The 1153433-nt window shown below is 42.0% G+C and overlaps 5 protein-coding genes and 1 long non-coding RNA gene across 19 annotated transcripts; 2 read left to right on the forward strand and 4 right to left on the reverse strand.

Moving 5' to 3' along the window:
• Positions 1–20151: 20151 nt before the first annotated feature.
• On the reverse strand, positions 20152–35223 carry LOC140847258 (uncharacterized). Its single transcript, XR_012127080.1, has 3 exons — positions 35130–35223; positions 25449–25499; positions 20152–20257 (listed from the first exon to the last, which is right to left on the reverse strand). It is a non-coding gene; the product is annotated as an uncharacterized lncRNA (long non-coding RNA).
• A 103448-nt stretch (positions 35224–138671) lies between these two features.
• On the reverse strand, positions 138672–524422 carry OCA2 (OCA2 melanosomal transmembrane protein). 7 transcript variants are annotated; one of them, XM_037016526.2, is made up of 24 exons: positions 524290–524421; positions 507094–507386; positions 440593–440691; positions 432213–432398; positions 429508–429565; positions 427435–427507; positions 421162–421319; positions 419332–419414; positions 417999–418152; positions 380897–380968; positions 379478–379543; positions 376866–376922; positions 374445–374569; positions 371687–371825; positions 353134–353266; positions 347693–347840; positions 345553–345610; positions 344691–344799; positions 325523–325650; positions 270521–270580; positions 269817–269921; positions 247834–247927; positions 226480–226573; positions 138672–139301 (listed from the first exon to the last, which is right to left on the reverse strand). In XM_037016526.2, exons 2-24 carry the CDS (start codon positions 507339–507341, stop codon positions 139217–139219), a joined length of 2532 nt encoding a protein of 843 aa, XP_036872421.1. In that variant the 5' UTR covers positions 507342–507386; positions 524290–524421; the 3' UTR covers positions 138672–139216. The 7 variants fall into 7 exon arrangements, with proteins under 7 accessions (XP_036872421.1, XP_073083188.1, XP_073083183.1 ...); XM_073227081.1 differs by lacking the exon at positions 138672–139301 and adding an exon at positions 223048–223645 and having other exon boundaries at positions 524290–524422; XM_073227082.1 differs by lacking the exons at positions 138672–139301; positions 376866–376922 and adding an exon at positions 223044–223645 and having other exon boundaries at positions 524290–524422.
• A 6946-nt stretch (positions 524423–531368) lies between these two features.
• HERC2 (HECT and RLD domain containing E3 ubiquitin protein ligase 2) lies at positions 531369–795943 on the reverse strand. Of its 4 annotated transcripts, none has more exons than XM_073227076.1 (93): positions 795694–795943; positions 795014–795117; positions 777017–777131; positions 763066–763203; positions 758954–759173; positions 756862–756962; positions 756206–756362; positions 754840–754950; positions 754141–754312; positions 752322–752495; positions 744653–744841; positions 743887–744038; positions 741702–741859; positions 741482–741595; positions 739382–739633; positions 732805–732998; positions 722346–722546; positions 712270–712498; positions 712033–712157; positions 704540–704718; positions 693992–694176; positions 692674–692829; positions 691834–692019; positions 682953–683123; positions 682487–682590; positions 681428–681578; positions 679100–679314; positions 678697–678829; positions 678470–678597; positions 677954–678149; positions 675464–675597; positions 674747–674920; positions 674532–674668; positions 674265–674416; positions 673423–673614; positions 668526–668713; positions 667204–667396; positions 665616–665795; positions 663537–663718; positions 662857–663004; positions 662576–662772; positions 662122–662352; positions 661143–661281; positions 660105–660248; positions 652071–652213; positions 648720–648987; positions 648442–648578; positions 647836–647934; positions 646054–646222; positions 645827–645952; positions 644192–644300; positions 643934–644073; positions 622832–623022; positions 622001–622106; positions 621823–621914; positions 618784–618959; positions 615132–615243; positions 613546–613627; positions 613296–613439; positions 611951–612041; positions 611470–611647; positions 611203–611284; positions 610947–611118; positions 610095–610239; positions 609136–609361; positions 596882–597053; positions 595808–595997; positions 595084–595221; positions 591121–591312; positions 576511–576664; positions 571152–571259; positions 570231–570362; positions 569655–569813; positions 569453–569571; positions 568706–568831; positions 568114–568269; positions 567609–567724; positions 567334–567532; positions 557505–557719; positions 550351–550528; positions 549644–549805; positions 547253–547344; positions 546904–547043; positions 542690–542877; positions 541993–542190; positions 540670–540753; positions 536984–537125; positions 536626–536820; positions 535890–536002; positions 535064–535254; positions 534070–534175; positions 533477–533689; positions 531369–532369 (listed from the first exon to the last, which is right to left on the reverse strand). In XM_073227076.1, the coding sequence occupies exons 2-93, from the start codon at positions 795083–795085 to the stop codon at positions 532097–532099; spliced, it is 14508 nt and encodes a 4835-aa protein (XP_073083177.1). In that variant the 5' UTR covers positions 795086–795117; positions 795694–795943; the 3' UTR covers positions 531369–532096. The 4 variants fall into 4 exon arrangements, with proteins under 4 accessions (XP_073083177.1, XP_073083178.1, XP_073083176.1 ...); XM_073227077.1 differs by having other exon boundaries at positions 609151–609361; positions 665616–665798; XM_073227075.1 differs by having other exon boundaries at positions 665616–665798; positions 795694–795942.
• An 81984-nt stretch (positions 795944–877927) lies between these two features.
• Positions 877928–993574, forward strand: NIPA1 (NIPA magnesium transporter 1). Its single transcript, XM_037016462.2, has 5 exons — positions 877928–878105; positions 914994–915041; positions 916009–916099; positions 984461–984621; positions 987827–993574. The coding sequence occupies exons 1-5, from the start codon at positions 877943–877945 to the stop codon at positions 988336–988338; spliced, it is 975 nt and encodes a 324-aa protein (XP_036872357.1). The 5' UTR covers positions 877928–877942; the 3' UTR covers positions 988339–993574.
• A 5110-nt stretch (positions 993575–998684) lies between these two features.
• Positions 998685–1043500, forward strand: NIPA2 (NIPA magnesium transporter 2). 4 transcript variants are annotated; one of them, XM_017660244.3, is made up of 8 exons: positions 998686–998950; positions 999709–999845; positions 1020498–1020620; positions 1025388–1025619; positions 1027157–1027213; positions 1034989–1035079; positions 1036169–1036329; positions 1041430–1043500. In XM_017660244.3, the coding sequence occupies exons 4-8, from the start codon at positions 1025481–1025483 to the stop codon at positions 1042059–1042061; spliced, it is 1080 nt and encodes a 359-aa protein (XP_017515733.1). In that variant the 5' UTR covers positions 998686–998950; positions 999709–999845; positions 1020498–1020620; positions 1025388–1025480; the 3' UTR covers positions 1042062–1043500. The 4 variants fall into 4 exon arrangements, with proteins under 4 accessions (XP_017515735.1, XP_017515736.1, XP_017515733.1 ...); XM_017660246.3 differs by lacking the exon at positions 1020498–1020620 and having other exon boundaries at positions 998685–998950; XM_017660245.3 differs by lacking the exon at positions 999709–999845.
• Positions 1043501–1044016: 516 nt separating this feature from the next.
• Positions 1044017–1141953, reverse strand: CYFIP1 (cytoplasmic FMR1 interacting protein 1). Of its 2 annotated transcripts, XM_017660242.3 has the most exons (31): positions 1141801–1141952; positions 1115363–1115485; positions 1115198–1115287; positions 1114042–1114119; positions 1113695–1113796; positions 1112382–1112563; positions 1109342–1109438; positions 1109124–1109252; positions 1108108–1108212; positions 1106148–1106239; positions 1103713–1103830; positions 1093375–1093497; positions 1092310–1092435; positions 1089318–1089484; positions 1087945–1088092; positions 1086697–1086850; positions 1085511–1085667; positions 1084258–1084354; positions 1082604–1082680; positions 1082387–1082495; positions 1081367–1081486; positions 1079341–1079540; positions 1067254–1067341; positions 1059396–1059539; positions 1056606–1056696; positions 1054709–1054839; positions 1048764–1048836; positions 1048135–1048229; positions 1047218–1047456; positions 1046636–1046783; positions 1044017–1044833 (listed from the first exon to the last, which is right to left on the reverse strand). In XM_017660242.3, the coding sequence occupies exons 2-31, from the start codon at positions 1115477–1115479 to the stop codon at positions 1044669–1044671; spliced, it is 3762 nt and encodes a 1253-aa protein (XP_017515731.1). In that variant the 5' UTR covers positions 1115480–1115485; positions 1141801–1141952; the 3' UTR covers positions 1044017–1044668. The 2 variants fall into 2 exon arrangements, 1 of the variants encoding a protein (XP_017515731.1); XR_012127078.1 differs by lacking the exons at positions 1044017–1044833; positions 1048135–1048229 and having other exon boundaries at positions 1141801–1141953.
• Positions 1141954–1153433: the final 11480 nt, after the last annotated feature.

Here is a 1153433-nt window from a genome sequence, read left to right on the forward strand (position 1 = left end):
GGTTTGACTTAAATGGTGAAATGATTAACACTGTAAATTTTGTTAGCACCCATCCTCTCACATAAATACAATGAAAAGATAAAGCAAAAAAAGAAAAAAAGAAAAAAAATTTCCTTGTGATGAGAACTCTTAAGATTTAGATTTACTCTCTTGCCAACTTTCATGTATATTATACAGTAGAGTTAACTATTACTATCATGCTGTACATTATATCCCTAGTACTTACTTATCTGGTATATGGAAGTTTATACATTTTGACCACATTTCTCTTCTTCCCCTTTTCTCTACTCTCTGTCTGTGGTAACCACAAACTCTTTTTCTATGAGTTTCTATTTTGTTTTGTTTTGCTTTTTAGACTCCATGCAAGGTAAGTTAATACAGTATTTTCCTTTTCCTAACTTAACTAACTTAACATAATCCCCTCAAGGCACATCCATATTGCCACAAATGTCAGAATTTCTTCATTTTTCATGGCTGAACAATATTCTCGTGTGTGTGTGTGTGTGTGTGTGTGTGTGTGTACCACAACTTCTTTATCTACTCATCCACTGATGGGCACTTTGGTTGTTTCCCTATCTTGGCAGTTGTAAATTATGCTGCTATGAACATAGGAGTGCAGATATCTTTTTGAATTAGTATCTCTGTTTCCTTTGGATAAATACCCAGAAGTGGAGTATCTGGATCATATGGTAGTTCTATTTTTAATTTTTGAGGAAACTCCATACTATTTTCCACAGTGGCTGTACTAATTTACATTCCTACCAACAGTACACAGGGCTTTCTTCCTCAAATCCTCATCACCACTTGCTATCTCTTGTCTTTCTGATGAAGGCCATTAAAACAGGCATAAAGTAACATCTCACTGTGGTTTTGATTTGCATTTCCCTGATGATTAGTGATGTTGAGCATCTTTTCATATACCTGTTGGTCTTTTGCATGTCTGCTTTGGAGAAATGTCTATTCAGGTCTTCTGCCCATTTTTTAACTTGGATTATTTGGTTTTTGGCTATTTAATTTTTATCTTAACCCCTTATCAGATATATGGCTTGCAAATATTTTTTTCTATTCTGTAAGTTGTCTTTTCACTTTTTTGGTGGTTTCTCTTGCCATGAAGAAGCTTTTTAGTTTGATGTAGTCTCACTTATTTATTCTGGACTTTGTTGCTTCTGTTTGCTGTCATATCCAAAGAATCATTGCCAAGATGTATGTCAAGGAACATTTCTCCTGTTCTAGGAGTTTCATGGTTTCAGGTATTTCATTTAAGTCTTTAATCCCTTTTGAGTTAATTTTTACATGTGGTGTAAGATATGGGTGAAGTTTCATTCTTTTACATGTGAATACCCAATTTTCCTGGCACCATGTATTGAAAAGACTTTCTCCACTAAGTATTCTGGCTTCTTTGTAAAATATTAGCTGACCATATATGTTTGGGTTTATTTCTGGGATCTCAATTTTGTTCCATTGATCGGTTTGTTTTTATGCTAGTACCATACTGTTTTGACTACTAGTTTTATAACATAGTTTGAAATTAGGAAATGTGATGCCTGTCACTTTGTTCCTCTTTCTTAGAAAGGCTTTTGGCTATTTGTATTTTTTATAGTTTCAAATAAATTTTAGGAGTGTTTTTTCTATTTCTATAAAAAAATGCCATTGGAATCTCAATCAAGGTTGTGTTGAATCTATAGACTGCTTTTGGTGTAGTATGATATTTTAACATTATTAATTCTTCTGGTCCATGAACACAGTATAGCTTTCCACTTATTTTTGTTGTCTTCAATTTATTTCATCCATGTCTTGCAGTTTTCAGAGATCTTTCACCTCCTTCGTTAAGTTTATTCCTACGCATTTTATTGCTGCTGATGGTATTGTAAACAGAATAACTTTCTTTTTAGATAATCCATTGTTAGGGTTTATAAATGCTACTGATTTTGTATATTAATTTTGTATCCTGCAACTTTACTGAATTTGTTGACTAGACCTAGTCATTTTTTTGGTAGAGTCTTCAGGATTTTTTGTGTATAAAACAATGTCATCTACAAATGGAGACAATTGCATGTCTTTTTTTCCCCAATTCTGTGATTTTTATTTCCTTCTCTTTCTGGATTGCTCTGGCAAGAACTTCCAGTACTATGTTGAACAGGAGAGGTGAAAGTGGGCAACCTTATCTTGTTCCTGATCATCAAAAAAAGCTTTCAACCATTTATCATTAAGTTTGCTGTTAAATGTGGGCTTATCGTATATCATATTTATTATGTTGACATATGTTGCTTCTTTACCTAACTTGTTAACTATTTTTTATTATGAATACATGTTGAATTTTGTCAAATATTTTTCTGTGGCTATTGAGATGATCATATATTTTTCATTCTATTAATATCATACAGCATATTAATTAATTTGCATATGTTGAAACATCTTTGCATCTCAGATATAAATCCAACTTGATTGGGGGAAAAGATGGTAGTGTGAGAAGTAAGGCAGAAACTTCCTTCCAAAATCACATATAACATAAAAATACACAAAATATAACTAATCTTTAAAGTGCAAGCCAAAGACAGCAACAGACTGCCTACATCTGGGGAAAAGAGAAGATCTCACAGAGAAAGGTTAAGTAGCAAAGCCACGATGCCATGGAACCCAAGCCCGCCCCCAACCCCAGCTCACAGGCAGGAGGAACAGAAATAAAGCAGGGAGGAAGTAGAAGCCCAGGACTGCTAAACACCCAACCCTGGAGATCTGCTCTGGAAGCACAAACCCACATTATGTGGTGCTGTGGAGATGAGAGGAGGTGGAATGCAAAGACAGGTGGAATATTTGGAGAAAATGAGAATCCAGTTACCTGCATATAGAGAATAGGTGCCCATAGCCAGCTCCTCTGGGACAAAAGAAAGGCAGGCACTTGGACAGACTTCCCAACAATGAGAGGAGTGCTAAAGGGGCAAGGTTTACACAGAATGTGGTGCTCTGGAGAAAGGACAGGTGGATGAAATCATCCTGCCACATTCATCCCAGCAGGTTGGGAACTTTCAGGAGCTTTAGGTGCTCCATTCACCTCAACTGCAATACAGTGCCAAGGCCTCCACTGTGATACACAGCCTGCCATTCCTTCCTCCCTGCAGGTATGGGCCCACTCATCTGCAATCCCCGCCATCACACAAGGCCAGCTGAAGGACGGCCCTGTCCATGGCAACTACATGAGCATAATAGAGTGGTGCTTCCCAGCATGCTCAGCCTACTTTACCTGGTGGTGAAGGCAGGCACTGCAGCTGGAAAGAGGAAAGAGCTCTTTCCTCCAGGCAGGCATCAGCACCGCTCACCTGTGAACCCCAGCCATTGATACAGGTGCTGGGCAGCTCCAGAGAGTAGAACTTCTGGGCAATAGTAGGTGCCACCTACACAAAGTTATTATCCCATAATAATCATTAGAAATATGAAATGGCAAAAAACTCTTGTACAAACCAAATCCTCAAATACCAGAAAGACGTCTAAGTGAAACTGAAATCACCAATCTCCTTGATAAAGATTGCAAAAATCATAAACATACCTGCAGAGCTACAAAAAAGATATTCAAGGCTTGGGAGCCAAGATGGCGGCATGAGAAGAGCAGCGGAAATCTCCTCCCAAAACCACATATATCTATGAAAATATAACAAAGACAACACTTCCTAGAATAAAGACCAGAGGACACAGGACAACATCCAGACCACATCAACCCCTGCAAGAACCCAGCACCATGCAAAGAGGGGTAAGATACAAGCCCCGGCCCAGCAGGAACCGAGTGCCCCACCCCCCAGCTCCTGGCGAGAGGAGAGGAGTCAGAGCGGGGAGGGAGAGGGAGTCCAGGACTGCTGAACACCCAGCCCCACCCATCTGCACCAGAGCACAGATACAGTGCATGCATGGGGTCCTGGATACTAGGGAAACAGGGCAGCAAGACTGGTAAGCAGGTACCGGAGGCCGGCGCCGGAGGACAAAAGAAAAGCGAGCGGCCATTTTTTGCTGTTGTTGTTGTTGTTTTGTATTGGCGAGTGCTTTTTGGAAGTCTTAAAGGGACAGGGACCCCAATGCCACGGAAACAGGGCAGCAAGACTGGTGAGCAGGTATCAGAGGCCGGCGCAGGAGAACAAAAGAAAAGCGAGCGGCCATATTTTTGTTGTTGTTGTTGTTGTTGTTTTGTTTTGGCGAGTGCTTTTTGGAAGTCTTAAAGGGACAGGGACCCCAACACTAGGGAAACAGGGCAGCAAGACTGGTGAGCGGGTACCAGAGGCCAGCGCCGGAGAACAATAGAAAAGCAAGCGGCCTTTTTCTTTCTTTCTTTTTTTATTTATTTTTAATTTTGTTGTTGTTGTTGTTGTTGTTTTGTTTTGGCGAGTGCTTTTTGGAAGTCTTAAAGGTGCAGAGTGGGACACTTAGTCCAGAGGTAGGGAATCCAGGGATCTCTGGACACTCTAACCTCCTGGGCAGCAGGGAGCACAGAGGCCCCTTATGGAGATAAATAGCCTCCCAGACGCTCCCCCTCCAATGTGACTCCACCATTTTGGAGCAGCAGTCCGAGACAGGCCACACCCACAGCAACAGCGGAGATAAACTCCATAGCAGCCAGGCAGGAAACAGAAGGCCTGTCTGCGTGCAGCTACCCAGCACAAGCCACTAGAGGTCGCTGTTCTCCCAGGAGAGGAAGGCCACAAACCAACAAGAAGGGAAGTTCTTCCAGCTGTCACTCATCCCAGCTCTGCAAACTATTCCTATCACCATGAAAAGACAAAATTACAGGAAAAGCAAGATCACAGAGGCAACACCAAAGAAAGAGACAGACCTAACCAGTCTTCCTGACAAAGAATTCAAAATAAAAATCATAAACATGCTGACTATGCAGAGAAATATGCAAGAGAAATGGGATGAAGTCCGGAGGGAGATCATGGGTGCCAGAAAGGAGATTACAGAAATGAAACAAACTCTGGAAGGATTTATAAGCAGAATGGATAAGATGCAAGAGGCCATTGATGGAATAGAAACCAGAGAACAGGAATGCATAGAAGCTGACTTAGAGAGAGATAAAAGGATCTCCAGGAATGAAACAATATTAAGAGAACTCTGTGACCAATCCGAAAGGAACAATATCCATATTGTAGGGTACCAGAAGAAGAAGAGAGAAGAAAAGGGATGGAAAGTATCTTGGAAGAAATAATTGCTGAAAACTTCCCCAAACTGGGGGAGGAAATAATTGAACAGACCAAGAAATACACAGAACCCCCAACAGAAAGGATCCAAGGAGGATGACACCAAGACACATAATAATTAAAATGGCAAAGATCAAGGACAAGGAAAGAGTCTTAAAGGCAGCTAGAGAGAAAAGGGTCACCTATAAAGGAAAACCCATCAGGCTAACATCAGACTTCTCAACAGAAACCCTACAGGCCAGAAGAGAATGGCATGATATATTTAATGCAATGAAACAGAAGGGTCTTGAACCAAGGATACTGTATCCAGTACGACTATCATTTAAATATGATGGCGGGATTAAACAATTTCCAGACAAACAAAAGCTGAGGGAATTTGCTTCCCACAAACCCCCTCTACAGGGCATCTTACAGGGACTGCTCTAGATGGGAGCACTCCTAAAAAGAGCACAGAACAAAACACCCAACATATGAAGAATGGAGGAGAAGGAATAAGAAGGGAGAGAAGAAAAGAATCTCCAGACAGTGTATATAACAGCTCAATAAGCGAGCTAAGTTAGGCAGTAAGATACTAAAGAGGCTAACCTTGAACCTTTGGTAACCACAAATTTAAAGCCTGCAGTGGCAATAAGTACATATCTTTCAATAGTCACCCTAAATGTAAATGGACTGAATGCACCAATCAAAAGACACAGAGTAATAGAATGGATAAAAAAGCAAGACCCATCTATATGCTGCTTACAAGAAACTCACCTCAAACCCAAAGACATGCACAGACAAAAAGTCAAGGGATGGAAAAACATATTTCAGGCAAACAACAGGGAGAAGAAAGCAGGGGTTGCAGTACTAATATCAGACTAAATAGACTTCAAAACAAAGAAAGTAACAAGAGATAAAGAAGGACACTACATAATGACAATGGGTTCAGTCCAACAAGAGGATATAACCATTCTAAATATATATGCACCCAACACAGGAGCACCAGCATATGTGAAACAAATACTAACAGAACTAAAGGGGGAAATAGACTGCAATGCATTCATTTTAGGATACTTCAACACACCACTCACCCCAAAGGATAGATCCACCGGGCAGAAAATAAGTAAGGACACGGAAGCACTGAACAACACACTAGAACAGATGGACCTAATAGACATCTATAGAACTCTACATCCAAAAGCAACAGGATATACATTCTTCTCAAGTGCACATGGAACATTCTCCAGAATAGACCACATACTAGCCCACAAAAAAGAGCCTCAGAAAAATCCAAAATATTGAAATTCTATGAACCAATTTTTCAGACCACAAAGGTATAAAACTAGAAATAAATTCTACAAAGAAAACAAAAAGGCTCACAAACACATGGAGGCGTAACAACAGGCTCCTAAATAATCAATGGGTCAATGAACAAATTAAAAGAGAGATCAAGGAATATATAGAAACAAATGACAACAAAAACACAAAGCCCCAACTTCTGTGGGACACAGTGACAGCAGTCTTAACAGGAATGTATATAGCGATCCAGGCACACTTGAAGAAGGAAGAACAATCCCAAATTACTAGTCTAACATCACAATTATCGAAATTGGAAAAAGAAGAACAAATGAGGCCTAAGTCAGCAGAAGGAGGGACATAATAAAGATCAGAGAAGAAATAAAATTGAGAAGAATAAAACAATAGCAAAAATCAATGAAACCAAGAGCTAGTTCTTTGAGAAAATAAACAAAATAGATAAGCCTCTAGCCAAACTTATTATGAGAAAAAGAGAATCAACACAAATCAACAGAATCACAAATGAGAACAGAAAAATCACGACAGACTCCACAGAAATACAAAGAATTATTAAAGACTACTATGAAAACCTATATGCCAACAAGCAGGAAAACCTAAAAGAAATGGACAACTTCCTAGAAAAACAGAACCTTCCAACACTGATCAAGGAAGAAACACAAAAGTTAACAAACCAATTATGAGGAAAGAAATTGAAACAGTAATCAAAAAACTACTCAAGAACAAAACCCCCGGGCTGGATGGATTTACCTCAGAATTTTATCAGACACACAGAGAAGACATAATACCAATTCTCCTTAAAGTTTTCCAAAAAATAGAAGAGGAGAGAATACTCCCAAACTCATTCTATGAAGCCAACATCACCCAAATACCAAAACCAGGCAAAGACCCCACCAAAAAAGAAAATTACAGACCAATATCCCTGATGAATGTAGATGCAAAAATACTTAATAAAACATTAGCAAACCTAATTCAAAAGTATATCAAAAGGATCATACACCATGACCAAGTGGGATTCATCCCAGAAATTCAAGGATGGTACAACATTCGAAAATCCACCAACATCATCCACCACATCAAGAAAAGGAAAGACAAAAACCACATGATCATCTCCATAGATGCTGAAAAAACATTTGACAAAATTCAACATCCATTCATGATAAAAACTCTCAGCAAAATGGGAATAGAGGGCAAGTACCTCAACATAATAACGGCCATATATCATAAACCCACAGCCAACATTATACTGAACAGCGAGAAGCTGAAAGCTTTTCCTCTGAGATCGGGAACTAGACAGGGTTGCCCACTCTCCCCATTGCTATTTAACATAGTACCAGAGGTCCTAGCCACGGCAATCAGACAAAACAAATAAATACAAGGAATCCAGATTGGTAAAGAAGAAGTTTAACTGTCACTATTTGCAGATGACCTGATATTGTACATAACAAACCCTAAAGACTCCACCCCAGAACTACTAGAACTGATATCGGAATACAGCAAAGTTGCAGGATACAAAACTAACACACAGAAGTCTGTAGCTTTCCTATACACTAACAATGAACCAATAGAAAGAGAAATCAGGAAAACAATTCCATTCACAATTGCATCAAAAAGAATAAAATACCTAGGAGTAAACCTAACCAAAGAAGTGAAAGACCTATACTCTGAAAACTACAAGTCACTCTTAAGAGAAATTAAAGGGGACACTAACAAATGGAAACTCATCCCATTCTCATGGCTAGGAAGAATTAATATCATCAAAATGGCCATCCTGCCCAAAGCAATATACAGACTTGATGCAATCCCTATCAAATTACCAGCAACATTCTTCAGTGAACTGGAACAAGTAATTCAAAAATTCATATGGAAACACCAAAGACCCCGAATAGCCAAAGCAATCCTGAGAAAGAAGAATAAAGTAGGGGTCATCTCACTCCCCAACTTCAATCCCTACTATAAAGGCATAGTAATCAAGACAATTTGGTACTGGCACAAGAACAGAGCCACATACCAGTGGAACAGACTAGAGACTCCAGACATTAACCCAAACATATATGATCAATTAATATTTGATGAAGGAGCCATGGACATACAATGGCGAAATGACAGTCTCTTCAACAGATGGTGCTGGCAAAACTGGACAGCTACATGTAAGATAATGAAACTGGACCATTGTCTAACCCCATATAAAAAAGTAAATTCAAAATGGATCAATGACCTGAATGTAAGTCATGAAACCATTAAACTCTTGTAAAAAAAACATAGGCTAAAACCTCTTAGACATAAACATGAGTGACCTCTTCTTGAACATGTCTCCCCAGGCAAGGAAAACAACAGCAAAAATGAACAAGTGGGACTATATTAAGCTGAAAAGCTTCTGTACACCAAAAGACACCATCAATAGAACAAAAAGGAACCCTACGGTATGGGAGAATATATTTGTAAATGACAGATCCGATAAAGGCTTGACATCCAAAATATATAAAGAGATGTTGGAAGAAGAACTTCCAACATCAGCACTCTCTGGAAGAGTCATACCAGAAGATGATCATCAAAAAGCCTCAACAAACAGAAAACAAATAACCAATTTAAAAATGGGCAGAGGAACTGAACAGACAGTTCTCCAAAAAATAAATACAGATGGCCAACAGACACATGAAAAGATGCTCCACATCACTAATTATCAGAGAAATGCAAATTAAAACTACAATGAGGTATCACCTCACACTAGTAAGGATGGCTGCCATCTAAAAGACAAACAACAATAAATGTTTGCGAGGCTGTGGAGAAAGGGGACTCCTCCTACACTGCTTGTGGGAATGTAAATTAGTTCAACCATTGTGGAAAGCAGTATGGAGGTTCATCAAAATGCTCAAAACAGACTTACCATTTGACCCAGGAATTCCACTCCTAGGAATTTACCCTAAGAACGCAGCAATCAAGTTTGAGAAAGACAGATGCCCCCCCCCATGTTTATCATAGCACTATTTACAATAGCCAAGAATTGGAAGCAACCTAAATGTCCATCGGTAGATGAATGGACAAAGAAGATGTGGTACATATACACAATGGAATACTATGCAGCCATAAGAAGAGGGCAAATCCTACCATTTGCAGCAACATGGATGGAGCTGGAGGGTATTATGCTCAGTGAAATAAGCCAAGTGGAGAAAGAGAAATACCAAATGATTTCACTCATCTGTGGAGTATAAGAACAAAGGAAAAACTGAAGAAGCAAAATAGCAGTGGAACCACAGAACCAAAGAATGGACTAACAGGTACCAAAGGGAAAGGGACTGTGGAGGATGGGTGGGTAGGGAGGGATAAGGGGGGGTTGAAGAAGAAGGGGGTATTGAGGTTAGCATGCATGGGGGGAGGGAGAAAGAGGAGGGCTTTACAACACAGAGAAGACAAGTAGTGATTCTACAGCATTTTGTTAAGCTGATGGACAGTGACTGTAAAGTGGTTTATAGGGGGGACCTGGAATAGGGGAGAGCCTAGTGAACATAATATTCTTCATGTAAGTGTAGATTAATGATAAAAAAAAGAAAGAAAAGGGGGATTACCCTCTGATAGGATAAAACTAACTGTAAATCAATGATTAATGCATGCTTTGAATATCCTTAATTTTGATCCCTTAAAGGGTGTCAGATGATCGGCTATGGAGGTTCATTTTTCTGATAATATTCCTTTCTCTAAAAAAAAAAAAAAGCAGTTCCTGTGTGGTGACCTCCAATGAGTTCTACACAATGGTATAAAGGGCATATCAAAGTGGGGGCAAAGGATCTATTTGTGTTTATACAGAGGATCAAAGCCTAATTTGGCTACCCAGAAAATGAACTAAGATACGATATGAAGAAGAACTTCCAACATCAGCACTCTCTGGAAGAGTCATACCAGAAGATGATCATCAAAAAACCTCAATAAAAGTCCAGGTGATGCTGCAGTTGTAGCTGCATTCATCCCACCGGTTCCTGGACTTGCCATTTGAATGAAGAAGGAGATATCTAAGCTGGCCTGTGCATATAGTAAAACAGCAAATTTGACTGGATCTGTACTGTTGGAACTCAACCAAGAATTAGGAGAAGTGCAAGTTGTAGCACTCCAAAATCTTACGACTACAGACTATCTACTGTTAAAAGAACATATGGGATGTGAACAGTCTCCAGGAATGGGTTGTTTTAAGTTGTCTGAATTCTCTCAGACTGTTCAAGTTCAGTTGGACAATATCCACCATATCATAGATAAGTTTTCACAAATGCCTAGGGTGCCTAACTGGTTTTCTTGGTTTCACTGGAGATGGCTGGTAATTTTAGGTCTGCTTTGGTTATGTAACTGTATTCCTATTATGTTAATGTGTGTATGCAATTTAATTAGTACTTTAAAACCTATACATGCTTATGTTACTCTACAAGAAGATATGTCAAAGAAATAATCAATCTTCCCATGTTTTCTTCCATCTGCCACTCCTATAGCTTTTCTTCTTCCTTCCTAATTACAACCCTTAAATAGAATTCGTGCCTCAAATCGAACTTACTGAGTGTCATAATTCTTCCAAGTGGTAAAGATACCTCAAGACAAATACTGGGCATAAAAGCCACAGGGCATAAATCTGCAAAGAAGTAAAAAGCTAACCTTTTCAAACAATATCACCTCTCTCTCACTTACCAACTTTACATTTCCCTGTATGGCCCCGGAAGATGACTGGTTAGCCAGAGACGGGTAAGATTCCTCAAGGGAGGAACGACCTAAGACAGGCACAGTCGCAGGGGGGCATCAGGTGAGAAATTGGGGATCAACAGATGTGAGGTTTAGAACCTCACCCCACCTGTTTTGAGAGAAATCTTCTGCATCCGTGGATGTTTTATCGCCCTTGTCTAGCTTGGATTAACATTTAGTCTACAGACACACACCTGATCATCTACATTTGCTCTCTTACAGCACTAAACTATGTTTTCTACCTTTATTTTGCATCTACCTACCACTCCAGCATTTTATTTAAAATAATAATAATAATAATAATAATAATAATAATAATAAGGGAGGAATCTGGGATTCACATATAAATCAAGTATAAAAATCAAACAAATATTCATATTTGACCTGACTGTTTATAGTTCATAATGCATGATCAAAACCAATAGTTTCTGTGATGAATGCCCTTGTACTGTTCACCATGTAAGAACTTATTCACTATGTAAGAATTTGTTCACCATGTAAAAACTTGTTCATTATGCTTCAGAAGATTGGAGACTGACGAGATTAGGCTTGAGGTAGATTAATCATTGTGCATTGAGCATTGAGTCCCCTATACAGAATTTTATTGTTGTTAACAACTGTTTGACCAATAAATATGGGAGATGTCCTCTCAAAAAAAAAAAAAGAAAGATATTCAAGACCTCAAGGAGGACTTCCAGAAAGAGATAGAAACTTTGAAAAATATAGTATCTGAAATGAAGCATACAAAGGAGGGATTTAAAAGCAGATTAGATGAGGTAGAGGAGATGGTTAATGAAATAGAAATTAGAAACATAAATACAAAGACTGAGGCACAGAGGGAAAAGAGGGTCTCTAAGAATGACAGAATAAAAAGAGGAAAGTACGATAAATCCAAATGGAACAGTATTGGCATTATGGAGTACAGAAGAAGAAGAGAGAGAAAAAGAGATTGAAAGTCTCTTTTAGGAAATAATTCCTGAAAAATTCCCTAATCTGGGGAAGGAACTCGTCTCTCAGGCCGTGAAAGTGCTCACATCTCCCAACACAAGGGACTCTAGGAAGACAACACCAAGACATTAATAATTAAAATGGCAAAGATCAAGGACAAGGAGAGAGAATTAAAAGCAGCTAGAGACAGAAAAATATCACATACAAAGGAAAACCCATCAGCATATTATCAGAATTCTCAGCAGAAACCTTACAGGCCAGAAGGGAGTGACATGATATATTTAATGCTAGAAACAGAAGGGCTTCAAAGCAAGAACACTCTACCTGCCAAGATTATTATTTAAATTTGAAGCCGAGATTAAACAACTTCCAGATAAGCAAAAGTTGAGGGAATTTACTTCCCACAAACTGTCTCTACAGAGTATTTTAGAGGGACTGCTATAGATGGAAGTGATCCTAAAACTAAATAGCTGACACCAGAGAATGTAAAACCACAGTAAAAGAAGTAGACCAATTAATTACTAAGCAAATGCAAAATTAAATCAATTTCCCACAAAGTCAGTCAAGGGATACACAAAGACTACAGAATATCGCACCTAATATATAAAGAGTGAAGGAGGAAGAAAAAGAAAGGAGAAAGAAAAAACTTTCAATTGTGCTTAAAATAGCATAATAAGCAAGTTAAGTTAGACTGTTAGATAGTAAAGAAGCTGTCTTTGAACCTTTGGTAACCACACATCTAAAGCCTGCAGTGGTAATATGTACATGTCTATCGATAATCATCCTAAATATGAATGGAATGAGTGCACCAATCAAAAGACACAGAGATACAGAATACATGAAAAAACAAGACCCATCTATATGCTGCTTACAAGAGACTCACTTCAAAACCAAATACATACACAAGCTAAAAGTGAAGGGATGGAAAAGATATTTCATAAAAATAATAGGGAGATAAAAGTAGGAGTTGCAGTACTTGTATCAGACAAAATTGACTTCAAAGAATGTAACAAGAGACTAAGAAAGACATTACATAATAATAAAGGGGTCAGTCCAACAAGAGGATATAAACATTATAAATATCTATGCACCCAACACAGGAGCACCTACATATGTGAAACAAATACTAACAGAATTAAAAGTGGAAATAGAATGCAATGCATTCATTCTAGGAGACTACAAAACATCACTCACTCCAAAAAACAGATCAAGCAGACAGAAAATAAGTAGAGAGTCAGAGGCACTGAACAACATATTAGAAGAGATGGACCTAACAGACACCTACAGAACTCTCCACCCAAAAGTAGCAGGATACACAGTCTTCTCAAGTGCAGATGGAACATTTTCAAGAATATATGACACACTAGGCCACAAAAAGAGCCTCAGTAAATTCAGGATTGAAATTATACCAACCAGCTTCTCAGACCACAAAGGTATGAAATTAGAAATAAGTTATGCAAAAAAAGACAAAAAAGCCTACAGATACATGGAGATATAACAACATGCTCCTAAATAATCATCAAATAAAAACAGAGATCAAAAAATATGTGGAGACAAATGAAAACAACAACTCAATATGCCAAATCTGTGAGATTCAGTGAAGTCAATTCTAAGAGGAAAGTATATAGCAATATAGGCTTATCTCAAGAAAGAACAGTCCCAAATGAACAGTCTAAACTCACAATTAATGAAACTAGAAAAAGAAGAACAAATGAAGCCCAAAGTCAGTAGAAGGAGGGACATAATAAAGATCAGAGCAGAAATAAATAAAATAGAGAAGAATAATACAGTAGAAAGAATCAATGAAAGCAGGAGGTGGTTCTTCAAGAAAATAAACAAAATAAATAAATCCCTAGCCAGACTTATTAGGAAAAAAAGAGAGTCTACACACATAAACAGAATCAGAAATGAGAAAGGAAAAACTGCTGCAGTCACCACAGAAATACAAAGAATTATTAGAGAATACTATGGAAAATTAAAATCGTATGCTAATTGGATAACCTAGAAGAAATGGACAATTTTCTAGAAAAATACAACCTTCCAAGGCTGACCCAGGAAGAAACATAATATCTGTACAGAACAATTATGAGCAATGAAATTTAATTGGTAATAAAAAAAATGACCCACGGACAAATCTCCTGAACCAAATGGCTCCACTGAATTTTATCAAACATTTAGAGAAGACCTAATAGTTATCCTCATTTAAAGTTTTCCAAAAAGTAGAGGGAGGGAATACTTCCAAACTCATTCTATGAGGCCAGCATCACTCTAATACCAAAACCAGGCAAAGACACCATAAAAAAAGAAAATTATAGACCAATATCCCTGATAAATATAGATGCAAAACTACTCAACAAAATATTAGCAAACCAAATTCAAAAAGATCACCCATCATGATCAAGTAAGATTTATTCCAGGGATGCAAGGATGGTACAGTACTTGAAAATCCATCAACGTCATACACCACATCAACAAAAAGGACAAAAACCACATCATCAACTCCATAGATGCTGAAAAAGCATTTAACAAAATTCAACAACCATTCACAATAAAAACTCAACAAAATGGGTATAGAGGGCAAATAGGTCAATATAATAAGGGTCATATATGACAAACCCACAGCCAACATCATACTTAATTAACAGTGAAAAGCTGAAAGCTTTTCATCTAAGATTGGGAATAAGACAAGGATGCCCAGTCTCCCCACTTTTACACAACATAGTGCTGGAGGTCCTAGCTTCAACACAAATGAATAAAAGGCATCCATATTGGTAAGGAAGAAGTTAAACTGTCATTGTTTGCATATGACATGATATTGTACATAAAAATCCCTAAACAATACACCACAAACCTATTAGAACTATTAATTGAATTCAGCAAAGTTACGGGATACAAAATTAATGTCCAGAAATCTATTGCATTCCTATATACTAACAATGAACTAACAGAAAGAGAAATCAAGAAAACAATTTCATTTACAATTGCATCTAAAAGAATAAAATACCTAGGAATAAATCTAACCAAGGAGTTGAAAGACCTATACCCTGAAAACTACAAGACACTCATGATAAAAATGAAAGATACTAATAAATGGAAATACATCCTGTGCTCATGGGTAGAAAGAATTAATATTGTTTAAATGACCATCCTGCCTAAAGCAATCTACAGATTCAAAGTAATCCCTATTAAAATATCAAAAGCATTCTTCAATAAACTAGAACCAATAGTTCTAAAATTCATATGGAACCACAAAGGACTGTGAGTAGCCAAAGCAATCCTGAGAAGGAAGAATAAAGCTGGGGGGATTACAAGCTCTACTACAAAGCCACAGTAATCAAGACAATTTAGTACTGGTACAAGAAAAGATCCATAGATCTATGGAACAGAATAGAGAGCCCAGATATAAACTCACACATCTATGGTCAATTAATATACAATAAAGGAACCATGGATATACAATGGGGAAGTGACAGCCCCTTCAACAACTGGTATTGGCAAAACTGTACAGCTACATGTAAGAGAATGAAACTGGATTATTATCTAACTCCATACACAAAAGTAAACTTGAAATGGATCAGACCTGAATGTGTCATGAAACCATAAATCTTTTAGAAGAAAACATAGCCAAACTCTCTTGAATATAAACACAAGCAACTTTTTCATGAACACATCTCCTCAGGCAAGGGAAACAAAAGCAAAAATGAACAAATGGGACTACATAAAATTATGAAGCTTCTGTACAGCAAAGGACACTTTCAGTAGAATAAAAAGGCATCCTACAGTATGGGAGAATATATTTGTAAACAACACATCTGATAAGGGGTTAATATCTCAAATATATAAAGAACTCACATGCCTCAACACACAAAAGGCAAATATCCTGATTAAAAAAATGTGTGGAGGATCTGACCAGACACTTCTCCAAAGAAGAAATACAGATGGCAAACAGGCACATGAAAAGATGCTCGACATTGATAATTATCAGGGAAGTGTAAATTAAAACCAGAATGAGATATCACCTCACCCCAGTTACGACGGCCAACATCCAAAAGACAAAGAACAACAAATGCTGGCGAGGATGCAGAGAAATGGGAACCCTCCTACACTGCTGGTGGGAAAGTAAATTACTTCAACCGTCATGGAAAGAAATGTGGAGAATCCTCAAATAACTAAAAATAGAAATACCATTTGACCCAGGAATTCCACTCCTAGGAATTTACCCTAAGAATGCAACACTCCAGCTTGAAAAAGACAGATGCACCCCTATGTTTATCGCAGCACTATTTACTATAGCCAAGAATTGGAAGCAACCTAAGTGTCCATCAGTAGATGAATGGATAAAGAAGATGTGGTACATATACACAATGGAATATTATTCAGCCATAAGAAGAAAACAAATCCTACCATTTGCAATAACATGAATGGAGCTAGAGGGTATCATGCTCAGTGAAATAACCCAGAAAAACAAGTATGAAATGATTTCACTCATTTGTGGAGTATAACAACATAGCAAAACTGAAGGGACAAAACTACTGGAGACTCACAGACTCCAAGAAGAGACTAGTGGTTACCAAAGGGAATGGTGTGTAGAGTGTCAGTGGGGAGGGTGGGAGAGAGAAGGGGATTAAGAGTCATTATGATTAGTACACATAATATGGGGGGGCATGGGGAAGGCAGTATGACACAGAGAAGACAAGTAGTAACTCTATAGCAGCTTACTACACTGATGGACAGTGACTGTAATGGCGTGTGTACTTGATAATGTGGGTGAATGTTGTAACTGTAATGTTGCTCATATGAAACCTTCATAAGATTGTATATCAAGGATACCTTAATTTAAAAAAAAAAAGGAAAAGAAGAGAAAAAACCTACAGTAGTAGATCCCCCTTTACAAGTAAGAAGCAAAACCAGGTAATTTGTGAAGACGGTAGAGAAATAAACAGAATTTTTGTTCGATGTAAAAAAAAATCCAACTTGATCATTGTGAATTATCCTTTAATGTGCTGCTAAATTCAATTTCATACTGATTTATTGAGCTTTTCATTTATATTCATTAGGGATATTGGTCTCCGGTTTTCTTTTCTAGTAGCATCCTTTTCTTGCTTTGGTATCAGGGTGATGCTTGCCTCCTAAAATGAATTTAGAAGTGTTCCCTCCTTTTCAATTTTTTGGACAAATTTGATAATGATTAGCATTAATTCTCCTTTAAATGTTTGGAAAAATTCACCAGTGAATCTGTATGGTACTGGGTTTTCCTTTTTGGCAGATTTTTTATTACCAATTAAATCTCCTTACTAGCAGTTAGTCTATTCAGACTTTAATTTCTTCCTGATTCAGCCTCTGTAGTTTGTATGTTTCTAGTAATTTTCTGTTTCATATTTTTAGATGTTCATTTTGCTGGCATATTGTTCATAGTCTCTTATAATTCTTTGTATTTCTGTTGTATCAGTTGTAATGTCTCCTTTTTCATGTATAACTTTGTTGATATGAGTCATCTCTCTTTTTCCTTGGTTGGTCTAGCTAAGCATTTGTCAATTTTATCTTTTCAAGAACCAATTCTTAGTTTGGTTAGTCTTTCCTATTGCTTTCCATCCTCTATTTCATTTATTTCTGCTCTATTCTTTATTATTTCCTTCCTTCTGCTAACTTTGGGCCCAGTTTGTTGTTCTTTTTATAGTTCCCTACAATGTAGAGTTAGTATATTTGAGATCTTTCTCATTTCTTAATGTCGGTGTTTATTGCTTTGAAGTTCCGTCTTAGAACTGTTTTTGCTGCATTCCATAAGCTTATGTATGATACGTTTTTTTTATTTGTCTCAAGATACTTTTTATTCCCCTCTTTATTTTTATTTGATCCATTGATTATTTATGAGAATGGGCTTAATTTCCATGTATTTGTGATTTTCTAGTTTTCTTTTTGTTATTGATTTCTAGTATTATACCTTTGTGGCCAAAGGAGCTATTTGGTATTCAATCTTCTTGAATTTATTAAAAGTTTGTGTGTGTGAGTGTGGCCTAATATATGAGCTATCCTAGAAATATTGCATGTGCACTTAAGAAGAATGTAAATTCTGCTATTGGTGGATAGAATTATCACATATGTCTGTTAGGTCTATTTGGTCTGTTGTGTTGTTCAAATCTACTGTTTCTTTATTGATTCTGAAATCCACTGTTTCCTGATTAATTCTGTCTGGATTATATATCCATTGTTGAGAATAGGGCATTAAAGTCAAACAATTACTATATTGCTGTTTATTTCTCCTTTTAGCTCTCTTTTCTCTTGCTGCCTTTAAATTTCTTTCTCTGTCTTTGACTTTTACTAATTTGCTTCCCATGTGTCTTACGTGGCCCTACATGGGTTCACACAGTTTGGGGTCCTTTGAGCCTCTTGGATCTGGACAGTTATTTCTCTCTCCAGGTTTGGGAAGTTTTCCACCATTATATCTTCCAATATAGTTTCTGTCCCTTTCTCTTTCTCTTTTTCTGTTTCTCTTTCTCTTTCTCTCTCTCTTTCTCTTCTCCATCTGGAATTCTCATAATGTGAATATTTTTTCTTTTCATTGTGTCCCATAATTCCCATTGGCTTTCCTTAGTTTTCTTAATTATTCTCTTTTTTTTCTTTTTACTCCTCGGACTGATAATATCAAACATCCTACCTTCTAGGTTGCCTGTTCTTTCTTCTGCATGGTTGAGTCTGCTTTTGATGCACTTTAGTTACTATACTTTCCAGCTCTAGGATTTCAGTTTGCTTTTTTTGTGGTTTTTATCTCTTTGTCAAACTTCTCATTTTGTTCACTAATTATTTTCCTAGTTTCATTTAATTGTCTATCTGTGTTTTTGTAGCTCACGAGACTTCTTTAGAAGATTTTTCTGGATTCCTTGTCTGATAGTTCATAGATCTCAGATTCCACAGGATGAACTGTTGGAGCTTCATTAGTTCCCTTTGCTGGTGTCACACTTTACTTGTTCTGTGTGTGTGTGTGTGTGTGTGTGTGTGTGTGTGTGAGTCTTGATCCCCTAAACTGACATCTGACACCTGAGTAAGTGGCTTCTTCTTCCAAACTTTGCAGCTCTACTTTGATGGAGACTGTTCTCCACCATTCATCTCAGTCTGGGTTTCTGTATGTGTCTGCTGGTAGCATCCTTCAGGGACTGCTATTAGGGTCTGTTTTGGAGGCAAGGTAACTGATCTCTTAGGTGGGGGATGCCAGTAGGTAAGAACAGCTGGATAGGCCTGCTAGCTTGTTCCCTGCCCAAGTGAGGCTGTAGGATGGGTTTCACAGTTGTCCAGAATCTCTTGTCAGGCTTACTAGATGGTTCCTTCTATTTTGCTTTTTTTAAATATTCCATAAATAACTGAAATCATATGGCATTAGTCTTTCTCTGCCTGGCTTATTTCACTGAGCATAATACCCTCTAGATCCATCAATGTTGCTTCAAATGACAGGATTTCTTTTCTTTTTATGGCCAAATAATATTCCATTGTGTATATGTACCACATATTCTTCATTCATTTATTGCTGTACACGTATGTTGCATCCACATCTTGGCTACTGTAAACAGTACAGTGATAAACATAGGGGTGCATATGTCTTTTTGTATCAGGGATTTGGTTTTCTTCAGGTAAATTCCTAGGAGTGGAATTACTGAGTCAAATGGTGTTTCTATTTTAGGTTTTTTGAGGAACCTCTATACAGATTTCCACAGCAGTTGCACCAATTTGTAGTCCCGTCAACAGTGTAGGCAAGTTTCTATTTCTCTTCATTCTAGCCAGCATTTGTTGTTTTGCCCCTCCTTTTTCATCACAGTCCAATTCCCTGTGGTTGAGCCCCACAGATTCCCCTGCAATCCACATGGGGCAAGGTCAAAATAGGGGCTCCTACAAAGAAAATTCTGAGGAGGTGATTGCTCTCCCAAGTTCCCTTTACCCACTGGCGGAACTGGAGGCTCAGGGAAGGCCTCTGCATGGTGCTGCACTGTCCTGGGGAGCAAGGGGCAGGGGGCAGCAACTTCCCTTACCTTCTCATGCAGTCTCTCTGGTGTCTGTTGTGTAGGGGATGCTTCAGGCTCACCACACTGTTGTAGGATCTCTCATTCCTTCTTAAAATTTCATTTAATCTACTTTAAATGAAAATAGGTTACATTCCTTTGACTTAGGCAACCATTTAAATTTGATAATTCAAATTCAATAATAAAATTGCTTTCCTTCCCAGTTAGTTTTAAGACTTAAATGAATTCATGTTTATTTGAAAACACTTATAATAGTGTGGCACAGAATAAGTGCTTGGAAGTTTATGAAGTAAAATGTCATGTATGAAACCAAACTTAGAAAAAGTATTCCACACATGGGTTACTTTATTTTAAGGAAAGAAATTACATAGGACTACTCTTTGGTAAAGGATTGCCAAAGGCATCCTAGATTGTGAAAAATAACACTTGCGGGATTCTTTGTGAATAAGAATTATCAGGTGTAATACTCCTACTTGGGGATTTCAACGACAGCTTAGGAATGTTTTCTCTCTTGAATGGATTAATAGGATCCTTTCCATATAAGATACTAGGTAACACACTGTAAGTGCCTAAGTTTTTTACTCCTCAAGTTGAAGACAAATCATCCTGCAAGAAATATCCATTAACCCAGTGTGTTTAGCCATCACTTATGTAAGTTACCAAAGCTAAGCACATTGCGTATCTGGTGGTGTCACTTGCATATAAAAACATATTTTTTTAATTAATTGTTTATGATTTGCCTCTCCTTCCTCACAAGATGCCAGTAAAATGATGCCAAGAACTTTATGGAGAAAATGATAAAACTTTATTAAAAGATGTGTGTGAATAGCTAAGTGAATGGGCCAAGAGATGATGTTCATGTACAGGTAGAAGCAATACAGGGGAAGACACCATTTCTCCCCCAAACTAGTCTGTAGATTCAATGGGATTCCATTTGCAATAACATGGATGGACCTAGAGGGTATTATGAATCTTTAGTAGAAACAGATAAAGTACTTCCAAAGCTTCTGTGGATAAATATGTAGAGCTAAGACAATGATTAAAATTAAGACAAATAGGAAAACTAACTCTCTGATATTGAAACATTTTAGAAAACCATGGAGATTACACAACATAGTATTGATAAGAATCAGCAGTTCCCTGGAACAGGGTAGCCCCAAAGAGCATGATTATTAATTTGAGAATTTGATATAATATATGATAAAGATGTCATTTAAAATCAGAAAGGAAAAAGATTATTCAGTAAATACAGGACCTTAAATTGGCTACCCATTTGGAAAGAAAATGAAGTGAGATCTCTAACTCATATCATTTATAAGAGTAAATCCCAACATATCTTCCCAGGCAAGGGAAACAAAAGCAAACAACTGGGACTATATCAAACTAAAAACCTTCTGTACAGCAAAGAATACCATCAGTAGAACAAAAAGACATCCTGCAGGATGGGAGAATATATGCATAAATGACATATCTGATAAAGGGTTGACATCCAAGTTATATTAAGAGCTCACACACCTCAACAAACAAAAAGCAAATAAGCCAATTAAAAAAATGGGCAGAGGAGCTGAACAGACACTTCTCCAAAGAAGAAATACAGATGGTTAACAGGCACATGAAAAGATGCTCCACATCGCTAATCATCAGAGAAATGCAAATTAAAACCACAATGAGTTATCACCTCACACCAGTTAGGATGGCCACCATCCAAAAGACAAACAACAACAAATATTGGTGAGGATGTGGAGAAAGGGGAATCCTTCTACACTGCTGGTGGGAATGTAAACTAGTTCAATGATTGTGGAAAACAGCATGGAGGTTCCTCAAAAAACTAAAAATAGAAATACCATTTGACCCAGGAATTCTACTTCTAGGAATTTACCCTAAGAGTGCAGCAGCCCAGTTTGAAAAAGACATGTGCACTCCTATGTTTATTGCAGCACTATTTACAATAGCCAATAAATGGAAGCAACCTAAGTGTCCATCAGTAGATGAATGGATAAAGAAGATGTGGCACATATACACAATGGAATATTATTCAGTCATAAGAAGAAAACAAATCCTACCATTTGCAACAACATGAATGGAGGTAGAGGGTATTATGCTCAGTGAAATAAGCCAGGCGGAGAAAGACAAGCATCAAATGATTTCACTCATCTGTGGAGTATAACAACAAAGCAAAAACTGAAGAAACAAAACAGAAGCAGAATCACAGAACCCAAGAATGGACTAACAATTATCAAAGGGAAAGGGACTGGGGAGGGTGGGTGGGAAGGGAGAGATAAAGCAGAAAATGGGGCATTACAATTAGCACACATAATGTGTTGGGGGGGGGCATGGGAAAGGCAGTATATACAGAGAAGACAAGTAGTGATTCTATAGCATCTTACTACACTGACGGACAGTGACTGCAATGGGGTATGTGTGGAGGGGGGGACTTGAGAATGGGGGAGTCTAGTAACCATAATGTTGTTCAAGTAATTGTACATTAATGATATCAAAATTAAAAAATTAAAAAAAAAAGAGTAAATCCCAGATGAATTTTAGAGTTAGTTTGAAAACAAAACTCCTTGGAAGGAAAGGTAGGAGACCATCTTTATGACTCTGAGGAAAGCAATCCCCTCATATTTAAGCAGCACTGTTCTTAAAAGAAGAGATTAAGAAATCTGATTCCTTCAAAACTAAAGTTAGTGTATAAATATAAATACCATAAACCCATCATAATCAGAATATCTAAAGAGCACCTAGATATAATAAGGAAAAAAATTAACATTTCTCCAAAAGAGAACCATAGGCAGATTGTAGGAGAGAAAATGCAAACAGAAAATCAGCAGAGATGTGTGGAGACTCTGACATATTGATGAAGAAGGGAAACCAGCTGGCAGGGCAGCAGATACAGGCCCTTCCAGCACTCTAAGGCCAAGCCACTGGCGCACAGGGAAGGAAATGGCACTAGGTACTCAGCCCGGCTCTGTCTGTAACAGCAGCTACATAGTCATAATCATCTAAATGCTCTCATTGGTTTGCTTCAGCAAAACACAGCAGACATAAGTATGTTTGTCCAAGAGGGAATATGAACATGTGAGTCATCCACATTCCTATGGAGGTGAATATGAGGAGGAGAGTTGGGGGGAAGAATAGGGGTGTAAGTATCTTTCTCTACATTAATGGGGTGTGAATAACAAATGCTTCATGTTGTGGGGATGAAACATGGAGATTCACACTGAGGACCTAAGGTCACTATGATTTTCTGCAACTAGACAGTTTGAGGAGTAATGTTAGTGCAGAGGAAACTAAAGCCTCTGATGTCATACTAGAGAGCCAATATATAATGTCCTATGTGGATAAAGCAATGGCATAAACATAATACCAGAATTGAGATTACCAGCAAACATATTCAAACATTTAAAGGTGGTAGCCCCTGGGAATGGCCCTGGAGCAGAGAGGACTCAGAAACACAGGCCCCAGCTGCTCTGGGCCATATTACCTCTAGCAAGGGAATCTGATAACCAGCTAAGCAAAATAACTTGACTTTTGCAAATAAATGAAATAAAATAAAACAAAATGAAAGAAAGACTAGAAGCCAACAGTCTGGTGAAATCTCCAAAACGACAATTTGCAAAAAGTTTTTAGTTAACAGTTAGCTCTAAAATCCATGTGGGTTTACTTATGTCATGCAATTTGTTAGGACTCTCACTTAATTTTCTTCCAAATTGGAGAGCCAGTTTTGACACTTCTTACGTCTGTTTGTGGAAATAATTTCTTCACAACTCTAAATGAGGGCCCTCAATATGTTGCAGGTGCTGCCCCATTGACACCAGTGGCCCCATTCAGTGGAACTCACTTCCCTTCATTTCCTCCCAGATTAGACTGCACAGGGGATCCAAGCCCAGGTGTCTATTCGACAATTTATGTTACCCTCTGCGCTTCCTCTTCTTACATTCTGTTTTCTTACTGTTTTCTTTTTTAGTTGAAATATAGTTGACAGACAATATTATATTGGTTTTAGATGTACAATAGTGAGTCAATAATTATATACATTATTAAATGTTCACCATAAGTATAGTTACCATTTGTCAACATACAAAAGTGTTCCCTATGCTGTACTTCCATTCCCATGACTAACTTATTTTATAATTAGAAGTTTGTACCACATTATCCCCTCCACCTATTTCACCCACCCTTCATCTCCCTCCCCATGGCAATCACCAGTCTTTTCTCTGTGTTTAGGAATCCTTCTGTTTTGTTCATTTGTTTTGCTTTTTATATTCCATATACAAATGAAATTTTTATATTCCATATATAAATTATATGGTATTTGTCTTTTTCTGCCTGACTTATTTCACTTAGTCTAAACTTTTTGGCTCCTTTAGGTCCTTGCATATTGTTGCAAAAGGCAAGGTCTCATCCTTTTTTATGGCTGAGTAATATTCCATATATGTGCCACATCTTCATCATCCATTCACTTAGAGGCATATTTGGTTGCATCTGTTTCTTAACTATTGTGAATAATGCTGTAATGAACATAGGGTGTATGTGACTCTTAGCATTAAATATGTAGGAAAAAAATAATGAACATAGGAAACATTGTTACTAAGGAAATAAGGAAACAGTAATACCTCTCCAGTGTTAAGAGGGGTTGTCAGGTTATTTGTAGGAGCAAGGGAAAAGAATTGACCCTGGTCTGGGAAGTCCTAGAACTACTGGGCAGTAGAATTAGTGAGCAACTCTAGTACTATAGCTTTACACATTTTTATGAAAATGAAATTAGCACAATTGCAATTTCTTTATTTGCAATACAGCTCAAGCTTTTAAAAAAATGGCTTTTTTTTTTTTTGGAAAGCCAATAAAACAGTTTCCATATAATAAAGTCACGACTTCCTCTGGAGCTGTTGGGTTCAGTAAACTCAATGGCTTGACTCGTTCATAAGAGTAAATCCACATGTGACCTAAAGTTCAAAACCGAGAAGCAAATATAATAAAGATTCAGAGACTCCGCTTTTCTTCTCCTCCCGCCCAGAATACCATCCAATGTCTGAGGCTCCCCTAGAACTAACTTCAGCTCTAAAAGCCCCATCCACCAGAAGTCTAACACCCCTTGTCTTGGCTGGGTCGTTCCAATGACTTACCCTACCTGAATACCCAGAGACCACCCTGAGCATTCAAGTTCTCCTTCCATGGATCTTACTCCTCTCGATGCAGAACAGAGTCCTCTGCCACCCCAGAATCAGTTTGACCTTCTTTTTATCTTATCTCGAGCTGTTTTGCTTTCTCATGTGAAGAGGAAAGAAATTGTACTCACCAAACTCCTCTCAGGGAATGGAGCATCTGTGCAGGAGGAAATCGCAGCACTCTGTTTGGGACAGAAGTCAGGCATTTAGGACGGCGGAGTTTAGATGGGAGCCACTCTGCATGGGACAAGGTTTTATAAGCTGTCCTATGTTTATTAATTGAACCGTGTTTATTAATTTTGGGGAAAAAAAGTGTGTCTATGATTTTATCCTTAATTCATTAATTAGATTCTCTTTAGTTACTTCTCAGAGTCTGATGAGGAGAGATGGAGTTGCTTAGGGAAATCTTTTTAGAAGGTTTTATATGGGAAAGGGCATATATGCTCCCTAAAGATTTGTTAAAATTAATGTAGATGTTGATGAAGTTCTCTCTGGAACCAGTAAAGATGCAGTACACATCATTCAGATGTTGTGGGAGTGAACAGGGACTATATCTGAGCAGGAGCGAGACAGAGGTGAAAAAGAATGTGCAGAAGGCATACGAGGCATCTTGGAAACCCTGCGGATGGCTCTAGTCTCACAACCGGAACCAGCGAACCTGGGGCCCACCCAGTGCTCGAGGCCTGAGGTCTGGGGTCACAGTCACTAACAGGCAGAGAGATTGGACAACTCAAAACCAGCTTCACTACCAGAAAAGCAAACAAACCCACTCTGCAGTCAAGGTAGTCTTGTACAATGAAATGTGTGTAATACATTAATTATATTGAGATACACGCTATATACACACACACATATATATATACATGTATATATATATATGAAAGTCACTTTGTGGCTAGGAAAGCAACCTACTTCTAACCTTCACTCACCAGACAGGACCTGGTGACATGCGAAGTGACGACTGTTTAGGGATGGGTACTTGCCTTGGTCACATCCATATTTCTAAAGGGAAAGCATTTCCTGTCACTTCAAAAGCACAAAGCAATCCTCTCAGGTCTAATGTCACTCATTAGATGTCTGACCCAGAAATGTATGGCTACTTTCATCTGACTCTTTAAATGAGGGTACCCAAGCCCAAAACAGACCCTGATGGATTTCCAGAAGACCCACGCGTTTGACACCTCTGATTGGAAGACCTGGTGGTGTCAGCTTCTCAGCTTCTATTTAAATCTGCCCATAATCTTCATGAAAACTATGTCTTATTTTGTTCATTTTTTTTACAAGTGTGATAAATTATAGAGATTTTATATTATTTTAGGATTTTTGTTACTAGCTTAACTTCATGTACTTTACTTACATATTCAGACACTGAGTGCTTACTGTGTGTCAGATGCTTTAAAATACCTCATGTGCCTAAGTATAAATAGACACCCCAGCCCCTCCACTCCCCAAAAGAGAGGGTATTGCCACAGGTACATATCTCTTAGTCTCTCAATTACTTTACTCAAACAAAAAAATTAATCTTTGAGGGAGATGCTTGAGCCCAAATCAACCTCAATAGATCAGTTTGGAGTCTTTACTGAGGTCATTTGGTAGAAAGGGGGAAGGGAAAGGCAAAAAAATTAACACGGAGATCAAAAAACCACAGTCCCAGTTAACCAAAATAAAGACAGACAGAGAGAAGAAATATGATTTACCAATAACATGCATGAAAGGGGGAACACACTACAGACACAGAGCTGTTAAGATAATAAAAGAATTCTGTAAATCATTGTATGCTTAAAAACTGACAGGTGACCTAGACCAGTGTCCTGAAGAGCACAAGCAGCAGTGTGGCTGACTGTGAGGCCCAGCCACACGGGGGTGTGGGGAAAATGGAAGTTCCCGTGGCCGGGGTGCTTGCCGGACCCTGAGCTGCTTGCCCGCTGAGCGTATGCAATGCTTCTCATGTTTATGTAGCACTCGGCCTACTACGCAGGCCAAGCTCACACACGTGGGCAATAAACCACCGGTGTCTGTGTTGCTGCATAAAGACCTCTGCCCCATGCTCTCTGCAGGTTTGGATTGCAGACTTGCTGCATGCACGTGCAGATCCACGGATGTGGACATGACTATAGAGTTCAACCTGCCACCCAAAAACAAAGCTCGGTATGAGCCCTTGTTCCAATGTTCCATTGTTTTCTGGTCTCACTGAATCCAGAGTGAACTTGCTGGGAGCTGAAGTCCAGTGCTACAGTGGGACGGCTTTCCCAGGGTGGGAGCTACGTGGGGTGGGTGCCCATCCCAGCAGAGGCTGCTCACCAGGTTGCTGGGGTGGGGTGCCAGTCCTGGCTGAGGCCACCTGCTGCGTATGCTGGGCTAAGGTCCACTTTTGAGGCTGCCCACCAGGTAGGACAAGGTGAGGACTACTTTGGGGTCCACCAGTCCTCCTGAGGCTGCACACTTGTTGTGGCAGGTGGGGGATGCTCCTTAGGTCACCTGCCAGGTGTGGTGGGTCAGGAGCCACTCTCAGAGGCATCTACCAGGGCAGGTGGATGGGACTGGGCAGGGCTGCAGTGGGTCACCGAGGCAGGATGAGCAGTGCTAGCAAGGTAGATGGGGAGTGTCAAAGAGAAGGTGAGGGAAAAAAATGGAGCCACGAGCGCTTCTGTTCCTGGAGTAAGTTCCTCAGACCCCTGCACTTCCAGTTCATGCCCTAAAATTCATCAATAAACCTCCTTCCCACATAATCCCGTTGCTTTTCAAACTGCTGCCTCTGAGCTGGGTCTTGGAGAGATTGTGCATGGGCCGTTTAAGGGAGGAGGCTTGTTTTCCTATAGCCCCCTGGCTCTCCTGGAGTTAAACGCTGCCGATTTTCAAACCAAACCTTATGGGGGGCTCATCCTCCCAGCTCGAGTCCTCTGGGCTGAGGAGCCAGATGTGGGGCTTGAGCTCCGCACTCCATAGGGATGACTCTGCATATCCATTATCCTCCTGCTTGTGGGTCATTGCACTGCGGATGTGGGTCCTGACTATACCAGGACTCTGCCCTTCCTATGCATGCTTTTTCTTTGTATCTATTATCTTTTCTGCTGAAGAGCTGTTCTGCTTGCCTGCAGATCCTTCTCAGAGAGCACTGTTCCATATGGAGCTGTAGTTGCAGTGTGTCCGCGGGAAGAGGCGACCTGGGGTCTTCAGACCCTGCCATTGTGATCGTTCATTCCCTTTGCCTCTAAGATGGCTGAGGCCAGGCTCTGTGAGGAGAGAGTGAGACCCCAGAGGCAGGCAGCACTCCATCCAAGTCCTGACACCAGAAAGATGCAACCAAAACAAAACAAATCTGTAGGAAAGACTTTTTTCCAAAGACTTCTGTAATAGGAGGACCACTTCCATCATAAGATGTGTAAGAGTCTCCACCCATTTACTTTTATAAGTCAGTTTTGCACATTAAAGATGAGTCAAAGAAAACAAAATTAGTTGCAGTCTGACGTTAATGGATAATACAAGTCACATTTTTTTTGTCCCACACATTTTGTTACCACATGAGAAATGATTGATATATATTATGCATTTTTCTATCGGAAAAATGAGACAAGTATGTACTGGTTAAAATGAGGATACTAAGGACATTTTTATTAGATTAGATCATTTAGATTAAAAATTTGCCTGACTTGATATTTTGTCAAGTTTACTTCTTTCTACTTTTGTTTCTGAACAACTCAGTGGGTTTCCTCTCTAATTGTCTTAAACATCACTCCACTGGTGGCAGAGGAGCCAAGCCTTCTTTTCTCACATCAAACCTTTGTCCTTTTTCACAGTGACCAGCATAGAAGTTGTAGACAACACTGAATAAAAGACTAGAGTGATGTGTGTGAAGAATGTGTGTGTGTGTGTGTGTGTGTGTGTGTGTGTGTGTGTGTGTGTGTGTATGTCCATCTCTGTCTGCATGTGGATCAGTTTCTTATAAAAAAGTAAATTATTGTATGATTTATTTTGGAGTTATGTTCTGATTATAGTGCTTCCCTCCCAGTTAGCTCTGATTATTTTTCCCACTCTTCAATGCATAATCTGGCCTCAGGTTGGATTATTTGGTACATTTCTTTCTTCTGGATGCTGTTTAATTAAACCTTGCTTAAAAATAAAACAAAACAAAACAAAAGTATCTTCTCCCTGAATAGTAAGGTAACTTAAGCATCAGTTAAATCTTAACAGATAGTTGTCACTACTCATTGGAATGTAATGCTTGCTTGAACACAGAACAACCAGCAGGTAAATAAAGATGGTACAATGGAAATAAAGATGACGTGACCCAAAGTCATGACTTCAAGTACATTTCCATCCCTGTTCAGAAACAAAAGCAGGACCCATATTTGTGGCTACTTTGACTCTCTGACCATATTCTTTTGAGATAAATAGATCACAAACATTAAACACAATTTGTATTTGGACTATGTGGTTTGGTAGATTTTACAATTAAACATGTGTTCTCCCTAGACTATAAACTCTATAAAGAAAAGGACTCCGGATATTTCCTTCATCAGGGCCTAGCACGGTGCCTGGCATACCATAGGGGCAATAAAATGTCTGTCAGATACATGAAGAACAGTTTTCAGATTTTGTAAAACACATACATACACATTAAAAATAAACACACAGAAATATATGTTTTATATATATACATGTTTAAACAATTTCACAATAAAATCTTACTTGCTTGTGACCTAACGGGCCAGGGCCAGGGCTAGCAAAGCTAATGGGAACAATCTGTAGAGAATGTGCAGCCAGTGCTCATTCTCATGGAGTAGATTTCTTTAAAATATAGTGGACCCCAAGCCTAAGGAACACTGTCTGTCATCTCTCCCTGCCTCTATCGAGCTTTTTACCTGCGTTTTCTTCTGCAGGCAAAGTGGCCACCAGAAGCCTCCAATTTATGACATAAAAGCCGAAGCCCCTTTTCTCACTCTTAAGTTTGAAAACTCTAGTAAGACTCTGAAAGGGCTCATTAGAGTTCCCTGTGCTCACCTAAACCAGCCCCATGGCCAGAGGGATGGGACATTCTGGTTGGCCTGACATGGCATGGCTCTGCATTGAGCAGCCCCAGTATAATCAAGGGAAGTAGAATTTGCCCAAAGAAAGGGGGTGCATGGCTGGTTCCCCAAAGACAGGCTCCACTATGTGCCCCTCTGTAGCACCTGAGTGAGACCTCAGAGTAATGACCCAACACACTGAAGTGCAAATTCAGGAGAGTGAGGCAGGTGCACGTGAACAGAACAAGTTGCGAGTGTCCTACTGGTCTGAGCACAGCAATGTGCACCTCCTGTCTGAGAGGATGGCGCGCCATGACCTTTCACAGCCCTCACCTTAGTCCTCCACCAAGTAGGTGAGGAAACATAATTATGGGTTTTTAAAAATTTGCATTATCATCCCAGCCAACCACACATCTGGGCAGGAGGCTCATGTGGGAAGTGCCACAGGCACACCTAGCCTCCACGTGTACTGTAGGGTGCAGACATGAAAAACAACCCATGTACTGTGTGTAAATAGCCAGGCCATTCTCAGTCAACAGTCACGTGCAATGCAGCTCTGCACAGAAGAATTAGGCTGTGGTTTGTGAAGATGGACTGTAAATGCCTGAGATTAATTCTTATGTATATCTGTGTAAATGGATTCGTTAACTAAAATGTACTTTAAAAAAAGATAAATAAATAACTGATAATAACTATAAATAAACTGATTTATGAATTGTTAAAATGCTGCAACCCTCACCAGTTTTCCTCTGGTTTAAGTGAGATGTGGTTTCCCCAAAGTTGCTCCTGACCCTAGGAAACCTTGATCCCCAAAGATGGGATTACACAGGCAGGCTCACACTGTCTCCTGAAAAATGTACAGACACATGTGCAGATGTGGCTCACAGGTGTGAGATAGTGTAAGAAGGTCACTCCTTGTTTGACAGCCTCCAAAACGAGAATTTTACCAAGGCACGGTCTTGACATAAAAACGAATTTTAATGGGCTTATAATTTTGTTTTAAAAATTCCACCTTACAAACTGAATGAGAAACTGTTTATAAGAAAAGTGGAAATATGGAGAGGACAATGTGTCAAAAGGAAAAAATAAGACATACCCATGACAATTCTGTATATACAGCCAATAAAACATGCATTTAGGCCCCAGTACTCTTACAAACCCTGTCATTTGAGCAAATGATTCTCATTTTGTCTTCTTTGTTTTGAATGGCTCCTTTGTCTCAGAACACTATTTCATCAGTCTTTGATGCTGGTCACATTAGCTGGACATCCCTGGAAAACAGAATCACCACTCGAAAACTTTCAGGAGAGTACAAAGCAGTAGCCACTGAGGAAGCCCCTAAGTGCTACAAGGCCTTGCTGATGTATTTCTGACTCAGAAGATGGAGGCATTGATTCCACCCACCTTTCTAGTTCTCCACCATGTTTTGAGGTTTGCCAGGCTGACAGGCCTCTGGGACAGTAAAGAGTAGAGCACAGAGGCACATGATTATGGGGAAATAAGGGATAGGCTCACCTCCAGAACCAGAGACCTCTGAGCCCTAGAAAGATTCTCCCCTAGCCACAAGCTCTGAAAAATGGTGGACAGCTTAGGTTTGGCCTGACATGGCGTGGCTCTGCATTGAGCAGCTCCAGTATAATCAAGGGAAGTAGAATTTGCCCAGAGAAAGGGGGTGCATGGCTGGTTCACAGACTGTGACCTCTAACTCTGTGTGGCATGAGGAAGGCTCGTGTTAGTGCTTAATCTGGTCTCAGGTGCCCTCAGTTGACATATTTGTAGCTGAAGGGAAAACTCCTTATTCAGTGCCAGCCTGGTTTGTGGACAGGTCTAATTCAACAAGATTGGTCCTGGGTATGCAATATTCAGCTATACAGTTGTGTTAAGCAGTAAGAAAAAATTCTTCCCTGACTATTATATTTTAAGTGAATAGCATTAAATGGTACAATCATATGTATTCTATTCATTTTGATTGAAGAACCTGGTAAAGATTCTGAGCTACTCAGCCTGGGAAAGGTAGGTTCAGTTTACTAGAAATAGGTGACAGCTAATACATACCTCTTTGTCCAATATAAAGATAGTAGAAAACTAAAGAGAATTGAGAATTTTAAGATGTCCTATTTCTAGGGGAGGGAAGGCAGAGGTGGAGTTTATCCAGGAATATCTAAGAGAAAACATGGCTTTAAAAGAAATTGTAACTTCCAGCAATTCATAGGTCTACTTAGAAAAAGAAGAATTAACTGAGAAATCTGATGTCAATTGTTGTGATTTAGCAATTGATTAAAAACCATATGTGTTTAAGTTATACAGTATACGTAGTTCTGAAAGTATCATATTTAATGGATGTACTGTGCTCTGTTTGTAAATTTGGGTATCTAATATTTAGAATTTACAAGGAACAGTGTTTATTACAATTGGTGAGGTCATCGAATCAATGTGTAAATGCATAACGTGCATGGTACCAGATGCCAATGGTGTTTTGGAAACCTCATCATCATTTGTAACAATGTCTCCAAGGGCAAATGCAGTCAACAGGTAAAGTGTTCATGGCTGAAACTCAGTCAAACATGGAACAAATCAGTCTAGTTTTGTGAGTTTTTCTCCTGGGAGCAGTAGTGGAGTGAATTCTAGAGATGGCCACCCAACAACAGGGGCTTTGGTGGGATTAGCCAAGCTGGTGTGATGGAGAGCAGGTTTGATGAGAAGGATGGGTTAGGAGAGAGGTTCACATATGACAGGTAGCTCTGAATAATGGTCCAAGGGAGAAATGGGATGCAAAATCAAAATTATGAAGCCATAACATGTTGGAGATTATCAGTGTGGGTGCTGAGGTTCATGTGCACAGGGCCACTGAGAGAGTTAGACATGATCACAAGGAGATAAAGGACAATATATTGAAGACATTCTAGTATGTGCTTATAGATTGACAAGAAATATAATAAAAATGGGTTAAGGATAGGAAAAAACATAAAAACAAAAGAGGTTATTGGAAGCTAACAGAGGGCTAAGGGTCTGGAAGCAACAGAAAGGGTGTACCAACCTACTTGTTGTGTTGTGAAGAAGGAGTAGCTTTCTAGGACAGAGGGTCTTAAAGAAAATGGTACTGTCAGGGGAAGATCCAGATTCCTTCAAGTGAGAAGAATAAGGAGAGTAAGAAAAAAAACAGAAATCCATTCTAATAAATTGGAACTTTTTACTCCCAAAACTGACCTGTGAGACACTGAAGAAGTGTTCCATGAAAAAAAGTATTACTGTTTAGAGTCAATATAAAGTGAATTGCCAAACCAAAAACATATTTGAGAGTGAAAACATTAATAATTATGCCCTAGCAATAGGACTCAACTGGGAAAACAGAGATATATGGTCAATATTTTTGGAATGAAGAAATTTGGGAACAGTAACCACTATATTTTTGGTTTGGAGATTCCAACTGGCAAAGAGCATGTTGAAGAATCTGACTCTACAGTGAGGAATGTGCTTAATCTTGATAAACCTAACATTCCAGATCTGCTTGGTGATGAAATCTTCAATTTTATTTAGCAGCTAGTCACACCTCCAAGACTAGAATCAGAACAGTTTCAGAAATATGGCAAGTGCACCAGTACTTAATTCAAAATGGATCATAGACTTAAAAGTAAAATACTGAAACTATAAAACTTCTAGAGAAAATATAGGAGACTATCTAGGAAATCTTGGGTTTGGTAAAGAATTGCTAGATTCAACACCAAAAGAATGATTCATGAAAGAACAAATAATATGTTGAACTTTACTAAAATTAAAAACTCTTATTCTTCAAAGTGCTTTTTTAAAAAGATGAAAAGATAAGCCATAGGTGGAGAAAGTATTGGCAAAACATACCTAATTTGTATTCTAAACAGACAAAAACCTCTTAAAACTCCATAAGAGAACAAAATAATTAAAAAATGGGTAAAAAAATCTGAAAAGACACTTTACCAAAGAGATATACAAGTGGAAAATAGTCTTACGAAAATTTTCAACACTATTTGACATTAGGGAATTTCAAATTAAGCAGCAGCGAGATGCCATAACTTGCAAAACTGAGAATAACAATTGCTGATGAGAATGCAAGATGGAACACCCATACTGGAACACATTTAGGCAGTTTCTTACACAGTAAAATGTAGATTTACCATAAAATTCATCCATTGCATTCCTAAGAATTTATCCAACTTATCTGAAAACTTGTGCCCACACAAAATACACACATGAATGTTTATAGTAGCTTTATTCATAAGTACCCAAAACTGGAAGCCATGGAGATGTTATTCCATAGGTAAATGGATGAACAAACAGTGGTCTATCTATGCAAGGGAATATTATTCAATAAAAAGAAATGAGCAAGGTGGAGGGAAGAAAGAAGGTGGTAGAGTAGAATGACAAAGCAGAAACCTCCCATATACACACCAACTACAGCAAACACAACTAATCCTGAAAACATCCTGAAGACTGCAGAACAGACCTTCTAACCAGGTGAAGAAGAGAAGACCATTCAGAGAAGGGTAAACTAGCAGACCCAAGTCTTTCCCTCAACCCAGCCCACAGGCAGGAGGGAGAGGAACAGAGCTGGGAGGGGATAATTACTCAGGAGCTCTGCACATCTGTCCCTGGGGATCTGCTCTGGGAACATGAGTCCACACTGCATTGGTCTTTGGTGATTATAACAGGGCTGAACACCAAGGAGAGTTGGAGCACTCTGGGAGGCTGAGACTCAGGCTGTTTGTGAAGGACAGGCACACTCCATCAGTCCCACTGAGACCTAACACAGAGGCAGCAGTTTGGAACACTTACCAGCAGTGGGAAGGGTGCCAGATGGGCAGGGGTCATAGGGAGCTATCTCCTTAGGAGAAAGGGCAGGTGGAAGATGCTTCTCCAGCCCTCCCTCAGCCCAAATGAACAAGCACTGGCAGAAGCCAACCCCACACTCCACCCCCTTCACTGGTGGCTCAGGCCTGAGGCACTTCCTTGTGCACCTGCCCACCCAACCAGCTGTCAGCCCAGCAGAGGTCAGACTTTGCTGACTGGCAGGCAGACAGATTTTGCTACCTGGCAAGCAGAGGGAGGCTTTCCCAGCTTTCCTGGCCTGTCTCACCTTAACTGAGGATGTGTCTGCAGGAGCCAGCTCCAAACACTCCTTCCTCATTGCTGGTGGCCCAGCCCCCTGCTGCACTCCCTTGTGCACCCACTTCACCCAACCCATTGTCCTAGCACTGTAACCATAGCTGTTAGGCAGGCAGAGGGTGGCCCCAGCCACAACCATCCCAGCAGAAGAGTGGCTGCATGACTCACAAAAGTCCATATGAGGAAAACTGCCATCCTCCAAAGACTGAAATCAGCCACAGCAGGCAGACAGGCAGAAAGGTGACCCATCACAGCCCACCAACAGAAATTATGGCTCCAACACAAAGGAGAACAAGGCACTAATAAGTAAAGAGCCTTGAGCTTCAAGGCACCACAGGACACCTTCTTCATAAAGACATTACTGTATGAACGAGGAGGCATAGCAGATCTACCTAATACAAAGAAAGAAATGCAGAAACACAGACAATATGAGAAAGCAGAGGAATATGCCCCAGACAAAAGTACAGGATAAACACCATCAAGAAGGCTTAATGAAACCAATCTTCTTGATAAAGATTTCAAAGTAACAGTCATAAATATGTTCACTGCAGAAAAGTATTGATGATCTCAGGGAGAACTTCAACAGAGAGACAGAAGTATTAAAAAAGAGCCCCTCAAAGCTGAAGCACACAGTACCTGAAATAAAATATACAGTGGAAGGAATGAATAATAGATTGCTGCAAATAAAGGAAGACAATCAATGAAATGGAAATTAGAGTACAGAAAACAATGAAGCTGAGGAACACAGAGGAAAAAGAATCTCTAGAAATGAGAAGATGCTAAGAGAGCTGTGTGACAACCCCAAACAAAACAATATTTGCCAGATGGAAGTACCAGAAGGAGAGGAAACAAATGAGTAGAAAGTCTTTTTGAATAAATAATTGCTGAAAACTTTCCCAGTCTGGAGAAGGAAAGAGACACCCAGATCCTGGAAGAGCAGAGAGCCCCTAATAAAAGGAACCCCACCAAGACATTTAATAATTAAAATGACAAATATTAAGCACCAAATTATATAAATCAAATGCTAACAGATGTAAAGGGAGAAATGGAGGTGACTTTAACACCCCATTTCTAACAATGACACATCATCCAGAGAGCAAATAAATAAGGTAACAGAGGCATTAAGCACTAAGGATAAAGAGAGGGTACTTAAAGCAGCTAGAGAGACAAAGATTATTTATAAGGGATAAAACATCAGATTATCAGCAGACTTCTCTGCAGAAAATTTTCAAGAAGGGAGTAGCTTGAAATATTTAATGTATTGAAACAAAAGGACCTTCAACCAAAAATCCTCTACCCAGCAAGGTTATCATTCAAAATTGAAGGAAAGATTAAAAAGTTCCCAGGTAAATGAAAGTTCAAAGAATTCACTACCACTGAAGTGGCCTTATAGGATACGTTAAAGGGACTTCTGTACATGAAAATGTTCTTAAGCCTAAGTACTTTGAAGGAAAGATTAAAAAGTTCCCAGGTAAATGAAAGTTCAAAGAATTCACTACCACTGAAGTGGCCTTATAGGATATGTTAAAGGGACTTCTGTACATGAAAATGTTCTTAAGCCTAAGTACTTTTCATCAGTGAAAATAAACCACAGTAAAGGTAGTAACCAATTATTTACCAAGCAAGTATAAAGTGAAAAAGAAAGTAGTAACAGTAACTATATACAAAATCAGTTAAGGGATACACAAAAAAGTGCACATTATGACATCTAATATAAAGTGTGGAGGAGGAGGAAGAAAAGAAAAGAAATACTTTTAGACTGTGTTTGAAATAGAGTGACCATCAAGTTAATGTAGATTGTTATATGTTGAGGAAACTATCCATGAACCTTATGATAACCACAAACCGAAAGCCTGTAATAGACACACAAAACATTAGAAAAAAGAAATCCAATCACAACACTAAAAAACTGTCAAATAACAAGAGAAGAGTGTAAAAGAGGAAGAAAGAAACAGAGAAGAACTATAAAAGCAACCAGAAAACAATTAATAAAATGGCAATAATACATATCTATCAATAATTACCTTAAAGGTAAATGGACAGAATGCACCAATCAAAAGACATAGGGTGGCAGAATGGATAAGGAAACCAGACCTATCTATATGTTGCCTACAAAAGACTCATTTCAGACCCAAAGACATACATAGACTTAAAGTGAAGGGATGGAAAAATATATTTCATGCAAATAATAGGAAGAAAAAAGCAGGACTAGCACTACTTTTATCAGACAAAATAGATTTCAAAACAAAGAAAGTAGCAAGAGACAAAAAAGGACATTACATAATGATAAAGGGGTCAGTCCAACAGGAGGAAATCACCATTATAAATATCTATGCACCCAATACAGGAGCACCAAATTATATAAACCAAATGCTAACAGATGTAAAGGGAGAAATAGAGGCGACTTTAACACCCCATTTCTAACAATGACAGATCATCCAGAGAGCAAATAAATAAGGTAACAGAGGCACTAAGCAACATATTAGATCAAATGGACTTAACAGATATCTACAGAACATTCCACCCAAAAGCAGCAGGATACAATTTTTTTCTCAAGTACACATGCAACATTCTCCAGAATAGATCACATACTAGGCCACAAAAAGAGACTTAGTAAATTCAAAAAGATTGAAATTGTATCAAGCAACTTTTCAAACCACAGTGGTATGAAACTAGAAATAAATTACATGAAGGAAACAAAAAAAATCCCACAAACACACAGAGGCTAAATAACATGCTTCTAAATAATCAATGGATCAATAAAAAAAATCAAAATAGAAATCAAGCAATACATGGAAACACATAAAAATGAAAATTTGTGGGATGCCTCAAAAACAGTTCCAACAGGGAAATATGGAGCAATACAGGCCTACCTCAAAAACTAAAATTAGGAATACCATACAACCCAGCAATTCTACTTCTGGGAATTTACCCAAAGAAAACAAAATCCCTGATTTAAAAAGATATATGCACCCCTATATTTATTGCCACATTATTTACAATAGCCAAGATATGGCAGCAACCAAAGTGTCCATCAGTAGATGAATGGATAAAGAAGAGGTGGTACATATACACAATGGAATATTATTCAGCCATAAAAAAGAAAGAAATCCTATCATTTGTAACAACATGGATGGACTTAGAAGGCATTACACTAAATAAAATGAGCCAGACAGAGAAAAATTAATACCATATGATTTCACTTATTTGTGGAATCTAAAAACAAAAAAATAAATAGCAGTAGACTCATTGACACTGAGAAGCGATGGGTGGTTACCATGGGAGAGGGGTTGGGGTGGGTGCATGAGGAGGGAGGGTGAGGGAGATAAAGAGGCACAAAAATTCTCAATCATAATATAAGTTGGTCATGGTGACAGTAGTACAGAAAGAGAATATAGCCAATGATTCTGTAACATCTTCCTATGTTGACAGATAGTCAAGTAGTTGGGATGAGGATTTAATAATGTTGGTTGCTGTTGAACCACTGTATTGTATACTTGAAATCAATATGAGATTCTATATCATCTATACTTTAATTAAATTAATTAATTTTAAAAAACATGAAAAGACATGGATGAACTTTAAGTGCCTTTTGATATAAGAGCCTATATGAAAAGGCTACATACTGTATGATTCCATTTACATAACTTTCTGGAAAGGCAAAACTATAGGGATTGTAAAAGGATCAGGGTTTGTCAGGAATTTGAGGTAGGTGTTTGAGAAGTTGAAGCATGGGAGATTTTTAGAGCAGTGAAACTATTCTCCATGATAGTCTGTGATAGATGTGTGACACACATGTTTATCAGAACCCCATAAACTTTAAAGCACAAAGAAGGAACATTAATTGTGCAAACTTCAAAAATAATTTAGGAAGTTGTGGAATCCCAGGATGGAAACTACAACTTGAAAAACAATCTCCCTGCTACAAATGCACTTAACAATCTCCCTGCAGGGGTGGGAGGAAAGGTGAGGACCTAAATGACTTGAGAAATAAGTTAAATCTGTTAAAGGCAAAAGAAACTGCACACGGCACTGTTGTATTCCAGGAGAGAACGAGTCAACAATTTCGACTCCACTGCACACATACCGCAGAATTAAACGAGGGATGGATGACACATGGTGCGCGCCAGGACACCCCCTGCTGGAGTGAGTGTTTGCCAATAAGCAAAAGGAAGGAGGGCTAGGAAGGTCCATACAGTAATGGATTGGAGCTGTAAACATCAGTATGAACTCGTATTGAGCTTATATAGATGAAAATGACTGCAGAAGTACTTACAGATATGTGTTTGTAGTTGGGCTATGATACACACATACATTTCCTTGCTGTGTCAGCTGACAGGGCTTAGAGCCAGTGACATGCCAGTAGCAACGAGCATACCTAGTGGCCAGATCTTGATTTCTAATGTCATTCTGCAATAAAAGGAACAAGGACTCCATGGAGAATGGTTGGTTTTGGCATGGAGCAGGAAACATACACAATGAGCCTGGAATATTTTACAGTGCTGGAAAGTAAGAAAGGGACAAAAAACATAAAACCCCAACAAAACAAAACCAAAGCCATGATGGGGTCTGTCAAGGGACGCAGGACACAGCAGCCAACTGAAAGAGTCCCCAACGGCCAAAGCTGGAGCTATTTGAGCAACAAAACAGTGTTGGATTATAACCCAAGTTTAAAATAAATATCCATGAGCCAAACAATATAAAAGATTGAATAAATCTATAAATGGGGAGAGAAAGGGCAAATCTCCTTTATGGAAAAAGTCCTAATAACTTATAGACACTTCATCTTTAATAATAAGGAACATAACTTCCCTCCTCTTCAGTGTGGGTCGTGCACTGCCTCCCTTGCAAACACGGCAGTATGAGACAGGATGGAGAGAGACTTGACAGTGGAGAAAGCTGACAGTCTGTGCTTCAGCCAGACAGTTCCGTCCACAGCAATAGCAGAGCACCATTTGGAAGGCCCAGAGGGCAGACTATGCCAGGGGCTTGTTCCAAACCTGCATGTATCCATAACAAAAGAACAATTTAGAGCTACAGGGCTGCATAAAGATCTGATTAGTTTTCTTCCATTGACCTTCTAAAGAAATACACTGCCAATACACACACATGATTAGGAAGGCTAGACCCCAGACAAACGTGCCATGATCTCTAGTGTCTTCTGGACTCACTTGGCTCCCAAGGACAGGGACCAGTGACCCTACCAAAGGCCAGCACTCTGACTGCAGACAGCCATCTCAAGCTCCTGCTCCCTGGAGCATGTCTACACCTCAGAATCAGGAGTGAGGGGTCTTGGAAGAACCGTCCCCCAATCCCAGCTTTACATCATTACCCCTGTAACCCCCAGACATTCAGAGGTAAATAATTACTGTCAAATATGCCTAAAGCATTTTCAATTTTGCAAACTGTAAAATATCTTGATACTTCATTGGTCCTAAGACCATGTTAAAAAAAATCCCAGAATTATATCATTTAGAAAATGAAAACAAAAAGACAAAGAGTATTATTTCATGGTAAGACAGGCAAGTCATCCATGAATAGGTACTTTGTTCTCACTAACAATGTGCTCACACTATGGCAATGATAATAATAATAATACCAGCATTTAGTATTTCTTGTTGATGTGGCCATTGTCTTTTCCAACACCATCAAGCAAATTGACTCAGTTCTCCATGGGCACTGAGCAGGTATCCCAAAAACTTATTTCAATTCTGACTCCATAACCTGGAGATGACATCAGGTCTCACAGGTGTAGGGCTCAGCCCCAAGACTGCGCCCACTTCAGGAGCCAGTCACAAGTCCAGGTTGTCTCCTCTGCTTCTGACCACCTACCTGTAAATCAGAGGTTCCCACCACCCCTTCTTTGGGTTCAGTTAATTGGCTACACCAGCTCACAGAACTCAGAAATATTTTACTCACTAGATTACTAGATTACAAAGGACATTAAAGGATGTAAGTGAATAGTCAAAGGAAAAGATGTAGAATGTGAGTTCCCCAGCACAAGAGTTTCTGTTCCTGTGGAGTTTGGGGCCCAGCACACGAATCCATTCTGGTTCACCAACATAGAGGCTTGCCAAACGTTGTCCTTCTGGGGTTTTATAAAGACCTCATTACATGGGCAGTTAATCATGGGCCCTTTGCAATTGACTCAACCTCCAGCCCTTCCCCTCTCACCAGAGGTAAAGTGGGGGGACTGGAAGTTCAAACCCTCTGATCACATGGTTGGTTGCCCTGGAAACCACCCCCCTCCTGTAGTTATATGAGAGTTTTCCAAACATCACCTCATCAGCATAAACTCAGCTGGGTTACCAGGGCTTTGTTTGAGTATCAAGACACTTTTATCCTTCTTATCACTTAGGAAATCCCAAGGGTTTTAGGAACTTTGTGCCAGAAACAGGGACAAAGACCAAATATATATTTCTTGTTATAAATCACACTATCAAAATATGTTAAGTGTGTTTTAGTGTATTATCAACTTTGTTTTTAGTTAATCCTCACAAAGACCACACAAGGCAGGCAGACTTGATAAACCTAATTACAGACGAGGAAACAGGATCACACACCCAGTGAGGGCGGAGACCGGGACTCAGGTCTATGGATCGTCATTCCACAGATGGGTGGCAGCTCAGCCACCTCTCCCCCTGCTTCTCCAGCCATTCCAGCCAGCCGTCAGTGTAGGCAGTAGTATATTTCATCTTCTCCATGTTACATGTATCATTGTACAAAGTTGGCTGAAAATAACTAGAAATGAAAACAAAGTTACAACAAATGGATAAAATATAAAGATGCAGACTGAAAATTTGCTCCATGATGGACCAAAATTATCAAAATTTGTATAACCACTAAGACTACTTGTTGAAAAATTTTCTACAAATTTTTGGTAGCCAAATCCCCCTGCACCAGATTGCCCAACCAAAAAGTATGAGAGATGAGCAATATTGGAGGTGTTAAAAAACAAAGTCAGCCAAGCAAATTTGGAAATCTAATTGGTTTTATTAAGCAATTCATGACTCGGGCAGCATCTCCTCTGGCAAGTAGAGATGCTCCCAGGAATTGTACAAAATGGAAGATTTTTATAGATGGGAGGGTGGGGGAAAGTCATTAACATAGGAAAAGAAGGGATTGTTTCAGGCCAGTCCCTTTTCCTTAGGGGGAAGAGCAGAGTGTCTTAGCATGCATAGTACTTAATCTTCTTTTTGAAGAATGTGGAAAGCCTGAGTGACAGGTTATGTTATTTGTGCTGACCAGAAAATTCCTGACATTTCTGAGGGAGGTTGAAACTGCAACAAGGTTAGATATTAAGCTCAAGTTTGGTGGCTTGACCTAGCAAAAGAGGCTCCTTGTTGGGCCTGTATTTTCCTTTTTAACAGAGGAAAGTAATGGCACCTTTTCTACCATCAGCTCCCGTGTGCTCCTCTGTTGGCAAGAGCTGGAGTGCGAGATTCTCATTTGGAGATAAATAAAAGCCTCCCAAATGAGAATAAGCAGAGGCTACTGACTCAGAACCTTCTAGAGCAAAGGAGCCATTTGCATTTGGCAGAGACTCAAAGGCAGGCAGGGGAGTGGGAATCCTTATTGAGGTGGGCTAAGGAAGTGCTGTCCGTGGCTTGCGTTTTTCCACCCGCCGTTTTGTGGGGGCAAAACTCAGGGAAGCTGTTCATCATTAATCAATTTCTGATCGTTTTTGGCTGATTGTTGCAGAGGCTGGCGTCTGGCTTTCTGGGCAGGTAGCTGCAGAAGTTGTAATAGTCTGTCCATTGTCTGAATAAATATTTAGTTTCTCACCCAGGTAACTTTAATTCCAGACCAATGTCTTTCACAGACTGAGAGTGAGTACAGTGTGTGGTGGTGATAAAAGGGACGTAGAAGGGTCATCCTAGAAGTTAGAGAGTGAGACCAATGCAAATGAGGAAATGAGGGAATGCGAGCGTGCACACATGCAGGCACACACGCACACACACGGTCTCTTGCAGCCAGGTCAAGGTCAGTTGTCCCCTAACACCAGGGTTTCCTCGGAGCATGTCAGAGGAAAGACTTCTTCCTACACAGCCCCAAAGGTGTTGACCTTCTCACAGGTTTGCCCAGCTCACATAAAGGTTTGGTTTCTCCCTAGAAGCCTCAGACACTGCGCACAGTTAGCCTTCCCTCCCCTGTGATTACCTGTGCCAAAAAATGTGTGGCATCATGGACTCATGTGGTTTTCACACAGACACCCTCATTTGCAAAAATGGGACTAGAATCACATTCCTGCAATAGAGCTTGTTTCTGTCTCAACCTTCTAGTCCATCTAACTGCAAGTAATGATAATGATAAACCACCTACAGAACTGTACAGTCACAAGGCATATTTGAGATCTTCAATTTAGTCAAATCCCAGATTTTCTACCTTTCTTTACTTTTGGGTGTTTTGAGGCTTCAGCCTGAACGGCAGGGGGCCATCCACCTCTCTGCTGTGATCTGTCTGCTTGGTGAGGTGTGTCTGTCTGTAGCAACCAGCTGTCCACTTCCGCAGACAGACTGTCTACCTGAATGCTGCTTCCAGTCCATAAACACAGCAGGGCCCCAGACTCCGCACACCCACAAGAGTCCGAATTCTCTGCCCCTTGAATCCCCCTTGGTTTGGAGAGCTGTCTGCCACCTGGAAGGCAACTTCGGCAGCTAGTACACTTCCCAAATTTCAGGCCGAAACAGGTCAGCAAAACATGGCTCACAGATTGACATCTGTTTCTGTAATGCAGCTCTACTGGCACACAGCCACACCATTTGTGTGGCATTGTCTGCGCTGCTTTCTGGGGACAAGAGGGCATAAGTGATGGCAGGACACTGACGGCTGGAATATCTGCTCCCTGGACCCTTAAGAAAAAGTCGCCAACTGCTGGTCTAAATTATACATTTAAGCTTTGCAATTTTGAACTACAAAGTCACCCTGATGCCCTTTCCCTTCACAGAGGGAGGTGGAAGCCACCACAGGGTGACCCCAAATCCCTAGTGGATGAGTGCAGTCCTGGCCAGGTGCACCTCGGGAGCGCGTGCTCCACGTGCGCCCTCTAAGTCACCCTCACTTTGAGCCTGCTGACTGATGGATTGTGGCCCCCTCTTTATACCCTTCCTCACCTTGTCCTCTCCGGGAGGGTGGCACAGCCCTGCCCAGGCCATGAGACTCACTTTGGTCCCTGAGATGTTGGCAGGCCTTCCCTCCACGTGACTCCTTTATTTCTTACATTGTTTGCAAGGCCTGAGGATCATCCTGCCAGCCCTCACCAAAGGTCACATCAGCCTGTCCCCACCATGCCAGCACATTCACAGGCATACAGTGTAGATAAGAAGAAGAATTCTAAACTCCAGTAACCTAAGAGGGGTTATGTCACAGACCATGTCAAACCTGCAAAGTAATTGCCAGAACTACAGCCTGGACAAATGGATCCAAGTCTGTCTTCACAAACCAGCTTTGTCCTTTTGGAAAATAGAGACAAAGAATGAATTGGTTCAAACAGATTTCTGCTCCAAGTTACTTACCATGAATTACAGAAATGATCATGGGACAGCGAGGGCCTTAGGCTGAAGATGAACTTCATCACCATTCAGTATAGGAGAGGATGACGCACAGTTATGGCAGGTTGTTTTCACTTTCTGAACGCTTAACAAGGGGTCCCAGAATGTGTTACTTAACAGCATTGCAAATACCAAGAGTCTGCATGGCCCACAGGACACCCAGAGCGCTGCCTTCAAACCCTTCACTGGGTGGAAAGGGAGGGACAAGAGTGAAGAGAACCTCTGACCCCTGGGAGCCCTCCAGGGCTCCCATCCAGGACTCCGTGCGGGATCCACAGGGACCGCTTCTAACTCCCCTCTAGGTCTCCAGTACAGAATTTCCTCAGGACGTGAATGGGAACACCAGATCCCATGTATTGGCACATGTATGCACACCCTCATATGTGCACACACATACATATGCATAAACAGGCATACCCATATACATAAATGCACGTGCACATAGACACACATATACACACCAACACACACGATCATACATGTGTGCACAGTGATATGTACACGTGTGTGCATAAATGCATGCACAGACATACACACATGCACACACACATGGGCACATGCCTTGTTAACCTTGTGGCCTCTTACGTTGTTTTGCAGGAGGCTCACGTTTAAGTCCCCATTCCTACTCCATCCCTTAGAAAGAGCTCACGCATGTACTTTGGCAGCTCCGAAGCGCGTCAAGTCGGCTACATCACAGTGGCTTTAGAAATCATCTTAGATAGAAATGCCGTTTTACTGCAAGAGGGGCTATTTATATTCCTCTTCTAGCACTTCACTTCCTTTGGGGAAAAAAAAAAACAGAGCATACTTTTGGGCAGCTATCAAATTGCCCTGCTTTTTCTAAGTTTAGCCAGTAAGGTTGGGGAGGAACACATTCATGGTCTGGCTACACTGACATCTAAATCACTGGCTTGCTGTGTTTGGGAGGAGACAGAGCCAATTTATAAGAATTAGAATTAGCCTTTCCCTCTCTGAGCTAAGGCCCATTGCCCTGCAGCTAGCCTGTTCAGCCCATGCACATTTGATCGCTCATTGCAGGAGCTATGGGGATATGAGGAGTCACATGGAACCCAAGGGGAGCTCAGAAACCCTGAAATGCCAGCAAGACCAGCCTGTGATAGATGGGGGCATCTCAAGTCAGTTACTTCAGATTTTTATTTTCATTTGCCTCAGTATGTCTTTGAGAATCTAACCTGTTTCAGTCTCTATATCTCTCATATACACACTTACATTTCAATTTTACTTTGTAAGCCACTTTGAAAATCTTTGATTTCTGTAAGAGCTTAGTATATACATTTGCTGAAATCAAAATGACTTGACATTTTTTACATGAGTTCTGTCATATTGTGATAGTTTTACAGCATATTCATTATATGATATTGTTTTATATTTCATATCTTTCAAGTACAGCTAATAATTTTCACACAAAAGCATATTCTTGTGAAATTCAAACTTAAAGGGGAGCACGTCCAGCCAATACAAGATGACACAGTAATGCATAATGAACCATTTGTGTATGAACTGAGGTCTGGGTCCTGTGCCGCCTTTGCTCCGTGGGCTCTACCTAGTGTAGGCTGAGGGTGGGGTGATAAATGCCCCGAACTTGGAGGCAGGGCCATCTGCCCAGGGCGAAGGACTAGAAGGAGACCTGGCTCTGAAATGGGACCTAGCCTGCAGCCCCCACATTAATGGTGCCACACTAAGGCGAACATTCAGTGAATTGTGAGCACAGTTATGGTACACGATCTGGGGCCTGGGTCTGGGTCAATAACTTGACAAGTCACAGACTCTCTGGGAGGGGGACAAGGGCACCTGGACTCATGCACTGGCAAGCCACGCATCCTTGACCTTGTAGTTAGTCCCACTGCACATGATGGGCTGCGTTCACAAACGACATGAATGGAAACAATAATATCATGTTCCAGGGTTTCTGGGAGGCCTGGAATTCTACATGGATATCTGTGATATGGTGCAATGTATACCAGGAAAACTGTTCTGGGTCCACGGAGGGATAAGATATAATGTGCCTGTAAATGTTTTTGACAATAATACACACTCAGTCAACAGTAGTAATTCTCATTTTCCTCTTAGTTTGCTAAAGTATAGAACTCATCTCTGTTGTGCATCCCTACTCTGCATGTCTAATAAGGATGAGTAAGTCTCAAAACACTGAGAAACTACTCACATTTACAAAGGTATTTGATGCTCCTGTGATTGCTACTCAGGCCCCATCTCTGCTGCCTTGTGGGCACATGACTGCTAGGAAGAAGCACATGGTTCTGATGAGCAGCCTTGCTAAGGAGGTAACCACCCAGCCCAGCCTCATCCGCAGAAGGAGAAGATGGAATTCTACCTGAAGAGCTTCCAGAACATTCTAGATTCTCATACGTGGTTGGGTGAAGTAGTAGTGATGGCGATGCTCACTTGTCCCACAGAGGTAAGCATACAGAGCCAGACTATGTTCTCAGCAGTCAGTACACAAGAAGATTCCCCCACATGTGATGGTGGTGACCTCCCAGGGCCCCTCCTGCAGGCACTGAGACCTGGTGACACACAGACTGAGGTGGGATCCTAACCATTCCCAGAGCCCTGGCTGCTAATGCTGGGCACTCTCCCCGGGGACAGGGAAGCCAAACAAGACTGCCCGTCCCCACAGAAGTAAGAAATAGTCTCTTATTCTTCTGGAATTCAATAAATACTAGAGCTCTGTTGGCTGCGGTGGCTGTGCTGCCTGGCCACGGTTTCCCTGACTCCCTGTGATGCCTCTTCCAGCCACAGAGGCCAATATCACTCAGATACTTCCAACCTGTGAACCCCAGTACCTGGGCACACTCGACCCTGGGAAGACCTGTGCATATGGAGCTGCCCAAAGAATATGCATGGAACCCCTATCAAGGTAGCCACACCTGGGCAGTGAGAGCTGCTGACAGGCTCCGGGGAGCTTGGAGCTTCCTGCCCGTGCCTGCAGGTACTCCCACCTTCACTGCACTGATCGGCTCACCTCCTCCCTAGACGGAAAGGGTCTGAGATGGGCCTGTGCCGCTCAGCACTGCCTACCCACATTCCTGTTGATGTTGTGGGCTTTGTGAGCAAGGAAGCCAGCAAGTCTGCACCCACAGGTGCCACACTGCAGCCCTTGTGGACAGCCTTTGAAGGGTGCTGGGCATTGCAACATGTCCCTGAGCCTTCTTGTTTTCCTTCCTTCATTTTTCCCTTAGCCTGATATGTGCACTTCTCTAATCACTTCCCCCCTCTTTTTTGTATTGATGAGAGCTATTCCACAGGTGATTTTTGATTAAGGTCCTAAGCCAGCAGGTGGACATGTCACAACTGGGTGATTGATCCAATAGCTCCAGGCCTCATAGGTTTCCACTCTTCCAACTTCTTTTCAAACATGTGCCAGGAGAGACTTTGATCCTCCTGCCTTCTGCTGTTGATAAGACCCATGTTGGGCTTTATTTCCCTGCAAATAACAACCTACCTGAGGTTGAGAACAGAATATAGGGTCACCTAGTTGTCTCCCTTTGGCTAGGAGCCCAGCACGCCTATGCAGGCTCACACTCACAGCTCTCCAGTGCCATGTGGAGTGTCAGTGGGAGGGACATCAGGGACATTGACCAACTGCTCAAAATCAAATATGACCTAAGGCACCATCATGCCTACAGCTCTGTCTACAGAGATGAATTGACCATATCTCCTTAGTGGTCTACTTTTTAAATGAAATGTCCCTGGGATTCATTCATTTATTTAATGATGATAATAATAATAATGTGAGCAACTAATATTTAATGACCACTTAGTATATGCTAAGCCCTTTACAAGTATTATCTCGTTAACTAATTACAATTTTTAATATTCCTGTTGTGTGGGTGATGAAACTGAGACCCTGAGAGGGAAGACACACAACAAAGGCGAACCTATGACCTCTCTGGTGCTGCCGCCTGGAGAACGCCCTGGGCTTTCCTGCTTAGAGTTCTTTCTCCCTACTTGTGCTGGGGAGAAGGAAAAGAAGGATCTAGAATCAGAAGTCAGAAGGACATGGGAAGAAAGGCAAGGAGCCCCAGGGACAAGACAAGCTTTTTTTTCCTGCTCCTCAAAACACAACTAACCTTTTGGGTGAGAAAGAGTTTTTCTTCTCTTATTCCCTAATTGTTTATAAAAGTAAAGTTAAAGAGCGAGATGGGCATGAAACCACCCGGCCAGCAATCAAGCTGCCCCATGCACGTCTGATCAGAGCTCGAAGCTCCAGCTGCAGATCAAAGGCGCTAACAGCCAGCGGCTGAAACACCACCTGCATTTCAGGTCATCAGCTCACCAAAGAACATAGAGTCCTCATTGCTAAGGGGCGGTAGCTGTGCCTATTTTCCAAAACAAATGTTCTTTTCATAAGAATGTCTCAGAAAGACCTTTGGCTCAGAGAGTGATTAATAAGAGAAGAAAGAGTGTCAAGCAAAACACCCCACAGATCGTTCCAAGCTAGGAGCGTCCTGAGAGACCAAGAGCGCTGTTAGCGGGAGGGTGTTGGGTGTTCATCTCCGAAGCCTCCGGTCTCTAAGGAGCCACTGGGCCTCTGTCAGAATGGAGCCATCAGATATGGGCTGTCCTGTGCTTGGCACAGCACCCAACGGAGAAGGACTGGCGAGAAGCTTCCACCACAAGGCATGCCCTCAACAAGTACCTTTGAAGGAGTAGGAACTTAAGATTCAGGCCTGCAGGCTAATCTTTACCCTACAGGAATTGAATAGATTGCACTAATACTTCTGCAGAAATGAATGGATAAAGGCTTTTTCTTTTTTAATTCAATATTTGGATTTTGTAAATTCAGGGCTAAGAACACAAATAAGCTAGTATAACCTCAAACTCAAATCCAGTCTCTTCTATACACAGCATTTTCAGGATCTGTTCTTGAAGAATAATGCTGAACTCCAGGCATTCGGCCCATCATCCCTTAAAATGAAATGTTCTAAGAAAGCATGGTGGGTTTTCAGGACTTTCTCCTCCACTTTGAGCCAAAGATTTTTTTTTTTTTTTTTGAGAGGGCATCTCTCATATTTATTGATGAAATGGTTGTTAACAACAATAAAATTCAGTATAGGGGGGTCAACGCTCAATGTACAATCATTAATCCATCTCAAGCCTAATTCTCGTCAGTCTCCAATCTTCTGAAGCATAACGAACAAGTTCTTACATGGTGAACGAATTCTTACATAGTGAATAAATTCTTACATGGTGAACAGTACAAGGGCATTCATCACAGAAACTTTCGGTTTTGATCACGCATTATGACCTATAAACAATCAGGTCAAATATGAATATTCGTTTGATTTTTGTACTTGATTTATATGTTGATCCCACATTTCTCCTATTATTACTATTATTTTTATTTTTAATAAAATGCTGAAGTGGTAGGTAGATGCAAGATAAAGGTAGAAAACATAGCTTAGTGCTGTAAGAAGGCAAATGTAGATGATCAGATGATCAGGTGTGTGCCTATGGACTAAGTATTAATCCAGGCTAGACAAGGGCAGCAAGACATCCACGGATGCAGAAGATTTCTCTCAAAGCAGGGGGGGTGAGGTTCTGAGCCTCACCTCTGTTGATCCCCAAATTCTCACCTGATGGCCCCCCTGCGACTGTGCCTGTCTTAGGTTGTTCCTCCCTTGAGGAATCTTACCCGTCTCTGGCTAACCAGTCATCTTCCGGGGCCATACAGGGAAATGTAAAGTTGGTAAGTGAGAGAGAAGCCATATTGTTTGCAAAGGTTAGCTTTTCACTTCTTTGCAGATTTATGCCTTGTGGCTTCTATGCCCAGCACTTGTCTCGAGGTATCTTTACCACCTGGAGGAATTATGATACTCGGTAAATTCGATATGAGGCACGAATTCTATTTAAGGGTTGTAATTAGGAAGGAAGAAGAAAAGCTATAGATGTAGCATATGAAGGAAACATGGGAGGATTGATTATTTCTTTGACATATCTTCTTGTATAGTACCTTAAGTATGTATAGGTTTTAAACTACTAACTAATTTGCACACACATATTAACATAATAGGAATACGGTGACATAAACAAAGCAAATCTATAATTACCATCCATCTCCAGTGAAGCCAAGAAAACCATTTAGGCACCCTAGGCATTTGTGAAAATTTATCTATGATATGATGGATATTGTCCAACTGTACTTGAACCATCAGACAAAATAAAGCAACCCATTTCTGGGATCTGTTCACATCCCATATGTTCTTTTAACCATAGATAGTCTATAGTCATGAGATTTTGGAGTGCTACAACTTGCACCCCTCCCAACTCCTGGTTGAGTTCCAACAGTACAGATCTGGTCAAATTCGTTGTCTCACTGTATGCACATGCCAGCCTAGACATCTCCCTCCTCATTCCTATGGCCAGTCCAGGAGACGGTGGGCTGGATGCAGCCACAACCGCAGCATCGTCCGGATCCCTGTGGAGGCTTTTTGATGATCATCCCCTGGCACAAGTCCTCCAGAGAGTGCTGATGCTGGAAGCTCCTCCTCATATCGTATCTTAGTTCATTTTCTGGGTATCCAAGCTAGGCCTTGATCTTCTGCATAGAAACAAACAGACCCTTTGCCCACACTTTGACATGCCCTCTATACCACTGTGCAGAACTCATTGGAGGTCAGCACACAGTAGCTGCTTTTTTTTTTTTTTTTAATTAAGAGAAAGGAATATTATCAGAAAAGAGTACCTCCATAGCTGATCATCTGACACCCTTTAAGTGATCAACATTAAGGATATTTAAAGCATGTGTTGATCTTTGATTTACCAATAGTTTTATCCTGTTAAGGAGTAATCCCCCTTTTCTTTCTTTCTTTCTTATTTTTTTTTTTTAATTTTTAATCTACACTTACATGAAGAATACTATGTTTACTATGCTCTCCCCTATATCAGGTCCCCCCTAACAACCACATTACGGTTACTGTCCCTCAGCTTAGCAAAATGTTGTACAGTCACTACTTGTCCTCTCTGTGTTGTGCAGCCCACCCTCCCCTTTCTCCCTCCCCCCATGCATGCTAATCTTAATACCCCCCTTCTTCTTCCCCCCCCTTATCCCTCCCTGCCCACCCATCCTCCCCAGTTCCTTTCCCTTTGTTACCTGTTAGTCCATTTTTGGGTTCTGTAATTCTGCTGCTGTTTTGTTCCTTCAGTTTTTCCTTTGTTCCTATACTCCTCAGATGAGTGAAATCATTTGGTATTTCTCTTTCTCCGCTTGGCTTATTTCACTGAGCATAATACTCTCCAGCTCCATCCATGTTGCTGCAAATGGTTGGATTTTTCCACTTCTTATGGCTGAGTAGTATTCCATTGTGTATATGTACCACATCTTCTTTATCCATTCATCTACCGATGGACATTTAGGTTGCTTCCAATTCTTGGCTATCGTAAATAGTGCTGCGATAAACATAGGAGTGCATCTGTCTTTCTCAAACTTGATTGCTGCATTCTTAGGGTAAATTCCTAGGAGTAGAATTCCTGGGTCAAATGGTAGGTCTGTTTTGAGCATTTTGATGCACCTCCATACTGCTTTCCACAATGGTTGAACTAATTTACATTCCCACCAGCAGTGTAGGAGGGTTCCCCTTTCTCCACAGCCTCGCCAACATTTGTTGTTATTTGTCTTTTGGATGGCAGCTATCCTTACTGGTGTGAGGTGATACCTCATTGTAGTTTTAATTTGCATTTCTCTGATAATTAGCGATGTGGAGCATCTTTTCATGTGTCTCTTGGCCATCTGTATTTCTTTTTTGGAGTACTGTCTGTTCAGTTCCTCTGCCCATCTTTTAATTGGGTTATTTGTTTTTTGTTTGTTGAGGCGTGTGAGCTCTTTATATATTCTGGACGTCAAGCCTTTATCGGATCTGTCATTTTCAAATATATTCTCCCATACTGTAGGGTTCCTTTTTGTTCTATTGCTGGTGTCTTTCACTGTACAGAAGCTTTTCAGCTTAATGTAGTCCCACTTGCTCATTTTTGCTGTTGTTTTCCTTGCCCAGGGAGATATGTTCAAGAAGAGATCACTCATGTTTATGTCTAAGAGGTTTTTGCCTATGTTTTTTTCCAAGAGTTTAATGGTTTCATGACTTACATTCAGGTCTTTGATCCATTTTGAGTTTACCTTTGTATATGGGGTTAGACAATGGTCCAGTTTCATTCTCCTACATGTAGCTGTCCAGTTTTGCCAGCACCATCTGTTGAAGAGACTGTCATTTTGCCATTGTATGTCCATGGCTCCTTTATCAAATATTAATTGACCATATATGTTTGGGTTAATTTCTGGGGTCTCTAATCTGTTCCACTGGTCTGTGGCTCTGTTCTTGTGCCAGTACCAAATTGTCTTGATTACTATGGCTTTGTAGTAGAGCTTGAAGTTGGGGAGTGAGATCCCCACTACTTTATTCTTCTTTTTCAGGATTGCTTTGGCTATTCGGGGTCTTTGGTGTTTCCATATGAATTTTTGAATTATTTGTTCCAATTCATTGAAGAATGTTGCTGGTAATTTGAGAGGGATTGCATCAAATCTGTATATTGCTTTGGGCAGGATGGCCATTTTGACGATATTAATTCTTCCTAGCCATGAGCATGGGATGATTTTCCATTTATTAGTGTCCCCTTTAATTTCTCTTAAGAGTGACTTGTAGTTTTCAGAGTATAAGTCTTTCACTTCTTTGGTTAGGTTTATTCCTAGGTATTTTATTCTTTTTGATGCAATGGTGAATGGAATTGTTTTCCTGATTTCTCTTTCTATTGATTCGTTGTTAGTGTATAGGAAAGCTACAGATTTCTGTGTGTTAATTTTGTATCCTGCAACTTTGCTGTATTTCGATATCGGTTCTAGTAGTTTTGGAGTGGAGTCTTTAGGGTTTTTTATGTACAGTATCATATCATCTGCAAATAGTGACAGTTTAACTTCTTCTTTACCAATCTGGATTCCTTGTATTTCTTTGTTTTGTCTGATTGCCGTGGCTAGGACCTCCAGTACTATGTTAAATAACAGTGGGGAGAGTGGGCATCCCTGTCTGGTTCCCGATCTCAGTGGAAATGCTTTCAGCTTCTCGCTGTTCAGTATAATGCTGGCTGTGGGTTTATCATATATGGCCTTTATTATGTTGAGGTACTTGCCCTCTATTCCCATTTTGCTGAGAGTTTTTATCATGAATGGATGTTGAATTTTGTCAAATGCTTTTTCAGCATCTATGGAGATGATTATGTGGTTTTTGTCTTTTCTTTTTGTTGATGTGGTGGATGATGTTGATGGACTTTCGAATGTTGTACCATCCTTGCATCCCTGGGATGAACCCCACTTGGTCATGGTGTATGATCCTTTTGATATACTGTTGAATTCTGTTTGCTAATATTTTATTGAGTATTTTTGCATCTACATTCATCAGGGATATTGGTCTGTAATTTTCTTTTTTGGTGGGGTCTTTGCCTGGTTTTGGTATTAGGGTGATGTTGGCCTCATAGAATGAGTTTGGGAGTATTCCCTCTTCTTCTATTTTGTGGAACACTTTAAGGAGAATGGGTATTATGTCTTCTCTGTGTGTCTGATAAAATTCCGAGGTAAATCCGTCCGGCCCCGGGGTTTTGTTCTTGGGTAGTTTTTTGATTACTGTTTCAATTTCTTTGCTTGTAATTGGTTTGTTTAACTTTTGTGTTTCTTCCTTGGTCAGTCTTGGGAGGTTGTATTTTTCTAGGAAGTTGTCCATTTCTTCTAGGTTTTCCAGCTTGTTGGCATATAGGTTTTCATAGTAGTCTTTAATAGTTCTTTGTATTTCTGTGGAGTCTGTCGTGATTTTTCCATTCTCATTTCTGATTATGTTGATTTGTGTTGACTCTCTTTTTCTCTTAATAAGTTGGGCTAGAGGCTTATCTATTTTGTTTATTTTCTCAAAGAACCAGCTCTTGGTTTCGTTGATTTTTGCTATTGTTTTATTCTTCTCAATTTTGTTTATTTCTTCTCTGATCTTTATTATGTCCCTCCTTCTGCTGACTTTAGGCCTCATTTGTTCTTCTTTTTCCAGTTTTAATAATTGTGATGTTAGACTATTCATTTGGGATTGTTCTTCCTTCTTCAAGTGTGCCTGGATTGCTATATACTTTCCTCTTAAGACTGCTTTCGCTGCATCCCACAGAAGTTGGGGCTTAGTGTTGTTGTTGTCATTTGTTTCTATATATTCCTTGATCTCTATTTTGATTTGTTCATTGATCCATTGATTATTTAGTAGCATGTTGTTAAGCCTCTATGTGTTTGTGAACCTTTTTGTTTTCTTTGTAGAATTTATTTCTACTTTCATACCTTTGTGGTCTGAAAAATTGGTTGGTAGAATTTCAATATTTTGGAATTTACTGAGGCTCTTTTTGTGAGCTAGTATGTGGTCTATTCTGGAGAATGTTCCATGTGCACTTGAGAAGAATGTATATCCTGTTGCTTTTGGATGTAGAGTTCTATAGATGTCTATTAGGTCCATCTGTTCTAGTGTGTTGTTCAGTGCCTGTGTGTCTTTACTTATTTTCTGCCCGGTGGATCTATCCTTTGGGGTGAGTGGTGTGTTGAAGTCTCCTACAATGAATGCATTGCAGTCTATTTCCCTCTTTAGTTCTGTTAGTATTTGCTTCACATATGCTGGTGCTCCTGTATTGGGTGCATATATATTTAGAATGGTTATATCCTCTTGTTGGACTGAGCCCTTTATCATTATGTAGTGGCCTTCTTTATCTCTTGTTACTTTCTTTGTTTTGAAGTCTATTTTGTCTGATATTAGTACTGCAACCCCTGCTTTCTTCTCACTGTTGTTTGCCTGAAATATGTTTTTCTATCCCTTGACTTTTAGTCTATGCTTATCTTTGGATTTCAGGTGAGTTTCTTGTAAGCAGCATATAGATGGGTCTTGCTTTTTTATCCATTCTATTACTCTATGTCTTTTAATTGGTGCATTAAGTCCATTTACATTTAGGGTGACTATTGAGAGATATGTACTTATTGCCATTTCAGGCTTTAGATTCGTGGTTACCAAAGGTTCAAGGTTAGCTTCTTTAGTATCTTACTGCCTAACTTAGCTTGCTTATTGAGCTGTTATATACACTGTCTAGAGATTCTTTTCTTCTCTCCCTTCTTATTCCTCCTCCTCCATTCTTCATATGTAGTGTGTTTTGTTCTGTGCTCTTTTTAGGGGTGCTCCCATCTAGAGCAGTCCCTGTAGGATGCCCTGTAGAGGTGGTTTGTGGGAAGCAAATTCCCTCAGCTTTTGCTTGTCTGGGAATTGTTTAATCCCACCATCATATTTAAATGATAGTCGTGCTGGATACAGTATCCTTGTTCAAGGCCCTTCTGTTTCATTGCATTAAGTATATCATGCCATTCTCTTCTGGCCTGTAGGGTTTCTGTCGAGAAGTCTGATGTTAGCCTGATTGGTTTTCCTTTATAGGTGACCTTTTTCTCTCTAGCTGCCTTTAAAACTCTTTCCTTGTCCTTGATCCTTGCCATTTTAATTACTATGTGTCTTGGTGTTGTCCTCCTTGGATCCTTTCTGTTGGGGGTTCTGTGTAATTCCATGGTCTGTTCGATTATTTCCTCCCCCAGTTTGGGGAAGTTTTCAGCAATTATTTCTTCAAAGACACTTTCTATCCCTTTTCCTCTTTCTTCCTCTTCTGGTATCCCTATAATACGAATGTTATTCCTTTTGTATTGGTCACATATTTCTCTCAGTGTTGTTTCATTCCTGGAGATCCTTTTATCTCTCTCTATGTCAGCTTCTATACTTTCCTGTTCTCTGGCTTCTATTCCTTCAATGGCCTCTTGCATCTTATCCATTCTGCTTATAAATCCTTCCAGGGATTGTTTCACTTCTGTGATCTCTTTCCTGACATCTGTGATCTCCTTCCGGACTTCATCCCACTGCTCTTGCATTTTTCTCTGCATCTCATCCCACTGCTCTTGCATTTTTCTCTGCATCTCATCCCATTGCTCTTGCATTTTTCTCTGCATCTCTGTCAGCATGTTCATGATTTTTATTTTGAATTCTTTTTCAGGAGGACTAGTTAGGTCTGTCTCCTTCTCAGGTGTTGTCTCTGTGATCTTTGTCTGCCTGTAGTTTTGCCTTTTCATGGTGATAGAGATAGTTTGCAGAGCTGGTACAAGTGACCGCTGAAAGAGCTTCCCTTCTTGTTGGTTTGTAGCCTTTTCCTGGGAGAATAGTGACCTCTAGTTGCTTGTGCTGGGCAGCTGTGTGCAGACAGGGCTTCTGCTTCCTGCCCAGTTGCTTTGGGGTTTATCTCCGCTGTTGCTGTGGGCTTGGTCTGGCTGGGGCTGTTCCTCCAAAATGGTGGAGCCCCGTTTGGAGGGGGAGCGCCCAGGAGGCTATTTATCTCTGTAAGGGGTCTCTGTGCTCTCTGCTGCCCAGGGGGTTAGGGTGCCCAGAGATCCCCAGATTCCCTGCTTCTGGTCTAAGTGACCTGTCCTGCCCCTTTAAGACTTCCAAAAAGCACTCCCCTTCGCAAGGCGCTGGGTTCTTGCAGGTGTGGATGTGGTCTGGATGTTGTCCTGTGTCCTGTGGTCTCTATTTTAGGAAGATTTTTCTTTGTTATATTTTCATAGCTCTATGTGTTTTTGGGAGGAGATTTCCACTGCTCTACTCACGCCGCCATCCTGGCTCTGCCCCAAAGATTTTTTTAAATGGATACAACAAATCCTTAAAGGAACTTTAATAATAGAGACGATTTATAGGTGCCCTCACCAAATGCTGTTACCTGCTTCCCCCAATTTTACACACAGATATACTGACAGGAGTGGGGTCCGAGAAAGGGACACAGCAGCCAGAACACGCAGTGGGTTTGCTGATGTTCTAACATGCAGTGCTAGTCTAGCATGGTCCGTTCAGAAGGCACCTTTTTTCAGATTATCATTACTGAGTTCTGAAGACATCCCAGCACTGTCCCAGGGGTCTGCTCGTTTGTTCACTCATGCAGTCCTCACCACAGTCACACCAGGCAGGACTCATTAGCACGCCCTCCCCTCTGCCTGGTGGCGGCTGTGGGAGCTCAGGCTTGGGGAAGGCTGACTCTGCACTGTGGAGCGCATCCTTCAGAAGGAAAAAAAAAACATGTCTTCAAGCACCATTTATGCCGTTGGCCACACGGGGGACACCTTTGCAGCCTCCCATTAGCCCTCCAGGGTGGGAGACCATTGCCCCACGTTTGAAACACTTGCAATAGCCCCCTCCCCTCAATGGAATGATCCTTTAGCATGAAATCTCTACCTAAGCCAGACTCATTGTGAACTAACAGTCCTCTTATTTTCCAGGTCAGTGAACGGAGACCCAGGGCAGGGAGGCAGCTCCAGAGCCCGCTCACCACGGTGCGGGTGTCCTTCAGCCTTTCAACCCATTCTACCAGGAAGTTTCATGGTCTGTCCTCTTTCAACCTCAAAACAATTTCAGGCCTGAACCATGAGAAATTATGAGCATTAAAATGAGACTATTCAAATGATGAGAATTACAGTGTAATCTGGGTATCTGGAAAAGAAATGAAAATAGCCACTCCCTCCCTGCCCATAGCAAAATATGGTCCTGAGTTAAACATGTCATTTAGAAAATGTACCTTCTTGAAACTTTTTGGGGAAATCAGTTGTCAGCAACTAATTAACTAACATAGTTGATCCTCATCATTCATGGATTCTTTACTTGCAAATTCACCTGCTTGCTGACATTTATTTGCAACTCCAGAATTAATACTTAGGGCACTTTCCCGGTCACACAGCTTGGTGAGCAGTGTGAATCTCCAGTGCACACGTTCCCAGCCGGGGTGGCACGAGGTGATGCTGCCTCTTTTTTAGCTCTCATGCTGTAAACAGCTGTTCTTTCTGTGATCCACTTAGTGCCAAGTTTTTCATGTTTTTGTGCTTTTTGTTGGTGAGGTCCCTGTTGAGAATGGCCCCTGAGCATAACAGTGAAATGCTATCTAGTGTTCCCAAGAGCAGGAGTGAAACAGGTAGAAAAAGCTCGGCTTCTCTGCCTCCATACTGTATTTGTCTCTTTTGCAGCTTTAACCTTTGAGCCAAAAGAGAAAAAAAAAGAAAGGGAAAGAGCTTCTGCTCAGCCCTTCGGCTCTGCACATTAATCATCAAAAAAAGCATTTTGCTTAAGCTTGAGATTTCTGCAAATAGCCCCTCCTCAAGGCTTGCCTCCCTCAAGGAGAAACATCCTGACCAGACCTATGCCCATGGGAATCAGCTGGCCGGGGACAGGCACTTTCACAGCCCTCCCCGGAGCCTCGTGGCCGCCCGGATCTGCAGGTATCTGTCACCCCTTCTGCTCCCCTTTCCCTAGCGTGGAAGGAGCTAGCAATCATCCTTGGACTAAGTTGGGTCTTTAGCTCAATAGTCCTCTCATCTGCCAACCTGTCAGCTTAGTGAATAAAGCTCTTTCTTTATACTGTCTCTGGATATATTGCCTGAATTGAGCAGCAGAGGACCAAACATTCACTGTTAGAGGAAGGCTTCAATGTGCCTTACGGAGAAAATACGTGTCAGCTAAGCTTCATTCAGGCATGGATCAGGTGCGGGTGGCCATGCCTATGAACAAAAGCACACATCAAACAGGTTATGTATTGATGGATTGATTAAACTGTTGTGACCAGAGGCTCACAGGGACCTGATCCTGTATTTCTCCTACAAACAATGGCCCAGAGGTCACTAACACTGAATTCAGTGTTCCAGGTGGCTTCACAGAACACATATAAGAGAGCAAATATCAGAATCCACTGCAGGCTGGTGGTCTCTTTTGTAAACTGACCTCTCTGCTTGGTGAATTTCAAGGAACCAAAAGTTTACTTACCAACCGCTACACCAGCTTGTTTGTGCGGGTGAGAGGGAGACTTAGAAAGAGGTGGCAGACATTTGGAAACTCCACTAGAAATGTGCAAACATCCCCAAATAATGCATTGTTCATTTTGATGCTTCACATCTGTTCTGAGAAAGAACAGTAGGTGGATGCAGAAGAGGAGAAGAAATTCTCAGTTCTGAAGCTTTCTGAGAATATTCTTCTGTATCCCTACTTCTTACTCTAAGTTTGATGCTCACTATTCATAGATGAGTTGCTTGCAAGAAAATCAGGTTTGGAAGTATAATCCTTGACTACCTACTTTCTCCAAGTGCTACAATAGTTATAGGCAATAAGTTACTTGCAAGCAAATCAGATTTGGAAAAAAAACCACCTTGCCCACCTGCATTTCCCACTTACTGGCAGTAATGCTCTGTAACAGCACAGTGCAGGTGCCAGGGCTGGAGGAAGCTCACCAGGACCACCCCTGGCTTGGACTGCTTTGCAAAGCCCTCACTTGAACCTGCTGGCTGCCTATCTTTTTATTAGTTCCTGCTTCTATCCATTTCCCCCAGTTCTCACATGGTCCCAAAAATGTGGTCTTGCTCCTGGCAGCAGCTGGAAAATCGGCACTGCCACCCACTCCCAGTCCCATCCCGGGACCTGCTGGTGGTCGCATCCTGGGTGGGCCACAGGCCTCTTACACACTGTAGAAGATTTTATTGTATGAGATGTAATGAATAATGTTTAATTACACTACAGTTATTCACTGGATCACATTTCCCTGTACATATACTCCTTATTCAATCCCATCTATGAGGCTTGATCCTATGATAGAGGATGACAGGCAAAATTAGGTTCATACATGTCAACCCCACCCAGTTTTGACAGTGTATTTCTACCAAATGTGTTCTTAATTATTTGCATTTATGTCTGATCCTCTCATGCTTAGCATTTGCCCCAAAGAAACTAGAGCCACTCAGGGTTTAAAAATCACACATTCATTTGTGCTCTTGCTTGTAAAGAAAGGGGAAAAAACACTCTTTTGGTTGGGAAGAGAAACAGGAACTACAGATATTTATGTTTGCAGAGATGGCAAAGGGAAAGACAGCAACATGTATAGAATGTAATTACAATGTTGAATAGATACAAACCTTACCCCCTCCCCAGCTCCTGCGTGTTTGTACTGCAGGTGGTTTCAAATGGAGTAAAATTCAGACCAGAAGGTTATTTCTCAGACTGCGTCAACCACATACTCATCTTTCACAGTAGTTTCAGATAATCTCCCATTAGTGGCATTCAGTTTAGCTGAATAAGAGAATCAGAAAGTGAAGTTTGTGTTATATTTTCCCCTAAGCTGCCAAGTGGACTCAGTAAATGTCTAGGAAATGCAGTGAGAATTTCAAAGGAAAGCCAAGTGAAGACCAAATATGGAATTCCAGTTTGAATTCACCTAGTAGCAGTCAGACTGGACAGTCATCACATAACAGGCCAGCTTTCTAATTAAAAAACCCTTCATCTTTATGGGGAATAAATAGCTGGGATCAGGCACAGAGCTTTAAGTTTTTGTGCTTTCCTACAGGGACCCTGAAACTGGAGACCAGTGGAGTGCCCCCCTAGACAGCTTCTGGGGGGCTCCCCTTTGTATTTCCAAAATGTTTTCAGACACTATTCTTAGATGGTTGCAAACTGTGAGATATATAGTTGCTTAGAAGCAGACCTGGGATGTCTGCCAAGATGGATTTCCAGAACACTGGGTGCCGCCAAGTCCTGCGCCTGATTGGAGCGCGTCTGATCCCTGGTCTCCTTGAAGTCTGTCTCTGCTACCCATGACATGCCACCATGCCAAAGCATTTAAGCTCAAAATCTATAAAATCAGAATGATAAACATACTTTCTGCACACAGCTGACAAGGGTCCATAGAATACCCCCAAGTATTCTGTGAGCTATAGTGATGTGATTTGAGAGGGTTGGAGAGGCTGGGTGTGGGTGACAGGCCACTGCAAGGGCTTGGGCAGCGGGTTCTACACTGGGCTGAGCCACAGTACCCTCTGCTCAAACGAAAGCAAATGCACAAGCCCAACATATCAAACAAAAGCATGTTGTTTTAGTGGAAAGAGCATGGGGGTGTCCTGCCCACCTGTCTGGCCACCCCTCAGCTCCACAGTGCCTGACGGCTCCTCGGGGCACGGTCACCATTGTGGCCCCCCGTGGAGTCCCATCAGGCTGGGAAAGTTGCCCTACACCCCTGCATTCTGCTCTTTGGCCACTGCCAACCATTTGACTCTGATTTCCTGGCCAGCCCAGGAATAGCCCAAACAAAGAATGACTTCTGTTTCTTCTGGAGATTCCACACAGATCCCTACCTGCCCATCTATTCCAAAAACATTGACTTGTTAGGACACCATTAGGGCAACATCCTCCAAACTGGTGTTTGTGGACTCAGGGGAAGTGAGACATCCCACCCAGCAGGATTTAGGAAGAAAACAAGACTTGTTTGCTTCTGTGTTGGATCTCAGCAGCACAGTGGCACACATTTATAATTCACAGTAATACATGTGTGTGTGCTAAGGGTTCCTGTTTAAAGCAGTTTACCATTAGCTGTGCTTGACCATTAGCTCTGTGGACCCTAGAGCCTGCTGCCCCGCCACACCCTCCACTCTCCCCGCTGGACCTCTGAGCCTTCCACAGAATTCCATCACCCGACAGACACCTGTTCAAAGCCAGCTATGCCCAGCCGCTGCTATAGGCATCTGGGACTTGGAGATCAAACAGAACAGAAGCACCCCTTTGAGGCTGGCAGTCTTGAGAAGCTGTTCTTCTAAAGGTGACCTCAGCTCCTCCTGCCCCCCATCCCAGAGCAGATTGCACACACTGCTTCTAGAGGGTCCTCCTCAAAGGCAAAAAATTATCACACCACCTCCCACAACCTCCACCCCTCCTTAAAACATGATTGGCTCCCACAGCTCCTGAAATGCAGACTAAACCCTGAGGGGCCTGTGGGGAAAAGGCTGGGAACACTGCTCCTACCCACACCGGCCCTGCCTTTAGGGCTCAGCTGCCCTTCATGGGTGCTCCTGGAAGCTGCCCCGACCCCTGCCCTATCCTGACATACCCACACCCCTCTGCTTCTGCCTCGTGCTCTGTGGCCCCTGGCCCTTCCATCTCTTCCCTTGTTTATGATGTTGGGGGACACCCTCCAGAAGAGAAGACATGCTCGCAGGTCAGCACATGAGCCCACAGTCGGGGGATCCTCAGCCCTCCCCCTCCTTGAACGTGGGTTCCACCTCCCTTCCAGCTCCCGGGGACCACCCCAAGGATACAGACTTGAGCGAGTGATGTGGTATTGAGACCTTCTGTGCTGAACCCACTTAAGGCTTCTGCGAAATCTTTTAAGACTTGGCAGGTGGGTGTGAAGATCTACTTCTCTTTCAACCACCCAAGACAGGCCTGGTGGGTAAGTTTCCTTTGCTTATTTAAACTGCCACATACCAACTTGGAAAGGCCTGCCTCTTTCTTCTGTCTCTCCCTGCACTCCCAGTACGGAGGCTGGTTTCAGATAATACCTGAGAAGTTGCTGAGGAGTTTGTGAACCAATAGATACATTTCCCCCTTACACACTCCAAAATAGAGGTGAGGTCCCTCAACCCAGCAGCTGGACAGGGCAAGCGGGCACTGGTGGGCGGCCAAGCCCAGGTCCCAGCCAGTGTCCCAGACTCTGTCATTGGCCACAGTCCCCAGACTGTGACTTCTCAGCCTGGTTCACCTAAAGCCCTCTAACACAATTTTTTCTTCTTCTTAAACTACCGAAAGAGGTCTTTATTGTTTCAACAAAGAAGTCTTACAGATGTACCAGTCTTTCACAGAGGTCATCCCTGTTATAATTTCTTAATCTCTTTGTGCATCATCCTCTGTTTGAACATCTATCTCCTCCTCCAGGCTATGAATTCTGTGAGGGAGGGTCATTGATGCTGCTCGCCACTGTGACCCCCTAGGCCAAGGCCTGGCAGCTGGTGACATCAGTATAAATACTGAGGAATGAACAAATTCACCCACGTGTGAGAGGCTTTGACTGTTTATGTTTGCCATGAGCAACTGCTGCTGTGGTAAATGAAATTCCAAGTTTCCCCACTGGAAGGATAAAACTCAGCTGTTTCTATTGTCACTGTTTAGATGATACTGAATTACCTGTCCAGGCTCACACCTAGGCATCCACAGGAGAATTTGAAGGGGGCGGGGAAAGGGTGGACAACTGGAGCCCTCGAAGTTCCAGTCACTCTTCTAGATCTTAAAGATAAAGGCTTGCCTCTGGGAGCTCACAATCTAAGGTTCAAAAACAATCCTAATAATCTGCTACCATTGTTCTTAATGTTATTTTATTTATCTGTTTCCCAGCTAGGAAAGCAACTCATCATTTCTCAATATTAAGGTCATTTCTCTTTCAAAATCTCCTTCTGCTTCCTCCTAGAAAACATTTGCTTATAATATATCTGATATGGGTTAACATCCAGGGTATATAGAGAACTCCTACAACTCAACAACAAGAGTGTAAACAACCTGATTCAAAAATGAGCAAAAGCCTTGAATAGAACTTTTCCAAAGATCTACACATGTATAATACATGCATGAAAAGATGCTCAGCATCATTGAAGAAATGCAAATCAAAACCACAGTAAGATACCACCCTGCACCCATTAAGATGGCCACTAACATAAAAGAAACAAAAACAAAACAGAAAATAGCAAGTGTTGGCAAGGATATAGAGAAATTGGAGCTCTTGTTCACTGTTGCTGATAACATAAAATGGTCCGGCCACTATGGAAAACAGAATGGCACCCCCCCCAGAACTAAATATGGAATTACCATATGACCTAGCAATTCCACTCCTGGGTGTTTACTCAAAATAATTGAAAGCAGAGACTCAGTTATTTGCAGCATTATTCACAATTGTCAAAAGGTGGAAATAACCCAAATGTGCATAGATGGATGAATGGGCCAACAAGATCTGCTATACGTGCACAATGAAATACTAGTCAGCACTAAAAGAAAGGAAATGCTGACACATGCTACAACTTAGAAGACCCTTGAGGATGTCATGCTAAGCAAGCAAGGCAGTGACACAGGGCTGAGTCGGTATGATCCCACTTACCCGAGGTACTTAGAACAGCCAAATTCATAGAAACAGACAGTAGGAAGGTGGTTGCAGGGGCTGAGAGAAGGGGAAAGGGGACTGTGTTTAGTGGGGACAGAGTTACAGTTTGGGAAGATGGAAGGAGAGGGATGGTGGCGATGGCTGCACAACAGTGTGACTGTACTTAATGCCACTGAACAGCACACTTAAAAATGGTTGGGATGGTAATTCTCATGTTACGTTTAACCACAAATATATAAAAGGAGGCATGATATGATTCATGTTCCTGCAACTTATCAGCAAGTATTAACTACAACTGCTTACCCTCACCTGGAGCTGTTCAAAGGTATATATTTTTTCGAAAGTGTGTATTTACATACACACATCTTGAAAATATTTCCAGTTGGAAGGAATCAAGTCAGAGATGGAAGGGAGAAGGACTAGCTGCCGTCATGTGCCTGTGTGTGTGCCACCCTCTGTGTCGAGATTTCAACTCTTCTCCAAGTCTTCTGCTCTGGTCACCTGCTCCCCATGCAGAGACCCCAGAAATTCGAACAGCCCTGGCCTTGCAGAGCTCTCAACGCTCAGAGACGTTTTGTCTTGGTTGCCTGAAAACACACTGAGGCAAATGTTCTTCCTCACTGTTCTGAAGGATGCCTGGACTGCCTGTTACTGCTATTTCTCTTTTTGCCCTGTGATTGTTTTGGCCTATCCTATCCACAGGTTTGCAATAGCAGTGGAGCATTTTTATCCATGGTATACACCTTCAAACAGTTGAAAACAGTTTTTCATATACAGTCCTGTTCCCTTTTTACTGACCAAGCTGAATTCATCTTGTCCAGGAGCTGACCTGAGAAGCTGAACACCCAAGAGGCAGCTGTAAGAATTCTCACAGCCTTGTGGAAGGTCAGACCTGTCCCAGAAGCTGGCTCCATGCCCATCTCGACTGTCTCATGGGGCCAGCTGCCCCTCCACCCTGGCCCCACTGCAAGAGAGCAGCCTATAGAACGTGACCCTGACAAGCAAGAGGCAGAGGAAGCTAGAAGGGCCGCCCAAGGGCCAGCCAACACCAACACTATAGCCAGTCTAGAATGAACAGGGAGGCTTGGCCAACCATGTGCAGGTCCTGGGGGAGACACATCCCTCTTGGGAAGCTCACAGCCACTTGAGAACACTAACAGTCCAGGAAGTCTCGTCTGCAAGAAACATACTGAATTCGGTTTGGTTCTGCATTTCCCAGCTCTGTTTGCCCACAGTGCTTTCAGCCCCAGAGACGTGCATTACAGTTGCCGTCACCTCCGAACACAGCCTGCAAGATGAAGCTTTGGCTGCACCTTGACCTGGGCTGTGAAAGCCGCGTCTGCAGTGTTCTTCCTCCTGGCATTAGCCTATGAGGTCCTGGTCCCCTCCTAAGATGAAGGAAGTCTCCAGCCTACCTTGGAAGAGTAGCCCTTTGCTCTCATCTCTGTGACCAGGTGTAGTGGTGTCCTGAACACTGACCTGCACTCCCACCATCCCGTCTGCCAGGTAGAAAGGCGCAAGCACCAATAGTTATTCTTTGTGTCCAAGCTCCTAGAGAGCTGTGCCTGAGCAGTCCCTCACCAGCACTGAGTGGCAAAAAACAAGATAGAAATAGAAGGTATCCTTAAACAGTGGAGAAGAAAGCCAGTGGGGTGATTCTGCATCTATCCCTCTCTCCATTAGGAGCTCCCCAGAGACTTAACCTTCCTGGCCCTTGTAGAATGGAATAGAAAGAAGCTGATCTTGGGAGGGAGTGTGCACATCTGCCCTGTTTCTGCTTCCCTCTATGACTGACATATCTGCACTGGTCTTGCAGATAAAGACTGAATTTTTTTTTCTTTTTTTTTAAATTTTATTTTAAATGCTGGTCACGACCAATTAAGTTAATTTCACAATACACAGTTTGAAAAACATTCCCCTCAGGTGATCGTGTCAGAAAAAAGAGACATTTTTAAAGAAGGTGACCAGGTCCTTGATATTGCAGACTGACTTTTCTTCTCTCCCAGGTTGCTGGGTATGTTACTTTCTTGTATCCCAACTTCCACAGACAAAATACAAGAATGCAAAACTGGTTTGCTGCAGAGTGTGGAAGCCCTAGATTACATACTCTATGAAGCTGGTAAATTGTAGGTACATGGTTTCATTGTTTAAACTTAAACTTATCTAACAACTAATTAAGACCTTGGTTAATATTAATAAACACACAATTAACTCATTAATTAATTTTATCTTGGTATTTTTAGTTCTTCAGGTATTTTGACACCCCGTACCCTCCCCTGTTCTAAATGGAGGTCCGGTTCTTAGCTCACCTGGTACACAGGGAAGCAAAGTCCCATTTTCCCTACATACTTGAGGCCTCACTCTCCCATACAGGATGGGTCACATTCCTCTCAGCCTCTTGAAATCCCAAGGAGTGGTTCTCTTCTGATCCTCCTTCCCCCACACCTGTTATCAACATGATAAAGACTGAATTTTGAGTGTGATATCAAATGCTGGTTTTCTCTAGGGCCATGCGAGGGGAGCAGGGGGCTGCCAGCCATACGTGGCTTTCTAGCCCCATCCAAACACAGGGACCATGCCATGTGTATGACCTGAATCACAAAACCAACAGCTTACGGAAAGGAGGCCTTCATTCTAATGGGGGGTGGGGTTGGGTGGGGAAGTACAAATAGTAGAATTTAAGGCTTCTTCCCAGACTAGCAAGTGCAGTAATCTACCTAAAATCACATACCAGGTATACTTATTCTTGATGCCATTTCAACTATTCTACTTCCTCTCTTTCACAGTCTCCAGTTTCTGATTCATTTTAAAGTAAACCATTTGTGCGGCCCACCAGTCCCTTTCTCTTGCCTCCTCTTTTACTACCATGCCTGTGCATCTTAGCTGCACCCAGGCATTCCAATAGTGTTTCCCTAAACAAAAACCATTCCTTCCCTAGGAGGAATTAGCCTCCATGTAAGGAACATCCTTGACAACCACTGGGAATATAACAGCTCATAAACAATAACCTGACTTGGCAATGAACATAAAGAAATATATTAAAGCAAATGCCTGAAAATCTACCCTGGCCACACCTTGCCTCAAGGGATCCCCTGATACATGAAACCATTTTGACTCCTGGGTTAAAAGCAGAGAGCTGGATGTCGTCCCAGAATACGGCATGGACACAATAACAGCCAGATGGATGGGTGCGGGTGCCACGGCACTGGGGTACTTGCTGTGTATGCTCTCCACTCTGTTATCTCCAGGAGAGTCACAGTGATGTGAGGAAACCAATAAGCATTGTGTGGCAGTATCATTTGGGCTCATACGAGTGCAGAGCTCTACCCGCATGCAGACGATGCCTTTAACTGGATACAGGACATTCACAGAGTGCTCTTCAGACCATTGCTGAACACTTCACAAGACACACCTGCCATGGGCTTGGTTGATGGTGCTCCAAAGGTCCTGGAGACAGGCTCGGTCATTTGGTTCTTTTGCCAAATAACCACCGTAAACCCATGATCCCATGACAAATCACAAGAATGTGCCATTTCTTGGCTACACAATGGAGGTAGTCTCTAATTAGCACCTGGCTTTTCTGTGCTGTCAGCCAGCTAGTAGAGGAACACTTAACCAAGTTGAGTAGCTAAAGAAACATACCAGACTAGAAGCCAAAGCTTACTTTTGTAAGAGAAGATATCACGTGGCACCCCTTAATTAGCCTGGCCACTAGCTCGAGCTCGAAGGCCAGAAGACTTGTGCTAGAACATTCCTTGGGCATGTGTGACTAGGGTCTGCAGCTGAGCTAAGGCAGGAAAAACGGTCACTTAACTGAAGTAGTCACTGAAGCAGTAACCTACTGAGTATACAGTGATCCCACACGAGAGTCCGAGAGCCTGACTATGCGCTCTCAGGGAAGGGTTTGGAGAAAATTAGAACAAGAGAAGTTGGCGAGATGGTGAATCACTTCCGTCTGGGAAAGACAAAGCTGGGTGTGGTGCAGTTAGACGCGCATAGACGCGCGTTTGCTCCCTGAGCACAGACTGAGACCCTCTGCGAACCCGGAAGCTGAAGCACCCCGCGCAGGGAGGACCACGGCTGCGTGGAGACCAGGGGTCAGGAACAAGGCAGTGGAGCTTTGTCATCGGTGCCAGCATGTCACCGCCGGGGGCCAAATCTAGGCTTCTGCCTGTTACCAGAACCCTTGAGCCAAGAATGGTTTCAATGATTGAGTAAGTATCAAAAGAAATAATATTTAATGACTCTTGAAAAATACATGAAATTCTAATTTCAGTGTCAAAGTTTTATTGGAACATAGTCACAGCCATTCATTTACATCCACGGCGCTTCTGCAAAGCAGAATTGGGTGGTCACCATGGAGACACTAATGGCCCACAAAGCCTATTTACTATCTGGCTCTTTTAAAGAAAGTGAGCTGCACCCTGCCCCGTGCTGTCTTCTGTAACCGAGGTTTTGCTTTTGCCCACAGCTGGGAAGTATTCCAAGCTCTGAAAGAGCAGTGCTGCCTGCAGGCCAACAGCCAGGTTAGGCAACTTCCCTGTGACTCTCCAGCAGCGTCTACATGTTTGCATAAACGTGTACTTTTCCTTATTAGCTAATTCAAATGCCAGGGAGAAAAGGAAAGGGAGAGGCCTGATGCTTAAACAGAATACCCATAAACAAAATGAAGTGATGGCAGAGACTGAACGCTTTCAGCCAAATCCACCTGCAGAGATCCACAGGGTGCCGCCTGAGGGGGCCGAAGGGGCCCAGGCACAGAGGAACCAGAGCTAAGGGGGTGGGCAGGTCCAAGAGGCACCAGCAGAAATGAGGAGAATGACAGAGCCCCGGGCCTGAGAAAAGCAGGACATTTAGGGTGAGTCCGTAGGAGAAATGCATTTACTTTGGATGGAAATCTGGGACCACTCTTTGTACAACAGTTAAGGCCTTGCTCACCATGATCCCCGCTGCTTAATTCGCTATTTGGTCTGTCCCAGTCTCCCTCAGTCTTTCCAAACCTCACGTTATTTTTTTTTTCTGCACCTTCTTGTGTTTTGTAGCTGCCTACATGTTTGGTTGGCTTTGCAACAGATATTTTCAAAGAATATTTCATCTTCCAACACAAGAGAAAGAAAAAGTAAAATAATAGACATTCACTTAAAATATTATGATTTGATAGGAAGGCCAAATGAAATGCTTTAAAACCAAACTGTTCAAATGAAATTCTTTCCACCCAACAACTGCCATCAGTGTGTTTTTTTCTGTTTTTAATCTTTCTACATGTTGGAAGAGACCTAGCAAGTTATAACTGCCATTTGGAAATGTCAGAACATCTCTCACTTGGTTTTCCTCATCTGTGCAATTAGAAACACTACAACACACCACACTCCAGAAATACACCACATATATGCCACACACACACACAGAGGCCACAAGCCGCAGAACACCACACACACACACAGGGGGCCTGTGTAATAAAAATTATCCTCTGAGGGCATTTCCCCAGCAGACAGATACAGAGTCACAGTAAGGACCCAACATGTCAGATGCCAGGCCAGGACCAGGCCCCGGAGAGCGGGGCTCTTTTGAAGGTGTCCACCCTGGGTCGTCTAGCTACAGGCATGCTCTAAAACATGAGGTATCTATCTGTTCAGATTATTGCACCTTCCCGAAACCTCCCACTGTCCAGCCATGCTGCGCACCTCACCAAGCCTGGGCAGAAGCTGTTCCTCTGTGCCCTGTGCCCTTCCCCGTCAGCCATGGCATATGCTGTCCCATAAAGGCCGATGGTTGCACCTGCCCCATGGCTCTAAGGGGCCTACTGCTCACCTTCAACTCCTGCTGAACCAAGGCTGTGCCTGCCCTACCCTTGAAAACCAGGGCCAGGCACCAATGCTGTGTGGGCCTTTGGGTGAGTGGGGACACGGGCACACCAGGCACGGAGGTTGAGCAGCTCCAGGCATGAGCTGGTGCAGGGGCATAGCTTTCAGCCTTGAAGAGGGGTAACACCTGCTCCTGGAAAAGCACTTAGCATCTCTGAAAAATGAAGAGCACAGTGCAGTACTGTGAGACGCTGCAAGGGAGTGGGCATTCCTTGGCGACTGTAGATCACACTGAAATGTGGGCGCTTTCAGCTCCTGCCATTTTCTCTCATAACAAATATCCTTCCTAACCTCTCAGTTTATTGTCTCTGGACCACCTCCTCCTGCAACAGAACATAAGCCTCATGAGGACAGCATTTCTTCTTGTTCACAGCTGTTTACCCAGCACCCAGAACTGTGCTTGGCATTCAGTAGGAGCTTAGTAAGTGTATGTTGAGGGAAAGAAATAAAGACATAATAATAAGAGATGAAAATCACAGCCTGTGGGGCAACCAAGGTTCCAGACCCCTAAAGCGAGCTGGGAGTGCCTGCAAGAGCATCCAACAGGCCCTGGAGGACCTGGGGATGCACTGCTTGCTATGGTGGTGCCCCCAGGCTACCAGGTCCTTCAGGCAGCTGACATCTGGGCGCAGAGCACCTGCACCCAAGAGACTGTTCTTGAAAATCTCCTTGCAAAAGAAAACACCAAGAACTGCTTTGATTTTTTTGCCCCTTTGATATTGTGATGTCTGCAGGACTTTTCCTGGTGCTTTAAATATCTGCACTGTGCAGGCTGAGAGCACAGCTGCACTTGCTAGTCTGGGAAGAAGCCTTAAATTCTACCATTTGTATGTCCCCACCCAACCCCACCCCCATTAGAATGAAGGCCTCCTTTCCATAAGCTGTTAGTTTTGTAATTCAGGTCATACACATGGCATGGTCCATGTGTTTGGATGGGGCTAGAAAGCCATGTATGGCCAGCAGCCCCCTGCTCCCCTCGCATGGCCCTAGAGAAAATCAGCATTTGCTACCACATTCAAAATGCAGCCTTTATTTGCAAGACCAGTGCAGATATGTCAGTCATAGAGGGAAGCAGAAACAGGGCAGATGTGCACACTCCCTCCCAAGATCAGCTTCTTTCTATTCCATTCTACTAGGGCCAGGAAGGTTGAGTGTCTGGGGAGTTCCTATTGGAGAGAGGGATAGACGCAGAATCACCCCACTGGCTTTCTTCTCCACTGTTTAAGGACACCTTCCATTTCAATCTTGTTTCTCACCACTCACTCAGTACTGGTGAGGGACTGCTCAGAGCCAGGCACAGCTTTAGGAGCTTGGACATGAAGAGTGGCCATTGGTGTCTGTGCCTTCCCACCTGGCAGACAGGATGGCGGGAGTGCAGGTCAGTGCCCGGGACACCGCTGCGCCTGGTCGCGGAGATGTGAGCAAAGGGCTACTCGTCCCAGGTAGCCTGGAAACTTCTTGGAAGGGAACAGGGCCTCATGGGCTAATGCCAGGAGGAAGAACACTGCAGACGGGGCTTTCACAGCCCAGGTCAAGGTGCAGCCAAAGTTTCATCTTGCAGGCTGTGTTCGGAGGTGACGGCAACTGTAATGCACGTCTCTGGGGCTGAAAGCACTGTGGGCAAACAGAGAACAGAGCTGGGAAATGCAGAACCAAACCGAATTCAGTATGTTTCTTGTGGACGAGACTTCCTGGTACTGTTAGTGTTCTCAAGTGGCTGTGAGCTTCCCAAGAGGGATGTGTCTCCCCCAGGACCTGCACATGGCTGGCCAAGTCTCCTTGTTCATTCTAGACTAGCTATGGAAATGCACCCTTTACTGGGATCCTAGCAATCCTGGTTCAGTGGACACAGAAGAATGAAACCAGATTACAGTGGATCAGAATGGCCAGGGGTAGACAGATGTTTTTTTCATGCAATTGTGGTGAAAAGGATAGACAGATTGCTAGAGATGGGTGGACGTGTGGGGAGAAAAGAATCAAGGAAAGATGACGGCGGGATAGAGGTCTTCTAGACATAGAGAACAGCTGGTGGGAGGAGCACCAGGGGACAGGACTGCAGAGGCCGTCTGTGTCCTGCACAGGCCTTGGAAACAAGGAACCTGAGACGGGATGTGGCTGCTCCCTGTCACCGTGTATGTGCTAGCTGAGCTTGTCTTGGCTGACGACCACCGGTGACAACACAGCAACAGTCTCTGTGGAGGATTAAACTGGTTGAGGGTGTCAGGTGCCCTAGGCAATGTCCCAACCCAGGGGAGCAGAGCTGAGGGCTGGGAGCAGGGAGGGTCAGCAGCAGTGGGGGGCTGCTGGCAGCCAGGTGGATGGCAGGGCCCCAGCCACACCTGGGAGTGGAGCAACATCAGGGACATGGACGGGCAAGCTCTGTGCTGTGAGACCAACCATGGGTGCCGGCCACAAGGCGGAGGCTGCTGAGGACAGCGCCACTGGTAAGGGAGGCGGCTGCTGTCACCAGCGGGCATCAAAAAGGTGCTTGAGTGACAGTCTGGGACAGCAGGAAGGGGACTCCCACATTGGCTGGGGTGTCTGCTGTGATAACACTGTTTGTCTTAGAGATGTTTCTGTGTATCTGTGTATGTTGCTACCCACATTAAAACATGGGTTCATTGCAAAACAATGTTAGATCTGTGTGATCATATATTCCAACAACTAGCGAAACACTGTTAGTATTTTGGGATACATCCTTACAGAATTTGTTTTGAAAATATTAAATTATACTCTATATCACTTGTAACTTTTTTTCCAAACTATGTTGAGAATGTTTTTTATTTTCAGTAGCAATCACACTTCTGTTGGATGCAGAAGTGACTCCCAGGTTTTCCCTACTCCCAGCATAAGGTGGTAAGTATCTTTGTTAAAAGTTCCTCAAGCTCCATCTGATTGTTTACTGGAAAAAGTCCTCAGAAATGGTTTGCTGGGTGACAGAAGATGCATACTTCAATGCCTTTAATATATTTTGCCAAGTTGTCAAAGAAAACATGAATTTATCTGCTCTTCTCACAACAGAGAATGTTATAATTCTTCATAATCTCTGTCAACTTCATGAGATTAAGAAAAAGCATCTCAGAATACTTCTTTGAGATGTACATGGCAGATATTATCATCATTCTTTTCAGAAAGAAGAAAAACAAGCCTAGAGAGGTTGAGTGACTTACTAACACACAGCTCTGGAACCTAAACCCATCAGGCCTCAGTCTTTCCGCTTGAACCTGGGACAGTCCCAAGGGTGGTGTCCTCACATTTGAATTTTGGCTCTTTTAACATCAACACACACCATAAACCTCCCCTTGACTCTCATGTGGAATCCCTTTGTCTAGTCTCTTCTTCTGTTTTCCTCTGCTGCTGCTTCTTTGGCCCTTCCCTTCCTCCTCTCAAGCTCCCACTCACCTGGAGCATTCCAGCATATTCCATTTGGGAGGAAAAATAAATGGACCTAACGTTATTGAGTGCTTACTATGTATCAGGCATTGCACCATGCTTTTCTTTGTTTTCCATTTCCCCATAGACTAGCTAATACTTGTTGCCTCTTACCTTATTTTCTTTTTTTTTTTAGTTTTGGTATCATTAATATACAATTACATGAGCAACATTGTGGTTACTAGATTCCCCCCATTATCAAGTCCCACCCCACATCCCATTAGTCACTGTCCATCAGCATAGTAAGATTCTATAGAATAACTACTTGTCTTCTCTGTGTTGTACTGCCTTCCCTGTGCCTCCCCTACATTATGTGTGCTAATCATAATGCCACTTCCCCCTCCCCATCCATTCCCACCCCACCCCCAGTCCCTTTCCCTTTGGCAATTATTAGTCCATTCTTGGGTTCTGTGAGTCTGCTTCTGTTTTGTTCCTTCAGTTTTTGCTTTGTTCTTATGCTCCACAGATGAGTGAAATCATTCAGTACCTGTCTTTCTCCTCCTGGCTTATTTCACTGAGCATAATACCCACTAGCTCCATCCATGTTGTTTTAAATGGTAGGATTTGTTTTCTTCTTATGGATGAATAATATTCCATTGTGTATATGTACCACATCTTCTTTATCCATTCATCTATTGATGGACACTTAGGTTGCTTCCATTTCTTGGCTATTGTAAATAGTGCAGTGATAAACACAGGGGTGCATATGTCTTTTTGAGACTGGGCTGCTGCATTCTTAGGGTAAATTCTGAGAAGTGAAATTCCTGGGTCAAATGGTATTTATATTTTGAGTTTTTTGAGGAACCTCCATACTGCTTTCCACAATGGTTGAACTAGTTTACATTCCCACCAGCAGTGTATCAGAGATCTCCTTTCTCTGCATCCTTACAAGCATTTGCTCTTCCTAGTCTTTTCTATATTGGCCATCCTTACTGGTGTAAGGTGATATCTCATTGTGGTTTTAACTTGCATTTCCCTGATAATTAGTGATGTGAAGCATCTTTTCATGTGCCTGTTGGCCTTCTGAATTTCTTCTTTGGAGAAGTGTCTGTTCATATCCTCTGCCCATTTTTTAATAGGGTTATTACCAGAAAAATAGGCATTTTTGGTGTTGAGTCATGTGAGTTCTTTATATATTTTGGATGTTAACTCCTTGTCTGATATGTCATTTGCAAATATATTCTACCATACTGTAGGATGCCATTTTATTCTGCTGATGGTGTCCTTTGCTGTACAGAAGCCTTTTAGCATGATGTAGTCCCATTTGTTCATTTCTTATTTTGTTTCCCTTGCCCGAGGAGATGCGTTCAGGAAGAAGTTGCTCATGTTTATATTCAAGAGATATTCGCCTATGTTTTCTTTTAAGAGTTTTATGGTTTCATGTCTTACATTCAGATTTTTGATCCATTTTGAGTTTACTTCTGTGTATGGGGATAGACAATAATCCAGTTTCATTCTCTTACATGTAGCTGTCCAGTTTTGCCAACACCAGTTGTTGAAGAGGCTGTCATTTCCCCATTGTATGTCCAGGGTTCCTTTATCATATATTAATTGACCATATATGCTTGGGTTTATATCTGGGCTCTCTAGTCTGTTACACTGGTCTATGGGTCTGTTCTTGTGCCAGTACCAAACTGTCTTGATTACTGTGACTTTGTAGTAGAGCTTGAAGTCAGGGACAATGATCCCCCCAGCTTTATTCTTCCTTCACAGGATTGCTTTGGCTATTCAGGGTCTTTTGTGGTTCCATATGAATTTTAGAATGATTTGCTCAAGTTTGTTGAAGAATGCTGTTGGTATTTTGATAGGAATTGCATTGAATCTATAGATTGCTTTAGGCAGGTTGGCCATTTTGACAATGTTAATTCTTTCTATTCATGAGCATGGGATGTGTTTTCATTTATTGTTATCTTCTGAAATTTCTCTCATGAGTGTCCTGCAGTTTTCAGAGTATAAGTCTTTCACTTCCTTGGTTATGTTTATCACTAGGTATTTTATTCTTTTTGATGCAATTGTGAATGGAATTGTTTTCCTGATTTCTGTATCTGCTAGTTCATTGTTAGTGTATTGGAATGCAACAGATTTCTGTGTATTAATTTTGTATCACACAACTTTGCTGAATTCAGTTATTAGTTCTAGTAGTTTTGGAGTGGATTCCTTAGGGTAATTTATGTACAATATCATGTAATCTGTAAATAGGGATAGTTTAACTTCTTCCTTGTCAATCTGGATGCCTTTTATTTCTTTGTGTTGTCTTATTGCTGTGGCTAGGACCTGCAGAACTATGTTGAATAGAAGTGGGGAGAGCAGGCATCCTTGTCTGGTTCCCGATCCTAAAGGAAAAGGTTTCAGCTTCTCACTGTTAAGTATAATGTTGGCTGTGGGTTTGTCATATATGGCATTTTATTATGTTGAACTACTTGTTCTCTATACCCATTTTGTTGAGAGTTTTTATCATGAATGGATGTTGACTTTTGTCAAATGCTTTTTCAGCATCTATGGAGATGATCATATAGTTTTTGTTCTTCTTTTTGATGATGTTGACGGATTTTCGAATGTTGTACCATCCTTGCATCCCTGGGATGAATCCCACTCGATCGTGATGGATGATCTTTTTTATATATTTTTGAATTTGGTTTGCTAGTATTCTGTTGAGTATATTTGCATCTTTGTTCATCAGCGATATTGGTCTGTAATTTTCTTTTTTGTGGTGTCTTTGCCTGGTTTTAGTATTAGAGTGATGCTGGCCTCATAAAATGAGTTTGGGAGTATTCCCTCCTCTTCTACTTTTTGGAAAACTTTAAGGAGGATGGGTATTAGGTCTTCACTAAATGTTTTATAAAATTCAGCAGTGAAACCATCTGGTTCAGGAGTTTTGTTCTTAGGTAGTTTTTTGATTACCAATTAAGTTTTGCTGCTGATAATTGGTCTATTCAGATTTTCTGTTTCTTCCTGGGTCAGCCTTGGAAGGCTTTTTTCTAGAAAGTATTTTTCTAGAAAGTTGTCCATTTCTTCTAGGTTATCCAGTTTGTTACCATATAGTTTTTCATAGAATTCTCTCATAATTCTTTGTATTTCTGTGGTGTCCATAGTGATTTTTCCTTTCTCATATCTGATTCTGTTTATGTGAGTAGACTCTCTATTTTTCTTGATAAGTCTGGCTAGGAGTTTATGTATTTTATTTTCTCAAAGAACCAGATTCTGCTTTCATTGATTCTTGCACCATGCTTTTCTATTTAGAGTGGATTTAATTGTATTTTGGAATCTGGATTCAACTTTTTACGTAAGTATTTATACTTTTACTAAGACTTTCTCAGTTCTTGTACCTTTCCCATTTCATCTTCAGCAGGACCCTCCTGAGGATGTGCTCTCACTATTACTGTGCTGAGGAACACGTGGGTTCCTGAGCACCCCTCGCAGCTCTATGGGCCTGGAACAGGGCAGGCAACTCTACAGCGTGCCTGTCTGCTCCTGGCTGTGTCCACAGACACTTATGCTGCATTTTGGAGCCAACTGGAAAACAGACTGTTTCTGCTCAAGGTCTGTCCAAGTCAACCGTACCCACTGAGAATTGGGGATGCAAAATAAATATGAAACATGACCCTATTAAGGAATTTAAGTCTTCTTCTGGAAGCAAGGCTTTGCTCCACCTAATCCTTGAATAACAATAGAGGCATGATCTCATTAAGAACTCAGAAACAAGACCTCAAAGTAAATGTCCTAGTGGGCCAGGGCACAGGAAGTGATGAGGGGCTGTCCAAGACCATTCCAGTGGTGGCTCACAGGGGGAGCAGGGAGACTGGCCAGCACTGAGAAGAGACCCCCTTCTGTCCCAGTCCTGGCCAGGAGGCAAGATGGAGGGCACAGACACCACCGTGAGCCAGGCTGTGGGGAGGGAATAATTTTCAGTTCACTAGAACAGAAAGTCAGAAGGAGAGTGACGGGAGGCGTTTCTCCTTTCTCTGAGCCTTGGTCTCCTCATTGGCAGAATGAAAGAAGTCTGAGGGGCAGATGTGGACAGCGAGCATGCAGGCGGCTGCAGGGTGGCTGGTGGGCTCAACCCATGGTTGTCTTATTCTCACCTACAGTTAAGCACAGGCAGGCAGGGGTATGAAACCTCTAAGTCAGGCCTAAAGCAAATGCTCCCAGAATACTGCCACCCCCACTCCCAGCAGCCACCAGAGGGCTTGGGCAGCTCCATGTCTCTGCTGCCCTTTTGCTCCTCTTTGCCTGCTCCCAGGCAGTCCTAGGCAGCCTCTGGCAGGTGGCATGGCCCCTCATGGAGCAGAGTGAAGGAAACTGTGACACCAACTTCTCGGAATCCAGATTCATTCACTTACCTCACAACCTCCCCGGAGCAGGCTAAGCACCCTCCTGTCTGACATGAACTCTCACATATTCCTTTAGAAAATCATTAAGGCCAAAAGATGATCTAACCCCAACTCCTTTCTCTGTCAGAGGTATTTTTCTTGCCACACGCTCAGTAAGAAACTCCAGCTCCTTGCAGCTGACACTGGGAGGACAGAGATGCTGGATGCTAGCAACAAAGAAAGCTGCTTTCTGCTTTGTTACCCTGGGATAGGGAGGGCTCTGAGGAGGGCCACGTGGCTATCCATGCTCCTCGCTCCCATGGCGACCCAGCTTTCAGAGGCCAGCCTGCAGAATACAGCTCCATTCACCATTTTAAACACTTGAGAAACCTGCCAGCTGGCATTAGTAGTTCTGAAAGAGCAGGTCATGTTTCCATCCCAGAGAATGACAGCTAGTCTGTGAGGACTGCCTGCCACATGTCCCTGTCCACCAGCTGAAGTTCATGAGTTACCTGTGAGGGTTTTCATGGGGATCGTGTCATGAAAACTCTCTTAGTCTTTTTTTTTTTTTGCAAAGTCTTTGAAAAGCAAAATTAAATCTAATGTGAGTGAAGTTTGTTATATTTCTTTTTCTTCCTAAAAGCTCCTGCACAAATTTAAATAGAAGCCCAGCTAGCTATCTGGAAACTTTGATGAATGTATCAGCTTTTGGAATTCAGAAAAATTTTTAAATTAAAACACACATGTGAGCCATTGGTTAGTTGAAAAACTTTACTTCAGCTATTCAAAACCACCTTGAAGTTCACTGTACCTATATGAATACCTAGATAAGTATTCATGGTATCTGAGTAAAAAAGTATATGAATGAATGAGTGCTTTCAGTTGCACTTTAAATGTCTTTAAGTATCTCCTGGTATATTTTTCAATCACTGGGGAGTAAGAGGTTAAACAACAAAGCACAGCTGTGGAAAATGCATTTCTTCAGTTGGGGATGATGGAAAAGTTCTGGAGACTGATGATGGTGGTGGTCACACGACTTGTGAACGTACCTCATGCCACAGAAACTACATACGTAAAAATTCCACAAATTCTACTCCATTTCCCAACATTCCAACAAGTTCTACTGAGTTCCATTGTGACCAAGTAGGCACCATTCTTCTCCAAATACACCCACACCTTATTGCCACCTTGGACTCCAACCCCTATGACGCAGCTTCACTTCTCACAGCACACCATTCCACACTCTGTTGTCACAACCCAAAAGTGTCCAGATACTGTGAAATGGCTGCTATGGGCAAGCTACCTCCTGCCTTGAGAACCATGGCTCCAGAAAATAGCTCGGTAGTGGCCACAGTGCACTGCCATCCAGAGGTCGCTGTGAGAAACACACTCACTGGTCCAAATTCAATAAGTGGACAAGGAGACAAAGAGAACAGTGGAGCGAGGCTTTAATGATGGTCTTGCAAGATTGGGTGTCTGGTGGGCAGGCACACCTGGGGAGTTTGGAGCCAATAATTTATCTCCTAGTATGTGAGTCTGAGTCCCTCCCCTGGCTCCTCATTGACTGAGTACTACAGGGTTCACATTCTTTCCCGGATGTTGCCTAAGCCAATTACATCTTTCCTTTACATTTGTCTTAATCTTATTGGTAGGTTTAAAAAACTCAGACAGGTATTGCCAGGCCCTTATCAATTCCCCCACCCCAACTCTCAGCCCGATCAGCTTTCACCACATGGCCCTTTGTTAATACCTTACTGTTAAAATGTTTAAACATCCTAGTGGGAATAAATCACATTTAGGTTTTATACTCTTTCCTAACAGTCACCAGAGCAGGGAGGGCCTAGAACACCAATCTGTCTTGAAACCTCATCCAAGTCTGTCTCTTGTGTTTTAGAACCAAACCAAAACAAAACTAGAAGTAATACTTTAAACATTGAGAGAGGTAAAATTCACATAACAAAATTAATCATTTTAAAGTATATTCTTTGGTGGCATTTAGACATTTGCAGTGTTGTGCCATGACCACCTCTGTCAAGCTCCAAAACATTTTCATCATCCCCCAAGAAGACCCAAACCCACTGAAAGTTGTACCCCACCCCATACACCACTGCTCCCAGCCCCAAGCAACCACTAATCTACTTACTGTCTCCATGACTGATCTATTCTGGATACTATATATAAATGGAATCATAGAATAAGTAACCTTCTGGGTCTAGCTTCTTTTATCCAATATAACATTGACAAGGCTCTCTCATGTGTAGGTACCAGTATACTTCATTCCTTTGTAAGAAAAACAATATTCCATTGTATGGACAGACCACATGTTGTGTATACATTCATCCCATTCATCCACTGATGGACATTTGGGTTGTTTCTGCTTTTCAACTATTATAAATAGCACTGTTATGAATATTTATACAATTTTTAATTAGTTCTATATGTCATATTGTTAGGCAGGAAAATAGATATGAGTGTGGTAGAAAGAGAACAATGTCAGTAAAGCCCCCTAGAAAGGACTGTTAACCAGTTAAAACTAGAAAGCCAGAAAAGACTCAGAGTTAAAGTTAATCAGTTAAAGCTCAAAAGGTCAAGAGCAACTTGGCCTTGACTGTTTGAATATTCCCCAGATAAAGAGAAGTATCTGAGTACAGCCCATGTGTTCATTGTGTCAATTAGATCATTGTAAGATTTACTCCAGCCTGCTAAAAGGTCCACTTATAAACAGCATAATAAAGACAGGGAGGTCCCACCTTAAAGCCAAAATTGCATTTTGAAAAAAACCCAGGAAGTTTAAGAGGAAAGATTTTTAACATACTCTTTAGCTAACAAATAACTCTGCCCACCTTGGAGGAAGGGCAGACAGTCTTGATTGATATGCTCCCAAACCAGGAAGCTGCTATCCTGGGAGGAAATCAGAGCAGCAAATTTCCTGTCTTAAGCTAATTTTACAGGATTACCTAGAAGGGAGATAAGAAACTTAATGTCTCATCAAAAATACATGAGACCACTTAACAAGTCCACATCCCAGCCCTTTGTCACATTCCTGAAAAATCCTTAAAAGGGGGATCCCCAAACTCTCAGGGCACTCCTTTCTCTCTGAGGTTGCCTGCACCCACTCTTAAGTAACTTTAAATAAAACTTTTACTCTGCTTCACTACTGTGTCTCTGCCCTTCAATTCTTTGTTGCAATGAGGAGAAGAACTGAGGAAAATAAATACACAACACCTCCCCCCCAACAATGTCTTACTTTGTTTCTCCATTCCTGTAATACCACCTTCTGTTGAATTGACTTTATTCCTAATGTAATGTAACATTATTCCTAATGTAATGAGGACTTCTTCCTCATTTCCTCTTCAATATGTTTTTTAGTTATTTTCCTAGTAATTATGGGGATAAATATCCTGAACTTATTACAATCTACTTTGAATTTATCATCAATTCATCTTAAATTGCATACAAAAGCTCTGCTTCTAACAGACTTTCTATTCCAAACGCTCCTTTTATGTTGTCACAAATTGCACCTTTATAAATTATATGCCCAGTAAGATAATTTATAATTGTTTTATGAATTTGTCTTTTAAATCACATAGGAGACCAAAAGAGGCATTACAAATGAGAAATTCAATAATACTGGCTTTGTGTTTGTCTGTGTAGTTACCTTGACCATAGTTCTTAATTTCTCATTGTGGCTTAGTATATCTGTTGTCCTTTAATTTCTCCCTGAAGGACTTCCTTGGCTTTTCTTATAGGACAGTTATACTAGTGTGACCAGCTCCTGCAGTTTTTGTTTATCTGAGAATGTCTTCATTTCTCCTTCCTCTTGAAGTATACCTTTGCTTCATATAGTATTCAGTTGAGTTTTCTTCACTCAGAACTTTAAATATGTCATCTTGCTGTCGTCTAGCCTCCATGAATTCTGCTGAGAAGTCAGCTTTTAGTCTCTGTAAGTTCAGGGAGAGGAAATCCCAGGGAAAAATACCTCTAAAAACTGAAAACAGTCAAAGAGAGAAATAATGTTTAAAATCCATTTATTGCTTTCAAACTACAGTCTGGGCCCTGCTCTCTTCCTGCTCCAGCAGAAGCAAAACCGGCCCTCCTCCTCATCTGTCAGGTACAGATAAGCCCTCCTTGCCCAGGTCATTACCCACTGACATGGAGATGCACTTCTCTCCACCCCTGAGGAGTAATGCAAATGCACTAAAGCCACACTTCTTTCCAACTCTGAACGCCTATTGATATGCAGATGTACTAAAGCCGGGTGATATATTCTGGAAATATTACAATTTTACCCACAATTAACCTCAAAATCAGTTTTGAATTTTTGTATTTTTAAGAATTACACTATATAATTCTTATAAGCCAGAATCTACATTTGCCCTAATTCCCTTCATGATCCTCTTTGAAATTCTGTTGGTATCTCAATGTTAGCATGCATTAGAATCACTTGGCACTCTTAAAGAAACTCTTAGTCCTGAATTTATGATTCAGTAAGTCTGGGGCAGGAAGCTGACAATGTGTATTTCTAAGAATTCCTAGGTACTTCCAATGCAGAAAGTCTGGGAACAACACACAGAGAACCAATGTTCTGATAAAATGCAACGGAACTATAAGAGCCACATTCCTACTTGCTCAAGTCAACCAGACACATCCTGATGGCAGCTTTCCCATCACTAAATGAGGGATGGAGGATTAAACAAAGCGGCAGTGTGAGAAGCAAGGCAGAAACTTCCTCCCAGAACCACATATAATATGAAAATGCAGCAAATACAACTAATCCTGAAAGAGCGAGCCCCCCAAAAAACTACAACAGACTGCCTACAGCTGGTGAAAACCTCATGGGAAAAGGTAAAGTAGCAAAGCCACAATCCCTCAGAACCCAAGCCCTCCCCTGACCCCAGCTCACTGGCGGGAGAAAGAGAAACAGAGCTAGGAGGGAGTAGAAGTCCAGGATTGCTAAACACCCACCCCTGGAGATCTGTTCCAGGAGCATGAACCCACATTACATAGTGCTGTGGAGATGAGAGAGGTTGGAAAGGAAAGACAGGTGGAATACTTGGAGAGACTGAGACTCCAGCTACTTGTGGAGAAAAGGTACCCACAACCAGCAGCTCTGGGACAAAATAAAGGTGGGCACTCAGAGACATCCCAACAGCCAGAGTGCTGATAAAGGGGCAAGGATCACATACAGTGTGCTGCTCAGGAAAAAGGACAGGTGGACAAAATCATCCCAGCACACTCAATCCAGCAGGTTTGTAACTTTTGGGAGGTTCTACATGCTCCATCCCCCTTGCTGACAACCCAGCACCAAGGTACCCCACTGAGATATATAGCCTGCCACTCCTTCTTCCCAGCCTGCATAGGTTCACAAAAGAGCTGCCCCTGACATTACAGTAGGCCAGCCAGAGGATGGCCCTGCCTATGGCAGCTATGGAGGTGTAGCATACAGGCATCCCCCAGCATGCTTGGCAAACTAGCCCTGGCAGTGGAGGCAGACACTGCATCCGGGAAACAGAGAGAACTCTTTCCTCCCAGAGGCACCAGTGCAGTGCACCTGTGACCCCTGCCATCACTACAGGTACTGGGCAGCTCCAGAGAGTAGACCTTCTGGGCACTAGAGGGCACCACCTACACAAAGTTATTATCCCATAGTAATCATAAGAAATATGAAATGGCAAAATAGCTTGTACAAACCAAATCCCTCAACACCAGAAAGAGGGCTAAGTGAAACTGAAATCACCAGTCTTCTTGATAAAGAGTGCAAAATAAAATCATAAACAAAGCAATGGAGCTATAGACAGATATTCAAGACCTCAGGGAGGACTTTAAGAGATAGAAATTTAGAAAAATATAGTATCTGAAATGAAACATACAAAGAAGGGATTTAAAAGCAGATTAGATGAGGTAGAAGAGATGGTTAATGAAATAGAAATTAGAACCCAGAATACAAAGACTGAGGCACAGAGGGAAAAAAGTGCCTCTAGGAATTACAGAATGATAAGAGAACTGTGTGACCAATCCAAATGGAACGCCATTCACATTATAGGGGTGCCAGAAAAAGAAGAGAGAGAAAAAGAGATATAAAGTCTCTGAGGAAATAAAAATTGCTGAAAACTTCCCCAATGTGGGGAAGAAAATAGTCTCTCAGGCCATGGAAGAGTACAGGTCTTGAAAAACAAGGGACTCAAGGAAGACAACACCAAGACATAGAATAATTAAAATGGTAAAGATAAAAAACAAGGAGAGAGTATTAAAAGCAGCCAGAGACAGAAAAAGTATCACATACAAAGGAAAACCCATCAGGTTATCATGAGACTTATCAGCAGAAACTTTATAGGCAAGACGGAAGTGGCATGATATATTTAATGCAATGAAGGAGAAGGACCTGGAACCAAGAACACCTTACCCAGCAAGGCTATCACTTAAATTTGAAGGAGAGATTAAACAATTACCAGATAGGCAACAATTCAGGGAATTTACCTCCCACAAACCATCACTACAGTGTATTTTAGAGGGACTGCTATAGAATGAAGTGCTCCTAAGACTAAATAGTTGTCACCAGAGAAAATAAAGCCACAGTAAAGGAAGTAGACCAATTAATTACTAAGCAAGTGCAAAAGTAAACCAACTACCAACTAAGTCAGTCAAGGGACACACAAAGAGTACAGAATATGACACTAGCATATAAAGAGTGAAGGAGGAAGAGAAAGAAGGGAGAAAAAAAGAACCTTTAGATTGTGTTTAAAATAGCATAATAAGCAAGTTAAGTTAGACTGTTACATAGTAAAGAGGCTGTCCTTGAACCTTTGGTAGCTTGCAATGACAAAAAGTACATATCTGTTGATAATCACCCAAAATATATATGGACTAAATGCATCTATCAAAAGACATAGAGTTACAGAATGAATAAAAAAACAAAACTCACCTATATGCTGCCTACATGAGACTCACTTCAAACCCAAAGACATACACAGACTAAAAGTGAAGGGATGGAAAAAGATATTTCAGGCAACTAATAGGGAAAAAAAAAGCAGGAGTTACAGTACTTAGACAAAATAAACTTCCAAACAAAGTAATAAGATACCAAAAAAGGACATTACATAATGATAAAGGGGTCAGTTCAGCAAGAGGATACAAGCATTATAAATATCTATGCACCCAACATAGGAGCACCTACATGTGTGAAAAAAAAACTAATAAAATTAAAGGGGAAAATAGAATGCAATTCATTCATTTTAGGAGACTTTAACATATCACTCACTCCAAAGGACAGATCAGCCAGATAGAAAATAAGTAAGGAGACAGAAGCACTGAACAACGCATTAGAACAGATGGACCTAACAGACATATACAGAACATTCCACCCAAAAGCAGCAGGATACACATTCTTCTCAAAGGCACATGGAATATTTTCCATAATAGATCACAAACTAGGTCAAAAAGAGAGCCTCAGTAAATTCAGAAGGACTGAAATTGTACCAACCAGCTTCTAAGACCACAACAGTATGAAACTTGAAATAAATTAAGCAAAGAAAACAAGCCCACAAATACATGGAGACTTATAAACATGCTTCTAAATAATCAATGGATCAATGACCAAATAAAAACAGAGATCAAACAATATATGGAGACAAATGAAAACAACTCAACACCCCCAAAATATGTAAGACACAGCGAATGCCTTTCTAAGAGGAAAGTATATACCAATAAGAGCTTACCTCAGGAAAGAAGAACAATCCCAAATGAACAGCCTAAACTCACAATTAATGAAACTACAAAAAGAAGAACAAATGAGGCCCAAAGTCAGGAGAAGGAGAGACATACTAAAGAACAGAGGAGAAATAAATAAAATCAAGAAGAATTAAACAAGGGAGCCAAGATGGCAGCATGAGTAGGACAGTGGGAATCTCATCCCAAAAACATGTATTTTTGAAAATACAATAAATACAACTAATCCTAAAAGAGAGACCAGAAGACACAGGACAACAGCCAGACTACATCCACACCTGTGAGAACCCAGCGCCTGGTGAAAGGGATAAGATACAAGCCACAGCCCGGCAGGACCCAAGGCCCCTCACCCCAGCTCCTGGCTGGAGGAGAGGAGTCAGAGCTGGGAGGAAGAGGGAGCCCAGGACTGCTGAACACCCAGCCCTAGCCATCTGCACCAGAGCACAGACACAGTGCATGCATGGGGTGCTGGAAGCTAGGGGAGCAGGACAGTAAGACCTGTGAGTGGGTCCCAAAGCCGGTGCCCCGTGACAAAGAAAAGCAAGTGCTTTTTGAAAGTCTTAAAGGGACAGGGACCCCACGGCTGGACAGAAGCATCCCAGGTCACAGTCCAGCAGCTGGAAATTCCAGGGAACTCCGGGTGCACTAACCACCTGGACAACAGCTCTGAGACCCCTCATGGAGGTAAACAACCACACAGCCCCCCATCCATTACCCCTCCAGGGCCCCACCATAGCAGAGCAGCAGCCTGAGGCTGGTCACACCCTCAGCAAGGGAGCTTCCTCCATACCGGCCGGGCAAGACACAAAGACCCAATCTACACGCAATTACCCAACACAAGCCACTAGGGGTTGCAGTTGTCCCAGTAAAGAAAGGCCAGGAGCCAAGTGGAAAGAGGCTTGACTCTGCCAGCTGATAGATGTGTCAATAGCACTCCACTGCACCTATAAACATGAAAAGGCAAAAAAATTTGATCCAGACAAGACTAACCCAGACAGCTTCGACATCTTCTACATCTTCCCCTGAGAAGGAACCTGGGGAGATAGATTTAACCAGTCTTCCTGAAAACTAATTCAAAACAAAAGTCATAACCAATGCTGATGGACTTGCAGAGAAATATGCAAGAACAAAGGAGGGAGAATACAGAAATAAAACAATCTCTGGAAGGACTTCAAAACAGAATGGACAAGATGCAAGAGACCATTAATGGACTAGAAAACAGAGAACAGGAATGCAGAGAAGCTGATGCAGAGAGAGATAAAAGGATCTCCAGGAATGAAAGAATTTTAAGAGAACTGTGTGATCAATTGAAATGGAACAATATCCACATTATAAGGGTACCAGAAGAAGAGGGAGAAAAAGGGATAGAAAGTGTCCTTGAAGAAATAATTGCTGAAAACTTCCCCAAACTAGGGGAGGAAATGGCCTCTCAGACCACAGAGCTACAACAGAACTCCCATGACAAGGGATCCAAGGAGGGCAACACCAAGACACATAATAATTAAAATGGCAAAGATCAAAGACAAGGACAAAGTATTAAAGGCAGCCAGAGAGAAAAAAAAGGTCACATACAAAGGAAAACCCATCAGGCTATCATCAGACTTCTCAACAGAAACCCTACAGGCAAGAAGAGAATGGCATGATATACTTAATGTAATGAAACAGAAGGGCTTTGAACCAAGAATACTGTATCCAGCACGATTATCATTTAAATATGAAGGAGGGATTAAACAATTCCCAGACAAGCAAAAGTTGAGGGAATTTGCCTCCCACAAACCACCTCTACAGGGCATCCTTCAGGGACTGCTCTAGATGGGAGCACTCCTAAAAAGAGCACAGAACAGAACACGCAACATATGAAGAAGGGAGGAGGAGGAATAAGAAGGGAAAGAAATAAAGAATCACCAGACTGTGTTTATAATAGCTCAATAAGCGAGTTAAGTTAGACAGTAAGATAGTAAAGCAGCTAACCTTGAGCCTTTGGTAACCACAAACTTAAAGCCTGCAATGGCAATAAGTACATACCTTTCAATAATCACCCTAAATGTAAATGGACTGAATGCATCAATCAAAAGACACAGAGTAATAGAATGGATAAAAAAGCAAGACCCATCTATATGCTGCTTACAAGAGACTCACTTCAAACCCAAAGACATGCACAGACTTAAAGTCAAGGGATGGAAAAAGATATTTCATGCAAACAACAGAGAGAAAACAGCAGGTGTTGCAATACTAGTATCAGACAAAATAGACTTTAAAATAAAGAAAGTAACAAAAGATAAAGAAAGACATTACATAATGGTAAAGAGCTCAGTCCAACAAGAGGATATAACCATTATAAATATATATGCACCCAATACAGGAGCACCAACATATGTGAAACAAATACTAACAGAATTAAAGGAGGAAATAGAATGCAATGCATTCATTCTGGGAGACTTCAACACACCACTCACTCCAAAGGACAGATCCACCAGACAGAAAATAAGGACACAGAGGCACTGAACAACACACTAGAACAGATGGACCTAATATATATCTACAGAACTCTACATCCAAAAGCAACAGGATATACATTCTTCACAAGTGCACATGGAACATTCTCCAGAATAGACCACATACTAGGCCACAAAAAGAGCCTCAGTAAATTCCAAAAGATTGAAATCCTACCAACCAACTTTTCAGACCACAAAGGCATAAAACTAGAAATAAATTGTACAAAGAAAGCAAAAAGGCTCACAAACACATGGAGGCTTAACAACATGTTCCTAAATAATCAATGAATAAATGACCAAATCAAAATGGAGATTCAGCAATGTATGGAAACAAATTACAACAACAACACAAAGCCCCAACTACCATGGGATACAGCAAAAGCAGTCTTAAGAGGAAAGTATATAGCAATCCAGGCATATTTAAAGAAGGAAGAACAATCCCAAGTGAATGGTCTAATGTCACAATTATCGAAATAAGAAAAAGAAGAACAAATGAGGCCTAAGGTCAGCAGAAAGAGGGACATAATAAAGATCAGAAAAGAAATAAATAAAATTGAGAAGAATAAAACAATAGCAAAAATCAATGAAACCAAGAGCTGGTTCTTTGAGAAAATAAACAAAGTAGATAAGCCTCTCGCCAGACTTATTAAGAGGAAAAGAGAGTCAACAGAAATCAACAGAATCAGAAATGAGAAAGGAAAAATCACAACAGACCCCACATAAATACAAAGAATTGTTAGAGAATACTATGAAAACCTATATGCTAACAAGATGGGAAACCTAGAAGAAATGGACAACTTCCTAGAAAAATACATCCTTCCAAGACTGACCCAGAAAGAAATAGAAAATCTAAACAGACCAATTACCAGCAATGAAATTGAAGTGGTAATCAAAAAACTACCAAAGAACAAAACCCCCGGGCCAGATGGATTTACCTCAGAATTTAATCAGACATACAGAGAAGACATAATACCCATTCTCCTTAAAGTTTTCCAAAAAATAGAAGAGGAGGGAATACTCCCAAACTCATTCTATGAAGCCAACATCACCCTAATACCAAAACCAGGCAAAGACCCCACCAAAAAAGAAAACTACAGACTAATATCCCTGATGAACGTAGATGCAAAAATACTCGACAAAATATAGCAAACCGAATTCAAAAATACATCAAAAGGATCGTACACCATGACCAAGTGGGATTCATCCCAGGGATGCAAGGATGGTACAACATTCGAAAATTCATCGACATCATCCACCACATCAACAAAAAGAAAGACAAAAACCACATGATCATCTCCATAGATGCTGAAAAAGCATTCGATAAAATTCAACAACCATTCACGATAAAAACTCTCAACAAAATGGTTATAGAGGGCAAGTACCTCAACATAATAAAGGCCATATATGATAAACCCACAGCCAACATCATATTGAACAGTGAGAAGCTGAAAGCTTTTCGTCTGTGATCGGGAACAAGACAGGAACGCTCACTCTCCCCACTGTTATTCAACATAGTACTGGAGGTCCTAGCCATGGCAATTAGACAAAACAAAGAAATACACGGAATCCAGATTGGTAAAGAAGAAGTTAAACTGTCACTATTTGCAGATGACATGATATTGTACATAAAAAACCCTAAAGACTCCACTCCAAAACTACTAGAGCTAATATCGGAATTCAGCAAAGTTGCAGGATACAAAATTAACACACAGAAATCTGTGGCTTTCCTATACACTAACAATAAACTAATAGAAAGAGAAATCAGGAAGACAATTCCATTCACAATAGCATCACAAAGAATAAAATACCTAGGAATAAACCTAACCAAGGAAGTGAAAGACCTATACCCTGAAAACCATAAGACACTCTTAAGAGAAATTAAAGAGGTCACTAACAAATGGTCACTAGCCATGCTCCTGGCTAGGAATAATTAATACCATCAAAATGGCCATCCTACCCAAAGCAATATACAAATTCGATGCAATCCCTATCAAACTACCAACAGGATTCTTCAATGAACTGGAACAAATAGTTCAAAAATTCATTGAAACACCAAAGACCCGAATAGCTAAAGCAATTCTGAGAAGGAAGAATAAAGTGGGGGGGGGGATCTCACTCTCCAACTTCAAGCTCTATTACAAAGGCACAGTAATCAAGACAATTTGGTACTAGCACAAGAACAGAGCCACAGACTAATGGAACAGAATAGAGACTCCAAACATTAACCCAAACATATATGGTCAACTAATATTCAATAAAGGGGCCATGGACATACAATGGGGAAATGACAGTCTCTTCAACAGATGGTGCTGGAAAACTGGACAGCTACATGTAAGGGAATGAAACTGGATCACTGTCTAACACCATACACAAAAGTAAATTCAAAATGGATCAAAGACTTGAATGTAAGTCATGAAACCATAAAACTCTTAGAAAAAAACATAGGCAAAATTCTCTTAGACATAAACATGAGTGACCTCTTCTTGAACATATCTTCCTGGGCAAGGGAAACAAACACAAAAATGAACAAATGGGACTATATCAAGCTGAAAAGCTTCTGTACGGCAAAGGACACCATCAATAGAACAAAAAGGTATCCTACAGTATGGGAGAATATATTCATAAATGACAGATCTGATAAAGGGTTGACATCCAAAATATATAAAGAGTTCACACACCTCAAGAAACAAAAAGCAAAGAACCCAATTAAAAAATGGGCCGAGGAGCTGAATAGACAGTTCTCTAAAGAAGAAATTCAGATGGCCAACAGACACATGAAAAGATCCTCCACATTGCTTGTCATCACAGAAATCCAAATTAAAACCACAATGAGATATCACCTCACACCAGTAAGGATGGCTACTATCCAAAAGACAAACAACAACAAATGTTGGCAAGGTTGTGGAGAAAGGGGAACCCTCCAACACTTCTGGTGGGAATGTAAATTAGTTCAACCATTGTGGAAAGCAGTATGGAGGTTCCTCAAAATGCTCAAAACAGAAATACCATTTGACCCAGGAATTCTACTTCTAGGAATTTACCCCAAGAATGCAGCACTCCAGTTTGAGAAAGACAGATGCACCTGTATGTTTATCACTGCACTATTTACAATAGCCAAGATATGGAAGCAACCTAAGTGTCCATCAGTAGATGAATGGATAAAGAAGATGTGGTACATATACACAATGGAATATTACTCAGCCATAAGAAAAAAACAAATCCTACCATTCGCAACAACATGCATAGAGCTAGAGGGTATTATGCTCAGTGAAATAAGCCAGGCAGAGAAAGACAAGTACCAAATTATTTCACTCATATGTGGACTATAAGAACAAAAGAAAACTGAAGGAACAAAACAGCAGCAGAAGCACAGAACCCAAGAATAGACTAATAGTTACCAAAGGGAAAGGGACTGGGGGGGGGGGCGGGTGTGAAGGGAGGGAGAAGGGTGGGAAAAAAAGAAAGGGGGCATTATGATTAGCATGGATAGTCTGTGTAGGGATACGGGGAGGGCTGTGCAACACAGAGAAGACAAGTAGTGATTTTACAGCATCTTACTATGTTGATGGATAGTGACTGTGAACGGGGATGTGGGGGGGACTTGGTGAAGGGGGTAGCCTAGTAAACATAATGTCCTTCATGTAATTGTAGATTAATTATACCAAAAGAAAATTTTTAAAAAAAGAATAATAAAACAATAGAAAGAATCAATGAACTCGGGAGATGGGTTTTTGAGAAAATTAAGAAAATAAATAAATCCCTTATCAAGAAAAAAGAGAGTCCACACACATAAGCAGACTAGAAATAAGAAAGGAAAAACCACTACAGACACCACAGAAATACAAAAAATTATTAGTGACCACTATGAAAAATTATATGCTAACAAATTGGATGAGCTACAAGAAAAACATAACTTTCTAGAAAAATACAACCTTCCAAGGCTGACCTAGAAAGAAAACAAAACCCATGGACCAGATGGTTTCACTGCTGAATTCTATCAAACATTTAGTGAAGACCTAATACCCATCCTCCTTAACGTTTTCCAAAATGTAGAAGAGGAGGGAGTACTCCCAAACTCATTCTATAAGGTCAGCATCACTCTAATACCAAAACCAGGCAAAGACATCACAAAAAAAAGAAAACTACAGACCAATATTCCTGATGAACATAGATATAAAAATACTCAACAAAATTTTTGCAAACCAAATTCAAAAATACATGAAAAAGATAATCCATCATGATCAAGTGGGATTTATTCCAGGGATGCAAGGATGGTACAACATTCGAAAATCCGTCAACATCACACACCTCATCAACAAAAAGGACAAAAATCACATTAGCATCTCAACAGATGCTGAAAAAGCATTTGACAAAATTCAACAACCATTCATGATAAAAACTATCAACAAAATGGGTACAGAGGGCATGTACTTCAACATAATAAAGGCCATATATGACAAACCCACAGCCAACATCATACTTAACAGCAAAAAGCTGAAAGCTTTTCCACTAGGATTGGGATAAAGACAAGGATGCCCACTCTCCCAACTTTTATTCAACATAGTTCTAGAGGTCCTAGCCACAGCAATCAGACAACACAAAGAAATGAAAGGTATACAGATCGGTAAGGAAGAAGTTAATCTTTCACTGTTTGCAGATGACATGGTATTGTACATAAATAACCCTAAAGAATCCACTCCAAAACTACTAGAACTAATAACTGAATTCAGCAAAGTTGCAGGATATAAAATTAATATATAAAACTCTGTTGCATTCCTATATGCTAACAATGAACTAGCAGAAAGACTAATCAGGAAAACAATTCCATTCACAATGGCATCAAAAAGAATCAAATATCTAGGAGTAAACCTAACCAAGGAGGTGAAAGACCTATACCCTAAAAACTACAAGACACTTGAGAGAAATTAAAGAAGACACCAATAAATGGAAATACATCCCATGCTCATGCACTGGAGTAATTAATATTTTCAAAATGGCCATCTTGCCCAGTGTATTTACAGATTCAATGCAACTCCTATCAAAATACCAAGAGCAATCTTCAATGAACAAGAACAAATAGCTCTAAAATTCATATGGAACCACAAAAGACCATGAATAGCCAAAGCAATCCTAAGAAAGAAGAACAAAGTTGGGGGGATTATGCTTCTCAACTTCAAGCTCTACTACAAAGCCACAGCAATCAAGACAATTTGGTACTGGCACCAGGACAGAGCTGTACAGGTCCGAGCTGCGGCCGAGGTCAGACTCCAGCCCTTCTAAGATGGTGCTCACATCCGGTAATGGCACATCCCATGCATCCGCTCTGTTGAGTAGTAGAAGCCCCCTCCCAGACCTTATAAGTAGTTCCGTGCTGTGCACACTGCATGATTTCCGCCCTGTTGCCAATAGAGTTAAAGGTCACGCATGCTCTCCCCTTTGATTGGTCTAGGAAACATATATATAGCGGTAGTTAGTAGTAGGAGAAGGAGAAGCCAGCAGAAGGAGAAGCCAGCAGAAGGAGAAGCCAGCAGAACCAGAAGCCAGCAGAACCAGAAGCCAGCAGAACCAGAAGCTAGCGAGCCAGCCTGCAGAGACGAGAGGAATAAGCTAGAAAGAAACTAAAAGAGCTCTAACTCATACTTGCCTGTGTGCAAGCTGCAATCTTTCTGTAACACCGCCTGTGAGAAGAAATTAAAGCTGATTGAAACCGAACCAGGTCTCCTGTGATCATGTCGACTCGACCCACGGGAAGCAGGCGCAATAGCTGGTGCCGAAACCCAGGAACCTCTCCGAGTTCCGCACATAAGTCAGAGCTTTCTTCACGAGACACAACCACCCGGCAGAACTGGCGACTGCGGACGACGTAGAGCTTCTTGCCCTGCAACGGTGCCAGTGGACTCCATTCGGAAAGATTGCCAGAGAAGCTGCCGGAGAGGAGGAGGGTGAGTGGGCCAACGAGCAAAATTAAGGTAGGGTTAGAAAAGGCGAGAGAGAGCAGCTGTGGTGGGTGTTCCTGTCTTGTCTGATTGTCATAGTGTTCTTTGTTGTACTGTTTTGTATTGTCATGTATGGAATGAAAGAACGCCGGTGAAAGTTCGCGAGGTAGCGATGAAGCAATAAAAGTTCACGGTATAGCAACGGATGCAATAAAAGTTCATGGGATAGGGACAGAATACCCCTTACCCACTCAAAATTTACCAATCTCCCTGAAAAAAATGGGATCTGAAGTGTCTAGACTCAGAGCAGAGGAGCCTTTAAGAGCGCTCCTGAGAGCAAATGGGACCCCATTAAAAGCAAAAACCACAAGAGCCTTCCTCCACACGGTAGAGAGACATGCTCAGTGGTCAGTGGTTCCTAGATGAAGGAAAGACAAACTAAATCTTATTTTATTCATAAAAAATTTCTTAATATTGGACAAAAACGGCCGCAATGCCGCCGAATGCCATACACAGCAGAATCAGCTAAAAGATTTACCAAAAATCCTATGGAAAGATGTATTAGAAGGGAAATGGAAAGGCCCAGATCCAGTACTAATCTGGACCCGAGGCTCTGTTTGTGTTTTTACACAGGACCAGAAAAAACCCATCTGGGTACCTGAATGGCTGACACGCAAGCTCGAGAGCCAAGAAGTCAGAGAATGGAGCCACGCTGATCCTGATCCTGGTGGGAATCACATCACAAACCATGGCGGAGATGAGGGAATTATGGGGAATGGTGAAAGCATGGCCAGTACCACTCCCTCTCATTACCAGCAAGAGCGTCTCAGACGGAAAACTCCACTGCAACCAGAGTAAATGCTTCCTGACAGAATGCTGGACCGCGAACAAATACCCAATAATGCTGGTAATGTGTGTTCCAACATACATCCCTATGCCAGTGAGGGAGCAAGAAGCAAACATCCCGGTACTACTTAGGTATCGGAGAGACTTTGGAGTTTCAGCAAGCCATCGCTATTGCAGTAGCAGCTTCAGTAGCCGCTGCAGCTGCAGCCACTGCAGCCCTGACTATCTCCATCCCTACAGCCGAGATATTGAATAGTCTGTCAAAGGACACGGCGACAGCCCTGACGCAGAACACACACTTGAAGAATGGCATTGTCCTAGTGAACCAACAAGTGGACTTGTTGCAAGAACAAACAGACTTAATAGCACTAAACTGGCACCTCGGGTGCATCCATTCCTATACCGGACTTTGCGTTTCTAGCATCCCCTTTAATAACCTTTCCCGAGCAGCCAACCTGTCTAGACACTTAGGACAACTATTAGCTACAAATTGGTCGAGTGAGCTTGAAGAATTTACCGCACAGCTAAGGCTAGAAATAATGTTAGCTCCAATGTAGTACAGACTATAACTATAGCAGAGTTAGCTAATACAGCATTTAATTTAGTAAAGGCCTGGTAGGGAACAGCAACCCTAGGAATACTGATGGTTTTGGGGCTCCTCCTGCTTGGCAGAGTGATATGCTCAATGCAGCTCAGGCAGCAGCATGACAAGAGAGTGTTGCTTCAGGCCATGGCCGCCATAAAAGAGGGTGCCTCCCCCAGAAAATGGTTGGAGATGCTGGACTTGTAGCCAGTGATGGGTAAGATCAAAGGCCATGCATATCGACCTAAGACAGGGAGCAGACCATTAGATGTCTGTCACCCAATGACGGGTAGGAATGCAAAAGGACCTCTGATGACCTAAGACAGGCAGAGTCCCTTTAAACCCCACCTCTTTTCATTTTTGTTTAAGAGAAAAGGGGGAGATATAGAGGTCCAAGCCGCGGCCGAGGTCGGACCCCAGCCCTTCTAAGATGGCGCTCACATCCGGTAATGGCACATCCCACGCATCCGCTCTGCCGAGTAGGAGAATCCCCCTCCCAGACCTTATTAAGTAGTTCCGTGCTCGTGCACACTGCATGATTTCCGCCCTGTCGCCAATAGAGTTAAAGGTCACGCATGCTCTCCCCTTTGATTGGTGTAGGAAACATATATATAGCGGTAGTTAGTAGTAGGAGAAGGAGAAGCCAGCAGAAGAGAAGCCAGCAGAACCAGAAGCTAGCGAGCCAGCCTGCAGAGATGAGAGGAATAAGCTAGAAAGAAACTAAAAGAGCTCTAACTCATACTTGCCTGCGTGCAAGCTGCAATCTTTCTGTAACACTGCCTGTGAGAAGAAATTAAAGCTGATTGAAACTGAACCAGGTCTCCTGTGATCGCGTCGACTCGACCCATGGGAAGCAGGTGCGATAAGATCCATAGATCAATGAAACAGAGCCCAGATCATGGATGTACAATGGGGAAATGACAGTCTCGTCAACAAATGGTGCTGGCAAAACTGGACAACTACATGTAAGAGAATAAAAGTGAATTATTGTCTAACTCTATACACAAAAGTAAATTTGAAAAAGATCAAAGACCTGAATCTAAGTTATGAAACCATGAACTCTTAGAAGAAAACACAGGCAGAATTCTCTTGAATATAAACATGAGCAACTTTGTCCTGAACACATCTCCTTGGGCAAGGGAAACAAAAGCAAAAATGAGCAAGTGGGACTACATCATACAAAAAGCCTCTGTACAGCAAAGGACACCATCAGTAGAACAAAAGGGCATCCTAAAGTATGGGAGAATATATTCATAAATTTCATGTCTGATAAGGGATTAACATCCAAAATATACAAAGCTCACACACCTCAACACCCAGAAACCAAATAACTCTATTAATAAATGGGAGGAGGATCTTAAGAGACACTTCTCCAAAGAAATTCAGATGGCCAAATGGCACATGAAAAGATGATCCATATCACTAATCATCTTGGAAATGCAAATTAAAACCACAATGAGATATCACCTCACACCAGATAGTGAGACAGGGACCATTGGTGTAGTAAGAGTAGGGTGAGGGCCTCTGGGAAAAACAGGGTGGAATATTTACAGTGAGAGCAATGTGACAATGGGCAAAGAAGTCCGCATTGAAACTCTGTTAAGCATTATGCAAAGTCAGGGTCACACTAATTCTCTAGGGTAAAGATATAGACATTTTCAGTGAGATCAGTTAAAGGTCAAAAAGCCAAGAGCAACTTGGCCTGGAATGTTTAGTGTTCTGCAAGGGTATATCAGCATAACCCGTGACTCTGCTGTCAGCCCTAGCAATCAGACTAGGACCCAGCCCACCTTGAGGACAGGGCAGATGATGCAAGTCCACACCCCTAAGTTTTTTTCATGTTCTCGAAAAATCCTCAACTGCCTATAAAACTCCCTAGACAACACACCACTATGGGCTCTCTTGTCCCCTCCTGGTGTAAGCCAGGAGCTCTATTCTCTCACTTTATTTCTAAATAAAAGCCTGTACCTTGCTCTCCTACCTTGAGTGTTTGTGAAGCTCATTCTTTGGCTTCATGAACAAGAACCTCAGCATCACCAGGAATTCCACTCCTAGGAATTTACCTGAAGGAAACAAGATCCCAAATTCAAATAGACATATGCAGCCCTATGTTTATCACAGCACTATTTACAATAACCAAGATATGGAAGCAACCTAAGTGTCCATCAGTAGATGAATGGATAAGGAAGAGGTGGTACATATAAATAATGGAATATTATTCAGCCGTAAGAAGAAAACAAATTCTACCATTTGCAACAACATGGATGGAGGAGCAAGAGGGTATTGTTCCCATTGAAGTTAGCCAGGAGGAGAAAGAGAAGTACCAAATTATTTCACTTATTTGTGGAATATAACAACAAAGCAAAACTGAAGGGATAAAACAACAGCAGACTCACAGAGTCCAAGAAGGGTCTAGCAAGTTACCAAAGGGAAGGGGTTGAGATGGTGGGTGGGGAGGTAGAAAGAGAGGATTAAAGGGCACTATGATTAGCACACATAATGTAGGGGGGTCATGGGGAAGGCAGTATAGCACAGAGAAGACAAGTAGTGACTCTATAGCACCTTACTTCACTGATGGACATTGATTGCAGTGGGACGTGATGGGGGACTTGATAATATGGGTGAATGCTGTAACCACAATGTTACTCATGTGAAGCCTACACAAGTTTGTGTATCAACAATACCTTAATGAAAGAATAAAAGAAGTCACTGTCCCAAATAATTTGAAATCAAAGGAGGCAGACTCCTTGGGTCTGAAGTCCAAAAATGGTCCTCTGTTGCTCTCAGGTGCACATTGTAGCCAATCCATCTTCCTCATGAAATGCTGCTCCTGTGCACAGCCAAGGGCTTTCATCAGCCTGTTGCCTGCCAGTAGAATTTTGAGGGCCCAACAATCTTTCACTTCTATTCTTTCTATCTCTTTCAGTCCAAGCTGGCACTGTTTCTACTGTTATAAAATTCTCAAGAGCTGTGTGGGTCATACTTGTATGTCATGGGGATTCACTCCATTTGACAAGAGACTTACCCCAGATCTCTTCCTAGATAACCCCACCTGCACGTTTCCTTTGCTGAGATGGTTCAGGGACAATGTCTTAAGCTTCTTAGATCTCTCTGGTTTGAGAGCAACTGTGAATCACTCTTAATCTCTTCAAAGAGCCTTTTGTGTGACTGTGTACTCTGACCTTTTGATCTTCCTAAGGTATTTACAAAAGGTTGTACAGTCATACATTCAGCCTTTTCTCTAGGGCATGCTCTTTTGGCACTGAATCTCTTATTTGTAGTGTCTTTTGTAATCTGGATACACTGAGGATTTCTCAAACCATTAAGTCCTGGTCCTTTGTATTTCAACAAGTTTTCCTTGATATGTCCCTTTTCTCTAACATGAGCAACTACTTTAAACAACAAGAAAACAGACTTTACTTTCAATACTTTTCTTGGAAATAAATCACTTACAGGTTTTATTTTCCACATGATAACCATTTTATCCCTCTTCCTCTTTGTTTTCTTCTAAGGAAGCATGATCAGTCCACATTTCAACTAACATTCTATTCACAATGTAGATATTCTCTAAGATGCGTATAAATTTCTCTACCATGCTCCTTTCTCCTCCCAATTCCTTAGTGGTAATGTCATTAACATCCATTTTTTTCTACTACGTTAGTCTTTTCAAGGCAATTGAAGCTTCTTCAATCAACCGAAAATTCATAGTTTCTGCTTACCTTCCAATTTCAAGCCACTTTCACATTTTTAGTTGTTATCCTGGTTCCAAAAACATGTCTCAGTTTTCTATTGCCACCATGACATATTACCCCATACTTAATGGCTTGAAACAATACAAATTATCTCTCCATTATGTAAGTCAGAAGTCCCATACCAGTTTCACCAGGCCGAAACCGAGGTTGAAAGAGCTGTCTTGTGGGGACACCAAGGAAGGATCTGTTCCCTGGTTCAGTTGAACACGGGGAAGAATTCAGTCCCTTGCACTCGGCCCCCTGCATCTCAGAACACACCCGTGGAGCACCCTCTCCTTGTCATGCTACCGTGTCCCATGCTGCCTACATCCAGAGAAGACTCTCTAGGGCCTGCTAAAGGTACTGCTAGGCTCTACAGGTTTCCAGAACTTACATGATTGGCATTAGAGTGTGGACATCTGTGGGGGGTGGGGGGAGGCTTTATTCTGCCTACCACTCGGGCAAATGTAAAAGTCATTGAGCTATAAACTTAAGAGTGTGGTGTTTTAGTGTTTTATGATCTAAACTTCAATAAAAGTAAATTTTTAAAAATAGGTGGCACTGGGGCTTTGGGAACTGAACTAATTAATGGGGAAGAGCAGAAACCATCCAAGCCCCAAACACACAGCAGACAGCTGATGCATGGGATGGGGAAGACCATGAGTCTTAGCTTGTCTTTGAGGCATGGACCAACTAACTCAAAAGCCCACCGTTGCTCAGCATTTTCCCTAATACGAATTAACAAATTGCCTTATGTCTGGAACCATTTGAAATTAAACTTTCTGTTACTCCCAGCCAAAGCCGTCTTAAGCACTCCCAGTTTCCAGGCAGAATGGCATCACCAGTATGTGAAGCTAGCCATGAGGTCACTTCAAATGCCTTGTGTGTGCATATGGCACTTATGATTGATTTTGCATTTGATTAAAGCATTTACTTTAGAATTCAAAAAGCAGTAACAGCCTTGTATGCAATGTCTTCAAAAGTAGTCTCATAAAGCTCATATACTTAGTTATAAAATTATAGTGGGTCTCTGAATTTATAGTATCTATTAGTTCATAGTGCGGACAAAATTGTGTTAAATATTTTAAGCAAGAATAGCTAATTTAGCTGTGATGTGTATATAACTTTCAAATTATATGTCTCTTTTGGAGAAGGAAATGTTGATGGTATTTTATTTTGTGACAGGTGTAGAGATTTCTCATATGTGGGATTTGGCCTCAGCCTGCATGTAAAAAGAGAAAAGGAGCTCAGAGGAAATGAATATATTGTAATGTTAATGTCAAGGTATTTATAGATAGAATTGCTTTTCAAAGTACATCTTTCTTTGATTTAATGAACACGCAGGAGCTGTGTAAACATTGTATTCTCAGTCATCACCCCCTTCCTCCCTGTCAGGGATCTTCAGGTGTGAGGCAGGCCAGGTTGTGGGTACTCTGTGCCCAAGGGAGAGAAAGAATCCTTTCTTTTAAAAAGAGAGAGATTGCTGAGGGCAGGTTTAAATATGGTACATATGTTAACACTGTTCAACATACCAGGATGCCTAGCATGGATGCTTATTTTCTCTCATGTTTTTCCCATCAATAAAAATGTGGGATCCATTCCAATTCTGTCAAGAGATTTAACCACTGTTGGCTCAACTTTAAGGCTGGAACCCTGGATTTTCACATACACAGTTTGGTGTCTGACATGACAATTGTCCTTGAAGCACAGTAAGATGGCCTGTTAGTGAGAAACGGGCTTGCTGGTGAGGGATGGTCTTATTTTAAATGCCAATCCATAGTACACAATAATCATATGCCATTTCTGAATTAGGAGCCTCATCTAAAACTTATACTTGAAAACAATTGACATAACCCGAAGTTGAGGGTAGCATGCACAAGGACATTGCACACAGGGACACTGCACAAGAGGGCAGAGTGCATGAGGGCAGAGTGCTTGAGGGCAGAGTGCAAGAGGGCAGAGTGCATGAGGGCAGAGCACATGAATTGGCAAGAGATAAGGGTCAGCCTCCTCTTAAACTGGGGAAAAAGGAACAAAACCACTGTGTTCACACCTGGATGGTTTTCTGACTCCAACACATGTACCCGTCATCCTCTAGAGCCAAGACCACAAACATAGAAGCCAGAAGACCCAGGAAGGGGACTGGGGTGACAGGAGCTGGGACACAGGACTTTGAAAGTGACAGTGGAGTAGAAAGACCAGCGTCTCCTGAATCCAAGCAAAGGCTGGGGGAGAAGGCCTAGGTGGGGGTGCTCCAGGAGGCAGGTCCTCAGAGAATCTGTCCTTCCCATTCACGGCTGTCAGCCTGGTTCTCCCAGGACCCGTTGGTGCCCGGTGGGCATTTCTGAAGCTGGCCTATGAAGCACATCTGTGCAGCAGGCACCTCCTGCCATGCACCACATGGACAGGGCCCCTCACTGTGTCCTTTCTTAGATGTGTCAGTAAACTAGAAACTCATTCATGACTTTCAGAAATAATAGTGAGAAAATCGTCATTTATTGCTTTGGTTTTGTCCAATGGAAGAAATAAATTTGATTGCCGTTTATACATATTCTTGGATTGGCCATATACAGCCTTCTTTGCCCATTACAGAAAACTGGGGCAAAGGATAATTATAGCTGTTTACCAAAAAAGCAGCAAATGGACAGAAAAAGTGCTCTCAGCAGCGGGAACCCTCATGACCCCAGAATCCATTAGTGCTCATCTCGGATGAGTGGCTGGTCAGTCATGACTGCATTCTTTTGAACTGATCCAATTTGGTTAAAACATCAGAATACCTAAAATGCTTTGGCTGATCTAGACTTTCAAAAGATAGAGGATATGGTAAAATTCAGAGGTTTGGGTGTTTTTTAAGTCTTCATATTTTATTTTACATGGAATATTGTTTTTCCTTTGAAAATGTAAGTAAGGATCCATGATTCCTTCAATGGAAAACTAGACTGGCTCCCAGGGCTGGGGGTCTGCACTCCTGCTCACGACTGACCCACATCCCCCCCTGCTGCTCTCAATTCCAACCTCTCTGGGTGTCACACCCTCAGACTGGCCAACCCCAGACCAAAGGCCCCCCCTCAGCCGGCCTGGCTCAGCGCATCCTGCCAGTGATGCCTTCCTTCCTGAGGACCCTGGCCAGGCCACACAGTTCCCATTGTGCTCTGCTCTGCCCTTCTCCACGCTCCCAGGCCCTCCCCACCATGGCCCATTCACTGACAGACTAGGTTGATTGCTTACGTCTGCCCCCAAGAGAATATAACCCTTTCTAAGGAAGGAGTCTTTGTTCTTTTGTGTCCTGAGCACCAAAAACTGCCTAGCACATAGTAGGTATTCACTAAATATTTACTGATTTTTAATTAATTAATAATGTGGGGGCATCCCTAACACAATCTATTTTAAATCATCACATTTTTATACATATTTAACTTAAAACATTAACAGTATAAAAATATTGTTTAAATATTATGTTAAGATATACAATTAAAATCATAAATGTGCATGTTGATAAAATATTAAAATTATAATTTTAAAATTATGTATGACATACACATTTCCAGAAGAATTGACTTCTGTTTATGGAAATTGCCAGATTCAGTTGTCTTTTATGAATTCTCCTGCAAAACAATGTAAAAGTTGGACAAAATATTTCTGTTGAGAACCATCCAGGCAACAAGAATCCAGAGAACCCAAATCCCAAAAAGCACTGGGGAACATACTGAGGTGAGCCCAGGTTTCCTGGCACTTTCTTATTCAATTCATTTTAACATTCTAGAGAGACACAGAAAAGGTGACAGGTCAGGTCTAGCCTGCGGTAACGTGCTTGCCTAGGAACCTGTGACCTGATAGGCCCTAGAAGGCCCCGATGTTCTTTCAGTGGGCAAATCTCACCTGTATGTCTACAGGGAAGTCTGGTGGGGATAAAGAAATAATGACTCAACTGTCCCCTCAGAGAACAGGGAGCAAATTCCCACCTACTGTAAAATTCTCCCCAGAGGGAATTTCTTTACCTGACAAAGATACAAAATCTCAAAGCCAGCATTACATTTAACCAAGAGACTTTGAAAGCTTTGTCTCTGAATTCAGGAATGGGAGAGGAATTCTGATCCTGACCAATACAACAATATAAGAAATGGAATAAAAGAATAAGGATTGGAAAGAAAGAAATGAAAAATGACATTATTTGTGAATAGCATGATTGTTATGTAGAAAATGCAAGAGTTCATTCAGATACATTATTGGAACTAATTGACTTTAGCAAGGTAGCTAGGTAGAGGAACAGTATAAAGAATCATTACTTTTCTATCAGCAATGATATAAAGCAAGGAAAACTTCACTGGGTTATGACTTATAACAGCCTCAAAGGACACATTTCTAGGAATAAATCTAGTGAAATACAGGCAAAATCTCTCCTCAAAAATCTTACAAGTCATGACTCACAGAAACTGAAGAAAGCCTAAATAAAAGGCGGGAATATATATTAATGCTCATAAGTTTAATTTTTCCCAAATTTATCTGCAGATTCAATACAATCCCAATCAAAATCACAGCAGGTATTTTTGTGGAAATTGAAGAGCAATGAATACATTTTATATGAAAATGAAGACAATAAATCAATCTTGAGAAAGGACCACATTGGAAGACCTATAATTCAGCATATCTAGATCATTATAAAGCTGCCGTGATTACAGCAGGGAGTCTTGGCTCAAGGATAGCAAAATATATCAATGGCACAGAACAGTCCAGAAACAGAAAGAAAAGACAATCTCTCAATAAAAAGTGCTTCATCAACTGAATATCCAGACAGAAAATATGTCTCTTAATGCCTACTCATACTATACATAAAAAATCAATCCTTGATGGATTGTAGGGCTAAATATTAAAGGTAAAATAATAACAGTTCTAGAAGATACTATGGGGAAATATCATGTTTTGAAGGTTGGCAAACATTACTTGTTTAGGGTACAGATGGTGCTTAACTGTAAGGAAAAAACGTTCATAAATGGGACTGCATTAAATTAGGAAAGAACCTGTGTCATGTTTAAATATGCCATTAAAAACAGTAACAAAGCAGTGTGAGAGTGGACAAAATAGTCTCAATCCACATATCTGGCACAGGACTCAGACCCAGGGTGTATGAGGAGCTCCCACAGACTCATGAAAGGCAGAGAACATCATAAGAGATGGACAAAAGAAGGGTGTGCTCCACATCACTAGTCAACAGGAAAATGAAAAACGAACACCAGAGCAGTGGACCGATACACACCCACCAGGTCGAATGCCTCACCAAACCCTCACAGTGCCACGTTCACCCAGATGGGGACAAGTGGGATCCAATATTCTGCTGCTGGGGTGTAAAGGAACATAATTACCTTGGAAAACTCTCGACTAATGTTGATATTAGTCTCAGCCTAGGACTGAGAAGTGTCATCCGTAGGTACATTAGTCAGAAATGCATATATATGTGCATCAAAAACAAAACAAAAACTATGTGAAAAAATGCAGTACATAGTCCAAACGACTATCCACAATAGATTGAGGACATAAACTGCGGCACATTCACACACTGGAACTTCAGTGGGAACAAAATAAGTGAACTACTATTTGCAGCAACATGGATAGCTGGCACAGATACAATGTTGGGTGAAATCAGACAGACAGACTCCCGAAAATCACATGGTGCCCTTACACTTAAGAAAAGTTCAAAGCAGACAAAACTCATTTATGGTGTTAGAAGTCAGTGGTTTCCAGAGGGCATGGAGGAGATTGGGCATCTGGATAGTGATATTTTTATGAAAATTCATCAAACTGTGTAATGATTTATGATACATATGTGTTACATGTCTATACCAATGTTTATCTAAAATATTAAGTAGCCAGGATTAGACTTGTAATTGCAACATTTAGGATATAAGCATCTTATCCAATGGCTCTGTTCTGTGGGTGGGACACTGAAACACAGTGACTGAATGGTGATTCAGTGGAACAGTGGCAGAATTGTGGGTCCCTCTCATTCTCCAGTGCATGGAGCCCCTTCCAGCTTTCCCTTAAAGCCTTAACTTAAAACCATTCACTCTCTGTTCGGTTTTAAATGCCTTGGCTACAAATAATGAGAGATGGGAAATCCCTGGAATAGCTATGGAAAGTAATTCCTTAAAGAAATTTGCCAGCCTGCACTGTCGTTTATGGAAAAGACTAAAAGAGAACTCTCACAATTCATTCAACTCCAACTCCGCAGTGTGAAGCTCCTGATGCACCTTAATGCCATGTACGTAGAGGGTAAGCAGTGTGGGTATCTTATTTCCAGATTTAAACTGCTCCTTGGACAAGCAGTGATGATATGACTGCACATTGATCATTACACTCACCAATAATAATGATTTCAAGCACGTGATTCCCACACCTCTCAACGGGAGAGTTGCCATGTGTATGAAGCCTGCATCTTCCTATGCTCCTCCACGCCGTGAAGACTAGCTCTTTTACTCAACTGAGGAAGCCACCTCTCCCTGAGAGTTGGCAAGTGCCCAGAAATCACTGTCTGCAGAAGATGGGAATTAGGAAAGTGAAGATACAGGAGAGATTTGCACTTCAGATAATATTTCATAGCACTTTAATTTTTAAGGTATATGTTTAACTATGTGCTGATTATCTCTTGCGGCTGAGTAACAGAACAATGAGCTGGACAGTGTTTTCTGCTTTCCTACTTGCACTGTTGGTTCATAGACAGCATTTCTACTCATCTCTGCTTTTATGAACACAATTCACAACACCTAACTTGCTGTACCCACACATTTCTTTTGGTGTGTTATTTGAACAGAAGGTCAATAAGGTGGAGTTTACTGCTCTCTGTGACCAGTCCTGTGCCTGGGTGTGCCTGGTACCGGATTCCAGCAGGGCCAGCTGGGAGTGCTCTTGGGCACAGAGTGGCAGGAAAGGATGAGGGGCACCAGCTTCTGCCCACCAGATTCCAGCCCCCAAGTCCATCCTCCAATGCAGAAGCACCCAGGAGGCAGAGGCCACCTTCCTGACCTTCACCTCTGAGGGGAAGGTGAACTGCCTCCAAATGGCCTTGGACCCCTAGTCGGCTTGGTCAACTCCTCTCACAAGACCACACGACACAGCCAGGCTGCCTCCTGCCACCTTCTCTGGTAGGAGAGCGTCAGGAGAGGTACAGAGGATTCATCACTCAAGTCAGCAGAAACCATTCAGGGCCAACTATGGACTGTGTATTTCACCCTGTGCAGGGGATGCAAAGTTTCTAGGCCCACAGCTCATGCAGAGGACAAACAGGGCAACAGGGGCTCACCAAATTAGTAATCCTGAGTGGAGTCAACAGGCTAATTCAGATCCTGCCTTAAGAAGCTCAAGCCCTCCTCCCAAGTGTGGCCAAGCTCTGCACAGAGCAGAGGCCATGCAAGGTGTCAGTCAGCCATCATCTTCCCAGGCGGGGGTATGCCCCGTGCTCTGCCCCCCACTTCATGCACCAACACCAGCCAGAAGAAGCCTCAGCAGGTTTCAGCTCAGAGAAAATCTACTGCCCTCATCCTGCAGGCCTCCAGTCTCCTACAACAGCACACAGCCCTCCAAGCAGTCCCAGGGCAGGGGACCTGTGGGGGTCCATGAGCCCACCACATCACAGAGCCTCCCTGACTGGGGAAATGGGTCTCAAAGGTGAGGGCATTGCTAGAAGAGAGCCGATCAACAGCCAGGGGTGGGAGGGAAGTTTATTACAGCACAGCTGGTACCTCATTGCTGTTTATGCCTGAGGCCTCTGACCCTTACCAACACAAAAGCTCTGCATTTTAGATGATGAAAAGTATAATTACTACCTCATCATGTGGGCCCTTCACAATGGAGATGTCTGAGAAACAAATCCTGTACATGGCATATATGATTTCTATTGTCAAATACAAAACCTAACTTACACTTGGGTGAGGAGAGACTTTTCCAGAAGGATTACTGCAGTGAGGGAGGTGACCTTGCCATGGAGGACGGGGGAGTTCAGTGGAGGATGGCCTTGGCCAGCAGATCTTCAAGGCTCTCACAAGTCAGGGCAAGGGTATTCTATTATAGGGTGGGTGAGCAAGGCCAGAGGGACTGGGTGGGGAGAGAGAGCAGAGGGTGTGGGATCCTGCAGCTGAGCAGATGTTCCCAGGAAGATCTTAAGGAGGATTGCTCTGGGTTGCAATGCTCACAGGCTGAGGGTTGGGGGAAGGCATGTTGTCCATATTGGTGAGTGGGCACAATTGATTCAGCTAATCAGTTATGAGGCAAAGAATGGGAATTTGGAGTATCTCTGTATGGCCTTATTCTAGATAAACAAGGGTAGGCATCTGTGAGTCTTATCTAAGTCACATGGGGCAGAAGGGGTTTTGTAGTAAGTCATTTCTGGGAAGCCAAAGAGTGTGGGTTTCCTAAGTTACACAGTTTCCAGGAGCACAAACTCAGGGAAAGTTAAAATTATCACTATGAATTGTTCTAACTTTCATTTATAAGTCTTACACATACTGTTCTGAACAGCATCTTGCTCATTACTTTTCCCTGATAAACATTTATCATCATGTGGGAGAGCTCAGCTGCAGCAGCAGCTTAAAGGAAAGAAGGGGTGTGAACCCCACAGTCCAAGCAGGTTCATTGCGAAACCTGAGAGGGACCCCCTGCTCTCGCCAGCAGAACAAAGAAGTCATCTCTACCAGCTAAGAGGCTTTTTATGGTCAGGGTTTTTGGCGGGCTCTTTGAGAGGAGGGGTCAGGGGAAAGGTGGGCTTGTGGCCTGCTGATGTGTCCTCTGGAGGATGCTTGTAGCCCAGGTTGTTAGGGTCCAGGAACTCAGGGTTTTCCCGAGAGAACAAAGCACACAGGCATGGAGATGTAAGTACAGGCAAAGTCTTTATTCAGCCAGCAAGCTGGGGTCGACAGCACCTCCCCTGACACGCAGGCCGAGTCCGAGCTGCCGACCCCCAGGCAACTTTAGGTATTGCTTATATAGGATTTTCACAGCCGTTACACCGAAGCCAGCACATTTCTACAACCAATAATTTTAGAACACATTCTATATTGTAACCTTCTAGGGAACACTCCAGTTGCCTGACCACTTCAATTGTTATCTCTTGCTTACCCAAGCATGTCTATGTGACTTATCACGGATCACGCCCCCAGGCTGTTGCCCACCTCTAGTTATCTAACTTAAAGCAGGCGCATTTCTAAGCTTAGCCTCGGGTTGTTTATTCAAAACTGGGTGGCCCATGCTTTAGGCAGTTAGGTTAAATGTTATTAGTCCTTTTTCCTGACTCTTGATGCTCTCTGCCCTCCTTTACATTTCCCCCCTTTTCTTGATCAGACTAAGGAATCTTCCGCAGCGGTGTCTAGGGCCTGATATTTTTGGCAAAGGACCAGGAGTTGGACGGTGTCAAACTTCTCTTGCACAAACTTAAGCAGCCTATTTATTATACACGGGCCGATGGTAAGCAAAAGCAGCAGGATGACCAAGTGGCCCTGCAATGGCTGAGAGGAGGGTAGCAAACCATGGCTTGTGCTTAAACCAAGATTCAAACCAGCCTTCGTTGCTGCTGCTTTCATATTCTTTACACCGCCTGTCAAGATCTTTTTTTAGTTTGGCTAAGGAATCTCTAACTGCACCTGTCTTATCTACATAGAAACAGCATTCTTCTTTTAGGGCTGCGCATAGCCCACCTTCTTTTAAGAACAAGAGGTCCAGGCCTCTTCGGTTCTGTAGGACCACCTCTGCCAAGGAGGTGAGGGATTGCTCCAGGCTTGATACTGACTGTCGGAGCTGTTCTAGGTCCCAGTCGACTGCCAGCCTCAGGGTTGTGAGCCCTTTTTCCCGTGTCACGAGGGCTGCGACCCCAGTGCCTGCCCCTGCTATCCCTAGGGAGACGAGGATCCCAATGGTCAGGGCAGTAACAGCCTCTCTCTTGCTCTGGTGGGGATTCGGCCTTTCTTCCCAATAAGAAAGGAGAGAGTCGTGAGAATCATATATTAGGCGAGGTAGAATGGCCACCAGCACACAAAACTCATTATTAGTATTGAACACAGAGGTGGATAGGGTCGGGGTGAGGCCTGTCTTTGAACAGAGCCACCAACCTGAGGAAGGTATAATCCACTTTCCTTGCTCCCACGGGGTGCTATTATAGGAGGAGCATAACTGGCTCTGGGCCGTCGGGACTGTGCCTACACATGTCCCAGCGATAGAGACTTGAGCGATTGTAAGTCTCCACGGTCTCCCGTCCCAGTAAGTGGGATGGGAGTTGTTGATAGTGTAGGAGCCATTTATCCCAATTGCCTCATAGAAGAGGGGTGAACCTGGGTAGCACAGCCAACAGGGATTGGTGAGGGAGGAAGTGGTGTGGATAAGAGTCTCTACTACTGCCTGCACCATTTCCCACATGGGATTACCTAACCCGGAGGGAGTGTGCTGGGCCCATAACCCAGAGGTCGATGGACCCGGTCCTCTCATGGGTTCTGGAGCAAGCGTCCTGGTCGGCATTTTCTCATCCTTTTTGCTCAGGCCCTTATCTTGGATTGAAGGTTTCTGGGGATTTATAACCGGGTTGGGACCTACGGCGGCCGTTGGAGCTAACACGGTTAATTTAATGGTGAGGGTTGAGCCTTCTTCCTCATGTCCCCAAGATTTATAGTACTTTATCCCCCATGTTAGCCCTCTTATCCAACGTGATACCTCAGTCTTTTTGCCCATCTCAGTGAATTGAATTTGTACCCAATCCCGGTCCCGGTCACAAGCCCTGTCCCTTTGCACGTGATGTGGGAGGCCCTGGTTGACATAAGAAAATTTGACAGCATCCCCTTTTGTAACCGGCCATTTCTGACCCCCATCCATCGTTCGAGGTTACACAGGTCAATTTGGCACACCAGAAGGGCCCCCACCCACATGACTCTCCTTTACCTGCTTTTGGGCAGGCATAAAATCCCTGGGCCTGGGTGCCAGCCGAAGGGGCGATCCCCCAAAGGGTCTGGTAACCTTGGTTGATTTGTCGAAGGCAGAAAAACAGGTCAGGCCACCAGGTTCCGAGTGGCGCACTGTGTTCTGTGGTACTGATGACTTCCCCAGTTGCACCGTTGGCCAGCACCCAGGTCAGGCCCTATGGCTGGGTGGGGGGGCTGGTCACAGATGTGGTTCCCTTTAAGGTCCATACTAAGGCACTTATCTGCAGGATCCCCTTCATCTTCAGCTTAGGTGTAGTTTCAGGGGATTCGCAGGATGCTGCTGCACCTTCCACTCCTCCTTGCGGGCCCGTGGATTCTGATGAGGCAGGATCTTCCGATCGTGGGTGTGGTGCACCCAAGGAGCGATACCATCAACCTTGAGAGCAGTGGGGGTGGTAAACAATACAACGTAAGGTCCTTTCCACCTGGGATCGAGAGTCTTCACTTGGTGTCTCTTGACCCACACCATATCCCCTGGAACTATGCCATGTTCCGGGCTCGGAATTTTCCCGCCCTCGTAATATGCTCTGATCAGGGGCCAGATTTCCTGCTGCACTTTAGCAAGAGCTTGCAACACCTTCAGATAGTCAGGGGATGGGTCCTCTACACCGGGAAGCTGCACTCGCCAGATTATGGGTGGAGGAGCCCCATACATTATCTTAAATGGAGTTAAACTATGTACATAGGGGGAGTTCCGAGCACGGAAGATGCCTAAGGGAAAGAGGGTCACCCAGTCCCCGCCAGTCTCCAATACCAATTTAGAAAGGGTCTCCTTCAGGGTCCGATTCATTCTTTCTACCTGCCCAGAGCTTTGTGGGTTATAAGCACAATGTAACTTCCAATCTACTCCCAAAGCTAGGGCTAGTCCTTGCAGGACTTTGCTAACGAAAGCCGGGCCGTTATCGGAACCTATTGCTTCAGGGACCCCATATCTGGGGATGATTTCCTCAATTAATCTTTTTGCTACTACCTGGCTAGTCTCATGCTTGGTTGGAAAGGCCTCCACCCACCCAGAGAAAGTATCTACCATAACCAGCAAATACTTGTATCCATACTTCCCTGGTTATATTTCGGTGAAGTCTATTTCCCAATTCCTCCCTGGAGCCCTCCCCCTTTCCCGGGTACCTGCCGGGTGCAGCCCTCTTGGGGCTGGTCTTAGCCTTGCACAGCTACTGCATTCATTCATGATCTGATGAGCTGCCTCATTCTGGTGGGGAAACACCAACTGCGCAGACTGGAAAAGGCTGAGCAGCTTTTTCCAGCCTAGATGGGTGGACTTGTGCAGATTAGCAAGCATGTACTGCCCCAATGCTTCAGGCAGGATCAACCTACCTTCTTGGTCCCTACTCCAATTTCCCTCACTAAACATTTTCCCCGAGACTTGTTTCTTAATCCACTCAAGATCCTGGGGGAAATACTCAGGTTTGGGTGGCAAGGCGGGCAGTTCAGGTATGGGTATTTCGAGGGCTGCAAGTACAAGGGAGTCCGAGAGGGCTGCCCTTTTAGCTTCCGCATCAGCATGACTGTTGCTGACGGCCTCAGGTGTCTTCTTTGATTGGTGGCCCAGTACATGTATAACTGCTACTGCTTTGGGTTTTTCGACAGCAGCTAGTAGTCTTTGGACTTCTTGCAGATTCTTCAGTCCCTTCCCTTCCATGGAACGGAATCCTCTTTCTCAGTAGATGGCACCGTGGACATGACAGTGCCAAAGGCATATCTGCTATCTGTGTATATGTTGGCCCTCTTGCCTTCTGCTCTTTCCAGGGCCTCAGCAAGAGCAATAAGTTCCGCCTTCTGTGCTGAGGTGCCAGGGGGCAGAGCTGCGCTCCAGACAACTTCCCCTTCGTGGGTTACTACAGCTGCCCCTGCTCTCCTGACCCCCTCCTGCACAAAACTGCTCCCATCCGTATACCAATTCAGCTCACAGCTTGGAAACGGTGTGTCTTTCAGGTCTGCTCGCACCTGGGTAATTTCAGAAAGGATGTGTCCACAGTCATGGATGGGGGTCGTCGGATCTGGGTCCGACAGAAGGGTGGCAGGATTTAGGGTTACCGGGTCAAAGAAGGTGATTCGTGGAGAGTCTAGTAGGAGCCCTTGGTAGTGGGTGAGTCTTGCGTTCGTCATCCATTTTCCTGGAGGATGCCTGAGGATCCCCTCTACAGTATGTGGGGCTGTTATTCTTAGGTTCTGGCCAAAAGTCAGCTTGTCTGCCTCCTTTACCAGTAGAGCGATGGCTGCTAGGATACGCAGACAAGGTGGCCACCCGGAGGCCCCTGGGTCTAGCCGCTTGGACAAATAGGCCACAGGTCTCTTCCATGGGCCCAGCTGCTGAGCCAGGACTCCTTTGGCCACTCCCTTCTTTTCATCTATAAACAGGATAAAGGGTTTTTCTGGGTCTGGCAGAGATAGGGCGGGGGCCTGGAGGAGAGCTTCTTTTAGTCTGTCAAAAGCCTCTTGTCGTTCCTGAGTCCATTGCCAGCCTGGCCCTTCTTTGGTCGCTTCATATAGCGGTCGGGCTATTTCTGTGTACCCTGGAACCCAAAGCCTGCAAAACCCCGCTGAGCCAAGAAATTCTCTCACTCCCTGGGGTGAGGAGGGGATGGGGATAGTCAGGATAGTTTGTTTCATAGCCTGCGTTAGCCACCTGGCCCCATTAGATATTTCGTACCCCAGGTAGACTACTGACCTCTGACAGATGTGGGCTTTCTTGGCGCTGGCTTGATATCCCAGTTCGCCTAGTTCAGCCAGCAAGTTCCCTGTGGCTTCTTCACACTCCTCACGGGTTTCTGTAGCCAGCAACAGGTCATCCACATACTGCAGCAGTGTCACGTGGGGGTGGCTCCTGCGAAAGGGCTCCAGGTCCTGGCTTAGGGCTTCTTTGAATAAGGTGGGAGAGTTCTTGAAGCCCTGTGGCAGTCTAGTCCAGGTAAGCTGCCCTTTTCTTCCTCCCCCTGGTTCTTGCCACTCAAAGGCAAACAAAGGCTGACTAACTTCAGAGAGTGGGATACTGAAGAAGCCATCTTTCAGGTCCAGAGTAGTATACCACACATGTGCAGGTGGCAGGTAGCTGAGTAGGGTGTAAGGGTTGGGCACTGTAGGATAGATGTCTTCTACCCTCTCATTGACCTTTCGCAAGTCCTGCACCGGTCTGTAATCTCCACTGCCAGGCTTCCTTACTGGAAGCAGGGGCATATTCCATGCAGATTGGCAGGTTTTAAGGATTCCTGTCTCCAATAGTCTATGGATATGGGGTGCTATTCTTTTCCTAGCCTCTTCCGGCATTGGATATTGCCGGACCCGGATGGGTAGAGCCGCGGCTTTGAGTTGAACAACGACCAGGGATAGGTGTTTAGCGAGACCAATTCCTCCGGTATCGGCCCATGCGGAAGGGAACCTCTGTAACCAAGAGTCCATTTCTCCCTGGCCCTCCTTTTCTTGATCCACCTGAAACAGACGATGTTCGTCGGCCAGGGACAAAGTTAACACATGCACTGGTTGTAGGGGCTGCCCTTCTTTGTCCATGATTTTTATCCCTTCTGGTTCAAAATGAATGCGTGCCCCAACCTTGGTTAGTAAGTCTCTATCTAACAGTGGTGCAGGGCTCTCAGGTACGACCAGAAATGAGTGAGAGACCTGATGCCTTCCTAGGTCCACTTTTCTCCTAGTGGTCCAGGCACATTTCTTGGACCCTGTTGCTCCCTGGACTATACTTGTGCGTCCTGGGTTCAGGGGACTGTGGGCCTGGTTGAGAACTGAATATTGTGCCCCAGTGTCTACCATGAACCCAATGGGAGTCCTCTCCACGCACAGGATTACCCAGGACTCGGGGAGGGGTGCCGAGCCCCATCCCCGTCAATCCTCCTCTCCTAGTTGCAGGGTTTTAACAGGGTTCCCTCCTCCTTGTTCCCTCCTTTGGGAGCACTCCCTCTTCCAATGTTCATATCTCTTGCACAGGGTTTGGCAGGATCCTGTTCCTCGAGGTGGCCTAGGGCCTTCCTTCACTCCGGCCAAGAATATCCTGACCATCTCCTCCCTCTGCTTCTTGTTTTCCCTCTTCTGAAATTCTCTGTCTTCCTTCCTATTTTTCTCCTGTATTACCCATTTCTCTTTCCTCAGCCTTTCTTCTCTATCTCCGGAGTTTCCCTAGCATTGAAGACATTCTCTGCCTGTTGCAGCAGCTCTCTAATAGAAATCTCCCCAGGTCCTCCTATTTATGGAGTTTTCTCCGGATATCGGGGGCTGCCTGGTTGATGAATGAGAGGACTACAGCTGATCTGTGTTCCTCTGCTTCTGGGTTTATGGGGGTGTACTGCCTGTAAGCATCAAACAGCCTTTCCAGATACGCGGCTGGGCTTTCCATTTCCCCCTGAAGAATAGTTTTTACCTTAGCCAGGTTAGTGGGCCATCTGGCGGCCACCCGGAGACCGGTCATCATAGTCTGGTGGTAGACCCGGAGACGCTCCCTACCTTCTGCAGTCCCGAAGTCCCAATCCGGGCGCGTAAGTGGGAACGCCTTGTTGATGATGGGCTGGAGGGTAGTGGGTCTTCCATTCTCTCCGAGGACATTTTTCCTGGCCTCATCGAGGATACGCTCTCGCTCTTCCGTCGTGAAGAGAGTGCGGAGCAATTGCTGGCAGTCGTCCCATGTGGGATGATGGGTAAACATAATGGACTCCACTAAACCTATAAGACACTTGGGGTCCTCTGAGAAGGGACAGTTCTGAGTCCTCCAATTATAGAGGTTACTAGATGAAAAGGGCCAGTATTGATATTGTTGAGCGATGCCTGTACCAATGGCGCGCAGAGGCAGAACCGGCACTGCTCCTTCTGAGGTGGAGGAGGGAGCCTCCCCTTCTTGTTCCCTGGCCCCCTGAGGCCTTAATTGCATTCCTCCTGTTCTACCTGGCACCCAGCATGGGGCCAGGGCAGGGGAGTGTGGGGAAGCTCTTTCCGGCCTCCTGCCTCCCTCTGCTGAAGAGTCTGGGGAAGCTGTGGCCACCTGGTTCCCACTGGGTTCCCCAGCCTCGTTTTCTATCCTCCCGGCAGCTTCACACACCCCCCCTCCGCATACGGGGGTGGCTGCTCAATCGGCAGAAGGGGGTAGAGAGGGTAGAGAGGAGAACTGTCGGGGAGGACAGGCGGTGCACTTGGGTGCACAGGATTTCTGGCCCTGCGATCAAAGGGCTCTAATTTTTCCTGAGCAACTAGGACAGAGGTCTTTAGGGGGTCAGTATGAGGTTTCCCCACCAAAAAGGGCCTCAGCCAGGATGGAGGATTCTCGGCTAGATTTTCCCAGACCAAGATATAGGGGAGTTGGTCAGGGTGGCCCTCAGGGTCTGGTCGGGAGATAATGGTTTTGACTTTGCCGATAAGGTCCAGGGAAAGAGATCCCTGGGTCGGCCAGCCTACTCCAAAGGAAGGCCACTTGACTGAGCAAAAGGTGTCAAGCTTACCCTTCTTGATGCCAAGGCTCATATTTAAGGCCTGTTTCTTGACCTCTGGGAAATGGGAAAGGATCAGACTCTTAGGAGTAGCTTGAACCTGACCCATAGTGAAAAAGAAGAAGAAAAAGGATATGAGGGAGACAAAGGCGAAGGATGAAGATGACACTTCAAACAAGATGACCGTTATATGTGCTTGTGAACGGGTGCCTGTCGTTGCACAGTTTTCCTTCTGCGGGGGACGCGAATTTATCTGGGTTTCGTGGCTGTGACCCCTTTATCCTGTCACGGGAGTCTTCTAGCGGCGGGTGCCCTAATGGCTCTTAATTGCCTCACCCATGCCCACGGGGAATGATGTAGTGGCAGAAAGGAGGAGTATAGTGAAAAAGAAGAAGAAAAAGGATATGAGGGAGACAAAGGCGAAGAATGAAGATGCCACTTCAAAGAAGATGACTGTTACATGTGCTTGTGAACGGGTGCCTGTCATTGCACAGTTTTTCTTCTGCGGGGGACACGAATTTATCTGGGATTCATGGCTGTGACTCCCTTATCCTGTCACGGGAGTCTTCTAGCGGCAGACACCCTAATGGCTCTTAATTGCCCGACCTGTGCCCGCGGGGAATGAAGTAGTGGCAGAAAGGAGGAACGGAGAGAGCAGGAGAGCCTTAGAACAAGGAACTTAAAATAAGAAGCGCATAAAAAAATATAAACCGAAACCAAAACACAGTAAAATAAACACCAAGCACACACACCACATCTGATCACACTCGTTTGGACCGGTCCTTCTCTCACTCTGGTGCGCACCACACTCACCACTTTCAGGATCCTCAAAAACTCTCATTATTCTCCCAAAAGGCGTCCACTCGGACTGCCGCAGGGTGACAAGCTCGATCTTTTCCTCCTCGGGTGCCAGTTTTCTGCCGATCGGACTTGCCTTCCTAAGGCCGAGTCACTCAGACCTTAGGGCCAGGATTGGTTACCTGGGCTTCACCCAGGGTCGCTAACCTGAGGGCCGGGACTACCTACCTGGACTCTCTCACTCGGGGTCACTAACCCGAGACCATACACGGGATGGCGACTCCCGCTTTATAATGGATTTATGCAGACACGAGGGGGTGACCCTCGAATTGCACTGCCCCGTCCGGACAATTAGACCTTGCCTCCAGCCGTCCTTTGTTCTCAGGGAAGCCGCACAGATCCCGGACGAGCCCCCAAATGTTAGGGTCCAGGAACTCAGGGTTTTCCCAAGAGAACAAAGCACACAGGCATGGAGATGTAAGTACAGGCAAAGTCTTTATTCAGCCAGCAAGCTGGGGTCGACAGCACCTCCCCTGACACGCAGGCCGAGTCCGAGCTGCCGACCCCCAGGCAACTTTAGGTATTGCTTATATAGGATTTTCACAGCCGTTACACCGAAGCCCGCACATTTCTACAACCAATAATTTTAGAACACATTCTATATTGTAACCTTTTAGGGAACACTCCAGTTGCCTGACCACTTCAATTGTTATCTCTTGCTTACCCAAGCATGTCTATGTGACTTATCACGGATCACGCCCCCAGGCTATTGCCCACTTCTAGTTATCTAACTTAAAGCAGAAGCATTTCTAAGCTTAGCCTCAGGTTGTTTATTCAAAACTGGGTGGCCCATGCTTTAGGCAGTTAGGTTAAATGTTATTAGTCCTTTTTCCTGACTCTTGATGCCCTCTGCCCTCCTTTACAAGGTAAGATGGCACCTCCGTCTCTCTGACATGGCAGGTGGGCTTATTCAAAAAAAGCAGTACTCCTGTCTGGATTCTATCAAAGGCAAACCAAGTTGCTGTTTCCAAGTGACTGGACATCCCACAATGATTTTGTTAGGCAGGTAAATAGATATGAGTGAAGTGGAAAGAGAAAAAGGCCAGGAAAGTCCACTAAAAAGGTCCAGAGTTAACCAATTAAAGCTCAAAAAGCCAGGAGCAACTTGGCCTGGAATGTTTGAATATTCCCCAGATAAAGGAGGGTGCCTCAGCATAGCCTATGTCTTTATTGTGTTAATCATGCAGGCCCAGCTTATTTTATAACTTTACCTATATGCTGTTTTTTTTCTCCTTCCAGGCCTAATCAAGTAGTTTGCAACCTAGGCAACTAATTTAGCCTGCAGGCCCAGCCATAAACCACATAGTAAAGGCAGGAAGGATTAAAAATAAGATTGCATTTTAATACCCAGAAAGTTAAGAAGATTCTTAACTTACTCTTTAGCAAACAGACAATAACTCATCCCACCTTGGGGTCCTGGCAGGCAGTCTTGTTTGATCAGCTCCCAGACCAAGACACTGGTGTTCCAGGGAGAAATCAGAGCAGGAAGTTCCTTGTGTTAATTCTAAATATTCAAAGACCACTTAACGAGTCTGCACTCTCAGCCTTTAGTCACATTCCTGAAGAATCCTTAAAAGGGGGAACCCCCAACCTTTTGCGGAGCTCCTCTCTCTCCCCACTCTTTCTAAATACATAACCTTTTAATTTTATCTTTTTTTAACCTTTCAGGGTGCTCCTCTCTCTCTTAGGTCACCTGCACTTCTTCTCTAAGTAACTTTAAATAAAACGTTTACTCTGCTTCACTACTGTGTCTCTGCTCTTCAATTCTATGTTGCAGCAGGAACAAGGACTGAGGAAAATAAACAGTGCTCCCCCAACAATTTCAACTTCTGCTTCTTAATGATTTCTTTTGTTGGAAGTGATTATTTTAATAAATACACACTGAAGACTTTTCTAGGCTATTGAAGATATGCCTTTGCTTGCAGGCAGGTGATGTTTCAGTTTCCCAGAACATACTGAGTACCAAATAGGTAAAGAGCCCCATGTTAGGTTTGGGGAAAGATGCGAGAGGGCAGTCCATGCCGTCTACTCATTTAGCTCAAGTTCATGGAAGAGAGTGTGAGCTGGGCTTTGCAAAGAGGAGAAGTAAGATGAAAGGTGCCCACCTTTCTGTCTACTGATTGCTAATTAACGGCATTCTCAACTGTTTAAGGCATGACATATATGCAAAGCAGCTAGGAAGAAACAAGAAACATGCATGAAGAAGGGTCAGTCTTCAAAATTTTTGTTCCAACATTGGATCAGACCAGCCCTAGGTGTGCATGTGAGAGGAGGTGGCATGGGGCACCAGCCAGGCCCCTCCTACCCTGAAAGTTCTGGATGCTGCTTTCAACTGCTGAGCCCTGAGAGAAGGAAGGGGATGTGATGGGGAGGCTGAGGCCAAGGGGATTTGTTGGTAGAGACTCCGTTTGGAGACACAGGAAAGTCAGAGTACAATGTGAGGAAGGAATTCAATAAAGCAAGAGGGTTAGGGAATGACAGAATAGAATAATAAAGGAAGTTCATTGAACAGTTACTCAGCAGGGGGGGTGTCTCCTGCTAACTCCTCAAGCCAGTGTCACCTGGTGTCCAGCATCTGCTTGGATCTGCACAGCATGGGAACTGAGTCCCAAGCACCCCAGGATTTGGGGGAACTGCAGAGCACTGGATGGAGTGAGACTATGTTCTGAGAACTTTCTATAGGTAAAGAAAGGGGACTTCAGGAAGGTTACTAAAGAACATGATTGCAAGCTGCAGTTCCTAGTCACCTAGGCAACAGTAATTTGCAAGCCTATATCTGAGCTCTCAGCATCCCCTCCCTACTTGTCTGAGATAGGACAGAGAGAGTGAAGGTTTGAGCTGAAATATGGAGGATTAGAATGAAAAAGCAAAGTAGTAAGGACACTTACCACCGGAAAAGTGAAGAGACAAAACATCTAAGTCAAACAGTGAGAAGTTTATTTAAGTAAAAAAGGAGGACACTAAGAGAAAGGAGAGTGTGGACTGCCCCAGAGAAGAGACACCCTAAAAGATTGGGAAAAAGTTAAAGCTATACACTTAGAAAGTACAGGTGACCTCGGAGAGGGGAGCACACTGAAAGGTTGAGGGTTCCCCCCTTCTAATGATATTTCAGGAATGTGACAAAAGGCTGGGGGTGCAAACTTGTTAAGACTTAACACAAGAACTTTACCGCTCTGAGATACCAGCATGTTGGTCTGGGAGCTTTCAAGCAAAACTGCCTGCCCTGCCCCTCCCCCCCCCCAGGTGGGCTAACTTATTGTTTGTTTGCTAAGGAGTATGTTAAGAAACTTACTTTACAACTAATTGGGTTTTAAAATGCAATCTTATCTTTAAGATGGGATCCTTTTTATTTTTACTACATTGTTTATGACTGGGCTTGCTTGCCATATCAATTGCCCAGGTGGCAAATCATTTGATTAAAACAACATCTGGGTTAAGGGAAAAAAAGTAAGCTGGGCCTTTTAGCAGGCTAAAGTAAATCTTAAAATAGCACCATCTAATTGATGCAATAAAGCATAGGCTATGCTGAGATACTTTTCCTTATCTGGAGAGTATTCAAACTTCTAGGCCAAGTTACTCCTGGCCTTTGAGCTTTCTATTTTTAACTCATTAACTTTGGATCTTTTCTGGCTCTTTAATTTTAACTGGTTAACTTTTTGAGTGCCTTTTATTCATGGCCTTATTCTCTTTCCACCCCACTCATATCTATTTTCCTGCCTAACAGATTTACATGCAATGGATGATGCAGATCATTAAGGCTTCCTGCCACTGTCTGTAAAAGAAAGCTGGGCAGAAACACTGGCAGAGGAACACAGAGAAGCAAGCACAGCTTGAACCTGGTTTTGTCCCTGAAAAAATTCTTTTCAGGCATCTAATACTCTCCTTCTACATATAAAAGACTCTGCAATGATGTATTAATCCACAGACATTTTTATTGAGGTCTGGCCACATGCAAGCTCCTCAGAGGAGTCCATTTACATTGAAAAACATCCAGTACATGGTCACAGCCACAGGCAGAGATTGAGTTGGAAAGAAAATGATGAAGTATAGGATGTGCCATGAAAGTTCCTCCAGGCTGGCTGGTTCCTGATCCTTCTGTACACACCTCAGCAGGCTGTGTATTAGATTAAGCCCTTAATTAGAAAGCTTGTTTTTAACTCATCCACAGTGTAAAATACTGTCAGGGTAGGCACTCCAACAGGGTTCTGTTTGCCACCTCTCAGCTGTTCCTGCCGGCTTTACACCTGGGAAGGGACAGGCCTGGCGCTGAGACAGGGACTGTGGGTCTACACAGAATAGGACCTCCGGGAAAAGCAAGGCAGCATAATTACAGTCAGAGCAATGTAACCATATGCAAAGAAACCCCCTACCAAAACTTGGTGTTAAACATGTTGTGCCCAAAGTCGCGAATCCCAAGGAGACCATCAAGGAGCCAACACAGATGCAAAAGTAAAGAGCCTTTATTCGAGCTAGCCCGAGCTCAATCTCACACCCGTGCTAACACAGTGGCCAGGTGCCAGAGAGAGAGAGAGCCCGTGTTTTCCCCAGAACAAAGGTTTTATAGGTTTCCAGGGTGGTTTGGGGGGGTGGTGATGGCCGTGGCCCTGGCTGATTGGTTGGGCCTGGGGGTAGTTGGGGGGGTGATGAGTCGTGGCTCTGGTCAATTGGCAGGGTCTGGGGGTAGGTGGGGGGTGACCATGGCCTGGTCAGTTGGAAGGGTCCAGGGATGGTGGGTGTACTTCTTGCTGACTGGAGGGGAGAGAGAGACTAAGCTTGGATTGGCTGAAATAGGATCTGGGTCCCGATTGGCTGAGGTAGACCCGGGGTCCTGATTGGCTGAGGTAGACCCCAGGTCCTGATTGGCTGAGGTAGAACCCGGTTCCTGATTGGTTGAGGTAAAATCCAGGAGTTTGCCCTTTCAAAACATTAATTCTCTAGAGTCTTTTTTCAGTGAGAGCAGTTAAAGCTCAAAAAGGCAGGAGTAACTTGGCCTGGAATGTTTGAATATTCCCCAGATGAAGGAAAGTATCTCAGCAGACCCCATGTTTTTATTGTGTTAATCATGCCATTGTAAGATTCACATTGGCATGCTAAAGGTCCAAGATATATGCTGCTTTTCCTCCTTCAGACCTAACCAAGTAATTTGCAACCTGGGCAATTAATATGGCAAGCAAGCCCAGCCACAAACAACACAGTAAAAGCAAGAAGGATTCCACCTTAAAAATAAGAGTGCATTTTAAAACTCAAGAAGTACAGTTCTTAAACTCTGCAGCAAACAGACAATAACTCAGTCCATCTTTAGGGCAGGGCAGGCAGTCTTGATCGATATGTTCCCAGACGAAGAAGCTGCTATTCTAGGAAGGAATTCACAGTAAATCTCCTGTGTTAATTTTGCAGAATTACCTAGAAGACTGATGAGAAAAGGGACTTAATGTCTCATTCAGGATGAACATTCTAGACCACTTAACAAGTCCACACCCCTAGCCCTTTATAATATTCCTGAAAATCCTCAACTGCCTATAAAACCCTGAGACACCACACAACTATGGCCCCCTTGTTTCCTTCTGGGTGAGCCAGGAGCTCTGTCCTCTCATTTTCTCTAAATAGAAGCCTCTCCCTGGATTTCCTACCTTAACTGTTTATGAAGTTCATTATTCGACACCATGAACAAGGACCCTGGTATCAGTGCTGCCTGTGGCTGGAGCGAGGTATCTGTCCTGCACATGCCCGGTCTGGACTGGCCTCACCGGGTGGAGGGTGCATGATTACTTTCTGCAGACCAATGAAGGGAGCTGATGTTATGCTGTGCTCCCAATAAAGGGGAAAGAAAGGGCTGTGTTCCAGAAGACTTCAGGCTGCAATGAGGAACATCAGCCATAAACCAACAAAATACGTGCTTATCAATTGTTTCTGTTCCCTGTTTGTCTACCCTGAAGGCATAGAGCCTCCTGAAAGCTTTAGATCATAGTTTCAGGTTTGCCCTCCCATGAAGCTCATTCTAGGGTGGCCACATGGCCCAGGACACGCTGACACAAGTCTGCACATGTCACTGGTGGTCTGCCCAAGCACCAGGTCTACAATCACCATGGGGGCCCAGGGGAATGGGAATTGGGGGTTCACCAGCTAGAAGCCTGCTGTCCATAGGGTGATGGCCAGGAGTCCCATCACCACACAGCAAGTGGACCCCAATCAAACAGCCTTGTTCTTCAGGTGCATATGATGGCCTGAGAGGGGCTGCTAAATGAATCCCATTGACCATAGCAGGGAGGACACTGACTTGCATTTGCTCTCAGCAGGACTCCTCCCTAACTCCAGGGCCCCAGCTGCCCTTCCACACTCAGCAGCTTCTTTCTGCAGCCAGGCTGCTGAGTGCACTGCCTTCCTTACTTCACACTGGCTCTGCTCTGCTTTCCTCTTCTACCAGCTGCTTCCCTCTTCTCAAATGCTTCCTTGAAATCCATTTCCTCCCATGAAAGTTTCCATTGATTTCCTACCACTGTGGGATCCATACAAGAGTGTGAGAAAGAAATGAAAGGTCAGAAAAAGGCCAGCCCACTGTGACAACGTCTGAGTCGTAGTTTCATGTCCTGAAGGATCAAATAAAGGCTGGGCCATGGGGCAAAACACTAAAGAGTATGATTTAGACCCAGCCCCTCCCTACCTCACCCTGGGCATCTGAGATAGTTTGCATCACTGAGGGAGGAAGAAGGTAGTCTTAATAAATGGGTAAGTTAAAATAAGGTGTGAAAAAGAGCTCCAGAATTTAAAATAAGCAAAAGCAAGATTGTGGGAATTTTAAAATGCAATTGAAGACTGGAAGGGGGAGATCTATAGAGAAGGGCTGGAGGAGGGTGAGGGACAAGTAGGCTGCGTGTGGGGCACTGTGGAGCCCGGGGGGAAGAGCGAGGAGAGGGCCGGGCCATGCTGATGGCCAGGAAAGGGCTGGACACTGAGGGGCTGGCTGCTCACGAGCTCTGCTGTTGCTTTTGCTTCATGGTTTTGGTTTTCTCTTAAAATGCTGGTTGGGGAAGCAGCCACTGAGGGACCTGTCACACTTCCTGGGACTGCCTGCCTCCCCAGATGCCCTGGGACCAGAACATTCCTTGTACAGAGGCTGGTGCTGAGCTCTCCTGGCCCAGGTTCTTCTTCCTCATTAGGGGCAGTCTTTCCCTGTTGTGGGCACTCAGTGAACTTCCTCGTTCTGCTTAAGTGTGTGTCACCTGCCCACCCACAAGTACATTTGGTACCCCCACGTGAATGGGACAGGCTCTTCACCTGCAGCAGGAGAGGGAGGCATGCTGTTTGCAGCCTTGTTATCTGGAGGGTCCCTGGCATACAGGCCAGCACACACAACACACACTGACCCTGACCATGCTGAGACTCTTCTCCCTGTGAGCAAAATGTTCCAGCAGCGCCTGTGTGTGAAGTTCTGCTTGGCCACTGACCTGCTGCTGATGAAGTGGACTATGGTAGTGGGCAGACCACAGCTCCCGGAGGCCTGTTAGGCTCTGTACCACCTTCTGTGCACTGCGGTCCCCGCCTGGGACGGGCAGCTGGAGCCCCCTGCTGGACAATCCAGGTAGAGATTTATACATCATACTCCGTTATTCTCAGCGGTGGTTGGTGGGTTTTACATCAATATTGCTGTACTGAAACAGGATGGCTGGGACCCTAGGGTTACACAAGTGCAACTGCCATGTCAAACCCAGACCCTCCGGCTTCCTGTTCTTCACCTCATGACAAATTAGCAAAGATTAAAACTGTTTCCCAAGATGGGTCGGCTAAGCTGAGAACTGTGTGTCCCTTGAAGCTAGCAAACGACAGCGAAAGTGTTCTCTGTTCAGATAACTAAGATGCTTCCACAAACAACCTGACTGTGAATTACCCACCTTAAGCTATTTACTCCTCCCTAAAGAAGGCAGAACCACTCTTATCAGATGCTCTGCTGTTTGGATCTGGAGTGTTCTCCCCATTGCAATAAAACTGATCAGCAGTAGAGACAGTTTCTGGGACAGTGGGCAGGGCCTCTTCCCTTCAACGCTCCCCATTTGCTTGTCTAGCTTTCTCTTCCAGTGAACAGAGATGGGAAGTCCTTGCCTTGGCCTGCAGCACTGCGGCCTCATCCCTGCTGCCTTCTCCCTGCCCACCCAACCCACTCTGCTGTGATGGGAGCGCCCACTGTCCTGCCGTGGGGTGCCAGCCCCTGAGCACTTTCCACGGGTGCCTCCATGGGTGATCCCTCCCTTCACATTTCAGCTCAGGTATTACTTCCCTGACCAACTGAACTCAAAAAGCTGACCCACCGTTGACTACCATACTGACAAGTTTATTGAATTTACTGTCTCCTCCATTGTTTCCATGATATGATAAACACCATGAGGGCAGGCGCCTAAAAATCTGTCTCTCACTTGGCCACAGTCAGGAAGGGCCCTTGTCATGGTTCATGCTGCAACACAGGTAAGGCTGGTGGTGACAGCGATGCTGGGGTTCTTGTTTGCAGAGTCAAAGAATAAACTTAGCAAACACCCAAGGTATGAGAGCCAGGGAGAGGCTTTTATTTAGAAATAAAGTGAGAGGAAAGAGCTCCTGGCTGGGAACAAGAAAGCCCAGGGTGGTGTGTTGTCTAGGGGATTTATAGGCAGTTGAGGATTTGGGGGAACTGAGAGCTTGGGGTGTGGACTTGTACCACGTGCCCTGCCCTCAAGGTGGGCTGGGTTGTTGTCTGTTTGCTAGGGCTGTTTACAGTGAAGTCACGGGTTATCCTGAGATACCCTTGCTGAACACTCAAACACTCCAGGCCAAGTTGCTCCTGGCCTTTTGACCTTTAACAGATCTCACTGAAGATGTCTATATTCCTAGTCTGAAATCTTTACCCTAGAGAATTAGTGTGAGCTTGACTTTGCATAAGACTGTGTAATGGAGTGCAGAGAGCATCAAGTCAGGAAAAAGAACTAATGACACTTAACCTGACTGCCTAGAGCGAGAGCCACCCAGTCTTTTCTTGTGTAAATTACCCGAGGCTTCTGAGAAATGCGCCTACCCTAAGTTAGATAACTAGAAGTGGGCAACAGCCAGGGAATGCCTGGGGATGTAACCCGTGATAAGTCACATAGACATGCTTGGGTAAGCAAGAGATAACAATTGAAGTGGGCAGGCAACTGGCGCGTTCCCTAAAAAGGTTACAATGTTTCCCATTGGTTACAATATAGAGTGTGTTTTAAACCTATTAGTTGTAGAACTGCGCGGGCTTTGATGTAACTGCTGTGAAGATCCTATATAATCAATACCCAAAGTTGCTTCGGGGTCGGCAGCTCGGACTCGGCCTGCGTGTCAGGGGAGGTGCTGTCGACCCCAGCTTGCTGGCTGAATAAAGACTTTGCTTGGATTTTCATCTTCATGTCCGTGTGTCTTGTTCTCTGGGAAACCCCGGAGTCCTAGACCCTAACAGCTGAACACAGAGTTTCGATAGGGACTTTACATTGTTACATTGCTTTGACTGTAAATATCCTGCCTTTGCTTTTTCCAGAGGCCCTCACCCTGCTCTGGTTAGACCCACTGTCCCTGTCTCAACAGGGATGTGGGGGCCCACCGCCCTTGCTGGGGAGTAAGGATATGAGGGAACTTTATAATAAGGTAGAGCAAAATCATCAGATCTCTGTTTATGGTTACCTCTGGTTGCAGGGTCTGATATTGGGAAGGACACAGAGCAGTCTTGTGTTATATTTAGTATTTTTCTCAAGACAGATGGGTAATGCATATACAGATATTCACTATATTTTCTTAATTTTGTGTGCCTGAATTATTTAGAGTAATAAAAAGAATAAATTGGAGAAGGGAAGTGTATATGGTACAGACGAAAATTCTTTCAAAAAGTTTTAGAAATGAAGTGGTAGCTGGAGGAAGATGGCTTTTTAAAGATTAGATGCTTTAGGGCATTTGCATCATTTCTCAGGGGTGGAGAGAAGTTCATCTCCAAATCAATGGGTAATTACCTGGGCAACCAAGGGCGTGTCAGAACCTGAGAGGTGAGGGGAGGGGCTGGTTTGCTGGCTGGCTGACTTCTTCCAGAGCAGAGGAAAAAGATGGCCCAGGACTGCAGCTTGTGAGCAATAAACGGATTTTAAACTTTATTCCTTCCTTTGACTGATTTCAGTTTTTAGAGGTATTTTTCTCTCGGATTTCCTTTCCCTGGACTTACAAATTGCCACTAATTTATCCAGAAAAATTTTTGTGCATTTCGGGACCCAAGAAATAACCTGTTAGGCTTTTCTAGCACCTAAGGATTCATCTTAACAAGAGTACAAAATAAATGGAGAAAAAGCAGATGATTATGCTAGGCAGGAAAATAGATATGAGCGGGGTGGAAAGAGAAGAAGGTCAGAAAGTCCACTGAAAAGACCCAAAATTAATCAATTAAAGCTCAAAAAGCCAAGAGCAACTTGGCCTGGAATGTTTGAATATTCCCCAGATAAAGGAGGGTGCCTCAGCACAGCCCATGTCTGTGTTAATCATGCAGGTTCGGCTTACTTATATGCCATTTTTTTCCTCCTTCCAGCCCTAATTAAGTAGTTTGTAACCTAGGCAACTAATTTAGCATGCCCGCCCAGCCATAAACAACATAGTGAAAGGCAGGAAGGATTCCATCTAAAAGATTGTATTTTAAATACCCAGGAAGTTAAAAATGTAAGATTCTTAACTTACCCTTTAGCAAACAGACAGTAACTCAGCCCACCTTGGCGGCTGGGCGGGCAGCCTGTTTGATCTGCTCCCAGACCAAGATGCCTGTATCCCAGGGAGACATCAGAGCAGGTAGTTCCTTGTGCTAAGTTAATTCTTATTCAAAGACCACTTAACAAGTCTGCACCCCCAGCCCTCAGTCACATTCCTAAAGAATCCTTAAAAGGGGGAACCCCCAGCCTTTTGGGGCACTCCTCTCTCTGAGGTTGCCCACACTTTCTAAGGGTATAACCTTTTAACTTTAAACTCTCTCTTTTCAACCTTTCAGGGGGTGCTCCTCTCTCTGGGGTCACCCGCACTTTCTAGGTGCATACCCTTTTAATCTTTTCCCAATCTTTCTGGGGTGCCTCTTCTCTGGGGCAGCCCACACTCCCCTTTCTGCAATTGTGCTTCTTTTGCCTTAAATAAACTTCTCACTTAAACGCATTGTCTCTGTGCCTTTCCAGTAGTGTTTTATTACTTTGCTTTGTCATTCTAATCCTCCGAATTCAGGCTTTAACCTTCGTTCTATCCTATCTCAGATAAGTAAGGAGGGACTGCTGAGAGCTCAGACCTGGGCTTGCAAATTACCATCACCTGGGTGACCGGGGATGGCGGCTTACAGTCATACTCTTTAGTAACCTGCCTGTATAAGAATATAGTAATTTATCCTCCATTTACCCCATGGTCCCAAGCACATAAGCTGGAGAAAATCATACCTGGACTTGCCTCACCTTATTTCTAAACACTCCGACCCACCCCAAAGCAACAGGCCAAGCGGCACTTTTCCACTCCGCCCCTACAAAAGGCACAACACTCTGCACCACATGGCTGCTCTCTCTCTCTCTAGGGGCAGCCACTCTCTCCTTCAGATAATAAAATCTCTTGTGTGGGCCCGTGTCTCCTGAGTCATTCTGGGTAAGGAGGTTCGTGGCGAGATACCCTTTCATTGGTGCCGTGACTCGAATGAGGCTCTCCCATTGACTTTGCTCTTCCTCTGGGAACCTGAGCTGCTCTGGGAACCCTCACTGCCCAATCCTCCTCCACAGGCTCACCGTCCACTTCCCCAGTAGCTCATCTTCTCGCCCAACATCAGTCTTCGATTTGGTGAGTCTCCCTTCATGGTCGATTTAAATGTCCCTTTGGAACCTGGGAAGTGACTGTTGAGTGTCCGGCACCCCCAAGGGCTCCTCCAGGACAGGGGCACCCCCAACCACAACTTTCAGAGTCACGGTTGATCCCCATAGTCAACCCTTCTCTGCCTCCCCATGGTGAGAATCCTCATTCACTCTGGCCCGGTCTCCCTTTATCTATTCGTAAACTCCTAGTACCAGGTACTGAGCCTCAGCATTTTTGCCACGACCGCTCGGTTAGAGGTGGTGACAACCCCCTAACTGTGTCCGGTCTTCTCCATGACCTTCTCAATCGCTCAGGGATGCCTCAGTGACTTGTGAATGGTCTCATTCTCACCATGGGATCTAGCCCCTCTGTTCCCGCAGATTCACTCCCAGGGTGCTCACTCAATAATTTAAATCCTCTCCACCTCACTCCAGACCTCAAACCTTTTAAGCTTGTTCACTACTGTAATGAGATCTAGCCACAATATCCCTTGGAAAATCAGTCTAAGTGGCTCTTTAGATCCTAAAATTTTCCCGGACTTATACAACTTCTGTGAGCGCACGGGCAAATAGAAAGAGATCCCATATATCCAGGCTTTCTCCTACCTTTGAACCAAGCCCACTCTCTGTCTCCTTTGCAATCCTAAACATCTCCTCACTCTAAAAAACTTCACCCACCACCCACCAATTCCCACCACATCCTCTGACTTTGACCCTGCTGATGAACCCCCACCCTACCAACCCCAAATCTCCATGGCACCTCCTCCTCCTCCCCCTCAACCCCCACCCAGTCTCCCACCACAAGCTCCCATCAGGGGCAGGGCAACAACCCCGCCTCCTCTACCGCAACCAGTTTCTCCCCATCCCGAGATCCCCTACCAAGTCCTCCAGTCACTTGCTCTTGAACCCAGATCCTAGCCCCACTATGGGAAATAGCTGGTATGGAGGGTGTGGTCTGGGTCCATGTCCCTTTCTCTCTCTCCTACCTATTTCAAATTGAGAAAAGATTAGGCTCTTTCACCTCCAACCCAGCTACTTACATAAAAGAGTTCCAATACCTAATTCAGTCATATGATCTTACCTTTCGTGATTATTCACATGATCCTATCCAACACACTTTTGCCCGAGGAGCGTAGGCAAGTCTGGGAACAGGCTAGAACTCATGCAGATGAGGTTTACCAAACTACTCCAGCTCATCCAATAGGTGCTGAGGCAGTTCCTGACCGAGACCCTAATTGGGATTATAATAAGGCAGGGGGAGACACCAGTCGAGATCAATTCATCACCTGCCTCATGGCAATTATCAGGAAGTCAGCCAATAAGGCCTTTAATATGAAAATCTCCAAGAGGTTATTCAGGATAAAAATGAGAATCCCTCTATGTTCCTAGACCACCTCACCAAAGCTCTTTTACAATATACAAACCTAGACCCTGAGACCCCAGATGGGAGACAATTATTAATGACCTACTTCTTCACCCAGAGTTTCCCCGACATTAAAGCTAAACTGAGATGTCTAGAGAAGGGACCCTTAACTCCTCAGGCAGAAGTCCTGGCAGTGGCCTTCAGAGTATATAATGGAAGAGATGAAAAGGCCCATAAACAAAAATATCAAATGCTGGCTAAGGCCTTTCAACCTATTCCAACCACTGGTGCTCGGGTATCCTCACCTCCTAAGAAGCATCCAGGAGGGCCTCCTGGTCTATGCTTCAAATGTGCTCAAATGGGTCTTTGGGTCAGAGCCTGCCCAAATCCCCGGAAGCCCCCCGGTCCACGCCCTAAGTGCCATCAGGAGGGACTCTGGGCTGTTGACTGTCCTCACATACTGAGAGGTGCCAGGCCATCCAGCTCTAACACTCCACACATAGGCCTTCTGGGTCTGGCAACTGATGATTGAGGGGGCCTGGGACTCCTCCATCCAACCACTACCATCACTGTACAGGAGCCCAGGGTAACCACTGCGGTAGCAGGTAGGCCCATCTCTTTCCTTTAGGACACCAGGGCCACCTACTCAGTCCTGAAGGAGTTTTGGGGCCTACCTCCCTCTCACAGTCCTCTATAGTCAGGGTAGAGGGCACACCTCATCAACCTTTACAAACTCCCATGCTTCACTGCATCTTTAGAGGCATTGCCCTCTCTCATTCCTTTTTGGTGATTCCCCAGTGTCCTGTCCCCCTATGGGAAGAGACCTATTACACCAGGTTGGAGCTTCCATTACTTTCACTCCCAGACCATGCCTCAACCCCGACTCACCTTCAGTCCCACTTTTACTCACCCTCCAACCTGCTGCGAACCCACCTCCCACTCCTTTTCCTCTGCCACCCCATCTGGTCAACCCTGTGGTCTGGGACACCCTCACCTCCTCCATCGCCAACTGCCCCCCAGTAATCATAGGAGTTAAAGACCCCGCCTCTTTTCCCTCTCAACCTCAGTACCCACTGCCCCTCAAGAGTTTACTGGACTTGCAGTCAATTATCCAGGAACTTTTATACAAATGGCTACTACGACCAGCCAATTCCCCTTTCAATACTCCTATCCTGGCAGTTAAAAAGGCTTCTGGTTCTTACAGGCTTGTCCAGGACCTAAGAGTAATTAATACAGCCATTGTTCCCATCCATCCTGTGGTCCCTAACCCCTGTACTTTATTGTCCACCATTCCTGCTTCCACCACTCGCTTTTCTGTCCTTGACCTCAAAGATGCATTCTTCATTATCCCCTTCCATCCTAACTCTCAAAATCTATTTGCTTTCACCTGGACCAATCCTGCCACCCAGACTTCTATTCAATTGACCTGGACAGTCCTTCCCCAAGGCTTTAGAGATAGTCCCCACTTTTTTGGACAGGCTCTAGCACAAGACCTCAGATCCCTTACTCTCTTGAGCTCCACCCTCCTCCCATGCAGTCCCTCCCTACAAACCTCTCAACAGGATACTATTCTCCTTTTAAACTTTCTCTCAGAACATGGCTATCGGGTCTCACCCTCCAAAGTTCAGCAGTTCAGCTGTCTGCTGCTCAGGTCACATACCTGGGAGTTCAGCCACACTACAAGGCCATTACCATAGACAGGAAAAAACTTCTCCAAACCATGCCCATTCCAAATAACAAAGATAACATTCTCTCTTTCCTGGGTCTTGCTGGGTTCCTTCGTTCATAGATCCCCAACTTTTCACTCCTGGCTGCCCCCCTATGTGAAGCATCCCGAGGACCTCTCGCTGAGCCCCTCCTGAAGCGTGTGGCTAAGCCCTTCTATAGACTCCGGCCAGCCCTTCCACAAGCCCCTGCTCTACGCTTGCCTGATCTCACACGCCCCTTTTCTCTATATGTCTCAGAAAGGCAGGGCTTTGCCCTGGAAGTTCTGGGACATATGTTAGGACCCTCCTTCGCCCGGGTTGCCTATCTTCCCAAAAACCTAGGTCCTACTATTCGGGGATGGGCTCCTTGCCTGTGAGCACTAGCAGTGGCTGCCATCCTCATTCAAGAATCCAAAAAACTCACCTTGGGTCAACCACAACTGTTGTCTCCCCTCATCCTCTTTCCAAACTCCTTATCTACAAAAGCCTGCAGACTCTTTCCCCCTGCAGGATTCTATCACTTCAGGTTACTGTAGTTGAGGACACCTCCCTCAGTTTGAAAACCTGTCCTCCCCTTAATCCCTCCACCTTTCTTCCATTACCTCCCGATCCACAAGCAGGATCACAACCCCCCTTCCATAACTGTTTACAAACTCTAGATGAACTCCTATCCTGTCCCTCCCACATTCAGGAGGGTGCCCTTCCTCAGGCCACATATACCTGGTTTACTGATGGCAGTTCCTTTATCCATGAGGGTGCTCAATGGGCAGGATATGCCATTGTCTCTCTGGACAAAACCATTGAGACAAAGCCCTTACCTCCTAACACCACAAACCAACAAACAGAACTGATTGCCCTTACCCGAGCCTTCACTTTGGTGCAGGGGTCCTCTCTTACTATCTATACTGACTCTAAATATGCTTTCCATATCCTGCTGTCCCATGCAGCAATCTGGTAAGAATGGGGACTCCTCAACACCAAGGGCAGCTCTATCGCCAATGCCAAACACATTATACCACTGATAGAAGCCTCACACCTTCCAACAGCCACAGGCCTAGTACATTGCTCCCATGGGCCAGATCAGTCATCCATCCCCCTTGGTAACAACAGGGCAGATGAGGCAGCCCAAAAAGCAGTGTTATCCCTTGTAATAGGTGCCCTCGTTCCAGGCCCTAAAAAATCCATTTCCACAACTACCAGCCCGCCTTCCACTGAGGCCATACTCTCCTACTTAGATCACTTATTTCACCCTAACCTCCAATCTTTACAACGCTTTCTTAAAACTTACCTGCCTCTTTCTCATTCAGAAACTGCCTTCCTCAAAACACTCACCACTTCATGCAAGATCTGTCAAAAAGTCAACCCCAACTCATCTTCTCGACCACCCACCTTTCCCACCCATCAAGCACGAGGGCTCATTCTCGGAACTGAATGGCAGCTAGACTTTACCCCCATGCCCCCAGTAAAACGCCACCGGTATCTTTTAGTACTGGTGGACACATTTTCAGGATCGGTTGAGGCCCTTCCTACAACTAACAAATGAGCCCAGACTGTCTCCAACGTCCTACTGTCTGAAATTATCCCACGCTTTGGGATACCTACTTCCTTACAATCAGACAATGGCCCTGAGTTTATCTCTCAAATCTCCCAAGCAACCACTAAAGCCCTTAATATTCCATGGCATTTTCATATCCCCTATCACCCACAATCCTCAGGTAAGGTGGAAAGAACCAATAGAACCCTCAAATCTATCCTTACTAAATTATCCCTGGAGCTCCACCTTGACTGGATAAAACTCCTCCCCTTGACCGTACTTCGACTCTGTGTCTTACCAAAAAAACCTGCCACACTTTCTCCTTTTGAACTCATGTACGGCCACCCAGTGCTTCCTCCAGGTCTCAACTCTGAACCTCCTATCCTTCCTCCTTATTTCGTCAACCTTTTACTTCAACACATTCACTCTCTACTCTGGTCCCATGCTGACCTCTATACACCAAAACCTCAAGACCCCACTTCTCCTACTTTTTATCACCAGGAGACTCTGTGCTCCTATCCCGCCACACCAAGTGACACCATCCCTAACTCCCAAATCGCAAGGACCATACACAGTAATCCTTTCCACGCCAACTGCAGTTAAACTTCAGGGTCTTCCCCATTGGATACACAACTCCCGCCTTAAGCCATTTGTCTCAGCTTATTCCCCTCCCACCAAATCTCCCACAGGTTCCTACTCCACCCTGACGGGACCTCTTACTCTCCACATTTCGCGCTGCTCATCTCCACTCCCACCCATCACTGAAGAAGTTTCTGCCAGCACGGAGTCCTAAGACCTCCCTTACAACCGCCATGCATCATGCCTCAGGATTATTAACCCTGGTCTCAACACTTACTCTCTCACCAGACCTGTCTTCCCAACACCAGCCCTTTCTTCTCTTTCAGACTCTCCAAAAGATTGCACCATCAAGGATTCCCTTTGCCACACAGGTTGCTTTTCTGCCTACACATATGTCCCCAAAGAATGCTATAATTCAGTCACCCTATGTAAACACAGCAATCAGCCCAAAAGAAAAAATTTCTAACCAGACCTTTAACCAGCTTGTATTACAGGATTACCAACCCCTCTCCAAAGACGATGATCTTTATTAAACCTGGAAAATGCCATTGCCACTTCAGACCAAGGGCTCATCCGAAGACCACCCCCCATCAATACAAAAATGAACTTCATTGCCCCTAATCAGCAGGAAGCAGTTACTGAAAACTGACCTTCACCCCTTCCCAAGTCCTCTACCACTTATAAAACAGAAAAGGAAGGAATATAAGAATATAGTAATTTATCCTCCATTTACCCCATGGTCCCAAGCACATAAGCTGAAGAAAATCATGCCTGGACTTGCCTCACCTTATTTCTAAACATTCTGACCTGCCCCCAAGGCAACAGGCGGAGTGGTACTTTTCCACTCCCTCCCTACAAAAGGCACAATGCTCTGCACCACGTGGCTGCTCTCTCTCGCTCTCGCTCTCTCTGGCGGCAGCCACTTTCTCTTTCAGATAATAAATCTCTTGCATAGGCCCAGGTCTCCTGATTCGTTCTGGGGTAAGGAGGGTCGTGGCGAGATACCCTTTCAGCCTGAAAGTCTCCCTTCTTTACCTACAGGAAGTTTGCAGAACATAATCTCACTCCATCCAATGCTCTGCGGCTACCCCAAAGCCTGGGGTGGTGGGGACTCAGTTCCCACATCGTGCAGATCCAAACAGACGCTGGACGCCAGGTGACCCTGACTTAAGGAGTTCAGGGGGGTCGTGCCCCATGCTGAGTAGCTCTTCAATGAACTTCCTTTATGATTCTATTCTGTCATTCCTTAACCCTCTTACTTTAATGGATTCCTTCCTCACTTTGTCCTCTGAGTCCTCTGCATCACCTAACGGAACTCTCCCTGACACTTACAGACACAGAGCAAAGGTCTGGCGGTCTGCCGCAGAGGTGCAGAGATGCTGAGTGTAGTTCCCCGGAAACGAGCTTGGCGGGGCTGCTCGCACGGCCTCTGTAATGGCTCACTGCAAGACCAACGCTGAATGCTGTTTTTGCTCTTTATCTTCTTCCATAAAAGCAAAAATCCTCTTGGGATTTCTTTTGGAAAACAGGCACCTAATGTAGGTCTCTCATAAAAGTGAAGTGACCTAAGTGGAGCTTTCGGAAAGCAGGGACACCAGTGAGTTGATGGGCGCGTGAACGAATGAAGGTCACAGAGTTGTGTCTGCCTATGGCGGGACAGCACGGTGGGTGTTGCAGAGGAGAATGGTTTCCTATTGGAATGAATGAGGCTCCTGACGATGAGGGCTGCTGGGTTCAGAGCATGCAGAAGGCCAGGGGCCTCCTTCTGATTCATAGGATAAGAGGGGAACTTTTCACGAAGACACAGATAAACTTGTAAAGTAACACCGACAAAGTTCTCTGAGAGCTCCTATGGCCTTAATGAAGTAAACTGGAGGTGGGGCACAAAGGAGAGCCTGGAAGAGAAGGCACAGACCCAGGTGGAGAAGCAGACTTGCCAGGTGAGCCACACTGCCTCCCTCACCCACAGGCCTGCCCTCCTTACTTGGTCCCGATTTTCACAGTGAATTCAGACTGTCAGTGTGTCACCCATGGGGACAACTGGCCTGCGGCAGTCCCACATTCCTAGCAAAGCCACTTGTCCCTGCAGTATTGTCCTCTGCTGCCATGCAACTGGATTTGATAAGCACTGGATTGTCTACCTATGCCACCCCACCAGGGCAGCACCAGGATGGGCAAACTTGATGGCACAGCTCATGGCAACTTCAGGGTCTCCCTTATTGCAGACATGAACTTTTACCTGCTGAGAAGCATAAATGGTGGAGAAGCTGAGTACCTTCCATCTGCCCATCCAGATCCATGCTCCAGCCCCCTTGCCCTGCTCTGCATCCACAGGGGCTGGACTGTGTCTATGGCACCCAGAGTTCCTCTCACCCTCTGGCTTCTGGCTGGCTCCAACCAGTGGGAAGGATGATGGCAACCGCAGGGAGAAAAGGGGATGAAGTGAAGATAATCTCCACAGCCCCTCCCTGCAAGGTGACACTGGCTGGCTGCAACCTTCCACAGCAACTCCTGTCAGAGCTCCTGTGGATAAAACTGTGATATTTCCAGAATCTCTCCCCTGGCTTTAGTGCATCTGCATATCAGTAGGTGTTTCCAAGGGGTGGAGAGCTTTAGTCCATCCTCATACCCATAGGTAATTACAAGGGCATGCAAGGGTTTATCTGGACCGCAGAGGCTGGGTGGAGCTCTCTTCCGCTGCAGCCTGATCAAGAGAGAGATGGGGCGACTGCTTGTAAGAAATAGATTTCTTAATTTTATTCCTCCCTTTAACTGATTTCAATTTCAAAGATATTTTTGCCCTGGGATCGCCCCTGGAGTTACAGCTACCTCTCCTCACAAGTCCCGGCACCTGCAGGTCCTGTCGACCACCTCCTTCCCTCACCCTCAATGGCCTAAGGGGCCTCTCCCCTGATCAGTGCAAAGGATTCCACCATCCCTGATTCAGTTCCCGGCATGTCACCCAGTTTGAGGAGGACCTGCCTGCTGCACTGGGGAGGAGAGGATGTGAGCCAGGAGTACTAGATGCCCATCTGATGCTTGTGCTCTTTATTTGAAGTAAAACCAGGCATTCTGTCAGATGATTTACCTCAGCAACATTCAGGTGCTTAGACACAGAGCCAGAAATGGCAGAGCAGTGACAGTTTACTGGTTGACTTTGCATTTCGGAGCAAAATAGAAAAGTGAGCAGGGGAGGAGCAGCTGTGGTGTAACCAAGAGGGGGGCACCAACCGTAGGTGTTCGGGGGTGGGGGAGTCGGCTGAGGTGTAACCTGGGGAACCGAACCGGAGGACACGAACCGGAGATGTTCGGGGGTGGGGGGAGCCTGCTGAGGTGTAACCTGGGGACACAACTGGCATGTCAGGGGTCCCAGAGACAAAGATGAGATGAATAATTCAAGGGGTGGTTACTGGGGACCAAGTCTGGGTGTGATGAGGCCTGAAGTCAGATCTTGGGGATGCTGAGGAAGCAGAAGGCAGAGGGAGAAGAAATGAGTCAGGAGTTGAGGGCATTGAGGAGTGAAAAATGACCTGGGATCTGGGCACGCATCAGTGAGGAGGGGTGGGGTGCAGACATGCAGGCCCCATGGGGGAGATGATGATGAAGGAGTCAGGAGCAGCAATGCCCCTCGGGAAGGTGCTGACCCACTGCACGTGTAGGGCTCTTGAGAGAAGAGCAGATAATGCCTGTGGTGAGAGGCAGGGACCCAGGTCTCAGTGAGGCCACATCAGAGACCAGGAGAAAGGGCCTCTTCAGGCCTAAGCAGGTATATGCAGGCATTTATGTGACCTTCCACCAGGCCAGATTTTTAAACAGAAATGGAACTTTGTGTCCCCTTTGTTATCAAGGAATTCAAAACAAAGACAGCTCATGAATCCAAAAAGCATATTCTCATAGTCTCCCCACCTTTCAGGAAGGATACAGGTTGCCATTTTGCAAATAAGTTTCTAAACTGTAGAAAGGGCACACCCAGCATGAGGGTACCAGGGACAGAAGGTCGTAGGACTAGGAAGGTCTCCTACTTTCCAGTTCTTCACGCCCTGGGGATCTTACACGTTTTGAAATCACGTACTCAATATAACTACTACGTCTGAGAGGAGCGCCCAGCAAACATCTTCATCTCAAGGTATCATACACAATGGACCAAAACCTGAAGGGGTTGGTCACCAGGGGCCAAGCCCTGCTACTGACACACAGAGCAGAGGACCCTCAGGAGGAGGCACAGTGCTCCCTCGTGCTCTTTGCTTGCATTGTCCTTGTCCCACATGTAATGTCTCTCAAAAGACAGCATTTAATCAATGTTGCCTGAACCACCAGTCCTGCAGGGTCCACAGGGCTGAATGTACTGACTTTCGTGTACTTGATGGAAATAGAATGCACATCCCTCAAAACTAGGATCATTGTTGTAGGATGTTAAAAATGCAAAATGTTACGTATAAAAAGTACTTCAGACCTTCTGCAAGTCAAATTTCTGGATTTTAATTGATGAATTACAAACTTGAGAAAAATATATAAATGGATAAAATGCAATTTTACATATATAAACTATTAAAACATAAGAGACTAACAAATTTAAGACCTTTTGTCAAGGAATAGTTTATTGTATTTAATACATAAATGTTTCCTTACAAACTCTATGCCTTTCCCAGGAAGAAGATCTATTCAGAGGATATACAATTTAAGTGCTGAATGTTTTGACAGGAAAAGTGATTACATGAAGAACTATAGACAACCTAAGAAGTGGCCAACTACACAAGCCATTGGGGTGGATTACTGTATTTGTGTCTTTTCCTACAGAGCAAAGCAAGAAGTGTTTTAAAATATACATATTTTCCTGTATTTGCCACAATTTGCCGTGTTCACCTGAGTAAGAGTGTGGCTGCCAAAGCTCTCCACTCCAGAGCGTCCCCATTGGAAGCACCTTCTCTTCTCCAAAGAGCTGTCCTGGGGCAGTTTTCTACTGATGCTGATGATGGGTCAAGTTTCCCTTAGTCTTCCAATGATGCAGATCTACTAATTCCATCCCATCACGACATGGGCAACAAGGAGGTAACACATCCCGACCGTGCAGGAGACGACCATCACTGGGAAACCCAACCTGGAACACAAAGAGAGTGGACTGTGGTTCTGGAAAGATCTGTAAGATCTAGATTCATTTCGTGTCATGTCGCTGCAAAAGACTTTGGCCTTGCAAGCTTTATATCCACCAAGTTGACCTCATTTCTAGAAATCAGAAAGTTTCTTTTAGTCTAGATGATCTGGCTGCCTATCTCCATTAGCTATCCCCCCACCATGTGCCATTTTATCTGAGACATGCTTAACATTTTTGAAATTTTTAAATTGATTTATTCATCTATAACTTTATAAGTTTGGTCTCAATGATGATACTTTTTACTTACAACTGCCAATGTCGTGGAGCTGAGCCATTATTTAAGTATCTGGATGTTTCCTGGGACTTCCACCTGTCCTTCCAGGAGAGATGGCTTCCCAGAAAAGTCATATTCCCATGGAACCTTGAAATTCTCCACAGTTAAAGGTTGGGGAGAACTTGAGAGGTAGAACTGGGAAATAATCTCTTGTCCAAGGAAGAGAAAAGGGAAGAACAGGATTTTCTTTTGTATTCAGTGAGGTGCAAGATGTGTGTGAAGGTACACACAAATACAAAGGAAGCCACGTGAATATGACAGTTTCCCTCTTTATTTGCCTCCCACAATGTACTTGTGTTTCTACAAATTACCATCCTGATTAACAAATGCCAGTAGATTCCATGCTTTGAAGCCATTGATTAGCACTGTATTGTCCCTGAGCAAAGTTCCTGCAAAGGTTACAGATTTTTGTTCCAAAATGTTTAAACATTCAGTGGCAAGAGCCTAGTGTGTGATACTGCTCATAATAAGGGTTATGATATTTTCCCTTTTCCTGGCCATGGGCTTGGGGCACAGCTACTCAGAGATTCACTCCAGCAAGGCTCTCTCTACAAAGCTGTAGTTCAAACTCAGAAACCACATCCATGAGTCAAACAGCTCCTAAATTCTAGATCAAAACTGGACATTTCAAGAAGGCAGTAAAGCTCATCTTCTGAACAAATTTCTCTTTACAAAACACAGTACACAATAGATTTCAGTAAAAGTGTTTCAATTTCTTGAAATTGGTAAGCTTTTTTTTTTACCAAAAAGATACCTGAACATGTTTGCAATTTGTCAGCCCTGATCACTGAATTCTGAGAAAACACAGCTGACAGCCAGCATCTGGTCCTCTCTAGGCATCACAGCATCACTGCAAGCCTTCCTTCTACTGTGTCAGGTTGTATACAAGAAGTCAGCATCACAGAAGATCCTGACTACCTCAGCCAGGGCACTGAGATGCCTGGCCACATCCAGAAGCAAATCTCCTACCAAGGGATGGATCCCACAAGAAGCAGCCCTCGCTGTTGGGGACACCAAGCCCGAGGAAGTTCCTCCTAGATGGTTCTTCTGGGCTGCCTAGCAAGAGCCGCTGGTGTATCAGGGGTAGCCCCAAGCCCGAGAAGGAGCACCTAGGTACTGGTGGGAGCATCCAGGCTCCATAAGAAACAGGATTGTTCATCTAGTGTGTGACACTCATCAGCTGCTCACACCACCTTTGAGATTGGTGTCATCATACCCACTGCATAGATGGGATTTGGAGAAGTGAGCAGATTTGCCTGGGTCACTTGGCTAGTTTACTACAGTGCAGAAATCCAAACCCTCCGGTCTGACTCTAAGTTCATGCTCGTAGCCACTTCACCTACTGCTTCCCTGTGGTATGAGCAAACTGTACAGTGATGATACACCACTCATAAACAAGGAACTTATTGGATATCTGATACATCTATGGACTTCATAGATAGATAATAGGTAGATAGGTGATAGATATAGATGATATATGATAGATAGATGATAGACAGATAGATAGATAAATAGATAGATAGATAGATCTACCATTTCCCAAACACAGTAAGAAGAAACTGAAGCTTGGATATATTATGAAGTTTGACAAAATTTGCCATCACTAAGAGGAAGACATGGTGTTTTGATAGATTTTTCTGGCTTCAAAACACATGCAGTCCTCCACTAAACAGACACCCCAACACACTACATCAGGGCTCTGCTCTTGTACAGCTGCATGATCTTGAGAAAGTGTTAAGCATCTCCACAACTCAATTTCTTCATCTATAAAATGGGGGTAATAATAGCATTTACTTACGAAAGCCGTTATGAGGATTACATGAGTTGACCTTAGACCAGTGTCTGGCCACATAATGAGCCCTCAGAAAATGTTACCCACAGTCCAGTGCTCCTTAGCGCAGGGCACCTGGCCCTGAGTGTTTGCTGACAGGAGTTAGTGCCCAGAACCAAAGGGTAAAGCATGGACTGCCTGGTTGGGCCTGAGTTGTGTTTCATGGAAAAGAATTTAACTGCACACACACACACACACACACACACACACACACACACACACACACACACACACACAAGGGTTTATTGGAGAAGAGCATGTAAATGGTTCACTAATTAAAAACTATAGATCTGGCTTTTGGTTCTGAAACAAGATGGAGTAGATGGACTCTTTCCAAGCCTCCCACAAGCACAGGTAATGATCCTGGGCATCATATCTTGAGAAAACAGAAGACTCTGAAGGTAAAGAGAAGCAGGCCAGCTGGGACCCTGAAGAGCAACATTACCACGGGTTTCGTTTCCTCAAAGAGCCCAGACGAAGTGCAGAGCAGCTGACAGCTAGGCAGCAGTGACAGGTACGGCAGGCAGGCAGACCAAGAGAAGTCTGCTCTCTGGCCACACCAAGGAAATGAGCCGCACAGCCAGACAGAAAAGCCTGACATCACAACTGCCCCCATTCCAGCCAAACCCCACCCCCACCGCAAGGGCCCCACAGGGAGTCTGCCCACACCAGCTATAATAAAGCACCCTCCCTGTGATGTCAGGGGTGGCCACACGGCGGCCATCCTGGACTTTCACCCCCAACTGGAGCTGTGCACCCTCATCGGAGAGTTTCAGGGGGACCCCGCAGTCCTCTGAGACTGATACAGAAACAGAAAGAGGGAGAAGGCATTTATGTCAGATTCCAGCTTCATTCTCTGCTAGCTTGGTTATAATATGGCAACAAAGGATAAAGCAAAGATACCTGTGTGCATCACAAGATCCCTGAAAGAAAAATTAGCCCACAATGGTGCACACAGTAGGGATTCCATGAATGGAAAATATGCTTTTATGTACAAAGATAATTTATCTAGATAAACTCCCCCTTTTTTATAGACCAGGACCCAACAGGCTACAGCTCCCAGACCACATCTGGCCCACTGCCTGTTTCTGTAAACAAAGCTCTGTTAGAACACAGCACTTGCATTCACTTCCTTGTCGTCTGTGGCTGCTCTAAAGTTACCACAACACGGTAGAATGAAGTCATTGCAACAGACACGTGTGGGCCACCAAGCCTGAAATGTTTACCGTCTCACCCTTTGCAGGACACATTTACCGCCCACTGCTGGAGACCGCGACACCCAGACTGGAAAGTGAAGGAACTTGTCAGCTTGTCATCAGCTCCCACCCACGATGCCAGGAAGTCCCGGACCACCACCCACTGGAAATAAATGGTGAGCCGCTATGCAATTTCAAATTTTATATTACCACATATTTTAAAAAGTAAAAAAAAAAACAGATGGAAGTAAGATCAATAATATTTCTATTTAACCCAACATATCTAAAATATTATTTTAACATATATCAACAAAAACTTTAATGGAGTGTTTTACATTTGCTTTTTATACTAACTTGTCAAGACCCAGAACGGGATTTCTACTCAGAGCACACCTCAGTTTGACTCGCCACATCTCCAGGCGGCACATAGCGGCTGGGGGCTGTCACACCGTCCGGTGCAGCCCCGGGGGCCCACAGCCTCCAGCTGCATGCAGGCAGATGAAAAGGAAGGCGGCTGGCCTGAGCGGGTGCAGGGAGCGCTGGCTCTGGAGGAAGCTTTCGGAGGGGGTCTGCTGGAGGGGGGCCTTCGCCGAGAGCACAGGTTGAGACAGGCCAGCAGAGGCTCTGCCGCCCCCTGGACGCAGTTCTGCCGAGTGAGCAGGCTCATCAGGACAGCGTTTTCTTATACATTTGGGAAGTCACAAAAAGAATCCTCTAATGTTAGGATCAAGACACGTGAACAAGCTGTTTACCCGGCACTGTGATGGCGGCAGTGAGAACGTCCCTGCACACCTGGACATCTGATGGGTAAAGCAAAGAGCGTGGTGGCGCTTCCTAGGGAAACTGCTAAGGTCGGGTGTTTCTTCGGGGGTGAGCCCCCAGCGCTCTTCCCTGTGGGACGCAGGTACCTCGACGGGTGTTTGAGCGCCTCACTCACCACCCAGCCAGCGGTCCTCTGGAAGGAGATTTATTTGAAGAGAGGACAGGAGTGACTTCCTGTCACTGCCAGCAGGACTCCAAGCACATACACTTAGGATCCGCATTTACCAAGAGCTGTTCCATTTCCCAGAAGATCCATTTGTCTTGTTCCCCAAGCCTCTCAAAAAAGCAATACATTCACCAAAATGCTTAGGAAAAGTATATTTGCTCAACACCCAGCTTCACATTGTGTGTTCATTTCCCTCTGGGATTATTTTCAATCCATTCTGGCTCCAAACATCACATTCTGTTGCAGAAGACAAAAACACTTGAATGTCAAAGCACAAATCAAGATGCAAAATGTCAGACGGATGCCCAGACAAACCCTGCATTATATGTATTCGGTTTTTGGTTAAAAGCATGCCTGTGATGACACACAGCCCTCCAAGTAACTGAGGCTTCCAGATAGCTGGGAAATGGCTGTCTGGAGCCGTGCCGTTTCTGGGGAGGTCAGGCTTGCCCTGGGAGCGGGGCCCCCACGCTGGAGAGGGCTGTGCTTGCTCAAGAACACTCCTACTCGGGCTTTTGAAGGAAACCGCTCTTGCTATTTATTTTTCCTGTCCAAAAGGCTTATAACACACCATGACTATACTTCTTAATCAAAAACCGTCTTGCTGTTGCCTTTCTACAAAGTTTTTTGCATGTTTCTGAGCAGAAGAGCTTCTGCTTCGACAGGCTTATCACAGGTACACATAGCTTGCCTCTGTTTTCCACGCACCACGGGCCCCTGGGAGCCGTACCCTTGGCCTCCCTCGACCACCTTGAAGGGCACCCAGGACAGGGGGTGCTTTCTCATCCTCAGCCCTGATCTCATCAGCCTCATGTCTCATCTCCAGGGTCTCCTAAGTGACAGTTAGTTAAACCTCTTCAAGAAGAAAGGCCAAAGGAGCTCCCGGCTCTTAGAAATAGAGCCCATCGTTGGGTTTCGCAGAGAGAGGGGTCTCGAGCAGGGGGCAGGGGGCGAGCTGGAACGAGGGCAGCAAAGAGAGAAGGCACATCAGGCAACGGGCCTCGCAGAGTCTGCGGCGCCTTCCCCATTGCACGGTGTTGGTGACAAGCTGCCAGCGGCAGAGCTCACGCCTCTGAAGACGGGAGGACGAGGAAGAACCAGCGTAGAAAGCGTGGCAGGAGCGACGCGTCAGGGTGGGGAGGCAAAGCGTGGAAAGGAAAAGGCATCAGAGGACGAAATCCTAACACTTGCCTTTGTTCCATCAGAGCAGACCCCGTTTTGGGGTCGTTTCTTTTTCATGCATTCGACCTTATGAAATCTATCTATATCTTTACCAAACAAAGGAGAAAAAATCCGAGGAAACCATGTCTTTCTCTTTCTGAGAAAAGGCAATTTCCTCGCATACTGTCTGCCACCTCAGCTAGCTCCTCTGTGAGCCGCGCGGCGCCTGGTCCCTTGCCCAGCACCGGGCTCCTGGCCGCCCTCACACCCCCACACCCCCATATGGCGGGGCCTCTCACTGATCCCTCCGTCGGACCTGCAGTCTGTCACTTCCTTCAACTTCTGTGTTGGGGAAGCTCCTTCTCCCACTGAACCTGCCCACTAGCCATGGATGCAGTCAGCCCTGAAGACACTCGGCGTCACACGGAGACACCCTATGAAGTTCTGTCTAGACCTTTTCTACAACTTCCTGGCTCTCCCCATATTCCAGGATTCAGAATATGACCTTTCTTCTGATCTTCATCCAAGTTAGACAGTGGTGCCCAACAAGCCTTTGTCTCTACCTCTCTTTCTTCTCACTTTCCCGCGTTGACTGCAAAGCCTGACTGCCCCTCGGTGGCCCTCCTACAGCAGCAGCCCTTTCCACCAAGCACCTTCTTCTCCATGCCTTCAACACCTCCTTGTTGACTAGCATCTTCTGTTGGCCTCTAACTATCCCCAAGGCTGCCGGTATCAGGGTGAATTTCCTGCTCTCCACTCCAATCCCACTTAAATTATTTAATGCCTTTGTCATTTGCTTTGCAATATGTGTCGGTTAATAGGTTCATGATACAAAGAGAAACAACATGTGGTCCCTGCCTGGAAGTAGCCCACAGTGAAAAGGGCAGCTAGGAAAGCAAAAATGCAATACAGTGAGCACCACATGGAGGTGTACACTCAGCGCTCTGCAGGGAAGCACCTAAAGCAAGCAACTCCTCCTGTGGGCAGTGCCCAGCTGATGGGCAAGCAGGGCTGAGCAGAACAGGAGGAGATTATAAGAAAAATGTCTTCTGTGTTTGGCACTTAACATAGAATACGAATTTAATAGGCAAAGAAGAGAAGAAAGGGCATGTGGAATCTCAAAGAATAGCCATTTGTTCCGATATTTACTAAAATATCTTTGAAGTTTTACATTTTTACAGAAAAATACTCATTTTTTAAAAATTCTAATTTTGATTAGCACCTTTATATAAAATACTATTCATCTCCACTGTTGCTATATTCCTTTTTCTAGTATTTAAATTTGTTGAGTTTTGCTTGTCCATTCTCTCTTGACTGATGCCAAAGCTTGATGTATATTATCAATAATGTTTACCAACCCCCCCAAAAAACACCTTTTGACTTAGCAATTCTATCATTTTCTATCTTCTAATTCAGTAAGTTTAGCTTTATGCTGTTAGGTTCTTTGGGGAGTTATCTCCTTTGTGTATTTTACTCAATTTAAAAACCATCAGAATAACTAAGGTTAGATTTGAACTCTAAATAGGGCTCTAAAGCCTGCCTCAAACTTGGCCTGTTTCTTTCTTTATAAGATCTACACTGCTGGTAAACAATGCATGGAGTAGAGGAAAGCTTTGTAGTATGAAATGAGTTTGTCACAAAACCTCAACAAGTATCTAAACTCCCTTAGACTAATCTTCTGGTGAAATAATATTTTCTGCAAAGAAATGAAAAATACAGTATGTAAAGCAAATGATTAAAAATTCTAGTACTTTGTAAATGCTCTTGAAATTGTGTGTATTATCATTGTTTTTGTTACTACCACAAATTCTATTAGTACTACAATTACTATTACTTTTACTCTTATTCTTACTTCTTTTGATTTATCTTTTGTGAGATGATGAATTTTTTCCTCTTATTTTTAATTTGTAATGAATGCATTGTGATCAGGGACTATCACTTGATAATACACAGTTAAGTAACTGGATTGTCTTCACAGCTTGATGCATGATGAATTTTTGTAGCTGTTTTATGGACTCTCCAAAAGAAGGCATATTCCCCACAGGAAATAGAGGACTATATGTCTAATATTTCATTTCTCAGAAATGGATGGTGCCATGTGAAAGTCTTCCATTATCAATGTAGTTTATATTTACATCTTTTATTTCCGGTTCAATTTATTTTATACATTTGATACAGTATTTTTAGTAATTAAAAACTATTATATTGACTGTATCCCATCAAATTTATTTATATTTGATTTTTTCAATTGAAGTATAGCTGATATATATTATTAAATTGGTTTCAAATATACAACATAGTTATCTAACAGTTACATACATTATTAAATCCTCATCCCAACTAGTGTAGTTACTGTCTATATAGAAAGACATTAAAGAACTATTGACTTTATTCGCTATGCTGTATTTTCATTCCCATGATTAATTTGCATTATGATTGAGATTTTTTGCCTTTTTATCCCCTTTACCTATTTCACCCACTCAACCCAACCCCTCCCACATGGTAACCAACAGTCACTTCTCAGTCTCTTTGAATCTATTACTGGTTTGTTTGTTTTGTTTATAGATTCCACATGTAAGTGAAATCATATATTTGTCTTTCTTCACCTGGTTTCTTTCACTTAGCATAATACCCTCTAGGTCCATCTATGTTCTCGCAAATGGCAGGGTTTCTTTCTTTTTTATGGCTGAATAATATACCACTGAGTCTGTGTACCACATCTTCTTTATCCATTTATCTACTGATGGACAGTGGTTCCTTCCATACCTTGGCTATTGTAAATAATGTGGCAATAAAATAGGGATGCATATATGTTATCAAATCAGAGATTTTGTTTTCTTTGGGTAAATTCTTAGAAGTAGAATTAATGGGGCATATGGTATTTCTTTTTTAATTTTTTGAGGAATTTCCATACTGCTTTCCACAGTGTAGGAAGGAGGGTTCCTTTTTCTCAACACTTGTTATTTCTTGTCTTTTGGATAGTGGCCATTCTAAATGGTATGAGGTAATATCTTGTTGTAGTTCTGATTTGCATTTCCCTGATGATTAGTGATGTGGAGCATCTTTTCATGTGTCTTTTTGCCATCTGTATGACTCCTTTGGAAAAATGTCTACTCAATCCTTTGGGTTATTTGTTTTGTTTTGTTTTTCTGGTGTTGAGGTTTATGAGTTCTTTATATATTTTATGTGTTAACCCCTTATCAGTTAAATCATTTACAAATATATTCTCCATAATGTAGGTTGGCTTTTTGTTCTGCTGATGGTGTCTTTTTCTGTACAGAAGCTTTTTAGTTTGTTGTAGTCCCAATTGTTTATATTTGCTTTTGTATTCCTTGCCTGGGAGACATCACCAGAAAAAATTACTCATGCTTATGTTCAACAGATTTTTGCCAATGTTTTCCTCTGAGAGTTTTATGGTTTCATATCTTATATTTAGGTCTTCAATCCATTTTGAGTTTACTTTAGTATAGGGAGTTAGACAGTAATCCAATTTCATGCTCTTATATGTACCTGTACAGTTTTTCCAACACCATTTATTGAAGAAACTGTCTTTTCCCCATTGTATATTCATGACTTCTTTGTCATGTATTGACTGACTATATATGTGGGTTTATTCCTATGCTCTCTATTCTGTTTCATTGATATATGGGTCTCTTCTTCTGTCTTTCCCATAATGTTTTGATTACTGTAGTTTTGTAGTATATCGTGAAGTCAGGGAGTGCGATACCCCCAGCTTTGTTCTTTCATGGAATTGCTTTGGTTATTTGGTATATTTTGTGGTTCCACATAAATTTTTGGATTATTTGCTTAGTTCACTGAAAAATGCCATTGGTGTTTTGATAGCAATTACACTGAATCTGCAAAATGATTTGGGCAGGATGGCCATTTTGACAATATTAATTCTTCCTATCTATGAGCATGAAATAGATTTCCATTTCTTTGTGTGTTCTTCAATTTCTTTCATCAGCGTCATATATACTGGCTTATAATTTTTCCTAGAATTCTCTTATAATTCTTTGTATTTCTGTGATGTTGGTTGTAACTTCTTTTTATTTCTGATTTTGTTTATTTATGTCCTCTCTTTTATTCAGAGTACAGATCTTTCACCTCCCTCGTAAGGTTTATTCCTAGGTATTTTGTTCTTTTAGTTTAACTAAATAGCCTATTTACAAACAGTGATTATATCTGTAAGTATGTGTTTAACTGACCTTAGTGTTATGATTCATCATTTCTCACCACAAATTACATAATTTAAATGCTAACTCCTGGATATATACTTAAGCAATCACTTTCGGGAAATGATAGCAGTTGGTTTTTTCTGAATCCTTACTTACCTGATATACTGATGAGGAGAATGAGGTGGAGGACAACAATCTGACAATTATAATAGCAAATACTATCCATGAGTGATAATATATCAGGCAGGCAGTTTTATATGTATTCCACTCAGTTAATCCTCAAAAAATACTGAGATAGGTAGAATATTCTTCCACTTTTAAAGGTAAAAAACTAAGACCCAGAGAGGTTAAGTAACTACCCAAGGTTACATCTGGTTGGTAACAGAGATGCAGAAACCTTTCTTGAGTAGATGGATGGAACTTGACTGAATTTTAAATTAGAGCACTTAGATCATAGCCATTTCCTATCAAACCTTTGTTACTGGGTATTTAATAATATCCAAGAGTTGGAAAGTCTCTTAATTTTGTTTCTCTTTGTGTGTATAAGGGTCTTTGATTCTTATAGAAATCTTATCTTTGTTACTAAAAATACTGGACAGGCAGTGTTGTAGTATGAATATCATTCAGTTAGTTTTATCTGGGACATAGTGAGCATATTTTGATATACCTTCCCAAATTAGGGTTTTCTTTTATATTCAGGTATATTTTCTTCAGTTATGCTTTGATATGGTGGTTATTTATTTCCTTTTGTAGCTCTTTGGAGGAAGGGGGTCCCCTTCCCAGAACAAAGTTCCCTATAAATCCAGTGAAACTGAAGTAAGGCAAGAGGAAGGGCAGGTTAGGAGAAGCCCTTTTTTTATTGCTCACAACTAGGCACCGGCTCTGTCGTCCCTTCTGGCCGCAGTGCACTCCCCAAGTCCTTTCTCCACGGTCCCCTACTGGCAATGCCTGCTTGGTGCTCACTTAGCTTCTCTGCAGCCACGTATGAACTCACTTCTCCACCTGCCCCTTCCAGGGGGAACTGCATGGATGGGTCCTTGGTGACTGCCAGATACCAGACCAGTTACATACCAGGAACAGAGGGGAGGAGAGAATGGCCATTTTTCCTCCATCCCTTGACCCAGATCCAGAGGCTGCAGCAGTAAACACCTACTGAGATGCAAATGGACTAAGGCCAGGTGGGAGATTCCGGAAATTCTGAAATTTACCCCACACTTTTAAATTTAATCATCTTTTATGTAAGCAAAGCCCACCCAGAACTTGTTTCCCAGTATACAAGTTTGTAGATTGTCACTTGATCCCTAAAATCTGCTCTCAGAGTGCTGATATTCCATATCCAGATAAAAAGATAGAGGTCTTCGTGGTATGCACAGCTAGGGCTCCCATCTTGTGCCTATTTGCATTCAAGATGAAGTCTTAGCTGCTGGCACAGCTCTAGAAGCAAGAAAGAAAGAGAACCCATGTTCTAACACAAATTCAGAGGTCAATGTTTGAGGTGCCACCTCTGAACCAGGGTGTGGATGTGACTCTTCTGGACTTTAGGACTGTACCTTCAGGCACAGTGGGAAACTATAGAGTTTCTTGTGCAGATAATTTCCACTTCTCTGATCACTGAACAAAGAGTTCTTCTGGCCATAGACTCAACCACTGAAGCACATATGGGACCAGTTATGTTTCTCAGTGGTTATGGGCTTGACTAGTCAGAGTTTTCCAGAGAAACAGAACCAATAGGGAAAAATATATAAATAGAGACATAGATAGGTAGGTAAGTAGGTGGGTAAGTAGGTAGATAGACAGGGATTTATTATGAGGAATCATATAGCACAATTTTGGAAGCTAAGAGGTCCCACAGTCTGCCATCTCCAAGTTGGAGCACCAGGAAATTCAGTGGTTTAATTCTACTCTGATTCTGAAAGTTTGAGAATCAGGGGAACCAATGTAAACCAGTAAATCCCAATCCCAGGGCACGAAAAGATGAGCTGTTCCAGCTCAATAGGCAAGCAGGAGAGGAAATCCTTCCTTCTTTGACTTTTTGTTCTGTTCAGGCCCTCAAAAGACTTGATTATGCCCACCCCCACTGGGGAGGGCCATATGCTTTACTGAGTCCAATTAAATGCTAATCTCACCCAAGAAACATTCTCACAGATGCACCCAGAAATGAGGTTAAATCTGGGCAGCCCATAGCTCAGTTAAGCTGACAAATAAATTAATCATCACACAATTTAATACGTGGATTATATTGTGCTCCTCCAATTAATATGCAGAAGCCCTAACTCTCAGTACCTTAGAATGTGAATGTATTTTGAGATAGGGCCTTTAAAGAGGATAAGTTAAAATGAGGTCACTGTGGGGATGTCAGGATGCTTTCAAACTGGCATATTCCACCTGTGGCAAAAGAAAGAGCATGTCCAGGTCAGCCTCCAGCTTAGTATAGGGTTGGGGTATCACTGTCTAGGGGCCAGCTTCTTTATTAATAGGTGCAAAGAAAAAAAACACATAGGAATTTTAAGGTTAGGAAGTTGCTAGAAAGAATCTCTACAAACCACAAAATAAAGAAGACTGAATTGATGTTATTAGTCAGCTTGGGCAGACATAACAGCAGTCCACAGATCAGTGGGCTTGAACGACAGAATGAATTGTCTCACAGCTCTGGAGGCTAGAAGTTCAAGATGAGAGTGTCAGCAGGGCTGGTTTCTGCTGAGGCCTCTCTCCTTGGCTTGAAGACGGCCTCCTCCTTCCTGTGTCCTCACATGGTCTTCCCCGTGTGCTGCCTGTATCCTAATCTCCTCGTCTTAGAAAGACACTGGTTATATTGGATTAGGGTCCACTCTAACAGCCTCATTTTAACTTAGTTTCCTTTTTAAAGACCTTATCTCCACACATATTCCCAATCTGAGGTTAAGACTTCAACATATGAATTGGCAAGGGGTGGGAGGAGACACAATTTAGTCCATAATGATGTCTGACACCATAAATGCCCTCTTGTTCCAGCATTTAATTTCAATGCTTTTTTAATTGGAATAAAGTTGATATACAATGTTATACTCAGATGTACAACATAGTGGCTAAATAATTATATACATTACTAGATGCTCACTCTCTAGTTACCCTATTACCATACCAAGATATTACAATATTATTGGTTATATTATCTATATTGTACTTCCATTCCTATGACTAACTTATATTACAATTTGCACTTTGTACCTCTTTACACCCTTCACTATTTCACCCATCTCCCCTCCCCATGCTAACCAAGAGTCTGTGGTCATTATTCATGGATCTATTTCTTTTTTGTATATTTTGCTTTTTAGATTCCACATATAAGTGAAATCATATGGTATTTGTCTGGCTTATTTCACTTAGCATGATACCCTCTAAGTTTATGTTGTCACAAATGGTAAAATTTCCTTCCTTTCTATCGCTGAGTAATACTCCATTGCATATATGTACCATATCTTCATATTATCCATTCATCTGTTGATGGGCACTTGGGTTGCTTCAATATTAATTTTATTCCTTGAAGTTATAATGTGCTCCCTTGCCTTTGTAGTCTGTTATTTGTGAAATGCTAAATTTCTGTTTCTATAAATATTTCAAATCATTTTCCACTATAATATCATCCCTGCTATGACTGGTCTGCCCACATATCTGGCTGTGTGGGCAATTGCATTCTCTTTCTTAATGGTGTTTTCATCAACTGCCTCCAATCTGCACAACACTCCACCCACTCTCTCCCTTCTCGCCTTACCCCTTCCTTCCCTCCATTCTAACTCCCTGCCCTTTCTCCCTCCCTTGAAGAGTTATTGAGACTTTTCTGTACCAGGACTGTGCTAAACCACAATATTATTTAATATTATTTTTCCCCTTGCTTAATAGCTTTCAGAGGCAACCTGGCATTTACTCAGTTAGGGAGACTCCACAGCCCATGCCATCTCCACCTAGGCACCCAGCATCACCTCCCCTGCCCTTACATGATTGGTCTCACTAACCTGTGTGGGCTGTTTTCTCCCCAGAGCAGGCTGGGCATGGGGGCCAGCTGATGACTACCCGTCCTCTGAGAAATATGTACAAGTTCCTTAGAGGCCACTGAGAGTCTCTCTCCTGTGGTTCTCTAGGACACTGATGTTGCTGTAAGTTGACCTCTGGAGATATCCACTCAGGCCTGCTCTGAGACTAAGCTCTATACCTCCTCTGTCTGATGAGAGTAGAGTCCCTAACACACAGCTCCAGGCTGGGGCTACATTCACACTTACTTACTCTGTGGGAAAATTTGGTATCAGCAAAAAATTTGGTAGGCAACTCCTACTGCAACCCACCTTATTTAATTCAGTATCATGCCATATAGCTCAGAAGGCACATAGGGCACCAGTCTCTGAGTTCCCGCAAATTTTAGAGGGCAGAGGTGGATTTTTCTTTAAAGATCTCTCACTGGGGTCCACACCTGTAGCAGTAGGGAGCAGACCTATATGCATATGGCAGAAGGGTGCCAGCTCCAGGAGAGCCTTTCTCCCCACCACATCAGTTTTTAACTCTCTTCTGGGGAAGCCTCATTCATGACATCTCTAACGATGCCCAGACTTTCTTTCACATGCCTGAAGATCAAGACTGCTACTAGTGTCAGCCTTGATGTGGCAAGTCCTGTGCAGACAGCTCTAGCACTCCTTTCAAAATGTAAGGCTTTATTGCTGACTGGACTAAGTTCTGTACTCAGGGAAGGCAACAGGGGAGTGGGAAGAGTCCTAACTCTCTGAAAACACTTTGTACATGACAAATGCACAGAAGAGCTAGAAGACCAGCAACAGAATTGTTAGCATGGATTATTCTTAAGGAAGAAGAGAGCAATAGTGGCAAAGAGAGATTTCCCTGATTTCCTCTCCTTACTTTGATATACTCTGACTCTATTATTTTATAATGAGAAAGCATTCATGCATTACTCGTATAACTGTAATACGCAGATAAAATTAATTACACAAAAGTATATAAGCTAAAGGCAAAAAAACCCCCACAAAATTTGGCATTTAAAGTCACCTACAATCCCTCATTATCCTAACAAAAGTGTTGCTATGTTTTCCCATATGCACGTATTTTCTGTTCATATGCACATTTTTAATTCAATGAAACCACAGAATATATAATTTTTTTTTAACATTAGAAGCTTATTGGAATGTAGTCAAGCTTGAAAGCCTGGCACTGATGCTTTGGAGAGTCCGTAAGCCATGAACTGGCCCAGAGTTTCCCCACACTGTATGGATCTCAGGAGGCAGGGGCAGCAGCAGTGCACATCTCTGCACCTGTCTGCAAAAGGGCCGCCCACTAGTGAACCACCATAACCTGCCAACATGGGGGAGCTTTGTTGGTGATGATGACACTCCAGAGTGTCTTACCCCTGGCTCTACCTAAATTTGCTAAATGTGAAAGACATAGAAGGAGGTCCTTGTCACCCCTTCTCAGAAAGGAAGAGTCCAGAATAATAAAAGCAGAGAAGCTCTCTTTAACAAGGCTGTGATGGATTACAGTCCACATTATTTTGAGGACTCTAATTTGCCCTGTAACCTTAATGAAACTGAAAGTGATATAACAGTTAAGGAGTTCAAAATAACAATCATAAAGATGCTCACTGAGCTTGATAGAGGAATAGATGAATAAAGTAAGAATTTCAACAGGCAGAAAGTATAAGACAGTATCAAACAGAAGTCACAGAGCTGAGGGATACAATAACTGCATTGAAAAATACACTAGAGGGGTTCAACAGGAGACTGAATGGAGCAGAAGAAAGGATCAGTGAACTTGAAGACAGGGCAGTGGAATTCAGCTGATCAGAGCAACAAAAAGAAAAAAGAAGGAAAAAGGTGAAGATAACTTTAGGGACTATGGGAAAACATCAAGGAGACTAACAGTCACACTATTCAGGTTCCAGAAGGAGAAGAAAGGGAGAAAGGGGCAGAAAACTTATTTGAAGAACTAAGGCTCAGAACTTCCCTAACCTAGGAAAGGAAATAGACATTTAAATGCAGGAATCCCAGAAAGTACCAAATAAGATGAATCCAAAGGTACCCACACCAAGACATATTATAAAGTGTCAAAAGTTAAAGACAAGAAGAGAATCTTAAAGGTAGCAAGAGAAAAGCAACTTGTTACATACATGGGAATCCCCATAAGACTATAGCATATTTTCCAACAGAAACTTCACAGGCCATAAGAGAGTGGCATGACGTATTCAAAGTGCTGAAAGAATGAACTTCCAGCCAAGATTAATCTACTTCATAATTGAAGGAGAAATAGTTTTCCAGACAACTAAAGCTAAAGGAGTTCATTACCACTAAACCAGACTTATAAGAAATGTTAAAGAGTCTTCTTTAGCTGTAATGAAAGGGTGCTAATTAGTAACAGGAAAACATGAAAATACAAAGTTCACTGGTAAAGGTAAATAAATATACAGTAAAATTCAAAATAATCTAATGCAAAAATGGTGGGTTAACCACTTACAAAGCTAGTATGAATGTTAAAAGACAAGTAGTAAAAAACTACAATAATTTCTTAATGGATATCCAAGATAAAAAGATGTAAATTGTCACATCAAAAACATAAAATGGAGATGTGTATAAAAATGTTGAGCTTTAGAATGTACTTGAACATAAGTTGTTATCAACTTAAAAGACTGTTATAAAAATAAGTAACCAGATAACCAGAAAACAAAAAAACTATAGTAGATACACAAAAGAGAAAGAAAAAGGAATCTAAGCATACCACTACAGAAAATCATCACATCACCAAAAAAAAGAGCAAGAGAAAAATAAAGGAACAAAGGAATTAAAAAATAGCCTGAAGTCAGTTTAAAACATGGCAATAATTACATACCTATCAATAATTACTATCAATGTAAATTCTCCAATCAAACAATATGGAGTGGCTGAATGGATAAAAAAATAAGACCCCCATCTTCATGCTGCCTGCAAGACACTTCAGGTACGAGGATACACACTGAATGAAAGACACACAATGTAAGGACACACAAAGAATGAAAGTGAAGGCATGGGAAAGGATATTCCCCTCAATGAAAATCACAGGAAAACTCAGATAGTTCTATTTATATCAAACAAAATAGACTTTAAGACAAGACAGTAGTAAGAGACAAAGAAGGTCATTATGTAATGACAAAGAGGCCAATCTGACAAAAGGATATAACATTTGTAGATATTTATGCACCTATTAGAAAGCATTTGGATATGGGAGCACCTAAATGTATAAAGCAATTATCAACATATTTAAAAGGAGAAAAGGATGGCAATGAAATAATAGCAGGGGACTATAATACCCACTTTCATCAATGGATAGATCATTCAGACAGAAAGTCAATAAACGTTGGCCTAAAATGACATGTTAGACAAGAAGGACTTAACAGATATATAGAACATTCCATCACAAAGCAGCATAATATACATTCTTCTCAAGCATGCATGGAACATTCTCCAGGACAGATCATATATGATGTTAGTCTAAAAAACAAGTCTTAAATAAATTTAAGAAGATTAAAATCATATTAAGCATCTTTTCTAACCACAATGGCATGAAACTCAAACTCAATTATAAGAAAACTGGAAAAATCCACAAATATGTGGAGATTATAAACAACCTGCTGTTGAACAACCAATGGGTCAAAGAAAAAAATCAAAAGAGAAATAAAAAAATACCTTAAGACAAATAAAACTAGAAATGCAACATATTAAAATTCATGGGATACAACAAAAGTAGTTCTGAGAAGGAAGGAATAAATGGCTGCGTTAGCAATAAAGGCCTAAATTAAGAGAAAAGGCAAGTTTCAAATAAACAATCTAGCTTTACAACTCAAGGAACTAGAAATAAAAAGAACAAACTAAGCTCAGAATTAGAAGAAGGATAACAATAACAAAGATCAAAGCAGAAATAAGTGAGATAGAGACCAGAAAAACAATCGAAAGATCAGTGAAACTAAGAGGTGCTTTTTTGAAAAGGTAAATATATTGAAAAACCTTTAGATAGACTAAAAGAAAAGAGAGAAGACTCAAATAAATAAAATGAGAAGTGAAAGAGGTGATACTACAACTCATACTACAGAAATACAAAGGATCATAAGAGACTAGTAAAAACAATTATATGCCAAAAACTGGATAACAGAAGAAATGGATAAACTCCTAGAAACATACAACCTATCAAGACTGATCATGAAGAAATAGAAAGTTTGAACAGATCAATAATGAGTATGGAGACTGAAGCAGAAAAACAAAATCCCCCCAACAAACAAAAGCTCAAAACCACATAGCTTTGCTGATAAATGCTACCAAATCAATACCAATCCTTCTCAAACTCTTCCAAAAAAGAGAAAAGGTAGAAGCACTTCCAAACTCATTTTAGGAGGCCAGCATTAATCTAATACCAAAACCAGACAGGGACACCATAAGAAAAAATTACAGGCTAATATTCCTGGTGAATATAGATGCAAAAATCCTCAACAAAATACAGTTGACCCTTCACCAATGTGGAAATTAGAGATGCCATCTGCCGACACAGTCAAAACCATGTATAATTTTTGACTCTCCAAAAACTTAACTATTAATAGCCTACTGTTGACTGGAAACCTTACCAATAACATAAACAGTAGACTAACACTGTTAATATTTTGTGTGTTATATGCACTATATGCAGCTTTCTTACAAAGAAAGCTAGAGAAAAAAATGTTTTTCCAATTGTTGCAAATCTCCAAGAAATTTTCCAATATATTCGAAAAAATTCCACATATAAGTGGGCCCATGCAATTCAAATCCATGTTGTTCAGCAGTCAGTTGTAGTAGCAAACCTAATTTGACAGCACATTAAAAGGACTGTACACCATGATCAAGTGGGATTTATTCCAGGGATGAAAGGATGACTCGACATCCACAAATCAATCAGTATGATCTATGACATCAACAAAATGAAGGGTGAAAATCATCCATCATCTTGATAGATGCAGGAGGAACACTTCACAAAATTCATCATTCATTCATAATGAAAAAAACTCTCACCAAACAGGACACAGAGGGAACATACTTCAGCGTAAAGGATATATATGGCAAGCCCACAGCTAATATGATATGCAATGGTGAAAAACTGAAAGCTTTTCCTCTAAGGTCAGGAACAAGACAAGGATGCCCACACTCACCACTTTTACTCATTACAGTAACAGAAATCCTAGCCAGAGCAATTCATTAGGCAAGAATAAATAAAAGATACCCAAATTAGAAAGGAAGAAGTAACACTATCACTATTTGAAGATGACATGAAAGACTCCTTCAAAAAACTATTTAAGAACAAATAAATGAATTCAGTAAAATTGTAGGATACAAAATCAACATACAAAAATTTGTTGCATTTCTATACACTAATAACAATCAGAAAGAGAAATTAAGAAAATAATCCCACTTATATTTGCATCAAAAAGAATAAATATTCAGGAATAAATTTAACCAAGGATGTGAAAGACCTATGCACTGAAAACTAGAAGACACTGATGAAATAAACTGAAGAAGACACAAATAAATTGAAAGGTATATCATGCGCATTGACTGGAAGAATCAATATTGTTAAAATGCCTATACTACCCAAAGCAATCTACAGATTCAATACAATCCTTATCAAAACTCAGTGACATTATTCACAGAAATAAAATTTGTATAGGACCACAAAACAGACCAACAGCCAAAGCAATCTTAAGAAAGAAGAACAAAGCTTAAGAGGAATAATGCTTCCTGATCAAACTATATTACAAAGTTATAGTAGTCAAAACAATATAATACTGGCATTAAAAACACACACATAGATCAATGGAACAAAATAGAGTCCAGAAATAAACCTGTATATACATGGTTAATTAGTTTACAACAAAGGAGTCAAAAATGTACAATGGGGAAAGGACAACCTCTTCAATAAATAATTTGTTGGGAAAACTGTATAGTCACATGCAAAATAATGGGCCACTATCTTCCCATACACAAAAATTAACTCAAAATGGATTAAGGACTTGAACATTACACCTGAAATCATAAAACTCCTAGAAGAAAAAATAGGCAATAAACTTCTTGATATGGCTCTTGGCAATGATTTTTTAGATTTGACACCAAAAGCAAAAATAAACAAGTGTGACTATATCAAACTAAAAACTTTTGCACAGCAAAGGAAATCATCAACAAAATGAAAAACCAATCTACAGAATGAAAGAAAATATTTGTGAATCATGTATCTGACAAGTGGTTAATATCCAGAATAAACAACTCATACAACCCAGTAGCAAAAACAAAAAGTCTGATTTAAAAAGTGGACAGAGGATCTGATTAGACATTTTTTCCAAAGAAGACATTCAGAAGGTCAACAGGCATGTGAAAAGATGCTAATAATCAGGAAAACTCAAATCAAAACTACAGTGAGATAACATCTCACACCTGTTAGAATGTCTAATATCAAAAAGACAAGAAATACTCAAGTTTTGGTTAAGATGTGCAGAAAAGGAACTATTTGTGCATTATTGTGCAGTATTGGTGGGAATATAAATTGGTATATTCTGAACAGTATGGAGGGTTTTCAAAAACTAAAAATAAAACTACCATATGACCTAGCAATTCTGCTTCTGAGTGTTTACCCAAAAGAAATGAAAGCACTAACTCGAAAAAATATCTGCATCCCCATGTTCACTGCAGTGTTATTTACAATAGCTGTTATGGAAGCAACCTAAGTGCCATTGGTGGGTGAATGGATAACAAACATATATGGATATAGATAAATATACACAAAGGAATATTATTCAGCTATAAAAAAGAACAAAATATTGCTATTTGGGACAACATGGATGGACTATGAGAGCATTTTGCTAAATGAAACACATCAGAGAAATCAAATACCATGAGACATCACTTATATGTGGAATTTAAAAAAAACAATCGTTGGTTGCAGAGGTAGGGGGTTGGAGTCGGTGAAATGGGTGAAGGGGATCAAAAGACACAAACTTCCAGTTATAAAGTAAATAACCACTAAATATATGTAGAGCATGGTGATTATAGTTAACAGTGCTGTATTATATAATTAAAAGTTGCTAAAAGAGTAGATCTTAAAAGTTCTCAACACAAGAAAAAAAACTTTTAACTACATGGAGTGGTGGATGTTAAGTAGACTTATTGTGATGGTCATTTCACAGTATATACAAATAATAGTGAATACCTGAAATTAGTGCAATGTTATACATCAGTTATATCTCAATTTTTAAAATTTGGTTTTAAAAAAGTGGTCTTTCAATGTTTCCTTCAATCCTTCCTTTCACAGATGAGGAAAACTTTAAGTACAATTAATTCTTATTAAGTGGCCCCCATTTTAGGAATTTGGATCTCATTTTTTAAATTCAGGCATACCTTGATTACAGCGACATTGGGGATACATCATTTCATCAGTTAACTTTAGTGTTATAGCATCAACCTTTTCTGAAAATGAAGCTACTAAAATCTACCGGGCATTTTAAAATCCAAATGGCTTTCTTTCCAATTTTACAACACTGTGTTCAGTAGAGATCTTGCCAAGAAGTGTACATTTTCCTGTGTGCTGAATTAAAACATACGCATCAGGAGAAGGTGACCACACAAAGAACAGTGGCAAAACCGAGGAAAGGCCTGTGTGAAAAGCCTAGAGTTTGACAAGACACCTGAGAGGAGGTTTTAGGCTGATTTGATATCAAACCAGTCACGTGGGTGCCTTTCCTACTGCACCTTCCACAAAAGGACAGCGCTAATGAATCTCCATTTAGAACTATAACATTCTGCTTATGTATGTCATGCAGAAAATGTGGGCAGAGCAGAAGTCATGGCAGGGCAGGAGGGGAGAAGGCCTTCCGGGGGCGGCCCGGGTCCCTCGCCAGGGCACCGCAGTGAGCACGCACGGGGGAGGGGGAGTGATTCTGCAGGGCACGCCTGCTCCCGCTGGGAAGGCGTCACCGAGACCAAAGCCGGAGCGCACGAAAAGGGGGTGCAAGAGTTTCCATACTAATAGAAAGCTATCCAGTAGGATCCTTGCAGGAGGAAGGAAGCACTCAGAATTTCACGTAAGTATTATTATACACCAAGCATTGTACTATGACTTTTACATGCTTCTTTGACAGTTTTTACAACCAGGATATCGTTAAATAGCATTGTCCCTACATTATGGAAGAAAGGACTGAAGCTCAAACAGACTGTTCTAGAAAGCAGAGGACAGCAATCGACCACAGCTCTTAGACGCTGAAGTTCCAGGGTTTCCTTCACCATTTAGAGTGTTCAAAGTGAAAGAACGCATGGAGATGGAATTGGGGATAACATCGCTCGGCAGAGTCTTTATCTTAAAGGGACTTTTTAAATGTGTCAGACCACCCCCACCCCCACCCCCAACTGCTTTCAAGGAAGTGTTATGGCAATATTGCCCTCCCTCCTTTAAAAACTGGGGAGAAGGTGAACTGTGGCCTCTGCAATCTTCTCTGCCAGGCCACTCCCCCTTCCTGGTGCTCTGGCCCAGGCTGGCCAGTCCTTCCCCTCCCTCGCCAACCACTTAGCCACCTGAGCTTCCTCCTCCAGGTGGCAGTCTCTGGCTTCCTGAAACCCGACGGCATAGCACGTACCCCCCTTGCAGCCTGTAGGGTCTCCCTGTGCTGCAGGTCGGAAACCCCAGAAGCACCACACTGGACCACCCCACTTCCCAACACATGGTTCCTGGTGTTACTCAGAATGAAATTCCATGGTTAAATAAATCTGAGAAACACCAGCTAAAGGACAACATAAGGTACTCAGGTGATTAACTACAGGGCTCCTCAGAATCTAGTATCCTACTATGCACTACGGTTTCTAAGAGTTGGAGATACTACGCAGTGTTCCCACAATGAGTCTGACCTGGAAACCCTCTCTGCTGAGTGACTTCAAGCAAACAGTGCTCCATGGGATGTCCTTCAGAGAGGAATAGGGAGAGGTAAGGCCGTAGGGCTGACAGGGAAATACCAAGAGCCAAGACTTATTTTAGCTACTTTAGGTGCTACAACATAGAAGACTGAGGCTATGGTTCATATTTGGGTCTCTATTTGTGTCTCTCTACAAAAGTATGAGGAAAAACTAATTGAATTTAGAATTATTCTGACATAATTATAGTAAAAGTACCTTCTCTGTTTCATTCTAGGGGGAGTGTCTCCTTTCATAAATTTCACTCAAGAAATACCAGATTTTGGTCATCAAACACATCACCATCATTTTACCAATGCTCTGATCTCAAATCGGGTATTTCCAGGATTAAAGGGCTAGCTGCCTCATTAGGCATCCCATTGTGAGCTCTGATGGTGACAGTCCTTCCTTTCTTGAGGTCAAAAGTCCCCCTTGCACTAAGGGTCCTGTTTCTATTCCCTGCAGCAGTGTGGAAATGTCATTCACCTTGGCAGCACCTGAAGACAGCCAGCAGGCCTCCCCCTCCCTCTGCTCCCCAGGCAGAGCCCATCTGCTCCTTGAACGCGTCCTCAGACGACAGCGCCTTCACATCTTCCATTGCTGGCATCCTATGGACGAGGGCTAGTTTTCCAGTGTCCCCAGCCACCTTGGATATTCAAAGCCAGCTGTCCCAACACCATATATGGAGAGTGTCCACCTCAGAGGGTTTATTTCACTCAAAGTTTACAATATTCTTTTACTTCCACTTTCCTATTACTTAATACTGACTTCCTGAGATCTCCAAAGCTCAAGAGATTTAAACTGATTCTTAAATCTATTTATGTCTTTGTGTAATTTATCATCTTAGTAACTGCTCCATTCTTTCTTATACACCATATTAGAGAGTAAGACAATTCTAAAAACCTTAAAAATAACTTATGTGTTGGGATATACAAATTGTAGGGAAGTTCTGGAATTGTAAAATTTTTTAAATCTTGTCTAAAACTTTATTCTATACATGAAAAGACTGAAGCCTGAGTAGTAATGGGATTTTCTGCAATCAATTCCTTTACATCTTTTGAGCATCCACGCTGTGCTGACAGATGTGCTGAAGGCATATTGAAGGGGGAGGAAACGTGAACGTCTGCTCTGTTGTGGCCTACATTCTAATTTGGAGCGGAATTGAGAATCAAATCCAATTCTTTCTCTTATTCTGTCTTCTCTCTCTTTCTTCTCATTTTAAAAACCATGATAGCCCTCTAAAATTTATATATATGTACTATCTAAGACTGATGAAAGAACATTTATATTTAAATTAAAGCTAAATTATTTCCAACAGATCCAAAACTCCAATGTTTACTCTTTTTTTCCCCCTCCCCAGCCTCCCACACCCACGACCCTTGTCAAAAGTTACATCAAGAATTCAGATCTAACCAGGAAATGGTGCTTCTTCTGCACAGACAAGCCGCCCTCCACAGAGTGCAAACAAGGATGCCACCACCCCGGAGGCTTGGCTGTGCTCAGGGGAGTGTGCACCCTAGGAGAGCCAGTTAGGGCCACACTTGGAAAGTCTGTTTCTGGGAGAATTTGGGCCCCAACAAAGCAAACTGAGTGGAGGAAATGGAAGGAAAAAAGATAGTTTGATCCTCCTGCTGACATGCTTCCAAACAGGGAAAACACATGAAGAGTGTCCAAAAGAACATCACAAAGGGTATTTTCTAATGCAAGTTGAGGGGCAATCTATCACAAATTTCATTGACAGGAACATGCTAAAACTTTTGCATTTCATTGGCAAAATTGAAAACCACTGCAAAAATATCAATTCACATAAAAGTTGACATTTTTAAGAATATTCAGTTATTTACACATCTGCTGCTTGTTTGCTGGTAGTCAGCTATTGCATATAATTCACACTGACACACACACACACACAAACACACACACACACACAAAACCCATAAATTGATTTGCAGACACTGTGCTGTATGTATCTTGAAGTGTCATGCCTCAGCTGAATAGGGACTGGAAAACAGTTGGCTTTGGTAGCCCTCCTACACCTAATGCAACATCCTTTCCCCTCTCTCTGCCCCTTCTCTCTGCTTCCCATGAAAGACCCATTGGGTGCCCCATCTTTGAAGGCCTCTGATTTATTTGCTCATTTAACAATATCCATTGAAAGCTTACTATTCCCACAGGGACTGAAACAAATAAGGCAATTCTTGCCTTCAGTAGCTCATCGATTTGTAAAGGAGACAGAGCCATAAACAATTACTGTAACACAATGTGATGTGTGTGCTTGTTCTTAAGTGGTTCTGACTAAGCCTTGTTCATTAACTCATTTATCAGACTATTATTATTCTGAGTTCGGAGGTAGGTCTGTGGGATTACAGGAAAATGCACAAGGTTTTCTAAGTAGTATGAGACATAGCTAATAATGTCCTAAATAGGACCAGTAGACTACATAACCCATTGCAATGATCTATGAATATTTTACTAAGAGGGTACTGTTTAAACTGGATCGTGAACAATGAGCTGTTGCTGGCACATTCAGGGGAGAGCTGGGAGGGCATGCCAAGGGAGAAGCAGCCTGAGCAAGGACCAATGAAAGTGAAAGTCATTCTGGACAAACACGTGTGAAAGGGAACTATTGGAACATTGTAGATAAAGAGAGAAGGATCTAGGGTCCATTTTTGGAATTTGTTTCCCTACACTGCACCCTCTGATTTAATGGATGTATCAAAGGGACACCTGTCCTGCTAAGTTAAATTCCTATGCAGGACTGCTGGCTGGGAGGCAGCAGAAAGAGCATTACTCTCCAACTTGCAACAAAAAAGTCCAGACAAACTGCAAATTAAAATATTTTCTTAAATTTACCAGAGAGCTGAGATGTGGACCAACTAACTAGCCTGAAAATCTAAGGAAAGGCAGGCATCTGCAATGATAAATGGGGTGTGATCACTGCATATACGGGCAGACACAGGCCAGCCACCATTGTGAAGAGTTTAGCCAAAATCTTTTAACCAATTGGCAAAAGCAGGATGTGAACAACCAAGAAAATCAGAAATACTGGGGACTTCAGATAAAAAAGGAACCTATACTCAACTGTAGCCTCTTCACCATGGGCCTCACCCAGTGTTCACAGAGTCCTAAGAAGCATCCTTTGTGGTGTAGGCCTGTTGCTGGAAGCATGATACTAGGCCTGGATCTTTCTTCACAACCTCCTGATGAACCAAAGCCTAAATCTGCTGGGAGAAAGATTGCAAACACCATACCCCCAGGGCACTGAAGAAACCCCACTGCAGCCAGGGGAGAGGACCAGATACAAGGCTTAAGCCCAGGGGAGGAGGCAAGGACAGTGGCTGGACTGAGAAGCACAGCTTGGGAGGGGTAGGGATCTAAAAGGCCACACAGTCAAGACCCAGTGCTTGCCTGAGAAAGAAGCTTAATGCAAATAACAGAGAATACCCTCCCTCACCCCCACCTGGTGAACAAGTGCTGAGCAACAAATAATAGCATTATACTTCAAGAGCATTGAGAGAGAGAGACTCTCTGTAGCTCAGAGCAAAGGGAAGACCTAAAATGAGGATGAAAAAGACACTGAGAAAAACCTTTTGATACAACAGTCACCTCCTTAAACACAAGGTAACTCTAGAGGACTGAAGACCATGGTGCCCTGAGGGTGATCATGTGATCATAGGTCATAGAGCAAGACACAGACAAGACAACTCCTACCAAGACTGAATCAAATCTTCACACGAAAGACCTAATAGGAAAGAAAGGTATATTCATCCCCTGGCATAAATGAGTATTTGCCTTAGTTTCTACCACCCATCTTTCAATAAAATTTTGAGACATAAGAGGAAGCTAGAGAAAAACCAAAACACTCTCTAGAGATAATGCAATCAATAAATCCAGGGTTAGGCATGATATTTTCAGATTAGAAGTTTTAAATAACTGGGATTAATTAGTTAAACATCTTAATGGAAAATGTGATAACATTAAAAATCAAATGGTTAATTTCAGCAGAGATGAAAAGTATGAGAAAGAATCAAATGCAAATGCTAGAAATAAAAAACTTATCAAAGATGAAAAATGTCTTTGACAGGTTCACCAGTAGACTTGACAAATCTGAGAAAGAAATTCGTGAATTTGAAGATAGATTGATAAAAATTATCCAAGTTGAAACATGAAGAGAAAAATATAACAATGCATCCAAGAATTGTGTGACACTATCAAGCCATCTACCATGTATAACTGGAATCCCAGAAGTTGGAAAAGAATAAAAAAAGAAATGGAACAGAAAAAACTACAGCCAAAAATCCTCCAAAATTAATGATACCACACCACAAATACAAAGGAAGCACAGCAGTATTATGCATAATAGCCAAAATGTAGAAGCAACCCAAGTGTCCATAGACAGATGAGTGGATAAACAAACTGTGGTACACCCATACAATGGAATATTATTCTGTCATAAAAAAGGGATGAAGTCCTCATATATGTTACAATGTGCATGAAACATGCTAAGTGAATGATGTCATACACAAAAGGTCATGTATTGTATGATACTGTTCATCTGAGATAGCCACATGAATAGATAAATCATAGAGACAGAATGCATATTAGTGGTTGCTAATTTGGAGACTTGGGAAATAGTCTCATTTTATGAGGCCCAGCATTAACCCAGTACCAAAATCAAACAATACTACAAGAAAACTACAGACCAATATCCCTGATGAATACTGATGCAAAAATCCTCAACAAAATACTAGCAAATCAAATTCAACAACATATTAACAGGTTTATATACCATAATTAAATGGGATTTACTTCCAGAATGTAAGGATTTTTCAACATATAAAAACCAATCACGTAATACACCACATTAAAAGAAAAAAGGAAAAAATGACCATCTCAATTGACACAGAAAAAGCATTTGACAGAATTCAACACCGTCTCATGACAAAAACTTCCAACAGACTAGGAAAAGAAGGAAATTTGCCTCAACACAATAAAAGCCATAAATGAAAATTCCATAGCTAACATACTCACTGGTGAAAAACTGAAGACTTTTCTTCTAAGATTAGGACAACCCTCTCTTGCCAATTCTATTCAAAACAATACTAAGAAGCCCTGTCCAGAGCAAAAAAGCAAGAAAAAGAAATAGAAGTCATCCAAATTGGAAAGGAAGAAGTAAAATTATCTTTATTCATGGTGATGTCGTGATTATCAGATGACATGGTCTGATTCATAGAAAACTTAAAGTTTCCATTTAAAAAAACTGTTAGGATTAATAAACAAATTCAGTACAGTTGCAGGATACAGAATCAACATGCAAAAATAATTTGCATTTGTATACACTAAAAATGAACAATCTGGAAATTATGAAACCAATCACATTTACAATAGCATCCAAAAGAACAAAATACTCAGGAATGTACTTAACCAAGGAGGTGAAAAACTTGTTTCCCTGGTGATTAGTGAGGTTGAGCATGCTCTCATATGCTTGTTAGTCATATGTATGCCTTTAAAGAAATGTCTATTCAATATTTTTGCCCATTTTTTAATATGGATGTTTCTCTTTTTGTTATTGATTTGTGAATATTTTGTTGAGGATTTTAGATTCAGTCTTGGTGGGTTGTATATTTACTTTATTTATATATTTTTGATATTAACTCTTTATCAGATATATGGTTTCCAAATATTTTCTTATTTTGTAGCTTGCCTTTCCACTATGTTGATTGTTTCCTGATTTGTGCTGCACAAAAGCTATAAAGTTTTAGTCTTATTTGTCCATTTTTGCTTTTGTTGCCTGTGTTTTAGGTGTCATATAGAAGATATCATTGCAAAATCCAATGTCATCAAGAGAGTCTCTCCTTTATTTTTTCTAGGAATATATAATTACTGTTCTTCAATCCCTCTTGAGTTAGGTTTTGTATATGGTGTAAGGGTCCAAATTCACTCTTTTGCATGTGGATATCCAGTTTTCCCAGCACTATTTGTTGAAGAGACCGACCTTTCTCATTGTGCATCACTGGAATCATTGTCAAAGATGATTTGGCCATATATGAAGAGCTTATTTCGGGCTCGCTACTGTTGGTCTATTCATTCATCTAGATCTGACTTTATGCCAGTGCTGTACTATTTTCATGAGTGAGGCTCTTTGTAATATGTTCTAAAATCAGGAAGTATGAGTCCCTAGTTTTGTTTTGTTTTCTCAGGATTATTTTGGCTATTCAGAATCCTTTGAGATTCCATATGAATATTAGGGTGGTTTTTTTTCCCTATTTCTGTAAAAAACACCTTTGGGGTTTTGATAACCTATCAAAATTTCTTCATTGAATTTTTAGACCATTTTGGGTAGTATGGACATTTTCACAATATTAAGCCCAAGTCATGCATAGTAGATGTGTTTCCACTCATTTGTGTCTCCTTTAATTTCTTTATTCATTTGTTATAGTTTTCTGTGTACAAGTATATACTCCTAGAAAAAACATAGGAGAAAATCTTGATGACATGGGATTTTGCAATGATATCTCCTATATGACACCAAAACCACAGGATGCAAAAGCAAAATGGACAAATAGGACTATCTCAAATTTTAAAGCTTTTGTACAGCAGAGGAAACAATCAACATAGTGGAAAGGCAAGCCAAAAAAGTGGAAGAAATATTTGAAAACCATATATCTGGTAAGGAGTTAATACCCAGAATACATAAATAAAATAAATATACAACCCATCAAGACTGAATGTAAAAATCCTCAATAAAATATTCACAAATTAACAACAAAAAGACAAAAACCCATATTAAAAAATGGGCAAAAATCTTGAATAGACATTTCTTTAAAGACATATAAATAGCTAATAAGCATATGAAAGCATGCTCAACCTCACTAATCACCAGGAAAACATAAATCAAAACCACAATGAGGTATCACCTCATATCCATCAGTATGGCCACTAGCAGATGAATGATGCAACCAGTATGGTAAACAGTATGGAGGGTCCTCCAAAAATACATAGAAGCTCATTAAAGCCTACTCTGGCTGACATATTCCCTGGATCACTTACTAATATACAGATAATCTATTTTTTCATTTGACTTTTGACAAAAGTGCACAAGCAATTGAATGAAAAAATGGTGGTCTTTTAAATAAATGATGATGTAACAACTAGATATGTATATACTAACAAAAATGAATACTCATTCCTCACACCATATAAAAAATTATCTCAAAATGAAAAAACAAACTCAAAATTGATCATAGACCTAGAAGTAAAATGTAAAACTTATAAAAGAAAATCTATAAGAAAACCTTGTGCTAAGCAGAGTTTTCTTAGATAACAATAAAAGCAATGTAAGAATTGTTCAGAAAAAGGAACAATTTCATAAACTGGACTTTTTCAGAATTAAAAACTTGTGTCAAAGAAAGACATTATTACAAAAATGAGAAGACAAAACTTAAGACAATTTTGCAGATCACATGTGTGACAAAGACATGTATCTTGATAATTTAAAAACCTCCCAAAATTCAACAATAAAAAAATCCAATTTTTAAAAAGCTAAAGATCTTAATAGAGACCTCACCAAAGAACAAAAACACATAAAAATATGTTCAACATAATTAGTCACTAGCGAAATGTAAATTAAAAACACCTACCACTACAAACGTGTTAGAATGGATAAAAAGTCAAATCTAACAGTGCCAACTCCTGACAGGGATGTAGAAAAACTGGAACTTTCATACATTAATGGTGGAATTCAAAAGGATACAACAACATATACAAACCACATGGCCTCGCAACTCTGTCACTGGGTATTTTTCTAAGAGAAAAACATACACAAAGACCTCTGGGAAAACTGGTACATCTGTGCAATAGAATATTATTCTTCAGTAAAAAGACATAAACTGCTAATACATGCAAGAACATGACTGAATCTCAAAAGCATTATGTTAAGTGAAGGATATAGATTCCATTTTTATGAGATATTGAATAAAGTAAAACTATAGGGACAACACCTCACCAAAGAAGATATACAGATGGTAAAAAAGCATATGAAAAGGTGCTCCACATCATATGTCATCAGAGAAATGCAAATTAGGACAACACTGAGATACCGCAATATACCTATCAGAATAAATAAATTCAAAATACTGATACCAAATGCCAGTGAGGATGTGGAGCAACAGGAACTTTCATTCACGGCTTGTGTGAATGCAAAATGCAATCTATAGCCACTTTGAAAGGTAGTTTGCAGTTTGTTACAAAACCAAACACACTCTTACCATATGACCTACCTATCATAGTCCTTGGTATTTACCCAAAGAAGTTGAAAACTTATGCCTACACAAAAACCTGCTTTCCATGAATGTTTACAGTAGTTTTATTCATAACCACCAAAACTTACAATCAACCAAGATGTCCTTCAGCAGCTGAATGAATAAATAAACTGTGATACATTGAAGACAATGGAATAGTATTCAGTGCTAACCAGAAAAGAGCTATCAAGTCGTGAAAAGACATTAAATGCGTGTTACTTGAATGCATGTTAAGTGAAAGAAGTTCATCTGGAAAGGCTACTTACCATATGATTCCAACTCTTTGACATTCTGGAAAAGGCAAAACTAAGGGGACAGGAAAAAGATCAGTGGCTACCATTTGGGCTGGAGCGAAGCACAGAGGATTCTTAAGGCAGTGAAAATACTCTCTATGATATCATAATGATGGATACATGTTATATAAATCTGCCCAAATTCATAGAATATACAACACCAAGGTGAGTGACGGACTTCGGATGTTTCCATGTAGGCTCATCAGTTGTAACAAAGTACTACTCTGGTGGCGGATGTGGATGGAAGGGGAGGCTGAACATGTGGGGGCAGAGGGGATATGGAAACTCTCTATCCCGGCCCCTCAGTTTTGCTGCGAACCTAAAATTACTCTAAAAATAAAATATTTAAAATAAAATTTAAAAAGCAACACCTCTAGGCTAAAAAGCAAAACAAAACTAGAAGGACAGAAGTCAGATGAATTCTTACCAGAAATGGGAAGGAGGAATTGAATACACAGGGATACCAGGGAACTTCTGGAGGTAATAGAAATTCAGTCTCAGTTGAAGTGGTGGTTACAGGACTATATGTATATTTGTCCAAACTCATTGAATTATACACCTAATACGGGTAAAGTTTACTGTATGAAATTATACCTCAATTACCTTGATTTTTTTTTTAAGTGAAGTAGGATATGGAGTCTTGGTCACCAGACAGTGGTGGAACTTGTTCCCAGACATGCCTGTAGAAAACTTATGTTCACATGAAAACACGTACATGAGCATTCAGAGCAGCTTCATTCATATTCATCCAGAACTGGAAAAAGAAAAACTCTGAATGGATTTCAGTGAATGAACAAACTGCTGATCACCCATCAGTGGAATAATTCACAAAGGAACAAACTATTAACACATGCTACAATGTGGGTGAATCTCAGATGCATTTTGGTAAATGAACAAAGCAGACTGCCTCCCGCATTATTCCATTATATGGCATTCTGGTGAAGATAAAACTGTCGGTTGGAGAACAGATCAGCGGTTGCCGGGAGTTGCTGTGGGAAGGGGTTGTTACAAAGGATAAGCATAAAGGAATTTTTTTCAGGCAAAAGAACTGATCTGTTTCTTGACTGTGGTAGTAGATAGGTGACTAAGGACTCCTAAAAATTCACAGAACTCTATACTATAAAACTCAATTTCATTAAAATGTAAATTATAATGTTAGATCTCCACATAGAATTGGAAAATGTAATTTTCATCAAAATCTTAGAACATATGTTTTGTTAAGGTCTCTGAATTCTACCCCTTTCAGATTCTCTCTTTTGTAGTTTTTCTTATTATCAATTTTAATATTAAAAGTAAATATCTCTAAGAAATATGCAAAATAAATTTTGCGTTCTGAAGTAAAAATTCTTCAACCCCTGCCAGAGCTAATTCAGGGATTGGAGGATGCACTGTTAGAGACGGTGGAAGGGAAGGAGATCTTAAATTGGCAAAACAGCCTGACTCCAAGGAGGTGAATGTCTGTGGCCTCTGCTTTATGTGTGTCTGTCCAGATTAAGGGGTAAACCAGTACCCTATCAGCCCAGGTACGTAAAGGGCAGAGGGCTCCCAAGTTTGCACTACAGCATCTGCAGTTCTCATGGCATTCTCCAGCTGAAGTTAATAATATTCTCATTATTCAATATTTTGGATAAGCTTAATAGTTGGAAAACACTTCAACTAGTTAATTTCTGATTTTTCCCTTAAATTTGTGGCTCTTCAGATGGCCTCCTCTTTAGAAATAATGTCATTTTTAAAGCCCTCAAAAACAACTCTATAATTTGGCTTTTGTCCTGAACCATTCTGCAATGGTTCTCTTCAGGTTTTAATGGTGGGGGTTCTTCTCATCTTGCCAAGATGCCTTCGGTGCAATTTAGTGTCACAGTTAGAGAAGACTAACTCACCATAAAAGTTGTGCACTTCTCTCTGTGAAATGGCTCATCAACAGGAGACTGTCCTGGAGAGTCTGGGAACAAACTCTCTAAGTATTGATGTCATAATAGCAATGCTGATAAAGCAGAAAAACCTAACATTTTTGATGCATGTTACATCTACAAACTAGCTAAAGTTTATTTTTAAAAAAATGGAATCCAAAGAAAAGATGTCCACAATGAACTAAAGGACAGATAGAAAAATCTGAGAGGAGTAAAGAAGAGAAGCAGAGTGGGGTGGGGGTGGGAGACGGTGGGATGCTGAAGGGTGGTCACCAGGCAGCCCAGCGGGGGGAAGGCTGAGTGGGGTCTGAGGGCTGCAGGTTTGTTCCAGAGGGCACAGAAAAGAGTAAGAATTCCTATTCACCTTCATTTTTTTCCCAAAAGAAGTAAACATTTGCAAATGCCCCATGGTCGTGTGGAGTAAATTCCTTATTCTGAGTGTTTCTCGAATCCACTATGCCCCATTTCCCTGCTCTGCTTCAAATCCATTTGAGGGTAGAGAGGGTGAGTAACATAAGCCCCTTAGTGGTACGTGTCAACTTACCACTGCCTCGCCAGCCTAGGGTGGGAGCACCTGGGCGTAGCTCAGGCCTTTACTCACCATGTTCTGAGTGTTCATTAAAGAGGCACAGAGGATGCTGATAACCAAGAAGCCTAACAAACAGCCTCCGCTTCCAAGGGCTTGAAGTATAGGACCCGTAGGAAATGTAAAAGGGAAGTATGCTCTCTTTCAGTCAACTAACACTCATCATGCACAGAAATGGACCAAGCCCTCTGACCTTTCAAAGAACCACAGAAAAAGCCTCATAGTCAGTCTGCACGCCCAATCCACCTTTTCTTTTCCACATCACCCTTTTCCTCCCCCACAGTGAGAAACCCTTCCTGGGAGGCCTGTCCATCACTCCACGCAAGTCACATGCACCCACTGAGCCACCCCTTCCTCCATGTAGTTCTCCTGAATCCATGTGTACAGCCTACACCTTCTTCGAAACCTGCACCCACTGCAACTGAGTTGGGGGCTTTGGTGTTTCACACTTCTGTGCCCCAAGAGGTCCTGTGCACACCTGTTGCATACTGGGCTGTAATTGCACTAGAGTCTACTTATCCCCCATCGGAGTGCATGCCCAGGAAAGGGCCAAATTTATCTCCACATCCCCAGTGGCTCAGTAAATTTTGGCTGGGTTCCCCTGGATTGAGAGGATGAATGGAGGGTGCATCGAGGACTGCAGGCTGGACAGGAGACAAAGTGGAAGAAGGGTGCTGTCTGTGAGCCCATGGCCATGCCCAGGTCCCCACTGTGGCCAAGAGCACCAGCAGGAGCATAGCTCTTGGAGAAGCAGCATCCCAGGCACCTGGCCATCCTGGTATCTGCTGGTCTAACAGTGACCTCACTGATTACAAAACTGGAAATCTCATTTTTTGTCATCACTGACGATGCCAATTTATGTCATATACCCAACCCGCTTTGAAAGAAGCAGAGGCGCAATGGAACTAATGGAATGACTAAGAGCCACAGATCAATGAGACCCTGCAGCCCAAAGCTGACATCTTATATTGCAGGACATTGTTAACAGTTGGGCCAGAAATTTATCACCTGTGTAGCACATGTAGGTTTTGAAAATATAAAGCTGACAGCAAATTAGCTATGTGACATCTTATGAGCGATTGATTGCTAAAATATGGCAATGATAATATTATCTATACTCTTCAGGGATGTTTATAACAACCACATAGTAAAATGATGAGCTGGCCTAGCAAAAGATCATGAGAAAACAGCCTTCCACCATTTAAAAAAATAATTGCAGATGAATCTAGATAGAATTTTTTCCTGTCAAGATGTTCAAGATTTGGTTTTAAAAACAAAATAGCTATTCTTCCTTCAATTGCTACATTTATTACTGAAATAACTTTTATGAAATTTTTTTAGCTATGAAGCTTTTGGGAGCCTTGTTTTAATCCTCCTGTACACAGACTCATAGATTATGAGAGCCGGAAATCAGCTTAATACCATGTTATTCATCCTTCATGCTCATTCATTCACCTACTCACTCAAGGGGCTTCCCTTGCACACTCTACCCCATCATCTGTCCAGGTACTGGGGAAGAAAAACTAGATAAACAGACCGAACGAATGTCTTTAAATTCTTTCTAGATGGGGCCAGGCCACCAGCATTGTAGCCACTCCAGCAGATCCAGTGTGGAGGCAGTGAAAAGACCCTCCCCACATTCCTTCCAGCTTCTCAGCTCACACATTCTGTCAGATCTCGAAGTGCCTGTGACTTCTGACCCCAGCAGAGTTACTCCAGGGCAAATGCAATGGTTTCACCACACAGATACAACTTCAACTCCAGCACCACCATGAAAGCAAGATCCTGGAACACTCCTGAACAGTTTCACTGAATCACAGCAGCCTGAAGTCAAAGGTGGTGAGAACAGAGAGAACAAGATCTGTTAAGTTTCTCATTATAAAGGATGCACGGCCTAGCAGAGAGGCACTCCTAAGAAGAGCAGTCTGGCTGGCCCCAACGGAACTTGTCCTTTGTACACGCTTTCTTGCCAACTGTGCTATTGTTGGGAGGGGCTGGGAGAGGCCCTCATGGGTTGCGTGGGTAGATGTCTGCACCCAAGGCTCTGAGATACTCTGCAGCACTCAGGAAGGAGGGCACTCACCACGGCCACAGGGCACTGTGGAGGCCCCTCTGTGGCCCTGCACATGGTGGGGCCCAGAGAACACTCAGCGCAGAGGGGCCTGGTGGGGACAGGCCCCTCGTGGAGGTGTGACTGTGCCCCTGCTCTGTATGGCTTCTCATAGGGCTCTCCAGTGGGCACTTGAGGGAGGTGGCAGTGAGTGAAATAAGCACAAGCTAGTCCTCACTTCTGTTTCTGCCTCTTCTTTGATCCTGTGCAGATCATTTGACATTTAATTCTCAGTTTGCAGCTCAATTAAATACCCGTCTCTTGCATAGTGCCTACTATATGGCAGACACACCTTTAAGAGTTAATATCATCTACCTTCCTCAGCCAATGTCATGATTAAAACGATTTCAAGGAAAGGCTGGGTCAGAGCTGTGGTACTTGGCAGGATTGTACAAAACCCCCAAGGGAGGTCCCAGTGTAGAGGCTGAGGAGCTGGTGAGGGGGCCTGTGGGTGTGCACACGTCAGTTTGACAGGCACACTGCTCACCTGCTAGTGTCAATGATAGTGCAATCAAATGGACAATACCACCAAGCCCTGTGTGTGAGTGTTAGCAGGTGCTGGCAGACCACCTCCGTCAGCTCCCAGGAAACTTCCCTGCTGGCAGGGTGGGCCAAGGCTCACATGTTCCAGGCCTGCTGGGCTGGCACACTGGCAGCCTACACAGAACAGTCCCAACAGCTGCTTCCCAGTGGCACAGTGCAGGGAAAGAGCGCTGAGGTCACAGCACAGCCCCAGCATGTCCATTTAGCATCAAAAGGGAGTCGCACAACGCTCTTTGTCAGCAGTTGTATCTAAGAAGCCTCTCTTCATGCTCCAGGTACACTGACAGCATCTTAGCTTTTTGTAAGTTAAGGAAACAATTTAGAATTCCAGGCATTTTCCCCATCTCCACACTGATTCAAGGATGAGGCTACTGCCACCATGTCTTAATTCCAGGAGCAGGGACAAATACGGCTGGAGGACTGACTCAGGAGCTTGATGCTCCGACCTGGTCAAGGAGTCAATGCCAACTCCCACACTACAGGCCACTCGGAACACCAGCTTCCCCTCAGCTCTCACCAGGCAAGGCCACATCTCCCACCCTGAATGCTTGCTCACTTCCATGCTGTGATGCGCGAAGTCCCCTTCTCTGGGCACTGGAACGTCCTGCTGCAGGCTGGGGCAAAGAAGGCACAGCAGAGGTCAGGAGGCTGTCGCTGTTACCAGACGGTTGGTCTGTGGCATCTTAACACAAGCTGAGGGTCATGCTGAGAGAAGCCAAGAGCTAAAGGAGTTTTACAGCAAGCACGTGGATGGAAGGAATGTGCACTGTCTCAGGAAGGGCTCCCGGCTCCCCGTCTGACTCAGAAAGACATGAGATGATGCATGTCAGTATCTGGTACAGAGCGTGGACCAAGGCTGGCACTCAGTGAATGATAGACATTTTTAATAGTGGAAATATTTAAAGTTGAATTTGGTAGTATTGAGCTCTAAAATGGCAAAGGGTGAATTTTAGTATATAAGGATTTATAACACCAAGAATTTTAATTTTCATGGAGAAAAAATCTTCCCCTTAGATACTCAGTATGCTGGTAAATCTAAGAGCTGTAAACTCTCCCACTAATGTGATGCCCCTGACCACGAATCTGGGGAATAATCCACCACAGCACACCATTATATATTATTTACACTGTACAGATAAATGTAAATTACCTCAAGGAAATAATAGCAAAATAGGAAGATACATTTTGAATATTCATCACTTTCACGTCAATATGTTTTTTATTTAACTGTAAGTTTATGTAATGTAATTTTTAATAAGGACTATGTTTAACACTGGGTAGTAAAAATCCTGAAAATTTAACAATCAGCTCTCATACACCAGCTCTAGCACTCACTTTAGTACCAGGGTATTTTGTAGCAAAGTTTCTGAATGAACACGAGGTCCGCAGATGGGAGTGGTTTTGTCTCCTGGTGTGTTCACATATGTCAGACATATAAGTGCTGGACAGAGCCCTCTGCTCCACCGTGGGGAAGGCAGGCAGCTCATTCCCCACCGAGAGGCACCTAGGGAGACCATGCTCAGACTGGAGGACGCTCTGGGGGACTGCATGTAATCATTCTAGGAACCACGGTTCTGCAGTTGGAAATTTAGGGGTAACTTTCTCTCCTGGTCTTTCTCATTCTGTTTAGACAACACCTTTTAATGAGCTGGAGCTATAGCAATAAACAGCAGGACTACAGTGATAAGTACCCTTGACCTTAATATTCCTGTAGACCCAAACCTAAGGGTCTATGACTTATGAAGCTTCCAGTAAATAAATGTGCGTGGAAGCTGGACAGTCACCAGTATCACCCTGCATATTAGATAAAAAGGTGGGTGCTATGGGAAGCAAGCATACACAATGGGGAGAAAACAGTCTCTTCAATAAATGGTATTGGGAAAATGAACAGCTACCTGTAAGAGAATGAAACTAGATTATTGTCTTTTGTCATACACAAAAATAAACTCTAAATGGATTAAAGACCTAAATGTAAGACATGAAACCATAAGACTCTTAGAAGAAAACATAGCCAAAAATCCCTTGAACATAAGCACAAAAATTTTTTTCTGGATAAATCTTCTCAGGCAGGAGAAACAAAAGCAAAAACAAACAAGTGGGACTCCATTGAACTCAAAAGCTTTTGCACAGCAAAGGAAACCATCAGTAAAACAAAAAGGCAACTTACTGTATGGTAGAATATATTTGTAAATAATTTATCTGATAAAAGGGTAACATCCAAAATATGTAAAGAACTCACATGACTCCACATCAAAAAAAGAAATAACCCAATTAAAAAGGGGAAGAGGACCTCAATAGACATTTTTCCAAAGACACACAGATGGCCAACAGACACATGAAAAAATGCTCCACATTGCTAATCATCAGGGAAATACAAATCAGAACCACAATGAGATGTGACCTCACACCAGTCAGAATGGTCACTATCCAAAAGACAAGAAATAACAGATGGTTAGGATGTAGAGAAAAAGGAACCTTCTTACACTGTTGATAGGAATGCAAATCAGTCAGCCACTGTGGAAAACAATATGGAAGTTCCTAAAAAAAAAAAATAGAAATACCATATAACCCAGGAATTCCATTTCTGGGAATTTACCTGGAAAAAAATCCTTGATTCAGAAAGATATATTCACCCCTATGCTTATTGCTACATTATTTACAATAAGCTAAGATATGGAAGCAACCCAAGTGCCCACTAACATATGAGTAGATAAAGAAGATGTGGTACATATGCATGATTGAATATTACTCAGCCATAAAAAAGGAAATCTTGCCATTTGTGACAACATGTATGGGCCTAGAGGGTATCGTGCTAAGTGGTATAAGTCAGGCAGAGACAGACAAATGCCATATGATTTCACTATTACATGGAATCTAAAAACCAAAACAAACAAAAAAGAAATAGAGCCAAAAATACTGACAACAGACTGCTGGTTACCATAGGGAGGGAGGTGGGGGGGATGGGTGAAATAGGTAAAGGGGATAAAGAGGTACAAAGTTCAAATTATAAAATAAATCTGTCATAGGAATGGAAGTACAGCATAGAAAACATAACCAGTAATACTTTAGTATGTTGGTATGGTAACCAGGTAACTATGGCAGGTATTTAATAATGTATATAATTACCGAGTCAGTATTTATATATCTGAAACCAATATAATATTGTATATCAACTATAGCCCAATAAAATAATAAATAAAAATGAAAAAGATGGGTGCTATAGATCTGGAACTTAAAAGGAAATACACACAAGCACACATTTAAATATACATCCTCACTTCCAAGTGATGGTGCAGAAGATGCACTCATAATGATATGCTCTTAAGACTCCATTCTTGTAGAAATCCCTACACCCTTCTTAAATGTCAATTTCTACTTTGAAGTTCCATGTAAAAGGTCATATTTTGGAGGATCAATGAAAACATAAATGCATTTTTCCTCCTCAGGTTAAGATAATACATACTTCAATAGTTTTGTCTTTTCAACTGGTTCTTTTCATGTTATATAGCTTGAAAACAATTTTTTTCAGTACTTCAGATATCAGACTGAGAAAGAGAGCTGCCATTATGGTGGATGAGGAGCCGATGGGATACTGCACAGGGGGTGACTTCCAGCTTGGTGATCAGTGACCTGCTCACTTTCATTTTATTCTGGGGTGACTGTACTCTGACCTTACTGCAAGATGCTGTCATCACCCATTGGATTATTGGGGCTTGGAAAGACCCTGACTCCTGGTGAGATTAGTTTAAATTAAGCACATTTCCAACACTTCAGACTGCTCCACACAGCACTGAGTTCTGACACTATTTTACATACTTTTTAGAGATGCTGGCACTATTTAGAGTGGACTGGCCTTTAACAATAACTGTTGGACAAGCTCTTGGGTCTTTATTTTTGGCTGAATTTGCAAGCCAAATTCATTGGGAACCATCCACATACATTTCTTTCCACTATCTTTATTTATAAATTATATAAATTTATATGTAATATATAAAGTATATATTTGCTATTATGTATTTATATAATTATACATATTATTATAATTTATACTAATATTAAAAATAACTATGCAATTATTACATATAATTATTTTCCGCTATATCAATAAATGGCACTGCTGCCGACCCAGTTTCTCCAGCACAAACCCAGGAGCCACCTGGAACACCCCCTTCTTTCCCTCCTTTGCCCCGGTCACCAATCTGTTAGCAAGCCAGCCAGCGACCCACCTCTCGCCCTCACTGTTTCTGGGCTGACGATCCCGCCAGACCAGCACCACCTCCCCAACAACTGTCTCTCCGCTTCCCCACAGACTTCAAGGAGATCTTTGAAGTTTTCGAATGAGCGCAGGTCTCCCAGAGAGCCGGGCGGCTGTGCGGGCAGAGCTCCTAGGCAGCCCCACCCGGCAGCCCCACCCCGTGTTTCATGCCCCTGGGGCTCCACAGCCCTGTTCCCTTACCAGGGCAGAGTCCCCATCCACACCACTGCTTCTGAGAGGAGGACTCTTCACAAATCACAGGTCTATAGCCTTTGTAAAACGTGTAACATTGTAGAGTGTTCTTAAATTCACTTGAATTTGCCTATTTAAGAAAAAAATCAACGGCTGCCTAAAGCAAGATTCTTTTTGTGCCTTCTGCAGCCTCTTGGGTCCCTCAGTCCTGACTGTGCGCACTAACCTCAGCTTGCTTATGTAACGGCAGAGGGACAAAGGCACTGTGGCCATCCACAGCGCCACAGGACCCCGAGCTCCAGCGAAGCGCAGGTGTGCTCTCTGGGTTGAAGAACGGCCAGCACTTGCTGTCATATTTGTTGGAACACCAAGCCCTGAACATCCATGCTAGTTATTTTCCACTAAAACATATGCTTCCAGAACATCTATGGGAAGAGGCATAATGCAGCAGAAAAACCCTGGACCTGGGGCAGAGCTGTGAAGACCCCAGCCCTGCCTCTTGCCCCTTGCAGGCTGTGCACAAGTTCCCAGCCATGGTGAGCGCCAGCCTTCCCCTGACAGTGGGCCAGCGCAACGCCTAGGGGAGTTACAGAACAGCACCTGTGGGGCATTCCATACGGTGCCAGCAGGGCAGGTCCTTGATGAGTGCCAGCTTCCACCAGCCTCTGCAGGAGGGTCACAGAGTCAGAAGCACCATCTATCAGGAGCACTTCTCTTCTCAACTTGGTTAGGTGTTCCTGGCCCCACCTTGGAAGTAATGACTGTTAGGGTGAAACTGGATGGAAACCTCTGCCACAAACAAAGGTGGGACAAGGCAGGCCTACATGCCCATGCTTCCCTCTTCCTCATCAAATGCTTCCTATCCTACCTGTCCTGCATGTCCTGTCCAATTTCAAGTCCCAAGAGCACAGTGCTGGGCCCAGCAGCACCACTGGTCATGGCCACACACCTGACCCTGTCTGCTCATTTTCCTCTGAAGGGTGGGAAGAACTCTCCTGCTCTCACGGGAAAGAGCAAGAGGAATAATCCACTTCACACTCAATAATAACAACTATTAGCTACGTTATATCTGATCTGAGTCATTCAACAAAGATTAGTGTGCCAAACAGTATGTGTTTCTTCTTTTCATCTCTTCATTTTACCCTGATGTAGAGCAGCTTTGATCTAAGGGATCGGCTCTAAAGATGGAATTTCAGTCTTTAGTCAGTTCATGTGAATCAACAGGAATTCAAAGCCATAGACCTTGGACGTGAGAGCCCTCTAGAATCCTCTGAAATCACCCTGTCTTCCAGCTGGGTACCCAGGTTCTCCACGTGCACAGCCATCTCCGGAGGCAATGTGGGCTGTATAAACACAAGCCGTAACACTCCAGACACAGACAGGGAATTAGCAGTGGGATGGGCTCCAGTAGGACTGACCTCAGGGGGAGGAGAGGCAAGGTGCATGGAAGATTAAGACCCCTTGGCTGTGTTCTGGTGTGTGGGTTTGATACGAACTCAGAACTCAAACCAGACAGAGAAACCACTCACTCTTACTGAGAATATTCTCACCCTCTGAAAAGAGTCTAATATGAATACCCTGGATGGTGAAATTTTAGTTTAAGTTTCTAGAACAAAATTAAGTGGCACAATTTTCGTTTGTTTTAGTTAGTTTGTGGATGGGTAATGATATTTGGAATAAGATAATCTGCAAGTGGTTTTCAGAATAAGGGGAATCCGGATTCACCAAGACAGAACTGACAGGGAGCAGCTGCAGAGCGTGGCTGGGGATCGCAGTGACAGACCGAGGCACCATCAGGAAGCGAAGGCTCTCAGCTGTCCGTGGGGTGGCCCAGCATCCACTCAGCAGCATTGAAAGGCCAGAGATGTTCCCACACTGAGAGCCCTCCCCAGGTCCCCGGCCCAGGCCTGCCAGAAAGGGCCCCCTCCTGGAAGCTGGCCAGGTGTGCTCTCACCTGGGAGTTTACTTGAGGCTAGAGCCTGGTGTCAGGGCAAGGAGGGCCTCTTAGCAGACAGGGGTGCAAGCTAGTGGAGGACAGGAGGACAGGCAAGCATTAAAAAGCAAAAATAAAACATTTCGGTTTAAATTTATGACTGATCGGATTAAGAAAAAAAAACACAAAAGTCTTTGAGATGGGAGATGAGGCCTTAGAGAAAGGGGCACGCGCTGATGTGGGGTGTCAGTGTGGCTCTGTTCTGATGCTCAAGATCCGTGTGAAATAACAGATGCCCAAGTTTTTGTGATGTTTTTTCCCCAATAGTACAACAAAGTATGATAGTAGGTAGGAAAGGGTTTTTTTTTAATGCAATATGACTTTATTAGTAGTTTCACTTCTGTTTTTAAATTTTCTGCCTAACAATGACTTAAAAGAAATTTCACATTGCAGGAGGTAAAGAAAAGAAGTACTCGGAAGGCTGAGGTGCCCTCTAGAGGGGTGTCTGTAAAGCCATCCCCCTACCCTGCTCATGTTATGGAAGTCTTTCTGGCCCTGTCATTAATTTGAAGAAAAAAGTCTTCCGTCATCAACACAAACAAACATTCAAAAGAATCAGGCACATTGGAGATGCCTTGTCATTAACCACAACATAGTGGGTTTGGGTGCTGGCTCCAATATTCAAAATAATATTTGTGGTTACAGGATTTTGTGCCCTTTTTAAAAATCCAAAAGCATTTAACAGTTAGGCCATTCAGTAGAGACACAATGTAACTGTGTAACAGCTTGATTTAAAGAAATAAAAAAGGGCTACAGCTTTACGACTCGCTAGTCTAGGATCTCCTGAGAGGAGCCCAGATGGGCTTCAGATAAAAGGCCAGCTGCGTGCATTGCCGCATCTGCATTACAATTGCATCTTCAGAAAATCAAACAATGTTTTTTGTTAAACGAGACAGTTCTTAATAAGCAGCTTTAAAAAACATGGTTATATCTCATTATTCTATCAAATGGAGGCCATTTGCTTTGCTCTGTGGGGAAGCTAGAAGGGTGAAAACAGCTTGTGCATTTGCGGAGAAGACCCAGGCTTAGCTAAAAGTGCAGCAGCTCCTGGGCACTTGACACCCATCAGACACCTATTAGATGCAGGCACTGTTCTCGCCCTGCATACCTACCAGCGAGCACATCAGGGCCCTGATCTCAGAGGCCTTCTACTCTCGTTGGGGGGAGAGAGACAATCTCCGAACACACATGCACTCTATGAAATGGAAAGTGGCATGGATGAAAACAGAGCAGAGAAGGGCGGGGGACTCCTATTGCAGTAAGAGTGGTAAAAGTGGCCTCTCTGGCAGGGTTACATTGAGCAGGCACCTGGGGAAACTGAGGAGCCAGGCAGGTAGCTGAACAGGGCAAGGGTCCCAGAGTGAGATCACAGCCAATACAGAGAGCCTGGGGCCGCGGTGGACTGTGAATGTTCAAAAGCAGTGAAAAGGCTGGAGTGAGGAAGAGGAGACTAGTAAGAGGTACGGCCAGACAGGAGGGGTGGGAGCACGTGGACCTCGGGAGCTGGTGTCGAGAAATACAATGTATGCCATCTGACCACATGGAATTAAATTAGATGTCAATAACACAAAAAGCCTTGGGAGGTGCCTGAATATTGGGGAACTAAATGACACATTTCTAAACAATCTGTGTACCAAAGAAGAAATCAGAAGAAAAATAGAAAGAATTGATTGAAATAAAAACAACGTATCAGAATTTGTAGGTCTGAAAAGCAGCTCTAAAGTGGAAATTAATAGTGCTAACTTAAACTAGAGAAGTATCAAATCAGTGACCTCAGCTTCCACCTTAAGAAACTAGAAAAACAAGAAGAAAAGTAACACAAAGTAAGCAGAAGAGAAAAAATAGTAAAGATCAGAGCAGAAATCAATGAACTAGAAAGCAGAAAAACAGTAAAAAAAATCAATGAAATCAAAAGCTGTTTCTTTCAGAATGTCAAAAAATTGATAAACTTCTAGTCAAACTGATCAGGAGTTAAAAAAAGAAAACACAGGTTATCTATATCAGGAATGAGAGAGGTAACAGCACTACAGATTCTATAGATATTGAAAAGATAAGAAAATAATATGAACTATTTTATGTGAATAAGTGTGACACTAGATATAATGAACAAATTCCTAGATACAGATTACAAAAATCCACTCAAGATGAAAAAGGCAACATAAATAGCTCTGCATCTACTTAAAAAAACTGAAATAACAATAAAAATTATTTCTATAAGGAAAATCCCAGACCTGGATGGTTTACTGGTGAGCTGTATCAAACATATAAGGATTAAATTATAGTAATTCTACACAAACTCTTCCAAAAAGCCAAACAAAAGGGAATACTTCTCAGCTTATTAAATGAGGCCAGAATTACTCTGATATGAAAACCAGACAAAAACATTAAAAGAAAATTACAAAACAGTATCTCTTATAAACACAGATGTAAAATTTCTTCACAAAATTTTTGAAATCACTCCAACAATATATTTAAAGGATAATGCATTATGAACAAGTGGGATTTACTGAGGAATATAAGGATGGTTTCACATTTGAAAATCAATAAATATAACTCAATGATTAATAAACTAAAAAAATATATATGATTATCTCCATAGACAAAGAAAAAGCATTTGAGAAATTCAACATTCACTCATAATAAAAATTCTCAGCAAACCAGCAATAAAAGATAAATTCCTCAAACAGACAAATGGTATCTAAACACACACACACACACACACATAACTAACACCATACTTAATGGTGGAAACCTGAGTAATTCCCCTCTAAGATCAGGTATAAGACAAGATATCTGCTCACTACTTCCATTCAACATTTACTGGAGATTATGGTCAATGCAACCAGGTGAGAAAAAGAAGGAAAAGTCATACAGATTGGAAAAGAAGAAGTAAAATTGTATTTATTTACAGATAAATACATGATTATCTATATAGTAAATTTGATGGGGTTTACAAAAAGTCTGCTAGAGTTAATAAATAAGTTTAGCAAGCCTGCAGGATGTAAGATCAATATAAATAAATCTACCATATGTCTACATAATAGTAATGGACAATCAGAAATTAAAATTTAAAAGTAGTATTTATAAAGTTCCAATAGCATCAAAAATAGCAAATATTTTAAGATAAATCTGACAAAAAACATGGAAGACTTGTACAAAAAATACTACACATTATTGCTGAGAAAATTAAAAAGACTAAATAAATGGGGAGACATCTTGTTTATGGTTGGAAAAATTAGTGTTAAGATGTCAATTCTCTCCAAATTGTTCTGTAGATTCAAAGCAATCCCAATAAAAATCTCAGGAGGTTTTTTGTAGAAGTTGTGAAACTGATTCTAAAATTCATGTGAAAATGCAAAGAATCTAGACTAGCCAAAACAATGCTGAAAAAGAAAAACAGAAATGGAGAAAAAAATACTACCTTCTTTTAATAATCATTATAAAACTATAATAATCAAAGTAGTGTGGTGTTGGTGTAAAGGCACAAAGGAAATGCAGTGGGAAAAGGATGAATGGTCAACAAATGAGCTGGAACACATGGATATCCATATGCAACCCCACCCCCAAATGCACACACACACACACACACACACAAAACAAAAACTGCAGCCATACCTCATGGCATATTCACAGATTAACTCAAAATGGATCAAAGACCTAAATGTAAAATATAACACTATAAAGGGTATAGTAGAAAATCTTCATGACCCTAGGCTAAGCAAAGATTTCTTAGATAATAATCTCAAAAGCATAATCTATTTTAAGAGGTTGATTAATACCTGTAATATATAAAGAACTCTAAAATTTCAATAGTAGGAAGACAAACACACACACAAAAATGTGAGAAATATCCAACTGGACACTTTACTAAAGAGGAAATACAAATGGCAAACACACATGTGAGAAGATGCCCAACATCATTAGTTAGTATGAAAGTGCAAGTTAAAACCGCAATGAGACCATATAAGCCAGCAGTTCCACTTTTGTGTATGTATCCAAAAGAACTGAAAGTAGGGGCTGTAAGGCTGGAGGCACTGGAGGGAGGGGTGAGCACGTCAGATGAGCCCAGCCCTCACCAAATAAGGAAAGGGGGCAGCAAAGCCCTCAACCCCGGTCTGGTAAGGGAAAGATACCAACAGATTCCAGCCTGATGACGTGCCAAAATCCCGGCTGCTGCCCCCTCCCAACCTGGAAAAGGAGTAGTAACTTTCTAGTCCTTTGTCTACTGTAAAGGCCAATGACACGTGCCTTAGGCTAGCCAATCCTCGCACCGCTGTAGACCTTTGCTCTCCCTCCCCCTAACTTCTTTATAAACTCACTGCCTGCCCTGCTGGGCGCGACTTCTCTGGCCTGTGACTAACCAGACGGGCGAACATCACCCGGGATTGCACCCCATTAAACTTTTGGCTCCTTTGTTGCCTCCTCGCCTGGTCATTTTGGCTGGATTTTACCTTACAGGGACTAGAACAGATATTTGTATTCTAATGTTCACCACATTATTCAGAATAACAGAAAGGTGGAAGCATTCCAAATGTTCATAGATAGATTAATGGATAAGCAAAATGTGGTATATCCATACAATGGAATATATTCAGCTTTAAAAAGGAAGGAAATTCTGACACATGCCACAACATGATAAACCTCAAGCTCATTACTCTATGTTAGAAAATGACAGACACAAAATGATAAATGCTGTATGATTCCATCTCTATGAGGTACCTAGAGTAGTCAAATTCATACAAAGTAAAATGATGGGTGCCGGGCACTGTGGGGAAGAGAATGGGGAGCTAGTGTTTATTGGGTACAGACTTTCAGCTTTGCAAGATAAAAAGAGCTCTGGAGATGAATAGTGTTGATGGTTGCACAAGGATGTAAATATACTTAATGCTACTGAACTGTGCACTTAAAAATGGTTAAGATGGTAAATTCTGCATTATGTGTATTTTATCACAATTAAAAACATATAAGACATCATTTCACACCCATTATATAAGGCAGACAATAACACATGGCAGTAAAGTGTGGAGAACTAGTAATTATCATACACTGCTGGTGGATGTGCAAAATCATGTAGCCATTTGGTGAAACAGTCTGGTGATTTCTTAAAAATATAAACACACATCTACCATATGATCCAATTATTCCATTCATAGGCACTTACCCAAGAGCACAGATTAAGTCCATACAAAGACATACTTGAATGTTCTTAGCAACCTTTTTCATAATAGCCAAATCCCGGAAATAATCCAAATGTTCAAGAGATGAGAGCAAACCATGCTAAGTCCATGGAATGGAATACTATTCAGCAATAAAAAGGAGTAAGCCATTGATTCACATGACAACATATGTGAATCTAAAAGTAATCATGCTTAGTGTAAGAAACAAGACAAAATACCAGTCCATACTGGATAATTCCACCTGTATAAAACTCTAGAAAGTGCAAACCTATCTATAGCAACAGAAAGCAGATTGGCAGTGGTTTGGGGGTGGGGGGTGGGGCTGAGGAAACATGATGTGTAAGCTCACTGCTGGACTATGGGGATGGTTTCACAGGTACATATACGTTGAAACTTAAATTTTATACTTTAAACATCTGCAGTTTATTCTACATCAATTATTTTTCAATAAAGCTGTTTAAAAATAAAAAGAGACTATGGTATAATATAATAAAATGTTAAAAACAACATGTTTTCCTTATTCAGTCTTAAAAAAAAAATCATTAACAAACCCACACGTAAAATTTTTGGCCAGAAATTGTTAGAAGAATGGTAGCAATCTTTGTCTACCATAAAGAGATTGGAAAACTGAGCATTGGTATTTTCTCACTGATTGTGAATTTTAACCCATGCCACACAAGCAACATTTACATACAAGGAAGGAAAAATTAACCACATTTCAAATATTGGATTACTTGTACTTAAATTACCTTTTTAAAACTTAAAGGAAAAATGTCACCGAGTTTGACTTTGCGAAGTAGAAGTCAGAATGGCCCAATTTCATGTGGATGGAAATAGAATAATTTCTTAGGAGTATAAAAAAGGAATTGCCCACTGCACTTTCAAATAGAATGTTCTTTTTTATTTTCATTATTTACACTGCAGTTTTATTTCCTAACGGGGCACTGGCAAAAATAGAATCATAAAATGCAAGCCCCACAAAGGACTTCAGAAACCATCTGGTCCAACCTCTTCTTTCTCAGGTGAGTGAACTGAAGTCCAGAGAAGGGAAGGCGCTGGGGCAAGACTAGGGAGTGGGACCCCGGGGCACTCGTCTTCCCCTTGGCCAAGAAAGGCAGCAAAGCCACCAGGGCCCTTGGAACAGCCAGTGTCCCTGAGCCTAGCAGCCCGGCTGCCAGTACTGGAGCTTGGCCAGGTCCTCAAGAGAAGCCTTCCTTCCTCCTTTCCCCCTCCCTCCCTCTCCCCTTCCTTCCTTTCTTCCCTCCTTCCATTAATCAGTAGTTACTTCTCACCCAGGGACACAAAGCCCTGTGTTAGGTTCTTCTCCCCTCAGCAATCATGAACCACATCACTGAACCTGCTTTCTAGCAAGATACACAGACATTCATTCGGCAACTCACTGCAGAATTAGTTATTTAATTACACCTGTCATCAATGCCACGGAGAAACACAGTCAAGACTGGGAGCAGAGCAGGTGAGTGTGAGTGGGGAGGGTGGGCCTGGGCTGAGGAGGTGCATCAGCAAGGCAAGAGGAGGAGGCCCACCAGGGGAGCGCCGTGCAAGCCCCACCAGGCACCCTCCAGAGCCTCACACTCAGGTGCAGAGGTGACATCGCCTCAGTACCACTGGTTGCTGCCTGGAGATGCGGACAGGGACGCGTGTGCACACATACACATATGCACCATGCACACGTGAATGCAGGCAGTGGCAAGCGTGTCAGTGCCCACACAGTGGGGAAGAGGAAGACAAAGCCCTGTGCTCAGGGAGGTCGCCGAGCAGCCTCCTGTGCACAGCAAACCCTGGCCTGTCCAGAAAATCCCAGCTTCGTGCCCTAACACCCAGTTTATGTAACCCGATTAAAAGAACATTTGAAAAGCTTCCCTCTAGAGAGCTCTTCAGTAAGCTGGATGGCATGAGTGATTTTCTTTCCTGAGAATTTCTTCTTCTTTTATGGGAGAGAAGATTGTTAAAGTCCATTTTCTTCAAGAGAGTGAAAAAAGGCCAAGTAATAAATCCACAGCTCTGCCACTGATTTCAACGCAAGTCTCCAATCCATAATTTGTTAGTACCCTTTCAATCAAAGAAGCAGGCTGAGACTGCATCCACCCAATAAAGGGAAGTGCGGGCTGCCTGAGGATGGGAAGAAGGGGCCTCCCCTGACAATGGCGTAAAAAGAAGGCAAAGACAATTGTTATTCTTAACCCACTTAGGCAACCGCTTCACGCCCGTTTCCCTCTGCTCTGAAGAGCCTGGGAAGGCAGCAGACTCCCGCACCCACGGAGAGGAGCAGATGCAAACACTCACCCAGTTACCTGCTCCAGGGAAACCCCCTCCTCCCTCCACCTGGGCGAATGCAGAGCCAGAGCCCAAGGGAGCAGAGGGACAGTGCATAAAACAAGGGAACAAGGGGTTCCTTCTGCTCTGGCAAGCCCACCCCTCACAGGGGGAATGGAAGAAGTGGCGCTGGCTGAGATGGCACAGCAAGGACACGACAGCCGCCCAGGGATTCTGGCTGGAGAGGCAAGAGGGTTGGGGAGGACTGCCTCTGTTACAGGCTGAATGTGTGTCCTCCCAAACCCACACGTTAAACCCCAACCCCCAGTGTGTGGGCAGTAGCGGGTGGGGCCTTTGGGACGTGATTAGTTCATGAGGGTAGAGCCCTCAAGAATGAGATCAGTGCCCTTATAAAAGGGACCCAAAGTGCTCTCCTGATCTCTCCCCACCACTTGAGGCTATAGCAAAAGGACGGCATCTGAGACTTGGAAGAGAACCCCACCACGCTGGGCCCCGATGTCAGACTTGCAGCCTCCAGAACATGAGAAGTAACTGCTGTGTACAGGCCCCCCAGGCCGTGCATTCTGGTACAGCGGCCGCGCTGACTGGGACACTGCCCGGGGAGGACGCTGTAACTAACTTCCCCTGTGTATCGCACTAGTACCTGTGCGGTGGAAGGAGGAAAGATGCCCAGAAGGCAGAATTCACTTCCTCACGCAGAGAAACCGTCCAACTGCAGGGCTGTCTACACACAAAGTGGGCTTTTTAAGGAGCTGGAGGACGCAAGGCAGAAACCGAAAAACCATGCATGGGGGTGGCGGGAGCGAAGGCTGGGGGTGTCCTGGGCAGTCCAGCCCAGCACTGACATTCCACGACTCAGGATTCTGACCTGAATATTTAGAAAAAAGTACCAGACTGGCAGAGAAGGGATGGGAACGCCCTAAAGAAGGCGGGGGGAGGAGGCCACGGGGCATCAGGGAGGAAGGGTCTTAGAAGACTGGGTCTGGGCCTCAGGCGGGGAGGTGGAGCTGGGACGGTGCGGGGTGGTGAGCGAGGGGCCATCCCAGGTGGGCCTGCCCCTGCCCCTGCCGCCTCCCAGCGGGGCGGACGGCCTGCCCCGGCCCCACTCTCTCCCGGGCCCCCCTCGGTGCTCTGTCTCCCCATCTGGCCCCCGGTCACCGCTGGGAGCGTGGCCACCCTCCAGCCTTCCACGGGCCCCAGCTCCCGCCAGGCCCCCCCAGACTTGGGGCTCCTTCTTGGCCCTCTTCCCGCTCAGACCACCTCCTCATGCCACTCAGGCCCTGCTTCCTTCCCTCCAGGGCCCCAGGTCGCCTCACTTTCTTGGGGTCACTTCCATTCGGCTAATGCTGATCACACTGTTCCGAGTGTTTTCATTCACTTCGGGAACAATGGCTTTCCCCCCCCTCCCCTTCTATTGCTTCCCATTTCGGTAGAACCATCCCAATTCAAAAAGTTACCATCTTTTGAGTCTTAGGACACTCAGATATACTTTTATAAGCCAATCAAGAAAAGAAAATGGCTTAGTGCTATTTCAGAGTCTTAGAAATGCTGTGATGAAAGCTCCTCTCTTCTCTCTCGGTATGGAAATGGGATGCCCATGTGTCTGGGGGGGAGGCACAGAAGGAGATGGTGATGTGGCGCTGTCGCCACGGCCCAGTCATGGGGGACACGGGCGCCTCAGTCTCCTCGCCTCTAAGGTGAAGCTGCTGAGACGCGCCCACCTGCGTGACCGGGGGGGCAAACAGGAGAGGGCCCCGTGGCCACCCGCATGCCAGTGCGGGGCCTCGGCCGCAGGGAGCCCCCAGCCCTGCCCTGACTCTGCGTCCAGAGGGTTTCTGGTGGAATACACAGGCCCAGGATCATTTTATGCTTATTTCAAGCCAGTCTATAAAAAAAATCTCAAAGTTGGATTTGAACATTCCACAAGTAATTCCATAAATTATTTTCACAAAAATGTTGAGCATTTTTAACTGATGTTGCATGTAGAATGAAGTTGATGACTCATCAGTAGTTCAGTGTTGGCGTGAAGACCCTCCATCAATCAGGTGAATTCCCAGATCAAACAAAGCCTTTGCTTATCAAGATCCACCACAACCTTCTGCCCATAAAAACACCCAAATCTGTTCTCCCAAAAATACAGAATAATATACATCTAGACTTTAAGTATTCAATTATAAAATTTGAAGTGCTTCGTAGAGAAAGATGCTTGAGAGAAAATATTTTCACCTGTTGAGTTACTGGGATAAGAGGGGAATTCCATCTATGATGTAATGTGAGGGTGGGGAAATGTGCTTGCTTCCCTCCTCAATCTCACTTAAACTGCTCCCCATATCATAGAACAGAGTGGTGGCACTTTGTCTGGAAAGAAGTTTATGAATGGTTTTAGTATGACAGAAAGAAGAATAAAACTTTTTAAAAATCAATCTTTCATTAAAAAAGATTAATTAAAGACAATTGTATTATAAACTGCATTTTATTCATTTTATTCCCATTGCACTGCCATTTTAATGAAGTTACTATTCATTCCAAGTTCAGGATATAAAGGTGTCAGCTTGTTTTTCTTTTTCAAAAGTGTTCAAATAATAGCTAATTCATAAAAAAAAAAAAGAATAAACTCTGTTTTTCTTAGAGGAAGTAATATACACTCTAAAAGATTCTCTAGGTGTGGGCCATCCCAATTAAATAGCATTTATGCATCCTGCTGCGACTTTCCAACTGCGACCTGCCTAGAGGTAAAAGAGGGAAGGCCGTCCCTGTACAGTGGCTTTGCCAAGGGCCCATTAATGTGTGCTTCCAAGTCACTCCGCATCTCTACAATTGTTCCTCCCTCATAAACATACGTCTTGGCAAAACACGCCTAGAGACTCCCTGCACAGTGCCTCCTGGACACTTAGAGGCAGGAGAGCAAGTGTGGGAGGACGCACAAGTACAGGGCACGGAACAGAGAAAAGAGGCTGGCATGCAGCAGGCATGTGAGGGCAGGAGCACAGGCCTTTGCCAGCTCTCCACAATCTGGATGAAAAGTGTGGGGCCAGCATCTCCCAGAGCCCCGGCCCAGCGTGGAGGGCCTCTCTCTCCCCCCCAGCTCAGCAGGGTTGGCCCACTCCCCCAGCCTCCCCATCCCCACTGCGTGCACATGTGCACACACACATGCACACACACACACACACACACACACACACACACACACACACACACATGGGCACATGGGCACAGTCTAGGAGACCATGCCTTAGTCAGGCTCATGACACAGAGATGGAGAAAATGTCCTTAGCTACCAGCCAACAAACCTTTCCTTTAAAAATAGAAAGAAGAGAATAAAATCCATGAGATACGCAAGGTACTTGAGCTCATTAAAGGGAACTATTTCATCTTCATTGAAGGTTTTCCACTAGGAGGAAATACCTACCAGTTCACTGAGATGTATAATTATGGTGGCGGTGTACTTAACTTCATGCTGGAGTAGACAGAGACTTCTCACACAGACTTCATGCTCAGAAGACTCAAGATAAATCCAGGGCCTTCTGCCTTTTACCTCTAAGGAGACAGTCGCAGTTGGAAAGTCGCAGCAGGGTGCATAAATGCTGTTTAATGGGGATGGCACACACCTAGAGAATCTTTTACAGTGTGCATTTCTTCCTCTAAGAAAAACAGGGTTCATTCTTTTGTGGGTTTTTTAAAAATTAGATAAATGATGGCCATGCCCCACACAGGACTGGGTGGTGAGAAGGGTACACCCAGGCCTCCAGGCAGCCCTGCTGTGCACCTCCTGGGTGAGCTGAAGAACTGCAGTGCCAGTTTCCACAAACTGCTCACTACTGCCAGCAGCCCTGGGGGCCCCAGGAGGGAGAATAATCACTTGTCAAGTTTGCTCAGGTTGAAATAAACTGCATGTAAAAAAAATCTTTTTATTATGATATTTTCTGCAACTTGAAACATTAAATCCTGCCCTCAGATTGCTGCTGCCATCTTCACCAGTCCCTCTGCTATCTCACTTCTGCTGTAGAGAAATTTCCTGCCACCACTGCTTCAGGAACTACACTCACTTGGGCCCACCCACTAGCCTGCTCTGCAGCCCAGGTGGCTCTCCCCGCTTCTAGCATTAAAGATTTGAGAAGAGGGCTGGACACTCCCTATCTACTTGTTAAAAAAGAGACAACAGGCCCTCAATGGAGTGAGTGTGGCTGGCACACACTGACTTCCTTCCAAAGAGGACAGTGTTTGGGGGCAGAATTCTTCAGGCGGGAAACCTGACAACTGCTACTTCAGCCCAGGGACCAAGTCAGTATCACCAGATCACCAGTGCAGAGTCATGCTGACAGTTTACGTGCTATGATGATGACACTTCTAAGCTGTAGTCTTTTTTCCCAGAACCCACAATCCCAGTCTTGTCATGACACTACTGTCAGACAAATCCCAACTGAGTGCTAGCCCACAAAATATCTAACCAATCCACCTCAAAACTGCTGAGGGCTTGAAAACAAGGGAAGTCTGAGAAAACGTCAGAGACAAGAACAGACTTACGAGATATGAGGACTACTTGTAATGTGGGATCCCAAATGGGATCCTGGAACAGACAAGACACTAGGGGAGAAATAAGGAAATCTAAATAAAGCATGGACTGTGGCAAATTTTTAAAAATCCACACTTCCCTTTATTTTTATTAAAAAGTGGCTCCAAGTAAGACCCATGAGCTAAAAAAAAAATTAACGGTCTATATATGCAAAGCATACACAGAAGAATAAGTTTTCAGTATTCTGCTTACTCTTCACTGTCATTGATTTTAAGTAGCACCATGCCTTTGGGATTAACTATGTACTAGAACATTTCAAGATGCTCTAATGTAAGTCATCGAAGGGGTGTTTCATCCCGGGCTGCTAGGTCAGGCAGCACAAGAGAGAAATCCCATTGCACTTGGAGAAAACAATACCAAATCATTTGTCTTTGAGATTCTCTAAATTACTGTTTCAAAACTGCAAAATCCTTTCAAATGCCATGCCTTCCAAAAGCCACAACAACATGGGAGAAGCACCAGTCTTCATTTATTTACCTTGTATTAGAGAGTCTACGCACATTTTTGAGATGGCTATTTGTTTGAGCCAAGGTGAGCAAGACTAATTAGTTCATTTCCTGGCAATGCTGTTGCTGTCCCTGAAACATTAAATCAGACCATTAATGCACAAGACAGCAGAGAAATTTAACCAAAAATCTTCAGCTGGAACTACACATACTGTCTCTCCCTTACATGTAAACACACATAGGCATGCATATGAACACACAAGCACACACATGCACTCACACATCTCCTTGTCTGTATCTTAGCTAAACCTATTTGCATATTTTGAAGTACTGTGGGTCTGGCAACCTAACTGTCTGCTATATCATCAAAGATAGCCATAGACAACTCATCATCTAAAGAGAATCTCTGTATTTTCCAATAAACTTTAGTTAAAAAACTGGAGACCAGGATTAAAGATGGTGGCGTGAGAGGTGAGAGAGAGACCTCCTCCAAAAACCACATATAATATAAAAACATAATTAAATCAACAAATCTGGAAGGAGCAACAGGAAAGAAGGCTGCACCAAACTGCATACACCTGGAGAAAAGAACAGACCTCATGGAACAGGGTAATGTACCAAAGCTGTGATCCAGCAGGACTCAAGCCCTTCCCCCACCCAAGCTCACTGGTGGGAGGAAAAGAAATGGAGCAGGGAGGGAGTGGAGGCCTGGGACTGCTGAACACATAGCTCTGGAAATATGTTCTGGGAGCATAAACCTATATTTCATGGTGCTCTGATCATTGGTGGGGTTGGAAAGCTAAGACAGGCAGAATACCTGGAGAAACTGAGATTCCAGCCACTTGTGGAAAACAGGAATCCATATCTGGCTGCTTTTGGACAAAAGAAAGATGGGCAGTCTGAGAGACTTCATAACAGCAAGAGGGCTGCTAAAGGGGCAAGGATTGCACAGAGCTTACTGCTCAGGAGAAAGGACAGGTAAACAAAATTGTCCAGGTGCACTCTGCCCAGCAGGTTGGTAACTGTCAGGAGCTTCAGGCGCTCCATCCCACTGGCTGGATACACACAAGACCCCCCACCATGATATGCAGCCTGTTGTGCCTTCCTCCCAGCCAGCCTGCCTCGGCCCACAAACCGGCAGCCCCTGCCCTGGCATCATGCCAGCCAGAGGGAAGCTGTGCTTACAGCAACTACAATTGCAAAGTATAGAGGCTTATACCTGTGTGCTAGGCCCACTGGTTCTGCCAGCAAAGACAGGTATAGCAGCCAGGAAGCAGGAAACAGCTCTTTCCTCCCCTACAGGCACCACCACCACTCCCCTGTCACCCCCTGACATCACTCCAGGGCTGAGCAACTGAAGAGAGTAGAGCTTCTGGGCACTAGAGGGCGCCACATACAAATACGAAACATCAAAGTAAACTGGTTCAAAAACAAAATCCCACGAACACCAGAAAAAAGACCAAGTGAAACTGAACTCATCAATCTTCCTGAAAGAGGGTTCAAAATAAAAATCATAAACATGCTCATGGAGATACAGAAAAATATTCAAGAACTCAGGAACGAATTCCAGTCAGAGACTCAATCATTAAGGAATACAATGGAGGGTTTTAAAAGCAGATTAGATATGGGTAGGAGACAGTAAACAGAAATCAGAGAAGAGGAATACAAAGAGGCTGAGGCACAGAGAGAATAAAGGATCTCTAAGAATGAAAGAATATTGAATTTTGTGACCAATTCAAACAGAACAATATTCATATTATAGGGGTACCAGAAAAAGAAGAGAGAGAAAAGGGGATAGAAAGTATCTTTGAAGAGGTAATTGCTGAAAACTTCCCCAATCTGGGGAAGGAGATAGTCTCTCAGGTCATGGAGGTGCACAGATCTCCAAACACAAGCGACCCAGGAAGACAACGCCAAGATATATAGTAATTAAAATGGCAAAGATCAATGATAAGGACAAACTATTAAAAGCACCCAGAGAGAGAAATAAGATCACATACACAGGAAAGCCCATCAGGCTATCATCAGACTTCTCAGCAGAAACCTCACAAGCCAGAAGGGAGTGACATGATATATTTAATGCCATGAAGCAGAAAGGCCTTGAACCAATAATACTCTATCAGCAGGAGTATCATTTAAATTTGAAGGAGAGATTAAACAATTTCCAGATAAGAAAAAGCTGAGAGAATTTACCTCTTACGAACCATCTCTACAGTGTATTTTGGAGGGACTGCTATAGAAGGAAGTGTTCCTAAGGCTAAACAGCTGTCACCAGAGGTAATAAAACCACAGTAAACAAAGTAGAACAATTAATTACTAAACAAATGCAAAATTAAACCAACTACCCCCAAAGTCAGTAAAGGGATAGACAAAGTACAGAATATGATACCTAACATATAAATAATGGAGGAGGAGGAAAAAAAACAAAGAACCTTTAGATTGTGTTTGTAATAGCATACCAAGTGAGTTATGTTAGACTCTTAGTAAGGAAGTTAACTTTGAACCTTTGGTAACCACAAACCTAAAGCCTGCAATGGCAATAAGTACACCTATTGATAATCACCCTAAATGTAAATGGTATGATCAAACAAAATAGACTTCAAAACAAAGAAAATCACAAGAGACAAAGAAGGACATTACATAATGATGAAGGGGTCAATCCAACAAGAAGATATAACCATTATAAATATCTATGCACTCAACACAGGAGCACCTACATATGTGAAAAAAATACTAACAGAATTAAAAAGGGAAATAGACTTCAGTGCATTCATTCTAGGAGACTTCAACACTCCACTCACTCCAAAGGACAGATCAACCAGACAGAAAATAAGTAAGGAGACAGAGGCACTGAACAACACACTAGAACAGATGAACCTACCAGACATCTACAAAACTCTACAACCAAAAGCAGCAGAATACACATTTTTCTAAGCCCACATGGAACATTTTCAAGAATACATCATATGCTAGACCACAAAAAGAGCCTCAGTAAATTCAAAAATATTGAAATTGTACCAACCATCTTCTCAGATCACAAAGGTATAAAACTAGAAATAAATTACCCAAAGAAAACAAAAATCCCACAAACACATGAAAGCTTCACAACATGCTCTTAAATAACCAATGGATCAATGACCAAATAAAAACAGAGATGAAGCAATATATGGAGACAAATGACAACAATAATTCAACACCACAAAATCTGTGGTATGCAGCAAAGACCATGCTAAGAGGGAAGTATATTGCAATACAGGCCTACCTCAGGAGAGAAGAACAATCCCGTATGAACAGTCAAAACTCACAATTAAGGAAATTAGAAAAAGAAGAATAAATGAGGCCCAAAGTCAGTAGAAGGAGGGACATAATAAAGATTTAAAGCAGAAATAAATGAAATCAAGAAGAATAAAACAATAGAGAACAAATGAAAGCCAGAGCTGGTTCACTGAGAAAATAAATGAAATAGAAAAACCCATAGCCAGACTTAGCAAGAAAAAAAGAGAGTCTACACACATAAACAGAATCAGAAATGAGAAAGGAAAAATTACTATGGACACCACAGAAATATAAAGAAATATTAGAGAATACTATAAAAAATTATATGCTAACAAATTGGATAACCTAGAAGAAATGGACAACTTTCTAAAAAAGTACAACCTTCCAAGACTGACCAAGGAAGAAACAGAAAATCTGAACAGACCAATTACCAGCAATGAAATTGAATGGTAATAAATAAACTACATAAGAACAAAATCCCCAAACCAGATGGCTTCACCACTGAATTTTATCAAACATTTAGTGAAGACTTAACACCCATCCTCCTTAATGTTTTCCAAAACGTAGAAGAGGGAATACTTCCAAACTCATTCTATGAGGCTAGCATCACTCTAATACTAAAACCAGGCAAAGACACCACAAAAAAAGAAAATTACAGACCAATATCCTTGATGAACATAGATGCAAAAATACTCAACAAAATATTAGCAAACCAAATTCAAAAATACACCAAAAGGATCATACACCATGACCAAGTGGGATTCATCTCAGGGATACAAGGATGGTACAACATTCAAAAATCCATCAACATCATCCACCACAGCAACAAAAAGAAGGACAAAAACCACATGATCATCTGCATAGATGCTGAAAAAGAATTTCACAAAATTCAACATCCATTCTTGATAAAAACTCTCAACAAAATGGGTATAGAGGGCGAGTACCTCAACATAATAAAGGCCATATATGATAAACTCACAGCTAACATCATACTTAACAGTGAGATACTGAAAGCCTTTCCTTTAAGATTGGGAACAAGACAGGGATGCCCACTCTCCCCACTTTTATTCAACATAATTCTGGAGGTCCTAGCCATGACAATCAGACAACACAATAAATAAAAAGTATCTAGATTGGTAAACAAGAAGGTAATCTTTCACTGTTTGCAGATGACATGATATTGTACATGACATGATATTGTACCCTAAAGAATCCACTCTGAAATAACATATCTAATACTTGAATTTAGAAAAAAAACTGCAGGATACAAAGTTAATACACAGAAATATGTTGCATTCGTATAAATAAATGATGAACTAGCAAAAAGAGAAATCAGGAAAACAATTCCATGATCCAAGACGAATCACTATTTTCTAACAATATGAATTGGTTTTTCTATATCTGTACTTCATGTAACTGAAATGATGTAATGTATCTTCTGTGTCTGACTTCTTTCACTCAACATTATGTTTTAGAGATTCTTCTGTATTGTTACATATTGAATATTAATTTGTACTACCACTATTGGCATTCTGTATGTTTTAAAATTAACACCGAGCTGCATTTCTGTTAGGCATATACCTAGGGGCGGAACCGAACACTTTGGAGGGAATACAAATGTTCGGCTTTAGGAAACTCCACCAAGCTGCTTGCAAAGCAATGGCAGGGATCTACTTACCAGCACTGAGTGTACATGAGTTCCAGCTGCTCCAGAGCTTCACTAACGTTTGCTAATTTCCATCTTTTTCCATTTAGTCATTCAGGCAGGTGTGTAATGATACGGCATTGTGGTTCTTGTTTGAATTTCCCACATGACTAATGAATTTCAGAAACTTTTTATGTGATTATTGGTTACTGGATGTCCTCTTCCATTCCAACAGTATCAGGCAAACATTTTGCTTGTTTTTCTATTCAGCTGGGTATGGGTTTTTCTTATTGACTTGTAGGAGCTCTTTGTATATTCTCAATACGAACCCTTTGTTGGATACATGTTCTATAAATATCTTCTCCCACTTTTTAAGTTGCCTCTTCACTCTCTCGATTACAACTCTGATAATTAAAAAGTCTTCAATATAATCTGACTTCTTTTTTTAAGAGCTTTTTGCATCCTGTTTATTAAATTCTGTCCTATTGCAAGTCCACTAATATCTCTTTTAATGTTTTTGTTTAAATGATTTACAGTTTACCTTTTAAATTCAGACCTGCAATCCAAATAGAAACGATTTTTGCGTATATAGTTTGAAGTTGGGGTCAAGGAATATTTTCTTTCCATATAGACATCCAATTGACAGAGCACCAGCCACTGAAATTAAAATCATTTCATTACTAAACTGCAATGTAACCTTTGTCATAAATTGGAGAACCGTATTGATTTGGGTATGTTTCTGGACACTCTATCCTTTTTCATTGATAAATTTTTCTGTCTTTGCACCACCACCACATTTTTCTAATTATTAGAGCTTTATAGTAGTTATTGATGTCTGCTAACATTAGTCCTCAAGCATTGTTTTATTTATATGCTAATAAAAAAGAAGGAAGATGGAAACGAGGAATGAGAAACAAAAGAAGGAAAGAGGGAAGGAGGGTGGAAGACAGGTAGTGAAAGTATTTGACTAAGTCATATACTGATAATGGTGATTATTTTATTTGCTATTGTAATGACAGTTATTTATTTTTTCCCTAAATAAGAAATCTGTCATAGATAAATTAATTTAAGGCCATGTTTACCTAATGTTAAAACAACCAGTCAACAGAGAGAAAAATCTGACCAAATAGCTAAAGATGAAAAAACATTTTAACTTGTATTTTCTTTTTGATCAGTCATCTTTGTTTCTTGGTAACATCGATACCACAAGCACAGTTAACATTTTTAAAATCACTAATAAATGGTACTAAAAACACCTTTATTCATTTTTTAAAAAAGAATGAACTGGAAAACACCTTCTCCCATTTTCAAAATTAGCACTCTTTCTCCACATACAAAAAATTATTTCTAAATTCTATATTAGTTCATAGTAGTCCTAGTCATCTTCAAAACTTTTAATGAATTCATTTTATAGCTACAATAATGGAAGTAAAATGTAACACTGACACTTCCAAATCAAGATGCTTATTTAAAAAACACTTTAAAACAAGATAATTTACACTGCAATACTAGAGAGCTTAGTACATATGAATTTAAATATTAGATAAGATAATGAAACTCACCAATAGCTTTGAACTATAAATAGGAATCTAGGCATACTTCTTAAACTCCACAAGCTCAGAGGGTAACCTAGTTGTTCCAGTATCAAAAATATCTTGAATCCATTTTAATTTTAATTTTAATTTTCTTTATCCTTAAAGTGCTGTAAAGCATGAAGCCCTTAATGTGATGCACAAAATGAGAGAAAATTATCAAGACCTTGAGCTTAAGGTAGAAATAAGCCAAACAAAGACATGGTGCTGTAAAGGAAGGAAATAATTTAAACAGAATGACATGCATTTATGTGAAATTTAATTGTCAAAACCGAAGTTTTTCTTGAATAAATAAAACTTCAATATCAAAAAGAATTAGATAGTCAAAAAGCCAGTTATTTTCTCGTTGGCAATTTTAGGTCTAAGAATTGGAGCAATGGAGTGTCAAATATCAAGCCAACTCTGTATGTGAAGCAAAGTAAGCTGCTTTCTCACTTCAAATCATTTCCATTTGAAATACTTTAATGTTTTAAGCAAAAGTGTTAGACTGAATGATCTGGATAATTTCTCTTTTATAATTATCCGTACAACCAAACCTCAAAAATACCAGTTAGAACCACAATGAGATACCACTTGGCACCCCTTAGGATAGCTATTAACAAACATGCAGAAAATAACGAGTGGTGGCCAGGATGTGGAGAAATTGAACCCCTTGTGCACTGCTGGTGGGAATGTAAAGTGGTGTGGCCATTGTGGAAATTAGTATGGCAATTCCCCAAAAAATCAAACTTAAAATTATGTTTAATCACCCAGCAATTCCACTTCTGGGCATATGCCCGTAAGAAAGGAAAGCAGGGACTCGGTCAGATACTTGTACACTCGTGTTCACAGCAGCACTACTCACAATAGCCAAAAAGTGGGAACAACCCAGAGCCCATCAGTCGACGAGTGGATAAACAGAATGTGGTCTATGTGTACTAGGGAGTATTATTCAGTCTTACAGGAAATAAATTCTGACAGATGCTACAACATCGATGAACCTTAAAGATATCATGCTGAGTGAAATAAGCCAGACATAAAAGGACAAATATCGTATGAGTCCATTTATATGAGGCACCTAGAAGAGTCAAATTCATAGCAACAGAAAGTAGAATGGAGGTTGCTGGGGATAGGGGAGAGGTGAGGAAGGGCAAGAGTTAGTGTTTAATGGCTGTAGAGTTTCAGTCTGGAGATGACGGTGATGGCTGCAGAGCAGTGTGAATGTACTTAGTGCCATTGAACTGTATACTTTAAAATGGTTAAAATAGTAAATTTTATGTTATACATATTTTACCACCACAACAAAAAAAAACTATTAGAGATAATCTCTGAATTTCTGAAAATACTATCATCAACTCAAATATCTGAGACTCAAACTGTCTCAAGGAGCTATGCGTCAGGTCCCCAAGACCACTTCCAGGCCCAGTGACTCACCAGGGTGCACAGGACAGCCTACAGTCATACTCAGGGCTATGCTTTACCACAGCAGAGCAAAATCAGCAAGCTTCCGAAGACCCTGTCCCAGCCGAGTCCCACAGACAAGCTTAGTCTCCCAGCAGCAAGCGTCTACCTAGGAAGCTCAGTACAGACGCGGTGACCAGATTTTCCCTGGGGCTGGTCACACAGGTACCTCTGCCTGGCACGTGCCCAAGTTCAACCCCCAGAGGGAAGGTTCCACAGAGACCTCACCGTGCAAACAGTTTAGGCACTTGTCAGTTAGGGAAGGGCGGGAGCCCTCCCAACACCCAGGTTCCCGGAGGCCGGCCGAGGGCCAGGCTTGCAAGCCGCTCTCCCTAAGGACCACTGTCTCAAGCCTGCTCTGAAAGCTCTTTTCCACAGGTAACACCCTCACCTAAAAGGCCACACAATTTTTCTAAGGCCCACTTCACACATGAGTCAAGGTCTGTGCCACACTCGAGGTCTGGAACAGGCTCATGTTCACGGCCTCTCTGTTGGAGTTGGAACCTTGATCGACTGTCAGCAGCAGACCTGGCTTGGGAACATGTGGTCAGTTCACCTGTGACTAACAGGTGACATGCACAGAAATCTCCATCAGTGAAGATAGTAGTTATTCTCTACACTCATGAGTAGCCCTGTTGGAGGCCAATTAGGAATTTAAGAGTTTTAATTAAGACCTGATCTGTGCCTTGAATAATCAGCAATCATTACATTGTCATTACATGACACAGTCATTTTTTTTATTACATTAGGCAAGATTGAAGACTGACTCTAGATGATTCTTCTAATTGAGAAGTGATTGCTTGGTGGCTTGATTCTTCAAGGAAGGCCAGTGTCCCTGCTGCCCATGTGGCCTGTGCTGAGGAGGCAGCCCAGCAGCACCAGCTGTGGGCACGCCTCCCTTCCCACAACTGTCTCCACCCAGCCATTGTGTGCCCGCTGTTGCCTGCACATTCCTGTTAAAAGGAAAGTTTAAATAGAGTTCAAGGGCCTCCTCCCTCCGAAGGGGGAGGCAACAGAGAGACTTGCCCCTGTGAAGCCCAGGAGCTGTTAGCCACAGGGGACAGGGGGAAAGCCTGCACTCACTTCAAGGCTGAGTAGCAGGAAGGGGCCTGCAGCTGGGAGTGGACCGGGAGGGAGCAGCGAGCAGACAGATGGATGCATGAGGGCTGAGGTGCCCCACAGGGAGAGGGGCTGAATGGTGGAGTAGCCACAGGCTGCCATGGGCACAGGCCGTGACAGAGCCCAAGGGGTCCAAGAGAGCTCAGGAGGAAAGAGGGTGGCCACAGGCATTTTAGGGAGGAGGCCCTGGCCTCCATGGGCCCTGATGAAGCAGGCCTTACTGCCCATGGTGCTCCCAGCCCCACCTCTGACCTCAGCTTGCTGCCACTCTCTCCTGAGCAGGCTCCAGCCTCAGTGCCTCTGGGACACCTGAAGCTCCCTCAAGACCACTGTGGCCAGGGAAGAGGGAGACGAGGAACCAGTTCCACTCTAGCTCCCAAATGCACCACCTGAATTTGTATCATAGATTTATTTGCCTTCTAAATTCTACTATATTTAAGGACATAAAATGATTTTCTGCCTCAGTTCTAGACTACCAACCAGGCATGAAAGCTGAGTAGGCTGCAGAGAAAGCCCATCTGGACTATGTGTGCAATCCATGGAATCTGCAGAAGGCATCAATAGGAGAGACATTCCAGTTAGGCCTGAAGAATTTGTACCAATGTCCACCAAAAGGGCAACCTGCCCTTCACACAGCCATTCCCATCTGGTGAGTCATTTTTCTGGGAGACAGTGGAAAGTGTACCCCAGATAAATCATTCTTGTTCTGTAAAGTGCATTGTAAGACCAGTTTTCTGAGTGCTTTTACCTGGACGAAAGGATATATCATGCTTGCAAAAACAGCATGATGAGACAGCAGTTGATTATAGTGCCATTTTACAAATGAGGAATTGGCACAAAGAAATCAAAGTATCTCCTCCTGCACACACAGCAGTGAACAGTGGGGCAGGAGTTCAAGCCCAGGAACAGGGCCCTCAGCCTCTACATGGCACCATAGCCACTGGTACAGCCTATGCATGAAGGGGTGTAGTGAAGGGTAGTAGGGCTTCCCACAGGTCAGAGACACAGCTGGCACTCAGTGCAGACTGGAACCCAGGCCTGGACACCATTGGGTTCTGCATCTGCCTCTCCTCTCAGCCCCTCTGCACAACTCATCTGTCCTTTCTCAGCACACGGGAACACATGCATGCCAGGCCTCCTGCATTCATGCCTCCTCTGTGACTCTCGGATTCTTCAGGCCCAGTGTCACATTCCCAGGAAAAGAACTCGGAGGGGCCCAGCTCTCCCTCAGCAATCCATTGATGCTGCTTGCAAATGGGGATGGTGTGGGCAGTGTCCAGGCTGGGTGGCAGGCAAGTAGGTCTGTCAGGATGCACCCTGAGTGGCCCCACAGCTTTGGACCCTGCAAAGCCCAGTGTTCCCATGAAGACACACCAGGCGTGCTGGCACAGTAAATGCTCTGAGATGCTGTGCAGTAAGAAATAGCTTAGCTTTCCTTACCCAGACGTCTCCCAAACTTATCTGAACACAAAACATTCCCTTTGTGACTCTTCCACTGACCTCTCCCGGGAGAATTCAATGACACTGCCACTGGGAAGCCCTGAGTGACATATGCACGCCTCCCCCCCACGTGCACCCCAGGCCCCACGTCCTCAGGAAGCAGCCCCGCTGCAGACGGTTCCATGACCACAAGGAGCCCAACCCAGCACAGGACAGCGAGGGCCCCTCGGAAGACTTCCATCGGTGTGCAAAACTCAGAATGACACAAACCTAGAAATTGAAAGTAGTGAGCAAGGCAGAAATCACCCTGCTGAGGGAGCTGTCCAGTTAAGAATTGCAACATCCAAGTCTGATTAAAGTGAAAAGGAGAAAAAGTTAAATGACAAGAAATTTTGTAATTATTCTCAAAGGTTATTAGTAAGCTGCACTTTGGAAGGAAGACCTTGATGCTCAGGTAAATCTGACTTTACTAAAAATAAAGGAAATGCAGGAGGATACTGTCTTCCCCAGAATGCTGACAGAGGTGCGGGCTGCAATTAGCACGCAAACCAAATCCGACTTGCAAGCAGGTGTGCTACTGGGTACTTTGTTTATTCCTCATAATTCTCAGGAGTCACTTAGAGAAAAAATTTCCGTTGGAAAAAATACAATGGAAATCATAAAGATGCTGTGGATATGCTAATAATACCCAGCTCATTGGAAGGTTGAAACAAAGCAAATTTAAGTTCTGGAAAGGGTGAATATGTATTTTAGACTTTGTAGAAAACTGTGAAAGCACTGAACAGAGAGCTATTTAAAATATGCATAGTCATATTGTGATTTTAATCAGGAAGAACGTAAATCATCTTTAAAAATGTAAATTCAGATTTCTGACATTTGTGGTCCATTTGCTTTTTTGCTTTTTACAAACTGAGACCCAATCTTTTTTTCATAATCTTTTAACATATAGAAGTTGAAAGTGTGGTTGGTTATTGGATAAGATGATCTCCAGCACATGGTACTACACATGGCAGACACGAGGTGCATGGGGTGCTGGATATTAGAGACATGGAAAAGCAAAACCTGTGGGCAGGTCCCCGCAACCAGCGCCCCTGAAATAAAATGCAAGTCTTAAAGAGACAGGGACCCCACAGCTGGATGAAGTCATCCCGGCACACTTAGCCAGCAGCTGAGAATTCCAGGGATCTTTAGGCACCCTAACCCCCTGGGCGGCAGTGCAGCTCTGAAGCCCCTCATGGCACTTTAACTATAAATAGACTTTGCTGGGCTTGCCTTGTGACTTGAACTTGACTTTTTTTTCTTATGCTTTTCATATTACTCTGTGTGAGTGGTGAGGTGCTTAGCTGAGGAAATTAACCTGAGTGCAAGTAAAGCGAGACTAGAGCAGATAACGTTCCGCCCTGAACAGGCATCAGGGCCGCCCTGCCTGTGTCTCCGCCTAGCTCACTGTCCCAGCCCCACACCCCATACCCTTCCTGGCTTTGTTCCACAGGCCAAGCACTGAAGTCCATCCTCCTGTGAAGAGCCACACCCAGCAAGCTGTCCCTGCTGGGGACTCCATGCCAGCATTTCAAAGGGGCTCTCCTGGCGGGGCCTGAGCCGCTGCACATGCTGTTGGCTCTGCCCTGGGGACGGGGACGGCACACCCAGTGCATTTCTCACTTTTCCGCTGTGAGCTCCACAGACCACCATGGGAAGAGGCAGAAAGAGGAGTTTACGGAGAAAAGCAATTTCTGCCTAAAACGTTCAGCTATTCCTGGCATGTTCTTGAAGTGCCGCCAAGTACAGCTGGAGGTGGGCATGGCACAGGCGAGTGCAGGCTGGCAAAATCCTCAGCACTTTCAAGATGAATTCAATATCACAAAATCCATGCTATGGAAAATATCCATCAAGATTGTAGAAAATAAAGCTACAAATTGTCTGGGACAAACTTACGTTCCATATCTGGGAACATGGCCTCTTGGAGTAAAGCCACAGTATCCACGAGAGGTGGGAAGCTCTGGGAAAGCCTGTGCGGCGGTGCAAGCCTTAGGGAGGAGACCTGGCTCCCTGCACCATAGGGGAGAGCGAAGACCTGACACTGGGGCTCTGCCTCTGCCTAGGGAGCTGGCAGATGCCCCACATCACAGGAACCAGAGAAGGGCTCCAATGGCTCCTCTGCTGAGTGCTGCCCTGAGGACAGAACACAGAGCCGGGAACTGCCCAAGAGGAAGAGCAGCTCACACTGGGGGAGCAGTGTCCTGGGAGAGTGATGAAGGTGGCGTGTGAACAAGCAGCTCCCGCTGGCTCAGAGTGAAATAAGAATCAGACTGATCCGCAACAAAGGTGGGGGTGTTACAACACATGGACGACTAGACTGACAGACAAATCAGGACAAATGGGAGAGACTTCTAGGAATGCACGGAATTAAGAGCACAGACCCAAGGACACAGTCACTGTTCTCACCTAGAATTTGAAGCACCAGAGGCTCACTTCCTAGGTCCCTTGCAATTAAAGCAAAGCACATGACCTTGGCTTCTTCCACTTAACATACCTGCCTAGAACTTTGAGCTCTAGATACACAGAGGCAGGGGCTACAGAGGACCCATTCAGAGGGCTGGCCTCAGCATTCACAGCAGCAGCTACATGGATACCCAGAGAGAGGTGGGCATGCGCCCTGTGGCTACAACCAACCCGGCCTTTGTTCCTACACCCACATCCCCAGCCTCGTCCGTCTTGAGATCAGGGAGCCACGTCAACGGTAGCATCTTCCATTAGCGGCCCTGATCCACAGGCCATAGGCACTGAAGCACTTGCCTACCGCATCCCCACTTAGTCCTTCATTTTGGCTGGTACAGAAAATAGATAGTTCCTGAGAAAGGACAGAATGTTATAAGAATCGTGAGCAAATGATGATTCCAATTGCAACTGCTTTTCTATATGAGATTTTCTTACTAGAAAAATGTGATAGTCTCTGGGATATGACATACAGTATTCGCTGGTATCAGCAAATGTGTTTTTCTCTCTTAAGCAGGGAACATGTAACTCTCACGCCTTTTAGAAAAAGCTTAAGTGTCTAAACTATGCCATAACTGAATCCTAAGAGAATGTGAGCAACACGACCCCACAGGACCTCAGGCTATTAAAGACCCACAATGCATGAATAGCAGGGGCCCTAGATGCTATTATAAGGCAAACATACCAGAGGGTGATAGGTACACAGACTTGTGGATAAATCTCACAAATGTGCAGGAAATTAAGCTTCTGTGGGAGGGGCAGTGAGCAAGGGCATGCACAGTACCAGTGACTATATTTTGCTTCCCTGCATTCTAAGAAGGAACAACATTTGGTATAGCTTGCTGGGTTTTTGAAAGAAACACACACCACTTTGAGGTAGCTATGCTTATCTGTTTACCAGGTGACCCAAAAAGCTGTCTCTGAGTGGAGTAATAGAGATTCAGATAAGTTTTTGTAATCACATAATACTAACTTGTACAGCTCTCTTCAAATATATTTGGAAGCAATGGATAAAAATACACAGATTGTGGGGTGGAGCCAAGATGGCGGCATGAGAGGTTTAGTGGAAATCTCCTCCCAAAAACATATATATTTATGAAAATATAATAAATACAACTATTCCTAAAAGAGACACCAGTGGATACAGAACAACAGCCAGGATACATCCACATCTGTGAGAACTCAACATCACATGAAGGGGGTAAGATACAAGCCGGGGCCAGGTGGGACCCGAACGCTCCCTTACCCCAGAACCTGGTGGGAAGAAAGGAGTCAGAATGGGGAGGGAGTGAAAGCCCAGGACTGCTAAACAACCAGCTCTAGAAATCCACACCTGGATCGCAGACACGAGGTGCATGGGGTGCTGGGTATTAGAGAAATGGAAAGGCAAAACCTGTGGGCAGGTCCCCACAACCAGCACCCCTGAGACAAAATGCAAGTCTTAAAGAGACAGGGACCCCACAGCTGGATGAAGTCATCCCGGCACACTTAGCCAGCAGCTGAGAATCCCAGGGAACTTTAGGCACCCTAACCCCCTGGGCAGCAGTGCAGCTCTGAAGCCCCTCATGGCACTAAGCAGCCTGCCAGTGGATCCCCCAACCGGCGCAGACCCCGACACAACACACTGGCCCAGTAGTGGGAGAGCGGCAGCACGCGCCAAGGGTGGCGGTGCCAGAGGGGACTGGGAGCAACCCAAGTGGCCTGCCCCGGGGGCGACTGAGCAGTCTGGGAGTGGCCCACACCGCTGTAGGCCACGGCACCAGAGGGGCCCGGGAGAGGTCTGCGTGAGTCCACAGCAGCAGCGACTGAGTGGCCCGGGAGCGGCAAGTGTGTGCCAGCGGCAGTGGCGCCAGAGGGGCATGGGAGATGCCTGCGCACACCTGCAGCAGTGCCAGAGGGAGCAGCCGACCAGAATCCCAGCCCAACACACAGCCGCCCAGGCCAGACCCAAAGGCAGCTGCTGGTACACAGCTGCCCGGCAGGGGTGCCGCTATCACGGAGGAGCACAACCAGAGTGCCTGCCATTCCCTGTAGGGCTCTGGGCTGCTCTAACGGAGACCCCGCCCACAGCAGTTTAGGGCATTAATCTGGTGGCTGCTCCAGGAGTGAGGGTAACTGACACAGGCAGTAGAGAAGGGCAAGGCATCCAGCAAGCAGGAAAGAACTTTCTTCTCCCAGCTGACACACCCGCAACCTGCCTACAGGCACTGCTATCACCATGAAAAGGCAGAAAAATTTAGTCCAGTCCAAAATAGTCCAGACAACCCCTGAGAGAGGATCTGCAGAGACAGACCGAAACCAGTCTCTCGGAAAAAGAATTCAAAATAAAAATCATAAACATGCTGATGGATCTGCAGAGAAATATGCAAGAGCTAAAGGAGCAAGTACAGACGGAGACTACAGAAATAAAACAATCTCTGGAAGGACTTAAAAGCAGAATGGACGGGATGCAAGAGGCCATTAATGGAATAGAAATCAGAGAGAAGGAACACATAGAAGCTGATGCAGAGAGACAAAAGCATCTCCAGAAATGAAACAATATTAAGAGAACTGTGTGACCAATCGAAAAGGAACAATATCTGCATTAAAGGAGTACCAGAAGAAGAAGGGAGAGAAAAAGGGATAGAAAGTGTCTTTGAAGAAATAATTGCTGAGAATTTCCCCAAACTGGGAGAAGAAATAGTTCCTCAGACTACAGAAGCACACAGAACTCCCAACAGAAGGGACCCAAGGAGGACAACACCAAGACACATAATAATGAAAATGGCAAAGATCAAGGACAAGGACAGAGTATTAAAGGAAGCCAGAGAGAGAAAAAAGGTCACCTACAAAGGAAAACCCATCAGACTATCATCACACTTCTCAAAAGAAACCTTACAGGGCAAAGAGACTGGCGTGATATATTAAATGCAATGAAGCAGAAGGGCCTTGAAGCAAGAATACTGTATCCAGCACAATTATCATTTAAATATGAAGGAGGGATTAAACAACTCCTAGACAAGCAAAAGTTGAGGGAATTTGCCTCCCACAAACCACCTCTACAGGGTATTTTAGAGGGACTGCACTAGATGGGAGCACTCCTAAAAAGAGCAGAGAACAAAACATCCAAGATATGAAGAATGGAGGAGGAGGAATAAGAAGGGAGAGAAATAAAGAATCATCAGACTGTGTTTATAATAGCTAAATAAGTGAGTTAAATTTGACAGAAAGGTAGTAAAGAAGCTAACCTTGAACTTTTGGTAACCACAAACTTAAAGCCTGCAATGGCTATAAGTACATATCTTTCAATAATCACCCTAAATGTAAATGGATTGAATGCACCAATCAAAAGACACAGTAATAGAATGGATGAAAAAACAAGACCCATCTCTAGGCTGCTTACAAGAGACTCACCTCAAACCCAAAGACATGCACAGATTAAAAGTCAAGGGATGGAAAAAGATATTTCATTCAAACAACAGGGAGAAAAAAGCAGGTGTTGCAGTATTAGTATAAGACAAAATAGACTTCAAAAAAAGAAAGTAAGAAGAGATAAAGAATGACATTACATAATGATAAAAGACTCAGTCCAACAAGAGGATATAACCATTCTAAATATATATGCACCCAATACAGAAGCACTGGCATATGTGAAACAAATACTAACAGAATTAAAGGAGGAAATAGAATGCAATGCATTCATTTTGGAAGACTTTAACACACCGCTCACTCCAAAGGACAGATCCACCAGACAGAAAATAAGTAAGGACATGGAGGCACTGAACAACACAATAGAACAGATGGCCCTAACAGACATCTATAGAACTCTACATCCAAAAGCAACAGGATACACATTCTTCTCAAGTGCACATGGAACATTCTCCAGAATAGACCACATACTAGGCCACAAAAAGAGCCTCAGCAACTTCAAAAAGATTGAAATCCTACAAACGAATTTTTCAGACCACAAAGGTATAAAACTAGAAATAAATTGTACAAAGAAAGCAAAAAGGCTCACAAACACATGGAGGCTTAACAACACGGTCCTAAATAATCAATGAATCAATGACCAAATTAAAATGGAGACCCAGCAATATATGGAAACAAAGGACAACAACAACACAAAGCCCCAACTTCTGTGGGACACAGCGAAAGCAGTCTTAAGAGGAAAGTATATAGCAATCCAGGCATATTTAAAGAAGGAAGAACAATCCCAAATGAATGGTGTAATGTCACAATTATCGAAATTGGAAAAAGAAGAACAAATGAGGCCTAAGGTCAGCAGAAGGAGGGACATAATAAAGATCAGAGAAGAAATAAATAAAATTGAGAAGAATAAAACAATAGAAAAAATAAATGAAACCAAGGGCTGGTTCTTCAAGAAAATAAACAAAGTAGATAAGCCTCTAGCCAGACTTATTAAGATAAAAAGAGAATTGACACACATCAACAGAATCAGAAACGAGAAAGGAAAAATCATGATGGACCCCACAGAAATACAAAGAATTATTAGAGAATACTATGAAAACCTATATGTTAAGAAGTTGAAAATCTAGATGAAATTGACAGCTTCCTAGAAAAATACAACCTTCCAAGATTGACCAAGGAAGAAACACAAAATCTAAACAAACCAATTACCAGCAAAGAAATTGAAGTGGTAATCAAAAAACTACCCAAGAACAAAATCCCCAGGCCAGACGGATTTACCTTGGAATTTTATCAGACATACAGAGAAGACATAATACCCATTCTCCTTAAAGTTTTCCAAAAAATAGAAGAGGAGGGAATACTCCCAAACTCATTCTATGAAGCCAACATCACCCTAATACCAAAACCAGGCAAAGACCCTACCAAAAAAGAAAATTACAGACCAATATCCTTGATAAACATAGATGCAAAAATACTCAACAAAATATTAGCAAACTGAATTTAAAAATACACCAAAAGGATCATATACCACGACCAAGTGGGATTCATTCCAAGGATGCAAGGATGGTACAACATTAAAAAATCCATCAACATCATCCATCACAGCAACAAAAAGGACAAAAACACCACGTCATCATCTTCATAGATGCTGAAAAAGCATTTCACAAAATTCAGCATCCATTCATGATAAAAACTCTCAACAAAATGGGCATAGAGGGCAAGTACCTCAACATAATAAAGGCCATATATGATAAACCCACAGCCAACATCATACTGAACAGCAAGAGGCTGAAAGCTTTTCCTCTGAGATCGGGAACAAGACAGGGATGCCCACTCTCCCCACTGTTATTCAACATAGTACTGGAGGTCCTAGCCATGGCAATCAGACAAAACAAAGAAATACAAGGAATCTAGATTGGTAAAGAAGAAGTCAAACTGTCACTATTTGCAGATGACATGATATTGTACATAAAAAACCCTAAAAACTCCACTCCAAAACTACTAGAACTAATATCTGAATTCAGCAAAGTTGCAGGATACAAAATTAACACACAGAAATCTGTGGCTTTCCTATACACTAACAATGAATATAGAAATCAGGAAAACAACTCCATTCACAATTGCATCAAACAGAATAAAATACGTAGGAATTAACCTAACTAAGAAAGTGAAAGACCTATACCCTGAAAACTATAAGACACTCTTAAGAGAAATTAAAGAGGACACTAACAAATGGAAACTCATCCCATGCTCCTGGGTAGGAAAAATTAATATCATCAAAATGGCCATCCTGCCCAAAGCAATATACAGATTCGATGCAATCCCTATCAAATTACCAACAGCATTCTTCAGTGAACTGGAACAAATAGTTCAAAAATTCATATGGAACCACCAAAGACCCTGAATAGCCAAAGCAATCCTGAGAAGGAAGAATAAAGTGGGGGGGGATCTCGTTTCCCAACTTCAAGCACTACTACAAAGACACAATAATCAAGACAATTTGGTACTGTCACGAGAACAGAGCCACAGACCAGTGCAACAGAATAGAGACTCCAGACATTAACCCAAGCATATATGGTCAATTAATATATGATAAGGGAGCCATGACAGACAATGGGGAAATGACAGTCTCTTCAACAGATCATGTTGGCAAAACTGAACAGCTACATGTAAGAGAATGAAGCTGGATCACTATCTAACCCCATACACAAAAGTAATTTCAAAATGGATCGAAGACCTGAATGTAAGTCATGAAACCATAAAACTCTTAGAAAAAAACATAGGCAAAGATCTCTTGGACATAAACATGAGTGACTTTTTCATGAAAATATCTCCCAGGGCAAGGGAAACAAAAGCAAAAATGGACAGGTGGGACTATACCAAGTTGAAAAGCTTCTGTACAGCAAAGGACACCATCAATAGAATAAAAAGGTATCCTACAGTATGGGAGAATATATTTATAAATGACAAATTCAATAAAGGGTTGACATCCAAAATATATAAAGAGCTCACACACCTCAACAAACAAAAAGCAAATAATCCAGTTACGAAATGGGCAGAGAAGCTGAGCAGACACTTCTCCAAGAAGAAATTCAGATGGCCAACAGACACATGAAAAGATGCTCCACATCGCTTGCCTTCAGAGAAATGCAAATTAAAACCACAATGGGATATCAGCTCACCCAGTAAGGACCGCCACCATCCAAAAGACAAACAACAACAAATGTTGGTGAGGTTGTGGAGAAAGGAGAACCCTCCTACACTGCTGGTGGGAATGTAAATTAGTTCAACCATTGTGGAATGCAGTATGGAGGTTCCTCAAAAAGCTCAAAATAAACATACCAGGAATTCCACTTCTAGGAATGTACCCTAAGAATGCAGCAGCCCAGTTTCAAAAAGACAGATGTACCTCTATGTTTATCGCAGCACTACTTACAATAGCCAAGAAATGGAAGCAACCTAAATGTCCATCAGTAGATGAATGGATAAAGATGTGGTACATATACACAATGGAATATTATTCAGTCATAAGAAGAAAACAAATCCTACCATTTGCAACATCATGGATGGAGCTAGAGGGTATTATGCTCAATGAAATAAACCAGGTGGAGAAAGACAAGTACCAAATGATTTCACTCATATGTGGAGTATAAGAGCAAAGAAAAACTGAAGGAACAAAACAGCAGCAGAATCACAGAACCCAAGAATGGACTAACATTTACCAAAGGGAAAGGGACTGGGGAGGATGGATGGGAGGGGATGGATAAGTGTGGGAAAAAGAAAGGGGGCAATACAATTAGCATGTATAATGTAGAGGGGATACAGGGTGGGCTCTACAACACAGAGAAGACAAGTAGTGATTTTATAGCATCTTACTACACTGATGGACAGTGACTGTGAAGGGATATGTGGGGGGGACTTGATGAAGGGGGGAGCCTAGTAAACATAATGTTCTTCATGTAATTGTAGGTTAATGATAGCAAAGTAAAAAAAATACACAGATCATTATGGAACAAATAGAAAATCTGAAGAGATGAATTTTCAAAGAAGAATTGGGAAAAAGGAATTGTAACAGAGATACCTTCTCCCCAAAAATAAAAGTATCAGGTCCAGATAATTGCAGAGGGGAAATTCTACCAAGTCTTTGAAAAACAAATAAGTCCAATGCAATTCAAATTGTTCCAGAGAATAACTAAAGAAAGAAAACCCTCAAATCAATTTTATGAAATATAACATTAGCTCCAAAATTTAAGAGTATACAGTAAAAATTATATATGAACTTACCTATGAATATCAATTCAAAACTCCTACGTGAAGTACTAGCAGACTAAATCCAGATCACATTAAAAAATATGTCATGTACAAATGGTGTTTGGTCTAAGAATGCAAGGCTGGTTCAACATTAGATAAATCATTAATATAATTCAGCATATTACATATAAGGAGAAATATCATAAAATTATTTCCACAGATATTAAAGGCAGGTGACAAAATTCAATGATCTTTCTTCATAAAAAGTACTACAGCTTTATAATTAATATGGAAATACAAAAGGAAATAGTTAAAAATACAATATCCACTAACATCATTGCTATTTTAACCTTGTACCTGAGCTATTATTAACCAGTGTAATTAGATGGAAGAAAAAAATTGAAAGATAAAAATTGGAAATAATAGGCAAAACACCAAAAAAGTAAACAGAAAAACAAGAAAATTTAATGTCAGCATATAAAATTAATAACCAAAAATCAATAGTTTCAAAATGTGAAAAAAGCAGGCAGTTAGAGGATAACATGGAAGACAAAATTCAATTTACAACTGATATAAGATGAACAAATATACTTTTGAATAAATTTACTGTGACTGTGTAAATTACATGTGTGAAAATATTTTAAATATAAATGAAAATTTAATAACATGTTCTTGTAAGGCATACTTGATTAACAAGATGTTCTCTTAAAGTTATTTCAAGATTTATGATAATCCTAATTAAAATAATAATTGCTTTTTTAATTAAAGAAGCTGATTCTATAATTCATGTGAAAAAATAAACAAGAAAAACAACACAAAGGAAAGGTAAGAAGGTATACTTGCCCCACCACATGGTAAAACAATCTATGAGCAATGTAAACATTGTGGTGTTGGCGCGCTGACCCCATAAAACACAACCTAATGTCCCCAACATGTCCAAAGCCCCCACGGAGTTTTTTTTAATTTTCATCATAAAGGTGGAATATGAAATCAGTGAGGTGAAGATAAACATTTTAATTAAAAAGTTGTGGGAGAACTGGGTACCTACCCAACTTGTAAAAGATGAATTGTGTCCATTTCTCACACCATAGACAAGAACACATCCCAAGCGGATCAAGAATTTAAATGTATAAAATGAAATCACAAATGTCTTAGAGGAAAACAAGGGCAAATTACTTTATAATCCTGGGATAGACAGGCCTTCTAAACTATGACAAAACAGAAAAGGTTGATGAATTTAACAGCATGAAGAAATATAAATAACTTCTGCGTGACAAATTTAAAAAAGAGAGGAGGAGGTGGTGGCAGGCAAAAGACAAAAGGAAAACTGGAAAAACATTTGTAACTCAACTCACAGACAAAGGATTCATCTGCTAATTAATAAAGAGCCTCTAAAAATCAATTTTAAAACGTCCAACACTGCCACAGAAAATAAATAGAAACATGAACAGTTCAAAGGAAAAGAAATAAAACTGTACCATAAATGGTAAAAAGGTAGTCAATTTAACTAATTTTAATAGAAAAGTACTCTCATTTATCACTAGGTACAAAACAGAATGAAAAAATAAAAATTGCCATGTAGAACAACTTAACAACATTTATGAAATTATAAATGTATTTGACCCTTTGATCCTGAAATTCCATGTCTGGGAATTGACACATGCGCAGAGTTATTCCTTACAATGCTTTCTCCTTTTCCCCTTCTAAATAGCAAATGTTTGGAAATAACTTAAACATCCATCAACATAAAATTATTTAAAGTAATTATGTTCTATCCACATAATGTATTACCATATAGCTCTTGAAGATAAACAACAAAAAGAATGAGGAAGTTCCCTGTGAAGGAGTCTTAGGACATAACAGAGAAAACAGCCAGTTGCAGCGTGGCGCATGTACTCCACTGACTTACACAGAAGAGAGGGGGAAAATCAGTTTATTTAGTCAGGTTTCTTGCATCTGCAGACAGCTTAACTAGAAAGGTACATAACAAAATGGGTATGTAAGAGGCGGGGAGGGAAATAAAATAAATGGTAAGGGGCAAGAACATGACTCTCAAAGTACTACTTTTTCTAATTTGTTTAACCATCTGAACGTATTACTTATTTAACATAAGAAAGGAACATAATAAAAACTTAAAGAAAATTAAGAAAAATTCCCCTAAATAGCCCCTATATCAAAAAACAAATCAAAATGAAATGACAAGTCGCATAGAAAGTGATACAATGAAAAACATGTAATGTACTCCATGGACCACAGAAAAGGTGTATGGAGGGAAACATACAAATAGTTTCATTACTTTCTATCTTTAAAGGGTTGAAAATAAATAAAATATTTAACATAAGATAACAAAAGCGCACAATAAATATTGTTTAAAGGGAAGTGGGGTGAATCAGGATTAAAAAAACTGAAACTGATATAGAGCAAAACAAATTATATAAAGAGTAAAAGGCCAAAAATCTATTTTCTGAAACCTCAAATACAAACTTCCATGACGTTTTACTAAGGAAAAAATATAAGAACAAAAGATACCCATATGGGGTACAATGCACGCATCTGTGTATGTGTGTGTCTGTGTGTTTCAACAGAGAAGGGAAGTATGACCAGGGATATGACAATTAAAGAATTTCAGGTTATTTTCCAGCAAAATATAAGAAATCAGATCCAAATTTACAATACCACTGTTCAAAGTAAAATATGGAAAACTCCCTAATTCATTTAATGAAGATAAGAACCATCAAAGCTATACAGAACAAAAAGAAGAGCTGTGACCATATTTGTGAATACAGATACAAATTCTCATAAAATGGGCCCCAAAATATCAAAGCAAAGAGAATATGACAATAGAATTTATTCCAGAAATACAAGTATCTGATATTAGAAAATCTAAAATATGATTCATTACATCAGTGAGGAGGAAAAAAAACAAAGAAAAAAATCACATAATTATATCAACAGGTTCCCAAATGACATGTAATAAAGCACAGTGATAACTGGCAATAAAAGTATAAGAAAACTAAACAGCTGTTGAAATATGGCAAAACAGCAAATAGAGCAGTAAAATGTTGACTCAGTTTCTATTAAAAAGAAGAAAGTAAGGATGTTTAACTGTTTTGGCACACTATTTTGGAGATTCTGGTAAATAAAAGGAAAAAATTATTTTTAAGAAAGTATAAACCTGAAGAGAAAGGAAAAATCCTATATAGAGATGATATGATTATGTTCCTAAGAAAATACCAGAAAAATAATTTTTGAAAAAGGTCAGAGACATAAAATATCAGCCAAATTCAAGACAAACATAAAAGCAATCCATCAGTTTTTCCAAGGCTGTGAACAAAGGACATAAAATAAAATGACTTAATTTACAATGGTCAAACATAATGATAAAATATCTCCAGGAAAAAGTAATATAGGACCAAAACCTATATGAAGTGTAACTGTACACGTAGCCCTCTTTTGATGAAGCCCCTCAGACTTCTCATGAAAAAAGAGAAGCCAGAGTCCCTCAACTATGACCCAGAGTGTGGGGGTTAGACTGGGTAGCCAGAGTTTAGGAAAATGGGAGTTTGCAACCCAAGGTAAAGCAAACAGGACTCTTAGCTCCCTCTCAAGCACACAGATAAGCTCTTGACTCATGTATTCTTGAGCTGTTTTCCAGAACCTCAGACCCTCCCCACTAGGTGGAACACCTCCTCCCAACAAGCCCGCAGACCCCAGATTGGGTGGAGCCAGGAGACATGACTAAGGCTCCAGAGACAGCACCCTGTCCCTCACCACTGACCGGTCAGAAGAAAGGACACGAGCTGACCACACACCCTGCAGCCCTTTCCCATAATTTTGCTTTTAAAAACCCTTGCTTGTGAGCCAGCGGAGGGTTCACGACCTCCAGCATTAGGCACCTGTTCCCCGCTTGGCACTCTGCATTAAACGCCCACTTTCTTTCACTACATCCTGACGTCAGTGTTTGGCTTTGCTGCACATCAGGTGAGTGGACCCAGGTTGGTTTGGTTCAGTAACAGAAGGGACAGCAAAATCTTATTAAAGCAAAATAAAATATCAGTAAAACAAGAGCTGAGTAAATGGAGAACACATCAAGTTTCTCAAAGTGAAGATGTTCTATCAGGATGATGTCATTTTCAGTCAGAATCTCAATTTTTTAAACAAATAATTTAAAAGTGTATTTGAAAAGTGAATGATTTAGAATGAACAATTAATAAAAAATAGCAAGTTGACTTACCATATTTTTTACTTATTATAACACTACCATTGAAAAATACACATGGTGCCATCAGATCAACAAAACGGCCCCGGATCTGAAAGATTTTCCTGAGTTTTGAGAGTTAGGCCATCAGCAGCATGCGGGCCCAGGGCCTGGTGCTGAGGAGCAGACGGGGAGTCCCCAGTGTCTCCCTCACAGGGAGGGTGCCTGGCACTCTGACTCCCCACAGGGCCCCCAGCTCCTCTTTCTGGAGGCCCCTGTGATGAATATGTTACAGCCTCACTGGCCTAGGTGACAGATACACACTGAGACAGTCAGGACTGGGCGCCACCCCTTTGTCCCAGAGTGGGCAGAGCCCTCCGCGGCTGGCTCAGGGCCCGGAGGCTGCAGGGCCCATTCCCCAGCGCGTGAAGGCTGCCCCAGAGTGATGGGGGTGGGCAGGGCAAGGCTGCCTCCTGTGGCCTCTGAGGCCCCAGGAGCCGGTGAGTCGCTGCCCCACCTCCTTGCACCCGGGCTCAGACGGGGAGGGTTGCTGCCCCCACAGCCAGGGTCCCCACTTGCAGCGTGGCCTGCACTTCTCTCTCCACCTGGGCCCCAAGGCTAATGACGTCATGTGCACACTCCGGGCGTCAGCGCGGCCCTGTAGTCACGTGCCTTCACTCTTCACCTACTTCCAGTTTCTGTACCCATCCGAGTCCTCAGAGCTCCACGTCGGCATCCTGTCCAGTCTCCAGCCTGAGACCTTCGACTCGGTCTCACCGACACTTAGATTTAACACACCCAAAGTCAGACTCTTTATTCTCCTCTTCTAAACCTGCCCTGCACAGGGCCTCCAGTTATGAGTAATTGAAAACATCATCTACCCAGGTGGGCCTCTGAGGTCCTTGTTCCCCTCCCTCCTCACAACCCTACTGATTCCCCTCCAACCTGAGCCCTTAAAACTGTGGGTCTGTGCTAACCCCAGGCCGCTAGTGTCAGAACCGACTGAGTGATATGATACCCAGCTGGACGGCTGGTCGTCGTGCAGGGAAGGAACATCCACCCGTGGTGGCAGCAGCATGTTGCTGAGGCAGCTTCTCTACCTGTCTCCCGTGGGGACCAGCAGCTCCTGGCAAGGGCCGGGAGTGCAGCCATAAAACAAAGTCCTGAGCAAGTATATGTACGCTATTCTGACAAGCACCACCTCCTACGTGACGGGCCATCAGCCCCAGACAGTGGATGACACAGTAAACCAAAGTGGACAAGTCATGACCCAAATCACAGATCTAGGAGATTCAAAGGCATAAGAACTTGGGCCTTCTGACAGAACACAGAAAGCAAGGGAAAATCTGTGATCAGATCCATCCCCTGATTGAGACAGCCATATCAGTATGAGTCCCTGAAAAAGTTCATAAATGGTAACTTTTCTTTGGGCTTCTGTACCATTAGTACTCTTGAGTTACCAGTGACAGAAAATCCAACCCAGAATGACCAAAGCAAGTGGTGAGTTATGAGATGATACCAGTTACAATCTGGGGTAGATAAAATGACATGGCAGGCCACATTTTCCAAACTGGCTGCACTGGTATACTCTATCCTACATGTTTCCCTCACCGTGTGCCGTAAACAACCCTCTATCCTGCCCCGAAATTTGGGAGAGCCTGTGACACAGTCACACACTGATGTCTAGGATGCTTTGGCCATTTCAGTCCCCAGGTCTCTGGGTCTCCAAGTGCAGCCATCACAGATATGAGTCAGCCTCACTTTTTTCTAGTCTCCAGCCATTAAGTAGCCCCTAATTATTCTGCATGAAGCAGAAACAAGCTGGTCTCTTTCAAGTGCTGCAAAAATGGTAGAATTAAAGGACAAAATGATTATTATCGCTTGAGGCCAACACACTTCCAGGGGCCATCAGCCCCAGACAGTGGAGAAATCATGCTCCAAATCACAAATCTATGAAGTTCAAAGGCAGATACGCCTGGCTCTTAATAACCCTTCAATAAGATCTCAAGGGATACTATACTCAGGAGCAGTTCTTGAGCTCTTCCAAAAGATTAGCTTCATCCATCACAAAATGACGAGGGGCACTTCAGCAAAGGGCTGAGAGTGAGCACTTCACATATTTAATTGCAGATCTAAGACAAGCATGGGGAAGACGGTGGAAGGACAGTATGTACGTGTTGTATGCTTTGAAAGTAGAAAAATTCAATGAGTAGGTCAAGAAATAAGAAGGATGGAGGAAAGTAGAATAAATGATTCAGTTAGTACACAGGCAATTGGTGGAAGTCAAATGATTTGATTCCCTTAAGGATAGACAAACCAGATATTCAAGATTAAATAAGAAAACTAAACACATTTGACATGGTAAAAGAATAAAAGGTAGTCACTTGGACAAAAATATAACCTTTCTACTTTCAAATTACAAAGACGAGTTTTAAGGGAAAAAACACAAAAAATATATAACATAGAGAAGCATAGCAATTGAAACATAGTATATACAGCAATATAATAAATCTTAGGGGTAAATGTGTGTCATGTCAATAAATGTGGATGAGCTAAACTCACCTAATAAAAGAAAATATTTTTATTTTGATTCACACAGCAATCCCCAATAATATACTATATATAAGAGACACACCTAAAAGACATGACAAGTACCTCACTGAAAAGGACACATAAATGATGAATAAAAATATGAAAAGATGTTCAACATCATTAGCAATGAGCATCAAATTAAAACCACATGATATATCACTACACACTATGAAAATAGCTAAAATTAAAAGCCTTGACAACCCCAAATGCTAGCAAGGATGCAAAGACACTGCATCTCCCATACACTTTTGATGGGAATGGAAAATGGTGCAGCCACGCTGAACAATAATTTGATTTGACAACTCTTTAAATATTAACCATACACATATACACAATGGAGTATTACGCAGCCATAAGAAGAAAACAAATCCTACCATTTGTAACAACATGGATGGAGCTAGAGGGTATTATGCTCAGTGAAATAAGCCAGGTGGAGAAAACAAGTACCAAATGATTTCACTCATCTGTGGAGCATAAGACCAAAGCAAAAACTGGAGGAACAAAACAGCAGCAGACTCACAGAATCCAAGAATGGACTAACAGTTGCCAAAGGGAAAGGGACTTGGGGAGGCGGGTGGTTGGGAAGGGAGGGATAAGGGGAATAAGGGGCATTATGATTAGCACACATAATGTAGCAGGGGGGCACAGGGAAGGCAGGATAGCACTGAGAACCCAAGTAGTGATTCTATAGCATCTTACTGCACTGATGGACAGTGATTGTAATGGGGTATGTGGTGGGGACTTGATGATGGGGGGAGTCTAGTAGTCACAATGTTGCTCATGTAATCGTATATTAACAATACCAAAAAAAAAAGACACACTTGCTAGCATGCAGAAAAAATATATATATATTAACCATACACTTATAATATGACTCAGTAATCTCAATCCTGGGCACTTATCCAGAGAAATGGAAACCTATGTTCACAATGTATACATGAACATCACAGTAGCATTATTCATAATAGCCTCAAAGATGTTCTTCAACATGTGAATCATTAAACAACTTGTGGCACATCCATGTAGTACAGAGTAAAAACTGTTCTACATACATGGAATACAATTTAAAGGAACAAAATATTGGTATATGAAATGATTTGGATGAATCACGAAGCAATTATGATGAATGAAAAAAGCTAGTCCAGAAAGGCGACATATTGTGTGAGTCCATTTACATGGCATTTTTGTAAGGACAAAATTTTAGATGTGGAGTAAAGGTTGAAGGCTACAAGGGTTCAGCAGGGGTGGAGGTGAGAGGGACATGGTGTGTAGCCATAAAAAGACTGCAGGAGGGAGACCAGTGGCGATGGGTCTTCTGGATCTTGTCTGTATCAGTGTCAACATCGTGGTAGTGATTTTGTACTATAGTTTTTTTAGGAATCTTCTACTGGGGGCATCTGAGCAAAAGGTACATGAGATTTTCCTGTGTTATTTCTTACAGATGCATGTGAATCTACAATTATCTTGAAAGAAAAAAATCAAGTAAAAAATATTAGAATGGAACCGAAAGAAGTCTAGACAAAAATGGAGCTCAAGGGTCAAGTTTATCAGTTTGGGGATGGAGAAGACATTCCTGAAATGAAAACAAAGGTAAGTGGCATCCAGTAAATTCATAGTTTTGACTCCAGAATTTCGAAAAGCCCCTTATAGAATTTAAGATACATAAATAAACTTAAAAACATAGTTCCAACTACATATCAGCAGTCATTCCTTTAAATGCAAAGAGAGCTTCCAAAAATTGGGAAAAATTTAAATCTCTCAATAGAAAGACAAACACAAAGGATATGAATAGAAAGTTTACAAAATAGGAAATGCAAATCTCTGCTTATAAATAACTTTAATCTCAGTGGAATTAATTAAAGCAAAACATGAATCTATTGTTAGCCAGTCAGATGAACCATGAGTATTTAAAATGCCCGTAATAAATGTTGGTGAGGTTCGATGAAGCAAGTGGTGGAGTGACGTTTCTGATTGCCAACTTGTCTACATGTATCTGAATTCTTAAAACACTGTTCACTTAGCTAGCAATTGCATGTCAGGAAATTTATCTGGAATTACCAAGAATGAAGCCAGGTTTTATGTGTAGACACTCAACACAGCACCAACTAGGATAACAAAGAACAGGAAGTGACCTAAATGCCCAACAAAGATAAAACAGTAATATACCCACATGTCAGGAATAAAAATATTTGATTTTGGAAAAATAATTAATGGTCCAATAAAATGCAAAAAATAAATTGCAAAAACTATAAGGTAAGAAACAACATGATCATATATTTTTGTTAACATATGTATGGATCATGAGAGGGAGGGAAAATGTAAGAAAACACACCAAATTTTTATCAGTGGCTATTTCTAAGTAGCAAAATCATGAGTTATTTATATATTATGCTTTTTCATATTTCCCTTTGAATACATACTTATGTAGCCAGAAACATAGTAATTTTTAAAAATAAAGTAAGAAGTTAACATTTTGCACTATGTAACACAGAAAGCCATTTTTTTATGGAAAGAAGTTTTAAAATGAGGCAGATGAAAGTCAATTTAGTACATTTACAATTACAAACTAAGAATTTTATGCAAGTAAGAGCCTTACTGCAATTAGATGACTAGTTAATGAGAAACCTGTTTCCATTTCTGAGCAGTGAGAACCTGACCAGCAGAGCTAGAACCAGACAGAAATAAGACAGGGCTCTTGGCCACTGACGACAAGAGACGTTTTTTTCTCCATCCAAGAAGCTGGACACACTTCATAATGAACTTTGAAAGCCCACTGGTAGCCTTGCCCCAAGCCTTCTGAGGTTGCCAAGTTACCAAGTAAGATCCTAGCTTCTACTGCTGTGACTCTGACACAAGGTGCACACATGATGTGGAAATACAAGGTCCACTTGAAAAGCTCGGTGTATATATGCATGACCCACCAGAGCTGAACCCTGGCTCTGTGCATGTCCCAAGTAGCATGCACACCTACCCTTTCAAACAGGCCCATGCCCTGGTTATTATTCCAGATTTACACTGGACAAAATATCAGACTAAGGAGTACTGCTGTCCTCAAAGTCCTCTCATCTTTCATGATATCCATACCAGCCTCCCATGCCTACTTGCAAGACCAGCCAGTGTTGGTAAATGTGCATGAGAGTCCTTCCTGCTTGGGGCCCAGCAGTGAGCCTAGTATAGCCCATGCCTGGTGGGCCAGCAAAGCAGAGAGCAGGGCATTTGAATGACAGCCTGCCAGCTCTGCAGAAATCGGGAATCTGGTCCAAATGAGGGAGTCCTAGAACTGTTGGGCCCAAATAGATATCTCCTATTGCTGCCCCACTCAGAGCATTCATCTTTGAACCCCCTTTCTTAGCTGTGCTCCAGGGTTGAACCTCCCTGACTCCTGAGCCCTGCTGAGAAATGCATGTTCAGTGTCCCAAAGGCTCTCTCTCCAGCCTACTGCCTCCTTTTCATGCTCTCATCTCCCAAGCCTGTCATTCAAATTAATGTCTCAGCAAAGTTGTGGAGAAGTGTGAATTGCTCATGAACAATGGCCAGCATGGTAAGTCTGCCAAAAGTCAGTGATGTATGAGAAACAGATGTTTGTCCTCACCCAGGTGTGATGGCCAGGGTCTGCCCCCAAGCCCAGCCAAACAATGCCCTGTGAGGGGGTTCTGCCTCTCAGCCACGCTGTTGTTAAAAATCTTCAGTGGGGCTTGTTCTGAGGCCCATTGCTGTGCATACACAAGCTGTGAATTTACAGTGCAAGAACTTAACAGGACTCTTGTTCAACACCAAATGAATGTCAGTTCATTTGGGCAGCACCATTTTATGGCCTCTAACTTCCATTCCACCTACTCTCCTTCTTCCAAAATACAGTGGTGCCATATAAAAGCAGGCACACAGGGAGTCAGGATGCCAGGGTGGGCCAGCTCCCTTGGGGTAAGTCCTTCTTTGCAGGAGCAGCCACCTGGGCCTCAGCTCTCTTCTGTTGCCCTGAGAGGCACCCACACATGAATGCTGGCTCCCAGGCTACCCTCCATCTGCAATATTCCCGGGTCCTTTCAGGGGCAGGCCTTTTCACCGCATCACATCGGGGAACATCAGGCGCAAGTCCCTATTGGAATTTTCAGGAGAACAATAACGAAATACCAGCAAGCCCATAATCATTTCCTGACCCCTAGACTCAATCTGAATTATTTAGAATGTTTGAATCATCCTCTGTGTGGAGAAGTTAATCCCAGCAATACTAAACAATACACCAATCGTTTTTTTTCTGAGCTAACCTCACCTACATCAAAGTCTCTCTAATTGCTAAAAAAAAAAATGCTCGTCCTAATGCTCAGCAACATGCAGTGCTGTTTTTTTTTTAATTAAGCAAGCTTAGGGAGTATATAAAGAGAAATTAAAAGTGAGTTTTTCAAGTACCTGAAAAAATCCATGAAAGAGAATCCATAGCCGTGCTGCTCTGCAATTCCTGCACAAACAACATTTGCGGATGCACCAATCAGGGTCCCATTACCTGGAATCAAAATTTTACAAGTGAAATAAAATCTCAGTTTACCTTGGTGATAGACGTCTATTCTCTTTTATACTGTAGTATTTGGATCATGTCACAGGCTTTTGATTTGATGATTACTTTACAGGCACTATCAAAGTGATTGCTTTGCAAATATTTGCAAAAGCAAAAAACTGGCAACCAGAAGATTAATTCACTGCTTGCAAACACCATAAGTCATTTACAGAAAGGATAACAGCTTTTCTTTGTGATAGAAAAGAGGAAATGATAAGGAAAGTCAGCAAATCTCTGTGGGACATGGTGACATATATGTTTCAGAGGAAACATAAGCCAGGCAACAACCACAAGAGGGAATGGGTGTCTCAGAACAGTGGAATGAAATCTCAGACAAGAACCTTCTTCCTCAGGACTGCAGGCCCTCACACCTCCCAGGACATCCTTTCTGTGTATGGAAGGATGGATGTAAGCAATGGGAATAAGATGTCTCTGCGTGAGCCTGTCTGACGACACACGTGACCTTCAGGAGACATGCGTACAAGTGAGGCCTCATGGTGAGGGGTGAGGCCGAGGCCAGCCAGCACACTGACTGGCTCAAGGAAGGTGAACTGCTTGGCAGAGCCGATCAGCATCTTCTCCCCCTGCCAGAGAGGTCAGTGCTCTGTTCAGGGATGCACACACAGCTCAGGTTCAGCCAACTGACATGTGTGCATAAATGGCTAAGGAAGAGGCTCTCTCTGCCTCCTGAGGATTGGTGAACTGGGACACAAATCTGGAGCTGCCATGGCTTGTCAGCATGAGAGAGTGGCCTTCGGAGATGGGACAATGCGAGTAGCAGCAGGGGAGGAGGAGGAGGATCGAGGACCAGCCTGACAGCATCAGCATCCCTGTGTCGTTGGCAATGTGCAGCACAGAGAGGAGGATGGAATAAATAACCTCAGAGCCACAAGGTCTGCAGGTCTCCCACTGGAGGACACACACGGCCTGGGACCTGGGCCCCAGGAAATGCCAACAGCACTCAGTTGAAAACACATGCCCTTCCCTCCACTCGGCCCTCACCCTCTCCCCAAAATATGCAGCAGCCCACACAGCTGCCAGGCCCACAGCCCAGGCTGCCCACGCAAAGGTCCACGAAGACCCAGCCAGCCCGAGCCTCACCTCACTTTCCCTACTTTTCCCCTATACAGACTTAGGCTGGGGTTTCTTCCATGAAGGACACTGAAACAGCATGCCGTGTCCAGTTACATGCTTGTTCTAAGGATGAAGCATACTTGGGGCATCAACAGTATAGGACTTCAGATCTTAAGAGCTCAGTAAAATCCTCCAGGGTCTCCCCCCAGTGCTGCCGCACACCCAGCACAAGCCCTGTGCAGGCCCCACTGTCCCCAAGGCCAGCCCTGCTTTGCATGTGGTCACTGTGCTGCTCTGTGCCATTTTGATGACAGTCACACTGCTTCTCAGGGAACTTCAGAGCATCCGGCCCTATGCAGAGAGCATTAGGAAAGGCTGGGGGACTGGGGGGTGGGGGGGGACCACGGCTAAAGGAAGAGAAGGGTGTAACAGGCTGACTCACATGGCTGTGTACAGGACAGATTTTAGGGTGGCTGCCAAGAAAGCAGGGAGCCTGGCTGGGGGACAGTCCAGCCTACAAGTGACACTGGATTGCTCTAGGTGGTGTGGGAGGCAGCATGCTGTCCCCCCCACCTCACTGCAAAGAAGTCCACACCTTAATCCTCAGAACCTATGGCTATGTCATTCAGTTGCCCTATATAGCAAAGGGGACTTTGCAGAAGTAATTCAAATCATGGACCCTGGGATAAAGGGATTACTCTAGATTATGTGGGTAGGCCCACTGAGTCCAGTGAACCCCTAAAAGCAGAGAACTTTCTCCAGCGAGAAGCAGAAGAGAAGCCTCAGAGGGAGAATCCGAGAGATCCCATGTTGGAGATTCCCAGGGTGGAATCATAGAGATCTCATAGGGATCCCAGGAGAGCAGAGAGAGTCCTGCCTGCAGCGGATTCCCGCCTCTACACACCGTTGCTGACTCTGAGATTCAGGCCCAAGTGCTGGGACCAGCAAGGCCTCTAGGAGCTAAGGGCAGCTTCAGCCAGGGGCCAGCAAGGAACAGGATCAGGGAAACAGCCTGAGCTAGTTCAGAAGCAGACCCATCCCCAGAGCTTCCAGAAGGACGCCCGGCCTGAGGACACCCTGCTCTTGGCGTCCTGAGGCTCTAAGCAGAGACCCAGCTGGGCGATCCTTACCTGGAAGGCCAGGACTGTAAGACAGCAAATCTCCTATGTTTATCTGTTATGGTAATGATAGAAAACTTCTGTGGGTAATTCCAGGATTCTAGGCACATTCTGAAACCTCTTGTGTCTCAGACATGGTCAGAAGTGAGTCTGGATTTCCAGCAATGGTTCTGAAATATGCCTGTGCCTGAACCACCCCCGACTTGGCCCAGATTTCCACTAGCATCTTGTTAGCTTCTGACCCAAGACAGCTCCCCCTTCTTCCCCAGCCAGCCACTCTCCGCAGACAGATCAGGCCATATCCTCTGGGAGTTCGCAGGGAAACTGTTCTTAGAAAGGCAGGACAGAGACGCCACATAGGCGCTGCACAGCAGGCACAAGATAGGAGGCCCAGAGCAAATGCTCAGGGCTCACCAGGCCACAGCCAGGGAGGCTTCCCTGAGGGAGCTGCAAACGAAGAGAAGGAGGCACCAAGTAGAATGAGATGCAACAACCAGCTTCAGCCGAGCATTGGGCATATGCAGGCCTGGAGCCAGGTGTGAGTTCTGCGGGAGAAGGGTTTAAGGAGGCGACGGCATGTCTGAGCCAACAGCATTCTAAAGGCTGGGCATGCTCTCAGTCATCTCACCCTCCTCACAACGCTGAGGTCCCCCGTGTCCCCATGAAGAGACTGAGGCACAGAGAGGCCACATGCTACACTGTCAGGGCTGGGAAGTGGCCTTCCCAGGACTGGAACCAGGTGTCTGACTCCTGAGGAAGATCAGACAGGGAGGGAGGTCTTTCTGCAGACAGCCACGCAGAGCATCTGAAGGGAACTGAGCAGATGGCAATGTACAAACCCCACAGCCGTCAGGGGCCCACACCGCCTCCCCTCTGTGCTGTCACACTGATGCTTCTATCCCATGGCCCTCCTCTGCGCAAGGAGACTCACCAGTGAGAGTCCACATATCGTGCGAGCTATCCTGCTGGGGAGTACTTCCCAAGCCTGATAAAACTGTTCCACAGGGAAGCCCATGTTCCCTGTGGGGCCCTGCCCTGCTGGCCTCCATGGCAGAGCATGCACCTCAGCGCCTGGGCAGTGCTAACCCTGCCACCCCCAAACACTGCTACTCCAGGAATTCAGTGGAGAGCTCTGTTTCTGGACAACACAGAGCTTAACATGTGATCCAGGGTTGTGTTCAATAACCTGTGTGAGCTCTAAAAATAAAAGGCAGCACTTTTCTTCTCTCCTGTTAGGGATTAATGATTAAAAAACCACCCCTTGTTTTCCATTTCAAGTGGCAGGCAGGCCCTGCCTGCATCAAAGCACCTCATTCTGCTGCAGTCGGTAGGAATTCCTTGTCTGCAACCGCCACCTGCAGAAAATCAAAGGCCCTTTCTGTTGCCTGTTTCACATTGCTGGGGTGACCCCGCTTAGTGAGTGAATTTGTTCCGGAGCACTTCTGGATCCAGGGAATGGAGTGGGGAGGCTTCCAAGGATCCAAGGGAAGGGGGAGCAGTTGGTCCCGACTGTGTGATGACTTGGGCAGGATGAGGGGGCTGGGTGGGGACACAGGCCTCCCTCTCTCTCTGATCTTCCTCAGCAGTCAGAAGCCTGCGTGATGACCTGGGCAGGATGAGGAGCTCTCTAGCTCACGTTCTTCCCTTAGAAGGAGATAAAGCAGAGACATGAGCAGGGGCCGGGCTGAGCTCTGTCACATGGGGCAGCTGCTCAGCCATTGCACACCTGGCTCCTCCGCACCTTCCCAGGAATGTAGCAGGCAGACACCATGGGGACTGAGGTGCCCCAGAGCCCGCTCGACACCGCACATCTCCTGTCCTCCTTCCCCGGACCCAGCCTCCAGTCAGCCCTTTGCACTCAGCTGTCCTTCCTCTTGGAGGCCTGGTCACCTTGGACAGAGAATATTAACTGATGTAGTCTCCCTGAGCCCTGTTCCTGTAATGATACTTTCAGCTACAAGCAACAGAAAACCTGACCACAGCAGCTCATGTACACAGGGAAACTGCCTCCTCCCGCACAGCCAGAAGGTGGGGGCAGAGGGCTGGGGAGCTTCAGTCCAGGGTCTTGTGCTATCGGAGGCTGAACTCCCCCATTCTCTCGGCCTCGCCCTCCCGTCACAGATGATCACGGCCATTTCTAAAGTAGCAAGCATGGAGACGAACTGGTACCAGAATATTTTTATCAGAAGGGCAAAAGAGCTCCCAAACAGGTTTCCCTCAAGTCTTATTGGTCGGCAAACTGAGACTGGCAGAGAGGCTGAGTGATGGAGTGAGCATGACAGTAAAGGGAAGCAGCAGGGACGACCGTGGGGGCGCGCAGGGCAGCCAAGCAGCAAGCCTCCACCCAAGTCTCTGCCCATTTCTGTTATACTGATCTCAGGGCTTCTGGCTGCAAGGAAAGGAAGATGCACCACAAGGTAGCACTGACAACAGGGGAAGGCGCTTGCTGGCGGCCAGCAGGCAGAGGCAAGCAAGTCAGGACTCAGCGGGCACCAGGGCCCAGGAGTGTCGCCCAGGACTGTCGCCTCCCTCGGTGAGTTCTGCCACCATCAACAGCGCTCAGACTGCCCACACTCAGGCAGGAAATGGCTCCAGGCACCTCGTGAACACACGGCGGTGGAGTGTCCAGAGGGAGAAGCAGGACCACTCTCTCCCCTGAGGTTCGTTCTCAGGACCTGGGAAATCACTGCCAGAAGCCCCTGACTCCCAAAGAAGCCACCACCTCAGGTCTCCTTAACTCCAAATGGCTTTGGAAAAGGGTAGGAACCCATTTGCCTGTCTGTGCCTTATCATTGGCAGGGAAGAGGTGAAGGAAGTCAGCCACATCTGCCCTAAATGAAGTCAGTCACCATGTTCCCTCAGCATCTCATGTGGTCATTGCGGGGTTCACTTAACATTAAGAATGTGAGACTACTATTCAGATGTCAACAGGTGTTGCAGCAATGTAATAAGATGCTAGGAGTCTTTGATGGCACCCCATCCATGGCACGGGTTCCATGTGGTAGGGAGAAAGAGGTCCTAGGTGCCAGTGCTCCAGCTCAAGCCATTTAGAGGAGCAAATAGGGGTTGATTGTGTGCATATAAATGTCTATTGCCTGCCTTGACATATCTGCATAATCCTACATGGAAAGATGGTATATGAATCTAGAGACAGAACAAGAACATTTTTTAAAGCTGTGCCTTGTTTTCAATGGACAATTTATACATTTATAAAGAATCTCCAGTATAACATCCTGTGTCAGTCAGTCCAGGTTAGATCAAACACAGACCAGTGGTAATTTCCCACTTGTTGGAAAACATTAAAGTTAATGCTATGTGCTAGCATTCCCTTTGACAAGTGGAAGAGCCATCTGCCATTCAAAATATGACTAAAACTGAAGGGAAGCAACAGGTTTTAATACAGCTACATGCTGCCAGGACTGCCCACAATCTCTAGGTAACTTTGGCAAAGATAGCATGAGCTCTTGAACATAAATTAGTTTTTATTTGTTCTCTGTGTTCTACCAGTAGATATTTGGATTATTTTTAAAGTTTGTTTTTATACAAATAATACTCAGACACAGCAACAAATAAAGTAGAAGAACATGATCATCAAAGAAATTAATGACCACACCAGTATGTTCTATGAGCAGATAAGACTCATGGGGTTCACGCCAATGGTGAACACCAGTCAGAAGCATTTATACCACCCACACTATGCAAACACCATCCCTGCAGGGCCAGGACATGCACCAGGACCAAGGTCCACATAAGTTTCATTTCTTATGTTCCATCATTTCCTTAAGATCATGCCTCATTTTAATTTGCTTCAAATTTGGACCTATCCTTTTTTTTGATACCATATTTTACCAAACCTGGTATTTCTAATTACATGTTTTCAATATAAAGAGAGCTTAGGAGAAGAAACTCTGAGGTTGGACTACTAAATCCGATCCCCAGCTCTGGGGTTTACTGCTTGTTGTGACACTGGGCATGCTTCTAAGCCTGCATGGAGTTCTCAGATTTCACAGAGATAGCATTAGGTATGTATCCACTCATATGCTACTTCGACTCTGAAAAATCCATTTCCATTATTTCTTGGATAAATTCCTCCCTTCCACTTCATTCTGTCCCTCCTGAGATGTTTCCAGTAGTTGAATACTGGATTTTCCTTCCATACTGAACTTTTCTGTGTATTATTTTTCTCCTGAAATTTCTTCTTTGACTTTTGCCTCTATATTCTGAGATATTTCCTTGACTTTATTGCTCATTTTGGCTGTCTATCTATCTATATTTGTTTAGTTTAGTAATTATGGATTTAGTCAATGAGAACAGTTTCCCCTCTGGTGTTCCCTTTTCTCATTACTTTAATTGACACTTTATTTCAAGGTGATTGTACATTCACATGCAGGTATAAGGAATAATAAGGAGAGATTCCACACACCATTTACCAATTTCCCTCACTGGTAATATAATTAAAGCCATAGTGCAAATGTCACAATCAGGATATCCATATTGACACAGTCAAGATACAGAAAATTTTCATCACCAAAATGATCCTGTTGCTCTTTTATAGCTACACCCACTTCCCTCCACCCCACCCTGTACTTAACTCTGCCAACCAATTTATTTGCCAACTAAACTATTTCTACATTTCTAGAATTTTATCTATAAATGCAATAATTACAGTGCATACCCGTTGGGGATTGACTTTTTTCACTCCACGTAATGCTCTGGAGGTTCAGCAAGGTTGTCATGTGTATCAATAGTCCATTCCTTTTTATAGTTGAGTAGGATTTCTTGGAAGGAATGTACCACAATTCGTTCAACAATTTACTATTGATGGACATCTGGTTTTTTTCTACTTTTTGGCTATTACAAATAAGGCTTTCTAAGAATTTGTGTACAAGTTTTGGGTGAACATAAATTTTCATTTCTCTAGAAGAATTACTCAGTAGTTTTTTAAGACACTGCCAAACTGCTCTCCACTCTGTCCTACAGAGTGATGGGACCACTTGACAGCCCCAACAACGGTGTGAGTGATCCAGTGTCCCCACATCCTCAGTAATATTTGGCATTATCACTATATTTTATCTTAGACATTCTTATAGGTGTGTGACAATATCTTACTGTGGTTTTAATCTGCACTTTCCCAAAGGCTAATAACGTTGAACACCCTTTCATGTACTTTTTGCCTATATATCCTTTTTGACATATAAATTTTAGAATAATCTTGAATATATATACAAAAAATCTTGCTGAGATTTTGATAGGAATTACATTGGACCCAAAGATTAACTTAAGGACAACTGACATTTTCACCATGTTGAGCATGGTTGTCTTCTCATTTATCTGGATTTTTTTATTTATCAGCACTTTGTAATTTACAGCTTCAGTATTTAATTTTTTGAGTAATTATAAATAATATTGTATATTTAACTGTGGTATCCACATTTTCATGGCTAAAATTGATTTTCATACATCTGTCTTGTATCCTGTGAACTTATGAAACTCACATATTAGTTCTGGGGTTTTCTGAGTTTTTCAAATAGATTCTTTGGAAGCTACATCTGCAGTAGGGACTCTTCCTTCCCAATCTGTATACTTTTTATTTCCTTTTCTTCACTCTTTCACTGGCTAGAACGTCCAGCACTACATTGAGTAGGAGAGGGAAGAACAGACATCCTTGCCTTGTTCCCAATCTAAGGGGGCAAACATTCAATCTTTCAACAGTAAAAATGGTGTTAGCTGTAGGTTTTTTGTAAATGCTGTTTATCAAGGTAATGGTATGCTTGGCATTTTACATGAAGAACTATAGAGACTGAAGTAATAATAACACACATCTTGAAAAGAGCTTCCCACTTATGCTAACCTGCCAGTGCAGGATGTTGGCAGCCGCGCTCAGAAAATGGCGCCCAATGCAGGGCAGCCGGAAAGCCCCGAACTTTCTAGTGACAAAACATCCCACGCCACTAAACCACATGCTAATTGCGCCTTGGCATAAGGACCAATGAGACCCACCAAATTGTTATGCTAATGAAGTGTATGGAGCCGCACCAACCAGGTCAGAGCATGAGAACTATATAAGCAAGCCTCTCCTTCCCCTCTGGGTCCTGCCCAACGCATTTGTTTCACAAAGAGCTGAAGAATAAAGCTTTCTGCAGAAGAATCCTGCTGTTGTTGCGTGCTGTTCTTGCCGGCGAGGACGGGGCGCGCGACAAGTGGTGCCGAAACCCGGGAACCAGAACATCACCGGCACAGGGAGGACCCTTCAGACATCTGGAGAGGATTCAGAACTGCAGGACAGAAGAAAACCCGGAGGGGTAAGTTCCGAGAGACGCGCTTTTTAGGATAGTGGCTGATGGTTCTCTGTAAATAAGGAGGCACCATGGGGAATGCACCGTCATTAGTCACGGCGCTGCAGACAGCTCTCAAAGAGCGAAACTTGAGGGTCTCCAGCAAAGTCTTAGGATCTTTTGTAAAGGAGATAGACCGTGTGGCCCCCTGGTTTATTTGTTCAGGGTCCCTCTCAATCCCGAGCTGGGACAAGTTGGGGAAAGATCTTGATAGAGAGGAGGAAGAAGGCAGCCTGAGGGGAGGCACCAGACCCCTCTGGAAACTGATTAGAGCTTGCCTGCAAGATGAGAGGTGTGAAAAGGTAATAAAAGAAGGTCAGAGAGCCTTGACAGACATCCAAGAGAGCATGTCAGAAACGGAACGGGAGACAGAGCGAGCTCGTGGCCGAAAAAAGGCCACAAAAACGAAAGTAAAGAAACCCCAGAGTGAGGGAGAAAGCCCGCCTAGGGCAAAAGCGAAAGAGCCCCGAGAAGCGAGTGACGATCGCCTCGGAGAAAATAGTAAATACCCCTGGAAAGAGTTGAGGGACCTCCAACTCTCCAGTAGGGAATCTGAGGAGGAATTAACGTCCGCAGAGGAAGGGGAAGAAAATAGAACCGCAGAGTACAGAAGTAAGGGAACCAGCAAAGTTGAAAAGCGGACCAAGGAAAAAATGAGAGCAGGGTGTCCCCCGACGCCCTTTGCCCCGCCACCTTACGTGAGCGGCGCACTCTCTTTTTGCCACCCAGATACTCTTCAGGCAATTAGACAAATGTTTCCTGTATTTGAGGATAATGGCGTACGCTCTCACCAGCCCCTGAGCCATAAACAAGTTAAGGAGTTAGCGGAGTCTGTTCGGGCTTATGGAGTCAGTGCTAACTACACCATAGCACAGATTGAAAGACTAACAGAGACAGCAATGACACCCGCAGACTGGCAGTATGTAACTAAGGCATGCCTTTCTAGTATGGGGCAGTACATAGAATGGAAGGCACTGTGGCATGATATCAGTATGGCCCGCAATATCGGACGCGCAAACGCAGCCGAGGGACAGCCTGCGTGGTCATATGATATGCTGACGGGCCAAGGACAGTGGGTAGCCAACCAGACCGCCTTCCCCTTACAAGTATACGCACAAATAAACACGTGCGCCGCCAAGGCATGGAAAGCCCTCACCAACAAAGGAGAAGTGTCAGGCAATTTGTCAAAAATTATTCAAGGGCCGAGCGAGCCATTTTCTGACTTTGTCGCTCGTATGATGGAGGCCGCAGGCAGAATATTTGGAGATCAGGAACAAGCGATGCCCCTAGTGGAGCAATTAGTGTTTGAACAATGTACCAAGGAATGCAGACAGGCGATAACACCCTGGAAACAGAAAGGGATACACGCTTGGTTGAAAGCCTGTAGAGAAATAGGAGGACCACTCACCAACGCGGGCCTAGCCACAGCCATATTACAGAGCCACAAACAAGCCAGGATCACTAACAGAAGTATTAAATGCTTTCACTAATCTGTCACGAGACCTGTCCCAGTATCTTTCAGGAAACTGGTCCCAAGACTTCGATGGGGCACTAGAAGAACTGCGGCGAGAAATAATCCACATCAACTCCACCCGTCTAGATATCTCCGTAGCAGAAGGACTCTCTTCCTGGTTCCTCAGAGCTCTCTCCCACGTCAAGGAGTGGGCGGGCATGGCTGGGATGGGCGTGTTCATGCTTGGAGGTCTCATGCTCCTACTCTGGTTGTTATGCAGGCTCCGCAACCAACATAAGCGAGACAAAGTGGTCCTTGCTCAAGCCCTAATGGCGATAGACGTTGGCGCCTCTCCCCAAATATGGCTCAACATGCTTGAGAAGGAAGCCCGGCTTTAGCCTGAGGTTGCTCCTGCACCCTGAGCCCAAGTGGCATTGCACCAGGTCCGAGGACCTCAGTGCTTGCTCGCAGCCTTCTCTGTGAAGCTCATGGTGCAAGAGGGTTGAGAAAAAAGGTCCAAACCCTTTGTACCAAGTGGTCCCAACGCCAGCCAGAGGATGCGAGGCAAAGCACTGCAAGAGGTCTTGGGCCCCTCTGAGAGGCATGCCTGACTGCATAGGGGTAGATGCCCAGAACCCCTCTCCAAAAAAGGGGCATCAGAAAGTGTGATGGAGGTCAGGCCTCTGTCTCCGCCTCTGCTGGCAAGTTCCGCCTTGAGCTTCTATTAGACAAAAAAGGGGGAGATGTTGGCAGCCGCGCTCAGAAAATGGCGCCCAATGCAGGGCAGCCGGAAAGCCCCGAACTTCCTAGTGACAAAACATCCCACGCCACTAAACCACATGCTAATTGCGCCTTGGCATAAGGACCAATGAGACCCACCAAATTGTTATGCTAATGAAGCGTATGGAGCCGCACCAACCAGGTCAGAGCATGAGAACTATATAAGCAAGCCTCTCCTTCCCCTCTGGGTCCTGCCCAATGCATTTGTTTCACAAAGAGCTGAAGAATAAAGCTTTCTGCAGAAGAATCCTGCTGTTGTTGCGTGCTGTTCTTGCCGGCGAGGACGGGGCGCGCGACAGCAGGACATGGAGCCAACCTAATATGAAGCTGAGCTGGACCTGATTTTGTTGCATCTTGAGTTAGATTTGATTTGCCATTAGCTGAGATGTTTTGAGGGTGGGATCAGGAGTTTCTTTGAAACAGTGATATGAGCAGAGGGCGATTCTGGGGTCTCTGGTGCTATACAGCTAAGTCATCAGTTTTCTAAATCATGTTTTGGCCTGTTGACTGCTGAGGATTCTCTGTGTTCTGAAGTTCTTCCCTGGGTTTCATCCTTCAAAAGGCAGCTCTCTGCCCACCATACCGCCAACTTCAGTACAGCCTGTGAAGGTCCAGCACGTCTCTGAAGCTTTTCCCTCGTCGCTGCTGCAGCATCCCCAGCTTCACTGCACATTCAGCAAAGGCACTGAGAGATTCGCTCAGCTTTCCCGCTTCACCCCCAGCCAGAGACAGAAGCACCCATGTTCTCCTCCCCACCAGGAAGGGCTTGTTACTTTTTTATATTTACTTCATTTAGTTTTCTTTGCTTCTTCAGCATTTGAAGGGTGTTCTTTAAAACTATGATTTTGTAGCTCACGTTGTTTGCTTTGTTTGTTCTCCACTGTATAGAGAGCAGCCGTCTCCTGTGGCCTCACACTCCCTGACCGGGTTCAGAAGCCCCCTGGAGTAAACTGGCCAGTGAAAGGCAGGAAACAGTGTGGGAATAACAGACAGATCTCTCCCTTCTCCTTCCCCTCCCAGGCGCAATAGTTCCACAGGACCCGTCTGAAAAATAACCCATCTGACTCAAACCTGGCTATGTCTTCTTTGAAAGCTGTTACTAGCTTGTCACGTACCTTCTACTTATGTTTTCTCCTTCGCTGCTTCACCTCACTGCTTCCCTCAGTCTTGCTGCCCTGGGGTCCCACCTCCAAATAAAGCCTTTGTGTGGAAGCTCGCCTCTGCCTCCCATTCCTAGGAAACCCGGACTAGGCTGCGTTTTTCCTAAGCCTTACCTGAATTGTTCTTAGCTCTTAGTAAAAAGAGCAACCAAAAGGTACTAAGATCGGACCAGAGGAAGTTTTTTTGTTTCAAACTATCTAGGGACTCACACCAAATTTATACAGCAAATAACATTTCTCAAACCAACTGAAAACTTCTAAAGAGGTCTTCAAAGGGCCAAATCATGGAGAAATGAGGAATTTTGGTTTACTGTGCATGGAGTTTCAGTTTGAGAAGATGAAAAAGTTCTGGGGATGTATAGAGGTGATTGCTGGCACTGAACTGTACACTTAAAAATAGTTAAAATTGTAAATTTTATGCTATGTATATTTTGCTACACCTTCTTTTAATGCCGAGCTCTAAATCAATAAGAGAAGCTCCTTGACAGAGTAAGTGTAGAGCTGACACCCAGCCCTCCTTGGTGTCTGCTGCACCAGGAGTGAGCCCCGTCCGACGGCAGGAGCCCCAAGGTCAGAAAGACCCCAAGGCTTGAGACCTGCATCAGTCGTTATAGCCATACCCCTGCTTTGAGGGCACAGGGCCCAGTCAGGAGGTGTTCAAGCACACTCCAGGCTATTATCCATATAAACAGTCCATGCTAACTTCCGTCCTTGATAATCCCCTCTACATTCATTCCACATGTTCTGGGGTATCAGACATAGTCCAAAGGTTCTCACCCTCAAAACTTCCCTCTCTGGAGCCAGGATGGCGGCGTGAGTAGAGCAGTGGAACTCTCCTCCCAAAACCACATAGAATTATGAAAATATAACAAAGACAACTCTTCCTAAAATAGAGACCAGAGGACACAGGACAACATCCAGACCACATCCACACCTGCGAGAACCCAGCACCTCGTGAAGTGGGTAAGATACAAGCCCCGGCCCGGCAGGACCCGAACACCCCTCCCCCTGGCTCCCGGCGGGTGGAAAGAAACCGGAGCGGTTTTTTTTTTTTTGGCGACTGCTTTTTGGAAGCCCTAAAGGGAGAGGGACCCCAATACCAGGGAAACAGGGCAGTAAGACTGGTGAGCGGGCGCCTGAGACCGGTGCCTGAGGACAAAGAAAATTGCACGTTTTTCCTTTTTTTTTTTTTTGGCGAGTGATTTTTGGAAGCCTAAAAGGGACAGGGACCCCAATACTAGGGAAACAGGGCAGCAAGACCGGTGAGCGGGTGCCTGAGACCGGCACCTGAGGACAAAGAAAATCGCGCATTTTTCCCTTTTTTTTTTTGGCAAGTGTTTTTTGGAAGCCCTAAAGGGACAGGGACCCTAATACCAGGGAAACAGGGCAGCAAGACCAGTGAGTGGGTGCCTGAGACGGGCGCCTGAGGACAAAGAAAATCACGCGTTTTTCCCTTTTTTTTTTTTTGGCGAGCGCTTTTTGGAAGCCTTAAAGGGACAGGACCCCAATACTAGGGAAACAGGGCAGCAAGACTGGTGAGCGGGTGCCTGAGACCGGTGCCTGAGGACAAACAATATCGCACGTTTCTTCCTTTTTTTTTCTTTTGGCGAGTGCTTTTTGGAAGCCTTAAAGGGACAGGGACCCCAATACTAGGGAAACAAGGCAACAAGAACGGTGAGTGGGTGCCTGAGACCAGCGCCTGAGGACAAAGAAAATCGCGTGTTTTTTCCTTTTTTTTTTTTTTTCCTCTTTCGTTGTTGCTGTTGTTGTTTTGGTTTGGAGAGTGCTTTTTGGAAGTCTTAAAGGGGCAGGACAGGACACTTAGCCCAGAGGCAGGGAATCTGGGGATCTCTGGGCACTCTAACCCCATGGGCAGCAGGGAGCACAGAGGCCCCTTACGGAGATAAATAGCCTCCCAGCGGCTCCCCCTCCAACAGGGCTCCACCATTTTGGAGGAGCAGCCCCAGGCAGGACATGCCCACAGCAACAGCGGAGATAAACTCCATAGCAACAGAGCAGGTAGCAGAAGCCCTGTCTGCGCACAGCTGCCAAGCATAAGCCACTAGAGGTCGCTATTCTCCCAGGAGAGGAAGGCCACAAACCAACAAGAAGGAAAGCTCTTTCAGCTGTCACTCGTACCAGCTCTGCAAACTATCTCTAACACCATGAAAAGGCAAAACTACAGGCAGACAAAGATCACAGAGACCACACCTGAGAAGGAGACAGACTTAACCAGTCCTCCTGAAAAAGAATTCAAAATAAAAATCATGAACATGCTGAAAGAGATGCAGAGAAAAATGCAAGAGGAATGGGATGAGATGCAAAGAAAAATGCAAGAGCAATGGGATGAGGTCTGGAGGGAGATCACAGATGTCAGGAAGGAGATCACAGAAGTGAAACAATCCCTGGAAGGATTTATAAGCAGAATGGATAAGATGCAAGAGGCCATTGAAGGAATACAAACCAGAGAACAGGAACATATAGAAGCTGACATAGAGAGAGATAAAAGGATCTCCAGGAACGAAACAACACTAAGAGAACTATGTGAGCAATCCAAAAGGAATAACATTTCTATTATAGGGGTACCAGAAGAAGAAGAAAGAGGAAAAGGGATAGAAAGTCTCTTTGAAGAAATAATTGCTGAAAACTTCCCCAAACTAGGGGAGGAAATAATCAAACAGACCATGGAAATACACAGAACCCCCAACAGAAAGGATCCAAGGAGGACAACACCAAGACACATAATAATTAAAATGGCAAGGATCAAGGACAAGGAAAGAGTTTTAAAGGCAGCTAGAGAGAAAAAGGTCACCTATAAAGGAAAACCCATCAGGCTAACATCAGACTTCTCGACAGAAACCCTACAGGCCAGAAGAGAATAGCATGATATATTTAATGCAATGAAACAGAAGGGCCTTGAACAAGGATACTGTATCCAGCACGACTATCATTTAAATATGATGGTGGGATTAAACAATTCCCAGACATGCAAAAGCTGAGGGAATTTGCTTCCCACAAACCACCTCTACAGGGCATCCTACAGGGACTGCTCTAGATGGGAGCACCCCTAAAAAGAGCACAGAACAAAACACACAACACATGAAGAATGGAGGAGGAGGAGTAAGAAGGGAGAGAAGAAAAGAATCTCCAGACAGTGTATATAACTGCTCAATAAGCGAGCTAAGTTAGGCAGTAAGATACTAAAGAGGCTAACCTTGAACCTTTGGTAACCACGAATCTAAAGCCTGCAATGGCAATAAGTACATATCTCTCAATAGTCACCCTAAATGTAAATGGACTTAATGCACCAATCAAAAGACACAGAGTAATAGAATGGATAAAAAAGCAAGACCCATCTATGTGCTGCTTACAAGAAACTCACCTCAAACCCAAAGACAAGCACAGACTACAAGTCAAAGGATGGAAAAACATACTTCAGGCAAACAACAGTGAGAAGAAAGCAGGGGTTGCAGTACTAATATCAGACAAAACAGACTTCAAAACAAAGAAAGTAACAAGAGATAAAGAAGGACACTACATAATGATAAAGGGCTCAGTCCAACAAGAGGATATAACCATTCTAAATATATATGCACCCAACACAAGAGCACCAGCATTTGTGAAACAAATACTAACAGAACTAAAGAGGGAAATAGACTGCAATGCATTCATCTTAGGAGACGTCAACACACCACTCACCCCAAAGGATAGATCCACCGGGCAGAAAATAAGTAAGGACACACAGGCATTAAACAACACACTAGAACAGATGGACCTAACAGACATCTATAGAACTCTACATCCAAAAGCAACAGGATATACATTCTTCTCAAGTGCACATGGAACATTTTCCAGAATAGACCACATACTAGCTCACAAAAAGAGCCTCAGTAAATTCCAAAATATTGAAATTCTACCAACCTATATTTCAGAGGGTTTCTGAAAATGTCCATCGGTAGATGAATGGATAAAGAAGATGTGGTACATATACAGAATGGAATATTATTCAGCCATAAGAAGAGGGCAAATCCTACCATTTGCAGCAACATGGATGGAGCTGGAGAGTATTATGCTCAGTGAAATAAGCCAAGCAGAGAAAGAGAAATACCAAATGATTTCACTCATCTGAGGAGTATAAGAACAAAGGAAAAACTGAAGGAACAAAACAGCAGCGGAATTACAGAACCCAAAAATGGACTAACAGTTACCAAAGGGAAAGGAACTGGGGAGGATGGGTGGGCAGGGAGGGATAAGGGGGGGGAGAAGAAGGGGAGTATTAATATTAGCATGCATGGGGGGAGGGAGAAAGGGGAGGGTGGGCTGCACAACACAGAGAGGACAAGTAGGGATTCTACAACATTTTGCTAAGCTGATGGACAGTAACCGTCATGTGGTTGTTAGGGGGGACCTGATATAGGGGAGAGCATAGTAAACACAGTACTCTTCATGTAAGTGTAGATTAAAGATTAAAAAAAAAAAAGAAAGAATGAAAGAAAGAAAAGGGGGATTACTCCTTGATAGGATAAAACTATTGGTAAATCAAAGATCAACGCATGCTTTAAATATCCTTAACGTTGATCACTTAAAGGGTGTCAGATGATGAGCTATGGAGGTACTCTTTTCTGATAATATTCCTTTCTCTTAATAAAAAAAAAAAGCAGTCCCTGTGTGCTGACCTCCAATGAGTTCTGCACAGTGGTATAGAGGGCATGTCAAAGTGTGGGCAAAGGGTCTGTTTGTTTCTATGCAGAAGATCAAGGCCTAGGTTGGATACCCAGAAAATGAACTAAGATATGATATGAGGAGGAGCTTCCAGCATCAGCACTCTCTGGAGGACTCGTGCTGGGGGATGATCATCAAAAAGCCTCCACAGGGATCCAGGCGATGCTGCGATTGTGGCTGCATCCACCCCACCGTTTCCTGGACTTGCCATTGGAATGAGGAGGGAGATGTCTAGGCTGGCATGTGCATACAGTGAGACAACGAATTTGACTGGATCTGTACTGTTGGAACTCAACCAGGAGTTGGGAGGGGTGCAAGGTGTAGCGCTTCAAAATCTTATGACTATAGACTATCTACGGTTAAAAGGACATATGGGAGGTGAACAGATCCCAGAAATGGGCTGCTTTAATTTGTCTGATTTTTCTCAGACTGTTCAAGTACAGTTGGACAATATCCATCATATCATAGACAAATTTTCACAAATGCCTAGGGTGCCTAAATGGTTTTCTTGGCTTCACTGGAGATGGATGGTAATTATAGATTTGCTTTGTTTATGTCACCGTATTCCTATTATGTTAATATGTGTGTACAAATTAGTTAGTAGTTTAAAACCTATACATACTTAAGGTACTCTACAAGAAGATATATCAAAGAAATAATCAATCCTCCCATGTTTCCTTCATATGCTACATCTATAGCTTTTTTTCTTCCTTCCTAATTACAACCCTTAAATAGAATTCGTGCCTCATATTGAAGTTACCGAGTATCATAATTCCTCCAGGTGGTAAAGATACCTCGAGACAAGTGCTGGGCATAGAAGCCACAGGGCATAAATCTGCAAAGAAGTAAAAAGCTAACCTTTTCAAACAATATTGCTTCTCTCTCACTTACCAACTTTACATTTCCCTGTATGGCCCCGGAAGATGACTGGTTAGCCAGAGACGAGTAAGATTCCTCAAGGGAGGAACAACCTAAGACAGGCACAGTTGCAGGGGGGCCATCAGGTGAGAAATTGGGGATCAACAGAGGTGAGGCTCAGAACCCCATCCCCCCTGCTTTGAGAGAAAGCTTCTGCATCCGTGGATGGTTTATTGCCCTTGTCTAGCTTGGATTAGCACATAGTCTACAGGCACACACCTGATTATCTACAATTGCTCTCCTACAACACTAAACTATGCTTTCTACCTTTATCTTGCATCTACCTACCACTTCAGCATTTTATTAAAAATAATAATAATAATAATAATAAAGGGAGAAATGTGGGATCAACATATAAATCAAGTATAAAAATCAAATGAATATTCATATTTGACCTGATTGTTTATAGTTCATAATGTGTGATCAAAACCGAAAGTTTCTGTGATGACTGCCCTTGTACTGTTCACCACGTAAGAATTTATTCACTATGTAAGAATTCGTTCACCATGTAAGAACTTGTTCGTTATGCTTCAGAAGATTGGAGACTGACGAGAGTTAGGCTTGAGATGGATTAATGATTGTACATTGAGCATTGACCCCCCTATACTGAATTTTATTGTTGTTAACAACCATTTGATCAATAAATATGAGAGATGCCCTCTCAAAAAAAAAAAGAAAGAAAGAAAAGGGGGTTTACTCCTTGATAGGATAAAACAGTTGGTAAATGAAAGATTAATGCATGCATTAAATATCCTTTATGTTGATCACTTAAAGGGTGTCAGATGATGAGCTATGGAGGTACTATTTTCTGATAATATTCCTTTCTCTTAATAAAAATAAATAAAAAATAAAAAATAAAAAAAGCAGTTCCTGTGTGCTGACCTCCAATGAGTTCTACACAGTGGTATAGAGGGCATGTCAAAGTGTGGGCAAAGGGTCTGTTTGTTTCTATGCAGAAGATCAAGGCCTAGCTTGGATACCCAGAAAACGAACTAAGATACGATATGAGGAGGAGCTTCCAGCATCAGCACTCTCTGGAGGACTCGTGCTGGGGGATGATCATCAAAAAGCGTCCACAGGGATCCGGGCGATGCTGTGATTGTGGCTGCGTCCACCCCACCGTTTCCTGGACTTGCCATTGGAATGAGGAGGGAGATGTCTAGGCTGGCATGTGCATACAGTGAGACAACGAATTTGACTGGATCTGTACTGTTGGAACTCAATCAGGAGTTGGGAGGGGTGCAAGGTGTAGCACTCCAATATCTTACGACTATAGACTATCTACGGTTAAAAGAACATATGGGATGTGAACAGATCCCAGAAATGGGTTGCTTTAATTTGTCTGATTTCTCTCAGACTGTTCAAGTACAGTTGGACAATATCCATCATATCATAGACAAATTTTCACAAATGCCTAGGGTGCCTAAATGGTTTTCTTGGCTTCACTGGAGATGGATGGTAATTATAGATTTGCTTTGTTTATGTCACCGTATTCCTATTATGTTTATATGTGTGCGCAAGTTAGTTGGTAGTTTAAAACCTATACATGCTTAAGGTACTCTACAAGAAGATATGTCAAAGAAATAATCAATCCTCCCATGTTTTCTTCCATATGCTACCTCTATAGCTTTTCTTCTTCCTTCCTAATTACAACCCTTAAATAGAATTCGTGCCTCATATCGAATTTACCGAGTATCATAATTCCTCCAGGTGGTAAAGATACCTCGAGACAAGTGCTGGGCATAGAAGCCACAGGGCATAAATCTGCAAAGAAGTAAAAAGCTAACCTTTTCAAACAATATTGCTTCTCTTTCACTTACCAACTTTACATTTCCCTGTATGGCCCTGGAAGATGACTGGTTAGCCAGAGACGTGTAAGATTTCTCAAGGGAGGAACAACCTAAGACAGGCACAGTCGCAGGGGGGCCATCAGGTGAGAAATTGGGGAACAACAGTGGTGAAGCTTAGAACCTCACCCCCTCTGTGTTGAGAGAAAGCTTCTGCATCCATGGATGTTTTACTGCCCTTGTCCAGCTCGGATTAGCACATAGTCTACAGGCACACACCTGATCATCTACAATTGCTCTCTTACAACACTAAACTATGTTTTCTACCTTTATCTTGCATTTACCTACCACTTCAGCATTTTATTAAAAATAAAAATAATAATAATAATAAAGGGAGAAATGTGGGATCCACATATAAATCAAGTATAAAAATCAAACGAATATTCATAGTTGACCTGATTGTTTATAGTTCATAATGCGTGATCAAAACCAAAAGTTTCTGTGATGAATGCCCTTGTACTGTTCACCAGGTAAGAATTTATTCACTATGTAAGAATTCGTTCACCATGTAAGAACTTGTTCGTTATGCTTCAGAAGATTGGAGACTGACGAGAACTAGACTTGAGATGGATTAATGATTGTGCATTGAGCATTGACCCCCCTATACAGAATTTTATTGTTGTTAACAACCATTTGATCAATAAATATGAGAGATGCCCTCTCAAAAAAAAAAAAAAAACTTCCCTCTCTGGAGAACCTTCCCCAGCTCTTCCTCCAGCCTTTCCCTGAGCCCTGCTTACTGCCGTGACAGGACATGTCCATTTACAGGATGGCCTTAAGCTTAGGTGACCACCTCACCGCTCACAAGCACGATGTCAGGGCATAGCAGACTCCAAGGCTGGATGAGCAAACTCCCATACAGAAGACACATTTCCAGGTGTCCTGGGATTCTGTTTTCTACCTCTGGTGTTAAATGTAGCTGAGAACACAGCCTTCACTCTTCCTGGGCCCGATGCCAGGCAGGGGCCACTCTAACAGATCTGCCCTCTTGTAGGAACCTGAGGCCACAGCCGCTCGGCCAGGTGCATCAGCTGTCTCCAGACACCAGAGAAACCTCAGATGGCACTGATCCCCCTTTACAAACCAATAAACTAAATAGAAAGCTATTGATTTAATAGAGATCAAGGAACAAGGCAAGGTAGATTAAGCATGTCTGGATGTTCGAATGAAAACTTAAAATGTATCTGATGTGTTTATCTAGGATTCTTCACCATCCTCTTTTCCCCCCAAGGGTGACACGGTCCCCTAACGTGGGCTTTCTTCAAGGACGACGACCTCCGAAGCCCTCATGTTTGTTCACCAGGGCTCAGTCTCTCCTGACACTTTCTCTAATTCACTTTTTCATTGCTCCAAAGGCCAACACCAAAAAATAATTATAATAATAAGCTTTCATCTTTCTTCTTACTCTGCAGTTAGAGTCTCTACTTCTTAGTTCACCCAGTCTTCACTTCACCCCCGACCCTCGCCCAGTCCCTAAGGAGGCCATAAAGAAAAGCAACTGAGGATGGTGCTCACACAAATCTAAGCATAAGCCGCTAAGCATGTTACTAGGCATAAGCCCATCTGCATGGGCCAGTGTGGGAGCACATGAACTGAGATGTCAGGCCACAGGTGCAGAAGGCCAGGGGCAGTTCTGCAGAGTGAGAAGTGACAGGCTTCACGAGGATCTGATAGCTCTAGGAATGGTCAAAGCTGATCTCCACAGGACATATCCAGACTTATTTTCAAGTTGGTAAGCCCTAATCATCAGTCCAGGCTCACCAGTGTCAGCGGGCTCCCCTGCACACATCAGCACCCCTTACCTCCAAGGCAGGCACCAAGGGCCAGGGCGTACATAAGGGGTGGCGCAGGCAGGCTGACCTCAGGGTCTCGACTAAGGTTCAGCAGCACAGGAATCTGTGGAGAATAAAGACACAGGCATCACACCCACAGAAGCACAGAAGAGCTGCCCAGACCTTCACAGACTTGCAAAAACTAAAGCACTTTCTCAGCAAATTGTGAAAAGCATAGGCTGTTCAAAAGGAAACCAAAATGAATTTCAGAATCCATGAAACCTTGAGTTTGAGCGCATCAGCATGTCTTTATTTCCAGCCGCATGATTAACTAACCGGTCCTCCTTCTCAACTGCCCACAGCTGTGCTGTGGAAAGATAATGTCAAACCTTACACAAGGGCTGGGACTATAACCATCCGACCCATGTTTACTAGCCCTGCAGTGGACCAACTCTTACTGTAACTCCATGAATATATCGTATTATTTAATCCCCAAACACCCCTCAGGAGTGCTTGTCATTCTTTCAATAGATAGATGAGGAGATAGAAGCACAAAGTGGCACAGATTTGTAAGTGGCCAAGCCAGTACTGAATACAGTCCTCTCATTGCCAACTGGATCCTGAGAAGCCTGTGCTGAACTGCCCCTCTGTGCAGTCAGTCGTCCTGACCCTGCGGATGTTCATGATATGGGACATGTGTCAGATCCACTTCCGAGGAAGCTGCGTTCTAGATCTCCACTAAGTCATGCAACATCTGGAGCACCATTCTAACAGATAAATACCACATTATCATAATCATCGAGACAAGCAGCCATTGTGAAGTTTCTGTAGGAAATTTGTGTTCCAAGAGCATATCCCCTTGTGGTTCATGTTCCTAATGAAGGGGAGAGGAGGGCATAGCCATGAGGCCGGCTTCCAGCACACTCGGGGGTGTGAGGTCCATGTTGTCACTACTGGGCACCTCAGAGCAGCCCATGGGGGGTTAGGGAGGACCTCTGACCTGCTGCCTCAGAGCAGTTGCCTCATGAAAACCTAAAGAGCAGGAAGAGGAAGAAGAGGGCTCCGGTGGTAACCCATCTGGAAAGCAAGGATTATGCAAAATCATATACAGAAAGCTGTAACTAATGCGGTGGCATGTTACATGTGCTTCCATTTGTTGTAGAGAATTAGGGGTCAAAAAAGCCACACTGTGCTGGATACGTGGCAGGTCTCCTGACATGAAAGTAATGCTTCATTGGCTATTTGAGAGGACTGGATCACTCCCCAGATCTTTATCCCTGCAACAGGACGTCATGTGTATGCCTCCTGCAGTGAGCTCAGTGGGGCAGATGGATTTGCTTCTCCACCCCACTGACTTTGGGCTTGGCAGTGGCTTGTTTTAACCAATGGAAGGTGGGTGGACTAGACAGAAGATCATGTTCCTGGAAGGCTCTCTGGAGCTTCAGGTTTGGCTGTGAGAAGAGTAAGCCCCAGGGGTGCTGCTGCCCCATGGAGTCCCCAGAGGAAGACATAAGGAAGGGGCCCTATCAGCCCCTGCAGAGCCCAGACCAGCAGGGTGCAGCTACCACGAAGTTCCTTGTCCCTCCTGCACACGCTCCTCTGCCAGACTCGTGTCCTGTTCTCCAGAGTTGCCTTGTAGGGTCTGAGAGAGAGCCTTTACTACTTTCTGGGTTACAAGGAGCATTTTGAAAAGCTCACTTTTTAATTCTCAGTAGTCCCAAATATTTGCTCAAAGAGAAATAAATAACATTCTGGGAAATCTATCTAATGCAGAAACAGAAACTCTCAGCAAAGGGGATCCTGAGTGATACCCATGGCACATTTCAATTTTTGCTTTTGTTGTCTCTGGATGAACCCATCTGCTGTCACAGAGGAAACTTCAAACTTGAAGTCTTGGTTCTTTGAAGGAGTAAATGAAGTGCAGCTTCTCACAGCACCCAGTCATCTATGAGCACAGCAAACACACACTACATGGCCCCCAGGCATTCCAAACACCAGGAAGCATGCTATCAGTACAAAGCCAGCCTCTACTCTAAAGGATCTCAAACACTATCTGGCTTCACAGAGCAGCTAAGCACTGGATGCTAGGCCCTGATCAGGGGCAGTGGGCTATACAAGGAGGAAGGTATGCCTTTGTCCCTAGTGCTGCTGAAAAAACAAGACAAGTGTTCCTGTGCATATGTTTCAAACCTTAAAGTTACAAGTGTCAGATTCTCTTACAGGTTGATATTTGCAAAAATTATGCCATGAAATCAAGCTTTGTTTTGAATCAAGCTTTCTGCTGTAATTTTCAATTCAAATGAGAACCCATGCCCTAAATTCGACCTCCAATTACACTATGGCTCCCAGGGCCTGTTGTCCCTCCTTACAGGACCCAGCCCAGACCTTGGTCAAGTCCCCACTTCTCCTCCTACATGAGTACAGCAAAGGCTCACTGGCCTCACACTCACCTTTGCCATCTTTGTTTCCAACCTCTATACAGCCAGAGATGACATTTCTGTCTTTCAAATCTGGCCAGTGATATCACCATATTCATAAATGATTTATCTGATAAGGGGTTAACATCCAAAATATATAAAGAACTTATATACGTCAACACCAAAAAAATAAAAACTGACTAAAAAATTGGCAGAGAACCTGAACAGACATTTCTCCAAAGAAGAAATACAAATGGCCTATAGGGACATGAAAAGGTGCTCCACATAGCTAATCATCAGGAAAATGCATATCAAAACCACAATGAGACATCACCTCACACCAGTTAGAATGGCCACTGTCCAAAAGACAAGAAATAACAAATGTTGGTGAGCATGTGGAGAAAAGTGAACCTTACTACACTGTTAGTGGGAACATAAATTGGTTCAGGAACTATGGAAAGCAGCGTGGAGGTTCCTCAAAAAACCAAAAAGAGAAATACCATATGACCCAGTAACTCCAGTTCTAGGAATTTACCCAAAGAAAACAAAATAAAAAAGAGATATGGACCCCTATGTTTATTGTCACATTATTTACAATAGCCAAGATATGGAAGCAACCTAAGTGTCCATCAATAGATGAATGGATAAAGAAGATGTATACACAATGGAATATTATTCATCCATAAAAAGAATGAAATCTTGACATTTGCAACAACGTGGATGGACCAAGAAGGTATTTTGCTAAGTGAAATAATCCAGGTTGAAAAAGACAAATACCATATGATTTCATTTACATGTGGAATCCAAAAACAAAACAAAGCAGAATGAATATGCCTTCAAAGAGCCAAGATGGCAGAGTGAGTAGGGCAGTGGAAATCTCCTCCCAAAACCATATGTATTTTTGAAAATACAACAAATACAAGTATTCTTAAAAGAGAGACCAGAAGATTCAGGACAACAGCCAGGCTACATCTACATCTACAAGAACCCAGCGCCTCACAAAGAGGGTAAGATACAAGCGACGGCCTGGTGGGATCCCAGTGTGCCCCCAACCCTAGCCCCCTGGTGGGAGCAGAGGAGTCAGAGTGGGGAGGGAGAGGGAGCCCATGAGTGCTGAATACTCAGCCCTAGTCATCTGCACTGGGAGCATAGACACACAGTGCATGATGTGCTGGATACTAGGGAAATAGAACAGTAAGACCTGTGAGTAGGTCCCCGCAGCTGGTGCCCCTGAGACAAAAGAAAAGCAACTGCTTTTTGAAAGTCTTAGAGGGACAGGGACCCCACAGCTGGACAGAGGCATACTAGCACACTCAGCCTAGCAGCTGGGAATCCCAGGGAACTCTGGGTGCCCTAACCCCCTGGGCAGCAGCGCAGCTCAGAAGCCCCTCATGGCAGTAAACAGCCTCCCGCCCGTTACCCCTTTGGTGCAGCCCCACCATATTGGAGCAGCAGCCTGAGGCAGGCCATGCCCACAGCAACCATGAGGAGCTTACTCCACAGCGGCCTGGGCAACAATCAGAGATTCCATCAGTGTGCAGCTGCCCAGCACAAGTAGCTAGGGGTCGCCGTTCTCCCAGGAGAGGAAGGCAAGGAACAACCGGGAAGGGACTTGGTTCTCCCAGCTAACACACGTGCCAACTACCCATGACTACCTCTATTGCCATGAAAAGGCAGAAGAATTTGATCCAGACCAGAATCACACAGACGTTCTCCCCAGAGAGGGAACCTGGGGAGATAGGCATAACCAATCTTCCCAAAAAAGAATTCAAAATAAAGGTCATAACCATGTTGATGGATCTTCAGAGAAATATGCAAGAGCTAAGGAGGGAAAATACAGAAAAAAAGCAAAATCTGGAATGACTTAAAGCGGAATAGATGAGGTGCAAGGGGCCGTTAATGGAACAGAAATCAGAGAACAGGAACACAGAGAAGCTGACACAGAGAGAGATAAAAGGATCTCCAGGAATGAAAGAATATTAAGAGAACTGTGTGACCAATCCAAAAGGAACAATATTTGCATTATAGGGGTATCAGAAGAAGAAGAGACAGAAAAGGGGATAGAAAATGTATTTGAAGAAATAATTGCTGAAAACTTCCCCAAAATAGGGAGGAAATAGTCACTCAAACTATGGAAGCACACAGAACTCCCAAAACAAGGGACCCAAGGAGGACAACACCAAGGCACATAATAATTAAAATGGCAAAGATCAAGGACAAGGACAGAGATTTAAAGGCAGCCAGAGAGAGAAAAAAGGTCACCTACAAAGGAAAACCTATCAGGCTATCATCAGACTTCTCAACGGAAACCTCACAGGCCAGAAGAGAAAGGCGTGATATATTTAATGCAATGAAACAGAAGGGCCTTGAACCAAGAATACTTTATCCAGCATGATTATCATTTAAATATGAAGGAGGGATTAAACAATTCCCAGACAAGCAAAAATTGAGGGAATCTGCCTCCCACAAACCACCTCTACAGGGTATTTTAGAGTGACTGCTCTAAATGAGAGCACTCGTAAGGCTAAATAGATGTCACCAGAGAAAATAAAATCACAGCAAATAAAGCAGACCAACCAAATACTAACTAAAGGCAAAAAATAAAATCAACTACACACAAAAGTAGTTAAAGGAAACACAAAAGAGCATAGAATAAAACAACCAACATATAAAGAATGGAGAAGGAGGTATAAGAAGGGAGAAAATAATCATCAGACTGTGTTTATAATAGCTCAATAAGCAAGTTAAGTTAGACAGTAAGATAGTAAAGAAGCTAACCTTGAACCTTTGATAACCATGAACCTAAAGCCTACAATGGCAATAAGTACATATCTTTCAATGATCAGCCTAAATGTAAACTGACTGAATGCACCAATCAAAAGAAACAGAGTAATAGAATGGATAAAAAAAGCAAGACTCATCTATATGCTGCTTACAAGAGACTCACCTCAAACCCAAAGACATGCACAGACTAAAAGTCAAGGAAGGAAAAAGATACTTCATGCAAACAACAGGGAGAAAAAAGCAGGTGTTGTAGTACTAGTATCAGACAAAATAGACTTCAAAACCAAGAAAGTAACAAGAGATAAAGAAGGACATTACATAATGATGAAGGGGGCAATCCAACAAGAGGATATAACCATTCTAAATATATATGCACCCAGCACAGGAGCACCAGCATATGTGAAACAAATACTAACAGAACTAAAGGAGGAAATACAATGCAATGCATTCATTTTGGGAGACTTCAACACACCACTCACTCCAAAGGACAGATCCACCAGACAGAAAATAAGTAGGGACACGGAGGCACTGAACAACACACTAGAACAGATAGACCTAATAGACATCTATAGAATGCTACATCCAAAAGCAACAGACACACATTCTTCTCAAGGGCACATGGAACATTCTCCAAAATAGATCACATACTAGACCACAAAAAGAGCCTCAGTAAATTCAAAAAGATTGAAATTCTACTAACCAACTTCTCAGACCACAAAGGTATAAAACTAGAAATAAATTGTACAAAGAAACCAAAAAGGCTCACAAACACTTGGAGGCTTAACAACATGCTCCTAAATAATCAATGGATCAATGACCAAATCAAAATAGAGATCAAGCAATATATGGAAACAAACGACAACAACAACACAAAGCCCCAACTTCTGTGGGATGCAGCGAAAGCAGTTTTAAGAGGAAAGTATATAGCGGTCCAGGCACACCTGAAGAAGGAAGAACAATCCCAAATGAATAGTCTAAAGTTACAATTATCAAAATTGGAAAAAGAAGAACAAATGAGGCCTAAAGTCAGCAGAAGGAGGGACATACTAAAGATCAGAGAAGAAATAAACAAAATTGAGAAGAATAAAACAATAGCAAAAATCAATGAAACCAAGAGCTGGTTCTTTGAGAAAATAAACCAAATAGATAAGCCCTTTGTCAGACTTATTAAGAGAAAAAGAGAATCAACACAAATCAACATAATCAGAAATGAGAATGGAAAAATCACGACAGACCCCACAGAAATACAAAGAATTATTAAAGACTACTACAAAAAACTATATGCTAACAAGATGGAAAACCTAGAAGAAATGGACAACTTCCTAGAAAAATACAACCTTCCAAGACTGACCAAGGAAGAAACATAAAATCTAAGTAGACCAATTACCAGCAATGAAACTGAAGTGGTAATCAAAAAACCACTCAAGAGCAGAATTCCCGGGCCAGGTGGATTTACCATGGAGTTGTCTCAGACACACAGAGAAGACATAATACCCATTCTCCTTAAACTTTTCCAAAAAATAGAAGAGGAAGGAAAGCTTCCAGACTCATTCTATGAAGCCAGCATTACCCTAATACCAAAACCAGGCAAAGACCCCAACAAAAAAGAAAATTACAGACCAATATCCCTGATCAACATAGATGCAAAAATACTCAACAAAATATTAGCAAACCAAATTTAAAAGTACATCAAGAGGATCATACACCATGACCAAGTGGGATTCATCCCAGGGATGCAAGGATGGTACAACATTCGAAAATCCATCAACATCATTCACCACATAAACAAAAAGAAGGACAAAACTCACATGATCATCTCCATAGACGCTGAAAAAGCATTCGACAAAATTAAACATCCATTCATGATAAAAACTCTCAGCAAAATGGGTATACAGGGCAAGTACCTCAACATAATAAAGGCCATATATGATAAACCCACAGCTAACATCATACTGAACAGCGAGAGGCTGAAACCTTTTCCTCTGAGATTGGGGACAAGACAGGGATGCCCACTCTCCCCACTGCTATTTAACATAGTACTGGAGGTCCTAGCCACGGCAATCAGACAAAACAAAGAAATACAAGGGATCCAGATGGGTAAAGAAGAAGTCAAACTGTCACTATTTGCAGATGACATGATACTGTACATAAAAAACCCTAAAGACTCCACTCCAAAACTGCTAGAATATCTGAATTTTGCAAAGTTGCAGGATACAAAATTAATACACAGAAATCTGTGGCTTTCCTATACACCAAAAATGAAATAATAGAAAGAGAAAGCAGGAAAACAATTCCATTCACAATTGCATCAAAAAGAAGAAAATACCTAGGAATAAGCCAAACCAAGGAAGTGAAAGACCTATACCCCCAAAAACTACAAGTCTCTCTTAAAAGAAATTAAAGAGGACACTAACAAATGGAAAAATCATCCCATGCTCTTGGCTAGGAAGAATTAATATTGTCAAAATGGCCATCCTGCCCAAAGCAATATACAGATTTGATGCAATCCCTATCAAATTACCAACAGCATTCTTCAATGAACTGGAATAGCTCAAAAATTCATATGGAAACACCAAAGACCCCGAATAGCCAAAGCAATCCTGAGAAGGAAGAATGAAGTGGTGGGGATCTCACTCCCCAACTTCAAGCTCTACTACAAAGCCACAGTAATCAAGACAATTTGGTACTGGCACAAGAACAGAGCCACAGACCAGTGGAACAGAATAGACTCCAGACATTAACCCAAACATATATGGTCAATTAATATTTGATAAAGGGGCCATGGACATACAATGGGGAAATGAAAGCCTCTTCAACAGCTGGTGTTGGCAAAACTGAACAGCTACATGTAAGAGAATGAAACTGGTCATTGTCTAACCCCATACACAAAAGTAAATTCAAAATTGACCAAAGACTTCAATGTAAGTCATGAAACCATAAAACTCTTAGAAAAAAACTTAGGCAAAAATCTCTTAGACATAAACATGAGTGACCTCTTGAACATATCTCCCCGGGCAAGGAAAGCAACAGCAAAAATGAGCAAGTGGACTATCTCAAGCTGAAAAGCTTCTGTACAGTGAAAGACACCATCAATAGAACAAAAAGGAACCCTACAGTATGGGAGAATATATTCATAAATGACAGATCCGATAAAGGGTTGACGTCCAGAATATATAAAGAGCTCACGCACCTCAACAAACAAAAAACAAATAATCCAATTAAAAAATGGGCAGAGGAACTGAACAGACAGTTCTCCAAAGACGAAATACAGATGGCCAACAGACACATGAAAAGATGCTCCACATCGCTAATTATCAGAGAAATGCAAATTAAAACTACAATGAGGTATCACCTCACACCAGTAAGGATCGCCACCATCCCAAAGGCAAACAACAACAAGTGTTGGCGAGGTTGTGGAGAAAGGGGAACCCTCCTACACTGCTGGTTGGAATGTAAATTAGCTCAACCATTGTGGAAAGCATTATGGAGGTCCCTCAAAAACCTCAAAATAGAAATACCATTTGACCTAGGAATTCCACTCCTAGGAATTTACCCTAAGAACGCAGCAATCAAGTTTGAAAAAAACAGGTGCACCCCTATGTTTATCGCAGCGCTATTTACAATAGCGAAGAAAATGGAAGCACTCTAAGTGTCCATCAGTAGATGAATGGATAAAGAAGATGTGGTACATATACAGAATGGAATATTATTCAGCCATAACAAGAAAACAAATCCTACCATTTCCAAGAACATGGATGGAGCTAGAGGGTATTATGCTCAGTGAAATAAGCCAGGCGGAGAAAGACAAGTACCAAACGATTTCACTCATCTGTGGAGTATAAGAACAAAAGAAAAACTGAAGGAACAAAACAGCAGCAGAATCACTAACAGTTACCAAAGGGAAAGAGACTGGGGAGGATGGGAGGGTAGGGAGGGATAAGGGTGGGGAAGAAGAAAGGGGGTATTATGATTAGCATGTATAATGTGGGGGGTGGGGAAAAGGGGAGGGCTTTGCAACACAGAGAAGACAAGTAGTGATTCTACAACATCTTACTATGCTGATGGACAGTGACTATAATGGGGTTTGTGGGGGGGACTTTGGGTAGGGGAGAGCCTAGTAAACATAATGTTCTTCATGTAATTGTAGATTAATGATAACAAAATTTTAAAAATTATGTTAAAAAAAAAAGAACAAAAGAAAAACTGAAGGAACAAAACAGCAGCAAAATCACAGAACCCAAGAATGGACTAACAGTTACCAAAGGGAAAGGGACTGGAGAGGATGGGTGGGAAGGGAGGGGTAAAAGAGGTGGGGTTAAAGAAAGGGGGCCTTACGATTAGCATGTATAATGTGGGGGGGGGCATGGGGAGGGCTATGCAACACAGAGAAAACAAGTAGTGATTTTACAGCACCTTACTACAATGGAGAGTGACTAATCGGGCTTGTGGGGAGGATTTGGTGAAGGGGGGAGTCTAGTAAACATAATGTTCCTCATGTAATTGTGGATTAATGATACCAAAATAAAAATAAATAAATAAATAAGCAAGTAAATAAAACAAAATGAACATAACAGCAGTAGACTCAAAGATAATAAGAAGTGACTGGTGGTTACCATGGGGGAGGGGTTGGGTTAAAGATTCCACCAAAAATCTACTAGAAATAATAAATGAACTCACTAAAGTTCCAGGATACAAAATTAACATACAGAAACCTGTTGCATTTCAATACCCCAATAACAAGTTATCAGAAAGAGAAATTAAAACAATCCCATTTACAACCACAGCAAAAAGAATAAAATACCAGGAATAAATTTAACCAAGGAGATGAAAGACCTGTACTCTGAAAACTATATTGATGAAAAACTGAAGACACAAATAAATGGAAAGATATTCCACACTCATGGATTAAAAAAATTAATATTGTTAAATGTTGGGAGAGGGCTATGCCCTTCCCCCACTTGCTGATGTGGCGGGAATGGAGAACAAAGAGCATCCTGTTCACGCATTCCAGGAGCAAGTGAAGGAGCCCTGCTGTGCCTACCTTTGCCCAGCTACCGCTGACGTCAATACTGTGCTTGACTTCTTATTGGATAAGGCTATTTTCTGAAATCGTGTGTGTCTTTGCTGTATAAATACCCTGGTACCCAATAAAGCTTTGCTGGCGACGCGCAGGAGCGTCAGCCCTCCCAGTTCTTTCTTTCTTTCTTTATTTTCTTCACCCCGTTTCCACACTTCAGGACCTGCTTGACTCGGCATGGCTGGACCATGTCAGTTAAAATGTCCATACCACAAAGCAATCTACAGGTTCAATGCAGTCTCCATCAAAATACCAATGGCATTTTTCACAAAACTAGAACAAAGAATCCTAAAATTTTTGTGTGGAACCACAGAAGATCCTAAATAACCAAAACAATCTTGAGAAAGAATACAGCTGGGGGTATCATACTCCCTAATTTCAAACTATACTACAAAGCTATAACAGTCAAAACAGTGTAGTATTGGAACAAAAACAGTTACATAGATGAGTGAAATAGAATAAAGCCCAGAAATAAACACACAGATATATGGTCAATTACTCTATGACAAAGGAGGCAAAAATATACAATGAGGAAAAGACAGTCTCTTCAAGTAAATGGTGTTGGGAAAACTGGACAGCTACATGCAAAAGAATGAAACTGGACCACTATATTATACCATAAACAGAAAAATTGATTCAAAAGGATTAAAGATTTGAATTAAAACCTGAAACTGTGAAACTTCTAGGAACCACAGGCAGTAAGCTCTTTGACATTGGTCTTAACATATTTTTGTACCAGTGTCCTCAGGCAAAGGCAACAAAAGCTGAACTAAACAAATCAGAAGACAACTAAAATCTTTTGCACAGTGAAGGAAACCATCAGCAAAATGAAAACACAACCCAATAAATGGGCAAAGATATTTGCGATTCACACATCCAATAAAGGGTTAATATCCAAAATACATAAAGAACTTATAAAACTTAATATCAAAAAACAACCTCATCAAAAAATGGGCAGAGGATTTGAATAGACATTTTTCCAAAGAAGATATAGGTGGCCAACCTAAGATGCCCAATATCACTAATCATTGAGGAAATGCAAACCAAAACCACAATGAGACATCACACCTGTCACATTGGCAATTATCAAAAAGACAAAAAAATAACAAGTATTGGCAAGGATGTGGAGAAAAGGAAACCTTTCTACACTTTTGGTACTGCCACTATGGAAAACAGTATGAACTACCTCAAAAAGTTGAAAACAGAACTACCATATGATCCACCAATTTCACTTCTGGGCATTTATCTGAAGGAAATCAAAACACCATGTTGAAGAGATATATGCACCCTTATTATATTTATGGCAGCATTATTTACAATAGCCAAGATGAAGAAGCATCCTAAGTATTCATCAATAGATGAATGGATAAAGATATTATATGTATATGAATATTTGGCCATAAAAAAAGAATGAAATCCTGCCATTTGTAACAATATGGATGGATCTATGGGGTATTACACTAAGTGAAATTGAAATAAGTCACACAGAGAAAGACAAATACCATGTGATTTCACATACACGTATAATCTAAGAAGCAAAACAAACAAAGCAAAACAGAAACAGACTTATGCATACAGAAACTATTGGGTTTCTAGAGGGAGGAGGGGCTCGGGGAGGCAGGAGGAATTGGAGAAGGGGATCAAAAGAGACAAACTTTCAATTATAAAATAAATAAGTCACGGGGATGAAATGTACAGCACAGGTAATAAAGTCAAGAATATTTTAACGACTTTGTATAGTGACAGATGGTCATTAGACTTGTCACGGGGTCATTTCACAATGTATTGAAATACAGAATCACTATAATGCACACCTGAAACTAATAGGATACTGTATGTCAATTATACTTCAATTTAAATAAATAAATAATAAAAACATTTATAATTTAAAAGAACACAAATGACTGGACTTAGATGGCCACTGCCTCTGCCAACATGAGACATAATGGAGAGACTTTAGGAGAGGACAAGACCACAGGAGGAGCAGAGACAAGGCAGCATTATGCAGGAAACAAAAAAGAAATTGAAAAGCAGCAAATGATGACTAAGGTTTTCCGTAAGAAAAAGAGATGGGATGTAGATTATAAAGTTGCTCTTTTTTAAATAAGAATTCCAGGTTGATTTAGCATTTTAAACTAAATACAATTTGATTTAAAAGTAAATGCTAAACAACTAAAGAGCTCAAAATAATAAATAAGTAAAATAAACAATATATGAGGTGATATTAACTGCTATGAGACAAAATAAAGCAAAAAGGAAAAAGGAAAGATAGAGGGTGTCTGCCTTAGCCCTGGGAGGGTGACTTTTTACAGAAACTCAGTAAAACATGCAGAGGCAAGAAGACCAGGCTCACAGTGCCCAGCGTGAAGAGTCTCAGGCAGGAAGAACAGGGGGCACAAAGACCCCAGGGCAGGAGCGTGCTGGCCCGTGTGACCGGAGCAAAGCGGGCACGGAGAAGAGTGTTAGGAAGAGACATCACAGAGGTGACAGCGGCCAGATCCGTAAGGCATAGGCCACTGCAAGACTGAATTCTAAGGGGGAGTCCTCTGTGGGGAACAGTGCTGGGGGTGGAGCAAGAATAGAAACACTGAGAACGGGAGGTGACTGCAGGACACAGGAGGAAATGTCTCCTGGGATGTGGAGGCCATGGGGGAGGTGAAAGGAGCTGGCCAGATTTAGAAGGTTTGAGGGGCACTGGCCTTGGGGAGCATGGAAGCGAGGGTTCAGGTGCACCTGAGCAACTGAGAAAATGAAATTGTTATTTATGGCAGTAAGGAAGATTGGGGAAGGGTGGAATCGGGATTTCAGTCTGGCACGGGTAAGGTTGAGATGCCTGCTGTATCCCAGTGGAGAGCTAAGGGAGGCTCTTGGATGCCATGCCAAGCCCAGGTCTGCGAGAAGCCCGGCAGCTGGGTGTGAGCCTGGATGTGACTGCCTGCAGTGAGTCTGGAGATGGAAGCAGCCAGAACAGAGTCCAGTGTTGGGGGCTGGAAGATGTAGGGGGGCCACGGAAAGAGCAGGAGTGGCTCCGTGGGCAGGAGACCTGGGGGAGCCAAACAGGGCAAGGGTGTCAAGGAGGAGCGCAGTCGCTCCAGCACACCCTGCTGCCAGGCCTGGCCCTCTCGCAGGGTGGGTACTGGGGGGCACCAGTGACCTCAGAGGAAACCGTGTCTTTGGACTGTGGGAGGAAAGCTCAGGCAGAGTGGGATCCAGTACAAGTGAAAAGGGGGTTACAGTGCATGAGGACATAGGGACAGACAATGTTCAGGGGCAAAGGAAAGACAGGGAGCCAGCAGAGACGTGTGGTCCAGGGAGGTCTTCAGGACAGACAAAGGGCAGCATGTCTGGGTCCTGGTAAGAATGACCAAGTGGGGAGGGAAAAATAAATTGTGCAGTAGACCTGCAGGCCCAGGTCAGTGCTGTGGGAGCTCCAATATGATTGCTTTTGTTTTGTCGCAAACGGGAAGTAGGGTCACCACCCACGAGGAGGAGAGGGAGGCACTGCAGGCCTGGGGAGAGGTGAGTGGCATGGGCAGGTGAGGTCCAGGAGGAAGCTGTCGGCAGGCAGACTGAGGGCCCTAGTGCACAGGGCTGTGCTGGAGCACACACCCGGCCCTCTGCTCATCATCAGTACAGGTGGTCAAGCGGGCAAGAGGGTGGGAAGGGCAGGGATGTGCCAAGTGAAGACTGAGTTTAAATTTAAGTTTAAATACTGGCAAGTGAGCTGGGGGTATGCACAGAGGTGACCATGATGATAGTCATTGAGAGGCAAGGAGCTTATGGGGGAAGGGGAGGGTGTAAGAGGTGGGCAGCAGGAAGGGGTCCTTGTTGTTGGGCTGCTGACTTGGGTCAGGGGCTGATCAGACACAACAAATTTTAGGGCAGAGTTCAGGCTGGTTTATGTATCCCTTTGTGGTTGCACAAAGATTTTGAGGAACCTAAAAGCATGTGGTACTATTAAGGGAACCAATTTTCAGACCTTCCATACATCATCAAAGTGAGTGGCTCTCAGTCCCAGGCAATGCGTGTGCTAGAGTCACAGCCCCACGGGTGTCGAAAACCACGCAGGCACTGGAAAACAATGCTTGCACTAATCCCAGCCAAGCCCCAAGGCATCCCAAACTCAGAGAAGAAGACAGGCGAGGCTGAGTTGCTGCCAAGGTGATGGCCCATGGGGACACCTTCCAGGGCCACACCCTGCCTGGCATGCAGACCCAGCACCTGTCGTGTTCCCCCAAGACTGCTGGTTTGGCTTTGGACCCACACGCTTCCTTTTCCCCAGAACAGCCTCTCCTCCAGCCTGATATTGCTGCAGGTTCATCCTAGGACGGCTATCAGCTCACCCCATGAAATGCTGTGCCAGCCCAGCACACGGGCTGCCCTGCACAAGAGGACCGGCTGAATGTCGTTCCTGGACAGGTCGCCACAGCCACCCCCAGAGAATTCTGAGAAAAAAAGTGACCAGCTCACACATTCTAAGTTATCATGTAAAATTTGTCATTCTAATTTAAAATAGTTCCCAAATACATAATTGTTAGCATATGTTGACATCCAGTGCTTAAAATCTCCCTGGTGTGTTCTTATAATTTATCATCTGTTGCTCCATGTCTGTGGGACATGCTGTGATCAATCTTCTCCCAGGCCGTTGGTCCCCAAATGTGCACTTATATTTTGTGGGGCGCCAGGATCCAGCAGTATAGTGGCCGGTTCTGGGGCTATGGAAGGTGGAAGAGCCTCAGCTAGGGCACTGCAGGTCCCCTCCATGGCCACTCTCCCCACTAGAGCTGAGAGGCTTTGCACAGGCCACAGGGTGGCCTTGCAGCCCACACGGGTGGCCAGCACCACAGTAAACAGACAGCAGGAGGCCAGCCCACCATTCGGGGAAATGGTATCTCTGTGCTGCCGCCGTTTCTGCTTCTCTAACTCCAGTGATTTCTTAGCTTGCCGAGGGTGCAGTTGAGATTCAGGCCCCGACCCACCTTTTCCAGAACCTTAGCAGTTAATTCCTACAAATGCTCATATTATTAACCCTAAGTGCAATTGCTGGACCAGGTTCAACCCTCCATATTATTTCGTTCTTGGATATTTTAGGAAAGAATGAGTCAGAACAAAAATGGGATGATGTCAAAAGCAAAAGGGAATGTGAATTGCTCCTGACATGCACCACCCTGCCACGGTGCTTCCCTCCGTCAGGGGCTTCTGCAGTGTACTCCCTGGCCTAGCATCCCCACAGGCAGGGGCAGGGAGGAGACAGCACAGCAAGCCAGGGGAGGAACATCCTGAGAACACGCCAGCCACAAAAAGAGACTGCCACTCACAGGCCAAATGACCATCTCAGATAATGAGGAGAATCCAAGAAGTCAGTTAGAGAAAACCCACGTGATTAGGTGCATAAATGACCATTCTTTGAATTCAACATACAGGACAAGAAAAATCACATTTTAACTTGAAAATTGCCTGAGAATTCTTCCTGTTCAAGCAAATGAGGCAGAAGAGATAAGGTTTAAATGGAGAAACACTGTCAGGGAATTTCAGTCGTTAGTAATGCATTGCAGGGGTCCAGTACAATCTCTAGGAGAATGTACAGGGAGGCACAGAAAGCCACCCACAAAAGCAGGTGTGGGCTCCCCGTGGCCCCCACAGCTCCCTGTCAACCACAGATGGGAGAAGAGGGGGAATGAGAGGCAGGCAGATGCCAGTGGGATTTCCCTGTATGGAAATATTTGTTAAAATGTTGAAATATTTCCAAAGCAGTTGGTGGAGAGCCCCGCATTCAAGCCCCCAGTGCCTCCACTGCCTCAGCCCGAGGGGCCCCGGGGCCCCCAGCCCCAGGCGAGGAATTAACAGTGCGCATGGTGACAGGATGGGAGCTTCAAGCTTCCTGACTCAGAGCCTCCGTGTCTGTCCTGACTGCACTCACAGTGGCAAAATATCAATACTAAACATCAAATATTGTTTAATAGTATCACCTTTACAGATAACCAAAGTGAAGGGGGCAACCCAAGGCAGGGGCGTAAGGAAAACTTAAAAGAATGGATCTAATCCCAAAAACCCCCTTCAGTGCTCCCTCAGGAGCGGCCGGGCTCGCGTTGGGATGTTCACTGAAGCCCTCTCCAGCCAAATCCTAGAGATAAACCCTCTCTATGATCTAGTTCTTTCCACCCTGGGCACTGCAAGATAGACAAAAATTCAAAGCACAATCTGCCAGTTTTAAACAAATTCTCTGGCGCTTCCTGAGGTATTTGGTGGTCTTCTCTGCCCACTGGAAGAAGAGAAATGCATGACCAATGGTGAACAGTGCTCCTGCCTGCTGTTCTCAGCCCCCAGGTGACGGTGTGAATGCAGGGAGAAACCTCTCTCCTCAAAGCAAAGACACAGTCTGGAGAGAAGACATCATCCAAGAAGGGAGGGATTTCTGTTCTCTCGCTCACCCCCCCACAACAATGGAACGATGCTCACAACTTCTGATGAAAGAACTGTCTGCAGAGACGCCTCCCAGCCACGCAGGACCAAGCCTCAGTCTCCCCGCCAATGCACCTGCCAGCATTTCTTTCTAGTCACTGGAAATGGTGACTACATCTCCCGGTTCTCTGACCCTTTTTAATGAAGTTTCCATACATGTTAAAATCTCCATGGGCTTGTGTCCTGTTGGCCTGGTGAACAACTTTGGCTGGAGCTGTTTTCACAGTGGAGCGAGGTTGGTTCGACCTGCAGGCAGCTCTGCCAGCCAGGCAGCAGGGACCCCAGGGGCTGTGCCTGCACTTCCAGGGCATGACCGGCGGCCACAGCAGGAACATCTCAAGGAATTCCCACAGAAAGTTCTTGGGTCTCTTTGTTCAGCCCCCAGCAGTAGCAAAGCTGACAATGTGGGACTCTCACCAACATGGAAACCCACACAGCAGCTGACACTGAGCGGGCCTCCCCGGGAGCGGGCGGCAGGAACAGGTGCTGAGGAGAGTTGGGTTGAGTTGGTCCCAGGGGCAGTCCAAGAAGCCCGACCTTGTAGAGAGAAGAAGCCCTACGCTGCTGGAGATGCCCAGACTCTGCCAGGCCACGCAAGCCGTGCCGGACCACAGAGGTTCCAGGACGGTGGGGATGAAGCATCGCATTTCCTTCTACGCCAGTCAGAGGTGCAGAGGAACACAGAGGTAAAATCTGGGACTTAAGCTAGAGCCCCGTTTCCATCCATGTGCTCTCCAAGGCACCCCCAGGTCCAGAGGGCCTCACAGTCATGCAGAGCGAAGATGTTCCTGCACCAGGGTTAAGGCAGGAAACCTAAATCACCTCCCAAAGACCCCTTTGTATCTGCATCCATCAGAGGCCACAACCAGTGGGAGATACCTACTTACCATGAGGACTTATTACAAGGACCACTGGGGAGCTGGAACTGAGGAAGCCCCGCATCTGCAGGGCAGGCGGTGAGGAAGGAAAGAGAACAAGCAGCCATAAACGCACAGGCATGAGCTGCAGCTTACCACAGGCAGTCAGGAAAGAGGGTCCGGGGGCACACCAACCTCAGCAGAGCCTCCACTGTTAATGGAATCATAGCACCCATCCATCCCCAGGCTTTCTCAGTGCGCCCAGAGGTTCCCAGGGCTGCAGATGAGCAGGTGCATCCAACTGGCACCCGGAGGTCTCTGGCCGGCAATGACAGGGATGCCACAGGGAAGGAGGATCTGGAGAAGGGGTGGCCTCCCGCTGGGAGCACACAGGGCTCTGCGTTGGTGAGCCTGACTCCCAGGACAAGGAAGAAGAGAGCTGAGGGGAACAGCTGTTGCCATCGGAAAAGCGCATCACAGGCAAAGGCACAGGAGAGATGTCCAACTCCATGCTAGAGAGAGTGACACCAGGCCCAACTGGAGAGGAGGATGAGTCTCAGGCAGCAGGGAGGCCTTGCAGAGGGATGGTGCAGCGATGCTCTCTGTGACTCTAAGGGACACGGTGAGCACTGCAGTGTCCAGTTCCCTTAGGAACAGGGACAGAGTTCCTGGAGGATGGAAGCCAGGGGTGATGTGAACCAAGAGCTACTTTGGGAAAGTTAATCTACTCTAGGTTCTCTTCTTTATTCATTAGCAACCACTTTCTGTACATCTTCTTTGTGCCAGGCACAATACTAGTAAGAGAACTTAACCACAGGCATATCCTGTCAGGCAGTTCGGTGCTGCCCCAGTGGGGCTATGTGTGAAGTGCCGTGGGGCCCCAGAGGACACGAGAGGCCCTCAGTGGGGAAGGACAGAAAGCTTCTCAGAGGAGGAGGCATTTAAACAGATACTGAAGGAGGCTTTGAGGAACTCCTATGTTCGAGGAACTCTGTTTTACGAGCTCCAGGTTCCAAGGCAGAGGCAGAAACTCACTTTCCCCACCTCCTTTGAGGCTGGAACAGTCCGGGGACATGGGCTTCTCCGATCACACAGCCCAGCTTGAGAGGCGGACTTGGAGAAGCTGGACAATGTGATGAGGAGTGCTCAGGGCAGAGTGGCAGCGGTTCGGGCACTCAACAGCCATCACTGGGCAGGTGAGCCAGGTGCCCGTGAAAGCAGTGGAAACCTGGGGCTTCACAGATTCACTCCCCACCCAGGCATCCTTCAGAAACCCCATGAACTGCACACTATCCTTAGATACACTCTTTTTCTTAAACTAACTAAACTGGGTTCTGTTGATTGCAACTAGACACTGAAATGTGGTACAACAATGTGCATTACATATAGAAAAATCTCCTATAAAAGACTTAGGAATAGAACTGGTTACTTCCAAATCAGCTGGGATATGAAATTTTCAATGCAAGAAAAGTCAGGAAATGGTAGGGAAAAAAAAGAACTAGCAAAGAAAAATTCTAAAAAATGGAAAACCACAACAAAATGTAGAAATAAACTCAAGTCTACGAGTTAACACAATAAATTTAAATATGTTAAAATATTCTTTTAAAAACATTATCTGCTTCAATTTTTAAAAACCCATTTGCATACTGCTTCAAAAAGACAACTAAGAAAGGATTTTTAAAAACAATTTTTATAAAGAATTGGAAAAAAATAAACCAGGCCGAGGCTCAGAGCAGAGATGAAGAGAGGCCTTCCACAGTGTGAGAGAAACCAGCCATGCAGAAGAAACATGCTAATGAGCACCCCGTGCCTCCTATAGCCACACAGTGTACACAAAAAATGTGCTGGACTGCAAGGAGAACACCATCGAACCCCAGAGATCTGCTGGGTCAGAACTGATTGATTAGAGAAGCGATAAATGGACCGAGAGAAGACCTAATGACATGTTCTCTACATGTGTACATATAGGTATCCATAGACCTCTGCTCACCTGCAGGCTAGGTCCAAGGACACTGGAGGGTGTCTAAGCATGAAATTCTACATACCAGATCCCACAAGCACCACAGCTACGTTAAAGAGAAGTGGCAAAAAGACAACTCAAATGAAAAGGAGAGATAAAGGGGGCAAGGGAAAATGGTACGGACCCCAGCCCCCACCCAACGTCCCTTCCCAGACCCTGCATCGGGGCAGGGCTGTGTGACCACTTCCCACCCAAGGAATGTGACAGGTCACTCCTGGTGCCACTTCCATACTAAGGCAGATACCTGAATGGCTCTCCATGCTCTCCTCTGATGCAGCCACCTGCCAGTCTGGAGAAATCACATGACGGAGATTGGTGACAGCCGCGTGCCACCCTAGGCATACAGCTGTTGCTTTGGTCTCTCATATTTGGTTCCTGCCATACTGACTCACATAAACTGAGACCCGTCCCTGGGCCCTTTCCACCATGTGCCATCAGATGCACGGGCATGCCGCAGCTCATGAGGGGCTCCCTTCAGGGAAACAAGGGGGTCGGGAGGAGTCTTTTCTTAAAGACAAAGCAAGAAAACCCAAGGCAAAGTGGATAAAACATCATTTCTGAATGTCTCTGATCTATTTCGTTCATCTTGTTTTATTTTGTTTTCAGAGTCCCATGGGGAGGGGTTGGGGTGGGAGGGTAAAGACGAAGGGGAATAAAGGGACACAAAATCTCAATCATAATATAAATTAGTCACAGGGATGAAAGTACAGCAGAGAGAATGTAGTCGGCAGCTCTGGAACACCTTCCTATGTCGACAAAAAGTAACTACACTAGGTGGGGTGGACACTTAATAGTGTATGTGACTGTTGAAACAACTGTTATATATGTGAAACCAATAAAATATTGCATATCAATTACACTTTAATAAAAAGTATATATTAAAAAAGGATAAAATGTTCATATTTCCTCATTTTGGGTGGCAAGCATACAGATATATGTTATATTATGCTCTGTGATTCCTTTGATTTTTTTTAGATTTAAAGTTTAGATAATTATTAAAATTTAGGGAATGAAAATATCAAAAGTGTCATGTATTTAGAAAATGAGAACCTAACTTCCCACGATAAGGACCCTCTCATTCAGTCCCAAACAGAGGTCCCCAGAGGCAGGTGGCATCAGCAGAGAGAATGTGGGCCACGAGGCAGTACGTGAAGGTCCTCCGATGAACCACCGGCGCTGTGGCCACCCGCATGTCCCCACAGGCTCATATGTAGTGGGTCTTTTGCAGGCTGTTTCACCTGAGAACGGGGTGTGCACACAGCTGACCTGGCCCGGCATCTCGTACTCAGCACCAGCCGCCTTAGCCTGCCTGAGGGTGATGTGGTCCCAGCCTCTGGGGGCCACCCAGCTCGTCATGACAGTGACTCTGAACCACAACAAGGATATTCAACAACATCCACACACCTTCACGAACTTGGGGCTCCATGAAGAAATAGCAGCCATAGGCTTAGCTCAGAATCGCCAAACCCAGACCCTGGGTAAGAACAGCTTGGTGACTAGGGAGTCAGCCTGGCTGGCACTGTGATTCCAGGTGGTGGGCAGGTGCTATACAGTCCCAGGCCGATCTCAGGTGAGAGAGAGGGCTTGCCTCCCCTCACTGCCAGTTTTCCTCCGTGTTCCTCTGCATCCCAGGCAGTTCCCAATGTGTCCCAGGGCGATGGAATGTCCTGGGAGACCCCTGCACAGACTGTTCTCAGGCAGAGGCAGAGCTCGAGGTCACAAGAACAACACAGAAAACTCCCTCGTCCACAGTCCAGCCAGAAGAGCATTCACACATGCCCAGCACACCTGGAACCTCAGGGGTTTGTGACAGGACCCCAAGTTCCTATATGCAACCCCCATGCCCCCTTACTTTGTCACACCAAGATTCACAATTCTGCCCTAGTCAGTGGTGTCAGAAGATGAAGCAGGAATGGGGCATCAGCCCTGCAAGACACTCTGATGTCCTGACACTCTCAGTCTCAGCTGAAGTCAGGACCACACAGAGAATTCAAAATCCTGCCCAGGCCAAGCACCAGAAGCTATGCAGGCCAGCCAGGACAGCTTCTGCATTCAGGGAGAATAAAGGATGAATGCCTCACGCTAACATCTGTCATTGGGTGTCTTACAACATTGTATATATATTTATATACATGAAGACTCCTTTTCATGAGGGGCTGCAGCTCTCAGTCAGGCTGACCCTCTAGCAAGCAGTCACCCAGGCATGTTGCCCACTGGCTCCCAACCTGCTGCCTGGACTCAGTGCCCACACTCAGCTGACCTCCAGCTTTGCCACACCCACTTGAGTGCTGGAGAGGGACAGGGGTCATTCTCTGCTTCCTCCAGAAGGTGGAGTGAGCCCAGACTGTGTCCAAGCTGATTGGGTCCTCATCACATAGAGGAGATGTACGACTCACCATTGTGGCCGTGAATGGGATGTTGTCAATCAAGGATGATGCGATAGCTGAGACCCAGATTACCAGGATGAGGGCGGCCACCAGGCGCTGGTCCTCAGGGACCATCTGCAAGGAGCAGGTAAGAGCTGTGTAGCAGAGCACTTGTTAATTCACATGCACTGAGGATAGATGCTAGGACACGTGGGACCCGGGAGGACCACAGGGCTGTCAGTCCTTCCTCTTTCCCATGCAGAGACTGAGGCAGACCCAGGTGTGCAGGCAGGACCAGCCTGGGCCTTCCTCGCCCCTCCCAGGAGCCCCGGCTGCGTTCTAGTAGCTGAGGGAGCACGTTCCAGCCATGTCCAAGCCGACCAGCCCTGGGGACGGAAGCACCATGGCCCTGTTCCACGTGGAGGCACTCACAGAGGCCATACCAGCCTGATCCCCAGGGCTGGGAGCCCTGTGCATTCACTCACTGAGACTGCACGGTTGATTGCTCTCCTTCTTATACAGGTTTCAACCAAAGGCTAATAGCAAAATTGCAGGCATTGCAATTATACATTCTTTGGAAAAAATTTCCTTTCATCTCGAGGCTACACAGGATAAAATAGGTTCCCTGCTGTACTTCTTTACAAAATTAATGTGACCTATTCTTGCCAGATTTTTTTTTTACAAAAGCAAAGGAACAGTGACTCGAGCACATTATATTGTAGCATTTAATGTACCTTTATTAGCAAAGCAGTCTGTTCTCCAACATACTCTATCAAGTGGAGATGTGCCAATGCCTAGAAAAAAATAGAAGCATAATGAGAAACAGTTTAAAACTGAGAATATATGCAAGTTTTTTAAAAATCACATCTTTAAACTGAAAGAAGTGAACATAAGGTAGGCCCAGGCTCACATTTATTATGAAATATTAGACTCAAATACATATCTGTAAGCAATTTACTATCATATATGCACACTGGAGATTCACTGAGAAGAAAGCACAACAGCAAAGACAGGAATTTCTCATTGATTTGTGTTAAAGTCCAGGTTAAATTTAAGTTCCAATGGAAGGCAATCTCTTTATTTTAAAATCAGTGTACAGGAGCACTGTTCAACTGTACATAATGAAATTCCACTCCATACAGAAGATCTTTCAAGTAAGTTGCATTTCAAATTTCTTTTTAAACATCACAGCTAGAGTTTTAGAAGAATATGAAGAAAATGCATGGTTTTTACAACTGTCAGAGAAAGGACAGAAAAGTCTGTTTAACTGAAACATGTATCTATTTGCACAGGAGTAGACAGATTCAGAAAACTGTGTCCAGAGAAGGTAAAAAAGAAGATTAAATGGTGGAAATTAAGCCCTGGAACCATTCTGCTCAGGCTGCTGCCAGCGTCCCAGCTGCTAGGGGTGCCCTGCTACCCACTGTGGGCCCCAGACAGGACATGCTTGGAGGGAACCAGGCGTGGGTGCACAGCTGCCCAGCACCTCTTGAATGTAGCTTTTTCACTGTGACGTTCTCATGCAGAACAACTGCATATAAGACGACTTCATCCATATGCAGAGCTGTTTGTTAGCCTCCACTTAAAAGCTGTTGAGCCCACATGTCAGTCTTCAGTCACAATTCTCAATCAGGTTTGCTATTATATCAACAAAATCTTAATGATAACTATTTGGAGCTGAGTTTCTCAGCCTCAGCACTGTTGACATTAAGAAAGATCATTCTATGTGGGGGCTGTCCTGGGCACTGTGGGATATTCAGGGGCATTCCTAGCCTCTACCCACTAGATGACATTACCACCACCCTCTGACCCAGTAAGACAACCAAAAATGTCTCCAGATGGTACCAATGTTCAATGCAAAATCACCCCCTGTTAAGAATCACTGATTTATGGTAATCCAAATTTTACTAAAATAAAATTTTAATTTTAAAAAATTAAATGTAATCACATCTTTTATTTTGTTATACACTATTGATTGAAAGAAGCGTCAGAGGTCAAAACCAGATTAAAAATTTCTGTTCACTATCATATAGAGGTTGTTATATGCATGTGTATATATACACACACATACATATACACATACTGTGTCATGTGCACACCACATAGAGTATTATGTGCACACCTTGACATGTGCCTATCAACAACTATCTATTTGTATATTTAGTGTCATATAATTATCCCAAATATCATGGTCTGGTATGCAGTATAAGAAAAAATAAAGGGAAATCTTCAAAATGTACAATTGTGAATTGTCTGCTTTGTTTTAATTTAGTGGATCAATTGTTTTGAGGCTTTTTTAGGAATATTTATAATTGCTATGTCTTTCTGATAAATAGTCCCTTCGTCGTTATTAAATGTCCCTCATCATCTCTAATAACACTAGTCTATTTTAAGGCACTTTAGCCTTTAGCTTGCTGTTTGCATACTGATTTTTTTCCATACCTTCAATCTATCTGTATCTTTATATTAAAATTATGTCTTACGCACTTAAGCACATTTTAGAGTCTTACTGTTGCAACCATTTGATCCTCCAAAATGGAATGTTTGTACTTATGTAACTTCTGATATTGTTGCATCCAGGTCAGCAAATTTATTATTTATCGCTGTTTTTTTCCTTTTTTTCTTCATGTTCCTGCTTTATTTGGGTTACCTGAATATTGTTTTATTTTTATAATTGACTTATTTTGAAGGTATTATTGATATACACTCTTATGAAGGTTTCACATGAAAAAAACAATGTGGTTACTACATTTACCCATATTATCAAGTCCCCACCCATACCCCAATGCAGTCACTGTCCATCAGTGCAGTAAGATGCCACAGATTCACTGTTTGCCTTCTCTGTTCACTACACTGTTTCCCCGTGACCCCCCACACCATGTGTACAAAACATAACACCCCTCAATCCCCATCTCCCTCCCTCCCACCCACGCCACCCACACTCCCTTTGGTAACCACTAGTCCCTTCTTGGAGTCTGTGAGTCTGCTGCTATTTTGTTCCTACAGTTTTGCTTCGTTGTCACAAATGAGAGAAATCATTTGGCACTTGTCTTTCTCCACCTGGCTTATTTCACTGAGCATAATATCCTTCAGCTCCATCCATGTTGTTGCAAATGGTAGGATTTTATTTCTTTCTTATAGCTGAATAGTGTTCCATTGTGTGTATGTACCACATCTTCTTTATCCATTCATCTGCTGATGGACACTTAGGTTGCTTCCATATCTTGGCTATTGTAAATAGATCTGCAATAAACATAGGGGTGCATATGTCTTTTTGAGTCAGAGAAGTTGTATTCTTTGGGTAAATTCCAAGGAGTGGGATTCCTGGATCAAATGGTATTTCTATTTTTAGTTTTTTGAGGAACCTCCATATTGCTGTCCACAATGGTTGAACTAGCTTACATTGCCACCAACAGTGTAGGAGGGTTCCCCTTTCTCCGCATCCTCGCCAGCATTTGTTGTTCTTAGTCTTTTTGATGCTGGCCATCCTTACTGGTGTGAGGTTATATCTCATTGTGGTTTTAATTTGCATTTCCCTAATGATTAGTGATGTGGAGCATCTTTTCATGTGTCTGTTGGCCATCTGAATTTCTTCTTTGGAGAATTGTCTCTTCATATCCTCTGCCCATTTTTTAATCAGGTTATTTACTTTTTGGGTGTTGAGGCATGTGAGTTCTTTATATATTTTGGATGTTAACCCCTTGTCAGATATGTCATTTACAAATATGTTCTCCCATACTATAGGATGCATTTTTGTTCTGTTGATGGTGTCCTTTGCTGTACAGAAGCTTTTTAGTTTGATGTAGTCCCATGTGTTCATTTTTGCTTTTGTTTCCCTTGCTTGAGGAGATGCATTCAGGAAGAAGTTGCTCATGCTTATAATCAGGAGATTTTTGCCTATATTGTCTTCTAAGAGTTTTATGGTTTCATGACTTACATTCAGGTCTTTGATCCATTTTGAGTTTACTTTTGTGTATGGGGTTAGACTATAATCTAGTTTCATTCTCTTACGTGTAGCTGTCCAGTTTTGCCAACACCAGCTGTTGAAGAGGCTGTCATTTCCCTATTGTATGTCCATATCTCCTTTATCATATATTAATTGACCATATATGGTTGGGTTTATATCAGGGCTCTCTAGTCTGTTCCACTGGTCTATGGGTCTGTTCTTGTGCCAGTACTACATTGTCTTGATTACTGTGGCTTTGCAGTAGAGCTTGAAGTGAGGGCGCATAATCCCCCCACACTGTATTCTTCCTTCTCAGGATTGCTTTGGCTATTCAGGGTCTTTTGTAGTTCCATATGAATTTTTAAATGATTTTCTCTAGTTCATTGAAGAATGCTGTAGGTATTTTGATAATAATTGCATTGAAGCTGTAGATTACTTTACGCAGAATAGCCATTTTGAAAATATTAATTCTTCCTATCTGTGAGCATGGTATGTGTTTCCATTTATTGGTATGTTCTTTAATTTCTCTCATGAGTGTCTTGTTGTTTTCAGAGTATAGTTCTTTCACTTCCTTGGTTAGGTTTATTCCTAGGTATTTTATTTTTATGGAATTGTTTTCCTGATTTCTCTTTCTGCTGGTTCATTTTTAGTGTATAGGAATGCCACAGATTTCTGTGTATTAATTTTGTATCCTGAAACTTTGCTGAATTCAGATATTAGATCTAGTCATTTTGGAGTAGATTCTTTAGGGCTTTTTATGTACAATATCATGTTATCTTTCACTTTTAGTCTGTGTATGTCTTTGGGTTTAAAGTGGGTCTCTTGCAGGCAGCATATAGATGGGTCTTGTTTTTTTATCAATTTAGTGACTCTGTGTCATTTGATTGGTGCATTCAGTCCATTCGCATTTAGGGTGATTATCAATAGATATGTACTTATTGCCATTGCAGGCTTTAGATTCGTGGTTACCAAAGGTTCAAGGTTAATTTCCTTACTATCGAAGAGTCTAACTTAACTCACTTAGTATGCTGTTACAAACACAATCTAAAGGTTCTTTTTTTCTCCTCTTTTTTCTTCCTCCTCCATTCTTTATATATTAGGTATCATATTCTGTACTCTTTGTCTATCCCTTTACTGACTTTGGGGATAGTTGATTTAATTTTGCATTTGCTTAGTAATTAACTGTTCTACATTCTTTACTGTGGTTTTAGTTCTTCTGGTGACAGCTATTAAACCTTAGGAACACTTCCATCTATAGCAGTCCCTCCAAAATAGACTGTAGAGATAGTTTGTGGGAGGTAAATTCACTCAGCTTTTGATTATCTGGAAATCCTTTAATCCCTCCTTCAAATTTAAATGATAATCTTGCCAGATTGTATTCTTGGTATTCTTGGTTCTAGGCCCTTCTGCTTCATTGCATTAAATACATCATGCCACTCCCTTCTGGCCTCTAAGGTTTCTGCTGAGAAGTCTGATGTTAGCCTGATGGGCTTTCCTTTGTATGTGATCTTATTTCTCTTTCTGGCTGCTTTTAGTAGTCTGTCCTTATCTTTGATCTTTGCCAGTTTAATCACTATGTGTCTTGGTGTTGTCTTCCTTGGGTCCCTTGTTTTGGGAGATCTGTGGATCTCCATGGCCTGAGAGACTCTCTCCTTCCCCAGATTGGGAAAGTTTTCAGCAATTACCTCCTCAAAGACACTTTCTATCCCTTTCTCTCTCTCTCTTCTTCTGGTACCCCTATAATGCAAATATTGTTCCATTTGGATTTGTCACAGAGTTCTCTCAATATTCTTTCATTCTTAGAGATCCTTTTTTTCTCTCTGTGCCTCAGCTTCTTTGTATTCCTCTTCTCTAGTTTCTATTTCATTTATCTTCTCCTCCACTGTATCTAATCTGCTTTTAATACCCTCCATTGTGCTCTTCAAAGATTGGAGCTCCAACCGGAATTCATTCCTGAGTTCTTGAATATTTTTCTATACCTCCATGAGCATGTTAATGATTTTTATTTTGAAATTCCTTTCAGGAAGATTCATGAGGTTGATTTCATTTTAATCTTTCTCAGGTGATGTATTCATTATTTTACTTTGAACAAGGTTTCTTTGGCATTTCATATTTGTATATGGTGCCCTCTAGTGCCTAGAAGCTCTACTCTCTGGAGCTGCTCAGCCCCTGAAGCAATGTCGAGGGTCACAGGGGAGTGGTATTGGTGCCTGGGAGGAGGAAAGAGCTATTTCCTGCTTCCTGGCTGCTATGCCTGCCTCCATGGCCAGAACCAGGGGGCCAAGCACACAGGTATAAGCCTCTATGCTTTGCATTTGTAGTTGCTGTAGATGGGGCCTCCCTCTGGCTGGCCTAACACCAGGGTAGGGTTTGTCAGTTTGCGAGCCAGGTGGGGCTAACTGGGAGAAAGGCACAGTAGGCTGTGTATCACAGAGGGGGTCCTTCAAGCTGTGTAGCCAGCCAGGGAGCTGGAGTTCCTGAAGATCAAGAAAGTTCCCAACCTGCTGGGCAGAGTGCACCTGGACAATTTTGTCCACCTGTCGTTTCTCCTGAGCAGTAAGCTCTGTGCAATCCTTGCCCCTTTAGCAGCCCTATTGCTGTTAGGAAGTCTCTCAGATGGCCCACCTTTCTTTTGTCCCAGAGCAGCCGGATATGGATCCCGGCTTTCCACAAGTGGCTGGAATCCATCTCTCCAAGTATTCTGTCTATATTAGCTTTCCAACCCCCTATTCATGAGAGTACCATGAAAGCACCATGAAATGTAGGTTAGTGCTCCCAGCGCAGATCTCAGGAGCTAGGTATTCAGCAGTCCCAGGCCTCCACTCCCTCCCTGCTCCGTTTCTCTTCCTCCTGCCAGTGAGTTGGGGTGAGGGAAGGGCTTGGTTCCCGCTTGACCACGGCTTTGGTATGTTACCCTGTTCTCTGAGGTTTATTCTTTTCTCTAGGTGTATGCAGTTTGGTGCAGCCCTCTTTCCTGTTGCTCTTTCAGGATTAGTCATATTAATTATATTTTTGTATTATATGTGGTTTTAGGAGGAAGCCTCTGTCTCACCTCTCACGCCACCATCTTTAATCCTCAATTGACTTTTTATCTAGATATTTTAATTACAATTTTAGTAGTTACTCCATGGATTTCAATATACACACCTAAATTTTCTACAATCTACTGAAAGTTAGTATTTCATTACATCAAGTAAAATGTACAAGCTTTGAAATGATATAGGCCTTTGACCTCCCATATTTCCCTTATGTTATAGTTGTCATGTGAATTACATCTATAGACAGTGACACCTCACCTGCAATTTATACTTTCAAGAGTCATACCAACATTAAAAAACTTAAGTGAAGGAAAGAGCTGTTTTTATATTTACCCAACTATTTACCAGTTCATTTGTTTATATTTACCCAACTATTTACCAGTTCTTTTGTTTTTCCTTCATTCCTAAAGATCCAGTTTCCCTGTAGTATCATTTCCCTTCATTCTGAAGAAATTCCACTGTCATTTCTTATAGAGCAATGAATTCTCTTAGTTTCTTTCACCTAAGAGTATGTCTTTTTTCTTTCATTCCTGAGGATTCTTTCTCTTCCTGCCTGCTGGCCTCCATGGTTTCTAATGAGCGATTTGTGGTCATTCAATCATCATCCCTGTGTTAACGTGTCACTCTTCTCTTGATATTTTCAAGATTTTTTCTTTATGTTTTGTTCCTAGCAACTTGATTATGATGTATCTAGGCATGATTTTCTTTTATTTTTGTCCTGTATAGTATTCCTTTAGTTCCTCAAAGATGTTTTTCTCTCCTAATCTCTTGATCCTCTCCTCTAAAAACCCAATTTTTGATATTGTCCCACAGGTTCATGAACTCTTGTAGTTAAAATTTTTTTCTCCATCTCCTTCAGTTTGGATAATATATATTATTCTGCCTTCAGCTCACTGACCTTTCCCTCTTTCATACCCATTCTGCCTTTGAATCCATCAGGTTTTTTGTTAAAGTATTATATTTTTAACTTCTGACCTTTACATTTGGTTCTGTTTTATAATTTCTCATTCTCTCCTGTGGATTCCTGTATTTTCATTGATTTCAAATTCACTTTTCTTTGCCTCATTGAGCCTGTTGTAATAGCTACTTTGTCTAGTCATTTTGACATCTGGGTTATATCAGCACTGATTGTCTTTTTCTCTCGAGAAGTGATTACACGTTGAGGCCTTTGACATTTTTTCCTGGGTATTGTCAATGTTAAGATATGTAGACTTTGGGTCCTATTATAGTGTTCTGAAGATTTTTATTTTCTCTTTTTCAACTAACAAATTAAACTCAGACCACAGTTTCTGTCTCATCTTCCATGGGCAGTGGGTCAATCCATACTTCCCACAATGGCTTGAGCCTGCCTCACACATGCTACTTCAGTAGTCAGACTTGTGCCGATGGTTCAAGTTTCACTTGAGTTCTGCAGGTCTTACTGTGTTGATCTGTGCCTGCCCAGCAGTTAGTCAGAGACATGTGTGGATGGCTCTAATTTCAGACAGCCCTCCAGGCCTTTGGTAAGCTGCTTTAGGACTGTCCCATGTATGCATTATTTGGAAACTGGGCTGAAACTTGTATAAATTCATGTACAGAAATGGGGGCAGAAGCAGGACTCTCTGGTTCTCTCTTCTGAGAAACCCCCCACTCTCCAACCCACAGATGGTACTGTTCTTGGCTCCTCTGGAGAGAAAGATGGTGGTGCCATGGGAGTGCTAGCCATCTATGCCACCATGTCACCCCTTGACTGAAGCTTGACCTGCAGGGAAATCCACGAGAGAGAAAAACAGAAAAATCACCCCTGAGAGGGTTATTTGTCTGGATATTGACTCCCCTCCACAATCCACCTGGCTTTGTTTATTTTTCAGATTCCATGGATAGCTGATTTTTATGGTTTGTCCAGAGTTTTAGTAATCAAAGTAATCAAGGGGGAATGGACTTCAGTAGGTTACACCCCTATAACAGAAATAGACCTCAACATTCTTTCTTATTATTATGAAACCCAGTTAAAATACTCTTCTTCAACTAACTTCTAGATTTAAAAATAGCTAAGTGTGCTATTGTTTCTGTGCCAAATCCTCCTCAATTGACCTATGCACACATAATCACCATCCAGGGACCTGGGCGGGGGCATAGGTAGGATCCTATGTCGGCGTTGGAGCCTTCTGCTGGGTAAGAGAGGTCAGCATGAATCACGCAGCAGCTCTGGATAAAGAGATAGGATGCCGGTCAGGCTGACTCCTGTCAGACTTCGAAAGGGAACACGTAAAAGTCTCCATGACCACCCACTACACCCAGGTCGAAGCACAAGTACATCAGTGTTCAAGAGGTCAAGCCAAAAGCCATTTGTTCTTTATGCCCTTTTATCACCACCCTTAACATTACCTTTCCTCACTGGACTTTCTTTTTTCATGATATATCATCTTGTTTTAAAATCACTTCCATCAAAATCTGACCTCGGCCAAAAAAAATCTGATTTTTGTAACCTCTAAGATACATTGAAGTTTTGCATGTTTGACAGCTGATACATTCAGTTATTTTCATAAACATTTGGAATACACTATAATTAGAATTACTTAACTGAACTTGAATGCACCACTATTTTTGGAGAATGTCAGAGCTAGGTTAGAAACAGACTGCTAGAATTTATAAAGAGCTCATTACAAATATTTTTCTACAAACATTCAAAATCAAACTGCCTGTGTGTCCATTTTCCCCCGGAATTATGCATGCATCTTCCCAGGGAACTCACTAACAATCTTGCTTGGTAAGGCAGCTCTTCCCTATAGACTCAGCAACAGGAGAAAGCACCACCTAAATGACCTCATGTTCGTGTGCCCGGCAGAAAAGGTAGGCAACCACCCTCATTCTCTAAAAATAAACTTCTTTCTATGTTACTCCCTCACACCAGAATCATGGATCTATTTAAAGGCAACTGTAATTTTAAATGAATCCTATTTTTATATTCCATGCAAGAGATACATTAGAAGAAGAAACTTGAATGTTACTGAAAAAATTAACTAAAGGAATAAAATAAAATAAAAATTATTTCTATTGAGTATTTTTGGTAGTGATAGTGCTATGTTTTCTTCTGTTTTCATTTGGTTCATTTTATTTTTTTAAGGGGTAGTTTCTTTATTTGCCTTTTTTTCCCCAAAGGCAAGAACAATGAGCCATTGGTGGTTCTGAACTTGTAGTCTGAACATATTGGTGGTCACTCTCCATCGGTCAGGTCTAGGCAACTATGTTCTTTACCAGCAGTTTCAAATTAATTCACTCACATTATGTTAGTTCTTAGTTGATATTAACATTTCTCAAGACAGTGGAGAACACAAGGGATATGTGACTTCTATGTCATAAAACCCTAAGTTTATGAATAAAGGGAACTTACACCAAAAAATGATGGGTAGCCAAGGAGAACTTGGAAGGTTTAGTGAAGACTGGTTTGGAACTCTTGGCATGAGTAATTAACTATTAAAATGAAATTATTACATGCAACCTACAAATTAGAGCCTTTATCCCACCTATTATTAGCACTATTCTTATTTTCAGTGACAGAGCCTTGGCACAGCTAAAGATGTTGCCCTGGCAAAGACACAGATGAACCTAGTTATCCAGGACACCTCCAGAGCTCTTGGACACCCAGAGAAACAAACAGACACAAAGCACAAACACGCTTTTATGGAGAACCCATCATTTAGGAACCAAAAATCACCCAAGCTTTCAATCACTGCCAAGAGATAGCAAAAATACTTTTTCTCTCTTCTCAGTTTAAGACTCTGATAAAAATATCCTCACAAGGAGCCTTCTGGGATGACTCCACTCTGCACATAGCACCTGTGACAGTTATATGAATGACTGTTATTCCTCTGGACACATGGTTTGATTTGTAAGCATACATAATTTATAAATGTAAAGTCCTCATAAACCAATATTATACATTGCTTAATCCTATTAATTCCTTTAATTGCTTGACAAGTACTTATTGAGTGCTTACTATGTACCAGGCACTGTCAGGCACACTGGGGAAGCAACAGTGACCAACAAGGACATATTTGCTGATTCCTGGGGCTTTATGTTCCAGTGAAGAGAGACAGATGCAAAGAAACAATTTACATATACATAAACACATGTACACATACACACATGTATATATATATACATACACATAAAAAATATATAGCATTATTATGAAGCATAACAAATAGTAATCTGTTGGAAGAAAGGAAAGCAGGGTTAGGAGCTAGCAAGTGGAAGGGCACCCTCTACAGAGCCAGGGAGGGTCTGTCTGGGGATCAGTATTTTAGCAGACACATGGCAGGGTGCACCAGCTGCATGCATGCTTAGGAGGGCACCCAGGTGGGGGTAACAAGTTCAGATGCACATGCACCCGGGGCTGGGTTCAGTGAATAAGGGAACACGTGGTAGAAAATACTGTGAACAGCAGCTGCAGCCAGGTCTTTCATGGTTTCTAAGCTGTGGGTGAGACTACAGATTTTATTCTGAGGGCAACAAGGACAACATGCAGCTGTCAAATGCACCAAGTGCTATTGTTCTTGCCAGAGAGTCTAAGAAACGAATGGTGTTTGCAGAGTATGGAAGGACATCTACTGATCAAAAGTTTTCCCAAAAAATCCAACAAGCACTTGAGGGCTGACTTTTCAGTATATCACAGGGCAAAAGTGGAAGCAGTGTCTCCTTCAAGATCCTCAAACCAAAAGCCTGCATGAGAAATCAATAAATGTACCTAATGCCTCTCAGGACCCTAAGACACCCAACTCTTGTTTTAGTCTTAGGATTACAGATAAAGATAGGTTTAATTTTTTTTAATGTTTAAGCCAATAACTAAGAGAATGCAAATATTATCTACAACTTCAGAAAACTGGGAAAATAGACTCTAAGAAATTTTAACAATATGCTGCATCAATAGATGGGATAGGGGAAACACCAAAAAATATAAAAATATATCAGACATAGGACATAACAGTGAATAGTTTAAAATTAGGTCCAAATACATGTTCTTTACTAGAAACCAACTAAAAACAAAATGATACCGAGTTTAAAAATAGGTGAATGAGCAATTTCAGGAGACTTCCAGCCGAAACAGAATGGCAGAGACCCCTTTCCCTAGGCTCAGCTCTGCTAAGCACAACTGTAAACTCCAGAAATAAATAAACAGATGATTAACTCTTCAATGTGGTAAAAGGAAAGCAAACTGGTTCAGAACCTCAGGACAAGAAGAACAGCACAACAGCAGAGCACCTTTCATCCCCCAGAATCTACATTTTCTGACCCCCAACATGGCAAGAGAAATCAGCCAAGCGGGCCGCCGCCCCTCCTCCAGGAAGAAAAGAGCCCCTCCAACAACAGCAGGTGAGCACAGCTTCCCTGGCAAGGAAGATCAGCAGGGGTCCTGGCAACGAGGGAGCCAGGGAGCCACTCCCCTCTCCTGCTGGTGGGTGGGCAGATCCTTCAGAGGGATACTGCTACAAAACACACCTGTGTCTTATTCCTCTTGTAGAGCAGGCCTGAAACCCCCTTCCCTGCCAAGAGATACCAAGGGCAGCTGTGAGACACTGATGGGGGGCCCTAACACACTGCATGGTTCAAGAAGTGTTCTGAGTGCCCCACAGGAAGGGGAATCCCCCTACAGCAAACACCAGCCAGGGGGCCTCTTCACTCCTGCAGGCCTGAGACACCCAGGCAGCCTGGCCAGGGAAATCCCTCTCACGCCTCGGGCAGCACCAATGGGACCAAGTGACAGACTACAGTAACACTTCAAGGCCTCTAAAAAGTAAACTCATTTGAACCACAAACCACAGGAGCAGGCCAGAACATGAACGCTAAACTTAAACAGGGTGACTGCCTGCTGAAATAAAAGATTTAGATGTGACTAAGAATCCCTAAAGTAATAAATGAAATATCCAAACACAATCAAAAGTCACCTGTCATATCTATCAGGAACCAAGAAAATCACAGCTTGAATGAAAAATAAAATCAACTGACACCAACACTGAGATGAAGCAGATGTTGGATTATCTATAAAGGATTTTAAAGCAGCCATCATAAAAATGTTTCAATGATCAATTATAAATTCTCTGGGAAAAGGTGAGAAAATAGAAAACCAGAGTGAAGACACAGAGGTTATTTTTTCTTGAAGGAAGTACCAAATGAAAACCACAGAACAGGAAAAAAAAATACAGTAGCAGAAAAAAATAATCATTTGGTATGGGCTCAATAGTAGAGTGGAGATAACAGAGGAAAGAATTAGTGAATTGAAGACAGATCAATAGAATTTTCTCAATCTGAAAAACATAAATAAAACAGATTGAGGAAATAAAAGCTGAATAGAACCTCAGACCTGTGAGACTATAAAAGAATAAGGATCTAATGTTCATGTCACTGAATTCTGTAAGGAGAAGAGATGAGGGTAAGATTGAAAAACTACTTTATGAAATAAAACCTGAAAAAATTTTCCAAATTGGCAAAACATAAGCCTGAACACAAAAAAACACAAATCTTTACTTTCAAGAAGCTGAGCAAATCACAGGAGCATGATAATAGGATAAACCCAAAGACACCCACACCAAGACACATCATAAGCTTCCAAAAACTGAAGACAAAAAAAAAGTCTTGAAAGCATCCAGACAGTACTATGTATTACCTGTAAGGTCACACCAATCTGAGTGACAGAAAAATTTTTGTCTGGAGCTATGAGAACCAGAAGGAAAAGATAAAAATTTTTCAAGTGATTTAAGAAAAGAACTGTCAACTGTATGTTCTACATCCAGTGAAACTGTCCTTCACGAAGGAAGAGAAATGCTCTCTCCAATGAAGGAAAACTAAAATAATTTGTTACTACCCTAACATTCAGTAAAAGTTCTTCAAACAAAAAGGAATATAAAGAGAAGACTTTGGACATTAGGAAGGAAAAGGAAAAACAGAAAGAGTAGAAATATGTGTAGATATGATAAACTATTCTTTCCCTCATGAGTTTTATAAATCATACCTGATGACTGAAGTAAAAATTATAATTCCATATGATTCAATGATATCTAAACACAGAGAAGGTAAAGAAACCTTAATAGACGAAAGGTTTTAACATTTCACTCCAAGTGCTAAATTATATCAGTAAATGCTAGTAAGTCACATACACTGTAACCCTCAAATCAATCCCTATAAATTTCCTGGTTTCCCACTGCCTGTAAGAGTTATGTTTATACTGTGCCATAGTCTATGAAGTGTACAATGTCTTAAAAAACAATGTACATACCTTAATTTACTGCTAAAAAATGCCAACCATCACCTGAGCTTTCAGTAAGTCGTGATCTTTTTGCTGGTGGAGGGTCTTGCCTTGATGTTGATGGCTGCTAAATGGTAAGGGTGGTGCTTGCTGAAGGTTGGGGCAGGTTTGGCAATTTTTTAAAGTAAAACAGCAACATAGTTTCCATGATGACACACTCTTCCTCTCACGAGCAATTCATCTGTAGCGGGCAATGCTGTTCGATGCCCAGAGCAGAACCTCCCTCAGAATTGGAGTCAGTCCTCTCAAACCCTGCCACTGCTTTTGTCTTTTTTTTTTGTATCGTTAAGCTACAATTACATGAGGAACATTATGGTTACTAGAATATCCCCATCATCAAGTCCCCACCACCTACCCCATTACAACCAGTGCGCATCAGCTTAGTAAGATGCTATAGAATCACTACTTGTCTTCTCTGTGTTATACTGCCTTCCCCATGCCACCCCCACATTATGTGTGCTGATCTTAATGCCCTTTTTTCCCCTTTATTCCTCTCTTCCCACCCACCCTCCCCAGTCCCTTTCCCTTTGGTAACTGTTAGTCCATTCTTGGGTTTTGTGAGTCTGCTGCTGTTTTGTTCCTTCAGTTTTTCCTTTGTTCTTATACTCCACAGATGAGTGAAATCATTTGTCTTTTTCCGCCTGGCTTATTTCACTTAGCATAATTCCCCCTAGCTCCATCCATGTTGTTGCAAATGGTAGGATTTGTTTTCTTCTTATGGCTGAATAATATTCCATTGTGTATATGTACCACATCTTCTTTATCCATTCATCTACTGATGGACACTTAGGTTGCTTCCATTTCTAGACTATTGTAAACAGAGCTGCAATAAACATGTGAGTGCATCTGTCTTTTTCAAACTGGGCTGCTGCACTCTTAGGGTAAATTCCTAGGAGTGGAATTCCTGAGTCAAATGGTATTTCTATTTTGAGATTTTTGAGGAACCTCCATACTATTTTCCACAATGGTTGAACTAGTTTACATTCTCACCAGCAGTGTAGGAGGGTTCCCCTTTCTCCACAACCTCGCCAATGTTTGTTGCTGTTGTCTTCTGGATGGTGGCGATCCTTACTGGTGTAAGGTGATATCTCATTGTGGTTTTAATTTGCATTTCTCTGATGACTAGCTATGTGGAGCATCTTTTTGTGTGCCTGTTGGCCATCTGAATTTCTCCTTTAGAGAAATGTCTGTTCAGATCCTCTGCCCATTTTTAATTGGATTATTTGCTTTTTGTTTATTGAGGTGCATGAGCTCTTTATATATTTTGGATGTCAACCCTTTATCAGATATGTCATTTATGAATATATTCTCCCATACTGTAGGATGTCTTTCTGTTCTATTGATGGTGTCCTTTGCTGTACAGAGGCTTTTCAGCTTAATATAGTCCCACTTGTTCATTTTTTCTTTTGTTTCCCTCGCCCAAGGAGATATGTTCATGAAGAAGTTGCTCATGTTTATGTCCAAGAGATTTTTGCCTATGTTTTCTTCTAAGACTTTTATGGTTTTATGACTTACATTCAGGTCTTTGATCCATTTTGAATTTACTTTTGTGCATGGGGTTAGACTATAATCCAGTTTCATTCTCTTACATGTAGCTGTCCAGTTTTGCCAACACCAGCTGTTGAAGAGGCTATCATTTCCCCATTGTATATCCAGGGCTCCTTTATCGTATATTAATTGACCATATACTTTTGGGTTAATATCTGAAGTCTCTATTCTGTTCCACTGGTCTGTGGGTCTGTTCTTGTGCCAGTACCAAATTGTCTTGATTACTGTGGCTTTGTAGTAGAGCTTGAAGTTGGAGAGCGAGATCCCCCTCCCCTTTATTCTTCCTTCTTAGGATTGCTTTGGCTATTTGGGGTCTTTTGTGGTTCCATATGAATTTTAGAACCAACAGAATGCTGTTGGTATTTTGATAGGGATTGCATTGAATCTGTGGATTGCTTTAAGCAGGGTGGCCATTTTGAAAGTATTAATTCTTCCTAGCCAAGAGCATGGAATGAGTTTCCATTTGTTAGTATCCTCTTTAATGTCTCTTAAGTGTCTTGTAGTTCTCAGGGTATAGGTATTTCACTTCCTTGGTTAGTTTTATTCCTTGGTATTTTATTTTTTTTGATGCACTTGTTAATGGAATTGTTTTCCTGATTTCTCTTTCTGCTAGTTCATCGTTAGTGTGTAGGTAAGCAACAGATTTCTGTGTATTAATTTTGTATCCTGAAACTTTGCTGAATTCAGATATCAGTTCTAGAAGTTTTGGAGTGGAGTCTTTAGGGTTTTTTATGTACAATATCATGTCATCTGCAAATAGTGACAGTTTGACTTCTTCACTAGTCTGGATGCCTTGTATTTCTTTGTTTTGTTTGCCACTGCTTTTTCAACTAAGTTTATGTAATAATCTAAATCCTTTGTTCTCATTACAACAGTCATCACAGCATCTTCACCAGGAGCAGAGTTCATCCCAAGAAATCCCTTTCTTAGCTAATCTATAAGAAGCAGTTTCTCATCTGTTAGTTTTATCATGAGAGGACAGCAATTCAGTCACATCTTCAGGCCCCACTTCTGACTCTGGTTCTGTCGCTCTTTCCACCACATCTGCACTTACTTCCCCTATTGAAGTCCTGATTCCCTCAAAATCATCCATGAGTGCTGGAATCCACTTCTTCCCATGAATCACAAATGTTCATAATGGCATCTAGAATGGTAAATCCTTTCCAGAAGGTTTTCAATTTACTTTTCCAGGTCCATCCAAGGAATGGATCTTTGGCAACTATAGTCTTACAAAATATATTTCTTAATAATTATTTGAAAGTCAAAATTATCTGTTGATTCAGGGGACACAGCACAGCTGTGGTGTTTGCAGGCATAAACACAGTGCTCCCCTCACGGCCCATCCCCGCCAGCTCCTAGGTGTCCAGGCACACTGTCAGGGAGCAGTCATATTCTGAAAAGAATCATTTTTTTGAGCAGTAGGTCTCAAGAGCGGGCTTAAAATATCCAGTAAACCATGTCATAAACAGATGTGCTAACACCCTGGCTTTGTTGTTCCATTTATAGAGCACAGGCAGTGTAGATCTAACATAATTCTTAAGGGCCTTAGGACTTTTAGAATGGTCAATGAGCACCGGCTTCAACTTAAAGTCACCAGCTGCCCTGGCCCCTAACGAGACAGCCTGTCTGTCCTTCGAAGCTTTGGAGCTGGGCATTGACTTCTATTTAGCTTTGAAAGTCTTAGATGGTATCTTCTTGCAAAATAAGGCTGCTTCATCTACTTTGCGAATCTGTTGTTTAACAGAGTCACCTTCATTGTCTTAGCTAGGACTTCTGGATAATCTCTGCAGCTTCTAAATCAGTGCTTGTGGCTTCACCTGCACTTTTATCATATGGAGATAGCTCCTGTCCTTAAACCTCATGCACCAACTTCTGCCAGCTTCCAGCTTTTCTTCTAAAGCTTCCTCGCCTCGCTCAGCCTTCACAGAATTGAAGGAGATAGGGTCTTGCTCTGGATTAGGCTTTGGCTTAAAGGAATGTGTGGCTGGTTTGATCTTCTTCCCAGACGACTAAAACTTCCTCCATACCAGCATGGAAGGCTGTTTAGCTTTCTTATCACTGGTGTGTTCACTGGAGGAGCATTTTTAGTTTCCTTCAAGCACTTATGCTTTGCATTCACAACCTGGCTGTTTGACACAAGAGGCCCAGCTTTCAGTCATTCTCAGCTTTGATATGACTTCCTCACTAAGCTTAATCATTTCTAGCTTTTGACTTAAAATGAGAGACATGTGAGTCTTCCTTTCACTTAACACTTGGTTGGGTTATTAACTGGCTAATTTCAATATTATCATGTCTCGGGGAGTAGGGAGACTGAGGGGAGGGAGATAGATGGGGGAGCAGCTGGTCCGCAGAGCAGTCAGAACATACACAGCAATTCTTAAGTCGGCTGTCTTATATGAGCACAGTTCGTGACACCCCAAAACAATTACAGTGGTCACACCAAGACCACTAATCACAGATCACCATAACAAATATAATAATAATGAAAAGCTTGAAATAAAATAATTGCAAGAATTACCAAAATGTAACACAGATACATGAAGTGAGCTAATTCTGTTGAAAAGATGGCGCTGACAGACTTGCTAGACACGGTTGCTGCAAACCTGCATCAGGTAGTATGTGCTTTAAATAAATGACCAGTGCATGTGTGCCGCTCTCTCCCACAAAGCCCACAGGAAAGCATGGATGCAGCGCCAAAGGGTAGGAATGGGAGTGGCCCCTTTTGCTATTACACCCAGTAACCCAGTTAAGGAATTTTTTGCTCCTGTCTCTACAGTCTTGAGCTCAAGAAATGCAGCTAACAGAAAGAACAGTTGGGTACTCAAGTTGGAAGACTGCCCCCTGGCCATCTGAGCTCCTCATGTCTTGTCACCGTGAGGCAGACATGTCCAGGGTAACCTCCTCTACTGTCCAGGATTACCAAGCCCAATTATCAGACAGACCCCGGCTGTGGCTCCCTCACAGGGGCAAGGAGAACTGTGTGGAACCGGGGCATCCACCTGTGCTTCCTTGCATTCCTTCGGTCCTGGCCCGTGCATACCCAGGCACTCCAGGAAAGACACAACTTACAGGAATCTGGGTGACCCCAGTAGTGAATAAAATCTGTGTGCCTGAGGTGGTGGCAGGTAGGGAAAGTCAGTGTTACAGAAGGAAGTTGGCCAGCAAATCAGAATTCTACGGTTGGCTACAGAAGCTGGAACTGAAGCAGCTCTGTGCGATGGCATGCCAGTGCTTCCTCCCCCACCCGCCCTCTGCTCTCCATTCCCACTTATGAAGAGCACTGGAAGAGCTAACACGTGACATCTCAGGAGCAAGTGAATCGGCACTACCCCACACCTCACAGTAGCTGATGGGAAACTATGTGACTCATGTGCTGGGGACACGTGATTTTCTCCAGGATGAAAGATATACATAGACCCTAATGGGCACCAGCACGGGACTGGACTGGGACAGCTCACAGGTGCCCCTAGCCGGCTCTCAGCCTTCTCCCTGCTCTGTGCTCCTGAAAACTGTGCTTCCTACGCTAGCTCAGCCAGCCTCTCCTGTCTCCTAGCGTTGGGTGAGTCTGGCCGGTGGGAGACATGGGTGCGATTCCCCTGGCCCCTTCCCAGCCAGCCTGTGGGTTATCAGGCAGCATCCTGCTACAACCCAGGGCTGGACAGCCTTCTCCAGAGCTCTAGACCCCGTCTCTCCCCCCACTCCTTTGGGCCACGCAGTCGTGGCTTCTGTTCTTAATCTCTGCAGAGCTTCAACACAGCCATTCTCTCCCCAAACCCTGACCTTTGAGAACATTTCTGTTTGAGAAGCTACCCAGCAAGAAGCATCAAAAAGTCACCCAGTGCTCAACGGTGTTCTTTACAGAGCTGTTTTAGGAGGGGAAAAAAAAGTAGACAATAACCTAAATGATAACAAAAGGGGGGAAACAGATTATGGAATAGCCACACAATGTAAGATTGTAAATTTTTTAAATGATGGGATAGCAATACATTTATATGAAAAAGAGTTTAAAGGTTTAACTATTCTCAGTGGTGCTTAGTGTATGGGTATTGTTTTATTTTTGCTTATCTGAATTTTCTAATATTACTAAGTTTCAGTAGTACTCTTTTTGTTAACATTAAAATTTTGAAATTTGAGTATTTTTAAAAACTTCTTTCTATTCCAAACACTGAAGGAAAGCATTTCCATATTCATACTTTTTGTTCTTTGTCTGGAAGAAAGGCCCTGGTGAAGAGAGAACAAAACACAGTAGGAGGTAGATGATGCAATCGGAAAGTTCATCTTGTTTTGCTGGGATTTCTACGTGGCACAAGCATCCCTTCCTGGGAACAACATGCACAACTGCGTGTAAATAGCGAATGAGCCAAAAGTTGTATGAGTGAAACCGGATATCAAAAGAACACCAGGCAACCTCTCAGGAGGTTTTAAAAGTTGCACTTTTCATTTTGTCATCATTGTAATGGCAAATAATCTTTTTAAAAATTGTTCACTGCCCACATGAGAATAAGTACCTCATAATTTAACAAGATGCAAAAGAAAGTCATCATAGGAGTAAAAACTCATAATCTATGTTGCTTAATTACCTGTCACAGTGTCTAATACAAATTTTACACTTAATTCTATTTACAAATTCATGAGTTGATAGTCTACACAAATCATTAGTAGAGGAAAGGAAATCTATATACGTCTAAGTAATTAAATTTCAAAAATCCTATCATTTATTCTGTGGAGAAATTTCCTTACAAGGGATTAAGTCTGGGACATGAGTGTCTTGCAAGAGCACCAGTGACCCTGCGTTGCAGACTCTGAGTCTTTTGAGAAAAGGCCCTTTCCTAGGTTCACCGGAATTTAGCTCCAGGCTTTATGTCCGGGGACCCCAGCTCATTCTCTGCTGTCTGCACCGCAAGTGGGAGCCACAGGATAAGACGAAGCAGTCTGGCCCCGCCCACTGGATGCCACAAAGACAGCCTGATACCCTGGCCGGTTTATACAGAGAAACACCAGGCCGGCATTGGGCCGAGAGGAGATGTGAGGACAAGGGCCCACGGAAACGGGGCGCAGAGGAAGCACTCACCGGGAGGTCAGCCAGGAATGGGGACAGGTCGGACACTGCACTCAGTCCAAGGTGAGCATCACAACCGCCAGATGAGCGAGCACCACAGAGTCTGGGGGGACTGGGGCCTCCCTGAGGTTGGCCTGGCTTCCCGACCAGAAGAGTCAGGCCCTGCAAACAGGCCCCTAAGGTAAGCTGCATATGGTGGTGCAGGCTCTCCCAGAGCCCTGAGACAAACCCAGAGGGAGAGCAGAATGCAGCCGTTTAAAGCCCCTCGCACCCAGACTAGCTGGGAGCAGCCCTGGCAGCCTCGTGGCAGGGGGACCACAGGCTTTCAATAAGCTCTGCCCTCCCCATGGCAGGGGGGGTTGGGGAGGGCAAGGCTGTCCTGAGGTGCCCACCCAGGGCCATCTGACTCGAGGGGTCCTAGGGAGAGCCACTTGACAAGTCTGACCTCTGAGTCTTACTCATAAAATGAAGGATTCAATTAAATAAGCTCCAACGTCCCTCGCAGTGTAAATTCTATGACAAAGTGGGAGCCATGGGGTCCGGGCAAGCCGGGCCACAGAAGTGTGGTGCGAAGGCGTGGGCCAGGAGTCCTGCCAGCTGGGCAACTGTAGCTGGCAACCTTTGAAGTCATGAGAGCAAAACTGTTTTTTCTATTTTTTGGACAAAGAGGGACTTCCAAGGAAAATTTAAATAGATGAAATGTTTTCTTTTTATGAAGCTTACATGATTTCATAACTGTAGGAACATTAAAATGTATCTGTGATTTGACTTATCGAAAAAATCATCATGCTTGGTACAGTAAATTTAAATGGAACTTATTCAGACCATAATTATAAATTGACTAAGTAAATTCACTTCTTGAATGCTTTACTTTTCCCCAAATTTAAGTGTAAACTGCTGAATTTTAAGACATCTAATTCACAGGTTGTTTCAATGACATTAAAGAAAAAAATTCAAGAAAAATCTGTGAACAAAAGAAACAGTCAAGCTTAGAGTAAATCTTTAGTCCTCAAACATTCCTGAGCCCACACTGTGGCTGGGTCCCAAGGGCACACAAGGGCACGCTCCTGGTATCCCTGGGGAGTCCAGCCTCACACAACAGTAACCAGCATGAAATGCCACCAGGAAAAGAAACACTGTGAATCTGGTGATTTAGGAAGGACCTGGAGATGTGACTCTCACTCTGATGCCCAGGAAGGGCATCCTGACCATGGAAAGAGTCAGTGCCCTGTGGGTAAGGCCTCAGGGGGGCAGCGTGGTGGGCCCCCCAAACAGACACAGAAGCATCAGCTCAGAATGCTTCAAGGTTGGGTGAAGATGACACACAAACACATACATTCATTTCCCTAACAAAGTCAGCTCCACCTGCCTGTACACTGTGCACTAAGGGCCCCCTCCTCCGGCTGTGGTGGGTACCTAGCAGGCAGCCCCCTCCTGAGGATGGGGCCTCAGAGGCCTGAGGGGGGTTGCTGGAAAAGGGTCTCTCTGAAACACTAGATGGTGGGCTGGGCTTCTCCACACTGTCAGGAAAGAGCCTGCCTGGAATAAAGCCGAGCAGAATCCAGGTGGTGGGGGAGGGGAAGTGCCACAGTCCTGACAACATCCTTTGACCCCTCGATCCAGCCGTACCTGGAGTTAGCATCCACCCATTGAAAGAGTTTCTTCCATTTATTACCAATTGAGTTTACTCAACCAGTGCGATGATTCCCTAGTCCCCTGAGACATTGCTGCCTCTTTGTAAGAGCGTAGTTAATTTAAATCACTTTTCCTCAGGACGTTGTCACCTGCCACCTTACTGTTTTATCCCAGCATCCTCTCTTCCTGCTTCTTGAAGGTCGCAGAAGCTATATGAGAGGCATTGGCAAATGCCTATTGCTTGTCTCTCTTCCACCTGTAGCAAAGACCACAGCCTGGATAGGAGTTTACCTTCCAGGGATGACATGAGCCCAAGAAGACACCCACAGTGTTCGGTGCTCCAAACCTATTCACCAGCACAGGTGAGATGGATGCCCTGAGCCCAGGAGAGACCCTGGAGTTGGGGATGACCACCATGGATGGTGAGGGGTAAATAGAAAACCCAGCCCCTTGGGAGACATCACATGCCTGGAGACACTGGCCAGATGGGGTGTGCTCTCCTCGCTTCCCCCGTGATGACAGTATGCAGTCACTAGCCCTGGCCCCAGAGCACACGCAGGCACCCAGCCGGGGTGGCATTGTCCACACAGACCTGGGGGACCCTCCAGCAGGGACGCCACAGGCAGGGACACCCTGAGTGGCTTCTCATCATCAGATGGCAAGGAAGGAGGTCTTGGGGGCAGAATCCCAGGGAAAGCCCCTGAGCAAGCCTGTATGGGGCCTCCCTCTGTGCAGCTGGCAGGTGTGAGTGTGAACTGGGCCGATGCAGGTAAGGGCTTGGCAAGAAGACTAGTGAGTGCTGGCCGCCACTGTGGGTGCACTGTGCCCTTGCACTACCAGTCTTGTTCACCTGCAAAGCAGACTTTTCATTGAATCCCAACAGCCACTGTGTTTTCCACTCCTAATACAGAGAACCATACAGCCATTATCCTGTGTTCTGAAACGTCCACAGGGGGTGATGAAGGGACCATAATTTTTTCTCTTGGCACTATTACCCACCCTCTTCTACTTCTTGATTAAAGACTCCAGGATTCAGGTTCTCCCCTGCACAGATCCAATATGTTCACATCCTGAATCTAAAAGAACCTGCCTCAGAAAGTGGCCACTGGAAGATCGAAATGACAATTAAAGATTTCCAGCCTCTACCCACTCGCCAGGATGCAGCTTCTATTACTGGAAAGAGAAGCTCTGAGAAATCTGTGGCTTACTCAAGCGCTTAGTCACACCACCTCTTGGCCCCGGCTCCCGACTGCCCCCGCCCCCCAGGACCTGGGTCAGGGTGGTCTAGCAGACGGAGGGCAAGGCTGAAATCCTTTTGATGGTTCAGAGGTAGGAAAGCCCCAGGTCCTGATTTTAAAGCTCTGAAAAAATCTGTTTGTATCTGCATTATCCTGGCCCACTCTCATGATCAGAATAATTTAATAATTATAGAGCATTTCTTACATATAATAATGTTTCTTCTTGTTCTGGAAGAATTTCTAAACTAATATTTCATCTAACTATCTACAAACCACTTTTCGTTTTGTTCCCTTAGGATAACATGCAGCTTAGAAATTCTTCCATAGGGAAGAAATTGTTCTCAGCCTTTAAAAAGGGAATTTATTATTTGCCATGGAAACATTAAATTTAACATGATGCCTTTGGATATGCCTAAACCCTTGCCTTTCCCTTTATTTTGCTTCAGTGTAAATCAAAGTCACAGCTCAGGTTTGTTAAAATCAAAAAATTGGAGACCAGCCTTGAAAATTCCCTGAGCAGACAAAACCAGTTTAGACATATAAACAAAGCTTAATCTACTCATTTTGCAAGACTGCCTTGGCCTGGGTCATTTCTTGCTTATGCCTCTAGAAATCATAAGGAAAACCTAAATGATTTCCCCACATTAATATGAGGTAACACTAACTAATTTCCTATTGCTTAAAAATTTCTAATATAGTAAATAGCTGTCATGAAGAACAGTCACTGTGTTCTCACCATATAAGTTGCTCTGTGACAATATACTCCTGAACCTTATTCTGTGTTTTGCTTTGAGGGCTTCTGGTTAGGGAACTGTTGTTTTGGTGTGTACATAATAAAACTTTTACTAATTGCTACTTCAGTGATTCATTAGTTTGACTTCTGCTATTTCTGAACGCTTGACAGTTCTAATTTCCTGCAGACTCTGAGGCTTTATGGAGGTTTTTTTCCTCCTGGAGCAACATCAGTGACACCAGCTGGTGCAGGGTGGCAGTGGGGGGCATTGCAGAGGTTCCTGCATTCATTCCTTCAGTGTCCACCTGGCTGAGCCCCTCAGATGACCCGCACAGGGCCCACTGCCCTCCAGGCAGCCAAGCGGTCTCAGGGAGACCAGGGAAGCCAGGCAGGCAGCATTGCCCATGCGCTGCTGTGTGCAGAGCCCAGGGAGCGGATATGAGGGACTTAAAAGCTTGGGCAGCCCTTCCATAACAGATGCTTCAGATGTCGTGGAAAGGTGGAGAACTGGCACAAGGCAGAGTCCAGGATCCAGCAGCAAACCAGAAACAGGGCAATTTTGTAAGTGCACAGGTAGCCCCCTTTTGATGAAGCCCCTCAGACTTCACATGAGCAAAGAGAAGCCTGAGTCCCTCACTTATGACCCAGAGTGTGGGGGTTAGACTGGGTAGCCAGAGGTTAAGGAAAATGGGAGTTTGCAACCCAAAGTAAAGCAAACAGGACTCTTAGCTCCCTCTCAAGCACACAGATAAGCTCTTGACTCATGTATTCTTGAGCTGTTTTCCAGAACCTCAGACCCTCCCCACTAGGTGGGACACCTCCTCCCAACAAGCCCGCAGACCCCAGACTGGGCGGAGCCAGGAGACATGACTAAGGCTCCTGAGACAACGCCCTGTCCCTCACCACAGACAGGTCAGGAGAAAAGACATGAGCTGATCACCCTGCAGCCCTTTCCCATAATTTTGCTTTTAAAAACCCTTGCTTGTGAGCCAGTGGAGAGTCCAGGACCTCCAGCATTAGGCACCTGCTCCCCGCTTGGCACCCTGCATTAAACGCCCGCTTTCTTTCACTACATCCTGATGTCAGTGTTTGGTTTTGTTGCACGTTAGGTGAGTGGACCCAGGTTTCTTTGGCCCGATAACAATCTTAGAGGATTTCCTGCAAAGGTCAGTGGGAGTAGGGTGAGCCAACAGGAGGTGGTGAGGCTGCCCCAGTCTCAGCTCCCAGAGAAGGAGGTGGAGCCCATCCTGCTGGCAGAGCCAGTGGGTGGGCTTCAGGTGGGTAGGGACAAGGGCGGGAAGCACACAAGACATGTAGGGAGGTGCCCCCTGAATATCACCTCAGAACACTTGAGTTCCAAGTCTCTTCTCCCACCAAGGACCCCTCTCTCCACTAGTGAGGGATGACCAACTGCAAGAGAACAAGGACAAGCCAATACTGGAGGCACCATTCCCTCCTCCTCCCAGCCGCGCCCCGTTCCCCCCCCCCCCCACCTCCCTGCATGGCCCTCTGCAGTAGGGACAGCATGTCAAATCTCTGTGTACAGGACCTGAGGCCAACCCAGCATGGTGTTTGTTGATTGACTTACAGGAGTTCACTTTTAGAAGTTGACAACTCAAATAGCTCAGGACAATGGCAGTGGTATAACTGCCTGTCTCCCAAAATTTCCTCCCAAAGAGATAAAAGAAACAAGAAGGGAAAAGTAAACTCTACACAAACCACACCTTCCACATAACTTAAAGGTAGAGAACACCTAAAAGGCAAAATATATAAATAAAAAGAGAAAGAGCACCAACTCCCATCCTGCTATCCCTCAGGGCCCTGTCCTCTCCCCTTTCCCATGAGGTGCTCCAGAAACTAGCTGAAGGAAAGACGGAGCAAGGACGGCGGGACCGTGAGCAGAGACTGCAGAGCCGGGATCCCCGAGGGGCCCCCTGGGAGCACCGGGCAGCGGGGGACAAGCCAACAGAGGCAAGTGGGGACTTCGTCGGACTATCGAACAGCCAAGGCGAAAGAAGACAAGGAGGCGAAATGGGATCCAGTCACAAGTACCAGGACTCTGCTCTGCTGACAGAAGAGGGCGCCACTAAACAGGAACCGGTAATTTTTTCTTCATTTCTGAGAAAACAGAGGCCACCCAACAGCACTGAATTTACAAGAGAAAAGTGAAGTCACATAGGAAGCTAGCAAAAACATCAGGAATTGAAATTTCACACATTTCAACTGAGGAAAATTCCCCTCCAAAAACATCATCCATGAAGTTGAAGAAAACCGCAAGTGCACACTTAAGACTGAATTCAATATGCTCAAGCAGGCATTTAAAACTACAAACATGCACCTTAAAATCGGAAATTCAAAAACAGAAAAAAGAAATGGACAAATAACAGGAAGAAATAAAAAGAGAACTGATCGAACTTAGGGGGAAAAAAAGAAAAACACAAGGTTTTCTCATAAATGAAGAAAAAATTACAAGGTGCCCAAGGGACAGCAGACATAAATGAAAATGTAAAAAGGGGAATTGAAAAAAGCCTCCAAAACATCCAAGAGAATAAAATGAATAAAGAAAGAGAGAAAAATGGGTCACAGAGACAGTAGGGAATGTGGAAGATAGGAAACAAAGAAATAATATTTATTTATTGGAGTCTCTAAAGAGGAGAAACAAAATAGGAATGGAACAAATACTTAAATCTAAAATCTCTGTGCCTCCTAATCAGCAGAGATCTTAAAAGTTCTACTAGTTATGGTAGTTTGAAACTGATACTGGATTGTATGAAAGAGAAAAGGGAATAAACTTAAAATGTGGAAAGCAGGAAATCTTATCAAATTATCTTAAAATGGGGAAGAGCACTTCAGTGCCTGAGAGAGCTTTCCACATGGTAGACAAACTATGGTTACTATTCCCACAGCACTTCCAAGAGATAGTTTACTGATCTCTCTGCTGGAAAAATATTTTGTAGGAAAATATGGGATTGAGGGAAAATGCAACTTTGAAAGGTAATCATGTAAATATTGCTCAGTGAAAACTTGTGAAAAATGCAAAAAACAGGAAACAAAGCTAAGAGATGTTGCATTGCCATTCCTTGGATCTCAGATTCTCTGTAGTTTCAAAACCAAGGTCAATTAATTGCCCCTTCTATTTCTCTGTTCCACCCATCTGCAATTTAAAATTCTGATAGACCCAAAAGCAGATTGAAATACTGTTCACTGCAAGTTATTTTCAGAAAATGAAGTTATTCATGGAGAATCTTTCTTACAATAGCAAAAAACAAATTGTTCTTATGTATTGCAGAATATATTGGTTGCTTTCCAAATAAGAAATCAAAGTCTTCCAAGTAACCCCTTAATGGAAAGTAGAATCAAAAGCATAAACAAAAACATACAGACAAATTTATGTTAGTGCAAGAAATTAAATGTCAGTATAGGACCACTTTGATGTGACTGATGTGTTTTAGTTCTTTTTTTTCATTTAAATGTAATGCTTCTTTTACCACATAATATATTCTTATAGTTCAAAACAAAACTGAACACAAATTGTGTTGAGAAATCTAACTTGCACCACTTTCTGCATGAAACCTAGATGATCATCTTTCCTCACCTCCACTGTATCCTCATCATATTTCTGCTAACAATTGTAGTAATGATTTTTACAGGGGATCAAAAGCCAATGTACCTTGGCTCATTCTTCTTAGCTTATACTTAAAAAATCACTGATATACATTCTAATAAAACTATTAGATTTCAAAGAAGAATACAAAATTATCAAGGCCCACAGGCAAAAAAAGGATTAGACTTAGTGTAAACCTTTCAAAATCAACATATAAAGCAAGGCAACAATGGAAGAGCTTTTTAAAAAATCAATGAAAGGGTAAACTAAGGATTTAAACCCAGACAAGTTGTCTTTCAAATATTAAGGCTATAGAAAAATGTTTTTCAACATATGAGAACTTAGGAATTTCAGCACCCAGTAGCCCTTTCTGAGAAATCTTTTAGAACAGACATGTATGTCTTGTAATGGACCAAAGAGTAAACATTTTATGGTCTGTGGGCTCTACGGTCTCTACTGCAACTATACAACTGTATCAGTGCCGTACAAAAGCAGCCATAAACAATAAATCAATAAGTGTGACTAAGTTCCAATAAAAGTTTATTTGCAAAAGCAGGCAGCATGCCATATAGGGTCCATAGGTAATAGTTCGCTGACTCTTGTACTAGAGGATGCTCACTTCATTCAACAAATTATTACTGGGAAAACTTCAGCTAAAGGACTGCTGACCAGAATTTAGAAATATTTATATTCACATCTAAGATTAAAACAAACATATAGATCAGGTGTAAAACTAATAGAAAAGCATTATATATTGTGAAAAAATAAAAATAATGCAACTATTAAGATAAGAGGAAATGGAAAAGAGAAAGTTGAAAATAGGAAAAAAAAATCTCGTTGCATAGGCAATAAAGGATACTGAAAAAATACTGAAAAGCCAGATAGTAAATGATTGCAAAGGAAATTGGGTACTAAAGACATTGAAAAAGATTTGCACAAAAAGGTAATCACTAGGTAAAAATATAAACCTTCCTCAATACTCAAAATAAATTATCAATAAAAGAACAAAGAATACACATCTTGTCGAGAAATGAACATAGCTAGTATAACAAAATGCACACACTTAAAAATATTATGTCAGAGTTAACAATAAAATTATCAGTCATATCAACAAATGGAAATGGACTTAACCCACCTATTAAAAGAAAAAGGTTTTCAACTTGGCAGAAAATGAGACCCAACTGGGTGCTGTACACAAGAGACACGACTAAAACAAGGTGCTTATGAAAGGCTTACAGTGAGGGAGTGGGCTAAGGTGCAACAGGGAACAGAAACACGCAACAAAACACGTATGGCGATCGGTATAAGACAAAGTAAATGTGACAGGGAAAGGCATTTTTCTTGCCAAAAACCACAGTTCACAATACAGATATAACATTTATGAATGCTTATATGCTAAATAACAGAGAGACAAACTTGATGAAGCAAAACTACATAATACATAAAGAGTCTAAGACTGAAACACAACAACTGAGACATAAATACACACATCCAGTATAAAGCCAATCAAACAGACAAAAAGTGAGGAGCTAAAAGATTTCAACAACATAATCGATGGGAAAGATATAAAGAATTCATATTGAACCCTACACCCTGAAAAGGGAGAATACAAGTTCTTCTCTAGTGCCATAGTACATTCAGTGAAATTATTGATGTATTAGGCTTCAAAGAAAACATCACTAACTTTTATAAAGTAGAAATATTTTCTAAAAAAAAACACCTTTTTGGTCCTGATGCAATAAAACTAGAACTTACTAACAACAACAAAAAAGGCCCCTCTATCTGGAAACTTTAAAACTTTTTACAAGACACCAACTGGGGAGAAGGGGAAATACAAATAGGAATTATAATTTAAAAAAATGATGAACAGTGTAAACACTGCCTGTCAAAATGCATTTAAAGCAATTATTAGGGGAAAATCATTTCACTAAACACATTTATCAATGAAAATGAAAAAGTGAATTAAATTCCCCAAATCAAGAACTAGAAAAAGAAAAATGTAAACCAAAATAGAGATGAGAGATAATAAAGTTAAAGCAAAAAGTAATAACTTGATAATAGAAAAACACATCTAATTGAAAAGCCAAATTTTGGAGAAACTTTTTTTTTAGGTTAACAAAATAGACAAACTGCAAGTTTACTTGATCAAGAGGGAAAAAAAGGAGAAAAGACAAATAATCAAAATAAGAAAGAATAAGAAGGAAATAACCATTGAAAGAAAAAACCTTAAATCATAAATGACTAATTTGGAGAAAATAAATCTTAAAATCCAGATGAAATGGACAGTTTCCCAGAGAAATACAAATTACCAATATTGTTCAGAATTTTGAAAGAAATTAGAAAGTTTAGACAGATCTCTTTCCAAAGAAACAGGGAAAGTTACTAAAGAAATAACTAGTCTGCCCCCAAAAAAGAACCAGGCCCAGATGTTTTCACAAAGAAATTGCACCAAACCTTCAAAACCAAAGAGCCTAATGTTCTATAAATTATTCCCAATTATTGGAAAAGGAGGGATAATAGTAAAAACTCAGTTTCTCCCTTCCTACACCCAGTAATCCCTACCATGTAATTCCTGAGTCTGTCTTTACTCTCACACAGAACACTGCACTGTCACACTTCTATCACTAAATGTGTGCAGGGTTTTCCTCATAACAACAAGCAGCCTCCGACATCAGCTGAGTGTCTACTTTTTAACTCAATTCTGACACTGTCTACCTGGAAATGGTGTCAGAGGCACAAGTTAAGGGCCCAGTCTCAGGAGACTGCTTCACCCCAACTTCAGGAGACAATGGAAAGCCCAGGCTGCCTCTTGCGCCTCTGGCCAAGCTGTAGGCTGCAGCGTCCAAACCTCCCTCCTCGGGTTCTGTTACTTTCCCAGAGCAGCTCACAGAACTCAGGCAAACACTGATGTTCACCAGTTCATCAGAGAAAGTGATAAAGGATTCAGATGAACAGCAAGACAAAGAGACACGGGATGAGATGTGGGAGGGTCCCAAGTACAGAAGCTTCTGTCCCTGTGGGGCTGGGATGGGTCACCTTCCCCGTGCACAGATGTGTTCACCAGCCTGGGAGCCACTTGAACCCTGTAATTCGGGGATTTATGGAGGTTTCCAAATGAATGGCCAACTGTGAACTCTATTTGCAGCCCCTCTCCCTTCTCTGGAAAATGGGGGCTGGGGCTGAAAGGCCCAAGCCTCCAGTCAGGGCTCAGTCTTCCTGGGGACCAGCCCCCAGCCAGGAGCCACCTCATCAGAACAGAGGACATTCCCAGCGCTTTCATCACCCAGGAATCCACAGGGATGTGAGTGCCCTGTGCCAGGGCCTGGGTCAGAGACACATGTCAGAACGAGAGACGCTCCCCCTCCCCCATTCTTGCCACTTAAGGAATTACAAGACTTTCAGGAGCTCTGTGCCGGGAACTGGGGCAGATACCAAAATACATATTTTCTATTGTCTCACAGAAAGTCATAGTTTTTATTTTTAAGTGATTTGTTTTAATAGAAATATTTCAGAAAGCTGTACTTAAATTCATTTTAAGTTAGCTTATGCAAACACACTGAAGATACTCACATCTGCATATTAAACAGGAACAAACCCCAAGCTGCCCATCACTCCAGGAGGTCACAGTGCAATCGAACACTTCATCATTATAGCACCTCAGGTTCACCAGGATAGAGTAACAGTGGTTTGTGTTTTCCTGTATATTATCATCACTAGGTATTTATCCCCACAGCTATTCATCTCCTTTAGATCACATTGTAAACCCCTTCCCCACACCCATCTGTTCAGGCCTAGTATACACCTAATGTAGTTACAGATTGCTCACCCATATCCCTGTGTGAAACAGAGCTATTGAAGCTGCATCAGAGATAACAGCAGCAAGTGGCAGTGAACCTTGTAGTGGATGGGGACCCAAAGTATCAGTAAGAATTCATAGCATTTAATATGCATACAAATAGATTGATGGAGAAATAGATATGGATGTCTGTGTGTTAGTGTGTATGCGTGTGTGTATAGAAATATACAGAGATATATATGTGCATAAATATACATATAATATTATGTTTCTATACATATTTCTATATGTATTCCCCTCTATATATATAGCTCTGCTTCCCAAAGGGCCTAAAATTGTGAACACCTAAATTGCAACATGCACACCCAGCACAAAGGTTCTGGTTTCTGAATACCATTCTCCAACAAAAGCAATGAGAGTTCTTTGAAGAAGCAGTTGATTTCAGGGCCAGGACAGGCAAAATATAAAATGAATTAGGAACATTTATGACACCAAAAAATTAGGAGAGGCTTGGAAATGGATGCGTGTATATCAAAAGGACACAGAAGCCAAACAGAATTGTCTCCCAATGGCAAAATTGGAACAATTTGAACCACAAAATAAATAATGATAGTATTTTATTGTAACCCATAAATAAAACCCTTGAAATTAATTTCCATGAGACTTCACTGATGTAAATAAATAAATCAATGAGAAAGACAGCTCCTCCTTACAGATGAACTCTAGTTAATAAATGTAGAAGCAATTAAAATAATACAAATCACTGTTAGGCAAACACTACAGTTCTAGCTGTTCATGGCAAAGAGCTGCTGATGAATGCTAAAATCCATGTGAAACTGTTTGAAGAGAAACATGAATTTCTCTTCAACACAAGTAAGTATACACTATAGTCTCAAAATTGCTACCCACAAGATATTTTAACAATGCTCCACTTTACAGTAGAGAACCCTGGCAGACACCACATTAACCAAGCAATCAATGTTGCCATCATCAGCAATAAAACATACCAATATCTGTCCAATACCTGTAGCCCTGAGAAGTCATATAATGACTGAGAAGGCACATCGCCTCTCTGGTATTCTTGCTGAAACTGCATAACCTCATAATAGTCATGAGAAAACATTAGACAAACCCCAATTGAGAAAAAGCTACAATATAACTGACGAGTACTTTCTGAAGGGTCCCCACCAGTAAGATGGCAAACTTCCGGCTTCTCTTCGGGGTCCTCAGTTCCCGCCGGCGCCACCTGAAGCCCAATCACCTCTCGCCTCCCTCCCAATCCCAGCACCTAGCCAACAGCCACCAGCCCCGTAGAAGTGACACCTCAATCAATTCATGCCCCTTCCTATATAACCCAGCACCTTTCCCTAATAAAGCAAAACTCTCCAGTGAATTGCTGCTATGTGTCGCTCCTTTCCTTTCATTGGTGCCGAAACCTGGGAGACGGGACAACCCAACTGGGCCCCGTCTTCCCCCCGACACCAGCAGCAGCTTGCCCTCGTCCTCTTTTTCCGGCGCTGGCTCATCACACTCACCACTCCTCTCTGGCCTTTAGGTAAGTTTTCCCCCCGGAGTGGGCCACTCTTCCCCGAGCTATCGCAGTGCCATTGACCGTGATCGTCCGGCAAGGCCCTGACGCTCAGGGATGAGGAGGGGACTCTCCCCACCTCAGGCCTTCACGGCTGCGGCGGACCCTCAGGCCCCTCCTCCGACAGCCATAAATCCCCGCCTCAGGCCTTCACAGCTGCGGCAGACTCTCAGGCATCCCCCTCCAACAGCCATAAATGAGGTGACTCCTTTGTGGATGAGAACGCTCCCTTTTTCCCCCCTCCTCCTTCTGTTCCGTCCGCCAAAAACGCCTAGTGCTAGGTACCTCGTGACTCCGGCACTCTGCCTTCTTAGGGAAGTCTGGGTGACGACCCACACTTCCTAAGAAATTCCAACTCGTATACGAGTTTCCGCAGACCACCAAGGTTCATCGGGGACGCCCTTTGTCTCCTTGTGGTCTGCTTCCAGTCCAAGGATCTCTGTTCGTCTTCCCCTGTTTGTCTCCTTCTCTGTCCTTTAGCCATGGGAGCCTCCTCATCCCTCCCTGAAAGTTCACCTCTTGAATGCCTGCTTAAGCATCTGGCTACCCTCTCCCTGATGCCTGATATAAAACCAAAACTTCTCCGTAAATATTGCTCCCAAGATTGGCCGACATACCGCCTAGACAATAACAACCAATGGCCCGCAGGGGGAACTCTTGATCCTAACATCACTCGCGATCTTTTTAACTACTGCCAGCGCCTGAAAAAATGGAAGGAGATTCCCTATATCTAAGCTTTCCGCCTCCTCCTCTCCCCGCCCCCTCCCAAGTTCTCCTAGCCTGCAAGCCGCCCTCCCCGCAGAAGCCTCCCGTTTACTCCCTTCCCCTTCTTCTCCTACAACAGCCCTTCTCCCTTCCTCCCCCACCATCTCCTCCCCCATCTCACCTCCTCCACCTTCATTCCCTGCAGATTAAGCCTGAGCCTTTCAGCCCCCCTTTAACTAGGTCCCAGGGGCCTCCTCTGTCTTTGCCCTCATCACCTGTTTCTCCCCTGTTAGGGACCGCCTTTGTCTTCTCACATGTTTGTAGGGAGAATGGGAAAGCACCTTCCCCCATGTCTGAACGCAGCATGGGAAAGCACAAGCTAGAGAACAACCGGTGCAGTCCTTGGAAGTTATCTGTCCACAAAAACATATCTTGCCAAGACTCCTCACTCTGAAAATAGGGAGACGTTGAAGATGTGTAGAAACACCGCCCCTGCTTCTAAATATGCCCTTCCCCCACTTGCGGATGTGGCAGGAATGGAGAACAAAGAACATTCTGTTTACACATTCCATAAGCAATTAACTAGAGCCCTGCTGCAGCTCAGTTAGTAGAGCATGGGACTCTTAATTCAGAGTCATGAGTTCAAGCCCAACTAGAGCAGCAGAAGTAAGCAGCTGGGCTGCTAGCTGGCGACATGTGGGTCCGATTCTATCTTTCTTTATTTTCTTTGCCCCGCTTCTGCACTTCAGGACCTGCTTGAATAGGCGCAGCTAGACCACGTCACTCTCCCACAGACTGAGCCAGAACCCTTCAGTCCCCCTCAGACTTAGTCCCGAGAACCTCCCAAAATTATCGCCCCCCTCCTGGAGATAGCAGGATCCAAAGGCATTTAAGAGATTTAGCCCAACTAGAGAAATGCCTAAGTTCCTTTTCCACTGATCCCGCGACATACATCAGGGAGTTTCAATAGACCCTCCAGTCTTACAGCCTCACGCATCATGACATTTTCATGCTCCTGGCCAATACTCTCCTCCCTGAAGAGCGTAGACGAGTTTGGGACTTCGCCCAAATGCACACTACCGAAACCCACAGGACTGACCCCACCTATCCCCCTGGCCCCACTGCTGTCCCTGAACAAGACCCACACTGAGATTATAACACCGCCATGAGTCTCTGCTCTCAAAATATTTTTGCCTCCTGCTTAATAGCAGGTCTGAAAAAGGCACCTCGTAAACTAGTCAATTTTCAAAAGCTCCAAGACATAATTCAAAAGAGAGACAAAACCCCCTCCGAGTTCTTAGACTCACTCAAGCCCTATTACACTATACCAGCCTGGACCCAGAAACACCTGAAAGAAGACATGTCCTTATGACATACTTCCTAGCTCAAGGCTACCCCGACATTAAAGCTAACCTCAAAAAGTTAGAACAGGGCCCCGCTACCCCACAGACTGAGATCCTAACAGTAGCCTTTAAAGTCTTCCATAACTGGAAGGAGGAGAAAGAACGTGGTAAACAAAAGGCTGATCAGGCCAATTTCCAGATGTTGGCCCAGCTGATAAAACCACAACCTGGGCGCCCCTCTACAGACAAGCCCCCCCCAGGAGCTTGTTTCAAGTGTGGAAAAGAGGGACATTGGTCAAGGGCGTGCCCCTCCCCCAGATCTCCTACCACCCCATGCCCCAGATGCCACAAAAAGGGCCACTGGGGGTCTGATTGCCCAACCACCCGAAGGGGAGACTGGACGAACAACCCCCATCCTAAGCCTGCCGTAGTAGGGCTGGCAGAAGAAGATTGACGGGGCCCAGGAGCTTCTCGCCCGACCATTTCCATCACCAAACAGGAGCCCAGGGTTACTTTAACAGTAGACGGTTGCCCCATCTCCTTCCTCCTAGACACAGGAGCCACCTTCTCAGTCTTGCGAGAATACCGGGGCCCTACCATGCCTGCCATTACTCCTATAGTCAGGGTAAGAGGTAAACAGATTTTCCCATTAAACCCCACCCCCCCTTTATGCACAATCCAAGACAATCCCATACCTTTCTCCCACTCCTTCCTGATTATGCCCCAGTGTCCCATCCCTTTACTAAGATGGGACATCCTTTCCCTCCTCCACGTTTCCATAATGATATCCAGTCCCACAGCCCCCAGTACTCCCTTTCTGATGGCCCTCATAGCCAACGACCCCCCTCTACCCAATGAAAGCTCCGGTTCTGCCCTCATACACCCTGTAAATCCCCAAGTTTAGGACATTACAAGCCCCTCCGTGGCCCTATGTCCCCCTGTCTCTATCAAATTATGTGACCCCTCTCAGTATATCTGTCAGGCCCAATACCCCCTAACCACTTCAGCCCTCATAGGCCTCCAACCCATCATTCAAGATCTCTTAAACAAAAATTACCTCAGACCCACTCACTCCCCATTTAATACCCCCATATTAATTGTTAAAAAACCAACAGATCTTTCCGCCTTGTCCAAGACCTTCGCCTCATCAACATAGCCATTGTCCCTATCCATCCCTTAGTTCCAAATCCATACAGCCTTTTATCGCAGATCCCTGCCTCGGCTTCCCACTTCTCAGTCCTAGATCTCAAGGACCCATTTTTCTATCCCTCTAGGCCCCTGCTCCCAAGATTTTTTCATCTCCACCTGGACGGACCCATACACAAGACATTCTGAACAACTCACTTGGACAGTTTTGCCACAAAGCTTCCGAGATAGTCCCCATATTTTTAGACAGGTCCTAGCTCAGGACCTCAAACAGTTTCATCATGATCACTCCAAGTTCACCTTATAATACATAGACAATCTTCTACTCTGCAGTCTCTCGTGGGAACAGTCTCAACTTGACACTGCCTCCCTACTTAACCTTCTAGCTTCCAGAAGTTACCGAGTATCCCCCGTCAAAGCTCAAATCTCTTCCCCTTCTGTCACTTACCTCAGATTCCTTCTATCTCAACAAAGAAAGTTCATTACCTTAGACAGAAAATGGTTCCTCTCTGACCTGCCTATTCCCAAAACCAAGACAGAAATCCTTTCCTTTCTAGGCCCTTTCTAAGCCTGGCTAGATATTTTAAAATGTAGATCCCTAACTTCTCCCTGCTCCCTGTTGGCAAGACCCCTATACGACCTCAGCAAGAGCCCCCCCCTAAAAAACCATTATCCTCCTCACCCCGACACTCCTTCATTAAGCTCTGTCAGGCCCTTGTGGAAGCCCCAGCTCTCCATCTTCCTGATTTGTCGAAGCCCTTCTCATTATACATTCATGAGAGGTCCAGTCAAGCTCTAGGAGTCCTAGGCCAATATTATGGCCCATCCTTTGCCCCAGTAGCTTATCTCTCCAAGCAATTAGACCCCACAGTTCGGGGATGGGCCCCCTGCCTACGGGCATTAGCCGCTAGACAGCTCTTGCAGAAAGAAGCTCATAAACTGACATTCAGGGCGCCCCTTACCATTCTGTCCCCACATCACCTAAAAGATCTCTTAACCTACAAAAGTTTATAGACTCTCCCTCCCTCCAGACTCCTGACCTTACTGTCCTCTTTCCTCCAAAATCCCATTCACCCCCTTTGCTATCCATACCCAAATCATGACTTTTTCCTCCTTTACTGCTCTCTTGCTTTTTTCCTCATTCCTATTGTCTTCCCCGCCACCCCAGCCTCCTTTGTATGGTGATTCAAAGTCAGACAGACTTACACACAGCATCAAACAAAAGTTACTGCCCTCATTGCCACACCAGACTGCCCTCTGAAAAGCTGCTCTGAGCCTTTAACCTCCACTTTCCTCCCTCCACCGAAGTGTTCACTAGCAGCTACCCTTATTCTCCCTACCTCTGCTTCCTCTATGACCAAAAACAAGCCTATTGCAGGTGATAGCCAGACACCTACAGGAGATGTCCCTACTGGTCTTGTGCAAGTCACTACATGAGTAACTTCCAGTACCCACAGTATTACTCCTCCAACTGTTTCATGAAATATCCCAACGGCTCATTCTCCTTATCAATCCCAGATCCATGGGACTCTTGATGAGCTGCCAGAGTCACAGCCTCAGTTTACTATGGGGGGGGGTCCTCGACCCCCCACGGTACCCTTCATATCTCTGGAAAGTATGTTCCCTCTCATTCCCAGATCTCTCAAGTTGCATCAGATATCAGACATTCCGAAAAAGTCATTATCCAAACTCTTGACGGCGCCTCTTCATCTTCTTATCCCCATCCCTCTTCCCATTTCTCCTACTCTTCATTACAGCTCATTCAGGACACCACCATCTTTCTCAACCACACCCTTAACACAGCCAATTGTTTCTTGTGTGCATCACTACAGCGCCCACTGCTGGCCGCCGTGCCCCTTAATATTTCCAACTACTACTTCCATGCAGAAGGACAACCCCTCTGCCCCCTGGCAGACATACCCCTATGGGAACCAGAATACGCAGATAATCCCACCATCCGCCACTGTGTAGGCCCAACTCCACCCACCTCCAGCGCACTTCACTGCCTCTCTATCTACACCCCTACCTCTGGCTCTAAGACTTTTATGCAACTGGGACACTTCTTTTGGTGTAATGGCAGTCTTTTCAACTCACTGCCTCTCAACTCCGATACACCCTGCATTCTCGTCACCCTAATCCCACAGCTTACACTTTACAGCATGGCAGAATTCCTTGAGCTCCAACCTCCCTTGCCCTCGTGCACAAAAAGAGCTGCTTTCCTTCCCATCATGGTCAGTAGCTCTTTGATCACCTCAGCCATTGGGGCAGGGTTTTCGGGAGAAGCCTTGGGTCACTCTCTATGGGCAGTTAGAGATCTCGACGCCAAACTTGAGGGAGCCCTGACATCCACTGCCAATTCTCTAGCCTCTCTCCAAAGACAGGTCACTTCATTAGCTAAAGTCACCCTTCAAAACCGGTGGGCCCTAGATCTGCTTACAGCCGAGAAGGGCGGCACCTGCGTCTTCCTCTGGGAAGAGTGCTGCTATTACATCAACGAATCCGGCATTGTAGAAACTGACATCACCAAACTCACCGACCTTGCCTCCAGCCTCCACTCTGCTTCCAATTCCAACCCATTCTCTTCAATACTAACAAACCCCCTCCTTACCTGGCTCTGGCCCATTGCAGGCCCCATAATAATCATTCTTCTCGCCTGTCTCTTCTTACCCTGTATAATAAAGTTCATCAAATCCCAAGTCGGAAAAATCTCTAATCAAGCTTTCAACCAGCTTTTACTCAGGAACTACCAGCTTCTGGCCACAGAAGATCCCTCACTCTCATGTGACCTCCTCACCACACGCTGAGATGGACCCCTCTCTCCACTGGAAACTGTTCCTGGAAACAATGGCCACAGACACCTGGATCCTGACACCCAATCCTCTTGGCACCATTGGAATCAACAGGTCCTCAACCTATGGTTACAGGGAACCTTCATTGATTTCCATACCTGAAGAAGTCCACATCTACCCGTCCTTACTGCGGGGAGTCCTATCAACCCTTTCCTCCCAATCCTCAAGCCCTCACTCCCTTCTCCGCCTCTGTTCAGCAAGAAGCAGTCAGAGAGAAAGCAACGTCCACAAACCCATAGAGGAGAAAGGGGGAAATGAAGGGTCCCCACCAGTAAGATGGCAAACTTCCGGCTTCTCTTCGGGGGTCCTCAGTTCCCGCCGGCGCCACCTGAAGCCCAATCACCTCTCGCCCCCCTCCCAATCCCAGCACCTAGCCAACAGCCAACAGCCCCGTAGAAGTGACACCTCAATCAATTCATGCCCCTTCCTATATAACCCAGCACCTTTCCCTAATAAAGCGGAACTCTCCGGTGAATTGCTGCTATGTGTCGCTCCTTTCCTTTCACTTTCCAGTGTCAAGACTAAGATTACAGAATTATTTCAGATTGGAGGACACTGCAAGTAAATGAAATGTGGGATTCTGGATAGGATCTTGGAATAGAAAAAGGCCAGTAGGGGTAAAACTGGTGAACTGAATAGTGTTGGTAGGTTAATATTACTGTACCAACGTTAATTTCCTGCTTTTGATCATTTTATAGGGTTATATAATTTTTTGACCTTAGGGGAAGTTAGGTGATGGGCCCTTCATGATGATGGGTACTATTTTCACAATATTTCTGTAAATATAAAATTGTTTCAAAATATTAATAAAATATTTAAAAATATTATAATACCACTAAAGGACAGAAATGCATTTTGCTACATTATCTGAGTGCTGCCATGTATTTACTGTCCTTAGAATACAGAAAATATAACTACCTGGTTTGGGGACATAATACATAGATATCTTATTTCCTTGCTTTTTTTAAGGGAAATATTACTAGGGATAGAAGGGGAAAACTACATATATAAAATACCTCATCTTAAACATTTTACTCATCATTCTTAAAATAAAATGCTGAGCTCACTCTCATTCATGATGAATTGTTCCGATGTGTTTTGCAATTTTTGACTGTGACCTCATATTTGTAGGATTCTACCCATGGAAACAGAGGTTTTCCTTAAGCTACAAAGTTCTTATAAGAAGAGACTGCTACAGCCTGGGAGGGAGTGGGTCCAAGACTCTGCCATGACAATCTTCAGATATTTAATGCGTCCACTAGGTCAGATCAACACAATTCTTGCCTAACAGTTTCATTGCAGATTCTCTTCTTTTAAGGGCAAATACTTCTGTATTGAGTTGAATTTATTTATGTAGGCCAAGTCACCTGGGGCATAATTCCCGACCTCCGTGCAGTTTCAGCACCTCACAGGAGTGGAATTTTAAAACGGTTTGGAATATCTTAGTGAGGTGATCTGCATAAGACCCCCTGGTCCTCCTAAAGAAAGTTAACCTTACTTGAAATAACCCTTAATCTCTTCTTTTGCTAATAACTTTTGTCTGACTTCCCTGTCTCTAAAAATCTTCCACTTGGTACAATTCCTTGAAGTATCTCTTTACTTGCTAGATGGGATGCTGGCCAATATACGAATCACTTAATAAAACAAATCAGGTCTTCAAATTTATTTGATTGAATTTTGCTTTTTAACAAGGCCAAAAGAAAAGGAAGGAAGGAAGGAAGGGCTTCTTCTCAGCCCTGCAGGCATGCGTGTAGTCTTGTCAATCACCCAAAGGAATTTTGCTTACAATTTGAGATTTCTGCAGATAGTCCCTTACCTGAAGCTTGCCTCCCACTGGAAGGCAGGGAAATAGATATGAAAAGAATGATTGCCCTGTACAAGGTGGACAGGAACATCGTGACCAGACCCTCACTGATGAGAGCCAACTCACCAAGGACAAGCAGTTTCTCAGCCTTCCCTGGGCCCTCACTGGCACCCAGATGTCTGCGGCCTTCAGTCACTCCCTAACCTGCTCCCCCTTCTGCTCCCCCTTCCCCTAGCATAAATGAAGCTTAAAGTTGACCCTGAGCTAAGATGGTGCTTTAGGACATTAGTCTGTCATCTCCTTGGTCTGCTGGCTTTCTGAATAAAGTCTCCTTCCCCGCCTTAACATCTCCTCTTGAGACTCATCAGTCTGTCGTGCAGCAAATAGAATGAGCCTGGACTTGGAACACATCAGAATGAGATCTAGAAGCACCTAGGCGGCTTTCTGACTCACAGCTTTAAAGCCAATCAATATGTCAAGTCCCTATAAAACAACAGGATAAGTCAGAGATGCTCAGTTTGGCTCCTCTTATTGCCCAGAGAAAACAAGTGGCAGTTAGAGGGAATAAAATGAGCTATAAAGAAGATATAAGAAAAATAAATGATTAAAAAGTCCACAATGGTCTACAAATAAATTAAATATCCAAGTAGATAAATATCACACAGCTCTTTTCAAAGAACCACTGTTGCTCTCATACCTACAATTACATGAGGAAGTGTGAGGCATTGGGTAGTAAGGAAACACAAGCATGTTCCCAATAGATTCAGCATGGGGTGTAAGCTCAGGGAAGTGGTGATTCTGCAGCTCCCATCAGCTCTTGGACTGTGTGCTGAGAACTCTACCTATTCGGGACTGCCCTGGGTGTCATAATTACCACTCTGACCTCAAAGAAGAGATAGGAAGATAAAATGAGCACTAAGATGTTACTCAGCTAATGCATCTAAACATACTCACACAGAAAATATGTTTAAAAGATCACTGTATTTGTGAAACATTCCATGTCAATTTTAAAGAACATGCTAATTGGTTTTACTTTGCTGTAGACCACTTTTTTTCTAAGAGATAAACAACCTTTGACTACTGCTCAAGGAAACCTCAGTTGCTAACAGAAGTCATATTGTTTTATAATTATTACTACCTTTACAAATCACCAATCATTGACCTCAGAAGGGAAACAACATAAACAAAGAAACAAATAAAAGGGAATGTGAGGGGGCTTAACTTTGGAATGGCCAGTGGGGAGCTCTGCAGGCCCACTCCCAAGCAAAATCATAGACAGTGAAAAATAAAATTTATGAAAGTCTCTAGAAATTGTCCTAAGGGCGCAGAGCCAGTGAAGCCACATTTATTCAAGGAAATCTTAATAAGAACAAGAGTCAGTGGCACTTGTGCTATATAACCTGTTCCCCACTCTGGTTCCAGCATGATGAAGACTGTATGGATATGTCTTCAAGAAGATAAGGCTCCCTCTCCCTCAACTCATGGTCAAGAAATACAATATCTCCCTAAGAGGAAACAGGCTACCAGAATTCCTTATCTCCCCAGCTCCATGTTTCAGAGCCTAATTTCAAGATGGTTTGGCCAAAAAATCAGGGGATCTCTTCCTCCACCCAGCCTCTATTCACAGGGTGGAAGTTTTACCTGAAAAGCAGCAGACCTAGAATGCAGGGACCCTGACTGCCCTTGCTGCTGCTCACTTCTAAGGTGGAAGTTCCATACCAGGAGAGGCAAGCCTAGCAACCAGACACTGCTACCCCTACTCAATGCTCACTCATAAAGCAGAGGTGTAACTGCAAGATAAGCAAAACACTGTCCCCACCCCTAGTTATTCAGCAGCGACCTAAAGATTTTGCCCATGAAGAGAGGCAGGCCACAAGAAAAGAGAGCTCTGAAACACCCCCTAAAGAACTGACTTTATTAAAGACAGAGTTGAGGGAAGTTCAAGTCTCAGGGTGCTCTGAAAAATAGCAGAGATTTGGTGGTAAGCAATTAAGAGTCTGATAGCTCCATAAGAGTAGCAAGATAAACTATAGACCAGCTAGTTTACCAAAGGGAACCAAGGAAAGAGGCAGCTAAGAAGAAGCTTCCTAGGGTCAGAACAAACCTAAAAGACTAGCCTCAAAACTACCCTTGCAAAGGAAAACAAATTTAAATGGATCACATTGAGGAAAAATGTATGACCCAGGGCATTGTCAAAAACAATATAACAATAATTTGGGAATTCGTGGAGTCTAACAACTATATGTGATATCCACAGAGGCAAATGCTTTAATAGAGAGATCAGGAAAAGAGACAGTAAGAGAGACATATAAAAAGCAAACAGAAAAAATGTATTTATTACCTTCTCAGCATTTACATTAAATGTAAATGAATAAGCAGACCAATTAAAAGGCAGATATTGGCTAAATTTTTAAAATATGACCCAACTATATACTATATACAAGCGACTCACTTTAGATTCAAAGAACCGAATATGTTGAAAGTAAAAGTATGGAAAAAGATATACCATACAAACAATAATCAACAAAGAGCAGGTATGGCTATGCTAATATTGGACAAAATTGACTTTAAGATGAAAATAGCTTCTAGAGACAAAGAAGGATATTTATAATGGTTTCATATAAATAGAATCAACAACCCCCAGGGGGTTAATTAGCAACCAGAACTGCTGAAATATATTATCTAAAACTTCCAGTTTTCAACAACAAAATCAAGAAACTACAATCCATACTGTAGAGGGAAAAAATAGTCAATATAAATTGTCTATGAGGAGGGCACAGATGTTGATCTCAGAAAAAAATTCAAAGAAGTATTTTAAATATGTTCAGAGAACTAAAGAAAATCAGGTTTAAATAATTGAAAAATGATGACAATGATGTATTAATTATAGAACATCATTGAGAGATAAAAAATTATTTTTAAGAGAATGTAATGGAAATTCTGGAATTGAAAAATATGGGTGAAATGAAAAATTCATCAGAGAAACTCAATAGCAGATTTGAAATGACATAAAAAGACTCACTGAAAATGAAAATATATCAATAACAATTACCAATCTGAAGAACAGAAAGAAAAAATAATTTTAAAAATGAGCAAACTATCAAAGAACCATGGGACAGGAACAAGTGAACTTAGAAGACTCTAATGGGAGTTCCAGAAAGAGAGGAGAATAGCATAGTTTAAAGAAAAAAAAGAGGGAGCATAGTGTAATTGAAGGAATAATAATCAAAAACAACTACCCAAATACTCAAATTTTATTGTTTTTTTTGATAATCTATAAATCAGAACAGCTCAAAGAAATGCAAAAGGATAAACACAAAGAGATCCACACCTAGATATGGATACATCATATCTAATATTATAGATACTGAAAGACAGAAAAAAGTCTCAAAAACAGCAACAGAAAAATGACTCAGTTTTGCATAGGAGAAAAACAATATGATTAACCTCCAACTTCCCACAAGAAGTAATGGGGATGAAAGGGTAACAGGATGACAGATTTGGAGTGATGAAAGAAAAAAAAACTATCAACCAAGATTTCTATATTCATCCAGCAAAACTATCTTTTGAAAATGAAGGCAAAATAAAGGAATTCACAAAGACTAAGGGAACTTATTGTTAGGAGACCTGCTCTACAAGATATACTAAAAGAGCTACTTGAAGCTGGCATCATATAGCAACTTAAATCAATACAAAGAAATAAGAGCAATGGAAATGGCCAACACATAATATATATAAAATATTGTGTGAATATATTTTTATTGTATTCTCTTTATTTAAAATACATTGCATAACATGATCATCATCATAAACTGTATGTTAGTTATATTATGTGAAATATAATACAATACATATGGCAATATGAGCACAATGGAGGCAGGACAAGCTGCTGAAGCTATATTGGAGGAAGAGTCCTATATTTTACTGGAAAAAGTTACTAATTATCCAATGTAGGTTGTGATAAAAATAAAATGTATAGTTAACTTCTACAGTAACCAGTAAGAAAATAATTTAAAAATATTGTGTAAAAAAAGACAAAAGAAGAGAATTTAAATGATACACCAGAAAATATTTAGTATAAAGAAAGCAATAAAGGAAAAGAGAGGAACAAAAAAAATGAGACTTAGAAAAATGGCAGAGATAAACCCAACCATATGAATAATTTTATTAAATGTGATTGGATTAAGCATTTTAATCAAAAGAGAAATTGTCAGAAAGGATTTTTGTTTAAATGAAAGCCCACGCAAACAGTGAACAAAAGACAATTTAAGTGTCTATATCAACATCAGTCAAAATAGACTCTAAAACAAAAATATTACTAAAGAAAAAGGACATTTAATAATAAAAGTTCATTTCATTTGAATTATATAATAATTATAACATACAGGTGCCTAACAACAGATCCTCAAGATAAATGAAGCAAATATTGACACACTTGAAAAATATACAATGCAACAGCAAAGATGAAGACTTCAATACCCTACTGTCAATAATTTATAGAACTACCAGAATATCAGTAACACATGGGACTTAAAACTATTAACAGGGATGATATATCTGACATGTATGGAACATCTCACCAAACAGCAGAGTATACATACTTTTCAAGTACAAGTGAAATATCTCAAGAAATGACCAGATGCTAGACCATAAAACAAGTCTCAATAAAAGTAAAAGGACTTAAATGATGCGAAGTAAGTACTATAACCTTAACTGAATTAAAAATCAAAAACAAAGAAATACAGGCAATCCTCAAATATTTCTACCTTTGAACGCATACTTCTAATATAACTTATGAGTCTAAATTTTTTTACTCTAATAACCCATGAGTCAAAAAAGAAATTACAAGGAGAATTAGAATATATTTTTAACTGAATGAAAATGAAAGAACAATACAGCAATTTAAGGGATACAGGGAAGTGGTACTTGGGGGAAAACACAGTTTAAAGTATTTACATAAGAAAATAAGGAGGCAGAGCCAAGATGGCTGCTTGGGTAGAGCAGCAGAAATCTCCCAAAACCATATATATTTTTGAAAATACAACAAATACAATTGTCCCTAAAAGAGAGACCAGAAGATACAGAACAACAGCCAGGCTACATCTACACCTGCGAGAACCCAGCACCTCATGAAGGGGGTAAGATACAAGCCCCGGCCCTGCGGGACCCAAGCGCCCCTCACCGCAGCTCCTGGTGGGAGGAGAGGAGTCAGAGCAGGGAGGGAGAAGGGAGCCCAGGACTGCTAAATAACCAGCCCTAGCCATCTGCACCGGAGCGCAGACACAGTGCTGGAAACTAGGGAAACAGGACAGTAAGACCTGTGAGTGGGTCCCCACAGCCGGCACCCCTGGGACAAAGAAAAGTGAGTGCGTTTTGAAAGACTTAAAGAGACAGGGACCCCACAGCTGGACAGAAAAGTCCCAGGACACTTAGTCCAGCAGCTGGGAATCCCAGGGAACTCTGGGCGTACTAACCCCCTGGGCAGCAGTGCAGCTCGGAGGCCCCCTCATGGAAATAAACACCCTCCTGCCCATTACCCCTCCGATGCTGCTCCACCATAGTGGAGTAGCAGTCTGAGGCAGCAGGGCAGAGTTTCTTTCACAGCAGCTGGGCAAGAATTAGAAACCCCATATGCACACAGCTGCCTAGCACAAGCCACTAGGGGTCGCCATTCTCCCAGGAGAGGAAGGCCACAAACCAGCAAGAAGGGACACTCTTCCAGCCAACACACATGCCAGCTCCCCACAACTACCTCTATCGCCATGAAAAGACAGAAGAATATGATACAGACCAGACTAACCCAGACATCCTCCCCTGAGAAGGAATCTGAGGAGATAGACCTAACCAATCTCCCTGAAAAGGAATTCAAAATAAAGGTCATAACCATGCTGATGGAGCTGCAGAGAAATATGCAAGAGCTAATGGATGAAGTCCGGAAGGAGATTACAGAAATGAAACAATCTCTGGAAGAATTTATAAGCAGAATGGATATGATGCAAAAGGCCATTCATGGAATAGAAACCAGAGAACAGGAACCCATAGAAGCTGATGCAGAGAGAGATAAAAGGATCCCCAGGAATGAAACAATATTAAGGGAACTGTGTGACCAATCCAAAAGGAACAATATCTGCATTATAGGGGTAACAGAGGAAGAAGAGAGAGAGAAAGGGATAGAAAGTGTCTTTGAAGAAATAATTGCTGAAAACTTCCCCAAACTGGGGGAGGAAATAATCATTCAGACCACAGAAGTACACAGAACTCCCAATAGAAGGGACCCAAGGAGGACAACACCAAGACACATAACAATTAAAATGGCAAAGATTAAGGACAAGGACAGAGTTTTAAAGGCAGATGGAGAGAGGAAAAAGGTCACCTACAAAGGAAAACCCATCAGGCTATCATCAGACTTCTCAACAGAAACCTTACAGGCCAGAAGAGAATGGCATGATATATTTAATGTGATGAAACCAAAGGGTCTTGAACCAAGAATACTGTATCCAGCATGATTATCATTTAAATATGAAGGAGGGATTAAACAATTCCCAGACAAGCAAAAGTTGAGGGAAATGGCCTCCCACAAACCACCTCTACAAGTTATTTTAGAGGGACTGCTCTAGATGGGAGCATTCCTGAGGCTAAACAAATGTAACCAGAGAAAATAAAATCACAGCAGAGAAAGCAGATCAACCAAATACTAATTAAAGGCAAAAAATAAAATCAACTACCCACAAAAGCAGTTAAAGGAAACACAAAAGAGCACAGAATAAAACACCCAACATATAAAGAATGAAGGAGGAGGAATAAGAAGGGAAATAAATAAAGAATAACCAGACAGTGTCTATAAAAGCTCAATAAGCAAGTTAAGTTAGGCAGTAAGATACTTAACAAGCTAACCATGAACCTTTGGTAAATACAAATCTAAGGCCTGCAATGGAAATAAGTACATATCTTTCAATAATCACCCTAAATGTAAATGGACTGAATGCACCAATCAAAAGACACAGAGTAACAGAATGGATAAAAGAGTAAGACTCATCTATATGATGCTTACAAGAGACTCACCTCAAACCCAAAGACATGCACAGACTAAAAATCAAGGGATGGAAACAGATACTCCATGCAAACAACAGGGAGAAAAAAGCAGGTGTTGCAGTACTAGTATCAGACAAAATAGACTTCAAAACAAAGAAAGTAACAAGAGATAAAGAAGGACATTACATAATGATGAAGGGGGCAGTCCAACAAGAGGATATAACCATTATAAATATATATGCACCCAGCACAGGAGCACCAGCATATGTGAAACAAATACTAACAGAACTAAACGAGGAAATAGAATGCAATGCATTCATTTTAGGAGACTTCAACACACGACTCACTCCAAAGGACAGATCCACCAGACAGAAAATAGGTAAGGACACAGAGTCACTGAACAACACACTAGAACAGATGGACCTAATAGACATCTACAGAACTCTGCATACAAAAGCAACAGGATATACATTCTTCTCAAGTGCATATGGAACATTCTCCAGAATAGAACACATACTAGGCCACAAAAAGGGCCTCAGTAAATTCAAAAAAGATTGAAATTCTAATGACCAATTTTTCAGACCACAAAGGAATAAAACTAGAACTAAATTGAACAAAGAAAGCAAAAAGGCCCACAAACACATGGATGCTTAACAACATGGTCCTAAATAATTAATGGATCAATGACCAAATTCAAATAGAGATCAAACAATATATGGAAACAAATGACAAAAACAATACAAAGTCCCAATTTCTGTGGGACACAGCAAAAGCAGTCTTAAGAGGAAAGTATTAGCAATCCAGGCATATTTGAAGAAGGAAGAACAATCCCAAATGAATAGTCTAACATCACAATTATCGACATTGGAAAAGGAAGAACAAATGAGGCCTAAAGTCTGCAGAAGGAGGGACATAATAAAGATCAGAGAAGTAATAAATAAAATTGAGAAGAAAAAAACAATAGAAAAAATCAATGAAAGCAAGAGCTGGTTCTTGAGAAAATAAACAAAATAGATAAGCTTCTAGCCGGACTTATCAAGAGAAAAAGAGAATCAACACACATCGACAGAATCAGAAACAAGAAAGGACAAATCACAATGGACCCCATAGAAATACAAAGACTTACTAGAGAATGCTATGAAAACCTATATGCTAACAAGCTGGAAAACCTAGAAGAAATGGACAACTTCCTAGAAAAATACAACCTTCCAAGACTGACCAAGGAAGAAACACAAAATCTAAACAAACCAATTAGCAGCAAAGAAATTGAAGTGGTAATCAAAAAACTACCCAGGAACAAAACCCCCGGGGCCAGATGTATTTACCTCAGAATTTTATCAGACATAAAGAGAAGACATAATACCCATTCTCCTTAAAGTTTTCCAAAAAATAGAAGAGGAGGGAATACTCCCAAATTCATTCTATGAAACCAACATTACCCTAATACCAAAACCAGGCAAAGACCCCACAAAAACAGAAAACTACAGACCAATATCCCTGATGAACGTAGATGCAAAAATACTCAACAAAATATTAGCAAACAAAATTCAAAAATACATCAAAAGGATCATACACCATGACCAAGTGGGATTCATCCCAGGGATACAAGGATGGTACAACATTCGAAAATCCATCAACATCATCCACCACATAAACAAAAAGAAAGACAAAAACCACATGATCATTTCCATAGATGCTTAAAAAGCATTCAACAAAATTCAATGTCCATTCATGATAAAAACTCTCAGCAAAATGGGTATACAGGGCAAGTACCTCAACATAATAAAGGCCATACATGATAAACCCACAGCCAGCATTATACTGAACAGCAAGAAGCTGAAAGCTTTTCCTCTGAGATCGGGAACCAGACAGGGATGCCCACTCTCCCCACTGTTATTTAACATAGTACTGGAGGTCCTAGCCACGGCAATTAAACAAAACAAAGAAATACAACCAATCCAAACAGGTAAAGAAGAAGTTAAACTGTCACTATTTGCAGATGACATGATATTGTACATAAAAAACCCTAAAGACTCCACTCTAAAACTACTAGAACTGATATCAGAATACAGCAAAGTTGCAGAATACAAAATTAACACACAGAAATCTGACGCTTTCCTATACACTAACAATTAAGTAATAGAAAGAGAAATCAGGAAAACAATTCCATTCACAACTGCATCAAAAAGAATAAAATACCTAGGAATAAACCTAACCAAGAACTGAAAGACTGATACCCTGAAAACTACAAGACACTCTTAAGAGAAATTAAAGAAGACACTGACAAATGGAAACTCATCCCATGCTCCTGGCTAGGAAGAATTAATATCATCAAAATGGCCATCCTGCCCAAAGCAATATGCAGATTTGATCCAATCCATATCAAATTACCAACAACATTCCTCAATGAACTGGAACAAATAGTTCAAAAACTCATATGGAAAAACCAAAGACCCCGAATAGCCAAAGCAATCCTGAAAAGGAAGAATAAAGTGGGGGGGATCTAACTCCCCAACTTCAAGCTCTTCTATAAAGTCACAGTAATCAAGACAATTTGGTACTGGCACAAGAACAGAGCCACAGACCAGTAGAACAGAATAGAGACTCCAGACATTAACCCAAACATATTGGTCAATATATGATAGAGGAGCCATGGACATACAATGGGGAAATGACAGTCTCTTCAACAGTTGGTGCTGGCAAAACTGGACAGCTACATGTAAGAGAATGAAACTGGATCATTGTCTAATCCCATACACAAAAGTAAATTCGAAATTGATCAAAGACCTGAATGTAAGTCATGAAACCATAAAACTCCTATAAAAAAACATAGGCAAAAATCTGTTGGACATAAACATGAGCGACTTCTCATGAACATATCTCCCTGAGCAAGGGAAACAAAAGCAAAAATGAACAAGTGGAACTATATCAAGCTAAAAAGCTTCTGTACAGCAAAGGACACCATCAATAGAACAAAAAGGTACTCTACAGTATGGAAGAATATATTCATAAATGACACATCCGATAAAGGCTTGACACTCAAAATACATAAATAGCTCATGCACTTCAACAAACAAAAAGCAAATAATCCAATTAAAAAATGGGTAGAGGAGCTGAACAGACAGTTCTCCAAAGAATAAATTCAGATGGCCAACAGACACATGAAAACATGCTCCACATCGCTAGTTATCAGAGAAATGCAAATTAAAACTACAATGAGATATCACCTCACACCAGTAAGGATCGCCACCATCCAAAAGACAAACAACAACAAATGTTGGCGAGGTTGTGGAGAAAGGGGAACCCTCCTACACTGCTGGTGGAAATGTAAACTAGTTCAACCATTGTGGAAAGTAGTATGGAGGTTCCTCAAAAAGCTCAAAATAAACATACCATTTGACCCAAGAATTCCACTTCTAGAATGGACCCTAAGAATGCATCAGCCCAGTTTGAGAAAGACAGATGCTCCCCTATGTTTATCACAGCACTATTTACAATAACCTAGAAATGGAAGCAACCCAAGGGCCATCAGTAGATGAATGGAAAAAGAAGATGTGGTACATATACATAATGGAATATTATTCAGCCATAAGAAGAAAACAAATCCTACCATTTGCAGCAACATGGATGGAGCTAGAGGGTATTATGCTCAGTGAAATAATACAGGCGGAGAAAGACAAGTATCAAATGATTTCACTCATACGTGGAATATAAGAACAAAGAAAAACTGAAGGAACAAAACAGCAACAGAATCACAGAACACAAGAACGGACTAACAGTTAACAAAGGGAAAGGGACTGAGGAGGATGGGTGGGAAGGGAGGGATTAGGGCAGGGAAAAAGAAAGGGGGCCTTACGATTAGCATGTATAATATGGGGGGGCATGGGGAGGGCTGTGCAACACAGTGAAGACATCTACAGCATCTTACTAGGCTGATGGACAGTGACTGTAATGGGGTGTTGGGCGGGGACTTGGTTAAGGAGGGAGCCTAGTAAACATAATGTTCTTCGTGTAATTGTAGATTAATGATAACAAAATAAAAATATAAATAAATAAATAAAAGAAAATAACAGCTCAAGCTTATAAAAACTAGCTTCATAAATGCCCATATTAAAATGAAAATAACTGTCCTCAAAAAGAACATAAAGTACAGAAATAAACTTTATACTGAAATAGGTAATTATAGTAAAACATTTGACAAGAATTCCTATAAATCAAAAAGAAAAAACAACCCAGTAGAAAAACAAACAAAGGAGAGAAAAATCTCATGATTACTCAAGAAAATGAAAACCAGTTTCACAATGAATACTAGTTCCATGGTAAGATACTGAAAATATCAAATGGATTAAGTAGCGTCTTCTACACAAATCTCCAAAATCAGAACTGTAAGAGGGGACATCCCTAACGACTTTACAGAAATAAGAAGTATTAAAGGCACTATTATAAACAATTTATGCCAAAAACTAGGCAATTTTCATGAAATAGACAAATTCATAAAAGATAAAAATTAATAAAGTTTACTTAAGAAGAAATAGAACATCTGAATAAATGAAGAAATCAAGTTAGTAAAACAAACATAAAATCATCCTGCAAATAAAATCCAGGCCCATATAGCTTTACTGAAAACTTTTATTGAATATTTAAAGCCAATCTTTCACAAACTCTTCTACAAAGAACATTTCCAACTCATTCTACTATACTTATTCATTATCACACTGATACCAAATCCAAACAAAGACAACACATGAAACTAATAATAGAGACCAATATTGCTCATGAATATAGATGCAAAAAGCCTCCACAAAATATTACCAAACTGAATTCAACAACTTGCTGAACACCATTAATCAGACAAAGTGAGATTTATCCCAAGAATGCAAAGTAGATCTAACATCTGAAAATCGATTAAAATAGTATACCATCTTAATAGACTCAAATAGATAAAAATCACAGGTAATCTCAACAGATACAGACAAAGCACTCAACAAAATCCAATGTATAATTATGACTGAATTCACAACAATGTAGGAACCTTTCTCAACCTGATGAAGGGGGTCTACAAAAAAACCTTATAACATTATGCCTAATGGCAAAAAACTGAATGCTTTTCTCCTAAGATCAGTAACAAGGTGTGGATGTCCATGCTCAACACTTCTGTTGAACAGCAACCTGGAAGTTCTAGCCAAAAGGACAAGAAAAATGAAAAAGAACGGAAAACAGGTGGGCTGGGGGAGGGAGTAAGAGTCAGCTAGTTAAAGGCATCCAGATCAAAAATGGAAGAAATTAAAAGGTCTTTATTTACAGATGACTTGAAAGAAAACTCTAAGGAATCCAAAATAACTACTAGACCAATAAACGATTTCAGCAAGTTTGCAGAACATCAATATTTAAAAAATGCATTTCTATATAATAGCAATGAATAATCAGAATATAAAATTAAGAAAGTTGCATTCAAAACAGCATTCAAAAGACTGTAACAGTTTCAAATTTATCATAAGAAATTCAAAATTTGTACCAGAAATTTTTTTAATTGCCCTTCAAAGCACACCATTAAGAAAATGAAAAGAAAGCAAAAGACTGGGAGAGAATCCTTGCAAATCACATATCTGATGAAGGGCTTGTATCCAGACTATATAAAAGACCCATATGATTAAATTAGAAAAACAAGCAACCCAGATAAAAAATGGTGAAAAGACTGAATAGAAATCCACCCGATATAGAAAAAGTTAATCACATGGAAAGATGCTGACTGTCACAAGGAGATAGATGCCCAAGAATGTCTATGATCAAAAGAAAGGCAATAAGCGACAGTGAGGATGTGGAGAAACTGGAATTCTATCACATTGCTGGTGGGAATGTAAGACGGTACAAGCGATGTGGAAAAGATTTTGTCAGTTTCTTAAGAAGCTAAACTTATAAGACCTGGCATCTACCTGAAGGAAATGAAAACATATATCCACACAAATGTACACAAATGTTTGATAGTAATATTCATAATATCCAAAAATTGGAAACAATACAAATGCTCATCTACAGGTAAGTGGGTAAACAAAATAAAGTATATCTGTACAGTGGAATGCTATTCAGCAACATAAAATGAGCTGCTAGAACATGATGAACTTCTAATTAACAAAAACAGATAGAGAAGACTACACGGCATATGATTCCTTTTCGATAAAATGTTCAGAAAGACAAATCACTGGATAGAAAGGAGATTAGTGATGCCTAGAACTGAAGCTGGGAGCTAGAACTGACTGTAAATGAACATGAGGTATCCTTTTGGGCTGATGGAAATGTTCCAAATTTACTCAAAATCATCCAATTATAAACTCAAAATGAGTGAGTTTTGTTATATATAAGTAAATTACATCTCAATAAAGTTCTTTTTAAAATTTCAAGGCTCACCCCATCAACACAAAATGAAGTAGAAAGTGAAGTGAAAACTAGAGAAAAATATGCCAAAAGCTAAGATGAGACAGCAATTTACACCTGGCGTAAACATGTAAAGGCCAATCATGAAAACAGTAAAAGAACCGGAACTTTCCCCTCCAAATTCTATTTGTGTGGAAAGAACACTCAGAAGAGAGAAGGTGAAATTTTAAGTAGGCACCAAGGACAGAGAATATACTTTATGACTGTGGCAGGTTTGGGGGGTGCCTACACGAGTCACTTGATTATATCTGTACAATCCGTAATGAGTAAAGGTCTGGATTTCAAAGACTCAAGGGACCCGTCTTAAAAACAATTAGAAAAACACAACAGTGTCAAGGTTTTAATCCAGAGAAGAATTAAAACCAAATGGATCTGTCATCAGTAAGTTAAAGTAATTACTGTAAGACATTGACCACTCCTTTAGGGAGTAATATCTTTCTGTATCAGTGAACCATTATATTTGCAGAGGACACAAATTTATAAATCAAGTCCCAAGATTGAAAACAATTGTGAGTAATTCTGTAACAACTTTCAAACAATCTGTAGTATTTACTCTTTTCTCTGACGTAGTCTTTTCCATAACATAAAATGTTTACTTAAATATTACACAAAATTAAACAGATCTAGATAATATTACCAGTAAACTTGGTATAACAATTTCTCTAAGCCCAACTTAGAGAAAGTTCTACTGACATCAAATTAAATTAGAACAAGTTTACAAACCACAAGGTAATTTAAGAAAAAAAAAACCCAGCAAATAATTTTATCAGAAAAATTTGGATAGCTGAAATAAAAGCTTGTTTAACTTGTCATAATCTAATTACAACCTCCATCATTTTCCACTTAATGAATATATGGAAAGACTTTAAGACTTGGACATTCCTCATTCACTAAATAAAATACAAAATATAAAAAACAAGTAAAAGATCATATTGTAAAAGTTCTAAAGTCTTACCTCCATCAAAACAAAGAGTGCTGCAAAGAATAGAAGTGTTGCCCATTCCACTCGGTGTAGAATTATCTCAAAATCATGGATATCAGCTAAAATTAGCAACCAGATGGCACCCAGAATAGCAATCCACCCTGTGAAACAAATACATGGTCATATAGATTTGTTTAATTGTTAACACACTAATTTCTTATCTTCTGGTTTCTTTTTTCTTTAAGATAACTGACATTCTGCAAACTGAACATATTTAAAATACACCATTTACATTTTGGCTAATGTATACACACCTGAAACCAATACCACAATTAAGCTCATGGACATCCATCCCCACACCCCCAGCAGTTACTGACGCCCACGCCTCTAGTTCCTGCAATCACCCCACCCGACCCTAGGAAACCATTCATCTCTTTTCTTTCACTGGATTAGCTTACATTTATCTGTTTCCTATAAATGCAATCATACAAAATGTATTTTATTGTGTGACTGCTTCCATTCAGCGCAATTATTTTAAGGTTTTTTAGTACTGGTGTGTGGATCAGCAGCTAATACCTTTTTATCGTTTAATAGTATGCTATAGTATGACTATACCACAATGTACATAACCATTCACCATTGATGGATGTTTGGATTGCTTCTAGTGTTTGGCTATTAAAAATGAATCTGCTATGAACTTTCATATAAAATTATCTCTATGTGCATATGCTTTCCTCTCCCTTTGGGAAATTCCTATGAATGGAATGGTTGGCTCATATGATCAGATATTATTATGGAATGTTTATGTTTTAAGAAACAGTGAAACTGTTTTCAAAATGGTTGTAACATTTTGCAATTCCACCAGCAATGTGAGAATTCCAGTTCCTCTACATCTTCAACATTTTGTCAGCCTTTTTGATTTCTGACATTCCAATGGGCATGAAGTAGTAGCTCACTTTAGTTCCAAACTGCATCCTCCTAATGACTAATGATATCTAGCATTTTCTCATGTGCTTATTTGTCATATGTATATGTTCTTGTGTGAAGTTTTTATTCATATAGTCTGCTAATTATTTTACTAAGTAGAGCAAACAAAACCCAAAATAAGTAGAAGAAAATAAATAATAGGGGTTGTAGCAGGAATCAGTGAAATAGAAAATAGATAAATATTAGAGAAAAGCAATGATACCAAAACTTAGTTCTTAAAGAAGATCAAGAATATTAGTAAATAAATACCACGGATTTCACTTATATGTGGAATCTAAAAACAAAACAAAACAAAATGAACAAAACAGCAATAGACTCACAGACACTTAGAAGTGACTGATGGTTACCATGGGGAGGAGTTGATGAGTGGGTGAAATAAGTGAAGGGGATAAAGAGGCACAAAATCTCAGTCATAACATAAATTAGTCATGGGGAAAAAGTACAACATAGAGAATATAGTCAATAATTCTATAACATCTTTCTATGTTAACAGATTACTACACTACTTGTGAGGATTTAATAATGTATGTAACTGTTGAATCATATGTTGTATACTTGAAACCGATAAAATATTGTATATTAACCATACTTCAATAAAAATAATTTTTTTAAATGTTAATAAACTTTAGCCAATCTGAATAGGACAAAATGTGAGAAGACAAAAATTGCCAATATCAAGAATAAGATTGGTGACTCAACTCTTCTACAGACATAAAAAGAGTACTGGTTTTCTATACCTGCCATAACAAATTACCATAAATGTAGTGGCTTAAAATAAAACCTACTTCTTGTGTCACCATTTTCATTGGTCAGAAATATGGTGGCTTCTGACTCAAGCCCCATCCAGACATAATCAAGATGTGGGCAGGGCTGCATCCCTTTCAGGAGGCTCTAGGAGAGATTCTTTCTCTTTGCTCCTACAGGTTGTTGACATAGTTCAATTATTTGCAGCTGTAAGAGTGATGCCCCATTTTCTTGCTGCCTATCAGCCAGGCATTAGTCTCAGCTTGTGGGGGCCACTCATACTCCCTGGCTCATGACCCCCTCTTCCTCTACCTTCAAACCTAGTGACGCTGGGTCCAGTCCTTCCCACACTTCATATCTCTCCTGCCTCTTTTTCTGTCACATCTCTCTGACTCCTGTTTTCTACTTCCAATTTTAAGGGCCCATCTGATTACATTGGACCCACCTAGATAATCCTGGAAATCTCCCTCAGTTAAGGTTTGTGACTTTAATCTATCTGCAAAGTCCTTTTTGCTATGTAACACAACATACAGAGAAATTAACATCAGAAATTAGAGTGTGGACCTTTGAGGCACCATGTATGGATTAACTTGGGAAGAATTAATATTTTAACAATATTGTTTATTTATGAGCATGGTACATATCTCCATTTATTTAGGTTTTCTTCAGTTTCTCCTACAAGTGATTTGTAGAATCCTCAGCCATCTCTGTGTAGAAACCAACATACTGATTCTAAAATCCATATAGGAATGCAAAGGAGCCAGAAGAGCTGGCACAACCTTGAAAAAGAATCAAGTAGGACATTTATTATCTCCCTGCAAGACTGATTGTACCACAATACCTGCAAACTGATCAGAGGAGAAACCAGAAATACACCTACACATTCATCATCAACTGATCTTCAGCAAAGGTTCAACGGCAGTCCAGAGAAGAAAAAGAAGATTTTTCCATAAATGGTGCTGGAACTATTAGATATCACATGCAAAAGTTTTTTTTTTTTTTTACTTTGAGCTGTTCACTGAATCATATACAAAAGTTAACTAAGTGGATCACAAGCCTAAATGTAAGATTTGTAACTCAAATTTTTAGAATAAAGCATAGAAAAAAATCTCTTGGACTTCGGGAAAGTTTTCTTAGGTACAACACTAAAAGCATGATCCCTAAAAAGAAATTTTCATAAAATGGACTTTATCAAAATCATGAATTAATGCTTTTCAACAGTCACTGTGAAGTAATAGCCAAAACAAGCCACAAACTAGGAGAAAATATTTGTAAATTATCCACCTGATAAACGATTCATATCCAGAACACATTTTTTTTAACTATCAAAACCCAGCAAGTCAACAACCCAATCAAAATGGGGAATATTTTGTACAGACACCTCACCAAAGAAGATATAAATATGGAAAATGAGCACATGAAAAGATGCTCGATATCACTAGTCATCAGGGAAATGGTAAGTAATGAAAGGGTATTATTTCACTACATACATTAGAATGTATAAAATCACAAGGACAGACCAAACTGTTGACATGGATGTGGAGAAACGAGAACTCTCATACACTGCTGGTGGAACTCTTTAAAATGGTACAACCACTTTGGAAGAGGGTCTGGCAGTTTTTAGAAGCATTACTGCTATCCACAAATCTACTATATGGTCCAATCATTCCGCTTTTAGGTATTAGTACAAGAGAAATTAAAGCATATGATGATACAAAGAGTTGAACACAAATATTCACTGCAGTTTTAGTTGTAACAGCCAAAACCAGAAACAGCCCGAATGTCCATTAACAGATGAATGGATATACAAGTTATAGCATATTCAAACCATGGAATACCACTCAGAAATTAAAATGGAATGAATTAATGATGTACACTACTACATGAATCAGTCTCATAATAATTATGCTAATGAAAGAAGCCAGGTCAAAAAAAAAATTATATATACAATTATTTTATATAAACCTCCAAAAAATGCAAATAGCAGGGTTTACAAACTACAGCCCATGAGTCAAATCTGGCCCACTGCCTATTTTTATAAATAAATTTTTCTGCAGCACATCCACGGCCATTCATTAACATATTAGCCATGGCTGTTTTAGCACTAAACAGCAGTGTTTAGTATTTGTAGCAGAGAGTATATAATCTACCTAGCTTTAAAGATTTCTATCTCCAGTTCTTTACAAAAAAAACTTGCCAACCCCTGACCTATAGTGACAGAAAACAGATCAAAGATTGCCTGGGGAGAGGCACTGGGAGGCTCAGGAATGGGGGGTTACAAACAGGCCTAAGGAGACCTCCAGGGGTGATGCCTGAACGCTGCTCTTCATTAGGGAGAGAACCTGACACCGCATCTCTGAAGATTCTGTTTCTGATACCAACTCTAAGGCTTACTGCACTTTAATAGAATATAAGCTGTCTCTAGTAAATGTTTCTTGCAAGGTATGCCTCAGACACTACAAGTTCAATGAACTGGGGCATCATCAGATTAACCAAACAGGTTTCACAAACTGATCTGTGCCTCCTTGTAACTAAATGTGTGTTTGATAGATATTCATGTATGCGAATTTCATTAAGCCATCTGTTTGTTCTCTCCCACCTTCAAGAGTTAAAGTCTACTGTTGTCCATCAAAAAGACAGAAGAATTCTCTAAGACCAAAGTGGAGCAGGCCAGTTCGCAAGTGGAAGAAGCAGAAAACTATTCATTAAAGAAAGGAAAGCCCTGGGACCTCAACTGTTACATATTTGAGGGGGAAACGTCTTGAATAAGAATTGTCTGGGTAAAAGAAGTTTCTTGTCAACCATCAATTCCTGACACTACTCTACTTTGCATTTTAAAATACACTAAAAGTTTATATGAACTGATTGTTTCCAATTCTTTCTATTACCCTTACTCTACCTTTGAGAGCTTAAATAGAGATTATTTTCGGGAAGACAACAGTTATTGCATGTAACCAATACAATTTGAAGACATATCTAAACTATGCCTTTTCTCCTATTACCCTTACTTATTTCTGTTTTCCAAAGTGTGCTCATTTCTATACTCTTGAAACACTAGTCTTCTCACAACATCAAAGAAAAATCCTATTCTGGTCCCTTCACTGGTCCTCACTGAGTGTCCCTTTAATCTGAAATCTTCTATATGCCACTTTTGGATGCCCATTCTGTGCCAGGCTCTGACTTAAGGTAGCAAGCTACCACCACAAATTTTAAGGGTTCACCATCCAGTGGAGAACACACATGTGTAAGTACACAGTTATACTTGATGTAACAGTATGCATACATACAAACCACTAGTGAGCCTCCAGAGAAAGCAACAAAATGTGGTTATTGAGAGGTTTCACAAAGAAGGTGATATTCAAGCAACATCTTAGAAGATAAATATAATTTTCCAGGTAAAGAGGGAAAAGACATTGAAGACAAAGGTAAAGCACATGCAAAGACAGAGCATGGAGAAGGAGGACATCAGAGTGACATCACTCTAATGGTGGGTAAGCAGTTCCAAGCTCTTACCTGTACAAAAACATCAAGAAACAAGCAGAAACTATTAAAACTAACTTTGTCAGAACTCTGGAAAACAATCAAAGGCTTATAGCAACCAAATACTGAATCAAGAAAAGGGCAATTTAAAAATGATAGGAAAGCTCAGTGACATTTTCACTTGTCCTTGCCCCTCGCCTCCCCCCCATGTCAGTGGCCTTGAGGAGGGGCAGCCCTGTACGCCCAGTGGTCTCCCGCACAGAGGGAGCAGAGCAGATATTATTCACCAGTGGTTAGGTATGTGTCTTCTAACTTGACTGGAGGCTACCTGAGGGATCTATGCAAGGCACTCATCTCTGTTTCACCCAACTCAGAACTCAGGCCAGAAAACACTGCAAGCCAAATTAATGAGCCACAGATGCCTGGGGAAATACTGTGGTTGAGACATACAACTGAGACCATGGATGTAGTCAGAGGAGGGTGAGGGCCTCCTGAGGGGGCAGGGCGGGATATTTGCAGTCAGAGCAGTGTAACTACATGCAAGGAAATCCCCCCTGCTAAAACTCTAGGTTAAACATTGAGCTCTAGAATCATTCTTCAGTGAGATCAGTTAATGTTCCCCAGATAAAGAAGAGTAGCACATGTTTTATTATGCTAATCATTTGTAACCATGTGTAAGATTGACTTTAGCATGCTAAAAGGCCCAGGCCTATGTGCTGTCTTTCCTCCTTCAGATCTGACTAGGTAATTCTGCAAACTGAGCAACTAACTTAGCATGCAGACCCAGCTGTAGACGGCATGGTAAAGGGCAAGAAGAATTCCATCTTGAAGATTGCATTTTAACACCCAGGAAGTTTAAGAGGCAAAATTCTTTAGCAAGTAGACAATACCTCAGCCCACCTTGGGAGCTGGACAGGAAGTCTTTGATATGCTCCCAGACCAAGGCACCAGTGTCCCAGAGAGAAATCAAGGCAGGAAATTCCTTACAGTTAAGTTAATTTTTAATATTCAGGGACCACTTAACAAGTCCCCACCCCTAAGTTTTTTCATGTTCTCAAAAAATCCTCAACTCTATAAGACCCCCTAGACAAGGCACCACTACGGACTCTCTTGTCCCCTCCTGGCGTGAGCCGGGAACTCTGTCCTTTCACTGTATCTCTAAATAAAAGCCTGTACCTCGCTCCCCTACCTTGACTGTTTGTGAAGCTCATTCTTTGGCTCCACAAACAAGAACCCCGGCATCACAACCATATGTCTCCTGAGGCACAGGAGCAGAAGCTGGGCAGATTTCTTTCAGAAATTAAGACATTCAAAAGCAGCCATGTACTCAGGGGAATACAAAAGCCACATGCATGTCCAGGGGAAGGTCTGTGCTCAGAAGAGGTGAGAGAACTCCCTAAGCTTTCACCTGAAGTTACTTTTGCTGTGTTTTTCTGTTATTTCTTTTTGCTTTTTACCCCCTGATTTTTTCATTGAAAATTCTGTCAAAACAGTAGCTGAACGCACTAACAGAGATTTCAATGACCATGCACGACAAGGAACATAGCCTATGCAAAAATAGTTTGGGAAAGTCACAAAACAAATGGACTGCTACAGCCTCCAAAGATCAAAAACAAAAAACAGCAAGCCCTAGGGACAGGAGAGAACCTAATTTCCAGAGTTACCACATTGTAATATTCAAATGCCCAGTTTTCAACAATAAAAAAAACACAAAACATACAAAGAAACAGACCCATAGAATAAAATACTGATTCCAGAAATAAACTCTTGCGTATATGGTCAAATACTCTTCAACAAAGATGCTAAGACCACTCAACGGGGAAAGGATAGCTTCTTCAACAAATGATGGTGGGAAAACTAAGTATCCACAATGCAAAAGAATGAATTTTTTTGGACCTTTCTCTTACACCATATGCAAATATTAACTCAAAATGGATTAAAGACCTAAAACTATAAAACCCCTGAAAGAAAACATAGGGGGATATTTGACATTGAACTTGGCAGTGTATTCTTGGATATGTCACCAAAAGTACAGGCAACAAAAGCAAAATTAGACAAATGAGAGTAATATCAAACTTCTAAACTTTTCTGAATCAAAGGACACAATGAACAGAATAGAAATATTTTACAAACCTATGGAATGGGAGAAAATATCTATAAATCACAATTTGATAAGGGGTTAATATCCAAAATATTTTTAAAAACTACAAATCAGCAACAAAAAATCCAAACAACCCAATTTAAAAATGGGCATAGTACCTGAATATATATTTCTTCAAAGATGATATGCAAATGGCAATAAGCACATGAAAAGATTCTCAACATCACTAATCATCAGAGAAATGCAAATCAAAATGACAATGAAATATCACCTTTTGCCCATCAAAATGGCTACTAGCAGAAAAAAATGTTGATGAGGATGTGGAGAAATCAGAACCCTTATGCAATATTAGTGAGATTGTAAAATGGCTCAACTGCTATGGAAAACAGGATGGTGGTTCCTCAAAAAATTTAAACTGGAACTACTGCAAGATCCAACAGTCCCTCTTCTGAGTATATATCCGAGAGAACCGGAGCAGAACCTCAAGGAGGCAGCTGACAGCATGCCCATAGCAGCGCCCTTCACAGCAGTCATTAGGAAGAGACGACCCGAGTGCCCACTGGCAGGTGAATGGATACACAAACTGGCATATCCAACAACAGAATATTATTCAGATTTAAAAAGGGAAGAAATTCTATCCCATTCTGCAGCATGGATGAATCTTGAGGACATTATGCTAAGTGAAAGCCTACCACAAAAATAAATACTGTATGATTCCACTTATATGCAGTATCCAAAGTAGTCAACGTCACAAAAACAGAAAGCTCTGGGGTGAAGGAGGAAAAAGAAGGTTGTTGCCAAACGAGTAAGGGCTTTGGATTGACAAGATAAAAGTTCTGGAGCCCTATTTCACAGCAGTGTTGATAGACTTTAAACTACAGAGCTGTACACTTAAAAATGGATAATATGGGAAGAGGAAGACAAAATTAAACTGAAATTCTGAATCTGAAAAAGTACAATAACTGAAATGAAAATTCACTAGAGTTCAACAGCAAACATTGTACTTTTGCCCTTATATGCAATATCTAGACTAGGTAAATTCATAGAGATGGACAGATTGGAGGTTAGATTTGGGGGAAGGGGGAGAAAAAATGAAGAATTATTGTTTAATGGTGACAGAGTTTCTGTTTGGGGTGATGAAAAGTTTTGAATATAAATTTGATAATGGTGACTTACACAACATTGTGAATGTAATTAATATCACTGAATTGTCCATATTTAACATGGATAAAATGGCAAATTTTTGTGATACATATTTTTACCATAATTTAAAAAAAAGAAAAGAAAAGATGTCTTAGTTGGGAAGTGCACTGTCCTTCAGCATGTGTGAGGCAGATCAGAAGGCCTGCGCCACATGCGGAGGTGCTGGGACTCATTCCTAAAGAGGAGCCGCTGAGCCAGGCTGCTGGAGTGGCCTGGTCTTCCCGGTGTGTGGCTCTGTCTGCCAGACTAGACTTGGTTACTTTTCTCTGATCCTCCACAGCACCTACCACAGTACTGAAAACAGACACCTGCTTACCTGATCCATCACATATGAGGATGGATTCCTTGATTGTTCTCCTAAAGATAGGAGATATCTTTTCTTTAAATTCTCAGTAAGAAAAAAACTGCACCAATTGCATTGTCTCTGAGCAATGGTTTTCTACAACCAGAAATGGCTTCCCATTTGGCTCTGCTATATGGCAGTAAGAATCTCTATCTAAGACAGTAGAAACACAAGTTATTGTTCATGAGCCTCAGAGAAATTTCTGTCAGGACAGGAAGATGGAAGCTCCTGAAAGACTCTTATAGTTTTATTTATCCTTATCATTTGTGGAGGCCCAAATTTTCTTTCGGCCAAAACTCCTGTCATAGCATTCATCAATCCAACCTTAGAAGAGGCTCATATTTACAGAGCTTTGTCACAGCAGAAAAAGTCCCTGCAATAACCTATAACTAAATGAGTCTCACCTTGTCCCTGTAAAACCTCAATTTCTCACTTAATTTTAACCACACTGCCTGCACTCAAGTGTATCTGCCTGGTAATGCCTGGTGCCTCTGCAGAGGAGTCGCAGTGCTGTTGTGTCCCCTGACCAGGGAGCTACCAGAAATGTTGTATTCTGCTCTTTCTCACACACCAGCCAGCTCCTCAATGACAGCCAGGGACAAAGGATGAAGGGGGGTGGTTCTTTCACAGTGTGCCTGAAGAAAAGCCAGCTGAATGGAAACATCACAACTTCCAGCTTCACATTTCATTACAAATTCTAACAATGTGCTATTGAGACTCTTCTACTGAAAATTAAAAGTCCGGTTAAGTGGAGATCGATAAGGATAAAAACCAACATTCACCTGAGCTGTCTTTATCCTGTGCAGCTTCTATCAACCCCCTCCTTGAATGGGCATCAATCTCTCACCGTGAGATAAGGTAAGCAGCTATGCACTTTTCATTCAAATCTCCAAGACAGCAAAGTTTCAACAAGGAACAAAGTGCTAAATGGACCTCTTTTCTGTTTCCAAAGTCCTGGGCAATACGATTCTAAGGCAAGTACAGCAAAGGGCTTCTGTCACCCTCTGAGCAGCCTCCTGACTCTGGCATTCACTGGCCACCTCGCAGCAACCCAGCCCACGGGGAAGCTGAGGCTCCCAAAGATCAACTGGTTTCTTTGGGCTGCATGGCTTGCTGGGGGCAAAACCAGGATTCAGTCCTCAGTCTGTGAGAATTTCTCTCCATTCCACTGAACTGGATTCCTCTCATGTGCTCAGTCTTTAGAGAGAATGCTTTCACTAGCTTAAGAATAAATCTGGAAATTACACTTATGAAACCTGTCCCCAAAAGGTGGTTTGTTTCATATACTCAGAAATATCACTTTATTTTGTTCTGTCTGACAACTTGCAATATTTCATAAAGAAAATATTGTGTATGTTCCTTGCTCTGGACATTTTTCAGGTGCCTATGATCACGAGCAGTACTATCTAGATGAATCCATTTACCTACAGTTAAGATGAACTAATCTGTATGTCTTAAACCATACGGGATGCATCTCCAGAGAATATCTCAAGACTCATAAACCTCATATCATCCTTCAAATCAGGAAAATTCACAACGGGCTGTGAACATAGGACAAAGTACAAGCTCCCACACCGCCTGCCTCCCTCGGGTGAAATGTCTCATGTGTATTAGCCATTGACTGCCTAAAATAGGCCACATAAGATTTATCACAAATAACAGAACTCTCGGTGGCACAGAAACACCATGGTTGTCCATAACATAGTTTTAGACCTGTCACTGGACCTGTCATTTACCCAAGCATTGCATGTCCAGGGTACAAGCCCAGTGCCCATGCTGGGGCACTCCCCATCCACACCAGGGTAAGCAAGTCAGACTGGCGGTGTGAGATTCGTTGGATTCGAAGGCTGCAATGCACCAGTACCCAAGGGGTTACTCTATTAACCATGTCCAGGGCCTGGGGCCAAGTTGAGCTAGCATCTCACTACCTGTGCAATTACTATAAAGAAGGCACAGGTTTCTCTCACGAGAAAAGCCCTATTCTTTCTAGTTTCCCTTTAAAATCCAGCAAAAGCAAGACCATTTTTCATCATCCTATATTTTCCTGAGCTGTTTAGCAATCAGCCTAAACTGTCCATTCACACTGTATTCAATTGTGCCAGGCCCTGTTTCTAAGGCCTCTGTCTGTATGAAGTGATTCCATCCTCACGGCAACCTTATAAGGGGTACCGAGGCACAGAGCGGGTACCCGTGGGCACCAAGCTTCTGCATATTGGAGCTGCCCTCAGAGCCAGGAGATCTGGCTCCAGGTCTTCTCTCTCCCACCTGATCCAGGGAGGTGGCTGCAAACCACCCATGGTGCCAGCTATGGCTGTGACATCAAACTCAGAGTGAAGCTAAAGGCTTCCTTTCAATCCTTGGAAGCTTCTGTGTGGCTCCAGTGGGACTTAGAAACACCATGATTACATCAAGTCAGTACTTTAAAAGCATTAAGGTTGGGAAGAATAAAAGTGATTGGAGCATAAGTGATTCTAATTCTAAGCATTTTGCTCAAATAAAGTCTTCCACCAACACTGGCAGGCGAATGGAGGTGCACAGGGCCCTGCTGAGCGGTCTTTCCTGTCCATGCTCCACACCCTGCATGCTACCTTGTGTGGACCACATCAAAAAGCTTCTCCCGCCCAGGATTCCTCTTGGGCTCTGTCAAAAGGAAGCCCCAGCAGGAAGTGAAATCAGGGTGAGAGAGGGCTCAAGGCATCCACTACTTTGGATCCTTCCCTACTGGGTCCTGCCACTAAAGGTCTTGTCAAGGTGTTCTTGTCAACACATCCTTCACTTCCCCTCCATCCTCTCTCTCTCTCTCTCTCTCTCTTTCTCACACACACATGCACCCTGACTCTGGAACACCATCCTACCCTTCATTGATTCCTCCAACTTGCCCACACCTTAGCAACAGCCCTGTTAATAAATTATATTCAAATTACCAACTTGGAGTAGGCCATCTGTTCTCTGCCTGGACCCTAATTGATACAGTGAATGTATAGATCATCTGCAAATCTTCTATAAGCACTTTAATTAATCAATAACATAAATACAAAAAAAGTGCATTGATTTTAATTAAACCATATAGCTCAATTACAAAGGAAACATATTTATGCAACTTCCTCCCCAGCCAAGAAAGAACATTATCAACATTCCAGAAGCCTGATTAGATTTCCTTTGATTCCTACGCTTTCCCTTCCAGTCCCTGACTCCAAGCATCAGAATATATTTGCCTGTTTCTGAGTTCTTTATACGGAATCATATAGTATGTACACTTCTCAATAAGACTTTTCTTTTGCTCAACATGTTTGCACAACATGTGAGAATCAGTCATGTTGCTACAGTTTCAGTAATACATATATTTTTATTTCTGAATACTATTCCACTGTAATGATTATCCCACAGTTTATTTATCCATTCTAGGAACTGATAGATATATGAGTCACTTCCAGCTTCGGGCTATTACAAATGGTGCTGCTATGAGCATTTACAGATATGTCTTTTGGAGTGCATATATGTGCATTTCTGTTGAGCATATAACTAAGAACAAACCTTCTGGGCAATATATACATTGTCCTAAACTTTAGTAGAGTTTGACAAATCATTTTCAAAAGTTTTTGCACAAATTTACAATCATATCAGTAACATATAACACTTCCTGTTTTACATTCTCTCAACACTTGATGTTGTCAGTCTTTAATTTAAGCCATTTAGGTGTAGATGTAATGGTATCTTGCTGTGGTTTAAATTTGCATTTTACTGGTGACTTAATGAAATTAAGCACTTTTCATATGATATTTTTGATTTCAGTCATTTGAATATCCTCTTTTGTGAAGTGTCTATTCAGGATTCCTGACCATTTTTCCACTGGGTGTTCCATCTTTCTCTTATTGATTTATAGGTGTTCTTTTTATATTTTAGATATAATTTCCAAATGTAACAAAAAATACATTTTTGTGCATATCTATTTTTCACTCCATGGGTTCTTTCTCACTCACTTAATAGTCTTTTGAGAAACAGAGGGTCCTACTTTTAAGGTAATCAAAATTATCAGCCTAATCCTTTATGATTAGCACTTTTTATACCCTCTTTAGGAAGCTGAATTTGGCATGGCAATGTCTTTGATGATTCAATATGCTCTAATGAAGATACTTAGAAACAATCCTAGTTTACAGAAGAGGCCCCTGAACCTCGGAGAGACTGGGTCCTCTTGAACAAAGCATGCAGTTTTAGAAGCATATGGAACAGTAATGCAGGGCGAGGGGGCACACACCTGCCCAGACACAAATGCACCTGAGATCTGATGAAGTTTGGAGGAGAGATCCAAAGAACCATCCCACTTCGGAAGGCAGCACCCCTACCTCTCTGCACAACGGCAGCAGAGTCAGGACTCCGGCCTCGGCGCAAGCTTCCAGGCCCACTGCTTACCAGACCACGCGGGCGGCGCCCAACTTCCCTTCAGTAAAAGTAGAAAAACTGTCATTCTGTTCTGTATTTGTCCCATCCCACATCCAAAAAGAGAAAATCAAAGGAGGAGGTGGGGCTGAGGGAGAGGGGATAGTATAGCCCTACAAATATGCCATTAGACAGTGGCAGCCATAACCATCAAGTCACTCTAGGGGGATTCACTGTGCTTGAAGAGTGGCAAGCTTTTCCGAATACTAGGACTTCCAATGAAAATGCAAAGAGGTGGGATCCCTGTCCTTTGTATATGCAAGTATCAAGTACAGTGTCCAGGTTATACCCCGAACACAAGCTCACTCATATTGTCAGACAAAGACAGCGGCAGGATAAACACCTGGACTGGACCACGAGACAGCTGTGCCAACAAATGTGCACCGAGTACACTCAGATGTGTCCCCTGTGATAGCCTCAGGGACTTGGCGATAGCGGCATGGGCGAGAGCTCTGTCCTGAGGACTGCACGGTCTCGTGGAGAAGACGGCCCACATACAACTGCCGTGATGACGCCGTTTCATTGAGGACAGCTGTAACAGCTACACTGGGCGGGGCACAAAGGCACCTAAGGGTCTCTGGGGACATGGGGGAGCCAGCAGAGCTTAGTTCAGTGTGGGAGCTGCTCTGGGGTTCTCTGCATCTTTGAAGGATGCTGAAAATCAAACAGGCTCTGAAAACTCACAACTGCCAAAGCAGACATGAACCAGGACTTCAAGACAAATCCATAAGAATGCCAGCAAAAAAAAAAAGAGCCAACATTAACAGCTTTTTCATTTTCTTGTACTTATTTATTTATTAGATATCAAGTCAAATGATTTTCTAACATCTACTTTTTAAAAATGCATTGAAATTGTGGCATTATTTATGATAAGCATTATTCACTATTCAAAACAAGATCCTGTTAAGATTTTGTATTGAACTTATAATATCTTAAAGACCTATAAATACAGATATTAAAAATATGAATACTATACCCCCAAGTTATTATAGAGCACAATTGAAATTGTGAATGATTAAAATGAGTAAATTCTTACTCAAAAATAATTAAGCATAAGGAAAGACTGCTGAAAGAAGCTGGAGAGTATTCACTTTGCATTATTGCATTACAGCTTTGTTAAATTTTGTCATTAACAGAAATGTGGGCTGTGATGGCAGGGCATTAACCTTGTCAGAAACAATGCCTCTCACAGCAGTAAGAGGGATAAAAAATATTGTAGCATGAAGTGAATGAATTAGCACTTAAATATCTGCATTAAACAGGGATGCAAATTCTCAGAAAGCCATATAACTTGATAAAGTTTCTAGGCCACTCCTGGGGAAGGTACTTTTAGTCCTAAGGGCAGCCTTCCTCTGATCCACTGGCACAGGGCTGCTGCCTGGCCACCCGAGCCACACACCATGCAGCTGCAGTGAGCTACCTTCCATGTGCCTGGAGCCCCTGGAGTTGGGCAGCACAACAGCCTGGCCCCGAGAAAATACACCAGCTGCCCTTGGAGACGATCCAAAGGGACCACTGAGACTTCCCCCCACCCCACTCCTCAAGTGCCTTGAAGTTCAAGGGTGTGTATTTTTCACTGATTCCTTCAATGTACACCGACATCTAATGTCAGCAGATTGTAGCTCATCCTGCTCCTGGCCACTGTTTTAATGTACAAGTATCATGTCATGGAAACCCTAAAAGATCTTTTAGGAAGAGTTTTATGGGGTGGTTCACAAGACTGCCAGAGCTTTACACATCCAGCCCTCTTCTCCCTACCAGACTTCCTAGCCCCACGGTGCTAGGTAAAGCCATAGATGGACCTGGCCAGTGGGCTGTGAGCACAAGAGACACACGTTCTCAGACTGGCATTTCAGGCCAGCTGTTAGTTCTATCCACTCTCTCTTCCCTGCCAAGGTGACCCTGGAAATTGTGTGTGCCTTTGTCCACCAGGAACCCCCACTGACCAGCACTGAACATGCAGTGTCAGCAAGAAAAACCCTTTCTTGTGATTTCTGAGATGCCACACTCAGTGCTTTACCCGGCATGCCCAGCATAGCCTATCAGCTGGCCTGAGAAAACATCAGTGCACAGGCCATAGAAAACTGGGTCATTCATGTTTGCAGTTGTTGAATTTTATTCCAGTTACCTGTGTCATTCACTAACAATGGAACACCTAATTTCCACAAATGAGCATTTGGAAAACTGGTTCTCTTATTATTATAAACCCCAGAAATGAATGACTACAGAACTAATGCCACAAGACTTATTTAAATTCTTGCTCAAGTTAGTGATATTGAGAAATTGCTTCAGAAAAGCAAATCAAAATTTTGTCACGATTTACTCTTCCTAGTACTGTGACTCCAAAGTAACAGCTATCTGAGACCCCGGAAGGAGACATCTCCTCATCCCAATATTTCTGAAACCCTAGAGGTATCAGAGTTTTCCAGGTTTCATTTTCTATAGTAAATTTGAGGATTGTCATTTTTATTAAGGCTAAGGAAGGAATATAATTTTACATGAAAACAATGCTAATATATATTGAGACAGCTTAGGATGTCAAGGTTAATGACCAATGAGAAAACCGTAAGTAATAGCAATTTAAGCAGGTCTGAGAACTCTAAGAATTCTCATAGTGGAATGCAAGTCTAACCTCTAATTCTCCCAACAATAGTTTACAGTTAATTTTTTTTAATAGACCAATAATATTCCTGAAAGATCCATAGTTGAAAAGCTGCTGTGGTTCTCTATCAAAATTTCCCAGCCTTTAAAACCCTCAGTGGCCATAAGGCACAGATCTATGTAACACAACCCATTTGGAATGAAAAAGTGAAGGGGGGAACAGTCATTAAATTGTTCTACTGCAAATTCATTGACCTGTTTGCACTCAGTGGAGGACATTGGCTACATTACTCAAAACATACCAGAGCTAAAAAGGGAAAGGCCACAAACAATAGTGAATATCATGTTTGGAGAACCATCCAAAACACAAACCAACCTTGCGAAATGCTCCACTATGTTCTATCCCAGTTGCTGTTAGGCAAATAGGGGGAACCAGCATTCCTTAACTTTATATCTCCTAGTGTTTACATGGTGCTCAAGAAATGTGGCTCAAGCAAATTGGTAAAGATGTTCCAGAGCCAGTAGCACATTATTTTTGTAATAAAATAAGAAGGTTGAAGTTGTAAATCACAGAATTGCTAAATAAATGGGAAAACAGCTTCACATGTGATTTAGTGAGAAGAGCATTTCAATATGGCAGATGTTTGGAGATCTGTCAAAAGTGGGCCTGGAGTGATTAGAAGAAGTCAGAGGGGTCAGGAGTGTACCCTGCACTCCCTGGGAAGTGAATGACCAGCAAGTGTCAGACACTCAGCCTCAGCAAGGGCTCTTGTCTCTCCAGACCCACCCCATCCCCACCCAGGCTAGCCTCACATCTCCCCTGCAAGGTGGAATTGGGCCATGAACCCAGGAATTATATTCCTAAAGTTCTTGCCCCTGCTTGGCTTCTTTATTGCCCAGCTGCCTGCAAGCCCAGTCTTCACCAGGCCATCGAGGTTCTCAACATCCAGAGAAAGACGCTGCTGGGCACCAATAATAAACAGACAAAAAAATCACACCTCTCAGGAAAGGAAGCAGTATTTGTTGATAATGTAACAATAAATATGTACAATTACAGCCACTTAAAACTCAACCAGGAAGAACTCAATCAGTGGAAATTGCAAAGTAAAGGACCTACAAAAATCTGTTCCCCAAAAAAGGCAATGAGAATACTGGTAAAGATTGTCACAATCAACCATTTTGGGCCCCTGTGAATGAACCAAAGACTTGCAACAACATGAGACATGTTTATTCAAGAAATACAGCTGAACTTTGATGTTACAGCTGAATTCTGATATAACAGTGAGCTTTATGGCATTTTAACTTGTCTCACCCTTGTCCCTCTCTCCCTGGCTCTGTGGTAGCCTTAAAAACCAAATGCCCCACACTCACAGTGAACAGCAGCATCCTCGCAGTCATTGAATGAGGGATAGAACTTTCCAAAAGCTCCCATCCCCACAGAACTGTCACTCCTCAGCCTGTCTGGGACTTCCCTGGAAACTCCCACTCTCCGGGTAGAGCATAAGCGCTTACTGATAGGACTTTAATCTGACCTGAAAGCTCACTCACTGAGAACACCTTTATTCCCCAGGACATATGTTGAAAACAATCAGTGGCAATTGCTTCACATCTCAGTTGTCTGTGGCAGCAATACAGTTGGGGCTATGCAGAATCTGACCAAAAAAACTTAAAAAGAAAGCTGGGAATGAGATGCCCAGAGGGATTATAGAAAGCTCTAATATATTCCTGGGTATATAGACACCACATGCATTTGTAGGATCATGCACACACCCAGGAAAGATGTGAGAAGGACCTAAGCTCTCATCTCCAGCTCACCTTGTAAAAGTCATGAACTCATTGCTGGAGCATTGAAAGTGTTCTTGCAAACACACACAGTCTCCTGGCAAAGGCAAGGGAACATTGGTTTATGACATTAAGGAAGTGTCTATCCAATCATCAGCTGTCCAATGAGCTAGTGAAGCACAGACTTCAGTGGTCACACATGTGACAAAGAATGCGGACTTCACAGAGTCAGTTCAGGAAAACCACTAAATAAACAGACACAACAAATAGCAACGATAAAAATGCTGGGAAGGGAAAACCTGATCATCAGAGCTGCCATATTATGTTATTTTAAATGTCTAGTTTTCAAAATAACTACAAAGAAAAAGCAAAAGAGAAAACCAACAAACATTTACTACAAAGAAACACATTTACTACAGCTCATACACAGGAGGTGAAAAAACAGCCCTTAGAGACTCTCCCTGAGGAAGCCCAGACACCGGATGTACCAGACAAAGACTTTAAATCAGCTATTTTAAATATGTTCAAATGAACAAAAGGAAACTATGAGAACTGTGTCTCACCAAATAGAGAATTTTTAAAAAGAGACATCATAAAAAAAGTAATAATAGAAATTCTGGAGTTAAAAAGCACAAAAATGAAATTTTTAAATTCACTACATTTACTAAATCTTAAATTAAAAAGGATCAAACATTCCAATCAAAAGGCATAGAGTGGAAGAATACATTTTTAAAAACATGATCCAAATATATGTTGCCTATAAACATTTAGAGTCTAAAACACAAATTCTTTTCCTTTAAAGAATAAAAAGATACGCCATATAAACCATAACCAAAATAAAGATACTGAGAACAACCTAACGAATGTGGAAAGTGTGATGGAGAGTGGAAGGATGCTGGTTAACAGAACATCTGAGGAGCTCCACCAGCTGTCCCAGGTGGGGGCCGGCTCTGCGCCCTTGACGCAGATGTGAGCAAGCAGACAGGGAGAGCCGCAGTTTGGCGCAAGCCCGGAGCAGCCTCCGGGAGCAGGGAGGGGACTCGGCTCCGCTGCACGGGGCTGTGTAGTTCTCTGGCCATTCACAGCCTCTCTTAATCATCATGTGGATTTTCACACACTGCAGAACTGTGGTTGCTAACGTGGCCCCCTGTGTCTTCTGGGGCTGCTTCTCAGGGGGCAGTTTAAAAACCTGCTTATCAAGTACGATAGAGATGATAATACTATATCCCTGCTAACGGTAAACCTGGAGGGGCTGAGGGCCATGGCACTGAGCCAGCAGGGGCTAGAGATGCATCTCTCCCCACCTCTTTCTTTCCCATCCCTTCTTCCCTGACCCCTCATCTCCAGAACAGAGAGAGACTGGGGAGAACTATTCCCTTCTCTCCACTGAAGGCTGGTCACTTCCACCTCAGCTGTCCTCGCCAGTGTCTGGGAACAAGCTTTGAAACCTTCCCTTCCAGACAGTGGTATCAACTGCAAAGCCTACCAAAAAAAGCTAACAAAAAACAAAAAATTACACTCACCAAGATCCAGATGAACACCAGGGACAAATGAGTTGAGAAAGAACATGAAGATAACAAATGCCAACACCATCAGGCACTTGGCGAGCAGGGTCCTGTCTGATATCCTGTGCTGTAGGGGAGGAGAACAGAGCTCGTTTACTCAGGACAGTCCTCTGATTCATGCAGTGTGTCCACCATCCTACGTGACTTGAATCACTACGAATTTCTCCTTATGATGAAAAATACAATATCTTTACCTTGAAAGAAGGTAAGGAAATGTGTTATAAGGAAAACTGCGCAGATTCAGGACTACAGCATTCAAAATTTTTATGAAAGTTAAACATAATAAATTTAAAATACAGTACAATCCTTTTATAAAACACCTGACTAGATAACTTCACAATATGACACAAAGTGTTGGCTGCTGCCAGCCCCACTGCCAGCGTCAGCTAAGATGCTGGCAAAGCCACGGGGGAGACAACACATAACCTCCAGGGACCTGGCCTCTCACGACACATGCATTCGCACAGGTTCTATGTGCTCACAGCCTCCTAGTTCCACTTTCTCTCTTATTAAGCAAATCCTTGCTCCTCGCAGCACCAAGATTAACATGTTCTCACAATAACGTGACTCCTACTGAAGGCTCTTTCTCTACCTTTCATGTGACATTCCAGAGACATGGGACTCTGGAACACACTTAGCAGGCCGGTGATCACCAAGATGACAGCATGGGAGCCTGCCCCAGTCACCGGGGCAGGGGTGCCAGAGGCATGCCGTGCTCGGCAGCACCTTCAGGAGAGAAGTTCATGTGAAGCAAAGAAAAGGAATCCCTCTCTTCTTCAAGACGTGAGTCAGAAACCCCTGAGGAAAGAAACCACAATACCTTTTTTTGTAGCTCCTGGAGGTTGGTCTCCCAATTCTTATCTTCCTGTGAGATTTGTCTAAAAGAGGAAAGGGCAGGCTTATTTCTCTGGTGACATGGAGCGGCGAGATCAACAGAGTGGCATCAGCGCCACCCTCAGCACGGATGCCGCCCACTCTGTGGCACCCGGGGCAGCTGTACAAGGGGCAGTGCCTCCTCGTGGGAGGTCGCCAGGGAGCTGGGATCTTAACTGGGAAAGACGCTCACTCTGTCTTTCTGAAGAAAAGATTATGAAACGATTGGAATGATACACAAAACGATTGAAATATTTCAGGAAGTGTGTCAAGCTTGTGCATGGGCGAGCACAGGGGAATGTCAGCCGGAACGTGCACAAGGCGAGTCCCAGCAGCCACCTTTGCTGTTTTTACTTTCTACTTCTCTGAATTTTTTCCAAAATGAGGATATGTTGTTTCTGCAACTAAATTAACTGAAGGAAGGAAAAGTGGAAGGAATGCCACTTGCTTCCGCGGTGCCTCTCCCCTGCAGAGGGCGTGCGCCGCCCCTCCCCCCCGCACCCCCCACCCCAGCAGGGCCCCTCTCTCTGTTTTTCAGTCGCCCTTTCTTGTGCCGCCTTGACTGTCCTTTTCAACCTTTCCTACCAGCCCACCTGCGTTGTTTTCTCCCTCACCCAGTAAGAAAAGCTGTGCAGTAGAGAACTGAGTCCTAACGGGCACTGGTGCCACAAGGAAGCTGACCTCGCAACCAGCACAGATCCTAAGGGAAGTCAGAGCAGACCCAGCCGACGGTTCGGAGGGCCATTTCCTAAAAGAAAATGTAGAAACAAGACCTGCAGAACTAGCCCTTGCCTTCGATCACCCTCTTCCTACTCTGCTCCTCGGTGCCTGTTTGACCTTGGGAGGCCACCGCCCTCTCCACACCAACCTACGGTCAGCGCAGGAGGAGCTGATGGAAACTCGGGGAGCCCCTGAGCCCATTTCTTCACAGCTGTAATCCAGACAGTCCCTGAGTCTCTCTGCAACACCCCACACCAGATGAAGTATACTGAAACCCGATGGTCAGCAGATTAAGTACAGCCAGGACATTTACTCCTACATCTTTAATTTACAAGGTTTCTTCTCTTAAGATCTACGCCTATTGTTGAAGTTGCCCGCCCTGTCCCCAGCTGCCTCTCGGGACACCAGGTCCTGCGTCTTCAGCCTCACAGAGTGGGGGGATCCTGGGCAGGGTGGAGCAGACGGCTCTGAGCGGAGCTCAGTCAGGCCACACGGGATGACCCTGAGAGGCAGGAGCTGGCAGCGCACCAGATCCTGTCCTCAGCCTGCCTGCCCGCACCCCTCCAGCAGACCGCAGCACAGGAGATCACCCCATGTGCTCACAAGGGCTCATGTCCCTGTGCCTTCCTGGAGTCTCCTCTCCACCAGTCCACAGCTCTGTCGCAGGAGTGCCTCAGCACCCAGGAGGGGTGGACAGGTTCCCGTATGTCCTGCAGCACCTCCAGAGCCAAGACAGGTTGGAACTCAGCACCTCATCCAAGTGGGGAGGAAAAACTCACCACCACAGTGTTACCCTTTACCTCTCAGCTTTGATCAAAAACAAATGCCAGGAAATGAGTACTTAGGTATATTTTTGCTCCCTGAGAGAATATTTTGTTAGATTAGTTTATTTTTTGTTTTTGCTGCTTATTATACAACAAGCTATAGGTATGTGTGGAGCGGTGACAGGCAGCAGTTGAGTGGGAAGTCACTCCCCAGTGACCCTCTTTCCGAGCTGTATAACTTAGGCAAGTTGCTAAACTTCTCTGAACTTCAGTTTTCTCATCTGTCAGTTGGGGCTAATACCAGCACACATTCCAGAGAGCTAAATGAGGGGTAGATCAAATTGTGCACTGCAAGAGGCTTAGAACAGTGTATGGGTTCAAAACATACTCAGTAGAATGCAGCTAGTATTACTATTTTGTAGAACCATGGAGTTCTCTGATTAACAATCATTTTAACTCACTCATTTGTCCATGCATGATGTTTGGACCCTATTGGGATGGTAGTAATAGGTTGTTGATAGAATCCAACCATTGAGCACAGCCAGTAAAGACTGGAATCACTGCTGTGAACAGAGTGGCCCACGCAGGGCCCCAGCTCCCTACCTGTGGAAGGTGTGTAGCCTGCAGGCCAGCAGGCGCTCCAGCGCCAGCACCTTCCCCAGGAGCAGGCTGCGAACTGCCGTCTCCTCTCGGCTGGCTGGGCTGATGCGCTGCGCAGTCAGGCGCCACACGTGGATCTCGTGCTTCAGCTCTGCAGGGGGGGAAGCAAAGGCTGAGTCCCCTACAACCTCAGCTGTCAGCAGAGGCCTGACTTCCCTCACCATCTTGCAAGAACAGGAAACACACCTGATGATACACGGGTAGCCATGGGTCAAACGAAAGCAGTGGCTTGTTGGCATTTATGTTATTGCAATGGAACCAGGAGACAAAGCTGACTTTAAAAAATTACCGTGGATGCAAAGTAATGTGTTTTCAACTCTTTGGGTGGACAATAAATTCTTCAATAGGCATCAAAGCTAGCACCCAACAACCTTTTTCCCCTCCAGGAAATTACTTCTTACAGCTAGGCAGTTCAGGTCTTGCTTTCTGCCAAAATCCAGACATTGCCCAGTCTTTGAAACAGATCTAGTGACTATTGGAAATACAGTGTGGTTCTCAGTGGGTGGTGCCTGGAGCTCCCTAACAGGGCATTTGGTAAGAGCAGGAGGTGGGGCTGCCCACCCTCCTTCCCAACCAGGTCCCCAGGCTGAGCTGTCCTCTGACAGGGAAGAGATGAGAGATATCGGCAACCTTTTGAAATGCTAAAATTAATAGAATGAGGTGAACTGTCACCAATGAATTCAGACATCTTCTGATATAGAAGAGTAGAGAGAAATAGATGGTCAGTTCATCAGCTCCTAAAATACTAAAATACTTTATAAAAATGTGCAGTTAACCTCTGTTTTACTGTTAAAGAAAGCACAGAAATTTCTCAAAGTATCCACTGAAAGAATATAAGGAAGCACAGTACTGTCGTGAATCACTCACATCTAACACACTACACCACCTATCACAAGAAGTCAAGATGAAATTAGAAGACCAAACCTTCTCACGCCAGACTAGAGGGTTGGACAGCCATCTCAGGGTGGAGGCTAGGCAGGGTGATTACTGGAGACCTGTGGAGTAGCACCTGGCTTCAGTGACACAGAAAATGCCACCTGCTCGGCGCCCTCTGTTCAGTACCTGAGTGGTGATCACCTACCATGTGGCAGACCTACTGCAAACTCTGAACACAAAGAGGAGACAGACAGGGAGACGCAGGCCATAACTGAAGCACGTTCAGGCTCAGAAAAGAGACCTGGCAGAGCCTTGGTTTCTTCTAAAGGAACTGGCTTTCCAGCTTCTTTCCCAGCCACTTTGAAGAGCTCCACAGGAGGGTGGCTTGTCTCTGGAGCCAGCCTGTGGGGCGCAGGCTGGGATTCCTCCCTGTGGCTATGTTCGGAGAAGCAGACCGGGAGGTGCCGCCAGTCCTGGGAGGCTGGCTTCCTTCTGGCAGGTGCCCTCTCCAGGGGCGCTGGAGCCCCTCAGGCACACCCAGAACCAGCTGCCTTCTGATCTATCAGATCAAACAGGATGAGCTACTCCCCCTAGCTGGCCCTTGCACTAATGCGCAGGTAGTGCACTTTTTCTTTTCGATTGTGGGATGACATACATCATCGATTATGAGAGAATTTAGTCAAGAAAGATTTCACCCAGGAGAAAGGAGCTCACTGCCAGTGCCCAGAGCTCGGTTTACCCAAGCACATGTGCCTCTCAGAGCCCAGGCCTCCTCTGCACCTTTTCTGCCATTTCCCCACCCTGTCTCCTCTGCTAAGCAACACCATGTTCCCAATGGGCTACTTGGTGTTTCCCCCTAAGCCTGGTGCTGCAAGGTCACAAATAAACATTCCATGTCCCCCACAAATCTTGCACTCCTCTCACTTTCTTAATTTTATATGGCATCATTCATCGGCCAGGTACATGGGCCTGAAATGTCACTTTGGTTTTATCAGTATCATTCCCCTCCATATTTCTGCACTATTATTGGATGTGTAATAGGTGTCAGATACATGCTAGAGGCTAAAAGAGAAAATTTAATTGATAAGATACAAGTTGGACCTTCAGTAAGCTAGAAAGAGATATAAGATACATCATAAACAAACAGGAGTCAGGTGGTGTTGAGCCACAGGGCAGCTCTGCATATGCTGGCGAGGCTCTTGTAGGCCCCACTTGCTCCTGCCCCAGGTCACCAGCTTGCCCAGGCCTCATCTCCTGCACTTGCTGAAGCTGATTGGCTCTTGGTAACCTCTGACTAGAGTCACTTCTCACCAATCCAACTCTGGCTAACCAAAAAGCAGTGCTTGCCCTACCTACCTATATATCTATAGACACTATCCATCGATCTATAGAGGGATAGTTATATTGATTAATATATAGAAAAAAGGAACCTCTCAATCTTCCTATTTACCTGTATTCTAGGAAGATTGATGCATCTAGAAAGATAGACAGACAAACAGCAGACAGATAGATGGATGGATTCTTTCTTTAAGACATCCAGGCCTGCAGAATAAAGCCAAAGATCTTTCAGGAAGGCTCAAGATCCTCAAATAGCAAGAGCCATGGTGAGCTCTGATCCTACCATATAAGTTTCAGCTCTTGCCTCTGCCGTGCTGGCCCCTGACCAAGAGACATCATCATATGTCTCATCTCCACCTTTCTGATTACCACCAGCGCCTAGCTCCTGAGCTGCTCAGCAGCCCTAAGGCATTATTTGGGATTGGCATGTTCATGGTACACACAGGCAAAGGCATCACCATGTGGGATGTGCTCTCCCACACTGGGTGGTGGTAGAGGGTCATCTGACACTGATTAGGAGTCTCAGGGAAATATAACCAGGCTAAGAGCTGAGAAATAGAACTTTGCTATTATAAGGCTCTTATATTCTACATTAAGTGGTATAATATGACTTGAAGTTAGTGGCATAATTATCACTAAACTCGCAAGACTGAATTATGGCCAAATATGTTACAGATAAAAAAAGAAGATAATATGGAATATTTTTAAATTCTCAGTTCAAAAGGAAGTGTAAAATGAAAGCAAAGGGGATATAAAAGAGGAGAAGGCACAAATAGAAAACAACATAATGATACATTTAAATCCAACCATATAACCAGTAACATTAAATATCAATTACCTAAGTACACCAATTAAAAGAGATTATCAGATTGGATAAAAAAAACAAGACCCAACTATTAGCTACTTGCAAGAAATGCACTTTAAATACAAAGACATAAATAGATTAAAAGTAAAAGTATGGAAAAGCTATGCCACACAGATATTAGTCAAGAGAAAGCTTGACTTGTACATTCACAGCAAGATTTCAAAGCAAGAATATTACTGCGGATAGGGAAGCTCATTTCACAATGATAAAGGTGTTAATTCTTCCAAATGACATAATACTCCTTAATGTTTATGTACTCTAGTAACATAATTTTAAAATATATAATGTAAAAATTATAGACTAGCAAAGAGAAACAGGCAAAATCACAATACTAATTAGAAATTTCTGTATCCATCTCTCAATAATTGATGGAACAAGTGGACAAAAAATCAGAAAGAATAGAGAAGACTTGAATAACATAATCAGCCAACTTGGCCTAATTGACCTTACTGACATAACTCCACCAGACAACAGCAGAATAAATATTCTTTTCTAGTGCACATGGAATATTTACAAGAACAGACCACATTCTAGCCATAAAACAGGTTTCAATAAGCTTAAAAGAATTCAAGTTTTACAAAGTATATTCTCTGACCACTGTGAAATTAAATTAGGTAACTGCAAAATCTTCAAATATTTGATAAGTAAACACATCTGAAATAGCCAAAGATCAAAAAACAAACTGAAAAAGAAATTAGAAAGTAATGTGAACTGAATGGAAATGAAACAAAACATCAAAATTGGCGGGAGGCCACTAATGTAAAAGGAAATTTAGGGCACTAAACACCTATATTAGAAAAGAAAATTTATACAAAATCAATTACCTCAACTTCTACTTTAAGAAACTAGTAAAAAGAATAAATAAACCCAAGGTAAGCAGAAGAAAATACATAGAGCAGAAATCATTAAAAAGAGAAAAAAAATGCAGAGAAAATCTATATAATCAAAAGCTAGTTCCTTGAGATCAATAAAATTGATAAACCTCTAGCCAGACCAATCAGAAAAAAACAAAAACACAAATTACCAATATGAGGAATAAAAAAGTTTACATTATCAAACATTCTATAGCAATTAAAAGGATAATGAAATAATATTATGCACAGCTTTAGAATAATTCTTTTTCTGGACTCTGGAATAATACCTCAACTAAGATACAATGAACAAATTCCTTAAAAAACGCAAACCCCAGCAATCACTCAAGAAAAAATAGATAACCTTAATTGCGAGCCTGGTATCTATCAAGGAATTTGAAGTTGTAGTTAAAAACATCTCCACAAAACAACCAGTCTTTTAAATGTCCTAGCAAACATTTAAGGGAAAACATTGAAGAGAAAGGAATACTTCGGTATTCACCCAATGGCACAGAGAAAAAAAAAATTACTAGAAAGGAAACTACCCATCAGTAACCCTAATGAACAGATACAAAAATTCTATACAAAGTATTAGCAAGAAGCACATAAGCAGATATCTGGTGACCAGAATGGCAAACTCTAATGGTTATTTGTGTTTTTCACCAAAAAATACATGTTCCCATTCTGAGCACATGACAGGCTGCTTATCCTGCCCTGCACCTGGTGGAGCCTAGTGACAGCTGGGATGAGGAGCTCTGAGCAGAGGCCATCGTGCATCACTCAGTGACAGAGGGGGACACAGGTTCTCCCTGCCTGGTGACCAGCAGCTCAGGACTCTCGAGAACTGCTGATGAGCAGGGCACTGCCAGCCCACAGTGGGCATGAAGCCAAACTGAGGAGAAGAACAGGGCTTTGCAAGTCACTGAGATTTCAGGGTCACTTCTGAACTGCAGCAGAGCTGAGCCTGTTCTGCTTGATGCTCTGGGTGCCTCTGCAGACCAGCTCAACCCAACTGTCTCACGGATATGCTCTTGATTGACATGGCACGTTAATCCCTGTGCTGGGTTATGTTGGTATTTTTGTAATAACATTTAATCTCAAACGACAACATATTAGAACACCACAGTCTCTATGCCACACTGTTTTTAGTGTATACGCATAATTTCATGATGTCATGACATTCAAACTGTACACAGTGGCCATTGCTTCCCACTTATCATCACACTGCACTCTGTAAACAACTTAAGAGGCACAGTTCGTGGGGCCAAAGCCCCTGGGAGCACACAGAGCCCCAGGAGGCAGATGGGCATCCTGCGCACGCAGCATCCCAGTGGCTGACGCTCCTGATATTCTGCATGTGATACACCTCCTGCCTTTTCTGGCAATTTCCCCTGGAAAAGTGTACTATTATGGCAGCAAACTCTGAGGCTGTCTGCAGAGGTGCTTGTACTCACCAACGATCTCACTGGGCTCCTTGTTATGAAGCTTCTTGTTCCAGTAAAGGAGCGTAAGGAGCGGAAAGGAGAACAGGAGAACGAAGCAAATCCCCACGAACATGTGTGCTGTGAAGCCGGCGAAGTCCAGGCCCTGTGGACAGGAAAGGGGAGGTGACGCGCCGGACAGAACCCCCCGCGCAGCACAGCCTCCGCACTAGGGCGCCCCACGCCGCGGACGGGGAAGCCGAGGGTGCAGGCGGAACTCGGGGGCCGGGAGCCCCCCAAAAAGCGCATGGAAGAACGGGAGCTCTGCTCCACAATTCTGAAAACGCTGGAGGTTTGTTTCTTCCGGGTCAAAAACACCAACCCTCATTCGAATGACAAGCGGCCTCGGGAGGAAACAAGCACAGGCCGTCCCGCTGACCCCGAGCTCGGCCGGGTCTGCCCCTCGCTGGACGGGCACTTCCCCAGGTGACAAGAGGCTGAGGGGGCAAAACAGGAACCGTGTGGCAGTATTCACCCAGTCCAAGGCAATTGGGGTTTTAAATACTTCATTTACGTCCCTGCCATCGATTTGGAAAGCACAGCCCTCTCCTCTCAGGCTGGAGGCAGCCCAGCATGTCCCCGCTGGATTCAAGGGAGCCAGATGGGGGCCCCCCTTCGCCTCCCGCGTCCGTGGCCTGGCTGCGGGGCTGTTTGCCACGATGGCTGCTGAGAGCGCGTGTCCAAGGTGCGGCCCCCGCCGGTCACTGCAGCCGGGAGCCCACGGCAGCCTGGCTGGTTTTGCTCTCGCACTGACTGCGCTTCTCCCCCAGCAGCAGGTGCAGTGGTTCTGAGACCCCAGCAGGACAGAGGAGACTGCTGCCCATGAAGTGAGGCAAAAGGAACAGCTGCTCATTGGTGGGAGCTCCAGGTCTTTTCTGGGCTGTCCATGGACCCCCAGTGCCACAAGAAGGGGTCAGGGGCCCAAGGACAAAGTCCAGGCACAGGAGGGCTCCCAGGACAGGAGGCACCATGTGGGTGAGGCAGGTGTCACACAGACTGTGGGCAGTCTGGCTCTGCACTGGGGGTGTGGGGCACTCGCATGGGGTTGGGGGACAGGTCCCAGGAGATACCAATGAGGACCTCCAGGGACAGTGTCCAAGGCTGGAATCGAAACCACCTTACAAAGGCCTGAGTCGGAAGAAGCGATTTCAACTCTATTAATTGTTACTTATTAAAATTAAATAAATGTATTTAGTAAACAAATTTACTTAATAAATAATTTGTCCCTCTCTCTGCCAAAAAGATCAAAAGTCACTTATAACTTTGCCAAAGATGCAATATAACTAGAAGCCATTACCAATAAAGGTGTCAAAGTTTAGACTTGCCAGGGTACAATAATCTGTAATTCTTCATCTCTTGCAGTTATCTGCACAGCTAGTGGTTGCCCTTGAAAATAGCCCTAAAGGTGACAGGTGGAGCCATATGAGCTCATTCATGTATAGACAGCAGGGGAACCTACACAGGTGGGACTTAAGGAAAGTTTTTAATGGCCACATAAGAATTCGTCACTTTTCTGGTAGTTCTTCAATGAGGATAATACTTTGGACTTTGTGTTTAGTTAGCTATAGAACTCATGCTCCAAATATCTGGTTTTAAAAAGGTCTGTGATACTTTCAGGGGCCCCTGAAATATCTTTTAATTTCTTCTAAATCAGAGACAAATAAAGAACTTTTGAGTCAAAGAAAACAGCTTAAATATAATATTAACATATTTGACTTTCTACCAACTCAGTCATGAAATGTAATTAAAACTTTTTGGAGGAAGGAGTCCACAAAACAGAGGTGTTTATAGGCTGAGTAATTCTGGGTCCCTGGGACATAAGTATAAATTTTTGTCCCATTAGAAGTGATGGGGCAATTGAAGAAAAAAGTGAGGAAAAATATTAAAGGATGGCGGGAGTGCCTCCACAGTAAAATAACAGCCATGATGGGAAGCGTTTGCTTGCCACTAGAGCTGGTGTAGATGGATTTGTCAAGTAAGAACGATGCAGAATGGAAAACTCCAACAGAACATTTTATGGAACAATACAGGTATATGCAACGTACAGTGAAACGCACATGTTTTCACTGAGCTTATTAGGTGAATGTTTCTGGGCCTCCCTGCTGCTTTGACATGCCTCCATGAATTCCTAGACCCTTATCTTTAACATTCTCAGTAACAAAACCATTACATTTAATTCAGTACAATGCTGAGATGCAGCCCTTTCTTGCAAGGTGCTGGCTCGATTTTGCCTCTTTTAGGCTTGTTTTGTATTGTTTTGGTTTGGGCTCCACTCAGCCATTTCCTAATTTTCCACAATATTCTCATTTGATAATACTAGTTGCCAAATGTTCAGCATGTAAAACAACCAAAAGAGGATCCCCCAGCCTCAAATTAGAACACCCACAGCCTCACAAATTATATATTTAAGGGGGATCTGGCTGAGGAACTCCAGGGCTGCCAATATTTTCTCAGAAGGCTTTCAGGCTAGCTCTGTAGTAAGTCACAACAGTTGACTGGATTATAGCAAGGTGGTTCAAGCCAAAATGATTTCTTGAAATCTTCTGAGTAAGAAACTCAAAGAAATTCTTAGTAAGTGCTTAGCTGAATCTACTGAATTTTTTAGTAAATATCGTGGTATAAATTGAAGACAGAATAATGTCTGGAGACCTAGCAAGGAGAAGACTCCAGTGCTGCAGGAGTGGTTATGATGACAGGAGGTGATATGGTGTGGGACATCCTTCATGTGAGGGACCCACCCAGCACATGGAGAAGAGGTCATGGCATACGTGAATCTGAGAAAGGTAAAAGCCTCTGGCAGACATGGAGGTGGGTGACCCCTGCATGTAGGAAACAGAGCAGGCCCCTGCATGTAGGAAACAGAGCTCCACTACAGGATTCTGACCCAAAAGGTAAAACAGTCAAAAAAATAGAGCATGATGCCCACAGATATTGAAGAGACATGGAAGCAGAAAACCCACAAAGAAGCCCAGGAGGAAGTGGCCAGAGAGGCAGAGTGTCATGGTCCAAGCTGCCAGCTGATGGAATGGAGCAGATGGTGCTGGAGGAGCAAAGGAAGAAGGTCCCACATGCACAGCGCATGGGGCATGGCAGAAAAGGCCTGAAGAATGTCCCAGTTTCCACATCTCTAGGGCACTATAAGAAAGCTCCATCTGACCTGCAAGATGCCATTCAGAAGCACAGGAGACACAGCTCCCCTAAAGAGACTCAAGTGTTGTTTAAAAGATAGTTGAAGATTTGTGTTCATTGTGGGAGAGTTTCCATATAACAGGTATGATGGAGCAGATGTAACCAGCAAAGAAGGGCTGTGTCCCCATCAGGCTTTTAGGAGGTCAGGGACACCGTGTTCTTGCACGTGGGACCCTACAGCGCTGCAGACTGGTGCTCACCCCGGTGAGGGCTGCTGCTGGGGAAGTGATTGCCTTCGCGGCGGACGCTGGCGGTCTTCCCCACCTACCCGTTAGATACTAGAAATTCCGCAAGAGAGTCATCCCGAGAGAACTGGAGGAGTGAGCAGCATGTGGGAACAGGAACATGGAAGAACTTCCCTCACAGCTTCCCACCAACTTCTGCCCAATCCTCAGAAAACATGGAGGATTTTTCAGCTGTGACTTCTTTACTGTTCCAAAGCCTAGTACTGGTTTTTGTTATTCCTCTGAATTATATGTTAAGTATTCATTTTCTTCATGAATTTTTTAAAATTAATTTCAAAGTTAATTTTCATTTGCTAATCTGTTCTCTTCCTATTTCAATTTGATGAAACAAATAATACAAAATAAATGTGCCCATCATGTGAAGCAAATGTATGGCTGTGCTGTCATTATTGATAATGAGGCTTTATACATCAATCTCTGCTAAAGACACTATCCCTGGAACTCTAAGTTCATTTGTGTCTCCATACAAATAAGTATTTCCTTATTTCTGAACTACTATAAAACGCATGAAAAACACTCTTGATTATCCACAGAAGGACATTTACTAGATACTTTTTCTGTGTGATACAGCTTGACCCAAAAATTCAGGAAGAGTGTGTAAGTGGAAGACAAGGAAAATCATCTTCAGTAAAACAAGGACAGCCCTAAGGCTATGTCCCCAGATGATGTTGCTTTGGCACAAAGCTGTGTGAGGAGCACAGGCTGGGCCTCAGTGCACCCAGGGAGGGTATCACCTCTAGGGCTCTCTGCGTATTTTTGCAAAAACCTCATATTCTGCTTTACTGTCAGATTTAAACTCAATATTTACAACAGCATGTCAGCATGCCATGGAGGAATGTGGGAATAATCTGACAGACTGCTCTTTTCCTTCAGCTTTTTATGGGACTTGGTAGAGCCCAGGACTTTTCTTGGTTCACATCCCATTGTTTATTTAAGAGCATTCAGACCTAGAATTCTAAGGGCAAGTTTAAAATGATTCAGAGTTGCCCAGTTTGTGTCCAAGAAAGAAGACATTATGCCTGGAATTTCACATTAAAACTAATACAGGGGGGGGCGGAGCCAAGATGGCGGCGTGAGTAGAGCAGTGGAAATCTCCTCCCAAAAACACATAGAGCTATGAAAATATAACAAAGAAAAATCTTCCTAAAATAGAGACCACAGGACACAGGACAACATCCAGACCACATCCACACCTGCAAGAACCCAGCGCCTTGTGAAGGGGGTAAGATACAAGCCCCGGCCCGGCGGGACCCGAGCGCCCCTCCCCCCGGCTCCCGGCGGGTGGAGAGAAACCGGAGCGGTTTTTTTTTTTTTTTTTTTGGCAAACGCTTTTTGGAAGCCTTAGAGGGACGGGCCCCCGTTGCTGGGGAGGCAGGGTGGCGGGACCGGTGAGGAGGTGCCTGGGAACGGCGCCGGAGGACAAAGAATATCCCGCGTTTCTCCCTGCGAGACCTGGGGGCGGGTGCCTGAGACCGGTGCCTGAGGACGGAGGAGGTCGCGCGTTTTTCCCCCTTTTTTTTTTTTTCTCTTTTTGGCGAGCGCTTTTTGGAAGCCTTGAAGGGACGGGGACCCCAGGGCTAGGGAGGCACGGTGGCGGGACTGGTGAGCGGGTGGCTGGGACCGGCGCCTGAGGACAAAGAATATCCCCCGTTTTTTCCTGCGGGACCGGTGGGCGGGTGCCTGAGACCGGCACTTGAGGACAGAGGAAATCGCGCGTTTTTCCCCTTTTTTTTTTCTCTTTTCTGCGAGTGCTTTTTGGAAGGCTAAAAGGGACAGGGACCCCGGTGCTAGGGAGGCAGGGCGGCGGGACTGGTGAGCGGGTGCCTGGGACCGGCACCTGAGGACAAAGAATATCCCGCATTTTTCCCTGTGGGACCGGTGGGTGGGTGCCTGAGACCAGCACCTGAGGACGGAAGAAATCGCGCGTTTTTCCCCTTTTTTTTCTCTCTTTTTGCTGAGTGCTTTTTGGAAGCCTTGAAGGGACAGGGACCCCGGTGCTAGGGAGGCAGGGCGGCGGGACTGGTGAGCGGGTGCGTGGGACCAGTGCCTGAGGACAAAGAATATTGAGCGTTCCTTCCCTGCGGGACCGGTGGGTGGGTGCTTTTTGGAAGCCTTGAAAGGACAGGGACCCTGGTGCTAGGGAGACAGGGCAGCAGGACCAGTGAGCGGGTGCCTGGGACCGGCACCTGAGGACAAAAAAAAAAAAAAAAAAAATCGCTTGTTTTTTCCTTTTTTTTCCTTTTTTTTTTCTCTTTATTTCTGTTCCCTCTCTCATTGTTGCTGTTGTTGTTTTGGTTTGGAGAGTGCTTTTTGGAAATCTTAAAGGGGCAGGACAGGTCAATTAGACCAGAAGCAGGGAATCTGGGGATCTCTGGGCACTCTAACCCCCTGGGCAGCAGGGAGCACAGAGGCCCCTTACGGAGATAAATAGTCTCCTGGCTGCTCCCCCTCCAACGGGGCTCCACCATTTTGGAGGAACAGCCCCAGCCAGGCCAAGCCCACAGCAACAGCGGAGATAAACCCCAAAGCAACTGGGCAGGAAGCAGAAGCCCTGTCTGCGCACAGCTGCCCAGCACAAGCCACTAGAGGTCGCTATTCTCCCAGGAAAAGGCTACAAACCAACAAGAAGGGAAGCTCTTCCAGCGGTCACTTGTACCAGCTCTGCAAACTATCTCTATCACCATGAAAAGGCAAAACTACAGGCAGACAAAGATCACAGAGACAACACCTGAGAAGGAGACAGACCTAACTAGTCCTCCTGAAAAAGAATTCAAAATAAAAATCATGAACATGCTGACAGAGATGCAGAAAAAAATGCAAGAGCAATGGGATGAGATGCAGAGAAAAATGCAAGAGCAGTGGGATGAAGTCCGGAAGGAGATCACAGATGTCAGGAAAGAGATCACAGAAGTGAAACAATCCCTGGAAGGATTTATAAGCAGAATGGATAAGATGCAAGAGGCCATTGAAGGAATAGAAGCCAGAGAACAGGAACGTATAGAAGCTGACATAGAGAGAGATAAAAGGATCTCCAGGAATGAAACAACACTAAGAGAAATATGTGACCAATACAAAAGGAAAAACATTCGTATTATAGGGATACCAGAAGAGGAAAAAAGAGGAAAAGGGATAGAAAGTGTCTTTGAAGAAATAATTGCTGAAAACTTCCCCAAACTGGGGGAGGAAATAATCGAACAGACCATGGAATTATACAGAACCCCCAACAGAAAGGATCCAAGTAGGACAACACCAAGACACATAATAATTAAAATGGCAAGGATCAAGGACAAGGAAAGAGTTTTAAAGGCAGCTAGAGAGAAAAAGGTCACCTATAAAGGAAAACCAATCAGGCTAACATCAGACTTCTCAACAGAAACCCTACAGGCCAGAAGAGAATGGCATGATATACTTAATGCAATGAAACAGAAGGGCCTTGAACCAAGGATACTGTATCCAGCACGACTATCATTTAAATATGATGGTGGGATCAAACAATTCCCAGACAAGCAAAAGCTGAGGGAATTTGCTTCCCACAAACCACCTCTACAGGGCATCCTACAGGGACTGCTCTAGATGGGAGCACCCCTAAAAAGAGCACAGAACAAAACACACAACATATGAAGAATGGAGGAGGAGGAATAAGAAGGGAGAGAAGAAAAGACTCTCCAGACAGTGTATATAACAGCTCAATAAGCGAGCTAAGTTAGGCAGTAAGATACTAAAGAAGCTAACCTTGAACCTTTGGTAACCACAAATCTAAAGCCTGCAATGGCAATAAGTACATATCTTTCAATAGTCACCCTAAATGTAAATGGACTTAATGCACCAATCAAAAGACATAGAGTAATAGAATGGATAAAAAAGCAAGACCCATCTATATGCTGCTTACAAGAAACTCACCTTAAACCCAAAGATAAGCATAGACTAAAAGTCAAGGGATGGAAAAACATATTTCAGGCAAACAACAGTGAGAAGAAAGCAGGGGTTGCAGTACTAATATCAGACAAAATAGACTTCAAAACAAAGAAAGTAACAAGAGATAAAGAAGGCCACTACATAATGATAAAGGGCTTAGTCCAACAAGAGGATATAACCATTCTAAATATATATGCACCCAATACAGGAGCACCAGCATATGTGAAGCAAATACTAACAGAACTAAAGAGGGAAAGAGACTGCAATGCATTCATTGTAGGAGACTTCAACACACCACTCACCCCAAAGGATAGATCCACCGGGCAGAAAATAAGTAAAGACACACAGGCACTGAACAACACACTAGAACAGATGGACCTAATAGACATCTATAGAACTTTACATCCAAAAGCAACAGGATATACATTCTTCTCAAGTGCACATGGAACATTCTCCAGAATAGACCACATACTAGCTCACAAAAAGAGCCTCAGTAAATTCCACAATATTGAAATTCTACCAACCAATTTTTCAGACCACAAAGGTATGAAAGTAGAAATAAATTCTACAAAGAAAACAAAAAGGCTCACAAACACATGGAGGCTTAACAACATGCTACTAAATAATCAATGGATCAATGAACAAATCAAAATAGAGATCAAGGAATATATAGAAACAAATGACAACAACAACACTAAGCCCCAACTTCTGTGGGATGCAGCGAAAGCAGTCTTAAGAGGAAAGTATATAGCAATCCAGGCACACTTGAAGAAGGAAGAACAATCCCAAATGAATAGTCTAACATCACAATTATTAAAACTGGAAAAAGAAGAACAAATGAGGCCTAAAGTCAGCAGAAGGAGGGACATAATAAAGATCAGAGAAGAAATAAACAAAATTGAGAAGACTAAAACAATAGCAAAAATCAACGAAACCAAGAGTTGGTTCTTTGAGAAAATAAACAAAATAGATAAGCCTCTAGCCCAACTTATTAAGAGAAAAAGAGAGTCAACACAAATCAACATAATCAGAAATGAGAATGGAAAAATCACGACAAACTCCACAGAAATACAAAGAATTATTAAAGACTACTATGAAAACCTATATGCCAACAAGCTGGAAAACCTAGAAGAAATGGACAACTTCCTAGAAAAATACAACCTCCCAAGACTGACCAAGGAAGAAACACAAAAGTTAAACAAACCAATTACAAGCAAAGAAATTGAAACAGTAATCAAAAAACTACCCAAGAACAAAACCCCGGGGCCGGACAGATTTACCTCGGAATTTTATCAGACACACAGAGAAGACATAATACCCATTCTCCTTAAAGTGTTCCACAAAATAGAAGAAGAGGGAATACTCCCAAACTCATTCTATGAAGCCAACATCACCCTAATACCAAAACCAGGAAAAGACCCCACCAAAAAAGAAAATTACAGACCAATATCCCTGATGAATGTAGATGCAAAAATACTCAATAAAATATTAGCAAACAGAATTCAACAGTATATCAAAAGGATCATACACCATGACCAAGTGGGGTTCATCCCAGGGATGCAAGGATGGTACAACATTCGAAAATCCATCAACATCATCCACCACATCAACAAAAAGAAAGACAAAAACCACATGATCATCTCCATAGATGCTGAAAAAGCATTTGACAAAATTCAACATCCATTCATGATAAAAACTCTCAGCAAAATGGGAATAGAGGGCAAGTACCTCAACATAATAAAGGCCATATATGATAAACCCACAGCCAGCATTATACTGAACAGCGAGAAGCTGAAAGCATTTCCACTGAGATCGGGAACCAGACAGGGATGCCCACTCTCCCCACTGTTATTTAACATAGTACTGGAGGTCCTAGCCACGGCAATCAGACAAAACAAAGAAATACAAGGAATCCAGATTGGTAAAGAAGAAGTTAAACTGTCACTATTTGCAGATGATATGATACTGTACATAAAAAACCCTAAAGACTCCACTCCAAAACTACTAGAACTGATATCGGAATACAGCAAAGTTGCAGGATACAAAATCAACACACAGAAATCTGTAGCTTTCCTATACACTAACAACGAATCAATAGAAAGAGAAATCAGGAAAACAATTCCATTCACCATTGCATCAAAAAGAATAAAATACCTAGGAATAAACCTAACCAAGGAAGTGAAAGACTTATACTCTGAAAACTACAAGTCACTCTTAAGAGAAATTAAAGGGGACACTAATAAATGGAAACTCATCCCATGCTCATGGCTAGGAAGAATTAATATCGTCAAAATGGCCATCCTGCCGAAAGCAATATACAAATTTGATGCAATCCCTCTCAAATTACCAGCAACATTCTTCAATGAATTGGAACAAATAATTCAAAAATTCATATGGAAACACCAAAGACCCCGAATAGCCAAAGCAATCCTGAAAAAGAAGAATAAAGTAGGGGGGATCTCACTCCCCAACTTCAAGCTCTACTACAAAGCCATAGTAATCAAGACAATTTGGTACTGGCACAAGAACAGAGCCACAGACCAGTGGAACAGATTAGAGACCCCAGAAATTAACCCAAACATATATGGTCAATTAATATTTGATAAAGGAGCCATGGACATACAATGGCAAAATGACAGTCTCTTCAACAGATGGTGCTGGCAAAACTGGACAGCTACATGTAGGAGAATGAAACTGGACCATTGTCTAACCCCATATACAAAGGTAAACTCAAAATGGATCAAAGACCTGAATGTAAGTCACGAAACCATTAAACTCTTGGAAAAAAACATAGGCAAGAACCTCTTAGACATAAACATGAGTGATCTCTTCTTGAACATATCTCCCCGGGCAAGGAAAACAACAGCAAAAATGAGCAAGTGGGACTACATTAAGCTGAAAAGCTTCTGTACAGCGAAAGACACCATCAATAGAACAAAAAGGAACCCTACAGTATGGGAGAATATATTTGAAAATGACAGATCTGATAAAGGCTTGACATCCAGAATATATAAAGAGCTCACACAAACAAAAAACAAATAACCCAATTAAAAAATGGGCAGAGGAACTGAACAGACAGTTCTCCAAAAAAGAAATTCAGATGGCCAAGAGACACATGAAAAGATGCTCCACATCGCTAATTATCAGAGAAATGCAAATTAAAACTACAATGAGGTATCACCTCACACCAGTAAGGATAGCTGCCATCCAAAAGACAAACAACAACAAATGTTGGCAAGGCTGTGGAGAAAGGGGAACCCTCCTACACTGCTGGTGGGAATGTAAATTAGTTCAACCATTGTGGAAAGCAGTATGGAGATTCCTCAAAATGCTCAAAACAGACCTACCATTTGACCCAGGAATTCCACTCCTAGGAATTTACCCTAAGAACGCAGCAATCAAGTTTGAGAAAGACAGATGCACTCCTATGTTTATCGCAGCACTATTTACAATAGCCAAGAATTGGAAGCAACCTAAATGTCCATCTGTAGATGAATGGATAAAGAAGATGTGGTACATATACACAATGGAATACTACTCAGCCATAAGAAGTGGAAAAATCCAACCATTTGCAGCAACATGGATGGAGCTGGAGAGTATTATGCTCAGTGAAATAAGCCAAGCGGAGAAAGAGAAATACCAAATGATTTCACTCATCTGAGGAGTATAGGAACAAAGGAAAAACTGAAGGAACAAAACAGCAGCAGAATTACAGACCCCAAAAATGGACTAACAGGTACCAAAGGGAAAGGAACTGGGGAGGATGGGTGGGCAGGGAGGGATAAGGGGGGGGAAGAAGAAGGGGGGTATTAAGATTAGCATGCATGGGGGGGAGGGAGAAAGGGGAGGGTGGGCTGCACAACACAGAGAGGACAAGTAGTGACTCTACCACATTTTGCTAAGCTGATGGACAGTAACCGTAATGTGGTTGTTAGGGGGGACCTGATATAGGGGAGAGCATAGTAAACATAGTATTCTTCAGGTAAGTGTAGATTAAAAATTTAAAAAAAAAAAGAAAGAAAGAAAAGGGGGATTACTCCTTAACAGGATAAAACTATTGGTAAATCAAAGATCAACGCATGCTTTAAATATCCTTAATGTTGATCACTTAAAGGGTGTCAGATGATCAGCTATGGAGGTACTCTTTTCTGATAATATTCCTTTCTCTTAATTAAAAAAAAAAAAAAAAAAAGCAGTTACTGTGTGCTGACCTCCAATGAGTTCTGCACAGTGGTATAGAGGGCATGTCAAAGTGTGGGCAAAGGGTCTGTTTGTTTCTACGCAGAAGATCAAGGCCTAGCTTGGATACCCAGAAAATGAACTAAGATACGATATGAGGAGGAGCTTCCGGCATCAGCACTCTCTGGAGGACTCGTGCCGGGGGATGATCATCAAAAAGCCTCCACAGGGATCCGGACGATGCTGCGGTTGTGGCTGCATCCAGCCCACCGTCTCCTGGACTTGCCATAAGAAGGAGGAGGGAGATGTCTAGGCTGGCATGTGCATACAGTGAGACAACGAATTTGACTGGATCTGTACTGTTGGAACTCAACCAGGAGTTGGGAGGGGTGCAAGTTGTAGCACCCCAAAATCTCATGACTATAGACTATCTATGGTTAAAAGAACATATGGGATGTGAACAGATCCCAGAAATGGGCTGCTTTAATTTGTCTGATGGTTCAAGTACAGTTGGAAAATATCCATCATATCATAGATAAATTTTCACAAATGCCTAGGGTGCCTAAATGGTTTTCTTGGCTTCACTGGAGATGGCTGGTAATTATAGATTTGCTTTGTTTATGTCACCGTATTCCTATTATGTTAATATGTGTGTGCAAATTAGTTAGTAGTTTAAAACCTATACATACTTAAGGTACTATACAAGAAGATATGTCAAAGAAATAATCAATCCTCCCAAGTTTCCTTCATATGCTACATCTATAGCTTTTCTTCTTCCTTCCTAATTACAAACCTTAAATAGAATTCGTGCCTCATATCGAATTTACCGAGTATCATAATTCCTCCAGGTGGTAAAGATACCTCGAGACAAGTGCTGGGCATAGAAGCCACAGGGCATAAATCTGCAAAGAAGTAAAAAGCTAACCTTTGCAAACAATATGGCTTCTCTCTCACTTACCAACTTTACATTTCCCTGTATGGCCCCGGAAGATGACTGGTTAGCCAGAGACGGGTAAGATTCCTCAAGGGAGGAACAACCTAAGACAGGCACAGTCGCAGGGGGGCCATCAGGTGAGAATTTGGGGATCAACAGAGGTGAGGCTCAGAACCTCACCCCCCCTGCTTTGAGAGAAATCTTCTGCATCCGTGGATGTCTTGCTGCCCTTGTCTAGCCTGGATTAATACTTAGTCCATAGGCACACACCTGATCATCTGATCATCTACATTTGCCTTCTTACAGCACTAAACTATGTTTTCTACCTTTATCTTGCATCTACCTACCACTTCAGCATTTTATTAAAAATAAAAATAATAATAATAATAGGAGAAATGTGGGATCAACATATAAATCAAGTACAAAAATCAAATGAATATTCATATTTGACCTGATGGTTTATAGGTCATATTGCATGATCAAAACCGAAAGTTTCTGTGATGAATGCCCTTGTACTGTTCACCATGTAAGAATTTATTCACTCTGTAAGAATTCGTTCACCATGTAAGAACTTGTTCGTTATGCTTCAGAAGATTGGAGACTGACGAGAATTAGGCTTGAGATGGATTAATGATTGTACATTGAGCATTGACCCCCCTATACTGAATTTTATTGTTGTTAACAACCATTTGATCAATAAATATGAGAGATGCCCTCTCAAAAAAAAAAAAAAAAAAAAAGCTAATACAGTGCCAGCTGGGGCAACTATTCACACTTCCACTTGAACTACTTCTGTACCTATTCTACTGCATCTTATGTTTTCTATTTAAAAATTTAAAATTTTAGGTTTTATATTATGTCTATGATCCATGTTTGATTCATATTTTGATAAAGTGAGAAGTGTGGATTGATGTTCATTTTTCCTGCATATGAATATCCATTTTCTGCAGGGCCATCTGTGAGAAGAACTATTGTTTCTCCACCAAACTGGCTTCGTATCTTGGTCAAAAATCATTTATTTAAGTATGTGGCATATCTGGACTCCCTACTTTGTTCTATTTATTTATTTATTTACCTATCTTGGTTATTGTGGCTTTTTAATATCTTGGACTTAGGTAGCACTAGGCTTGACTGATTTGTTCTGCGCTCCTGGCTGTTTTGGGCCATTCTGGATACTTTCCATATAAATTTTAGAATCAGATAATCAATTTTTACTACAAAAAAAATCCTGCTGTTTGTATGGTTTTGATAGGGACTGCATGAACCTATAGATCAGTCTGGGGAGAACTGACATCTTGAAAATATTCTGATCCATGAACAAAGTACATCTTCATTTATTTAGAACTTCTTTATCCACTCTCTACAGCATTTTTTAGTTTTCACTATACAGTTCTTGCACATGTTTGGTCAGATTTACCCTAAAGTATTTTATGTATTGATTCTATTGTAAATGAAATTTTTGCTTCAGCTTCCAATTGTTCCTGTATTTTGATCTTATAATGCATATGTCAAATTTTTTTATTATTTGTAGGAGGTTTTTTATACATTCCTTCAGATTTTCTATCATCTGCAATTAAAGACTTTAAATTCTTTCTTTCCAGTATTTCTTCTTCTGCCTTATTGGAGCAGCTGGAGCTTCCAGTAAAATAATGTTGTACTGAAGTGGTAAGAACAGACATCTCTGGTCTAAGGAGGAAAGCATTCAGTTTCTCACATTTAAGTATGATGCTGGCTGTAGGCTTTACATAGATGCTCTTTATCAGGCTGATGAAGCTCTCTTCTTTTTATTGAGTTTATTGAGAGATTTTATCAGTAATGGATGTTGGATTTTGCCAAAAAAAATTTCTGCATCTATTGAAATAATATAGATTTTCTTTGTTGGTAAATAGCATTGACCCATTTCTCAAATATTACACCAGTCTTCCATTCCAGGATAAATTTCACTTAGTTATGATACATTATTCATTTTATATATTGTTAAATTGGATTTGCTAGTTATTAAAAATTTACATCTTTGTTCACAAGAAAGATTTGTCAAGAGTTTTCTTACACTGGTTTTGTCTGATGTAGGTATCAGGGCCTCATAGAATGAGTTGGGAAGTACTCTCTTCTCTTCAATTTGCTGTAATGCTTTGTGTAGAATTAATATCATAACAGTATTTCTTCCTTAACTATTTGGAAGAATTCACCAAAGCCACCTTAGCCTGAGGTTTTTGTTTATTTTGTTGTTTGTGGTAAGGTGCTTAATTACAAATTCAATTTCTTTAATGGACATAGGACTGCTCAGGTTATCTAGTTCTTCCTGAATGAGGTTTCGTAGAGTGTGTTTTTCAAGGAAATTGTCCATTTTATCTAAGTTGTCAAATGTCCTGGCATAAAGTTGTCTGTGTCATTCCCTAACAGTGTCTTCAGTGTCTGTATGTTCTGTAGTGCTGCACCCTCTCTTATTTCCCATACTGATCACTTGCGTTTTCTCTCTTACTTTCCTCATCAGTTTGGCCAGGGGTTTGTGAGCATCATCAATCTTGTCAAAGAACTAGGTTGTGCTTTCACAGATTTACTCTTTTGTTCTTTTGTTCTCCCTTCTGGTCTCTGTGATTTTCTCTCTTGTGCTTGCTGTTATTTTAATTTGCTCTTCTCTTCCTAGTCTCAGGATGGAGGCTGAGGTCATTGATTTGAGACACTTTTTCTTTTCTGATATTGGTATTTAGTGGTATAAATTTCCCTCTAAATATTGCGTTAGAGCAGGAACCAGCAAACTACGCTTGTCATTCCATTCGTGTTGCTACGGCTGCTTTCGTGTTACCGTGACAGAGTTGAGTACTTGCCCAAAGACCACATAACCCACATGCCTACAATGTTAACCATATAGCCTTTTAAGAAAAATTTTTCTGACTTCTGCCTGAGAGGACTCCCACAAATTTTGATATGTTCTGTTTTCATTGCAATTCAATTCAAAATACTTTGTAATTTCAATTTCTTCAATTCAATTGAATTATTTAGAAGTGTATTACTTAGTTTCTAGATATTGGGAAATTTTCCAAGTATCTTTGTCACTAGTATCTACTTTAACTCAACTGTGGCAATTCAACAGAGAAAATATTTTGATTACTTGAATCCTTCTAAATGTTTTAAGATTTTGTTTTTCTTTCCTTTTTTATTGACGTATAACTGACATTAAGGTTTTTTTTATTGAAGTACATTGTTGATATAAAATATGTATTTCAGATATACAACATATATAACAATTCAATAATTACATATATTATGAAATGCTCACTATAATAAGAGTAGTTAACCAACTGTCACCATACAAAGATATTACAATATTATTGACTATATTAAGATTTTTTTATGGCTCAGAATATGGTTTATTTTGGTCAGTGAGTAAACACATACTGCTGTTGTTGAGTGGAATTTTCTATAAATGTCAATTAGGTCACATTAGTTAATAATGATAAAGTTTTATATATCCTTGCTGATTTTTCTGTTTTATCAATTATTGCAACAGGTATACTGAAACCTCCAACAATAATTGAGAATTTATCATTGCTCCTTGCAGTTCTATCAATTTTAGTTCCACGTATTTGGGATTCTGACATTAGTAGCATAACTGCTTAGGATTTCTGTGTTCTGTAAGAAATTATCCCTTTATCATTGTGAAATGTCGTTCTTTTATCCTGGAAATAGTCTTTGCTCTTCAGTCTGCTTTGTCAGATATTAACATAGCTACGCTAGGTTTCTTCTGATGAGTCTTCTGTCATTCCTTTACTTTTAATCTATTTGTGTCTTTATCTTTTATACTGTCTTCAGATATTAACAGTACAGAACAGCAGTATGTGTATAAATGTAGGCGGCATATAGTTCAATTGCACCTGTTTGTTCAATCTGACAATTCCTGCTTTTTATTTTGGACATTTAGTCTTTTATATTCATGCAATTGTTCATATAATTAGGTTTAGACCTTGCACTTTGTTTCTTATTTGTCCCTCTGTTCTTTGTTCCCTTCCCCCGTTTTTCTACACTCCATTGTCTTAAATATGATTCTTAATGATTCTACTTCATATTGTTTGTGTACTTATTAGCTGCCACTCTTTGATTTTTCTATTAGTGTTTCTTTAGAGTTTATAGCACACATTTTTAACTTGTCACAGACCACCTTGATGTATTATACCAATATGGCATAAGTGGTGAAGTTATGCCAATTTATGAATAATGTAAGAACTTTAATTTCTCCTTTTCCAGTCTTTATGTTATTGTTGTCATACATCCTATTTATATATATGTTATAAACCCCTAATGCATATTATTTTTGTTTAAAAATTATCTCTTAAAATGACTTAAATAAGACAAAATGTCTACGAATTTACCATATATATAGTCACCATTTCCAGTATATCCCCATATTGCCATTCCTTTGTAGACATTCACGTTTCCATTGGTGACGTTTTCCTTCTGCCTTAAGGACTTTGATGTGTCTGTTATTTATGAATTGTTTTAGTTTTAGTATACCAAGAGAAGTCTATTTTTTGAACACAAGAAAAACATGAAAGAAGAGTTTCCCCCACAGACCTCTGGGGCTTGCTCTCCTGCAGCTCTCTCCTCTCTACACTCTGCCTGTAAATGCTGGCTGCCCAGATGCCCGGTCCTGGCACTTCAGCTCGGGGCATCTGCTGAGCTCCGTGCAGTCCCCTCTCCCCACAGGACCTCCTGGGGACTCTCTCAGGCAGTGAGCGGGACCAGTCCCAGGCTTCACTTCACGTGTTCCCCATTTCTCAAGAATCATTGCCCTTTTGCCTGATGTCCAGAGTGGGTTTGGGTTTGGGTTGGCTTGGGTTTTGGGTTTTAGTTTGATTTCTTATTGGATACCTCAATTAAGAGAGTAAGTCCAGTCCCTGTTTCTCCATCTTGACCAGAGCAGAAGCTGTGCTATCTTTTCTTAACCATGTATGTCAACATACAATCATTCTGGGAGACTATAGGCACCAGAGTATTAAGATTTATCTCTGAATGGTGAGATTATGACAATTTTTTAATTTGTGTATGTATGTGTGTCATTTATACTTTCTACAATAAACATATTACTGTAAAATAAAAATAATGAAATAATATTTTTCTTTAAAAATATTGTGTAAGGTCTATCTTGGGTGGCAGGTGCCCCTGGAACAGATCACAGCGCTCTACCACCTTCTGATGTCCACCAGGTGACACATCAGGGCACGTGTTCAGCTCGCACAGCAAGACTGGTGAAGTGCTACAGGTCGTTGCCAGGGTAACCAGGAAGTATCAAAGTTTAGCCAAAACATCTAAGTTATACCCCAAATCTCTAAGGTGATGAGCCCACAAAATGGCCATCAACACCGTAAAGCCATGAATTCTTGAAGGCTTAAAGATTTTTATGGAAGCCAGCACACATACAAACACATTGACACACTTTGTGGACACATACATAAATATGTCATTTAGAATAAATGACACAAAGCTTTTCTACTGATACTTCAGAGAAAAGACATTGAGAAAATTCTAATCACAAGGAAGGATTAAGAGAAATTATATAATTCCTGTTATAACTTATTAAGATATGTAAAATATCATTTGCATTCCTTTAATACTTCATTATTATTTTATTGTGCAAAAAAAATATTTCTAAGAGCTTTCAAAACCTTCCTAAAGGCCTTCATTTTCTGACCCTCCTTTAAGAAAATTCTTAAGTTCTTCATCAGTGAATTCATAAGACCACAGTTGAAAAGTGAGGGGGAACAGATCATTTTATTCTTAATATTAATGAGAAGAAACCTCAGTTTCCACCAGTATCATAACTAATGTAACTATTTCCTTAAAAATTTATCAGAATGGGAAGGAACTCAATTCAGACAAGTCAAAGCTACACCCGACGACCGGTGACCTATCCTCCCTCCCTCATGACGACCAGCAGCCCTTCGGATGAAGCGGCGACGTTGAGGAGCTAGATCTCTGATGAAGGCGTCTGTTCAGTAGCACGCTAAGGGAGCAAGGTACTTGGGGCCTATAGTCATGGGAAGCAAACCTGTTATACTGTACATACCATCTTTCTCAGCTCCTGGTTGGAAACAATAATGACATTAGGCGGGTCCCCGATGGCAGTGGCAGCTCCTCCAATATTCGTGAAGATCACTTCGGCAATTAAGACCTGCCTTGGGTCGAGGTGGAGCACCTCACATAACCTGTCATGAATGGAGGAAAATGAAAGTAGTTCCACTGTTCACACTGTGAAAGGCTCATGTGTGACTTAAATATTTTTGAAAGACTTGCTTGTATACAAGAGGCACACATATGTACATGCACACACACACACACCTGCAGGAACAGCAAGGGGATGGGCAATGGCAGACACACTACACAGCTACAAGCTACATTTGACCCTCAGAATCACATTTCTCCAAAACTTAACCTTCCACCCACCCGAACCATGATTGTGAAAATATACCACGTCCTGTCCCCCATAGGTCTGGAGGAAGCACGGTCCCCTGTGTACAGACCCCAGGGAGGGCAGGCCCTAGCACAGGGAGTGGCTGATGGCCACCACACCCCTCCATGGCAGGGGTTGGGCCAGTGCAGGAAGCACCAGCACCCGGTGGCTCATGCCAGGCCTGCCAGCCTGGTTCCTTACCCATCTTCCCTTTCTCAGATGCTGAGGCCCCAAGCTGTTCCCTAGCCACTTCCCCTTAACAATTATCTATGGGTTTCTTCTCCTCCTTGGCTCCCACTACATGTATCTGGGAACTTTTGAAAGTCTTGCTGCCTGGCCCATGACAGACCAAGACCTAGAAATGTGCCTGTCTTCCTAAAGCTTCCCAAATGGGTCTGTTGAGCACAAAGTTGAAAACGTTGCTCTCCAGAAAGTATAGGAAGCACATGACGGCATCCACCATGCCTGCCCATCTGCATTGCCCACTTCCACGTAGAAACTGAGCCTTTGGTCTTCAGGCTGACAGCAGGCCCTACTGCACTCAGGGGTTGTTCCCCTGACCTCCGAGGTCGGAGCACAGATCTCAGCTCCTCTAACAGAAGTGTGTGGAAGCCAAGGAGAGAACAGTGTCTGGGCACCAGGGCCAGGAGCGAGTCCAGAACAAGGATCAGACCCCAATCAGCAAAAGCATCAGCTCTCATCTGAGGAAGCTCCCAGGAACTGCTTCTAGCTGGAAAATAATTAGTGTGTGCTCATCAACAGCACCAGACCGAGTGCAGAGATGGCATCCTGTCTAAACGGACCGAGCTATTTAACCATGAAGACAAACGCTGCTCAGTGCAAACAAAGGCAAAGAATGTGATTCAGCTTATAAAGTCTTTTAGAACATGGTCATATAAATAGTGAATCTGAGCACACTGACACTTGAATCTTGAAGGATGTAATTTTTAGACTAATAAATGGAACCGTTACTCTCACATAGAATTACAAAGCCAGCTCATGGGACAGTGAGGATATAAACAGATCTCAATAAGTCTGAGACAGCCCTTGGCTGCCCTGGTTATACCTGGCTGCTGGGAACATGGGCGGCCTCTGGAAGCCTGCTCACTAGGGCCACCATCCGTGTGCATGAAGATATGCTAGGATCTGGTGCAGAGAGGTGGCACCATGGTTTCAAACCAATGTCAGCATCAAAGTCTCCCTGGTTGGAGATATGGCCTGCATCTTGCCCACGGAGGTATCCTAGGGGCATTTTTGGTACTTGTTGTTAGTAGCACATTATGGATTAGGGCACCCTTGAAATGCAGTCACTTCATCCCTCGTTTACCTCCAGAAGACCCCCAGATGCTGGGAGGTGCTACAACCCCCTGGGCAGGAAGGCTGAGTCCCCTGCTCCAAATCCCTGCCCACACACAGGGCATGACAGAGCAGCTAAGCTTGCAGATGCCTGGACAAGATGGCTCCCCAGACTGAAGGTGCACCCACTGCCACCACCTGCTCCCTGCTCCTCTACCCCCTTCCTCTTCCTTTGCCCAGAATTAGTCCTGAGCCCTAAAAACAGTCCCTGTCTGGGTACTTTGAACTTGCTGTTTCTCATGTCTACTGTCCAGGAAGGTCTCTTGTCTGGCAGAATCCTCGAAACACTAGCTTGGATTAGTCCCTTTGAAGGTACAGTCCAGACCAGTGATGCTAAAGTGACTTGTCTGAGGCCCCCATTACCTAGCTTGCACTCTGTGAACCCCTCAAGGGAACCTGTACCTCCTCAGCCTCCCCTCAGGACCAGCGAGTGCCAGTGCATGACGGGTCTGAGCCGGGAGCACCATGACTGGCTGGGGAAGCATCTTTAACATAAAGATGCAGCTGATGGGTGAGGTGTTGGTCCATGGCCTCAGACGGCACCTGTGCAATGCCCAGGCCTGAAGCTCAAGCTTCAAGAGATTCCAGACAAATAACTTAATAAATGTGGTCCTTCATAAATGTCCAATGAACAAAGTAGAATTAAAAGAAACAGGGTTGAATCAAACTGAATTTCTCTGTGCCAAAGTCATCCCACAAAGCCTTGCCAGTTGCAGTCCAGTGACCCTCCAAACCTCGCACAAGGGTCCTGGGAAAGCGAGATGGCTGTCCCACATACCCTCTGCCCCCTGCCATACCTGGGACCAGCCCAGGGGCCCTGGGAGATGGTGCCAGGAGTACATACACAAGAACTCCTGGCACCTGACAGTCTGTCCCCAGAACACAAAATCCTGTCTCCTGACTCCCACAGGCCCATCTGCAGTCACACAGGTGTCCCGAGAGATGCAGAATGAACAGGGCATGCAAGCACATGAGGCCCAGTGAGGTCAAGAGCAGCCTGGCCTGATGCTCTGCATACCTTATGGTGACAGGAGTGAAGAGGAGTGACGTGGTGACATTGTCCAGGAAGGCAGAGAGGACGGCGGCAATGAGACACAGCATGGCGATCATGGCCCCTGCTCTTCCCCGGGACAGCTGGTATGCCTGGACACACACATGCAGAAAAGGGCAGCGGTCAGCAGTCAGGATAGATGGGTCAAAGAATAGATGTCACCTTCCGTTAGGGACTCTGGGAATTTAGGGGTCCAAATAAACATTGCATGGTGGATTAAAATTTAGAGCCACAGATTCTTAAGTGCTGACATGAGGCAATAATGGCCCATACCTGGACATTCTATGGCTACCTTGGCCTATGTTCCTCTCCTCTGATTCTCCTCTTTACAAGCCTGTGATGGTTCATTTGTCACAAGGTGATAGCCCTCCATCCCGTAATGTCATCCAGTACTTTACAATCTCCTTTGGGTCAGACAGACTGGGCTGCCACATTGAGGTCCTCTGACGCTGGAGCCTGCTGATCTTGAGGGACCTAAGGAATACTTTTAGCACCAAGGTGCTGGAAGGAACAGGCCAGGTATCTACCTGGAAGGCCAAGATGTTGCACAAAGATGGCAAAACCCTTAACACTGCTCTACTTTTCAGACTGTGCTAAGGGCTTTTTTGAGCAAATAATGTTTCAACAGAAATTCTCAGTTCTACAAAAAAAAAATTCAAACACAGCACTAGGCTGTGCATGAGCAGGTCATGGCAGGTCATGGCCAGACCCCCTCTCCCAGCCCTGAGGGGTAAGATGAATGCAGATTCCAGCAGCCAGAATTTGCTGGGGGATTTTAAAAGTGAATGTTTAGGAGGATTTCTCAAGATGGTGACATGAGTAGGGCAGTGGAAATCTCCTCCCAAAACCACATATATTTTGAAAATACAGAAAACACAATTATTCCTAAAAGAGAGACCAAAAGATACAGTACAACAGTCAGGCTACATCTACATCTGCAAGAAGGGTAGCATCTCACAAAAAGGGTAAGATACAGGACCCAAGCACAGGATCTGAACAGACAGTTCTCCAAAGAAGAAATTCAGATGACCAACAGGCACATGAGAAGATGCTCCACATCGCTAATCATCAGAGAAATGCAAATTAAAACCACAATGAGATATCACCTCATACCAGTTAGGATGGACACCATCCAAAAGACAAACAACAACAAATGTTGGTGCGGATGTGCAGAAAGGGGACTCCTCCTACGCTGCTGGTGGGAATGTACATTAGTTCAACCATTGTGGAAAGCAATATGGAGGTTCCTCAAAAAACTCAAAATAAAAATACCATTTGACCCAGGAATTCCACTCCTAGGAATTTACCCTAAGAATGTAGCAGCACAGTTTGAAAAAGACATATGCACCCCTATGTTTATCAAGCACAAGCACTATTTACAATAGCCAAGAAATGGAAGCAACCCAAGTGTCCATCAGTACATGAATGGATAAAGAAGATGTGGTACTTATATATATAGTGGAATATTATTCAGCCATATGAAGAAAACAAATCCTACCATTTGCAAAAACATGGATGGAGCTAGAGGGTATTAGGCTCAGTGAAAGAAACCAGGTGGAGAAAGACAAGTATCCAGTGATTTCACTCATCTGTGGAGTATAAGAACAAAGCTAAAACTGAAGGAACAAAACAGTAGCAGACTCACAGAACCCAAGAATGGACTAACAGTTACCAAAGGGAAAGGGACTGGGGAGGATAGGTGGGATGGGAGGGATAAGGGGGAAAATGGGGCATTATGATTAGCACACATAATGTAGCAGGAGGGCACACGGGGAAGGCAGTGCAACACAGAGAAGACAAGTAGTGATTCTACAGCACCTTGCTATGCTGATGGACAGTGACTGTAATGGGGTATACAGTAACCCCTGTAATATGGGGATAATGGGAGAGTCTAGTAACCACAATGTTGCTCATGTAATTGTACATTAATGATAGCAAAATAAAAAACAAGGGGAAAAAAATCTGATGCCCTCAAAGCTAAAAAAACAAAAGTGAATGTTTATATATTCAATGCTTGGAGAGTAATCATTGAAATTACTTCACCAAAAAGCAAAGTAATCAGAAGCTGATGACTTGAAATATTTAGATACTCTAAAATGCAAAACAGTTGATATATAGCTCTCAACCTGCCAATTTATATAATGTTACACAAACATTCAACCCTAGTACACTTTCCCTTGATCTCCTCCTTCAGGCGTTCATTGCGAAGCTGAGAGCCACCTGACCTAGCTCGGCACCTGTCCCCAGCCTTACAGCAATGACTGTGACAAGGACAGAATGTTAAAATATTGCTTTATTTGGCAGTGTTATTAACTAAACATATAATGGTAGAAAAATTAATATATCAATTAATGAATACATAAATAGCAAATGCCATATCAAACCTACCTTTACAGCACAATAATCAAAAAATCCAGTTTCTGAAAATATGGCTACTAAGATCATCTGTGGGGAGAAGAGGAAAAGGAGACAGGAGATCGTTTAGCAGAGCACCGTCCTGCAAGGACATCGGAATGCTGTTTGGATTGGAGCCCTGGGCTCTGTGTGAGAGCCCCCACCTCACCACGCTTCTCACTCTCTTGCTGAGTGTGGTCTGCTTACCAGCTCCCTTAACGGAGCCTGTTGTGGGCCACCTTTTTTGCACTGAGACGCTGGCCAGGGATATGTGCTGAAGGTACATTATCATTCCATCTAATCTTCACAACAAACATCAGATGTTATTTTTACTCTTTGTTTTATAGACCAGGAAACTGGGGGGCAGAGATGGGAAGTTACTTAGTCACCATCACAAAGTGAGAAGCAGGGAAGGAAATAGGCCAGAATGTGGACTTCTGCATATACATTTCCACACAAGCAGCATTAAACATTTTAACATTTTTAAACTGGGTTAAACTTTGTTTCCTAAAATAATTGAAAGACTTGTCACCAATGTGATCAAGACATGCAAATAAGAGCAATTACATTAAAATGATTCTTCTCTGGGTTCTGTATGAACAACAGAATGCCTGCTCATTTGCATTTCTTTCTAAGAATGACATTGAGTTTGTGACAATAACCATCCTAGATAGTAACAAAAGGTAATGTCCCATTTATTCAATCTAATCAGTGAGACATTTCAACCAGCCTGAACTTTCTGGAAGATTCTTTATCCTGCTAAGATGGCACTATGTGTCGAACTAGGAGTGAGAAGATGCAGCTTCGTATGCTGATCTGCCACTTAGAAGTGGTTTAACCTTGAGCAAAAAATTATTTAATCCCCTGTACTTGAGTTTTCTCACCTTGCCTCTGAATGGTTCGTTCCTTGTAAGGTTCTTGGGGAAATTCAATAAAATTATGTAAATTAAAGTATATGGAAAAGAGTTGGCCCAATATTGCTTTTCAAATGAACTGTGCAAAAAAAGTCCCTAAACTCACTTTAGCCTCAGTACAAATATCTGCCTTGTCTGGAGAGACCACTGTGGGCTGTTTGTTGAACGCAGCACTTCACGCACATGAGCAGGTGCTGGGTGCACTCCCACTGTGGTGGGGAAGCGGTTCCCCACGTTTCCTGCCAGAACCACCCAGGACAGGCTGAAACTCGGGGGTTGGGTAAGTGGCCCCACGGGTGGATGACTGCCATGAAATAGGGCAGAAAGGGCAGAGTTCTGGTTATACAGACTGTCTGCACCCCCAAAGTTCTAGAACCATAGAACTCTGGTGAACTGATTCAATTAAGAAAAAATTTAAACATTTGTTATGGGCTGAATTGCACCACCCCAACCCTATCCATATGTTGAAATCCTGACCCCCAGTACTTCAGAGTGTGACTGTATTACGGAGGTAATTAAGTTACCTTTAAGTCAGTTACTTTGATTAAATTAAATTGAGCCCCATCCCACCCCCGCCTAAACTGGTCTGTCTGGGGCCCGAGAGGAGGGGACACATGCACAGGGAACACCAACTGGGGGCACAGGAGAAGACACTGCCTGAGAGGCAAGGAGAGGCCCCCGAAGAACTTACCCTGCTGACACCTTGGCCTCAGACTTCCTGCCTTCTGTTGTCTAAGCACCACTCAGCGTGCAGTACTTTATCACAGCAGCCCCAGCACACTACTGCACCATTCCCTGGTGTCTTTTTTCACGTATTTTATGAGACCTCTGGTAGGCCTTCCTTTTTCTTTACAGATGCCCAAACACTATATACTTTTCAGGACCCAGAACAATATTAGTTCCTCTATGAGACCCGAGCACAGAGAGGCAGCTAATTTGAGTAACATTAAAGCCTACAGTAGCAGGGCCCTCCGTTTAGACTGCCAGCAGGAATAAAGTGTTAGCAAGGAAAATGAGGATATGCAGTGACCTTCTGTACACTGGTCTTCTCGCCCCGAGAGGGGAAACCCACCTTCAGACCATTCGGCTGTTGTGGGATCTGTTCAAAGATGCAAGAGTCCTTCTCACTGCTGTCCAGGCCCTCATCAAACTCCACTCACTCTACTGAAACTGGTTTCAGACTCAGATCCCATACTAGTTCCTCTCCTACAAGGTGACTTGGTGACATTCTTTATAGCACCAGCACAGAGTGGCCTCTTGACAATGTCTGATAAATTGACAAACACACAGTTACTACAGGATAATTTCTTCCTTTATCTATATGATTAAAAGGATCTTCCCAATCACCAAAACTTTTTATATGGTTCAGTTATGTGTATGTGGGCTATTCCATTTTATATTTTAAGGGCAGTGATTCAAACACTTAGCTAAATTTCTTAAATGGCAATATTATTTCACTATCAGGCAGGCCTGATACTTGAATTGCCCATTTAACCAGCCAGAGCATCAAGCATTCCATTCCTCCTCAGGAGAAATTAGCTAGATCTGCCCTAACACTTTTCAATCAAGCCCTGATTATGAAGTGACACAGTGTTTTTAATATAATGAAGGATTATCAGCAATAACGGCAAAAAAGAAGGCCCCAGGTTACAGGGGCTTAGAGCCCTGTCCCACTGGGAGGACCGTAATTACCATGCCAAACAGCAGGGCCAGGGTTTCAAAATCAATCCACTCCACCACCTGGGTCAGGCTAGGTCTCTGCAATCAAAGCACAAATTCCCCAGTTAGTCCTCGGCACCACCCCACTGGTGATGAGCTATAAAAATACACTGCCCTTTACAGCAAACCCACTCACTGTGCCGGAGTCACAAACCACACCATCTGCCTGCCTTTGAAGTCAGATGATATCATTGTTGAAAAACAGTCATGACCCAAGACAATATAATGTTAACCTGTGTATTTCATAACAAATGCAGTAAATTTTTTCAGCCCTGTTCCTGGAAACTCTGTGAAGAACAGTAGCCTGAAATGCAGTTGGCCCTTGAGGTTAGTGGAGTCCACATATACCTTCCTGGGTGTCCGGGACCCAGAGCAGGATGACATAATCTTGAGGATATGTTCGCCCTGCTCTCCCTTCATCAACTCACGCTCACTTCACCTTCTGACAACGCTGAAGCACAAGGAAGGCCGAGGCCCAGGGGGCTGCACAGCAGCCCAGCGAGCCTCCTGCAGCACAAACCATGTGCCCTCCCAACCATCTCTGACTGAAATAATGACCACTACACCACTTCTGAATACTGAGTAAAAATAACAGTGATTTACGTATAAGTTTAAGGATTCTGGGACATTTTACTCTTAGAGTTTGCACATGTTTATACTAACTCCAGCCAAGAAAAAAACATAATAACTAACTGAACATAGCCCCACATAGTTTTTTAAAACAATCATTATTCTTTGGTTGACTGAATGGCCTTTCATGACAGTTTTCAGAACAGTCCACTGAGTTCTGTGCAGTAGTTTTCAGATCCAGTTCGTGTGTTTCCACCTTGTGTGGTTCCAGCATTGCTCCTCAAACAACTCCCTGCCTCCACTTCCAGTGGGCACCAGGCCCCTCCTGCTTCCCTGCACTTGCTCCTGTGTCCCTACCAGATGCGCCACGCTCAGACCCTGGTGGGTCTCCATCACTCCCAGACATGCATCTCCAGGCGCCTCCTAGTGTCTGCAGGACAGAACCCCAACCTCACCACCACCCCGCTCTCTGCTCCAGCCAGGATGGCCTCCCCTAGTTCCCAAGGGCTGACGACACCCAGGGCCAACGCTAACACCACTCGGCACACGGCCCTGGGCAAACACGTGACCATGACCAGCCTTCCCTCGGCTAAAGATGGAGTAAAACACTACCAGGATGTGCATGTGTGGTACATGAAATGAAAAATACTCATCAATGCCATAAAGTTTGTTAGTTCATGCCTCTAGCGTGGTTCCTGGGGGGAATGTGGAAATGATATAGAAGAGAATGAAAATCACCAGCAAATGCCTAATTCCTGGATGGCCTTTGAATCTGACATTTTTTTGAGTTGCAGGACATTCACTCAAAATGTTACCACTTACGTCACCGATCACAGCCAGCACTGCTAAAGCCGCAAGGGACCCCAACATGGCTGCCAGTGTCCTGTGAACAATCTGGAAGAAACATAGGAAAGTATCACATCCTAGTCCAAGGGGCTTAAAGCACACAAAATCCTCTATTGATCTAAGTGTCTGTCAGTGTTGGCTGTTCTATAACGTATCTGTTAAGACAGTAAGTAAATTGTAGAGAAGTAAATTGTGGGCCAGAGTCTGGACACCCCAGGAAAAAAACCAACACCAGTCTGCCTTCTAAAGAAAGCTGCTTTCCTTTCCTCAATAATTAGATGACCCTGAAAGAGAAGCAGAAATCTAGATAAAGTATGTTCTATAAGGAAGCCTGCAGTAAGTTATCATTAATTATTTACTATATAATCCCTAGACAACGGGACCATTAGTTCCAAAACATAAGTCAATTCTGCCCAATTACTGGGACTGTTATTAAACCAAAGGTACACAGCCAAATGCTTAATCGAATTGAAACTTCAGTGCTATGACGGAATCATGAAAGTATTCTTTCTATCTAATTATAATTAATATGAATGTGGAATTTTTAAGACAAAATTGTAGAGAAGGAATAAACAAGAGAACTAATTGTGAAATTTTGAGTTTAACTCATAGAGAAATTGCAGACCCAGAGAAGAGCTAGAAATCAGCCTGTGCAGACCTTGCTGGCATCCGTGGGGCTCAGGCCTTGCTAACCAAGAGCTGGAAGTTCTTGCACGTGCATCCTGCCAAGACCCTTGGAAACACCCACTTGACTACAGACTATTTACTATAAAACCCCAAAACTTTTTCTTCTTGTTGCTGTAGTATCTCCAGCTAGCCCTTCACTACTTCTGTAGTCAAGTCTTCTATTAAATTCTTGCTGTCACCAGTCTGGACTCCTGCATTTCCTTGGCTTTCTCTACCTAACAAAAATATGAAGAAAGGCAATGATGTGGAGAAACTGGAACCCTGAAATATTGCTCGTGGGAATGCAAAATGGTGCAGCCATTGTAGAAAAGTTTGGCAGTTTCTTAAAAAGTCAAATAATAAATTTACCATTTGACCAGCAATTCCACACTTAAGAATGTACCTCAGAGAAATGAAAACATATGTCCTATTAAATTAATTAAATGAGCCCATTAAACTGAGGTGACTCTAATGCCTTACCAGCTACCTAAGCAAACCAAAATCTAAGCCTGCCATGCCTCAAGTTTAATAAATTAAAACCAGACTCTGGGAAGATGGTGGAGTAGAGAGAGCCTGAATCTGCCTTTTCCCACCTGCACACCAAATCTACACTTATACACAAAGCATTTTGCCCTGAAAATAATGGGTATCAAAGTGAATACCTCCTATAGGAGGGACAGAAAGATCATACACAACAAAAACAAAACGTTCAGAAAGACCGAGATGGGGTAACTGAGGTAACCCTACCCCCAGCATAGCTACCAGCAGAGGGAGGGGTAACCCCGAGATAGCCGGGCACTGCCTCCCTGCCCTGAGACTCAGGAAAGAGCCTGGTGGCTTAAAGTGCAACCAGACTGTAAGTGAAAAAACCCAAGTTTCAGAACTAAACATCCTCTGCTTGGCAAGGAAACCACTGGTGGCAGCTAGACCTGGGGGAGCTGGTGTGCCACCGTTTGCACTCCTTCCACATGTTGCTGTGGCAGAGAACAGGATGCAGGCACACACACCAATCTTGAACTTGTTCTAGGTCACCCCCAGAACCCTGCCCATGCCCAGGTGCCCTAAAGGAGACCCAGCAGCTCCACCTTGTTGCCTGCTCTTATCCACTGGCCCAGACCCCACCAGCAGGACTGGAAAGTTCCCTGGTCCTCAGGGACGGTCCATGAATCTTTGGCAGGTGCCACCAAGGCAACTCCCCAGAGCACCTTGGGGGAACTCAAGTGTGCAGCTGACTCCTGGGCCCCAGCAGTATTCAGAGGGTACCCTCACAGGCATTCCCCAGAGCAACCCAGGGCATACAGGCTCTGCAAGGTAATGCAAGTGCAGAGTGTCTGATTCTAGTGCCCAGCAGAACCACTGGGTATCATCACAGGAATTCCTGGGAGCAGCCCAGAGTATGCAGGCACCAAGGGGGAACATGCACAGAGTCTGACTCCATGCCACCAGTGGGACCCAGCAGGCACCCAATGTGGGAATTCTTCAAAGCAGTCCCAAGTAGCCCAGAGCATGCACAGGCATACGGGTGAGGAGGCACAGGGGACTCAGCTGGTGCCAACCCATGAGTTACCTGGACTGCACCCCTGACCTGCTGCTGGCGCACCACCCTCCCTCTGTCAGTATAGAACCCACAGGTGTCCACCCAGAATCCCCTCCAACAGGGCCCCAGCACCACACCCCTGGGACCACACCCTGGGAGCCCTGGTACCAGCTAAAGCCTGCCTCACACTTACTTGGCCTCCAGCTTGCTAAAACCACGAGGCACATGCAGTCTACACAGAAGACTGTCCCACCCAAGGCCAATTCTTCAAGACAGGGAGAGCAAACCCTTTCAGCTAATTAACAGAACCAAGCATAGAAAGCCACACAAAATGAGGAGACAGAGGAATACACTCCAAATGACAGAATGAAAAAAGAAAAAGGAAAAAACCCTGAATGAAACAGAGTTAACTAATCTACCTGATAAAGAGTTTAAAGCAATAGTTATGAAGATACTCACTGGACTTGAGAAAACAGCAGAACTGAAGGCGGACCTCAACAAGGAGATAAGAAGTCTAAAAAATTCAGAGACAAAGAATTCAATAGATGAAATAGAAAATATACACGGGAGGGAATGAACAGCAGGTTAGAGGATGCAGGAGAATAGACCAGTGACTTGGAAGATAGAGTAGTGGTAAAGCACTCGAGTTGAACAGCAAAGGAAAGAATTAAAAGAAATGAGAACAGGGTCACAGAGCTCTGGGACATCAGATCTGCATTATAAGACTCCCAGGAGGAGAAGAGTGAGAAAAGGAGTAGAAAATTTTTTGAAAAGATAATAACTGAAAATTTCCTAGACCTGGGGAAGGAAACAGTCTGTCAGGTCCAGGAAGCACAGAAAGCTCCAAACAAGATGAACCCAAGGAAGTCCCCACCAAGACATAGAGTAATCCAGATGTTAAAGATCAAGACAAAGAGAGAACCTTAAAAGCAGAAGAGAAATGCAACATGTCACATATAAGGGAAACCCCGTAAGGCTAACAGCTGATTTTGCCACAGAAACTCTACAGGCCAGAAGGAAATGGCGTCATACAGTCAAACGCTGAACAGAAAAAAACCTCCAAGAATACTCAACCCAACAAGGTCACACTCAGAATTGAAGAAGAGATAGAAAGCTTCACAGCAAACATAAGTTAAAGAAGTTCACCACTACTAAACCAGCCTTACAAGAAGTGTTAAAGGGATTTCTTTACGAGGAAGAGAAAAGACCCCAGATAGAGGCAAGAAATTTAAGAAAGGGAAAAATTACCACTGGTAAAGTGAACATATAGCAGAGGTAGAAGATCAATTATTTAAAAGCTAGTATGAAGGTCAAAAAAACAAAAGTAGCAAAAGCAATTACATCTAAAACTCTGTTACAGGAATCACCTAATTAAAAGGCGCAGTGAGTAGAGGCTAAAGATTCTGGAGGGGCGTGTTAGGGAAAAACGTCATCGCTGCGAACAGACCACTGAAAGCAGCTCTGCTGAGAGCTCAGGAGGAGGGGGCTGCAGAGCAAGCTTCGGTCTTCTTATAAAATAACAAAGTGGTCATGAACAGAATGTTGCTGGAAATACAGACAGTAAAAGCCTTTCTGATAGCCTTTAGAAATGCAGAAATGATGAACGTTATTGGACAGTGGGGGAAAGGCAATCCTTTTTACAAAATGGCAAAGAACTTGGCTGAACTGTGCTTAGTGTTTTGTGGAAGGTAGAATTTGCAAGTGATGAAATTTGCTATTTGTCTGAGGAGACCTCTAAGGAAAGGGTTTGTGAAAATTAAGAGAAACCTCATTGACATTGTGTCAGGATGCCTGCACAGGGAGTTCTCACACCCACCATTCCCTGTAAATCTCCCCCACTGGAAGAGATGGATGCCATCTGTTTTATCGACTTTGCTACCCAGCAGGACAAAAAATGTTTCCACCTACCACTTCCCTGCAGTGGCCCAACCATTGAAAATGAGAAACTGTTATTAACTCAACCAATGAGGTGCCAAGAAATGTGGAATCCCCAGTTTACTCCAATGGACTTTTGCTTAGAATAGCCCTCCCAACTTGACCCTTTCCTCTCTAAAAGCATGTTCCTCTCTTTTGTTCTCTGAACTTGCCTACGGTTGTATTTTAGCATGCATATCCCAGATTGCAATTCTCTGCTATTTCTGAGTAAACACATCTTTCTGGTAAAATAACTGGATTGATCTATTTTTAAGGTTAACATTACATGGTGTCAGAAGTGAGATTCAGAGAAGACCCCCAACAACTCCAAGGCTGGTGAGCTATCAGGTACTGGTACCCATAGAGCCCATAGCTCCCTGCTCTCCTGCTGACCCCAGAGATTGATGGTAAGTTTTCTCCTGGATTTTGAGCTCTGCCATCTTTGCATTTTTGAGCTCTCCAGGCTTTATTCAGGATCCACTTTAAGGCCTTGCTCTTTCTGAGAGTATTCATTTAGTTTTCAGTCCGTATCCTTTCAGAGACTGAACTGTTCCCATGGAACTGTGCTGCCTTTGGTCTGATTTTTTTTTGGAACAAGAACTGCTCCTATTGAAACTCTGCCATTTAGAAATTTTTTGTTTGCTCTAAAGAAAACCTTTTAAGAAATGCTCAAAATACTTTGTGGGTGCCCCCTCCCCCAACACTCCAGTTTCAGGGACCATGGCCAGTTTTATATTTAAAACTGTGGTGCCTCCTCAGGAACATATCTAACTAAATAGACCGACTTAACCAGAATTGATTTAGAATTCTTATGGCCATTTTGGGGAACCTTTGATCTCCCCAAACTTGTTAATCTCAAAATTAAATTAGAAAGCCACTGCTTAAGAGGAAAACAGATACAAAAACAAAATAAAAACCTGAATGGGACACCTGTTTTAACTGATACCTTGAGGCTTCCCAATGTTTTCAGGATTCTAAGTTAGCCTCTTCGAAAAATACTGTTTCTGAATTAACTGAGGCAAATAAGCAATCGAAAGGAACCAAATGGCTTCTGAGGCCTCGTTCCCCCTCCCCCATCGTTTCTGGCTCCGTACACCCGCCGCCGTGCACTCAGGCCTGCCTCTGGGACCATTTTCCTCTATCTCCTCTGCACTGCCCACCCCTTCCACATCCTCCATTCCCTCACTCTAACCCTTCTGCTGAATTTCCCTTTTCCTCCAAATCCATTTTGGAGGGAATGTCTGTTTCCCCCATTTCCTAAACCTAATAAACCCGTCCCTTTAAGATTAAGTTTCCTGAGGATCTAAATAAGTCCCAAGTGTCTTATGTCCCCTGGACTAAGGCTGAATTTGGAGCCCTGGTCGAAGTGGCCCAGGACCGATCTAGGTCTGCTGAAGGATTTAGCGCAGTCATTCAAACTTGACCTGGTCTCTCAGATCTGTATCAGTTAATCCACGTGTGCGCTGGTGACAGCCAGACTGAGCATTGGATGAAACTGGCTCAGTGGGAAGATCCTGAAAGGGATTTAGAGAAACAGAACCCTAAGTTTGGCAAAATGCTAGAATTCTCACTGAAAATCTCCACCAAACAATTATAGTACCTTTTCCTAAGCCCATGTTTCAAATAAAATTCAAACACGGATATAAAATCCTGATAAACCTGTTTAGACTATCACCATCAACTTCAGATCGTCTTTAAAGAAAGTTCTGGTCTTCTTTTAGATGTTGAATCCAGCCATTAGCATTTAACTCTATGTTTATTAATGGGTTGAACTGTGATCCTTCCCTTTTGATTAAAACAAACAGGATGGGATGCTTCAGATCTAGTTAATTTGGCAAATCAGCTTGTTTGCAAAGAGCCTGAACATTGAGAAAAAAAAAAAGATTGTTACAAATGTAAGCACTGTAGATGCCTTCAGCCTTCAAGCCAGCCTTTCCAAAGCCCTCCTAATAACTCCCTGTGATCAGGAACTACAAATGCTCATCCCAGTCCTCCTTCTTAATTGGCTCAGAGGAACCACTCTGGAGTGGGAACGAATCTCTCTCTGTCCATTGACCCTGGAGCTATATTTTCCATACTTAAACCCACTGCTATAAAGCAGCCCCTGCCTCAGAGCACTAAAACAGTTCAAATAGGCATCGTCTCAAAAAAAACCTCAACAAGTTCCTATCTCTGAACCTATTCCCTTTTTTCTAGGCCCCTGAGAGATATCCACCCTTTTCTCCTTAGATCCTCCACTCCATTCATGCATTGGGCCAAAATTTTCTTTAAAATATATGTATCATGCAGACTTTCTTTCTCCCAAAAGGGGGGCAATAATTCTAGAATTTGGCAGTAGTAAGCAAAATAGACAACCAGGAGAATTAAGTGACCTTTAAACATCTTTTATTTGCTCTGTCTTTGATAGCACTATAGCTGCATCTGGGGACACTGACCATTTGTTACTATCATCCTTTTGGGCAAAATCTTCAAATGATATTGACAGAACCCACCTCCCATAGAGATTCAAATAGGTCCTTCAAAACTTCTTCCTAGACTTAATCAACACTCTGTAAATAATAAAGAAGCCCTTCAAGGCATCAAGCCCATAATAGAAGCTGTAATACCCGTATTTTACCTGTGAGAAAACCCAGTGGCTGAGGATGCAGGTGTGGCCACGACCCCTGAGCAAAAATAACATTGCTACCCCTCAGCACCCTGTTCTTCTGAACACCCCATAAACTGCTGCTATCCATTCCCACTGAAAGCAAATTTTTCACTGTAATTGACTTGTGCAGTGCATTTTTAGTATTCCAGTGAATAAGGATATTGTGGGTAAAATTGTAGCATTTCCAGAATATCTCGCCTGGCTTTGGTGCAGTTGCATATTCTCAGGAGTGGAGAGAAGTTCATCTCCATATCAATGGGCAATTACCTGGGCAACCAAGGGCACGTCTGAACCTGAGAGATTAAGGGGAGGGGCTTACTTGCTTCCTTCCAGAGCAGGGGAGAGAGAAGGCGGGATTTCCTCTCCCCGGATTAACATCTGGCCCAATTGGCAGGGTTCCTGTGAACCCGAGATCTGTCATAATGGGTGCAACCTTTGGGACGGCTGCTCCTGTGGATGGTGGGGAGGCCCCAGCAGATGCAGCAGCAGAGGGTGCCGCTTCACCTGTTATTGTCGCTTCCAACTTGGGAACCCCTAGTGGGGGGTTGGTCTAGGGTAAAGTACCTCCTAGAGGGGTGGGGCCTTCCCCAGAACTGGGGAAGGGTGGAAACACTGGAAGCTGAATTAGCCCTCCCTGAGTTGGAAGACTGCCTGGAGACCTTAGGGGGCCATGTAGCAGCTGGCGCTGTAGGGTCTCTTTTCATTGAGATAGTGGAAAATGTTATACAGGAGAAAGAGAAGATTGTGGAGAGGGTTAGCAAGGAGAGAGAGGGACTTAGGCAGGAGAGAGACACACTTCAGCATGGCTTGGAGGAGCTGGGCCATAACCTATGGGATGCTGTTAAAGAAGAGAGAGTTACTGAAAAGGCAGGTCACGCTCCTAGAAGATTCCTTAGCAGTGGAGAGGGGGGAGGCGCAGGAAAAGCCATGTTGCAGGAGGCCGTGGGTGAGGGGGAGGAAACAGTGGTGCCTTCAGCCTCTGGGGATGATGGAGGAGAAGCCATTGGTGGAGAAGCCGGAGGGAGAAGAGGAAGCAGGGCCACTGGCAGATCTGCTGCCCAGGCCACCGCCGGAGGTACCATCTTCTCCTGTTTAAAAGGCCCATCCAGCTGTAATTAAGAAAATAAAAACAAAACAACCGCGGGCTCCTCGGGGGGGAAGAGCAGCCCCCTCCCCAGATTGGGGAGCAGTCCATGCTTTGCCCCTATTCCCAGGATGAGCTGGTGGACATGAGCACCCGATATAAGCAGAGGCTATCGGAATCTCTGCCTACGTGGCTTTTTCGTCTCTGGGATATGGGGGTGGAGAACATTGTCATGTCGTGTACTGAGATGAGTGGATGGCTTCCCTGACGACTCACCCTTCCCTCCGGCAGCAGTTGCAAAATGCCCATCACACCTCAGGGAATCAGACACTCCTGGAATGGCTGACAGCTGCCATCAGGGTAGTTTGGCATAATCAGGGTGACTTACCGTATTTACCCACTAGCTGGAAAACATACGCAGAGCTCCAACAGGTACTGCATGAATTGGGTATGAAAAATATCATCTATAATATGGACACCCAGGGCCCTGATGAGGAGGTGTTCACTGTAGGAATGAGAAATCTGGTGCTGCATACAGCTCCCACATCTCTCTTGGGGTCCCTAGTGAATACTCTTGCCCCCCCACCTAGGGAAACCCATAGGTGAGGCTACTCATACTTTAGCAGATCTGGGGAAGGCTGAAACAATAAAGGCACAGAGGGAAGTATGGGCACGATTGAAAGGAGACATGCAAAAGGCCCCCTGAAGGTCTCGAGGACCCAGATGTGAGTTGATTTGATAAAGGACGGGGTAGCGAAAGAAAAACTTGATGTGCAGCCCAATAGAATATTGTTAGAACTGTGGCACCACTTTAAGCCAGAGCAGCAGTTCCAGCCACTGAGGTCCAGGACTCATGCCTGGCCTGTGTCCCTGCAAAACTTCATGGGAGGCAGTACTCAGGATTCAACTGAGCCCTCATCCCCACAGGAGGATGTTTGGGCATTGTGGTTCGACTGAGGGAGGTGGTCAAAGTCCCCACCTTGGAGGACATGGTAGGGACCAGAGGCCACATGTAGAATTAACAATTCATTGGTCCTCTGTGAATGTACAATGTGTCCTGGTGCTGGTGGACACAGGAGCTGAGTGTTCTCTGATCCACGGCAACTCTGAGCATTTTCCTGGGACCCCTGCTGTGATAGATGACTATGGGGGTGAGGCAATTAGAGTGAAGAAAGCCCAAATCTCACTGGGGATAGGGTGTTTACCACCAAAGGAGTATATGTGCACATTTCTTCCATCCCTGAATATATTTTGGGGGTAGATATCCTGCAGGGCCTGTGGTTACAGACCATGGCAGGTGAGTTCGGACTGAGTGTATGTGTGGTAAAGGCAGTTCTGAGGGGACATGCTAAGCACCCACCTGTAGCTCTGCCTGTAAGTCGGTGGGTGACAAATATTAAGCAGTATAAATTGCCTGGGAGGCACAAAGAAATTGGAGAAACTCTACAGGAGCTGGAGAGGGTGGGCATCATGAAGTCCACACATAGTCCTTTTAATTCCCCAGTGTGGCCAGTGAGAAAGCCAGACGGCTCCTGGCCTATGACTGTGGACTACAGAAAATTGAATAAAGTCACACCCCCTTTGCATGCTGCTGTCCCCTCTATAGCAGACATTCTGGACACCCTCAGCCATGAGCTGGGAACATATCATTCTGTAGTAGACCTTGCTAATGCTTTCTTCTCTATTGACATAGCACAGGAAACCAGGAGCAGTTTGCCTTCACGTGGGAAGGCCAGCAGTGCACATTCACTGTCCTTCCACAGGGATGTCTCCACAGTCCCACCATCTGTCATGGGCTTGTAGCCCAGGACTTGGCCACATGGAGGAAACTGCACACAGTGTGGTTGTATCACTACATTGATGACATTACGCTCACATCTGATTCACTTTCAGATTTAGAAGCGGCAGTTCCTAAACTGTTGCAACAACTACAGGAAAAAGGATGGGCTGTGAACAGCACCAAGGTTCAGGGACCCAGTTTGTCTTTGAAATTACTGGGGGTTATCTGGTTGGGTAAAACTAAAGTTGTTCCTGAAGCAGTACAGACAAGGTCCACGCATTCCCCACCCCACCACTGTGACAGTATTACAAGAGTTTTTGGGTCTTTTGGGCTACTGGAGAGTGTTTATCCCACACTTGGCACAAATTCTGAAGCCCTTATACCAGTTGGTATGAAGGGGCAACAGGTGGGACTGGGATGAGACATGTGCAGCTGCTTTTACTGCTGCCAAGCTGGCAGTCAAGGCCGTGAGCCAGATGTTCATGTAAACGAAGATGGTTATGGATGGTATCTTTGGCAGCGGCTTGAACAGACATGCCAACCTATTGGATTCTGGTCACAACTATGGAAAGGAGCAGAGGTCCGATACACTTTGATAGAGAGGCAACTGGCTGCTGTGTACCACACCTTGCTGGCTACAGAGCCCATTGCTGGAACAGTTCCAACCAAGATAATAATCACCTACCCCATCACGGGGTGGGTGCGAGACTGTACCCAAAGAGCATGGAGTGGCATGGAACAGACACCTACACTGGCCAAACGGGGCTCATATTTAAAGCAGTGTAGCACCCTCTCTACTAGCCCCTTAAGTGGAGAACTCCAATGCTTATTGGGGCCAGTGACATATACCAGTGGAAAGCAGGAAGAACTTGCTTTTCAGCCCTTGGTAGCTGAGACTCCTTATCAGGAGGGAAAAGCCCCTATACCTGAAGATGTTTGGTACAAAGATGGCTCCAGTCGTGGGCAGCCCCCAAAGTGGAGGGTTGTGGTTTTCCATCCTAAGACTGAGACAATATGGATGGAGGACAGAGAGGGGAAGAGCAGTCAATGGGCTGAATTGCAGGCAGTATGGCTCATGATCACCAGGAGCCCTCCCCTATAGTTGTCCACACTGACAGTTGGGCCATTTATTGGGGGTTGACCCTGTGGCTACCAACATGGTACCATGCCAACTGGATGGTTGGTCACTGGCCTCTTTGGGGGTAAGAGTTGTGGCAAGACATGTGGGCCTCTGGTCAGAATAAGACAGTTACCATATATCATGTGACTGGCCATTTGCCTTTGGCGTCCCCAGGGAATGATGAAGCAGACACACTGGCCCAGGTGCACTGGTTAGAAGGAAAGCCTGCCTCTGATGTGGCCCAATGGCTACACCAGCATTTGTCACATGCAGGGCAAAAGACAATGTGGGCTGTAGCCCGTAGGTGGGGCTTGCCATTGATCTTTGAAGAAGCCAGCAGAGCCCGGAAGGAGTGCCTTGTGTGCTCTTAGAGGGACTTACACCAAGACCCACAGCAACATGGGTCAATAGTAAGGGGACCAATACCCCTTGTCAGGTGGCAAATGGACTATATTGGGCCTCTGCCCATATCAGAAGGATATCAGTATGCCATGACTTGTGTGGACACAGCTACTGGACTATTGGTTGCTTCATCTGCACATTGCGCACATCAGCAAACCACCAAGAGGAGCCTGGAGTGTCTCTTTGCAGCCTATGGTCAGCTGCAGGTGACTGAGAGCTATCAAGGCACCCACTTTACTGGACATGCGTTACAAGAATGGGTGCAGCAATTAGGAATAAAGTGAAAATTTCATGTACCACACAATCCTACTGGGGCAGGCATGATAGAAATCTGGCCTGAAGTCAGACACCAATAGTCTACGGGGTTGGTCAGTTCGCCTATGGACGGTACTGCAGTGTTTGAATGAGAAGCCCTGTAAAGGAGCTTTGAGCCCTGTGGATGTGCTCACACACCTTGCTGCCTCTCCTGTACAACTGTACGTCAAAACCAAAGAAGAGTTATTGAAGCCAGGATATGGCCAGCAGAGCAACACCCTGCCGCCAGCCCCTACTGCATTAAGCCCTGGAGACACTGTTGAATGGATGTGGCCCTGGACATTTCGACACATGGACCAGAGATGGCCGGCCCTTCTGGCACCTTGGGGGAAAGGCCTGGAAGCTGGCCTTGTGTGTATTCCTGGAATAACAGCTGAATGGCCCCCAAAGGTCATGGTAGTGTATCCAAAACATCCAGGAGGTAAGAGCATCTTAGGGGGAAGTTTTGTTTTATCTTTATGGCCAGTGCATGTACTTGGTCTAATATCCCAGTCCCATACTAGACCAGGACGAAATCCCATTCCTGCCATTGTTTTAGCATAAGACCACTCTCTTGCATGTATCCTACCTGAAGGACAAGATTTGCCTATGCTGGTGTCATTAAAACATGTATCTTATCACCCTTACCGTCATTTTCTCCTACATTCCTTGTGGCCTGAATGTTCCCCTGCTGCATGATGATTGCTCCGAACCCTCCGCTACTGCCTGACTCTGGAATGGATGAGCTATGGACTTAATCTGCAGGGACTTTGAACCTAGCTGAATCCTCAGCTTGAGGATTATCATGATTTTATTGCTGTTGCTATTTTTATGTCATTAGTCTGGTCCCAGTGCTCCAGTTTTCTCACCCAGGGACGAATGCAGAAGAAGGGGAATGAGTAGATTGCAAGGCGAGATTTCTGGAAGCCTGGCCCTTGGGTAAAATTGTAACATTTCCAGAACATCTGGCCTGGCTTTAGTGCATTTGCATATCCTCAGGGGTGTAGAGAAGTTCATCTCCATGTCAGTGGGCAATTACCTGGGCAACCAAGGGTGTGTCTTAACCTGTGAGGTTAAGGGAAGGCGCTTGCTTGATTGCTTGCTTCTTCGGGAGCAGGGAAGAGAGATGCCCCTGCACTGCAGTTTGTAAGCAATAAAAGGGTTTTAAACTTTATTTCCCCCTTTGCCTGATTTTGACTTCTAGAGGTATTTCACCTGGGATCTCCTCTCCCCAGACTAACATATATCCGGTATCATTTTGCTTTCACTTGGGAAAAATGTAAATACACCTGGACAGGCATGCCCAGGTTTCAGAGTTTCCTGATTCTCACAAAGCTCAAATGCTGATTTGCATGATATAAAGTTTTCTGCAGGCTTTGCTGCAGTAGATTTAGTTCTCTGCTTCCCTTCTCAAACCTCTTCACAGGAAGACAGCAACCACCTATTAAGACTTTGGCCTTAAAGCGCCATAAAGTCTCCAAAGAAAACTCGCAGTTTGCTCAGGCTCAGGTTCAATGTCTCATCTTGGGGATCTGGTCTTGGCACAGGACTACATTTGGCTCCAGATGAAACCCCTTACAACTGCTTATGCTGACAGGTCACCTTTTGACTTCCTAACTAATGCAGATTATTCATGGTTTTTGATGGCTCTTATTTAAAGGATGAAAATGGTGCTGGGTATGCAATTGAAACTACTTTTGAGGCCATTGAGGTAGTACCTCTACCTTTGGTCACTCTGGCCCAATATACTAAGTTTTATGCCCATACTCAAGCTTATACCTTAGCCAAGGGTAAAATCACAAACCTTTATAGTGATTTTCATGCCTTTGGGATAGCTCATGATTTTGGAATATTAGGGAAAAATGAGGTTTCCTAACCTCCAATGAGGATAAAATTAAAAATGGCTCCTATGTCCAAAATTTATTAGATACCGTATTTTGGCTCCACCTATTAAAGTTCCTAGACATTCTAGATTCAACTCTCTGGAGGCCAAAGGAGTCTACCTTCTAGGTATTTCTACCAAAATGCTGTCCTTAAAGAAGCCAATAGCCAATCCTCTGTCATGTTCCAAAGTCATGTTCTCCCAAATGGTAATTTGAGAAAATTGAGAAGAAATACCCAATAAATGGCCCGATAGAAGGAAAATCAGTACTAGAAATCTAGTGTTGGTTTGATTAAAAAAGAGAACTTTGATTTGTACCAAATAACAATCTGACTTAAAAGAAATTCTCAAATTCCCTCTACTTACTAATGTATATGCATTACGCCATCAGTCTACTGATAAAATGATAGCGTTCATGAATCAATTTTGGTGGGGAAATATTAATAAGGCTGTAAAGAATGCCTACCTCACTTGTCCCATACATCCATATGGCCCCTGTGCATTTTCAAATTGCCAAATGGGCCACCTAAGTTTTGCCAAAGGAATTTCATACAGCTTCCCCATCTCATAGATTTAAAAAAGTATTAGTCATGGTTTGTATGTTTTCTCACAAAACAAAAGCTTTCCCTTCTAGACAGGCCAGTGCTGCTTCTGTGGCCAAAATTCCTATTAGAAAAGATCATCCCTACCTAGAGAACTTCTCAGACTACACAGTGTCATGGAACCCCTTTACTGATCAGACACTCTGACGGATCTATACCATCTGGCTGGTTTACCACAATTTCACTGTGCATAACAGCTTCAATCTTCAGAGTTAGCTGAACACACTAATTATACTAAGACTCAGTTGGCAAAATTTGTGGAGATTCTCCAGATACCTTGGCCAAAAATATTGCTGTCAGTCCTTCTAAATCTCAGATTACCCATCCGAAACTAGTAGACATTTACCCTTTGAGATTGTCTCATGTTCTTGGCCCCTGCCTTCTTTGACTCACCGCTGATATAAGGAGATATTTCAATGTTGTAAAGGCCTAATTGCTTTTATTAAAACAACTGTGCTTTGGTAGAGCAGCCTTTTCACAGTGCACTCCTGGGAGACAATGACCTTAAGCATTACAGCTACCCTGGAGATTTTGTCTCGTGGAAGAGACACTCCAGAAAGACCCTTCAACCTTGCTAGAAATGTCCACATCAGGAATTTCCAAGCAACCTTTGTGCCACCAAACTCCAGGAAACAGACTATTGGGTTCACATGACACATCTAAGCTAAGCACCAAACTCCGACTAGGCCCGCACTCCATCTACGACCCTGAAAGTAAAGACTGCTGTTTGCAACGACATGGATGGACCTGAAGGCTATCGTGTATGCAGTAAGCCAGGCAGAGAGAGACAAATACCATAGGATTTCATTTACATGTGGAAACTAAAAAAGCCAAAACAAACAAACTGACCCATAAATATTGACAACAGACCGTTGGTCACCACAGGGAGGGGAGTAGGGATACAGGTGAAATAGGTGAAGGGGATAAAGAGGTAAAATTTCTAATTATAAAATAAATTAGTCATAAGAATGGAAGCACAACATAGAGAATATAATCAGAACATTGTAATCCCTTGGTGTGGTGATGGGGAAACCAAACTTACTATGGTGAACACTTAGTGATGTATATAATTATCTAGTCACTATGATTCACATCTGAAACCGATATTTTTTGCCTCAATTATATCCCAATAATAAATAAGTAAGTAAAGATTTCCCAGAACTGAAAACAACACTGGACAAGACAGCCTTCCCAAGGTGTCTGGACCAGGCCTGTGTACCATTATGCACTGTTGGGTGCTTCTGTCTCTTTCATGAAAAGAAAATGCACTTGTCTGCATTTCCCAAACCCTTGCAAAAGGAGAAAACATTTTGGTTTTCAGTCCTGGTTACAGTCTTTTAGAAACAGCTTCATCATGATCCCATGAGCTTTTGAAGAGTTAGGAGGTCCAGAATTTACAAAGTCTTTCTTTCATCTGAACTATTAACTGAATTTGGAATCTTATCCAAATTCATGGTTTCTGAAATTACGACCTTACAGGATGTGTTACTGATAACATAATTGGTTCCAAACAGTTCTTGTGAAATGACAACACTGTTTTAAAATGTCTAAGTTTTGATGTTTTGCAAAAAGTTCATCAGCTATTGCCTCATGTTTGTACTGTCCTGTCTGCACCAGACGCACTCAGTTAATTACTCAATGGGCACCCGCAGCATCCACCATTCCACGTTCATGGTCGCTTTCATGCAGGGGCCTCCAGGAGGCGTGCCTGAATCTGCATTTGCCTCCATAGGGAGACCTTTTCTCTACCCTAAGTTGGAAAAAGTGCCAATAAATAAAAAATCTTGATCAAAATTCTTAGTCTATCCATATTGAAAGAATGAAAAAGCTTATTCAGAAGAAACATGAAGTGTGTAACAGATTTGGTAAGGACATTAGTATGGACCTGCCACCCCAGAAGAAACTAGGAGCTGTTCATTAAGGCAGTGGGGAAATCAGTCAGCCACATAAACAGAAGCCAAGACCCCAAGTCCAAGAAAACAAAAGACTAACCCCCAAGGCATTTCAGAGGCCCTCAGGGCTGCCCTCCCATTATAGGCCCACAGTTCAGTGAGACACAGGGCAGGAAGTTCTCGAAGGGAGAGCCAGCGCTGCACAGCACCACCTCACACTGTGGGCTCCATAGGGCCTGTGCGCCCAGCAAAGCCCAGAAGCGTGGATGATCTCCACCTAGATTTTGAAGGGTGGAGGCACCGTAAGCCTCAGGCTTTCCACCCAGGCATAGAGCATCCAACAGAAAGGGGTCACAGCAGAAGGCTTCTGACAGAGCAATACGCAGTGGAGCTGTAGACCAGTAGGGTGGAGAAAGGGGAGGGAGTGGCAGGATGAGGCAGACAGGAAGTCAGAGATAGCTTAACTGGCTGGGCGAGGGAACAGTGGGCAGAGCTGGGCAGAAGGACTTGAAACTAACCAGGAATAACCAGCTGGAATTGGCCAAACTACGATGGGTCCAATTTGACCTGGAATAGACCTCTACCTTCGTTAAAATCTCATTTACGTAGTAAAAATCGTGCCTGTCCGCACCATGACAGTTTGCAATTGTCATAACAAACCGTGGAAGAGACCTAATAAGGAAAAGACCCCCTCTTCTAAGAATCTTCTCAGAGAAATCATGACCATTGTGCCCTCTACTTTACATACGCCTTATACTTCCAACAAAAGCATTAACCTAAATCTCACTGGTTTAGAACTTGGCAGAGAGGGGCTACTCTGCCTAGGCAGTAGCCCACTTCCCATGGTGGCATGCTCTATGCCTTTTGCCTCTTAATAAATCTGCCTCATCCTGTACCTGGCACACATTTGACTTCTATCCTGCGCATTGCCAAGAACCCTTCGATACAATGGAGGCCCAGGGATTTGGGCCTCCCGTGTTCTCCTGCAACAGAGTCTCTGCCCCTGATTCCAGCCCAGGAGAGCCATAGGCATGCAACCCCCGTCTGTGAGGGCCCAGAGTGAGCTGTGCCCGGCACAGCTACGGAGGCAGGGCTACCCACAGCAGCAGGGCAGGACCCTCACTGGTTTAGGACTTGCCAGGGACCCATCACTTCTTTTTTCTTTCTTTTTTCTCCCTTTTGGAGAGGGAACATCTATTCTATTCCTGTCCAACCATTGTATTTTGGAAGCACATAACATGTTTGATTTCACAGGTTCAACATGTTTCGTTCACAACAGGGAGAAATTTGCTTCAACATGTATGCTGAGTCTTATCTATATTTGCTTTAGATCTAAATGTGAGACTTTGGACTTAAACCTTCGAGTTGATGATGGAATGCGTTAAGACTTTGGGGGTTATTGGGATTAAATAATGTATTTTGCATTCTAGAAGGACATGAATTTTGGGAGGCCAAGGTTAGAATGCTTTGGGCTGAATGTTTGTGTGTCCCTAAAACTGTGAGAAACAAATTTCTGTTGGTGATGAGGTCTGTAGAATTTTTTTATAGCAGCCGAAGCTGCCTAAGACAGGTATTAAGAAAACCAGGACATGGTGGGAACCACCCCTTTCCTCTCCCATGACCCCTGGAGGAGGCCAGTGCCCCAAAAATTTGAGTGAAGCTTCTTCTTGCTCATGTGACAACCAGGGCATAGTGTCCAGTTAATGACAGACAACTATGGTCGGGAACATCTAGGAAAAAAAGCCAGTGGTGCCCATCACATTGCTTATGACCCACCCATCAGGGAACTACATGCAGCCTTGGGTCTTTTCTCAGAACAAGCTGGCAGGAGAAGAGGGGGCAGAGGCTTCTACACAGGGTCCTGGAGGGACTTTAAGGCTAGAAACCGTGAGATGTCCCTACACATATAAGAGTGACTAAAGTAAAAGTAGCAATAACACCAGGTGCTGGTGAGAACAAAGAGACTGGACCTCACACACTGCTGGAGGGAATGCAAAGTGGTCCTTAAAACCAAACACATAACTACCCTATGACCCATCAACTCCATCCTGGGCTTTTCATCCGAGAGAAAAGAAAATCTGTCTTCACACAAAATCTGCACATGAATAGCTGTAGCACCTTTATATTTGTAATTGCCCCAAACTGGAAATAACCTAGGTGTCCTTCAGTGGACGAGTGGTTAAACAAACCGTGGTCCATCCACATGTGGAATCCTGAGCAGCAATGAGAAGGCGCTAACTACTGATGGATGAAACAACCTGGGTGCATCTCCAGAGAGTTACACTGAGTGGAAAAAAGCCAATTCCATGTTACCACTCCATTAATACAATGTTCTTGAAATGACAATATTAGAGAAATGGTGGGCAGATTATGACTCACTGCAAGGGGTTTATAAGGAAGGGAGGGAAGTGGCTGTGGCTATAAAAGGGCTACATGAGGGGGTCTGTGGGGGAAGGAAATGTTCTTTATCTTGACTGTGGCAACATCAGTGTCCTGGCTGCAATATTCTACTAGAGCTTTGTGAGGGGGCAGAATTTGCCACCCCAAAATGTGCCACTTTGGCATAGTGTTTATTTTGAATCAAAGTTACTTGAGAAACAGCTAGGGCTTTAGGGTCATTTGACCCTTCTTTGTTCCCCTGAAAGCTGGAAATACATCTCCCCTGTGAAAGGGGCCCTCCCTGAACAGGATGGTGGAAGGCACCCTTACCACCAGAGACAGGGGATTCAGGACCAGGAAGGTGGCATAAAACAAACCTTGCTACTTCTTCACTAAGTTACTGCTCCAAGGGCATTGAGATGAGCACGCGTAAATGCAGCAAGGCCATCAAGACTGGGCAGCGGGCATGGAGGAGCTGATCTGAGGGGTGAGACAAAATGGTGACTGAGCCAATACAATAGAAAAATAGGTAATAAGATTGTCACCTCTGATAAGAAGGCTGAAAATGTACCTGATGAGCTTGGAGCTCTGGGCACAAACGTGGGGCAGATGTTAAGCCACGGGGGCTGGGAGACGTGAGGAAGAGGCAGGAACGTGGGGGCCATGCAGGGAGCGGCTGCCCCCAGGGCCCCACAGTTTGCTGCACCTTGTCACAGTGCCCTCCGCAGTGGGAGGTGGGATGTGCTAAGACGTCCCATCTCACGCGCTCTGCAGAGAGGATGAGGGGCAGAGAATTCCCACTCAGGGCAGGGCCTGCAGCTCCTGGACTGGGGCAGAAAGCTGCCAAGAGGCAAGAGCGTTAGGGAGTCCTTAGGAGCGTTAGGAGGTGTGTTTCTGGCACAAGGGCACTGTGGCCGGGAGGTGGACTCAGGGAGACTCAGTCTCCCAGTCATGCTCCGAATCGTGCCCCTGACCACAGGCCCTCACCGTGCTTTGGCAGAGAGCTCGTAGGCAGACAGGGGCCTCCAGCCACTGTGTGCAGGACCCTGCGGCCCCTGCCTGCTTCCCTCTGCCCCTGTGTGTGTGTCAGTCCAGGCTGTTTGTTCTTGTTGGTATTTTACTGTTGCTTCTTACCTGATGTTCCCTTTACAAGGCCCCTCATGCACTGAGTGACCCAAGGAGAATGTATATTCCCTAAATCATCAGTGTCCTGTTTAGGGTACCTCAACAAGGCATCAGGGACAGTCCTCAGAACACACAGACTCAGATTTTAGGACTTAAACAAGATCCCCCAGTGCTAAACCGTGAACATGAGGCCACACTCAGGCCCAGCCCCGTCACCAAGTGATCCTGTATTGCCTGGGAAGATAGCCTGGATTTCTCCCCAAAATGGAAAAATAAGGACAACTGTATCCCTGAATTTTCAGTGATATGTTCCTAAGGTGCATACTCCTATTGCATACTGCAGACATTTCTGTTAAGAAATAATAAACCCTCAGCTTTGGCAGTAAAAGAGAGCATGTGAGGTGTTAACTCTTCCAGCTTTGGACAATCATAAGCTGGACAATCATATTCACAAATGCGTTTTGGAATTGTGGAATTAGGATTTACCAAAACTATTTTTTCACATGACTATCTCCTGAAGGTTGGACACATTCTGCTCAGTTTCCCACAACTTCCTTAGAACATTCTTCCAAATTGACTGCTCTGACCCCATGTCACCAAATGGACATTATTCCCAGCACAAGATGAAAATGCCATGTTAGCATGTCTTTCCTTTTTCCCAGCTCTAAAAGAAGCCAGGTGTGCACAGGTGGTCTTGGCTGTTCCTGCTCCCTCTCCATGCCGTCCCCTTGCCTTAGAGGACAGGCAACTGCCACAGGGTCCATCAGGCATCAGGAACACCCACACATTCCAGCCAGGATGCGATTTTTGTACTGTTCTGTCCTCAGAGACAAAGACACACCCGAGTTGGGGATTCTATTTGGTGACAGTCACCTGCCAAACCGTGAAGCTCAGGCAGGAACCACATGCATGCCTGAGAAGAGAGTGAGTGTGCAGGTCCTTGTGTGAGGCGCCCGTGATGCTCAGCTCAAGCTTAGTGCTGGGACCAGCCCCGGCAAGGCAGCAGCGCAAGTGGGCTCACTTCGTCCAGCCCCTCAGGCACAATCCCTGCCGCCTCTGTGCACAGGGAGCTCCGGCCAGGGGGGAAAGCCACAGGGCAGCAGGCGGCACTGGAGGATGGCGGCAGGAGGAGCGGAGGTCTGCACCGTCAGGCCCACGTAAGCCTGTGAGGATGGCGCTGTCACCCTGAGAAGCTCTAAAATCGCTCACCCTCCCTGGCTCAAGCTGGCCCCGGTGCGCCAGGCCACCACCCCCTCCTCCCCACACTGCCCAGCAGGCACACCCCCTTCCATTCCTTTCAGAATCTCTTAGGCAAGGTGTCCCCTTCAACAAAAGGGTGTGGCTCGTGTGGACTTCCCAGAGCAGAGCACGTGGCTTGGAGGAGACTCCAGAACAGACGGGTGTTGGAGGTTCCCACTGATGGTATTTCAATACATGAGAACCAGCAGCAGCCAGTGCTTCCCCAAGGCAGACCCCCTAGTGAGAGTCACAGGATTCTCTGCAGCCATGAGAGAACCAAGCTCAGCAGGCTTCAGCACAGAAGGCAGATCACACCATTCCTTCCAGTAGGTGCCTGGCTGCCTTGTGCTTCCAGCCAGCCCCTCAGAGCCCGCATAACCAGAGTGCGAGTAGCCAGCAGACCTCTGCTCACTGAGGCCCCTCAGACCCCCCAGGCCACCTTGGACATGCCATTGCTGAGGCAAAGGTAGGGGGTGTCACTCTGCACACATCCTGTCAGCTAGAACTCAGGACATGGACACACCTGGGCAGCCCACTATGCACCAGAGGACCAGAGTGCCTTCACACCATTTGACAGAGAAATGTAGGCCCACCACTTGCAAAGGGGCCCAAACACCCTCTTCCTAGGAGACATGGGAAGGTGGAAAGAGGAGATACCTGGCAGACAGCTCAGCAAGTAATCAAGTCAGAGCAAACAGTCAGACAGGACATGGCCCAGGACGGTAAGAGCTGGCTCAGATCCCACACCAAACCATGGAGGCTAGGCAGCCCCTTCAGGGGCAGCCCATCCATGCTCCACCCACATTGCTGTGTTTGTCCTTTGCAAAAAACCAAAGGGTTCTCTAAGTTTGAAGATGAAATACGAACAAGTACAACAAGTTTCTTAGCATCCCAAAGCCTGTATTTGTCCTACTACATCATGGCTCTGAGAAAGGACTGGGAAACAGGGCCAGACTCTACAACACATGAGGGATGAACGCTTACTATGTGCAGGGTGGTGTGCTAGTGAACTCAACACCCAAAATTGTACCACTTACACATCTTTTGGGTTTCTAGAAACTCAAGACTTCAGAGTTAAGGAAGGGCCCACCGTCACTGCCGCCCCTAGAGATATGCAATGAAGTGTAAGGGGGTGCTCAGCCTCTTTCTGGGAACCAGCTTGTTCTCTTATTCCCGGTGCACTGGGAGAAAGTGGGATCAAGAAAGCAGAATCACTGCCCCTCCCCCAGGGTGACATGGCAGGGGGGCCTAACCAGTTGGCCATGGCCTCTCCTGCTGGGAAAAGAGAGTGGTGATTCAGTGCACAGCTTCCCCAGTGTGCAGGATGCTACTGGGGAAACCTGTTTCACCCCACAACACCCAGACCTGACGGGACCTCCATGACTAGAGGAGGAGATCAGAAAACGGGCAGATAGGAATAGCAAAGGGCACTGAAGGAATGCTGTTCCTGCTGACTGCACTCAGCGCTTTAGCAGAAGCCCAACCTCCAACCAAACCTCCAAAAAAAAGCTCAGACAAGGTCCTCCCACCAGGCCTGTAGGAACCCACAAGGGCCCCAGTGCTAAACCCTCTCCTCCCCTGCCTCTGTAGCCACTCCTTGTGCATGCTCCCTGGGGCAGTGAGAGCAAGCTCCTGTAAACAGTGCTATTCAAAAAACAGACCGGTCTGCGGGCAAGAGAGAAAGCTCAAACTTGAGTTATGGCACCACCTCCTGGAAAACAAGAGATGTTTCCAGCAGCCAGCAGGCAAGTTGTAAGAACAAGACATAAAAGCTTAAGAATTCTGCCACAAGAGGGCACAAGAAGCACAGAGCAGGTGTATTCGTACCAAGTTAGAGAAAGCCTCAGATACAAGGACCAACAAATAGTATATCCCACCTGAATGCAGCTAGTAAGATTTGAGGTGGTGTCTGCTACTTCAAAAGCAAAAGCAACAATGCAGAACTGCAAGGAACATGAAGAATCGAGGACGCGTGTCATTATTAACATAATAATTCTTCACTGATTGAACATAAAGACACAGAATTTTTCAATCTAGCTGAAAAAGAATTCAAAATAGCTATACTGAGGATTCTCAATAGAGGAAACTACGGACAAGTACAAGGAAATACAGAAGGATAATTCAATGAAACAAGGATAACACATGAACAAAATGAGAAATTTGGGAAAATGGATAGAAATCATTAAAAAAGAAACAGAAATTCTGGAGCTAAAGAGTTCAATGAATAAATGGAAATTGCAGTAGAGAGTATCAACCACAGAGTGGAACAAATGGGACATAGAATAGGTGACCTGGAGGTTAGGAACTTTGAAATAACCCAATCAGAGTAAAAAAAAAAAGAAAAAAGAATGAAAAAAAGCAAAGAAAGCCTATATGATCTATGGGAGTCCATCGAACATTCAAACAGAATAACTGGGGTTCCAGAGGAGAAGAGAGAGAGAAAGAAGAAGAAGGTTATTTAAAGAAATGATAGCTGAGAAATTCCTAAACCTGGGGGAGACACTTGGACATCCAAGTTCATGAAGCTAATAGATTATACCCTGTATCTCAATGAAAAAAGACCTTCTCCAAAACACATTATAAAGAAACAATTAAAAATCAAAGACAAAGAGAGAACCCTAAAAGCTACAAGAGAAAAAACAATTGTAACAGACAAAGGAACCCCCTTAGGCTATCAGCAGATTTCTCAGTGGAAACCCCACAGACCAGGAGAGGATGGGATGACATAGTCAAAGTGTTGAAAGATAAAACTTGCCAGCCAAGAATATTCTATCCAGCAAAGTTATTCTTCAGATATAAAGGAAAAATGGAGGTTTGCCCAGACAAACTAACACTGAGAGAGTTAACTACCACTACATCTTCCTTGCAAGAAAGACTAAAAGTTCTTCAGTAACAAAAAACAACCTGATGAAAAATGATGAAAGGAACTAGACATTTTTCCAAAGAAGAAACACAAATGACAAACAGATACATAAAAAGATGCTCAACCTCACTGTCATCAGAGAAACGCAAATCGAAACCACAATGGGATATCACCTCATCCCTGGGAGAATGGTCTTCACCAGAAGATGAGGTATAACAAGTGGTGCAGAGGATGTGGAGAAAATGGAACGCTTGTGCAGTGTTGGTGGGAATGTAAAATGGTGCAGCCACTCTGGAAAATAGTATGGAAGATTCTCAAAAACTAAAAAACAAAGCTACTGTAAGTCTGGGGAGAGGAAATCCCAGGGCAAAATACCTCTAAGAACCAATCAAAGGGAGAAATAAAGTTTAAAATCTGTTTATTGCTCACAAACTGAGGCCTGGGGCCATTTCTCTCTTTCCTGCTCCAGCAGAAGCCAAAAACCGGCCCTCAGGTACAGATAAGCTCTCGTTGCCCAGGTAATTACCCATTAATATGGAGATGAGCTTCTCTCCACCCCTGAGGAATGGTGCAAATGAACTAAAGCCATAGTTCTTTCCACCACTGAACACTTATTGATATGCAGATATATTAAAGCCAGGCTAGATATTCTGGAAATGTTACAATTTTACCCACAGCTACCATAAGACCCAGCAATCCCACTTCTGTGTATATTCCAAAGATAATGAAAACAGGATCTTGAAAAGATACCTGTATTCCCCTTACACTGCAGCATTATTTACAATAGCCAAGATATGGAAGCAATCTAAGTGTCCATCAGTGAATGACTGGATGAAGAAGACGTGATATATAAACATACAATGGAGTATTATTCAGCCACTAAAAAGGAAATCCTGCCATTTGTGGCAACATAGATGGACCCTGAGTGCATTGTTTTAATTGAGATAACTCAGAGAAAAACAGACACTGTATGATCTCCCTTGTATATGGAATCTAAAAAAGCCAAACTTGTAGAAACAGAGTAGACTGGTGGTTACTAGGCGCTGAGGGATGAGGGAACCAGTGAGATGTTGTTAAGGGCATAAACTTACAATGAGAAGATAAGTTAAGACCTGGAGAGCTAATGCAAAGCACTGTGATCATAGTCAACAGTACAGTATTACTAACCCAAAGTCACTGAGAAACTAGATACTGATTGTTCTCACCACATAAAAGAATTGGTAATTATGTGAAGTGATAGAGCTGTTAGCTAAAGCTGCCGTGGTAATCATAAACCTATCAAATCAACATGTTGCACACAAACTTACGCAATGTTGTGTCAATTATATCTCAATTAAAAAAAAAAGCTGTGCATTCCTAACCTCAGGTACTCTAAAAATGGCAAAAGCAAAAACATGAAGTTTTCCGTAAAACACAGAAACAGAATATTTTAAAGAACACATTGTCAGCAAATAAAATAACTCTCAATAACAGTAACAAAAATAAGCTGTGCTGTCAGGAGACTTTGCCCAAGCCCCATCACTAAAGCAGGAGGAACTGCGGCGGAGGAGGGGGACGCCACAGTCCCCGCCACCCTCCCTGCAGGGCGGCCTTCTGCGGCCCCTCGCACTCCTTCCTGGTGTGGGATCAGCTCCTGGCGCCAGACAGAAGGGCCGGGCCGGGCCGCTCCCAGCCCACGTCCGGGGAGGTCTCGGGTGGAGGAGGAGAGGAGATAACCAGTCCTGGCTGGCCCTTGGGGTGATGAGGCTGAGCCGCACAAAGCCCATCTGCCTGAGGGGGCACACAGCGCCTCCCGCACCCTGACCCCGGCCCTATCTCCCAGAGAATGTCATGTGCGGACAGACACAGACTGGACTGTGGAGAGAACTTGGGCACAGACCCTCCCGTGTGGTCAGGACTTGTCTGCTCCCAGGGGCACCCAGCTGTCTGGGAACTATGGGGTCAGGCCAGTCTCTCCACGCCTGCCTCAGAAGAGCCCGTCATGGCACCAGAGGTGAGCGAGCAAAGTGAAGGCAGAAGGAGCACTGGGACCCGTCGTGCACACACATGTGCATGCACACACACACACACATACACACACCACACACACAGTTATACCCCTAATTCAAATTCAGACTTACATACACACTCACACAATGCACACTCACACATACATGCATGCACACACAGTCATACCCCTAATTCAAACTCACAGAGACACAGTCTCACACTCACACGCACACATCCGCACACCCTCACGCACCTTCCTCACACTTGCACAGTCTCGCTTGCACATGCACGCACACACACCCCAAATGTCCTTCCAATTGGCCTCTCCAGCTCATAGCAGTCCCATCTGATTGCAAGCAAGGCCCTGCCTGATCATTAAAAAGTGGAGGGAAGCCCCACACTCAGCCTCAGATTCCTTCTTGTTCATAAAGGGGAGTCAGCACCCCTCAGCACCCGCACACGCTGGGCGTTGGGGTCAGCAAGCCAGGATGGCCTCGAGCCTGGCACCTTCTCTCAGCCACACTGAAGCTCAGCAACCAGGTGACATGCTGTGGCACCTCCAGTCTCCTCAGAGGAGGATGTTTTTGGACAGGATGAACCTGAGTCCAGTCCTGCATCAGGTCATCCTCCCTAAGCCCATTTCTCCACCAGTGAAACAGGAGTGCAAGACCCCCCTCTCGGGGACCTACTGTGTTCATTTCCAGGAGCAGCTGTCACAAACTGGGTAGCTTAAAACAGCACAGACTTATCCTCTTACAGCTCTACAGGTCAGAAATCTAACACAGTGGCTGAGCTCTAGGTGTCAGCGGGGTGGTGTTCTGCAGACTGTGGGGAAGAGCCCGTTTCCAGCTTCTAGAGGCTGCCCACATGCCGTGCCCAGTGCCCATCTCTTCCATCCTCAAAGCCAGCAACAGAGGGCCGTTCTCACGTCACCTCCCCGGGACCCGAGTCCATAGTTGCATCTCCCTCTGACCACAGCTGGGGAGGTTCTCCCCTTCCAGGGAAGTGGGCCCACCTGGAGAGTCAGCTAAGATCCCAAGATCCTTAATTTAATCACATCTGCAAAGTCTCTTTTGCCTTATAATGTCACATATTCACAGATTCTGGAGGCCAAGATGTGGGTATCTTGCAGGGGGTGGGGGCAGGGGGCTGTTCAACCTGACACATCTTTTTGGAATCGAATAACATAACACACATAAACACAAGCCAGCCACAGTAGGTAACAGACACTGGCTCGCCCTTCGTGTAGCTTTCCCTGCTCTGGCTACAGAGGACCCCTGCTCAGTGAGATGCCATCTCATCTGGTGAGAAGCAGGGCCTCCAGAGGCAGCCAAACAAGGACTGAGCCCTCACTCCATCTGGGCCAGCTCAGGGGCTTTGGGCAAGTAATTCGACTTCTCCGTGCTTCAGTTTTCTCACTTGTAAAATGAGAATGCTAATAAAGCCTGCCTCACGGGGCTGTTTTGGGGGTCCTATTACACAGAGAATTCTCAGAACTGCATATTAGCTCTGCTCGGTATCAACATCATCACCATTTTCCTCGAGGTCAAAGCCCTCAGGTCTCTCTGTGGCCCTTCTTCATGCACTGGCTTCCTCTGTCTCAGCAGCCCCACCCCAGCACACACACACCCTCTGATTTATCTGGCCTCAAACAAGACAATCCAGTCCACTGGCTGGGCATCCAGGAACAGCCAAGAGCATGCAGAGAGACAGACACCCACTAGGAGGGCTGTGACACGTACTTCAAGACAAGTGTGCAAAACACTGGAATTTTTTTCCAAGGAATTACTTTGAGAAACCTTGAAATATCAGATTGTGATCTTGTCAGAAGAAACTGTAGGCTGCGTGGCCCAGCCAGGTTGGAAGACCAGTGCCCCATCCCTCCTATTAGGTACATATTTGCCCGTTAAGCAAAGGCCTGGTATTACATACCTGGCCCACCTTCCTGCAGTCCTGAAGTCTTTGATTTCATAGAAAAGAAAGGGTAACTCTGGAACAAGGTAATGGAGACTGCTAGAGACAGTTTGCCAAATGCCACTGGAAATAATGCATTCCATGAATCACAATACTGACTTCTCAGCAATAAGAGGCTTGCAGACAAAGAAAAATGAATTAAGGGACAGAACCATTGGCCACAGCTGTAATTTAAATTTCAGCCTTGAAAAAACATAAAAATTAGAAATCTAACTTGGAGGTTTCCATTGGAAAATGGCATTGTGACAAGGGAACTGCCTTCTGAAATACAGCCTCTCCCTACTCTCCAAATGCACTTCCCATTTCTGTAAAGCACAGACCCCCTGGAAGATTCAAGATGTCCTCTATTCATCTCTTTTGAATTTCCTTTCAGTTAATTTTTTTGAACTGTTATTACTTTTATTACCAAAACATGGCCATTATAACTGTCCAAGAATTTTTATGGCAGGAAAAGAAGTCACCCTTGCCCCATTGTCTGAAAACTCATCTCACTTTGCCATTTCCTACATTTGTCACTCTGCACATTCAGGTTTTTTTTTTTTCAAGAGGGCATCTCTCATATTCATTGATCATATGGTTGTTAACAACAATAAAATTCTGTATAGGGCACTCAATGCACAATCATTAATCAACCCCAAGCCTAATTCTCAACAGTCTCCAATCTCCTGAAGCATAACGAACAAGTTCTTACATGGTGAACAAGTTCTTAGATAGTGAATAAGTTCTTACATGGTGAACAGTACAAGGGCATTCATCACAGAAACTTTCGGTTTTGATCACGCATCATGAACTATAAACATTCAGGTCAATTATGATTATTTGTTTGATTTTTATACTTGATTTATATGTGAATCCCACAATTCTCCTTTATTATTATTATTATTATTATTTTTAATAAAATGCTGAAGTGGTAGGTAGATGCAAGATAAAGGTAGAAAACATAGTTTAGTGCTGTAAGAGGGCAAATGTAGATGATCAGGTGTGTGCCTATAGACTAAGTATTAATCCAAGCTAGACAAGGGCAACAAAACATCCACAGATGCAGAAGATTTCTCTCAAAACAGGGGAGGTGAGGTTCTAAGTCTCACCTTTGTTGATCCCCAATTTCTCACCTGATGGCCCCCCTGCGACTGTGCCTGTCTTAGGTTGTTCCTCCCTTGAGAAATCTTACCCGTGTCTGGCTAACCAGTCATCTTCTGGGGCCATACAGGGAAATGTAAAGTTGGTAAGTGAGAGAGAAGCCATATTGTTTGAAAAGGTTAGCTTTTTACTTTTTTGCAGATTTATGCCCTGTGGCTTCTATGCCCAGCATTTGTCTTGAGGTATCTTTACCACTTGGAAGAATTATGATACTCGGTAATTTCGATATGAGACATGAATTCTACTTAGGGGTTGTAATTATGAAGGAAGAAGAGAAGCTATAAAAGTAGCAGATGGAAGAAAACATGGGAAGATTGATTATTTCTTTGACATATCTTCTTGTAGTGTAACATAAGCGTGTATAGGTTTTAAATTGCTAATTACATTGCATGTACACATTAACATAATAGGAATACAGCTACGTAACCAAAGCAGACCTACAATTACCAGCCATATCCAGTGAAACCAAGAAAACCAGTTAGGCACCCTAGGCATCTGTGAAAACTTATCAATGATATGATGGATATTGTCTAACTGAATTTGAATAGTTTGAGAAAAATCAGACATATTAAAACAACACATTCCTGGGAATTGTTCACATCCCATATGTTCTTTTAACAGTAGATAGTCTATAGTCGCAAGATTTTTGGAGCGCTGCAACTTGCACTTCTCCTAATTCTTGGTTGAGTTATGACAGTATAGATCCAGTCAAATTTGTTGTTTTACTGTATGCACAGGCCAGCTTAGATATCTCCTTCTTCCTTCCAATGGCAAGTCCAGGAACCGGTGGGATGAATGCAGCTACAACTGCAACAGCACCAGGATCTTTGTTGAAGTTTTTTGATAATTATCTTCTGGAATGACTCTTCCAGAGAATGGTGATGTTGGAAGTTCTTCATATCGTATCTTAATTCATTTTCTGGGTAGCCAAAGTAGGCTTCGATCCTCTGTATAAACACAAACAAACCCTTTGCCCACACTTTAATATGCCCTTTATACCATTGTGAAGAATTTATTGGAGATCACCACACAGGAACTGCTTTTTTTTCTTTTTTTTTCTTTAAGAGAAAGGAATATTATCAGAAAAATGTACTTCCATAGCTGATTATCTGACACCCTTTAAATGATCAAAATTAAGGATATTTAAAGCATGCATTAATCGGTGATTTGCAGTTAGTTTTATCCTATCAGGGAGTAATCGCCCTTTTCTTTATTTTTTTTTTGTTATCATTAATCTACAATTACATGAAGGACGTTATGTTTACTAGGCTCTCCCTTATACCAGGTCCCCCCCACAAACCCCCTTACAGTCACTGTCCATCAGCATAGCAAAATGTTGTATAATCACTACTTGTCTTCTCTGTGTTGTATAGCCCCCCTTTTCTCCCACCCCCCCCATTATGCATGCTAATCATAATACCCCCCTTCTTCTTCCCCCCCGCTTATCCCTCCCTACCGACCCATCCTCCCCAGTCCCTTTGCCTTTGGTACCATTAGTCCATTCTTGGGTTCTGTGATTCTGCTGCTGTTTTGTTCCCTCAGTTTTCCTTTGTTCTTATACTCCACAGATGAGTGAAATCATTTGGTATTTCTCTTTCTCCGCTTGGATTGTTTCACTGAGCATAATACCCTCTAGCTCCATCCATGTTGTTGTAAATGGTAGGATTTGTTTTCTTCTTATGGATGAATAATATTCCATTGTGTATATGTACCACATCTTCTTTATCCATTCATCTATCGATGGACATTTAGGTTGCTTCCATTTCTTGGCTATTGTAAGTAGTGCTGTGATAAACATAGGGGTGCATCTGTCTTTTTCAAACTGGAGTGCTGCATTCTTAGGGTAAATTCCTAGGAGTGGAATTCCTGGGTCAAATGGTAGGTCTGTTTTGAGCATTTTGAGGAATCTCCATACTGCTTTCCACAATGGTTGAACTAATTTACATTCCCACCAGCAGTGTAGGAGGGTTCCCCTTTCTCCACAACCTCACCAACATTTCTTGTTGTTTGTCTTTTGGATGGTAGCCATCCTTACTGGTGTGAGGTGATACCTCATTGTGGTTTTAATTTGCATTTCTCTGATAATTAGCAATGTGAAGCATCTTTTCATGTGTCTGTTGGCTATCTGTATTTCTTTTCGGAGAACTGTCTGTTCAGTTCCTCTGCCCATTTTTTAATTGGATTATTTGTTTTTTGTTTGTTGAGGTGGGTGAGCTCTTTATATATTTTGGATGTCAAGCCTTTATCGGATCTGTCATTTACAAATATATTCTCCCATACTGTAGAGTACCTTTTTGTTTTTTTGTTCTATTGATGGTGTCTTTTGCTGTACAGAAGCTTTTCAGCTTAATATAATCCCACTTGTTCATTTTTGCTATTGTTTTCCTTGCCCAGGGAGATACATTCAAGAAGAGGTCACTCATGTTTATGTCTAAGAGATTTTTGCCTATTTTTTCCAAGAGTTTTATGGTTAATTTTTAAACCAAATGCTACATGAGCTTCTAGATTAAATATGAAAGGATCCAGAGCAATGAGACATGATCTCACACAAAGGCTGCATCATTTTTGCACCAATTAGAGTGAAAAGGAAAGACAAGCCTGTATATTTCCAGCAGAAAGGAACCTGTGGCGGCAATCCTTCTTAAAACATAGTTCCATGGATTGGATGAAAGGAACATGGGGGGAAAATATTATTTCCTTTAGGTTGTGAAATATTTTCCATTAAGCCTGTGTCAGACTGTTTTAATATGATTTTACACATTATAAGGGCATAGAAGCCTTTGCTGTGATAATGAAATTTTTAGAATGCTGCATTTGGGAAATCTTCACAAGCCCTACTAGAGATGCAAAGTGCAAGAATTAGGAAGATGGGTCCAATTTTGTTCTTTGGGGCTTCCAACAAGACCTACTTTATAAGAATGGTAAATATGAACCCCAAATTCACAGGCAAGAAAGTGTTCATCAAGATTATCTGTAGGACCAGATATTTAAATAACCTAAGGAACTTCCTGAAATGCTGTCATCCCACTGAAAGTCCAAAAGGCACCCTAACTGATGGTTCATTCCCATTCAGTCACTCATGAGTCAGAGGTGGATGGTGCCCCAACTCCCAGAAGCCAAGTTAGACCAGATCTAAAATAAGACCCCCAACACCTGATCGAATATCTAAAGATGTTCTGGAAACATTCTTGTTTAATAGGTATGTACTGAGCTCTCACTCTGCGTCAGGTGCTGCCTGAGGCACCAGGAATCAACCAGCAGATAACACACAGAGGGAGAACTAGATGTAAGCCAGAGAATGGTTAAGTATGACACACCCACAATAGAGCTGAGAGCAGGCCAAGAGGCATCAGAGAGCACAGGCGTACATGGAGAGCAGCTTGCAGGAGCAGATAGGGCAAGCAGGTGGGCAGGCCACCCCAGACTCACTCTCCCTGAGTGAGATGTGGTGCAGATGACATCAGCACAGACTGAGGACTCCAGCCTGCAGAGTCTAGAGACCTCAGGCTTTTGGAAAATAACTCTGCCCTAAAACATAAGACAACTTCTGAGTCCTTACCTAAAGCAAATTCCATCCCCTGTGTAGACACCTATCAAGTAGACACCTAGCACAGATCCTAGGAATACTACAATGTTGTCTCTGCATTTGGAAAGCCCACAGGGCTGGAGTATGCATCCAGCCCTCCCCTTAAAATGGGGGCCTTTCCCAGTAGGGGTACTTAAGGAAATTCTGGAAGCACAGGAGCTTGAGAAGGTCAATCACACCATTCCCCTAACACCTCTGTGACATCCTCTACCTTCTATATCAAATTAAAGACAGACACAATAGAAGGATAGTCTTGGAGTTTCTGCTTCATCTAATTATACAGAGTTTCTATTTGTAAGTTACATTCGTGTTATAAAACAGGAAAAATCATGTTACTTTAATCCCATGGAATATTCACCAAATAGACCATAAACTGGGTATAAAATTTTTTTTAACAAATTTAAACAACTGAAATCAGAGTAAGTTCTCTGATCATAAGAAAAATCAAACTATAATTCAGTAACAGAAAAACAAAATCTGTAAACATTTGGAAATCAAAAAACATCTAAATAATCAAAGAGTAAATTTAAAAATAGAACTAAATGAAACTGATGTATCTAAAGAGCTGTAGGATGTATCTAAAGAGCTGAGAGGAAAAATGATAGTAAGAAATACTCACATTAGAAAAGACAGATTTGTTCTAGATATTCAAAGATGGTCCAATATTCTAAAATAAATCAATGTAATGCACCATATCAAATAGCTAATGAATAAAATCAATTGATGCAGAAAGTCACTGACAAAATTCTACACCCAATATGGTAAAAATTCCCATTAGGAAAATAAAATAATTTTCTCAATCATAAACTGCATCTACAAAACTTACAGCTAATCTCATATTTAGTGTTGAAAGACTAAATGTTTTCCCTTTAAGATCAGAAGCAGGCAAATTTTAGCCATTGCAATAAAGCAAGACAAGAAAATTAAAGGCATACATATTTGAAAAGAAGAAATGAAACTGTTCATATTGCAATGACATGATGTACACACAGGAAATCCCACAGAATCTAAAACAAAACAAAACAAAATTCCAAAAACTAATAAGTAAAGATATTATTGGTATTGTTACTAGCTATAAAGTAAAAGGATATAAGATCAATATAAAATCGATTGCATTTACATATGCTGACATTGAAAAAATGGAAACCAAAATAAAAACACAATGCCATTTACAATTGCTCCCAAAAAAAGGAAATACTTAAGTGTAAATTTAACAAAACATGTACATGATCTCTGTGTTGAAAATTATAAAAGAAATCAAAGACATACTCTGCTCATGGACTAGAAGGCCATTCTAAAATGTATACAGATATAGAAAGGTCATAGGATAACCAAAATAATTTTGAAGAAATTAGAATGCGGGAGGAATAATTCTTCCCAATGTCAAGACTTATGATTATCTACACAAGATATTGGTACTAGTGGAAGAATAGACACATAGACCAATGGAACAGAATAGAGAAAGCAGAAACATATCCACACAAATATTTCCAATTATTTATTAACAAAGGAGGAAAAGCAATTCAAAAGGGTTAGCCTTTTCAATAAATGGTGCTAGAGCAAAGGAACCATAGGTTAAGAAATGAATCTCCCCCTAAACTTCACATCTTGGCCAAAAATGAACTCAAAATGGAAATGTAAAGCAATAAAAATTTTAGGAAAGAACATAGGAAAAAAACTTTGGGATCTAGGCCTGGGCAAAGAGTTCTTCAACTTGATACCAAAAGCATAATCTATAAAAAAAAAATGTGTAAACTGAACTGAGAAACATATTTGCAATCACATATCCAACAAAGCTCTTATATCTAGGATATATAAAGAACACTTAAAATTCAACATTTAAAAATCACTAAAATGTTTTTTAGTAATTTTAAATGTTCATATCAACTTTATTTATAATTTCCCGACACTGAAAAAAACATTTTTAGCCCTTCAGAGGATGAATGCTTAAACAAACCATTCCAGCTATTCCATGGCATGTTACTCAATAATAAAAAGGAGCAAACTACTGATATATGCAACAATTTGGATGAATCTCAAGGAAATCATGCTGAGGGAAAAAAGCCAATCTCAAAAGAATACATACTACATTATCCTATTATGAAACATTGGTGAAGTAACTTAATCATAGAGAGGAGGAACACATTAGCAGTCGCTAGGCCTCAGGGATAATGGGGGAGAGGGGACATAGCACACAGGGCTATCACAAGGGTCTGAATGAGCATCTTTATTACAGTGGTAGTTTCATAAGTCTACACCTACAAAATTACACACAGCCATACACACACACAGACACACACACACACGTAGTAAGTGATGTATAAATGCTGTAATCTGAATAAGCTCTATGGATTATACCAATGTCTATTTCTTAGTTTTGAAATTGAGCCATAGTTGTGTAACATACTGACATTTAGGGAAGCTGTGAAGGAGTGCACTGGACTTCCCTGTACATTTTTTTGCAAGCCCCTGTGAATCTGTAATTATTTCAAAACAAGAAGCTTTTATTGCTAGATAATGTAGCCAGTACCTTTTAATATGGTGCTCCATATCAAGGCAGGTGACAGCTTATTCAAAGGGCACCTGTTTACCGGGCTGATTTACAAGAGGTCAGGGAGGGTGCCCTCAATGAGCTTATCAATGAACCAGTGTATCTGGTTTCTTCTCACCTGCCCACTTTTTATTCCTGCCAGAGTAGAAGCCACGTTGTATTGGCCTCTTTATAGGACTTTTATAATCTCAGGACAGCTGTTGGGCAGGAGGGAAAGGTTTTTTCTAAATGTCTATTAATAACAGTCATTAATTAATGAAAGATTAGTAAATATTTTCAAATTATATAATTTTCAAGGTTGTACAATCATACAAAAAAGGCAAACCCCAGAATAACAGAGAAGTCTTTTCAAAAATAAATTGGCATTGGACTATGCTTTTTTAATTACTAGTGACTGTAACTGACTAAATCATTTTAATTTATTAAATCTGTACAATATGATATTGAGAAAAAACAGGAGAGAAACTCAAAGTAAAATCAGTAGGAGTTGCTAAGGCAACAACTCATTACTATGAAAATTGACAAAGAAAAATAATTTATCCCATGTTTCTGGCACAAAGTGTTTCACACTAACAAAATTGGGTGGGAGAAAGTTCTTCAATGTAGAGTGACTCATTTATAAATGCAGATGGAGTGACAGAATTAGAAAGTTTATTGTAAATACTAATGAAATAACTGAGTCAGGCAATGGTACCTTGCTGATATTAAAACCATGAGAAACAAAGGTAACAGGAACTGAAAGATCAGTAGCTGAGCTAGTACCACCTAAGCTCTCTGAGCAATCTCAGCACCCCTGCAAAGTATGTGGGCCCCAAAATGGAACCAGATCTAAATTGTAGTCTGTGGGAAATAGAGGGGATAGAGTGACAAATCAATCCAATCCCATGAGGAACCCAGCAGCCCAATGCAGAGTGCAGAACATTCCACAGAACCATGGCACAGGATGCTTCAGCAGTACTTCATCTGGCGGGCCTGAGGTGGCCACCGTTAGGAGGGCCTTTAGAAGAGACTGCTCCAGGGTCAGCCCTCGGCTAGCATCTGGGTCCTGGCTTTTGGAACGTTCCCTATGTTATCAAGTGATAAGGTTACTCTGTGGGCTAAAGAACCGCATTCTGCTGTACCAGTGTGCTTAGATTGTTTATATAAAAATGTGATTTATGGTGAATACCTGCCTCCCTTCTGGGAGGCTGGGACTTCAGTGGGCTGAGGGAAGCTACAAGACAAGCTGACATCATAAACCCTGGGCTTTGAGTCTCAAGCAGGTGGCCACAGGCAGAAACACTTCTGCTGGAGGAAAGGACTGTCTGTGTGTCCCCCTCTGGGAGAGGGAACTTTTCAGAAGCCTGCTCCTGGACTCTTGCAGACTACTTGGCGCAGCTTTCCCACCACTGGTCACGGTCACAGACCAGAGCCCAGAGCACAGCTGCCTCTGGGTCTGCTAGTCCTTCTGGAAAGTCACACAGCATGGGAGTAGTCATGGTAACCCTGAAACAATGATATTGATTGAAAAGAAAATAGAAGAAGAATGGAGAGAATAGAGCTGTTCTAGAATAAAGGAGATTTAACAGCCAACCAAAGAGGGCACCTTGCTGGACAACTGGGGCTCCGCCAGGCAGCCTAGACAGCCACATGCAAACTTTTGGAACTCTCCTGGCCATGCCTCCCAAAACCCATCCCCTTGACAGCTCCAGGACATTTCTTAAACCTATGCCAAGCTCGAGAAGAAGTACCCCTCCAGAGCCACATCCTCTGTTGACCTGCTAAGCTCAACCTACCGGAACCAACAAACATTGCTATCAGTGTGTTGCTGCAAATCTGGTTTCACAGTCAAATCCACAATGGAATTGTCCATCCCAGGTAGGGCCTGTAGTTTGCTTCATGCTATTAAAGGTACAGCCACATGTAAAGTTTCCAGAAACATGGAATTTACAGGGCATGAGATCATGTGAGAAAGGCTCATTAGTTGAGTTGATAACGTAACACATAATAATCTCCCAAGCTTCCATCATGTACACAATCCTATGAGGCAAGTAGCAGCATTTTAATGTGCCCGTCTTACAGGAGACCCTGCATCTCAGAGACACTCAACACTTGTCCCCTCAGTGTCACACTTGCAGTGAGTGGCACAGTGAAGGTGAAAAAAGCAGGCACATATTCAGTATTCTCAGATAGACCTGTGCTGGTGCCTGCTAAAACTCATCTTGCATATGTCAGATACATCTTGCAAGATACAGCAAATATTCCAGTACAGACCAACTTTCTACCCAGAATAAGGGAAATATTCCTTTTTAGGGAAGACATGGCTGCAATCTCATTAAGAAGCAGCCCTGAGCCCATCCAGAGAACCCAACATGGTAAATTACACTTACTTATAGGCACCAATAAATCTAGAAGAGAGGACCTGAAAATTACCTCAAATATAATGAGCACGTAGACCCCAGTGAGGATGGCTGCAGCCATGGCCACTTGTACTTCTACACTTGCGCGGAGGTACTGATGAGCCATCAGAAGCGGAACGACACGGGTCTGTTGGAGGGAGGCTCGCATGCTGATGGAAACCGTCTCTCTGCAGAGCAAAGCGAAGACCTTAGGCTGGAATGTCAACAGTTAGTGCCTGCTCCCAACACAAGTCATCCATGCCCATAACCAGCCTGATCTGGCAGATGAGGAACTCTGAACAAGGTGAGGGGTTGAGACCCCCATGCAACAACTGTCAGATGCAGGCTCCTCGGCCCCCACCCGCAGCAGCCCCCTCATGCAGGAGCCACCCCAGCAGTCACCAGGGAGCAGGGACATTGGCGCTGGCCCTTTATTTTCTCTTTTCCTCCCCACCGCATACCTGACAGCTTCACCTACTACCAAATAACAAAAGTAACTATTCTTATACACTAGAGACTCAAAAAAGGGCCATGCACAAACTGAAAGCATGTGTACAAGTTGTCACTTATGGTGGGAAAAAGCACCCAGAACAGGAAGCATGCAAGTAGTCAGCAGTGCATGGCATGGTGGAACTAAAGCTCTTTCCTACAAGCTCAGCCAGTAATGCCTGAGCTGAACTGTGTTCCCCACAAAATCCTTACGTTGACATCCTAACCCTCAGTACTTCAGAATGTGACTGTGCTTGGAGATAGGGTCTTTTCAGAAGTGATTAAGGTAAAATGAGGTGATATGGGTGGGCCCTCATCCAATATGGCTGGTGTTCTTACAAGAGGAGATTATGACACAGACACACACAGAGGAAAGAAGATGGCAGTTTGCAAGCCAAGGAGAAAGGCCTCAGAAGAGGTGAACCCTGCCAACACCGTGAGGAAAAAATTCCCATTGCTTAAGTAACCCAACGTGTGTTATTGTTACTGCAGGCCTAACAAACACAAACAGTAACCAAGAGTACAGTCTTAATATTGAGTGGAATTAGCAAAAGAAAAAGAGAAGGAATCCTAAAATTTCCTAGAATTCCCCATTGTATAACTTCATAGTATTTATGAAATTAAAGCATCAGCTATAAAATACCATTTACTTCAAAATGGACCCTGCAATCAAATGGACCCTCTTATTTCCTGACACGTGTGGTTATGGTTCCTTCCCATACCCTTCATGTTTATTGTCTACACAGGAAGAGCATCTCTCTGAGCCACTATCTGATTCAGCTGTCCATGCCAAAAATCAGAGTTCCACAGGTCCAACTTCTTTAGGTGAGCATGTCCCACAGGCTCTTCCCCCAAGACATCCACCACCTGAGGCCTACCTGCTCAGTACCCCAAAGGTCCTGCTCACCACCGAGTGCTCACTTCTTCTCGGATTTAAGAACACTGTCCAATTATAGGTGACCTGTAAAAGTCAAAGAGCAAAACCATGGTAATGCTTTGGACCTGAACCACCACCTTGGCTCCAGCTCTGTTCGGTGTAGGGGCTTGTTTAGAGTAATAAAAGGAGAAAGAGAGGAACATGGAGGCCATTTCACACTGTTCCCACATGCCAGACGAGAGAGCACATCCAGGTTGTACAGAGCTGGAAATTTCCACAGTTTGGAGAGCTTTAAGAAAAAGAATACAGAAGTATAAACTACAGAATTAGTGCACAAAGGTACAAAGGTATAGAAGTAAATATGATTTATTATGAGAAAAGGAAATCATTGCATGTTACTGAAGACTTGGAGTCTTCTGAGGCCCCTAGGGCAACTCATAAGAAATGCCTTAAAACTGCTTCCTGCTTGGAGGCAGAAAACTTTCCACCCTCGTGCCACAGGAGCCCATGGGAGGGAGGGCCTGACGGGGAAGCATCCTTTGCTGCAGGCAAATTTGTCCCACACATTCTTGTCACAAGCAGGGTAGTGGAGAAACCAGCTGCAGGGGCCGGGTGCGAGCACAAAGGGAGGAGCTGGCCAGGGCAGAGGCAGGCAGCCTGGCTGAGGGGCCAGGGAACTTTCAATGGGAGGACAGGAGTCTTGCTACCCAAAAATGATAAAGAAAATTGAAAATGAGAACTCTGAAATTGGTCAAAGTTTGAATGTGAAAACACGTTTTCTTAAAATAATGTTGTTCAGAAAACGTATCGGTAAAAAAACCTTCAGTAAAGATCTTTTGTGTGCTTGGTGTTTCTGGAGTTGGGTTTGTGTGTGAGCACACAGCCGGGAAGCTCCATACAGCCCCGTGGGTGGGCAGCTCCATCAGCAGGCTGCAACAGTCCCAGCCTGCATCCACACAGGCCCACAGACAAAGCAGACAGAAATGTGCCCGCCTCATCTTCACCATGAAGCCCTTGCCAGAGGGCTGTACACTGCACATGGGGAAGCCAGAGTAGGTGGCTCAAAACATCACGTACATCGGCTACCACCTGTGAAGCCATGGCCTCATTCATCATGAGACCTCTGCTCTGTGGACCCTGCTCTGCATGACAGGAAATGTTCCATTTGGGTGACACAGCTTAGTGCACCATCAGGGTTTTCTCCTATTGGTTCTAGTTGGGAAAACCTATGAGCTAGGAATGTGAATTCATGCAGAAGCTTCCATGCCAGGGCAAGGGGTGGGTCAGGATGCATAGACAGGGGCCTACAGGGGCCTTGTGTGGGCTCTGGACCTTGGTGACAATACCATGCTGCTCTCCTTGCCTTCACAGGACATGAGCCAAAGGCTCTGGTTCACAGACATGGAGCACAGGGCCCTTATCACTAGAAATGGAAGCTTGGAGGAACTGTGTGCAGCCTGAGCCAAGTGTCCACAACCCCAAGGGAGCTGTGGGGCTGGAATGTCTTCTATACCGTGAGGCGAGGCCCAGGTTTGATTGTGCTTTAACAAAAACTATTTTCAAATACATAATGTTTCCCTGAACTGCCCAGTAAAATCATTCTGAATTTTTTAAATCACCAGTCTTATTTCACTGAAATGGCAAGAGTTTTATAAATGACACAGAGAAAAGGGGGGAAGAGAATTTCAAAGACAAAGCAAAAGATAAGGGCTCTCCTAACAAGGGTGTCATAGACTTAGGACTCTCATCAAACACATTCAAGAGGAAATTCAATTTATAAAGAGATGAAATGAGTTTTTACAATTCCCTTCAAATAACTTATCAGTGTAACCTGCTGTGACCGCCGCTTGGAGCCTGCAGGGTCCGCCTGGGCCACCTCCACCACGACATGATCTTCTCTCCCAGGACGACTCAGGCCACCAGCTACGAGGGCCCCTGCCAAGTCCACTTGGAGCAGGGTGGAGTCCACGTGGCTGCTGAGGTTCACAGCTGGGGGGGTGTCAAGGTGAACCACAGAGCAAGCAAGAGACGCCTGCAGCCCCCACCACCCACACCGTGAGTGCCCTCCCTGGCAGGGGCACAGAGGATGCACACCCTGCCGTCTGTTCCAACTGCCCTGCTGCCTGTGACACTCCTCATCTCCCTGCCCCTCGCTGCTGACACCTGCAATTTGTTTGGCACCATTTAATTGGTTATGCTTCGAATCCCCTGGTTTAACATCTAGAAGCAATCTCCCCATCCTATTATCATCGCTGTTTCTACTTTTTGCAGCCAGCATAAAACTCCCACCCAATCCTGGGCCCACAGTGAGTGGTCATCAGGCCGGCTGCAGGAACGAACAGAGAAACCAGTCCACATCCATGCCCAAATCCTAAACTGCCATGATATTTGAAGGGCGAAAAATCATGCAGGGAATTGAAAAAAAGAATTCTCAAATCAGCTAAGTCATTGAAAGGGAAGAAATTCAGAGTGTGTGAAAGGCTCTTAACCAGGGGAGACTTATCAGGGAAGAGGCTCCTGCGCCCTGGAAACGTCGTTGCCCCGGCGCTTGCCCCCACTGCAGCCCTGCTCCCGGTGCCTACATCCTGCATCTGCTGCCGCACAAACATCAAAACAGCGCTGCTCAGTCCTTCTCGCTGCTCCTGAGCATCTCGCCTCTGCTGCGAGGTCCCCGGGGACATGACATGGAGCCTACACAGCGACTAGCCAGTCATTCTGACCCAGAGAGAAAACTTCTGTAGGTGTGAAAATGAATCTCAAATTGATCTGTGTTCTGTGTAGGTCTCAAAAGCCTTCGCAGCAGCTCACCTGTGGTAGGACTCAGCAGCCAGCTCCTTTGCTCTTCCTTAAAAAAAAGCAGCAGGACGGAGCTGAAGCAGGGAGGGTCTGCAGATGTGCGTGGAGTCTTAGGCAGTGCAGGGAATGGCTACCCTTTTTCATTGCCTATTCCTCCAGCCAAATGTACTGGCTTAAAACCAGAATGACACCAAAACACCCTGATAAAGAAGTGTTTTATCAGCACTCTTGTCTCCAGGAGAGCCCAGAATGGGCAGCTGACCCAATTCCTGGCTGGGAAGCCCATCCACACACCTGTGCTGCTACTTGGGGTCCAGCAAGGATGAATGGAAAGCCGAAGTCATGCCTGAGGCAGGATGCACCAAGAAAAGGCCCAAAGAAGCATTGCCGCTCCTGCCGGGCCTGTTCTGGTCCTTCTCCAGGATAAGGATAGAGGCGGGCAAAACACTTGGGCACAGCATGGATGCTAGTGACCCTGCAGACACCCAGGAGGAGGGACTGAGCCATCTGGAGGCTGACACCAGAGGAGCAGAGGCTTCTCCTCCCATAATTAATGAATGGCATCTATTAATACCAAGAGTGAAATGAATAAAACAAGGTCCAGTGGGAGCAGGGCAGGTCTTACACCTGAGTGAGGAGATGACCAGGCAACCATTGAAGCACCCTGTGACCAGCCACTCAAATGGGTGCCACACTAAAGTGGAAGGACACAGGACAGCATGCCCGTCTACCCTTTCTTCTCTGCCTGTACAGATGCCCACCAGGTGCTTCAGATTCAAAGCTCACCAGAACACTCTGGGATCAGCAGTGACCTCTGGGTCCCAGCCTGCGGGAGCCTCCGGTCAAGCCCACCACTGCTGGCAGCGATGACCCTTGCCTCCCAGCCATGCTGAACTGTCTCCCTGCCCGAAGACACAGGCCCTGCCTCACCCCAAGGGCCTCCCTCAGGCCCAAAGGACCCCTCTTGTCTTTGGGCTCTCACTCAGCTCCCCTCTCCTCAAGTTGTTCCTTACCGTCCAGGACTCCGTGGGTCCTCTCGCTCCTCTTCGTTCCACAGGAGACTGCGTGTACTCTATTCAAGGGTTTATTCACAGCACACTGTGGTTTAATTTTTTCTTCCCAAATGGTCTACCCCCTTGTGGGAAGGAACCACACCATCCATTCTCTTCTCTGTTCGTCTGGAGACTAATGCAGCTCTCACCCACGTTAGACGTCCCCAGTGTGTATTTATTTAAGGCTCATTCTTGAAGTCCTCTGAACCTAGATCAGAGTCCCAGCCAGAAGGAAGTGGATGGAAGACAGAGAGAAGCTGCCCTTTCCTCTGGCTGCATCCGACTGTGGCCCGTCACCAAAATCTAAGCTGCTTTTCAAGACCTGACTTGACCTGCAGTCCCTTCTCTATGAGCCCCCAGGCCTCCTTCCTCTGAGCTCCTACAAACTGCTTCCCTGCTCCTCTGAAGAGCATGACCGCCTGCAGTGCCCCAGTTGTCCAAGTATGGCAGCTGTGCTGGATGCCCACGTACGGTGGGGACATTAGCAAAGCGCTTCTGAGCATCAGGCCATGTGCTGCTTCTGAGCATGGAGCCTGAGGAAGGGCCTGCATTCCCACCTAAGCTGCACAGTCAGTCCTCCTGGACTGACCCTTCAGTTTGCCACATGGCATAGCAAACCCTGGGCTGGGGTAATACTGGCCAGGACTCTCTCCTCGCCCAAACTCGAGTCAGGCTGCTCTGAGTCCGCTTCTCTACTAGGCCTTGACCTTGGCCTGCTGAGCCCAGTTTGTTAGAATCCTCTCACTCTTGATACCCAACCAGGTTCCCCTTAGCAATGTTCCAGCGTCGGCTCACCCTGCCGTGGGTCCCCAGCTGTCCCTGTTGTGTTTGGAGTTGAGTCCAATTTCTCCCCTATTGCAGTAGTCTTGAAGAAAGTCTTCCTTCCCTATTTAACTGTCTGGTGTGATTTCTCTTTGACACACCCTTTACTTAACTGCATAGAGGTAAGAAAGAGTAGGGTCCCTTTAGTCCCAACTTTATGACAAAAATGGGAGCAATGTTATTTGACAAAGTATGAGAGATTAATGATTGATCAGTTCAATAAAAATGAATCTATCTGATGCCAATGTATTTTCTCTAGCATTTGGAAACAAATGGGTGAGCAACTGCCCTTAATTTCTGGAGCAGCACGGGCCTGTAGAATTCTCTATGATGACAGAAGCATTTTATGTCTGTGCTGTCTGACACAGCATTGAGCACCTAAATGTGGCTGGTGTGAATAAAGAAGTGGAACTTTAATGTTATTTACTTCATTAATATAGATATAAATTTAAATAGGTGACTAGTGGCTACCACATCACACAATGTATTTCTGGAGTAGTCTAAGGAGCTTAGGATGTAAGTGAGGAAGAACAGGAAAGGATGCTCATTTTATGTATTTCTGTACTATACAGGATATAATGGAAAGTGGACCATATGTCAAGAAAGAAAGAAAAAGAGAGGAAGGAAAGGAGGGTTGAAGGAGGGAGTGGGGAAGAGGGAAGGGCGGGAGGCCAGGGAGCAAACCTGACCCGCCTGCTAATGTGAAATCAGGCTACTTGACCGTTACTCGTCTGCCTCGTGACCTAAGAGGCTCGGACAGCTCTCCCCCATTACAAACACAGACGGTTCAGGGGTGAAGAACCTCCAGTGCGGGCAGCCTCGACTGCTCCCTGCTTCGCAGCGCTTCTGAAATAAACCCTGCGATCACTGAGGTGACCAAGCCCGGCTGCTACAGAGGAGACGTAACAGCTCAGGGCAGGGAGGCAGCTTTATATTCTCCAGCTAAAGGAAAGTGGGGCTGTCCCCAAAACTTCCCTACAGCACGCACCCCTGCCATCCGGCATCCAGGCCTGTCACCAGCCAGGCAGTGCAGGGACCCAGCTGGAGCTCCCCACCCTCGAGGTCGGCCTCGAGGACACACCACAGGCCTGTCGAGCCGGGCCTGCGTCCCCTCCCACCCCGGGCCTCTGCAGACCATCTCCTCCAAAGGGCCGAGGCCTGGTGCCCCACCCCAGCTCTCACGGATCCCAGCAGCAGCAGTCTCTCTGGGGGCACCTGGGGCAACCTCTGACCTCTTCTTTCACAAACCCCCACAACAAGTTGTAAGCCTAAGATCTTGGGAGAGGGTCTGTGAACTTTGGGAAATGAGTGGGAAATTTAGTGAGAATATCGTACATTTCCGAGGTGTGTGGGGGAAGTCAGATCAGCCCTCAAAGAGGTTAATTGTTGACAAAGAGACCTTTTTTGGTCAACCTTCAACTGCGCTCCTCTGAGCTCTCTCCTCCCGAACCAGGCCCTGGCTTCGGGCTCTTGTGTTCAGCTCAGGGCTGTGCTGTTTTCCCAGGAGTCCTGCTGCCCAGGTTTCCCGAGCCCCCAGGCTCCACGGCCAGTGGTTCGCAGCGCCTGAGCCGCTCCTCGCCGCCCACCACCCAGGGAAGTCTCATCACTCTGGCCCACCTTCAGCAGGGGTCCTTGCAGGTCAGGTTTCACCAGACTCTCCCCCAGTCCTGATGTTCCCTCTCCGCAATTTTCCCTCCCCTACCCTCCACCCTGCCTGCTCCTTGGCTACAAATACCCACTTTTCAACCTCAATCTCTCTCCCCCGCTGCCACCCCACTGCAGTGGTCCTCCACTCACAGTGGGCCTGTGTGGAGTGGATCTTCTATGACAAGGCTCCTGAGTAAAGTCTGCCTTACCGCCTTTGGGGTCACTAAACATTCTTTTCTTCGATACGCTGCCATCTCACAATGCTCTCTCCAGCTCTCCCGCTTCTCCTCCCTCTCTGCACCCAAACACACAGGCCGCTCAGAGAACAGGACAGAGACCTAACCCTTGTTGCAAAGAATAACCCACTGGCCTTCCAGCTGCTGCCATGGGCCTGGGTCTGCTCAGGTCTGGGCAGGGCCTGGCACACTCGGGCTGCTCTGGAAGGAACATTTCACAAAGTGCTTTAGAACAAAAGCAAAGCGATACAGTTCTTGGTGGGATGAAGAGAGGATTTAGTACCCCGACTTGTGCTTACTTCAGATTTCTAATGATTGACAAGGTGCACACGGGAGGTACCAGGGTGCCATCACCCAGCTTCCCCCAGAAACTCCCCCCACATCTGGGTCTCACTGACGGCTGTTTTCGGACAGGACCCAGCCTCTGCCTGCGTGCTCACAGGTCAGCCTGGGCAGCACAACGTGAGCACCTGCAGTGAGGTCCCTCGGACGGAAGGCAGCATCCCTCTCCCAAGGGCATCAGAAGCCAGGCCCCCATGCTGACGTTTGCTCTGAGAAGGCCCCAGGGGGAACCGGGAAAGCAGAAGGATGTCTTTGTTTTTTCAACCCATGGAGGTGATACAGAAGTGAGGCATGAGAATGAGAAACAGTTTATCAAATGTAGAGCTCTGCAATTCTCTCACAGGGAGGTACTTCTTCACTAAGGCTCAGACACAGTTTCAAAGTGGAGAATCAAATATAAAGCCTTGCTCAGGCTCTGAGGTTGACAGCAGAGCTACCCTGTCCTGAGAGCAGTGCAGATGCGCATCCCTTTCATTTAGGGCAGAGAGGCACCAGGCACCACCCCCCAGAGCCACCTCTTGGGCTCACCTGCAGGCTCCAAGTACCAGATCCTTCCGGAAGGCTGCTGGTACCACATGCGGACAGTGGCTCAGCCAAGGGAGAGGATGTGCTGGGAAGATGAAGAGAGACTCCCCAGATGGACCCAAGAAAACAATAATATGCAACAGATCACCAGTGACTGCAAGGATTCCTAAAATCTCAGTTCACCCAGATTATCGATTAAAGATGTTAAAGAAAAAAATCCTTTCATTTCATCCTCTGAATGACTTGATTACTTCTTAAGAGATGATAATCAGAAATACTTGAACTGGCCACCACTGCCTCCCTCCTTCCTCTCTGACCCCCCTCCAGCTCCCCTCCCAGCCTCCTCTCCCAGGCCCCACCACGGACCCAACTGCTCTGAGTGGGACGGGGAGCTTCAGGTGCCTCCATGGGAAAGCCAGGTCCCAACTGGAAGGTGCCACTGCTGTTGCCACCTTGCATGGGGAACCTCACTGCCAACTGGCCGTCAGTCTCAGTGGCACTCCCTTCCCCTTCTGTTTCGAGACCTCATCCTTCAGCAAATATCTGGAGAAACAGAGTGTGCATGGGGAAGCCTGGCGGTCGCCTGCACTGAGACCTGTGGCAACAGGTGTAACAGTGCTTGGGCGTCTCCTCGCTGTGACTCTCGGCCATGGTGACTGGCAACTCCGTGTGTGGTTTGGATACAGTAGCTTTCCAGGGGCGACAAAGCCAACAACTGCCAGAACTTCCCTTGATCTGGATACAGGCTAAATAAAACCTGTAACAATCAAAAGCACAATAAGTGTGTGGTGTGGGAGCACTCGGATTTAAACATTGAAAATAGGGATATGATGATGGCACTAACTGATGTATCCAAAATTCACCAGCTTACTCTAAATAGCTTTCTGAGATACTAAAATAAAATTCTGATTTGTTATACTATTTTCTGCTACAGTGGAACTTTGATTATTGATATTTGCCAATTTTAAGGATTAAATATCCAGCCACAAAATGGAACCATCAGAAGCAGGTAAATGTGGTTTCCCAAACTGGAGAGTAGGGTATACAGCCTATATGATAGCGGGCATATGTTTGTAGAATTTGCAGGACACCTTATACACCATAAGAAAGTACATTAAAGTAGTGACAAGATGTTTCAAGATGTTTAAAACAAATTCCTCCAATTCTATTTTGGATGCAGCCCCAAATCACCAAAACTTCCTCTCCTAGAAGAAGGCTGACTAGACACAGAGCTCGGGTCAGCTCTCAGAGGGCTGGGGGGAACCTGCCCACCCTGGCCTCCTCCCTGGGAGTCCCAGTGCACCCACCCACCAGGCACTGCTAAGCAGGAGGGGCTTCTGAGCCACACAATTGTGTGAATTGCATGTAGAGAGGCAAACTGGTGGCCAAAAATATAAAATCCTGAGGTTGTCAGCACTCATGCACAGATTGCTTTCTCTGGGCCACTGCCCTCCTCCCTTGTGGCTTATTAGAGAGCTGCCTCTACTCAGTTCCATTCAGCAACTATTGGCTTCATACACCACCCTTGCTGTTTACAATGCAACACTGAGTGTCACGCTGAGAGGAAGAGACGTCTCACACACTATCCTGCACACACACAGAGCCCAATCCTCACACCCGCCTATGCCGATAATGGAAACCAAGTATTCGCAGCCACATGTGGTCATGCACACGGCTTCCAGTCATGGACAGCACCCAGGTCAGCCATCACCACAGGCTGCTTGCATAGGAGAGGCACAGCCACACATTAGAGTCCACACAGCACAGTCATAGAAACACCACTCTCACACCCCAGCCTGGCTCAATTTCACACTGCATCATAGCAGCAGGTTGTGACCAACCACTCACTGGGGTCTCCCAACGACGGCACACACAAACCATTATGCCAGTGCTAAAAATCGAAACTCAGACAGAACTAAATCCCCAAGCACAGACACAACCTCAAAATGGTCACAGGCCACAAATGACTCAGATAGACATGCACACACACACACAGCCAGGCAGAGGAACCTCCCACCTATGTGCATAAACACACACACAGAGCCAGGCACAGGGACCTAAAACCTATGTGCACACACATGCACACAGCCAAGAACAGGGCCCTCACACCTATGTGCACACACACACAGACACAGGGACCTCAAATTCATTCATTCAGGAAAAGAATTTTGAGTGCCTGCAAACACTGGCAGCAAGACATGTGACCGTTCATATCAGAGGGCACACTCGGGTCACCTCCAGAGCCCTGGTTCCGCAGCCCTCACGGGGGATGTAGGGGCAAGTAAAATCAGAGCAACTTCCAAAGAAGAGGCAAACGCAGAGCTTCACTTCCTCCCAGAAAGGGTGGCTCAGCTCAGTTGAGGTCCAGGGTGCCCCCTAAAAGGAGCACAGACATTCCTGGGGCCATCCAGGATCACTGGACATTTCCCAATACAAAAAGAGTGCTTAGTGCATATAGTTGAAATGAGAATGTGGTAAGCCACTTGAGGTGGGAAGTGAGACACAGGGCAAGCGAATCGCCTTCCATGGAGCAAAGCGAGGTCCCCAAGGCTTCCACTGTGTGGCTGCAGAATCAGCAGAGGAGCATTGCTGAGGGCAGGCCGCCCCTGCCACCCACCAGTCCGCCATCCCACACGCCCTCAGCATCTCCTCCAAAGAAAGGTGTGAGCCCCACACTTCAGATCCTGTTACCCAGCCCAAGGCAGCCTGGGCGCTCTGCTGAGCTGACAGCAGAGGCTGGAGAGCCATGGTACTCACAGAGCACGCCACCACAAAGACAAACAGGCTGGTGACCTTCAGCCATCGCAAACAGCTCCTGCAAGAGATAAGGGAGCCCCCAGTTCACACGGACTGCAGCCGCTTATATGTGCCCAGACTTGGTAAATCTCAGAGAGCTTTTTGATGCCTTGAGTAATGGCCATCTCAAAGCACATGTCTGGAAATCTTCCCATACTGCGGTATGAAGGAGGACATCACTCATCTGTAAACCTGCGGCTTCAAGGAAAGCAGCTTGGTGGATGTCACGGAGGGAAACCAACTTAGCCTTGAGTGTGTGCACACATGGCTTCCTGCCAGAGATGCTGAAGTTCAGGATTTGGGGCTCTTCACCAACCATTCCTGGAAATAAGACAGCCTGGCTCTCAGATTCACATTTATCAATCATTTTTCCCTAGTTTACTGGAAGTGGGAATATGGATTTGATCATCAAATATAAAAACACTAACCGAGACACAACCAAACAATTCAAGAAAGAATTTGCAGTACTTTACCTAGCCATTCTTTTTTATAAGGGTTATACTAGCAGAGTCCTTCGAGAATCCCTTAGAAGATACTTTAATTGGCAGTCAGGTCATGAGCTCAGCCCCCTCTGAGGGCTCCTGATGGCATCCTGGCCCACTCACCATTACACTCTCCTTAATTCTGGTTTCAGGCCCTGGGGGAACCTGGACCTGGCCTACCCTTTGCAGCCCCTCCAGCCCCATTTCTGCTGATGTCACCTCCCCAGGCCACCAGATTCCATCTGCAATGACACTGCCACTGTCCAGCCGTAGGGTGTGCTCTCCTGTGGGCTACTTCTCAAGGGAAGACACTGGGATGTTTGTGCTCTGTCCCTGTACATGGGAGGACACTGGTGTGTGGCCTGTGCTTGACACGTGTTTGTAGAATGAATGAAGTACGTCTAGATTGGGACGTCTTTTCAAAACCTTTCTAACCCGTTCAAAATGGTAAAACCTTTAAAAAAAAAAGGTAAAACCTTGTTTTGCATTCTCTTAGATTTAATGAATCTGACGAATAATTGTTTCACACTTCCAAATTATGATCCAATAGCAACTATTTAAGTGGGAATCAAAATGACACTTCTTTTTAAAGAATGAAGCATTAATTTATTCTAAATACAAATTTCTCTCTACACAACCGAAATATACAGCAGAGTAGACTACCCAAATTTTTTTTTACAAGTTCTTTCAAAGATCATGCATGGTACTTCCTAGAGATGTTAAAAAGAATGGCCCAATGTATCTCAGTTCGGTGGGAAGCTCAAGGCAACTATTCCAAGCATCCCAGAAGATGAAGCTACCACTGAGAGTAAAGCATCAAATGAACTTGGTAGTACTTTCCTGTGGTGTGGGATGGGTGAGAAAGCTGGCATCCTCTGAAGCTGTGAACCCTCAAGCTTAGGGAGGGTGTTACAGTGTCAGGGATCACCATCCTGGTGACCCATGGCACCAGGTCCCTGTTCACACACTTTCATGTGATTCACATATTTAATAGAAGATTCATTGGCAAATTTTTGTCACAACTATGAGGAGGGATGAGACCAATAATCGTCAAGAAGCTACACATGTCTAGGTGGCATGGTGGGAAAAGACATCTCCATGGTCAAGCACTGCTGGGAGATACGGAGTCAAACCCTGACTCCCTAACCCCACCACAACTCACAAGGTGCCTCTCTTAAGGCAAAAATCTTTACACTCCCTGGGGCACCTTCCTTCATCCACTGCTCAAGATTGCCAGGAGGATCTACCAGACAACTGAGAGGGGCCTCTCTGGAGCACAGACAGGTCCTCTTTGGGAGTAGAGATAGATACACTTCCATTCATCCCTTCAAGTAGCTTCAGAAAAGCCAGGGCAGCTAACGTAGAGAAATTATATCACTAAAGGTTGATCACTGCATAGTGTCCTCTCATCTACGTATGGGCTTGTGCACACACCATCTTAGTGAATACCACAGATGGCAGTGGATCGAAGGGTAAGAGATGATCAGAGACAGTCGCATAGACCTGCCTGGCCCTGCTACCTCAGCACACATGCAGAATGAGGATCTGGTGGTCCTGGTCCCCAAGACTTATTCTGTCCCTGGAGATGCCACCTTCAACCACACCTTCAGATAAACACTGATGGAAGCCCAGAACTCAGCACCCAGAGAGCTAGGGAGGCACCCCTGGGCCACTGTGGCAGTCTGCAAACCGCCCTGCTCTCCCGGCTAGCTTGCCCTGCTTCCCCACACCCCCTTCCTCACACATGCTCAGTCTCACTGTTCAGATCGCAAGGTGCTGACTACCCTTCGGGATGTGCCAGGCACTAGAGCCAACCTTTGTACCCACATGCTTCATCACTACCCACAAGTGTCAGTTCTGGCTTCTAAAACACCGGGATGGGCACTTCTGAGGCCACCCGATCCCATCTGCAAACTCGGCCACAATGACCCCAGCCACACACTCAGAAAGCAAAGGACCACTTAGGTTTGTGACTGGGCCTTCCCAGAGCCTGCTGAGCTCCAAACCGTCCACAGGGCCTTGAGGAAAGGGAAATAACCCTCCCAGCAAGGTCAGCCTGGCTGAGTGTAAAAACCCTCTCACTTCTCCCTGTTCCCTGTGAGGGGCCCCAGGCCTAAGTTCCCCATGAGGGGGGCAGGGGGAGTTCATAGTGGTTCCACAAATGGGTGCTTCCAGACCTTGTACCTGAGCTTTGAAAGCCGCAACCCCAGGTGAGTGTTGTGCAGAGGCTGGCCCTTCTCCGAGGAGGCAGATGCAGAGCCAGCCCACTCACTGCTCGGCAGAGAGCCTCCCTCCCACTCAGCGCAGCTGCCTTCCCAGGATTCTTCATCTGTGATGAGCTCAGGTGGGTATACAGCCATGCTCCCAGACCTAGAAAGCAAGGCTTTGAGGTTATTTCCATGGAAGTAGCATCTCCAAAACAAGATTTCATCTCAGTGGTGAGTGTGAATGAGGAGTCAATCCTGGTTTTTCAAAGGACCACAGACATTAAGTGCAGTCAGACTGGTGGGACTAGGTCTTTCTGGACAGCACAGAATGCTTGGGTCAAGGGAAATCTTCTGGGATCACTCATGTCTTCAAAATGAATTGTGCACCTGCAAGAAACATCAGCTTGTTTTGAGCATGAAACTTTCCAGTAAAGCTCCAGCTTATTCAGTATTTGCCTTCTCTTTGATTGTACTGGAGTTCTCTACCAGGTTCTGTTACAGTCTCCCTGGAGCATAGTAAGTGGGGGTATAAGCCTTTCCTCCTCAGCGCAGATATCTTTCTGTAAGGGAGCTATGGGAAAATGGTCTCCCTGGCTATCCCATCCAACATCTACGCTAGTACGAGCAGCAGTGGGGAACATCAGTAATGGACTAGATGGGCCCAGTAATATGACCTATATCTAGAAGGTTAAACCAAGGGAAATCATGAACTTTTATCAAAATCATATGTGGACACATCCATTTTCATGTAGTTGAATTCATGACTCTGAAAACTTCCTCAGTAGAGATGCTTTTGACTCTAGAAAAGTTGCACCAAGGCCCATAATTCTCATGTATTGCTTACAATACTTGTGGGATCACAATAATGACATAACAGTTAGGCTTTTTAACATGCGGTACCTTTCTAACCCAGCTAGCTAAACAGGGCAGTTATTCTCTTACCACTGCTTAGTTCACAAGAAACAAAAAATAGCCTTATTCATAAGGAGAAGCCTCAATATACAAATTAGGCTGTGTGAAAACAAGATGTAACAAAATAACAACTGATACTAATAAATTGTACAAACATTGAAAATAATAATAATCTTGTAAGAATTTTGTGACTGGGAATGGGGGGAAAAAGATGGAGGCATGAGAAGTGAGGTAGAACTCTCCCCCCAAAACCACATATAATATAATAATACAGCAAATACAACTAATCCTAAAAGAGTGACCAGAAGTAAGATTGCACCAGCCAGCCTACATCTGGGAAAAGAGAACATCTTATGGAAAAGGGTAAAGTAAGAAAGCCACGATCCAGTAAGACCTGAGCCCTCCCCCAACCCCAGGTCACCAGTGGGAGGAAGAGAAACAGAGCAGAGAGAGAGTAAAGCCCAAGATTGCTAAATACCTAGCCCTGGTGAACTGCTCTGGGAGCATGAACCCACATTGCATGGTGCTCTGGAGATCAGAGGGGTTGGAAAGCAAAGTCAGGCAGACGATGGAGAGAGACTGAGATCCAGCTGCTTATGGAGAACAGGTTCCCACAACTGGCTGTTCTGGGACAAAAGAAAGGCAGGAGCTTTGAAAGACTTCCCAACAGTGAGAGGCCTGCTAAAGGGGCAAGGATCACACAGAGTTTGCTGCTCAGGAGAAGGAACAGGTGGAGAAAATCATCCTGGCACACTCAGCCCAGGAGGTTAGGAACTTTCAGGAGCTTCAGGCTCACCATCCCCCTGATTGGCAATGCAACCCCAAGGACCCCAATGCAATCAGTAGCCTGATGCTCCTTCCTCCTGGCCAACATCTGCATGCAACCCTGCTGCCCTCACCATCACTCCAGGCCAGCAGGAGGGCAGCCCCACCTACAGAAGACACAGGGACTTAACACAGAGGCTGATCTCTGTGTGCTAGACTCTCTGGTCCTAACAGCAGAAGCAGGCACTGCAGCAGGGAAGCAGGAAAGAGCTCACTCCTTAGGGTAGGTGACAGCACTGCTGGCCTGCAACTACTGATATTGATCCAGGTGCTGGGCAGTTCCAAAGAGCAGAGCTTCTGGGCACTAGAGGGTGCCACCTACATAAACCTAATATTTCTCATTATCTAATAGGATTATGAATAGAACTTTGTTCAATATAACATCCCTCAAACACCAGAAAGAGGGCTCAGTGAAACTGAAATCACCAATCTTCTTGAAAAAATAATTCAAAATAAAAGTCATAAGCATGCTAATGGAGCTACAGAAGAATATTCAAGATCTAAGGGATGAATTCAAGAGAGATAGACACTTTGAAAAATACAGTAGCTGAAATGAAATATACAATGGAGGGATTTAAAAGCAGGTTAGATGATGTAGGGGAGACAGTAAATGGAATAGAAATTATAGAAGAGGAATACAAAGAAGCTGAGGCAGAGAGAAAAAAAGGATCTCTAGGAATAAAACAATGTTAAGAGAATTGTATTAACAATACAAATGGAACAATATTTGCATTGTAGGAGTATCAGAAGAAAAAGAGAGAGAAAAGCAGATAGAAAGTGTCCTTGAAGAAATATTGCTGAAAATGTCCCCAATCTGGGAAGGAAATAGTCTCTCAGGCCATGGAAGTGCACAGATCTCCCAACACAAAGTAACCAAGGAAGACAATGCCCAGATATAATAACTAAAATGGGAAACATCAAGTAAAAGGACAGAGTATCTAAAGCATACAGAGGGAGAAAAAAGATCACCTACAAAGGAAAACCCATCAGATTATCATCAGACTTCTCAGTAGAAACCTTACAGGCCAGAAGGGAATGGCATGATATATGCAATGCAATGAAACAGAAGGGCCTCAAACCAAGAATACTCTACCTGGCAAGATTATCATTTAAATTTGAAGGAGGGATTAAACGATTTCCAGATAAGCAAAAGTTGAGGAAATTTACCTCCCACAAACTATATATACAGTGTATTTTAAGGGACTGTTCTAGATAGAAGTGCTCCTAAGGTTGAATAGCTGTCACCAGAGAAAATAAAGCCACAGGAAAGGAAGTAGACTAACTAAATACTAAGCAAATGCAAAATTAAATCAACTACCCACAAAGTCAGTCAAGGTATACACAAACATTACAGAATATGACACCTAACATATAAAGAGTGGACGAGGAAGAAAAAGGAGGGTGAAAAAAATGATTCTTTAGACTTTGTTTATAATACCATAATAAGCAAATTAACTTAGACTGTTAGATAGAAAAGAAGCTGCCCTTTAAGCTTTGCTAACCACAAATCCAAAGCCTACAATGGCAATAAGTATATATCTATTGATACGCACCAATCAAAAGACATAGAGTCACTAAGTGGATAAAAAAACAAGACCCATCTATATGCTGCCTACAAGAGACTCACTTCAAACCCAAAGACATACACAGACTGAAAGTAAAGGGATGGAAAAAGATATTTCATGCAAACAATAGGGAGAAAAAGGCAGGAGCTGCAATATTTGTCTCAGATAAATAGACTTCAAAACAAAGAAAGTAACAAGAGACAAAGAAGGGCATTAGGTAATGATAAACAGGTCATTCCAACAAGAAGATATAACCAATTATAAATATCTGTGCACCCAACACAGGTGCAACCTCCATATGTGAAAAAATACTAACAGAATTAAAGGGGGAAATAGAATGCAATGCACTCATTTTAGGAGACTTCAACACTCCACTCACTCCAAAGGACAGATCAATCAGACAGAAAATAAATAAGGAGACAGAGGCATTGAACAACACATTACAACAGATGGACTTAACAGACATCTACAGAACACTCCACCCAAAAGCAGCAGGATACACATTCTTCTTTAGAGCACATGGAACATTTTCAAGAATAGACCACATACTAGGCCACAGAAAGAGCCTCAGCAAATTCAAAAAGATTGAAATTGTACCAACCAGCTTCTCAGATCACAAAGGTATGAAACTAGAAATAAATTGTACAAAGAAAGCGAAAAGGCACACAAACACATGGAAGCTTAACAACATGCTCCTAAATAATCAGTGGATCAAAGACCAAATTGAACAGAGATCAAGCAATATATGGACACAAGTGAAAACAACAGCTCAATACCCCAACCTCTGTGGGATACAGTGAAGGCAGTTCTAAGAGGAAAGTATATTGTAATATGGACCTATCTCAAGAAAGAAGAACAATCCAAAATGAACAGTCTAAATTCAGAGTTAAAGACAGTGGACAAAGAAGAACAAATGAGGCCCAAAGTCAGTAGAAGGAAGGACATAATAAAGATGAGATAAAAAATAAATAAAATTGAGAAGAATAAAACAATAGAAAGAATTAATGAAACCAAGAGCTGGTTCTTTGAGAAAATAAACAAAATAGATAAAACCCTAGCCAGACCCATCAAGAAAAAAAGAATATACACATAAACACAATCAGAAATGATAAAGGAAAAATCACTATGGACACCACAGAAATACAAAGAATTATTAGAGAATACTATGAAAAATTATATGCTAACAAATTGTATAATTTAGAAGAAATGGACAACTTTCGAGAGAAATACAACCTTCCAAGACTGACTCAGGAAGAAACAAAATCTGAACGGGCCAATAATCAGCAATGAAATTGAATTGGTAACCAAAAAACTATCCAAGAACGAGCCTCTGGACCAGATGGATTCACCGCTGAATTTTATCAAACATTTAGAGAAGACATAATACCCACCCTCCTTAAAGTTTTGCAAGAAGTAGAGGAGGAGGGAATACTTCCAAACTCATTCTATGAAGCCAGCCAGTATCACTCAATACCAAAACTAGGCAAAGACATCACAAAAAAAGAAAATTACAGACCAATATTCCCCATGAACATAGATGCAAAAATATTCAACAAAACACTAGTAAACTGAATTCAAAAATATATCAAAAAGATCACACATGGGATTTATTCCAGGAATGCAAGGATGGCACAATATTTGAAAATCCATCAATATTATCCACTACATCAACAAAAAGGACAAAAATCACATGATCATCTCCACAGACACTGAAAAAAAATTCAACAAAATTCAACATCCATTCATGAGAAAAACTCTCAACAAAATGGATATAGAGGCCAAGTACCTCAACATAAAAAAGGCCATATATGACAAACCCACAGCCAATATCACACTTAACAGTGAGAAGCTGAAAGCTTTTCCTCTAAGATCAGGATCAAGACAAGGATGCCCACTCTCCCCACTTTTATTCAACATAGTTCTAGAGGTCCTCGCCATGGCAATCAGACAACATAAAGAAATAAAAGGCATCCAGATTGGCAAGGAAGAAGTTAAACTGTCCCTGTTTGCAGATGACATGATATTGTACATAAAAAACCCTAAAGAATCCACTCTAAACTACTAGAATATCAGAGTTCAGCAAGGTTGCAGGATACAAAATTAATACACAGAAATCTGCTGCATTCCTATACACTAATGATGAACTAGCATAAAGAGAAATCAGGAAAACAATTCCATTTACAATTGCATCAAAAAGAATGAAATACCTAGGAATAAACCTAGCCAAGGAAGTGAAAGATCTATACCATGAAAACTACAAGACACTCTTGAGAGAAACTAAAGAAGACACCAATAAATGGCAATACATTCTGTGCTCATGGATAGGAAGAATTACTACTGTCAAAATGGCCATCCTGCCTAAAGCAATCTGCAGATTCAATACAATCCGTATCAAAATACCAACAGCATCTTCAACAAACTAGAACAAATAGTTCTAAAATTCATGTGGAACCACAAAAGACCCCAAAACAATCCTTAGAAGGAAGAATAAAGCTAGGGGGATTATGTTCCCCAACTTCAAGCTCTACTATAAAGCCACAGTAATCAAGACAATTTTGTACAGGCACAAGAACAGATCTATAGATCAATGGAATAGAATAGAGAATTGATATAAACCCACCCATACATAGCCAATTAATATATGATAAAAGAGCCATGAATATACAATGGAGAAATGACAGCCTCTTCAACAAATGGTGTTAGCATAACTGGACAGCTACATGTAAGAGAATGAAATTGGATTACTGTCTAACTCCATACATAAAAGGAAACTAGAAGAAAACTTAGGCAAAAATCTCTTGAGTATAAACATGAGCAACTTTTCATGAACATATCTCCTCAGGCAAGGGAAACAAAAACAAAAATGAAAATGAACAAATGGGATGACATCAAACTAAAAAGTTTCTGTACAGCAAAGGACACCATCAGTAGAACAACAGACATGCTACACTATTGGAGAATATATTTGTAAATGATATATCCAACTAGGAGTTAACATCCAAAATATATAAAGAGCTCACATGCCTCAACACCCAGAAAGCAAATAACCCAATTAAAAAATGGGAAGAGGGTCTAAATAGACACTTCTCCAAAGAAAAAATTCAGATGGCCAACAGGCATGTGGAAAGATGCTCCACTTAACTAATTATCCGGAAAATGCAAATTAAAACCACAATGAGGTATCACCTTACACCAGTTAGGATGGCAAACATCCAAAAAACAAGCACCAACAAATGCTGGTGAGGATGTGGAGAAAGGGAATCCCTCCTTCACTGTTGATGGGAATGTAAATTAGTTCAATGATTGTGAAAAGCAATATTGAGGTTCCTCAAAAAACTAAAAATAGAAATACCATTTGACCTGGGAGTTCCACTCCTAGGAATTTATCCTAAGAATCCAGGATCCTAGATTCAAAAAGACATATGCACCACCATGTTTATGGCAGCACCATTTACAATAGCCAAGACACGGAAGCAACCTAAGTGTCCATCAATAGATGAATGGATAAAGAAGAGGTGGTACATATACACAATGGAATATTATTCAGTCATAAGAAAACAAATTGTACCATTTGCAACAATGTGGATGGAGCTAGAGGGCATTATGCTCAGTAAAATAAGCCAGGCAGAGAAAGACAAGTACAAATGATTTCACTCATCTGTGGAGTATAATTACAAAACAAAAAGTGAGGAAACAAAACAGCAGCAGACTCACAGAACCCAAGAATGGACTAGCGCTTACCAAAGGGAAAGAGGTTGGAGAGAATGGATGGGAAGGGAGGGATAAGGGGAAGAAGGGGCATTATGATTAACACACATAATGTAGGGGGGGCACAGGGAGGGCTGTACAGCACAGAGAAGACATGTAGTGACTCTACAGCATCTTACTATGCTGATGGACAGTGACTGTAAGGGGCATGTGGTGGAGACTTGATAATGGGGGGAGGGTAGTAACCACAGTGTTGCTCATGTGAAACCTTCATAAGATTGTATATCAATGATACATTAATAAAAAAATAGATGATAAAAAAAAGAATTTTGTGACTGGGAAATACTCAAATGTGTGAAGAAGAATATTGCAACCTCCTCAAGTGGTGAACAAACACACCCTGTAACTAAAATGAGAAGTAAGGAAATGTTTTCCTAAATAGAAAGAGGAAAGCTAATGTCAGTGTTTCTAGAGCAGTGCCATGCAACAGAACTACCAGAGGTGATGGAAATGTTCCTCTGCCCTGTCCAGCATGGTGGCCACACGTGCCCATTGGCTCCCTGAAATGTATAAATGGAGAAGTTTTTAATTTTGTTTAATTTTAACTAGCTTACCTTGGCATACCAACATGTGACAAGTAGCCAGCATGCTGGCCAGGGCAGATACAGGGCATGCTGTGACCCCCATACCCTTAGCTGCACATTCTTCCCTCAACACCTTGAAAAGAACACATTGTCTTCTGAACATGTGTAAACAGACACTATCCTAATAAGCCATTTGGTGAAATCAAAACCACAAAAAAATTAAGTCAACAAAAAGTAAAGCCTCAAAAAGACTTCCCACCACTAACACCTCAATTAGCTTCATGCAAAAAAAAAAAAAAAAGGAAAGAAAGAAAACATTCTGTTAGCAAACTTGACACCTGCTCTGCAACTCTGAAGTGTTTTTAGTGACATGCTCCACATACCCAGGACAAACATTTACAGGTTATTGGTTTTCCAATGAATCATGGGATCCAAAATGTCTCAGGCCTTAACAGTTAGCCAAGTAATTCAAAGGAAAGCACTAGGGAAACAGATGTGTGAAGTGTTTGTTATCAAAGTCACCGATCAGGAGAGAGGGAGTGTCATTGCAGAGGCATACCCAAGGTCACTGGGAACTTCATAAGCCACAGAATACAACCACTGCAGTCATGAACACAGACCACATTGAAATGACCAGGATCTGGCAGACACCGAATGTGTCAGATAAAAATTCTATCTCAGGAAGAAATTCTCCAGCAAATGTGCCACAGGCAATGCTAACAAATAAAATTTCTTAATTTTATAGGAAAGAAAAAAAGCTCACCCTTTCCGTTGTGAGGAATTGCTCAGCAAGGGAGTGTTTTCTGTGAAGCAGGGGTCTTCAGACCTGGAGCTGAAGAGCTGCGTTAGAAGAGGGGGAGACCTGAAAGACACAGCGGAGGACACGGGGTCAGGACTGCAGTGCTGGCGGCGATCCGGGGCCCCCCGCTGGCAATAGGAGCCCAGGGTCAGGAACGCGCCCAAGATTCACTGGTAAACTTTACATGGGCTTAAATTTAAATATTAAAAAAATTTTAATTTTGTAAAAGTTACGATCTGAATTGTAAAAACCTGGAGTTTCGGGGAGATAATGAGAAGCAGTACCCCTCCCCAGCATAAACTAGATTGAAAACACAGAGCAGGAACTCTCAGGGAAGGCCGGCGGCCGTGGGGCCGGTCCTGTGAGGCCCGCTTTTGTCTGGTCAGCGGGTTCCAGCCACCTTTGCCGTTCCATGCAGAGCTCCGCATCCAGAAGGCCATTCGGTCTGATGGTCCCCCTCATACTTTGCAAATTTTACTTCCTATGGTCGCAGTATTTAAATATCACACGCTTAAAATAGCCTCGTGGCTTCCCGAGGGAGGCCAAGCAGAAGTCAGGGCCGGTGAGAGGTGGGGCGGGACGGGGGTTACTTCTCGGGGGAGAGAAGCCACAGCTGAAGCAAAGCAAAGGTTCACACAGTGCGGAACTCCCTCTGCTGTCCTGGCCTCCGCCACAGATTTATTGTCTAAATCAGGAGCTTTTTGAGAGGGAAGTAATTGCACTGACACAGCTAAGCCCACCAACGTAACAGCCATGCTCATTAAAGGACACGTATGTTTAAAAGCAGCCAGTTTTTTCAGAAAAGTTGCAGAAATCATTTGCATTCCTAATTGTTGGGAATATGTCATTTTATACACTAGTACACTGCTTTTCCTAAAAGAGCCCAGGCCATGTAAGGCTGCTGTGGATACCACGAAACACTCCCCTGGGGAAATGACAGTACTTCAGATCATAAATTCACAGCCAAGCAAAGAAAAACATTTCCACCCACTTCCTCTTTGTCATGCAAGCGTGCACCTGTGCCACAGAGAGGAAGACTCTGGCCTTGTGGGTGAATGAAGCCAGGGTCCCTGAGCTGTGTCGAGCACCCGTCCCATCACAGACAGCGTCTGTCTCGGGGCAGCGTGCACCCTCTAGGTGCCACCTCTGGGCAGCCCTGGGCAGGTTCGGCGGGGACACAGATGACTAAGGATCCATCCTCTGGGTCTTTAGCAGCCAGTGGAGGAGAACGTGGCAGAGAAGAATATGCCCAACTAGCACAGATGAGAGCTGAGAGGGGGAAGATGAATTCTGCCAGAGGGATTTAATGATTTGCACACTTTCAGCTGTTCAAACTGGCTTAACAATAAAACTCTTTAAATTTTTATGTCTCACAATGATAAACCCAGAAGGGCCTCAGGTGCATTAAGATAAATGTCTCAGTGAGTCAGCTAATACCCATGTGCTTGCTGTCACTCCCTGGGGTGGTTTGTTACATAGCATTTTCTGGGTAGGCTGACTGTTACAGTGAGCTCACTCACATTATTTAACCACACTGAGCTCACATTTTCTCAGATGTATAATACAGATTAAAAAGGGCAAACCTCAATTTTGTTGCATTAAATATGGAGATGTAGGTGCAAACATAGAGCTTATCTGTTGATTCCATTATTTCCATTAGACAGTGAGCTCTTTCTGAATGGCTGCCATGTTATTTCCATCCTGTTTTACCTACTGCTTTACATGGTGCCCAACTCAATTTAAGTTTTTAGATACTTAATAGAATGAGTTAAACCCCAATAACCATTGCCTATTTGTAGAACACTGGCTCTTTGACTCAAAACCGTTTTCTAAACCATTAAATAATAACATTCTTAGAACCACAACTGGCTCTCTGAAAAGTGGAGAAGGTTCCAGAAAGGAGAAGTGACTTTTGCTCCTCAAAAAGCACGACCTGCAGGCTCTCAGATGGCTCAAAGCAGCCACATGTGGAGGAGTAAAATTAGAAATGGAGAAAAGTCAAACGTACATTTTATTTTCTCTGAGGTGACTTCATTATTTAACATTTCTGTTGCATTTTGCATACACAAAGAATTTTATCATTGTAGTAAAGCATACAGGGTGTGGCTTCTAAGCTTTTTCATATTTAGATGTTTCTGAATAACCCAAAGTAAAATGAGTTTCACTAGGAAATTTTCCAAAAAAGACTTGAGGTCATTCCAAATTTAAGCTTAATTTGACACTGTCCGGATACTGTTTTGCACTGTTCTGAGTCTGTTCCTCCTTGCAAAGATGGGAAGCAGAGAGAGGCCTCCAGGCCCTGCTATTTCACAGCGTCCCCCCGCCCCCACAGACTTGCCGTCCTGGAGGATAAAGAACTCGCAAACTGCCTGTGGAGAAGATTCAGGATCACACAGGGAACTCATATCCCAGAGCCTGGAAATGCAAACGGCTGCCCGCAGAGCTGAGACCTGCCATTTTTCTTCCTGTCCTCACTGACAGTGGAAAATACCACCGAGCTCTACATTCTTCCTGACCTTTTCTCCTTCTGAAAAGAAGAGATCACACTGACATTTCTCTGGCTTCACAGCCCTGGTGCTTCCAAAATTCACAGATTTCAACAGTATCTATTTTCCCCCATGTCTCAACAATTCTGTGTATATGTATTTGCAAAATTCACATATGCCTGTAAATTTATCAGGCAGCAACACTTAATTTTTAATAACTTAGAAATTACAGAAAAGTGTAACAAATAAAACAACAATTATATATGATTCTTTGATTCAGATATGCCAGTTGTTAACATTTAAAGATCTGCCTTTCAGTCTTTTCTTTATATATTAAATGAATATTTTAAAAGTCAGGCTCGAATATATGCGTGTATATAGACCGTACATTCACATCAAATTTCTTTGTCCTGAGAGGGAGGGGCAGAGGAAGGGGGGCCGGGGCAGAGGGGCCAGGGCAGGGGGGCTGAGGCAGAGGGGCTGGGGCAGGGGGCCCGGGGCAGGGGCAGAAGGGCCCAGGCGCGGGTGCCGGGGCAGGGGGTGCCGGGGCTGAGGGGCTGGGGCAGGGGGGCTGGGGCAGGGGAAAAGGGAGGAGGGCAGAAGTGGGGGGAAAGGTGGACACCCCCGGGCCATTGGCCCTGTGACGACCTAGAATGCATTTTAAAGTCTAATAATGATAGTGGTAATAATGGTAATATGTAATATATAATAGTAATAATACAATAATAAAAAAGGAATCAGCTGCTATAAATGAAAATGGATACAGTCATGTAAGAAGAAATTATTACAAATTCTAATCAGGCATTTTCAAAGATTCCAAGCCAATGGGACTTCCAAGCCAATGGGAAATAACAGGGACTGGGTTTACCGTCTGACCTGAAACACCTGAATTGAAAGAGATAAAGTGGCGGAGACAAGATCAACATAAACCCCCGTTTTTCTCTATATACTAACAATGAACCATCATAGGTTATAATTCATTTTTAAGTGCTATTTACTAGAGTATCAACAATTATGCTGAGGAATAAATGTGACAAAAGATGAGCAAGACAGGCACTCTTGAAAAATATAAAACAATTGTAAGAGAACTTAAAGAATATCTAAATAAATTGAGTTATGTCATATTCTTGGGTCAAAATGCCAATCAATTCTTGCAGGAGTTTTTAGGAACTGACAAGCTGACTCTAAAATTCATACGGATATGCAAGAACCTGGAATAGCCAAAACAACTTAGGAAGAACAAAGTTGGAGAACTAGCACTGCTTGACTTCAAGACTTATTTCAAAGCTGTAACAATCAAAACATATGGTACTGGGATCAATGGAATGAAACAGGAGTCCAGAAATGAGATGCACACATATATGGACAACTGACTTTGATAAAATCACAAAAGCAATACAATGGAGAAAGGAAGGTGCTGAGCAATTGGATTTCCATATGCAAAGATTTGAACTCAGATTTGTACCTTGTACCAAATATAAAAATTAACTAAAAATATATCATAATCTAAAGATTTAAAAAATTGCTTTGTCCTCCTATGATTGTGCAGCTTAGCCATGTCATTAGCATCTCCTGTGTTAACAAATATTCTTCTACAACATGATCTTAATGTCAGCATCATATCCCATTACACAGATCATCACATTAAGCTTGGCCATCCATCTGCTGCTGGGCATTTAGAGAATACCAGTTTTTACTAAGAGAAATAACAAATGGGAGAGGCCTGGCACAGCAGTCTGTGCACCCCTCTGCTGGCTGCCTAGGACGGATTCCTAGGAGTGGGGCCACTGACCTGTGGTCCACAAACAGCCGCCCCTTCATGGTGCCTTTCAGTTATGGGAACGACAGATCCCTGTTGCCTAAGCCCTGGGTATCAGCCATATTTTAGATCCCCAAGAAATGGATTTTAAACCACCAGAACTGATTGAGGTTCACCATTGTCAGGAAACCCTGCTGCCATGATTATTAACAAGACCCATTTGTACCAATCCACAAGATGGGTGCAGTGGGCTGGCCGCACCTCCCAGCCCCCATGTCTACAACAGTTTCCTGAGCTCCAGCCTCCCTAGGTCTTTCTGTACCCCAACACTTGATGGTCCTATGATGCCTATGTCATTTTACTGAGAAAAAAGGATCTAAGAATGTTGAAGATATTGGGTACCCAGTATCTTAGCCCTTCTGAGAAGGTATATGTTTCTAAAGTCCAGAAAAGAGACAATGATTAGTGCAAGGGGGGTCCCTCTGGGGAGTAGCAGTTTCAGTATCAGCGGTCGGGGAGAGTTTGCCCTCAGTCTTCCGTCAGCCCTATGCCGTGTAGACACACCAGCGCAGCCACGGCAGCCAGCTCTGCCCGGAGGGGCCCAGAGCCAGGACCGAGGAAAGCGAGGGCCGTCACTGCCTGCCTCTGTCTCTGACTCTTGTTTGTGGCCCATGTTCTTCCTGGCGTCATTGCCTCAACACACATTACTGGAAGGAAAAAGGCAAACTAGCAGGTGGAGGGAAAGCTGGATTTTCCCCAACAGCGACCACCCAGGACACAACCATGTGTGTTGTCCACTGGCATAAAGCAGAGCTGAGGAAGGAAGGTGAGCCGGGCAGCGGCCGCCTGCTTACCTGCAGGTTTTCAGAAGGTTCCAGGGGACTCGCTCCTCATCTCGATGCAGTCGGAGCCTCTGCAAGTCTGTCACTGTCCTGTCCAGCGAGGCCAGGCTTTCCAGTTTCATAAGTACCCAAGGGAAAGCCCACAGCCCCCGGGGCTCAGAGGCAGCATTTGTGTTCAGTTGTCAGTGACGAAGCAGAAAGTATGAGGGCAGGCGAGCGCTCCTTCAGCCTAGCCCCCCGCCACAGGGTCTAGTAAACCAGAAAGCCCCCCAGTGTCCCCTTCAGTGTCTCCATCTCTGAGCTGGTGGGACGTACACAAAGGGAGGAACACTGCGACGTGAGTGATGGCTGACGTGACAGGCTGTGACGGGCTGTGACCCACGGCTTCGCAGCGGGCAGCATGCGCACCGAGGACACAGTCTGGACCACCTGCTGTCATTGATTTCCCCACTGTGGACCCTCAGCAAGCCACCCACCCATACGTTTCCCTGTCTGCTCAGCCGCAGGGGAGAAGAGCAGTTATGGCCACTTTCCACAGTTACTGTGAGAATTAAGAGGCGCAGACACCCTGTCTGGGCCCCGTGCCAGCTGCTCCCAGCCAGCCAGGCAGGCCCCACCACAGAGCACCCAGGCGTTCAGCGTGTCTGTCCGAAGGCTGTGCCTGGCCCATCCACTCGCCTGGACCACAGCACTCCCCTCCTGCTCTCCCGTTCCGTGAGCTTTGCTGCAGGCCTGTTCAGGACACAAGTCCCTCCCTCTGCGTGTCTCCCCCACAGCTCTTGTCCTCCCACTAATGGAGGGCATCCCACAGGCACGGGGCAGAGCCGTCCCTCCCATCACCCACCTCTAGAAGTGAGCGGCATGGGAACCGGGGCACACTGGCCTGGGAGGTGCCTGAGACTCCAGAGGAATGCTACTTTTATGACGATTTGGGGAACAAAACAAAACCTAAGCATCCATTTTTCTATAAGAGAGGGAATAACATGCTTCTAAATTTTCCTTTACGTCCGAATACAAAATAACAACAAAGCATCAGATACAGCTCATATTTTAAAGTGTCTTCTCTGTACTTTTAAAAAGTATTGCATTAGATTAGCATGTACAATGTGTGGGGAGGGGCACGGGGAAGGCTGTACAACACAGAGAAGACAAGAAGTGATTCTACAGCATCTTCCTACGCTGATGGACAGTGACTGTGATGGGGTTTGTCGGGGGGACTTGGTGAAGGGGGGAGTCTAGTAAACATAATGTTCCTCCTGTAATTGTAGATTAATTATACCAAAATCATAAATAAATAAATAGATAGATACATAGATAGATAAATAGTATTACATTAAACATTTTGACAAAGGTGAATGCAGGGTACAGCCAGGGCAGAGGGAGGATGAGCGCCAACTCCTTTGGAGAAAATGGAACATACAAAGGAGCCCTTGGATTCATATGAGCAAGAAACAAATGGCTGTTGTGTTAAGTGACTGGGATTTGGGGGTTATTCCTCCTACCATGGCCATAGCACTTCATATGGTCATGCATCTGACTTAAATAAACCATCCCGTGAACATTCACTCACTAATTTAACAATGTGTGTTTGGTTTGGACAGTGCTCAATGGAATGAGGCAGAAATCTGAGGAGACACAGTCTGTGCCAACAACAAGCTTAAAACGTAGGGATGAGATCAAGAGTAAGGCCTCCTGTGATAACCTATAATGATTTAACCTTTAAAGAGTTCATCAGATATACTGAGATCTTATTTCAATAGTCTAGGTCCATATAAGCCAGAATGATTCTCCAGTAAAATTCTGATATTAATATCTGAAGGAAAATGTCCATTCCCTAGATTATTCAGACATAGGTCCTCTCTCACAGTTTCTTTTTTTTTTTTTTTTTGGTATCATTAATCTACAATTACATGAGTGACATTATGTTTACTAGACTCCCTCTATTGTCAAGTCCCCCGCCACATACCCCATTACAGTCACTGTCCATCTGCATAGTAAAATGCTATAGAATCATTATTTGTCTTTTCTGTATATACTGCCTTTCCCGTGTCCCCACCCCTCCCCCGCTACATTATGTCAGCTAATCATAATGCCCCTTTTCCCCCCCTTATCCTTCCCTTCCCACCCATCCTCCCCAATCCCTTTCCCTTTGGTAACTGTTAGTCCATTCTTGGGTTCTATGAGTCTGCTGCTGTTTTGTTCCTTCAGTTTTTTCTTAGTTCTTATACTCCACAGATGAGTGAAATCACTTGGTACTTGTCTTTCTCTGCCTGGCTTATTTCACTGAGCATAATACCCTCTAGCTCCATCCATGTTGTTGCAAATGGTAGGATGTGTTTTCTTCTTATGGCTGAATAATATTCCATTGTGTATATGTACCACATCTTCTTTATCCATTCATCTACTGATGGACATTTAGGTTGCTTCCATTTCTTGGCTATTGTATCTCTCACAGTTTCTAGAGTGAGAATGAGCTGGCACAAGTGGTTCTTTGGGACTGAGCCCCCAAGGTGTGCCTAGAGAAATCCATGGGCCATCACATGGATCAACCAGAATGGCTGGCACCCCAAGCTTTGCCCCGAAGATGAGGACTGGATGTGTCCGTGACATCCTTGTCTTGCATGTGACCCAGTGTTGAGAACCTTGTGGAAGGACCTCAGACTGGAGGCTTCTGGACCTGCTGCCTATTCATTCCTCCAAGTCTGGAAGGGGTCAACAAGACCTGGCCAGCACTAGGCCTAGGACAAGGGACAGGGCAAAGAGCAGCACAGTCTTGTGAGTGTGCCAGTGTGCACATTCTAATCACCTAAGTCCAAATAGGGGATGGAGCCCCAGAGCAGGGAGACCACAATCTTGCAGGGTCCTAGGGCAAGAGATAAAAAATGGAGACACAATGAACTATCTAAGGTACCCAGGAGAAGCTAGGGTGAGACTCCTGGGGAAATTAGAATATTCAAAAAGCAGCCATGTATATAGGGAATTGCAGCAGCCACACAAAGGACCAAGCAAGGTACAATCAGACATCCTTGAGGTCTAATTCAAATTGTTCTTTCCCATAATGAAAATAGTCCAAATAGCTGGTGACTCAGATGTGTGATTTTTAAAGGTTAAAATTCAGAAAGGTCAATTGGGGCAGTCAGGTGGTGACTAAGCCCAGTGGGTGGGGCAGACATACCAATAATCAGGCCAAACAAGCTGCTCCCTGCTGGCTTGCTGCAGAAGCTGGTGTTTGCTTGTAAGCAGCAAAAAAAAAATCACAATAAAAAGGACTGGTTCCATTTTTTTCCAGGGCTTATACACAGTAGTGGGATTGAAACATCAATCCCTAAGCTAAGTAATTCCTCAGATATAAAAGATGCAGTCCTTTCTTTTCAAACAGGAAAGAATCCTGTTTAGAGGTTCACTGCACTATAATAAACAGTTTTCAAATCTCAGCCCAAAAAGCAACAAAATCTGTATTGTAAAGATTGCTTTCAATCAGAAAAAACCTGTGGAAAGAAATCACTCCAGTTAGCTGGAAAACCCAGAAAGTTAAATCATCAACATTAGATAGGCTTATGATGGGGCTGGTTATTAAAGAGACAAATCATTTTTACCGCACAGAAAACAAAAGTATATTCCTCCCAAAACAAACCAGATGGGCTTCTGTATTTTCGAGAAGGACGATGTTAAGACTCTGCATATTAATGAAAGGTATACAGGCCAAGAGTAAAAAGTTTTAGTTTTTAACAGTTAATTAGTTTTTCCTACTAGTCGTCCTTTCCCAGAAAGATGAATGAATGCTTGAGTCCAAGGACGGGGAGCATTCAGCACTGTCAACAAGAGCACAGGTGGGCTGAAAGCGCCTCAACATGTCACTGCAGGAAACTTGGATCATCACCCTTCTGAGGGAGCAGCCAGCCCTCTGGAAGACCGCTTCACAATTGCCATTAATATTTCTCATATCATATGTGCGTGTGCATAACACATGCTCAGCAGTGATACCCCACATAAGAAAAGGGAAGTCTATTTTTTTAATTGTTCTGACACACTCTAGTTTGAAATCAGTAAAACTTTCGAGCCTGCATGAAGCCGATGGCACAGTGAGCCCCAACCTCGTGCTCCCCAGCAGATCCTGACAGCAGCACATTTTGGTATATTTCCTAAGCTCTTCTTGGGAAACTGCCTGCATAGAGGAAATATGGTCCTGCTGGCCTGGTAGGGACACGTGGGTTGGAGACAGAGAATAATGGATGGGACCCAGTTCCTCCACAGACCGTAATTCTCTCCACTGTGTGCTATGTGCATTTGAATGAGTCCAGGCTTTGGACATTTTCTGTCTACTTGTTCCATCAGTTCATGAGACAGGGTCCTGAAAGCTCAGGCTGTAATTTTGGGCTGTCTGCTGCTTCTTGTGTTCTGTCAGCTTTTGCTCCATGTATTTGGAAGCTTTCTTATTACGTCCATAAATGTTGAGAATTATGCCCTTTTGAGAAATTGACCCCTTTATCACATGGCTTTCTTCATCCCTAGTAATGTTCTTTGCTCTGTAATATACTTTTTCTGATATTAATGGAGCCACCCCACATTTTTTGTATCCATTTTGTAATGTAAGTCTTTTTCCACCCATTTACTTTTAACCTATCTGTGCTCTTGTATTTAAAGTGGGTTCTGTTATAGGTAAGTTCCTTCCTGATCTGATAATGTCTGCCTTTTCATCCGAGTACTCAGTCTCCTTACATATAACGTGAGCATTGGTGTTTTTAGGTTAAAATCTACCATCTTGCTACATGTTTTCTACTTGTTCATCTGTTCCTTTTCCTCTTTTCCCTCTTTTTTTGCCTCCATTTTGCAATAATTGAGTATTCCCTGTAATTCCATTTTATCCCCTTTGTTGACTGGCTTATCGGCTAGAATTCTTTTTGTCACTTTAGTTGTTGCCTTAGGATTGACAGTTTACATCTTTAGCTTCTGACAACCTAACTTAAAATGATATTGTACCTGTTCTTATGCAGCACACGCTAGTGATGTGTACATACACACGGCGTGAATGTAACTATATCCTTCTGCGGTGCCCAGCAACACACGCACAACAGTCTGCTTCTGGTTCTCTCTTCCCAACCTTTGTGCTATTGCTGTCATGCTTCTCCACGTTATAAAACCCACACTACATTTTTATTATTTTTATTTAAACAATCAAATATATTTTAAGGATAAAGAGAAATGTGCATATTTACTCAAGCCTTTGTCATTCCTGGCCTCTGGGCTCCTTTGTATGTTCCATTTTTCTCCAAAGGAGTTGGCGCTCATCCTCCCTCTGCCCTGGCTGTACCCTGCATTCACCTTTGTCATGACGTTTAATGCAATACTTTTCTGCCATTTTGTTTATACATCTGTGCCTTCAACTAGACCACGAGGTCCATATCCAGCACAGCACCCGGCACAAAGCACAGAAAATGCCAGAACCATTTAGATCCAGGCTGTCAGAATTTCCCTCCAATGAATATTTCTCAGTCGTTAAGCACAATTCCCTCCAGACTTGTATACATCAGTTTCTGACACAGAGTTCTGTGCTATAGTCACTTTCAAGAGACCTAAGACAGCCAGACGTCATCACATTGAGTGGCACTGAACATTCACACTGAGACCGACCAGTCCTGAGAACCGCCTCCCATGACAGCCAGTCAGCTGCTCTCTCCACAGTGCAGACTCACTCTTGTGAAACGGTTGCCTGGTCAGGGACCTCGTGCCGCACTGCTTCCATCGAGGACCAAGTTCCAGATGGTGGCCAGAGAGGAAGGGGTGACACCCAATACTCCAGGCTCTGTCCTTCGCTGTGCCTCCCCTCTTTTCTCCCACGCTGTCTGGATGTCAGTGCAGCACCATCTTGGAAGCCATTTTACCAGGTGAGATGCCAGAAAGAAACAGGCAGCCCACTAAATCAGAATAACCCTAAGAGGATTTATCAAAGGCACAGCTTGCAAAAGTGCAGACAAAATGTATAAAAGCGCACTTGCAGTAGGATGGCGGTGGTGACAGCAGACCAGTCACCACCCTTCCCTGCTGGGGACAGAGGGTGAAGACAGTCACCGAGACGCAGAAGGGAAGAGCCTCAGAGAGCAGGCCAGCACAAGGCGGGTGGGAGCCACTGGTTCCCAGACACCCCGGCCATGGGGGCCTTTCTGGGAGGGGAGAGAAGAGAGGGCTGAAGTAGGGAGTGCTCCAAATACAACCGAGTCCCTCTCCTGCCGGGCTCCCCGGGGGCCAAACCCCACCAGAAGCTGGAACTAACGAATACCAGGATATCCACAGAGGTCAATGTCCTGGACAGAGAGCTGGGGGTGGGGGGCAAGGGGGGCAGCTGTGTGCAGAAGATGACAGGAACACTATCATCCTGCCTCCAGGCACATACCACCATCACTACTCAGATTCATACGAGCAATGTACGGTTGTTGTGTTAAGTGACTGGGATTTGGGGGTTATTCCTCCTACCATGGCCATAGCACTTTATATGGTCATGCATCTGACTTAAATAAAACATCCCATGAACATTCACTCACTATTTTAACAATGTGTGTTTGGTTTGGAGAGTGCACAATGGAATGAGGCAGAAATCTGAGGAGAGACAGTCTGTGCCAACAACAAGCTTAAAATGTAGGGATGAGATCAAGAGTAAGGCCTCCTGTGGTAAAGGCCAGGGAAAGCCACTGATTTCGTAGGGCGAGAAGAGACAGTGGGGCACTGATACGTCTCAGTGTCTCCCAGGCAGCAGACACAGTGGATGAGGGTTGGGCTTGGCTGCATATCCCCAGGCATGGTAGCAACTCCGGCCTGGCCCTGCTCTCACCTCAAATCAACATGCCTAAAAATAAATTTGTGTTTTCTTAAAAGCCATCTACTCAAGATTTCCCTCTTGTCACCCTCTTCATAAACATTAGGGTCCTGGAATTACAGATGTGTAAACCTGGAACAATCTCAAAGGCATCAGACTCCTCTCCCAAGCTCCCCGGCACACCATCCTCCCATTGTTCTCATCTCTTTCCTGCTGTGGCTCACAGCAGTGGGTTCCAATTGTAAGCCTACAGCCAAGAAATCTGGGAGTCTGTCTCAAAGACAATTTCCTGGGATTCTGACCAGAGAAGTGTATGGTTCAGGGAGCTACGATTTTACAGTACTCAAGAGATTTTGAAATAATACCACAATGTGAGGAACATCAGCATAAAGGCTTTCAGATTCTCAGCTTCCTCTCAGTGTCTGCTCACAATCCTGACCTTTGAATCCTTCCAGGCCCACCTCCTTTTAGCTCACAGACTCCAGGGAACAACAGGGTCTGGACCACTATTCCCCAGGTTATGTCTTCCTGTCATCTTCCATATTAAACATAAGCTCTCTGGCAGTAGGGTGAAAAACTCTCAGAAAACTAGAAATAGAATGGAACCTTCACAACATGACATAGGGAATTTGTGAAAAACCCACAGCTAACATCCTACTCAATCAGGAACAAATAAAGAATGTCTGCTTTCACCAGTGTAATCAGCAAGTTAAGATGCAAACTTGTAAGAGCTGATTGGGGAACATAAAAATAAATCCATAAATCCCCAAAATAATTTCACTCCATCATATGCTTTATAAACTGAATAGATGCAAAGCAAATAATAATATGATAAAATTTTATCATATTGTTTCTCTATTCTTCACAGAGGTCTAATGCCTCAAACTAAGAAATCTCACATGCATAGACAAAACTCTAAACCGAGAAATGTTAAAATTCGGAACTCTGTATCTTATAGTAGCATACAGCTTACAGCTCCAGGCACTGTTCCAGAAAGGGGAGAATGAAAAGCAAGTTGGCTGGTCTATTCCCTAACCAAGCAGGCAAGACTCAATCATAAGCATTACTTTTAAAACTATAAAACACAGATGAAAGAAATTGATAATGACTAGAGCAAATGGAAAGAAAAACTGTTCGTTTTGAATAATTAATATTGCTAAAATGGCCATACTACCCAAAACAATCTACAGATGCAATCTCTATCAAAAGACCAATGGCATTTTTCACTGAACTAGAACAAATAATCTTAAAGTTTTATGGAACCACAGAAGACCCCTAATAGAAAAAGCAATCTTAAGAAAGAGGAACACAGCTAGAGAAATCATACTCCCTGATTTCAAACTCTACTATAAAACAATAGCAATCAACACAGTAAGATACTAGCACAAAATAGACACCTGGATCAATGGATAGAATAGAGAGCACAGAAAGAAACCCACGCATATATGGTCAATTAATACATGACAGAGGAGGCAAGAATATACAACAGGAAAAGACAGTCTCTTCAATAAATGGTATTGAGAAAACTGAACAGCTACATGCAAAAGAATGAAACTGGATCATTTTCTAATACCATATACAAAAATAAACTCAAAATGAATCAAAGACCTAAATGTGAGACCTGAAACCATAAAACTCCTAAAAGAAAACATAGGCAATAAACTCTTCAACATTGACGTTAGTAATTTTTTTTCTGGATATGTCTCCTCAGGCAAGGGAAACAAAAGCAAAAATAAGCAATGGGGACTACCTCAAACTAAAAATCTTCTGCACAGCAAAGGAAACCATTACCAAAACAAAAATGTAACCTCTCAAATGGGCAAAGGTATTCGTAAATGTCATACCCATCAAGGGGTTAATATCAAAAATAAGAACTTATAAAAATCAACACCAAACAAAACAAAACAAAACAAATAACCCAATTAAAAAATGGACAGAACCTGAATAGACACTTTCCCAAAGAAGATACACAGGTGGACAACAGACACATGAAAATATGCCCAACATCACAATCAGATATCATCTCACAGCACTCAGACTTGCTAGTATCAAAAAAACAAAAAATAACAAGTGCTGGCAAGGATGTGAAGAAAAGGTTAAGCATTGTACACTGCTAGTGGGATTGCAAATTGGTGCAGCCACTGTGGAAAGTAATATGGAGTTTCCTCAAAAAATTAAGAAAGACTATGCTGATGGACAGTGACTGTAATGCAGTATGTGGGGGGGCCTTGATGATGGGGGGAGTCTAGTAAACACAATGTTGCTCATGAAATTGTAGATTAATGATACCAAAATAAAAATAATAAAAAATAAATAAAAATGAAAAGAACAGAACTACCATTAATCCAGCAATTCCACTTCTGGGTATTTATCCAAAGAAAATGAAAACACCAATTTGAAAAGATATCTGCACCCCCATGTTCATGTAGTATTATTTACAATAGTCAAGCTATGGAAGCAACCTAAGTGTCCATCTAGAGATGAACAGTAAAGAAGATGTGGGCTGCAGCCCCTCAGAGGCAGGAGCGTGGAGAGCACCCAGCAGTGTGGATGAGGCCGAAGTAGAGTGTGCAGATGGCACCTGCAGGATAAAAAATAAAAGAAAAAGGCTTGCGTTTAAAAGAAAAAGGAAAAAAGATGGCACCCTCTGGCTTGAGATTCAAGATGGTGCCCACTAGCCAGCAAGCAACTAGCTGGCTGCCAAGTCAGATGCCCGCCCATGGGGAACCTTGCTTTAAGATGAGCAAAGGAGCCTCATCCACATAAAATCTGGGCACGAATGCCTGAGCTCCCTTCATGCTGAGCACTTCGGCAGGTCAGCACAAGCTCAGCCACCGCTGTGTCTCTGAAGAGCCAGCCCAGCTGTGTCAGATGCACTGGGGAGCTTTGCGGGGCCACGCAGACCAGCCTGGTGTCAGACTCGAGGTTCCCTCAGACAAAGGAGGAGCAGCAGGACACAGAATCCAGAAGAGAAAGAGCAACAAAACTGACTCAAGAGACATTTTTAGAAAATACTTTATGCCAGGTGAAGAATTTCAATATAGAAGTAAAAACTCTATAAAAAGATCAAGTGGAAATTATAGAGCTGAAATCTATAATAGCAGAAGAAGAATTCATTCAACGTGTTTTAACTACAAGATTGAACACAGAAGAAAGAATTGATGTTCATATTTAATACTGTTGTAATAACTCCATATGGGGACAGTCACTAGGCTTATCACAGGGATCGTTTTGTAATGTATAAAAATATTGGATCACTATGATGTACACCTTAAACTAAAGGAATATTGTATGTCAACTATACTTCAATTTTTAGAAATGAAAAAATAAAGAGGCCAATCCCAATGTAATAGCAGAACTTCACCCAAAAAAGTCATTAAAAGATTTGGATTTATTGATGCTTTTTAAATTGGTAGATATTTCAGATAATTTAATTTCTAAGTATAGATTTACAAAATAAAATGTTAACAAGATAAAAATTTATAAACAAATGATGGTGCAGTTGCTCCACAAACATAGATCCCAGTGGAGAAAAACAGCATTGTGATCTTTTTCCTGCAAAGCAGCCAATTGATTAAGCTTATTTTATTTATTGTGCTACGTTGACATCAGAAATTGTACATGCACATTGCTGATTATGGACATGTTTATTCAGATGATAACTCCAACTCCTGATGTGAAGGAATTAGAAGCTTAATGTCTATGTGTGTAGCCAACTCTGACTTTATTCGCTTTGTGGCTTTTTTAATGCATCTGAAGACAAGATGATAAGATTTCCACATATGGAAACAAGACCCACCCAATATTATACTTCTTGTTGCAATGTATGTATTTCTTAAAGATATTGTGTTACAGTGTTGATACTTAAGGAAATACATTCTCAACCAATTTAGTCCATCTCCCCACCCCTGACTCCAGCTCATCTCTGTTGGAAAAGTGCAGCAAAAGATGGTCTCCAAGGTCATGCTTACATTTCTGACCCCGCCACATCCCCTGGGGCTGAGGCATAGAGGGAACAGAGACAGGGAGGGGGAGGGGCACTCCCATCCGCGGGATGCCTCCTGTCCTCACCTGAGGTTGTGATGCCCCTGGTGATCCTGGTGGGCACGTGCATCTCCAAACCTATACACCCAGCTTCCGACTCTGCCCACCCTATGCACAGAGTCCACATCCCTCCCCAACTTGCCTCAAAGCTGGATTCCTAGCAGTTCCCCTTCACTCTGCATAGCCTCTCAGCCTGACACTTGTCTGACATGAGTCAGAAGTGCCCCTCCAATTCCCCAGAAGGTTCCCATGGCTGGAGAAAAGAGTCAGCCACATGCCACGTTCCATGGAGAGCAGAGACCCTCAGAGTCCCACCCCTGACCCGTAGCAGGACGGGGCAGGTGAGGTCAGACACTGGGACTGTCTCTCTATAGATGTCCCGCCCTAGGCTGCTGCATGTCTCCCTTGGGGAACAAACCCCAGGATGAAATTGGCATTTCAAAGCCTTTTACAGCTGAATCACTACAGCAATGAATTTGTACATCTAAGCAGAGCTTCAGGTTTGCTCTCCAAACACACCTTTCCTGGCCCCGTAGACCTCAGGTGCTCAGCCAGGAGGGTAAGAAATGACAGCCCCTCCCTCCTGGAAGGCCAACACAGTGTACTCTTGGGAACATGCACAGGACCTATGGGGGCCCAGACCAAGGACCTACCCTCTGCAGGCCCCCAGCGGTGCAGCTAAGGAGCAGGCCGCTTACCAGCCCACACGCTCAGCCTGGGCTGGCTGGGCCCTGGCAGGCAATGGCCAGGGCCGTGGAGAACAATTGCACCAGGCCCTCTGAGGAGTCCAGGCTAAGGCGACTACCACGGGAACCAGAAGTGTCTCCCAGGGACTGCATGAGAGCATGGGCGAGGAGCTGCCGAGGAGCCGGCCGGGACACAGACACGGAGGATGGCTGGAAAGTGTGCTCACCCCCCCAACAAGAGTGAAAAGCCCTGGATTCACCCCTAGGAGCAACACCAAGCAAAGAGGGGCAGGGTTTACCCAGGGCCCGAGTGATGTGGACAGAGCACAGGTGCGCACAGTCCACAGGATGAGCAGAGCGGGCAGCATGGCAGGGAGTGTGGCTTAGAGACTGCGGGACCCAGGTGGCAGAGGCAAGGGAGGTGGAGGGTCCTGGTGCTGGTGACTGGCCACTTGCATGACCACAGCACAGCAGACGGTGCTGGAACTGCTTCCTCCATCGTGGGGGAGGGGCAGGGGCACCCAGAGTCCGCCACTCGCAGAGAGGCCAGAAACACGGACACCGACCCCCACACCCACCCGTGGTAACATACAGTCCGCCTCGTGCTGGTCAGGAGGACTAGCAGGGTAAACAGTGCCATGCCAGAGCGCGGGCGGCCAGGCACACGTTTAGCAGGGTCTGTGATTCAGTGAAAGGCTGTCCTCAGGGTGTAGTGCTAAATCCCCAGGGGCCCGAGTCTGAGGACAGCTCTAACAGCGCCCGAAGAAGGGGCACGTTCCCACAGGTTCAGGGGAAGCACCCTCCCCGAGGAAAGGAGAGCAGTCAGGACAGTAAAAGGTCACATGTCCGCATGAAGTGCACCTCCCTGTCTAAAAGCTGATAAAATTGCCCCTTAAAGACGTTTGGAGGCCTCTACCGCACTTGTGAGCCCAGGTTCTTCCCTATTTCCTCAGAGAGGAGCAAGGGGGGCTGCCCCAGGGACGCCCTGAGGACCATGCTTCCAGGGCCACCAGACTGTGCAGAGGAGAGACAAAACTGATCTGCATAGAGGAAGCATTCCAGCAGCTGCAGGAAGGGTGCGGTCAAAACCTTTCCTATAGGCCAGGTGAGGACCAGGCAAGACCTCTCAGAGGAAGTCCTCCTGACCCGGAATTACCACTGCTAGAAGTGATGCTGAAACCACAGATGACTTGACTCCTTGGTATAAGGTAAAAGTTCAGATCAGATTGCTGAAATCTACACAGCTTTAATCTGCTGCAGGTGAGTAGAGATAGGAGCAAGGCTTCCGTCCTCCACTGACAACTTTTCCCCATCACAAACCTGCACCAAAAGCCACTCGGCTCACCACCAGTGCGCGATCTCGCTGTGCTTGCTGCCGTCGCAGACATCACTGGTATTTCCAACCGTGATCGTGGCATGTGAAACTGGAAGTGCAGGAAAGACAGACAGGATCCAGTCCAGGTAGTCCCTGGGTGACACACAGCCCTGTCACAGAGAGGAGGGTGGGGGCCGTGGCTGACAGGGCTCAGAGTTAGGGAGAGAATCTGAGCTCTTCAGAGCCCAGCACCTCACTGAAGTCAGAGAGGTGAGGAGGCCCACCAGCTTTACCAGCATCACCAGTCAGGCCTGTACACGTGAGTGAGACACAGAATCAAGCGTTCAGGACTGATGGCGCAGATTCTCTCTCTGAAGTAGAAGACAGGGCTGTTTGCTGGAAGAGAGGGAGAATGAGAGAAGTGTAGAAGGGTGGGGATAGCTGGCACGGGTCATAAAATCAAGAGAGTACAGAATCAACTCACGAAGGGGCTGCTTCTGAGAGCCCTGCAAGGCGGGTACCCCCCCCACACAGCAGTGGTTGAGTGCTGAGTGTTGAAGTGCTGAGGTTCAGCTCTGGAGCAGGGGGCAAAGGGACAATCCCCGGGAATAGGTGGGGAGAAGAGGAAAACAACATCAGTAACGGGTCAGAATGAGATCAAGCCCACTAAACAGGGTGGAAGAAAAGCAAAGCACCACTTCTCTGATGTTGCTGCCAGAATTCATAACCCAAATCCAATCAGGCAGATGAAAATGGGGGAACTTTCTATAAAATGACTGGACCCTGATCTTCAAAAGTTTCAACATTATGAAAGTTAAGAAGAAATTGAAAAAAATGTTCCAGACTGAGGGAGCTGAGAGAAACATCACAACAAAATGTTAACACATGCTTCTAAATTGGGCCCTTCACTGCAGAAGAAGCATGACCGGGAGAGCTGGCAAGATTTGCCTGGAGTTCGGGGATGAAGGGTGTGTGGGAGTTTGTCATACAACTCAGTAGCTTTTCTGTAAGATCGGAACATTTCAAAATAAAATAGTTACTGTAAAAAATCTAGAGGTAAGTCTAAAATCAACAAAGGAGTAAGCTAAAACTACTGATCAATCTAAATAACTCAAAAGATTAAATGACATTCTATGAAAAAACTTTATTTAAAAGAGACTAATTTTTGAAGACTTTCCAGTACTTTCCAGTGTCTGTTGCTTCACAGTAATCAAAGTCTTTTGCAGATTTTCCAAAATATTCACTCAAGGAAGGAAAGGGCAAATATCATCTTAGAAGAAAGAATGTTGGAGCTAAGTTGGAACACCTGCTGTATCGCTTCCATGTATAAGTAATTAATTAACTGTGAGTGGGCCACTAGTCCTCTTGATAAATGGGAGAATGAAATGCTGATTAGTAATTTCTCAGTCCCCCCTACTTAAAATACCCTCTTTTTATGTATGCATTCATCCAGTTCAAGATTCAAACTCCTAACTGAGACAATTGCTCCACACACATAATTGTACCCCATATGGGGAAGGCTGTGGAAACAAGCACATACCCACATGCCTCTCATTACAACTGGGCTGCTTCCACCAAGCCCTGGGGGCATTGTGTAAGTTCCCAGCACCCTCTCTGTTAACTCTGCTGTGTAGTCTTCATATTTTGCCTCTCCAGTCCCTGCCGGACTCCTCAGGCATGCTGGCAGGTAGGAGGGATAGGTCCCAGCATGCCTGCAGGATTGTAGACCAGGGATCTGTCTCAGGCCACCCACATGCTCACCTCCTCCAGCAATGCTAACACAGGTAAAGCTGCAAGCCAGGCCAACAATTCCCTGTAAGCCTCACAAAGCTCTGGAGCATACCTGATGGTATGATCCCAGCTTGAAATATAAAACTGAGCAATGACTTGTTTGTTCTAAGCCAAATCCAAACTTCCTGTACCCTTGCAGGGATAGAAAAATGCTTCCACTTAGTATCTCAAAAATATTATCTTTATGAGATGTTTTCTTTCAGATAAAAGCAATAGAAGGAACAGAAAGAACAGCAGGAAAATGACTAGTGAACATTCTCTTCTCCATAAAAGCAAAAAAACAGTGAGAAAATTTGTCAAAATAATATTTTCAGGGTTTGGGAAATTAATCAAGGTCTGAAATAATCTAGGAGCATTTATTCAAGAAAAATGGCTGAATCTTATGAGAATAGCGGCATTTTTATTTGCCATACTCCCACATCCCTTTACCCAGTTCCACAGCAGGCTTAAAAGCCAAAAGCCTGGCAGTAATGGAAAAAATCAACCACCTGGCAGCCATTGAAGGTTGCAGAATGGGGTCAGATTGCCTCCAAATTTCCATTACCAGAGAATTGTCACTATCTGAGCTGTCAGTACCCAAGAAAACCCTACCCACAGGTATTGTCTGTATTTGACCTAACTGAGCATCCCCACAGTGAACAGCCCTTTTAACAGGGTTATTTGTCACAGGCAATCAGCAACAATTGTTAAACATCCCTGGCTGACCTTGAGTCTCTGCACAAGCAAGGAGTAAAGAATAAGGTGGAGTGCCTAGCTGAATGTTGAAGGCTCATACCAAAATGCACACTTATCTCCTTGGTAAAAGCAGGGATACTTATAGGTTCCAGCCATTTAAAAAGATCTCTCCAGTCACTGAGCTAACTGAACAGATCATTTCTTGGTCACACCCAGTAAAGAAGACAAACTTTACAGAAGTAGTTCAGAAAATCACTAAAGAACAGCAGCAACCACAAGCCCCAGGAAAGAGGAAGACCCTGATTTCCAGAACTCTCACATTATATTATTTAAAATGTCTAATTTCAAACAAAACTTATGAGACATACAAGACATGTGATGCCCATATATAGGGGAGAGAGGCAGGGGATGGTTAATAGGAACCCTCTCTGAGGAAGGCCGGACATTGGATTTCCTACACAAAGATGTTAAATCAGCTATTTTAAATATGTTCAAAGAACCAAAGGAAACCAAATCTAAAGAACTATATAGAGTATCAGAATGATGTCTCACAAAATAGAGAATATCAATAAAGAGAAAGCATAAAAAGAGCAAGTAGAAATTCTGATATAGTGAAGTACAATAAATGAAAGAAAAATTTCATAGAGCAGCTCAACAGCATGTGAGCAAAGAAAGTTTGAAAACCAAGAATTCTACAGACAGCAAAACAATACTTTAAAATGAAGGAGAGAACAAAGTGGCAAACTAGGATGCTCCAGGCTCTCATCTCCCCACAGAAACAAACAAAACCGACCAGCCTTTCTGAACCAACTTTGTAGGAGCTCTGGAAAACAGTCAAAAGTTTATAGCAATTAAGCAAAAGCTTGAACAAGAAAAAGTCATCTTCAAAAGGGTAGACAAATCTGGGGACATTTTACTTCTTTTTGCCTTACCCTTTCCCAGATATGGAGATGGTCTTGGTCTTGGGCAGATAGCAGTCTGATTCCCAGTTCTCCCCGCAACCCTTCAAACCACAGGGAGCAAAAAAGACTTTACTTGAAAATTATTGGATATGCCTATTCTAAATTGTCTGGGGGATACTTGAATCACTGATGCATGGTAAAAGGTGTTCCTCCCTGCTTCACATAACTCAGAAAGTAGGTAAGTCAGCAGTTACATATTACAAAAGCTACAAGGTGGGCCACAAACCTGAAAACACCAGGCACAAGAGATTATAGGTGGATATACATAATAGATCATCTAAGGTCAGAGAAGAAGCTGGAGTGAGAGTCTTTGAGAAATTGGGATGTTCAAATGCAGCCATGTATACATGGGAATTTAGAAAGCCACACATATACCCAAGCAGGACACATGCTCAGACAATTCTTGAGAACTTACACTTTCACCCTGAGCTGATCCCTAACTCAGAGGAAGCCTAGCTAAGTAGTGAAGGAAGAGGAGAGGGGCTGGAGATTGAATACAATCACCAATGGCAAGTGATTTAATCAGCCATACCTACATAATGAAATCTCTATTTAAAATTGAAAACCTAAAAGACAGGTTGGGAGAGCTTCCAAGTTGGTGCTGGAAGGTGGCTCACTTGGAGAGGGGATGGAAGCACCCACACATCCATATCTTGTCTTATGCATCCCTCCACTTGGCTGTTCCTGAGTTGTATCCCTTAAATAAGCCAATAAATATATGTAAAGGCTGTTCCTGAGCTCTGTGAGCCACTCTAGCAAATTACCAAGCTGAGGAGGGGGTCATGGTAACTCCCAGTTTACAGCCAGTCAGATAGAAATACAGGAAGCCCAGGATTTACAACTGGTATCAGAAAAGGGGACAGTTTTGAAGACAAAACTTATTTTGTAGGATCTGACACTAACTCCAGGTAGATAGTATCAGAATTGAAATGAATTGTTGGACACTGTTTAGTGTTTATAGACAATGAGAAAATTTATTGGAGGAGAAAAAAAAAACCCTCTCATTTGGTGTCAGAAGTGTCATGAGTAAAAACAGCACCATTGATATTTAGATTATTTCTAAATATCAAACTAAAGTTGTTTCAATTTTAAATTAGATTTGTTATAACTCTAGAATGTTAGCTGTAATCTTGATAAGCACAAACACAGTATCTATAGAATATATAAAAATGGAAATGAAAAGGGAATCAAAATGTGTCACTACAAACACAGAAGAAACAGTAATAAAAAAAGTATGAACCAAAAAAATGTATATAAGACATACAGAAAACAAATAGCAAATTGGCAGGAGTAAGTCCTTCCTTATCATTAATTAGTATAAATACAAATGGATTACAGTGTCCAATCAAAAGGTAGAGAATTGAAGAATCAATTAAAAAGCAAGAACAAATTATATGCTGTAAACAAGGAACTCACTTTAGATCTAAACACACAACTATGTTGAAAGTGAAAAGACAAAAAATTATATTCCACACAAATAGTAACCAAAAGAGAGCAGTCGTAGAAATACTAATATCATACAAAATAATATTTAATTAAAAAACTGTTATGAGAGAAAAGAGAGGGTATTATATATCAAACAAAGGGTCCATTTTTCAAGAAGGTATAAAAATTACAAACATAATGCATTCAAACATCACCCCCAAAACATATGGAGCAAACTGAAAGAACTGAAGGGAGAAATATATAGTTCTACAATAAGACTTGGGTATTTCAATACTCCACTTTCAAAATTGCTTGGAACATCTTGACAGAAGATCAACAAGTGTGTAGAGGACTTGAACAACACTATAAACCAACTAGCCCTAATAAACATATATAGTGTATGCTACCAAACAACAGCAAAAAGGCAAGCAATCCACTTTTAATATGGGTGAAGGACTTCAATACACATTTACAAGGAAAATATACAAATAGCCAAAAAGCATATGAAAAGACTATCAGTACTATCAGTATCATTCATCATTAGAGAAAAGCAATTTGTAAAAATTACTAATGAAATATTTAAAAACTATTGATTTATATGCTTTAAATAAGTGAATTGTATGGTATGAAAATTGTATCTCAATAAAGTTATTCTTTTAAAAACTTACTACAAAGCTACAGAAATCAACACAGTATGGTACTGACATAGATACAAACATATAGATCAGTGGAACAGAATTAAGAATCTAAAACTAAGCCCTTATATTTATGGTCAACTGGTTTTCAAAAAGTATGTCAAGACAGTTAAATTTGGGGAAGAGTCTTTTCAAATGATGCTGGGACTTTTGTATATCCACATGCAAAAGATTAAATTAGATCCTTGCCTCAGACCAAACACAAAATATGGGTCACAACCCTATCTTCCACCCTGTCCCAACCTTAAGTGTCCATTGGAAGTTGATGGATTTTACTCTACTTAATGGTTTCCCATAGGCCCCTTAGGCTTTATTCATATTTCTGCATTTTTTTCTTTCTGCTCCTCAGAGTGGATAATTTCCATTGTCTTATCATGAAGCCTACTGATTCTTTTTTCTACCTTCTCAAATCTGCTGGTGAACAGTCAATTATTGTACTTTTCAGCCCCAGAATTTCTGTTTTATTCCTTTTAACTCAAAAACTGTTATGAGAGAAAAGGGAGGGTATTATATATCAACAAAGGGTCTGTTTTTCAAGAAGATATAAAAATTACAAACATAATATACCCAAATATCACCCCCAAAACATATGGATCAAACATTGACAGAACTGAAGAGAGAAATACACAGTTCTACAATAAGATATTTCCTGATATTCTCCTTTGCTCATATAGTCTTTCCTTATTTCCTTTATTAGTTATTTGTCCATTTTTCCTTTAGCTATTTAAGAATATTTAAGACAGCTGTTTTAAAGTCTTTATCTAATAAAGATGGCCAACAGACACTTGAAAAGATGCTCAGTATCACTAATCATCAGGAAAATATAAATCCAATTAGATATTACCTCACTAAGCCCTTATATTTATGGTCAACTAGTTTTCAGAATGGCTACTATTAAAAAAAGTGTTGCCAGAAGATTGATTCAAGATAGTGGCATGAGAGGTGAGACAGAGAACTCCTCCCAAAACCACAAATAGTATGAAAATATAGTTAATGCAACTAATCCTAAAAGAGAAAGAGGAAAGAAGGCTGCACCAGAATGCATATACCTGGAGAACAGAGCAGCCCTCATGAATTGGGGTAATGTACCAAGTCTTGATCTGGCGGGATGCAAGTCCTTCCCCCACCCCAGCTCACCAGTGGGAGGAAGAGAGAAGGAGCAGGGAGGGTGTGGAAGCCTAGGACTGCTGAACACCCAGCCCGGGAGATCTGCTCTGGGAGCATAAACCTACATTGCATGGTGCTCTGGTGATTAGTGGAGTTGAAAAGCTAAGACAGGCCGAATACATGGAGAGACAGATTCCAGCCATTTGTGGAGGACAGGGATCCACATCCACCTGCTCTGGGACAAAGGAAAGGTGGGCAGTCTGAGAGGCTTCCTAGCAGAGATAGGGCTGCTGAAAGGGGAGTTTACATGGAGCTTGCTGCACAGGAGAAGGGATAGGTGGACAGGGCAGTCTGGGTGCGCTCTGCCTAGAAAATTGGGAACTTTCAGGAGCTTCAGACACACCATCCCCCTGGCTGGCTACTCAGCTCTGAGGCTCCCCACAGTGATAAGCAGCCTGCTGCACCTTCCTCCCAGCCTGCTGGTACCAGCTCACAAACCAGCAGTCACTGCCTTGGGGTCAGGCCAGCCAGAGGGAGGCCCCACCTATTACAGCAGGAGACACAAAGCACAGAGACTTACACCTATGTGCTCAGCCCACTGGCTCTGACAGTGGAGACAGATGTTGCAGCCAGGAAGCAGGAAACAGTTATTTCCTCCGCCCAGGCACCAGCACCACTCCCCTGTGGTGCCCAACATCACTCCAGGGGCTGAGAAGCTCCAGAGACTAGAGATTCTGGGCACTAGAGGGCACCACATAGAAATATGAAACTTCAAAAGAAACCTGGTTCAGAGCAAAATCTCACAAACCATAGAAAAAGTGCCAAATGAAACTGAACTCACCAATCTTCCTGAAAGAGAGTTCAAAATAAAAATCATTAACATGCTCATAGAGGTACAGAAAAATATTTAAGAACTCAGTGACAAATTTAAGACAAGAGAATCAACCATTAAGAAATACCATATCTGAAATGCAACATACAATGGAGGAATTTAAAAGCAGATTAGATGCAGTAGAAGAGATGGTAAATGGAATATAAATTAGAGAAGAGGAATACAAAGAAGGTGAGTCACAGAGAGGAAAAAGGATCTCTAAGAATAAAATAATATTGAGAGAAATGTGTGATCAATCCAAATGGAACAATATTCACATTATAGGGATACCAGAAGAAGAAGAGAGAGAAAAAGGGATAGAAAGTGTCATTGAGGAGATAATTGATGAAAACCTCCCAATCTGGGGAAGGAGACAGTCTCTCAGGCCATGGAGGAGCACAGATCTCCCATCTCCCAACAGGAGGGACCAAAGGATGACAACACCAAGACATACAATAATTAAAATGGCAAAGATCAAGGATAAAAACAGACTTTTAAAAGCAGCTAGAGAGAGAAAAAAGATCAGATACAAAGGAAAACCCATCAGGCTATCATAAGACTTCTCAGCAGAAACCTTACAGGCCAGAAGGGAGTGGCACGATGAAGCAGAAGAGCCTTGAACCAAGAATACTCTGACAAAGTTATCATTTAAATTTGAAGGAGGGATTAAATAATTTTCAGATAGGCAAAAGCTGAGAGAATTTACCTCCCATAAATGACCTCTACAGTGCATTTTGGAGGGACTGCTATAGATGGAAGGAGTCTTAAGACTAAATAGCTGTCACCAGGGGAAATAAAACCTCAGCAAAGTAGAAAAATTAATTACTAAGCAGATGCAAAATCAAATCAACTACCCCCAAAAATCAATCAAGGGATACACAAAGAGTACAGAATATGACATCTAACATATAAAGAATGGAGGAGGAAGAAAAAGGAGGGAAAAAAAGAACATTTAGGTTGTGTTTGTAGTAGCATACTGAGTTAAATTAGACTGTTAGTACAGGAATTACCCTTGAACCTTTGGTAAACACAAATCTAAAGCCTGCAATGGCAATAAGTACATACCTATCGATAACCACCCTAAAAGTAGAAGGATTGAATGCACCAAACAAAAGACATAGACTCACTGAATGGACAAAAAAATAAGACCCATTTATATGCTGCCTACAAGAGACTCACTTCAAACCCAAAGACATACACAGTATGAAAGTAAACGGATGGAAAAAGATATTTCATGACACTCATAGGGAGAAAAAAGCAGGAGTTGCAGTACTTGTATCAGACAAAACAGACTTCAAAACAAAGAAAATAATAAGAGATGAAGAAGGACATTACATAATGATAAAGGGGTCAGTCCAACAAGGGGATATAACTATTACAAATATCTAAGCACATAACAGAGGAGCCCCGACATATGTGAAACAAACAGTAACAGAATTAAAGGAGGAAATAGAATGCAATGCATTCATTTTAGGAGACTTCAACACACTGCTCACTCCAAAGGACAGATCCACCAGACAGAAAATAAGTAAGGACACAGAGGCACTGAACAACACACTAGAAGACATGGACCTAATAGACACCTACAGAACACTCTGTTCAAAAGCAACAGGATACACATTCTTCTCAAGAGCACATGGAACATTTTCAAGAATAGATCATATACTAGGCCACAAAAAGAGCCTCACTAAATTCAAAAAGAATTGTACCAACCAGCTTCTCAGATCGCAAAGGTATGAAACTATAAATGAATTACCCAAAGAAAACAAAAAAACCCACAAACACATGGAGGCTTAATAACATGCTCCTAAATAATCAATGGATCAATGACCAAATAAAAACAGAGATCAAGCAATATATGGAGACAAATGACAATAGTGATTCAATACCACAAAATTTGTGGGACACAGTGAAGGCCAGGCTAAGAGGGAAGTATATTGCAAGACAGGCCTACTTCACGAAAGAACAATCCCAAATGAACAGTCTAAACTCACAATTAGTGAAACTAGAAAAAGAAGAACAAATGAGCCCCAAAGTCAGCAGAAGGAGGGACACAATAAAAAATACAGCAGAAATTTTAAAACAATAGAAAGAATCAATGAAACTAGGAGCTGGTTCTTCAAGAAAATAAACAAAATCGATAACCCCCTAGCCAGACTTTTCAAGAAAAAAAGAGAGTCTACACACATAAACAGAATCAGAAATGAGAAAGGAAAAATCACTACAGACACCACAGAAAAACAAAGAATTATGAGAAAATGCTATGAAAAATTATATGGTAACAAACTGGATAACCTAGAAGAAATGGACAAGTTTCTAGAAAAATAAACCTTCCAGGGCTGACCAAGGAAGAAGCAGAAAATCTGAATAGACCAACTGTCAGCAAAGAAATTGAATTAGTAGTCAAAAAAATACCTAAGAACAAATCATCTGGACCAGATGGTTTCACTGCTGAATTTCATCAAACATTTAGTGAAGACCTAATACTCATCCTCCTTAAAGTTTTCCAAAAAGTAGAAGAGAAAGGAATACTCCCAAACTCATTATATGAGGCAAACATCACTCTAATACCAAAACCAGGCAAAGACACTACAAAAAAAAAAAAAAAAAGAAAATTACAGACCAATATCCCTGATGAACATAGATGCAAAAATACTCAACAAAATGTTAGCAAACTGAATTCAAAGATACATCAAAAAGATCATATATCATGATCAAGTGAGATTCATCTCAGGGATGCAAGGATGGTACAACATTCAAAAATCCATCAACATCATCCACTACATGAACAAAAAGATAAACAAAATCCAAATGATCATCTCCATAGATGCTGAAAAAAATTCGACAAAATTCAACATTCACTCATCATAAAAACTCTCAACAAAATGGATATAGAGGGCAAATACCTCCACATAATAAAGGCCATATATGACAAACCAACAGCCAACATTATACTTAACAGAGAGAAGCTAAAAGCTTTTCCTTTAAGATCGGGAACAAGAGAAGGATGGCCACTCTCCCCACTTTTATTAAACATAGTACTGGAGGTCCTAGCCATGGAAATCAGACAACACAAAGAAATAAAAGGCATCCAGATTGGCAAGGACGAAGTTAAACTGTCCCTGTTTTCAGATGACATGATATTGTACATAAAAATCCTAAAGAATCCACTCCAAAAATACTAGATCTAATATCTGAATTCAGCAAAGTTGCAGGATACAAAATTAATACTCAGAAATCTGTTGCTTTCCTATACAGTAATGATGAACTAGCAGAAAGAGAAATCAGGAAAACAGTTCCATTCACAAATGCATCAAAAAGAATAAAATACCTAGGAATAAGCCTAACCAAGGAAGTGAAAGACCTATACTCTAAAACCTACAAGACACTCATGAGAGAAATTAAAGAAGATACCAGTAAATGGAAACACATCCCGTGCTCATGGATAGGAAGAATTAATATTGTCAAAATGGCCATCCTGCCTAAAGCAATCTACAGATTCAATGCAATTCCTATCAAAATACCAACAACATTCTTCAATGAACCAGAACAAATAGTTGTGAAATTCATATGGAACCACAAAAGACCCCTAATAGCCAAAGCAATCCTGAGAAGAAAGAATAAAGCTGGAGGGATTACACTCCCCAACTTCAAAGCCACAGTAATCAAGACAATTTGGTACTGGCACAAGAACAGACCCATAGACCAACGAAACAGACTAGAGAGCCCAGATATAAACCCAAGCATATACGGTCAATTAATATATGATAAAGGAGCCATGGATATGCAATGGGGAAATGACAGCCTCAATAGGTGATGTTGGCAAAACTGGATGGCTACATGCAAGAGAATGAAACTGGATTATTGTCTAACCCCATACACAAAAGTAAACTCAAAATGGATCAAAGACTTGAATGTAAGTCATGAGACCATAAAACTCTTAGAAGACAACTAGGCAAAAATCTCTTGAATATAAACATGAGCAAATTTTTCCTGAACGCATCTCCTCGGGCAAGGGAAACAAAATTAAAAATGAACAAATGGGACTACATCATATAAAAAGCTTCTGTACAGCAAATGATACCATCAGCAGAACAAAAAGGCATCCTACAGTATGGGAGAATATATTTGTAAATGATATATCTGACAAGGGTTTAACATCCAAAATATATAAAGAACTCACATGCCTCAACACTCAAAAAGAAAATAACCCTATTAAAAAATGGGTGGATTTTTTTTCTTCAGACACCTCTCTGAAGAAAAAATTCAGATGGCCAACAGGCACTTGAAAAGATTTTCCACATCACTAATTATCAAGGAAATGCAAATTAAAACCACAATGAGATATCACCTCACACCACTTAGGATGGTCATCATAGAAAAGACTAGGAACAACAAATGCTGGCAAGGATGCAGAGAAAGAGGAACCCTCTTACACTGCTGGTGGGAATGTAAACTAGTTCAACCATTGTGGAAAGCACTATGTAGGTTCCTCAAAAAACTCAAAATAGAAATAGCATTTGACCCAGGAATTCCACTTCTAGGAATTTACCCTATGAATGCAGGATCCCAGTTTAAAAAAGACATATGTACCCCTATGTTTATCACAGCACTATTTATAATAACCAAGAAATGGAAGCAACCTCAGTGTCCATCAGTAAATGAATAGATAAAGAAGATGTGGTACATATACACAATGGAATATTATTCAGCCATAAGAAGAAACAAATCCTTCCATTTGCAACAACATGGATGGAGCTAGAGGGTATTATGCTCAGTGAAATGAGCAGGATGGAGAAAGACAAGTATCAAATGATTTCATTCATCTGTGGAGTATAAGAACAAAGCAACACCTGAAGGAACAAAACAGCAGCAGACTCACAGAATCCAAGAATGGACTAACAGTTACCAAAGGGAAAGGGACTGGAGAGGCTGAGTGGGAATGGAGAGAGAAGGGGGCTAAGGGGAATTATGATTAGCACATATAATGTAGAGGGGGTGCACAGGGAAGGCAGTATAGCACAGAGAAGACAAGTAGTGACTCTACAGCATCTTACTACACTGATGGACAGTGACTGTAATGGGGTATGTGGTGGGGACTTGATAATGGGGGGAATCTAGTAACCACAATGTTGCTCAAGTGACTGTATATTAATGATACCAAAGGAAAAAAAATGTTTTCAAGGATGTGGAGAAAGGGAACCCTCATACACTGTTGGTGGGAATGTAAATTGGTGCAGACACAATGAAAAACAAGGAGGTTTCTCAAAAAAAAGTAAAAATAGAAATATCATGGCACTAATTCAATTTTTAGGAATTTATCCAAAGAAAACAAAATCACTAATTCAAAAAGATATATGCATGCCTATGTTTATTGCTACATTATTTACAATAGTCAAGATATGGAAGCAACCTAAGTGTCCATCAATAGAATGGATAAAGAACATGTGGTATATATGTATAGTGGAATATTACTTAGCCAAAAAATAATGAAATCTTGTCATTTAAAACAACATGGAGGGACCTAGATGGCATTATGCTAAGTTAAATTAAGTCAAAGAAAAATATATGATTTCACTTACAAGTATAATCTAAAAAGCAAAAAAAATGAACAAACAAAAATAAAACAGAAACAGTAAAAGAAAAGACCAGTGGTTGCCATAGAGGAGGTGGAGTCAGGGGATGATGAAACAGGTGAAGGGGATGAAGAGGTTAAGCTTCCAATTATTAGATAAATTAGTCAAAGGAATGAAAGTATAGGATAAGGAATATACTCAATAGTATTGTAATACCTTTGTATGATGACAGACGGTAATTACACTTATTGTGGTGAGCACTTAGTAAGGTATATAACTGTCAAATCACTGTTGTACACCTGAAACTAATATAACATTGAATATCAACTATATTTCAATTCTTTTGAAAAACGACAACAAATATGTGTTTATGGAGTGCCCCAGTACAGAGCCAATCTGCAAAGACTGAATGAAGTGTGCTGTAATTTCTTACTTTTATTTTCTTAAGATCTTGGCATTCAAGGAAATCTCTGTCAAAACATTAGCTGAATATAAGCTAAAGGACAGAGAATTCATTGATCACACATGAATAGGAATACAGTCTGTGGAACAATAGTATGGAAAAGCACCTGAGCTAATAGACTCTTACAGTCTTCAGTAATCAAAAACCAAAAACAAGCAAAAAACAACTGTAGAGAAAGAGCAGAATCTGATATCCAGAGTGTCCACATTATAATATACAATTCCTAGTTTTCAACAACAAAAAATTACAAGATGTACAAAGGAACAGAAAAGTATGGTCTGATTAAATGAACAAAAGAAATTAATAGAAACCATCTCTGAGGAAGTCCAGACAGTCAGACCTGCTAGAAAATACTTTATTTTTTGTTGTTTTCAGTGTTTCTGTGGGGAACAAGAGATAGGAACTGCCTACCCTGCCATTTTACTGGCATCATTCTTCTGAAGATTTTTAAATCAAAAAGAAAAAAATGTCTAGGAACTTTTTGTTTTACTTTTTTCAAGATTATTTTGCTTTTTCTGGATCCCTTGCCTCTCCATACTTGGGTTAGGTTTGTCAATTTCTTCAACTTAAAAATAAAACTCCCTGCTGGCATTAGTTTAGGGATTGTCTTGAATCTATAGATCTGGGAAAATTTGTCGTCTCAATAACATTGTTCTCCAGTCTGTAAACATTGAATGTCTCTCCATTTATCTAAGTCTCCTTTAGTTTCTCTCAGCAATATTTTGTAGTGTTCAATATATAAGTCTTGCACTTCTTTTGTTAAATGTAATGCTAAGAATTTTATTCTTGATGCTTTTATGAATTAAACTGTTTTCTTAATTTTATTTTCAGATTATTCATTACTAGTACATAGTGTACAGACAATCAATTTTTCCTGATTTATAAAACTTTCACAGACATGATTATCTACTTGGGAAATAAAAAATCTATAAATAAAAATGCTCCTAGAATAAGTGTGTTTAGCAAGGCTACAATGTCAGTGCATAAATATCAATTATATTTTATAGTCAAACAATGAACAATCATAAAGTAATGTTTAAAACACCATTTAAATAAAATGTTTAAATGAAATATTTAGAGATAAATCTAACAAAATATGTCCAGCACCTGCTCACTGAGTACTACAAAACATGGCTGAGAGAACTTAAATTCAACAAAACAAATTAAAAGATATACCATGTTCCTGTATCAGAAGATTCACCATTATTAAGATATAAATTCTCCCTAAACTCATCTTATAGATTCAGTATAGAAATTTTCTCTTTGGAAATTGACAAATTTGTGTTAAAATTTATATGAAAAGGCAAAGGCCATAGAATAGCCAAAACAATTATGAGAAAGAACAAAGTTGAAGGACTCACTTCTGATTTCAGAATGTTCTGTAAAGCTACAGGAAACAAGATATTATGGTATTGATGAGTTCAGAAACAGACCCACAAGTACACATTCAGTTTATTTTTGACAAAGGTGCAGAGGCAATTCAATGGAAAAAGGGTAGTCTTTTCAACAAATAGTGCTAAACAAACTGGATATCCATAAGCAAAATAGCCCTTGACCCATACCTTGCAGCATATGCAAAGATTAACACAAAATGGATCATAACCCTAAATATAAATCCTAAAACTATAAAACTTCAGAAGAAAAATATGGTTATACAAAGATTCCTTAGATATACCAAAAGCATAATCCATAAAAGCAAAATTGATGAATTGGACATTAAAATTTTAACTTTCCATTTCAACAGATACTATTACAAGAATGAAAATACAAGAGGGAGAAAAAGATGGTGGCATGAGAAGTGAGGCAGAAACCTCCGAAAACCACATATAACATGAAAAAACAGTGAATACAACTACTCCTGAAAGAGTGACCCGAAAGAAGACTGCAATAGACTGCTTACAACTGGGGGAAAGAGAAGACCTCATGGAAAAGGGTAAAGTAGAAGAGCCACAATCCAGTGGGACCCAAACCCTCCCCCCATGCCAGATCACAGATGGGAGGAACAGAAATGGAACCGGGAGGGAGTAGAAGCCCAAGACTGCTGAACACTCATCCCTGGAAACCTGCTGCAGGAGCATAAACCCACATTACATAGAGCTCTGGAGATTAGAGGGGTTGGAATACAAAGACAGGAAGAAAACTTGAATAGACTGAGATTCCAGCCACCTTCAGAGAATAGGTGCCCAAAGCCAGCTGCTCCAGGGATAAATGAAGGGTGGGGGGCACATTGACAGACTTCCCAGCAGTGAGAGGGGTACTGAAGGCCAAGGATTACACAGAGCTTGCTGCTCAGGAGAAAGTACATGTGGACAAAATCATCCCAGCACACTCAGCCCATCAGGTTGGGAACTTTCAGGAGCTTCAGGTGCTCCATCCCCTGGTTGGTGAAGCAGCACTGAGGTCCCCCACTGTGATACACAGTCTGCTGCTCCTTCCTCCCAGCAGGCACTGGTCCACACACCTGCTGCCTCCACCATCACACCAGCCCAGCCAGAGGGTAGTCCCACCTACAACAGCTACAGGGGCATAATGCAGAAGCTCCTTACTGTGCATTTGGCCCACTGGCCCTGGCAGTGGAGGCAGGCACTGCAGCCAAGAAGCAGGAAAGAGCTCTTTCCTCCTGGCAGTCACCACGGGCACATGTCTGTGACTACCGCCATCATCATTCCAGGTGCTGGGAAGCTCCAGAGAGCAGAGCTTTTGGGCATTAGAGGGTGTCACCTACACAAAGTTATTACTCTGTAGTAATAATTAGAAATTTGAAACAGCAATAGAATCTTGTACAAACCACAATCCCTCAAACACCAGAAAGAGGGATAAGTGAAACTGAACCCACCAATCTGATTGATAAACATTTCAAAATAAATATCATAAACATATTCACAGAGCTACAGGAAAATATTCAAGCACTCAAGGAGGACTCAAGAAAGATATAGAAACTTTGAAAAATACAGTATCTGAAATAAAACACATGGAGAGATTTAAAAGTAGATTAGAAAAAGTAGAGGAGACAGAAAATGAAATAGAAATAAGAGAACACAAATACAAAGAAGCTGAGTTACAAAGAAAAAAAAGGATCCCTAGGAATGAAAGAATAATAAGAGAATTGTGCAAACAATCCAAACAGAACAATGTTTGCATTATAGGAGTACCAGAAGAAGAGAGAGAAAAAGGGATAGGAAGTCTCTTTAAGGAAATGATTACTGAAAAATTCCCCAATCTGGGAAAGGAAATAGTCTCTCAGGCCATGGAAGTGCACAGATACCCCAACACAAGGGACCCAAGGAAGACAACAACAAGACATACAATCATTAAAATGGCAATGGTCAAGGACAAGGACAGAGTATTAAAAGCAACCAGAGAGAAAAAAAATCACATACAAAGGAAAACTCATCAGGCTATCATCAGATGTCTCAGCAGACACCTTACAGGTCACAAGGGAGTGGCATGATATATTTAATACAATGAAACATAAGGGCCTGGAACCAAGAACACTCTACCTGGCAAGATTATCACTTACATTTGAAGAAGGGATTAAACAATCTCCAAATGAGCAAAACTCTTGAGGGAATTTACCTCCCACAAAAGGTCTCTACAGTGTATATTGGAGGGATGGCTATAGATGGAAGTTATCCTAAGGCTAAAAAGCTGTCACCAGAGAAAATAAAACCACAGTAAAGGAAATAGACCAATTAATTACTAAGAAAATGCAAAATTATATCAACAATCTACAAAGTCAGTCAAAGGACACACAAAGAGTACAGGATATGACACCTAATATATAGAGAAAGAAGAAAAAGGAGAAAAAAAAGAACCTTTAGACTGTTTTTGAAACTGCATACTAAGTGAGTTAAGTTAGACTGTTAGATAGTGAGGAAGCTACCCATCAACCTTTGGTAATCACAAATCTAAAGTCTGCAATGACAATGAGTACATATTTATTGATAATCACCCAAAATGTAAATGATGGAATGCACCAATCAAAGACAAAAAATTACAGAATGTATAAAAAAAACACCCATCTATATGCTGTCTACAAGAGACTTTCCTCCCAGCATACCTCCAAAGATATACACAGATTAAAAGTAAAGGGATTGAAAAAGACATTTCATACAAACAATAGGGAGAAAAAAGCAGGTGCTGCAGTACTTGTATCAGACAAAATAGACTTCAAAACAAAGAAAGTCACAAGATACAAAGAAGTACATTACATAATGATAAAGGGGTCAGTCCAACAAGAGGGTATAACCAATTAAAAATATCTGTCTATGCACCCAACATAGGAGCACCTACATATGTGAAACAAATACTTACCGAATTAAAGGGGGAAACAGAATGCAATACATTCATTTTAGGGGACTTCAATACACTACTCACTTCAAAGGACAGATCAATCAGACAGAAAATAAGTAAGGAGACAGAGGCACAGAACAACATATTATAACAGATGGACCTAACAGACATCTACAGAACACTCCACCCAAAGCAATAGGATACATATTCTCCTCAAATGTACATTTTCCAGAATAGATCACATACTAAGTCACAAAAAGAGCCTTGGTAAATTCAGAAGGATTGAGATTGTACTGACCAGCTTCTCAGACCAGAAAGGTATGAAACTAGAAATAAATTATGCAAAGAAAATAAAACATTCCACAAACACATACAGGCTTAACAACATGCTCTTAAATAATCAATGTTTCAGTGACCAAATAAAAACAGAGATCAAGCAATATATGGAGACAAATGAAAACAACTCAACACCCCAACTTCTGTGGGATGCAGCAAAGGCCATTCTAAGAGGAAAGTATGTTGCAATACAGGCCTACCTCAAGAAAGAAGAACAATCCAAATGAACAGTCTAAACTTAAAATTAATGAAACCAGATAAAGAAGAACAAATGAGACCCAATGTCATTTGAAGGCGGGACATAATAATGATCAGAGCAGAAATAAATAAAATCAAGAAGAATAAAACAATAGAAAGAATTGATGAAACCAGGAACTGGTTCTTCAAGAAAATAAACAAAATAGATAAACCTCTAGGCAGATTCATCAAGAAAAAAAAGGTCTATACAAATAAACAGAATCAGAAATGAGAAAGGAAAAATCACTACAGCCACCACAGAAATACAAAGATTATTAGAGAATACTATGAAAAAATTATATGCTAACAAATTGGATAACCTAGAAGAAATGAACAACTTTCTAGAAAAATACAACCTGTCCAAGACTGACACAGGAAGAACAGACCAATTACCAGTGATAAAATTGAATTGGTAATCAAAAAACAACCTAAAAACAAAATCCCTTTTCCAGATGGCTTCACTGCCAAATTTTATCAAACATTTAGTGAAGACATGATACCCATTCTCCTTAAAGTTTCCCAAAAAGTAGAAGAGAAGGGATTGCTTCCAAACTCATTCTATGAAGCCAGCATCACCCTAATACCAAAACCAGGCAAAGACATCACAAAAAAAGAAAATTACAGACCAATATCCCTGATGAACATAGATGCAAAAATACTCAACAAAACATTAGCAAACCAAATTCAAAAATACAGCAAAAAGATCATCCATCATGACCAAGTGGGATTTAACCAGGGATACAAGGATGGTACAGTATTTGAAAGTCTATCAACATTATACACCACATCAACAAAAAGGACAAAAACCACATGATCATCTCAATAGATGCTGAAAAAGCATCTGACAAAATTCAACATCCATTCATGATACAAGCTCTCAACAAAATGGGTATAGAGGGAAAGTACCTCAACATAATAAAGGCCATATATGACAAACCAACAGCCCAGATGATACTTAACAGTGAGAAGCTGAAAGCTTTTCACCTAAGATTGGGAACAAGACAGGGATGCCCACTCTACCCACTTTTATTCAACATAGTACTAGAGGTCCTAGCCACAGCAATCAGACAACACAAAGAAATAAAAGTGATCAAAATTGGTAAGGAAGAAGTTAAACTGTCACTGTTTGCAGATGACATGATAATTGTAGACCAAAAACCCTAAAGAATCCACTCCAAAACTACTAGAACTAATAGCTGAATTCAGCAAAGTTGCTGGATACAAAATTAATACACAGAAATCTGTTGCATTCCTATATGATGAAGTAGCAGAAAGAGAAATCAGGAAAACAATTCCATTCACAATTGCATCAAAACAATAAAATACCAAGGAATAAACCTAACCAAAGAGGTGAAAGAACTATACCCTGAGAACTACAAGACACTCTTGTGAGAAATTAAAGAAGACACCAATAAATGGAAATACTTCCTATGCTCAGGGATAGGAAGAATTAATATAGTTAAAAGGGCCATCCTACCTAAAGCAATCTACAGATTCAATGCAATTCCTATCAAAATACCAATGCATTTTTCAACTAGAACAAATAGTTCTAAAATTCAGTCAAAGCAATCCTGAGACAGAAGAATAAAGCTGGTGGGATTATGTTCCCCAACTTAAAGCTCTACTACAAAGCCATGGTAACCAAAACCATTTGGTACTGGCACAAGAACAGACCCATAGATCAATGGAACAGAATAGAGAGTCCAGATATAAACCCACACATATAAGACCAATTAATAGACAATAAAGGAGCCATGGATATACAATGAGGAAATGACAGCCTCTTCAACAGCTGGTGTTGGCAAAAATGGACAGTTACATGTAAGAGAATGAAACTGGATTATTGTCTAACTCCATACACAAAAGTAAACTTAAAATGGATCAAAGACCTGAATGTAAGTCATGAAACCATAAAACTCTTAGAAGAAAACATAGGCAAAATCTCTTGAATATAAATATGAGCAAATTTTTCATGAACACATCTCCTTGGGCAAGGGAAATAAAAGCAAAAATGAAGAAATGGGACTACACCAAATTAAAAGGCTTCTCTACAGCAAAGGACACCACCAGTAGAACAAAAAGGCATCCTTCACTATTGGAGAATATATTCATAAATGACATATCCCATAAGGGGTTAACATCCAAAATATATAAATAACTCACACACCTCAGCACTCAAAAAACAAATAACCCAATTAAAAAATGGGCAGAGGATATAAACAGACAATTCTCCAAAGAAAAAGTTCAGATGGCCAACAGGCACATAAAAAGATGCTCCATATAATTAATTATCAGGGAAATGCAAATTAAAACCACAATGAGATATCACCTCACACCAGTTAGGAAGGCCAACATCCAAAAGACAAGAAAAAACAAATGCTGGCAAGGATGCAGAGAAAGGGGATGCCTCCTACACTGTTGGTGAGAATGTAAATTAGTTTAACCACTGTGGAAAGCAATATGCAGGTTCCTCAAAAAACTGAAAATAGAAAATCTATTTGACCCAGGAACTCCACTCCTAGGAATTTACCCAAAAAAAAAAAGATCCCAAATTCAAAAAGACATATGCACTCCTAAGTTTACTGCAGCACTATTTACAATAGCCAAGATACAGATGCAACCTAAGTGTCCATCAGTAGATGAATGAATAAAGCAGGTATGGTACATGTACACAATGGAATATTAGTGAGCCATAGGAAGAAAACAAATCCTACCATTTGCAACAACATGGATGGAACCCGAGGGTATTACGCTCAGTGAAATAAGCCAGGCAGAGAAAGACAAGTACCAAATGATTTCACTCATTTGTGGAGTATAACAAAGCAAAACTGAAGGAACAAAAAAGCAGAAGAGTCACAGACTCCAAGAAGGAACTAGTGGTTACCAAAGGGGAGGGTATGGGAAGGTTGGGTGGGGAGGGAGGGAGAAGGGGATTAAGGGGCATTATGATTAGCACACATAATGTAGGGGGGTCATGGGGAAGACAGTGTAGCACAGAGAAGACAAGTAGTGACTCTGTGGCATCTTGCTACATTGATGACAGTGACTGTAGTGGGATGTGAGGAGGAGTTGATAATATGGGTGAATGCAGTAACCACAATGTTGCTCATGTGAAAATTTCATAAGACTGTATATCAATGATGCCTTAATAAGAAATTTAAAAGAGAGAAAATCCTCTCATCAACTATTTGGTTACCCTGGGGTACAGTTTTGTATAGGCAAGGCAAGAGATAAATATGTAATTTCCTTTATTTACGAGTTTTCAAAATAATGAGCTGGAGAATGGAGCATTCTCCAAAGGTGACCAGTGATTTTTGTTTTTAAGTATCATTATGAACTCATATGTAACCACACTTGTCTTTCGACCTACTGTTACTGTTCTCTTTATTGGTTGCTTCACCTTTAATCAGTCAGAGCCTCTTACTCAGCTCCTGAGTTCCCACTCAATCCAGTATTCTGTTTCAGGTTTGTTTTGCACATTTCTTGTCCCAGACCTGGAAGCATCCATTTCTTGAATGACTCCTGATTTCTCTTCAGTGGAAAAGGTATTTATAGGCCACAATCTTCATGATGGGGTGCTTCTTATTTTTGCTGGTCATTGTTAGTTGGTTCTTATCTTTAGTCAGAACTAGGAACTAAAATTCTCTTGAGCCATCAGACCTTTTCTAAGTCATGTTCTTTTTACACCTACATTTTCCATATATGGAACATAAATTAATGAAAGTAGAGAAATAAACTAATTCAAAGACTAAAAAAAAAGAATGCAAATACAAGCCACAAACTGTTGGAAATTTTTTGAAAAACATATATATGTTAAAAGATACTACATATATATGATAAAAGTCTTCTATTGAGAGTACATAATGAATCACAAACTCAATAACAGGAAAACAAGCAAACTCCACTCTAAGAAATACAAAACCACAAAAAGATAATTCTACGCACTTACTAGAATGGCTAAAAAGTAAAATAAAGTCAATATTAAGTACTAGCAAGGATGCAGAGCACTGGAATAGTCATTCATCGTTGGTGAAAATACAAAATGGCACAGCTTCTTGAAAAAATAGCCTGGCAATTTCTTATTCGGTTAAACATATATTTACCAAATGACTCTGCGACCCACTCCTAGGTATTCCTAGGCACTCAGCCCATTTCTAGGTATTTACCCAAGAGAAATTAAAACATATTCACACAAAAACCTGTATGTAAATGTTTATACCTGTTTTACTCATAATTAGTAAAACTTGGAAACAGCCCAAATGTCCCTCAACAGATGAATGAATGAACAAAGTGTATAATTCTACTCAGCAAAAAAAGTACACATCTCTTGGATAAATCTCAAATGCACTATGTTAAACAAAAGAAGCCAGATACAATTATTCCATCTATATAACATGATTGGAAAAGCAAAAGTACAGGGGCAGAAAACAGATCAGTGGTTGCCAGGTGCATGTTGGAGAGGAAGGGCTGAAGGAATTTTTATGAGGTGACAGGAATGTTCTATATCTTGGCTGTGGTGATAGCTATATAACTATATACATTTTTTAAAACTCTTACATGTGGACATCACTTTTGGTGAAATCTACCACAATTAAAAATAAATAAAATAGGGAGGTGGAGCCAAGATGGTGAAGTGAGTAGAGCAGTGGAAATCTCCTCCCAAATCCACATATATTTTTGAAAATACAACAAAGACAACTCTTCCTAAAAGAGAGAACAGAAGACACAGGACAACAGCCAGACCACATCCACACCTGAGAGAACCCAGCGCCTCACAAAGGGGGTAAGATACAAGCCCCAGCCCGGCGGGACCCAAGTGCACCTCACCTCAGCTCCTTGCAGGAGGAGAGGAGTCAGAGAAGGGAGGGAGAGGGAGCCCAGGACTGCTAATCACCCAGCCCCAGCCATGCACACCAGAGTGCAGACATACAGTGCATGTGTGGGGTGCTGGAAACTAGGGAAACAGGACAATAGGACCTGTGAGTGGGTCCCTGCAGCCAGCGCCCTGGGGACAAAGAAAAGTGAGTGCTTTTTGGAAGTCTTAAAGGGACAGGGACCCCACCACTGGACAGAAGCATCCAGGGACACTTAGTCCAGCAGCAGGGAGCTCTGGGCACCCTAAACCCCTGGATAGCAGGGCAGTGCAGAGGCCCTTCATGGAGATAAACAGCTTCCCAGCCGTTCCCCCTCCAATGCGGCTCCACCATATTGGAGCAGCAGCCTGAGGAAGGCCACGCCCACGGCAACAGCAGAGATAAACTCCATAGAAGCCGGGCAAGAAGCAGAAGCCCCGTCTGCATTCAGCTGCCCAGCACAAGCCACTAGAGGTTGCTGTTCTCCCAGGAGAGGAAGGTCACAAACCAACAAGAAGGGAAGTTCTTTCACCTGTCACCCGTGCCAGTTCTGCAAATATCTCTATAACCATAAAAAAGCAAAATTTGAGGCAAAGATTACAGAAACAACACCTGAGAAGGAGATAGACCTAACCAGTCTTCCTGAAAAAGAATTCAAAATAAAAATCATAAACATGCTGATGGAGATGCAGAGAAATATACAAGAGGTAAGGGATGAAGCCTGGAGGGAGATTACAGACATCCGAAAGGAGATTACAGAAGTGAAACAAACTCTGGAAGAATTTATAAGCAGAATGAATAAGAGGCAAGAGGCCATTGATGAAATAGAAAACAGAGAACAGGAATGCATAGAAGCTGACACAGAGAGAGATAAAAGGATCTCCAGTAATGAAACAAAAGAGAACTGTGTGACCAATCCAAAAGAAACAATATCCGTATTATAGGGGTACCAGAAGAAGAAGAGAGAGTAAAGGGGATAGAAAGTGTCTTTGAAGAAATAATTGCTGAAAACTTCCCCAAACTGGGAGAGGAAATAATCGAACAGACCATGAAAATACACAAAACTCCCAACAGAAAGGACCCAAGGAGGACAACACCAAGACATATAAATTAAAATGGAAAAGATCAAGGACAAGAACGGAGTTGTAAAGGCAGCTCAAGAGAAAAAGGTCATCTATAAAGGAAAACCCATCAGGCTATCATCAGACTTCTCAACAGAAACCTTAAAGGCCAGAAGAGAATGGCATGACATATTTAATGCAATGAAACAGAAGGGCCTTGAACCAAGGATACTGTATCCAGCACGATTATCAGTTAAATATGAAGGAGGGATTAAACAATTCCCAGACAAGCAAAAGTTGACGGAATTTGCCTCCCACAAACCACCTCTACAGGGTATTCTAGAGGGACTATTCCAGATGGGAGCACTCCTAAGACTAAACAGATATCACCAGAGAAAATAAAATCACAGCAAAGAAAGCAGACCAACCAAATACTAACTAAAGGAAAAAAATAAAATCAACTACCCACTAAAAGCAGTTAAAGGAAACACAAAAGAGCACAGAATAAAACAACCAACATATAAAGAATGGAGGAGGAGGAATAAGAAGAGAGAGAAGAAAAGAATCTCCAGACAGTGTATATAACAGCTCAATAAGCGAGCTAAGTTAGGCAGTAAGATACTAAAGAAGCTAACCTTAAACCTTTGGTAACCACGAATCTTAAGCCTGCAATGGCAATAAGTACATAAATTTCAATAGTCACCCTAAATGTAAATGCACTGAATGCACCAATCAAAAGACACAGAGTAACAGAATGGATAAAAAAGCAAGACCCATCTATATGCTGCTTACAAGAAACTCACCTCAAACCCAAAGAAATGCACAGACTAAAATTCAAGGAATGGAAAAAGGTATTTCATGCAAACAAGAGGGAGAATAAAGCAGGTGTGGCACTACTAGTATCAGACAAAATAGAGGTCAAAACAAAGAAAGTAACAAGAGATACAAAAGGATGTTACATAATGATAAAGGGCTCAGTCCAACAAAAGGATATAACCATTCTAAATATACATGCACCCAAAACAGGAGCACCAGCATTTGTGAAACAAATACTAACAGAACTGAAGGGGGAAATAGAATGCAATGCATTCATTTTAGGAGACTTCAACATGCCACTCATCCCAAAGGATAGATCCACTGGACAGAAAATAAGTAAGGACACAGAAGCACTGAACAACAACTAGAACAGATGGACCTAACAGACATCTATAGAACTCTACATCCAAAAGCAACAGGATATACATTCTTCTCAAGTGCACATGGAACATTCTCCAGAATAGACCACATACTAGGTCACAAAAAGAGCCTCAGTAAATTCCAAAAGATTGAAATTCTACCAACCAACTTTTCAGACCACAAAGGTATAAAACTAGAAATAAATTCTACAAAGAAAACAAAAAGGCTCACAAACACATGGAGGCTTAACAACATGCTCCTAAATAATCAATGGATCAACAACCAAATTAAAATGGAGATCAAGCAATATATGGAAACAAATGACAACAACAACACAAAGCCCCAACTTCTGTGGGACACAGCAAAAGCAGTCTTTAGAGGAAAGTGTATAGCAATACAGGCACACTTAAAGAAGGAAGAACAATCCCAAATGAATAGTCGAACAACACAATTTTTGAAACTGGAAAAAGAAGAACGAATGAGGCCTAAAGTCAGCAGAAGGAGGGACATAATAAAGATCAGAGAAGAAATAAAAAAAATTGAGAAGAATAAAAGAATAGAAAAAATAGATGAAACCAAGAGTTGGTTCTTTGAGAAAATAAACAAAATACATAAGCCTCTAGCCAGACTTATTAAGAGAAAAAGAGAATCAACACACATCAGCAGAATCAGAAATGAGAATGGAAAAATCATGACAGACTCCACAGAAATACAAAAAATTATTAAAGACTGCTATGAAAACCTATATGCTAAAAGGCTGGAAAACCTAGAAGAAATGGACAACTTCCTAGAAAAATACAACCTTCCAAGACTGACCAAGGAAGAAACACAAGTTTAACAAACCAATTATGAGCAAAGAAATTGAAACGGTAATCAAAAAACTACCCAAGAACAAAACCCCTGGGCCAGATGGATTTACCTCGGAATTTTATCAGACATACAGAGAAGACATAATGCCCATTCTCCTTAAAGTTTTCCAAAAAATAGAAGAGGAGGGAGTACTCCCAAACTCATTCTACGAAGCCAACATCACCCTAATACCAAAACCAGGCAAAGACCCCACCGAAAAAGAAAATTACAGACCAATATCCCTGATGAATATAGATTCAAAAATACTCAATAGGAGGCAGAGCCAAGATGGCAGCATGAGTAGAGCAGTGGAAATCTCCTCCCAAAAACACATAAGCTATGAAAATATAACAAAGAAAAATATTCCTAAAATAGAGACCACAGGACACAGGACAACATCCAGACCACATCCACACCTGCAAGAACCCAGTGCCTTGCGAAGGGGGTAAGATACAAGCCCCGGCCCGGCGGGACCCGAGCGCCCCTCCCCCCGGCTCCCGGCGGGTGGAAATAAACCGGAGCGGTTTTTTTTTTTTTTGGCGAGTGCTTTTTGGAAGCCTTAAAGGGACAGGGACCCCGTTCCTAGGGAGGCAGGGTGGCGGGACTGGTGAGCGGGTGCCTGGGACCGGCACTTGAGGATGGAGGAAATCACGCGTTTTTCCCCTTTTTTTTCCCTCTTTTTGGCTAGTGCTTTTTGGAAGCCTTAAAGGGACAGGGACCCCAGTGCTAGGGAGGCAGGGCGGTGGGACTGGTGAGAGGGTGCCTGGGACAGGCGCCTGAGGACAAAGAATATCCTGCATTTTTCCCTGCGGGACCGGTGGGCAGGTGCCTGAAACCGGCACCTGAGGACGGAGGAAATCGCGTGTTTTTCCCCTTTTTTTTTCTCTTTTTGGCGAGTGCTTTTTTGAAGCCTTAAAGGGACAGGGACCCTGGTGTTAGGGAGGCAGGGCGCTGGGACTGGTGAGCGGGTGCCTGGGACCGGCGCCTGAGGACAAAGAATATCGTGCATTTTTCCCTGCGGGACCAGTGGGTGAGTACTTTTTGGAAGCCTTGAAGGGACAGGGACCCTGGTGCTAGGGAGGCAGGGCAACAGGACCAGGGAGCGGGTGCCTGGGACCGGGGCCTGAGGACAAAAAAAAAAATCAAGTGTTTTTTCCTTATTTTTTTAAATTTTTTTTCTGTTCCCTCTCTCATTGTTGCTGTTGTTGTTTTGGATTGGAGAGTGCTTTTTGGAAGTCTTAAAGGGGCAGGACAGGTCACTTAGACCAGAGGCAGGGAAGCTGGGGATCTCTGGACACTCTAACCACATGGGCAGCAGGGAGCACAGAGGCCCCTTAAGGAGATAAATAGCCTCCAAGCCACTCCCCTTCCAACGGGGCTCCACCATTTTGGAGGAACAGCCCCAGCCAGGCCACGCCCACAGCAACAGCGGAGATAAACCCCATAGCAACCGGGCAGGAAGCAGAAGCGCTGTCTGCACACAGCTGCCCAGCACAAGCCACTAGAGGTCGCTATTCTCCCAGGTGAGGAAGGCCACAAACCAACAAGAAGGGAAGCTCTTCCAGCGGTCACTTGTACCAGCTCTGCACACTATCTCTATCACAATGAAAAGACAAAACTACAGGCAGACAAAGATCACAGAGACAACACCTGAGAAGGAGACAGACCTAACCAGTCCTCCTGAAAAAGAATTCAAAATAAAAATCATCAACATGCTGACAGACATGCAGAGAAAAATGCAAGAGCAATGGGATGAGATGCAGAGAAAAATGCAAGAGCAGTTGGATGAAGTCCGGAGGGAGATCACAGATGTCAGGAAGGAGATCACAGAAGTGAAACAAACCCTGGAAGGATTTATAAGCAGAATGGATAAGATGCAAGAGGCCATTGAAGGAATAGAAGCCAGAGAACAGGAACGTATAGAAGCTGACATAGAGAGAGATAAAAGGATCTCCAGGAATGAAACAACACTAAGAGAACTATGTGACCAAGCCAAAAGAAATAATATTTGTATTATAGGGATACCAGAAGAAGAAGAAAGAGGAAAAGGGATAGAAAGTCTCTTTGAAGAAATAATTGCTGAAAACTTCCCCAAACTGGGGGAGGAAATAATCGAACAGACCATGGAATTACACAGAACCCCCAACAGAAAGGATCCAAGGAGAACAACACCAAGACACATAGTAATTAAAATGGCAAGGATCAAGGACAAGGAAAGAGTTTTAAAGGCAGCTAGAGAGAAAAAGGTCACCTATAAAGGAAAACCCATCAGGCTAACATCAGACTTCTCGACAGAAACCCTACAGGCCAGAAGAGAATGGCATGATATACTTAATGCAATGAAACAGAAGGGCCTTGAACCAAGGATACTGTATCCAGCACGACTATCATTTAAATATGATGGTGGGATTAAACAATTCCCAGACAAGCAAAAGCTGAGGGAATTTGCTTCCCACAAACCACCTCTACAGGGCATCCTACAGGGACTGCTCTAAATGGGAGCACCCCTAAAAAGAGCACAGAACAAAACACACAACATATGAAGAATGGAGGAGGAGGAATAAGAAGGGAGAGAAGAAAAGAATCTCCAGATGGTGTATATAACAGCTCAATAAGTGAGCTAAGTTAGGCAGTAAGATACTAAAGAAGCAAACCTTGAACATTTGGTAACCACGAATCTAAAGCCTGCAATGGCAATAAGTACATATCTCTCAATAGTCACCCTAAATGTAAATGGACTTAATGCACCAATCAAAAGACACAGAGTAATAGAATGGATAAAAAAGCAAGACCCATCTATATGCTGCTTACAAGAAACTCACCTTAAACCCAAAGATAAGCATAGACTAAAAGTCAAGGGATGGGAAAACATACTTCAGGCAAACAACAGTGAGAAGAAAGCAAGGGTTGCAGTACTAATATCAGACAAAATAGACTTCAAAACAAAGAAAGGAACAAGAGATAAAGAAGGACAGTACATAATCATAAAGGGCTCAGTCCAACAAGAGGATATAACCATTCTAAATATATATGCACCCAATACAGGAGCACCAGCATATGTAAAGCAAATACTAACAGAACTAAAGAGGGAAATAGACTGCAATGCATTCATTGTAGGAGACTTCAACATGCCACTCACCCCGAAGGATAGATCCACTGGGCAGAAAATAAGTAAGGACACAGAGGCACTGAACAACACCCTAGAACAGATGGACCTAATAGACATCTATAGAACTCTACATCCAAAAGCAACAGGATATACATTCTTCTCAAGTGCACATGGAACATTCTCCAGAATAGACCACATACTAGCTCAAAAAAGGAGCCTCAGTAAACTCCAAAATATTGAAATTCTACCAACCAATTTTCCAGACCACAAAGGTACAAAAGTAGAAATAAATTCTACAAAGAAAACAAAAAGGCTCACAAACACATGGAGGCTTAACAACATGCTACTAAATAATCAATGGATCAATGAACAAATCAAAATAGAGATCAAGGAATATATAGAAACAAATGACAACAACAACACTAAGCCACAACTTCTGTGGGACGCAGCAAAAGCAGTCTTAAGAGGAAAGTATATAGCAATCCAGGCACACTTGAAGAAGGAAGAACAATCCCAAATGAATAGTCTAACATCACAATTATCAAAACTGGTAAATGAAGAACAAATGAGGCCTAAAGTCAGCAGAAGGAGGGACATAATAAAGATCAGAGAAGAAATAAACAAAATTGAGAAGAATAAAACAATAGCAAAAATCAATGAAACCAAGAGCTGGTTCTTTGAGAAAATAAACAAAATAGATAAACCTGTAGCCCAACTTATTAAGAGAAAAAGAGAATCAACACAAATCAACATAATCAGAAATGAGAATCGAAAAATCATGACAGACTCCACAGAAATACAAAGAATTATTAAAGACTACTATGAAAACCTATATGCCAACAAGCTGGAAAACCTAGAAGAAATGGACAACTTCCTAGAAAAATACAACCTTCCAAGACTGACCAAGGAAGAAACACAAAAGTTAAACAAACCAATTACGAGCAAAGAAATTGAAATGGTAATCAAAAAAATACCCAAGAACGAAACCCCGGGGCTGGACGGATTTACCTCGGAATTTTATCAGACACACAGAGAAGACATAATACCCATTCTCCTTAAAGTGTTCCAAAAAATAGAAGAAGAGGGAATACTCCCAAACTCATTCTATGAAGCCAACACAACCATAATACCAAAACCAGGCAAAGACCCCACCAAAAAAGAAAATTACAGACCAATATCCCTGATGAATGTAGATGCAAAAATACTCAATAAAATATTAGCAAACAGAATTCAACAGTATATCAAAAGGATCATACACCATGACCAAGTGGGATTCATCCCAGGGATGCAAGGATGGTACAACATTCGAAAATCCATCAACATCATCCACCACATCAACAAAAAGAAAGACAAAAACCACATGATCATCTCCATAGATGCTGAAAAAGCATTTGACAAAATTCAACATCCATTCATGATAAAAACTCTCAGCAAAATGGGAATAGAGGGCAAGTACCTCAACATAATAAAGGCCATATATGATAAACCCACAGCCAGCATTATACTGAACAGCGAGAAGCTGAAAGCATTTCCTCTGAGATCGGGAACCAGACAGGGATGCCCACTCTCCCCACTGTTATTTAACATAGTACTGGAGGTCCTAGCCACGGCAATCACACAAAACAAAGAAATACAAGGAATCCAGATTGGTAAAGAAGAAGTTAAACTGTCACTATTTGCAGATGATATGATACTGTACATAAAAAACCCTAAAGACTCCACTCCAAAACTACTAGAACTGATATCGGAATACAGCAAAGTTGCAGGATACAAAATTAACACACAGAAATCTGTAGCTTTCCTATACACTAACAATGAATCAATAGAAAGAGAAATCAGGAAAACAATTCCATTCACCATTGCATCAAAAAGAATAAAATACCTAGGAATAAACCTAACCAAAGAAGTGAAAGACTTATACTCTGAAAACTACAAGTCACTCTTAAGAGAAATTAAAGGGGACACTAATAAATGGAAACTCATCCCATGCTCATGGCTAGGAAGAATTAATATCGTCAAAATGGCCATCCTGCCCAAAGCAATATACAGATTTGATGCAATCCCTCTCAAATTACCAGCAACATTCTTCAATGAATTGGAACAAATAATTCAAAAATTCATATGGAAACACCAAAGACCCCGAATAGCCAAAGCAATCCTGAAAAAGAAGAATAAAGTAGGGGGATCTCACTCCCCAACTTCAATCTCTACTACAAAGCCATAGTAATCTAGACAATGTGGTACTGGCACAAGAACAGAGCCACAGACCAGTGGAACAGATTAGAGACTCCAGACATTAACCCAAACATATATGGTCAATTAATATTTGATAAAGGAGCCATGGACATACAATGGCAAAATGACAGTCTCTTCAACAGATGGTGCTGGCAAAACTGGACAGCTACATGTAGGAGAATGAAACTTGACCATTGTCTAACCCCATATACAAAGGTAAACTCAAAATGGATCAAAGACCTAAATGTAAGTCATGAAACCATTAAACTCTTGGAAAAAAACATAGGCAAAAACCTCTTAGACATAAACATGAGTGACCTCTTCTTGAACATATCTCCCCGGGCAAGGAAAACAACAGCAAAAATGAGCAAGTGGGACTACATTAAGCTGAAAAGCTTCTGTACAGCGAAAGACACCATCAATAGAACAAAAAGGAACCCTACAGTATGGGAGAATATATTTGAAAATGACACATCTGATAAAGGCTTGACGTCCAGAATATATAAAGAGCTCACACACCTCAACAAACAAAAAACAAATAACCCAATTAAAAAATGGGCGGAGGAACTGAACAGACAGTTCTCTAAAAAAGAAATACAGATGGCCAACAGACACATGAAAAGATGCTCCACATCGCTAATTATCAGAGAAATGCAAATTAAAACTACAATGAGGTATCACCTCACACCAGTAAGGATAGCTGCCATCCAAAAGACAAACAACAACAAATGTTGGCGAGGCTGTGGAGAAAGGGGAACCCTCCTTCACTGCTGGTGGGAATGTAAATTAGTTCAACCATTGTGGAAAGCAGTATGGAGGTTCATCAAAATGCTCAAAACAGACCTACCATTTGACCCAGGAATTCCACTCCTAGGAATTTACCCTAAGAACGCAGCAATCAAGTTTGAGAAAGACAAATGCACCCCTATGTTTATCGCAGCACTATTTACAATAGCCAAGAATTGGAAGCAACCTAAATGTCCATCGGTAGATGAATGGATAAAGAAAATGTGGTACATATACACAATGGAATACTACTCAGCCATAAGAAGTGGAAAAATCCAACCATTTGCAGCAACATGGATGGAGCTGGAGAGTATTATGCTCAGTGAAATAAGCCAAGCGGAGAAAGAGAAATACCAAATGATTTCACTCATCTGAGGAGTATAGGAACAAAGGAAAAACTGAAGGAACAAAACAGCAGCGGAATTACAGAACCCAAAAATGGACTAACAGGTACCAAAGGGAAAGGAACTGGGGAGGATGGGTGGGCAGGGAGGGATAAGGGGGGGGAAGAAGAAGGGGGGTATTAAGATTAGCATGCATAGGGGGGAGGGAGAAAGGGGAGGGTGGTCTGCACAACACAGAGAGGACAAGTGGTGACTCTACAACATTTTGCTGAGCTGATGGACAGTAACCATAATGTGGTTGTTAGGGGGGACCTGATATAGGGGAGAGCATAGTAAACATAGTATTCTTCATGTAAGTATAGATTAAAAATTAAAAAAAAAAAAGAAAGAAAGAAAGAAAGAAAGAAAGAAAGAAAGAAAGAAAGAAAGAAAGAAAGAAAGAAAGAAAGAAAGAAAGAAAGAAAGAAAGAAAGAAAGAAAGAAAGAAAGAAAGAAAGAAAAGGGGGATTACTCCTTGATAGGATAAAACTATTGGTAAATCAAAGATCAACGCATGCTTTAAATATCCTTAATGTTGATCACTTAAAGGGTGTCAGATGTTCAGCTATGGAGGTACTCTTTTCTGATAATATTCCTTTCTCTTAATAAAAAAAAAAGCAGTTACTGTGTGCTGACCTCCAATGAGTTCTGCACAGTGGTATAGAGGGCATGTCAAAGTGTGGGCAAAGGGTCTGTTTGTTTCTATGCAGAAGATCAAGGCCTAGCTTGGATACCCAGAAAATGAACTAAGATACGATATGAGGAGGAGCTTCCGGCATCAGCACTCTCTGGAGGACTTGTGCCGGGGGATGATCATCAAAAAGCCTCCACAGGTATCCGGACGATGCTGCGGTTGTGGCTGCATCCAGCCCACCGTCTCCTGGACTTGCCATTGGAATGAGGAGGGAGATGTCTAGGCTGGAATGTGCATACAGTGAGACAACGAATTTGACCGGATCTGTACTGTTGGAACTCAACTAGGAGTTGGGAGGGGTGCAAGGTGTAGCACTCCAAAATCTTATGACTATAGACTATCTATGGTTAAAAGAATATATGGGATGTGAACAGATCCCAGAAATGGGCTGCTTTAATTTGTCTGATTTCTCTCAGACTGTTCAAGTACAGTTGGACAATATCCATCATATCATAGACAAATTTTCACAAATGCCTAGGGTGCCTAAATGGTTTTCTTGGCTTCACTGGAGATGGCTGGTAATTATAGATTTGCTTTGTTTATGTCACTGTATTCCTATTATGTTAATATGTGTGTGCAAATTAGTTAGTAGTTTAAAACCTATACATACTTAAGGTACTCTACAAGAAGATATGTCAAAGAAATAATCAATCCTCCCATGTTTCCTTCCATATGCTACATCTGTAGCTTTTCTTCTTTCTTCCTGATTACAACCCTTAAATAGAATTCGTGCCTCATATCGAATTTACCGAGTATCATAATTCCTCCAGGTGGTAAAGATACCTCGAGACAAGTGCTGGGCATAGAAGCCACAGGGCATAAATCTGCAAAGAAGTAAAAAGCTAACCTTTTCAAATATGGCTTCTCTCTCACTTACCAACTTTACATTTCCCTGTATGGCCCCGGAAGATGACTGGTTAGCCAGAGATGGGTAAGATTCCTCAAGGGAGGAACAACCTAAGACAGGCACAGTTGCAGGGGGGCCATCAGGTGAGAATTTGGGGATCAACAGAGGTGAGGCTCAGAACCTCACCCCCCCTGCTTTGAGAGAAATCTTCTGCATCCGTGGATGTCTTGCTGCCCTTGTCTAGCCTGGATTAATACTTAGTCCATAGGCACACACCTGATCATCTGATCATCTACATTTGCCTTCTTACAGCACTAAACTATGTTTTCTACCTTTATCTTGCATCTACCTACCACTTCAGCATTTTATTCAAGATAAAAATAATAATAATAATAAAGGGAGAAATGTGGGATCAACATATAAATCAAGTACAAAAATCAAACGAATATTCATATTTGACCTGATTGTTTATAGGTCATAATGAGTGATCAAAACCGAAAGTTTCTGTGATGAATGCCCTTGTACTGTTCACCATGTAAGAATTTATTCACTATGTAAGAATTCGTTCACCATGTAAGAACTTGTTTGTTATGCTTCAGAAGATTGGATACTGACGAGAATTAGGCTTGAGATGGATTAATGATTGTACATTGAGCATTGACCCCCCTATACTGAATTTTATTGTTGTTAACAACCATTTGACCATAATATGAGAGATGCCCTCTCAAAAAAAAATACTCAATAAAATATTAGCAAACCGAATTCAAAAATATATCAAAAGGATCATACACCACGACTAAGTGGGATTCATCCCAGGGACGCAAGGATGGTACAACATTCAAAAATCCATCAACATCATCCACCACATCAACAAAAAGGACAAAAACCACATGATCATCTCCATAGATGCTGAAAAAGGATTTGACAAAATTCAACATCCATTCATGATAAAAACTCTCAACAAAATGCTGTAGAGGGCAAGTGCCTCAACATAATAAAGGCCATATATCATAAACCCACAGCCAACATCATACTGAATAGTGAGAAGCTGAAAGCTTTTCCTCACAGATTGCGAACAAGACAGGGATGACCACTCTCCCCACTGTTATTTAACTTAGTACTGGAGGTCCCAGCAACAGCAGTTAGACAAAGCAAAGAAATACAAGGAATCCAGATTGGTAAAGAAGAAGTCAAACTGTCACTATTTGCAGATGACATGATATTGTACATAAAATACCTTAAGACTCCACTCCAAAAATACTAGTACTGATATCGGAATACAGCAAAATTGCAGGATACAAAATTAACACAAAGAAATCTGTGGCTTTCCTATACACTGACAATGAACCAATAGAAAGAGAAATCAGGAAAACAACTCCATTCACAACTGCATCAAAAAGAATAAAATACCTAGGAATATACCTAACCAAAGAAGTGAAAGACCTATACCCTGAAAACTAGAAGACACTCTTAAGAGAAATTAAAGGTGACACTAACAAATGGATACTCATCCTATGCTCTTGGCTAGGAAGAATTAATATTGTCAAAATGGCCATCCTGCCTAAAGCAATATACAGATTTGATGCAATCCCTATCAAATTACCAGCAACATTCTTCAATGAACTGGAACAAATAGTTCAAAAATTCATAAGGAAACACCAAAGACCCTGAATAGCCAAAGCAATCCGGAAAAAGAAGAATAAAGTGGGGGGGATCTCACTCCCCAACTTCAAGCTCTAATACAAAGCCATAGTAATCTAGACAATTTGGTAATGACACAAGAATAGAGCCACAGACCAGTGGAACAGATTAGAGACTCCAGACATTAACCCAAACATATATGGTCAATTAATATTTGATAAAGGAGCCATGGACATACAATGGGGAAATGACAGTCTCTTCAACAGATGGTGCTACAAAATTGGACAGCTACATGTAAGAGAATGAAACTGGACCATATTCTAACCCCATACACAAAAGTAAATTCAAAATAGATCAAAGACCTGAATGTAAGTCATGAAACCATAAAACTCTTAGAAAAAAACATAGGCAAAAATCTCTTAGACATAAACATGAGTGACCTCCTCTTGAACATATCTCTCCAGGCAAGGAAAACAAAATAAAAAATGAACAAGTGTGAATATATCAAGCTGAAAAGCTTATGTACAGCAAAAGACACCATCAATAGAACAAAAAGGTACCCTACAGTATGGGAGAATATATTTGTAAATGATAGATCTGATAAAGGCTTGACATCCAAAATATATAAAGAGCTCACCCACCTCAACAAACAAAAAACAAATAATCTAATTAAAATATGGGCAGAGGAACTGAACAGTTCTCCAAAAAAGAAATTCAGATGGCCAACAGACACATGAAAAGATGCTCCACATCGCTAGTTATCAGAGAAATACCAATTAAAACCACAATGAGATATCACCTCACACCAGTAAGGATCACCACCATCCAAAAGACAAACAACAAGAAATGTTGGTGAGGTTGTGGAGAAAGGGGAACCCTCCTACACTGCTGGTGGGAATGTAAAGTAGTTCAACCATTGTGGAAAGCAGTATGGAGGTTCCTCAAAATGCTCAAAATAGACTTAGCATTTCACCCAGGAATTCCACTCCTAGGAATTTACCCTAAGAATGCAGCACTCCAGTTTGAAAAAGACAGATGCACCCCATGTTTATCGCAGCACTATTTACAATAGCCAAGAATTGGAAGCAACCTAAGTGTCCATCAGTAGATGAATGGATAAAGAAGATGTGATACATATACACAATGGAATATTATTCAGCCATAAGAAGAAAACAAATCCTGCCATTAGCAACAACATGGATGGAGCTAGAGGGTATTATGCTCAGTGAAATAAGCCAAGTGGAGAAAGACAAATACCAAATGATTTCACTCATCTGTGGAGTATAAGAACAAAGAAAAAAATGGAAGGAACAAAACAGCAGCAGAATCACAGAACCCAAGAATGGACTAACAGGTACCAAATGGAAAGGGACTGAGGAGGATGGATGGGTAGGGAGGGATAAGGGGGGGGGAGAAGAAAGGGGATATTATGATTAGCATGCATAATGTGGGGGGTGGGAGGAAGGGGAGGGCTGGGCAACACAGAGAAGACAAGTAGTGATTCTACAACATTTTGCTATGCTGATGGATAGTGACTGTAATGGAATGGGGTTTGTGGGGGGGGACTTGGTGTAGGGGAGGGCCTAGTAAACATAATATTCTTCATGTAATTATAGATTAATGATAACAAAACCAAAAAAAAGAAAGAAAAGGAGGATTACTCCCCAATAGGATAAAACTAACTGCAAATTAAAGATTAATGCATGCTTTACATACCCTTTATTTTGATCTTTTAAAGGGTATCAGATGATCAGCTATGGAAGTATATTTTTCTGATAATATTCCTTTCTCTTAAAAAAAAAAGCAGTTCCTGTGTGGTGATCTCCAATAGGTTCTTCACAATGGTATAAAGGTCATATCAAACTGTGGGCAAAGGGTTTCTTTGTGTTTATACAGCAGATCAAAGCCTAATTTGGATACCCAGAAAATGAATTAAGATATGATATGAAGAAGAACTTCCAACATCAACATCCTCTGGAAGAGTCATTCCAGAAGATGATCATCAAAAAACTTCAACAAAGATCCTGGCGCTGTTGCAGTTGTAGCTGCATTCATCCCACCAGTTCCTGGACTTGCCATTGGAATAAAGAAGGAGATATCTAAGCTGGCCTGTGCATACAGTAAAACAACAAGTTTCACTGGAACTATACTGTCAAAACTCAACCAAGAATTAGGAGAAGTGCAAGTTGCAGTGCTCCAAAATCGTGCAACTATAGACTATCTACTGTTAAAAGAACATATGGGATGTGAACAGTTCCCAGGAATGTGTTGTTTTAATTTATCTTATTTCTCTCAAACTATTCAAATTCAGTTACACAATATCCATCATATCATTGATAAGTTTTCACAAATGCCTAGGGTACCTAACTGGTTTTCTTGGTTTCACTGGATATAGTTGGTAATTGTAGGTCTGCTTTTGTTATGTAGCTGTATCCCTATTCTGTTAATGTGTGTACACAATTTAATTAGTAGTTTGTCAAAACCTATACATGCTTATGTTACTCTATAGGAAGATATGTCAAAGAAATAATCAATCTTCCTATGTTTTCTTCCGTCTGCTACTTCTATAGCTTTTCTTCTTCCTTCCTAAGTACAACCCTTTAGTAGAATTCGTGCCTCATATCGAAAATTACTGGGTATCATAATTCTTCCAAGTGGTAAAGATACCTCAAGACAAATGCTGGGCATAGAAGCCACAGGGCATAAATCTGCAAAGAGGTAAAAAGCTAACCTTTTCAAAGAATATTGCTTCTCTCTCACTTAACAACTTAACATTTCCCTGTATGGCCCCAGAAGATGGCTGGTTAGCCAGAGACGGGTAAGATTCCTCAAGGGAAGAACAACCTAAGACAGGCACAGTCGCAGGGGGGCCATCAGGTGAGAAATTGGGGATCACCAGAAGTGAGGCTTAGAACCTCACCTCCCCTGTTTTGGGAGAAATCTTCTGCATCCATGGGTGTTTTTTTGCCCTTGTCTAGCGTGGATTAATACTTAGTCTATAGGCACAGACCTGATCATCTACATTTGCCCTCTTACAGCACTAAATTATGTTTTTTACCTACATCTTGCATCTACCTACCACTTCAGCATTTTATTAAAATAATAATAATAATAATAATAATAATAATAATAATAATAAAGGAGAAATGTGGATTCACATATAAATCAAATATAAAAATCAAACAAATAATCATATCTGACTTGATTGTTTATAGTTCATGATGCATGATCAAAACCGAAAGTTTCTGTGATGACTGCCCTTGCACTGTTCGCCATGTAAGAACTTATTCACTATCTAAGAACTTGTTCACCATGTAAGAACTTGTTCGCTATGCTTCAGAAGATTGGAGACTGTTGAGAATTAGGTTTGGGGTTGATTAATGATTGTGCATTGAGTCCCCTATACAGAATTTTATTGTTGTTAACAACCATTTGATCAATAAATATGAGAGATGCCCTCTCAAAATAAATAAATAAATAAATAAATAAATAAATAAAATATTATGTTATATGACATGTTAACTACGATTATTGCAGTGACCATTTACCCACATAGGCAACTATTGAATCATATTGCACACTTGAAACTGTTATATGTTCATTGTAGCTCAATTATTAAAAATAAATTTAAAAGTCTGTATATAAAATGATAGCTTTGATCAATATGCAGCAATACTGATAATGTTAGAACATATTATTACTTAAAAAGAACTATAAAATGAGACCTATACTATGAGCACAAATATATGAAAACATCTTTCACACACAGGAGAAATCCTGAAGGGAACACAGATAAGCACCAGTAGATGATTATAGTTGTGTTAGGAGCACTTTTTTCCTTCAATTTCCAAATTTTCATCAATCTATTTACTTTGGTTTGGTAATAATAACCAATTCATGACAGATGTAAAATCTTTCAATAATTTATCTTAATTATATTCTCTCAAATTTGCTTCCCCCTTCCAACTTGCCATCAGATACACTACTGCTAGATAGAAAACTTACAGGTAATTAGCTAATTTTGAAATAGTATATTTTAAGGTCACCTAATTCCTGATTTGTGGAAACAATTAGAAAAATAAATTACATTTTCCACAGGTGACAGTAATTCCCATCTCTCTCTTACAGCCAACTATGTTTAAGTGTATCTGTTAGTTCTTGGGTGCTATTTTAAGACAAAAAGGGGCATTGATTCAAAATTGTCTGAGATTGAGATTTAAAGCCATGGTATATTTAATTAGGCAAGAGAATGAGAAAGAAAATGAAGAGATGGGGATGGGGGAGGCTGTGTGAAACCCTGCTTACTTTATTTTTTATTGAAGTATAGTTGATATGTAATATTATATTGGTGTCAGGTATACAACAGTAATCTAACAATTATACATTATGAATTTCTGACCACAATAAGTGTAGTTACCACCTGTCAATAAAGTTATTACAATATCAATGACTATATTTCCTATGCCAAAAACCCTGTTTACTTTACATATGAAGAAAACTAGCAAATTTAACAAAAAAAATCTTTTTTAACTCAGCAATTTAGCTTGTTCTGTGTCATTACAAATGTACAGAACAGGTATTCCTCTTACTTGGAGGCCTTAGGGAGAAAAAGGGTAGAAGTCCCTGGCTGGGCCGGTGAAAAGCAGCCCTGAGGAGTGTCCAGGAGGACTGCAGGAGGAGGCCCAGGGCCCCGGGGACAAGGGCCGGGCACCCTGGAATGAAGTCCGCTAGCCTTGGATTGCTTTGTTCGTTATTCTGTCTGTTATAGGGTCATTGTTAAAAGATGGTAAAATGATGACTCTTAGATATAAAATGAACAGATACCAAACATTTTATTTAACATATTAAATAGAGGAAAACAATAAGAAAAGAAATCATCATATACGGACCATTAAGAATGACGAATTGAACTAAAAAATGGGTACAAAGCTGCATTCCACCAGACACATTTAAATGTTATGTCAGAGACACGAATCATTTGCATTCTCTTCAGTCTCTGATCAGTTGTAAGCAATGCAAAGACAGATAACCTGAAAGGGCCCAAGACATCACTCAGTTTTTTTTGGTTTTTTTTGTTATTGTTGTTATCATTAATCTACAATTACATGAAGAACATTATGTTTACTAGGGTCCCCCCTAAACCAAGTCCCCCCCACAAACCCCATTACAGTCACTGTCCATCAGTCTAGTAAGATGTAGAATCATTACTTGTCTTCTCTGTGTTGCAAAGCCCTCCCCTTTCCCCCGCCACATTATACATGCTAATCATAATACCCTCTTTCTTTTTCCCCACCCTTATCCCTCCCTTCCCTCCCATCCTCCCCGGTCCCTTTTCCTTTGGTAACTGTTAGTACATTCTTGGGTTCTGTGATTCTGCTGCTGTATTGTTCCTACAGTTTTTCTTTGTTCTTATACTCCACAGATGAGTGAAATCATTTGGTATTTGTCTTCCTCCACCTGGTTTATTTCATCTGACCATAATACCCTCTAGCTCCATCCATGTTGTTGCAAATGGTAGGATTTGTTTTCTTCTTATGGCTGAATAATATTCCATTGTGTATATGTACCACATCTTCTTTATCCATTCATGTACTGATGGACCCTTACATTGCTTCCATATCTTGGCTACTGTAAATAGTGCTGCAATAAACATATGAGTGTATCTGTCTTTTTCAAACTGGGCTGTTGCATTCTTAGGGTAAATTCCTAAAAGTGGAATTCCTGGGTCAAATGGTATTTCTATTTTGAGCTTTTGAGGAACCTCCATACTGCTTTCCACAATGGTTGAACTACTTTACATTCCCACCAGCAGTGTAGGAGGGTTCCCCTTTCTCCACAACCTCGCCAACATTTCTTGTTGTTTGTCTTTTGGATGGTGGTGATCCTGACTGGTGTGAGGTGATATCTCATTGTGGTTTTTAATTTGCATTTCTCTGATAACTAGCGATGTGGAGCATCTTTTCATGTGTCCGTTGGCCATCTGAATTTCTTCTTTGGATAACTGTCTGTTCAGCTACTCTTCTCATTTTTTAATTGGATTATTTGCTTTTTGTTTCTTGAGGTACATGAGCTCTTTATATATTTTGGATGTCAAGCCTATATGGGATCTATCATTTACGAATATATTCTCCTATACTATAGGGTGCCTTTTTGTTCTATTGACGGTGTCCTTTGCTGTACAGAAGCTTTTCAGCTTGATATAGTCACACTTGTTCATTTTTGCTTTTGTTTCCCTTGCCTGGGGAGATATGTTCATGAAGAAGTCGTTAATGTTTATGTCCAAGAGATTTTTGCCTATGTTTTTTCTAAGAGTTTTATGGTTTCATGACTTACATTCAGGTCTTTGATCTATTTTGAATTTACTTTTGTGTATGGGGTTAGACAGTGATCCAGTTTCATTCTCTTTCGTGTAGCTGTCCAGTTTTGCCAGCATCATCTGTTGAAGAGACTGTCATTTCCCCACTGTATGTTCAGGGCTCCTTTATCATATATTAATTGACCATATATGTTAGGGTTAATGTCTTGAGTCTCTAATCTGTTCCGCTGGTCTGTGGCTCTGTTCTTGTGCCAGAACCAAATTGTCTTGATTACTATGGCTTTGTAGTAGAGCTTGAAGTTGGGGAGTGAGATCCCCCCCACTTTATTCTTCTTTCTCAGGATTGCTTTGGCTATTCAGGGTCTTTGGTGTTTCCTTATGAATTTTTGAACTATTTGTTTCAGTTCGTTGAAGAATGTTGTTGGTAATTTGATAGGGATTGCATCAAATCTGTATATTGCTTTAGGCAGGATGGCCATTTTGACTATATTAATTTCTCCAAGCCAAGAGCATGGGATGAGTTTCCATTTGTTAGTGTCCTCTTTAATTTCTCTTAAGAGTGTCTTATAGTTTTCAGGGTATAGGTCTTTCACTTCTTTGATTAGGTTTATTCCTAGGTTTTTAATTCTTTTTGATGCAATTGTGAATGGAATTTTTTTCCTGATTTCTCTTTCTATTGGTTCATTGTTAGTGTATAGGAAAGCCACAGATTTCTTTGTGTTAATTTTGTATCCTGCAACTTTGCTGTATTCCACTATCAGTTCTAGTAGTTTCTGAGTGGAGTCTTTAGGGTTTTTTATGTACAGTATCATGTCATCTGCAAATAGAGACAGTTTGACTTCTTCTTTACCAATCTGGATTGCTTGTATTTCTTTGTTTTGTCTAATTGCCATTGCTAGGACCTCCAGTACTATGTTAAATAACAGTGGGGAGAGTGGGCATCCCTGTCTTGTTCCCAATCTCTGAGGAAAAGCTTTCATCTTCTCACTGTTCAGTATGATGTTGGCTGTGGGTTTATGATATATGGCCTTTATTATGTTGAGGCACTTGACCTCTACAGCATTTTGTTGAGAGTTTTTATCATGAGTGAATGTTGAATTTTGTCAAATGCTTTTTCATGTGGTTTTTGTCCTTTTTGTTGATGTGGCAGATGATGTTGATGGATTTTCGAATGTTGTACCATTCTTGCATCCCTGGAATGAATCCCACTTGGTCGTGGTGTATGATCCTCTTGATGTATTTTTGAATTCGGTTTGCTAATATTTTGTTGAGGATTTTTGCATCTACGTTCATCAGGGATATTGGTCTGTAGTTTTCTTTTTTGGTTGGGTCTTTGCCTGGCTTTGGTATTAGGGTGATTTTGGCTTCATAGAATGAGTTTGGGAGTATTCCCTCCTCTTCTAATTTTTGGAAAACTTTAAGGAGAATGGGTATTATTTCGTTTATGATAAAATTCCACGGGTAAATCAATTTGGCCTGAGGGTTTTGTTCTTGGGTAGTTTTTTGATTACTGCTTCAATTTCTTTGCTGGTTATTGGTTTGTTTTAATTTTGTGTTTCTTCCTTGGTCAGTCTTGGAAGGTTGTATTTTTCCAGGAAGTTTTCCATTTCTTCTAGGTTTTCCAGCTTGTTAGCATATAGGTTTTCATAGTATTCTCTAATAACTCTTTGTATTTCTGTGGGGTCCGTCATGATATTTATTTTTTTTTCATTTCTGATTCTATTGATGTGTGTTGATTCTCTTTTTCTCTTAAAAAGTTCGGCTAGAGTCTCACTTAGTTTTATATAGAAGACACCAGCCGTCTTGTTGGTCCACCTCAAAGTTTTTTACAATTCTTCCCTCCACCTCGCTCCATCTTTGTGGCAGGCGTCATCCTACGTGGCACCCAGAGACTCACCTCCCAGTGCTAATGCTCTTGTGCAATACCATCCCCCTCACTGTGAGCCCAGCCTAGTGACTCCTGATAACAAACAGAATACAGCAGGAGTGACAGGATGTCACTTCTGTTCTTCAGTTACAAAAGGCTGTTTCTCCTTTTTGCCCAGGTGAAATGGGCTACCTGGCAAGGAACTTAGGCCCTCTGGGAGCCCAGGAGGAACTGAGGCCGGATGACAATCATACAAATGAATTTGGAAGCAGACCCCACCCATGTGAACCTTGAGATGCTGCACCACTGGCTCTCTGCCTGTGCAAGGACCCTGAGCAGGAAATCCACAAGGCATGCTCAGATTTCTGACCGACAAAACTGTGAGCAAATAAATGTGTGTTATTTTAAGATGCTAAATTTTGGACTACTTTGTTACAAGGCAACAGATACACTCTTCCAGCTTCCTGTAACTATATTCTGCCTGTTTCACAAAGATTTTAATAGTTTTAAGAAAACACTTACATACCAGTTTGTACACTAGTGATGTAACTGATCTGACAAACTGCCCCTAGGCTTCCTGGCAGTTGAAGGACTAAGACGAACACAAACTACAAATCTGCCTGCTTCTCTGTTGCTCAAAATTAACAACTTGAAGGGGACTGTTTTCTCAGAGTTAAAAAATATTATGAAATCCTACATTACCTCTTCAACACAATATTAAGCAATCTATTTATAGCATCTTAAGTGTTTTAGAACTAGGCTAGCACTTTAGTTTTGCTCATCCTCTTTGCAAAAAAACCTGCAATAGTGAATAATTCACTAAGGCCAAAAAAAGAGTTGGTTGTTTTTTGCATATCAAATGACTTCCATGTTGCCTCACCTACACTATCTTTAAAAGAGCTTTTCATCCATATGAGCACTTGGTTTTTCATTTTCCACTTATTTACATTAAACTAGAAGTGCAAAATATAATGAAACCCTCAAATAACCTTTAGCCACCAGCCACCACCAGCCCATGTATGCCCAGGGAGGAGCACTGCCTTTCCTGGGCTGACCTCAGGGCACCTGTGGGGACATCAGCATGCCCTGCACACTCGCAGATGGAGCTGGTCCTTCTCCTAAGGGCCCACACTGCAGCAGGCCCAGTCAAGGGCCGTGGCTAATCTCCCAGTCTGCTATGAGCTACCCACACAGGGTGCCTGGTGGCCATTCCTCCCTCTTTTGTTAGAAGATCAGCAGCAGGAGGTGTGGCCAGGAGCACTCCCCTCTGCAGGCCCTGGGTCCTCATCTCCTCGCAGACCAGTCAGCTGCCCCCACAAAGACCACAGATTGCCCCAGCACCCCGAGGTGCAGCCCTCTGCCCTGCCGAGGAAATCCCCAGGCTGGCTCCCCAGGGCCTCTACCTACTTCCCTTGCCCCTTTGGACAAGGAGGAAACTTCTGGGCTCTGTCTTCACAATGTGCCGCGCAGGCCTTTCACCACTACCACCCTCCAAGTTTCCTCCCGCTCTAAGGCAGCTGCTAGTGCACCCCGACTGACCTCCTGAGCCCCAGCACCCCTCCGACTCCACCTTCTACTCTGCTGGGAATAAGGTTCCCAGGGTCAGGCCCTCCTGATTATGACACCCACAGTGGGCATCCCAGGTCGCCTTCACTGAAGGTCAAAGAATTTGAAAAACATCCATTTTCCTAGTTGTCCAGGCTCTCATCTCACTGCAAAGCTCTTTTCTGGAAATTAGAAGCTCATTAGCCTTTCATCGCCTCCACATTCTGCCTGGGACCGACCCAACGCCCGGCCCAGCGGTGCATGCAGGTGCCTCCTCCAGCTCTCACCGCCAGCTGCAGCCAGTGCGGAGTCCTCAAGCTCTAGGGAGCCCGGAGCACACACCCCGCAGGCTCCAGGAGGGCACCCCACCGGTGCCCCCCGCTTGTGTCAGCGTCCTGCCCTCGCAGGCGCAGAGCCGGATCTGGTCAGGTGGCCCCCACCTGGCCAACAGGAGCCCGGGTTCCCTGGGAGGTGCAGATCCTGAGCAACGGGTGGTAGGATGCAGCAAATAAAACTACAGAGCGCCCAGGTAAATTTGGAGCCAAATAAACCCCAAATAACTCTTAGAATAAATATTTCCCAAAATATTGTTTTTATCTGAAATTCACAATTGCATCCTATATTCTATCTGGTAGCCCTCAGAGCACGAGGCCCACTCTCGCCCTGGGACTGCTGGTGCGATGTTAGCCGATGGGGGTTGGCACAGGCTGATGACCGGCTTCCCCCACTGTGTGACGGGCCCGCACAATGACCAGGGGCAGGTGGCCCCCTGGGACCCATGCATCGGCAGCTGTCATCCCAGCCCTACAGGCACGGCCCACATGGCAGGGCGGGACCACGAGATCCCCCGTCTACCTGGTGCAGTGTGTGTGCCCGTCTGGCACCATTACTGCAGCAAGAGACAGTTGATGAACCAGGTTTGACGTCACCCCACCTTCCAAAGTGGCCTTAAATACTCATGCATTTCAGACCTACAATTGTTATCAAAACCTGTAGTGTTTTTTGTTGTTTGTTTGTTTGTTTTAAGGCAAGAAGAAGGAGGAAGGGAAGGAAAAGAGATTTAAATGTAAATCCAGGTAGGTTAAAGAGCTAAATCTAAAAAACAGAAAGTTTAAAACTTTTAGAAAATAGAAAAATTTTATGAAATAAGAAAAGAAATGGAGTTCTTAAGAATTATATCCCCCAAGAAAGAGAATATAAAACCATAAGACCAAGGATTTATAAACCCGAACATATTAAACACTTCTACTTTAAAAAGAAAACCATAAATATAAAGAAAAGATGAGCTTCTGGCTGGGAGAAGACCCTGCAACAGAGGCCAAAAAGGCCTAATATGCAGGGGTTTTTAACTGCAACATAGCAAAAAAATATATAAACAACTCATTAGAAAAATGAGCAAAACGTATGAGGTGGCACTCTACAAAAAACGAATGCAAATGTCTGTCAAGCGTGTGGAGAGGAGGTCTGCTTTCCTGTCAGCCAGGCGACACAGATGCAGACAGACGTGACAAAGCGTGTTGTGCGCATCGTCTCCTCTCAGGTTAAAGCTCCCCAGCCCCAAAGGTCGTGGTGGTACAGAAACCCTCCCCCGCCAGTGGCAGGGCAGCCTGCTGCATCATGAACCTGGGAGCACCTAGGGGATCCCAAGGTGCACACACTTTAGGGACTGACAGTTCCATTCTCAGGCAGAGAATACTCCAGAGAACCCTCCGCTTACACCCTAGAAAACCTATAGGACTTTGTTGTGAGCAGTTAGTTGCAAAATACTGGGAACTGAATAGCCACCCTCAGGAGAAGATATATAAATTGTAGCAAATTCTGACATTTTGTGTAAGCAGTCCAAATGACTTAACAAGAGCTTATAGGCATCCACATTGATAAATCTCAAAAGCCTATTGGACAAAAAGAGCAACTCAAAATGTCATCATTTGCAAAACAACAGCATATACTATTTAGCAATACATAGACAAGCAGTGAAAGTATGAAGCATGATGATGAGAGGAATAGGCGTTACCCTGGAGAAGGGGAGAGGATTAAGATCATGGCAGATGGTGGCGCCAAACACCACACTTGTATTTATTTCTGTGATGCTTTCTATTTTTCAACAATAGACCATTAGGCTGAATAGGTCAGGGTTCTGGCTAAGCATCTGCCCAGAGCAGGACTTATTGCCTGTGGGGACAAGGACACCCAGATATTCAGGATGACCAAGTATGTCCCAACATGGGCATGCCATAGGCTCTTACTCATAGGTTTTATATCTATTGTTCTTACATTGGTAAATATTTAAGGATTTATCAAAAGTTTTTCTTTTTTATGTAAATCTAGATTTTTCTGACACAAAAAACAATGTTCAATTGATTTACTTGATTTATTTATGGGAATAAAGAATATACAGGGAAATATATAGGAAAAAAGCACATATATATATAGACATATATATATATGCTTTTAAAATCACATAATACTATTAATCTTTTAAATAATATAGTAAATGCTTAGTCTTCGTGCTGAAAACTCTTTTCTATTTTATTATCTTTTGGAGTTACATTAGCCACATTTTAGAAAGGATGTTCATTCAAACAGGCCAGGAAAGTGATCTAATCCTGGAAAGATTCTTGTATATTATCTGGAAATTTTTCCCACAAAAAAATGTAGGGGAACTGGACTCATACACATCCAGCATTTGTGAATTCCACATTTATAAGATAAAACTATTTTAAACTCACCTCTGCTCTGTGAGGAATGAGCTCCAACCGTGGTCCGGGGGAGCCCAGCAGCTCTGCCTGGCTGCCCCACCGGGGCAGGTGTCTGTGGGGTCTGCCCTGCTGACCCCCTGATGCGGCCTGTGGTTGCAAGTGGCAGGCCCCCCCAGCTCTGGCCGTCCCAGGCCCGCACATGTAGGAACAGACGTCTGATGGAGCTCCATCTCCAGCACGCCAGAGGCCAGCCCACCATCTTTGTTCTCTAGATGCATGTTCTGTTGCCCCTCTTCTTACTAGGATCAGCCAGAAGGAAACCACTGTTGATGAAAAGCAAACTGGGAATATCATTTGCGCCGTGGGAAATCCACACTACTAAATGTACAACAGAAAGGGCTCCTCAAACAGGGCCCATCCAGTGTTCAGCATTCTGATATCATAGGGGAGACAGTGCATGCTCATGTCCAAGGATGAACATTCTAGCACATTTCACATCAGCTGTCACCTAAGCATTCAACAACTGGGCACCAGTTTGGGAAATAAAAATGAAATGTTATGGTGGTCCACAGTGGTCCGTCCCATAGGAAAGAAAAGCTTTGCAAGCTGCAGAGGCCCTGAGTCAAGCCACCACAACTCTGACTGATCTGTGAAGACCTCCTGCATCCATTCTCTCCTGTGTCAGCAAAGCGGCCACAGCCCCTCCTCAGCGACCAAGAAGGGAAAGGTCTTAAAGACCGAAGAAGACAGAGACAGATGGGTCAGGCCCCCACAGCTGAGACAGGGCTCTTCAGGAGAAAATCACCGACCCTGACCCTTGCCAACTCTCACACAAAGACAGCACCAGAATGCACAGTCGGTCCTCTTTAAGACACTAAACCAAATGTATGCTTGGCACATTGTTTGATGTGCTAATTAATAAGTTTTTCTATGTTGTAAACTGCACATAAACCATCTTCATACCAAGAGGCATGGAGCAGTCTGATCAGAGCTCCCTGATCCACTGTCATCCTGGTCATGGCCTCTGGATAAACTCTCTTAGTGGCTGTGTGGATTTCAGTCAACAAGTTAACTTGTGATATGTGCATAGTATAAAATACTATCTGACCTTAAAAACACTCTATGGGGGTATTGACTGATATTGGGAAATGTTAAGAATATAGAAAAAGAGCAGTAATATGCTGGGATATTTCTCTCTGAATTAATAGCAGACCAGAAAGCCACAGTCTACAAAACAAGACTGACTCTGAGTGGTGGGGGCTTACTTTCTCATTTCTGTCTATGCTATGGTTATTTTTGTTTTTACGTTTTTTGTGGGTTTTTTTGGTATAATTAATCTACAATTACATGAAGAACATTATGTTTACTAGGCTCCCCCCTTCATCAAGTCACCCCAAAAATCCCAGTACAGTCACTGTCCATCAGCCTAGTAAGATGCTGTAAAATAACTACTTGTCTTCTCTATGTTGCACAGCCCTCCCCATGTCCCCACCACACATTATACATGCTAATCATAGTGCCCCCTTTATTTTTCCCCGCCATTATCCCTCCCTTCCCACCCGTCCTCTCCAGTCCCTTTCCCTTTGGTAACTGTTAGTCCATTCTTGGGTTCTGTGATTCCGCTGCTGTTTTGTCCCTTCAGTTTTTCTTTGTTCTTATGCTCCACAGATGAGTGAAATCATTTGGTACTTGTCTTTCTCCACCTGGCTTATTTCACTGAGCATAATACCCTCTAGCTCCATCCATGTTGTTGCAAATGGTAGGATTTGTTTTCTTCTTATGGCTGAATAATATTACATTGTGTATATGTACCACATCTTATTTACCCACTCATCTACCGATGGACACATAGGTTGCTTCCATTTCTTGACTATTGTAAATAGTGCTGTGATAAACATAGGGGTGCATCTGTCTTTCTCAAACTGGGCTGATGCATTCTTAGGGTAAATTCCTAGAAGTGAAATTCCTGGGTCAAATGGTATTTCCATTTTGAGCTTTTGAGGAACCTCCATATTGCTTTCCAAAATGGTTGAACTAATTGACATTCCCACCAGCAGTGTAGGAGGGTTCCCCTTTCTCTACAACCTCACCAACATTTGCTGTTTTTGTCTTTTGGATGGTGGTGATCCTTACTGGTGTGAGGTGATATCTCATTGTGGTTTTAATTTGTATTTCTCTGATAACTACCAATGTGGAGCATCTTTTCATGTGTCTGTTGGCCATCTGAATTTCCTCTTTGGAGAACTGCCTTTTCAGCTAATCTACCCATTTCTTAATTGGATTATTTGATTTTTGTTTCTTAAGATGTGTGAGTTCTTTCTATATTTTGGATGTCAACATTTTATTCGATCTGTCATTTATGAATATATTCTCCCATACTGTAGGATGCCTTTTTGTTCTATTGATGGTGTCCTTTGCTGTACAGAAGCTTTTCAGCTTGATATAGTCCCATGTGTTCATTTTTGCCTTTGTTTCCCTTACCTGGGGAGATATGTTCATGAAGAATTCACTCATGTTTATGTCCAAGAGATTTTTGCCTATGTATTTTTCTAAGAGTTTTATGGTTTTATGACTTACATTCAGTTCTTTGATCCATTTTGAATTTACTTTTGTGTATGGGGTTAAACAGTGATCCAGTTTCATTCTCTTATATTAGCTGTGCATTTTTGCCAGCACCCTCTGTTGAAGAGGCTCTCATTTCCCCATTGTATATCCATGGCTCCTGTATCATATACTAAATGACCATATATGTTTGGGTTAATGTCTGGAGTCTCTATTCTGTTCCACTGGTCTGTGGCTCTATTCTTGTGCCACTACCAAATTGTCTTGATTGCTGTAGCTTTGTAGTAAAGCTTGAAGTTGGGGAGTGAGATTCCTGCCACTTTATTTGTCCTTCTCAGGACTGCTTTGGCTATTCAGGGTCTTTGGTGTTTCCTTATGACTTTTTGAACTATTTGTTCTGGTTTGTTGAATATTTGGTTTGTTGGTAATTTGATAGGGACTGCATCAAATCTGTATATTGTTTTGGGCAGGATGGCCATTTTGACGATATTAATTCTTCCTAGCCAAGAGCATGGGATGAGTTTCCATTTGTTAGTGTCCTCTTTAATTTGTCTTAAGAGTGTCTTGGACTTTTCAGGGTATAGGTCTCTCACTTCCTTGGCTAGGTTTATTCCCAGGTATTTTATTCTTTTTGATGCAATTGTGAATGGAATTGTTTTCCTAATTTCCCTTTCTGTTAGTTCATTGTTAGTGTATAGGAAAGCCACAGATTTCTGTGTATTAATTCTGTAGCCTGCAACTTTGCCAAATTCAGACATTAGTTTTAGTAGTTTTAGAGTGGAGTCTTTAGGGATTTTTACATACAATATCATGTCATCTGCAAATAGTGACAGTTTGACTTCTTCTCTACCAGTTTGGATTCTTTGTATTTCTTTGTTTTGTCTGATTGCCGTGGCTAGGACCTCCAGTACTATGTTGAATAACAGTGGGGAGAGTGGGCATCCCTGTCTTGTTCCCAATCTGTGAGGAAAAGCTTTCAGCTTCTTGCTGCTCAGTATAATGCTGGCTGTGGGTTTATCATATATGGCCTTTATTATGTTGAGGTACTTGCCCTCTGTTCCCATTTTGCTGAGAGTTTTTATCATGAATGGGTGTTGAATTTTGTCAAATGCTTTTTCAGCATCTATGGAGATGATCATGTGGTTTTTGTGCTTCTTATTGATTATGTGGTGGATGATGTTGATGGATTTTTGAATGTTGTACCATCCTTGCATCCCTGGGATGAATCCCACTTGGTCACAGTGTATCATGATTTTGATATATTTTTGAATTCAGTCTGCTAATATTCTGTTGAGGATTTTTGCATATACATTCATCAGGGATATTGGTCTGTAATTTTCTTTTTTGGTGGGGTCTTTGCCTGGTTTTGGTATTAGAGTGATGTTGGCTTCATAGAATAAGTTTGGGAGTATTCCCTCCTCTTCTATTTTTGGGAAAACTTTAAGCAGAATAGGTATTGTGTCTTCTCTGTAGGTCTGATAAAATTCTGAGGTAAATCCGTCTGGCCCAGGGGTTTTGTTCTTGGGTAGTTTTTTGATTACCACTTCAATTTCTTTGCTGGTAGTTGGTTTGTTTAAATTTTCTGTTTCTTCTTTGGTCAGTCTTGGAAGGCTGTATTTTTCTAGGAAGTTGTCCATTTCTTCTAGGTTTTCCAGTTTGTTAGCATATAGGTTTTCATAGTATCCTCTAATAATTCTCTGTATTTCTGTGGGATCCATCATGATTTTTCCTTTCTCATTTCTGATTTTGTTGATGTGTGTTGATTCTCTTTTTCTCTTAATAAGTCTGGCTAGAGGCTTATCTATTTTGTTTATTTTCTCGAAGAACCAGCTCTTGGTTTCATTGATTTCTTCAATTGTTTTATTATTCTCATTTTTATTATATCTTCTCTGATATTTAGTATGTCCCTCCTTCTGCAGACTTTAGGCCTCATTTGTTCTTCTTTTTCCAATGTAGATAATTATGACATTAAATTATTCATTTGGGTTTGTTGTTCCATCTTTAAATATGCCTGGATTGCTATATACTTTCCTCTTAAGACTGCTTTCACTGCATCCCACAGAAGTTGGGGCTTTGTGTTGTTGTTGTCATTTGTTTCCATATATTGCTGGATCTCCATTTTAATTTGGATGTTGATCCATTGATTATTTAGGAGCATGCTGTTAACCCTCCATGTGTTTGTGGGCCTTTTTGCTTTCTTTGTACAATTTATTTCTAGTTTTATACCTTTGTGGTCTGAAAAGTTGGTTGGTAGGATTTCAACCTTTTTGAATTTACTGAGGCTCTTTTTGTGGCCTAGTATGTGGTCTATTCTGGAGAATGTTCCATGTGGACTTAAGAAGAATATGCATCCTGTTGCTTTTGGATGTAGAGTTCTGTATATGTCTATTAGGTCCATCTGTTCTACTGTGTTGTTCAGTGCCTCTGTGTCCTTACTTATTTTCTGTCTAGTGGATATGTCATTATCCACTAGATGAGTGGTGTGTTGAAGTCTCCTAAAATGAATGCATTGCATTCTATTTTCTCCTTTAGTTCTGTTAGTATTTGTTTCACATATGCTGGTGCACCTGTATTGGGTGCATATATATTTGTAATGGTTATACCCTCTTGTTGGGCTGAGCCATTTATCATTATGTAATGTCCTTCTTTATCCCTTGTTACTTTCTTTGTTTTGAAGTCTATTTTGTCTGATACTAGTACTGCAACACGTTTTTTTCTCCTTCTTGTTTGCATGAAATATCTTTTTCGATCCCTTGACTTTTAGTCTGTGCATGTCTTTGGGCTTGAGGTGAGTTTCTTGTAAGCAGCATATAGATGGGTCTTGCTTTTTTTATCCTTTCTGCTACTCGGCGTCTTTTGATTGGTGCATTCAGTCCATTTACATTTAGGGTGATTATTGAAAGATATGTACTTATTGCCATTGCAGACTTTAGATTCGTGGTTACCAAAGGTTCAAGGTTAGCTTCTGTACTATCTTACTGTCTAACTTTACTTGCTTATTGAGCTATTATAAAGACTCTGTGATGTTTCTTTATTTCTCTCCCTTCTTATTCCTCCTCCTCCATTCTTTTTATGTTCGGTGGTTTATTCTGTGCTCTTTTGTGTTTCCTTTGCCTGCTTTTGTGGGTAGTTGATTTTATTTTTTGCCTTTAGTTAGTATGAAATGAGAAAATCTTCATAGCATTTCTAAAATTGAGAAAAATTACTGTACTTGAAAGGCTATGTTGTCCTACTTTTTGTATTAAATTTATAACCATTACCATTTTATTTTTTTTATTTATTTGCCAGCTTCCCACAACTCCAGAAATGACTTTTGGTTCATTTGATTCATGATTGCTGTAAGGATGCTATGAAATTGACAACCACTGTGAGTTTTAGTTTAGCATAATTTGCAACATTGAGAAGCAATGTGTGTGCTGTGGGTAGGGCTGCTGCAATCAGTGGATCAACCTCGCATTGCTCCTGGTTCACATCGAGGCTCACAGTGCCTGTGAGCACAGATTCTGGAGGACCCGACATGTGTGGGGGTGCAAAGCAAGTGCAAGGTAAGTGTGTTGTGTCTGCGACTGAGTGGGTGCTGTGAGCCTGAGAAGCCACCCTTTTGGTATAACCAGAATTCACTTCAAATACAGAAAGGTTATAGCATTTCAAGAAACCCAAATGACCGAGCAAGTCTCACTGCTTCCTTACTGCTCTCATTTCCCTGCTTTAACCCACCGAGCATGTGGAAAATGATGACTCATTCAGAAGTAAGGGGAAGGCAGAGAGTGTTGGTAGAATGTGCTTGTATCAGAAAGTGAAATAAAGATATTTGTGTTAGTTTCAACAATGTTTCCATTGTCTGGTCAGAACAAAATCCACATGCCCATATGAGATGTAAATACAAATTGTAGGACTTAAATTATTCCACCTGTTAATTAAGTTAAATACTCTCATATTAACATTTTAAACTGATGTTGTGCAATAACATAAAGACGTATGATAAAATCCATGCTATAAGGTAGATTTTTAATTTTTTTTTTACTTAGAATAGTGACACTAAGGAGCAATTTTGAAACACCCTGATAAATCAAGAGAGAGACTGTGGAAGAAAGGAAAAGCTTCATATTTGAATACTGTTACCAGCACTTTTTTCCTGCTTTTTGGACAAGAAGCCCCACATTTTCATTTTGCCCTGGGCCCCAGTGCAAATTATATAGTTTACATATCACAAGTTATATAATTAAATTATGTAATTAGTCCTGCAAAGAGTTTGAGGTGAACTCCCTGCTCTACACTGCTCCCCTCGCCCTGCTCAAGTCCCCAGCTGCTTTAGAACATGCCCTCTGCCCCTTGATACTACAACTATCCACTATCTCCCTGGTGACATCGCCTCATTCTTTGAAGATTCGAACTTTAATTTTTGTTCAGATCTTCTCTCTCTTTTGGTCAAATCTTTGTTCAGGTCTCTCTGTCTACACTTGTTGTTTTCGCCTTTAACATCTACAGTGATGATGCTTCCCACTCCTGGCTCTCAGTTATGTGATCCCCTCACTGGCAGGGAGCTTCCCTGCTTCCATGTCAGCAAAACACTTGTGTCTTCACACCCCTTTCCAGCTGGGATCCTGCAGTCAAGCAAATACTCTATTCTTAATTGCCCCAAATCATTATGTCAAACTTACCTGAGGTATGAGTTTTCTATTGCTACATAACAAAGTACCACAAAATTAGTATCTTAAGAAAACACACCCCTATAATCTTAGAGTTTTTATGGGAAACTAAGATGGGACTGAGTTAGCTGGGTTCTCTTCTTATAGTCTCAAGGCATCATCAGCCTCTGTTCTCATCTGGAGGCTAAACGGGGAAAAAATCTACTTTCAAGATGATTCAGTGCTGACACAATTCATCCAGACCGGAAGACACAGACATCCCCTGAGAAGAAGCCTGGGGATGCTTAATTAGATAGATTAAACCAATCTTCCTGAAAAAGAATTCAAAATAAAGATCATAACCATGGTTAAGGACCTGCAGAGAAATATGCAAGATCTAAAGGATAAAGTTGGGAGTGAGAATACAGAAATAAAACAATATCTGGAAGAACATAAGAGCACACTGGATGAGGCGCAAGAGGCCATTAATAGAATAGAAACCAGAGAATAAGAACGCATAGAGGCTGACACAGAAAGAGATAAAAGGATCTCCAGGAATGAGAGAATATTAAGAGAACAGTGGGACCAATCCAAATGGAAAAATATTTGCATCATAGGGGTACCAGAAGAAGAAGAGACAGACAAAGGGATAGGAAGTGTATTTGAAGAAATAATTGCTGAAAACTTCCTCAAAATGGGGGAGGAAATAGTCTCTCAGACCACGGAAGCCAACAGAACCTCCAACAGAAGGGACCAAAGGCGGACAAGACCAAGATACATAATAATTAAAATGGCAAAGATCAAGGACAAGGACAGAGTATTAAAGGAAGCCAGAGAGAAAAAAGGTCACCTACAAAGGACAACCCATCAGGCTATCATCAGACTTCTCAACAGAAACCTTACAGGCCAGAAGAGAAAGGCATGATATATTTAATGCAATGAAACAGAAGGGCCTTGATCCAAGGATACTGTATCCAGCACGATTCTCATTTAAATATGAAGGAGGGACTAAACAATTATGAGACAAGCAAAAGTTGAGCGAATTTGTCTCCCACAAACACCTCTACAGGGTATTTTAGAGGGACTGCTCTAGTTGGAAACACTCCTAAGGCTAAATAGATGTAAGCAGAGAAAATAAAATCACAGGAAAGAAAGCACACCAACCAAATACTAACTAAAGGCAAAAAATAAAATCAACTATTCACAAAAGCAGCCAAAGGAAACAAAAAAGAGCACAGAATAAAACACCTAACATATAAAGGATGGAGGAGGAGGAATAAGAAGGGAGAGAAACAAAGAATCATCAGAATGTGTTTATACTAGCTAAATAGGTGAGTTATGTTAGACAGGTAGATAGTAAAGAAGCAAACTTTGGACCTTTGGTAACCACGAATCTAAAACCTGAAATGGCAATAAGTACATATCTTTCATAATCACCTTAAATGTAAATGGATTAAATGCACCAAGTAAAAAGACACAGAGTAACAGAATGGATAAAAAGCAAGACCCATCTATATTCTGCTTACAAGAAACACACCTCAAACCCAAGGACATACACAGACTAAAAGTCAAGGGATGGAAAAAGATATTTCATGCAAACAAGGAGAAAAAACAGATGCTGCAGTACTAGTATCAGACAAAATAGACTTCAAAACAAAGAAAGTGACAATAGACAAAGAAGGACATTACATACTGACAAAGGGGTCAGCCCAAAAAGAGGATATAACCATTATAAATATATATATGCACCCAATACAGGAGCACCAACATATGTGAAACAAATACTAATAGAATTAATGGAGGAAATAGAATATAATGCATTCATTTTAGGAGACTTCAACACAACACTCACTCCAAAGGACAGATCCACCAGACAGAAAATAAGTAAGGACAAAAAGGCACTGAACAACACACCAGAACAGATGGACCTAATAGACATCTACAGAACTCTACATGCAAAACCAGAGGATACACATTGTTCTCAAGTGCACATGGAACATTCTCCAGAATAGACCACATACTAGGCCACAAAAAGAGACTCAGTAAATTCAAAAAGATTGAAATTCTACCAACCAACTTCGCAGACCACAAAGGCATAAAACTAGAAATAAATTATACAAAGAAACCAAAAAGCTCACAAACACATGGAGGCTTAACAACATGCTCCTAAATAATCAATGAATCAACGACCAAATTAAAACAGAGATCCAGCAATATATGGAAACAAATGACAACAACAACACAAAGCCCCAACTTCTGCGGAACGCAGCAAAAGCAGTCTTAAGAGGAAAGTATATACCGATCTAGGCATATTTAAAGAAGGAAGAACAAACCCAAATGAATAGTCTAAAGTCACATTTATCTAAATTGGAAAAAGAAGAACAAATGAGGCCTAAAGACAGCAGCATGAGGGACATAATAAAGATCAGAGAAGAAATAAATAAAATTGAGAAGAATAAAACAATAGAAAAAATCAATGAAACCAAGAGCTGGTTCTTTGAGAAAATAAACAAAATAGCTAAGCCTTTATCCAGTCTTATTAAGAGAAAAAGAGAATCAACACACATCAACAGAATCAGAAATGAGAAAGGAAAAATCATGATGGACCCCACAGAAATACAAAGTATTACTAGAGAACACTATGAAAATCTCTATGCTGGCAAGCTGGAAAATCTAGAAGAAATGCACACTTCCTAGAAAAACACAACCTTCCAAGACTGACCAAAAAAGAAACACAAAATTAAAACAAACCAATTACCAGCAAAGAAATAGAAGAGGTAATCAAAAAACTACCCAAGAACAAAACCCCCAGGCCAGATGGATTTACCTCAGAATTTTATCAGACATACAGAGAAGACATAATACCCATTCTCCTTAAAGTTTTCCCAAAAATAGAAGAGGTGGGAATACTCCCAAACTCATTCTATGAAGCCAGCATCACCATAATACCAAAACCAGGAAAGACCCCACCAAAAAAGAAAATTACAGACCAATATCCCTGATGAACACAGATGCAAAAATACTCAACAAAATATTAGCAGACTGAATTCAAAAATATATCAAAATCATGATACACTGTGACCAAGTGGGATTCATCCCAGGGATGCAAGGATGGTACAACATTCGAAAATCCATCAACATCATCCAGCACATCAACAAAAAGAAGGACAAAAACCACATGATCATCTCCATAGATGCTGAAAAAGCATTCGACAAAATTCAACACCCATTCATGATAAAAACTCTCAGCAAAATGGGAACAGAGGGCAAGTACCTCAACATAATAAAGGCCATATATGATAAACCCATGGCCAACATCATACTGAGCAGCAAGAAGCTGAAAGCTTTTCCTCACAGATTGCCCTCTCTCCCCACTGTTATTCAACATAGTACTGGAGGTCCTAGCCACGGCAATCAGACAAAACAAAGAAATGCAAGCAATCTAGATTGGTAAAGAAGAAGTCAAACTGTCACTATTTGCAGATGACATGATATTGTATGTAAAAATCCCTAAAGACTCCACTCCAAAACTCCTAAAACTAATGTCTGAATTTTACAAAGTTGCAGGATACAGAATTAATACACAGAAATCTGTGGCTTTCCTATACACTAACAATGAACTAACAGAAAGGGAAATCAGGAAAACAATTCCATTCACAATTGCATCAAAAAGAATAAAATACCTGGGAATAAACCTAGCCAAGGAAGTGAGAGACCTATACCCTGAAAAGTCCAAGACACCTTAAGACAAATTAAAGAGGACACTAACAAATGGCAACTCATGCCTTGCTCTTGGCTGGGAAGAATTAATATTGTCAAAATGGCCATCCTGCATAAAGCAATCTACAGATCAATACAATCCCTATCAAATTACCAACAGCATTCTTCAATGAACTGGAATAAACAGTTCAAAACTTCATATGGAAACACCAAAGACCCCGAATAGCCAAAGCAGTCCTGAGAAGGAAGAAGGAAGTGCGGGGAGGGATCTCACTCCCCAACTTCAAGCTCTACTACAAAGCCACAGTAATCAAGACAATTTGATATTGGCACAAGAACAGAGCCACAGACCAGTGGAGCAGAATATAGAGACTCCAGACATTAACCCAAACATATATGGTCAACTAATATAGGATAAAGGAGCCATGGACATACAATGGAGAAATGACAGCCTCTTCAACAGCTGGTGTTGGCAGAACTGGACAGCTACATGCAAGAGAATGAAACTGGATCATTGTCTAACCCCATACACAAAAGTAAATTCCGACAAAGAAAAAGGAGGAGCCAAGTTGGTGGTGTGAGTAGTTCAGCAGAAATCTCCTCCCAAAATCATATATATTTTTGAAAATACAGCAAATACAAATATTCCTAAAAGAGGCAGCAGTGGATACAGAACAACAGCCAGGCTACATCTACATCTGCAAGAAGTCAGCATCACACGAAGTGGGTAAGATATAAGCCGTGGCCCGGCAGGAACCAAGCGCTCCCCTACCCCAGCTCCCCCGTGGGAAGAAAGGAGTCAGAGCAGGGAGGGAGTGAAGGCCAAGGGCTGCTAAACAACCAGCTCTGGTAGTCTGCACTGGGAGCGCAGACACACGGTGCACAGTGTGATGGATATTAGAGAAACAGAAAAGCAAAACCTGTGAGTGGATCCCTGCAACTGGTACCCCTGGGACAAAAGAAAAGCGAGTGCTTTTTGCAAGTCTTAAAGGGACAGGGGCCTCACAGCTGGACAAAGTCATCCCATCCCACTCAGCCCAGCACCTGGGAATCCCGGGGAACTCTAGGCATCCAAACCTTCTGGGCGGCAGCGCAGCTCTGAAGCCCCTCACAGTGATAAGCAGCCTGCCAGTCATTCCAACTGGCATGGACCCTGACACAGTGGCCCAGTAGGGGGACAGTGGCCATACAAGCCAGTGGCGGCAGCGCCAGAGGGGTCCAAGTGTGGCCTGCCTGAGCCCATGGCTAGACCCAAAGGCTGCAGCCAGCACACAGCTGCTTAGTGGGTGAGCGGCTTTCACAGGAGAGCACACCCGGCACACCTGCTACTCCCTGCAGGGCTCTGCGCTACTTTGATGGAGACCTCGCCCATAGCAGCTTATGGGATTAACCCGGAGGCTGCTCCAGGAGTGCAGGTAACTGACACAGGCAGTGGAGAAGGGCAAGGCGACCAGCAAGCAGGAAAGGACTTTCTTCTCCCAGCTGACACACATGCTACCTGCCTATAGCCCCCTCTATCACCATGAAAAGGCAGAAGAATTTGGTCCAGTTCAAAAATACCCAGACAACCCCCAAGAGAGGGCCTGGGGAGACAGACTTAGCCAATCTCTCTGAAAAGGAATTCAAAATAAAGGTCATAACCATGCTGATGGATCTTCAGAGAAATATTCAAGAGCTAAAGGAGCAAGTACAGAGGGAGAATACAGAAATTAAACAATCTCTGGAAGGACTTAAGAGCACACTGGATGAGGTGCAAGAGGCCATTAATGGAAATCAGAGAACAGGAAGGCAGACAAGCTGATGCAGAGAGAGATAAAATGACATCCAGGAATGAAAGAATATTAAGAGAACTGTGTGACCAATCCAAATGGAACTATATTTACATCATGGAGTACCAGAAGAAGAAGAGACAGAAAAAGGGATAGAAAGTGTTTTTGAAGAAATAATTGCTGAAAACTTCCCCAAACTGGGGGAGGAAATAGTCTCTCAGACCATGAAAGCCCACAGAACTCCCAACAGAAGGGACCCAAGGAGGACAACACCGAGACACATAATAATTAAAATGGCAAAGATCAAGGACAAGGACAGAGTATTAAAGGCAGCCAGAGAGAGGAAAAAGGTCACCTACAAAGGACAACCCACCGCGGCTGTCATCAGTCTTCTCAACAGAAACCTTACAGGCCAGAAGAGAATGGTATGATATATTTAATGCAATGAAACAGAAGGGCCTTGAACCAAGAATACTGTATCCAGCATGATTATCATTTAAATATGAAGGAGGGATTAAACAGTTCCCAGACAAGCAAAAGTTAAGGGAATTTGCCTCCCACAAACCAACTCTACAGGGTATTTTAGAGGGACTGCTCTAGATGGAAGCACTCCTAAGGCTAAATAGATGTTGCCAGAGAAAATAAAATCACAGCAAAGAAAGCAGACCAACCAAATACTAACTAAAGGCCAAAAAATAAAATCAACTACTCACAAAAGGAGTCAAAGGAAATGCAAAAAAACACAGAATAAAACACCTAACATATAAAGATTGGAGGAGAAACAAGAACAGAGGGAAAGAATCATCAAACTGTGCTTACAATACCTTAATAAGCGAGTTAAGTTAGAGGGTAAGATAGTAAAGAAGCTAACCTTGAACCTTTGGTAACCACGAATCTAAAGCCTGCAATGGCAATAAGTAAATATCTCTCAATAATCACCCTACATGTAAATGGACTGAATGCACCAATCAAAATACACAGAGTAATAGAATGGATAAAAAAGAAAGACCCTCACTGGAGATGGCTGGTAATTGTACGTCTGCTTTGGTTATGTAGCTGTATTCCTATTATGTTAATGTGTGTACACAATTTAATTAGTAGCTTAAAACCTATACATGCTTATGTTACTCTACAAGAAGATATGTCAAAGAAATAATCAATCCTCCCATGTTTTCTTCCGTCTGCTACTTCTATAGCTTTTCTTCTTCCTTCCTAATTACAACCCTTAAGTAGAATTCGTGCCTTGGGAACCCTGCACAGGGTCGAGCTGGGGAGGTCTGGGGGTCGTGCCAGGAGCCCCTTCCCACTTGGTCCCTATAGTTGTGGACCACTCAGGCCTGAAGGGATGGCCCGACAAATGAGGCCTAAGAAAGGGGGCCCAGTGAGAGCTTGCCCCCGGGGGCTCCCGACGGGCCTGGGTGCCCCTGACGGCTCCCACAGCAGAAGCGCGGACGCTGCACTTGCGGGCATGGTGGGGTTCGCTGGCCCTGAGGCGCAGAGCCCAGGCGGAAGTGTGAGGCCAGGAACCTCCGCTCCGAGTCTGCAGCCCTCTTCGGGCCCGACGCCTGGACAGGCCGAGGTCCGGAGTAAAGCCGTCATGCTGGCTCAGCGTGCACACGTCAGCAGCGGCAAGACGCATAGCGTGAACACGCTCCACGTAAATGCTGAGAACACTTGTCTTCAAGTTCTTTCATCGTTGGACGTAACACAGTAATGAAAAGAGAAGCGGAAAGCACACTGGCTGCTGTGAAAACTGCTACTAAGAAGAAATGGCTCTCTCTGCTCTTGTGGGCAGTCTGCAGCCCAGACACAACACCGGAGTCCCGGGCTGCCCTCCGCCCAGTCCCACGGCTTCACTCAGCGCCTGGCGTCCGCGTGCTCGAGTCCGCCGCCCCGGTGGCTAGGGGCGTGGCTGCGTCCCGGGGCTCGGCGGTACCCTAGAGGCGTGTGCGTGAAGGGGCGTGGCTGCGCGCTAAGAGGCGTGGCTGTGTCCGAGGGAGCGTGTCTGCAGTGAACCTTCCAGTCGAGGATCCCCGGGGAAGGGGCAGACGCAGCCCAGGGCGGGCAGGCCCGTGAGAGCCAGCCAGGGGTCGGCCTACTCCTCAGCCTGCCCTGCGGAAGGCCGTGTTTCCCCCTGGGCAGCAGAGTGCGGCTGAGCCCCCAGCCCATTGCAGACCGCTCAGTCTGACCGCTTATTACTTCAGATGGGTGTTGCAAGTTGTATATTTGGTTAAAAGCTTCTGAATAGTTCAGCCAAACAGCATGACCTGTAATCCCTTTTAGACTTGTCTCCGCCGAGCCACCGGAGCTGTGCACAGGAGCCTGGGGCGGGGAGGCTGTGTGGGACGCCCGGTGGACTATGTTCCAGGAACCCGGCCGCCCTGCACCCCTGGCCCGCGGGGAGGCCACGCCTTCCACCGCATTCCGGGCTGCCCCGCGTAATTCTGTGCTGCTGTGTGATTGGCTTTTGCCCACCGTGCAAACCGTCCCCGAAGAGGAACCGGCGCAGGCGTGTATTGACTCGCATCCCTGCGGAGTGCGCCTGCCGTTTGTGCGCGTTGGGCAGTGGTAGCCGCGCCGGGACCATGGGGGTGCCCCACCTCGCCGTCGGTCTGACCCTGAACCCAGGCCTGCACCCTAGCCGCGACAGCCCACTCCTGAGTGTGTGACAGGGTCACGGAAGCCCACAGAAGGGCCTCTGCGCCCAGCCAGGCAGCACAGTTGCAAACAAAACCTTCAATCAAAACTCCGGAAAATGCAACCCGCAAGTATGTGCATTGCCCAGGGAACTACCCAGAGAGACCTGATCCGTGGGGTCTCTTCTTGTGTTTCCAGTACATAGGGAAGGTGGGAAGTCGCCGAGTCGTACACTGCTCATCCCTCCTCTCCAGTCCACCTCTGCGTCGTCCTTCCCTTTTCCCGCCCCTCAGGAAGTCTCCGTAGCAGTCTCCCCTGCCCCGTAAAGGCCCTTCTCTCCCCTCTCCCAAGGGGCTTCCATCTCACCCATGCACATATGACCCCCCTCAAGATCCCCTCTGTGGCATAGATCACTGTGTCCAGCTGCCCTCCTCTCCCTTGATGTCTCAAAGATGCCCAAACACCCCCAAGCTGGCTGAGGCCACTCCTTGCCCTTCCTCAGGGCCCTGAGACTGGTCCTACCATCCTTCCAGTGCACCCAGCACAACCTGGGAGCCTCCCCTGGTAACTACCCTCACCCTGCAGACGCCTCGCCCCCACCACTCTGGCAGTGCAGCCACCTCTTGGTGGATGGGACTTTAATGTGGCTTTCTGGAGCTCCCTAGCTGCTCAGCACCACCCAATCACAGGGATCTTTCCATAATGCACACATGACCACTTGGCCTCCGAATGGAAACCTTTCCCAAGTGTTGCAGCTGTGGGTGCTGCTAAGCCGCTCTCTCCCCCACAGTCCCTGATGTGGGGACTTCAGCTAACCCCACAGGGCTTGTGGCCTTCTCAAAGAACAAGAACAGTATCAGCATTTGCTTTTCATCAGTGTGATAATACTTTTAGGAACCTATGTTCCTAAGTCACTCTCACTTTACACCTGATGTGTTCAAGTGTTTGTAAACTAAATTTGCAATAAACAAGCAGTTTTTGTGCAGTTCTTTACAGCTTACCGAGTAGCTTTCATCTCTGCTGTTTTTAACAAGATTTAATCCTCACTAACAGTTAATGTGGGAGTTAGTATGCCAGATGCTTTTAAGCTATTCAGGCCCCCCCCCCCCCAACCCTGGCAGGCCAGTCTCAGGGGCCTGGACAGCAGATGCCATGTCTGTCCCCTCAGGGATGGCATTTCCTGTTGTTAGGTTACAGTGACTGCCTTGTGCTGGGAGATAGCAGCTGCCCACACCTGTGAACAACCTCCTGTTTGCTTTTCCTCAGAATCATTACACATTGTGGAGTTGTCACATCCCCTACGTCAGGGCTCAGAGGTCACCTGGGGGGCTTCACGAGCAGCCAGGCCCTGTGTGTGGGATGCCAGCCCATTCTGAGCCTGAGCCCCTGGCACAGGCCCTGGTGTGTAAACCCAAAAACATGCACACGTTAGGACGCCTGTGCTTGAGATCCAAGTCCTTGGAAAGTGCTGGGGACATTAAATCCGTGTATGGCCAGGGGGAGGAGAAGCAGCTCTGAGGGATTTAGTGCTCTCCCCCCATGCATTCCATTCCACAGAAACGCCTGACCAGTGCTCACGTGTGTGCAGCCGGCGTGGGAGCTCATGCCACCCTGCGGTCCAAGCAGAACGTTTGCTGCCTGAACATTTCCAAACTCTACTCCCCAGGGCCCCCACGCCCCCCAATCCACGGTGGGGACCCACATTATCCTGGATCCTGCCTCCCAGTGAGCCGCTCTGTAGACTCTGAAAAAGCTTGGGGTGGCAGAGAGTGCCACGTGCTCACACCACCTGCTCAGTCTTGCACACCTGTGCACACTCGCCCTCAGACTGACTTCCCTGCTCTGTAAAGCAGCAATCCAGCACAGCCTTATTAAACCCTGCCTACCTCCCAGAATAGGGGAGCTCTCACCTCCAAGAGTGAAGCTGTACGTCCAGACTGACAGCACTGCGTGGTGAATGGCAGGCGTGCAGTCTTCAGAGTAAGGGAGCTGTGTGCAGGCCAGGGCAGGGGCCCAGCTCAGCCACGCCCACAGACGTCATCTGCTGGCCACCCCCCAGAGTGGCCAGCGGGACCAGGAGGAGGGGCCCTGCTCGCCCCAAGAGCTGCAGGAGAGCCGTCAAGAAACGAAGAAAAGAGGCTCTGAGTGAAAGGTCAGACCCCTCTCTGAAAGTTGGGCAACCTCCACCGGCTGTACCCATTCCAGATTCAACTCTACAAAAGCAGCCAAGTACCAAAACAGGTTTCTCCCTCAGAACATGAACAGGTAAGCAAACACACTGCCTACTTTTCTCTGTTTGGCATTTTAGGAGTTGTCTGCTGGAGCTGATAGCCCTGACTAGTGCTCCTTCTCTTTTCTCATTGCCTCTTCCCCTCTAGCCTAGGGCTGTCACTGGAGTGACAGAGGGAAAGCTTGCTACACACAAGGAAACACAGACACACACAGAGACACACATACACACCAACTACACGTACACACAGGGATATACATACCACAAGCAGAGAGTAGACACAAATCACCTACACATAGAGACAGGGACACACATGGACACAGAAAGACACACAGAAATACAAACAGATGCATAGAGACACACATCACCACACACACACCAACACACATGACGGACACACACAACACACAGACACTGTGGGCCAGGTAGCTGGCCCTCAGGGTTCTGTCCAAGGAGTGACAAGAAGTCAGAGGCTTCTTGGCTTACCCAACATGTAACATGCAGAACCCAAATCTCCTTACAGGAGATGCTTCTATGGACCTCTCAGAGAGAATTGTTTATTCATGGGGCCTGACTACCCCAAGGGTTTGGAGGCACAGACTTTATAACAATCACATTGCACAGGACCAGGTGTGAGCAGGCCACCCAGGAGCAGGAACCAAGGTCACGCAGTGCTGTGGAGCCTCCCCAGGCAGGCAGGCACCACCACGCCACAGTTCCTGGGCTGGCTGAAACCACAGGAGAGCCCACACTCTCAGATAAGGTCCAGAGCCAAGTTTGCAGACTCCTCAATGCAGACTGCCATGTACATCGCGTGTGGACACAGCCCTCCTGCACTGTGCCCGGTGACCCTGTGCACACGGGGCAGGAGCACCACGAAGCCTTTGACAATCACAGAAATGCTGGTTGTGTCCTCACTCATCCCTGAGCTGAGCCTCTTATTCCAACACCTCAAGTGACACCACTGCAGGGCAGGAAGTGTCAAGGGGCTCCCAAAGCATGAATATGCAGACACCCTGAATCTCATCTGCGCTGCCACTACGCAGACAGAATGGCCTCCATGCCTGGGGAGCCTTGGTATGAAGCGCCCAACCTGGCTAAACACATGCTGCCCAATGCCTGCATCACTGACGTTCACGTGCTGAGCCCCAGCTCAGACGGCAGGGCTGACCACATCCTCCCTTCTCCCTTCCTCTTCACAAGTCCTGATGGTTCTTGTGTTGCTGCTAAATGTCTGTGGTGGGATTAGCTCTACTCCTGCTCCAGGGATGGGTGCATATGGCCTAAATGACGGAGGAAACCCACCCCTGCCAGGGACTGGCATCTATGTGTCCCAGCCCACATTGCAGCAAAGCCCCCACAGTGCAGGGTCCATGCCGGACCAAGCCCAGAGCACCCCACCTCTGGGCTCCTTCAGCATTGCCAGCCAGCCACGCCCACTTGGGGACTCCCTTCCTGGGGGCTGGGGATAAGGACTGGGTGCAGATGGCATCACTGGAAGCCTGTGGTGTAATCCATGTAGATGGTGCTGCACCATGAAGGAGGTCCCAATTTCTTCAGTCGAAAGTGGTTGGGGCCAGACTCAAGACTCAAGAATGATGTGTGATTCCTGAGCTGGGCACGAAGTTTTTGCCAAGATCTGAGCATTGAGTCACACTTTTCTTGGATGGCTCAGGAAATTCCTAAGGAAAATGCCAAAATAGGAGCCCCCTAAATGTTTCCATCAAGAAGCAGCATCATTGGAATGGCCATAGTTGGCTATTCTGAAGCACACAGTACTTGAATGTGTAAGTCATGGTATATTTGTACTAAAATCCCTTTGCTTACATTATAAGTAGTGGTGGGTTTTGTAGGGGTGTGTGTGTGTGTGTGTGTGTGTGTGTGTGTGTGTGTGTGTGTGTGTGTGTGTGTGTGTGTGTGTGTGTGTTTGTGGTTGATCAAGTGCAGGTGCTCCTAGGCCTCCTGACTGTGACAGGTGTGACTCAGTGATCCCCATTCCAGTCGCCACCCCCGCTTCACATGGAAACCTGTCTGCAGCAACCCTTTTGGGACGCCAGCCTGTCCCCAGGGTCGCTGTGTGCAGGCCTCTGTGGTCCCAGTCTTTGCTGTTTGACTGCACAGGCTGCATGTCCTGCTCACCCGCTGCTGCCCGCAGGTGGCTCAGCTCAGTCCAGCCTGTGCACCGCCCCCTAAGAGATGTGGAGAGAGGGGATGTTGGGCAGAAAGCCAGGGCTGCTTCCTTCTTTCTTTTACCCAGGTAAATGAGAGACCTAAGAAAGAGGAAAAATCAAATGCAGACTCACACAGCTTCCTTTTATTCACTGCTGTGTAACAAACGACCCCAAGTACCAAAAATAGAGATCATCTTATGTTCCCAGTTGCTGAGGGTCTAAATACACAAGGGCACAGTGGAAATAGACCATCTGCACCCCAACAGTCAGCATTCAGGGAAGCAACTAGGGATCTGGAAGCATCTGAAGATAAACTCACTCACTTTACGGTGGGTCTGCCTGCCCTGTCATGTGTCCTCTGCCTCAACTCTTGGGCTTCCTCACGCATGGCAGCTGAAACACAAGAGATGGGAAGAGGAAGCTGCCAGTTCCTTGAGCCCTGCACCCAGGACTGGCAGGTGTCACTTCCACCATATTCCACTGGCCAAGTAGTCACAGAGGCCAGGCCCCAGGGAAAGGACACAGCCCCAGCTCTTGATGGAAGACATGTCAAAAAACGTTAGAGCTATGTTTTAAATTGCCACATGCACCGTAGCCAAGGATGCAGGGACTAAACAATGAAAGTGCAATGCAAGTGATGGGAGGAATTCTGACTTAAATCCTGCTCTTTAAAGACGTTTTAAAATGTAATGAGCTATGGAGCAACAGGAACATTCATGCACCACTGGTGGGAATGCAAAATGGTACAGCCACTTTGGAAGACAACTTGGTAGTTTCTTAAAAGCAGTCTCGTGCCATGCAATCCAGCAATTGCACTCCTTGGTGCTCACCGATAGCGTGATACAATGGTCACTATTTTTGCCAGTATGCTTGGGATGGTTTGTTACATAGCAGTAGACAAAAGGAACCTGAATTTGACTTTCCTCTTACTCAGGTCTCAGTAAGTTCAAAACTTACATTCTCACAAAAACCTTACCCTTGTCTACAGCAGCATTAGTCATAATTGCCAAAACTTGGAGGCCATCAAGATGCCCATTAGCAGGTAAATGGATAAACTATTGGCACATTCAGACAATGGAATATTATTCAGAGCTGAAAAGAAATGAGTTAACAAATTATGAAAAGACTTAAAGGAAATGAAAATGCATATTACTAAGTGAAAAAAGGTCATCTTAAAAGGCTACATACACACTGCACGATTCCAACCATGGAGGAATCGTCATCCACACCAAGGGACCTAGGATTGCACTGGGCGGGAGGGGGGCCCTGAGCCCTATTCCTGCAGTTTGACTGCGTGAGTCTGGACACCCACCCATACACCAGAGCCCAGGAGGGCAGAACACAGCTCAGATGGCTCACTCCACACCAGAGCCACTCTGGGATTGTCTGGATCCACACCCACGTCCAGATGAGAGTCCATGCCCCGGTCCATGCCTGGTTCATGCCAGACCCCATGCCTGGTCCACACCCAGATCCATGCCTGCTGTCTTCATTGTTCTTTCCACCACCTGATTTCCAAAAGACTAGCCCTAGCACATACTTGCTGTACAGTTTTCCCTACAGAAAATGAGTGATTAATCAGTCATGTGAATGTTAGAGCCTGAGGGGTGCTGAGAATGTGAGGATGGATCAAAGGAACCCTGGGCACACCACAGCCTGAAGCCTGGAGGGACCCCCTGTGCTGGCCTTGCTACTGGATGCCGACCCAGTCCGGAGGGCCCAGCCCCAACTGCCCACAGGACAGCACAGCAAGGGGAAGCTCAGACGGTTGCCCTAGGGATCCAGGAGCCCATTTGTGCCGCTCTTCACTCAGAGCAACTCAAAGCAGGTTTCACAAGGAACTTTGACATTTCAAAAGGAATGTCAGACTTCAGACTGATCCCTTCTGTTTAACTGCCCCCAGATGAAAGTATCTTGGCTAGTTTTGCATGTCAAGGCCACTCACACGTGCATGGACTTAAGAAGCTCTCTCTGGTATTCTCAAGCTACCAGTTATTCCCCTGAGGTTTCTAGCCAATGACCTCAGAGGTCACTGTGGCCCAGCAGTATTCCACAGTTGAAAATGAGCCACTGTCATTACTGTTTATTGCTGAACACCTGTCAGCCAGGTACAGGCTCCACCTTCTCTAACTTGATCGAACAGCCACTGGAGTAGGTGCCACCATTTGTGGATGGCGAGATGCAGCTTCCAGACGGGGGCCTGTCAACTTGGGTCTAGTGTCCAGTGACAACACAGAGCCAGAGGTCACTTCTGGGGTCCTGGATGTAGTGGTGGAGCAGGACCCCCACTCCACATTCACCCTGCACTGCTCCACAGCTGGGCCTGACCCCAGCGCTGGGACACACTCGAGGGAATTGCGCCTCACTCCTGGGGCATGCACTTGGGCTCTGAAGACAGAGCGAGCCAAGTGGATGGACTGCAGAGCAAGGCAGATACCACAGCTGTGAACGGAAGGCAAGCCGGTGGCCGCGTTGGTGGGCAGGCAGGGAGGAGCTGAGGCAAGGGGGTCAGCAGCCCCTTGGGCAAGCACTAGGGATGGGGGGGGCCATCAGAACCTGGGGGAGGTATTGGAGACTGTCTATGCTGAGAATCCAAGAGGAATTTGTCAGGGATTTTGAGAGTGGACACTGGTGCTGGTGCCACACGAAGTTCCTCTAACTAAGCAGACTGCAGCAGCATCCACATTAGATGCACACCCACCGCCACTTTCATTGGCAGAAAAATAAACATGAGGCATCACACACTCTAACTGCCTCAGAAGGGAGTTGCAGTCCAGTGTCGGTGGCACCTGCTGACATCAAGGAGCCTCATCAGTGGGACTGAAGTCCCGGCTCCCAGCACAGACATGTCCATCTCTCCTACAGTGTAGCTTTCCATAGGGGCCATGACCCAGATTTCAGTCTGCAGAAATGAACTATAACTTTAGGCTTCAGAAATCAAATGAGTGAAAGGTTAAACTAAAGATGCCATATAACTGTCCTGGAGATTTGTCTTGAGCAAAATGAAGAAACTGTTACTGTGAAAGTCCCTCATTTTTTTGGAGTGTTAAGTGGAGTAGTCTAAGAGAAGCAAACAGGTTCTCCTCTAGTATTCCTGAAGTCAAAAAAATGAAAGAGCTCATTATGAGTATGTCTTTGGCAATTGCTTCTGGACAGTACACAGCCAGCAGAGGCCAGGCTGGTGTGGCAGGGGCACGGGGTCCCAGCTGCCCACTCCTCTGCAGGCCGCTCCTCCCACCACAGCTTTGCTGGGCCTCCCCCTGCAGCAAGTGTTAGACTCAGGACACTTTTTCACTCTAATTGGGGATCCTTAGTAATTTTTACTTGGGTTGTAGCTATCGATAGTTACCATACTGGAAATTAAAACTTGAAACTTTTAAAATATGCATTTTAAAATAAAAACAAAAGCATTACTTATCAACGTGAATACTATTTTGAAAAATTATTTTCTGAAACAAAAAAGTGTAATGAGAAGAATGGCATTAACAGTTTTATCTACCTCTATTCTTTGGGTTAAAAGAAGATAGCTGGATTCTCATTCCTGCTTCTGCAGTCCACATACATTGCAGTATCCCGTCTTGAAGGAAACGAAGAAAATTTGGCCTCATGCAAATACATAGTTGAAAAAAGAGAACCTTGTGGACACCCTGACAGGGACTCAGGTGCCCCAGGAGCCCCCACGGGGCTAAGACTGAGAACTACCGGTGTAGACACAGTGGACACTGGCCAGCGCGTTGCTGTGGCGTTGGCCACGTGCCTGGCTCCCACTCACAGAGCACGGGTGGATGTGGGCAGTGCAGTGCCGAGCGCCGGCGGGCCTCACCGCTTTCACCTGCTCCCCTGCCCTGGGTGTCGGGATGCCACATGAAGCAGAGCTGCTCTGCCAAGACTGGCCGACCCAGATGATGAGAAACGTAAATGCTGTTGCTTGCATACGACCAGCGTTGGGGGGAGTCTGTCATACAGCACAAGCTGACTGAGAACAAAAGGGTTGGTGAACACCTCACAGATTCTGGATATTTGGGGCCAAACTGAAAAAAAGGGCAAATCTGGGCACACATCAATTTGGTCACATATAAGTTCCTAGAGAAAACTTCCTCTCTTTGGATCTCATGCAAACCCGTGTGTCCCTGAATAAAGCAAGGCTCCCAAAGCGCCTCCATCTGGCCCCATTTTTTCAAGTCCTAGTGCCAAGGCCTGAGAGCCAATCTTCCCGTCCTGCTCCCATCCTTCCCTTTGCAGAGAGCCTGTCACACACGGCCTGACAACAAGCAGCTCAAATCCTACCCAATGGCCCATGGGACCAGACACACCCCTGACCCCAGGCCAACGTGACAGGGACCAGGACAGATGGGGCTGGGGGACAGGGGAAGGGACCCCGAGGGCTCTTGCCTGGTTCCCAACACAGCTGCTGCCTTGAGCCCATCCATTCCCTTAATGACGTCCCTCCTTTGTCACTGGGAAGACTTTCATAACCTACATCCAGCTGGACTGAAGAGGCTTTAGCTGATGCCACAGCCAAGGCTATTTCTTGGCTGTACCATGTCTACTGGTGCCAGTCTGGCCAGAAAGAAAGTTCAGCTCACAGTTTTGTAACAGATGTTTTATTTATAGGGAATCAGAATCTAGGCATATACATGACACAAATATTATATATAGTATACTTTCCATGACAGAAGTTACAACACTGCTCACGGAAAGGCTTCAAGTCAAGTTACACACTGTACCTGCTAAAATGTGCACCTGGGGACAGGGGAGACCGATGGCCTTTTGTTTTGGTTTAAATCACCTCTGGATGCACTCAAATAATACTGATCATTTAATGTTCAAAAAACTTTTAATAAATTCAGAGTAAAATTAATTGAAATATTTATAATAAAATTTAACTGTTACACAGTATTTCCAATGTACAGTGAAGACAATGCACACACTTAAAAGGAAGAAAGAAAAAAACGATCTATTACACCCACAAGTAAAAAGGTCTTTTATTCATTTTGGGGATGCTGCAATTCAGTATTTATATAGACATTTACACGCCCTAGTGAACAAAGAAGTCCAATGTGCAATGCAGCATCATGGGTGACAAGACCCTTCCAAGTCTCAGAAATTGATGTTAGTGTCTGTGTAGTACACTGCACGCCAGGCTGATTTTCTGATCATTATCCTATTTATTATTCCAATCATGAGCCATCAGAGTCTCTCCACTGCCCCCATGCAGAGAGAGGACTAAGATTTTTCACCAGACACACACTACGTTGTCATCTCTGCCTCTTTGCTCAGTTCCATGGTGTCTTGTGTTGATGGCATTGCTCCACCTCAGTGTCCCGTTAAATAGTCCTGTGTAGAGTCCGAAGCAAATGAATCCACATCCTCATTCTCAGAGTCATCACTGCTGTCATCGGCAGCTGGCTCTCCTGTAAGGGCTATGCGAGCATAATCATCGGTGTCTATTGATTTGCAAAAGTGGATGGCATATTTCAATTTCTCTTCCAGCACCTGCTTACAGGAATACCTGGGCAACTTCAGCAAAAAGAAGCAGGTGTAGGATTCAGGAAGGAAGTGGTCAGGAGGGTTGTACTTATCCAGTACCTATTGATGGAAATTGTTCAATAATCAGAGACTACATATAAGGATAGTTAAAACTGCAAACCTACTACTATATCTATGTTCATTAGCCTCTTGACTTTCACTCACAAAAATCATCCTATTTTTGGCTAAGAATAATAACATACTGGAAAACAAATAATCTAGCCAATTTTAAAAATAAAAAGGAGCAACTCATTCATTCCTAGGACTCATACTCAAAAACAGCAATACAATTACTTTTTACAAATCAGTGCTGTGAAAAAGGTCTCCAGTGACTCCACCCACCCCAGGTCAACACAGGCAGGACCACAGAAGGGTCGGCGTGGGCAGTGGCTGAGGGCTGAGTACTCACCCACATGGGGAAGCTCTCCTGAAACCAGCTGCCCACTTTCAACCCCTACAGATTAAGCTATGAGGAAGCCAGCGAGAGTCTGGACGAGACCCAGGAATGACCTACCTTTTATGAAAAAGAGTACACCAGCTCTCAAAGCTCTCCCTGAGAGACGACTACTTCCGTGACCCTGCCCAGACTCGAGTCAGGCTGTGCTCAGGAAGGAGCCCATCCCAGAATCCTTCCAAGCATGCAGAGAGGGGACCCTCCACCCCAATCTGCCCCTCTGAAGAAGCCTCCCACCCCACAGTACTGCTACCAGGAAATTCACACCTGACGGTCACAGGAGAGGGGAGAGTGGGGAGTGACCTGGCTGGTAAACACGGCCTGTTTCTCACCATCGGACCACATAGTTATAGAACTCAAAGCAAAACTCCTGTTCTCAATCTGATGGGTACTGACTTTCCTCAGTAAACAGCATTACTTAGTGGTTCACCTAATTCAACCAGAGAATCAAACAAACATTTTAAATGACATGTATGCTAATAGCATATTCTGGTGGTGGCCAGATAAAGTTTTAAGAGTAGACAGTGGTATCTAAGACTTACAGTCATAAAATTCTGAGCTTTCAAATAAAAGTTGAGTATTTTCCATTTTGTTTCCAGCAGAAGACAAAAACCACGTAATATGAGAGACCCACTTTCCAATCTGCTACAGGACCGCATGGGAGCGACAGGCCTCCACGTCCCCCACTGCCCACAAGGGCGCAGAAGCCACACCTGGATGACAAAGTCCCTGCCCCGGAAGTCGGCGATGGTCCTGGGCAGCCTCGTCCGGCCCCACACAAAGCGGAGGAAGAGGGAGCGCTCCGTGTTGGAGAAGGACTCCATCACCTCCCAGAACCACTGGATCAGGGATGCAGAAGGCTCGATCCCTTTGTATGTTGCCACAGACTTCAGAAGATGCAGCGGGATATCTGGGCTGCCGCACACCTGGTGGGGGACACACCGTCAGGACTGGCTGACACTTCAGCACAGGATCACTCACTCCTTTTTAATCCCAAGGCCTGTTTTGCGGAGTGGACATGAAACCTGAGAGGACAGCTGACAGTAAGGATAAGTCCTGTGTGTCCAGGGGGACGTATATTTGACCCTGTGTCCCTCTGCCCCCCACCCTGTTCTGTGTGCTGTGGAGGGCATGGAGAGAAGCAGGGAACACTCACTCCCAGGGCATGTTTTCAACTCATTCAGAAGGAAAGAACACAGCTCAGATTTAAATTAAGTGCAAGATTTAGAGATTAACTAGGTACTGATTTGGTGGATCAAAGCACAAAAAGCAGTTCCAGGGCCGCGGCACGTTGGGGTTGGCATACCATCGTCTCCAATTCATATCCAGTGAACAGGGAAAGAAGGGGGACAGGCACGACCCGGGCCATTCCCTCCCGAACAGCAGCCACCTGCTCATCAAATTCATGGAGTCTGAAAGAAAAAGCTCCCTCTGCATCTCTGTCTCCGGTAATGCAGACCTTGCTCTGCTCACACCACGCCCTGGCACCAAGATGACCAGTGTGCACCTCATCAGAGGTGCCCACGTCCAGTGCTCTTCTACACTGGCACCAGAAGATGGCCTGAAAACTACCCACAGCTGCATACATCCCAAGAAACAACCCTCAATATTTGCTGGACACCCTGAAGGAGCCAGTTAGACATGCTGAATCAGAGAACCAGGCTCTCAGACCCCTGAAGTAAGAACCGTCCCGAAGCAGATGCTGTGTGCAGGGCCCTTATGACTGGTGAGTCAGGGAACAAGGCAAAAATGGATACGGGACAGCACAGCACAGCTGCCCGACTGCCCACGACCAGAGTCCAGGCAGCAATGCCCAACCAACGTGCTGAGCCTCGTCCTAATGGCTGACTAAGGACTTCTGGAGGGTGAGGCTCCAGAGGACCAGCGTGTGTGCACTGAGGATGCCAGTGGAAGCGGCAACGGGCAGCAGCTGCTGTGGGTGGTGTCATGACCTGCCATACAGCCACCACACAGACGCTGGTGTGAGGACCCAGAGACCCTGTCCCAGCTCTGCCAGCTGACAGAGCGTGGAGGGGAGCACAGGCCTGGGATCTCTGCCAGGGAAATTCTATCCACCTTGGAGTTCTAGTCAGAGCCAGGAATCTAGGTGAGAATAACCCTGACATGACCCTAATCACAGAATAAGCTTTGGTGACTACAGATCAACAGCTTACTGTCACCAAGCCCATTAGCATCTTATCATACGTGATGCTTCTGGAAGATGCAACCATCCCAGCAAACCATTTTCTACTGTTTTTGTTATTTATTGAGTCAAAACAACAGGGCAGATGCCCACACACCTGTAATTTATTGCCAGCCGGACGTACTCGGCACGGTTGTCCAGGGTGATGTGTGCATGCTTGGAGCTCAGCTGGATGTCCTGGCCGCTTGCACTTGGCACTGTGAAGGGCAGGCTCATAGCCTCGAACTCCTCTGAGGTGGCTTCGTTGTCACGGATGTACATGAGGCCAGGAATGAAATCTTTATCGACCTTTCAGGGAAAAAGGAAGTCTACGTGTTGAGTCAAAGTCTTTCTTGCGCTGCCGGCCCCAGGTCACACCTGAGATGCTGTCACAAGGGGCCTCAGCCTGCCTAGGGCATATCTCAAGGCTGCAAGTGCATCATACAAACAGGAAATAAAAGAGCAGCAATAGGAAAGCACTTCACTCAAAGAGCTAAGGAAAGAACTCATAACTCCGGGAAGTCCTTAAAATTAACCACTGAGAGAGCTACAGTCGCTGGTCAGAGGTGGATCCCACCTCCGGTCACAGCCCCGAGGGAAAGGCACTGGTCTCGCCCTCCCCTCGAGAGCCTGGACCACCAGCCGGCCACCTGTGAGCTCAGCTCGTCCACAGTAAAGACGGTGAGCTTTCTTATCTGACAACAGGGCCAGTTGCAAAGCACCACAAAACAGTTGGTCCATCAAGTTCTAGAAGCAAACTGGCCCCGTATCCACAGACTTCTTTGTTACTGGAACGTAATCTGTGGCCACAGCCTGGGCAACACTCAGGAGTGAGTCAGGACCTCGGGGTAGGCGGTGCCTCTTAACCAGACCCCTGGAACCCCACTGTGCTCTGTGCCAGGCACACGGGTCATGCCTCCCCATCACTGCCTTCCGGCGGTTACCTCGCTGAGGTCCGCAATGGTGAGGCTCATCCCCGCCAGCTGCTTCCAGACAGGCTCAGCCAGGCTGAGGCTCAGAGGACTCCCAGTCCGGATGGCAATGCCCAGTAACACACCTGCTTGTTGAAAGCACAAGTGACAGGAGATACTCAGAACTGATGACAAATCATCCAGTTCATTCAAAACACAGTGGAGACCAGCCTGTGTGGGGCCCTCATGCCTAAGCCCCCACCACCCAAATTCACTGAGACTTAGGACCATCCTTACAACATTCTGTCCTGTCCTCAGCTGTTTCTTTGCATTGCTGTGGGTTAAGATTCTAACTCATCTTCTCTTTCCACCAACAGGCATGGCCCCCCAGAGGCCAGTCCTTGCTCCTCTGATGGCAAAGCCAACAGTGGGAGCTTCTCGAGGAAGGAGGGTGCCATGCCTAAAGAGGCAGGCAGCACTAGGAGGGCTCAGCACAGGACCATGGTTACCAACGTCCAGGACCCCCTGAGATCTGATTCCAAGTTTCAGATATATTTACGATGCAGAAATGGCGTTTTGGATCTTCTGGGCAACCAGAGGTACCTTCTGTTCCTGAGCACCCAGCCAGTGACAGCTGGGCTCTGCATGGCCCTGCGTACTGAAAAAGCTGTATGTCTATTGTCACTCCCAGGAGGGAGGAGACACCAAGTTAACTGAGGACACATGCAGCTGCGTAACTGAGACATCATGCTCATGTCAGATGGCCCACCCAGGAAGCGGAACATGTTCGTGTGCACCGGTGCCCTGGCAGCTGGGCTGAACAGGTAACAGTCACGGTTGGCTCCTGACTCGTCCCTCCCATTGGGTGTCACGATCAGAAGAGGAGTGAGTCCGTTCTGCAGCTCTTCACAGATCTCAGCTATGGACTCACTGTAGCCCCCACCACAGTCATCCACAGATTCACCTAGAGGGAAAGGAGAGTCGATAAGTCAGTCAGCCCCACAGGCCCCACAGGGAGTAGCCAGGTTCACGCATGCTCCCCCCATGCTCACGCATGCTCCCCCCATGCTCACGCACCACTGCCCGCCCGTGGAACCACAGGCCCTTCAGCACACGCAAGCTCTCACCCACAAACTTGACTTTCCAGACTCGGTGAGGGAGGAGGAGGCTGTCAGGACTAAAGGAGCTCATCTTGGCACACATCTGCCCAAAGACAGACTTGGTCCCATCAGGGCCTGCAAGGCCGCCTTTACTCCTTGAACGTTTCACCTAGAGAAAGAAAGAAAATATGGAACAGCTGCCACAGCAGCAGGCTCACAGCTGCTATCTTTGGCATTTCACTAGCCAGGATGCCCAGAGCCAACACTGAGCTTGTGGCCACTGTCCCTCTCACTACCCTTTACTCCCCAACCTGGGCACCAGGGTCGCAGTCCAGCCAGCACTTCACAGAGCCCACAGACAGCAGGGCTTGTGTCACCCTGACAACTTCATGCTGCTACAAGCACCCTTTCGCCAAAACAAGCAAAACTCACTGAACACACCTGTGCATCTGGACTAAGCCACACCTCACCCCTCTACCACAGCTTCTCCTCCCAGGAGAGATGTCCCTCATCTCCTGCACCCAAACACTGTGTGGACCTCAAAGCCTGCTGTGGGCTTCTTTCCCTTTGCTCATCGCCATGTGCTTTCTAGCTCAGGCCTCGCACACAGGATGCTGCTGGGCGCCAGTGCCAATGGAAGCTCCACTCTAAACATGGGCACATGGCCCCTGCTGACCTGTGTGCATGTGATCTATTGCCAGTAACAAGCAGCATCAAGGCTGGTGGTGCCCAAGCAAACACACCCTTGAGAAATCACAGACCACGGCTGGCAGGTCCCACAGGGCAGTGGCAGCCCATTTGGTCAGTAATCACAACCTATTCATCCTCACCTTCATAACCTCAACCATGGTCAACTAGTTTTCCATGCTGTTTCAGCCTCCATGAATGAGGAACTCCAAAGTACAAACAGAACCTTCGTCCCTGTCTTACTCACCCACACGGATACTCCCCTCGTCTAAACCTTGGAGTCACTGCATCTCTTCCAAGGACGATCAATTTTTCTACCTGTATTTCCCATCCTAAGCTAAAATTTCTGAACAGATCAGACCAAGGGCCCTCAAGGCCCTACCCTGCTGTGGAGTCATTAACCCTATAGCTCTGCAGCTGAGGCTGTGCTTCAGTCACTGGGAAGTTCACTGTGAAATGATGGCCAAATGAAAAGTTGAGGGAAATATGATCATGAGAATCTACTTTTATGTAGAGCCCTTCTGCTAAACTCTCATCACCCATAACTTCTGAATTCTAGGCTGTATTGAAACAGCTAATCCTCACCACAAAAATAACCATTATTAAGACCAAAAATATACTAATGACAAGAGTAATAAGTTTCCAGAGGAATGAAATCTTGTGTGTGCTGCACATTTGGCTCTGTGTACACAGTGGTGTTTCCCGTAAGCCTCACAGCAGCTCTTCACGGTGTCCAACATCCTTGCACCCCGTCTCTCATGACAACTTCCCTCTTCCTCCCTGCAGCTGCTGGATGCAGACCCAGTTCCCACTCTGGATGTCACATCGCATGCTGCTAACAGAGATGGATGCTCTCGGCTTTACACGAAAGGAATGTGGCTATGGGAGCACAGTGGGGACTGCAAGCATGGGTGCCTGTGTGCTCACACTGGCTGCCTTAACAGTAGGAATATAGGTAATTTTATGCCTTTCATCTGAATTTTCTAAATTCAAAGATATGAGCATGTATATCAATTCTGTAACAAATTTTAGACTAAAAATGTTTTAGGTACACTAACTTTTAGATCCCATTACAAAACTAAATTGAATCCAAACAAAGAAAAACCCTGCAGAACACAGCCTGTGCTATGAGTCTCTAGAAATGTAAACAGAGGGTATGAGAATCATCGACAATGGCATCCCTGTGGGAGGAGGCTGATGCCAGCGGCATCCTGTGGTCACGGGATGGCCTGCACCACCTTCCTGGGTCAGCTGGTATCTGGTGTCCAACTTGGGCCCACGGAATGGTCCCCATCCCTGCCCTGTGCTCTATTTTTCAGTCAGAAAAAGAATTCTATATCCATCTTTGCGGAAGATCTTTCTAGCTTCAAGAGGGGACTATGAAACTGAACCAAAGAGTACCTGGCTCTGGTACCCAAAGGCTGCTGGGTTTATTGGGGGAGCCATCATGTCACGTGCTGCCTTGAAAGTTTATCTGACATTTAAAAAAAATACCTAAAACGAATTTTTAGTCTTCCATTCTTTCAAGTATGTAACAGAACATTTCCATAACACAAGGCACTGTGCTGAGGATGTAAAAACAAGAAGGAAAGAGGCATCCAGCAAGACGAGACAAGAGGAAGAAACAGCATGCCTAACCTGGACTCCAGGTCACCAAACTTTATGAGGCCAAAAGCGCCGGACCTGCACCCCCACCTGGGCCGCTGGGCCTGACGAGGCAGGCATACGATCCAGGAGCACCCAGCCATCTGTGTTACATGATCGGAGCCAGCAGCTTTCCTCAGTTATAAACTTCAGGGTTTAAAACTTAATAATGCATAGCAAACCAAAATGACCCCTGAAGTGGGAAATAAAAGCTTTTTTGTGAAGCTAATAAAACAGCCTTCTTATCTGCAGAATGGGCTGACCTGCCTCCAGGTCAGCTTTAAGCACTCTGACGTCAGGGGAGGGAATGCTTCCACCAGCACGGTCACATGTCTTCTCCACAGACAGCAAGAGTTTGATATCTTAATTCAAAATGCCTTCAAGTACAACTCTGGAAAAACTTCCAGTCATGTAACTAGAATCCGGGTAAAAATCATGTGTCAACACAAAGGTACAGGAACAAAGAATGTGTTCTTCATGAAGCACTATCTCTGTTCCAAGAGGCAGGGCCTATTTCATTTGTGCATTGATGTTAAAGGCCACACAATATGACAGTCAGTGCTGGGGTTCCTCGTTTGTAATTAATTTTTTAACTATCAGCTTATAGATACACCTGGCAGCAATGTAAATTCCGAGACGGTCTACTTATCCTCAGTTGCTAGAGAACAGCATTAGTGATTCTGGCCTATCAAGCATGCAAAGAAAGGTCCCAGAGCTAGGCAGGGTGTGCGGCTGGTGGGAACAGGACCTACAGTTAAACCTGGTGCACCCACCGAGGATCTCTGATCCACCCCACCTCTCAGAACCTAATCCAAGGGGCAACTGCAGACACACCCGTGGTCAGAGCTGTGCTGAGAAGCCCTGCGGTATCCCAAAAAAGAAAGCAGGCACAGCCTTCCAGCCCCCAGCAGAGGAATCTGACAGAGAAAACGAGGAGAACACAGGGCAACTGGTGAGCACAAACTACCACTGAGCCCCTGCATGGCACGGGATGGTGCTTATAGTACAGGATGGGGAAAAACGACAAGTTTTAAGAGAGAGTCGTGTCTCCTTTGTATAAGACAAAAATACAAACACGACCCCAAATGTCAGCAGTGGTCACCATATGCAGCTGAAATATGAGACATTATTACTTATTCCTCTGCGATCTGTGCGTGTGTGCTTCTGGTTACCTAAAATAAGCCTTTCTAATTCTGTTCTAAAGAAAACAGTTTACATTCCCACCTGGAAGCCTTGGCACCACAGGACACTGATGCAGGCAGTGGCTGGCTCTCTCAGTGTTAGCTGCGAGAGCTCTTCCCCTGGGCCGTGGAGACACGGCTCCCACCACGGAACCACCATGTCTAAGAAGCGTTAGGCTCAGAACACTCTCCACTTATTACCTGGATTCGGTTCAACTCTACCACAGGACCATGCTGGCGATCTCGAACCATAGTTGCTTGTACTACTTTTCGGAAAGCTGCCTCCTAAAACAAGACAAGATAAAATTTAGAATCTGATATACAACATATACTATAAATTATGTCATGTTTTGTTTAAAATCTTCTCTTCCTAAACATTGAATTTTCTTATTTTCTTAAGAACAGTAACCACAAACTTTCCTTTCCAAGCTGTGAGGCGAGGTTGGGAAAGTGATAGGGCACTAAAGTGCAAACCCCCCCACCCCCCGAGGCACACAGTCTGCCCTCTGGAGATGCGAGGAGCCCGGCAAGCACCGGCACGGGGCAGGGAGGGCCCAGAGCCCCTGGGATTCAGGTCTTGGGCCAGGCTCTGAAAATCAACTCAAAAACCAAGGTTCCCCAGACAAATCACAAGTCCACTGGAGGCTGGACTGACAGTCAACAGTACCCCAGAGTTATTGCCCTAACAGAGTTACCCAGCACAAAGCAGCAGAGCCAGCGAGCCCGTGGACAGAGCCAGCCTTGGGGTGGAGATGGGGAGACACACAGGCACAGCGTTCACAGACAGAAACCCAGACTGACCATGGCAGAGACAGCAAGGGAAGGGAGGAGGGCCCAACATCACCCAGGGGGCGGCCGGCCACACCCATGCTGTCCTCCTGGCGGCAGGGCACACCGCGAGGCTGGAAGAGGGGAAGGACTCAAGAGACACTCAAAAGGAGGCAGAATCAGTAGCAGTCCCAGTCTCTGCCAAGGGGATGACCCTGCCCTCTTCCGGAGACAGAGCCGCTGGCAGAGCACAAGAGACCCGCAGCAGGGAAATCCCTAACTCCGAATCAGACAGCCCATTTCTAGAAAGCATAAATTATTACAAATGTCAATGCGTCAAAATCTCTCTGTGACTTTTAGATGCCTTCATGATTCTATCCAAGCCTAAATTATCCTTTGACTAGGACTCTCTCCATGACCTGCTATAGAAAGTCTACCTAAATGATCTATAACTCTGGCATCCTCTGCTGGACATCCTGGGAAAGATATCTCATTGTTCCTTCCTGCTGCCAGTGGGGATCTGCAATAATGCCTCGAGGCCAGGCAGGCAGAGCGCATCACCAGGAACAGGGGCCTAGTTTTATAAACACCCCACCCCTTGGGGGAGCTGGGGGGGCAGAGATAAGGGGAAAATGTAGAACTGCACTATTAATTTTTAATATAAGCTCTAAAAAAGAAGATATTTTAAGAATTTTTGTTGGATTAAAATTAACTGAAATGCCAGTTTTGCCTGCAGCAGGGACCACACAGGAGTACCTTTCCCTGGGATATCAGAATCCCTCGCAGAGTGTCAGAGCCCACAGAAGGCCCCAGTCCAGTCTCATCAAGACAGCCCTCCAGGTCAAACATGGGGATGCAGGGGCAGAAGAGCTCTGAGATGTGGTGTAGAAGCAGCAGCCGGTTCCGCAGAGCTACCATGGGGATCTCCTGCAGGTGATTGTACTCCATGGGAACCTGCAACACCACAGCTGTGGTAAGGTGTCAACTGCACAGATAAGCCACAGTTTGCAGACAGATTCTAAAAATATTTTTTTCAGAACAAAGAAACACTATGACCTCTGAATTCGATATATGAAAAACTTCATAGTTTTTAGAATAATATTTTGGCCAGTTTGACTGCTTGAGCCGATTAATGTAAACCAAGGAAAATGCTGAAAGCAATCAATAGAAATATATTTACTAAGGAACCAGTACAGCCTAGAGGATCAAAATGGTTGTAATTTGTAAGACTTAGAATGAAGGTAACACATTGATATTCACAGAATGTTTGTGTGAATATTAAGGTTCTTAAAAGTATTGTTTTTAACATTATGAACCTCAATTATTTTCAGTGGAACATCTTTATCTCTATAAGTATCTAATGGAAAAAGGAGGCATGTGTGGTTATACACGCATAATTAAAGACAAAGATACTTGCATGCCTGCTAGCCCACCTGGCCCAGCTAGTACCAACCTGTGCAGGGAGCTTCCCAGCGCTGGCAGGCTTGCTGGTCGACCAGGCAAGGGTATGTGCTGAACCGCAGGCCACACGGTTGACCTTCTTACCCTGAAGGGCAGCCACCAGCCGAGGTCTCTGGATAGCGTTTGTTGTTCCATCTCCCAGCTGTCCCTCATCATTGTCACCCCATGTATAAACTTCACCTAAACAAGGTGAATTTAGAGCAAGAACTCATGTATTAGGACCAATGAAGCCATGATCACCATCTTCCCATCACAGTGGTCATCACTGCCCTTCAACTGGGTATTGGCAGCTAATGGCCTGAATGTCAATTTCATGTGTGACCTAGATGTCTTGAATCACAACATCCAAACAGGCAGCGGGCCTCCTAGGACTCTACAGACCCTGCTGGCCAACATGCCTTTTCTACAAGAGGCACAAGACTCTGGTCCAAACTCCCAACAGCAATTGTTCACAGGACTAAGCATACAACCACAGCAGTTCTTAATCAGAACAAATAACGGTAAAACACATGTATCCTTAACCACTCAAATTAAATTTGTACGTTAAATGGAGAGAAAAATTCAGTTTTTATCTAAACAAAATCCAAGTTTTTAAAGGAACATGTAGTTCTACAGTTATCCATATTCTAAACATTGATGAGTCCTATTTTTCGGCATACCATGCTAGATCCTAACCCTGAAACACCCTCATAAAACTATTTTGAGAGTGAGGTCACACAGCAACTATTGTAGAAATGAGGTTAGTTTTCTGAACATGTCACTTGCCTTGCCCATACAGACTCCTCAGTGTGCCATGCAGCCAGAGTACCGCTCTGAAAAATGCAATGCCTATGTGACCAAGGGTGATGTCCTGCCCCCTCCCGCTTTCCACAGTTCAGTCCTAAAGACACTAGGTGAGTGTCAGAGCACAAGCAGGGAAAGAAGGAGCTCTCTGCAGAGGGGCAGGAAATCAGCCCACAGATGTCAAGGACTTCCATGGGGAGCAGCTTGGAGTGGAAAGCTGGCCAGAGCAGGCTGCCCAGTGCATCCAGGCATGGGGACAGCACAGAGTAGGCAGTCATGCCCAAGGAGAGTGAGGATCCATGCAAGGGAAAGGGCAAAGCCCATGTCAGGATGCTGGTCATACACAAGAAGTGACCAAATCACTATACAGGGATAATGGACTGCAGGTTTCTCACCAAAAGTGAAAGAAGTTACAAGAGTAGAAAGAGAGAAAACTGGCATGAACCCTAACCTGGAACATGGAGTACTTGTGCGAACACATGTATTCCAAATACGTACATAATGCAAAAATAAACACAGATGTAAATTTGTGCATTACTACATATATATATTCCCTTGCTCTGTTCACTGTGAAGGCCTGGGAGCAGTGACATCCCAGGAACAACAAGCACACCTATCAACCACATCTTGTCTTCTAAACACCATTCTCCTCTAAAGAAATCAGGCATTTTGCAGAAATGGTCAATTCTAGGCTTGGGGCATGAAAAGTCAAGAGGAGGACAGAATTTCTTACTGTGACAGAAAGCAAAGAAGTACTCAGTGAATGATAGGAACACATCAGAAGATAAAGCTGGCCAAATAGGGCACAACTAGAATACCAAAATAACTAATAAAATAAAAACAAGTTATACAATAACAATGAAGCAAAACTGAAAGAACAAAATGGCAGCCAACTCAGAGACTCCAAGAATGAACTAGTGGTTACCAAAGGGTAGGGGTGTGGGAGGTGGGTGGGGGGGGAGGGATAAGGGGACTGAGGGGTTTTATGTTCAGTACACATGGTGTAGGGGGTCACAGGGAGAACAGTGTAGCACAAAGAAGGCACATAGTGGATCTGTGGCATCTTACTGCACTGATGGACAGTGACTGCATTGGGGTATGGGTGGGGACTTGATAATATGGGTAAATGTAGTAACCACATTGTTTTTTCATGTGAAACCTTCATAAGAGTGTATATCAATCATACCTTAATAAAAAATTTTTAAAAATTAAAAATTAAAATTAGAAAAATAAATAAATAAAACAAGAAAACCAAAAAACAAGTTATACAAGTGTGACAGTTATGTAACTATAACTCATTGAATAAATTAGGTAGGAAACCATGAGCCCCACACAGATGCAAACAAAAAAATAAGTATTAAATATTTGATGAGAATAAAATAGTCAATGACAACAGGAGTACTAGTTTTAAATACCCTCCCAAACACTTACTAGTCCCAAAGGACACACACAGAGGAAAAGCCTGGCAGATGCCACCTCTATCAGTAACTGAGGCCAACACCACCACTAACAGGATGAAGAGAACTGCGTACCATCTGATGTGTTAAGTGTGAATTAAGATCAAAGATACAGAACTTGACTCTACTGAGGAAACATCAGACAAACTCTAACTGAAAGATGTTCTACAAAATAACCGCCTGCAATTTTTAAGTGTCAAGGTCCACAAAGCCCAGGAAGACTGAAGACGTGTCAGAGAATGACACCCAGGGACTGAGGATTGTCTGGACCGAGAACAAGAACACAGCAGCTAACGGTAACCTGCACTGTCATGCCAAGTGGGGCTGAAGATTGGGGGTGACCAGCACTGTGAATGTCCCCACTGGACAGCTGTGCTCAGCAGTCCCGTTTGTAGGAAATAACACACTCAGATGTGAAGGGTGATGGGGCCTCAGGGAAGCTCCTCAGTCTCACGTGGGTAAAAAAAAATTCTTTGTACTGTACTTCCTATGTTCTCTAAGTGTGTCATTTGCTTAAAATTTAAAGAATTAAAATAAAGCAAATAAAAGTGTGCTGTAAGTCCTTGATCAAGAACTACAATGTCAGTCCCACCACAGGCCATAAAAATTGCTTATTCATATATGAAACTCTTCTATCAATGAAATAATTAAGAGGGTAAATGCTCATATAATTCACCAAAAGCTTTAAAAGGGAACAAAACTGAGGGACTGGCTGTTTAGTGAAAGATGGGACACTCACTTTCTATTGCTACCATAACAAGTACCACAACCTTTCTGACTTGAACAGCATGCATTCATAACCCTTCAGTTCTGTAGGTCAGAAGCCCAACCTGAGTCTCACTGGGCTAGAACAGAGGTGTCAGCAGGCTGCACCCTTTTCTGGAGAGCCTAGGGGAGAACCTGCTTTCTTGCTCATTCAGGCTGTTGGCAGAATTCAGTTTTTTGGAGGACCAGGGTCCTGTATCCTTGCAGGTTGTCAGCTGACAGCTATTCCGGCCTCTAGAGGCTACCCACATGCCCTGGTCATTTTCCTCCACCTTCAAAGCCAACAACGACAGGTTGAGACCATTTTGCACTCAGAAAAACCTCTCCTGTCTCTACTTTTGTCACATCTCTGACTCTTCTGCCTCCTTTTCTGCTCTGAAGAGTCTTTGTGACAACACTACACCACCCAATAATCCAGAATAACTTCCATATCATAAGGTAGGCTGATTTGCAACCTTAATTCCACATGTAAAATTCCTTTTGCCGTTGTGTGGGGTCCCCAAGACCACCTTCAGGTTCGCTGATTTGCTAGATGAACTGCAAGGACTCCATGCTTTCGTCATACTCAGGGCTATGATTCAGTGACAGCACAGAGCACCATCAGCAAAGGGACAAGGCACGTGGGCAAAGTCTAGGAGGAGCCAGACACAGATCCTGTCCAGTGGAGTCCCACAGGACAAGCTTAACTCCCCCTCAGCAAGCTGTGACCACATGTGTGAAGTGCTGTCTGCCAGGGAAGCTCATGAGAGACTTGGTGCCCAGATTTTCACTAAGGCAGGTCAGTACACACCTCTGCCTGATACATACCCTAGGTTCCAACCCCCAGGAGAAAAGCAGGTTTTAGCACAGACCACACTGTGCAAATAAACAAACTGTTAGGCACAGTGAGGCCTCTGGTCAGTCAGGGAATGGTGGGAGCCCTTGCAAGACCCAGGTTCTCAGAGGCCAACTGAGGGCCAGCCTTTCAGGCAGTCCTTCCAAAGGACAGCAGTCAGCCCGAGCACAGCCACGAAACCTAACACATCCACAGGTGTTAACATCAGGGGCTGACGATATTGGGACCCCAAGCCCCACTCACCACAAATGGATTCTCGGCTGTAGTATAATAGTCCCTTTAGCCCCACAGCTTGCATGTATCATCCCTGCACAGCCCTCTTAGACTTAAAGGCCTCTGTGCTAAGGCATGGAGCCAACCACCTACCATCCTCAGCGCAGCACACACAATGCAGGGAGCCCGTGGCAATGGCGATGACTTTCTTCCCCTGCAGCCCTTGGACCTGCCGAGGTCTTCTGACATGGTCGTCAGATCCATGGCCCAGCCTATGATAATCACCTTTGCCCCTACACAGAAGGAAACCAAGAGCTTAGCGGGAAAGGCCGTCTCGTTAACCAGCCTGCCTCACCCTGCTGAACCCAAACCAGGATGTACTTCAGGATGCAAACCACAGCCCTTGGTGGAGGCTGCATTTCAGCCTATGAAAAGGTAGTTAATGTAACTTCAAATTAACAATCTGGTTTTGGTGAGATTAAACAAACAGAATTGTGCGTACCAAGTATAAACAGCACCAGATTTGGTAAGGGCGACAGAAAACTGGGATCCACATTCCACTTTCACCACTCCAAGGCCTGTAAGAGAGTCAATCTGGAAGGGGAAAGGGTCAGTTAGACTGAATCACTGTTTCTGCTAACTGCTGCAGCCACACAGAGACTGAGCTGGCCTAATGAAGAACTCTGAGGACCCTCTCCCAGCCGACTCAACCTCAAGGGCTCCTCTACTTACCCAAGTATGCGTTCTCAGGAGAAGCAAGAGCCCAGGCTCTGAAGGTGCACCTGCTGACACATGGCTGTGAGCCCATGCCTCTACAGGTAACCCAGTGTGTGTCACGGGGAAGGGGTAGGCCACAGCTGAAGGTCTGTGACCACTTTCCCCAGATTCCACTCTTTCAGCTTCTTTTCTGTGTCATGTGGGGACCCTGCACTTCTCACCTGGTCCCCAGAGCCCTCTCAGACCCCATGGGCCCACAGGGAGGAGTAGCAGGAGATGGGGTTGGCCCAGAGGACCAGATTCTGGCCTCCAGACATGCCCGGCCATCCCTCCAGGTGAATCCAAAGGAAACATGACCTTGGCCAGGCCCACTTCCACTCAGCCTGCTGCCTGAGGGGTCTGCACCCTTCAAAGCCAGCCCCCTGACGTCTGACTGGGGCTCACTCAGCCCTGCTGCCTGGGGGGCCCGCACCCTTCAAAGCCAGTCCCCTGAGGTCTCACTGGGGCTCACTCAGCCCTGCTGCCAGGGGGGCCCGCACCCTTCAAAGCCAGCCCCCTGACGTCTGACTGGGGCTCACTCAGCCCTGCTACCTGGGGGGCCCGCACCTTTCAAAGCCAGATCCCCGAGGTCTGACTGGGGCTCACTCAGCCCTGCTGCCTGGGGGGTCCGCACCCTTCAAAGCCAGTCCCCCAAGGTCTCACTGGGGCTCACTCAGCCCTGCTGCCTGGGGGGTCTGCACCCTTCAAAGCCAGCCCCCCGAGGTCTGACTGGGGCTCACTTACCTAGTCATCCTTCCTTGCCCAGGCAAGCTATGCTCCTTATGACCTGTGACTGTGCTGACACTTAAGTTCTCATAATACATTTTAAATTTAAATTTAAAAAATTAAATGATTAATTCCTTTAACTAGTTCTCCACGCATCCCCATCCAGTCATGATCACATCAGTAACAGTCTCCAACCCCCACAATGCCCAACAGCCTAATCCTTGAAGGAGCAAAAGTCCACAATTTTTGATGAATGTGAAAACCCTAAGTAACCTGTGACATGGCTAGAACACTGTATACCTATAAGATAAAAAGAGCAAGGGGTGGTAAGGACAAGGGAACAGCCCTGAGCTCCTGGTTTTCCAGCAGCCAGCCAGCATGCAGGGTGCAGCATGGCCTCTTCACCAGGATTTGGCTCTGGCAGCACCCACCCAAACCACTCTGCAGTGAAGAGAACACAGCTGTGTCCACACTGTCCAGTATGGAAGCCACCGGCCACATACAGCTACTGAGCCCATGCAGTATATGACCAGTGTGAGCAAGGGAGTGGGATGTAATTTCACTTATTCTTAACTGTGTTAAATTTAAACTTACACAACCATGTGAGGCTGGTGGCTACTGTACCGGGCAGTATAGCTCTGGGAAGAAAAGTTCTGTGGTTCCAGCTGTGGCTCCTGTCCCTGTGAGGAGGCCTCTAGTGGAATACTGTACCCCCAGGGCTGCTGTGCCAAGTCCACATGTGCAGTCTCAGAGCCCAAACACGACGGAACACCCAGCGGAGGACAGCTTCTAGTTTCCTTCACAGCACAGACATTCCCAAGGTCACAGCAAAGCACCTCAGCCAAACGGCCCTGTTGTGTTCACACACTGCAGGGTGCTAGTCAGCCCATGATCTAAACACACCAATGAACTCCTCTGCCAACTGCCCATTCACAAAGGCAAAAGACTGTCTCCCAGAATTAAGGACCTGCAGCATCCCACAGGCATATGGAGCAAAGCAGTCTGACCCCAACCCTCTTCACTGGGCCTCTCACAGGACACCCACCCAACAGAGCCTCTGGCTAAGCCAGATGCACCCATTTTAACAAGTACTATTACATTCCACAGCTACAGATTTCTGTAAACTGAAAATTATGAACAATTTGTTATCTTTTTGCTCAAACAGGTCTACATACCTAATAAAACTACAGATTACACATATTTTCCAAGGCAGCACAAATAGCACTTAAAATATTTTAATACCTTTAGGCCTTTCACTTTCTATCCAGTTACCCATTACATTTTTTGCCAAGAAGGTAAAGCTGAGGTTGAACTCCTCCTAAGAAGCATGCAGAGTGGGAGAGGACAGTGACACCCACTGTCCTGGGAGCCTAGGAAAGGTACCCTCCTCCTGTGGTGTCAAGAGAAATACCTTCATTGGTACTTTGCAGCCATCGCTGCCTCCTCTGCCGAGCTTGCCGTAGTCCCCATCCCCCCAGGACCACACAGTATCGTCATCGGTGAGGCACAGGGTCTGGGCATCTCCACTGCCACAGGCAACGTCAACCACACGGTGGCCCTGCAGGGCCTCCACCTTCAGAGAAAAGGGGCCAAGTTTATCTGATGACACTAGAAAGGTTTATCAAGGAAAGGCTTTAAAGTGCTATGATGCTTTTTGTGCAAGGGATGCCTGCTTCATACCTTTATAAAGAACAGGTAATTTTAATAATTCTGTGAGAGAAATACCTTCATCTTCTTAAATTCTACATATCTAACTGTAGGAGGCAGGTATCAGTGTTCCCCATGAGCCAGTCCTATCACACCAGGAAGGCTGCTTCCCCCCACTGCATCACCCAAAGCACAACAGGCCTTCCAGAAGCCAAAGCATTTAGCTGGATGCCAAGTAATATTTACTAATATAAATCAAAAGATATTTCAAATATTATCCTATCTAAATGACCCATGGAATACAAACCTACTTGTACATTAAGGAGGCTAAGACCATCAACTCTAAAACTACAAAGAATCTAGAACAGGGAATACTTGTGACTTTTAAAGATCATAACGACAACAGCAAGCCCCCTCAAAGCATCCCTGGACTCCCACGCCTCCAAGCACCTTCTCCAGGTGCCTCCTCACCAGCTTTGGCTTTAACTGGTCCTCACTGTCACTGTGCCCCAGGCGGCCGTACCGGCCTTTGCCCCATGTGTACAGGCCCCCGGCTGCAGTGACGCAGGCGCTGTGGGCTCCTCCAGCAGCGACGTCAGCCACCTCGATTCCTCTCAGAGACTCAATGACACGAGGGCGGTCACACGGACTGCAAAAGAGGTCACCAAAGAGAACTGAAATATAGTTTTATTCTTAAGTAGCTTAAATGTATTGAATGACTTCTGGTTTCCCGCTCATGTACTCAACCTCTCAATCTACATCCTTCAACTCAATTATTAAATCAATCCAGAAGAATCATCCAGTCCTCACTCAAAATTTCTTAATTTCCTATCCATCTCCTTTCACAGCTGCCCTGATGCCAGAGAGTAGGAGATCTTTCCGTCTGAACCATGTCTGGCCCATGGCCTGTTTTTGAAAGGCCAGGGAGCTGAAAATGAGTCTTAGATTTTTAAAGGGTTATTAAAAAAAAAAACCTGAAAGAAGCCTGTACAACAGAGACTGTCTATGGCTGGCTTGAAATATTTATTCCTATCTGGCCTTTTAAGAAACAGGTTACCTACCCTAACTATAAATCAGCATTCATTTAAGGAGTTTTAGCATATGAAGATCAACTACCCTAAGATGCAGCAAGCAGTGACAACACTCTTGTTTACTTGTCATTGAGTTTGTAGTAAGTCTGGATGTAAGCCTCAGATGGATGACCAGAGACAGGCTTTCCCACTCCATAGCACATCTGTTCAATTTCTTAATGGTGTCTTTATATTAAGTCTAATGTAGGATATTCTGCTACAGTCATAAAGGTTTTCTCTCATATTTTCTTCCAGAAGTTTTCAGTTTTAGGTTTTACTTTTATGACTATGAAATATTTTGAGTTAATTTTGGATAAGGTCAAGATGAGTATTTAAGTTCCCTACTTGCCATAAGGTTTTTCAACTGCTCAAAACCATTTGCTGAAAGGCTTCCCTTCATGACTTGCACTTTTGCAAATGGTACATTGGAAACTCTGGGAGATAAATCCAGTTTCATTTCTCCCACAGCCCCTGCATCAGTGTTTGTGGGCACATTTTGGACTTCCTCTTCTACCCCACTGACCGACTGATCTCTCTTAACACCAACAGCACTATCTTGATTACCGCAGCTTTAAAATGAGCTTGAAGTCTGAAGTGTCAGTACTCCATCTTTGCTCCCCATTTTCAAAGCTGTTTTGACTAATCTAAGTACTTTGCATTGCCATATGAATTTTACAATCAGCTTGTCAAATCATACAGAAATTTTGATCTGGAAGGGACCAAACATGTAGGTTAATTTGGGGGAAAACCAACAAATCAACAATATTGAGCCTTTTAATCCATGAACACAGTATACTCCCCTCCATGATTTCAGGTCTTCTAAAATTTCTCTCAGTAATATCCTGTAGTTTTACATCTATAAGTCACTCACATTTCTGGGTCAAATTCATACCTGTGTCCATCATGGGGGTAGAGGTGGGGGGTTATGGTTAATGTAAACTGTAGTTATAAATTTTAATTTCTGAGTGCAAACATACATGTATAAAGACATACAAATGACTTTCATTTACTGAGCTTCTATCCTGCAAACCTAACCTCACTTATTAATTCTAGCTTTTCTGTAGACACCATCAGATTTTCCATATAAGCAATCATGTTATGTGTAAAGAACTTTAATTCTCTTTTCATCTTATTTCTTTGTACTGCTACACTACACATGCCAGAAGTGCAATACATGTTGGCCATAAATGGTGACAGCAGGTATCTTTGTTTTGCTATCTAAGTTAGGGACAGCTTCAGTCTGTCATCATTAAGTGCTGTATTAGCTCCTGATTAAACAGAGACACCCTTTACCAAGTTAAGGAAAACTTCCTAGATGGGTGAAAGTTTTTTCAGAACAGATGTTGAAGCTTGGCGAGTGTTTTCTTCCCATCATACACTGAGATGGTCATATGGTTTTCTTTTCACACTGATTAATTTTTTATCGTTAGAACAATTTTGCAATTTCTGGCATAAACTTCACTTGGTCAGGTTGTATTATCCTTTTATATATATTGTTGGATTCCATTTTCTAAAATGTGAAGAATTTTTTTATATCTATGTTCATAAAGGATACTGGTCTGTATTGCCCTAATAATATCTGAGTCTAGTTTTGAGGGTTTTTTTTCAGTTTTTTTAAAACTTTTTATACTGGGGTAAATAAAATGCATAAATCTTAGTATACAACTTGATGAATTTTGACATGTGCATACACTCATGCAACCATCATGAGTCTAGTTTTGGTACAGAAATAAAGCTCTCCACAAAAAAAAGAGTTGGGGAGAATTCCCTCCCCAGTTTTCTAAAATGGTTTGTGAGGAACTGACATTATCTGCTATTCACACATGTGGCGGGAATCACCACTTATCTGGTCCTGGTGATTTATTTGTGGGAAATTCCATTTCTTAGGCACAGGGCCATTTGAGTCATCCGTTTCTCTTTGAGTGAGCTTTAAAGAACCTGGTCTTATGAGGAATGCTTCCATTCCATCTGAAAAGCTGAATTTTTGGCATAAATTTGTTCATTATACTTCTTTCAATGAACTGTACATTTTGTGGTGATGAAACATGGTCATTACTGTCCTCTTTCTACTTTCTGAAGGCAGGAAGGGAAGTCATTGTTTGGAGGCCATCTTCCTTTTATAAAAAGGCATTTTATGCTGTAAGTCTCTTCTAAGGAGTGCCTTTGCTGGATCCCACACGTTTTTACATGCTGTTTCATTTTCACTCAGGTCAAAATTACTTCAAATTCATCTCTGATTCATTCTTTGACCCATCAGTTACTTTTAAATATTTTATTTGCTTTTTTCAGGGTATTATTGTTATCGCTTTCTAACTAATTTCATTGTGGTCAGGGAATATATTTTGTATAACTTGAATACTTCTGATGTATGAGATTTGTTTTCCAGCCTAAATTCCAATCTGTATTGGCAGTTATTCCATTTTCACTTGAAAAGAATGTGCTTTGTTATACAGAATGTTCTACAAACGGCAACTGATTTAAGTTGGTTGGTAGACTTGTTCAAGTCTTATAACTGACAGTTTCTATCTACTTGTTCTATGATTAATTGAGAGAGGAGTATTAAAATCTCCAACTACAGTTATGGATTTGTCTATTTCTCCTTGCAGCTGTCATTTTGTTTAATTTCATATACTTGGAAGGTCTATTATTAGTTGTGTAAACATTTAGGATTATTATGTCCTCTTGAACTGACCACTTCATCATTATAAAATTACCCATTTTTATCTCTCTCAATAGTCTCTGCTGTGAAATCCACTTGGTATGATATTAATGCAGGCATTCCAGCTTTTTTTAAAATTAGTATTAGACCCCTGATTCCCTAGTATGTATTTTCCCACCTTTTCCTTTTTAATCTATTCATGTGTCTATATAAGGGAGGTTCCCTTTGGGTATCATATTGTTTTATCTTGCTTTTATACCCAATCTGACTTTTAATTGGGGTGTTTAGAACATTTACATTTGATCTGATTGTTAATATATCTCAGTTTATATTTGTGTCTTGCAATTTGTTTTCTATTTGTCCCATTTATTTATTCCATTTTTCTTTCTTTTGACTATGTTTCATGATTTCACTTTAATTGCTTTGTTGTCTTATTAGATAAAACTTTTCATTACATTATTTCAGTGGATGCTTTAGAGTGTGTAGAATATATCCCTAACTGCTACAGCTTAGTCTGAAGTCACACACTACATCACATACACTATACACAATCACAACAGTACACTTCCATTTCCTATCCCCAAAACCTCTATGCTAGTCATGTTTTCCTGTATAAATGTTTCATTATTAAGACATAATGGACATGTTTCAAGCAACTCAATTGATTTTCATTATAACCTTGAAACATTCAACTATCTCTGAAAAGAGATTTATGTAGTAAGTAAAAAAAGTCATATTAAACAAGGTAGTAATTTCCTCATTCATTTGTATAGACCCCTGATTCCACTGGATATCATTTTCCTTCTGTTTGAAATAATCCTTTTAACATTTCTGTTGTGCAGGTCTGCAGGAGTTGAATGCTTTCTTTTGCATGTCTGACTAAACCTACTTCAACTTCATTCTTGAAAACATATTTTCACTGGGTAAAAAAAACTCGAGTCAACAGTTATTTTCATTTTTAGTATTTCCACTGTTTTCGAACTTGCACTGTTTACTGTATGAAATCTGCTGTCATCCTCTACTTTTTTTCCTAAACATTAATATAATTTTCCCCTTATGGCTGTTTTTATGATTCTGTCTTTTATCAACTGTCTTGTAGTTTCCTTTATGTTTCTTTTGCTCAGGGTTCTGTGAGCATCTTGAGCTTGTGAGTTTAAAATTGGAAAATTTTTAGTCATTATTTCTTCAAAAATTCCCTGTCATCATCTCCTTTGGTGACTCCAATCATGCATATATTAGGCCCTTTGAGGTTGTCCACAACTCACTGATGCTTTGTTCATTTTATGTACTTTTTCTTCTGGTCCATTCTGGGTAATTTCTATTGTTTTGTCTTCAAGTTCACTGATCTTTTTCTTCAGCAATGTTTAATGTGTCATTAGCCTCATGCCCCATATTTTTCACCTCAGCTATTATATTTTTCATCTTCAGGACTATGATTTGGGCATTAAAATAAAATCTTTCAGTCTCTGCCTAGCATGTTTAAGTTTTCCCTCTAGTTTCTTACAGTTTCTTAAAGATATAGCATGTGGTTAAAATAAATGTTTTAATGTTCTTATGTAGTAATTCACTTGTGCCATTTCTAAGAAAGTTTCAAATCACTGACTTTCCCCCTTACGTGGATTGTATTTTCCTGTTCTTTTGCATGCCTGATAATTATTTTTTCACTTCATTAAGATGTAATTGACATATAACATTAGGAAGTTTAAGGTGTATAATGATTTGCTGCACTGTGAAATGATCGCCACAAAATGGTTAGCTAATGCACCCACCAGCTCACATAATTACTTCAGTTTGCTTAGAAAGAACATTTAAAGTCTACTTTTTAGCAACTTTATACAAGACTCTATTGTTAACTATAGTCACCATGCTGAATTTATTCACCTTATACTGGAAGTTTGTACCCTTTGACCAACATCTCCCTTTTCCCCACTCCCAGCCCCTGACAACCACCAATCTACTCTCTTTTTCTCAGTTCAGCTTTGTTAAGATTCTACATATAAGTGAGATCATGTAGTATTTGTCATTGTCTGCCTCATTTCCCTTGGCATAATGTTCTCAGATTCATCCATGTTGTCAGAAACTTTTTATGGCTGAATATTCCACTATACACACATACCACATTCTCTTTACCCATTCATTTACTGATGAACGCTTGGTTTGTTTCCATATCCTGGCAATGGTGAATAACACTGCAATGAACATGGATGCAGATATATTCTTGAAATAGTAACTTTATTTTCTTCATATATACCCAGAAGTGGGATTGCTGGATCACATGTTATTTCCATTTTTAATTTTTTGAGGAGCCTCCATACTGGTTTCCATAGTGGCTGGACCAATTTATAATCCCACCAACAGTACATAAGGTTCCCCTATCTCCATATCCTCACCAGGCATCTTCTTAATGATGGCCATTCTAACAGGTGTGAGGTGATACCTCATGGATTTTGATTTGCATTTCCTTGATGATTACTGACACTGAGCAACTCTTCATATACCTGCTGGCCACCTACATGTCTTCTTTGGGAAAATGTCTATTCAGAGCCTTTGCCTATTCATTAACTAGGTTATTTATTTACTTATTCTTGCTACTGAGTTGCATGAGCTCCTTATACATTCTGGGTATTAACCCCTTACCAATTTATATTCAGCAAATATTTCCTCTCGTTCCATAGGTTGTCTTTTCACTTCGTTGTTTTTTTTTTGCTGTGCAGAAGCTTTTTAATGTGACACAGTCCCACTTGCTAATTTTTGCTTTTGTTGCTTTTTTGTTGCTACACCTCCCAAAATAATGGCCAAGACCCACGACAAGGGATTTTTCCCTGTGTTTTCTTCTAGGAGTTTTATGGTTTCAGATCTGACATTAAAGTCTTTAAGCCATCCATTTTGAGTTAATTTTTGTGAGTGGTGTGAGATAAGGGTCCATTTTCATTCTTTTATATTTGAATATCCAATTCCCTAACACTATATTAAAGAGACACAATGCCTGGTAATTTTTCATTAAATGCAAAGCCTTGTTAAGTTTCTATCTTGCTGGGTGCTTGATATGTTTGTAGTCATAAAAATAGTTTTGAGCTTTAATCTCTACAGTATGGTTTAGTTATTCACGAACAGTTTAATCCTTTCAGGTCTTGCTTTTAAGCTTTATTGGTAGGTCAGAGGCACCATTAGCCTATGGCTAATTTCCCCCCCACTTCGGCACAACATCACTCTCAGTTCTCTGACTAATGCCCTGGGGATTGTAAGGGCTTAGGAGCAGCTCCAGCCTGTCCTCTGGGAGCTCTGGGGCGTGTCCCTCCTCATCCTAATGGGTGGTTTGTCCTTGGCCTCTCAGTTATTCTCCTCACACACACAATTATCATCAGCATTTACCACCACAGATCACTGTGTGTAACTTCACTGTTTATTAACCAGTGCCTTTAGGGATGTTATTTCATGTATTTTCTCTAGAGTTTTAGTCATTTCAGATATGAAGGTCCCTGATACTCCAACACAGTAGATAGTTCCCATTAATTTTGAAAAACTAGTGTGTTTGGCTGCTCACTTTAAAAAAACTGCATCATTTGTGTGTTCCTTTCCCCTTACTCCTGCCATTTCCTGTTTACATACCACATCACCAAAATGCCAGCATGATTCAGGGAATTACTTGGGATGAGGGAAGGGAACTTGGGACAGAAGGACAGAAAGCAGTTCACAATAGTTAGTAGAGGAGTTTTGCAGGCCAAGCCCACACAGTGGCGCATGAACTTAATTTTGCCAAATGAGTCACTGACATTTGAGTAGATTACTGTTCAGGTTCTGAAAAATGCAGTGCCAATACACTCTACAAGAATTAATGCAAACAAACACCAGGGGAAGGGAAGTATAACACTGGAGATGAGGTTCCCACATAATACCTTCTGTTGCCATGGCCCAGCTTCCCATCTTCGGCCTCACCCCAAGAGTAAACTTCTCCTTCAGAAGAGAGGGCAAGACAGTGTTTTCCTCCCGAGTTCACAGCTACTTTCTTAATAAACACATGCTGAATGGATTCAAGTAATGTTGGGGTAGACACTGACTCCGTCCCTCCAATTCCTAGTCTGCCGCCTGCACCGTACCCAGTGGCATACAGCTAAGACAAGGAAAAGTAATACAAACATCAGATTTTTATCTAAATATCCCTCTATCTTAGTAATTAATAAACCCATAAATACTCTATAGAGATTTTTATCACAGAGAAAAGAAATTTAAATTAAAAATCATGGGAATGTTTAAGACTTTATTCCTGTTTTAACAGAGCTCTAAAAATCAAAGAAAAGGTTAAGACTATTGGATATCCTGCATTCACAAAATGTATTTTGAAAGTAACATCTTTTCCCTGGAAGCATTTCCCTTTTTACCAACAATACTAATGACAATTAACGTCAATAAAATTAAAAAAGATTTAATTATCTACTATATGTAAATCCCTCAAAAAAAAACACAGAAAAACTATAAATTTTCAGCAAGGCAGCATAAGTCACACAATAGAAGACACTATTTTTCTTTCCTTCTAAGTGGGTAGTTATTGCTTTGGGACACAAAAAGCAACTCATTAGTCAAAACAAACCAGACTGCCATTTCCAGATGCGGCTCAGGCACCCCCACGAACATGCTGTCAGGTGCTGCTGCCCTGATGTGATGGCAAGGGAACCTCAAGGGCCAAGGGAGGACGTGAGATCGACCGCGGCAGGAAAATGGGCCCGCAGCCCGCTCCCCAGGGAGGACACTGAGGACCTCAAGCTCCTGACGTGAGGCCCCTTAGGAGAACCCCTGCCAGAGGTGCGGCTCCCCGGGGCTCGTCCCTCCCCCGGACTGTGGAAGACACTCGGGAACAAGGAAAGCCGCCTTCCTCCAGCTCAGCCCCAAGTGAGGGGGACTCTCTCCTGAGAATTACGACTACAAAAGCGGATCACTGCATTGGTTTCAGTCTGAATTTAAGCTACCCATGGTCTAAGTTCTTTAGGTGGAGGATTTAATTCACAATGTCTTAGGCTGGTAGTACCCCAAGGTTATACATTCTCTTTTGATGAGTGATTTCAAACTAGGCCTCATAGAATTTCTATGGAAAATTCTCTAAAGGAAATGGTCAGCTCACACTTTTAAAAATTCACATCATACAAAAGATAAGAAGGCACCATGAGTGAGAGTCAGAAGAACAAAAGTCCAGTATGTTTAAAAAATGAAAGCTTGAAAGTACTCCCAAGGAATAAGGAATACTAAAATAATCCAAAGCAGAACTTTCAGAAAGTAAGAAGATAATTGAAATAAAAAACCCAGATGCATTAAGCAGCAGATTATAAATAGGGAAAGAGAGATCAGAGGACTAGAAGTTGGATCTGAAGAAATCATCCAGCATATGGCACAGAAACGGAAGAGCAAACATGAGAGGAGGGTTAGGGATATAAAGGACCAACCTTCTCACCTGACAGCAAGCAGAACTCAGGCGTCACAGGGAGAGACTATACAGGACACACAGGAGAAGCAATATTTGAAAGAAACAATGTCTGGGAATTTATGAGAGTTGTTCAAAGACCACTTCTCAGAGCCAGGAACCCCACCCTCCATCCCCTGACTACCTGGCAAAAAACAAAACAAAACAAAAAGGGGTAGGAAAAATAGAAAGGAATTGTCCTCTCAATATACCATAGTAAAATGTCAGATAGTTAAATAAAGATCTTAAAAGCAGCCATAGAGAAAAGATTTATTACCATCATTTGGGTAAAAATTAGGCTGCTAACATCCTATTTGCAACAATGAACGTCAAAAAACAGAAGAACAAAACTTTTAAGAGGTTGAGTGAAAATAACAGTCAACTGAATATTTTATATTCTCGAACAGGGGTTTGCAAAGTACATACAGCCTATGGGCCAAATGAGGCCTACCACCTATTTTTGTAAATAAAGTTTTATTGGAACATAGCCACAAACATTCATTTACATATGGTCCACCAGCTGCTTTCATAGTTGAGACAAAACATATGATCCACACACTCCAAAATACTAACATGCTCTTTACAGAAAATGTTTACAAGACTTACTTTAGAAAAAGGACAAAATTAAGGTATTTTCAAATGAACAAAAACAATTACAGGATTAACCAAGAGAACACCCTTAGTAAAGGAAATCGAAAACATATGCTTAAAATAAAAAGTCACAGATATGAGGTCCGAGACATAAAAAATAATAGAGAGCAATGACGTATGTAATACTTAGGTAAACCCAGAAAAAACTTGGTCTATAAAACAACAATAATAACAATAACTGTCACCAGGGGCATGGGCTTCTGTTAGAATAACCAGGAAATGACTAAAAGAACAGAATTCCTCAGATAGAGAAAGAGGTATACACTTCACTGCTCTTTCTGAAGCTAGCACCACCCTGGTACTCTTGGAAGGCAGCCTCTGACGTGGTTCCCAAGCATCCCTGGTTTGTGTAAATCTCAAACATGGGATTCCAAGACCCACTGACTCTATTCTAATAGATGTAATATGGCAACAGGGATACGCTGTCACTTCTGGATTAGGGCACACAAGACTGTGACTGTCCTGCAATCACTCTCTTGCCCTTCTCCCTTGTACACTCTGATGAAGTCAGCTGACACACTGTGAAATGGCTGGCAACTGAGGGCAGCCTCAGAAAGCAGCTCAATCTTCCCCAGCAGCCCTGAGGCCATTGCACCTGGCTAAAGAGTCTGGGCTGAGGGACCAAGCTAAGCCACCTACAGAGTCCTGACCCAGAGAACTGAGAGACAGCGAATGCAAACTGTTGTATTAATACAGCACCGAAATCAGACAAGGAGTGCATACGAGAGGAAGGAACATTACGGTGACTGCACTCATGATGGTGGATCTCTAAATATCCAAAGGAAAATATTCCTGAACACAAACCAAAAAAATGTAAAACAGGATAGAGGATTAAAGATGGCGGCGTGAGAGGAGAGACAGAGGCTTCCTCCTAAAACTAGATACAATTAGAAAATATAGTTGGTGCAACTAATCCTGAGAGAGCAACAGGAAAGAGGACGGTGTCAGACTGCACACACCTCAGCTTACCTCAGCTAACAGACCTCAGCTAACAGGGTAACGTCCCGAGCCCCGCCCCGACCCAGGCTCAATGGCGGGAGGAAGAGAAATGGAGCAGGGAGGGAGTGGAAGGTCTGGGGCTGCTGAATACTTAGCTCCAGAGATCTGCGCTGGGAGCACAAACCTACATTTCATGGTGCTTTCATCATACTCTTCTGATTACGGGGTTGGAAAGCTGGGACAGGTGGAGTTCCTGGGGAGACTGGGATTCTGGCTGCTGGTGGAAAGCAGGGATCCATATCCAGCTGCTCTAGGACAAAAGCTTATATCTGTGTGCTCCGCCCACTGGTTCAGGCAGTGGAGACAGGCACAGCAGCAGGGAGGCGGGAAACAGCTCTTTCCTCCCCCCAGGCACCAGTACCGCTCCCCTGCGACCCCCGACATTGCTTCAGGGGCTGAGCGGCTCCAGAGAGTAGGGCTTCTGGACACTAGAGGGTGCCATATACAAACATGAAAAGCCAAAGAAACCTGGTCCAGAGTAAAATTATTAACACAACTCATGAGAAAGAGTTAAATAACATGGACCTCGTGACTCTTCCTGAAAGGGAGTTCAAAATAAAAATGATCAACATGCTCATGGAGGTATGGAAAGACATCTAAGAACTCAGGAATGAAGTCAGGTCAGAGATCCAATAGTTGAAGAGCACGATGGAGGGTATTAAAAGCAGGTTGGATATGGTGGAGGAGACAATAAATGAAATAGAAACTAGAGAAAAGGAATATAAAGAAGCTGAGGTGCAGAGAGAAAAAAGGATCTCTAAGAATGAAAGAATATTGAGAGAACTGTGTGACCAATCCAAGCGGAACAATATTCGCATTATACGGATACCAGAAGAAGAGAGAGAAAGGGAAAAAAAGCGTCTTTGAGGAGGTAGTTGCTGAAAACTTACCCAACTTGGGAAAGGACATAGTCTGTCAGGCCATGGAGATCCACAGATCTCCCAACACAAGGGACCCAAGGAAGACAACACCAAGACACACAGTAATTAAAATGGAAAAGACCAAGGATAAGGACAGACTGTTAAAAGCAGCCAGAGAAAGAAATAAGATCACACACAAAGGAAAGCCCATCAGGCTAACAACACACTTCTCAGCAGAAACCCTACAGGCCAGAAGGGAGAGGCATGATGTATTTAATGCCATGTACCAGAAGGGCCTGGAACCAAGATTACTTTATCCACTAAGATTAATCATTTAAATTTCAAGGAGAGATTAAACAATTTCCAAATAAGCAAAAGCTGAGAGAATTTACCTCTCACAAACTATCTCTGCAGTCTATTTTGGAGGGACTGCTATAGATGGAAGTGTTCCTAAGGTTTAATAGCTGTCACCAGAGGTAAGAAAATCACAGTAAAGAAACTAGAAGAGCTAATTACTAAGCAAGTGCAAAATTAAATTAACTATCCTCAAAGTCAATCAAGGGATAGACAAAAAGTACAGAATAGGATACCTAATATATGAAGAATGGAGAAGGAAGAAAAAGGAGGAGAAACAGAAAAGAACCTTTAGATTGTGTTTGTAACAGCATATTAAGTGAGTTAAGTTAGACTTGTAGATAGTAAGGAAATTAACCTTGAACATTTGGTAACCACAAATCGAAAGCCTGCAATGGCAATAAGTACATACCTATGGCAATAAGTACATACCTATCGATAATCATGCTAAATGTAAATGGACTGAATGCACCAATCAAAAGACATAGAGACACTGAATGGATAAAAAAACAAGACCCATCTATATGCTGCTTACAAGAGACTCACCTCAAACCCAAAGACATGCACAGACTAAAAGTTAAGGGATGGAAAAAGATATTTCATGCAAACAACAGGGAGAAAAAAAGTGGTGCTGCAGTACTAGTATCAGACAAAATAGATTTCAAAACAAAGAAAGTAAAAGAGATAAAGAAGGACATTACATAATGATAAAGGGGTCAGTCCAACAAGAGGATATAACCATTATAAATATATATGCACCCAACACAGGAGCACCAGCATATGTGAAACAAATACTAACAGAACTAAAGGAGGACATAGAATGCAACGCATTCATTTTAGGAGACTTCAACACACCATTCACTCCAAAGAACAGATACACCAGACAGAAAATAAGTAAGGACACAGAAGCACTGAACAACACACTAGAACAGATGGACCTAAAACACATCTATAGAACTCTACATCCAAAAGCAACAGGATACACATTCTTCTCAAATGCACATGGAACATTCTCCAGAATAGACCACATACATAGGCCACAAAAAGAGCCTCAGTAAATTCAAAAAGATTGAAATTCTACCAACCAACTTTCCAGACCACAAAGGTATAAAACTAGAACTAAACTGTACAAAGAAAACAAAAAGGCCCACAAGCACATGGAGGCTTAACAACATGCTCCTAAATAATCAATGGATCAACTACCAAATTAAAATAGAGATAAAACAATATATGGAAACAAATGACAACAACACAAAGCCCCAACTTCTGTGGGACGCAGCAAAAGCAGTCTTAAGACAAAAAGTATATGGCAATCCAGGCATATTTAAAAAAGGAAAAACAAACCCAAATGAATAGTCTAATGTCACAATTATAAAAATTGGAAAAAGAAGAACAAATGAGGCCTAAAGTCAGCAGAAGGAGGGATATAATAGAGATCAGAGAAGAAATAAACAAAATTGAGAAGAATAAAACAATAGAAAAATTCAATGAAACCCAGAAATGGTTCTTTGAGAAAATAAACAAAATAGATAAGCCTCTAGCCAGACTTATTAAGAGAAAAAGAGAATTAACACACATCAACAGAATCAGAAACGAGAAAGGAAACATCACAACAAACCCCACAGAAATACAAAGAATTATTAGAGACTACTATGAAAACCTATAATGCTAACAAGCTGGAAAACCTAGAAGAAATGGACAACTTCCTAGAAAAATACAACCTTCCAAGACTGACCAAGGAAGAAACACAAAATCTAAACAAACCAATTACCAGCAAAGAACTTGAAACGGTAATCAAAACACTACCCAAGAATAAAACCCCTGGGCCAGATGAATTTATCTCGGAATTTTATCAGAAATACAGAGAAGACATAATACCCATTCTCCTTAAAGTTTTCCAAAAAACAGAAGAGGAGGGAATACTCCCAAGCTCATTCTATGAAGCCAACACCACCTTACTACCAAAACCAGGCAAAGACCCCACCAAAAAAGAAAATTACAGATCAATATCCCTGATGAACATAGATGCAAAAATACTCAACAAAATATTAGCAAATCGAAATCAAAAATACATCAAAAGGATCATACACCATGACCAAGTGGGATTCACCCCAGGGATGCAAGGATGGTACAACATTCGAAAATCCATTATCATCCACCGCATAAACAAAAAGGACAGAAACCACATGATCATCTCCATAGATGCTGAAAAAGCATTTGACAAAATTCAACATCCATTCATGATAAAAACTCTCAACAAAATGGGTATACAGGGCAAGTACCTCAACATAATAAAGGCCATATATGATAAACCCACAGCCAACATCACACTGAACAGTGAGAAGCTGAAAGCATTTCCTCTGAGATCGGGAACAAGATAGGGATGCCCACTCTCTCTATTGTTATTCAACATAGTACTGGAGGTCCTAGCCATGGCAATTAGACAAAACAAAGAAATACAAGGAATCCAGATTGGTAAAGAAGAAGTTAAACTGTCACTATTTGCAGATGACATGATATTGTACATAAAAACCCCTAAGACTCCACACCAAAATTACTAGATCTAATATTGGAATTCAGCAAAGTTGCAGCATACAAAATTAACACACAGAAATCTGAGGCTTTCCTATACACTAAGAATGAACCAATAGAAAGAGAAATCAGGAAAATAATTCCATTCACAATGGCATCAAAAAGAATAAAATACCTAGGAATAAACCTAACCAAGGAAGTGAAAGACCTATACCCTGAAAACTGTAAGACACTCTTCAGAGAAATTGAAGAAGACACTAACAAATGGAAACTCATCCCATGCTCTTGGCTAGGAAGAATTAATATCGTCAAAATGGCCATCCTGCCCCAAAGCAATGTACAGATTCTAGCAATCCCTATCAAATTACCAACAGCATTCTTCAATGAACTGGAACAAATAGTTCAAAAATTCATATGGAAACACCAAAAACCCTGAATAACCAAAGCAATCCTGAGAAGGAAGAATAAAGTGGAGGGGATCTCACTCCCCAACTTCAAGCTCTACTACAAAGCTACAGTAATCAAGACAATGGGTACTGGCACAAGAACAGAACCACAGACCAGTGGAACAGATTAGAGATTCCAGACATTAACCCTAACATATATGGTCAATTACTATATGATAAAGGAGCCATGGACATACAATGGGGTAATGACAGTCTCTTCAACAGATGGTGCTGGTAAAACTGCACAGCTACATGTAAGAGAATGAAACTGGATCACTGTCTAACCCCATACACAAAAGTAAGTTCGAAATGGATCAAGGCCTGAATGCAAGTCATCAAACCATAAAACTCTTAGAAAAAAACATCGGCAAAAATCTCTTGGACATAAACAGGAGCGACTTCATGAATCCATCTCCCTGGGCAAGGGAAACAAAAACAAAAATAAACAAGTGGGACTACATTAAGCTGAAAAGCTTCTGTACAGCAAAGGACACCATCAATAGAACAAAAAGGTATCCTACAGTATGGGAGAATATATTAATAAATGACATATTGGATAAAGGGTCAACATCCAAAATATATAAAGAGCTCACACACCTCAACAAACAAAAAGCAAATAATCCAATTAAGAAACGGGCAGAGGAGCTGAACAGACAGTTCTCCAAAGAAGAAATTCAGATAGCCAACAGACACATGAAAAGATACTCCACGTTGCTTGTCATCAGAGAAATGCAAATTAAAACCACAATGAGATATCACCTCACACCAGTAAGGATCACCACCATCCAAAAGATAAACAACAACAAATGTTGGCGAGGTTGTGGAGAAAGGGGAACCCTCCTACTCTGCTGGTGGGAATGTAAATTAGTTCAACCATTGTGGAAAGCAGTATGGAGGTTCCTCAAAAAGCTCAAAATAGAAATACCATTTGACCCAGAAATTCCACTTTTAGGAATTTACCCTAAGAATGCAGCAGCCCAGTTTGAAAAAGACAGATGCACCCCTATGTTTATCGCAGCACTATTTACAATAGCCAAGAAATGGAAGCAACCTAAGTGTCTATCAGTATATGAATGGATCAAGAAGATGTGGTACATATACACAATGGAATATTATTCAGTCATAAGAAGAAAACATTCTACCATTTGCAACAACATGAATGGAGTTAGAGGGTATTATGCTCAGTGAAATAAGACAGGTGGAGAGAGACAAGTACCAAATGATTTCACTCATATGTGAAGTATAAGAACCAAGAAAAACTGAAGGAACAAAACAGCAGCAGAATCACAGAACCCAAGAATGGACTAATAGTTACGAAAGGGAAAGGGACTGGGGAGGATGGATGGGACTGGAGAGGTTGGGTGGGAAGGGCGGGGAAGAAAGAAAGGGGCCTTACGATTAGCATGTATAATGTGGGGGGGCACGGGGAGGGCTGTGCAACACAGAGAAGACAAGTAGTGATTCTACAGCATCTTACTATGCTCATGGACAGTGACTGTAATGGGGTTTGTGGGGGGGACTTGGTGAATGGGGGAGTCTAGTAAACATAATGTTCTTCATGTAATTGTAGATTAATGATAACAAAATGAATTAAAAAAATATAAAATAAACTGGCCACCTGGGTTTCTCCAAAGAATGTAAGCTTATTTAACATAACAAAAGCAATTAATCCAATTCACTACATTAATGCTGTCAAGGTAAACACATCCATAATAGTTTTTTAAATGCAGAAATAGTGTTTGACAAAAGTCAGTATCTATTTGTGAACAGAATAAGAAGGGAATTTCCTTAGTCTGATAAAGGGCATCTACCAAAACATCACAGTAAGTATGTGAAGTGTTCAGTCACAGTGTTCCCTTCGCAGCCTGGATCAAAACAGGAACATGCCCGCCATCACCCCTGCTCACTGTTACACAGCATCCCCCACCCAGCATAATGAGTGCCCTTTCTCCCATACAGAAGGCAAAAAATAAAAGAGAGTTAAACTAGACCGAAGGAACCACATTCATTTACAGATTATGGCTCTCCACAAAGAAGAGTCAAAACGTCTTGAAGTGTGCAAGAAAGAGAAGATTTAAGATAACCATACAAAGGCAATGTGCAAGCATCAACTATTCCAACACAACAGTAGCAATTAATTTTTGAAAGTGCTATAATAACAGACAAAAAAAGAATACATCTAACAGGTTACTGATGTGCAAACAGTTACAAATACATTTTTATATGTATGCTATACTTCAAAATAAAACACTGTAAAGGTATAAAACACACTAAAGGTCATTCAGAAACATTTCAGAATGATAACTGTTAGGACTATTAATCTTGAGATGATGCTTCAGAACAGAAACCTTATACATACTGCGCACCCACAAGGCCCTCCAACCATAGCAGTTTACATAATGTCAACCTGACACGGAAAATGCACGCTCACCTTCCCATCAGCAGTCACTGCAAACAGAGTCTGTTCTCCTCCAATTAACTGCACAGGTCTAAGTGTTGCAAGGGCTTCACATGGGGTGGGAACTTTAACTTTAGCACCTTCGATGCCCCCAAGCTGTCCCCTATGATTATGTCCCCATCCATAAATCGTTCCACTGCCACCCGCAGAAAGAGTCCAGTCATCCGGACGCCTACAACAAACATTAAGCAGACAGTTGGCACATGAAGCACCTCTCTGGCACACACCACTTGTTCTGATATAATGACCTGTTCATCCACTGCACAAGCTGCTCATCTTGCTCTCTCTTGAAGATGTCGTGGCTCTCATGGAGAACGTCCATGTTCTCGCTGTCTGCCATTAACTCCCGAATTTTCTTAGCCACCTAGATGGAATTATTATGAGATTATAAATCACTCACTCAACTCTCAAGAATAAAACAGTATTATGGTAAGAAGACAGGAAGAACCCCATTTGGGAATATGAGGGAATGCCAACATCAACATTGTGACCTTTGGTTAGTAAGCAAAACCAATATGACTATAATGAGACTAAGATACTTAAAAATGCCCAAGCTGTATCATTATATCTTCAGTTTACTAAAAATAAACTTTAACTGAAATTTGATGTCAGTTCATTCATTTTCACCTACGTGCTTTTTTCTTTATGGACTCCTTGGCAAGAAAATTGTCACTGTGTCTCCTAATACTGGTATCCTTTTACACTCTAAAAGTAATTGCCTCTCCAAAAGTAATTCCAAGACAGCATCAATACCTCATCAAGGAACAGACGGGGCAATGGCATTCTCTTGTCCAGGGCCACAGCAACACGGGAGGCCACGCAGAACCTTCGGAACCAGGCCCATTTGTGCGTCTCAGCACAGCAAGGGAGCGCATCGAGTTCTAGGTCACAAGCAAGAGCTACCAGGACCTGCAGCCACCGAAAGTTAATACACAAGGATGTTCACAAGTGCAGTTGATATTTCACATCACAAACACTACATGCCAAAGACCGCTGCCATCACAGGGCTTCTGCAGGTCCTCATTCAGGAGCTCCTTGTTCCAGGTTTGTTGCCATGTGCCTAGCAAGTGTTTTACCATAATCCATGATGTGGGTTAGTACTACCCAGCCCCAGTGACACACCTAACACCTAGGACCTCAGATCCAACACCTGCTGTCACACTTGCTGCATTTCAAAGCACACTGACACTAATACAGAGGGCTTCAGTCCCACAGTCATTTCTGTTCATCTTTCATATTCAGCTTCAGTAGTACTACACCTGTCCTCAAGGAGGCCTGACATGCAATGCACTGCACAGGACAGCTTCTGTTCTCCCCCACCGCTTTAGAACAAGTCAAGCGTTACCTTAAAGAATGGGCTATGGAGCAGCTGCTTGCCACCTCTCACAATAGGGTCCTCGTATTCAAACTGCCTCTGCAGAGCTTCTGGAAGGCCTTTCACCAAAGCAGCAAGAGCACTGCCTGTAAAACTCTGAAAACACAATACAATTGTATCCTATTCCATGAATCCAAAATGTGGGGGTGTTGAGTGTTTTGTCTGGTGTTTCTGAGTCAAACGTTTTACAATACTGGCACTATTCTCCCTAAAAAAAAGTGTATGGTATTTTCAAATAGAAAAATCCTTAAAGCACATAATGAATAATAAAATTAAAAAGGGGAGCTTGAAAATTCAGCTCAAAGGGTTTCACCTTTATTTCAGGATAGCTACTCCTGGGGAACTAGTCCCTTTCTGGCCTACAAACCCATCTCCTAAGGATCAAAAGTTAGGAGATCAAGATTAGGATCAAGAGTTCTTTAGCAGTTAACTGCCTCATCCAGCAAATCAAACAATATGGTGAATCGGGCATACTGTAAAGACCAACGGACACAATCTTATGCTCATAGCTACTGACTCAGCACTGTTTGTAAAATCAAAGTCAAGCATGCACTCAGTAACTGTAGCAATATAAAGAGTGTGGATGTGACAAAGGTGGCCTTAGTCTTATGTGGAATTTCCCAACTCCTCTCAGTGATTGAGAAGTTTAAATTATTATTTCAACATTTTATTCCCAAAGGTTCAAACATCTAGAAGCTGCAATGTACTGTTTCATACCAAAGCTCTTGTTTCCCCATCACTATCTCCAAGTAGCCTGTTGATGTTGATTGATTGCCCAAATTCAGTTGTAAGCAACTTCCTCAATCTTTGAAGGGCCCACATTCTGTGACTGGCAGCTGAAATGAGCAGACAGAAAATGTCAGGCACTTGACCATTTTCTCACCAAGTACCACAGCCATGACAACAAAGGTACTATTACCTAAGGCACTCAGCTGTGCACATGCTGCCAGGGATGCCGCAAGGCGGGGGACGATGCTTCTGTTTGAGGTAAGGTTGAGCCGGAAGTCTAACAGACATGTCACCAAGTCCATGGATGGACAGGAGAGGACACAGCGATCAGAAAGGAGGTCTTTAGGGCCTGTAAGATAAGAACCGTACACACCCCCATGCTGGACAAGGAGAGGGCTACTCCACAAAGAGACTCACACAAATCCACCAATAAGGACTGGGCCCTGCCCACTGGGATGCCACGCCTAGAGGGGTTCCTACGGTGCTACCACTGCCTCTGTCACATAACTACACTCCGTAAGTTGACGTTTTAGCTGAAAATCAAAAAACTTAAGAACTGCAACCAGCACTAGCTCCCTTCCAGTGCTAACACCCTGATAGCTGGACAGGTGAAGCAGTTCTCTGCAGTTCTGATCCACACTGCAGCGGGCTGTGGGCAGTGCTGGCCACACAACACAACAGAAGGTAGACCACAAGTGCTAAATGAAAAGGCTATGTGTCCACCTTGCTCGGGTCACGCCTTGGACACTGTAAGCCGCCCCCTTACCTGCAGCTGGCATGATGGGATAGACTGTGAAGCGCCAGCCCCACCCATTCACAGACCCATCGCTGATGAACTTCCACTTCAACTCATCCCCTGGGATGCGGAGCTCGCTGGACCAATCAGACCACTCTCGGCCTGGCAAAGAAAAGCATACCCTGGGGTTAAGTTCACCCAACCAATCAACACAAACTGCTTTAGATACAAAGCAAAGTCATTCATACCATGTCTGAAGAACAGCTAGCTCCCTCCAACCCAAGTTCTCCCAAATTTGACTTCATAACATAATTGGTATATCACATCTTAAACATACTGCCCATCTACACACACACACTGTACCAAGTCCTAGGGAAAGAGGACAGGCAGACACTGCCCTGATGGGAACACCCACACCCACCTACAATGTGGTAAGAGACCCCCAGAGCCAGCCAGCTCACAAACCCAGCTCAGGCCTACAGGTTTCCTGGGGAAGGTCTGACAGAATATCAGTTACCCAGGTAACAGGTGAAAGAACCCCACTTTCTCCAAGGCTGCAATTATGCAAAGGCCCGAGTACACAGGGTGCCCTGGGACATGGGGCAGTTCAGCATGGAAGGCCCTCAAGGGAGAGTGGGGCAGCCCAGCTAGAGCCCAGGGCCTGGCTATCAGAGTTGGGTCTGAGATGTGCCACAAACCAGGTTTCTACTTAGAAGGTCCATAGGGCTGCGGCATAGGAATGGCCTGCAGGTGCCCCCACCACTCGGATAATTATCTTATTGAAAGTACTGGAAAGAGGCAAATAAAACCTACTGCATTTTGCAGCAAAATGGCTAACTGTCCCTTTCTCAAGTCCCACCTAAGAATGAAGCAGTAGTACTCTGTTGGGTAATGTTAACAGTTCTGTTCTACGAAGGCCAGCAGACGAGCCCTCCTTAGCCCCCCTCACACCTGACCGCACAGAGACGATCCTGTTGACACCGTCCATGACTGTGAGAGGGTCGTGCCGCCTCTCTGTGGAGCACTGCCTGTCAAACTCCACCCTGAGTCCTTCTGCACCTGGGAGAGACAAAGGAGCACCAGTAAGTGGCCGTGCCCAACCGACACCACAGACAAGGCCAGAAGCCACGACACACCACGCAGGGACAGAGAGGCTAAAATGATGCTTAACAGCTAATGAAAAGTGGAAAGTCAGGGAGAACTGACCTCAGAAACAAGAGCTTAAGACTAGCAATCCCTCCCACAGGAGATCACCTGCATGGATAAGGACAAGAAGACACTTCCACTTAGCCAGTTCATTTTGTGCTCTTACTTCTGGACAAATTTTTATGCAGCAACCCTAATTGCCAGGCCGAGCTTCACTATCCTGCCCCCACATTTAAAATGTCATATAAAATTAAACCCATCAAGTATTTACCACTAGATCTAGAGTCTTCTATGGGGCAAATTAGCTTACAAAAAAATGAAGTACAGGACTGGATTGTGGTGAAGGGAAAAGGCTGGAGAATCTTCTCCCCCAAAAGCAACTTATACTATCACACAAAATTGAACAAAGTGATGATTCTAGGGCTCTGCTAATCAATTAAAGGCAAACAACAAATTGCAAAGTACTTATTCATGGAAAAAAAGCCAAGCTGGGGTTGGGACAGTGACAGCCTGTGGTCTTCTCGCCCACCATTCTGCCAGGGAAAGCTGACTGGTGTGGAGCAGGGGACAGCAAATACATGCCAGGGCACTGCCAGTAAAAGGACAGATAGATGGGAAAGCCTGCATCTCTACTGGGCTGAGGACATGGTTGCTGGGTGAGTATCAGACCTGAGAGAGCCAAAATTTAGCAGGGCAATTGTGGAAATCAGAGAGCAGAAAAGGGCTACATGAGGGTGCCATGGAGCCTGGATAAGTTGAGGAGCATGCACACAGGAAAACTTGAAAACACTGAATTCCATTCCCACCTCACCCACCCAATCCACTAGCACAAGGGGAAACCAACAGCTTGAGCATAAGCCAAACAGATATGGAGCAAACCCTAGAAGTCAGGCTAGAAAACAAAAATGAGAATAAAAGAATGAAGCCAGGCCATCAGTGCTATGTGCTGTGGGAGAGACATATTTCACAGAGTAATTCTAGGCATGTTACAAGACAAACACAAAAACAACCAAAGAAACCCAGCAATAGTTAAAGATCTCTTTTTCAAAATCACAATCTGGATGATATATTCAAAATGTTTCATTCTCAATAAAAAATTATGGGACATGCAAATTATCAAAAAGGGTGAGCTATATTCATGACTTATGGGTGGGAGGAACGGAAGACACAAATTATCAAAACCAGGAAAGAAAGAAGGGACATCACTACTGTAGTATAATAAGAATGTATTTGGTCTTTGTCCCCCAGCCCTGAAACAGAGCTCCCGAAACCCTAGAAATTTCCTGATAGGAACGTCATTTGTTATTTATAAGGAGCCCTTTTGAGTTGGTAAAGTAAGTGTGAAACAAAAACAGGAAATCTCACTTAAAATGGAGTCCAGAGGCCAGAGAGGGAGTTCTTGTGCCCTATCACTCCTTGCAGCCCTTTGCAAACCCAGAAGTCTACTTTACCACTGAGTAGGGGAAGGGAAGAGTTTCTGTTTCCCCTAACAACCACCCGGCCATTGAGAGGCTATCACAACTCAGCCAATAAGACACAGCATGTGGGACTCCCACTTTCCTCCAATGTACTTTCAGCCCTCCCAACTCTGCCCTTTCCTCTACAATAGAGCATTCCTCTCCTTTGTTCATATCAGGACTTGTCTATGGTTTTGCCATAACTTGCTTATCCCAAGTTGCAATTCCTCTACTACACCTGAAAAAACCCATTTTGCTGGTAAAACTGGCTGTTTTACTTTTAGGGTTAAAAGTAAATGTTAATGTTCACATATACAGTGTCAGGACTGGGTTAACCTGTAAGACACCCAGCTGGCATCACAGAAGTGCCTGATGTGTGGTGTCAGAGGTGAAGGACTGTTGTAAAGTACTGAGCATAAAGGAGATACACAAGGGTGTGTTTTTTCATGAGAAACAACAAACCCTATAGAAATTTAAATGGTTTTGAGGGTTATGAGCAACTTTATACCAAAATATCAAACAACTTAGATTAACAAATACGAAAGAGACACATTTGCCAAAAAAGAGTAAATAAAAAAAAGAAGCATTTGACAAGATCAACTTTTCCACCAAAAAGTTCCAGATCCAGATAGCTTCACTGGACTGGTGAATTCTACCAACTATTTAAAGAAGTCTACCAACTACATAAACCCTTTCAGAGAATAGAGGACATTTTGCAACTCAGTCTGACACCAGTACTACCCTGATACCAAAACCAGACAAAGATATCACAATAAAGGGAAGCTATATAGATAAAAAAAAATAATTGAAACACAAAGAAAGGAAAGCTACAAAGACTATTCATAAAAAGATGCAAAAATCATTTGTAAAATAATAGCAATCCAAATCCAACAATACATAATAAAGATAATATATTGTGAACAATTGTGATTTCTCCAGGAATACAAAGTTAAATACCCAAAATTGATTCATGCAGTAAGCTATATTAACAGAGTAAAGGACGACAGACACAGAAAAGGTATCTGACAAAATCCAACAACCATTCATGATAAAAATTCCCCTACAAACTAGGAATAGAAACTTCTTCGGCCAAAGCAGGTACCTCTGAACCCTATAGGTAACATACTTACTGCTGAGAGGCTAGAGGGAGCCACCCTAGAACCAGGCAGGGACTTCTACTCTCACCATGTGAACAACACTGATTCTAGCCCATCCCTAGTATAAGACAAACAGATGGCATCCACTAAATGTTACAGGGCATAATTACTATGAAGAAGGAAATGTGTGAAAGGAAGTTGTTTTGTATATGGTGGTTAGGAAATGATTCTCTGAGCAAGGGAAAGATGATCAGAAATCTGTAACTGCCTAGGTGGAGAGGATTTCAGGCAGATAGCAAGTATGAAGTGAGACAAATGGCTTGAGTCCGGAATGTACACAAGGGCTACTAGCAAGACGATGCTGTAGAGGGGCCAGGAGAGAGGCAGGAATGATGCTGGAGAGGGGCCTGCCACTCACATGAAGCTGTGCAGGCCACAGTCAGGGGTTCAGATCTTATTTTGAGGTATTAGGGGTGTACTGGTGGGTTATACAAGCAGAGGACCAGTGTGTGCTGACTGGTCTTAAGAGAATTTCTCTGCATGTGTGTGGGAGTCAATTCTAGGGACACAAAAGTTAGGAGTAGAAGTGGAACGAAAAACAATTCAGAAATGAAGACTTAACCAGAAAGAGCACAGGAGCATATAAGCACAACAGATAGTACTTTAAGACAAACAGGAGAAAAGGAAGAAAAAGGATAGAAAAGAATTTGAGAGGAACAGCCAATATGAACCCTAAAGGCATATGGCAATGCCATGAAAAAGAACTAAAGCAAAGAGACAAACACAATGAACTGCATCAAAAACACGGTTCGGAAGAAGTCCTGAAAATACATTTTAAAAGAGCATAGCCCTAATTAGAGACTATCACCCACGACAACCAATATAAAAACATATTCTAGGTAAAATTACTGAAAAAGCATGACTTACAAGGGAAGAAAACAGGTTACAATTATCATTATCATCACACTTTCACAGGGGAAGGATCATGATGCCAGGATTTAATACCCAGAAAAACTAACTTTCAAGTGTGTCACAAGCCTGTCCCAGGGCTGCCGTCCTTGGAGCTTATTGAGGAAGAGCGTGGAGTGAGCATCAGACAACCACAGTGAGGAGGGAGACAAAGGACCAAGTAAGCATTCAACAGAGCAAACCTAACGCCAAATGGAGACTAACAGGAAGAAGTGTGGTATGTGATGACTATTACACTCTGGGAAACACAGAATAATCATTTTAATAAAGGTGGGAGAATAAAGAGAGCATAAGCAAAAATATTTTTTTAACTTCTTTTCATTAACTATATTTATGTTTGCTGGTATTTGAAATGTATTCTGAGTCTGCTGTGTACATAACATGGGATAAAGCAAATAAATAATTATGATATTCTAATTCTATTATCGCCCCATCTTAGATCTAGGATTTAGTATGGAAGAAAAACACAGATGTAACCAGAGCAGTTAGGTAGAAAATCTCACACATCAATATAAGCTCAGAAGACTGTCTGTCTGACTGTCCACACATTCACCCTCCATCTGTCCACTGAAAAGGTCTAGGAACAATGATAACCCGATGATCTGAAATGCCATCTCCAGGACACCAGGGCAGAGTTCACGTGGAGGGCATAAACTGTGCGTCAATCCTAAGCATCATGTCCTGTCCAACTGCACGGAGTTAAGAACGGATCTCCAGAGTCACTTCCAGAGCCAAACTGAAGAGGCTCCTCATGCCAACATCTGGGATAATTTGAGCTGCAGTAGGATAACAATCACAACACATTAGGGCCCATCCTATACCTTTAAATCCATGTGTTCACAATTATATAAAAGAATAAAAGACCTAACTGGTCACTTCAAAGAATAATAGAGAACCACCAATTCTTTCGAAAATGGAAAGAGAAGAAAAGAATCAAGATTTTTATTCTTTCGGATGCAAACAGCACCCCTGGGTAACCTACCTATGGGATGAGGGGAAATGTCTCTTTATAAAGTATTCTAGATAATGAATAAGAAAGAAGTAAAACAATTAGAATAGCACCATCATGCAACCCCCAGTGCATCAACGGCCTGAGGCTCTGAGCATTGGCAGCTGCTGATAACACAAAATGAGACACAAGCAGACACCAGCTACTTCCAGCTGCTGCATAACCACCACCAATGGTCTTGCTAAAGGGGCTGAACTCGCTGGGCCTCTGAATCGGCAAATTTGCAGAAAGCACTGAGGAATAGGCTGACGTGCAGCAGGAGTGTGCAATGCAGGCCGCTGGGAAGCCCAACAGATCAAAGGCCCAGATCCCTCAGCAAGTAAATCATTGAAAAAACAATAAAGAAAATTAAGGAAGAAACTACAGGTAAAAAGAAACTTAAAAGATGGACATTATTAATTATAAAGAGACTTAAGAGGATCATTAAGGTAACATTTATGTTGTGTGATTCTCTATGTTGTTTTATCTTGCAAAAAAAAAAAAAGTTTTTGAAAAAAGGCAAGGGACAATAATTCTAAAGCAATTCTGTAGCTTCTTTGCTATAAAACAGCAGAGGCTGCTTCCACCAATAGTTACAGAAATGAAGCTGTTCTACAGGCGGACACCCTCCCCAGCCCGGCAGCCCAGTGCACCTGGTATCTTCACTGTGCCGCTGGATGACGTGTCATCTGTGTAGGGATGGCTACTCTCCAACACCACAGGCTGAGAAGACAGGCGGCCACTCTGCGAATCCATGGCTACGTCCTCCAACTCGGTGACACAGAGCTCCAGCAACATATCCGCCACCTTGGGGAGGAAGCAGGGGTACAAATCAGGAGGCCATCCAGATCCTTCTGCAGGGTGGCAGAGTGGAGGACTTGGGAATGTGAGCAGTCTAGTTCAAGACAAGGCTGCGGCCTTGCTGATAAAATCAAGACGGCACAGAACTCACAGAGATGCCACGACGCTTGGAGATGGTCTACATACAAGCGGCAGGGAGGCACCTGACTCACATAAAACATGTAATCTGTGTCAGATGATGACACCAAACACCTGTGATCACAAGTTTCTTTTTACAACAAGACAAGATTTCTTCGTAGTGAGAAAAGTCTGTACCTCAAGCACAACGGAGCCAGAGTGGAGGAGCAATCAAGCCACTCAGGCCAAGCAGCAGCAGAGCATCAGAAACCAGGGGCCGCAAACATGACATGCTGGGGGTTTCTCTTGGCGCAGGACGTCAGGGTCAGCCTCACGCCACATTCTCTCAACAACCCATAATGTCCTTATTTCATTTAAAAATTTTAGTGAGTCACAACATTTAAGCCATCAATACTCCTAATTATAAACTCTATGTTACTTTTAAAAACAAGTGACATTATACATTATCATAGTAGTAATATGTTAACCTCCAAATTTTAATTTAGAATAAAAATAAAACTACTCTCTATCCTGTACTTTTCAGGAATAAATGATTACTTTTCTGTTTTTCCTCATATTTAAAAACAGAGTAGCTTAGTAAACAGTTCTACTGATGAACTAATATTTCAGTCATCAAGACATTATCATAATGAATTCAAATGTCTCTCTTTTGTTAAAAAGCCAAAGTTATTAGGTCAGGGTAGGACACAGGAGTAGACCATGTCACCACCACAACAGTTTTGAGACAATAGCAACTTTGTCTCTGTCTCCCCATGAGCGTAGTGTGCAATCATGATATGCAGATGCTGAGAGTAGTCAGACTCCTACTGCCCAGCCCAGTGGTCTTCCAGGCTTTGGAACCTTCCTCTTCAAAGCCTATCATGCCCCCAAGAGACCTACAAGTTCTCACAAGAGGTGAAGAGACAGAGAGAGAGAGAGAGAGAGAGAGAGAGAGAGAGAGAGAGTGTGTGTGTGTGTGTGTGTGTGTGTGTGTGTGTAGGGACAATGGAAGTTCCGTGGCAGGATTCTCACCTGATACTAATCTCACCCACTGTATATGTGCAATGATACAACACCTAGCCTATTATGTAGACACATGCTTATATACCATTAGCAATAAGTCATTACTACCAGTATTGCTATAAAAAGAGGTTCCCCAGTGTTAAGAGCAGAGCCTAGGGAAGAGAGTAAGGAAGCAGGAGAGAGGGGAGCAGAGGCTGGAGGCGAGGGCAGGGCCTGGAGAAGATGGGATTCTAGTGCTTGACCTACCACCATGAGAATAAAGCTTGGTATGAGCCCCCTTTTACCCCCAACATTCTGTCTCACCAAACCCACAGGAAACTTGCCTGGGGCTGAAACCCTCAGGCGAGACATTTGGTGCAGGTGGCAGGATTTGCTGCAGACCAAAAAATAGAAAAGCTACCCTCACGGGAGGGGTACTTCAATGGGCTACCCCTATGGATGGAGAGGCACCCAGGTATCCCCCAGTGGGCATATGGTCCCAGGTGGCTTCCCCAGAACTGGGCGGGGAGGAGGAGGAGGTGATGCCTGAGGCAGTAGAGGAGGCCCACTGCAAAATAGGGAAATCCTTAAACAAACAGTGCCCACGAGGCAGTGGGAGCCTGAGTTGGCTCTTTCTCAGGGTGTTAAGAAAGGCCATAAAGGAGGACTTAGTCCTGCGAGAAGCATGAGAACACAAGCTGCGAGTTGCTGTGGAGGAGGTAAAAAACTTGTTCATGACTGAGATGCTACTACTGCAAGGTGCTGTGGAGGGGATAAAGGATGTACTGGTAGCACAAGAAGCAGCAATTTAAGAACGCAGACAGAGAGGTGCTGTGGGGGCAGTGAAGGATGTAGTGGGGCAGTCAGCTCCAGAAATTTTGGAAGATATGTCAGATGAGGACAAGGAGGTAGAGGAGGTACCAAATGCATCAACCCCTCCTTGACTGAAATCCTGCCCAGTTAAGAAAATAAAGACAGAGCAAATGTCAGTTCCTCAGGGAGAGTTGCAACCTCCTCCCCAGGTCATGGAGCACTCTATGTTCTACCCCGATGCTCAGGCAGAGCTGGTGGATTTGGGCTCCCAGTTTTAGCAGAAACCCTCAAGAGTCCATGGCAGCCTGGCTTCTGTGCCTTTGGGATGTAGAGGTGGATGGGATTATTCTGTCCACATCAGAAATGGAAAAGCAGGCTTCCCTGACCACTTACCCTGCCATGCTGCAGCGATTAGAAAATGCATACCAGACCCAAGGGAACCACTTCCTCCTCAATGAGGCGATGGCCCCAATTGATACTGCATGGTCCAATCAGGGTGACTTACCACCTTTCCTCACTAGATGGCGGATGTAAGCCGAGCTCCAACAAGTGTTACAGGAGTTGGGTGTGAAAAATGCCATTTATAACCCAGATGAGAAGCTGGTCACCTCAGGGATGAAAGGTAACATGATTGAGATGGCTCCCCTGTTCCTCTTTGGGCCCTTAGTGGTCATTTGTGCCCCTCACTTAGGGCATGCTATAAATTGAGGGTGACTGTATTGTAGATTTGGGAGAGGCTGAAGTGATATGGGCATGGAAGGGAGTGCAGTATGCTCCTGAGATGAAGGGTGTAAAGGACTCTGTAAAGGTCATGAGGACCCAGATGTGGGTGGATCTCATAAAGGCAGGAGCAGATAAACAGACACTGGATGGGAAGTCAAATAAAATCTTACTGGAGCTGTGGCAACAACTGAAGCTGGAGCGGCAGTTTTGGCAGGTGGCTAAGGCAAGAACCATAAAGTGGCAGCCGGAGGCAAAATCTCTGGCCAGTGTGTCTGCAGGGCTTCCTGCTGGACAGTGATCCAACCCCACTTGGATGACTGGTGGTACAGTCTGACTGAGGGGAGGGTCAAGGCACTCACTATGGAGGCCGGATGGGAACTAGAGGCCACATGTTGAAATATCAGTTAATTGGTCCCCAGTGAGCGTGCGACATGTCTTGGCTCTGGTGCACACAGGAGCTAAGTGCTCTGATTTATGGGAACCCTGAGCACTTTTCTAGGACCTCCTGTTGGGCATAATGGGACATCTATCCACAAAGGAGTATATTGTGCATATTTCTCCCATCCCTGAATATATTTTGGAGGTAGATATCCTGCAGGGTCTATGGCTGCAGAGCACTCACTGCAAAAGGGTTCAGACTGATGATACATATGGTAAAAAGGCAGTTCTGAGGGGATATGCTAAGCACCCACCCATAGGTTTCTCTGTGCCTCAGCAGGTGACTAATATCAAGCAATACAAATTGCCGGGAGGGCATAAAGAAATTAGAGAAACCCTCCAGGAACAGGAGAAGGTGGGTATTATAAAGCCCACCCACAGGGGGATTGGATAAAAGATGGCGGCATGAGAGATGAGACAGAGACCTCCTTCTAAAACCATATAAAATACAAAAATTATAATTAATACAACTAGTCCTGAAAGAGCAACAGGAAAGAGGGCTGCACCAGACTATCTACACCTGGAGAAAAAAGTGGACCTCACAGAAGTGGGCACCAGCACCACTCCCCTGCAACCCCCAACATCGCTCCAGGGGCTGAACAGCTTCAGAGAGTAGAACTCCTGGACACTAGAGGGCGCCACATACAAATATGAAACGTCAAAGGAACCTGGTTCAAAGCAAAATATCAACACCAGAGAAGGGACTGAGTGACACTGAATTAATAGGTTTTCCTGAAAGAGATTTCAAAATAAAAATAATAAACATGCTCATGGAGGTATAGAAAAATATTCCAAAACTCAGGAACGAATTTAGGACAGAGATCCAATCATTGAAGAGCACAATGGAGGGTATTAAAAGCAGATTAGATACAGTGGAGGAGATGATAAATGAAACAGAAACTAGGGAAGAGGAATACAAAGAAGCTGAGGCACTGGGAGAAAAAAGGATCTCTAGGAATGAAAATACTGAAGAGAATTGTGTGACCAATCCAAATGGAACAATATTCATATTATTGAATGGGGTACCAGAAGAAGAAGAGAGAGAAAAAGGGAAAGAAAGTGTCTTTGAGGAAGTAATTGCTGAAAACTTCCTCAATCTGGGGAAGGAGATAGTCTCTCAGGCCATGGAGGTACACAGATCTCCAAACACAAGGGACCCAAGGAAGACAACACCAAGATATATAGTAATTAAAATGGCAAAGATCAAGGATAAGGACAGACTATTTAAAAGCAGCCAGAGAGAGAACTAAGATCACATACAAAGGAAAGCCCATCAGACTATCATCAGACTTCTCAGCAGAAACCTTACAGGCCAGAAGGGAGTGGCATCACGTATTTAATGCCATGAACCAGAAGGGCCTGGAACCAAGATTACTTTATCCGGCAAGATTATCATTTAAATCTGAAGGAGGGATTAAACAATTTCCAGATAAGCAAAACCTGAGAGAATTTACCTCCCACAAACCATCTCTACAGTCTATTTTGAATGGACTGCTATAGATGGAAGTGTTCCTAAGGTTAAATAGCTGTCACCAGAGGTAATAAAAAGGGATAGACAAAGAATACAGAATATGATACCTCATATATAAAGAATGGAGGAGGAAAAAAAGGAGTGAAAGAAAAAAAGAAAAAGATCCTTAAGATTGTGTTTGTAATAGCATACTAAGTGAGTTAAGTTAGACTCTTAGTGACGAAGTTACCCTTGAACCTTTGGTAACGATGAATCTAAAGCCTGCAATGGGATTAAATACATACCTATTGATAATCACCCTAAATGTAAATGGTCTGAATGTACCAATCAAAAGACATAGAGTCACTGAATGGATAAAAAACAAGACCCAACTATGTGCTACCTACAAGAGACTCTCTTCAAACCCAAAGACATAAACAGACTAAAAGTGAAGGGATGGAAAAAGATATTTCATGCAACTAATAGGGAGAAAAAACCAGGTGTTGCAGTACTTGGATCAGACAAAATAGACTTTAAAACAAAGGAAGTCACAAGAAACAAAGACGGACATTATATAAGGTTAAAAGGATCAGTCCAACAAGAGGATAAAGCCATTATAAATATCTATCCACCCAACACAGGAGCACCTACATATGTGAAACAAATACTAACAGAATTAAAAGGGGAAACAGAATGCAATGCATTCATTCTAGGAGACCTCAACAATCCACTCACTCTGAAGGACAGATCAACCAGACAGAAGATAAGTAAGGAGACAGAGGCACTGAACAACACATTAGAACAGATGGACTTAACAGACATCTACAGAACTCTCCACCCAAAAGCAGCAGGATACACATTTCTCTCAAGTGCACATGGAGCATTTTCAAGAAAAGATCATATACTAGGGCACAAAAAGAGCCTCAGTAAATTCAAAAAGATTGAAATTGTACCAACCAGCTTCTCAGACCACAAGGGTAAGAAACTAGAAATAAATTACGCAAAGAAAACAAAAAAGCCTACAAACACATGGAGGCTTCACAACATGCTCCTAAATAACCAATGGATCACTGACAAAATAAAAACAGAAATCAAGCAATATATGGAGACAAATGACAGCAATAATTCAACACCACAAAATCTGTGGGACGCAGCAAAGGCAGTGCTAAGAGGGAAGTATATTGCAAGACAGGCCTACCTCAGGAAAGAAGAACAATCCCATATAAACAGTCTCAACTCACAATTAACAAAACCAGAAAAAGAACAACAAATGAGGCCCAAAGTCAGTAGAAGGAGGGACATAATAAAGATTAGAGCAGAAATAAATAAAATCAAGAAGAATAAAAGAATAGAAAGAATCAATGAAAGCAGGAGCTGGTTCTTTAAGAAAATAAACAAAATGGATAAACCCCTAGCCAGACTTGTCCAGAAAATTAAGAGTCTGCACACAAATAGAATCAGAAGTGAGAAAGGAAAAATCACCACGGACACTACAGAAATACAAACAATTATTAGAAAATACTATGAAAAATTATATGCTAACAAACTCAATAATCTAGAAGAAATGGAGAACTTTCTAGAAAAATGCAACCTTTCAAGGCTGACCCAGAAAGAAACAGAAGATCTCAACAGACCAATTACCAGCAATGAAATTGAATTGGTAATCAAAAACCTACCTAAGAGCAAAACGCCTGGTCCAGATGGCTTCACCACTGAATTTTATCAAACATTTAGTGAAGACCTAATACCCATTCTTCCTAAAGTTTTCCAAAAAATAGAACAGGAGGGAATACTTCCAAACTCATTGTACGAGGCCAGCATCACTCTAATACCAAAACCAGGCAAAGACACAAAAAAAAGAAAATTACAGACCAATATCCCTGATGAACATAGATGCAAAAATTCTCAACAAAGTATTAGCAAACCGAATTCTAAAATATATCAAAAAGATCATCCACCATGATCAAGTAAGATTTATTCCAGGGATGCAAGGATGATAGAACATTCCAAAATCCATCAACAGCATCCACCACATCAACAAAAAGAAGGACAAAAACCACATGATCATCTCCATAGATGCTGAAAAAGCTTTGACAAAATTCAACACAATTCATGATAAAAACTCTCAACAAAATGGGTATAGAGGACAAGTACCTCAACATAATAAAGGCCATGTATGACTAACCCACAACCAACATATATTTAACAGCGACAAACTAAAAGCCTTTCCTTTAAGATCAGGAACAAGACAAGGATGCCCACTCTCACCACTTTTATTCAACATAGTTATGGAGGTCCTAGCATTGACAATCAGACAACACAAAGAAATAAAAGGCATCCAGATTGGTAAAGAAGAAGTTAAACTGCTACTGTTCGCAGATGACATGATATTATACATAAAAAACCCTAAAGAATCCACTCCATAACTACTAGATCTAATATCTGAGTTCAGCAACATTGCAGGATACAAAATTAATACACAGAAATCTGTTGCAGTACTATACACTAATGATGAACAGAAAGAGAAATCAGGAAAACAATTCCATTCACAATTGCATCAAAAAGAATAAAATACCTAGGAATAAACCTAACCAAGGAAGTGAAAGACCTACACACTGAAAACTACAAGATACTCATGAGAGAAATTAAAGAAGATACCAATAAATGGAAACACTTTCCATGCTCATGGATAGGAAGAATTAAAATTGTCAAAATGGCCATCCTGCCTAAAGCAAACTACAGATTCAAAGCAGTCCCTATCAAAATACCAACAGCATTCTTCAACAAACTAGAGAAAATAATATAAAAATTCATACGGAGCCAAATTCATATGAACCCCAAATAGCCAAAGCAATCCTGAGAAGGAAGAATAAAGCTGGGGGGATTATGCTCCCCAACTTCAAGCTCTACTACAAAGCCACAGTAATCAAGACAATTTGATACTGACACAAGAACAGATCCACAGACCAATGGAACAGACTAGAGGGCCCAGATTTAAGCCCAAGTACATATGGTCAATTAATATACAATAAAGGTGCCATGGACATACAATGGGGAAATGACAGCCTATTCAACAACTGGTGTTGGCAAAACTGGACATAGATGAACACAGATGCAAAAATTCTCAACAAAATATTAGCAAACAGAATTCAAAAATATATTAAAAAGATCATCCACCATGATTAAGTGGGATGTATTCCAGGGATGCAAGTACCATCAGAAATGAGAAAGGAAAAATCAAAAGACAGTAATTCATGCAAGAGAACGAAATCAGGTTATTGTCTATCCCCATACACAAAAGTAAATTCAAAATGGATCAAAGACCTGAATGTAAGTCATGAAAACATAAAACTCTTAGAGGATAACACAGGCAAAAAACTCGTGAGTATAAACATGAGCAACTTTTTACTGAATGTATCTCCTCGAGCAAGGGAAACAAAAGCAAAAATGAATGCATGGGACTACATCAAACTGAAAAGCTTCTGTATGGCAAAGGACACCATCAACAGAATAAAAAGGCATCCTCCGGTATGGGAGAATATATTTGTAAATGACATATCTGACAAGGGGTTAACATCCAAAATATATAAAGAACTCACAGGCCTCAACACCCAAAAACCAAATAAAGCGATTAAAAAACAGATGGAGGATATGAAAAGACAATTCTCTAAAGAAGAAATTCAGATGGCCAACAGGCACATGAAAAGATGCTCCACATCACTAATTATCAGGGAAATGCAAATTCATACCATAATGAGATATCAACTCACACCAATTAGGATGGCCAGTATCAAAAAGACTAACAACAAATGCTGGCAAGGATGTGGAGAAAGGGAACCCTCCTACACTGCTGGTGGAAATGTAAGCTAATTCAATCATTGTGGAAAGCAATATGGAGGTTCCTCAAAAAACTAAAAATAGAAATACCATTTGACCTGGGAATTCTACTCCTAGGAATTTACCCAAAGAATGTAATTTCTCAGATTCAAAAAGACATATGGACCCCTATGTTTATTGCAGCACTATTTACAATAGCTAAGATATGGAAGCAACCCAAGTGTCCATCAGTAGAAGAATGGATAAAAAAGATGTGGTATGGTGTGGGGGATCATAGGGATAACAGTGTAGTACAGAGAAGGCAAATGGTGAATCTGTGGCATTTTACTACAATAACGGACAGTGACTGCACTGGGGTATGGGTGGGACTTGATAATATGGGTAAATATAGTAATCACTTTGTTTTTTCATATGAAACCTTTGTAAGAGTGTATATCAATAACACCTTAATAAAAAATTAAAATAAAAAAGATGTGGTACATATACAGAATGGATATTCAGCCATAAGAAGAAAACAAATCCTACCATTTGCAACAACATGGATGGAGCAGGAGGATATTTTGCTCAGTGAAATAAGCCAGATGGAGAAAGACAAGTACCAAATGATTTCCCTCATTTGTGGAGTAAAGCAAAGAAGCAAAACTGAAGGAACAAAACAGCAACAGACTCACAGACTCCAAGAAGGGACTAGCAGTTACCAAAGGGGAGGGTGGGGGAGGGAGGGTGGGAAGGAAGGAAAAAGGGGATTCAGGGGTATTATGATTGGCACACATGGTGGTGGAAGAGGGATCAGGGGGAAGTCAGTGTAGCACACAGAAGGCAAATAGTGACTCTATGCATCTTACTACACTGATGGGCAGTGACTGCAATGGGGTACAGGGGGACACGATAACAGGGGTGAATATAGTAACCACACTGTTTTTCCTGTGAAACCTTCGTAAGTGTACATCAATAATACCTTAATAAAATACATAAATTAACAAAAAAATAAAATAAAATAAATGACAAAGCAGTAAAAGAAACAACATCAAATAAATAAATAAATAAAGCCCACCCACAACTTTTTAAATTCCCCAGTGTGGGCAATAAAAAATCCAGACAGCTCCTGGCATGTTACAGTGGATTACAGAGACTTGAATAAAGTCACACCCCCTTTGCACACTCCAGTCCCCTCTATAGCAGCCCTTATGGAAACCCTAAGTCATGAACTAGGGATGGAGCATTATGTTATGGACCTTGCTAATGCCTTCTTTTCCATTGACAAGGCACAGGAAAGTCAGGAACAGTTTGCTCTGACCATGAGAAGGCCAGCAGTGGACATTCACTGTCCTTCCACAGGGATACCTCGACAGCCCCACCATCTGTCACGGACTTGGAGCCCAGGACTTGGCAGCATGGGAGACACTGTCAACAGTGCGGCTGTACCATTATATTGATGATGTTATCCTCATGTCCAATTCTCTCTCAGATCTAGAAGGTACAGCACCTAGACTGCTGCAATATTTACAGGAGAAAGGATGGGCTGTGAACAGTATCAAGGATCAGGACCCTGGTTTGTCAGTAAAGTTCCCAGGGGGTCGTCTGGTCAGGTAAGATTACAGTTATCCCAGAAGCAGTCATAGATAAAATCCAGGCTTTTGCTACCCCTACAACTGTGGCATTGTTCCAAGAGTTTTAGAGTCTTTTAGGATAATGGAGAGTGTTTATGCCACATTGGCACAAATTCTGAGGCACTTATAGTGTTTGGTACAAAAGGGTGTCAGGTGGGAGTGGGATGAGATGTGTGCAGCTCATTTTACCACTGTAAAATGGGCAGTCAAGGCCGTGCAGGCCTTGAGTGTGACAGACCCATCCCATCAAGGCCCTGTGAGCTGGATGTTCATGTGACTGAAGATGGTTATGGTTGGGGCGTCTGGCAACAGCTTAAATGAACTCACCAACCTACTGGATTCTGGTCACAACTGTAGAAAGGGGCAGAAGCCTGGCACACCTTAACAAAGAAGCAATTGGATGCCATTGACCACATCTTGCTGGCTATAGAGCCCATCATCGGAACAGCCCCAATAAGGGTAATACCCACCTATCCCCACACAGTGGAGAGGCACAGACGTCTACACTGGCCAAGTGGGGTGTGTACCTACAGCAGCGTAGCACCCTCTCTACTGGCCCCTTGAGTGGAGAACTCTAATGCTTATTGGGGCCAGTGACCTATACCAGTGAAAGGCAAGAAGAATTTGCTTTAGAGCCATTAGTTGCAGAAAGCCCTTATGGGAAGGGAAGAGATCCTATACCTGAAGATTCATGGTACACAGATGGCTCCAGCCCTGAGCAGCCCTCGAAAGGGAGGCCGTAGCTTTCCATCTTAAGACTGAGACAATAAGGATGGAGTGAGGGGAAAAGAAGTCAGTGGGCAGTGTGGCTCAAGATCACCCAAGAGCCCTCCCCAATAGTTGTCTGCACTGACAGCTGGGCTGTCTATTGAGGCTTGACCCTGTGGCTACCGACATGGTATCACACCAACTGGATGCTTGGTCACCAATCCCTTTGGGGACAAGAATTGTGGCAAGACTTATGGGCCTGTGGTCAGACTAAAACAATTACAGTATACCATGTGACAGGCCATTTGCTGCTGGCATCCCCAGGGAATGATCAAGCAGACACACTGGCCCAGGTGCACTGGCTAGAAGGAAAGCCTGCCTCTGATGTGACCCAATGGTTGCACCAGCATCTGTTGCACGCAGGGCAGAAAACTATGTGGGCTGTAGCCCTTCAGTGGGGCCTACCTTTAACCTTTGAAGATGTCAGCAGAGCCTGGCAGGAATGCATTACGTGTTCTAAAAGGACTTACACCGAGTTCCACAGCAACCGAAGATGATAGCTAAGGAGCCAATACTCCTCAACAGGTAGCAAATAGACTATATTAGGCCTCTGCCTGTGTCAGAAGGGTACTGATATGTCATGATTGATGCAGACACAGCTGCTGGACTTCTGGTTGTTTTTCCTACAAGTTGTATAGACCAGTAAGTTACTAAAAGAACCTAGAGTTTCTCTTTGCAGCCTATGGGTAACTGAGTGATCAAGGCACCCACTTTACTGGACATGCACTATAAGAATGGGTGTAACAATTAGGAATAAAGTGAAAATTTCATGTACCATATAATCCTACCAGGACAGGCTTGATAGACAGATACAATGGTTTATTAAAATCTTGCCTGAACCCAGACACCAACAGTTTATGGGGACAGTGTTATGGCATTTGAATGAGAAGCCCCAGAAAGGGACATTTAGCCCCATAATGCTGCCTCCCCTTTACAACTCCAAGTAAGAACCAAGGAGGAAATATTGAAGCCGGGATTCGACCACTAGAATAATATCTTGCTGCCAGCACCAACTGCAATAAACCCTGGAGACTCCATCCAATGGACATGGTCTTGGAGATTTTGACACATGGACTGGAGATGGCTGGCCATCCTGGCACCTCGGAGATAAGGCCTGGAAGCTGGTCCTCCTATGTATTCCTGGAGTAACAGCAGAGTGATCCCCAAAGATCACAGCTGTATATCCTAAAAGGCTGTAAGGTAGGAGCTTCTTACTGGGGAGTTTTGTGTTATTATCATTATGGCCAGTGCATGCATCTCCAGTAGCAGTATACACAGACCCCTCAGTAACTCCCACAGGGAGAGGGCTAAAAGTATGATATAGTAGACCTGGACCGGACTCCCTTCCTGCCAGAGTCCTATCACAGGATTACTCCCTCACATGCATCCTATCTTAGGGACACGATTTGCCTATGTTGGTGTCATTAAAACACAGGTCTTATCGCCCTTAAGGTTAATCTCCACTGTCTGTGTGGATTGGGCACACACCCTAGCAAAAACTGCTGCATGCTAGGTGTGCATGGTAAGTGCAAGTCATGGACTCATCTGAGCAGAACTGGTTTGAATACAGCTGGAATGAACACTTGGCGGCAATCAATCTCCTCAGGCTTGAGGATGACTATTACAATCGTTATTTTATTATCTGAATCATAATTTCTATTATTATTTGTATACTGTTACAGCATCTGTTGCTACTGTGGGATCTGGTTACAATGCTCCAGCTTTCTCGCATAGGGACCATCGTGGAAGATAGAGGGTGTGCAGTTTGCGAGGTGTGAATCCTGGAGGGGTGAAGTGTAGGGAAAATGGAAATTCCATGGCCAGGATTCTCACCTGATCCTAATCTTACCCAATATATATGATAACGTAACTTAGCCTACTATGCAGGCACATGCTTGTATACCTATTGGCGATAAGCCATTACTGTCAGTATTGCTATAAAAAGAGGTTCCCCAGTGTTAAGAGCAGAGCCTATAGAAGAGAATAAGGGAGCAGGAGAGAGGGGAGCAGAAGCTGGAGGCGAGGGCAGGGCCTGGGGCAGACGCTGAGCTGGAGGCAGAAACAGGATTCTAGTGCTTGACCTACCTGCCTGAAAATAAACCTTGGTATGAGCTCCTTTTTACCCCCAACATTTTGTTGGCATTTTTCAGTCTGACAAGAGTCCATAGTGAACTTGCCTGTGGCTGAAACCCTCAGGTGAAACAATGTGTCGTAGCTATGGTTCTGCCCTCAGTGAATTTAGGGCCCACCCGTCTCCCACTCACCAGCAACCTGTGTGTCTTAAGCTGTAACAAGCTCTCAGAGTCTCTGTTTCCACAACTGTAAACACAGGAATACCTATCCCATGGGCTGAGAGAGTACACAGAGCCAGGCCTGGCAGGGATGTGTGTGTGCAAAAAGTGCTGGGCGTTATTACTTTACATCTGTGTTCTTCATAGCCTTTCCTCTCACAAATGTAATTGTGATAAAACTTGTGAAAAAAATTTATATTTTAATTGTGGCAATTTACCTTGATTTAATCTCTCAGAATTACGCCAAATAACTTGCCTCAAAAACCTAGAAAATAGGAAACCTATAACATTTTAGTTCTCTCTGAATACAGTTAAGAAATAACAAGCCCCTAAAATATCTCCCAAACCATTTACTGTTTTCAAGCCCACTCAATCTGACTTATGTACTTTCTGGGTTTTGGTGGGGGTGTGAGGGAGGCCCAAGAAACAAACATGACATATCTGTACCAGGCGCATGGCATCACACTCCCTGAAACAGCCTATTCTAAAAAGGCAGAGCAAGGCAGAGCATAAATATGAGAACTTAAAGAAGCCCAAGGGCTTTATGATAGATCAATCCTATCTATAAGATACATTGATATGACAAGGGGTTTAATGCCCCAGACTAGCTACTATGGCTTCTCAGATTTAAATTAAATAAAATGAAAACTTCAGTTCCTTGGATACACTAGCCACATTACAAGTGCTCAGTGGCCACATGTGGCTGGCAGCTACCATTCTGGGCTCAGGTACAGAACATTTCCACCATGTCAGAAAGACCTACTGGACAAGAGCTACCAAATATTAAAGCCTATTTTAAAACCATAATCATTAAAACCCTATGGTATTAGAGCATAAAGAGTTAGATTGATGCAACAGAGAAGAGTATATAAATGGACCCAAATACATACAAGAAATTAAAATAAGATAAAAGTGGCTTACAAATCATCAGGAAAAAGATGGATTATTCAATAAATGATACCTGAGCAATATGCTTCCCAACTAGGAAAGAAATCAAGTCGGATCCCTACTTTATCTCTTACATCAAGTTAAATCCCAGATGGCTCAAAAATGTAAATACAAAGATCAAAATCATTAAAAATGTTAAGAGGAAACTAGGGAGAATTTCTTTAAACAGCGTCATGTAGGTGCACATTTTCTCAACATACAAAGTCCAGAAGGCATACATGAAAAAACTGGCAGATCTGGCTTCATAAAAATTAGAAATCTCTAAATGGCAAAAAATGTCAAGATGATGACAAAAAGCAAATTGGAGGAAAAATTGCAGCACATATGAAGGGCAGGGACTTGTTTTACAAGGGGTCCTTCCAAACTGACATCCATTAAAATAAAAGCACATGCAAGACACAGTATGACGTGGAGAGCAGCACCTTCCTTGCACAGAAGGCCCGCACAATTCAGCCCGGGGCTCACCTGTGGGTAGGCAGTTCCCACGCCAGACAGCACGGCTGAGAGCACGTCCCTGCCTTTCTCCCCTGCCCGGCTGCACACGGACAGCTTGAGCAGGTCCACCACGACGCGGGTGTCATCCGCAACCAGCAGACTGGTGAACTCATCCAAAGACTGAGGTTCTGGGCCTGATGTTTTATTTTGGCTTTCAACATCCTAAAAAGTTCAATAGTTAAAATGAGGAATGATACATTAAGAGATAAACCGCCACCAGTTTACCGATACACTCAAAGGATATGTTCCTACCAATGATGAATAAGAGACTTTATGAAGAATTTAAGACTATGAAACACCTAATTAAGAAATGACAGGCCCCTAAAATCTCCCTGTACTACAGTTTGAAGACCAATTAACTGTTTTACAAATTACCAACAGCATTTGTCAAAAGGATGCCTTAAACTATAAAGAAATGCCTTAAACCATATAAAATCTTCTCCATACCCATAAGATATGCTTGGGAATTTTCTATCAATTTAATCTGCACACTGTACTTTTATATATTTTATCTAGATCCTCTCCATAATTCATTCCTAGAATGTGATTTAAAGTGACTCACTGACAAGAAACACATCATGTCTTGTTCCCTGGGTTCTTTAGAAAAGAAAACAGTCTTCTTCCTATTCCCCTTTCACAGTCCTTCAGCAATGACACACCACACCTGTGACCAGTCACCACTCTTCTCTTCCAGAGAGGGAAAGAGCCCCTGCCTGCCTGTCTCTCTACCTCCCACCCTGTGAGATGCCCCACCCAGACAGCACCCTACAAGCTGCTGTTGGCCACACTAGAGTCCCTTGGAGCTGGAATTATTCAGACCCTGTGCTGAAGGGAGGAGGACTCAGGCCCTCCCAGTGCCCCAGGCAGAGTCTGCCTAGCCAGAGATAGCACAAGATGCCAGGAGTGCCTGTTCTCATCTCTCTTGCTTTCTGAATCTCAGCAAAATGAGAGTCAACTCCTTCTATAAACAGAAACATGCTGGGGGAAGACCAAGCCACTCTGAGGAAACTTTAGGGCAAGGTGACCCAACCCTTGTGCAGATTCCACTGTCTTTGGCCCCACTAACCACACCTCTCTAAGGAACACAGTCTCTCTTAAAGAAACAGACCCTAATCCAACCTCTGTGGAATTTTTAAGTGAAACTCATTGGAAATGATGACATTACAAAATCTCGGTCACTGAAGGGCAACAAAACTACTCAGTGGAATATATTAATCACATATAACATCTTTGGTCTTTCAACTGAAATAGTACTAACATTATTTTAGTGGGGGTGTTAAGAAAAGCAGAGCTTAAGTCTAGAAGAATTTCAAAAACAAGAACATCACTAGTTGAATATCCTTGAATGTGAATTATAGCTCAATACTAACATTAAAAGTACTCTGCCCTGATTTATGAATCAAACCAAAACTGAAATGATAGGAACTTAGGGACATAATCTGGATAATGCCTGTTTTATAAATAAATTTGTAGGAAAGAAATCATAACATTCCTTTTCTACCTAAAAGCAAAAATTTTGCATGATTCAGAATAATTTGTTTTAAACCTTCATCCTAGGAGACTGCCAAATATCAGAAAGTGAGTCTAGACAATTTATAGTGATTTTCTTATTATCACAATGAATAATTTCCATATGATATATTTTTCCAGCATTAACAGTATAATAAATCAAACATTTCCAAACGTAATTGTAATACTGTGTTGTGCCTCTGTCCACACATGGAGGGTATGCTGGTGAGGGAGAGTATGAGCAAGGGGAGATGGCCTGGCGTGGGGAGCACTGGAGAGAGCTGGGGAGGGAGTCCACATGGGGGCTGGGCTGATGTGCTAGAGCCCAGCCAAGTGGAAGGTGTCCCCATTTTGGGCCAGCTAGCATGGTGGGGGGGCGAGGGGGGGATCACAGATCAGGCAGAGTCGAAGGCCATTCCTATGGAGGGCAGACTGGTTTTGAGAGCCAGAAACTGTTCAGGGGAAGAAAGGCGCCCATGCTGGGGAGAGTGGCAGCCAGGACGGGAGGCTTGCTACCTAAAAGGAAGTAGGTAAACTATCGGTAGCAGGAGCCAGGTTTCTCAATTTCAGAGGAGAGAATTATAAATACAGAAAAGGAGAAAACTGGAATGAATCTTGTGCAGTTATTAGAATTGACTATACTGCTGTGAACTGGTGGTTTTCAATATACTGTATTTATATAATGAAATCAACAGTAATGTACACACACACACACACACACTTATTCCCAATATCTGTCCACTAAAGAGCTTCTGAACAGCAACAGCATAACACTAATGAGCACACAAAAGCCCAGATCTTGGCTTCCAAATACCAGTCTCCACAAAAATGAAGACTTCTTAAAGAAACATCTGATTTCTGTGCTGGAGCATAAAACATCTTCTTGAGCCTAGAATTTTGGGTTGTGCAAGAAAGCAAGGAAACACCCAAAGAATGATGGGAACATTTTACTAGGTTGACAGGTAAAATCCTACTACAGAAGAATTAACACCGACCTTTCACAAACTATTCTAAAAAACCAGGCAAGTAAAGAACACTGCCAAACTCATTCTATGAGGCCAGTATTATTCTGATACCCAAGCCAGGCAAAAATAGCACCAGAAAACTACAGATCAGCATTCCTAATAAAATAGGTGCAAAATCCTCAACAAAATAACAAAGCAATCCTGTAATATATAAAAGGATTATATACCTCAAATATAAAAAGAGGGAAAATAGGGATAAACCCTGTGGTTTTGGACTGGAATAGAAAGTATTGTTTTGAACTGCTCATGGTTTTTATTACAGAGATGAGACGATAAAGAAGAAGAAATACATGCTCATGTGCAGGTGGTCTGTTTGCTGAGAGGGCCTAGACCAAGGACACCCTGCAGCAATCATCTTACCAACCTTCCAGATATTGTTTCTAATTCTATGATCCACTAATGGGAACCAGGGCTTCTTGGAAAAACAGCTGATTCCAAGGAAAGTGAAAGATAACTACGGAGCACAACTATTGTGCCAGAAAACAAGGAAGTGCTCAAAGAATTATGAGGACATGTCAGAAGGACAAAGGAACCAGCAACAATGGCTCACAATGGCTAAGTCTGGGACAATTTGGTCATCAAATGATGATAGTAATATATGTCATTATTTAAGGAAAGCAGGATCCCATACATCTATACCAATACAGACAGACAGACAGACAGGCAAGATGAGAAGGGAACATTCTGCCTTACAGGAGAACAGCAACAATTAGATTGCAAAAGGAATGATGAAATTTGAAAAATCACCATGTGACAACTATCACAATAATAGTGAATTCAGCTAGAATCATCAATAGACACTAAAAACCACAGAGTGAAAATGTGAGGAAGAACAAGGTATTTATTGGTATTTATAGTCTCAAAGTATCTCCCCAGGAATATTTAGTAACACATTTTTATTAACTTCCAGTGGACAAACTAACAGGTACTCTTAACCAAGTGGTAAAAATTAACATCCCCAGTAACAAAGCAAGTTAACAATGCACACACCCCAACGGGATGCACTGAAAAGAACTCAGCATCATTCCTTTGGAATTCCTGTCGAAAGGAAGGATGTGCATATTAAAGAGTCATCACCCACACTGCTTTGAGCCCTTGACTATCTATAAAGGAAACTATTGGGACAATGAACAAAATCTGAGTAGGTGTGTGGATTGAAAAGTAACCCTGGATCAGTGTTAATGCCCTGACACTCAGGATACACACACAGAAGTGCTGAGTGGACAGGGACTGTGCCCTGCAGCTCTCCTGCCAATGGCTGAGAAATGCTCACACCTGAAGAACTAAGTGAACAGTACATGGGAGTAGACAGTACTGTGACTCTATGTGTTGTTTCTGCAACTTCTGTGTACATTTGAGATCACTCCAAAATAAAACACGAAGAGGAACACCCCATAACCTCTTTGGCTTTGGTCATGGTTTCTGCAATGATGCTGGCGGCTCCTGGGTCATCTGTCACTGGGATGAACGGCCGAGAAGAAGCTGAGGAAGCAGAAGGAGTCACTGCAGAGGGGGTCACAGCATCCTCAGAGATGATCTGGTTTAAGAATACATAAGAGGACACCTCAGCAACATGGCACACTCGCCACATATTCCAAAGGCCTTGTCTAAAATTCCTGGGGCCATTTGGAATGTTCCAGATCTTACAGAGGTAACAAGGCTCTTACACCACCAGCTCCAGAGGGGTCTGGGCAGCCTGCAAAGTCAAGCACATTCATATTCCCAAGAAAACTTAATTAATATTCACAGCAGGTCCCGCAAAGGAGACAAAAATGAGCTCATATCTCTTCAAGATGTTTTTTTCTCCAAAATAAGTTAAAAAACTTTTGGCTTTCAGAGCTTTAAGGTTTCAGAATTGTAGAGAAAGGATTATAGATTAATGATAAAATTATTATCATTTAGCAATTTTTAAAAGAATAAATCTATTTCTACTTAAGCACTAAAAAAGCTCCTTTTTAAATAGAATACTTTCTAACTCAAGCCAAAATCATACAGCAGTAGGCACAAAAAACACTCAATAATTAACTAAAAGAATGACTTAACTTTCCTAGACTTTCTCCTAGACTTTTCTACCTTTCCTTTCTGTTCTCATACTATTTTATTGCTTTACCATTTCCTTTTACCTCTCCTCTTTTTTCCTGCCATGGATTTGGACTCAGCCTTTCTTCACCATCAACAGCCAGCATACACTCGTCTCCATTCACGGGACTGGCCGTGGCAGACGCATCAGTAGCAGGTGCCGAGGAGGAGAATGAGGGACACTCCACTGGGGCAATCATGCTGGCTGGCATCAGGGCCCCGACCACAGCATCTCTGCCAGGAGAGAAAGCCAGGCCTGCTGTGAGCCGCTAACCACTGCAGAACAGCACAGTCTGAGGGACCCGTGCTTGCTGAAGGACTCCACTGTTATTACAGAGTACATAGAAGACTTTCGCTTACATACAGAACATTATTACTATGTGTTCATCAGCTGAAAGCTAAGATGTTTACTCCTGATCTTATTTATCTAAATGACCACAGTGATGGCAGAGGAAAACTGCCAAACATAAACATCAGAGCAGAATAAACCCTCTAGACTTCTCTGAGAACTCTGCACAGGTTGTTGTTAGAGTGATTTTGCATTTACTGAAAGCCATGAACCAAGGGCGCCCCACATGAAGCAGCAAGTGCTAACTGTCCTATCATCAGCCCAGTGGGCCTTTGCTCTGAAACTAAAATTCCTGTGTAAGTCTTTATTTCGACTCATCACGTCCACAACCATGGCACATTGATGGATGGGCAACTTACCTAGGCTGTGAGATAACAGCACCAAATGCTGGAAAAGTCAGCACTATCAAAATCCTGCATTATCAAGTGTGAGTGAAGGGGATTACATGTGGCCTTAAACATGATTACGTACCAGTATCAACCAATTCTTCCTGTCATCCCCCAAATATTAACACTAAGAGTTTATTGGCCATAAATAACAAAAATGCTCTTTAACTTGGTTTTGTGATTCATAGTTCAACACTTATTTCATTTCTTTCATTTCTTTAACTCACAGATACCATTATTCACTATCAAAGAGCAGGTGATCCAAAACTCACAGTACTTAAAGAAAATAACACAACATTCTTGAGACATTTGATGAATCAAAAAATTACAAAACCCCAAAGTTTCCATAACTGCACAGTGACAGAGTTAGCTAACAAGCCTACCTGGCATACATGATTTGCAGTGCTGTAAGTATATGAGATAAGGCCTGCTGTTTGGCCAAATTTCCATCCAATGACAGGAGAATCTTGGCAAGGGAAGGGCGATTTGGTTTAGAATTATTTGCACCACTGATTTTATTACTGGCAGCAGAAGAATCAACATCTGAAGGCACACCTGAAAAAAGGAAAATAAAATTTGGGTTCAATTTTTAAGATCACAGTTTACTCTATTTCAATAATATGATCTTTCACAGTTTAGTTCCCAAAATCATTGAAATCTGCATTTTGCTACTTCACAGATTAGGCATTAGGTTCATATACGGTCTTTCATAATTTAAAAAAAATTCACTTACATTATCTTATCAATACCTCTAGAAAGAAACCATTTTCAACAAAGGTTCCATTTAACTACAAAAAGATGCAGATACTTTTGCAAAATGCACTCATAACAATATATGTTATAAATATGTAAGCTGTGAAAATAATTAAACTACCTTTACTCACTTAATACTGAAATGCAAGACAAAAAATAATCCAAAACAGTGGAAAGAAGACAAGACGCTCAGCAAAAAAAAGTCTTATTGGGCACACGCTCCAGCTCACTGTACTGGGAGTTCCCAGGCCTTGGCAGAGAAAGGGGAACTAGGGGGAGCCCAGTGGTCTCCATCAACAGAGGAAGGAGAACTCAGAGTTTACAGGGCAGAACCAGAGAAGTGGCCCAGCTTGTGGCCTAGAGATGCTCTCACTCACCCTTTTGAGGAGGCCGCAAAAGTGATGGGCACCTATGTGAACAAGAACTGCCCAAAGCCAAAGAATGAACTGTGTGAAAGGAGTGGAGACCCAGCACACGGGCCAGGAGAACAGAGGGCTCCACCCAGTGCCTGCTCCCGCCAGACAGGCAGGGAGACATCACACTCCATAGAGCACTGAGCAAAAGACTGAGAAGGGTATTGCCTCAGTGGTGGGGAATAAATAGCCCCGGCTAACATCAGGCCTGAATCCACTTAACAAATTCAAAAACAAGACCAACAGTTTCAGGTAACTTTACTACATCCAAGCTCAAGAAGAGTGACAGACACAGAAAAATCTCCAGCATCATCCAGAGTAGAATTCATATATTATGAATTTCAAAAGTTACCAGGTAGGCAGAGTGGCAGTAAGACAGGGAAATACCACCCACTTCAGAAATAAGAAGAAAACCCTATGCATCTATAAACACCCGAGAAATGGACACAGACATCAGAATCAGGATCAAGAGAATTAAAACACTTATTACATCTATTCTCCGTATGTTCAAGAAGAGAATGAGAGATATGAGAGACATAAAAGTAACCAAGTCTAATTTCTGCAGAGGAAACTACAATGTCTGAGGCTAAATAGTTTGGTGATGTTAACAGCACATTAGGAAATGAAGAAAAGACTAGCAAGTGAGTTGAAGACACAGCAACAGGAACCACCCAAATGAAACAGAGACAAAAAAGTAAAAAAATGAAAAGACCGAGAGAGAGAGGAGCCAAGATGGCAGTGTGAGTAGGGCAGCGGAAATCTCCTCCCAAAACCATATATATTTTTGAAAAAACAAAAAATACAACTATTACTAAAAGAGACCAGAAGATACAGGACAACAGCCACGCTTCATCTATATCTGCGAAAACTCAGCGCCTCGTGAAGGGGGTAAGATACAAGCCGTGGACCGGCGGGACCCGAGTGCCCCTCACCGCAGCTCCCAGCGGGAGGAGAGGAGTCAGAGCGGGGAGGGAGAGGGAGCCCAGGACTGCTGAACACCCAGCCTTAGCCATCAGCACCGGAGCACAGACACACAGCGCTTGGTGTGCTGGATATTAGAGAAACAGTAAAACCTGTGAGCAGGTCCACGCAGCCAGCGCCCCAGGGACAAAACAAAAGCAAGTGCTTTTTGAAAGTCTTAAAGGGACAGGGATCCCACAGCTGGATGGAAGTGTACCAGCACACTCAGCCGAGCAGCTGGGAATCCCGGGGAACTCCAGGCACCCCAGACCCCTGGGGGGCAGCACAGCTCTAAAGCCCGTCATGGCAATAAACAACCTCCCATCCATTCCCCCTTCAGCGTGGCCCCGCCATAGCAGGGGAGCAGCCAGAGAGTGGCCGCGCCCAAAGCAACCACCCAGAGCCGCCTCTGCAACCGCCCAAGCCAGCCTCAGAGTCCCTGATGGTGAGCACAGACACAGGAAACCGGGACAGGGTGCCAAGGGTCGCAGTTTTTACAGGAGAGCACACCCAGCAAGCCTGCCTCTAGCCACAGGGCTCTGGGCTGCCCCAATGGCTGAGCGGCCCGTGGAAGCTCAGTAAATAAAACAGGAATCTGCTCCAAGGAGGGCAAGGCGACAGCAAGCAGGAAGGGACTTTGTTCTCCCAGCTGACACATGCACCAACTGCCCACCACTACCTCTATCACCATGAAAAGGCAGAAGAATTTCATCCAGTCCAGAATCACAAAAACAACCCCTGAGAGGGAAAGGGAGCCTGGGGAGACAGATTTAACTAATCTTCCTGAAAAAGACTTCAAAATAAGGGTCATAACCATGCTGATGTACCTGCAGAGAGATATGCAAGAGCTAAAGGATCAAGTTAGGAGGGAGAACACAGAAATAAAACAATCTCTGGAAGGACTTAAGAGCAGACTGGACTGACGTGTAAGAGGCCGGTAATGGAATAGAAATCAGAGAACAGGAACGCAGAGAAGCTGAGGCAGAGAGACATAAAAGTATCTCCAGGAATGAAAGAATACTAAGAGAACTGTGTGACCAATCCAAATGGAAGAATATTTGCATTATACAGATACCAGAAGAAGAGAGAAAAAGGGATAGAAAGTGTATTTGAAGAAATAATTGCTGAAAACTTCCCCAAACTGGTTGAGGAAATAAGTCTCTCAGACCATGGAAGCCCACAGAACTCCCAACACAAGGGCCTCAAGGAGGACAACTCCAAGAAATGTAATAATTAAAATGGCAAAGATCAAGGACAAGGACAGAGTATTAAAGGCAGCTAGAGAGAGTAAAAAGGTTGCCTACAAAGGAAAACCCATCAGGCTATCATCAGAATTCTCAACAGAAACCTTAACAGTCCAGAAGAGAATGGCATGATATATTTAATGCAATGAAACAGAAGGGCCTTAGACCAAGGGTACTGTATCCAGCATGGTTATCATTTAAATATTAAGGAGGGATTAAACAATTCCGAGACAAGCAAAAGTTGAGGGAATTTGCCTCCCACAAACCACCTCTATGGGATATTTTAAAGGGACTGCTCCAGATGGAAGCACTCCTAAGGCTAAATAGATGTCACCAGAGAGAAAATATAATCACAATAAAGAAAGCAGATCAACCAAATACTAACTAAAGGCAAAAAATAAAATCAAATATTCACAAAAGCAGTCAAAGGGAACACAAAAGAGCACAGAATAAAACACCTAACATACAAAGAATGGAGGAGGAGGAAAAAGAAGGGAAAAAATCAGAGAATCATCAGACTGTGTTTATAATAGCTCAATAAGCGACTTAAGTTAGACTGTTAGATAGTAAAGAAGCTACCTTTGAACCTTTCATAACCACGAATCTAAAGCCTGCAATGGCAACAAGTATAAATCTTTCAATAATCACCCCAAATGTAAATGGACTGAATGCACCAATCAAAAGACACAGAGTAACAGAATGGAGAAAAAAGCAAGACCCATCTATATGCTGCTTACAAGAGACTCCACTCAAACCCAAACACATACACAGACAAAAAGTCAAGGGATGGAAAAAGATATTTCACACAAACAATAGGGAGAAAAAAGACGGTGTTGCAGTACTTCTATCAGACAAAATAGAATTCAAAACAAAGAAAGTAACAAGATATAAAAGAAAGACATTACACAAAGATAAAGCGGTCAGTCCAACAAGAGGATATAACCATTATAAATATATATGCACCCAACACAGGAGCACCAACATATGTGAAACAAACACTACAAGAATTAAACTCATAAAGCTTAAAATAGAAATACCATTGGGCCAATGAATTCCACTTCTAGGAAGTTACCCTAATAGAGCAGCCCAGTTTGAAAATGACAGATGCACTCCTATGTTTATCACAACACTATTTACAATAGCCAAGAAATGGAAGCAACCTAAGTGTCCATCAGTTGATGAATGTATAAAGAAGATGTGGTACATACACACAATGGAGTATTACTCAGCCATAAAAAGAAAACAAAGCCTACCATTTGCACCAACATGAATGGAGCTAGAGGGTATTATGCCCAGTGAAATCAGCCAGGCAGAGAAAGACAAGTACCAAATGATTTCACTCATATGTGGAGTATAATAACAAAGAGAACACTGAAGGAACAAAACAGCAGCAGAATGACAGAACCCAAGAATGGACTAACAGCTACCAAAGAGAAAGGGACTGGGGAGGATGGGTGGGAAGGGAGGGATATGGGGGGATGGGCAGGGAAAGAAGGGGGCATTCGATTAGCATGTATAATGTGGGGAGAGGCATGGGAAGGGCTGTGCAACACAGAGAAGACAAGTAGTGATTCTACAGCATCTTACTATGCTGATAGACAATGACTGTAATGGGGGTTGTGGGGGGGACTTGGTGATGGGATGAACCTAGTAAACATAATGTTTCTCATGTAATTGTAGATTAATGATAACAAAAAAAAGAATTAATAGAGAAAATAGAATGCAATACATTCATTTTAGGAGACTTTCACACCACTCACTTCAAAGGACAGATCCACCAGACAGAAAATAAGTAAGGACACAGAGGCACTGAACAACACACTAGAACAGTTGGACCTAACAGACATCTATAGAACTCTACACCCAAAAGCAGCAGGATACACATTCTTCTCAAGTGCACATGAAACATTTTCCAGAAGAGACCACATACTAGGCCACAAAAAGAGCCTCAGTAAATTCAAAAAGATTAAAATTCTACCAGCCAACTTCTCAGACCACAAAGGCATAAAACTAGAAATTAATTGCACAAAGAAAACAAAAAGGCTCACAAACACATGGAGACTTAACAACATGCTCCAAAATAATCAATGGATCAATGGCCAAATTAAATTAGAGATCAAGCAGTATACGGAGAAAAATGACAACAACAGTACAAAGCCCCAACTTCTGTGGGACGCACTGAAAGCAGTCTTAAGAGGAAAGTATATAGCAATCCAGGCCTATTTAAAGAAGGAAGAACAATCCCAAATGAACAGTCTAAAGTCACAATTGTTGAAATTGGAAAAAGAACAAATAAGGCCTAAAGTCAGCAGGAGGAGGGACATAATAAAGATCAGAGAAGAAATAAATAAAATTGAGAAGAATAAAACAATAGAAAAAAATCAATGAAACCAAGAGATGGTTTTTTGAGAAAATAGGCAAAATAGATAAGCCCCTAGTCAGACTTACTAAGAGAGAAAGAGAATCAACACACATCAACAGAATCAGAAACAAGAAAGGAAAAATAAGGATGGACCCCACAGAAATACAAAGAATCATCAGAGAATACTATGAGAATCTATATGCTAACAACCTGGAAAACCTTGAAGAAAACAACTTCCTAGAAAAATACCACCTTTCAAGAATGACCAAGGAAAAAACAGAAAATCTAAACAAACCAATTACCAGCAACAAAATTGAAGTGGTAATCAGAAAACTACCCAAGAGCAAAACCCCCGGGCCAGATGGATTTACCATGGAATTTTATCAGATATACAGAGAAGACATAATACCCATTCTCCTTAAAGTTTTCCAAAAAATAGAGGTGGAGGGAATACTTCCAGACTCATTCTATGAAGCCAGCATCACCCTAATACCAAAACCAGGCAAAGACCCCACCAAAAAAGAAAATTACAGACCAATACCCCTGATGAACATAGATGCAAAAATACTCAACAAAATATTAGCAAACTGAATTCAAAAATACATCAAGAGGATCATACACCATGACCAAGTGGGATTCATCTCAGGGATGCAAGGATAGAACATTTGAAAATCCATTAACATCATCCACCATATCAACAAAAAGGACAAAAACCACATGATCATCTCCATAGACACTGAAAAAGCATTCGACAAAATTCAACGTCCATTCACGATAAAAACTCTTAACAAAATGGGTATACAGGGCAAGTACCTCAACATAATAAGGGCCATATATGATAAACTCACAGCCAACATCATACTTAACAGTGAGAAGCTGAAAGCTTTTCCTCTAAGATCAGGAAAAAGACAAGGATGCCCACTCTCACCACTGATATTCAACATAGTACTGGAGGTCCTAGCCACAGCAATCAGACAAAACAAAGAAATATAAGGAATCCAGACTGGTAAGTCAAACTGTCACTATATGCAGATGACATGATATTGTACATAAAAAACCCTGAAGACTCCACTCCAAAACTACCAGAACTAATATCAGAATTCAGCAAATTTGTTGGATACAAAATTAATACACAGAAACCTGTAGCTTTCATACACACTAACAATGAACTAGCAGAAAGAGAAATCAGGAAAACAATTCCATTCACAATGGCATCAAAAAGAATAAAATACCTAGGAATAAACCTAACCAAGGAAGTGAAAGACCTTTACCCTGAAAACTACAAGACACTCCTCAGAGAAATTAAAATGGACACTAACAAATGGAAACTCATCCCATGCTCCTGGCTAGGAAGAATTAATATTGTCAAAATGGCCATCCTGCCTAAAGCAATGTACAAATTCAATGCAATCCCTATCAAAATACCAACAGCATTCTTCAAAAAGTGGAACAAATAGTCCTAAAATTCATATAGAACCACCAAAGACCCCTGAATAGCCAAAGCAATTCCTGAGAAGGAAGAATAAAGTGGGGGGATCTCAGTTCCCAACTTCAAGCTCTACTACAAAGCCACAGTAATCAAGACAATTTGGTACTGGCACGAGAACAGAGCCACAGATGAGTGGAACAGAATAGAGTCTCCAGACATTAACCCAAACATACATGGTCAATTAATATATGATAAAGGAGCCATGGACAGACAATGGGGAAATGACAGCCTCTTCAACAGTTGGTATTGGCAAAACTGGACAGCTACATGTAAGAGAATGAAACTGGATCACTGTCTAACCCCATACACAAAAGTAAATTCGAAATGGATCAAAGACCTGAATGTAAGTAATGAAACCATAAAACTCTCAAAAAAAAAATAGGCAAAAATCTCTTGGACATAAACATGAGCAACTTCTTCATGAACATATATCCCTGGGCAAGGGAAACAAAAGCTAAAATGAACAAGTGGGACTATTTCAAACTGAAAAGCTTCTGTACAGCAAAGGACACCATCTATAGAACAAAAGGGCAGCCTACAGTGGGAGAATATATTCATAAATGACAGATCTGATAAAGGGTTGACATTGAAAATATATAAAGAGCTCACGCACCTCAACAAACAAAAAGCAAATAATCCAATTAAGAAATGGGCAGAGGAGCTGAACAGACAGTTCTCCAAAGAAGACATTCAGATAGCCAAGAGACACATGAAAAGATGCTCCACATCGCTTGTCATCAGAGAAATGCAAATTAAAAACACAATGAGATATCACCTCATACCAGTAAGGATCACCACCATCCAAAAGATAAACAACAACAAATGTTGGCGAAGTTGTGGAGAAAAGGGAACCCTCCTTCACTACTGGTAGGAATGTAAATTAGTTCAACCATTGTGGAAAGCAGTATGGAGGTTCCTCAAAAAGCTCAAAATAGAAATACCATTTGACCCAGGAATTCCACTTCTAGGAATTTTCCCTAAGAATACAGCACTCCAGTTTGAAAAAGCAGATGCACCCCTATGTTTATCGCAGCACTATTTACAATAGCCAAGAAATGGAAACAACCTAAGTGCCCATCAGTAGATGAATGGATCGAGAAGATGTGGTACATATACACAATGAAATATTATTCTGCCATAAGAAAAAAACAAATCTTACCATTTTTAACAACATGGATGGAGCTAGAGGGTATTATGCTCAGTGAAATAAGCCACGCGGTGTAAGAGAAGTTCCAAATGATTTCACTCATATATGGAGTATAAAACAAAGAAAAAACTGAAGGAACAAAACAGCAGCAGAAAAACAGAACCCAAGAATGGACTAGCAGTTACCAAAGGGAAAGGGACTGGGAAGGATGGGTGGGAAGGGAGGTATAAGAGGGCAGGGGAAAGAAAGGGAGCATTATGATTAGCATGTATAATGGGGGGGGGGGGGGGGGGGGGGGGGGGGGGGGGTGGGGAGGGGGAGGGCTGTGCAACACAGAGAAGACAAGTAGTGATTCTACAGAATTTTACTATGCTGATAGACAGTGACTGTAATGGGGTTTGTGGTGGCAACTTAGTGATGGGGGAGTCTAGTAAACATAATGTTCCTCATGTAATTGTAGATTAATGATATTGAAATTGATATTTTAAAAAAAAATGAAGAAACCATCAGTTACCTTTGGGACAACTTCAAGAGACCTAATATTTGTAAAACTAGATTCCCAAAAGGGAAGAGAGAAAGATACAGGAAAAAAAATTTTTTCAAGAAATAATGACTGTTGAAGACACAGTGACTGAAGATTTCCCAAGTTTGATAAAAATTATAAATCAAAGGACCCAAGAATCACAATGAAAGACAAGCACAAGAACCATGAAGATAACTGTACCACAGCATATCATAATCAAATTGCTCAAAACCAGGGAGATAAAAATCTTAAAAGCAGCCTGAAAAAAAGGAAACATAATGTACAGAAGAAACAACAATGGCAGTAAATTCTCAATGAAAACAATACAAGCTAGAGAAGACAGTGGCACTTCTTTAAAGTACTAAAAGAAAAGACCATCTACCTAGAATTCTATATATTGCTAAAATGTTATAGAAACGAAGCAAAATAATGACTAGTTCCTACACAAAAAGCTTCAGAGGAAGAATCCCCTGCACATCTGTGCGACAAGACATAAAAAAGGAAGTCCTTTGAGCAAAAGGAAAATGATGCCAGATAGAAACATGTGTCCCCACAAAGAAATGATGGGCACTGGGAATAGTAACTACTTTTCCCAGGGTAAACAGATATTCTATCTCTATTATTTAAATCATTTTCACAGATTAATGAAAATTACTAAAAAATACTGTAAAAATTTACAATATAAACAGAAATGTATTATAACAATGACACAATGGCTGTGAGGGAAGAAATAAAAATATACTATTGTTGTTATAAGTCATATACTATACAGGAAATAGTATAATACACCTAAAGGTGAACCATGATACATTAAAGGTGTATAACATATACCCTTAGCAATCGCTAAAATAGTACAGTCAGAGCTCATAGGAAACAAAGGAGAATAATATAATTAATTCAAAGAAAGACAGAAAAAGAGAAGAAAAAGAACAAAGAACAGCTAGAGTAATAGAAAACAAATAGCAGGATGACAGGTTTAAAACAAATACATCAATAATCAGATTAAATATTAAGTGCATGAAACACCCCAATTAGAAAATGTCAGAGGAAATTTTTTAAACCAAAATAACTACACATTGTGTAAAGGGAACTTCTTTTAATATAAAAATAGGATAAAAATAAAAACAAGGAAAAGGTATACCACAGTATATCATGGTATAAGGAATATCACAGTTTATGTAATACAGAGCACTAAACAAAAGAAAGCTGGAGTGGCTATATTAATATCAGAAAAGTTATATTTTATTGCAAAGAACTTTGAAGCAAAGGAATAAAGAAGGTAACTGCCATGACAGCAGAGCAATTAATCAAGGAGATAAAAGTCAATGTCTAATCAGAAAAGTGGAAAGATCCTAAATCAGTGACCTAAGCTTCTAATATAAAAAACTAGAAAAGAAGAAATTAAACCAAAAGGAGAGGAAAAGAATAAGTATTAGAGCAGAGATCAGTGAAACAGAAAACAGGAAAACAATGGAGAAAATCACAGAATATGTAAACTTGTTCTCTGAAAAATTTAACAACAGTGATAAACCTCTAGACAAACTGCAAAGAGAACATACAATTACCAATATAAGGCTGAGAGATATGACATCACTACAGATTCTATAAATATTAAAAGGAAAATAAGCAAATAACTGAGACCAACTTTATGCTAATAAATTCACCAGCTTAGATGAAATGGACAACTTCCACCAAACACGTAAATCTTACTAGAAAAGAAATAGATAACCCTGTATCTATTACAAGAATTAAATTTGTATATGTAAAAACACAAATTCTGCAAAGAAAATCAGGTGGCTTCACTGGTGAATTCTACTGAACTAATACCAATTCTACACAAATTTCAAAGAAAAACTGAAAAGAAGGGAACATTTACTGCCACATTCTGTGAGGTCAACCTTAGCACAGCCTGAATTTGGGTCTTTTATAAAGCTATATCAAGACAATGTGGCATTGGCATCAAAATGCAAAAGTAAATCAATGAATCAAACCAAGAGTCCAGGAACAGATCCACACTTTCATGGACAACTGATTTTTGACAAAGGTGCAAAGACAATACAATAGAGGAAGGATAGTTTTTCAACAAATCCAACTGAAACAACTGGATATCCTTATAAACCACTCTCCACCCCTAAATTCAATCCATACCTCATACAATATAAACAATCTAACTCAAGATCAAGCACAGACCTAAATATCTATACAGGACTTACAGAAGAACACAAAGGAAAACAACTTTATGATCTTGAGTTACACAAAGGTTTTTTAGATTCAAGACACAAATTGTGATCCATTAAAAAAAAAATGGATAAACTGGACTTTTTCAAAATTAAAAATTTCTGCTATTTAAATTTCAACTGTGAAGAGAGTAACAAGAGAAGACACACTGGTAGAAAATATGTACAAATCATGTACCTGACAAAAGACATGTACTCAGAATATAAAAAGAAAACACTAAACTCAGCATAACAAAACACCTAGTTTTAAATACAGGCAAAAGACATGAATAGACACTTCAGTAAAAAACATACTTGGATGGCAAACAAGCAAGCAGGATGCTCACCATTGTTAGTCATTAAGGAAATGCAAAGTAAAACCACAATGAGATACCATGACACAGCTACAAGAATCTTGGCTACAATTAAAGACTGACAACACATGCTGATGGACAGTGATTACAGAGGTAGGGGGGACTTGATAATATGGGTGAATGTTGAAACCACAATGTTGCTCATTTTTAACCGTCCTAAGATTGTATGTCAATGATATCTTAATTTAAAAAAAGAAGACTGACAACACCAAGTGTAAACAAAAATATGGAGAGGCTGGAGCTTTCAAACAACCACTTTGCAAAACAATTTGCACGCAGGCATCTTAAGATAAACATACACCTACCACATGACCCAACTATTCCTCATCTAGGTATCTACCCTATAGAAATCCAAGTTTATGTCCACATAAAGACTTATACATGAATGTTCACAGCAATTTTATTTGTATAGCCCAAAACTGGCTACAATTCAAAAATCCATCAACAGGCAAATGGATGAACAAATTGTAGTATCTCCACAAATGAAATACCATTCAACAATAAAAAAGAATGAACTATTGATATACTGATACATAGAAAATGGATGAGTCTCAAAATAATTATGCTGAGTGAAAAAAATGTAGTAAAAGAAAGTACATACTATATGATACCATTTATATAAAACTTAAAAAATGCAAACTGAACTACAGAGCCAGAAAGCAGACAGTGATAGTGCGAGCTAAGGACAGGGCTGTGAGGGTGCACAAGGAACCTTGGAAGTGGTGTGTATGTTCACTATCTTGACTGCAGTGATGCTTTCACAGGTGCACATGGGTCAAAGCTGATGGAAATTGCACTTTAAATATGTACAGTTTATTGAATTTTGATTTTACCTAAACAGAGGCTGAAAATACCAAGTAGCCCAACACACTGCCTATACATTTCAAGTAGTCATTATAATGTTTTCTCTGATTGCAGGCATTGCCAGAGATAACCTGAACCCAGCACAAGAATCAGCATCATACTTCCATCTAAAGTCTTCATTCCAGCATGCAGAAATCACAACAGAGTGTGCCATGATTACTCTGTGGCCATGGTTCAGAATGCAGTTAGTATGGTCCTAGAGCTGCTGACCTGGTGGTACCATCAAACATTCTATCTATGTTGCAGCTGTGCCATACAGAAGAATCTCATGTAAAATACAAATCCATGGTACCTAAATAGGAAGCACCTAAAGGGTCTCTTGCAGTCTGGAAGAGGACGGGTTCATGGACAGAAGGCGTTGCCACATCAACAGTTGTCCATGCCACACTGTGCGAAGACCCACAAGCCACCCTGGTGATCTTCTGGCCTTCTAAGCCTTGCACAAGGGTGGGTTTCCTATTGACCGTGGTTGTGCCATTGCCCTGCTGGCCGTGGTCATTGTCGCCCCAGGCATATACCTGTTAAGGGGAACAGAAACAGAATTTTCCAACATTTCAGTACATCATCTTTAAATTTACTTAAAAATTTTTGCCAATGACTATAAATGAATATTAATATCAATACAATGAATTCATCTATTTATTTTGTTGTGGGAAGCAGGGAGAGTCTCTTCAACTAAGTGCAATAATTATATTTTCCTTTCTTTTGGAAAGCAAATGATCAAAAATAATATACTCACTTTTCACATAATTCACTTCTTGGCTTAACATAACTAGAAAGTATAATTCATTTTTAATTCATTTGGGTTAAAAAAGTTATCTAATTTGTTGTAATTTTGAAAATATAACATCCATGAGCCTGTCATGGTATATATAGCCTCTCAAAGCAGAAGAATGAGTAATAGTTGCCCAAGTCAACTCGACTTCTAAAATGAAGTATGTCCATATCCCCAGCACCTATCAATTTCCCAAGCAAAGCCTTGCGAGCACCTCAGCAGTGGAGCACCCTCAATGACTGCACTCTCTCCACCTTTCCACACAGACTTCAGCATGGGAAGCCCACTCCTCTGTAACATGCATCGTTCAGTGACTATCCCGGGTGCCCCCCACCCATGCTGATGGCTGGGCAGATACACACAGGAGCAAAATGGACACAGCCCATTATCTTGATTCTTCAAATACCAACACTCATCTCATTTCATCACAAGTCACTCTTTTGACACAACAAAACCTTGTCATGATCTCAGCTTACCTGCCCTGCGTCCGTGACTGCCAGGCAGTGCAGGGCCCCAACAGCCACATGAACGATCTTCTTCCCTCTTAGCCCTTCCACCACCTGTGGCTTCCGCACATGCACATCAGAACCATGGCCCAGCCGGAAGTAATCCCCCTTTCCCCTGTGAGGAAGTTGACAGTGCACATTTTAATATAATGGTTCCAATTTTGCAACATCCACAGGAAAATGCTCATTGTTTACAGTGTTGGAGCCAATTCAATGGTAATATCACTAATTGAATGCCATTAGTTCAATTTAATTAATTCTGTCAATAAGATCCTTAATGGGTGTTTTACTACATTTAAGTTACTGATATAGGTTTTCATATAAAAGGACTGAAAACATGACAACTTCAAGTGCCTCTTATAAGCCCTCTGAGGTACAATTCTTCCTCAATCTGCCTCTGGGTCATGATACTCAAGCAAAGGCCCATCACACCATCCAAGGTCAGATGGGGGTGTGTCCCATTCCTTTTCAATTAATAAACTAAGCTTTCAGAAGAAACACATATGAACATTTTCAGGGTCAAAGAAATCAGAGGTCTGTTTCCCACCAATTTGATTATCAGGCTTCTAGGATGGTATGGAAACAGAAGAAACCTTCTACATAAACTTCATCAAAATAGGAAAGACAACTTGAGCTAAAATTTCTCTAGTGTTCTTTTCCAAATAATGCAGTTATAATGGGAATTTTTTTCTTATAATCTTGCCACTAATCCAAACTTGAAATAAATAAAAGGGAATAGACACCCGGATGAATAAGAAAATGGGAGTTCTACCACCCCTCCAAGGCACAGACACACTGGTGGGCGACAAGGGGTTTACATACCATGTCCACACTACTCCTGACTTGGTGAGAGCTAAGGAAAACTGAGCCCCACACTCGATCTGGCACACCCCCTGTCCATTCAGCCTCTCGATGTTCTGGGGAATGTTACAGCCTTCACTTCCTCCTCGGCCCAATTTTCCAAAGTCACCATCACCCCAGGAAAATACCAAACCTAGGTTTTTAAAAAAAATACTTCAGGCCAATGCTTTCACAATGTCCATCTACTCAGAAAGGAAGAATCAGGACAGGAGCTCACCTTCATCGGTCAGAGCCAGGGTCTGTGCATCTCTGCTTCCACACGCAACCTGGATTACTCTGTGACCAAGAAGGACTTTCACCTACTCAATTACAAATGTAAAAACAGAATCAAGCACAGGCACTAAGAAAGCAAGGGAAATTTTTTCCACAGACTGAAAGCCAATAATGTACGTGTCTTTATGAACTTTCCTGGAGTCAAAGCTTATCTTCTCTTGAAATCAGCAGATGGTAAGCTTTCTAAAAGCAACAAAATGTGTATAATCACCATTTTGGGCTTCAGCTGTGTTGTATTGTCCCCATGTCCCAAGCGGCCATACTCTCCAAGGCCCCAGGTATACAGTTCACCACTAGAGGTGAGGGCTGCACTATGCGAGCTCCCACAGGCGATGTCACGGATACGTTTGGTTTTCAGTGCCTCTATCAGCCGTGGCTTGTCACTGTTCCTAAACAAAATTAAATAAAATTCCCTATAACCAATCCAGCCTTTTTGAAAAAAGAAATTAAAAGAAGACATCTACACAGATCCACATTTAGCCAAAACAACATCTGTAGATCAACTATCAAATGTTAAAACAGAACTTGTGAGGCCAAATCACATTCATATTCAAATATATATATATAAATTCCAATTCTATTTTCATAAATAACTGATCCTATTTAGTTTTCCGCAAAATTGCTTTCAAAAGGCATCCACTCTTATCATCAGTAACAGTTTCTCATTAACGCACAATAAAAAAAATCCTTACATTCTGCTGAAGTGTCCAAGTTTGCCATCATCACCTTCCCCCCAGGAAAACACTTTCCCATCGACAGTCAGAGCCATAGCGTGCCGGCCACCTGCAACGGCAATGTTCACACAGAGCAAGCTGACAAAAGCTCACAGCATAACCACCTATTCTGCCTAGCATGTGGTATGTACTCAAGGAATATGGGTTAAATAAGTGAGTAAACAGGGTAAAAAAGTACATAAAATAAGTGAACTTTCATTAAACTACAAAGTTCAAATCCTAAAAAGAATTTTACTTACAAGAAGGCAAAATAGTGCTATTTGCTAATGGGGTTCCTGCTACGTTAAATATATAATAAGACCAAACTTCAGATGGAAAAAAGTGAAAGTAAGCACATTTGTGATTAGGAAAATTATAAAATACAGTGGCAGTTAAGCTTTAGAAAAATGCACACCAACAGTGGAATTATTTAAGTGAATGTTAAACACTTGCAATTAAGACATTCTACTGTCTTTCCAAAGCATATCATCTCTGCACTTTCCTCAGTGGGCACCATCCTCCCAGGCAAATCACCCCACCTCAGGACAAGAGTGCTCTCTACCGTCATTTATTACTCTGCTACTTGTGTCCCTGCCAGCTCCTGGAAGCCCCAGACCCCTAACACTTACTCTGCCCTATTCCTTACCAACAGAACCCATATTATAAGGGCAACCATGTACTCAGCTTTCCAGACTCAACTGCCCAGAGAGGAGTTGACAGAGATGCTACAGAAGTGAGTGAGGCTCCCAATAAAGTGCTTTAGAGGAGCTGAGTAGGCTGGAAGACAGGCCCACCTTGTGCCTGCCTGTGAGGCCATGTTTCAAAGAGGATGGACAGGAAGAGTAGCCGGCACTCCACTCCTCCTGGACACAGAGCTGCCGTACAGGCCCTAGACCTCACCTCCAGACTTTTATAGAGAAAAGCAAAATTCTGTCTTGCTCAAGCCGTTGTATACTTTAGAAATCTGATGAAAGTTATAGGCTCTTTCCTCAGAAAAATTATGTAAATTTAAGCATAAGATGTGATTATTTCAAAGATGCTATGAACCCAAGATCACATCTCCAAGACTGAAAACCACTCCTGGGAGGGGTATGCCTCATCTGCCTGGAAAGCCAACAACTGCTGGTCTCAACACCCACGTGTGGCAACAATAATTAAACTCTAGACCACCTGGAGATCTGCATTCTCCAATTTTTATTCTTAATAGTACAACTTGAAAAAGAATGCAAGGATACCCTAGGGAAAATGATTTACAGGCCCTAGTTATTTGCAGAGCATAAGCAATAGGCTTATCTACATATGGGTGCCAACTCTGTCCTGGTACCTGAGTGAACAGCCACCTTCTTGACCACATAACTGCTAAGAGCCGTGATCTGCCGAGGGATGGGCACAGTCCCGCTGGAGATGCCGAGACCCAGCCGGCCATTTGTGGCTTCTCCACAGGCGTACACTTTCCCTTCCACAGTCACTAAAAGGAACAAGAGTGAGAGGACAACTCACTTTCCACAACATAAAGCCATGTTTTTAGCGCTAGGCATATTTTAAATGTTTTTTAAATATTAGAATAATCATACCTGCAAACAAACTTTTAGAACCACCAGCCACCTGTACTACATTCAATGCAGACAATGTCTCAGAGAATGAAGGAACCTTTATCTAGAACAGGATTTTTTAAAAGGAAAAAGATAATTTTATTTACACTTTGAAAATTACAGGTGGCCTTATTAGATGATAAAAGGAACTACTATTGATGTGCATGGTTATATTAACCAAAAAAGTTCTTTTTTCTTAGATTACACACTGAAGTATTTTAAGGACAGAAAGGATATACTAAGATTTACTTTAAGGTAAACAGGGGTAGGGGTGGGTAGAAAATTAGGGCAAAAACCACGACCAGCATCTGCTGGTGACTGCTGAAGCTGGCAGAGGGACCCAAGGGCTCAGGCCCATTCTTTCACCAGTGCACATCTGAACATCACCATAAGAAAAGAGGAAAAATAAAATACACATCATGTTAAGATATAAACAAATAAAACTACATTTTATTTCAAGCCATGTCCTCATTCTTGTTGATTCTGTACACTTAAATTCCCATTGTAGATGGGTGTGATTTAATTTAAAGTTCTTAAAGCCCTTAACTAAAAAAAAACACTTCATGGTTCCCATGTCAGAATTATCCAATAGTCACTGCTACAATGGAAGAAAGAACTTTCCTTACAGCTGTGGAATGCCAACCCTCTGCTTCCCACACAGACTCCAACAAGGGCCACAGTTCTCAGGATCCCCTAGACAGCCCTGGATGATCACAACTAAGATTCCCAAAACTTACTGCCCCTTGCCCACCTCCAAATGGGAGTTCAGGAGCCTTAAAACACAAACATAATTCAAGGCTGTTCAAAGAAGGATTCATTTGAACTTGAAATTCATTATACTTGAAAGGAGATACTTAAAAATAAATGAGTTCTAACTTCCTTTTCAGTTTCTCCACAATGCAGGTGATAAGGGATCATATGATGGGTGAAATCTCAAAACACTAAAAAGAAGCAGATGTTCACCTGAAGAGAAACTGTTTCCAGGCACCCAAATTTGAAGGACTTGGTTTTGTGGCTCCGCAGTTAAGAGACACTGAGGAATATAACAGATACTGAATTCAACCCTAGTTCAAATGAATCATTTGTTGTTTCTATTCTTTAAATCACATCGTGCTCACATTCACATCACTATGGCATATTTTTATACACTGTTTTGTTCACAATAAGCAAAAATGTTTATTGTAGAGAAAGCAAGATAAATATAATTATAGTCTACAATTTTCATCCACTTATCAAATCTTTTCAAGTGTATTTTCTAGTTTACAAAGCAGCAATAATGCAAAACTTTACCTAAAGTGCACTATTTTCCAAGGACAGAAGCTTTAAAGAAACCAAACCAAACTTGATAATGTATGTGAGTTCATGTCCAGATTTCATTGGAAACATCAATTTTAAAAACAACATGTAAGAGGTAAAACCATTATAAAAACTTCGAAAGAAGCCTGGCTGTTGTTGGGCCTCTGGCACAAGGGCACCAGAAAACCCTGCCTCAGGCCCACGGTAACAGCCAAAGCCACACCCCAGACCAGGGCTGGGGGTGGGGGGTGTCAGGAGTTGGGGCGGAATACCTTAGAGCCTTTCAGCCCACCCAGCTGGTCCTTGTCGTTCAGTCCCCACACGAACACTTTGGTTCTTATCATGGCCGCTGACTCCAGCCCCGCAGCCTTCTTTCTAATGAGGCTAGCCAAAGGAAAAATAAAGGCAGAAGTAGACACTCAGCATAAAAAGTTTTCAAGAAGTAAAAAGGAAAGAAACCTCAGGCACACACAGTTTGCTGGTTACTATCGAAAACGCTTTAAAGTTTTAATACAATAAATCCTTAAGTGTATGAAGGGGTATTCCAAGGGTTAAAATTTCTAGATACCAGCATGCTACCTTTTAATACAAGAATTTTAACTTTTTCTTTTTAGTGAATATCTTTCTATGATAACACTATGCAGTTCTCTTTCATCTTACTTATGAAAGCTGTTTTACTGACTCAGAGCAATTCCCACCCATCACCTCGACACACAGCTATGACAGGTGTAACTGGAGAGGACACTGGTTAAATGGCCCCAAGAATCATCCCTGGGGCCTGGCACTGTGGCAATGTCCCTAAATCTAGACATCTGTTTGGTCATTCTTTTCCCCCAAAGAAATAGTAAAATAAAGGCAGCCAAAATACCTTTAAGATACTGTAGCACAGACACATGTCCCAAAGCAAAGTGCAATTTTCTTTACATCCTCTGCCCACCACCCTAGCCAGCTTGGGCTGGAGGTCCCCATGCCCCTGTCCTCCCAGAGACCTGACCCATACCATGAGGCTCTGAAGCACAAGTTTGCCAGCTGGCTCCTGCCACCTCGCTTACCCCATCTCCTGCCCTGCCCTGAATGGGCTGGAAGTTTAGTCAACAAAGCACTTTAATTCTTGAGCTTGATAAGACCACGGAGTACAGGGGACACTGTTAGATTTTCTTGGTTGTTAGTTTGATGCCAGGTACTAAGGAACTGCTTCTTCTGTTTGACATTTCGAGTTTTTTTGTATACTTCTGTTCTATTTATATAAACTAAGATGAACAACTAAGAAGAAACTACGTTCTAGGTAGGTAAGATATTTTAACGTATCATACACCAATGAATATTTAATGGGATCAAAATGTTATGATTTGGAAATAAAAATGTAGGAAAGCTCTTCATCTGATACCAGGCACAAGAGAGAAAGTACACAAACACTGTAATTATAGGTCTTCCTTGACTTACAATGGAGTTATATCCCAATAAATCCAAGTATGTAGAAAATATCATAATGTGAAAATGCATTTAATACACCTAACCTCCCAAGCATCATACTTGGCCTAGCCTACCTGACACATGCTCAGAACACCTACATTAGCCTACAGTTGGGCAAAATTATCTAACTCAGAGCCTATTTTACAACAGTGTTGATATCTCATGTAAATGATTCAATATGTTCTGAAAGTGAAAACAGAATGGCCGTGTCAGTACAGAATGGCTGTAAGTATGTATAGGCTGTTTACCCTCGTGACCGTGTGGCCGACAAAAGCTGTGGCTCACTGCTGCTGCCCAGCCTCAGGAGGTTCATGCCACTTATGGCTAGCCTAGAAAATGATCAGAATTCAAAATTCAAAGTACAGATTCTACTGAATTCATATTGCTTTCACACCATCACCAAGTTGAAAAATCAGTAAGTCAAACCATCATAAGTTGGAGACCATCAGTATTTGAAATACCTTATAACACATTTTTAGTAAAAAATGTGTACAGGATGCCAGGAGTGACATTCAAGCTAACTGATGACTGGTCTCGCATGATTATCAATCAGTTGGAATGGAGACCAGCAGGTAATTAGTATGGGTGAACCCCAGCTGGGTGCCTGCCCTGTGGGAGACTGCTTGGACTACTCACTCATCCTCAAGTCTTTAGCTAATTAATGATAGCTGACAGAAAAAAAAAACAAAAAAACCTACTACATTCAAATATCTAGAATTTCCTCTGCTAATGATTCAATTATGTAAAATTTTCATCAATGAATAAAAGCTCAAACTTTTTTGGTTATTTCACATATACAGTACATGTATTAATTACATTTGCCCAATTCACTTTATCAGTACCGAATAAGAAAATGTGAATCTATAATTCTTTTTAAAATGCCAATGATTTATTTAAAGGGACTAGTATTTCTGGAAATTAATGTACATAGATACAATCAGTTTGAGCTATAACATATAATGTATATTCTAGATAACGTAGTGTTATATATACTATTTTCTTTCCAACATCTATGCAAAGGTTCTGAAATAAAACAGGACAGAATTTAAACCCAAGGTCACAGAATCCTAGAATAACCTGATTTATTATCACAGCTGCCACCCACTGATGACTAAGAGAATGGGCTTAATAGCAGTATAGTGCACAGCTCCTTTGTTTCAAGAAGAGCTGCTTACGTCACACTCCAGAAAGCCCTGAGTACCAAGGGCGGTGGTCAGCAGAGCTCAGCCAGCACTGGTACCTGCCTCCTTACGCACTTCTGGCAAGGACCTGGCCACACCAGCAATACAGCAGCGACACACACCAACTCATTTCCCACATTCTTCCCCTCAGCAACTTCACTTTCAGTAATTCACCTAGGAAAATGCAACTTATCTTGAAGACAGTGATTGTCTATGTTGTTTGCTGCTGGGACGTAAATGGGGCTTCGAACAGCCTCTGCACACACCAGTCCTCCACACACACTTTGGAATAAAAAGATGTGCAGTAACCTGACAGATAGATAGCTTTCTTTGCCCTTGGTATATGCCATTTTCCTGCCAAAAACACCCTTCCCCGCCTACTTTGCTTTGGTAACTGACTCTTCCTGGAAGCATGCCTTTGGGGGAAGTTTCCCTGCTCTCCTGGCAGACCATACCCCTTTGTAGACTCTCAAAGCACCCGCACCTCTCCTCTGGGCGCTTCCCATGCTAGAAGGTGCTTTAATGAGTGTGTGCTTGTCGGATTTTATTTTGCATATTCACCAAGGCATTCACAGGAGAACACAGCTCAGTCCACAAAAGGTGTTCAATTTATCATGGAAAATGAGTAAATACAGGAACAATCATCATCACATTGCTCATACAAATAAGGAACTGAATGAGTAAATGAGAACACTGTCATAAGGTAAAATACTTCATTCAATAAAATATACGACACAAGACTACTTAATGATATGGATTTTCTGAAGATGGATGTCACTCAAGCACAATAATGTGAATGCACTTAACACCACTGAAGTATACACTTAAAAATGGTTAAGATAGTAAATTTTATGCCATGTATATTTCAACATATATATATATTTTAATTTAAAAGTTAACTATAGAATACTTAGCAAAAAAGGTATAAAGTACATACCAAACCATAGCATTTCACAGGAAAACACAATTAGGGACAGAGAAAAAAGAAAACTACAAGAGTACATATCAAAATATCAGCAGTGATATTTTAGGTAGATTAAACATTTTTATTTCTATTTTTTGCTGGTATTTTTCTAAATACAGTATCTCTCTCTACATTAAACATTTTCTTAAAATTAAATTGAATTATTATTTTTGAAGACTCAACTAAAATTCAACGAACATTCCTGTGATCGTAACATTACTCTCATATGAGATACACACTAATTAAGTATTCACTTCTGAAGTGAGAATTTTGGAATGGGCACCACCAGTAGCAGACAGCTCTCACCTCCCAGTGTTGCCTTTTTCATCGTCGTCTTCTTCATTATCAGAAGCTAGGAAAGGAACTGCAGCCAAATCTTCCTCCTCTGCACGGATCCGCCCCAGCAGGATCAGACCATGGATTTTACAATCAATCCCTGAACTCCTGCACTGCTTTATTGCAATTTCAATATACCTGTGATACTAGACACAGAAAACAGTGTGCTACAGACTCTTTAGAATCAAACACATTAGATACTTTACCTGGAGAGCAGAACATTTGAGACATGGGATATGTGCAAAGTCAGAGCTCCTTTACTTGGGTTCTGGAAACATCAAGTAAGTTAGGCAAAGTTAATGCAGACACATTGCCGTAGGGTTTACCTTCAAAGGAAGTCATTAATTCAGCAAGTGTGTCTATCCAAGGTACTCACACTGATTTTCTTACTAAAATGAAATAGTATGATACCCTTACTGAATGACTGCATTCAAAATAAACCTTTCTGTCTTAAAAGCTTCCTTGAACCAAGATAAACTAAGCAAGAGATTAAATGTCAGGTAGTTAACAGAGCCATCATTTTTAAAACAAAATATTAATAGTTGAATATATACAAAGTAGAGAAAATAGCACACTACATCACTGAAACATGGGCATTTAAAAAATATGTCAACATGACTACTATCACAGCCAGAACCATAATTCCTTATATCATTTAATAAGCCATCAGCGGTCAAATTTTCTGATCATCTTATCTTTGTATCACTCACTGACTTGCTCAAATCAGGTCTAAACAAAATGCAAGCTCCCTCTGTAATTCCTTTGCCACTCATCTGTCAAAGCTGGTTCTTTGTCCTGGAGATGCCCTGCATCCTGCATGGGCATTTACAGAATTCCTCTATTCCTGTATCTCATGAGAACAGCGGGACGCGGCAGGAAGCACACACACACCACCACCGACTTCTTACTGCCTCAACTGGCCCTGATCAAACCTCAGGATCCACCAATGACATTCAGCACAGGGTGAACAAAACAAGGGATACAGAAGACAAATTGGGAGATGAAAAACTCTACATGAAAAAAAAAAAAAGACCCAGCTTCTTTCTTTCACAAGAAAAAAAACATGAAAATTAAGACTTAAGTGAAGTACAACGTGAAAGCATTGTTTGACTTATGACTCACACAAACCAACTTCAAAAGGACATTTATGGGATAACTGAGAACATTCAAACACTGAGTACTGTATGCTATTAGAGCACAATAGGTGTGATAATGGCACTGTGCTTACATTGCTTAAGTCTTTGTTGCAGATGAATACTAAAGTATACATTATTGAAATAAGGTCATGTGTAGGACTTGCTTTTAAACACTCCAGAAGTAAAAAGCAAAAACAAACAAACAAAAAAAAACAGTGGGGACCCATAAGTGGAGAGACACTGGCAAAATCACTCAAAACTGTTGAAGCGGGATGATAGGTTCAAGGGGGATTCAGTAAATTTTATATTTGGTTATATTAGAAAATTCCCATAATGAGCCATTTTTGTAGAAAAAGGCAATGCTAGAGAGTTCAGTAGCTTCACAGAAATGGTAATATTCTAGTTCTTAAGTTGGTTAGAGGGATGGAGAGTGGGTCCTAAGTTTTCCAATACAAACAATGCCTCATGTATCTCATACTTTATACACACTATTCAGTACTTAACAAATACTACATAATAAACTATTTTAAATTGAATATTTACTGGATTAGTTAACAGATCTTTTATGAATAATAATCTCCATTAATTACTGATTAATTCTGTAGTTACTGATTTGCTTGAAATACAAAAATATTCAACAGTGTAACTGAGACATTAGACAAGCTGTGTTCTTACCTAGCAATGAGTTGACAAAAAAATGCACTGAAATTCTGTATTTTTTTCTGAAAAACTCTGTATTATCTTTCATTTTAATAATTTGTTAGTTTATTCATTTATTAACATGACTAGTATTAATTATAAACTCATCAGTATATCACAAAGCAGTGGGATGACATTCGATAATGAACAGTGTCCCATAATTCTATTCATACTGAGGATTGGAAGAAAATAAAACAAAAACCTTCTGGTGTGCACAACAACAGGTCATCAACCCCTGGACCTGGAGAAAGAAGTTGGTACATTCCCACAGACTCTAAATACAAGTTATGAACCTCTCACCCTTGAACAAATGAACCTATCATAGGCCATGTATCAGCTTCTTTTAAATAACATACTAGACCACCTTAAATCTGTCTTTTGTGAGCAGACCTAATAATAGTAATAATGATGGATGATGAACCACATTTAATTATTTAAAAATAAAGCCACTTATAATTAATTTCAGATGAATAAAAAGTTAATTACTTGATATTTTATCCACTGTCATTATATCAACTGAGTACTCATGAGATGACAGTAGAGGTAGCATAAAAAAATGTCTTAATTTGTATTATTTTAAATATATTTAGTTTATTAAGAGAATATTAACATCGGTGCAGAAAGATTTACCGGGAGACTGGAAAGACAGTCCCACTGCCTCGTAATACAGTGGTACGGTTTAAAGGAGCCTCACTGATTGTCCCAGAGAGAATTTTCAAGCAAACTTGGATCCATTCTGGAAATTATCTTATTACCAATCAAACCAGTAATTCAGCACTTCATGACAAGCTCAGCACTCGATGCCAACAGATGTGAAAACAAAGGCATTTCAGTGTCCCAGCTGTGGCCAGAAAAACAACCCCACACTAACAGATGTTTAATTAAAACAACACTGGGCTGGATGCAAAGAACAGCTTGACAGGGCTGGTGACAATTCTGCTAGCATTTACCCTTGCTTCTTAGTGAAGACAGAATGAAATTTATTCTGTTTCCTTTTCAAGCTGACCTGGTAAGAAGCAAATTCAAGCTATATACATGTCAAATTTTAAGATAAATACAATTACTTGATTTTGATTAAGGGGAAAAAACGGGCTCATGTTAGTATAGACGTGGTCAAAAATGTCACCCCCATTTGTCATTTGCAAATCATTGCAAAACTACCACACCTACTCACCTCTGTGCAATCATTCAGAAGGGACACCGTGGTATCAGTGGGGTTAATATTGATTGTCTTTAGTTCAATTAGATTATTTAGGGAATTTCCACCTATGGAAAAAAGGGGTAAAGGAATCAGACAAAGGCATTTTTTATCTTAAGATAGAAGATACTTTTGAGTAAACTAATTCAATTACCTGACACCACAACCAGGGAAGGCATATAGCTACTGTCAGCAGGATCTACTATCATCTTTAGTCTATGAACAAGAACATCTGGGAAAATTTCCAAATGAATCCAATGCTTGAAAAGAAAAGGCATTCCTCAGTTAGTAAAATTCATCTGTATTTTAGCTACTACAACAGTATCACTAAGGCTTGAATCCACATTAAGATTTTTAAAATATATAATGTGGTATGAGAAAGAAAGAACTCAACTTTAAGCTGGAAGAAACAAGAGTATTCTATTCCATTACTTGTCACCAGAATAAAGTCTCATTCTAAGCCCCAGAAATGATGTGTTTATGAACTCCTAATCTAGAGTGATCACTTTATACCCATCAAGGAGCGGGTTATAGAAAACACTAGAGTCAAGATGGACAAAAAGCCCTTCTTCCCAAATCTGACCTGTATGTCCAGAAGATGAATATCCACACATAGGTGCAATTATGATAGTATTCCAAAGATCAACACACATTTGTTAAGATATATTAGAAAAATTTCTAACCAGAAGCAGAATCTGAACTTGTACATTTTATGTAAGGTGGTTAAAAAAAATAAATAACTACACCCTCTAACATTGGCAAGCAGATAAATCCGTTACCTATATTGTTTAAAATCTCTGACTCTAAAAACTGGATGCTATATTACTCTGTAACTTTAAAATAATTCTGAATGAAAATATAAAATAACTCCGGACAGGTGCCAGGCCAGTATAACTTAGCAGGTTTTTCAAAGTTCACTTTTAAGTTTTAAAAGATAAAGCCATCTGAATAAAAGTGTTTCTAGAAGTGTCCCATGGCATATTACCTTTCCTTGGGAACCGGATGACTGCCAACAGGGCTCACTGCCATCAATAAGACGAGAAGCCTGGTTCACAGAGGATGACACGTTTAGGCTCTTCACCATCCGGGCCCAGCTGTCCAGCATCATTCCTGGCTGACTGCTGGGGCAACGCTTCAGCTGTTTTCCAGAACGGCCACAAAATATCGCAGACTGTCCTGTATAATGGTGATCAAACAATGTTAATACTTGTTGGGTAGAACCTTTCAACCAAAAAATAAAGAATATTACATAGTGATGAGTTTCTTCATTCAAGAAAATAGTAAGTTCTTAAATAAAAAAGAGCTAATACCTAAAATGGTTTCAAAAAATCTAGTCATCTTACACCAATTTATGAGATGAAGTTCATATATTGCTATGATTTATTACACTTGACCCTCTCAAGTAACAATAGAGTGAAGACTTTCCAGACAGAAGGACACATATAAGCTGAGGGTAAGTTCAGTAGCAGTGCTTATTGAAAACACTCTTATTCATGGTGCTTTTATAAATGCAAAGCAAAAACAGATTTGTGAACAATTTCTACTTCCATTAAGTGGCAAATCTGGAAGTTCATCTAGCTCTTCCATGAGGACAACTAGAAGAGGCAGACAAAACATTTGAAGATGAATAAATCTTGAAAATATCAGTTAACAAGCTGGTAAAGAATTACAGGACAAGAATCTGAGGAAGGCTGAGATGAAAGGAGACAAGCAGGCGAGCATCACGACGGTTCACAGGCTACTTTTCCCTGACGCTGCCGGTTTCTAAGGAGAGCCTCAGAGCACACACAGCACTCCTGATGGCCTAATGCAGGCAGGGACCAGGAAAAGGGAGTCTAGAGCCCACCAGGAGACAAAGGGACAGGATGGCCACAGACAAATCCACACTTTGGGTTGGGATCTCAACAAGAAGAACCGTGAGAGGAATGGTGAATTATGCAGGGCTTTTGTTTTTACAGATGCAGCTCAGCATGAAATCTCATCAGTGAGTCCTGATAGAAGTGAGCCCTGAGAGTTACTTACCCCAATTACCTGGAAGACCAACCCTCTCTCCCCAATCTCCGGAATAAGAGTATCTTAGGCCTCAAATTGATTCAAGAAATTAATTTGTTCAATACAATATCCAGTACAGAATGGCATATGAAGAGACAAGAAAACATGACTAAAATCTACTAGAAATGAGAGCCGACAGAAATAAATCCACAGAGGCTCCAGATAGTAGTTATGAGACACAGATTTTAAAAATAACTGTACTTCTTATGTTTGAAAAGACACTGACTATTTCAGCAGAGAATCAGAAACTACTAAAAATCAGACAAGAACTATTCAATACTGTAATTAAAGTTAAGAACTCAATGAATAGCTTTATCACCAGACTAGATTCAGATGAAAAGTACATCAGTAGAAAATACTAAGAATGAAGAACTGAGGAGTAAAAGTTTAGAAAACAAATGAGAAGGTAAAAGATTTACAAGATAGAGACATAGTCTGACAGAGGTGATAGGAGTCCCAAAAAAGGAAGTAAGAGAAAATAGGACAGAGACAATTACTTGAAGAAATATGGAATGACTGAAAAATTTCCAAAACTGGCAAAGATATTGCCACAGATCTTAAAAACCCTGCTTTGGAACTAAGGAGTGTAGATTTTAAACAGTCTCACCAAACACACACACAAAAAGGTAATTATGTAAGGTGATGAATGTATTAACTAACCAATTAACCTTACTGTAGTTATCACTTCACAATATATGTGTGTACCGAGGCATCACACTGAACACCTTAATAAACTGGCATGAAGTTATATGTCAATTATAGCTCACTAAAGCTGGAAAATAAATTAAATAAGTAAATAAAGGACCCTACCAACCACAAGGAAGATAAACATAAAGAAATGCACGTCTATGTACATGTAAAATTTGTATAAGATAAAAATAAATGAATATCTTAAAAGCAAACTAAGGGGAAATACAAAGACTGCAGTACAGTTCCAGCTGACTTGAGCAGAAATAAACTGAATTACAACAGAAGAGTATTTTAAAGTGCTTAAAGAAAATTCTCAGCAAAAATATTTTTCAAAACTGAAAAGAGAAATAAAGACATTTTCAGGCAAACAAAAACAAAATTCATAACCACAGACAGGCATAAAAGAAAATATCAAGGGTAAGAAAAAAATCTCTGGGTAGGAGAAAAATGACAGATGTAAAATGAAAGAGTCACAAGGAATAGAGAAAAATTACACTGCTAAATATGTGAAAAACCTGAGCAAATACTGACTATATACAATAACATGTCTTATATGATTATTATTAAATTTAAATTACATTAAATTATTAAAATGTGTATGTGTAAAATTACATTACATTAAAAACATGGTATTTGAAATCATAATGAGGGTAAATGAAATTAAGGAGAGTTAAGGTCCTTCCTTGCATTGCTTAGGAGAAGGGTAAAAATACTAAATAATACTAAAATTTGGTAAGTCAAAGATGAATGTTACACCATATTGAGTAACTACTAAACCAAAAACGTGTGACACATATAACTACTCATATAGTATATAAAAACACACTAAAGCCACAGCAATCAGACAACACAAAGAGATAAAAGGCATCCAAACTGGTAAGGAAGAAGTTAAATTGTCACATTTGTAGATGACATATTATATATAGAAAACCCAGAAGATTCTCCCAAAACACTACTAGTACTAATAAGCGAATTCAGCAAAGTTCCAGGATACAATATTGACACAAAGAAATCCATCACATTCCTATACCTTAACAATGAACTAGCAGAAAGAGAAATCAGGAAAACAACTCCATTTACAATTGCATCAAAAACAATACTTAGGAATAAACCTAAACAAGGAGGGAAAGACCTTTACTCTGAAAACTATGAGACACTCATGACAGAACTTATATAAGACATCAATAAATGGAAATCTATCCCATGCTCATGGATAGGAAGAATTAAGATTGTCAAAATGGCATCCTGCCCAAAGCAATTTACAGATCAATGCAATTCCTATCAAAATACCAACAGCATTCTTCAATGAACTAGAATAAATGTTCTAAAATTCATTTGGAACCACAACACCCCGAATAGCCAAAGCACTCCTGAGAAAGAAGAACAAAGCTGAGTGAATTATGTTCTTTGATTTCAAGCTCTAGTACAAAGCCACAGTAATCAGAACAATTTGGTACTGGCACAAGAACAGACCCATAGATCAAAGGAACAGAATAGAGAGCCCAGATTTGAACCGTAGCATACATAGTCAATTAATATACGATAAAGAAGCCATGAATATACAGTAAGGAAAAGATAGCTGGTGTTGGCAAAAACTGGACAGACACACATTAAGAGAATGAAACTAGATTATTGTCTAACTCATAGACAAAAGTAAACCGGAAATGGATCAAAGACCTGAATGTTGATGAAACCATTAAACCCTTCAAAAAAAAAAACATATGCAAAAATCTCAATTTTTTCTTGGACACATCTTGGGCAAAGGAAACAAAATGAATAATGAAAAAGTGGGACTACATCAAACTAAAAAGCTTCCGTACAGCAAAGGACACCATGAGCAGAACAAAAAGATGGCCCATAGTATGGGAGAATATATTCATAAATGATTCATCGGATAAGGGGTTAACATCCAAAATATATAAAGAACACATACACCTTACCACCCAAAAAACAAATACTTGATTAAGAAATGGGCAGAAGACATGAACAGACACTTCCCCAAAGAAGAAATAAATACAAATGGCCAACAGGCACATGGAAAGATGCTCCACATCACTAATCATCAGGGAAATGCAAATTAAAATCACAATGAGATATCACCTCACACTGGTTAAAACGGCCACTGTCCAAAAGGTAAGAAACAACAAATGCTGGCAAGGATGTGGAGAAACAGTAACCCTCCTACACTGTTTGTGGGAATGTAAATTGGTGAAACCACTCTGGGAAGCAGTATAGAGGTTCCTTAAAAAGCTGAAAATAGACATATCATTTGACCGAATAATTCCACTCTTGGGAATTTACCTGAAGACAACAGAATCCCTGATTTGAAAAGATATATACACCCCTATGTTTATCGCAGCACTATTTACAATAGCCAAGATATGGAAGCAACCTAAGTGTCCATCAGTAGATGAATGGATAAAGAAGATGTGGTACATATAAACAATGGAATATTATTCAGCCATAAGAAGAAAACAAATCCTACCATTTGCAACAACACGGATGGAGCTAGAGGATATTATGTTCAGTGAAATAAGCTAGGCAGAGAAGAAAAGTACCAAATGATTTCCCTCATTTGTGGAGTATAACAACAAAACAAAACTGAAAGAACAAAACCGCAGCAGACTCCAAGAAGGGGCTAGTGGTTTTCAAAGGGGAAGTGTTGGGACAGATAAAGGTGGAGAGGCGAATAAAAGTGCACAATAATTCACAATCACAATAGAAGCTGATTATGGGGCCTGTTCAAACACTGTGATGTACATTTGAAACCAACAGAAGACTGTATATTAACTACACTGTAATAAAAAAATAAAAGATAAAAAAAGAAGAGACATCAAACTATTCAAATTCAATTAGACAATATCCATCATCTCATAGATAAGTTTTCACAAATGCTTAGGGTGCCTAACTGGTTTTCTTGGTTTCACTGGAGATGGCTGGTAATTGTAGGTCTGCTTTGGTTATGTAGCTGTATTCCTATTATGTTAATGTGTGTGTGCAATTTAATTAGTAGTTTAAAACCTATAAATGCTTAAGTTAATATGTCAAAGAAATAATCAATCTTCCCATGTTTTCTTCCATCTGCTACTTCTATAGCTTTTCTTCTTCCTTCCTAATTACAACCCTTAAATAGAATTCGTGCCTCATATCGAATTTACCGAGTATCATAATTCCTCCAAGTGGTAAAGATACCACAAGACAAATGCTGGGCATAAAACCCACAGGGCATAAATCTGCAAAGAAGTAAAAAGCTAACCTTTTCAAACAATATTGCTTCTCTCTCACTTACCAACTTTACATTTCCCTGTATGGCCCCGGAAGATGACTGGTTAGCCAGAGACGGGTAAGATTCCTCAAAGGAGGAACAACCTAAGACAGGCACAGTCGCAGGGGGGCCATCAGGTGAGAAATTGGGGATCAACAGAGGTGAGGCTTAGAACCTCACCCCCCCTGTTTTGAGAGAAATCTTCTGCATCCGTGGATGTTTTGTTGCCCTTGTCTAGCTTGGATTAATACTTAGCCTATAGGCACACACCTGATCATCTACATTTGCTTTCTTACAGCACTAAACTATGTTTTCTACCTTTATCTTGCATCTACCTACCACTTCAGCATTTTATTAAAAATAATAATAATAATAATAATAAGGGGAAAATGTGAAATTCACATATAAATCAAGTATAAAAATCAAACAAATATTCATATTTGACCTGATTGTTTATAGTTCATAATGCGTGATCAAAACCTAAAGTTTCTGTGATGACTGCCCTTGTACTGTTCACCATGTAAGAACTTATTCACTATGTAAGAATTTGTTCATCATGTAACAACTTGTTCGTTATGCTTAAGAAGATTGGAGACTGTTGAGAATTAGGCTTGGGGTGGATTAAAGATTGTGCATTGAGTCCCCTGTACAGAATTTTATTATTGTTAACTGTTAACAACCATTTGATCAATAAATATGAGAGATGCCCTCTCAAAAAAGAGACATATCAATAATTGCTATATGTGGAATTTATTTGGATTCTGATTTAAATCAATAGTAAAAAAAAAGAACAATAATTGTGAGATGACATGATATTTCGATTTTTTTTTTAAAGAATCCTTATCTTTTAAAAAATACATTAAAAAATGTGTGTAAAACATTATGGTGTTTGGGATTAATTCTAAAATGATCTAGTTTGGAGTGTAGTGTGGTGGATAGGAGTATAAATGAAACAAGATTAATTAATTGTTGAAGCCAGGTACTCTATTTATGTACATTATAAAATTTCCATATTAAAAAGTCAGAAGTTTTGGGGAAAAAAGCAAAAAAAAATGTGTAACTTCTACACCAGTAAGTGGAGGGGAGAGGAGGCTGTGAAATAATGAAAACATTAGTCAGAAAATGTAATGAAGAAAGAAGGACAGAAAACAGGAGGAACAAGTAACAAACACAAAAAAGTTGACCAATCTGAATAAAAACATATTGGTAATTACTGTATATGTAACTAACAAAGTGAACCAAATAAAAAACAAAAATTATCACACTGATATTCGAAAAAATCTATCCACAACTTAGAAGCTACATGTCTAAAATACAAGAATACAGAAAGATTGAGATAGAGAAAGATACACAAAGCAAATACTCACTTCAATACAGAAACTGCAGGAGAAATTCTTTTAGGTACACATAAAACATTTATAAAATCCCATCAGATGCTGAGTCATCTCAACACACAGAAGTTTAAAAAAATATCAAAGATCAATGAGGGCACATACTCTGAATGCAATGCAAAAACCAGGAAAAAAATGCATAGAAAATGCAGGCATGTTTGAAAATTTAAACAACAATGAACACAAGAAAATAACGCCCATGGAATTCTACTAATTGATGGAATTGTAAATCTTTAAATGAATAACAGAATATTACTACTTATCAGTATTGCAGGATACTGTTGCAGCCTTGCTTAAAGATGTATTTAAAATTGTAAGTTATATTAGAAAAGATCAAAGTGAGAAATTAATGAGCTAAGTATTCGCCTCAAGAAAACAGGAAAAAAAAAAATCAACCTAAACCCAAACTCCAAAGGAAAAAGAAAAAAATAATAAAGGTATGTGAGACAGCAAACTAAAGCCAAAAGTTACTTCTCGGAGAAGACTAATTACATTGATAAAACCATGGCAGGTTGATCAAGAAAAAAGAAGAGTGCTCAAAGTTAGCTTTGAAAAGCAGATAGCTCTACAGATTTCCCACATAAAGATAAGAAAAATTAGGACTAGAAAGGAACTTCATCAACATAATAAAGGCTATTTATGCTATTTATGACAAAAGCCCACAGCTAACCTTATACTCAATGGTGAAAGAATGAAAGCACACTCTGTTCAGGAGTAAGACAAGGATGCCCACCTCTGGCACTTCTATTCAACTCAGTACTAGAACATCTAGATGATGCAGTAAGGCAGAAAAAAGAAATATAGGGCATCCAAACAGGAAAGGAAGAAGTAAAACTATTCTGCTTCACATTCTGCTTCATGAAATCCTAAAGAAAGCACACACAAAAACAGTCAGAACTAATAAATTCAGCAAGTACTGGATACAAATTCAATACACAAAATGTGCTGAAAATGTGTGTAGTGTATATTTCTATACATAAACAACAAGTATCCTAAAAAGGAAGTTAAGAAAGCAATTCTGTTTAATGTACATGAAAAATACTTAGGAATAAATTTAATCAAGAAAGCACAAGACTTATACACAGGAAATCACAAACAACTGCTGAAAGAAATTTAAGATTCGGGTAAATAGAAAGACACCTCTGGTTCATGGAGTTGGAAGACTTAATATTATTAAAATCACAATTCTGCCCAAAGCGATATACAGAATCAATGCAATTCTTATCAAAATAGTTTTTCACAAAAGCAGAAATATCTATCCCAAAACTGAAACTGAATTTCAAAGGATACCAAATAACCAAAACATCTTAAGAAAGATAAACTATGGAGGATACACACGTTCCAATTACAAACTTACTACAAAGCTATCATAATCACAGTGTAGAGTGTGGTACCAGCATAGTATAGGCAAACAGACCAACAGACCAGAACTGGGAGCCCAGAAATAAATTCTCCCATCTGTGATCAACTGATCTGCAAAAAAGGTACCAAGACCATTCAGTGGCGAAAGGATAGTCTTCTCAACAGTATTAGGAAAACTGGATACACACACATGTAAAAGAATGAAATTGGACCCTTGCATTATACCATGTAAAAAAATCGAGGACGGGGGTGCGGAGCCAGGATGGCGGCGTCAGTAGAGCAGTGGAAATCTCCTCCCAAAAACACATAGAGCTATGAAAATATAACAAAGAAAAATCTTCCTAAAATAGAGACCACAGGACACAGGACAACATCCAGACCACATCCACACCTGCAAGAACCCAGCGCCTTGCGAAGGGGGTAAGATACAAGCCCCGGCCCGGCGGGACCCGAGCGCCCCTCCCCCCGGCTCCCGGCGGGTGGAAAGAAACCGGAGCGGTTCTTTTTTTGGCGAGTGCTTTTTGGAAGCCTTAAAGAAATGGGCCCCCATTGCTAGGGAGGCAGGGTGGCGGGACCGGTGAGCAGGTGCCTGGGACCGGTGCCTGAGGACAAAGAATATCCCGCATTTCTCCCTGCGGGACCGGCGGGGGGGGTGCCTGAGACCGGCGCCTGAGGACGGAGGAAATCACGCGTTTTTCCCCTTTTTTTTTTCTCTTTTTGGCGAGCGCTTTTTGGAAGCCTTAAAGGGACAGGGACCCCGGTGCTAGGGAGGCAGGGCGGCGGGACTGGTGAGCGGGTGCCTGGGACCGGCACCTGAGGACAAAGAATATCCCGCGTTTTTCCCTGTGGGACCGGTGGGCGTGTGCCTGAGACCGGCACCTGAGGACGGAGGAAATCGCGCGTTTTTCACCTTTTTTTCTCTCTTTTTGGCGAGTGCTTTTTTGAAGCCTTAAAGGGACAGGGAACCCGGTGCTAGGGAGGCAGGGCGGTGGGACTGGTGAGCGGGTGCCTGGGACCAGCGCCTGAGGACAAAGAATATTGAGCATTCTTTCCCTGCGGGACCAGTGGGTGGGTGCTTTTTGGAAGCCTTGAAAGGACAGGGACCCTGGTGCTAGGGACACAGGGGAGCAAGACCAGTGAGCGGGTGCCTGTAACCGGCACCTGAGGACAAAAAAAAAAATGGCGTGTTTTTTCCTTTTTTTTTCTATCTGTTCCTTCTCTCATTGTTGCTGTTATTGTTCTGGTTTGGAGAGTGCTTTTTGGAAGTCTTAAAGGGGCAGGACAGGTCACTTAGACCACAGGCAGGGAATCTGGGGATCTCTGGGCACTCTAACCCCCTGGGCACCAGGGAGCACAGAGGACCCTTACGGAGATAAATAGCCTCCCGGCCGCTCCCCCTCCAACGGGGCTCCACCATTTTGGAGGAACAGCCCCAGCCAGGCCAAGCCCACAGCAACAGCAGAGATAAACCCCACAGCAACTGGGCAGGAAGCAGAAGCTCTGTCTGAGCACAGCTGCCCAGCACAAGCCACTAGAGGTTGCTATTCTCCCAAGAGAAGGCCACAAACCAACAAGAAGGGAAGCTCTTCCAGCAGTCACTTGTACCAGGTCTGCAAACTATCTCTATCACCATGAAAAGGCAAAACTACAGGCAGACAAAGATCACAGAGACAACACCTGAGAGGGAGACAGACCTAACTAGTCCTCCTGAAAAAGAATTCAAAATAAAAATTATGAACATGCTGACAGAGATGCAGAGAAAAATGCAAGAGCAATGGGATGAGATGCAAAGAAAAATGCAAGAGCAGTGGGATGAGATGCAGAGAAAAATGCAAGAGCAGTGGGATGAAGTCCGGAAGGAGATCACAGATGTCAGGAAGGAGATCACAGAAGTGAAACAATCCCTGGAAGGATTTATAAGCAGAATGGATAAGATGCAAGAGGCCATTGAAGGAATAGAAGCCAGAGAACAGGAACGTATAGAAGCTGACACATAGAGAGATAAAAGGATCTCCAGGAATGAAACAACACTAAGAGAAATATGTGACCAAGCCAAAAGGAATAATATTCGTATTATAGGGATACCAGAAGAAGAAGAAAGAGGAAAAGGGATAGAAAGTCTCTTTGAAGAAATAATTGCTGAAAACTTCCCCAAACTGGGGGAGGAAATAATTGAACAGACCATGGAATTACACAGAACTCCCAACAGAAAGGATCCAAGGAGGACAACACCAAGACACATAGTAATTAAAATGGCAAGGATCAAGGACAAGGAAAGAGTTTTAAGGCAGCTAGACAGAAAAAGGTCACCTATAAAGGAAAACCAATCAGGCTAACATCAGACTTCTCAACAGAAACCCTACAGGCCAGAAGAGAATGGCATGATATACTTAATGCAATGAAACAGAAGGGCCTTGAACCAAGGATACTGTATCCAGCACGACTATCATTTAAATATGATGGCGGGATTAAACAATTCCCAGACAAGCAAAAGCTGAGGGAATTTGCTTCCCACAAACCACCTCTACAGGGCATCCTACAGGGACTGCTCTAGATGGGAGCACCCCTAAAAAGAGCACAGAACAAAACACACAACATATGAAGAATGGAGGAGGAATAAGAAGGGAGAGAAGAAAAGAATCTCCAGACAGTGTATATAACAGCTCAATAAGCGAACTAAGTTAGGCAGTAAGATACTAAAGAAGCTAACCTTGAACCTTTGGTAACCACGAATCTAAAGCCTGCAATGGCAATAAGTACATATCTCTCAATAGTCACCCTAAATGTAAATGGACATAATGCACCAATCAAAAGACAGAGTAATAGAATGGATAAAAAAGCAAGACCCATCTATATGCTGCTTACAAGAAACTCACCTTAAACCCAAAGATAAGCATAGACTAAAAGTCAAGGGATGGAAAAACATATTTCAGGCAAACAACAGTGAGAAGAAAGCAGGGGTTGCAGTACTAATATCAGACAAAATAGACTTCAAAACAAAGAAAGTAACAAGAGATAAAGAAGGATACTACATAATGATAAAGGGCTCAGTCCAACAAGAGGATATAACCATTCTAAATATATATGCACCCAATACAGGAGCACCAGCATATGTGAAGGAAATACTAACAGAACTAAAGAGGGAAACAGACTGCAATGCATTCATTGTAGGAGACTTCAATACACCACTCACTCCAAAGGATAGATCCACTGGGCAGAAAATAAGTAAAGACACACAGGCACTGAACAACACACTAGAACAGATGTACCTAATAGACATCTATAGAACTCTACATCCAAAAGCAACAGGATATACATTCTTCTCAAGTGCACATGGTGCACATGGAACATTCTCCAGAATAGACCACATACTAGCTCACAAAAAGAGCCTCAGAAAATTCCAAAATACTGAAATTCTACCAACCAATTTTTCAGACCACAATGGTATGAAAGTAGAAATAAATTCTACAAAGAAAACAAAAAGGCTCACAAACACATGGAGGCTTAACAACATGCTACTAAATAATCAATGGATCAATGAACAAATCAAAATAGAGATCAAGGAATATATAGAAACAAATGACAACAACAACACTAAGCCCCAACTTCTGTGGGATGCAGCAAAAGCAGTCTTAAGAGGAAAGTATATAGCAATCCAGGCACACTTGAAGAAGGAAGAACAATCCCAAATGAATAGTCTAACATCACAATTATTAAAACTGGAAAAAGAAGAACAAATGAGGCCTAAAGTCAGCAGAAGGAGGGACATAATAAAGATCAGAGAAGAAATAAACTAAATTGAGAAGAATAAAACAATAGCAAAAATCAACGAAACCAAGAGCTGGTTCTTCGAGAAAATAAACAAAATAGATAAGCCTCTAGCCCAACTTACTAAGAGAAAAAGAGAGTCAACACACATCAACATAATCAGAAATGAGAATGGAAAAATCACGACAGACTCCACAGAAATACAAAGAATTATTAAAGACTACTATGAAACCTATATGCCAACAAGCTGGAAAACCTAGAAGAAATGGACAACTTCCTAGAAAAATACAACCTCCCAAGACTGACCAAGGAAGAAACACAAAAAGTTAAACAAACTAATTACGAGCAAAGAAATTGAAACAGTAATCAAAAAACTACCCAAGAACAAAACCCCGGGGCCGGACGGATTTACCTCGGAATTTTATCAGACACACAGAGAAGACATAATACCCATTCTCCTTAAAGTGTTCCACAAAATAGAAGAAGAGGGAATACTCCCAAACTCATTCTATGAGGCCAACATCACCCTAATACCAAAACCAGGCAAAGACCCCACCAAAAAAGAAAATTACAGACCAATATCCCTGATGAATGTAGATGCAAAAATACTCAATGAAATATTAGCAAACAGAATTCAACAGTATATCAAAAGGATCATACACCATGACCAAGTGGGGTTCATCCCAGGGATGCAATGATGGTACAACATTGGAAAATCCATCAACATCATCCACCACATCAACAAAAAGACAGACAAAAACCACATGATCATCTCCGTAGATGCTGAAAAAGCATGTGACAAAATTCAACATCCATTCATGATAAAAACTCTCAGCAAAATGGGAATAGAGGGCAAGTACCTCAACATAATAAAGGCCATATATGATAAACCCACAGCCAGCATTATACTGAACAGCGAGAAGCTGAAAGCATTTTCTCTGAGATCGGGAACCAGACAGGGATGCCCACTCTCCCCACTGTTATTTAACATAGTACTGGAGGTCCTAGCCACGGCAGTCAGACAAAACAAAAAAATACAAGGAATCCAGATTGGTAAAGAAGAAGTTAAACTGTCACTATTTGCAGATGATATGATACTGTACATAAAAAACCCTAAAGACTCCACTCCAAAACTACTAGAACTGATATCGGAATACAGCAAAGTTGCAGGATACAAAATTAACACACAGAAATCTGTAGCTTTCCTATACACTAACAACGAATCAATAGAAAGGGAAATCAGGAAAACAATTCCATTCACTATTGCATCAAAAAGAATAAAATACCTAGGAATAAACCTAACCAAAGAAGTAAAAGACTTATACTCTGAAAACTACAAGTCACTCTTAAGAGAAATTAAAGGGGACACTAATAAATGGAAACTCATCCCATGCTCATGGTTAGGAAGAATTAATATCGTCAAAATGGCCATCCTGCCCAAAGCAATATACAGATTTGATGCAATCCCTCTCAAATTACCAGCAACATTCTTCAATGAATTGGAACAAATGATTCAAAATTCATATGGAAACACCAAAGACCCTGAATAGCCAAAGCAATCCTGAAAAAGAAGAATAAAGTAGGGGGATCTCACTTCCCAACTTCAAGCTCTACTACAAAGCCATAGTAATCAAGGCAATTTGGTACTGGCACAAGAACAGAGCCACAGACCAGTGGAACAGATTAGAGACTTCAGACATTAACCCAAACATATATGGTGAATTAATATTTGATAAAGGAGCCATGGACATACAATGGCAGAATGACAGTCTCTTCAACAGATGGTGCTGGCAAAACTGGACAGCTACATGTAGGAGAATGAAACTGGACCATTGTCTAACCCCATATACAAAGGTAAACTCAAAATGGATCAAAGACCTGAATGTAAGTCATGAAACCATTAAACTCTTGGAAAAAAACAGGCAAAAACCTCTTAGACATAAACATGAGTGACCCCTTCTTGAACATATCTCCCCGGGCAAGGAAAACAACAGCAAAAATGAGCAAGTGGGACTACATTAAGCTGAAAAGCTTCTGTACAGCGAAAGACACCATCAATAGAACAAAAAGGAACCCTACAGTATGGGAGAATATATTTGAAAATGACACATCTGATAAAGGCTTGACGTCCAGAATATATAAAGAGCTCACACGCCTCAACAAACAAAAAACAAATAACCCAATTAAAAAATGGGCAGAGGAACTGAACAGTTCTCCAAAAAAGAAATACAGATGGTCAAGAGACACATGAAAAGATGCTCCACATCGCTAATTATCAGAGAAATGCAAATTAAAACTACTATGAGGTATCACCTTACACCAGTAAGGATAGCTGCCATCCAAAAGACAAACAACAACAAATGTTGGCGAGGCTGTGGAGAAAGGGGAACCCTCCTACACTGCTGGTGGGAATGTAAATGAGTTCAACCATTCTGGAAAGCAGTATGGAGGTTCATCAAAATGCTCAAAACCGACCTACCATTTGACCCAGGAATTCCACTCCTAGGAATTTACCCTAAGAACGCAGCAATCAAGTTTGAGAAAGACAGATGCACCCCTATGTTTATCACAGCACTATTTACAATAGCCAAGAATTGGAAGCAACCTAAATGTCCATCGGTAGATGAGTGGATAAATAAGATGTGGTACATATACACAATGGAATACTACTCAGCCATAAGAAGTGGAAAAATCCAACCATTTGAAGCAACATGGATGGAGCTGGAGAGTATTATGCTCAGTGAAATAAGCCAAGCGGAGAAAGAGAAATACCAAATGATGTCACTCATCTGAGGAGTATAGGAACAAAGGAAAAACTGAAGGAACAAAACAGCAGCGGAATTACAGAACCCAAAAATGGACTAACAGGTACCAAAGGGAAAGGAACTGGGGAGGATGGGTGGGCAGGGAGGGATGGGGGGGGGAGAAGAAGGGGGGTATTAAGTTTAGCATGCATGGGGGGGAGGGAGAAAGGGGAGGGTGGGCTGCACAAAACAGAGAGGACAAGTAGTGCCTCTACAACATTTTGCTAAGCTGATGGACAGTAACCGTAATGTGGTTGTTAGGGGGGACCTGATATAGGGGAGAGCATAGTAAACACAGTATTCTTCATGTAAGTGTAGATTAAAAATTTAAAAAAAAAAAAAAAAAAAGAAAGAAAGAAAGAAAAGGGGGATTACTCCTTGATAGGATAAAACTATTGGTAAATCAAAGATCAACGCATGCTTTAAATATCCTTAATGTTGATCACTTAAAGGGTGTCAGATGATCAGCTATGGAGGTACTCTTTTCTGATAATATTCCTTTCTCTTAATTAAAAAAAAAAAAAAAAAAGCAGTTACTGTGTGCTGACCTCCAATGAGTTCTGCACAGTGGTATAGAGGGCATGTCAAAGTGTGGGCAAAGGGTCTGTTTGTTTCTATGCAGAAGATCAAGGCCTAGCTTGGATACCCAGAAAATGAACTAAGATACGATATGAGGAGGAGCTTCCGGCATCAGCACTCTCTGGAGGACTCGTGCCGGGGGATGATCATCAAAAAGCCTCCACAGGGATCCGGACGATGCTGCGGTTGTGGCTGCATCCAGCCCACCGTCTCCTGGACTTGCCATAGGAATGAGGAGGGAGATATCTAGGCTGGCATGTGCATACAGTGAGACAACGAATTTGACCGGATCTGTACTGTTGGAACTCAACCAGGAGTTGGGAGGGGTGCAAGTTGTAGCACTCCAAAATCTCATGACTATAGACTATCTATGGTTAAAAGAACATATGGGATGTGAACAGATCCCAGAAATGGGCTGCTTTAATTTGTCTGATGGTTCAAGTACAGTTGGACAATATCCATCATATCATAGATAAATTTTCACAAATGCCTAGGGTGCCTAAATGGTTTTCTTGGCTTCACTGGAGATGGATGGTAATTATAGATTTGCTGTGTTTATGTCACCGTATTCCTATTATGTTAATATGTGTGTGCAAATTAGTTAGTAGCTTAAAACCTATACATACTTAAGGTACTATACAAGAAGATATGTCAAAGAAATAATCAATCCTCCCATGTTTCCTTCATATGCTACATCTATAGCTTTTCTTCCTCCTTCCTAATTACAACCCTTAAATAGAATTCGTGCCTCATATCAAATTTACCGAGTATCATAATTCCTCCAGGTGGTAAAGATACCTCGAGACAAGTGCTGGGCATAGAAGCCACAGGGCATAAATCTGCAAAGAAGTAAAAAGCTAACCTTTGCAAACAATATGGCTTCTCTCTCACTTACCAACTTTACATTTCCCTGTATGGCCCCGGAAGATGACTGGTTAGCCAGAGATGGGTAAGATTCCTCAAGGGAGGAACAACCTAAGACAGGCACAGTCGCAGGGGGGCCATCAGGTGAGAATTTGGGGATCAACAGAGGTGAGGCTCAGAACCTCACCCCCCTTGCTTTGAGAGAAATCTTCTGCATCCGTGGATGTCTTGCTGCCCTTGTCTAGCCTGGATTAATACTTAGTCCATAGGCACACACCTGATCATCTGATCATCTACATTTGCCCTCTTATAGCACTAAACTATGTTTTCTACCTTTATCTTGCATCTACCTACCACTTTAGCATTTTATTAATAATAAAAATAATAATAATAATAGGAGAAATGTGGGATCAACATATAAATCAAGTACAAAAATCAAACGAATATTCATATTTGACCTGATTGTTTATAGGTCATAATGCATGATCAAAACCGAAAGTTTCTGTGATGAATGCCCTTGTACTGTTCACCATGTAAGAATTTATTCACTATGTAAGAATTCGTTCACCATGTAAGAACTTGTTCGTTATGCTTCAGAAGATTGGAGACTGACGAGAATTTGACTTGAGATGGATTAATGATTGTACTTTGAGCATTGACCCCTCTATACTGGATTTTATTGTTGTTAACAACCATTTGATCAATAAATATGGGAGATGCCCTCTCAAAAAAAAAAAAAAATCGAGGACATAAATTTAAGACCTAATTACAAATCACTTAGAAACAAACACAGGACTAATCCTCAAAACTATGGAATTAGCAAAGATCTCTTAAACTGATACCAAAAGCAGACATGACACCAAATGCATAGACAACCGAAGGAGTAACAGATAAACCGGGCTTCATTAAAATCTCAAACTTTTGTGCATCACTGAATCCTTCAAGAGTGTGTGAAAAGAGGCTCCACAGAACAAGATAAAATATTTGCAAGTCATCTCATGGATAGGAAGAATTAATATTGTCAAAATGGCCATCCTGCCTAAAGCAATCTACATTCAATGCAATTCCTATCAAAATACCAACAGCATTCTTCAACGAACTAGAGAAAATCATTCTAAAATTCATATGGAACCACAAAAGACCCTGAATAGCCAAAACAATCCTGAAAAGGAAGAATAAAGCTGGGGGCATTATGCTCCCTAACTTTAAGCCCTACTACAAAGCCACAGTAATCAAGACAATTTGGTACTGGCACAAGAACAGACCCATAGACTAATGGAACAGACTAGAGAGCCCTGATATAAAACCAACCATATATGGTCAATATTTATATGATAAAGGAGCCATGGACATACAATGAGGAAATGACAGTCCTCTTCAACAGCTGGTGTTGGCAAAATTGGACAGCTACATGTAAGAGAATGAAACTGGATCACTGCCTAACCCCATACACAAAAGTAAATTCAAAATGGATCAAAGACCTGAATGTAAGTCATGAAACCGTAAAACTCTTAGAAAAAAACATAGGCAAAAAGCTCTTGGACATAAACATGAGTGACTTCTTCATGAATATATCTCCCCGGGCAAGGAAAACAAAAACAAAAATGAATAAGTGGGACTATATCAAGCTGAAAAGCTTCTGTACAGCAAAGGACACCATCAATAGAACAAAAATGTATCTTACAGTATGGGAGAATATATTCATAAATGACAGATCCAATAAAGGCTTGACATCCAAAATATATAAAGAGCTCATGCACCTCAGCAAACAAAAAGCAAATTATCCATTTAAAAAATGGGCATAGGAGCTGAACAGACAGTTCTCCAAAGAAGAAATTCAGATGGCCAAAAGACATGAAAAGATGCTCCACATTGCTAGTTATCAGAGAAATGCAAATTAAAACCACAATGAGATATCACCTCACACCAGTAAGGACCACCACCATCCAAAAGACAAACAACAACAAATGTTGGCGAGGTTGTGGAGAAAGGGGAACCCTCCTACACTACTAGTGGGAATGTAAATTAGATTAACCATTGTGGAAAGCAATATGTAGATTCCTCAAAATACTCAAAATAGACTTACCATTTGACCCAGGAATTCCACTTCTAGGAATTTATCCTAAGGATGCAGCACTCCAGTTTGAAAAAGATAGATGCACCTCTATGTTTATCGCAGCACTATTTACAATAGCCAAGAAATGGAACCAACCTAAGTGTCCATCAGTAGATGAATGGATAAAGAAGATGTGGTACATATACACAGTGGAATATTATTCAGCCATAAGAAAACAAATCCTACCATTTGCAACAACATGGATGGAGCTAGAGGGTATTATGCTCAGTGAAATAAGCCAAGCAGAGAAAGACAAATACCAAATGATTTCACTCATCTGTGGAGTATAAGAACAAAAGAAAAACTGAAGGAACAAAACAGCAGCAGAATCATAGAACCCAAGAATGGACTAACAGTTACCAAAGGGAAAGAGACTGGGGATAATGGGTGGGTAGGGAGGGATAAGGGCTTGGAAGAAGAAAGGGGGTATTATGATTAGCATGTATAATGTGGGGAGTGGGGCAAAGGGGGGGCTTTCCAACACAGAGAAGACAAGTAGTGATTCTACAACATCTTACTATGCTGATGGACAGTAACTGTAATGGGGTTTGTCGGGGGGACTTGGGGTATGGGAGAGCCTAGGAAACATAATGTTCTTCATGTAACTGTAGATTAATGATAACAAAATATAATACAATAAAATAATTAAAAAAAAAAAACTCTTAGAAGACAACATAGGCAAAAAATCTCCTGAATATAAGCATGAGCAACTTTTTCCTGAACAGATCTCCTCGAGAGGGAAACAAAAGCAAAAATGAACTAATGGGACTACATCAAACTAAAAAGTTTCTGTACAGCAAAGAACACCATCAACAGAACAAAAAGGCATCCTACAGTATGGGAGAATATATTTGTAAATGACATATCCGACAAAGGGTTAACATCCAAAATATATAAAGAACTTACACACCTCAACACCCAAAAAGCAAATAACTCGATTAACAAATGGGCAGAGGATATGAAGAGATAGTTCTCCAAAGAAGAAATTCAGATGGCTAACAGACTCATGAAAGATGCTCCACATCACTAATCATCAGGGAAATGCAAATTAAAACCACAATGAGATATAACCTCACACCAGTAAGGATCGCCAGCATCAAAAAGACTAAGAACAACAAATGCTGGCAAGGATGCGGAGAAAGGAGTACCCTCCTACACTGCTGGTGGGAATGTAAGCTAGTTCAACCATTGTGGAAAGCAATATGGAGGTTCCTCAAAAAATTAAAAATAGAAATAGCATTTGACCCGGGAATTCCACTTCTTGGAGTTCACCCAAAGAATACAACTTCTCAGATTCAAAAAGACATATGCACCCCTATGTTTATGGCAGCACTTTTTACAATAGCTAAGATATGGAAGCAACCTAAGTGTCCATCAGTAGATGAATGGATAAAGAAGATGTGGTACATATACACAATGGAATACTATTCAGCCATAAGAAAGAAACAAATCCTACCATTTGCAAAAACATGGATGGAGCTGAAGGATTTTATGCTCAGTGAAATAAGCCAGGCAGAGAAAGACAAATGCCACATGATTTCCCTCATTTGTGGAGTATAACAATGAAGCAGAACTGAAGGAACAAAACAGCAGACTCAGAGACTCCAAGAAGGAACTAGTGGTTACCAAAGGGTAGGGGTGTGGGAGGGTGGGCAGGGAGGGAGGGAGAAGAGGATTGAGGGGTATTATGTTTAGTACACATGGTGTGCGGGATCACGGGGAGAACAGTGTAGCACAGAGAAGGCAAATAGTGAATCTGTGGCATCTTACTGCACTGATAACATTGGGGTATGGGTGGGGACTTGATAATATGGGTAAATGTAGTAACCACATTGTTTTTTCATGTGAAACCTTCATAAGAGTGTATATCAATAATACATATATATATTTTTGCAAAAAATATATATTTAAAATGATTAATCTTCATATCCTCTACCCATAAATATATATATATATATTTGCAAGTCATGTATGTGATGAGGGTTTAATGTCCAGAATACATAAAAAACTCCTATAACTGAACATCAAATGTTTAAAAATGGGCAAATAACTTAAAAACACATCCCTAAAAAGATACACAAATGGCCAAAAAGCACATGAAAAGAAGCTCAATGTCACCTGTAATTAGGGAAACTCAACTGAAAATCACAAGGGGATACTACTTCTCACCCATCAGGATGGCTGTACAAATAAAAAAAAAGAGGAGGAAAGAAATTGCAGCTGTTGGTGAGGAGGACACTGGAAACTGGAATCCTCGAACCCTGCTCCTGGGAACATGAAATGATGAAGCCACTGAGGAAAACATCTGAGTGGTTTCTCCAAAAATTAAACAAAGAAACACTGTATGATCCTGCAATTTCACCCCTAGTTTTGAAAACAGGAACTCACAGACAGATCTGTACAACAATGTTCACAGCAACTTTATTCACAACTGCTGAAAGGTAGAAACAACCCCAATGTCCACTAATGGATGCATGGATAAACAAATGTAGTCTCCTTTTGTGGATCTCAGCCATAAAAAGTAATGAAGTTCTGATACATGCTACAACATGGATTGACTCTGGAAACATAATGTTAAGTGAAATAAGCCAGAAACAAAACCCCAAAATTTGTGTGGTTCCACTTACTACATGAAGTACCCAGAGTCATCAAATTCACAGAGACAGAAAGCAGATGAGAGGATGCCAGAGGCTGGGAGAGGACAGAAGCGGGAATTACTGTTTACTGGGTACAGAGTTTCTGTTGCGAGTGTTAAAATTAAGTTTTAGAAAGAGACAGTAGTGACAGTTGTACGACAGTCCCTGAATTGTACACTTTTAAAATGATTAAAATGCCAAGTTTTTGTATAAATTCTGCCACTAAAAAAGACATACAAATAAAAAGACTCATTCTTCATCTATCCAATTCCATGCCCCATGCGATGAAACTCTCACGAGTCTGAGATACTTTTAATGTTCTTTAATGGAAATACAAGCACACAAGCCATGCTAGTCTAGGTCCTGGAGCCCCTCACTGCTTGAGAGGGGAGAGAGCAAGCCATCAGGTGGGCAGAACCCCCTTTCTTGTTTTGCTGTGCACACTGTGCAGTGCTCACCATATAATATGAACTTTAAAGAGCAAAATTAAGGACATTTGTGTCCACAATAATTATTTCATTAATGATATTATGATGAAGACTGCAGCCACCCTACCGTACCTGGTTCATTTATTCTGCCAAATGTATGCCTGGTGTTGTGTTTTCTGGTCTTGAAACACATTTCACAAAAATCAAAGTCATCACAGTTTCTGCATTTGAATCTAGGTCCATTGATAGGAAACATCTGACAGCCATCACACCTATTTTTAAAATAGTCATTGAGTTGATAAAGAGAAAGATGAAATTGTTTATTAAACTTAATTCCAAAGAAAGCCATTCCTCCCAAACAAATCTGACAATATAAAAATAAAAACTCACGTAACCCCAGGATGAACACTAGGCACCAACTCCATTTCTGATAACAGGCCAGTCCAGTGAGACTGCTGAGGGAAATCAACAATGACATCTTTTCCATTGGCACTGAAAGCTGGGACAGAACAGAAACTGCCTGAAACATCTTTGTCACCAATGAAAACCTAAAATTAAAATAAAAACTATACCTAGCCATGTAATATTATATTATACTTATGTATGTCTTACAAAGAGTACTTCTCTTTTGGAGAGATGCACTAAGTCACTTGTGGATGAAATAACATACAATGTCCATTAGCGGCTGAGTTCAAAATAAGTGAGGGGGCGGATCATGGATGAAAGAGCTTAGGCCAGAAGCTGACAACTATTGAAGCCAGGTGACAGGTATACGGAGGCTCACTATACTTATTCTCTACTTTTAGATATGTCTGAGATTTTCCAAAATAAGGTTTCTTTATATTATACAGGTCAAAAGCTCCATTCGGTACCTTAGGGAATAAAAATCACAGTAATGTTAAAGGGCCTCTTGCCCTTTTGAGTGTTCTGCTTGCTATTCAAAACCTAACTTTCAAATGAAGTTCTTTTTAAAATTTTTCTTTGTTTTGATTTTTAAAGCTTTTAAACTACAGTAAAATGTTAAATAAGCCATCCCTTCTTACGTAACCTGAGAAACTCTAATACCCCTACCTGCTGGGAAAGCCCCACCATTGTGGCCATTTCCAATCTAAGCTATTTGACAGTAAGAGTTTTCTATAAGGCTCAAACAAAACAAAACAGGATCCCTTTATGACACACAAAGAGTTTAAAGATAAAATAAAACCATATGCATATTTAATTATTTCTCATGCAACTGTTAAAATGGATACAAAGTATCCCACATGTCTGATTTGAAATCTCAGCAATATCAAGTTAAATATAAACTAGGAGGGATTTTATGTTCCCAGTTCCTAACTCCCAATATTTGTATATTTCCATTTCTTAAATTTAGTCCCCAATTTTTATACAGCATTAAAAAAAGAGAGATAAGAACAGTCCATGACCAAGGGAGTCAGCCACTCACATACAGGCCATTTGGCAGAATGACTGACAGAACAAGTTTATAGAACACAAATGTCAGGTAAGACCAACCTATGACTGTGATGGATTGAAGACAAAAACAAAACCACTCTTCAATCAAATCTAATCCAAACTACAAACATAACCAGATGCCCCCTTATCCTAGATAATATATACAACAGTTCCTATGACAATCGTTAACTCCATGCTGGCTCCATTCCTCCCACCTTCTAGATAACATTTATTAAGATACCCATTCTTAGAATTACCTTGCTTGCTTGAACCCTCCCCAAAATATTCCACACAAACCCCATTATCCCTTTGCTGTTCTCACCTATGGGGACACCCTGTTCTCCAGGGTGCACACCCAGAGTGAGTGGCAATGAGTTAGTCAGCCTGACTGCTCGGCTACAGACGAGTCCCGGTCTATCGGGCACTGACTCGTGGAAGAACACTATTTAAATATCATAAGGCTTTTCTCATACTTGTTTTTCTTGCCTTTTACTGGAAAAATAAATAAATGATGTGTTTGTATTACCTGATGAAAAGCTACCATTAGGAGTTTTACTGCCTAGATAATATTACCTTTCACAACCCCCACACTTTGATGAGTCACAGATCCCCACTTGTACTTTGGTGTGGTGACTGAGGCTTTGACGCGAACTTTATCACCAATCTTGATGTGTGAAGGAGAACTTGGTGGAGGATAGCCTAGAGATCCCAATAATAAATGAACTAAATCAGCATGCGTTTCTGGGAATTCTGTGTATAGTCCAAAAAAAGCAAGGTAACTTACTGAAGAACATACTCACCTATAAGTTCCACATGAATATACCTAACCCAGTAAGTGCCTCCTTTCTGCTGCCAATCACACTGCACGTTGAGGTCGTGTAAGCCATCTCTATCCAATTTAATTACTTTACCCATATCTCCTTCACACACTTCTTCATATGTTCGACAGCATCTAACCATCATTCCAACCTGAAATTAAAGTCAAATTAAAAATCCAGTCTAGTACAGAGATGAAATGAACAATTTTAAGTATCACTATTCAACTCCAATGATCTCCTCTAGCACCCAGACTGCACTCTCAGGATCATTTTACACTAAATAGAACCAGAGCTCTCAAGAAAACTGGCTGTTTTGATGTCTGAGGAAGGAAATATATAAGATGAACCTCAGTCAACTTGTTCACCTAAAATAACATCCTGATCAAGAGGAATAATGGCTAAACACATCAAACCCATAACAGCCAATAAATTTATCATCATCATAATAAGCAAAACAAAGGTTTCTGGTCACCTTTGTAAGGACCAGGGCAGTTCACTATTCTGAAAATAATAAAACAAGAAACAAAAACAAAACAAGCATTTACTCTGTACAAACTGTGTTACAAGCATTTACTCTGTACATACAAACTGTGTTACAAAGAGTGACCAGAGTTGATAGTTTTCTTCAAAGAACAGAACCCCAGCTAATGAATTTGTTAAGGGAAGACAAAGAAAATCACAATTGTACAAGCCCTCATGATGGGTCCGGAGGATGACATTTATGGCTCCTGAAGCACTGAGGTGAACAACTGATAGAGCTTCCTGAGAGATGAGGCAGGCTGACAAGGGTCAGCCCAGCCACATTTGCATGCTGGTCCACACACTGCATTCTGGGCCCGGTCACCCCCCAGCCCTCACTCCAGCCTCACAGAGACACAGAGGAGGGCCGAACCCATGCACCTTCAGGCACATGCAATGGCATGAAAATAACTAGTTTCAGCCACAAATAAACAGAAAAGGAAAAAAAGGAGAGGAAACTGTGTAGGTTAAAAGACACTCCAGACACACATCACCCCAATGTAAGACTTATCATCTTCTTTGTATCCAAATTCAAAAATATTACTGCTTTAAAAAGCCATTTGGAAAAAATTGGATATAAAGTATTATTAAGAAATTATTGTTTATTTTGTTAGATCATGTTAGGAAACTAAAGTCATATTATGTTGAAAACAAATCCTTTATCTACTAGGGATACATAGTGACATTTTCATAGGTGAAATGACATGATTTCCAGAATTTTCTCTGAAATACAATAACAAGAACAAAACAATTGAAACAAAAAAGGATTTAAGGTGGATATAGGACTACATAAAAAGCATAATTAGATTTTAAAAATTAGATGGCAGTGAGAATGATTAAAGAAAAACAAGACGACAAGACAGATGCCCACACTGCACTACCATGTTATGTTGAGATGTCAAATCACTATGGAGGACACAAGAGACCAATATGATACTATATACCAACAATGATGTTTCTAAAAAGGTGCTGAAAATAGAAAGCAAAAATAGATACAACTGTATCCAAAATGGAAATAACCAAGAAGCACATGCCTCTGTGCCATACTGGAGTGGACAAGCCACCTCTTGCTCTCTGGCTTTGGCCCCGGTGATTATCTTTTGCCCCACTGTCCTCTGATGCAGCCACAGTGGCCTCCTTGCTGTGTGCTGTTCCCTCCCTCTCCATGCCTTTGACTTTCTGAGATGCTCAAACAGTTGAAAACCCAAGCACAGTGCAAGCCTCCAGCCTAAAACAATTACTCACCTGAATATTCTCTCTCACATACACAGCATAATCATCATTACTCAAGAAATCAGCACGTTTTTTGTAAGTCTGACTTTCTGTTACAACAGCACCCGTAGACTACAAAAGATAAATATTTAAATAGTGAACAGATAAACCTACTTAACAAGAAAGAAGTGTGTGGAATCTACAATAAAGTATGAAACACTGTATTGTATTTTCCCTATAAAATATTTCACTTTAAAAAGATAAACCAATAGCACAGTAAGCAGAATTATTTCAAAAGCTAAAAGACATCAAATTTCTGAAGCATTTCCATATTAATCTCTCAAAATGATTTACTCAAATCAGAAGTCAATTTATCATATAAAACATGATTGTTGAGTAAACCTTCTAATGACCACTCAACATGATTAGATGTTGGTGTAAGGATGTTTTGATGCTAAAAATAGTTAAGGCACAGAAAACCCATTCAGCACTAATGTTTAGCTATGTGCCAGATAGAACCACAGAGATAAAACACTGTCCAAAACGGACAGTGTTCAAAATGCCCCAGTGCATTACAGAGGAGCCCATAACAGGGACAGGTAGACATGAGCAAGGGGCAGCCACACAGGTGACACTGACCATGGCGTAGGCTGCATCGTCCACATCTTCCACCACCTCCTCATCCGAACACTCCTCGGATCCTGTGTCTGCATCCGAGAGACCCGTGGCCTGCATATCAGCGTGGTCCAGCAGCCACCCGACCAAGGCTTCCACACCTGCAAGCAAGCACACCAGCACGCCCACCTTGAGGACTCAGAGCCGCCTGCCACAGGGCCTCAGATACTACATTTCCAAAGTAAACCTACGACAAATGGGTGGACACGTCAACTGAGACACCCGCAAGGAAAACGGAATACCTGGCAAGCCCGCAGCATTCCCGGAGGCACCAGTGAGCGACTTCAGGGCAAACTCTATGCTCCTTCTAGGGAACCCCATTTCCATGAGCTGAACCACGATAGGCAGTGCTGGAGCAGGGGACTGCCTGCGCTTCTTCGTTCTGACAGGGCGGATGTGCTGCACAGGAATGGGGGTCGTCGCCTCGCTGGAGCTGCAGTCTTCAAACACCGGGCTTGATGGGTGAGTGGCCTCCACTGCCAAACACTGACACACGGCCAGTGCAGCAGCCTATGCAAATGAGAGGCAGGTGACGTAAGCAGTCTAAGACGAGGGAAATTACAGATGTCTATGAATTGCAGTGCAGAAGTACAGAAAACTCAGACTTACAGTGTATTTTTACAAGAGTGGACAGAAATGTTAAAAACTGACAAAGACAAATTTCCTAGTAATACAAAGATCTTATGGTTAAGAATCTGCTTACACACCACGCCTAGTAAATCAGCCAATTAACATATCACAACAACCCAGAGTACTGAGCAGAAACAAGCTGAGCAAGTGAGCACAGTACACAAGGGCCTATGGCAGAGGAGAGAACCCCCTGTTCCGTGGCCAGTGCCAGCCCCCACTCTCCTCCCTGTGGGATAGCCCAGACCACCACAGCAACGGTCAACTACTCAAGGACAAATGGACCACTCTGAGGGTTAAACACGGTATAAAAACATAAGGAAGATGAAGGATATTGGGAAACAAATGACAGTGGACCAATGAACATATGCTTCCCTGAGGTCTGCAGGTGGGAACACCCCACCTCCAAGCACATGCCCCCTTCCCTGGTCTCTGCTCCTCATCTCCAGTTCTTTCACAGAACCTGAGACTTGCTGTTTTTTTAAACTGAGAAAGGAATTAGGAAGAAACCAGGGACACCACTGAACCTTCCAATGCTTATTAGGAAGTGTCAAAAAGCCTAGAGTTTTGTTGAGAAGTGTGAGTAACTCAAAAGTGACAGCTTCATCGTAATAGTTTACTATCTGGAACCAGACTGAGCCGAGAGCTCTGGCTCTGGTAACAGGGAGTTAGCTTGTACTGGACTAAGCCTCTGCTGACAGTAACTCTGTATGAAATATTTTTAAAAACTGTTTGAAGGCCCTGGAGAACAGCTGAGGCACTCAGAACTGGAATAGGTACAACCCCTGACCACAAGGGAAGGCCAGTGGCCAGATACCAACAGCCAGCAGTGCTACTGGACTGCCGGAAGAGAGAGGCAGGGTTCAGGCTTGCCAGAGCTGTTACAGATAAGGGAGAAACCACAAATGTGCACAGAGACTGCCCTCAAATCTTTGGCTGATTCCAAAACCAAGCATGTGTGGGCCTCTGGAGAACCAGCATGAAGGGACTGCTGTGAGGCCAGAGGGACTTCTTCAGCCACCCAGTGCTTGGGAGATGGTGGAGGTCCAAGTCCAGATAAGGTAGAGGGACCTGGCTTCCTGTGAAAGCCCAGAAAAGATTATAAATCCTGTAGAATTAGAGACCAGAAACCAGGACAAAAATAAATCATCATAAGAAAGTACAGAACTAAGGCTCCAGGGTACCGAGGACAAAGCCAGGTGCTGAAAGCATCTGTGAGAATGAAATTCCACCACCTCCAGCAGAAGCAGACACAAGGCACAGCCAATACGATGTAATATCCAAAAATTCCTAAATACAATAAAAATTATCAGATATGTAAAGAAGCAGAACCCTAAATTCACTATAATCAAGAGAAAAAAACTGCTAATAACAACAGAGCAACAGGTGGCCAAGGTGTTAGAAATGTTTTAAAGGTACAGTGAAGACAGATACAAAGGCTGAAGAGATCAGAACTATATGCTGGAGAGGAAAGCTATAATACTATAGAATAAGAACCAAATGGAAATATGAGATCGGAAAATACAAAATAATTTCTTGGAAGGCTTAACAGCAGATTAGATCCAACAGAGCAGAACATCCTGACCTTTAAAACAGAGTAATACAATTAACCAAGAGACAAAGACTTAAAAACTTAACAGAACCTAACAACCAGACAGATGAGTAGACTTAGAAAAAAACAAAAAGCAGGAAAGGAAAAAATGATAGTCAGCAAGTCTCCAAATTTAGTGGGGGAAAAAAAAAAAATCAAGCCAAAGATACAAGAACTTAAATATACACAAAGAGGATAGGGAAAAAACATATACACTTAGGGACATCTTAGTCACATTGCAGAAAACCACAGAAAAACAGAAAATTAAATGCAGGCAGGGGTAAAACACAGGTATTTCATAAAGAACAGTAGGAATGCCAGTTGAATTTCCATGAGACTCAAGAGACAGAACATGGTAGGTCTCTCTCTGGTGCAACAGCCTTTACCAATTCTCAAAAGGTGACTCTACATTCCCTTGTTCCACTTCCATGTCTTTCCTCTTAACACGAGGTGCCTCCAATGACAGGTCCCAGTTGCACTCTGCCCAATTCACTCTTAATCTGCTCAGTGTCCTCTTTTTATCCCTACAGGTGACTGAGCTCTCCACCTGAGCTATCATCTTGGAGACTTTTGGACGTGACAAGTAGTTCGCGTTCAGGCCGGCTCAGAGACACACTGCACTTCCCCCTCCCCGCCCTCACTGCGGGCTGCCTGGAGCCCTCCCGTCAGCTCGAAGCAGCTGCTGCCTCACTCTGGATTCCACTTCCCCACAGGATCTTTGTCTCTGGGGACTTTTATGAGGGTACTTTCTACCTGACAAACTCAGCACCCAAGGTTTTGCTTTTGTCTTTGATACTTTATCCAGAAATTTTTAGGTACTACATAGCTAAAAGAATTTGAAAAATATCTAATCTTCCAAGTTGTGGACCACAAGGGTCCCCTTCCCTCATGTCAGCCCTTCTGTGGGAATGTGTCCCTAGCCCCAGACACCATGCTATGGGCTGCAGCTCATGTGCTTGGAGACAGGGTGGAGGGCTGGGAGTCTGGCTCAATAGTGTATAGCCCAAAAAGGCTTTGGCGAGAGGGATTCACATGAGCAAACGCAATATTCCTAAGTCTATTGGGGCTCCTTCATTAACAGTATTTCCTGGAAAAAGATCCCTCCATGAATAATTGAGCATCTGTCCCACATTGAATCTAATTAATTTTTCAAGTAATTCACACAAATTCAAAATAAGATTAAGCTGCAACTCATTCATCTTCTACCTCGTATTATCATGCTCCATGAATAAATGTGGCTAAAGCCTAGTCATATGAATTATTTTGGCATGTCATTTAAAATTCAGAATAAAGTCTTAAGAAACTACCACCTAGAAAAAAAAGTTGTTCACAATTCAATGTTCTCTATCAAAATTCCCAAGGCTGCTAACTGTACCTCCAGCTCCTGTTTGTCAAATATGGCCTTCACTGGAGATGGCTGGGTGGCTGAGGCCAGTAACTGCTGCAAGAGGATCATTGGTGGCTGTGGCCCTTCAGGAGACATGTCCCCAAGGTCAGGAGATGCAGCTGCTCCATCATCTGAATTAAAAAAAAAACATGCACGACATAGTTTCAACCACAACATTTCTTTACTATTAAAGGTAATACACTGAGCAGGTTGAACTGGATATGATTTCTACATCATCAAGCAGCAGACAATCAAAATCTTCAAGGCTCAGACTCAAAACCAACCCCTAAAGAATTATCCTCTCCCTGCTTTTTGGTCTCTGTCCTTCATTAGTTCACCTCTCTCTTTCAAGCCAACAAGAGTTACTTCCAGAATTCCGCCCTTGGTCCAGCTCTTACACACTCTCTCTCTAGGTGCATATTCAATGCTTCAAAACCCCTTCACTGGACACCCAAGTTCCTTTCTAGCCCTAGATTTTCCTACCAACTCTTGTTCAGACCACAAACTGACAACAGTTCCAAATGTGTCACATGGTCAGGATGATGTCCTTTTTTTTTGGTGTCTTCTAACCCACATAGCTTAGATGAGGCACTGAGCACTTCCTGTATACCCCAAGCCCACTGATACCCACTGCCTGAGTCCATGCGGCATTTGAGTTTGCTCGTCTGGTTTGGTGGTACCTTCAACCAATCCTCTAGACCAGGGGCTACACCATCTTTTTTTTCAAGGGCTAGAGAATAACCAGCTCAGGCTGACCAGCCCACATCCTGTCATAGCTCCTCTGTCCTGCCACTGAAGGACAAAGTGGCCTGAGAGAACGTGTCAGCAAGCAGTGTGGCTGTGTACCCAGAAACTATAAAAACAGGTGACTGGTAGTTTGTCAAGCCCTGCTCCATCCAGAGCCCCCATTTTGCCCGGGCATGGATGGTGACCCCAATTCAGTGAGGCCACAGCAACTTCTTGAGTGACCAAAACAGCCAAGCCAATTCCCTGGACTCTGGGTCCCAAATCTTCTATTATTATGGAGTATTTGTCTTTCAAGGTCCCTACTATCTGATACACAATGAATCTGGACTTCCATTAGATTTACCTCATACTCAGATCATTTAAACTAAATTCATAATACCCTCTTAAGACTAAGTAACAATACAAAAACACCCCACGCTCCACTAGACTTTCTTTTTGCCAAAGGTACTCCTCACAGTCCTTCTTATAGCTCAAGCTTGAAACACCAGCCACCTATGACTTTTCACTGCTTTGCCATGGGTCTGCTGACCATCTGAATTTCTTCTTTGGAGAGCTGTCTGTTCAGCTCCTCTGCACATTTTTTAATTAGATTATTTGCTTTTCATTTGCTGAGGTGCATGAGCTCTTTATATATTCTGGATGTCAACCCTTTATCGGATCTGTCATTTATGAATATGTTCTCCCATACTGTAGGATGCCTTTTTGTTCTATTGATGGTGTCCTTTGCTTTACAGAAGCTTTTCAGCTTGATATAGTCCCACTTGTTCATTTTTGCTATTGTTTCCCTTGCCCACGGAGATACATTTGTCAAGAAGTCACTCATGTTTATGTCCAAGAGATTTTTGCCTATGTTTTTTCTATGAGTTTTACAGTTTCATTACTTACATTCAGGTCTTTGATCCATTTTGAATTTACTTTTGTATATGGGGTTAGACAGTGATCCAGTTTCATTCTCTTACATGTAGCTGTCCAGTTTTGCCAGCACCATCTGTTGAAGAGACTGTCATTTCCCCATTGTATGTCCATGGCTCCTTTATTTTACATTAATTGACATTATATGGTTGGGTTTATAGCTGGGCTCACTACTCTGTTACATTGGTCTATGGGTCTGTTCTTGTGCCAGTACCAATTAGTCTTGATTACCGTGGCTTTGTAGTAGAGCTTGAAGTTGGGGAGCGAGATACCTCCACTTTATTCTTCCTTCTCAGGATTGCTTTTGCTATTCGGGGGTCTTTGGTGGTTCTATATGAATTTTAGAACTATTTGTTTCACTTTGCTGAAGAATGCTGTTGGTATTTTGATAGGAATTACACTGAATCTGTAGATTGCTTTAGGCAAGATGGCCATGTTGACAATATTAATTATTCCTAGCCAAGAGCATGGGATGAGTTTCCATTTGTTCGTGTCCCCTTTAATTTCTCTTAAGAGTATCTTGTAGTTTTCAGGGTATAGGTCTTTCACTTCCTTGCTTAGGTTTATTCCTAGGTGTTTTATTCTTTTTGATACAATTGTGAATGGAATTGTTTTCCTGATTTCTCTTTCTGTTAGTTCATTGTTAGTGTACAGGAAGGTCACAGATTTCTGTGTATTAATTTTGTATCCTGCACCTTTGCTGAATTCCGATATTAGTTCTAATAGTTTTGCAGTGGAGTCTTTAGGGTTTTTAATGTACAATATCATGTCATCTGCAAATAGTGACAGTTTAACTTCTTCTTTACCAATCTGGATTCCTTGTATTTCTTTGTTTTGTCTGATTGCCATGGCTAGGACCTCCAGTACTATGTTGAATAACAGTGGGGAGAGTGGGCATCCCTGTCTTGTTCCCAATCTTAGAGGAAAAGCTTTCAGCTTCTCATTGTTCAGTATGATGTTGGCTGTGGGTTTATCATATAGCCTTTATTATGTTGAGGTAGTTGCCCTGCATACCCATTTTGTTGAGAGTTTTTATCATGAATAGATGTTGAATTTTGTCGAATGCTTTTTCAGAGTCTGTGGTGATGATAAAGTGGTTTTTGCCCTTCTTTTTGTTGATGTGCTGGAAGATGTTGATGGATTTTCGAATGTTGTACCATCCTTGCATCCCTGAGATGAATCCCACTTGGTCATGGTGTATGATCCTTTTGATGTATTTTTGAATTCAGTTTGCTAATATTTTGTTGAGTATTTTTGCATCTACATTCATCAGGGATATTGCTCTGTAGTTTTCTTTCTGGGGATGGTCTTTGATGGTTTTGGTATTAGGGTGATTCTGGCTTTATAGAATGAGTCTCGGAGTATTCCCTCCTCTTCTATTTTTTGGAAAACTTTAAGGAGAATGGGCATTATATCTTCTCTGTATGTCTGATAAAATTCCGAGGTAAATCCATCTGGCCCAGGGGTTTTGCTCTTGGGTAGTTTTTTGATTACCACTTTAATTTCTTTGCTCGTAATTGGTTTGTTTAAATTTTTTGTTTCTTCCTTGGACAGTCTTGGAAGGTTGCATTTTTCTAGGAAGTCGTCCATTTCTTCTAGGTTTTGCAGCTTGTTAGCATATAGGTTTTCATAGCATTCTCTAATAACTGTTTGTATTTCTGTGGGTCCGTTGTGATTTTTCCTTTCTCGTTTCTAATTCTGTTGATGTGTGTTGATTCTCTTTTTCTCTTAATAAGTCTGGCTAGAGGCTTATCTATTTTGTTTATTTTCTCAAAGAACCAGCTCTTGGTTTCATTGATTTTTTTCTATTGTTTTATTCTTCTCAATTTTATTTATTTCTTCTCTGACTTTTATTATGTCCCTCCTTCTACTGACTTTAGGCCTCATGTGTTTGTCTTTTTCCAATTTTGATAATTGTGACATTAGACTATTCATTTGGGTTTGTTCTTCTTTCCTTAAATATGCCTGGATTGCTATATACTTTCCTCTTAAGACTGCTTTTACTGCTTCCCACAGAAGTTGGGGCTTTGTGTTGTTGTTGTCATTTGTCTCCATATATTGCTTGATCTCTACTTGAATTTCTTTGGTGATCCATTGATAATTTAGCAGCATGTTGTTAAGTCACCATGTGTTTGTGAGCCTTTTTACTTTATTTGTATAATTTATTTCTAGTTTTATCCCTTTATAGTCCGAGAAGTTGGTTGGTAGAATTTCAATCTTTTTTAATTTACTGAGGCTCTTTTTGTGGCCTAGTATGTGGTCTATTCTGGAGAATGTTCCATGTGCACTTGAGAAGAATGTGTATCCTGCTGCTTTTGGTTGTAGAGTTCTATAGATGTCTATTAGGTCCATCTGTTCTAGTGTGTTGTTTAGTGCCTCTGTGTCCTTACTTATTTTCTGTCTGGTGGATCTGCCCTTTGGTGTGTTGAAGTCTCCTAAAATGAATGTTGTGCATTCTATTTCCTCCTTTAATTCTGTTAGTATTTGTTTCACATATGCTGGTGCTCCTGTATTGGGTGCATATATATTTATAGTGGTTATATCCTCTCGTTGGGCTGACCCCTTTATCATTACGTAATGTCCTTCTTTATCTCTTGTTACTTTCTCTGTTTTGAAATCTATTTTGCCTGATATTAGTACTGCAACACCTGCTTTTTTCTCCCTATTGTTTGCATGAAATATCTTTTTCCATCCGTTGACTTTTAGTTTGTGTATGTCTTTGGGTTTGAGGTGCGTCTCCTGTAAGCAGTATATAGATGGGTCTTGCTTTTTTCTCCATTCTGTTACTCTGTGTCTTTTGATTGGTGCATTCAGTGCATTTACATTTAAGGTGATTATTGAAAGATATGTACTTATTGCCATTGCAGGCTTTAGATTCGTAGTTACCAAAAGTTCAAGGGTAGCTTCTTTACCATCTAACTGTCTAACTGAACTCACTTATTGAACTATTATAAACACAGTCTAGTGATTCTTTTGTTTCTCTCCTTTCTTATTCCTCCTCCTCCATTCTTTATATTTTGGGTGTTTTATTCTGTGCTCTTCTGTGTTTCCTTTGACTGCTTTTGTGGGTAGTCGATTTTATTTTTTGCCTTTAGTTAGTATTTGGTTGGTCTGCTTTCTTTGCTGTGATTTTATTTTCTCTGGTAACATCTATTTAGCCTTAGGAGTGCTTCCATCTAGAGCAGTCCCTCTAAAATATCCTGTAGAGGTGGTTTGTGGGAGGCAAATTCCCTTAACGTTTGCTTGTCTGGGAATTGTTTAATCCCTCCTTCATATTTAGATGATAATCACGCTGGATAGAGTATCCTTGGTTCAAGGCCCTTCTGTTTCATTGCATTAAATATATCATGCCATTCTCTTCTGGCCTGTAAGGTTTCTGTCGAGAAGTCTGATGATAGCCTGATGGGTTTTCCTTTGTAGGTGACCTTTTTTCTCTCTGGCTTCCTTTAATACTCTGTCCTTGTCCTTGATCTTTGCCATTTTAATTATTATGTGTCTCGGTGTTGTCCTCCTTGGGTCCCTTCTGTTGGGAGTTCTGTGGGCTTCTGTGGTCTGAGAGACTATTTCCTCCCCCACTATGGGGAAGTTTTCAGCAATTATTTCTTCAAATACAATTTCTATCCCTTTTTCTCTCTCTTCTTCTGGTACCCTTATAATGCGGATATTCTTCCATTTGGATTGGTCACACATTTCTCTTAGTTTTTCTTTCATTCCTGGAGATCCTTTTTTCTCTCTCTGCGTCAGCTTCTATACATTCCTGTTACCTGATTTCTATTCCATTAACGGCCTCTTGCACCTCATCCATTCTTCTTTTAAGTCCTTCCAGAGACTGTTTTGTTTCTGTATTCTCCCTCCCAACTTTATTCATTAGCTCTTGCATATTTCTCTGCAGCTCCATCAGCATGGTTATGATCTTTATTTTGAATTCTTTTTCAGGAAGATTGGTTAAATCTATCCCCCCAGGCTCCTTCTCGGGGGTTGTCTGGGTTATTCTTGTGTAGGTCATATTCTTCTGCCTTTCGTGGTGATAGAGGTAGTCATGGGCAGTTCGCACGTGTGTCAGGTGGGAGAACAAAGTCCCTTCTTGCTTGCTGGTCACCTTCCTCTCCTGCAAGAACAGCGACCCCTAGCGGCTTTTGCTGGGCAGCTGCGTGCCGACGGGGCCTCTGAGTCAGGCCCAGGCAGCTGTGGAGGAGGCTCTGGGCGACTGCTGTGGGCACGGCTGCTCTCAGGCTGCTCCCCTGCTATGGCGGGTCCACACCGGAGGGGTAACAGGCACGAGGCTGTTTATTGCCGTGAGGTGTCTCAGAGCTGTGCTGCGTCCCAGAGGGTTAGGGTGTCCATAGTTCCCCGGGATTCCCAGCTGCTGAGCTGAGTGTGCCGGGACGCTTCCATCCAGCTGTGAGGCCCCTGTCCTTCTAAGACTCTCAAAAGCACTTGCTTTTCGTTTGTCCCAGGGGCACCGGCTGTCGGAACCCGCTCGCAGGTTTTACTGTTCCGTTTCCCTAGTATCCAGTACCCCACACACTGTGTGTCTGCACTCTGGTGTGTTTGGCTAGGGATGGGTGTTTAGCAGTCCTGGGCTCCCTCTCCCTCCCTGCTCCGTCTCCTCTCCTCCCGCCGCGAGCTGAGGTGTGGGGCACTTGGGTCCCACCGGGCCGCAGCTTGTATCTTACCCCCTTCATGAGGTGCTGAGTTCTCACAGATGTAAATGTAGCCTGGCTGTTGTACTATATCTCTGGTCTTCTTTTAGAAATAGTTGTATTTGTTGTATTTTCAAAAATATATATGGTTTTGGGAGCAGATTTCCACTGCCCTACTCACACCGCCATCTTGGCTCCTCCCCTGCTTTTCCATGTCTTATAAAAAACTATCCAGCCAGTGTCTACTGGAACCTTCTATTTTTCATGCCTTCACCAGGAAGACACTGTATCACTTGACACAAAAATAGTTCTCCCATCTCCATGATCACCCTCTGACAAACACTTCATACCTGTCATCCTGAATAGCAATCCCTATCACGTGGGTCCCTGCCACTGCTTTCCAGGTCGGCCTTAAGTTCCTCCCTGGGATTTAAGGTGCTGTATCACGTGACTTCAACCGCCCTCCAGTTTCCATCCATATTCACCAGTGAACCCAGAGCTTCTTGCAAAGCAAAGTGCCTCAACACTTTCCCAAACATTCACTGCTTCGCCCTGTGCTCAAATGCCTTTTCCACAAACACAGGAATTCCTTATCATCCCGCACCTACAGTCTGCCACACCCTTCAAAGGCTGCCTCCCCAACCCTCAGCCCCAGTGCACCTGGTACTCCTACTGAGAGCGGTGTTCATACCACACTGGCCCATCCCTCACACAGAGCCATATGTGCTTTCTCCCCACCCTGACCTCAGAGAGTAAGGATCATAAATAAGGACTACCTTATCCCCTGGAATCTTTCAATACTAGATTGATCACAAAATATTTCATAGCTATTGTTTTTTCTACTCAGAGATAGCTCATTCTAGGAAACCGAAGTAATATAAAAAAGAATGAAGAAAATAAAGTCAGCTGAAATTCCACTGTCACTATTTTAGTAAATAGATGAATCTATGTCATATCTACAAACAGATATACATAGCAATGTGCCTTTTTGTCATTTTCATGTTTCCATGGCAACAAACATAGGTTTCATCATTGTGAACGGCACCACAGTATTCCACTGGATGGACACACCACCTAATAATGGGCATTTAGGTGTTTCCAGTTTTCAACATAAAACAATACCAACAAAGAAGCCACAATAGGCATCTGTAAACATTTATCTTCATGCCTTTTTGTGTGATAAATTCCCACAGGATGACTTGCTGGTCAGTGCATGTACAGAGACAGACAGGGACAGGTACATGTGTGCATGCACTCTAAAGTCTTGCCTTTCCTCAAATGCCCATTACATGGTTGTACCACTTTAAATTCCCACTAGCAATGTGCTGAAGTAGTGAAGTAGTGTTGCTTTCTTGGAAATGAACCACCTTAGGGTCTTGTTAAAATGTGGACTCTGACCCCCTACATCTGGGGTGCAGCCTGAGAGTTTACATTTCTGGCATGTTCAATGCTGTCAGTCCTTGGGCCCCACTTTATCAAGCGAGGCAGGAGAGGACTGTGCTCCCTACCTCCCTACCAGTCCCCTCAGTCTTTGTCCCATAAGACAAAGACAGCACCCTTGGCAATTTGCTCATTACTGGCCAGGGTGCACGTCTCCCTTGCACATTTAGAAGCCATCTCTATTTCCCCTCTTATGACCTGCTTGTTCATGCCTTCGCCTGTTTCCTATTTGAATATCTGCCTTTCTTACAGAGCTTTAAGAGCTTTCTTGAAGAGATACCTGCATGAGCAGCTGTGGCCTCCTGAACAGCTGGCTGGGATAAGATCTGCCTGAGCTGGTCCTGGTGGGAAAGCAGGGCACGGCCTGCCTTCAGGATGTACAGCTTCAACTGCTGGCACCTCAGAAGATCCAGGTCCACTTGTCCTGTGGGAGGAAAGGACTCAGCAGGCACAGACACCCTGCTCAGGCTCTGCCCCTCACAGCTATGTGGCCCTGGGGAAGGCATGCTGCTCCCTGCACCACAGTTCCACTGCTGCCTCAAGGCACAAACAATGCCCTGTCTGGTAAGAATCAGCTGACAAGCCATGATAGGAAATGCTGGCTAAGGAACAAAGCTAGCTGTGGACATGCTGTGGTTTCCATGTACACACCCTCCATAGCCAGAGATGTAACCTGGTGAGTTAAAGTTGGTCACCACTATAAACAATGCAGCAGCGATCACAGGAATGGGGAGAAATGGATGAGAAAACTCAAGGGGAGGGGTCAGAATGAGCCAGAAGTTACAAAGGAATACTCAAGAACTTCCAATGTGTAAGAAGTCAGGGAGAACAACTCTCAAAGAACATTTAAGAGGCAAAGTAAGGAAAAACCAAAGAGCAGTATTCTAGATCAAAGGAAGGAAGAGTTTAAGCATGGGTGGGTCTTACCCACAAAGCAAGGCAGATCCACAGATAGGCCCTGCTGGGTCAGGTGGTAACAAGGCCAGAGTAAAGCTCCTAATCCGCAATTGGGTCAGAGAACCATGGCTGGAAGAATAGCAGGGAGCAAAAGAACACAGACTCTTCTTCCAAAAGCTTGTTCAGAATAAACACTGGCACTGGGAGGCTGGGAATATCAGATGCCTCCCAGCACACATTATTCTTTGCATTACACACTCTTGCCAAAGTCCCAGGTGCACCATAACTCAACAAATGGTCAATCCATGTAACCCCAAAGACGTCAGCAGTGACAGCAATTTGCTCTGAACGATGATGAACACTGTCCAAATAATACCTGCCAGACATGTCACTGTTTCATCATGAAGCACCATGTACTGACCTGCAAACCCCTGTTTAAGTGACTTCTTTATTTTGTGTTTTTCCAATTTGCTTCCAGCAAGGTTCACCAACTGAGCCCAGACAGAGAGCATGGGCTCTGAGAAGGGCAGGCTGGTGACACTGAATGCCACAGCAGGGAGCTGAAAAGACAGCACAAAACACTTCAAAGTGTGTCCAATGAAATGAACAGATGAAATGTTCTCAAAGTTATTGTATCACATATATCCCTAAGTCTTTTTACATCTAAGAATAATTTTTAAAGATAACATTAAAGACAAGAAACTTTAATGTATAGTAAATATAACCTAATTTCCTCTTTACCAACTTGTCAACAATAATTACACCAAGGTGGTGGTTATTATCTTCTTAGACATATTCTTTCTTTCTCAAATTTTCTACAATGTGTATATATTCCTATAATAATGAAAAACAATATTTTATAGAAAGGTAAAGTCAGACTGCACTTAGGTTACCTCAAAATAATATATATCACTTACTTTCTCTATGCATCCCTAAACTCTTGGATTTAAGACAACAGCAGCTACTACGTAAGTCATGTCACTGAACACAATTCATAAGCATTTTCTAAATGAGGGTCATTTTTTTAAAGAAATCATTTTTTATGTTGAGTTGTTCAATAAAAATAAACTACATGAATTCATATTTTAAAATAATTAACATTAACAAAGTTACAAAGTACTTCCTAAGTTGCTAATGTCCCTTTATGTCTTTGAAGCTAAAATAAGACATGTGAACTACAAATCTGTATTACCCCTGTGAGTCAGGCCCTGTTTATCATGGGAGCACATATCAAACAAAGGCAGAACAAGAGATGGTTTCCCGCACATCAGATAGCTTCCTAAAAGGCAGACTTAAACTACTGGAATCAAGTTCTTTCAGCACAGATGTCAGAATACAGTTCTAGCACAAAGCCCCTTCCTTCACCATGGTACCTAGTAAACAAGCACAAGTTCACCTACTGGCTTTAGCTGATTCAATGGGCAGACGCGACACATGCGCATATCTGAGAACTGCACAGTGATTCTGCCCTTCGGGGTGATGCGAGTCACGGTGCCTTCTCCAAACTCATCATGCAAGACCTGTCCGCCCAGGCGCAGACGACTGTCGATGCCTCCAATCACTGCCAGCACTGCCATGAGGCCCCCCACTTCAGGGTTCTCTGAGTCTGGGAAGTAGTCTTCCAACAGTGCCTGAGCAAACAGAAAGCCAGCTTGGAGAGATCCCAGGGAGCTGCCTGCTTTTTACACAATTTCACCAAATTCACTTTTTTATGAGTTTCTTTGACAATTATTTCCAGTAAAAAATATTTCAATATACATCTTTGAACAAAATACATAGCATTTTAAAAAGACAGCTTAATAGTTAAATTAACAACCTACAGAGAAAAATCAGACTTGGAAATGTGGCACCCACCCCGTCCAATGGCTTTCCCATGCAGCTGTGGGTGACAGAGCGGAGCTGAGCATTGATGTACTTGTTTATGAGTCCGTTCCACTGGGCCAGTGAGTGCAACGTGCGGAGCAGGGCCACCACCTCTTCTGCCAGGGTGCTGCTGTGGGTGGCGGTTAGAGAGGCCTGCGGGCGGGCTCTCCGCCTCCGCAGAGTAGATTCTGAAACACAGGAGGGAGGAGACAGGAGCTACATGATGCCCTGCTCCACTAACCAGGACACAAACAAGGAGGAGAGCTCCCTACCTCTGAGAAACGGGATGTCTGAAGAGCAGGTGGTCAGCAAGCTGCCCAAGAAACCAAAAAGCTTTTCTACGAGGCACTTCATGTCCCTTGCCCTTTCTGTCTTGTCCCACGATGGAAGTACTGCTTGTAATAAATGCACAGCTAAGATCTGATTTTTAAGAAAAGGCAATATAAAATATAGTAAACATTAAAGAAAAATCGTTATCTAACACATTAAGAGATAACAGATTTTTATTTTCTCATTTTTGCTCCTATAATTGATACTCAGATTTGTTCCTATCATCTGATATTCACTATTTCACAGCCAGATAATTATACCCAAGCTTATTAATAAGGTGTATTTTAAAAAATAAAAATAAGAGGTTAAAAAAATAAGCTACATTACAGATGCAAATATTTGCCTCCTTTTCATTTAATTCTTCTCAAGACAATTACAACTCCTGTGAAGCAGATGAGAGCAGCTGGTAGGACTTTCACTTCATAGAAAGCAACTTAATCGGTTTACAATAATAAAGAACATGAGCCCCTTGCCTCTAAAAAATGTGCAAGTGCTAGTTCTAGTTCTTTTCTGCACTTATTACTACAACTGGGAGCATTGGTATCTTGATGTCACCTCCTACATGGACTCCTACAGTCCCAAAATTCACCCTGGGCAAGTATTAGCCCAGCAGCACAATTACCTGTCGCTGCAGCGAGGCTGCAGTGAAAGGCGCATGTCCCTCCACGACCTTCATGAGCAGGGCAATCCACTGTGGCGAGCTGAGGGCGGCACACATGTGCGGCGTGAGAGCAATACTGCGCACGAAGCCCAGCGTGCACCAGCTCCGGTGCTGTTCCCGGCACACCTGCCTGTTTGGGGAAGCTGCCAGAGCGAAACAGATTAGCTTGGCACCAAATTTCTAGAAATAAATACTCAGTGTAACCTTTAATTTACCTATTATATTATTCTCATTAATCTGATACTTTATAAATGTACTAAAATTTCACTAATTAAAAGTGAGAGGAACAGAAGACTTAGCTCAAGGGGCATTCCACATTTTTAAAACCTTTGAAATACATGTGGTTCTTGAAGCTAGTTATGGAATTTTATCTACTTACTATTTCTAGGTAGTAGGGAAATGATTCACAATTAAAATAGCACTTATTTATGAGAGTGCATCTATTACATTTTTTAAATCTCATGTTTTAAATATCCCCCCCAATGACCTTGTTTGTATTTAATCTGCATCATAAATTTTCAGTCCAAGTTTAAGAAATTTGCATTAACAGAACAAGATGAAGAGGTTTTCATGAGTTTCATTCAATGCGACTCTGACTTGACCTTGACCCTGCAGGCTTCTGGCATCCAGGTTTCCACCCCTGGGCACCTGAGGCTCCCACTTCCTGCCCCCATCCCCAGCAGAGGCCCTCAGGCAGGGCTCATACCAGGTGACCTGCTTGAACGCTCGCCCAGAAACAGCTCACCCGCCCCACCTCCCAGGGCCTAGCCCCTGCTCTCCAGCCTTACAGGGACACCACTTTTCAGACACACATACTCACTCACAGCCACACTCACTCACACATACATATTTTATTCAAACACATAACATGCCAATCTTCACACTCATGCCCCTACCACAATCACACACTCAGTACTCACACACACACTCATAAACACATTCACTCACAACCAGACTCAGCCTCATTCTCAAACTCAGTCACGTGTAATCTGCCACTCACACTCACACCCAAATTCACACTCACACATGCACATAACCATGTACCAGTACACACATATTCACTCAAAACCCTTACACACACATTCACATTCACTCAACCCTTAAGCGGGATGAACTGCATCCCCCAAAACTTATGTTCACCCAGAACCTCAGAATGTGAACTTATTTAGAAATAAACTTTGTAGATGTAACTATACTGATCAGGGTGAACCCTAAATCCAATGAAAGTCCTTACAGGAGGCAGAAAAGGACATACAGACACAAAAAGGGAGGCGTCCCTGTGAAGATGACACATAGACTGGAGTGATGTGGCCAAACGCGAAGAAGCCTGGCACCCCCAGAAGCTGTAAGAGGCAGGAAGGATCCTCACCTACAGCTTTTGGAGAAAGTCCAGCCCTGCTAACACCCTGACTTTGGGTTTCTGGTCTCCAGAACTCTGAGAGAATAAAGCTGCTGTTTAAGCCACTGTTATATGTTAAACTATGTTCACCTCAAAATTCATATGTTGAAACCCTAACCATGAGTAACTCAAAATGTGACCTTACTTGAAAATGGGGTCACGGCAGATACAGTCAGTTTAAATTAGGTTAAACTGGATTATGGTGTGCCGCTAATCCAATGTGATTATCGTCTGTATAAAAAGGGGAAATTTGGACATAGACGCAGGAAGAGCACCATGTAAAGAAGAGGGCAGAGAGATACCTACAAGGCAAGGAATGCCAAAAATAACCAGAAAAAATACCAGAAGCTAGGGGAGAAGCCTGGAACAGATCCTTCCCCCACAGCCCTCAGAAGAAACCAACCCTGCTGACACCTTGAGCTTACATTTTCAGCCTTCTGAACAATGAAGAAATAAATTTCACTGTTTAGGCTGCCCAGCCTATGGGACTTTGTGTGGCAGTCTAAGCAAACGACTACAGCTACCAAGTTTCTACTGAACTGTTAGCAGCCCTGGCACACTCACACACATACACACCCCACCACACACACATTGACAGCCCCAGCACTGACTCTGTGGGCCCACAATTATTCACTGCGTACATGTCTTGTCCATCGTTCCACTTTCCACTAACATCCGCAGCAGCCCACACAGAGTCTTGGTGGCTTCACTCTGCATGACTTCAGCATGGACTCCAGCAGAGAGACAAACAGTTTGTAGTAAATTAACCGTGCTGGTGAGCATCATTGCAGTGGGGTGAATGTTCCTTTCCATTTGTTCAGCTTCTGAGAAAAAAGTTATCAAAATAAGAAACTGTACTCTCAAATAGAATTGGAAAATGTCCCTGCATGTTATTTAATATCACAGTATAAACTGTGGAAAGGGAAGCAGCTCTTTACGACAGAATTCAGAATGCATTAAATGCTCACCCTAATCATGTCTGCTCCCACCTTCCTCAAAGAAAATGAGCCTTTACAATTCCAGTTAATTTTTTTAAAACAACCTCAGCATATAGCTCAGAAGCACTAAAACAATTTCAATGATTCATTTCTTTAGAAAGACACCTTATCAAATGTCAAAAGCTGGTTGCTGACAACCTACCTTTAACAAAGATGAGGAGCCCTTCTCCACAGAGGGTAACCAGAGGCTCTGTGTCCAGGCTGCTGGCTCTCAGACAAGGAGGCACTTGCTGGTGGCCAGGCCACCTCTTTCACTCAGCCAGCCCTGCTCAGGCCCCAGTGTCCCTGAGTGATGCCCACAGGCAGAGAGCTGGGAAGAAGTGGGGCACCTAGACACTGCACATCAGGTGCCATGATTAACAAAGCCAGCACTGCCCATCTATTTGGAGCCACATGGCTTCATAATATTGTATGGAGCCTCTCAGCCCCATAAGGTAGGCACCACCTGTTACACCTCTTTATTCACACCCCTCAAAGCATACATGTGGAGCACAGCCTTTCCCATGCTTCACACCACCTGCTCTCAACTGAACTTAGCTGCTCAGGTTTCCTCTCCTAACCGTAAGAGATTCTGGGAGCCTGACCATGCTGTGCACACGGCCAGCACCTGAGCCCCATGAATCAGTGCTGGCCTCCTGGACAGTCTCACCAGAATCAGCCATGAGAAGCTTCACTCATGCATCCCATGGTCTTTTGGACACATCTAAAAAAATGTCAGAAAGCCTTCCTCCCACAACTTGGATTTCCTTAGATAGAATTTAACTTTCTATGTCACCTCTGCTTTCCTTAAGGCAATAAAGCACTAACCCCACAGTATGGGCAGCATTCTGAGTGAAGGATCTGTGGAAAAGGCGAGAAGAAGAGCAGGACACGGCCTGTGTTGCTAGGAGGCTCACCCAGAGCCGTGAAGTGGTGCCTGCCCCGCGAGGCACTGGCTCACTACCCCAGATAGGCTCAGACAGCCCAGAAGGGCAAGTGGAGACAAAGACACAGCAGGCGCCACACCACCTCGTCAAGGTCACCAGCTTTTAGAGCCATGTTGCATCACGCATCAGAGGCAACTGGGCCTTATTCAAATGAGACCTTCACCCGCAAGCCCAAGCATACAAAGCCCAAGTCTGCAGATGAGTCCTAACATGTTGTTCTCACGTCCAGATGAAAAGGATGGCCACTGAGCATTTAGACACAGCTCAACACACTGCCCGGGCTAAAGAGCCCTCTGAGCACCCACCGTAGTCATCGTCTGTGTCTGAGTCCCCTGCCGAGGGTTGTGTAGAAGCCGGCAGCTCTGCCAATTTGAGGTCGTACTTGCCCTCTTTCCCCATCCTATAGGAGTTGGTGCTGCCTGTGTCCCACTGGACCCTGATCCACCCGTCCTCTCCCAGCTCACCAATTACACGGCCAAGACCAGGGGGAGGTCCATCCTGCAGAAGCCAAAACAAAGACCAATTAGGGGGGTGCATGCCCATCCTGTCACACACACACTGCCTGTAAGGGCGGCTGCACCACCACACACACTTCCTGTCTGCAGAGTGCTCCAAACCCACCTGTAACAGGCACAGCTCACATCAGCAGGATATACTACATGCCAGCAAGGAAACCGCTCATGCTCCTCACCAGAGAGGAAGGGGGTAAAGGACTGTTCTCAGCTAGCATCCTCTAAGCCGTACAGAGATGAGGCTCTCCAGGCTTCACACCACCTGCTCTCAACTGAGCTTAGCCACTGAGGTTTCAGTGCCAGGGCCATACCACAGTCCCACAATTCCACACAGGGTTTTGAGAGGTCAGAAACCTGGTGATAAAGCCCACCTTCTCCTGCCTCACTTGGTTCTTCAATTCTCCCTCTGGACCCTAAAGGAGGACCTCCACCTCTCCTTTCTCTAAGTGAAAGCTCTTCTTAGGATGCTGCCACCTCTTCTGGGACACTGATTTCTGAGAAGATCCTGATGAGGTCCATGCTAACAAGTGAGGCTGAGAAAAATTAGCTGTGATAAGAATGCTTCCCACTCTGCAGGAAGGGGAGCACATCCTAACTAGTGGCAGGGTAACGACACAGACACCAGTCCATAGGACCCTGCCAGGGAGAGCTGACTGAGACCTGGGAGGAAGCAATGTGCAGCAAGAGAAATGGGAAGTGAGGGAATCACCTGCCCAGTATACCTGACCTGCTGGGCTAGGTACTCAATGGGCACATGGCCATCACCCGGCAGAAGCCAAAGCAGGTCTCCTGCCTCACGGCTTTCATGACACTAGTGTTCAAGCGAGGATCACAGTCCCTTGCTCACTCCTGCTCTTGTTCTGGGTGCACTTAAAATTCAGCTAATGCCAGGGAGTTTTCTGAAAAAGGCCACCACTCTTCACAGAGCTGTTGCCGCTTGAGGTGCCCCTATGGCAGGTGACAGGCTGCTGCTACTCTCTATTTTCTCTGTTCACACTACGTCATGTGTCAGCTGCACCTGCCTGAGTTAAAGTGTTCATTCCAGTTTCAACCCACTAATACCACGCAAGTCAGGATGTGCAAATGGTGACTACTGTGTGGGTCGTGTGTGGCACCTGATCGCCCCACTTCCAGTCCACGCCTCTCATGACCCTGGTTCCGATCTTCATCATGGCGGCCAGGTCTGGCCCCGAAACCGGGAGCTGCACCGGAGTGGTTTCCTTCCTCGTCTCTTCCAAAACTGTAGCGGCAGCTCCTCGGGCAGAAGCACTCATGTCTTCTTCAACATTTTCACAACTAGGGCCTACCAGAGCACCAAAACAGCAGCTGAGCCAGTGAACAGTTACAATTCTCTATATTAATATACTTCTAAAAAAATTAGTACTGATGAAGATAAATTTAATCCAGTGTTTAGTATATTTTTACCAGTAATTATCATGAAAAATATACTGGTGAGAAATAAGATTGTTAAAAATCAAAGGGGAGGACAAAATACATAAATTCTTATCAGAAGATAGAAAAGATATAAAAATGCTCAGAAGAGATATCTGCTCTATTTCCAGGAATTATGCCCCTCCTTCAAAAAGGAAAATGATTGAGGAAGACACTTGTCATATTATTTTTATTAAAATAGAAAAACAAAAGATAACCATCTAAATGTCTAACAATGAGAAATTAATAAACTTTAATTACGGTACTGTGTGGAAAAGTACTAACAGAGCAGGCCAAGACTGAAGTGTTTGGGAAGCCCGGCTTGCAAGGCCCGCCCCCGGCTGGCCTCTGGGAACCTGGGTCTCAGGAGGGCTCCCGCCAGTCTCTGATGAGAGTGCCTACACTGTCTGTACAAATAGTATGGCTTCTGCTGGAACCTGCTTCCTTCTGGGGATTAGAATTTGGGTGTGTGGCAGGCAGAGGTGCCTATATGACCTGCCCCATGAAAACGTGGGCACCAAGTCTCTAATGAGCTTCCCTGGCAAACAAGACTTTCCATGTGTGGTCACAAGTCTCTACTGGGGGAATTAAGTTTGTCCTGTGGGGCTCCACTCGACAGGACTTATTGTCTGGTTCCTCCTAGACTTCGCCCAAGCGCATTGTCCCTTCACTGATGGTGCCTCATGTCCTTGCCCTGTAATAAATCATAGCCCTCAGTATCATACTGTATCCTGAATCTTATGAGGCCTCCTAGCGAATCATCGAGCTTAGGGGTAGTCCAGAAGACCCTGACGCAGGGATGGCAGAGTGGGACTCTCTACAACCCTGACTTGCTGAAATACTATGAAGCATTGTTTGGTAAAAGGAAGAATAAAGGGGCAGGACATGATGAATATCCCTAGTATAGGACAAAAGCTAAGCTGTGAGAACTAAAATTTACCAATGGATTTGACAATAGTAAATCCAACCCCAGGAGTCGGTCTGCTGGGTGCCCTGGATGTTTTTAGCCTTGCTAGCTGAGTGAGGGAAGAGACACAGCTCCATAACTCCTCTGGTCTTTGTTCTCTCCTCAAGGTGGGAGGAAAAGTGCCTAAACATTCCCAAAGGTGGGCTTGGGGAACAAAACATGTAACATGTTTTGTTCTCTCTTCTCCAAGAGGAGAAAAAAAGGTTATTCAAATTTCTAGGGTTAGAGTAAAGCTTTAGATAAACTACCTGGAGAAAAACAGTGTCTTCTTCATCTCTGACCCAGAGACCCCAGGAGGGGCAGAGGTTCCATTTAGCAAGGATTTCCCATGCAACTGTATTGTTAACCCTGTAAATGCCAAATTTGCTGCAAAGGGTTTGAATACATTTGAAGTAAGAAAAAAAGAGGGATCTTTATTTAAGAGGCTTTGTACTTCGTAACTATTCTATCTGGATACATAAATAAAATAAATATAAAATTTAGATGCTTATAATTCCTCATATGAAAGAGAAATCATGCTGATCAGGGAAAGCAGCACATACAGAGCTGTACTTGTGGGAAACAATGCCCGTGCTTTTTGCAGCCAGTAGGAGGGTTGGAATTTAAGTTCCTGAATGCTATTTAACGAAGCCTCCATCATTAATGATTTGTGCTATGACTTCTACCTGTTGGATCCTCTGGAAAAAAGGGAAATTACATAAAAACAGGCAATTTCTAGATATAAGTACACTTTGAGATTTCTGAAAGCCATTTTTACTTGCTAATGAATTCTTAAGAAATCACATGTCTGACTTGTCTGACCCTTGGAGAAGCTAGCTGTTTTCCAGCTTGATATGTATTTTGAATGGGTCACGTGGGCACCAACACTGAGAAGACCAAAAAGCTTAGGAAAGCCTTTCTTTGTCATTGTCACTTGGACTTGGAACAACGGCCATGCAGTATCTTGGAATTTCAACATTATAAACCAATCAGATCTAACAGACATGTACAGAACACTCTACTCAGAAAGAACAGAAGGAACATTCTTCTCAAGGACACATGAAACATTCTCCAGGAGAGACCATATGTTAAGCCACACACAATTCAATAAATTGAAACAGACTAAAATCTCATAAATTATCTTCTCCAAGCACAATGGAATGAAACTATAAATTAACAACAGAAGGAAAACTGGAAAATTCACAAATATGTGGAAATTAAACAACACACAACCAGCCAAAGGAAAAAAACTCATGAAATATATTTTAAAATACTTTTGAGACAAATGAAAACAAAAACACAACATACCAAATCTGGGATGCAGCAGAAGCAATGCTATGGGGGAAATTTATATCTACAAAAGCATACATAAAAAAGAGAAACATCTCAAATCAATAACTCAACATTTGAAAGAACTAGAAATAAAAACAAAATAAACCCAAAGTTGGCAGAAAGAAGGAAATAATAAAGATTAGAACAGAGATAAATATAGAAAAACAAAATCAACAAAAACAAAAGCTGGTTATTTGAAAAATACCAACAAAATTGACAAACTTTTGCATAGATTAAGCAAAGAGATAAAAACAGAAATGAAAGTGGGGACATAACTTCTGAATCTACAGAAATAAAAAGAATTATAAGAGAGCACTAGGAACAACTATATGCCAACAAATTAGCTAACCTGGGAAATGGATAAATTCCTAGAAACAAATTATCTGAACTGATTCAAGAAGAAACAGAGGATGTAAACAAACTTTTAACAAGTAAAGAGATTGAATCAGAAATCAAAAAACTCTCAAGAAAGGAAAACCAGAACCAGATTGTTTAACTGGTGAATTCTACCAAACATTTTAAGAAGAGTTAACAACAATTCTCTAACTCTTCTAAAAACAGAATAGAAGGCACTATTTCTGAACTCACTCTGTGAGGCTAGCATTACCCTAATAACAGTAAAACTATAAAATACTGCTAAAAGGAGACCTAAATACAAAGCCATCCTATGTTCACAGAATCAAAGACTTAATATTGTTAAGATGGCCATACTCTTCAACAATATTTATAGAGTTAATATAATTGTTAGGAAATTCCAGCGACCTTTTTTGCAGACATGGAAAAGTCAGAGACCCAAAATATCCAAAATCATCTTGAGAGAAACAAAGTTGGAAGACTTATTTGTCAATCTCAAAATCCACCACAAAGCTACAGTGTTCAAACAATGTGGTCGTGGCATAACGACAGACACACAGATCAAGAGAATAAAACTGAAAGTCTAGAAAGAAAACCTAAATATCTATAGTCAAATGATTTTTGACAAGGGTTCCAATATTTTGGGAAAAGAAGTCTTCTCAACAAACAGTATTGGGGTGAACAGATTACCAAAAGTTATAAAGTGAATCCTTACCTCACATGATACTAAATAATTACCTAAAAATGGACCATAGACCTAAACATAAGAACTAAAACTATAAAATTTCAAGAAGAAAACAGAGTAGGCAATCCTCATGACACTGCATTTCACAATGGCTTCTTGGACATGACATGAAAAGTACAAGCAACAAAAGAAAAATAATTAAACTGGACTCCATCAAAACTTAAAACTGTGCATCAAAGTAAAACACAACCCACAAAGTGGGAGAAAACATCTCCAAATCATACAACTGATAACGGTCAAATATCCAGAATAGGTAAAGGACTCCTGTAACTCAACAACACAAACAACCCAACTGAAAAATGGGCAAAGGACCTGAACAGACATTTCTCCGAAAAAGACACACAATGACCAGCATGCACAGTGAGGAAGCTCAATGTCGTGCCATCAGTGAAATAAAAATCATACCACAATGAGGTACCACTTCACACCAACAAAGGCAACCTCGATCAAAAAAAGAAAATAAAACAAAACAAAACAGAAAATAACTAGCATTGGTGAGAGCATAGAGATACTGAAGCCTTGCCCGTTGCTAGCAAGAATGTAAAACAGTACAGTGTGATGGAAGAGTTTGGCAATTCCTCAGCAAATTAAACACAGGATTACCATGTGACACTGCAATTCCACTCATAGGTATATAACAAAAAAACTGGAACAGATGCACAAAAACTTGTACATACATGTTCCTAGGAACACTACTCACAATGGGCAAAAGGTGGAAACAAGCCAAATGTCAAACAATGAATGAATGGATAAATAAAATGACATACTTCTATTTCATTTATTTACAATGAAATGCTTTTTAGCCATAGAAAAGAATGAAGTACTGATACATGCTAAATGAAATAAGCAGATACAAAATGTTAAAAATTGTATGATTTCATTTTTATGAAACACCCAGAATAGGCAAATTCAGAGACAGAAAGCAGATTTGTTGTGGCCAACAGCTGGTGGAGTGGGAAATCGGGAGTTACTGATTAATGAGTATGGGTTTGCATTTGGGGTGGTGGAAAAATTATGGAACTAGATAGTGGTAATACTTGCACAACATTGTGGATGTGCTTAATGCGACAAAACTACAAACTTAAAGTAGTTACAATGGTAAATTTTATGTTACTTGTATTTTGCCATATTAAAAAAAGCTTCCTGAGAGAAAGAGGCAAAATCTTGACATTTTCATAAAGGACTGATGGCAATGGCAACCTACCAATCAGCCGCAGTGCTGTCTGCGTGAGAGCGAGCGTGCCAGAGTTCAGCAGGAGGCTCAGGGTGTTGGCACCATGCTGCAGGGTGAGCATACTGAGCGCCACCAGAAGAAAGCGAGCTTGCGGGGTTGTCCCCAGGCTTGGTCCCGATGTGCTCTCATTGGTGATGGTCTGCAGGGGGACAGGCTGGATACCTAAAAACCATTGGCACCCATATAAATTTCTTGTGTGTGGATACGAGAACATACATGATACAGAAAGCATTAGCAACTTTTTAAAAATTCTGTTTCTCAATGGACTTCTATGAATGTGAACATCAGGCAGCTCTGTACTACTTTGCAATAAACCCACCGCTGTCACTCCACGTACAGCTCTTGCCATCTGTCTATACAATGTATTGCACTGCTCCTCTAAGTATCCCTGGTGGCTAACTCATTTCAACTATAAAGACATAAATCTCTTCTCTTCAAAGAAACAAATCCTAGCATTTCTCTGTAAATATAAACTACCCAAGAAATTAATTAATATAGTATATGTTTTATAATGTATGCTGTGACACACAAAGATGTTAGAATGCAAAAGCTTTACATAAGGATATAAGATTGTGTCTTCTGCCAAATTTTTTAAGTTTTATTTAGAATTTGAGAAAGCTTAAAGCAGCTTAGGTAATCATTTTAATGCATAAAGTTATCACATTAAAGTCTTCCCAAAGCAAAAATCAGCATTTGTAAGTTGCTACAACATCTAAGAGCCAAACTATGAAATAATGCTGATGCAATCACCAACATTACTTCAACAGCAATTTTAATACAGCATTTTAACCATCAAATTTTTTTTAACTCACCAAGCTCTTTAAATTTGGCATCTGCATCCATCAAAATATTTCGAATATTCTGAACAGCCCAAGCATACAGCTTGCCAAAAGTTACTTCCAGCAGCATTCGATTAAAAGGTGGGATCAAATCAACATCCTTTAAACAATCTGTAAGAGGTTCCCTTTCAAACCAAGATAGAGAATTTTACTTTGAAAATTGCCAGACTTCTAACTTCAATGGAACAATGCTTTGTTGCCAGTTTTGCTTTATTAAGAAAAAATGTTATAAAGCTTTACCCTATATCAATCCCCTCAGGAATAAGTCTTTGCCATCCACAGAACATAGCATACTGCACAGATGGAAGTAAGAAATTTTTGCTTGCCAGCTTTAAAATTGTATCTATGCCTTCCAGACGAACCTCTGCTCTCTCCAACTGCAAAATAATAATGCATGCAGTTAAGTTTTATGTATGTTATCCAGTGCGGAGAAGACTGATCTCAGTAAATGTTACCTGCTTTAGTAGGCACTTCCTCATTTTTTCTACATCCACTGGCTCTTCTTTAAGGGCAAATTCAGCAATTGTACTGAGGAGTGCAGACTGTGGATAAAGACCCTGAACATTCTGTTTCAACCATTTGTACTTGTGAACACCTGTAACTGTATTCAACAGTGGCTGCCATTTATCCTGACCAAAAAAAAAAAAAATTTCACCATTTGTTTACCCTGCTGATATTAGCATGTATTCTAAAATAATTACTCAAATAAATACAAAAAAATGCCAATAGGTTTAAATTGGGAAAATATTTTAAATTTAGTAACTAACTTATGGTAAAAATAACTGTCACAAATAGGCTTATAAATGAATTTATAATCTCTATACTTATATACTTTGGAACAGGCTGATTTAGCATACAAAATTAAATCATCATCAATATTATCAGCCTCAGGACCAGGACAGCTTCTAAAGTAAAGGATACAGTCAATGAATGAATGGTGAATGAATAAAGATACACTGTACTACTAGTAAAAGGAAATACTTCTCCAGCTAGCAATCTGATCAGGGCACCGTAAGTCCATTAATGCACCATTAAGCATCACTGGGGCACAGTTACCCACTTTCAATAACCCACACCATACTCTCTACCAGTGGACAGTACTTGTGAATTCCTTTGCTATGTACTACTGCGTTTCTATTCAGTGAATCCCAGAATCACAGAAAATACTTTACCTTGGGTGATTTAATTGTAATGGGTCTTTTGTCTACATTTATAGGACTAGGAGGCAAAATGCAAGCTTCTTCTAAATCACTTTCTTCATTTCCAATTTTCTCTTCATCATCAGTGGATTCCAGCTTCTTAGGAACTATGTTTAAAAACATTTATTACAAAAAGTTTTTACTTACATATAATTTTAAATTAAGAAAAACTTAAATCTGCACAAAGGTAAAGGACATGAATATTTTATTCAAAGAAACATAAATACCACTGTCAACTGAAATGCTCAAACTACAAAAGTAAAAGCATCATAATTGTTCCCACATGACCTTACATAGTAACACTCTGCTATCCATGTCATGGGTAGAAAAAGAGAGTGCAAACCAATGAGGAGAAGCCCTAAAGGAGGGGAAGCTCAGGGGCTGGTGAACTTTTTCTTAAAGGGCCAGACGGTGAATTTTTTGTAGTCTTGCAGGTCATTTTGTCTATTGCAAATACTCACTCAGCTCCTATGTTGCAGCATGAAAAGTAGCTAACTTTATTTATGGATGCTATAACTTAAACTTGATATAATTTTCAAGCCTATTATTCTTTGATTTTTGAAAAATTAACTTAAAAATGCAAAAGCTAGTCTTAGCTCTTGAGCAGTACATAGCAAGCAGCAGGCGGTATCTGTCCCCAGAAGCTAGCTTGCCCACTCTGGACTAGTGCAGTGGCTCTGTCACCAAGGTGCAACTCAACTAACTGGAGGCCTTTTACTATGTTAGTCTCTCCAATTAGAGAAATATCTATTGAATTTCATTGATACATGGTGTTGCTCCCATATTTTTGGCCCCTTTTAAGGTTTTTTGTCCAATTCTTTTGACATGTAATGTAGCAAACAACATAATAATACACCTGGGCAGAAAAACATTAACTCATCAGGTCTGGGTTGCTCAAACCCTGCAGATTCCCAAGAAAGCCCTGTCCCCTCAGCACTGACCCTGGGCCAGTACCTGTGAACTGAGCTGAGCCCTTGGCACGTTCTATCTGAAAATAGTGTTTCTGTGTGCCTGAGGTCTGGGACCATGTTACCAGTTTAACGGGACAGTTTCTGCTAACAGTGTGAGCTATGGTGAACTGGAGTCTGAGTAGCTGACAGCAGTCATGGAAGCCGCATATGTCCATGCAATTGACCCCTAATAACAACCCTGGGCACCAAGGCTAATGTGAGCATCCCCAGCTGATGGGCCTTCATACATGTTGTCACCTGTCATTGCTAAGAGAACTGAGTACAGCCTCATGCAACTCCATTGGGAGAGAACACTGGAAGCTTTGGCCTGGTTTCCTGTGGAATTCCCTCTAAGCACCTTTCCTTGGACTAATTTTACTCTGTATCCTTGTATACAATGTACCCATAAGTATAACAGCTCCTCTGAGTCCCGTGGAGTGCTATGAGCAAATCATCAAATTTAAGGGTGGTCTTGGTGACCCCTAACACAGGACCAGTAATATTATTTATAAGTTACTGAATTTCCTTTAAAATAAAAAAGCTGCAAACATCACACAGTTAAATATATAAACCCACAACAGAAACTTCAAGAGATAACAATGCAGGCTCACAATCCATGGACACAACAGGAGGACGGTAACCAGATCACTCTCCCTGAAGCTGAGAAGGGGGTCTTCTGAGGCTGCTTCTCCTACAAGGTTCCTAGCTCCCTGAATTAGAGGAGCTCAGAAGTGTTCTTGCCATGATTTCCTGATCCAAAGCTTCTCTATGATTTACACATAAGTTGTTATGGTTTAAACGTTTACTCAGGAACGATCAATCCAAGATGGCTTCTAAAACAAGCCACTTTCATGACACTATTGCTCATGTCCATCAAAAACTCAGCAATCTTGTTTAATAAGCTGGCCTGTGAATAAATCAGTATGATTCATAAGAATGTAATCAGAAATTTCTGTAGACTTGTTTATAATCATGTGACCAAATTGTAAAGTATTTTATGTATTTTTACTCAAATGTTATATATTACAAAAAACTTTTCCATATCCCTTATACAGGTGCTTCCTGAAAATATTGGTAATTCTTCTAGTTCATTTCTTAACAATTCTCCATGTGTCAGAACTCAGTTATTTCCAACGAAAAACATTCCTTTACAAGAATGGCAAGACTGATCAAAATATTAAACATTCCCATGTCTCATTACCAAGACAAGTGATAAAAACCACTTCCTCTCCACCATCAATTTAATAAAATTTATAGCATCTACCCTTCTCAGCATCAATTTTCTAGTTAACAAACCAAAACACACTCAATCCTAAAGGTGCGTGATTATCTGATGTCTTGGGGAAAAAAGCAGGATTTGTATATTTAATCATAAATACATGTAACAATTATTATGGCAGTTGGGAAAATCCACACATAACAAGCAGTAACAGCTTCACTCAAATGAGAGACCCAACAATACCAAGGGAAATCATTCATGTTCACAGCATTTTTCTACCTTTTACATTCTTACCTCTCTTTTTCCTTCGTTCTCGAATTATCTTCTGAGCTATCCTTCTCCAACGAGGCAAAGAACTTAACAGTTTAAACTTGGACATTATAGAGAGGTCATTACACACTGCAGGTCTCAATTCATTAAAGAGGAATCGCAAACGTTCAATGACTGGAGCACAGACCTCCTTGTAAGAGCGACCCTGTTCTTGATGGGTCTACAAAGTTAAACATGAATAAACAACTTAACAGGAAAAAAGGGGGCATTACTATTAGCAGACATTATGTAGGGAGGGCAAGGGGAGGGCTATACAACACAGAGAAGACAAGTAGTCATTCTATAGCATCTTACTACGCTGATGGACAGTGACTGTAATGGGGATGTGGGGGGTACTTGGTGGGGGGAGTCTAGTAAACATAATGCTGCTCATGTAATTGTAGATTAATGATACCAAAATAATTAAAAACAGAAAATAACCACATGTATTCTACCAACTGTCTGCAAAACACAGAAGAAAGAGAATCAAAATACGTTTACCTTAATGAGTGAGCATTTTGCTTGATAGACAACTCTACAAACATCCACCACTGATTTAGGCAACGTTCTGTGCTTAACTTGTTCAATACCAAGTGTACCTGCATGAACTAAAGATAATGCCACATGACCTGTAAAAGACATTTAAAAGAAAGGGCAAAGTAGGGATGAATGTGTACTTTATGTCATTCAAAAGAGCTATAGTAGAACTAAAATATCAAGCTTCATACCTAAATCTTCATGTTTTAAGAGGCAACATAATAGCAAGCGGCCAACCTCTTCCACAGGATGCTCGGGAGGAAATATTATTGGTGTGGTCAAATGGCACTGCCTACAGTACCTTTCTATTTGACACAGAAAGTCCTGCAACAGAAACAGCTGGAGGTAACTTTAGAGCCATCCTAATACATTGTCATGAATTCTAAATTATGTCCACAGGTCCTAATACACTTGCAATCAGTGAAGCATCTAAAATCTCACTGGTACACTGAACCAAACCAGCCTCACCTCAAAAACCAATCCTCCAAATAATATGTAAAAGTCTGTACTAAGCTAATCAGAGCATGAAGGTGTTCACAAGTCCAAGTCCTAAAGTAAACAGAAGGACACTGCATATGGGAAGGCCTCACTCACCTTCACATTGTGGTCCTGGATGTTATTGTCAGCAATGGCTTGCAGGAAAGCCTGGGAATGGTCACCCAGGGTCCGCCTGTGGGAGCAAAGCCGGGCCTTGCTGGCAGGAGTGCCCCCAGGAGAGCTACAGTGGTCCTCATCTTTCTCCTCGTTGTAGCTGTAGTGGATCTGGCTGGTCTGCAGGCCTCCGGAGAAGATGGATGACTGAAGCCACTCTAGAAAGTGCATTTGCAAGCATAAGAAAGTAACCTGAATTTCTTTCCATAAATAAATACTGAAAAAACAGATAAAGAACTGAATAATTTACTAAGAACTGAATAAATTACATGGCATCACTGTTATGAAGAGTCACATCCAACATTTACGTGGACTGGCTTTTCATTCCTATCTTCACATGAAAGCAGGGAACACTTCCTGATTGTTCAACACATCTTAAGCATGGTATCATATCAGTACTCAGTCTAACAGTTCCAGTCTAACATGTACTAGGTACCACCTCAGGCACGGAGCTGTGTGATTGGTTCCACATACACCCTGTGAAGCCTGGGGCTTTTGTCTCTAACAGAGAGAGAAGCAACAAGGCACCACTTAAACAGGTAATCCCTCCATTTCAACCGGGGCAACTGTGTGCTACAGAGTACACTGGGGCACAGAAAAGTGTGGAGTAAGGCCTCTGCTATTCAAAGGATCTGCTATGGGAGTGACAACAGAGCTACGATTTGGATGAAGACAAGATGCTGAGCACCCAGGTGGGAGAAGAGCCCATGAGAAGGGTTCTATGTAGAGAACCATGCTCAGGGCAGACCACTTTCCCTAGAGCACTCATCAGTAAAAAGAATGAGAGACTAGCAAACACTCTATATGGAGTCTTTAGTGAGGGCAGGTCCTTGGAGACTAGAGACCAGTGGAGGCACAGGACGGCAGTGCAAATGGGGATGCTCACTAGGACTGCTCTGATGATTGGAGGGAGAATCGTCAAAAATACAGAATACATTTACATCACTACCTACTTTTTTCAATGACTTATATTATTAAAATATTCCTTCAAAACCCAAGCAATCAAATCTGGGGTGCACTCAAGTTTCCTTTACTTGAAATTTAGATTTTAGATCATTCAGGAGCATTCTCCAACATGCCACATCAATTCCTCTGAAACACAAATCTGACCATGACCCTCCCTGGCTCTCTGCATTTAGAACTCCCTCTTATCTCTTAAATATATTGCTTGGTGATGGCTTCTGGTGCCCTGCAGCACACTGGGCACCACTCGCCAGGGCCCTAGCACCTTCTGCTCCCTCGACCCTGGTGCTTCCCAGCTCCCACCCTCCCTGCGGATGAAGAGGAAGCCTGACCCCCGACAGTACTGCAAGTATTTGAGGAAGAGAACAAGTCCACCTTAGAGGCTCTGCAGGAGACAAAGCGCCAAGCACACACACCAAGGGTTTGCTTCAGAAGGAAGGCCAATCAGGCTGCATGGCCATCTCTGCCCACGAGCCTGCTCCCGTGGCACTCCACACACGAGCAACTCAAAGCCTCTGCTTTTCTCAGCGATGCCCCTCACACACCCATGCTTCTGCCCAGAAAGCTTTCACACCCAGTTTGTTGGAACTCCAATTTCAGGATTACTCCATGTTTAAGGAGCATTTCTTAAGGTCTGCAGTGATCCCAGAACCACTTATGAATGTCTCCATTTGATCCTCTACGACCGTGTTTCCTGACCAGCTCATATGTGGCTCATCATCACAAGGGAAGCACCTGAAGGCAAGTGTGTTTGATTCCATGCCTACTGCATCCCAGGCACCTAGCATGGTAATTTGCACAATTACTCAATTGAGGCTTGTTGGGTGGTTGGTGGATAGATGGACAGAGAAACATGAAAACATATGAAGAAAAATTCCAATCCATCTTATGGGATATGAAGAAATTTTATTACTTTAGGTGATTACAAAGGTTGCCATCCCAAAATGTATTTGAGTCTAGTAAAAATACAGTCCTCAAACAAAATGTTATTCCCAAGAGAAACAGCCAACCCCTGTCATGTGGATTTCTCAGCATGCAGGGAAATATCAGCTGAGTTGACCCCGTCTGCTAGAGGATGCACAAGAAGACCCTACACCGCACAGACCATCTATGCAACCTTCTGCTGCCAGATGGTGCAAGGAAATGAGAGCCAGTCACTGCTACTTATGATTAACTGGTTCAGTCTCATTATCCTTATGCTTCTTCATCAACAACTGTGCTGACTGTTCCTCTCCTTCACGTAATGGCAATTATGGCTCAGCTAAAATAATCAGTTAATCTGTTAGCAGAAAACAAAATTTTCCTTACTGGCACATTCAACCTCAACCGGAGACAGTGGTGTGCTCATAGCTAAATAGGAAGCGTGTAATCCGAGAAGCAGTCCCAGATTCCTCTCTGTGTCTATCAGAGGTGAAGACAGACTTCCCAGATCTGGTACTGTAATGACTTCTTGGTCAGGCTGAGAAAGAAATTTCATTGTCAGTCTGAGAAAACAGGGTTAATTAAAAACATAAAACCAAGTGCAACAGCTTATATTCTTTAACAAGACTTATTGCCACGACAAAGAGAAGAGAGTGCTCTGGGCACCCTGTTCCTACATCCTATAATAGTGATCCCATGCTGCTGTCAAAGTAACAGACGATGGAAACCACACACATCCTGCAAAGCAGACAGTAAATGCACATGTCTGTTGGTAGAAAAACCAAAGCACAGACAAATGACTTTGCTAGAAAACTCCTTAGGGAATCAAAGTCTCCAGAGTGATTGTACACAATACTTCAGAAAATATACTTAATTTTTGCATAAAGAACCCAAAGAAAAATGAAAATACAACATGGCAAGTATTGCTCTGAGTTAAGTGTACTGTGACCAGATCTAGAGGAAATAAATTTATTCAAACAAAGAGCAAATCCATTAGAGAGTAAAGAGTTCAAATGAAAATAAATTTTGCCAGTCACATTAGACAATTTACAAGCAAAGTTTATCTGCCCCTTCATAAAATGCTTTAAGCCCTACCCTTGTGGCAATTAATAAATTACCACTGGATCTATACCTAGAAAGCCAATCCCAATATGTAAACTTCAATGCCCATGAATATGTAGGAAGGACATATTTTCAGTTCTAAAAAATTATGCTACTAGATCATTTTTCAAGATCTATACATCACAAATCTTAACATGAATAAATATAAATTCGTTTATGAGGAAACCTCTAAGGGATCTTCATGTGTACCATTTAAAAGACCCCCCATGCCCATGCTGCCCACAACAAAAGGTCCAGCTATCAATATGTCAGAGTAAAAACCATAAATACACAGAGAGGGTCTCTACTGATACACACGGTGGCACTCACTGCACACAGCCTCACCTCCAGATACTGGCCAACACAGAAGGCATGCATTGATTCCTGTGTGTCTTCAAACTGTAAAGCAGCTTCCAGAGCTACCACTGGATCTTCCCCTGCAAACTGAGCTAAAACAGACAGACAAAAGCAGCATGATTTCAGTGTAATCTGCCTAGGTATCTAAAGTAGAAATGGCAAGTAGGAACTTATTAACTACCAAAGTATAGTGATGTCTCACTCTTCCCAAATGCTACCTGGGCCAACCCAGTACCTGGAGCAAGTTCCAACAAGTGCTGGAACAAAAAATGCATAATGATGAAAATTCTTTAAATGTGCCTGAACTTGCTGATAGGATAGGTACCAAAGTCACAGACAAATTAAAATGTGTGAGGGCTGGAACACTACTCAGTGGATCATTTAAAGCTCAATGCTTTGCTTAGAAAGTCACGTGCCACAACTTTTAGCCATGAAGTGAAATGTGAAGCCTTACCAAGGATACTATTTCCAGTTAATGACTGCGTCTGGAAGTCCTTTATGTCATACACTTTCCCATCAATCACAGTCCAGAAGCCTCCATCTTTATTGTGGTTCTCCAAGTCAGCTTTGCGTATAAGTGTCACCTCCTCATTATTTCTACAGTTCTGACCTGTAAAAAATGACTCTGTACATAGAGAAACCAAAATCAATAAATCAATAGATCAATAGATAAAACAACTAGAACAAAACAGAGCATGAAAGAACTACAAAGGAAAATAGACAAAACCACAATCACAATGGAAAATTAATACACCTCTCAATGTGACCACCACAAACAACAAAAATTTAGCAAAGATATAGGATGATTTAAAAAACAAAAACAAAAACACCATCACATGAGCTGTATGAAATAGCATGTGGCCATACACCAGACAAAAGCTCAAAAAACTTCAAGGAAATGAAGTTACAGAGCATGTGTGCTGACTATAGTATAGTTAAATTAGAAATAGTTAACAAAAATAAAATATAAATTATCTGTGGATATGAATTATTATTTATAATTCACCCAAAATTCTCTAACAAAAAAATTAACTGCCAAATTAGAAAATATGTTAAATTGAACAATAATGAAAATACTACAGATCAACACTAATGACTTAGAGCTAAACATACGTTTGAGGGCATTTATACCTTTCAGTGTGTACATTAGGAAAAAGGGAAACAAAAAACTAAGTAAGTTAATAAATATCAAATTAATGATCTGGGAGGGAGGGAAGAAAGGAAAGAAGGAGGTGGGGAGGAAGGAAGGAAACCTCACTGACCAGTTCTGGAAGCCCTCGGACACCAGTGCACAACTGCATCAAGCAACCGGGGCTGGGCACCAAGCTAGGCTCATGTCCTTCCTCTGTGAGCCGGACCTTGTGCTGACCCAACAGCAGACAGCACGGCTGCTGGGTATTTACGGAGGACAGAGTACACCTGACCATCCCAGTCCACCTGAATAAAACCAAAGGTGGGGCCACCCAGGATAACAGGCCTCTGAGCCCATGAAATGGGGACCTCAGACACGCTGTGACCTACCAAAACCGAATCTGAATCTACCAAGCCTATACACATAGCCAGCAACTTACAGAGAAAATGTAACTGATGATGCAACTGACTAGAAAAAGAACTGACTAAAAGAAGAAAAAAAGAATTCTGAAAATGTGACATTTTCTAAAATAGATGCCCTGCTTCTTTGAAAAATAAACAGTATGACCAAAGAGAGGGAATGTAAACTGGTACAGCCAGTATGGAGAGCAGTATGGAGGTTTCTCAAAGAACTAAGAATAGAAACACCATGCAACCCAGTAAGCACACTTTGGGGAATTTACCTGAAGAAAATAAAATCACTAATTCAAAATGATATATGCATACCTATGTTTATCACAGCATTATTTACAACAGCCAAAATATGGAAACAACCTCAGTGTCCATTGATGGATGGATAAAAACATTGTGGTACATATATATAATGGAATATTACTCAGACATAAAAAAGAATGAAATCTTGCCATTTTTGACAGCATGCACAGACCTAGAGGGTATCACACTAAGTGAAATAAGCCAAGCAGAGAAATACAGTATGATTTCATTTATATGTGGAATCTAAAAAACAAAACAAATGAACAAACAAAACAGAAATAAGCTCACAGACACAGAGAACAGACTAGTGTTTGTCATAAGGAAGGAGGGTGGGAGATGGAAACAGGTGAAGGGAAAAATAATTAGTGAGAATGTTTGATATCTTGGTCTGGGTGATGGTTACGCAAGTGTCAAAATTATTCAGCTGTACGCTAAAGTTTGTGCATTTTATTGTATGCACCTCAGAAAAATTTTTAAAAGAGAGAAAGAAGGAGTGGAGATCCTGGAGATATGCTATGAGGGGGCAAAGAGACTAGCAGCATATATCAGCCAACTGCCACTTGCAGGCCTTGTTTAGACCCTGACTCAAATGACCACTAATAAAAAGAAATTTTTAGGTATTCCAGAAAAACTGAGTATGGGCTCCATGTTAGACTACAGTTACCATTAATTCTAGACAGGATAATGACATTGTGGTTTATTACCAAAAAAAAGGTCTTGTAAAGTGTATTAACATGTTTTAAAGACAGAAATATGCTTTAAAATAACTCAATCAGTCGATCAATAAAACAGAAAAGAATAGGAGGGGTTGGGGAATGTGAATATTTGTTAATCTAGGTTCATAATACTATTCTACTTTTATCTATGTTCAAGAATTTTTGTAATAGACTACAAAAACATCAGTGTGCTAATAGGCATCATTTCTAAAAAAGTTAGAAAAATGTCAAAATAAATTCTCAGAAAGAAAAAAAGAGATAAGAAAGCACAGTGTGGTACCTGCATAAAAACAGACATTTAGATCAATGGAACAGAACAGAAAACCCTCACATACATGGTCGAGTGATTTTCGACAAGAGTAACAAGACCACTCAATGGGGGAAGGAGACTTTTCAACAAATGTTGCTGGGAAAACTGGATATCCAATTGCAAATAAATCAAGTGGGTCCCAGACCTTACTTTACACCATATAAAAAATTAACTCAAAAAAGATCAAAGATCTAGAAGGTAAGAGCTAAAACTATTAAAATATAAAACTCTTCAAAGGAAAGACAGGAGGGAAGTTTCATGACGCTGGATTTGACAATGATTTCTTGGACAAGACAACAAGAGCACAGGCAACAAAGGAAAGAATAGTTAAGTTGGACTTCACCAAAATTAAATAACAAAGGACACTGGTAACAGAGTGAAAAGGCAACCTACAGAATGAGAGAAAGCACCTGCAAATCATATACATCCAGAATATATAACAAACTCCTATAATTCATCAAGAACAACAAAATACCTAATTCAAAAATAGGAAAAGGGCTTAAATAGACATTTCTCCAAAAATATGACACATGGCCAAAAGTGAAGAAACAAATGCACATCACTAATCATTAGGGAAACCAAATTAAAACTATAATGTAAAACCATGTCATCTCATTACTGTGGCTTTCATCAAAAAGAAAAAAACAAAAAACCACACACAGAGAAAAAACAAGTGGCAGGGATGTGAAGGAATCAGAGACATCCTCATGCCCCACCTGTGGAAAACACGGAATGGCACAGCTGCCACGGAAGATATTCCCACATTTCCTCGGAGTGCTACAAAGTATCACCATATGACTCGACAACCCCACTTCTAGCTATACACCCCAAGGGGCTTAAGGCAGGGGCCCACACAGTCACCGCAGACACGTTCACAGCAGTGACAGTCCAAACAGCCAAACGTTGGAAACAACCACAGTGCCCATTGAAAGATAGGAAGTAAACCAAATGTGGTATATCATTAACTGTAATAATTCGGCCTTAAAAAGGAGGGGAATTCTGACACACGCAACACAAATGAACCCCGAAAATATGCTAAGTGAACTAAAGCCACTACCAAAGAGCAAGAGAAATTAACAGGAGTTGCACAGGAACCTGCCACCTTCCTGAATCACAACTTCTTTATAAGTAGAGGGGTAGTGATTATCAGAAACCTGTAGGCATTACAAGAAAAGAAAAAAGCAAACCAAGACCAGCAACATACATTAATACAACAAATATAATATGGACATGGCAGTTTTATTCCAGAAATGAAAGGCTGACTTAATATTTGAAAAATTCACATACTAATAGAAAAAAAGAAAAACTGTATCAAAAGATTGTACAGCTGGAGGCACCGGAAGGAGGGGTGAGCACATCAGACACTGATAATGTGCCAAAGTCCCCGGCTGCTGCCCCCTCCCAACCTGAAAAAGGTGCCTTAGGCTAGCCACTCCTCGTGCCACTGTAAATCTATGCTCTGCCTCCCCCTGCCGTCTTTAAAAACTCATTGCCTGCCCTGCTGCGCGTGGCTTCTCTGGCCTGTGACTAACCAGATCGGCCAACATCACCCAGGATTGCACCCTATTAAACTTTTGGCTCCTTTGTAGCCTCCTCACCTGGTCATTTCAGCTCAATTTTACCTTACAAAGATGAAAAACTATTTGATGAAATTTAATTCCATTCATAACTAAAATCTCATCACAAAGCAGAAACAGAAAGAAACATCCTTACATTTAAAGGTATCTACAAAGAAAACCCTACAACACCATCTTTCATTTATGGCATTTTAGGAAGCTTTTCCTCTGCTCCTAGCAACAAGACCAGAACGCCCATCATCACAACTTCTATTCAACCTCGCACTAGAGGTGCTGGCAAGCACAGTACATCAGGAGGGATGCTGTAAGATCACAAATGTGCACAGGCAGAATCACATCATTCAGACAAACATGGCACTCCAGAGGAGTGACCAAGGACAGTCCCTTCACCCAAAGGTACTGGCACAAAGATCCTAAGGACAAAATGCTTATGGAAAAAATAATATGTAACCTCTGTTCTCACAGAGGTGGAAAAGCAAGAACTCACAGCCTGTGGAGATGAAAATCAGCACAATCCTTCTGGAAACCTGCCACTCTACTAAAACATATCGTATAAACCACCAAGAAACAGACATAAGAGTGTTTAAACAACCAAGGTGTTAAGGGGCACATGCCCGACAAAATGATAAACAGAAGCAGGGGAAGAGCAACCACACAAGCCTGGAGCAGCACTTTTCGGGGGGATAAGAAGCAGTGTTTGCTGGAGGATCCAGACAAAATTCCATTTCTGAATCTGGATTGATATAAATGGTTTTCCCTGTGATCATTCACAAAGTTGCTTTCTGTACTTTTATGTACGTGCTGTGTAATATTTCACAATAAAAAGCTTTAAAACAAATAGTAGAAGAGGATGAGCCAAGGTGGCGGTGTGAGTAGGGCAGCGGAAATCTCCTCTCAAAATCATATATATATTTGAAAATACAACAAATTACAACTATTCCTAAAAGAGAGACCAGAAGACACAGGAAAACAGCCAGGCTACATCTACATCTGTGAGAACTCAGCACCTCACTAAGGGGGTAAGATACAAACCGCAGCCTAGGGGGACCCAAGCGCACCCCCGCCAGCCCAGGTCCCCGGTGGGAGGAGAGGAGTCAGAGCGGGGAGGGAGAGGGAGCCCAGGACTGCTAAATACCAAGCCCTAGTCATCTGCACCAGACACACAGTGCAGGGTGTGCTGGATACTAGGGAAACTGAACAGTAAAACCTGTGAGCGGGTTCCCACAGCCGGCAAACCTGGGACAAAAAAAAAGCGAGTGCTTTTTGAAAGTCTTAAAAGGACAAGGGCCTCACAGCTGGATGGAAGCATCCCGGCACAATCAGCTCAGCCACGGAACCCGGGGAACTCCAGGCACCCTAACACTCTGGGATGCAGCGCAGCTCTGAGGCCCCTCACAGCGATGAACAGCCTCCTGTCCATTCCCTCTCCAGCATGACCCCACCATAGCAGGGGAGCAGCCTGAGAGCAGCTGTGCCCACAGGAACCGCTCAGAGCCTCCTCGGCCTGACTCAGAGATTCCATCAGTGCCCAGCGGTCCAGCAAAAGCCACTAGGGGTCGCCGTTCTCGCAGGAGAGGAAGGCGACCAGCAAGCAAGAAGGGACTTTGTTCTCCCACCTGACACACGCGTGAACTGCCCACGACTACCTCTATGGCCAAGAAAAGCAGAAACTCCTCCCATGCTCCTGGCTAGGAAGAATTAATATTGTCAAAATAGCCATCCTACCCAAAACAATCTACAGATTCAATGCAATCCCTATCAAATTACCAACAGCATTCTTCAACAAACTGGAACAAGTTCAAAAATTCATATGGAAACACCAAAGACCCCGAATAGCCAAAGCAATTCTGAGAAGGAAGAATAAAGTGGGGGGATCTCGTTCCCCAAGTTCAAGCTCTACTACAAAGCAACAGTAATCAAGACAATTTGGTACTGGCACAAGAACAGAGCCACAGACCAGTGGAACAGATTAGAGACTCCAGACATTAACCCAAACATATACGGCCAATTAATATATGATAAAGGAGCCATGGACATACAATGGGGAAATGACAGTCTCTTCAACAGATGGTGCTGGCAAAACTGGAGAGCTACATGTAAGAGAATGAAACTGGATCACTCTCTAACCCCATACACAAAAGTAAATTCAAAATGGGTCAAAGACCTGAATGCAAGTCATGAAACCATAAAACTCTTCGGAAAAACATAGGCAAAAATCTCTTGGACATAAACATGAGTGACTTCTTCAGGAACATATCTCCCCAGGCAAGGGAAACAAAAGCAAAAATGAACAAATAAGACTATATCAAGCTGAAAAGCTTCTTTACAGCAAAGGACATCATCAACAGAACAAAAAGGCATCCTACAGTATGGGAGAATACATTCATAAATGACATATCCAATTAAGGGTTGACATCCAAAATAAATAAAGAGCTCACACACCTCAACAAACAAAACGCAAATAATCCAATTAAAAACTGGGCAGAGGAGCTGAACAGACAGTTCTCCAAAGAAGAAATTCAGATGGCCAACAGACACATGAAAAGATGATCCACATTGCTAGTCATCAGAGAAATGCAAATTAAAACCACAATGAGATATCACCTCACACCAGTAAGGACCACCACCATCCAAAAGACAAACAACAACAAATGTTGGCGAGGTTGTGGAGAAAGAGGAACCCTCCTACACTGCTGGTGGGAATGTAAATTAGTTCAACCACTGTGGAAAGCAATATGGAGGTTCCTCAAAAAGCTCAAAATAGAAATACCATTTGGCCCCGGAATCCCACTCCCTGGAATATACCCAAAGAATACAACTTCCCAGATTAAAAAAGACATATGCACCCCCCATGTTTATCGCAGCACTTTTTACAATAGCCAAGATATGGAAGCAACCTAAGTGTCCATCTGTAGATGAATGGATAAAGATGTGGTACCTATATACAATGAAATACTATTCAGCCATAAGACAGAAACAAATCCTACCATTTTCAACAGCATGGATGGAGCTGGAGGACATTACGCTCAGTGAAATAGCTGGCGAAGAAAGACAAATGCCAAATCATTTCCCTCATTTGTGGAGTATAACAATGAAGCAAAACTGAAGGAACAAAATGGCAGCAGAGTCAGAGACTCTAAGAAGGAACTAGTGGTTACCAAAGGGGAGGGATGTGGGAGGGCAGGTGGGGAGGGAGGAAGAAGGGGACTGAGGGATATTATGTTTAGAACATGTAGTGTGGGGGATCATGGGGAGAACAGTGTAGCACAGAGAAGGGACACAGTGGATCTCTGGCAACTTGCTGCACTGATGGACAGTGACTGCACTGGGGTATGGGTGGGGGCTTGATAATATGGGTAAATGTAGAAACCACATTGCTTTTCATATGAAACCTTCATAAGAGTGTATATCAATCATACCTTAATAAAAAAATTTTTAAAAACAGAAAAAGACATATGCACCCCTATGTTTATCGCAGCACTATTTACAATAGCCAAGAAATGGAAGCAACCTAAGAGTCCATCCGTAGACAAATGGATAAAGAAGAGGTGGTACATATACACAATGGAATATTATTCAGCCATAAGAAGAAAACAAATCCTACCATTTGCAACAACATGGATGGAGCTAGAGGGTATGATGCTCAGTGAAATAAGCCAGGCGGAGAAAGACAAGTATCAAGTGATTTCACTCATATGTGGAGTATAAAACAAAGAAAAAACCAAAGGAGCAAAACAGGAGCAGAATCACAGAACCCAAGAATGGACTAACAGTTACCAAAGGGAAAGGGACTGGAGAGGGTGGGTGGGAAGGGTGAGATAAGGTGCGGGGGGGAGAAAGGAGGCCTTATGATTAGCATGTATAATGTGGGGGGCACGGGGAGGGCTGCGCAACACAGAGAAGACAAGTAGTGACTCTACAGCATCTTACTACACTGATGGACAGTGACTATAATGGGATTTGTGGGGGGGACTTGGTGAAGGGGGGACTCTAGTAAACATAATGTTCCTCGTGTAATCGTACATTAACGATACCTAAATTAATTAATTAATTAAATTAAAAAAACAAATAGTAAATCTAAACTGATCAAATTAAATGCCTTCAATAATACTTGGTACAGAAACAAAAATAATAAATGACCGTTTCAGTTCACAAAAGTACAGGAATGGTGCTGAAATATTAGCTATATTAAGAAATCAAAAACTATGCTCAGTACCTAAGGTTATTTTCCTCAGGACGACTGCTACTTCTTTTTTTAAGCTCCCATGTAATAAAGATGATAGTCTACAGTGGAAGCAGGGAAAGCCCACCTTGCCTGAGCTTTCCTATAAAATGAAAGTTGAACCACAACATAAATTAATTCTGAGTCTAAGAAGTCAGAAACATACAGTCTGGTTACTTAGACTTCAATTCAAAAACATCAAAGTTCAAAACTTTGAGCAGACGAGTTTCAATCCAGTTTGGGAGCACTAGCAGTACCTCCAGGAAGTGCTCAGCTGACTACAGGTATTCCATAACTCATTAAAGTCAGACAATGCTGATGAGTTCTGAGGGTCATCCCATGTCAATGCCTACCTCCAAAGATGGACCACAATCTAACTACCTCAGTAGTGCTTCTGGAGACCTTCCCAAAAAAGGGCTTTCCAGAGCCTTCTAAAATAATCCATTTTAGAATGAAACAATCATTACTAACAGAAAAGTCTTCCTTAAATATAACCCAAACTTCTTATTTGGATTATCTTCATTTTCCACTTACACTACACCATCAGTGAAAATGGCTATTAATTGGTCTTCCTTTGTCAACTGTTCTTTCAAAGGAAAAGGCAAAAACAAACGAGGCTAGGACTAAGCTTTGCTCAGTCAAACCCATCCCACGGAGGTGCGCACCCATGACGCCAGGCCAGGCTAACTCCTCGTGGTCATCCCTTTCCTTTCCTGGAGCCAGGTGGTTGAACCGATCCAGATGTTCTAACAGGCCACCGAGCAGAGGGACAGCTCCAGCCTCCTGCATGAGACCAGCATTTTTACTGAGCAGAAGCACAATAGAAACTACTAGTTCTGGAAGGAGAACACCTACATTGGGAAAGAAAAAAAAAAGCACTGAATTAAAGCATTTATCCTATAAAACCACTTTATAAGTTTGCTCTGTGTTTAAATTCTGACAAATCACAAAGTAAGGAATGCTTGTCACTTAGCATATTTTTACAGGATTATTTTATCTTTCATTTTGAAACAGATAGACAGAGGCATTAAACAAAACCCTCTGGGTTACAATAATGCCTTTAAAAACACTGTGTTTTAACAGAGAAGTATTAACTAGAGTTTTTTATTTAGAAAACTAAGTGTTTATAAATTAAGTTTAGTATCAGAAAAACGCACTCAATAAAAATGCTATACTGTCATCAAATTAACTTGAAAAAACATTATGCAATATTGAAATTTATTAAGTTCCTGAAAGGGGCAACTCATCTTTGTACTGCTGAAATAAAATTAGACAGTCACCACTGACCTTACTATAGAAATATTAATAATGGTGGGATTAACTAATTGTATTTAGAGTGATACAGCTCTCACACCAGGCTGCTTAGCAACAGAACTGTTAACTGAAAAAACAAAAGGAGAAAGGCCAACACTAGAAAGGCATGCAGTTTTATCAGGAAATGATGTTTCAATTCTCATCAATCTCTGAAAATCAGTAACATTCGTGACAGAAAACAAGAAAGGTACCAGTAAAGTCCCCTTCCATGATGCAGGCCACCTCTGCAAAATGCCGCCAGCTGGTAGAAGCAATACTGGCTGCCACTGGTAGTATATCTCCAATGTGTGTGCACAAAAGGGCTGTGTACTTCTTCAGCAAAGAACTGACACCCATTAGCTCAGGACCTTGAAGAAAGATTTAAAATTTTCGTTTTTACTATTAGAATTCATAAATAAACTTAATTGTTCCATGATTCCACTCCAATCTGTACATCTTTTACCTGTGATAATTTTTCAAACAGGAGCTATTAACCCTTGGTCCTCAGTTCTTTTTATATCACATAATTTGAGATAGTGATTTGGTTATGTCAATTTTTATACACTGCATACATAGTATCCAGACACTTTGGGTATATAAATACTAAAGTCGCAACTTAGGAAGTTTTAAAATCTTATATCCAATACACAAATATTTTCTAAGTCCAAGTCTTAATGCTTGTAAATTACTCTGAATGAACAAAGTTAGGCATTTTTTTTATCTTAAAAAATCTTCCAACTTTTCTTCCTACATGGCACTAAATAACGTTTCCATCCTTGTGACTTTATGTATTTGAGGTGGTCATCTCTTTCACCTATTTCAATCTGAAATTTTCCATCATTTTCAAATGACTAACTCTTTTCAGGAAGTGACTGAGTCATGTTAGAAGAGCTATAATAACATTAACAAAAGCAGCAGACCTTTCCATCCTTAACAGAGAAAGCTCCTCTATGGAGAGCCAGACACTGCCTTCAGAGCCTGTGGAAAGGGTCCAACTCTTGTGATACATCTGCTTCATTTATCTATTTTAACCCTCACGGGCACACCCCAGGTATTATCCCAGTTCTGTAGGTGAGCAGGCTACAGTGCCCAGGAGACTGCATCTCATGTCCAGCAGCTAATACACCAGAGCTATAACTGAGGCCAACTCTTCTTCCAATAGTCATCACGCCTCCCAATACACTCAGCTGGCTTCCCAGTGTGACACACAAATACTATGTCACTGTTTTATTCCCACATATGTCCGTCTCCAACAGCCAGTAACTAACTAATACATGGAATAGGCCTGACAGACTAACCTAAACTTAAAGAATGCTGTTTTTGATGCCTAAAGAATTTAAATGTTAAGACAATAAAAATATTGATGAGTCTAATACAGAAATATCTGTCACCCAAGAAAATGGATGTAAAATGAAGTCCCCCCAAAATTGGTTCATTTACCAGTATAAGAACTACACATCCGAGCATTCAGAGTAACCATGTCAAAAAGCCTAACTTAAGAAGACACTTTTAACATTTTAAGCAACTTACTAGAAACATCTGACGTCTGACCAATACTTTCTCCTGGATACAGTTTACTGATAAGTAAGCGCTGAAAACGCAGCAACAAATCCAAAGAAGCTGATCTTTCACGACTGTGTTGTTCAAAGTCTAGACATGATGAAATCCGACGGGCAACATCTTTTAATCTAGCAACCGTCTGAGAAGCAATGTTTCTATGCAGGAGAAAGACAATTGCAAAATTAAACAAGTTATGTTTGTTTAAAAAAGTGGGGGAGGGGACCTTTTTTTTTTAAATGACAACATAAACTGAAATCAGAAATACAGATCATGTACCCAGGTGACCAACAGCTGTCTTCCTTCACCAAATGTGTATCAGGCATATCTATCACTAGCCCAACCTCTGTCAAAACTGAACAGAGGAGAAGATGCAGGGCATATTATGATGCCCTTTGCTTTATAAATCTGCTTGGATAGAAAACCCCTGTACAACCTTTTGGAAGGAAAAACAAATGTATCATTATTTCTTATCCAAAGCTGCATTTCAAATATAAACATCAGACTATCCTTAAAGACAAGACTCACTGGCATTACTGCATCTGCCTCACAAATCTGCCTTCATACCTATTCAAGTTGCACTGAGGAGACAATGGGGTGTATCCAGGGCTCAGAGTACAGGAAGGAAGAACACAGTGGGTACCCACAGACCAGGTCAGGGTAGCAGGTGCTCAAAGAACACAGCAGCACAAAGAGAGGAGAGGTTCCAGTTCTAACCACTGGATCCAACTTGAGCCATTATCCATCAGGAAATGGGGAGAAATGAGATAGAACACTGAGTCCCAGAAGGAACAATCTAAAGAAGAGTAAACTTTCTGTTTCCATGAGCAGAATGCAAAGGGAAGGAAGTCAAGACAAGACAAGGCAGGGGAGTAGACAGCACAGGTGATGGACTGCCAGGCTGCTGGGACAAGATTCTGCAATGTTGAGCCATCAAGGTTTCAAAAGGAGAGTGGCATTCCTGTTTGTGTTTGAGGAAGGTAACTGTTAATAGTCTGAGGGAAAATTCAAGGGCTCGGTAACACCAGAGAAGACCCTGCCACCCAGGGCCAGTCCCAGCTACAGATGAACAAGGCCTGATCCCCTGAGACTACGAACAGAGGAGGAGTGGGTTAGTGGAGGACAAGAGCCAAACAGAGCCTAGTTCTGGGGCTGCTCTCAAAGCAGCTCCATCATTCCAGCCCCAAGCCAGTCAGGAGGGCAAGGACCAGTGGGCTGACACCTGACACTGCCCCTGAGCAGATAAGTCTGGGATTTCTACACAATACCAGGCCACAGACAGGCATTCTGCTCCAATTCTCAGATTTTTAAGGTAACTGCAGGTTTGTAGAGAATCTTCCCCTATGGTTCATTCCAGGAACTAACAACTGTGTAAGAGAGGACAGGAGTCCCAAAGTTACTCTTCAACTCACAGCTACCACAAAGTTACAAAATAGGAGCCAGGACACCAAGGCCAGCACACAGCCCTACTTACTGGGCACAAAAAGGAGGGCGCTTAAAGGGTCTCACCTCAACCTTCTGCTCCACCACCCGGTATTATACACTGATACCCACATCACAATAGGAGAAAACAGGTCTAGAATCTGGGTTTCATGTTATACACGAAGGAATAAAAGACAGCAATAAAACACAGTAAAAATGTTAACTTCTCTCCTTAACAAAAAATTCAGAATCATCATCAAAATGTGTAATTCTGATGGAGTTCACTATTTTAAAAATCTTCACAGCTCTCTCTTTTCAAATATAAATGGTTTTCTGTGGTTCCTTGCCAGCTTACGATCAAAGAGCTATTCTGAAATCTGTAAGATAGCTCATTTTTGGCAAGCTGCAATTTCTTCAATCTGCTTCCCAAGAAATAAAGTACATAAAATGTCTCCAAAATCTCTTACATCTTTAGACTATTTTTCTTCAACAACTGCATCAGCAAATCTCCTTTGGTCACAAACACTTAAGATAAGCAAATGAAACAGTAATATCTCTCTCTACAAGGGGAGGGCACATTATCTATGCTTATGAAAGAGCCTGAAATATAGGCATTCTGTTAGTGAAAAAAAGTGTATGCACATTGGTCTTTTTCTATTTTTCCCAAAATTTAATAAGGTGTTATTTACGTCCATGTTTCAGTTTTTATAATGTTTTTTAAACAGGTGCATCTTTATCATAAACCTGTGTGGAGCCAATTTCTCCCTGTGTGCCAAAGGGACCAAAAGAAAAGAGGAAGATTTGGAAAATTTATGAGGACTATGTAGAAAGCACATCTACATCTGACAGAAACCTAATGCCAGGGAGCCACACATGTAATGCAAAATGTCCTATCAGTCACACTAGAAAAGATAAAAAGGAACATATGATATTCTGGGAAAAAGATGGTGGAGTAAGAAGGTAAGGCAGAAACCTCTTTCAAAAGACCCATAAAACAAGAAAATACAGCAAATACAACTAAACCTGAAAACAACCTTAAGACTACAAGAACTGACTACCTACTTCTGGAGAAGAAGAGAAGACCTCACAGAAAAGGGCAAAGTGGAAAAACAAAGATCAGACAGGACCCAAGCCCTCCCCCAATCCCAGCCCGCAGAAGGGAGGAAGAGGAACTGAGGAGGAGGGAGGGAGTAGGAGCCCAAGACTGCCGAACACCAAGCACTGGAGGTCTGTTCTGGGAACACGAGCCCACAGTACATGGTGGTCTGTTGATCAGCAGAGCTGGACAACAGAGACAGGCGGAAGCCTCGAGGAGGCCGAGATTCCAGCTGCTCGCTGAGAGCAAGCAAGCTCTACTGGTCTCCCCAAGACAAACCAAAGCAGGCAGTCTATAAGCCCTCCAGGCAGCCAGAGGGGCGCCAGAGGGGCAAGGCTCACACAGAGCTCTCTGCTCAGGTGAAAGGGCAGGTGGGCAATACCTAACAAGCCCACCCTCAGCCCAACAGGTTGGAAACTCTTGGGAACCCCAGACACTTCAGCCCCTCCCATCCCCTACCACAGCAACACAGCCGGAGGCTGCTCCCTGAGGAGCACAGCCTGCTGACTCCCCACTTGGCACTCCAGTGGGGTCAGACTTTGTTATCAGTAAGGCAGAGAGAGACCCGCCCAGTTTTATCCAGGCCAGGCAGGGAACTGCCTATGGGAACCAACCCAAGGAGCGCCTTCCTCCCAGCAGATGCAAGTCCTGCCTGCCTATAGGCCCCCTTATATTGCTGCAGGCCAAGCAGAGGGTGGCCTCACTCATAGCAACTCCAGTGAGACAGCCCCAAGGACCCTCCCTGAGTGTGCAGCTGACAGACAGCCCACTTAGTCCAGCAGGAGTGTCAGGCTTTGCTATCAGATAGGCAGAGGGAGACCCTCCCAGCTTTCTTAGCCCTTTCTTAGCACAGCGGGGGAAGTGCTGTGGGAGCCAGCCCTGGGAGCTCCTTCCTACCAGCAGGTGCTGATCCTCCTGCCTGCAGCCCCCACCACTGCTGCAGGCCAGGCAGAGGGTGGCTCCACACACAGCAACTCCAGTGAGGCAGCAGCAAGGCTTCTCCCTGACTCCATGACGAGCTGACAGCCCACACAGCTCACCTGAAACCAGACGACTACAAGCCAGACAGAAAGGCACCCTGCCCACTGAGCACCTACAGTTGGGGATCCACACTGTAAACTGAACTGTCTTGAGCTTCTGCGTACTACAGGACCCTCCTCCGTAAAGCTATTATTCCATAGGAAACACTGAGAAAATGAAGAGGCAGCAGAATTTGTTCCAAAGAAAACTACAAGAAAAAACACCAGAAAGAGGGCTGAATGAAACTGAAACCCCTCATCTTCTTGATAAAGACTTCAAATTCAGTCATATACATTCTCATGTATCTGCAGAAAAACATTCAAGATCTCACAGAGAACCTAAACAAAAAGACAACCACCTGCAAAAGAGCCACTCAGACCTGAAGAATGCAGCATCTGAAATGAAACATACAATGGAGGGATTGAATGGTAGACTTCCTCAAGTTGAAGAAGTTGAAAATGATTTGGAAATTAGGGAGCAAGAAAACAATGAAGCTGAAAAATAGAAAAAAGGATCTCTAGGAATGAAAGAGTAAGAGAACTGTGTGACCAATCCAAACAGAGCAATATTCACATAATAGGGGTACCAGCAGGAGAAAAGAGAGAAGGGATAGAAACTCACTTGAGGAAATTGCTGTTGAAAACTTTCCCAATCTGAGGAAGGAAACACACAATCAGATCATGGAAGCACAGAGAGCCCCTAACAAAAGGAACCCCAGGAAGACAACACAAAGACATACAATAATTAAAATGGCAGAGATCAAGGACATGAAGAGAGTACTGAAAGCAGACGAAGAAAAAAGATTGCTTATAAAGGAAACACCATCAGGCTGGCAGCAGATTTCTCAGCAGAAACTTCACAGGCCACAAGGAAGTGTCATGATATATTTAATGCAATGAAACAAAAGGACGCCTCTAACCAAGAACCGTCTACATGGCAATATTATCATTTAAATCTGAAGCAGGGATTAAACAATTTTCAGATAAAGTAAAGTTATAGGAATTCACCACTGCTAAACCAGCCCTATAGTATATGTTAAAGGGACTACTGTAGATGAAAATGTACCTAAGGATAAACAGCCATCCCCAGTGAAAATAAACCCACAGTAAAGGTAGTAGACCAATTAAGTAGCAAGCAAGTATGAAATTAAATGAACAACTCATAAAATAAGTCAAGGGATACACAAAAAGTGCAGAATATGCCACCTTATACATACAGTGTGGAGGAAGAAGAAGAAGATGGGGGGAAAGTACCTCTAGATTCTGTCTGAAATTGAGCGATCAGCAATTTAAGATGAAGGAACCTATCCTCGAACCTTACATAACCAGAAATCTAAAGCCTACAATAGATACACACACCAAAAAAAAAGAAAAGAAAGGAAAGGAGGGAAGGAAGGGAGGAGGAGGAGAGAGACAAAGAAAAGAAACAAAAGATACAAAAGAAAAAGAGAAACACAGAGAAAGAGAGGGAGGGAGGGAGGAAGGAAGGGAGGGAGGAAGGGAGGGAGGGAGAGAGGGAGGGAGGGACCGAGGGAGGGAGGGACAGAAAGAGAAAGACAAAGAGAGAACTAATCAGAACACTAAAGAAATCCATAAAATAATAAGACTATAAAAGAGGAAGAAAGCAACAGAGAGGAAATATAAAAACAACCAGAAAACAATTAGTAAAATGGCAGTAAGTACATATCTATCAACAATCACCTTAAATACAAATGGACTGAATGCACCAGCCAAAACAGAGAGTGGCAGAATGGATAAAAAAACACAAGACCAATCTATATGCTGCCTATAAGAGATACATTTCTGACCCAAAGACATACACAGACTAAAAGTGAAGGGATAGAAAAAGACAGTTCATGCAAATAATAGGGAGAAAAAAGCAGGAGTAGCAGTACTTACATCTGACAAAATAGACTTTAAAACAAAGAATGTAACAAGAGACAAAGAAGGACATTACATAATGATAAAGGGATCAGTCCAACAGGAGGATATCACCATTATAAATATCTATACACCCAATAGAGGAGCACCTAAATATGTTAACAAATAATAACAGAATTAAAGAGGGAAATAGAATGCAATACATTCATTTTAGGAGACTTCAACCCACCCCTCACATCAAGACAGATCAACCAGAAATAAAACAAGTAAGGAAACAGTGGCACTAAACAATGCATTAGAACGCATGGACCTAGTAGACATCCAAAAAACGTTCCACCCAAAAGCACCAGGACACACATTCTTCTCAACTGTACATGGAATGTTTAGAGCATCAATAAATTCAAAAACACTGAAATTGTATCAAGCAGCTTCTCAGACCACAGTGGTATGAAATTAAAAATAAATTACATTAAGAAAACAAAAAAGACGAACACATGGAGGCTAACCACCATTCTCCTAAATTATCAATGGACTGATGAACAAACTAAAACAAAAAAAAAAGCATCAAGGAAAACATGGAGACAAATCAAAACAAAAATTCAACAGCCCAAAATCTGTGGGTCATGGCAAAGGCAGTCTAAGACAAAAGCACATAGCAACAGGCTTACCTCAAGAAAAAAGAACACTTCCAAATAAACAGTTCTAAACTCACAATTAAAGAAACTAGAAAAAGAAGAACAAATGAAGACAAAGTCAGTAGGAGGGACATAATAAAGATTAAAGCAGAAATAAATAAAATGGAGAATAAAACAATAGAAAGAACTGATGAAACCAGGAGCTGGATGTTCGAATAAATACAAAAATAGATAAACCCCTAGTCAGACATAACAAGGAAGAAAAAGATTCTACACATATAAACAAAATTAGAAACGAAAAAGGAATAATCACAACGGACACCACAGAAATGCAAAGAATTATTAGAGAATACTATGAAAAATTACATGCCAATAAATTGGACAACCCAGAGGAAACAAACAACTTTCTAGAAAAATACAACCTTCCAAGACTAACCCAGAAAGAAACAGAAAATCTGAACAGACCAACTACCAGCAATGAAATTGAATTCGTAATCAAAAAACTACCTAAGAACAAAACTCCTGGACCAGATGGCTTCACACCTGAACTTTATCAAACATTTAAAGAAGACCAGTACCCATCCTTCTTAAAGTATTCCAAAAGGTAGAAGAGGAGGGGAATACGGCCAAACACATTCTATGGGGCCACCATCATTCGAATACCAGAACCGAAGACAGCACCAAAAAAGAAAATAACACCACCAATATGGCTGATGAAAATAGATGCAAAAGTACTCAACAAAGTCTTAGCAAACCAAATTCAAAAATTCATCAAAAAGATCATCCACATGACCAAGAAGGATTTATTTCAGGGATGCAAGGATATTCCAATATTCGCAAATCAAACAATATCATGCCATCAACAACAAGATGAACAAAACTCACATGATCATCTCAACAAATGCTGAAAAGGCATTTGACAAAATTCAACACTGAGTGATGATAAAAACTCTTAACAAAATGAGTATAGAGGGTATGTACCTCAACATAATGAAGGTCATATACAACAAATCCACAGCCAACATCATATTTAACAGTGAAAAGCTGAAAGCTTTTCCTCTAAGAACAGGAACAAGTCTAGAACGCCCTCTCTCACCACTTTATTCAACCCAGTACTGGAGGTCCTCGCCATGGCAATCAGAAAACACAAAGAGATAAAAGGCATCCAAACTGATAAGGAAGAAGTTAAACTGTCACTATTTGCAGGTGACATGATATTATATATAGAAAACCCAGAAGATTCTACAAAAGAACTATTAAAACAAATAACTGAACTCAGCTAAGTTGCAAGATACAAAATTAATATGCAGAAATCTGTTGCATTCATATATACTAACAACAAATTAGCAAAAAGAAAAATCAGGAAAACAACTCCATTTATAATTGCATCAAAAAGAATAAAATACCTAGGAATAAACCTAACCAAGGAAGTGAAACACCTACACCCTGAAAACTACAATACACTACTCATGAGAGAAATTAAAGACGACACCAATAAATGGAAACCTATCCCATGCTCGTGGATAGGAAGAATTACTAGTGTCAAAATAGCCACCCTGCCTAAAGGAATCTACAGATTCAATGCAAGCCTATCAAATACCAACAGCATTCTTTAACAAACTACAGCAAATAGTTCTAAAATTCATGTGGAACCACAAAGACTCTGAATAGCCAAAGCAATCCTGAGAAGAAATAAAGCTGGGGGGATTATGCTCACTAACTTCAAGCTCTACTACAAAGCCACAGTAATCAAAACAATTTGGTACTGGCACAAAAACAGATCCATAGATCTATGGAACAGGATACAGAGCCTAGATATAAGCCTACACATACATGGCCAGTTAATATATGATAAAGGAGCCATGGATACATAATAAGGAAAACCCAGCCTCTTCAACAACAGGTGCTGGGAAAACTGGAAGGCTACACATAAGAGAATGAAACTGAATTACTGTCTAACTCCATACACAAAAGTAAATTTGAAGTGGATTAAAGACCTGAATGTAAGTCATGAAACCATAAAACTCTTAGAAGAAAAACATTGGCAAAAATCTCTTGAATATAAACATGAGCAACTTTTTCCTGAATATATCTCCTCGGGCAAGGGAAACAAAAGCAAAAATGAACAAGTGGAACTACATCAAACTAAAAAGCTTCTGTACAGCAAAGGACTCCATCAGAAGAACAAAAAAGCATCCTACAGTATGGGAGAATATATTCATAAATGACAGATCTGACAAGGGGTTAACATCCAAAATATGTAAAGAACTCACATGCCTCAATACCCAAAAAGCAAACAACGCAATTAAAAAATGGGTAGAGGATATGAACAGACACTTCTCCAAAGAAGAAATTCAGATGGCCAACAGGCACATGAAAAGATGCTCCACATTACGAATTATTAGGGAAATGCAAATTAAAACCATAATGAGATATCACCTCACACCAGTTAGGACAGCCAACATCCAAAAGACAAGGACAACAAATGCTGGAGAGAATGCAAGGAAAGGGGAACCCTCCTACACTGCTGGTGGGAATGTAAATTAGTTCAACCATTATGGAAAGCAACATGGAGGTTCCTCAAAAAACTAAAAATAGAAATTCCATTTGACCCAGGAATTCCACTCCTCAGAATTTACCCTAAGAAAACAAGATCCCATATTCAAAAAGACATGTGCATCCCTTGTTTAGGGCAGTAGTATTTACAATAGCCAAGAAATGGAAGCAACCTAAGTGTCCATCAGTAGATGAATGGATAAAGAAGAGGTGGTACATATACACAATGGAATATTATTCAGCCATGAGAAGAACACAAATCCTACCATTTGCAACAACATGGATGGTGCTAGAGGGTATTATGCTCAATGAAATAAGCCAGGCAGAGAAAGACAAGTATCAAATGATTTCCCATATTGTGGAGTATAACAACAAAGCAAAACTGAAGGAACAAAACTGAAGGAGCAGCAGACTTCCAGACTCCAAAAAGGGACTAGTGTTTAACAAAGGGAAAGGGGTGGGGAGGGTGGGTGAGGAGGGAGGGAATGAGAAGGGGACTCAGGGGCATTTTGATTGGCATATATGGTGTTAAGGGGAGTCATGGGGAGACAGTGTAGCACAGAGGAGACAAGTCGTGACTCTGTGACATCTTGCTACACTGATGGACAGTGACTGCAATGGGGTGGGTGGGGGGACTCGATAATATGGGTGAATGTAGTAACCACAATGTCGCTCATTTGACACCTTTATAAAATTGTTTATCAATGATACCTTAATAAAAAATACATATATACAAAAAAATTTTTGAGGATGTGCTACACATACACAATGGAATATTATTCGGTCATAAAAAGAAAAGAAATCCTGCCATTTGCAACAACATTGACGAATCTAGAGAGTATTATGCTCAGTGAAATAAGTCAGGCCTCAGAGAAAGACAAATACCAAATGATTTCATTTAATTGTGGAGTATAAAAACAAAGCAAAACAGAAGGAACAAAATAGTAATAGACTTGCAGACACTGGGAAGGGAAATGGTTACCAAAACGGAGGGGTTGAGGAGGATGGACAGGGACAGAGAAGGGGATTAGGGGGCACAATAATTCACAATCACAATATAGGTTGGTCACAGGGATGATAGTACAGCATGGAGAATACAGTTAATGATTCCCTAACATCTTACTATGTTGATAGACAGTGACTGCACTGGAAGAGGTGAGGACTTGATAATACGGGTGATTGCTGAAGCACTGTATTGTGTATTTGTAACCAACATAAGATTGTATATCAATGATACTTTAATAAAAAATTTTAAAAAACAAATGAAATCAATATGTAATAATGTATTAATCCTAATATATTGAAAACACTATCATATAACATAAAACCAATAAGAAAAAGCATTGAGGTGTTTTTTCACACTAAGTCCTTAAAAGCCATTATGTATTTTACAGATACAGCACATCTCAATTCAGATATCTTTTTTCATTGAGAACATGTGATCTGCACTTAGGGTCATCAAATGCACATTTGATAAAGCAAAGTCACAAGGCCAAGTTATTCCAAACATATTTATAAGTTTTCTAATAGCTGAGTCAGGTCTAAGTTTTAAAATAATTTAAATAATAATAAAAAAATGAATGTCTCAGAGACACTGGACCCATTTCAAGGGCTCATCAGCCAAATGTGGTGAGTGACTGACAGAGACTGACACAGTGCAAGTTTAAGCAGGTTAAGACAGGTTTCTCTACACCAATGCACCAAGCAGGGGCCTAGGAAAGCAGGCCCCTCATGAGAATAGCATTCCAACCTCTCCTCTCACCTACATTTAGGAGTCTGCTCTTCAACCTAAAACCTACCCTGAGTCTTTCCTCCACAACCAAACATATTTTTGAGAACCTAGAGCTAGATCTCACTATCTTAATATGAAAACCAATAATCCTCCTATTAAAATACATCTAATACTATTTACCGAAGAAGCTGTTGTATGAGCTGAACCAGAGGCAAACACTGTTTTCCAGAAGATTCATAGATCCCTGTATTAATAAGATCTTTATCCAATGGAGTCCTACTTCTCTGAAATGAGGAGGCATTTGCTTCCTGTTCATCAATTTCTTTTTCCTTCTGTGCTTCTTTTTTGGCTTCAATATCCTGGAATTCATAAAACAGAAACTGGTTACCAGTTATCTTGGTAGCAAGAGTGCAGGCATGCTGGACTGAGCCCTCATCCTAGAGCCCCGCTGTCCCAGCCTCTATGTGATAACTCCAACCCAAGCCTACTGGCATACTCCCTCCCACCTGTCAGAAATCCCACTGCTCAACTGCTCAGATTCTAAACAGACTATGTCTGACAAATCCAATGTCCAGGCTGCCACTGATGATGGTCTCCACCCTCCTTCTAGCACATCCCTAACATCTTTACCCCTAGTACTCACAAATGTGATCTGCTCAAACACACACAGTCCATTAGCTTTGAAAACATGAAGGAATAAACCACAGAACAAGGGGATACATTCCCAAGTCATATATCTGATGAGACAAATGTCCAGGATAAGGAAAGAATCCTTACAACTCAACAATTAAGAGATAAAATTTAAAAACAGACAAAGGATTTGAATAGACATATCTTCATCAAAGATATGCAAATGGCTAATAAGCACATGAAAAGATGCTTGACATTAGTTAGGGAAATTCACACCTGCTAGGATGCCTATAATAAAAAAGACAGACAGTAGTAAGCATTGGCAAGGATATGGAGAAACTGGAACCCTCACACTTGCCACTGGAAATGTAAAATGTTACAGCCATTTAAGAACAAAGTCTGGCCCTTTCTTGAAATACTGAATATAGTTACAGTGAAACTCAAGAACTCCACTCCTCAGCACATACCCATAAAAAATAACAAAACATCTACACAAAAACCTACACACAAATTTTCACAGCAACATTATTCATAATAACTTAAAGGTGGAAACAATCTAAAAGTCCATCAGCTGATGAATGAACAAAATGTGCTTTAACCATACAATGAAATATTGCTTCTGATTTTTAAAAATGAAGTACGTAGGTGCTACAACATGGATGAACCCTGAAAACACTATGCTACATCAAAGAAACCAGATACAAAAAGCCACATATTGTAGAAATCCATATTAAATGCCTAAAACAGGGAAATCTGTAGACAGAAAGTAGATTAGAGGTTGGCAATGGCTGGGAGGACTGGGGAATTGGAAGTGAATGTTAAGGAGCACAGAGTTTCCATTTGGAGTAATGAATATGTTCTGGTATTAAATAGTAGTGGTCAAGGTTTCAAAATCTGTGAATACACAAAAAACTACTAAATTGTAGACTTTGAAAGAGTGGATTTTATAGCATTTTAATTGTATCTTAACAAAGCTATTATTTTTTTTTTAACTAAAAAAAAAATGAGGCATCTCTTACCAGTCAGATGCAACCAATATTCCTGATGACATACTATATACCAAGTATTGTTCTAGTAATCAAATTTACTGTGAAAAAGCAAACAAAGTTCTTACCTCTGGGCTGCATTTTCTAATGGCAAAAGCCAGTACAGTCTAAACATGAACAGTCCTTGCCAGCACTAAGAAACATGGGGATAAAGACCCTACTTCAGTGGTGGGATTGGAGCTGGGCCACCCAATTCTTAAGGATAAGAAGGCAACATGCATCAGAAAACTTAAAAATATGCATGCTTCTGATCCAGCCATTTCACTTCTAGAACTTCCTAGTAATCATTCTTACACTCAATTATCTACAAAAATGTAATTAAAAATTTGTAGTGTATAAACATCTAAAACCTAAATGGTCAACAACAGGAAGTTGTTTAAACAAAAAGTGATTCCCTTTCATATGACAGACTTCTGAGCAATAGCACAAATGTACACAGCAGCAGAATATTCAACATGGGACACATGGGAGCCTGGTGAATACAAAAGATGCAAACTGATGTAGACTGTGTGGTATCAGATTCAGTATCTTCACTAAGCACCTGGATTTTATAAAATCTGGCACACTAATACAGCAAAAATATTAACAATGGTTATTCCTAAACAGTGAGGTTTTTTCTTTATGCCATTTTATAGCTTCAAAACAACTTTGTTTTAAAATAAATGGCCTTCAGGATAATTTTTAGGCAACACAATTATTACCATAGAAATCACTCTGCATATCTCTGTAGCTCCCTCCTAAACCCCACCAAGGTCCCTCCATCCAGCAAGAACTACACAATACGCACTTGCTAACTAAATTAATAGGTTCTAAACACACTGCTTGGGTCATGCCAGCATGTCCACTGTCCAGCCCACATGGCCAGCTCTGCCTGTTGGCTGTCCCTGCTTTCATCAGGTAGGCTGTCACAGAGCACAGAAAGGAAACGAAAGGCTCCAAATCACCACAGCTGTCATTCACCAGTTATAACACATTAGCAAGTAATGGAATTTCTGTGGTACTTATGTCCACATATATAAAATGGAATTTTAAAACAAATTTTTTCCATTCAAGATGGTTGACAAGGTTAAGGGAGAAAACAAAAGTATAGGGCATAGTACCTGGAAGAGAACACATACACAAAGAATTGTAGTCACTAATAATTATGACATATTTATTACTATTACATATTACATACACTGCTACATATGATTTTTTTCTAATTTCTTCAGTTTAATAAAGGAACTTATGTTTTCAAAGATGTCACATAAATTTATTAGTGCAAATTTTTAAACTGAAAACTATTAAAACAATGAAAACTTTACAATGAAAGCAACAGAACAGCTATGGTCAGTAAGAACATGCCAAGTGCAAATTAAAACCAAACCTGACTGGAATAGCTGAAGTTAAAAAGACTGACATGCTTCCAGTTCAACAAGAGGATATAACAATTATAAATATCTATGCACCCAACACAGGAGCACCTACATATGTGAAACAAATACTAACAGAATTAAAGGGGGAAATAGAATGCAATATATATATTTTAGGGGACTTCAACAAACCACTCACTCCAAAGGACAGATCAACCAGACAGGAAATAAGTAAGGAGACAGGCCCTGAACAACACACTAGAACAGATGGACCTACCAGACATCTACAGAACACTCCACCTAAAAACAGCAGGATACACACTCTTCTCAAGTGCACATGGAACATTTTCAAGAATAGATCATATACTAGGCCGCAAAAAGAGCCTCAGTAAATTTTAAAAGATTAAAATTGTACCAACTAGCTTCTTAGACCACAAAGGCATGAAATTAGAAATAAATTAATTACACAAAGAAAATGAAAAAGCCTGCAAACACATGGAGGCTTAACAACATGGTACTAAATAATCAATGGATCAATGACCAAATAAAAACAGAGATCAAGCAATATATGGAGACAAATGACAACAATAATTCAACACTGCAAAATCTACGGGACACAGCAAAGGCCGTGCCAAGAGGGAGCTATATTGCAATACAGGCCTACCTCAGGAAAGAAGAACAATCCCAAATGAATAATATAAACTCACAATTAATTAAACCAGACAAAGAAGAAAAAAAGAGGCCCAAAGTCATTAGAAGAAGGGACACAATAAAGATTAGAGAAGAAATAAATAAAATTGAGAAGAATAAAACAGTAGAAAGAATCAATGAAAGCAGGATCTGGTTCTTTGAGAAAATAAACAAAATAGATAAACCCTTAGCCAGGCTTATCAAGAAAAAAACACAGTCTACACACATAAACAGAATCAGAAATGAGAGAGGAAAAACCACTACAGACACCACAGAAATACAAACTATTAGAGAATACTATGAAAAGTTACATACTAACAAACCAGATAACCTAGAAGAAATGGACAACTTTCTAGAAAAATACAACTTTCCAAGACCAACACAGGAAGAAACAGAAAATCTGAACAGACCAATTACCAGCATGAAACTGAATTGGTAATCAAAAAGCTACCTAATATCAAAATCTCTACACCAGATGGCTTCACTGCTGAATTTTATCATACATCTAGTGAAGACCTAATATCCATCCTCCTAAAAGTTCTCCAAGAAGTAGAAGAGGAGGGAAAACTTCCAAACTCATTCCAGCATCACTCTAATACCAAAACCAGGCAGACACCACAAAAAAAGAAAATTACAGACCAATATCCCTGAAGAACATAAATGCAAAAATACTCAACAAAGTATTAGCAAACCGAACTCAAAAATACATCACGAGGATCATACACCATGATCAACTGGGATTCATCCCAGGGATGCAAGGATGGTACAACATTCAAAAATCCACCAACATCAACCACCACATCACAACAAAAAGAAGAACAAAAACCACATGATCATCTAAATAGATACTGAAAAAGCGTTTGACAAAATTCAACACCCATTCGTGATAAAAACTCAACAAAATGAGTATAAAGACCAAGTACCTCAACATAATAAAGGCCATATATGAAAAATGACAGCCAACATCATACTTAACAGCAATAAGCTGAAAGCTTTACACCTAAGATCGGGAACAAGACAAGGATGCCCATTCTCCCCACTTTTATTCAACATAGTTCTGGAGGTCCTAGTCATGGGAGTCAGACAACACAATGAAATAAAAGGCAACCATATTGGTAAAGAAGTTAAACTGTCACTGTTTGCAGATGATATAATACCATACATAAAAAACCTTAAGAGTCCATTCCAAAACTACTATATCTAATATCTGAATTCAGCAAAGTTACAGGATACAAAATTAATACACAGATATCTGTTCCATTCCTATACACTACCAATGAAATAGCAGAAAGAGAAATCAGGAAAACAATTCCATTCATAATTGCATCAAAAAAATAAAATATCTAAGAATAAACCTAACCAAGGAAGTGAAACACCTATACCCTGAAAACTACAAGACACTAATGAGAGAAATTAAAGAAGATACCAGTAAATGGAAATACATACTGGGCTCGTAGATAGGAAGAATTAATATTGTCAAAATGGCCATCCTGCGTAAAGCAATCTACAGAGTCAATGCAATCCCTATCAAAATACCTACAGCATTCTTCAACGAACTAGTATTCATATGGAACCACAAAAGACCCCAAATAGCAAAGCAATCCTGAGAAGGAAGAATAGAGCTGGGGGGATTACGCTCCCCAACTTCAAGCTCTACTACAAAGCTATAGTAATCAAGACAATTTGGTACTGGCACAAGAACAGACCCATAGATCAACGGAATAGACTAGAGATCCCAGATATAAACCCAAGCATACACAGTCAATTAATAAATGATAAAGGAGGCATGGGCATACAATGGAGAAATGACAGCCTCTTCAACAACTGGTGCTGGGAAAACTGGACAGCAACATGCAGAAGAATGAAACTGGACTATTGTTTAACCCCATACACAAAAGTAAATTCAAAATGGATCAAAGACCTGAACGTAAGCCATGAAACCATAACTCTTAGAAGAAAACATAGGCAAAAATCTCTTGAATATAAACACGAGCAATTTTTTCCTGAATATATCTCCTTGGGCAAGGGAAACAAAAGCAAAAATGAACAAGTGGAATTACATCAAACTAAAAAGCTTCTGTACAGCAAAGGACACCATTAGCAGAACAAAAAGGCATCCTACAGTATGGAAGAATACATTCATAAATGATTTATCCGACAAGTGGTTAACATCCAAATTATATAAAGAACTCACATGTCTCAACACCCAATAAGCAAATAACCCAATTAAAAAATGGTGGAGGATCTGAACAGACACTTCTCCAAAGAAGAAATTCAGATGGCCAAAAGGCACATGAAAAAACGCTCCATATTGCTCATCATCAGGGAAACACAAATTAAAACCACAACGAGATATCACCTCACACCAATTAGGATGTCCACCATTGAAAAGATAGGAACAACAGATGCTGGCGATGACGTGGAGAGGGGGGAACCCTCCTACCCTGTTGATAGGAATGTAAACTAGTTCGACCATTATGGAAAGCAATATGAAGGTTCCTCAAAAAACTAAAAATAGAAATACCATTTCACCCGGGAATTCAACTTCTAGGAATTTACCCAAAGAAAACAAACTCTCAGATTCAAAAGGACATATGCACCCCTATGTTTACTGCAGCACTATTTACAATAGCCAAGATATGGAAGCAACCTAAGTGTCCATCAGTAGATGAATGGATAAAGAAGATGGGGTATATATACACAATGGAATACTATTCAGCCATAAGAAAGAAACAAATTCTACCATTTGTGAACATGGATGGAGCTAGAGGGTATTATGCTCAGTGAAATAAGTCAGGCAGAGAAAGATAAATACCAAATGATCTCCCTCATTTATGGAGTGTAACGACGAAGCAAACCTGAAAGAACAAAACAGCAGCAGACTCACAGACTATGAGAAGGGACTAGTGGTTACCAAAGGGGAGAGGGAGCTGGGGGGGAGAAGTGGATCGAGGGGTATTATGATTAGTGAAAATGGTGTGTGTTTGGAGGAATCATGAGAGGGAGTATAGCACAGAGAAGAAGACAAGTAGTGACTCTGTGGCATCTTACTACACTGATGGACAGTGACTGAAATGGGCTATGGGAGGGACTCGATAATATGGGTGAACGTAGTAACCACATTGTTTTTCATGTGAAACCTTCATAAGAGTGTATATCAATGATACCTTAATCAAAAAGAAAAAAAAGATTGACATACCCCAGGTTGCTGAGGTAAAGAAGGACAAGAACTCTCACATGGCTGGTTCAAATGTAAATGGCACAGCCACTATAGGAAACTATAAATACACACTCAACCTAGGACCCATCATATTCTAACTCAAAGTATTTGCCCAAGAGAAAAACACTTGATCACTAAAGGACTTATACACAGCATGATCAAAGCAGCTTCACGTGGTGAAAAACAATCACGTGAGTATCAACAGGAGAGTGGAATGACAGTGCTATATTCATACAATGCACAGACCTCTTCAATAGTAAAGACAAAACGACAGTACGTGCAACATCAGTGAACCTGAAAATCATTATCAAGGAAAAGTAAAACAGACACAAAAAGGTACATATTAAATGATTCCATTTATGTGACAATCAGAACTGGCAAAATTAATCTGAGGAAAGCAAGGGAGTGTCCTACCTATGAGTGCAAAGGAGCACAAACACACTTCCTGGGGTAATGGAATGATGTACATTATGATAAAGGTATTTGTCAAATCCATTTAAACAGACACTTGAGGTGGGTGCACCTTACACTTAATACCTCTACATTATTTTAAACTGGCAAGATTAAAAAGTTCTAATTACAGAAAATACCTGAGTGTTACACTAGAGGTTTTGCATTTTAGTTCTTCAATAATTCTGGAGAAATGTTATTCCTTCATGAGTATGATGAAGTGTGTGGCATTACAATATCAGCTCACAGCTCCAACTCTTCATACATACACTCCTAAGGCCATACCTGGATTTCTGCAGTAATGGCTGCATTAAGGGCAGATTCCAAGCCTCCATCAGCCATCAAGCTGCCCACCAGGAGATCAATCATGAATCGCCGACCTGGACTTATGTGAACTTCATTGCCTGAAACTGGAAAAGAGAAAGTGTTTCTGTGCCATTGTGGGGTAAGCACCAACCCCTCCCAGCTCCCCACTGTATGCCCCAGCACACGACAAGCCCAACACCCCTCACCCAAGCCCACCTGCACAGGGTAGAAGAGCAGAGAGTGCCCGGGCCCGCTCCTCAGCAGTGGGTAGCAGCAAAGACCACCCACTCTGCAGCACAGCCTGGGCAGCCACCTGCACGGTGCTCAGGACACCCGCACTGCTAGCCAGGGCCACCACAGTCTGCTTCAGGCTGTTGAGGAGTATGCTGCCCAGACCTAAACCAAGGAGTTCTGGATCTACCTGGTGACTGATGGCAGCGTGCAGCTGGAAGGAGAAAAACAATTTTCTCTTGGAAATTCTAAGAACAAGTGGATTTTCAACTTTTATTAAAGATTAACCAGTATCTCAAATTGCAGTTTTATTCAAGAAATAAAGTAAAATCTTCCACTGTGTGTATATGTATATACACATAGCTTTAAACAGGCTAAAAAAAGTTTACCCATAGCATCTCAGAATACATGATAAGTTATTTTATGAGAGGAATTTTTTAACCCAATTATATTCTATAAAAATATGGAAAAGAGGGGAGAGGAGCCAAGATGGCAGAGTGAGTAGAGCAGGGAAATCTCCTGCCAAAACCATATATATTTTTGAAAATATAACAAATAAAATTATTCCTAAAAGAGAGACCAGAAGACACAGGACAACAGCCACACTACATCTACATCTGCAAGAAGCCAGCACGTCATGAAGGGGGTAAGATACAAGCCGCGGCCCAGCGGGACCCGAGTGCCCTCACCTGGGCTCCCAGCAGGAGGAGTAGAGTCAGAGCGGGGAGGGAGTGGGAGCCCAGGACTGCTGAATACCCAGCCCCAGCCATCCGCACCGAGACCGCAGACACACAGTGTGTGGGGTGCTGGATTCTAGGAAAACGAAACAGTAAAACGTGTGAGCAGGTGCCCACTGACGGTGTCCCCGGGACAAAGGAAAAACAAGTGCTTTTTGAAAGTCTTAAAGGAACAAGGGCCTCACAGCTGGAGGAAAGCATCCCAGCGCACTAATCCCAGCAGCTGGGAATCCTGGGAAGCAGCACAGCTTGGAGGCCCCTCACAGCAATAAACAGCATCCCGCCCATTCCCCCTCCAGGGCAGCCCTGCCATAGCGGAGTAGTCGCCTGAGGCTGGCTATGCCCACACCAGCCGGGCAAGAATCAGAGACCCCATCTGTGCACAGCTGCCCAGCAAAAGCTACGAGGGGTCACTGCTCTCCCAGGAGAGGAAAGCCACAAACTAGCAAGAAGGGACGTTCTCCCAGCCAACACACATGCCAACTCCCCCAAACTACCTCTATAGCCATGAAAAGGCAGAAGAATCGGATCCAGACCAGATTCACACAGACGTCCTCCCCTAAGAGGGAACCTCGGGAGATCTAACCAATCTTCCAGACAAAGAATTCAAAACAAAGGTCATAACCATGCTGATGGAGCTGCAGAGAAAAATGCAAGAGCTAACCAACAAAGTAGGGAGGGAGAATACAGAAATAAAACAACCTCTGGAAGGACTTAAAAGTAGAATGGATGAAGTGCAAGAAGTCGTTAATCAAATAGAAATCAGAGAACAGGAATGTAGAGAAGCTAACGCAAAGAGAGATAAAAGGATCTCCAGAAATGACACAATATTAAGAGAACTGTGTGACCAATCCAAAAGGAACAATATCCACAATAAAGGGGTACCAGAAGAAGAAGAAGAGAGAAAAATGGATAGAAAGTGTCTTTGAAGAAATAATTGCTGAAAATTTTCCTAAATTGGGGGAGGAAATAGTCTTTGAGACCATGGAAGCACACAGAACTCCCAAAACAAAGGACCCAAGGAGGACAACACCAAGGCACATACTAATTAAAATGGCAGAGATCAAGGAAAAGGACAGAGTATTAAAGACAGCTAGAGAGAGGAAAAGGTCACCAGCAAAGGAAACCCCATCAGCCTATCTTCAAGACTTCTCAACAGAAACCTTACAGGCCAGATGAGAATTGCATGATACATTCAATGCAATGAAACAGAAGGGACTGGAACCAAGGATACTGTATCCAACACAATTATCATTTAAATATAAGGAGGGATTAAACAATTCCCAGAGAAGCAAAAGTTGAGAGAATTTGTCTCCCACAAATTACCTCTACAGGATATTTTACAGGGACTGCTCTAAATGGGAGCACTCCTAAGGCTAAATAGATGTCACCAGAGAAAACAAAATCACAGCAAAGAAAGCAAACCTACCAAATACTAACTAAAGGCAAAAAATAAAATCAACTACTCACAAAAGCACTCAAAGGAAACACAAAAGAGTACAGAATAAAACACCCAACATATAAAGAATGGAGGAAGAGGAATAAGAAGGGAGAGAAATAAACAAACAACAGACAGTGTTTATAATAGCTCAATAAGAGACCTAAGTTAGACAGTAAGATAGTAAAGAAGCTAACCTTGAACCTTTGGTAAACACGAATCTAAAGCCTGCAATGGCAATAAGTACATATCTTTCAATAATCACCCTAAATGTAAATGAAGTGAATGCACCAATCAAAAGACACAGTAACAGAATGGATAAAAAAGTAAGACCCATCTATATGCTGCTTACAAGAGACTCACCTCAAACCCATAGACATGCATAGACTTAAAGTCAAGGGATGGAAAAAGATTTGATGCAAACAACAGGGAGTAAAAAGCAGCTGTTTAAGTACTAATATCAGACAAAATAGACTTCAAAACAAAGAAAGTAAGAAGAGGTGAAGAAGGTTACATAATGACAAAGGGGTCACACCAACAAAAGGATATAACCATTCTAAATATATGTGCACCCAATAGTGTAGCAGCAGCATATGTCAAAACAAATACTAACAAAATTAAAGGAGGAAATAGAATGCAATGCATTCATTTTAGGAAACTTCAAGACACCACTCACTCCAACGGATAGATCCACCAGACAGAAAATAAGTAAGGACACAGAGGCACTGAACAAAACACTAGAACAGATGAACCTAATAGACATCTATAGAACTCTACATCCAAAAGCAACAGGATACACATTCTTCTCAAGTGCACATGGAACATTCTCCAGAACAGACCACATAATGGGCCACAAAAAGAGCCTCAGGAAATTGAAAAAGACTGAAATTCTATAAACCAACTTTTCAGAACACAAAGGTATAAAACTAGAAATAAACTGTAGAAAGAAAACAAAAAGGCTCACAAACACTTGGAGGCTTAACAACATGCTCCTAAATAATCAATGGATCAACGACCAAATTAAAATAGAGGTCAAGCAATATATGGAAACAAATCACAACAACAACACAAAGCACCAACTTTTGAGGGATGCAGTGAAAGCAGTCTTAAGAGGAAAGTATATATCCAGGCATATTTAAAGAGGGAAGAACAATTCCAAATGAATGGTCTAATATCACAATTATTAAAATTGGAAAAAGAGGAACAAATGAGCCCTAAAGTCAGCAGAAGGAGGGACATAATAAAGATCAGAGATGAAATAAATAAAATGAGAAGAATAAAACAACAGAAAAAAAATCAATGAAATTAAGAGCTGGTTCTTTGAGAAAATAAACAGAATAGATAAGCCCCTAGCCAGACTTATTAAGGGAAATAGAGAATCAACACACATCAACAGAATCAGAAACGAGAAAGGAAAAATCACAACAGAACCCACAGAAATAGAAAGAATTATTAGAGAATACTATGAAAACCTGTATGCTACCAAGCTGGAAAACCTAGGAGAAATGGACAACTTCCTAGAAAAATACAACCTTCCAAGAATGACCCAGAAAGAAACAGAAAATCTAAACAGACCAATTACCAGCAATGAAATTGAATTGGTAATCAAAAAACTACCCAAGAACAAAACCCCATGCCAGATGGATTTACCTCGGAATTTTATCAGACATACAGAGAAGACATAACAACCATTCTCCTTAAAGCTGTCCAAAAAACAGAAGAGGAGGGAATACTCCCAAACTCATTCTATGAAGCCAACATCACCCTAATACCAAAACCAGGCAAAGACCCCACCAAAAAAGAAAATTACACACCAATATCCCTGATAAATGTAGACGCAAAAATACTCAATAAAGTATTTGCAAACCGAATTCAAAAATATATCAAAAGGATCATACACCATGACGAAGTGGGTTTCATCCCAGGGATGCAAGGATGGTACAACATTTGAAAATCCATCGACATCATCCACCACATCAACAAAAAGGACAAAAACCACATGATCATCTCCACAGATGCTGCAAAAGCATTCGACAAAATTCACCATCCATTCATGATAAAAACTCTCAACAAAATGGGCATAGAGGGCAAGTACCTCAACATAATAAAGGCCATATATGATAAACACACAGCCAACATCATACTGAACAGAGAGAACCTGAAAGCTTTTCCTCTGAGATCGGGAACAAGACAGGGATGCCCACTCTCCCCATTGTTATTCAACATAGTACTGGAGGTCCTAGTCACGGCAATCAGACAAAACAAAGAAATACAAAGAATCCAGATTGGTAAAGAAGAAGTTAAACTGTCACTATTTGCAGATGACATGATATTGTACATAAAAAACCCTAAAGACTCCACTCGAAAACTATTAGAATTAATATCGGAATTCAGCAAACGTGCAGGATACAAAATTAACATACAGAAATCTGAGGGTTTTGTATACACTAACAATGAACTAACAGAAAGAGAAATCAGAAAAACAATTCCATTCACAATAACATCAAAAAGAATAAAATACCTAGGAATAAACCTAATGAAGGAAGTGAAAGACCTATACCCTGAAAACTACAAGAAACTCAAGAGAAATTAAAGAAGACACTAACACATGGAAACTCATCCCATGTTCTTGGCTAGGAAGAATAAATATCATCAAAATGGCCATCCTGGTCAAAGCAATCTACAGATTCAGTGCAATCCCTATCATATTACCAACAGCATTCTTCAACGAACTAGAACAAATAGTTCAAAAATTCATATGGAACCACCAAAGACCCCAAATAGCCAAAGCAATAGTAAGAAGGAAGAATAAAGTGTGGAGGATCTCGCTCCCCAAGTTCAAGCTCTACCACAAAGCCACAGTAATCAAGACAATTTGGTACTGGCACAAGAACAGACCCACAGACCAGTGGAACAAAATAGAGACTCCAAACATTAACCCAAACATATATGGTCAACTAATATATGATAAAGGAGCCATGGACATACAATAGGGAAAAGACAGCCTGTTCAACAGTTGGTATTGGCAAAACTGGACAACTACATGAAAGAGAATGAAACTGGATCATTGTCTAACCCCATAAACAAAAATAAATTCAAAATGGATCAAAGACCTGAATGTAAGTTATAAAACCATAAAACTCTTAGAAAAAAACATAGGCAAAAATCTCTTGGACATAAACATGAGAGACTTCTTCATGAACATATCTCCCCGGGCATGGAAAACTAAAGCAAAAATGAACAAGTGGGACTATGTCAAGCTGAAAAGCTTCTGTACAGCAAAGGACACCATCAATAGAACAAAAAGGTATCCTATGGTATGAGAATATATTTATAAATGACAAATTTGATAAAGGGTTGACATCCAAGATACATAAAGAGCTCACACACCTCAAAAAACAAAAAGCAAATAATCCAATTAAAAAATGGGCAGAGGAGCTGAACATACACTTATCCAAAGAAGAAATTCAGATGGCCAACAGACACATGAAAAGATGATCCACATTACTTGTCATCAGAGAAATGCAAATTAAAACCACAATGAGATATCACCTCAGACCAGAAGGATCTCCACCATCCAAAAGCCAAACAAACAAATGTTGGTGAGGTTGTGGAGAAAGGGGGACCCTCCTACACTGCTGGTGGTAATGTAAATTAGTTCAGCCATTGTGGAAAGCAGTATGGAGGTCCCTCAAAAAGCTCAAAATAGAATACCATTTGACCCAGGAATTCCACTTCTAGGAATTTACCGTAAGAATACAACAGCCCAGTTTGTAAGACAGATGCACCCCTATGTTTACTGCAGCACTATTTACAATAGCCAAGAAATAGAAGCAACCTAAGTGTCCATCAGTAGATGAATGGATCAAGAAATGTGGTACATATACACAATGGAATATTATTCAGCCATAAGAAGAAAACAAATCCTACCATTTGCAACAACATGGATGGAGCTAGAGGGTGTTATGCTCAGTGAAATAAGCCAGGCGGTGAAAGAGAAGTACCAAATGATTTCACTCGTATGTGGAGTATAAGAACAAAGAAAAACTGAAGGAACAAAAGAGGATCCGACTCACAGAACCCAAGAATGGACTAACAGTTACCAAAGGGAAAGGGACTGGGGAGCATGGGTGGGAAGGGAGGAATAAGGAAGGGGAAAAAGAAAGGGGTCATTACGATTAGCATGTACAATGTTGGGGGGGTGCACAGGGAGGGCTGTGCAGCACAGAGAAGGCAAGTAGTGATTCTACAGCATCTTACTACACTGATAGACAGTTACTGTAACAGGGTTTGTGGGGGAGACTTGGTGAAGGAGAGAACCTAGTAAACATAATGTTCTCCATTTAATTGTAGATTAATGATAACAAAATAAAAAATAATAAGTAAATAAATAAATAAATAATATGGAAAACCTCAAGTTCAACAGAGAGGTTAAACCATGTCAAAAAGTAACCTCCACACCAAACACAGAGAAATGGCGATTACAATATAACCAGAAAATTGTTAGAAGACTATACAGCTCAGAGAATACAAGGAAACTCCTCAAGGGCCAAACCAGAGCTCACAGACACCCAGAGCAGAAGGCAAGAGATTCTAGATGCTGAGGACAGATCAAAACCTTGGGACTTGAGACCCTAACTGCCCAGATCAGGCCACTTAACCGGAGCTTCCTACAGAAGGCTAGAAGCCCCTCAGGACACCTGCATGCCAGCCAGGCATGGACCGAGGCACCACACTGCCCACACAAGGCTTTGTGTACAAAGACACTCCACAAGAAATCAGAGACCCAGCCTGTTCTATCAGCAGATGTGAAATCAAAGTTACGTCAACCATCTAGGTATGAATTTCACAAATCAAGGAGTGAATACCAAAACTCATCTACAGCTGGAGAAATTCATGGATCCTTGGGGTGCAAATACACAACTGACCTCTGGGAACATCTCCACAGACAAGGGCAAAGAGATACCCCTGGCAAACCCTCCCCTGAAAGCAGCTTTGCTGTTAGAAAGGACCAGCCGTACTAAGTACCATGAGGGAGAGGCATAGAAAGAGTCAGAAGCAGAATACTTAACCCAGGAGATGGCAGCACTGAAAAAACTGGAATGAATCCATAAAGTAAGAAAATGTTCTTAGAGATCAAGAAAGGAACAGAACCCAGAAGATAAGATGATAAATAGCAAAATGAAGGCCTTGGAAAAGACCCAAATATAAATTCTAAAAATGAGAAAGTAGCTACAGGAATAAAAACCTCAAGGCAAAGGTGTGAAGAGCTTGTACCCTAGGTTCCAGCCCTGGGGGCCAGCCTGGCCACATCCCTAAGCTTTCCTGTGCCTCCTATCTTTCTGGTACAGATCAAGGATCCACCTCTTGGAGGCCAGCATAGGAATTTAATGAGTCAATATGTGTAAAGCCGTCATCATATAAAGATTTGTTAAATAAATGGACAATTCAAAAACACAGCATACTTGGCTAAAGGAAGGAATTGTGAACTCAGAGACAGCACTGAGTAGCCACCCAGAAGGCAGAACAGAAAAATTAAGAAGTGAACATTAAAAAGATTAAGTGATTTAAAATACCAGAGATGTTGTGATACTTGGGGAAGACAGAGAAAGTTCAGCATACACTTAATGGGACTTCTCCAAGGGGAAAAGTAAATAAAAAGGGAGAGAAATTTCTACGGTAACTAGTTTTGATTTTTCAAAACTTAAAGATATGCAACCTCAGATTGAATGAGAATCAAAACCTAAAGTTATAAATAGAAAAATAAATCTTTACCTGGACATAATGTATTAGAATTACAAACACAGAAAAATCTGAAAGTCTACCAAAAAAGATGAATTCACTACAAAGAAACAATTATGCAAATGCAAGATTTTTCATCAGCAATAAAGGACAGAGTAGAACACTCTCAAAGTGCTGATAAAATAACAGGTAATCTAAAAAGATAAACCCTGTTAAGTCATCTTAAGAAAGGTTGAATGAACCGTTATCAGACTTCATAACTCACAGACCTTGATGAAGAAACTCAGTGAAGGAGGTACTCAGGCAGAAGAGGATGTAAGCAACAAGAGAAAACAAATTGGTTGAAGAAAAACAAGAACACCACCTATATGAGGCAGTATGGCCTCTTAAAATGAACAGTGGTAATTGGGGAAAGTTAAAAAATAATTACTGTATTTCACCAATCATAAGAGGCATTTTTTTTCATGTCAGCATCTCTAAAATTAGAATGCATCGTATATATTGCAATTGGGGGCATTTTTCTTTTAGCTGCGCATACACAAAAAAGCATGCCTTGGATCCAGTGGAATAAGACTACTGGACAATAAAGCACTAGAGGCAGAAAGGAGGATTTAGGTCTAATGAATCCTGTAACCCCTATATTTTTTGGGAAGAGAGGTACTGGTTAATTTAACACTGTAGAATTAACAAGTATTAATGTTTTCATACAATGTTTAACATCCAAAAATCAAATTAAAAAACAGGAATAATTAAAGGGATTTGAAAAGAAAAAAATGCTTAGAAACTTGAACAGAGAAACAACAAAGAATAAACTCACACAAAACTAAATCAGAAGACCTAAATTCAAATACATTAGTAATTTCCACAACTGTAAAAGAATTAAACTCACCTGTTGAATAAGGAATCTCAAATTTGATTATTTTTAAGAATCAAGCTTCATAAATCAATTTTAAAAAGACACAGCTAAAATATAAGAACCTAGAATAAAGCAATGGAAAAACATGGCATAGGCACATCTGGACCCAAAGGATTCAAGCCTAAGACATGTCAAGTCTCCCCCCTCAGCACTGCCCAGAAGAGTGGCATCACTGCTGCCACAGGAGTGGCAGGCGGCAGGGTGGGTCCACAGGAGGGACACCACCCCACAAGCATCCTGAGGAATGAGCTCCTGGGAAAGGGGAAGAGAGAGAGGTTCTCTCTAAACCTCTGCTAATTTGATGAATGCAGCTCAACAAAACATTCAGTTTTGTGCTTTTTAGAGGTCAAGGCAAAAAAGGGGAAGAAGGTATGAAAGGGGACATGACGATGGTTCCACAGAAATCCCAGGCCTGTAAAGGGGAAAAATTACTTTGTCAAGGAAACCTTCTCTTGACATTAAATCATAAGATTTAATCACAAAGAAAAATATGATGACCAAATATTTTTGCTGATGACCAAAAATATTTCAGCCACAGCTTTTCTTTTAAAAAATCAAAAGAAAGCAAGGGAAATATCTCTTTATCTTCTATTTTGACTTTTAACCTTAACTTTCCTTCCTTCAGTGAAGTGGAGGTGCTACTGGAGAAAGCTGAGCTTTCATAGCCCACGGGAGACTGGCTGGCACATTCAGCTGGTCTCTCAAATAACGTACACCTCCGCATCTTACTGCACTGATGGACAGTGACTACATTGGGGTATGGGTGAGGACTTGATAATATGGGTAAATGTAGTAACCACATTGTTTTTTCAAGTGAAACCTTCATAAGAGTGTATATCAATCATACCTTAATTTTTTTAAAAAAACCTAAAATATATAAATAAAAATTAAAAAAAGAAAGCATCTTGTTCAGCAAAAAAAAAAAACCTACCCCTCCACCAGCTGTTTCTCCACACACAACCATACTCACGATATCAACTCCCTGATGAACACCAACAAGCTGGCTATGGCAAAAATAACACCATCCATTTCATACTTTTACCAAGCATGACTTCCAGTATATATACATTACAATCCATCATAATCTTACTCTAATACTTTAAAATTTTCATTAGCAGCTCACTTAATAAGACTAAAATACATACTCTTCAATATGCATAAGCATTATTACAAATACCTAAAGCACTTATAAAAGGAGGGAGAGGAAAGGAAATCATTACATTACTACCTGAAGTCGTAGAAGATTCAGCGTTGCCACGGCCATGCACTCTTTCTCCTGGGGTGGGGGCCAGTCAGCAGTGCCATCCATCCCCTCACTCACTTGCCGTAGTAGGAGGTCTAGTTGTTCAAAGGTCAGTGAGCAGATGTCCACCACAAAAGGGACACGGAGGCCAATGGACCACTCAGAACAGGATGACCAAGCAAAACTCTATGGAAGAAACAAAGACATGAAATGAACCTACACATTCAGGTATTGTTCTATTTCATGGGACACCATTATGAATGATGAGGATGCCTTAAATTATTATTCATGCTTCTAACTGTTCCAAAAGCACATGAACTCCCACGGATGTCTTAGCTCACGTACCACTGGGCTTCCAATTTTCTCTCATTTCACTATCCAATCTTATTTTGTAACAGAAAGGTAAGAAGGTTTTTCTAAGTCTTTAAAAAAACTTTTCATTCTCAAATTATTAATTCACATTTAATGGACAGCAGGGAGAAACATGGAAATTACAAAAGTAACTCTTAAGTAGGCAAGAAAGGTTAGGTATGTTTATTGTAATCTCTTGTACAACCACTAAAAACTACACAAGGAGATAGACAATTCAATAAGTTAATATTATTAAAATAACCCAAAAGAATTCAGGAAAAGATAAAGCAACCAAAAAAAAACAGCACACAAAAAATAAACAATAGTAGACAAAATCCAATTTATAATAATTACATTAAATTTGAATTATCTAAATATACAAACAAAAAGAGATTGCCAAGATGTATGAAAAGTAAAAACTAGCTATATGGATCTGTAAACAGTGAAATAAAATGGAGTCACTTATGTCAAGAGGTTTTTAAATATAGTCAGGAGCCATCAAACAATGGAAAAGTTATAGTATGTAACACTAATTAAATGAAAACTGGAGTACCTACATTAAAATCAAAGAGACTTCAAATCAAGGAGAAACAGGGCTATAGGGGGACATTGCATAATGACAGAAAGGTCAATTCACCAAGATGATAAAATAGTTCTAAGTGTTTACAGACATAAAAATAGTTTCAACTTATATTTTTTTAAAAATTAATAGACCCATCCTAAAATGCACATGGACTCTCAAGGGATGCCAACAAATCAAAACAATATTGAACAAGAATAAAGTTGGAAGACTCAGAATTCCCATTTCAAAACTTATTACAAAGCTACAGTAATCAAAACAGTGTGGTACTGGCATAAATACAGACATATAGACCAATGAAACAGAATAGAGAACCCAGAAATAAACCCTTGCCTATATTGTCAAATGATTTTCAACCAGTGTCTTTCAGTGAGGAAAGGACAATCTTTTCTACAAATGGTGCTGGGAAACTGTAAAAGAATGAATTTGGATCCTAATCATACACCATAAAAAGAATTAACCCAAGACGGTTCAGTGACTCACACATAAAAGCTAAAACTATTAACTATTAAAAGAAAATGCCTGGGAAAATCTACATGACAATGGATTTCTTAGATATACATATGTACAGAAAATAGGAGAAAAAAATAAAGTGGACTTACTCAAAAATAAAAATTTTGTCCATCTAAGAATACTATTCACAGAATGAAAAGACAATAACATAATGGGGGAAATTAGTTGCAGATTACATATACCTGATAAGGGACTAATATGCCCACAATATATCAAAAACTCCTACAACTCAGAAAAAGAAAGAACAAAAGGGCAGATAAATTCAAAAATGGACAAAGGACTTAAATAAAGATTCCTCCAAAGATAGACAACTGGTCAATAAGCACATAAAGAGATGCTCAACATCTTTTCCATAAGGCAAGTACAAATCAAAACCACAGTGTGATATCACTCCATACAAAGATGGTTTTTAAAAAACAAAAACAAAAAAAACAGAAAATAACCATTGTTGACAAGGAGGTGGAGAAATTGAAACCCTTGTGCCTATCTGACAGGAATGTAAAAATTGTGCAGCTGCTGTGGAAAACAGTATAGTGGTTCGTCAGAGTTAAAAATAATTATCATATGAACCAAAAATTCCACTAATATACTCAAAAAAACTGAAAGCAGGAACTCAAACATATATTCGCACACTAATACCTAGAGCAGAATTATTCACACTAGCCAAAAGGTACAAACAACCCATGTGTCGACTGACAAAAGAATGGATAAACAAAATGTGGGATATACATATAATGGAATAGTGTAAACCTTTAAAGCGAATAAACTCCTCACACGTTACATGGATTGACCCCGAACACACTATGCCAAGTGAAATAGGCCAGATATAAAAATCAAATATCATATGATTTCACTTAAATGAAGTACCTCAAATGGACAAATTCATAGAGACAGAAAGTAGATTTGAGGTTAACTGGGCTGGGGAAGGAGAAATGGACAATTATTGCTTCATGGCTACTGCATTTCTATTTGGTATTATGTACAAGTTTTGGAGATGGTCAGTAGTGATGGTTACACAACACTGTGAATGTACTTAATGCCACTGTGTATTTTACTACAATTTTTTGGTATAATCAGTAGCATTAATATTTTTAAAAAATGATAGAACCATTTATGAAAGGATTAAAGATGGCGGAGTGAGAGGAGAGACAGAGGCTTCCTCCTAAAAGTGGATACAATTAGAAAATACAGTTGGCGTAACTAATCCTGAGAGAGCAACAGGAAAGAGGATGGTTCAGATTGCACGCACCTGGAGAAGAGAGCAGACCTCAGTGAACGGGGTAGTACCAGAGCTGTGGCTCCGCGGGACCTGGGTCCCTCCCCCACACAGCTCACAGGCGGGAGGAAGAGAAATGGAGCAGGGAGGGAGTGGAAGGCTTGGGACTGCTGAAAACCTACCTCCGGAGGTCTGCGCTGGGAGCACAAACCTACATTTCATGGTGCTTTCATCATACTCTTTTGATTACGGGGTTGGAAAGCTGGGACAGGCGGAGTTCCTGGGGAAACTGGGATTCCGGACACTTGTGGAAAGCAGGGATCCATATCCGGCTGCTCTGACACAAAAGCTTGTATTTGTATGCTCAGCCCACTGGTTCAGGTAGTGGAGACAGGCACAGCAGCCAGAGAGTGGGGAACAGCTCTTTCCTCCCCCCAGGCACCAATACCGCTCCCCTGCAACCCCCGACATTGCTTCAGGGGCTCAGCAGCTCCAGATAAGAGCTTCTAGACACTAGAGGGCGCCATATACAAACATGAAACTCCAAAGAAACCAGGTCCAGAGTAAAATTATTAATACAACTCCCGAGAAAGATTTAAATGATATGGACCTCGTGACTCTTCCAGATAGGGAGTTCAAAATAAAAATCATCAACATGCTAATGGAGGTACAGAAAGACATCCAAGAACTCAGGAATGAAGTCAGGTCAGAGATCCAATAGTTGAAGAGCACGATGGAGGGTTTTAAAAGCAGGTTGGATATGGTGGAGGAGACAATAAATGAAATAGAAACTAGAGAAAAGGAATACAAAGAAGCTGAGGCACAGAGAGAAAAAAGGATCTCTAAGAATGAAAGAATATTGAGAGAACTGTGTGACCAATCCAAGCGGAACAATATTTGCATTATTCGGGTACTAGAAGAAGAGAGAGAAAGGGATAGAAAGCGTCTTTGAGGAGGTAGCTGCTGAAAACTTACCCAATCTGGGAAAGGACATAGTCTGTCAGGCCATGGAGATCCACAGATCTCCCAACACAAGGGACCCAAGGAACACAACACCAAGACACACAGTAATTAAACTGGAAAATACCAAGGATAAGGACAGACTGTTAAAAGCAGCCAGAGACAGAAATAAGATCACACACAAAGGAAAGCCCATCAAGCTAACAACAAACTTCTCAGCAGAAACCCTACAGGCCAGAAGGGAGAGGCATGATGTATTTAATGCCATGTATCTGTATTTAATGCCAGATAGTAAGGAAATTAACCTTGAACAACACACTAGACGGGCCTGGAACCAAGATTACTTTATCCACTAAGATTATCATTTAAATTTCAAGGAGGGATTAAACAATTTCCAGATCAGCAAAAGCTGAGAGAATTTACCTCCCACAAACCATCTCTATAGTCTATTTTGGAGGGACCGCTATAGATGGAAATGTTCCTACGGTTGAATAGCTGTCACCAGAGGTAATAAAACCACAGTAAAGAAAGTAGAACACCTAATTACTAAGCAAATGCAAAATTAAATTAACTATCTCCAAAGTGAATCAAGGTATAGACAAAAAGTACAGAATGATACCTAATATATAAAGAATGGAGCAGGAAGAAAAAAGGAGGAGAAACAGAAATGAACCTTTAGATTCTGTTTGTAACAGAATACTAAGTGAGTTAAGTTAGACTCTTAGATAGTAAGGAAATTAACCTTGAACCTATGGTAACCACAAATCTAAAGCCTGCAATGACAATAAGTACATACCTTTCATTAATCACCCTAAATGTAAATGGACTGAATGCACCAATCAAAAGACATAGAGCCACTGAATGGATAAAAAAACAAGACCCATCTATATGCTGCTTACAAGAGACTAACCTCAAACCCAAAGACATGCACAGACTAAAACTCAGGGGATGGAAAAAGATATTTCACGCAAACAACAAGGAGAAAAAAGCAGGTGCTGAAGCAGTAGTATCAGACAAAATAGACTTCAAAAAAAAAGAAAGTCACAAAAGATAAAGAAGGACATAATGATAAAGGGATCATTCCAAAACAGGATATAACCATTATAAATATATCTGTACCCAATACAGGAGCACCAAAATATATGAAACAAATACTAACAATTAAAGGAGGAAATAGAATGCAATGCATTCATTTTAGGAAACTTCAACACACCATACATCCAAAGGACAGATCCACCAGACAGAAAATAAGCAAGGACACAGAGGCACTGAACAACACACTAGAAGAGATGGACCTGATAGACATCTATAGAACTCTACACCCAAAAGCAACAGGATACACATTCTTCTCAAGTGCACATGGAACATTCTCCAGAATAGACCACAAACGAGGACACGAAAAGAGCCTCAGTAAATTCAAAAAGACTGAAATTCTACCAACCAACTTCTCAGACCACAAAGGTATAAAACTAGAAATAAATTGTACAAAGAAAACAAAAAGGCTCACAAACACATGGAGGCTTAACAACATCCTCCTAAATAATGAATGGATCAACGACCAAATCAAAGTAGAGATTAAGCAATACATGGAAACAAATGACAACAACACAAAGCCCCAACCTCTGTGGGACACAGCGAAAGCAGTTCTAAGAGGAAAGTACGTAGCAATCCAGGCATATTTAAAGAAAGAAGAACAATCCCAAATGAATAGTCTAAAGTCACAATTATCGGAATTGGAAAAAGAAGAACAAACGAGGCCTAAGTCAGCAGAAGGAGAGACATAATAAAGATTAGAGTAGAAATAAACAAAATTGAGAAGAATAAAACAATAGAAAAAAATCAATGAAACCAAGAGCTGGTTCTTTGAGAAAATAAAATAGATAAGCCACTAGCCAGATTTATTCACAGAAAAAGGGAATCAACACACATCAACAGAATCAGAAACGAGAAAGGAAATATCATGACAGACACCACAGAAATATAAAGAATTATTAGAGAATACTATGAAAACCTATATGCTAACAAGCTGGAAAACCTAGAAGAAATGGATGACTTCCTAGAAAAATACAACCTTCCAAGACTGACCAAGGAAGAAACACAAAATCTAAACAAACCAATTACCAAAAAAGAAATTGAAGCAGTAATCAAAAACCTACCCAAGAACAAAACCCCTGGGCCAGATGGATTTACCTCGGAATTTTATCAGACATACAGAGAAGGAATAATACCTATCCTCCTTAAAGTTTTCCAAAAAATAAAAGAGGAGGGAATGCTCCCAAACTTATTCTATGAAGCCAGCATCACCCTAATACCAAAACCAGGCAAAGACCCCACCAAAAAAGAAAACTACAGACCAATATACCTAATGAACATAGATGCAAAAATACTCAACAAAATATTAGCAAACCGAATTCAAAAATACATCGAAAGGATCATACACCATGACCAAGTGGGATTCATCCCAGGGATGCAAGGATGGTACAACATTCGAAAATCCATCAACATCATCCACCACATCAACAAAAAGAACAACAAAAACCACATGATCATCTCTATACACGCTGAAAAAGCATTCGACAAAATTCAACATCCATTCATGACAAAAACTCTCAACAAAATGGGTATACAGGGCAAGTACCTCAACATAATAAAGGCCATATATGATAAACCCACAGCCAACATCATACTGAACAGTGAGAAGCTGAAAGCTTTTCCTCTGAGATCGGGAACAAGATAGGGATGCCCACTCTCTCCATTGTTATTCAACATAGTACTGGAGGTCCTAGCCATGGCAATCAGACAAAACAAAGAAATACAAGGAATCTAGATCGGTAAAGAAGAAGTCAAACTGTCACTACTTGCAGATAACATGATATTGTACATAAAAAACCCTAAAGACTCCACTCCAAAATTACTTAGAACTGATATCGAATACAGAAACGTTGCAGGATACAAAATTAACAGAAATCTGTGGCTTTCCTATACACTAACAATGAACTAACAGAAAGAGAAATCAGGAAAACAATTCTATTCACAATAGCATCAAAAAGATTAAAATACTTAGGAATAAACCTAACGAAGGAAGTGAAAGACCTATACCCTGAAAACTATAAGACACTCTTAAGAGAAATTAAAGAGGACACTAATAAATGGAAACTCATCCCATGCTCTTGGCTAGGAAGAATTAATATTGTCAAAATGGCCATCCTGCCCAAAGCAATATACAGATTTGATGCAATCCCTACCAAATTACCAGCAGCATTCTTCAACAAACTGCAACAAAATGTTCAAAAATTCATATGGAACCACCAAAGACCCCGAATAGCCAAAGCAATAGTGAGAAGGAAGAATAAAGTGGGCGGCATCTGGCTCCCCAACTTCAAGCTCTACTACAAAGCCACAGTAATCAAGACAGTTTAATACTGGCACAAGAACAGAGCCACAGACCAGTGGAACAAAACAGAGACTCCAGACATTAACCCAAACATTTATCGTCAACTAATAAATGATAAAGGAGCCATGGACATACAATGGGGAAATGACAGTCTCTTCAACAGATGGTGCTGGCAAAACTGGACAGCTACATGCAAGAGAATGAAACTGGACCATTGTCTAACCCCATACACAAAAGTAAATTCGAAATGGATCAAAGACCTGAATGTAAGTCATGAAACCATAAAACTCTTAGAAGAAAACATAGGCAAAAAATCTCTTAGACATAAACATGAGCGACCTCTTCTTGAACATATCTCCCCAGGGAAAGGAAAGAAAAGCAAAAATGAACAAGTGGGACTATATTAAGCTGAAAAGCTTCTGTACAGCAAAGGACACCATCAACAGAACAAAAAGGTACCCTACAGTATGGGAGAATATATTCATAAATGACAGATCCGATAAAGGGTTGACATACAAAATATATAGAGCTCATGCACCTCAACAAACAAAAAGAAAATAATCCAATTAAAAAATGGGCAGAGGAGATGAGCAGACAGTTGTCCAAAGTAGAAATTCAGATGGCCAACAGACACATGAAAAGATGCTCCACATCACTAGTCATCACAGAAATGCAAATTAAAACCACAATGAGATATCACCTTATACCAGTAAGGATTGCCACCATCCAAAAGACAAACAACAACAAATGCTGGCAAGGTTGTGGAGAAAGGGGAACCCTTCTACACACTGCTGGTGGTAATGTAAATTAGTTCAGCCACTGTGGAAAGCAGTATGGAGGGTCCTCAAAAAGCTCAAAATAGAAATACCATTTGACCCAGGAATTCAAATTTAGGAATTTACCCTAGGAATACAGCAGCCCAGTTTGAAAAAGACAGATGTTCCCCTATGTTTATTGCAGCACTATTTACAATAGCCAAGAAATGGAAGCAACCTAAGTGTCCATCAGTAGATGAATGGATCAAGAAGATGTGGTACATATACACAATGGAATATTACTCAGCCATAAGAAGAAAACAAATCCTACCATTTGCAATAACATGGATGGAGCTACAGGGTATTATGCTCAGTGAAGTAAGTCAGGCAGAGAAAGACAAGTACCAAATGATTTTACTCATATGTGGAGTATAAGAACAAAGAAAAACTGAAGGAACAAAACAGCAGCAAAATCACAGAACCCAAGAATGGACTAACAGTTACCAAAGGGAAAGGGACTGGAGAGGATGGGTGGGAAGTGGGGGATAAGGGTGGGAAAAAAGAAAGGAGGCCTTACGATTCACATGTATAATGTGGCGGGGGCACAGGGAGGGCTGTCCAACACAGAGAAGACAAGTAGTGATTCTACAACATTTTGCTATGCTGATGGACAGTGACTGTAATGCGGTTTGTTGGCGGGACTTGGTGAAGGCGGGAGTCTAGTAAACATAATGTTCTTCAATGAATTGTAGATTAATGATAACAAAATGAATTTTTTTTTTGAAATCTACATTTACATCAAGCTCACTAATTTGCTGAACAGAATCACTTAAACTGTAAAAAAAAATATGATAGAACCAAAAAGAAAGTAACAAATACACAATTACATCTGGAGATACCAACACTACCCTATTTGCAAGACAGAACAGGTAGACAGAAAATCAGCAAGAATCTAGAACAACTGAGTAATACCATCAGTGAGTTGGATTTAACTTGGCATTTATAGAATACTGATCACCACCAAAATACATCAACAGCAAAATACATACTCTTTTTAAGCACACACATGGAACATTTACTAAAAGAACACATTGTGGAACATAAAATAAATCTTAACAAGTCTAGAAAAACTGAAATGATAGTTTTTTCTCTAATCACAATGGAATTAATAACAATTAGAAATCAGTAACAGAAAGATAAAAGAACATCTCCAAACATTTTAAAATTAAACAACACACTTAATAACCCATAGGTCAAAGAGCAATTCTCAAGAGAAATTGGAAAACATTTTGAACTTAACAAAAATGAAAATATATCAAAATTTGTGGGTGCAGTTAAAGCACTGCTTATAGGGAAATTTTTAGCTCCAAGTGCTTACATATTACAAGAAAAGTCTACAATCAACCACCTAAGCTTCCTCCTGAGAAAACTATAAAATGAGCAAAGTGAACCCAAAGCAAGATGAAAAACAAAAATAACAGAGAGCAGAAACCAATGAAACTGAAAGCAAAGAACAAAGGGGAAATTAACAAAACTAAAAGCTAGTTCTTTAAACAGATGGACAAAACATAAACCTCTAGCAAAACTGACATAGAAAAAAGACAAAAGACAGAAATCACCAATATCAGTAATGAAAGAAAGGATATCACTACAGACTCCAAACACTTTACAAGGTCAGCAAGAGAATACTAAGGAAAACTTTATACACAAAAATTGAACAACTCAACTGACATTGAGTGATTCCTTGAGTACCACAAACCAGGAAAACCAACACCAGAAGAAATAGCTTCAATACTTCGGTATCAATTAAAGAAATTGAATTTGTAGTTAAAAACTATTGAGAAATAAATCTCAGATAGATTCAGAGAAAAACATTTTAAGAAGAAATAACACTAATTCTACCCAATCCCTTCTGGAAAACAGAAGAGGAAGGACTATTTGCCAATACTTTCTACCCTGTTAAAAAGTCAAAGACAGTATAACAAAACTAAAAGCCAGTAATTGATGAGCATCGGTGGAGAAATCCTCAACAATGTATGAGTACATCAAATCCAGCAATATCTAAAAATAATAATACACCATGACCAAGTGAGTTTCATCTCAGTAATGCAAGGATAGGTCAGTATTTGAAAATCAAGGTATCCGCCATATAAACACACTAAAAACTACACAATCATATCATTTGAGAAGAAAAAACATTTGAAAAACTTAATATTCCGGGTAAAAAAAAAATTCTAGAAAAAGTAGGCATTAAAGAAAACCCTAACTGATAATAAGGCATCTACCATAAAAAGAAACCTACAAGCTAACATTACAGTTAATGGTGAAAGTTGGACATTTTCCCCTACAATCAAGAACAAAGCAAAGAGGTACCCTCCTGCCACTCTTACTCAATATCCCATTGGAAGTCCAGCCTAGTACCACCGGAAAGTGAAGAAACAAAAGGCATACATGCTGGAAAAGAAAAAATAAAACTCTATGTGAAGACTATGTAATGGTTTCCAATGAAAATTCCTAGGAATTGACAGTTAAGTTCCTAAAACTAGTAAGTCTAATTAGTACAACTACAGGATATAAGGACAACACACACAAATCAACGGTGTTTCTTCATACTAGCAGTGAGGGGTAGGAACCAAAATTCTACAAAATATCAAACCAAACTATATACTCAGTACCTGGGCAGGTCCACAGGCAATTCCAACTATGTGCTTGGTATCTAGTCCTGGCAGTGCAGCAGGTTCAGGCTTGGTCACACGCAAGGTGTCAAAGTGCTGGCACTGGTCGTTGCTCCCCCAGCTGTGCACCTCGCTGTCCTCAGTCAGAGCCAAGCAGTGGGTGGAGCCTGCAGCCACATCAATAACTTTCTTCCCTAAGGAGGTAAAAGTGATGCAGACAGTTTCAGAAGGCACTTAACGTCAACTTCGAAAAGATCGTTCATTGCTTCAATACCATGCCTAATTTATCTGTTTCATGTATGTTATTAAAATTCCTGTTATGTTTTACTAGGTACAATTTATTAAGACCTACAGCCTGCAAATAAAATAATGCTGTTATGAAAATGATCTATTTTTTTTCCTCCTCCTTGTTCACATTTTCATTCAAAAGGAGACTAGTGTTATTTTTAATTAACTAGTAGGTCATATCCCACTGTCCCAAGGTATAACTTTCCATTAAAACTATGTTTTTAGAGCAGTTTTAGGTTCACAGCCGAACTGAGAAGATAGAGATTTCCCATACACTCCCTTCCCCAACACATGCAAAGCCTCCCCCATTATCAATTACTCATTTTTTTGCAGGTGGATGCTCAGTTGCTCCAACATCATTTTTTGAGAAGACTATCTTTTTGTCATTGCATTGCCTTGGCTCCTTTGTGAAAGATCAGCTGACTGTACTAACATGGGTCTATTTCCAAGTTATCTGTTTTCTTCCAATGACTAATTTGTCTATACTTTAGCCAATATCATACTACCGTCATTATTGTAACTATAGGAAATCTTCAAGTTGGGTAATGTCAGTCATCCAACTTGTTCTTCATCAATATTGTGTTGGCTATTCTGGCTTCTCCATATAAACTTCACTTATAGGCCTCTCCATAATAAACTTCAGAATCATTTGTCAATATCCATAAAATAACTTGCTGGGATTTTAACTGGGATTGCACTGATCCTTTAAAGTTAGGAAGAACTGACTTCCTGACAATACTCAGTCTTCCTATCCATGAACATGGATTATCTCTTTTCCCGAATTCTTCTTTGATTTTGTTCATCATTTTTGTAGTTAGTCTCATAGAGGGCTTACACTTATGTTAGATTTATACCTATTTATTTCATTTTTTGGATGCTAATGTCAATGATACTGTATACTGAATTTCAAATCCCACTTGTTCATTGCTGCTATATAGGAAAGCAATTGACTCTGGTGTATTAACCTTGTATACTGAAACTATTATAACTAATTATTAGTTCCAGTTTTTTAGTTGATTCTTCTGGATTTTTTACATAGACAATCATGTCATCTGTGAACAAAGACAGCTTTATTTCTTATTTCTCAATCTATGTGTCTCTTATTTCCTTTTCTTGCCTTACTGAATTAAGCCGGAACTTCCAGTATGATTTTGAAAAGAAATGCTGCGATGGGACATCCTTCCTTGGACCTGATCTTAGTAGGAAAGCTTTGAGTTTCTCACCATTAAGTATGATGTTGGCTGTAGGTTTCTTGTATATAATCTTTATCAAATTGATCAAGTTTCTTCTATTCCTAGTTTACTGAGAAGTTTTTATCATGAATAAGTGTTGGATTTTGTCAAATGCTTTTTCTGCACCTATTGATGATGTGATTTGTATTTTCATTTGTTGACTTGATAGATTACATTAATTTTTATTTTGAATTAACTGATTTTTGAACTGGCCTTGCATTCCTCATGGTAATTCAATTTGGTTATGATGTGTAATTCCTTCTATACATTTTCAGATGAAAGTTTACTAATATTTTGTTGAGAATTTTTGCATCTATGTTCATGAGGATATTGGTCTGTAGTTTTCTTTTCTTGCCATGTCTTTGTCTGGTTATAGTATTAGAGTAATGCTGGCCTCATGAACTGATTTCGGGAGAATTCACTTTGCTCTTATCCTCTGAAAGAGGTTATAGAGAATTAGTATAATTTCTTCCTTACGTGTATGGTAGAATTCACCAGTGAACCCATCTGGGCCTCATTCTTTCTGTTTTGGGCGTTTATTAACTACTGATTCAATTTCTGTAAAAAAACTAGACCTATTCACTTTGTCTATTTCTTATGTAAGTTTAGCAACTAGTGTCTTTCAAAAAAATGGGTCCACTTCATCCAGGTTATCAAATATGGGAGCAAAGAGTTGTTCAAAGTATTCTTTCATTACCCCTTTAATGTTAGGACCTGTAGTAATGCCTCTTCTTTCATTTCTCATACTAGCAATTTGTGTTCTCTCTTCTTTTTTCTTAGCCTCACTAGAGGCTTATTTATTTTATTAATCTTTTCAAAGAATCAGCTTTTGATTCCACTGATCTCTATTTGATTTCCTGTTTTCAATTTCACTTATTTCTGCTGTAATTTTTACTATTTCTTTCCATTTTCCTACTTTGGATTCAATTTGCTCTTTTCCTGATTTCCTAAAATGGCAACTTAAAACTACTGACTTTATTTTTATCATATCCATCATTACACATAATTACATTTTTTGTGTGTGATAGGAATTTTTAAGATTGATTCTCTTAGCAGCTTTCAAATGTACAAAACAGTACTAACCAGAGTCACCAAGCCAGACATTACATCCCCAGGACTGACTTCTTCTATAAACCAGAAATTTGTACCTTTTGACCATCTTCACCCATTCACCCACTCTCCAACTCCTGCCTCTGGCAACCACCAATCTGTTCTCTGTATCTGTGTTTGTTTTTTTTATGCTTCCACATATTAGTGAGATCACACAGTATTTGTCTCTCTCTGACTTATTTCACTTAGCATAATGCCCTCAAGACCCATCTACACTGACACAAATGGCAGGATTTTCTTCATTATGGCTGAATATTCCATTGTTTATATATATATATATATATATACACCACATCTTAATTATCCACCCATTCATCTATCAATGGACACTTAGGCCACTTCCATGTCTTGGCTATTGTGAATAATGCTGCAATTAACATGGGGGTGCAGATACCTTGTTGAGTTAGTGATTGTGTTTCCTTCAGATAAACACCCAGAGTAGAATTACTAGATCAGATGGTATTTTTACTTTTAATTTTGGGAGGCAAGTTTATACTGTTTTCATAGTGCCTACACCAATTTGCATTCCCACCAACAGTGCACAAGGGTTCCCCCTTTTCTCCAACATCCTCACCAGGACTTGTGAGCCTTATCTTCTTGATGATGGCTGTTGTGTGAGGTGAAATCCCACTGTGGTTTTGATACGTACTTCCCTTATGATTAGTGATGCTGAGCATATTTTCAAGGGCCTTTTGGTCATCTGTGTATCTTCTTTGGAAAAATGTCTATTCAGATCCTCTGCCCTTTTCTAAATCATATCATTTGGTATTTTTGCTAATTGAGTTGTATAAGCACTTTATATATTTTGGGATTATGATTTGCAAATATTTTCTCCCTTTCAGTAGGTTGCCTTTTCATTTTGATAATGGTTTCCTTTGCTGTATACAAAAATTACTGATTTTAAAAAATTCTGTTCTAATGTATGCATTCAATGCTATCAACTTTTTTCTAAGCACTGCTTTTACTATATCCCAAAAATTCTGATAAGTTGTGTCTTCATTTTCATTTAGTTCAAAATATTTTAAAATTTCTCTTGAGATTTCTTCTTTGACCCATGTGTTATATGGAAGCTTACTGTTTAACTTCCAACACCTCTGAATTTTCTAGCTATCTTTCTGTTATTGATTTCTAGTTTCATTCCCTTATAGTCTGAGAACATTGTTTGCTTCTCTTAAATTTGTTAAGGTGTGTTTTATGGCCCAAACTGTGGTTTATTTTGGTGAGTGTCAAAGTATATTCTTCATTGAGTAAGTTTTCTAAAACAAAAATCTATTTTCCTCCAAAGTCAAATGATATAAACATAAAATACATTTTTTTCTATTTAAGTAGTATTTATTCCAGTGAGTAGCAAAGTATTATATTTTTGCTTATTGGTACATCTATCATGACCAGCATAAGGGAGGTTTCAGAAATGTCAACATATAATTCAGCTGAAAAGCTCTACTACAGGAAAGGGAACAATTCTATCCTAAGAGCCTATTTTTAATTTAACAGCAACAACCAAAAACTTGTACCAACAATCACTTAAATCATCTCTTAGTAAACTACCTCTGCACCTAATAAATGTAACCGAGGAAGGTGGTTTCTTTTACTAAATGAAGGACATACAAACAAGAATGCAAATGAAATTCAAACACAGCTCTATAACATACAACTAACCCTATTACTCTACAACTTACCTAGGAAGTTTAGAAAATAATAAACACCATATAAGCACACAACATGCAGGATCACAGTATTAACATGTTTTAAAACAAAAATGATAGGGAAAGGAAGTGGCAAGTCCCACTTAAAAGTCCTACTTCGAAACTCCTTAGACAAAAAAATGAAAACACAAACAAAGAAAAATGCAGTTCAGGGATCCAACCAACTTCATCCCTTATGCTAAAGGCATCCCAGGACTGTTACTGGAACTTAGCCAGGCCCATTTGTTTACAAATTGTCTATGGATGCTTTTGGGCTACCACAGCAGATCCAAGAAGTTGGGACAGACAGTGTACAGCCCTCAAACCTAAGACTTACAGTTGGCCCCTTTAAAAAAAGTCTGCCCATCCCTGAGATAAAGTACTACTGGCCTCACCTGATACATCTATAACCCATCTCTCCCTCTTCAGAAGACAAAGCACATCTATATGCCTTAGCTCCCACTCACCCCCTCCACCTCAAATGCATACTGGATGCCCTTAAAATTAAACAAGCAGAGCATAATACCCTCTAGTCCCATCCATGTTGTTGTAAATGGTAGGATTTGTTTTCTTCTTATGGCTGAATAATATTCCATTATGTATATGTACCACATCTTCTTGATCCATTCATCTACTGATGGACATTTGGGTCGCTTCCATTTCTTGGCTATTGTAAATAGTGCTGCGATAAACATAGGGGTGCATCTGTCTTTTTCAAACTGGGCTGCTGCATTCTTAGGGTAAATTCCTAGAAGTGGAATTCCTGGGTCAAATGGTATTTCTATTTTGAGCTTTTTGAGGAACCTCCATACTGCTTTCCACAATGGCTGAACTAATTTACATTACCACCAGCAGTGTGTAGGAGGGTTCCCCTTTCTCCACAACCTCGTCAACATGTGTTCTCTGTCTTTTGGATGGTGGCGATCCTTACTGGTGTGAGGTGATATCTCATTGTGGTTTTAATTTGCATTTCTATGATGACTAGCGATGTGGAGCATCTTTTCATGTGTCTGTTGGCCATCTGAATTTCTTCTTTGGAGAACTGTCTGTTCAGCTCCTCTGCCCATTTTTTAAATGGATTTTTTGCTTTTTGTTTGTTGAGGTGCCTGAGCTCTTTATATATTTTGGATGTCAACCCTTTATTGGATCTGTCATTTATGAATGTATTCTCCCATACTGTAGAGTACCTTTTTGTTCTACTGATGGTGTCCTTTGCTGTACAGAAGCTTTTCAGCTTGATATAGTCCCACTTGTTCATTTTCGCTTTAGTTTCCCTTGCCCGGGGAGATATGTTCATGAAGAAGTCGCTCATGTTTATGTCCCAGAGATTTTTGCCTATGTTTTTTTCTAGAAGTTTTATGGTTTCAGTGAAATAAGCCAGGTGGAGAAAGACAAGTATCAAATGATTTCACTCATATGTGGAGTATAAGAATAAAGAAAACTGAAGGAACAAAACAGCAGTAGAATCACAGAACCCAAGAATGGACTAACAGTTACCAAAGGAAAAGGGACTGGAGAGGATGGGTGGGAAGGGAGGGATAGGGTGGTGAAAAAGAAAGGGGATATTACAATTAGCATGTATAATTAGCATGTGGCGGGGGCATGGGGAGGGCTGTGCAACACAGTGAAGACAAGTAGTGATTCTACAGCATCTTACTACACTGATGGACAGTGACTGTAATGGGGTGGGTGGGGGGGACCTGGTGAAGGGGGGAGCCTAGTAAACATAATGTTCTTCATGTAATTGTAGATTAATGATAACAAAATAAAAATAAAAAACAAAAACAAAAAACAAACAGAAAAAATCAAACAAGCAGGATTCACCCACCAAAGATGAGTTCAATTAAGACCAGTGGCCCAGGCAGATCTGATCCCATCTCCCACTGTGCTCCCACAGCACTATGTGTATCTGTAGTCTTAGCAATGTCTACATTATAACCAAAGGTGACCTCACCAAGCAAAAGTTAATCTGAGGTCAGCTTACTGAGTGATGAATGGGTGTCTGCCATAAAAAGAACTCTTCAATATTGGTAAAATTGAATGGGTTTCAAATTTAGTTTGCTGAGAATAATTCAAAGCCATTTTTTAATATAGACAAAGCACTTTCTGTTCATTATCTATAGCTAACAAAACACAGGGAAGAGCTTTTAGTAATGGGTCATTCATGGAATTTCAGATAAAGAAAAGAAAAACCTATAAACCTTAAAATATTACTAAAGAAACTCCCTCAAAGAGTTTTAAAAGTTTACATTTTGTACTCACCTTGCAAGCCTTCCAGGAGTTTGGGATAACGAACATGTTCCTCAGTCCCATGCCCAAGTCTCTGGTTGTCACCTTTACCCCATGAATAAACCTGGCCATCTTTTGTCAAAGCAACAGAAAACTGACTTCCACATCGGACTTTGACAACATCCAAGTCTTGAAGCTTCTCAATCAGCTTTGGCATCTTGCAGCCATCACTACCACCTCTGCCCAATTTCCCATAGTCACCATCTCCCCATGACCAGACTTGACCTAAAAATACAAAATATTTCAGTAAAAGTTACTGTACATCTTATTGGGACTTCTAAATGGCTGAAAATAATCAATGGAACCCATAACACACAAATCTAGAACACTAGTGTATATAGCTAACATTACATAAGTTGTTACTGACCAAATAAAATCTAGTTTATACTTCAGGTTGATAAAGAAAGCCATTAAGAAAAAGTAAACTGGGTTTTCTTTTTGTTTTGACTAAATGCATAACAAAAGTCCTGATGTTTACTAGCTATGGCTCAGTGATACTGCCTCAACTAAGTACTGAATACAGAACAAAAGCTCCCCTGCCTCCACTAAGCACAGTGACTGGGCCCACGGCACACTGTGACAGCACACCGGCTGCATGCGTACACCATCGCCGTCACACTGCCCACAGGGCAGCTGTGTGATTGTATTTATTCCTAATAACATGTGGTAGTGTAAATTAAACATTAAATAAACAGATAAAACTGCAAAAATGTGTTAATTCTAAAAACTAAGCTGAATACTCTGCAAAAACTCAACATTCGAAAAAACAGAAAAACTGCTAAAAAAAAAAACAGTGCTAAACTAGTTGTAGGCAAGAACTGAAGATGAGACATCAGAAGAAATTTGAAAGAGGAAATCAGACTGCTCCATAAGTGACTAAATCCCCACTCTATTTTAAATAATCTAAGACTAGCAAATATTCTATTAAAGATCAGATTGTAAGTTTTTTAGGCTTTGCAGCAGTATGGTCCCCATCCCAACCACCCACCATGCTGCTATATGAGCTGGCCTGGCTGCATTCCAATACAAGTCCATTTGCAAAACCAGCAACCCCAGATCAAAACTGAAAATTATAGATGATATACTAGTAGGTAGTCAATTAAAAAAACACAGCAATGCTCAACTCAGCAGACTCATACTGAAAGATCAGAGAGTGTGTGTATGTTTGGGCTAAAATGCCTATTGTTCACACAGCCCAGTGTCCACCCCACTTGGAGATCAGCAATGTTTTCAGTGAACCCGTTACCCCAGGAGCAGAATGCACAGGCCAGGATATTCCTAGTGTGCCAGCCAACTCAAAAACAGGAATGCAGCAAAGACATTTCCCTGTAATATCTGCATCAGAACAATACTGGTGTGAGGTAAATCACATGCTCAGTCCCCTTTCAAGGCAATTTAGTTGACACATCACCACAGTTTTACTCACATAGCAGTTTCACACAAAGAATGCAAGGATAAACCTTAATAAGGCTTACTTAAGAAAAGACTTTCTGGTTAAGAGTGCTATAAAATTTACCAATCACTCAGGACTGGACACTTAGAAACAATAAGATGTCAAATTAAGTTTCAGGCGAGTAGAGAGCTTTCAGATGACTGGTGAGAGCATCTTTTCTCTAAAACTCATCAAAGCAGAATACACTTTCAAAAAAAGTAAAATGAGTACTATCTAATGAATACAAATATAAAACTAAAATTAAAAACTAGTGAATAATGTAGCATCATACTAAGCAGGATTCATCAGAGGAAATCAAAGGTAGCTGAACACTGGGAAATGTAGTATTAACCAGAATCAGTTCAGACTGCCAATTATTCCAATTGAACTCTCATGTTTTGTTAAAACAAAAATGCCTAAGTGGGAAGGACGGCAGCCTCTAACTAGCCCTCTGTCTCCAGGCAACAGAAGTCAAGAGGACTGTCACTCCTGGAGCTCAGCTGAGGACACCGAGGTGCACACCCACTTACAGACGAGTGACATGGAGGCTTTGGAGGGTTCGATCTGGTCTGAAACTCACCCCCTCCACGCGGACCCCCTTGTGCTGAGAGCCTGCCCAGGGCAGCATGAGCTCCACATACCATTCTCAGTCACAGCCAGGGTTTGGGCATCACCGCTCCCGCAAGCCACATCAATGACCTTCAGTCCTTTAAGCCCCGCTACCAGCATTGGAATGGCCTCGTCTTCACTGGAGCCTTCAAACAGATAAGAGTATCCTTACTGCAAGTCCCTCAAAAGAGGCAACCCTCTCTGCCCAGCCCTGCATGCTTGAGGCAGCTCAGGGCCTTAGAGCACACATACCGTGGCCCAACCGGCCGTAGTTGCCCCGGCCCCACGTGTACAGCTCCCCCTCGGCAGTGATAGCCGCACTGTATGTGCTTCCACATGCAATATGCACCACATGCTTCCCAGTCTGCTTTCCAGAGAAAGCAGAGATCACCTTAGGCTCTTCCAGAGGCCTGTGAAGAGAAAGGAAACAAATAGGAATGCCTTTCAAAGCACCTCCTATTAGTGTCAGCAAAGAAAATTCTCTTTCAGGAATAAGCTATCAAGACAGTTTTGCCTTTCAGGTGTCTTATGAAATAAAGAATGTAGGATTCAAACACTTAACACCTCCATGATTGTCTGTTAAGCAGGCATCACTGCCAAGCATGGCATCCAGCAGGAATATCAAAATGGTGTCTATTAAATCAAGTGCACAGCAGCTTTGTTCTCAGTTGTCCAAAGCAGTGGCCAATCCTCAGAAAGACCACTCAGCAACAGGAAGGACCGAATGACATACCCAGTGACCTGGCTGAAACTCAGGAACCTTACTATGTCAAAGACCCAGAAACAAACCATAGTGACAGAGGACGCTCAGTGGCTTCCAGGAGCTGGAAGCAGAGAACAGAGGTTCATCACAAATGGTCCAAAGAACGTAGCAAGAGCAATGGAAAAGCTGTGACCTGGCTGTGGTGCTTCTCTGACTGCATTTGGGCAAACTCATCACATCATTCACTTAGAACTAATGGGTCAGGAAACCTAACACACTTGGTTGAAATTTACACGTGTTAAATAAATGAGGAAGACATGAAGGTGCAAGGTTTACTAATCACACCATAATGTATTACTTTATAATGTAAAGTAGCTGGATAAGGATTGCGTAGAAAAGTCTTACCAGTTGAGTCTTCACTTTCATGATTAGCAAAATGCTCTATGCTTACAATCCAGAATTCACTGTGTTTACTCTGATTGGTAACACCTACTCTAGCCTCTCCAAAGACATGGTTTCCTTACTTTGTGACTCACTATTCTGCAAAATAAAGGCACACAGAGGCAGGGGCACACTGCCACAGGACAGCCAAACAATCCTCCTCTGGTACTTCTGCCTCTTCTGTTGAGCTCAAGTTTCTACCCCCAAACTTTCCCTCCAAATCCTGCTAATCTGTACTGATCTCTTTTTCCCCCCTTAACCCCTCAGGCAATGAATATGTTAATCTAGCACTGAACTTCAACAGAGCATTACTGTATTATGAAATATGTTGTGCATATTAAATTATAAATATGTATCATAAAAGAATTGAAAACACCGACGATTCCAATCTGTATTTCGACCCTTTCAAGCCTGCTGTGCTTCATGCCAATCCCACCCCTTCCGTCTGAGAGTAACAATTATAAATCCCATATTTATCAGCCCTGTGTTTTCCACCTTCATTTCACCACTTATGTCTAGTCCCTTACAGCATGTCATGTTGAGAGCACTTCTGCTGAATGCTAACGCACAGCATTCATCACTCTGCTTTGTCACTGTCTGGGTACCTCCCCACAGATGTCCACCTCTGTCCCATAGTGAGACTATACCAGGCTCCTCTCAACTCTGCTGCTGCCCACTCCTTGCTCATGGTTCTGACCCCCATGGAGTGTGGCTGCATCTCTGATTTCAATCTACGACCAAAGTCTTCTCCACCAGCCTCCACTCAAACCAGCAACATATAAAAGGTTCCTGTAACTCCACAGCACGTCTTGGAACAATCTTTCATTTAGAACAATCATTTTGTTTTATTTCTAGTCTCACAATAATCAGAAGCTTTTGCAAAACAGGATATTATAAATTGTTGATTTTTTTACCTATGAAATTAGCATTATGGCTCAAGAAAAGGGGAACTTTATCTGATAAAGACATGTTGAAGTGTTTATGAAGGAAGGAACAGGGATATGGGGTTTGTTTTAGAAACTCCATGGTGGGGGTGTGGTACATGTGGCTAAAATGGGAGCAGCACAAGAAGCTCCAAGCGCTGATGCTAGGGGAGAAGAACAAGAAGGGTGGCTGTGCTATGGGCACGGCTCCCGAGGCGTCACCCAAGGGCTGACACGCTGGTAGCCCTCCATCCCAGCCCTACGTATCCCAGCAGCTGGAATACACGCAGCTGCACTTCTCTTTTCCACCCATTCTGGATATAGCGATACACAGGGGAGCCTGTCGGTCGCAGGACTGGGCTGTACTCACACGGTGTCACCGTGGCCCAGCCGCCCACCGTCCCCACAGCCCCAAGAGTACACCTCTCCAGTGGCAGCCAAGGCCAGGTAATGGTGGCCGTCGGAATGGGCAGCGATTTTCACAATGTTTCTGGAGGCAAGACCCTGGACCAGCTGTGGGACCTAAAAGGTTAAAAATAGGAAGAAGATCGGTAAGCAGGCCGAGGACAATGAAACAGCACAGTTCCCCTCCACTGTGTATCCCACGTGAACACACCCTCCTCAGAGTGAACTAACGTGAGCCTGGTGGCCTCCAGGCTAGTTGCTCAGTCACCCCAGCCATGCCAACAGAATGGCAGACGGCCTCCAGGAGCTCTGCAGCTTGGCTAGGCCACAAAGGGTACCTGCAGGTAAAGGACACCTTCCTGAAATGGGAGCACGCACATCCCAATCTGCCACCATCCCCACAAGGCCAATTCCCTCATTTGTTACTGCTTGGTCCCCAAAGTCAAATGAGTTTACACCTGGAAAGCCTGCTTATAATTGGGACACCTGACTGGCAATGAATGCCAATGTAAAAAGTTCCTGACCTTGGCAACTAAGAAATTCTGCCCCAAATCAGGACAATAATGATTACAATTAAGATTATTAAACATGACTAATAATATACAATGAACAGATGCTTATAAATCTTTAAAAGTCAAAGGAGTTAAAGAAAGACCAGGTTTCCATAGTACCAGAAGTACAGAACCTGCCATCAAGGAAAGTGATCCAGACACATGCCCCAGAATACCCACCAGTGTGTCACTGTTGTAGGCCTGTGTGTACACACGACCATTCCTCGACAAGATCAGGAAGCGCTTCTCTGCACAGGCGATCTGGGTGATGCCTAGGCTGGCAAGGCCCTCACACTGAATTGGACCAATCACATTGGCATAGTATTTCCATCCTATTAACCCCCATCCTATGACCTCTTGCAATGATCCCTGTAAGGTAACAAAGCGAACATTTACTCTATAGCAGCAAGAACACTTCTTAGGTCAAAAAAGAATAATTTATGCTAGGAGTAATACTTGTAAGATACTATAAAATAAAAACAAAGAAAGCCAACAAAAATGCTCACTCAAAACATCAAAATAGCTCTAACAGTCCATATTACCTCACTTACCAAGTATACTGAATTGATTACACAGGATATTCTTCCACAGCCCTTTAACAGAGCCCATTAAAACATGGTACAAATAGGCCTTAAACATATTTAAAGATGCTCAAACCACATCAAGTTGCCATTTTGCACCATGACAAGTAAAATCCTGAAAGCCTGATCACAAAACTGGGAGAGAAGCACCCCTACCACTGGAGAGGGTGAGAGTGATCAGGACATGTGTGAGCAATGTGTTGAACAGCTGACATGTCCACCCACACCAGGCACACCACCACTGGCACACGCACGTGCACAGACACACACACAAGGCTGATGACCATCAGGGCACTACATGAGTGGTGGACTTCTGGCAACGAAAGAGTCCAGCCCAGTCTAAAAGATCACAGCACATCCACACACAGAATACTGAGCTGCTCTAAAAAATAAAACGGGGATCTCTGTTTATCAACACAAAAAGGTCTCCATTATACTGTTCAGTGAAAAAAAAAAAACAAGATATATACAACATGATACCACTGATGTATTCATTCCAGAGATCACTGAAAGAACACATGAGAGAAAGAAAAGTGACCAGCAGCTGGTGGGAAACTGGGTGGATGGGGGAAGGGGAGGAAGTAACAGTGTGCTTTTGCATTTAATTTTGGTTTTTGAACAATGTGAAAATACTATTTGGAAAAAATAATGATTGTAAAATTAAACAAGCATTCTTCATATTAAAAATGAAAAGTCAGGAGCCAAGATGGCGGCGTGAGTAGAGCAGTGAAAATCTCCTCCCAAAATATATATATATATATATATATATATATATATATATATATATATTTGAAAATACAACAAAGACAACTCTTCCTAAAAGAGAGACCAGAAGACACAGGACAACATCCAGACCACATCCACACCTGCGAGAACCCAGCGCCTCGCGAAGGGGGTAAGATACAAGCCGCGGCCCAGCGGGACCTGAGCACCCCTCCCCCCAGCTCCCGGCGGGAGGAGAGGAGTCAGAGCGGGGAGGGAAGGGAGCCCAGGACTGCTGAACACCCAGCCCTAGCCATCAGCACCGGAGCGCAGACACAGTGCGTGCATGGGGTGCTGAAAAACAGGGAAAAGGGACAGTACGACCTGTAAGCAGGTCCCCACAGCTGGTGCCCCTGGGACAAAGAAAGCAAGTGCTTTCTCAAAGTCTTAAAGGGATAGGGACCACACGTCTGGATGGAAGCATCCCAGGACACAACCCAGCAGGTGGGAATGCCAGGGAACACTGGGCAAAATAAACCCCTGGGCGGCAGCGCAGATCGGAGGCCATGCACAGTAATAAACAGTCTCCCGCCTGTCTCCCCTCCAACACGGCTCCGCCATATTGGAGCAGCAGACTGAGGCTGGCGACACCCATAGCAACAGCAAAGCATAACTCCACAGCAGCCGAGCAACATCAGAAGCCCTGTCTGCGCACAGCTGCCCAGCACAAGCCGCTAGAAGTCGCTGTTCTCCCAGGAGAGGAAGGCCACAAACCAGCAAGAAGGGACGTTCTCCCACTTGACACACAGTGCCAGCCCCCATGCAACTACCTCTATCGCCATGAAAAGGCAAAAGAATTTGATACAGACCAAAATCACAGAGTCAACCCCAGAGAAGGAGACAGACCTAACCAATGTTCCTGAAATAGAATTCAAACTGAAGATCATAACCATGCTGACGGAGCTGCAGAGAAATATACAAGAACTAAAGGATGACATCCGGAGAAAGATTACAGAAATGAAACAATCACTGAAAGGATTTATAAGAGAATGGATAAGATGCAAAAGGCCATTGATGGAATAGAAACCAGAGAACAGGAACACATAGAAGCTGATGCAGAGAGAGATAAAAGGATCTCCAGGAATGAAAGAATATTAAGAGAACTGTGCGACCAATCCAAAAGGAACAATATCCGCATTATAGGTGTACCAGACGAAGAGAGAGAAAAAGGGAAAGTGTTTCTGAAGAAATAATTGCTGAAAACTTCCCCAAACTGGGGAGGGAAATAACTGATCAGACTACACAAGTACACAGAACTCCTAACAGAAGGGAACCAAGGAGGACAACACCAAGACACATAATAATTAAAATGACAAAGATCAAGGAAAAGGAGAGTTTTAAAGTCAGCTAGAGAGAGGAAAAAGGTCACCTACAAAGGAAAACCCATCAGGCTATCATCAGACTTCTCAACAGAAAACTTACAGTCCAGAAGAGAATGGCATGATATATTTAATGCAATGAAACAGAAGGGCCTTGAACCAAGAATACTGCATCCAGCATGACTATCATTTAAATATGAAGGAGAGATTAAACAATTCCCAGACAAGCAAAAGTTGAGGGAATTTGCCTCCCACAAACCACCTCTACATGGTATTTTAGAGGGACTGTTCTAGATGGGAGCACTCCTAAGACTAAACAGATGTTACCAGAGAAAATAAAATCACAGCAAAGAAAGCAGACCAACAAAATACTAACTAAAGGCAAAAATAAAATCAACTACCCACAAAAGCAGTTACAGAAACCACAAAAGAACACAGAAAAAAGGACCAACATATAAAGAATGGAGAAGGAGGAATAAGACGTGAGAGAAATAAAGAATCACCAGACAATGTTTATAACAGCTCAATAATTGAGTTAAGTTAGACACTAAGATACTAAAAAAGATAACCTTGAACCTTTGGTAACCACGAAACTAAAAACTGCAATGGCAATAAGTACGTATCTTTCAATAATCACATAAATATAAATGGACAGAATGCACCAATCAAAAGACACAGAGTAATAGAATGGATAAAAAAGCAAGCCCCATCTATATACTGCTTACAAGAAACTCACCCCAAACCCAAAGACATGCACAGACTAAAAGTCAAGGGATGGAAAAAGGTATTTCAAATAAACAACAAGGAGATAAATGCAGGTGTTGCAGTACTAGTATCAGACAAAATAGACTTCAAAACAAAGAAAGTCACAAGAGATAAAGGACATTACATAATGATAAAGCGCTCAGTCCAATAAGAAGATATAACCATTATAAATATATATGCACCCAATACAGGAACACCAGCATTTGTGAAACAAATACTAACAGAACTAAAGGGCAAAATAGAATGCAATGCATTCATTTAGGAGACTTGAACACTCCACTCATTCCAAAGGACAGATCCACCAGAAAGAAAATAAGTAAGGACACAGAGGCACTGAACAACACACTAGAACGGATGGACCTAATACACATCTATAGAACTCTACATTCAAAAGCAATTCTTCTCACATTCTTCTCACACATTCTTCTCAAGTGTACATGGAACATTCTCCAGAACAGACCACATACTAGGCCACAAAAACAGCCTCAGTAAATTCAAAAAGATTGAAACTCTACCAACTTTTCAGACCACAAAGGTATGAAACTAGAAATAAATTCTACAATGAAAACAAAAAGGCTCACAAACACATGGAGGCTTAACAACATGCTCCTAAATAATCAATGGATCAACGAATAAATTAAAATAGAGACTAAGGAATATATGGAAACAAATGACAGCAACAATACAAAGCCCCAACTTCTATGGGACACAGTGAAGGCAGTCTTAAGAGGAAAGTATATAGCAATTCAGGCATATTTAAAGAAGGAAGAACAATCCCAAATGGGTAAGTCTAACATCACAATTATGGAAACTGGAAAAAGAAGAACAAATGAGACCTAAAGTCGGCAGGAGGGACATAATAAAGATCAGAGAAGAAATAAACAAAATTGAGAAGAATAAAACAATAGAAAAAAATCAATGAAACCAAGAGCTGGTTCTTTGAGAAAATAAACAAAATAGATAAGCCTCCAGCCAAACTCATTAAGAGAAAAAGAGAATCAACACACATCAAAAGAATCAGAAACAAGAAAGGAAAAATCACGACAGACTACACAGAAATACAAAGAATTATTAGAGACTACTATGAAAACCTGTATGCTAACAAGCTGGAAAACCTACAAGAAATGGACAACTTCCTAGAAAAATACAACCTCACAAGACTGACCAAGCAAGAAACACAAAATTTACACAAACCAATTACGAGCAATGAAATTGAAGCAATAATCAAAAAACTACCCAAGAACAAAACCCCGGGACAGATGGATTTACCTCGGAATTTTATCAGACATACAAAGAAATAATACCCATCCTCCTTAAAGTTTTCCAAAAAATAAAAGAGGAGGAAATGCTCCCAAACTTATTCTATGAAGCCAGCATCACCCTAATACCAAAACCAGGCAAAGACCCCACCAAAAAAGAAAACTACAGACCAATATCCCTACTTAACATAGATGCAAAAATACTCAACAAAACTTAGCAACCCGAATTCAAAAATACATCGAAAGGATCATACACCATGACCAAGTAGGATTCATCCCAGGGATGCAAGGATGGTACAACATTCGGAAGTCCATCAAAATCATCGACCACATAAACAAAAAGAAGGACAAAAACCACATGATTATCTCCATAGATGCTGAAAAAGCATTCGACAAAATTCAACATCCATTCATGAAAAAAACTCTCAACAAAATGGGTATAGAGGGCAAGTACCTCAACATAATAAAGGCCATATATGACAAACCCACAGCCAACATCATACTGAACAGTGAGAAGCTGAAAGCTTATCCTCTGAGATCAGGAACAAGACAGGGATGACCACTCTCCCCACTGTTATTCAACATAGTACTGGAGGTACTGGCCATGCCAATTAGACAAAACAAAGAAATACAAGGAATTCAGATTGGTAAGGAAGAAGTTTAATTGTCACTACTTGCAGATGACATGATATTGTACATAAAAAACCCTGAAGACTCCACTCTAAACTACTAGAACTGATATCGGAATACAGCAAAGTTGCAGGATACAAAATTAACACACAGAAATCTGTGGCTTTCCTATACACTAACAATGAACCAATAGAAAGAGAAACCAGGAAAAGAATTCTATTCACAATTGCATCAAAAAGAATAAAATACCTAGGAATAAACCTAAACAAAGAATTGAAAGACCTATACCCTGAAAACTATAAGACACTCTTAAGAGAAATTAAAGAGGACACTAACAAATGGAAACTCATCCCATGCTCTTGGCTAGGAAGAATAACTACCATCAAAATGGCCATCCTGCCCAAAGCAATATACAGATTTGATGCATCCCTATCAAATTACCAACATTCTTCAACGAACTGGAACAAATAGTTCAAAAATTCATATGGAAACACCAAAGACCCCGAATAGCCAAAGCAATCCTGAAAAAGAAGAATAAAGTGGGGGGGGGGGGGGGGAACCTCACTCCCCAACTTCAAGCTCTACTACAAAGCCATAGTAATCAAGACAACTTGGTACTGGCACAAGAACAGAGCCACAGACCAGTGGAACAGATTAGAGACTCCAGACATTAACCCAAACATATATGGTCAATTACTATTTGATAAAGGAGCCATGGACATACAATGGGGAAATGACGTCTCTTCAACAGATGGTGCTGGCAAAACTGGACAGCTACATGTAAGAGAATGAAACTGGACCATAGTCTAACCCCATACACAAAAGTAAATTCGAAATGGATCAAAGACCTGAATGTAAGTCATGAACCCAAAAAACTCTTAGAAGAAAACATAGGCAAAAACCTCTTAGACATAAACATGAGTGACCTCTTCTTGAACATATCTCCCCAGGGAAAGGAAAGAAAAGCAAAAATGAACAAGTGGGACTATATTAAGCTGAAAAGCTTCTGTACAGCAAAGGACACCATCAATAGAACAAAAAGGTACCCCACAGTATGGGAGAATATATTCATAAATGACAGATACGATAAAGGGTTGACATACAAAATATACAGAGCTCATGCACCTCAACAAACAAAAAGAAAATAATCCAATTAAAAAATGGGCAGAGGAGATGAGCAGACAGTTGTCCAAAGAAGAAATTCGGATGGCCAACAGACACATGAAAAGATGCTCCACAGAAAGGGGAACACTCCTACACTGCTGGTGGGTATGTAAATTAGTTCAACCATTGTGGAAAGAAGTAAGGAGGTTCCTCAAAATGCTCAAAATAGAAATACCATTTGACCCAGGAATTCCACTTCTAGGAATTTACCCTAAGAATGCAGCACTCCAGTTTGAAAAAGACAGATGCTCCCCTATGTTTATCGCTGCACTATTTACAACAGCCAAGATATGGAAGCAACCTAAGTGTCCATCAGTAGATGAACAGATAAAGAAGATTTGGTACATATACACAATGGAATATTACTCAGCTATAAGAAAAAAACCGATCCTACCATTTGCAACAACATGGATGCAGCTAGAGGGTATTATGCTCAGTGAAATAAGCCAGGCGGAGAAAGACAAGTATCAAATGATTTCACTCATATGTGGAGTATAAGAATAAAGAAAAACTGAAGGAACAAAACAGCAGCAGAATCACAGAACCCAAGAATGGACTAAAGTTACCAAAGGGAAAGGGACTGGGGAGAATGGGTGGGAAGGGAGGGATAAGGGCGGGAAAAAAGAAAGGGGGCATTACGATTAACATGTATAACGTGGGGGGGGATGGGGAGGGCTGTGCAACACAGAGAAGACAAGTAGTGATTCTACAACATCTTACTATGCTGATGGACAGTGACTGTAATGGGATTTGTTGGGGGGACTTGGTGAAGGGGGAACCATAATAAACATAATGCTCTTCATTTAATTGTAGATTAATGATAACAAATTTTTAAAAAAATGGAAAGTCAGAAAAACCTGGATTCAAAACCAGGATTATTCTGTGTAACCCTGGCACAGTTTCACTGCCACTCCAAAGGGCAGTCTTCACATTAACACACAGGGGCAATGTTGTGATGAGTGGATACAACTATGCGTGAAGTCTGCACCAGGTCACTCAGTGTCATCCCTGCTAAGAGCCCATTATCAACAGCCCATGTTCAGAGTTCCTAGGGTACAAAAAAAGCCCTGGAACCTTCCTAAGGCAGGCAGGATGACACAAGGCTATGTGGATAAAGGACAGCTCTCTGGGGACACACCTCCTGAATTTGGAACCTGAGATACTTATGTTGGGTCCAGAACCCCTGTGCACCTCAGTTGGTTCATCACTTGCTCTGAGTACTGACAACACATTAAACTATACATTTTTAAAAGCTGCAAGCTAGCTCTACTCCCAATACCAGAAAAAGTGAGCCTCCAGACAGATATAGATGAGACTCTAGGAGTGGTACTAAGAACTTACAAAGCATCAATCCTGCTGTCACACTCACCTTATGAGATGTTGGAGAGCTACACAGAGGCGGCATACAGGGAGAAGCCAGGCGGTCCAAGTGGGCCATGACGACCACGGCAGTTTGTCGTAAGTCAATGGCAAGCTCACTGTCTTGTGGAAGAGTAAGGTACCTCAAGAAGCTCTCATTGGGGCTCAGAGGGCCAGACAGCAGCTAGAGAGAAAAAGAAAACCAGCATCTTCAGAATCAGTGGAAAAAACTAAAGAAATACAATTAGGGCTTAACAACTCTTTATAGTCTGGTATTCCCGGCTGTGTATTATCTGTCAATCTGCTTCACTGGGCCACAGATGATAAGTGCTGCTGATGCACCAACACTATGTACCTACACACTTACACATTGGCTGGAGAGCTACACTCAGCAGCACCTGCACATCTGCACATCAATCACCTGTGTGCAGAACCCACACAGGTCAATGACAGTCTAAACACATGCAGGCCCACCATCCTAAAGACTCCTGAAAGAATGTAGAGCAAGCTTCCCGGGGACACAGAACTGCCCCTTAAACTGGCTTTGAAAATGGATAACAAAGCCATTTACTTCAATCTAAATGCTGCTCATTCTAGAGAAAGCCTAATTTCATCTACATGTTAAATAATTCAATTATTTTAAAGACAGAATTGCCTTATTGTCATTAAAGCCTGCCAAGTGATAGAAAAAATTAGGCTGAAACTTTATAATGGAATGGCTAAGTATTTCCAGAAAAGACATGTAAAATCAACTTGTATCCCTAAAAAGAAGCAGTCCCAGAGGTTGACACCTAGGGCCCTGGCAGGCATTGCTCCACTACCAGCCTTGGCATCCTGGGACTAGACACAGTGAGGACTTGGGTGATGGTTCACATAGTGCCCCACACAGAGGAAAGGCCGACAAAATAAGCACTATTTTCAATATTCTTTTTCTAATATTTATTTAAAAGCACAGTTCAGATTTCGCTCTGCTGTGTCACAGCTGGTGCTCACAGATCTGAGCTCTTCTCCCTAAATGACATGTGGAGGAACACAGAGGAAGAAGACCTAGCTCACTCCCCGAGGGGAGCCTCAGAACAAGCAAGCACCACCCACCACACAGCTGTGCACACATGCGCTCTCAGGACTGACAGAGGGAGACCTCAAGGCAGAGCGCCTCCTCAGCTCCATCCCACCAGCCCTGCCTCACCTCCCCGTGCGCCTCCCAGGTCATCACTGCAAAGGCACTTAAGGACCTGGTCTGACTTGCACACCTTGCTCCTGAAACACCGTCAGGACTCTTACCCGTGCTCACTGCCTTGCTGACTCACTCCACTACAGAGGTGAGCATGCCTTGTCTACATCTTCCACAGCATCTTAAACTCACCCCACAAAGCACAACTTGAGTGGCTGCTGGGAACATGCAAGCACTACACCCACAAAGACAAAAGGCTCAATGGCTCCAGTCAAGAAAGAAAACTGCATGGTCAACAAGGCAGTAGACAGATCTCTCTAAAAGTTCAGGTTGATATATGTTGAGAAATATTTTCCTCCTATTAAATACACATGATCTAAAACAAACACACAGAACCAAGGCTGGTTCTGGCCACGCCTTAGTTGCTTCAAAGAATCCTAACATGCTCGTGCAATGTTCCCCACATCAACTGTAACTCACCCCATTACTTCCCACATGTGTCCCATACCTGACTCACCGCTGTACTCAACAAATACACACTCCCCCCTAGACACACCACCACCAGACACGCACCCTGGTCCTGTATAAAAGTGTAACTCTTAGGATAACTGAAATAAAGAGAGCTACTTAAATGCAGTCTTCTTATGATGCTTACATGCATGTCCCCCTCTATAGGAGGGGTGTCTTTACTGCAGATGATGCTCTGGAATCTTTGCAACAAAGGGAGAAGAGGGGCACTGGTGCCCTGGGCAGACCGCTCATTATCAGTTTCCTGCGTCCCACTGTCCCACAGTTGGAGCAACAACAGGATGGCAGATAACATTTGGCTGAAAAAGAAAGTATCTTTATTCTCCAGTAAAAACAGATTGACACTTTCTGCCATGGCCTGTCAAATATACAAGCAGGCAGCTAAATAAAACTGAAGAAATACTTTAAATTTCAAAGAAAACTAAAATAATGCCATGAAAACAATTCTTGGCAGTAGAATCACGAATAATCATGAACATTTTAGCACAAGACATCCACCTTCTACAGTTAAGAAATATAAAGCCAGTTAAGCTCAAATTACACTTTCTAGGATATAAATTAATGAGCTAAAATTAATTATTTGAAGAAAATTATATTGGAAAAAAGAACAGTTCCTAGACTACTAGAAAACTGCACACTAAACGGAAGTGAGGAAAACCTAAGTGTACCCATGTTTGAAAGAACAGAGTCCAGGGACATACTCTGACTACAGAATGCCACACATCGGCTACAATCACAAATGATCCTGTGAAATGCCATGAGATGCAGCAGATGTTTGGACACATAGGCATTTCCCTGAAGAGCTCCGAGACTGCAAACCCCTCACCTCAATGTGCCCCTCTGCACAGCCAGCTCTAACAGGATGGCCAGGGCCAGATGCTGATCCTGCAGGGGGATGCTGCCCGGTCCTTTGGTACCAGGTGTTCCATGAACATCCCTGAAATGACAGCAGCGAATGTTAAGAACAAAGTGATGTCAGAGCTCAAAGACCACATACTTACAATAATACTAAGGTATTAATTATAGACTCTTTCCCACAAACTTGATATTTAGAATCAAGTTTCTGAGATTGCTACCCAAATTTGGTCAGAGATTTTAAAGTATAAATTAACTTGTAAGGTATATTTTTATTGGAAGTACTGGTTTAGATACTAAAAGAGATCATTACATCAGAAGACATATTTCAAGTTTCTATAGCATAAAATTATCAACATCATTATTCAAATCCTGAATAGAAAAATACTTAGATGTATTTCCAGTTTCAATAATAGAGTATCAGCATTCCTCTACAGAACTGGAAAATAATCAATTTTTAAAACTACCTGAGAATCTCTAGGCAAAATGTCTATGATTATTTTTATCGCTGATCACAAGAAGTATTTTTAACCTTTCCTCATTCCCCAATAAAAAATAGTAGGTCTTGTTAACCCAAGATAGGGGGAGAAAGGATCGCCATTAAAATAGAATTTTTAAAATTAACTCCAAGCCTATTTTCAGGGCCACAGCCTTAAACCCCCTGGTGATGCCTTCACTGGCACCCCAGAAAGCCAGACTCACAGCCCACTAGCACAGGCACCACAGGTGTCCCTGCTCTCTGAAAGAGACACTTAATGACCTCTGACAAAGGAAATGAGAAGAGACTCACTTTTCCTGTCTTTGCTATTGAATTTTGTATTGAGAATATACATTTCTTTAAATTTAAAAACCATTAACAAAAACAGATAGCACCCAACTTCATGGTTTTCCTTACAAAAAAAATGATTCACTGATTCAGATTTTCTCACACTAAGATTAGATGTGGTTTAAACATTATAATCTTGAGCAGTTTAGTCCCAAATTGTCTAAGACAATGCCATCACTCAGAACAGTGGCATCTACATTCTGAGAGATGCACAATGGCTGCTCAAATGGTTAATAAATGACTGATTTTCAAATCAAAAAATATCTGAAAAAATAAATTACAAAGCATCTTCCATCCCATTCAACACTGCAGCTTCCTGGGTCCAATCAAAATATCAGAAGTCCAATAAACAGCTGAGAACTACGATCTGAAACACTAGAGCTGAGGGTGTGCTGGAAACACATGCCCACGACCAATCTACCAAGTTTCTTGGCTCTAAGAGAAGGTGAGCAGAGACTCTGAAGCATGTCAGAACTATTCACACACTAAGATAAGGAAGGAAAAGACTCACCCCGTCACAACGGCCCTGAGGAACCTCGTGGCTCTTTCTACCACCTCCAGCCATACGGAGGACACTGTGCTCTCATCGAAGAGCGAGGCCTCGGGCAGGGCTCGCAGGGCATCCAGGGACTCCTGCAACAGCTCACTGCAGAGGTCCGCGTCCTCCCCTGGGCACACACACGGGTCAGAGGAGGCCGCCCCCTGCCCATGCAGCTCTGACGAGCCAAGCTGCCCCAGTCTGGGTGGGGCTCCAACCCCGCAGCCTGAGGGGCGCCACTGTCACGTCTCCAACCCAGCGCTTTTCTTTCAGGGAGATACTCCAAGAGTTCAAGAGACTAAAATTTAATAGAGTTGCCCTAAAGTCAATTCTTTATTTTATGACCTCACATGAACTATTCTAACTTCTCGTGCTCCTAGAAAACAAATCAGCATTGAGGCACTGCAGTGATTAGCCTGGGATGTGTGACCACCCACACTCTTTTATGTTTTAAACAAAGAACCACAGCCCTGAAAAGTCAAGCAGACTCTAAAGCCCCTCATTTTACAAATGAGAAAATGAGGCACAGAGAGCACATGGCTGAGCCCAAGGGTGTATGGGTGCAGAGCTGGAAGGGGAATCCAGGCTACTAATGTGGAAGGGAAACAGAACACACAGAGCACACACACCTGAGCGCCAGGCCCTGCGTAAGAATGCAAAGGCAAAGGAAAGAGCTGCTCGGGATCCAACTCTCGCAAGGCCTTCCACGCCTTTGCCTGTGGGCCGGGAACTGTGGACAACACACAGGGGGGTTGTGAGAACTGATTAGTCAAAGGAATGTGCAAATACTAAAATAAAATAAATAATACAGAAGGATTTGTACCAAAATGTGATCAATGGGTTTCTTTTGATGGCAAGATCCAAGTGACATTTAGTTTCATTTTTTAAAAAACTTTTATCAAATGTCTTTTGTAAAGGAAACACCTCTCTTCAGGAAAAAAAAAAAGACATTTACAAACAATTTTAAATGACTTGCAAATGCTCATGAAATAACCTCAAGGAGCTAGAATAGGGCATTTAGTCCAGAGACATGAAACTCAGGTTCACACAAAACCTATCCACAAGTATTCATAGCAGCCTTACTCACACTACCCAAAAACTATAAACAACCAAGATGTCCTTCAGCAGATGAGCAATTAAACAAACAGTTGTTCACCCACACCATGGACTCCTAACTCAGCAATGATGTCCTATGCAAACACTCGGAAGAATCCTGAGGGAACAATGCTCGGTAAAGAAGGCACCCTCACAGGGTCATGTACGCAGCCATGGAGAACAGAGAGCAGTGGCTACCGCCAGGGAGTAAGGCGGCGGGCAGCAGGAAGGTGTGGCTTTAGAAAGGTTCTTTATCCTGTGCCCTGACCTGCTGTGGTAACAAAATCTACACCTATGACAGAACAGCATGGAAATACAAACATGCAGAGTTTAAAGCATGGAAAATTGGGGAAATCTGTGTAAGACTGGTGAACTGAATCCAAGTCCATATTCTAGCTGTGATATCATACTGGAGCTTTTGCACTGGGAGAAACTAGGTGAAGGACATAAACAATCTTTGTATCATTTCTTACAGTTGCATAAGAATCTACAACTATCTCAAAATATATTTTTAATTTTAGGAATTTCCTCCATTTAATGAACGATTTCAATTAAGCTATCAACTCTTTATGTCACTACCAAAAAAAAAGCACAGAGAAAAACCACCTAAGCTCTTGGTGATTCTGGCTCTTAGGGAATTCAGTTTAATTCAACACAGAAGAGTGCTTAGAGAACCTCAGAATCTACCACCCACTTACCCAAAACCCCTCTGATCAGTGGCATTCACAGAGGGCCGCCTGCTCTCCAGCAGGAAGGGAAGAAAGACTACACTGGCTGTCACCACGTGGGCAGGAATCCTCCCCATCACTGGGTTTAACTTATCCTAAAATTACTACTCAATTATACGACATGTAATATGATTTCAATTGGATTAAAAAAAAAGAAACAAAGAAAATATGCAACACTTAGCACTTCTTGTCTCTGTCTAGTAAGATAGTAACAGTTTTCCCCCTGCTTCTTTGTCTCCTGAACTTTTCATGTGCTCTATAGGGAGTAAAAGTCAATATTCTAATCAAACAAAACTAATCCCCCTAACTACATAAAGTATGAGTTCTATCTGAAAACCTTTTAGTCTAGTCTTCTGAGACTATAACTCTGGTAGACAATTTTATACAAGCCTTAGCATTCTAGCAGCTATTTAGTGGCTCAGAGAAAATCCGCTAATGTATGCCAATATATTAAAAATCATATGCCTGAAAGCAACTCTTGCAATAAAAGAACAAGAAAAATCATATTAGGAAGGAAAATTAAGCATTTTAACTAGTTAGACACTAAATATTATAACCTTATTCTCTATCCAGTAGCAGAACAAAACAAAAGGAATATAATGACATGGTTGCATCTTTAAATCTAGATGTACCAATCTAAATCTTAACTGGCTTCTACAGTTACTTAAAAATAGTTTTTAAAATAATGGCACAGATTACACAACAAAGCCTCTTACTACATGAGCAAATTGACAAAACCATTCTCCAGATTATATGAAACATGACACGGGGAAATGAGAATAAATTTCATAAGATGAATGAAGGGACTACATTGAAAGATTTAATTAAACTTTCCTAAAATAAAAGAGCCTGAACTTTATATTTAGCTGGTATCAGAATTCTTTCATTATATTATTACCTTTTCCTGTCCACAGGAGGCAAAGAAATGTTGTTGCTTTTCCACTTAACTTTAACATTCTCCTGGAACACAGTTCTACTCAAGGCAATGAAATACCGTTCCAAGATGACAAGCCTCTGCTTGAGTCTCAGGGCTGAAAGGGTGGTGGTGGCTGACTGGATGGCCAGCGCTTGCTGCTCTTTAACCAATACAGACAGACATTCCTTCAGTTCATTCACGTCTAGAAAATAAAATAAGAAAATACCCAACCTCTCAATATTTTGGGCACAGTCCATTATAATTTTTTTTTCTTGTAACAGGGATGTGAGTTTTTCTTTTTATTAAAGTGTCGTTAATATACAATCTAACGTTAGTTTCAAATGTACAACACTGTTGGTTCAACAGTCCCCATGATCAACTTACATATCGTGATTGTGAATTATTGTGCCCCTTTGTCCCCCTCCACCTCCCCCTGTACCTAACCCAACACCTCTCCTTGGTAACCACCAGTCACTTCTCAGTGTTGACTCTACTGCTGTTTTGTTCCTTCTGTTTTGCATTTTTATATTCCACAAATAAGTGAAATCATATGGTATTTATCTTTCTCCACCTGGCTTATTTCACTGAGCATAATACCCCCTAGATCCATCCATGTTGTTGCAAATGGCAAGACTTTTTTTCTTTTAACGGCTGAATAATGTTCCACTGTGTACATGCACCACATCTTCTTTATCCATTAATCTATTGATGGACACTAAGTTTGCTTCCTCATCGTTATTAGTGTAAATAGTATGGTGCTAAACATAGGGGTGCATATATCTTTTCAAATCAGGGATTTTGTTTTCTTTGGGTAAATTCCTAGGAGTGGAATTACTGGGTCAAATGGTATTTTTAGTTTTAGTTTTTTGAGGAACCTCCATACTGTTTTCCACAGCTTTGCACCAATTTCCCACCAACAGCGTTAGAAGTGTTACCATTTCCCCACACCCTTGCCAGCATTTGTTATTTCTTGTCTTTTGAATAATGGCCATTCAAACCGCTGTGAGGTTGTATCTCATTGTGGTTTTAATTTACATTTCCTTGATGATTAGTTTTCATGTGCCTGCTGGCCATTTGAACTTCTTCTTTGGAGAAGTGTCTGCTTGGGTCCTCCACTCACTTCTTAATTAGGTTATTTGTTTTTTGGGTGCTGAGGCGTATGAGTTCTTTATATGTTTTGGGTGTTAACCCCTTATCCAATGAGTCATTTACAAATATACTTTCTCATACTGTCAGATGCCTTTTTGTTCTGTTGATGGTGTCTTTGCTGTACAGGAGCTTTTTAGTTTGATGTAGTCCCACTTGTTCATTTTTTATTTTTTTCCCTTGCTGAGAAGATGTGTCCAGGAAAAACTTGCTCATGCCTATATTCAAGAGATTTTTGCCTATGTTTTCTTCTAAGAGTTTTATGGTTTCATGACTTACATTCAAGGCAATTATAATATTGATAGGCTACATAATAATAATAGGTAACACATGGGTGTTTAATATGTGCCAAAAATGGTTTTAAGAATTTTACACTGTTAGGTAATCTTTATAGCCACACCATCACATAGTGGTACTGTACATGTACATGGAGGAGGAAATCGAGGCACAGAATTTGCCCAAGGTCACCCAGATGATTCAGGCACACGGGACACACACTCTGAGCCACCAAGGTATACTGCTTCTCTGGAAATGTCATATAAAAATTTTTAACACAGAAGTATAAAGCCATTACTTAATAGCAGCCCATGTATCCTCCTACACAAGCAAAAAAAAAAAAAAAAAAAAACTCTAAATTTTATTTTTATGTTATAAAACTAAATCCAAAATAAAAACTTTCCAATAAAATTGCACAGCACACATGACTCATGAAATCTAATGCATTTATTGGAATATTTTAGGGGAAGTTAAGTAACTAATTAGAATGAGTGATAGGTAAGTGGTATTTTGTCATACTGTTCTCTGTACTGTGTATGTTTGAACATTTCCCCACAATTAAGTTTTTTTCAAGTACCTAAAAGACAATTACATGAATGAAAATAAATCAAAGGATTCTAGTCTTCCAACTAAGCATAAGGCTACCTTAAGTTTTACAGTAATTAAGCTGCATTCCACCAATGCCTACAACAGTATAGCTCCCAGTGGTGGTGAGAATTAGGGGTGTCCTGTACTTGTATTCTGTCTGATGTTTATTACCTATGAGGCCAACACACTCATCACCCTGAAAATCACTTATTGTCTATGTAGAAAATCCCAAGGAATCTACCACAAAACTCCTAGAACTAGTAAGTCAGTTTGGCAAGGTTGCAGAATACAAAATAAACATACAGAAATAAGTTGTATTTCTAATACTAGCAATGAACACATGGACATCAAATTATTCAAAAATTCATATGGCAAGGTAAAGGAACTAGAATAACTAGAACAATCTGGAAAAAGAACAATAAAGTGACAGAAACCAGTCTATCTGATTCCAAGACTCACTCTGTAGCTATAGTAATCAAGATCATCTCGTGGGCACAAAAACACATACATAGATTAGTGAACAGAGAAAACAGAAGTAGTCCAACAAATAATACCCAACTAATTGTTGACAAAGGTGCAAAAGCAATTCAATGGAAGAAAGATAGTCTTTCAAAAATTGGTGCTGGAGCAAATGGTTATCTACAAGAGAAAAACAAGAAACTTCACCTAAACCTCACATCATATAGACAATTTAACTCAAAATGATCAAGAACATAAATGTGGAACAGTTTAAAAATATAGAACTTTTAGAAAAAAACATAGGGGAAAATCTTCAGGCTGTAGAGGTGGCAAAGAGTTCTAAGCTTTGTCAAGAAAAGCAAAGTCCATAAAAGAAAAAACTGATAAATTGAACTTTATCAAAATTTTTAAACTTTTGCTACATTGAAGACACTGTTAAGAGGATGAAAAGACAGCTATGAACTGAGAGAAAATATTTGCAAACCATATATAGGACAAAAGATTAGCATCCACAATATATACGTAAGTTTAAAAACTCAACAGTAAAACAACAATCCAACTAGAAAATGGGCAGAAGACATGAATAGGCATTCCACTGAAGCTACATAGATGGTAAATAAACACATGAACATGTGTATACCCATGTTCAATCAATATGATCCCAAAGGCAGAATCCTTTTCCAAAACAAGGAAAGTCTGCATGCTACAACATGGATGAACCTTCAAGACATGTTAAATAATGGATATGCCAGACACAAGAGGACAGGTATTACATGATTCCATTTCTGAGGTAACCAGACTGGTCAAAATCCTGGCAGAAGTAGAATGGTGGTTGTCCAGGGGCTGAGGGTAGGGATAGGGGAGTTACCACTTAAAAAGTAAAGTCTCCATTTGGAAAGATGAAAAACTTCTGGAAACCAATGGTGGTAATGATTACACAACAATGTGAATGGATTTAATGTCACTGAACACTATACTTAAAAATGGCTGAAATGGATCCTACCATTTGCAACAACATGGATGGAGCTAGATGGTATTATGCTCAGTGAAATAAGCCAGGCAGAGAAAGACAAGTACCAAATGATTTCACTTATATATGGAGTATAAGAACAAAGGAAAACTGAAGGAACAAAACAGCAGCAGACTCACAGAACCCAAGAATGGACTAACAGTTACCAAAGGGAAAGGGACTGGGGAGAATGGGAGGGAAGGGAGGGATATGGGTGCGGAAAAAGAAAGGGGGCATTACGATTAGCATGTATAGTGTGGTGGGGAGATAGGGAGGGCTGTGCAACACAGAGAAGACAAGTAGTGATTTTACAGCATCTTACTATGCTGATGGACAGTGACTGTGAAGGGGATGTGGGGGGTACTTGGTGATGGGGGGAGCCTCGTAAACATAATGTTCTTCATGTAATTGTAGGTTAATGATACCAAAATAAAAAAAATTTTTTAAATGGTTGAAATGGTAAGTTGTATGTTATGTAGACAATTTACCACAATATAAATAAAATTTCAGTTAAATTTTTTAGAATTCTACAATGAAAAAAAAGTCCATCTATGGTAACTACAAAATATATGCCAAATCAAGTTTTTCGAAGTCCCAGAATCTCAGATCCTAATACCTGGTTGCTTGCCCCATACCCAGCTCTCCAGGATTGATCTGGCCCTACATGCAGGGGCAGTAGTTTCTTCTTCATCCTTTTTCTCTTTGTCATTCAGATCTTCTTTCTTTGTTCCACTTTGAGTATCAACACCATCATCTGGGAAATTAAAAAAACATTTTCATCTATAAATTGCTTTTGAACATCCACTTGTCGGTCTCTTTGCAAATATTCCTCCCAGAAACGAAAAGATTAAGTTACAACATGCATTAGCTGAATGTTTGATGATTTTTAAAATTTACATGAATCATTACTGTAACAGCTAGAGTGTGATTTACAAAGTAGTGAATGGCCCAGTGATCCTTTTAATAAAGAAACCAATATATCACTCACATTCCTCTTTGAAGTATATCCGCCAAAATATTCCATCAATTTTCTACGTTTAACAACTAAGAAATTTATCAGTCTTTGATATTTACCTATCTGAACTTCACCTTAATTGCTTTTATCCACTAATTCCCATTTGCTGTATGTCCACAGGAAGGGAGGATGTTGAATGTGCATATGATTCAAAAATCCTTTTTAACTACACATTGCCCTATATCCACCAACTGAGCACCACTGTTACACAGGGCCACTACCATTGACAGTACAATTCAGGAATACTGGGATACAAATGAAAAGTTGAGAATCACGACTTTAAGCCATTCACAATTTAAAAGTTTCTGTCAAGAACAAATATAATGAAACTCCCATACATAGCAAGTAAATAGAGAACAATCTGGACCTTAAAGTATAAACATGTCCTATCCTAGAAGGCCCTTCCTACATGTGTTATTTTCTAAATAACATAATTAGAAATATACATCTAAATCTGTGAAAGAGACTGTATCATTACAAACAGAAAGGAATATCAAAAAATATCTAAAATCAACAAGGAACATTTATTCAAGAAACTGATGCATTATAAAAGAAAAATATCAGGCACCCAATAGAAGGAACCCCAAATGGCTAATGCTACAAAAAAATACTCATTTACACTTAGAAAAAATATAAAATAATGAAATATTACTTTATGTTGGCAACTGTTAGAAAGCTAAGATATAAGATCTAACAATAAAATGAAAAATTAAAAATCTCTTATAATAAAAAAGAAAAGAAAATCTTTGTTACTGGACACTAGGCAAAAAATTTCTCAGACCAAAAGCACAATTCATAGAAGAAAAATTTGTAGAAGACACTATTAAGAAAATGAAAAAACAAGGTACAGACTGAAGAAAAATTTCTAAATCATATATCTAACAAAGGGCATGAATTCAAAGTATAAATAATTCTAAAAACTAACATACAACCTAATTAAAAATTAATGAAAAGATATAAACAGAAACTTTACCAAACTGGATATGAGTGGCAAATAAGCACATGAAAAGTATTCAACATTATCAGCCATAAGGATAAGTAAATTAAAACCACGATGAGATCCCATTACATCTGTCTAAGAATGGTTAAAACTTTTAAATTCTGGTAATAACAAGCACTGATAAGGAAACAGAGTAACAGGCTGTCAATTATTGCTGGTGGGAATGCAAAATAATAAAGCCACCTTGGAAAACAGTTTGGCAGTTTTGTATAAAGTGAAATATGCACTTATTATATGCCCTAGCAATCACAATACTAGGTATTTATCCAAGAGAAATGGAAACTATTTTCATTCAAAATTTGTGCTACACTCTTCAGAGCAGCATTATTATAATTACCAAAAAGTCAAAACAACCAAAATGTCCTTCAGTGGGTGAACAGATAAATACACTGCAGTACATTCAAATGATAGAATAGTATCCAGCAATAAAAGAACTATTAATACACAACTAAGTGGATGAAGCTCAAAGGTATAACCAGTGAGTAAATAAGCCAGTTACAAAATGTTACATAACATATAATTCCACTTACATGACCTTCTCAAAAAGACAAAACCACAGTGATGGACTGAAGGGCCATTGTTGAGGGGGTGTCAAGAAATGTGTGAAACAAAGAGGCAACACAGGTGGGTTTTCTGGGGTGATGAAACTGTACTGAAGTGTGATCAGTGGTGGTTACATAAATCTATGTATGTGTTAAAATTCATAGAACTGGACACCTAAAAGGAATAAACTGCTATATAATCTTAAAAATAACTTCTTTAATGGTTTTCCCTAAAATTACAGTAAAATTTCAATTACTTTCAACAAACATGTATTTATCACCCAGCACACTCAAAGCACCATGGTAAATACTTTCTATACAACTTTGTATACAAAAGTAAAAGATACCTTTTACGACCCTAAAGACCCATTAGTTACATGAGTAACTAATTAGTACAAACCAGGCTTTGGAAAGGATCCGGAGCGAAGTATCAAGGACCAGGAGGACAGCAGGAAGAGTCTAGAAGCAGCACTTCGGGCATGAACTGATCCTAACAGGCGACTGAGACTTGAAAATGCACTGAGGGTGAGGTAAGAGCCGGCTGCCTTTCTGAAACACGTGGTCATCTATCTTGACCTGAGAAACTTAACAGCAATTTAAGTAAGTCTGACTTAGCCTGTTATTTTAACCTAATATGGGAAGTATGAGAACAAAGTAAAATCTTAAGAAATGAGACAAATCTAATTGAGAAATCATACCCAAAAAACTAGGGCTTAAGTAAGGGGAGATGGGAAGGAAGCAGCTAGTATAAAGTGAAAATAAGCCAACACATACTGCATGAAGGCATCTAGCCAAACTGACCGTTATCCTTTTTAATCTCTACAAACAACCTTTCAGGAGGCAAGCTTGCTGTCTCTAGTTCACAGATGAAGAACTAGGCCTCAAAAAGTAGGTCCTGGCCAGGGAAACCGAGCTCGGGCCAGAACAAAGTGCTGGCTCTAACTGCTAGGTCCTGCTCTACCCATGGGGTCCACTAACACCACTAGCATGAGGCCTGTTTGTTTATGGCCCAAAAGCTAAGAAAAGATTTTAGATCTTTAAATGATTATAAAATAATCAAGAGAACAATATTCTGTGATATGAACATCATATGAACATCACATTTCAGTGTCTGTTAATCAAGTTTTATTGACACACAGCCAAGTTCAGTCACTTAATTTTGTCTTTGACTGCTTTGGCACAACTGCAGGGTCCCCCAGTTACCACCAGTTATGGTCCACAAAGCTTGAAACATTTATTACCTGACCCTTTACAGAAAGTTTGCCCTGATCTACACCATTCCACAAATTCTTACAAATAAAAAAAGAATGCAAAATTCTCATATTAAACTCGACACATTGGTCATCTCTCTTCACCAAGAGGAAAAACTTTGTAGCAGGAAGTCACCAGGGAGCAGGCTAGAAGCATCACTAAACACACTTCAAGTTTTATTCTCTGGAGCATAAATGAGAACATTTATAACAACAAAGGCAGGATGAAGTCACTGGAGGTTATGAAAATAACCAAGAACAATAATTAGCACAACTAGCTCAGAGAAAATATGCACATTAGCTTCACATTTGTCTGCTCTCCTTTCATCAGTGCAGAGCTCACAGTTTACAGGAAAAACAAACAACATAAACTGCCCCAGGACAATACACTGAGGGAACAGTAAGTGGGACAGCAGACTCCAGATGCCCTGCCACCTGGCCCCGAGGATGGAACTAGGACACTAAGACATTCCAGTCCAGTTATGGTAAGGTTTTTACAAACCACCCAAAGTGGTTTCCTTTCAAAGCACTGTCTCCAGGACTTAGGAGGGAGAGAAGTGCCCAGGAAAGAAGGCTCAGGGCCCAGGGGCAGCAGCCTGGGAGGTAACAGGCACCCCACTCTAGGCTCCCCAAAGGTGGGCTGGGGCCAAGGCGGGAGGGGCATACCTGCAACGCCATCAAGGCTGCATTCTGCTGTTCAACAAGGTTCACTCACATTTTGTTCCTACTTTAATCACTACCTTTTAAAAGCCTGTTCACTATCATTTGCTTCTCTAAAATAGATTATAGGAAAAAACTATGTATAACTAATTGTTTTAGACAGGGTTTTCCACACAAACAGACAGAATGTGTTAGGGAAAAGGGAGAGAGGGAGAAAGATGGTGGGGGGATTTATTTTAAGGAATTGCCTCACAGGACTGGGGAGGTGCAAGTCCAAAATCTGCAGGACACGCTGGTAGCCTGGAAACCAGGGAATAGTTAATGTTACAGTTTGAGTCCAAAGTTAACCTAGAGGCAGAATTCTTTCTTGCTGGAGGGAGGTTGGTCTTTCTCCTAGTCGGGCTCTTCAACTGGTTGGATGAAGCCCACTATATTCTAGAAAGTAATCTGCTTTACTCAAAATCCATGGATTTAACTGTGAATCTCATCCAAAAACCACCTTCACAGAAACATCAAGAATAGTATTTGCCCCAAAATCTGGGCACCATAGCCAGCAAAGCTGATTCATAAAACTAACCACCACAGTAAGGGTCCCAATTAATCAAACACTAGTTAAAAAGAGATACTGTATATGTTTTCACATGACACTGAATTTTTTTTCTATTTACAAAGAAACACAAATACAATTTTAAGAGATTTCAGTTCTGAAAACTTTCTTATGGAACACAAACACAGAAGTAGCCATTCAAATTTCCCTTGACTCTACTCCCTAAAGATACAGTGCAATATTCATTATGTCTAGCTCATTTTATTACGATACAATACTGGTAATATGGCAACCTCACAACAATTCAAAGATTTTAGTAGCAGTTAAGAAAAAAGATGCTTCTGTTCACTTAACAGGAAAATTTAATTCTCAATGGAAAATAAAAAGTAATCCAGCAAATCAGTAATGGAATTTTAAAAGATGGAAAAACAAAACTGACAAAGAAGACTCAGTAGACATGGGAAAACCTCTGTGCATCCACCTGAGTGACACATAAAAGGGCACTCATGCTCCTCCGGGGAATCTGCACAGACCTAGTCGGCCTGAAGTCACACCAAATAAAGAGACAGCTCACTAACTCAGGGCACAAACACTCATGGTCCACCCACCCCCATCCCCGCCATGTGCCAGCACTCTGCCCAGTGCTGGTGCCACCAGGGCACCTCAACAGCCACAGAGATGTTACAGGCAGGGTGAGGTGTGCGAATGTAAGTTGGGAGCAGCAGGGCCCTGGCACCTGATCTTAGGGACCCCTCCCTGGAAATTTCTCAGATTGCCCTGTTCTGTTTTCCTCCTGCTGCCACTATGCCTTTTTTTATTGGTCATTCCAGCTTACATTCTGGGGATGTCATGTAAAGCTCCAGGAAAGGAGGGGCCATGTGTGGCTCATTCACTATCACACCCCAGGGCCTACAACCACCCTACAATTCACCAATAAAGGAAGGCCCTACACAGTCAGATGAGTCCGTGAATCGGGACCCATGTGCTGCACTGTCTCCCAGGAGGAGAATGTATTTCAGAAAAGTTCCTGAGACTGAAGTGTGGAGAAAGCTCTGGAAAGGCTGATATGGAGCAGGGGGAGGGTGCAACTCCACAGCACTGTTCATGGCGACCATCCCGAGCAGTTTGCCCGTGTCCACGGGGCTGCTGCGGCCGGGGCTGTGCAACCCATCCACTCCCGACCTCTCCTCAACTCCACAGAGTTGGGCCAATTTCAAAGGAGGATAAAGTCAGGCCAGAGACTAAGGGTCAGACTCTAAATGCTGTACTGTTACACTCTTTTGCACATTTCTCCTAAATTCTGTGTACTTCATGTTCATCCTAGAAGCCTTAAATTTTATTTATAATAAAGTATCTGTGTTTCACATACAAACTTATATGCCCATATATCATCTCTGGAAAGATTCTAGAACTAGTAATAATACCCCAAAAAGGAAAAAAATCTTTAAAAAGCAGGTGTCTGGAGAACATATCTGGGTAAAAAACTCACTCTTTACTGAAAATTCTGTGTAAACTTTTGAATGCTATAACCTGGGCTTACAATAACATAAAAATATTAAAAAGGTCTAACACTGAATTTAAAAAAATAAATAGGTCTTATAAAAAACTGTAATTCATTCCTGTTGCAACTCCTCTAATAAAAAACAGGAGTTCCAGTTTCTCAGGGAGGCAAGTCCCTTCACAAGGTGATTTAACATGGGAACATGGAGGTCAGTCCTTTTAGGTACTGTTACCGCCTATGGGACAGGCACTGTGCTCAGCACAGGGAACTCACAGGGACAAGAGAATTCATGAATGGACAGGACACTGACACTCTGGCCTGCCCCACCACTGTGAGAACCACAAACTGTTAAGTCACACAGATAACCAACCCAATAACCTGATGAAGTAGGTGTCTGTTTCACCAAAGCTGAGATGCACCTTTGCAAACTTCAGCATTTCAAATCAGGGTACACCAGATTCATGGGCAGCACATTCTTTCCTGGCGATAGTACTGCACCTCACTACTGAGGCACCTAAGGGTTGTTGAAATGTGTTTCTTACCACCCAGAAAATGAACAGAGCATTTACCTTGCACAGAGTCCTGAACTGATAAGGAGAGCCAATCTACTGCTGGCCACAGAGTCTATGCACCTTATCACCTCACAGCCAGCTGCAAGGCCAGATACCAAAATACTGACGGGATTTAGTTTGGGGTAGATGAGACTGTGGTGGAACTTTGGATGATTAAAAATAATTCAGACTCATTCAAAAGAAAAACCTATATAGCCAGCCAGCAGACTTTTGATATCAAGTACTATTTCTAAGTACCCTAAACTATGTATATTTTCTTACCTCTGTAAAGAATCATTAAATTCACTATGAAATCTATCAAATCTGGTGGTAGGATCCCATTCTGACTGGTTTAAAAAGAATAGTAAAGGCTTATATAACAAAATAGAAATCAAGAATCCCAGGAAAAAACTTTTGATACTTAAATAGTGGCCAGCCTTGTAAGAAGGGAAAAAAAATCTCTCATAAATGGACCTCTGTGAACTGTTGGTAGGAATATAAATTGGTACAGCCGCTATGTAAAATATTACGGCATGGTCCCTCAAAAAAAAAAAAACAAAACACAGCAATCCCACTCCTGGGTATGAGCCCAAAGGAAATGAAATCACTATCTCAAAAGGTATCTGTTGACAGATAAATAGATAAAATATATGATATACATATATACACATACACACATACATATATATATATACACACACAGAATATACATGCACCTATTACTCCATTCTGTGTAGACACACACAGAGATTAATATTCAGCCATAAAAAAAGAAAATCCTGCCATTTATGACAACATGGATGATTAGGACATTATGTTAAATGACTTAAGTCAGCAAGTGAAAGACAAATACTGTATGGTCCACTTAAATGTGGAATCTAAAAAAGCCGAACTCACAGAGAGTAGAATAGTGGTTGTGAAGGGCTGGGGTAAGGGGGAAATGAAGAATGTCGGTCAAAGGGTACAAATTTCCATTATTAAGATGAAAAAATTGTGGGTATCTAATCCACTGCATTGTGACTATAGCTAACAGTAGAGTCTTACATACTTGAAAGTTACCAAGAGAGTAAATCTTAAATGTTCTCACCAAACACTGAAAAATGGTAATCATATGGGGTGACGGAGGTTAACTAATCTTACTGTGTAATCATTTCACAATATGTATGTGTATTCAAATCATTTGGTACACCTTAAACTTAACACACTGTTAGATGTCAATTATATCTCAATAAATCTGGGGAGAAGGAAAAAATATTTCAGAAACAACTAACTTACATACTTTTATATACAGCATCATAATACATAATACAGGTGAACTGGTAGAGAAATAGGACTGACTTGATAACTCAGGCTGAAAACAGCTCTATGGCCATTTCCTGATGTGTTAACAGTGTGGAATGTAACACAGGACACATGTTTTCTAAGCCTTGGGGTTTTTTTTTCAAGGACAGGCTAATTAATTTGAATTTTCTAAACCTTGTACATGAGGTTTTTACTCATTAGGTAACCTGACATGACTTCCACATGTTGAAGATTGTGAAAATGTAAGATTATAGACTCACTCTAACTGAATTATAAAATTCTCACAAACTTTCTTATACCAACAAATATCATGTTGTTCTATAGCATATCAGCTTAAAAACTGTTCAAGTCTGTCATTAACTTAGACACTGGCCCAATAGTAAATCGATTTAATTGATAGCTAATCTATGAAACACTGAACAACTACTGAGAGAAAAAGCTAGATTACAGGCTGCCAAACACAAGTTAACAAAGACGTGTACACGCCTCTGTCTCTTCTTGCTACCACAATGGCAGGACACAAAAACACCTTTGCACCTTTCACAGAGCACATTCTTCCTGCTCATTAAACATGCAATATGGGGCTCTTAAGACATGCGCTCCAGAGCTCTGCCAAAATGCTCTAACACGTCTTCCCACTTTTTTATATGCAGTATAATATATTTTTGATCTTTGCCCCAAATTCCTAGCAGAGGTTCTAAAATCTGTGAAATGGACTGAGGACAGGAGTGTCTTTCCTTTATTCATAACAAGAACCTTTCCACCCTATCTGAGTTCATGCTAATGAGCTGACTAAGGACGGGGCCTCCAGAGAACTTCAGGATGTGGTCTGGCTGCCAAAGAGTGATTAGAGAGTGACAGCGATCAGCTTCACCCCTGGCCTCAGAGAGGGGACGGGGCTGGAGAGTAATTATAAATAAACTCTTGATCAAGGAGTTTTGGGAGTTTCCAACTGGTGAACACATGGAGGTGTTGGGAGGGTGGAGGCCTCAGAGAGGGCGTGGAAGCTTCACGTCCCACCACATGCCTTGCCTAGGTATCTCTTCCATCTGGCTGTTCCTGGGTTGTATTCTTTATCATAAATAGATGAACTTAAAAAACATGTTTTCCTGCCTTCCGTGAGTCATTCTGGTGAATTACTGAATGAGTGGGGGGTAATGGAAACCCTGCATTTGCAGTTAGCCAGGCAGAAGTGTGAGTAGTCTGGGAACCCCATTTGCAGCCGGCCTCTTAAGTGGAGGTAATCTTCTGGGACTGAGGCCTGAGCTGAATTCAGTGGTTAAGTGTCAGAATTGTATTGGATTACTAGACACACAATTAGTATCAGGGAATAACAGAATTGGTGTGGGAAAATGACATGTATTTGATGTCGGAAAAAACATATCTTATCTGAATTAGAAGTCACTTAATTTGGATAAAAACTGTAATTAATATGAACTGTTGAAATTAAACTAGAAAGAATGGTGGCAGAGATGTAGCAAGATGATGAATGTTTCTATCAAGCAAGAAGATAGTAACTTCTGTCTTAAAGAAACATGTCTAGTTATGCCAGAACATGAAAGAAAATGATAAGAGACAAATGGCAAGGTACAAGAAATTATAGATTTGAGGAAAAGTGAACTTTACCTGCTTTGATTTACAAAACCTACAAAAATGTGTCAGAACAAAGTTGATGAATAAACAAAAGTGTGAGCCCTTTCCTATGAGACTGGGCCTCCTCTCTGTGATCAGAGCACACCAGCCTGGAGAAGGCACAGCACAGCTATCCCTCCCTTGAGCCCACGTCAGCCTCCTCTAGAAGCTGTCTGATGCCATCTTCCCAGAATCACACTCTAAATTCTGAACTTTAAAATTATCAAGGTGATTTTACACCCGAATGGTCTCTGGCACTTCCTACATGACCAGGGTAGCAAGTAAAGGCTCCCACATCGTGGAATTCATGACACAAGGCTCACGATCAGGAGGAAGATCAGAGATAAAATTAGGTAAAGAGTTGGGATGCTTCTCATTTCTTCATGGCTCACTGCTATCATTAAGAGCTTCCCTATGCTTCAAGCCCACAGTATGGGAAGGGTTACCAAATCAAAAAGAGAAAACAAACTTTATGTACAGGTAGAATGTTATTTAAGCAAACACACTGCAGTTCCCAGGATGGCAGGAGGCCCCAGAGACATGTCCATGCCTCGATGTTGCTATAGTCTAATCCCTAGGGTGGACAAGGACCAAATCCTCACACAACAGCCATGAAGCCCACCCTGTGAAGGACTTACTCCTGTCCATTTTGACAATATTGCTAAGTGTAATCAATTAACCAGAGCCTTAAGTCTTATCATCTGATTCCTTCCAAAGCTAAGGGCAGAAACTGGGTCTTTAACAAACAAGAATGATTGCAGAGCCTCAGTGGAATTGCTGATCCTTCAGGCAACAGCAGAAGCTGACATCACTGCTTCCAAGAGATACCAGGCAACTCCCAGCGGTGGGTTAAAACTTCTATAAAGGACGTAAAATCCAAAGCACTAAGAATTAATTGTGGAAAACATAATAAATATGTGGGAAATCTTATTGCAGTCACTTGCTTTGGAATATTGTTGGTTTTCTCACTGTTCTATTGTCTAAGCAGCACACAGGAAACTCTTTTCCTTTCCTTTAGGTCTTTAAGTCTAACAGATTGTGTAATAGACACACAGACATGACATACTCTAAAAAGCAAGTATCAACAACAGGAATTGTTAACATGTTAGAAATACAAATTCCCAGGCCTCATCCCAAATCTAAGGAATAGCAAACTCTAGGGTGGAGCCTGCCATGAGTGTCCGACCAAGCCCTCCAGGAGATCCTAAGGAGCAACAGAGTTGGAGAACCCTCAGGCTAACACAGGATTTAATTCTTTGAGTTGACACTGCAGTATAGAACCCCAAGTACTTTTCCTAACATTCACGGCCCTCTGTGCAGTGGCTTTTAAACTTTAGAGGATAAAAGTGTCCCAAGGGAGTGTGTGCACTGCAGCAGCAGGCACATCCCCCAAGGTTTAGGTGCAGCTGGGTGCTCAAAGGAGCACATTTCCCTCTAGTCTGCAAACCACTCTGCTACTCCCTACTTACCACTCACTGCTCCCTGTCAGCACTAAACACACCCACTGCCAGTTCTGCTTTTCACAGTCCTCTGTCTGAAGGCCTGTGCCTGCTTCTCCCTTGGGACCCCACACACCTGTCCCTCAAGCCCAGGCCAGGTCTCCTTGACTGCTTGGGCAAAGGAGAGAAACACTCCACACCTGATTCATCCAGCCAGGGCAACACCACAGGGGCTGTGCCAGCCTGGTATATACCTTGGTAGGTGGATGCCTTCTTTACCTAAATAATCACGAGTTATTTTGGGAGAAACACTACATTTAATGCTTTTTTTACACCCTCCAAAGAAAAACTATAAAAATACCAGGAAAGTTGTCAATCAGCACAGGCTATAAGGGAAACATTCATGTTCCCCAAAAAAAAACAAAAAATTAATCTTTGAGTTCTTAAAACCAGAACACATAACTAAAGGCTAATAACTAGACCCCACCAAAAGAAACACTCAAAACAATTACCATACTCACATACAATACGAAGTTATAAAAAGCCAAAAAATAAGCTCTGTAGAACTACAAAAAGTCAGTCCTGATGTTAATGAATTATATTTGTAGTGTAATGGAAACAGGAATGAACCTTTTTCAAAAAGCCTGGATTCCAGTGCCAGCTCTGCCCAGCCCTGCCCCAACCCTGTTATTTGTGCATACTGTGGCCTCCATTTCTTGAAGAAAGAGGATTAAAGGAAATGAGAAAATACTTTCAAGAAAAGATACAGCGAATAAGCAAAGTACTGGCTAGTATTATGTCAACTATCTGCACATACTAAAAAGGTTTCCAATACATGAAACAGCTCTTGTACTTAAATTCTTCAAACAAGGCCAGCCCTTGACAAAAAATGAAAAATAAGCTTAGCAGATCTTTGAGTAGTCTTCTACCTTTCCCTTCTTTACATCCTATTCCCTCTTCTATTTCCCTCAAAATAATAACCGCAAACAACCTAAACAGGGTGTTCAGAAACATTCACTTGAAAAAGTACGGACTATACCCAAGTCTGTCTTGCCCAACAGGACCTCAAAGGAAATACAAAACCTTACTACCTGAGAGGTAGTTCTTTTTCCTTATCAAGAGGGCTAGCAAATTCTAAATGTAATTGCAATAGAAGGTAAGGAAAGTTTATCCCAGGCGAAATGCAAATTATTAGAAGCCACTAGTCCTCTGAAATAAACCACAGAGGGATCAAGCTTGACAACAGTTAAGAACCCATCCCGTAGTGGTTGTATGTGGAAGAGAGTAATTGATCCCTGGGGAAAATACAGCAAAGAAAACTGGAATTTAAGGAACTTCTTATCTGTATTTTCCTTACAATTAGCTACAATATAATCAACATATAATATACATAATCTTAAAAATGGAATTGATATACATAAACATGTGAAAAACTATTTTCTAATAAAAAGCACACAACACACCAAAAAACCGAAACTTGTACTGAATGCCAAAAAATGACCCCCAAAAAACTACTCAGCTGAGACCTACATAAAGAGCAATTACATTTTCCTTTCTAACCACATGATTTTCAAAAGAACAAGAGCAAAAAAAATCCATCAAATGTAACAAATAAAAAATGTATTTGGAATTTTTCCATGTAATTAGTTTTTCTCAGAGCATCTTTTAGAAATAGTGTTTCATGAAAAACATTTTTGGCAAACATTGTTTTAATTCATTAACAAATACTGGAGGGCTGGGAAGTAGAGGTATAAAACTTTTTTAAATATTCAAAACCAACTTCTAAGACTACAAAAATATAATGGAGTGAAAGAAGCCAGACACAAAGGAGCACGTGTGACTATGTGATCCCGTTTACATGAAGTTCTAGAAGAGGCAAAGTAATCACCGGAGAGAGAAATCAGACCAGTGGCTGTGTCTGGGTAGTGGGGCAAGGACGTGCTGGGAAGGGGCAAGAGGGAACGTTCTGAGTGAGAGTAATGCTGAGAGGTTTAGGTTAGAGATTACATTTGTCAAAATTTGTGAAACTGAAAATATATGCATTTCATTATGCAAAACTGTTACCTTCAAGACAAGAAACCAAACCGAACTTGATCAAATTAATGATCTGCATGAAGCGTCTGAGGGAACTGGGTAAGACATAGATGGACAAAAGGACGGACAGCCAGGGAGCTCTGAGACAACCAGGCAGAGGGAAACGCCAGTGGTGGGATCCCAGGACTGGTGTACAGCTCCTCACTTTCTTTCAGTTGTTCTGGGTGTGTGAAAATTTTCACAATAAAATGCCCAAAAAAAAAAAAAAAAAAAAGAGATAACTCTGCTAGACATTGTAACTGAAAAGATATGCCATTTTTCTAATATATTCTCAAGTGGACACTAGCACAATTTATTCTACAAAGAGAAAAAACTATTTTCTAAAGTATTTTTATCCATCTTGATGGCTTTAAAATAGTGGGCCTAACCAATTTCAGCAGAGGGTCTGAAGTGGGGCTTTTCAGGTTCTACAGGTTTGGGGTGGGTACAGGAATCCATTTCTTCCTAATGCCTCAACAGTGATTCTGATTCACAGCCATCTGAATGATAGCTTCACTGAGTTTTCTTAACTACAGGCCTAAATAATGAAAAGTGTTCACTGGTATTTCCCTGCACAGATGACAAGATACAATAAAATAAAAGGCCATGTCCAGTCCATAGGCCAAAGGATCCCAAAAAGTGTTTTATACCTTCACACAGGAGAATCAGATGGGAAAAACTGCAAGAATAATTACTCCCTCTCAATTTTATAATAATCACTATTTATAGCTAGCCAAAGCAAGACATATTTCAAAACTTCTAAATGAAGAAATGTTAAAACTGGAGTTCCTATAAGCTGCAATTAAGACATCAGAGTATGGATACCACAGTAAGGTGGTTTTGTAATGAAAAGAACTTCAGATTCACATAGAAGAGTGAAATCCAAGCAGCTTGTAATATTAACTATTATTTAGACAATAATCACCAAAGTGAAAACAAAACTTTAAGGAGTTATGTTCATATACTACTACGCCTATAGCACATTCCAAATTTTCTATTAAATGCAATTTATAAAGACCTTTAAAAAATGAAAAATACTAGTTAAAGGTCCTTACCTTTTCTAGGAGGAAGCTCTCCATTCTGTGTTAATTCTGTCCCAGTATATACAATTTCTCCATCTTTAACCATTTCATTCCACAGACCACAGAGCCCATCTCGTGTGAAAGCAAGCTGGCAATGTGATAAAGAGGACAAAACTTACAGAGTGATCATACTCACAGCGCAATTCTTAAAGAATGATAGGGAAAAAACTCATCTTTTATTCATTTATTCAACATTTAATGAAACTCATCTCAAGAAATAAAGTTAAGTGAGAAAGGCATGGTGCATAACAACATGTATACTATGCTTAACATTTTTGTAAGATGCAAGAATAAGGACTGTTCTGGAAAAATAAACCAGAAACGAATATCAATGATTACCTGTGGGGAGATGGAAAGGGAAACATGCGTAGAAGGCAGAAAAGAAAAGTATTTCTCTTATCAAATATTTATCAAAAAGAAAAGTATTTCAAGGGCCTTTTGAACTATGCCTCTTTAGTAGGATCTACTCTAAGGGAAAAAAATTTTAAACCTTAATCATTGGTCTTGACAATCCTAATATTAACATCAAAATTTTTAAACCATTTCATGTATATTGTACAATACGGCAATGCTAATGTAACAGAACATATATTTATAATAAAGTATGTTAGGGTTATTAGAAACTAAGGTCTTAAGTGTACAAGAGATAAAACCAAGAAATTTTTTAAGTATTTGAATTGGAAATCTTAATATGAATTTATATTTGAAAATATCTGTCTGCTGCCATTGAAAAGGAACTAGAATCAATGGCACTTTGGAGCGGATCCCAGATGTTGGTTTTCTAAGTACCACTCCCCACTAAATGAAGCCTGGGCTCTTGGAAAGAAGGCTATTTGAGGGCAGGGCAGACAAGATGGGCCGAGAATATCTTTATGTTTACACCAAAAAGTTGCTCAAAGCCTGATGGGGACTCTACTGGCCAAATTAACAACCATTTTGAGCATCAAAATACAAAACTGTAGTGGACTGTAAAAGTAAACAAAAACACAAGTCCATAGTGATATTCAAAGAAAAAACAAAAAACAAAAATGCTCTCACTTATGAGTATTTGAAAGTAAGAAAAGACTTCTCAAAGCAAGCAGCCAGCACATGTCAGGGTCATGGAGGCCACCCAGAGAAGGCATCCATTCTGAAAACTACAGGTGCAACAGATATTTTCTTACCAGACAAACAAGATCCTTCACACTATAGTAGACACAGCTGATTGCCCATCCTTCAGTGGCACCCATGGCTGTTCTTGGTTCACCAGTCCACTAACTCATTCTTGTCATCTTTCCAGCATACCACACTCATGAAGCATCTACTCAGCATTTGCAGTCTCAGTTTCTTTAAATGGAGCAACACTCAAAAGGCACCTTGTAAGCAATCTCAGACCAGGATTCTTCTAGACTCTCAAGACATTTTCCCCAGTCCTTTACAGTTCTCTCTTATCTAACCTGTACAAGTAATGTTTCAGTGTATCACTCTCATCCAAAGCACGTGTAGTAGGAACTCTAAGAGGGCCCTCAAGTTCGTCACCCCACAATGCACACACCCCCTAGGTGATTCCCTCCCAGTGTGGACAGGACCTATGAACTAGGCTTTTCTTCCTTCTATGGCAATGGTAAAGGAATTCCACATATATAATGAAGGTTTCACATCAGCTGATTTCTAGTTAATTAAAAGGAAAATTATCATCACTATTGAAAATAGTATGGAGGCTTCTCAAAAAATTAAAAATACAAACATCATATGATCCAGTAAATTCTGAGTATTTACCTGAAGAAAACAGATTACTTCGAAAAGATAAATGCACTCCTATGTTTATCTCACCATTATTTATAATAGCCAAGCTATGGAAGCAACCTAAGCATCCATAGATGAATGGATAAAGATGTGGTATATATGCACAAAGAATATTACTCAGTCATTAAAAAAAACGAGGACATTTCAGATCAAATGGTACAGATCAGATGTGAAAAATGAAAAAGCAGGGAGCAGAATCAGAATGAGAGAGAATTAGCTCCATTTTAACCACTGAGATTTGTGCTAACTACTGAACATAAACATGGATATCCTCTCCCCATGCACACGCCATATATACATATATGCACTCTCAGATACAAACATGCACAACACATACACATACACTCTGTAAATACAAATCCAGATCTTAACAGTGTTCAGGCCAAGAGATTTAAGTCAGAGTCATCAGCAAACGGACTGTAGACCATGGCCTGGAGGAGATGCCAATACTCAAGGAGAGAAGGCAGACCAAGGTCCTCAGCCCTGCTGCACAATGAGAAGACCCCAGAGTGGCTGAGGTTAAGGCATCAGTGCTTTTGGATGGAGCCCAGATTGAGAAACATTGCTGTTTAGCTACAAGAAAGGGGGAAAAAGCCAAAAGATATAACATTTAAAGAATAAGCCAAGGAAGAAGTCCAGATTACGTGGAAACAAGAATTACCACCACCACTCACCCTTTCATCACTTGGGCAGTGTCCGCAGGGTGAAGGCTGGGGCAGAATCTGTGTGGAAGGTGGAGAATGGGCCCCTGGAAGGAAATATGCCACAGGAGTCTCCTAGGAACGGGGCACCCAATGACAGAAATAAGCCAATGACTCAGTAACCACCATTCAAAGTACAACAGTGGGGGCACCTTTCCAAGAAAGGAGGAACATTAGTAAGGCAACAAAGGATGCATCCCTGGGGTAGGGCTTGCAAGAGCTGCACTGTGGAAGGGAAGATAAGCCCCTGCGAGAGAACTCCAGATCACTGAGAGGGAAGCACAAGATCCCAAGGAGAAAGAAATGAGGAAAACTGGAAAACAGTCGCAACATCGTAAGAACAGCCTCTACAGGAAATAAAAGTTACTCCAATTTGTCAATTTACAAGTCTATGTGCAACTATAATTGGCTGTTCTTCATCAATAGCTAACATATAAAAGCTCCCAAAGAGTGATAATATAGATTTTAAATTTAAGATTTGAATACACAATCCAGATGTTTCTAATTAGTACTATTTGGTCTTAGGACCCTTTTCCAATTTGCTCTCACATTCTTACCTCATACCTCTAAAATAACCTGAGAGGTAAAGGCATTTCCATCCTAATAAGAAGCCAGCAACAGGGTAGTAATAGATCCAGTTTTAAGGGACAGTAAATTGAAATTCAGTGGTTCAATTACTTGACCAAAATCACATAACCCCAAGACTGTCAGAGGTAGGATTTGGAAAGAGGCCTGATCCCCAAGCTTGTTCTTTTCTCGGAACACCAAATCATGCACCCAGATGAGGAGTGGAAAGACCTGGAAGAGCCACTGAGTCCCCCACACAATGCAATCAGCACCTGAAAACGAGAGGACTAGGCAAGCTGACCCTTAAGGTGCCTATTAAAGTGACTACTTCAGAACTGCATACTTGAACAACATAATCCAAATTAAAATATGCCAAATTAATTAATGGCATTTTGATTAACTTGTAAGTTAGAAAATGTTTCCTTTTCCTTTTCCTACCTTTAAAATGTGCCTGAAATAGAGTGTGTTCAAATGTTTGCAGATGGCTAGAGCAAATCTATCTGGCTTTTTTCTTAGCCCTGCAGAGAAATACTTACTAAGCACCTTTTGAACAGAGGACAACATAAAAATTCCATAGATTTTAAGAACAGATTTCTAGAACAATTGAGACAATCAGAAACATAAAAAGACATCTGAGGAAACCATGGCAGTGCGAAAGAGTAAGCCTGACACCCAAGAAAGGAGGGCAGCCTAGAGAGCCTAAGGCTGCTTCCCTGAGAGGCACCTGCCAATTCTGCCAGAGGACTGATACCAAGAACTGAGCAAAGCAAGGCTGGAGCCAGGGTACTCCCAGGAGAGAGGCCTCATAAGGATGTCATGGAACCTCGAAGAGTGACATGCATCAGAAGTAGAGGTATCAGAAGTAGAGGTAAGGTAGAAGAAGAACAGCCTCCCCAGAGGAGCCCAGTTTTGAACCATCTACATTCCCACCTGCTCTTCAGTGCCCTGAGACTGCTAGAGCTGCTAGTTTCATAGATCATCTCTGGAGGAGGCTATCATCACCCAGAGCCTCAAATGCTCACAACAATTTCTTATATACAAAGGGAACTCTAACAAAAATAATAATAAGTAAAAAAAGACCACGTGAGGATCCAAAAAAGATGATGGCATGAGAAGTGAGGCAAAAACCTCCTCCCAAAACCACATGACACGAAAATACAGCAAAATGCAACTAATCCTGAAAGAGTGACCTGAAGACTGCTACAGACTGCCTACATCTGGGAGAAAACAGAAGACCTCACAGAAAAGGGTAAAGTAACATAGCCCCAATCCAGTGGGACCCAAGCCCTCCCCCCGCCCCAGCCCACAGGCAGGAGGAAGAGAAACAGAGCGGGGAGGGAGTAGGAGCCAGGACTGCTGAACACCCACTCCGGGAGTACAAACCCACACTACATGGTGCTCTGGACATTTAGAGGTGTTAGAAAGCAAAGACAGGCAGAATACACAGAGAGACTAAGATTCCAGCAGCTTGTCGAGAACAGGTACCCACATCCGACCACTCCAGGACAAAAGGTGGGCACTTTGAAAGACATCCCAACAGCAACAGGGGTGCTAAACAGGCAAGGATTACAGAGAGCTTGCTCCTCCAGAGAAAGGACAGGTGGACAAAATCATGTCTGCACACTCAGCCCAGCAGGCTGGGAACTTTCAGGATCTTCAGAAACTCCATCCCCTGCTGGCAATGCAGCTCCAAGGACCCCCCTGCAATATGCAGCCTGCTGCTCCTTCCTCCTGGCCAGCACCAGTTTGCAAACCTGTTGCACCCGCCATCACACCAGGCCAGCTGGAGGGCAGCCCTGCTTACAGCAGCTACAGGGTCATAACGCAGAGGCTCCTCCCTGCACACTGGGCCAACTGGACCTGGCAGTGGAGGCAGGCACTACAGGAATCAGGAAAGAGCTGTTTCCTCCCGGCAGGCACAGGTGGCACATGTCTGCAACCCCCACAATCGCTCCACGGGCTAGGCAGCTCCAGGGAGTAGAGCTTCTGGGCACCACCTACACAAAGTTGTTATTCCATACTAATCATTAGAAATATGAAATGGAAAAAGGAATTTTGTACTAACCATAATCCCTCAAACACCAGAAAGAGGGCTAAGTGAAACTGAAATCACCAATCTTCTTGATAAAGACTTCAAAATAAAAATCATAAACATGCTCAAGGAGCTACTGAAAAATATTCAAGATCTCAGGGAGGACTTTAAGAAAGAGACAGAAACTTTGAAAAATACAGTATCTGAAATGAAACAAAAAATGGAGGGATTTAAAAGCAGATTAGAAGAGGTAGAGGAGATGGTAAAGGAAGTAAAATCAGAGAACAGGAAAACAAAGTAGCGAGGCAGAGAGAGAAAAAAGGATCTCTAGGAATGAAAGAATAGTAAGAGAAGTGTGCAATCAATCCAACTAGAACAATAGTCACATTATAGTGGTACCAAAAGAAGAAGAGAGAGAAAGGAAGAGAAAGTCTTTTTGAGGAAATAATTGCTGAAAACATCCCCAACCTGCAGAAAGAAACAGTCTCTCAGGTCATGGAAGTGCACAGATCTCCCTAGGAAGACAACACCAAAACATATAATAATGAAAAATGGCAAATATCAAGGATAAGAACAGAGTATTAAAAGCAGCCAGAGAGAGAAAAGATCATATACAAAGCAAAACCCACCAGGCTATTTTCAGACTTCTCAGCAGAAACCTTACAGGTCAGAAGAGAGTGGCATGATATATTTAATGCAATGAAACAGAAGGGCCTCCAACCAAACATACTCTACCCAGTAAGATTATCATTTAGATTTGAAGCAGGGATTAAACAATTTCCAGGTAAGCAAAAGTTGAGGGAATTCACCTCCCACATACTGTCTCTACAGTGTATTTTAAAGGGACTGCTATAGATGGAAGTGCTCCAAAAGCTAAATTGCTGTCACCAGAGAAAACTAAACCACAATAAAGGAAGGAGACCAATTAATAACCAAGTAAATGCAAAAGGAAATCAACAACCAACAAAATCAGTCAAGGGATATAAAGAGTACAAAATATGACACCTAATATATAAAGAGCGGAGGAGGAAGAAAAAGAAGGGAGAAAAAATAAAAAGGACCTTTAGATTGTTTTAAATAGCGTATTAAGCAAGTTAAGTTAGACTGTTAGATACTAAAGAAGCTGCCCCTGAACCTTTGGTAACCACAAATCTAAAGCATGCAATGGCGATAAGTACACATCTATCGATAATCACCATAAATGTAAATGGACTGAATGCACCAATCAAAAGACACAAAGTTACAGAAAGGATAAATAAAAAAAACACCCATCTATATGCTGCCTACAAGAGACTCACTTTAAACCCAAAGACATACACAGACTAAAAGTGAAGGGATGGAAAAAGATATTTTATGCAAATAAGATGAAAAAAGCAAGAGTTACAGTACTTGTATCAGACAAAATAGACTTCAAAACAAAGAAGGTAACGAGAGACAAAGAAGGACATTACATAATGATAAAATGTCAGTCCAACAAGAGGATATAACCATTACAAATATCTGTGCACCCAACACAGGAGCACCTACATATGTGAAACAAATACTACGAATTAAAGGAGGAAATAGAATAAAATGCATTCATTTTAGGAAACAAACACCCCACTAACTCCAAAGGACAGATCAACCAGACAGAAAATAAGTAAGGAGACAGAGGCACTGAACAACACATTAGAACAGATGGATCTAACAGACATCTACAGAACACTCCACCCAAAAACAGTAGAATATACATTCTTCTCAAGTGTACATGGAACATTTTCCAGAATAGGTCACATACTAGGTTACAAAGAGAGCCTTAATAAATTTTCAAAAACTGATATTGTGCCAACCAGCTTCTCAGACCACAAAGGTATGAAACTGGAAATAAATTATACAAAGAAAACAAAAAAGCCAACACACATGGAGGCTTAACAACATGCTCCTAAATAATAAATGGATCAATGACCAAATAAAAACAGAGATGAAGCACTATATGGAGAAAAATGAAAACAACAACTCAACACTCCAAAACCTGTGGGATGTAGCGAAGACAGTTCTAAGGGGAAAGTATATAGCAATACAGGCTTATCTCAAGAAGAACAATCCCAAATGAACAGTCTAAACTCACAATTAACAAAAATTGAGGCCCAAAGTCAGTAGAAGGAGGGACATAATAAAATTCAGAGCAGAAATAAATAAAATGCAGAAGAATAAAACAATAGAAAGAATCAATGAAAGCAGGCAGTTGGTCCTTTGAGAAAATTAACAAAATAGATAAACCCCTAGCCAGATTTTTCAAGACAAAAAGATTCTACACACATAAACAGAATCAGAGAAAAGAAAAACCCCTAGACACCACAGAAATACAAAGAATTATTAGAGAATACTATGAAAAACTATATGCTAACAAACAGGATAACCTAGAAGAAATGGACAACTTTCAAGAAAAATACAACCTTCCAAGACTGACCCAGGAAGAAACAGAAAATCTGAACAGACCAATTACAAGCAATGAAATTGAACTGATAGTCAAAAAACTACCATGAACAGAACCAATGGACCAGATGCTTCACCGCTGAACAGATACTTCTCCAAAGAAGAAATTCATATGAACAATAGGCACATGAAAAGATGCTCTGTATCGCTAATCATCAGGGAAATGCAAATTAAAACCACAATGAGATATCACCTCACACCAGTTAGGATGTCAAACACTGAAAAGACAAGGAACAAATGCTGGCGAGGATGCGGAGAAAGGGGAACCCTTCTACACTGTTAGTGGGAACGTAAATTAATTCAGTCATTGTGGAAAGTAATATGGAGGTTCCTCAAAAAATTAAAAACTGAAATACCATTTGACTCAGGAATTCTATTCCTAGGAATTACCTAAAGAAAACAAGATCCCAGATTCAAAAAGACATATGCACCCCTGTTCATCGCACCACTATCCAAGACATAGAAGCAACCTAAGTGTCCCATCAGTAGATGAACGGATAAAGAAGATGTGGTACATATACACAATGCAATATTATTCAGCCATAAGAAGAAAACAAATCCTACCATTTGCATCAACATGAATGATGCTAGAGGGTATTATGCTCAGTGAAATGAGCATGGCAGAGAAAGACAAGTACCAAATGATTTCACTCATTTGTGGAGTATAACAACAAAGCAAAACAGAAGGAATAAAACAGCAACAGACTCCGAAAAGGGACTAGCGGTTACCAAAGACATGCAGGAGGGGTGGGTGGGTGGAGAGACTGGGAGAAGAGGATTAAGGGGCATTATGACTAGCACTCATAATGTAGGGGGCTCATGGGGAAGGCAGTACAGCACAGAGAAGTAGTGACTCTATAGCATCTTATGCTGATGGACAGTCACCGCAAGGGGGTGTTGGGGGGGAGGGACTTGATAATATGGGTGAATGTTGTAACCACAATGTTGGCCATATGAAATCTTCATAAGATAAAAAAAAAAAAAAGTAAGAAAAAAAAGACCATGTGATTGAAAAATTAAAAAAACAGAAGTAGATCAAGTGCAACCATGAAACAGAAATATAGACACAGAATTTCTCCTAAAAAGGACAGCCTAGCAATACATTATAAAGTGCTGACTCTATTTAGCAGATGCCAGGCCAGGTCAGTGAGGGAAAGAGGAAGGGGTAGGCAGGACAAGGAAGCACATGAAGAACATGACACAGCATTATTATAAGGCTCAGCAAACTAAGGCCCAACGCACGAGCCCAATCTGGCCCACAACCTGATTTTATGCAGCCCACAAGCTAACAATGGTTTGTACATTTTTCAAAGACTGAAAAATAAATTCAAGAGAAGGAAAATATTTCACATCTGAAAATTGTAATACTGAAACTTCTGTATCCATAAAGTTTTATTTGAACTGTAAGGAAAATGGAAGTTCCTATGGCCAGGATCCTCATCCTAATCTACTTACCCACTACACACATGCAATGATGTAATTAGCCTAGTGTGTAGGTACATGCTTACACATGTGTTGGCAAGGAGCCTTTAAAAGCTGTGTTGCTGTATAGAGCTCTGCCCAGTGCTCTATGTGGCTGGCAGAGACGGATTGCAATCTTGCTGGATGCAGTTGGGATTCTAACACTTGACCTGCCACCACAAATAAAGCTTAGTGTAAGACCTTTTACCCACAACATTCCATTGTTCTCATTCAGTTTCAGCAAACACAGAATGAACTTCTGGGAGCTGAAAACCTCCAGCGCAACATTTGGTATAGTCAGCAGATTACACTGCAGACCAAATACTGAAGAAGCTGCCCGTATGGGAGGCGTACTTTCGCAGGCTGCCACTATGGATGCGAAGATACTCAGTATCCCCTAATGGACAGGTGGTCAGAAGTTGAGATCCTCCCAGAGAAGTGGGCCCCTCCCCTGGACTAGGGGAAGGGAGAGGTGACACCTCAAGCAGTGGCAGAGGCCCTCTACAAAATAGGGGGATCCTTGGAGAAACAGAGTGCCCACGTGGTGGTGGGAGCCAATGAGGATTAGCTGTCTCTCACGGTGTTTAAAAAGGCTACAGATGAGAAGAACATACTCCTGGAAGAAGTACATAAATGGCAGCACAAGAACACAAGCTGCAAGGAGCTGCGGAGGAGGTAAAAGATTCTTTACAGAATGAGATGGCATTACTCTAAGGTGCTGTGGAAGTGGCAAAGGCCATAAAGGAGAAGGATGTACTCCTACAACAGTATGAGAAGAAGCAGCATGAGAACGCCAGCCGTGAAGTATTAAGATGGTAAGAGAGTTGTTGAAATCTGAGACAGCGTCACTGTGAGGCACTGTGGAGAAGGTAAAGGATGTAGCAGAGGAGGTGCCTCTGGAGCAGCAAGAGAGCTGCCATCAGCCCTATAAATGGTGGAGGAGCCAGGGGAGGGCAAGGAGGCAGGGCTGGTGCCAAAGGCACCAACGCCTCCTCTACTGAAATCCCACCAGGTTGTAGTTAAGAAAATAAAGATGCAGCAAATGGGATTCTCCAAGAGAAGGGCAGCCCCCTCCCCAGGTCAGGGAGCACTCCATATTCTGCCCCTATACACAGGCAGAGCTGATGGATTTGGGATCCCGGTTTTGGGAGAAACCCTTGGAGTCTACATCAGCCTGGCTTCTGAACCTTTGGTATGTAGAGGTGGAGAGTACCCTCTTGTCTGAATTAGAAATGGGAAAATGGCTTCCCTGACAACTCATTCTGCCTTGTAGCAGTGACTGCAGAATACACACCAGACCCCAGGGATTCACTCACCTCTCAGATGGCTCTGCATTGTTCTTCGCACTGCATGGCCCAATCAGGGTGACTTACCATCTTTCCCCACTAGATGGCAGACGTATGCTGAGCTCCAAAAGGTGTTACAGGAATTGGGAATGAAAACTGCTATTTATAAGCCAGTAAATTATGGCTCGGACAAGGAGCTGTTTATGGCAGGGATGAGGGATACAGTGCTACAAACAGCTCCCCCATCCCTCTTTGCACCCATAGTGACTATTTTAGCCTCTCATTTGGGAGAGCCCATATATGCAGTAGACTCGTAATGTGCCAGGTTTGGGGGAGGCTGAAGCAATGCAGGTACATAAGGGAGTGCATCTCACTACTGAAAGGAAGGGCTTAGAGGGCCCCATGAGGGTCATGAGGACCCAGATGTGTGTTGATTTAATAAAGGCAGGAGCAGACAGAAAAACTGGAAGTCAAATAGAATCTTATTAGAGCTGTGTCAACAACTGAAGCCAGAGCAAGTTCTGGCTGCTGAGGACCAAGAAACAGAAGCCAGATACAAAATCACAAGTCTGGCCCATATGGCCTGCAAGACTCCAGCTGGAGAGTGAGCCAACCTTGCCTGGACCCTCACAGGAAGATGACTGGGCAATACAGTTTGACTGAGGGGAGGTAAGGGATACACGCCCTGAGGGATCACGTGGGGACTGGAGGCCACATGTTATAGTATCTCCAGTAAATGTACAACGTGTCTTGGCTCTAGTGACATGAGCCAAATTCCCAGAACCCTCACTGTTACAGATGGATTCAAGGGTAAGGCTATCAGAGTGAAACAAGCACAAATCCTATTAGGAATAGGGCATCTAATACTGTGTATGATGTCATGATTCTCTTTCAGACAACTTTAACACTACTGCAACAGGTTTGGGATCTTTTAGGCTACTGGAGAGTGTTCATCCCGCATTTGGCACAAGTTCTGAAGCCCTTAGACCACTGGTACAAAAGGGTATCAGGTGGGACTGGAATGAGACATGTGCATTTGCTTATATACCACTGTGAAACAGGCAGTCAAGGCCATGCACGCCTTGAGTGTTCTGGACCCATCAAGGCCCTGCAAGCTGATGTCCATGTGACCAAAGATGGTGTTATGGCTGGGGTCTGCAGCAGCAGCTTGAGAGAACTTTACTAACCTATTGGATTCTGGTCACAATTCTGGAAATGAGCAGAGGTCCAGTACACCTTAATAGAGAAATAATTGGCTGCCGTGTACCACACCTTGCTGGCAACAGAGCCCATCATCAGGGTTTGACTCTGTGGCTACTGACACGGTATCACGCCAACTGGTTGGTTAGTCACCAACCCCCTTTGGTGGCAAGAGTTGTGGCCAAGAATTATGGCCATTATGTTTTAGTCATACTAAAACAGTTACAGTATATCATGTGATAGGTCATTTGCCACTGGCATCCCCAGAAAATGAAGCAGACACATTGGCCCTGGTACACTGGCTAGAAGGAAAGCCTGCCTCTGATGTGGTCCAATGGTTAAATCAATGTTCGTTGTATGCAGGTCAGATGACAATGTGGGCTATAGCCCATGGGTGGGGACTACCTTTAACCTCTGAAGTCAGCAGAGCCTGGCAGGAGTGCACTGCATGCTCTAAAAGGGACTTAGACACTGAGTCCCACAGCAACGTGGGGCAATAGCTAAGGAGCTGACACCTCTCCTCAGCGGCAGATAGCCTATACTTGACCTCTGCCCATATCAAAACAGTATTGATAAGCCATGACTTATGTGGACACAGCTACTGGGTGCTTTTCTTGCACATTGTGAGGACCAGCAAACAACCAAAAGAGGCCTACAGCATCTCTCTGTACACCTGACCCTAATCTACTTGCCCACTACACAGATGCAAAGATGTAACGGGCCTACTGAATAGGCACATGCTTACACATGCATTGGCAATAAGTCTTCATAAGCTGTGTTGCTGTATAAGGAGCTCTGCCCAGTGCTCTCTGCGGCTGGCGGAGACACTGCAGACTTGCTGGATATGGACAGGATTCTAGCACTTGAACTGCCACAATGAATAAAACTTGGCAGAAGACCTTTTACCCCTAACATTCCACTGTTGTTATTCAGTCTCACCAAATCCAGAGTGCACTTGCACAGAGCTGAAATCCTCTGGCACGAGAGAACCCAGCCATCCTCCGTGATTTATGTATTGGCTGTGGCTGCTTCTGCATGACAATGGCAGGGATGTATAGCTGTTACAGAGAATATACGGCCCACAGAATATTATCTGGCCCTTTACACAAAAAGTTTACTGACTCCAGTGTTACTACACTGGTCCCCACTCCACAGTAAGCAGCAGACACAGTAGGTTGATCAGCAGGCACATTCACTAAGCATGTGGGGTTCCTCTACAACATTTGCAAGAAGAAACCACAGGGCAGTTCGAGAAGAGAAGGAAGAAAAGAGAGAACTAAAATACCCATTTCCTCATCTCTCTTTGACAACTGGTGATGCCTCCCTCATGAGCTAGCTCTTGCTCTCACCCCTACGCTTACGCTATGACAACAGCTCTATAGTAGGCAGTAGCAAACTATAATCCAGCCCCGTGTGTGACACTACATCCAGGACTGGGAATGGAAGGCAGCCCACAAGCATGCTGGGGTGTCAACTCAAAAGGGAGCAAAGAGGCAGGCAGGGAACTAAGAGACTGCACAGACTTGATATGTACAAGCAATAAAAGATCAGATTGAAAATTTCAACACAGAACTAGAAACTATGTTTTAAGAAGTACCTACCATGGCAGTTACATTGCCAAAACACTTCAAATTAAACATTTTAAATAGATGCATTTTACTAAATATTATTATATCTCAATAAAATTCATTTCTACAGAAATATGGAAATTCTAGAACTGAAAAATACAGTATCTGAAATTAAGAACTCAGTGAATATGATTAAAAGCAGATTGGGAAGGCCTGTACTTTCCCCATAAAGGACTAACTTCTTTAGGAATTACCTCTGCTGTAATCAACTTGAAAACAGCTGTTTTCAAACACCAGCCAAGAGATAACCCAGAACTATGACCCTTCAGAAGGGCAACAAATGAAAGAAGGCCTACAAGTGCCCAACCTTACTGCCTATAAAGAGCTTCCAGGCTGCAGCATAGCCAAGGGGAACCCAAACAGAGCCAAGAAGTCCTGCTAAGTTGAGTAGACACACCAGCTGTAAGCAGTCAACACGGTAAGAATACAGAAGATTAGCAGGCTGCAAAGAGACAGTGATGTTTGGAAATGGGCAGAGGCAACCCCTTGAGTCTTTGGCTGAGTGATTTGGGCATTAGTTGAGAAAACCACCAAGTCTGGGGAAAGCAACATTAGGGAAGAACAGGCAGAATGTCCATGATTCAGTCTGGGAAAAGCTTGTATTTCCACCAACCAGAATGGAAAGACCTCCCAACAAATCATGCGTTAGGCAGAGTCCTAAGAAGGACACTGCCCTAATAGGGAAGATAAATTGACACAAGTCTGAAGCCTACACCAGATTAGCCTAAACAAACCAAACCTCATGATCAAGCTTTGAAAAGGTCAGATTGATCCCAAATAATTTACATTCATACCAGATAAAACTAATGCTCTTTTAAAGAAATAAAACAAAATCCAGCACAGAGTAATGTATTTATAATGCCTAGCACTCAATAAAAATTTACCAGGCATACAAACATGCCCCATAATCAGAGCAATCAATCAATAGAAATGACAGAATCAGTCAACAGATATAAATCTAGAAATGATAGAGATGAAAGAACTAGAAGAAAATATTAAGTTCTATTATATGCGCCATATGCTCACAAATGAAAAGGAAAACATGAACATGATGATGAGTGAAATGGAGGATATAAAAAGGACCTGAATGGAAAACTATAGAGATGAAAAATGTATCTAAAGTAAAAACTTCAATGCATAGGATTAACAGACGAAACACTGTAGAAAAGGTATACTATACACTACCATGTCTAAGCATACAGCTATTACATGTTGTGCTCTCTCCCTTTTAAAACTTATTTACTCTTAAGTTCTACATATACTACAGGTATAATGCCCACCACCAGTTTCCATGTCAGTCTACAGTCATTCAAATGTCTAAAGAGCTTTCTCTACTCAATTCCTCAGGAAGGGCTCATTGGAACAACATTTCCTGAGTTCCTGCTCATTCGTAAGCTTGTGTCCTTTTTACCTGGAAAGTCAGTTTTACTAGAACATAGACTTCTTAGCTGACATTGTCTTTCCTTGGGTGCCTTAAATATTACTCAATTTTCTTCTCCATAAAGCCTTGTTGTCAAAGTCAGATGGTAAACTCATTTTCTTTCTCTTATAACTATTGTTAGTCTTCTCCAAGAACCAAGCTGGTTCTTTAAAAAAGAATAACAAAATATATAAACCATGGATAAGACTGATCCAAATATAAAGAAGATACAAATAAGCAAATAATGAAAAAAAAAAAGTGAGCAATGCTAACTAACCTACAAACAACAAAACCTGAGAACAGAATTTACCAACATACTCATGTTTGCATTTCTAATCTACTGATAAGCATAAAGTATTAACATGTACATTTAATAAATTGTTTTAAAAGGTCACCTTTATGCATTATCATTTAAATTGACTATTAGAACAGACAAATAGGACTGAATTTAATTATTGATATATTCAACAACTTTGATGGAACTCGAGGGCATCATGCTGAGTGAACAAAGCCCATCTCAAAAGGCCACATATCATTCAACATTCCTGAGATGACAAAATTACAGAGATGGAGAACAGATTCGTGGCTGCCAGGGCTCAGAAATGGTGGAAGAAGGAGAGCGTGACTTTAAGGGCAGCAGGAGAGAGATCTTTGCAGGATGGAACAGTTCTGGAGCTCAACTGTGATCACAGGTGGTTATGTGAATAGACAGGTGATAAAATGGCATAAAACTAAGCACACATTGTACCAATGTTGATTTCCTGGTTTTGATATTGTGCTATAGTTATATAAGATACAACCACTGAGGGAATCTGGGTGAAGAGTACAGTGACCTCTCCACTTTCTGTGAGTCTATTATTATTTCAAAATAAAAGTTTAAAAAAATTGCTTCATACATATCTAATTTCATGCTCCACTTCAAAGAACACAAAAATAGAAACACAGGAGATTCATCTGAGTTCAGGTTATGCAAGCAAGAACAAGATAATCCATTCTTTGGATCCAAGCTCAAAGACACAACCCTGGTTAGCTTACATCAAGATTAGCAAACAAATATATATATGGTTTAAGAATAAAAAGCTTGTAAGGTATCATGTACTATTTTTTTATAATTCCTTTCCTTAAACTTTTTGATGCACAGGAAAACTACATCACATGAGACAGAACTTTTACTGTAAACACCAAAATGGTAATGATCATGCAGCTTACCCTTTTGCTCTGTATTTTATTGCCTTATCAAGGAGGAATGTAAAGGAAAACATGGCAATTCAAGGGACTCCACACAACAATCAGAAAACAGTCTTTAAAAAGTAGGAGCATTACATATGTAGAAACCTGCTATATGCCTGCTATATATGCACTCCATGAAGGCAGCCAACTGCAAGGTCCTAGACCTGACACATCTGCACATCTATGATCGCGAAAGTCTACCATCAGGGTCTGTGGTCTTTATAATACATATTAAATAAAGGTTTTCAGTCTTCAAGAATTCTCCCTTTCTGAAGTCTGAAAACTTCAAGCACATTTCAAACAAAAACAGCTATAGGAAATAGATTTGCTAAATCCTATGACTAAGAAACATTTTTCTATCCCACGTATTATTCAATAACCAGGTGTCAATTCTGTTCCCAGTACAAAAGCTCTACCTAAGGAATGGGGTGCTTCTCACTCCATGCAGGAGACATCCCCAACAAGGGTGACACTTGTCAGTGTATGGCTTGCATCCGTAATGTGTGTCTGCAGGAAGTAAACCAAGGAGTGAAACTAAGTCTAGGCGATTCCTTAGGATAAAACAACAATAAATATTCCTCACATTTAATAAGTAATGCTGGAGAAACGGTATAAAAACAAAGGCCAGAGATCACTTTTTTCATGATCTTACATACTTTAATACTCCTAACACATTTTTCCTCTCATGCACTATCCAAAACCTAGGTCCCTTCCCTTATTCCTGGGCAGAGTTTGGAAGACTTCTGGATAATAATCAAGACATGTAAGAAGGGCTAAGCCCTGTATACTACACTGAATAAATCAAAAGTAAAATGGTAAGCCCTCTAAGATACAGGTGTTTTCTTCTTTTATATATATATATCTGCCTGACTCATCATAGGCACTCAACTCAGCATTAAACTAGTTTTTAGATTAAGATGCTAAAATTCATATTCAGCAGTTACTCAATTATAATTACTAAGAAAAGAAAAAACTTCATTAGATAAAGTTCTTTACTTCAGGTTTTTTAAGATAAACAATAACACAAAAATAATTATTAAATCAGTCTGCCTGAATATCAAGATTTCAGAAATAAGAAATTACTCATCTCTCACCTCTCCCGACCCTGCTTAAAAACAAAAGACAAAGGAAAATAGTAAATAAAAGGCAATGTTTAAAGAAATACAAACCAAGAGTCACTACGCTGCCAATTCTTGACCCAGTTCTTTGTGCTTTCCTTATCTAACATCACACCATTAATAACAATCCCATTATCCACAATACAGTTCTAAACAATCGGTTCTCATACCGAACAGGACTCAACACTGAAGAAAAAAAAAAAAAACTAAGGACGGGCAAAAATACTTCACTACAAATATCTATGATCAACCGCTTACAGAACACATGACTCTTGACAAACACTCATGCAGTGTGTAAAGCTGTATTTAAAAAGACAGATTACTTGAGAAATACTTAAAATGGTTAACCTCAGGGGAGAGAAAAAAACACCTATGTACTACAAGATACTTCACATACTTCTTTTTACCGATAAGATAGAGTTACAAAAGCAGTTTTCCCAAACCATTTGCATAGAAAACTAACTTGGGATAAACAAGTCTACAAAAATATTACTGCTATTATTTATTTGATAATTTCTGGCAAGCATGCAATTACCTCACTAAATCAAAAAATTAGAGAGTCTAAGACCAACCTGTTTACAACATATTTTTGATGTGAAAACCTGAACACTCCTCTAAATAAGACCAGTCACCAATACAAAACAAACAGTTCAATACTCTGGTCTTTCCAAAAACACAAACAGGATCCCATAAAATCCGTGAGCCTCTGTAGGACATATCAGTGCATGGCACTTCTTTCCCACATAATTAACTGAACACCTCAAAAACTATGACTACCAAGAAAGGTATGGTTAAGAATGATACAGAACTCTTAAGAAATAATAACAGGAAAAAAATTTTTGTAACTAGATCTCAAGTTTCTTGCGTTTACAAATAAATGCAATTAAAATGCATCTACACACAATCTGTAAGAACAGCCTTAAAATTAATAAAACAAAAGGTACAATTTAAGTTGTAGGAAATAAACCTGCTTCTTTAATCCCTTACGTTTACAAAAGAAAGCTTTAACCAGATATTTCAACAAGAAGGCAGGAACACACAAAGAAAAAGGCATGTAAAAACCCCACCTGTATATCTGTTTTCAACCATTTGGAATCAAGTCGAGCCTGGGCAGCCAAACAGAAAGAATCAGAGGGCATCTTCCCTCTAGCCTCCTCCCAGCTTGTCAGACCTGCAAATGAGAGAGATGTTGAAGACTTAAAGCGCTTCAGAATTTTACAAAGACCGTCCAGCAAGGTTTAATGCGGGAAAAAGAAGAAAAAGGAGTGTAAAGAACAAAAAAAGGAGAGGAGAAAAATGGAGAGAGACTGGGCAAGGAGGGCAAGCCTACTCCCAGCACGGGAGGGGGCCATGGGCGGGTTCGCCTGGCTCTGCAGCGGCGTGGGCGAAACCTTGGACGGGGCGGGCTTGATCTCCGAGACCAAATCACAATGTCACCCCCCTCCCCTTAAATGCAAAAGGTAAACACGGCGACGGAAAGCCCACGTTTCAACGACAAATGTCACCCGCGTGCAAACGCCACTTTACCCAGATCAGACCAGTGAGTGGTGCGTGAAGCAAATTAACCAAAATTCACCACTGCAGAAATATCCCAAATAATCACTTGTAAAAGGAAGACAGCGGAACGCGCGCCGCAGGCGGTGCATGAAGGCCCAGATCGGGGCCGCGCCAACGCCCGCCGCGCCCGGCTCCCCGAGCCCCCGGCCCGCCCGCCCAGCACCAGCCCGCCGCCGCCCGGGGAAAGAACCTGACGCGTGGAGGCCCGTCGCCCGCCCCCACGCGGCGTGCGAACACAGAACCCAGGCCGCCACCGCCTCTCCGGGGCTTGTGATCCTGGTGTCTCTCGCGACCCGAGAGGCAGGCTGCCCGGACTGCCGCCCCGGCGGCCCCGCCAATCGCAGCGGGGCTGCTCCGCGGACCCAGCCAATAGGGAAGGGAAGCCTCTCGCCCCTTCCTCCCGACTCTCTAGCTTCCCTCAATCCCGCTCATCTTCCTCCTGGGAGCTCAGCCCTGGCGGCCAGCGCCAACCGCCTGCACCGAGAGGCGGGATTTCCGCCGCACGCACGACGGGCGCACGCACGCTCGTGCCCGGGTGTGGGACTTAAAGCCGAGTTCCCGGAAAGGTCGGCGTCCCCGGGTCGTGCTGGCTGCAGAAGAGCGGCGCAGACTGAGCTGGCGCCCCTAGAGGTGAGGGGAAGCTGGCTCGTGTCCGCAAGACCCTCCTCCTGTCGTCTTACTGATTGAAACTAACATCCGGGGCAGAATACCTGGAGCAGCTGCTGGCTGGGAGAAGAACGTCAGAATTTAGGACCACTGAACCAGTGGCCATAAAACTTAAGAAAATTAATACAATTTAAGTCATAGTGACTATGTCCTCTGATTGATAGGGAAAATTTACAAGGACAGCAACCTAGCGGGTGGCTCCACTCGGTCTCCCACCCCTCCCTCCTCAACAAACAACACTACAAGGACAGTAATTTACGAGGTGGCTCCCCTCCGCCTCGCCCCCTCCTCAACCCAAACAAAAAAAGAACACTCCCTTGGTTTCCCCCTGCTGCCGAGCACCAGGTCCCAAGGTTCGCTCCCTAAACTCCCTCCCCCTTGCCTGCTCGCTTGCTGTGTACTTAGGAATGTTACAGATAAGGAAGCAGAAAGGTATAAATTACTCCCTTTTCCTTTGTTCGGGGCTCAGACTTTTTGGGAGATTACTCCCCTCTGAGCCCGCCGGTGTGAAATAAAACCTCAACACTGCAAGACCTCCGAGTGCCGCTTGGTTTTTTTCGTCGGTGATCCAGTCCAGGCTTTTTTTTCAGTATTTTCCGTAACATTATCACAATGAAATTGAACTACAAATAAGTAAAAGATAATGAGACAAACTCCAAACCCTTGGAAATTAAACATCACAGTTTAGATAATCCACGGGTCAAAGATCTGAACTGAACAAAAATTAAAACATCAAAATTTGTGGGACGCAACTAAAGCAGTGATTAATATGAGATAACATTAACTGCTTATCTTAGAAAAGAAAGATTTAAAATCAAGCTTAGCTTTCATTTTAAGAAAGTAGAAAAAGAGGAGCAATATACACCTAAATTAAGGGGAAGGAAATAATAAGAGCAGAAATAAACGAAATTGGAAACAGAACAACAGTAGAGAAAATCAATGAAACTAAAAACTTTTATTTTGAAAAGATATACATATACACTGCCAAAAAGGGGAAAACACAACTCGTTACCAGTATCAGGAATGCAAGAAAAGATATCACTTAAAGACCCCACAGATTTCAAAAGAACAGTACTTTGCTAAGTGAGGGTATACTAGAAACAATTCTATACATACAAATTCAACAATTTATGAAATAGACTTAATTCCATGAAAGTCATACATTGCCAAAACTGATACAAAAAGAAATAGATAACCTGAACAAAGCTATATCTATTTAAAGATTTGTATTCACAGTTTAAAACTTTCCTAAAAAGAAATCCTGAGGCCTAGATTATTTCATTGGTGGATTCTGGTTCTATCAAATATTTAATAAAGAAGTAATACCATTCTACACAAATTCTTCCAGAAATTTGAAGGATGAACATTTTCATTCTATAAGCCCAGCATTACCTTGGTAAAAAAACAAGGAAAAGACATTATAAGAAAACTTAATAGTTCAACCATTGTGGAAAGCAGTTTGGAGGTTCATCAAAATGCTCAAAACAGACCTACCATTTGACCCAGGAATTCCACTCCTAGGAATTTACCCTAAGAACGCAGCAATCAAATTTGAGAAAGACAGATGCACCCCTATGTTTATCGCAGCACTATTTACAATAGCCAAGAATTGGAAGCAACCTAAATGTCCATCGGTAGATGAATGGATAAAGAAGATGTGGTACATATACACAATGGAATATTATTCAGCCATAAGAAGAAAACAAATCCTACCATTTGCAACAACATGGATGGAGCTGGAGAGTATTATGCTCAGTGAAATAAGCCAAGCGGAGAAAGAGAAATACCAAATGATTTCACTCATTTGAGGAGTATAGGAACAAAGGAAAAACTGAAGGAACAAAACAGCAGCGGAATTACAGAACCCAAAAATGGACTAACAGGTACCAAAGGGAAAGGAACTGGGGAGGATGGGTGGGCAGGGAGGGACAAGGGGGGGAAGAAAAAGGGGGGTATTAAGATTAGCATGCATGGGGGGGAGGGAGAAAGGGGAGGGTGGGCTGCACAACACAGAGAGGACAAGTAGGGATTCTACAACATTTTGCTAAGCTGATGGACAGTAACCGTAATGTGTTTGTTAGGGAGGACCTGATATAGGGGAGAGCATAGTAAACATAGTACTCTTCATGTAAGTGTAGATTAAAGATCAAAAAAAAAAAAAAGAAAGAAAGAAAGAAAAGGGGGATTACTCCTTGATAGGATAAAACTATTGGTAAATCAAAGATCAACGCATGCTTTAAATATCCTTAATGTTGATCACTTAAAGGGTGTCAGATGATCAGCTATGGAGGTACTCTTTTCTGATAATATTCCTTTCTCTTAATAAAAAAAAAAAAAAAAAAAAAAAGGTAGTCCCTGTGTGCTGACCTCCAATGAGTTCTGCACGGTGGTATAGAGGGCATGTCAAAGTGTGGGCAAAGGGTCTGTTTGTTTCTATGCAGAAGATCAAGGCCTAGCTTGGATACCCAGAAAATGAACTAAGATACGATATGAGGAGGAGCTTCCGGCATCAGCACTCTCTGGAGGACTCGTGCCGGGGGATGATCATCAAAAAGCCTCCACAGGGATCCGGGCGATGCTACGGTTGTGGCTGCGTACACCCCACCGTTTCCTGGACTTGCCATTGGAATGAGGAGGGAGATGTCTAGGCTGGCATGTGTATACAGTGAGACAACGAATTTGACCGCATCTGTACTGTTGGAACTCAACCAGGAGTTGGAAGGGGTGCAAGTTGTAGCGCTTCAAAATCTTATAACTATAGACTATCTACGGTTAAAAGAACATATGGGATGTGAACAGATCCCAGAAATGGGTTGCTTTAATTTGTCTAATTTCTCTCAGACTGTTCAAGTACAGTTGGACAATATCCATCATATCATAGACAAATTTTCACAAATGCCTAGGGTGCCTAAATGGTTTTCTTGGCTTCACAGGAGACAGATGGTAATTATACATTTGCTTTGTTTATGTCACCATATTCCTATTATGTTAATATGTGAGCGCAAGTTAGTTAGTAGTTTAAAACCTATACATGCTTAAGGTACTCTACAAGAAGATATGTCAAAGAAATAATCAATCTTCCCATGTTTTCTTCCATTTGCTACTTCTATAGCTTTTCTTCTTCCTTCCTAATTACAACCCTTAAATAGCATTCGTGCCTCATATCGAATTTACCGAGTATCATAATTCCTCCAGGTGGTAAAGATACCTCAAGACAAGTGCTGGGCATAGAAGCCACAGGGCACAAATCTGAAAAGAAGTAAAAAGCTAACCTTTTCAAACAATATGGCTTCTCTCTCACTTACCAACTTTACATTTCCCTGTATGACCCCAGAAGATGACTGGTTAGCCAGAGACGGGTAAGATTCCTCAAGGGAGGAACAACCTAAGACAGGCACAGTCGCAGGGGGGCCATCAGGTGAGAAATTGGGGATCAACAGAGGTGAGGCTCAGAACCTCATCCCCCCTGCTTTGAGAGAAATCTTCTGCACCCGTGGATGTTTTGCGGCCCTTGTCTAGCTTGGATTAATACTTAGTCCATAGGCACACACCTGATCATCTACATTTGCCCTCTTACAGCACTAAACTATGTTTTCTACCTTTATCTTGCATCTACCTACCACTTCAGCATTTTATTAAAAATAAAAATAATAATAATAAAGGGAGAAATGTGGGATCAACATATAAATCAAGTATAAAAATCAAACGAATATTCATATTTGACCTGATTGTTTATAGTTCATAATGCGTGATCAAAACCCAAAGTTTCTGTGATGAATGCCCTTGTACTGTTCACCATATAAGAATTTATTCACTATGTAAGAATTCGTTCACCATGTAAGAACTTGTTCGTTATGCTTCAGAAGATTGGAGACTGACGAGAATTAGGCTTGAGATGGATAAATGATTGTACATTGAGCATTGACCCCCCTATACTGAATTTTATTGTTGTTAACAACCATTTGATCAATAAATATGAGAGATGCCCTCTCAAAAAAAAAAAAACTTAAGACTGATATCCCTCATGAACATAGATGTAAAAATTTTTAGCCAAGCTTTTGCAAATAGATTCCAGCAAAATATAAAAACGATAATACATTATAACTAAGTGATGTTTATCCCAAGAATTCAAGATTGGTTTAACATTCAAAGCTAAGTAATTGACAATGAGGTATTCTCAATAGATGCAAAAAGTGATTTTGACACAATCCAACATTTCATAAAAACTCTATAAGCAAACTAAGATGAGAACAGAACTCTTTAACCTCATAATGGACATCTATAAAAACTACATACAAGCCAAAAACAGTCTTGAAAAAGAATGAAGTTGTAGAACTTACACATCCTGCTACCAAAACTTACTATAAAACTACACTAAACAAAACAGTGTAGTACTTCCTAAAGAATAGACATATAGATCAATGGAATGGAATATAAAACTGAAGAATAAAATGCTCACATATCTAGTCATTTGATTTCTGACAAGTACCAAGATCATTCAATAGTGAAAGGCTACTCTTCAATAAATGATACAAAAGATCCACATGCAAAAGAATGAAGTTGTACCCTTATCTTACACCATATATAAAAATTAACTCAAAATAGATCAAACCTAAGTGTAAGAACTAGAAATATAAAACACTTGGAAGAACATACAGGGGGAAGTTCCATGACATTGGATTTAGCAGAGATTTCTTAGATATGACACCAAAAGCACAGGCAGCAGCAGCAAAATAGAAAGCTTTGATATCCCTGATCTTACTTAGGTCCCTCATTCCCATTTGTTCCTCCCACCTCCACCCTGAACCCTGTGCACTTTACAAATTGTCATCAGCAGCATCTTCAATTTGTTTCATAATCTTTATCATGTTACTGTTCTAATGAAAAATCTTTGTTCCCTTGTGGAAAGCAGTGACTTTATCCTCCCACATGCATATATCTTAGGAAATGAAGTGGTTCCTGCCACTTTTAGACCATTATTCCTCCTGTTTCACTTCAAAAACAAAGCAAAAAAAAATTACTCCTTTGAAACCCTTGCTATCAAACTATCCCACCTTCTGCTCTTGATTGCAATACCCGCTGTCCTTCCCATCACTAGCCATGTTCACCAAACCTTTAAACACTTGGCACATGATCTTTCTCACTGTTACCACTGACCCCGTTCTGAGGGCCTTTTCTAGCACAGGAGTCACCTGCTCAGCTTGCCTCAGTCCCTCATGATCTTGCTTTTTTAACCATCCTGCTTCCTACTCCATATGAGCAACAACACCATGATCACTTCATTCACCAAATTTTGAAGGTCCAAGTCATGAACCTCTGACTCTTTAATCACCACATTTTATCTTTCTAGTTCACTTCTTCTATTAAATATGCCAACAGTCTTCAACCACTCTAGTAATCAACTCACATCAATACCTCCCCTTTTGGCCAAGTTAGATTTTGCAGCCCAGAATATTGCTTTCCCAAAATCTCTTAATCACTTGTTACACTCTCCCTCCATTGTACTTACCTGGCAAACCTCAATGCTGTTGAATCCACTTCACTTAAGTAGAACATGGCTGAACTCTTGAGACATGCTACTGAATATCCTGGAACTGCACAGCCACCTGGTACTCAGGATACACAAGCCTGAGGAAGAAAAGCCAGCCAGCTGGGGGCAGCAAAGTGAAAGGATGGAAGGATGCCCTGCAATATGTACATGTGCACCTGACCTAATCTTAGGTTCATTCACTGCCAGATTTACTGAGATTAGAAGTGTATAACAACTAGATATCATTGCAGCCAGAAGCACCTTAACTGATGAAAATCTGCTCGCCATGAAAATTACCACCGTAACTGTGTCTGTAGTTTCTCCCTTCCCTTCTGTTACTAGAGGATCTTGTAGGTAGAGATATTCCATATATTGTAGATAGACAATCTCCCTACTAATACTAATACTTGTGTCTACCCCTCATTTATCAATGACTCCATTCAGGTATTAGTTGCTACCTCTCCTCCCTTCCACCCTTCCATGGATATCTTCTCTCTGTTGCATCTCTTCTACCAATTTATCAGCCAGGATTCTACCTTTAAAGATCCTCTTTCAACTTCATATATCCTTCCAGAAACCACCTCATTTTTCTGCTTTTTTTTTCTTAGAATAATTCCATTCAAATGGTCTTTACTTGCTACGTTTTCCACTCCACTCTCACTTGAACACACTAGTCTGGCTTTGTTCCCTTCATCATCACACTCTTGCATAGGTTACCACTGACCTGGACTTGGCCAAATCTCCTATCAGTCATCAGTCGTCACCATATGTGAGCTCCTAGTTGTATGTTCATAGTTGCTCATGCCTTCATTAGTGAAACCTTTTCTGCACTTTTCTCTGGAGTTTCTCCTATGTGACTGGATATTCCTGGTCAGTTTTCTTATTTTCCTGTCCTTGCTGTCTTGGAACAACCCAAGCTTATTCCTCAGCTCTTTTCTTTATCAACATTCACTCCCTGGGGAATGTCATCTAATCCAATGACTTTCAGTGTTTTCAGACTATGAGTGAATAATCCCATTGCCCATGTGATGGCTTTGGAGATGGGGTACATAGGAGGTGTTTAGGTCATGAGATTGGAGTCTTCATGAATTGAATTAGTACTCAAATAAGAGAGACCCCACAGAGCTCTCTAGCCTCTCTGCCAGGTGGGACACAAGAGAAAAGACAGCCAACTACGAGGAAGTGGGCCCTCACCAGACACTGTATCTGCCAACAGTGTGGCATTGGACTTCTAGACTCCAGAACTGTGAGAAATAAATTTCTATTTACTATAAGCCACACAGTTTATACAAGCACAGGATTTTTCTTAGAGCAGCCCAAATGGAGTAAGACACTGTTGTGCATATTCAGAACCCAGGGAACTTGGATCCAAAAAGCAAAGATAACAAGGTACGGTGCTGTAACAGCAATTTTTCTTCCTCATAACCTAGAAACACTCGATCCAACAAAAGACGAGAAAGGCCTTGTTGTCCAGGAAGAGTTTCTATTGGCTAGGTCCCAGACATCAGAGAAATAACAAGCAAAAGAGAAATGATTTTATATCTGGAAATACTTGCTTATACTCAAAACCTATAACTTGGGATGCAACACACAGAGGAGACAGGTCTTTATGTCCCAGAGTAATTTCCCTCACTCAAAATCTAGACAATTGAAATAGTACAAGAGAAGGAGAAATGTTTCTCATGCCCAGGGAGTAGTTACCCATACTTTAAACCTAGAGGCTTGGATTACAATAAGTAAAGAGGTCAAGGCCTTCTTAATTTATAGCACAAAGGTAGAACGGACAAAGTTGTAGTGCCTTGGGAGTAGTTGTTTTGACTTGGAACCTAAAGAACCAAGTTTTTTAGGCAAACATTGTTCTCTTGGAGTAATTGCTCATACTTGTAACCAGAAACCTGGAATGCAACAAGGTAAGACAAGGTTTTTGGCCTATATAAGATGGAGAAGTAGAATTTAGACAACCTCCATCATATGCACACATGAAGCCACAGTCCTTATAGGGATTTGAGAACTTGTAGAACAGAAAAATTTTGTCTAATGCAAAAAAAAAAAAGAATCTGTTTTAGCATTTAATGAAAAAATAGTTTAAAATCTTTTCTAGTGATTTTTAAACATAAAACTGTAGTGTTGAGGTTTGAAACTGACTCTGTCTCTCTGACATGGAAAAGTAAAAGCCAGTGTACTTGTGCCATACTGACAATACTCTGTGGAGCTGGCAGAGCCACCCTGAGTCCTCTCTGGAGGAATACATACTATGAATTCATTACCTTCAGTATTCCCCAAAGGTCAAATCAGCCAAATATGAACTGTAAAATCTGTATAATTTTAAATTATAAAACACACAAGGAAACAAATTACTATGCATCATTGTCAATAAATAAACTGCTGATTCTGACCACCAAGGACTTTAGGTATTAATTTATTCAGATAAAAATATATAGGAAATACACTTAATAGTTTAGAAAATAAAAGATGGAATTAAAATCTTAAGAAAGCAAGGATGTTAAAAATACCCTAGCAGATACCAAAAGGAAGAGACTGTCTCATAATAAAAAATAAAATCATTGAAATTTTAAGCTCAAGTAATGGCTTAAATGAGGAATCAGAAAATTTTGGATTATAGGATGGCTGCCTATTTCTGTAAATAAAGTATACTGCAACACAACACATGCTAGCGTTTTTGTATTGCCTCTGGCTTCATTTACACTACAACTGCAGAGGTGAATAGTTGCAACTATGCCTGTATGTCTAAAAGCCTAAGATAATTACTGTTTGGTCCTCTAAAAAAAAAAGCACACCAATATTTGATTTTAAAAGATTATACATACAGGAAATACAATACCAGTTCAAATTGAAGTTATAGCTCATGGAAACACATAGTATATGGAATGGAGACGAGGAATTTTAAGATACAAAAGTTTAGAAGACTTCGAAGAAAGAATGAGATGGTTTAACGTACGGGTCAGCAGACTTCTGTAAAAGGCTAGGTAATATACCACTTCAGCATTTTATTAAAATAATAATAATAATAATAAGGGAGAAATGTGGAATTCACATATAAATCAAGTATAAAAATCAAACGAATAATCATATTTGACCTGATTGTTTATAGTTCATGATGCATGATCAAAACCGAAAGTTTCTGTGATATGACTGCCCTTGCACTGTTCACCGTGTAAGAACTTATTCACTATGTAAGAAATTGTTCACCATGTAAGAACTTGTTTGTTATGCTTTAGAAGATTAAAGACTGTTGAGAATTAGGCTTGGGATTGATTAATGATTGTGCATTGAGTCCCCTATTCAGAATTTTATTGTTGTTAACAACCATCTGATCAATAAATATGAGAGATGTCCTCTCAAAAAAAAAAGGGCTAGGTAATAAATATTTGAAGGCCATATGTTCTCTGTCATAAGTCCTTTCCTGCTACTGTAGTGAATAAACATCCATAAAGTTTATTTAAATGAATAAACAATGCTGTGCTCCAACAAAACTTTATTTACAAACATAAGCGGGAGGCTGTATATGGTCCACGGACAATAAAATTGGGGTTTAAAAAAATGAGAAAATAAGTGAGGAGCATTATTTGAAGAGATGTTTGAGAATGTTCTAGAATTGATTAGAATATCATGAATCATGAGAATCAAAAAGCAAAGCAATTCTTAAGGATAAACATAAAGGAATTAACATTGTAGGTAATTGAAGAATATCTAGGACAAGAGGGAATCTAAAGCATAGCCAAGAAGAAAATACATATGACCTCATATTAATGATAATTAGGCAGCTTACCAACAGCAGCAATGGAAACCATAAGACAGTGGAATAATACTTCAGAGCTGGGAAAAAGGAAATGGTCAACAAAATTTTATACCAATGGAATGTATCAGTTCTAAATGAGGGCAAGGTAATGTCAGTGCATATGGAAAGAAAGCACCACTGAATATATTCATGCCTCCATAAAAGCAATGAGGAAACTGGCAAAAAATTGTCAAAAACAGCACTTTCAGAACTCTGGAAATTAACCAAAAGTTAGCAACAACCTAAGGGAAGAATTTGTTCAAGAAAAAAATTGCTGAACCTTGGTAAGACTACTGAGCTTCGTGGCATTTTAACTATCTTTAGTTCCATCCTATATTCTCCAGTTCAGTAGTAGCTTTGAGAAATAACAGCCCATATCAGTATGAAATCCAGCAGCCTGGCAGGCACTAGAGGGAACAAAATGGGGCTGGAACTCTTTCAAATCTTCATTCCCAAAGAATTGTTATTTTACCTAACTGATGTTTCAAGACTCTGTGTGCTAGGATGTCTATATTTAAACTGATTTATATCTCTTACTGTGCAAAAACCTTTTTCCTACAGGTGTTTATAAGAAAAGAAAAAGAATTACAAATAAGTATTTAACTTTAAAGGTGCCCGAGGCAGTGAATAATAAGCCAAGCAAAAAGTTTAAAACTTGGAAAATGAGATGTCCATACAGGCTTTGAAAAGCTCTGATATATCTCTGGGAACATGAAGGTGCAGGGCTATGTCCATGCTCAGGAAATACATAAGAAAGACGAAGGTCTCACCCATGGTTGGCCATGAGGCTTTGTGCTAGCAGAAGTAAAGGCTAAGACAAAGCTGTCAACTGCCTGTCCGAATGTTGAAGACATGTCCTAGCTCCACACAGAGGCCCTGGGAAAATACTGGAAGAGTTTCTGGTTCCACACTTTTAAGGAAATCTCTGTTGAATCATTACTGAGTACTAAGTAAACAGAAAAGAGACTTCCATGGCCACACATGACAAAGAATACAGACTTTACAAAATTCACTCCAAAAGATCACTAGACAAATAGCAACAACAATTAGAAGTAGCAACAACCTTGGGGAGGGGAGATAATTTGATATATAGTTACTTCTTATATTATTTCAAATGTCCAATTTTCTGGAAAAATTATGAGATGTGTAAGGAAACAAGAAACTATGGCTCATACATGGGGATGGGGGAACCAGTCAATAGAAACTGTTCCTCGGGAAGCCTAGACATTGGACTGACTAGATGAAGATTTTAAATCAGCTGTTTTAATATAGTCAAAGAACTAAAAGAAACCATAACTAAAGGAAACTTTGAGAATGATGTCTCATCAAATAGAGAACATAAGTTGAGATATGAATTATGAGAATGAGCCAAACAAATTCTGGTGTTGAAAAGTATAGTAACTGAAAAGAAAACTCAAAGGGGTGAACAGAAGATTTAAGTAGGAAAAAGAAAAATCAGTGACTTGAGAATAGGTTAGTTAAGATTATCAAGTCCAAACTAGATAGAAATGAAAAGAGAAAAGTTGACAGTTTCAGAGAGGCACAGAACACCATCAAGTGCATGGATATACACATGGTGGGGGTGTAGGAGAGGAGAGAGAGAGAAAGGACCAGAAAAAGATCCTTGAAAAATAAAGGGCAGAAACTTCCCAATTCTGAGTACAGTCATGAAGACATATATCAAAGAAGCTCAACAAGCTCCAAGGTGGTGAATCTTGAAGAGATCCACACCAAGATACATTATAGTCTAATTGTCAAAAACAAAATACAAAGAAAAAATTTTGAAAACAGTAAGAAAAAAATAACTTACTATATGGAATCCATCCTCAATAAGATTAACAACTGGTTTACCATTAGAAATCATGGAGGCAAGAAGGCAGAGGGTTGATAAATTTAATGTTCTATGAGGAAAAAACTGTCAGCCAAGAATTCTATATACAGGAAAACTATCCTTCAAAAAATGAAGAAAATATGAACTTCCCAGGAAAGTGCTCCATAGACCTCCATCTGCCTGGAGCAGCCTCACCAGGACACCCATAGAATTCACTCCTGAGGCCCCGAGCCACCTCACCAGCATGCCTCCTGCTGGCACTCACTAGGACTTCCCCAGGAAACATCCCCTTGGCTTCCACACAGGGAAAAACCACTAGGACTTACAGTTTATCCAGCAGACATTCCAATACAAGGTCATTCCTTCAAGATTTGGAGAGGTAGCCATTTCATATACAATAACAAAGGAAGTCAAAAAAAATTAAGGGGCAGAGGAATATGCTTCAAATGAAAGAACAAGGCAAAATATTAGAAAAAAAACCTAAATGAAAGACAGTAAGCAATCTGCCTGATAGAGTTCAAATTAATGGTTTAAAAATGCTCACTGGTGGAGAAAGACAAATACCAAATGATTTCACTCATATGTGGAGTATAAGAACAAAGGAAAACTGAAGAAACAAAACAGCAGCAGAATCACAGAACCCAAGAATGGACTAACAGTTACCAAAGGGAAAGGGACTGGGGAGGATGGGAAGGAAGGGAGGGATATGAGTGGGGAAAAAGAAAGGGGGCATTATGATTAGCATGTATAGTGGGGGGGGGCACGGGGAGGGCTGAGTGACACAGAGAAGACAAGTGGTGATTTTGCAGTGTCTTGCTATGCTGATAGATGGTGGTTGTGAGGGGGTATGTGGGGGGGACTTGGTGAAGGGGGGAGCCTAGTAAACATAATGTTCTTCATGTAATTGTAGATTAATGATACCAAAATAAAATAAAATAAAAATACTCACTTGACTTGGGAAAAGAGTGGATGAACGTAGGAAGGACTTCAACAAAGAGACAGGGAATATTAAAAGGACCATTCTGCATTTGAGTTGAATACAAACTGATATGAATAATTACTAGAGGGAATAAACAGATTAAAAGATGCAGAAGAATCGCTAATACAAAACATTCAAGCTGAACAATAGAAATAAAACCAAGAATAAAATTAAATGAGAATAGGTTAAGGGAAGTTCAGACATCAAAGGTAATAAAATAAGATTCTGAGTCTCAGAAGAGAGAGAGAAAGGGGTGGAAAACTTATTTAAAGAAATAATAGCTGTTGTCCACCTAAAGGCAATATAATATTATATATCAACTATACTTCAATTTAAATAATGAATAGCTGAAAATGTCCCTAACTTGGGAAAGGAAATAGACATCTATGTCCAGGAATCATAGAGAGCCCAAACAACATGAACCCAAGGAGGACAACACCACATCAAATAATAATTAAAATCTCAAAGACCAAAGACAAAGAATCTTAAAAGCAAAAAGTCACATTCAAGAGAGACCCCATAAGACTATCAGATGATTTTTCAACAGAAACTTTGCAAGCAGAAGAGAGTGACATGATATATTCAAAGTGCTGAAAGGAAAAAGTAAACTCTAATGAAAAATACCCTACCCACTAAGGTAATCATTGAGAATTGAAGGCAAGATAAGATAATATGTTAAAGGAGTTCACCACCAATAAACTGGTCTTACAAGAAATGTTTAAGGGACTTCTTTAAGAGGAAAAGAAAGGCAATAACTAGAAGCAATAAAATTATTAAGGAGAAAAATTTCACTGGTAAAATAAAATATTTAGTAAAAGTTAATATGAAGGTTAAAAGACAAAACTGGTTAGAATATTTCAAAAAATTTAAGGGAATAATTGAAGATGTGAAGTAAAACATTCATAAAACATGGATGAGGGGATATAAAAACTGTAGAGCTGATAGAGTGCATTTGAACTTAAGCAACCACCAATTTGATGTAGACCTCTATGTATGTAGGGTGTCATATATGAAATTTAAGGTAACCACAAATGAAAAACAATGATAATAGATACACACACAAAAACAGAAAGGAATCTACTCATAATAATAAAAAAATCATGCACAATAGAAGACAGCAAATGAAGAAGAAAAGATTAGAAAACAACCATAAAACATTTAATAGATTGACACTATGTACATACCTATCAATAATTCCTTAAAATATAAATGGAAAAAAAGGTTCTGATCATAAGAGACAAGGCAGCAGAATGAATAAAACACAAGAACCATCTATATGCTGCCTACAAAAGACTCACTTCAGACCTAAAAACACATCAACTGAAAATGAAGAGATGGAAAAAATATTCCATGAAAATGGAAAAGGAAAAAAGGACCATTCACCACAACCAAGTAGGAATTTTTCCAGGGATGCAAGGATGGTTCACTAAGCACAAATCAATAAATGTGATACATGGCACTAACAAAACGAAGGAAAAATCGTATGATCATCTCAATAGATACTAAAAGAGAATTTGACAAATTCAACATCCATTCATGATAAAAGCTATCAACAGTGTGGGTATAGAGGGAATATCTCACCATAATAAAGGTTACATATAACAAACCTATAGCTAACTTTATATTCAGTGGTGAAGAGCTGTAAATTTTCCTCTAAGATCAGGAAAAATACAAGGTTGCACACTCTTACAACTTTCATTCAATATAGTACTGGAAATACTAGTCACAGCCACCAGACAAGCAAAAGAAATAAAAAGCATCCAAATCAGTATGGAGGGAGTGAAATTTTCACTATTTGCATATGATATGATAATACATTTAGAAAACACTAAAGACTCCACCAAGACTACTAAAACAAACAAAAACGAATTCAGTAAACTTGGAGGATACAAAATCAATATACAGAAATCAGTTGCATTTCTTTTCTTTTTTTTTGAGAGGGCATCTCTCATATTTATTGATCAAATGGTTATTAGCAACAATAAAATTCTGTATAGGGGACTCAATGCACAATCATTAATCAACCCCAAGCCTAATTCTCAACAGTCTCCAATCTTCTGAAGCATAACAAACAAGTTCTTACATGGTGAACAAATTCTTACATAGTGAATAAGTTCTTACATGGTGAACAGTGCAAGGGCAGTCATCACAGAAACTTTCGGTTTTGATCGTGCATTATGAAGTATAAACAATCAGGTCAAATATGAATATTCGTTTGATTTTTATACTTGATTTATATGTGAATCCCACATTTCTCCCTTATTATTATTATTATTTTTTTAATAAAATGCTAAAGTGGTAGGTAGATGCAAGATGAAGGTAGAAAACATAGTTTAGTGCTGTAAGAGGGCAAATGTAGATGATCAGGTGTGTGCCTATAGACTAAGTATTAATCCGAGCTAGACAAGGGCAACAAAACATCCACGGATGCAGAAGATTTCTCTCAAAACAGGGGGGGTGAGGTCTAAGCCTCACCTCTGTTGATCCACAATTTCTCACCTGATGGCCCCCCTGTGACCGTGCCTGTCTTAGGTTGTTCCTCCCTTGAGGAATCTTACCCGTCTCTGGCTAACCAGTCATCTTCTGGGGCCATACAGGGAAATGTAAAGTTGGTAAGTGAGACAGAAGCAATATTGTTTGAAAAGGTTAGCTTTTTACTTCTTTGCAGATTTATGCCTTGTGGCTTCTATGCCCAGCATTTGTCTTGAGGTATCTTTACCACTTGGAAGAATCATGATACTCGGTAACTTTCGATATGAGGCACGAATTCTACTTAAGGGTTGTAATTAGGAAGGAAGAAGAAAAGCTATACAAGTGCCAGACAGAAGAAAACATGGGAAGATTGATTATTTCTTTGACATATCTTCCTGTAAAGTAACATAAGCATGTATAGGTTTTAAACTACTAATTAAATTGTGTACACACATTAACATAATAGGAATACAGCTACATAACCAAAGCAGACCTACAATTACCAGCCATCTCCAGTGAAACCAAGAAACCAGTTAGGCACCCCAGGCATTTGTGAAAACTTATCAATGATATAATGAATATTGTCTAACTGAATTTGAATACTTTGAGAAAAATCAGACAAATTAAAACAACACATTCCTGGGAACTGTTCACATCCCATATGTTCTTTTAACAGTAGATAGTCCGTAGTCTCACGATTTTGTAGTGCTGCAACTTGTACTTCTCCTAATTCTTGGTTGAGCTCTGACAGTATAGATTGAGTCAAATTTCTTGTTTTACTTTATGCACAGGCCAGCTAAGATATCTCCTTCTTCAATCCAATGGCAAGTCCAGGAACTGGTGGGATGAATGCAGCTACAACTGCAACAGCGACAGGATCTTTGTTGAAGTTTTTGATGATCATCTTCGGGAATGACTCTTCCAGAGAATGCTGATGTTGGAGGTTCTTCTTCATATTGTATCTTAATTTGTTTTCTGGGTAGCCAAATTAGGCTTTGATTCTCTGTATAAACACAAACAAACGCTTTGCCCACATTTTGATATGGGCATTTCTTTTTTATTTTTTCATTATTTATATATATTTTTTATTTTGGTATCACTAATCTACAATTACATGAAGAACATTATGTTTACTAGGCTCCCCCTTCCAAGAAGTCCCCCCCCCCGCCACATACTGCTTCCTAGTCACTATCCACCTGCAAAATAAGATGCTGTACAATCACTACTTGTCTTCTCTGTGTTTGTTCAGCCCTCCCCGTAACCCCATGCATGATACGTGCTAATTGTAATGCCCTCTTTCTTTTTCCACACCCTTATCCCTCCCTTCCCACCCATCCTCCCCAGTCCCTGTCCCTTTGGTAACCATTAGTCCATTCTTGGGTTCTGTGACTCTGCTGCTGTTTTGTTCCTTCAGTTTTCCTTTGTTCTTATACACCACATATGAGTGAAATAATTTTGTATTAGTTTTTATCCGCCTGGCTTATTTCACTGAGCATAATACCCTCTAGCTAAATCCATGTTGTTGCAAATGGTAGGATCTGTTTTTTTCTGATGACTATGTAATATTCCATTGTGTATATGTACCACATCTTCTTTTCCATTCATCTACTGATGGACATTAAGGTTGCTTCCATATCTTGGCTATTGTAAATAGTGCAGCGATAAACATAGGGATGCATCTGTTTTTTTCAACCTGGAGTGCTGCATTCTTAGGGTAAATTCCTGGCAGTGGAATTCCTGGGTCAAATGATATTTCTATTTTCAGCATTCTGAGGAACCTTCATACTGCTTTCCACAATGTTTGAACTAGTTTACATTCCAACCAGAAATGTAGGAGGGTTCCCCTTTCTCCACAACCTCGCCAACATTTGTTGTTGTTTCTCTTTTTGATGACATTGATCCTTACTGGTGTGAGGTGATATCTCATTGTGCTTTTAATTTGCATTTCTATGATGATTAGCAATGTGGAGCATCTTTTCATGTGTCCATTGGCCATCTAAATTGCTTCTTTAGAGAACTGTCTATTCAGCTCCTCTGCCCATTTTTTAACTGCATTATTTGCTTTTTGTTTGTTGAGGTGCATGAACTCTTTATATATTTTGGATTTTAACCATTTACCGGATCTGTCATTTATGAATATATTCTCCCATATTGTAGGATACCTTTTTTGTTCTACTGATGCTGTCCTTTGCTGTACAGAAGCTTTTTCACTTGAAAAAGACCCAGTTGTTCATTTCTGCATTTCTTTCCCTTGCCCAGGGAGATATATTCATGAAGAAGTCACTCATGTTTATGTCCATGAGATTTTTGCCTATTTTTTTCTCAGACTTTAATGATTTCATGACTTACATTCAGGTCTTAGATCCATTTCGAATTTACTTTTGTGTATGGGGTTAGACAATGGTCCAGTTTCATTATCTTACATATAGCTGTTCAGTTTTGCCAGCACCATCTGTTGAAGGGTCTGTCCTTTCCCCATTGTATGTCCATGGCTCCTTTATCATATATTAATTGGTCATATATGTTTGGGTTAATGTCTGGAGTCTGTATTCTGTTCCACTGGTCTGTGGCTCTGTTCTTGTGCCAGTAACAAATTGTCTTGATTAATGTGGCTTTGTAGTAGAGCTTGAAGTTGGGGAGCGAGATCTACCCCCCCCCCCCCAGTACATTATTCTTCCTTCTCAGGATTGCTTTGGCTATTCAGAGTCTTTGGCGGTTCCATATGAATTTTTGAACTATTTGTTCCAGTTCATTGAAGAATGCTGTTGGTAATGTGATAGGGATTGTATCGAATCTGTACATTGCCTTGGCCAGGATGGCCATTTTGATGATATTAATTCTTCCCAGCCAGGAGCATGGGATGAGTTTCCATTTGTTAGTGACCACTTAAATTTCTATTAAGAGTGTCTTGTAGTCTTCAGGGTAAAGGTCTTTCACTTCCTTGGTTAGGTTTATTCCTAGGTATTTTATTCTTTTTGATGCTATTGTGAATGGAATTGTTTTCCTGATTTCCCTTTCTATTAGTTCATTGTTGGTGTATAGGAAAGCTACAGATTTCTGTGTGTTAATTTTTTATCCTTCAACTTTGCTGAATTCTAATATTAGTTCTAGTAGTTTTGCAGTGGAGTTTTTAGGGTTTTTTATGTACAATATCATATCATTTACAAATAGTGACAGTTTGACTTCTTCTTTACCAATCTGAATTCCTTGTATTTCTTTGTGTTGTCTGATTGCCATGGCTAGGACTTCCAGTAATATGTTGAATAACAGTGGGGAGAATGGGCAACCCAATCTTGTTCCCAGTCTCATAGGAAAAACTTTCAGCGTCTCGCTGTTCAGTATGATGTTACCTGTGGGTTTATCATATATGGCCTTTATTATGTTGAGGTACTTGCACTCTATGCCCATTTTGTTGAGAGTTTTTACCGTGAATGGATGTTGAATTTTGTCAAATGCTTTTTCAGCATCTATGGAGGTGATCATGTGGTTTTTTTCCTTCTTTTTGTTGATGTGGTGGATGATGTTGATGGATTTTCAAATGTTGTATCATCCTTGCATCCCTGGGATGAACCCCACTTGGTCGTGGTGTATGATCCTCTTGCTCTAGTTTTGAATTCGGTTTGCTAATATTTTGTTGAGTATTTTTGCATGTTTCTTTATCAGGGATATTGGTCTGTAGTTTTCTGTTTTGGTGGGGTCTTTGCCTGGTTTTGGTATTAGGATGATGGTGGCTTCATAGAATGAGTTTGGGAGTATTCCCTCTTCTTCTATTTTTTGGAAACCTCTAAGGAGAATGGGTATTATATCTTCTCTGTATGTCTGATAAAATTCCGAGGTAAATCCATCAGGCCCAGGGGTTTTGTTCGTAGGTAGTTTTTTTATTACCGATTCAATTTTGTTGCTGGTAATTGGTCTGTTTAGATTTTCTCCTTCTTTCTGGATCAGTCTTGGAAGGTTTTATTTTTCTAGAAAGTAGTCCATTTCTCCTAGGTTTTCCGACTTGTTAGCATATAGCTTTTCATAGTATTCTCTAATAACTCTTTGCATTTCTGTGTGGTCTGTCATGATTTTTCCTTTCTCGTTTATGATTCTGTTGATGTGTGTTGATTCTCTATTTCTCCTTATAAGTCTGGCTAGAGGCTTATCTATTTCGTTTATTTTCTCAAAAAACCAGCTCTTGGTTTCATTGATTTTTCCTATTGTTTTATTCTTCTCAATTTTGTTTATTACTTCTCTGATCTTTATTATGTCCCTCCTTCTGCTGACTTTAGGAGTCATTTGTCCTGCTTTTCCCATTTTTGATAATTGTGATGTTAGACTATTCATTTGGGATTATTCTTCCTTCTTTAAGTGTGACTGGATTGCTATATACTTTCCTCTTAAGACTGCCTTTGCTGCGTCCCACAGAAGTTGGGGCTTTCTGTTGTTGTTGTCATTTGTTTCCATATATTGCTGGATCTCCATTTTAATTTGGTCGTTGATCCATTGATTATTTAGGAGCACATAGTTAAGCCTCCATGTGTTTGTGAGCCTTTTTGCTTTCTTTGTACAATTTATTTCTCATTTTATACATTTGCGTATGAAAAGTTGGATGGTAGGATTTCAATCTTTTGGAATTTACTGAAGCTCTTTTTGGGACCTGGTATGTGGTCTCTTCTGGAGAATGTTTCATGTGCACTTGAGAAGAATGTGTATCCTGTTGCTTTTGGATGTAGAGTTCTGTAGATGTCTAGTAGGTCCAACTGTTCTAGTGTGTTGTTCAGTGCCTCTGTGTCCTTACTTATTTTCTGTCTGGTGGATCTGTCCTTTGGTGTGAGTGGTGTGGTAAAGCCTCCCAAAATGAATGCATTGCATTCTATTTCCTCCTTTAATTTTGTTAGTATTTGTTTCACATATGTTGGTGCTCCTGTATTGGGTGCATATATGTCTATAATGGTTATATCCTCTTGTTGGACTGAGCCTTTCATCTTTATGTAAGGTCCTTCTTTATCTCTTGTTACTTTCTTTATTTTGAAGTCTATTTTGTCTGATACTAGTATAGCAACTCCTGCTTTTTTCTCTCTGTTGTTTATATGAAATATCTTTCTCAATCCCTCGACTTTTAATCTGTGCATGTGTTTGGGTTTGAGGTGAGTCTCTTGTAAGCAGCATGTAGATGGGTCTTGCTTTTTGTCCATTCTATTACTCTGTGTCTTTGGATTGGTGAATTCAGTCCATTTACATTTAGGGTGATTATTGAAAGATATGTACTTATTGCCATTGCAGGCTTTAGATTCATTATTACCAAGGGATCAAGGGTAGCTTGTTTACTACCTTACTGTCTGATTTAACTCGCTTTTTGAGCTGTTATAAACACAGTCTGATGCTTATTTCTTTCCCTTCTTTTTCCTCCTCCTCCATTCTTCATATGTTGTGTGTTTTGTTCTGTGCTCTTTTTAGGAGTGCTCCCATCTAGAGCAGTCCCTCTAAGATACCTTGTAGAGGTGGTTTGTTGGAGGCAAATACCCTCAACTTTTGCTAGTCTGGTAATTGTTTAATCCCTCCTTCATACTTAAATGATAATCGTGCTGGATACATTAATCTTGGTTCAAGGACCTTCTCTTTCATTGCATTAAATATATCATGCCATTCTCTTCTGGCCTATAAGGTCTCTGTTGAGAAGTCTAATGATAGCCTGATGGGTTTTCCTTTGTAGGTGACATTTTTTCTCTCTCTGGCTGCCTTTAATACTCTGTCCTTGTCCTTGATCTTTGCCATTTTAATTATTATGTGTCTTGGTGTTGTTCTCTTTGGGTCACATCTCTCAGGAGTTCTTGTGTGCCTCTGTAGTCTGAGCAACTATTTCCTCCCCCAGTTTGGGGAAGTTCTCAGCAATTATTTCTTCAAAGACTCTTTCTATCCCTTTTTCTCTCTCTTCTTCCTCTGGTACCCCTATAATGCGGATATTGTTCCTTTTGGATTGGTCACACAGTTCTTTTAATATTGTTTCATTCCTGGAGATCCTTTTATCTCTCTCTGCATCAGCTTCTATGTGTTCCTGTTCTCTGGTTTCTATTCCATCAATGGCCTCTTGCATCTTATCCATTCACTTAAAAATCTTTCCAGAGTTAGTTTCACTTCTGTAATCTCCCTCCAGATGTCTGTAATCTCCCTCCAGACTTCAATCCTTAGCTCTTGCATATTTCTCTGTAGCTCTATCAGCATGTTTGATTTTTATTTTGAATTGTTTTTCAGGGAGGATGGTTAGGTCTGCCTCTGCAGATGCTTTCTCAGGTGTTGTAGCAATCTCAGACTGGACTAATTTTTTGCCTTTTCATGGTGATAGCAGTGGCTGTAGGCAGGTTGTGGGTGTGTCAGCTGGGAGAAGAAAGTCCTTTCCTGCTTGCTGGATGCCTTGCCCCTCTCTGCCACCTGTGATGGTTACCCACACTCCTGGAGCAGCCACCAGGTTAGTCCCCTCAGCTGCTGTGGGTGGGGTCTCCATCAGAGCAGTGTGGAGCCATATGGGGAGTGGCAGGCATACCAGGTACGCTCCTCCATGGTAGCAGCACCCCTTCCAGGCAGCTGTGTGGCGGCACCAGTCTTTGGGTTTGGCCCAGGTGGCTGTGCATAGGGCTGGTATTCTGGTCGGCTGCTGGGAGTGTGCCTGCTCCCTCTGGCTCTGCTGCCGGTGCGCACAGGCCTCCACCGGGCTCCTCTGGCTACACTGCTGCCGGTGCGCACAAGCCACACCCGGTCTGTTCAGTTGCACTTCTGCGGGCTTGCACAAGCCTGTGCCGTTGGCACACGAATCTTCTCCCAGTCCCTTCTGGCACCTCAGCTCCCAGTGCATGGGGTCACTCTCCTGCTACTGGGCTGGTGTGTTGGCGTCCATGCCAGATGTAGGAATGACTGGAAGGTTGCTAAGTGCCATAAGGGGCTTACAAGCTGCACTGACTCCCCAGGGTTTGGGGCGCCTAAGTTTCCCCGAAATTCTGAGCTGCTGGCTGAGTGTGCCAGGGCAACTTTGTCCAGCTATGGGGTCCCTGTATTCCCAAGACTTGCAGAAATCACTCGTTTTTCTTTTGTCTTGGGCACTGGTTGTGCAGACCTACCCACAGGTTTTGCTTTTCAGATTCTCTAATATCCAGCACCCTGTGTACCTTGTGTCTGTCTTCCAGATGCGGATTTCTAGAGCTGATTATTTAGCAGTCCTGGGCTTTCACTCCCTCCCCATTCTGATTCCTTTCTTCCCACTGGATTTTGGGGTGGGGGAGCATTTGGGTTCCCCTTGCCATGGCTTGTATCTTACCCGCTTTGTGTGATGTTGAGTTCTCAGAGATGTAGATGTATCCTGACTGTTGTACTGCATCCACTGGTATCTCTTTAGGAATAGATGTATTCGTAGTAATTTCATAAATATATTTGTTTTGTGTAGGATATTTCCTCTGAACTACTCATGCCACCATCTTCCCATGATCCCCAAGTCTTTTATTATTTATAGTCACTGGTTTATTGCTCTTAAGCTAGTAAAGAACTAGATTTCAGCAGAACTATTAGTTACATAAGACTAAGTAAACTTAAGAAGCTGATTTATAGCTTTTTCTTTCAAATGTTACTGATTAAGTGTTTTAAGCTTTTTCTCTTAAGCTGACAACAGTTTAGTAAATAACTGCCTTTATAAGCAGAATGGAAATTTTATCTTTCTCTCTACACGATCCATCCAGAATTTAAAAACTCTCAGTGACTATTTTTATATTTCATGGCAGTATTTTTATTTGCACAAGTTCAATAAGAATCTGCTTTCCTTGTAAGAGGACCAATTACCAAGGCTTTGACTGGAATGTCATATCTGAGAGACACATGTGTAAACTGAGATATGAACAGACAGCTTTAAGGAGCAGGTTGACTTTATAAAGCCAACTAAGGCCCTTAGAAGAACCTACCTGGTACCTTGATCACAGAGTTCCCAGCAGCCTTACCAGATTAGTAAAGAAGGTCACTTCCTGGCAGGTGCAAGAACCTCAAGAGGAGAGGAGTTCACCCAAATCTACAGGTGCTGCAGGCAAAACCTGATGGGAAGTCTGGCTTAGCCCTCCAGAAGCCCTTAAAAGTTCAATCTGAAATTCCTTACAAAAAGTTCCAGCAAAGCAGAAGGGAGCCAAGATGGCAGCATGAATGGAGCAGTGGAAATCTCCTCCCAAAACCACATATATTTTTGAAAAAACAACAAAGGCAACTCTTCCTGAAAGAGAGACCAGAAGACACAGAACAACATCCAGACCAAGTCCACACCTGTGAGAACCCAGCGCCTCGTGAAGGGGGTAAGATACAAGCCCTGCCTCGTGGGACTCAAGCGCCCGATACCCCAGCTCCTGGAAGGAGGACAGGAGTCAGAGCAGGGATGGAGAGGGAGCCAGGTCTGCTAAATAGCCAGCCCTAGCCATCAGCACCAGAGTGTACACACAGTGCATTCGTGTGTCCTGGATACTAGGGAAACAGCACAGTAAGAACTATGAATGGGGCCCTGCAGACGGCACACCAGGAACAACAAAAAGCGAGTGGTTTTTGGAAGCCTTAAAGGGACAGGGAACCCACAGCCAGACGGAAGCGTCCTGGGACACTTAGTGCAGCAGCAGGGAACTCTGGGCACCCTAAACCACTGGATAGCAAGCAGGACAGCTCCGAGGCCCCTGAAGGAGATAAATAGCCTCCCTCCCCCTCCCCCTCCATTGTGGCTCCACCATATCAGAGCAGCGGCCCGAGACAGGCCACGCCCACAGCAACAGAGGAGATATACTCCATAGCAGCTGTGCAAGAATCAGAAACCCATCTGCACACAGCTGCCCAGCACAAACCACTAGAGGTCGCTGTTCTCCCAGGATAGGAAGGCCACAAACCAACAAGAAGGGAAGTTCTTCCAGTAGTAACAAATGCCAGTTCTGGAAACTATCTCTATTGCCATGAAAAGACAAAATTTGAGGCAGACAAAGATTACAGACAAAACACCTTAGAAGGAGACATTCCTAACCAGTCTTCCTGAAAATGAATTCAAAATAAAAATCATAAACATGCTGATGCAGATGCAGAGAAATATATGAGAGCTAAGGGTTGAAGTCTGGAGGGAGATTACAAATGTCTGGAGGGAGACTACAGATGTCGGAAGGAGATTACAGAAGTGAAACAAACTCTGTAAGGATTTATAAGCAGAATGGATAAGATGCAAGAGGCCATTGATGGAAACCAGAGAACAGGAATGCATAGAAGCTGACACAGAGAGAGATAAAAGGATCTCCACGAATGAGGCAATATTAAGGGAGCTGTGTGACCAATCCAAAAGGAACAGTGTCCATATTGTAGGGGTACCAGAAGAACAAGATAGAGTAAAAGGGATAGAGAGTGTCTTTGGAGAAATAATTGCTGAGCACTTCCCCAAACTGGGGGATGAAATAATTGAACAGACCATGGAGATATACAGAACTCCCAAAGGGAGGGACCGAGGGAGGAAAACACCAAGACACATAGTAATTAAACTGGCAGAGATCAAGGACAAGGACAGAGTTATAAAGGCAGCTAGAGAGAAAAACTTCACCTACAGAAGAGACCCCATCAGGCTGTCATCAGACTTCTCAGTGGAGACCTTGCAGGCCAGAGGAGAATGGCATGATATATTTGATAATGTGAGGCACGGGGGCCTTGAGCAGGGATACTGTATCCAGCACTATTATCATTTAAATATGAAAGAGGGATTGAACAATTCCTAGATGAGCAAAAGTTGGGGGAATTTGCTTCCCACGAGCCAACTCTGCAGGCTATTCTAGAGTGACTATTCTAGACGGGAGCACTCCTAAGACTAAACAGATGTCACCAGAGGAAAAAAAAATCACAGCAAAGAAAGAAGACCAACCAAATACTAACTAAAGGCAAAAAATAAAATCAGCTACCCACTGAAAGCAGTTAAAGGAAACACAAAACAGCACAGAATAAAACAACCAACATATAAAGAACAGAGGAGGAGGAATAAGAAGCGAGAGAAGAAAACAATCCCCAGACAGTGTATAAAACATTTCAATAAGCTAACTAAGTTAGGCAGTAAGATACTAAAGAAGCTAACCTTGAACCTTTGGTAACCACAAATCTAAAGCCTGCAATGGCGATAAGTACATGTCTTTCAACAGTCACCCTAAATGTAAATGGTGACTATTGAATGCACCAATCAAAAGACAAAGAGTAATAGAATGGAAAGAAAAGCAAGACCCATCTATATGCTGCTTACAAGAAATTCACCTCAAACCCAAAGACATGCACAGACTAAAAGTCAAGGGATACAAAAACATATATCAGGCAAACAACAGAGAGAAGAAATCAGGGGTTACAGTACTAGTATGAGACAAAATAGACTTCAACATAAAGAAAGTAACAAGAGATAAATAAGGATATTACATAATGATAAAAGGCTGAGCCCAACAAGAGGATATAACCATTATAAACATATATGCACCCAATACAGGAGCACCAGGATATGAGAAACAAATACTAACAGAATTAAAGGAGGAAATAGAATGCAATGCATTCATTTTGGGAGGCTTTAACACACCACTCACACCAAGGACAGATCCACAAGACAGAAAATAAGTAAGGACACAGAGGCACTGAACAACACACTAGAACAGATGAACCTAATAGACATCTACAGAACTCTACATCCAAAAGCAACAGGATACACATTCTTCTCAAGTGCACATGGAACATTTTCCAGAAGCGACCACATACTAGGTCACAAAAGGAGCCTCAGAAAATTCCAAAAGATTGAAATTCTACCAACCAAGTTTTCAGACCACAAAGTTATGAAACTAGAAATAAATTCTACAAAATAAACAAAAAGGCTCATAAACACAAAACATGCTCCTAAATAATCAATGGATCAACGAACAAACTAAAATAGAGATAAAGAAGTATATGGAAACAAATGACAACAACAACAACACAAAGCCCCAAACTCTATGGGACGCAGTGAAAGCAGTCTTAAGAGGAAAAGTACATAAAAATCAACGCACACTTATAGAAGGAAGAACAATCCCAAATGAATAGTCTAACATCACAATTATCGAAACTGGAAAAAGAAGAACAAATGAGTCCTAAAGTCAGCAGAAGGAGGGACATAATAAAGATCAGAGAAGAAATAAACAAAATTGAGAAGAATAAAACAATAGAAAAAATCAATGAAACCAAGAGCTGGTTCTTTGAGAAAATAAACAAAATATATAAGCCTCTAGCCAAACAATTATTAAGAGAAAAAGAGAATCAACACATATCAACAGAATCAGAAACGAGAATGGAAAAATCACGACAGACCCCACAGAAATACAAAGAATTATTAGAGAATACCATGAAAACGTATATGCTAACAAGCTGGAAAACCTATGAGAAATGGACTATTTCCTAGAAAAATACAAGCTCCCAAGACTGACCCAGAAAGAAAGAGGAAATCTAAACAGACCAATTACCAGCAGTGAAATTGAATCGGTAATAAAAAAAAAACTATCCAAGAACAAAACTCCTGGGCCAGATGGATTTACCTTGAAACTTTATCAGACATAAAGAGAAGGAATAATACCCATTCTCCTTAAAGTTTTCCAAAAAACAGAAGAGGAGGGAATACTCCCAAACTCATTCTATGAAGCCAACATCACACTAATACCAAAACCAGGCAAAGTCCAAATAAGAAAATGACACACCAATATCCCTGATGAATGCAGAAGCAAAAATACTCAATAAAATATTAGCAAACCGAATTCAAAAAAATATTCAAAAAATATTCAAAAGGACCATACACCATGACCAAGTGGGATTTATCTCAGGGATGCAAGGATGGTACAACATTCGAAAATCTATCAACATCATCCACCACATCAAAAAAAAGAACAACAACAACAAATGATCATCTTCATAAATGCTGAAAAAGCATTTGACAAAATTCAAAATCCATTCATGATAAAAACTCTCAAAAAAATGTGTATAGAGGACAAGTACCTCAATATAATAAACGCCATACATGACAAGCTCACAGCCAACATCATACTCAACAGTGAGAAGCTGAAAGCTTTTCCTCTGAGATCGGGAACAAGACATGGATGCCCACTCTCCCCACTGTTATTTAACATAGTACTGGAGGTCCTAGCCATGGCAATTAGAAAAAACAAAGAAATACAAGAAATCCAGACTGGTAAAGAAGAAGTTGAACCAATAGAAAGAGAAATCAGGAAAACAACTCCATTCACAATTAGCTGGGAATAAACCTATCCAAAGAAGTGAAAGACCTATGCCCTGAAAAGTACAGGACACTCTTAAGAGAAATAAAAGGGGATACTAATAAATGGAAACTCATCCCATGCACTTGGCTACAAAGAATTAATATCGTCAAAATGTCCATCCTGCCGAAAGCAATATACAGATTTGATGCAATCCCTATCAAATTACCAGCAACATTCTTCAATGAACTGGAACAAATAGTTCAAAAATTCATATGGAAACACCAAAGACCCCAAATAGCCAAAGCAATCTTGAAAAAGAAGAATAAAGTGGGGGACATCTCACTCCCAACTTCAAGCTCTACTAAAAAGCCATAGTAATCAAGACAATTCGGTACTGGCACAAAAACAGAGCCACAGACCACTGGAACAGATTACAGACTCCAGACATTAACCCAAACATATATGGTCAAATAATATTTGATAAAGGAGCCATGGACATACAATGGGGAAATGACAGTCTCTTCAACAGATGGTGCTGGCAAAACTGGATAGCTACATGTAAGAGAATGAAACTGGACCATTGTCTAACCCCATACACAAAAGTAAATTCGAAATGGATCAAAGACCTGAATGTAAGTCATGAAACCAAAAAACTCTTAGAAAAAAACATAGGGAAAAATCTCTTAGACATAAACATGAGTGACCTCTTCTTGAACATATCACCCCAGGGAAAGGAAAAGAAGAGCAAAAATGAACAAGTGGGACTATATTAAGCAGAAAAGATTCTGTACAGCAAAAGACACCATCAATAGAACAAAAAGGTACCCTACAGTATGGGAGAATATATTTGTAAATGACAGATCCTATAAAGGCTTGGCATCCAAAATATATAAAGAGCTCACCCACCTCAACAAACAAAAAACAAATAATCCAATTAAAAAATGGGCAGAGAAACTGAACAGACAGTTCTCCAAAAAAGAAATTCAGATGGCCAACAGACACATGAAAAGATGCTCCACATTGCTAATTATCAGAGAAATGCAAACTAAACCACAATTAGACATCACCTCACACCAGTAAGGATGGCTACCATCCAAAAAACAAACAACAACCAATGTTGGCGAGGTTGTGGAGAAAGGGGAACCCTCCTACACTGCTGGTGGGAATGTAAATTAGTTCAACCATTGTGGAAAGCAATATGAAGGTTCCTCAAAATGCTCAAAATAGTTACCATTTTACCCAGGAATTTCACTTCTAGGAATTTACCCTAAGAATGCAGCACTCTAGTTTGAAAAAGACAGATGCACCCCTATGTTTATCGCAGCACTATTTACAATAGCCAAGAATTGGAAGCAACCTAAGTGTCCATCAGTAGATGAATGGATAAAGAAGATGTGGTACATATACACAATGGAATATTTTTCAGCCATAAGAAGAAAACAAATCCTACCATTTGCAACAACATGGATAGAACTAGAGGGTATTATGCTCAGTGAAATAAGCCAGGCAGAGAAAGAGAAATACCAAATGATTTCACTCATCTTTGAAGTATAAGAACAAAGGAAAAACTGAAGGAACAAAACAGCAGCAGAATCACAGAACCCAAGAATGGACTAACAGTTACCAAAGGGAAAGGGTCTCGGGAGGATGGGTGGGTAGGGAGGGATAATGGTGGGGAAGAAGAAAGACGGTATTATGATTAGCATGCATAATGTGGGGTGTGGGAGAAAGGGGAGGGCTGTGCAACACAAAGAAGACAAGTAGTGATTCTATAACATTTTGTTATGCTGATGTACAGTGACTGTAATGGGGTTTGTGGGGGGTACGTGGCATACGGGAGAGCTTAGTAAACATAATATTCTTCATGTAATTGTAGATTAATGATAACAAAAAAAGAGAAAGAAAAGGGGGATTACTCCCTGATAGGATAAAACTAACTGCAAATCAACAATTAATGCATGCTTAACATATCCTTAATTTTGATCCTTTAAAGGGTGTCAGATGATCAGGTATGGAAGTACATTTTTCTGATAATATTTCTTTCTCTTACAAAAAAAAAAGCAGTTCCTCTGTGGTGATCTCCAATAGGTTCTTCACAATGGTATAAAGGTCATATCAAAGTGTGGGCAAAGGGTTTGTTTGTGTTTATACAGAGGATCAAAGCCTAATTTGGCTACCCAGAAAAATGAGTTAAGATACGATATGCAGAAGAACTTCCAAATTCAACATCCTCTGGAAGAGTCATTCCAGAAGATGATCATCAAAAAACTTCAACAAAGGTCCTGGCGCTGTTGCAGTTGTAGCTGCATTCATCCCACTGGTTCCTTGGAATGAAGATGGAGATATTTAATCTGGCCTGTGCATACTGTAAAACAACAAATTTGACTGGAACTATACTGTCAGAATTCAACCAAGAATTAGGAGAAGTGCAAGTTGCAGTGCTCCAAAATCGTGCGACTATAGCCTATCTATTGTTAAAAGAACATATGGGATGTGAACAGTTCCCAGGAATGTGTTGTTTTAATTTGTCTGATTTTTCTCAAACTATTCAATTCAGTTAGACAATATCCATCATATCATTGAAAAGTTTTCACAAATGCCTAGGGTACCTAACTGGTTTTCTTGGTTTCACTGGAGATGGCTGGTAATTGTAGTTCTGCTTTTGTTATGTAGCTGTATTCCTTTTATGTTAATGTGTGTATGCAATTTAATTAGTAGTTTAAAACCTACACATGCTTATGTTACTCTACAAGAAGATATGTCAAAGATATAATCAATCTTCCCATGTTTTCTTCCATCTGCTACTTCTATAGCTTTTCTTCTTCCTTCCTAATTACAACCCTTTAGTGGAATTCGTGCCTCATATCAAAAATTACCGAGTATCATAATTCTTCCAAGTGGTAAAGATACCGCAAGAAAAATGCTGGGCATAGAAGCCACAGGGCATAAATCTGCAAAGAAGTAAAAAGCTAACCTTTTCAAACAATATTGCTTCTCTCTCACTTACCAACTTTACATTTCCCTGTATGGCCCCGGAAGATGACTGGTTAGCCAGAGACGGGTAAGATTCCTCAAGGGAGGAACAACCTAAGACAGGCACAGTCGCAGGGGGGCCATCAGGTGAGAAATTGGGGATCAACAGAGATGAGGCTTAGAACCTCATCCCCCCTATCTTGAGAGAAATCTTCTGCATCTGTGGATGTTTTGTTGCCCTTGTCTAGCTTGGATTAATACTTAGTCTATAGGCACAGACCTGATCATCTACATTTGCCCTCTTACAGCACTAAGTTATGCTCTCTACCTTTATCGTGCATCTACCTACCACTTCAGCATTTTATTAAAATAATAATAATAATAAGGGAGAAATGTGTGGTTCACATATAAATTAGGTATAAAAATCAAATGAATATTCATATTTGACCTGATTGTTTATAGTTCATAATGTGTGATCAAAACCGAAAGTTTCTGTGATATGATTGCCCTCACACTCTTCACCATGTAAGAACTTATTCACTATGTAAGAACTTGTGCACCATGTAAGAACTTGTTTGTTATGCTTCAGAAGATTGAAAACTGTTGAGAATTAGGCTTGGGTTTGATTAATGATTTGCATTGAGTCCTATATACAGAATTTTATTGTTGTTAACAACCATTTGATCAATAAGTATGAGAGATGCCCTCTCAAAAAAAAAAAAAGTTCCAGCAAAGCATATTTAAAAGAGCCTATGTAATGAATTGCTCTTCTTGCTGCACTTATGCAAATAAACAAGCCAACTGTTAATTATTTTCTTAATCTGGCTACTTGTAATAAACATAAGTGTGATTTTCGAGTAAAATATTGTTTCAATAATGCAGTCTTATCTATACTAAATCCTAGTACTAGTCATTGAGATGTAAACTCAATCATGGGATCCAGAATTCCAGTTCCCCATAATGGCCTGGCTAATGCCCCTACTGGGCCCCTTAATAACAGTTTGTGGTTTACTCTTAGTTGCCCCTTGTGTCCTCAGATTCCTCCAACAGCAGCTAACCCAGATGACCTGGGTCACCACCAACCAGATGTTATTTCATCGTTACACACCTCTTCCCACTAAACCCCCTCCTTCAGCCTAATACCAGCCTCAAACCCCCACAATGCCCCTTGTCAGCCAGAAGTAGCCAGATCAAGTCATCACTCATTAAGACCAAAAGGCTGGAATGTTATGCTGGAGGAAGGAAAGAGAAGGACATGCAACAGAATAGAGAGATGCCATAGGGGTAGAACAGACCAGACCTCTAGGTCCGTGCCTTATATGGAAAGGGGACAGCTCTTCCTGAATTCCATCCTTCTGATGTACCAACTAAGACCCGTATGTCAGCCTCCTCCCTCTTGGAAGGAAAAAAAAGTTTCTAGTTGTCTATTATGTCACCTTTAGTCAATCATACCTCTCCACACCCCCTAGGATAGCTTGCCCACTCCTCCCCCTCCTAATCCCTTATAAGCCCCCACCTCCCTGACCAGGTGTGACTTCCCCGGCCTGTAGTACCCAGACTGTGGAACATCACCCAGGAAGGGTATTCAAATAAACTACCTGGCCCTTTGTTACCTCTCTTCACCTGCTTATTTCAGCTAAAATTTATCTTACATTAAGCAGCTAAATATATTTTGCCACTAAAAAAAAAAATAGTCAAAAGTCCTGTGAACTACTGTTAGGAAAGAGTATAAAACCTAAATGTGATTTATTCCCACTAGGATGTTTAAACACTTTAACAGTAAGGTATTAACAAAGGGCCATGTGGTGGAAGCTGCTTGGACTGAGAATGGGCGTGGGGGAATTGATAAGGGCCTGGCAATACCTGTTTCTGTTTTCTAAACCTACCAATAAAATTAAGACAAATGTAACAGAAATATAACTGGCTTAGGAGACATACGGGAAAGAATGTGATCCCTGTAGTACTCAGCCAATGAGAAACCAGGGGAGGGACTCACATACTAAGAGATAAATTATTGGCATCAAACTCCCCAGGTGTGCCTGCCCACCAGACACCTGATCTTGCAAGACCGTCATTAAAGCCTCGCTCTGCTGTTCTCTTTATCTCCGTGTCCACTTATTGAATTTAGGCCAGTGAGTGTGTTTCTCACACTACTACAATATGGAACTGGTTTTCTAAATTCTTTTACTGAAAATCTATTCTACTTGCTAGGTTCATCATTATCTTTGAAAATTGGGAAGTTTTAAACTAGAGTCCCTGAGACAGAAAAATTTATCTTTTACAATACAGCCTGGCTTTAAATAACTCGTGCTAGAATTGTACATGCATTTCATTTCCAGCCCCCTAGACTAGGGCCATCTAAACCTTAACCCAGTTCTGGAAACTGCTTGCCCTTGGAGAGTATTCTTGAAAACTGAAGTACTGTTAATCAAATAAGCTAAGAAGAAAGAAGGCAATTAAATATTAGTAATTCAAATTTTATATCAGTTTGTCTGTGTATGTGTTTTTATATGAAAAGTGTTGCTAACTGTAGTCATTACATCTCAGTCTGTATGTTTGTGTGTCTAAGTGTGTAAATAAAAATATTTTCTACCTCACGATGGTATTAATAAAAATTGATTTAAAAACAAGCTCTTGTGAAAATTGGGCATTCTAAAACTAACAGAAAATCTAATAGAAAATATTAGGCATTAATGCAAATTTAAATTGAACTGAAACAGACATGTCCTTATAGTTGTCAGCTACCAAAGTTTACTTAAAGTTATTTAAGTTAATGCTACTTGTTAAATATTTTGGAAAAAAAGCTAAAAGAAAAGCTTAACTTTGTCTAATATTTGGTAAAATTTGTAAGTAATCTGGCATGGTTGCTAAAAATAAGTAAACAAGTTTAGCAAATGAAAATCTTAATAATAATACTGTATTAATGTATAATAGTGTATATATCTGCAAACAGCCTGGGAATTTTTGTGGTAACCAAAATTCTTGAAGTTTTGCTAAGTTATATAGACATACTTTGTACTTAATAAGAAATTATGCTGTAAGGCACATTGCCAAAAATGATAAAATATGTTCAGAAATGTATCAATCTGAAGAATGCTGGTGTAACAGTTTACAATGGTCTATTTTTCAGTGTTCACTAAAAGTTAAGGTACCAAATGGTTTTAAGTTCTAATTAAAATTACTTAATAAAATAAGGAAAACATTTATGTATTCTAAGAATGTATGTTTTAATAAGAAAAGGTATAAAGAATAGAAATGTGTTGTGTTGAAAGTAAAAGCAGATAACTACTCAAAAGTATGGCGGTTTGTTCAAGGAAGGAAAACACTGAATGTAAGAGGAAAGTTGTAAAAGGTTTATAAAAGATTGATTTGTAAGGTTGAAGGCACTGGGGGGAGGGGCAAGCACGGCAGACACTGATGATGTGCCAAAAGTCCCTGGCTGCTGCCCCCTCCCAACCTGAAAAATGTGCCTCAGTCTAGCCAATCCTTGCCCTGCTGTAAATCTAAGCTCTGCCTCCCCCTACCTTCTTTAAAAACTCGCTGCCTGCCCTGCTGAGTGTGACTTCCCTGGCCTGTGATAGCCAGACCATGGAGCATGACCTGGGAATTTGCATTCAAATAAACTACCTGCCCCTTTGTTGCCTCTCTTCGCCTGCTTATTTCAGCTAGAACTTATCTTACATTTGGTGCTGAAACCCAGGAAGGAGCATGAGCGTGGAGCCCCAACTGGCCACCAGTGGCCCCGCCCCCTTATTCCCTGACCCAGGACCTCAGCCTGCTCTCCACTGCATAGACTATTTTCTGGTGAGTCCCTCAGTTTCCCCTGGTATGTTTCCCTTCCTAACTCCATTTCACCTGGTCCATCCAAAATCATATATAGGTCCAGGTTTGGCTATCCAGCCCATCCATTGCAAGTATCCGGGACACCCACCCCCTGGCCATGTGGTGGGGGAGATGTCCCTCACCCAGGCTCCCAGGCCATCTCCCCTGACTTGGCGCGCTTGGGACGCTTAGTGCTTCTCTCAGCAGGATTAGTTGGGAAGTGGCGCAGACATGGGGAACCAGCCCTTGAAAGCAGAGGCTCAGACCCCACTGCAGTGTCTCATTTCTAATTTGGCTACTCTATATTTGTCCCGGGAAGTTCGCAAATGGAAGCTAGTCTTTCTTTGCTCTGAGGCCAGGCCTCAGTATCCCTTAGGCAATCAATCTCGCTGGCCCCCTGAGGGAACTTTCAATTTTAGCCTTCTCACCAACTTGATTAATTATTGCCACTGGAGCACAGAGTAGAGTGAAATCCCATATGTGAAGGCTTTCTGGACTTTGCACTCCTGCCCAGACCTTTATGTTAAGTGTTCAATGACTCAGCTTCTCCTAGCCCGATCTCCAGTTAAAGATTGTCAGCCTGTTACTCTGCCCAGTCCTTCTTCCTTTTCAGATCTGCCAGAGGACCTCAGTCGCCCACCTCCCTCAGCTTGCAATCCCCTCCCCCTCTCTCCACCACCATCTTTAAGTCTTTTGTCTTCACACGTGTCGCCACCATCTTAAAGTCCTACATTCTCAGCCATGCTGTTGTCCTGTTCTCCTCTTCTGGTGGCTGCACCACCCCCTCCCCCTCTCCTTCTGTCTTCCCTGCCCTCTTCCCCAACCGGAACATGCTCCTCCTGCCCTCTGGTTCCAGAAGCCACGGACAGGAAGCTGAGGAGAGGGAAGGCAATTGGATATCAGTGACTCAAGTCTTCATATGGGTTTGTCTGTGTATATGTTTTTGTGTTTGAGGTGTTGCTGACTGTAGTCATTGTGTCTCAGTTTGTATGTTTGTGTGTCTAGGTGTGTAAATGAAAAATATTTTCCTACCTCTGGATGATATTAATAAAAATTGATTTAAATACAAGCAATTGTGAAAATTAGGTGTTCTAAAACTTCAAGAAAATGTGATAGAAATTATTAAGCATTAATGCTAATTTGGGTTTGGCTGAGGTGGGCATGTCCTTTTGGTTATCAGCTGCCTAAGTTTACCTAAGATCATTTAAGTTGATGTTGTCTGCTAACTCTTTTAAGAATAAAATGCTTAAAGGCTTGGCATTGTCTAATACTCAGTAAAGGTCTTGTAAGTAAACTAGCATAGTTGTTACTAATGAGTGAACTAAATAAGTGTGGCAAGTGAACACCTTTTTAATTGTGTGTTACAATCTGTATACCTATCTACAGCCTAGAAATCTTTATAGTAACCTAAAACCTTAAAATTTTGCTGAGTTAAAAAGATATACTTTGTGCTTAGTGAGAGATTGTGTTGCAAAGCTCATAGTTAACAGAAATTATAAAATGTTCATAAATTTGTCAATCCAAAGAATGCTAGTGTAACAGTTTATAACAGCCTACTTCTAAGTATTCACTAAAAATTAAGGTACCTAATAGTTTTAAGTTCTAATTAAAACTACTTAAAGTAATTAAGAAAACATTTATGCATGCTAAAAAATGTGTCTTTTGATAAAAGAAAGTAACTTTGTTCTAAAGTACAGCTGTTTATTTAGAGGGAGAAATCTAAATGTAAAAATGTAGAAAATTTGTAGAAGAATTTAATATGGTCATACTATATAAAATTAAAGCAAATGAGTCTCAGTATCAAGTACACAGCAAAATTAGAATTTTGTTTTCAGTTAAAAAGACAAAGTTTTATTAACTGTTAGTCTGCTCTTAATATTGAAAAATTGCAAAAAGTCCTCTAATTGTTTTATCAAAGCAGTTTCTCATGCTTAAAGTCTCAATGAGTTGTCAGAGTATTTAAGAAAATGAGATATTAATATTAAAAAGACTAAAAGCTAAAGTTTGCTAACAACTGTGTAACCTTCTTTATTTGCCTTTGAGGTATTTTGTTGTCATTCTGGTTAAATAGATAAGTATTGCTTCATAGCAACCTATAATCCTATTTAAGCAAGTGCCAAAGAAACTTTTAACAGCTTCCCAAAATCAAATTCTAAAAGATACTTTTACCTCTAGTTAACTGATTTTTTGCAGAGGGCCCCTGGAACATGTCAGAAGAACTTTTTCTCATTAGAGAAAGTATTTGGCCAATTTAGCTTACTTATCTGATATATAATTACCTGCTTAATTACCTAGAAAACACTGTCAAAAAGAATAATGCTAAACTTTGTTACTGAATGTTTTATGTTACAGAAATATCCAAATTTCCTTATGTCAACTGTACAGTAAGCTCTCATCAGATCTTTAACCATTGTCATTTGTAAGTCTTTTATTATTTATAGTCACTTTTATTACTCTTAAGCTAGTAAAGAACTAGATTTCAGCAGAACAATTATTAGTTACATAAGATTAAGAAAATTAAAGAAGATGATTTTGTGGCTTTTGTTTCAAATGTTGCTGATAAAGTGTTTTAAGCTTTTTCTCTTAAGCTGACAACAGTTTAGTAAATGACTGCCTTTATAAGCAGAATTGAAACTTTAACTTTCTCCCTACATGATCCCTCCAGAATTTAAAAAAACTCTCAGTGACTATTTTTATATTTCATGGCAGTATATTTATTTGCACAAGTTCAATAAGAATCTGCTTTCCGTGTAAGAAGACCAATTAGAAACACTAGTTATATTACCAAAGCTTTAACTGGAATGTCGTACCTGAGAGACACGTGTGTAAACTCAGATATGAACAGACAACTTTAAAAAACTAAGATTGACTTTATAAAGCCAACAAAGCCCCTTGGAAGAACTGGCCTGGTACCTTGCTTACAGAGTTCCCATCAGCCTAACCAAGTGAGTAAAGAAGGTCACTTCCTGGCAAGAGCGGAACCTCACGATGTCTTAGAGACCTCGAGAAGAGAGAAAAATTCACCCAAATCTATAGGTACTGCAGGCAAAACCTTATGGCCAGTCTGGCTTGGCTTTCTGGCCTCAAGAGGCCTTTAAAAGTTCAATCTGAAATTCCTTACAAAAAGTTCCAGGAAAGCACATTTAAAAGAGCCATGTAATCAATTGCTCTTCTTGCTGCACTTATGCAAATAGTCAAGCCAACTGTTAATTATTTTCTTAATCTGGCTATTTCTAATAAAAATAAGGGTGATTTTAGAGAAAAATATTGTTTCAATAATGCAGTCTTATCTATACTAAATCCTAAAACTAGTCATTGAGATGTAAACTCAATCTGGAATTTTAGTTTCCCCATGATACCTAGTTATTATTCTCAATTAGACCCTTCATATTTCTAGTTCTCATATTCAGCCATGCATTCTTAATCTCAGTAAGTTTGTCCTTCCAGAATAGAAACACCAACCTTGCAAGGCCCTCTCAACTGACCAGTGATAAAAAAACCTAGCTGCACCCTTTACTGTGCCCCTTCTCAAGATGAAGCAGCAGGAGCAGTCATTGCCCCTTTTCCCTGGCAGCAGCTAGAGTCTCTATCTTTAGAGGAGAAATGAGACAGAGACCATAAGCTTATACAGAGTGGAGTGAGAGCCTCTGGAGAAAGCAAGGCAAGATGTTTGCAGTCAGAGCAATGTAACTACATGCTACAAACCCCCCCCCCCCAATGATGCCCCTTGTCAGCCAAAAGTTGCCAGATCAAGTCATTGCCCATTATGACCAAAAGGTTGGAATGTAAGTTTGAAGGCACTGGGGGGAAGGGCAAGCACATCAGACACTGATAATGTGCCAAAGTCCCTGGCTGCTGCCCCCTCCCAACCTGAAAAATATGCCTTAAGCTAGCCAATCCTTGTACCGCTGTAAATCTAAGCTCTGCCTCCCCCTACCTTCTTTACAAACTTGCTGCCTGCCCTGCTGAGTGTGACTTCCCCAGCCTGTGATAGCCAGACCACAGAGCATCACCTGGGAATTTGCATTCAAATAAACTACCTGGCCCTTTGTTGCCTCTCTTCGCCTGCTTATTTCAGCTAGAATTTATCTTACAGATGTAATCATGCTATGTGAAACAAAAGCAAATAAATCTTGATACCAAGTACACAGCAAGACTAGAATTTTTGTTTGAACAAAAGTTTATTACTTTACCTTTAATGTTGAAAGATTGTAGAAAGTTTTCTAATTAGTTATTAAAACAGTTCTTATGCTTAAAGACTTAATAAATTGTCTGTATTTAAAAACATAAGATCAATATTAAAAAGACTAAGCTAAGTTTTGTTAACAACTATGTAACCCTCTCTTTGCTTTTAAACCTTATTATTATTCTAGTTAAATAACAAGTGTTATTTAATAACTATAATTCTATTTAGGCAAGTGCCTTAAAAACTTTCGACAGCTTCCCAAGACCAAATTCAAAAAAGTATTTTTACCTCTAGTTAACTTATATTTTCCAGAGGGCCCCTGGAACATGTCAGAGAAATTCCTTCTCCTCATCAAGGAAAATATTTGACTAATTTGGCTTGTTTACCTGATATATACTTACCTGGAAAGTGCTCTCAAAAGAAATAATGCTAAATTTTATTACTGAATATTTTATGTTACAGAAATACCCAAACTTCCATATATCAACTGTCTTACAATAAGATCTCATCAGATCTTTAACTGTTGTCATTTGTGAATCTTTTATTGTTTATAATCACTGTCTAATTACTCCTAAACTAGTAAAGAACTAGATTTCAGTAGAACAGGTATTAGTTACATAAAATTATGTAAACTAAAGAAAATGATTTTGTGGCTTCTTGTTTCAAGCATTGCTGATAACATGTTTTAAGTTTTTTCTCTTTAAGCTGACTAACAACACTCCAGTTTACCTCTCCTCTGTGCTACAAACATTTTTTCGGCTCTATAACATCAATAATAAAACAGGCATTTCATAAATTCTGCATACTGAGCTCTAATTGAACATCATCATCTTACTCTTAAACATTATTTATTAAAACAAAAAGGGGGATTACTCCCTGATATGATAAAATTAATTGCAAATTGACAATCAATGCATGCTTTATGTATCTTTAACTTTGATCTTTTAAAAGGTGATGGACAATCAGCAATGGAGATACATTTTTCTGATAATATTTCCTTTTCTGAAACATCAACAGTTCCTGTGTGGTAGTCTCCAATAGGTTCTTCACTATGGCATAAAAGTCATATTAAGGTGTGGGGCAGAGGGTTTGCTTGTGTTGTTACAGAAGATCAATGCTTGATTTAGCTACCCAGAAAATGAATTAAGATACGATATGAAGAACTTCCAGGATCAACATCCTCTAGAAGAATCATTCCAGAAGATGACCATCAAAAAACCTCAACAAAAGTCTGCATGTCAGACACGGAAAACTGAAGTCCACCAAATAATAGTATCTTTGTTTTTATTTCCAATAATGGCACTTATGTATGTATATACTACACAAGCTTGCATTATAACAGCAAGCATTAAGCAACCCCCCTTATTTAAGCCGTGATGTACCTCTGCATTGCTTATCTACTTGCTCCACTCCTGTGGGCCCTATAGTATAAAAAAGAATGGTGAAGAAATATATAGACAAAAAGATGGAGAAAAACTTGAATAGAATAATATTTGATACTTATACAGCAGTTTTGTCCCGAGAAGGTATTGGCAATTATACCTGTGAGGGGTTTCAGGGGAGAGCTCCTGATATGTTGTATAAGAGTAGTTATGTGTATTTAAATATATCACTCATTCAAGAAAATAATTTTTCCTCACCTAACTTGTGGTCACAACAACTCACGAGCCAAAGGGTTGCACAGGTCATCTTTTTGTGTAGCAGGAGATTCCTCTATCAGTGAACTGTTGAAGAAGAAGTTAATAGGTACAGGACTTCCTCTTACGGGGACTCATATATCAGGCATAAACATCACTCTTCCCCCTAAAGCGCTTGCTCCTGACACTCAATTAAATTTACCTGTTAGTACTAGTATAATTAATGATTGTGTATGTATTAATTGTACTCATGTACTCTCTTACTGTAATTCTACAATCAATGTAAAATGGTCTTCTAGATATAGACTTCCAAATGGTTGGGTATTTTTGTGTAATAACAAAATATATCCAGCCCTTTCTTCACACTATCAAGGTGTTTGTGGTGTGGGACGCATTCTTCCTGCTCTAATAGACCATCCTGGATATAAGAGCAAGAGACTTCCCCGAGCTCTGCCATCTGATTGTGATGAAAACTTGAAACTTTGAAATCCTGCCGCTGTTGTAGTTGCAGCTGCATTCCTCCTGCTGGTTCCTGGACTTGTCATTGAAATGCAAAAAGAAATATCTAAGCTGGCCTGTGCATACAGTGAGATGACAAACTTGACTGCTTATATATTATCTGAACTCAACCAAGAACTGAGAGAAGTGCAAGTTGCAGTACTTCAGAATCATGCTACTATAGACTGCCTGCTGTTGAAAGAATATGTAGGATGTAAACAGTTTCCAAGAATGTGTTGTTTCAATTTGATTTTTCTCAAACTACCCAAAATCATTTAGATGATATCCATCATATTGTCAATAAGTTTTCACAAATGCCTGAATTATCTATCTGGTTTTCTGAATTTCATTAGGTATAGCTAGTAATTGTAAGTCTGCCTTTGTTGTGTATATGTATTCCTGTTCTGTTAATGTGTGTACACAATTAAATGAGCAGTTTGTTAAAACCTATATATATATATTCAAGTTATGTCTGTCTTTTGACATGTTCGATCTCAGCCATGTAATATTTAAAGAAAGGAGGAGATGTCATGGGAAAGCTTCAGCTTGAGAAGAACTGGTGCAGTCCTTAGAAGTTATCTGCCCACAAAAACATATCTTGTCCTCGAAGATGAGCCAAGACGACTCATGCTGTAAATAGGGAGACCTTGAGGACCTGTGAAAACACCACCCCTGCTAGGCAGCTTCTAAAAAAATCAACAAAATGTTCTGGCCTGTCCCCCCTGAGAAGGGAAAGATGAGTATAGCACTTGGCTGAGGTCCGAGAAAGGCAGTATAAAAATAAAGGTGCTGCACCACATCGGGGCTGCAGCCATTGTCTGTCTGTGTTGTCTGTGGTTTTTGTTTTCTCATTTCACCCAAAGAAAATGTGCGGCACACTACATAAAGAACTCACATGCCTCAACATTCAAAAATCAAATAACCTAATTAACAAATGGGAAGAGGATATGAAGAGACAGTTCTCCAAAGAAGAAATTCAATGACCACAAAGCACATGAAAAGATGCTCCACATCACAAAACATCAGGGAAATGAAAATTAAAACCACAATGAGATATCTCCTCACAATAGTAATGATGGTCAGCATCGAAAAGATTAAGAACAACAAATGCTGGTGAGGGTGCAGAGAAAGGGGAACCCTCCTACACTGCTGGTGGGAATGTAAGCTAGGTCAATGACTGTGGAAAGCAGTATGGAGGTTCCTCAAAAAACTAAAAATAGAAATACCATTTGACCTGGGAATCCCTCTCCTTGGAATTTACCCAAAGAGTACAACTTCTCAGATTCAAAAAGACATATGCACCCCCCATGTTTATTGCAGCACTTTTTACAATAGCCAAAATATGGAAGCAACCTAAGTGTCCATCAGTAGATGAATGGATAAAGAAGATGTGGTACATAAACACAATGGAATACTATTCAGCCCTAAGAAAGAAACAAATCCTACCATTTGCAACAACATGGATGGAGCTGGAGGATATTACGTTCAGTGAAATAAGCCAGGTGGAGAAAGACAAGTGCCAAATGATTTCCCTCATTTCTGGAGTATAACAATGAAGCAAAACTCAAGGAACAAAATTGCAGCAGACTGACAGACTCCAAGAAAGGACTAGTGGTTACCAAAGGGGAGGGGTGTGGGAGGGCAGGTGGGAGGGAGCAAGAAGGGGATTAATGGGTATTATGTTTAGCATGCATGGTGTGGGGGATCACAGGGAAAACAGTGTAGCACAGAAAAGAAAAATAGTGAATCTGTGGCATCTTACTGCACTGATGGACAGTGACTGCATTGGGGTATGTATGGGGATTTGCTAATATGGGTAAATGTAGTAAACATTGTTTTTTCATGTGAAACCTTCATAAGAATGTAATCAATAATACCTTAATAAAAAAATAAAAAGAAAAGAATGTTCACAGCCATTTTAATTTGTAATAGCCCCCATGTGTGGATACAACTGAAATGTCCATCAACAGGACAATGGATAATTGTGTTATATTCACTTACTGGAATAGTACATGGCAAAAAAAAGAATGAGGTAGTAGAACAGTCAACAACATGGGGAATCTCACAGATATTAGGGTGAGTAAAATAAACCAGATACAAGAGAGGATGCTCTGTGTGATATCAATTATATGAAGTTCCAAGGAGACAAAACTGAATGATAATGATTGAAGTCAGAATAATGGTTTTCCTGGGGGAGGGTATAGATCAAGAAGGAACTTTCTGGGGTCCTAGAAATCCTCTATCATAATCTGATAGGCAGATGACAGAGAGATAGACAGACAGACACATAGATAGATAAATACATAGATAGAAAATATATAGATAGAGAAGTATGAATATAGATAGACCAAGCAGTACACTTAAGAATGATTTCAGTTTGTAAATGTGGAAAACCCAAATAAATTGTAAAATCATTAATTTGTCATATTAATTTATTTATTCAGGCCAAGATCATGACTGGAGGAGACTATTAGATGATGGTGTGGCATTTCACTGCAGAAAGGTGAGGTTCTCACCACCTGAGCTCACTGACCTTCTCAGATATTGGGTGCCTCCAGATTTAATGTGATAGAACACCATCTATGTCATATTTTTTATATTAAAAAGTAGAACTGTAATACAATCAAACATCTGGAAGAAGCATCCAGTTTATAGAAAATATGGAGGGTAAAGGATCAAATTAAATTATACCACAAATAAACTAGCAGACTGTTTTAGTTATCTGTTGCTGTATAAGAAATTACTCACAAACTTAGAAGCTTAAAAATAACTTATTATTTCACAGTTTCTGTAAATAAGGAGTCATGTGAGTTTGGGTCCTCTGCTTAGGTTTCACAAGGTGTAATATGTTGATTGAGCCTCTTTTTAACATTAAAAAATTCATCTACTTAGTTTATCTGGCTGTAAGTTATGATGAATGGGTCTAATTTAATTGTTTAATATGTTTCCCCAGTTGTCCACAGCCTATCTATTAACATTTTCTGCCAGACAATAGTTTAGCAAGTTTTAAATGAGTTTGAAGCTTACTACTTTTGTGTGTAAAATAAGAGTAAATAGTCTACTGAATGAGACTTAAGAGATCCTTCCACATCTAAAATTAATAGAATCAGTCTGCTGGTTTTGTGATATCTAGTTTATTCAAATACTTTTTTTGGCATACTTTATTGACCAGTTGATTTCTGAGTTGGGGAGCCTATTAATGCAAAAATACAACAGCAAGGAAAGAAAAAAACAGACATACAGATATGGATGAGAGGCACACTATATGTGCCTAGTGTTGACAAACACTAGTCTGGAAGATAGCATTACCCAAGGAATAAGAGAAAACTGCTCGATAAGAATTTTACTCTAGGATACTGTTCAGAAAAGAGCTAGCACAACAGGCCTGAGACAACTGTCCTTGGAGAAGCCTGATTGCAAATTTTGCCCTTGCCTGGCATCTGGAAGTTTGGATTTACAGAGGCCTATCACTGCTCCAGTATTATCTATTTCCCTAACTCCTAAGAGTAGCCCACTGGGCTTAAATTGTTTGTACAAATAATATGGTTTATGCTGAGTTTTGTTTTCCTTTATGGAGTCTTAAATTTTGGTGCATGACTGACAACTGATAAATGCCTGGGACAAATAGGCTCAGGCAAGCTTCCCTGTTAGACATTTCATGCATATCATCATAATTCATTGCTGGAGGAATTAAACATACATTGTGTTACTTCTTTAGAAGAGGACTCCTGAAGCTTACTCTAGCCAATCCTCGTGCCTCTGTAAACCAATGCTCTCCCTCCCCCTACCTTCTTTAAAAGCTCACTGCCTGCCCTGCTGGGCATGGCTTCCCCGGTCTGTGATAGCCAGATGGGGAATATCACCCAGGAATTGTGCTCAAATAAACTGCCTGGCCCTTTGTTGCCTCTCATCGACTGCTTATTTTGGCTAGAATTTATCTAACATTTTCCTCCAAACTTCGTCCCACAGATCTTTTCCCTTTGCTGATTTTACTTTGCATCCTTTCATTGAAATAACACATAATCATGAGCATGACTGCATGATGAATACTGTGAGTCTTCCTACTGAGCCATCAAGCCCTGGGGCACTCTTGGGAACCTCTGGCACAGATGCTTAAAAGAACACAAAATTAATGAGCTAGAACTCAAAGATTCAATCACAGATTTGATGAAAAGGAAAATTTCAGAACAGAACATCACCGTTAATCTTTTAATGGTCAGAGACACATAAGATAAAAATAAAGATTTTAAAGAAGAAAACAGATATGAAATTAAAGACTATCCAACATGAGGATAATTGGTGTCCTTAAAACAGAGAACTCATCTGATGAAACCTAAGGTTGGGGGGTGGTTTGGAAATATTTAAAAACACAGTAGTAGAAAATTGCTTGAAAGAAGGAACAACAATCTAGAAAAGAAAGGATATAATGTGTACTAGGAAAAATGGTGAGCATTTACCCATGATGTGGTATATCCTGTTTACGTTATTGAGCTTCAAGGATGAATAAATAATTCTGCAGGCACCAGGCAGAAGAAAGAAAGTGGAATAAAAGAGAGCCTCTGCTATTATCTACTTCCATTAAAAATTTGATGCAAACAAATCAAAATGTTAGGATTAGATAGATTTGGAGGGATGAGTACATGAATTTGAAAAATGTTTTTCTCTGCTCTTTTATAACCATTTGAAATATTTTATAATTAAGTGGAGACAAAACCAGATTCTTCAGTTTTTCCTGATTTCTTATTTGCAATTAAACTCTTTTCAAGCTGTGGGTAAAATTGTAACATTTCCAGAATATCTCGCCTGGCTTTAGTATATCTGCATATCACAAGGCTTTCAGAGGTGGAAAGAAGTATGGTTTTAGTGCATTTGCATCTTTCCTCAGGGGTGGAGAAGTTCATCTCCATATCCATGGGTAATTATCTGGACAACAGAGGGTTTATCTGTACCTGAGAGGTGAGGGGGAGGGCCGGTGTTTTGGCTGCTTGAGCAGGAGAGAGAGATGGGCCATACTGCAGTTTTCTAAGCAGTAAACAGTTTTAAACTTTATTTCTCCCTTTGACTGATTCTGGTTTTTAGCGGAATTTTGCCCCAGGATTTCCTTTCCCCAGACTTACACAAGCCTAGAAATAAGTAAATGTTTTTAAAAGTCAGACTGGCTTCAGAGTATGAAGATGCAAAAAAGTCATAAATATTTTTATTATGAATGTTTTCAAAAACATAAATAAAAAAGAATAGCATGCAACTCACATATACTTTATACTCATCACCCAACTTAATGAGTTAGCAACTTCCAGTTTTTTAATTTTTTAATCTTGATGAGCAAGGCAGTCACATGCATGCAGTCTTTTGGGTAGTACTTGGCTGCAGCAGAATGGGCCTGAGTGCTGGAACACTTCCTCAAGAGATAAGAGCCCTTACAGCCTACACTGGGTTTATCACCTTGTGTGGTAATGTCGTTGCTCATTTCAGACTCAGTGTTACTCCTTTGTGGGAGAGAATGGGATCCTTTGCTTGCAGCACAAGATGGATACACACAAACAAACCCTGTATTGGTTGCAGGCAGGGAGTTGCTGACAATGTGGGACCAATGTCCACTATAAGATAATCTTGTTCTGTCTCTTCAGTAAAGCGTTGTTTCATCCAGGGCCTATGTGAGTCATGTCTCTCTTGGTAACCTTGACATCTGTGAACCATGGAGGGAGTAGGAGTCCTGGGACTGCTGCTCTAGGTGGCAGGCATTCCTATGCTATTTGCTGACTTCCGTGCAGCAAGACTCCTCCCCTGGAGGTGGTAACCATTGTCATTTGCTTAACAAATGTATTTCCACACATGCTCATATACTCATTATTTTTCTTTGTGAAATTTAAAAAAGCAAATCCCCAATGTAAGATAAATTCCTGCCAAAATAAGCAGGCGACAAGAGGCAACAAAGGGCCAGGCAGTTTATTTGAGTGCAATTCCTGGGTGAGCTTCACCAGTCTGAAACACAGGCTGGGGAAGTGGCACCCAGTCAAGGATGTGGGGACTTACAAGGTGTTATGAGGGGGAGGAGTGGGCAAGCTATCCTAGGGGGTGTGGAGAGGTAAAATAGGCTAAAGGTGACATGATAGACAACTAGAAACTTTTTTCCTTCCAAGAGGAAGGAGGCTGACATCCGATCTTAGTTGGCACATCAGAAGGATGGAATTCAGGAAGAGCTGTCCACTTTCTGTATAAGGCACGGACCTTGGGGTCTGGTCTGTTCTCCCCCTATGGCATCTCTCTGTTCTGTTTGCATGTCCTTGTTTTTCCTTCCTCCGGCATAACACCCAATACAGTCATTTCACCTGTAAATATTTCAGTAGTTATCTGTAATAAAGAGATCCATATAACTGAGACAGGGACCATGAGTGTAGTCAAGCAGAGTGAGGGCCTCCAAAAAAAAGCAAGGCAAGATATTTGCTGTCAGAGCAATGTAACTATATGCAAGGAAACCCCCTACTAAAACTCTGTGTTAAACATTCAGCTCTAGAGTCATTCTTCAGTGAGATCAGTTAATATTCCCCAGATGAAGAAAAGTATCACATTTTTATTATGCTAATCATTTATAATCATGTGTGGGATTCACTTTATCATACTAAAAGGCACAAGCCTTTGTGCTGTCTTTCCTCCTTCCGATTTGATGAGGTGATTTGCAAACTGGGCAGCTAACTTAGTGTTAGGGTCCAGGCTTCCAAGGCTTCTCCAGAGAACAAACTACACAGGCATAGAGATGTAAATTCAAGCAAAGTCTTTATTCAGCCAGCTAGCTGGGGTCCAAGTCAGCCCGACGCAGCGGGTCTCAACAAGGACCCCGAGCACTCAGAGCCAAGGATTGATATAGCATTTTCAAAGCACTTAACTCATAGTAATTTTCCACAACTATACATTATTCTTGCAAGACATACATCCTGGGGTTAAGCAAGGGCAGGGTAAGACTACTCCTCAATGGTTAGGGAGGTTCTGCACGATAAGCTTGGTATGTAAGATTAACTAATCAAGGATAGCTGACCAAGGGTCACAGCTGCCCACCACCCGGTGCTCATGATTAACTTGTTTTTCAAGGCCTTACCCAGGCCCAGGTTTTTTTTATTTTTATTTTTTTCTCTTCTTCCTGAGTCACACCCTCCGAAAATGGTTTCTAGGTTTCTAAGATGGCTATGCTTATGCTAATTTACTAATCTTACTAATGCTTAGATTCTACATTTCCCCACTTTCCTTTGACCATTCCAATCATGGAATGTTTGTTTCTTCCTGCTGTGTGAGTGACTGATACTGCGGTCTCAGCATTAGCACCTGAACAGCACTCACTCTTTCCCTAACAAGGCTATTAGCCGGTTTAAGATACAGGGACCTAAAGTGAGAAGCAGTATAAAAATAAGCAAGGGCCCTGCCAGGGTGGATATCAGGCTTGTAAACCATGGGGATTTAGTAAACCAGGATTCAAATAGCCCTTGGCTGGCCTCTCGCTCTCTCTTCCTTTGATCTGGCCTCTCTCTAAGTTTAGACATTGAATCTCTTACTATTCCGGAATGGTCTGCTGTTAAGGTTTAGCTAAGTTTTATTAGTTCTTTTTCCTGACTCTTAATGCTCTCTGCACTCCTTTACATTTCCCCCCTTTTCTTGATTAGACTGTGGAATCTTCCACAGCGGCATCTGGGTCCTGATATCTTTGACGAAGACTAAGAGTTGGACAGTGTCAATTCTTTCCTGCACAAACTTAACAAGCCTGTTAATTATGCATGGGCCAATCGTAAACAGCAACAGCAGGATGACGAGTGGCCCCGCAACGGCCGAGAGAAGGGTAGCAAACCAAGGCTTGTATTTGAACCAAGACTCAAACCAGCCTTCGCTACTTTCATATTCTTTACGCCTCTTCTCTAAATCTTTTTTTAGTTTGGCCAAGGAATCTCTGACTGCACCTGTTTTGTCTACATAGAAACAGCACTCTTCTCTTAAGGCTGCGCATAACCCACCTTCCTTTAAGAACAAGAGGTCCAGGCCTCTTCGGTTCTGTAGGACCACCTCGGACAAGGAGGTGAGGGATTGCTCTAGGTCTGATATTGTCTGTCGGAGTTGTTCTAGGTCTCTGTCGATTGCCAGCCTCAGGGCTGTGAGCCCCTTTTCTCGAGTTACAAGGGCTGCAACCCCCATGCTTGCCCCTGCCATCCCTAGGGTGAAGAGGGTCCCAATGGTCAGGGCGGTAACAACCTCCCTCTTGCTCCGGTGGGGGCTCAGCCTTTCTTCCCAATAAGAAAGGAGAGATTCATGAGAATGATACATTAGGCGAGGTAGAAGGGCCACCAGCACACAAAACTCACTGTTAGCATTGAACACAGAGGTAGATAGGGCCAGAGTGAGGCCTGTCTTTGAACAGAGGCACCAGCCCAAGGAGGGTATAATCCACTTTCCCTGCTCCCACGTAGTGTTATTATACGAGGAGCATAACTGGCTCTGGGTCATCGGGACTGTGCCTACACACGTACCAACAACTGAGACTTGAGCGATTGTAAGTCCCCACAGTCTCACGTCCCAGTAAGTGGGATGGGAGTTGTTGATAGTGTAGGAGCCATTTATCCCGATTGCCTCATAGAAGGGGGGTGAACCTGGGTAGCATAGCCAACAGGGATCGGTGAGGGAGGAATGGTGTGGTTAAGAGTCTCTACTACTGCCTGCACCATTTCCCACATGGGATTATCTAACTCGGAGGGGGTGTGCTGGGCCCATAACCCAGAGGTCGATGGACCTGGTCCTCTCGTGGGCTCTGGAGCAAGCGTTCTGGTCTGCATTTTCTCATCCTTTTTGCTCAGGCCCTTGTCCTGGATTGAAGGTTTCTGGGGATTTATAACCGAGTTGGGACCTACAGCAGCGGTGGGAGTTGACACGGTTAATTTAATGATGAGGGTCGAGCCAGCATGCCCCCCATATTTATAATACACCATTCCCCACGCTAGTCCATTTATCCAGCGCGATACCTCAGTGTTTTTGCCCGTCTAGGTGAATTGAACTCTAACCCAATCCTGGTCTGTTTTGTCACAAGCCTTGGTTTTGTAAAGGGTCATAGGCTGGTGATGAGGGATGCCCTTGTTGACATAAGTAAATTTGACAGAATCGATTTTTGTAACTGTCCATCTCCAATCCCCATCGTTCGAGGTTACACAGTCCCAGCTGGCACAAAAGAAGTCATGCCCCCACCCCACAGTGCCTTCCTTTACCTGTTCCTGGGCAAGCATAAAACCCATGGGAGTGAGCCAAATTTGGAGGGATGGATCGGTAAACGGGGTTGATCTGTCGAAAGCAGAAATACAGGTCAGGCTACCAGGTTCCGATTGGCGCACTGTGTTGTGTGAAGTTGATGACTTCCCCATTGTCACTATCAATCAGCATCCAGGTCAGGTTCCTTGGTTGATGGGGGTTGGTGCCTCTGATCCCCACAGATGTGGCTCCCGTGGAGATCCATACTAAGGAGCTTATTAGCAGGATCTCTTTCATCTTCGGCTTAAGTGTAGTTTTAGGGGATTGGCAGGATGCTGCTGCACCTTCCACTTTTCCTTACGGGCCCCTGGGTCTTTATGAGGCAGGACTTTCCGAACGTGGGTGTGGTGTACCCAGGGAGCGATACCATCAACCTTGAGAGCAGTGGGGGTGGTAAACAATACAACATAAGGTCCTTTCCACCTGGGCTCCAGAGTCTTCACTTGACGTCTTTTGACCCATACTATATCCCCTGGGACTATGCCATGTTCCGGGTTCAGAATTTTCCCGCCCTCATAATATGCTCTGATCAGGGGCCATATTTCTTGCAGCACTTTAGCAAGAACTTGCAACACATTCAAATAATCAGGGGCCGGGTCCTCTGCATCGGGAAGCTGCACTCGTCGAGTTATAGGTTGAGGGGCCCCATACATTATCTCGAATGGAGTTAAACCATGTACATAGGGGGAGTTCCAAGCGCAGAAGATGGCTAAGGGAAGGAGAGTCACCCAGTCCCCACCAGTCTCAAATACCAATTTAGAAAGGGTCTCTTTCAAGGTCCGATTCATTCTCTCTACCTGCCCAGAGCTTTGTGGATTATAAGCACAATGTAACTTCCAATCTACTCCCAAAGCTAGGGCTAGTCCTTGAAGGACTTTGCTAACGAAAGCCAGGCCATTATTGGAACCTATGGCTTCAGGGACCCCATATCTGGGGATGATTTCTTCAATTAATCTTTTTCTACTACCTGGCTAGTCTCATGCTTGGTTGGAAAGGCCTCCACCCACCCAGAGAAAGTATCTACCATAACTAGCAAATACCTGTATCCATACTTCCCTGGTTTTATTTCGGTGAAGTCTATTTCCCAATTCCTCCCTGGAGCCCTCCCCCTTTCCCGGGTACTTGCTGGGTGCAGCCCTCTTGGGGCTGGTCTTAGCCTTGCACAGCTACTGCATTCATTCGTGATCTGGCGAGTTACCTCATTCTGGTGGGGAAACACCAACTGCACAGACTGGAAAAGGCTGAGCAGTTTTTTTCCACCTAGATGGGTGGACTTATGCAGATTAGCAAGCAGGTACTGTCCTAATGCTTCTGGCAAGATCAATCTACCCTCCTGGTCCCTACCCCAATGTCCCTCTCCAAACACTTCCCCCGGGACTTGTTTCCTAATCCACTCAAGATCTTGAGGGGAATACTCAGGTTTGGGCGGCAGTGCGGGCAGTTCAGGTATGGGTATTTCGAGGGCCGCAAGCACAAGAGAGTCCGAGAGGGCTGCCCTCTTAGGTTCTGCATCTGCATGGCTGTTGCCGATGGCCTCGGGTGTCTTCTTTGATTGGTGGCCCGGTATATGTATAACTGCTACCGCTTTAGGTTTTTCAACAGCAGCTAATAGTCTTTGGACTTCTTGCAGATTCCTCAGTCCCTTCCCTTCCACGGAACGGAATCCTCTTTCTCGGTAGATGGCACCATGGACATGGAGAGTGCCAAAGGCGTATGTGCTATCTGTGTAAACATTGGCCCGCTTTCCTTCTGCTCTTTCCAGGGCCTCAGCGAGAGCAATAAGTTCCGCCTTCTGTGCTGAGGTGCCAGGGGCAGAGCTGTGCTCCAGAAAACTTCCCCGTCGTGGGTTACTACTGCTGCCTCTGCTCTCCTGACCCCCTCCTGCACAAAGCTGCTCACATCCGAATACCAATTTAGCTCACAGTTCAGTAACGGTATGTCTTTCAGGTCTGCTCGCACCTGGATAATTTCGGAAAGGATATCTCTACAGTCATGGATGGGGGTCATCAGATCTGGGTCCGGCAGAGGGGTGGCAGGATTTAGGGTTACCGGGTCAGAGAAGGTGATTCAGGGAGAATCTAGTAGGAGCCCTTGATAGTGGGTGAGTCTTGCGTTCGTCATCCATTTTCCCGGAGGATGCTTGAGGATCCCCTCCACGGTATGTGGGGCTGTTATTCTCAGATTTTGGCCAAAAGTCAGCTTGTCTGCCTCTTTTACCAGTAGAGCGATGGCTGCTAGGATACGCAGACAAGGTGGCCACCCGGAGGCCACTGGGTCTAGCCACTTGGACAAATAAGCCACAGGTCTCTTCCACGGGCCCAGCTGCTGAGCCAGAACTCCTTTAGCCACTCCCTTCTTTTCATCTACAAACAGGATAAAGAGTTTTTCTGGGTCTGGCAGAGATAGGGCGGGGGCCCGGAGGAGAGCTTCTTTTAGTCTGTCAAACGCCTCTTGTTGTTCCTGCGTCCATTGCCAGCCTGGCCCTTCTTTGGTTGCTTCATATAGCGGTCGGGCTATTACTGCGTACCCTGGAATCCAGAGCCTGCAAATCCCAGCTGAGCCAAGAAATTCTCTCACTCCCCGGGGTGAGGAAGGGACGGGGATAGCCAGGACAGTTTGCTTCATGGCCTGTGTTAGCCACCTGGCCCCATTAGATATTTTGTACCCCAAGTAGACTACTGACCTCTGACAGATGTGGGCTTTCTTGGCGCTGGCTCGATATCCCAGTTCACCTAGTTCAGCCAGCAAGTTCCCCGTGGCTTCTTCGCACTCTTCACGGGTTTCTGTGGCCAGTAACAGGTCATCTACATACTGCAACAACGTCACGTGGGGTGGCTCCTGCGAAAGGGCTCCAAGTCCTGGCTTAGGACTTCATTGAATAAGGTGGGAGAGTTCTTGAAGCCCTGAGGCAGTCTAGTCCAGGTAAGCTGCCCTTTTCTTCCTCCCGCTGGCTCTTGCCACTCAAAGGCAAACAAAGGCTGACTAACTTCAGAGAGTGGAATACTAAAGAAGGCATCTTTCAGGTCCAGAGTAGTATACCACACATGCGTGGGTGGCAGGTGGCTGAGTAAGCTGTAAGGGTTAGGCACTGTAGGATGGATGTCTTCTACCCTCTCATTGACTTTCCACAAGTCTTGCACTGGCCTATAATCTTTACTGCCAGGCTTCCTCACTGGAAGCAGAGGCGTATTCCATGCAGATTGGCAGGTCTTAAGGATTTCTGTCTCTAACAGTCTATGGATATGGGGTGCTATCCCTTTCCTAGCCTCTTCTGGCATTGGATATGTTAGGGTCCGGGCTTCTGAGGCTTCTTTAGAGAACAAACTACACAGGCATAGAGATGTAAACTCAAGCAAAGTTTTTATTCAGCCAGCTAGCTGGGGTCTAATGTCAGCCTGACGCAGCGGGTCTCAACAAGGACTCTGAGCACTCAAAGCCAAGGGTTTATATAGCATTTTAAAACACTTAACATAGTAATTTTCCACAGCTGCCCATTATTCTTGCAAGACATACATCCTGGGGTTAGGCAGGAGCAAGATAAGACCACTCTTCAATTGTCAGGGAGGTTTTGCACTATAAGCTTGGTATGTAGGATTAGCTGACCAAGGTTAGCTGACTAAAGGCCACAGCTGCCCACCATCTGGTGTTCATGATTAGCTTGTTTTTCAAGGCCTTACCCAGTTCCAGTTTTTCTTTCTAAGTCACATACTCAGAAAATGGCTTCTAGGCCTTTAAGATGGTTATGCTTATGCTAGCCTATTTCTATTCTTACATTCCCCTCTTCTTCTTGTATCTATTTCAATCATGAAATTAGGGGTCATTTGTTTGGTTAACACTCTGATAGTTCTGTTTTAACACTATGATTTGCATGGTGCTAATGCGTTCTTTGATAAAGGTAACACATGGAGTGACTCTGGTTTGGCGGGCTTACTACTTGTTAGAATAAGCTGGGGTGGTGCTGATTAATTTTGTCTTGTTGCAGAGGGAGGTGTAAGTTTTAGGAACTCTTTCAATGCAGGTTCTTTGCTTACTTGCAGAGGATAAAGTGAGTCTCGGTCTTTGTCTCATTCTCTCTTCTACAGATAGGGACTCTAGCTGCTGCTAGGGAAAAGGGGCGATGACTGCTCTGGCTGCTTCGTGCTGAGAAGGGGGTGCAGTAAAGGGTGCAGCTAGGTTTCTATCACTGGTCAGTTGAGAGGGCTTCAGAAGGCTGGCGCTTCTATTCTGGGTTTTATTTCTATTACTATTTGCAGTTTTGTGGCTTCTAGGCAAGATAAAACAAATTGTGTTATTAGGTTATGTAGCAACATCTGGAGTTGGATTTTCTATTTTGGAAGGAGGCTGCTGTTATTGAAACAATACTTTTTTCTAAAATCACTCTCATTTTTATTAGAAGTAACCAGGTTAAGAAAATAATTAACAGCTGGCTTGATCATTTGCACAAGTGCAGCAAGAAGAGCAATTGATTACACAGGCTTTTTTAAATATGCTTTGCTGCAACTTTTTGTAAGGAATTTTAGATTGAACTTTTAAAGGCCTCTTGAGGCCAGACAGCTAAGCTAGACTTGCTATCAGGCTTTGGCTGTAGTACTTGTAGATTTGGATGAATTTTTCTCTTCTCGAGGTCTCTGCACCTGCTAGGAAGTGACTTTTTTTACTCACTTGGTAAGGCTGCTGGGAACTCTGTAAGCAAGGTACTAGGCTAGTTCTTTTAAGGGGCTTTGTTGGCTTTATAAAGTTAATCTTAGTTCTTTAAAGTTGTTTACATCTGAGTTTATGTACATGTCTCTCAGGTATGACATTGTTTAGATTGATAAATTTATGAACACATTCTTTAATTTCTGTAACTATGAGCTTTACAGCACAATCTCTCATAGAGTATATCTTCTTAACTTAGCAAAACTTTAAGGTTTTAGGTTACTACAAAGATTCTCAGGCAGTAGGTAGGTATACACACTGTAACACACAATTAAAAAGGTGTTCACTTGCTACACTCATTTAGTTTACTCATTTGTAACAACTATTCTAGATTACTTACAAGACTTTTACTGAATATTAGACAAAGCCAAGCTTTTAAGCATTTTATTCTTAAAAGATTTAGCAGATAACATGACTTAAATGACCTCAGGTAAATTTAGGCAGCTGATATCTACAAGGACATGCCCGCTTCAGGCAAACTCAAGTTAGCATTAACGCTTAACACTTTTTATCAGGTTTTCTGGAAGTTTTAGAATACTTAATTTTCACAAGCGCTTGTTTTTAAATTAATTTCATTAATACTATCCAGAGGTAGAAAGATATATTCATTTACACACTTAGGGGGTCGTCTGAGTCTGTCTCCCATGGTGAGAAAGAAGAAGGAAAAAGAATATGAGGGAGACAAAGGCAAAGGATGAAGATGCCACTTCAAACAAAATGACTGTTGTATGTGCTTGTGAATGAGTGCCCGTCATTGCACAGTTTTCTTTCCACGGGGGATGCGAATTTATCTGGGATTCGTGGCTGTGACCCCCTTATCCTGTCACGGGAGTCTTCTAGCGGCGGGCGCCTTAATGGCTCTTAATTGCTCGACCCGTGCCCGCGGGGAATGATGTAGTGGCAGAAAGGAGGAACGGAGAGAGCAGAACTTTAGAACAAGGAAACTTAAAATGAGAAGCACAAAAAAATATAAACTGAAACTAAAACACAGTAAAACAATCAATGATAACACGAAGCACACACACTACATCTGATCGCACTCATTCGGACCAGTCTTTCTCTCACTTGGTGCGCACTACACTCAGCACTTTCAGGGTCCTCAAAAACTCTCGTAATTCTCCCGAAGGGCGTCCACTCGGACTGCCGCAGGGTGACGAGCTCGATCTTTTCCTCCTCGGGCGCCAGTTTTCTGCCGATCAGATTTGCCTTCCTAAGGCGGAGTCACTCGGACCCTAGGGCCAGGATTGGTTACCTGGGCTTTTACCCAGGGTCGCTAACCTGGGGGCCGGGACTACCAGCCCGGACTTCCTCACTCGGGACCACTAACCCGAGACCATACACGGGATGGCGACTCCCGCTTTATAATGGATTTATGCACACATGAGGGGGTGACCCTCGAATTACACTGCCCCGTCCGGACAATTAGACCTTGCCTCCAGCTGTCCTTTGTTCTCAGGGAAGCCGCTCGAATCACGGATGAGCCCCCAAATGTTAGAGTCCGGGCTTCTGAGGCCTCTCCAGAGAACAAACTACACAGGCATAGAGATGTAAATTCAAGCAAAGTCTTTATTCAGCCAGCTAGCTGGGGTCCAATGTCAGCCCGACGCAGCGGGTCTCAACAAGGACTCCGAGCACTCAAAGCCAAGGGTTTATATAGCATTTTCAAAACACTTAACTCATAGTAATTTTCCACAGCTGCCCATTATTCTTGCAAGACATACATCCTGGGGTTAGGCAAGAGCAAGATAAGACCACTCTTCAATTGTCAGAGAGGTTTTGCATGATAAGCTTGGTATGTAAGATTAGCTGACCAAGGTTAGCTGACTAAAGGCCACAGCTGCCCACCATCTGGTGTTCATAATTAGCTTGTTTTACAAGGCCTTACCCAGTTCCAGTTTTTCTTTCTAAGTCACATACTCAGAAAATGGCTTCTAGGCCTTTAAGATGGCTATGCTTATGCTAACCTATTGCTATTCTTACAGATATTGCCGGACCCGGATGGGTAGAGCTGTGGCTTTGAGTTGAACAATGACCAGGGATAGGTGTTTAGCGAGACCAAGTCCTCCGGTCTCGGCCCATGCAGAAGGGAACTTCTGTACCCAAGAATCTATTTCTCCCCGGCCCCCCTTTTCTTGATCCGCCTGAAACAGACGATGTTCATCGGCCAGGGAAAGAGTTAACACATGTGCCGATTGTAGGGGCTGCCCTTCTTTGTCCATGATTTTTATCCCTTCGGGTTCAAAATGAATGCAAGCCCCAACCTTGGTTAATAAGTCTCTGCCCAGCAACGGTGCGGGGCTTTCAGGTACGACCAGGAATGAGTGAGAGACCTGATGCCTTCCTAGGTCCACTTTTCTGTTAGTCCAGGCACATTTCCTGGACCCTGTCGCTCCCTGGACTATACTTGTGCATCCTGGGTTTAGGGGGCCGTGGGCCTGGTTGAGAACTGAATACTGTGCCCCAGTATCTACCATAAACCCAATGGGAGTCCCCTCCACGCACAGGGTTACCCAGGACTCGGGGAGGGGTGCCGAGCCCCGTCCCCGTCAATCCTCCTCTCCTAGGTGCAGGGTCTTAACAGGGTTCCCTCTCCCTTGTTCCCTCCTTTGGGGGCACTCCCTCTTCCAATGTCCATATTTCTTACACAGGGCGCACTGATCTTGTCCTAGTCGGGATTGACGGGGTCCTGTTCCTCGAGGTGGCCTAGGGCTCTCCTTCACCCCAGCCAGGAATATCCTGGCCATCTCCTCCCTCTGCTTCTTGTTTTCCCTCTTCTGAAATTCTCTGTCTTCCTTCCTATTTTTCTCCTGCATTACCCATTTCTCTTTCCTCGGCCTTTCTTCTCTATCTTCCGGAGTTTCTCTAGCATTGAAGACTTTCTCCGCCTGCTGCAGCAGTTCCCTAATAGAGATCTCCCCTAGGTCCTCCCACTTGTGGAGTTTTCTCCGGATATTGGGGGCTGCCTGGTTGATGAATGAGAGGACTACAGCTGACCTATGTTCCTCTGCTTCCGGGTTTATGGGAGTATACTGCCGGTAAGCATCAAACAGCCTTTCCAGATACGTGGCTGGGCTTTCCATTTCCCCCTGAACAATAGTTTTCACCTTAGCCAAGTTAGAGGGCTGTCTGGTGGCTGCCCGGAGACCGGTCATCAGAGTCTGGCGGTAGACCAGGAGATGCTCCCTACCTTCTGCAGTTCGAAAGTCCCAATCTGGGTGCGTAAGTGGGAATGCCTCATCGATGATGGGATGGAGGGTAGTGGGTCTTCCATTTTCTCCGAGGACATTTTTCCTGGCTTCATTGAGGATACGCTCTCGTTCTTCCGTAGTGAAGAGAGTGCGGAGTAATTGCTGGCAGTCGTCCCATGTGGGACGATGGGTAAACATAATGGACTCCACTAAACCTATAAGACACTTGGGGTCCTCTGAGAAGGGAGGATTCTGAGTCCTCCAATTATAAAGGTCACTAGATGAAAAGGGCCAATATTGGATTGGTGAGCAATGCCTGTACCAATGGCACGCACAGGCAGAAGCGGCACTGCTCCTTCTGAGGTGGAGGAGCGAGCCTCCCCTTCTTGTTCCCTGGCCCCTCGAGACCTTAGCTGTATTCCTCCAGTTCTACCTAGCGCCCAGCGTGGGGCCAGGGCGGGGGAGTGTGAGGAAGCTCTTTCTGGCCTCCCGCCTCCCTCTGCTGAAGAATCTGGGGAAGCTGCAGCCGCCTGGTTCCCGCTGGGTTCCCTAGCCGCATTTTCTATCCCCCCAGCAGCTTCACCCCTCTCCTCTGCATACGGGGGTGGCTGCTCAATCGGCGGGAGGGGGTAAAGAGGAGAACTGTCGGGGAGGACAGGCGGCGCACTTGGGTGCACAGGATTTCTGGCCCTGCGATCAGAGGGCTTTAATTTTTCCTGGGCAACTAGGACGGAGGTCTTTTGTGGGTCAGTATGAGGTTTCTCCACCAAAAAGGGCTCCAACCAGGAAGGGGGATTCTCGGCCAAATTTTCCCAGACAAGAATATAGGGAAGTTGGTCATGGTGGCCCTCAGGACCTGGCCGGGAGATAATGGCTTTGATCTTGCCAATAAGGTCCAAAGAAAGAGACCCCTGGGCCAGCCAGCCTACTCCGAAGGAAGGACACTCGACTGAGCAAAAGGTGTCGAGCTTACCCTTCTTGATGCCAAGGTTCATACTTAAGGCCTGTTCCTTGACCTTGGGGAAATGGGAGAGGATCAGACTCTTAGGAGTAGCCTGAGTCTGACCCATGGTGAGAAAGAAGAAGGAAAAAGAATATGAGGGAGACAAAGGCGAAGGATGAAGATGCCACTTCAAACAAAATGACTGTTGTATGTGCTTGTGAACGAGTGCCTGTCGTTGCACAGTTTTTCTTCCATGGGGGATGCGAATTTATCTGGGATTCGCGGCTGTGACCCCCTTATCCTGTCACGGGAGTCTTATAGCGGCGGGCGCCCTAATGGCTCTTAATTGCCCGACCCGTGCCCGCGGGGAATGATGTAGTGGCAGAAAGGAGGAACGGAGAGAGCAGGAGAACTTTAGAATAAGGAAACTTAAAATGAGAAGTGCAAAAAGAAATATAAACCAAAACCAAAACACAGTAAAACAATCAATGATAACACCAAACACACACACCACATCTGATCGCACTCGTTCGGACCGGTCCTTCTCTCACGCTGGTGCGCAAAACACTCACCACTTTCAGGGTCCTCAAAAACTCTCGTAATTCTCCTGAAGGTTGTCCACTCAGACTGCCACAGGGTGACGAGCTTGATCTTTTCCTCCTCGGGCACCAGTTTTCTGCCGATCGGATTTGCCTTCCTAAGGCCGAGTCACTCGGACCCTAGGGCCAGGATTGGTTACCTGGACTTTTACCCAGGGTCTCTAACCTGGGGGCCGGGACTACCAGTCCGAACTTCCTCACTCGGGACCACTAACCCGAGACCATACACGGGATGGCGACTCCCGCTTTATAATGGATTTATGCAGACATGAGGGGGTGACCCTCGAATTACACTGCCCCGTCCGGACAGTTAGACCTTGCCTCCAGCCGTCCTTTGTTCTCAGGGAAGCTTATTTAATTTCTCAGTGCAAGAAATCAATAATACTGTCTAAAATTGAAACATGGAGTTAAGAAAAACACCGTAAGTCCCACCTCTTAATGTTTTTCAAAAACTTTTAAGTTTATATGCGACTTATAGGAATTAATATCTCATTGTAAAATAAGATTGATTTCAGTGACTCCAGTTTCATTTCAGCTTTTCAAATGTGAAATTCAAGTATTATATAAATTTACCTTTAGAATTACAATACTATATGTGCCTTTCCCATTTCCTGGAGGTCAAGAAACAGGCCTTAAATATGAGCCTTGGCATCAAGAAGGGTAAGCTTGACACCTTTTGCTCAGTTGAGTGGTCTTCCTTTGGAGTAGGCTGTCCGACCCAAGGATCTCTTTCCCTGGACCTTATCGGCAAAGTCAAAACCATTATCTCCTGACCAGGCCCTGAGGCCACCCTGAACAACTCCCTTATATCTTGGTCTGGGAAAAATCTAGCCGAGAATCCTCCATCCTGGATGAGGCCCTTTTTGGTGGGGAAACCTTATACTGACCCCCGAAAGACCTCCATCCTAGTTGCTCAGGAAAAATTAGAGCCCTCTGATCGCAGGGCCAGAAATCCTGGGTGCCTGAGTGCGCCGCCTGTCCTCCACGACAGTTCTCCACTCTACCCCCTTCTGCCGATTGAGCAGCCACCCCCGTATGCAGAGGAGAGGGGTGAAGCTGTCAGGAGGATAGAAAACGAGGCTGGGGAACCCAGTGGGAACCAGGCGGCCGCAGCTTCCCCAGACTCTTCAGCAGAGGGAGGCAGGAGGCCGGAAAGAGCTTCCCCACACTCCCCCATCCTGGCCCCACGCTCGGTGCCAGGTAGAACAGGAGGAATGCAATTAAGGCCTCAGGGGGCCAGGGAACAAGAAGGGGAGGCTCCCTCCTCCACCTCATAAGGAGCAGTGCGGGTTCTGACTGTGCGCGCCATCGGTACAGGCATCGCTCAACAATATCAATATTGGCCCTTTTCATCTAGTGACCTCTATAATTGGAGGACTCAGAACCCTCCCTTCTCAGAGGACCCCAAGTGTCTTATAGGTTTAGTGGAGTCCATTATGTTTACCCATCGTCCCACATGGGACGACTGCCAGCAATTGCTCCGCACTCTCTTCACGACGGAAGAGTGAGAGCGTGTCCTCAATGAGGCCAGGAAAAATGTCTTCAGAGAGAATGGAAGACCCACTACCTTCCAGCCCATCATCAATGAGGCGTTCCCACTTACGTGCCCGGAGTGGGACTTCGGGACTGCAGAAGGTAGGGAGCGTCTCCTGGTCTACCACCAGACTCTGATGACCGGTCTCCGGGTGGCCGCCAGATGGCCCACTAACCTGGCTAAGGTAAAAACTATTGTTCAGGGGGAAATGGAAAGCCCAGCCACGTATCTGGAAAGGCTGCTGTTTGATGCTTACAGGCAGTACACCCCCATAAACCCAGAAGCAGAGGAACACAGATCAGCTGTAGTCCTCTCATTCATCAACCAGGCAGCCCCCGATATCCAGAGAAAACTCCACAAGCGGGAGGACCTGGGGGAGATTTCTATTAGAGAGCTGCTGCAGCAGGCAGAGCATGTCTTCAATGCTAGGGAAACTCCGGAAGATAGAGAAGAAAAGCTGAGGAAAGAGAAATGGGTAATACAGGAGAAAAATAGGAAGGAAGACAGAGAATTTCAGAAGAGGGAAAACAAGAAGCAGAGGGAGGGGATGGCCAGGATATTCCTGGCCGGGGTGAAGGAGGGTCCTAGGCCACCTCGAGGAACAGGACCCCGCCAATCCAGACTAGGGCAAGATCAATGCGCCCTGTGGAAGAGATATGGACATTGGAAGAGGGAGTGCCCCCAAAGGAGGGAACAAGGAGGAGGGAACCCTGTTAAAACCCTGCACCTAGGAGAGGAGGATTGACGGGGACAGGGCTTGGCACCCCTCCCCAAGTCCTGGGTAACCCTGTGCGTGGAGGGGACTCCCATTGGGTTCATGGTAGACATTGGGGCACAATATTCAGTTCTCAACCAGGCCCACAGTTCCCTGAACCCAGGACGCACAAGTATAGTCCAGGGAGCGACAGGGTCCAAGAAATGTGCCTGGACCACTAGCAGAAAAGTGGACCTAGGAAGGCATCAGGTCTCTCACTCATTTCTGGTCGTACCTGAGAGCCCCGCACCGCTGTTAGGTAGAGACTTACTAACCAAGGTTGGGGCGTGCATTCATTTTGAACCAGAGGGAATAAAAATCATGGACAAAGAAGTGCAGCCCCTACAACCGTCGCATGTGTTAACTCTGTCCCTGGCCGACAAACATCGTCTGTTTCAGGCGGATCAAGAAAAGGGGAGCCGGGGAGAAATGGACTCTTGGTTACAGAGGTTCCCTTCCACATGGGCCGAGACCGGAGGAATTGGTCTCACTAAACACCTATCCCCGGTCGTTGTTCAACTCAAAGCCGTGGCTCTACCCATCCGGGTCCAGCAATATCCAATGCCGGAAGAGGCTAGGAAAGGAATAGCACCCCATATCCATAGACTATTGGAGACAGGAATCCTTAAAACCTGCCAATCTGCATGGAATACGCCCCTGCTTCCAGTAAGGAAGCCTGGCAGTGGAGATTACAGACCGGTGCAGGACTTGCGAAAGGTCAATGAGAGGGTAGAAGACATCCATCCTACAGTGCCCAACCCTTACACCCTACTCAGCTACCTGCCACCTGCACATGTGTGGTATACTATTCTGGACCTGAAAGATGGCTTCTTCAGTATCCCACTCTCTGAAGTTAGTCAGCCTTTGTTTGCCTTTGAGTGGCAAGAACCAGGGGGAGGAAGAAAAGGGCAGCTTACCTGGACTAGACTGCCACAGGGATTCAGGAACTGTCCCACCTTATTCAATGAAGCCCTAAGCCAGGACCAGGAGCCCTTTCGCAGGAGCCACCCCCGCGTGACACTGCTGCAGTATGTGGATGACCTGTTGCTGGCTACAGAAACCCATGAGGAGTGTGAAGAAGCCACAGGGAACTTGCTGGCTGAACTAGGTGAACTGGGATATTGAGTCAGCGCAAAGAAAGCCCACATCTGTAAGAGGTCAGTAGTCTACCTGGGGTACGAAATATCTAATGGGGCCAGGTGGCTAACGCAGGCTATGAAACAAACTATCCTGACTATCCCCATCCCCTCCTCACCCCAGGGAGTGAGAGAATTTCTTGGCTCAGCAGGGTTTTGCAGGCTTTGGATTCCAGGGTATGCAGAAATAGCCTGACCGCTATATGAAGCGACCAAAGAAGGGCCAGGCTGGCAATGGACTCAGGAACGACAAGAGGCTTTTGACACACTAAAAGAAGCTCTCCTCCGGGCCCCCGCCCTATCTCTGCCAGACCCAGAAAAACCCTTTATCCTGTTTATAGATGAAAAGAAGGGAGTGGCCAAAGGAGTCCTGGCTCAGCAGCTGGGCCCATGGAAGAGACCTGTGGCCTATTTGTCCAAGCGGCTAGACCCAGTGACCTCCAGGTGGCCACCTTGTCTGCGTATCCTAGCAGCCATCGCTCTACTGGTAAAGGAGGCAGACAAGCTGACTTTTGGCCAGAACCTAAGAATAACAGCCCCACATACCGTAGAGGGGATCCTCAGGTATCCTCCAGGAAAATGGATGACGAATGCAAGACTCACCCACTACCAAGGGCTCTACTAGACTCTCCACTAATCGCCTTCTCTGACCCGGTAACCCTAAATCCTGCCACCCTTCTGCCGGACCAAAATCCGATGACCCCCATCCATGACTGTGGACACATCCTTTCCGAAATTATCCAGGTGAGAACAGACCTGAAAGACACACTGTTACCAAGCTGTGAGCTGAACTGCTATACAGATGGGAGCAGTTTTGTGCAGGAGGGGGTCAGGAGAGCAGGGGCAGCTGTAGTAACCCACGAAGGGGAAGTTGTCTGGAGCGCAGCTCTGCCCGCTGGCACCTCAGCACAGAAGGCGGAACTTATTGCTCTTGCTGAGGTCCTGGAAAGAGCAGAAGGCAAGAGGGCCAACATATACACAGATAGCAGATATGCCTTTGGCACTGTCCATGTCCACGGTGCCATCTACCGAGAAAGAGGATTCCGTTCCACGGAAGGGAAGGGACTGAGGAATCTGCAAGAAGTCCAAAGACTACTAGCTGCTGTCGAAAAACCCAAAGCAGTAGCAGTTATACATGTACCGGGCCACCAATCAAAGAAGACACCTGAGGCCGTCAGCAACAGCCATGCTGATGTGGAAGCTAAAAGAGCAGCCCTCTCGGACTCCCTTGTACTTGCAGCCCTCGAAATACCCATACCTGAACTGCCGGCCTTGCCACCCAAACCTGAGTATTCCCCCCAGGATCTTGAGTGGATTAAGAAACAAGTCTCGGGGAAAGTGTTTAGGGAGGGAAATTGGAGTAGAGACCAAGAAGGTAGGTTGATCGTACCTGAAGCATTGGGGCAGTACATGCTTGCTAATCTGCACAAGTCCACCCATCTAGGCTGGAAAAAGCTGCTCAGCCTTTTCCAGTCTGCGCAGTTGGTGTTTCCCCACCAGAATGAGGCAGCTCGTCAGATCACAAATGAATGCAGTAGCTGTGCAAGGCTAAGACCAGCCCCAAGAGGGCTGCACCCGGCAGGTACCCGGGAAAGGGGGAGGGCTCCAGGGAGGAATTGGGAAATAGACTTCACCAAAATAAAACCAGGGAAGTATGGATACAAGTATTTGCTAGTTATGGTAGATACTTTCTCTGGGTGGGTGGAGGCCTTTCCAACCAAGCATGAGACTAGCCAGGTAGTAGCAAAAAGATTAATTGAGGAAATCATCCCCAGATATGGGGTCCCTGAAGCAATAGGTTCCGATAATGGCCCGGCTTTCATTAGCAAAGTCCTGCAAGGACTAGCCCTAGCTTTGGGAGTAGATTGGAAGTTACATTGTGCTTATAACCCACAAAGCTCTGGGCAGGTAGAAAGAATGAATCGGACCCTGAAGGAGACCCTTTCTAAATTGGTATTGGAGACAGGCGGGGACTGGGTCACCCTCCTTCACTTAGCCATCTTTCATGCTCGGAACTCCCCTTATGTACATAGTTTAACTCCATTTGAGATAATGTACAGGACCCCTCCACCCATAACCCGGCGAGTGCAGCTTCCCGGTGCAGAGGACCTGTCCCCTGACTATCTGAAGGTGTTGCAAGCTCTTGCTAAAGTGCAGCAGGAAATCTGGCCCCTGATCAGAGCGTATTATGAGGGCGGGAAAATTCCGACCCCGGAACATGGCATAGTCCCAGGGATATGTTGTGGGTCAAGAGACACCAAGTGAAGACTCTCGAGCCCAGGTGGAAAGGACCTTACGTTGTATTGTTTACCACCCCCACTGCTCTCAAGGTTGACGGTATCGCTCCTTGGGTGCACCACACCCAGGTTCGGAAGATCCTGCCTCATCAGTATCAAGGGGCCCGCAAGGAGGAGTGGAAGGTGCAGCAGCATCCTGGGAATCCCCTGAAACTGCACCTAAGCCGAAGATGAAGGGGATCCTGCAGATAAGTGTCTTAGGATGGACCTTAAAGGAAACCACATCTGTGACCAGCTGCCCCCCAGCCATGGGGCCTGACCTGGGTGCTGGCCAACGGCGCAACTGGGGAAGTCATCAGCACCACAGAACACAGTGCGCCACTCGGAACCTGGTGGCCTGACCTGTTTTTCTGCCTTTGACGGATCAACCAAGGTTACCGGACCCTTTGGGGGATCGCCCCTTCAGCTGGCACCCAGGCCCAGGGATTTTATGCCTGCCCAAAAGCAGGTAAAGGAGAGTCATGTGGGTGGGGGCCCTTCTGGTGTGCCAAATTGACCTGTATAACCTCGAACGATGGGGGTCAGAAATGGCTGGTTACAAAAGCGGATGCTGTCAAATTTTCTTATGTCAACCAGGGCCTCCCACGTCACATGCAAAGGGACAGGGCTTGTGACCGGGACCAGGATTGGGTACGAATTCAATTCACTGAGATGGGCAAAAAGACTGAGGTATCACGTTGGATAAGAGGGCTAACATGGGGGATAAAGTACTATAAATCTTGGGGACATGAGGAAGAAGGCTCAACCCTCACCATTAAATTAACCGTGTTAGCTCCAACGGCCGCCGTAGGTCCCAACCCGGTTATAAATCCCCAGAAACCTTCAATCCAAGATAAGGGCCTGAGCAAAAAGGATGAGAAAATGCCGACCAGGACGCTTGCTCCAGAACCCATGAGAGGACCGGGTCCATCGACCTCTGGGTTATGGGCCCAGCACACTCCCTCCGGGTTAGATAATCCCATGTGGGAAATGGTGCAGGCAGTAGTAGAGACTCTTAACCACACCACTTCCTCCCTCACCAATCCCTGTTGGCTATGCTACCCAGGTTCACCCCCCTTCTATGAGGCAATCGGGATAAATGGCTCCTACACTATCAACAACCCCCATCCCACTTACTGGGACGGGAGTCCATGGAGACTTACAATCGCTCAAGTCTCTATCGTTGGTACATGTGTAGGCACAGTCCCGACGGCCCAGAGCCAGTTATGCTCCTCCTATAATAGCACCCCGTGGGAGCAAGGAAAGTGGATTATACCCTCCTCGGGTTGGTGGCTCTGTTCAAAGACAGGCCTCACCCCGGCCCTATCCATCTCTGTGTTCAATACTAATAATGAGTTTTGTGTGCTGGTGGCCATTCTACCTTGCCTACTATATCGTTCTCACGACTCTCTCCTTTCTTATTGGGAAGAAAGGCTGAATCCATACCGGAGCAAGAGAGAGGCTGTTACTGCCCTGGCCATTGGGATCCTCGTCTCCCTAGGGATAGCAGGGGCAGGCACTGGGGTCGCAGCCCTCGTGACATGGGAAAAAGGTCTCACAACCCTGAGGCTGGCAGTCGACTGGGACCTAGAACAGCTCCGACAGTCAGTATCAAACCTGGAGCAATCCCTCACCTCCTTGGCAGAGGTGGTCCTACAGAACCGAAGAGGCCTGGACCTCTTGTTCTTAAAAGAAGGTGGGCTATGCGCAGCCCTAAAAGAAGAATGCTGTTTCTATGTAGATAAGACAGGTGCAGTTAGAGATTCCTTAGCCAAACTAAAAAAAGATCTTGACAGGCGGCGTAAAGAATATGAAAGCAGCAGCAACGAAGGCTGGTTTGAATCTTGGTTTAAGCACAAGCCATGGTTTGCTACCCTCCTCTCGGCCGTTGCAGGGCCACTGGTCATCCTGCTGCTTTTGCTTACCATCAGCCCGTGTATAATAAATAGGCTGCTTAAGTTTGTGCAAGAGAAGTTTGACACCATCCAACTCCTGGTCCTTCGCCAAAAATATCAGGCCCTAGACACCGCTGCGGAAGATTCCTTAGTCTGATCAAGAAAAGGGGGGAAATGTAAAGGAGGGCAGAGGGCATCAAGAGTCAGGAAAAAGAACTAATAACATTTAACCCAACTGCCTAAAGCATGGGCCACCCAGTTTTGAATAAACAACCCGAGGCTAAGCTTAGAAATGCACCTGCTTTAAGTTAGATAACTAGAAGTGGGCAACAGCCTGGGGGCGTGATCCGTGATAAGTCACATAGACATGCTTGAGTAAGCAAGAGATAACAATTGAAGCGGTCAGGCAGCTGGAGTGTTCCCTAAAAGGTCACAATATAGAATATGTTTTAAAATTATTGCTTGTAGAAATGTGCGGGCTTCGGTGTAATGGCTGTTAAAATCCTATATAAGCAATACCTAAAGTTGCCTGGGGGTCGGCAGCTCAGACTCGGAGTGCGTGTCAGGGGAGGTGCTGTCGACCCCAGCTTGCTGGCTAAATAAAGACTTTGCCTGTACTTACATCTCCATGCCTGTGTGCTTTGTTCTCTAGGGAAAACCTTGAGTTCCTGGACCCTGACATTAATAGCCAAGACATGGAAACACCTAAGTGTTCACTGATGGATAGATGGATAAAGAATTTATGGTATACACGCACACAAAGACACATACACAATGGAATATTATTCAGCCATATAAAGAAAGAAATCTTGTCATTTGCAACAACATGGAGAGACCTTGAAGGTGAAGGGCCCCCACCAGTAAGATGGCGAACTTCCACCTTCTCTTCGGGATCGTCGGTTCCAGCCGGCGCCACCTGAAGCCCAATCACCTCTTGCCCCACTCCCAATCCCAGCACCTAGCCAATAGCCACCAGCCCTGTAGAAGTAACACCACAATCACCCTATGCCCCTTCCTATATAACCCAGCACCTTTCCCTAATAAAGCAGATTTCTCCAGTGAATTTCCGCTGTGTGTCGCTCCTTTCCTTTTATTGGTGGCAAAATCCGGGAGACGGGACACCCCAACTGGGCCCAGTCTTCCCCCTGACACCAGCAGCGGCTTGCCCTCATCCTCTTTTTCTGGTGCTGGCTCATCACACTCACCACTCCTCTCTGGCCTTTAGGTAAGTTTTCCCCCCGGAGTGGGCCACTCTTTCCCGAGCTATTGCAGTGCCATTGACAGTGATCGTCCAGCAAGGCCCTGACGCTTGGGGATGAGGAGGGAACTCTCCCCACCTCAGGCCTTCACGGCTGCGGCGGACCCTCAGGTCCCTCCTCCAACAGCCATAAATCCCTGCCTCAGGCCTTCACAGCTGCGGTGGACCCTCAGGCCCCTCCTCCAACAGTCATAAATGCACTCACCATCCCTTCCATCAGTGCTGAAACTTTTTAAGCAAAATTTCCCTGGGGTGGGCCACTCTCCCCCGAACTATTGCAGTGCCATTGACCGTGATTGTCCGGCAAGGCCCTGACGCTCGGGGATGAGGAGGGAACTCTCCCCGCCTTAGGCCTTCATGGCTGCAGCAGACCCTCAGGCCCCTTCTCCAACAGCCATAAACAAGGTGACTCCTTTGTGCATGAGAACGCTCCCTTTCCCCCCCCCTCCTCCTTCTGTTCCTTCCGCCGAAATCCGTTCTGTCTGCCGAAAATTCCTACCGCTAGGTACCTCGTGACTCCGGCACTCTGCCTTCTTAGGGAAGTCTGGGTGATGACCCACACTTCCCAAGAAATTCTGACTCGTATATGAGTTTCCGCAGACCACCAAGGATCATCGGGGATGCCCTTTGTCTCCTTGCGGTCTGCTCCCAGTCCGAGGATCTCCGTTTGTCTTCCCCTGTTTGTCTCCTTCTCTGTCCTTTAGCCATGGGAGCCTCCTCATCCCTCCCTGAAAGTTCACCTCTTGAATGCCTGCTCAAGTTTCTAGCCACCCTCTCCCTGACGCCTAATATAAAACCAAAACTTCTCCATAAATACTGCTCCCAAGATTGGCCAACATACCATCTAGACAATAACAACCATTAGCCTGCAGAGGGAATTCTTGATCCTAACATCACTCGCAATCTCTTTAACTACTGCCAGCGCCTGAAAAAATGGAAGGAGATTCCCTATATCGAAGCTTTCCACCTCCTCCTCCCCCCGCTCCCCCCCAAGTTCTCCTAGCCTGCAAGCCCCCGCCCCTGCAGAAGCCTCCCAAAAAACCTGCTCCCGTTCACTCCCTTCCCCCTTCCTCCCCCACCATCTCCTCCCCCATCTCACCTCCTCCGCCTTCATACCCCGCAGATTAAGCCTGAGCCTTTCGGCCCCCCTTTAACTAAGTCCCAGGGGCCTCCTCCATCTTTGCCCTCATCACCTGTTTCTCCCCTGTTAGGGACCACCTTTGTCTTCTCACATGTTTGTAGGCAGAATGGGAAAGCACCTTCCCCCATGTCTGAACGCAGCATGGGAAAGCACAAGCTTGAGAACAAGCGGTGCAGTCCTTGGAAGTTATCTGTCCACAAAACATATCTTGTCCTTGAAGACGAGCCAAGACTCTTCACTCTGAAAATAGGGAGACCTTGAAGATGTGTAGAAACACCATCCCTGCTTCTAGCTATGCCCTTCCCCCACTTGCCTATGTGGCAGGAATGGAGAACAAAAAACTTTCTGTTTACGCATTCCATAAGCAACTAAATGGAGCCCTGCTGTAGTTCAGTTGGTAGAGCATGGGACTCTTAACCTCAGAATCATGAGGTCAAGCCCAACTGGAGCAGCAGAGGCAAGCAGCTGGGCTGCTGGCTGGCAATGGGTGGGAGTGTCAGCCCTCCAAGTTCTTTCTATCTTTCCTTATTTTCTTCGCCCCCCTTCCGCACTTCAAGACCTGCTTGACTAGGCGCGGCTGGACTGCGTCACTCCCCCACAGACTGAGCCAGAACCCTTCAGTCCCCCTCAGACTCGGTCCCGAGGGCCTCCCAAAATTATCACCCCCCCCTGGGACGTAGCTTAGACAGACTCACTCAAGCCCTATTACAGTATACCAGCCTTGACCCAGAAACACCTGACGGAAGACATGTCCTTATGACATACTTACTAGCTCAAAGCTACCCCGACATTAAAGCTAAACTCAAAAAGTTAGAACAGGGCCCCGCTACCCCATAGAGATCTTAACAGTGGCCTTTAAAGTCTTCCATAACCGGAGGAGAAGAAAGAACACTGTAAACAAAAGGCTGATCAAGCCAATTTCCAAATGTTGGCCCAGCTGATAAAACCACAACCTTGGCACCCTTCTACAAACAAGCGCCCCCCCAGGAGCTTGTTTACATTGGTCAAGGGCATGCCCCTCCCCCAGATCTCCTACCACCCCATGCCCCAGATGCCACAAAAAGGGCCACTGGGGGTCTGATTGCCCAGCAACCCAAAGGGGAGGCTGGATGAACAACCCCCATTCTAAGCCCGCCATAGTGGGGCTGGCAGAAGAAGATTGACGGGGCCCAGAGGCTTCTCGCCCGACCATTTCCATCACCAAACAGGAGCCCAGTATTACTTTAATAGTAGACGGTCGCCCCATCTCCTTCCTCCTAGATACAAGAGCCACCTTCTCAGTCTTGCGAGAATACCAGGGCCCTACCACACCTGCCATTACTCCTGTAGTTTGGGTAGGAAGTAAACAGAGCGGGAACAGTCTCAACTTGACATTGCCTCCCTACTTAACCTTCTAGCTTCCAGAAGTTACCAAGTATCCCCCATTAAAGCTCAAATCTCTTCCCATTCTGTCACTTACCTAAGATTCCTCCTATCTCAACAAAGAAAGTCCATTACCTTAGACAGAAAACGGCTCCTCTCTGACCTGCCCATTCCCAAAACCAAGACAGAAATCCTTTCCTTTCTAGGCCTGGCTGGGTATTTTAGAGTGTGGATCCCTAACCTCTCCCTGTTAGCAAGACCCCTATATGACCTCAGCAAGGGCCCCTCTGAAGAACCATTATCCTCCTCACCCCGACAGTTCTTCATTAAGCTCCGTCAAGCCCTTGTGGAAGCCCTAGCTCTCCATCTCCCTGATTTGTTGAAGCCCTTCTCATTATACATTCATGAGAAGTCCAGTCAAGCTCTAGGAGTCCTAGGCCAATATTATGGCCCATCCTTTGCCCCAGTAGCTTATCTCTCTAAGCAATTAGATCCCACAGTTCAGGGATGGGCCCCCTGCCTACGGGCATTAGCCGCTGGACAGCTCTTGCAGAAGGAAGCTCATAAACTAACATTCAGGGCGCCCCTTACCATTCTGTCCCCACATCACCTAAAAGATCTCTTAACCTACAGAAGTTTACAGACTCTCCCTCCCTCCAAACTCCTGACCTTACTGTCCTCTTTCCTCCAAAATCCTGTTCACCCCCTTTACCATCCATACCCGAATCATGACTTTTTCCTCCTTTACCGCTCTCTTGCTTTTTTTCCTCATTCCTATTGTCTTCCCCACCACCCCAGCCTCCTTTGTATGGCGATTCAAAGTCAGACAGACTTATACACAGCATCAAACAAAAGTTACTGCCCTCATTGCCACATCAGACTGCCCTCTGAAAGGCTGCTCTGAGCCTTTATACCTCCACTTTCCTCCCTCCACCGAAGTGTTCACTAACAGCTACCTTTATTCTCCCTACCTCTACTTCATTTGTGACCAAAGACAAGCCTATTGCAGGCGATGCAAGACACCTACAGGGGATGTCCCTACTGGTCTTGTGCCATTCACCACATGGGTAACTCCCGGTACCCACAGTATTGCTCCTCCAACCATTTAATAAAATATCCCAACAGCTCATTCTCCTTATCAATCCCAGATCCCTGGGACTCTCGATGGGCTGCCAGAGTCACAGCCTCAGTTTACTACGGGGAGTCCTCGACCCCCCATGGTACCCTTCATATCTCTCGAGAGTATGTTCCCTCTCACCCCCAGATCTCTCAAGTTGCATCAGATATCAGACATTCCGAAAAAGTCATCATCCAAACTCTTGACAGTGCCTCTTATCTTCTTTTTCCTCCTACTCTTGGTTACAGCTCATTCAAGACACCACCATCTTTCTCAACCACACCCTTAACACCACCAATTGTTTCTTGTGCGCATCACTACAGCGCCCACTGCTGGCCGCCGTGCCCCTTAATATTTCCAACTACTCCTTCCATGCAGAAGGACAACCCCTCCGCCCCCTGGCAGACATACCCCTATGGGAACCAGAATACGCAGATAATCTCACCATCCACCACTGTGTAGGCCCAACTCCACCCCCCTCCAGCGCACTTCACTGCCTCTCTATCTACACCCCTAACTCTGGCGCTAAGACTTTTACACAACCAGGACACTTCTTTTGGTGTAATGGCAGTCTTTTCAACTCACTGCCTCCCAACTCCAATACACCCTGCATTCTCGTCACCCTAATCCCACAGCTTACACTTTACAGCATGGCAGAAATTCTTGAGCTCCAACCTCCCTTGCCCTCACGCACAAAAAGGGCTGCTTTCCTTCCCATCATGGTTGGTATCTCCTTGACCACCTCAGCCATTGGGGCAGGATTTTTGGGAGGAGCCTTGGGTCACTCTCTATGGGCAGTTAGAGATCTCAACGCCAAACTTGAGGGAGCCCTGACATCCACTGCCGATTCCCTAGCCTCTCTCCAAAGACAGGTCACTTCGCTAGCTAAGGTCACCCTTCAAAACCGGTGGGCCTTAGATCTGCTTACAGCTGAGAAGGGCGGCACCTGCGTCTTCCTCCGGGAAGAATGCAGCTATTACATCAACGAATCCGTCACTGTAGAAACTGACATCACCAAACTCACCGACCTTGCCTCCAGTCTCCACTCTGCTTCCAATTCCAACCCATTCTCTTCAATACTAACAAACCCCCTCCTTACCTGACTCTGGCCCATTGCAGGCCCCATAATAATCATTCTTCTTGCCTGTCTCTTCTTACCCTGTATAATAAAGTTAATCAAATCCCAAGTTGGAAAAATCTCTAATCAAGCTTTCAACCAGCTTTTACTCAGGAACTACCAGCTTCTGGCCACAGAAGATCCCTCACCCTCACGTGACCTCCTCACCACACGCTGAGATGGACCCCTCTCTCCACTGGAAACTGTTCCTGGAAACAATGGCTGCAGACGCCTGGCTCCTGACACCCATATCCTCTTGGCACCATTGGAATCAACAGGTCCTCGACCTATGGTTACAGGGAACCTTCATTGATTTCCAACCTGAAGAAGTCCACATCTACTCATCCTTACTGTGGGGAGTCATATCAACCCTTTCCTCCCAATCCTCAAGCCCTCACTCCCTTCTCCGCCCCCATTCAGCAGGAAGCAGCCAGAGAGAAAGCAACATCCACAACCCCATAGAGGAGAAAGGGGGGAATGAAGGGCCCCCACAAGTAAGATGGCGAACTTCCAGCTTCTCTTCGGGATCCTCGGTTCCTGCCGGCGCCACCTGAAGCCCAATCACCTCTCGCCCCCCTCCCAATCCCAGCACCTAGCCAATAGCCACCAGCCCCGTAGAAGTGACACCTCAATCAATTCATGCCCCTTCCTATATAACCCAGCACCTTTCCCTAATAAAGCGGAATTCTCCGGTGAATTGCTGCTGTGTGTCACTCCTTTCCTTTCAGAAGGTATTGTGCTAAGTGAAATAGTTATATAAAGATTAAATGCCATATGATCTCAATGATACATGGAATCTAAAAAAAAAAACTGAGCTAAGAGATATAGTGAATGGGTTGGTGGTTGCCAAAGTTGAGGGGTAGAGCACAAAATAGGTGAAGGGGACCAAAAGGTATAAACTTCCAGTTATGAAATAAGTAAGTCCTGGGGATGTAATGTGTAGCATGGTGATTATATTTAATACTGTATTGCATATTTGAAAATTGCTAGGAAGGTAAATCTTAAAAGTTCTTATAACAAGAAAAAAAATTTGGTAACTAAATGTGGTGAGGGATGTTAACTAGATGTATTGTGGTGATCATTTCATAATATATATAAATACCAAGTCATTATGATGTATATCTGAAACTAATATGATGTTGATGTTAATAATATCTCAATAAAAAATAAAATTTTACATTAAAAGAAAAAGAGACACAGTTACTGAAAAGGTAGGCTACGCTCGTAGAAGATTCCTTAGCAGTGGAGAGGGGGGAGGCAGCAGGAAAAGCCGCGTTGCAAGAGGCCATGGGGGAGGGGGAGGAAAGTGTGGTGCCTTCAGCCCTGGAGATGGTGGAGGAGGAGCCCTTGGTGGAGGAGCGAGGGAGAAGAGGAGGAAGTGAGACAGGGAGCATGGATGTAATCAGAGTAGGGTGAGGGCCTCCGGAGGGGGCAGGGTGGGATATTTGCAGTCAGAGCAATGTAACTACATGCAAGGAAACCCCCCCTGCTAAAACTGTGTTAAAACATTGAGCTCTAGAATCATTCTTCAGTGAAATCAGTTAATGTTCCCCAGATAAAGAAGAGTAGCAGTGTTTTATTATGCTAACCATTTATAATGTGTAAGATTCACTTTAGCATACTAAAAGGCCCAGGCCTATGTGCTGTCTTTACTCCTTCAGATCTGAAGAAATGATTTTTGCAAACTGGGCAACCAATTTAGCAAGTAAGCCCAGGCATAAACAACACAGTAAAAGGCAAGAAGGATTCCACCTTAAAGATAAGATTGCATTTTAATACCCAAGAAGTTAAGAAGTTATAAATTCTTAATTTACTCTTTAGCGAACAATACCTCAGCCCATCTTGGGGGCTGAACAGGTGGCCTTGTTTCATATGCCCCCAGACCAAGATGCTGGTGTCTCAGGGAGAAATCATCAGAGGAAGTTGCTTGTGTTAAGTTAATTCTAAATATTCAGGGACCTCTTAACAAGTCCACACCCCTAAGCTTTTTTCATGTTCTCAAAAAATCCTCAACTGCCTATAATGCCCCCTAGACAACGCACCACTATGGACTCTCTTGTCCCCTCAGCTGGGAGCTCTGTCCTTTCACTTTATCTCTAAATAAAAGCCTGTACCTTGCTCTCCTACCTTGACTGTTTGTGAGGCTCATTCTTCAGCTTCATGAGCAAGAACCCTGGCATCAGATGCAGGGCCATTGGCAGATCTGCTACCCAGGCCACCTCCTGAGGTACCATCCTCTCCTGCATTAAAGGCCCGCCCAGCTGTAATCTAGAAAATAAAAATGAAACAACCGCGGTCTCCTCAGGGGGAGGAGCAGCACCCCCTCCCCGGGTTGTGGAGCACTCCATGCTCCACCCCTATACCCAGGATGAGCTGGTGGACATGAGCATCCAGTATAGGCAGAGGCCGTTGGAATCTGTGCCTACGTGGCTTTTATGTCTCTGGGATATGGGAGTGGAGAACATTGTCATGTCGGGTACTGAGATGAATAGATGACTTCCCTGATGACACCCTTCCCTCTAGGAGCGGTTGCAAAATGCCCGTCACACTTCAGGGAATCAGACACTCCTGGCATGGCTGACAGCTGCCATCAGGATAGTTTGGCCTGATCAGGGTGATTTACCGTATTTTCCCAGTAGTTGGAAAACGTATGCAGAGCTCCAACAGGTACTGTGGGAATTGGGTACGAAAAACATCATCTATAATATGGACCCCCAGGGCCCTGATGAGGAGGTGTTCACTGTAGGAATGAGAAACCTGGTGCTGCATACAGCTCTCACATCTCTCTTTGGGTGCCTAGTGAATACTCTTGCTCCCCCCAACCTAGGGCAACCCGTAAGAGAGGCTACTTGTACCTCAGCAGACCTGGGGGAGGTTGAAACAATGAGAGCATGGAGGGAAGCACAGGCCATGACTAAAAGGAGACATGCAAAAGGCTCCGTGAAGGTCTCAAGGACCCAGATGTGGGTTGATTTGATAAAGGCCAGGGTAGTGAAAGAAAAACTCGATGGGCAGCCCAGTAGGACCTTGTTAGAACCGTGGTACCTATTAAAGCCAGAGAAGCAGTTCCAGCCACTGAGGTCCAGGACAAGGAAACCAGAGTCAAGGCCTCATGCCCGGCCTGTGTCCCTGGAAAACTTCATGGGAGATAATAGTCAGGATTCGCCTGAGCCCTCACCCCCACAGGAGGACACTTGGGCATTGTGGTTCAACAACTGAGGGTGGGATCAAAGTCCCCACCTTGGGGGACATGGTGGGGACCAGAGGCCACATGTAGAATTAGCAATTCATTGGTCCCCTGTGAATGTGCACATGTCCTGGTGCTGGTGGACACAGGAGCTGAGTGTTCTCTGATCCACGGCAACCCTGAGCGTTTTCCTGGGACCGCTGCTGTGATAGACGGCTATGGGGGTGAGGCAATTAGAGTAAAGAAAGCCCAAATATCATTGGGTATAGGATATTTACCCCCAAAGGAGCATACATACACATTTCTCCCATCCCTGAATATATTTTGGGGGTAGATATCCTGCAGGGCCTGTTACAGAACCCTGCAGGTGAGTTCAGACTGAGGGTATGTATGGTAAAGGCAGTTCTGAGGGGACACGCTAAGCACCCACCTGTAACTCTTCCTGTACCTTTGTGGATGACATATTATGCAGTATAAATTGCCTGGGGGGCACAAGGAAATTGGAGAAACTCTACAGGAGTTGGAGAGGGTGGGCATCATAAACACCACTCATAGTCCTTTTAATTCCCCAGTGTGGCCAGTGAGAAAGCCAGATGGCTCCTGGCATATGACTGTGGACTACCAGGAATTGAATAAAGTCACATCCCCTTTGCATGCTGCTGTCCCCTCCATAGCAGACATTCTGGACACCCTCAGCCATGAACTGGGAACATATCATTCTGTAGTAGACCTTGCTAATGCTATCTTCTCTATTGACATAGCACAGGAAAGCCAGGAGCAGTTTGCCTTCATATGGGAAGGCCGGTAGTGAACTTTCACTGTCCTTCCACAGGGATATCTCCACAGTCACACCATCTGTCATGGACTTGTAGCCCAGGACTTGGCCACATGGAGGAAACCGCACACAGTGCAGTTGTACCACTACATTGGTGACATTATGCTCATGTCTTATTCTCTTGCAGATTTAGAAGGGGCAGTTCCTAGACTGTTGAAACATCTACAGGAAAAAGGATGGGCTGTGAACTGCACCAAGGTTCAGGGACCTGGTTTGTCTGAATTTCTTGGGGGTTGTCTGGTTGGGTAAAACTAAAGTTGTTCCTGAAGCAGTTACAGACAAGGTCCAGGCTTTCCCCACCCCACCACTGTGGCAGTGTTACAAGAGTTTTTGGGTCTTTTGGGCTACTGGAGAGTGTTTATCCCATACTTGGCATAAATTCTGAAGCCCTTATACTGGTTGGTGTGAAAGGGCCTCAGGTGGGACTGGGATGAGACATGTGCAGCTGCTTGTACTACTGCCAAGCGGGCAGTCAAGGCCGTACAGGCCTTGAATATAATGGACTCATCAAGGCCCTTTGAGCTAGATGTTCATGTAACTGAAGATGGTTATGGGTGGGGTTCTTGGCAGCAGCTTGAATGGACACGCCAACCTATTAGATTCTGGTCACAACTATGGAAAGGAGCAGAGGTCTGGCACACCTTGATAGAGAAGCAACTGGCTGCTGCATACCATGCCTGGCTGGCTACGGAGCCCTATCCCGGAACAGCTCCAACCAAGGTAATAACCACCTATCCCATTGTGGTGTGGGTGCAAGACTGGACCCAAAGACCACGGAATGGCATGGAACAGACACCTACACTGGCCAAATGGAGCGCATATTTACAGCAGTGCAGCGCCCTCTCTATAGCCCCTTAAGTGGAGAACTCCAACGCTTATTGGGACCAGTGACATATATCAGTGGAAAGCAGGAAGAACTTGCTTTTCAGCCCTTGGTAGCTGAGACTCCTTATCAGGAGGGAAAAACCCCTATACCTGAAGATGCTTGGTACACAGATGGCTCCAGTCGTGGGCAGCCCCCAAAGTGGCGGGGTGTGGCTTTCCATCCTAAGACTGAGACAATATGGATGGAGGATGGAGAGGAGAAGAGCGGTCAATGGGCTGAATTGTGGGCAGTATGGCTCTTGATCACCCAGGCACCTTTCCCCAAAGTTGTCCACACTGACAGCTGGTCCGTCTAATGGGGTTTGACCCTGTGGCTACCAACATGGTACCATGCCAGCTGGATGGTTGGTCATCAGCCCCTTCGGGGGCAAGAATTGTGGCAAGACCTATGGGCCTCTGGTCAGACTAAGACTGTTACTGTATATCACGTGGCAGGCCATTGCCTTTGGTGTCCCCAGGGAATGATGAAGCAGACACACTGGCCCAGGTGCGCTGGCTAGAAGGAAAGCCTGCCTCTGATGTGGCCCAGTGGCTACACCAGCGTTTATCACATGTGGGGCAAAAGACAATGTGGACTGTAGCCCGTAGGTGGGGCTTGCCATTGGACTTTGAAGAAGTCAGCAGAGCCCAGAAGGAGTGCCTGTGTGCCCTAAGAGGGAGTTCCACAGCAACATGGGAAAATAGTAAGGGGGCAAATACCCCTTGTCAGGTGGCAAATAGACTATATTGGGCCTCTGCCCATATCAGAAGGATTTCAGTATGCCATGACATGTGTGGACATGGCTACTGGACTATTGGTTGCTTTTCCTGCATGTCGTGCAGATCAGCAAACCACCAAGAGGGGCCTGGAGCGTCTCTTTGCAGCCCATGGTCGGTTGCAGGTGACTGAGAGCTATCAAGGCACCCACTTTACTGGACATGCGTTACAAGAATGGGTGCAGCAATTAGGAATAAAGTGGAAATTTTATGTACCATATAATCCTACTGGGACAGGCATGATAGAGAGGTACAACAGTTTGTTGAAATCTGGCCTGAAGTCAGACACCAATAGTCTACGGGGTTGGTCAGTTCGCCTATGGACGGTGCTGCGGTGTTTGAATGAGAAGCCACGTAAAGGAGCTTCAAGCCCTGTGGATGTGCTCACACACCTTGCTGCCTCTCCTATACAATTGCACGTCCAAACCAGAGAAGAGTTATTGAAGCCAGGAAATGGCCAGCAGAGCAACACCCTGCTGCCAGCCCCTACTGCATTAAGCCCTGGAGACATTGTTGGGTGGATCTGGCCCTGGACATTTCGACACATGGACCAGCGATGGCTGGGCCTTCTGGCACCTTGGGGGAAAGGCCTGGAAGCTGGCCTCATGTGTATTCCTGGAGTAACAGCTGAATGGCCCTCAAAGGTCACAGTAGTGTACCCAAAATGTCCAGGAGGTAAGAGCATCTTGCAGGGAAGTTTTGTTTTATCTTTATGGCCAGTGCATATACCTCCCCTACCCTATATATTTGACCCTTTTGTAACTCCCACAGGGAGGGGGGTGACATTCTGGTATACGAGATCAGGACAAGATTCCATTCCTGCCTCTGTTTTATCACAAGAGCACTCTCTTGCATGTATCCTACCTGATGGACAAGATTTGCCTATGTTGGTGTCATTAAAATCTCTTGTCGCCTTTTAGGTTATTTTCTCCTACTTTCCTTGTGGCCTGAATGCGCCCCCTGGCTGCAGCTGCAGCATGATGATTGCTCTGAACCCTTGGCTCCTGCCTGCACAGGGAATGGACAAGCTACGGACTTAACCTGCAGGGACTTTGAACCTACCTGAATCCTCCAGCTTGAGGATTGTCATAAATTTATTGCTGTTGTTATTGGTATGTCATTAGTCTGGTCACAATGCTCCAGTTTTCTCACCCAGGGACCATTGCGGAAGGAGAACGAGTAGATTGTAAAATGAGATTTCTGGGGGCGGTGGCCTCTGGGTAAAATTGTAACATTTCCAGAATATCTCATCTGGCTTTGGTATATTTGTATATCCTCAGGAGTTGTGAGTTTATCTCCCTATCAATGGGTAATTACCTGGGCAATGGAGGGCGTGTCTGAACCTGAGAGGTTAAGGGGACGGGGCTGGCTTGCTTCCTTGCTAGCTTCTTCCAGGGCTGAGAAAGATCACTAACAAAGGCTGTTTCTCTTCTTGGCCACGGCTTGGTGAGGGACCGTGGCAATCCTGCTGACACAGGAGAGAATGGCTGTCTGGCATCTTCATAGCACAGCAGGAGTTGTCTTAGCTGCCTTAGGGTCTCTACAGTGTATATAGTTTTCCTTGCTTGTGGGAACCACTGAGGGGGAAAATAAAATTTTATTTCACATATATATATGTTACTGAGACAGGGACCATGGATGTAGTCAGAGGAAGGTGAGGGCCTCCGGAGGGGGCAGGGTGGATATTTGCAGTCAGAGCAATGTAACTACATGCAAGGGAACCCCCCTACTAAAACTCTAGGTTAAACATTGAGTTTTAGAATCATTGTTCAGTGAGATCAGTTAATGCTCCCCAGATAAAGAAAAGTAGCACGTTTTATTATGCTAATCGTTTGTAACCATGTGTAAGATTCACTTTAGCATGCTAAAAGGCCCAGGCCTATGTGCTGTCTTTCCTCTTTCAGATCTGACAAGGTGATTCTGCAAACTGAGCAACTAACTTAGCATGCAGACCCAGCTGTAGACGGCATAGTAAAGGACAGGAAGAATTCCATCTTGAAGATAAGATTGCATTTTAACACCCAGAAAGTTCAAGAGGCAAGATTCTTTAGCAAGTAGACAATACCTCGGCCCACTTTGGGAGCTGAGCAGCCAGCCTTTCGATATGCTCCCAGACCAAGGCTCCGGTGTCCCAGAGAGAAATCAAGGCAGGAAATTCCTTACAGTTAAGTTAATTTTTAATATTCAGGGACCACTTAACAAGTCCCGACCCCTAAGTTTCTTCATGTTCTCAAAAAATCCTCTCAACTGCCTATAAAACCCCCTAGACAACGCACCACTACAGACTCTCTTGTCCCCTCCTGGCGTGAGCCGGGAGCTCTGTCCTTTCACTGTCTCTCTAAATAAAAGCCTTACCTTGCTCTCCTACTTTGGCTGTTTGTGAAGCTCTTTCTTCGGCTCCGCAAACAAGAACCCTGGCATCATTACCACAGTGTTAAGTCCAGGGAGAGGAAATCCCGGGACAAAATACTTCTAAAAACCGAAATCAGTCAAAGGGAGAAATAAAGTTTAAAACCCATTTATTGCTCACAAACTACAGTCCAGCGCGGTCTCTTTGCTCTGGAAGAAGCCAGCCAGCAAGCCAGCCCCCTCCCCTTAATCTCTCAGGTTCAGACACACACTCGGTTGCCCAGGTAATTACCCATTGATATGGAGATGAACTTCTCTCCACCCCTGAGGATATGCAAATGCCCCAAAGCCAGGTGAGGTATTCTGGAAATGTTACAATTTTACCCACACCCAGGAAATAAGAATAAGCAAAGGACTAGATTCAGTCAGTATAACTTCTCAGACAGAAACAGTATATAATTTGACATTGTTTCAGAAAGTAATAATGCTACATATAGGTATAGGTTTATACTCTTTAACCTAGCATTTTCAAAATTTATGAAGATGTTCACTATGGCATCAATTATAATAGAAAAAAACTGGTGGAAACGTAACAACCAACAATAGCTGAACAGTTAGACAAATTATAGTAATTAACTTTATGGGGAATTGTATTGTCAGTAAAATAATCATTATGTAGCAACACGGAGGCTGATTATGATAAATAAAAAGGTTATTTTGTATAATGCGATATTGTAATCGGAAACATGTGAAAGCATGTATACTTTAGGTAGGAAAACACATAAATTAGGGTAGGATTGTGGGAATTTAATTTTTAGTAACTATTTTCTGTTTTCCATGCTTTCTGTAATTTTGATAAATTTTACTAAAAATAAGTAGGAAATTAGAAGGTATGATTACAACCTCACTGACTCAGTGTGGAGATAGCTGACTTCCCCCCGCTCTGGGGTCCCACGTGGGTTCCCACATCCGACGCCTCCTGGTTTCACTCAGGTTCGGGAGGCCCCCCTGCCTCTGACTGGATACAGGCCCGGCGGCGTCTGCGGGGACCTCAGCGAAGGCTGTGTCCTGCTGGCGCTCTTCCGGGCCCCGATACCGCCTGGGACCCACACCAAAATACTGTCTGTGCTGATAGGACATGGGAACGTAACTGGGCGTCCTGTGTCTTTATTTGCCCAGCGTGGGAGCCCTACCTCTCTCCCCTCCGCCGCCTGTTCGGACCCCCTCTGCTCACGTCTGGCTCCCTCTCCACTTGAGCTCTTCCCCGCTGGCCCCGGGTCCGCCCTCCCCGCCCCCGGCCCCAGCGCCGTCCCGTCGTCCCCGGATCTCGCCCACTCCCCGCCGGCACCATTCCCGTGCGGGCCTGCCCTCCGTCCCCTCCCAGGCCCGGCCCCTCGGACGCGCTGGGCCCTCCCCGGCTGGGCCCACAGTCCCCGGGCCTCCGCCCCCTCCCGGCGGCGGCGGCGGCGGCGGCGGCGCGCAGGCGCGCGGGGCGGGCGCGGGCGGAATGGGGACTGCAGCGGCGGCGGCGGCGGCGGCCGGGGAGGGGGCGCGCAGCCCGAGCCCCGCCGCGGTGTCGCTCGGCCTGGGCGTGGCCGTAGTGTCGAGCCTGGTGAACGGGTCCACGTTTGTGCTGCAAAAGAAGGGCATCGTGCGCGCCAAGCGGCGAGGTAGGGCGGGCCGGGAAGCGCGCGGGGTGGGGGTGGCGGGGCCGCCCAAGCTGGGATGCGCGGGTAGGCGCTGGAGCCGGCCAGGCGCGCGGCCGCTGCGTGCGAGAAGCGGCCCGGCGGCTGCCGCGTCTGCTGCTCCCTCGAGTCCCCTGGGCGCCGCTGCTGCTTTTTTCCCTAACGGACGGCTGGCGAGGCCTGTGCAGTTTTATAGGGTTTCTGTCCTCAGACCCTCCCAACTCCTCTGCAGCCGCACAGCCCCACGACCTGGTCTCAGTCTGGAGCCCGGGCATCCCTGCCACCCGCGCCCACTCGCAGGTTGGCACCTTCCTGTTTACAGTATCCCCGAAATGTTCGGAGCCCAGTGCCTGCTCGGTAGGACTGGTCCCCCGCCTTTGCTGTGACCGAGTCTCGGGATCGCAAGACCTGCTGGTTTACGCGCCCCGCAGTGGCCACGCCAGTGCAGAGGGGAGAACTGTGCTCTGGGCCGCCAGGGCACAGCGAGAGGTCAGTGCTGTCCTGGGGCTTCTGTTCCTGGATCCTGTCCAAGCCATCTCTACTTTAGAACTTGAAGCCTCTGATGACAAGTGATTTGCAGTATGAAGAAAAAAGCAGGCACATATAAAAAAAATATGGGCCAACTGAGTGTTCCCACCACCAAACACCTGGGTGCTGTGGACAGCGAGGAAGGCAGCAGGGTTCTTTGCCAAGGTTCGGCGGTGCTCAGAGAAGCCTGTCACAGCTGACTGAATGCACCATGTAGCAGCATGCTATGAAACTGAAAATATCTAGAAGGACTGAGAAAAGCTTGTGGTTGTTAGCTGTATTCTCACAAGAGTTGTTTTAGGAGCTCTCTGGGAAGAATGAGCTTGCCAGGTCAAGGGGTTGAGAATAAGTAAACTCACTGACTAGTTCAGATTCCAGAGAAGGTGAAACTTTCTCTGAGTGCCTTGGATCATGAGCAAAGAGGCCCTTCAGGAGAGAGATAAAGGGACCTACAATGTGGAGTAAAAGTATAAAATCATGGACTTTTAAAAAATAATTCAATTTTAAAGTGGAAACATTGCAGTCTGTACATAAAATGTACATAGAACTAAGGATGGTTTCCCTGGGATGGGATTCCAGGGCAGCAGACATCAGGCAGCAGCACGTTCCTCAGGGGCTCCCACCTGCGTGTCGGGCGTCGGGTGGGTGAAGTGCCTGCTTTGCCTCAAAACATAAACACACGAGCCCTTGATTAGGATGAGTTGAGAAGGGTATTTCACCTCAGCTCATGTGTTCGAGGGAATTAGTGAATAAGAAAATAAAAACCTCATCAACCTAAAATACCCAACCAGGATTGATAGTTACTGCTACCTATGTAATATGCCTTTGGATTAATAGAAGTGAAAATGTGATATTCACCGATTTCATACTTGCGCAGTTACCACCACCGCTATTGATTCAAGCCAGCTTTGTTGTTCATGGTAGTAGAAGACAGACATAGTTTTGTTTTGATAAATTTCATTTTAATTTGTTCAACAGATATTCATGAAGCTCTTATCTGCCAGGCATTGTTGTAGGTATTGAGGATATGTGGTTTCAGAGTCAACTTCCCCTAAAATCTTTTTCCATCTCTGCTGACAAGCAGCAGAGTTGACCCGTATGAAATGACTGAACCAGAGGTAGTCGAGAACTGGGGAATCACATCCTTGCACCAAGGGGGACCTGACAGTTTCTTACACCGTGAAAAGCTCTGTCTCACTAAATGTTCTGGCTTTAAGTGGATTGCCATGCGGCAGCATCTTTCAAGTCTCATATTCAGAAAAGCCAAGTTCTGGTCACAGCCCTTTTTCTGGGGGGGCTTGGGTGTGGCTTTTTCCGTTACCACTTTTCATTCACTCTTCCCAGTGACTGGAGTAGCTGGGTGGGCCAGGGGTGCTCTGCACAGCACAAGCTCAGGGTGGACTGCCTGACTCCTGGGTGCCTTTGAGGATTATGTGGAAGGGAAATGGGCCAGGGCACCTGGGACCACAGGTCATTTATATTATGTTTAATGTCAGGACCTTATTGAAGAAGGGCTTAGATGAGAGAAGCAAGGTGATTGGTGGGTGTGAAGGCATTTGTGGAAAGCCAGCTGCAACATTAGAATTCCTGTGTCAAGTGGGCGAAGATGGCCAGGGAGTATGTATGGCTGGGGGCAGTATCCTGCCCTGGGACAGGCTTGGTGGATACAGTTTTGGGAAGGTCATGTGCTTGAATTTGCTGGAGGCTTTGGAGAACTACACAGATAAGTAACCCTATGGAGAATGCCCTGAACTAGGATGAGTCAGCTGATCTTTAAAAAATCCCTTTAATCAAAACCAGAAGATTCCACCTCACACCCATAGAACGGTTATTGTAAAAAAGAAAAAAACCCCACAAAACAGATAATAATAATTATTGGTGAGGATATGGAGAAATTGGGTAATCTTGGTAGGACTATAAATTGGTGTCATTGCTATGAAAAACAGTATGATAGGTCCTCAAATAATTAAACATAGAATTACCATATGATCTAGCAATTCTGAGTATATATTCAAAAGAACTGAAACCAGGGACTAGAACAGAAATTTGTACACCCATATTCATAGCAGCAGCATTCACAATAGGCAAAAAGTGGAAATAACCCAAATATCCACTGACAGATGAATGGATAAACAAATTGTGGTATATATGTTCAAAGGAATATTATTTAGCCTTAAAAAGGAAGGAAATTCTGAAGCATGCTATAACATATATGAACCCTGAGGACATTATGCTAAGTAAAATAAGCCCAGAAGGACAAATATATGCTTCCACCTATACATACTTAATTTATACTTATTTGACTAGAGTAGTCAAATTCCCAGAGACAGAAAGTAACATGGTGGTTGCAGAGGCTCAGGGATGGGGAATGATGAGTTAATGTTGAATGCAACAGTTTCAACTGAGAGATGAAAAAGTTCTGGAGATGGATGGTGGGATGGTTACACAACAGTATGAATGTATTTAATACCATAAAACTATATGCTTAAAATGGTTAAAATGGTATGTTTTATGTTACATGTATTTTACCCCAACAACAACAAAAAAGATTTCATGATCTCCTTGGCAGGAGTACAGCCTAGAGGTGTAGTCACACTGTTAAGACACTAAGAAGGTGAGTTGTCTCATGAGAGTGGAACTATGATCCAAGCCTCCCACCTGCTAGTCCTATGCCTTTCTTCCACATTTTGTTTCTGGAAGGCCTGTGCACCCTGGCTGTGGGATGTGCACATGCTTTCTCTGCCTCTCCTGCCATTCCCAGGCCCGTAGGCCCCTGTGCCTCCACACCCAGAGACAAGGCAAACACTTGTCTTCACCCCTGCTGCCCTCTGTGTCGTGGTTTGTTTCTGTGGCTTCTGTGAACCCTTCAGGCCTGGGCAGACACGGTCATTGCCTCTCCCACGTGTTTCTGTAGCAGCTGTCCTTGGGCCTCATGCCCCTAAAGCCTGTGGGCTGATTGCATGTTCACTCACGTGCGGCCCCTTGGGTCTTGGCTCACGAGGCAGGGCACATGGCCTGTCCACTGGGAGGCACGTGGTGGACACCCAGTGATGTTCTCTAACTAGCTGTAACCACAGAGTGAAGAGGGTAAAACTGAATCTTATATTTTATGAAAAGATTTTGAACTTTCTTCAAGTTACTCAGAGCTTACCTTTATTACCTGTGGCCTCTGCTAAGTAACAGAATCCGGAGTTGGTGCTAGATTGGAAAATCTGTAACCCTATCTGATCTCTGAGGGGTGAGCGTCAGTAAGGATAAAGATAAAGATAAGGAACATGGTGAGAACAAAGCTGGAGGGAGGAGCATTTGAGTGGCTCTGCAGCCTGTCTGATTTAATTGATAGTATTTCCATAAGAAGAGCAGATAAGGGAGGCTGCTACTTACAGGGACCCAGGGTGTCCCAGACTCACGCATCTCTTATGGTTCTGTGTGTGGACCAAATTCAGATGGCACTTCTCTCTTAGGATCTTCTAACTGATTGCAGTTAAACGGTGCTGGAGCAGGGTCATCTGCATGCTGGACTGGGCTGGCCATACTAGATGACTCAACTCACTTGTCTGGAATAGCTGAGACAGCTGGGGGCCAGGAGAACCCCCTGTTCTCTTTCTTTCTCTTCCTCCCTCCTCTTCTCCTTCCCTCCTTCCATCTCTTCATGCCTGGACACCTTGGGTTCCCTACACCATGGTGGTCTCAGGAAAGTCAGATCTGTGCCTTGGTGGGTCACTTCCCCTTGACCAGACCTTCCAAGGGACATTAGTAGAAGCTGCAGAGATGCTTGTGACCTGGCCTTGGAAGTCTTGCAGTGCCACTTCCAACATGTTCTGATGGTACTCAGGGCCAGCCCAGGTTCAGTGTGGGAGGGGCCTGTATAAGGGCATGGGTTAAGGGGGCACGATACAGAAGGGGAAGTTGAGGCATATACCTGCTACAGATGGTGGTGCTGGGATTTGAACTCAGCTCAGATTGATTTGAAGATGATATACCCTCTCCCTGTTGGGAAGGTGAGAGGGAAAATAGACAAATTCACCTACAGATAAGACTTTTCTGACGAGGGGCTTCACCATTAATTTGGAAAAAGTGGGTACTCTGATACTGGATTATTGTAAATATAGATAATTCCCAAAGATATTAAGGCAAATGAGGATTTCTTCTCATTGTCTTATGATGTGATGATTTGAGAATAGATCATTAACAATCAAAGTCCTGCATGAAATAAATACCCCCCTTGGTCTTATTGAACTGCTGTTAGAGTATATTTTTTCCTCAAAAGCATGTACATATATTGTATAATATAATTAATATTTTCAGTCCTTTAATAACATCCTTAATTAGTGAATAATCCTCTTCTGTTTTTTTACTTTAACCAGAAAAGACCACTTTTCAAAAAGAATATGCTCCACTCCATATCCCCTAATACCTCTCAGCCAGGCACCTGTGGCTTATGAACGGACCCCCTCTCTGACATTGCCTGGATCCGTGTGGAGGCCGTGCCCTTGGCCCGGGTGGAGGGGGCTGTCAAAGGGTTTGCCTTGCTTGGTCATGCTCTGCCAGAGCTTTTTGGTATGACATTATTACTAAGCAGAGTATATCATGAATTCTCAGAACCTGGCATAATCATGTTTTTAAAAAAGCAGCATTTTCTTTCTGATTATAGAATATATGGTCATTGTTTAAAATCTGGGAAGTATGTGAAAATAAAAAGTATTTGTCTCTTTACCTTGAGACAACTGCTATTACAATTAGAGTGTATTTCTTTCTAGTCACATTCAATACTTAATTTCACAATTGAATTTTAGTGAAAAAATCCTATGTACAAAATACATAGAACACTTTTGTGTGGTGTAGAGAATAACCACCATCCATTAAGTATTCCAAATATATATATATATATATGTGTGTGTGTGTGTGTTATATATATACACACATCTCCTTAAAATCATTTTTTTAATACTTTTTATTATGGAAAATTTAAACATATACATAGGGAAAATAGTGCAGTGGACCTGCATCTACCTGTCACCCAGCTTTAGCTATCATCAGCCTTGGCAAGTCTCATTCATCTATGCCCCAGTGCCGTACCCTCCACCCCACCCCATGGAATACCAGGCAGAATATCATCTTGTCTATGTATTTTAGCAAGTATCTCTGGTTTAACATAACCATAATACCTTTATTGCACATAAAACTTAACACTGATTCTTTAATATTCTCACACATCTGGTCAGTGTTCAAATTTCTGTGATTATCTCCTAAGTTTTCCCCCAGTATATTTTTTAGACTCAGGATCCAGTTTTGATGAATACACTGTTATTAGGTTTCACTTCTTTATCATGGGCTTTAAAAAATGGTACAGAATGCATTGAGTCTGTGCTATGCGTGCCAGTTTTTTTCCTGCATTGGTGCTCAGTCTGTCACGAACTCACCCCATACTGTTACATTTTCTTTGAAAAAATATTCAGCAGATGTACGAATATTACCATTCTCCTTTTGTAGGACATGGGTCTTTCCAGTTTCTTTGTTAATACAGTATGTTATATTGAATATCTGTGCATAAAAATCTTTGAATGTGGATTATTTTCTTTGCATAGCTCCCTCAAAATAGAGTTTTAAAAGTAACTTTTTATAAACTGTTAGCTGTATACATATAGTTAATGAGTTTATTGTCCATTTACATATACTCTTGTGAGGTCACTTTTCAAGATTTGTCTGTATTTTATTGGGTTGTATCTTTTTCTTTTTCTTTTTGATTGTTAGTTTGGTGTGTGTATGTGAGTATATGTATATATATGTGTGTGTGTGCTCTAAATACAAGCCCTTTGTCAGATATAGGGATTGCAAACTTTTTTCTCTGTGTCTTGCCTTCTCATTTTCTTAATGGTGCCTCTTGAAGAGCAGAAAAAATAAATATATCCAAATTGATATCCAGGAATATCATGCCTACTTCCATTCCCATCAGCAGTGCTTGAGAGAGGCATGCTCATATTTAAGTGTAGTAGAAATATATATGCATGTATTCCAAATATTTTGGGTTCTTACTTCTGTACTCCTTTCTATTAGACATGACTGAGAGCTCATTATTGTAGATTGCTCTGTTCACATATCAAAGCATGCTAGTACAGGTATGGGTAACCTGACATCCTCTTGTCACAGAAACAGGAATCAGCCATCTTCCCTTCTCTGCACTTCGGGTGGGTGGGGGCTGCCTCCGTCTCTCAGAGAGAAAACTCCATGGTTACGGTGAGGAGGAAAAAGGATGCTAAGGGCAGACACCATGCCTCGGGAGTCTCCATAGGCCTTTGTACCCACTAAGGACCGTGTACATTGATGCTTCTAGTAAATATTTGGTAAGATGCACAGAATAAAGAAATAGAATACAACTATTGAGCTGAGCTTCTTTGGAGGGACTAGGATGAGCAAGGAGTATATGTTAATATATGCTGGGCTCTTATTGTGCCTTTGACACACGGAGTGTCATTTTCCATAGAAACTGTGAGGGACTTTATCACAGCAGTTATTGCATTACGGTCAGCATTCTATGAGCTAACCTAGAAGTTTATTGTTTATAAACTATTTCTTTAAAAAAATTGGAATATAATCACATAGAGTAAGCTGTACAGATCTTAGAGGTAGAGTCTGATGAGTTTTGACAAGGAATATATCTGTGTGAGCAACACCCTGGTAAAGAAGTTGTTATTGTGTAGAAAATTCCCTCATGTCCTTTCCTCCTGTGCCCCACACCAGAGCGCCCATTATTTATTTATTTTTTTTTTGGAGGGAGAGTGTATTTATTTTTATCTGACTTGGAGATATAAATATATACATGAATTGGGGTAAATGTACATCTTAAAATGGCAGCATTTTTTAAAATTAATTAATTCCCTCAACCTTTGCTTGTCTGGGAATTGTTTAATCCTTCCTTCATATTTAAATGATAGTCATGCTGGATACAGTATTCTTGGTTCAAGGCCCTTCTCTTTCATTGCATTAAATATATCATGCCAGTCTCTTCTGGCCTGTAAGGTTTCTGTTGATCAGTCTGATGATAGCCTGATGGGTTTTCCTTTGTAGGTGACCTTTTTCCTCTCTCTAACTGTCCTTAAAACTCTGTCCTTGTCCTCGATCTTTGTCATTTTAATTATTATGTGTCTTGGTGTTGTCCTCCTTGGGTCCTTTCTGTTGGGAGTTCTGTACACTTCCATGGTCTGATAGATTATTTCCTCCCCCAGTTTGGGGAAGTTTTCAGCAATTATTTCTTTGAATACACTTTCTATCCCTTTTTCTCTCTCTTCTTCTTCTGCTACCCCTATAGCAGATATTGTTCCTTTTCAATTAGTCACACAGTTCTCTTAATATTGTTTCATTCGTGGAGATCCTTTTATCTCTCTTTGCGTCAGCTTCTATGTGTTCCTGTTCCCTGGTTTCTATTCCATCAATGGCCTCTTGCATCTTATCCATTCTCTTATAAATCCTTCTAGAGATTGTTTCACTTCTGTAATCTCCTTTGGGACATCATCCCTTAGCTCTTGCATATTTCTCTGCAGCTCCATCAGCATGGTTATGAGCTTTATTTTTAATTCTTTTTCAGGAAGACTGGTTAGGTCTATCTCCTTCTCAGGGTTTGCCTCTGTGATCTTGGTCTGTATCAATTTCTTCTGCCTTTCCATGGCTGCTATGGAGTTTATTTAGCTCTGCAGTTGCTGTGGGTGTGGCCTGCCTCAGGCTGCTGCTCCAATATGGCAGAGCCGCGTTGGAGGGGAACTGGCGGGAGGTTGTTTATCGCAGTGAGGGGCCTCTGAGCTGTGCTGCGGGGGTTTGGGTGCCCAGAGTTTCCCAGGTTTCCCAGCTGCTGGGCTAAGTGTCCCGGGGCACTTCCATTCAGTTGCGGGGTCCCTGTCCCTTTAAGACTTTCAAAAAGCACTCACTTTTCTTTGTCCCGCGGGCGCTGGCTGCAGGGACCCGCTCACAGATCTTACTGTCCTGTTTCCCTAGTTTCCAGCACCCCACGCATGCACTGTGTCTGCGCTCTGGTGCAGATGGCTGGGGCTGGGTGTTTAGCAGTCTTGGGCTCCCTCTCCCTCCCCGCTCTGACTCCTCTCCTCCTGCCGGGTGCTGGGGGGAGGGGCGCTCGGGTCCCACCGAGCCCTGGCTTGTATCTCACCCCCTTCGCGAGGCACTGGGTTCTTGTGGGTGTGGATGTAGTCTGGCTGTTGTCCTGTGTCTTCTGGTCTCTCTTTTAGGATTAGTTGTATTTGTTGTATTTTCAAAAATATATATGGTTTTGGGAGGAGATTCCCGCTGCCCTACTCCCGCCGCCATCTTGGCTCTCTCTCAGCGTGCCCACGCTTGTGATGCTCATCTGCATAGAGTGAGTGAGCTTGGCTCTCCTTGAGCTCCATGTAAATGGAATCATACAGTAGGTATTTTCTTGTGTGACTACTTTTCTTTCTTGACTGAACAGGGTTTGAAGATTCATCATGATGTGTGTATCAATAATACATTCTATATATGGTTGAATAGTGTGCCATTGTTGAATATACCAGTTTGCTATCCATTCTCTGGTTGATGAATGTCTTGGTTGGTTCCAAATTTTTGCTATTTGAGTAAAGGTGCAGTGACAATTTCTATATAATTCTTTTTAAGGCTTACTGTTTTTATTTCTTTTGAGTAAATGCCTTAGAGTAACAGTACTGGGTCATGGAGTAAGTGTATAATTAAATTTTTAGAAATGGCTAAACGTTTTCCCACTATAATTGCACCATTTCATACTCTCATTGGCAAGGTATAAGAGTTTCAGGTGCTCCACATTGTCTTCAATATTTGATATTGTTTGCTTAATTTTAGCCATTCTGGAGGATGTACATTGTAGCCCATTGCGATTTTATTTTGCATTTCCCTGATACTTAATGATATTAAGTGTCTTTTAATGATATTTTTGGCCATTTGTATGCTCTTTTGTGAGGTGTCTTTTAAAACCTTGCCTATATTTTGAGTCATACCTTTTTATATATTGGTAGTTTTTTTGTGTGTGTATTCTGGATACAAGTCATTTGTCATAGATTAAGACTGCAAATCTTTTCTCTATGGCCTTCTTATTTTCTTAGCAATGTTGTTTGAAGAGCAGAAAATTTTAATTTTTATGAAATATAACTTATCTTTCTTTTTTTGTTAATTTGGTTGCTGCTTTTTGATTTTGCCTAAGAAATCTTTGTTTCACCTCAGGTAGGTCACAGTGGTGTCCTCTTGTGTTTTCTCTAGTTTTATAGCTTTAGCTTTTACGTTTAGGTATCTGAGCTATCTTGAGTTAATTTTCATGTATGACTCAGGCATGAGTCAAAGTTCAGTGTTTTCCCTGCTGATATCCAGTTGGTCCAGCAATATTTAGTGAGGAGACTTGCCCTCTGAGCTATCATGTCGCTTCAGTCCGTGATGGGACTGTGCATGTGTGGGTCTACTATGCAGTTTTATAGTAAATCTTAAAATCAGATAGTATAAGTCCTACAATTTTGTTCTTTTTTTTTTTTCAAGATTGCTAAAGTATTTCTTCAGGGAAAAAAAAGTCTACATATCTAATAGGCCACATACAAAAGAACTTTTAAGTACTAATATTCATAAGTTGCTGATTACCAGTGTTCAAATTGATTCTAATACACTCATCTAGCTGAATTAGTGTCAGGAAAGAAAATTTCTTGATTTTTAATCTATTTTTAAGAAGTATGTAAAAACTAGCATCTTTTTGCACATTTTTTGAAATCAAGACATTAATTAATTAGGAAGGACATAGCGATCTGTTGTTTTGCTGTTAGCAGCTGCTTTTATTGTTGCTGTTAGGGGCACACATGAGTGCATGAAATTTTTTGTGCTATAATCATAAGGTAAATCAACTAGATGATTGTATTTTAGTGCTGGAAAGTAATATTTTAAGAACATTTGTAATACACATTCATGACTAAATGGAGGTTTTCAAAGTCACAAGTCCATGGCTGGATATCACTGCCATTGATATCATCCTGACAAGTCTCTTTTGTATCTTCACAACACTTCTTTGTCTTATAGTTCAGCTGTTATAAACAACCAGTCAACGCTCAGTTCCATCCAAGGTTTCCAATGTGAGAAAAAAACCCCGAGAATGTAGCTATTATACCTCTGTAGCCCACACCTATGAGTGGAGGGGAGGGGCATGAGTGTAGTAAAGCAAACAAAGAAGACCTCGATGTCCTACAATTCTGAGGATCCCAGTTCTTGCTGAGGCTAGAGGACTTGAGTCCCAGGCATAGCTGGGAAGAGGAGGAGGATTGAGAATGGGCTTGAACAGGTGCCTCCCGAGGATGTCAAGTGATTGACTTTTAGGGACAAAAATGCTTGAAGGTGAAACTATGAAGAAACCATGCAGTTTTAGGACATTAGAGAAAAATATGTAATGATGACAAGAGCTCAGGGCAATATGGAATGCAGGTGCTCTGGGGTTCCTAGCTGCAGGAGGAAGGAACCTGGGGCAGCCAGTCCAGCAAGGAGGCTGGGCACAGGTGCATGGACAAGCAGAGCCATGGACCTCCTTCAGTGCAGAGCACAGGATGCTGCGGACCACCAAAGGGGCTTTGCTTTGGTCTATAGCTGGCATGTAGGGCAGGTATCTAGACAGAAAGGTGGACTTATTTAATGTCCATTGAAGCAGAAAAATTTTGCTGAATACTGGTTTAAAAAGGGATGGTGACCCAAACACCTTTTGGATTTCAGCGAATACAAGGTCCTGCTGGGGAGTGTGGGTGGAAGGGCCTGAGACACTTGGAACTGACCTGTACCTGTTAACAAAAGGGACACCAAAAGCTTATTACATCCCCATCCTTGGGTACCTGGGATTCCAGATTCCTTCCCATTTTAGTAACACATTCCATTTCAAACTGCCAAAAGCATGTACTATATGGTGGTTAGTGGTGTTGGGAAACTGTAGCAGTGGAAGAGGAGAGCCCGTGGGTCCTGCTGTCCTATGCACTGGCATCCTTGGACCAGTTTTCATTTCCCGAGGGTTACTCACATTCCAGTTGTGGCTGTAGCAACAATCCCATGCCTCCACAGGCACTCACAACCAAACTATATTCATCACAATGGAACGACTTGACTTTTCCCTGCACCTAACATAAATGCCACCAGGAAAGATTGTTCGTGATTCCTCTATTTCAAAGTCCCTTAAATCTTTATTATATCATACATGGATCTTTAAAAAGTTGTTGAGTGAATGTGTGCATTTGCCATGAAGAGAAGCCTCAGATCTTGTAGAATGAGAAATGCTCACAATCATTTAAAGTGATTATGAGTATTTACTTATACACAAAGAGAGCTGGAGTGACTATACCAATATGAGACAAATAGAGTTTAAGGCAAAAGTTGTTACTAGAAACAAAGAAGGGCGTTTTATAATAATTAAATGGCCCTTTGATCAGGAAGATGCAACAATTATAAATATATGCACCTAACTAAACTGCTCCAAAATACATGAGGCTAAATTAACAAAGTAAAGAGAGAAATAGACAATTCAATAGTAGTAGTTAGAGATTTCAATACCCTACTTCCCTACTTTCAAAAATGGATAGAATAACATGGCAGAAGTCAAAAAGGAAATGGAAGGCTTGCACCACACTGTAAACCAACATTTTTAAAATGAAAAAACAATTTTTTTCATTGAGGTATCACTGATATACAATCTTATGAAGGTTTCACATGAGCAACATTGTGGTTACTACATTCACCCATATTATCAACTCCCCCCCTCCCCACACCTCATTGCACTTACTGTCCATCAGCATAGTAAGATGCTATAGAGTCACTGTTTGTCTTTGTGCTGTACTGCCTTGCCCATCAACCCCCTACAGTATGTGTCCTAATCATAATGACCCTTAATTCCCTTCTCTCTCCCTCCCCACCCACCTACCCAACCCCTCCCCTTTGGTAACCGCTACCCCTTCTTGGAGTCTGTGATCCTGCTGCTTTGTTGCTTCAATTTTGCTCTCTTGTTATACCCCACAAATGAGTGAAATCATTTGGTACTTGTCTTTCTCTGCCTGGCTTCTTTCACTGAGCATAATACCCTCTAGGTCCATCCATGTTGTTGCAAATGGTAGGATTTGTTTTCTTCTTATGGCCGAATAATATTCCATTGTGTATATGTACCACATCTTTATCCATTCATCTACTGATGGGCACTTGGGTTGCTTCCATATCTTGGCTATTGTAAATAGTGCTGTGATAAACATAGGGGTGCATTTGTCTTTTTGAATCTGGGATCTTGTTTTCTTTGGGTAAATTCCTAGGAGTGGAATTCCCAGGTCAAATGGTATTTCTATTTTAGTTTTTTGAGGAACCTCCATACTGCTTTCCACATGGTTGAACTAGCTTACATTCCTACCAGCAGTGTAGGAGGTTCCCCTTTCTCTGCATCCTCACCAGCATTTGTTGTTCTTAGTCTTTTTGATGTTGGCCATCCTTACTGGTGTGAGGTGATATCTCATTGTGGTTTTAATTTGAAATTTCCCTGATGATTAGTGATGTGGAGCATCTTTTCATGTGTCTGTTGGCCATCTGAATTTTGTCTTTGGAGAACTGTCTCTTCATGTCCTCTGCCCAATTTTTAATCAGGTTATTTGCTTTTTGGGTGTTGAGGCATATGGGTGCTTTATATATTTTGGATGTTGACCCCTTGTCAGATATGTCATTTACAAATATATTCTCCCATACTGTAGGATGCCTTTTTATTTTGTTGTTGGTGTCCTTTTGCCATACAGAAACTTTTTAGTTTGATGTAGTCCCATGAGTTCATTTTTACTTTTGTTAACCTTGCTCGAGGAGATGTGTTCAGGAAGAAGTTGCTCATGCTTATATTCAGGAGATTTTTGCCTATGTTGTCTTCTAAGAGTTTTATGGTTTCTTCACTTACATTCAGGTCTTTGATCCATTTTGAGTTTACTTTTGTGTGTGGGGTTAAACAACAATCCAGTTTCATTCTCTTGCATGTAGCTGTCCAGTTTTGCCAGCACCAGCTGTTGAAGAGGCTGTCATTTCCCATTATGTATCCTTGGTTTATTTATCATATATTAATTGACCATGTATGGTTGAGTTTTTTGTTTGTTTTTTTTTGAAAAATAAATTCATATTTATTTACAGATATAATGATTCATGCATTGATAATAAAGCAGCTTTATGGTAACCTAGTGTAGTCTATACATTAGCTTATATGCCTAGCCTATACTCTAATGAATGAATTTTTGTAAAATTTTTATGGCATACAATATTACAGTGATACAATTCAGTATTAGAAACATTGCTACACTTAAAAAAGCCCATTTACATGTGGTGATAGTCTGACATACAATTTCTCCAATTATGAAACGCATCTGTAAGGTAATGTAACTTTTTTTTTTTTTTGAGAGGGCATCTCTCATATTTATTGATCAAATGGTTGTTAACAACAATAAAATTCAGTATAGGGGGGTCAATGCTCAATGTACAATCATTAATCCATCTCAAGCCTAACTCTCGTCAGTCTCCAATCTTCTGAAGCATAACGAACAAGTTCTTACATGGTGAACAAATTCTTACATAGTGAATAAATTCTTACATGGTGAACAGTACAAGGGCATTCATCACAGAAACTTTCAGTTTTGATCACGCATTATGAACTATAAACAATCAGGTCAAATATGAATATTCATTTGATTTTTATACTTGATTTATATGTTGATCCCACATTTCTCCCTTTATTGTTATTATTATTATTATTATTATTATTTTGAAGCATTTAAAAATATTAAGTCATTTGAAGTGAACAATAATAAATTCATGCTCTTTTAAGGTAAATGACATTTTTCATTAAAACTAATCACACTTTACAGAAGGAAAGAAATTGAGAGAGACGAGTGGCATTGATTTACATCTTTTTTTTTTTTTTTGAGAGGGCATCTCTCATATTTATTGATCAAGTGGTTGTTAACAACAATAAAATTCAGTATAGGGGGGGTCAATGCTCAATGTACAATCATTAATCCATCTCAAGTCTAATTCTCGTCAGTCTCCAATCTTCTGAAGCATAACGAACAAGTTCTTACATGGTGAACGAATTCTTACATAGTGAAGTTTTTAAATTCTTACATGGTGAACAGTACAAAGGCATTCATCACAGAAACTTTCAGTTTTGATCACGCATTATGAACTATAAACAATCAGGTCAAATATGAATATTCATTTGATTTTTATACTTGATTTATATGTTGATCCCACATTTCTCCCTTTATTATTATTATTTTTTTTATTTTTAATAAAATGCTGAAGTGGTAGGTAGGTGCAAGATAAAGGTAGAAAACATAGTTTAGTGTTGTAGGAGAGCAATTGTAGATGATCAGGTGTGTGCCTGTAGACTATGTGTTAATCCAAGCTAGACAAGGGCCGCAAAACATCCATGGGTGCAGAAGATTTCTCTCAAAGCAGGGGGGATGAGCCTCACCTCTGTTGATCCCCAATTTCTCACCTGATGGCCCCCCTGCGACTGTGCCTGTCTTAGGTTGTTCCTCCCTTGAGGAATCTTACCCGTCTCTGGCTAACCAGTCATCTTCCGGGGCCATACAGGGAGATGTAAAGTTGGTAAGTGAGAGAGAAGCCATATTGTTTGCAAAGGTTAGCTTTTTACTTCTTTTCAGATTTGTGCCCTGTGGCTTCTATGCCCAGCACTTGTCTCGAGGTATCTTTACCACCTGGAGGAATTATGATACTCGGTAAATTCGATATGAGGCACGAATTCTATTTAAGGGTTGTAATTAGGAAGGAAGAAGAAAAGCTATAGAGGTAGCATATGGAAGAAAACATGGGAGGATTGATTATTTCTTTGACATATCTTCTTCTAGAGTACCTTAAGAATGTATAGGTTTTAAACTACTAACTAATTTGTACACACATATTAACATAATAGGAATACGGTGACATAAACAAAGCAAATCTGTAATTACCATCCATCTCCAGTGAAGCCAAGAAAACCATTTAGGCACCCTAGGCATTTGTGAAAATTTGTCTATGATATGATGGATATTGTCCAACTGTACTTGAACAGTCTGAGAGAAATCAGAAAAATTAAAGCAGCCCATTTCTGGGTTCTGTTCACCTCCCATATGTCCTTTTAACCATAGATAGTCTATAGTCATAAGATTTTGGAGTGCTACACCTTGCACCCCTCCCAACTCCTGGCTGAGTTCCAACAGTACAGATGCGGTCAAATTCGTTGTCTCACTGTGTACACATGCCAGCCTAGACATCTCCCTCCTCATTCCAATGGCAAGTCCAGGAAATGGTGGGGTGGATGCAGCCATGACCGCAGCATCGCCTGGATCCCTGTGGAGGCTTTTTGATGATCATCCCCCGGCACAAGTCATCCAGAGAGTGCTGATGCCGGAAGCTCCTCCTCATATCGTATCTTAGTTCATTTTCTGGGTATCCAAGCTAGGCCTTGATCTTCTGCATAGAAACAAACAGACCCTTTGCCCACACTTTGACATGCCCTCTATACCACTGTGCAGAACTCATTGGAGGTCAGCACACAGGGACTGCTTTTTTTTTTTTTTTTTATTAAGAGAAAGGAATATTATCAGAAAAGAGTACCTCCATAGCTGATCATCTGACACCCTTTAAGTGATCAACATTAAGGATATTTAAAGCATGCGTTGATCTTTGATTTACCAATAGTTTTATCCTATCAAGGAGTAATCCCCCTTTTCTTTCTTTCTTTCTTTTTTTTTTTTTTGATCTTTAATCTACACTTACATGAAGAGTACTATGTTTACTATGCTCTCCCCTATATCAGGTCCCCCCTAACAAACACATTACGATTACTGTCCATCAGTTTAGCAAAATGTTGTAGAATCCCTACTTGTCCTCTCTGTGTTGTGCAGCCCACCCTCCCCTTTCTCCCTCCCCCCCATGCATGCTAATCTTAATACCCCCCTTCTTCTTCCCCCCCTTGTCCCTCCCTGCCCACCCATCCTCCCAGTTCCTTTCCCTTTGGTACCTGTTAGTCCATTTTTGGGTTCTGTAATTCCGCTGCTGTTTTGTTCCTTCAGTTTTTCCTTTGTTCTTATACTCCTCAGATGAGTGAAATCATTTGGTATTTCTCTTTCTCCGCTTGGCTTATTTCACTGAGCATAATACTCTCCAGCTCCATCCATGTTGCTTCAAATGGTTGGATTTTTCCACTTCTTATGGCTGAGTAGTATTCCATTGTGTATATGTACCACATCTTCTTTATCCATTCATCTACCGATGGACATTTAGGTTGCTTCCAATTCTTGGCTATTGTAAATAGTGCTGCGATAAACATAGGGGTGCATTTGTCTTTCTCAAACTTGATTGCTGCATTCATAGGGTAAATTCCTAGGAGTGGAATTCCTGGGTCAAATGGTAGGTCTGTTTTGAGCATTTTGATGAACCTCCAAACTGCTTTCCACAATGGTTGAACTAATTTACATTCCCACCAGCAGTGTAGGAGGGTTCCCCTTTCACCACAGCCTCGCCAACATTTGTTGTTGTTTGTCTTTTGGATGGCAGCTATCCTTACTGGTGTGAGGTGATACCTCATTGTCATTTTAATTTGCATTTCTCTGATAATTAGCGATGTGGAGCATCTTTTCATGTGTCTGTTGGCCATCTGTATTTCTTTCTTAGAGAACTGTCTGTTCAGTTCCTCTGCCCATTTTTTAATTGGGTTATTTGTTTTTTGTTTGTTGAGGCGTGTGAGCTCTTTATATATTCTGGACGTCAAGCCTTTATCGGATGTGTCATTTTCAAATATATTCTCCCATACTGTAGGGTTCCTTTTTGTTCTATTGATGGTGTCTTTTGCTGTACAAAAGCTTTTCAGCTTAATGTAGTCCCACTTGCTCATTTTTGCTGTTGTTTTCCTTGCCCGGGGAGATATGTTCAAGAAGAGGTCACTCATGTTTATGTCTAAGAGGTTTTTGCCTATGTTTTTTTCCAAGAGTTTAATGGTTTCATGACTTACATTCAGGTCTTTGATCCATTTTGAGTTTACCTTTGTATATGGTTTTAGACAATGGTCCAGTTTCATTCTCCTACATGTAGCTGTCCAGTTTTGCCAACACCATCTGTTGAAGAGACTGTCATTTTGCCATTGTATGTCCTTGGCTCCTTTATCAAATATTAATTGACCATATTTGGGTTAATGTCTGGAGTCTCTAATCTGTTCCACTAGTCTGTGGCTCTGTTCTTGTGCCAGTACCAAATTGTCTTGATTACTATGGCTTTGTAGTAGAGCTTGAAGTTGGGGAGTGAGATCCCCCCTACTTTATTCTTCTTTTTCAGGATTGCTTTGGCTATTCGGGGTCTTTGGTGTTTCCATATGAATTTTTGAATTATTTGTTCCAATTCATTGAAGAATGTTGCTGGTAATTTGAGAGGGATTGCATCAAATCTGTATATTGCTTTGGGCAGAATGGCCGTTTTGATGATATTAATTCTACCTAGCCATGAGCATGGGATGAGTTTCCATTTATTAGTGTCCCCTTTAATTTCTCTTAAGAGTGACTTGTAGTTTTCAGAGTATAAGTCTTTCACTTCTTTGGTTAGGTTTATTCCTAGGTATTTTATTCTTTTTGATGCAATGGTGAATGGAATTGTTTTCCTGATTTCTCTTTCTGTTGATTCATTGTTAGTGTTTAGGAAAGCTACAGATTTCTGTGTGTTAATTTTGTATCCTGCAACTTTGCTGTATTCTGATATCAGTTCTAGTAGTTTTGGAGTGGAGTCTTTAGGGTTTTTTAATGTACAGTATCATATCATCTGCAAATAGTGACAGTTTAACTTCTTCTTTACCAGTCTGGATTCCTTCTATTTTTTTGTTTTGTCTGATTGCCATGGCTAGGACCTCCAGTAATATGTTAAATAGCAGTGGGGAGAGTGGGCATCCCTGTCTGGTTCCCGATCTCAGAGGAAATGCTTTCAGCTTCTCGTTGTTCAGTATAATGCTGGCTGTGGGTTTATCATATATGGCCTTAATTATGTGGAGGTTCTTGCCCTCTATACCCATTTTGTTGCGAGTTGTTATCATGAATGGATGTTGAATTTTCTCAAATGCTTTTTAAGCATCTATGGAGATATCATGGTTTTTGTCCTTCTTTTTGTTGCTGTGATCGATGATGTTGATGGATTTTCGAATGTTGTACCATCCTTGCTTCCCTGGGATGAATCCCACTTGGTGATGGTGTATAATCGTCTTGATGTATTTTTGAATTCAGTTTGCTTATATTTTGTGGAGTATTTTTGCATCTATGTTCATCAGGTATATTGGTCTGTAATTTTCTTGTTGGGGTCTTTGCCTGGTTTTGGTATTGGGGTTATGTTGGCTTCATAGAACGAGTTTGGGAGTATTCCATCCTCTATTTTTTGGAAAACTTTAAGGAGAATGGGTATTATTTCTTCTCTGTATGTCTAATAAAATTCCGAGGTAAATCCATCTGGCCCGGGAGTTTTGTTCTTGGGTAGTTTTTTGATTACCACTTCAATTTCTTTGCTCACAATTGGTTTGTTTAAATTTCTTGTTTCTTCCTTGGTCGGTCTTGGAAGGTTGTATTTTTCTAGGAAGTTGTCTATTTCTTCTAGGTTTTCCAGCTTGTTAGCATATAGGTTTTCATTGTATTCTTTAATAATTCTTTGTATTTCTGTGGGGTCCGTCATGATTTTTCCTTTCTCGTTTCTGATTGTGTTGATGTGTGTTGATTCTCTTTTTCTCTTATTAAATTTGTCTAGAGGCTTATCTATTTTGTTTATTTTCTCAAAGAACCAGCTCTTGGTTTCATTGATTTTTTCTATTGTTTTGTTTTTCTCAATTTTATTTATTTCTTCTCTGATCTTTATTATGTCCCTCCTTCTGCTGACTTTAGGCCTCATTTGTTCTTCTTTTTCCAATTTCGATAGTTGTGACGTTAGACTATTCATTTGGGATTGTTCTTCCTTCTTTAAATATGCCTGGATTGCTATATACTTTCCTCTTAGAACTGCTTTCACTGCATCCCACCGAGGTTGGGGGTTTGTGTTGTTGTTTTCATTTGTTTGCATGTATTGCTTGATCTCTATTTTGATTTGGTCATTGATCCATTGATTACTTAGGAGGATGTTGTTAAGTCTCCATGTGTTTGTGAGCCTTTTTCCTTTCTGTGTACAATTTATTTCTGGATTTATACCTTTGTGGTCCGAGAAGTTGGTTGGTAGAATTTCAATCTTTTTGAATTTATTGAGGCTCTTTTTGTTGCCTAGTATGCGGTTTATTCTGGAGAATGTTCCATGTGCACTTGAGAAGAATGTGTATCCTGTTGCTTTTGGTTGTAGAATTCTATAGATGTCTATAAGGTGCATCTGTTCTATTGTGTTGTTCAGTGCCTCTGTGTCCTTACTTATTTTCTGTCTGGTGGATCTGTCCTTTGGAGTGAGTGGCATGTTGAAGTTTCCTAAAATGAATGCATTGCATTCTATTTCCTCCTTTAGTTCTGTTAGTATTTGTTTCACATATGCTGGTGCTACTGTGTTGGGTGCATATATATTAATAATGGTTATATCCTCTTGTTGGACTGACCCCTTTATCATTATCTAATGTCCTTTGTTTTGAAGTCTATTTTGTCTGATGCTAGTACTATAACACCTGCTTTTTCATCCCTGTTGTTTGCATGAAATATCTTTTTTCATCCCTTGACTTTTAGTCTGTGCATGTCTTTGGGTTTGAGGTGAGTCTCTTGTAAGCAGCATATAAATGGGTCTTGCTTTTTTGTCCATTCTATAACTCTGTGACTTTTAATTGGTGCATTCAGTCTATTTACATTTAGGGTGATTATTGAAAGATATGTACTTATTGCCATTGCAGGCTTTAGATTCTTGGTTACCAAATGTTCAAAGTTGTCTTCTTTAGTATCTTACTGTCTAACTTAACTCGCTTATTGAGGTGTTATAAACACTGTGTGATGATTCTTTATTTCTCTCCCTTCTTATTCCTCCTCCTCCATTCTTTATATGTTGGGTGTTTTATTCTGTGCTCTTTTGTGTTTCCTTTAACTGCTTTTGTTGGTAGTTGATTTTATTTTTTGCTTGTAGTTAGTATTTGGTTGATCTGGTTGCTCTGCTGTGATTTTATTTTCTCTGGTGACATGTATTTAGTCTTAGGAGTGCTTCCATCTAGAGCAGTCCCTCTAAAACATCCTGTAGAGGTGGTTTGTGGGAGGCAAATTCCCTCAACTTTTGCTTGTCTGGGAATTGTTGAATCCCTCCTTCATATTTAAATGATAATCGTGCTGGATACAGAATCCTTGGTTCAAAGCCCTTCTGTTTCATTGCAGTAGATGTATCATGCCATTCCCTTCTGGCCTGTAGGGTTTCTGTTGAGAAGTCTGATGGTAGCCTGATGGGTTTTCCTTTGTAGGTGATCATTTTTCTCTCTCTTGCTGCCTTTAATACCCTGTCCTTGTCCTTGATCTTTGCCATTTTAATTGTGATGTGTCTTAGTGTTGTCCTCTTTGGGTCCCTTCTGTTGGGAGTTCTGTGTACTTCTGTGTTCTGATTGATTATTTCCACCCCCAGTTTGGGGAAGTTTTAAGCAATTATTTCTTCAAAGACACTTTCTATCCCTTTTTCTCTCTCTTCTTCTCTTATCCCTATAATGCGAATATTGTTCCTTTTCAGTTAGTCACACAGTTCTCTTAAGATTGTTTCATTCCTGGTAATCATTTTATCTCTCTCTGCGTCAGTTTCTCTGGGTTCCTTTTCTCTGATTTCTACTCCATTAACAGACTCTTGCACCTCATCCCGTCTGCTCTTCAGTCCTTCCTGAGATTGTTTCATTTTTGCAATTTCCCTCCGGACGTCATTCCTTAGCTCTTGCATATTTCTCTGTAGATCCATCAGCATGGTTATGACCTTTATTTTGAATTCTTTTTCAGGAAGATTGGTTAGGTCTATCTCCTTCTCAGGGGTTGTCTCTGTTAGTCTGGTCTGGATCAAATTCTTCTGTCTTTTCATGGTGATAGAGGTAGTTGTGGGGAGGTGGCACGTGTGTTGGCAGGGAGAACATCCCTTCTTGCTAGTTGTGGCCTTCCTCTTCCCGGAGAACAGTGACCCCTTGTGGGTTTGCTGGGCAGCTGTGCACTGACAGGGCCTCTGAATCTTGCCGGTCCGCTGTGGGGTTTAGCTCCATGGTTGCTGTGCATGTAGCCTGCCTCAGACTGCTGCTCCAAGATGGTGGAGCAATGTCAGAGGGAAAATGGCCGGGGGGGGCTGTTTTTCTCTGTGAGGCTCCTCGAGGCCCCACTGCCGCCTATGTGGTTAGGGCGTCCGTAGTTCCCTGGGATTCCCAGCTGCTAGTCTAAGTGTCCCGGGACGCTTCTGTCCAGCTGTGGGGTCCCTGTCCATTTAAGACTTTCAAAAAGCACTTGTGTTTGTTTTGTCCCAGGGGCGCTGGCTGCGGGGACCCACTTGTAGGTTTTACTGTTGCATTTCCCTAGTATCCAGCACACCACACATTGTATGTTTGCGCTCTGGTGTGGATGGCTGGAGCTTTGTGTTCAGCCGTCCTGGGCTCCCTCTCCCTCCCCGCTCCGACTCCTCTCCTCCCACTGGGAGCTGGGGTGAAAGGCGCTCGGGTCCCTCCTGGCTGCGGCTTTTATCTTACCCCCTTCATGAGGCACTGGGTTCTTGCAGGTGTGGATGTAGGCTGGCTGCTGTCCTGTGTCTTCTGGTCTCTCTTTTAGTAAGAGTTGTATTTGTTGTATTTTCAAAAATATATATGGTTTTGGGAGGAGATTTCCATTGCTCTACTCACGCTGCCATCTTGGCTCCACCCCACCTCTCTGTAGATTTTTAAAGACTTACTGTTGATTTTCCATTGTGGACTTGATGGAGAATAAATATCTTACATTATGGTTTACAAAATAGTGCATGTGTTTCAGGAAGTCTGTAGATTGGGGAATGGGAGAAAGCAAAAAAAAAAGTTACATTTAATGTATGCATTTTTGCCAAGCCATATTGAGTTATTTTACTACTAGAGACATTAGGAACTAACATATGTAGTTTTATGTAAATGTACTACATACACTATTTTTCTAAACCTGTTTTTTTCCTTCAACAATGTCAGTAAAGACCTATATCATTGATTTTAATCATAGTGATTTCATTTCCTTCTCTCGATAAACATTTCAGTTGTTTTTACTTTGTCACTAACATGTTTCATAACATAAAGAAGGAAATTTTAATTATTTGGCTGATGATATCAGAACACTGACATCAAAACTAACACAGCACACTGAGGTAAAACCATACATTCTCCTCATTTATGAGTCTTGATATACTTGCAGGATTATTTTCTTGGTTTTATCCATAGTAGCTGGATCAGTAGATGTGTGATATTTTACATTTTGATAAATATTTAAATGCTGTTAGAAACGGTGCTCAGATGTATATGTCAGCTAAAAAGTTTCCCTAGGTTTCCAGAACCTTATTAATACTGAGTTTTGTCATGTTTCACTCTTCAAAATACTCTGCTGTTTTTCATTTATTTAATGATAAAGTTAAATATCCTTTCAAATGTTCATTGGTCTTTTATACTCCTTCCTAAAATGACTTTCAGTTCCTTTCTTCTTTTTCCCACCGTGGTGTGTACATTTAAAAATTTACTTTTAATATACTTATTAAAATCAGATAAATTAACAAAATCAGAGAAAATGACTTGCAGATTTTTTTCTTAGTTCCTGAGAACCTACAGAAATACAATAAATGAGTTGAATGAACTCCTCTCCTCCCCTGCTTAAAGCCTCTCAATGGCTTTACATCCCAGCCTCACTTAGAACAAATCCACACTTTAGTTTTGTTCCCAAAGTGAATAGATTTGGCTTCAGCTCATCTCTCAGTGACTTTATCTTTTCCCCAACACTCTCCAGCCACATTGGTCTTCTCCATCTTCCTCATTCACATACTAGAGTTTATGCTTGCTATTCCCATGTTCTAGAATGCTTCTTTTTCTATTTGGTGCACACAGATTCCTTCTTGTTATTTAGATCTTAGCTAAAATAGCAATGTTTCAGAAATCTCTAAGCTGATGGACACATATATCACCTTACTTTACTTCTTTCTACAGCACTCATCATTGATTATTTTATTTGTGGGTGTTCATTTATTAATACCTTTCGTCATTCTACTAGGAGCTTTTTGAGAGCAGGAATACTGACTCTCTTTTTAAATGTTCAGTAACAGAAAATTGCTGGCATATGATAAATAGGCAGATTTCTGGAATGGATAAAACCATTTGGTATAAAGGTTATAATACAATCAGACTTTCATTATGCATTATAATGATAAACAATAAGAAAACTATCTCCATTTTAATGCTTTTTATATATCATTCAAGTTAGTCTGACTTTAGAATGAGGACATCTGCTTCCATACATGATGAGATAAAAGGGATGGGGATTATCTCTCATATTGTAAAAAATAAGACCATACAAACTCTATGAAACAATCATTCTGAGACACTGAACAACAGACAACACAGTGATTTGTAAAAGAAAGAGAACAAATGAACTTAGACTTATACGTGCTCGAGCTTAGAGCAAGTCTCTGGACGTACCAGAAAGAAGACAGACCCAGAGCCCAGCAGTCTTGCTGAGTTGAGGAAACAAGGCTGAAGTTCAGGAAAGATGAACAGATTTTTTCAGGGCAGCATACCAGGAAAGAGAGGGCTGCACAGAGAGAGCCTGGGAGATCTGTTGAAGGATCCCCTCAACTTTTTGACTCAGTGTTGATCTGCACATTTGTATAAAGAAACCATCCAAGACTGGGGAAAGAACCACTGCAAAGGAATACTGAGCAGTCCCCAGAGCTCACAGAGGGCCACGCACAGTGTTTATTACCACCAGCCAGTGGGAGGTCTTCTAATACACAGCGTTTGTCAGTCTTCATGAAAGCATTACCTCTGCGGGAGCCACACTAGCACTAGACTACAAGCTGTCAAAGACCTGCTCTAACCTTAAAAGGAAGATTTCAAATTGTTTTTGAGTAACTTAATGTGTCACACAAAAAAGTCCCCAACATATTTAAACAAATGTAGGAAAAAAAACCAAACCAAAAATCCAACTCCCCATTGGGGTTTTAAAAAAAATGATATTTGTAACATAAAACAGAAAGGAAACAATACCAGCATCCAATCAAAACTTAACCATGTATGGAAGAAGCAAGGAAATATACTCTTTAATCAGGATGAAAAAAAAATCAATAGAAACTGACCCCAATATGACACATGATACAATTAAATGACATCATTAAAATATTTAAAACATTTCCCTAGAGGCACAAGATGGTGGCAGCCGAAATCTCCTAAAACCATATACATTTTGAAAATACAGCAATACAATTATTCCTAAAAGAGACTAGAAGATACAGTACAACAGCCAGGCTACATCTACATCTGCGAGAACTCAGCATCTCATAAAAAGGGTAAGATACAAAGCTGTGACCTGGCAGTACCTGAGCACTCCCCTGACCCCAGCTCACTGGTGGGAGGAAAAGAGTCAGAGTAGGGAGGGAGTGGAAGCACAGGACTGCTAAACACCCAGCTACAGTAATCTGCACTGGGAGCACAGACGCACACTGCATGGTACACTGGATATTAGAGAAACCAAATAGTAAAATCCAAGACGGAGTCTGCAAGTTGGTCCCCACAGCCGGCTCCCCAGGGACAAAAGGACAGTGGACACTTTAAAAGTCTTAAAGGGACAAGGGTTTGACAGGTGGACAAAATAGTCCTGGCACACTCAGCCCAGCAGGCTGGGAATCTTAAGGAACTTCAGGCGCCCTAAACCCCTGCATGGCAACGCAGCTCCAAAGCCCCTCACAGTGATAAGCAGCCTGCCGTTCATTTTTCCCCACCTGCACTGCAAGAAAACCGGCTGACCCACCATTGCTGCGGACAAGCCAGGGAGCATCCCCACCCACAGCAACCCAGCACCAGCATACAGGTAACTGGGCCATATCTGGAGGGTACCCCCGTGTGCAGCTGCCCAGCACAGAGGAAGTCAGCACAAATTCCAAAGGCATGAAGGGGCACGGTTCTCACACGAGAACACACGCCACGTGCCTGTGACCCCCAGCAGTGCCCTAGACCATCCCAAGGGCTGCCCCACTCAAGGCAGCTCAGGGGATTAACTCAGAGATTGCTCCCTGTGTGCCGGTAACCAGCAAAGGCAGCGGAGAAGGGCAAGCTGACCAGCAAGCAGAAAGGGACTTTGTTTTCCTAGTTGACACATGCGGCACTTGCCAGTGATCACTTCTATCAGCATGAGAAGGCAGAAGAACCTGGTCCAGTCCAAAATTACTCAAACACCAGAGAGAGTGCCTGATGAGATTGATATAACCAATTTTCCTGAAAAATAATTCAAAATAGAAATTAACCATGCTTATGGAGCTGCAGAGAAATATGCAAGAGCTAAGGGATGAAGTCTGCAGGGAGATAACAGAAATGAAACAATCAAGGGAAGGACTTAAGAGTAGACTGGTCAAGGTGCAAGAGACTGTTAATGGAATGGAAATCAGAGAACAGGAGTACAGAGAAGCTGAGGCACAGAGAGATAAAATGATCTCTAGAAATGAAAGAATATTAAGAAAACTGTGACCAATCCAAATGGAACAGTATTCGCATAACAGGGGTACCAGAAGAAGAAGAGAGAGAAAGGGATAGAAAGTGTCCTTGAAGAAATACTGAAAAATTCCACAAGCTGGGAAAGGAAGTAGTCTCCCAGACCGTGGAAGCCCACAGATCTCCCAACACAAGGGAACCAAGGAGGACAACAACAAGACATATAATAATTGAAATGGCAAAGATCAAAGACAAGGACAGGGTATTAAAGGCAGCAAGAGAGAGAAAAATGATCACCTACAAAGGAAAACCCATCAGGCTACCATCAGACTTCTTAACAGAAACCTTACAGGCCAGAGGGGAATGGCATGATACATCTACTGCAATGAAACAGAAGGGCCTTGAAGCAAGGATTCTGTATCCAGCACGATTATCATTTAAATTTGAAGGAGGGATTAAACAATTCCCAGACAAGCAAAAGTTGAGGGAATTTGCCTCTCACAAACCACCTCTGCAGGGTATTTTAGAGGGACTGCTCTAGGTGGAAGCACTCCTAAATTAAATACATGTCACCAGAGAAAATAAAATTACAGCAAAGAAAGCAGACTAACCAAATACTAACTAAAGGCAACAAATAAAATCAACTACCCACAAAAGCAGTTAAAGGAAACACAAAAGAGCACAAAATAAAACACCTAACATATAATGAATGGAGGAGGAATAATAAGAAGGGAGAGAATCAAAGAATCATCAGACTGTGTGTATAATAGCTCAATAAGCAAGTTAAGTTAGATGGTAAGATTAGACTAAAGAAGCTAACCTTGAACCTTTGGTAACCATGAATCTAAAGGCTGCAATGGCAATAAGTATGTATCTTTCAATAGTCACTCTAAATGTAAATGGACTGAATGCACCAATCAGAAGATGCAGATTAACAGAATGGATAAAAAAACAAGACCCATCTATATGCTGCTTACAAGAGACTCACCTCAAACCCAAAGACATGCACAGACTAAAAGTCAAGGGATGGAAAAAGATATTTCATGCAAACAACAGGGATAAAAAAGCAGGTGTTGCAGTACTAGTATCAGACAAAATAGACTTCAAAGCAAAGAAAGTAACAATAGATCAAGAAGGACAATACGTAACAATAAAGGGGTCAGTCCAACAAGAGGACATAACCATTATAAATATGCTCCAACACAGGAGCACCAGGATATGTGAAACAAATACTAACAGAACTAAAGGAGGATATAGAATGTAATGCATTCATTTTAGGAGACTTCAACACACCACTCACTCCAAAGGATAGATCCACCAGACAAAATAAGCAAGGACACAGAGGCACTGAACAACACAGTAGAACAGATGGACCTAATAGACATCTGTAGATCTGTACAACTAAAACCAACAGGATACACATTCTTCCCAAGTGCACATGGAACATTCTCCAGAATAGTCCATATACTGGGCCACAAAAAGAGCCTAAGCAAATTGTAAAAGATTGAAATTCTACCAACCAACTTTTCAGACCACAAAGGTATAAAACTAGAACTAAATTTACAAAGAAAGCAAAAAGGCTTACAAACACATGGAGGCTTAACAACATGCTCCTAAATAATAATGATCACCGACAAAATTAAACTAGAGATCAAGCAATATATGGAGACAAATAACAACAACACAAAGCCCCAACTTCTGTGAGACACAGCGAAAGCAGTCTTAAGAGGAAAGTATATAGATAGCAATTCAGGCATTTTTAAAGTAAGAAGAGCAATCCCAAATGAATAGTCTAATGTCACAATTATTGAAATTGGAAAAAGAAGAACAAATGAGGCCTAAAGTCAGCAGAAGGAGGGGCATAATAAAGATCAGAGAAGAAATAAATAAAATTAAGAAGAATAAAACAAAAGAAAAAAATCAATGAAACCACGAGCGGGTTCTTTGAGAAAATAAACAAAATAGATAAGCCTCTAGCCAGACTTATTAAGAGAAAAAGAGAATCAACATAATCAGAAATGAGAAAGGAAAAACCACAACGGACTCCACAGAAATACAAAAATTATTAGAGCATACTATGAAAACCTATATGCTAACAAGCTGGAAAACCTAGAAGAAATGGACAACTTCCTAGAAAAATAAAACTTTCCAAGACTGACCAAGGAAGAAACGGAGAAACTAAACCAACAAATTACCAGCAAAGAAATTGAAGTGGTAATCCAAAAACTACCCAAGAACAGAAACCCTGGGCCAGATTGATTTACTACTGAATTTTATCAGACATACAGAGAAGACATAATACCCAACCCATTCTCCTTAAAGTTTTCCAAAAAATAGAAGAGGAGGGAATACTGCCAAACACATTCTATGAAGCCAACATCACCCTAATACCAAAACCAGGCAAAGACCCTAGCAGAAAAGAAAATTACAGATCAATATCCCTGATGAACATAGATGCAAAAATACTCAATAAAATATTAGCAAACAGAATTCAAAAATATAACAAAAGGATCGTACACCATGACCAAGTGGGATTCATCCCAGGGATGCAAGGATGGTACAACATTTGAAAATCCATCAACATCATCCACCACATAAACGGAAAGGACAAAAACCACATGATCATCACCATAGATGCTTAAAAACATTCAACAAAATTCAACATCCATTCATGATAAAAAAACATAATACTGAACAGTGAGAAGCTGTAAGCTTTTCCTCTGATATCGGGAACAAGACGGATGCCCACTCTCCCCACTGTTATTTGACATACTATTGCAGTCCTAGCCACGGCAATAAGACGAAACAAAGAAATACAAGGAATCCAGATTGGTAAAGAAGAAGTCAGAATGTCACTATTTGCAGATGACATGATATTGGAGATAAAAAACCCTAAATACTCCACTCCAAAACGACTAGAACTAATATCGGAATTCAGCAAAGTTGCAGGATATGAGAGTAACGAACAGAAATCTGTGGCTTTCTATTAACTAACAATGAACTAATAGGAAGAGAAATCAGGAAAACACCTCCATTCACAATTGTGTCAAAAATTATAAAATCACTACGAATAAACCTAACCAAGGAAGTGAAAGACCTATACCCTGAAAACTATAAGACACTCTTAAGAGAAATTAAAGAGGACACTAACAAATGGAAACTCATCCCATGCTCTTGGCTAGGAAGAATTAATATCGTCAAAATGACTGTCCTGCCCAAAGCAATATACAGATTCCGTGGAATCCTTATCAAATTACCAACAACATTCTTCAGTGAACTGGAACAAATAGTTCTAAAATTCAAAGGAACCACCAAAGACCTGGAATAGGCAAAGCAGTCTTGAGAAGAAAGAATAAAATGGTGGGGATCTCGCTCCCCAACTTCCAGCTCTACTACAAAGCCACAATAATCAAGACAATTTGGTACTGGCACACAAACAGAGCCACAGACCAATGGAACAGAATAGAGACTCCAGATATTAACGCAAACATGTATGGTCAATTAATATACGATAAAGGAGCCATGGAGAATGATAGCCTCTTCAACAGTTGGTGTTTGCTAAACTGGACAGCTACATGTAAGAGAATGAAACTGGATCATTGTCTAACCCCATATACAAAAGCAAATTCAAAGTGGATCAAGGACCTGAATGTAAGTTATGAATCCATAAAACTCTAGGAAAAAAAAGTAAGCAGAAATTTCTTGGACATAAACCTGAGCAACTTCTTCACGAACATATTTCCCCAGGCAAGGGAATCCAAAGCAAAAATGAACAAGTTGGACTATATCAAGCTGAAAAGCTTCTGTACAGCAAAGGACATCATCAATAGAACAAAAAGGTATCCTACAGTATGGGAGAATATATTCAGAAATGACGTATCGGATAAAGGGTTGACATCCAAAATATATAAAGAGCTCATGCACCTCAACAAATAAAAAGCAAATAATTCAATTAAAAAATGGGCAGAGGAGCTGAACAGACAGTTCTCCAAAGAAGAAATTCAAGTGGCCAACAGACACATGAAAATATGCTCCACATCGCCAATAAATGGAGAAGTGCAAATTAAAACCACAATGGGATATCACCTCACACCAGTAAGGATCTCCATCATCCAAAAGACAAACAACAACAAATGTTGGCAAGGTTGTTGAGAAAGGGTTACTCTCCTACACTGCTGGTGAGAATGGAAATTAGTTCAACCATTGTGGAAAGGAGCATGGAGGTTCCTCAAAAAGCTCAAAATAGAAATACCGTTTGACCCAGGAATTCCACTTGTAGGAATTTACCCTAAGAATGCAGCACTCCAGTTTGAAAAAGACATATGCACCCCTGTGTTTATCACAGCGTTATTTACAATAGCCAAGAAATGAAAGCAACCTAAGTGTCCATCAGTAGATGAATGGATAAAGAAGATGTGGTACATATACACAGTCAAATATTTTTGAGTCATAAGAAAACAAATCCTACAATTTGCAACAACATGGATGGAGATTGAGGGTATTACGGTCAGTGCAATAAGCCAGGTGGAGAAAGAAAAGTATCAAATGATTTCACTCATTTGTGGAGTATAAGAACAAAGACAAAAACTCAAGTAGCAAAACAATAGCAGACTCACAGAACTCAAGAATGGATTAACAGTTACCAAAGGGAAAGAGACTGGGGAGGATGGGTGGGAAGCGAGGGATAAGTGGGAAAAAGGGGCAGTACGATTTGCACGCATAATGTATGGGGTGGGACGGTGGTGGTGGCATTGGCACAGGGAAGGCAGTATAACAGAGTAGACAACTGGTGATTCTATAGCATCTTTCTGCGCTAATGGACAGTGAGTGTAATGAGGTATGTTGTGGTGACTTGATAATGGGGGGAGTGTAATAACCATAAAGTTCTTCATGTAATTGTACATTTATGATACAAAAATAAAAAATAATAATGATAACAACTTCATATTCCCACTTTAAGCCCTGGTAATCACTGTAGTATATTCTCTCTCTATTACTGTGATTATTCTAGGTTGCACATTCTTTCTGTAGGTATCTCATATAAGTATATTTATATAATATTTCTCCATTTTTGACTTGCTTATTTCACATAGCATTCTTTGTCTCCAAGGCTCCTCTATGTTGTAGCATTTTAGCAGAATTTCAGTCTTTTTTCATTAATAAATGGAAAGATATCATGTGCCCATGGATTGGAAGAGTTAACATTGTCAAAATGACCATACCATCCAAAGCAACCTACAGGTTCAGTGCAATTTCTATCAAAATACTGATGGTATTTTTCACAGAATTAGAATGAAAAATCCTAAAATGTGTATTCAGGCTCGTACAAAGACCCCGAATAGCCAAAGCCATCTTAAGGAAAAAGAACAAAGATGGTGTTATAACGTGACCTGATTTCAAACGATACTACCAAGGTACAGTAATCAAAACAGTATAGTACTGACACCAAAATAAACAGATAGATCAATGGAAGAGAATAGAGAGCTCAGAAATAAGTGCACACTTATGTAGTCTGTTAAGATATGATATAGTGGACAGGACAATATGCACTGGGGAAAAGATAGTATTTTCAAAAACAGTGTTGGGAAAACCGGACACCTACATTCAAAAGAGTGAAAGTTGACCGTATCTTACATCATACACAAAAATAGACTCAAAGTGCATTAAAACCCTAAATATAATACCTGAAGTCATAAAACTGCTTAAAGAAAGCATAGGCAGTAAACTTTTGGACATCAGCACTAGTAATTTTCTTCTGGTTATTTCTCTCCAGGCAATGGAAATGAGCAAAAATAAACAACTAGCAGTACATCTAACTAAAAATCTCCTGTTTAGCAAAGGAATCCATCAACAAAATGGAAAAGCAACCTACTGAATGGGAATATATTTGCAAACAATATGTCCAATAAGGGGTTAATGTCCAACATACATAAAGCACTCATCCAAGTCAACACTAAAAAAAATAAGTCATCTGATTAAAAAATGGGCAGAGGACCTGAACAGATATTTTTCCCAGGAAGACATACAAATGGCCAATAGACAAATGGAAAGATGCTCAGCATCACTAATTATCAGGAAAATGCAAAGCAAAACAACAAAAGAGGTTATCACCTCTCACCAGTCAACAAGACAAGAAATAAGGGTCGATGAGGCTGTAGAGAAAAAGGAAGCCTCATGTACTGCTGGTGGAAGTGTAAATGGGTGCAACCACTATGGACAACAGCGTGGAGGTTTCTCAAATTAAAAACAAATATTATATAACCAAATAATTTCACGTCTGGGTACTTACCTGAAGGAAACAAAAATAGTTTTTGAAAAAATGTATATATCCCTATGTTTATTGCAGCATTATGTACAAGAGTGAGGCTATGGAAGCATCCTAAGTGTCCATCCATAGATGAGTGGATGATATATGTGTATATATATATATATATATATATATATATATATATATATATATATATATATGTAGGAGTCTTCCTCAGCCATAAAAATGAATGAAATCTTGCCATTTACAACATTTGTGGAACTAAAGGATATTATGCTAAGTGAATTAAGCCAGGCAGAGAAAGACAAATACCATATGATTTCTCTTATATGTGGACTCTAAATAAACAAACAGACATAAAAACAAAGCAGAAATGGATTCATAAACACAGAGAGCCATTTGGTGGTTGCCATTGGGAAGGGATTAGGGGGATGGGTGAAATAGGTGAAGAAGATTAAGTGCTATTAACTCCCAATTATAAAATAATTGGTTACAGGGATGAAAGTACAACATGGGGAATATAATCAACAATATTGTAATGTCTTTGAAGGATGACAGATGTTAACTACATTACTCTGTTGAATTTTTAGTGGTGTATATAATTGTCGAGTCACTATGTTGTATACCCTGAAACCAATATAATATTATATATCAACTATATTTAAATTAAAGAAAAATCCTTTTTAAGGCTGAATAAAAGTACTGCTTGTACTGTTTACTGCTGTTTCATGTGTAACAAAAAGGAACAAGTGTATGGTATTTTACCTTTTTTAAAATAAATCCATTCATCTGTTAATAGACAATTGGGTTGTTTCCAGCTTTTGGCTATCATGAATAATGGTGTTGTGAATGTAGGTGTGCAAATATATATTTAAATTTTTGCTGTCAGTTCTTTTGGGTTTTGGAATGGAATTGCTGGATCATGTGGTAATCCTGTATTTAACTTTTTGAGAAACTGCCATTCTGTTTCCTACTGGGCTATACCATTTTTCATTTTTATTGGCAATGCACAGGGGCTCCAATTTGTCCACATCCTTACCAACACTTGTTTTCTGTTGTTTTTTAAAATAGTATCCATCTTATTGGTTTTGAAGGGATATCTCATTATGATTTTGATTTGCATTTCCCTAACGGTCAGTGATGTTGAGTATCTTTCCATGTGATTATTGGCCAATTACATATCTTGTTTGGAGCAATGTCTATTTAAGGCTTTTGCCCATTTTTGAGTTGGTTTTTGTTGTTATCTCATTTTATATTGATATCTGGACATTTTAGGTTATGTATGGTAGCAACTCTGGGTACTGACTGCCTACCCCTTTGCTGTGGATTGCTGTTTGATTGTTTATTTGTTTAGGTTTTTGGCTGGAGCATTTTGGTAAGGTCTATTTCCCCTGTGGTATGAAGCCTGTGATAACAGTCCTCAGAGAAGCAGCCTTGGGTATGTGCACCTTTACCCGTGTTAACAGTGGTTTTAGCTGGGCTATCTTTACCTTGTCTTTCCCTGATTGCTCGGTTGTCTGCCTCATTGGATATCACACCCAGCTGTTAGGCTGTACTTATTTCTGTTTGGTTGCTCTGTTGTTTTAGACAAATGCAGGGATGCATAAACTGCTTCACAGTCTTGCCCAGTTAAAATCATAGGGTGTATTTGTTAAGCGTTGGTGTCCTCTGATCTGTGCTTGCCTCTCCCAGCATGTGACCTGTACCCTACCGTCAAGCTTGGGACAAGACGATTGGGGCCTATAGTGCTTGGGGTAGAGTTTCTGGGTAGGGGGTGGGTGGAGGAATGGAGTCCCCAACTTTTGAATAGCCTAACCAGAATTTAGCCTCTTCAATGTGGGGGGAATAAGAAATGCTGGAGACTTGTTCTTCCTCATGATTGAGAGCTCAGGGGAGAGCAAACCCCATCTTCTTGGTAACAGCGCCTGGAAGAGGACCTTCTGTTAAGCTGAACTGCAGTTGGGGAGAGAAGGAGGGGGTCTTAACTCATGTGCTAAAGACTCACTGTTCTTACTGAAATTTAGGAGGTTTTCTTGAGTAGATATTTCTTTATTTGCTGTGTGCTTTTAGGATAATTTCCAGAGACTTCAGAAACATTTTTAAATACTCTGTTCCCCAGTCATGGTTGTTTCACTGGGGAGCTGGTCCATGGTATTCCTCAGACCAGCATTCTGGAAGTGGACTTCATTACCTTTCTTTCTTAAATATCCAGCATGGGTTTTTGTGTGCTGGAGCCTGGCAGCAGAGACAGAGCTGCAGCCGATGAGGCCACAGCTGCCCAGCCTTACAAGCCTCATGCTCCCCGGTGTAAGGTCACAGAGGCAGGGCTACCGGACCCCACAAGGGACATGCCTATTCCCAGAGGCACTGCACTGAGGGGAGCCCAGTTGTCAGCCTCCTTCCCCGGGTGTTCACAGACCTCCAGGCAGGTCCGTGTGTACATAGGTGTCATTTCTGCCTAAGTGCTATCCTCTGGCCACATGACTGTGGGCTTCTCCTAGCCAGAAAGTGAACCATAAGTCACATTCTCATTTAGGAAGAAAATAGTTTTGTTAATGTTTTTCTACAATAGTCTATATTCAGGTTTTTTCAGTTGCATCAGTCCTGCCCTTTGTAACAGCCTTTTTTCCATTTGCATCATGTGCTGCATGTAGTCACCATGCCCTTTAGTTTCCTTTCATCTGTAATAGTTACTTAGCTTTTCTTTGTATTCATGACCTTGCCAGTTTTGAAGAGCACAGGCAGCTTGTTCATAGGCTGTCTCCCAGTGTCCTCCTGGTTAGATGCACGTGATGCACGTTGGCAGGAGCACCTCAGGTATGACGCTGTGTCCTCAGGTGCTTCTGTCCAAGGGCGGACACTCACTGTGAGCACATGGTAAGGTGGTGTCTGTCAGGGTTTGTGGAATACTGTGAAGATAGCTTTGCCCTTTATGATTGGTCAAAAAGCAGTGGAGGTGATCCATGGAAACTTATGGGACAATACTGTTCTTTAGCAAACTTTCATCTGATCAATCTCCATTGATGATTCTTGCCTAAATAAGGTTTTATTGTAATGTTGCCAAATGGTGATATACTAAATTGACCATTCCTCCTACCTTGTCATTTAATTTTTCTTAAGTGCTTATTGTATAGGTCTGCTCCTCCATCAAGCCAGCTATCTGTGTTCATTATACTGAATTGCTGAGAATTAAAACATCCAATTAGAATTAGGTACTTTAATCTGAGGTAGAAAGCCACTGTTGTACTTTGATAGACCTGAAATAGGACAAATGTGTGTCTCGAAGGCTGGCAGAAGGATCTGCTGTGTCGGGAGGCCTGGGCATCTGCTCACTGTACCTACCCGTGCGTTGGGCGTGGTGGGTAACCAAGAGAAAACAAGGACTGTGTGAGATATCAAAACATCAAGTGAGTGTGTCTGCTTCCCACATGGTTGGAAAATGCTGTATAAGAAGTGTTTAAAAGTTGAGTAACCTGTTTAGCAGCACATCACTAAACCTTGTACTAGTAAAATTATCACATCAATGAGTTGTAGTGCATGCACAAGAGAACTAGACTTTGGGGGACAAATCTCATTTGAAATCAACATAAAACCTCATCCCAAGGAATATTTGTGTCTCTGGGTGATGGCCTGTTGAGCCAAAAAAAAAAAATTGTGAAGCTTCCATTTCTTGCCTGGGTCAGCTTGTATTGGTTGAAAAATGTCTTTGTTTTGCCACTGTTGCTGGTTTCTCGCGCAGTTCCAGGAGGAGGGGGTTCCTGCCTGGGGCAAGTTCTCTATGAATTTGATGATTGCAAAGGAAGGCCGGGCAGAAAGTTGGGAGGGAAAGGGGTTATCACATTTATTCCCACTGCGGTCACAGGCTGCTCGGTACACACGGTTGGCTCGAATGTGCTCCCCAGGCCGGCTACAGGTTCTGCATCCAGCACCGGCTTAGTCCTGCGCGTCATAGGCCTCAGTCTCTCTGCACTCACGCCATTCCGGACCCTGTCTGCACAGCTCCAGAGCCCTCTCTCTGGCCACTCTCACAGCCCCTCACCTCCTGCACTGGGAGGAACCCTGTGGGTCCCTGGTGACTGGCAGATGCCTGACCAATTACGTACCAGGAATGGAGGGGTGGAGAGGGGCAGTGGGTGTCCTCTCCACCCATACCCTGGACCAGCAATCCCGTGACTGCAAACATGCTCTTGTTATACACACAGTGGGCATTGTTAATGCCAGGTGGGAATCCTGGTCAGAAAGTTCCATTTTCCCCACACTTATGTTGCTATTTATAGACTAAAACTTTTTTTTTTATTGGGTGAATAGGGACATTCATTCATTTCAATTTCAGTTTTCACGTAAAAATCCATTTTTCTTGGTAAAAAGCTTGTAAACCTCTTGCTTCATACTTTCCTGATGTTTTCGTCTCACTCTTTTGTAGGCACCTCCTATTTAACAGACATCGTGTGGTGGGCAGGCACAATCGCAAGTAAGTAGTACCTTGCTCCGTGGAGGGCTTGGGCCTCTCTCATTCTTAAGATCAGTCATTTCTCTGGTAGGTCTGGAAAGGGTGAGATTAGTTCTACTGTGTTCTTTGCAAGGAGCACTAGGAGGGTGGGAGGTTGGGGAGGGAGGGGGCAGAGGCCCCTGCAGCCTGTGGTTAGCACTGAATTTAGTCCAGGTCAGGGACTGGGTGTAAAGAAATTAACTGGCTCCTGCTTACTCATCTGTAGTCAGGCTGCTGGCATTTGGTGAAATTTCTTTTTTGGCTGAACAGAATTCATTTTACAAAAGAGAGTTTCTTCCCTCAGCCTTACACACCAGACTATGTGCTGTGATACAAAAGAGGTCTTGCGCAGAAGCCATTTAAAAACAAACTAAAAATTAGAGTTTAGAACTTATAAGGAAAAGTTGTATTAGAAACTTCAGACATATTATGGGTTTTTTTTGTAGCACCTGTTCCGTTAGGCAGATGTGATTTTCTTTCACTGAAGAGCTTATCTCTAAACTCCATTTCGAGCAGCCCTCTGGTGCAATCTCCTGCAGGGAATACTGCTTCTACTTGATGTTCCAGCAGGTGTATCACTGGGGCCCAACGGTCTGCACTGGGGTAGGTCCCAGGTGACATGGGAAATAGCATGATTCATCTTAAAACAAGGATGTGTTAAGGAGACGGTGGAAATACACTGCATTGCGCCCACTAGCAATTGCTGCTGTAAGCTTGGGAATTCCCGCAGAGGGCTGAAACTACTCCCTGACATTTAGGGCCAGCAACATGTGGGGCCTGCTCCTCTGCCATCAGGACCCTTAAATATGCAAATGATGCCCTACATTTGCTCCCTCACAAGTAATGGAAAAGAAGTAGCCCTTTCAGTAGCCCTTTCAAATTCAACTCTGATGACTGCTAAAAGAGAGCTGCATAACTGCAAGTGATAGCCTTGTGATTCTCTTGACAGTGGCTGTTGGCCAGATTGGGAACTTCCTGGCTTACACGGCGGTCCCCACAGTCCTGGTGACTCCACTGGGCGCCCTCGGAGTGCCATTTGGGTGAGAGTTGGGATTCTGTTTTGGTTTTTAATGCAAAGTTTAGATATATTAAAAAAAAACTTTTCATTTAAAATGTTTTTATTCAAATAATAAAGGCAATATTCTTATGCTTTAATTTTATCCCTTCAAATTTAGTTGTGTGAATTATTAACCTTTCTCATAAACTTTAGTGTATTTCAAATCCTAACTTATTCGTAGATATCATGAATGTAAAGCCATCACTTGCCTGGTCTTTGTCCTGGAAGACTTCCTGGAGCCTTGGCAAGTGATTCTGAGGGATCATTAAGCAGAACTAGGCAGTCGGTGTTTTACTAGCATCACCGGCTGGACACAGCATAGTCTCCCACAACACTCTGGGAAATTATGGAGGTTGGAAGGAATGACACGTGGGCACCAACAGATATGAAATAGGATTTATGACTCAACAGTCAACAGTAAGTGGATCCCCCTGGTGGAAAGGCTTCGGTTTGGTCTGGCATAAAACAATAGAGAGGCAGTGCCTCAGGTTTTTACTGTAGTCAGGAAGTAGCCAGATGGAGGTTCCCATGTTCTGGCTGAGGCTGGCATGGTTTGAAATTTCTGCCAGCATCAAGGGACTAAGGACACCAGGGCCTGAGGTGCCCTTATCAGGTTGCCCAGATGTGGGGCAAAGGGAAAAAGGGAGGAGTGTAAAGGCTGTCAGCCACATTTGTCAGCCAAATGGAGTCTTTTTGTGATACTTGGATTAGCTGCAAAAGTGATTTTATGAGCCATTTATTCAGTAGCTCAACACACATACTCCCATGAACATGTTTATATTCTATTTTACCTTTGAAGAAATCATTAATAAATGGAAATAAGATAGAAGAGAAATAAAATCCAAGTTTCTAATTCATTTATACATTGATATTCTGCTGTATTTCAGACAGACACCCAAATCCTGGAGAGACCTGTGTCTGGGATGGATGTGTTTAATTTTGTGCTTTAAGGTCACCTATGGTTTTAGATTCTGTGGCCTAAAAAGTACAAATATGTCTTCCACAGGTGAACCTTTGAAAATGTGTTTGTAGCATATTATTCCTATCCAAACATAAGACTAATATCACATGTGGCTTGATGTCACTTTGCATGTTAGATGTTTCTGAAAAGCTTGGATCACATTGAGTGATACTCATTGTTGGGGAATCACTACTCTAGCTTTCCAGCCCAGCCTTATTCTCTGACTCATTCCACTGAAAAATGATATGACAAATAAACAATCTGGCCCTGTGATCTTTGCACTTTGCACATTTAGTGTGCATATATTGATATGCCTTGCCTAGTTAATTTCCAAAGACCTATTCTCATGGACTTTGATAATTCAGTCACCTGATCAAAAATGTTCACTGCTCCAACTCTTCAGGATGTGTTACCCTAAGAAGTATGTGAGATTGTATTATGGGTAAAAAGGCTGCCTTCAACTCAGGGTGGGAGGAAAACTAAAACAAATTGGAAAAAGTAAAGATATAAAAATGTGCATATATGTATTTTCATTCTGTTTTTTTAAAGTAGTTCTATTCTTGATAATGGGATTTAGTTGCTAGAATCATACACGAATGGAAATGAAAAGAATTTGCCACTGGAGGAAAAAAGTCTATATGCTGAAATAGAGAGCCCCCAAATAGATCTACTTTTCTCTGCAATGGTTTAATGTATGATAAAGTAATCATCACAACATGGTACTTTTAAAAGAGTTTTTAAAAACTTTTTCTTTGGAAATAATTTCCAAACATTACAAGATTAAAAATAATTGAAATAACACCCCATGTACCCCTCATCAAGATGCACCTATTGACATTTTATCCTGTGTACCCCATCAGTTGCTTTCTCTATATCAGTGTTTCTCAATCTCTGTAATTTTGACACTTGGGGCCAGTCATTCTGTGTGGTGGGGGCTGACCTGTGCACCCACCATGGGTTGTTTAGCAGCACCCCTGGCCTCCATCAGCCAGGTACAGTAGTGTCTTCTTCCCAAAGTGTATCTGAACATGGCATATGTCTCCAGGAGGAGCAAATCACCCTCAGTTGAGAACCACTATTTGTCAGCCTCCTCCCTGTCTCTGACCTGCAGATTAAGGAGGTGACGCGATGAGATATCAAAGACCTGAATGGACCAGCCAGGGGACTCAGGCATAACAGCTCAAGAGTAATGCCAAGAAGGCACTCCTCATATTTATTGAGTAAATGAACATCTGAAGAATTCAGAGTAGGCGGTTCAGCACATGGTCATCTATCTTTGCATCCCACCCAAGGGCAGGACACTTCTTAAGGATGCCAAAACCATGTGAGGGCAGTCACGAGCTGTAGGAACCTTTTATGACTTTAAATACTCTGTCCTTGACCAAACATCAGAGGTCATAGGAGAGACAGTCAAGTCACAAATCTTCATACATTTGGTTTCTATATTACTTGATTTATATATTAAGCCCATTAATCCCACATTTCTCCCTAATTTTTTTATTAAAGAGCACCAAAACAGTAGGTGCAATATAAGCGAGAAATCCGTTTTTAGATCTTGGTATCAATTTAACTAGGCGAAAGCAGTAGAGAATGCCCCACATAAATGGGGGGACAAGGTTCCAAGCCTTGCCTCAGTTGGCCCCTTGCCTTCACCTTTTCGCCCCCTGCGACTGTGCCTGTCTTAGGTTGCTCCTCCCATGAGGAATCTTACCCATCTCTGGCTAACTAGCCATCCTCCGGGGCCATACGGGGATAGAGTATATGGGTAAAAGAGGCATTTGAAATAGATTGACACTCTTCTCATATTCCTGTGTCCAGCTACAATCATAAAAATCATATAAAGTACAAAAATTCATTGCACAGACTCTCATGAACAATCATTCTTCAGGCATTATTTCTTACAAAATAGCATAAGCATGAATAGGCTTCAATAGACTGGTAATGAAATGACGTGCCCCCATTATAAGAACAGGAAGACAAATGCATAATAGAAGTAAACCTATAAGTATTGGCCATATCCAATGAAACCAAGAAAACCAGTGTGATAATCTAGGCATTTGTGAAACCTTATCAATAACATGATGAATGTCATACAACTGATTTTGAACTGTTTGAGAAAAATCAGACAAATTGAAACAACACATCCCTGGAAATTGTTCACATCCCATATGTTCTTTTAACAAAAGATAATCTATGGTAGCACGATTTTGAAGTACTGCAGTTCTTACTTCTCCCAGTTCTTGGTTCAGTTCAGATAATATAGAAGCAGTCACATATGTAGTTCTACTGTATGCACAAGCTAGTTTAGATATTTCGTTTTGCATCCCTGCAGCAAGTCCAGGAACTGGCAAAAGAAATGCAGCAGCAACCGCAACAGCAGTGGGATTCAACAGCTTCACATTGTCATCACAGCTAGATGGCAAAGCTTGAGGAAACCTTCTATGTGTATTTCCAGGATGATCTATGAGAGCAGGAAGAATACGTCCCATACCACAAACACCTTGGCATTGTGAAGAAAAGGCTTGATATGTTTTGTTATCACATAAAAACACCCAGCCATTTGGGAGTCTATATCCATATGGCCATTTTACACGAATAGTAGAGTTACAATAAGAAGGTATCTGAGTACAATTAATACATATACAGTCAGTGATTATGGTAGTCCTAACAGGTAAATTTAATTGAATATCACACACAAGAATGTCGTAATATTTATACTTGATATATTAGTAAACACTATGGGAGGAAGTCCTATTCCTATTAAATTCTTTGTTAACAATGCACTAATGGAAGAATCTACTGCTATACAAAAGGATAACTTATTCAATCTTTGGCCTGCTAGTTGCAGCCATAGGTTAGGTGAGGAGAACTTACGTTCTGGAACAAGTGATATATTTAAATACACATGACTAATCTTATATGATATGTCAGGAGATCCTTTTTGGAATTTTTCACAGGTATAAATTCTAATATCTTCTCAAGTCAAAACTGTTTTATAAATATCATATCGATTATTCTCTCTACGAGTTTGATCTGCAGCATTATGCCACCAAAATCTTCTTCCACTTGTTTGCCTATGTATTTCCTCACCCTTCTTTTTCCATACTACTGGACCTGCTGGAGTAGAGCAGGTGGATACACAATGAAGGCCCACTCCTCGACCTAGATATGGAGGATTGCTTACACTAGCTGTGATAGAGCAAGCTTGTGCAGTGTGTGTATGTATAAATGTTATTGTCAGGAATAAAAATAAAAATCTCATTATCTGCTGAGCTTCAGCTCTTCGTGGGCTGCGTGCAAACTGTTGATGAGGTCTGTTCATGATCATCTCTCAGAGTAGACTTCTCTGAAGGTGTTGATGTTGGGAGTTCTTCATATCATATCTTAATTATCTTCCTGGGTAGCCAGATCACATGTTGATCCTCTGCAACAACGCAAACAAACCCTTTGCCCCATACTTTAATATGACCTTTATACCACTGTGAAGAACCTATTGGAGACCACCATACAGGAACTGCTGTTGTTTTAGAAAAAGAAATAGTGTCAGAAAAATGTACTTCCATAGCTGATCGTCCGTCACCTTGTAAAAGATCAAAATTAAGAATATGTCAAGTATGCATTAATCATTGATTTGCAGTTAATTTGATCATGTCGGGGAGCAGTCCCCCTTTTTGTTTTAATAAATAATGTTTAAGAGTAAGATGATGACGTTAATTAGAGCTTGACCTGTAGAATTGTAAGGAATGCCTGTTTTATGAGTGATATTGTATAACTGAAAAAATTTCTGTAGCGCAGAGGAGAGGTAAACTGGAGCACTGTCGGTTTTTATGGTAGCAGGAACACCCAATACTGCAAATGCTTGTAAGAGATGAGTAATGACATGATGAGATCGTTCTTCTGTTAAAGCAGTCCCAAGAAGCAGAGGAATATGTATCTATAGAAACATGAACATGTTTAAGAGTTCCAAATTCAGGAACAATGGTAATGTCCATTTGCCATAAGGCATTATGGCGTGTTCCTCTGGGAATGGTTCCAGCCTGTAAATGGGGAGAATTGATTTGAGAACAGGTTGAGGAGGAATTGAAGATATTTTGAGCTTCAGAGGCTGGAAGGGAAAAACGCTTTTGCAAAGTAAAGGAAGGAGCATGAGTTAGGTTGTGATAATGTTGAGCTGGTGAGTAATTAACTGGAGAAACAAGTTTGTCCACTTTATCATTATAGTGTGATAAAGGACCTGGTAAATTAGAATCTGATAATATGTGAGTGATAAAGAAAGGGTGCAGATGGTGACGGATACACACCTGCAATTGAGAAAATAAAGTGTTAATAGGAGATTGTACGGTGCTCAACGTTGCATTTTCTAATAAAGGAACAGAAAAGGCAGTATAAACAGAGTCAGTAACAATATTGAGGACTTGGAAAGTCTTGCAGAGCTTGCAATACAGTGTATAACTCATTTTGTTGTGCAGAAGTAAAAAATGTTTGAAAGGTTTTTGCTAGACCAGAACAAGTCGTATACGCTGCTGTAAAAGATTTTGCACCATCTGTAAAACAAGTCACAGCATGTATTAGTGGATTGGGGGAAGTTTTGTGAGGAAGAATCCACCGATGATGCTGAAAAAAGGAAAATAACTTATTTTTAGGGTAATGGCAGTCAATATATTCTAAAAAATTAGAGAGTGCAATTTGCCATTGAGTATTCTCTTGAAATACTTGTGTGATATCTTGTTTAGATAATGGAAGAACTATGTAATGAGGATTGTAAACGATCATCTGCCTTAGTCTCTGCCATCCTTTGAGGATGACGGAGGCTACTTTGTAAATGTAAGGTTGTAACGAGGGTTTAGATTGATATTGTAAAAATATCCATTCCAACCAACCGTTAAATTGACAGAGCAGTCCTGTGGGAGAATTGGGAGTAAAATAAATTAATAGAAGTAAGGGTTTGTGTAAATCAACCTTTGATAATTGAGCCTTTTGAATGTGTTGTTCTATTTAAGTTCTTCCACAGCTTTTGAGGTTAAATTTCTTGGACTATTAAGATCTGGGGGTCCTTATAAGGAATTAAAAAGATGTTTTAATTTATAAGTGGGAATACCTAATAATGGTCGAATCCAATTAATATCTCCTAAAAGCTTTTGAAAATCATTTAAAGTTCTAAGATGATCTCTCCTAATCTGAATTTTCTGAGGAATTATTGAATTTTCTTGGATTTTACTTCCTAAATAATCCATTGGGTACTGTATTTGTATTTTATCAGGAGCTATCTGAAAGCCCCATTGTTTTAACTCAATCTCAGTCTCATTGAGAATAGTCATGAGGGACAAATGCTTGGGCAGGGCTATGAGAATATTATCCATATAATGAATGATAAAAGCAGAAGGTCATTTTTCACATACAGGCTGAAGAGCTCTATGCACATAATTTTGACAAATTGTAGGGCTATTCAACATTCCTTGAGGAAGGACTTTCCACTGAAATCTTTCTGAAGGAGCCTGTAAATTAAAGGAAGGGACAGTGAAAGCAAACTTTTCTCTGTCCACCACAGCCAAAGGAATTGTAAAAAAGCAACCTTTAAGATCAATGATAGCCATATTCCAGTCTTTTGGAATCATAGCTGGAGAAGGGAGACCTTGTTGTAAAGGTCCCATAGGTTTAAGAACCACATTAATTTGTCTTAAATCATGTAAGAGTCTCCAATCTCCTGACTTCTTCTTTATAACAAATACAGGGGAATTCCATGGGCTTGTGGAAAATTCTAACCTATTTAGCTGAAGTTGGGTTTGAACTAATGTGTGTAAGGCTGCCAATTTTTCTTTACTGAGGGGCCTTGATCCACCCAAACAGGCGTCTGAATGGTCCACTGTAATGGTATAGGAGCTGGCAGCCGTGTATCAATGACCCCTAAGAAAAAGATTGAACTGATGAAGGTTCATCAAAAGACAGTGTAGCATGCCATTGTTACATCAAGTCTCGTCTCCAGAGATTAATTGCTACATCAACAATTAAAGGTCTTAGTAAAGCTAATTGTTTTTCAGGGCCTAAGCAATGTAACATAGCCAAACTTTGCCATACCTCAGAAGCTGTACCAACACCTGACACTTGAATATGCCTCTTGTTTGGGCCAATTTTTTGGCCAGTGTTTAAGAGCAATTACAGACATATCAGCTCCTGTGTCTAACAACCCTGTAAAAGACTTGCCTTGGAAGCGGATTTTGCATTAAGGTCTGTCAGATGTGATTTTTGTATTAAGCCATATTTGTTTATTTGTACTTCCAAATCCACCTTGTTCCCTTTCATAAGGTGTTGTTGAAGGTGGGAGATAGGGAAGTAAAAATAACTGGGCAACTCTTTCTCCCTGAGGTATATATAATGCTTTATCAGATGATACCATTATTTTAATCTCACCCATATAATCTTGATCAGTAAGTCCTGGTCTTACTATTAATCCTTTTAGTGACCAGCTACTGCAGCCTAAAAGTAATCCTACAGAATTAGCTGGTAAAGGACCAAAAATTCCTGTATTAAGTAATTGGACTCCTTGTTATGGATGTAAATATACAGATTGAGAAGAGGCAAGATCTACAGCGGCACTTCCTCTAGTTGCTGCTTGTAAATCATGCCATGTTCTTTTAACTGGGGAAGATGCCTCTGTATTATTTTCTAGGGCCTCAGAGGCTGGCCCAGTTGAAAGCTTAAAGGCTGAGGCTCATTGATAGGATTACTGTCTTTATCAAATTTTGAATGGCATTCATTAGACTAATGTTTCCCTTTCTTACATTTTGGGCAAACAGACAGTGGTTTATTTTTTAAATTTGGCTCTTTTGCCCTCTTTTGTGATTGGCAATCTCTCCTCATATGCCCTTGCTTACCACACCTAAAACATGTCAGACTTTTAAGTCTTCCTTTTGACTTTCTTCTCATAGCAGCTACTAGCAGATTAGCTTGGTATGTAGGAGAACCCACGTCTGCACAGGCCTTGATATGATCTTCCATTCTAGCTTCTGCAGCTTTCAGAGGTCTAAGAACTCTTTGACATTCTGTATTTGCATTATCATAGACTAACATTTGCAACAACAAATCCCTCAAATCTGGATGTGCTACTGTTCGTCTCAAGTTATCTTGCAACCTTGCAACAAAATCAACATATGGTTCATTGAATCCCTGTTTAAGCTTACTGAATGGTAAAGCGGGCTGTCCAGCCGCTTGTATCTTTTCCCAAGCTTTCAGGCAACACAGGTGCACCTGTGTCACTGTGTTGTCCTCATACCTAGCTTGCCTTTCTAGCTGCAGCCAATCTCCTTGTCCTGCTAGCTGTTCAGTAGTTATAAGAATCGGAGGATTGGCATGCTGATTTCTCAGAGCTTGTGCCTTTGCTTCCTTATACCACCACGTTTTGAATTGTAGAAACTCAGAAAAGTCTGAACAGGTACGAGGAATCATCTTTTCTTCTGCTGCTAATCCTCTCAGAAGACCCACTACATATGGCGAATTAGTGCCGTAAGTAGAGATGGCTTGCTTGAAATCTCTCAATGTTTTATAGGGAATAGGTGTATAAAGTGCTCTGACTCTGCCTTGTGGAAAATCAGGATCCTCACCTGGCCCAAAAGGAGTCAAGTTAACTGGTGCCACTAACGGTGCCAGATAAGCATCTATGTCACCTTCCCTCTGGGCTTTGCGTATTCCTGCTGTGAAGGCAGACACAGCAGAGGCAGGAGCTGAGGTTTTTCTACGATGACAGAGACAAGCAGGGCTCATCCTCATTCTGAAGAGGAAGAGGAGGAGGAGGATGAAGAGGAGTCAGACGAATGTGGGGATGAGGAACGTCTGCTTGATTTTACCACATCGTCTGGGAATTCTCTCTCTTGTGTGTCTGATTTAGCATCAGAAAGTGGGGGAGATTGTAGAGGCTGTAAGGTGAGAGTGATCAGATTACATAAAGACCAGACAGGCATAGGGATAACATCTCCCTGTCTGTGTGCCTTCTTAAAATCTCTTAACATTCCAATCAGCCTGTTCAAGAGTTCCTTGTGGTGGCAACCAATGACAATGTGTCCTAATATGTTTATGAAGTTGAGCAAAATCTCTTTTGGATGTTTTCACTCCAGATGTTTTTCGGAGGGCACGGAGTAATTTTAAATAATCCTCCGGTTTAGCTGCTTTAGTTTCATGAAGGCCCATTATAGTGTCCCTGACGTCTCAACCCTGTCCCTGCATACGATTTTCTCGGGAGCTTTACCAGGTCGACAATCTTCGGAGCTTCCCTGCTCTGAGTTTCAGGGGTCCCTGTTCAGGCGCCACTTGTCAGCCTCCTCCCTGTCTCCGACCCGCAGATTAAGGACGTGACGTGATGAGATTTCGAAGACCTGAACGGACCAGCCAGGGGACTCAAGGCGTAACAGCTCAAGAGTAATGCCAAGAAGGCACTCCTCATATTTATTGAGTAAATGAACATCTGAAGAATTGAGAGTAGGTGGTTCAGCACATGAGCATCTATCTTTGAGTCCCGCCCAAGGGTGGACACTTCTTAAGGATACCGAAACAATGTGAGGGCGGTCACGAGCTGTAGGAACCTTTTATGGCTTTAATCACTCTGTCCTTGACCAAACATCAGAGGTTGTAGGAGAGACAAGTCACAAATTTTCATACATTTGATTTCTATATTACTTGATTTCTATATTAAGCCCATTAAAAGCACACTATTCTATATGAGTATGGTGTTTTGTTTTCTGGATTATTTTGAGGGTGATCCATTTGAGAATATTTATATAGATCATGATCCTTTGCCCTTAAACATATTGACTTGTATTTCCTAAGACAAAAGATACTCTATTAATAACCATAGTACTTGTACAGTGATCAATTTTTATAAATTTAACATTGTTATAATTCATGTACAGACTCACCACATTTTATTACACTTTGCTTTATTGTACTTTGGAACTACTGGCTTTTTTTTTTTTGAGAGGGCATCTCTCATATTTATTGATAAAATGGTTGTTAACAACAATAAAATTCTGTATAGGGGACTCAATGCACAATCATTAATCAACCCCAAGCCTAATTCTCAACAGTTTCCAATCTTCTGAAGCATAACGAACAAGTTCTTACATAGTACGCAAGTTCTTACATAGTGAATATGTTCTTACATGGTGAACAGTGCGAGGGCAATCATATCACAGAAACTTTAGGTTTTGATCACACATTATGAACTATAAACAATCAGGTCAAATATGAATATTCATTTGATTTTTATACTTGATTTATATGTGAACCCCACATTTCTCCCTTATTATTATTATTATTATTTTAATAAAATGCTGAAGTGGTAGGTAGATGCACGTTAAAGGTAGAGAGCATAATTTAGTGCTGTAAGAGGGCAAATGTAGATGATCAGGTCTGTGCCTATAGACTTAAGTATTAATCCAAGCTAGACAAGGGCAACAAAACATCCACAGATGCAGAAGATTTCTCTCAAGATAGGGGGGATGAGGTTCTAAGCCTCATCTCTGTTGATCCCCAATTTCTCACCTGATGGCCCCCCTGCGACTGTGCCTGTCTTAGGTTGTTCCTCCCTTGAGGAATCTTACCCGTCTCTGGCTAACCAGTCATCTACCGGGGCCATACAGGGAAATGTAAACTTGGTAAGTGAGAGAGAAGTAATATTGTTTGAAGAGGTTAGCTTTTTACTTCTTTGCAGATTTATGCCCTGTGACTTCTATGCCCAGCATTTTTCTTGCGGTATCTTTACCGCTTGGAAGAATTATGATACTTGGTAATTTTTGATATGAGGCACGAATTCCACTAAAGGGTTGTAATTAGGAAGGAAGAAGAAAAGCTATAGAAGTAGCAGATGGAAGAAAACATGGGAAGATTGATTATATCTTTGACATATCTTCTTGTAGAGTAACATAAGCATGTGTAGGTTTTAAACTACTAATTAAATTGCATACACACATTAACATAAAAGGAATACAGCTATGTAACAAAAGCAGACCTACAATTACCAGCCATCTCCAGTGAAACCAAGAAAACCAGTTAGGTACCCTAGGCATTTGTGAAAACTTATCAATGATATGATGGATATTGTCTAACTGAATTTGAATACATTGAGAAAAATCAAACAAATTAAAACAACACATTCCTGGGAACTGTTCACATCCCATATGTTCTTTTAACAATAGATAGGCTATAGTCGCACGATTTTGGAGCACTGCAACTTGCACTTCTCCTAATTCTTGGTTGAGTTCCGACAGTATAGTTCCAGTCAAATTTGTTGTTTTACAGTATGCACAGGCCAGATTAAATATCTCCATCTTCATTCCAATGGCAAGTCCAGGAACCAGTGGGATGGATGCAGATACAACTGCAACAGCGCCAGGACCTGTATTGAAGTTTTTTGATGATCATCTTCTGGAATGACTCTTCCAGAGGATGTTGAATTTGGAAGTTCTTCTGCATATCGTATCTTAATTCGTTTCCTGGGTAGCCAAATTAGGCTTTGATCCTCTGTATAAACACAAACAAACCCTTTGCCTACACTTTGATATGACCTTTATACCATTGTGAAGAACCTATTGGAGATCACCACAGAGGAACTGCTTTTTTTTTTGTAAGAGAAAGAAACATTATCAGAAAAATGTACTTCCATACCTGATCATCTGACACCCTTAAAAGGATCAAAATTAAGGATATGTTAAGCATGCATTAATTGTTGATTTGCAGTTAGTTTTATCCCATCAGGGAGTAATCGCCCTTTTCTTTCTTTTTTTTGTTATCATTAATCTACAATTACATGAAGAATATTATGTTTACTAAGCTCTCCCATATTCCAGGTCCCCTCCCACAAACCCCATTACTGTCACTGTCCATCAGCATAGCAAAATGATCTAGAGTCACTACTTGTCTTCTCTGTGTTACACAGCCCTCCCCATTCTCCCACCCCCCACATTGTGGATGATAATCATAATATCCCCTTTTTTCTCCCCCACACTTATCGCTCCCTACCCACCCACCCTCCCCAGTCCCTTTCCCTTTAGTACCTGTTAGTCCATTCTTGGGTTCTGTGATTCCACCGCTGTTTTGTTCCTTCAGTTTTTCCTTTGTTTTTATACTCCACAGATGAGTGAAATCATTCGGTATTTCTCTTTCTCTGCTTCACTTATTTCACTGAGCATAATACCCTCTAGCTCCATCCATGTTATTGCAAATGGTAGGATTTGTTTTCTTCTGATGGCTGAATAATATTCCATTGTGTATATATACCACATCTTCTTTATCCATTCATCTACTGATGGACACTTAGGTTGCTTCCAATTCTTGGCTATTGTAAATAGTGCTGTGATAAACATAGAGGTGCATCTGTCTTTTTCAAACTGGAGTGCTGCATTCTTCGGGTAAATTCCTAGGAGTGGAATTCCTGGGTCAAATGGTAAGTCTATTCTGAGCATTTTGAGGAACCTCCATACTGCTTTCCACAATGGTTGAACTAATTTACATTCCCACCAGCAGTGTAGGAGGGTTTCTCTTTCTCCACATCCTCGCGAACATTTGTTTGTCTTTTGGATGGTAGCCATCCTTACTGGTGTGAGGTGATATCTCATTCTGGTTTTAATTTGCATTTCTCTGATAATTAGTGATGTGGAGCATCTTTTCATGTGTCTGTTGGCCATCTGAATTTCTTTTTTGGAGAACTGTCTGTTCAGTTCCTCTGCCCATTTTTAAATTGGATTATTTGTTTTTTGTTTGTTGTGGTGGGTGAGCTCTTTATATATTTTAGATGTCAAGCCTTTATCAGATCTGTCATTTAAAAATATATTCTCCCATACTGTAGGGTACCTTTTTGTTCTATTGATGGTGTCTTTTGCTGTACAGAATCTTTTCTGCTTAATATAGTCCCACTTGTTCATTTTTGCTCTTCTTTTCCTTTCCCTGGGGTGATATGTTCAAGAAGAGGTCACTCATGTTTATGTCTAAGAGATTTTTCCCTATGTTTTTTTCTAAGAGTTTTTTGGTTTCATGACTTACATTCAGGTCTTTGATCCATTTCGAATTTACTTTTGTGTATGGGGTTAGACAATCGTCCAGTTTCATTCTCTTACATGTAGCTATCCAGTTTTGCCAGCACCATCTGTTGAAGAGACTGTCATTTCCCCATTGTATGTCCATGGCTCCTTTATCAAATATTATTTGACCATATATGTTTGGGTTAATGTCTGGAGTCTGTAATCTGTTCCAGTGGTCTGTGGCTCTGTTTTTGTGCCAGTACCGAATTGTCTTGATTACTATGGCTTTGTAGTAGAGCTTGAAGTTGGGGAGTGAGATCCCCCATCCCCCACTTTATTCTTCTTTCTCAGGATTGCTTTGGCTATTCGGGGTCTTTGGTGTTTCCATATGAATTTTTGAACTATTTGTTCCAGTTCGTTGAAGAATGTTGCTGGTAATTTGATAGGGATTGCATCAAATCTGTATATTGCTTTGGTCAGTATGGCCATTTTGACGATATTAATGCTTCCTAGCCAAGAGCATGGGATGAGTTTCCATTTGTTAGTGTTCCCTGTAATTTCTCTTCAATGTGTCTTGTAGTTTTTAGGGTATACGTCTTTCACTTGTTTGGTTAGTTTTACACCTAGGTATTTTATTTTTTTTGATGCAATTGTGAATGGAGTTGTTTTCCTGATTTCTCTTTATATTGGCTCATTAGTTAGTTAGTGTATAGTTAGTGTATAGGAAAGTTATATTAGTGTATATTAGTTAGTGTATAGGAAAGCCATAGATTTCTGTGTGTTAATTTTGTATCCTGGTACTTTGCTGTAGTCTGATATCAGTTCTAGTAGTTCTGGAGTAGAGTCTTTAGGGCTTTTTATGTATGTATCATGTCATCTGTAAGTAGTGACAGTTTAACTTCTTCTTTACCAATCTGGATTCCTTGTGTTTCTTTGTTTTGTCTAATTGGTGTTGCTAGGACCTCCAGTACTATGATAAATAACAGTGGGGAGAGTGGGCATCCCTGTCTTGTTCCCGATCTCAGAGGAAAAGCTTTCAGCTTCTCGCTGTTCAGTATGATGTTGGCTGTGGGTTTATCATATATGGCCTTTAGTATGTTGAGGTACTTGCCCGGTATACCCATTTTGTTGAGAGTTTTTGTCATGAATGGATGTTGAATTTTGTCAAATGCTTTTTCAGCATCTATTGAGATGATCATGTGGTTTTGTCTTTCTTTTTGTTCATGTGGTAGATGATGTTGATGGATTTTCGAATGTTGTACCATCCTCTCATCCCGGGGATGAATCCCACTTGGTCATGGTGTATGATCCTTTTGATATACTGTTGAATTCTGTTTGCTAATATTTTATTGAGTATTTTTGCATCTACATTCATCAGGGATAATGGTCTATAGTTTTCTTTTTTGTTGGGGTCTTTGCGTGGTTTTGGTATTAGGGTGATGTTGGCTTCATAATATGAGTTTGGGAGTATTCCCTCCTCTTCTATTTTTTGGAAAACTTTAAGGGGAATGGGTATTATATCTTCTCTGTGTGTCTGATAAAATTTCGAGGTAAATCACTCTGGCCCAGGGGTTTTTTTCGTGGGTAGTTTTTTGATTACCGCTTCAATTTCTTTGCTGGTAATTGGTTTGTTTAGATTTGATGCTTCTTCCTTGGTCAGTTTTAGAAGGTTGTGTTTTTCTAGGAAGTTATGCATTTCTTCTAGGTTTTCCAGCTTGTTGGCATATAGGTTTTCATAATAGTCTTTAATAATTCTTTGTATTTCTGTGGAGTCTGTCATGATTTTTCCATTCTCATTTCTGATTCTGTTGATGTGTGTTGATTCTCTTTTTCTCTTAATAAGTTTGGCTAGAGGCTTATCTACTTTGTTCATTTTCTTTAAGGACCAGCTCTTGGTTTCGTTGGTTTTTGCTATTGTTTTATTCTTCTCAATTTTGTTTATTTCTTCTCTGATCTTTATTATGTCCCTCCTTCTGCTGACTTTAGGCCCCATTTGTTCTTCTTTTTCCAGTTTTGATAATTGTGATGTTAGACTATTCATTTGGGATTGTTCTTCCTTCTTCAAGTGTGCCTGGTTTGCTATATACTTTCCTCTTAAGACTGCTTTCGCTTCGTCCCACAGAAGTTGGGGCTTTGTGTTGTTGTTGTCATTTGTTTCCATATATTCCTTGATCTCTGTTTTATTTTGTTCATTGATCCATTGATTACTTAGGAGCATGTTGTTAAGCCTCTATGTGTTTGTGAGCCTTTTTGGTTTCTTTGTAGAATTTATTTCCAGTTTTATACCTTTGTTGTCTGAAAAGTTTGTTGGTAGAATTTCAGTCTTTTGGAATTTACTGAGGCTCTTTTTTTTTACCTAGTATGTGGTCTATTCTGGAGAATGTTCCATGTGCACTTGAGAAGAATGTGTATCCTGTTGCTTTTGGATGTAGAGTTCTATAGATGTCTATTAGGTCCATCTGTTCTAGTGTGTTGTTCAGTGCTTCTGTGTCCTTACTTATTTTCTGTCCAGTGGATCTATCCTTTGTGGTTAGTGGCATGTTGAAGTCTCCTCAAATGAATGCATTGCATTCCATTTCCCTCTTCAGTTCTGCTGGTATTTGTTTCACAAATGCTGGTGCTCCTGTTTTGGGTGCATGTATATTTAGAATGGTTATATCCTTTTGTTGGACTGAGCCCTTTATCATTATGTAACGTCCTTTTTTATCTCTTGTTACTTTCTTTGTTTTGACTTCTATTTTTTCTGATACTAGTAGTGCCACACCTGCTTTATTCTCCCTCTTGTTTGCATGAAATATCTTTTTCCATGCCTTGACTTTTAGTCTGTGCATGTCTTTGGGTTTGAGGTGAGTTTCTTGTAAGCTGTACATAGATGGGTCTTGCTTTTTTATCCATTCTGTTACTCTGTGTCTTTTGATTGGTGCATTCATTCCATTTACATTTAGGGTGAATATTGAAATATATGTACTTATTGCCATTGCAGACTTTTGATTCATGGTTACCAAGGGTTCAAGGTTAGCTGCTTTAGTATCTTACTGTCTAATTTAACTCCCTTATTGAGCTGTTATATACACTGTCTGGAGGTTCTTTTCTTCTCTCCCTTATTCCTCCTCCTCCATTCTTTATATGTTGGTTGTTTTATTCTGTGCTGTTTCGTGTTTCTTTTAAGTGCTTTTAGTGTGTAGTTGATTTTTTTTTTGTTTAATTAGTATTTGATTGTTCTATTTTCTTTTCTGTGATTTTCTTTTCTCTGGTGAAATTTGTTTACCCTAAGGAGTGGTTCCATTTAGAGCAGTCCCTCCAAAATATCCTGTAGAGGTCGTTTGTGGGAGGCAAATTCCCTCAACTTTTGCTTGTCTGGGAATTGTTTAATCCCTCCTTCATATTTAAATTATAATCGTGCTGGATACAGTATCCTTGGTCAGGGCCCTTCTGTTTTATTGCATTAAATATATCATGGCATTCTCTTCTGGTGTTTAAGGTTTCTGTTGAGGAGTCTGATGATAGCCTGGTGGGTTTTCCTTTATAGGTGACCTTTTTCTCTCTAGCTGCCTTTAAAACTCTTTCCTTGTCCTTGATCTTTGCCATTTTAATTAGTATGTGTCTTAGTGTTGTCCTCCTTGGGTCCCTTCTGTTGGGAATTCTGTGTATTTCCATGGTCTGTTCGATTATTTCCTCCCTCAGTTTGGGGAAGTTTACAGCATTTATTTCTTCAAGGACACTTTCTATCGCTTTTTCTCTTTCTTCTTCTGGTACCCCTATAATACGGATACTGTTCTTTTTTGATTGGTCACACAGTTCACTTAATATTGTTTCATTCCTGGAGATCCTTTTATCTCTCTCTGTGTCAGCTTCTATGCGTTCCTGTTCTCTGGTTTCTATTCTATCAATGGCCTCTTGCATCTTATCCATTTTGCTTTTAAATCCTTCCAGCGTTTGTTTCACTTCTGTAATCTCCCTCCGGACGTCTGTAATCTCACTCCAGACTTCATTCCTTAGGTTTTGTATATTTCTCTGCATCTCCATCAGCATGTTTATGATTTTTATTTTGAATTCTTTTTCAGGAAGACTGGTTTGGTCTGTCACCCAGGTGTTGTCTCTGTGATCTTTGTCTGCCTGTAATTTTGCCTTTTCATGTCGATAGAGATTGTTTGCAGAGCTGGGACGAGTGACGGCTGTTAGATCTTCCCTTGTTGTTTTCTGGCCTTCCTCTCCTGTGAGAACAGCGTACTCTAGTGGTTTATGCTGGGCAGCTGCCTGCACACGGGGCTTCTCATTCTTGCCCGGCTGCTATGGAGTTTATCTGCTCTGATGCTGTGAGTGTGGCCTACCTCATGCTGCTGCTCCAACATGGTGGAGCCGTGTTGGAGTGGGAATGGCCAGGAGGCTATTTATCTCCCTGTGGGACCTCTGTGCTCCCTGCTGCCCAGGGGTTTATAGTGCCCAGAGTTCCCCAGATTCCCTGCTGCTGGACCATGTGTCTCAGGACGCTTCCATCCAGTTGTGGGTTCCCTGTCCCTTTAAGACTTTCAAAAAGCACTCGCTTTTCTTTTTCCCCATGGCACCGGCTGCAGGGACCCGCTCACATGTCTTACTGTCCTGTTTCCCTAGTACCCAGCAGCCCACACATGCACTGTGTCTGCGCTCTGGTGCTGATGGCTAGGGCTGGCTGTTCAGGAGTCCTGGGCTCCCTTTCCCTCCCTGCTCCGATTTCTCTCCTCCTGCCCGGAGGTGGGGTGAGGGGCGCTTGGGTCCTGCTGTGCTGGGGCTTTTATCTTACCCCCTTTGCGAGGCGCTGGGTTCTCGCAGGTGTGGATGTGGCCTGGATGTTTTCCTGTGTCTTCTGTTCAACTTTTAGGAAGAGTTGTCTTTTCAAAAATATATGTGGTTTTGGGAGGAGATTTCCGCTGCTCTACTCATGCCACCATCTTGGCTTCGTCCCCTGGAGCTACTGAATTTTTAAAAAATCAAAGTTCTGTGGCTATCCTGCTTTGAACAAGTTTATGGCGCCATTTTTCCTATGTTATTTGCTTACTTCATGTCTGTCACATTTTTTTCGTATCATTAATCTCCAATTACATGAGGAACATTGTTTACTAGGGTCCCCCCTTCACCATGTCCCCCCCAAAAATCCCATTACAGTCACTGTCCATCAGTGTAGTAAGATAGTGTAGAATCACTACTTGTCTTCTCTGTGTTGTACAGCCCTACCCATGCCCCCTGCATTATACATGCTAATCGTAATGCCCCCTTTCTTTCCTCCCCCCCTTATCCCTCTATTCCCACCCATCCTCCCCAGTCCCTTTCCCTTTGGTAACTGTTAGTCCATTCTTGGGTTCTTTTTCACAATTATTATATTTGTTATGGTATTGTGTGTTCAGTGATCCTTGATGTTAGTATAGTAATTGGGGGCATCAAGTACTGTGGCCCACATTAATGGCGACCTTATATGCTGTGTATGTTGCTGTATGCTGAATGCTCCACCAAGAAGCCATTCCATCTCTCTGTCTCTCCTCAGTCTTCCCTACTCCCTGAGATTCAACAAGATTGAAATTATGCCAATTAATAACATTATAAGGGTGTCTAAGTGCTCAGGTAAAGGAAAGGTTCCATTTCTCTAAATCAAAAGCTGGAAATGAGTGAGCTTAGACAGGCATGTCAAAAGCTGAGATAGGCTGAAAGCTGGGCCTCTTGCACCAAACAGCCAAGTAGGGAATGCAAAGGAAAAGTTCCTGAAGGAAATTAAAAGTACTACTCCTGTGAAGACTTGAATAATGAGAAAGTGAAACAGTCTTATTGCTATATGGAGCAAATTTCAGTGGTCTTGGATAGAAGGTCAAACCAGCTACAGCATTCCCTTCAGTCAAAGCCCAATCCAGAGCAAAGCCCTAACTCTCTTTAATTCTGTGAAGGCTGAGAGAGGCAAGGAACCTGCAGAAGAAACGTTAAGCTGGCAGAGGTTGGTTCATGAGGTGTAAGGACAGGAGCCACTTCTATAACATGACTGCAGAGGTGAAGCAGCAGGTGCCTGTGTGGAAGCTGCAGCAAGTTTCCCAGAAGACCCGGGTAAGATGATTAATGATGGGGCTACACTGACCAACAGATTTTTATTATGGATGAAATAGCCTTCTACTGGAAGAAAATGCCATCTAGGACTCTTATAGCCTGAGAGAAGTCAGTGGCTGGGTTCAAAGCTTCAGTGGGCACGCTGGCTCTACTGTTAGGGGTCATTGCAACTGGGGATCTTAAGTTGATGCCAGTGCTGTTTACCATTCTGAAAATCCCAGGACCCTTAGTAATTATGTTAAATATGTTCTGCCCGTGCTCTATAATGAAGTGAGAAATCCACGCATATGTTTGTAACATGATTTGTTGAATATTTTAAGCCCACTGTTGGTACCTGCTATTCAGGAAAAAAGGATTACTTTCAAAATACTGTTCATTTACAGCATACCTGGTTACCCAAGAGCTCTGATGGAGATGGAGAAGATGCCTGTTCCCTGCTAGCACAGCTTCCATTCTGCAGCCTGTGGGTCAAGGAATCATTTCAACTTTCAAGTCTTAGTATTCATGAAATACATTTTCTAAGGCTGTAGCTGCCAATTGGTAGGGATTCCTCTGGTGGATCTGGGCAAAGTAAGCTAAAAGCCTGGAGAGGCTTCACCATTCTTGATGCCATCAAGAGAACCGTGATCGTGATTCATGGGAAGATGTCAAAATATCCACATTAACAGGAGTTTGGAAGAAGTTGATTCCAACCCCTGTGGATGATTTCGAGGGCCTCTAGACTTTGGTGGAGGAAGTCATGCCAGATCAGTGGGAACAGCAAGACGTGGGGCCTGAAGATGTGGCTGAATAGCTGCATCTCATGAGACTTGAACAGATGTGGAGTTGCAGCTTAAAGATTAGCTAAGAAAGGGGTTTCTTTTTTTTGTATCATTAATCTACAATTACATGAGCAACATCATGGTTACTAGACTTCCCCCACCACATACCCCATTATAGTCACTGTCCATCAGCATAGTAACAGGCTGTAGAATCACTACTTGTCTTCTCTGTGTTGTGCAGCCCTCCCCATGCCCACCCCCTACATTATGTGTGCTAGAAAGGGGTTTCTTGAGATGGAATCTATGAAGATGTAACGATTGTTGAAATGATAACAAAGGATTTAGAATATTACAGATACTTAGTAGATAAAGTAGTGGGGGTTTAGAGAGGATTGACTCTAATTTTGATAGTTCTACTGTGGATAAAATGCTATAAAACATCATTGCATGCTACAGAGAAATCATTCATGAAAGAAGAGTCAATCAATGTGGCAAACTTCATTGTTGTCTTATTTTAAGAAATTGCCACTACCATCCGAACCTTCAACAACCACCACCCTGATTAGTCAGTATCCATCAACATCAAGGCAAGACCTTTTACCAGAAAAAAGATACAACTCACTGAAAGCTCAGGTGATGGTTAGCATTTTTAATAATAATGTATTTTTAAATTATGTATATTGTTTTTTAGACTAATACTTTTGTACATTTAATAAATTACAGTATAGTATGAACATAATTTTATGTGCACTGGGAAACCAAAAACTTCATTTCACTTTATTGTGATAATCACTTTATTGTGGTGTTTCTTCAAAGTATGCCTGCATTTAATCTGCCTTCTCTATTCTAATTCTGTTAATTGACCCATTATACCATTATTTTATATGATTATCTTTGCTTCTAGTATAAGATCTAGTCTAGTTTTGGGAGCTAAATTTAATTTCATGTCTGTAGCATAAAAGAGAGTTTTTAAATTAATAATTTTGGGAAAACTGGTAAGCAGTTTATAGGAATAATTTAAATCCTAATCATATCACCATTAAGATATTATCTAAGTGAATTAAGCATTAAATACAGGATGGCATCAAGTATGGAAATAGAGGCAAATACAACACTCACTGGTTTATTTGGTTGTACACGCAGTACATGATTTGCATGATGACATTATGTAATGTGTTCAAGTATGTCATCCTGCTCAGCACTGCAGAGTTCAGAGGTCTGTGTGAAGCTGTGGAGAATCCAGTGCATCAGTCTGCCCAAGCATTTGTGGCATATAGCTGCAGATGATTTGTGTCTCTGATTTTCACTGAACAAACCTATATCTCTAGCACAACCCAGAGTTAAACAATGTAGAGGTTTAATCTGTAAAAGAGGAGAAAAATAGTTTAGTTAGTTTTCAGCGTTTATGGCCTATGTATATGAAAAACATTCTTATTTTTACAACTTGTAAAAGATGTTTTTCAGATCTTAGAAGAGTAAGAAGTTTCTAAAGTTTGAAGCAATAAAAATGCAAAGGTTTATTTTCTACAATAAAAACAGGATGGAAAAATATTTCAATAAAATGTGATACTTAAAGCTGTGGTATAAAATATTTCTAAAATTGATCAGAATAACATGAAAATCCCAACAGATGAATGACAAAAGGCATAACCTGCCAAATGACATATTAGAAAATTAATTTATTCAAATATTAAGCCTCATTTTCAATGAAGTGCACAATGGAACCAGATGTAACAAATACCTGTGGATTTTGTAAACATTTCAAAAGTGATAAAAATGTTAGGAAGAGTGTCTGGTAAATAATGAGGTAAAATTAACTATAAACATATACTTGTTCTTTCTTGGCTATTAAAATATAAAATAATATGAAGTAAAAATTATACCAATGTATTAGGTTTGTAATATAGGTAAAATAGCATGACTAGGAGGAAGAGAATACAGCGCCATATAGGAGTTAATATTATATCTAACTGGAGTTAAGTTTGTATCAATTTGAAATGTATTTTGATAAGTACAAGAGGAACTACTGGAAAATAAAAAAAGTTAGTGAAAAAAATCATTAAAGGAATTAAAATGTTACATAAAGAAGATTCCCTTAATGCAGAAGAAAGTGAAGAATAGAAAATAAAAAAGACATGAAACATAGAAAACAAAAAGTAAAATGGTAGATACAAATCTATCAAAAAAACACATTTTCAGTGGATTATACAATTCAATTAAAAGGCATTGTTTATCAGGCCAGTCACAGGAAAACAAGATCTAATTATATGCTGTTTACACAAGACACTTTAGATTTAAAGATACAAATAGATTGCATATAAAAAGAAGAAAAGAATATATTATGCAAACAATAACCTAAGAAACTTGGAGAGGCTATCAGACAAAATTGACTGTACAGCAAAAAAAATGTTATTACAGATAAAGATATTTTATAATGACAAAACGGTCATTCCATCAGGAAGACATAACAATTACACATCTGAGAACAACATATAACATAACAAATATCCATCTAAAAACAGAGCTTGGAAATGTATTAAGCAAACCTGACAGTATAAAGAGAAGTAGACAATTCGACAATAATAATTACGGCCTTTCAATAATGGATAGAAAAATCAGGCAAAAGATCAAAGAGGAAATAGAGACTTGAATGACACTATAAGCCAACTGGACAGAATGGAAATCTATAGAACACCCAACAGCAATAGAATTTACATTCTTCCCAATGTATATAGAACATCATCTAGGATAGACCATGTGCAAGGACATTAAAAAAATCAACTTGAAAGGATAGAAATCATACAAAGTACTTTCTTCGATCACAAAATGAAATTAGAAACCAAAATCAGTGAAATTCATAAATACATGGAAATCAAATAACTTAGTAGTAAATGACCAATGTATCAAATAGGAACAAGAGAAATTAGAAAATAATTTGAGATAAAAATGAAGAAACATACCAAAACACACAATTCAGCTAAAGAAGTACCCAGAGTGAAATTTGTATCTGTTAATGTCTGTATAGAAAGAAAAAAGAAATCTCAAATCTAGAATCTAACCTTTCATTTTAAGCCACGGGAAAAAAGAGGGCAAGATAAACCCAAAGCAAGTAAAAGAAAAGAAGTAATAAAAATTAGAGTGTAAGTAAGTGAAACAGAATGGAAAAACAGTAGACAAAATCAGCAAAGTTCAAAGATCGTCCTTTGAAAAAAATCAACAAAATCGGTAAGCCTTCACTGAAACTGTCACCAAAATGAGAGTTCTGAAATTGTAAAATCAGAAATTACAGAGGCTCTATTACTGCCAACTGTACAGAGTCAATAGAGTAAGCAAATAAGATGAACAACTGTATGCCAAAACTTTAGAAAACACATTAAATGGATGTATCCCTAGAAAGACATGGAACTATGAAAACTGTTTAATGAAGGAATAGATAATTTTGAATTTATATAATAAGAATTGAATTAGTAATCAGTAATTTCAACAAGGAAAAACCCAGGTAGTGGTAGTTTACACTTGCAGATACTCCCAAATATTTAAAGAATAATTAATAGCAATTCTTCACAAGCTCTTCTAAAAAGTAGGAGAGAAGGAAATCCTTCCCAATTCATTTTATGAATTCACATTACTCTGGTAACAAAACCAAAGATATCACTGGAAAGGAATACTACAAACCAAACGTGTTATGAATGTAGGTGGAGAAATCAACAAAATACGAGCCAGTTGAATTCAGGAATATATAAAAAGGATTCTATGCCATGTCCTACTGGGGTTTACTGCAGGAATGCAAAGTAGAGTTAGCAACAAAAATAAATCAATGTAATCTCAACAACAGTAAAGGATAAACAACATTTCCATTCAGAAAAATAACTTTATATAATTGAACACCCTTCGTCATGAAAATAATCTGTTAGGAATAGAGTTAAACTTCCTAATCTGACAAAAGACCTCTGAGAAAACCCTTAGCTAACATCATATTAAATGGTTAAAGTTTGGATAATTGCCCCTAAGCTTAGGAACAAGACAAGTCCACTTTCACCACTTCTATCCAGCATTGTACCAAATGTTCCAGCCAATATAGTTGGGCAAGCAAATGAATTAAAAGGCATCCAGGAGGAGGAGCCAAGATGGCGGCATGAGTAGGACAGTGAAAATCTCCCCAAAATACATATTTCTGAAAATACAACAAATACAACTATTCTTAAAAGATGAGAAGATACAGTACAATAGCCAGGCTACATCTACAACTGCCAGAACCCACCACCTCACAAAGGGGGTAAGATACAAGCCACGGTCTGGCAGGACCTGAGTGCCCCTCACCCCAGCTCCTGGCTGGAGGAGAGGAGTTGTAGCAGAGAGGGAGAGGGAGACCAGGACTACTAAATACCCAGCCCTAGCCATCTGCACTGGGAGTGCAGACACAGTGCACGGTGTGCTGGATACTAGAGAAATGGAAGAGTAAACCCTGCTAGCGGGTTCCCACAGCCAGTGCCCCTGGGACAAGGAAAGGGGAGTGCTTTTTGAAAGTCTTAAAGGAACAGGGGCCTCACACCTCTATGGAATCATCACAGCACACTGAGCCCAGCAGCTGGGAATACCAGGGAAGTTCGGGCACCCTAACCCTTGGGCAGAAGCACAGCTTGGAGGCCCCTCACAACAATAAACAGCCTCCTGCCCATTCCCCCACCAGCGCAGCCTTGCCATAGCAGAGCAGCAGCCTGAAAACAGCCACACCCACAGCAACCATGAAGCTTACGCCACAGTGGCCCGGCAAGAAACAGACTCCATCTGCAATCAGCTGCCTAGCACAAGCCACTACGGGTCGCTTTTCTCCCAGGAAACGGAGGCCAGGAGCAAGTAGAAAGGGTACTGGTTATACCAGTTGACACATGTGCCAACTCCCCACAACTACCTCTATTGCCATGATAAGGCAGAAGAATTTTATAGAGACATCTTCCCCTGAGAGGAAATCTGCAGAGATAGAATTAGCCAATCTTCCTGAAAAAGAATTCAAAATAAAGGTCATAACCATGCAGATGGATTTGTAGAGAAATATGCAAGAGCAAAGGAGGGACAATACAGAAATAAAACAATCTCCAGAAGTACTTAAAAGCAGAATGGATGAGATGCAAGAGGCCATTAATGGAATAGAAATCAGAGAACAGGAATGCAGAGAAGCTGACACAGAGAGATATAAAAGGATCTCCAGGAATGAAAGAATATTAAGAGAAATGTGTGACCAATCAAAATGGAATAATATCTGCATTATAGGGGTATGAGAAGAAGAGAGAGAAAAAGGGATGGAAAGTGTATTTGAAGAAATAATTGGTGAAAACTCCCCCAAACCAGGGGAGGAAATAGCCTCTCAGACCATGGAAGCACACAGAACTCCCAAAAGAAGGGACCCAAGGAGGACAACAGCAAGACACATAATAATTGAAATGGCAAAGATCAAGGACAAGGACAGAGTATTAATGGCAGCCAGAAAGAGAAAAAAGGTCAACTCAAAGGAAAACCCATCAGGTTATCATCAGACTTCTCAACAGAAACCTTATAGGCCAGAAGAGAATGGCATGATATATTTAATGCAATGAAATAGAAGGGCCTTGAACCAAGGATACTGTATCCAGCACGATTATCATTTAAATATGAAGGAGGGATTAAACAATTCCCAGACAAGCAAAAGTTGAGGGAATTTGCCTCCCACAAACGACCTCTACAGGATATTTTAGAGGGACTGCTCTAAATGGAACCACTACTAAGGGTAAACAAATGTCACCAGAGAAAATAAGATCACAGCAAAGAAAGTGGAACAATCAAATACTAACTAAAGACAAAAAATAAAATCAACTAACCACAAAAGCAGTCAAAGGAAACACAAAAGATCACACACACTAAAAAAACACCTAACATACAAAGAATGAAGGAGGAATAAGAAGGGAGAGAAATAAAGAATCCTCAGACTGTTTATAATAGCTCAATCAGTGAGTTTAGTTAGACAGGAAGATAGTAAAGGAGCTAATCTTGAACCTCTGGTAACCACGAATCTAAAGCCTCCAATGGAGTACATATCTTTCAATAATCACCCTAAATGTAAATGGACTGAATGCACCAATCAAAAGACACAGAGTAATAGAATGGACAAAACAAGACCCATCTATATGCTGTTTACAAGAGACTTACCTCAAATGCAAAGATATGCACAGACTAAAAGTCAAGGGATTGAAAAAGATATTTCATGCAAACAAGAAGAAAAAGCAGGTGTTGCAGTACTGGTATCAGACAAAATAAACTTCAAAACAAAGAAAGTCACAAGAGATAAAGAACAACATTATATAATGATAAAGGTGTCAATCCCAAAAGACGGTATACCATTATAAGTATATATGCACCCAATACAGGAGCACCAACATATGTGAAACAAATACAAACAGAATTAAAGGAGGAAATAGAATGCAATGCGTTTATTTTAGGAGACTTCAACACACCACTCACTCCAAAGGACGGATCCACCAGACAGAAAATAAGTAAGGACATGGAGGCACTGAACAACACACTGGAACAGATGGACCTAATACATATTTATAGAACTCAACACCCAAAAGCAACAGGATACACATTCTTCTCAAGAGCACATGGAACATTCTCCACAAAAGAACATTCTCCACAATAGAACACATACTAGGCCACAAAAAGAGCCTCAGTAAATTCCAAAATATTGAAGTTCTACCAACCAACTTCTCAGACCACAAAGCTATAAAACTAGAAATAAACTGTACTCAGAAAGCAAAAAGTCTCACAAACACATGGAGGCTTAACAACATGCTCCTAAATAATCAATGGATCAAAGACCACATCAAAATAGAGATCAAGCAATATATGGAAACAAATGACAACAACAACACAAAGCTCCAAACTCTCGGGGACACAGTGAAAGCTGTTTTAATAGGAAAGTATATAGCAATCCAGGCATATTTAAAGAAGGAAGAACAATCCCAAATGCATAGTCTAAAGACACAATTATCAAAATTAGAAAAAGTAGAACAAATGAGGTCTAAAGTCAGCAGATGGAGTGACATAATAAAGATCAGACAAGAAATAAATAAAATTGAGAAGAATAAAACAATAGAAAAAAGTCAATGAAACTAAGAGCTGGTTCTTTGAGAAAATAAAAGAAAATAGAAAAGCCCCTAGCCAGACTTAAGAGAAAAAGAGAATCAACACACACCAACACAATCAGAAATGAGAAAGGAAAAACCACAACGGACCCCACAGAAATACAAAGAATTATTAGGGAATACTACAAAAAACTATATGCTAACAAGCTGGAAAACCTAGAAGAAATGGACAACTTCCTAGAAAAATACAACCTTCCAAGACTGACCAAGGAAGAAACAGAAACTCTAAACAGACCAATTACCAGCAAATTAATTGAATCAGTAATCAAAAAACTACGCAAGAGCAAAACTCCCAGGCCAGATGTATTTACTGCAGAGTTGTATCAGACATACAGAGAAGACATAATCCCAATTCTCCATAAAGTTTTGCAAAAAACAGAAGAAGAGGGAATATTTCCAGACTCATTCTATGAAGCCAGCATCACCCTAATACTAAAACTCTAGGCAAAGACCCCACCAAGAAAGAAAATTACAGACCGATATTCCTGATGAAAATAGATGCAAAAATACTCAACAAACTATTAGCAAACCGAATTCAAAAGTACACCAAGAGGATCACACACCATGACCAAGTGGGATTCATTGCATGGATGCAAGGATGGTACAACATTCAAAAGTCCATCAACATCATCCACCACATAAACAAAAGGACAGAAATCACATGATCAGCTCCATAGACTCTGAAAAAGCATTCGATAAAATTCAACATCCATTCATGATAAAAACTCTCAGCAAAACAGGTGGAGAGGGCAAGTAACTCAACGTAATAAAGGCCATATATGAAAAACCCACAGCCAACATATTACTGAACGAGATGCTGAAAGCATTTCCTCTAAGATTGGGAGCAAGACAGGGATGATCACTCTTCCCACTGTTATTCAACATAGTACTGGGGGTTGTAACCATGGCAATTAGACAAACCAAAAAAGTACAAGGGATCCAGATTGGTAAAGAAGTCAAACTTTCACTATTTTCAGATGACATGATATTGTACATAAGAAACCCTAAAGACTCCACTCCAAAACGACTAGAACTGATATCAGAATATAGCAAAGTTGCAGGATACAAAATTAATACACAGAAATTTGAGGCTTTTCTATACACTAGCAATGAACCAATAGAAAGGGAAACCAGGAAAACAATTCCATCCACAATTGCATCAAAAAGAATAAACTACCTACAAATAAAACTAACCAATAAAGTGAAAAACCTATACCCTGAAAACTACAAGACACTCTTAAGAGAAATTAAAGAGGACACTACCAAATGGAAACATCCCATGCTCTTGGCTAGGAATAATTAATATCGTCAAAATGGCCATCCTGCTCAAAGCTATCTACAGATTTAATGTAATCCCTGTCAAATTACCAACAGCATTCTTCAACAAACTGGAATAAATAGTTCAAAAATTCACATGGAACCACCAAAGACCCCCGAATAGCCAATGCAATCATGAGAAGGAAGAATGAAGTGGGAGGGATTTTGCTCCCCAACTTCAAGCTCTACTACAAAGCTACAGTAATCAATAAAATTTGGTACTGGCTTAAGAACAGAGCCACAGACTAGTGGAACAGAATAAAGTCTCCAGACATTAACCCAAACATATATGGTCAATTAATATATGATAAAGGAGCCATGGACATACAATGGGTGAAATGACAGCCTCTTCAGCAGCTGGTGTTTGCAAAACTGGACAGCTACATGTAAGAGAATGAAACTGGATCATTGTCTAACCCATGCAGAAAAGTAAATTCAAAATGGATCAAAGACCTGAATGTAAGCCATGATAGCATAAAACTCTTAGAAAAAAACCTAGACAAAAATCTCTTGGACATAAACATGAGCGACTTCTTCATGAACGTATCTTGCTGGGCAAGGAAAACAAAAGCAAAAATGAACAAGGGGGACTGTATCAAGCTGAAACGTTTCTGTACAGCAAAGGACACCATCAATAGAACAAAAAGGCATCCTACAGTATGGGAGAATATATTCATAAATGACAGATCCAATAAAGAGTTGACATCCCAAATATATAAAGAGCTCATGCACCTCAACAAACTAAAAGCAAATAATCCAACTAAAAAATGAGCAGAGGAGCTGAACAGACAGTTCTCCAAAGAAGAAATTCAGATAGCCAACAGACACATGAAAGATGCTCCACATCACTAGTCATCAGAGAAATGCAAATTAAAACCACAATGAGATATCACCACACATCAGTAAGGATCACCACCATCCAAAAGACAAACAACAACAAATGTTGGCAAGGTTGTGGAGAAAGGGGAACCCTCCTACACTGCTGGTGGGAATGTAAATTAGTTCAACCATTATGGAAAGCAGTATGGAGGTTCCTCAGAATGTTCAAAATAGAAATGCCATTTGACCCAGGAATTCCACTTCTAGGAATTTACCCTGAGAATGCAGCACTCCCGTTTGAAAAAGACAGATGCACCACTATGTTTATTACCGCACTATTTACAATAGCCAAGATATGGAAGCAACCTGAATGTCAATCAGTAGGTGAATAAAGAAGATGTGGTACATATACACAATGGAATATTACTCAGCCATAAGAAAAAAACAGATCCTACCATTCGCAACAACATGGATGGAGCTAGAGGGTACTATGCTCAGTTAAATAAGCCAGGCGGAAAAAGACAAGTACCAATGATTTCACTCATATGTGGAGTATAAGAACAAAGGAAAACTGAAGGAAAAAAACAGCAGCAGAATCACAGAACCCAAGAATGGACTAACAGTTATTAAAGGGAAAGGGACTGGGGAGGATGGGTGGGAAGGGAGGGATAAGGGAGGGGAAAAGAAAGAGGGCATTACGATTAGCATGTACAGTGCATGGGGGGCACGGGGAGGGCTGTGCAACACAGAGAAGACAAGTAGTGATTTTACAGCATCTTACTACACAGAAGGACAGTGACTGTTCAGGGGTATGTAGGGAGACTTGGTGAAGGGGAGCCTAGTAAACATAATGTTCTTCATGTAATTGTAGATACCAAAAAAAAAAATGAATTGGAAAAAAAAAAGGCATCCTGATTGGAAAGGAGTACATCAGACTGTCTATCTATTAGCAGAGTGCATGGTCTTGATATATAAAAAATTCTAAGGAGGCACCAAAAATCCATTAGAGCTAATAAATGAGTTTAGCAAGATTGCTGGATACAAGTTCAATATGAAAAAACCAATCACATTCATGTATAGTAGCAGTGAGCAAGCAAAAAAATAAATTAAGAAAAAAATTCCAAATATATTAATGCCAAAACGAAAATAGAATACATAGGAATAAACTTTAAAAAAAGAAGTGCCAAATTCATACTCTGAAAAGTGTAAAAACATTTTTGAAAGAAATTGAATACCTAAATATGGTCCATACATATGAGAAGAGTTAATATTGTTAAGATGGCAATAGTATGTCATCTAGAGATTGATTGCAATGTCTGTCGAAATCCCACCTGACTTATTTGTAGAAATTGATAACTGATCCTAAAATTCATATGGAAATATAAGGGAACAAGTATAGCCCAATCATGGTAAATAAGTACAAAGTTGGATGACTCACACCTCCTGATTTCACAATTTTTAAAACTTATAACCAAAACAGTATGGTAGTGGGTTCAGAGCGACATGTAGATAAGTAGAGTAGAGGTTCTGGAAATAAACCCTAACACATTTATAAGTCAGTTGATTTTTACCAATAGTTACAAGACAGTCAGTGGGGTAAGAAAAGTCTTTTTAATAAATGGTGCTGATCGAAATGGATATCCACATGTAAATAAAGGAAGTACTCTTCTATTTATAAAATTTAACTCAAAAGTGATCAAGTACCTAAGTTTAAAAGCTAAAATTATGAAACTCTTTTGGAAAACAGGTATAAATCTTTGTGACCTTGGATTAGGCAATGTTTTCCTAGATTTGATATCTAATGCACATTGAGAGAAAAGTAGATAAATTGAATAGCATCAAAATTAAAGCTTTTGTACTTCAAACAATGCCCTCAGGAAAACAGAAAGTTTGTAAAAAGGTTATGTCACCAAAATGGCGAGGTATAGCAGTATCCCAGGCTCTGTCCCCTCACAAACATCAGTTATTGGATAGTTACCCACAATAAGTGGACTGTTCTCTGGGAGAGCTCTGGAGGCTACTTAAGAAACTTGAAAAACAGTGTAACAAAAAACCTGAGAATAACTACCCAAGAGGAAAAAAAAACTTCATTTTGTCTGCATTATACCATTCCTCCAAGTTGGCATTTCTCAGAATCAAGAGGGAACTTCCCAGGTGGAAATGTTCCTGTCACCAGGAAAGGACTAGTAGGTGAACAAACAGCTTCCCCAGCCTTCAGGTTGCTGCACAAAGGTCCTGCTTAGTTTCATTCCACCTGGACTGCAGAAACAGACATACAGAGATGGCTAGAAGTATTTGTTCACAGGAGCTGTTTGTTCACATGGTCAGCTAGCTCAGACCTCTGCATCTGTGTCAGTGTAAGACAATCTAGGCTCCCACAGCTGACCACCGACCATACTCATGTGCAGGCCTAGCCCATCCAGGTGTGCCTTATGTATTGCAGGCCTGACACTATCACCAGTCTCTACTGAAGTGCACATGCCTTGGGGGTGATGGGTACTGTGCAGCCAGGGAGAGTTCACTGACACCCAGGGTCCTGCAGCTGCTTATTGGCCTGGATCAGGCCTTGTCTTCTGTCACTGGCCTGCACTACTGCATTCATCTGTAGCTAGCTTCTTCAGCTGTGCACCTGCATGCTCCAGCCTACAAGGCAGGGCGCATACCCAAAGAGAGAATGTAAAACCACACCAACATCCTGGGCACCAACAGCTTCCAGTTAGCTTGTAGTTGGCCCTGGCACTTGCTGCTTGCTTGGCCCCCACTACATGTGTGTCTGCAATTTGCCCCTGCAGCTACATAGACACTTGCAGCTGGACCCCACAGCTGTGTATGTGCAGACCACCCGCTTTGGCCATCACTACCTGCCTAGTCTTGGGGCCTGAAGATACTGCTGAAGATCCGAACACCCCCAGGAACCACTTCAGACCCTCCACAGTGCTTGCCAAGGAACATGCAGTTTGCACTGCTGAGGAGCCCAGCAGCCTGAGCTGAACTACTGGCCTCTCCCCACGCCACTTGGCACTTTGTAGCCCTAATCCCAGGGTCACAACCTTTCCCGTGTGCTCCCACCTTCAGGTGAAAGTTTTCCCTTACTGATATTAATCCAAAAAGTCTGGAAGAGGTGACTGCTTTTTCAAATGCACATAACACCTACACAAGGCTACAGAGATGATGCAGAATCAAGGAAACATGACTCCATCAAACAAGTACTATAAACCTCCAGTAAGTGACCCTAGGGAAATAGAGATGCAAGAATTGCCAGTCAAATAATTCAAAATAATTGTTCTAAAGACACCCAGAGAGTTAGAAGAAAACACATAGAAGCAAATCAGGAAAACATCACAAGAAGAAAATGAGAAGTTCATCAAAGAGATAGGAAACAGGAAAGAATCACATAGAATGTTTGGAGCTAAAGAATATATAGTGATTGGACTGAAAAATTCAATAGAGAATTTCAACTACTTGACCAAACAAGAATGAATCACTGAGCTGTAAGACATAATTTGAAATTTTCCTATCAGAGTAGCAAAAGAAAAAAGAATGAAGAAAGTCTACGGGGTTTATAGACATCATTAAGAGAAATAATACATGCATCATTGGAGTCCCAGAAGGAGAAGAGTGGCAAAAGGGGTAGAAAGCTAATTTAAATAATTAATAGTTGAAAACTTCCCAAACATGGGAAGAGGTTTGGACATCCAGATTTAATCTCAAGGTCATCCCCCAAATTTCAATCCAAAATGATTATCACCAAGACATGATGAAACTGCCTAAAATCAAAGATGAAGAGAGCACTTAAAAAGCAGAAAGAAAGAAATTCTCTCACTCGAGGAAACCCCATAAAATTTGCAGCAGATTTCTCAGCAGAGAACTCTCAGGTCAGGAAAATATGAAATTCAAAGTGTAGAGAGAAAGATATTGTAAACCATGAATACTTTATCCCGCAAAGTTGTTTGTCAGAAATTAAAAAAGAAATAAGGACTTTCTCTAACAAACAAAAGTAAAGGAGTTCATCACCACTAGACCTTACCTTAAGAAGAAATGCTGAGAGTTCTAAAAGCTGAAATGAAAAGGTGCTAGTTAGTAATATAAAAGTATATGTAAATATATAACACATTGGAAAAAGTGGGCATATATTCAGATTCAGAATACTTTAGTACTGTAATATGGTGTGTGTAAACTACTTAATACTAGAATAAAGGATAAAGTACAAAAGCATTAAAAACAACAGTTACAACAATTTGTTAATGAATACACAATATAAAAAGTAGCAAACTGACATCAAAAACAAAAGGGAGGAAGTAGAAGTGTAGTTTTTGTATGTGATTGAAGTTAAATTGTTGTAAAATAGACTTGTAGGCATAATGTGTTTTCTGTAATCCTCATGGTATCTGCAGAACAAAAATTTACAATAGATGGGTAAAGAGAAGGGAATTAAAGGAAATCTCTGCAGAAAATCATAAATTCGCAAGTGAAAGCAGAGAGGAAGGAACAAGGGAGCTACAAAAGTCAGAAAACATTAAGATGACACAACCTATAAATAGGTACTCTACATGTAAATTGGGTTAAATTCCCTAATCAAACAACATAGAGTGGCTGGATGGATAAAAGAAAGACCCTCGTCTATGCTGCCTACAGTAGACTTACTGACTTCAGCTTTAAGAACACACATAGCCTCAAAGTGAAGAGGAAAAATGTATTTCATGGAAGGGGAAACCAAAAGAGAACAAGGGGTATTTGTAACATATTACAATAAAAAGACTTCAAGCCAAATACAGTAATGAAGGTAAAGAGGCTCATTATACAATGATAAAGGGGTCAATTCATCAAGAAGATATAAAAATCATAAATATGTGTTTACCCAACATCAGAGTATAGAAATATATTAAGCAAATACTAACAGATCTGATCTGAGAAACAGACAGTATAATAACACTAGGGGACTTCAACTTCAGTACTCCACTTTCAACAATAGATATATCACTCAAATAAAAAAATCAACAAGTAAGCATTAGATGTGAACCATACTTCAGGCCAAATGGACCTAACATGCTTATTCAGAACATTCCATACAATAAGAGCAGAATGCACATTCTTCTCAAAGTGCACATGGAACATTCCCTGCATAGCTAATGTGATAAGTTAAAAAGAAATGTTAGCAAACTTAAGACTGAAATCATACCAAGTTTCTTTTCTGACCACAATGGTATTGAAATAGTAATGAAAAACAGGAAGAAAGCTGGAAAATACACAAGTATGTGGAAGTGAAACAAGTGAACATCCAGTGTCAAAGAAGAAATTAAAAGGAAAATTTTAAAAATTTTTAAATAAATGAAAATGGAAACTCAACGTAACAAAACCATTGAGATACTACAAAAGCAATTCTTAGAAGTTTATAGCCATAAATGCCTATTTTAAGAAAAAAGTAAAGATCGCAAATATCCTAACTGTATATCCCAAGGAATGAGACAAAGAAGGACAAACTAAGCCCAGTATAGGGATGAGGAAGGAAATATGAAGTATTGGAGCAGAAATAAGAGACAGAAAAACAATGAAAAAGATTAACAACATGAAGAACTCTGTCTTTCTAAATAAATCATAAACAAAATGGGCAGACCCTTAGCTAGATTAAATAAGAAAAAAAGAAAGACTCAAAATTAGAGATGAAAGAGAAAACATTACAACAAAGGTTCATAAGAAACTACTATGAAAAATTGCACAGCAACACATTGGATTACAAGAAGAAATGTACAAATTCATAGATATATATATAACCTTCTAAGAATAAATCATGAAGAAATAGAAAATCTGAACAGACCAATAATAAGAAAGGAGATTGAATCAGTAATCAAGAACCTCCCAGTAACGGAAAGCTCAGTACCACATGGGAAGTCTGAGAATTTTGATATCTCCCAAACATTTAAAGAAGAATGAATGTCAATCCTTTACAAACTGTTCCAAAAAATTGAAGATGAGAGAGCTTTCCCAAACTGATGAGGGCAACATTACCCTGATAACCAAAGACAGATAGAAACACTACAATAAAACTACAAACCAATATCCCTGATGAACACAGATGGAAAAACTATCAATAAAAATTAGCATACCAAATTCAACAACACATTAAAGGATTATATGCTATGATTAAGTCAGATTTATCCCTAGGATGCAAGCATGGTTCAACATATGAAAATCAATAAATGTCATATATTGTATTAATAGGGTGAAAGATCAAAATTAAATGATCATCTCAGTAGATGCTAAAAGATCACTTGGTAAAAGTCAGCACCTGGGAGCTTAAAGATGGTGGTGTGAGAATGAGAAAGAAACCTCCTCCCAAATCCACATATAATACAAAAATATAGCAGATACAACTAATCCTGGAAGCGACAAGAAAGAAGACTGCAGTAGACTACCTACATCTGGGGAAAAGAGAAGACCTCATGGAAAAGGGTAAAGTAGCAAAACCACAATCCAGCAGGAACTAGCCCTTCCCCCACCCCAGCTCACCAGTGGGATGAAGAGAAATAGAATGGGGAGGGAGTGGAGGCCTAGAACTGCTGAACAGCCAGCCCCGGAGATATGCTCTGGGAGCATGAACCTCCATTATATGGTGCACTGAAGATTAGTGGGGTTGGAAAGCTAAGACAGACAGAATACTCAGGGAGACTGAGATTCCAGCCACGTGTGGAGAACAAGTACTCACAACCACCCACTCTGGGATAATAAAAAGGTGGGCACTCTGAGAGACTTCCCAACAGAAAATGGGCTGCTAAAGGAGCACGAATTTTACAGAGCTTGCTGCTCAGGAGAAAGGCCAGGTGGACAAAATCATTCAAGCACTCAGCCCAGCAGGTTGGAAACATTCGGGAGCTGTAGGTGCTCCATCCACCTGGCTGGCTATGCAGCTGAGGTCCCCCACTGCGATACACCACCTGCTACTCCTTCCTACCCACTGGCACTGGATTGGAAATCTGCCCACTACATTGCGCAAGGCCAGTCAGAAGGAGGCCCTGACTGTGGCAGCTACAGGGGCATAGCATAGATGCTCTTCCCTGCACTCTTGGCCCACTAACCCTGGCAGTGGAGGCAGGCACTGCAGCCTGGAAGCAGGAAAGAGCTCTTTCCACCCAGGAGACACTAGCGACACTCTACCTTAGACTCCTGCAATTGCTCCAGGTATGAGGAGCTCCAGAGAGTAGAGCTTCTGGACACTAGAGGGTACCACCTGCACAAACTTATTCCATATTATTCATTACAAATATGAAATGGCAGAAGAACCTGGTACAAACAAAAATCCCACAAATACCAGAAAGAAGACCAAGTGAAACTGGTCTTCTTGGATTACAAGAAGAAATGTACAAATTCATAGAGTATTAAAGACAAATCTTCCTGGTAAAGAGTACAAAATAAAAATCATAAACATGCTAGCAGAGCTACAGAAAATATTCAAAATGTCAGGGAGGACTTGAAGAAAGAGAAACTTAGAAAATACATTATCTGAAATGAAATATACGATGGGATTTAAAAGTAGATTACATGAGGTAGAGGATATGGTAAATGAAACAGAAATTAGAAAACAGGAAAACAAGCTAAGGCACAGAGAGATAAAAGGATCTTGTAAGTCTGGGGAGAGGAAATCCCGGGGCAAAATACCTCTAAAAACCAAAATCAGCCAAAGGGAGAAATAAAGTTTAAAATTCATATTGTCCACAAATGGCAGTCTGGGGCCATTTCCCTTCCTTGCTCCATCAGAACCCCAAAACCAGCCCCCCCCCCACCTCTCAGTTTCAGATAAACACTCCATGGTTCAGGTAATTACCCACTGATATGGAGTTGAACTTCACTCCATCCCTGAGGAATTATACAAATGCACTAAAGCTATACTTCTTTCCACCACTGAACACCTACTGATATGCAGATGTACTAAAGCCAGGCAAGATATTCTAGAAGTGCTACAATCTTACCCACAGATCTCAAGGAGTGAAAGAATATTAAGGGAATTGTGGGACCAATCCAAACAGATAATATTCCCCTTATAGGGGTACGAGAAGAAGAGGAGAGACAAAGGGATGGAAATTGTCTTTGAAGAAATAATTGCTGAAAACTTCCCCAAGCTGGGGAAGGAAATATTCTCACACACCATGGAAGCCCACAGATCTCCCAATACAAGGGACCCAAGCAGCACAACACCAAGACATATAATATATATATATTATTAAATATATAATTAATTAAAATGGCAAAAATCAAAGACAAGGACAGAGTATTAAAGGCAACCAGAGAGAGAAAAAAGATCACCTGCAAAGGAAAACCCATCAGGCTATCATCAGACTTCACAACAGAAACCTTACAGGCCAGAAGAGAATGGCATGATATACTGAATGCAATGAAACAGAAGGGCCTTGAACCAAGGATACTGTATCCAGCATGATTATCATTTAAATTTGAAGGAGGAATTAAACAATTCCCAGACAAGCAAAAGTTGAGGGAATTTGCTTCCCACAAACAACCTCTACAGGATATTTTAAAGGGACTGCTCTTGATGGAAGCACTCCTAAGGCTAAATAGATGTCACCAGAGAAAATAGTATTACAGCAAAGAAAGCAGACCAACAAAATACTAACTAAAGGCAAAAAATAAAACCAACTATCTACAAAAGCAGTAAAAGGAAACACTAGGGATAGAGAATAAAACACCTAACATATAAAGAATGGAGGAGGAAGAATAAGAAGGGAGATCAATAAAGAATCATCAGACTGTGTTTAGAATAGTTTAATAAGAGAGTTAAGATAGATGGTTAGATAGTAAAGAAGCTACCCTTGAACCTTTGGCAGCCACAAATCCAAAGCCTGCAATGGCAATAAGTACATATCTTTTAATAATCACCCTAATGTAAATGGACTGAATGCACCAGAGTTTTAAGATGGATAACAAAGCAAGACCCATCTATATGCTGCCTACAAGAAAACCCAAAGACATACACAGACTAAAAGTGAAGGGATGGAAAAAGATATCTCATGCAAAAAATAGGGAGAAAAAAACAGGTGTTGCAGTACTTGTATCAGATTAAATAGACTTCAAAACAAAGAAAGTAATGAGGTAAAGAAGGACATTACATAAAGATAAAGTACATTACATGTACTCCTTTGTGTTTCCTATGACTGCTTTTGTAGATAGTTGATTTTATTTTGGACAGTCCAACAAGAAGATATAAACATTATAAATATATGTGTACGCAACACAGGAGATCTGACATATGTGAAACAAATACTAACAGAATTAAATGAGGAAATACAATGCAATGCATTCATGCTGGGGGACTTCAACACACCACTCACTCCAAAGGACAGATCAACCAGACAGAAAATAAGTAAAGACACAGAGGCACTGAACAACACACTGGAACAGATGGACCTAACAGAAATATACAGAACTCTACACCCAAAAGCAGCAGGATACACATTCGACTCAAGTGCACATGGAACATTTTTCAGAATAGACCACGTACTAGGCCACAAAAAGAGCCTCAGTAAATTCAAAAACACTGAAATTCTACCTGCCAACTTCTCAGATCACAAAGTTATAAAACTAGAAATAAATTGTACAAAGAAAACAAAAAGGCTCACCAACACATGGAGGCTTTACAACATGCTCCTAAATAATCAATGGATCAATGACCAAATTAAAAAAGAGATCAAGCAATATATGGAGACAAATGACAACAGCACAAATCCACAACTTCTGTGGGATGCAGTGATGGCTGTTCTAAGAGAAAAGTACACAGCAATCCAGGCCTATTGAAAGAAGGAAGCAGAATCCCAAATGAATAGCCTAAAGTCACAATTATTGAAACTGGGAAAAGAAGAACAAATGACGCCCAAAGTCAGCAGAAGGAGGGACATAATAAAGATCAGAGAAGAAATAAATAAAATTGAGAAGAATAAAACAGAAAAAATTAATGAAACAAAGAGTTGGTTCTTTGAGAAAATAAACAAAATAGATAAACCCCTAGCCAGACTTATTAAGAGAAAAGGAGAATCTACACACATAAACAGAATAAGAAATGAGAAAGGAAAAACCACAATGGATGCCAAAAAAATACAAAGAATTATTAGAGAATACTATGAAAATCTATATGCTAAGAAGCTGGAACACCTAGGAGAAATGGACAACATCCTAGAAAAATACAACCTTCCATGACTGACCAAGGAAGAAACAGAAAATCTAAACAGACCAATTGCCAGCAATGACATTGAATTGGTCATCAAAACACTACCAAAGAACAAAACCTTGGGCTAGATAAATTCACCACTGAATTTTATCAGACATATAGAGAAGACCTAATACCTATCCTCCTTAAAATTTTCCAAAAAGTACAACAGTGGGGAATACTTCCAAACTCATTTTATGAAGCCAGTATCACCCTAATAACAAAAACAGGAAATGACCACACAAAGAAAGAAAATTATAGACCAATATCCCTGATGAACATACATGTAAAATACTCAACAAAATATTAGCAAACCGATATCAAAAATATATCAAGAGGATCATAAACCATGACCAATTGGGATTCATCTCAGGGATACAAGGATGGTACGAAATTTGAAAATCCATCAACATCATACACCACATCAATAAAAAGGACACAAACCACATGATCATCTCCATAGATGCTGAAAAAGCATTCAACAAAATTCAACATCCATTCATGATAAAAATTCTCAATAAAATGGGTATAGAGGGCAAGTACCTCAACATAATAAAGCCCATGTATGACAAACCCACAGCCAACATGATACTAGTGATAAGCTGAAAGCTTTTTCTTTAAGATCAGGAAAAAGACAGGGATTCCCACTCTACCCACTGTTATTCAACAGAGTTCTGGAGGTCCTAGCCACAGCAATCAGACAAAATAAAGAAATAAAAGGCATCCATATTTGTACAGAAGAGGTCAAGCTGTCCCTGTTTGCAGATGACATGATATTGTACATAAAAAAACCTAAGGAATCCACTCCCAAACTACTAGAACTCATATCTGAACTCAGGAAAGTTGCTGGATAAAAATTAATACACAGAAATCTCTTGCATTCCTATATACCAATGATGAGCAAGGAGAAAGGGAAAAGAGGAAAACAATTCCATCCACAGTTGCATCAAAAAGAATAAAATACGTAGGAATAATCCTAACCAAGGAAGTGAAAGACCTATACCCTGACAACTACAAGACACTCTTAAGGGAAATTAAGGAGGACACTAAAAAATAGAAATCCATCCCGTGTTCTTGGGTAGGAAGAATTAATATTGTCAAAATGCCATCCTGCATAAAGCAATCTACAGATTCCATGCAATCCCTATCAAGATACTAACAGCATTCTTTGATGAATTAGAAAAAATAGTTCTAAAATTCATATGGAACCACAAACGACCCTGAACAGCCAAAGCAATGCTGAAAAGGAATAATAAAGTTTGGAGGGTTATGCTCCCCAACTTCAAGCTCTACTACAAAGCGGCAGTAATCAAGACAATTTTGTATTGGCACAAGAACAGACTCAGAGATAAATGGAACAGACTGGAGAGCCCAGATATAAACCCAAATATATATGGTCAATTAGTATATGATAATGGAGTCATGAATATACAATGGGGAAATGACAGACTCTTCAACAACTGGTGCTGAAAAACTGGATAGATACATGCAAGAGAACAAAACTGGTTTATTGTCTAACTCCATGCATGAAAGTAAACTTGTAATGGATCAAAGACCTCAATATAAGTCATAAAACTGTAACACTCTTTGAAGAAATCAGGCAAAAATCTCTTGAATACAAATATGAGCAACTTTTTCCTGAATACATCTCAGGCAAGGGAAACAAAAGCAAAAATTATCAAATTGGACTACATCAAACTAAGAAGATTCTATACAGCAAAGAACATAATCAGTAGAACAAAAAGCATCCTAAAGTATGGAAGAATATATTTTTTGGTATGATTAATCTAAAATTGCATGAGGAAAATTATGTTTTATAGGCTCCCCCTTCACCATGTCCCTCCCAGAAACCCAATTACAGTCACTGTCCATCAGTGTTGTAAGATGCTTTAGAGTAACTACTTGGCTTCTCTGTGTTGCACAGACCTCCCCATGCCCCCCACATTATACATGCTAATTGTAATGCCCCCTTTCTTCTGCCCCACACCTTGTCCTTTGCTTCCTACCCATCCACCCCAGTCCCTTTCCCTTTGGTAACTGTTACTCCATTAGTTGTGGAGAAAGGGTTCCCATTTCACCACAACCTTGCCAACATGTGTTGTTGTTTGTCTTTTGGATTGTGGCAATCCTTACTGGTGTGAGGTGATATCTCATTGTGGTTTTAATTTGCATTTTTCTGATGACTAGGGATGTGGAGCATCTTTTCATATGTCTGTTGACCTTCTGACTTTCCTCTTTGGAGAACTGTCTCGAGCTCTTATACCCATTTTTTTCCTTTTTTTTCTTTTTATTATTTTGGTATCATTAATCTACAATTACATGAGAAACATGTTTACTAGATTCCCCCCTTCACCAAGTTCCCCTCACAACCCCATTACAGTCACTGTCCATCAGCATAGTAAGATGCTGTAGAATCACTTCTTGTCTTCTCTGTGTTGCACAGCCCTCCCCATGCTTCCCCCCACATTTTACATGTAAATCCTAATGCTCTCTTTCTTTCCTTCCCCCTTATCCCTTTCTTCCCAGCCATCCTCCCCACTCCCCTTCTGTTTAGTAACTGTTAGTCCATTCTTGGATTCTGTGATTGTGCTTCTGTTTTGTTCCTTCATTTTTTCTTTGTTCTTATACTGCACATATGAATGAAATCTTTGGTTCTTGTCTTTCTCCACCTGCTTATTTCTCTGAGCATAATACCCTCTAGCTCCATCCATGTTGTTGCAAATGTTAGGATTTGTTTTCTTATGGCTGAATAGTATTCCATTGTGTATATGTACCACATCTTCTTTATCCACTCATCTACCACTGGACACTTAGGTTGCTTCCATTTCTTTGCTATTGTAAACAGTGTTGTGATAAACACAGGGGTGCATCTGTCGCTTTCATCCTGGGTTGCTGTATTCTTAGGGTAAATTCCTAGATGTGGAATACCTGGGTCAAATGGTATTTCTATTTTGAGGTTTTGGAGGAATCTCCATATTGCTTTCCACTATGGTTGAACTAATTTATATTCCCAACAGCAGTGTAGGACAATTCCACTTTCTCCACAACCTAGTCAACGTTGTTGTTTGTCTTTTGGATGGTGGCGATCCTGCCTGGTGTGGGGTGATATCTCATTATGGTTTTAATTTCATTTCTCTGATGACTAGCGATGTGAAGAATCTTTTCATGTGTCTGTTGGCCATCTGAATTTCTTTTTTTTTAGAGGTCATCTCTCATATTTATTGATCAAATGGTTGTTAACAACAATAAAATTCTGTATAAGGGACTCAATGCACAATCATTAATCAACCCAAAGCCTAATTCTCAACAGTCTCCAATCTTCTGAAGCATAATGAACAAGTTCTTACATGGTGAACAAGTTCTTACATAGTGAATAAGTTCTTACATGGTGAACAGTGCAAGGTTAGTCATATCAGAGAAACTTTCGGTTTTGATCACTCATCATGAACTGTAAACAGTCAAGTCAGAAATGATTATTCATTTCATTTGCATACCTGATTTATACGTGAATCCCACATTTCACCCTTATTATTATTAGTATTATTATTATTTTAATAAAATGCGGAAGTGATAGGTAGATGCAAGATAAAGGCAGAAAGTATAATTTAGTGCTGTAAGAAGGCAAATGTAGATGATCAGGTGTGTGCCTACAGACTAAATATTAATCCAAGCTAGATAAGGGCAACAAAACATCCGCAGATGCAGAAGGTTTCTCTCAAAATGGGGGAGGGGGATGAGGTTCTAAGCCTTACCTCTGTTGATCCCCAATTTCTCACCTGATGGCCCCCCTGTGACTGTGCCTGTCTTTGGTTGTTCCTCCCTTGAGGAATCTTACCCATCTCTGGCTAACCAGTCATCTTCCGGGGCCATACAGGGAAATGTAAACTTGGTAAGTGAGAGAGAAGCAATATTGTTTGAAAAGGTTAGCTTTTTACTTCTTTGCAGATTTATGCCCTGTGGCTTCTATGCCCAGCATTTTTCTTGCGGTATCTTTACCACTTGGAAGAATTATGATACTTGGTAATTTTCGATATGAGGCACGAATTCCACTAACGGGTTGTAATTAGGAAGGAAGAAGAAAAGCTATAGAAGTAGCAGACGGAAGAAAACATGGGAGGATTGATTATTTCTTTGACATATCTTCCTGTAAAGTAACATAAGCATGTATAGGTTTTAAACTACTAGGTTAAATTGCCTACACTCATTAACATAATAGGAATATAGCTACATAACAAAAGCAGACCTACAATTACAAGCTATATCCAGTGAAACCAAGAAAACCAGTTAGGTACCCTAGGCATTTGTGAAAACTTTTCAATGATATGATGGATATTGTCTAACTGAATTTGAATACATTGAGAAAAATCAGACATATTAAAACAACACATTCCTGGGAACTGTTCACATCCCATATGTTCTTTTAACAGTAGATAGTCTATAGTCGGATAATTTTGGACCACTGCAACTTGCTCTTTTCCTAATTCTTGGTTGAGTTCCAACAGTATAGTTCCAGTCAAATTTGTTGTTTTACTGTATGCACAGGCCAGCTTAGATATCTCCTTCTTCATTCCAATGGCAAGTCCAGGAACCTGCGGGATGAATGCCTCTACAACTGCAACAGCGCCAGGATCTTTGTTGAAGTTTTTTGATGATCATCTTCTGGAATGACTCTTCCAGAGGATGTTGATTTTGGAAGTTCTTCTGCATATCGTATCTTAATTCGTTTCCTGGGTAGCCAAATTAGGCTTTGATCCTCTGTATAAACACAAACCAACCCTTTGCCTACACTTTGATATGCCCTTTATACCATTGGGAAGAACGTATTGTAGATCACCACACAGGAACTGCTTTTTTTTTTTTTTTAAGAGAAAGGAATATTATCAGAAAAATATACTTCCATAGCTGATCATCTGACACCCTTTAAAAGATCAAAACTAAGGATATGTAAAGCATGCATTAACCATTGATTTGCAGCTAGTTTAATCCTATCAGGGAGTAATCCCCCTTCCTCTTTTTTTTTTGTTATCATCATGTTCAGTTGCATGAAGAATATTGTATTTACATGGCTCTCCCCTATACCAAGTCCCCCCCACAAACCCCATTACAGTCACTGTCCATCAACATAGCAAAATGTTGTAGAATCCCTACTTGTCTTCTCTGTGTTGCACAGCCCTCCCCTTTTTCCCACCCTCCACATTATACATGCTAATCACAATACCCCCTTTCTTCTTCCCCCACGTATCCCTTCTCACCCACCCTCCCCAGTCCCTTTCCCTTTGGTGCCTGTTAGTCCATTCTTGAGTTCTTTGATTCTGTAGCCGTTTTCTTCCTTCAGTTTTTCCTTTGTTCTTATACTCCACAGATGAGTGAAATCATTTGGTATTTCTCTTTCTACACTTGGCTTATTTCAGTGAGCATAATACCCTCTAGCTCCATGTTGTTGCAAATGTTTTCTTCTTATGGCTGAATAATATTCCATTGTGTATATGTACCACATCTTCTTTATCCATTCATGTACTAATGGACACAGGTTGCTTCCAATTCCTGGCTATTGTAAATAGTGCTGCAATAAATATAAGGGTGTATCTATCTTTTTCAAACTGGGTTGCTGCATTCTTAGGTTAAATTCTTAGAAGTGGAATTCCTGGGTCAAATGGGAAGTCTATTTTGAGCATTTTGAGCAACCTCCATACTGCTTTCTACAATAGTTGAACTAATTTACATTCCCACCAGCAGGATAGAAGGTTCCCCTTTCTCCACAACCGCGCCAACATTTGTTGTTTCATCATTACTGGTGTGAAGTGATATCTCATTGTGGTTTTAATTTGTATTTCTATGATAATTAGCGATGTGGAGCATCTTTTCATGTTTCTGTTGGCCATCTGCATTTCTTTTTTGGAGAACTGTCTTCATTTTCTCTGCCCATTGTTTAATTGGATTATTTGTTTTTTCTTTGTTGAGGTGGGTGTGCGCTTTATATATTTTGGATGTCAAGCCTTTATCGGATGTGTCATTTACAAATATATTCTCCATACTGTACAGTACCTTTTTGTTCTAGTGATGGTGACTTTTGCTGTACAGAAGCTTTTCAGCTTAATATAGTCCCACTTGTTTATTTTTGCTTTTGTTTTCCTTGCCCGGGGAGATATGTTCATGAAAAGGTCACTCATATTTATGTCTAAGAGATTTTTCCCTATGTTTTTCTAAGAGTTTTTTGGTTTCATGACTTACATTCAGGTCTTTGATCCATTTCGAATTTACTTTTGTGTATGGGGTTAGACAATGGTCCAGTTTCATTCTCTTCCATATAGCTGTCCAGTTTTGCCAGCACCAGTTGTTGAAGAGGCTGTCATTTCCCCATTGTATGTCCATGGCTCCTTTATCATATATTAATTGACCATATATGTTTGGGTTAATGTCTGGAGTATCTATTCTATTCCACTGGTCTGTGGGTCTATTCTTGTGCCAGTACCAAATTGTCTTGATTACTATGGCTTTGTATTAGAGCTTGAAGTTGGGGAGTGAGACCCCCCCCCCCACTTTATTCTTCTTTCTCAGGATTTCTTTGGCTATTCGGGTTCTTGGGGTTTCCATATGAATTTTTGAACTATTTGTTCCAGTTTGTTAAAGAATGTTGCTGGTAATTTGATAGGATTGCATCAAATCTGTATATTGCTTTGGGCAGGATGGCCATTTTGACGATATTCATTCTTCCTAGCCATGAGCATGGGATGAGTTTCTATTGGTTAGTGTCCCCTTTAATTTCTCTTAAGAGTGTCTTGTAGTTTTTAGGGTATAGGTCTTTCACTTGTTTGGTTAGGTTTATTCCTAGGTATTTATTCTTTTTGACGCAATTGTGAATGGAGTTGTTTCCCTGATTTCTCTTTTTATTGGTTCATTGTTAGTGTATAGGAAAGCCACAGATTTCTGTGTGTTAATTTTGTATCCTGCAACTTTGTTGTATTCCGATATCAGTTCTAGTAGTTTTGGAGTGGAGTCTTTAGGGTTTTTTATGTACAATATCATGTCATCTGCAAATAGTGGCAGTTTAACTTCTTCTTTACCAATGTGGATTCCTTGTATTTCTTTGTTTTGTCTAATTGCCATCGCTAGGACCTTCAGTACTATGTTAAATAACAGTGGGAAGAGTGGACATCCCTGTCTTGTTCCCAATATCAGAGGAAAAGCTTTCCGCCTCTCGCTGTTCATTATGATATTGGCTGTGGTTTTATCATATATGGCCTTTATTATGTTGAGGTACTTGCCCTCTAAACCCATTTTGCTGAGAGTTTTTATCATGAATGGATGTTGAATATTGTGTAATGCTTTTTCAGCATCTATGGAGATGATCATGTGGTTTTTGTCCTTTTTGTTGATGTGGTGGATGATGATGGATTTTCGAATGTTGTCCCATCCTTGCATCCCAGTGGTCCAACTTGGTCATGGTGTATGATCTTTTTTATTTATTTTTGAATTGGTATTGCTAATATTTTATTGAGTATTTTTGCATCTACTTTCATCATGGTTATTGGTCTCTAATTTTATTTTTTGGTGGGGTCTTTGACTGGTTTTGGTATTAGGGTGATGTTGGCTTCATAATATGAGTTTGGGAGTATTCCCTCCTCTTCTTTTTTTTGGAAATCTTTAAAGAGAATGGGTATTATATCTTCTCTGTGTGTCTGATAAAATTCCGAGGTAAATCCGTTTGGCCCGGGGGTTTTGTTCTTGTGTAGTTTTTTGATTACCATTTCAAATTCTTGGCTCCTAATTGGTATGTTTAACTTTTGTGTTTCTTCCTTCATCAGTCTTGGAATGTTGTATCTTTCTAGGAAGTTGTCCATTTCTTCTAGGTTTTCCAGCCTGTTAGCATATAGGTTTTCATAGTAGTCTTTAATCATTCTTTGTATTTCTGTGCAGTCTGTCATGATTTTTCCATTCTCATTTCTGATTCTGTTGATGTGTGTTGATTCTCTTTTTCTCTTAATAAGTTTGGCTAGAGGCTTATCAATTTTGTTTATTTTCTCAAAGAACCAGTCTTGTTTTCATTGATTTTTTCTATTGTTTTATTCTTCTCAATTTTGTTTATTTCTTCTCTGATCTTTATTATGTCCCTCCTTCTGCTGACTTTCGGCCTCATTTGTTCTTCTGTTTCCAATTTCAATAATTGTGATGTTAAACTATTCATTAGGGATTGTTATTCCTTCTTTAAGTTTGCCTGGATCGCTATACACTTTTCACTTAAGTGTGCTTTTGCTGCGTCCCACAGATGTTAGGGCTTTGTGTTGTTGTTGTCATTTGTTTCCATATATTCCTTGATCTCTATTTTAATTTGTTCGTTCATCCATTGATTATTTATGAGCATGTTGTTAAGCCTCCATGTGTTTGTGAGCCTTTTTGTTTTCTTTGTTGAATTTATTTCTAGTTTTATACCTTTTGTGGTCTGAAAAGTTGGTTGGTAGAATTTCAGTCTTTTGGTATTTACTGAGGCTCTTTTTGTGAGCTACTGTGTGGTCTATTCTGGAGAATGTTCCATGTGCACTTGAGAAGAATGTATATCCTGTTGCTTTTGGATGAAGAGTTCTATAGATGTCTATTAGGTACATCTGTTCTAGTGTGTTATTCAGTGCTTCCGTGTCCTTACTAATTTTTCTGCCCAGTGGATCTATCCTTTGTGGTTAGTGGCATGTTGAAGTCTCCTTAAATGAATGTATTGCATTCTATTTCCCTCTTTAGTTCTGTTAGTATTTTTTTCACATATGTTGGTGCTCCTATGTTGGGTGCATATATATTTAGAATGGTTATATCCTCTTGTTGGACTGAGCCCTTTATCATTTTGTAATGTCCTTCTTTATTTCTTCTTACTTTCTTTGTTTTGAAGTCTATTTTATCTGATACTAGTACTGCAACCCCTGCTTTCTTCTCTCTGTTGCTTGCCTGAAATATGTTTTCCATCCCTTGACTTTTAGTCTGTGCATGTCTTTGGGTTTGAGGTGAGTTTCTTGTAAGCAGCATATAGATGGGTCTTGCTTTTTTATCCATTCTGTTACTCTGTGTCTTTTGATTGGTGCATTCATTCCATTTACATTTACGGTGACTATTGAAATATATGTACTTATTGCCATTGCAGGCTTTAGATTCGTGGTTACCAAAGGTTCAATTTAGCTTCTTTAGTATCTTACTGCCTAACTTAGCTCACTTATTGAGCTGTTCTATACACTGTCTGGAGATTCTTTTCTTCCCTCCCTTCTTATTCCTCCTCCTCCATTCTTTATATGTTGGTAGTTTTATTCTGTGCTGTTTCGTGTTTCCTTTAACTACTTTTAGTGGGTAGTTATTTTATTTTTTGCGTTTAGTTAGTATTTGTTGGTCTGCTTTCTTTGCTGTGATTTTATTTTCTCTGGTGACATCTGTTTAGTCTTAGGAGTGCTCCTGTCTAGAACAGTCCCTCTAAAATACCCTGTAGAGGTGGTTTGTGGGAGGCAAATTCCCTCAACTTTTGCTTGTCTGGGAATTTTTTAATCCCTCCTTCATATTTAAATGATAATCATTTTGGACACTGTATCCTTCGTTCAAGGCCCTTCTTTTTCATTGCATAAATATATCATGCCATTCTGTTCTGGCCTGTAAGGTTTCTGTTTAGAAGTCTGATGATGGCGTGATGGGTTTTCCTTTACAGATGGCCTTTTTCTCTCTAGCTGCCTTTAAAACTCTTTCCTTGTCCTTGATCTTTGCCATTTTAATTATTATGTGTCTTGGTGTTGTCCTCCTTGGGTCCTTTCTGTTGGGAGTTCTGTGTATTTCCTTGGTCTGTTCATTTATTTCCTCCCCCAGTTTCGGGATGTTCTCAGCTATTATTTCTTCAAAGACACTTTCTGTCCGTTTTTCTCTCTCTTCTTCTTCTCACACCCCTTGAATATGGATATTGTTCCTTTTTGATTGGACACACAATTCTCTTAATATTGTTTCATTCCTGGAGGTCATTTTATCTCTGTGTTAGCTTCTATGTGTTCCTGTTCTCTGGTTTCTATTCTATCAATGGCCTCTTGTATCTTATCCTTTCTGTTTATAAATCCTTCCAGAGTTTGTTTGACTTCTGTAATCTCCTTCCGGACATCTGTAATCTCCCTCTGGACATCTGTACTCTCCCTCCAGACTTCATCCCTCAGATCTTGTATATTTCTCTGCATCTCCTTCAGTATGTTTATGATTTTTATTTTGAATTCTTTTTCAGGAAGACTTGTTTGGTCTGTGTCCTTCTCAGGTGTTGTCTGTGTTATCTTGATCTGCCAGAAATTTTGTGTTTTCATGGTGATAGAGATAGTTTGCAGAGCTGGCACAAGTGACGGCTGGAACACCTTCCCTCCTTGTTGGTTTTTGGCCTTCCTCTCCTGAGAGAACAGTGACCTTTAGTGGCTTGTGCTGGGCAGCTGCACACAGATGGGGCTTCTGATTCTTGCCTGACCGCTATGGAGTTTATGTCCGCTGTTGCTTTGTGCATGGTGTGCTTTGGGCTGCTGCTCCGATATGGTGGAGCCGCTTTGGAGGGGGAAGGGCTGGAGGCCATTCATTTCCGTGAGGGGCCTCCGTGCTCCCTTCTTCCCATGGGGTTAGAGTGCCCAGATTTCCCCAGATTCCCTGCCACTAGACTAAGTGTCCTAGGATGCTTCCATCCAGCTTTGGGGTCCCTTTCTCTTTAAGAATTCCAAAAAGCACTCACTTTTCTTTGTTCCCAGGGCACCGTTTGTGGGGACCCCCTCACAGGACTTACTGTCCTGTTTCCCTAATATCCAGGACCCCACGCATGCACTGTGTGTGCGCTCTGGTGCTGATGGCTAGGGCTGGCTATTTAGCAGTCCTGGGCTCCCTCTCCCTCACTGCTCTGACTCCTCTCCTCCCACCCGGAGCTGGGCTGTGAGGCTCTTGGGTCCTGCCGGGCTGGGACTTGTATCTTACCCCCTTCGTGAGGCGCTGGGTTCTCACAGGTGTGGATGTAGTCTGGGTGTTGTCCTGTGTCTTCTGGTGTATCTTTTAGGAAGTTTTGTTTTTGTTGTATTTTCAAAAATAAATGTGGTTTTGGGAGGAGATTTCCACTGCTCTACTCACACCACCATCTTGGCTCTACCCCTGAATTTATTTTTTGGAGAACTGTCTGTTCAGCTCCTCTGCCCATTTCTTGATTGGATTATTTGCTTTTTGTTTGTTGAGGTGTGTGAGCTCTTTATATATTTTGGATGTCAACTCTTTGTCAGATCTGTCATTTATGAATATATTCTCCCATACTGTAGTGTACCTTTTTGTTCTATTGATGGTATCCTTTGCTGTACAGAAGCTTTTCTGTTTGGTATAGTCCCATGTGTTCATTTTTGCTTTTGTTTCCCTTGCCTGGGGAAATATGTTCATGAAGAAGTCACTCATGTTTATGTCCAAGAGATTTTTGCCCTTGTTTTTTTTAAACGTTTTAGGGTTTCATGACTTACATTCAGGTCTTTGATCCATTTGAAATTTACTTTTCAGTATTGGGTTAGATAATGATCTAGTTTTATTATCTTACATATACGTGTATAGTTTTGCCAACACCAATTGTTGAAGAGGCTGTGATTTCCCCATTGTATGTCCATGGCTCCTTTATCGTATAATAGACCATATATGTTTGGGTTAATGTCTGGATTCTCTATTCTGTTCCACCTGTCTGTGGGTCTGTTCTTGTTCCAGTACAAAATTGTCTTGCTTACTGTGGCTTTGTAGTAGAACTTGAACTTGGGTAGCGAGTTCCCTCCCACTTTATTCATCCTTCTCGGAATTGCTTTGTCTATTCGGCGTCTTAGGTGGTTCCTTCGAATTTTAGAACTATCTGTTCAAGTTCATTGAAGAATGCTGTTGGTAATTTGATAGGGAGTCCACTGAATCTGTAGATTACTTTGTACAGGATGGCCATTTTGACAATATTAATTCTTCCTAGCCAAGAGCATGGGATTAGTTTCCATTTGTTAGTGTCCTCTTTAAATTCTCTTAAAAGTGTCTTGTAGTTTTCAGGATATAGGTCTTTCATTTCCTTGGTTAGGTTTATTCCTAGGTATTTTATTCTTTTTGATGCAATTGTGAGTGGAGTTGCTTTCCTGGTTATGCTTTCTATTAGTTCATTGTTAGTGTATAGGAAAGCCACAGATTTCTGTGTATTAATTTTGTATCCTGCACCTTTGGTGTATTCCAATATTAGTTTCAGTAGTTTTGGAGTGTAGTCTTTAGGGTTTTTTATGTACAATATCATGTCATCTGCAAATAGTGATAGTTTGACTGTTTCTTTACCATTCTGGATTCCTTGTATTTCTTTGTTTTATCTAATTGCTGTGGCTAGGACCTACAGTATTATGTTGAATAACAGTGGAGAGAGTGGGCATGCCTGTCTTTTTCCCGATCTTAGAGGAATAGTTTTCAACTTATTGCCGTTCAGTATGATGTTGGTTGTTCGTTTATCATATATAGGCTTTATTACGTTAAGTTACTTGTCCTCTATACCCGTTTTGTTGAGAGTTTTTATCATGAATGGATGTTGAATTTTGTCAAATGCTTTTTCATCATCTATGGATATGGTCATGTGATTTTTGTCCTTTTTGTTTATGTGGTGGATGATGTTGATGGATTTTCGAATGTTGTACCTTCCTTGCATCCCTGAAATGAATCCCACTTGTTCATGGTGTATGATCCTCTTGGTGTATTTTTGAATTCAGTTTGCTAGTATTTTGTTGAGCATTTTTACATCTATGTTCATCAGGGATATTGGTCTGTAATTTTCTTTTTTGGTGGCGTCTTTGCCTGGTTTTGGTATTAGGGTGATGCTGTTTTCACAGAATAAGTTTGGGATTATTCTCTTCTCTTCTATGTTTTTAAAACTTTAAGGAGTATCCGTATTATGTCTTCTCTGTATGTCTGATAAAATTCTGCTGTAAATCTATCTGGCCTGTGGGTTTTGCTTTAGCATAGTGTTTTGATTACCGCTTCAATTTCATTGCTGGTAGTTGGTCTGTTTAGATATTGTGTTTCTTCCTTGGGCAGTCTTGGAAGGTTGTATTTTTCTAGGAAGTTGTCCATTTCTTCTAGGTTTTCTAGCTTGTTGGCATATTGGTTTTCATCGTATTCTCTAATAATTCTTTGTCTTCCTGTGGGGTCCGTCGTGATTTTTCCTTTGTCATTTTTGATTCTGCTAATGTGTGTTTATTCTCTTTTTGTGTTAATTATTCTGGCTAGAGTCTTATCTATGTTGTTTGTTTTCTCAAAGAACCAGCTCTTGGTTTAATTGATTTTTCTATTGTTTTATTCTTCTCAATATTATTTATTTCTTCTCTGATCTTTATTATGTCTCTCCTAATACTGAATTTAGCCCTCATTTTTTCTTCTTTTTCCAATTTCGATAATTGTGACTTTAGAATATTCATTTGGGATTGTTTTCCTTCTGTAAATATGCCTGGATTGCTATATACTTTCCTCTTAAAACTGCTTTCACTGTGTCCCACAGAAGTTGGTGCTTTGCGTTGTTGTTGTCATTTGTTGCCATATATTGCTTGATTTCTATTTTAATTTGGTAGTTGATCCATTGATTATTTAGGCACATGTTGTTAAGCCTCCATGTGCCTGTGAACCTGTTTGCTTTCTTTGTGCAATTTATTTCTATTTTTGTACCTGTGTGGCCTGAGAAGTTGGTTGGTAGAATTTCAAGCTGGAAGAATATCCGATAAAGGGTTTAATGTGCAAAATATATAAGGAAGTCCTACACCCTCACCACCCAAAGAGTAAATAATGTGAAAAATTGGCCGAGTATATTAACAGGCAATCCCCCCCAAAAAAATTGTATAAGTTCAAGAGGCACATGGAAAGATGCTGCTCATCGATGATTATCAGGCAAATGCAAATTGAAACCACAGTCAGATATCATCTCACACCAGTTAGGAAGGCATACATCTGAAAGAGAAGGAACAACAAATGCTGGACAGCATGTGGGGAAAGGGAACCCTCCTACACTGTTGGTGGCAATGTAAAGTAGTCCAGCCATTGAGGAAAGCAATATGGAGGTTCCTCAAAAATGTAAAAATGGAAATACCATTTGACCTGGGATTTCCACTCCTAGGAATTTACCCAAAGAGAACAAGATCCTAGATTCCAAAAGACATATGCACCCCTATGTTTATCACAGCACTACTTACAATAGCCAAGATATGGAAGCAAGCTAAGTGTCTATCCGTAGATATATTGATAAAAACGTGGTACATATACAAAATGGAATATTATTCAGCCTTAAGAGGATAACAAGTCCTACTATTTGCAACAACATGAATGGAGCTAGAGGGTATTATGCTCAGTGAAATAAGCCAGGTGGAGAAAGACAAGTACCAAATGATTTTCCTAATTTGTGGAGTATAACAAGAAAATAAAACTGAAGGAACAAAACAGTAGCAGTCTCACAGAGTCCAAGAAGGGAATCGTGGTTATGAAAGGGAGGGTTGAGTGATGTCGGGTTAGGATGGAGATAGAAGGGATTTGAGGGGCATTATGATTGGCACACATGTTTTGTGTGTGGGTCATGGGGAATGCAGTGTAGTGTAGAGAATACAAGCAGTGACTGTGACATGTTCGCTGATGGACAGTGACTGCAGTGTGGTGTGTGGGCGAGCTGATAATATGGTTGAATGTTGTAACCAAATGTTGGTCATGTGAAACCTTCATAAGAGTGTATATCAATGATACTTTAATAAAAGAAAGTGTATAATTGACCGACAAATCACACAAAAAAGTCAGCATCCTTTTGTGATAAAAGATTTTAAGAAAATTGGTATAAGAGGGAACATATCTCACCATAATAAAGGCCATATTTCGAAACCCACATCTAATAGTGTACTCAATAGTAAATGTTTGAAAGCTTTTCCTCTAAGATAGGAATGTGACAAGGGTGCATATTCTCACCACTTGTTTTAAACATGGTACTGGAAGTCCTGGCCTGCAGCATCAGACAAGAAAATTAAAAGGCATCCAAAGCAGAAATGATGTGTGCCAATGTTTTGATCTTATAAGCAGAAAATCCCAAAGAAACCACCAAAATCCTGTTAGATGTGTTCTGTGAATTTGGTAAAGTTGCAGGATATGATTATGTCAATATACAGAAATGAGTTGCATTTCTCTGTTATTAACAAAACATCTGAAAAAGAAAATCCCATTCACAGTAGTATCAACAAAATACAACACTTAGGAATGTCAACCAAGGACATGATACATCTTTGTAATGAAAACTATAAGATTTTCACGAAAAGCTTGAAGACGACACAGGCAAATGAAAAGATATCCTGTATTTGCGGATCAGAAGAATTAGTATTAACTGTCATACTACCCATCTACTGATTTGATGTAATTATTACCAAAATTCCAATGGCATTTTTCACAGATAAAAGAGAAAAAATCCTAAAATTTTATTGGAAACACAAAATCTCCCACTATCCAAAGCAATCCCAAGAAAGAAGAACAAAGCTGGAGGCAACACACTTCCTGACTTGAAACTATAATATAAAGGTATAGTAATTGCAGCTGTATGGCATTGGCATAAATATAGACAAATACACCAGTGGAATAGAATTGAAAGCCCAGAAATCTTCAGATGTTAATGGTCAACTGCTATTTCAGAAGGGAAACTATTTGAGACATGTTTTGAAAAATTGGATAACCATATGCACAGTAATGAAATTGGACTCCATCTTACACCACTCACAAAGTTTAATTCAAAATGTACTAAAGACTTAAACATAAGACCCGGTACTGTAAAACTCCTAGAAGAAAACATAGGGGGAAAAGCTCCTTGACATTGGTCTTGGCAATGATTTTTTGATGTGATATCAAAAGCACTACCATCAAAAGCAAAAATAAGCAAATGGGATGTCATCAAACTAAAATCTTCTGCACAGCAAAGGAAACCACAAAATGAAAAGACAACCTATGGGATGGGTGTAGATAATTCAAGTCATATATTTAATAAGGGTTTTAATATCCAAAATATACAAAGAAAGCAATATAGGTTGATTTCTTTAATTTGGGTTTCTTTAACTTGGATTTAATATCCAAAATGTGTAGAAATCAATAGCAAAAGGGCGGAGAATCTGAATATACATTTTTCCAAAGAAGACATATGAATGGCCAACAGGTACAAAACAGTGCCTGACATCACTAAATATCAGGGAAATTCAATCAAAACTATGATGAAATCACCTCCCACCTACTAGAATGGCTGTCACCAGGAGGATGGATGAGAGGGAACAAGTGTTGAGGATGAAGTGGAGAAGGGGGAACGTTTGTTCACTGTTTGTAGGAATGTAAATTGGTGCTTCCAGTATGAAAAACAGTATGGAGGTTCCTTAAAATATTAAAAATGAAACTAACATATGACCCAGCAATACTACTTCTGGGGCATATACCTAAAGGAAATGTAAAGAAAATCTGGAAGATATACCTGCACTCCCATATTCGTTGCAGCATTATTCACAACCGCCAAGATCTGGAAACAACCTGTGTCTGCCAGTGAATGAATGAATAAAAAGATGTGGCATACACATGCTCACAGACACACTGGAGTATTGTTCAACCATGGAAAAGAAGGAAGTCATGCGATTTGTGAGAACCTGGATAAACCTTCAGGGCATTATGCTGAGTGAAATAAGTCATACAGAGAAAAACAAATACTGTATGGTCACACTGGTATGTGGAATCTAAAAGAGCCTAATTCATAGAAACAGAGAATAGAGTGGTGGTTATCAGGGGCTGGGAATTTTGGGCGTTGGTTGGTGAAAGGATACAAACTCAGTTATAAAGTGAGTAAGTTCTAGGGATATAATGTGCAGTCTGATGATTATAGTTAACAGTACTGTATTGTATAATTGAAAGTTGCCAAAAGAGTAGATCTGAAATGTTCTCACTATAATAAAGAAGTGGTAATTATGTGACATGATGTAAGTGTTTAAACTATCTTTGGTGGCAGTCATTTTGCAATAAGTAAGTGTATCAAATCACATTGTATACCTTAAATTTACACAATGTTTTATGTCAGTTACACCTAAATAAAGCTGGAAAAGAAAAGAAAAAGTCAACTGACAAAATGTTAGAAAAGTTTTCAAATTATATTTAGACTATATAAAAACACAACTCATCAAAAAAAAAAGACAGATAACCCAGTTTCAAAATGGGCAAAAGATCTGAGTACACATTCCTTCAAAGAAGATACGCAAATAACCCATAAACATGAAATACTGCACATCATTAATCAAAAGGGAAATGAACATCAAAACCACAATTACATACCATTTTACACCCACTAGCATTGCTGTTTTCAAAGAGGACATTAACAGGTGTGGACAAGGACTTGGCATAAATGGGACCCTAATACAATTCTGGTGGGAATGCAAACTGGTGCAGCTGCTTAGGAAAACAGCCTAGCAATTCCTCAAACCTTTAAACACAGAGTGACCATATGATCTAGCCAATCCATGAGTACGTAAATACCCAAGAGAAGTAAAAACTTAAGTCTATACAAAGAATTGCACACAAATGTCCATAGCAGCATTTTTCATAACAATGTGGAAACAACCCAAATGTTCATTCATTAACTGATAAAGGAACAGATGGTGTATCCATACACTGGAATATTTTAGAAAATAAAATAAGTGAAATACTCATATATATTATAATGTAGATGAGCCCTGACAATAAGCCATGCACAAAAGACTACATGTTGTTTAATTCCATTTAAATGAAATGTCCTGAATACTGATATATATAGAGACAGAAAGTAGATAATTGGTTGCTTAGGGATGAGCATGTGGGGCCGAGAGAGGTGCATGAGGGCAAAGGGGTCCTGAGAAGTTTCTTATGTTACAATAAAACTTCTAAAATTTATTGTGATGACAGATGCACAATTCTTTGAATCTACTAAAAGCCATTAAATATATACTTTAAATGAATGAATTTTATATATGTTAATCTAAGTAAGGCTGTAAAAAAAAAGGAAAGGAGGAAGTTAGGAAGGAAGGAAATAGAAAGGGTTTTCATTTCAAACTAGTACAACCTTTCAGAAGGGACAATGACAGTGGGTATCTAGAATCATCCAAGTATTTTTTTATCTTTAATCCAGAGTCTTGCTTGGAAAATTTAATCTTAGAAAACAACTAGGGAAAAAGTATTTTTTATTATAGCTGTATGTAGCAATATAAGTGTCAAACAATATTGAATAGATATTAAAAATCCAGTTTCATAACAGATGGTAGTTTAGTAAACAAAATCCCATTTATTGAGCTCCATGTGCAAGGAGCTATACTAAATATTTTCACATATGAAATATAGTAAACTTCGTGACAAGCAAGTGGATGAGGGGGCAATCCCAGCATGATGGAGTCCTGTGTGTGCAGTGTGGGAGAAGATGATGTGGGTCTGAGTGGCACTGAGGAGTGTTTGATAGCATGGAGGAGGGTTGTCATTTTTTTATTTTAAATAACCTTTCATGTTATGACTTTGTGATAAAATATGGGTAAGACGAAGACAGTGTTTTGGTATTTGGCATTCATTCAGTATGATACAAGATACTGTCTAAAAGAGGAAAGATAGAAATCCTTTGGAAGATTGCCTTCACTTTTTCTTTAGCAACCTGGTAATAACACAGTTGACCTTTGAACAAGACAGGTTTGAACTGCACAGGTCCATTTATATGCAGATTTTTTTCAATAAATATGGAACTTTTTTGGAGATCTGTGACAACTTGAAAAAACATTTTCTTTCCTCTAGAAACATTTACTTACTTGTGATAATACAGTATATGATGCATATAACACACAACATATGTTAGTTGACAGTATGTTTTGGTAAGGCTTCCAGTCAACAGTAGGCTATTAATAGTTAAATTTTGGGGGGGTCAAAAATCATATGTGGATTTTCAACTGCACAGGGAGTCAGCACCCCTAACTCCTGCATTATGCAAGGTTCAGCTATGTTCCACCAAGTATTAATGCTGTGATTTGAAAAAGGTTTATAGCTACCACTGTCTTGGAAATGCAGCATCGATTTCTTTAAAGATTTGTCTTAGAAAATACTATCTGAATCATATAGATACATATATTCATTCCTTGCTCCAAGTAAGTATGTAAGTGGAAAGTGAACATACTCTAAAAAGATTGCCCTTTAGATCTCTCAAGGCTAATATATTTATATGCACTTCTAAGTTTAAAAAAAAGTCTGACTTTTCTTTTACCTGTAAAATTAGTGCACAGTTTCCACTATAAAACATCACAACTTTGGCAAATATGTCATGATAAGTTGCTCTCTTTGAAAGTTAATTTGATTTTATGCATCAACACCAATACAAGAAAATTTCTAATTAATCAAGTAAATCTCTGAATTTTACTAAACCCAAACTTCTAACCCCACAGCGTTTTTTCCTTAAATGAAATTTCCCATGGTATATGTTTATTTTTCATACACCTATAACAAAATACACATGACATAAAATATACCATCAACCGTTTTTAAGTGTGCTGTTCAGTGGTTTCAAATATGTTCATAATGTACGGTCATTACCACCATTCATCTCTATAGCTCTCTTTACCTTGTAAAACTGACACTCTCTACCCATTAAGCACTAATTCCCCAAAACTCCTTCCCCAGACACTAGCAAACATCATTCTACTTTCTATCTCTATGAATTTGACTACTCTAGGTGCTTATTATACAAGTGGAATCATACAGTATTTGTCTTTTGTGACTGCTTATTTCCCTGAGCATAATGTGTCCAGGTTCATCCATGGTGTAGCATGTATCAGAATCCCCTTCCTTTCTTAAGACTGACACTTTGCCATTGTGTGTACTGACCACATTTTGGATATCCATCCATCCATTGATGGACACTTGGGTTCATCCATCTTTTTGCTATTGTAAAAAAAATGCTGCTATCAACACAGGTGTAAAATTCGCTCTCTGAGTCCCTGCTTTAAATTCTACAGCACATTTTTTGTTCGTTGCCATTACTGTAAGTTTTTAAGGTAGTTAATTGACTTTCTCTTGGCATTCGATTTCTTTATCCCTCTTTCCATTGCCTTTTCTTCATCACACTTCTCCCCGCTCTATCCTTCCATTCCAGCCCTTCTCCCAGCCCTCACTGCTCCTCTGTGTTATTATAACTCTGATGCCAGCCAGCATGTAACTTGTGCCTCCCTTCCAGGCAAGCTTTCAGGTAGCTATGCAATCAGTTTTGCTGACCATTTGACCATTTAACTGAGGGAATAGCATATTTTTTTCTGTTAAGGGACAGATAAATAAAATAAAAAAATATTTTAGGCTTTGTGGGCTCGACCCTACCATTGCAGTGGAAAGTAACCACAGACCAGACTAAATGCAGGAACATGACTAGGATCCAATGAGATATTATTTACAAAAGAGGTAGAGGACTGGACTGGGCCTGTGGTCTATAGTGTGCTGACTCCTGATTTAAGTCAAAGAGCCTTCAAATGCTTTTCATTTAATCTCAGGTCAGAAATCAGGCTACAGTTACTTAGGCCAGGAAGAGTGAGAGGAGAAAGGGTTTGAGCTTGGTAGTTGGTCATTTCCTGCTGGGGAGGTAGATGTTCTGCCCCATTCCAGCCACCATGGTATTATCCATTGCTAGCTGCAGAGGGGAAGGCAAGGACTAATTATCGAAGAGGCAAATAGTTGCCCACATCCTGTCTTAGTATGTCTTTCAATGACACAATACTGTGTTGGCACTAGCTTCTCTAAACTTGGTGCTCTAACGTCTGCCCCACATGCACATGGCAGCCAACCTTGTTCTGCACGATCCAGTGACAGCTACCTTGCTTTGTCCTGCCTAGCTTGTCGTCCCTGCAGCAGGTGGGCATGCTTTCCTAATGCAAACCAACCAGTCCAGATCCCACCCCAACCACCTCCTTTACGAGACTCACATTCTGAGTTGCCATCCTGTCCCTAATCTCCCCTGGGGCAGGGACCATACAACTAGGGACATGCCCGAGAGTCTTGAAATTAAATTAGCCAGTCCCAACCCTGTGTATCCTGTCCCACTAGTTCCTTCCCACAGAAATGACAACAAAGGCTCGTACCTCTGTTCCCCTGCACCCTGCCTCCTGACCTGCTGGTGCTTCATCGTGTGGCCCTGCATGGTGTGTTGACGGTGTGCATGTGTGTTCTCTTAAGGGCCAGATAAATAAAATAAAAAAATATTTATTTGAGACCTATGAGCAATCAACAGTCTTTTTAATGACAGTTGTTTCCTGATCTATTAGCCTTACTATAATTCAGATTTTCTATTAATACACTCTATTTTTTATTACTATTTCATAGTACTGCTTAATTTGTCCTCTGGTATTTTGGAGTGGAAGTGGATGAGCTGGGCTCACGGTCCAGGCTCATTTCTGTTCCCCTGCTTTCAGGCAGAGGCAGCTCCTTCCCGCCCTGGCATGGCCTGCCCATTATCCCAGGCCACCCCAGGCCCACCTCTTGCTCTGAGAGCCTCCCACTGCCCTGTGCAGCTACGTGGAGCCCCTCAATTTGACACCCCACTGAGTATTCTTATTTGTTGGTTCTCTCAAGGATGCTGCTTATTCCTCCAGCTACACCCTGGGGTCTCCTCAAGGGCCAGACTGTTGAGGGACAGAAGGAAAAAGTGGTGTAAGGGAAAAGGGGAGCTTTGGCTTTAGGGGTATGGAATCATATGGTTTCACCTCTTCTCTGCTTTGGAGCCTTGGGTCCAATACTAACCTCATCTGAGGCTCAGTTTCTTCATCTGTAAAATGAAGATTAAAAAAGAAATAATACAGTATGTGCCCTGTTTGCCATCCCTGTGGATGTCCATGTTCCCTATGTGCCAAAGGGAGACAACAGCAAAGTGACAATGACCAGTTCCATGAACTAACAAAACCCAAGTATTCCAATTCAAACTGTACACTGATGCTATACAGGGAAATAGACAAAAAACATATTAACAGCCTTAATATTATAAGTATTTTATAAGGAATACTTTTTTTGCATTAAAAAAGTAATGTGAGGACAAGCCAAGATGGCAGTATGAGTAGGGCAGTGGAAATCTCCTCCCAAAACCATATATATTTTTGAAAATACAACAAATACAACTATACCTAAAAGATCAGAAGATACAGGACAACAGCCAGGCTACATCCACACCTGCGAGAACCCAGTGCCTCGCGAAGCGGGTAAGATACAAGCTGCGGCCCAGCGGGACCTGAGTGCCCCTCACCCCAGCTCCCGGTGGGAGGAGAGGAGTCGGAGCGGGAAGGGAGAGGGAGCCCAGGACTGCTGAACACCGAGCCCTAGTCATCTGCACTGGGAGTGCACATAGTGCATGGTGTGCTGGATATTAGAGAAACAGAACAGTAAAACCTGCGAGTGGGTGCCCACAGCCGGCACCCCTGCGACAAAAGAAAAGTGAGTGCTTTTTGAAAGTCTTAAAGGGACAGGAGCATCACAGCTGGACGGAAGCATCCCTGCACACTCAGCCCAGCAGCTGGGAATCTCGGGGAACTTCAGGCGCCCTAAGCCCCCAGGCAGCAGCACAGCTCAGAGGCCCCTCACAGTGATAAACAGCCTCCCACCCATTCCCCCACTGGCACAGACCCGCCATAGCGGAGTAGCAGCCTGAGAGCAGCCACACCCACAGCAGCCATGCAGAGCTTCTTCCACAGCAGCTGGGCAAGAATCAGAGATCCTGTCGGTGCACAGCTGCCCAGAAAAGCCACTAGGGGTCGCCGTTCTCTCAGGAAGTGAAGGCAACAGGCAAGCAGGAAGGGATATTGTTCTCTGAGCTGACACATGTGCCAACTGCCCATGACTACCTCAATCGCCATGAAAAGGCAGAAGAATCTGATCCAGACCAGAATGACACAGACATTCCCGGAGAGGGAACCTCAGGAGATAGATTTAACCAATCTTTCTGAAAAAAAATTCAAAGTAAAGGTCATAACCATGCTGATGGGGCTGCAGAGAAATATGCAAGAGCAAAGGAGGGAAAATACAGAAATGAAACAATCTCTGGAATGACTTAAAAGCAGAATAGATGAGGTGCAAGAGGCTGTTAATGGAATAGAAATCAGAGAACAGGAATGTAGAGAAGCTGAGGCATAGAGAGATAAAAGGATCTCCAGGAATGAAAGAATATTAAGAGAACTGTGTGACCAATCAAAATGGAACAATATCCGCATCATACGGATACCAGAAGAAGAAGAGAGTAAAAGGGATAGAAAGTGTATTTGAAGAAATAATTGCTGAAAACTTCCCCAAACTGGGGGAGGAAATAGTCTCTCAGAACACGGAAGCCCACAGAATTCGGAAAAGAAGGGACACAAGGAAGACAACACCAAGACACATAGTAATTAAAATGGCAAAGATCAAGCACAAGGACAGAGTATTCAGCCACAGAGAGAAAAAAGGTCACTTACAAAGGAAAACCCATCAGGCTATCATCAGACTTCTCAACAGAAACCTTACAGGCCAGAAGAGAAAGGCATGATATATTTAATGCAATGAAACAGAAGGGCCTTGATCCAAGGATACTGTATCCAGCACAATTATCATTCAAATATGGAGGGATTAAACAATTCCCAGACAAGCAAAAGTTGAGAGAATTTGCCTCCCACAAACCACCTCTACAGGGTATTTTAGAGGGACTGCTCTAGATGGAAGCACTCCTAAGGCTAAATAGATGTCACCAGAGAAAATAAAATCACAGTAAAGAAAGCAGATCAACCAAATACTAACTAAAGGCAAAAAATAAAATCAACTACCCACAAAAGCAGTCAAAGGAAACACAAAAGGGCACAGAATAAAACACCTAACATATATAGGATGGAGGAGGAATAAGAAGGGAGAGAAATAAAGAATCATCAGATTGTGTTTATAATAGCTGAATAAGCAAGTTAAGTTAGTAAGATAGTAAAGAAGCTAACCTTGAACCTTTGGTAACCACGAATCTAAAGCCTGCAATGGCAATAAGTACATATCTTTCAATAATCCCATGAAATGTAAATGGACTCAGTGCACCAATTAAGACACAGAGTAAAAGAATGGATAAAAAAGCAAGATCCATCTATATGCTGCTTACAAGAGACTCACCTCAAACCCAAAGAAATGCACAGACTAAAAGTCAAGGCATGGAAAAAGATATTACATGCAAACAACAGGGAGAAAAAAGCAGGTGTTGCAGTACTAGTATCAGTCAAATTAGACTTCAAAACAAAGAAAGTAATGAGATAAAGAAGGATACTACATAATGATAAAGGGGTCAGTCCAACAACAGGATATAACCCTTATAAATATATGTCTACCTAATACAGGAGCACCAACTATCTGAAACAAATACTAACAGAATTAATCTTCACAATAGACCATATAATAGGCCACAAAAAGAGCCTCAGTAAATTAAAAAAGATTGAAATTCTACCAACCAACTTCTCAGATCACAAAGGTATAAAACTAGAAATAAATTGTACAAAGAAAGCAAAAAGGCTCACAAACACATGGAGGCTTAACACCATGCTCCTAAATAATCAAAGGATCAACAACCACATCAAAATTGAGATCACGCAATATATGGAAACAAATGACAACAACAATGCAAAGCACCAACTTCTGTGGGATGCAGAGAAAGCAGTTCTAAGTGGAAAGTATACAGCAGTCCAGGCATATTTAAAAAAGGAAGAACAATCCCAAATGAATAGTCTAAAGTCACAATTATCAAAATTGGAAAAAGAAGAACAAATGAGGCCTAAAGTTAGCAGAAGGAGGTACATAATAAAGATCAGAGAAGAAATAAGTAAAATTGAGAAGAATAAAACAATAGAAAAAAATAAATGAAACCAAGAGCTGGTTCTTTGAGAAAATAAACAAATTAGATAAGCCACTAGCCAGACCTCTTAAGAGAAAAAGAGAATCAACACACATCAACAGAATCAGAAACGAGAAAGGAAAAATCACAACGGACCCCACAGAAATACAAAAAACTATTAGAGAATACGATGAAAACCTATATGCTAACAAGCTGGAAAACCTAGAAGAAATGGAAAACTTTTCTAGAAAAATACAACCTTCCAAGACTGAGCAAGGAAGAAACAGAAAATCTAAACAGACCAATTACCAGCAACAAAATTGAAGTGGTAATCAAAAAACTACCCAAGAGCAAAACCCCCAGGCCATATGGATTTACCGCAGAATTTTATCAGACATACAGAGAAGACATAATACCCATTCTCATTAAAGTTTTCCAAAAAATAGAAGTGGAAGAAATACTCCCAAACTTATTCTATGAAGCCAGCATCACCCTAATACCAAAACAAGGCAAAGACACCGCAAAAAAAGAAAACTACAGGCCAATATCCCTGATGAACATAGATGCAAAAATACGCAACAAAATATTAGCAAACCAAATTCAAAAATACATCAAGAGAATCTTACACCATGACCAAGTGGGATTCATCCCATGGATGCAAGGATGGTAGAACATTTGAAAATCCATCAACATCATCCACCACATAAACAAAAAGGACAAAAACCACATGATCATCTCCACAGATGCTGAAAAAGCATTCGACAATATTCAACATCCATTCATGATAAAACTCAACAAAATGGGTATAGAGGGCAAGTACCTCAACATAATAAAGGCCACATATGATAAACCCACAGTCAACATCATACATAACAGCAAGAAGCTGAAAGCTTTTCCTCTAAGATCGGGAACAAGACAGGCATGCCCTCTCTCCCCACTGTTATTCAACATAGTACTGGAGGTCCTAGCCACAGCAATTAGACAAAACAAAGAAATGCAAGGAATCCAGACTGGTAAAGAAGAAGTCAAACTGTCACTATTTGCAGATGACATGATATTGTACATAAAAAACCCTAAAGACTACACTCCAAAACTACTAAAACTAATATCGGAATTCAGCAAAATTGCAGGATACAAAATTAATACACAGAAATCTGTGGCTTTCCTATACACTAACAGTGAACTAACAGAAAGAGAAATCAGGAATACAACTCCACTCACAATTGCATCAAAAAGAACAATATACCTGCGAATGAACCAAACCAAGGAAGTGAACAACCTATACCCTGAAAATTATAAGACACTCTTAAGAGAAATTAAGGAGGACACTAACAAATGGAAACTCAGCCCATGCTCTTAGCTAGGAAGAATTAATATCGTCAAAATGGCCATCCTGCCCAAAGCAATCTATAGATTCAGTGCAATCCCTATCAAATTATGAACAGCACTTTTCAACAAACTGGAACAAATAGTTCAAAAATTCATATGGAACCACCTAAGTGCCTGAATAGTAAAAGTAATCCCAAGTGGAAGAATAAAGTGTGGGCGATCTCGCTCCCCAACTTCAAGCTCAACTACAAAGCCAGAGTAATCAAGACAATTTGGTACTGGCACAAGAACAGAGCCACAGACCAGTGGAACAGAATAGAGACTCCAGACATTAACCCAAACTTGTATGGTCAATATATATACGGTCAAGGAGCCATGGACATACAGTGGGGAAATGACAGCCTCTTCAACAGCTGGTGTTGGCTAAACTGGACAGGTGTATGTAAGAGAATGAAATTGAATCACTAACCCTGTGAACAAAAGTAAATTGAAATGGATCAGAGACCTGAATGTAAGTCATGAAACCATAAAACTCTTAGAAAAAAACATAGGCAAAAATCTCTTGGACATAAACATGAACAACTTCTTTGGGAACATATCTCCCTGGGCAAGGGAAACAAAAGCAAAATGAACAAGTGGGACTACATCAAGATGAAAAGCTTCTGTACAGCAAAGGACACCATCAATAGAACAAAAAGGCATCCTACAGTATGGGAGAATATATTCATAAATGATAGATCCGATAAAGGGTTGACATCCAAAATATATAAAGAGCTCATGCACCTCAACAAATAAAAAGCAAATAATTCAATTAAAAAATGGGCAGAGGAGCTGAACACACAGTTCTCCAAAGAAGAAATTAAGATGGCTGACAGACACATGAAACGATGCTCCACATCGCTAGTCACCAGAGAAATCAAATTAAAACCACAATGAGATATCACCTCAGACCAGAAGGATCTCCACCATCCAGAAGCCAAACAAACAAATATTGGCGAGGTTGTGGAGAAAGGGGGACCCTCCTACACTGCTGGTGGTAATGTAAATTAGTTCAGCCATTGTGGAAAGCAGTATGGAGGTCCCTCAAAAAGCTCAAAATAGAAATACCATTTTACCCAGGAATTCCACTTCTAGGAATTCACCCTAAGAATGCAGCAGCCCAATTTGAAAAAGACAGATGCACCCCTATGTCTATTGCAGCAGTATTTACAATAGCCAAGAAATAGAAGCAACCTAAGTGTCCATCAGTATATGAATGGATCAAGAAGATGTGGTATATATACACAATGGAATATTATTCAGCTGTAAGAAGAAAACGAATCCTACCATTTCCAACAGCATGGATGGAGCTAGTGAGTATTATGCTCAGTGAAATAAGCCAGCAGATTAAGACAAGTAGCAAATGATTTCACTCATATGTGGTATATAAGAACAATGAAAAAACTGAAGGAACAAAGCAGTAGCAGAATCACAGAACCCAAGAATGGACCAACAGTTACCAAAGGAAAAGGGACTGGGGAGGATGGGTGGGAAGGGAGGGATAAAGGTGTGGAAAATAAAGGGTGCATTATGATTAGCATGTATAATGTGGGGGTGTCATGGGGAGGGCTGTGCAACACTGAGAAGAGAAGTAGTGATTCTACAGAATCTTGCTATGCTGATTGACAGTGAGTGTAATGGGAGTTGTTGCGGGGACTTGGTGAAGGCGTGAGCCTAATAAACATAATGTTCCTCATGTAATTGTAGATAAATGACACCAAAAAAAAATAATGTGGCAACATTTTTTAAAGTTTTGGGTGTTAGAGAAAAAAATCCATCACCCACACTCCCCTCATAATGCATTACTGTTATTGAAAACCAGAAAACCTGGACTGGATTGCTGACAGAAGAACCAAGCAGCACTTGGAGGTCTTGGAGGGCTGAGGTTTGTTGAACACCTGCGGGCTCAGAGGAGAGTGATCTCCAAAGGTGTGAGCCCTGAGTACAGCAGGACCATTCCTTTTATGTATCTAGTAGAAAAGTAAGGGGGGAGTCCACACTCAGGCACCGCTGCAGTGGGAGCTATTAGGTCACTGTACATGTATTCAGGATGCTAGTTATATTTTAATCCATTTCTGTAAAGGTTACCCAGATACTGTATTGTAAACTAATGGACTTCCATGACTGTGATTAACAAGCAACTGTATACCACTGAGTCCTGGTTGGGGGTGGGATACATTGTTACATTGTTTCAATGCCAAGCACCCAAGCCCCTGTGATTCCTCCACATTCCTGAAGCTTTAACAGAAACCCTGTTTCCTTTCTTGGCTTTCTTGGCTCCCCACCACACCTGCCAAGAGGGAGAGGGATTTGAGAACTTCCTGAGTATTTCCTCATCATTAGCATTAGCATTTTGATGTTTTCTTGTTTGTGCATTTTCTCAATTTATTTTAACTTTAGTTCATGATTATGAATTACTGTTAATTATTATAACAGTTGTCATATCCTACTTTACATTTAACATGTTTTTTTAATGTTCCCTTTTAAAATTAAGCAATGTTTTTATTTTTGATCAATCATAAAACTTTTTCTACTCTCGTATATTTTCTATCTACTGAAATAATATATTGCAGTGTGAGTTGAGTCATTAGCTATGTACTGTTTCTGCATGAATTGATATGAAACACTTTGTATTGAAATAACAACTCCAATAAATTCCTACTATTTTCTACTCTTACAAACTAAATTAAAAATAAAATTTGCCTATAATGTGGCTTTTCTGAAATAACTGCAATTAGTAGAAACAGATCACATAATATAAATTTTAACATTTTTCTTTTTTTTAAAATTGAAGGTCCATTTTAGCCTCTTATCTTCTGAAGGAAAAGCTCAACATCTTGGGTAAGTTGGGATGTCTGCTAAGCTGTGCAGGTTCTGTTGTGCTGATTATCCACTCCCCGAAATCAGAGAGTGTGACCACTCAGGCTGAGCTGGAGGAGAAGCTGACCAACCCAGGTGAGTCCTTTCCAACAGCGCTGTAAGAGAGCTCGCCCCTTTCCAGTGTGATCCTTCCCAGGTCACTGGTCCACCCCCAGTCTGTCCTCCCAGGGCCTCTGTTCATCTTTGCACAGTAGTGCCTGTGCCCCACAGGTGGTGGGAGAGAGCAGGACCTCGCAGGGCCACCTCAAGCCTGGAGAAGGCCTGGCTGGCCAGCCACCTTCTGACCTCACATCCACACCCAGCCTCCCATATCCTTCTATAATTGTTTTGTCTCTAAGCACAACATTGTAATATTAGTTTCCTCATGTGAAAGCCAAAATATTTCCAACTGTTGCTCTGGGAGGAGGGTGTTCCCTACCCAGGGCAAGTTCTCTATGAATTTGGTGAGACTGAATAAAGGGAAGGGCAAGAAGTTGGGGGCTTAAACGGGGGTTTTATTCTCATGGTCTTGGGCTCTTGTCCGCTCCGGCTCCCCTCTGCCACCTGTCCTCTCCCAGTCCTCCCACCTGGCTTGCCTTCTGTCCCTGAGGCCCTCTACTCCCCTGCCCCTAGTGCCGGGAGGAACTCTGTGGGTGGGTCTCTGTGACTGGTGATCGCCCACCCAGTTATGTACCAGGACACAGGGAGAAGAGGGAATGGGTGTTTCTCCATCCCTCCCCTGGGCTGGTACTTCCGTGACTGACCAGCTGCTCCCTCCCAAACATCCCACAGATGTGCAAATAGGCTCGTATATGTATACAGTGAGCCAAGAGGCACTATTAAGGCCAAGCAGGAATCCTGGTTGGAAATTTCTATTTCCTGCAGACCAACACTGTGAGACGAAAGTACAAAGACATGAAAAAAAATCAGAAAACTAGATATGAGTGTCCTGAAGGATTTACTTTATGTAATTTTCAGAACAGTGTATCTAAGGCTTCTTACTTTTTGATAAATGTGGATGATACCACTATATTCAGGTCATAATTTGTACCTAACCACTTCTGATTTGAATACCAGCATAAAAATTTGGTACAAAGATAAAATGGTAGCAAAAAGGTCTCTCTTTTTAACATGAATACTTTAAAAAAAAAATCTGGAATATAAAATGGTTTCCTGGACTCTTAATTTATTAAAATAAAGGTGTTTCTAATTTTTTCTCATTTTTTTTCCTAAAGAAAAAACACCAGAATGAATTTTTGTCAAATTAACTGCCTCAGAATGTTAGGGGGGATGTTGTTTATTTTCTTCGGTTTTTGTCCCTGCCACAACAAAGAATTGAAGGCAGAGACACAGTAGTGAAATAAAGTAAAAGTTTTATTTAAAGTTACTTAAAGAGAGAAAAAGTACAGGTGACCTCAGGGAGGAGAGGCGCCCTGCAAAGTTAGAGAGAAAGTCTACACACCTAAAAAGTTCGGGCGGCTGCAGAGAGAAGTGTGCACTGAAAGGTTGGGGTTCCCCCTTTTTAAAGATTTTTCAGGAATGTGATAAAGGGCTAGGAGTGTGGACTTGTTAAGTGGTCTCAAGATGTTTATGTTTGATGAGACATTAAGTTTCTTATCAGTCCTCCAGGTAATTCTGCAAAATTAGCTTAACACAAGAAATTTACTGCTCTGATTCCCTCCCAGGATAGCAGCTTCCTGGTCTGGGAGCTATCAATCAAGACTGCCTGCCCTGTCTCCAAGGTGGGCTGAGTTATTGTCTGGTAAAGAGTATGTGAAGTTACTTCCTAACTTCTTGCGTTTTAAAATGCAATTTTAGCTTTAAGGTGGAATCTTTCTTGTTTTTATTATGCTGTTCATAGCTGGGCCTTTTAGCAAGCTAAAGTAAATCTTACAAAGGCGTGATGTAATTGACATAATGAAGACATGGGCTGTGCTCACATACTTTTCTTTATCTGGGGAATATTCAAACATTCCAGGCCAAGTTGCTCCTGGCTTTAACTGATTAATTCATTAACTCTGGGTCTTTTCTGGGTTTCTAGTTTTAACTGGTTAACTCTTGAGTTCCCTGTAGTGGGCTTAACTGGCCTTAATTCTCTCTCCAACCTGCTCATATATATTTTCCTGCCTAACAGGAAGAAATTTTAATTCAGAACTTTTTGGGAGTTCATCTTCCTGAATCTTCCCCCATGAGCAGGGCTCTACGGTTCCTTTTTCCACCTTTGGGTAATAAGGGACTCCCACTGCCTGCTTGGTGTGTGTATCTGTGCTGTTCTCAGCACTGTCAGGCCTTGCTCCTAGTGCCTCCTTTATGATCTGGGAGTGAAGTTCATATAAATCACAACCTTGTGTGCATAATTTTGAAGCAAATTTGCATTTGTGTGTGTTCCAATGAAACTTACTTTGGGAAATAGATGGCAGGCCATATTTGGCTAATGGGCTGCAGTTTGCCAACTCCCTGCTCTAGGGTTTTCAATATACATCTTTAACTTACCACAGTATACCTTTAAATGATATTATACAACTTCAAAATATCTTTTAAGAACTAGGCTACAGTATACTTCCATTTCTCTCACTTTATATTTTTGCTGTATAGTTTACTTCTTTGCATGTTATAAAAGCTTCACAATACACTGCAATTATTTTGGCTTAGTGACAGTTATCTTTTTTAAAGATTTTTTTAAATGAGAAAAAAATTATTATTTTTTAAATTTCTGCACATATTTACCACTTTTGCTTCTCTTTATTTCTCTGTCTAGATTTAAATTGAAAGCATATTTATAATAAAATGCCCTAACTATAATATGAAGGAGAAATAGCAGGACAGTACTTTATAATAAAACAATGCTTACGTACAATTATAGAAGATGTGTGGGAGTTGCTGAGACTGGCAGCTGCAAAAACAAACCAAAGTGGGGGTGTCATGCTGTTGACTCAGACACCAGCGGAATCTTGCCATCAGCAATGGGATCTTCTGCAATGGAGGGTAACCTTTGGTGAAATTATGAAAAATTCAGTGCATATTAAATCCATGCAAAAATTACTTTATTTTATACATAAAACAGGTTCTAGGCTCTGGTTATTCAAAGCATATTTTCACTTACAAGTCCAAGGAGACCTTCAGAAGTTTTGAGGATAGTGGGATGGTTTTTGATGTGTGGAACTGTCTTTGTATCCTGGGCCCCACAGATACCCTCCCCCCAATTTCCCACATTGCCCTTAAGGATCCCCCCAACAGGAGCACTGTCTGCCGAGGGTTTGCTGAATTGGCTCTAAAGTAAGGAACTCCATCTGTTCTCCAGTGTTTGTGGGCTATCTGTGCATCGTGCTCCTCATGCTGCTGTTGCTCATCTTCTGGATCGCACCAGCCCATGGGCCCACCAACATCATGGTCTACATCAGCATCTGCTCCTTGCTGGGGAGTTTCACCGTGCCTTCCACCAAGGGCATTGGGCTGGCCGCCCAAGACATCTTCCACAACAACCCGTCCAGCCAGCGGGCCCTCTGCCTGTGCCTGGTGCTCCTGGCTGTGCTTGGCTGCAGCATCATCGTCCAGTTCAGGTACATCAACAAGGCGCTGGAGTGTTTCGACTCCTCTGTTTTTGGGGCCATCTACTACGTCGTGTTCACTACACTGGTCCTGCTGGCCTCCGCCATCCTCTTCCGGGAGTGGAGCAACGTGGGCCTGGTGGACTTCTTGGGGATGGCCTGTGGGTTCACGACCGTCTCCGTTGGGATTGTCCTTATACAGGTGTTCAAAGAGTTCAATTTCAACCTTGGAGAGATGAACAAATCTAATATGAAAACAGATTAGAATGTAACAAGGGATTGGGTGGCTCAAGGAGCAGGAAGTGGCTGTGGTTTCTGGCCCTAGTTTGATGTGAGGTGGAAGAGACTCTAAATCCCTGGTAGTAGAATTGCTTGTACATTAACGGTGGTCTGGTGGATAGTGGGGAGGGAGCGCTGCTCAGCAGCAGGTGTGGGCCAAGCCCTCTGCAGTCTGAAGTTGCTAAGTGGTTGCCTGGGCATCTCTCTCTCTCATGAGAGAATTCTCATGCTCATTGTCATTAACCTGGAAGCTTTCATGAACACTCTTTCCTTTTAAAACATTTTAACATTATTTAAATAGGAAATAAAGATGGGCTTTTTCTGGTTAGTCTTTGCGGGGGAGCAGATATTCTTACTTAGATGAGTACATTAAATGGGAGAAACTATTGTCTTGATATCTGATTAATACAGTAAGTGTGTCTATTGTTATTTTGCATTAAGCATGTGTAACATTCAGGTGCCCATCCAAAGAAGTGGTATATACATTCACTTGTCTTTAACCCTCTAATGGGCTGACTCTCCCACCTTCCACTCCAAGACATTTTAGCTGCAAATGGAGAGAAAACAGTGAATGGACATGATGGTGTTCCATCTACAGGATGACTTTCAGTAGCTCAGATCAGTTTCAGTGCCTTTATCACTTGAACTATTTGCTTAATTTAACTTTTGCTGTGCATATGTTCTCTTAGATTAGAATAATGCAATCTCCTTGATACTTTAATACTTCACTTATTCAAAATGTAAATGTGTAAAGCAGTTAGAAATAATATATGCATTTGTTGGAAGAGGGTGAAGACTAAAGACACATTAGAGCAAACTGGCCCTGTTAGCACATACTTATTGTCCAATTAAAGACAATTGACCTAAGTAACATGAGGTATTTTATTTGCATTCAATCTATGTAACTGGGATCCAGTAACAAATATATCCATGTTCTCTTTCAGCGAGCATTGTGGCCACCCAGAGGAAATAAATTATTTAATGTGCTAATAAAGCTGTTAATGAGAAAGTAATTGTTCAATAGCACATATATTGAGTTCCCTTTAATATGGGAACAAGTTGAAGGATGCGAGATTAGGTTGGTTTCTACAAATTGGAACACACATGGTAAGTTTTCAAAAGAATCTCTAGCAAAAATGACAACAATCAATTTAGCCATCTCCCTGCTGCTTGAGATGATAGAGCACCCAACCTCTCTTTAAACTTCTGAAATGCAAAATAGCCACTATTTATGCCAGTATTTGGATCAAAGAGATCATTTGTCTGTCTACAGTAACCTTCCATGTGCATTAAATGGAACAAAGCACAAAGTGATGTAAATATTTCATCACGATATCATGTACTTCATGTTCAGTGTTTTATCTAAATAAGGAACTGTGCCAAGTTACAAGAAGGGACTGGGTAAGGTAGATTTGGTGACGTAGAACAGGAAATTTAATAATGTCCAATTAAAGTTACTCAGTGAGGGAGAAAATGTGTTTTTTTCAGGCAAAGACAACATTTCTAAAGACCCAAAGAATAGTTCCATAAGGTGTTGAACAAAGAGGCTGAATAAGTAAAATGAAGACAGTTTAATGTAGAGCAAAAAACACTTCAATGAATCAAAAGTACATGTGATGGTCACGGGTTGTCAGTGATTTGTGAACTAAGAGCAGCAACAAAATTATTTTTAAAAGGTTTTAAATATTAGGTTAACTGACAGTTAATAAATGCTCAAAAAGTCCTTCACTCTTTTTTTATCAACTCTTTGAAGTTTTTTTTTATCAGTATTTTTAGGAATGTAGGCTTGCATTTACTGAACTGAACTTTCTGAAAATACAATGTAGCCGAATCAGTATACTTTTAGGCATAAAAATAGTTTCCTAGATAAGGAGTTTGAGATATTAAAAGAATACGTGTGGTTATACAAGTATCTGAGAAAGTTCATGTGTCTTATGGAAATTATCACATTTCTTTTGCTAGAACTTACACGTGAAGTTTAGTTTAAATGGCATCTGTTGGTATTCCTAATTTTATTTTTATTCAGGATTATACCATGGATACTCGGAGGTGATACTTTCTGCATAATCAACCCTATAATTTTTTGGGGGTAAAACAAAACCTCCAAAGTATTACTGGCCTGTCTCCTCTTGAAGGTGACTGGTCCCAGCACAGTTAGAGACTCCCAGGTTTACATCTCAGCATATTACTTTAGTAGGATGACAGCTTTCCTGCCAGTGGAACAAAGTTCACATTGTGTACGCATTGTATTTCAAGTGTGTGACTCAAGCCTCAAAGTAATTGGCATGAACAGCAGTCTAACAGCCTAATTTTCAAGTGTGACATGGAGCATATAGTTTCTGACTTAACAGTATTTATTTTACAAATTCATGTTTTCATAATTCATTTGGAATTGCAGAGGAAAAAAAATCCCCAAATGAGAATTTTGGGAAGGGTCTAGCATGGTGATGAGTCTCATTGGTCTCTGCAAAAATGAATACATATGGAACATTTTGATTAGTATAGTATTTGGATTTTATCTGATAAAACTAAGAAAATATACCTACTGTCTACTTGTTCTCAAGCCTTCTCTAAAAACATATATTTCTGATCACAATTTGCAACTTTGCTCTGGATAGATACATAAACAGGTCATTTATCTCCTCTCCTACTTGGACAATGCCTTGTTTTCTTATCTGAATCTTTGCATTTAAAAAGGTTGCTTCATGTTCTGCTTATTGATCAAGTATAGAGCCTATTAGGGATGTGACCCAAGCCCAGCACTGAGACAACCGTGGGTGTTTTGCTGCTCTGCAGGACCACTTCATCTCTGCAGAGAAGGCTCTGGAGAGTCAGGGCAGGGGGTCCTGCAACCGTGAGGCGAGGACTGCCCACAGCTGGGACTTTGCGGAGGAATCATCACTCAGATTCATTATGCACTTGTCACGTTAGAATGTTAGTGAAATATATTTTGCTACTCTTGGTTCAGCAATAAGAAATATTCTTTCAGTTCCTACTTTTCAAGTCAATTTGTCATGCTCAGTTTTAGTTCCAGAAGTTCATTCCAGCTGTACTAGTTGCACTCTGTTCTTTTTCTTTGGGCTTTATGTCTGGTAGAAGACAGCACTACTAGAATGTTCAGTCACTGCTCATCTTCTTCCTTCCTGCACAGCTCAGCTCTTTGTAAACACCACCTGCACTTCTAGAGGCCAGTTCCAAGATGTCTGTAAAGTGCTTGAGCTGTGGTGTCTCCTAGGGATGGATGGGCACTTGAGTACACAGAGACTGAGATGATGGTGAGCGGAGACCACTGCTGTGCCACCTCGTTTCTGTTGGGAGATGATACTCCTCTTTCCCAAGCTGCCCAGCTGATCTAGCAGTGCAGAGAAGGTACTCGATGGCCTACAGAGCCATGCCCACGCCCACCACTCTTTTCTAATGCCTACTTGACCTGACTTAGGTTTCCTGTGACTGAGTAGGAAACTGGAAATTTTCGAGAGGATGCATAGGTTTAGGTCTTCTCATGGCTGTCTCATTGGCTCTGAAAGAATTGTTCTTCTCACTGTGCTTAACACCAAGGAAGTAGTTCACCCATCAAGCAGGATTAGATGGAATCTTGGTGTTCTGCCTTCTCAGGGACCAACAATGTATAACATTAACTCCTTAACATTGATCTTCCTTCCTCCCCAGGGCATGCCCTCGTTAGTTTCTCATACGTTTTACTCATACTCATAGCTGGAGGTCTGTGAACTTGAGATGGAAAGAAAAGGTGTCAGTTTTCCCACCAGTCACACCATAAAAGTTTATCACAGAAAATACCTCAATTTCCTGTATTCCTCACATCCATCTCACACTTGTACTAATGATGAATTTTAAGAGTCTGTCCTTTAGCTTATAGGCAGTTTTTCACATCTGGCCAGATTCGTACACCTCCATTGTATACTTGAAAAGATTGAGAATTTTAGGAATTAGAATGAGAATTTGGCCCAATATCACTACTTGTTTACTTTCATACACATTTCTCACATACAAATGCAACAAAAGAAATATATTTTAAGAAAATGTAACTGCATGTTGCATCACAAAAATATTGTCTCATAAAAAGTTGATACTTGGTAGAACTATGATCATGTAAATAAACATCTATTTCCAATGTACCCAATGTGGTAAAAAGCGTAGTCTAGAGCCTAGAGCATGAGCCAGGGAGAAGGATTTGTTCTTTTCTTTTTCCTTGAATTGTGCAACTACAGGTGAGTCACTTAACCTTTCTGTGCCTCAGTTTCTCTACCTCTAAAGGGATTGAATGGTTGTCCAGATACCCGTTGTGGAGCACTCACACTCCCAAGCATGTGCTGGTAGCTCCAGATAGGAGTGTCCTGTGCAGGGCTGCTCTGGAGTGACAGTGAGGTCTCAGGATGCCCAGAGCTGTGCTGACATGCAGCTTCAAGAGCGCAAGCAAAGGAAGAGCTGGGTGTAAAATTTGCATGATTCCATGAAGCTTTAATTTTCCTTTTTTTTTGTTTTAAAAGGGTTTTATATATTCTATTATAAAATACAGAAATTAAACAGGGACTTCAAAAAGCTGCACTGAAAGATCATATTCCTATGGTGTGATGAGCTTCTTTTTCTGCATAGGTTTATGTTCTGCAGAAGATTCAATGACCTGTGAACCAGACTGATGGTTGTGTCAAATTTGTAATCAGTGATGCTGAGCTTCCTGCTTCCAAGCAGCTCAACCCTAACTATGAGCTACCTGACACCAGGTGAATGTCAAGAGCTCCCAAACCACTAGTGCCAAAGGGTCACCTTGAAAAGTTCAGAACATTTCCTTTGTCAGAATATTATAATTTGTCCCATACTCCCATGTCAGTGCTTTTGCACTTAGGAAAATTTTAAGAGTACTGTTTTTCAGTAGCATTCCTGAGTGTTTTTGCCTTTTTAAGTGATAACCATTACTTTCTTGTAAAACAGCATATAGTGGTGAAGGACAGGAAAAAGACTAGATAAAAAACGTTAAATGTTGATTGGCTGGTTGCATAAAAGTTTTCCATGTAAAAGTTTCAGGAGAGCTTCCAATTAGCATACATATATACATTTGTCAATGGTTAAGACTTGCTTATATTTTAATTTACAGAGGTAGTCATAGCATGTTGTAATTGCCTTATGTAAATAAAAAAGGCTATTGTTTTTCAATAATATTTATTAATCTGTTTCTGATTTAAAATAAAATAACTTATTTCTAGCTGAACACTTGTTTTCCCCTTTACTTGAAATGTTTGCATAGTCTCAGTTTCCACATAATCCACATTCCTCAGTCAAAGGTTTTCCATTTTCTTTGTAGAAACAAATAGCCCAGGTCTGCACCATGATGTCCACTTGTGCATGTCTTAGGGAGCAAATCCATGATACATGAAGGAATTCACCTTCTGATGAAATGAAATGGTGGTATTAAAGGAAACCAGCAATATTTTAATGTTAATACCTTTTACAGGTTTTTGAGCTGTTTAACATAACACTATTATGTTTTGAGCACATAGAAAATTGGAGAATCATAGAACATTTTAATAGTCCAATGATCAGAAATCTTGTCATTAACCTTGAAGTCCTTTTACTGCATGAAAAAAATATTTGGGCAAAACTATTTTTTCTTAGGCTCTATCCAAAAGGATTTAATTATTCACATTTTGATCAAAGTATTGCTATACAGAAATCAGGAACAAACATTTTAAGAAACTACCAAATGTTTCTATGGAGAACACTTTCTGTTATGCAGAAAGACAGAAATGAGCGGGAATGAAAAGGAGAGAGGACCCCCCAAAGATGACTCAGGGAGTTGATCAAATAGAACCAGAAAGCCAAAAAATGACTCAGAGAGTTAATCAGATGAAGCCACAGGGTCCACGAGTGACTCAGGAAATGTCCAGAGTCCTCCCGGATAAGAAACATCAGAGGCACAGGCACAGCACAGCCCGTCTCCACTTCACCAATCAGAACCAGCCTAGAGAGCTGACAGCTGTCAATCACGGCCCTCTCTGCCCTGCCAAAACCACATAAAGCCTCAGAATGAGCATCTGGGCCTGTCTCACCTTAGGCAGGCCCTCTCTGCTACTCTATGCAGAGGGCAGTAAAACTTACTTTGCTTTCTTGACTTGGTCTCTCATCTTACTGTATCTGACTTCCCTGCGACACCGAGCCGAGTCCTTTCCTTCCTAACATTTCCACTTAGGTTTTTGGGGTTATGAAATGTGTAAATGCCAAATTACACAAAAACTTGCCCTGGTCGGTTACTATTAAATAACTTTTAGTTCCAGCTGCTAGCCAAGCACACGCTTACCGAGCCAGAAGTCCACCCTAGCCTGAGGAGTATGTGACTTCAGGTGTGCTCCCTGCTCTCCAAAGAGCCTGTGCTCTAGTTCCTTGCTGCGGAGTCATGTCCCCATCTGATGACCCTTAGGCATGACATTGTTGACATCTTTGTAATGTCAATCACACTTGTACACCATATTTTGAACCTCACATGGTAGCTTCAGAAAGTTTTTTTATGTTGGAAAGCTGAGGAACTATCAAACAGCAGAAATAAAAAAATACTCTGTCAGTATTAGCAGTTCAGAAGGGGATTAATTCCAATTGAGGAAATCTGGAAGAGCTGGTATTGGAATTGCATCTTGGCAAGCAGGATAGGCGAGATGCCACTCAAATAATAAACACAACAAATTCAAACAAAATAACCGAGATAATGGGTTGGCAGATGGAGGAAACATCAGACTAAGGTGCCTGTCTATAACATGGAATCTTTAAATTTTTGGTGAAGTTTGGGGGATCTCCATGTCCTCCTTCCCCTAATTTGGCATGCTTATTCACTGCTTTGATTTTCTGTTGCTGCTCTAACAAATTACCACAAATGTTGTTGCTTACAGCAACACAATTTATTATCTTAGAGTTCTGGAGGTCAGAAGTCCAACACAAGTTCAGCTGGGCTAAAATCAAAGTGGCAGAATCACATTCCTTCTGGAAGCTTTGGGGTGAATCTGCTGTCTGCTTTTCTCATCTTCTGGAGACCTTGTGGTTTGCCTCATTCACCTTTCTCCATCTTCAAAGCCAGCAACACTGCATCTCTCTGACCCTTCTTCCTTAGTCCCAACTCCTCTCTGACCAGATACTCCTGCCTCCTTCTTATAAGCTTTCTTGTCATTCTTTTGGACCCACTTGGACAATCCAGGATTCTCTCCATCTCAAAATCCTTAATTTAATCACGTCTGCAAAGTCCCTATTGTCTGTAAAGTAACATAGTCTCAGATTCTGAGGATTAGGATGTCCGACATTTTTGGGGGACCATTATTCCACCAACTACATCCATTCACCATTTCATCAAGTGAGGCAATTACTGAGTCAACTCTTGAATGAATATCCTCCCTACCAAAATCACTTTGAGTGATAATTATCTTTTTTAAAGAGCTCTCCCTTCCCTCCAACAAATGTTTCGGTGCCCTAATAATGTAGGTCATGGATGGCCTTGAATAAACTAATATTAATTGAAAAACATTTATATAATACTAACCTTTTAAAATGCTAGAGAATACCACTATTCACATTGGGAGGATAAAGGGAAAATTTCATGATGGGGGTTGAGCTAAAGAAAAAATGATCATGTTACACTGTTATGTTTTTGGCTGGCATCTGTGGTAATGAAACCAAAACATAGAAGAGTAATTAGAGAACAATTTGTACATGAGAAAACTACTTGATTTACTAAGACATGATTTAACAAAAATATTGTTTTAATAAGAAGTCTTGCCTATACTTCTGTAACTGACAAAGTAGATTTTAACATCTTCACAGAGGTATAATTGACATACATATACTACACATGTATAAAATACACACTTTGGTAAGTTTTGATGTTATGTCCTATGATGTTACATGATGAAAGCATCAATACAAGCAAAACGGTGAGCAAAGCCATTAACCCCAAAGCTTCTTTTTTACCTTACAAACCCTCTGCCCTCCTTGCCCCCTCCACTCCCAGTCAACCATCTACTTTCTATATATTACTATATATATTACTTTCCATTTCCTGGAATTTTAGATAAATGCAGTCATTTAATATATACTCTTTTTTGGTCTGGGTTCTTTTTTTACTTATAACTATTTTGAGATTCAGTCATGTTATAGCATATATCAATAGTGTTCATTCCCTTTTATCATTTAGCAGGATTCCACCATATGGATATACTACAATTATTTATCCATTCATCTGTTGGTGGACAGTTGGGTTGTTTCTATTTCTTGGCTATTATAAAGCTGCTATTGAATATTCATTAGCGAGTCTTTGAATGGATATATACTTTCATTTCTCTTGGGTAAATACTTGGGAATAGAACAGCTGGGTCATATGGTTGGTATATATTTAACTTAAGAAACTGCCAATTGCCAAGGAAATCGTTATCATTTTACAATCCTACCAGCAGTGTAAGAAAGTAAATTGTATTTTTAAAAGTAAAAAAATCTCATGATCAATGCTTGAGCACTCACAGTATACAAGATGTTCAACACCACGTGCTGGAGAAGTGATTTGGGCATTTAAGGAGACTGCGTCAAAGTAACAAGGCATATTACATACACTTATAAAGAAAACAGTGCAACATGACGGTAAATGTCAGGTGGGAGGTCCAGCTAATGAACGTGAGAGGCCTCTGTGGACTACAGTAATGAGAGAGAGCCCATTAGAAAAGGTAGGGCTTAGGTGGGATGATTAAAATACTAGCAGAAAAGAGCTGCAAGCAAATTCATTTTTTAGGTTAAATTAACATAATTCCTAACTGCCCTTGTTCATATGAACCAACCACTGCTTTCATGAGTCATCTGCCTCCTAGAATATCTGTTGGGATTTATGTGTTAGTTATTGCTATATACCTGCTCCACCTTAAAATGACAATCAAAAGGAATGGCATTAAACAACGATCATTCTTTCTCCTCTGTCTGTGGGCCAACAGTGCATGCAGTTTTGTGAGCCTCAACCAAGTTGGCTCAATCTCGTCTCTGAACATGTTCAGCCAGGGACTTTGCAAGTTGCTCTGCTCCAGAGGTCTCCTCCTCTAGCAAACTAGACCATCATTATTTAGGCTGGAACCACGACATTTTCTTAGCCAAAGACAGTTCCAAGGCCAAGGCAGAATCAGGGGATGGAGCGGAGCCTCAAAGTCACTCTGCAAAATGTGTTCACACATGGAATGCATAGCGAATCATTTTTCATGAATCTACCATACCATCAAAGACCAACTTACCAATCATATTTCAAAATTCAATGTAATTTCTTATCTGATGATGTAATTTAGTTTAAAATTTGTCTGAGACCAAAGAAGTAAGCAAAAAAGTTCACCTGAACCAGTTCTAAAATGCATGGTTGTCTGTTTGCCAAGCTTACAGAAGACTGAAAGCTTTTAAAGGACTAAAAGCTGCATAGTTACCCATACCAAAACTAGAGTGGTTAGGGGCTCTGTAGTCTAGAATATTATCCAATGGGATTACAGTCTGAAAATGGCAAATTATATTTAGCATTTTCTGGTTCAATAATCATGTAGCTCATTAAGATTCCCACCCAAAATGATTTTAAATCTGTATAATAATGCTTTGTATCTAGTAAAAAAAAACCCCAACATCCCCAAAGGACCTCCGCACTGTTGGCCAAAGTATTAGTGATTTATCAGCATGCCTCACTTTTGATCTTACCCATTTCTTGAAAATGAGCCCTGTTTTTTCTCTTTAGAGGACAGCATTGACAGTGGATCCCAGGAAATTTCTCCATTCCAGGTGAAACCAAGCGGGATAGCGCAACAGTGGGTTTCCTATGTGTCTCATGAAAAATAAATCTCTGTTCGATGTGTTTTTTTACAAACCACAAACTTGGGTGAAGTACATGTTTATTCCAGGATTCGTTGATGGAAGGCACGAACTTGGGAAGAAGGTGGACGCAAGCCGGCTCGCCCTCCGCGTGCCCCGCCCTAGTCCCGCCCCCTTCCCTCTGGGAGCCGTTTCCCTAGGGGATCGCTAGGCTCCTGCTTCAAACGTTCCTTCAAACGCTGACCGCGCGTGAGAATTCGCATTTTAATTCAGCGGCGCACAGCACTTTGATTTTGCTCACTTGGTCAGCGAAGCCTACCTTGCAAAACGTTGCTTCCAATCCTTCATCCCTCGGCTCGCCCTACGCTGCCCTCCCCGCTCCCTAACACCTCAGCCAACTAACCCGGACCCGGCAAAGAAACCGGAACTCCGCCAGGAGGTGTGCGGGGGGCGCGGCCTTCGCCACTCCGCACTGCGCGTGCGCGCGTCACCATTTGCGTCACTCGGCCGCGCCTAGGTTCCCGTCGGCTGTGGCCGTAGGTCCGGCGGCTGAGGGGCCAGAGGTCGTTGGGGCAGGTTCCCCTCGGCGCTCCCCCATGGAGAAGGCCGCGCGTGCGGCCGCAGCCCCGGATGCTCTCACCTCCACCTGGACGGCGAGGAAGGCGCAGGCCGCGCGAGTTCAGGAGGCGGCGGCCCGTGCGGCCTGTGCGGGGGTGTGAGCGGAGGTGACCAGGGCCGGACAGCAGAGGGGAAGCCGCGAAACCGGCCTGCCAGCCGGGGTGAGGTCGCCGGTCTTTCCTCCTTCCGGGCAAGCGCGAGGGACTGACTGTGGGCGAGGCGACCCGTCTTGGGTTGGGGAAAGCGAGGCAGGGCGCCCTCTTTTCCCTGGGAACAGTGAGCCGAGCGCATCCTGGGATAGGAGCAGTTTTCCTCGTGACCTGCACTGAGGAATCCCACCGTGGAGGGGACTGCCATGAAAAACCAGGGAAATGTGGCGGTGCCCTGTCGGCGGCGGGTGTTCATTAGGTTCATTAAAATAGTTTAGTTTTATTGTGAGCTTTAGAATATTGTTGCAGCTACTGCGTAGATATTAATTGACATTAGAACAAGGAAGCCTTGGAAGTTTGCTGTTAACGTTTTGAACATGGCTGTTGTAATTTCCTAACTTTTTATAAAGTCACTGAATCCTCTCTCCTGCTCCATGCAGCTGTACAAAACTGTACGTTTAAGTTTTTGTGTCTTTTTAATCTCTTCACTAGACTTTTCAGTCGTTTAATACAGGTCTATGTTTTACATCTGTTTCTAGAAACTATCCCATCTACCCAGTTAGTACTTTTTTTTTAAAGTAATAAGAAATATGAGAAAATAGAGATCTTTGTTATTCCAGTAAGATGTCTGTTGAAGCAGTACCGTATGGTCGGTTGGGTAGATTTCATGTTAGTCGGTAAGTAGAATATGGAGGCTAGTAACTAGGTTTTAAAAAGTATTTAGTAACTATTCGGTCCTTTTGCCTACTTCTGTATTTTCTTCTTTCCAGGCTGAAGCTACTCTGCCAGGGTTTAAAACTTTAAATGAGATTAAAGGGTATTACTTACAAGGAAATGAGAGTGAATAAGTCATCTCTAACTTCTTCCAGCCTTTTTTTTCATAAGAGAGACCATATAAAACTTACATGTAAGTTAAAATTTTAACTTATAACTAATGTTGCTAAATTACGTTTGGAGATTTTAGGTCCTGTGCTATTTATAAGTACTGCTTTAAAAAATAATTAGCCAAATGAAAGGTTAGAAAAAATTAAAATAGTGTAAACCAAGTAGATATAAAGGCTAAGAACTCTACAAAAGTTTTAAAATATGGTGTGGGCAGCCCCAACAGAAGTGCAGTCTAGGGACTCTTAGATCCCATTTCAAGCTGTATCTCTTTCTTTGTGGTCCTCCACATGTGATTTAACCTCTGGTGCATTTGGTTCCTTTAGCTGTACCATGGGGATAATGATAACCTTCTTCTCATTGTGTGGATTAGAAATAATGTTTGTCAATCACCTGGAGCAGTGCTTCCATAGCTGTTTGGTAAACAGTAGCTTTATTATTATTAGGAATAATAAAAAAAGAATTATACTGTTTTTCAGGATATTTCTGTTGTATAAAAATATGCTGTGGTGGTATTCTCCTACCCTTGCTAACTTACTGTCAGCCACAATGTCCTTCCTTTATTTATTTATTTATTTTTTTAAGGTATCATTGATATACACACTTATGAAGGTTTCACATGAAACAATGTGGTTACTACATTCAGCCATATTATCGGGTACCCAGCCCCATACCCCATTGCAGTCACTGTCCATCAGTGTAGTAAGATGCCACAGAGTCACTTCTTGTCTTCTCTGTGCTACACTGTCTTCCCCATGAATCCCCCCACACCATGTGTGCTAATCATAATACCCCTCAATCCCGTTCTCCCTCCCACCCACACGCCCTCCCCCACACCTCCCCTTTGGTAACTGGGTGCCTTCGTGGAGTTTGTGAGTATGCTGCAGTTATTTTTATTTATTTTGATATCATTAATCTACAATTACATGAGGAACATTATGTTTACTAGACTGCCCCCGTCAGCAAGTCCCCCCCACAACCCCCATTACAGTACCTGTTCATCAGTGTAGCAAGATGATGTAGAATCACTACTTGTCTTCTCTGTGTTGCACAGCCCTTCCTCCTAAGAAAGGAAATAATGACAAGCCTCCCCCCACATTATACATGCTAATCACAATGCCCCCTTCCCACCCATTCTCCCAAGTCCCTTTCCCTTTGGTAACTGTTAGTCCACTCTTTTTTATTTTAATATAAGATATATGCTTTATTTCCATGGATTTTTGAAATCATTTGCTTCTTTTTTTTTTAATTTTGGTATCATTTATCTACAATTGCATGAGGAACATTATGGTTACTAGACTGCCCCCTTCAAGTCACCCCCACATACCACATTAGTCACTGTTCATCAGCATAGTAAGATGCTGTACCATCACTAGTCACGTCTGTGTTGCACAGCCCTCCCCGTGGCTCCCCCGACGTTATACATGCTAATCGTACCGCCCCCTTTCTTCTTCCCCCTCTTCTCTCCTTTCCCACCCATCCTCCCCAGTCCCTTTCCCTTTGGTAATTGTTAGTCCATTCTTGGGTTCTGTGATTCTGCTGCTGTTTTGTTCCTTCAGATTTTCCTTTGTTCTTATATTCCACATATGAGTGAAATCATTTGGTACTTGCCTTTCTCCGCCTGGCTTATTTCACTGAGCATAATAACCTCGAACTCCATCCATGTTGTTGCAAATGGTAGGATTTGTTTTCTTCTTATGGCTGAATAATATTCCATTGTGTATATGTACCACATCTTCTTTATCCATTCATCTACTGATGGACACTTAGGTTGCTTACATTCCTTGGCTATTGTAAACTGCTGCGATAAACATAGGGGGTGCATCTGTCTTTTCCAAACTGGGCCGCTGTATTCTTAGGGTAAATTCCTAGAATTGGAATTCCTGGGTCAAAAGGTAATTCTATTTTGAGCTTCTTGAGGAACCTCCATACTGCTTTCCACAATGGTTGAACTAATTTACTTTCCCACCCGCAGTGTAGGCAGGTTCCCGTTTCTCCACAACCTTGCCAACATTTGTTGTTGTTTGTCTTTTGGATGGTGGCAGTCCTTACTGGTATGAGGTGATATCTCATTATGGTTTTAATTTGCATTTCTCTGATGACTAGTGATGCGGAGCATCTTTTCATGTGTCTGTTGGCCATCTGAATTTCTTCTTTGAACAACTGTTCAGCTCCTCTGCCCATTTTTTAATTGGATTATTTGCCTTTTGTTTGTTGAGGTGCGAGAGTTCTTTATATATTATGGATGTTAACCCTTTATTGGATCTGTCATTTATGCATATATTCTCCCATACTGTAGGATGCGTTTTTGTTCTATTGATGGTGTCCTTTGCTGTACAGAAGCTTTTCAGCTTGATATAGTCCCATGTATTCATGTTTGCTTTGGTTTTCTTTCCCCAGGGAGATATGTACATGAAGAGGTGGCTCATGTTTATGTCCAAGAGATTTTTGCCTATGTTTTTTTCTAAGAGTTTTATGGTTTCATGACTTACATTCAGGTCTTTGATCCATTTCGAATTTAGTTTTGTGGATGGGGTTAGACAGTGATCCAGTTTCATTCTCTTACATGTTGCTGTCCAGTTTTGCCAACACCAGCTGTTGAAGAGGCTGTCATTTCCCCATTGTATGTCCATGGCTCCTTTATCATATATTAATTGACCATATATGTTTGGATTAATGTCTGGAGTCTCTATTCTGTTCCACTGGTCTGTGGGTCTGTTCTTGTGCCAGTACCAAATTGTCTTGATTACTGTGGCTTTGTAGTAGAGCCTGAAATTGGGGAGCGAGATCCCCCCTGCCATATTATTCCTTCTTCTCAGGATTGCTTTGGCTATTCGGGGTCTTTGGTGGTTCTATATGAATTTTAGAACTATTTGTTCTAGTTCACTGTTGGTAATTTGATAGGGATTGCATTGAATCTGTAGATTGCTTTAGGCAGGATGGTCATTTTGACAATATTAATATTTCCTAGCCAAGAGCATGGGATGAGTTTCCATTTGTCAGTGTCCTCTTTAACTTATCTTAAGAGTGTCTTGTAGTTTTCAGGGTATAGGTCTTTCATTTCCTTGGTTAGGTTTATTCCTAGGTATTTTATTCTTTTTGATGCTATTGTGAATGGAGTTGTCTTCCTGATTTCTCCTTCTGTTAGTTTATTGGTAGTGTATAGGAAAGCCACAGATTTCTGTGTATTAATTTTGTATCCTGCAACTTTGCTGAATTCCGATATTAGTTCTAGTAGTTTTGGAGTGGAGTCTTTAGGGTTTTTTATGTACAATATCATGTCATCTGCAAATAGTGACAGTCTGACTTCTTCTTAACCCATCTGGATTCCTTGTATTTGTTTGTTTTGTCTGATTGCTGTGGCTAGGACCTCCAGTACTACGTTAAATAACAGTGGGGAGAGTGGGCATGCCTGCTTGTGCCCTATCTTAAAGGAAAAGCTTACAGCTTATTGCTGTTAAATATGATGTTGGCTGTGGGTTTATTATATATGGTCTTTATTATGTTGAGGTACTTGCCCTCTATACCCATTTTGTTGAGAGTTTTTATCATGAATGGATGTTGAATTTTGTCAAATGCTTTTTCAGCATCTATGGAGATGATCATGTGGTTTCTGTCCTTTTTGTTGATCTGGTGGATGATGTTGATGGATTTTCGAATGTTGTACCATCCTTGCGTCCCTGAGATGAAACCCACTTCGTCATGGTGTATAATCCTCTTGATGTATTTTTTAATTTGGTTTGCTAATATTTTGTTGAGTATTTTTGCATCTATGTTCATTAGGGATATTGGTCTGTAGTTTTCTTTTTTGGTGGGGTTATTGCCTGGTTTTGGTATTAGGGTGACGCTGGCTTCACAGAATAAGTTTGGGAGTATTCCCTCCTCTTCAACTTTTGGAAACTTTAAGGAGAATGGGTATTATGTCTTCTTTGTATGTCTGATAAAATTCCACGGTAAATCCATGTGGCCCGGGGGTTTTGCTCTTGGGTAGTGTTTTGATTACTGCTTCTGTTTTGTTGCTGGTAATTGGTCTGTTTCGATTTTCTGTTTCTTCCTTGGTCAGTTTGGAAGGTTGTATTTTTCTAGGAAGTTTGTCCATTTCTTCTAGGTTTTCCAGCTTGTTAGCATATAGGTTTTCATAGTATTCACTAATAATTTTTTGTATTTCTGTGGGGTCCGTCATGATTTTTCCTTTCTCATTTCTGATTCTGTTGATGTGTGTTGATTCTCTTTTTCTCTTAAGAGGTCTGGCTAGTGGCTTATCTAATTTGTTTATTTTCTCAAAGAACCAGCTCTTGGTTTCATTGATTTTTTTTCCTATTGTTTTATTCTTCTCAATTTTATTTATTTTTTCTCTGATCTTTATTATGTCCCTCCTTTTGCTGACTTTAGGACTCATTTCTTGTTTTTACAATTTTGATAATTGTGACTTTAGACTATTCATTTGGGATTGTTCTGCCTTCTTTAAATATGCCTGGTTTATTATATACTTTCCTCTTATAACTGCTTTCCTGCATTCCACAGAAGTTGGGGCTGTGTGTTGTTGTTGTTATTTCTTTCCATATATTGCTTGATCTCTATTTTAATTTGGTCATTGATCCACTGATTATTTAGGAGCATGTTGTTAAGCCCTCATGTGTTTGTGAGCCTTTTTGCTTTCTTTGTACAATTTATTTCTGGTTTTATACCTTTGTGGTCTGAGAAGTTGGTTGGTAGAACTTCAATATTTTGGAATTTACTGAGGCTCTTTTTGTGGCCTAGTATGTGGTCTATTCTGGAGAATGTTCCATGTACACTTGAGAAGAATGTGTATCCTGCTGCTTTTGGGTGTAGAGTTCTATAGATGTCTATTAGGTCCACCTGTTCTAGTTGTGTTGTTCAGCGCCCCTGTGTCCTTACTTGTTTTCTGTCCATTGGATCTGTCATTTGGAGTGAGTGTTTTGAAGTCTCCTAGAATGAATGCATTGCATTCTATTTCCTCTTTTAATTCTGTTAGTATTTGTTTCACATATATTGGTGCTCCTGCATTGGGTGCATATATATTTATAATGGTTATATCCTCTTTTTGGATTGATCCCTTTATCATTATGTAATGGCCTTCTTTATCGCTTGTTACTTTCTTTGTTTTGAAGTCTATTTTGTCTGATACCAGTACTCCTAAACCTGCTTTTTCTCCTTGTTGTTTGCATGAAGTATGTTTTTCCATCCCTTGACTTTAGACTGTTGCATGTCTTTGGGTTTGAGGTGAGTCTCTTGTAAGCAGCATATAGATGGATCTTGCTTTTTCATCCATTCTGTTACTCTGTGTCTTTTGGTTGATGCATTCAGTCCATTTACATTTAGGGTGATTATTGAAATATATGTATTTATTGCCATTGCAGGTTTAGATTCGTGGTTACCAAATGTTCAAGGTTAGCTTCTTTAGTGGCTTATGGTCTAACTTAACTCCTCTTATTAGACTTTATAAACACTGTCTGGTGATTCTTTATTTCTCTCCCTTCTTATTCCTCCTCCTCCATTCTTTATACATTAGTTGTTTTATTCTGTGCTCTTTTGTGTATCGTTTAACTGCTTTTGTGGGTAGTTGATTTTATTTTTTGCCTTTAGTTAGTATTTGGTTGGTCTGCTTTCTTTACTGTGATTTTATTTTCTCTGGTGACATCTATTTAGCCTTAGGAGTGCTTCCATCTAGAGCAGTCCCTCTAAAATACCCTGTAGAGGTGGTTTGTGGGAGGCAAATTCTCTCAACTTTTGCTTGTCTGGGAATTGTTTAATCCCTCCATATTTGAATGATAATCGTGCTGGATACAGTATCCTTGGATCAAGGCCCTTCTGTTTCATTGCATTAAATGTATCATGCCTTTCTCTTCTGGCCTGTAAGGTTTCTGTTGAGAAGTCTGATGATAGCCTGATGGGTTTTCCTTTGTACGTGACCTTTTTTCTCTCTGTGGCTGAATACTCTGTCCTTGTGCTTGATCTTTGCCATTTTAATTACTATGTGTCTTGGTGTTGTCTTCCTTGTGTCCCTTCTTTTCCGAATTCTGTGGGCTTCCGTGTTCTGAGAGACTATTTCCTCCCCCAGTTTGGGGAAGTTTTCAGCAATTATTTCTTCAAATACACTTTCTATCCCTTTTACTCTCTCTTCTTCTTCTGGTATCCGTATGATGCGGATATTGTTCCATTTTGATTGGTCACACAGTTCTCTTAATATTCTTTCATTCCTGGAGATCCTTTTATCTCTCCATGCCTCAGCTTCTCTACATTCCTGTTCTCTGATTTCTATTCCATTAACAGCCTCTTGCACCTCATCTATTCTGCTTTTAAGTCATTCCAGAGATTGTTTCATTTCTGTATTTTCCCTCCTTTGCTCTTGCATATTTCTCTGCAGCCCCATCAGCATGGTTATGACCTTTATTTTGAATTCTTTTTCAGAAAGATTGGTTAAATCTATCTCCTGAGGTTCCCTCTCCGGGAATGTCTGTGTCATTCTGGTCTGGATCAGATTCTTCTGCCTTTTCATGGTGATAGAAGTAGTCATGAGCAGTTGGTGCATGTGTTAGCTGGGAGAACAAAGACCCTTCCTGCTTGCTGGTTGCCTTCCTCTCCTGCGAGAACGGCGTCTCCTTGTTGTCTGTCCTGCGCAGCTGCGCGCCAACAGGGTCTCTGAGACTGGCCCGGGTGTCTGCGGCAGAACCTCTGCGCAGCTGCTGTGGGTGTGGCCGGTCTCAGGCTGCTACTCCGCTCTGGTGGGCAGCACCGTTAGGGGAATGGATGGGAGGCTATTTATCACTGTGAGGGGCCTCAGAGCTGTGCTGCTGCCCAGGGGCTTAGGGCGCCTAGAGTTCGCTGGGATTCCCAGCTGCTGGGCTGAGTGTGCAGGGATGCTTCCATCCAGCTGTTTGGTCCCTGTCCCTTTAAGACTATCAAAAAGCACTCACTTTTCTTTTGTCCCAGGGGCGCAGGCTGCGGGGACCCCCTCACAGGTTTTACTGTTCTGTTTCCATAGTATCCAGCACAGCACACACTGTGTTTGCGCTACCAGTGCGGTTGACTAGGGCTGGGAATTTAGCATTCCTGACCTCACACTCCCTCCCCTCTCCGACTCCTCTCCTACTGCTGGGGAGCTGGGGTTGGGCGCGTGCTCGGGTCCCGCTGGGCCGCAGCTTGTATCGTACTCCCTTTGTGAGGCACTGGGTTCTCTCAAGTCTAGATGTAGCCTGGCTGTTATTCTGTATCTTCTGGTCTCTTAGAAATAGTTGTATTTGTTGTATTTTCAAAAATATATATGGTTTTGGGAGGAGATTTACACTGTCCTACTCACGCCGCCATCTTGGCTCTATGCTGCACTTTTGTTCCTTCAGTTTTGCTTCATCATTGTACACCACCAACAAGGGAAATAGTTTGGTAATTGTCTTTCTCTGCCTGACTTATTTCACTGACCATAGTACCCTCTAGCTCCATCCATGTTGCAAATGGCAGGATTTGTTTCATATGGCTGAATAGTATTATATTGTGTATATGTGCACATCTTCTTTATCCATTCATCTATTGATGGACACCTAGGTTGCTTTCATATCTTGGCTATTGTACGTAGTGCTGCAGTAAATGTAGGGGTGTTATATCTTTTTGAAGCTGAGAACTTTTTGGGGGATAAATTCCTAGTAGTGGAATTCCCGGGTCAAATGGTATTTCTGTTTTTAGGTTTTTGAGGAACTTCCATATTGCTCTCCATAATGGTTGAATTAATTTACATTCCCACTAGCAGTGTAGGAAGGTTCCCCTTTCTCTGCATCCTCTACACCATTTGTTATTAGTCTTTTTGATATTGGCCAAGGTAACTGATGTGAGATGATATCTCATTGTGGTTTTAATTTTTCTTTTCCTGATATTTAGCGATGTGGAGCATCTTTTCATGTGCCTGTTGACCATGTGAATTTCTTCTTTGGAGAATTGTGCATTCATATCCTCTGCCTATTTTTTAGTCGGGTTATTTGCTTTTAGGGTGTTGAGGCATATGAGTTCTTTATATATTTTGCATGTTAATTAACCCCTTGTCAGATACGTCATTTACAAATATATTCTCCCATAAAGTAGGATGCCTTTTTGTTCTGCTGATGGTGTCCTTTGCTGTACAGAAGGTTTTTGGCTTGTAGTCCTATTTGTTCATTTTTGCTTGTTTTCCTTGCCTGAGGAGATGCGTTCAGGAAAAATTTGCTCATGTTGATATTCAAGAGATTTTTGCCTATGTTTTCTCCTAAGAGTTTTATGGTTTCACGAATTACATTCATGTCTTTGATCCATTTTGAATTTACTTTTGTGTGTGGGGTTAGACAAGGATCCAGTTTCATTCTCTTACATGTAGCTGTCCAGTTTTGCCAACACCGGTTGTTGAAGAGTCTGTCATTTCCCCATTGTATGTCCATAACTCCTTTATCATATATTAATTGACCATATATACTTTGGGTCATATCTGGGCTCTCTTGTCTATTCCATTGGTCTATGGGTCAGTTCTTGTGCCAGTACCAAATTGTCTTGATTACTGTGGCTTTGTAGTAGAGCTTGAAGTTGGGGAGCACATTCCCCCACCGCTTTACTCTTCCTTCTCAGGATTGCTTTGGCTATTCAGGGTCTTTTGTGGTTCCATGTGATCTTTAGAACTATTTGTTCCAGTTTGTTGAAGAATGCTGTTGGTATTTTGATAGGGATTGCATTGAATCTGTAGATTGCTTTAGGCAGGATGGCCATTTTGACAATATTAATTCTTACTATACATAAGCATGTGTGTGTTTCCATTTATCGGTGTCTTCTTTAATTTATCTCATGAGTGTCCTGTAGTTTTCAGAGTATAGGTCTTTCACCTCCTTGGTTAGGTTTATTCCTAGGTCTTTAATTCTTTTTGATGCAATCGTGAATGGAATTGTTTTCCTGATTTCTCTGTCTGCTAGTTCACCATTGGTATATAGGAATGCAACAGATTTCTATGTATTAATTTTGTATCTTGCAAGTTTGCTGAATTCAGATATTACCTCTAGTAAGTTTGGAGTAGATTCTTTAGGGCTTTTATGTGCAGTATCATGTATTTGCAAACAGTGACAGTTTAACTTCTTCCATTCCAATCTAGATGCCTTTTATTTCTGTGTGTTGTCTGATTGCCATGGCCAGGACCTCCAAAACTGTGTTGAATAAATGTGGGAAGAGTGGGCATCCTTGTCTTGTTCCTGTTCTTAAACTTTCAGTTTCTTGCTGTTAAGTATGGTGTTGGCTGTGCGTTTGTCATATATGGCCTTTATTACATGGAGGTAGTTGGCCTCTATACTCATGAGAGTTTTTATCATGAATGGATGTTGAATTATTTCATCCTTTTTTCAGCATCTGGAAATGATCATGTGGTTTTTGTCCTTTTTGTTGATGTGGTGGGTGGATGATGATAATGGATTTTTGAATATTGTACCATTCTTGCATCCCTGGAATAAATCCTACTTGATCATGGTGGATGATCTTTTTTTGATGTATTTTTGAATTCGGTTTACTAATATTTTGTTGTTGAGTATTTTTGCATGTATGTTCATCAAGTGTGTTGGTCTGTAATTTTCTTTTTTTGGTAATGTCTTTGCCTGGTATTGGTATTAGAGTAATGCTTGCCTGATAGAATGAGTTTGGAAGTATTCCCTTCTCTTCTACTTTTCTCAAAAACTTTAAGGAGGATGGGTATTAGGTCTTCACTGTATGTTTGATAAAATTCAGTGGTGAAGCCATCTGGACCAGGAACTTTGTTCTTTTGTAGTTTTTTGATGACCAATTCAGTTTTGTTGCTGAGAATTGGTCTATTTAGATTTTCTGTTTCTTCCCGGGTCAACCTTGGAAGATGCTATTTTTCTAGAAAGTTTTCCATTTCTTCTAGGTTATCCAGTTTGTTATCATATAATTTTTCGTAGTGTTCTCTAATAATTCTTTGTATTTCTGTGGTGTCCGTGGTGATTTTCCGTTCTCATTTCTGATTCTGTTTATGTGTGTAGATTCTCTTATTTTCTTGATAAGTCTGGCTAGGGGTTTCTCTATTTTGTTTTTTTCCTCAAAGAACTAGCTCCTGCTTTCATTGATCATTTCTATTTTTTTATTATTGTCAATTTTATTTATTTCCACTCTCATCTTTATTATGTCCCTCCTTCTACTGACTTTAGGCCTCATTTGTACTTCTTTTTCTAATTTTGTTAATTGTGAGTTTAGACTGTTCATTTGGGATTGTTCTTTCCTGAGTTAACCATGCACTGTATTTCCTCTTGAAGTGCCTTTGCTGCGCCCCACAGACATTGGGGTTTTGAGTTGTTGTTTTCATTTGTCTCCAGCTTGATCTGTTTTAATGTGGTCATTGATTTTTTAGGAGCATGTTGTTTAGCCTCCTGTTTTTGTGGGCCTTTTTGTTTTCTTTGCATAATTTATTTCTAGTTTCATACCTTTGTGGTCTGAGAAGCTGGTTGATACAATTTCAGTCCTTGTGAATTTACTGAAGCTCTTTTTGTAGCCTAGTATGTGGTCTATTCTGGAAAATGTTCCGTGTGCACTTGAAAAGAATATGTGTCCTGTTGCTTTTGGGTGGAGTATTCAGTAGATGTCCTTTAGTTCCATCTGTTCTAATGTGTTCAGTGCCTCTGTCTCCTTACTTATTTTCTGTCTTTTTGAACTGTCCTTTGGAGTGAGTGGTGTGTTGAAGTCTCCTAAAATGAATGCATTGCATTCTGTTTCCCCCTTTAATTCTGTTATTATTTGTTTCACATATGTCAGTGCTCCTGTGTTGGGTGCATAGATATTTATAGTCGTTATATCCTCTTGTTGGACTGACCCCTTTATCATTATATATGTCCTTTGTCTCATGTGTGTAGTCTTTGTTTTTAAGTCTGTTTTGTCTGATATGATACAAGTACTGTAATGCCTGCTTTTTTCTCTCTGATAGTTGCATGAAATGTCTTTCCCTCCCTTCACTTTTAGTCTGTGTATGTCTTTGGGTTTGAAGTGAGTCTCTTGTAGGAAGCATATAGATTGGTCTTGTTTTTTTATCCATTCATTGAATCTGTGTCTTTTGATTGTTGCATTTCGACCATTTACATTTAGTGTGATTGTTGATAAGTATGTACTTATTGCCTTTGCAGGCTTTCGATTCGTGGATACCAAAGGTTCAAGTGTAACTTCCTTGCTATCTAACATTCTAATATAACTCACTTACTATGCTATTACAAACACAATCTAAAGGTTCTTTTTTTTTTCTCCTCCTTTTTCTTCCTCTTCCATTCTTCGTATGTTAGGTATCATATTCTGTACTCTGTCTATCCCTTGACTGACTTCTGGGGTAGTTGATTTGATTTTGCATCAACTTAGTATTTAATCGTTCTACTTTGCTGTGGTTTAATTTCCCCTGGTGCCATCTATTTAACCTTAGGAATATTTCCATCTATAGCAGTCCCTCCAAAATGTACTGTGGAGGTGGTTTGTGGGAGGTAAATTCTCTCAGCTTTTGTTTATCTGAACATTGTTTAATCCCTCCTTCAAATTTAAATGATAAACTTGCCAGGCAGAATATTCTTGCTTCGAGGCTCGTCTCTTTCTTTGCATTAAATATATCATGTCACTCCCTTCTTGCCTGTAAAGTTTCTGTTGAGAAGTCTGATGGGTTTTCCTTTGTATGTGATCTTTTTATTTTTCTCTGGCTGCTTTTTAAAGTCTGTCCTTATCCTTAATCTTTGCCATTTTAATTCTTACATGTCTTGGTGTTGTCTTCCTTGGGTCTCCTGTGTTGGGCAATTTGTACACCTCTGTGGCCTGAGAGACTATCTCCTTCCCCAGATTGGGGAATTTTTCAGCAATTACCTTGTGAAAGACACTTTCTATCCCTTTTTCTTTTTCTTCTTCTTCTAAGTACCCCTTTAATGTGAATATTGTTCCATTTGGATTGGTCAAACAGTTCTTTTAATATTCTTTCATTCCTAGATATCCTTTTTTTTCTCTGTGCCTCAGCTTTTTTATATTCCTGTTCTCTAATTTCTATTTCGTTTACTATCTCGTCTACTACATCTAATCTGCTTTTACATCCCTCCATTGTATGTTTCATGTCAGATATTGAATTTCTTAATGATTGAATCTCAGTCTTGCATATGTGCCTGAGTTCTTGAATATTTTTCTGTACCTCCATGAGCATGTTTATGATTCTTATTTTTAAATTTCTTTCTGGAAGATTGAAGAGTTCAGTTTCACTTGTCCCTTTTTCTGGTGTTTGTGGGATTTGGGTTTGAACCAGGTTACTTTGATGTTTCTTATTTGTATGTGGCGCCCTCTAGTGCCCAGAAGCCCTACTTTCTGGAGTTGCTCAGCCCCTGGAGCGATCTTGGGGGTCGCAGTGGAGCGGCAGTGGAGCGGCACTGGTGCCCTGTTCCATGAGGTCTGTTCTTTTCTCCATTTTTATGCAGTCTGGTACAGCCTTCTTTCCTGTTGCCTTTTCAGGATTAGTTGTATTAACTGTATTTTCAAATTGTATGTGGTATTTGGAGGAGGCGTCTGTCTCACCTCTCACACCGCCACCTTTAATCTTATATCTCCTTTTTTTTTTTTTAAGAAAATTTCATACCTGCACCTATTTCAGTGCCTATGCACTTTCTTTCTGTGCTTTGTTCTTTTCCTGTATCTTTAAAGCCATTGCTCAATGTTACCTTCTTTGGTAGAACTCCTAACCAATCTAGTTAAAACAGAAGTCCCCCAACCTAATATGCTTTACTTATACCATAGCATTTACTGCCTTCCAATATAAGATCCTTCCTTATTTTGTTTATTGTCTTGCCTTACCTCCCAAAGAAGTTAAACTTCATGAGGCAGGGTTTTGGTCTGTTTTATTCATTGGTGTAACTCTCTTCCTAGAAGATAGTATATGCTCATATATTAAATATTTGTTGGGTGAGTAAATGAGATGAGCATACCACCTGTCCACAGAGGTCCATAACAAAAGGAAAAACTATCCAAAGAGAATTGATTGTTAAAGGTTAGGGAATTCAGAGAAGATTGATAACTGGTTTAAGGAATTCGATCATAGCTTCATTGCAGAGGTACTTTTGAACTAGGTACTCAAAGATGAAAGAGATAATATAAGCAAAGATATGAAGGAGGCAAAGGAGTAGGTAAGAATGGCAGCAGTGTGTTGACCTCAAGTAGAAAAAGAGTATGTGAAGTATAGAATTGGGAAATAAGATTTAAAAGACAGTTTTGGTGAAAAGTGAAAGGTCTCATGTTAATTGGTTACAAAATTTCACAAATGGTGAAAGGTCTTAATTACTGGATTATAAAATTTGTATTCCTTTCCATAAACAGTAACTATTCTGAGTTTTTAAGCAGGAGAATGAGATGGCAGAGATGTGTTTTACAGAGCAGTGTGGTAGCATGGTGTGTTTAAACTGGATCAGGGTTAGTAGAGACATGGAGAAGCAAGGCCATATTTCAAAAAGGCTGGCACCCTTGCCGTGGTATCTAGATTGGGTGAAGAGGATATGAAGCCAGTGTCAGGAAATGAGGGATGAGCAGATTGGGCAAGAAGATTATGACCCTGTGGTGAGAGCCTGGTTTGAGCTGCCACGCACTTGTGTTCCACCTCAGAACTACATGGAGTCTCCGGTGGCCAACAGAGAGGCTGAAAATTCAGAGACCTAGATTCTCGTCCTGCTGCTGGTACCCACTGACTGCATAAGTTACCCAACAAACCTGTGCCTGTTTTCTCATCATGTAGCTCTTAACACATATCTTCTCAAGCTTTTGTGAAAATGCAATTTCAAAAGTACTGCACACTTGGAGGAACCAAGATGGCAGCATGAGTAGGACAGCGGAAATCTCCCAAAACTATATATATTTTTGAAAATACAACAAATACAACTATCCCTAACAGAGAGACCAGAAGATACAGTACAACACCCAGGCTACATCTACATCTGCCAGAACTAAGTGCCTTTTGAAGGGGGTAAGATACAAGCTGCAGTGCAGTGGGACCCAAGTGCTCCCCGATGCCCCCCAGCTCCCTGGCGGAAAGAGAGGAGTCAGAGCGGGGAGGGAGAGGGAGCCCAGGACTGCTAAATACCCAGCCCTAGTCAACCACACCAGGAGCGCAGACACAGAGTGTGTGCTGTGCTGGATATTAGGGAAATGGAACAGTAAAACCTGCAAGCGGATTCCCGCAGCTGATGCCCCTTGGACAAAAGAAAAGCAAGTGGTTTTTGAAAGTCTTAAAGAGACAAGGCCCTCACAGCTGGACGGAAGCATCCCAGCACACTCAGCCCAGCAGCTGAGAATTGCGGGGAACTCTGGGCGCCCTAACCCTCTGGGAGGCAGCACAGCTCTGAGGCCCCTCACAGCAATAAACAGCCTCCCATGCATTCCCACTCTGGCGCGGCCTCGCCATAGCAGTGGAGTGGCCTGAGAGCGGTCGCACCCACAGCAACCACCCAGAGCCTCCTCCGCAGCCACCCGGACTAGACTCAGAGGCCCCATTGGTGCGCAGCTGCCCAGCACAAGCCGCTAGGGGTCGTGTTCTTGCAGGAGAGGAAGGCAACCAGTAAGCAGGAAGGGACTTTGTTCTCCCAGCTGACACATGTGCCAGCAGCCCATGACTACCTCTTTCACCATGAAAAGGCAGAAGAATTTGATCCACACCAGAATCATACAGACAACTCCTGAGAGAGAGCCTAGGAGATAGATTTAACCAATCATCCTGAAAAAAATTCAAAATAAAGGTCATAACTATGCCAATGGAGCTGCAGAGAAATATGCAAGAGCTAAAGGATAGAAGTTGGGAGGGAGGATACAGAAGTAAAACAATCTCTGGAAGGACTTAAGAGCACACTGGATGAGGTGCAAGATGCCATTAATGGAATAGAAATCAGAGAACAGGAAGGCAGAGAAGCTGAGGCAGAGAGAGATAAAACGATCTCCAGGAATGAAAGAATACTAAGAGAACCGTGTGACCAACCCAAATGGAACGATATTTGCATTATAGGGGCACCAGAAGAAGAAGAAGAGACAGAAAAAGGGATAGAAAGTGTATTTGAAGAAATAACTGCTGAAAACTCACCCAAACTTGGGGAGGAAATAATCTCTAAGACCATGGAAGCCCACAGAACTCCCAAAAGAACGGACCCAAGGAGGACAACACCAAGGCACATAATAATTAAAATGGCAAAGATCAAGGACAAGGACAGAGTATTAAAGGCAGCCAGAGAGAGAAAAACAATCACCTACAAAGGAAAACCCATGAGGCTATCATCAGACTTCTCAACAGAAACTTACAGGCCAGAAGAGAAAGGCATGATATATTTAATGCAATGAAACAAGGGCATTGAACCAAGAATACTGTATCCACCACGATTATCATTTAAATATGAAGGAGGGATTAAACAATTCCCAGACAAGCAAAAGTTGAGGGGATTTGCCTCCCACAAACCACCTCTCCAGGGTATGTTAGAGGGACTGCTCTAGATGGGAGCACTCCTAAGGCTAAATAGATGTCACCAGAGAAAATAAAATCACAGCAAAGAAAGCAGACCAATGAAATACTAACTAAAGGCAAAAAATAAAGTCAACCACTCACAAAAGCAGTCAAAGGAAACACAAAAGAGCACAGAATGAAACACCTAACATATAAAGAATGGAGGAGGAATAATAAGAAGGGAGAGAAATAAAGAATCATCAGAGTATGTTTATAATAGCATAATAAGCGAGTTAAGGTAGACAGTAAAGAAGCTAACCTTGAACCTTTGGTAACCATGAATCTAAAGCCTCCAATGGCAATAAGTACATATCTTTCAATAATCACCCTAAATGTAAATGGACTGAATGACCAAAAAGATGAAGAGTAAGAGAATGGATAAAAAAGCAAGACCCTTCTGTATGCTGCTTACAAGAGACGCACCTCAAACTCAAAGACATACACAGACTAAAAGTCAAGGGATGGAAAAACATATTTCATGCAAACAACAGGGAGGAAAAAGCAGGTGTTGCAGTTCTAGTATGAGACTTCAAAACAAAGAAAGTAACGAAATAAAGAAGGTTCCATAATGATAAAGTGGTTAGTCCAATAAGAGGATATAACCATTGTTAAGTATATATGCACCCAATATAGGAGAACCAACATATGTAAAACAAATACTAACAGAATTAAAGAAGGAAATAGAATGCAATGCATTCATTCTAGGAGACTTCCACACACCACCCACTCCAAAGGACAGATCCACTAGACAGAAAATAAGTAAGGACACAGAAGCACTGAACAACACAACTAGGAAAGGTGGACCTAATAGACATCTATAGAACTCTACACCCAAAAGCAGCAGGATACACATTCTTTTCAAGTGTACATGGAACATTTTCCAGAAGAGACCACATAATAGGCCACAAAAAGAGCCTCAGTAAATTCCAAAAGATTGAAATTCTACCAACCAACTTCTCAGACCACAAAGGTATAAAACTAGAAATAAATTGTACAAAGAAAGCAAAAAGGCTCACAAACACATGGAGGCTTAACAACATCCTCCTAAAAATATCAATGGATCGATGACCAAATTAAAATAGAGATCAAGCAATATTTGGAAACAAATGACAACAACACAAAGCCCCAATTTCTGTGGGACACAGCGAAAGCAGTCTTAAGAGGAAAGTACACGGCAATCCAGTCCTATTGAAAGAAGGAAGAACAATCTCAAATGAATAGTCTAAAGATACAATTATCAAAATTGTAAAAAGAAGAATAAATGAGGCCTAAAGTCAGCAAAAGGAGGGACATAATAAAGATCAGAGAAAAAATAAATAAAATTGAGAAGAATAAAACAATAGGAAAATAATCAATGAAACCAAGAGCTGGTTCTTTGAGAAAATAAACAAATTAGATAAGCCACTAGCCAGACCTCTTAAGAGAAAAAGAGAATCAACACACATCAACAGAATCAGAAACGAGAAAGGAAAAATCATGACGGACCCCACAGAAATACAAAGAATTATTAGTGAATACTATGAAAACCTATATGCTAACAAGCTGGAAAACCTAGAAGAAATGGACAACTTCCTAGAAAAATACAACCTTCCAAACTGACCAAGGAAGAAACAGAAAATCGAAACAGACCAATTACCAGCAACAAAACAGAAGCGGTAATCAAAACACTACCCAAGAGCAAAACCCCCGGGCCACATGGATTTACCGTGGAATTTTATCAGACATACAAAGAAGACATAATACCCATTCTCCTTAAAGTTTCCACAAGTTGAAGAGGAGGGAATACTCCCAAACTCATTCTGTGAAGCCAGCGTCACCCTAATACCAAAACCAGGCAATAACCCCACCAAAAAAGAAAACTACAGACCAATATCCCTAATGAACATAGATGCAAAAATACTCAACAAAATATTAGCAAACCAAATTAAAAAATACATCAAGAGGATTATACACCATGACGAAGTGGGTTTCATCTCAGGGACGCAAGGATGGTACAACATTCGAAAATCCATCAACATCATCCACCAGATCAACAAAAAGGACAGAAACCACATGATCATCTCCATAGATGCTGAAAAAGCATTTGACAAAATTCAACATCCATTCATGATAAAAACTCTCAACAAAATGGGTATAGAGGGCAAGTACCTCAACATAATAAAGGCCACATATGATAAACCCACAGTCAACATCATACATAACAGCAAGAAGCTGAAAGCTTTTCCTTTAAGATAGGGAACAAGCAGGCATGCCCACTCTCCCCACTGTTATTTAACGTAGTACTGGAGGTCCTAGCCACAGCAATCAGACAAAACAAACAAATACAAGGAATCCAGATGGGTTAAGAAGAAGTCAGACTGTCACTATTTGCAGATGACATGATATTGTACATAAAAAACCCTAAAGACTCCACTCCAAAACTACTAGAACTAATATCGGAATTCAGCAAAGTTGCAGGATACAAAATTAATACACAGAAATCTGTGGCTTTCCTATACACTACCAATAAACTAACAGAAGGAGAAATCAGGAAGACAACTCCATTCACAATAGCATCAAAAAGAATAAAATACCTAGGAATAAACCTAACCAAGGAAATGAAAGACCTATACCCTGAAAACTACAAGACACTCTTAAGATAAGTTAAAGAGGACACTGACAAATGGAAACTCATCCCATGCTCTTGGCTAGGAAATATTAATATTGTCAAAATGACCATCCTGCCTAAAGCAATCTACAGATTCAATGCAATCCCTATCAAATTACCAACAGCATTCTTCAATGAACTAGAACAAATAGTTCTAAAATTCATATAGAACCACCAAAGACCCCGAATAGCCAAAGCAATCCTGAGAAGAAGGAATAATATGGCAGGGGGGATCTCGCTCCCCAATTTCAGGCTCTACTACAAAGCCACAGTAATCAAGACAATTTGGTACTGGCACAAGAACAGACCCACAGACCAGTGGAACAGAATAGAGACTCCAGACATTAATCCAAACATATATGGTCAATTAATATATGATAAAGGAGCCATGGACATACAATGGGGAAATGACAGCCTCTTCAACAGCTGGTGTTGGCAAAACTGGACAGCAACATGTAAGAGAATGAAACTGGATCACTGTCTAACCCCATCCACAAAACTAAATTCGAAATGGATCAAAGACCTGAATGTAAGTCATGAAACCATAAAACTCTTAGAAAAAAACATAGGCAAAAATCTCTTGGACATAAACATGAGCCACCTCTTCATGTACATATCTCCCTGGGGAAAGAAAACCAAAGCAAACATGAATACATGGGACTATATCAAGCTGAAAAGCTTCTGTACAGCAAAGGACACCATCAATAGAACAAAAAGGCATCCTACCGTATGGGAGAATATATTCATAAATGACAGATCCGATAAAGGGTTGACATCCAAAATATATAAAGAGCTCATGCACCTTAACAAACAAAAGAAATAATCCAATTAAAATCTGGGCAGAGGAGATGAACAGACCGATCTCCTAAGAAGAAATTCAGATTCCGAACAGACAAATGTAAAGATGCTCCACATCGCTAGTCATCAGAGAAATGGAAATTTACACCACAGTGAGATATCACCTCACCAGTGTCACCAGTAAGGATCACCACCATTCAAAAGACAAACAACAAATGTTGGCGAGGTTATGTAGAAAGGGGAACCCTCCTACAGTGCTGGGTGGAATGTACATTAGTTCAACCATTGTGGAAAGCAATATGGAGCTTCCTCATAAAGCTCAAAATAGAAATACCATTTGACCCAGGAATCCCACTTCTAGGGATTTACCCTAAGAATGCAGCAGCCCAGTTTGAGAAAGACAGATGCACCCCTATGTTTATTGCAGCAGTATTTACAATAGCCAAGAAATGTAAGCAACCTATGTGTCCATCAGTAGATGAATGGATAAAGAAGATGTGGTACATATACACAAGGGAATATTTTTCAGCCATAAGCAGAAAACAAATCCTACCATTTGCAACAACATGGATGGAGCGAGAGGGTATTATGCTCACTGAAATAAGCCAGGCAGAGAAAGGCAAATACCAAATGATTTCACTCATCTGTGGAGTATAAGAACAAAGAAAAAATTGAAAGAACAAAACAGCAGTATAATCACAGATCCCAGAAATGGACTAACAGTTACCAAAGGGAAATGGACTGAGGAGGGTGGGTGAGAAGGGAAGGATAAAGAAGGCGGAGGAGAGGCGGCATTAAGAGTGGCATGTATAATGTGGGGGGAGGCATGGGGAGGGCTGTGCAATACAGAGAAGCCAAGTAGTGACTTTACAGCATCTTACTACGCTGATGGACAATGACTGTAATGGTGTTTGTGGGAGGACTTGGTGAAGGGGGGACTCTAGTAAATGTAATGTTCCTTATGTAATTGTTGATTAATGACACCAAAAAAATTGCAACACTGAAAAAAAAGGTTACATGAGTGTAAAAAAAAAATAGTACTGCACAAAGCTGTAGACGTACTTTAGTTTAAAAATTTTTTAAGTTAGCTTTTTGGTATTGGCAAAGCAAATATTGAGGCTTCCTGTGTAGCCGATTTTTTTCCTGTTTCTTAAATTATGTGTTCTCCGTGTTTTAGAAAAAGGTGAGCCAATTTCCTCGAAGGTAGAATTTATGTTGAGATCATTTATTTCATTTTCAACATACATTTATTGAAAGTTAACAAAAGTATTTTTAAATATTAGTAATATCAGTTGTGAAAATTGTGTTAAAATTGAGAAAGAACAAGCTGGAGATTCTACGTCTTAAAGTGAGTTTAAAATTTGGATAGGTTATTTTCCGGATCTTCAGTTGGCTTAGCCATGAAATCCTTGAGGACTTTTGATCATCATTATAACTCCAATGCCTGCCACCTAATAGCTGCTCAGTGTATATTTACTGAGCAGGTGGCTGCATATAAATAACAGTAACAGCTGAGGTTAGAAGGTTGGGGGAGCGGGATCTTCCACGTGATTCCCTCTGAGAGGTAAGATGGGCAGGTTACCACCTGGCACTTGTCATCTCTGATTTGGGCATCTAGTTGAAGTGAAATCTAGCATGTTTTCTTATTTAGCTGTCTTTAAATCTCACCTTGCCTCATAACTAATCTTTGTGAATAAAAAAGAAAGTTATCTCTGTTTCAGGCTCTCCTGCCTGTGATTGACCAGGTGGGTACAGAGAGTAGGAGCAGAGTGTTACCAGTCTGAGAAGAGCAAAGCAACGCATTCCTTTCAGGACATTCACACTGATAACGCTGTTTTCAAACTGTAAGTCACATGAATTCATTCATTCATTCATTTAGTTTAGTGGCTGAAGGCTTGCTTTGTAATTTGATGGTTTTCAAAGTTTATGTTGCTTGTTGTCCTCCCCTCCTCCTCAACTCCTCCATCTCCCTTCCTCTACACAAACACGAATGCATGCTCCTGCGCGCGTGCACACACAACAGATGTAGTTCCATGAGTGAACAAAGAAAACAGATAACCTTAATTGTAGAAATTAAAAAATGATCGCTTCATGTGGGGGAAACCAGCACAAAGAACCAATGTCAGTCTTGAAGGAATTTAAAGAGTTTATTTTTGAAGATAGAACAGTAACTGACAAATTTTAGGATCCTGACTATAAATGAAATAAGTGCAAAGGAGAGAAAATGCCTGTGCACCAGAGCTGTTGGAGAAGTCTTTGTAGCACAGCTGGAAGTGTGATCGGGTCTTGAGTGAAGAGGCGGCTCTGACGTAGCAGGCAGGAGGACGGGATGACTGTGGTGTGTTCAGGCAGACATGACGCTTGTTTGCAGGGAGCCGTGATCCTGTGGGGGGAAGTGAAGGGGCAGCAGGATGTAACTTTCCAAAGCCACATTTGTAAGATCAACCCAAGTAGCCAAAAAAGGACTTTCTACTTTTGTGTGTTTATATAATGGATAAATGGATAAAAATAAACAAAGAGGGTAATACTTTACATAGCATCATGAAATTATATATAAAATAAATGTAGAGAAAATTTATATATAGGCATGGTAAAGTTAGGAACAATGCACTTTCCATAACCTTAGTATATAATGCGTAAGATTTCACTTAATCACTTCTTGACCTTATTGGTAGGGGTGGGATTCTTTCCCCATGACACCTGACACTGGGTAGATGAGACTAACAGCAGTTGTTACTTATACTTAGGCTGGAGAGAAGGCCACCACATACCACTCAGGACACTTGGGGGCTGCAGGGTGAAAAACTAGAGGCTGTGGCCATCCTGATCTGCAGTAACAAGAGTACAGGTGCCCCTTGGTTCCTACAGGAGGATGTGATTGGCTTGCTTTGATAATTCTCCAGTCTGGCAGGGCAGTAAAGCCTACTACTGAGGGATAAGCATGTTCCCCATGATAAGGAGGGTTGTTTGGCTTGGGATCTTATCCCTAGGAGCAGAGTGTGGAGGGAACCTGTGGTTTAAGGCCTTTGAAAGCACTCCCAGTTTTATCAGGTGTCAAGGCAGCACATACTATTGGGTCTTCATTTTAGACCTTACACCACATGTATGTAACTTACATTTAGTGAAAGTTAACACTAAGTGTTAGTAAATACTAGTAAATTAATAGTTACACATTTGGTATTTGAAAGCCAGGTTTATTTATGTAAGTAAAGTCTGAGTTTGGATTTGTGAGGCTGTCATACTGGGTTGAAATTGTAGATAAACCTGCCTTGTTTCTTGGTATCATCTCTGTAGATAACATAAGTTCCATTTTATTGATTCCAGAATATTTGGACTATGAGTTGGCTTGTTCTGTGTAGACCTTCACAAGGGAGCTTTATGAATATGGAGCTTTAAATAGTTGCTTCCTCAGGAGACCTTGCCTGATAATTAAGAACATTGTTTCATGATGATAATGGTTAGAGGAGGAGGAGGGTTTTACATTAAGGGATGCTTTCCTTAAGTTAGGTAACCCTGGAAGTTAGGTCACTGGAAGGATATACCTGCTGAGTGAGTGGCAGAAGTATTTGATAACAAGGTTTCTTTACTTCCATTTTCCCAAGACTTACTACTATTATCTTTGCATATTCACCTGTATATAGTATTACCAGCATACTTGAACAACTTTTTATAGTTCACAAATTTATAGACTGTCAAACAACGGTTACATTTTAGGATGCTGATCTAAATGATGCAGTAGTTTTCTACCTGTTAATGACTCTTAAGAAAAGGCCACTTTGCTTTTTAGGGCCTATTATATATGATCCTGTTCATCTGTATTAGCTCAGAAAACTGATTAAGACATATTTTGCAAATACTGGATAGCTAAGTGCACAGGATTAAAAACGGTGACCCATGTGTAGGAGCCCCGGAGGTGACAATGTGGTGAAGGAGACTGGCTTGTATACATAGATTAACAGTCGTTTAGGGTGTGGTGGGAACACCACAAGCATGCTTTTTGTTGCTGTAATCTTTTACAGCAACGTGTAGGAATAATGCTTGTCTCTTCTACCTCCCCTTCTCCCTGCATATGTTTTCATCTCTACAAACTGTCACAGTCAGCAAGCCTCTTCTATTCAGAATTAGTCCCAAGGCAAGCTGAAGTTAAGTTGAGGATTTTAAATTTAAAAATCAGCAGTGACCTTAGATTGTTTAGCTTCTTTTCTGCTTTGTTATCTGTTACGGTTGTTACTCATCCCAGGCCATGCACCTGAGCCTTTAAATTCTCTGCCTAGGATTTTTCTCAGTACATCATATTGTCTTAAGGCATTGGGGGATTGGGGATACTTTTCCAAATCCCAAGACATCAGCTCTGGAAAGGTTTCAAGTAGATGGCTGATCTCATCCATATTGTATGTGACTGATACTTAAAAAAACTCAGAGTACCTCCCTGACTTGAGTATCTTAATCTTCTTCCCATGTTTTAGTAGTATCTTGTCCTAGATTATGGGGTGACTATGCTTTTAGGCCTTGCTGGTGGTTTCTGTCTTGGCATCCGTGAAGCTCTTAAGCACTGCAGGATGTGTTTTAAAAACCTTGATATGGCAATGTCCAAAAATACACAGTATATACAAAAGGAGAGAGAACACTACAGTGAACCCTTATTGCCTAGCACCCATTGTTTAGTGACCCCCATTTTCTGCAAGTTTTGTTTTTTCAGAAATCTGATGGGAATTTCATATTTACCTGTGGTAAGCTTTTTCAGGTGTGTAAGTTAGCTGACTCAATGGCACACAGCAGTAAGCACTGATGATGGTGCTCACGAGTCTGTAGGCTAGCGGGAATGACTATTTTGCTCTGCATGTGGCAATGCCAGGGTGCAAAGAGGCAAGCAAAAGTGCAAGGGTCCTCTTTAGGTCTAGACTCAGAGTGGCACTATGTCACTTATGCTTACCTCCTACTGGGCCAAAACAAGCCACGTGGCCAGGCCCCAAAATCAGTGGGGTGGGGAAGACTTTTTCTCATGGAGATATTCCAGGAACCATGTGTGTCTCAACAGGCAAATCAAAACACTGGCCCTTTTCTTTTGTCTGAAATGTAAACTTAGTGTGTATACTGTTTATCATTATTATAATACATTATCACCCCTTATTTAACTTTCTTTTATCTGTCTCCCACTGAAGACCAAAAAATAACACTCTTTTCTAGCGAGCTTAGCATAACTCTTAGTGCACACAGTATATGTTCAGTAAATACTGTTTGAGTGGATGGATAGAGTAATTGAGGAGCCTGGTGGTTAGGAAGTGAAGTTGGTTTTGTGAAAGGCTAGGGTCTCAGACCTGAAGAATGGAAGAACGTGGCTAGTCAGTAAGTAGTATGAGTGGAGATCCTGACTGAATCACCAGTTAGTTCTAGGATTCAGTAGTTAAATTGTGGGACTAAAAGTCTCAAGATGTATCAGAAAGACATAACCAATCATAAACCTTGTTGCTGAATAATGTTTTTTCCTCTGTTTTTTACACTTTGTTTTATATTGTTCATTTGTCAGCAGTGCCCAGGGGTTGGCTCTTTGGGAAAAAATTTTCAGGCTTTGGTAAACCTCTCTTCCTGTCTGGTCTCATGGCTTGTCCCCTGTACCTCATGTTCTCTAAAAAGTGCACCACTGCCAGGACCACACCCCAGCCAGCTTCCCATAGCCAAACCCTGCCTGGCTTCTCATGACCACACCCCAGCCGACCCTCTTCACTGCACTCATGATCCTCTGCTGACAAAATGGTGTGAAATCTGCCTTCTCTATACACATCCCCAAATAGGCTAAATAAGAAATAAATATGTTTATATTTGCATAGATTTCTAAGAAGAAAATGTATGGGTAAGACAATTTTAAGTTTATCTGTATATATTATTCAAAAAGGATTTATTTGTGAAACTGGTAAATAAGCTAGGTTTGTATATTTTTATGCCTGATTTTAATTCTGTAGAATTTTTTTCTTATCAGCCAGTTTTTGTTACTGTTTACTATTGGCTAAGATGAAACATTTTATAATATGAAACCAGAGTTTATAAAACCAATTTAAATGTTTTATTTTTAATTTTTTCTAGTTCTAATGAGTTATCATTGATATACATTGTATTACATTAAGATATATATCATAATGATTATGTATGTATATGTAGCAAAATGGTCATTACAATAAGTTTAGTCAAAGTAAGTTTTTTCTTGTTATGAGAACTTTTAAAATCTCTCTTAGCTACATTATTAACTATAGTTACATGCTATACATTTTATCTGCAGAATTTATCTCATAACTGTAAGTTTATACCTTTTGACCAACTTCAGCCATTTCTCCCATTCCCCAACCTCTGCCTCTAGTAACCACCAGTCTGTTTTTTGGTTCTGTGAGTTTGGGTTCTACATATGGTTTTATATGATGATCCCATCTTTTGCCATAACTGGAAGAAATATAATGAGATTAGTGCTAAATGTAAATGTATTATCAGTAGCAGTAGTAATAACTTCTATGAGAATAGAAATGGAGTAAAATTTTGAATTGTGTATTATGAAAAGTTTTGAATTGTGTATGACTGTCGTGATCATTCTATGAAAATCTCATTTGTTTTGCATTGTTTAGATTTGAAGACTGCATCCTCCTGCCTCCAGCACCAGCAGTTTCTCTGTTCTATGATCAATGTGATTCACAGGAAATTCTTACATAATAAACGACATGAACCAGGGGCGTGGAAAATATGACTTTTATATTGGTCTGGGATTGGCTATGAGCTCCAGCATTTTCATTGGAGGGAGTTTCATTTTGAAAAAAAAAGGCCTTCTGCGTCTTGCCAGAAAAGGCTCCATGAGAGCAGGTAGGTTATGCCCTATGTGACTTTGAAATGACGTTAGTGTGTATTTATATTCTCAGGTTCTTTGATTTTCATTTCTAGTGATTATAGTCAAAACTTAAACTATGCAGGAGTTGTAAATGTTTACAGAGAATCAAACATCAGTTTTATAATGAGAAAAAAGTGAGAAGATGTCAAAATAAGTTAACTATTCACTGCTGCAATTGTCAAGGTTGAAATAGGGACCATTGCTGAATTAACATCCAGGCTTTTCTCTAATTTCATGTCTGCAGAGAAGGAAATGAGGGTCCATGAATAGGATCAGCATTTTATGGAAGGCAAGGGTCTTTTGCCTACAATTACAGAAGTTTAACTTTTATCTTAGATATTTTTCCTGTTGATCTCAAATGGCAGGAAGTAAAGATGGCAGGAAGTAAAGAGTGGACTTCCCTGGGTTTAAAAGTGCTTTTGAACTTTTGAAGGGTGATTTAGGTAGTTTTCCTAGAACCTACTGACAAATCACCAGACCCTGGGGATACCTGATACAGCAGAGCTCCACTCTGGCTTGGCTTGGCACATCCACAGCAGCTCCCAGCATTCTGTTACACTCTGGTCATGTTCCATCATTCTGCCTCTGCTTCAGTTCTAAGTCTGATTCTGACTTCATAGGAAGACCTACTTTGGCTATAAAAAATAATCACCTTATCCATCTTTTCCTGTGCCATCTCTTTGGCCACATCTAATCAGGCAATCTTAAAAGTCTGTACTGACATTCACTGGATAGAGGAGAAAGTATTGGCATATACTTCTTGAACAAGTATATTCCTCATTCTTGGTTCTAAGGCAGGTATTCTCATTGTCTCTGATAGATGTGCCTATCAAAGGGTTTGTTCTCATTGACTTTTTTTTCTTTTGGACAATGGCTTAAGTACTGATGCTTTCTGATTTTATTAGTTTGGTCTGGAGGAAAGTCGAGTGAAAGAGCAAGATGAGCCTCCAGCAGCCCCAGACTGAGCAGTGCTTAATCCTTTTATGTCTGGTCAGTATAGGACCCCCTTCTCCTCACCTATGTGGCTTATCCATTCTCAGACCAATTCATTTGAAGTTAGGCTACTAATTATTGGCTCATTTTCTTTATTTTGTTTATTGAAGCCAAGTTCACAAAAGAATAAAAAGGATAAATCCCCTTAAACAGTCATGAGGTAAGACTCTGAGCCTTCAAAATAGTCAAGATTAAATTATGTAAATACTTTCTGAGCTTAAAAGCAGTTGAAATAACAAAGACTGATTTGACTGTTCATTCAACAAGGATTGATTTAATTCCCTTATTCCAAAATACAGTACAAACCTAAACATTTTAACATTCTGATACATCCCCTTTTCTAAGATAATCATAAAATACTATTTAATAAATCCCCTTAAACAGTCATGAGGGAATCTTTATTCAAAGCAGTAATAATCAACATGAGATATTTTTTAATCTGCTATTACTAATAGTTGTCATAAATTTTATAAGAATCTGATAATCTTCCAAAGAAGTAAAGTATTTTTTCATTCACAGGTCAAGGTGGCCATGCATATCTTAAGGAATGGTTGTGGTGGGCTGGACTGCTATCAAGTATGTATAGAGAATATTCCAAGAAAATATTATAGCTGTATTTTGATTTTACATATACTATTACTTGCATATACTATTAGCATCATTACTAATATTACGAAGTACTATGACTAGCACATTTGAAAACTTTAAGTGAATCCTTTTGTTCATTAAAAAATGAACAAACCTCAAAATATGTAATATCTAAGCCTGTAAAAGTAATTTAGCAGTTTAATATTTATTGAATTTGAATGAGAAGACTTTCTTTTACCCATCTGATTAAATAAAACATTCTTGGTCTGATATACCTGTGTGTTTTAAAAAATTCTGCTCAGCTTGAGAAGGTGATTTTGAAAGTGAAAGATCATAGAACATACTCTGTTTTCAATTCCTCTCCCGCCAGGGATTTCCATTCCAAATTGGAAAGGAGGTATGCATTTGATAAGACCGTCCATGCTTACTTTGATGATTAGCTTTTAAAAGGTATATAGAAAAAATGATCCTTAAGACTCTGAGCCTTCAAAATAGTCAAGATTAAATTATGTAAATACTCCCTGAGCTTAAAAGCAGGTGAAATAACAAAGAGACTGATTTGACTGTTTATTCAACAAATATTTTGATCATTTCCTGTACACCAGGTATTGATCTAGGTGCTGGAGATAGACCAGTCAAACAAACAAGCAGAAAAATACCACATGAGACTTAATGTTCTAGATGGAAGACAAACAATAAACAAGATTAATTAAAATGTGTGTGTCAGTGATAAGTGCTAACATTTGCTAGAAGGAACGTAGGGAAGGGATGTGAATGAAGGATAGATAAGTTTAGATTTTAGATGGAGGGCCATGGCAGGCTACACTGAAAAGAGAATTATTTGAGTAAAAGACGCAAAGGAAGTGAGGGAGCTGGCTATGTGGATATTTGGGGGAAGAGCATTTTATGCAGGAGGTAACAATAGATGTGAAGGCCATGAGCTGGGACCATGCTTGGCCTGTGAAAGTGTGGTAGGCAGCCTCTAAGATAGCACACAAAGATCCTCAGCATCTTGGTATTCACACCTTTGTATAATCCCCTTGCACTGAATTAGTGCTGGCCCACTGTGATCAGAGTACCACAGAAGTGATGGAGTGTCACCTCTGAGGCTGTCGTCAGAGGCATTGCACTGTGCCTTGGTTGCTTGGATTGCGCACTGTGAGGGAAGGTAGCACTGCTGTGCTGTGAGGACACTCAGGTAGCTTGATTAGAGGTCCCCAGACTAGCTAATACCAGCTTGCCAAGCATGTAAGTGAGCCACCTTGGATGTGGGTCCTCAGTTCCAGTCCGTCCTTTAGTTGACTGTAGCCCCAGATTATATCTTGACTGCAATTTCTTGAAAAACCTAAGTGAGAAGGACCTGCTGATTTGGAGTCTTGGCTAACAGAAACTGTGAGAAACCATGAAGTCTTGACCAACAGAAAACATCTTTTGTTGTTTTAAGCTGCCAAAATTTGGGGTGCTTTGTGATGCACCACTGGATTACCAAAACCTCAGAAAACATTAAAAGGGGCAAGAGTAGTAAGGGAATGAATGTGAGGGGAAATAGAAAGGGGAAAGTTCAGAGAAGTAAAGAGGGTCTGGATCATGTGGGGCTTTATAGGTCAGAGAAAGGACTTCATTTTATGTTTGATAGGAAGTCATTGGAGACTTTGAGACATGATCTGACTTAGGTTTTAATAGCATCTCAGGCTTGCTGTATTGAGGTGGAGACTTCATTGGGGTAGAAACAGAAATCAGATAGAAGGCAGTTCTGCTAATCAGGTAAGAGGTGTTGATGGTATAGACCAGGATCCTGGCAGTGAGTGTGGTGGGAAGTGATAGAATTCTGAATGTGCTTTGAAGGTAGAACTGATACTGTTTGCTGAAAACAAGTTAAAAGGCTGGACAGGATATAAAAAGCATTCTCGTAAGTCATTAGAGGGCCAACATGATAGGGAAGAATTATGTAGCCAAGATCAAGATCATAGAGCTCAGAAGGATAAGCCGGAGACACTTGTGCCCTGAAGGTAATTGCCAGCTCCAGAGCAGGCAGCTGAGAGAGAGAGAGTGAGCCTTTGAATGGGACCAGTGCTGGTTGGAGTCAGTGCTGCCAGAAATGGGAACTACCACGGTTCTACATCTACTGTAGAGTTGATACTCTGCAAAGGCTGTACTTTGGCGGTGAGGTGGAGACTATGTAGTGTCGTCATTCCTGAGGGCTGGAGCATCTCTAGCCTGTTCCTGAACTGCTAGTGCTCTCTAACAGAATAATACAAAAGTTCTGTCTTGAAGATACATCATCCTGACCTTAAATCTTTTCTGTAAGTAATTTTAGAAATAAAATGTCAGGGGGTGAGAGAGAGAAACACATGAAATTAAGAAATTTTAGCAAAAAAAAAAAATTGATATAAATAACCTGACCTGACCCATAGGCTCTCCAGATAGTGGATGTATCGTGGCCATAAAATAAATGTGCTCACTGCAAAGAACTGTAGCTCTAGCAGTAAACTGGAAATTATAGAGGCATTTGCAGGTTTGCAAAAGAACTAAGGAAAAATTGCAAAATTGAAAATGCAGTAACAAAAATGGAATGAATTGGTTTAACAGTAGGTCAAGTGTGGCTGAACAGAGATTTGAATGAATTAGTGGTAGTTTGGAAGAAATTTTTTAAAATGAGGCAGAGACAGAAGGATGGAAAGTATGGGTAAGACTGTTAATGGAATTTAGAAGATTCAGTGAATGATTGGAGTCTTAGAATAAGAAGGGACAAAGAATGGAGCAGAAGCAGTGTTTGAAGGGGAAATGGCTAATTTTCCAAAACTGTCCCATTACCAAACCACAAATTCAAAACACCCAGCAACATCTATCTGAAAAAAGAACTATGTGAATCTGAAAAAAGAACACTGAACCCAGACGCATCATAGTAAAACTGACGAAAAACCAAACACAGAATATTTTTAAAGTAGTCAGATAAAACTCTTTGCTGAAATTGACCTAGAAAAGGTGAAGGTGGAGTAGCTAGGTAATATCACTAGGGTTTTGTAGATACAAATAGGATGTTATGAACATTTTATTCCAGTGAATATAAAAACTTAAGATAAAATAGCCAAATTTCTAGAAAAATAAGATCTGTCAAGACTGAAGAGAAAATAGAAAACTGGAATGCTCTTCTTCATACAGTTGAGTGTATAATTTAAAACCCTTTGCATATATTAAACTCTGGGCCTAGATGGTTTCATTAGCAGGTTCTACAGTCATTTAAAGATAAAATAATTGCAGTTGGGAAATCTAATAATAGTAAAAGGGGTATACATTCCCACCACTTTTCTTAAATAAACTTAATCCCAAAACCTGACTAGCATAGAATAAGGAAGGAAAAATACAGTGTAGTTTCACTCATGAATATATATGTAAAAATCCTAAGTAAAATAAATGTGCTTTTTGTATATCATGAGCTTTAGTCTAGAGATCCAAAATTGGTATGACTGAAAAACAAATCATTATTTACCATGTTAACAAGTTGAAGGAGAAAAATCATATGATCATTTCTGTAAAATTCAACAACTCTTTATGACTTAAAAAAAACCTTGCAAATAAGTAATTTATGTGAATTGCTTTAATATGATAAAGGGTTTCTAAGATAAACAGAGCCAGAACAATCACACAATAAACACCAAACTAGGGAAATACTGAAGGATTTGTTTTTGAAACTGGGAACAAACAAATGGTCTCTCATTGCTTTTTCAATATTTTACTGGAATTTCTAGCCAGTGCAGTAAAGCAGGGAGGAAAATTGGAGAATTAGAAAGGAATGTGTAAACTGTTACTATTTTCTTATTATATGACTGGGTATAAAAATTCCAAAGAATATACAGATAAATTATAAAATTAAGATTTAGTCCAAAATATATAAAGAGCTCACATGCCTCAACACCCAAAAAAGCAAATAACCCTATTGAAAATGGGCAGAGGATCTGAACAGACACTTCTCCAAAGAAGAAATTCAGATGGCCAACAGGCACATGAAAAGATGCTCCACATCGCTAATTATCAGAGAAATGTGAATTAAAACCACAATGAGATATCACCTCCCACCAGTTAGAATGGCCACCATCCAAAAAACAAGCAACAACAAATACTGGTGAGGATATGGAGAAAAGGGAACCCTCCTACACTGCTGGTGGGAATGTAAATTAGTTCAACCATTGTGGAAAGCAATATAGATGTTCCTCAAAAAATGAAAAATAGAAATACCATTTGACCTGGGAATTCAACTCCTAGGAATTTACCCTAAGAAAACACATAGATTCAAAAAGACTTGTGCACCCCTAGGTTTATTGCAGCACTATTTACTATAGCCAAGACATAGAAGCAATCTAAGTGTCCATCAGTAGATGAATGGATAAAGAGGTGGTACATATACGCAATGGAATGTTATTTAGCCATAAGAAGAAAACAAATCCTACCATTTGCAACAACATGGAGCTAGACGGTATTATGCTCAGTGAAATAAGTCAGGCAGAGAAAAGACAAGTACCAAATGATTTCATTCATCTGTGGAGTATAACAACAAAGGAAAAACTGAAGGAACAAAAGAGCAGCAGACTCACAGAACCCAAGAATGGACTAGCAGTTACCAAAGGGAAAGGGTTTGGGGAGAGTGGGTGGGAAGGGAAGGATAAGGGGACTAAGGGGTATTATCATCAGCACACATAATATAGGGGGGGCACAGGGAAGAAAGTATAGCACAGAGAAGACAAGTAGTGACTCTATAGCATCTTACTACACTGATGGACAGTGACTGTAATGGGGTATGTGGTGGGGACTTGATAATAGGGGGGAGTCTAGTAACCACAACGTTGCTCATGTGAAACCTGAACATAAGATTGTATATCAATGATACCTTAATAAAAAAAAATTAAGATTTAGCAAGGTTGTTGGGTACAGTCAACATATAAAACTTGGCTGTATTTCTACATATGAGAAACAATTAGAAAATGAAATGTTATATTAAAATCTGCATATAATTTTTAAGAACAGGAATTCATTATATATCTTACAAAATATGGGAAAGATTCTCATAGAGAAAACAAATTTTTACTGAAGAAAAGAAGAAAAGTAATTTTCATGGATTGAAAGATTCATTATTGTAAAGTTGTCATTTCTCTCCAAACTGACAGAAGAAAGGCTATTCCATCTAAAACCATAGGTGGTTCTGTGGTACATGATAAGTTAATTGAAAATTTGTATGGAAATACAAGAAAACCAAAAGAATGAGGTGAAAGGAATTGCTCCACTGGATGTCAAGACTTAGGAAGTCCCACGAATTAAGTCAGTACAGTATTATGCCAAGATAGAGGCATAGATCAAGAGGATAGAATGGGGAGCCCTGAAACAAACCTTGGACAGTATATTGGGACAAAGGTGGCACTGAAATAGGGAAATGTGTCTTTCAGTAAATACTGCTGTGCTGTAACAATCCATATGGAAAATAATGAAATTGGATTCCTACCTAACCATACATAAACATCAACTCTAGATAGTTCGTAAGCTTAAATGTGAAAGGACTTAAAGGATGAAAAGTCTTGAGAAAAATTTCTAGGCAGGTTCTATAGGAGCACTAGCCATAAAGGAGAGTATTTTAAAATTAAGAACTTTTGATGAGTTTAAGAGAACGAAAAGGCAAACCACAGAATATTTTTAAAAATTATATTTTTAACCCACAAAAAATTCATGTCCAAAATATGTAAAGAATTACCTCAAATCAGTAAATGAAAACAAACAGCCTAATAGGGAAAACTTGTGTAGCTACTTCATTAAAATGTTTCATTTGGTCAGTAAACACATGGAAAAGAGAAGTGAAAATTTAAGGTATAATAAAATAATCCTGTTCCCCATTAGCAGATTACCATACTTTTAAATCTGACAATACCAGGCATTGAGGAGTGTGGGACAATGGGAGCTTTCATACACTGCAAAGTGAAATTTGGCATAATTGTTTGTTAAAACTGTAGCCAAGTGTGATCCTTTTATTAGATCATATCCTTCCCCTACATAAGGTTCCCCAGTGGCTTCTCAACTCAGATGAATCTTATGAGGATTCACAAAGGTCCTGTACCATGTGGCCTTGGCTGGCTCTGACTCACAGTCCACTCTTCCCCTTGCTCCATCTGCTAGACCTGTCGGGGAGGGCGTTGTATATTTCTCTCTGTCCTTGGCCCTTGCGCAACAAGGAATTGAAAGGCAGAGACACAGTAGAGAAGCAAAGTGAAAGTTTTATTTAAAGTTATTTAAAGAGAGAAAAAGTGCAGCAGGCAACCTCAACAAGGAGAGGCGCCTTAAAAGGACAGAGAAAGTTTAAAGTTAAAAGGTTACATACTTAGAAACTGCGGGTGACCTCAAAGAGAGGAATGCCTGGAAAGGTTGGGGTTTCCCCTTTTAAGGATTCTTTAGGAATGTGACTAAAGGCTGGGGGTGCAGACGTGTTAAGTGGTCTTTGAATATTTAGAATTAACACAAGAAACTTCCTGCTCTGATTTCTCCCTGGGATACTGGTGTCTTGGTCTGGGAGCATGACAAACAAGACTGTCTGTCCATCCCCCAAGGTGGGCTGAGTTATTGTCTGTTTGTTAAAGAGTAAGTTAAGAATCTTACTTCTCAACTTCCTGGGTATTAAAGTGCAGTCTTTAAGATGGAATCCTTCCTGCCTTTTACTATTTTGTTCACGGCTGGGCCTACAGGCTAAATTAGGTCCCTCGGTTGCAAACTACTAGATTAGGGCCGAAGGAGAAAAAAAAACAGCATATAGGTAAAGTTAAAAAGTAAGCCAGGCCTGCATGATTTAACACAATAAAGACATAGGCTATGCTGAGGCACCCTCCTTTATCTGGGGAATATTCAAACATTCCAGGCCAAGTTGCTCCTGGCTTTTTGAGCTTTAACTGATTAACTCTGGATCTTTTTTAGTGGGCTTTTCCCTGGCCTTACTCTCATCCCACCCTGCTCATAATCTATTTTCCTGCCTATCAGAACCAGTGTGGTTTCCTTGTTATTACTCAGATATACCAGACATTGTCTTGACAAGGTTTCATATTCAGCTGTTCTCCCCGAGTGGGTTGTACTCTCCCCATATAGCTACAGATAAGTCCCTCACTTAACATTAGACTGGTTACTAGATTCCCGTGCCCGGCACCACCATCTGGACCTCAGCAGCACTCCATTCCTTTCCCTTGCTTTTTCTGCATAGCATGTTTAACCACTTGACATACATACTTTGTCTGTTTTCCCTCACTAAAATGTAAATTTTAGGAGAGCATTTATCTTTGTTTTGCTCCATGCAGTTATTTCCTGATCCTAAAACAGCATCTGGCATATAGTAAGTACCCAAGACTTACCTTTTGAATTGGTTTGGGTTTTTTAAAAAGCCCATGAAAAAGACTTGGGAGAAGTTCTGTCACACCAGTTTTAGCTGCTTTTGATTGGTTTCTGTTTGTTGTCATAGAATATAAATATCTATTAACATTTTTTTATTTAAAAAAACTATAAAGGCATAAATTAGATCTCATCAATTAAAATTATAGGTTTCTAATTGGTTTGGACTCTCTTCTAATATTGATAATTTTCAGGAGAACACTTATGGAAAGATGGGAGAAAACATGGAAATTACTAAATATAACTGAAAAAGTATATTTAAAAAATACATATATATGTAAATAAAATGTAGGCATTTCCGTTTTGAGTAGATATGTCCTGAGAGTTTTGTTTTTTTATCCATCTTCAAGTGGGAGCTGGTGAAGTGGCCAATTTTGCTGCATATGCCTTTGCACCAGCCACCCTAGTGACTCCATTAGGAGCGCTCAGCGTCCTAGTAAGGTAAGGACACTACGCTTCACATTCAGAAACAACAGTCAGTGTTTTTACCTGTAAACTGTTTTAACTAACTATGAAGTACCATCCAGTTACGCATTTGGCATTATTTACGTTTGAACAACCTTGAGAACTTTTTAAATTATGTATAATAATTTGCTTTTAAAAAGGTACCTTCTGTGCATAGGCAACCTGTAAGTTTGTGGGAGAAAATGCTTTTATGCTTTGTCTTGTTTGTATTCAGAGCTAGTAGTGGTTCTACTTTGGTTTCAGTTTTAAAAATTCCAAGTTGTACTTGTCAAAACATTTAGCAGTTGGTAGGTGGTGATAGGCTTCTATGCCTACTACAGAAAATCATTGATTGGGGCAAGGTTATGTGCCTCTGAAGAATGGCCCAGAGTACTCGTCTGGAAGGAGCAGTCCAGACTTGTCCTGTTTCTGTTATTTTTATGATTAGCTCAAATGGCTAAGCCCATACTGAAGTCTGGACTTTGGTTATTATTCCCAAAGTTGATTGATAGGTATTCTTAACCTTTTTTTATTTTCAGGGTAGAACATGTATTTAATCAAGATTTTATATATATATAATTATGGTGCATGTATTTTACTCCTAATTTTGTTTTGTGTCATTATTTACAGATTTATATATATGTATATATTTAAATTTGGATAAAACTAAAGTATTAAAACTTGATTAATAGGCAAATTATATAGAATTAAATGAACACATAAGAAGGATGCACCAACCTTAACAGATGAATTAAAGTTGAGCAGATTTTAAGCATTGGTTGGGACATAGAGTCTTCATTAGGAAGTAAATTTGTACCATAAGTCTGTGTATTGTAGATTTCATACTAATTTTCTGCAGTAGAAAGATGGTAACTCTGCTGTTTGGTATATAATGAGCAGGTGGTTCTCTGAAAACTCATTTTTTGAGTGTGCATTTTCTTTACCTTGGCTGAAAGCTAGAATCTTTTTCATTTGTAATGTTTTAGTTTGAGTACAGTAATTTGAATTCTGAGTTGTGTATGAGAAATGAGAAAAGTAGCTACTGTTTTAATGTTTTTCCACTTTCTCCCTTATTCCCCATTTTAGTGCCATTCTTTCTTCATACTTCCTCAATGAAAGACTTAATCTCCATGGGAAAATTGGATGTCTGCTGAGCATTCTAGGATCTACAGTTATGGTTATTCATGCTCCAAAAGAAGAGGAGGTTGAGACTTTAAATGAAATGGCACACAAGCTAGGGGACCCAGGTAGGGACAAAGAAAAGCTTTATTAGTATTATTGTATCTTACTTTTTAACTTAGTTTTTATTTTAACCAAATTTCCATGTGCATGTAAAGAGGCAAATTGTTCTATGTGATTTATTATGAAAAATACCAGTCATGTTCCTCCTCTACCAACTCCTAACACTTGTTTCTTTTGTTTTTTAACTCTGTCCCTAAATAGCATGCTTATATTGCTGCTACTTCCTTGACCTTGGGCATCATGCACTGTCTTACCTACTGTGTGCACCTGGTTTTTTAAATGATTTGGTTACATCATCACCACTATATAACTTTTATTCTTAGTTAGACATATAATACATCATAATCCCTTTTCCTTTCTTTTTTGACTTAGATTTTTCCTCACCTACTAATGATCTTGTTTGCTTTGTTTTCTATGAATTTTTCAGTCCATTCTGAAACTCTTCCCCAGTGGTCTAATTCTACTCTCAGCTCTCAGTACTTTGAAACACATTAGCTATTTCTGAAGTTACAGCTCCTGTAAATCTCTCTCAGAGCCACATGTGGCCTCAATCTAGACTGGGTCCGAGGCTCCCAGCACAGTTGTCATCCTGGATTTTCATGTATCAGCATCCTGTAAGATCCCCTTCACTTCTTTTTTTTTGGTCTCTTGAATCCTGAGGTTTGCTCCTTTATTGTGGTGGAGCTACCGTTTTGATTACTGTAGCTTTGTCTTATACTTTGAAATCAGGGCATGTGATACTGCCAGCTTTGTTCTTTCTCAAGCCTGCTTTGCTGTTTGTGCTCTTTTCTGGTTCCATACAAATTTTAGGATCATTTGTCCTAGTTCTGTGAAAAATACCATAGTATTTTGATAGGGATTGCATTGAAGTAAGGATTGCTTTGGGTAATATGGATAATTTAACAGTATTCTTACAGTCCATGAACATGGTATATCTTTCCATTTATTTGTGTCATCTTCAGTTTCTTTTATCAGTATCTTACAGTTTTTAAAATACAAGTCTTTCGCCTCCCTGGTTAAATTTATTCCTAGATATTTTATTCTTTTGGATGCAATAGAATAATTTTTTTCTTTCTGCCAGTTCATTACTTGTATAGAAACACCACAGATTTCTGTATACTGATTTTGTATCCTGTGACTTTACTGAATTTACTATTTTAGTGGTCTTAAGGGTTTTCAAAATATACTGTCTTGTAATCTGCAAATAGTGACAATTTCACTTCCCTCCTTACCAATTTGGATACCTTGTATTTCTTCTTGTTTTCTGATTGCTGTGGCTATGTCCAGCTCTACGTTGAATAACAGAGGTGAGAGTGGACATCCTTGTCTAGTTCCTGATTTTAGAGAAAAAGCTTTTAGCCATCAACTGTGGTGTTAGCTGTGGTTTTATCATGTATGGGCTTTATTATGTTGAGGTATTGTTCCCTCTATACCCACTTTGTTGAGAGTTTTTATCATGAATGGACATTGTTTTGTCAGATGCTTTTTTGCATTTATTGAGGCGATAATGTAATTTTTTCCCTTCATTTTGTTAATGTGCATAACACTGATTTGCAGATGTTGAACTATCCTTGCATCCCTGGGATTTAATCCCACCTGTGATAGTGAATGAGCCTTTTAATATATTTTTGAGTTCCATTTGCCAATATTTTGTTGAGGATTTTATGTTGAGAACAGGGATCTTTGTTCATCAGGGATATTGTGCTGTAATTTTCTTGTGTCTCTGGTTTTGGTACCAGCATAATGCTGACCTCATAAAATGAGTTTGGAAGCATTCCTTCCTCTTTTTTTTAAAAAATAGTTTGAGAAAGATAGGTATTAGCTCTTCTTTAAATATTTGGTAGAATTCATCTGCAAAGCCATGTGCTACTGGACTTCCATTTCTTGGGAGTTTTTAAATTACCAATTCTGTTTCATTACTAGTAATCAGTCTTTTCAGATTTTCTCTTTCCCCCTGATTCAGTCTTGGGAGATTTTATGTTTCTAGGAATCTTGTCCCATTTGTTGGCATATAATTTTCATTTAATTCTCTTAAAGTTCTTTGAATTTCTGTGGTGTCAGTTTTAACTTTTCTTTGTTTTCTAATTTTATTTAAACTTTTTTTCTTGATGAGTCTAGGTATCGGTTTTTCCATTTTATTCATCTTTTCAAAGAAGCAGTTCTTAGTTTCATTGATTTTTTTTTTTTTCTGTTGGGTTTTTAGTCTCTATTTCATTTATTTTCACTGTGAATCTTAATATTCCTTCTACTAACTTTGGGTTTTGTTGTTCTTCTAGTTCCTTTAGTTGTAAGGTTAAGGTTAGATAGTTTGAGGTATTTTTCCTGTTTCTTGAGGTAGTCTTAAATAGCTATAAACTTCCCTCTAGAAATGCTTTTGCTGCATCCCAAAGATATTGAACCTTTGTGTTTCTGTTTTTGTCTCCCGGTATTTTTTGTTTTCCTGTTTATTGACCCATTGGTTGCTTAGTCGTATGTTGTTTAGCCTCCATGTGCTTTTTTCATTTTTCTCTTGTGACTGATCTAGTTTCATACACCTGTCCAAAAGATGCTTGATGGTTTTAATCTTAAGTTTATTGAGACTTACTTTGTGGCCTAACATGTGATCTATCCTAGAGAATGTTACATGTGTACTTGAAAAGAGTGTGTATTCTGCTGATTTTTGGATAGAATGACCTGTGTAAGTCCATCTGGTCTAGTATGCCATTCAAAAGCCATTGTTTTCTTACTGATTTTCTGTCTGGGTGATCTATCCACTGATAAGTTTCCCTACTATTACTTTATTACTGTCAGTTTCTCTATTTAAGTCTGTTAACATTTGTTTTACATATTTAGGTGCTTTCTTGGGTGTGCAGATATTTACAATTATTATGTCTTCTTACTGACGTGAATCCTTTATCATTATGTAATGTTCTTTGTCTCTTGTTACAGTCTTTGTTTTAAAGTCTGCTTTGTCGGATGTAAATAGTTACCCCAGCCTCTGATCCTTTTCAGTGTGCATGGAGTATCTTTTTCCATCCTTTAACTTTCAGTCTGTGTCTTTAGGTCTCAAGTGATTCTCTTGTAGGAAGCACATAGGTGAGTCTTGTTCAGCCATCCTGTGTCTTATGATTGGTGCATTTAATCCATTTACATTTAAAGGAATTATTGATAGTTATGGACTTACTGCCATTTTATTATTTTCTGGTTGTTTTTGTAGTTCTTCCCTGTTACTATATTCTTTCTTGCTCTGTTCCCTTATAATTGGTGCCTTGCTTTAATGTTAGGCTTAGATTCTGTTCTATTTTTTGTGTATCTATTCTAGGTTTTTGGTTTGTGGTTACTATATGAGGTTCATATATAGCAGTTTTCATATATAGCAGTGTATATTAGGTTGTTGGTCAGTTAAGTTCAAACATATTCTAAAAGCATTACTTTTACTCACTTTTATGTAGATGACATAATTTACATATTTGTGTATCCCTTAGCCAATTTTTGTGTATATAATTGACTTTACCTTCATCTTTTGAGCTGCATACTATCTTTATAAGTGCTGTTTATAAGTCTTTTACCATGTTTACCAGTGAAAATTTTTTCCAATCTTACTTGTAGTTATGACCTTTTCTTTTCTACTTTAACATTTATGTAAGGCCAGTCCATGAAGTTCTTTAACTTTTGTTTTTATTGGAAAACTATTGCACCTTCAGTTCTGAAAAGTAGTCCCTGGGTATTCTTAGTTGTAGGTTTTTTTCTTCCAGCAATTTAGTGTATGTGGATGTGCAGATATTTAATATATGTGGGTGTGCAGCCCAGCTGATTTTCAAACCCAGACACTGTGGGAGCTCATCTAACAGGTACAAATCCCCAGGGTCTGACATGCCAGTTGTGTAGAGTTTATCTCCCCCCTCCAACCTGGTACCTCCCTCCCTCCCACTTACGGGTTAGGATGGGGAAAGGGGTTGCATCCTAATTGATTGTAGCTCTGCCCTTTTTACCTTTCTCAATGTGACCTTCTCTGTCAGCAGCTGTGGCATTTATGCTGGTCTTCAGGTCATTCATAGTTGTGTTGGATGTAGTTACTGCCTCGGTGTGTATGTGGGAGGAGGTTATCACAGTTTGCCATCTTTCCAGAATCCTCTCTCACTGCCTCTTGAATGAACTTTGAGCCAGGCCTCTTAATCTCAGTCTTCCCTTCATGCCTTTCCAGAGGTACTTTGTATCTTTTGAGTGAACACAGTTTGTGCTGCAAACTGTCACTTTCTAATCTGTGATCACTGCTGATGTGAAGTGCAGCTTTCTTGGATCTGTTATGTCTGCCATCTTCTGCTTTCTGGCTTCCATAATGTTGCTATCATTTCCTTACCTGTTGTTGTTTTCTGTACTTGTTTCCTTAAATTAAGGCCTATTTCTTATTTTTAGCATACTTCTAAGAGTTAACAGTGAATTCATGTGACTTCCATGCCTCAGCTTTCTTGCCTTAAAATGGTAGATGATACTATCTGTATTTGTGAAGATTAAATTAGTTAATCAGTGCAAGTTGCTGAGAAAAATACCTGGTCCAGGGTGCTACACAGTTGTTAGCTTCATCACATTGGCTTCAATTGTCTGCTTGCAACCAGAACCCTGACAGTATTTAACTTCTCTCATTGATTTATTTATCCCAGTGGTTGTCCCTAAATATTTTTAAAAACTTAACTCCTTTCAGGACAAACTTAATTTGTAATTCTTGTTTTTTAAGCATGTATAACTTGTTAGCCATCTTATGACTTCTGTCCATTAATTTCTGGTTGTTCTTGTCCTTGGGAGTTAGAGCAAAGGATGGGAAATAGATATTCTAGAATCCATGGTTGTGAATCAACCTGATTCCATTTTCTTTGATATAATTGTCATGAGGCCTATAATACTACTTTTAAAATGTTAGTGGTGTAACAGTTGTGAATGTGAAGCATAGTTTCATCTTCCAGTGTGTACATCTAACTAAATTTTTATCAGTATGTCTTTGGACAGTGAAAGAGACTTTTATTTTAGGGCCACATCTTTTCTCTTTCCTATCATGTTAATATTTTGTTTTGTATTCTGTTCTTTTAGTTCTTAAACACTTGACTGTAACTTTTCTTTGCCTCCTCTAGGTTTTGTGGTCTTTGCAACACTTGTGGTCATTGTGTCCTTGATATTAATCTTTGTGGTGGGACCTCGCCATGGACAGACAAACATTCTTGTGTATATAACAATCTGCTCTGTAATTGGAGCATTTTCAGTCTCCTGTGTTAAGGGCCTGGGCATTGCTATCAAAGAGCTGTTCGCTGGAAAGCCTGTGCTGCGACATCCCTTGGCCTGGATTCTGCTGCTGAGCCTTATAGTCTGTGTGAGCACACAGATTAATTACCTGAACAGGGCCCTTGATATATTCAATACTTCCATAGTGACTCCAATATATTACGTATTCTTTACAACATCAGTTTTAACTTGTTCAGCTATTCTTTTTAAGGAGTGGCAAGATATGCCTGTTGATGATATCATCGGTACTTTGAGTGGCTTCTTTACAATCATTGTGGGAATATTTTTGTTGCATGCCTTTAAAGACATCAGCTTTAGTCTAGCAAATCTGCCTGTGTCTTTTCGAAAAGATGAAAAAGCAATGAATGGCAATCTCTCTAATATGTATGAAGCTCTTAATACTGAAGAAAGCTTAACCTGTGGAATTGAACAACACACTGGTGAAAACGTCTCCCGAAGAAATGGAAATCTGACAGCTTTTTAAGAAAGTTGTAATTAAAAGGTTAATCTACAATTGTGTTATAAAGTGAACTTGAATATAAGAATGTGTCTGAAAAAGCATTGTTCTCAAATAGTGTTCTGTAGAGACAATCTTTTAAGGTTTTCACTAATTGGACCAAGAAATTAACTTTTCTTATATTTAAATGATGGTAGCTCACTAAAATGACCTCATTCTCTGGCCAATTTATATTAACATTGTATTATTATAGAGGTATTTTAAATTTTCCTTCACCAAAATCTTACATGCACTGACAGTCTATAAAAATGATTGTTTCATTGGTGATGAAAAGTCTGAAATGTACATTTGTCACTCCCACTCCATCATCAATCCATGACCATTTTAAAAAGAAAAGTTATACCAATATGTTACCCTGTGGTTTATAAAGAATGACCTACTTGAAGAATTAATTTTGAAATTAGTCTAAGAAAATTTTGTTATGAAGGAAAGTCATTTATAAAACAAAATGGGTAGGAAATCACCCCGAAATATTTCTGAGGCTGTGACTTGTCACCACACACATTGGATGACTTTCCTAGATGGCCTCTTGTCCTTCTGTTACTCTAATCCCTTGGCACTTGGATCCTTGATTACCATTTTACATCAGCTCTTGTACTTTTCAATATATTTTCGTAATAATTTACATTGTCATTAAGATCTAATAACTCTGGGAAATAAATTCAGAAGACTAGGGTAATTTCTTAAATTCAGCTCATGTTATAATAAAAAGACAAATTGAAACAAAGTTCTCTTCTAAGTCTGAATGCTTAGAACAAACAAGGTGTTTGTAAAACATGGTTTCTTTGTACCAAAAGTATTTTGCTTTGTTTGAATATTTCATTTAGGCACTATATGTATTTGGTTTTTAAAAAGTCCATGCAAAAAATGTTTACAGAAAATTCAGGTGTATGCAAAAAAGTAGCATACTACAGTGAATTCCATCCAGCTTCAAAACCTATATCAGCAGTTAAGTAGCCTTTAAAAAAATTGAGAATTTCTGTCCAGGTTGTAGGAAGAACACAGGCTTGTTCCCAGGCTGCTCCCACCCCAGCTCACAGCCTGACCTTGCTGTGTAACCAGCCACCACCAGCATCTCACTGTCCTCGTTTGGGGTGCAAGACTCTCCCTTGGTGGTAGCACTGATGTCCCACAGCTCCCATTGCTGTTATCAGGGCAGAGGTGACAATCTCCAAGTTTATGAAATAAATTCCTTTTCTCAGTATTTTATTACTGACCCTCTGGAGCCTTTTTGGACACTTTTTCTGCCTCTCTCGTGCAGTTTTAATACCACAGTTAGATGGTATATTTATGTACTGTATCTATGCTTTGTACATAATAGAGTAAACCAATTTTCACCCCCTAGTGTTGACAGTGCCCTCTTTGAGACTGCACAGGTTAATAAATTCTTCTTATATAACACTTTACGTCATGTAAAACTATCTTGTACGTGTTCACTACATTTTGACTCTAAAAGAAGTCTTATAAAACTCACTCAGTAATATAGGTAACAAATTCAGTCATTAGTAATCATTTTTCAGCATATACTTTGAGTATAAGGTGAGTACAGGTACTACCTGTTAATCCAGTAGAATGCTGGCCCCAGGGTTACCTACTTTACCAGAAGCAACATTTTTAGGTTAACTTTTTGTAAAAAAAAAAAAAAAAATAGTTCTACTTCATGTAACTCAGTGTTGTTTTAACAGTATAATGCAACAGTTCAGAGTTTACTTTTGGTAGCATGTATGATCTTGGACTTGGGTGCTACATTTCCGAGACCATACAGAAGTTTGTCCTGTTGTCATCTTGTCCCTTCCTCCCTCCCACGGCTGCAGGTGACTAGACCAGACCTCCTGGGCCAGGCCAGGTCTGTGCACGCAAGTAGGCAGAGAAAGCACATTGCCCATGCCCGTGTGCAGTCACAGTGAATTAATGGCTACAAGTAGGTTTCATTAGTTTTATTTCTGTAACCTTTGACACCTCACAAGTTAAACTTAGGAGAAGCAAAGGAATCAAGTTAAGTATTTTCTGAAATATACAAAAAAGGGAAGGGAACAATGACTTAAAAAAGGTTACTGATAAAAGGCACAATCAGAGAAGTTCTAAACAAAAGCTAAGTAAGTAATCACTGAACTTTATTTTAATCAGTAATGGATTTTATTACAATTAGCTGGTATTAAGTTTCTTGCTTAAGGGCTTAAGGTCCATAAATTGAATTTTCCCTCCACATTACTGATCCTTTGCTAAGGGGTAAGTGTGGATGAACCTCAACAGCACTTTATGACAGAGCTATTAGAACATTCCACAGAAAAATGCGAACAATTTTGTAAGAACATGATGGCAACAGCCAGCAGCCAATATTCTCAGACTTTGTAGTTACCAAAACATATACAATTTTATTCTAGAAAAATAAGTCAATTTTATAAAATTAAGCTTTAAGATTGAAAAGCTTCCCCCCTTAACAGGTACAGAGATAGTGAAAAATAGTCCTAAAAATCTCACTAAATAGTTCATGTAAAGAAAAACATGCCCTTATTATAATTATTAAATGCAATCAGTACTGGAACTCTTCAAAAACAGGTGATGTGCGCGCCCTCAGCTGCTGGCCAGGGACTGGTGGATAGGTGGCTGAAAGCAACGGACATGCTCCACAGGCGTGCTCTCTCCATCCCCTGACTTCAGGTATTTGTCCAAGATAGTGATTATCTCATCATTTAGAATCTGGAACTTGCGAATTCTCTCCACCATCTTCTTCAAAGGCTGCAAGTTAAAATTAGGATGTTGTCTTGTACATTTATTCTTTGTATTTCAAGGTGCCAGGATTTCCATAGTTTCTCAAAAAAGCAGACTTTTGACATACATACTATTTCTCTAATGCAGCTACTGGAACAGTGAATATATTTTGCACTTAAACCAATTTTTCTGTTGGTTCCATGCTACTACCTATAGATGCTCTCACTTGTACAACTTAAATTCATTGAACACACAGGTAGTAAGAACCTACTGTGTGCTGAAAGCTGAGAATATAAAATGAAGATAATATGGCCAGAGGGGGAAGACCAGTAATCTAATAATACAAGTTTTTAGACAGTTATTGTGGGCAAGATGTTTTGACAGACCCTTTTGCTATACCAACACACAAACCCAAACCAAGGAGGTAAAAGCAGATGCCCCGGCAATGGTGGGATGAGGCAGCCTGGGCTGTGAGCAAACCAGACACTCTCTGTGAAGCCAGGACCCTCTAATTAGGCTACAGTGGTCCCAAGCTGGTAACAGCCTTAGAGATGAAAAGCAAATGAAAATCTTGGGAGAAAAGCAATCCAAATTAAATTCAGTCAGGAGCTGGCAAATGAAAACTCCAACACACAAGGAAACATTTTGCCTCATACACTAGAAATAAAAAATGTAGAACATAAAATGCATAAAATGTGTACAGAAACAAAAATGGAAGAAAATGAAGATACAATTAATTAGCACCAAAGTTTGGAAAACCAAACTAAACTTTTAAATATAAACTAACGATTTTTGAAAGTAAAGAAACTGCAGATCAGAGCTGGATAATGGGGTAGAGTGGCTCCTCAAAGCTGCCTGTGCCTCAATCCCTGGAGCCTGGCAAAGACTGTTTAAGTAGTTAAGATCACAGATGAAAATAGGGAGAGTACCCTGGCTTAGATATCTCAGTACACCGGATTTAATTAGGAGCAGAGAATTTTCTCCAGCTAGAAACAGAAGACGTGGTAGAAAGGAAAGTTGGAGGCTTAGAAACGTGAGAGGGACTTGACCCACCTTAGCTGGAGGGGGCCTCTAGGAAAGCACGAGAGGGCATATGGTCTATAAATAGCCAGCAAGGAAGTGGACCTCAGTCCTCCAGCTCAAGGGACCGAATCTAACCAACCATCTGACTGGGCCTGGAAGCAGATTCACCCCCAGAGGCTCCAGAAGAGAACACAGACCTGCAGACACATGCAGAACCCAGCTAAGCCACAGTGTACCACATTTCTGACCTATAGAACTGTGAAATAATAAATGGGTGTTGTTTTAAACCACTAAGTCTGGCAATTTGTTATAGCTGTGATAGAAAACTAACATAATAGGGCAAGGGATATGGAGACCAGACTAAGTTTTGATGTGTGTCCAGTTGAGGTCTGGAAAGGAGAGAACAGAGAAAAACTAAAATACGTGAAAAGATAGTGGCTATCTTCCAGAATTCCATTACAAAGAACCCACAGAAAAACAGACTAAAAGACCTTAAAAGCAGCTGAAAACACCAAGAGAAGCCAAGAGAAGCCAAAGGCCCGGAGCAGTTTGTCAACCATCTTGAAAGTGCAGATTCTATAAAGCTCTAACTAGATTTCAGTACCCTGAAAAGAAGGGAAATGGAGCAATTAGCATTTTAACTGCCACACTGCTTTATTTACAAACTATATTTAGACTCATTTGGGAAATGAAAAGCTTTTAGTACTGGAATGAAAAACATTCCCAGAAAAAAGAACTTCTAATAAACAGAAAGTATGCTTTTTTGTGAAACTTCCACATACGGTGCAAGGTTTTCTTCCACATACCACATTTTTGATAATCTCATCTTTGCCATCATGTTTCTGGACTTTAAGGAGATGGTAGCAGAAATCCAGCACAGCAAAGCGCCGCTGTTGCCCAAGAAGTACAATGATCATACAGCCGGCCCAGTGGAGCCCATCGCCAAAGCACTGCCTGGAAGCAAGAAGTAGAATGAGTGCTCAGTAAGCAATTAACTGTCCCAAGTCTGTCTCCAGATGTCAGCAGCCAGGCCACCTGCTGGGAGGGGCCAGGAGGGAATGCTGAGCTGCAGGTGATCTCTGATTTGGGTGAACACCTTTTTTGGGGTCCTGCTGACATACTGTTTCCTAACTGTTTTTTAAATCCTGGACCCTCCATAAAGGATGGCTTTGTGAAGCTGTGGACCTCCTATTGAGAAAAATGCACACATGACCTGCCTACGTTTCCATTAGCTATAAGTCACCTACTGAGCATGAAATAAGAACCTTCAGTTATGTGGTTTTTTAAACAGCTCAGCAAATTTTTAGTCCATTTCCAGAGGAACAGTCTTGAGTATTAGCCTAGCCAGCTTCCACTCCCACCTCCACACACACCGAGCACACACTTACTCCACTGTAAACTCGTGTGTCCCCACAGGGATGCAGTAGACAAACTGCATGGCACTCCACAGCCTGTGAAACTCAGCACACTCATCCACATGCATGACTCCGTTGGTGGGCAGAGGCCCACGCCAGATGGGGTCATCCAGGAAGGTCCGGACCCGAGTGAGGATGACCTCGAACATTGACAGGCCACAGCAGAGACGCTCCTTCGTTAGCAAGTCTCCCTCTCTCGCGATTGCAATTTGCTGTGATTAAGGACAGAACATTACAAGCCATGCAGGAGATGGACTGCTGACACCTAACCTCTCCTGGTTCTGAGAGAGTAAACATCATGAAGGGTGACATGAATCCCTTCAAAGCTTAAACATATTTTACAGTCAAAAAGAATGGTTTAAGTATAGCCATTCTAAACCAGGACTGATTTTTGCCTCTTGAGGACATCTGGCAATGTGTGGGGACATTTTTGGTTGTCACAGCTTGGGATGGGTGTAGTGGTATCTAGTGGATAAGGCCTTAATTCATAGGACAGCTCCCACCACACAAAACGATCTGGCCCCAAAGGGCAACAGAGCCAGGCCTGAGAAGCCCTGCTCTGGAATCCTGAAACTCCCCCTGGACACCTGCCTCAGGGAACGCTCACGTTCTTCTGTTACGAAAAAGCCTTCTTCATGAAGAGATGGACAACAAGAACAAGTCACATTTACTACATATATCTCACATGCCTGGTGACATTCTAACCTCCCATGTGTCAGCTTCTTCCAACCTCCCAACCACCTGTGAGCCCCAGAGAGACATGGAGGCCGAGAGCCTGTGCACCTCACAAGGCCTCTGCCCAGGGTCTCACCCACAGCCTGTGCGCTCAAGACCCCCTGCCAGTGACCTGATGTGGACTGCCCACTTGGAGGAGTGACAGCACACGTTACCTGCGGGGTCCCCAGTCTTTCGACGAGAGGGACAAGGTGCAGTGGTGCATACTTTGACTCTAGTCTTTTCATTTTGGCATCAAGTCTCTCTCCCTCTACAGGGGAAAAAATGTTTATCCTTTCTATGAAAGACGACTGCAAACGTTAAACTTTGTCAACAAAATAAGTATGAAAAAATCTTGTAAGTTAACATTGTACATATATATTCTCTGAAAATTCTTTTAAGAATGGCTCATTGGACATTTTAATTTGAACTGACAGATTGATTTTGATAATTCATTTTTTGAAACTTATCAAAATTCCAAATACAATCAAAGGCAGAGAGCAATCTGGCCTATGTGCCTGTCTGCTGCAGTGATAATCAACTCACACCACTCGTTCCAGACATTCACCGTCTCCCCTGTGATTCCAGAGCACATCCAAGACATCGCTGCGCCCTAAGTATATGAATCATTCAATATGTATTTAACTACATTCTATTACCAATCACACCCAGTTAAGACTGTACTGGCTCCCCTTGAACAAAACCAGCCTTTCTTTTCTCCAGCCACATAGACAAAGGGCAGTCTAGACAACCAGCTCAGAGGGACATAGTCTAGACCACCCGGTCAGAGGGACATGGGGCTCACCTTTCACATGGACTCTTGGCAAAATGTTCTGAAAAGGGGCTGCATGCAACAGGTCACAGACTTCTTCTAAAGACTAGAACAAAGAAAGACAAGGTCACGTTAGGAAGTTTATTTCACAGCAAGATGGACACAGAAATCTGGTGCTAAAAACAAGATACGTGTTCGCTATTTAGTGTGAACTGAACACTTTAAGCAGCACAGTGTGACGGAATTCTCCAGGAAGATGGGAACGTTCTCTGTGCTGAAGGCAGCCACCAGCCACGTGTGGCTGTGAAGTACTTGGGATGTGGCTATGCACCTGGGGAAGCAGAGTTTTCATTTTAATCACTTTTAGTTAGTTTAAATATTGACATGAGTCAAAACCAGCACTGAATGTGGCCTTTGTTTTCCAGTCTGGAATTCCTCCTCCCAACCCCCTGTTAATTTGCTACCAGCCTCTTGAGAGTCACAGTTGATAACAAGATAGCACCGCACAGGCAGGAGGAGGGGCACCTCCTCTCAAACGGCTCTGGGCAGAAGGACAGGGGCAGCACCACCCTTGTATCCAAACAAACTTATAGCTGTCACTCTAAACCTGCTCCGATCACAAACTCCCTTAAAGCCCTACACAAAACCCGTTCTCCAGAATAATGCAACGCAGAGAGAAAGCTCACCTCCAGTATCATGGTGGCCTCAGAACTAGAAACCCACTTTAAATCAAGGACGGTCCAGAACAGGGCTGAGTCTGAGGACCCCTAAGCCAAAGGGAGGCCCCCAAACTGCAGTGCCCTCAGCCCAGGGCAGGCAGGCAATGAAAATGAATTATCACGTCTCCTACTCTACACCCATCCCGAAATCTTGTAATTCTGCAGTAATAAGACAAAGGAACTGCTCTCAGAAAGTCAGGACATATACTGACTGATGAGATTTTTCCCTTCTAAGGATTGCCCTGAAGTGGTGGCGAAGCTGAGATCAAGGAGGAAGAGCAGACTTTCCCTATTCATCAAGTGTTCCCACTGTCACCTCACACAAACCTGGTGTGGTGGCCTGTCAGCCGCCAGCCACCAGGACTCCAGGGAAGGCTGCCTGTCTACATCCTGTCTTCCGTTCCAAAGGCCAACAGCCACATCAGAACTCTTCACACAGGACGTATACAGCGGGAGCCACCTCAGCCAGCACACCCCGGACCTGCTCCCCAGGCCTTCCATTCTAGGGGAAGGGGGTGTATGGGAAGGAGAGAGGGACAAGCTGAAAGATGGGTCCAGGGGAGACTGCACACTAGGTACACATAGAAGAGGTCCATCGATGCCAGAAGGTCACACACCTGCACAGGATGGGAGGGGCCGCCACCTCCTAAAATGCCAGGATCTCTACAGCGCATCTACTGTCAAGAAAAAGCAAGTGGAGTGGGCAGGGGGCTGGCTTGCACCCACAAAGGGCAGGAGGGCAACTGGAAGGCAACCAGTGGGCACTGGTCAGGCCGAGGGGTGGAGGGTGAGGCTGTGATCAGGGGACGGAGGGCAGGGGCGCACCGGGAGGGCTCTGCAGGGGGCAGAGGGGCCTCCCGCCCCCAGAGGGCCAGTCAGCGATCTGTATAGCTTCTGCTGCTGTGACCAGGGAGCTTAAATTTTTGCCACCTAACCAAACCGGATGGAGTGAGAATGGCTCTAAAAACTAGCATTAAAAAAAGTCTTAAGACATTTGACCCAGGAATTCCACTTCCAGGAATTTACCCTAAGAATGCAGCAGCCTGGTTTGAAAAAGACAGATGCACCCCTATGTTTATTGCAGCAGTATTTACAATAGCCCAGAAATGGACACAACCTAAATGTCCATCAGTAGAAGAATGGATAAAGAAGAGGTGGTACATACACACAATGGAATACTATTCAGCCATAAGAAGAAAACAAATTCTACCATTTGCAACAACATGGATGGAGCTAGAGGGTATTAAGCTCAGTGTAATAAGCCAGTCGGAGAAAGACAAGTACCAAATGATTTCACTCGTATGTGGAGTATAAGAATAAAGAAAAACTGAAGGAACCAAACAGCAGCAGAATCACAGAACCCAAGAATGGACTAACAGTTACCAAAGGGGAAGGGACTGGGGAGGATGGGTGGGTAGGGAGGGATAAGGGGGGGAAAAAGAAAGGGGGCCTTATGATTAGCATGTATGATTAGCATGTAGCGGGGGGCACGGGGAGGGCTGTGCAACACAGGGAAGACAAGTAGTGATTTTATGCTGATGGATAGTGACTGTAATGGGGTCTGTGGGGGGGACTTGGTGAAGGGGGGAGCCTAGTAACCATGATGTTCTTCATGTAATTGTAGATTAATGATAACAACAACAACAAAAAAAAAACAGTCTAAGACTATTCCAAAACAAAAAGGTTCCTAAACACAAATGTACATGAGCTAAAAAAACCAAAAACCCCAAAATTTTCAGGTTGGGTTTATGGAGCAGGATTTAAAAAACAAAAAGAAACAATCCTTCAGAAAGTTAGATAGAGCTGCCCAATACAGACTCAGAATAAGACCAACATTTTTGGTCACTGAACCAAATCCCGGTGCCATCCAGGGCTGGCACTATGCGGTCTCTCTCCGCAGGCCCCAGGGGCACCACACACATTTAGCCACCCTTGGCAGTGGGTGACTATCACCCTACCTTTCTAACGTTGTGACATTTTATTCACCCTTAACATCTCCACTTATAACAGTGGGAACCTACACAGACGCCGAAACATAATCACTAGCTTCCTTGGGAAGACCGAGGTGACCTCCAAGAAGAGAAGAGCATCTGGGGTCTACAGAACTGCCCCCGGGTTTGGGGGGACTTGGGCGGAACCATGTGGGTTGAGTGACAGCCCTGCTGCCTCCCATCTCAGAGTCCTGCCCTGGCGGACCTACTGGACACCACCAGCCCTGAGTGCCAGAAGGACAGAAGCAGCACCATGGAATCCCAGCCTGGGGCCGGGCCAGGGAGCCCTGCTCCACACAGCAAGCCAGGCCTCTGGCCACTGCCACAGGGGCACTGCAGGAGGGGCCCGAGAGGGACGGGTGGAGGGGTGGCAGTGAGCAGGGTGGGAGGGGCAGCCACACCCACAGGAGGGCCGCCCACGGGGCCAGCAGCACCGCGGGCTCAGGCAGCTGAATCTGTGGTGAAAGCTGTATGCAGCTGAGCTCTTACTGTTTCAGAAACATCTCTGCACTCATGACCCAAAGTCTGCTTTAAGGGGGACCGACAGCTACCACCTCTTCCCTCGGTGCCTGGTGCTATGCGGGTCCCACTAGGGGGCTATGTGTATGGAGTGCACACTGGAGACCAAGGCCCTGGTCTCCGGAGGGAGGAGACAGCAGGGACACGGGTCACCTGCGTGCTGGGGGCCCAGACCTCCCAGGCGCAGCACCCAAGAGACCGCTGAGTGGCAGATGCACCGTCCCCACTGAGGTGGCGAGACCTTTAAGAGTGCTCGGCAACTCTCAGAAAGGATGTGCCTGTCTCAAGACATCGGCTACAGGCAAAATTAAGGATGTGGGCTGGCAGGGGTCACATCGGTTCCAGGTCCCGCTTTTCCCCGTCTCTAATGCAGCGTTGCACTCCATGCAAAAGCCAGCAAATGTCTAATCACTGACCTGAGCGTAGTTAGACACTGTTCCTTTGGGCTGAGGAGAAATGAGTCCTGCCCCTCCAGCTTCCAATCCCTGTGGGTGTGTAATGATTTTATGTCCAAACAAGGTCTCCTTAACATCCTCTCTTTTACGGGTAAAGAAAAGCTTCTGACAGTTTATTTTCTAAAAGGGGCGCTGGACCAGAAGAAGAGCCAGCCGCCTGACGGCTCCTGCCTGCCTGAACCGATTCTATGAGGCGGTCCCTGCCGCAGAGAGGCCCGGGGCCTCCTGCCCGAACAGCGGCTAAAGGCACCTTTACAACACATCTGGACGAGAGAGAGTACCCTTTATGCTGCATGCTCAAGAAAGGTCACATGTGAAGGGAATCTTCCTGTATTAAATTTAAAAAAAAAATAGATTACTATTTTAAAGAATTCTTCCCAACTTATCTGGGTGTTAAAAATCCACATGTATTTAGGTAAAAGGTCGGTGCTCCCTGACATGTTCCCGGAGCAAGGCTGCCTGCTGACTCCATGGCCAGCCGGCCTGCTCCGAGGAGACCTGCCCTGCCTGGTCCAGGACTCCAGGGTGCTCCCCACCTCAGGCCGTCACTGCTGCCGCGGGACAGGGCAGCACTCAGGGTCCATGCTGAGCTGCGCGTGGTAGGGACAGTGAGGGCCTGGGGGTCTGCCCCATTGTCGCCATATGGAAATGTCTGTCTAGGAATGGCTAGAGGAGAAGCCAGAAGAAGGAGGCCTGACAGGACGCCGTCAGCTCCTGGTTATGTCCGCACTGACCCTGGGCTCCCTGACCTGTGAACCAACAGACATGTTCTTTACTCTGTATGTGGTGTATGGGGGCCAGTCAGCGGCTCAGTGCAGAGACCTGGTAGTCTGATGGCCAAGGCCTGAACTGCATATAGTTCACCCTGGCCTTAGTTGCTGCCTCAGCCAAGCTCCCAGGCCCTGAAGAAAAAAGACTGCTTTAAGAAGCAACACAGCAAACGTTTCCCCAAACAGGTCTAGAGAAATGCCAATGCTTTCCCATACATATCCAATCCTGATATGTCCAGAGCAAAGGTCACAAAGAGGCAGCACAGCCGCAGGAAGAACAGGTGAGGAGACACGTCCTGTCAGGTGTCAAGACTGAAGGCAGAACTGTGAGTAAGACAGCAGGCTATTAATGCCGAGGATAGACACGTGGACCCACGGCACCTGTCAGGAAGCCGAGAGACAGACAAGGAGCTGGCAGGTGACAGGGCAACACTCGGGTCAGCAAGGCGAGGAGGCGTCCTTCAGTCACCAGAGGGGGGATGAGCGACTAGCCTACAGCCACAGAAAGAAACCCCATCCACGTTTCACTTACACGTCAAGGCCAGGAGGATCATACATTTATGCGTAGAAAGCAAAACTTAAAAAAACCTTTAGATGAAAATGCAAAACTGTATCTTTATGACCCAGGTAGGGAGTAACTTCTTTAAATACATAAAAAGTAGTAACCAAAAAAAAAATGTGTGTATATATGTATATACATACACACTATCAAAAAACACCACTCCCAAAGTGAGAAGACAAGTCCCAAAGAAGAGCAGTGTATCTGCAGTGTGTGCAGCACACAAAGGACACAGACAGCCTGTGAACAAGCTGCAGAAAAATGGGCAGAAGACAAAACATGGAGAATTAACAGAAGAGGCCGAGCCAGGCAACAAATGAGGATGCTGCCTCCTCAGCCGCGAGGGAGGCCAGAGGGAGGCCACGCCAGGTCGCGGGTTCCACCGTCAGGCTTCCCAACTCAGAGCTGCCCACAGGACACCCAGGGAACCGAGGGACAGGCTACATGGCCCCACAGGAGGAAGGCGGTGGGGTTTCTTGGCGGTGGTGGGCTCCCTGCATATGCTTCACTATGCTGTCCACCACAGCAGTCAGGGGCACACGCAGCTCTTTAACCATAAAAAAATTGAAATTCGCTAAAACTTAAAAATCAGTTCTTCAGTCACACTGAGCCACGCTTCAAGTGTTCAAGACCCTCAGCAATGGCACTTTTCCATGACTACAGACATGCCTTCTGCATAGGAGCACTTTATTCTTACCTGTATGTCACATACGTTGGTTAATATGTAGCAAACGCCACATAATAAAACATTTTTACAGAGCTCACAGAGTAAAACATTTTTAAAAGATGAACTACACTGCTTTTGTTTTTCAACTATGGGGAAATTTAAGTTAAAGTCTAAATAGTCACAAAAACGAATGGTGTTTTATAACACTTACTCCCCTTACCTGTTAAACCACCCCAATAAATCGAGCCTCTACAAAACCAGCCTCGGCGTCACCATGGGGCCCGGGCCGAGTACTCACCAGGCTCTGCTCGATGAGCAGGCAGAAGAGGACCGCGTTGCCCACCTCCCGCAAGTTCTGGAAGCACACTGTCTTTAGTTCTGCGTACTCAACGATGTCCTTCAGTTGGTGGTGGAAGAACTCCAGGATGCCTGTGGGGACAGTGAGTGGTGGGCCCACTCTTGTAGGACTGAGCCCTCATCCTGTGGGATCTGATGCCGGATCCAGGTGGACAGCGTCAAAACTGGACTGAGCACCTCCTGGCCAGGAGCACCTCTGCCGGCCACCAGTCTCGGACACTGACTCACTGCTCCCCCTCGGGTGAGGACCACATGTCCCCTGACCCCAGCATCTCTCCTGCAGTGGCAGCCTGCCCACCACCTGGGCCTCAGCACCAAAGCCTCTTTCTCTGAAAGCCCTGTATCCCCTGAGGAGGCACTGCATTACAAGATTAAAGGAGGAAGGCCACATCTTCCTCTCCATCAGGGGCCTAAAACATATTCAATAAAATTCAGGATCCTTTCATAATATGAAGGGCCATGTGCATACTGCAGAAACCTGCACTGACGTCAGACTCAGTGCCAAAGCCCGCACGTTCCTGGCTGGTGTCCCCAAGCGAGGCAGTGCCTCCTCGTCATTGCTGAAGGCCTGGACACTGTCGTCGGGAGCCGAAGGATGAAGATGGGGAGGACTCAGTATTTCCTAACCTAATCTATACATGCGGTGCTGACCCAGTCAAAATTCACAGCATTTATATGGTCACGTAGAAGACCTAGAATGGTTGATACTGGAGAGAACAAAGTTGGAGACCTAACAGACTTCAAACCCCTCACCACAGACCCATGCTGCTCCCTGCACGCCAGAGTGCTACCAGCTCCGTGGCTCTCCCCACAGGCGAGGCCCCTGCATGGGCTCTGCCAGCCCCGTGCTGACGGCAGGGGGTTGGCCACCGGGCAGATGTAATGAGCAGTCCCACAGTCCACATCTCTGCCTTGGTCGAGCTCTGAATTTGGCCTAAATGGCTTCATCTTCAACCTTTAAAATTGTCAGGATATGTGCACTAGTTTTACTATCCCAAATCACTATCCACTTTCTGACAATGAACTGAAGTCAGGCTCTTCTAAGCAAGACCACACCAATGGTCATTTCCCTTCCCAGTGGCTGAATGGGCCCCTTGCCATCTTCTCACACCAGTCCTGGCCCTGGGTGGGTGCCAGGTGGCATCTAGGGGCTCAGCCATACTGCCGACTACTCATCAGAATGGTCTGGTATTGGTGACCCTCATGGGGACCCAGGTTGATTAGCCAGTTGTCCAACTTTTAAGAAAATATTATCAGGTAAGAGACTAAGACAGTCTTGTTAAGAGGCAAGAGGTCCTGCAGTCTAATTTTATTGTGAACACACTTTCTGAGATCATTAAGGCTGCTGGACTGGATAGCCCCAACTCAGCTTTCGCCAGGTTGCGTCTCCTCAGCCTGAGGGCCCTGTGGCCGGCAGGCAGGACAGGCCCTCTGGACAGGAGTCCACCGGACTGACGGGCAGGCAGCAGTGCCCTTCTGCAGCAGCCCGAGGCCTGGGCCTACAAGGCCCGCTGCTCCTGGAGAGTGGGGCTCCCCACCCGTCCCTGGTTCATGCCCTCCAAGATCCAGGGGGCCTGGAGTTCAGAGCCCTGCCACCAACCAACGGGTGCCGCTTCCCCGCAGCTTCCACCCAAGACGGCAACTCCACCACGCTCACCTGCACACCTGCCCCCGGCTGGGAGGCAGTTTCCTTGGCTTGCCGTACAGGAAGCAGGCTCTGCATAGACGCCCTACCTCCTCCCACCCGGGAAAAGCCATCTGATCCTTCCCAGGAACCGGTGACTGACTTGCTCCACCAGTTGAAGCCCACACTCCCTTCCACCGCACGCCCCGCTCACCGGGAGAGCCGTACTCGTGCCGAGGCAGGCGGCAGATCTTGGGCATCACCTCCATCAGTGTCTTCACGTACTGCAGGATCGTGCCCTGCAGCTGTGGGGAAGACAGGCTGCATCAGCCACCGGCAGCCACTGCCCAGGGCGGTGAGCTGCACACAGGGGCTGCTGAATGCTCAGCGATGACCAGGGCCAAGAGTCATTTTGGCTGGGAAAGGAAATCCCCCCCACAGAAAGCAGGGATAACTTTACATGGGGACTTAGTGCATGTTCTAAAAAACAACTCCCTTTCAGGAGGCACGTGGCCAAAGGTGTGGAAGTAAGGCTGGGGGGCTCTGGGAAGCATCCTCCCTGGCAGTCTGTATTCATCCAATGGACTGGGCCAAGTTGCCCCTGCACCTGACACCCCCCAAGTTACCACATGTTCAGGGAAAGAGGCTCGAGCTAGGGAACCTGGCAGTGCCTGGGTAGGTAAGGGGTCCTGGCTGTGCCAAATGACCCAACTCTTCTGTATTCTAATTGATTTTTGAACCTGACTTATACAGTTAAGATTTTGTCAACTGCTTAGGATTCTGCTAGTTTCTTTTTTGCATTGTTGATTATCAGATCATCTCCTTGATGGACTGCTACTTTAATTATGTGTCTATAAATTCAGCCTCAAGCTTTCTCTTTACTAGTGTGAGAGTCACGGGAAAGAAATGTAAATCTGTACTTGGCAGTAATGATTCTTAAAGAAATGGGCTCAGTCACAATTAGATGATTAAAATAATGAAAGAAGATTAAAGATTAAGATTTTATAGTTTTCTCTGTTAACGACAGAAATGATTTATGTACAGAAGACTAAATCTATGATAGCCTACAAATAACCTTCTCTTTCCCAGATTCCTGCACGTAACTTCTGACCTCAGTCTGAAGTTAGGAAGACGAGTGTCTGAATCCCTTACTCACGACTTAAGCCCTAGCACCCAGGTAACGGGCACCCCGTCAGCCTCCCAACGCCAGCCAGCCATCTCCCACTCAGTGAAGGAGCCTGGGGCAGCCACGTGCCTCAGAGCGGCGCCCCAGCCCTCACTGCAGCCCTGCCCCGTAAGCAGCTCAGTGTCCTCCTGGCTGACACGCTCTACTCCATTTCCCAAGCCTAAGTGTTTGTGCGAAATCTGTGCTTTAAGAAAACTCCTATTTCTTAAATGGGAGTGGGAATCTTCACAGAATTGTGCCCTCCTGGACACTTGCCAACTGAAACATGAAGTCCTTCTAGAACACCCTGGTGGTTTCCGTTTCAGCCTCCACGTCCAGAGCATGTTTTCCTCTACAGCGCTTGGGCGGCAGCAGTGTGCCCTCCCAACGGGATGAGGGCTACTGCATGCAAGGGCCAATATTCTCTTATGAGGAAGGTCTCTTTGGTGCTTAACTGTTTCTATGAATTAGTTAAGATAACATGGATCCGTTGCCTTGAATTAAGAAAGATGGGGGAGAAATCAAGCTATATATGGTCAGAAATGTTTGGAACTAAACTGAAACTGAACAGTTCAGACACAGAAAAGACCTCCTGATTTATTCCATCCCAGGGGATTCAAAGCTGTGTGTGACATTGTAGCTTATGTTATGGGGTCTCTTCTGCTGCGCCAGGTCACCAAACAGGGGCTTAATATCTAACCCTAATCGCAGTTTCAACCTCCCCCAGAAATGCAGCCAGTCAGGGATTTCCTGGTCAGTATCAACAAGGTACCTGCCACAGGGGCCTTCTCCACCCCTCAGAGGAGGCCATCTGCATGGTGGGACCCCTGCTCTCCCCTCAGGAGGGAATGAGACCTGGCCTCAAACAATCCCTTCCTTTCTTTTTCTAGTAATTTCTTGCCCCCTACACCCCCCACCCCACCATTAAAAACCTTCCATTTTATCTCTGTTGGATGGGATGCTGCCTGATTCAGGAATTGCTTAATAAAGTCAATTAGACCTTCAAATGTACTCACTTGAATTTTGTTTCACAACATGTATAGTATGCAATATATACTTGGTCTTAAGCTGTGTCTGGCACAGAGCTCCTAAAGCCCTCTGAATTTCCCGAGAGCCTTAGAGGTGTCTTTTGTCATGCTAACAAGGTGGCTGTTGGACAGCACTGAAGGATGGACACTGCTGCCAGGAGAGCCAGCCACAAGGCTAGATGTCTGGGAGTTTTGGTTTCACCCTCAGGCCTCCCGACGGGGGGCAGAAAGGCCAGAGGTCAGATCGAGCCCACTGACTGGCCAGCGACTTGACCGATCATGCCTGTATAACCAAGCTCCAAAACCCAAGGATGGAGCCTGAAGGGTTTCCAGGCACCCCCAGAGCATTTCCACAGCTGCTGGGCCAGGCCCCCGACTCCACGAGCCCAGGGTTGCCTCGCTCGGGCCTCTCCCTGGGTGTCTCTTCATCTGGTTGTTGATTCACATCCTTTGTAATAAACTGGTCATCTAGGGAGTAAACTAGTTTCCTAAGTTTTATGAGCTGTTTGAGCAAATTAACCCAAGGAGGGGCTTGTAGGAACCCCTGATCTATAGCCAGTTAGTCAAAGGTACAGTGACAACCTGGACTTGGGACTGGCAGGGGGTGGGGGGGCAGTCTTGTAGGACTGAGCCCTCACCCTGTGGGATCTGATGCTGGATCCAGGTGGACAGCGTCAAAACTGGACTGAAATGTAACACACCAACTGGTAACTGAGAATTGCTTCACGGAGTGGAAAAAAATCCTCCCCCCATGGGAATCGGGTGTAGAACCCTTTGTCATGTAAAGGAGGCACATCTGAGGGAAACATACCAGACTCTTGACAACCTTGAGCAGCTCCTCCATGACCACTGCGATGCCCTGGTAGCCGAGCAGTCGGCAGATGACCTGGAAGTGCGGAGGCCCCACGAAGTTCCGGTAGCCGCCGTAAATGCTGGAGTAGGCCAGGTTCAAAGCCTGGGGGATGGAGCGGGGTCATACAGAATTTTCTGAACAGTCCCTACACACACAAGATGAAGAGTGACTCTATGAAGACGCACCCCCACCACAGCCCCCCCCTCCGGGGGGGGTGTCCAGAGCAGCCATGAGACTGCCGTTTACTGATGTTTTTGTCTTCAACCTGAACACATGAACAGCAAGCTTGCTCTCAAACAGAGAAACAAAACCGTTTGCATTTTCAATAGTTACTTAACAGTCTGTTCCACAGAAGTCATTTTGAGGTCCTGGAATGAGCAATGAACACATTTTGAGCCACACTGCTGCCGCCACGGGGCTGTTCCCAGCCTCCAGGGGAGACACCAGAGGACACAGGCGCCTTCGCAGGGCTGCACAGGGAGGTGGGGCCGCAGCCCCACAGGGCAGGTGGGCGGGAGGTAGGGTGGTTTCCTATAGGAGGGACCTGCAAGCTCCTCTGAGAATGTAATGCACACTCAAGGGAGACCCCTAATGCAAGCACTCAGGGCTATGACCTCCCTCTCAGCAGTAGCTGCATCCCACAGATTTTGCTATATTTGCATTGAGTTCAATGTCTTTTTTAAAATACCCCTTGAGACTGCCTCTTAACCCATGATCACTGAGAAATGAGTTTATTTCCAAGTGTTTAGATATTTTCTTATTATCTTTTATTACTGCTTTCTAGAGTTCACTGTGGTCAAAGAACACACTCTGTGTGGCTTAATTCTTTTAGTTTTGTTGAGGTTTGTTGTATGGCCTGGGATATGGCCTAGCGCAAGGAATGCTCAGGGACACCTGAAAACGTGTATCCTGCTGTTAGATGGAGAGTTCTACACATTCCAACAATACCCTGTTGGCTGACAGTATTCATTTCCTTACTGATTTTCCTGAGACAAAAAATGTTAAGAATTCCCCAACTATAATCGTGGAGTTGTTTGTTTCTCTTTTTACTTATGCTAATTTTTGCTTCAGGTATTTTCAGGCTCTGTTGTTTGGTACATAAACATTTAGGACTGATATTATATACTTTTTGGTGGGCTGACTCTTTTGTCGTTATATAATGTCCCTCTTTGCTCCTGGTAATATTCTTTGCTCTGAAATCTACTTGATCTTACAGTAATATAGTCTACCTTGTTTTCTTCTGATTATTGTTTGTATGGTGTATCTCTCTCCAGCCTTTTACTTTCAACGTAGCTGTATCATTAATTTGAAGTGAGTTTTTATATAGTCATGCTTTTAAATCCATTCTGCCAATATGTCTTTTAACTGTGTTAAGGCCAATTATATGTAGTATATTTACACATAATAAAATTACTGCTACTTAAACAGGCTGTTTCTTTCTTCCTGTCTTCCTGTGGGTTACTTTAACAGCTTTTAGAATGCCATTGTGCTTTACCAGTTGTATTTCTGAGAGTACCTCTTTGCACAGATCTTTTAGTTGTTGTTCCAGACCTTAATGCTATATATTACACAAGTTTCCACAATCTACTGTTACCAATATTTTACCACTTTGAGTGAAATGTATCAATCTTAACCCCATTAAGGTCCCTGTACCTCCCCCTGCCCCCACCTTTGAAACTGTCTTAAATACTTCCTCTGCACACACTGAAAATCACACCAGGACAGCGAGGATCCTGAAGAATCAGCACAGCAGGCCTGGCTACTCAGCCCTGGAGCACCTCCAGGAGGCCTGCCTACAATTCCTGTGTCACCAATGGGTACGGTCGTTTTCTACACCTGGAACACACAGCCATGTTGTGAAAGCCTGACTATGTCGTACAGTGATTTATGAAGAGCTCCTCCTTTCCTTCTGCGGGTTCTGAGGCTTCAGTACCTGCGTCTGGTCACATGGTGGCACGTGCCCATGTGCCCGGCCCTGATGAAAGCCGTGGACCTGAGCGTTGGGCAGGCTTCTCTTTCCTGGGTGGGACACTCTGCATGTCCTGAGTGACCCCCATCAGGGGGTGACTCGGGTGGCCTGTACCTGGTTGCATCGCCATCTGACTCATCTTTCCCCCTTACTGCTTTATATCCGTTTGCTGTAATAAATTGCAGCTGAGTCTGTGAGTCCTTCTGGAGAATCACCAAATATGCAGTGGTCCTGGGATCCTCAGAACAGAAAATCTGAGTCTAAACCAATTACCAAATACACCACCGACCAGGCTGGAAGCACTGCCGAGCGTCTGCCCGGTGCCACCCCTTGCGCCGCTGTCTGAGGATGGCGCCGTCCCAGTCGTCTGCTCAGAGACATCCTCCTCCTCCCACTCCTTCCTCAAAGCACCACACTATGCTTTCCGCCCTGGGATTCTACACGAGACTTCTGCTTGATAATAAGTTCTGATGCTTGACAAGAAAAACATGAAAATGTGTAGTGAAATCTAATGGCTTCATGTTACAAATGAGAAAATTCACTCCCAAAGCTTACCCTGACTTGCTTGGGGCCTGGGGCTCAATGATACCTGGTCCAACCCCCCTTGCCCCCCCGCCAGTGTCCAACTACTCGGAAGACGACACTCACCCCAAAGACGGCACACCCCAGGGCCAACACTACTAGCATGATGTAGCTACTCGGGGAGGACAGGAGGAGGCTTCTCTGGGGAGGGCAAGTTAACAAATACCACATTGTAAAATAAACGTAAGACTCAGAGAGGGGAAGCACTTTGGAAGCCCAGCCTCACAGCTTAATCTAAAAAACACTGTCGCACACAGAGACTAGGGCCTCACCTGGAAGCCAGGTGCACTCCTTGGGCTCACAAACACCCTCAGCACAGTGTCTTCAACTGTCAGTTAAAGACCATCTTACCTCATAGGAAAGGGAACATAGTACTCAACAGAGTGTTCACTTAGCGTGGTGACAGTACCAAGAGCCAAGAAGATAACCGTTATGGCAGGCAGACGGCCAGACACAAGCAGGGCAGCGGGTGCGGGACTTGGGCCGCATGCTTCTCGCAGCATGTGGAGTGAGAATACAGATAACAGAGTGGCCACCACGGGCCGGTCCCAGCACAGAGGAGAAATTGACCCAAACTTCACCCCCAAATCCATTGCCATACTAAACATCACACCTCCCAGCAATGACAGTTCAGATGGGAACCAAACACAGCCAGAAACTCCTCCACCCCAGAGGGTGGGGCAAGCCTGATGTCCACAGGGACTCTGCCGGCTCCCTCCGAGACCTGACCTCACTCAGCACACATTCACTTCCCTACATACACAAAAGGCCCCTGTCCTTCCCTCAGGGCAACCCCTCTGCATCTGCCTGCACCCCAACTCTCGAGGTATGTATGCTTTTCTTTCTTTAAACTCTATTTAATCTCAAATTAATTCTTAACTGCTCCAACAGCTGTTTAACATTGGTTCTTGATTCTTTCTCACAAGGACTGTCCCCAGTAACACCACCACAAATGTCCACTCTAAGTGAATTTTCTTCCCATGAGAACCCTAGTTCATTATTCATAAAAGAGAACTGGATTTTTTAATTGGATTTCTGTGTATTCCTTAATCTCACAGGTGTGAACACTATAAATTGCACTGCGGCAATATGAAGTGTGGCTGACAGGTCTGAGTACTCACAAGTAAACCAGCTGTCTCTTTCAGATGCAATATTCAACTGTGGAATCACAATGTTTTTTCATTCTGCCCTTTTTTGATCCTCAAAAAAGTGTCTTATAAGTCAACATCAGTATCACTCATGAAACTACTGTTAGACTCCAAACCACCTAACAACAAATGCTGGCTTAGATTGTTATGAATAAAAGAGACAACAAACATAATTTTTCACACTGAGGCTGAAGTCTGTAAGTTCCCATTCACTCACAGCTGGTTGTTTTAAAAATAACAAATTTATCTCATCTTTCCCCCCTAAGTGGGCACCTGCTTTGCAGAAATACCACTGTCTCCCTACATTCCTGGAAGAAAATCCTGCAGGAAAAAAAAAATCCTTTACTACCATGATGGGGCAGCAGGATGCACTCAGCAGTGCTGGTGGGAACACTGGGAACCCTGAGCCCTCTCGCTACGAACCAGTTCCCCTGGAGACCAGGCGGAGGGCAGCCTGAGCCCCACCCCCCCGGCTGAGCCAATAAAGGCTGCACATCCTGCTGTGCTCGGGCCCAGGCTCTCTGGTCGGGGTGGAGGTTAGGTGAGGGGCACAGGGCCAACAGGGAGGGAAGAACCACCTTCCACGGGCTCTTCTCCCTTCTTCGTGTGATAAAATTATTTGTAGCCATGCCTGAAAGTGGATCAAAAATTTCAAAATCAAGACAAGTTCACAGCAAATCTTTTAGTTAACAGAGACCCAAGACACTTCTATCTTACTTGTCAAACTTTCTAGTCCTGTCTTATGAAAGTACACAAAACTTGTTTTAGTTCTGAGGAGATCAAAACACTACGTTTTAACTTCAGGAAGGGGGCACTAGCGCACTTACTCTTATCCTTTTAAAAATTATCAAGCTCATGTCCTTTCAGAATGGGGTTTGGAGGTGGGCAGCATGAGCATGCCAGAACAGGGCAGCCTAAACTGCCGGGCTTGCCATATCCAAGCAACCAACGCTCCCTGCAGGCCAAGGTCAGGCAACCCAAAGTGGAAGGCCCGCACTCCTAAGGACGGGGGAGCAGGAAAGAATGGGTCCGAAGCGCCGAGCCGGCTGGCACTGATTCCTGGTGCAGGCTGTGTGGGGCAGCCGCCCCCAGCTCCCCCTCTGCAGCCTGGCCTCACTTGCCCCAAGTTTAACAGGCTCTCCCTGCTGCCAGCTTCACTCCACCAGCAACTCAGAAAGCATGAGAACAGATTTCTCCCAGGGTCCAGAGAGTGTGCTGCCACCTGGGCACGGGGCAGAGGCAGTCTGTGAACTGCTGGGGCCTCGCACCCCACCACAGATGCAGGTGAGCATCACCTGCCTGACCAGACGGGCTGGCAGCACTGAGCCAGGTGCTCTCGCGCCTGCCTCCTTCTCTGAGGCAGGTGCCACTGGGACCTCGACAGGTGAGGAATCTTCTGAGTGGGGAGAAGCAACAGGGCAGCAGCGCGAGGGCTGCCCGCGTCTCACCAGCTGCGGCCACCCTCCCTGCCTCGCTGGGCACACGCCCACGCCCCCAGCATGCCTGCCCCTGGTCCACTGCAGATCGTCTGGCTCCTGAGCTCCAAGACACAGGAAATGCTTGCTGAGTGGGCCCTGAGCCTGACTGCAACTTGGTATCAGTACAGGAAATACATTACTTCCGATTAAAAAAGACAGAATAAGACAGACAGGACAATGGCACCTGGCCTTCTTCACTCCTGGTTGTCACAAGGCTTGAAACAGCAGCCTAAACCCTGGCCCCAACCAATGGGAACGGTTCGCCTTCACCCCATCCCCACCCCCTCCCTGTGAGCTGTGAGGCCAGGGGGAGGGACGCCCAGGGGGCAGTGTCCTCAAGCCTCAAGGAGAGCTCCGTGACACGCAGCACAGACTTGTCCCAGGATGGGGCGTAGATGCAGGTCCGAGATAAACCCCTTCCCTGAATTCAGCCTCCCCAGATCTGACCTTCTCTTACTTCAGAAGCGGGCCCTCCACTCCCCAACTGCCCTAAATGGGGAGGAACGTCATTGCATGTTCCCTTTCTCTCACTCACCTCCTATAGGTCAGTAGCAAGTCCACTTAAGAATCCATCTACTTGATACCTGAATCCATCTACTTCTCTCCATCTCTGTCCAAGCCACGATATCCTGCCTGGACAAGGGTAATGCCTTTCCACCCATGTCACGCTCTGCCTGCTCCCTGACACCTTGTAGACCCCGGCCCCTTGCTGCCACTGGCCCACACCCTGTAGACCCCAGGCCCCTCTGCATCCCCTCAGTGGAGGGAGGCTGCCCTGGAAAACCAGCAGGGGCTGTCCCCACAGTCCCATCTGCAGCACTCCCAGGAGTGAGCTTCTCAGGAGGGCCACGCCCACCCTACACTTCGTTTGCAGTTTGAAAGTCCACATACATATCTATGCAATACACAAAGAATCTCTATTTCTACCAAAACAGTTTCCATTCCTCTCAAATACATCCTCTACTCGACACTGGCTTGTCCTTATCTGACAGGGTGAAAGTTTTAAGTGGACACATTAGCTTATGAAGCATTATAGATAAAGGCAGAGGTGGGCAGCCGCAGGCAGATGATGGCACCACGGGGCCGGAGGGAAAGGAGAGGGCGGCAGAGGGCACGCAGCAGGCACAGCTCTTCCAAGACTAGTCAGAGAAGGGAGACTGTGCTGAGACCCTCTGAGAGTCTGGGCTGGGGGGCCACAGCAGTCTCTTCACGTCATTATGTTAACAGGCTCATGACTACAATGGTGAGAAGAACACGCAGAAAAATGTGGACAAGGCACCACCCAAACCTCAGCCCCTCCAGCTGCAACTGAGCAGCTGCTGCCCGGAGCTCCAGGCTCCGAGGCCTTCAGCTGAAGGCAGGGCCACGCCCCAAGACCACAGCCCACAGGCCAGGCCCCACGAGGCTGAGGTTGACACCCGCATCCGGGAGCAGCTTGACAAGCCAGGGAGAACAATCGGACACCACACAGAGCTCAGAAAAGGGCAGCACTTCTCAGGGCAGCCCTCCCAGAGCAGCTGCGGCGCAGGGCCCTGGTCGTCTTTTCTCTGTGTATCTCTTTACATTTAGGGTCACTGTATTTGGAGTTGAATTTTTTTTTTAATTAATAAAATACTGACCCATGACCTGTCAATAAGATCTGTGCAAATACTTTTAACGACTGCGCTGCACCCTCTGGAATTGGTTGTTCTAGGGCTTGTGCTGCGCAGGTCTCCTCCGTATGCTTCAGGACAATGTGTGTGGCCACCCCAGTGACAGACCTCACTTTCTCCTCTCCGGATCCACTTCCTTAAGTGTCTGGCTTCCCATGAGTCAGAATGTTTGCATCCTGATACGTGTCGGCAGATGGCCCCGGATGCCACAGTCCCGTGGGCACACCGCGGTGGCATGTCACACGGCTTTACTCTGCCCCAGAATGAGTCGGGGCTCTGAATTTCCCCAGTCTGAGGGAAAAATAATCCTGACTGCTCTTCTTTATTTATCTTCAATTCCTGGCAAAACTAGATATCTATTTTTATTTTTTTACTACATTTTTGGGAAATGTCTGCTCATTGCATCTATCTTCTTTTTACTACAGAATGTCTGTCTTTTTCGTATTAAGTTGTAAAAATGTTTTAAATATTAACAATACTAACCCTTATATACTCTGATTGTGCAAACCCAGCCTCCTAGCCAAGGCGCTTGCCTGTCCTACGAGACAGCAGGCATCCTGTGTCTGCACTACCTCACCTGCTTGCCGGCGGCTACTGGGTGCCAATGATTTCCACCTCCCCCTTCCACCGCGCCTCTTCCCTTCACAGCATCACATCTGTACAGAGCACCCTGGTCTTCTGTCACAGATGTGCCCCTGAAACTCTTCTACATACATTCCTGGCTGGATGCTTTTAAACCTCTAAATCTGTAAATTCACTGGCACTAACCCAGGAGTGAGGTGGACCTAGCCCAACACCCACCACATGGCCAGAGGGCTGTCACTATACCACACTGCTTTTCAGGAAGCTGCTAATGGAAGAAAACAGTAACATTTCTTATATGGCATGATACACTTAAATCATTGCAAGTACACGGATTTAAACTAAACCTCAAAATGTGCTTCATTGCAGATTTAAAAGTATTGACACAAATTCAAAAGAACCTACCTTTGATCCATGCAAATACTGGGGTTGTGCATTAGGCTGTTTATCTCTTTGAAATTCTTGAGAAAATGGTAAGACTGTCCGAACAAATCTAAATAGGAAAGATAAAAGGAAAAAACAATGAATAATTTAATGTTAGTTTTTTAAAATTCAGAACTTTTCCATTACCCATCAATTAAGTATTCCTCGTCACATAGGAAAATTCTAGGAAATCAAAAAACATAGTATAAACGAGACATAAATACTCTAAGTATGATAAATGTATCTGAATTCAGGAAGATAGAACACCCTATCCTCATACCATGTAAACCCAGTCTCCAAACTCAGGAAGGAGAGCCCGGCCCATTGGTATCAGAACCATTTCAAGCCTAAGTCAGTCCTCTGACAAGTGGTAATGCTCAAGCACTTAGACCTTGCTGGGCCCCTGGACACAGTAATGACAGCGGGGACAGGGGAGGGAAGGCCAGTTCCTCACATTGCCTATTACAAGCTGGCAGGAAGACTGAGCACACTATGTGTTTATAGCCACACTCATTTAGCCAACACTGTTGACTTGATAATGGATTAGGATAGGCCAAATTCAAATGCTTGAATTTTAAAGCAGAAATGTCAAACTTGACTAATACTTTCAAATCAGAAGGGTTCATTTAAACATATAAAAGTTTTGCAAAGAGTTATAATAAAGAAAATACACAGATTTGCTAATTATTAGATTCTCTGAACTTGATTAACACATACTATACTTTAGTAAATAAAAAAGGATATAATTGCCAAAATGCCACCAGTACATGAAAGGGACATACGTTTACAGAGAATGTCATGTTACTGAGCATCTTGATTTTGTTGTTTTCCTTTGAAGAGTGTTGAGTCTTTTGGGCAGGCCATTAAATTGCTTGCAAGTCAGCCGGATCCTTTCCTGGTGCATTAGGGTGGCAAAGAAGTCACTGCCCTAAGGGCTAGTACAAAGGCAGGCCCCTCAGCGAGGTTCTCCAGGCCTGCTGGCAGGGCCCCAAATGCATCTTGGCCTACGTGAGCTCTAGGAACTGTTCCGCTTTCAGCTCTTTGCCTAGCCTTGAGGAGTCCCACAAAACACACACACAGTTTAATATCCAAGCAAATACTAAAGTTGGTTTCAGGAATTGTTTCTCCATGTAGTTCCCCTCTTTCCCATACTCTGCCCTGCAAATTCCAGCTGTCTCACCTTCCTCAATTTCCAATCTGAATCCTCCACCAAACAAGTCTTCAAAGTTGCACTTGGGTCACCCTCTCCACACCATGGCTCGGAAAGTGATTCCAGGCAGAAAGCCAGGGAAATCACAGGACTCACCTCTTTCCTTCAGGGAAACATCCGATGTCTCAGAACCGTCGTTTCATAAGTTTTGTTTAGTTTTTCACTTGTTTAAGGCAAAAAGTAAACCCAAACCCCTGTTATGCCACCACCCTAAATAACTTTTAAATACCATATTTTGACTATATATATATATTCTTAATCTGAAGACAGAAAAACTGGAAATGTTGAATACTAGTTAGTATGTCTGTTTCTTGTGGTATGGATTAAATTCTGAAACTACTTTCTGTGTTTTTTAGAATTGAGCACACAAGTAAACACACTAAGAATAATGAAACAAGCATTCTCAGGATAGAAGGAAGTTACAATAATGGAAAAGGAGATTAGAATAAACCCTGCAGTGCTGAGTGAGGACTGAAGGCACCAATGTTGAGTTATTGGTTTAATGGACAGTTACAGAGAAGTGGGTATGCATTATATCCCCTAAAAATAGATAATTTGAAGTCTTAATTATCAGTTCCTCAGAATGCGATCTTGTTCAGAAACATAAGATGAGCTCCTACTGAAGTAGGATGGGCCCTAAATCTGGTGTGACTCATCCCCATGGGAGCAGAGACCCACAGGGAGGAGGCCACACCACGACGGTGACAGGGACGGGAGCGGGGCAGCCGCCCGCCAGGGAACACAACAGACAACGGCCACCCCCAGAGGCTGGGAAGAGGCAAGAAAAGACCATGCACAGTCTCGAGGAAGCACGGCCCTGATGACAGCCTGACCTTAGGCTTGCTTCCAGCCTCCAGGACTGTAAGAGAATAAATTTCTGCTGTTTTAAAACCCCGGGTTCATGGTACTTGGTCACAGCAGCCCTAGGAACCTACCTATACAGCAGACGTGTAAACATGTCCCAGCTCTGACAACCACAAGGGTCTGACACAATGACATCTCAGCAGCGATGAGCATATCTAATACCGAGACTTAGTTTTTAAGTATCAGGATTAGTTTAAAAATATTCTCCACTACAAGGAATCATCCTTGCAGAAATGACAGATGCTAGGACAGAGCAGGAGAGCAAGGTGAGCCAGGAACTTCTTGTGCAGCAGGAAGCAGACAGAGCTCAAGAGCAATGGGGTCACCCAACAGGGCTTTCACAAAGTCTCAAATTATTTCCCCATGAATCACTTACAAACTGCAAACAGAGAAACAGTAACCTGCCAGTGGAGAAATCTGGCAGCCACCCTCCTATCCAGGGACAGGGGCTAACACAGCCAGTGATGGGCCAGGGGCTGCCCTCTGCCTCCCTGGCACACCACACTGAGGACACACCCTGCCCTCCGTCTTCCACCAGAGGCCTCACTCCAACCCCAACTGCTGGCCTATTTCTAGGGCTAGAGCACTGCTACTCAATTATGAGTTGTACAGGTTAAATTTAGGTCACAGTCTACCCTAAGCCACCTTCTAGTCCCCAGGCAAAATCTCTCATCAGAAACAGACAGCACAACAAGCAGATGACACTGAGTGCAGAATCAAGTTCTGGTCTCCCTCTAGCAGGCTGAGAAAACCCTCACGCATGGAGGTAAAATACTGGTTGGCACTTTTTTCTTCCCAGATTTCCAAAAACAACTTGGACATACAAAATGAGACTTTAAAATCTTTTTCCAGAGGAGCCAAGATGGCAGGCATGAGTAAAGCAGTGGAAATCTCCTCCCAAAACCATATATATTTGTGAAAATACAACAAATACAACTAATCCTAAAAGAGAGACCAGAAGATACAGGACAACAGCCAGACTACATCTACAACTGCGAGAACCCAGCGCCTCACCAAGGGGGTAAGATACAAGCCTTGGCCCTGCAGGACTCGAGCACCCCTCCCCCCAGCTCTGGGCGGGAGGAGAGGAGTCAGAGTGGGGAGGGAGAGGGAGCCCAGGACTGCTAAATACCCAGCCCCAGCCATCACACCGGAGCGCAGACACACAGTGAGTGGAGTGCTAGATACAAGGGAAATGGAGCATCTGCGAGCGAGTCCTGCAGCCAGCGCCCCTGGGACAAAAGAAAGGTGAGTGCTTTTTGAAAGTCTTATAGGGACAGGGACTCCACAGCTGGACGGAAGCATCCCGGCACACTCAGTCCAGCAGCCTGGAATCCCAGGGAACTCCAGGCACCCAAGTTCCCTGGGCGGTAGCGCAGCTCTGAAGCCCCTCATGGCGATAAGCAGCCTGCCATTCATTCCCCCTTTGGGGCAGACCCACCAAAGCAGGGGAGCACCCTGAGAGCAGCCAGACCCACAGCGGCCACCCAGAGCCTCCTCCACAGCAACCTGGGCAAGACTCAGAGGCCCCTTTGGCGTGCAGATGCCTGAGACAAGGCACTAGGGGTCAGAGTTCTTGCAGTAGAGAACACGCAGCGCACCTGCAACTCCCCACAGGGCTCTTGGCTGCCCAACACGTGGCGGTTCAGGAAATAAAAACAGAAGCTGCTCCCTGTGTGCAGGTAACCGGCAGAGGCAGTGAGGTGGGCAAGATGACAAGGAAGCAGGAAGGGACTTTGTTCTCCCAGCTAACACGTGCGCCAACTGCCCATGACTACGTCTATCACCATGAAAAGGCAGAAGAATGTGATACAGTCAAGAATAATCCAGAAAACCCCCGAGAAGAAGCCTGGGGACATAGATTTAACCCATCTTCGTGAAACAGAATTAAAAATAAAGGTCATAACCATGCTGACGGAGCTACAGAAAAATATGCAAGAGCTAAAGGATAAAGTTGGGAGGGAGAATACAGAAATAAAACAACCTCTGGAAGGACTTAAGAGCACACTGGATGAGGTGCAAGAGGCCATTAATGGAATAGAAATCAGAGAACAGGAAGGCAGAGAAGCTGAGGCAGAGAGAGATAAAACGATCTCCAGGAATGAAAGAATACTAAGAGAACCGTGTGACCAACCCAAATGGAACGATATTCGCATTATAGGGGCACCAGAGGAAGAAGAGACAGAAAAAGGGATAGAAAGTGTATTTGAAGAAATAACTGCTGAAAACTCACCCAAACTCAGGGAGGAAATAATCTCTCAGACCATGGAAGCCCACAGAACTCCCAAAAGAAGGGACGCAAGGAGGACAACACCAAGGCACATAATAATTAAAATGGCAAAGATCAAGGACAAGGACAGAGTATTAAAGGCAGCCAGAGAGAGAAAAACAATCACCTACAAAGGAAAACCCATGAGGCTATCATCAGACTTCTCAACAGAAACTTACAGGCCAGAAGAGAAAGGCATGATATATTTAATGCAATGAAACAGAAGGGCATTGAAACAAGAATACTGTATCCACCACGATTATCATTTAAATATGAAGGAGGGATTAAACAATTCCCAGACAAGCAAAAGTTGAGGGAATTTGCCTTCCACAAACCACCTCTACAGGGTATTATAGAGGGACTGCTCTAGATGGGAGCACTCCTATGGCTAAATAGATGTCACCAGAGAAAATAACATCACAGCAAAGAAAGCAGACCAACCAATACTAACTAAAGGCAAAAAATAAAATCAACTACCCACGAAAGCAGTTAAAGGAAACACAAAAGAGCACAGAATAAAACAACCAATATATAAAGAATGTAGGAGGAGGAATAAGAAGGGAGAGAAATAAAGAATCATCAGACAGTGTTTATAATAGCGCAATAAGTGAGTTAAGTTAGACAGTAAAATAGTAAAGAAGCTAACCATGAACCTTTGGTAAGCACGAATCTAAAGTCTGCAATGGCAATAAGTACCTATCTTTGAATAATCACCCTAAATGTAAGTGGACTGAATGTACCAATCAAAAGACACAGAGTAATAGAATGGATAAAAAAGCAAGACCCATCTATATGCTGCTTACAAGAGACACACCTCAAACCCAAAGACATGCACAGACTAAAAGTCAACGGACGGAAAAAGATATTTCATGCAAACAACAAGGAGAAAAAAGCAGCTGTTGCAGTACTAATATCAGATAAAATAGGCTTCAAAACAAAGAAAGTCACAAGAGGTAAAGAACAACATTATATAATGATAAAGGGGTCAGTCCAACAAGAGGATATAACCATTATAAATATATATGCACCCAATACAGGAGCACCAACATATGTGAAACAAATACTAACAGAATTAAATGAGGAAATAGAATGCCACGCATTCAATTTGGAGACTTCAATACACCACTCACTCCAAAGGACAGATCCACCAGACAGAAAATAAGTAAGGACACAGAGGCACTGAACAACACACTAAAACAGATGCACCTGATAGACATCTATAGAATTCTACACCCAAAAGCAACAGGATACACATTCTTCTCAAGTGCACACGGAACATTCTCCAGAATAAACCGCATACTAGATGTCAAAAAGAGCCTCAATAAATTCAAAAAGACTGAAATTCTACCAACCAACTTCTCGGACCACAAAGGTATAAAACCAGAAATAAATTGTACACAGAAAGCAAAAAGGCTCACAAAAACATGGAGGCTTAACAACATCCTCCTAAGTAATCAATGTATCAACGACCAAATCAAAATAGAGATCAAGCAATATATGCAAACAAATGACAACAACACAAAGCCCCAACCTCGGTGGGATGCAGCGAAAACAGTTCTAAGAGGAAAGTATATAGCAATCCAGGCATATTTAAAGAAGGAAGAACAATCCCAAATGAATAGTCTAAAGTCACAATTATTGAAATTGAAAAAAGAAGAACAAATGAGGCCTAAAGTCAGCAGAAGGAGGGACATAATAAAGATCAGAGAAGAAATAAATAAAATTGAGAAGAATAAAACAACAGAAAATCAATGAAACCAACAGCTGCTTCTTTGAGAAAATAAACAAAGTAGATAAGCCCCTGGACAGACTTATAAAAAGAAAAAGAGAATCTACACACATCAACAGAATCAGAAATGAGAAAGGAAAAATCACGAAGGACCCCAGAGAAATGCAAAGAATTATTAGAGAATACGACAAAAAACTGTATGTGCAAGAGAAGACAAGTAGTGCTTCTACGGCATCTCACAGCAGCTTACTACACTGATGGATAGTGATTGTAATGGTGTGTGTGGAGGGTTCTTGGTGAATGGGGGAACCTAGTAAACATAATGTTCTTCATGTATCTGTAGATTAATGACAACAAAATTTTTAAAATTTAAAAAAAAAACCTGTTTCTGGGGGCTCTCCCCTTAGAAACAATATGTATTTTTTGTTTATATACCCAATAAACAACTGAACACATAAAAAAAAAAAACTATATGCTAACAAGCTGGAAAACCTAGAAGAAATGGATAACTTCCTAGAAAAATACAACCTTCCAAGACTGACCAAGGAAGAAACAGAAAATCTAAACAGACCAATTACCAGCAAAGAAATTGAACTGGTAATCAAAAAACTACCCAAGAGCAAAACTCCCAGGCCAGTATGGCGGAGTTTTATCAGACATACAGAGAAGACATAATACCCATTCTCCTTAAAGTCTTCCAAAAAATAGAAGAAGAGGGAATACTTCCAGACTCATTCTATGAAGCCAGCATTACGCTAATACCAAAACCAGGCAAAGACCCCACCAAAAAAGAAAATTACAGACCAATATCCCTGATGAACATAGATACAAAAATACTCAACAGAATATTAGCACACTGAATTCAAAAATACATCAAGAGGATCATGCACCATGATCAAGTGGGTTTCATCTCGGTGATGCAAGGATGGTACAACATTCAAAAATCCATCCACATCATCTACCATATAAAAAAAAAAAAAGGACAAAAATCACATGATTATCTCCATAGATGCTGAAAAGCATTCAATAAAATGCAACATCCATTCATGATAACAACTCTCAACAAATGGGTATAGAGGGCAAGTACCTCAACATAATAAAGGCCATATATGATAAACCCACAGCCAACATCATACCGAACAGGGAGAAGCTGAAAGCATTTCCTCTAAGATCAGGAAGACAGGGATGCCCACTCTCCCCACTGTTATTCAACATAGTACTGGAGGTCCTAGCCACGGCAATTAGACAAAACAAAGAAATACAAGGAATTCAGATTGGTAAAGAAGAAGTCAAACTGTCATTATTTGCAGATGACATGATATTGTACATAAAAAACCCTAAAGACCCCAGTCCAAAACTACTGGAACTGATATCGGAATACAGCAAAGTTGCAGGATACAAAATTAATACACAGAAATCTGAGGCTTTCCTATGCACTAACAATGAACTAATAGAAAGAGAAACCAGGAAAACAATTCCATTCACAATTGCATCAAAAAGAATAAAATACCTAGGAATAAACCTAACCAAAGAAATGAAAGACCTATACCCTGAAAACTACAAGACATTCTTAAGAGAAATTAAAAAGGGCACTAACAAATGGAAACTCATCCCATGCTCTTGGCTAGGAAGAATTAATACAGTAAAAATGGCCACTCTGCCTAAAGCAATTTACAGATTCGATGCAATCCCTATCAAATTACCAACAGCATTCTTCAACGAACTGGAACAAATAGTTTTAAAATTCATATGGAACCACCAAAGACCCCAAATAGCCAAAGCAATCCTGAGAAGGAAGAATAAAGTGCGGGGGGATCTTGCTCCCCAACTTCAAGCTCTACTACAAAGCCGCAGTAATCAAGACAATTGGTACTGGCACAAGAAGAGCTACAGACCAAGTGGAACAGATTAGAGACTCCAGACATTAACCCAAACATATATGGTCAATTAATATATGATAAAGGAGCCATGGACATACAATGGGGAAATGACAGTTTCTTCAACAGCTGGTGTTGGCAAAACTGGACAGCTACATGTAAGAGAATGAAACTGGATCATTGTCTAACCCCATACAGAAAAGTAAATTCGAAATGGATCAAAGACCTGAATATAAGCCATGAAACCATAAAAGTCTTAGAAAAAAACATAGGCAAAAATCTCTTGGACATAAACATGAGCGACTTCTTCATGAACATATCTCCCTGGGCAAGGGAAACAAAAGCAAAAATGAACAAGTGGACTATATCAAGCTGAAAAGCTTCTGTACAGCAAAGGGCACCATCAATAGAACAAAAAGGCATCCTACCTTATGGGAGAATATATTCATAAATAACAGATCTGATAAAGGATTGATATCCAAAATATATAAAGAGCTCACGCAACTCAACAAACAAAAAGCAAACAATCCAATTAAAAAATGGGCAGAGGGGCTGAACAGACAGTTCTCCAAAGAAGAAATTCAGATGGCCAACAGACACATGAAAAGATGCTCCACATCGCTAGTCATCAGAAAAATGCAAATTAAAACCACAATGAGATATCACCTCACACCCAGTAAGGATCACCACCATCCAAAAGACAAACAACATATGTTGGCGAGGTTGTGGAGAAAGGGGAACCCTCCTACACTGCTGGTGGGAACGTAAATTAGTTCAACCATTGTGGAAAGCAGTATGAAGGTTCCTCAAAAAACTCAAAATAGAAATACCATTTGACCCAGGAATTCCACTTCTAGGAATTTACCCTAAGAATGCAGCAGCCCAATTTGAAAAAGACAGTTGCATCCCTATGTTTATTACAGCACTATTTACAATAGCCAAGAAATGGAAGCAATCTGTGTCCATCAGTAGATGAATGGATCAAGAAGATGTGGTACATATACACAATGGAATATTACTCAGCCATAAGAAAACAAATCCTACCATTTGCAACAACATGGATGGAGCTACAGGGTATTTTGTTCAGTGAAATAAGCCAGGCAGAGAAAGACAAGCACCAAATGATTTCACTCATATGTGGAGTATAAAAGCAAAGAAAAACTGAAGGAACAAAAAAGCAGCAGAATCACAGAACCCAACAATGGAGTAACAGTTACCAAAGGGAAAGGGACTGGGTAGGATGAGTGGGAAGGGAAGGATAAGGGGTGAGAGGAAAGAAAGGGGGCATTACGATTAGCATGTATAATGTGTGGGGGGGGCACGGGGAGGGCTGTGCAACACAGAGAAGACACGTTGTGATTCTATAGCATCTTACTACGCAGATATGGACAGTGACTGTCATGGCGTTTGTGGGGGGGACCTGGTGAATGGGAGAGCCTAGTAAACATAATGTTCTTCATGTAATTGTAGATTAATGATACCAAAATAAAATTTTAAAAAAAGAAAAAATCTTTTTCCATACAATGAAGCCTTAAGGAGTCCGCTGCAAGACCAGTTAGAAATACGGAGATAATGGCTTTGTCAACACGAGCGTGAGATGTCAGTCCCTCAAGTGAACTCTGACGGCCAGGCCTCCCTTGGAATCACACCTCAGGCTTCTGTGACCACGGAGGCCAAGTCACTTCCTCTGGACCGTGCCAACGACGAGCCTGAGGCTCCAGGTACGGCCACCCGGCTCCAGGAGGGCGTGCAGCAAGACAGCAGCCACTGTGGCTTGGTGGCCTCCTGCTGCTCCGGTGGCCGGCATGCAGCCCCCCGGGGCTCTGAGCTCGCTCTGCACACAGCGATGCTCGCAGTGCCTCACCGCTGGGCGGGGAAATACGCCACAGCAGATAAAGGCACCTGGCACCCTCCCTTCTGCCTGCTGTCACGTACGTCACACATCATGTTGTGTGGCCTCAGGAAACCGAGGGGCCGGCCGCTCAGTGCCTCCAGCTCATCTACCAGATGTCTGTCTGTCTGCCACGCAGGCAGCTGCCGCAGGTTCCCCCCTCCCTCAGGTCGCTGGTCACACGGTGCCAGCATCCTGCCTGAGCCCTGGGAGGCCCCGCTGCCGGCGGCCACGGGGCAGTGGGCATCTTCCTCAGCACCCAGGGGAGGCCCCCACCAAGCGCAGCTTGGGTGGCCCTCGGAACCCGAGCCACTCCCCATCACTGCCTCCAACTTTCCCTCAGATGCCTGGAGCACCTTTCAGAAAACAGCAGTACAAAGGAATGGCTTAAGGCGCATGCCGAATATTCGTCGCTGTGCAGCCCTCTCCCTCCCCCACCTGGCCCGCGGAATGTCACCGGGGAGCAGGGCGGGCAGGGCCGTATGGACGCCAGAGCTCCCCTGCGGAAGTGCACAAGACAGTGTGGAACAACCTCAACCGCTCCTTTTGCAAGACCTCTGAGAAATCCCTGTAAGTGTGACAAAATGCTAGGTGATCAAAAACACTATCTAAAATAATACAAAAGAAAAATCACAATGCCCTGTGTCACCGATTCTGACCCCACCATCACGCCTTTTCTCCATGCACCAAGTGTTCCACTTTTGGAGAACACCAATCCTAAACATGAGGAAAAATAAGTGCTCCAAATGGACCAACCAAAACTAAGAAAATCCTGAGAATCTTGGCCATGACTTAAACAGATTTTTAGACTCAGAACAAGCACAGGTGTATCCTCACTCACAAGGACTGACCCTGCTTGTGATGTCATCACCTGGAAAAAGAATGTGTATACAATGCTAGGTCTAATAACACCCATTTTGGCAAAATACAAAATACATATGCACATTTGACTGCATGGCAAACATTCTGGAAGGTAGACACATTTTTTTACAAGGAAAATCTTGGGTTTTAATTATTTTTAGCTTTAATGATTATAGCTTTTCCATAATTACAATGCATTATTTGTGTAATAAAGATATGTTCTCTGTTAGTTCAGACAGTGTAACAACTTGAAAAATACCTGCTTTAGTAAATGGGCACCTAAAAGGGAGTTAACACAGGGAAGTCATCCCTAGGGTCTAGTTACAAGGGACTGCGTCCAGCCACGTTCAGGGGCTCCTCTGCCCACAGCTCTGGAGGCGATGGCGCCGCCTGGGAAAGGCATCAGCCACTTGGGGCCAGGCAAGGCTCTGTCGGATCAGCTCTGATTTCCCAAGGAAATCCCCCTGGAGGGACCCAAACAGACCACACAACAGCAGGTACGACCAGACAGGCTGCCTCCTGTCCCAAGTTCAGCCAGAGACACAACACTCTCGGCCTCAGTCAGTGACAAGCCAGCCATCACATGGAGGGACGTTCATATCCAAGAGCACAGCGGAGCAGAAGACATTTATTTTTAATGACTGGTTATAACATTCACAGACTCAGACACACACTCGCACATTCTCTTACCCACTCACACATTTACTGTCTCTCACATGCACATACACACAAACATGCACACCCTCATGCACAGACCTTGCACATGCTGACTCAGAGCAGAAACTGAGCTCAGCAGAAAGAACAAACCTCCGAGTGGTGACTGCCCAGTGTGTGGAGCCAAGACAGGGCCTTCCCAGGACTGGGGCTGTCATGAGGCTAAATCCCATGAAACTGCTACAGCTGTGCCACTCACAGGACTGTCCACTTTGTGTTGCTCAAATGGTGATAAAATGGTAGGTGTGTGGGAAGGTTGGAGACTCATGCAGGCTAACAGCCCAGAATGAATGAAAAGGAGAGTTACCCCTGCCTGCCACCATCAAGTAGACGTAAAGCCGTGCAGTGGGGCAGGCCCTGCAGCTGCTGTCTACGTGTGCCATGGGATTCCACCTGGGCCTCAATAAGTGTGTCATCAGGAACCATGGCCCATCATGTAGCCTCCATGTGTACAGCCACAACCACATATTGAGTGGCTGGCCCATGGCTGCACTTGCCAACAGAGCAGAGGGTGGGTCTGTGTGTCCTGGACAAGAGAGTGATGGGGACAAGGAGGGAACCATATCTCAAGGACACGGTGGAGGCCCCGAGACCATCCCATCCGATACTCTTCAGAAGGGGCCTCCGGACCTGCCCACGAGGCAGCATGCTCACCGGTTGGTGGAGCCGTTGTAACAGTAGTTGGGCAGGAAGTCATAGTTGAGTTCCCAGAAGACATGGAGGGTGATCCTCCCATAGGGCGCTGACACATTGTGGTTGGCCTCCCGGAACATGGCGTCAAAGCTGTCCAGTGTCAGGTACCTGCTTAGCAGCCTGTGGGTCATGCGGTTGATTTCCAAAAGGCCATCCAACTCCTACAGGATCACGAAGACAGAGGTGTGAGGATAGAACCTGGCCCTGTGGAGCGGCCTCCAATCCCTACACAGGCAGCACCATCGTGGGGTGGGGGCGGGGGTGCAGGAGACAGCAGGAGGCACCCGGCAGGGCAGCAGGTGAGCCAGGCCAAGAACACATGTGGTAGGAGCCTGGCAGGTGACAGACTTGCTTCTTGGCACCTGAATCCATCATGCCCTCTCCACTGTCTCTGAAACACCCCTCCTGTGTGTCCACCTCTACAAGGCCATCATCTGTTCTCCACTGTGGTCACCTCTGCACCACCTATGGCTGGCCTCCAACCACCCACAGGGCAGAGACCACTGGGATGTGTCTAACCCCCCTGGCTGGCACACTGCGCGTGCCCTCAGGGCTCAGCCTGAGTAAGCTTCTCTGCAGTGCCTGGAGTCACTCAAAAGCACGGCTGTGCAGCAGAGGCAGCAAATGTTCTCAAGAGGGCCTTCCAATCCTGCACACTGACCATTTGTGAGACACACTGAGGTCTGGGCTATCCACTGCGGCAGTCACTGGCCACACACAGCAATGAGAACATGGTCTGAACCCTGAGGTGTGCTGTGCATCTGAGTTACATGCCAGATTTCAAAAACAGAGTATGAAGACAAAGAATAGAAGATATCCATGCCAACAATATTTTTATAATTCTTATGTTTAATTGTTAATTTTTAGATATACTGGGTTAAATAAAATAGATTATAAGAAGTAATTTAACCTACTTCTTTTTCCTTTTTCAATGTGACTGAGTAAATTTAAAATTATCTATGTGGCTTGCAATATATTTCTAGTGGGCTATGCCAAAGCCTTGACCAATGATGTTAACCCAAGTCACACATGGACAATGACCATCAAAACACCATGGCCCTATACCAAACTAAGTTTGTAAGAAGGGCCACCATGGGTCTCTGAGCCCCAAGACGGCCTGTTGGATCCTGTGGAAGGGCCCAAGGAGCACTGCTCGCCTTGTGTGGCGATGCCCCAGGGACACAGCCACCCGCCAGCCAAAGCATCTCCCACTCTTTTACCCAGAGCTGTTCACTACATGTCCCTGAATGCTCATTACCATTTGTCTGCAGCCTTTATTCTTGGAAGATTGATCTTAGCACAAAACCCTTAATTTACCCCTCCTTTCCTTGGCCTCTGGTTGTAAAGAGCTGCCAGCAAAGGTCTGAGGACAACCGGACTTTGACTGAAAACTGTTCAGATACCCAGAAGTCTTTCTCTTTTCCTTTAAAATCCAATACTTTAACTTAAATACTAGTTGGTGTTGGCCGCTTAGAGTCAGTTTTCCCAAGCACATGATGTATGCTTTTAACATATATTTACAGTATGTTTATTTAATCAATGTTTTCTTGAAACACAGTCTTTAATATCTGTCCATCCTGCTGCTTTGGTCCTCGGCTTCAGGGGCCCCTATGACAGGCAGACAGGTGTGCTGGATCTTCCCTATCTCCTACGTGATTTTTCCTCAAATCTGCTTTCTTTGTCTTTATCTCCTTCTGATTTTTAAAATGTTTCTCCTTTCGTTTTTCTGCATAATCTTTTGCCACAATTAGGTATGATTTATTCAAGACTAGGATTATTTGTTCTTTGAAGTTAATTTACAATTGTGAATAGTAAGAGAAGATGCTAAAAAAAGATACCCGGAATAGGCCAAGTGTCATCAGTGCACACCTTTGATTTCTATGCGAAAGCTGAACCTGCCTTTGGTTCGGTTTATCAGTAAAGACAAAAGTCAAACGAGCTCCAGTCCCCACAATGTGCTGAGCCTGAGAAACAAGAGAGCACTCACAACGATCGACGTCAGGTCCTCGCTTTCGAACCGCCCGATCGCCAGCTCCAGGGACTTATACATGGCCGCCGAGACACGCTGAGTGACCAGCCGGTTCAGGTCTATGGACCGGCCCAGGAGCTGGGGGTGGAATGGGTAGGAGGAGTAAGTGACAGCCGCCCGGAAGCTGATCCCAAAAGATAAGACGCACAAATAATGCACAGTATTTAAGCATTTTAGACGAAATTTTACATATGTGTCCTGATTAAATACCCTACTTACCTGGAGCCGAAGTTCTACAAGTCGAAGCTATCAAGGGTTTTGGTAGCATTCTTTGCAGTGAATTTACTCCCAACACCCCAGGCAGAAACCCCAAGCCGCCTGGAGGCTCTGGAGAATCAGAGTGGATCAGCACCCCCTGCCACGGTGTCAGGCCGACACTCACAACAGAGCAGCCTGTGCATGCCTGACCCCCACAGTGCCCGAGGGCTAGAAAGAGACATCACCCCATCTCTCCTTCGGCATCCTGTTAACAATGTGTGGCTCAATATTATTCTAATAACATAAAAATACAGACCAAACCCTGGTGAAGAATGTCCCAAAATGTGGTTAACTCTAAATAGATAGTACTAGTGTATGGAATTTTCCCCCAGTTTCTGTGTTTTCCTAAGTTTTTGTGATGCATATATATCATTTAAAAAAAACAAAAAACAAACATTTTATTTTTATTCTTTGTGCTGGCCAAGAGAAAGCTCCTCTCCAACACTCTGTGCTGACAGGTGTGTCTCTCTGCTTCATTCTTTTTAAGCTCTGGCATTCGGGCCCCTGGAAAGCCAGGAGCTGAGCATTGCAAGTCTCCTCTGGGTTTCAGATCATACAAGAGAAACAGTCTCTTTAAAACCTCAACACTTGATAAGGACGGTCCTACAGTCACGTAACATACCAACATGTATTAAAAACCCAGTGAGCTCTGAGAAAACCCCACTACTTCCAACGCCGGCTCCTCCACACTCCACCACACCCAGGAGAGGCCTGGCTCACCTGCACGTGCCTCTGCTTGAGAAGCGTCTCATAGCGATTGGACGGTGGGAGATGAATTGTTGCCCCCTGATTCTTGCATTCTGATCGTAACCGTTTATCAAGAAGCAAACTAGTATAGCAAGAAGAGAGGATATTTCTCACATACTGTGAATGTTAATGGAAATGTCAGAGCAGGCTACCCAAGACTTTATATCCAAATCACAAACCACATACTCACCTTCCTGCCATAACCTTATAATATGCAAATATCTGGTCTGCCAGCTTGTAAACAAATTGGTCAAAGCATAGATTCACCTGAAGAAAAAGAAAGCATGCATTAGATTTTGATTCACTAAATCAAGATCAAATGACACAACTTAAAAAAAAGCTTGATCCAACAGTTCCACTTCTGGATATTTGGTATTTATCAAAGAGAAACGAAAACACTAACAAAAAGATATCTGCACCCCCATGTTCACTGCAGCATTATTTACAATAGCCAAGACATGGCAGCAACCCAAGTGTCCATGCATGGATGAAGATGTAGCACATATACACAACAAATATTACTCATTAAAAAAGAAGGAAATCCTGCCATTTTGCATGGACAACATGGATGGACCCAAATGGTTTTATGCTAGGAGAAGTCAGACAAAGACAAATACCATATGATCTCAATTATATGTGGAATCTGAAAAAACAAACAAACAAAAAAAAAACTGAACTCATGGAAACAGAGAACAGACTGGAGGTTTTCAGGAGTGGGAGAATGGAGGTGGGCAAAATGGATGAAGGTGGTCAAAAGGTACAAACTTATAGTTATTAAGTAAGTCCTGGGAATGTAAAATTAAATAAACAGTCTTTTGTTTGCAACTAACAAGACTCAGTAGAAAAGACAGGTAAGAAACAATCTTATTATTCAACAAGTGTGGCCAGGAGTGACCTCTACATAGCCAGTGAGAACTATGTCAGAACCTTTCTTACTGATGGAAAAAAAATGTTCCTATTCTCTTAAATACAAAGATTATGGAAAAGTCTCTCTTCATCCCATGCTACCAGGGGTTACTATGCACCGCATCTGCGTGCTGCACCCGGCAGCAACGACCCACAGCTCCCCTGGAGCGGAACCAGCTGCTCTGAGCAGCGAGATCTGTCAGGAGACAGGGGAAAGGCGGCCCTGTGACTTCACCCCCAAAACCGTCCCTTCCCCTCCAAATGGAGCAAGCACCCCCACCCCTGGAACTGATGAGGAAGCCATGTGCTTGGGGAAGCTGCCCTAGGGCCCACAGGTCTCTGACCTGAGCCCATCCTTGGCTGCCCAGGAGCTATACATCTCCCTGGAAGAGCACTTTCTGGTGGCTGTTTTAAGGAGAAGGAGACCCAGATGCTCAACACAGTTTGTTGAGGTTAAATTCTCTTACATCTTAAGCTAGAAAATAAGATGTAGCTCCTTAGCTCTATGACAGATTTAGTAATTCCACTTGTAGGAATCTGTCCTCAAGAAAGAATCCAACACAACTAAAATATAACATGCAAGGACATTCACTAAAGCATTAATTATAACAAACAAAAATAAAAAGCTAAAATGGACAAAATAAAATAGGGGTTGGTTCAGTGTGTCTACTAGGAAGTATAACACTCCTGCTTCAGACTGTGCTCCTAACAGGAGACGGGCGAGGACGCAGAGTCGCCCGTGACCTGCTACCAAGTGAGAAGCCTGCCCCCAGCGGCTCAGGTGGTGGCCCCCGACCGTCAGGTGTGGCGGGCGCAGGCAGGTGCAGACAGAAGGATCAGCCCAAAATGTTCATTCCAAAAACTCCTCCCAGTGTTTAAACCTCCTTGTATTATAAAGAACATTTGCCTCCTCTAATGGGAGGTGCCTGGGCCCTCACCTCCGCCTCAATTTCATCGTAGAGAAACTGCTTGTTGAACCTGGTGAGGGCGTAGTGGGCGCTGTCGTTGTACAGGTCCAGGGAGTAGAGGACATACCTGTGGAGGGCACGTGGTCAGCCCAGCCTTACACACAGGTTGCTGGCCTTGCACGCCCCACGCTTGAGAAAAATTTAACTTTGTTTTCTTCTCATGCGAGGAAAAACAATCTGTTACTTCAATACCAAACCTGGTTCCTGTCAAGGGCCCTGAGAGCAGAGCCCTGCCAGGCCGGCTGACCCTCAGGTAGGACCCGTGTACTGAGCGCCTGGCCGTCCACAATGGCCTCCTGTAACTGCATCGTCTCACTTACCATGTTTCAAGATTTTTCACCATAAGGATGTATCATTTTTTATAACCACAAAAACAAGTTATTTTCTTATTTGTAAGAATCAACTGACTTAAAAAGAAAAACAAATGAAGGTCCCAGGTCCCAGAGCTGCCCATGAGCATGTCCAGTGTCGGCAAAAACCCCTCTACACCTGCGCCGTGTTTGGACAAAAGCTAGTGGGCTCCAGAAGCATAGTCACTCTGAGGGTGCCAGACCCTCCTGCCCTGCAGCAGGAGACTGTGTCCAATCCCAGGGGCATGACACAGAGGCAGACCACAGCCTCTGCACCAAGTCTCCAGGCACCTCATGTCGCCACTAGTGCTGTGGGACAGATGCCACTGCCGCTCAAGAGCACGAGAGGCCATCCTCCTGCCCACCATGTGAAAACTGATGCGCACACACAAAGGCGAGGAGCTGACCTCTACCCTGCAAGTGGGAGGAGCCCTTCATCTGGTCACAGGACCTACCCCCTTCTATTACCTTCCCTCCTTGGACTTCATATTTTGAAAGTCTGACTCCCTCTGAGCACTGACCTCAAAACAAAGCTGTTCAATTAACACTTAACTCAAATTCATCTGAGTCAGAGGCTATGTGTCAAGAAAGGCCAGTCCACATCTCCTGTTCCTCACCCTGGCTGAGCACCTAGGGCCTCACCAGCACCTGGTCAGGGAGGCACTTGGTTCTACAGCCTGGGCTCCTGACTTCAGCACAGAGCCAAGAAACCCATTACTTGCATTAATCTCTGAGTTCTTACCCCAAGAATGATGACTTCAAGTGAAGTACTAAGAATGCCCCAGCCCCCTCCTACTCCTCCTAACTCCCAGATGCCACAAGGAGCACAGCCACCAGGTCCAAGAAGCCGCTGCAGGCCCACAGGATGCTCACTCCATCATGGACGCCTCCTTGGTCTCCAGGATGTGGTCCGTCAGGATCCAGGGCACGGACATCTCAATGGGGAACTGGATCCTCCTGCCCATCGTCAGCTCCAGGAAGAACTCCCGGAACCACAGCTGGGAAAGGTCGCAGCACTGCTGGAGAGTTTCTTGAAGGAGTAGACAGCACCATGTTAATATCCACAAGCAGAAAACACCCAGCAGGGCAATCCTGGGGGCCGTGTGCCAGGCTCTGGTTCCTTTCCCTTCAGCCCTGAGCCATGCGGGAGCAGGTGAGAGCAGGGAGGGGTCACAGAGCACCTCACAGTAGGGACGAGAAAACCACAGTGTGGACGCGGGCAAAGCCACCTCGGGCTGTGCTCAACGAAAGGAGTGGTATCAGCGTCAGCATCCGGCGCCTGCTGGCCCAGCACAGACACCACTGCCCACCCACAGGACCTTGTCAACCCTGGGAACCTCTTGGTGGCATCAGGAGGAAAAAAGTCCTTTTTAAAAGGAGAATAAAAACAGGATTACTTTATTTACTGTGGTTAAAAATGCAGCATTTTCAGTGCAGGTCAATCTGATGCAAAAAGAGACTTTTAAAAAATATTTCCATTCTTTTATGGAAAGAAGACTTTGATAAAAAGGAAAAAAAAGCCTTACTATTTATTCCAAATCTGCAGCACCCTGGTCAAAAGACAGGCCTCCTGCTCTGAGCAAGTGGCTGCAGCCCAGGAAAAAACATGGATGACCCCCTGATGTCAGAGGACACCACTGAGCACCCTTGTCACCCAGGACGGGCTGCCTGCATCCGGTCACCTGCCGCCTCTTAACACATCTTCCCATGTGGGGCTGCTAATATTTATCACTGTCTTGGTCTTGAACCAGGGGAGAGATGACATTTGCCTGTGTTGCTGACCTTGTGCAGGTTACAAAGACTGAGTCCAGGTTGCAGGGCCAGCCACAGCCCACAGCCCTCAAAACTTCCAAGGGCCACAGCACACGGATGGTGCCCCCTGGTCAGCTGTGTATTTAAAGCAACAGTTGAGGAAATGCAGTGAAGGTCACACCACACGCCACCATCTGGGTGTGTGAGGGGACCACAGCAGGGACGGTCAGGCAGGTGGAAGCATTCTAGACGGTGTTAGCGGTGTTAGAACATGCTGGGCCGTACGCTGGTCAGCAGTGTCTCTTACCACTGAAATTTATCAAGTGAGTGTAGAAGAATGACTCTCGATGGAACTTTTCTATGTCCAATATGGTGGGCCCCTCAAGGCTACTTCTCAAGGTTTTCTTGGAACCACTTTTGTCTGCAATGAGGGACTCTAGCATGGTTCTCACCATGTAAAGCTGCATTATCCAAAGAAACATTTGTGGGGGAGAAAATACACATGGTATATTAGTTATGCCAACTTAGATAAATCACCAGAGGAGGACTGCTCCACTACGCCCCAAGCCAGGCTGGAGCCCTCGGCCCACACGACGCCAGCTCCTCCAGGGGGGTCTGTGCACCCATCTAGGTGGCAAGTTGCTGCTGCTTGGGAGAAGACTTTGTAGTGGAGCAGTGCACCTCCATGACATAAAGGTCAACAAGAAAAACAAATGATGTCTTACCACCAAAGGTTAAAAGAGGAGGATAGGTGTAGGACTGCCTCAGAAACGCGTTTACCACATGCAAGAGCCTTTCCATGCCCAGAGACTTGAGCTGCCTGAGCAGCTCGGCAGAGCTCAAGGACTCGGCCATGGTGCGCACCAGGAAGAGCTAGACACGGACAGACGGGGAGAGGTGGAGAGAGCCGTTAGTCACACAGCACACGTGAGGGGGTGGGGACGCACACCAGGACCTCCTGGGCAGGCTAATACCTGAGCATTTAAGACAGCCAGCAACATGCTTTGCTGGCAATTCCCTGAAAGATGGGCAGGAGAGATTATAAAAGGCCCCAACAGGGAGACATTGAGTAAGAAGTACCAAGTCTCCACACAGGAGGAGAAAAGCAGAAGGGCACATTAACTCAGGTGAGTCAAAGGAGAGTCGCTCTGGGTGCCCAGAGTGCGAGGAGAGAACAGCACTGGTAGTTTCAGACTGGGGAAATGTGAAAGCTATGTTTTAAATTTCCCAGTTTTATCTTTAGGAATGATTATTTTTAGGCCCAACATAAAAATTTTAACTATACATTTAAACACGCATTGGGAAACACAGCATAAATGAGGACACAGAGACTTTCACCCACGTTTTTGAAATGGAAGGTGATGCAGTCAAAGTTCTGCATGCAATTAGCCCAAGCTGAGCATCGCAAGGATGTCTCCACTAAGGCTCCCCATCCCCTGGGCAGGGAAGAGCGGAGCAGCGGACAGGCGATGGCATCTTACTCCCGGCCTCACTGCCCACCCCCCACCCAGGACTAGCCCGTGGAGGGAGCAGGCAGCAGGAGAGGGGCGAGAACCTGTGTGCTTGAGGGCCCCACTGCGCGCCGGGGCACTTTGATGTCGAAGCCACTCTTGGGGTCCTTCTCGCCCCGCAGGGCCGGGTCGTTGAAGGGCTCGTGCCCGGTCTCCCAGTCACACACAGTCTTCCTGATGGCCTGCAGGACACTGAGCAGCCCCATTAGCAGTGAGGACTGAGTGCTGACAGACTCAGGAATCTACTATCACATCTCCACCTAACACACAGTTCTCAGAATGGCCAGCCCTCCCACGGGAATTCCTCTGGGGACCACAGGGGGACATGGTAATGGGCCAGTCTAACATGAACTTTTAAAAACAGATCATTTTGTTGGGGACATTACTAGCCCATTAGATCCCAGATGGCTGCAGTCTGCATCCGTTAGCCCAGAAAAGGTGTTTACTTTCTGAATACCGCATCACGCTAGACCACACACATCCATCTACCCAGAGCTGAAATCAGCCTCCCGAGGCCTGATCCCTCATTTCCTACCGGGAACCAGCATGGCCACAGGGACTGGGCGTATGTCCCCGACTCATTTGGGACATATACCTGTCCCCAGCAGGGCCCCACTGTGTAGAGAATCCCCACGGTGCCACGCTTGAGGCAGAGGCACCCCTGCACCTTTCCGGATCTCCTCATGGGGAAGGTTCTAGCTAAACCTGAGTCACTCTTAGACTACACTGCACATTTCCCACGTGGTGAGCCTCCCGTCACGGTGAGCATGAGCAAAGTGGGAAGCACCTGAAAGAGGAGAACCTCTGATTAGGCCCTGAGGGTGAGAGACACGATCTGGCAGGATAGTGTGAAAACTGTCTTAACGCTGAAAATCAGACAATGCCAAGTGACAAGTATATCAACTACAACACAACGAAATAAAATCAGTACATCTGTGAGCCCCTGTAAGCTTCATTTCACATAGATATGTCTGAAAGACAAGTTTATCTAAAAGGCTAATCATTAAGAGAAAGCTAGCTCAATATAACTACAGGATTTCAATATCTATGTAGTTTCCAACCAGCTTACAAGATAGGCCACGAGGATTAGAAGGAAAAATACTGAAGACAACACACTTTGAGGTGGAAGATGGGATCTAGGTGACGTGTCCCTACATGCCTGCTCATCAGGATCGTCAAATACTGAGACACTCTCCCGCCCTTGTCCCTGGGTCTTAGGTCCCCTGTAGTTGATTTACGGTAGTGGTTCAGGTGAATAATTGGACATTTACAGGAAATTCACCCAAAGGGTACCTGGAAGTTGATGATAAATGCATTGAGATTACTCATGAAAATGGAACTCTTCAGCTTTGAAACCTATGCTGACCCTACAACTCTGGATGCTGAGCTCTCAGGGCGGGGTGTGCATGGGGCTGACCTCTGGATAACATTCTTCTTCTTCTTGATGGCCTGCCTGAGCGGCTCCCTGAGGGTGACCTGGGAGAAGTCCTGCAGCGCAGCATAGACGGTGTGCCGGATGGCATGGTTGAACACGCTCTCCATCCTACCCATCAGCACCTGCAAACCTTTGATCATGGCGATCACCTGCAGGGGACACACGACTGTCAGTGCACTCACAGTGACAGAAGGGGCTCCTTCGCAGCGGGTGCCAAGCACCATGCCTCTCTCTGGTCTCCCTGTTTCAGTTTTACAGCTACTGCCCAGGGACTGGCTTCCCAGGAGCACTGTGTGCAGCACCGTGTCAGCGGCTGCCTCTTGGGTCCTGTACCTGACTCCACCAGGGGGCTAACGGGGCATCTGGTGACTGACTCAGACATTCCCACATCTTAAGAGGACATCCCCTGTGGAAGACTTTAAAGGGAAAAGAATAAAGATTCAGGGGAGCAAACAGGTTATTAGCTGGAAAAGAAAAAAGAAGTTTCAAGAGTTTGCAATCCAGATCCCACCTGTTAAACAATCATGGTGCACAGAACTAATATGCACAGAAAGTCCTGAAAGAAACTGCACCACACTTTTCAAAGTTCATCTCCATGATGGCATACAGACCCTGCACTGTCCTCGCTGCACATTCATGTTGTATATTTATTTGCTTTGGGGATTCGTTTTATGATTCTGTGTTGTTTTTCAAATGAGAAAAAAAAGGAAATTTCTATTAAAAAAAGGGAATTCCCCAATTTGAATTCAAATTAACTTGAACTCAAAATTCAAATAGTGACTTAGATATGATACCCAAAGCACAAGCAACAAAAAGTAGATAAATTTAATGTCACCAAAAAAACGCTAGTGAGAAAGTAAAAAGACAATGCACAGAATGGGAAAAAATAATGCAAATCATGGTTCATAAGGAACTGGTATTTAGAATATAGAAAGAAAAAATAATAAAAAAGACACCCCAATTAGAAAATGGCCTAAATAGACATTTCTCCCAAGAAGGAATACAAATTGTCAATAAGCACATAAAAATATGCTCAGCATCATTGCTGACAGGAAAATGCAAATCAAAACCTTAATGAGATATACTCACATGTAGCAGAATGACTAAAACCAAAGACAGACAATAAAAAGTGTTGCAAGGATTCAGAGCAAGTGCAACCTTTGTACACTGTCAGAAGGAACATAAAATAAGGCTGCCGTTTTGGAAAACCGTCTGATAGTTTCTCAAAATATCAGACATAGTTACCAGATAGCCCAGCAATTCCACTCCTAGGTGTTATCATCAAAAGGAATGAAAACATGTATCCATACAAACCTGTACACAAAGAATACAGCAGCAGTATTCACTATAGTGAGAAGTAGAAACAAACCAAATGTTCATCAGCTAATAAATGGATAAACAAAATGTGATACATCCATATAATATTATTCGGCTATGAAAAGAATGAAATACTGAAATATGTGTGAACCTGGAAAACATTATGTTTATTAAGTGAATGTAGTCAATCATAAACAGCCACATATTGTCTCATTCCATTTATATGAAGTGTTCAGAACAGGAAAACCTACAGATGGAAACCAGGCTGGCTGCTGTCTAAGGCTGGATGGAAAGGAAAACGGGGGCAACTGCTCGTGGCTATGCAGTTTCTTTCTGACAATAAAAATGTACTAAATTTTATTTTGATTGCATGACTGTGTGAATATTTTTTTTTTAAATGCTGAGTTTTACATTCAAATGAGTGATGTGTAGATTATGTGGGGAAAAAAGTTGTTATCTATTAAAAAAAAATAGAAGGATGGGAGAAATAAAACTGTCATTTCCAGATGATATGGTATGTAAATACAAAACCAAAAGAATCTATACATAATTTATTACAAATAAAAGTTGGTAGAATCTAGGAAAACTATAAAAAATACTTATGTTTTAAGTACCAGTGACAAACATTTAGAACAATTTAAAAATATATCATCTATTATCAAATACCTAGAAACACAGCTAACAGAAGATGTGCAACAGTTTGAGATTATAAAAAAGAAATGACAGAACCTCAATAAATGGGAGGATATGCCATATTCATAAAAGGCTTAATATTTGTCAATTCTCCCTAAAATGACCTACAAGTTTATTCATATGCCCATAAAAAATTCCAAAAGATTTCACTGTGAAATATAAAAATTTGATTCTAAAATGTCTATGAAAACACAAGAGGGCAGGGATTGCCAAGAACTCCTAAGACAAAAAGAATCACTTTATCAGACACAGCAGTTATTATAACAGAGACTACCAGGACAGGACAGACAACTGACCAACTTTCAGAACAGTGAGCAGAAACTCACCTGCACACTTGCTGTCACCTGATTCACATCAAAGCTGACAAGGTAGACAGTGGTGGGAGGGAAGGAAGATGTGAAAAACTAGATTGGGGTGAATTTCCCATCTAATTGTGAAAGACAGAATAATAAAAACACCCTGAAGGCAGCAGAGGAGAGAACAGAGGAGAGAATATTCTCATGACCTTAGGGCATGCAGATTCCTTAAACAAGCAGGGGAAGTACAACTACAAAAGGACAGAGACTCGATGGCACTGAAATCAAGAACTTCTGTTCATCCAATGGCATATTAAAGTAGTGCAGGAATGAGGGAGTCCAGCCACGTGTGTGAGAGCAAGGAGGGGGGACTCAGTGGCTAGGGGTGCTGGGGCTCCTTTCTGGAAACCCCATGTCCCCACAGCAAGAAGCTGTGCCCACTCCCAGACACCGTGAGTGGCACCTGCTCTGCCCGGGGGGCTGTCAGCACAGATACCAGGACCCTGTGCTACCTTTCACTGTTTTGACAACTGTGCTGGGTACGAAGGGCCACCCTACAAAGAGCAATGACATGAAATAGGTAGCTTTGTTCATGATCTGAGCCTTTGCTATGAATGGGAAGAGGGTTTGTGAGCAGAGTCAAGAGGAAGAGGAAGCAGACAGCTCACCTCCACCAGGGCAAACTTCTCCTCACTGGTGTAGTTGTAGCGGGTGGCACGCTCGTACTCCTCAGCGTTGTCAGGGCAGTCCTTGTTGGAGTACTTGTCTGTAGGGTGCACAAGTTTCCACGAATACTGTGGTGGTCAGAAAAGGGAGACATCCACACTAAATGCAAAATGCTTAACTTTTGGTCTGATTCCCACAACCATCACCAAAACTACCAAAGGCCAGCCTGATAGTATCTGCCACACATGAAAGTCACACACACACTTCACTCGCATGTGCGCACACACTACACACACACGTTGATGCATGTGCATGACAAATTACACATGCACATGCACACACAAGCCTATGCACCCAAATACACACACATGCAAGCCCACAAACCTCATGTACACAAGCCCCCCTCCCCCACCCAGCCCAGAGTCTATCTCCATTAAGATGCAGAACATTCCTGCCATGTGATTTCAGGTTTAAAAAATCAAGCAAAATGGCCTGGATATTTTGTGTTGAATATTTATGATTCCAGGCATTTCATCACTGTTTTTAATAAGAGTAAGTCTTTTAAATTATCATGTACTAATCCAATTCAATGACTTTTATCTGATCAAAATAAACAACAAAAAGGAAAATCTTCTATGTGTTTAGGTATCCAAATCTCTATATGGTATCAGACACTATTTTACTAATGCTTAATGAAAGAAACTGATAACTGGAAGATAAATGTTTTAAAAACAGAAAATATTCTTTAAAATGAGAATTAAAATCATGGTATGAATTTAATTCTATCAATGTTTTAAAAGATGGGACCCTTTATTTATAAAACACATAAATGAAAAGTACTCTGAGTAATCTAGAAACATTTAAATTGACATACACTGGTATTTTTAGGGCCAAAGATAAAAACCCAAATTTTTTCTTGTCTCAAAGACCAAAGTTAACACAGAAAAATTATCAGTTAGTCAATTTCTTGTTGAGTTTGAGAAGAGAAGCCCTTCTAACCACCCCAGGGCGGATGCTCTTGCTGCTTTCTGCACTCCCAAATGCATGCGCAGTGGCAGAGTGCCTACCACTTCCATCACGTGAGCGCTCCACTGAGACAGCAGCTGCAGGCCCTGCAGTGCCAGGTCGAACAGCTTCCGATACTCGGCATCCGTCTTCTGAGCCTCCTGGCGGCCTGACCCTGTGACGACCTAGAGCACAACAGGAGCGTCAAGAAGTCACCCTATGTCAGATGATCAGCTATGGAAATACATTTTTCTGATAATATTCCTTTCTCTTAAAAAAAAAAAAGCAGTTCCTGTGTGGTGATCTCCAATAAGTTCTTCACAATGGTATAAAGGGCATATCAAAGTGTGGGCAAAGGGTTTGTTTGTGTTTATACAGAGGATCAAAGCCTAATTTGGCTACCCAGAAAACAAATTAAGATACGATATGAAGAACTTCCAACATCAACATTCTCTGGAAGAGTCATTCCAGAAGATGATCATCAAAAAACTTCAACAAAGATCCTGGCGCTGTTGCAGTTGTAGCTGCATTCATCCCACCGGTTCCTGGACTTGCCATTGGAATGAAGAAGGAGATATCTAAGCTGGCCTGTGCATACAGTAAAACAACAAATTTGACTGGATCTATACTGTCGGAACTCAACCAAGAATTAGGAGAAGTGCAAGTTGCAGCGCTCTAAAATCTTGTGACTACAGACTATCTACTGTTAAAAGAACATATGTGATGTGAACAGTTCCCAGGAATGTGTTGTTTTACTTTGTCTGATTTTTCTCAAACTATTCAAATTCAGTTAGACAATATTCATCATATCATTGATAAGTTTTCACAAATGCCTAGGGTGCCTAACTGGTTTTCTTGGTTTCACTGGATATGGGTGGTAATTGTAGGTCTGCTTTGGTTATGTAGCTGTATTCCTATTATGTTAATGTGTGTATGCAATTTAATTAGTAGTTTAAAACCTACACATGCTTATGTTACTCTACAAGAAGATATGTCAAAGAAATAATCAATCTTCCCATGTTTTCTTCTGTCTGGCACTTGTATAGCTTTTCTTCTTCCTTCCTAATTACAACCCTTTAGTGGAATTCACGCCTCATATCAAAAATTACCGACTATCATAATTCTGCCAAGTGGTAAAGATACCTCAAGACAAATGCTGGGCATAGAAGCCACAGGGCATAACAAAGAAGTAAAAAGCTAACCTTTTCAAACAATATTGCTTCTCTCTCACTTACCAACTTTACATTTCCCTGTATGGCCCCGGAAGATGACTGGTTAGCCAGAGATGGGTAAGATTCCTCAAGGGAGGAACAACCTAAGACAGGCACAGTCGCAGGGGGGCCATCAGGTGAGAAATTGAGGATCAACAGAGGTGAGGCTTAGAACCTCACCCCCCCTGTTTTGAGAGAAATCTTCTGCATCCGTGGATGTTTTGTTGCCTTTGTCTAGCTTGGATTAATATTTAGTCTATAGGCACACACCTGATCATCTACATTTGCCCTCTTACAGCACTAAACTATGTTTTCTACCTTTATCTTGCATCTACCTACCACTTCAGCGTTTTATTAAAAAAAAAAAAATAATAATAATAATAATAATAAGGGAGAAATGTGGGATTCACATATAAATCAAGTATAAAAATCAAACGAATATTCATATTTGACCTGATTGTTTATAGTTCATAATGCGCGATCAAAACCAAAAGTTTCTGTGATGACTGCCCTTGCACTGTTCACCATGTAAGAACTTATTCACTATGTAAGAATTTGTTCACCATGTAAGAACTTGTTTGTTATGCTTCAGAAGACTGGAGACTGTTGAGAATTAGGCTTGGGGTTGATTAATGATTGTGCATTGAATCCCCTATACAGAATTTTATTGTTGTTAACAACCATTTGATCAACAAATATGAGAGATGCCCTCTCAAAAAAAAAAAAAAAGAAGTCACTCTATATGTAGGAAAACTACCTAATGCTTGCCCCACAACCCATCAAACCCACTAGGAATCTGCACCAAAATCCACTTGATAAAATATGAAATGATGCATAGCATCAAACGATGTGCACCTTCCCACAGCCAGCTGGCGACCTCAAAGCCGTGAAGGATAGACACTGCACAGCTCTCAGGGCCCAGCGCAGGTTGCTGCAGACTGTGTGCTGGAGGACCTCCCGGACATGGTGTTAAGAGAAACGTGTGCACAGCATGCTTCCACATGGCTAATAAAGGAAAATGTGCACATCATGTGTATTTGCTTATATCAGACAATGCATAGTTTAGATTTAAAAATGGTCAGCTACAAGGCAGGAAGGCATAGGATGGAGGGGAAGGCAGGCTTCTCTGACTATTCCTCCTTTGTACATCTGACTTTGGAACAATGCAATATTTTATATAATTATGACATAAAATTTAATAAAGGGGCAAAAACAATCCCTAAAAAAAAAGCAAGATGAAACAATGAACTGAACTGTGTATTGAATTGGCTTCAAGACCACACAGAGAAACACAAATCGTAAGTACCTGACAATAAGCTTTATTGATTGTAAGCCTGACATTCAAGCTTCTGATTGCTAAGGGCTCCATTTCAAGCACAAATCTCATTAAATGCATTGCCAGCTACACAAGTATGTAAGGAGCCAGGCCGCCTGCCCCAATGATGATGTTTCCCTTTTACGAAGCCCTGGGTGACCTAAATAACTGACTGCTTGAAAGACCCCAATTCTCCCTTCCTATATGCTAATTCCTGCTTACTGGCAAATGTTCTAAATTTGCTAATAAAGAATGGACCCACAACCCTAACCCCAACCCCAACAAGGGCAGAGACCCAGGTCTGCTCTCCCCACTCTCCATCTACTTAGATCTCACTTGGTGGCGCCAAGCGAGCCAAGTACCCTTCAGGACCTGTGAGCAAAGAACCCTGCTTTTTCAGCACATGGTGGTTGCTGCTGAGGGGCATCCTGTGATCGTAAGAACCACAAGGGCGGGTACAACCAGAACGTCAGCTCTACTGGGGAAGACGTCTGTGAGGCCACCACAGGCAGTGTGGTCACAGTCAGTCACTCAGGCATCCCTAACAACAGGAGGAGATGGATACAAAACAAACCACTGTGGGCGACTTTGAAAACCAATGATCCGACGTGTAAGAGGCAGAGACCTAAGGGGACAATCGGCTGCAAGGCGGGCCTTCAACGGGTTCAGTGGTTATGCTGCTGTTATATACTATGATAATGTTATACATTACAATATAAACTATACCATTTCTAGTAATCTAATGATTAGTACTGCCAGTATTGCTACTTTAGGACTTCTGAGTATATACTGGGACATTAAGTCAAAATATCCTGGAGTAATTAAGAACCAGGATTTTCAGTATCGGAGAAAAGAGAAAAAGAAAGAATCCAAAGTAGACTGACTTCAAAAAAGTATTGAAAAAACCTGATTTGTTACCTTCTATGATGCTAGAGGATCAGTTATTGGAAAAACATACATAAAGCAAAGGAATCCAGCCCTGACCTGGCTCAGTGTAGAGAAAACACAGGGTACAGAGGTCATGGCAAATGATAGCATGGGGTATAAGACGGAGGGATCAAGAAGACACATCAACCACCTGCAGTGCATAGCAATTATTCAGATCCTGAGACAAATAAACTTTGACAAATAAATCATTTATGAGTCAATAGGGAAAATTTGAACAATGACCAGCTATTCAATATTAAGAAATACTTGATTTGTTTAGGTATAATAATGGTATTGTGATCATGTTTAAAAAGAGCCCTTATCTGTTAAGACAAGACACAAAGAAAACTTAAGGAGGGGATCACTGGAACCCCTGATGCACAGTCTGTCAGAAGCACGAGAGACAACCGGGACTGCGGCTGACACCTGGGGTGCAGGGGGTGCAGAGCGGGGAGGCGGGGCTCTTACCTGTGGGGCCTGAGCCATCTCCAGGACAGTGTCAGCACTGGACTGAACACAGTCGATCACTTGACGGTGGAGAAAACCCCACACATAAGAACGGATGGCAGAACCGACCTGCTCAGGACAAATCCTTTCCCTCTTGTCAAAGGAAACTGAGCAAACAACTTGAAAATGAAATTAATAAAATAACTCAATTTACAACAGCATCAAAAAGAATAAAATACCAAGGGATAAATGCAAGAAAACAAATAAAAACTTTGTACTTTGAAAAAGACATAATATTGTTGAAAGAAATTAAAGGTCTCTTGGATTGAAGACTCAATACTGTTAAGATGGCAATACTCCCCAAACTGGTATACAGATTCAATGCAATCCTGATTAAAATTCCAGCTACCTTTTTTTGCAGAAATTGACATGGAATTCATATGGAAATGCAAAGGATCAACAAACAATTTTGGAAAAGAAGAACAAAGCTGGAGGTCTCTACTTTCCAATTTCAACTTTACCACAAAGCTACAGCATCAAGACAGTGTAGTTATAGTATACAGCTAAACATACAGTCAGTGGAACAGAAAAGAGAGTACAACTCAAACCTTCATGATTAAAGTTAACTGCTGTTCAATAAGGGTGCCCCTTCAGTGGGGAAAGAATAGTCTTTTTAACAAACTGCTAGGAAAACTGGATACCCATATATCCAGAATAAAGGTGGGCTTTTATCTAATACCATATATAAAAATTAACTCAGAAGATATCACAGACCTAAATACAAGAGCTAAAACTATGAAACACAAAAGGTAAATCTTTATGACCTCGGGTCACGCAATGGTTTCTTCAATACAACACCAGAAACACGAGCAATGAAAGAAAAAACAGAGCAAACTAAACCACAGGAAAAATTAAAAATTGACCTTCAAATGACACCACCAAGGGAGCCAAAATGAGAACTACATATAAGAGAAAATACTTTAAAATCATACATCAGATAAGGATCCATTATCAAGGATATATAAATAACTCATTAGCTCCACAGTAAAGTGTGAATACCAACTACAAAATGGACAAAGGACTTGAACAGACATTTCTCCAAAGATCTCCAAATGGCCAATAAGCACACAAAAAGATGTTCAATTTCTCATTGGAAAAATGCAAATTTCAACCACAACCACACAACTGTTCGCACTCACTAGGATGGTCAAAAAACAGAACCAAAGAAACAGACAGTCAAAAGTATGGCCAAGGATGTAGAGAAATCAGAACCTCTTACACTGCTGAATATAAAATACAGCCACTTTGAGAACAGTCAGGTAGTTCCTCAAAATGTTAAATATGGATACCATATGACTCAACAATTCTACTCCTAGGTATCTAACGAGAGAAATGAAAACTTATGCCACACAAAATTTTACATGGATGCTCCTAGCAGCATTATCCATAACCCACATGTCCATCAATCAACAGACGAGTGAATGTGGTGTAGCCATACAATGCAACATTACTCAGTCATAAAAATGATTAAGTATTGCAAAAACTGTGAAATTATTATAAAATTGACACATGCTACAACATGGATGGACTTTAAAAGCACTATCTTAAGTGAAAAGAGCCAGACACAACAGACTACTTATTATATGACTCTTATTTATATGAAACGTCCAGGATAGGCACCTCCATAGACAGAAAAGAGATTGCCAGGAGCTGGGGGGAGAAGAATGCAAAGTGACTGCTAATGGGTATGGAGTTGCTTTAGTGGATAATGAAAATGTTCAAAAATGAACTGTGATAATGGATCAACAACCAAATTAAAATAGAGATCAAGCAACATATGGAAACAAATGGCAACAACAACACAAAGCCCCAACTTCGTGGAACACAGTGAAAGCAATCTAAAGAGCAAAGTATATAGTAATCCAGGCATATTTAAAGAAGGAAGAACAATCCCAAATGAATAGTCTAAAGCCACAATTATCAAAATTGGAAAAAGAAGAACAAATGAGGCCAAAGTCAGCAGAAGGAGGGACATAATAAAAATCAGAAAAGAAATAAATAAAATTGAGAAGAATAAAACAATAGAAAAAATAAATGAAACCAAGAGCTGGTTCTCTGAGAAAATAAACAAAACAGGTAAGCCTCTAGCCAGACTTATTAAGAGAAAAAGAGAATCAACATACATCAACAGAATCAGAAACGAGAAAGGAAAAATCACAACGGACCCCACAGAAATACAAAGAAATATTAGAGAATACTATAAAAACCTATATGCTAACAAGTTGGAAAACCTAGAAGAAATGGACAACTTCCTAGAAAAATACAACCTTCCAAGACTGACCAAGAAAGAAACAGAAAATATAAACAGACCAACTACCAGCAAAGAAATTGAAGAGGTAATCAAAAAACTATGCAAGAACAAACCCCCAGGTCAGCTGGATTTACTGCCAAATTTTATCAGACATACAGAGAAGACATAATACCCATTCTCCTTAAAGTTTTCCAAAAAATAGAAGAGGAGGGAATACTCCCAAACTCATTCTATGAAGCCAACATCACCCTAATACCAAAATCAGGCAAAGACCCCACTAAAAAAGAAAATTACAGACCAATATCCCTGATGAACATACATGCAAAAATACTGAACAAAATATTAGCAAACCGAATTCAAAAATACATCAAAAGGATCATACACCATGACCAAGTGGGATTCATCCCAGGGATGCAAGGATGGTACAACATTCGAAAATCCACCAACATTATCCACCACGTCAACAAAAAGAAGGACAAAAACCACATGATCACCTCCATAGATGCTGAAAAAGCACTGGACAAAATTCAACATCCATTCATGATAAAAACTCTCAACAAAATGAGTATAGAGGGCAAGTACCTCAACATAATTAAAGGCCATATGTGACAAACCCACAGACAACATCATACTGAACAGCGAGAAGCTGAAAGCTTTTCCTCTGAGACTGGGAACTAGACAGGGATGCCCACTCTCCCCACTGTTATTCAACATAGTACTGGAGGTCCTAGCCACGGCAATCAGACAAAACAAAGAAATACAAGGAATCCAGATTGGTAAAGAAGAAGTTAAACTGTCATTATTTGCAGATGACATGATATTGTACATAAAAATCCCTGAAGACTCCACTCCAAAACTACTAGAACTAATATAGAAATTCAGCAAAGTTGCAGGATACAAAATTAATACACAGAAATCTGTGGCTATTCTATACACTAATAATGAACTAATAGAAAGAGAAATCAGGAAGACAATTCCATTCACAATGGCATCAAAAAGAATAAAATACCCAGGAATAAACCTACCCAAGGTAGTGAAAGACCAATACCCTGAAAACTACAGGACACTCTTAGGAGAAATTAAAGAGGTCACTAACAAATGAAAACTCATCCCATGCTCTTGGCTAGGAAGAATTAATATTGTCAAAATGGCCATCCTGCCTAAAGCAATATACAGATTTGATGCAATCCCTATCAAATTACCAGCAACATTCTTCAACGAACTGGAACAAATAGTTCAAAAATTCATATGGAAACACCAAAGACCCCGAATAGCCAAAGCAATCCTGAGAAAGAAGAATAAAGTAGGGGGGGGCTTCACTCCCCAACTTCAAACTCTACTACAAAGCCATAGTAATCAAGACAATTTGGTACTGGCACAAGAACAGAGCCACAGACCAGTGGAACAGAATAGAGACTCCAGACATTAACCCAAACATATATAGTCAATTAATATTTGATAAAGGAGCCATGGACATACAATTGCAAAATGACAGTTTCTTCAACAGATGGTGCTGGCAAAACTGGACAGCTACATGTAGGAGAATGAAACTGGATCATTGTCTAACCCGATACACAGAAGTATATTTGAAATGGATCAAACACCTGAATGTAAGTCATAAAACCATAAAACTCTTAGAAAAAAACATAGGCAAAAATCTCTTGGACATAAACATGAGTGACTTCTTCATGAACATATCTCCCTGAGCAAGGAAAACAAAAGCAAAAATGAACAAGTGTGACTATATCAAGCTGAAAAGCTTCTGTACAGCAAAGGACACGACCAATAGAACAAAAAGGCATCCTACAGTATGGGGGAATATTTTCATAAATGACAGATCCGATAAAGGGTTGACATCCAAAATATATAAAGAGCTCACGCACCTCAATAAACAAAAGGCAAATAATCCAATTAAAAAATGGGCACAGGAGCTGAACAGACAGTTCTTCAAAGAAGAAATTCAGATGCCAACAGACACATGAAAAGACTCTCCACATCGCTTGTCATCAGAGAAATGCAAATTAAAACCACAATGAGATATCACCTCACACCAGTAAGGATCGCCACCATCCAAAAGACAAACAACAATAAATGTTGGCGAGGGTGTGGATAAAGGGGAACCCTCCTATACTGCTGGTGGGAATGTAAATTAGTTCAACCATTGTGGAAAGCAGTATGGAGGTTCCTCAAAATGCTCAAAATAGACTTACCATTTGACCCAGGAATTCCACTTCTAGGAATTTACCCTAAGAATGCAGCAGCCCAGTTTGAAAAAGACAGATGCACCCCTATGTTTATCGCAGCACTATTTACAATAGCCAAGAAATGAAAACAACGTAAGTGTCCATCAGTAGATGAATGGATCAAGAAGATGTGGTACATATACACAATGGAATATTATTCAGCCATAAGAAGAATATAAATCCTACCATTTGCAACAACATGGATGGAGATAGAGGGTATTATGCTCAGTGAAATAAGCCAGGCGGAGAAAGACAAGTACCAAATGATTTCACTCATCTGTGGAGTATAAGAACAAAGAAAAACTGAAGGAACAAAACAGCAGCAGACTCACAGAACCCAAGAATGGAGTAACGGTTACCAAAGGGAAAGGGACTAGGGAGGATGGGTGGGAAGGGAGGGAGACTGGTGGGGAAGAAAGGGGGCCTGACGATTAGCATGTATAATGCTGCGGGTGGGGGGGGGGCATGAGGAGGGCTGTGGAACACAGAGAAGACAAGTAGTGATTCTACAGCATCTTACTATGCTGATGGACAGTGACTGTGAAGGGGTTTGTGGGGGGGACTTGGTGAAGGGGGGAGCCTAGTAAACATAATGTTCTTCATGTAATTGTAGATTAAAGATAACAAAATTAAAATAAAATTGTGATGACTGTGATGATTACACACCTCAGTGAATATAAGACGAACCTTTGAACTGTGCAACTTTAATGGGTAAATTGTATGGTATGTAATAGTATGTAAATGGGTGAATTGTAATTGTATTTATTCTACCTCCATAAACCTGTTTAAAAATAAAGTGTGCATTCAAAAGTAGATCTCTTTGAAGATCTACGTAGCAGGCACTGGGAGGAAAACAAGCAGCATGCTCGCTGTCAAATGTGCTTATTCAGGGGGTATAAATTAGCTCCATGTTTGAGAGCTTCCCACGAACTTGGTTTACAATGATACCATGAAGTCTTGACATCATGAACCCTGCAGGCGATGCTGCTCATTGGAGAAGGGGCAAGACAGCATCTCCTCACTGGGGAGCCTGCCGCCATCACCCCAAGGCATCTCGAGTGTCTTTCAGTCATTTTGGCTACATAATGACCAGTTTTTGGTGGTGGGTGAAAGGACACTCATTGTCCTGCAATGGATGGGACCAACAGAGTTCTCCCCCAAACGTTAATGGTCCTCCTGAGAACTAGGGGTACCCCAGTCTCAAAAGCCAGACCTGTATTTGTGGACCCAAGTCCTCGAGTTTCTTTAGATTCTTGGTAGCAGTGACAACACGGGCCATTGCTTGATCCTACCTCACTGACTTGGCCTTGATGTGAGAAGCAATACTCTGCTGCCCCCTGTATTGAGACCTCCCCTCCTACCCATCCCACACACAGGTAGGGCTGGCTCTGAGCCATGCTGGGCAGGTGGGGAAGTGTGTCCAACCCCAACAAGGATGCATGAAACGCCGCTGCAGAGCTGGAAGGAGCTGAAGGACCTGCAGCCCGGAGTCGGCAGTTCCTCCCACAAGTGCTCCAGGCCGCCCTTGAGCGCTGTGGCACATCCTCCCCAGACCCACATTCCTGCCCACCCTGGCTCTGGGACTTCCACCCTTGAGACATGAAAGGCCACAAGTCAGAATCAGCATTTCTTTTCCTAACGCCCTCCCCTCTCAGCGGAACCAGGGGACTAGAGCAGGAAACACTGCTTAACTCAAGGTCTCTCCTCTGTCCTTTCTTTTGGGGTCCCTAGTATGTTCCTCTGAGAAAAGAGGATGCTTTCATTATAGCTAAACACATACAAACAAGGCTAACTGCAATGCCTTGTCCATTAAGATGGGGGCTTTTTAAGTATTTGGCACTAAACTGTGCTTCTCACAGCGATTAGCTAGTATCTGGGTGTGGAGACCAGGGACACAGCAGAGCCTCTGCCCTCCGGCCGGTGCAGGCAAACACGCAGGGCCGCACCTCACTGTTGCTGTAGCGCGCCAGCTCGGAGATGAAGCGCATGTGGTCCTCCCGGATTTGTATCATCTGCTCACAGATGTTGTACTGCGGGCTGCTGCTAGACGATGTGCACATCCACCTGGTGGGGAAGAGAAAACACTGTGTCATCTGAAGGGGTGCTGGCACAAGGTTCACACGTCACAGCAGGCAGGCAGCACAGCCTGCTGACAGTCATCCACACGCAGGCAAGAAGACAGGAGGGAACATGGAATTCTCAGCAGGGAAACAGCCAGCCTCCTTCTCCATGTCAGGGTCTCTGTCCTTTCTCCTGCCTGTGTTTCGGAAAAGGAATCATCATTGCTCCTTAATCAACAAACAACTTTCCAAAAGCTGAGAGGTACCAGTATTTAGGATATCACATCACCCTGAGGCCCCTACCATTATGGCACACTTGGCAGAAACTAGTGTTTTGCTATTACCCATGTGAAAAGACAAGCTGCAGTAGAAAACTCAGTCAGAGTCAGAAACAAAAGTCACCTTTCTGGGAGAACTGAAAACTGACATCACTTGGAAGTTAGTTCTGCTGCCCCAATGACTTATGTGCACAGCACACCATTCGTAGCAGAGAGTAAAGAAGTTTACAAAGAATTAAAGCTGCTGGAGCTCTTTGAGCAGAAAGCACAGCCTTGGGCTCATGGCTGGTCAAGCAGACAGCTCACACTCAGCACCAACACTTGTGTTTCTAACAATCTGGTCCCCTTCACTGGAAGGGAAGGGCTGAAAGTTAACACTTTTTGAGGTGATGGGCATGCTGTCTCAACTTTCTAACTTTCTGATCCCACCACAGTGTCACACTGGCATCATCCAAGGCAGCTCACTCAGTCTGCAATGAGCACGTGGGGCCAATCCCCGGATAGGGCGCACCTCAACACAAGTCTTCCCCGAAGCCCCAAACAGCATGTTCATGTTGGGTGAGGTGCCAGAGCCCAGCCCCTGGCTGCTGACATTCACACACTTGGCAACCACTCGTTCTGGGCCCACATGTTGGTGAGGGGCTGCCAGGCTCGGCTCCCAAAGCTGACTGCTATATACTCAGGCATCTTGCAAGGTGACTGTTAAACATGCCCTTACCACCAATTAAGTGCTATTAACTTACAAACAAATCACTAAAAACAAAATAAGTACACATCATTTCCTGACTCTCTTACTGATTTTACCATTACCTATAATCTAGAGCTCACTTGTGTGCTTTTAGGGCAGAAACATGTGCCTAATGGCACACTACTAGAGTTGTTAGCTTGCACTCAGTCATGTCAGGAGTATTTATACCAAGGAAATCAGCACATAGTCCAAATCAGAGCTTGCATTGGTGCTGGGGTGGAGAGAGGTTTCAATTCAATGAATGTAACTTTGAAGAAGGTGAGAAGTCATCTGTGGATCACATATCAAGATTTAATGGCAGACATTAGGAATAAGCTAACAGAGAGGTCAGCAAACTACAGCACAGGTGAAACACAGCCAATCTCTGTATGGCCCTAGAGCCATACAAAATGGTATTTACATTTTTAAAAAGTTGTTTAAAACAGTAACAAAAAATAACCAAGATGAATATATGACAGAGAACACATGTGCCATGCAAAATCGAAAGTTCTTCAATTTGGCCTTTACAGAAAAAGACTGCCAACCTCTGAGTTAACAGATGGAGATGTAACTGTGTTTTTCAAAGCCATGGTGGAATTGTGGCCATTGGTTGGCTATAGGTACAGGCACCTGGCAAACAGAAGCATCCTGTGAGACTCAAGGGCTTTGTGGAATCTACAATAAGAGCACTGCATATTTGGTATTTACTATCATTTGTAATTGTGAGCTACAAAGCCTTCATAATGGGGGCTGGCCAACTCTCTCTGTACAGAGTCATAAAGAAAATACTTTAGAATTTGTGGGCTACACAGCCATTGTCTTCTTTTCCTACAAATAACCTTTTAAAAACATAAAGACTATTCACAGCAGCAGAGACCTTACAAAAACAGGCTGGGCTGGATATGGTTCTCGTGTGGTGGGTTTGTAACCTCTGTTATATAAATGCAAACGCCCCCTGCCCAGTAGGGCTGGTTGTTAGGCATCTACCAGCATACCACTTGTGTATACTTAAACATTCTTGACCGTACCTTCCTATGAGCCCTCTGGGGTGATGAGGAGTTCTCTATCTGCCATCAGATAAGGCAGCACCAACTATGAACATCTGAAATGTGGATGTTCTACTAAGGAAATACATAGTATTTTTAATGAATTTAAATGCACACAGCCATATGTGACAAGGGCTACTGTATAGGGCATTCGGTTCCAGATGGTTAAAAATGTCAAAGGTGTGATTTCTAGAGATATAAGTGCAGTACCATAAAGCCACAATGAAAATGCTCAGAATGCTCTAGCTGGATCGCTCTCCCTCCTCCTACCGAGATTTATTTTCCTCATAGTGAGCGCTGGTCTTGATATATCTTGCCAGTTCTATTTGCATGTCCCCGAACAGTGGAACCACCTGGAGCTGCTGTATTCAAAGAACAACAAAAAAATAAGGTCATTATGTATGTTTAGTCACCAAATGCAATAGCAAGAAGAATGAGTATGCTAATAATTACTGTGGTTGCATGCTACCTCTGCAAATCATTTACTACAAAAAAAATTGCAATTAACTCCTACATTCACTTTAAGAACAAAATATACTTTAAGAAACAACATTCATAAGGCCAATTTGAATATTACATTAACGTATCTTGTTGCTAGATCCATGGTTATAAAAAAAATCAACTACATTTCTATGTGCTAGCAATGAACAGAAAAGGAAAATATAAAGAGAAAAAATTTGTAATAGCATAAAAAAAAAGTATGAATAAATTTAAAGACCTCAACACAAAACTATGACCAAAAGTTCTAGAGAAAACTTTAAAGTTCTAATTGAAAGAAATATATCAGGCTCATGTATTAGAAGACCTGGATTTTAAAAATGTCCGTTCTCCCTAAATTAATCTATAAATCAATGGAATCCCAAACAATGTTCCAAGAAGAAAAATGGTTCATGGGCAGCACACAAGTGGGGAAATCAGCAAGCTAATTCTAAAAATTACTTTGAAAGGTGAAGGGACAGTACCCAAGACAATCTAGAAGAATACAGCTTAAAGACTCCCTCATAGGCATACCTGTTCCACTGAAAAGCCACAGCAGTGGAGCCCATGGAGCCCTGGGGTATGGAAGGAGACAGTGCAGCAGGACAGAGAACCTATGACAGAGGCACCTGCATACACCTGCTTTATGACCCAGGTAACTGCAGAGCACAGGGGAAAGATGGTCTTGGCAGTATATGGACAGGGCCAACTGGGTGTCCACAATGAGAATGCCAACCCCCCACCACACACAGATGCCAGCACTTGGGGGTTATAGATCTAGACAGAAAGGGAAGTGGTGATGCATCTAAGAGGTATCACAGGAGAGAATCCTGTGAGCCTGCTTATACAAAGATTTCTAAATGTGGACACTGAAGATTGAAATAGTGGACTACATTAAAATTAAGAATATCTATCCACCTAATGACTCCTTTACCAAAGTGAAAAGGAGAGCCACCTGGGGGAGAACCACGTACTCTAGAACACATACAACCAGCAAAGGACATGTACCCAGAGCACACGAAGAGCCACCATTGGAAAAAACCAAGAAACCTGCAGTGCCATTTCCCAAGAGAACGTACAAGAGGCTAACAGCGCGTGACATCACTAGGGGAACATCGGCCAGACCACAGGACACACTAGCCAACAGAATCACAAAGACGTGCACATCCTTCAGGGTGTTCCCCAACAAAATGGAACACTGTCAAGCGTTGGTGAGGATGCGAGGTAACAGGAATGCTCACTCACTGCTGGTGGGAATGCAAATCAGCACAGCCATGTTGGAAAACTGTTAGGCTGTATACGACACTAAAAATGTGTGATGTTCATGAACCCCAATCCGCCCCAGGTATATGTTGAACACGTGCACTAAATCAGAGCAACACTGCTCATACAGCCAAAACTTCGAAACTTCACGTCCATCACCACAGAATGGATAAATGGATTACTGTGGTATAATCAAATGGAGTGCTACATCACAATGAAAATCGAAAGACTATAGCTGCAGGCTCCCACACAGATGATCTAATAAGTAAGTGGGAAAAGCCAGACACAGAAGAGAACACATGTACTCCCTGTGTACAAGGTTCAAATCCAGGCAGAACCAGCACAGAGCAGGCGAGAAAGGGGCTGCCTTTGTAACGAACACCGCACCCCCAACAATTTCCCAATGTGAGTCACAGTCATGTGTTTACCTCCCACGATTCAAACTGTATACACTCAATAAAATGGTTTGTCAAAAAAAAATGTAACTCACCTTGAAGTATTTGTCGATTTTGGATAAGTTTATTCGTTTCTTGGCATCTAGTTTATAGATGTTGCTGACACTCCCATCCATCAAGTACAAACCAAACCCCATGACCTGAAAAATCACAAAATGGCACAAGAAATTCAGATCTGCAAATTTAATTACCCAAAAGCACTGACAGTGGTACCTACCATTCATACTTCTGAAATGACTCTCTTCTCTCAACAAATGGCCATCCCTCACATGAAGCTGTTCTTTCATGTGTGCTGTTTCTGTGCTTTTTTACTCTCCTCCCCAGGCATGCACCCTACCTCCACCTCCCATCAAGCACAGTGCAATACTAAATATGGATTTCTACAAGCAATTACACCAGACAGCATTGAGCACTCCACAGGACCCAGTCTGTAGCCCAAACCCCTCCACGGTGCTCTCCTGTAGGGAGCAGAACTCTCACAGGAGGGGTATGGGCAGAATACACAGCACCCCCACACCCCGAGGCTGTCCTCGCAAAGGTGGAAAGCAGAGGAATGGAATGGCAGAACCACCTTCTCTTCTTGCCAGTGAGAATCATCCTGGAAAACCTCCCGAGTTTGAAATAGCATAATAATGAAGAATGTGGTGAACAGCCATCTTTCTTGACCAGCAGCGTGACACAGTATACTTAATTCCTAGGACTCACACCATTAGCAAGCAGAACCTAGTATAAAGAAGCTTAATGCTGAGAGAAGCCCTGGATCCATGACCTCCTCACCCACGATCAACTTCTCCAGGCACTGAGGTCAAGCCCAAGACACACTCTTGGGAATGTGTCCAGAGCCTACAGTGCGGGCTGTGTGCTGGATGGGGAACGCTGTCCACACATATGCAGACACACTCGATCAGCACTGGAAGGAGAGATGGCCGGCCAAGGGAGAGCAGGCGAAGCGCGGCCTGCCAACGAGCTGACGAGAGCAGGACTTTGGGTCGGGGTCGGGGCCCCTCCCTCTCCCACCACGGTGCTACAGGTGGGCGCCCCACACACGTACTTTGAGGAGCATGTGTTTCTCGCTGGGCGTCAGGTACATCCTATTCTCGTAGTAATCCACACACAGATTCACAATGTCAGCAAGAAGCTCTTCGTAGCCAGAAATCACTTCCAGCTGCTGCTGCAGAGACTGAAACACAGAGTGGGAGACGCATGCCACTAAGCACGGGTGCCCCTGGCCTGCAACCGGCAGCTGGAACAGTGAGGTGTGAGGCTTACCTGTGTGATCTTGTTGTGGTTGGCCAGAAACATGGACAGATTCTGTGACTCCTGAATGGACTGTGGGTCTGCCATTTTCCGTAAAAACTGGGCAGCCCTTTGAAAGCACAAAAATAGTTAAACAACCAACATGCTTGATGACTTTCTTTTAAAAAAGCCTGGAAATCATGATTACTTTACTACAGTTAGCTATAGAAATGTGGGTCCTAGACACGGGTCAGCAGTCAAGCCTCCCTGAGCCTCTCCGGCCTGGCCTCCAACTCGGTGTCTTGCCACCCTGCACAGCTGCCAGGGGCCACCGCCCCCTCTGCAAACCCCAGAGCACAGTGATGAAGACTGCCACCACTGCTCAGGCCCCTTCTGAGGGCTCTACAGGCCACCACACCTCCCACAGAGCAGGAACCAGCACAGGTGTGGTGCCAAAGGTGTGAGGTAGAATCCTTATTTTGCCACCAAAATGAAGCTCAATCTTAGTCAAACCTCCTGACCCCTCCTGAGGCTCCCTTATCACACCTGTAACAAACAGGGCTGACAAGGACACAGACAGGGCGCGCGCATACAGAAGGGCCTGTACGCTCAGCTCCAGTAATACTGCAAGGCACACACCAAGTCTTGGAGGCCCTGAAAAGCAGTATGAAGGTGGGTGTGAGGACTCTACACATCTAGGGCTGGCTCCAACAGGACATGCCCGCCTAAGGACATGTCTGTGCAACCGAAACACTTGGGGGTTTTATTGAAGAAAAATTCTCATGGCAAAGACCAATAAACTACTCCAACAGTCATTCTGTCCCCTGCCTCCTTAGGCATAAATCCAGAACTTCCACGCATCAGTGATGTGTTTCATCCCCAAATGGCCAACAGCTAAGCCATGAGACATAAAGGGTTAGATCTGCAAATTTAATTACCCAAAAGCACTTGAAAGTTCACTTATAAGGGAAAGCATGGGCCTTTTTATTCTCCTTCCTCTGTTGACCGGAATGCAGCAATGACAACTGGAGCTCCAGCAACCATCCCGGACCATGAGACAACAGGTTAAGACAGCAGAGGACAGGGTCCTGAACACCACAAGGCCCCCTCATCAGCTGCACACTATCTTCCTCAGGACTTTCAGGTAAGAGAGAAATAATCTGCAATCTTGTTTAAGCCAGTGTTTCTGTAGGTTTTTAGAAATTATATATATGACATAAATACAACCTAAACCTAATAGTAACTAATACAGTAACATTCTTTTTTAAAGTGTTCACTTTATTTATCTGAGTGGTTGAAGAGACTAAGAAAGGGATCAAAAACACTGTTTTCTATTTTCCTCAAGCCTCACCATGACCATATGGATCATCCTGACATTTACACTCAGAAGAGATCGTGCTGGTTAGCTACCAGATGAGTGTGTGTGGGCATGAGTGTGCAAGGGCTGGGAGGACTGGGGGGTCACTCCCTGGTGTGAGTGTGGGCATGAGTGTGCGAGGGCTGGGAGGACTGGGGGTGGGGGCACTCCCTGGGAAGGCAGACCAACGGTGGTTCCAGAGGTCACAGGAAGAGGCTGCTGGAAGGGGCCAAGGTGTCTCAGGCCCACTCTGTGCACAAGCGAGTCTAAGGGGTGGTGGAGAGCCTGGGTGGTTCACAGCAGGGGTACCCGGAGCCCCCTAGGGCCTTCCACAGAGCTACCCCAATTTTAAACTATTTTACAGACAGGGCTTTGGAATAAAGGTGCTGCTAAGAGAAAGAAAAATCTTTTTGCAATGAAAAAAACATGATGCTGGCAACTTCCGTGTTTACTGATGAAATGGAAAGGCTGAGAAAGCGACTCACAATCACATGGTGAGTGATTTGTGCAGCCAGGAGCAGAAGCTGCTCCCCGGGCTGGGCTGACTCTGCCCTCTGCCCCCACAGGCTCCCGTGGTCCACCCAGAGTCACACAGACTTGCAGTCCCACAAACACTGTCATCAAATAGGGATAACCCCAGACTTTCCCACTCAGGAGAGGTTAACTGGCCAACCCCAAAGTTTCTCTAGTTCTGAAGATACAGACTTCAGAGAAGAGCTGATTCTAGGTGGTAAGTGGAATGCCTGTACTTATTTCACACAAGTAAGGCTTAAAATCTGGGTGATCTAGCTCAGCTCTCTCTGCCACCTCATCGTCAAATTGCATTTGGCACCAAGTCATATGTTGATTTTAATTTAAAAACACAGCAACAACAGTTGTATGATTTCAGATACAACGTAAGCACAGCCTATTCAGATGCAAAGTAAAATCTCTTCAGATTTAATTTCAGAGCCAAGATACCTGGTTGAGCAAAAGAAACTAAGTCAGCATGTCACTCCAGCCGACCATACCTCCCGTAACACCAAGCACAGACCTTCTGAAGAAAGTCATTAGCAGCAGCTGCTCTGCTCTGCCCCACCCTCCCTCCTCTTGCCCCCCAACTGCCCCCTCAATTTTCAGGAAGCACACAACCATATCATGTCCACCTTTTCAGTTCACTTCTCTGGAAGTTCTCTATCTTCAAAAAGAAACCAACACCGGGAAAGCTGGTCCCAGGGACCTGGAAGCTCACCATGACCCCGTGACAGCACACAGGCCAGCTCTGCCCACTGCTATGATGGTGTCTGCCTTCAGGGAATGGGTGACAAGCAAGTGCTGATCAGAGGTGGCACCCTCAGGCTACACTTTTCCAAGATGCTCCCAAGCCAACACCTTGCAGTGACCCCAATTCATTGTAGCAGGGACTGGCCTCATGCATTTGTGCGCAGTTGAGGGGGACCAGGACAGCCAGAACCTGGTCTAGCTTCAGGAAACCACAACTTGCACATGCCCATGAGGACACCTGGCACATAACCTACCGGTTACCCTGCCCCTTATACCTGGAAGCACCCACTCAAACAGTCCCAAGACTGGCAAATATCCACTGCCAACCAGCTGCAAAAAGTTCAGCACATATCAGATGCATGCCTACTATGTGCAGGGCACACAGTCTGTGTCTATACCCACGTGCTCCCTGCCTCCCAGCTTCATGACGCCCAGGCACACGGTGAAGCTCACCTCTTGTAGGCTGAGTGGTCGTTCTTCACACTGCACTTCATGTTCTTCAGCTCATCCAGCACAGCAAACATGTTGATGAACTTGCCCAGTGTGATCAGGTAGGCTTCTGACACGAAGTCCTTCCTCCTCTCTGCGTGGCAAAGGCGCCTCACCTCCCCACAGAAGCGCTCAATGGCATTTCTCTGAGCAGAGGCAGGGAAGTTGGGGAAACTGCCTCAGTGACAGGCCCATGCCATGCCTGGCTTCAGGCACAGTACCTGGGTTCACTGTCCCTCTGATAAACACCCAACCCTCAAACTTAATTTCATTCTCAAACATCCATGAGTAGGCAGGTGTTCACAGCTCATGTAGAGACTCAGTTCTGTAACATACTTCACATGCCTTTAATCTGTGACAATCACTGTTAATTTTGTACCTGACCTACTACATTCCTAAAGTACAAGAATTTTGTTGATTATTTCAGCAAAGTTGCTGAGTAAAAATCCAATAGTACATATATAAAACAGATGTTTTAATAAAGAGGCACAAAATCTCAATCTAACATAAATTGGTCATGGGGATGGTAGAACAGTACAGAGAATACAGCCAGTGGCTCTGAAACATCCTATGCTCACAGACAGTAACTGCACTACTGGGGGTCATGATTTAATAATGTGCATAACTGCAAGTTACTGTGTTGTATACTGAAACCAATCAATACCTTATATCAACTATACTTCAATTTAAAAAAAGACAAAAAACCCAGAGTTTTAGCTTTCAGAAGTGACAAGTGGGGGAATGGGGATTTTTCCTTTAACTTACCAGATAAAAGAAAACTTCATCTCCTAATAAATTCTACCTTCTCCCTAGTTTGCTAAAGGAATCTATAATTAAATACCTTCACACATTTCCACAGTATTTAAAACACTAGCAAGTCCCCGACACTATGGCCACCCCACCTAACCAAAGGGCCAGAAGAAGCAAAGGCCCAGCAAGGACCGCACAGTGGACAGTCAGGGAGAGGCCAAGAGGAAGAAAACACCCAAGCCCCAGAGGATCGAAAGTGTGAACCGACAGGAAGACAAACGTACTGGGAACTGAGAGTCTTCATGAAGGAAACACAAAACCCCCTCAGAGAGAGAAGTGAGACCCAAAATGGGTGCCTCCCCTGAGAGGGCCGGCAAGGCTTCAGACCCCAGAGTCTTTGTACCCTTGTCTCAGAAGCTGTCTGGTTGCTCTAATTTACATGCATTGTGTTTAGTGAGAGACGGTGACTGATGAGAGTGGCAGCACCTCACTCCTCTGTATCAAACCCTAGGATTATTGTGTTTTACCTGGAAGTACATAAAATTCATCAGTTTTGTGACCTCAGGCTCAAGGACCTCCACAGTTTTCTCATAAATTTCCACTCTATTAGGCTGCTCGTTACATTTCACCTGGGAATAAACATGGATGACATAAAGAAGCTTCAACACAGCTAGAAGTGGGGGCTGGGGCAGCACTCCCAGCCCAGGGAGGGGAGATCAGGGGAGGAGTAGACCCTGCAGGGTTGGCAGGGAGCTGGTGTAGCTGGTGGGGGCAGGGCCGGAAGGGAGAGGAGGACCGGAGGGACTTGTGGGGTGGGCGGGGCAGCCAGGCTGGGGCCCGAGGGGATGGAGTGGGCCTGGCCGGGGCAGGCTACCTGCGGGATGGCCCGAGAGCAGCTCCTCCAGGTGTACAGCATGACCGCGTACTCCTGGCCTTCCTCCAGCATCTCGTTCTGCAAGGGCATGTGCACAGCATATATCAAGAGCAAGCAGGAGAGCAACTATGAAAAGGAGGCCACATTGCTAACATCTAGAGGCACGAACAATCCTGACTCTCCCTTTCAGGGACAGGTAAGCACCAGGACCTGTGTGCCCGGGGACAGACACTAAGGAGCTGGTGGCGCTGCAGTGCAGCAGGGTGGCCACAGTGACTGCCCAAAGCTCCTCCTGTTACACTTCAGCTCCACTTAACCCTGAACACCTGCTGGCGATGTAGACCTGAAGCCAGGGACACAGGGCAGTGGGTGGCCAGCGTGGCCCAAATGCACAAAGGGTCTCCCTCCCACTCCCTCCTGGCTCACCAAGGACAATGGGCAGCTCCGCTGTGCCAGTGTGGCGGGGAGGAGAAGCTACTAGTGTTTCTACAGCACTTAAAATTTGGGAGAGCGTATCCACGGGAAGAAAACTGCTTACTATCCGTGTCTTCTCACACATTGTTTCCTTTGGCAAAAATAGCACAGATGCTCTTGAAACTGTCAACTACAATTTGATCATCTTCAAATGTTCACAACTTTTGACCCAGTAACATCTACAAATCTAGCCAAAGGGAATAATGATGTATTTAGAAAAATGTTCATCACAGCATTATTTTATTATAAGAAAAAAAGGAAAAGTAAGTATCCAAGTAAAAATCTTAAATTGTGGACATTTACAAAATGGACTAGATCGCCATTAATGACATGTGAAAATGCCCATGAAATCATTAAAATACATAATTATGATAACAATGCAATTTATGCAGTCTCAGTCACATACCTGTTGTGCGTGAGCACCAACATAAAAGAGGGGGACAGAACGGACTCCCTCAAAATGCCAACAAAGGTTTCTCAGGGCCTTAGATGCTCAATTTTCAAAAAGAACTTGCACATACAGTTTTTATAATAAAAACAAAGGCTTTTTAAAAAACATACAGCATTGTATTTACTTTGTCTCTTCTTCCTCACTTCATATCTTATCAGGGTAAGAGTAAAAAAGTGTGCATTTGCCATTTAGCAAATCCCCCAAGGAAAACAAAGAGAGGCAGACAATCACCATGCTGGAGTGGACAGTTGCTTGTTCGATGTATCTTGCGATGCCAGTGACAAATGCATTTCTGTCTTCAAAGTTAGTGTTGAAGTTTGGCTGAAAAGGAAGACAGAGACGGTCACAGGGAGGTCAGTGTCGCCGGCTGCGCGCCCCACGGCTGCCAGCACACACCTGGTACAGCAGCGAGGACGGTGGGGGCTCAATGCAGGGCTGTTGGTCAGGCAAAGGCAGCTCTTCCAGGAGGTCGACATTGGACAGCGCATCCTCGAGCGTCACCTGGGCCGCCATCCTGGCCTAGAATGAAACACAAAGCCTCCAGTGCTGTGAGGAAGGTGGGGGCCTGCTGACAACCCTCTGCGCCAGGGAAACAGGCCCTCTTTTGCCTGACCCCTCTCCTGAGGGCACCAAGAATTGCCGAGGTCCCATAGCCGGTGTCGGGGTCTGGCGTCTCTCTCAGGGCTTGCTGACAGGGGAGTCACAATGTCACCTCTCCTGGCCTCCAAGAATGTCACAGTGCAGGGCCTACATGCCACCACACATGCTGTCACTTCTTGCCCTTCCCATCTGGGGCCACCATATCCTCCTACCCCAGGTCTGCCCCACGGAGGCCAGCACAACCTCTGAGGGGGCAACAGGGCTTCCCTGCATGTAGATGCATCCCAAACAGGATTACACGCCAGGGATGGTGATGGAAAAAGCCAGACATGCCAGAGGCCACCTGCAGGGACTACTAAGGTGAGGGCCAGAGGCCAAGGTCAAACAGGGAGGGAGTTCTCAGCAGAGAACTAAAAGCTCAAGGCTGGCTGGTGTACAGGACAGAAATGGAGGCGAATGTCATCACATACACCTGCGCTGGCCCCAGAGGGGAGGATCAGTGCACCCCAGCCTGCCTCGCCCTGAGCACTGCTCTGACCCTGGAAGGCACACAGGGAGTAGCTCCAACCCCAGACAGGACATGCAGGGCAGCTACATGTGTTCTGAGGAGAGAGCAGCAGACGGGCTGGGAAAGAGCGCCAAGTGGAAGAAGTGGCCAGAGGTTCCTCCTAACACTAGGCCCCGCACAAGGCGCAGTGCAGAGATGTGCAGCACAGCAGTTTACCAAAGCCTGGAGATCCAAAAAGGGAACCCAACAGCGCTGGAAAGCACTAGGGGTAGTGTGGAGAGGAAGATCTCAGAAGAGGAAGCCACAAAGTTGCTCATGAATCCTGGACCCACCCCCAAGCTGCATGTGCGTAGATCTAACCCTGCCATGCCGTCCCTCAGCCCACAGCCAGGTCCCACAGAACCACAGGCAGTACATTCGGGGCGGGGGCAGCTGCCCTGCAGAGGTGCAGAGACTGGACTGTACTCATCACACCCCACACAAGGCAGGCCAGGACCACAGCCTGAATTGAAGCAGAACTCTGCGAGGATCCAAGCCAGGCCCAGAGTCTCATTTCCTAGTATCTAAAATGTCCAGCTGCAATCCAAACTGCTCAGAATGTCTTACTCCTAAGGGAAAAGATGAGCAATTTTAGAAACTCCGTACAGGAGCTCAAGAGTCGGGAAATGATTCATTGAATTGAGAGGTAAGCAAACCTTAGGAATTATCTAATCTGAACAAGAGAAAGAAAAAATATTGAAAAAAATGAAGAGCCTGAAGGACCTTTAAAACAAGAAAAATGGCCTGACATCTGTGTCACCACAGGGGAAGGAGGAGGACAGGAAGTGGGCAGCGCCGAGAGCTGGAAACAGTGGCTGGAAGCTCGCCCCATCTGACAGAAGACTTTCATGTACGAACTCAAGAAGCTCAATGGCCTCCAAACAGGAAGAACCTAAAGAAATCCACATCCAGACACATTATAGTCAAAGTGCTATAAACTAAAGACAAAGGAAAAATACCTGGAAAAGAGCCAGAGAAAACTGGCTCATTACCCAGAAGACGGCCACTCACATGCCCATGGGCATCTGCCCAGAAGCCAGGGGGACCAGAGGGAGTGGGCGACACTTCCAGGTCTGAAAGAAAGGAAGTGTCAACCCAGAATCCTACACCAAGCAAAGCGTCCTCTGGGGAAGAAGGTGTAGTGAGGACATTCTTAGATGAAAGGAAATTAAGAGGGTTCACAGAGGCTAATGGAAGCTCTTCAGACAGAAGGGAAATGATGCCAGATGGAAATATGGGATATGAAAGAAGCAAAAGCAACAGACCGGGTAAATAGTAACAGAACAGATGGTTTCCTCTGGAGCTCTTTAAAGGATGCATGGTGGCTGAAAGCAAAAATTAAAACATTTTCTGATGGGGTTTTCAGTGACTATAAATACAAATATCAGAGAGCTGTATCACAAAAGGACCCATGTGGTGTAAGATTTTACATTTCACTTCAAGGAGTGAAATACCGACTGTAAGTAGACTTAAAAGTTAGGCATGTTCTTAGCAATCCCCAGAGCAACCACTAAAAAAAAAGTATATGAAGCAACAGAACTTATAAAAATATTGTATGGAGTAAGTAAAAAAATAATACTAAAAAATACTCAAATAACTCAAAAGAGGGCAGGAAAAGGAAACAGCACAATGAAAAAAAAGAGGGATCTTCTTTCTGTCATGTGAAGACACAGTAAGAAGGTTTTGTCTGCAACCCAGAAAAGGAAGCCTGATTCTGTAACCAGTTCAGACATGTTTCCCCCATGCTATCAAGCAATTCTTGGACACCAGCAGAGCATCCTATAATTCAACTCAATTCTGACACTATCTGCCTGGGATAACATCAGATCCCACAGGTTAATGGCACAGTTTCCAAGACTGCCCCCCTTCCCTACTCCACACACCAGTGGGAGTTTGCTAGAACTCAGGAAACCATTTTACTTACTAATGAGTTCTAGCAAATTAATTAAGTCCAAGGAGGGGGTTGTGGGCATCCCTGATTTCTAACCAGTCTGTCAAGCACGGCCGACAATCTGGACTCCTGCTGGTATCTGAAGTGGGAAAGGGGGCAGTCTTGGGGACGTGTCCTTAGCCTGTGGGATCTCCTGGCAAACCTGCCCCCAGTCTACAGGGAATTTCTGAAAGTCACTTCATTAGCATAAACTCTGGTGTGGCTGAAAGGCGTTTGTCATGATTATCAAACACACCTTTAAGTACCCTTAAGAGTTAGGAAGTTCCAAGGGTTTTAGGAGCTCTCTGTCAGAAGCAGATGAAGACCAGATATATTTTCCTTATTATAAACCTCAGTATCAGGGGCGCTCACCAGAGCCTGACCATGCTGGCACCCTGGCACCCTCATCTCAGATATCGAAGCCTCGAGAACTGTGAGGAATAAACTTCTATTATTTATACGCCAAAAAGGGGGGGTAGGCAGGGGTGCCTAACAGAAATCAAATATTAAAATGACAGGCCTAAATTAAAATGTAATCAATAATGACAAGTGATCACAAACAGTACAAACATCCTAATTAAAAGACAGGGGTTGTCAGCAAAGATAAAAAATCCTAATCCAACTATATGCTGGCTACAAGCAGCTCATTTCATACGCAGTGATGTAGGCGGCAAAAAGGAAGACGAGCCACAGCATGGTCAGAAGGCAGGGGGAGGAGCTGCACAAGCAGAAGCCTCGGGGCACAGGGGCTGCCGGGGATAAGGAGGTGTGCCACGCGGAAGTCATTCACCCAGGAGACACCAGAGCTCAAGGTCACCCAACAGCAGCTCCACGCCACTCCAGCAAATGCTGGCAGGACAGAAGCAGAAGCGACCCAGAGTACCTGGGAATGGCAGCCGCACTCCCTCACTGACAGGACACCAGCCAGAAAACGGACACAAGACTCCCAGGACTAACTGGGCCCAAGTGGCATTTCCAGAACACACCTCCTGACAGCAGCAGAACATCTGTTCCGCAAGTTTCTCACTAGGAATTTTAAATGCAGATATTTTTCAAAATACCTGTTATTTTCTAAAACAAGGAAGACAGCATTTTTCCTTTCATCACCAACTTCCTTCTATCCTCCTGACTTCCTGTCCCACACACAGGAGAAGCCCAGGACAGCAGGGCACACGTGGCAGGGCACATCCTCGCCCTGGCCCCTGTCTTGCAGAGCCACTGCGGGGACCCCACAGTGTCCCCACGGGGCGCCGCCACACTGACGGCCTCCCAGGAGCCAGGTTGCTGGACAACGTGGCCCTGTGGACCCAGTCGAGTCCCACTGCTGGCCCCTCCTTCAGCCCAAGCCCAGGCTTGCCAGGAGATGGCTTGGGGGAAATGGGGGAGCTCCTGGAGTCCCTCCATACCCGCAATTGGTCAGTGAGAAAACAGGTCAGGCCCACCACGTGACCAGGCACCTTCACCTCTGCCGAGCACCAACAGGACCCTCCCTCCACCCCCACCTCTGCCCAGAAGAGGCCCAGACCACCCAAAGTGGGGTAGGAGGGAGGGCAGGAAGGTTCCAGAGAGGCTCAATGACACACTACGTCACATCCAAGAAAAAATATCAAATGCTTGATTCATCTCAAATCAGTGTTTAAGGGCATTTTTCTTTGTATAAAAATCGCCATAGACACAATGAAATATTATTCAGCCCTAAAAAGCAAGGAAATTCGGACAGGCTACAACATAGACAAGCCCTAGGGACATTATGCAGAGTGAAATGAGCCAGTCACAGGACAGGAACTGCCTGATTCCACCTACAGGAGGTACTGAGACTCATCAAATTCACAGAGACAGAAAGGAGCATGGGGGCTGGGGGAGGGGAACGAAGAGTCAGTGTTAAAGGGGGGCAGAGCCCCGGCCCGGAGACGGGTGGTAGTGATGGTCACATGACAACGTGAAAGCTCCTCAACTGTACACCTAAAAACAGTTCAAGTGGCAAATTTTATGTTAAGTATATTTTACCACCATAAAATCAGGAGAAAAAAAGCGGTATTTATTGTAGATAACTCAGCAAATATATTAAAAGAAAAAGGGAAAATACTATCTGTAACTCCCCCACCCCATCAGAAACCAGGTAACACGGCACAAGCTGATTTGTAAGCTGCTTTTCTTCCAACTTCCATTAAAATGCTCCAGCCACCAAACCTCTCTGACAGCATCTTTTCAGCTTCACGAGGAGGAGCGGAGGCGGCTCTGCTGTCGTTTGCTGCCACTCCTCCCATTTGCCGCATTTTCATATTTCATGTTTTTCAGTCACAAATTGCCCTCTGTGTGTAGCCGTGCAGTGCCATGCACAAGTGCATGCACACTCACTGTGCTGCTGGCTGGGACCCCACGTCTCCATCCTGTGAGTCTTCCACAGACACTCACCTGTGTGGCCTCTGCTGCAGCCCAGCCAGGGAAACTCAGAATCGTCAGCTCTGAATCCAAGTCTCCTAAATCTGTCTCCACTTGATCTTTGACACCTCACAATTCCACCTTCAAGGTCTCTTTTAAATCCAACTTACTTTTCTCCATCTCCAAGTGCCACCAGCAGACCTTAGACCCATCAGGGGCATCCCACTGCTCTAGGAATGAAGTTCATGCTCTCTGTGCCCGCTGCAGCCCCTGGCTGTGGTAGCCTGCCCATCCCTCCGTCTCACCCGAGGGCCCTGGGCCTTCCTCTCAGCATGACGCCTGCTGCAGGGCCTCTGGTCCCCTTCCCTGCTCACTGACCATGCTGCTGCCGGCCCCCAACAAACCCACATGCCACGGGGCACCTTGTCTGCCTGGCTACCACGGAGCCCAGGCCGGCCTTGGGACAGAGCCTCAACTTTGTAAGCACCTTCCACAAGGCAAAAGCCCAACAGCACGATTAAAATGACCACTGCCCAAGTCTTCTGGCACTGCCAGGTGGGAGTTCACAGTGTGACAGCTGCATCACATTCACATCTCTGCTGCTCCTGGCTCAGCTCAGAGATGCACACCGCGTGGGGTCTAGTCACAGAGAGGTGGTGCGGGGCCACTGGCCTGGAGGGAAGACCACACGGGCAGCAAATAGGCAGCCATCTGACAGCCTAGGAGAGTCCCCAGAGGGAGTCACTCTGACGGCACCTCGATCTCAGACTTCCAGCCCCAGAAGTGGGAGACAAGACATTTCTGTTGCTCAGGCCACGTGGTCTGTGGTATTTGTCCGGCAGCCCAAGCAAAGTAACAGAGCCAAGAGTGAGCAGAGCAGAGTCGCCAGAGTCGCACTGTGCTAGTGGCTGCTGAACTCTCCTGCCCGCTGGTGTTTCTCTAATCATGAAACAACATGTGCTGCATGCAGAAAAAGTGGTCTGCCAAGGGCAAAACAAAGGCCAGCAGCCACTCCGACCTGGGTCACAGAGCACTGGCATCCAAGTGTCTGGTGTTCAAGGCCTGCTCCCCTGGGGAAGAACCCACCTCAAGCAGCACATAGGCAGGCTTTCTTCTGTGACTGAATTTCTGTTGGCAGCATTCTCCAACCTCAAGTTTATTTTCAAGTCCTTTAGCTGGTCAAGTTACAAAACCACCATTTTAACAGGCCACCAACTAATTTATTTCATAAATTGAAGAGTTTTTAACATAAAGATTTCAAGGAAGAGTATACTGAATGTACTCTGCTGCTCTACCAGTGACTGCTAGAGTATCCTCGAGTCAATTGTGGGGAGCCCTTGGTTCAGGGTACACCTGTGCTCTGGGTAGCCACTCAGCATTTCCCCAGTGGCGGCTGGAGCCGGCTGCAGTCTGAGCTGGGGAGCACGTCCCAGTGTGCAACGATCCTGCTGTTTCCAACCTCGCTTGGCCTGTGTCTGGGGCAAGTCTCTAGACTCGCCCTGAATACCTGGAGAGGTGCAGGCAAAGCGAGGGAAAGCTGTGCTGGGACACCCGGCAAGATACAGGCACTCCACCACTGCACCCCCTGTCCCCGGCTGAGACATGCCCAGGGCCTGGGGCCTTTCTAACTCCACCTGGAGGAGACACACCCAGAACCCAGGCTCAGCTCTGCGCAGGGCAGCCCTGTGCTGACTCCTCTCTCCCACTGTGACACGGGACCACAACTGGGGAATGCACAAATCTCACTGCACGGGGCGGGCAGCCTGCTCACTGCTGTAGCACAGCTCCGAAGCCAGCAAGCTGGGGGCGCCCCCCCCTTCATTCCTCACCCAGACCTGCAGCCTCTGAGTGACCAGGCGGGACCCGAGATGGTGGCCCACGCACCTCAGATGGCCACTGCCACTGGGCATTAGGGGGCCCTCGGTGGGGTCCGGTGGCCACAAGCAGGCGACAGGCAGGTGCTCCCAGTACCAGGCTGGGTGGGCAGTGCACACCAGCATGCCTCCCGCTCCCGCAGCTGCCAACCTTCCTTCTCCCTGATGTTACAGTGTCACCCCCTCAGCCTCAAATAAGTTTTTGTGGGTAAAATTGTAATATTCCTAAATCTCTCGCCTGGCTTTAGTGCATCTCCATATGAACAGGTGTTCCTCAGGGGTGGAGAACAGTAGTTCATCTCTGAATCAGTGGGTAATTACCTGGGCGACCGAGGGCTTATATGAACCTGAGAGGTGAGGGGGAGGTCTCGCTTGATCCTGCCAGAGCAGGAGAGAGACGGCCCCAGACTGCAGTTTATAAGCAACAAACAAGGTTTAAACTTTATTTCTCCCTCTGACTGATTTCCATTTTAGAGGTATTTTACCCGGGGCTTTCCTGCTCAGACTGAGAGTGGGGGTGGGGGAATTGATAAGGGCCTGGCAATACCTGTTTGAGTTTTTTTTAAACCTACCAATAAGAATAAGACAAATGTAAAGGAAAGATATAACGGGCTTAGGCGACATCCAGGGAAGACTGTGAACCCTGTAGTACTCAGTCAATGAGGAACCAGGGGAGGGACTCGCGCACTAGGAGATAAATTATTCCACCTCTGAATGCCTATTGATATGCAGATGCACTAAATAAAGCCAGGTGAGATGTTCTGGAAATGTTACAATTTTACCCACACTAGCTCCTAGAGAAAAGCCTAAGATGACCTTCTCTGGACAGAAAAGTGCAGTCAGTATGTGCTTTTGGATGACTTTCCTGGCATTGCATCCCAGGAGTGGACTCTTAAATTAAAGTACTGACTCTGAAGCTGCAGGTAATGATCCAGCAATCCCAATTCTGGATTTTTATCCAAAGGAAACAAAATCACCAACTCAAAATATACCTGCACCTGATGTTCATTGCAGCATTATTCACAACAGCCACAACACAAACAACCTAAGTAGATAAAGATGTGGTACATATATACAATCAAGTACTACTCAGCTATAAAAAGGAAGGAAATCCTGCCATTTGTGACAACATGTATAACCACTGAGGGCACTATGCTATGTGAAATAAATCAGATAAAGACAAATACTGTATGACCTCACTTATGTGTGAAACAAAAAAGACAAAAAACCCCAACTCACGGATAAAGAGAATGGGTGGTTGCCAGAATAGAGAGGTAGGTGGTACATGAAATGGGTGAAGAGAGTCAAAAGACACAAATCTCCAGTTATAAAATAAATACATCCTGGGGATGTTATGTACAGCATGGTGACTTCAGGTAATAATACTGTTTGGGAGGGGCTTAAAGATGTGACATGAGAAGACAGAAACCTCCACCCAAAACCACATATAATATGAAAATATATCAAACACAACTAATCCTAAAAGAGCAACAGGAAAGAAGACTGCGACAGACTGCCTACATCTGGGGAAAAGAGAAGACCTCATAGAAAAGGGTGAAATAGTAAAGCTGCAATCTGGCGGGACCCAAGCACTCCCCAACCTCAGCTCATGGGTAGGAGGAAGAGAAAAGGTGCAGGGAGAGGGTGGAGGCCGAGGACTGCTGAACACCCAGCCCTGGAGATCTGCTCTGGGAGCATGAACCTATATTACATGGTGCTCTGGAGATTAGTGGGGATAGAAAGCTAAGACAGGTGGAATACTGAGAGAGACTGAGACTCCAGCCATTTGTGGAAAACAGGTACCCACAACTACCTGCTCTGGGACAAAAGAAAGGTGGGCACTATGAGACTTCCCAACAGTGAGAGGGCTGCTAAAGCAACAAGGATTACACAGAGCTTGCTGCTCAGGAGAAAGGACAGGTGGACAAAATTGTCCCAGCGCACTGAGCTCAGCAGGTTGGGAACTTTGGGGAGCTTCAGGCACTCCATCCCCCTGGCTGACCAAGCAGCCCGAAGGACTCCAACACAATATAAAGCCTGCTGCTCCTTCCAGCTGGCCAGCACCAGCTCACAAACCTGCTGCCCCCATCATTGCACCAGGTCAGCCAGAGGGTGGCCCCACCTATGGCAGCTAAAGGGGAGTAGCATAGAGGCTCCTCCCTGCACTTCAGGTCAACTGGCCCTGGCAGTGGAGGCAGCACTGCAGCTGAGAAGCAGGAAAAAGCTCTTTCCTCCTGGCAGACACCAATGCTGCTCACCTGCAACCCCTGCCATTGCTCCAGGGGCTGGGCAGCACCAGAGAGTAGAGCTTCTGGCCACTAGAGGGCACGACATACACAAAGCTATTATTCTGTATTATTCATTACAAATATGAAATGTCAAAATAATCTAATACAAACCAAAATCCCACAAACACCAGAAAGAGGGCCAAGTGAAACCGAAATCACCAATCTCCCTGAAAAAGATTTCAAAATAAAATCAACATGCTCACAGAGCTACAGAAAAATATTCAATACATCGGGAAGGAATTCAAGAAAGAGAAACTTTGAAAAACACAGCATCCGAAATGAAATACACAATGGATGAATTTAAAAGCAGATCACATGAGGTAGAGGAGATGGTATATGAAATAGAAATTAGAGAACAGACACACAAAGAAGCTGAGACACAGAGAGGAAAAAGGATCTCTGGGAATGAAAGAATATTTTGTGTGACCAATCCAAATGGAACAGTATTCATCTTACAGAGGTACCTGAAGAAGAATATGAGAGAGAAAGGGATAGAAAGTGTCTTTGAGGAAATAATTGCTGAAAACTTCCCAATCTGGGTAAGGAAATAGTCTCTCAGGTCATGGAAGTGCACAGATCTCCCAACATAAGGGATCCAAGGAGGACAACACCAAGACATAGAATAATTAAAATGGCAAAGATCAAGGACAAGGAAAGATTATTAAAAGCAGCCAGAGAGAGAAAGAAGATCACATACAAAGGAAAACCCATCAGGCTATCATAAGACTTCTCAACAGAAACTTTACAGGCCAGAAGGGAGTGGCATGAAACAGAAGGGCCTCTAACCAAGAATACTCTACTTGGCAAGATTATCATTTAAATTTGAAGGAGGGAATAAACAACTTCCAGATAAACAAAAGTTGAGGGAATTTACCTCCCACAAACCATCTCTACAGTGTATTTTGGAGGGACTGCCTTAGATGAAAGCGATCCAAAGGCTAAAAAGCTATCACCAGAGAAAATAAAACCACAGTAAAGGAAGTAGAACAATTAATTATGAAGCAAATGCAAAAATAAATCAACTACCCACAAAGTCAGTCAAGGGATACACAAAGAGCACAGAATATGACACCTAACATATAAAGAATAGAGGGGAAAGAGAAAGAAGGGAGAAAACAAAAAGAACCTTTAGGTTGTGTTTGAATTAGCATACTAAGGGAGTGAAGTTAGACTATTAGATAGTAAAGAAGCTACCCCTGAACCTTTGGTAACCACAAATCTAAAGCCTGCAATGACAGTAAGCATATACCTATCGATAATCACCTTAAATGTAAAAGGACTAAATGCACTAATCAAAGGACATAGAGTTATAGAATAGATAAAAAAAAAAACAAGATGCATTTATATGCTGCCTACAAGAGATTCACTTCAAACTCAAAGACATAAACAGAATAAAAGTAAAGGGATGGAAAAAGATATTTCATGCAAACAATAGGGACAAAAAAGCAGGTGTTGCAGTACTTGTATCAGACAAAATAGACTTCAAAACAAAGAAAGTAACAAGAGACAAAGAAGGGCATTATATGATAAAGGGGTCAGTCCAACAAGAGGATATAACCATTATAAATATTTATACACCCAACACAGGAGCACCTAATTATGTGAAACAAATACTAACAGAATTAAAGGGGGATATAGAATGGAATGCATTCATTTTAGGAGACTTCAACACTCCACTCACTCCAAAGGACAGATCAACCAGACAGAAAATAAGAGGCAGAGGCACTGAACAACACATTACAACAGATGGACCAAACATATCTACAGAACACTCCACCCAAAAGCAGCAGGATACACATTCTTCTCAAGTGCACATGGGACATTTTCCAAAACAGATCATATTCTAGGCCAGAATAAATCTCAGTAAATTCAGAAGGACTGAAATTGTACCAACCAACATCTCAGACCATAGAAGTATGCAACTAGAAAAAAATTGTGCAAAGAAAACATAAAAGTGCACAAACACACAGAGGCTTAACAACATGCTCCTAAACAATCAATGGATCAATGACCAAATAAAAACAGAAATCAAGCAATAAATGGAGACAAATGAAAATAACAACTCAACACCTCAAAAATCTGTGGGACACAGTGAAGGCAGTTCTAAGAGGAATGTATATTGCAATGCAGGCTTACCTCAGGAAAGAACAATCCCAAATGAACAGTCTAAATTCACAATTAATGAAACCAGAGAAAGAACAAATGAGGCCCAAACTCAGTAAAAGGAGGGCCATAATAAAGATCATAGCAAAATAAATAAAATGGAGAATAAAAAATAGAATCAATGAAAGCAGAGGCTGGTTCTTTGAGAAAATAAACAAAATAGATAAACCCTAGCCACTTATCAAGAAAAAAAGAGAGTCTAAACACATGAACAGAATCAGAAATGAGAAAGGAAAAATCACTACAGACACCACAGAAATACAAAGAATTATTAGAGAATTCTATGAAAAATTATATGCTAACAAATTGGGTAACCTAGAAGAAATGGACAATTTTGAAGAAAAATATAACTTTCCAAGACTGACTCAGGAAGAAAAAGAAAATCTGAACAGACCAATTCCCAAAAATGAAATTGAATTGGTAATCAAAAAACTACTTGAGAACAAAACACTTGGACTAGATGGCTTCACTGCTGAATTTTCTCAAACATTTAGTGAAGACCTAATACCCATCCTCCTTAAAGTTTTCCAAAAAGTAGAAGAGTACGGAATACTTCAAAATGCATTCTATGAGGCCAGCATAACTCTAATACCAAAACCAGGCAAAGACACCACAAAAAAAGAAAAGTACAGACCAATGTCCCTCATGAACATAGATGCAAAAATATTCAACAAAGTATTAGCAAACCAAACTCAAGAATACATCAAAAAGATCATCCACCATGATCAAGTGGGATTTATTCCATGGATAGAAGGATGGCACAATATTCGAAATCCATCAACATCATGTACCACATCCACAAATACAAGGACAAAAATCACATGGTCATCTCCATAGATGCTGAAAAAGCATTCAACAAAATTCAACAACCATTCATGATAAAAATACTCAACAAAATGGCTGTAGAGGGCAAGTATCTCAACATAATAAAGGTCATATATGACAAACCCACAGCCAACATCATACTTAACAGCAAAAATCTGAAATCTATTCCTCTAAGATCAGGAACAAGACAAGGATGCCCACTCTCCCCACTTTTATAATTCAACATAGTGGAACCTATCAAAATATCCATAGCATTCTTCAATGAACTAGAACAAATAGATATAAAATTTATATGTAATCACAAAAGACCCTGAATAGCCAAAGCAATCCTGAGAAGGAAGAATAAAGCAGGGGAATTACACTCCCCAACTTCAAGCTCCACTACAAAGCCACAGTAATCAAGACAATTTGGTACTGGCACAAGAACAGACCCATAGACCAATGGAACAGACTAGAGAGCCCTGATGTAGACACAATCATACATGGTCAATTAATATACAATAAAGGAGCCATGGACATACAATGGAGAAATGATAGCCTCTTCAACAGCTGGTGTTGGCAAAACTGGACAGCTACATGTAAGGAAATGAAACTGGATTACTGTTTAACTCCATACACAAAAGTAAACTCAAAATGGATCAAAGACCTGAATGTAATTCATGAAACCATAAAATTTTTAGAGGAAAACATAGGCAAAAATCTCTTGAATATAAATATGAGCAACTTTTTTCTGAACACATCTCCTTGGGCAAGGAAAACAAATGCAAAAATGAACAAACGGGACAACATCAAACTAAAAAGCTTCTGTGCAGCAAAGGACATCATCAGTAGAACAAAAAGGCATCCTACAGTATGGGAGAATATATTCATAGATGACAGATCTGATAAGGGGTTAACATCTAAAATATATAAAGAACTGACACACCTCAAGACCCAAAAAGCAAATAACCTGATTTTAAAAATAGGTGGAGGATCTGAACAGACACTTCTGCAAAGAAGAAATTCAGATGGCCAACAGGCACATGAAAAGATGCTTCACATCACTAATCATCAGGGAAATGCAAATTAAAACCACAATGAGATATCACCTCACTCCAGTTAGGATGGACAACATCCAAAAGAGTAGGAACAACAAGTGCTGGTGAGAATGCAGAGAAAGGAGAACCCTCCTACACTGATGGTGGGAATGTAAATTAGTTCAACGACTGTGGAAAGCAACATGGAAGTTCTTCAAAAAGCTAAAAACAGAAATACCAATTGACCCAGGAATTCCACTCCTAGGAATTTACCCTAAGAAAGCAGGAGCCCAGTTTCAAAAAGATATATGCACCCCTAATGTTTACTGTAGCACTATTTACAATAGCCAAGATATGGAAGCAACCTATGTGTCCATCAGTAGATGAGGGGATAAAGAAGCAGTGGTCCATACACACAATGGAATATTATTCAGCCTTAAGAAGAAATCAAATCCTACCATTTCCAACAACATGGATGGAGATCGAGGGTATTATGTTCAGTGAAATAAGCCAAGCAGAGAAGTACAAGTACCAAATGATTTCCATCATTTGTAGAGTATAACAACAAAGAAAAACTGAAGAAACAAAACGGCAGCAGACTCACAGCCTCCAAGAAAGGACTAGCAGTTACTAAAGGAGTGGGGGTAGGGAAGGGCAGGTGGGGAGGGAGGGAGAAGGTGACCGAGGGGCATTTTGATTGGCACACATGATGTGCGGGGGGTCATGGGGAAGATGGTGTAGCACTGAGAGGTAGTGACTCTGTGGCATCTGACACTGATGGACAGTGACTGCAATGTAGTAACCACAATGTTGCTCAGGTGAAACCTTCATAAGTATGTGTATCTATGATCCCTTAATAAAAACCTAAAAATAATAATTAAAAATACTGTTTTGCATAGATCTTTAAAGTTCACATCACAAGAAAATAATTGGAACTGTGGTAATCATGTTGGCTAGACTTATTGTGGAGATTATTTCACAGTATGTATATATACTGAATCATCATGTTGCACACATGAAAGTAATATAATGTTATATGCCAATTATATCTCAATTTTTTAAAAAGCTGCAGGTAGAATAGGGTAAGGTGCCCTCCCATAAGGCCACACGGACACAAGCACGTAGTCTTACCATCAAGGATCACCTTCATTCTTACAGCTTAATGAATGGAGTCACATCTAAATATTCTTTGCATTCATTTTATTCTAAGGCTGAACACACTTCTACATAGTAACCCATTGCCTGTGTGTGTGTGCGTGACTTGCCAGTTTACTTTGTTTTCCTGTTACTCTGTCCTTTGAAATCTCAGTGTTTCCCTCTTTGATGGAGATAGGTACTCGATACACTACTGATATTAAGGACATTCAACGTGTTGTAAAAATTGCTGCAAATATTTTTCCCAAGTCAGGCTACTTGCCTTTCTATGTCACTTACTTTTTTCTTTGAAATTTCAGCTTTAAATTTTTACCTTATCAACCTTTACTGCCTTTGCCCTTTGGAATTTCCCCTTTCACTTGTACACTTATCAAGTAGGAAGATCTCTGGCAGCCCCAGCCCAGGGAAGGGCAGTTTCGAATTCACAAACCCCATCTCAGCAAATGGCTCACTCACTATCAGAAGTCAAATGATTGCGCATCTGAGAAAGTTTTGAGCCAACTGTTAACTGCAAAGAACTAACTTAAATGTAATACTGAGACCCATAAAGTTTATAAACTGATTGACGGTAGCAATTTATTGGACATCAGATGCACAACCGCTCTTAGATCCTGACCCACTCTCAACTTAGTTGTGGTTGATAATGCCATGAAGACAAGTGACCCACTGAATACAAAAACTGGGGGCCTGTCTGTGATCCACAGCAAACTCCACCTCGGCACCAATTCCCTGCGTTCTTCTTTGCAAGTTTCATCTTATCTTTAAGTAATCTTAAAAGGCACTTCTCAAATTCAGTTTTTAATAAATGGGGTAACATGCTATCTGTAATTGTCTCACTTTTTTCACTGCTATGTATCACTAAGATGCATCAGCATGTTACATGTTGCTCTGCAGCACTGTTTTGGCAGGTGTATACTCTTCCACTGAACAAATGTACCTCAGGCTATATGCCCAGCCTTCAGAGGCTGTTTAAAGAGGCTTTGTTATAGTGAACAGTGAGGAAAATCCTTGCATACATACATGTGCAAGAAAGCCTCTAGGGAATTCTGTATTTTTTTTTCCTATAAAGGGCCAGAAGTTGGGAACTGTCCTGTGAGTCTCTAAGAACATCCTTATTCTTAGGAAATACACACTGATATGTTTAGGGGTAAAAGGCCTCAAATTGGTGGAAAAAGTTTTGTCCGTGTGTGTCTTCTTTGTACTATTTTCACTTTTGCAATGTTTGTAAGTTTGAAATTATTTAAAAAGAGAAAAATGGAGTATTTTCTTGAAGGATTTTTGTGAACATGGGGAAAAAGAATTTAAAATGTTCAGAACAGATTTTTCCGAAGCCCTTGGAAGTGTGCTTTAGCGGTTCCTCAGAGTTCTGACTCTTGGCAGGTTACACCTGCACCAATACAGAGGGAAATACAACTTTTCAACCAGAGCACCTGCCTTGGAAATCCCTGCATCTGCCAGGAGGGAGAGTCCTACACTCCTGGACCTGCAGCAGTCCCCACAAAGTGGGCTACAAACCATACATCCTCAGGCAGGGCTTTTAGAGATGCTTTTCCACACAAGTCAGTCCCAGGAACGATCATTTTAGTTCCAGATCCAGAATGCTTCAGACCATCACAAAGTGCTGGGCTTTTATAAAATATCTAAAGCTCCAAATTTTCATAATTTTCATAAGCTTCAATTACATAATAATTTTCCACTTCCCAGATATTTAGGATCTCAGATATTTCTCTTGTAGGAAATAGTGAGAGATCTTAACACTGCAAAACCATTTCCATTTCTAGCCCAGAAAAAAGCAGCAAAACTCCAACACCATTCATGTTTCTAAAGAGAACTTTCTCTTGGAGATTTGTACTGAAGAGCTGATGAACGAAATGAAATGCTGCATCTGGAGTTTGTTTCACAGCAGCACATGTGGAAGCGGATTACAGAAGAACACAGACTACTGCTCAGGGTTCAGGAACACTGTGTTCTGTGCCTCTGTACATCTTGGAATTGCCCACAAGGAACACTTTAATGGACATATACATGAGCTTGCGAGTTTCCCTGCAGGTGCCGAGGTACCAGTCAGTGGCTCTACCGGCAGACACCAGAGCTCCTGAGGCTGGGCAGGTGGCCTGGCAGCCCCTCCCACCAATCTAGAACTCTGTTTTAAGTTCTGTCCTGTCTAGTTTTAATTATCTATATCTTTTTTTCCTGTGGTAGTTAAAAAGTCTTCAAGAAGCATGAAGTTTTCTTGCAAACAGCCATTTTCAGGCTGCTACAAAGCTGACAAGATGAAACTGTACTCCGAGAACCATAAATGCCTGAGAGTGGGCTCCTCTGGCCCAGCAGCCCAGGACACCAGAGAGCGAGGGTACCAGCTGGCTGCCCTGTAGAACCACCAGAGAGGCCGAGCACAAATCAGACTCTCAAACCTCACCCCACAGCAGCAGGGCTGGAGTGCTCTGGGCATCTGCATTTTTAACACCCAGCCCACATCCAACGCCCTTAATTCTGGGCAAAAGCTACCGGCCCACACTTTGAGGAACTGTTTTGGTGGTCTCCAGTTGGGTATGAACCCTATAATCATTTGACATGATGGAAGTAAATACTGGGCCAACTGTGTTTTTTACTAAAAAAGAATGAGGAATACATATCTGACAAGGGGTTAACATCCAAAATATATAAAGAATTCACACGCCTCAACACCCATAAAGCAAATAACCCGATTAAAAAATGGGTGGAGGATATGGACAGACACTTTTCCAAAGAAGAAATTCAGATGGCCAACAGGCATATAAAAAGATGCTCCACATCCTTAATTATAAGGGAAATGCAAATTAAAACAACGAGATATCACCTCACACCAGTTAGGATGGACAACATCCAAAAGACTAGGAACAACAAGTGCTGGCGAGTATGCAGAGAAAGGGGAACCCTCCTACACTGCTGGTGGGAATGTAAAATAGTTCAACCATTGTGGAAAGCAGTATGGAGGTTCCTCAAAAAACTAAAAATAGAAATTCCATTTGACCCAGGACTTCCACTCCTAGGAATTTGCCCCAAGAATGCAGCAGCCTAGTTTCAAAAAGACTTATGCACACCTATGTTTATCACAGCACTATTTATAATAGCCAAGAAATGGAAGCAACCTAAGTGTCCGTCAGTAGATGAATGGATAAAGAAGCAATGGTACATATACACAACGGAATATTATTCAGCCATAAGAAGAAAACAAATCCTACCATTTGCAACAACATGGATGGAGCTAGAGGGTGTTATCTCAGTGAAATAAGCCAGGCGGAGAAAGACAAGTACCAAATGATTTCACTCATCTGTGGAGTATAAGAACAAAGAAAAACTGAAGGAACAGAACAGCAGTAGACTCACAGAACCCAAGAATGGACTAATGGTTACCAAAGGGAAAGGGACTGGGCAGGAGGGGTGGGAAGGGAGGGATAAGGGGAAAAGGGGCATTATGATTAGCACACATAATGTAGGGTGGGGCACGGGGAGGGCTGTACAACACAGAGAAGACGAGTAGGGATTCTGCAGCATCTTACTACGCTGATGGACAGTGACTGTAATGGGGTATGTAGTGGGGACTCGATAATGGGGGGAGTTTAGTAACCACAATGTGGCTCATGTGACTGTATATTAATGACACCAAAATAAAATAAAAATAAATTTAAAAAAGGAATGAGGAATAAAGTCACTCTTACAACTACACATCTGGTCCTTTACTGGCATCCTAGAGGAGCAGCAGGAACCCAAGCTCTGAGGGCTCTGCATCAAGGACCCAGCCCCAGGGACTGTGGAGCGCTAGTGGAAACACTGAGTTCTAACTAAATGAACTGTTATGGGCTGAATTGTACCCTCCACCCCAAGCCTAATCCATATGTTGAAGCCCTAACCACCCCACAACCTGAGACTGTGACAGGTTGAGAGATGGGTCTGTGCAAAGTTAATAAAGTGGTTCTACTTCAGTATGGCTGGTGCCCTTATAAGAAGAGATTAGGACACAGGCATAAAGGTAAGGCCATGTGAGGATACAGAGGAAAGATGGTCATCCACAAGTCAAGGAGTGAGGCCTCAGGAGAAAACACCCCTGCCGACACTTTGATCTTGGACTTCCAGACTCTGGGACTATGAGAGAGAAAGTTTCTGTTTGTTACGAGCATCCTAGTGACTAATGCTCAAGCCTCCTAGACAGGTTTCATTCCTGCAAAGATGCTGGGGATGTAGGAAGTCAGGAGCCCCGGCAGCCACATCCCCCACCAAAGTTAACAGCTGGCCTCGCTCTAGGCTACAGATGTAGGCAGCTCTGAAACAGCTGGAACAAGGCTGCCACAATGAAGAGGCATGGGAAACACTGCATCCTCTCTACTACCTATTATTAATGTATATACTGAACATAACTTATTTACTGAGTAAGTATATGTAAACTTTTCAGGCAACCTGAGGTACCTGGAAGCATCAACTTGGGCATGTGGGAGGGGATGCAGTACAGGGAGGCAGGGAGCTGCCAGGTGAACCAGCCGAAGCCTGTGAACCAGCACAGGGCTAAAATCAGCAGGCAACCAACCAGTTCTGAGACCTGGAGAGCTCTGCAGGAACATGAAGACGGCCCAGACACACTTCAGCTGAGCCCAAGTAAGACAGGCGACCTGGCCTTCAGGTGTGTGTGTCCCCTCCTGCAGGATCTTCTGAGAGAGCTCACGGGGTTGGCCAGTGGGGCATGCTTTCCAGTCACTCTAAATGAAATCACAAAGCTCCTGACGCCCACAGAGTTTTAAACAGACTTTCAAGTATACCATCTTGGCTAACTCTGCAGGAATGTACTTGACCTATGTAAAAAGGAAAATTCAGGGGGAAGTTGAGAATTTCACACTCAGTCTGCAGGAAGGGTGAGCACAGGGCTGTGTCTTTGCACACACCTCCTGGGGTCCATAGGCCGACAGTGCCCAGGGCCAGGGCCAACCCTACTGCAGTCTGAGGGGCGCCCCCAGGCTGAGTCATACCTCAGAGGTCTGATAATACAGCACATCTCCCTCCTGCCTTGACCCTGAGTCAGAGTTAGGGCAATTTGAGGGCTCCAATATCTTCTCAAGAGCCCTAGAATCCTAACCAATTCCACACAACCTAAGGGTAAGCCAAAATGTGCTCCTGGAATACAATGACCCTCAGCAAACTCAGCACAGGGGCACACACATGGGCAGGGCAGGAAGGCATATCTCCTGCGGCAGCTACCCCAGTCCTGGCTGGGCTCACCCCACTCTGTTCACCTCTGGTGCATATAAAGGCATATGTGGATGCTGAGAGGGTCACACCTCTCTCAGCTCCTGTACAAGTCTGACAGTGATGTAGTGATGCATGTGCAAGATGTGCTCCCTTTTCCTGGTGGGGGAGGATAGGCAGTGCTGATTCTCCCCTTGCTCGGCTGATGGTTTCAGAGGGCAAGGCCCCTTGCAGTGCCCTCCCTTTGTATGGGGTTTGCCTTATACACACAGCCAATCTGTTAGAAAGACAGTTATCTAAAATGCAATATTAAAACACAAAATAAAAATTATCCCGTGACAGCTAGTTTTATTGTCAACTTGGCTATGCAATGATATGATCCAGTTTTCCGTCAAATAACAGTCTAGATGTTACTATGAAAGTATTTTTTTGGATGTGATTAACATTTAAATCAGTAGACTACAGTCTCTGCTGTGGATGGGCCTCTTCTAATCAGCTGAAGGCTTTAAGAGAAAACAGACCAAGAAAAATTCCAGGCAAAGGAATTCTGCCTCCAGACTGCCTCTGGACTTAAGCAGCAGCAGCAGCTCTTCCCTGGGTCTCCAGTCTGCCTTCTGTGACTCTGGACTTGCCAGCCTCCACAAGGACGTGAGCCAATTCCTTAAAGTAAATCCCTCTATATATTGGTTCTCTTTCTCTGGAAAATCCCGACTAGTACACACCTGCGCACCCCAATCAAAACAAAGAAAAAAACACAACTTGCATGTACAAAAACCCCATCAGTGTGGTCACTACGGCAGGAGCAAGGCTGCTCTGGGGTGTGTAGGTTTATCATGCACATGCATCAAGTGTGCTTGATTTAACACACTTGTTATTCAGTGATCTCGGGGGGTGGCCAAACACAGCAAGTCAGGAGTCCAGGTGCTTTTAAACCTCTTGGGTTTTGTGGAGACTGGTCCTTCTAGGCAGAATTTGTGGAAAAAGAAGAAATTCTCTAAGATGGACCAGCTCAAGCCTTACACAGGGATTTAAATATAATACAAACCCTCATCACCACTTCTGACTTGTGTTTCTTCAAAGCCAAGTGTATCTTCTTCTGTGTTCAAGGATGAGCTGATGCCCACCTCGAGGACACGTGGACCCCAGGAATGGCCATGCTGGCTCTGAGCATACAATTCCAGCTATGGAATCAGGTTCTAATATAGAACTCACTGCTCCCTAATCATTGATTTTTCTCCTCTGTGGAGCAAAATCCACCCACGGGAGAGTGGAGCACAGGGCCTAACAAGTTTGGCTAGTGGAGTATCTGAGATATAAATGCAAAATCACAAGTATGCTGGTTTCAAGGTCTCAGTGGTTATCATTGTCCATTTGTCTTATTCACAACTATGTGAAAGCCACAGTTCAAGGTCCATCATTTCTGTTCCCACAACCATGCACGCAAGTGAGGCAGTCATGATAAAATTGGAGGAGGTAACAACCAGTTAAATGAATGCCTGATGAGCTTCTGCGGGACAGCACAAACGCACACCACACTCAAACCATCACAGAGGTAAAAAAACACACCCCAATTTTCTTGAGACCATGTTCTGAGAGGACTTTAACACAAAAAAATTTACATAAATGCAAATTGTATCTCTGGAATTCACTGAAATCCTATTAGATAACCTGAAATCAGTCCAGAGCTGCTGTGTTTAAGCCCTACACACAGCTCTCAGTTCTCCACTGGCTCCTGTAGAGCTGCTGTGCAGAAGCCCACTTGGAACCTGTACAAGGAGAATAAATAAAATGGCAGAGACAAGTCCTACCATGTAGGTGTTTACACTAAATATAAGTGTACTAAACAATCTGAAGACAGAAAAAACATTAAACAATTATATGCTGCCTTTGAGAGATGCATTTTAAGTTAAAAGATACAAATAGGATGAACCTAAAAGGATGGGAAGAGTTGCACCACATAAAGAGAAACCAAAAGTGGGCAGAAGTGGCTATACTAATATTAGACAAATATTAGAAAAAACAGACTTAAGGACAAAAAGTTGTCACTAGAGGCATTATGATAAAAAGGTCAATATATCAGCAAGACATAACAATTGTAAACAGATATGTACCTAACACTTAACACAGCCTTATAATACATAAAAACAGAGGATGTAATTTTACACGCAGAAAATCCTAAAGATTCCACACACACACACACACACACAAAAAAAAAATCACTGGTTAAGCTCAAAAATGAATTCAGCAAGCTGCAAGGTAAAAAAGCAAAATATAAAAATCAGGTGCATTTCTATAAGTTGGCAAAGAACAATCTAAAAAGGATATTAAGAAAACATTCATTTACAATATCACCAAATAGAAAAAAATATTTAAGAACAAATTTAACAAAGTGAAAGATTTGTAATAAGAATTATAAAACACTGCTGAAAGACATTAAAGACATAAATAAACGGAAATACATTACATGTTCATGGACTGGAAGAATTAATATTGTTAAGATGGCAATAAAATGCAAAGCAACTACAGATTCAATGCAATCCCTTTCCACTCCAAGAGAATTTTTTGCAAAAATAGAAAAATTCACCCTAAAATTAAAATGGGATCTCAAGGGATCCAAAAGAGCCAAAACAGTCTTGAAAAAGAATAAAAGTTGGAGGTCTCACATTTACTGATTTCAAAACTTACTATAAAGCTAAAATAAAAGAGTGTGATAGTGGCATAAAGACTAACACATCGACAGATAAAATAGAGAGCCCAGAAAGTAAAGTCTTTTTAACAACCGGTGCTGGGAAAACTAGATATCCACATACCAAAGAATTAGGCTGGACCATTTCTTTACATATATACAAAAGAAAAATTCTAAACTATAAAACTCTTAGACAAAAACACATGGGAAAAGCTTCACAACACTGGATTTGGCAATTTCTTGGATACAATACCAAAAACACTGGCAGCAAAAGAAAAAAAAGATAAACTAGACTTTTAATAAAACTTGTGAACAAAGGACACTATCAACAGAGTGAAAAGAACCCACAGAATGGGAGAACATATTTGTAGATCATATATTTGATAAGGGATTGATGTTCAGAATATGTAAAGAATTCCTACAACTCGGTAACAAAAAGACATACAACATGATTAAAAAAATGGACAAAGGTCTTGAATAGGCATTTCTCCAAAGATATACAAAGGGAAATAAGTACATGAAAAGATGCTTAACATCACTAATCATGGCATTAACAAAATGCAAATCAAAACCAGAATGAGACCCCATTTCACACCTATTAGGATGGCTATTATCAAAAAGAAAAACAAACAAAAATCCAAACCGAAACATAAAATAAAAAGTGTTGGTAAGGATGTGAAGAAACTGGAGCCCTTGTGCACTGCTGGTGGGAATGGGGTGCAACTGCTATAGAAAACAGTATGGCAATTCCTCAAAAAACTAAACACTGAATTACCACATGATCCAGCAATTCTACTTCTGGGTATATGCCCAAAAGAATTGAAAAAAAGGCCTCAAGGAGATATCTGTACTCCGATGTTCCTAGCAGCATCCTTCACAGTAGCAAGAGATGGAGACAACCCAAATGTCCCTCAACACAAAAATGGATAAAGAAAATACAGTATATACCTACAAGGGAGTATTTACTGAGCCTTAAAATAAGGAATTAAATTCTGATACAAGGTACAAAATGATGACCTCGAAGACATTATGCTAAGTGAAGTAAGACAGACACAAAAGAACAAATCATTGTACAATTCCTTCAATATGAGGAACAGAATAGTCAGGTTCACAGAAGTAGACCTGTGGTTGCCAAGGATTACTGGGCACAGAGTTTCTGTTTGGATTGATGAAAAAGTTCTGGGAGTTTCGATGGTTGCACAGCAATGTAAATGTATTTAGTGCTACTAAACTATATGCTTAAAGTGGTTAAAATGGTAAATGTTATTAGGATTTTTACAGCTTATAGATTAAAATACAATCAAGTAGGTTTATTCCCCAAATTTATTTTGTTTTTAAGCTGTTTTTTTTTTAAGGTATTCTAGTTTATTTTCGCCTTCATATAAATTTTAGAATTAGTTTCTTATATCTTATAAAAGCATCCTGTCTAGTTTTCTTAAAAACTAAACATAAATTTAATCTTATGACCCAGCAAAAACACTTTCAGATTTCAAACCAAAAGATATTGAAATACATGTCTGCATAGACTTATACGTGAGTCTTATTGCAGCATTACTCACACACAAAAGGCAAAAACTGGAAACAACCAATAGTTCATCATCTAGTGAATGGATAAACAAATGTGATTTATCTCTACAATGGAGTACAATGCAATGAAAGGGAATGAAGTACTGATATGTGCTACAACAGGAATGTACTCCAAAAAAATTATGTTAAGTGAAGGAAGCCGCATATATTAAGACCACAAATTGTAAACTTTCATTCAAGTTAAATGTCCAAAGAAGGCAAATCAGTAACAGACAGGAAGTAAATTAATGATTAGCTAGAATAGGGGTTAGGAATAGGGATAACCTAAAAGGTCATGAGGGATCTTTTTGGGGTAATGAGTAGGTTCTAAAACTGGATTAAGTGGTGGATGCCCAACTAAAAATCACTGTACCCTTAAAGTAGGTGAATTTTATAGTATCTTTATTATACCTCAATAAAAATGTTCAATATGGTTTTTTTGCTAGGATATTTGATTGGACTTTGTTAAATCTATAGATCAGTTTGGAGAGAACTGGTATCTTTACTATGTTGAGGGTTCCAATACAACCGTACTATGCTTCTCCATTTATTTACATGATCTTTGATTGCACTCATCAGCATTCTGTAGTTTTCAGCATACAGATCCCTGTTTTATTGGATTTATAGTCTAAGTATTTGATTTTTTTGATGCTAAGGAAAATGGTATTTTTTAAAATTTCACTTTCTAGTTGTATATTGCTAATATATAGAAAAAAGATTGATGTGTTGACTTTCTATTTTGTGACCGTGCTAACCTCACTAGTTCTAATAGCTTTTTCATAATTCCTTGGTTTTTCTATGCAGATAATCATGGTCTCTGGGAATAGGGATAGTTTTATTTTATTTTCCAATTCTATTCTGTACGCATTTTATTTCTTTTTCTGTCCTTATTGAACTGGCTAAAATAAGGTTTTGAAGTTAGACAGATGTAATTAATTCATGCTATACCTGTGGCTGCTAAATCTCAGAGCAAAAGCAATGAGAGTAGCTGGGACAGGTTAGTTACTTAAAACCTCACAGTATAAAATACTTTTTTCTAACATAAAAGCTTTAGAAAAAAACAGCACCAACAGTGACTTAATACAGCACATTTCCCATATTATCTCAGTTCATCTTCGAAACCATCTACGAAGTACATTTTCCATGTTACTGAAGGAGGAAAATGAGTCAAAAAGGCCTTTATGTCTTTACAGCTCAGGGACAAACTTGACCTTCGATGAATTTCAAATGCATTATGCTACGTGAAGTAAGTCAGAGTCTAAGACCACATTGGACAATCTGAGAAAGCAAAACTGTAGGAATGGAGAACTACTCAGTGGCTTGCAGAAGTTGAGAATGAGAGGAAGGGTGGCCTACAAAATGGACAGCTGAAAGAATTTGGGGGTGTATCTTGATTGTGGGGGCACATGGCACTTGTCAAAACTCATTAAACAGTACACCAGAAAGTGAATTTTACTATATGTAAATTTAAAATACACACACATACACACACACAAAAAAAACCCTGGGCGATAAATTTTCTTGGAGCTACTTATCAAGCACACAAACATAAGTAATAACACAGGAAATTCTTTGCACCACAATCCTGTTTGCTTCTGTCACACAGATGATGCCGTTGGCGGGGGAAGAAGGCAGCAAGGAATCAACAACGTTAGCACCACCTTCCTACTTAATTCGTACAAATGCACCTCTTCTGCCTTGGCCTACGTTAATTTAAAACGTGATTTCTGTCGGTCTCCGCTTCAGACCGAAGCCACTGCTCACTGCCGGCACGAGGTCAGCGAGCTGGCTCTCCCCACCCAGGCCCGCGTGGGAGGCCCACACGGGACACCATCGCCACGCCCTCCAGACGCAGCAACATGATTCACCGCCGTGTCACCGCTACTGCAATCACCAGGCACCTAGGGAATCACATCGGGAAATGGCCAAGAAACGCCGCAGGCTCACGAGGCAGCAAAAACTCTGCGATGTGGCACCCTGAGGCCCTATCCTCCTGGAAGCTACACTCCGGGGCCTCCGTGCCGAGACGCAGACCACCCAATCCGGGGCTGTGTGTACCGTTCAGACACGGCCCCGACGCCCTCGCAACAGAAACCCCACTTCCCACACCCACGGTGCGCTGTAAATGGAGCGCACACATTCCAGGCTTAAAATACACAATTCGATCCCGCAGTGCACACAGCGCTGCCCACGTCACAATCCCAGCTCCTTAACAAAGCCCATACCCATCTCTCCAAGCATCTACAAAATGGTTTCGCCGGCTCGGGGTCTCCCGGCTGTTAGGCACAAAGCAAAACTGGTGCGCGTCAGTTCGTGCGACCTAAGGGCAAGCGTGCTCCTTACTTTCCCACATAAACTGCAAAAGGCCAGCGAACCCTTCCCCACAGGGCTCCGCCACGTGACGGCGTCTTGGGACTGGGGGGCGCGCTGCCGGGCGTGCAGAGGCCAAGGGCTGGGGTCCCGGGGGCCGAGGGCGCAGTCCTTGGAGGCCGCGCCGCCGAGAACCAAGTCCTGGCTGCCCGCGGGTCCCCGCCGGCGCCGCCAGTGCCCTGCCCGGCCCAGTCGCTCCTCCCAGCGCTCCTCACCTGGGTCCGCGGCGGCGGCGCGAGGGTCCTGGGCCAGCCCCGGGAGTTTCCTGAACGAGTGAGTGACTCGGGCGGGCCGGGAATGCGCCAGGAAACAGCCGGCCTCCTCCCCTTCCTCCCGGGGCGGGGGCTCTCCCGGCTCGGCCCCTTCCTCCCGGCGCTCCTCCCTCCGCGCTCTATCCGCGGCCGGCCGCTCCCTGCCCGGAGCCCGGCGCCCTCCCTGCCCCCGCCCCCAAGCCGGCGGCCCGGCCGCGCGCGCCCGACGCCGCTGGGCGGGAAGGAGGCCGAGCCGACCGGGCTGCGCGTCCGCTCCGGCGGCCGAGTGTGCTCCCCAGGCAGGCAGGCTACCTGCGGGCTCGGCTGACCTCAGCTCTGCGCCGCACGACGTGGGGATCGCCCGCGGGAGACGCCCGACTCGGGGCGTAAAAGGCCCGAGTATCCACGGAGTGGGCACGGGGTGTGATGAGCTGCAGGAAGAACTTGGACCCCCCACGGCTTTCCCGCCCGGCGTCCCGCCGCCAGGAAGGGGGCGCGCAGTCCTGCGCGGCGCTGGCCAGTGCGCGGCAGGCGGCCAGGTACGGGCGCGCCAGGTGCGCGCCGCCAGAGCGAGCGGGGCAGGAGACGACGCCGGCCGGCCCCTGCAGTGCTAGCGGCAGCGAAGGCCAGCTGCGCCCCGAGCCAGGGCCTACGCGAGCCCGGGCTTGTGGGAATAGCTGGCGGAAGGAAAAGGCCTGGCTCGAACGAGTTCCAAAAACAGTCTTGAGAGAAGCCAATTAAGGGACACATCATATGGAAACCCTAAGTGGAGTAAGCTTGTCACAAGCTTGCTTAGAGGGAAAAGTTGTCTAAACTCTCCCCCACCTTTCTCCCGCCCACTTCGGCCCCCATTCAGTTCTGAAGGAGAACAATAATGGTGGCATTAGGTATTCTGATGTGGCCACTAGGCTGTGGAAACCCGGAGAGATAATGCCTGGCTGTCCTCCGGATAATGCAAAAAGTCACAGCAAATGGATCATGACTAGACCAGAATCTACTGTTTATCTAAGTATTCAGAGAATACTTTTTCTGGAAGCTCTTGGAGGTCCCTCTCCTACAGAACACGGACGGGTTTGACTGACTGGTTTTCAGTTAGCAGATTACTGCTTCTCTGCGCAGGCTGAACCTCAGAGTTAGATTCCAAAGGGGTTTTTTACACTGTAAATGAAGTGATAGGTTACAAACTCAAGGTATATTTTTATCATTTTTAAATATTATAATCCCTAGAGCAATTTTAAAAAAATGAAGCATAGCTAATAATCTGATAGGAAATAAAATGGAATGCTAAAATATATTCAGTCCGAAGAAGGCAGCACAGAATGAGCAAAAACCTCAGAGGACAAATAGTAACAAGGAGCATGTAGGTAGGCTTAAATCCAACTACGTTAGTAATTACATTAAATCTAAAAGAACTAAACACTCCAATTAAACACAAATGGTCACATGGATAAAACCAAAGCCCAAATATATGTATGCTATTTAAAAGAGATACACGTTAAATATGAAGACACAAAGAGGCTGAAATTTAAAAGATGGAATACAGCCTATCATGCACATATTAATCTAAGAAAATTGGAGTGGCTGTGTTAATACCAAAGTAGACTTCCTGATCTTGGTGATGGTTACATGAATGTATACACATGTCACAATGCATTGAACTGTAAACAGATTTGTGCATTTTATTGTATGTACCTCATTTTTTTATATTAATAAAAGACGTCAAGACAAGGAGTATCACCAGAAGTAAAAAGTGACACTCTATCAAATGTGTCAATTCATTAATAAAAATAATTTTTAGTGTGAATACACCAAATAAGCTTTGAATACTTGAGAAAAATTTATAGAATCAAAAGAAAATATAAGCAAGTACTCAGTCATAATTAGAGATTTTAACATTCAGTAATTAATAAGACAGAAATGAGACAGAAAAATTTTTAAAGCAATTTACCTATTTGACATAAATAGTATCCCCACAAAACAGAATACATTATAGTTAATGAAAGATGTTCAAAACCTTCATACTGAACCCCCAAGGTATTACTGAGAAGAATTAAATTATATATTAAATATATATTACATATCTAATAGTCACAAATATGCCACATGCAAGGAAGTAAAACAATTTTCAATAGATTCTGAAGGGCTGGAATCATATAGAACCTCCTATGATTGCCACAAAATTAAGCTAAAAAGCAGTAACAAAAAGACACTTTTCTAAATGCCCAAATACTAGAGAAATGAAATAACACACTTCTAAATATCCTTTTGATCAAAGAAGCCACAATAGAAATTGGAAAATATGTTGAATTAAATGAAAAAAACCCCAAAATGTGTGAGATGCAGCTAAATGAGTGTGCAGAGGCAAAGCTTATATATAAAATAAATATATTAGAAAAAAAATTTTTAATCAATTATCTAAAATTCTACCTCAAAGAAGTTAGAAAAAGAAAAATAAACTAAGGCCAAAGAAAGTACAAGTGAAAAAATAATACAGATAAGAGCAGGAATAAATTAACAAAATCCAAAAAAGCTGGCTTTTTAAAAAAGTAACAGAATTGTTATGCCCTAGCAAAACTGATTTTAGAAAAACATAAATTACCAATATCAGCAATAGAAAGGGGGACAGAAATAGTTTCTTATCAACAACAAAAGGATTAAAGGAATTGTATGAAAAACATCACTGCAATAAATTTAGTCATTCAGAAGAAATAGATGCATTTCTTGAAAACTATGGCTTTCCAAAATTCACACACACACAGAAAAATAGAAAATGTGGTGATGCCATGGTGGTACAAGAAAAAAAAAATCTATAAAACCATCCCACAAAGAAAATCTCCAATTTGATAAATCTGCACTGGTGAATTCTATTAAACATTTCAGAAACAATACCAATTTTACAAAGACACAAAAACTAAGAGTGTGGTCTGGGAATAAAGAGGTACAAATAGATCAGTGGAACAGAATGGTAAGAAATAAGCCTGCTATAGATTGACTATGACCCCACAATGGGACCAGTGACCTCAGAAGAGATGCCGAAAGAGCCCCTCTCTCCCTCCCACTCCATGAGGCCGCAGGTCCCGCACCTGGAAGTGGGCACCAACCAGATGCCAAGCCTGCGAGCTACTTGGTCTTGGGCTTCCCAGACTCCCAAATTATATGACCCCCACAGCTATATGATCAGTTTATTTTCTGTGAAGGTGCCAAAGGAATTCAGTGGAGAAAGAAAATCCTTTGTTTTAAAACAGTGATAACTTTATAACCATGTGAGAAAATAACTGACACTTGATCCCCTTGCCCATACCATACACAAGAATTAACTCAGTGCGGATCATAGACCTAAATGTGAAGACTAAAGATACAAGACTTCTAGAAGATATAAGAATAATTGCACAACCTTAGGGAAGCAGTAAGCAAATATTTCTTAAAACAGAAAATGTATGAACCTTTGGCCAATATCTTTAGAAAAACTGATAAGTTTTGCTTGATCAAAACTTCTGTTTCCATATAAATAATGCTGTAGTGAACATGGGAGTGCCGATATCTCTTTGACATAGTGATTTCCATTGGATATATGCCCAGAAGTGGAATTGCTGAATCATATGGTAGCTCTAGTTTGAATTTTTTGAGGAACTTTCATACTGTTTTCCATAGTGGCTACACCAATTTACATTCCCACCAACCGTGCAGTGCACAAGGGTTCTTTTTTCTCCACATCCTCGCCAGCATGTTGTCTCCTGTCATTTTGATGATAGACATTTTAACAGGGGTGAGGAGATATCTCACTGTGGTTTAAATTTGCATTTCCCTAATGACTAGTGAGGTAGAGCACTTTTTCATGTACCACTTGACCACTTGAATACCTTCTTTGGAAAAATGTCTGAAAGACTTAATATTGTTAAGATGTCAATATTACCCAAAATGATCTACAGATTCAATGCAATCACTATCAAAACCTCAATGGTGGTTTTGCAGAAACCCTAAAATTCACATGGAATCTCAAGGGACCCTAAATAGCCAAAACAATCCTGAAAAGGAACAAAACTGGAGGACTCATATTTACTGATTTCAAAACTTACTAGAAAGCTATGATATTCATAACAGTTGTATTACTGACTTTATGTAAGTACATTCAGAGATACAAACCAATGAAATAGATGAAAAAGCCTATAAATAAACCCTTACACAGTGACTGCAATGGAGTGGTCGGTGGAACTTGAATGAATGCAATACCATAATGTTGGTTATGTGAAACCTTTATAAGATTGTATATCAGTGATACCATAATAAAAAAGAATAAACCCTTACATGTATGGACAAAATGGTTATCAACATGGGGTCAAGACCATTCAAAGGGGAAATGACAATCTTTTCAATAATGGTGGTGGGAAAACTGCAAAAGAGTGAATTTGGACCATAACTTTAACCTATACAAATTTACTTCAAATATATCAAACACCTAAATGTAAGCACTAAAACTATAAAACTCAGAAAAAGCATAAGGGTGGGGGGCAGATGGTGGCATGAGAAGAGAGGCAGAAAACTCCTCCCAAAGCCAAATATAACATGAAAATACAGCAAATACCTGAAGACTGCAACAGACTGCCTACATCTGGGGAAAACCTCACAGAACAGGGTAAAGTAGCAAAAGCCACCACATGACCTGACTGAAGCCCTCCTGACAACCCAGCTAGGAGACAGGAGGAAGAGAAATGGAGTAGGGAGGGAGTAGAAGCCCAGGACTGTGAAACACCCACCCCTGGACATCTACTCTGGGAGCACAAACCCACATCACATGGCACTCTGGAGATTAGTGGGGTTGGAAAGCAAAGACAGGCAGAATACTGGAAGAGACTGAGATTCCAGCTACTTGTGGAGAACAGGTACCCACAACTGGCTGCTCCAAGACAAAGGAAAGGCAGGTGCTTTGAAAGACTTCCCAACAGTGAGAAGGGTGCTAAAGGGGCAAGGACTACACAGCTTGCTGCTCAGGAGAAAGGACAGGTGAACAAAATCATCCCGGAACACTCAACTCTGCAGGACAATAACTTTCAGGAGCTTCAGATGCTCCATCTGCCTACTGGCAATGCAGCCCCAAGGGCCCCCACTGCTATGAGCAGCCTGCTGCTACTTCACCCAGCTGGCACCAGTCTACTCATATACTGCCACCATCATTGTGCCAGGCCAGCCAGAGGGGGGCCCTGCCTATGGCAGCTACAGGGGTGTAGCATAGAGGCTCCTACCTGCATGCTCAGCCCACTGGCCCTGTCAGTGGAGGCAGGAACTACAGTGGGGAAGCAGGAAATAACTCTTTCCTCCTAGCAGGTACCACCAGCATGCACCTGCGACCTGGACCATTGCTCCAGGTGCTGGGTAGCTCCAAGAAGAGAAGCTTCTGGGCACTAGAGGGGGTGCCACCTACACAAAGTTATTCTTCCATAGTAATCATTAGAAATATGAAACAGCAAAAGAATTTTGTACAAAAAACAATCCCTCAAACACCAGAAGGAAGGTTAAGTGAAACTGAAATCACCAATGTTCTGGATAAAGATTTTTAAAAAAAATCATAAAGGAGCTGATGGAAATACAGGAAAATATTCAAGATTTCAGGAGGACTTCAAGAAAGAGATAGAAATTGAAAAAATACAGCATCTGAAATGAAACAGAACAGACAGATTTAAAAGCAGATTAGATGATATAGAGGAGATGGTAAGTGAAATGGTAATTAGGGAACAGGGAAACAAAGAAGCTGAGGCACAGAAAAAAGAAAGGATCTCCAGGAATGAAAGAATAAGAGAAATGTGCAACAATCCAAATGGAACAATATTCACATTATATGGGTACCAGAAGAAGAAGGAGAAAAAGATACAATATCTCTTTGAGGAAATAATTGCTGAAAACTTCACCAATCTGGGGAAGGAAGTAGTCTTTCAGGTCACGGAAGTGCACAGTTCTCCCAACACAAGAGACCCAAGGCAGACAACACCAAGACATATAATAATTAAAATGGTAAAGATCAAGGACAAGGAGAGAGAATGCACATTGGCCAGAGAGAGAAAAAAAGATTACTCTAAAGGAAATCCCATCAGGCCATCATCAGACTTCTCAGTAGAAACCTGGCAGACCAGGAGAGAGTGAAATGATGTATTTAATGGAATGAAACAAAAAGTCCTTCAAACAGAAATACTCTATGCTCTACCTGGCAAGATTTTCATTTAAATTTGAGGCAGGGATTAAACAATTTCCAGAAAAGCAAAAGTTGAGGGAATTTAGCTCTCACAAACCATCTCTAGATGGTTTTTAAAGATGTAAGTGCCTCTAAGGCTAAATAGTTGCCACCAGAGAAAATAAAACCACACAAAAGCAAAAGTAAATCAACTACCCACAAAGTAAGTCAAGGGATATATAAAGAGTACAGAAGATAACACATAACATATAAACACTGGAGTAGGAAGAAAAAGAAGGGAGAAAAAAAAGAGAACTTTTAGATTGTTTCTGAAATAGCATATTAAGTGAGTTAAGTTAGACGGTTAGATAGTAAAGAAGCTGCCCTTGAACATTTGTTAACCAAGAATCTAAAGCCTGCAAAGGCAATAAGTACATATCTATCGATAATCAGCCTAAATGTAAATGAACTGAATGCACCAATCAAAAGACATAGAATTACAGAATGGATAAATCAAGACCTGTCTACATGCTGCCTACAAGAGACTCACTTCAAACCCAAAGACATACACAGACTAAAAGTGAAAGGATGAGAAAAGATATTTCATGCAAGTAATAGGGAGAAAAAAGTAGGAGTTGCAGTTCTTCTATCAGACAAAATAGATTTCAAAACAAAGAAAGTAGCAAAAGACAAAAGGACATTACATAATGATAAAGGGGTCACTCCAACAAGAGGATATAGTCATTACAAATATCTATGCACCCAATAAAGGAGAACCTAAAAATGTTAATACTAACAGAATTAAAGGGGGAAATAGAATGCAATGCATTCATTTTAGGAGACTTCAACACACCACTCACTCCAAAGGTAAGATCAACCAAACACAAAATAATTAAAGAGACAGAGGTACTGAACAACACATTAGAACAGATAGACCTAACAGACATCTACAGAACACTCCACCCAAAATCACCAGGATACACATTCTTTTCAAGTGCACATGGAACATTTTCCAGAATAAATCACATGCTAGCCCAAAAAAAGAGCCCCAGCAAATTCACAAGGATTGAAATTGTATCAACCAACCTCTCAGATCATAAAGGTATGTAACCAGAAATAAATTATGCAAAGAAAACAAAAAAGCCCACAAACACATGGAAGCTTAACAACATGCTCCTAAATAATCAATAGATCAATGACCAAATAAAAACAGAGATCAAGAAATATGTGGAGACAAATGAAAACAACAGCTCAACACCCCAATGTCTGTGGGGTGCAGCAAAGGCAGTTCTAAGAGAAAGTATATAGCAATACAGGCTTATCTCAAGAAAGAAAAACAATTCCAAATGAACAGTCTAAACTCACTATTAGTGAAACAAGAAAAAGAAGAACAAATGAGGCCCAAAGTTAGTAGAAGGAGGGACATAATTAAGATCAGAGCAGAAATTAATAAAATGGAGAATAAAACAATAGAAAGAATGAAACCAGGAGCTGGTTCATTGAGAAAATAAACAAGAGATAAACCCCTAGCCAGACTTATAAAGAAAAAAAGAGTCTAAACATATTAACATATCAGAAATGAGAAAGGAAAAATCACTATGGACACCACAGATATATTAAGAATTATTAGAGAATACTATGAAAAATTATATGCTAACAAATTGGATAATCTAGAAGAAATGGACGACTTTGTAGAAAGATACAACCTTCCAAGACTGACCCAGGAGGAAATAAAAAATCTGAACAGACCAATCACCAGCAATGAAATTGAACTGGTAACCAAAAAACTATGTAAGAATGAAATACAAAGGATGGGATTAAAGATGGCAGCGTGAGAGGAGAGACAGAGGCTTCTTCCTAAAACTGCATACAATTAGAAAATTTAATTGGTGCAACTAATCCTGTGAGAGCAACAGGAAAGAGGAAGGTGTCAGACCGCACACACCTGGAGAAAAGAGCAGACCTCAGCGAACGGGGTAACGTACCAGAGCTGTGGCTCCATGGGACCCAAGCCCCTCCCCCACCCCAGCTCAATGGCGGGAGGAAGACAAACAGAGCAGGGTGGGAGTGGAAGGCCTGGGGCTGCTGAATACCTAGCTCCGGAGATCTGCCCTGGGAGCACAAACCTACATTTCACGGTGCTTTCATGATACTCTTCTGATTATGGGGTTGGAAAGCTGGGACAGGCGGAGTTCCTGGGGAGACTGAGATTCCAGCGGCTTGTGGAAAGCAGGGATCCATATCCGGCTGCTCTGGGACAAAAACATACCTGTGTGACCGGCCCACTGGCTCAGACAGTGGAGACAGGCATGCAGCCAGGAGGCAGGGAGCAGCTCTTTCCTCCCCCCAGGCACCAGTACCGCTCCCCTGCGACCCCTGACATTGCTTCAGGGGCTGAGCAGCTACAGAGACTACAGCATCTGGACACTAGAGGGCACCATATACAAACATAAAATGCCAAAGGAACCTTGTCCAGAGTAAAATTATTAATACAACTCCCGAGAAAGATTTACATGATATGGACCTCGTGACTCTTCCTGAAAGGGAGTTCAAAATAAAAATCATCAACATGCTAATGGAGGTATGGAAAGACATACAAGAACTCAGGAATGAATTCAGGTCGGAGATCCAATCATTGAAGAACACGATGGAAGGTATTAAAAACAGGTTGGATATGGTGGAGGAAATAATAAATGAAATAGACACTACAGAAGAGGAACACAAAGAAGCTGAGGACAGACAGAAAAAAGGATCTCTAAAAATGAAAGAATATTGAGAGAACTGTGTGACTGATCCAAGGGGAACAAATTTCGCATTATAGGGATACCAGAAGAAGAAGAGAGAGAGAAAGGGATAGAAAGTGTCTTTGAGGTGGTAGTTGCTGAAAACTTCCCCAATCTGGGGAAGGAGATAGTCTCTCAGGCCATGAAGGTCCACAGATTTCCCAACACAAGGGAACCCAGAAAGACAATAGTAATTACAATGGGAAAGCTCAAGGATAAGTACAGACTGTTAAAAGCAGCCAGAGGCAGAAACAACATCACATACAAAGGAAAGCCCATCAGGCTAACATCAGACTTCTCAGCAGAAACCTAACAGGCCAGAAGGGAGTGGCATGATGTATTTAATGCCATGAAGCAGAAGGGCCTGGAACCAAGATTACTTTATCCAGCAAGATTATCATTTAAATTTGAAGGAGGGATTAAACAATTTCCAGATAAGCAAAAGCTGAGAGAATTTACCTCCCACAAACCATCTCTGCAGTCTATTTTGGAGGGACTGCTATAGATGGAAGTGTTCCTAGGGTTGGATAGTTGTCACCAGAGGTAGTAAAACCATGGTACGGAGGGTGGAGCAGCTGATTGCGAGGCAAATGCAAAATTAAATAGACTATCCCCAAAGTCAATCAAGGGATAGACAAAAAGTACAGAATTTGATACCTAATATATAAAGAATGAAGGAGGAAGAAAAAAGAGGAGAAATAGAAAAGAACCTTTAGATTGTGTTTGTAACAGCATACTAAGTGAGGTAAGTTAGACTTTTAGATAGTAAGGTAAGTAACCAGGAAACTTTGGTAACCACGAAACTAAAGCCTGCAATGGCAATAAGTACATACGTATCGATAATCACCCTAAATGTAAATGGACTGAATGCACCAATCAAAATACATAGAGTTAAAGAACAGATAAAAAAAACAAGACCCATCTATATGCTGCTTACAAGAGACTCACCTCAAAACCAAAGACATACACAGACTAAAAGTCAAGTAATGGAAAAAGATATTTCATGCAAACAATAGGGAGAAAAAAGCAGGGGTTGCAGTACTAGTATCAGACAAAATAGACTTCAAAACAAAGAAAGTAACAAGAGATAAAGAAGGACATTACATAATGATAAAGGGCTCAGTCCAACAAGAGGATATAACCATTATAAGCATATATATGCACCCAACACAGGAGCACCAGCATATGTGAAACAAATACTAAAAGAACTAAAGGGAGAAATAGACTGCAATGCATTCATTTTAGGAGACTTCAAAACACCATTCACTCCAAAGGACAGATCCACTGGGCAGAAAATAGGTAAGGACACAAAGGCACAGAACAGCACACTAAAACAGATGGACCTAATAGACATCTATAGAACTCTACATCCAAAAGCAACAGGATACACATTCTTCTCAAGTGCACATGGAACATTCTCCAGAATAGACCACATACTAGACCACAAAAAGAGCCTCAGTAAATTCAAAACGATTGAAATTCTACCAATCAAGTTCTCAGACCGCAAACCATAAAACTAGAAATAAACTGTAGAAAGAAAACAAAAAGGCTCACAAACACATGGAGGCTTAACAACATGCTCCTAATACCCATTCTCCTTAAAGTGTTCCAAAAAATAGAACAGGAGGGAATACTCCCAAACTCATTCTATGAAGCCAACATCACCCTAATACCAAAACCAGGCAAATACCCCACCAAAAAAGAAAATTACAGACCAATACCCCTGATGAATGTAGATGCAAAAATACTCAATAAAATATTAGCAAACAGAATTCAACAGTATATCAAAAGGATCATACACCATGACCAAGTGGGATTCATCAAAGGGATTCAAGGATGGTACAACATTCAAAAATCCATCAACATCATCCACCACATCAACAAAAAGAAAGACAAAAACCACATGATCATCTCTATAGATGCTGAAAAAGCATTTGACAAAATTCAAATCCATTCATGACAAAAACTCTCAGCAAAATGGAAATAGAGGGCAAGTACCTCTACATAATAAAGGCCATATATGATAAACCCACAGCCAACATTATACTGAACAGCGAGAAGCTGAAAGCTTTTCCTCTGAGATCGGGAACTAAACAGGGATGCCCACTCTCCCCACTGTTATTTAACATAGTACTGGAGGTCCTAGCCATGACAATCAGACACAACAAAGAAATACAAGGAATCCAGATTGGTAAAGAAGAAGTTAAACTGTCACTATTTGCAGATGACATGATATTGTACATAAAAAACCCTAAAGATTCCACTCTAAAACTACTAGAACTGATTTCGGAATACAGCAAAGTTGCAGGATACAAAATTAACACTCAGAAATCTGTGGCTTTCCTACACACCAATAATGAACCAATAGAAAGAGAAATCAGGAAAACAATTCCATTCACCATTGTATCAAAAAGAATAAAATACCTACTAATAAACCTAACAAAAGAAGTGAAAGACCTATACCCTGAAAACTATAAGACACTCTTAAGATAAATTAAAGAGGACACTAACAAATGGAAACTCATCCCATGCTCTTGGCTAGGAAGAACTAATGTAGTCAAAATGGCCATCCTGCCCAAAGCAATATACAGATTTGATGCAATCCCTATCAAATTACCAACAACATTCTTCAATGAACTGGAACAAATAGT

Source organism: Manis javanica, chromosome 18 (genome assembly GCF_040802235.1).
Source record: "Manis javanica isolate MJ-LG chromosome 18, MJ_LKY, whole genome shotgun sequence".
In the NCBI taxonomy this organism is placed as follows: Eukaryota; Metazoa; Chordata; class Mammalia; order Pholidota; family Manidae; genus Manis; species Manis javanica.

Coding starts and splice junctions, on each gene's coding strand:
- CYFIP1 (XM_017660242.3), bottom strand. CDS start 1,115,479: ATGGCGGCCCAGGTGACGCTCGAGGATGCGCTGTCCAATGTCGACCTC. Junction 1,112,564..1,113,694: donor TGAATTTTATGTACTTCCAG/GTAAAACACAAT, acceptor GCCTCTGCTCAG/AGAAATGCCATTGAGCGCTT. Junction 1,059,540..1,067,253: donor AGTATTTGCATGGATCAAAG/GTAGGTTCTTTT, acceptor TCCATCCCCCAG/GCTTTGAACCTGGCCTACTC.
- HERC2 (XM_073227075.1), bottom strand. CDS start 795,085: ATGCCCTCTGATTCTTTCTGTTTGGCTGCCCAGGCTCGACTTGATTCC. Junction 646,223..647,835: donor ATGTGAGAGAGAATATTCAG/GTGAGTAATTGT, acceptor CTTTAATTTCAG/GTTGGAATGATGGTTAGATG. Junction 571,260..576,510: donor CGGCACAGTGAAGATACCAG/GTGCACTGGGCT, acceptor TGTCTCTCCCAG/GTGCAGAAGGACTCAGGGTG.
- NIPA1 (XM_037016462.2), top strand. CDS start 877,943: ATGGGGACTGCAGCGGCGGCGGCGGCGGCGGCCGGGGAGGGGGCGCGC. Junction 878,106..914,993: donor CGTGCGCGCCAAGCGGCGAG/GTAGGGCGGGCC, acceptor ACTCTTTTGTAG/GCACCTCCTATTTAACAGAC. Junction 915,042..916,008: donor GTGGGCAGGCACAATCGCAA/GTAAGTAGTACC, acceptor TTCTCTTGACAG/TGGCTGTTGGCCAGATTGGG.
- OCA2 (XM_073227081.1), bottom strand. CDS start 507,341: ATGCATCTAGAGAACAAAGATGGTGGGCTGGCCTCTGGCGTGCTGGAG. Junction 379,544..380,896: donor TGCTGGCTGTGATCGGTGAC/GTAAGTGGTAAC, acceptor CTTTGATTGCAG/AGACCTAGCCTGACCCAGGT. Junction 247,928..269,816: donor TCCCATTCACGGCCACAATG/GTGAGTCGTACA, acceptor TATTCTCCACAG/ATTCCTGTGCTGCTGAACCT.
- NIPA2 (XM_017660246.3), top strand. CDS start 1,025,481: ATGAACCAGGGGCGTGGAAAATATGACTTTTATATTGGTCTGGGATTG. Junction 1,027,214..1,034,988: donor GTGGGCTGGACTGCTATCAA/GTATGTATAGAG, acceptor TCCATCTTCAAG/TGGGAGCTGGTGAAGTGGCC. Junction 1,036,330..1,041,429: donor ACACAAGCTAGGGGACCCAG/GTAGGGACAAAG, acceptor TGCCTCCTCTAG/GTTTTGTGGTCTTTGCAACA.